Below are 1,052,643 nucleotides of genomic sequence, written 5' to 3' on the forward strand. Positions count from 1 at the left end.
AGAGAGGTATCTTATATTTATTTTTTCTTAATTTCTCTATTATTAATAAAAGTTTAAAATCTCTAATCTAAGTTATTATTTAATATAGAGGATATCTTAGTATTATAAGAGAGTATCTAATTAGTTCTCTAGTCGAAATATAGGTTAAAGTATTATAATTATAGGTACCTAAGTATAAGATTATAGCTCTAATTTAATATAATATTAAATAAGATTCCTTAGTTCTTTCTTTTAATAAAAACCTTAAGGTAATTAATCTTATAGTTAATAACTTTATTATTATAATTAAAAGGTATTCCTTCGAGGTTATATATTATATAGGGCTTATATTTATGCCTTTATAGTATCTTAAGATTATTTATTATCGCTAAGTTAAAGTAATTCTACTTAGCTCTATTATTTACTAAAGTATTTAATTATTATCCCTTAACTTATATTTTTAATTCTAGGTATTATTACTTATATCCTTTATCTATAAAATAAAGGGCCTTTTAGGGTAATTTATTCCCTTATTTATCTATTTATTACCTTATATTAAATAAGATCTTTAGTTTTTTAATTTATTAAGGGTATAGCTAAGATAATTATATTTATACTTATTATTAATATATACCTTATAGTTATAATTATCTTATTTATATAGCTATTTCTAATAGGCTTATTTTATAATCTATTTATTATTAGGGTAATTATTATAGTTTCTTCTCTCTATAGGGTAGACCTTATTAAGGTCGCTATTCTTAATATAGTTAGCATAGTCTTATAGGATCTTATTAATAGGTCCTTAGTTATTTCTAAGGTATAATTAGATATTTTAATATTATTCCTTATCTCTTTATTTTCCTATATATATAAGGAAATTAAATCTTTTTTTCGCTATTTATTTAAATCTATTATATATAGCTAAGATATATCTCTTATATCTCGGGTATATATCTTTATTATAGAGTATTACTTTTATATTAGGGTAGCTTTTTTTAGGAGCTTATTTTCTTTTTATTATAGTCTTTTATATAATAATAATAAATTATTATTTAAGGGTAATAAATCTATTTACCTTTAGGGTAAAGCGGATATTAGCTATATTAATCCCTTTATTTTACTTATTAGTCTTATATTAATAGGTTTTATAAGTAAGGTAGGGTTTATTATTAGGTCCCTATAATTATATAGGGAAATAATTATTTTCTTATTTACTTTAGATATATATACTATAATAATAGTCTTTATAGGAGATCTATGAGATTTCCTTATATTAGGGGTATATTAATTAGGTATACTTATTATCCTATATATTATATTATAGTTTTTATTATGAGTTTATAGTAGTTTCTTCGTGGTATACTGGGATAGGGATATCCTCTATGTCCGAGGCGTCTTTTTTTATTTATATTACCGTGGAGGGTCCTAAGTCCTCCTAGGTTATTCTAAGGATTTATTTTTACTATTTTTCGACCTTATATTTAGTCTCCTTGCGTCTTTATATAGCGTAGTATAATTCCTCGCTATACTATGCGGTAGCAATATAGATCGATTTATGCTAATAGCGGACTAGGTATCTTTCCGTTTTATACTATAGGTATAGTTTATTGTTTAGCTAGTATAATAAAGGAATAGGGAAATAATTATTCTTCTATTTTTCTTCTTTATGCTCCTCGCACTAGTAATATTAGTATAATATCTATAAAATGCTAGGGTATTTCTTATATATGGGGTATATATATATATCGTCTTATATGCTAAAGGGGGGTTTAATATATCTAGGGTCTTAAGCTATTACCCTATAGTATATATAGATATAGATATCTTATGTTTTTTTAGTATTTATATATTCTTATGCTATTTAAATATATTATTTCTTCGGCGAGTTTTAATATTAGTTACCTTCTTTATCGTAGAGTCATAGGTAATCTTCTTTCTATAGCTTATTATCCCTTTCTTTTTAGCATTTATTATAGATCTAAGCTATAGTGAGCTACTATTAGGCTTTAGCTCTAGCGCTATAGTTAGGGTTATTATAGTATCAGTTAGGGTATTATATTACTGTAATTATTTTAGTATTTAGGTCCTTATTAGGCTTATTAGTTAGTTCTAGTAGTAGTTTCTATCTTAACCCGTCTATAAGATAGAGCTATCTTATTTTTAGGGGTTTTATTATAATATATTATAGTTTTAGCTAAGGATAATTATTATACTTAAATTATTCTTTAGTAAGGTATACTTAGTTATAAGGTATAATAATTTCTCTTAGTTTTAAACTAATATTATTATACTTAGTCTAGGCTATACCTAGTATCTTAGTTATCTAAAGAGCTATCTATAGTTTATTATTAGCTTATATAAATCTTACTTATTTCTTACCTTTAGGGAGTTATTATTACTATAGCTAATAATAGCCTTCCTTAATATTATATTACCTTTTATAATAGATTTTTTTAATATAGTTTATCTTATAATAGTATTAATATTTAAGTCTATAATAGTTATATTTCTTTTATTAGGTTATTTTAAGTTTTATAGGTCTTATATAGGTTTTATAGGATATATCGGTTTATTAGGGTCGCCCTTAATTAGTATTAAATTAAGGTCTCTAATAATTTTCCTTATTATTGCGGGGGTTTTAGAGTTTTTTTTAGGAGAATTATTAATTATTAATCTTAATTACTTAGCTAATATAATCGATAAGGTTATTAGGTTAGTCTTCCTTATAGAGTTTAGCTTATATATCTTTCTTAAGTCTATTAAAAAAGAGTAATATAAGTAATTATTAATCCTATCTTAGCTTTAAGGCGAGTTAGAGATACTTTATATTATATTCCGAGGTAGATTAAGTTTAATTAAGTGCTTTAATTTCTCGTTTTATTTATGCCTTTTTATTAATAGTTCTAAAGGCTTACTATAGGGTGGCTTTAAACTTAATATAGTCGGCATAGAGTTCACGGGTATAAAAAGAGAGTTAGGCGAAAGGAGTATTAAAGTATTCCTTTATATTAGGTTTAAACTATATAGTAGTATACTTAGTAAGTCGTCTTATAGTATATTAGATACAGCTAAACTCTTATTTAAATTAAGTTAAGTAATATATTATAAAAGCGCATAATTATATAAGAAAGGTAAGTAATTTATATATAGTATTATTAAACTTCTCTAGCGGTTTTAGCTTTAGGATTTCTTTAATATCCTTATCCTTTATAGCTATAATAGCTATATTATTAATAAGCTAAATATTATCTTAGTATTATTAATTCTAGATTTCTTAACTAATAGCTATATAATTAATAAGTCCCCTAAGCTTATCTATTTTAGTAGTTATTGCCGTGACCTAAGCTTAGAGCTATTTAATTTTTTTATTATTATTATTTATTTCTTTATTATTATTAAGATTAGCCTAAATTAATATAATAAGAGTAAGTAAATAATTAATAGGTAAAACCTATTAGTAGTTATTACTAAGAGTAGCCTAAGTAGCTATTATATTTAATATTATCTAAGGTAATATAAGTAATCCTCTAAATAAGAGCTATTAATATATAATAATTATAAGATTCCTAAGAAATAACTTAGTCATATTAGGTCTATATTAATAGAGGAGAATATTATATAACCTTAAAAAGTAATATAAGTTATATCTAGTAATATACTTAAGGTATTAAGTATAACTAAGTTATATTAATAGCTAAGATAATTACTATATAAGAAAATATAATAAGCATATTTTATATACTTATGGTTAATCTTTTGATTAATATTCTCTAGGTTTAGTCTAGGGTAGGATTAATATTTCTAATATTTGGTCCCTAGACCGATGTGGGTAATGCTTAGTCCCTTCGGTCCCTTGCTTAATTAGAGTATTTCTGCTATATTTCCCCGCCTGGCTTATATCATAGCCGTGATAACTCGGGGCGGAAATGACTCATAATATCAAACCAGTGCGGACCTTAAATCACCGGTATCGCGACAGAAGAATTAAATATTATCGAAAACCCCTATTATGTTCAAAGATAATATATGCGCCAACTAGACAAGTTTAGCAATTCGCCGAGATATTACATTTAAGCTCTAATTAATATTTTCCTTCTCGTACTCCTCATAGGTTAACTCACCTTAGCAGCCACTACCTAAACCTTTCTATCTTTATAACTAAAACCTTCTTCCTTCCCGATAATTAAGTCACTCCTATAACTCAACGACTTAAAAACCTTAATCCCCCCTAAGCCCCGGCAACATATCCTCCATAGCCTATCCTCTATAGCTAACTTCCCCGCTTTACCTATGGTCTTCCTCTCGCCGGGCCTCTCTTAGCTATTAGATCACGTCTAGTAAGCTATCGATCTAGGCTATATTTCTCTTTATGACCTCGATAAATAGGTATTTATTAGGCTCTTTATCCCTAAGACTTTTAAGTAATAATAGCTCTTAGTATTATATAAAGCGCCTAAGGTTTTATAATACCCCTAGGTATTCTAAGGTTATAAGGAATATCTCTTTGCCTAGGATTATAAGCTTAAGATAAATATCTAGCTTAATAATTTAATCTATAATAGCTCTTATTATATTAATATCCTAAAATAATAATAATTATATATTATAAAAGAGATTATATATCTTATAGAGAGGGCTAGAAGGTAAAAGATATTAATTCTTATACTAAGTAGTAGTAATATAATTATATAACCTAATAACTTTAATTACTTAATTAATTATAGTTCTTAATATTAGGTTTAAAGCTATAGTATTAAGAGATTATAGCTTAAAAAGATAAAAAAATAAATAATTCTTTTATTTCTTATATAGAGGTTAAAATAATTAAAATACCTATAAGAGGTTAGACTTTTATAATAATATAGCTAGGTATAACTCTTTTATTACTATAAAAATTTAATTAAGTTATTATATTAATATTAGGTTATAATATTATATTATATTTAAGATTTATTCTTTATTATAATTATAGCCTAGCCCTTAATAGGTTAACTAAGCCTAAAGATCGTCGAAAACCCCGCTAGGTATTTTTTTATTCTTAACACAATAGAAAGGTCCCGTTTCGAGCTATTTTTTCGGCTCATGATAAAGTCAGGATACAGCCAAGAGCAACTTGATCAATTTTTTGACCATGTTGACTTACCCCAGCATTTACGAGGTCAACCACCTTCCTTGACTCTGCTAGAGGCTCTTCACATTCATACTCTATCTACACTCCCGTATGAGAACTTGTCCATCCACTATAGCCCCTCCCACCGGGTAGATCTGAACCCTCAACACTTGTTTCAGAAGATAATTATCCAGGGCCGAGGAAGGGGAGGTTTCTGCATGGAAATTGCCATCTTGTATAACCACATTCTGCGTGCAATCGGATTCGATGCTTATACTGCGGGAGTTCGAACTCGCGGGCGACTCCAAGGAGTTCCACAAGGGGATTACCCTGGATGGTAAGATGCATGCGCACGATGCATTGCCCCCATAGACTGACAAGACCTTAGGAATCACATCGTCAACATCGTCACATTCCCCGACGGCAAGAAGTACCACACAGACGTCGCATTTGGTGGCGATGGTGCCACGGCTCCAATGCCTCTTGTCAGTGGGCTTGTTCATCGAAATATGGGAACGCAACAGATCCGTCTGGTACGAGACTGGATACCCCTTTAGGTGCACAGGTCTGAGGAATCGAAGGTGTGGATCTACCAGTATCGCAATCAGGAAGATGCGGAATGGAACTCCTTTTATTCATTCCCAGGGATCGAGTTCATGGATCTTGACTGGGGCGTGGTCAACTGGTGGATCAACACTCACCCTACGAGTCACCAACGTGTTAACGTATTGGTGATCAAGTTCTTGAGAAGACCCAAGGAAGCCAAGGAGGATGAAAGCGACGGACTTCAAGAAATCTACGGGAAGCGAATGTTGGTAAACGGTGTTGTTAAGGAAAATCTGGGAGGAAAGACACGGGTGGTTGAGGAGCTCAAGAGCGAGGACGAACGGCTTGAAGCTTTGGAAAGATACTTTGGGATTACCTTGTCCGGAGAGGAGAAGGAAGGTATCCGGGGCTACGTCTCGGACTTGCAGTAGACACACAGAGTTTGCCTTGTCTTTGGTATAGAACGAAATTAGAATCTGGAGCCTGTCTGAGATCAAGCCTCTTTCCAACCAGAGACATGTTGTCAGGCATCTGGCAAGGCCCTCGTTCTGCATTGCAATGGTAACTAAAGAAGCTGATGCAGATAATCGTTGGGCTAGATCCGGGCCGGCAACGGAGCCCCTGGAAGACAATCGTTGGGTACTGATTAGCATTTTCAGCCGGGAGGAGGTCAAAATTTCCGTGTTGTAAGTCGGGCGTCCGACGGGGTGGGGATGAGGATTTCGGCCGAGCTCCACTTATCAGAAGTCCCACAATGGCAAGCGATATTATTGGTGAGACAGCATTCTGGAAAGAAGTGGGGGGAAGTCACTTTTGTCCCCTGTTTTCTGTCGGAGAAGCGCCGTCGGAGGCATCTCCGTCGGTGGGGCCCCGTCGGGTGGGGCCGAGTGGAGTATTCCGGCACGGTTCACGGCCGAGTTGGCACACCGGAATAGGAAGGACATTGGAGACGGTAGGACTCCCAAAACATGCTATCATAAGCCATTTTATCGCATGGACTCATTAGAGATGGTTTCCAATGGAAGCTTGATTGGCGTTGCAACACAAGCGACCCCTAAACAGGCTGAGTTTACGCCATCAACGGGTGGCTTTTCCCACACATCCAGCTCCCTTGAAGCCCTGCATTGGGCATCTTAGAGGTCGTCGATATAGATGGGCACCCAAAAGCAGAATGAAGCGCTTCAAGTAGCCATGATATGTAATTTCCTTTATGGCTGGTGGTATTCCCATCCGGCGAAGCCACTACTCAATGTGTCCAATACCTCCTGCGGTAGATCAAATCCCCCAACCAAATTTAGGGTCAAGACATCTTGTAGCCCTGCATCAGAATGTACATGGTCATTCCCAGAACGTACAACCGAGCTCAGCACCGAGCTAGACAGGCCTTCAAAGACATCTCGATATACTTTCCCCGGAGGATACCTTTCTACCATCCCCCATAGAATCGAGATGCATGTGTTAACACTTGCAGCCATGTCTGTGTGGTCCATGTTGAGAGAGACATGAACGATTTGGTGGTGGATGCAAAAGACCATTGCGACACCAGCCTTGAACAAATTATGAGCAGCCCGCCAGTAAAAGCGTAGTCGACCATCGCGGAAGGCTTGCTTGATGCCCTCGATGCTCTCTGCTGCACTTATTGCAAGTATTAGAGCATCGTGGTGCGATAGGTCGGTTGGGGATGTTGAAGGATAGTAAAGGTCTATCAGACTTTTGTGTAGGAGAGCGTCGTACAGGTCCAGAGGAGCCAGTTGAGATGAGCCCACGAGCGAGGACGGCGCCGAGGCTCGCCAAGCCATCAATCGCTGCCGCATGTTTTCACGCCATGTAGGTAAATCTAGGACCGCTCCATTTACTGGCGGGCTCTGACGAAGGGTCACGTAGATTTCCGACTCGAGTCTACGGCTTTCAATCAGCCGCAAGGCAAGAAATCGAGGGTCATCGACACTTTGAAGTATCGGTAAACACGCTGTGATGGCCTCGTCGGGGATGGAGAATGGTCGGTCGATGATGACACAAACAGTTCTCTCGAATATGTAGGTTGTCCAGAACAACCACCTACGTTTGTTCTCCTCTGTGTCAACCTCTGTTGTGACTGGCCGTTCATGATGTAAGCCTAGGTCGATGGCTAGCCGAGTCGCGAGACCCAGAAAGTGCCAGACTGCCGTGAGATCTGATGCGAAACAGCTGTACTGAATTATCAGCAGCAAGTTACACAGATGACTAGAGTCACCAGCGCAAAGCAAATCCGGATACTGGGCGAAGACATGAACGGCCGTTGCAAAATAACCCTCAGCTCTGGAAATTGGGAATGACGAGTCAGTCCTGTTTAGGAGCAAGACGGCCGTGGCAAAAACTGCAAAGACGCGGAACTTGTGTAACGCTATCAAAGAGTCTGACTCGGCCTCCGAAGCAGGTCTGTCGGTGTACAATTGTTCCAAGGAAGCCAGCAAATCCTCTCTCGACGAAATGACAGGGGAGAAGAACTCGGTGTGTTCAAAGTACGTGGCCACCAGTCGCTGGGCAGCCTCTCTACTGGGCAAGCTAGCTCGGGTCTCAAACGGCAGCTCTCGGAGAAAGGGCCGATGGTCTGTTGGCTGACCTAGGTCGCTCACGGGCGCACGCAATAAAGAGTGGAGAAGAGACTGGCTAATCATGCCCCTAGGCAACTGTGCCGGGTGCCCGTTGAGGAGGGACTGAGCATTAGAAACGTGGCTGGGACCACTCTCATGCAATTCGGGGTGCGTCGGAGGTTCACCGGACTCGTTCGGGGGTCCCGGTGCGAGGCTTTCGGGAGAAAGCTCCGAGACAGAAATCCCATGGGAGGCGAGTTGAGATTCAAGATAAGCAACCCGATCTTCAAGGTTTCTGATATAGCTGTGGAACAGCGTCAAAGAGAGCACATGGCTAAAGGGGCTAAGGGGTCGAACCTTCGGGGGGCGGATCGGCCGTCGGCGTCGGTATTGACACAGGGAACGCTGGCCCGATCACAGTTCAAGCATCCAGCGGGAGTTGGATCACAGCGTTGTTTTCTAGAACGACACCGAGAGCAGGCTGTCATGTCGTGGAATTGAGTAGTGCGTGACCTTTGGTGGTGGGATGGCGGAGGAATGAGAAAAAGTTAGACTGATTGCAGTTTATGTGCCTGATAGGCTAAGCCCAAGCTTGAGGTTTACTAATAATATAAGCCCACGCTACTCTCTCAAAGGGTAAAGGATTTTAAGTAAAATAAAAGAATTTAAAAGAAGTATTAAATTAATTTTAATAATACTATTATTAAATATTTCTTTTAATAAAGATTAATTAGTTATTCTCTTTTAGATATTTTATAGGCTCTTCCTAAGTATAATACTTCCAAGCCTCTTTAGGACTTAGATTACTCACACCTTTATTAGTCTTAGAGATATCACGTCACCCATCACAATCTTCTCTCAAACACCACACCGTCTCGAGCAGATCACGAGGCTTATCCACCCTAAGCAAGATGGCCACACCGACGAAGCTGATCCAGTCGTTGAGCGGCAGGTTAGTAGAATGCCACCTCCTGTTACTGGCGATCATCGGAATATCTAACCTGTGTAAAGAGCTCTGGGATCTGCTGCGGCAAATGTCCCAGCCGCCTTGGGTCCCATTGTCCCTGATTTACAAGCCCAACGGCCCAGCAGGAACATAACGCTCGCTGGGAGATATGGTTCCATCGTCCCTATTAGCCCTGCCCACGCCAACGATCTATGGGAATCCCTACAGGTCCCTGAGTCGGCGAGCCTCTTCGACTACCTCTTCGACGAGCCGTACCCCTCTTTAGATGCGCTCAACAGCGCCCTCACCCAGAAGGCGGCGGCATCTGATACATGGACCTACGCCATTCTTCGGAAATCGCCCTCTGGTCCACCAAAAGCCGTCGGGATGGCCTCGCTCATGAGAATGGATCTCCCAAATCGAGTTATTGAGGTTGGGAGCATCCTGTATACCCCCACCCTTCAACGCACCCCATGCGCCACCGAGGCGATGTATCTGCTGGCCTCATATGTGTTTGAGACACTGGGATTCCGGAGGTACGAGTGGAAGTGCAATGACTTGAATGCTCCATCGCGCCGGGCGGCCGTCCGACTGGGATTCACGTACGAGGGGACATTCAGGCAGCATATGATTGCCAAGGGCCGCAATCGCGATACGGCGTGGTACTCTATGCTAGATGGGGAGTGGCCAACGATAAGAAGGGGATTCCAGGAGTGGCTAGACCCTTCCAATTTTGATACGGAGGACAAGCAAAAGAGAAAGCTTGAGGACTTTATGGCCGAAGTGTCAACGAAATCCGATGCCTAGAGGTTCTAAGTAGCGACCGAGAGAGTAGTCGAACCAAGTCTCGTCATAGAGTTGAACTGTTACTGACCTATCTCTGCTGAATGACTGTTCAACTCTGGCTCTCCGTACTATGTTAAGGCTTCGTTTTGAACTTCAGTCATGCATCATGTGCTGAATGGCTTCGGTTGAAGGCTTTTCGCTTGAGGCGAGCCGCTTAAGAGTTTACCCACTGATCCATCGCTTATAATTTTTCCAAGGGCTAAGAACTTACCTACCTTTTTCGATCCCTGCCTCTGACCTGAATCGACTATAGGCAATTGTGATACACTTGTCGTAAATGGATGCTTAGTCCATCTCTTCGGACAGCTCTCAACTCTTGATGACAAAATCTGGGGAGTAATGAAGCCTGGTAAGGCTTGTTGCTTGGCCGACAAGAGCTTTTCAGTTGCGGCCAAGGTCGCATGAGCGTGAATCCCCATGTGATATCCCGCTGCCATGCCATTCCCCCACCTGACCCCAGTTACTTGGTTGCGCACTACCAAGAGAGGGTTGGTTCTAACGGAAGTTCCCTGCCGGTCCACCGGGCCGGGGTATTGTTCCTTCAAACGCCTTCGGACCCAACTGATCATCTCCTGGAGTGCTACATGGACGGCTTGGCGAATTAGAACATACGGATGTAGATTAGTGGTTCAATGAACGGTGACCTGAAGGAGAGATGTCCGCTTAGTCACGCCGCAAACAAGCCTGGAGCCGGAGCCGAGTCCGGTTTTTGACTGCCTTTTCAATGCCTGGGAGCGCTTTGCCGAGACAAGCCGTCTTCGGGTGTCACGGGAAGTTGATGATATAGTGTGCGGGGGAAATGTCCTCTGAAAGGACCAAGGAAAAGGGGTCGCCCTGAGTGTTTCACGGGGGTTAACAAATGAACGAGACATTAGAACATGACAAAGGGGAAACCAACACAGTTAAAGCATGATAGAATCATAAATATTCATAAAGTATGATGAAGATCGGGAAAAATAACCATGATCCAGGTGATAGTTTAGAGCTCTCCTATCTGCTCTTACTAACTAGACTTTATTAGCTATCGTTAGGGAGCGGCAAGACAACAATGGTTGCTTGTACTCGTAAGTACCCACCAGAACACATCTAACCAGAGCCGGCTCCTACACCTTCTCCCACCTGAAGCAGCTCATCATTGCTGCCCTTCCGTCAAATTTCTCCTGATTGACGGCCACGCCAACGCGGATTGACTGATCATCAAGACACTCTTCCTGGACTGGTTCCTCAAATTCTCGACGAGTGTCAGTAGGCGTGTTGACTTTCCAACCACGGACGACGAGAAAACAAGCCACTGCGGCTAGGAACATAAAACCGGTGAATAATTGTGTACCCAGATAAGACTCTGTCCCAGATACAATCGGTAAGGCTATTGGTTCACTGAACAAGGAAGGTAGGGCAATAGACAGCCAGACCAAATTCAGCGCTGTCGGGACCTGTTGAATCCCCGCGACTTCTGCTGTAACAGCGCCAATGGTTGCCCAAAAGGTCCCGGCAACAGGTCCGCAAGCAATAGAGAATAGAACAAGAACAGGGTACGTTTTGGCAGGAATCCAGACGGCAAGCGAGAGTAAAGACGCAAAGAGGGTCATCAGAATTGACATGTTGAGGCGCCCGGTCTGATCACTGAAATAGCCAATGACGGGGCGCCCGAGCCCCTGTCCAAGGTTAAAGAGGGCACTGATAAGAGCAGCCTTCGAGGGGTCGAGCCCGATCCAGGTTGCGTAGTTGGACAGGCTGAAAATCAGGATCACGTACGCAAGCATGCTGAACCAGCTGAAGCCAAGCAATAAGAGAAACTCAGGTCGGCGGAGTAGTCGAGTATCGAAGGCCAACTGAGTCGATCCAATCGCGCTACTGCGGTCTTTCACAAGACAGGCGCAGAGAGTGTTGACAACAAAGGCCACGATGCCCAAGACACGAAGTGTCCACGGGACCCCGAATTTTTGGATCATGGCACCCGAAGCAATCGAATAGATCAAGCCACCAAGTCCAGAGCCGCTGGCGGATATGCTTGTGGCAAGGGAGCGGTGCGTGCTGAACCATTGGGGAACAATTGCGGCAGCCGGACTAAATAGCAGTCCCATTCCAAGGCCGAATAGAATGCCTTGGGTAAAGAATAGGTGGAGGGCCTTTGTAGCAAGGCTGGCCAGTATCAAGCCTGCCGTGTGTATTACCACGCCACACAGCATGGTTGGTCTCGCCCCGATCTCTCTCGTTAGAGCTGTTGCGATAGGTGAAACCATCAGAGCACAGCTGATACTGAGAGACCCAATGAAGGCATATTCTAGAGGTGTGGCGCCGGCGAAGTACTCGACCGACAGGTAATGGGCGAGGAACACCCCATAGCTCGAGTTGAGGCCCCACGTGTGGGCATTGATCATGGCAGAGGCGGCTGTGCAGACCCATCCGTAGCCACCGTTCGGAAATGTTGGGACTGTACCGGCCCGGAACTCATCGGCAGGGGAAGCCCTGCTGCCTCGGCGTCTAAGTTGCATTCCGTGTTGGCTGTTGCAGTCTGTGTCTAACATTGAACTCCGCTGTAGAGCTGGGGAGATTTGAAGCTATGTTGAGGTGGCCTGTGAATGGATGTGGTTGGTTGTTCACCTGAACGAGTCGATGATAAAGGGCGATGGGCATCGTGGAGCCCCTGATATTTTGTGCTGAACATGGAATTGCAAGCTGAAGTACCCCAGACTCCTTATCAACCTGATCAATGAGTATGTGAACGTCGCAACCGGCCCGGCCTCATGACCGAGAGTGTAACCCGAGCTTCTCTTTTTGGACTTCCCAGCTTGGGGAGCACGAAAGCCTCGGAATGTCACTTATTCAGTAAGGTGTCTCCATAACCCCCGGAAGGCCGACGGATGCCAATGACGGATGATTTGGAATCAGCTTGGCGCAGTGGGGTTTGAGACCGATTTTCCCACCCCCTGACTCTGCCACCAACGCCGAGCCAGATCCATCGGCAAGCCTACTACGCTAGCTTTCCGAGGGCTCATACCGCCTCGATATCGCCTTGGAAAGGCTTATTTAAGTGGGGTGCTATTGTGACGGTTGAGAGCGAGCGTGATCGTCACGGGATGGATGATCTTTTGTGATTCTCCGCATCGTACCCCCTATCGTGGCATGTGCAATTGGCCACTGAGCTCAACCCTGCTCTGGATCCCAGACTGGAACCCGCTCGGTTACCTTCTCCCACTCGCGACCACCAGTGAATTGTATCACACTTTGGCTAAACTCAATGACTTCCTTTTGCGACCGGAGTTCTTCAATCAGTCACAACTCTTCACATAATTTGACAGCTGTATTCCGGCGTGTACCTCAAACCGACCATGATTTTACATAGAAGGAACGAAAAGAGGCTAATTTACAGTTATACGCTATGAAGGGAGACTCGGCTTCTGCTGTGTGCTGAAGTTTGTCACTTTGTTCGCTCTTATGGTAATCAATCACAGGAAATGCAACTAGCTCAATAGCCATAGAAACATCAATCTATAGACAGAGATAAGAAACTGAACTAGACTCTTGCATTCGTCACTGATCTAACCCTCCACAACAATATGTCATGAGCCGAAATGGCTCCCACTTACTGACTTCTGCTACCGATCAAAGCTTGGAGGAGGTACTAGAGCCCAAGCAGCACGATTGAAGTGGCTCCTTCTCTGCCTTGTAGTCATGTCTCGAAACAGTGTCCACGCAGATGGCTGAAGGAGGAACCCAAAGAGCAGGGTTCTTCTCAAAGAAGTTGGAAGCCCGCATCATAACAGAAACCGGTTCAACTGGCATGACTGGGAAATCCTCGGCGCGAGGGAAATGTGTCAGACCGAATTGGATGTAGCAGACAATATCGGTATTTTCAATTGTCTCGTTGCGGTTAACCCAGTCATCAATCGTTTGATTGAACGGATGACCCGTTTCCCCAGTTGATCGACAGACATAGTCTCCGGCAGGAAAGACCTCGTAATCTCTGTACGGCACGACCCATAGACTCTTGTGGGCGAATGCAGCTCGCTTGTGCACAATGCTTCCTTGCTGCGCTAGAAGAGGCGGGCAGCTGGTGTTGATAATCTTATATGCTGGAGGCTTGCCTCTGCGCCTACTACCGGGGTTGATGATATCCCAGGTCCGGCCAGTTTGGTGCGAGTAGTTGGCACCACCCTCTGTCGAAGTCTGTAGAGTTTTCTTCTTGCAGAAAAAGCCATTACCATAGAGATTTCCTGCGGAACCAAGAGGTTTGTCACTCAAGACAGCATCGTTCTGCACCACTGAATTGTTTGGTCCATCGATTTCTGGGTTAACGCGAAGGGAGAAGATGTGTTGGTGGTTGTGAGCGTTGATGAATGGAGCAACCTCTGTACCATACGGCGCTGCGGTTTCCGATGGGTGAAGGCAATAGGTGTTGAGAATACCCGTCAGCTTGACATCGAGTTTGTAGGTACCATCAAGGGAAAATGTATGATAGAAGCCGTAATCATAGTTTCCCGCCGTGATGAAGTGGGAGATGATGAGCTTTCGGTCTCGTGCCGAAATAACACTTCCATCACGATAATCAGTATGCTTGTAGAGAAGCCCGTTGTCTTCTTCGTGGATGCAAATCGCGTTTCTCACTATGGCCGAGTCGCCAGAGGAAACAGCCATGATAGCATCGAGATAATGGATCACCCTTGCAGTCGCAGCCGAGTTGAAGAGAGTTGGTCATAAGACCCATTCCGTATTCGCCGACATCGAAAGGATGTTTCTGGTGATGTGGAGGATCGGGGTTGCCATACGGGACAACCATTTCGACCACACTAATACGGTTGAACAGGCTTCGTTGGCGGTTCTCGTAGGGGTCGTGGACAGAAACGTCGGAGAGCACAATTCCCTCACGATAGTTGAAGCCGATATGCATCTTGAGGCCAGCCCAGGCGATTTCGTTTCCACGCATGTGGAATGAGACTCCTTGAGGCTGGGTGATATCGACGGGCTTGAGTCTAGCATGCTGATAGCCATCTGCGATAAACTCGGGAAGGAAGTTGTGTTCCTTCAACTCAGGCTTTGTGCGTTCACCGTTGTTCACTCGACGAATATCAACCGCGAGAACCTTCTCAGACTCAAGATCGATCACGACTGAAAAGTCGAGGGGATGGGCGAACTGGTTGTCCATGGCCGACTTGCGGTAGAAGACCAGGCCGCGCTGGATGCGCCGATCCTTTCCCCAGCGCTCATCAACGTCGATGGCCCAGGCTTCGATAAAAATATTGTCCATGTCGGTAATGCCGATCTCGCGACAGGCTTCAACCACGAGAGGATTCTGACGGGCAATTCGCTCACAGACATCCATATCCTCAACATTCATGATAGGGCCTGCTCCGGGACGAAGCTGATGAGATTCGACATGGCCGTTGGTAAGGTCGACAATGAGCTCGGCAACTTTGCTAGTCACCTTCTCAATGATGATGGCAAAGGCCTTGCGACAAGGTCGGGGACCATTTCCTGAACGGAACGCGGCGTACTCGGTCTTCTTTGGTTCCCGGAGAGTAATGCAGTTGAACTTGAAATCGGTGAAGCTGCAGTTTTCACGGATGAGGCGTGCTGCGAGACGAATCTCTTCAACAGATAGCTGATCTAAGCATTTAATATGTCAGCCGCCCTGATTCAATGGTCCACTGGCATCGAAGGGCACCTACCAAGGGGATGGGGTTGGCCGAAATCTTGAGAAGGACAGGGTGCAGGATCCCTGGCTTCTTCCCGCAAGATGATATAGCCAGGAACGGAAGAGATATCCTCAATCATGGTAAGAACTGGTGAAGTGTAGAGGATATGCTCGACAGCTTGAGTGGCAAAAGAGATGAAATGACAGGCAGGTGGCAGCTCTCAGAGGGTAAACTGAAGGTGGTGGCAGGCTCTGGTGTCTGTTTCAATGGTAGGGGATATGAACCTCTCTTTATAGCCGTCACAAGTATTAACAAAACCATCTCCTCGTACTCAATACCATTTTCAGCCCGGTTACAGTTATTCATGATTCTTGGTGCAAGTCAACTTACTCTTTCAGATGTTCTTGGCGAGCTAACCGTTCTGGGGTAAAGAATTACACATTTCTGATCTCCTGCACGCAACACGCCGTCCGGAGGCCCAGAATCTGTCCACTGGGCGAAGATTACGAGAAGGCTGCAGTGAGAGAGGAAAATGATTCCTCATCGCCATGCATGGGGCTTGTGGGCTGGGTGGAAGTTGATCGGAGTTGATCTTATTCCCACCCCAGGTGATGAGACTCAGGCAGGGGATGGCGGTACGGGATGCAGTAAGGGCCATAACCAGAAAACAAGAACATAGAATTCATGCGAAAGCGTGTTTCCATAGACTTCTCATCTTCTATAACAGCCCATGCGTCTTGGGCTGCTGTGCTAAGGTCCTTGATGTGATATTTGGGCTAGAAGACCCGCAAGGACTTCAAATGTTGGACTTGGTTTTTAGCACTTTAAGAAGGGATTCAAATCTTGTAGCTCATCACGCTTAAATCGTTTGCCTCATTTCAAGGCGTGGCTTAACCACGTTGTTCACATAATGGTGTAGTAGTTTGTCGCCCAGCCACTCTCAGACTGGGAGTGAACAACTACCCTGAATTCCATGTCACCTTCCCCCTGGTCCTCATCTTCACTGCTCACCTCGAGTTCGGCCTCTAAGATATCGTTCTGGCCTGTTTGAAATGGCTCCTCCTGCTCCTTGACTCGCGCCGCGATAACGTTCCAGTGCTCAGCACGAGTCCTCCGCTGAAGAATTTCACCATCCAGAAACATCATGAGCTTTCTGGCATGTCGAACATTCCAGATACCCTCGCGTTGGCCGTTCTTATTATAACCCTGTAGCCAGTTGACGATCCACCGGCGAAGTTGGGGATCAGTAGTCCACCAATATGCACCCACAACAGCTGGCATCATTCCATGACCAAAAGCCTCCGTGATGGCACAACTATTGGGAGAGAGACCGGCAGCGATTCGACAGATGTACAGTGCCATAGAGTCTGCATTGGAAGGGGGTATCTTGGTGCCATTCTCTAGGTATCGGGTACGAGCTCGCATACGTGTGCAGATAAAGTGGGCGTAATTCACGGCGGCGGCGGTAGAATCGATAGCAGTAGGAAATGTCAACGGATGAACCTGAAGCGGATCGGGATCTCCGGCTTGTGCAGGGAACGAGACTGGGTTGTCAATGCCTGTGTCGACAGGCATTTCCAGCGGTGAGAGGCACCGTTGCCACTCAGTCAGCCTGGCATCTAGTGTCTCCAGCTTGCCCGTCCACTTGGCAAACATTGATGGTGTGCAACGAAACTTCAGTTCAAGTTGACCAACTTCTCTAATGAAGCCCAGAAGTCGATCACGAGCTGACATTGAACCCTGGATCATCGTTGAAAGCTCATGTGCGACACCAGGATTCATATCTTTTATCCCCGTCACAGCTAACTCCTCATTCTGCAACTCGACGAGCAGGGCCATTCTGGCAAAGACTTGGGCGAGGATCCGGCCTCGAGGGACTTCTCTGATCCGTTTGTGCCAAGCGCTAAAAACCCGGCTTGTGGCGCGCAAATGTGCCCTCCATAGTGTCAGGTTGCCTCGACCAAGTTCAAAGTTGGCTAGTAATAATCGACATAGGAACCAGTCGAGCAGCTCTTGCAGGGGAAGACTGCTAAACGCTTCTGGTGTGTTCTGTGGATGCTTGATCCTCAAGGACCTGAGCGAGTTGGCGTAATGACGGAGAGCGTGTTTCTTCTGTGTTGCCATTGCTGGGGTGATCAGTCCCGGGGATGTCTCAATCGACAAAGTCAGGGCTGAGACGGCAAGTACAGCGCTCCAAACGTGGGGAGCAGCCGAGTAGTCTCCGTTGAAGATATCTTTAAGTGGCAATATTGCCGATAGTCCGCGGATTTGGTTGTCGAACAAGCGCTGACAATACTCGGAATCTTGAGAGAAAAGAAAGCAGTCATACGGAAGGGTTGGGCCGAGGGATAATGAATCGGGGATTGAAGTCTGTAGTAGCGAAGATTGTACCAGTGCACATGCATTGTTGGGCCCGAGAGCCCCAATGTCTCCAAAATCGACTTGAAATGCTTGTGGCGGTGATGATGGTAGCTGTGGCATGATGCACAGTTGATTCTCTGTGTCTTGTGGCCATGGAGTCCCCAGCAAGTCCCAGTTCTCGAACAGAAACTCTTCGCCCACAGGCGTGTCGATGGTCAAGGTTGGTACAGGCACCAGATCAGGTTGAGGTAAGTTTTCGACAATGCCCAGACCCGCCAGTGGTTCAATTGATTGACAGGGACTTGTTGGTGACTCTTGCGGTATTGGTGATCTCGTAAAAGATCCTGACGCTGAGCCTTTGCGTACTCGTCTTGACTCAGGTTTCTGGACTCTTTCAATGACCATCATGGTCTGGTCACGGAAGGAGATGCCTCTTGCATAGCCCCCACAGGTCCGGTTTGCCTTGGTACACTGAATTGGTACTATTAGCTGAGTCCAGAAGAGGTTGGGTATGACCAACATTATTACACTCCGGCTGTGCCTTGTCGCACCTCAAGTGCCTCTCACGACAAGTGACGCATCCGAGGCGATCACGGGATGTAACATTCCTCCTGCGGACTTTGCGGGCTGTTGAAGAAGGGGGTGATGCTTGCGGCTCAAGATTCGACATGATGATGATGTTGGAGGTGAATGAGATGAAGAGAGGAGTTCATGGCAGATAACAGATGGGGAGAGAAAACGCGGAGACGATTAGTTAGCTGGTCGAGATAAGGGACACAGGGAGCCGAAAGAGGAGATTTCAGTGACCTTATCCCTGTCGAGTCAGGGTCCCTTGTCAAGGGTTCTTATCGCTGCGATTGTGGGTCATTTATCTCCCCAACTGACCTCGAGACACGATTAGATAAGATAGTCATACGATGAAGCCATCCATTGATGAGAGAAACAGAGCCCTTCAGATAACTAACAACCTTTGAGCGTCCCGCCGTTGCTCCTGATCCATGCTCTGCCAAAGCTTCCAAAACTGACCCTGTCTCGACTCAAGCAGAAGCCTGGGGACCCCGCGTTCGATGATTCTACCCTGATCCAACACGTATACCTCGTCAAAGTCCACAATTGCCGCTAATCTGTGCGCTATCGCCATCACTACCTTGTCCGAGAACCTCTCTGCCAGGAGCTTCTGCATCCGACTCTCGCTTTCTGCGTCCAGACTTGCCGTTGCTTCGTCAATGATGACGATCCGGGCTGATGTTGCTAGTGCCCTTGCGATCGCTATGAGCTGTCGCTCTCCTTGAGAGAGGTTGGCCCCATCGCGTTCAATCTGCCGGTCAAGAGACCACTTGACCGCGCCGTCACTGTCTCCCATGACATCGGATAAGATCTGTCGCAACCTCTTGTCGGGTACGGTGCCGGTAAAGTCCAGGTTGAACCTGAGCGGGCCAGTAAACAACATTGGGTTCTGAGGGATGAAGCATATGCCGCGCCGCAAGTCTTCCACTCCTACCGAGTCAATACTCACGCCGTCTATCAGAACTCGGCCATCAATTCTACTGGTCAATCCCAAAATGGTCGCCGCCAGGGAGCTCTTTCCACTACCAGAGCGTCCAACGATGGCCACTCGCTGTCCTGGGTGTACCCGGACGTCAATGTCGGCCAAGATAGCCTTTTCTGGCGAGTAACCAGCAGTCAGGTTGACTATCTCGAGCTCGCCCCTGGTGGGCCACTCTTGATCTTTCATACCTTCATCTCCCTCGGGCTCGTTTTTGGGCTCTTGAGGAATTGCGTGAGTGTACTCCTCAATCCTCTGGAAGCAGTTCATCTCGATCTCCAATACACTCGATAGGTACACGAGATCTTGGGTTGTTAGCCTTGGTTCATACTGAAAGGGGGTTATACACTCACATAGTAGTGCTGTACATAACGCTGAAGCGCTTGTCATACTAAATCCGACTACCGCTGGATTCGCGTTTGGCGAAATGATTGCGAGTATGGCAGTAGACACTTGGATCAACCCAGCGAACACATCCATACGAACAGCGAGCCATCTTTGCGTGCCGCTTACCGTTTCCCAACCGCGTAGGTACTTTTCCAAAGATTCAAGGAACAAGTGTCGAAACATGGTCTCTCGGTTGTACGCTCGGATGATCTCGCCACCAGACACAGCGTCGGTGAGCTCGGACAAAACAGGAGACAGAGAAGCGGCGTACAGCCTCTTTGCGGCAGTCGAGCCATACAGGTAGACTCGCCCGGTAAACCAAGCCATACAAAGGAAAATGAGGGCAGGAAGCAAGAATAGTGGCAGCATAGAGGATACTGCTGCTAACCGGAAACCGATGGAAAGGGAGTTTTCGACGACCTGCTTGAGCAGCTCATTGACAGTGTTGTCTTGTGAGAACACATCCGAAGAGAAGCGGTTGAGTATCTGACCGGCTGGTGTCGACGTGATCCATGGAAACGTGGCCCCAAACACCGAGACAAGCATCCGATAATGTAGCTTGCGACTGGCTCTAATGGCGCCTCTGTAGAAGATCAGAGTTGATGCGCAAGCCAGTACGAGTTGTGAAATCCCCATCATCGAGTATACGGATGCGAAGAACAGCGAGGTCATGTCTGTCTTGCGCTCCTGGTCGAAGCTGTAACTGGCAGACCACTTCGTCAACCAGAGTGAAGACAAGGTGTCAGCAGCCTGACCTGATAAGATCAAGACACACAACAAGGCCAAGAACGTCGGAGACCCAAACATGCCTAGGTACTTGAAGATGGTAGACTTTCCGATGAGACCATCCAGGACTTTCTCGGACTGAGCACGCGATGAGTCTTCCCCTGTTGGTGGCCTGGAAAGTCGTGTCTCTCGTATGACTTGGGTCTCCGAGTCTGGCTCGTGGAAGAGTTCAACTTCCCTAATGTTTGATGTCTCGACGGCTCCAGGCTTGAGGGCGGTCGTGTCCTTTTGCCTCGCAGAGACCCGAGCCTCTCCGTCAACCAGTTCCACAACCTGATCGGCCTGACGACATATCTCTGCCTTGTCCGAGACTAGAATTGTTGTCCGACCTCTCATCAACGGCCCAAAAATGCACTCGTCGATGACGTGGCTGGAAGTTGTTGCATCCAAAGCCGAGAGCACGTCATCGAGAACGACAATGTCTGTATTGGCGTATATAGCTCTGGCGAGAGCAACACGAGCCTTCTGGCCACCTGACAGTGAGGATCCAGCCTCTCCAGTAGTAGTAAGATCACCATCTGGGAGAAGGCGGAAATCGACGTGCAGTGCCATAGCTCGCGTGACCTCGTGGTATCTTTTTGAGATGAATGGCGCACCAAAGAGGATATTGTCTCGGATGGTGCTGTTACGGATCCATGGAGCCTGGCTTGCGTACGATATAGTCTCGGACCCGTTGGAACGAAGGGACGCTTCGCCAGAGATCACTGGGGCTTCTCCAAGAAGGGCTTTGATAAGTGTGGACTTGCCGGATCTTGCCAAGAGTCAGCATTCACTGTGAAATTGAAGGAGTATAAACCTACCCAGTTTTCCCTTTAATAACGGTCAAACCACCTCGAGGAGCCTGGAAAGAGATGCCCCGCAGAATTGTCCGGCTTGAGTTATCAGGCAGTCTGACAGCAATGGATGCGTGCCTTGCTCCAAGGTAGTTGGCTCCTTCGCCCCTGCTTTCGTCGCTGTAGGGGGTCGTGAAGGTTGTGTCATCTTGTTCCAGGAGGCTGTCGACATCTTGATCCAAGAATTGAACCACCCGGTCAACGGAAACCATAGCCTGCGCGTGTGTGCTGACACCAATAACAGCCAGAGACATCATGCCTTTCAACGTATTGAAGACTGACACAACTGTAAACACGACAGCAGGACTGAGGCGATGCCCAGCAATGAGAGTGTGGATACACAGCGACAGGATCAGTGGGATGAGGACGAAGGCGGAAGAGAGAGTCTCTGAGGCCGTGGCTATCACAAGCTTCTTCCAGATAGCACGAAGCTCTGCCTTTCTCTTCTCACCGATCCACAAGGTGAAAGCTAACGATTGACCAAGCATTTTGATGGTCTGAAGCCCATCGATGACTTCGCTGACACGACGGACTCTTGCCTCGATTGCTCCCATGACCCGTGACTGGGCGCGGCCTTGGTATCGGTTCACATACCAGGAAATGGGAATTCGAGTAAATACAATCAAGGCCAATCCAGGGACACTCGACCAACCCAGCGTCTGGTACAAAATAACACTGGCAACAGCCACCTCAATAGGAACCATGAAACCAGCCATGATGGTGTATCTCAGGACAGAGATCTTGTCGATGTCTGCGGCGACGTGGTTTGTCACCTGGCCTACATCGATGCGACCACCGTCCCTTTGCTTCAGAATCTTCTTGTGGATAACGCAGATGACCATTCCCTTGAGTCGGCAGATTGTGTCGGTTGAGAAGAACTCGAAAGTCTGCATGAACAAGCCACGAATGACAGGAGAGGCACCAAACAGAAGGGCAGAGAACCATGGCCGAAACGATCCATCAGGTGCACTACCCTCGAGACTTGTCAAGAGACTTCGCAACCCAATGGCTCCCAGAAATTCGGAGAAGCCGCAAAACACCATGAGAATGGCCATAATCAGAAGTCGATCCTTGAAAGTATACCATAAGGCCTGCCTGGTAGAGTCTGATTTGCGCCGCGCCTCGACAAACTTGGTCGACAGCAAGAGGGGGTCGGCGGCCACGGTCAACTCTGGAAGATGGTCCGTATCAAGCTGTCCCACCTTCTTGTAGGCCGAGGCTACGAAAGGTGTGACCCATCCGTAGGACCACCATCGGACAATGGGTGAGCATGTCAGTGAAGGGTGAAGAGACGAGCCTCCGTCGGGCAGAATGCTATGTGCTGGCGTAAAAACGGGGAGGATAATTGATGCGAGTAAAGTTGAGGTCAGGTTGCAGAGAGTGAGTGTGTCCAATACAGGGCGTCTTCCAGCTGAGGGGATAATGACGAGCGGATAGACGATAGTAGGGACGGTATTGACCAGGAAGAGGATAAAAGAAAGACTGTTGGCCAGCATATGTAGAAGTCGCCTATATATGGGAGAAGAAAAGTATGCCAGTCGAGCCAAGAGCACGACACTCTGCCCATCATGCGTTAGCTAGGGCCACTAGATAGTCTAACAAAGTCGGGACTCACCCATGCGGCGGTGCAGGAGGCACCTTCAAGGCGTTGATATAGTGTAGATGTACTCAAAGCCTCCAAAAAATGAGAACCAATAGCAAATACTATAGCAACGAGGCTGAGTGTGTTGAAAAAGACATGGCTCGACGTGTAAGTAACCAGCTTGTGTGACTGTTGACGGCTACGGGCGAGTTGAGCCCAGAACAACCCCAGGAGTGTAAGGGTGCTTCCCAGGGTTAGCGAGACCCTCAGGACTGCCCCTAAAGGCATTGTGGTATTTGAGTCGGCCATTAAAACATGAGCATGATGATACCAGAGCTGCCAACTAAAGGTATCAGTGAAGGTAAAGAATGGGGAGTGGTGTTGATGTAATCTACTGTAGCCAGTTGATCGATTCGCTAATGACAGTTGAACCGACAGGATCCGAGCCTCCGGGCTTATCATTATCTAGTATCTAATCGAGTAACAAAGTGCGATCAATGCAAACAGAGCCCCATGGCCACAAGTGGAAGGCCTGATCGCTCTGCGGCCGCTCGTACAGAATTACCCCTTTTGGAAGTGTTTACGAGTGGGTCAGTCGAGCCGGGATGGATTCGAAGCCGGCCGTCTGATCCGGGCTCACCCTGAGGCGTTTATTCCCGGTAGCCCCGGCCCGAGAGCAGACTGATAAGCGTCTGCAGGACCCTGTGATCACTCGCAGTGGTAGTTGAGGCAAGCACAACATACGTTCCAAGATACTGCAACTTGTGCTCATCATGGCTCTTCGTGCAATCACAACCTTGACGCTCGCTCTGGCCGCTGTGGTCTCACCAGCCTCTGCAACGCCGATTGAGCAAAAGCTCTTGGGGGGTGACTCGAATGAGTGGCAGTCTTTTGGCCTGAAGCATTATCCCGGATACTCAATGCGTATTCGGGAGCAGTCTTCCAGCCTTTGTGACACTGAGTCGAAGCAATACACTGGATGGCTAGAGGCCAAAGGGAAACACCTCTTCTTTTGTAAGTTTCGAATAGTCTATATCCATGCTAGCTTACTAACAATATGGCGAAGGGTATGTTGAGAGTCTTTCCGACCCTCAGAATGATCCCCTCAATCTATGGATGACGGGTGGTCCGGGATGCAGTGGGCTTATTGGTATGTTACCCTCAATTGGCCTCACCAACGTCGACGAAACTGACAGATGTAGGAATGATGATGGAACTTGGCCCTTGCCTGATCAATGAAGACGGTTCTGGGACACGACGAAACCCCTTCTCTTGGACCGCCAATGCATCCATGATCTTCATTGACCAGCCAGCTGGAACCGGCTTCTCTTATGTTGACGAGGGTGTTGAAAAGCCTTCAGACTCCTTCACCGCCGCCGAGGATGTCCACATCTTCCTTCAAATCTTCTACAGTGCTTTCCCGCATCTGAGCTCGTTGCCTTTCCACATTTCGGGGGAGAGCTATGGCGGACATTACGTGCCAACTGTCGCTGCAGAGATTGTGCGCTACAACAAGATTGATCCTGGCTTGAGAGCTGGCCTCGAGATCCCTCTGAAGAGCGTCATGATTGGAGATGGATTTGTTTCGCCGCTGGATACCACGTACGGATACTACGACACCCTCTGCACGACTAAGCCAGGCGTTGACATACCGGTTTTCAACGAAACACGATGCACACAAATCCGCGAGGCTCTTCCTCGATGTGTATCACTTCACGAATCCTGTTACCAAAACCCTGATCCAATTCTCTGCCACGCCGCAGATTCGTTCTGCAGTGGTCAGATCCGAGCCTTGTTTGACAGCGAGACCGGAGAGGGCGGCCGTGATCCATTTGATATCACGCGAACTTGCGAAGTGGACCAGCTCTGTTACACCGGAGTCCTCAGAATCCAAGATTACGTCAACGAGCCTTCAGTTCGCGATGTTCTTGGTGTTCCTAAGCAGGTTGGCAACTTTACTGTTTTGAACGAGGAAATTCAGGAACTCTTTGGCATGGGAAATGATCTCTACGTCAACACCGCTCGAGAAGTCCTCTTCCTCCTTGAAAACGAGGTCGACGTGCTCATCTACAACGGCAACTTGGATCTGGCATGCAACACGGCCGGAAACCTGCGATGGACTGAGCGAGTGGCCTGGGCCGGCCAAGCCGAGTTCGTGTCACAGAGCATGCGGGTTTGGCACGCGCCAAAGGATGGGAAGACGATTGAGGCGGGAACAATGAAGGAGGTTGTCGTAAAGGCTAACTCGAAGAGTAAGAAGCCTTCTCGCTTTAGTTTTGTTACTGTAGATAGGGCTGGACATATGGTACCGTTGGATCAGCCTGAGATCTCGCTGCACCTGATCAACACTTGGCTGGTTGGCGGAGAGCTGTAAATGTGAAAGGTTTCTCTTAGATGGGATTAGAAATATCTAGAAGTAAGTACAGTAAGACTGAATGAAAGCTGTTGCGATGACTCCACCCATAAGGCATCAACATGACGTTCCATATAGCAGGCCATAGGTATGTGATCTTGAGTGGGAATAAGTCGACAGTTGGGAATGATCGCTTTCATTTTGTACTTACAAGGAAGTCGACCCACTGAGATCATTGTGATAACGCAACCAGATTTCGATTAGCTTACTCAAAATGGAAAATTTAAACGGTGTTCAGCCTTTAAGCCATGGCTCCCATAGGAACTTCGGATAGGCTATTATGTGTGAAGTTTGCTCGACACTACACCCTTCCGACTAAACTCTCTGGTTAACCTGCTCTGTAAACACAATATGGGTTCTCTCCCAACGCTCTTGCCTGGGGCTTAAGCTACCGACAAGCCCACGATTGTCTATCTCGGAACTCTTTTACCAGCTGCAGCCAAAATCGCTGTCTCCTTGGCATCTCGGTTCAACATAATTCCCTACAAGCCTTTCTCTCAGGAAGATTTCTACAAGGATCTCGAAAATCCAACATCCCCTCTAGCACGTGCCTCTGCTATTCTTCGTCTTGGGGGTGAAAGCACAACTGGTCTTCCCAATGGTTGGACAATCGGAGTAGGGCGTTGGACGCCAACCTTGCCCAAAAGTTTGACTCTTCTCATCAACTTGGGTCATGGGTTGGAAGGCTCAGTTTCCCTTGGTAAAGTAGGGCTTCCAGGCGGGTCGCTCCGTGGAGGGAATCTGGGAAGTATGGCGGCGTCTATGGTGTCTCTCCGCCGCAGCTCTGGCCCCAGATCTAGCCACTTCACGGGCAGGGACGGCCTGCTCAACGGTGTCGTTGGCCTTGTTGGCCCCAGAATCGGTCTGCTTGCAGTTGCAAGGCTTCAGGGTCTCAAACTGAGTCCGGAGAAGCGTGATCTCCGTCTGCATGGCCTCGAGGAGCTTGTCGGTGGCGGCCTTGGACTCATTTCCTGACTTGTCGACTTCAAGGATGAGGGCGAGGAGACCATCGGCGCGGCTCAAGGTAGCCTCAGCGCGGGTGAGGTCAGCCTCCTTGTGATGAAGGGCATTGTCGCCGCGGTCCAGGGCATCATTGGCGCGGCCCAAGGCAGTGTTGGCGCAGGTGAGGGCGGCCTGGGCGCGGCTCAGGGCATCATCGGCGGAGCATGCGGTGCTGAGAGTGATCTCCATCCTATCGCACCTGTAAGTTGATATCAATAAAGGTGAGGGACATGGCTTTACTTACACTCCGCAGCGATTCTGGAGATCAGCCTCGACCACCTCCAGGGCTCCGACTTTCTCCTCCAGCCCCCCGACTTTGACCTGCAGCTCTTCGATGTCAGTCTGGGCGCTAGACTGCTTGTCTTTGGCTTCCTTGGCCAACTGCATGTCCTTGAGCTTGGCCCAGATGTTGAAGATGTGTACGAGGGTGACGACCGCCAGGGTGATGGTCGCCATGATATTGGTCCAGAGCCCGAAGGAAACAGACTGGGACGCCATGTTGGTGAGAGGATCGTCTAGAGGAGATTAGCGATGTTGACGGAGGTGGAATGGAGCACAAACAGAAGTTCCGCAACGTGAAGTAGATTGAATTGGAATGTTAGTTTTGAAACTCGGCGATGCATGTTTGTTGTTATGCGGTCGAAGCGAACAGTGGCGGCTGCCAGTGTCAGGACTAAGCTAATTGGCAGATATTCTAAAACCTCCACGAGAAAGACCACTTCCAGAGCCAATTACAAGACCAGTTTCTAAGAGCTAACAATATGAACTTAGACCTCGCATCAGCCAAAAGCTGCTGGACCTGGACTGTGTCGCGCTGCTCGCTCATGTTGCCGGTTTGTCAGTTGAATCAGCAGAGGTATTGCTTCACCCCGATCGGAACGGTACTAGGACTAACCGTTACTTGACAGAACCATATGAAGCACGCACTTGAACAAGCAGCGGAGTTATTAACAGAAAGGGCAAAGCGTTATTGACTCGGATGTTTTAGGTTTTCGAGGTGTATTTAAAGTACAAGAACTTCATTGTCGTGAAAGATGGGAAGTTATCCAACGGGTTAATCATTTTTCAAGCTCGGGATTCATGTGGGAAGTCAAATACGGAATATGTATAAGCCAGCACTCAAATAGTCAAATGCAAGGCATCCTTTTGGAACAGATAAAGTTATAACACTTTACAAGCATCGTCTCTAAACATGAATATTTAAATTATCGCTAACCTGTCATTTAAACGCTATGATAGATCTCACCAAGCGACCTTACACAACCTTGCCTTGAACTGGGCCCCAGGCATGTGGCTCGTTCCCATACATAATATCTTTAAGCCAGTTCCTCAACATCAACGTATAAGGCGCCACAAGATCACCCTCCGCGGTCTTGTGGCCGATATTGATGTCGGTGTCTTTGTATCTAATCATACCAACTGGAGCCACGAAAAACTGGTTCAGAATGTCAGCGCGGAGCAGACATACTGAGAGATGCAAGACTTACAGCAGTACCAGTCACGAATGATTCTAAAAGCCTGCCTTCATTGGAAGCCTCTACCATCTCTGCCATTGTAAATGGCCGTTCCACTGCCACCAGAGGGTGCATATCCTCCGAAGGCTTTTCAAGTCTCTCCTGCGTGAGCTCCAGAACGCTTCGACGGGTCACGCCATCAAGGATGATGTCACCCAGCGGTGCAGTGATGAGCTCCGGCAGCCCTGTTTCCTTGTTGCGAATAATGACAAAGAAGTTGCTTGCACCCGCCTCGGTGACATTGTCGTCGGGTCCAAATAGCCACAACACCTGGATAAATCCTTGTGCGTTGGCCTCTTCCTGAGCGACTAGAGAAGGGGCGTAGTTGGCACCAAGCTAGAAAAGAGAGTTAGACATAATCACAATCCGGACACCCAGAGACAAGGATCCTCACCTTGGCATTTCCGAATCCACCAGGCCAAGCTCTGACCTGTCCCGAAGAGCAAAGCAGCTTCAAACCAGGCCCTGCCTGCCCAAATTGGGGAAACAGGACTGCGACGAGAAACAAAGTGGCCTCAGCGGGACGGCTAACTCCCAGAGCAGCACTAGTCCCAATGATTGCAGGACGGAGGTATAGGAATGTTCCCGGTTCAGGTAACCATCTTTCTCCGTCAACATGGACAAAGGCCTCGATGAGCTTGAGAAGTTCATCAGGATCAAAGTCAGGAAGACCACCACGAAGGGAGGATAGTCTAAGGCGGGCACAGTTGAGCTCAGGCCTGAATAATCTGAGCTTCATATCGAATCCACGATACAGCTTCAGCCCTTCCTATATCATATTAGATACAAGCTCAGGTACAATGCATGGTTTGAATTCTATGTAAAGTAGTGACAAAGACTCACAAAGCACTCGGTCCCGTAATGCAAAACACTACTCGTCGGGGCCATGGAGAAGTTCCCATACGGCTTGATACTTGGCGCCGCCCATCCAGCATCTTTTGTCCAGTTCACAACCAGCATGTGGCTAGTGGTGCACTTCTGTGATCTTCGAATGGGGTCATCGCCAGTTGGGACTAGAGCTTCATCAGCCGGAGCGACGAGGGTTGTCTGGAGCAGCTTTGCATTCAAGGGCGCTGGGCTGACACCGTTGGCGCCATTTGACTTTGGTCCTGCTGTCATGTTGAAGGGCTGAAAGTGAATTGCTGCTTGGCGAGATTGAATGGTATTCAAGAAGTCAATCAAACTGTAATCACAATCGTATCATTCAACTTCCTGCTAAAATACGAGCGTTGGAAGACTGCTATACAATCAGAACTGTATGCTCAAGAGGGAAACGTCCTGTGTTTCCAAATGCGGTAGTTGTGAACGGGGGGTTTCCGGGAATGTGGATATCAAGAAGTACAGTCCGGATAAACGGCCTTGACGATTATCAGATACCAACGATAAACATTGACTCTCTGATAGGGTTAGTAGTGACGCTGCCACTGTCAGGTGTTCAGCCAATATCATGAGATGAAGAAATCATAGTCAAAGTAGGTAATTTAGTAATCAACATGGACGGTGTGTGCTACACAATAATCAGATGACATCAATCAATGATAGGAGCAGTATCATAGACTAATACGTTCTTATCGAGTCTAACAGAAATCACAGCATCAATGAGACCACGCATTTTGCCACTTTCTGGATGCAGGCAGTAGCTAGACGATTTGTTGAACATAGTCAAAGGACAAACGTTGAAGCTGTAAACGTGTAAACAAATTTCTGTTTTGAAATAGGTAATAATAAGGGCATGACGATGTTACAGAAGAGAAAATTGAGCTCTTCTATGTAACTGGTAATTCTCGCCATAAATCCCAGATTTTATTTCCATTGACTGCTCACCATAACAGTCGCGTCGTTTCGTCGCGTGGTCACTTACCCTACAACACCACAGAGACCAGGGTTGACACCGCGCGATAACAGTAAACCATTAGCAGAACTTGTCACTTCTGTGAATATCGCCACCTCGTTGCATATGCGTACTTTCATGCATGAATAAGCCGCGAGGTCCCGTATGTTGTGCATCTGAGTTGATGCCCTCCCAACATGTCGGACAAGCAACCCGATCCTCGGCTGATAAGAGACGAACTAATCCTAAACAAGAACCAGATAAAGAAACACCAAAAGGGAAATTCTGTACGTGATATCGCTAGCGTCTCATCACCCCGGCCCTGTCAAACAGATAACGATAAGCACTTAGTTACGTATTGGAGATGGCGATGGAAATAATACCCACATCTTCCCCGGCTGGAGAAGCTTCAGTCTGGGCCAGTCGCAAGAGCTTTGACCTCGAGACAATAGCAATTGAGCCAGGCAATCCTTGTTTGTTTGTTTCATCAAGACTTGAGCTATGGCGCAGAGTCAGGTTCAACAAGACCCAGCCTCTGATGGCGACAGTCATCTGAAGAAATCCACGGCTGAAGCTCATGATGCCGAGATTGAGAATGGCAGCATCGAGGACTCGTAAGTTGGCTGTCTTCTATTATAAGTGTGCTTCAACTAACACTGTTGATCAATACAAGGCCCTTTGACCAGGTTCAGGCTGTGGTGCCTCCCTTTGACGACCCAGAGCTCCCCGTCAACACATTTCGAGGTTGGTTCTTGGGCATTGTATCGACCTTGATCTTTTCTGGGATCCTGCAGTTCTTTCAACTGCACTCTCCCCCGAGTACGTATATCGCAACCTGAAGTTTCTACTTGCTCTAGTTGTTGACACCCGGTGCTATAGTCTTCCTGTCGTCCAACCTCGTCATTATTATCACATTGCCTGTCGGCCATTTCATGGCCCGCGTCCTTCCGAGCACCGTCGTCCGTCTCCCGTTCGGATGGGAGTTCAGTCTTAACCCAGGACCATTCAATCACAAGGAGCACACTATCACAGCCATCATGACATCTTTGGTGTCTGCTTTCGACAATGGCTCCCTTGCGAGCGATGTCTATGTCGCCTTCGACAAGTTTCTCGGCATCCCTATATCTCCGAGTTACAGGCTGCTGTTCCTGCTTTCGACGCAAGCTCTCAGTTTCGGTTTCGTTGGCCTATTCTATCGTTTCTTGGTGCAACCAGCGTTTTGCGTCTGGCCCGGTGCTTTGCCCACATGTTCCATGATCTACGGCTTTCACGATTCCAAGTTCCAAAACGTCGTCGCCAACGGCTGGAAGATGCATCGCATGAAGTTTTTCTGGGTATTTACCGTGGCTGCAGCAGCTTGGCAGGTTGTTCCATCATTCCTGTTTACGGCCTTGACAACCTTTGCCTGGATCACTTGGATTCGCCCCAACGATGTCACTCTCAACCAAGTCTTTGGCGCAACTACAGGCATGGACCTTCTGCCTTTGACTTTGGACTGGAATCAAATCTCTGGTTATTTGGGAACACCTCTTGTCGTCCCTTCATGGGCCATCCTCAACGTCCTTGGAGGTAGTGTCTTTTTCCTCTGGATTGTATCACCCGCTTTGCATTGGCAAAATGTGTGGTATGGAAGATTCTTTCCCTTCTCATCGTCGTCTACCTTCGACAACACGGGAGCTCCTTACAACACCTCTCGTGTTATGAACCCTGACTACAGCATCAATGACGAGGCGTACGCCGAATACTCACCAGTTTTTCTATCTACAACATCCGTACTCTCGTATGGGTTGGGATTCGCTTCAGTCACATCAATTCTTGTTCATACGGCCCTGTACCATAGGGAATTGGTATGGGGTGCTTTGAAGGCCACCATTTCGAAGAACGACAGCCATGAAGGAGAAGACATCCACGGCCGTCTGATGCGCGCTTACAAGCCAGTTCCTATTTGGTGGTATGGAGGTGTCTTTGCAGCCCTGATTGGTATCAGCATGGCCTTCCTCTACGTTGAGAACACACAGCTTCCTTGGTGGGGACTCATCATCAGCATCTTGCTGAACATTGTGCTGCTGATCCCAATTGGTCTTATGAAGGCCACCTGCAACATTACTGTTAACACAGGTGTCTTGGCTGCACTGATTGGTGGCTTCATCTGGCCAGGAAACATGATGAACAACGTTGTCTTCAAGGTGTTTACCCTTGTGTGCACATTTCAAGGTCTTGGATATATCCAGTCTATGAAGATGGGCTACTATATGAAGATTGTACGTCATCTCATTGCTTTAAATTTCGCGTCTTCTCTCTCTCGTCTCTGCTGACACACTGCTATAGCCTCCTAGAATTACCTTTACCGCTCAAATACTCTCGATCCTCATCTCGTGGCTAGTCCAAACAGGCGTCAACCTGTGGGCCATGGCCAACGTGGAAGGCATTTGCACTCCTGAAGCTGTTAATGACGTGAGTGAAGCTTGCACCTTTCTAGTCCCTAGCTAACAATGAAAAAGTTCCGCTGCCCCTTGGCAAACGGATACGCAGCTAATGCCGTGTTCTGGGGATTGATCGGCCCTACTAAGCTTTTCAAGTCGGGCTCTATGTACAACAGCATGCTCTGGTTCTTCTTGATCGGTGCAGTGCTGCCAGTTATTGTGTATCTGGCTGCTCGACGGTTCCCAAAGAACAAACTTCTCCAGCATGTAAGTAGCATCATCACACATGCCATACGCTAAGGAAACTCACAAATTCTAGACTCATACTCCCGTCATCTTTGCATCGACATCATCAATCCCACCCGCAACTGCCGCCAACTGCATCTCTTGGGGTCTTGTTGGACTCGCCTTCAACATGTTGATCAAGCGACGCTACCACGCCTGGTGGACAAAGTACAACTACCTTCTTTCGTCGTCCCTAGACAGCGCTCTGGCCATCACCACATTCCTCGTCTTCTTCTGTCTCACTTATCCGGGTGTGTCCCTCCGCTGGTGGGGAAACTCTGTTCAAGATACGACTGCCGATGGAATGGGTGTGCCTCTCGATACCGTTCCCATGGGAGAGACATTTGGACCATCTGAGTGGCTGTAGTGACGCAGTTATTGGAAAGCTACATTGAAGGATTAATTACATCGCATTCAGCATCAATACATCCACAGTGATCATGAAATCGACCACAACCGCCTGACTCGGCGAGGTTCCCAAGCTTACAAATCTTGACTGACATTGACCACAATCTTTCCAGCAGAACGACCCTCTCGCAGCAGTCGGAAAGCTTCTGGAACATCCTTCCAATCAAACTGGGCCGCGATCACTGGCTTCACCCTGCCTTCTGCCAGCCACCGCCCAATGACCTGGAAAAACTCGGCCGAGTTCTTCATATTGACAAAGTAAAAGCGAGGGGTTCCAAACGGCCAGATCTGCTTCTTCATGGTAGATGCGACGCCCTTCAGTGACATAGACTCCCCAACACCAACTTGAACAAATGTTCCACCGGCCTTGAGCATCAGGTGGCTGTTGTCGTAAAGTTCTGGTCGATTTCCCACGTTGTCAATCACAAGGTCGTAGACAGCACCTTGATCCTTCAGGAATTCGATAACATCATTCTTGGTGTAGTCAATGATGTGGTCGGCGCCAAGACGTTGACATAGATCCAGGTTTTTTGTTGAGCAGGTTGTTGAGATTTTGGCGCCCATGGCCTTGGCAAGCTGAATAGCCCATGTTCCAACACCGCCACTGCCTCCATTAATGAAGACATTCGCAGCTGGTGGTAGCTTATCCGGCATCAAGGATTGATACGCAGTGGTTGCCGCTGTTCCTACAGCAGCGCCATCGTCTGGATCGATACCCTCTGGAAGCAGCGCGCAGCAGGCTGCAGAGACAACAGTATACTGTGCAAGCGTTCCCAACTGGTTATGACCTGCGTGGCTTCCAAATACGAGTTGGCCTTCTTCAAATCCGGTTATCGAGGAATGTTTGTGGACAACACGACCACAAAAGTCGAGTCCTGGCGTTGCAGGGTTGGGAATCATGATCCTTCCAATGATGCCCGACTCGGGAAGCTTGTAGTCGACTGGGCTGATGGAAGCCGTGATGACTTTGATGAGCATTTCATCTTTGCCCAATGAGGAGTGTGGAGGAATAGGAACTTGATCCTTGATGGCCAAGGAGTCCTCGATTTTCTCAACGGGGCTGGAGTATTGCCATATTTGCATAGTGGTCGCCATTTCGTAGTTTATTTTGTCGATTTTGGATGCTGGATAACAAGACGAGTCACTGCCAACTTATGGATGCTTGATGTCCCGAGCCCAGAAGCTTTAAAGGCCGGCTCTGAAGGGTGGATGGAGCGGAGCGGAGTTTAGGTCGGCGTAAATTACCCTCCGAGACGCATGCGGCTCATAAAAGGCGAGGAGTACCGTTGACCGGCGTTGGTGCTAGAACCATTCAGGCAATCTTCCCGATGATCTCCGCTATGGTTTGATAGCCCCTGACATGGCCTGTCAATTAAAGCGCATTGCCGTGGCTAAGCTTTCACGGTGTGCCAAGGGAATGAGCGCATCGCGTCCACACTTCTTTGGAAATACGCGTTTAGTCCGCCCAAGAAATCATTCCAGTTTTATAGATTGTAACCTGGTAGGTCACAGATTTAGATCAAGGATTTGACTAGAGACAAAACATCTTCAGATGGCAAACCGAGAGCTTTGGCATCATTGATCTCTTCGCTCAACTCTCTGTTTTGGCCATCCTGGAACTGAAAAGCCTTCATGAGATCCAAAACTCCGAGAGGATTCTTCTGGCCAAGCTTCTCCAATCCTATCTTCTCCAAAGCGCTGGTAGAGACGTGTCCCTGGGCCCATTCCTCTCCCGTCTGCTCTTCAAGTATCTTCAACAGCTGGTTTTGAGAGGATGTGAAAGATGAAATGGCGAGGTACTGGTTCTTCGTTTGCTCTTCTTCAGAGAGAATAGCCGCAACAGCTCGTCCGACAAGGTTGAAGGTGGTAGGGGAGAAGAGCGCATCCCCTGAGTCGAAGATCGTGACATGTTTTCTGGCGACATCAAACCCAAAGGCACCATGGAGCAAACCCTAAACATTCAAGAAAGATTTAGCTTGATCTCCAACATTGGGAGGAGCGGAGCGCCGTACAAACTCGAAAAGCGATCCAGTGGCCAGTGCAGTCCAAGAAAAATTGTCATGCCGCTGAGCCTTCTCCTTCAAATACTCAACGACCTTGATTTTTCCCGCAAGAAGCGGTTCAAGCGTTGTCCCTGCCACCAGCCGAGTGTCAACTCCGAATTCAGACGGGATGAAGCGCTTGACATTAGCACTGGCAGCGGCATCGATCAACGCTAGCTGCGCGGAAACAGCAAGTGTGCTAATGGTTTGATATGACTGCGTCTTGTCCACTTAGAGCCTCGATGATCGACTCTTGGGAATCAAAATTGACCTCTTTGTTCTCAACATCTGAGGGTAGAACAGACGACGAAGAGGCACGGGTCAAAGCAGTAACCTTGAATCCATGATCAACAAGGGCCCTTGTGATGTGGCAAAGATCTGGGTCATACCAGCCTGGGCGATTGCCTTGCCAGAGGGCGCGAGAGGATTGTGCTGAATGTAGGGGTCGACAACATAAGAGAGGAGAGTGTCCAGGTTCTTAACAGCGTATGCTTTAGCCCAGATGGCAGTTGTTTCGCGTTGAAGGCGGAGCAAAGCTTCAGGACACTCAGAGATTGACTCTGGGAGATCGGGAAGAACTTTGCAGGCGAGAGAACAAGTGACCGTTTGGCCTAGAAAAGCCACGACCGTCGCAACAGGGAGTGATGAGAAGCGCATGATGAGTGGGTGTGTCGGTCTTGGAGACGTAGAGGATGAAATGGAAGTGATGAGTTGGATGAGGCTTGGAAACGGCTGCTAGGAATGAAACTATATACTCGGCGTCTTATCATGTTGTAATCGTCTTGGTCTTGACGACGCTCCGGCTTGGCAGAAGAAGGGCCGAAAATGAGATGTGAGCGGTGGCGATCATGGCCTTTCTGACCCACGGATCAATGGCCGAGACAAGCAGGTTGATAAACCAAGGGGGGAGCATACCATCTTTGTCCAGTGGCCGCGGGTTGAGTTAAATCCCGACCCGCGGAGACGGAGTTAACGGCTTGACCGGTCCACTTGCTGAACTCTGTGTTCTCTGTGATAATCATCCAGGGTAATCGATCCATACAAATTAAGGATCTGACAAGTTCAAGCCCATCGATCTTCGGGCTCAGTTAATCCATCGAGGGCCGGGCTGCAGCTATAATGAAGAACAGATTGTTCAACTCTATCAATGCCCCAACAAAGCCCACCAATGAACCTGATTAGTTGTTTGGTGGTAACGTTACATGCCCTCGTTAGAGCCGTAGTGATATTGGACATAGCAAAAGTGGCTGATATTGTTACGCCTCCGACAGTCCGTTGAGTACCTAATCGCCAGTTGATCATGTCTACAAGCGAGGTCTTCGATGGCAAGAGGTCGTCGGACCCGCCATTTATACCTACTGCCATTGACAATCACTAATAACATATACACAGCGTTCTATGACGACACAAGCGATGAAGTAAAGACGTAGGTTGAGATTGATGGGAAATAAAAAGTTTGCGAGACGTGTTGACTGATGGGCGTACGGCCTAAACAAATATATGCAAATATGATAGTACAAAAGTAGAAAGAAACGTAGCAGCTGCCCCTAATAGGGTGCATGCAAACCACCCTTTACACCACAAGTCACGGCTCGACGCACTGAAAGTCGTCGCTCTCGAGGGCCTTCTTCCCCTTTGCCTTTCGCTTGAGCTGAGCCTTCTTCGGATACGGGCAGAGCAAGCGGCTTTGCTTCTCTCCATCAACGTCAACATAGTGGTGCTCGAGAGTGTTCGGGACTGTCCCATTCTCGACCCAAGCTCTGAGAGTGTCGAATGTGTTGCTGGGCTGACCCCCCGGACCACCAGAACAGTGAAGGAGGCCTGGAACCTCAAAGATTCGGTAGAAATCGTGAACTTTGGAGTTCTTTTGGGAAACCTGATTGTAGTAGTGTTCCGTGTTTTTGGCGGGAATGATCTGATCGCTCTGCGTCGAGTTAGGATAATGCGATCCATCATGGCGGACTTCACTCACCATGCCATGATAGCCAAGCAGCTTTCCCCCGGCCTTATAAAAGGCACTCAGATCGGGATCACTTGTTCCAACCATGGAGTCGTAACGCTGAATGCCGGAGCGGAAGTAGGACTGGAAATCCTCATGAGTCATGTTCTCGTAGGACCAGTTCGGGTCAGATTTGATCCAGTATTTCCACCAAACCTCACCGAGTCCCACAGGTACACCAGTGCATGTGCCATTGGAGCATTCAGTCATGGCAAGGCCAATATCGTTGGTCAACGCCGCAGTAGATCCACTCAGCTGGCTACCGATGTTGGGACCATACCAGAGGAATTCGCCGTCCTTGGTCTCTGGACCAGCCCATGTCGCCTTGGCCAAGATTGCGGCCTCTTTGGAGATCTTCATCTCCTTACCGGTATCAGAACAGTTGAAAGATGTCTCAGCAACTAAGAGAGGGTCAAATCGGCATGCCTCTTCGTCAGAGATGATGCCGTCAATGACGCCGTCTAGGCCATCACACGACTCGACTGCTGCATCGGTGATGGCTTTGAGCTCGCAAGGGTACGGATAGTATTCCATGTCATTCATGAGAAACTGCGCCCAAAAAGTAGACCCAACCAGCTGGTTCCAGTAAATGGCTGGGGCACTGGCATGGATGCCGTCGTAGGCGTTGGGGAACCTCTGCGCAAGCATCATACCCTGCCTTCCGCCCTGGGAGCAACCATTCCAGTACGAGTACTCTGGGTCCTCACCATAGAAGTTCTTGATCAACTGCTTTGCAATGATAGCCTAGTCATGTCAGTACGACCCAAAGAGAACTGGCAGCTCGCTTACCTGGTCATTGAGAGACACTGATCCGAGATTGTTGAGAGCGTAGAGGTTAGGGTTTCCCTCACTTTCGAGGGCCCAACTGTCTGGTCCCATGTCCAACTGCATCTTCAGGCCAGCGTCCGTGGTACTGGTAGCATAGCCTTCCCCGATAGCACCGCCCATGGCAGTGTAACTGGGCGGATATCGACCAGCTACCCAACCTCCACCGCCAACGGACTGGAGCCTACCGTTGTAATTATCCAAAGGCAGCCATGTCTCTACGTGAATGGTGTCGTTCTGGCCGGGGTGCGTGTAGGTTACCGTGATGTTGCAGAAGTTCACGTTTTCAACCTTGACTGTCGGATGGCCATAGTAAAGCATAGAGATGGCTGTCGAGTTGTAGTTCTCAACCAAGTTGACGTCGAAGTTGAGGACATGGCCGCCGAGGAATTTTGGCGCCGCAAGCGCATCGGGCGAGCAGAGGGAAGCCATAGTCGTGCCTTGATGAATGAGACGAAATGCGATGGGGGGGGATGAAAGCAGTTTGCTCATGAAGGCATGACATACTTATATGATACCTCCCGAAATAATATGACGCGGTCCTTTCTGATCTACACGCTTTGTAGATTACATGTTACGGATTGAACATTTTCTTTCAGGGGGCATGAGTGTCCAGGCACATACGTCACCTCAAACTGTTGTTAATACTCGTGACCTTTAACTAGGTACGGATACGCGTGTTCCCTAGAACCTGGAGAAATACAAGCTACGCAAGCAACATCCACTTTATTAAGAGGCCATTAGCTTGGGCCAAGACTTGTCCTTCTTCCAATATGTGGACCATGCGTTACGCATGCCTTGTCGCTATAATTAGGGTCCGGTATTCGAAGTGCGGATACTCGTATTCCCACCTCCTGGGTTTGTGGGCCTGAACCGCGAAACATGGCTGAGTTCAGCGGTTAACAATGCTCATTTCAATCTTTCGTAGTCTTCCTGGTCTATAAGAATTGCCTGCAACACTGCTTGGTGTCGATTGTTCCATGTCATTCATTCACTCCTTTATAGCCTCCAGTCTTTCATTTTACTATTTTCCGATCAACTCTTTTAGTCCCAAGACACTCACCAGATCTGCATTCTCCAACGTCTCTTTTGACAACCCCGAAAATGGCAACCCTGGAGCCCTACAAGGGCAACTATTACCTATGGAAATATCTACCTTCTCTCGAGGGTGCAGCTATTTCTGCTGCCTTGTTTGGCATCGCCACCATAGCCCATACCTTGCGGCTCTCCAAAAACCGAAGCTGGTTTGCCATACCCTTTCCCATCGGCGGAATAAGTACGTATATGATACACACCCTTACTGATGGATGACTTACAACAGAGTGTTATAGTGGAAGTTATCGGATTTGCTACCCGAGGTGTCGCAAGAAAGAAAACCGGCCAACTGATGCCGTATGTCATTCAGAATACCCTAATTCTTCTGGCTCCCGTCCTTTTCGCGGCCTCGATTTATATGACGCTCGGTCGACTCATTCGCATGACCAATGGCGAGCGCCATTCTATCATTAGCTTAAAGTGGCTCACCAAAATCTTTGTAACTGGCGATGTCCTCTCGTTGATGGTCCAGGGAGGTGGCGCCGGTATGATGGTTATGGATGACTTTGCCAAGATGGCGGAGAAGATCGTGATAGGGGGGTTACTGATCCAGATCATCATCTTTGGGCTTTTCATCATCACCGTCACCATGTTCCACATTCGAATGCGTGGGGATCCGGTCAGCAAGCACACCTTGGCTGGCGGCTTCGACTGGGAGCCGACAATTTGGATGCTCTACATCGTTAGTGTGCTCGTCATGGGTCGTTCAATCTTTCGGGTGGCAGAATTTGTCATGGGTAACGATGGATATCTTCTTTCTCACGAATGGCCTCTCTACCTCTTTGACGCACTGCCGATGTTTGCGGTGATGGCTGTGTTTTGGCATTGGTGGCCGCTGACGTCTTCGCGTCGATCCAGTTGGACATCGCTCAGGAGTCTCAACAACCAAAGTCATACGAGACTTTAATATTAGACCAAAAGAGGGATAGATATCATCAGATGTATCGCGCAATTTGCTAGGAGCATTTATTCTCTCATTCTATTCAAGTCTTCGTCTATTCAAACAGAGTGGCATTCATCCGTTCCCAGGTGTGTCCTATGTAGTATCGAAGCACCAGATCCATAACCCTAAATCTCTTCAGTTCCGGAATTTTTATTTAGTGTTCATCAGATCCCTATATACCCTCCATATGCCCTTGCATGTGGGAAATGCCAAGGAACTTTGTCAGCATGCCCAGCATTTTACCAGACTAATTACCAGCTGGACTCCTACCTTCAGCTTCAGCTAACTTCTGAATCGGCCATGCGAGCCACGCATGCCACTCCTCGTCCAGGCTCTGGACCACTGATCTTATTATATACTGTCCCATATCGCGGACTACGCAGTACTCCCTTATGCTATCAAGCGTGACCCCGTAGTGTGCGAGAACAACAAGAGCTTCTGGCTGCTGCGTTTCCAACAGCTTGGAAAAAATCCTGAGTTACAAGTACCATCCAAGATAGAATAGCACGGACACGCCGTGACGTATCTGAACGTGAGATATTGATCACTCTTTGAAGTGAGCTAATTGCTTGCCGTAGCACATCAGATAGGCCGCTCTGGTTAGAAACGATGGTATCAAGAAGCGTGAATAGGTCATGAAAATCATTGCCCTTATCAAGGCCATCCATTCGACCGCATTCCTCAACACTTTGCGGTTGAAAAGCTCCGATAGCCTTCACAGAGGTTGCATCAAGGTGTGGCAACAGTTGAGGCTCGACGGACGGCCAATATCCGGACGTGATGGCATGGATCCTTCTATGGAGGCCTAGGTACCCTCCAAAAGGCGCCAAAAATGCTGCAAGGTCACCTCTGACCGACGAGAGCTCCGAGAGGGCCTGATGGCTCAGGAAGACGGAGAAGAAAAAGATTGAAACCCAATCTCGACCACCTTTGGTGCTTGGGTCGATGGTGTTGAAATGGTTCAAGGCACGGATCTACCAAACCGTGGCATCTCTGCGGTAGAACTGATTGTCGCTTCTAGCTGAGCCGAGATGTGCTGCCGAGATAGCAAGGAGTTGGTTGAGCAAGTAGGGAGCTTCTAGGGCATGCTTGGAAGCCGATCTCAGGAGTTTCTCTGCCGAGGGATGCTAGTTCAGCATACACTCGGCAAAGCCATCTCCAACATGGTGGAAGAGGGCAATATCTTGGACGGTGAAGATCGGGTTTTGACTCGAAAGAGACGCTACCGCAGTGGAGATTGGAGAGATACGTGTTTGAGCCAGGGGAGGGTGTAGTTGAGGAAGTGCACTTATCCGAGCAACCAGGCCAAGATACGAGCAATGGCGACGAGTAGTAGTGCAGTTGATGCAGGAAGGAGTCGTCTCGTCACACTTGATATGTTGCGACAACCAGTCCGTGATTTGCGGGCATTCACTGGTGGTATCGCGTTCGAGGGGCTCAGGTTCTGATGATGTAAAAGAAGAGGTTGGTTGAGACAAGAGGTGGCGGGGATCACAAAGGAAATTCTAATTATAAAGATGGACATGCAGACACGCCAAAGCCACAGAGAGAACCTATCTAATAATCCCCTTCTACCTAATATCTCCCACCTAATGTAGATCAACACAGTGAAGCAACGCCAAAACCCCTCTACTTCTGAAGAGAGTAGTTCAGCCCCACGTCATCTGAACTGCTCGAAAGCCCAACATCAAGCTGGCTGGGAAATCTCCAAGCAAAGATGACGGTAACAATCCACATCAGCAAAGCGTCAAAGACGTACAACGTCCACTCGTGGGAGAGAGCATAGCCTGTGTAGCCCTGGGCATACTCTATGACTCGAAAGATGGATCGGATCATGATGAGAATGCTGACGCCGTAGAGCATGTACAGAGTCGACTCCCATGGAACAAGGCTTCCAATTGACGCTGCCGTGGGAGTGCGCTTCATTCTCCTGTGAAAGACAACAGCCACGACGCAAAACAGTCCGAAAGCGATGATCTGGATCAAAAGGCCAATAATGACGATTCTCTCAGCCCACTTGGCGAGGCTTTGGCTCTGCACGACGGACATTCCTGCGCCGCCGCCTTGAACCATGAAAGAGAAGACGTCGCCAAAGACAAAGATCTTTGTTAGCTTAGACGGCTTGATCATGGAGTGTCTTTCGGCTCGTATGCTCCTGATGATTCTACCGAGTGTCATGTAGATGCTCGCGGCGAAGAGGGCTGGGGCGACCAAGATGAACATGTTTTGGATGCAGAAGGGCATAAGCCGCCCGGTCTTGTTGCGAGCACCGGCGCGAACACCATATCCGACCATTTCCACTATCATCAGTTAGTATCGACACTTGGTGGATAGAGTATCTCGGCCAAACTCACTGAAGCATCCCACAGCAAAGACGATGCAAAAATTGGCACGTGTCCTCCAAATCTTCCAAGATGTGTAAAGGAATGAGCCCATAAAGAGCACGAGGAATATGGCGGCAGCTGCCACGCTGGGGACATATCGCCAAAGGTAGATGCCACCTTTCGTAGGCTCGACCCCGGGAACGGGTTCCATAAGACCTTCTGTAGACATTGTAGGATCGGATCGGTTCGGGGCTCGATTCTCGTGGCTATATATTGTCGAGGGTTGGGAACGACTTGAGGCTGAAAAATGAGAGGCAGATGTTTGTCGTAGCCTTTCGGCGAGGGAGGAAGGTATGGCGCTTGTGGAGGAAATCGAGCCAGAGAGAAGGCTGTTATTCGATCTGCGAAGCACGAATTGGTGAGTCTGAGTGAATACCAAATTGAAGGCATCTGGTGCACACAAGTAGGATATATAGATACTGGAGATGAAAGATCTATGTCCCAACTCAATCTGAGGACGCGTAAACACATTCTGCACGAGTCTCAAAGCCCCTGATAATCCTCCTCATGCTTCGCAATTCTCCCGCTTTTGCATGTCGAGGGAATACGAATACCAGTATCCGTATTCACACAAAACACAGCCACCAATCATATCCCGGTCTAGTCAATGCCAAGGCTGACAGCTAGACTAAATATGGAATGGCTCAGGGTGATGGAGGCTAGTGCACGTGCCAGGGGCCTAGGCTGGGTCGAGAAATACGAGTATTCCCCTTCATCTTTGATCTTGCTTGATCTTGATGTCCTCCTCGTATTTTTCTCCCTCCATTGCCGTGCCTCTTTCTTTCCTCGTTCACTGAACTACTACTGCATCGATTGCCTGCCATGGCTCGCCAGAAAAAGAAAGCCGCTGATAGGTCAGAGTCAGTCAAGCCCCGTCGGGCGCATCGCAAGTCGCGCAATGGCTGCACAGTCTGCAAGCAAAGACACATGAAGTGTGATGAGTCCAGGCCGATCTGTCTGAACTGCAAAATATCGAATCGCCAATGCGCATATGCCGCTTCTGACTTGTCGCCATCCCCGCAAGAAACAAGTCCTGATACCCAGACGTCTCCGGCCAGCTGTGATCCTGCATATGGGACCCCTAACAGCGACACCCCTGGTCTCGTTCCCCCGACTCTTCTCTCGGCCATCACCCCAACGTCGAATCCCACCAGTGATAGATCCTTTGAGGGCATTACAAGCACTTACAACGCTACATTGGAAAGGGGTGACTTGTTTACTCTCGACCACCTAGCTCTCCTACACCACATCGAAACAAGCATTCCCGACATGATGTTGGGCGACTCTTTCGGCCACACCCTTGTCAACGACATCATGGAATACGCCTTGACATGCCCATATCTCATGAACCAAGTCCTCGCCATCGGGGCTCTCCACCTCAGCAAAAGCGATACAACCCAAGTAAGGCATCTTCAACAAGCCACCGCCCTCCAGACTAGAGCGGTAGCATTGTTCAACGAGGCGAGAGACGAAATCTCGGAAGAAACATGTGTGCCCATGTTTCTCTTTTCATCCTTGCTTGGAGTCCATGTCCTCTGCGATACCCTTCAGGGCCCACGAGAGCACCTGGGCGCCGTCCTCGATAGATTTGTCAGATACTTGTCTATACAACGAGGTGTCCGAGCAGTGACAGGACAGTCATGGAGTATGATTAAGAGATCAGGAATCGGAGACTTTCTGCAACGCATCGAGGATGCCATCCCGCCTGGGGGCCACTCAACAAGAGAGACGGAGCCATTGTCTAGGATGATTGACGAGTCTGGTCTTGGTTCAGCATCTGTTCATGCGTATCGGGAAACCATATCCATGTTACAACAAGCGTTTTCTATTCATCACAGCTTACGGTTGCGAGGCCGACGGTTTGATGCTGCGCTCATGTTTTGCGCCACGTTGAACGAAGAGTATATCGATCTTCTGAGCCAGCGCCAGCCAGAAGCACTCGTTATTTTGGCATTTTACGCAGTTCTGTTGCACTGGAATAGAGACGTGTGGGTCCTTGGTGATGGTGGAGAGTACTTGATCAAAGCCATCGCAGCTCATCTGGGGGCACATTGGGCATCTTGGCTGCATTGGCCAGTTTCAGTTTTGGAAAACTCTTCAGGTTTAGATACTTAGCTAAGATTCGCTTGTTTCGCGTCAAACAATACAAGGCTTGCTTGCATCATAGGGAACTGAAAATGTGACTACTGACATTGCAGTCCTCTGATAGTCATACTGGTTGATGAGGGCGTCGTGGCCTTGATCGTTGGCCATCACATCTTCGGCCAGCTCGGCTTCCTCTGTACCTACATCATCGACTAACGGGCTCACTACGTCGACTGCGAGCACCTCCTCTACCGAGACAACCACGAGCGCAACGTCAACTGACGAGTCTTCCACCTCAACTGAGACAACCTCTGTTCTCTCTACTACCAGCGCCACTGCCGACACCTCCACGACCGCGAGCATCTCGACAACAAGTGCGATTTCTTCTACAACCATATCAGTGTCAACTATTACCTCTGCCGCAACCTCGTCAACTTCAGCAGCACCTGAACCCATCGCTGCTTTCAACATCGTCGCAAGTGGTGCCAACCTCGATGGCGAACTTCTAAGCGCTTCTCGGGAGACTTCGGGCTACGCCATATTCAAACCCAACCCTCAACTCTCCTACCCCCGAACTGTCCAATTCTCAATCGAGCCTGACACGGGCTATCTCCGTACTGACAAGGGCCAGTACGTATGCATCGAGTACTATAGCGATAACTCCCCTGGCCCAATGGCCTACTGTGATACCCAAGGAGGCACCCTGGCCTACCTCGAGTGTGAGAAACCAGTTCAGGGCCAGCTTGTCTGCTCAGTATCGGCTCCCGTCTGTGTGCTGGAGTACGATGGTGAAGATTTTGTACCAGTTTGCACTCGTGGGACAAGTGGTGAGAGATGGAATCGGTTTTATACCACTATGGGTGGTTCGGGGTATTATGTTTACATCGGTGTGGAAGACGGCAATGGATACGCGCCCATGGAGTGGAGAGTAGACGAGGTCTAGATACGATATGGGATTGCCCTTGACTGCTGACTACATAGAGTTTTTCTTTATTGACTTTAATCTAGATACCAGTGCATAGTTGGCTTCTTTTTCTATAGGGATGTCAACATTATATTTCCAGTGTAGTTAATAGAACACTAGAGCCTTGTTTACGCTTCCCTATGGTCGCATATCGTATCTCGGGTTCTCAGTCAGGTTACATCGTTTGCCTACGGGCGGCACATGTGTCTGACCCCGTAGCAAAGAGCCGTCAATCTTTGATTGAACCACAAGCAGAGCCCTTAAACACGTTTAAGCCACAGCCTTGCAAACACATTTGATTGGAAAGTCGCAGAGGAAAAACGGGGGATGAAACCGGGTGATTGTGGGTGCGCGCGGACTCCGTGAAGTTGGGCAAGACACCAAACCCGAGCGGTTATAATTGCAGAGACTCGGGCTCCATGGCATTCCGAGAATCCGATTGGGGCCAGGGGAGTGAGGCAAGACTTTGGGGTAAATCCCTTGTCAAGACCTACATATATGTACAGGATGTTGCTCCGTCGCCATCCTTTGCGTTTCCATCATCATGCCGACTGCCATGTTGCGCCAGACATGCGTTAGAGGGCATCGAGTTGCTCCTGCTGCCTCTTCCATGCTGCCACGGACTGTTAGCACAAGTTCCAAGAAACCTCCAAGAGTTGAGATGGCCCTTCAATCCGAAAATCAGAAGCCGTCGTCCATCGCCGAGTACGCAGTGTAAGTGTTCTTCCAATCCACCTTGACGCAGCCAAAAAAAAACAAAAAACTCGTACCAACACAAACACGTCAACAGAGCCAGCCTCGATATTATCGCAAACTGGGCCAGACAGGGTTCCCTCTGGCCTATGACATTCGGCCTAGCCTGCTGCGCAGTCGAGATGATGCACATCGCCGGCCCACGATACGACCAAGACCGCTTCGGCTTCATGTTCCGGGCATCTCCGCGTCACGCCGACATTATGATAGTAGCTGGGACAGTGACCAACAAGATGGCCCCGGCTTTGCGGCAGGTGTACGACCAGATGGCTGACCCTCGGTGGGTGATCAGCATGGGCAGCTGCGCCAACGGGGGTGGGTATTATCATTACAGCTATTCTGTGGTTCGGGGGGTTGATAGGATTGTCCCTGTTGATATTTACGTGCCTGGATGCCCTCCTACTTGCGAGGCCTTGATATATGGAATGTTTCAACTGCAGAGGAAGATTCGCCGGACCAAGACGTCTAGGATGTGGTATCGGAAGTAGCACATAGCTAGCAATTATTCACTCATTGCACCCATACCCTCAAGGACCCAAATGTGAAATTCACTCTAAACATTCAGAATACAGTACACTTGTTAGTCATAAGACAGTGAGCGTTGATGTCCCCTTCGTCATCCTAGTCAGCCACCACTCCACGAACTGCCAGCCCCCTAGTCGAGTAGTCCCTCTCGCATAGAATACGCGCTTTCGTATACGAAGCCGCGCATTCACCACGAAAATGTGACCCGGATCCGCGCTCCGAACCTGCAAAACGAACCCGCCATACTCTCAGCTAACGCGACGCTTGTCAACTATATCCCTAGAGTCGGAATGGGTTGCCTATGTTGACAATGAAAATTATCTCTAAATTTGAGGTGAAAACTCATGCAAATAAATTCAAGAAATTCTCCCTTCTTTCAACGTTCATCACTCTCATTAATTCCTCTGTCATCATGTTCAAGATCCTTACAGCTCTTTTACATCCCCCGAAACCGTCTGCCCTTGGCCTCGATGGACTTACGGTTCTGCTCGTTGGAACATCGACGGGTATCGGACTCGGGGCAGCCAAGAAACTGGCCACAAAGGGTCCAGCCAAGTTGATCATCACCGCTCGAGATGCCAGCAAAGCATCCAAGACCAAGGCTCTCATCGAGGAGCATCTCGCGGCTACCTCTACCGCCCAATCATCGACAGCGACAATCATCTCTCTCACCGTAAAATTGACATCTCCAAAGTCCATGTATGTCTTTGCTGGCGACCTTGCCCAAGCGACCGACCATCTCGACCACGCGATCCTGAGCGCCGGCATTCTGTTGGGCTCCTACAGCGAAATTTCCGAGACGGGCTACGAGACAAGTTTCCAAGTCAACGCCATCTCGCCGATGCTCATGTCGCTGCTCATCATGCCCTCACTTCTTGCTTCCTCTCGGATCCACAACGAATCGGCTGCCGATAGACCTCGCCTGACGATCGTCAGCTCAGGGGGGGCGTGGTTAGTGAGGAAGTCCAGCCTCTCGCCATATGTGGACTTTGACCATCCTCTCCGTGAGCTTTCAAAGCAGAAGAATTTTCCCCCTGGAATGATGGGAGGGCAATGGCATTACTCGCGCACCAAGCTCATGTGCGAATACGGCAAACGACGCAAAAGGCTAGCCAAAGGTCCTAATAGCATCTGTCTGCCCAGGCGCCGTGAACTCGGAGCTATCGCGACACTCTGCTAACAGCGGTGTACTAGGTGCCATGGCCCGAGTTGTCAATGGCACCGTAGCGCGGACGCCTGGGCAGGGCGCAAACATTTACATTTCGAGTTTGACCTTGGGGGTCGAGGGACGGGGAGAGATGTGGACTGACGACGCCATCTCCAAGGATGCGCGCCCATTTGTTGCGCCTGATGAGCTAAAGCGGTTGGGCCATCATGTATGGGGGGAGATTAAGGATTTTGCCAGCAAGGCAGATGAGGTGCATGGATCTAGTGTTGTAAAGCGGCTGTTGGCATAGCGCGCTCTTTCGTACCTTTACTTTGGCTGGAGTATTTTGAAGATGTATATATAGAGTCCTTAATTCAACAACAACAATGGAGTTTGGTTCAATTTTAAATCACTACCGTTTTATGAGCAGGGTAGGGGGACTTCCAACGCCGCGGAATAGGCAACTTTTTCCACACATTGGCTTTCTAGTGCAAGGTGCTTCCTTGCAAGCGATTTCGGGACTCCCTCTGTGCTTAATAGTTTTAGGGGATTTCAGCCTTGTCTTTGTTTACTGTGCCACAAGGCAGAATATTGCTGTTCTTAGCTCGCGCTTTGATCCTTATCATATCAGCCTCCGTCAGCTCCAGCAAATAAGAAGGCGTTTTATGGAATAGCTTCATGCACGGTATTCCACGTGACTAGTCACTCTAGCTCACGACCTCTGCTGCCTAAAATCACTCGTTTGTTTCGATAACACGTCTCGGCCAAGTTCAAGGAGCGCCGTCGCAGCCCTATCGCCTCTCACCATGGGCCTCTTTAGTCGTTTATTAGGCAAGAAAGACGCCGCTGCCAGTGGCTCATCAGACTCTACCGCCCCCAAATCCTACGAATATGACGGCCCCAAGATCCCGCAAAAGCCTCTTACGCCGCGTGAGATTGAGGAGATGCACGCTAAACTCTTCCCTGCGAAACACGAACCTGTAGAGCCGGAGCCTTGGTGGCCTCTATACGACCCTGAAAGTGGAAAGCCCCTCTACGATGTATCTCTGGAAGACAAGTTCTCTGCGACTCCAACGGATCAACCCCAGTCACCGCTATTCCGTCTGCCGCCAGAAGTTCGCACCCAGATATGGAGCTACGCCATGGGTAGCCAGAAGCTATACCTCACCACCAAGAAGGAGCGTCTAGTGCAGGCAGAGAAAATGAATGAGTTCAACTGGTGGCCGAAGCGCGTACTGCTGGACGTTCCGATGATTTGCAGAGCAGCGTAAGAAATAACAGTCCTATCCAGTCGGTGAACACTATTCTAATAACCACAAGCTACCTCGAGTCCATCTCATGCCTCTACTCAAACAACACATTCTGCGTTGGCTTTGGCTCCAATGACAACAAGGCACCCCTCACCTCGATAGACACATTCCTGCCCCCACAACACGTCGCGGCCATACAGCATCTCGAGGTCGGTTGGCACTTTATCCGCGGCTATACCCAGTACTATGACAGTCACCCGCAAGCCTGGGACCCCTCTATTGTCATCTGCTCGCCTGACAGCGATCAAGTGTGGATCGAGTTTTGCGCAAAGATGGCACAGCTATCGAACTTGAAGACGTTGAAGATTGTTGTATGGACTTCTGGAGACCGGAGAGCAGAGTTCAAGGGATTGGAGAAGGATACTTTGGCGCCACTGCAGCAAATGAAGCATCTTAAGGATTTCAGCATCTTTCTGCCATGGCCGCAGGATGACAAGACCTTGTGGCAGGACGCGCAGTTTAGTATTTCGAGAAGATTTGAGGATAGAAGGACGTATGGTGTAAGCATTCCCAAGTATTAAAAACACAAATAGACATATGATGCAGTTTTCGTGCCAACTACCTATACCAACTTGAACACCCTGACGTCAATACCAGCTTCGTGGAGCATTTCTGGTGTGACGCTTCTGAGCCAGGAGTCATCGCCATCACTCCTGTCACAATCGCTACCTCTATCGCTAATGGCCATGTGCTCCTTACTTTCCTCGGCCTGATTTCTGTAGTTGTTGTCCCTTGCTTCATATGAAACACCATGGAGCCACTCCATCCTACTTCGAAGGGCAGCGACGCTGGAATCCTTCATCGAGCGCTGTGGAAGTCCACCCAGGATGGCCTCACCATCCATAAAGCCAGAAACATAGCACTGTCCTACAACTTCATATGCCCCAGATTCATCTAGGCGCAGAGCCAAGGGCGCATCGCAGCCTAGCAAAACGGCGATGACGTCTCCAGGTTGACTCCCAGCAGGACAGAGGCCTAGGTGCCCATGGTCGGTCCAAAAAAGTGATCGACCGTGGCAGTGTCGGGGAATATGATACTCCAAGGCCGTAGGGGGGTTGTTGAACTGGTTCTCGGCATTCTCAACAAGGGCCTCAACGTATAGCATTGTTGTCTCAAGGACTGGAAAGTCGCTGTCGAGCTCGGGCGTGTTGAAGTCACCACAGCAAATGGTGTCGCAAAACGCCTCCAGGAGACTTTTGCCGTTGACATAGGAGCCCGTTGTCTTTGTCTTGGCGAGCCGCTGTAGCTCGACATTGAAGTTTGAGCGGTCACGGTGGAACCTAGTCTTGTTTAGAGACTCGATGCGTGAGATTATTAGGCCTGTCGCCTTTAAAGTGCTGTCTCCGACACATTCGGCGTCTGACAGCACAAGAGAACTACTCTTTGCCTTAGCTAGGACCCTTGTGCAGAATGGATTTGACCAGTCTGGAACCCAAGATGGCCAGCCTGAAGGACGAGTTGAAATGTCACAATGAGCAAGTATCGATAGGTCTCCCATCTCGAGGTCGACAAGGACAACCTGCCGATAGAGTTCCAGAGTGGACATGCTGTAGTCGACCTTGATCTTGTCGCGATATATCGATTCGGTCAAGTTGAGGTTTGCGTAGATCCTATCCTTGGGGTCGAGGCATCGTGATGGTCTGGCCTGGTAGAGTCGGGAGAACAACCGAGAACTTGGTTTCCCTGACATTGGAAGAATAGCACGGCGTGTTTCTTCTAGCACCACCGCCGTCTCCCCTAGGTGCTCGACATAAGGCTGTGTACGTAGCTGACGCAACACTTCACGGAAATGTTGCCACGGCATCGCTATATGGCCACACATGACGACAGAGTCGCCGTTTGCCAGTCCTATTTCTTGTCGAATCCAAACCCTCTTGAACCAGGGTCGTAGAAGGAGGAAGTGTAAGGCATGCATCGCCCGAGATTTGTATGCCTCGGACTCCAAGTATTGAATCCAGCCATCGGGCTCCCGTTGCATTCGAGCGCCAACGTCTTGCACCAAACTCATGATGAAGTCACTGTCGTTTTCGGCCTCGCCGAGCCAAACCACCACGCGGCTCGCCAATCTATACACATTGCCCATGTTTCGAACTTGGTTGCTTCTTTCGGCAATGTCTTCTTGATTGATGCAGAGGGCGTCAATCCACATTGTCCGAGGCTTGTCAGCTCGTCGGAGATGCTGTAGTGCGACAAAGAGTTTTTGTCCAACCATCAAGGTCGACTGGTAAGGATCGTCGCTGTAGGCAACCGAAACTGCAACTCCATCATCTGATGAGCCCCATACATAGGATAAGGCTTCGTAGATGGGCGGTGTCTCTTGTGCCATTATCGTGTGACGAATCTGAAGTGAGACGGGCTGCCTATCAGAGCCTGGAAGTATAGTAACCAGCCGGATAGGCTGGTCCCCTTCGCCCAAGCCCCGATACTGGAACTGAGGCATTGTGGTGAGGGAAGAGCGGTCGACGTGGTTTGAAGGTATTCAGGCGGCATAAGCTGAATGCGGGAGGAGTCATCCAAGGGCAATAGTTGATCCGAAGTGCTGCGCCTCAGTCGAGTAGTGTGCGGAACATGGCGCGGTCTAGCCCACATCAAAGAGCCAGACTGTTAAGCTGCGTGGTGAGGCAGAAATTATTATCTGTCTACTGCCTTGCCCTAATGCGTTTCATCCCTCAGCACTGCGAATACCATATTAGCAGTACTGGAGCATCCTTTACTTGATAGGCATGCGAGGAAATAGACGGTGTAAGTTGCCAAGCCTCGTCACACGCTATAGTAGAATGAAGATCAATCCCGCCTTGGCAAGAGGACTCTTCGATTCAGCTATACTGTAGGAATAATATCCTTATCGCACCCATAAATGCCTTATCCATAGAATAAGGTTCGTGCCAAACAGTATGTGAAACACACTCTCCTTGCCAACACTCAACTCGAGATCGGCGACATAGTTCCGATAATAATAGAGGCACATTCCCAAACATCTGCAGGGCCCATAATCAACTCCATCACTCGTTCACGATAGGTCCATCAACTGCTGCCGAATACGATATCCGACCCCTTGGCACTAATTTAGTGAATGCGGGGAGCGGAGAAAAGCCCTGGACTAAAAAGACGGATATGAAAATATCCACGAGATATCCGTCGAAGGAAATACAACCTCACCCCACTAATGGCCTTTTCCCCTAGTCATGACCCGTGCCGACACCATCTGCCGACCTCTTTACCCCAGAAACCGTGGATTCCGCGGGGATAAGTTTGTAGATCTTTGCGGGGTTTGATCAAAAGATGGAGACTTGACGACGGGGAGGCCGAGGTCACTCCTACCGAGTTTATTAAGTCGGTGTACTTTTATCCGTCTATAAGTTTCAGCCTTGGGAACCCTTCCCCCTTATGATCTCTCACCTATCTGCATCTCTCTCTCAAACTCTAACGGCTGCAAGTCATCACCTTGGCCATGGCTTGGACACCGGCCCTCGTTTCGTTCCTCCTACTCGCCCTACCAAAGGTTGGGGCCTCCCCGAGTCAAAGCTCCTCCTACACTAATGGCTGCGCTGGCTTGAAAGAGAAAGTACAACTTCCCAATGCCACGGTTCATCTCTCTGAGCTTGTCAAAGCCGGCACAAATTTGACTTTTCCCAACTACGACCCGACTTGCACTCTCACGTCTCAAGTCGTCAAGTCAGACATATGCCGCCTTTCATTCGATGTTGCCACCAGCTCAGATAGCAGTGTTCGCTTTGAAGCTTGGCTTCCTTTGGACTGGAGTGGTCGCTTCCTGGGCGTTGGTAACGGAGGATTGGGAGGCTGCTTCAAGTATGACGATCTCAACTACGGCTCTTCCCATGGATTTGCGACCATTGGCACAAACAACGGCCATGATGGAAACCAGGGGAAACCTTTCTACAAGCATCCAGGAGTCGTCGAAGATTACGCGTATCGTGCCATTCACCTAGAGGCAGTCCTCGGCAAGAAGATCGTTCAAACCTTTTACGGCACTCGACACAAGAAGTCCTACTACTTAGGCTGCTCGACAGGCGGAAGGCAAGGTTTCAAGGAGGCCCAAGAGTTCCCGGAAGACTTCGACGGCATCGTTGCAGGTGCGCCTGCTTTTGACATGACGGCCCTATTTTTCTGGACTGGTTACCTTCCCAAGGTCCTTGGAAAGCCAGGATCTCCAAGCTACCTTGGCGCCGCTGAGTGGAATGCTGTCTATGATGATATTCTTGAGCAGTGTGATGAGCTGGACGGTGTCAAGGATGGTGTCATCGAAGACCCTGATCTTTGCCAATACCGACCCGAGGCTCTCATCTGTGGAAAACGTAAGGGCAAGACCTGTCTGACGGGCGCGCAAGCTGCTGCTGTCAGAGATGTTCTCTCACCTGCGTACGGCCCAGAGGGAGAGCTCGTCTACCCAAGGCTACAGCCCGGTAGTAACGTCACCGACCGATTGGTGTCGAACCAGCCTTTTGGCTACCTTCTCGACTGGATGCGCTATGTTGTTCTCGAGAATCCTTCTTGGGATCCTTGGACTTTCAACGTCAACGACTGGGTTCAACTGTCTGAAAGGGACGACTACGGTGTCAAGACTTGGAACGGTGACCTGAGTCGAGTTCGCGACCGAGGAACCAAGATCATTCACTTCCACGGCCTTCAAGATCCTCTCATCAGCAGCGACAACTCGGCTCGGTACTACGATCACGTTAGTCGAACAATGGAACTGTCATCCAAGGAACTAGACGAGTTTTACCGGTATTTCCGCATCTCTGGCATGGCTCACTGCCGAGGAGGAACTGGCGCCAACAAGATTGGAAACAACCTGGATACACTCGACAAGTACGAGCCAGAGAGCAACGTGCTGGCAGCTATTGTGAACTGGGTCGAGAAGGGCAAGGCACCAGAGTCTGTTTTGGGTACGCAGTATGCGTTGACGGGGAGCAAGGAGAAGATTGCTTCAAGAAGGCACTGTCGATGGCCACGACGCAATGTGTATATTGGAGGTGATTCGACGTCTCCCAGGAGCTGGCGGTGTGAGTAAGTGTTGGTCTACGAGTGTGCAGAGTTGAGCTGGTTGGGCCTACGAGGTTCGGCCAAATTGTTTATATGGAGATGCTCTTACGATTCATGTATATCATTTCAATGACACCACGTACATCATCAAACGTCAGCTCAAGAAACATATGCCTGCAGCAATGTGACCTTTACCGGTATCTGCCTTCTATCGCTCTCCAGAAGGCAACCACCGAGACATAGTACACTCTAACCCCTATATCCCACTTATCGTCATACGTCGAGTCATTCCTCAAGACTACCCTCTTCGAATCTCCCAAAATCCTCTCGAGGATCATAACCGCCCCAACACTCCTCCCACTGATTTCTCAGCAACTCAGCACCTCCAGTCCTCTCCAATGTCGCCTCATCCCAGAATACATAGCCCCAGCATCGCATTTCATCAGGGATATGCAAGCCGTAGAGATTACTATATGTATCTCCCCAAATCATCGTCCAAGCTCGCGGTGGCCGATTCAGCTCGTCTCGAACAAACACCAACGGGACTCTATCGGCTTCCATTTTATCCCTGATGGATGGTTGTTCCTGCCGCCGTATAATCTGCTGTGTTTCGCCAAACATTCCAACCATTCCATTAATCGGGATATATGAGCTTTGGATTTGCTTTTGCATAGTCGATACGAGATGTTTGTGCTCCTTGATTTGAAAGAGAACCGTGTGCAGAAAGGTGAGGCCGCGTATGGCTGTCCCTTCTAGAAGATTATCACGCACAACTATTGTACTGTCAATATCGATGCCACATTATTGTGGTTCATGAGAAACTTACAACCACTGTCCAGGTCGAAAGCGCCGTCTGGTGTCGGAGGTCGCCCTTGGTCGTCGAACTTGGGGTTGTCAGGATGTAGGTCCCAGTAAATTTCGGTAAAGACTTTGTCGTAAACGTCGAGGGCGAACTGGTAGAAAGTGAATAGCTCCTCAACCTCCCATGGCTCCATGATGTTGAAGAGAGCCTGCAGGTTTTCTTCTGTGGACGACCTTAAAGTCCTGTCGGGGCTGGTGAGTTGACAGAGTAATTGGAAACGGTATGCAGCTCGCGTCAATCGCATCATCTCTGTTTGAGAAGGTCGAATCCTTTGCTGGTCGCCATGATTCTTCTCTGCATTCTTGGCCAGATTATCCAACATCCGGCGAGCGCACTCTTCCACAACGGGCTTGACTGAACGTATATAAAAGCCAGCTATGGTCGACGCTACACCTTCGGTGAGGTCGTTGATAATTGGGACCGTACGATGCGAGTATTTCTCTGAATACCACTCGAAGAAGTCCGCGGTATTTCGTGGAGCGGATAAGCGATGAACAGCATAAGCCTCCACGGTCAAACAACCAATGGTCGTCTCAAGGCTTTTGCAGAGAATGTACCTCCGGTCGACAAGGTATTGCTGGTGAAAGGTCGGAGAGGCGTGGACCAGTGCGCTGAGGTGTGAAAGATCCAGTGTCGAAAGGATATAACGTCGGACCTCTGGGGGAAGACATTCAAGCCTACAGTTATCAGCCTGCTCGACTTCCTTTGGCCTGGAGGCTATTCCTGATTCCGCTGCTGTTGGGGCTGCCCGTTCCCCTACGTTTCTTGACTCATGAGATATTTCGACACGGCGTGTGAGCTTTTCAGTTAGCCGTTTCATCTTGCAGCGGTGTGTCACGAGGTAGAATAAGTACAAGTGACGGGCTGTCTCTGTAGTTGTGAGGAGTCAGACGAAGACTCAACAGGGGATGGTGTGGGGGCAGCCAAGGCAAGGTCACGTGTGCGCCCTCATTGTGTTCAAGTTTGCCCAGGTAGCCGGTGACAACTGGCGTATAGCAGGTGCCTGTATGATATGGCATGGTTTATTCTTGGCCTCTCCTTTCCTCCGAAGTGTTTTAAATGAGTCCAAATTTTCAGATTAGCATTTAAAGCAAAGACCGCCTTACCCAAGTTCGAGGGTTGGGAAAGACAAGCTGGTAATACTCCAGTATCTTTGGCAAACTTGGAAGATATTTGCAAGGATATTGTTTTTACTACTATAGAGAAATTTCAATCTATTAAGAGGTTGGCAATGCCAATTCGCCATGGTTAGCCTACTGGGGTATAGAATTGACGTTGGTTCACTAATTCTAACTTTGACCAAAATAGCTTCCACTTCCAATTTGCTCCGCGTGTGGTCTAACATAGTATCTTTGTGCATAAAAATTGTCCATGAAACAATAATTCGTCAGACAGCCACTTCAGAACCAAATTCTTCCTTAGTGCGCAACTATTAAACCGGGCTTATAATGCAGTCGTCCGTCATGACTCAATAACTACTGCTTACGCGTGACGTCAGTGTCTAACATGTCTCAAGTCTTTGAACGCTCTGACAATACCCAATTTCTCTTTTTCTTGGCGGGGATCCCCGTTCGAGACTTGATCGACTTTTCCTCGGCATATTTCCTTCATCATGGCGACAGAGTATATCGATGGACCAAAACCGGAGCAATTCCCGTTCGAATTCCTCCTCCGCCATGTCGACGATGAACCCACCATTGCCGACTATCGGTTCTTCCAGCAGGCTGCCACTGGCATCATTGAGACCGCTTTGGGCTTTGCAGTTCTTGGCGAGGTCGAAGGTGCTACCAAGCTCCTTGAAACTCTGAAGAATCGAGGTATCGATCCCTTTGACGTCTTGGGTCCCGAATATCCGTTCCTCAAACCATGCATGTACTTTGCATGGGAAGCAACCTCTTCATGGCCTTCATGGATACCCGACGAAGAACGTACCGAAAAAAGACTTGAGGAACTGGAGGCTGAGGGACGAACCCCATGGCTTGAGAGGTTCAGCGAAGAATGGCAAGTCTCAGAAGAGACAGCCAAGAAAGCACTGGACATGGCGTATCTAGGGATTGCCACAGTTCTGCCTGACTACAACGGCACGTTGGCTGGACAAGTTGCCCAGGTAGAAATCATGTGGAAGAATGGAGAGTTTTCTTCGGCTGCGAACCCCAACAGACCCATGACAGTCCGTTACTCCAAACTGGCCATGTGGTGGCGCCAAGGCATCTATCCTTATCCGTACGTCCAGGTGTACCGTACGGCCGGGTTCATGATTGCTCTAGACATCTACCTGCGGGTGGGGAAGGAGGAAGAGGTTCAGACTACGTTCTGGAGGATCTGTGAGAGGTTTCAGTATGAGGAACAAGTTGAGCAACTGGCGTGCTCACGCATGGCTTGGAAGAAACTCTTGACAGCGCCCAGCCGACCTATTCTCGATCTCCTGCAAATCCATCCGGCGAAACTCAGGCCAGCAGTTATTCGAGCCCTGCATATGGCTGAGCATCGTTTGGAGCATGGGCCAAAGCGTCGATACAAAGGCGAGACCATTGAGAAACTGGCTCACGCCGTCAGTGCAAACACATTTCACAACTGTCCATACGACGTACTCGCAGCGTACCGCCCGCCAGAGAAGCCTCGTGCTCGACCTGAAGATGCCAATGGTCTTTTACGGCCACCTTGTTCTCCATCAGAAATTACAGACCTGGAGAAACGACTTGAAGTGACGCTTCCCCAGGACTACAAGGAGTTCCTCAGCGTCACCAATGGGTTGGGGTCTATGTGGAACGGCCAGAATCTAGTCGATTACTTGGTCAAAGCCGATGATGTATGCTGGCAGGACATTGACTTCCTCGAAGGGAACCTGATTCCTTTGCTGCGCGACAACGACCCATCGCCTTGGACTGACAACAGATTAGACTGGCCTGAAGTTGGGGATTTTCGGGCCATATGTCTTTCAGGCGACCAAAACAGCGAGGAGTCAAACGGCCACCTCTTTCTCTTGCCCCCAGAGATGGTCCAAGAGCGCAAGGACTACTTCTTCAAGGAGTATGAGAAGAGGAACGATTCCCAGCGACGTGAATTGGACCGTGTGGTGGAGGAGACTTATGGAAGCATGGAAAGGTTTCGGAACTTGGAGTACGCGCTCATCAGTTGGACACCGTGGGATATTGAGTTTTATCCATACGATGGTATCAGAGATCTCCTTGAGCGCATGGCTGAAGCTGCGTTGCACAACGATAGGCCTTGGTTGAACATTTTCGAGCCAAGATTTCGCCGGCTTGGGTGAGGAACCGGATGAGGAGAAAAAGTTTCAGATGATTGGATGTTTAAGTATTTCATTAGGCAAATGGGAGGAATCTGACCAAATGGTGGTGTCGCTATGTCGCATGATGTTGTTCTTGCCGCCTATCTTCTCTATCTTTGCTCTCGCGCCCGGCTCTCTATTTCCCAGTCTATTAACCAACAACTTGTCTCCCAACTGACAACCGTCCCATTCACCAATCGAATTGGTCATGTGGCTGGCCTACGTTACTGTGTTAGTTCAGAGGCGTCCTAAATCCACATGCTTGAGTTTCCACGGAGGTAGGCCAAGAAATGAGTAAGACGCGAGAACAGTAAAGAAAATATGACTGTTTGTAAAGCTTAGAACTGACTCAATTTAAAATAGGTAGTATTACAAGCTACCTAAACATTTAATCTCGTTTTTCTTATCCGCTTGTGATTCTTCTCATACCTAAGGAAGAGTGAGTTAATATGCATCTTCGTCCCGGTGTGTCGTTTTTCCTTGGTTCGCCTAGCTTCCCCAGAAGATGATCGACAGAGCGAAGTGGTCGAGACTGAGCAGAACACCGCGCGGCAATCGATAATCCCAGATGGCTTGGCAAAACTTGGTCGTTGGGCTGCTTTTTAGTCAGGGGTTCCTGTCTCATGGCGCTCAATAGTTTGGGCCTTAGCGTCGAACGAAGCAGGCTCAGTCCTCATTCTCGGAAACCTCAGCCCGATCCAGCCAGTGAAATTTCGACAAGATGTCTTTCAATTACCTCATTTAACTCCGAAATAGATAGGATCTTCAACTATTAAATCGTTTGGCGGGCATATATGGTCAGCAGTCAACCCATCCCCGCGTCCCCATGGTGGGGTTCTCTCAGACGTCAAGTGAGCAATCATGAAGGCATTTGGAGTTGTGACACTCCTTGTGACGCTCTCCCCAATGGGGGCGTATGCGGGCTTGTGTTGGCCAGGCTCAGTGCTGAGCTCTTCGACTACTGCTCACAGTGAATCCAGCACGTTGGTTACTGATTTGACGACCGTGTCTGCTTCTACCTTATCAGCGACGGCATCCACTGACTCCACGACATCTGGGGAATCGAGTGCCTCTACTACCGAGGCCGTCTCAACTTCTACCCTTTCTACCGCTACATCCAGCGAATCCGGTGCCTCAAGTACCGATTCCACGGCCCCAGCAACTTCTGTTATGTCAGCCACGACATCGAGCGAGTCCAGTGCCTCAGCTACCGATTCTACGACATCCGGCGAGTCTAGTTCCACGGCAACAGATTCTACCACTGCCTCAATTTCGATCCTGTCGACCACAACATCTGACGCTGCTACAACCACAACAAGCGCAGCACCCCAAGGAATCGAGGGGCCAGACGGTTGCTGCGGCTATCCGGGCTACTTTGATGGTCACGTCCTCGCGCTCAGTGGTCTCTCTGATGATCCTGATGATCTAACCGCTGAGGAATGCGCCGCAACGTGCACATCAGACCTCGACTGCACGTGGTACATCTATCACCAACTGAAAAATGGCAATTTCCAATGCAACACGTACGGCACGACGCCGGCGTTCGTTGTCGACGAGACAAAGTCAACCATCTACTATCCACGAGAATGCAAGACCTGCGCCGAGTCTCAACCACCCCCTCCTCATCAGCCTTCATGCATCGCCGATATTCCGTGCCGCGATGAGGGTACACTAGATGGGACGCAGGTGCAATTCTTGGGACTACGCTCAGTCTCGGCCACAGACAACTGCGGTGACGTGTGCGCTACAGTCCAGGACTGCACTCATGCGTCTCGCTTCTACGACATTACGTATGGTTGGCGGTGTTCTTTGACCCAAATGGGGTCTGACACCGTCTTTATCCCGGGCACTGAATTCTACCAGGTATGGTATTCGCGTGGCTGCAACCTAGACACGTGCAGAGATGGATAGCCGAAGGGTGTATTGTGTCATTTGAAAGGTGTCTATAATCATGTTGGTCATAGTAAAGCTGTTTAGTGACAAGGCACAATCTCGATTAGTCTAGTATTGAGTCAAGCTTGTTTCTTTGCCACCAGCCCATTCTTCTCTCTCAGTCCTGTTACATTGTAGATCATTCCCTTCTGCAGTAGCCGATAAGGTTGCAGTTTGCATAACCAGAGCTGAATTAGATGCCCCCAGTATGGCACCCTGGCGACTGCCCCAGTTCCAGCTGCTGAGTCGAGAATCATGCTTGCCATGTTGTCGGAGCTTGGTGTGAAAAGACTCGTTCCAACCTTGTGCCCATCACTATCTGTGTCACCGATGAGAGCAGAGATAACTTCCACGTGCTTTCCCTCTCCTTTCAACTCCGTATCGAGTGCTTTGCTGAAGGCGGTGATGTATCCTTTTGTGCCGCTGTATACAGACACCCATGGAAGGCCCAGCTCTGCCAAAGACCCAGAATTCATAACGAAACTCGGGCTGTTTGTGGTGGCATTTCTTTGAAGAGTGGGCAAGAGTGCGTATGTGAGGAACGTCATGAAGGAGATGTTGACTTGAATGAGCTGCGTGATTTGCGCTGGGGTCTGCTCGGTAAAGGTGATGAAGTCTTTGGTCGGATTGTGACCGATTCCAACATTGTTGACCAGGATTTTGAGGTTTAGATCGGTGATTGAGAATAAAGCATTCCATGCCTCTTGTCCAGTCTCGCCAGATGCTGTGAATGCTGTGGCAGCATCAAGCACAAGACCTCTGATGTCACGAGAGGGGTATTGCTCTCGAAGGTCCTTGATAAGAGCGTCTAATCGTACGGGATCACGTCCGTGAACAATGACATTAAGTCCACGCCGACATAACTCAACCGCCAAACTCCGGCCGATGCCTGACGTCGCTCCTGTCACGAGGGCGTAAGCCTTGTCGTGTCCTGCTGTTGGTGGGTGAGATAGCACGTTTCGTGGTTTTGACCCAGCGAGACCCATCTTCTGGAGACCTTCAAAAATGGGCAATCCCTTGGTTACAGCAAGAACCTCTTTTTAAGGGGGCATTGACGCTGGAACCTTGACTGGGCAGCGATATTTTGTGTCGTAGGTGGCTGGCAGCCAATGATCGATAAGATAAGAGACCACAACATGCACGAGATAACGTGATAACGACTGGAATGGTTGTCACGGAATAACGTATATCCGAAATCTCGACGCGTGGGAGCAACGCGTTTGCTTCGACCTCGATCACGTTCAAGGGGCCATATCCTACTCCTACGGAATGTTCCTCTGGGTGTCAACTTACGGCCTCTTGAGAATTTCCTAACTGCGAATCCTTCCCAAAGATGAAGTCTTGCCAATGCTAACATTTTCCCTCTAGCTAGTTGTATCGCCGCGTCCTTGCCTGTACTGCCCTCAGTCAAGACAAACCACGTCTCCCTGCCGAGAAGCCATCCAACAACCGTGATTTTAACATCCTCCCATGCCGCAACCCAACCCAACCTCCTCGACCCTTACAAATCCCATCCAAGGTTCTGGCTTCGGTTCTGGACCGCCGACGCGATCAAACAACACAGGGGACGACGCGACAGACTTCGTAATGCCGCCTGGGCTCGATGTTCCTCTCAACAATGGCAACCTTTCGTGTCTCATGCCTCGGTGTAAACACACAAGATGCATCGTGATGGGCAAGGGCCGCACGTGGTATATGGACACAAATGTCGCCCAAGTCTTGCTAGCTTGTCACAAGCCGCAGCAAAACAACAACGTCGGTCCAATTCCGAACTCGCTTGGGAGAGTAGATTTCGCCCCCTTCGCGAGCCTTTCGTCCGTAATTTCCATGCCATGTGATGCCCTCTTGCGCTATCAAGGCCTGTTACCCACTTGGCTTCATCACATGCTGGACCCATTGCTAACAAACTCATCCCCTGTCAATCTGCCATTGTGACCATTGACGTCATTGCCCCTTATCAATCTGGAGCCCCTTTTCCAACCCCCACTTCCCCATGTGCCCCAGAGCATTTGCTCCAACATTTCTCCTGCAGGACCAAAGTCTCGAATCAATTCAGAAGACCTTGACGCTATTTCTGTCCAGGGTTGAAGGGAGAATGTCAGTATCATTGGTCGGACAAATTTGACAGGATCCACCTTACTTTCTTGTCTGCCTAATCTGATCTGACGCTCACCACATCTCGCCATCGTCAGAATGTCAGACGTGACAGCTTCGTCCATATTCACACATCAATGATCCTTTAATAATTCCATCATGCCTGCAGAGTCAGCCATGGCCGCTGAAGACCCTGCCACGCTCATCGGCGACCCGGCCAACTCTTCTCCTTTGATCATCTGCTTCCACGGCTCGGGCGACTCATGCGCGTCCTGGATACCCCTGGCAGAGCTTCTTGGCACCAAATACCCAGTGCTCCTCTGGGATCGTCAGGATCCTTATATGAAACCCGAGTCACTTATAAACGGGATTATGCGGTACTTGGATCAAGCGAAGCTACCACCACCTTACGTGTTGGTGGCACATTCGTATGGTGGCATGTTTGTGCGGCTCTTCCTTCAACGAAAACACCGCGACGTGGCGGGAATTATACTCGTCGAGACAGGCCAAGAGGCCGAAACAGGCAAAGGAATCGAGGAGAAGCAATACAAGAACCAAATTCTGAGAAACAAGCCCCTTGTGGTGATTCGAGGGAACACGTTGATAGGGAAGTGGAAGCAATACGAAGAAGCCCTTGCTGCCGCTGAGGAAAAGACCAGTCCCGGCCTCATAGCACAGAAACAAATGCTGGACGCGGCAGATAAAGAGGATGAACGCCTGAAAAAGGCACAACTAGCACTGTCGCGATGTCATCGCTACATTCATATTCCAGACTGTGGACATGACGTTATCCAGCAAAGACCAGAGGAAGTGGTTAAGGAAGTCACCTGGGTGATGGAGCATCTTCAGCCAACGAATGAGCATTCAACTGTGGGGCTGAAAGCGTTGGTGTGGTTGAGAAGTCTGAAAGAGCGGCTCTTGAGTTGATGGAGAATGATGTACACTGAGAGGGAACAAGCAGTTTCGTTATCAAGGTTTCAGGTGGTTCTATATGCGTCAAAGATGGAAATTAATGACTAGATATATCTGGATAATTCTGAAATGTCTGCTTGAGGAGTACAGAATATTGCAGCTTCATGAGATGGTGATCTAAGCTTGAATGAGGTCGTCGTTTGATTCAAAGTATTTTTCTTTTGCACCACCCACCTACCTATTTGATGACCAACTAATGCCGGCAAAAAGAACAGAAATGCACACTGATACAATTGCTTCTATACACAACCTCAAAATATCGGTTACGGGTCGGCATCGCTTCAATGAGGCTCCTCGCGGCTGTCATGAGGCATCTTTAGGGTAGCTCCAACAACCGACCCGAGCTAAAAATGAGACCTCGGCAGTTGACGCGAATGCAACGAATGCATGATGATCCATACCAAAAGCGGAGAGACCAATCATATCTCGTCCCCGGATTTTAAAGTCCCCCACTTACCGCGGTCAGGTCATGAACCGAGGCTCAGTTCGTCCTTGGCTTCGGAGATAAGATCCGATATCGGTTCCGAGAGAGACGCTCAAATATTATGTCCCTTTAATCTTCCCCACGAAGTGATCAACAACTCAATCTCCAGAATCAACAACCTTTCACATCCTCGACATAATGCCTCCTCCTAATCCAGACTGGGTCAAGGCCCTTAAGCCTTCGGGTCCTCAGGGATCAGAGCTTCTCGAGCAGGAGCGCGCCAAGTCGGCCGTCAACGTGGACCAGCTAGCCGACTTTCTCTTCACAAAGGAGGTTCTGGAGCGTAACGCCAAGATTCTCAGCATTTTGGAGTCGGACCCCATCTTTGACAAGTCGCAAAACTATTTCCAGGGCCGAAAGGACAGAATTGAGGCTGCTCTCGCCAGAGGAAAGGCTTTGCAACGGCTTTCTGTCAAGCACAACTGGAGCCAGGATGAGTACCAAGCCGCCAATGACCTCATCAGCGAGCCCACTCCATATGGTCTCCACGCGTCCATGTTTTTGAAGACGCTCGAGGAACAGGGAACGCCGGCACAACACAAGCTCTTCCTTGAGCCTGCTCAACGATACGAGTACATTGGCTGCTATGCGCAGACTGAGCTTGGTCATGGATCCAATGTTCGTGGTCTGGAGACAACGGCCACGTGGAACCCCGAGGACAAGACCTTCACCATCCACTCACCTCATCTCACCGCTTCCAAGTGGTGGATTGGCTCCCTGGGCAAGGCTGCAAACCACGCCGTCGTCGTGGCCCAGCTGATCCTCAACGGCAAGGTGTGCGGCCCTCACCCATTCGTCGTTCCCATTCGAGATCTCAAGACCCACGAACCCCTGGAGAACATCCATGTCGGAGATATCGGCCCCAAGTTCGGTTACAACACCATGGACAACGGCTTCCTTCTCTTCAACCACGTCAAGGTCCCCCACATCAACATGCTCAGTCGCTTCTCGGGCGTCGACCCTGAGACGAGTAAGTACATCCGACCCGCCAACCCAGCGCTCGTCTACGGTACCTTGACCTTTGTCCGATCCTCCATCGTCCTTCAGTCTGGATCCGTCCTTGCCCGTGGTGTCACCATCGCTACGCGTTACTGCGCAGTTCGACGCCAATTCCAGGACCGCGATGCTGCTTCGGATGAGGTTGGCGAGAACCAGGTTCTCAACTACACCATGGTTCAGCAGCGTCTTCTGCCTCTGCTGGCCGCTTCTTATGCTCTGCATTTCACTGGCCGTGCTATGATCAAGCTCTACGAGGCAAACCAGAAGCGCATGGCCCAGAAGCTAAGTGCCAAGGACAACGCTGGCCGCGCTCCTGGCCCCGAGGAGCTCAACCCCGGTAGCGACCTCTTGGCTGATCTCCACGCCATTTCGTGCTCCCTGAAGGCTTTCGCGTCCACCACAGCTGCTGAAGGTCTCGAGGTCTGCCGTCGAGCCTGCGGTGGCCATGGCTACTCGGCCTTCTCCGGCATTGGCAGCTGGTATGCTGACTACCTCCCCACCGTCACATGGGAGGGCGACAACTACATGCTCACCCAGCAGGTTGCTCGCTACCTGCTCAAGTCTGCCCGCGCTGTCCTGTCGGGCAAGGCTGTTGATAACAGCATCACCCGTGTCTTTAAGGAGTACATCCGAAGACAAGATGTCGGCGCTGCCTTTGATGTCCTGGATAGCGACCAGGACCTCGTCAACGCCTTTGCCTGGCGAGTTGCCTTCTTGACCTTTGAGGCTCTCAAGCACCGGGACGAGGAGAAGCAGTCTTGGAACAGCCTCCTGATTGACTTCTGGCGTCTGTCTACTGCTTACGCCCAGTACCAGGTTGTCAAGTACTTCCACGAGGCCCTGCAAGATGAGGAGACCAAGTCTTCTCTTGATGCCAACACCCAAGAAGTTCTTCACAAGCTGTTCCAGCTCTTTGCTCTCCATCATCTCCAGAGCCACGCTTCCGAGTTCTTCACCAGCGCAGCCACCACCGTGCGTCAGATCCAGCTCTCCCGTACAAAGCGGACGCTGGCCCTCCTTGAAGAGGTTCGACCCCACGCCGTAAGGTTGGTCGACTCGTGGAAGTTCCCCGACTGGCAGCTCGACAGCTCGCTGGGTCGATACGACGGCAAGGTGTACGAGGACATGTTCCACAGAGCATCGGAGGTGAACCCTCTGAACGATGTGGTTTTCGATCCTTACCCTAATTCGCCGGTTCTATTCAGGAAGGATGGGACTGTGAAGTCCAAGCTGTAGGATTTGAAGTCTAGCCCGTTTGTTTTCGTTCTGTATCGCATAATCAGTACTGTTGATTAGATGTTAGCATTAGAAGTGACTAGAATGATTAGAGTCATAAGAATATAGTATTTTCATACCTACATCTTCCCAAATAGCTGCCCGTGCATATGCATCTGGCTTTATGGAATGAGATGACGCTTTGATGATGATGGTAAGTATCCTCATGACTCTCAAGGAAGACTTGCAGTTGTTTCCTCATCTTATTACTTTTAAGAATTAGATTTAGTGACTTGACATGTTCGAAGCTCAAGAGAATCGTATTGCTTCCTCTTTTACAAAAAGAAGGCTGACTGTTCGCAATCTACTTCACACAGAGAACCCCTTTTCCTAGTTGGGTATGGGATCATACACTGGACGGCACTGTCAGACGCCAATGTTACCTTGGTTCCCAGCAGATGCGAGTTGTTCCACGATTGGCTCTTTTGTAGGGAAACTCTGAAGTGGCTCTTCATGGTGAAATGAGCGGTGGTTGGAAAAGGCTAAATCACCCGCTGAGCAGCAACCCACCGCGCAAAAATATGGCCATTTGTCCAAAGTGGGTAATTATTAAACTACTCGGGTCATAGCCAACAGACAAGGCTGTTTCCACCTCTTGAGCTTTTATGGTCTAGATCAGGGCCGATGATGTGAGGCTCGGGTAATGAGAGTGCTCCAAACCCTTGACCACGTTCCATAGGCACCGGATACCATGCCGGAGACAGGTTTATCTGATTTTTTAATGGAGCAAAAGACAACGGCCCTGCATGACCAGCAAAGTCCTCTTTTAGCGCACCGTTGAAACTTGACGGCGTCGATCCAAGGACAGGGGCTGATCTTCACGTATCCACTCAACTTACTTTGCGTCTGAGAGAGCGCAAGATGAGTCCCAATGAGGAAATGACAGAGAATTTCGATTGAGCTTTGCTGGCAGATCAAAGTCGGACCTGGAAGACTAGCTGAAGGATTCAAGCTGAATGGATCCTGGCTTCAGTGCTAGGGCTGAGGGTCTGTATAAAGACTCGCGAGGTGGGCTGCCCACTAGCTCTGATCTCTAGCCTCTTCAAGCCAACTTCTCTACATTCGTTTGTCACCTTATTATTCCTCTCTAACCATGGCTCTCAAGTCTCTTTCCTTGCTAGGCCTCGCCCTAGGCTTGGTCTCTGCTGCACCAAACACCCGATCAGTCAAGCTCACCATCGAACACGAGGGCCCCCTCGACCCTTTCTTCGTCGTTGACTTTCCCGACCCCGGTGTCCTCCAGGCCGAAGATGGCACATGGGTCTCTGTCGCAACACAAGGCGAAGACAAGAAGATGCCATATGCTACCGCCGACGAAATCCTTGGCGACTGGAAGGTAGCGGGGGATCTCTGGCCCGGCAAAGGATGGACCAATAACGAGAACATCTGGGCTCCTGATCTGCGACGCCTAGACGATGGCTCGTACATCATCTACTTTGCCGGTCAACATGGCTCTTTGCCTGGCAACCCCCACTGCATCGGTGTCCTTCGCTCCGACAGCATCACTGGCCCCTACAAGCACGATGATGAGCCTTGGTTCTGTCCTCCTGAGGGCTGGAACAAGGTTATTGATGCGGCTGGCTTCAAGGATACAGATGGCAAGCGATACGTGGTCTACAAGCAGGAGGGCGACACGAGCGGTCCAACCGGCGGCAACCCCCTCTTCCTCCAAGAGGTTGAGAGTGACGGCAGGACTATGATCGGAGACGCTGTTCTCCTCCTTGACCGTATCGAGTCTGAGGATGGCATGTCGACAGAGGCCCCTAACATCGTGTTGCTAAAGAACGGAATGTACGTCCTATTCTACAGCACCGGTCACTTCGAGAACATCAACACCTACGACGTCAAGTACGCCTATGCAACCAAGGTGACGGGTCCCTACACCCGCGCCGAGGGATCTCTGATCAACGCTTCCATGTTTAGTCTCAAGGGCCCTGGCGGTGCGACGAGCAACGAGGCGGGAGACACGTTGTTGTTCCACGGCTGGTGTGTTGAGAAGTATAAGCGATGCTTGTATGGTGTTCCTTACAAGGTGTTTAACCCTTGCAGACCATAGCGGAGAGGCTACCGAGTCGTAGATGGCATATGATCCTATCGCTTGGGCGCTATTGTTCCATGCGTAACCTATTTCATGACTTGAGAAACCTTCGATTAGACATAGCTATTAATCAGACTTTTTTTGCCTAGCGCATACCTAGTGAGTCGTCAATATCAGACAGTTATTATTGTTTATTCATAGACTCTTCTTCACTAGCTCTGAGCTCCGAGACTAGGCCATTTTGAGTACAAAGGACTGCTACATTTCTGTAGGACCTTGCAGTAGCCGGATGAGTGGTCAAAGCCACTGCACATCATCGTGAATCACTGTTCATTGTAGGTGAGAAGGTGATGCTTCATCCGCTAGTTTGGCAGCTGCCACCAACCGCCAAAGTGGATGGAAGATGCTCCATGGGAGACAATAGAAACTGACAGTATCAGAAGACTCTATTAATGGTGCGTATGCTATTCTCAGACATGCAATATTGGTTTCAGCCACGGAAAGGGTCAATCAGAGCAAGACTTATCACAGCCCATCCCTATCTGGCCAGTAGAGTTTTGGACATGAGAAAGCGACCTACAGAGCCCCTATGCCAAAGAAATCTGTGAATAAGTCAAGGTTGCAGGTATAAATATGTTGCTGAGATCAGTCTTCTGGGCTCTCTCGATTCTACATCAAACATACCAATCCTATCAACCATATCAAAAACATCAAACGTCTCTGCAAAAGCTCATCAACTATTACAATACTCAACAACAATGTGCGTGCGATCTTTCACCAGGTGGACCTGCGCAGAATGCCGCCAATTCTTTAAACAGGAGCCGAAAGATACCATGTGCGCCGAGGCAGGCAAGAAGACGCCTCCAGCCATGGGTGCCTGTGGGAGGATCAGTGGGACAACCGTGTCCATCTATGATGTTTTCTGTCCTCCTTGTCAGAAGAAGGCTGACAAGTTGCTTGAAGAAGAGAGGAAGAAGCGTGCGGCTAAGTAGGTGGGAGTGGTCAGGATATGCCTAGCAATGGGTAATTCTATGATTGAACTTTAATATAGTTAACAACAACTGTAATTGCACACTCTGCGAAGCGCTTTGTTACTTTAATCAACGTGACTCAATTTGCTATGTCAAGGGCGGTGGACATGGCCTAGCTTTAGGTACCTATGTCACGAGTGTCAACTTGGTCGTAGGCAGCGAGAGTTGTCTTGACTCACTCTCGCTTAATGATTGAAACGCAGACTCATAAATCACCTTTATTTGACCAGTCCCCTTGAGCAGTAAAATATACATCATTACACGGGTGTAGTGGGATCCTTTTCTATGCAATAGCATCAACCCCTTTAACTAATAGCTACTGGGAAGCTATCTCTAGACTCCATGCAGCCCCGAATCATGGGCCTCAAACGCCTTTCCTCACACGCCGTCACTAAAAAGATAGGTTCAATATGACCCAACGCACCCAAGGAACCCTCATCTTCCAGCCTAACGATCCTTCGAGTGCTCCCACATCTTTGAAACGCCCTCCAGGTTGACCTCCCAATCCTCCGCTTCCGCACTCGCAAACGATTCTTGGAATTTAGTGACGCTGGCGTTATGTTTAACCGACGCGTCGTCCAGTTTGCTCCTCGCCACCTTAAGCATCTCTTCTGCCTTGCGTACTTCTTCCTGAATCCGATTCTTCTCGGCCTCGGCCTTGACCTTTCGTTCATAGTCTTCCCTCACCTTGTAGATGCGGTTTAGAGTGTCGAACCTGGCCCTTTCTTCTTGCACCTTTCTTTCATTTTCGGCCTTTTGCTGTCGCACGTGGGCTAAAAAGGCTTCAAGAGACTTGTCTAAGGCTTGATCCCCGATCACCCTTTCCATCTCAGCCTTCTGTAGACGACTGATCGACTCATCACGGAGTCTGAGAATTTCGTCGGCGCTAAGACGTCGCAAATCAGCTTCTCGTTGGACACTTCGGAAAGTCTCGATAGTATTGCCAACATCGGTAGGGAGCAGGCGTGTGTCGATGGTGCGGAGTAGTGACAGATGATGTGCTTGCTCGACGGGAATATCGAGTGTGGGGTTCTCACTACATGGGATGCCCTGAAGAACACGGCGAAAGCAGGCTACGGCATGCAGACCGCAACTCCAAGCATCGTTTTGACGAGGACAGCTCTGGTCAAAGTTAGCTATAGCCAGTCATGCAAGCTGGTGACTAGGCACATACCTCTTTGATGAATTCGACATCTCCTGAGTAGCTAGAGACATCCATCCAAGCCTCGAACCGTTTCTTGATTCGTTCGTATCTCTCAGGCGTTGGCGCTGAATCGTGAATACGTAGTTGTAAGTTTTCCCCTTTTGGCGTCATCACACCGAATGCCCAGTGTTCCAGTGATTCCCAAGGTTTAGGGCAGTGTATAGGAAACCCAGCAGTACAGCCGTCGTCAAGTCTTGGAAAGCTTCGTGGCTGGAAGGCCTCCTGGCTCTGGAACCAAAAAGGATGGAAGAGTCTCGAGGGGCGGTGTTTCTGTCTGTGGTGGGCCATGGCCACTTCGCAGAGGACTTGGAGGGCATCATCGCCCATCTGATTGCCTGGGGTAAGACAGTCGAGCAATCGGTCGGCGGTATACGACGACAGGGTACGGAATCTCTTCAAGGCTCCTGTGAAGACAGGCTCGTTAGCGGGCGTGGGTGGCCGTTTCTTAGCTGCTGGGCTGGTAAGGTCTTGAATCTCAGATGCCCCCGCCGTCTCAACAAGCAAAACTACGTTATCGTCTGGCTCAGACACATAATCTTCGGCATCGGCAAATGAATCTGTTGTAACTTCCTCTTCTTCTGGTTCTTGGGGATCTGGCATGTCCTGGGTCGCAGCGGGAGAAGACGTATCTTGCTGCTGAAGGGATTCCAGCACATTTTTGGCGATTGCAGCACTCAAATGGGGAGGAGCTGGTCCATCTTGTCGGCGTTTATGCTGCTTTCTAGCAACATCAGCATTGACCCCTTCTCTCAATGGCCCTCCGTCGGCCCAGAGGGAATCAAGAGCCATCCCTTGGGTTTGCATCAACTCAGTAATGCTTCGCATGTGTTTGACAACATCGACGGCGGGCTGAGGGAAACCGAATTCGATCAAAGCCTTTCGGACATCTGGTGGCAGCCAATCTGCTCCTCCCCAAACGTGATCGAGCCAGGCTATGTTGTCTTCCCGGCTGTTGTAGGACTTTTCTTGTCTTTTGGCATTAATTCGTGTCTTTCTCTCGTCTGAAGACGGAGTGGGAGTCGGATACACAGGGGCGGATGTCCGGTCGGGGCTCTGCGACGACGAAGACGGTCAGTCTGGACGCTTGGCAAGAGCTTTGAACAGCTTACCAGCTGAATCGATGTCGGCGAGTAAGAAGACCTGGCATTGACGGAGGAAGTACCGGGAGAGAATCCCAGCCTTGTATTGCTGCGCTGAGATGGTGGCCTTGGAGGCGGCATGTTTGGAAGATCGTCAGCCTTTGTTTACGATTCTGTCGGACCTTGATTTGGGGGCAGTTGAAAGGGTATCGAATTCTGGCTTGCCGATGACGATTATTTGAATCGAGGAACGGAAGGATGATGCTTTTGGAGCCTGCGCTGCTTGTATGTAGTCAGGTTCACACAGAGAAGTTGTAAGGCGAGTGCGAGGGGCACGTGATTGGCGATGAGAAGACCAGGTGCGCCGTGTTGAGATGTGGCTGAACAGAGGCTGACATCACTGTGGCTGGGCTCCGAGTTGAGGGTCATGACAGAAACAGTTGAATGTGAGAGCAATGGTCCTTGATTCCGTTATTTATTTTCAAGCTGTGAGTAATAGTCTATAGAGAGCTAGGTATAAGTCTTCTACTGTTCATAGTAGAAAGACTAAAGAAAATGGTGACGATGATATCCTGCGAAGCTCCGGAGTATGCATAGCAGTATTGTGGTCTTCATCATGATGCCTGAATGGCATGGGCTTCTAAGAAAATCAGTATTATGAGTCGTCGCTTTTAAGTATCTATCTTGAGAGTGTGATATTTTTGGTAAAACTGCGGTTTCAATCTGTAGACTTGGGTAGCAAGGGTAATAAAGGCAAGCTGGTTCAAATCAAATGACTCCTCTCAAATAGCTTCCGCAAAATCGAACGCAATATACCGTGGTCTGGCTCGCAGTCCTGCTAGTCTACTCTGCCCTCTGGTCACGGACTTTCGGCCTTCGCCTTCGCGTATCTCGGACTTTTCTTATTATCCGCTAACCAGCCTCCCAAGCCTTCCCCACCATGGTCACACATCTCCCCTATATGGAGCATTGTACATGCATTATGCGGGTAGATGCAGGCCCCTCGAACAGATCAAGGGCCTTCTTGGCTATGATCGTCGATCCAAGAACGGAGGTCGGCGATTGGAAAAGCCGACATGGCGGTTGGTCACATTGTACGTGGAGACATTCGCATATTAGAGGATGGTATAAATACACAGGAAATGCGTAGACATCGCTTTGATATTCAACATGCAAGAAGTTGACCTGTCTGGGATATACCACAAACTGTTGAGTCATGATTCACACACTGGAGGGTCTGCTTTGCCGCAGTCACCTCGCCATTTTCCTTGCCCTCGTTGGGCTTATCTACTTGGTGTCAATCGTATGTCGTCCAAAGCCAACCGAGATGTTTGTTAACATGGTTGTAGTTAGTTTACGGAAGATATTTCCAACTACTTGCGCGGCTGCCAGGTAAGTAAGCCCAATTTGCTTTGAGACATTGCTGATCTTACAAAGGACCTGAGCTTTCAAGATACACTGATATCATTCTCAAGTATCATTGGCTGCGTGGCACACGAGCACAATATGTTCACTATCTCCATAAGCACTACGGTTGGATTTTCATGCCCCGATGTCTCGGTCGCACGCTGACTCGTCTTGGCCAGGTCCCATTGTCCGTGTTGGACCCAACGAAGTTGATATCTCCGACATCAGCGCCGTCAAGGAGATACACAGTGTCAAAGGCGGTTACAAAAAGTCCCGATTTTATGAGTTGCTCGTACCTGGAACAACCAACGTCTTTAACTCGACAGACACAGAATTCCATCGTCGACATCGTCGCATTCTATCCTCCCCTCTTTCGGAGTCGTCGATCAAAACTGTCGAATTAGCTGTTGATCAGAAAGTGAAATTGGTAATCAGCAAGATGGCAGAGGAAATGGCAGCGCGACAAGTCACAGATGTCGCAAAGATGTGGTTGTTCATGGCAACTGACATTATTTCTGAGTTGAGCTTTGGCGAGTCATTTGGCATGTTGGAAGCTGGCAAGGTATGTCGGTTCAAGGCTTATAGTGGATGACAATAAATCACTGACGGCCAATACTAGAAAAACCAGTATATCGAAGACCTGGAAGGACTCGCAGCCAGAGGTCCTATCCTCACAACTTTCCCAACCCTCATTGCCATCGCTAGAAAGATTCCCCTTCCGGTCCTTCAAAAAACAGCTGCGGCGGCAGCAAGGTTGAGGAATTACGCGCAGCACGCTGTCCTCAGGTATAAGAGAGACTTCGCGAGCAATCCGGCTGCAGCTAAGCCGATGCTCTTCAAGAAACTGTTTGAAGCAGGAGAAGATGGCCTCTCTGATGAGGAGATTCGAGCTGAAGCACAAGCCTACATCGTGGCTGGGTCCGACACAACTGCGACCACCTTGACTTATCTGATCTGGTCTGTCTGCCGAGACATGAGAGTCAAGCAAACCCTCGTCTCAGAGCTTAACAAACTCCCGGCTGACTTTGACGACAACGATCTTCGCTCCCTTCCGTATCTCAATGCCGTCATTGATGAAACCTTGAGACTCTACGCAGCAGCGCCATCTGCCCTTCCTCGGGTAGTGCCACATGGTGGTTCTACCTTGGCTGGATATTACCTTGCGCAAGACACTGTTGTGTCGACACAAGCATGGACACTGCATCGCGATCTGACGCTATTCCCGAACCCTGAGCGATTTGACCCCTCAAGATGGTTGGAGGCGACCAAAGAGATGAGGGATGGGGTTATGCCATTCGGTGGGGGAGCCAGAGGTGAGCATCGCTGCTATTGTTTCTCCTATTCTTATTTGTATAAGTGTCACTAACTATCTAACTAGTTTGCATCGGCAAGCACCTCGCTAGAATGGAACTCCGGTTGGGCACTGCAAGATTCTTTCGGGCCTTTCCCTCTGCTGTAGTTTCGATAAGTGAGGGTATGTCTGATCAAGATATGATTCCCAAAGTGTTTTTTCTCCTGGCACCAAATGGAGGGCGCTGTCTCATTGAAGCCAGATAAGGCACATTTCCAATCCAACACCAAGGAGACATAACTAGAAATGCTTTGAGAGCCTGGATATTACCTAGAAAATTCCTTGGGTGTAGACGAGAGAAAGATTAGCGCCGAGATAACGTTGAGCTATGACCGCAAGACTCAAGGTTTTGATTTGGACACGAGTCGAATAAATTACCTAGGTGCCTAACTAAAGATACCACTGGCAATTGCGTTCGACGAGTCCCTGGTTTGGTAGGGAAAAGCCTCGATACCGACTAAGCTAATACCCTAGCTCTCGGAATCGACTTTGCACCCAAGCATCGTACTCTTCGTCGGTGAGGCATCCCTCCTCGCCCTCGTTGCGTTCGTCTGTCAGACACAGATCCTCGGCCGTGTATTCGAGGCCTATACATAGCGGACATAGTAAGCTATAAGAGCAGTTACCGGAGACTTGATAAAAGCCAAAACTCTCGGCAATCTGATAACCAAATCCGCAGCCGGGGCAAATGATTCGACCTTGACCACAAGTGTAACACTTGCCATCTTCAAAAAATGCAATGACGTCTGGCACCCTGAGCTCGCCACAGAGTATCATGTCATCTTGACTAAGAGCTGTGACTGGGATTTTCCACGTTGAGTCTTCGGTGATGTCTTGCGGTAAACAAAAAGGTCGGTTCTCGTCTGGACCATCACCTGGCTGATCAAGGTAGGACTCATAGGCTCTAACCGCGCTAGCATTTTTGAGACAGGCACATGGTTTCCATGAGGGAATTTCGGCGCAGACAATAATATCGATCGACCCCTCTTCCAAGCGCTGAGGCTGCACAAGGAGATTGCAACTCCACCTTCTTGTCCACTCGAGGATCTCGAGCCATAACTCCAGGGGCAATGTCTTTTTTCCTTTCTTGGTCGTGATGAAATCCGGAGATCGTCGAATGGTGGTTTCGATAAAATTGGCTGAGAGTTCATTGACATCCAACATGAGGACTGGCTTGTCTTGGAGCAGCTTGTCGAGCTTGGTTGGGTCAACCGGCTTCATGGTGTGAGATTTGGGTTGTTATTATTATTGTTGTTGTTGTTGTTGTTGTCGTTGTTGTGCGGATGAAAAGATGTGTTATTGATAGAATCGGTGACTGGAAGTGGGCGCGATATTTATAAGAGAACAGATTGAACACGCTTTATAAAAGCTTTTCCCTGAAGGTTTGATGCTACTCGTGTTGCGTTTTCAGAGCGTTGGGTGGCTGCAGTAACCTTTGATTAAACCGAGAGCCCTTTCTTGTGTGAACGGAAGCTTTATGCCGTCTCCCCAGGATTTATGGAAGGAAAACACAAACAGCCAATCTCGCTGGACATGAGAGATGCTGAGATTCGTGATGAAGGGTCGTGGAGGAATTTTTTAAAAAATACATTCTGGCAAGAAAGAAATTTCAACTTTGCATCGAAATGAACATGTAAACAATACAGTCAAAATTCTCAGCGATTGTGAGCATCGCGGCGGCCTCAAACTTTGTCCTAGATTTACTCTACAACCTCTCGGCATTGAGGAAGGATGGGTATCGCATGGTAGAATGTCGAGATATGGACCCATCATCAGTTTCTTAAGGATGACTTTCAAGCGGTTTATTGTGTGCAATGGGGTCATATAGCTCGGAATGTTGAAACTGTTGACTACAGAGAATGTACCAGTCACGGTTTTAAACCAAGATATATCCACTCATATCCATCGTCCTGCCCTTGCTCGTCGCTCACCACACAGCAACCCCCCTCAAGCCGTCTTGCCATCCCACTCCCGTGATTCTCCAATGATAGGCTTGAGAAGTTCAGGCAAAACAACCGCCGCATCACTCACAAAGATCCAATCTCTGCCTGGGACGACACTCTTGGCATCTTCAGCGCGGGTGTTGATATATGCCACCCTTGCACCCTTGTCGCGGGCCATGGCGGCGTATCCAGCTGCCGGCCAGACCCTATTGGAGGTTCCGATATTGAGACAGAGATCGATAGGCTCGGGGTCTTCGAACAGGGCCTCTGTCTCATTCACAACCTGGAGAGGTAGTGGCTCGCCAAACCAGACTACATCAGGCCGGAGGATATTGGCCTTGCACTTCGGACACTGTGGTAGATCCTCCTTTGTCAGACCGGATGACAAACGGACTTGGGCGACTGGATCAGCTGCAGCATCTTCCGGGTGCTTGAGAGCGGCCAGATCTCGTGTTGTTGGGGCATTGCCCTCATATTTGTCTCCGAGGATCTGAGCGTGCTTCCGAGCGATGCCTGCCAGTAGAAGTGGGCTTGCTCTTGGCTTATTATCGGGATCAATGCTCCCCATTGTCTCTTTCTCATCCTTGGAAGGGTCGAGAGCGGGTGTAAGACACTCTTCAAAGTTGTCACGCTCTACATACCCACATCCAATCTTGTCGATGCATGACAAGGTAAACAGGTTGCCATGGAGTTCCTTCATCTGACCGGGGGGATGCCCAGCACGGGGACTGAGGTTGTCGACATTCTGCGTCAGGGCAACAAAGCCCGGGACTTGACGAGCGAGCTCAGCTAGGGCGTAATGAGCTGGGTTTGGCTTTGCACCAAGAGCTTCCTGTCGACGATATGAATAGAATTGCCAAACGAGGCCGGGGTCATGACGGAAGCCAGCTGGCGAGGCGACCTGTGTCACGTCCTGGCTTTTCCATAATCCGCTGGTTCCTCGAAAGACGGCCAATCCTGAGGATGCTGACAGGCCAGCCCCAATGACGGCGATAATGCGCTTTGACTTTTTGAGGGTGTCGTGGAAGTCAGCGACGGCTGCGGGGTCCAGATTGGTTGAGTCGGCCATTGAAACGAAGTACTAATTCACGCTTGTTTGAGTTTTCAGAGTAGTCTTGAGAAGCTCAATAAGAGGAAATAACTTTCTTTAAACTCATATCTCGAGTTGGATGCCTGCACAGGTAGAGTCAAGGCAGCAAGGCAGCAAACCAGGCACCCAGTGTTGCCTGCTTACTCGATGATCTCTCTGGTTAGCCAGCCAACCAGTCAATAAGTAAATATTTTTCCACTTTTAGTACGCGTCAGATCTCACCACTGGGAATGCTACCATCAGCCCATAACAGCTCAGGCTAGGGTCAGGAAGCTCTCGGCATAAGAGTGGTCCCCTTAAGGGCTACCTCACTAAAACAGAAGTATCGGCTTGCCTGGAACACCAATGGTCCGGAGGTGTATTTACAATGCATCACAGCCGTTTCATTCGTGACTCACTATTAATGCATGCCCGCATGCCAAGGGCGGTCAGTGAGATACTGCAGCACAATGGTTAAGAAAAAAAAAGAGGCTAACTATCTCAATGTTCCAAGGTTTATATAGAGCAATAACAAAACTATTCTACGAAGAGCAAATATTATTAAAGGCGCTTACTATTTTATTTCTGCCCTTAGAGCGGGATAGACTTACTTATGCGTCCTCACTCGGATCGCATTCTCCTCTAAGCCCCGTGGCTGTGCAGCTTCTCACCCCTTTCCATTCTGGGGTCATTATGCCTTCATATTTATCATGAGTCACCAGATGCATACAAGAAGAAACATATTGAGTCAACAATTGACCGCAATGAAAAGAGGAAACCAGAAAAGGGACACTGTTTCTCGCTAGCTGTCGCTGTCAGCCTGGCCTAAATCTCGCCCTGCGTCCTTGAGGCTTCATTATTGGTCGGCTTCAATCTGACAGCATCACTTAAATTGTGACTCAGACCACCACATCGTGGCAATATCATGCACTAAAGTACTATTTCCTATCGTCAATACGTACCGCAAGATATCATTTATGTTAAAGTATTATAGACCTTTCTCTGTCTGACGACTTCTCCCTCCATGTTCATCAAATGGACACCAACGGGATGGACTTCTTTGTCCAACTTCCACCCGAGATCCGTATCAGGATCATGGGTCAAATGTCCTCCAAATCAGCGATATTACGCATCATCCAAGCATCGCCGGCAATGCTTGCACAGTGGATTCAATCGAGGGAAACCATAGTGCGAGCAGTATTGATCAATCTTGTCGGCGGCGATATTTATGGCGACCTCCTACACGACGCATTAGCCATCATTCACCTACCACCTCTCGACTCTTCCTCCACCGACTCGATTATTCACCATGTCGGCCAGTGGCTGACCAAAGGATTCTCGGACCCATTCGAGCAAAATGCTGGCGAGACTCTCGATATGCTGTACCGACTCTTGTCTCGCCTTTCTGTTTTTATTGAGGACTACATGACCAAGGCAACGGCTCCTTTCCCACCTCGAGCCTACCTCTGTCTGCCAAGGATGAGGTCGATGGACGGCGAGCTGCGTTTCAGGGATCAAGCCATAGACGCACGACATATCGAGCTCGACGACTTGACTTGTTCAGAGAGGAACCGCTTTCTGCGTGCCTTTGTACGATACGAACTGCTCTGCAAACTGTTCACCCCGCGGCTCTGGAAGATCGTCGAACCTAGCGAATACGGCGACCAAGTCAAGCAGTCGTATTCAAACCTCCATATCTGGGACTATGAGATGTTACATTGCGTCCAGGAATATACTCGAAGCGTCTATGCGGCCATATTTGCAAACTTCACTCCTTCGTGGCTACCGAACGGTCAGACGGCATCGGACTCCGAGCCTTCAAGAGAGAAGGAATTCCTGTATCCTGATAACTTTTGGACCAATCCGAATGAATACTTTTGCAACTTGGATCTGCCGCGCAGCAGCTACCATACGGCATCGTTTCTGCACCTGCGAGGCTTTGATATTCTCACTCACGTCCTGGTGTATTCAGAAAGCAAGCAGGGAAGCCGCAGAGACCTCCGAAAATGGTTCCTCACTATGGCTGCTGAACGGGCGAGGACCAACGAATTCGAGGCGCTCTCTCAGGACCACTCGCTTGCACAAGACCAAGGCCCCACGTCCGCTTCCTGTGCAGATATTGGATTTCGAGGCCAATTATTCCAGATGATTTCAGCCGCTCTTATGAGGGAAGGTGTCGTGTCATATCCACAAGTTATGGGGCTAAACCCGTATTTTCAGCTTCGAATATTCCGACAACGAGCATGGCCCTTTTTCGAAGACGCAAGGTTCTACCCAGGGGCGGACAGCCTGTGTCACTTTCCAAGCCTGGATGACCTTGCTGAGCAAGACCGCCTGGTGAAGCTCAAATTTCCCTACCCGGAGGGTGAACGGGAACGGAGGAGGTCACAAAAGTGGCAGGACTTTTTCGCTGGAAGGGAGACGGGAAGTGATTTCGATTGGCAGGACGATGACGACAAACTGGAGCGTATGGCTGGTGAGCGGATTGTTGTACCGCGTCTTTCTGAGCGTCCGGTTACGGAGAGACTGATTCCCTTTTGGCGGTCTGGGATGCCGATGAGCACATAGTAAGAACTTTCAAATGGACTTTTGGTTTAGGCGTTAGGAGGTCGGTACAAAGGCATTAGGAACAAAGTCAATTATTTCGAGGAAACCGTGCACAGTTAACGAGACTGGCCGGGTGAAAACCTCACTTCAATCTATGTATATATATCCACATTGCACTGTTTATCCTGTGCTCCAACGCTCATTTCTTGGGGTTAAGGGCACCGTTGCACACGCCATCATCACAAGTGCTCGTAACATAGTTCGCAGTAGGCTCTCCCTTATCAACATCATTATCAATGAATGGAGCTGAGCCACAGCCCTTGCACCCGTGGTTCTTCAACCTCAGGATAGCCTCCCTGACCTCTTGGCCCGAAGCACCATTAGACGTTTTTTGCAGGAAGGCACAAATGTGGCCGGCACAGGCAATGCGCTCGCCATTAGAGAAGTGGTAGTTGGGGTCAACGCCGTTGATGTTGTCGGTGACGAAGTCGGAAACCTTGTCGAGGAAGCCCTTTTGGTCGCCGCAGAGGGCGCTGCCATCGCAGTTGATTCCCTTGGCGGTGGCTGACTGGAGCATACCCAGACAGGCGAGACTGGATACCGCAGAGAACTTCATATTGTCTATTGACTCGCCATTAGTACCTAGGAGAACTGATATATGCCCAAGGAGTCCTACCTGGTTTATAGAGAGGGAGGCACAGGTTATAGAGCTTGGTAGTGGATGGATGAGTATTGGAGAGATAGGTTAGGAGGAATCGTTGTTGCTCGAGTCGACTCTTTCGCTTCTATTGCCAGAAATCGCCTCCTCTTATACCTGCTTGGCCTCATGGCTCTTAGCAAGCAATCACTATGATCTACCATTTCATCGCCGACGGCCCGAAAGACTCCAGGGATCATTGAATCACATGTTGATTCATCAGCACTAATGCTAACTCCTGTCCCGTTGACCATGGATCTTGTGGATTTTGGCCGATGATCGTGATATAGGCTACGTTACATGAACTGTGGTATTATACGGGGACCATTTCCGTCCACCTACATAGTACTTTTGCTGGAGACGTTTCTGTACAATAATGCCAAGCCGGATAGGACGGACGCGTCCTCCAGAAAGAAGGTGACGTGAGCGACGACCAGCGCAACCTGGAGTGTGGCCAGGTCTAATACCTTCGTATCACGCATCGTACGGGCCTAAAAGCCCGCTTCTACAAGCGAAGTTCATATCTGCTAGATGTAATGTTTACGAGCTGTACATTATACATGCTTTGGGAAAAACCTAGCTGAACGCTATCTTAGAATACCTAGAGTCAAGACAGTAAAGCCCGCAAGTAACTTTCTCAGTTCAAGAGGGTTGATATGAAAGAATCCAAGCCTCTTTGCATTGGCTTAGAGGGCTGGGATGACTTCAAGCCGAAAGGTGTCTTGCCTATTACGAGAGGGCATTGCTAGGCCTAGGATCACCACAGGTGTCAATTTTCTTAGACTAGAAGGCTCTACCTAACAAGGGTACGTGTGAGAGCCCCACAGTAGCGCGGCAATACCTGTCTACATTCACCGCGATGGCGGACAGCGGCATCTACAATCTCCCGCTGCCGCGCTACGCTAATCCGATTCATGCCAAGTTTGCTCATGTAACCGATCCCGTGGGAAGTAAGGATCTGTAGACGCTGCAATCTCTGTAAATAGGAAATGATATAGGCGTTAGCGCATGAATGTCTTATTGGAGCTGAATAAGTTTCTGGGTTGAGGAAGGGGCATGTATGCCATGGGATTGGGCGGAGGTCTACTGTCCGCTAGAATACATGATTGCAGAGAGGAACTAAATGATTCACTAAGAGTCTTTTGAAAGTATAATAGTAAAGGCATAGAGGGAATGATCTATTGCATGCTGATATTGGCCTTCGAAGAAAGCCTGAACTAAAAACCAGCAACCACCTCAATCAACAACCTCATTAATGAGGGACCAAGAAACTTTTATTGGTTTGATACCTCTAGATTTCAGATGTACTTCAAGGGAGAGTTCTTTAAAAAGACAATCATATCGCACCGTAGTTTTGTTTCTAATCTGCACTATGGGCTTGAATGAAAGAAGCGAAATGAGTAGGTGGATGCAAATCGCTTGGGGTTTCTCGAAGCGCTTACATCATATTGACTTAATGTTGACTGGAACTTAGAGGATAATAAAGAGTCAATCAGTAAGCGAACAGTTCCATAGAATCGGCCTTAGTGTGGGCTCTAGATATCAATGGCTCGTTGTAAGTTAAGGCAGCCCAAGCGTTTCGGTTTTTGATGTAGGGTATCTCACTCGAACTGAGGAGTCCAGAGCGGTCAAAATAAAGTCCGTCTCCGTGCTGACCTGCTACCCAACGTGATGGGACGTCTTCTCCCTCTAACAACCTAACCACCGAACGACCAGATCAGAGCACAATGTTTAACAGACTGAAATCTCTGCTCACCAGCAAGCGAAGATGTGGAGTCTGCCTCTTTACGCTGGAACCTGGTGTTGAATCCCTTAAGCTCGACGTTGATAGCTCACCAGACTTTCTCTTTGCGGAATCCGACTGTCATGAGTTTACTCGCGATGACCTTGTCAAATCAGCTGCCCGTGGATGTCGGAGATGCCAAAGCATCATTGAAACATTCACTTCCTGTGGAGCTGACTTCTTAACAGCCAGATGGTGGCCGGCACAGCCAGGGATGAGGGAGCCCTATCTGGAACTAGTGGAGGCTAGTTTGAAGTTTGAACTCAATGCACTCCCCAACACCGAAACAGCTCTGCTAGAACGAGATCCTAGCGTCAACTCGCTTCATCCGTGTATTCGGCACGGGTTCAAAGTTGCCGGCAGCACTGGGGACGACAAGTGCCTTGACCAAGCAGCTGCTTGGCTAGCATCATGTCGTGAACACCACACCGATTGTCGCCCGAATGAGGTAGAATTCTGCCCAACCAGGCTCCTCTTTCTCGGTGACGAAGACACAGGAATGATCAAGTTGATTGAGAACCCGCCCAGGGAAACACCTTACGCTGCACTCAGCCACCGCTGGACAGAAGAGACCCTCAAAGTTCGATTGGTACATATCAATCACTCTGAGAGGCTTTCTAGTGGGTTCCCACTCGACAAGTTTCCTCCTATGATGCAGGATATGATCTACCTGCTTCGAAGACTTGGTATCATGCATGTCTGGATAGATTGCATGTGCATCATCCAAGACGACCGGGAAGATTGGCGACGTGAAGCAGCAACCATGGCATCTGTTTATTCCGATGCCGAACTTACCGTTGCGGCTACCATGGCAGGCGAAGATTTGTTTAGCCGCCGTGACGGCAAAGATCATATCCAAGCCGATCTTGATGACACTGAGGAGACACCCATCTTCTTACGCCGCAGTCTTCCGCATTTCACATGGCAAGATATGGAGTATAACTGGTTTGAAGGCGACGAGTTTGTGGACGCCGAACGAGAATGGCCACTGCTTTCTCGCGGCTGGACATACCAGGAACAACTTCTCTCCAAAAGGACCCTCCATTTCACAAGGCACGAGATCATATGGGAGTGCAACAACTCTATGGAGTGTGAATGTGGCTGGTATACCCACTCTGGCATCCTAGAGATGCCTGGAACGACACAAAAGAAGCAGTCTGCCGAGTCCAAATCGTGGAATCAGATTGTCAAGGAGTACTCGAAGAGAGAGCTCACATTCGGCACCGACAAGCTACCCGCCCTAGCGGGAATCGCCAAGGCTTTTAGTGAAGGGAACGATGACCTGGGACAGTATGCTTGTGGCATGTGGGAACAGCAACTGGAGAACTCGTTCTTCTGGTCAATTGTAGAGAACCCGAAGCCGAAGCCAGATAACAGTTCCTTGCCTTCATGGTCATGGGCATCTGTGTCTGGGAACGTTTTTTGCTGGGAGGTGTCCGTTGAGAATATCGAATTTCTGGGAGTCAGTGTGTCATACAACGGCGAGTCGCTTATGGGCGACGCAACGGAAGCGGTTGTGACCTTGTCTGGACCTTTGGTCCAAGCTACGCTTGAGTATAGTCAGGAATCATTGGACAGTGTTGAGGGAACTTCGACAACAGGAGATGACAGCCCAGATCTCGTCACCAGTCAAGGAAGCCGTCACTATAGGCTTCGAATCGGAGACAAGTTCTCGGCATTTCGTCCCGATTACACTCTCGACAATCCCGGTCCGGCATCCATCCCACGTGGCTCTCCAGTATTCTGCCTCATCTTTGGCAGAAGCACCTCGAGTTCTTTTGACCCCGAAAAAGGCATCACAGACGAACATACTGCCGCTTGTTTCCTCGTTCTCACTCCTGTTGACGAGACTAACACCGTGTTTCGACGTATTGGTCTTTTTGATGGTAGTTCCGAGGATGAGGAAGACGCTTGGGAACTGGAACCACTGTTGGAATTGTCGCAAAAGAAGCAAGTGACTCTGATATAGCCTCCAGACCCAAGAATATCCTTTTGGAGCTGGGCCTGCAAATTCTTTTGTGTTCATAATGACTATTGAGCTCGTGATATTCTCACAGCTTGTGTCCAAGATCCCTATAACCTGGCATGTGTAGTCTAATCAAGTAGATACTCCTCCAAAACGACCTTTCCACTCTCTATATCCTGTTCTAGGTCACCCTGGTATTTCATCAAACTGTGCACGTAAGCCTGTCCAACGACCCCCCACGTCGACTTGTAAAGGTCCCATTTGTTTTCTATGTCTGCCCACCATCTCATTCCGCCGTGATCTCTTTTATGCAACACGAAAGGAACCTGGCTGCCAAGCAGAATTACAACCAGATCACCCACTTGCGTTTTCTCGTGGCCGAGACCAAAGTCACCGTTCTCGAGGAGGAACATTCTGCGTTCCTCACAAGAATCGTCCCGGATGCGGCAATATTGCGCGTGAAGCTCCGTAGGTTCAGGTTCCGTGTGACGACTCATGTTGTAGCCGGTGAAATTTTCATCTTGCTCGGTGTCATGAGTCCACCAAGACCACGCATACACCTTTTCCGAGTAATTCTTGGTATTCCAAACCCTCCAATCAGCTGGCTCGGTGTCCCAGGCACCTCCCGTGATCGTGTGCGCAAATCTCTTGGACATCTCTGGATCTTCCCACGGACCTCCGACGAGTGACTCCCACTCCTGGAATAGCTCGACATAATTCGGTCGGCCGAAACCAATTAACCATGAGTTCACACATGTACCGACCTTGGCAACCTTGCTGACGGTAAAGCCTTGGGCTGAAATGACGGATGGTGCCTCGAGATCGACTCGTATCCGCGCTTCAAGCCCATCAGATGCCGAGTGACTGGCTCGTTGCAACGGATAGAAATCTGGACTGTCTAGGCCTCCTGTCCAAAAAGGAACTATGCCGTGCACGGGGTAATTTGGTTCGAAGAATTCCGTGTCCCAATCGTAGCACCAACGGGCTTCTGTGTACTTGCTCTCAGCAAGAGCCATGGGGAGAAGTGTCTTGTACTTGGCCATGGTTGCTTTAGCAAAGGCCATCCATAGCTTGTCGCGATTCATTTTATAATCGACTGGCAACTCCTCCAGTGTCTCAAACTTCATCAACCCTAGAAAAGCGTAGATCCTGTCATAGGGAACAGTGCACTGGCGAAGGCGAAGTTTGTATGCAAGTCCGAAGAGACCTAGTGGGGGGTCTTTATATGACGGGTTTCGCATCTCAAATACTTGCTGGAGGTAGCTTGCCAAGGCATAATTGACTTTAAGGTAGTGTCGGGTTGTTTGCCGGACCAGGAGATGTGCAAAGTCGAAGAAGGGAATGGTATAGGAGCCGTAGCACAGGATCGCATTCCTAGCAAGGACGACTTCTTGGACTGTCCACGCACGAGACCAGTACTGCCCAAAGTCATTAGCATAGGCTGATATAATAATCTTACTCCCCTTACTGGTCTTTTGATCATCTCGTTTAGGCATGCAATCCACTCTCCTGGTTCGCTCCAAATTTCTTTCTCGGCGTCTGGATCGTGACAAGCTAGAAGTCGTTGGATCTGTTCAATCGCCAAGCCAGTGTGATCCTTTTCTTTGCCGATCCAGACGAGGACTTGCTGGGCATTGCGGTAAATATCCTGCATTCTTTGCACTTGAACACTCTTCTCGTCAGCGTCAAGCTGGTTGATGCATATTGCGTCAATCTTGACGCTCAAACATTAGCCATCGGTCAGCGCGGCTAGAAGGGAGCTTACCCAGAGAGACCTCGGCTCATCCTCGAGACAAAATTGCTCTAACGCGTCATGCAAGTCTGCTGTCACTTTGACCTGCTGCCCATTCAGGAGGATCTTCTTGGTCCTGTAGTGCCTTCCCCAGCAATAGCTGAGGGCTTCATAACTGCATTTATCCCAGCTTGTTTCAATGAGCTGGGCAGTGACAGAGATATTATCGGAGGTCTTTGATGGTGCAAGTTGAACGACTCGAATGCTTGTTGCGTCATCGCTCAAGGGTGCGTAGATGTTAGAGGCCATGACTGTTCTTGCGCTTGAAGATATGGGTGAGAATGACTAGCACAAAGAAGCAGGTGTCACGTTGTTCATTGTGGCTACGTGTTAGAACAACAAAAATCACAGAAATGATTGAGAAAGAGGAGGATGTGAAGATAACAGGAATCGCAAGGATAAAAGCAAAAATCGTCAGCACTAATCCCTTATGGGAATAGTCACCGGTCTTCATCCAAGGAAGGTTTAATAATCATGGCAGATGGCACGGATGCATTTGTCAAGCGTCACGAAGTCGGGTGATAGGCAGCTGATTTCAACTTCTTGGCTGGTGTCATGGTCGGCGTGATACCTAGACAACCACTTTAAACCAGAGAAGAAGAGAAGAACGATGAAGATGGAAAATAGCTTGTTATAACACATATGAAATTATTAGTTGAAACTAGGAATGGGACTAACTATTAGCTTCAAATCAACCCCTGCATTCTCGTATTGCCCAGCTCAGATCTCAGTCTTGTTAGTGGCACGGCGCCTATCATGGCCGTCCATGGTGAGTTAGTGAGTCTTTTTCCCCACGACAACGTGCTTGAGCTTGGGGCCGTTGAAGTGCTTGGTTGGTGCGAGGGTAGCGACACTGACGTGCGGCCAGCCAAGACCATTAAAGTCAAGAGCCACAAACTGCGAGTACTGAATCTGCGTGTACTCGACTGTGATAGTCTTGGGCGCCGTGACGACATGATGTCGGTCTATGACGAACTGGGGAACAGCATCCCTGGGACCGTGGGAAACGGGAGAGACCACATCGCCCTTTTCCATGCACGGAAGAAGACGGATCTCTGCTCGCACCTTGGAGATCCAGTACTGAGCAGTCATCTTGGTCGCGTTCGCATTTCCACTTCTCTCCTTGGGAGTTGCAGGAAACACAGCTCCATCGTCGGCGCCGATGTTGAAGCCAATGTTGCTGGTCCCTCCGCCGAGGTTAGGAGGTTGAGAAGCGGTGGTGACAGTGAAGGTCGTATGTTCCACAATATGCTTTCCCTTGTTTGCATTTCTCAAAACAGTGTTTGGGTCGTTAAGGATCTCCTGAGTGATGGTTCCATCTTTCTCGAAGGGAGTGAGGTCCTGGGGGAGGCGACGAGACGCTTTATCTGAAGCGGTCTGACTGGCAAAGGGTGTCTCTTTTCCAGTAGGAAGAAAAACTGGGGTTATACCCACAGAAGGAATCACAGGTGGCCCCTTGTGAGTCACGGCTGGTCCGAAACACTGGGCGTTGATGGTAGTTCCATGAGGGATGGATGCCATTCTGTTGAAGGAGGCGGCTAGATCAGGCATGGTAGCGACCTCAGGAACACGCATCCACAAGCCAGGTTCGAAATGAATGACGGGCGGCTTGCAAGGTGAGAGGACATCCGAGGGCATAGCGTCAAGAATGGTCTGCGTGTATGGAACACCATTGAGCATGATGTCCGCCTGCTCTCCCAAACCACGGTTCGGAACGTTGCCAAGTTCATTTCCAAACGTCATGGTCTCACTTGTGAGATTGAGTTGCAACACATTGTCATCGTTGGTATCAGTCGGTTTCACAGGGAAATGGGTTGGTGTGATCTTGTTGTCGGGCCGAAAGATGGTGTTGAAGCCAAATCCTCGAAAGGTTCCTTTAAAGTTGGCCAAAACATCCAACGATGTCACTGGCACGGCTGCAGCGCCAGTGACGAGGTGAGAAGGATGCTCCTTGCTGTCACCATGGGTACCGTTGGTGCCGTCTTCGACGGGTTGCTCGATGGGGTCAAGGACAGTCGGCCCAAAGGCAAAGTTCTGTGGGATCTCAATAGAGACGCTGGGGGCGACAGGAAGAGGGGGACTCATTTTGGGTGAGATGTGTAGGTTACAGAAGGTTAACTGTGTATTGTGATGTGGATTAAGAGATATCTAGCGATGATAGAGTGCCATGACTACCGATTAAATAGAACAGTTGCACCTACTGTTATAGAATCCTACCTCAGGTCAGCCCTTGGTGGCTTGCTAGCAACGGGCTGAAGGCTTACGAATAGGATACCGCAGCTAGACACCGATCAGTGACATTCCATCTCAAATTCGTCAGCTGGAAGGATATTGCCGCCATATATGTTGGATGGAATGTGCGGAACTCTGTGGCGTCGAGTGAGATCTCTTGGTTTACTAACCCCGCGGGCATTGGGAGATATTATGACAACTGCTCAGGAATGTCATGCCAGTTCAGCCGCTCGTGGCGTTCCTACTTTTAGACTCGATAGTGAGGAGAATATGTAGAGGCGTGAAAGTCTCAACAGCTATGGACGTATCATGTGATGAACCCAGATACTTTTCTGCTGTCACAAGCCAGATGGTCTTGTCTGAGTTTCAGGTCGCGAGCATCTAGGGTCCAGACCATATGGTATCCCGAACGACTAGATTCCAGCCGTCTGATGGGCGTTTTGCCAAGCCTGGGGCTGTTGTACCCCTCAACGCCTAACAATCTAAGAGGCAAGGAGATCAAGGGTTGCTGAAAAAATCCATGAGCATAGCTACAATATCTAAGTCTTGTAACTTGTAGCCTATGGCAAGATCTTAGATTGCTGGCTGATTCACTGTCATAAGTATAGCATCGTACGATGCCGTGTAGACATTTTCTATCCTTTTCATATGCCCTTAACACTCTATTTAATAACACATGAGAGAGGAGAGTCATTGCTGTGCACGAAAAGCCATCAACGACCTACGTACAACACCTTATCCAGCAACGCCGGCCACACTTCTAGCAAGTCACTCATTTTTGCCCCGCGCCATGCTACGATACCATCAGGCCGAACCAGAACAGCTCCGTGCTTGTCAAGACCACACTGTCTCTGCCAATCACCAAAAACGTCCTTCCAGCCATTTGATCCTATCATCTCCACCTGTACGAGGCTATTCTCAAACAAATCCCATCCGGAGGTCTGTGCAAGAAGCAGCATCTTACTCAAGGGGACGAGATCACGGATCGCCACTCTCTTGCCTTGCTTTTCCACCCAACAATGTGGCAGGTGATGTCCCGGAATGGTGGACGGATGATAGACTGTCTGATCATATGTTCCATCCTTCAAGAGTTGTCCACCGTGATGTTTCCCACCCTCGTTGTTAATATCAGCTGAAGGGTAGAACCAGCCGACCTCTGAACCGGATGCTTTGAATTCTGTGTCTAGGACCTTGGCGGCGTTCTTGACTGCTTGCCGCTTGTTTGCATTCTCTGGATGCGTTGAGTCAAACAAAACTTCCAGAGCAGCTTCGTTTTCTGCTAGTGACTTGGTGTCACTAATTCCTAGCGCCGTGTCCATGACTTCGCGGTGCATGCGAAGGTTCTTGAGACTGGTGAGACCGACTCGCTCGCCGATGGGTCGACGCTCTGTGTCGTAGCTGTCTAGCAGGCTGTCATACTTGTTCTCATCGCCGAGTGCCAGCTCAAGTTTCCACACTAGATTCTGGACATCTTGGATACCAGTGTTCATCCCGAGAGCGCCCCATGGAGGAATCCTGTGGGCGGCGTCGCCTACCAAGAAGACACGGCCGACCCGGTACTTGGAGGCGTTGATAGCGTTTACATTCCAGTGGCTGAGCGTAAGGATGTCGATGGGGATGTCAGCGATGTTGAGGGCATTCCGTATTCTCTCTTCCATGGTCTTTTCGGTAAAGGAGGTTGGGTCGTTGCTTGACAAATTGCAGAGGAACACCCATTCCTCTGACCCGTCGTCAGGGGTTGGCCATGGCCCAAGCTGGTAGATTGCGCCCGACTTGACGCTTCCTTCACTCTTTGGATCTGTGAACCATGTGATGAAGTTTCTCGGATCTGGGTGACGTGATCGTATGGGCGCCCGGAAGTGTGCCGTCACCATGTTGAAGATGTCCTTCTGGCCAGCCCACTCGACACCGAGTTTCTCTGTGAAACTGCGGCCTCCATCGGCGCAGATGACAAAACGGGCCACTATCTCATCTTGTTCGTCCTTTTCGATATCATGGACCTTAAGAACCACGGTGCCATCGTCTTTCTCCGTCAAGGATGTTACCTCAGTCCTGTGCCTGATACCGTCTGGATTGAGCTCGATGGCGCGGCGCTTGAGAATTGGCTCAAGGCGGATCTGAGGGAGCATACGGAATTGACTGGGACTGTGCGATGCATACTCTTCTGCATATTGCCCCTGACCCCAAGCCTCGCGAGAGAAGATCTCCCTCCCGTCTGGTCCAAGGTTGGTATACCAGGCCAGGCGTCCGCTGATTTCTGTGGGGGCACAAGCGGCGTAGACATCTTGCTCGATACCCAGAATGCGAAAGACTTCATTGGTACGCTGGTTGATGCCGCAGGCTTTGGGATGAATTGATGTCCCTGGATGTCTCTCAAAGAGTACATGCGGAATGCCTCTGAGAGATAGAAGCATGGAGGCAGTGAGCCCAACAGGGCCGCCACCGATGATTGCAACAGGGATGGGTGACGGATTGGCCATTTGATAAACGATGAATAATAAGCTGTCGGGTAGTGTGAAGTTGTTTGCCAATTTCAATACTGTCAGATTCGCCAAGTTCGGTGCCACTAATATACTATGATGAAGTTCTTTGCAAGCACTTCGGAGCGCGGACAAGGCCGAGCGGGGGGAGATAGGACAACTGTCTGGCCCAACGCATCCACCAACCTGAAACAGATACTACGTTCTATGCAGAGCCAGGGCTTGACTCAGTCCGTATTCTTCCGATGTTTAATATCGCAGTCGAGTTCATGGGCACTTCCCCAAGTGGAAGAGTTCTCCGGATCTTGTGGGGCCTATACCATGGACAAGTATCCCACCCCTTCTCTGCCGTTAAGTCCCCGGCAGCTAATGAAGGTCCCGACCCGAGAGTCTGGAGAAAATCCGGGGCCCCGTGGGGTTACCTGGGTGCCACAATCTCGGCTCCAGATCCGGCGTGAACCTGGACACTCTTCGCCCCATGCCAAGACGCGCTGTACGCTGCTTGTATATCTTTGGGTGGCGAACAGTTAATTCTCTGTCTTAACCGCTACTCACTCCCAATCGTCTCGGTCATTCTCTGATCTTGTCACTTGACCTGCAACTTCCTGCATAATGTCTCAAAACCAATCCGCTATTGCTTGGCCGAGCCACATTACGGCCTCGGAGCGAGAGTTCTTTGATAACTTTTATCAACTTCTTGATGGGACTACACTAGAGGAAGGCAAAGCTTGGAGCGAGACGTTTGCCCCCGATGGGGAGTTTCGGGCATTTGGCCATGTATTCAAAGGTCATGCTGGTATGGTTTGCTTCGGTCCTCCAGTTGATTATCATAAGTTGACAGAACAAAAGCCACCGAGAAACACATCACCAACTTTTGGAAGTCCTTTCCAGGATTGAAGCATCAGCCCTTAAAGGCTTACACATATGATCCAGCCGGACGAGAGTTAATCATTCTGACCAACTACGAAATGACTTGCCCCGACGGATCTATCATTCAGGACAAGAGTGCTGCCCATTTTAATCTGAAAAAAGTGAGCGGTAAGCATATTATTGAGCGATTGACGCTGTACTTGGTAATACCCAAGCATCTCAATCCAGAGAACCTTCTGTTAATGAGACCAAGGACCCCCAGGTGTTGACCAACACGTTGGCTAAGAGTGCGCTCTAGGGTGCTACCATGCCTGTAGAGATAGAAATAGTGGAAATGAGATTGAGATTTTTGTTCCCTTGTAGAAGATTCATTTGCCAAAAAAGAGATCCCTGAGGATCAGGTTTTGTGATAAAGAATGTGACTATTCCGGATTGACCTGTTATTTTCTCGGAAGGGTTGTCCATTACCTCGGCGTCACTTCCTAAATTTCCGTACATATTCGATGGGTCAACTACTAAGCTTGTGCTGTTGGGTAATTCTGTCAATGTCGTTCTGCAAAATGAAAGAAACAGCAAGAAAATCGCCTAATAGGGCTGATTGCAATCACATTCAACAAAGTTGGTTCAAAGAAGTACCAAGTTGCCTATGCTAGATCACCTAACGACGGAATATTAGGCAACACTGCTCTATGCTCTGTCCCTAAACTTAGCCCATTGCTGCTCAAACCCAGCGCCCTTGACCCATCTGTCCGGATACAATGCCTCTTCTGTTGAATCTAGAGCAATGTGTGCTGTCTTCAGAAACATGCTCTGTTTCATTGGAAAGTCCACTCTCTCTTCATATTCCAGGGACGCCCTTTCGCCGTTGGCCAGGGCCCGGACAAGCTTGGTTACATGAGAGTCATCGAGGAAAGCATTGACACGTTTAAATAGTTGCTCCCAGCCCATCTCTGGCTTCTTGGGTCGATAGTTGACAACCTCGTTGATGCGTAGCTGGGGACTGCCTCTGGCGGCGTAGGCGACAATGTCAAATCGGCCCTTCCATTCCAACAGTCGAGCTTTGTCTTCAAGAGAGATCCAGTCCTTCTCAACAAGGGAGGAAAAGAAGATCGAGCAGTTGACGTTGTGGATGAGGAAGAAGTCAAGCTTGTGCTGCTTCTCTGGCCGTTGAGCAGCGGCCGTGTAAAAGGTACAGACGTTGATCATCTCAGCCGTCTTCAGTTTCAGTTCTTGTGGAGAGACTCGCCATTGCGCGGCAATCTTCCACAACTCCTCTGGAGCATTGGCAAGTGGGTTGTCGTCGATCCAGCTCCCATCTCCCCAACAGGCAGCCGAGCGGATTGCATCGTTCTGTTCTATCTCTCGGATGAGATCGATCATGGGTCGGCTTGGGTTGTTCTTCAAAGACTCCTCTGCGGTCTGGATGCCTTTGAAAAACTTTCCAACTTCAGGTTGGCGGACAGCACTCTGGGCAAGGCCTTCTGCAATGATGGCTGGCTGATTAAACTCGAGCCCGAAGCCGAAGTGAATTACGGGATGTAAGAAACCTACAGGGTTAAAGATTAATTGAAGCCATTTAACCCCTTGCATAATGGGAAGTACTCACTTGCAAACAGTCGAGAGAGCAGCTCTTCAGCGATCCGCGAGCGTGAGAAGAGATATTCATGAACAACAGCACCAATCCCACGCTGAGCAATTTGGCACTCAAAGAATCGCAAGAAGTTGTGATAATTGTCAGGGCGAGACAAGCAGGCGAGGAAGTAGTTTTCATTCTCAAGTCTGCTGACTATTTCCTCATCAAGAGGATGCTGTGGACGCTGAAGCGACCTCTCTTGTGTGTAAGCTCGACGCATCTGTGTAGGAGTAGCTCCCAATGCAGCTTGTGTCAGGATGTAATGAGTGATGTGGTTGTGGAATCCTCGGTCGTTAAAAAACACATGGTGTTGTTCATGGTTTGCTTGAAGCAGCTCGTTGGCAGTCTTGATTGTTTCATCAGGGACAAGGAGGACGTGGAATACTCCCACATTATCCTGAGATATTTCGACTGTTGATGCACCAGCCATGATTGTAGGTTTGTCAACGAGATGGGGATGTTGGATGAGTTGATAGACTTGTACTGGATATTGGGCTGTTGGTTGGCTGAGTTGTCTCGAGCATCTTTTATCTGTAGTAGTGATCATTTTCATAACATGATTTATTAACATCATATAACCATAATAGCGTCACACCTTGTTTTCCCCATGGGGTCGGGTGTCAGATCCGGCTGGGGTCCGGCATTCATGGTGGGGCGGGGAGATAGGGGGTAGGTATCATGCCGATGATCTTAGACCTTTTTCAGGTATATTGGAGTTGTCATTACGTTTATTGATGATCCGATAGGCTCATAGTACCCGGTCCGTAGCATGGTCATTTATCCGAAGATTTGCTTCCGATCCAAGTGTCATGGGGTTCCAATGTTCATCGAGTTCCAAGTTTTGCAGCCATGTTTCGGCCGAAGAAGGCCGACCCAAGGAAAAACTACAGGCCTTGATAGAGTATAATAGACTTTGTAAGAATTCCAATACTATTTCCATTCAACAGTTTCTTTCAGAGTTCCTTCACCGTCGAAAAAAAAAAAAACATCTTTCCACCTTCATCATGTCCGAGGCTATCAAAGACATCAACAATCTCAACTCCTTGGGCGTTCAGCCCTTCTATTGGAGAAAAGGCCTCGATCCCAAGGAAGGCAAACATCCTGGCCTCAGAAAGAATCAGACCGAGATTGCGGATGGCATGGAAATCACCTGGGACGTCCCTGTCCCCATGCGCGATGGCGTCAAGATATATGCCGACATCTTCCGGCCGGAGGGCGTAAAGGGCAAGCTTCCCGTCATCCTCACCATGAGTCCCTACGGCAAGCATGGACCCAAGACTTTTGCCATCTTTCCCGGGGCTGGAGTCCCCGACGGCTGGGTCTCCAAGTATGCAGTCTGGGAGGGAGTGGACCCCATCACTTGGACCAAAAAGGGCTACATCGTCGTCAATGGCGACAGCCGTGGATCTTGGGGTTCCGAGGGCAATCTCGAGGTCTTTAGCAAGCAGGAAAGCCAGGACGGCCACGATCTGATTGAATGGCTGGGCACGCAGTCTTGGTCCAATGGCAAAGTTGGCATGGTGGGAGTTTCGTACCTCGCCATCATTCAATGGGGCATCGCTGCAACCAAGCCCCCACATCTGGCCTGTTTCATGCCCTGGGAAGGCTTTACAGACCTCTATCGGGACTATAGTCACCACGGAGGTATCCCCGAGACCAAGTTTATGCATTTTACCATGTGGTCCTGTCGCTGTGGTCCCAACTTGGTTGAGGACTGGATCAAGAATCACGAAGAACATCCGCTCTACGACGACTACCACCGTTCCAAGGACAAGTTTGAGACTCTTGCCAATATCACAGCCCCTGTTTATGCCGTCATTGACTGGGGTGACCACGGCATGCACACCCGTGGATGCCTCAACGGCTGGACAGGCGTCAGCTCCAAGGACAAGTGGCTTGAGATTCATGGCCGTAAGAAGTGGCGTTACTTTTTCGAGGAGGAGAGTGTTGTTCGCCAAGAAGCCTTCTTCAAAAAGTATCTGAAGGGAGAGCAGAGCGAGATCGACAGCTTTCCCAGGGTGAGGATGGAAGTACGCGATCGGGCATGGCAAGGAACGTTCCGAGCCGAGAACGAGTGGCCTCTGGCTCGCACCAACTACACCAAGTACTACCTTGACACGGAGTCTATGCAGTTTGGGCCAGATTCACCTCATAAGACATCTGTCGTGTCTTACGAGTCTGCGGAACAGGATAACTGCGCACACTTTACGTACAAATTCACCAAGGACACGGAACTTACCGGGGGCATGCGATTGAGGCTCTGGGTTTCGGCCGAGAAGGGAGACGACATGGATTTGTTTGTACAGCTGGACAAGATTGGTGCTGACGGCAAGGTTGCACCATTTGTGGCTTTTTCCATGGTTGACGATGGTCCTCTCGGGCTTGGCTGGCTTCGTGTGAGTCACCGAGAACTTGTCATCAACCGAAGCACCACGGATAGGCCCTGGCACCCCCATACGCGCCGTCTGCTTCTGCGTCCAGATGAAGTTGTCCCAGTCGACATTGAGATCCTTCCAACCTCTACCCTATTCCGGCCCGGCGAGACGTTGAGGGTCAAGATTCAGGGTAATGACTGTTTCCGACACTCCACGCCTGATGTCGTGCAGTTCCATGAGCGAACTGTTAACCAGGGAAAGCATTACATCTACACGGGTCCTTTCTACGAGTCGTATCTAGTTCTTCCTATTGTCGAGTAGGATAAGACGCTTTCTCATCGGGCTTGTGGTTGAGACGCGTTACACTACAAATCAGAATTTATATGACTCAATTTAGGATCACTTGATGCTTAATCTCATTGCTTGAAAGCAGATGGGAAGTGAATGACTGTTTTTACCCTCAAAAGCTAAGATGAGATGTGTATACTTGATAATAAAAAGGAGACGGTTGACTCACGCCGATGAGGCTTCCATGAAGGGCCATTGGGCACAGTAGCATTAGACATGTTTAGCAATAGGTGTTGATTTTTGACTACTACAGCGGTGACCACACCACTCACTCATGATGCTGCTATGTATATTGGCCGAAGGCGATGGAGTCCTGGATGATGCGAGTATAGCTGAGTCCGCTTTGTTTGGCCATTTTTGTAAACTGTTTGGGGTAGTAGTAACCATCTTAATTCAGTAGATGATGTCAGGATTATTAACTAGGTAATGAAATTGCCGGGCCGACAACTATGGCTCTCTTGTGGAGGGGAAAAGACCAATTTTAGCTCCCTAACTCCCCCCGATGAGCCACGACGCCGTGGAATTGATTATGCATGCAGGTAAGAATGGAACTTCCCTATTATGAATGGACCCCGGCGTTCCCGGATGCATACAAGTGTAGAAGCCGGAACACCCCCGGTGGCACACGATAAAATACCTGCCTTTCAGGGCGAAGGGTGCTCACTTCTTAGTAACAACTCCGACTATCTTTCCGAGACTGCAACTACCCCGTATACATTTCCCTCCTTGTTTGTTGTTAGCCAATATGACCCTCTTAGTCGGAATTGCAGGCATCACTGGCCAATTTGGTCAGCTGTTAACTTCCAAACTTCTTGATGCTGGCCAACAAGTCTCGGTCCGTGGCTTTTGTCGAAACAAATCCAAGCTAGCCCGAAACCTCTCTGCTTCTTCTCAAGTCGAGATTGTGGAAGGCGGCGCGTATGGTCAAGACCAAGTCGCCAAATTTGTCAGGGGCTGCGATATTGTCGTCTGCTGCTACCTGGGAGACGACGATCTGATGATCCAAGGTCAGAAGGTCCTCATTGACGCATGCGAGGATGGAAAAGTCCCTCGCTACATGGCAAGCGACTGGTGTTTGGATTATACCAAGCTCGAGTTCGGGCAGCTCTTCATCAAAGATCCGATGAAGCATGTCAAGGCTTACTTGGGCACCAAGGTGTTCGTGAAAGGAGTCCATATTCTCATCGGCGCTTTTCTTGAGACTCTCATCAGCCCTTACTTTGGCATATACGACTCTGGAACACACACGTTCTCGCATTGGGGCGAGCCAGGTGTTTTGTTCGAAACCACGTCTTATGGAAACGCGGCCGAGTTCACGACACAGGTCATTCTTGACAAGGAGGCGGTTGGCATTCAGCGCTGTGAGTATATGTTCGCGTGGTTAAATAGTCTAGGTGTTCAGTATTGACCAGTCTTAGTTGTGGGAGACACCAAGTCCATGGACGACATTGCGAAAGCGTATGAGAGGGTCTATGGCGTCAAGGCTAATGTCGTGATAAAGGGCTCTGCAAAGCAACTCTATGACGAAAGGTGGAGTGTACGAAATCGACCTTCGAGCCAACCCAACGAATACATGGCCGTGTAGGTTGGAACCGACCGTCATGCTTGAATACAGAGCTAACCTCGCAAATAGGCTCTACCAGTACTACATGATAAATGAGCAGACCTACGTGGGACCGTACCTTCAGAACTTGAAGTACCCAGACGTGAAGGCTTTGAAGATTGAGGAGTTTATGCGGCGCGTCCCATTGGATCAGCTCCCTGTTGTTTATAGCAATCCTGTGACACAGAGGGTGTAAGTTTGCGAGTTCGATCCGTGTTTGAGAGAGTTTTGGCTTCAAATGAAACACAAAATCATTTTATATCCTCATAGAGTTGTTTTTTCGTAAAAGATGTGTCGTAGGTGCCAAAACATGTGTTGTCTGTACTGATGATGTTATGACCTTGTCTTGGAACTCTACTGTTTCGTTCTCTCTCTGAACACCTTGTAAATGACAGACCTATCAGTCGACCTATTTTCTACACATAGCTTCTTTTCGACTCATGTACCTGATGCAGTGTTCTGTCCCCCCCTCGAGTGCATAATCTTGAGATCAACTTTGCCAGGTAAGGATGATTCAACGGCTTCAAAATGCAGAATTCTCTTCTAAATCAAAGCGATCTAGTTCTTCTAGCACCAGTCTAAATCTTGCTCTGCGTGTTAGGACTCATCTGATCCAGTACAGAATTGGTCGCTGAAAAAACATCATACCCAAACAGCCATTGCTGAAACATCTTACCACTCAAACTATTTGGGTTCGCATTTTCGAGTTCCTCCTCAAACTCTTCATCCCTGGTATCCAAGTCCATGTAGGAGAATGCCTTGTCCCGAGCCTCCTGTTCCGGGCCATCGTGCATATGCCAGATCAAGCTGCTATCCCTGGTTCCCTTCTGGACGCGTTCTGCACGAGGCTTGCGAATCTTTTCGTAAGCTTCAAGGTATTCTGGAAGATACGAGAGACTCTTGACACGGTCGAGGCATTCTGCTAGGCAAGCACCATCTTCAATGGCTTGGGCGGCCCCCTACGCCAAGAAAGGCACCATTGCGTGGGCTGCGTCTCCCAAGAGGACAACTCTCTCATTCGTCCAGGTTGGCAGCTCAGGAAGGTCTGCAATCTTCCAATTGAGACAGCTTGTAACTTTTCCAACCACCTTTCGAATAACTGGATCAAAGTCCTTGTAATGCTGCTGCATCTCTTGCAGGTTCCCAGGTTCGTTCCATTTCCCGGCGGCAGCGACACCGCCTGGATGGGAGAGCACCATGTTGTACATGGCCCCTTGGCGGATCGGGTAGGCCATGATGTGATGGTTAGGTCCAATCCAACAGTTCGCGTTGACATCTGTCATGAGGTGCGAGACTTGGGGATCCGCATTCATGGCTCCAGCGGGCACAGTGGCACGGTAAGAACAGTTTGCAGCGTCATTAGGCTGCACGTTGCTATCGCCTAGAAGTGCAGCCCGTGTCTTGGACCGGATTCCATCCGCCCCTACGATGAGGTCCGCCGTCAGAGTCTCGCCGGTGAGAAGCGTTATGCTTGGTAGGTCAACGTCAACGGAATGTACAGGAGACGCGAGTTTGACGTCGACGCCAGCTTCCTTGGCGGCATGAAACAGGATGGACTGGAAGTCGGCCCGGTGAATCAACCAATACGGGAACCCGTAGGCCTCTGAGAGTTGAGGATGCAACGGCGTGGTCCCCAAGATGTCTCCAGTGGCGTATCTGCGAAACGCAAACCCCCGAGGCCATACGATCTTTTCAAGGAACTTGGAAGTAAGGCCATATGCCTCGAGAACTCGGGAGCTGTTTGGTGGAATCTGGATGCCTGCGCCTACCTAACAATGCAGTCTTGTTTAAACGACAGTCAACATTAGGGATCAAGCATCAGTCATACCTCTGATAAAGCGGATACAGCCTCAAGGACTATGACATGGTGCCCCTTACGTGCAAGTCCGATGGCGGCTCCGAGTCCTCCCAGCCCAGCGCCGTTGATTATGATACGTAGCTTTAAGTTTTAACTGTGGCCCATTTTGTCGGTGATGTGGATGTCGAATCTGATTTGGTAGATATTCTCTTGATCACAGGGGGTACTATATGTATATCCTCGCACCCAGAGGAGAGGATTGTATCTGTACTGATACATGGCAAAGCGGACGCTCTCACGATGACCAGAAGAGAGCCAATGCCACTACGGCCCAGGGCGGTGGGTGAGAGACCGGAGCCGAAGCATCGGAAGTATTTGCTTCCGAGCAAGAACAGAATCTCCAACAAACTAACCGGCTGCAGTCAAGGATATCACGTAGTCGCAACGCAGGCCACCGCACCGGTCAGTCACTACCTGCCATGAGATAAAAGGATTAAATCTATGCGCTGGCATCGCAAGTAGTCCAGATTTTGCATCACACATTCATACTGGCAAACCTGACCGGAGATTCAGTTCGCCAAGTGCTAGATGTTAGTACTATTATTCATGTAATCCCCTCATGTCTATTGATTAATCCGCTGATATCAGAATCACATTACGCTCGTATCAACCACCTGCACCAGAGAGAGGTAAGTGCTGATAGCTAGTAGTGTCCATTCTATCTAGTTCTCGTATAGTTGCGCGGGTATGCTATTAAGCCAAGACAAATCGTCAAAATCCAGTTCATAGTTGAAACCCTCAAAGTCAATCGCCATCAGCCCGTCGATCGCTGCTAAACCTTCCATCACATCAGTATGAATGGTCAACCCAAAATCCAAAGACTTGATCTCGTTAGGAGTAGAATTCATGAAAGTAGTATGGCTTGCACCTTCTCTACTGGCGTCAAAGCTGTGCATAGACTGCTTTGTCAGGCTTGCTTGGTATGCTCTCTGGTTCCCCAGATGCTCGCATGCATCGTCTGGTCCCCTCTCCTCTGCGAGAGACTCGGATTGATCCAGCTCAGCTAGTTCCCCTCGCCGCTTCTGCAGTGTTAGACCCTTCTGCCTCCTTTGGACGTGACCCAGAAGGATGCCAATGGCAGTCGCGCATCTCACGGCATGGTCCCCGAACCTCTGGAACGATGTGAGAAGTTTGATGCTGGCTCGGCACCCATCCAGAATCCTCTTTGGTCCAACTTCGGCCGTCAGCGCAGGGTGTAACTGTGCGGCTACGAGAATTGTAGCAGCGCTGTAGATGTAAAAGGTGCTATACCACCAGGCAGGCAGCAAGTCCTCGCAGTCTTGGATACTTCGGTTTCCAATGCTGGACTCGTAGAACTCGACAGTTTCCAAGGCTGCCCTCACACAACTGACAGATGAGTGAAGAGCAATCTTCCAGGGCACCGTCTCTGAGAAGCCTGCCCGGCCGTGGTCCTGTCTAGCACAGAACCGTGACAGAATGGGACGCAACAGTAGAATGCGAGTGTGGTGGAAACGAAGAAATAGAATATGGCTCTGACGCTTGTGGATAATCGACTTGGGAGCATCTGGGTCATTGCGAAGATGAATAGGAAGACACCTTTGCCAACGCTGGAGCTTGTCGTCAACTTCGAAAACCTGACCTACGATCCTGGCCGCTTGGCTGCCAAAGTACACGGCATATTCGTCGACTTTGACTGCCTCCTCAACAGCTGAAGCGTCGTATACCGTGAGTAGCGCCTCACCCATGAGTTCATATAGCTTGAGGGCTTCAGTGAAAAAGTGCAGATCGCGCTCATGTGCGACATCAAAGCTGAATGGAATGGAGTGGCAGCTGCAAAGGCCCTCATGATTATGTACCAGCGGCATGGGGACTGCTGTCGCCGCCTGCGGGGTGATCATCAGTGGTCGGCCGAATGTCATAGAAAGAGCCCTATCCATAAGGATGCAGCCGTGCCAGACCTTTCGCATCGTCTCCCTGATAGTTGTCGTGGGTGCCTCGGCGCTCGTCGCTACCAAATCCAGGCCGATGCTCTGAGCTACTCGGATGGCCATACCAATCGACATCCAGCATTGCTGTGACTTGTTTGTGCTTTGTAGATACTGCCCAGATAAAAGAAAGCACTGTACGGCCAGGACTGAGCGATTCTGGAGGTCTGAGAAGTCGAGGAGTGCTTGACTGCGTCGGTAGAACACGGCCGCATTCGAGCCCCTTTCCTCGGGCTCCATCCGGGGGTTCAGGTTGCAGCTCAGACTGAATACCACGTTGAGGAGGCTAATGAACATCTTGGTGTCTTCGCCAAGATTTTCCCCGGCCCACAAGCGTCGATACATTGACTCCATCTGATCTCGATCCAGGAATGGATACAACGGATCAATGCATCTCCAGTAGACGTCAAGAAGATGGTCAGCCCTTCGGCGGGGAGGCAGAACCACATCTACGTGAGAAATCTGGTCACCCATGGTCGTGACTAGTTGAGGTTGAACCATGTCGGCCGTCTGATTGGGTTCAACACTGGCAGCGCGAGACGCCAGGTGGTGATCGAGCACGTTTCTGATGTGGCTCATGAAGCTGCTGACACTCGAGTCGCCATGTATCGGCAGTCTCCGGCCAGTCTTCTCTTGTATCAATCCCAACATGGCGTTATTCTGCTCGTCGTCGTCGTCGTCATCGTCAATCCGTTCCTCAGAGACATTTGGAGACATATAATCCCGGGCTGGTGTCTGCAATGTCCGTCGTTCATTTTCAAGCTCTTGTAGCCTTTGCTCCAGTCTGAACAGATATTCCCGTGATGTGCTGCTTCCTCGAACCTTTCGAGAACCCCAGGTACAGGTGGTCGACGTCTGCTGTCGCCTTCGACAAGGGCTACACACTAAAGCGCTCCGCGATGCATCGGTCAGTTAACCATTCAACACTTTCGGGGCGATGATTATACCTGGTCGAACTCCGTCACACTTTGTCTTCTTGCTTCTGCACCGGTCGCAAGCTGCGCTGACCTTTTGACGTTTCTTGGGCCGTTCGATACTGGTCTCCTTCTCGGTCGACGTGCCGCGGGGGATCCCATTCATGATGGGGTCTTCCATCACTGTTGGTATTTGCGGGTCCATCTTGGTGAGTATCCGGAGTGCAGAATCCGGGGTATCAGTGTTTGCTGATCAAAGAGCTGGAGCATTTTCCTCGTCGGGGCTTAGTACGTCAAGTCCGCGGCACCCGTTATCTCCCCCCGAGCCCCCGTGAGGTCCGGCCAAGGACATTGCCCCCAAGCTGCAAGGCGACAACGACGATCTCGGCCCCCCATGAACGAGAGATTTCACAGACGTGGCTACCAGGTTCATGAATAGCACCGGTATGTAGGAATGTAGGATCGCGGTACCATCCGCGGCTTGGTCCAGACTCGCGAAGTGTGGAGTTACCCCAGAGTATATTTACGACGCAGAATGCTTAGACGTACGGGAAGCAGTTTTCGGCACAGGGAACTTAGACTCACAAGCCGGTCGTTCATTCCACCAGTAACCTAGGTGAGCTGAACTTGAGGAATTAGAGAAGGGGGGTAAATTCAAGGCATTTGAAGAGATATCTTAGGGCTCGTGTCATCCTGTCTTTTCTGTCCGCTCTGGGCCTGTAGGACAGATGCCCCCGTCATCCCAGCCAGTCGAGCAGAGCAAGTCATGTTGGACTTCCGTCCCGGTACCCCCGGAAAGCTATATTTGACAGGCGAATAATTCCGGCTGAGTTGTCGTCGTTCCGCGGATACGATAAAAGCCCAAATGCATGCAACTATAAATATCATTCCAACTTGCTAATTAAAGGTTACTCACACTCTTCATCTCAAACTCAAACAGAATAACTAGCCTTGCTAAAAAAAAGGATAAATACTCCCACACAATACTCTAATTCCATATATGGCTAATCATTAATGATAAGTCGCAATAACTAGTGCAGCGAGCAACATCGGCTTGGCCACAGCAAAGCTGCTTGCACGTCGCGGGGCTTTGCTCTCTCTTGCTGACTTGAGCTTACCACGGTTAGAAGCGGCTCGATCTTCACTCGGGGGAGACAATGAACGACACATCATTACCGCCGTCGACGTCAAGTCTAGCAGCGCCGTCAGTGCCTGGATTCAGGACACAGTCAAGTGGTTTGGTGGGCTCGACGGATGCGTGAATGTTGCGGGCTTCTGTGGCCCGCATAGATACATCGTCGATGAGATAGATGACATTTGGGATTAGGTTATGGGAGTCAACGCTACAGGTGCTTTCAATTGCACTCGGGCTGCTTTGTCCGTGATGGGCGCCGGAGGGTCACTGGTACGCCTGCGCCTGTCCATTCTTGTCTGATGTGCATCTGACCAAAAATTGCATAGGTCAACGTCACGAGCGCCGGTGGTCTTCAGGGGTTAGTTGGCATGGGAGCTTATTGCGCAAGCAAGCACGCCGTCATCGGCTTGAGCAAGACGGCAGCCAAGGAGATGGGTTCCAAGAACGTGAGAGTGAACTGTGTTGCTCCTAGTGAGTCTAGCAGATGAACAGAGATGGGTTGGGCGTTATATGGTAGTACTAATAGGTGGAAACAGGTACAATTGATACGCCCATGGTGAAGGATATGGAAGCGTCCATAGGTACAAGTCTAACTGCATCTCATCAAGCCCTGGATCGAAAGGCTGATCCATCAGAGGTTGCCAACGTAATTGAGTTCCTCCTGAGTATGCCTCACTTGGTCTGTTTCCTTTTCAAGTGGTTCTGACGTAATTGATAGGCGACGAAGCGAGTTTCGTTACTGGTGCTGTGTATAGTGTCGCCGGTGGCTGGATGGCGTAAAGGGGTGTTGTAGAGCGTTGAAGCAAGCATCAGTCCTTTTGATGAAAGAGAACCACAACGTTACAGGGGGAACATGTCTGGTATCAAGGACCCCAAACCATCTACAAAACTGCTCAGATCCAGCATCATGTCTGAGTCGAGGCCCCCCATGAACCCCCCGTCGAGTTGTTCTAAATTTGCATCCGGGGGGATTAACTGGACCTGATCACTTTCACATACTCCACCCCGTCGCTGTTCGGTGTTGGAGGCTGGGGTGTATAAAGCGAGAGAAACTTGAAGCAAACGATGCACAATCTTCTTACACCGCAATGCCTGGTGCGTCTCGCCACCAAGCTGCTCCAGGACTTGGAGTGCTGTCTGCAAGGCTTGTACAAGGTCTGCGGGCGCGAACCGATGAGTTTGCGTATCGCCTCTGTTCATGACGAGGATGCTGCCGTAGATGGCCAGAGCAGCAGTGAAAGCTATGAGATGTCAGGATGGAAATTAACACCAAGCGTTTCTAGAGCAGGGAAGCCTACTGAAATAGACCGAGTACCACCATATCGGTAACAAATACTGCTGGTGAGTCGCCTGTGAGATGATACTAATTGACTCCAAGGCTGCATCGACACAAGTCTCCATGCTACTGACACTCATGTTGAATATAAGGTCTTGATGGGCCTGACGTGACGGCGACTCCAAAAGCCGCGACAAGATGGCTCTGTGTAGAAGAGTCCGCACATTCAAATACCTTACGGTGAGGATGGTCCGGAACCGGTATGTCTGTGTTTCTCCCACGGCCTGTAACTGACTGAGCTCTGACGCAGTGACCTGGGAGAGCCCAGGGGGGAGTTGCTGACGCCAGTTGATTAGGTCCTGATCTACCTCCAGAACCTTGGTCAGCAACTGATGCAGGCTTGTTGTTTGTGCTGGGCAATATATGTTGTTGTCATAGACCGACTCTATGACCTTGCCGAGAATAAGATATAGCCGACTATTAACACACACGTCAGTCCATCATTTTACAAATGTCCCTTTATCATGGCTCTTACGATGTGTAGACCAAGAGACTCGGTGTTGACGCGGCAGAAGCAATCAAGCTATCCGGAAGGTTGCCAGCAAGCGTCTCAAGCTCAACATCGGTCGGCAAGTCCATCACCATATACGCATTCGGCATGAGTTGTGGACGACCGTAGGTCATGCTGCACATTCTACCATTTGGTTAGTATCATCGACCTCCCCAATCACTGGCAAATCCAAGGCGTTACGTTACCTATCCATGATGAAGCACATCCACCAGGCTCGTTTTCGGAGTTCGGCCTCGAGAGGAGTATAGTGAGCTTGGCTAGCTGGTTGGTACAGGCCTACTTGAAAAGCCGCATGGATGAGCCTGCCAAGTATATCCCACGTCTGGGACGATCTCTGAGTGCCCTGAACATATTGGGTTGCCATCAACAGCGCCTGTACTGTGTATATGATCAGCACAATCCACCGGTGGTGAAATGTACTTACTTGGCTCAAGATTGCCTGCTGCCGGCTTGATATCCGGGATCAGTAGCAGTGCTCGCTGCAGGAAAACATCGCCTCTCTCTGCCCTGGCTGACGCCGGCAAGTCTGAAGGGCAGTGGGTGGTGGCGAAGGCCATGAGCAGATTCAAGATGCAAAGCTGGGATCGCTCAACGTTCTGGAAGCCATTTCTGCGCATGTTGGCAAAGCTGCGGAGGACGTAAGGCTTGTAAAGGTATGGAAAGAATTTCCCTGTATTGTCAAAAAAGGTATCCACCATTTGCAAGACATCGTGATGAGAAGGGAGAACGTGATGGTTTGCTACAGGAGGACTTTGTGCGCCCGTCAATGTGAGCGACGGAGAAGCTGGCCGTGAAATATCAAGCGTAGGGGCAGCTTGAAAGGTATTCAAACTTGGTGTACGGCTCTGTCCTTGTCCGAAGATGATGCGCTGTGCGATAATGATCTTTTGGAGAAAGGCAGGGTTGGATGTAGGACCTTGACATATGTTATCAGCATTGGCCACAGATGAACACAACCTTTATCTTTCGTACCAAAGACCCCGGAGCAAGTCTCGCCCTGGAAAGTGATTGATGCCATGCCATCAACACTATCGTTGGGATCAGCAGGCCACGCCAAATTGTCAGTGCCTGAGGCTAGATCCACGCAGGTCTCATCCTGGGGCATGGCATCATGGCCCTGCGTCTCAACGGAACTGGGGTGAGTTACTTCTTCCCGGGTATCATTCTGAGCCAAGGATGAGGGAGAAGGAATGGGTTCTCGAGAGCAAGCTGGGACCAGCCTATGCAGCAGACGTTCCATATCTCTCAGACGAGTGTCAAGCTGTGCTACGGCATGATGATCCACCTTGGGCGCTGACACTGCCACGGAGTCTCGATAGTAACATTCAACGCCATGCTCGTTACAGAGGTCACAGACTGGGCGTGACCCATCGCAGCGAGACTTGCGCTGCCTGCAAGGCTCGCAAGCATGAGCGGTCCGCTTTCTCTTTCTGGTGATTCTGGGCTCCTGGCTTGCACTGGTTGGCCCAGGATCGTCCATGTTTGGTGGTGATGGAAGGGGTCGTGATGCTGGATGGAGGAGGATTAGTCATGGCAGATGGGGAGAGTCCCTGATAAAACTGAGCTGACAATGACTGTTTGAGACGCGTAGGTACTGTACGGGGCCAGCTGGGCCACATTAAGGTGTCTAGTAGTGCTGAATGCTCGCGTTTGTCTCCTGGCGCGACCTCGGTCCCGTGACAAGTGGCTTTTGCTACCCTAGAGGTTTGCCAGTAAACTTGATTACATCATCACAATTGGTGGGTACGGAGATATCTTACGTCCCCGGCACCGTCAAACGATCGGTGGTCTTGGCATTCCCCGAGTGTCCGAGGAACCAGGCACGGCAAGATTCCTCTTATTAAGTCGCCGAGTCCGAGAACCAACCAAATAGCATTGACTCAGAGAAGCCCACATGGTAACGTAAAGAGATTCGCCATATGACTTGGGGAATTTTGTAAGCGACTCCACCGCCACGAATGCTCTGAGGTGCTGCTTTATCTAAGCAACGGGGTTCATGATGGAGGCGTGGCCATGGCGTTGTACCTCGGTTCTCGCGCCAAGTCCCAGGAAAGACCGACATGACAAATGCAGTTATTGGTTCTGTTGTGACTTGCTGTGGCCCTCTTGCATCGGGGACTTAGGGACCCTACCACGCCACTATCCTGAAAACTACGAGTAAACAAGCTCACCGACCAAGGCTGTATATGAATGGACCTTGATCTTGGTTTGGCGGTTACTTCATCGTTGATAAACATTTCCAGCCTCCAAAGCTACTACTGCAAGGCTTAAATCAACACTCCCTTGCAACATGGCGAAACTCTTCACCCCCCTCAAGGTCGGGGCCATGTCCCTCTCCCAACGCATTGCCATGGCTCCAATGACCCGGCTCCGGGCTAGCGATTCTCACGTTCCGTTACCCTCTGTAAAGGAGTACTACAAGCAGCGTGCCTCGGCCCCCGGATCTCTCGTCGTTACAGAAGCCACCGTCATCAGCCCCCGACACGGTGGTTATGCCAACGTCCCAGGCATCTACAACCAGTCTCAGATCGACGCCTGGAGGGAAGTCACCAGCGCCGTGCACGCCAACGGATCGTATATCTTTCTTCAGCTGTGGGCTCTTGGTCGCGCTGCAAACCCGCAGTCCCTGCAGCAAGCAGGACACCAGATGGTTTCCAGTAGCGATGTCCCTATGAAGAGTGCCTTCAGTGATGAGATGCACTACCCGACTCCATTAACTGAGGATGGTATTCACGGTGCAATTTCCGATTTTGCAGTCGCAGCTAAGAACGCCATCAGCGCTGGGTTCGATGGAGTGGAGATTCATGGCGCCAACGGATACCTCGTCGACCAGTTCATCCAAGACGTCTCAAATAAACGAACCGATAACTGGGGTGGAAGCATCGAAAACAGATCACGCTTTGCTGTCGAGGTCACTCGGGCTGTTGTCGAAGCAGTCGGAAGAGAGCGCACTGCGATCCGTCTAAGCCCCTGGAGCAAGTACCAAGGCATGCGCATGGACGATCCTGTCCCTCAATTCTCAGATCTTGTACACAGGCTGGCCGACTTCAAGCTGGCCTACCTTCACGCATGCGAGTCTGACGCTAAACAAAGTGGCGAAGATATCAAGTTCATCCTGGACACCTATGCCGATGCGAGCCCTGTTCTCGTTGCCGGTAATTACGATGCAGCTTCCGCTAAGAATGCGGTAGATGTCGAGTATGCGAACCACGACGTTGTGGTGGCATTTGGTCGCCCGTACATCTCTAATCCCGACTTGGTATTTAAAGCGAAGAAGGGCATCGAGTTTGCGCCGTTCGATCCAAAGACTATGTACGCACAAAGCGATGAGGGCTACATAGATTACCCCTTCGCCCAGGAGGCCAAGGATGAATAAAGCGGCGCTGGGAAACTAGGGTATGGACTATATAGGTTGTATATTAAGTCGTGAGGGTAGAGGTTACCCCTCTTTAGATATTTATATTTATAGACTAGAGAGATATTATTACTGTACTTCATCGTTTCACTTCTGTGGCTTTTGCCTCATTTCCTTAAGGCATCTATAGCTATTGTGTACGGCTCGTCTTGAAATGGCGCGCTACCCTCCCTATAGGTGGGCTTATTGTTCGTCTGCAAGGTCCCCTACGGAGAGTCCCCATTAATTGATATTGTGTTATATGCTACTTGACCACCTTGAAGCCATTACAAGAGCGACAGTTAACTATACATTGTTCAACAACTACTGTTCACTATCTATGGGAATATGGTCTGCCGCTCACACAAACTTCTTAGACCATGTAAAACTGCTAATGTCGGCTGGCTTCGCAAGGCGAACCCTGTTGGCGGATATCTCTGGTCGAGAAAGAATCTGCTCGTAATAGGGAGCCAAGGCAAATGATCCGATACTTCCGTTCTTTGCCGCCATCTTATCATGCTTAACTCGAAACGCGAGCCAGACCTCGTTGGAACGAATGTTGGTCTCGGCTAATTCTCGACAAGCGATATTGGCAAGGGAGAAGAGCGCTCCCTGACTGATGGCAGTCACGCCAGCCCACTAGAGATAATATGGTTAGTTAAGCTACATCCCACAGGGAGTCCAAGCACGCCAACAACTTACACCACTGTCACCTGCGGCACCGGTCATAAGGGTCCAGGTGCTCTTTCTATACTTCTGCTTAAGAAGATACGGAGTTGTGGCTCTGTATGCGACTTAGACAAGTTAGGAAAATTCGGTTATGAGGGATAGATGCTAATGCAATGGGTTGCGGGCAGGCTTACAAAAGTTGGCCTCAAGATTAACATTCATAATCTTCCGGAACGCCTCGGTGCTGATATCGGTAATGCGAGGCGTAAGGTCGAAAGCTCCGACTATCCCACTGTCAGTATTGTCCTGTGGCGCTGTCTTCAAATGCGTATTTACCTGATGAGTAAACATGCTGAAAGGACGGAAGTTGGCCTTCTCATACACGCTGCACAACGCTTTGGACACCATCTGGAGACGTGACATCGGCTTCCGCGATCGTAATCCCCTTGGATGTGCCAATATGACGAATAAGTTTGCTGGTGCTGGCTTGATTTCATACCACGGCGATGACGTTTCGCCCAGTGTTAAGAGCAGCTTTGACAGCAGACACGCCAATGTTGCCAGTGGCTCCGACAACCAGAACGGTCTCCATGATTGGGTTGAGTGTCTAAATGCGCGTGCGGTGGAAAGCAGCGATAAAGGCCGTGTTGGCAAAATATGGATTTGAGTCTTGCTGGCGTTATTCGTAGCCTTTATTTAGCGACCTCCAAGCCAGTGATTGTTTAGATGAGCGTGTGAAATATTTTTAGGGATCTCTGACGGCAACAGAAGGTTCAGCTTATCTCCCCGGCTATCCTCCACCTCCAATGTTGGCTCCTTGGTATAACTTTGACCATTGTATAGAGGTAACGAAGCCTATCCATTACGAAGCCACTCCTCAACTTGACTTGGGGAAATGACTCAAGTAATGATGTTTTTGGACTCAACCTCTAGCTAGAAGGCTTCACCACTGCCGGGAAGCCAGGGGAAGATTACCAGCCTTCAATGTTATCAAGACGGGAGCGGCTCGACATCATTCCGTGGCATGTCCCAACTGCCCTCCTATTGGCCTTCGGCGATCGGGAAATGCCAAGACTGCGGCTAGTATAATCACAGAACGGCCCGTCCACTGAATGGGGCTTAAAGCTGGCGGTTTTACGTCGGGTAGTTACCATATCTCCCCGAGTAGGCCTGGGCATGGCTGCATTTCGAATGCTTAGCCAATTTTTCATGGCTATCCTTGCCCTGATCCATGCTCGGCTCGCGAGTCCGGGACGCCTCGGGTGAATTTTAGTCAAACGGATCGACCTCGCTGTCCGATGCGCGATGCGAGACAAGGAGTGGGGGAGGATTGTGGATAGGCTCTTCAAGATGACTTTCAGGGATAACGTTGATATCACAGCATGAGTAATCTTAAGCCTCAAAACTATCCATCATTAATCTAATAAACCTACGAGCCCGGTTTGATCGACCAGGAAAACTGATTATTGTCATTTTCTCCAAATACCTCTTTATTCGCGCCGTTCGTTTACTCCGTTCGTCATGACTGCCTTGAAACCCCTCACGGTTTATGTGCATAGTAACACTCCAAGCCCCTTTATCCTGTAGTAGTCAGCTAATAATGTGAACAAGGCGCGGGGCCAAACCCTTTCAAAGTCACCATTGTTCTTGAAGAACTCGGGATCCCCTATGACAAGGTATGTCCTCGGTTGTATCGATGCTTTGCAACCACTGACATGGCCCAGATTGTAGTGGACAATCCAAAGCAGGATTGGTTCCTCGCCTTGAATCCTAATGGCCGGGTTCCAGCCCTCACTGATCCCAATAATGAGGATTTCACCATCTGGGAGTCTGGAGTTATTGTTGAGTATCTTGTCGAGCTGTATGACAAGCAGGGCAAGTTGACAGTGGAGGATGCAAGGGGAAAGTGGGCGTTGAAACAATATCTGCATTTTCAGATGTCAGGCCAGGTAAGTCGTTCAGGGTTTTGGTCAATCCTCGAGGTATTAATGAGATTTCTCACGCAGGGCCCGTATTTTGGCCAAGCTGTGTGGTTTCATCGTTGTCCTGATGACATTCCGATCGCAAAACAGCGATACATTGAGCAGACAGTTCGAGTTTTCGAGGTGCTGGAGACTATCCTCAAAGACCGGGAATACCTAGTAGGGGACAAATGGTGAGACTGGACTGGACTCCTGATGAAGTTTCTCTCTAATAGTACCACAGCACGTATGCAGATCTGTCCTTCATTCCGTGGAACAGGGTCGCCCTATACGCACCATTTTTCAAGGAGGTTTTGTGGGAACAGTACAAAGTTAAGGAGAAATTTCCCAACTTTCTAGCATGGCATCGGCGTTTGAGCTCTAGGCCGTCTGTCAGAAAGGCGTATGGTGAGTCTCAAGAATGACGAGAAGGGAGTTTTGTACAATCTAGGTAGAGATGACGGAGATGAAGTGATGTGATATTATCTACGTTCACTTGCCATCCATACTATGCTACATGCTGAAAGATCGAACTATCATAAATCTGCCAAGAAATCCTCTTCAATTAGAGTCTATGCAAAAAATGGCATGTAAGGTGCCGTCCGTATAACAGAGTGAAGCATGACTCTGTAATCCGACCAGCGCCCAAGGTTTAGGTCATGATAGTTCCAGGCTGCTTCAATGAGATGTCTCAGCAGAGCCAAGCGGCGGCTCCCAGTATGTTCCTCTATCTTAGCCACAACATCGAGAATTAACAGCCGCGTCGAGTCTCTGTGTGCCTCGCAGGCTATGATGAAGATAGGCCACGGAGTATAAGAAACACTGAGAGTCTCTAGGATATCCAGACCGCGTTTGACCAGGACCTCGTGGGCTGCTTCTTCTCCAGTGTAATCCAATGCTGCACGGTTAAGGAAGATGAGGGCGGCGATGGCGTGGAGGAGAGTACTGGTACTGGATAATGGACGAGACTCGGCGGTGGACTTGGTGGATGGATAGTCTGACAGGTATTTTCGTAAGGAATTCTCCGTCTTGAGTAGACGCTGCCTCCGTTTTGGTGAGGTAGTATGCTCCGTGTCAGGGCTGATGTTATGGAACAAGAATGAGATGATGTCCAAGACTGGCAAAGAGCAGATAGGTCCCTCGCCATGCTGCAAAATTTGGGTTGTATCGGGAGCAGCATCAAGTTGGTCATCTTGAATGCGAAGGATATCTGTCTCTTCAATCCTAGGCAGACCCAAGAGTGAGGCTGCATCGACGAAACATATTGGCGGCGGATCGGGAGGTGCCCACCAGACCAAACTGAAGTGGCCCATGATTTCATGATAATGCAGCCAATTGAAGAATGGCCCGACATCCATACAACGACTGGGGCTTTGTTCGGTGTATGATGATTTGGCAATCTTCTTGACGCCACAAAGGTATACAGCCCATGAAGGGCCTGTCAAGCTTGGGTGGGTAGTCTACAAGTTATCTGCATTAGCTACCGTTAGTTGCTAGAGGGAAGATTGGGAGTGAATAACCTCATATAGATATAGAAGCATGCTCGCAACGACAGTCTTGCTTGTCATCTCGCGCGTCTTGTCTAAGCTCAACGACCGAGCAAGGGCAGATATGGCCTTTGTCTTGTGTGCGAACGCAGCAAAGTTCCCTGATAAGCGTAGAGATGACAAGGCCAATATGCCCTGTAGGACGGCTTTCGAAGAAGGTGTAGAGTCTGCAAGCGCCATCTGAAGAATCACCTGCATCAATGGCCGAGGAGGGTCTGCGCCAGGAATCTTTGTATCCGCCCGCATGTCTGAAATGAATCAGCATCCATCACACAAGCGGAAGGTTAAGTCATCGAGATATCTTACAATAGTCCAGAAGCATAGACTCATCTCGGTTGATCAACGATAGAGAGTACAGCAAAGGGCCAGGGGGTCTGACGACCAGCTCTGCCACCCATCCTCGTTAGACTTGGGCCAATTAGTCGAGGCGAGAAACGTACTTGAATAGCTCCCGTCAGAAGACGATCCGTACATGGCCACATGCCAAGTGTATGTATTAATGAAGTGGAGAGCCTTCTCGCTTTCGAGATTGGCACGTGGGGGTTGGCCGGGGTCATGGATCATGGAGCGTCTCCGGTCGTTTAGCCGTGGCCATGATAGTCTTATCCCGTATCCGGCGCATTTTCTCTTCGATCGGGCGCAGTTTGCGCACGAGGGCTGTCGCAAGTCACAGCGGACCTTGCGATCTGTCATGCGTCAGTAGGTAATGCCAGGTCTTGACAGAGGAATAGGAATCGTACCTTTACAAGTCCAGCAGCCCGCAGCCATTGGTTGGTAGATATCTGTTGGCATTAAACTGCGAGGTGAGTCGATGCCAATTAATATCGACTCTCTATGGACGAAGGCTGAACTTGGGCAGAGTGTTTACCGCCGTCCTCCGTCCTCTTTGAAGTTGAAGGTCACCGTGACTAATCATGACACTAGATAAAATGATCTGCGTTAGCGTCGTGAATTCTTGCCCTGCGGAATGAGTAGCCAATCATAGAACACGAGTCTATCCTCACTTGGACAAGGGCGTCAACATTTGCGCCATCATGAGACATCGGCTCTTGATTCCAAGGCTGCATGGAGATCTCGGCATTGATTTATCAGCCTTCTCATTTACCTGGCCGGGAACCTCGAGGCACGGCATTGGGACTGACACCATCTCAATCCAGCCGCACGTCTGCCATGCCCAGGGGCATTTTCGCATTTTCTTGCCATTCAAAACGCTCTGTCCAGCCAGAGCGATGGGTGATGACTTGGGATGTGATTTTATAGCCCTCGCTGTTCCATGAGATAGCTCATTTCAAAGCAGACATGTCATCTTAAACTGAATAAATGGTTAAGAATTGCGAGCCAATTTGTCATCCGCGATGTGATTCAGCGAAGAGAATAGCGCATATAAATGCTTGGATGTTGGCTTTCAATATGGATGAGTCCAACCCTTACTCCAAGTTCTTTTACTACCCATATATAATACAGCGCTTTCAAAGATCGAGGTACTATTTGCGACTATGGGACAAAGCTGGAACCCTCGTGATGGAACCCCCAGCCTCAGTGGGAAGGTAGCACTAGTCACAGGCGCAAAGTGAGTCTCTGCCACACAGGTCATGAACACAAACTCACACTTTCAGCTCTGGCATCGGCTTGCACACAGTGAAACATCTCGCATCTAAAGGCGCCAAAGTCTACTACACCGCCAGATCCGAAGCCAAAGCCAAAGCGGCCAGACAGGAAATACGCTCCTTAGCACCCGAGATTCCTGAAAACTTGCTGGTTTGGCTTCAGCTCGATCTTGGCGATACCGGCAGTGTGCTGAAGGCAACTGCATGGATGAAAGAGCACGAGTCTAAGCTTGATATTTTGAGTATGTTCCCACGCTATTAGGACTGGTTGTTTACTCACATCTGCCAAGTCAACAACGCAGGGTTGGCAACAAAGGATCTCGAGACCAACGAAGCTGGTTGGGAAACAGCCATGGCAGTCTGGTATTGGTTCCTAACTCCCTCCCCTTATCGCAGCATCTCACAGCTTTTAGTCACGTCGGCCATTTCGTTCTCACAAACGGCCTTCTCCCACTCCTCAAGAATGCAGCGGCCGTCAAAGACGCCGATGTTCGCGTCATTACCGTCTCATCGAGCGCGAACCACATAATTCTCCCCGCGGACTATACATTCGACTTCTCCAGCCCAGCGTTTCTCCGAGGCGAACTTCCGTATGAGCCGTGGAAGTACCGCTACGTGCAGAAGCGCATGTTCACCATTAATGTCCTGCTGTATAGCATGGCTAAGCTTGCCAATGTCCTGTTCGCGCAGGAACTTCAACGACGCTTCGATCAAGCCAATATTCCTATTACTTCCCTATCGATCAACCCAGGAGCCGTCAAGAGCGATAACGCTGTGGGCATCTTCTCCTTTTTCTTGCAGCCGATCATGAGACGGGCTATGCTGGAGTTGGACGAGGGCTCTTTCACAACCCTATTCGCCGCTACTGCTCCAGAGGTCTGGCGAAAGCCGGAGGTGTACAAGGGCAAATATTTGGAGCCTTTTGGTGAGGTCAAGGAGCCTCATCGCGTTTCAAAGGATCTGAACCAGGTGCGAGCTTTTTGGGAGACGACAACCAAAGAAGTTGAGAAATATCTATCTCAGCGTCATCAAACTTCACTTCTTGAGTGGTGAGGTTTTTGCGCTCACCACTTGTGGGTTTTGCACTGCTCTGAACTTTTGAGCTTTGAGGGGATGCGCGGTATAGGTGGGAGACCTAATAGATTGTCCGTAACGGTAGATTGTCTTTCAATTGCACATATATTTCATGCCATTCAGTCCTCTCCCCTTCCTACATGGAGCTCCGCAACCAAGCTGAGCGAAGTGAGTGTCCACCTTATTTTGTCTAAAATCTCTCTCAATGTCCTCCGAGTACCAAGCGTCTAATTTATGCTCACTCTTGCAACGTGGAGCATCCAAAATCATATACCATCTCATGTCGGTGAGCCTGACTTCACCAGATATCTTCTGTCTCGTATCCTTGTAGAATAAAGCAAAGAGGGCAACTCAACGGGAAGTCAACGAATGAGTCCCAGCTAAGGCATGGTATGCTTATAAGATCCTTGATTGTCAATAGTCACGAAAGCTGTAAATGATTTGATAAATTGACTACAAGTGTTGCCCCTCAAAGCTACTCTTAAATGGATCGGAGGATCTTTCACTGACACTCATCCAACCCTCAGATCCTCTATGCATATTCCTGACAACCAAAACTATAAACCCTTGGTCATACTGCGTGTCACTCTAGCGCTACGAAATTTCGTATTTCTCACCGCTCTGCCGCTTCTTGCTCTCGATGATTGAGCCTGCTGCCTCTTCTTCAAAGGTTTCTGCTTGTGAGTTGCTGCCTTCGGAGGACGGCCCCTCGGTCGCTTTTTCTCTGGTGTCTTTTTAAGTTCCGGTACCCGAGCAGAGAGACCTCGAAAACCTCGTAGCTCCTGATTGTAAGCTCTTGTTTGCCGTGCCCTATCACTCCTGGTCATCTTCGACTCCGCTTTGAGTCGTGACCATTCGGGCTGAGGCATGTTTGAACTCAGATCAAACAGGCTTGCCATGTCATCAACACCCAGAGAGCTACTAGAAGGTATGTCTTCATCGCTGCTCGAGTAAGGATCCTTTGACGGGCTTGGAACGCTCAGTGGTGAGGCTATGAAAGAATTATTATTTGCTGCGGCAGGGTTTGTTGTTCTCTTGTGTCGATCGTGCCACGCCTCAAGATGCTTCATGACAAAAGGGCGATGCTGCTGGGTGGCATAATCATGTACCTGGTCGATGATACATATGAGCTCTATGGCGTAATTGGGGTACTTGACGTCCCCTTCCCATACTGTCTCCACCATCTAGATCAAGGGTGTTAACAACCAGTTGTTAAAGGAAATCCAGTTTGGCATTGGGACAGATTTATGTGAAGCTTGAGGGGGGTTTGTAAGACTTACACAATCATTCATGAAATTCCATGCGACAAACACTTGCCAATAAGAGCCGCAGGATGTAAAGGCAAAAAGCTGGTACTTATCGCTCTCTTCTGACTGGTACTCGGAAACGTTATCGGGATTGCGTGCCAAATCATCTAGCATGGCCAAATACGTCCTACACGCGTGGTATATCTGCTCCTCAGCATCATCATAGCTTGTAGCTCGCTTCTTCGCTTCGTAGACTGCGAATGGGAAGATGAGATCGGCCTTTCCCCACACGCCATCAACGATTAGACCACATTCGGGATTCTGCATCATAGCAGAGAGAAGATCTTCCGAAAGTCTTTCGTCGGGCTGCTTTGCGATGTGATCGTCGTTGCAATCGGGATCTGTGCACACATACCCCCGTTTAAGGTAGTAGTTGTCGTATGACTTTAGTCCCATTGTTGCGTCTGGAATTTTGGTTTTAACCTCAAACTGTCCTTTTTCGTCCTTCTCGGCGAAGTCATATGGTCGTTTATCCCTACGACCATGTTAGAATGTTTGACCCTATTAATCAACTCAAAAAGCACGGGTCAGAATCCTACTTACATCCTCAGCCCTTCATCATCCAAAATCAGATCGAAAACGTCTCTCCAAGCGCAGATTTCCCAGCTGAACTCGGAAACTTTGTAAACATGATTTATACTTGCTCGTTTCAACAGCTTGGCGGCCCTCTGGCTCTGTTCGACGCGTTTCTCCTCACTCAGAGCCAGCAGATATCGTCGAAAGTCCATATTGGGGCAAAATCGGCCCCATGCTTCGGCCATAGGACATTCTCGGTACGCCCCTAAGAGCGCCGACTGTCTTGAGATGAGGGTTCTATCAAAGGGCAGGGGCACTAGCGGCATTGCGCGTTCCCTTGGCTTCCTGCGACGCATGATACTTAGCATTCAAACATACTATTTCTCTAGCACGTAGACTTACTCTCGCATGCTGAACATTGTGGAAATGAACGAAAATCAAGATTTTTTATCAATCGTGTTTCTGTGTTTGAGGAGGCCTGGCTCTAGGATGTGTACAACTGACGAGGCCTCCAGGCACAATCTGCCATATGGTACGTTGGCGTTCTGTATTTATGCACAAAATGGAGTGAGGAAAGGCCGCGTCAGGACCTAGGCAGCCGTGGGGGCAGGGAACTTGTGTGCAACCTCTGATTGGCCTGTTGGTTCTACATCTTCTCCTTTCTATCATCTGGTGCAACTTGATACAACCAACAAAGCATGGGTTTGCTCTGGGGCTGTGCAAAGTCGCTATTTTTACAACCCGCGGCACTGAAGGATTTCAATTTCATTTTAGTTAGGCACTTTGAGTTTAAATATCGAGCGGGGGTCTGGACGTGAATGTGAGGGGAGCGTTTCAGACGTGGGCTGTGCTGATCTCCGCAAGCCAGCGGTGGCATTTGGAAGTTGGTCCAGACCAGGGGACGACTGGAGGACTTGCAGGTGTATTCATGTAAACACTAAGTTATAACGAGGAAACTATTCCATGCATGCCTGAATGAATGAATTGCAGGTGTATCGTATCCGTTGATCAAAAGCTCTTCTCGGGCCCTATGACCTGCCGAAGGACCCGGCTTCAGGCATAAAAGAATCTAACCACGGGCTACGAGGCTTTTTTATCTGTGACCCCAGTCCCAAAAGAGGACCTCCCGTCGACAAGACTCATCAAAGTCGCCATGCCTTTCGTTATGCCACAGTAAGAGTTGGATAGAGCAATAGGATCAATTCAGAGGTCGAGGGTCCTAAAATGGCAATATCTTCCCTGCTCACCCCTTTAGGTAAGTAGAACTAATAGGACTGGGGGGCGCGGATGAAAAAACGAGGCGATCGAAAAGACGTAAAAGCGGCCACTCGTGCTGTATCAGATGTCACTCAAGTTTCGTCTCATACTACCATGAGATTACCAGCCAGAACCCTTCAGCAATGCTTTTTCAAGGCTCATCACTCATTGTTTTGGCGTAATGGACTCAACACCATGACCTTTCTGAAGCCTCTTCCAGCACGATTCCTGTACCCAAGACAAGGAAAACTCTGTAAGTAATAATAATGAGACCAGAATCCCATATCATTACGATCAAATAAGGCACCAAATGTAATAAAGCTACCCTCTGGTGGAGACTACAATACCTGATAAGTGACAATATAGCCCTATGAGGTTAACCAACAGCAGGGATGAACCGGCAACTTTGGCAAACTTCCGAAAAATTACTACAACTGGCATACGTCGGCACCGGCCGGCTCGGGAGGGTGGCTCAAGCCTGGTCGAGCGCTCTGAAGAGGGCCTGTTAGAAGCTCACCGCCGTTTCAAAGACCTATAATAGGAATACTATGAATTTAGTCACATTAACAAAATGTACATGTCGTAAAGAACCCCCAAGCCTAAGTTCTTAACCCCAAGGTACCTAACCACAAACGCTTTTCTCCCCCAAGCGCCACCACAAAACACCATGACATCCAAACAAAGGAAAAGGCACGCCTCATGAGTAAGCCATCCATCCATGCCAAGGGTTTTTAGACCTCTCGATCCTTGAAGCGCTCATGTAAGCCGTACCCTGCAGACGATCCTGAAACTCCTTGAACTTTTTCGTAGGCGCCCTCTTCTCGAATAAGATGTCCAGCTCGAGATATGACAGTGACTTGCACTCGGGTAGTCTCAGGTAAGCCCATATTAGGCACAGGATGGTGGTGCCAATGTACACGAAACACACCCTGCCCTTGAGGTTCCATGCCGTTGGGCTCAGCATTTGTGGGACCACGACGTTGTTGAGCATCATGAAGATGTTGTATGTGACTCTTGCAAGTGCAACTGTTTTGACGCGGAGTCTTGTTGAGGGGATTTCGGCAACAAGTACATAGCAGACAGGACCGATTGTGATGTTGTAAGTGAAAGTCATGGCAATGATGATGCCACCCAAGATCCAGTTGGTTACACCAGTCGATGCCAGGGCAACTGACGAAATTCCACCGACGGTCAAAAAGCCAAGGGCACATGACAATCCAGTCAGATAAAGCTTGCGTCTGCCGACGAATGAGAGAAAGATCCAAGAGATCATGCCTCCCAAGATGCCCATGCCGTACATGCCAGTCGACAGTGTAAATGAGTGTGCGGCATTAAACCCAGCCTGGGTAAGAAAGTAGGCCCCGTACGAGGTTAAGGTAGAACCGCAGAGGGCCTGACACGCCCAGACAGCACAGGCAATCTCAGTCCTGCGACGGTTCGCACCCTTGAAGCAATCTCTGTAGCTCGCGCCTCCGTAATTGTACTTGTTTTCGAGCTGGTTCGTGTGCTCCATGACGACGATGGTGTCTTCGATGTTAAGATTGTGGCCGTTGGTAAGTCGTTTCAAAGCCTTGCGAGCTTCGTCCGGTCGTTCGTGACGAATAAGCCACCCTATTACAGTCAGTAAAAACATCACCCAGAGGCATTGAGGACAGGGCGCTTACATGGACTGTTGGGGCAAAAGCACACGCCAATGATCAGAGGCACGGCGATGGCCCATTGAATCGCGAATGGCAATCGATAAGACCACTCAGTTTCATCGTCGACAAAGATGCGAAGAACGCCCATTGCTGCAAACTGCCCAATCAACCAGCACATGTTGACATTGCTGAGCAAAATGGCCCTCAATGTTGATGGGACGACCTCGGCGGCGTAGGTGGCGGCGAGGGTCTGAATAACGCCCCAAGGGAAGCCTGGACTGATCAGTTTCTCAATCCATTAGAATGATGCCATATCCGATGATACATACCACAAAGTGCCTGTCCAACTGCAAGCATGGCGATGCTATTGGCAAAGAAGGAGGCAAAGATAGCAATCATGAGCCAAATCATGCAAAGGACCAACATCTTCCGATACCCAATAAGATAAGTGATGTAACCATGGGCAAGGAGACCAACGATTTCGCAAGCAATGGCGGCATTCTGCAGCCCCATCTGCCATGTTGGCGAAATCTCGTAGTCCTGCGTGACGGTTGGATCGTCAATGTTTGTTATTGGGGTCCCATACCTCCTGCGAAAGGGTGGAAACGCAATGAAGCCTTGTATCAGCGACTTGTCAAAGGCCTCCATGATGATGGTGCAGAACAACATCAGAGACCACGCTACAGCCTTGGGATACTGACGACAGCATCCCCAGAATGTAACCTGGCGTTCTCTCTGCAGCGTCCTGCGGACGTGGTCTGGGATGTCGTTGGAGCTAACAGAGACTCGACCCGGGCCTCCCATATCGACGGCCGTGGCCCAAGCTCGTGACCGCGGGGATACAGATACAGGTTCTGAAACAACCTCCTGGTCCTTTGCCGAAGCTTGCTCGCTGTGGATTTCTACAAGGGCGATCTCGTCGCGGCTGTCATCGCCCTTGTGGCCTCGTCCAATGAATGTGAGCATTATTCATGGAAAGATAATAAGGCAAGATAATGATGGAATAAGTGTGAAGTGAAATGCAGAAGCGTGGAACAGTGTAACATTCATCAAGTAGTCTTGAGCACGGAGCACGGGTGATCACTGCCTTAAGATATCTAGGGTCTCTGACTGGGGGTACAGAAACATTGCCTCGGGACGAGGCATCGTGCGATGCTTGTCACCCGGAACGACTGCATGGGCTGTCACTCCAGGTTTGAGGGGAAGCCTGGAGAAGTGACATGCTTGGCGTCAGGGGCCGACATTCCCCTTACAGCAACATTTTGCTGGGTTAATCTCCACAAACGACAGTAATTATGCAAGCTCTCAATCTGACATATCACAGGCAATCATCAGGAACAAGAAGAAAAGCGTGTGACCCCGACTTCGCTTGGAGGTCGGCCCGTGACAAGCGGGTAAGCGATCGGTTTGGGGTAAGGCTTGACATGTCAGATGCAGGTCCAGGGGTCGTTGAAACACCCTTTTTACCCCGATCTGTTGATTCTGGGTGTGACTCGGGCCGACATTGCGACCCGGATGTCGGAATACTACTCCACATCCTTTGTGATATTTAACAGCCACCCGCATTATTGCAGCTTTTTCGCTCTCGACTTCCCCAAGCTGGTGTCACATGGTTGCGGCCCGATCAAGGAATACATATTGGCAATGCTTTTCCGAGCAGCCACCTCCAGACACGATTGGATTGTCGGATATGAGATCCATGCTCAAGTTGGTTCAGGTGTTGGTAGGATTCGAGGTGCTACGCCAGTGGTATCACTTTTGACTGCACAACCCCCACAACCCGTGGCAAATTGGCCAACATTAATGTTGATGCCTCCCTATTCCTCGGCTTACTACCTCTTTATGGGCTATGCTCCATACCTACATGACAATAGTCCAGCTTCCCATTGACCTCCTGCATTGTCAGCACCTAAAGGGGAGGTTGTGCACTCCTTCTCACTGTTGGTTGTTGTGACACATTTCTAAACGAGCCTCAGCCACAATCACGGTGATCACAGCCATTGACACAATCGACTGACCCAGTAAGGGACTCACAAGTTCCGCTTACTTTGAATGGCTGACAGGGAGGCGTGCATCCCGGAACAAACAAAACAACAGCTCCTTAACCTATCCATGCCTAAGCGTAAGCATAAGGAAGAATAAAAAAAAAACTTCTAAATATCTTAGCTAAATTATAATATTATCTCAATGTATTTATCTAAATATAATACTAAGTTTTACTCAGATTTAATTCTTCCTTTGTTGTCCTGGTGTCCTTATTCTTGACCTCCGAAAGGGGAAAAAGTGGGTGTGCAGGGTAGGCTCGTGGTTTTCCAGCACGTGACTACACGATGCCAAGTTTTACCGCGGGGTCGCTCACCCCCAGGCTTCACTCTCAACATGAGCCCTTAACACAACCAAGCCCTATATCGTTCGACAGTGTCGCCTCACCATGTTCAAGAAGAAACCCGAGATCAAGAATCTGGCGCCCTTGCGTTCCTCAGACCGTCGCAAACTCGCCGATCAGATCATTCGCGACTATCAGATTCCTGTCCCTCAGTCATCGGCTGATGATGATACGTCATCAGGCGCGCAACCAACGCTCTCTTCTCTACGCAACTCTCTTCTCCCAGAGTCTACCTCCTCGGCACGGTTTACGACATCCTCCGGACCTAACCTGGCTCAAGTAAGCGGCACCATCTATGTCGGTATATGCCCCGAACAGGATGAGAGGATACTTTGGTTCCAGCTCGGGAAGAACCCAAGGCTAATCCCGACCGTTTACACACTTTGGCATAATCCCGGTATTTTGCCACTGTTACACACGCCCGACTTTGTCGTTGAAGAGAAACTCACCCATGGCTCCGACTTGATGATACCTGGCCTGATCAAGGCACCTAGCGCTGAGTGGGACTCAAGGGCAAAAACAGGTTCTGTCGTCGCTGTTGCTGGTATGCAAAAGGATACGGTGCCTCTATGGATTGGAACATGCCAGGTCGACATATGCAACCTACCACCGAGCGTGAGGGGACAAAAGGGTGTTGCGGTCAAGGCTCTGCACTGGGCAGGGGACGAAGTTTGGAGCTGGAGGCCTCTGGGGAGTGGAGGGCAGGCTCCACCGGAAAGCATAGAGGGTTGGCCAGGGTTGACAGCACAGCTTGTTGAAGGGGTTGAACAGCTATCCGTGGAGGATATCGAGAACGATGGCCAGGAAGCGGACGCCGGAGCACCAGTTAACAGCTCAGTTCACGTGGAGGAAACCCCCAAGGACAACAGGGAGACGGCGGAGGAGGTAGAGTATGAACCTACGACAAAGGAGATTGATGAGGCATTCCAAAAAGCATTTCTCTACGCCATCCACAAAGCCAAAGCGGAAAACTCAGGCCCCAAATTCGGCTTTGTGTTTCCTATTCAACCCTCCTTTCTCATCTCCAACATGATCCAGCCATATCTCCGGTCCCAGAATCCACAATACTATATCATCAAGAAGACGTCGTGGAAGAATGCCAAGAAGTTCATCAAGCATCTGGACAAGTTGGGATTGGTCAAGTCCAAGGATAGGAACGGCGGAGAGACGGTTATTCTCGACATCGACTTTGAAGACGACCTTGTCACTGGGTTCAGGCCATACAATCTGCCAAAGCCTAAGCCAGCGGGCTCTGAACAAGCAAAGACAGGAGAGCAGAGCGGTGGACAGGCCTCATCATCTGCCGATACGTCTTTGGGACAAGCCATCGCGATTCAACACGTCTACCGCTTGTCTCCTAAGCTTGTGCCGACATTGCTCCCTTCCAAGACGGAATTTTACACAGCGCAACAAGTCTCGGCCGCTCTCAAGTCATACATCGAGTCACGGCCAGAGCTTGGAGGACAAGGGTCGTCGACCGTGAAGCTCGATCCATTCATTGCAAACAGCATTCTGGGGTCCAACCCGAGTCATGATGACAGTCAAGCTCTCGCATCAGGACGTATCTCCAGAAGCGCTCTCCAGAAACGCGTGCTGGACGACTCCCACCTCTGCCAGCCTTTCTACGTCATCAAGAGAAAGGATTCCGCATCCGAGCAAAAGCCCAAGGCTGGACATCCACCTCATGTCCTCGTCACGATCGAAAAACGAACAGGCACCAAGGTCGTGACCAAGATTTCCAACCTCGAGCCCTTCTTCATCGATCCGCAGGTCCTGGCCCCAGAGTTGCAGAAGAAATGCGCCGGGTCAGCAAGCGTCGGACAAGCCAGCGGTTCCAAGCCTGGTTTGCTGGAAATCGTCGTGCAGGGAGATCAACGAAAAATTCTCGTAGGAGAAATTCTGCCCAAGAGGGGAATTGATGCCAAGTGGGTGGACGTGGTGGACAAGACAAAGGCGAAGAAGAAAAAGTGAAACCTGGATTGTTAGGAGGGACATACACGAGACGCAAACGTCTTGGCAAAAAAACGAACGATTGATAACTAATGCACACATAAGCAAAGAAATAGTCGCAGATATTTTCGCCAAGCAGCTCCACCGTCTTGGCGTGTTGGTTCACACTCAGAAAACCTGCTTTTGAGGTCTTGTCACAGCGGGGACCATTGTCATGATTCAAGTCGGGCCTTCAGTCGAGGAGGCTGATGATTCCAGTGGTCCAAGCTGTGTCTTTATGATTTTGTGATGGAATCATGTCAGACGAGTCGTCAACTGTCAGGGCTGAGCGAGCAGGGTTCGGAGTAGAGAGGCCTATTGACACTCTAACTCCGACGATGTAACCCTGAGCAACTCTAAATCTTTGCTCCGATTTCAATCTGACCCTCAAACTCTTATCGTGTGACGGGCCGCGCGTCATTGATGAGATGAGCCCCATTTTGTCTGGTGCCAAGAAACACCAACCTCTTGGCCCATCGAGAGAGCGTCATGCAACGAATGGGCATGGTACTGGTGGCATGGAGTGTACATCCAGACAAGCCCCTTAAGACGCATGGATAAATGTACCCATTAACAAATGCTTAGCAGGCGAATTACCGATGCCAAGACGTTACTGACGCGTGGCAATCCTTGTAAGACAAATTACCGTCGTCGCCAAGCTCACCTCGCCTTGCGGAATTAGCGGACATATGCGCTATGCTGACAAAACTGGGGTCTTGGCCTTGCTATCCCACATCGTCGGCCGAGACGGCCAAGGGCTTGGTACAGTTGCTGTCCCACGATGAGCTCGAGTATTTATACTTTTTTTGCACCCATTTCATCATGGTCTCTCTCCTTTGTGTTGTATTCTTGGCATTGCTACATCCCGCTCCTCCCGAATTCTCAGTCGCCCTCTTGATCAGGAACAGCTGATAAGGAGAATTCACCGGCTGGCTATTAATCAAGCTTCTTGGATATGTTGCGAATTGGTGCTCTGATAGCTTCTTTTGCAGCATTACCCTGCCAAGCTCTTGTTACCCGTCAATCAAATAACGACGACTTACCGCCACTAAAGTTTAACGATGATGGAGCCTTCCAGATCTGTGTGTTCTCGGACCTCCACTATGCAACAGGTTGGTCTCTTACATGCCATTGACTCAATTTATGTGGTGCTAATAAGAATAGATGCATCTGGGTCAGGTCCAGACGTCGATCGCAGATCAACAAAGGTCATAGGTGATGTGCTTGACTTTGACACGCCGGATCTAGTCGTCTTCAACGGAGACCTCATAAACGGCGAAGACACATACCGCGACAATAGCACCCATTATATAGATCAGATCGTCGCACCTCTAGTGGAACGCAACCTAACCTGGGCTTCCACATACGGAAATCATGATCACAACTTCAACATCAACGGCGATGACATCTTGGAACGCGAGGAAAGGTTCACCGGTTCTCGAACCCAGAAGATGGTTGATGGGAGGGATGCCGGCACCACCAACTACTACCTTCCCGTTTACGCTTCCAATTGCACAACGACCCGGGATTGCACTCCTGAGCTACTCCTCTGGTTCTTTGACAGTCGCGGAGGCTTCTATTATCAGGGTGGGCGTCAACACAATTGGGTACACTCGAGCGTGGTGGAATGGTTCAACGAAACCAATGCCGAACTAGTCGAGGAACACGGCAAGGAAATCCCATCCCTTGCCTTTGTCCACATTCCGATCCACGCCTCTTATGTATTCCAGCAAGAGGCCGATGGTCCCGACGAGTCCACCCAGCCAGGCATCAACGAGGAAGATGTCGTGCAGCAGGGCGATGGATGGTGCGCCGAAGGCGAGAGCGGAAGCTGTGATTATGGAGATCAGGACCTGCCCTTTATGCGCGCGCTGGTCTCGACCCCGGGAGTTATTGGACTCTTTTACGGACACGATCACGGAAATTCCTGGTGCTACAAGTGGGACGATCAACTTCCGGGTATGAATCTCACTGGAAGCGGCATCAACCTCTGCTACGGCCAGCACACAGGATATGGTGGTTATGGAGACTGGATCAGAGGTGGACGCCAGATCTTTGTGACACAAGAAGGCCTGAAAGATCTCGAGATCGACACGCATATTCTTCTCGAGTCAGGTGACGTCGTGGGCAGTGTGTCACTAAACTCGACCTTTAACACGGATCGCTATGAGGCGACTCCGAACCAAAAGACGTATTGGGATAGTGCCAGCAGTTCTTTGGGTGCGCCCACATTGGCCATGGGTGCTGGGAGCATTTACGCAACGACCCTGCTAACCCTACTCTGGTTGGCGGTATAAAATTTGAATACCTTGATATTTAGTCGCAAAAACAATTTAAAATGAATTGAATCTAAGCTCGGTCCAAAACGTGAGGTGATTACAGATGCCAGCGAGTGTGTTGAGACAATAACGTTATGCCCCTGTTTTCTGGGACGTAGCCGAAATCGGTGCTAAGCCAAACCAGGCCAACAACATTCATCAAAGTATAATCCTTAACGAGCTATACGAGAAAGCTATTGAAATTACACGGGAAGTTTATTTCTATTATTAAGCTTATAAATTTCTCTCTCTTTCTATGCTAGGGTATTGTCAGACGACGCTAACCCACAAACAGGGCGTCGATTGTCCTTCATTGACAGGCAATTCGACTCCTAGAGGGAGGAGTCCAGGGGTCGTGAAAAATTTAGGTGAGGGCAGCAACAATAATGAACTTGGCCCAGGAATAAGTAAATTATAAGATTAATTTAGATAATAATGAAGAATTTGTATTCTAATTTTATTCTCCTATCCTTTCGGTACGAATTTATGGGCACATTGTGGGGGCCACCTGTGTCGTGTATCATATTTTCTTTTCCGGCCGAGTGGAAGGGCACGAAGCATGACGGTGAAACGTATAGGTACTCTCCGGAGTACAGTGAGGTCAAATTAGTAAAGCTCAATTGCAGAGCCTGCTCAATCAATTGATCACACACTTTCTTGGTTCAAACCTTCAGCAAGACGTCACAGTACCGGGCAGACGAGGGCATGTGAACAATGAAGATGACAGTTGGTTCTATTGACACTGCATCTATGTATCTTTCTAGAGATCAAACAAGTGCAACTCTTAGCAACACTCTATTCGTTGTCTCTAACATCAATGACAGTCGACTTGAACTTCCTGGCAGGAATCCTGCGGTTGAACAGGATATCTGTCTCACGATACGTGCGATCCTTGAGCTCAGGAAGGAAGAAGAAGGCAGAGACGAAGCACACAACGGCTGTACCTCCCCAGACGTATCCACACTTGCCAGCGAGATCCCATCCAGTAGGGTTGAGGAGTTGTGAAGCCAGATAGATCATGGGGATCTCGGCAACATAGTAAGCCGCACGACCGACACCAGTGCTCAGAGCACGAAGACGGACTGAAGATGTCTCGGCAATGACGGTGTATGTGGTGGGACCCAGGGCTCCGGCATAGACGAAGGAGATGAGAATACCGAGAACGGCCTGGGCGTAATTGGTCGCGTTGTTCTGCGGGATGGAGGCGCAGATGCCGAGGAGGAACAGCAAGGTAATGTTGACGGCTGTGCCCCAGAGATAGATGGTGCGACGTCCCCACCAACCGCTGACGGGCAAGGAGATGATGTTGGCGATGAACTGAAGGCACGCGTTGATCAGGTTGAGCTGGAAGGCACGGTCAGAGTCGACTCCGGCTTCTATATAATGCATTAGTTGTCTGTTTTACCTGGGGGTGTTTGAAGAAAGTAACTTACGCTCAAAGAAGAAGGTAGCCTGGTTGGCAATCAAGTTACCAGCAAAGTTCTGCGACGCGTACATCAAACAGGTAATGATGGTTCGTCGCAAATCAGTGCCCTTGAGAAGATCGAGAAGAGTGGGAGATCCACCGGTCTGCGCCTCAATCTCCACAGTACGCTCCATCATGGCAAGGGACTTTTGAGCCTGTTCCTTGGAGTCGGTGCCGAGGCGTTCGATGGATCGGAGGGCTTCTTGCTTGCGGCCGCGACGGATGAGCCACCAGGGGGATTCGGGGGCGAGGAAGACGAGGATTAGGAGGGGGGTCTAGATGAGTTAGCATCATGGGTATGTTGTGGTGTGTGGGGGAAACTCACGGGAAAGACCCATTGCAGGGCCAGAGGGACTCGCCAAGCCCACTGATCGTTGCGCTTGTTGTAGGCGTAGGTGGCACCAGCGACGATGATTGAGCCGATGGACCAACTCATCTGCAGAGTTGCTGTGCAGGCACCTCGGAGGGCAAGAGGGACAATCTCGGAGGCGTAGGCGGGTGCGTTGGCGATGAAGAAACCCCATGGCACACCTTCCAGTGCTTGTCCGACCACGAGCAGGGTGAGGGAGTTGGCCTTGACAAATCAGATTAGATGGAGCCTTTGGCTAGGGAGCAGAAATATACTCACAAAGAAAGAAACAAAAATCGTGGCGTTCATAAGCATCAAGCCCAAGATGGTCGTCCAGCGATAACCCAGGACGTTGGTGATGGGACCAGCCATAAAGACACCGATAAATGCACCGCATTGACCGGCTTGGAACAAGGCACTCTGCCACTTTGTCGGGATGGTATAGCCGGATCCTTCAACGTAGACGCCGTAATGTTTCTGGAAAGCCGGAAGGGCGACAAAGTTGCCGTTCAAGAACATGTCGAATGACTCCATGACCTGTTACAGGGTTAGCTACCACTCATCTTGGACCATGAACCGATCTTGAATCGAGAAAGGATCAGCACGATTGCAATTGGGAAGACTGACAATCGTAAAACACATAATAAATGCCCAGAAACAAGCCCAAGGATGCTTCTTGGTAGCCTCCCAAACACCAAGCTCATGCTCACGATTCTCGCCATCAAAGGCATCGTTCATGAGATCCGAGTTCTTGAGAACTTCCGAGTGGTCGACATCAGCCTTGCCCTCAAGGGCCAGGTCATCTTGTTTCTCAAGAACAGTATGCGACATTGTAAAGACTTGCCAATGTTGCCAAGAGGCTTGGATCGCCAAGACCAAGAAACAAATCGGCCAGCCAAGATAATTATACCTCTAGATACCTTCTCCACATGTTTGGGGGAGTGGACTCTTGCATAAACGGCCGTCGACTCATTCAAGTGGTCAACGCTTTCTTTCCCCAACATAATCAGAGCAATGATAGGTGCGCGTCTGCCAACTCGGCAACACGGCAACTCGTGAGTTTGCCTAACTCTTCATTTGGATTGGGCTCCCTCGAAAGTCTAAGCTTCTCCGCGATTCAATCCACGGACAGCTCTCCGAGACGGGGCTGTTTACACTTGGGGAATGGACTAGTCTGGGGATGGCTTACACTCGAGACAGCGTGACAGGCATGACGGGCCGAATGCGGAGAGACGCTATCCTCGTCTTGTGAATGGTGCTCAACTCTTGAACCCGTTCTCCTTGGAAGAAGCCTGGAGAAACCCCAGACACACAACCGAGGTCCTGACGTGTTTACCCACTGGAAACGTAACGTTACATGCGATTGCGGAGGCATTAAGGGGGAAATGGGGCAATGCCCCATGGGGTCCGTGAGGGATGAGGGGATAAGCAAGACAAATGAGGGGATTAGCTCGTGCGGGGTTTGTTGGTCATGATTATTCTCTCCCGGATTGGTTCGTCCCATGCCAAGGAAACCTCTGTCCTTGAAACGCGTGATTCGGACAAAGCCCGACCGTCTCCAACCGTTCTTGGCGTCACTCTTTCTTTCGTCATCTAACGGTTGTGAACAGGCAGGCTGGGATGTTGGAGTTGGGGTCATTCAGGCAATCAAAGCTCATGTCGGTTGGGGTAACTCGTACTGGGGGGAAGTGATTATCCTGGATCAACAAATACCCGGAGCCTTTAACCAGTGGCCAGACTGACGTACGATATGTGTTAGAGGGTGTCATGAAAAGAAGCTTGGACTCGTTATTGAGGAAACTTCTCTTCCGGCACAATTGGACGTTCTAGATGTGAGCGTTAAAATTCCCGCCAATAACGTTTTGGCGATTGTGAAAACACACTACTGTATCTCCAGAAGTCTAAGTATGAGCAACTGATGCTAGGAAAGAGTGACTTGCAAGGATTATATTCGTTCTCCAAGTCTTCCATGTCTTCCTGGGGTCGCTTGTCTTGAGCCCCTTCTCAATGTCAGTGATGCTACCCTAGAGTATCAGAACACCACCCGAGAGCTAATGTACTATTCGTCCAGCACTTCGATTCCTCGACGTTTCTCATCGAAGTCGTTACCAGAGCTGACTGTTTAAATCACTACATCTCATTCAATGTCTACTATAATCTAGGAGACCTCCTTTCTGATCCAGGATCATGCTGTCAGAGGTGCCAGCTAGCTTTCCTGCCACAACTTGACACCCGCAAGAAAAGAATATGAGATTGGGCCAGACAGCCTCAACACCATATGTTATGAGTTATTAACGTGAGCTGATTGTACACTTATTGAATGGATGATGTACGTTGACACTGATCAGAGACCACGCGACTGGACAGCGGAAGAGTTCTTCTGATGCGGGGAACGGGTAACGGGAAGTTCCCGAGCGCGAACAAACACAACGGACAGCTCTCCGAGGTGGGGAACCATGAGGAGCGGGCGCAATGGAGAATGGGGCCCCGCATGACTCGCCATGACATACTCACGCAGGCTTGCTCTCCACTTGTTCTTGGTCTGGACCATGGCCTCATGGTCAATCAAGGAAGAAGACGTCTTATGGACGACCGAGGTTCCGAGAAAGCGCACCTGATGATGTGTATTTAAGCGACAAGGACTTCTGGCTGCCTGCATTTGCCCCAGGTTCAGAGCCATGATCCTGGGCCATGCCTGTACTTGGGAGTTGGTGGTGTCTAAGCTGCAGTGACAGACTTGCCACGGCACAAAGCCATGATAAGAAGATAAGATGGACGTGGAATTAAGAAAGAAATGTGTTTAAAGGGTGGATCTGGGGGCTAATTTTCCGAGCCGCTCCGGCTTCCTCGGCCGGTCTCGAGATAGCGGCACTCAACGATAACCGTGCTGACGTTTCACCTTTGTGCCGTGCCATGTCTCTACTTTTTTGACAAAGAAGAGGGACTTGTAGATTGAAAAATGATTTATTAATTAGGCTAGAGAATCATACAAGTTGTAACGCCATACCCATCCCTCCTTTAGCCACCCTTCCCGCCAACCAAGTCTATTTAAGTACCCTTGTTTCAGAGCTTGCTTCGCTAAGATCATGATCCTCGGGATTGGTGTAGACAATCTCAGTCTCCACCTGCTTGCGAATGCCACCCCATTGAGCATCACTCTTGTATGTGTCTCCCCCAACTGAATCATCATTGAGGCGGACATGACCCGTTCGGTTGGCCGTGATCAGCGTGGCCATTCTCACATTGGTCACTTCGTCATGAGGCCTGTGTGGATATCGGCCATCCGCTGCCCTTGTGCCGTCGCGATCTCTTGCGCCCTTGACAATGTGACCCAGAAGGGAGGCAACGTTCATCTCAATGTAGAGTTTGAGAAGATAAGTGAGTTGATGGAACTGCACATAACTGCGTAAATGTGAGCCTCGTGATTTCAGGACGTGAGCAAGGTTTCTTACACAACAGGACTCGGGAGGAACGTGGCTCCCATCAAGACACAGTCCAGTGTCACCGACACAAAAACCATGGCGACGTTGAAGTGAAAGAGTTGCCAATACTTTGTCAAACCACCAGCGATCAGTCTCGAGCGAACAAGATAGATAAAGTAAAGGTTGAGTCCAAGATCGACAATCAAGAAAATGGCCTTTTCGGTTCGATCCCAGATGATGTTGATTTCTTCGTACAGGTGAGAGATTTGTAGACGTGCCGGGACCCAAATGCAGAAGCCACTCAAGTTGATCAGGCTGACGATGATGGCGACTCCCCATTTGATCTTGTTGACGCCTGTCTTGTTGGGAAGCAGGAGGGCTATTCGGTTGATGATAATCTGTAAAATGAACTGGATCTGCATGCTCCAGAAGACGACTGCGAGTAGACATGTTAGGGACCGGCTTATCGGAAGTGAGGTCACGGTCGAATTGCTTACTGATGAAGAAAAAGACCCAGAAACTGAGTAAAGCAAAGGGTCAGCGTAATGTCTAAGGAACGAGTGGAGTGGAAGACAAACCTTGGTGGCACAATACCCTTAAGCCAGATATAAGTGACGAGACCCATACAATTACATCCAATCCATTCTAGCCAACACATAATGATATAAGCACTGAACAGTCTCCGCCTCCTGTACGCTCCAAGAGACTGTTTGAAGGCGAGTGAGGCTGTGAAGATGGCCGAACCCAAGCTGAATCCAAAGATGACACTGGCGATGTTCATCTCAGTCTCCCCCGGCACCTCATTCTTGTACCACGGGGGAATAAGAAAACCGGTCATATTTTCGATTCAAGCCCGGATGAGGATTGTCAAAGTGTAAAGTCCGAATGTGATCTTTGATGCTGTGCCCGAACGATTCCCAACGGAATGTACAAGATGAAATAAAAAGAACGAAAGAAATACAATGGCTAATCGCTTGCTGAGTCCATCAAGAAAAATGTGAAGCAAACCTTGAAGGATCAGGCTCGAATATAGGTCACAGCCGTGTTAGGGATGCCCCCTGATCAGCAAACTCTCTGGCCTTGTTTAGTGAACCTGATGCAAATGAATAGCGTAGTACTACTCTACTAGCAAATTGCGGGGAGCGAGCCGTTCCTACACCTTGGCCGCTATCTTACTGGTGTGCAGACCATTCCCAGCTGCCTGGCTGCAACGGTGATTTGCCTCTAGACCTTGAACATGTCTAGCACTGGGAGTCGTTCATGTAGAAAGTGGGCTGACATTCTGGGATCCCCCCGCCTTCCGCGGCGCATTCTAGACCTTGGTGGGGAAGATGACGATCGTCCGGCCTTTGCTAGTCAGGACATGGGGGGAATATTTGGAACTTGTGCCAGATGCTGGCACTGGGGATAGCTTCCGTTTCGACTCGTACACGGGGTCTAAACGCTAGTGGTCTGGGGGAATCTTTGTGTTGGCCTTGGAGGCATCACGCATTTCTTGCGATTGGACATTCGGCAGATGAAAACCCTGGGATCGACGCGTTTGGGTTCGGCGGAGTGTTGAGCCTGAGTCGGAGAGTCATGACTCAGTATGTGTAGATGGGTAGTGTCAATCTGTGTGGCTTCAGTCTTTGAGCCATCTGAGACGGTGATTAGGTAACGTCTTGGCTATGAGAGAAATGAACTTGGCTTACCGTAGCCTAACATGAGAATGATATTATGCTAAGGGCCAACGGTCTTGAAGACGGAACGGGCGGAGCACTTGTGGACTTGGCAGCTCCAGAGGGTCCAGAAGAAAGCGTTCACGATCAGTAGACCGTACGTAATGGCCTTGTTCTGTCTTGAGGCGTATGTTGGCTTAACAAGTGCCGGTATTAGTGCATGAATGGCGATCTTTAGAACCAACACATCACCCATCCTTCAGTCATCAGCCAGGGGAAAAAGAGACCAAACTGATGGTCTCTGCAGTAGTCCGCCTTGTTCTTTGGTGCCGATCGCAAGGGTAATACCGGGGCAAATGGCCTCTTTGATCTGGTCGGTTCAATAGCCCCCGAGACCGTGCGGAGGCGTTAAACTTTAGCGCGCCCTCATCATGTTGCACTTAAGAAGGGAACCGGAGTGCTTGGCAAAAGGGGTTGGTGCGAGGCATGCAGGGACAAATGTTAGGGGAGCATCGCGAGGTGATAGATACTGACAAAGGGTCGCATAGATGGTATGTGTCTTTTGAAGAGGCTTGAATAATCAACTCTAGCCTATACTTCAAGAAAGTACAAGCGTCGAGATCTTCAAACGGAATGCATCGAGTCCGTCAACTAAACAAGGGGAACTTGACGATACGGCAGCCGGCATGTGGGGCACGACTCTTTAGCTCCGGGGCCGGAAGCGTCCCCCGAGTGATCGATCGTCGCTCGTCAGGGGCACTCGCTTGCGGGGGAGACGCCCTAGTGTTGCAAATTGGGACATCCGCGCAAACCTACGCCTTGCGGTCCCTGCCGTACCCGAAATTAGCTACTCTGTGTTATTTTCACGAAAAAAGTTGGTTAACGGCCAATTTTGCGATGAGGCTGTTAAGGATGCCGAGATTCGGGTTGTTGCGGCAGATTCTTGGTGTCGGGAAGGGCAGCAGGTGTTCCTACAGGCCAAGCTCCCGATCGCGTCGAGATAACTGAGCCGCCGCGGCTTCATCCGCACACTCGAGATGATTCTGGCCCATTGCCGACGTGGCTGGCAGACGGTTCTGTGCCTTGCATCAATGGAAGGATGGCTTGTGTCATGTGTCATTGGTTCTCATGTCAGTATCCCATTGCTACAGTGCCCATTGCGACCGTGATTACAACTGTCTTGAAACGGGGTGTGGGTTAGCCAATACCACAACGAGAACGATGTATCATCGCTTAAAATAAAGTTTTACGAGCATAAAAGCCTACCATATGTCCAAGTCAGGGGAAATAGCAATCATGGAAGCAGGAGAACAGACAATGTGTCGTTTGACTATAGCCAAAAGTAGGGGTCCCCCAAGCCATGCAGATGCCAAATTGAGCTTTATTGCTACCACATGATATCCATTCGCTTCAACAGGTTCACACGGAGTGGACATGTATGACGCAGTGACATGCTCGCCGCGGAACAATCACATTCATCACATCCCTTACTCGCCTTGTTCTCGCGAACGGCGTCCAACCCAAAGATGACACGTCGGTAAATGTCCCATGATATTGCTGACTGAGAGACGACAAATTATCCGCCATTACAGCTCATATTCAGACACGGAACCTTGCAAGGCTCAGCAATGTCAGAGCCTTTCATTGATAGACACCAGATATAGCTTTCGCAGCACTGGTATCAACGGGTTTAGGGCCTCCATACCCGCCTAAAACAGCTAGCTTTTCCACCACGGGAGGAGATCCGAGCAACGGCACTTAACCAAGCGGGCGGCGAAGTGAGTGGAGGGCGGCAGGTGGAGATTTCTAGAAGCCGGCGTGATATTGCCGGTTAGAGACGGATTTGACTGCTCATATCCAAGCTCCATAAATAAGGCTGAATTGAAGGGATAATTCTGAAAGGACGGAGAATTATGTGGATCCAGAAGGTGGCTAATCTGTAAGGCCACTGCACCTTTCCAACTTCTCTTTATGCTAGTGATTCCAAAGAGAGGCTTTGGGTGCCCTCCTGGCGTTCAGCTGGCCGAACAACCAACGCGGAACCCCTGATCAAGGCTGAATATTGGCGTGGAACACTGTCGACTTGTTCTCATTTGTAAGTTGGTTACAGTGAACCGCGTATCAGGCCTGTCAAGGTGACAGGGGGCTTTCTGCAGCCTTGGCAAGTCCAATTTCCACCGAGTGACGGCGTTGCACGCGTACTTGATGCAGGTGAACTACAGCGGTATTTACCGTATATGTTTGACACCAAGCTCAAAATCTTTGTGCTGCTATTAACTACCTAAGCTAATACAATAGCACTCTTCTTACGTGGATACATTAACTAGGGATTCAAGAAGACTTTAGACTATTGACACTAAAAACCTAGACGGTGCTTACAATGGTAAAGGCTAAAACGCGTCGATTTCTGCCTCATTTGCAATATGTGACTCGTAGCTACATAGTGTTACACAATAACAATTTTGCATCCTCATTCAAAGGCGCCACTACATTCGAGTAAAAGTCTTGACAAAAGGAGTCATGCCCGAAACTGTCGAGCCGTCCAATGACATTGTCGAGACACCACTTCGCAGCAGCAGTAGAGTTGTTTGATCCGTAGACTGGTAGTCTACATATCAAATTACTAGCATGCTCGTATATCGACAAAACATTGTTGATATCGGGACTTCGGATCATCTCCGGCGTGCTTTTAGTATCATGTAACGCCAGGTTGATTAACAGAACACCTAGCGAGAGAAGAACCGTATTCACTCTTGCAAGACATTGCGAAGATGGGTTCTTATCTGGCTTTCGGAGACTTTTGACGATGAACGGACGATAGATGCTGGTCTGAGCTTCGTGGAAGAACATTATATCGTCAATGGTGATGATGTCTGTGACTCTAATTGCAGAGCGCTTATGACGAGTGCAAGTGATAACTCGAGCCTCTGTGCGAAGTCGAGCGGCGGAAGATTGGCCTGCTCACCCACGAGGGCGGCTCGGAGTGCGGTGCAGTGAACGCTAGCCGGAAGCGCAGGATACGTCGCTGGGTATATGCCAAACTTTGTCTCGTGGTCCCAGAGGGTATCGGCGACATATCCACAACAATCTAGCGACAGACTCGATTCTGATATATGAATGACCGAACATAGATCTGATAGTAGACTTTTCTGCTTCTCATGACATTGGTTGGTCGATTTGGTAGAGGTATTTGTCTGGATCGGTTGGAGAAGGAGATGTTGTTGTCAATGGACTAGACTCCTTGATACCAACCCAACTAAAAACGCCAGAGAACCGTACAGACTTCTTTTTCTTGCTTGATTGTGTATCCTTGGGTAATGAACACGGAGAAGCACGATTGAGAGGTGTTGGTAGATGTGTTGATGGAGGAGCTGTTGACGATGAGGCAGATGAAGATATCAAATTCCAATACTAGTACCTCTGGGGAGACGGTAAATCTCAACAGGTCGAACTTGATCAAGTCCTCCGAGATATTGTGGATGGCGTGGATTGTCTCCTGCGATTCTCCATTGCCATCAGAAACCCGGCTTCACACGACCGGAATAAAGCAGAGACTCTGGAAACAAGCCTATCATTCTACGAGGGAGTCGATATACGCCATGTCCAAGAAAAGTTCCTCAAGACTAGTGAGGCTCTAGCTAAACGCCTAGGGCGTGCACTCACGCGGCGACGCCAGTACTTCCACTATCGGGAGAAGCATCATCAGCAGCTCTCCGAAGGGCTTGACCAAGGGCTAGGCCTACGGCATATCCAAGAGACAGAAAAGACGACGATAGCCTCATCTATTCCTGACCATCTCAAGGCAGAGAATGTTCCTAGTGACTTCAAAGGTATATCTGAAATTGATGATATGTGGTTAGAGGTGTCTTGCACTTCGTATGCATCATCGACCACTGACGTGGGAAAGCTTCGGGTATCGCCTCTACCAATTGAGCATGAATATGGTCCATTTCTATGCCCGTTTTGCCACATCATCATCTCGGCCAAGATAAGACCAGAGTGGAAGTATGCGGATCTAGGCACTTGATCTAATATGTTTGTTATTAACAAGGAGTAGAAAACATGTGTTTGGCGATTTGCGACCATACCTCTGTCTTTCCGATCTGTGCCCGGCACCAGACCAGCAGTATGAATCTCATGTTGGTCGCCACCTGGAAGATTTGGCTTTGTTTGCATTGCCAAAAACAGTCGAAGCGGACGATGATGACTCGAATGATTTGAAATCACAAGGAAGCCATGAATGGAGTACCGAGTTGGCGATGAGTGACGCTATCAATCGAATGCAAAAAGAGGATGATGATGATCTCTCCTCACAAATCATTGAAGCAGGCGGTGATCTTGAAGCTAAACAGCTGGGAACCGCAACACCTGAGCTGAAGGTCATGGACAAGCTCACTGAGCGAAAAAGACGCTCAGAAATAAAGGAATTATTCGATCAGCTCCTGGACCTCGTCATCATGAAGCCGAACGAGAAAGCATCTAAATGGGAGATTTTGACAAAAGGTATGTTCGCCAAGAGTGTACATGTCCTTAGCCAACCTTAGATAGCAATTTCAGAGCATCATCAAAAGATAGACGACAATAAGCGTCTACAAGGACAATGTAATAATGTGATGGCAGAAAATGAGATGCTCCGTCGAGAGATTTACGGAATGAGAGCAGCGAAAGGCTAGACTAAGGAACCGCTTATAGCTTGCCTCCTTAATCTAGGTATCCTAAGCATGCCGGGATAACTTTATCGGTCATGAATGCTTCACCTTCTTAGTTGGCTTGCTAGATAAATCCGGCAAGGGGGAATCTCAATGAAGGTGTTGAGGAAAGCACTGGCATATCGGTATAGTCGCTGAGCTAGAAGTATAATAGACCCAGGAATGTGCCTAATGCGCGTGAAACATAGATAGGAGATGTAGAAGGGATAAGAAGAAGTTTAAACAGATATGATATGCAGGTCATAGCCACTCCGCTAATTAATCCTTAATTTCGTATTTTGGCTTGGCTACTTGGGCCGGTGTGAACGCTCCCGTCGGCCTTTATCTCAACACTCCGCACTCCGCAGATCTCGCCCCACGATCTGCAAATTAAAAGCCACACAATTCTTACGTGTTTCGGCCTAACACTGCCACTATTTGCTGACAGACTCGTATCCCGGGACAATTCATAAATGAGGAGATGTTCCGAGACAGTGAGGACCCCCAGCTTCTCCCTGTACTCTAGACCACCAGGGTCTCATCTTCTTAGTTTTTCGTCCCCACTCTCAACTGGGTTGAATCGAGCTTTGAGTCTCGATATGGATGTTCCTTTGTCCAATCCTGGTGCTAATGCGACAAGGGCGTCAATCCAGTCAGCCAATGCAGTCCGTTGGGCCCCGAACAAAAGAAGCAGGGTTTGTGATCGATGCATTAGGTGAGCCCGGGTTGTTGAGTCGTGAGTGTCTCACGCATCAACTAACGCACCAGAGGCAAAAGATCAAATGTACGCATTGGTCCATCTGGGCACCTAGCAAGGTAGCAATCTGACCGTTAATGTGACCTTTTAGGTGATCTGAATCAACCTCGCTGCTCAGCTTGCGAGGCATGTGGCCATGCTTGCTCCTATTCGCGAACGCGCAAGAAACCAGGACCCATTAGGGGCTCAAGCCGACGACCTGGCCGCCCAGCACCGACGGCATCTCCCACTGATTCTTCTTCAGACCTTCAGGACACAACTGCCATAGACGAAAGTTTCGACGTAACATGGGATATAGCATCTACGCCAGAGACCACGGGAGAGCCAAATCCTTCGGTCCAATCACTGAACACATTGTCCGAAGCGACCAAGATCCTGAATGCATTCTCTTCGCAGCTTTCTGAAGAAGCACGTCATGGACTGTAAGCAACTAGGCCGCTTGCACTATTGGATCAACTCTGACATTAAAACCAGGGCCCACACCTTTGCGTCTACAGTGAACGCATCGTTTCCCTTGTTCCCCTTAAACACTTTCCCCGCCCAGCTAAGAGGAGGAGAAATATCAGAGCTATTGACATCAATTGTGTACGCCATCTCTGCTAAGCTCACCGGAACATCCCTACACATGGACCTCGACGCTGCGTTAAGCTCGCTAGTTGAGTCCTCGACTGCACAGACCCCGAGAATCTCCGAGCCCAATGCCCTCGACGAGTGGCGAACCGCCTGTCTACTGGCTTGGTATGGGTTCTATCAGTACCAAGGCCAAAAGATCGATGACTGTATCTCAAACCTGATTCGCAAAGCATACCACATTGGTCTCCACCAGATCGACAATCTGTCTAACTTGTCCACCTTTGGCTGGGATCTTCTGAGCGAAAGGGCTGCCGAAGAATGGCGTCACGTATGGTGGAGTATTTACCTGCTGGACACTCATCTGAGTTATTCAACAGCAACTCCTACCCAGATACAGCCTGACAGTATCGGCACAGCGCTGTTGCGAGGAGACTTGACCAAAACAACAGCCAGCGTGCGAAATGGCGCCAAGACACTCATCCCCACCGACCAGGCCGATCTGTGGAAGGTGATCCAAGAAATTGTCGCTGTCAGTGGTAGAGACATTTTCGGCCTTCATATCGCGGTCAACGCATTGTTGAAAGAAGCCATAGCAGTCCATGGCCGTGGCAGACAACATCCTCGCTATCCAACCCAGGAGAGAATCTCAGAGCTGGAGGATTGTCTCTGCGGCATTCGATTATCACTGCCTTTCAACTACCTGCGGATGGCGCGTGATGTGGCCGGCGGCGAATCAGTGGCCGGCTACCATTGCCGTCTGTTGACTATCCTCAAGCTCCAATCAACTCAGCTGGTTCTCAGCCTTCCTGGCCGTCAACTGGATGAAGCCCGGTTTCAAGCTCTCTGGAAGAAAAATCTCGAGACCTGCAACCGCCTATTCGAGATAATATGTCACCAGGATATAGACTGTGCCTTCACCAGTGACCCGGAGCTTTGCATCGTTGTGATGGGCATGCTTGCGCTTATGCACTTGCACAACATATCTAGCGGCATCTCAAACTCGCCACCGTCGACCCGCCGGCAGGAGGTTCTTCGCGTGATTTTACAGAAACATGCAAAGCAATGGAAGCTGGCTCAAATACTGCTAGGTAAGCCATTCGCCTACAGGGTTCATGGGCGCGTTCCTTGCTGACAGTCACGGGGAAAGATAGCTACGATGGTCTGGTCAAGAGAATATCGGCGCCCTTGGGTCTTGATGATCTATTTCATGTCCTCGACCAATTTCAGGGTCCTCTACATCTAAAATGGGCGAACTTTGTCAGATCAGACCATGATGAGGAATCGGGGAGATGATGGAGAAGGGATAACTGAATAGATTTGGCTCAAGTTTCAGAACACTCTAGGACGTGCATTCATTAAGTAAAAGATGAGTAAGCGAAAAGAAATACCAGTTAGACCATGTTCGGATCCAGACTTGATAGGATAGTGTCCATAGAGATATCAATGGACGGAATGAGTTGACGTTATGTGAGACATTTGTGCCTTGCGCGAGGACTGCCAGAGCATGCCTACCCTACTATTAGAGAACTATCTGAACCTCTATAAAACTCATATAAAAATAAGTTAATCCCTTATCTTAATTTGGTGAGCTTGACCAGAGACTAATCATAATTGGTCTATCTCCCAGCTCAGTATACAATTGCAGTCCCCGCGCAAGCAAGGAGGTGGCCTGCCCGTGTGACCAGGCTCTAGTATTTGGCTTCATGTCAGCCAGTTCCCACGGCGTGCTCATCTTAGGGGGCTTGAATCATACCGGATCATGGCGTAACCATGGTCGACTGAGGCTGAAGGAGGGGCTTCGCAGCGAAGGTACGGCATGTCTGCCTTATGAAAATAAGGTTAGGTACCCCTGTAAATATTTCTTACACGCACGGTATTGATAAGACCTTTTCACCGAATACAATGAGTCTACGGAACATTTCCAGAATAGGAAATCATCCAGTCGGCATCGGTCTTCGGTCGTCGGCCCATACCCCGAGACCGGACCCACTGCCGCCACCTCATTGGACCTCGGCCGTTTAAGCATCCAAACAAGCTTGATTGCCATGTCCGGTCGTTTATGTCCGAACTCCAAATGCCCGAGTTTCTGGATGCCAAGGGCGGCTTGCGAGGCCCCTGTCAGACATGATTTGAGGCTCCAATGCCGAGTGAGTCTCTTGAGTAGGGCAATTGATGTCTGCGCCTCGTGGTCCGCGCGGAAACGCGTCACTTTTGACTTTTTCAAGTCTTGTTGTGTTGGAGATTACATGATCCAAGTATAGAAAAAGTGATTTACTGTCCTTGATGCTCCTCACAGTTGGAGGTCCTCATTGAATAGATAAGGAAGCGTTGTCTGCACTTCTTTCTGGGGTCCAACACAAACAATCCCATTTCCTTCACCAGCAATCTCCATCTTCAACTACCCTCCTTTCCCGCCATGTCGCGTCTTGTCCCGACCCTCGCCGTCTTCCTCGTCCCTGTGGTACTTGGGGCAGCCACAATTGGTCTGACCTACGCACCGTGTTACGCTACTGTATGCCCCGAAGACTACCTCGACAAAGAAACAAGGTATCACTTGGCCATATTTTACGGCATGCTTCTGATCCTGAGTTTTGCACTTTACTTGCGGTCATCGTTTCGCTCTCTCCTTGCTATGAGTAGCCATCGTTCAGCTGAGCTTCCGCTGCTCCGCAAATATGTTACTGTCGGGGGCGCTGCTACCACAGCATTCATCGCTGCTGCCGCACTGGCTACGGCTGCGCTTTGGTGGCCCGCTCTGTGGAAATATTGGGGCGACAGAACAGATCCTCTGGACTGGGACTCTGCCAAGATTCGTCTCACTGTCACTGGTGTAACAGGTCACTACGCAGACATCCTTTTGGGCCTGTTGATCATACCAGTCTCGAGGGATAACTTGGTGGGACGAGCCTTCAAATTACATCAGAGCACGTTGCTGTTTGCTCACAAAGTGGTTGGCTATCTTTTTTTGCTAGCAGTGCTAGCTCATGGAGTTGCCTACGCCGTACGTTCCCTCGGACTAGAACTAATGAATTCGTTGACGTGCTGACTTTGAGATTAGATGTATGCGCTCGATACCTCCGGCGATGGCGACGAGAGAAAGACCGAGGCCTTCGGTACAGGCAACCCAACCATGACCCTTAAGGAAAGCGAAGAACGGGGCGAGTGGTACTCCTCTACCACGTACAATGGAGCTGCTGTCCTTGTCGTCATCATCTTTATTACGCTTACCGCCTCTGCCTGGATCCGACGACGCAACTACAACTTCTTCTACTACACTCACGTTTTCTGCGCGATTCTGATCTTTATCGGCGCCAGCATCCACGCCAGCACAGACTTCTATCTGTTGCTACCTGGTCTGTCTCTGTGGCTTTTCGACTGGGTTTCTCGACTATTCCGTGGAGAAGGTGGCGGGTTGCATGAAAAGGTCAACGCGACGTTGGAGAATGCGGGCAGTGGCTGGTACAGGCTATCGCTTCCTGTTGTCACACGCAGCATGAAAAGCTACGATGAAATCCCAGAGTCTCACGCTGAAACTGGCCTTTCGTCTCTTGCTCCCCTCAAAACCTACTACATCAACATTCCTTCAGTCAGCAACCTTCAGAACCACGCCTTCACGGCGGCTGTCCCAACTTCTAGCAGTGCAGGACCTGTATTTCTCTTTCAAAGAGCAGGCAAGGAATCGAAGAAGAGTCAGAAGGAGTGGACATGGAAGGTTGGAGCGTTGGTTCCTCATCCAAACGACTTTGCCACGTTGGAAGTGCGCCTGGAGGGTCCATATGAGCCACGAGACACCAAGTTCCAGGAAGCTTCTCACATCATCTGTGTTGTGGGTGGAACTGGAGTCACCGGCGCTTACAGTCTCGTCACTTGGTGGTTGAGATTTCGAGCGCAGGATACCAATAGCAGATTCAGTCTTATCTGGGCTCTTCGGCACGGGGAACAAGCGAATATCAACGAATGGCGCCAACTCGAAGAAACAGCGGCATCGGTTCCGAATTTGACACTGATCACTCATATCAGTTCCGTGGATGGCAGGATGGATCCGGGCAAGCTGATCCGGCAGTCTCTTACCCTCGATCACATCTCGAGTGCATTTGCTGCAGATGGGGAACAAACCAAAGACGCCAGTGCCTGGATTTATAGCTCAGGTCCGGATGGTTTGATCCGAGCAACGGAAGCGGCTTGTGTGAAGATAAGACATGAGATCAGGGAAATGAGAGGCAAATCTCACGTCAAAGAGATTGGCTGGTACATGGCGAAGTGGGAGGTTTAGACAGTATTGTAATGCTGTTGGGATGAGTTTCCACTTGGCAATTTCACTTTGTATCGACAGGTTTTTAGATAAGGTTTAATCTACAATATTTATTCTGCAAACTCCTTTAATTACCTAGTTACGCCCAGGCTTTCCAGACTAAAGATCATTCTACCCCTATTGACGGAGCTTAATCAACCAACGCGGATAACCCCGCAGTAGGGGTTGTTGGTGTTATCCCCCCCTTTTTTCGCTAGCACGTTTGACTATCTATTGGCCTGGTAATGCTATATGGTGGGCTTTTGTATCAAGGAGTAAGCATGCTTGTGTACTTGATTTGTTTCCTAATGATCAACTCTTTCTACTTGTTCAATGACGTACTTGTCAGACACATAATCAAGAAACACACAGTGAGACAGATAGCAACATCAAAACCCAATGCTGCAAAACACCATGATCAGCTCTTATGTCAAACGTGTTCATGCTACGGGGACCTGACGAGACTAGGCAAAGCATACGGATTAGAATTACGGCAAGTTGGTATTGATGCATCATAATAGGTACCTAAGCACTAGATGAGTCTCTCCTCGAGGTAGTTGAAGCCTCTTTGCTCTCCACTATGATACTGGTTTGCTTCCTGATACCGGGCGACATGATGAGAATGTTCTCGGTACTGTCATCCAGATGGGCTTCAGTCGAGACGTGGGCTTCGTGATCAACCCCACTACCAAGCGGCCTCATGCCAGACTTTTTGCTCTTCCAACTCTGCAAAGCATACTGCGAGTTCAAATTGTATGAAGCCGAAGAAGTGGCCGCTCTCGACTTTTCGGCAAAGTACTTGACAAGGGGAGAGAGTGTCGGTATAGAGGCGATGATGATGCCCGTATTCGTTTCGATGATTGACCATAGGATGGCTTTCGAGGAGTCGAGGTAGTTCTTCAAGTTCTGGATGGTTTGTATTCGGATGACTTGGACGATGGTGACAAATATGCCGAGACCGAAGAGGCCAAGAAGGACAATCTTTTTTCGAAGCTGGATTTGAGACTTCAGGAGGGCAGGGAACGGTAGGACTAAGCTGTAAAGGAGTTAGCTGGGGTTAAAGAGGGAGGAGGAGTATTGCATAGAGATAATTACACCATGACATCGAATAGAATCGTCAACGCGGAAAAGCTGAGATAGAATGGCACGGCGTCTGCACAGTGGCCACCTGTGATGCTCGGATCCCATTGCTTGGCAATCTGTCGACAGCAGTCAGCGAATGATGTACTATAGAGAATGTCATCTTCATACCGGAGTGCAGAGAAAGAGAAAGACACAGATAAAGGCAATGTGCGCCATGCTGATGATGACAGCGACGATAATGGTCGCAATGCGGTAGTTGCCAGGGAAGACACGCATGTACGATAGAAGCAGACTCATTTTAAAGCCATAGATACCGATAACATAACTGATTAGGACAGTTAGGATATATATCTCCAGGACGCTCCGGAAATACCTACAATGGTGCTCCTATGTATTGCACCTAGTTCCCGTTAGTCGTCCAGAAACACCAGCGAGAGGGATCGTCGCTTACCAGGCCAAAGGTGTAGACATTCTCATCAGGCATGTCATCCAGGCTCTTGAGACCCAGCCCCCATGTTGTTTCTTTGCTTCTATCAGTATCGAGAAACGTTCGATGGATGAGGACGACGTACGGATAACGGTAGCCGTTGTGTATCCACAGATGCCAAGCTAAACACCAAAAGTCAGCCAAGATAACAAACAGTGGAGAGAGAAACCAACCCAGGCAATGACAATCACCCAGTCATCTAACAGCGAACCAACGTCAGCAATCCAATACACCAGTTTGTTGGTCGAGCCCTGCTTACCGTGTCCAAACGACTTGATCAAGAACCCTCTCACATAGAGCCTCAGACAAACGATGCACAGCGAGAGAGCCGTAAACCCTGTCGTTATACCCGTGATCTTCGGTCCATCAGTTGTCGTCCCCTCTGCTGTGTTGCGGACCCAAGCCATTGTACCACCACGTTGGGATCTGCAAGGAAGAGATTGTGGAGATGGGAATGAAAGAGTCCAAACCAACAGAGGCAGAGGGGGAGAAGCTTCTATTTGGTTGCCAAGTTCAGTTCGTCACCCAGAAAAATGTGGCAAAATCCTAGGTTTCATCCCTGATGGCACTTTTGGGTACTCCGTACCACATCGTGTTTCCATGACATCCACTGCAGAAGAAATTGGCATCCCACGCCCAAGTCCGTGGCTTGAAGATTAACAAGGAGCCCTGCGGAGTCAAAGTGCCGGGGATATCAACCCATTGCCGGCAACCCAGGGCGCGTCTCGATTCCGCTGTGGCACGTAGTATCACCGCACTTAGCATCACTCCCAGTGCCATGGATACAAGGGATGCAGATCAAATCCACAAATGAAATAATGCCTCAAAAATGACAGATTTTTTTTAAGGACTTTGCTTTGTTTGCAGAGTTGTGGCTGCATTTGGTGCTGTAAGCCGCGTCTGGGGGCCCTGAGTGTTCCCCTGTTATTTATGCAGCTAGTGGTCTGTAGAGCCAACAGACGGTTGCAGCACTTCGAGTTGAGAGATTTAATCGAGATGCTTGATCTCCCAGGTCCATGGACCGGGCGATGGCCTCTTTCGGGCAGGTGCATGAGTGATTCCAGGGGAGCAGTTCGTACGCGAAAACCTAATGCTCTATGGAGCTTTGTTCAAGTGATCTTCATCCTCACTATCAGGCCAAAGGGATGATCTGATTAGCGACCTGTCAAACCCAAGTCCATCCTCCAAATACGCGGCTACTAGAGCAATTGAGGGCTAGACTTGGTCTCTGCTCTAAAGATCACCGTCCCGCCCGGCAAGGACGGATGGCTTCCTCAGCTCCTCTATCCTGCAGGTTACATTGCTCAGGGGGGTTGGACCGCTGATCCCAGCACCAGCCTCTGGCGAGCTCCCCGGAATACAGGGCATGGGTCAGGGTCCCACGAACCAACAGATTGAATGGTCCGATTCTCCGTAATTATACTGCCGAGGTGATCCAAGCACCGGACGTCAGCAGTAGATTGCCATGGCTTGAACCAATTGTTATAGACACCTTCCGCCCACTCGAAACTCAAACCGCCATCCTCCTCCATTGGGAGTCCAACCTCACACATCCTCTTACACAATGCTGCCCCGTATTGTCTCTTCCCTGCTCCTCTTGGCCAGCGGCTGCAGCGCTACGGCGTCTTCCTACAAGCCCAGCTGCAAGTGCTTCCCCGGAGACTCGTGCTGGCCGTCTCAGAGGGAATGGGCCCGCCTCAACAGCACCGTTGGAGGGCGGCTCATTGCAACGGTTCCACTGGGAACTCCTTGCCACGACCCGCGCTACAACGCTGAAGAGTGTGCACACCTGCAGGATGAATGGCTCTATTCGTCGATCCAGTAAGTTCTCTTTCCCCCTGCATATGTCCCGTATCCATGTCCCCGGGTTAGGCTCAGCCACTGATACTACGCAGTATCGAGTCTTCATCCTCGGTGATGGCTCCCATCTTTGCCAATCAGAGCTGTGATCCATTCCAGCCCAGATCTAGGCCTTGCACCCTGGGCAACTATGTCAGATATGCAGTCGACGCCAGGTCTCCCAAGGATGTCGCTGCCGCTTTGAAGTTTGCTCAGGACAAGAATGTGCGCTTTGTGATTCGCAACACTGGCCACGACTATCTCGGCCGTTCCACCGGCGCTGGTGCTTTGGCTGTCTGGACTCACAACCTCAAGGGCACCAAGGTCTTGAACTGGAAGGACAAGCATTACACTGGCAAGGCCCTCAAAGTCGGGGCTGGCATTCAGGGCTATGAGGCGCTTGCTGCTGCCAACGCTGCCGGCCTGGTCGTTGTCACTGGAGAGTGCCCTTCTGTTGGACTCGCTGGAGGTTATGTTCAAGGAGGCGGCCATTCGGCATTGAGCACCATTTTTGGTCTTGCAGCTGACAACACCCTCGAGTTCGAAGTTGTGACCGCTCAGGGTAAGCTGATCAAGGCCTCGAGGAAAGAAAACAGCGACTTGTACTGGGCTTTGAGCGGCGGTGGTGGCGGCAACTATGGCGTTGTCGTGTCCCTGACCGTTCAAGCTCACCCCGAGGCAAAGGTCAGCGGCGCCAAGTTCCTCGTCACTGCTCCTGAGGACAAGCCGGATCAGATCTACGACATCATTGACGCTTTCCATGCGGCTTTGCCTGATATCGTCGACTCTGGTGTCATGATCATCTACTTCTTTTCCGACTCTTTCCTGCAGGTGCCTGCCATGACCGCCTACAAGAAGTCGGAGGCTGAGGCCAGGAAGATTCTTAAGCCGCTCGCCAAGTCTTTGGCTGCTCTGGGCGTTACGTTTGAGCCTACCTTCACCGAGTTCTCCAGCTACTACGAGCATTACGACCACTACTGGGGTCCCCTCCCTGCTGGCAACATTCAGGTCGGCACACAGCTGTTTGGGGGACGTCTGTTGCCCCGTTCCAAGCTCCCTGATTTCTCGCCTACTGCACGCCAGCTCGCTGAGATGGGTGTCATCTTCATCGGCGTCGGACTCAACGTCTCGAAGTTTGGAGCCAAGAACGCCAATGCAGTGCTACCTCAGTGGCGAGACTCGATTGTCCAGGTCTCCTTGACGCTCCCCTGGGACTTCAACGCTCCGTGGGAAGACATGCTTGAGACACAGCACAAGATCACTTATGAGGTCCAGCCCGTGATTGAGGCTGCTACACCGGGCGCGGGAGCGTACATGAACGAAGCCGATTTCCAGCAGCTGAATTGGCAGGAGAACTTCTTCGGTGCTAACTATAACAAGCTGCTGAAGATCAAGAACAAGTACGATCCCAAGGGTCTGCTGTATGCCACAGCAGCCGTTGGTAGTGAGACGTGGGAGGTGGCTGATAACGGTCGGATGTGTAAGGCGAGACGCTGACTCGCCGGCTGGGTAGACGAACTTTGAAGATGGACACTATGGATGATCAATACGTAATTAGCAACTGAATGCCATGCCTATCTTCGAGAGACCCATCACATCATCCCTTACCCACTTCGATTGCATGCCTTGATCTTGGTCCACCCTCAATGACACCAACGCACGGAATACGGGAAGCCCGGGGTGCGATGGAGTCTCCCTGACGCTCCATAGACGCAGGGGCTCGCATCCATGTCTAACCATGGACAGAAGGACTCAAGCGACCGGAACAGGGGCAGAAGTGCATGCCCCAGCAAAGGGGAAACAAGAGAGGAAACAATGGCAATCAACATTCACCATCGTACCTATTTCCCCGCCTTGCCGCCTGACGCGCGGTCTTATCAAGCTAGTTTAGACTCTACGGGCGGAACTTGTCAAAAGCCTTCCGCTCATCCCGCAACGGCGCGCGCCGGTTACATCGTCAACGCCTCGCCGCGCGAGACAGGACCGCAAGCGGATCGACGGATAGTTACCGCGTGTGGAGAGGACATGGCAGGGATACAGTTAAACTTTCCAGTCCCTGCCTTGTAATCCCCACTGACAAGGTGCTTCCCTCAGGGGACCCTGCAATGGCATCGTATCAGCACAGAATGGGGGAGTTCGTCCGCTTTAATTCATCTTGTCTCTCGGTACAATCCGTCTGCAAGAACGGCGATACGGGGTCTATATCTCGGCCCGATGCCCTTGGTCTCCAACTCCGCGGCGTTAAAAGACCGGACGATATCCTCGATTAGTTGCCGCGTTGATGAAACAGTCGGCTCGAGGGGGAGGCGGGTCAAGGCAGCCTTACCCCAAGATTAGCGGCCGACGAGATTCTTTGAAGACGCAATTCTCGTTCGAGTATTTTGCTTTTTCTTACAGCGAGCTTACAAAGCCAAGACGCCAACGTCATAAGCGTGAAGACTACTGCATAGATAGAGGCACTATTGCATGGGGTCATTTCAAGGCGACAAAGAGGTTGTTATAGTGTGGTTGAAGACAAACCAGACCTTGCAGGGCAAGGTAGGTGCCTTGAGTACATGAGCCATAACGTTAAGGTGTGGTGCCGTTGTGGCGGGGAGTAGCGTGGTGTAAGCAAAACCCTAGAGAACCAAGCCACCGTCCAGGTCCCAATATCACGTAAGACTTGTACCGAGAGACAACTACTTGGTTCTAGGATAATCCTTGAGGCAGAAGAAATAAAGTGCGGGGTGCGAAGCATTGAGGAATCGTGTTGGATTCGAGGCCCCTTCTGGGTGGCATTTGAGTACAGGGTAGGTAGATTGAGAGTTGCCCGTCAAGCAATGTGCTGTCGTCTCGGCTCACGAAGCACATAATACTCACGGCAGCATCCTTCAGATATTACAAGTTCACCCTGGGACAAAGGAGGAATACCTATTGTCTTGCTTCTAATTACTTGTAGCACAAGGATGAGGTAATAAAAAAAGAGTCAAGGGGAAGGTGGTTTCGCTATGGTAGACGGGTTCTGCAGGTATCTTGACAGAGTTTGGCGGATAATAGCCTCACTACAGAGGAACAAATTTCCACTATCGTATCATGTCGTAGTGCGAAGCTTTGGGCAGCCCCTTTAAGCTTTGCATGTCGATAGCGGATGCGTAAAGTTTATGTCCGCACTTTTTAGCTTTCCGACCTTAAATTAACCGCCTTCTCCTGCACGCAGATAGTAGAGCGAGTTGGATTCTGCATACTCTTTGGTCGGATCCCAATTTCTAAACCAACGGCCCCCGGAGTTTGACGAGACCGTAACATAAACATTAACTTGTTCCCAGGCGTAAAACTTGGCCTGAGTCACCACCAGAAGCATGGCTCCTTCACCAAGCAGCACAGGTCTGTGCGGCGATTGGACAGCTCAACCGAGCATTTGCACGCTTTCACCAGCTAGTATAGTTGTGGCTTGAAGCCTCTCACCTTGGACGGATACTGTGCAGACCTGAAGTGGCTGGTCGTTTCGTCAGATTCGCATTGTCCAGAAATGATGGGTGAATGGCAGGGATGCTGTTCCAGCCTCAGTCAGGTGTAACGTTGTGCTACATTGGGTACCCTGACAAAACTTGGTACGCCCGACTCAATAATTAGAAGGAGTAACTGCCACGTGGGGTTGGGTGACGACGCACTCGTAAGTATCTTAGTTCACGGGTGAGTCGATTGGCCATCGTTGACAGTCGACACGTCGAGGCATGGCACAGCGGCTTGTAACACTAGCTAGGACATTCTCCTTTACCATTCATGCCGCTGATGGGCTGGACTCATATCCTGTACGAGACGGTGAAGTCAAATTACTGTGCCCATACGACTTGAAATGGATTTAGCCTGTTAGCTCAGCTCTATTTGTACATCAGGCCTTGTGCGACCTTATCTGCTAGCTTCCGGCTCAATCCCGCCTGTCTTTCTCGCCGTTGCACGAGACAGGCGCAGGATTGGATACCTTCTGAGTTAAAGTAACACAAAGCTATCTAGATTAGAGACGGGTAATCACTTCTGTTGCCGACTGAGTCATTGCATACGTAACATCGGCAGCGAGCATGGGTAACCGACTGGAGGATATAACCTCTTTGAACATTGTGCTCTCGGATACTGTGCTTGCCTAATGCCTCTTGTGTTCAATAGCCTTGGGTAATCGCCCTGCTAGTATTACATCGGGCCCAAGTCCGCAAGTATATATGCCTCCATAACCTCCCCTCCACCATCCGCCATTCTCAGCCCGTAACCGAAATCCGGCATCATCGTAAAAGCTCACCCATCCTTGTTTTAATAACTTGACACGGAAAACCATAGCCAACATGCCCAAGGCCAAGGCCGGAGATCCTCAGGACCTAAACACCGTCAGGGTTGATACGAGTGTCGAGAGTCCCAACGGTAAGCACATTTCTCTATAAAGATGGTGATCTCCCACTCACATAAAATAGAGCTACGCAAAGCTATGGATTGGAACATTCTTTGCCATCGACTATTCAACGAAACAGACAACAATGAGGAGCCTGTCAAGCTGATTGTCCCGGATGGACACGACATTGCGGGCTACCATATCCGCCTTGGTATCCAGTGGACCATGGACGTCTCAAGCAAAGAACCCGCCGAAAAAGAGTGGAAGGAGGGTCTCTTCATCGAGCGAGACGTGCAGCTTGTGGATGAGGGGAAAGTCCTGGAGTACTGGAAGCAGCTCGGAGGAAGAGACGCCGCGTCCGGAATTCCGGAGGACTTTTGCCATGTACTTCGCATCCTTGAGAAGGGGAAGAAACCAAAGAAGGGCAAGGTCAAGTACAAGATTCAATTTGTGGGATACTCTGCCGAGAAGCGCCAAGTCCGCTCGTGGACTCGGGCACAGCTCAAGTATAACTACCCCGAGCTTCTGCAGGAGTGGGAAGAAGGAGAGAAAGCCAAATAAGGGAGAGCATAAGCTTACTCAAGATTTGTGCTTTGTGGGAGGGGTATGATCAAGATACATTGCATAATAGTCAAAACCGAACGCGCGCTCAGGAGCACACAGAAAGCCCGACTTTTTATGTTGTGCGTTTATTAAGACTGCTCATATACTCAACGTGATAAAATAAGCTGAGTGAGCTATCGCGAAAACATTAATTGCCACGATTCTAGCTGCATATGACATGATTTCTGGGTGATCGCCGTCTGGGCTTATTCGTGATCAATTCTATGCCACTGCTCAGGATTCAGGACTCTTGAATCGCCACTCAACTGCTGAGTCAGATATCTTGAATGGACTCGATTGAGTCGGAATGAGCACTCAACCGTCTCAAGATGGTTGAAGCTGCCCAAATTCAGGCTCCTGGAACTCCCGGGCTCTTCAGGAAATCCAGGAATGCCAGCTAGAACAGCTCTTTCCCATTTCAAACACACTCTAGAGTCATTAGCCTCTTTAAACAAGAGCATCTCATGCGTCCTAACAACGTCGTTACTATCCCAAAAGCCTTCGCGACGATTCAGTCTTCGCAGCAAGCCGAGGGCTTCTGTCTATATCTTCTTGGTTGACGGGTCATTCGCACGTCTGGCGATGTACGAAAGGCAGCGAATAAGTTCACCGTTGAGCGAAAAGGTTAGAAAGGTTACCGTAAGGAACGGTTGCGCTACGCTCTTCGCATCCAGCAGTGGAGCGAAGAGCGCTAGATCAGAAATGGCCTCTCCGGATAAATCAAAAGACTCGAGATTAATGTTCAACTTTCGAAATTGCCACTCCATGTGTAAATGGCGTGATTGTGTATCGTATCGGTTGGAGACCCCGGGTTGCTGAGATTGTTTCGTTGTTTCGAAACGTGAGCTGCAATTGCGGAAGCCCTCCTCAATCGCGAGACGAGGTGATGGGTGGAGACCCTCTTGTATCTGATCCGATTGAGTTTCTCTGAGTACCTGATCAACCCAAGTGGCATCTGTTTCATGGACTGATAGCTTTTGTAGCTCGTACGATGCTTCATCCACCTTGGAAGGGTTGAGATGTTTCATTTTGGAAAGAACCAGCTTCGTACCAAGGCAAAACATCAGAAGAAAATCCTTCTCCGTAAAGGAGATGACGGTGCTCCTAAACGGAAACAACATTTCGTCAAGCTACCCCGTTACCACTGACTGTTCCGGGGTTGACGGCAGAAGAGGCGGGCCTAACAGCTGGTTGCCCGCACGCAGATGTCCTTCATAACAGGTGGACAGAATTCAGCATGTCGGGATGCAGTGCATGTCGTAGATCGAGCTTGCTGATATCAAGGGCAAGCAGGCCAATGTGGTGGTGGCGCCGAGGACCTCACTCTTGCTCATCATGCTGTTAGAGCTCTACCCGGAGCCCTGCAGAACTTTGCGCATGGGCGTTAGTGTCCCACCACACGTTTCCTCCGTGGGATGCCGACCGATCCAACCTTTTTCAATAGCGGGAGATTAATTGCGACGTGCAACGGCCACTAATTAGTTACCTACCTACGTTGCGATCATCTACAAACACCCAGAATCACACAATCAGGGCCAGAACCCCTTGCTCTTGGTCTCAATTCTCGTCCAGCAACTGAACGAGGCGAGCGAGGAAGCGGTCTCGGGTCCGGAATGGGCATTTTTGCGAAGACAATGACGCTAGTGGCTGGTGTGGAAGTAACTGAGGCCGGCTGATAGCCGGTACATCAGCGGCTGAGTAGTTTATCCGCAGACAGAAGTACTGTCTATCTGTCTCACTAATCTCCTCTCATGCTGGTCTTTGCCCTACCTACGGAGGCATAAGACATATAAAAGGAGTTCGACGCCAGTTGTGGTTGTCGGTTGAGACTAAGACTTGTCACAAACGTTGCATTTTTGGCTCCGAATTTCCTTAACCTAATACCTAATCACTGACGTTTTCTACTCTCTGCATTTTGCCCTATAAACCAACATCCGATATTACCATTCAAACACACTCCTCCTAATCAAAGATGCCCTCTAACCGCCCCAGCCGTTCACCGACACTCCCCGCATGGTATCATCGCGTCCTCGACAAAGACACGGTTAAGCCTGAAGACTTTGACCAAGATCTCAGAGCAACACACAGATGTTTCAAGTGACGAGGAGAATCGTACTGGTACTCGCGAAGGGCCCGAATATGATTACTACTACGAGCTCAAAGCGAAACGAAGCAAGCGCAAGGAGGATCACGCAGTTGAGAAGATGAAAGAGAAGGCTAGTCGACTTGAAGTTCGAAAGTCAAACCAAGTCAAGCAGATCTTTGACAGGATTCAGAAGGAGGAAGCCGAACATCCCAAGAAGCCCTACGAGAAAGAGGACATGTTTGTCCGAGGCAAGCGGTTCGGCCTCTACTCGGCCGAATTCGTCAAATATGGCTACACTGGAGACTCCACGGACAGGATGCCAAGAACTGTCGAATTCTACCATTACCCCGACGTGATATACGGCCCCATGCCCAAATCGTTCCGTAAACCGTGGTACGACGACGGGGAACTCGAAGGCCATGTCGACATTGACAGCGAGGAGCATCATTTCCAAGGCTTGATATCCACCCGACGCGGAGGTCTCAAAAAGTTGACCGTTAAGACTACAAAGGGAGAAAAGCTGGTTTTCCAGTTTCTTGACAGTGACCATCTCATTTTGAGGACGAGTCGCGACCTGGCCTTTGCGGACCCTCGGCCGGGGGAAGATGCTGCCCCCGAAACTTTTGTCTTTTATGGGATTGCAGAAGGCGAGTCGACGGGAACGCCAGATATGTGGAATGATGAAGAAGAAGATTCAGATGATGGGTATGGATGGTATTAACTAGCGAGCACATATGGGCAGAATGCATGTGCTTCATGCTACCGTGGCTATCCATGAGAGTTGACAATCTCGGTCAGTCTGGTTTCCATGGCGTCGCATACCAACAAGAAACCTGAATTCCTCGCCTCACTTCCTGCGGAATTCCCAAAACAAGACGAACAGTGGAGTCTGTCGAGAGGAGACATCTCTTCATTTGGCGATTGTGAAACCGGTTCCTTCTATTTATCGCTTTTTCTGATACGGCAACTCTCACACCGAGAGAATCACAATCAATTTACTCGTTGAGGCGCTTTTATGGACCCTTAATCTTGAGAGACTGAGCGAACGATCATTTGAGAGGAATAAAAAGATTTGATTTGTTCATTAAATGATATTTCATTTCTTGCTTAGAGACCCCCATTCTAACTTGCTCAGTACCCACGAAAAATTCGGAGGGCGACCAAAAGAGCCGCAACTCCGTCTTAGTTGTCCACAATGTGGATAGCACTGTGCTTCCCGGGACTATTGGAATTAGAGTCTTATGAGAAGTGCACCAAGCCAACGGGTGTTCCAGATGCTACTCTAGCACGGCCACTAGCGTGAAAATCCACACCGGCCAGCCATGAGGGTACAGCCGTTGGAATGGCCAGGCCTAGAACACGATGCCATTCATGTCATTAGCAAATTTATCGATTTTTATCGTTGCCCTAGCAATTCCCCTTTTCTAAAATCTCAGAATCATAGAATTTAAACTTATTTACTTACTTCTGCATATTTCTGTCCCAAAGGATAATCTTCAATTACCATCAGAGCGGGCAACCTCAACGAGCTACAATGGCCTCCCCCTGGCCCTACACCCGCCGCAAGTCACCACCTCCACGCAGCCGCTCCCCGTCACTCCCATCATGGTACCATCGCATTCTCGAGTACCCAGACTACACTGTTTCCTACGAAGACTTTGACGAGGACATGTCGGAGCTTGGGGAATCCGAATCCGAACCCGTTCACAGCGACACTTGTGAATGTGGCTGCATACCATATGAGTCAGGATCCTCGTGTGGAGAATCTGATCTAGAGGGATCCGAGCTTGATGACGAAGATGAATCTGACTTTGATCATGAGTCTATTGGATCTCGTGTTGGTTGCTCTGATTGGGAGTCATCTGACGACGAGCGAGACTCGAGACTCGACTCGACTCGGTCCCGCTCCCGCTCTGGGCGCGAATATGACTACTACTATGAGCTCAAAAAACTACGAGAAGAACGCAGGAAGCAAATGAAACAAGAGGCCAAAGATGGAGAACCAACAATGAAGGAGGAAACCCGGCGGACGGAACTACGGATACAGAAGCAAGTCAACAAGGCCTATTACCGGGTCAGGCATCGACGTGGCCGTCGTGAGAATCTCGTCCTCCGACGAAAAGTCTTTTCGCTCGGCTCCCCCGACCACTGTCAATATGCATACCTTGGACATACTGTCCAATTCATGTCCAAGTATGTCGAATTTGACGATTACCCCGCTGAAGGATCGTCGAGCCGGCCCCCACCAGGTCAAAGGCCAGAGCTCAGAGGTCACGTCTTCATGCACTCGACAGACGCTTGTTTCTTTAGCGGGCCGGCTCCTCCTGCACGACCGGGTCTCAAGGAGTTTGTCGTCCGGTGTCATGGTGGGGAGCATAAGTTGACTTTCCAGTTCATCGACAAACATCACCTGATCATGAAGGTGCCCCGAGAGGTGGTGTTTGGGTGTCATCCTCGGAAGATGCCGCCTAATACTCCCAAGATTTTAACCTTTTACGGCGTTGAAGAGAAATGAGAAGGGGGAGAACCTGGTTGGCGTGGTTGAAAGACTTGAACACTCTGGATAAAGGGCTAGTAATTAATAGGGAAAAGTTTTTGGAATTCATGTAAAAGATGCACCACTTTGGCTCCAGTTACTTGTTGGAACCTTGGCATTCATCTAACGACGTGAATCACTGCAGGAGAGTCTGGGTTGGGAAACGAGTCGGTATTTGTAGTTATCCGTCGATCTTCGGGCTCGGTTAACCCATCGAGGGCCGGGCTGCAACAATAATAAAGAACAGATCTTGAAGTAGTTATCCGTCGTGTATTGATAACTGTATCTTTTGCTAATGGTCTATTGAGAACTCCTCATTGCTAATAATGATATTGATGATTATCCCCGTGACCCTCAAGGGCACATGAGCAGCCTCAAGCAGGCTGTCAATCAGCCGACCCAGAGTCTAGAATTACCCTAACATGACTGTCTTTGTGGTCATAGGAAGGTAATCAGTAAACCTCTTGGCTGATGTGTAATACTCCAAAGATGGCTCAGACTCCGACGGGCCATCATTTTTCATGATGAAAGGCTTTATGTTGAGATATCCTAATCTCTCCGAGACATCGCGCACCTTCCTTACGACTAGCCCATGCTGTGCCCTCGGTGAAAACAGAAGGCAGTCGAATGTTTCCTCACACAGCTCTTGGTGCAGCTCATCATTGCCGTCCACGGCAATTGTCGGGATCAATGGCCAATACCCTGTGGGGTGACTTCCAGGTGACGAGTCTGGGTCAGTCATTGGAAGGACTACATAGTAAACAACCTTACCAAAGGTTGTGCCCAGTAGATCTTGGAGGCTCTGAAAGTCGTTATTAGGCAGGTACTTGAAGGTGACCTGGACCACCCAAGTTTCGATGCGGAGTATTGGCGAATAGGGAACAGTGCCTGAAACGTTTCCTGCGTCGATTTCGGCAACGACTGACTCTGAGATCCGCTTCCATGTCCCATCATTCTTCTGAAGAAAGACCTTGACACCCATTGTCAACCCTCTTACTTCAATCATCCAGGCATCGAACTCGCGTAGCGGTCCAAGCCATCCAGTCCAGGACCAGCTAGGGAAGCCAGGCCTACGATGCGAAGGGCCCCGTAAGCGCCACAGAAGGGTATCTGTAAAGACAGCATCAAAGTAGCCTGGGAATTCCGCCTCGTCTGGCCTCCATGGGATGGCGCCACGCCACAAGGGACTCCAGCACGAACTTATTAACCATTTGTTCCGATCTATAGGGATCCCCCAGAAGTGGCGAATAGGCGAAGGCATGGAAGAAAAAGCTCTAAAGATCCCGCGCATAGCGTTGAGTGCGTCGCTCTGGTGTGTCAACTGCCGTTCTGCGACCTTGGTGATATGTTCATCCAGATTCCTTGGCTGAAGCCGAATGCGCCGTGAAATAAAGATCTTTTGCGATTGCCAACAATTTCGCTTAGATGGTGAAGATCGTAGGTTAGGCCCTCTTGAGTACAGATGGTGTTGCATTCGAAAAAGATCTCGGTCTCAGTAAAGAAGAGGCGGCGCCTGGAGAAGAACCCTTCTTGATATGTCCAGGCCCTAGACCACCACTTAGAGCCGATGATTCGATTCTCTAAGGTGATCTGGGCAGCTACCCACGTGCGACCGTTGATCTTTGAGGCTGGTTGCTTGTCTCGCAGTATCGAGCTAACTCCTGGGAGACCGAACGAGGCATCCTCCCCACAGGCTGCAATGAGTGTGACAGTAGCAAGTTGGTAGACGATATCCATTATTCCAATCTGCTCGCCCAACTCAGTTTGATCCTTCTGATTGATACAGTATTGATCGACCCATAGATACTGAATGTTGAGACGGATCGTGACCTGGATGGCGTCGCTGATGGTCTTGGGCACATGAGGCGGTAGAAAGCCAGCCCTCGAGGCTGTGCTCTGCTCATCGCACTGCTGGCCCCAAACGTAACTCAGGGCGGCAAACTCACAGTCCTCGGGGAGTTTAATGATTGCGCCAGTCTCGCACTCGATCACTTTCAAGCATGAGAGCTGACGTGGATATCCTCGCAAGATTCCGCAAAAATCCTTATGGTGCGCTTTGCAATAGCTCAACCAACCTCTGATTGACGAAAAGTCGATCCTACCCGGTTCTAGGCGGCGTAGACTGAAGGTTGGGTCCTGGCCATCGAGAAGGCAGCCCAGAGTTGCACATCTTTGGAACCACATCCCGCCGGAATTAGTGGGCACAGCCATGTCTAGACTGAGCACCCGGCTTTCGGACATGGGGCAAGGCACAGAGCTACCGTACCACGACTTGAGACCACGACTTGAGAGCATCGTAGAAGTAATCAGAAAAGGCCCATTGCGACTCCAAAGGTTTGAGCTCGAACTCGAGTTCGTGGTCTGGGTTGGCGGGAAATAGCTTGTTGCTTGCCACAGTGGCAATGAAGAACTGACAGAGTGGACACGGGGATGAAATCTCGATTCTCAGTGAGACACTGCTATTCCGACTGCCTGGTTTCCCCTCATGCATGAGAGCGTAAAGGTCGATGGAAGCGCATTGTGGGCAGAGGTCGGCGGCCACGTCGGGCAGTTCCTCGTCTCCTTTGACGAGAGGAGCAGGCACTGTGAAAGAGTAACAAGATTGACTCGATACCGTGGTGGGAGAAGTGTAGGTTTGGAGATGAGGACCAAGGTCGAAAATTGAAGAGTTGAAAGAGGCTGCCTACTGCTACAATCATTCAGTCACGAAAATGCCGCACAGATTCCGATGAGGAGGCTGACCTTACAGGTGGCAAGGGTTGCATGTGTTCAAAGTGGTTTCCTTCCCCATCGGCTTGCGGAATTTTTACTTGATCTTTCCAGAAGCATGGTAAGGAGATCTTCTCAAGGCAGTGATTTACACACAAGCCCATAAGATGTATGCAGTTATTGAGTGTCTCTATGATGTTTATCGTCCTTACACCCTGTACACTCACAGCAACCAATAAGTGGTACTCCGAGTTTATGGTGGATATGTGGAAGTCTGATACCTCATAAAATTGAATTCTCAAAATTATGACATTGCTTCCCTCGTTCAAGCTATACTACCTTGTCTATTCAAACTTCACCCTTCACGTTAAGCCTTCTGATATTGCCTCGATCTTGTCATGACATGCTGGCCTTGCGTCATTATAATCAGGTTAAATCATAGCAACCTGGATATCAACTGACTCGACTCATCACACTGTGATTAAGCGACGACAGATTAACCTCTGATTCACTGTATTAAACCATCAAGTGACGGCATTACACTCCTAAGTTTTAGCCTCACCATATGGGCTCTAGTAATTTTTTTATCAAGTTATATACTACAAAGAAAAATTTTAATTTCTTTTCTCTAAAAGTAAACCACTTTCTTTAGGAATTAATAACCAAGATGGATGAACTATAGACTTTGATTCACCGTTGAATTTGGCGACCATTCATCGACTAAGGAGCCATCGTGGTTATAAAACGCAGCGTCTGCCACCTAAATGTACACTCATGTGTCCATCTATTTCAATTGCGCTTCTCCAACTCCGACGTGCGGCTCAAACCTTGTCAACTATTGATTATATTTCCCTGAACTCTCGACGGTGTTGTACTATATCCTCCAGCTTTGGTATAACCCACTTCAAAGCCATGACACCTGCACAAGGTAGGAACCCTTTACTTTACCTCATCATCTCCCATCAATGAGCGTGCGCTTTCTATTTCCTTGTCTTCCTGTCATTTAGCACTGCAAGACTCATCTTTCAATGTTTGCTGTTTATAGCTGTTGTTGCAAAATAATTGTTTTGTCAAAGTTATGATGCCTTACGGTAATAGCTTTGCGATAGTTATATGTTGGCCATTATGTCCTTTGGTATTATCCTATGTTACGTCTAAGAGACAATACTCATGCCAACGCTCACATCAATCTCTTTCTTTTATATTCTGGCTCAACTCCAATGGGAACCTAGCTTACCAAATGTAGATTCCAAGACCAACGAAAAACTGCCTGAGAATGTGATAGATGTTTCCATCACTTCCTTCGCCGTTGATGGCGAACAAGTCACGCTTATAGTTAGATATACTGATATCAAAGACGGGGTTTCTGTATCTTACTATGTGTCTAAGAGAGCCATGGAAAGGTATTACCCTGGAGAGCTCCAGAGACTCTGGGATACGCATGGGGGCGAGAGAATGCAATAAAACACGCCAAGTACTCGCAGTAATATCCGACTTGGAAAAGAAAGCCAGTTTAGGTACCATGACTTCTACTACATAATTAATTCATACTCCTTTGTCTTCATTTTCTCCTACAATAAAACATACAGTTACTGATTCACGGTGCTACCAAAACCCAGTACGTAATCTTAATATTAGTTCAGTATCATAAGCGTCTGTGTCCGTGAAACTTCCTAGTTTCATGACGGTTGGTCACCGTTTATCCCCTGCCCAAGCATGCCAGCACATGTAAAGTGCAGTCAAAATCCCTTGCCCAAGAGATAAATCAGACATTATTGACTTTTGTGACATACATTCAGGAGTGGACGCGAGTCAAGGTAATAACAAGCACAACCGTAATGATAAGCCGGTATTAGACAATACCACAATAAACTAGAGTAAATTGATCAGGTGCTACAATAAGAGAATTGTTTCCTTAGAGTACTGAGTCGGTAGCTCATAGTCAGATACGCCGCGAGGAAGACCTGTCCAGGTCCAATTCCCCACCCGGTAGTGGTGACACGGTTGATCCGAAGGCTGGTACAAGACAATGCCCCAAAAACGAAAGTGGAATTCATGCCCCCGATCAAGAATGAGCAAGTAGCGAAAACGGCCAAGGGCGTTTTCCACGGCCATTGTCTGTCTTGCAGCTTGATCACATCCTCTTTGAGTTAAATGCGGATTCACGGGCCCATGAAGATAGGAAATCACCGCCTTACCGTTGAGATGTTCATCCCAGTACAGGGAACCCCCCAAGTCCGGATCAAGGACAATCGATAAATCAAACTGACCTGCTTCGTCAGGCCCACACTGCATTTTAAGCTCAAACAAATAGCCGTGTATCTCGATACTGTGACTCGCTGCCGACTCTGTAGGTGATCTATCAACATTGGTATTCGACCAGACTCGTCTCATGGAGGCGAAGCATTGCTTTTGGAGCAGATCGTCGTCCACTTCTAGGATGAAGTCTCCCTTCAGTGAGGCCCAGCTCCAAGAAGGTGCCATGTAGGTGGCCAACCGTTTTGTCGGCGACTTAGTTGTCCAGCATAGCGCCGCTGGCAGATGGGCACGCCATAGCCCGGCGAGATAGTCATCGGCGACGGAAAACCCGTAAGATTGACCAAAAGACTGCGCAACTCCATAGAATGCTATCAGCCGATCCGACTCCTTGGTGAGTTTGCTTCTCGCATACTCCCTGACGCGTCGGTACCATGCAGTACAGAGGCTGTTGGAGTAGACTGGCATAGTGTTATCCTCCTTCATTTCCTTGGCCTGTTTCCACCATGACCCGCGGGAACACATCGGGGCACCGTTCGGGCGGATTTCGCATGCCAGCTGTTTCCGACAGTGCCACCATAGCTGACGGCTACCGAGAATCAGGGATCGTTTAGAAAGATACCATTCCTGGTATACCCAGGCCCGAGAACGTAAAGTGCAGAATGTGATGTCTTCGTGAAACTGATGGTCATAGATGAGCTGAAATGTTGTGCCCCTGAAAGCAACCCTTTCAGGAACAAGCAGGCTGGGCTTTCTCCTGATGAAGCTCCTCCCAGAGCTGTCAGACGCGGTGGCTGAACATAGGTTGAAGATTGCGTGCTCATAAACGAGTTTCATGTCTTTTGCTTCTCGCGCCCAGTCCTCAGCGGAATCCTGAATGATGCATAATGAGTCTATCCATATATAGTGAAATCCTATCTCACAACATAGGCGGATAGCTTCTTGGTAGGTGTTTGGAAGCTGCACTAGCGGCAGGCCGGCCTGAAGCTTGTTGATATTACTATCGAGGAGCTTGATTGTCTGGACCTTTCCCCAGCAGTGAGAAAATGCCACGTAGGGCGCTGAAGCTTCTTTGTTGGATATTATAAGCCTCACGTGGCCGACATCAACTATATGGATTAACCGGCTTGGACGGTAGGTCGGATGAAGAATGAGGCATTCTTTGTGCTCTCTGTTGCATGTTGCGACCCATGTGGTTGCTAGCTTAGTGAAGGCTGGGTCATTGACTGATATAGCTGGCGCATAATACGGAATTGTATCGATTTGGCCTAAAGTGAGGAGTAAGGCGATGATGATCGTCGTAAGAATCCTGAGCTCACAATACCTGTGTCTCTCCACAGCTGAAATCCCCAACAGTATGCCGGACCATCAAGCTCCTCCGTCTGAACCAGTAGCCCGTCTAGAATGCTTCCATCATCTTGGATCCGAAGATTGAGGTGGTATTGAAGTCTCCTCGCGAGGCAATGAGACCGATACAAGTGCCATGAATTGCTGTTCTGGATAGTCCCGCAGACGTAACATCCAAGCTGGGCCGCGCTTTCGACATGGTGGCCGCTTTGGTGATGAGGTCGCCAGCCGTGTTTCAGCTCCCCTGTAAGAGCCGAATCACACACAGAGCATAGGGTTGACGGTTTTAAGACCACGAGCTGACCGTCTGAAGACATGGATTCAAGGGCGAGTGTATCTGTCGTTCATGGATATTCAGAATTGAAAGGTTGAAAGAGAAGGGAACAATATCTGACCCATACCGAGATTTTTCGAAGCAACAGGAAGAAAAGGTGACCCTAGGACGAGGCGGGGTATGGAATCGACACGTATCATCAGTCGATGCTAGACATGTTTGCTATTCTAACTAGAATTTCTATGGTTGGAGCTATTCAGTGCGACTTTATCGTCACACGCTGCACCACCAGTTACACAACTGACTATCTAGACTTGAATCACTCAGGTGGAGCTCTCTAATAATTGTAACATGAAGGGACATTGTGAGGACAGGATCCTCATGCCATTGATAGGCGAGACTGGATCTATGTGTGTTTTGCAGTCTCGTAGCTAATGGTTTCTTTTGCGGACGTCACAGAGCTCACACCGATATTGTAGATGGAGTGTAAACAGTCAAATAACATTATTACTAGCTTAGAAAAGCATCTGTTATGAACCTGGTGGTGAATTAAGAAAATGGATAAAAGAACTCGACCATCGTCTCTACTTGAAGCCCAAAACGCCTGTGCAATACCCTAAAGTCAGTTGAATTCCATCAGTTTGCGCAAATCATGATGACGATCCTTTTCGAGATCCTGGCGGGCTGAAGAATTCGGGGGTAGGCAGAGGCGGATTCACTTCTTGACCCAAGTACTCGGGATTGGCGGCTGCGGCGTCAACGATTGTCTTGACTCTGTCGTATAGCTCTGGCGCTTCGGCGCGATCTCCAGGTTTAATCTGAAGAAGACGATCGTTAATAAGAGTCACCAAATCTCCGAGGGCAGTCCCGTGTTTACACAGAGGATGCTCTCGCAGATGTCGAACGGCCTCGGTAACTGCTGGATGAATTCCTGTAGATTGGTCCAGTTCTCGTGCAAAGAAGTTGCCTGGCGAAACTGGATCGTTATGATCTTTCCTCTTCTTGTGGAATCCGTTGACAGCTGCAAAGTTGTACACAAGCCAGACGGTGAATTCGAGAAACATGCAGCCCGCAGACCACATGTCATACCGGCGAGGCCTGGGTCTGTTATTCCGTTCGTCGTCGTCTGCCTCGGGAGCTTCGTAAGAGACTGTCGATTCCGTCGTCATTGTTGCTGAGTTTCTCAAGTCAGTCGCCTCTTTGTGGGCCTTGGAAACACCCATATCTGCGAGAACCAGTGTTGTTGGATTGGCTGCTTGGTGTTCTTCAAAAACCAGGATATTCTGTGGCTTGATGTCACCGTGGCGTATGTTGCGGTTGTGAAGTGCACGAATACCGTCGACAAGACCTAGAATCTGCTCGAGGGCCCATCGAATGAGGCCTGCTGTTCTGGGCTTGGAGTCATGTTCTCCCCAGAAGTCTCTTAGTGTGCCACCGTTCGCCCAAGGAAATAGAAGGTAATATGTAGAGCCTCTTTCGCAGGAAGCCAACAGAGGGATCAAGTGTTTGTTCTGCAGTTTTTGGATGATGTCTAGGTTTTCCTTCTCTCTGGTAAAGTCCTCTTCCTTGTGGAACTCCTTGATAGCGATGTAGGCGTCCGCATTTGACTGGGGATAGGTCAGTGGATTTCCTCTTCACCGTCGCTCTAGACATACCGGAAAGAGGCGTTGATGCGCCGGGTGTAGCTTAGCCTTGTGGACTACACCCATGCCACCCTTGGCAAGTTCCGTTTCACACTCTGTCAATGGCAAAGCGCACTCCGGTTCGAGCACAAAATGTAAGCCGGGTTTGTCGAGAATTGGCGCCTGGACTACCCATTGCTTCTTGAGAAAGTTGTCGACCTTGTCCCCTTCTCCCCATGACATGGACGAGGGAAATCTCTTGTTACCACTCACAGAAGCGAGTACATTGTACTCACTGTCGTCGCTGTCCTCACCGTTCCGACAAAGTGGTAGGTCCTCGTCAGTGATCCCTTCGTAGATGAGCTGCTCCATGGCAGCAGACTCCTCCATGAGAACGAGAACACAAAAGACTCTCTTTGCTTCTGCGGCAACCTTGTGAGAAATACAAGAAGAGAAAAAACGGTTTCTCTTTGGCAATCCTGCTTGAATGTGCGCAAGCGTAATCTTGTCTAATTCGTCAACCGGGATGAATTTTGCGAGCCGACCCTCGACCGGACACGTGCGCAGCCGCTGCTTGAGTTGCTTATATAGAGTCTCCATCGTAAATGAATGATCTTGGTTCAGTCGATTTAATTGACCGAAAGGGTCTAAGAGTACATCTGACTGTGCAGCTAGGCGAAGACAAGAGGGGATCATGTAAGGGCAAAGTTCGTGCTGACGTGTCGGGCCTGGAATGGCTCCCACCATATCAGGACTTGAAAGTGAAAGGCTCCGCGAACGTGCGGCTCTGTGTTATGGTAGCCTTACAAGGCAACCAGAGGTGGCTGTCCGGTGTCATCTTGGGGGTGTCATCTGAAAGACCGGGCAGTCTGAACCGGGTTGAAAATCCCAATAGCCTATGTGACATGCATGCCGCGTTGCAACAGTGCTGTTACCGATGGTGTGAGTAAAAGCCAATGAGACTTTTCGGATAACAACCCCTCATCTGTGGTTGTCATGTCCGGCGAACCCGGATGTGGCTGTGGAAGGCCTCAAAATGCCTTGTTCGCGAAAATCCGGATTGAAGATAGGTTAGCGCTGCTAGGTAGAGGCCAATTGATGTGAGATGGAAAAGTATCGAATTCGGTGAGGTCTCTAACCAGGTTAACACTTAGCCAGGCAGCCATTGCGGGTTATCTTTGACAATATGAGTGTGTCATATGCTGGTCAAGCTCTCAGCCTGATCGATAGCCGAGGCAATCATCTCAGCCCGGTGTGGGGGGATAGACGCAGTCATCATGAAGTTTCTGGCTTGGCATAGACTGTGCCTCCACCACACTTCTTGGTGGTGTGTAAGACACCTCGCGGGAGGGAGTAACCGCACCCCTCTCACGTAAGACGTATGTATCGACATCGGGCAGCCATTGGCTGGTTTTGTAAGCATCAGAGCAAAGACAACGAGGCAACCAGGCGATGAGAGATAATGGGCCTTGCCAATGCTTCAAGACTTTGAATCCACGTATCTTGCGACTGGGTACCGCTCCATGAGATGCCTCGTATCAGACTGTCGCAATGCAAGTCCCCACCCCCAAGTTTCCAGCCTTACAGATATGACCCAGTTTGCTACTGGGACAAGCAGATGTCATCAGATCACCACTTTACCTGCATATGCATCAACAGCAGCCAATGTCTGAGAGCGCCCACAAGCGGCTGAGAACTTCCCCGCTTGTTCAGACCAGCAGAACAGAACATGACACCACTTAAAGGTTGGATGCCTAATCGACTAGGCACCCTTCGCGCAAGTCTCCCGCCAGCATGGCCTTCTTGAAGCCTTTCTTCCGATTCAGCCCCGAAGTCCTCTGGGATTTGCTCAAGCGCGTGTATCTCTTCATCCAACCGCTTTCCATGATGGCCATGTCTTGGTTCCTTCGCAATGATCTCCTGGAGGCTGACAGAACCACACGAATGAAATTCATTACAGAGCTCGAGCAAGCGTGCAGTCAGAGCGCACTCGCCCCCGGAAACCCTTTCCTGCCTGAGGGCAAGATTCCCAGCCTGGTCACGACCGAGAAAGTGAAAAAGTTGATGCCTCGTGCCAGTGCTGACTTGGTTGAGTTTGTCCGTATGCATGCAAAAAAGGTGTTCTTAACCACTTTGCTTAGCAGACACGACACGGTGCATGCCGCCATGAGCAGCTTTTACGAGCATGGGGTCATGGATAACGCGTTGCCCATGAAAGCCCTCGCGAGTGCACGCCATATTTGCGTGTTCCCACCAGATGGGGAGTGTCACCACAAGACGCAATGGCCCTGTTTCCAGTCATGGGAATGCTGCGAGGTCTCGGGTTTCAACAAAAGCCAATGGGTGTTTTGTGCTCCAGTATTCACGGAGAATGACTCGCTGCTGAGATTCGAGGAAAGCTACGTGCTGCCCTTCACGTCGGTGGACGACATTGGCACAGGAGGTCATTTCAGTATAGTCTCGAGAGCCAAAATCCATCCTGACCATTACCGAGCTCATGGATCCTCAAACAAGGCAAGTCATGAGAAAAACAATCCAGACAGATCTAACGGCTAATTAACCGCAAATTAGGATGCAAGTGGACAAGTCTACGTTGCTTTGAAGCACATGAAAGACCTCAGAGAACCAGGGTACAATGTCGAAACTTCATGGGTTAGCGAAGCCAGAGCCCTCGATCAAATCAACCGACTCAACCACAAACACTTGATCCGCCGCACGGGATCTTTCAGAACGGACAAGAATTACTATATTATGTCGGAGTGGGCTGATGGCGGTAATCTTCGAGATGTTTGGGCGAGGCAAAACATTGACCATACCATGTTGAACGGCACTCGCATCATGCAGGTCTTGGAACAACTGCATGGTCTAGCCGATGCACTTTCGAAACTCCACAACACAGTCAACACCAAGCAGCTCAATGGAGGCACCCCGGGCCCTCTCCCCAGAGCCGAGACCATTCTAGCACCTTCCTCTCGTGGCGCGCCCAAGGTAAAACTTCAAGTTGATACCGACAACAGCGACAACACTGGCGAAGAGCACTGGAGGCACGGAGACTTGAAGCCTGACAACATCCTCCACTTCAAGGACCCAACCTCTCCATGGCTGGGAACTCTCAAGATTGCAGACCTGGGTTTGGCAAAGCAGCATGCGTTTGCCACGTCCCGGCGAGAGGACCCAACTGCGCAGAGGTACTCAACATCCCATTATGAAGCCCCAGAGGTTGTCACCAGGCGATACGAGCCACGATCTCGACTCTATGACATTTGGTCCATGGGTTGTATCATTTTTGAGTTCGCCATCTGGTTGCTCTACGGCTATCCTGGGTTACAAACATTCTACCGAGAGAAGCCGCCGACAAGCAGGGATACACTCTACTTCACGGCAAACTCAAGAGAGGATCACGCCCAAGTGAGCGACATTGTTACTAAGTGGATGCAATACATGCTTCAGTTTGACCCGGAGTGCAACAGCCAGTCTCCCAGTGCCATTGGCGACCTCATCAAACTGGTAAAGAACCACCTCCTTGTGGTTACCCTCCCGGGACAGATAGGCCAGGGAAGAACTCGCCAGAGCGCAGACTTCTTGGAGAGAAGCCTGAGGGACATCATGAACAAAGCAGTGACTAATCGTGGAGGAACCTATCTCTTTACTCGGTCGAGCCGAACAGCAGCACAAGCACTTAAAGAGATGAGTTCTCTTTCGACGGGCTCTGGGGGACAAGCTGTGGCCTTTAAGAGCCCAAATCTGGTAAGATTCTCTTAACCTGTGTCGCAACTACGGGGACTGAGCAGCGCCTAGGATGTACGTGCAGCAAAAAGGTGAAGAGATTTGAGTCACTATGATGGCTGACTATGGGCTTGACTCGGCTTTGAAGACTGTGAGTAAGACCGGGATGACTAACAGGATTAATGAACTAACACAAGTTTAGTATGTGAGTCCCTGGAGATAAGTCCATGATAGCAAACTTGACTAATCAATGGCCTATCTATCTGTCCAGAGTGTAAGCCCTTCCAAGGCCCTTGTTTTTAGACTGACCAACGTATCTAACTGTTCTGTGTAGGTGGTGAGTTTCTTCGCCAGATTGCCATGCTGGCTTTCGGAGCTTACTAACTTGAATAGAAAGTGTGTCATTCCTTTTGCCTATTCACCCTGAATTGGGACTGACAATTGCTAGTTTGATAACATTTGGGAATTTCAAGATGGCAACTCGTTTGCAACTAGTTTCCTTCGCAAACAAGACGATCACCTGTCGAGACCTTTCCCTCCTCAACCGGTGTCAATTTGCAAGCCCTGTGCGCGCCTTAGTCTCTTGACTGACGTTGTTCTGATGAATGACACATATGCCAACATCGAGAAGCTATCTGAAAAGTGTCAGCTCCACCGACTGATTTTTGATGCCTCGAATGGATACCATGGAGCCGACCTGATCGAGGTTCGCCGTGTTGGTGGTGCTCTGAAACTTAACGGAGAGCTAATATCAGGTCTCTCAATCTACAGAGGCCTAGGTACGCCGTTGCTTGTTCTTAGTTGACCAAAAATTTCGATCCTGATTATTTGACAGCCAAAAACACAATGTTGCATCCAGCAACTCGCTCCCCGGGCAATATCCACATCGGTTTGCCCCAACTCCCCGAAGTAAACAGCTCACCATTCTACGATTTGTTTTTGCATTGGATCCAGGACTGTGATGAAAACCACCTGGAGTGCCGCCCGTTGAACCGCGACCCAGAGTGTCTGCCCACTCGACTGCTGGATGTCGGCTCCAGCGGAAGCCTGGGTAACGAGTCGTCGGTTCATCTACTTGTGACCAGAAGAGATCTGGATACGAGTCACGACCTACGCTACATTGCACTCTCTCATCCATGGGGAGATACCAGGCAAAATGACCACTTCTGCACAACCCCTGAAAATGTTAAACAACGGCTAATGAGCGGCATTCCGTTTGATAAACTTCCCCTTACTTTCAAGAACGCAGTGCAGGCTACTCGCTCGCTCAATGTTCAGTACCTGTGGATCGACTCACTTTGCATCGTTCAAGGCGATGGTGGCGATTTTGACACCGAGGCCAAGAACATGGAGACCATCTTCAGCTCGGCCTACTGCGTGATAGCCGCCAGCCGGGCTTCAGGGACATCGAGCGGGTTTCTGGGAGACAGGAAACCTCGAGAATTCATCAGATTTGACGAGGCGACAGGTAGTCCACACTACATCTGTAAAGCCATCGATGACTTTCAGCATGATGTGATCGAGGGGAATCTCAATAAACGGGGATGGGTCCTTCAAGAGCGTGCCCTCGCTCGACGAACAATCTACTTTACTGAGAACCAGACGTACTGGGAGTGCGGGAAAGGGATTCGGTGCGAGACTCTGGCTCGCATGACAAAGTAGGTGTCCTTCCTGAGTTATATATATAACCTCAACTAACATTGAGGCTCTAGCACGAAAGTCGCATTTCTAGGTGACCCAAACTTCCCAAATTTGGCCATCGAGTCTACCAAAGGAACGAAGATTCGCTTTTACGAGGAACTCTACGAGGCATACTCAAGACTTGACTTCACCAAGGCATACGACAGGCCCATCGCTATTGCCGGCCTGGAACAGCGTCTCGTCAATGCTTTTCAAACCCATGGAGGCTATGGCGTCTTTCAGGGGGAATTCTTCGGGAGAAGTCTGTTGTGGATTCGCGACGCCAGTTCCACGGACAAGCTCAAGAAGATTGACTTCCCTTCGAGCCAGAAATATGCCGTCCCGACATGGTCGTGGATGGCGTATCAAGGGGCTATAACCTTCCTGGAGGTTCCTTTCGATGGGGTTGACTGGGAACAAGGGAAGGACGCGATCCGGTCACCGTGGACATGGAGTGATTCATCATCAACCTCAGCCACATGGCACACGGGAAATTCGAACGAAAGGATCGACTTGATGGCCAACGCAAGAGATTTGGTAGATTTCGCCACTGCTGAGAAAGAAATCGTCTACGACCAAGGACGGATGGCTTTCACTAACGGGAGAGTCAAATGTGTGGTCGTTGGAAAGGAAAAGGTGCGGTATGGAAAGGCGGGTGTGGAACTTCCGCGGCAATGCTATGTCCTTATAGTAGCTCCAAGGGAAATATCTGGGTCTAAGTACAAGAGAGTAGGAGCTGCTTGTTTGCCTGAAACATGTGTCGCTGGGGACAGCACACCAGGAGAGAGTGTGCAAATATTCTAGCTTAGTTTTCTTCATTGCTAGAAGGCAACAACCTTGCTAATTACCCTTTGAATGCGTCACCAATTTCGCAACAATTGTCAAATACCTGCTGGGCACGATTTTAAGCTCGAACGATTACACCCCCTTAATCATTCACAGATCAAATCCAAGAATCAGAAATGTTAACGGCTGGTCAAGGTCACAAGGGGGGGATAATTTATCATCACCTTCATCACTTAAATCTTGTCTTTTACGTCATGGGCCCCTTTACATCGTGTGGGATAAGGATCGGCATCGTTTAAGTGTTACTTATTGCCTGTGGGCGCCCGCTCGGTTTCGTGCCGCGACGTGTGACTATACTCGGAAAGTTCGTATAAGGGAACCCGAATCCGTGGAAATGCATCCGGATCCGAAAATGTTCCGCTCCATCTCTACCATGTATGCCTATATAAACCGCCTGACTCAACCAAAAGTCTAGTCTTAATATCTAACTATCTACTTCATTATAACATATTTGCTGCTTCATGGCCATGTTTGTCAAGTTTGCTGCCTTTGCGGCCATGAGTGGCCTAGCCCTCGCTGCCCCGGAAAAGACGACCATCAGACACCTCCAGCTAAAGCCAGAATATTACAATGGCACCATCAGTGTCGAGCACCTGTCGGTTCCAGAAAATCTCGATGGCTTCAAGATGTCGACGCCAGCTGCCCGCAAGTCGGCCGACTTTTGGTACTTTGACGTCTTTTCCAAGGCGACCAACCAGACACTCAACATCGTCTTCTTCAACTCTGGTGAATTCAAACAGTACCCTCATCCCTTGTCGGTGCAAGTCTCTGGAGTATTTCCCAACGGCACCGACTTTTACTATGAGGCGCTGGCCGACGAGGGGGTCTCCATCACCAACAGCCCGCAAGGCATCCAAGGCGAGTGGGGTGGCATTGGCAGCTTCAAGGGCTCATCTCTAGAGAAACCCAACGTCGAGTACTCCATCAAACTTGACTCTCCAGATATGGGCATCTCTGGGAAGATCAAGTTCAAATCCGTAAGTCACACCACTGCTCCTCGAGCTCGACTTATTGGAAACCGCCTCTAATACGAGTGAAACTGTAGATGACGCCCGCTCACTACCCTTGCGATCTCTATGGTGCCATTGGCGTGACGCAGAATCTATTGCCCGGGCTATACTGGGCCAATGCTGTCCCCGACGCTGAAACAGTTGTTGACCTGAAAGTCAAGGACACAGCGATACAATTTAAGGATGGCGTTGGCTACCATGATAAGAACTGGGGCAACCAGTCCATCATCGATGGACCTAAGTACTGGGACTGGGGCCACGGCCGATTCGGCCCTTACTCGGTGGTCTGGTACAATCTCCTCGACTACGAAGGAAAGGAGACGCGCCGGTCTTTCGTCGTCAAGGATCGCAAAGTTCTCATGGTCAGCTGCGACCCTAAGAGCATGGAAGTTCGCCAAAAGGGTGGTAAGGCAGCCTGGCCCCCCACGACAGGCCTGCTAGAGACCGACGGGTTGAGCATTCATTACACACTGCCTGATGGCCAAGAGCTAAACGTAGACGTGACGACCGAGATCATTGTTCGCGACGAGTCGGGTGCGTACCAACGAGCCAATGGTATCATCAAGGGCGGCATCAAGGGGAAAGAGACTTTCAAGGGTAAGGCTCACTACGAAGAGTTTATCTTTGGCATTGTCAACGACTACACTCCAAACCCTTAGGTTTGTTCAAGGAGTAGCATCTGTTGAAATTATTTCTTCCCTATAGCCATAGTGGTGTTACGTTCTTATCGCAGTCTTTCTTGAAGGCATGCCCTTTGTAGTGTTGAGTTGTTCTGTTTTGGCAAAGATATCTATCATCCGTAAATCCTTCCTATGCTTTGGCAGTGTATTTGGATCTTCGCTTTGTAGTCATCGAAACAAACTGGATAAGTCTGGCCGGTATTTCCCTGCTGAGTTATTGTAATCTTACACCAAGTCCATACCAGTCAATGACCATAGTATCTTCCCCTCGCCTGTAAATTTGAGCCATGGATAGTTCCCTTCAACTGAAACACGGTCTTCTGGCTGAGTTCCGGTCTTTAGCTATAACAGAGAACACATTATCAACACATCATAGCATCATATTCCAATCCCTCATGGAATTATGGAGGCTACCGAAGAGTGCCAATGTGAGAAGTGATATTCAGCCAAACACGCCAGTCTATTATTCTATGTGCAAAAAAGTAACTACCAACCAAGTCCAAAATTCCTCTTCCAATCTTCAGCCACCATGGATTCTATGTAATTCATGTTACCCTTGGGTTTCAATTAGTTCCTCCTCCCCAAACGACAGCTAACTCATCACTTCGAAGGACGGCCATCCATCGAGTTGCCACCATACGCGAGACTAACAGCTTCCGTCTGGCCAAGTGGCTGAAACTGCTGAATCTGAGAGGGATACCACACATAGAAGATAGCCATCGTCATAGCCATGAGCACCGCATCAAACACATATAGCGTCCACTCATTCTTGAGAGGATAAGCATCATGCCCCATGACGTATTCTATGATACGAAAGACGCAACGAATTAGAATGAGGGCCGAGGTGGCATACAGCATCATCATCATCTTTTGCCAGTCAAAACTCCCTTCTGTTCTGGTGCCGGGCCAGTTCATGCTGTTGCGTCTGTATCGGAGATGGAAGATGACCGATGCACCAACAAAGAGCCCAAAGAAGATGATTTGGATGAACAATCCACCAACAACGATATTTTCGCCCAGCTTCGGATCATCGCCGGCGGCCATCATCCCAGCCCCAGTGCTCTGGATCAAGAATGAAAAGACGTCTCCAACTACGAAAGTAGTCGTAAGCCATTTCACTTTAATGATGGAGCACATCTCGCCCTTAGATCCGAGGCCGCGGATAATTCGACCGAGCGTCATGTAGATGGAGGCGGCAAAGAGAGACGGTGGGATGAGCAGAAAGACGGATTGGATGATGTAGGGCATGAGTTGATCGGTTCCGTTGTGGGCGGCGATTCGGCCGATGAAGCCAACGACTTCCACTGGTCGTTTCGAATTAGTCTCATCATGATGTCGGATGTCTAAGGGGTTGGGAACGTACTATAACCGCCAATGGTAAAGGCAATGCAGAACCAGAGGCGGCAGCGAATCATCTTCCACGTATGTGCTGCCGATAATACGAGAAATAGGATAGTGAAGATAACGGCAGCCGGCATTGATGGAACATAGCTCCATAGGTAGAAGTCGCCTTTGTAAGGGAGAAGATCTCCTCTCGGCGCGAGGGCGTGTAGGCTCGACATTATCGTAGAGAACTGGTAATCGAGGCCGGGTTTCAGGATTGATGTCGACTTTTCGCAACAAGCAGATAATTCGATGCAGAGAGAAAGAGAGAGAGAGAACGAGAGCAAGAAGTGACCAATCAAGGACAGGGTTTACCAGGAAATGGATTGCAAGTATCAAGAAGTCGATAGAAGGAAAAGAGACGAGAGAAAGGAAAGATGCTGATTGACGAGACGACACATAGTGGCCTTCAAGAGCGTCCCGAAATTTAAATGCCGTCGATGTACAATTTTTGACAACATGAACCGCAGGCCCAATAATAGCATCTGAGTATTCAGCAGATGGACACGGCCAGACTTGCCGCAATCGTCACTAACACGCGGATCCCCTGAGAGCGGTGGGAGCGTGCTAGTCTGTGGAGAGCGGTGACCAGAACATCACTGCATTTGAAACAGACCAGTCACAGTACCTGTGACGGTAATTCCGAGACACCGCCGCTCTTCGTCATGCCTGCTGTTGACATCTTACGCGGATGATCCGAGTTTCAGGAGACTGTCCCTCGTCGTGCTCAATTAATGTGCCCACTGTGTCCTGTGAGGGTCTAGCACGGCTGAGGACATGGAAGGATCCGAATCTTTGGTGACTACATGGGATTTACCAGGCAGTCACGGGGCCCCAATCGTGTAAAGACCTGTCCATTCCTCGAGGCCTAAAGCGAGGATTTGTTAGGCTTCTAATTCCAGAAACAGATATGTATCATGCTCCATGTAATAGACAAGCGTCGTAATTACCACGAGCAAATAACGGAGAACAAGACAAAAGCAAAATTAAAGTAGACAAACCGGAGATAACAAAAATACTCAATGTGATCTTGGCATCAATTGTATGCTTTACGTGGTTATGGATTTGAACAGTTACTTGATCGACACGAAATTTAGGAACATCGACAAGCTCTAGGGTACTCAAGCGCGTTTGGCAAACACAATGGAATGATGTCGTGCTTCGAGTTGACGAGCACGGTCTTATGTCGACCACACGTTAATATTATGGGAGTAACTATGCTGGCTTAAATGTCCGAGCCCTCTGTAGTTCTTTTGTTCGTCTCCTGACGTGAGCTCGAGTGTGGTCTTGTTGGACGACTGAACGGAACCTCTTCAGTGTTTGACTTGGCCAAGCTCTTGGACTGCACCCCAAGATATTTGCTTCCTTATTCATCGTATCTACTCTAAGCATTTCCGTAAAGATCATGCAGCCTGCCCGTGACTAGAAAAAAGTGAATTGAAGTCGGTGATCTAATTTAAACACCGTCGAGGCTGGGTCCGCGTATATTTTCCGCAAAGCGAAAGCTCCTCGCAAATTTTCTGAATTAGGTCTAGTGCTCGTATTCAGCGCCAGACTCGGAATAGTGGTCATGACTCGGGGACAGGGGGCGTGTTAAGTTCGCTGCTCCACTGCCTGGACGTCGCCTCGTTATCCCTCCTCGGATTCCCTCCAAAGTCTGCTCCTCTTCTTTCCTCGCATTGCCTCTCTTAACACCATTGGCTTTTTTGTTTACTCGTATTCGAGCTTGTTATCTCATTGCATCATGGAAACTAACCGCGTTCGAAAGCCACGCCAAGGCCATCGCAAGTCTCGAAATGGCTGTGCAGTATGCAAGAAACGCCACATCAAATGCGATGAGCGCCGCCCTGTATGCGGAAACTGCGAAATATCCGAGAGAGAGTGCTACTATGTTGCCCCAAGGCGGGCAAAGGTCGGCTCTAACCCGTACGAAATGGAGCTCACCACTTCGGCATGGCTTCAGACTGCGGCGACGTCGAGGGACTCGGAGTCTCCAGCGTCGCCGGATCTACACGACATCGAATCTGACGAGCTCTTTACCTTTGAACATTTGAAGCTTCTCTACAATATTCAGGAGCACATGATGGATTGGATGATGGTGACTGATTCTTTGAAGCCCCTAGCCAATGGCTACGTCACAGCTGCTTTAGAAACACCATACCTCATGAACCAACTCCTTGCCCTGTCTGCAATGCATCTCAGCACCGCCAATCCCGAGTCGTCAGCCCATTACACGCAAACAGCCAGCAATCTACGGCATCGAGCGCTACGAGGCTTCAACAAGGCGCTCAACGATACCTCGCAAGGAAACGCGACGTCGCAATTCTTCTTTGCTTCGCTCCTGGCACTGCACTACTTTGCCGAAACAATAACGGCTGCTCCCAATCAAGACTTCTCCACGACCCTCCAGCATGTGTTGGAATACTTTCGTCTCCATCGTGGAGCTCGAGTTCTTAGCGATAGGGCACGTTCAACGTTCGTGAGCTCATCAGTCATGGGATGGCTTGTGGCCGCAGTGAAGGAAAGCAAAGAAGGATCACACAGGCCATCCGAATCCTGCTCTCTTTTGGAAACAATGCTCCAGGCGTCAGACCTGAATGAAGAATCGCTTCAAGCTTGCCAAGGAGCGAGGGAAGCTCTTGACTTAGTGTATGGATGGCTCCAAGGCCCCAACGGTTGGGGGGTGCACGCTCTCCTAGGCTGGTCGAATCTGATCCCGCTGCGGTTTCTCAGTCTGTTGGAGAAGCAGACCCCCGAGGCTCTTGTTATTCTTGCGCATTATGCCGTTTTGATGCATCGTTTTCGAGCGTTCTGGTGCTTGGGAGATGTGGGAAAACGGCTGGTAAATGGGATCTCTGGTCTTCTCGCCACGTACTGGGTGGACTGGCTTCCCACGATTGATGACGAATGAAACCTCTGTAGGTTTCTAAAATTCGCGTAATTATTATATATAGAGGATGTAATGTGTATGCCTTGATGGCAAGAGAAAATGCCTTTGTATCTCAAACCTCGTCGAAGCCAACAAATGCATTCTTGCCACCACTGAGCGGAAGACTAATCAACCCAGCTTTCCTCCTAAACATGTCCAGCCATTGAGGATTGTCAGCCCAAGTTTGATCCCATGCATTGTCAGGTCCGTACATCATCTCGCTCATCTTTCTTTGTAGCTGGCGATCCGAAGGCACGCGTCCGTGTGAGATCTCGTCGGAAACATGTTTCAACAGGAGGCGTTCTATCTGTCGGTACGAATGCGCCGATGTCTCGTCTCTGTTTGGCGGTGTAGAGTCAGCCATCCCGGGACTGACCTCATCGCTACTCAGAGGTCCAACGACGTTGGGCTCTGACAAATCCATGCGATGGTCTGCTCTCGAGGCCGAGAAAGGCTCCATCGTGTGTCGCTGTGTGCCAATAAGAAATACGGGCATGTCATTCTCAACGAGATCGTCGATCTTTTGCTCGAAGCCCCTGTTACCCTTCCACTCGCGCATATCCGAGCCACCACGGAAATGCACTGCTAGGTGTTTCTGCCTCTCAGTCCAAGTATCCATACGAGCGTCGCAAAATCCGCAACGCGACTTAACATCGTCGATGGACGAGAGCCAGTTTTTCATCGAGTCATTGAAATTGCATCCCCGGTGGAAGAGACGGAGGTGTTGTCGTAGATGATCTTTGCGATGAAACTGGCGGGCTTCTTCTGGTTGCGCCACGCAGGCGGAATAGTTGTGGATTTGGTGATGCTCGGGTAAAGGGTCGGGTTGGCGGCAAAAGATGCAGTATATACGTCCATCTGGATCCTGGAGGACTGGGCCAAATTTGGAACATCTCAACGACGTTAGATTGCTGAGGATGATGAGCAAGCATTCTAGAAGACTCACTGCCACTGCTCAAGGCTCAAATGCATAGTCGTTTCGTGTCTTTGCCAGTCATGCTTCGTCTTGAAGGTATCTGTACAGAACGTACATTGGTACCTTCTGGGCTCCGGTTCTCCTTCTCTAGCCTTTCTTGACCTTGCAGGTTGCCTTCTTCTACGCCTTCTCCGTGAGGCAGAGGGCGATGAAGTAAAGGAATCCCAAGACCCTACTGAAGAGTCGGAGCGGGTTCCGGCTTCTGCACTGAAGGGTGGCAACTCAGGTCGATATGGTAAATTGTGGGAGATTATGGGGTCGGAGGACAATGATAGAGCTGTTGAATCCGGAGCATCAGACTGGAATACCCTAGATAGGTGGCTATGAGCGGTTGATGAGAAACGAGATGAGGGCTCCTACCTTTGCCATGGGTCGGTTGCTAGTTGTAGAGGGTCAGGGTGTAAGTTGAATATGTCTTCAACGGCGCCAATGGATGCGCTGCTATGAGACCGAGTGTTGACAACGCCGGGAAGAGCTGTGTCCCCAACGTTGTCTGCATCATCCTGTGCCTCATCGAGACCACCCACAGCCCCGAGGTACCCCACATCATGCTCAGGAAGCCATGACATCCAGTCTTCGCCGGTAGGTATCTGATCGGCCTGAGCCCGGATTGTTTCGGACGGAGATTTCTGGGAGTCCATTTCTTGCTGTGACAAGGTCAAGGAGATCATGCAGGTCCATTGAGCGGCATCATTGATCCAGCGTTATCGGAGTCATCGGCTCTTAGCACAGGGCGTAAAACTTTACGCCCTTGACAAGCCCCGCTTTTGTATGCAGCTCTCAAGAACGTTATCAAAGCGGCTTGGTTGGAGCCAAGACATAATTGAGAAAGGCGGAGAAAGGGTGGACTTGACAAGATTCTGTGACATATCAAGCTCAAGTCTTTTGTCAATCCTTTTGTCTGTGTTTGCGTTGTCGAGAAATCTACACTGCCGTCATGTCTCTTGGTTCCTCCCAACTCAACGGTGCATCGGCGCCAAAACAACGGCTCGATGCATCCAAACTCAAGTTCACACAGTCCACAGTCCTTCATCCAGTTCCTGAGCCTGGATCTCCAGAACTGTGGGCACAGAATGTGCACACCGACCACATGATGACATGCCGCTGGACTGCCGAGAAAGGCTGGGACGTGCCAGAGCTCAAACCATTTGCCGACTTTAGCATCTCTCCCCTCGCTTCTTGCATTCATTATGCGACTCAATGTTTCGAGGGCATGAAGGTATATCGAGGGTTCGACAACCGTGTCAGACTCTTCCGACCGGATCGAAACGCGAAGCGCTTGGTCATGAGCGCAAAAAGAGTGTCCCTTCCCGAGTTTGATGATGCGGAGCTTGTGGAATTGATCAAGGCACTGGTTCGCACGGATGCAAAGAGTACGCATTGTCTTTGCTAAAGGATACGTCAAGAAAACGAGTACTGACATTTTGGCAGGGTGGCTTGCGGAACCCGGAAGCTTTCGCTACGTCCGGCCTGCATTGATAGGAACCGGGCGTCAGTTGGGCGTTCAGATCCCTAGAGAAGCAGTTCTATTCGTTGTCATGGTTTGCTGGCCCGACTTTTCCACCGATAGTCCACCTGGTGTCACGCCTAGATCTGATCTGCGTCTACTCACATCAAGGAATGATACCATCCGAGCCTGGCCTGGTGGCTTCGGCTACGCCAAAGTCGGTGCCAACTACGGCCCCAGTTTCGCCTCTCATTGCGAGGCACAAGAATCAGGCTATGACCAAATTTTGTGGCTCTTTGGAGATGATGGCCAAGTTACGGAAGCAGGCGCCAGTAACTTTTTTGCTGTGGTCAAGGATGAACGCACCTCGAAACTGCAGCTTCTCACTGCGCCTTTGGATGACAAACTCATCCTTGACGGTGTTACTAGACGATCTGTTCTGGAACTGGTTGAAAGCAGACTGACGGACGAATTGATGGTGAAGGAGGCAAAGTTCACCATGTCAGATCTCGAAAAGGCCTGGAAAGAGGGTCGTCTTCTTGAGGCGTTCGTATCGGGCACAGCTGTGAGTAGGGAAGTGTTAACCCTGAGAAGCGTTTTCTGACACGTTCTTTCAGTTCTTTATCAAGGATGTGTCGACCATCCGCGTGGGTAATCGTAATCTCGACTTGACACAGAATAATGATGGTACTGGCAAATTTGGGCCACGAATCAAAGGTTGGTTGAAGGATATCATGTTTGGGGTTGAAGAGAACAAATGGGGCGTGGTTGTTTAACGAGGGGCATGTGGGTGTATTATGACACAGATATAGTCATTTACCAACCTACCTCAAGAATAAAGTAGGTGGGACGTCTATTCAGTATTGACTGCCATTGGCTCCAAAGGAACGTAAGAAACTAAATAACTAGAGCGAGTAAACTGCATAGGATGGGTCAAGATATTCTTTGATTTAGAAGAAAAGATAGGTATGGAACAGAGGGACTGAGCTGAAATGTTATCACCGTGAAGCCGTTACGTGAAGGGTGTGTGAAAACCCTGCAGCAATGTAGTAGTAAACTGGGCGGAAAGGGTCGAATAAACTTCCGGTGATGGAACCCGAGTCGGGACTAATGGGCATATAATAAGCGTCCACGTCGCCTCTGCTGACAATACTTGGCCATCACCGCGCCTACCACGGCAGAACCCAGGTGAGTATAGAATCATGGCATCCGGCAACGAACCGATCTCCCTAGGTTAGTGCTACTGACAAAAAACCTCTGCAAACATTACTAACTTATGTCTAGGCGTTTTGGGGCGGTATTACTCTGCACGACACACTTTAGGCCAGTACCGCTCGGCTTCCGTGGTAGCATCCTACACGATCTTGGGAGAACATGACCTGGGTTCATCTTCTCCCGCGAAAACTCGTCTCCACTTTGCCCTAGAACGTTGCATTCAAGCAGCTATTCGACAACACCCTAGCTTATCTTATGGCGTTTCTAATGAGATAAATGCTGGCATCCCTCTGTTCAGGCGGTTAGATTTCATCGACAGAAGGGACGTCCTTGAGGTTGTTGATAGTCGACATATCTCAATGAAGTTCGGAACGAATCAAACCACGCCGGATGTCGTGCTCTCTCAGATCCTCGGCGAGAGACATGCCGACCTTTGGTTGAACAACAAACCGGCCTGGAAGGTCATCGCCATTGAGCACATTCACAGCCCCCACGGCCAGGACCCAGAGAACGAAAGACTTGCAAGGCTCGATATTGCCTTTTTGGCACACCACGCCATCGCTGATGGCTTAAGTGGGATAGCCTTTCACAAATCCCTGATGGAAGCCTTTCAGAATATGCCGGAACTATCCTGTCCACCTACTTGGCCTATGGTCATTGCACCAAAGGATGCTCCAACTGGGGTTGAAGAGCGGGTAGACTGCCTCTCATGTACCTGTACCATCTGCAGCAGCCCCAGCACTTGCAAAGGGCCGGTCTGGGCAGGGAAGCCGATATCTCCTGAGCCATTGGGCGACTTCAAATCGATGATCCGGGTTCTTTCCATACCAGCAGAGAAGCTTTCCAGTGCGCTCAAGAGGTGCAAGACTTCCAACATCACTCTCACTGGCCTTTTGCACGCGATGATCTGCACTTCTTTTTGTCGTGGTGTGAAAGGTGTCCCGGGTATTCGAGCCGTGACACCATTTTCAGTGCGAAAGCTGACGGGTGCGTCGGAGAGAGAGATTTTGAATCACATCTCTTTCTTATCAACTTATGTATCTGGAGCGGACCTCGGCAAGGTCGAGAACAGCAAGCGTGGATCGACAATAGAGGAGCAACACAGTATCCAACTAGCACAATTTTTCAGCAGCGACATTGCAACCAAGGTCAAGCAATTTCCTCACGGAAGCATGTTCACTCATCTGAGCGGCATCAAAGATTTTCTCTCGCTCTGCCAAAGTCAAGCAGGTATAAAATGACTCTACACATACGAACTATCGAACCTTGGCTCAGCAAGCAGCGTCCCAACTCAACCTAGCGACCACCTCAAGTTGGACAAGCTGATTTTCACGCAGTGTGGAATGGTTTGCGGCCCGGCTATCGGCTTCAACTGTGTAAGCATTCGCGGTGGTTCCTTTACTATCAGCATTACCTGGGAGCGTGGTGTGGTTGAGGAATCACTGATTGAGCAGGTGGCACGGGATCTTGAACTCCAGCTTAACTATGAGGGTCATATAGATTCATAACGGTAGATAACATCAGCCATCCTAGATCATTATGGTTCCAATGGCAAAGCATCGGCGAGGCCTTGTGAAAGTGTTGTCTGGCTTGCGCGTCGTCAACGGCATCGACGCCCAGATCCCATTGTTGGCTCCCTTTAGGGTCCCCGAAGCCGAAATATGGCCGTATGAAACCGAGGGCCAAGACAACTCGAGCCGAACCGATTACGGGGTCCGATTGTGCTGGGCCTCCCTAGACACCGAGGAAACATACAGGTGGAGTGGGAAAAAGGTTGGGCGTATTTCGAGGCGCATGAATTGGCGTAAATATTAAGCTTGATAAGGCGCGGTGAAAGGCGCAAATTTGGGCGTGTTTTAAGGCGCGTTCGGAGAGTGAGGGGCACGATAAAGCAGGGAAACGCAGGGCGCAATAAGCATGGCAATCCGAAGAAGTTCGATTTGTCAGATCGTCAAGCCAACATGGGAACCAAGATTGAACCAGAGCCCCTCAAAGAATGGATCGTGCTTATTCCCGATATCGAAGGCTCATTGGAGACAAGGATGAAGGTACGAGAGTAAGTCCCGTTTCCTCGTTTATCTACGCCGGAGAGGTAATAGATTTGCAGAACACACATCAAAGAGATGATTAAACATATCGACTCTGGGCTATATCAGATGGGAGGAGGTACACTGAAAGGGGATCAAGTTGGTGGAAGCGCAATTATTGCTCGTGCGAAGACTGAAGCCGACGTCATGGAAGTCCTCAAGGCCGATATTTACACAAGGAGCGGTGTTTGGGACCTCGATAAAACGCAAATGATTCCCGTGAGTACTAAATTCTCTCCTAAATGCCAGTGATATTTCTGACAAAGACCATAGTTCAAGTGTGTTTATAGGCGTACATGCGTGGATGAGAAGATTATGGGGGATCTCTGGAAGTATTGATATCACGTGGGGCTCGTAATGCTATTATAAATCATTGCTATTATAAATTCAACTCCATGCCCAGTTTCTCCTCTTTCAACTCTCACATCTGGGAATTACATCAACCACCATGAAGTCCACTGCCATAATTCAGCAGGGCAAGTCCCTTGTTTTAGGAGAAGCAGAACTGCCGCCTTTGAAAGAACATCAGGTCTACGTCAAGGTCGAATATGCCGCATTCAACCCCACCGATCGTATGCCCTCACACAGCCGTGATCCTTGTCTAGAACTGACTGTCAAGGACTTGCACTCGATGTCGACGCGTTTGGGGATGGGGCTGTTCTGGGCTGCGACTTTGCCGGCACCGTAGTCGAAGCTCACCCGAGCGTGACCAAGATCCAGAATGGTGATCAGATTGCCGGCTACATTTGGGGTGGTACGTTTCCATCCTTGAGCTCCTTAATCGCAAAAGCTAATGGTTTTCACCCGTATCAGGCGAGATCAAGGGACTGGGCGCCTATTCGTGAGTCTCCGTCAGCCATATCTTCTGACACCGCTAATTGTCGAGCCATAGAGCTTACACCATCGCAGACGAGCGTCTGTCCTTCAAAATCCCAGACAATATCAGCGCTCCTCAAGCTTCTTCAGTCCCCTTGGCAGCCAACACGTCATGGCTTTCTCTGTTCTCGGAGGACTGCCTTGCAATCAATCGGGACAGCTCGGCCAAGAAGACGCCTCTGCTGGTTTGGGGAGGAAGTTGTAAGTCCGAACACTGATGCCATGAAGAGATTCGCTAATAGCCATGAAAGCTGCTGTGGGTATCTTTGCTATCCAGATCGCCAAACTTCATGGAATTGAAGTCGTCACAACATGCAGCCCCCAGAAGTTTGAACTGGCCAAGAGTGCTGGAGCAACCCACGTTTTCGATTACAACGACCCCGAAGTTGCCTCAAAGATCAAGGCCGCAGTGCCGGATCTCCAGCACGTCTTCGACACCATCGGAAACACTACCTCGTCTGCAACTGCCGCTCAAGCCATTGGCAAGCCCGGAGGTGTGCTTTGCACGGTCCGGCCGGGCAAGGTGAACACAGAAAATGTTCCCTCCACCGTCAAAGTCACGGATGTTTTTGTCTTCACGGCATTCCCAACAGAACACAACTATCGTGGAAAAGCCCATTGGCCCGTAAGAACTCCCTGAGCTACGTATTGATCAGATCTAACACATTGGTAGGTCAAAATGGGAGACCATAAACTTAGTTCCGAATTCCATGGCCAGTTGGAAAGCTTACTTGGCAATGGCTCCTTGAAGCCAATTCCGATCCGTATCCTTGGAAAACTCAGTCCTTCTACTGTTGAGGAAGCGATGAACGCAAATCGCGAAGGTCGCATTTCACGTGAGAAGCTAGTATTTGAAGGCCTGTCGGAGCAAGAGTAGAAACAGCCAAAGAGTCGAAGGTTGGCGAGACTACCCTGCATAGACCTGACTAGTGCAAGGCCGTCAAACTTTTCATTGAATTGTGATCTCACGGCTTCCCATTCTCGACATTTCCACACGTTGTCGTCAATATTTATGGGATGTGTAGGGTATCTAGGAGTGATTAGAATGTAGTTCTATCTCATCGTATACCTCCGCCCCTAGAAAAGAAAAACAGACTTGAATTACATTCTCTCAGATTTGCTTAGCTTTGGAGATAACAACTGTTACTCTCTGCACGTGGATGGCACCCTAGACAACGCATGCTTGTGCCGTTCAACCCTGGCCACGCGGCATTCAAGGCGTGCAGTAGCTGCTGTGGAACCTACCTAGACTGTTGAGGTGTGACAGTTGGCTTGGAATGAATCGATATATTAACAGCTATCTTCCAGGTCTTATGCAACTATTTTACTGATCATTTTACTGTCGTGCCGACTATTTATCAAGAACAACATGCGGCCAATGGGGTCTCGGCTTGTACCAAGTCCACGATACCGGGACCTAGCTACGGTACATTCCAAGGGCCGTTTGCGCTCTAGATGCTGCCCCATCATTCCAGGAACCTAAGGGGCAGGCGATTCACGTTTCTGACACGATAATATCGATGTCTCATGGTGGGAAACCATTTGATTAGTGCGGGCGATATTGAATTGTGGCTTCGCGGAGGAAACCGACCGGACCATTTAGGTTTGGGAAGTCCTTGGAGACTGGGCTGGCGTAGAGATTGGCTACGGAATGTTGACGGATCAAGGGATTACTGCCACTAACTGAAGCACTATCTTCGTGGAGCCTGGCATGATAAAAGTCGCTTGTCTAGATCTCGATGATATCTGTGTGATGCTTCTACTCAGACTCAGCTGCTATAACAAGGGTCTGTTCCGTTAATCAGCTCAGTCGCCCTTGATCCAGGTGTCATCTCCAAATCCTGACCCCCCTAGGACTATCTATGGCCAATAATTGGCGCCACACAGCCGCCAATCTGGAGATGGCCGACAATAGAGTTTCGACGTGAAAGGGGTGGCTTGCGCCTCTTCCGGACCAGACAGAGATGGACTGGAATTTCATTGACGCTCTCTGCTGTCACGTTGCCCCCCGGAAATGTCTCCCCATCTTTCTTCCCAGCAACGAGTTTTGAGATGAATATTCTCCGATAATCACCATTGAGTGATCTATAAGCTAAGTGACAGCTGGAGGGACGAGATGGTGTCAAGTCAGACCGTAATAGTGAGTACCTCAGGCTATGAACCCCTCCAGTCACCTCGCGGATGATCGTGAGCATAGATCAGGCTGACCATGTCCCCACAGAGCATTGAGTGGACCTTTATGGTCCTTGCCTACGTGTTTGTCGCTTGTCGCCTCTATGTCCGGCTCTTTATGCGAGGACTCAGGCTCTATTCGGCTGATTACTGGCTGATCGTGGGTCTGATGTGTTGTCAAGGATTGCTAATATGCGACACCTTGACATACAGCATGAATGCTACGAATGACTTTACGATAACAAGTGTGTCCCTCGACAAGGTACGTTCAGTCGGGAGGAGCTCAGCGAAAAGCTGAGCTGACTGGTTTTACAGATCAGATTTGCAACCAACTACTTCTTCGACACTGGCATATACTTCCCCAAGTTCAGCATCATCGCCTTCTACTACAGCCTGACCCCCCCGAAGCACCCTGAGATGAGAATAGCGCTCCAGATCTTGACCTTCATCACTGGGGCATTCGCTCTTATCACGTTCTTCGGAAACACCTTCTGGTGTGGGCCAGACCCATCCGTCAACTGGTGAATAACAACACAGTCCCCATTCCTCGTACGGGAAATATCTAGACTAACCAGCGACGCATAGGAGGAGGACTAGTGACGAAAGTTGCACCGTGTTCTCATCTATGGACCTCATGCGGCTGAACTGGTCTCTCAATTTCATCACCGAAGTGCTAAGTTAGTTTCACCCTTGGGAGGCTAGGGCCCTTGTACAAACTAGGTTAACTAATACTATCTTAGATGTCGCATTCCCATTTCCGTTGATCTTTGATCTTAGTCTCCGATCTCGTCGTGAAAAAGTCGCCCTCGGCGTCATCTTTGCCCTGGGAACAATTACCATCGGCGTTAGCGTCGGACGGTTTGTCACCATGCTCCATGTGAGCAATGACATCTCTATCTGTAAGTCTTCGAAGTAGAACACCACGCTCATCATCTCACTAACGACATTAGACATCTGGGCCACTGCCGAAATCTGCATCTCGGTCATTGTCGTCGCCCTTTCCGCTCTTCGGCCTCTATTGCAAAAGCTATCCGGCATGGTCTCCACGGACCCGGGCAGCAATCTCCCTTCAGGATACAACATCTCCTCGATGAGCCAGCCAAGCAAACCATCTACCCGGACAAGGGACCTAGAGGCGTTTTGGGAAACTGGGCCCGGGGCTCATTATAGTAGTGTTACGGCCATGGCATCTGGGGAGCATTTGACAGGGAGCGAGGTGGAACTGAATGGTATTGGGGGTATTTTGAGGACGCAGCAGGTATCGATGTCGAGCGAGACGATTTCAAGTTTTATGACAAGGTAGATAGTTTTTAGACTTCAACAGATAATCACATTTCATCTCCACTATCTTCCTTGTTCCCAAGATTGTCGTCCCACGGCGACGAGGTATTCTTTCAGCAAGACGACCTAATGCTCTGACTCATGCCGAGACTTTGAGCTTCTCGAATAAACTGCGGACCGAGCAGCAAGAATTGGATCCTCTGACGCCTCAATGCCATCCACACCCGGGATAGGGCTAAAAGCAATCGTCTTTTCACAGGTATCAGCTTCATTCGCCTCCATCACCCTGGCAATCTTCAGAGTTCCCAGGTCGATCAATGGACGATCTTCGGGCCAGATCTTGGTGCAATCATCGGTAACATCACCCTGCTCGGCAACCTGGGCAACCAGTGTGAAAACCATTGGGCCTTCAGACAAGATCTGTGGCAATTCCTCAAAGAGAAAGTTCGGTGATTTGGTCTTGAGCTCATCCTGTGTGAGGCTCTGCTGACCTGCCAAAGGCACCCAGCGATACCGAATGAAGGCCGTCTTTCCTTCAGAATTGATCATCTTGAAGGCATTGATCGAGTAGAATGTGTTGTGGGCAAAGCTCTTTGGTATCGGCCGGTGCTCTTGGGCAAAAGCTGCAGCAGCTGGGTGCGAGCTCGCATACTCAGTCACAGTACCATCCCTAAGACTCCGAAAAAAGGCCAGCACCTCCTCCCCATCTGAACCTGGGAAGAGCTTGGAAGCATGGCATATGATGTCGGTACCGAGTCGCGAGGCTGGGTCGAGAACAAAGCGGACGGCGAGGCCGTGTGGGGTTGCTCTTTCATCGGTACTTAGCAGGTCGGGGATGCCGGTGAACAGAGAGAGGCGGGCAATGACGAAAGTTGGATGACTAAAATGAGGTGCCGTTGATAGTTCTTTGGCCGCTTCGGTTGGGGTGAAGGATCCGGTTACGAACACGCCTTTGGCATGCGCTGGGGGCAGTGTCACTAGATAGGAAAAGCAGATGGGAGATACAAGACTTACAGGAGCGCACCGTGGCGAATTTGCCGAAAATATCCTGGAGGGTACCGATCAAATTCTGAGCAAGATTGCTAAGAGCCATTGTCAAAGATGTGGAGTTGTGGCAGAACAGCTTGAGGAAGAATCAAGGTGATCACGATTTCCATGGACTTGGAGTCTCACTCTTTGGGCTACTTATACATCCCTTCAATCTCACCTCATCCTGAATCTTGGGCACAACTTTGGACATAAGCATGCTTCTGGCACTCGCTGTTTGGCCGTGATTAATCAACATGCCGACGCCACGCTTATCCCGTGGCAGCACCTGCTGATTACATGAGATGAGGAGAAAAGAGACATCTCCTCGGGTTGACAAATACCACCGATCTGATAGGAGTAAGCTGACCCCGGTCTCCGGAAGACAGAGATGCCGGTGCACCCGTTTTAGCCGCGGTGACGGCCCCACTTCAGAGACGATCCTCCGGCCCCACTCCGCCGTCATGGTAGATGGCATTCTTGCCGAACACGATATCAAGGAGTTCAGCGCTGAGGTTTAAGATAGCACTCGTTAGCAATATTCGGGAAATCATTTTTTGTTCTTCTGGCTACCATGACGGCCCGTTCTGTGATGCTTAATGCATCTCGATTTGCCTGTACTCAAATGACATCAATTGTCAGTCGCTCCAACTTTCACATCTCGACACGCTCCATGATGGCGCAAACCGAGCCAAAGGCCCAAGACTGGTCCGCATCTCAGTACTTAAAGTTCGCCAAACAGCGTACTCGACCCTCCCGCGATCTCCTTGCCCAAGTGCCCCTCGAGTCTCCTAGTTTTATCCTCGACGTGGGCTGCGGACCAGGCAACTCGACCCAAGTCCTGGTAGACCGTTACCCCGGCGCCGTGATCGAAGGAATCGACTCTTCTCCCGGCATGATTACCGAAGCGCGAAAAGCCCTACCTCAGATCAAGTTTTCGGTCGCCGATCTGAAAACGCATACACCGCAGAAGCCGCTGGATTTGGTATTTTCCAATGCCGTCTTCCAGTGGCTCAAGGCCGACGAACGAGTTCCTACGATGAAGAGAATGATGCAATGGCTTCGCCCAGGAGGAGTGTTGGCGATCCAGGTTCCAGACAACTACCTCGAACCATCGCACATTGCAATGCGTGCTGTTGCGAATGAAGGCCGCTGGGCCAGCATCTTGGGACCGCTCCGTCCAGCCCTTGACCAGTTTGCCACACCTCAACAGTTTTATGATGAACTTAGTCCACTCTCTTCATCCGTTGATATCTGGCATACTCTTTATCAGCACCCCTTGGACGATCATCAGAGTCTTGTGGAGTGGGTGAAAGGCACGGGTCTGCGGCCATTTCTCAATCCCCTTAGCCCAGAAGACAAAGAGGCCTTTGCAGAGAGTTATCTTGCCAGGTTGAAAGACATTTATCCGGTTTCTGTTGATGGAAAGGTTCTTCTGAGATATCCACGACTTTTTATGATTGCTGTGAGAGAGTAAGGAACCTCAAGAAGTGACGAAAGTAAAGATTTGTCGCTGTAAACATTGCTAGGTGGAAATTCTAATGATGCTTTTTGCCTCCATGCCCTCACTCCCAATCCTCAGTGCGCGCGTGGTCATTCTCGTTGAACGCGTCAAAGTCATTACCAAAGACGGCCTGCATATCAATGTCACCATCAAGCATGACATCCCACGACGAGACATCTAGAGGAACGTTCCAAAACGTAAGTTGGCCATCTAATGGCACAATATTCGGGTGCAAATAGGGATTTGCCACCGGGATCTCGTCCCGGGCAGCAGATGGAACTGGTAGCTTGGGCACGCCGCTAAGCCGTTTTACCTCGTCTGACAGACGGCCAAAAGCCAGGAGGTGAGGAGTTACTGCCAACCATTTTCTTGACAAATTCTGCAACATCGTCTTGCAATCATCCATGCCTTGAATGATAGTAGCCGGTTCGGGGTTCGGCTTAGTTGATTCGTCCTGACCAGATTGTGATAGAAAAAGAGGGATGTAGATCCCGCAATACAGTAGAGTGAATCCCGAGCGGAGTATGTCCTGCACATGTGTCCTAGGATACCATTGTTAATTCGGACTTTCGCGTATGGTTGCTGTAAATGCAAAAGGACTTACCAGATTGGGAGATCTACTTTTCTCTCAAGCAAAGTCTGGTATTCATAAACAATATGCACTGCCGCATCGAGACAGTATCCGAGATGCTTGATATCAGGAATGGATTGCGTCCTTGTTTGCCTGGAAGGAAAAGCAAGAGGAGTGTAAATGAATAGTCGCTCCCGGTATAAGTTGATGTTCAAGTATTCAACAGTGTCAAAGAGGCAGCTTGACGTTGCATCAGTGCTTTTAACTTCATGCAAACTTCGCCATTCCTCCAGTTCTTGAGCAAGCCCGGTCGCCAAAGCTTCCTTAGTGGCTATATCTTGGTTCACGGCACTTCTATTCGGGGTGTATAGTGTCGATCGGACTTTGGCGGATATCTTTCTCAACGCTGCTTGTCGAATTAATACGGAGACCTCGCTGCGGACGCCGGATCTGGATGTGGGTAAATGTCTGATCTCGTCGAGGCAGATTTCTTCCGGCATCTGCATGTACTACAGTTCAGTAAGGGAGTACCATTGGATAAGGGAGCCACAAGGATACGTCTACGCACCTGAACCGTAATCTCGGAATCGGATATCATAATAGGCCGCCCCAGATTACATGCCGAGAACCTCTCTTGCACGTAACAACACCAGAACAATCGCCTCTGAATCTGCTCTGTGACAGGGTCTAATGGTTTCACTGGCTTCTTGTGGTAGCCAAGTTGAATGCAGATGCGCATTGCCTGGCGTGCCAACTTCCACTTACTTCCAACTGCATCGATATCAGCCGACACTACATGACCAGAGGAGGCACACGGAACGGGGATTTTCCATACTGCTAATGTCATTCAAATGACTAAACACCAATAAAAGCATCGTGTTTTGAATCTGAGCGTCACATGGGGGTTCTGACAGAATATCGGCGTATTGGATCGCGGACGAATAATAGGCGAATGGGGAGGCTGACGACTGAGTCTGTCGGACAAGAGATGTTGCCACAGCAAGTATCATGAAGAGCTGGAACATGTCGTTGCGCCGCTGAATCCGCGATGTACCGACTGCCCGATTATCGTAGAGCCGTTCAATCTGATGGTAAACCTCTTTTCGTCTCATAAACGGAGAAACCTTGTGGAATCCCAGATCGAAGCTGACACTTCATGGTTGGTATCAAGATATGGAGGGCGAAAGGAGAAGGCGCACTATAGGTCTGCAAGTCTACAAGTAACAGACAGAGGCGGCAGGTCCATCTTCTCTGCTGGAGCCGACTCTGGGGGTGGTTCTTGGCGGGTGTCGACATAAAATCTGGAATTGCTTGGGAAATGGGTTGCCAGTGCTAGAGCAACTAGATTCCCAAGGCTGTGTTTGACCCATTAGAATCGTGCCTGTTTGAGAAGCGAGAAGCTGACCTGAAGAGACTCCCATCACTAGTATCCGGATTGTACTTGACGGAACTGTCAGAAAGGTCGTCAGGAAACCTGCTATTTCTGTCGAGAACCACCAAGCTTGGATGCTCGATAGGAGCTTCTTGATGGCTCTGTTCCCGAAGGCGCCGGCGAAGAGAGGCGATTTTCTCTTGAAGGTCCCCCAGGTATCTATATCTAGGATCAATTCGCATTCGCAGCTCTTCAAAATCGCTCGCACCTTCGTTCATAATGCCGCCCGGACTTCGGATCCACCGCGACACAGACCGTTGCAGCCTTTTCGCAATTCGCACAAGTTAAGAGATTCGCATCACACTGGTACTCAAATATAAACATGTTGGCTATCTGTTTTCCAGACTATGGATTGACGTACTTTGAGCTTCTTAGACCTGCAATGCAGACAGGCGCTGGTGGTCTTGGTCGGCTGTGCCAAGGACATCGTGTGGATTTTGCAGATGGGAGCGATAAGATGTTACTAACGCAATGGCCGGCGTAGACTAAGTTCTTCAGAAAAGAGCTTAGCACGTGATGGGAGTTGGTGTTGCCACGGCCGCGGAGAAAGCAGTGTCAGAGACAAGACAATATGGGGACCACACGTAGCGAAACTGGGTTTTAACTAACGTTAGTCTAGAGAGTCACGGCCTTCTTTTTCTGTAGCGGGGCCATCTTGACGACTCTACGATGCCAGGGTTGCCAATACTTACGGGTTACGAGCATGGTGATGATCCAATCCATCCAAGAGATCCATGCAAGTTCATCTCGTAGATTAATAAGCCCGAGTATCCCATTCGATCTTAGTTATCTGCTGAGGCAATTGAAGCAAGTGCCTGACGGCCCAGCGCCCTCATATGCCTGCCGAGAAGTGCCATAATTTATGCCGCTTTATCTCCGAATGGCGGATCTCACTCCGAGCGCCCTCACGGAGCCATGTCCGCCCGCCCTCAACAAGCGGCAGAACCATCACAGACGATCGAAAAAAAGCCGGAATAGCGGCTACGTCCAACACTCAAGAAGTTTTTCATAAATGACGATTTTGATTCAATAAATGATTACATACACCCACAAGGAAAGAACCAACACTCTCCTCAATCTTCTTTATCCCGCTTGCAGCATGGCCACCACCGCTATTCGCTCCCGCTTCTGGCGCGGAGGTGTCTGCAATGCCCTCATTTTTTGCCCCGCAGACCTCCCCGCAGATCGGACAACTTGGCAGAAGCTATTCGCCAATGCAATGGGATCTCCGGATCCTTACGGCAGACAACTCAACGGCATGGGTGGTGGAGTCTCATCCTTGTCCAAGATCTGCATCGTGTCTCCGTCTACTCGAGAAGACGCCGATGTGGACTTTGAGTTTGTGCAGGTTGTCATTGAAGACGGGGCCCTGGATCTGGCTAGCAACTGTGGCAACATGACCGCTGCCATTGGTCCTTTTGCATTGGATGAAAAGCTATTCTCGCCTTCAGCCACGCAGCTCTCCAAGCAACCCGGCCATACTACGGTCAGAATCTTCAACACAAACACCAAAAAGGTCATTGCGTCTACCTTTCCAATCCATGGCCAGCCGCCCCGATTTCAACCCCACGGGGCTTACAAGATGGATGGTGTGCCGGGCACCGGCTCCAAAATCTCCCTGTCCTTTCTATCTCCTGGGGGCACGCAGACTGGAGCAGTGTTCCCCACTGGAAACGGCATAACTTCAATGGCCACCACTGGCAAGGATGGAGGCCATGTGCAGGCTTCATTAGTTGACGTCGCGAACCCCGTCGTCTACGTCGACGGCGCGTCCTTTGGAATCTCCGCCGATGTCACCCCTGCCGAACTGGATCAGAAGACGGGCACCATGATATCTCTAGAAAGCATCCGTCGGGAGGCTGCATCCCTGATGGGCATGAACCCCGATGTTGCCAGTGTCCCCAAACTTGTTATCCTGTTTCCTCCCCAGGGCACAGACGCCAACATCACATGTATGGCGTTGTCCATGGGCCAAGCTCACAAGGCCATTCCTTTGACGTTGGCTCTAAATCTCGCTGTGGCGTGTCGGTTCGAGGGTAACTTGGCGTCTAAGCTTGTCAAGGAGGTGGGAGGAGATGGGAAGATTACGATCCAGCATCCCAGTGGTACCATCACAGTAGGGACGGAAATTAAGGGAGACAAGGTGGAGAGTGCTACCATCTATAGCACAGCGAGACTTTTGATGAGTGGAGAGGTCAATGTTGATTAATGGCAGGCAGAATCTCCAAATAAATACCTAGTTAAATATGGGGAGTCTCAAATCTGCGTAGTGGACTTGATTGATGTGGCACCGAGGAGGCGCGCACGCTCTACGACGACGATCCAGAGGCCTGTCTCAACTTTCTGTGACAAGAAAAAAACGATGAGAGCCCAGTATGCGCCGATTCAGACGAAACTCTGGAGCTTGAGCCCACCCAGGAGCCTGTCCCTCTAATCGAGCCTCAATCTGCTCCCGAGGCCACCGACTCCCCGTCCCATTCCCTATTAAATCTAAGGCTGAGAGCCCCATAGCCCGATTCCAAGGCCTGTAGTGACAATCTGGGAGCAAGCTAGTGTTAGGTGAGTGGCCAGCATTGCCTTTTCGACTAGTGTAGGAGCGATAAGGCGTCCCGGCTAGGGAGGCGGCAGCTGTATCTGTCGATGTTGACTTGGATGTCATGATGTGGTCTCGTGTTTATCCAGTTCACGATGATATCAAACGCCAATCATTCATTCACTTGATGTGACTATAAACTACTTATTCTAGGCAACAGTCTCTTGCATAAGATCATCCGGCCATTTTGGTGCATCTGCCCCATTACCCCTAGTGCCCACGTTGTACCCAAGCTTCACCATACCATGCCAGTCCGCCACGCCCTTGACACATTGAAACTTCTTATCGCCAAATATACTAGGAGAAACTCGTTCCTCAAAGAACTCTGGCTTGAACAGTCTTTCGCTGGCTACACCTGACCGCAGTCGACCAAGAACTTGAGGGACGGAAACACCATTGTTGTGCCAGTGTTGGTAGACCGTGTTGTCGTGCTCAGCCCAGACTTTGGCAAAGACATCAGTTGGGTATGTGCCCACGGAGCGGATGAGCCATGCGCTGTAGTAGTTGAGGGCGAGATCGATACAGTACGATCCTCCGCTCTCGGCACGTCGCAGAATTGCGAGGAGAACAGCACAGGATCCGGCTATGCCTGTGCAGTAGTCGCTATGAGGAAATAGCGGCGTGACGGGATCGCCATGGCCCATGGCCTCTCCGAAGGAGTGACTTAGTCCAGTGTTCTGCTTTAACATTAGAACTTGAAGGCGGACTTCAATGGGATGCCAACTCACCGCGTCTGCAATCTGCTGCCATCCACTCCTATCCTTCCACGGGCCGTACCACCCGTAGCAATTCTCCCGGACATAGATGACACCCTCGTCCCTGCCCTTGCACATGTCGATGATATCGTCTTGACCGAATCCATACTTATCAAGCACGCCAGGCCGATAGCCCTGAACAACAACATCAGCTTCCAAGATGAGTCTTCGGAGCTGCTCACAGTCTTTCTGAACCCGAAGATCCAAGCTGCAATTCCATTTACCCCAGTTGAGGTCAGCTTGGAGGGAGACGACATCTGGCAAGTGAGGAGCGGTGCAACGCATTACACTCGCGCCTAGTTCTGCCAAACTGCGTGTGATGCTTGGACCAGCGATGATTCGCGTGAGATCAACTACCTTCAGGCCAGCCAAAGGTCTCGAGGGGTCGGCTTGAACATTTGGAGATGCGAACCAGCATGGAACTTGGTTGGTATTCGGTCGATCGTGTATCTCCCACAGGCCCACGTGCTCGTTTGCACGGCCATGCTTGGACTGCAGATACTCGCCTGTCGTATAACAAATGGTCCCAGCTTGGCGTGTTTCATCCGTGATAGCTTGTAGTTTCTCGCTATCAAGCTTGCTAAAGGCGTTTTGGAAGATCTGTACGCCATCTTCGTAGGTGCCGACATCTAACTCGGCTGGAAGCCCAACATTTTGAAGCGTGGGAGTGGGGTTGAGTGAGCCATGCGCCTGGAAGAACCGACCATCGGCACACTTGTATATATTCGTTGCGAGGTTTCGATGCGTAGAGGAGTTCATGCGGTGCTTATCGCAGCTCGGAAAATACTGAAACAGCTTCGGGTTTGCTTGGCGCAAGTTGCTGGCCTGGATGTTCTCTCCCTTAGGATCGATTGTCCATAGGAGTGTCGAGAACAGAAACAAGCTGGCATGATCGGTGTTGATGGTGATCTGATGTGACTCAAGGCCATGTCGTCGTTGAAGGATGACATCTACCAGACCTGCTTCCAATGCTTTGAGAGAAGAAACAGCTTCAGTGAAGCGCCAGTTGACAGGTAGTGAAGGGTCGTCGGAGCCTGTGAAGTTGATGGCCGCAGCTCCATTTCGAACCTCAAGCGGGAGGTCCTTGGAAATGAGGGGGTTTTCGAGAATGGCATGTTTGTAAACACCGGCCGTAGATCTTGGGACAGAATACGCCGTAGAGGCGGTAACGTGAGGCTCTTGATCAATAGATCCCATTCTGAAGAGGCCTCTGAAAAAGAGTTGCGAGAGTCAATGAAGGGGAAATGGTTGAAGAGAGTGCAAATGCAAAGACTGCCTTATCAATAATGCCTAATCCTAACTACCGTGTAAATATCCATGCTATATGGACCTCTGTCGGTTGTCGAGGTCGCCGAGATCGTCGATCTCCGAGCGCCCCTTCGGTTCGGGTTGAGGTCCGCTTTGTGGAGAAGGCGGACGCTCTACTCGGCCCCATCTCTCAGGCGGCAGAAGCGGCACGGAGATGAAACCATTGGGCGCTCTTGGCTCCGATTGGTCCGATCCATAGTTACTCGACTGCAATCTCAAGCGCGCCCAGAGCCTGCACACACAGCTCGTAAAGATTTGTCCGTTCCAGAAATTGTATGTTGGGGCTGGGAGTCCGCTCCGGCGACCCCATGTATTCATGGATGGTCCGCAACAAGGATGCATGCTCCGAAAGCCCCTGGAATGTGAGGGATACCTCTTCAACAACTTGGCACGCATCAAGGAACCACTCTTTCAGCTGCGGGATGGCGGCCGCCTTCTGCAGGGTGGGGAGAGTTGCCCACTGGAGGATGTTGACAAGACTTGCCTCAAATACGCTGCATCCGACGATCCAGGGCTTTCTAGTCTTTGCCCAGGAGCGTGGGAACCCCCGTATCTGAAAAGGCGGGAGCGAGATCTCGGAAGGCACGCTTCGCAGCTCCATCAGAGACGACTGGACAGCCAATTGATACGCAAAGAACATGGGCAAGGCTAGCACGGGGTCATCGGCTGTCGTCTCACTCTGTACAAGAGAGTCATAGTCTGTGACGTGCTGTCGAAGATGGCTAGGTGCCGAGTTTTCTGAGAGGCAAAGTGCCCAACAGTAGAGCGCAGAAATGGATGGGAGGCTCGAGCTCTCGTTGCTTGGCTGTTCTGCTGTCAGATGTTGACTATATTCACATCGAGAACGTAGATAAGCAGTTACCTTGTAAGAGATATCCGAAGCTCGTATGCTTGGTGGTAGACCCAACGAGCGGCTGATGGAGCTGCCAGAAATTAACAACTACACACCCTTGTTGGGATATCACCTACAAGTCCAGGAGGTATGCTGATTCGAACAGATGATCACCGCTACACATACTGCTCCTGTATTCTTGTAGATAAGGTTGTCCTTGGTGAAGCCCAAGCACAATACAAGACTGAATGGCCAAGTCGATAAGCTGCCAAGAACTTCCAGTACTTGGATCCAGAAGAGAGTACAGGGTGAGAAGAAGGAGTATCAAGATAGTGTCCCTAGAGTCATTGTATGAGTACTCTTGTGAAGTGGCTATCAAGAAATACTCCGTTGACACATGGACATGCGAAAAGATAGATCCCGGCATCATTGCTGCGCCAATGGCGAGAATGAGATATAGCTGAGACAGATGCTCTGGGTATATCCAGGAATTCGTAGACATTAGTCGCAGGGTTTTCCATACTTGGTCTTCATTGACAATGGAAAAGGTTGCATTCACGCGAGAGAAGAAGCTGTTGATGTAGGTAGCAATTATCTCTCTCTCGGCCTCATCCACAGTCGTCCCACTTGAACGAATACGGAGTTTGGCGGCTGAGACAACCAATCCCCGGTTGCTACTGTTCCTGGGGAGTCCACGAGGGCTGCTATTATCGAGCTCCAAAGCACGCCGGGTCATCTCCCGAAGACCGTATAACTCACCTCGATACAACGTTGCAGTCTCAGGTTCCTTGAGGATTGTCAAATCGATCATATCAGGACTTTGTGTCTGGTGTTCTTTTGATACGAACGACTGCTGATGGGTGGGCGCTTCGGAACTTCGGTTTTGATCATCACCCTCGGAGAGCTTAGATTCGAGGAGGGCGACTTCTTCTTCAAGCTCTTCGAGCAGACTACATGGGCGCTCTTAGTGGTCGATGTTTGCGATGTGTCGAGATATATACGGACCTTCGTTCAATGCGAGTAGGCCGCGCGACTGGCATGATACATTCTAATCCACGACGAGTGCACAGCCCGCAACGAGGGGCTCTGCGATCACACTGAGATTCCCAAGAATCAGCACTGCTTACAGCTACAGGTTCTGATACGCTTACTCGTCTCTTCCTTTGACGACAGTTCTGGCAGGCGAGGTTCGTTCGATTGGCATCAGCCGTGTCACCTCTCTCACTCATTTTTTGGGTAATTCTGGGATCGTATTGCAGGAGGTCAAGTGGTGACACAAATTTTTGATGAGGGAAGAAGCGGGTAAACCGGAAAGATAGGAAAGATACTCTGAACTAAAGGTATTCTGCTAAGTTACACCGCCCAACTTGACGTCCCTACACAGCAACAAGTCTTTTGTCTTATCGAGATTGCCACCAGTTCAGACGAGTGAGACAAGATCTGAGCATGGTAGCTATCACACCAGAGATACTGTATCTTCATCGTTAATCCTCAACAAACCTACATCCCTGCAAACCACCACTCTTAGGCCACCTTCACAACGGAACTCCGACACCGGGTTGGAACTAAGATAAGGTTCAAGTAGCGAGTCACGGGTATGATGTGGTTGCAAGGCCTAGGCCATGCGGACTCCCGTCCGAAGCTAACACGAGGCTCATCTGGGAATCCACCTGGAGCAGCCTCCGCCTCTATTCCCCAGACTTCCCCGCGATAAGGGGCAAATCTGGGGCAACCAGAGGGCTAAGTCAGTCTACACGGGCACGGCTATCTCTTGGCTCGAGCGGCGTGGCTCCGAATATTGAGTTGCGAGATACCACTATCATTAGATTCCTATGTTGGCCATAGTGCAGTAGTTGGCGATAGATAAGAAAGCATCGTCAGGCGGCTTGGGAAGTTCTCCATCAGCCTCCAGGTCTTTCCAAACAACTTAGAGCCGATATCTTCTTAAATTGTTAACTCGACATCATGTCCCCCATCAAGGAACCCCAGAATGAGATCTCAGACAATTGGTCTGAGAAACCAGGCGACATCATGCTCGAAGATCAGAAGACACCGCGCCACAGCCACCTAAGTGCCGAAGACCAGGCCTGGTTGGACAGCTTTCCTGATGATCGAAAGAAAGCGGTTGTACGAAAGGTTGGTGACTTGCACGAGCTTTGCATCTTATCACGCTGACCCACGTAGATCGATTTCAGACTTGTGCCTCTCTTGGCGATTCTCTACTTGTTCTCTTTCATTGATCGTGCCAACATCGGTAAGTCCAGCGTCACCAAACCTAGATGAGGTGGTATTTCTTACTCTCTACTGCAGGAAACGCCAAGATCGAAGGTCTGGAGGAAGACCTCAAAATCACTCCATCGCAATACAACATCGCCTTGAGTGTCTTTTTCGTTCCCTACGTCGTCCTTGGTAAGTCATCACCCAGCGACTGAAGGTGGGCAAGCATTCTAATGCAGTATCAAGAGGTTCCTAGCAACTATCTCTTGACAAAGTTCAAACGACCCTCTGTCTACATCGGAGGCATCATTGTTGCTTGGGGTATTGTCATGACACTTATGGGCATTGTTCAAAACTTTAGTGGACTGATTGCCTCTCGATACATGTACGCACTCTTCATCAGACATACTTGGCTATTACTAACAGTTACAGGCTTGGTGTCGCCGAAGCAGGGTTCTTTCCAGGAGCTGTCTACATCATCTCTCAGTGGTATATGCCAAATGAGATCCAGACGCGTATTGCCATCTTTTACTCAGCAAGTGCGCTCGCAGGTGCCCTATCCGGTCTGCTCGCTTTCGGTATCGCCCGAATGGATGGCGTCGGAAACCTCGAGGGCTGGCGGTGGATCTTCCTTCTTGAGGGCATCGCCACCGTTATGGCAGGAATCGCCTGCTTCTTCTGTCTTATTGACAACGCCGAGAGCTCCGCATGGCTTGATGACGACGAGAAGCGATTCCTATCCCTGCGAAGAATTGCCGTCATGGGCGACCAGAGTGCCAAGCATGCCGAAACCATCAGCAAGAGGGCCAAGTGGTCAGTCCTGAAATCGGTTCTGTGTGACTGGCAGGTCTATTTCCAGTCCATCATCTACATCTCTGCCACAATGCCCAACTACGGCCTCAAGTTCACCATGCCCCAGATCATCAAGAACATGGGATACACTTCCGCCAACGCACAGCTACTCACCATTCCGCCTTATTGTGTCGGTGCGATCAGTGCCTTTTTGTCAGCTATTTTCGCAGATAGGCTGAAGTGGAGGATGCCCTTTATCGTCGGAGCCCAAACAATCGTGCTCATCGCATTTTCTATTCTCTTTGCAAAGGCCGCAGACATCAAGGACAACATAGGCTTATGCTACTTTGGCGTCGTCCTCGCTTGCGTCGGTCTATATCCCATCACCCCCGGCGCCAATGCCTGGACTGTCAATAACCTGGCTGGACGGACCAAAGCTGCGATGGGCATCGCATACATGATTGCCATCGGTAACTCGGGCGGCATTCCTGGCTCCTATATCTACATACAAAGCGAGGCGCCGAAGTACCCAACTGGATTTGGTGTTTCTCTTGCCGCGGCGGGAGCAGGCATTCTTTCTGCGGTTACGCTGGAAGTTACCTATCGTAGTATCAACAAGAGGAGATCGAAGATGTCGGTTGAAGAGGTTTACGGCAAGTACTCGGCGGAGGAGCTCGAGGCCATGGGTGATCGGTCTCCGCTGTTCAGGTACACTCTCTGATTGGTTGGGGATCTCGACTGGTTCATTATGCAAGGGGGCTGCTCCGAGAGCTTTATGGGCATATCACGCAAGTTTTTGCATGACTACTCAGGCACATTAAATAATCGTCAATACATGGCGCAGAACCAGCATGAGTACCTGTGCGTCACTGGCTCTTTAACTGCGTGCTTAAATACCTATAAATTAGACCAAGTTCTTCCTTGCCTTCCGGCGAGCGCGTACTTTATGCGGACTCAACAGCTACTCTTATACAGCAAGACCCTTTTCTCAAATGCCTATGGAATTGTATCATGTTTTCATCTCAAGTGCTTCGGTTAATGCTGTATCGCCTATAGGTTGTGTCCCAGCCTTGCCCTGGGTTCACAAACGCCCACAAGGCTCTGTGTAACATCCCTCCCATCAGCCAATTGACACTCCCAATTCTCACCTTTTCTTATTGGCCTTACGCTTCCCATTACCCCGCACCGCCAAGACACAAAACACGTAGACATTTAGACAGCTGCCTGGCCCTGAACTCTCCCTTGACATCCAAGTTTCCCAACCCATCGGCACTATTGCCTAACAAGGAAGACGTTCATCAACACACCACAACGTTATACACTGTATCACCGTCTCCTACATATCTTCAACTTGTATTGTAGAGTCTCACCATGGAACTCTGCACTTCCATTGCCAGTCATCTGACTCTTACCAGCAAGGCTACCATGTCTGGCATCATCCCCGCTCTTCCGCCAGAAGTACTCGTTCAGATAATTCGCGATGCTTATAGCTCCGAAGATGCAAAGTCCACTATTTTTTCTTGCTTACTGGTGAGCCGGGCGTGGTGGGACATGGCGCTTCCAGTTCTCTACAATGACTTGATCCTGGCGGGGAGTGATCAGATGGAACGCTTTCTAACATCCCACAACGACTCGGCCGTTCGCTCCATCACTCGCTCTCTAACCCTCTACCTCCGGGAAGATGGTGGACCTAGCCAGGAATTGCAAGAGCGGGTTGACACCACAGTCTATCGACTGGCCCAGGAAGCCATCCCGAACATGGCAGCACTTCAGTCCTTTTCTCTGACAACAGATCGTCGAGACTTCAAATTGGGCATCCACAGGGCGACCATTTCAGATGTTCTCATTGCTCTCCCCGAAAGCTGCGTCAATTTGGAGTTGGATACAGAAGGAAAAGACGAAGATTCATTTTGGCTTGCCTCTACAAGCAGAAGCCGCCTAGACGGCGTTACTCATGTGTGTGATGACATACGCGATATGCTCCCTCGAATGCACAATGTCCGCATCGACCTCAAGTCTATGTGCAGCGACATGGTTGGATGGAGAACCAGAGGCCGGCCCTTCCACCCTATCAGTCTTCCAAACATCCGACATCTCCTCATCGAAACGACGGGTATAGGTGCTAGGCCATCGTGTCCATCATCCGCTCCAAGAGATCACTCTTCTTGGCGCCAGATCAGCCTAGCGTTGAAGCATGTGGCAGGATTACCAGAAACAGCTCCGGGCGAGCTCGCCGTCTTGGGAGCGGCTTGGCACATTCCTTATGGTAAAACATTTTACCAAACATTGCTGCGTTGCCAGGTGAAAGGCGGCGATGACAAGCTTACAACTTTTGCGTTCCCTGCAACGGAGGTTTCAACGCCAAACAGCAGGTACAGCCCCCCCCTCCTTGTGCGCACCGATGAGGGAGGTTTCGTGTTGGATAGAATCAATTCGTATTACGACCTGGCCGGAGGACGTCCATGGAGGTTGGCAGCCAACGGCGCGAGGCTACCTGTCTCTCTTTTTTCTGATACCATTTGGGCCTCGGATGAAAAGCTTGGCATTCTTACCGAGCAGGGGTGGAGGGAAAGATACCCAGGTAAGGAATGCGCTCTATGGATAGATGAGAGGCGAAAAGGAATGCGATTGATGGAGTTCGAAAAGCGCGAGGAGGATATCAAACAGAGAATGGTGGTGGAGAGGACGCCAGAAGGCTTACCCTGGAGGCCTGATGTTGATTCGGAAGAGGAAGAGGAAGATGCTCGTGATGACACTCTATATGGTTATCTTATGTAGTTTTTTGATCTAACTATGTTCATGAGGTGCTCGTTGCTAACTTGGCCGTGTGTGCAACGCCATGTGCCAAAAGACAGAGGTTCTCCATCGACCTTGGCCATCCTCAGAACATAACATTATAATTCTTTAACACAACTCCCAGCTCTGGTCTCCTTCCGTAAATACAACATCTTTATCTTCCTCAGTACTCTTTTCCCACTCTTTGAAACAGTTCATGTTAAGATATTGTCGTTCGCCAAGCTCAGCGGCTCCGGAGTTTTCACCCACCCTAAACAACCGTCCGCCCAGCCGCGGGAAGACGCGTTACCCTAGCTCCCGTCGGGACGGATCTTCCCCGAATTAGGCCAACAACTCCATCACGGATCGAGATCCAATTGGCTCACCTGCAGTTAGTCAGATGAGCGGTGGAACACCACATCGAATGATGGACTCTCTAGCGAGGTGGGGGCGACACAATTGATAAAACCGAGGCATCCCGACAATCTCCCTCTTCCCTGTCAACTCCACGCCGCGTCATTTTCTTGCGATCCAACATGGCGGAGACAAAGGACGAGCGTTCGCCGACTCCCCCTGGGGCCGCCCTGCAGGCCGAGACCCAACCCGAAGAGGTTGGTTGCTCCTGTCCACACAGGTTCTCGTAATGTGCTGACATGCATCTCAGGGCGACTCTCTGTATGACAGCGCGTTAGTCTTGTCTACCCGTCAGTCTATTCTTCTCTAATATGATCCTTAAGAGAGGAAGCTTCTAGCTACCTGTCGTCTCTCAAGTCTAGCATCTACAATTACAGGTGAGGCTGAGCCCGATTTTATCCTGATGGCCCTGATCTGACCAAGAGTAGATTTGACGTCAGTGTAATAATGCAGAGATCTGACCCCTTTTCTCACATTTTGTAGAATGGACGCCGCTACCACGCGTTTCGCGAAGGCACCTACCTGGTGGTAAGACCAACTGTACAATGATCTTGCCCTTTTTGCTAATAGCATGGCCGGCAGCCAAATGATGACGAAGAGCAAAATCGGATGGATTTAGTCCACCATATTTACAGCCTCGTTCTCGACGGAAAGCTTCATCTCGCTCCAATTGGCAAAAGCCCTCAGCGAGTCCTCGATCTGGGTACTGGCACTGGTATCTGGGCCATAGATTTCGCAGAGTAAGTATCATCTGTGTATCTTTGTTATGGCAATGTTGACAACATGCTTTAAGTGAGTATTCATCCGCAGAAGTCATCGGAACAGATCTTAGTCCTATTCAGCCCGACTGGTAAGAGAGTCTGTCACCCGCAAGATTACTTGGAATAACCGAAATAGGACCCCGCCCAACTGTTTCTTCGAAGTTGATGACTTTGAGGATGACTGGGTCTATAAGAAGCCCTTTGATTACATTCACGGCCGTGAACTGGAAGGATGCATCGGTGACGACGAAAAGCTTTTCAAAAAGGCTTTTGATAACCTGTCGTCTGGCGGATACTTTGAGCTCCAGGCCCAGCGTGGATGCTTCTTGTCTGATGATGGAACCCACGAGAAGGCCGCCAACGCCCAGCGCTGGGCCGCCGGCATCCTCGAGGGCAGCGGCAAGTTTGGAAAGCCCATTGATTGCGCTCATCAGTGGAAGGACGAGTTGATCAAAGTCGGTTTCGTGGACGTCCAAGAGGAGATCCGCAAGGTATATCCCCTACCTCACTCTCTGACTCAATACGCTAATCGTAGGTGTAGATTCCGATCGGTCCCTGGCCCAAAGACCCAAAGCTCAAGGAAATCGGCAAGTATCAGTCTGTGCAGACGCGGCAGGCTATTGATTCGTACACGCCCAAGCTATTCGGCGCTGTACTGGGTTGGAGCAACGAGGAGATCGAGGTGATTATGGCGCAAGCCAAGAAGGAACTTCAGGATCGTTCTGTTCATTTGTATCTTCCTGTTCACATCATGTGGGGTAGGAAACCCTGAGACAAACACTCGAGGAGCAGTTTTCTGTGCACCTAGTTGAGGTAGTTCAAAGTAATCACCTTGACTCTCCGTTCTGAGGATTTGGTCGTTATACAGTAACTATATGCACTACTACAGCATGAGCCCATATCCCAACTGCTCCAAAACATCTCTCCAGTAGATCAAGCTACGATCAGCCTGGTACTGCCGCCACACAGACTTGACAAACTGCAGCGTACCACCACTTGCATGGTTCGGCAGCAACTCGAGCCTCGTCGAGACGAGCCGTCTCGCCCGCGAAATCTCCACCTGCAAGATACAAACCTCAGTTGAGATCCAGCGCTCCAGGTGTCGTAGACCAGCGGCTGCAGAGAGGTAGAGCATAGCATGAATAGTCCGCGATCCTGAGTCTAGGGGAATCTGCTCGAGGGTCTGGAGAAGGCCTAGGACAAGGCCCAGCAGAAACTCGGCTCGAGAAGTGGTGTCGGCTGAGAGATGATTAAACGCCAGATGCAGCTGAAGCAGGGCAGCTTGACGATATGCCTCTGCAGTCTGCACGAGGTGCGAGATGGGCGTCTTGTCGTCTCGCGTCTCGACAAAATATCCATTCACCTCATCCATAAGCACCAACGTCTCAAAATCCATGGCCAGCAACTCTGCCTGGAACTCATGTGCTAGAGACATGTCGCAGAGCGCGTCAGCCGTCGAATTACGATTGCCTCGGACCTTGGTGCTGCATAGAGCCAACACCTGACCAAAGAGATCAATCACCTCGTTTGATATGCCACACCAAGAGTTAGGTCGAGTCCCCAAAAGATTGAGGCCCGGGTTGTACGGCAAAGGCTGAGGGTATGGCGAACCTAAGCCATTATCGAACAACTGCATCTCTCGTCGAGCACTGTCCTCGTATTTCCGCCTCTTCCTATCAACCCTGCGGGGAATAGATCCACCGCCAATGGCCCCAAGTACCATCTCCCAGTAGGTTAGGGCCTGACAGAAGTATGCATGGAGGAGCACATCTGCTCCTGAAATCTGCATTCCCCAAACCGTAAGCAACTCATGAGCCAGGTCCGACCAGGAGTGCTCTCCAGTATCTGGTGTCCCAGATAACGAGGTGCCAAGTTTAAAGACAGCAAACACAAGGTCAACAGTGACAATGGTAGTTTGCACGCTCCGTATCCGGGCCATTTCCTGATCGACGGCGGCTACTGCCTGTGCTCTCAAGTCCTTGCTGAGATGAGGCATGCTGTACGCTGCGGACATGGCTTGCAGGGTATAGAATACTGCTTTCGAGGTAGACCACGTATTGCAAGCTAGTCGCCGGTTGTAGTTTGTCTCGGAGTCGAACGTGGAGCGTGTGGGACAGATGTAGCGGAACCAGTGCTCGACCAGGGCGGTTGGCATATGGGTTAGTGTTTTGGTGAGTGCTGAGCTCGAGATGTGATGCAGAGACTCTGATCCTTCAAAGGACATGATAGGGTTCCATTCGGGGGCATCTCTTGACTGCCTGGTTGCTCTGTAGCAATGGTCTGTAGTAGAGCATAGGGGTGGGATCGCACTAGCAGTGGGCTGACTGTCAATAGCAAAGCGATCGAATAGGTTCCCCGGTACGTCGAGACTTTCCAAAGCCTCTATCTCCTGTGTCCCTATGCTGCGTTCACAACTGTCGCTCACTGCCGTGCTTTGAGGAGGCTGATCAGAGCAAGCCACTTTCGGCCGACTTCGCTCATGTTTGTCCGACCAGCGCAACTGCTGCTGAAAACCAGGACATACATGGCCGAGTCTGATGCAGTTCTTGCAAGCCGGACGGTTCTCATCGCATCTTATCTACTCAAGTCAAACGCACCGTCCAGGGGAAAACACCAAAACAACTGACCCTTCTGGACTTGCACTTTGCGCAGCCCTGTCGTGATTTCGGTGCACTTTTTCGGGTGCGCTTTACTGGCCTGCTGTCATCTTCTGCAAGCGTATCCATTGTTTCCGTTGGAATAGCGAATTTCGGCGAGTTGAGATGAGATTGGTGATGGTAAAAGGGGAAAATGATAAAAACCCCGCAGCTTCAATGACGAAATTGATAACTACCAGCGGCGGTGCCAGCCTAACTGGATACCGGAAGAGGTCGGCCCGAAAGCCCCGAGCAAGCCAACAACACGCATGCTCAAGACTCGGGACCTCATTATGTGGATGAAACCAATAACTATATATGTATACAAAGACTGTTCTACTGCTATGATCTTCTGGCTCAGTTAACCTATCAAGGCCCAGGCTTCAACTGTAACAAAGAACACACTGGTTCTACTGCTACGAATCTTAAACTACTGCCCCTGCCGCCCAAATTTGTTCTGCAAGACGCGCAGCTTGCTCAAATAAGGATCCTTATCAACATACGTTCCCCTTAGCCACCTTGGCTTCCCAACATCAGCCATGTCAAATGCCCGTCGCGAGTGCAGCGTCCGTGTGTTGTCGAACAAGACACAGTCGCCAGGGTTCATCTTGCGCTCAAACAGGTACTCTGGTCGCTGCAGCAGCGCATTGAACTTTACCGCCGCGTCGTGCCAGCGTTCGACTTTGTCGTTCAGCGCCGAGACACCTTGGGCTTCGTGGTTGGAGAATGGGGCTAGGAATGGAGGTCCCCAGTTGATCTTGTCCATGCAGTCGACGAGTGCGGCTTCTGACTCGTCACCTATGTCTTTAAGGTAATCCTGAACGCGGGTGTAGATCTGGTCACCGATCCGCATGGGCCGTAGGTCAATGACAGGCTTAGTCGTGCGATACACATTCGCGTTGGGATGATTATAGTGATAGTTGACAGGGACCGTAGCCAGAGTGTCAAAGGCTTCCATGTCTGTCTCGAAGAGGTCCACGGCCGCTTTATAGGCATCCGCAAAAACGCTGGCTCCCCCGGAAGAGGCAGACTGGACGCAGTGGAGGAGTTGGATGTGCGGCGGCTGCTGGAAGTAGAGCAGGTCTGTGTGGAAGCCGAGACCATGCGACGTGTATGCGGCGTTGATGGCCTTGGGAACTGTACGCACTGCCATGTGTTAGCTAGTGAACTTCAATATCCTGGGTTGCAGACTCACCGTCCCATGTATACCCATAGAAGGTATCCTTGATCGGACCGATGCGCGTGGCAATCGTGGCCAAGGACTCTTCCACGCCAGGGACATTGGTGACAAAGGCGAGCCCGTCAATACGCAACTGATTGATCAGCTTATAAAGTGTTGCATCATCCTTCATGTACGTTTCGTAGTCGTAATCAGGCAGGTCAAGACTCTTACGAGGCTCTCGACCCCACAGAACTTGCGACGGGAGACACGACGTGGGTGAGGACGCAGGCTGGCTGAAACTCCTCAAAGTCGCCATGTCCAGATTTGTAGTATGTTCAGGTGTACAGCCATGTGCATCGTTCTCCCAGCTGATGCTCACAGAGTCGGAAGCAGTATCAACTTCGACCGCTCGCGCTTTCACGTTGGCAGGGATGTCTGCGACGGAGAAGAGTCTCTGGTTGGTTGATTCGTGCACGCATGATGGGCAGGGACATGAGTCTCGCAGAAGTACGGCAGAGAAGTTGACAGTTTTTCCATCGATCGGAATGGGCACGGTTGACAGTTGATCGCCTCTATTGATGGCCGAGGAGGAGAATGGTCGAGAGAGGGCGATGTCTCCTCCCAATCGCCAGTCGAGCGCAGACTCATAAATGTTAGCATCAACCGGGAACAGTATCAATGAGTCAGACGTTACATACCCTCCACATCAGGGTCTGGCCACTCCTGGTTTTCGATGTCAGAGTCCCGGGAGGTAGGCATCGTGTAGTTGAAAGGAGCCGCTTGGGGAGTAAGCTGACCACCCCAGGCTGTATCGATTTCACAAAAACAAACTTCCTCACAGCCTGCATCCTGAGGGTCTTTTGGTTAAGATAGTATAGATCTTGATGACATTATGAGCAGCGACAGAGGCTTTTTGTACATGAAATTCATGGCACTAGCCCCAATTCTTTTTGCGGCACTTGTCGTCACAGCAAAGGTGACCACAGCTGGATCCAACAATTTCGGTACAATGAATACGAGGGTCCGCGGTATTGAACATTGTTCATCTTCAGAATCCCCTCCATGTGTTACTCTGACTGGGCGAGCTATACCGCTTTGAGTCAAAGAACACGACGGCTGCAGCGTGGATTGCCGACGACACTCTCATTGGTTTCTCGAGAAGGGTTCTCGGGCGGGTCGATCGGCAATTTCGTACTTTCTTGCTCGAAATGGGAAGGCTTCTCTTGGCATCCGGCATGTGCAACTTACACCAGGTTGAACTCTCATAAATGTCACCATATAAATGGCATCGCCATCCGATCTAGCTCTCCTCGCATAAACCATAAGGCCCAACTAGCCGCGTCTTCCAAATCATCATGGTACCATCCGCACAGTCCAGCAAGGCCCAAGAGGTCAAGAAAACACCTCTACAGCTCATCTCCCAAGGCGTCTGTCTCCCCGGCATCCCCAAACCACCCAGCTTTGCTGCAGAGCGGCAATGGATGTTGGAGAAGATGGCGCTGGCCTTTCGAGTTTTTGCACGCTTGGGGTATACAGATGGTATGGCCGGTCACATCTCCATCAGGGACCCGGAGAATCCACATACATTCTGGACGGTATGTTGTTGTCTGGTCAGCGTGGGCTCGCCTCAAGATTGACTTGCTTTAGAATCCACTGGCGGTACATTTTGCGTTACTCAAGGCAAGCGACATGATTCTCGTCAACTATGAGGGTGTTCCTATTGGCGGTACATTACCCCCTACCCGTTGCTAGTCCAGTACAGCTAGCTTATGTTTCGATACTAACTTGCTGTCCCCAGGAAACATGAGCCGACCCGCCAACTCAGCAGGCTTCTTCATTCACAGTGCCGTTCACAAAGCTCGATCAGACGTCGTGGCCGCATGCCACACACATAGTCCGCACGGCATGGCGTGGAGTGCCTTTGGACGGCCCCTGGAAATGCTAACCCAAGATGCCGCCTATCTGTATGGGGATGCTCAGGCAGTATATAAGGTTTGAATTTGACCGCTACTCCATTGATTACGATCACGCTGACAGGAGAGCATAGGACTTTGGAGGCGTTGTCCTCACACAGGAGGAAGGCGACCGCATAGGTGCCGCCCTTGGCACGTCCTTCATGATTTAATCCATACCCCAATCCATGCTGACAAACTATCAGGTCCGAAAGGGAAGGGGATGATTTTGCAAAACCACGGCCTCCTTACAGTTGGATCCACTGTCGACGAGGCATGCTTCCTGATGACTCTGATGGAGCGTGCATGTCAGACCCAACTACTCGCAGAAGCCGCAGCGGCGAATGGGCTACCCAAGGTCTACATCCCCGAAGAGAGTGCCAAGTACACGTTTGAGAACTCTAGTGATCCCGAGACGCTGTATTGGGAGGGACAGCCGGACTTGCAGTATGAGGAATACATGGCGAAAGGAGAGCATCGGGGCTAGATACACTGATAGTATACTCCGTAATTTTACTTGATCAGTAGTACTTGATAAATCCAAGTTGGCCGAAGTAACCGCCTCTGTCTCTCGGGTACGCTTTTATCTTTTCTTTAACTCCAGCTGCACCCGGGGTGGGGAATTCGCGTCATGGCTTCACAAGGAAGCCGCCCCAGGCGCGAAAAGAGCCTCGCCTGATTTTAAGTCCGAATCCGTGCCAACTTTTTCACACCCGGAGCGGATACGAATAGCCGGACTTCGGAGCTTCTCGCTGATACTCAGGTGTTGGTTACTCGGGTGTTGGTTGTTCAGTCGCTGAGCCATTTGATCGGACATAAGACACTCCAGTTCTTATCTCCATCACAATACGGTGTATATGTATTCCAATGTCCTTTCACCGTTTCTTACAGCTCCTGGCATCCTCTTGCACAAATCTCACCAATACGGGCATCATGGCGTCTAACCAGGACAGCGATAATCGTGAAGATACCCTGCAAGGCTCCGTAGACGAAAGGGAGGGAAAGTTGACTCCCCTCACCCTTTCTGCCTCTCAATCTCCGCCTCCAGATGGCGGGTTCGCAGCATGGTGTGTGGTGTTGGGGGCTTGGTGCACCTCATTCTGCAGTTTCGGGTGGATGAACAGTAAGTTTGAGCCCTGGCGTCTTGCTACCATTCTCGTCCTTAACTACCTCCTTGGACCCATTTTACTAACTCTTGTCACAGGTATTGGCATCTTTCAGGATTATTACGAGAGAGAACTCCTCAAGGGATACTTTTCAAGCACAGTAGCCTGGATCCCATCTCTCGAAGTCTTCTTCATGTCAGCTGCAGTGAGTTGACCACATGGCCATCTTGAACTATGCTGACGAGCAATCAGGGCCCAGTAGTTGGTCACATCTATGACAGGCATGGTCCAAGAACCCTGATTGTTGTTGGCGCCTTTATGCACGTCTTTGGTTTGATGATGGCTTCCATCTCCAAGGAGTACTACCAGCTGTTGCTTGCTCAGGGAGTGTGCAGCGCGATTGGCGCAGCCGCCATCTTTCAGCCAGGTGAGTGACTTCCATGCTCAACAATTCTAGTATCATACTGACTGCAAATCAGCCTTGAGCTCTGTCTCAGGCTGGTTTGACAAACGGAGAGGTACTGCCTTTGGCGTGTTAATGACCGGCTCAAGCACAGGCGGCGTCATTTTCCCCATTGTCATCACTCACCTAATCCCAAAAGTTGGCTACGGATGGGCCATGCGCATCGCAGCATTCATCATCCTATTCTTGCTCGTCATTGCATCCCTCACCGTCAAGCGCAGGGTGAAGCCTACTCTTACCAAGCTCACTGCTGAGGATCTTCACCGGCCTTTTCATGAATTAGTCTTCTTGGTTGTCCTTGCCGGGTTTGCTCTTCTGAGTTTCGGACTCTACGTGCCCATCAACTTTTTGGTTCCGTCCGCCATCGCTGATAACATGTCAGTTTCTCTGTCACAATATCTTGTCTCCATATTCAATGCTGCGAGGTAGGTGATTCTCGTTTTTCTTTCATGGATATTCACTAAATATCCTTCAGTCTCTTTGGGCGACTCACGGCCGGGTTTCTGAGTGACAAGGTTGGACGATACAATATGTTCTTCATAGTCTGTAACATCAGCGGTATCCTGGTCTTGGCGCTCTGGATCCCAGGAACCAGAAATGTGGCAAATATCTTGTTTGCTGCATTCTTCGGTTTCTTCTCCGGGGCGTACGTCTCGTTGTCGCCGGCACTCGTTGCCCAGATTTCCCCGCCCAAGGAGTTCGGATACCGCAGCGGCCTCTTGTTCTGTTCCTCGGCGATTCCAGGCTTGGTTACAAGTCCTATTGCTGGAGCGATTCTGTCTCATAGCCATGGGAGCTACACCAACATGAAGATCTACGCAGGAGTCTTTTGCTTGGCTGGGACTTGGCTGGTGGGAGTTGCCCGTCTTATGAAGACAGGGCCCAAGCTGTTGGCCAAGTTCTAACGGAGCAATACAAACGTCACGAAAAGTGATTACTGATTATAGTATTGCCCCAGCTTTCGAGGGCTAGGAAGGACGTGGCGACGCATTTAAGGAGGAGTGAGGAAATTGTATAAATAATTGGTGGGGGACCTCCTGTACAGAGTAATTATATTTTGTTCGTTTGGACCTTTTATGCTCTCACTACATCGACTTGAGACATCTCTCAACTTCAGATAGCTTCCTTGATGAGAGTGGAGGTGCCGTCCGCCTCTGAGTTTGGAAATTATCACCGAAATCGTATATCCACACGCAGTGTCAGGCAACCCGAGGATCACATCTTACTCTGCCAAAAGACCGATATCACAGGGTTTTGGCGCGGCTCGAGCGGCTGACCTTGGCCCTTTGGGCAAGCATGTGCCCGTATAGGATGTAAAAAGCTGCTGAGAGTTAGTATTGAAACGGCTTGGCTTCACACTTTGTTCTCATACCAGGGACATAAATCGCTAATCCAAACCAGAGCAGATACTGGTACGAAGAGTTTCGAGCTTTGGATGGCTCAATGACTTTGTAGACAAGACGTGCCTCGGATAGAATGCCGATCGGGTAAAGAAAAATGAACAAATTGTACCTTCGCAACGGTCAGTATTTCTTAGCTACGGCAACGTTGCGTTTCATACCTTGCCCAGAGTAGGATCGATGGGACGGATGAAGTCCCCGTCTGAAACGCAAAATACAAATATCTCACTGAATCGGCCAAATTCCAAGCCATGAGCATATAACTATACGCCGACTCTCCCGCCGCAACATCTGGGTAATTTCTAGTAATAGCCCAAACAATCGTGTTGCGACCAGCCACCTGCAGAGCCGTTGTAGCCGGTGGAGCCCGGACGAGGCCAGTCAGAGCGTGAAGAACCTCCAACGCAGTCAGAGTCTCACTCCATCGCGCTGTGTCGCTCAGCTTGCCCCAAACGGCGACGTTGCCGCTCGTGCTCCACAGGTAGGCGGTGCTAAGCAGGATGCAGATTCGAAGGAGCGCTGATAGGAGATTATAGATGCAAAGGTACGCACTCGATACCCTGCGGGGCTGCGTTTGCGATGTTGGTCGGGCCATGGTTTGCGAATGCGAAGATGATGGGTTCAAAAAAAAAAACTCAAGCCACATTCAACCACGTTGCTAATTTCTCACCTCGGTTCAAATTTGTTCGTTGGCTGAGCGTGGAGAAAACCCCGGCCTCGCAACAGAATTTCCTAATTAGGATGTTTCCCCGGTTGAAATGCCGGGGCTTGTCACTCAGATCAAACATGGGGGCTTGCCGTTGATCGACATTTAGACTCTCCTCGCAAATAGATGTCGATATCTAGTCCTATGGATCTCACGCTATTTCAGCCCTGTGGTGTTTTTGTTTGGATGTAGTAATGGGGAAGGGCTGCTTTCCTGTCGGTATTTATTCTTCAAGATGGGGAATTCCCTCGTCACATTTCTTTCCTCCCAGTGTATCTTTCCTCTCTTCAGTCTGCCGCCATACTATCAAACACACATCTAGGCGGAAGAAACAGCGGTAGTAATTGCGCTCCTCTTCGCAATGACAAAATTTGGCTCTTCCTCCTACAAGTCGCCGCTCGGCAAGATTGGCCCAGACTATGTCGAGCTGGAATCGATCGCCTCACGGTCAAACTCCATCGATGAAGCAGCTCACCCGAATCCGAAGTACACTGGCAAAATAAACCCACTAGACGAACAACTGCGAATATGGAGAGCCATCAGGAGGTTCCCAAAGGTGGCAGCCTACTGTCTCGTCATGAACATCGCCGTCGTCGGTCTCGGCTATACACTCGTCATCAACGCCGCCATTCTCGGCAACAACGCATTCATGCAGGACTTTGGCACAAAATACAAGGGAAAGTGGATTATTCCTCAGCCATACACATCTCTCTGGACTGCCTTTGTTCCCATCGGTGGAGTCATTGGTGCTCTTCTTGGAGGATGGCTGCAGGGCCGTCTTGGACGAAAGTTCACCTTCATGACTGGCAGCCTCTTTTACGCAGTCGGGGCGTCAGTTGTGTTCAGCTCTTCATTACCCGAGGCTCGAGATATGAAGAGAATCATCTTGACTGTCGGAGTCGGCGTTCAGAGCCTTGCTGTCGCTCTGCTTCAGACAGTAACAAACACATACCTCTCAGAAGTCACGCCTATTTCGCTACGAGGACCTGCAATGGCCATGATTCCAACCTTTACGTTGCTTGGCCAACTTCTCGGATCAATGGTGGTGTTTCTAGTGGGAGACATCAAGGGAAGCAGGGCGTATCAAATTCCCTTTGGTTCCCAGTGGATCTTCGCCGCCATCGCCTTTCTCCTCTCCCTCATCATTCCCGAAAGTCCAATTCATCATCTACGAAAGGGAAAGCACGACAAGGCTATACGAGCCGCGAGACGACTGTACGCTCCCAAGGTCCCCGAACATACCGCACTTAAGGTGTTCCACGTCATCCTCGCAGAAGAAGCCGCCCTTGGCAAGGCTACTTACATCGCGTGTTTCCGAGGAGTCAACCGTCGTCGAACTCTAATTGTGCTCCTTGCCAGTGCCATACCGGCCATGTTTGGTCTGGATCTCCTATCAAACACACCATATTTTCTGAATACTATTGGCATTGAAGAGCCTACCAACATGCTTTTCCTGATCGGAGGAATCGTTGCCGGAATGCTGGCTAATGCTGCTGGTATCTTTGTTCTGTCACGCCGAGGCATGCGTATCATGACACTCGTGACCATGAGTCTGGCCGCTATCTTCTGGGCTGTGATGGGTGTGTCTGGCTTTTGGGGCGGAGACATCCCGGCGTATGTTGCTGCCGGTGTCTTGATGTCCGTCATCATCGTGTGCGGCCTCGGTGCCTGGCCAGCCAGTTACGCTTACATTGGACAAACCAGTTCAATGCAAGTTCGAGCTTTGACTCAGGGTCTGGTTGGAGTAGCGTCTCAGGGCTTATCTGCCATCATGAACGCGATACTTCCGATTTTATACAACCCAGACTCGGGCAACATGGGCGGCAAGCTTGGGTTTGTGTACACGGGACTTTGCCTGATTGCTGTGGCCCTAGCATGGCTATTCTTGCCCGAGCTGAAGGGGCGAAGTGTGGTTGAGGTTGATAGGATGTTTGAGATGAGGCTGTCGACGAGGAACTTTGCGAAATTCAAGCTTGACACCTACGAGCCACGAAGGAGAGAAGCTGTTTGAGTATATATAGCCTTGGACTGTTAGTTCATATCGGGGTTTGCGCTATTTCTTTAAGCATCGGATGGAATAGTTATATTGGCAGGAACGACACTTTTATGTCGAATTTTCTTGAAAAAGGTTTAACTAGCATATAGAGGTTATATGGGGAGTTATGCGATATAAGATTTTAAAATGACATCATGTTATCAGCTACAGTCTTGTCTATTGCTCCCTGTGTACTGTACTGATAAATAAAGACCATCGGCAGGATGTTTCTAACCGCACAAATCCACCCAACTTCAACTTTCCCATCTAAGTCTGAAGGAACTGGCGCTTCGAAAAAGAATGATTGATTCCTTCTTCCACATCTTCATCTCTTTTGCGCTTCCTCAAAGGGGTAAAGAGGCTCTCATCAAACGGCACAGTCTCGTCCGAGGCATCAGAGTCACTCGACTCGTCATCGTCCTCATCCTCATCTTGGTCTTCATGTGTGAGAGGTTCATCCTGTGAGGGCCTCAGGGCAGCCAAAGTCTCATCTAGTAACCGATCATATCGCCAACACACTTCGTACTTGTTCCCGACCAAAATGTGCATAAACCATAGAGCAAGGTTTATAGTCCATGTTTCGTGGCTTTCCAAGTCCCCCTGGCGATGATTCGCCCAAGGAATGGAGATGTACTCCATGAGTCCGTCTCGAATCAGTTGTCTCTTCAGTACCGACGTCTCTTGGGGCCCATCAACTACAAAACTTAGCGTTTATCCTCGGGTTAAGGGAGAGCTACAGGACACCTACCGGACTTTATGCTCCGGGGTCTGACACGGAAGATGAAAGCCTCATGGCAAGTAAGAATGCAACCGTAGCGACACATGTTCTGTATGCAATAGGTGTACGCTTGCTTGATAGGCCAAGCCAAGTCGTGACTCAACCGTCCTCGCTCCCACTCTCCAGACTCATTGATAAGGGGTACTTGAGCCATCCACTTGCTCTTCCACTTCTCGGCTGGCTTATACTCTTTCGGAAACCTTTCAAGCCGGTAGGTAGCAGGGTCGGGGTCGCCGTCAGTAGGGCTAGTATTCCGCAATGCCGTGCCCGAGTCTGGCCGTAGCCCCTGAAGTGATTGCATTTGTGGCGTTCTTGCCCCGATCGAACATTTTCTGGGAGGCTGTTGGCGCTGTTTTTCAGGCCTTGGGGGAGGCTCTGAAAGCTCATCTTCTGATGGGGGATCCCCTTTGGACCATATAGCCGAGTGGAATTCTTGGCGGATTGGACGGAGAGCCGCGGTGACGATCTTCTTATTCCACACGGCGTACAATTCTCTGGTGTCGTCTTCATTTCGCTCAATACAATTCGTTTCATAGTCGATGTCGGGATAAGCAGCGAAGTGTCTACCCTCCCGGCGAGCTTCTTCCAGCAGGCGGCCTCCGAACGACGCCCTGAAGACGTTGAAGTCGTGAAACTCGTCCCATTTCTTAATCTGTTTCGGGGCGTGCCACTTTTGATTGCGCGAATTCGTCTTTCGTTTCGGTGGGCGATGCGAGACGGTCGGGTTCGGGTAGGTGAGAAGCTCGAGTATCGAGGTGGCTGGGTTCGTGCCAGTCATGGCTAAATGTGAAACACAAAGAGGTAAAACGAAACACTACGCTCTAGTACGCAGAAGAGGTTGGAATGCAACCCGAGGTGATACGAGACAGAGCCTGGGCCAGGGGCTGGTCAAGGGATGAATCTGGCCAATTTAAAGACGCCGGACGCGCCGTAAGACGGACATCACACCCTCTTCCCATTATCTATGAACTCAAAAAGCGAGTCGCATGTACGTTGGTGATATCCTTGCAGCAAAGCACCTCTCGTTGGCTGCATGTCAACCTCGTGACCCCCACAGACGACATCCCGCCAGGCCGATTGGAGCTAACGGGCCGTCCCTTGCTCCCGTCATGCACGACAGCGCCATGTCATCAGCTCGAGGGTTGTAACATGCGTTATAAAGTTCCCAAGGGGGGACATGTCTCGCTGCCAACATGTTGCCACTGCCAAATACCCCTCAGCTTTTGCACATGTCCTGACGTTGCCATGCCCAAGCGTCGACAGCCCCCAAAGCCACTCCCGAAGGAGCTGCCGTTGTGTGATGGTCCGAAACTTGGATTGTTCCAACACCATGGGTCCCGCATTCAATGGCTCGAGAGGCTCAACAAAGATGACGAGGATGAGGATGAGGATTCGCCAACAGAGGGCTACGTATTCCGCGCAAAGATCCGCAACCGAGAATACGCAATCAAAGTTGTAAGAAGCAAGCGGTCGCCGGGTATCGCGCGCTGATGAGTGTTTTGCTGAAGTTCAAATTTCACGATCCTATGAACGATGACTACTTCTGGGAGCCCTTAGTGGGTGAAGACATCAGTTTACAGACGGTTTCCTACTACACAGACCCGTTCTACGCTGAATGCAGAGCATATGGTCGAATTCAAGAAGCCATCAAGAAGGGCTACTTGAAATCCGACATTGTTGTCCCTTGCCATGGATTCTTCTTCCTACAAGAAAGGGACGAAAAAGTCCTTCGAGGCCGCAACATCGATCTTGAGGCAGACCAAGTAGACCCAGAATATCAGCGTTCAAGTCCCGGAGGATACAGACCGAGGGCCATCGTCAAAGATCTCGCATCCGCAGATCCAGGTGTCAACCAAGACAATCTATACCAGATTCTTAGAGACATCGTAAGACTAAATAGCCAGCGGGTTTTCAACATGGATATCCGGCTCGACAACTACAGGGACGGCAAGCTTGTGGATTTCGGGTCGTCGTGGACCGAGCCGCATATTCTCCTGGATGCGTTAGACGAGGAGGCGGCCGATGAGTCTAGATTGGCGGATCGGACCAAGTTCAGCCAGATGGTGGAGGATGAAAAGATACCCAATCCCAAGAAGATTATTATAGACGTTCATCGAATGAGGCTAAGGCCTCGACGGGTACGAGTTTAGCTTGGCGTTAATACATAATTTTTTTCATTCTTGCATTGCAGGCAGCATCACCACTGCCCAGGGATATTTCTGTTTATATGACCAACGCCTCGATCCGAGGATGTTTCATCTCCACCATTGGATTCAGCAGAGCATGAAGAACACTGATGCATTTCGTTGACCCAGGTCAGACGTTTGGCAATACTAGTCAGGGCCGGTCACGCTTGATGAAAGTCCCGATATATTCGCCCTAGAAGCTGCTACAGAAAGGCCTCATTAAATATATCCATGGTCCTCATAGTTTCAATACCACGGTGATGGCGTTGATCTTTCTCTCCTTCTTTCATGATAACTCTGAATACACTTGTTGATGGTGCCCCTCCTAAAATGCCATCTGTATCAATCATAGTTGCAAAAAACACAACCTCACTAGCTGCATCCCCCCCAGACCAGCCGCTCTATTACTACGGCAAGAACAACAAACTCAAGGTATTTTTTCCTTATTGTGAATCTCACTGTGGCCCAGGTTCTCACATCAACTTTCTTCAGTTGTGGTATCACTCGAGGTATAAAGTGACTGCTTACCCTGTACTCAAACACCACTGCCTGGGTGCCTACCATCTGCCATTCCAGCCCGTTGGCCAATACAACAGCGGGTTTCCCATTGTGATTTCATTTGACTCTTTGGAACCATCTGCGATTCACCTCCTTTTTAGGCTGTTGTTGTGTTTTTGGGATCTCGATCTAGACGTACACTGACGTCATCAATAAACGCGTCGTTAGCGCCCGCGAAGCCAAAGGTCCCGTCATGTGAGGTCGAAAACGTGCGCGTCCTGTTTTCGTAAGATCTATGACGTCAACGTGGCTGCGAGACAACAACAGTCGCTGCCTGGACTGCACGACATAAAACCATCCGCATTCTCTCCTCTACATCATCGTCAAGGCTCTTTCTCATACCCGAAAACGAAAAAGAACCAGCATCACCATGATTTCCGCTACCATCATCTCCTTCCTCCAGCTCTGGCTCGCATCGCTTGCCTTTGCTGCCCCTCTCGCCGAAGGAGGGGTCGAGGCGACCAAGGCCAACCCGTGGCAGTACGGCACCGGCGGTGGAATCATCGGCTTCATCGTCCTCGTTCTTGACATTCTTGTCTGGAGTACGCAGTCCTGCTTTTTCTACTGCTCGTGTACCATACTAACAGATGTCGCTCTACAGTCGAAGTCCTCCAGTCGAACCGTCCCCCCATGCACAAGCTTCTTTGGTGCCTCGTCGTCTTCATCTTCCCCATCGTCGGCATGATCATCTACTGGTTGTTCTCGAACCGCAAGGAGCACCAGCGAGGTGCTGGATACCAGCCTGTTGGCTAAATGCTGTACCTTTGGTCACCTTCGTTTGCCTGGCAAGGATACGAGTTATGAGCTTAGCATGGCACGAGGGAAAGCGATCAGGGTCAGATCGATAACGAGAGATGAGATGATTTTCGAGGACTGGTTGATTATTCGGCGTTGGGATCGAGTAGCAGGCGGAATACGGAACACCAAGACTGGCACCCTTCTTTCAGGACAGTGAAATTAACCTATTAAAACATCGTGTTTACCACTACTATGGAAAAGCAAGGTGCTTCATGAGTTGCGTGATTATTGTCCCTTTTGCGTCTTCTTGTTCTTCGACGGCTTCCCGATACCTGGGCTTTCTACCTCTGTTTGGACTTGGCACTGCTTAGGACTCTCAACACTTCACCCAGCCGGACAGGAGCCGCTGCTCAAAGCCATCGTACAACCTACCTTCGACGTCACTGGATACATTCACTGACGCTTGACTGGGGTGCCAGCCAGTACCTTGAGTGCTACAAAGGAGAAATACTCCAGCTCAACTTGGAAGACCTCGACAGGATCGGTACAGTGGGAGCTCCAATTGGCGAATTAATTAGCATTTCTCCTACGGACAACCGAGTTGATCCTCTTGAGGACTGCAAAAATTGTCTTTAGCTCCGCTAGGGTATAATAAACATCCAGATGCCCGGTTGACGTGAGATCCAAGTTGAGTAGTTTACCAAAAGTCAATGTCTGGCGTCTCCTGAACACAATCGTAAGAGAGCAGGCTTACTCACGCAGAGTAACGATTCGAGAGGTAGAGAGAAACTAAACCTCCATTGAATGGAATTTGTTTCCACGTCTCTTCGCCAAGTCCCATTACAATATTGACAGCCATTACAATATTGACAGCTTCTTAATTGTTCTTCCCCGCAACAATGGCACATGAATGGCTATGGAGCCACGAGAAACCTGAACTTCAACAATCAACTCTTCAGCTTGCTCCTCGGCTAAGCGAAACATCCTTGACTAGCTATTTCTTCTGTTTCGAATGTTTGCCCACCTGTAAGAGCTTATTAGTGCCTTGCTGTTGAATAATATTGACAGAAATAGGCTACCAATTGTCGCCGTTATGAGTGGGCAGGGGCACTTGGATCGGATATATAAGCCGACCTAACGCTATGTAGTTTCTCCCACAACACAACCTGGATCCCTAGCGTAGGAGAATTCCCACAAGTTCAGCTAGGACCTTGTCAGTTTTCGAACAAGGTTGATGCTGATTGCACAGCTCAGTTTGGCGAAACTTCATTTTAAATGCCCCCTTAATGACGTAATCTCACTATAGCGTTCATGCGATCCATGCCCCTTCGGCCTCTTTTTTCGGACTTATTTCCATGGCCAATCCACAACGACAGCAACAAGCGAATATTAAGAACGACTTGCAATTGAAGTTCAACGAGGCACAGCATCGAAAGCACAGCACAATCATCAATCAACTATGTCATCAATTGAGGAGCAGGCTCGACAGCGGCTGATACAGCAAGCTCAGCAGCGACAATTGCAGGCCATGGCCGCCAGACAACAGCAACAAGGCCAGCAGATGGGACAGCAAATGGCCATGGGCTCATCCAACACTCCAACAGGTTTATCCATGGCCACACCTCACGACGATATCCCCATCACAAGTCCCAGTGACTTGGACCTCTTCAATGGTCGGACCACTTCACATCCCGACTTCGTCTCGTTTCAGGGTGCCTGCCGGGATGGACCCTTATCTGCCGTCGAGTCGATCGTCACCTCCGAGCCTCGCTCACCCGCTTTTCTTCACCAAGGATTGGTTATCGCCCTTGGCGCCGGAAATATCGACGCTGCTCGTTGCCTTCTCGGATATGGCGCTCCCATCACTCGCCAAACACCACCGCACGTTTTGTCGGCCCCCAAAGACCGGCAGATTGCTCTATTTGAAGTTCTCGCAGGGCATGGCTGGACCCCCAACACCCCGGGTTTCTACGGCGCGACACTGCTTCCGAGAGTTGTCACTGATGACAGCCTCGTTGAGTGGTTCCTCACACATGGCGCAGACCCAAATCTAGGCGCTCAACGTGATTACCGCGATCGCTTTGGTGAGCCCGAGACGGATTCCTCCGCCGCACTCGAAATAGCCGCATCGCGAGGCAGTGTTGAATCCACCCGCAAGCTCCTCGACGCTGGTGCACGCATGGAGAATGGTTCGCCACTATATTTCGCAGCAGGTGTCTGCCCACCAAACACAAACCCACACGCATCCCCAGTCAGACCCAGCAAGGATTTTGACGAAGCCAGGATCCCCATCATGGCACTCCTCATCGAGAAAGGCGCAGACGTGAACGGCAAGCTCCAGTCCCGCCACATGACAGCTCAATACCCCATCGTCAACGCCGTCCTAGCCGGAGCTGTGGAGAGGGTAAGGTGGCTGTTGAACCAGGGGGCGGATCCTAACCTGCGAGGCGCTTATGGCAGCGCGGTCGAGTATGCACGAAAGGCGGGGAGCGACGAGATGAAGTTGGTTCTTGGGATTGACTCGGTGGAGACGTAGGGCCAGCCTTGTTAGGTATACCCATGTAGTCTTTGGCGAGGTAGCCATTCATGTGGCTGTTATGGAGAGTCGTAAGAGTTGAGGATTGAGCTTACGGCTGTGGCCATGTATACATACAACTCAATCTCCAAATTTAGTACAGATCTACGAAGAATTATAATAGATGTGCCTAGCTATGGTCACAAACTAGAATTAAGGCTATCAGGACAACGCAAAAGATTCTACGGAGTCTTGCTCAACACTCTCTTTGAGTTATAGGGCTGACGATTACAATTTCACCTCATCGTGGGGCCGCTGTTTAACTGCCAGCCCCCCTGTCAATCAACATGACACGGCCCCCAAGGACCAAGCTAATTAAACCTTACGCGTTCTTTCCACTTGCAATGAAACAAAGAAATCCATCCTTTGGCATTGATGGGAGATTCCGTCCGTCGGCCCCGAACAGCAGCATGCATGGTTTCATTCCCTTGAAACACAGAAGGATTCTAGCCCCGTTGGACTAAAATCTGACCCCGTTCGACGGCTAACCCGGCGCCTATTTTGATGGACGTCTTGATGGGTATAGAAGCTTGGCTGTCCGTTGGTTGTTCAGCGCGCTTCTTTTCTTGGGTGACGTGACGACCAACAGGCTACACTCTCTTTCACTATAGACTGCCTTTCAGTCTAGCCAGTCGCTTCACTTGTCATTCATTATAGCCGTTCGCTTCGAGGTCGGTCAAAATGCCGTCTCAAGGCTGGTCATTGTCGGCCGGTCGCGCGTTGCTCTTGTTGGCATCGCTGCCTCTTTACACGGCTCAGGATGTTCCCGATCCTGCCCTGCCCGTAGCCGACCCTGCTGCTGCGTGAGTAACCTCGCCATATGCCCAGCTACGTCTCGAGTCTAGGTCACTAACAAACTTAGCACCACCACCAGCATTGCATTCCCCGAGGTCTTTCCCGACGTCGAGGTTCCTGCTGGGCCATCCACTACGGAGACTCTACCAGCAGAACCTTCTACCACAGATATTGCCATCGTAGTGGAGCAAACTACCTCAACCGAAGTTCCTGTCGCTGAGACCACCACCTCGAGCTTCATCCCTGAGGGCCCCGAGACTGTCGAGACACTCAGCACTACTGCTAGCCAGACGACAACGGAAGTACCTGTCCAAGACACTACCACATCCACAGAGGTGCCCATCCAGGATACAACTACTTCAACTGAGGTTCCGGTTCAGGACGCAACCACAAGCACTGAGCTCCCCGTTGTTCCTACAACAACCTCAAGCTGGATTCCTGACGCTTCTGAGACTGTTGAGCCAATCAACACCCCTGGAGCTTCGACAACCTCGACTGAGCTCCCTGTCCAGGACACTACTACTAGCACTGTGCTTCCTGTTGATACCACCACCAGTACTGAGCTACCTGCTGGCACTACAACTTCGACCGAACTGCCTGTCGATACCACGACTTCAACCGAAGTTCCTGCCGGTACTACCACTAGCACTGAAGTTCCCGTCGACACAACCTCCACTGAGGTGCCTGTCGATGCGACAACCTCAACTGAGTTACCTGTGGATACCACCACGACTACTAACATCCCAGTTGACACTACCACAACGGAGCAACTCCCTGAGACCACCACTACCACCAACCCTGTCGTGGACCCCACCACGACGACCGAGCAAGTTATCGATGCTACCACCACCACTGAGCAGCCAGCTGAGGAGACTTCCACTGCTGCTGGCCAGCCTGCTGACACTACCACCGAGCAACCTCCTCAGCCTACTACCGAGGATAACGAGCCCACCATCACCCAACCTCCGGTCCTCACAACAGCTACAGGTGCTGCTGCCACCTCGGCTGTCTCTTCCGTCTCAACTGAGATCCTGGGTCTCCTCCCTATCATCGACTCTTGGAAGGATGACCCAGAGAACCTCAAGGACGAGACCAAGGACAAGGTTGACGACGTTCACGACGACATTATCGCCGTGATTGTAAGCCTGGGTGGTGACCCTAACCAGGATTGTGCCGGAAAGAGGAAGCGAGGTCTGCTTGGACCTATCGGCGATATCATCAACAGCCTTGTTTGTATCGCCAAAGATCTCACTGATATCTCCGGTAACATTGTGGTTGGCAATGTGCCCGCTGTCACTGGAGCCACTAGTGGTGTTCAGTCCCAGACTGAGGATCTTACCGATGAGGAAAAGGACGAAGACAAGACCGACGAAAAGAGTGAGCAAGAGTCCACCGAACAAGAAGAGTCCACCACCGAAGAGCCAACCTCGACTACTACCTCTCCCTGCACAGACGACACTGCCGAGCACGTCACCATCATCTGCAAGCCAACCACCATCACCGAAGATGGTAATGTTCAGACTACAGAGACTTGCTTCGAGTCCATTACCGTTGAAGTTACCGGTTGCTCCGTGACTGAGGCTACTACTGTCATCTCGACTACTGGCACAGCCGCTGCCATCACCCCCTGTGCTTCTGGCTCTTGCGGTGGTGGCGATGCTTGCCCGATGGATCCTGCTCCCCTGAGCGGCGCTGACATGGCCCTTGTCTCGACCAAGGTTGACTGTGCCGCTGTGTCCACCATCACCACCTCCGAGATCCCGACTGGTGCTGGAGCTTTCGGCAGCAACCCCATCACTTCGCCCACGCCCCGTGCCGAGAGTGGATCCGCTAAGAGGGACTTGGACCGTCGTGTGTTCATGCACAACACCACTCCTAACCCCTTCTACATTGCTTCCCTGAACCCGCTCTGGGTAAGCCAGATCGGAGACGCTTCTGGTCATTGGTTCGACTATCCCGCAATTGGTCAAGGTTTTGCCGGTGTCAACGGTATCTACGGTTGTACTGCCGTCATCATCGTTTCCGACAAGGGTGTCTATCTGTCCCACATCTGGGAAAACCCCGTCTTCATTGACGCGGACTGGAACTGGACAGACGATGAGTCTTTCAACAGGAACGCTTTTGAAGCTCTTCGCGACGGAACTGACAACGCTCGAAGTGTAACTTCTCTTGTCGGTGATGACGCCAGCCCCGGTGTGCTGCACGCCAGCAACAACCCCATGGTCTTTGTCCTAACCCCCTTCACCGACGTCTTGAACGATCCCACGGGCATTACCACTTTGTTCCGCTACCAGGCACGCGCCCAGCGACTCGCTGACAGTCTCGTTGGTGTCATCCCCGGCTCTAGCGGTCACCTCCTAGGTTACACCCGCACCAACGGAATTGACTCCACCGAGCCTATCGGCACCTGGGGTCGCGCAATCCTCGAGGTCGACATGTTCCAGGATATGATCATCACCCCTGAGGATACTCCAGGCGGTAGCTGGGCCTTTTCCATGGGTCGATGGAGACTCTGGGTTGAGGACGGACTCGTGACTTGGCGTGACTTTATCGTTGGCGGCAGTGGTATTCAGCTGAGTGGATTTGCTACCACTAGCGATGCTCCTGCCCCCGAGGCAACTCAGGCCCCTGAGGGAACCCAAGCTCCTGAGCCTGAAACCCCTGAGCAAACTCAAGCTGCCGAGGCTGTGGCTCAGCGTCTGCGCAAGAGAGAGGATTCACCTGTTGAGGAGTGCTTGGTTGTGACTCGTGCCAGCACTACCAGCGAGGCTACTTCCAGCGCCACTGAGACTTCCCAGACTGAGTCTACCGAATCTACTGAGACGACCCAGTCTACCGAGTCCACTCAATCCACAGAAACCACTCAGAGCTCCACTGAGACTGTCGAGACCACTCAAAGCTCAACTGAAACCTTTGAAACGGAGTCTACCCAGTCCACTGAGACTACCGAGTCTACCGCCGTCTCTACTTCTGAGACCTCCGAGACTACTACCGAGTCTACTCGACCCCCCACAACTCTCAGGACCTCTGTCATCACCACCACTTCCGCTCCTGACACCACTTCTGCCAAGCCAACCACCACCAAACCCCCTTTCACCGGCCCTGTTATCTGCGTCAACCATGGCGGTCCTCGTGTTGCTACTCCTTACTGCCAGTGCTCCACCACCACCGAGGGTCAGGTTTTCTACGCCACTGCTCCTCTAATCTCGTACCACTGCACCGACTACACCACTTTCCCCTCCTCCGTTTCTCCTACGCCAACCAAGGAAGAGACCCCATCAGCAACCGCGACTAACCCCAACGCCGACGTCCCAGAGGTTGAATGCTCCACCCCCGACGACTGCGACGACTGGGAAGGAAACTGCCACTTTGCCAACGACAACAACCACGTCGTCTGCCTCGCCACAGACTGGCATGACGTAAACGGCATCCCAACCTCCGGAAAAGCCATCTGCGAATGCCTCATCCGCGAGAAGCCCGCCGACCCACCAAAGGGCACCAACCCCAATGCCGATGTGCCGGAGGTGGAGTGTTCTACGCCTGATGACTGCGGTGACTGGAAGGGAGACTGTGCGTTTGGACCTTCGAGCAACCATGTTGTTTGTCTTGCTACGGATTGGCACAAGGTGAATGGTGTGCCTACTTCTGGCAAGGCTATTTGCGAGTGTATGGTTACTGAGGCGTAGATGAGGTTGAAGTAATGTGTCTGCTTGGCAGATGTTCAGTTCATGTTAATAATCTTCAAGTAATACAATGGCAACAAGTCCACTTGAGCATGTGTAATCACACCATTTTGTACCCTTTGAGATAAGAACGTGAGCCCTGACAAGCCTGTGTATTATGACCGTTGTCCACCAGATGTCACTATCACTAATCCAGTCCTCCACTCTGTATTATTGTATTATTGTTCCATCCCAGAGGCCGTGCCCTACATTAAAACATCAACTCAACCATGGAACTCATCCACTCCCAGTAACCTCTCATCCGCTCTGAACCATTACCCAGGCCCTCAATCTTCCCTTGTACTGTAGCATCATCTTCAGCCTCTCGCATCTATAATCCCCAGTCATCCCGTACATTCCCACCACTTCTCAATTCAATCCAATGGCATCCGCATCAGCCTTGGACATACCGATGCTCCCGGCACCACTGTCCTTTCAGACCTGCTTCTCGGGGTACTCGGAAGGCCCCAGCCCTCGCTTCTCCAAGCACGTCATCACTCTCTCCAGGTCCCGAGCCGTCAGGGCAGCAAGATGTCCCATGCAACGCCAACGATCATGTTCGGTGTGAGCCAAGTCGAGGCCAGTCTCCATATCACCCAGCCTGACCTCATCCTCCTCAATACGCTGCTTGACTTCCTCACTCTCGGCCTCGACTTTACGTCGAGCATCCTGAACATGCGTCTCAGCTTTCGCAAGTTCCTTCTCCATGTCACCAAGTCTTCGCTCGTGGCCCTTGGTAACCAGTGCCCGTGTTTCAAGATCCAAAGTCTCCAGCAGATCCTTGTTTGTGAGGTAATACTCGACCGTCCGACGTAGCTTTTGGAGATTGGTTAGAACGTCATCACGGGTGTTTTTGTGAATCAAGAGTTCGCCCCGGGATGGTGTCCAAACAAACTTTCCTGTCTCCAGCGACATCTTTCGTGTTTGGAGCTCATCTCGCAATGTGTCGACTTTTTTCTTCAGAGTCATGTATTCAAGGCTGGACTCGGTCTGTCTTCTCTTGACCACAACGTGAAGCGTCTCCCAGTCTTTCTCTTTCGTCATGGTCGAAGCAGAATCATCGGCAGTTGGGGGGGAAAGGTCGGGGTCAGCGATCGGCTGTGTCCATTAGTATTGAGGTTTGGGGGCGTGTATGGGGGGAATACTGACCTTGTTGGCATACAAGCGCCGTCTTTTCGCCGGCTCGCCCGACGTCGCGATGGCTGGGCTCGGGGATGTATCTTCAGAGCGAGCGTGCTTCTTTGGCGAGACGGATGATGACGGAGCAGGGTGATCGTGAGTGGTGGTTTTCTGGAGCGGGCTGGAGTAAGCTTGTCTAGCAAGCTTTTGGTGAATAGACACGCGGTCCGGGCTGTTGAGAACAGGGAAAGGCGACGCAGTGGCTTTGGAACTCGTGCGGGTTTGGTTGTTGTTGACCTCGTCGGATTCATGCTTCGTATCACCATCGCGCTCGTCTTGTCTTTCCTCGGTGGTAGAGTTAATCACGTCTTTTTTGTCCTCTCCTTCGCCTTTCTGGTCGTCTTCGTCCTCCAGAGCAACTCGGCCACTCCCGCGAGAGGCGAGCTGGTTCTCTACGGCGGCCGACTCATTCTTGCTTCTCGCGACTCCGAAATAGTCCATTGCATCAGTAATGTCACCCGGCTTCAATTGTGCGTGGTGGCTTCTTCCTCCCTTAGCTCGGCGACGGATGTAGTTCTGCAAGTCCTCCAAGGTTGGCTTGTTCTCAAGGCTGGCCGACCCAGACGCGCCGCGCGCGACATGCCGAATCACTCGAGCCAGATTGTGTACCATGTGAGCTGTCCATCTGCTCGGCGGAAAATCGCCAACCCATTCCCTTGGCCATTGTTTGGTCTCCCTGTATATGCTGCGGGACTGGGCGTCAGCAAGGGCTCGACGAGCAGCGTCATCGGAGTCGAGGGCCTGGCAAATCTCCTCACTGGTCAGGCTTTGCTGCATCTTCGTCGGAGTAGGCGTTTCGTCCGCCATTATTGGTGTCGATGATGTTGATTGCAAAGAGGTTCGTGGGTCATGCGAGTTCCCCCCCCCCCCCCCCATGCATGCGAGCAATCGACAAGTCTTCGTGCAGCGATACCGGAAGAGGAATGAAATTCTTTCTCAACCAAATGTTTACGAGAATATTCTCGGTCGGCAATTGAAAATTCCAACGAGAAGAGCTCAACATGTGTGCGTTGTTTCCTTGTGCTTGCTGGTGTTCGAGCACTGGCAGGTCATGTGCTCGTGTTGTCTGTCAGTGACTCAATAAAGCCCAACCAAGCACGGCACTCTCTCCCATCCAGTTGGGTGCTCAGAGCCGGTACGGAATAGTGATAAAGGCGAGGATAGTAAAAATTGCATATGGGGATCCCGTCAATGAGAGCAAGTCCATCATGCGAAGAGTGGATTTCGCGTGAACCACCACGCGATCAACTCTGGTAGGGGATTTTAAACATCACCTAGAATTCATTTCCATTATTATCATCAGAACTACTTAAACATCTTCCCGTTGCAATAAAGAAGCAATAGGGAGGAATTGCAATTTTAACACTGGTAGTAGAGATTCCGATGGTTGGAGGTGCCCAGTCGCTCTCAGCTTATCAATCAGTTATCAACTTTGCCGTTAATCAGTGGTTCCGGCTAAGCCAAGGTTAAAGCTGCAATACGACGTCTTATTGGTCAGCTAGACTACCCCCTGTCTAAGTGGGTAACGCACGTTCACCCGGGTCAGGGCTGAAGACGGGAGGAACTGAGTGTAATCTTTACGCTGACACAACATGAAACATGGACACCAAGATCAGCTATCACTCTCTTGATGACCCAGATCGCTCTTTCAGGCTGATCAAACTCCAGCCGTCAAAGGACAGTGAAACTGCTGCCTCAGACAACCTTATTTGCGACATTGAGGAGCATGTTCGTGGCGACTGTCCACCCTATACCGCTCTGTCATACGTTTGGGCTACACCAGAGAGCAAACATAAATGTGTAATAGCGAATGGAAACAAGGTCCAAATCAGCCAAACCGTCGAAAACGCGCTCCGTCGACTGCGTTTCCGCCAAAAACCCCGATGGCTATGGGTGGATCAGCTGTGCATCAATCAGGTTGATGAGAATGAGAAGAGCCACCAAGTTCACCAGATGCACAGCATTTACAGTGATGCAGACCAAGTCATTTCCTGGCTTGGAACTGGAGACGAAAAAAGTGATCTCATCTGTCGTCTGATGCGAGACACGGGTCGGGCTCTCCGCCAAAGAGACATGGATGCTTTGAAGAAGCTGTACGGAGAAGAAGGCTCCGTGGACCTAGTTGCTGCCAAAGAAGCATTTCATGCCTTCTGTGAGCGGAGATATTGGACACGGCTCTGGGTCATACAAGAGTTCGCCGTCGGTCGACGCGTCGCTGTAGCATGCGGTGATTGGATTGTCAAATCGGAGCTCATCACCGCCACCCTGTGGGCTGTCGACACTTTTCGGCGTCACTCCCGCAAGAAACCCATCGAGGGACTCAACATTATCCGGCGAAACTACCATTTTGTGTTTGAAAGCCCGCTTAGCAGCTATGTCTATAATCTCTTTACGAGGAGAGTGTTATACCGGCCACCATCAAGAGATACGGAGTCTTCGTACGCGGATCCCTTGCTCAAAGTCATCGCCACATCTCTCACACTAGAGGTGGATTATAACTCGGTTTACTCATCGGATCCGAGGGACCGAGTTTTCGCATTACTGAACTTGGCTGCTGACAAGGATCATTTCGACACATTTCCTGATTACTCCATGTCAGTTCAAGAAATGTACAAGGAGACTGCACGCAAGATGCTGCTACAGGGTGACATCGACGTACTGCTGTACTGCCAAACCCCAAAGAAGATCGAGTCTCTCCCGAGTTGGGTGCCAGATTGGGCGATGGAAGTACGACATCCTTGTGCCCAGCCACCGTGGTCAACCTGTTTTGAAGCATCGGGTGGCCAAACTTCGACGCCGACATTTCCTTCTGAGGATCTTGTGGCGTTGGAGGGGATATACATTGACACGATCAAAGAGATAGGAGAGCCTTGGGATCCAAATTGGCTGAAAAAAGTTGATAAGGCCGCGGTGACTTCATATGTCGAAAGCATTAGAGGTTTCTGTGACCGCTCACCAAAAATCCAGGTGGGCCGCGAAGGCGCTGAAGCATCCAGAATCGCCATCCTCGATGGAACTTTGTGGTTTGACTCAGTGCCGTATCCGGAATGGGGAACCGAATGCGAAGCAGTTCTCGATGAGCTCCTACAATCACTCGCAAACGGCGATGAGTCGACAATCGCCGACCCGTGGTATTCGACAACCCTACTTCGTCTACACACGCGACGAACTTTTTTGACATCGACTGGTTATGTTGGTGTTGGTCCACTTGATACCAGGGTTGGGGATGAAGTCTGTGTGTTTATTGGAGGAAATGCTGCGTATCTCGTGCGGCCTGAAAAAAATGAGCTTTATTCACTGGTTGGGGAGGCTTATGTGCATGGAGTTATGTATGGAGAGTTGTTGAAGGGTGGTTTTGAGCAGAGAAAGCTATACACGTTGAGATAAGTTGGTTTAATTGTCATTCTTTGCTTCATACCTCCTGGTCATACGTCATCATAACAAAACAAACGTTTGCGGAGAAATTCAAGTTAACATGACTCAATTAATTCCGATGTTCATGAAAGGAATTATTTTATGTTTTACATTAATTGCAATCGACATTAATTAGCAAACTGCCGTGCGACGCTATCCCCACTTGATAGCCTATTCCGGTCAGTCTTACCCCATGCGGACAACCGAGCCCATTCCGGTCAAGTCTCGCCGCGGTCGTGAGTTTCAGACGCGCGAATCAACACTCCACACTGGCCCTTTTAATTTCCTCCATGATGTCTCCACAACTCCTTTTAGAGCTCCTGATGAAGCTCTGCCATCCAATCCATTCATTTCACTCTCTCTTTTTTCTCTTTCTTTGTTAACCAACGGTTTCAATACCGGATGGCACACGGCCCCATCCTCATCCACATCCACATCCACATCCATCATCATGGCTCAGTTTGAACGTCCGACTTCGAGCTCGTCGCTCTTTGAGCTGGTCGAAGGTCTCGACGAGGCTCAGATTAACTCGTTATTGTTCGAATTTAACAACACGGTCCCTAGCAACATTCCTGTTTCTCATGGCGTCGAGCTCTTTGAACATCCCGACTCAAAGAAGCCCATCTCTGCCGCTCGCGCGTCTTCCATTCGTCGTTCCTTCAAGCTCTCTCGAATGCTTTCGAGGTCAAAGAGCAAGCGAATTTCTTCAGCACCAGCTCCATCACCGTCTCGTCCGAGAACTGCCATGCCCACCGGTCCGAAGCATTACAGGAGGATAAGTCGACCTGTATTGCCCACACTTGCCAGCGGCCCCGACCTGAACGCTCTCTTGTCTGCATACCTCGCGCCTACTGCTCCTCCATCTAAGCCGAAAACCTCGTCTCCTTCGTCCATGTCGTCTTTGCGATCGATCTCTACCAGTTCCACGATGAGCTTTGAAGCCGAGGATGCCGATATGGATATACTAGCACCGCTCGTGTTTGGCCGACCCCAACAACAACGAGGTCAAATAGGGGACATTTTTGAAGTGTTGGAGTTTTAATCATGGATATCAATGGGAACGTAATGGGCGTATTGACCTAATGTTCCGACCACGCCATGTACGCGGTCTGCCTCCACACTGCCGGCAGTGTTTTTTGAGGAGTCGCTCCGAGATTGACAAAGACGATTTACCGACTTGACTTGAGCATATTCCGGTGTTCTAGGCGGACCTCTTGTTACTTTGTATTCTTCTACCTTATCGCCAGAAATACTGGCCATACTGAATCATGAAAACGTATTCTTTTGTTACATGGGAGTTTTGGCAAGAAACGCGGTCAGGGGCTGTGTTAAGCGAACGGCACAGTATGTGGCCTGACGTTCTTTTCCAACTGCTTGGCGTGATGTATACGAACTGTTTGAAGAAGACTAAGCATCGTACAAATGACTAGAGAAATGGTGTTTGCATAGCCTTCATACAAAATACCGTGGATTTTTGTTGCGTCATTGCGTCAGAAAAGTATCCATTGTTGTGACATGTAGGGTCACTTGAGTGCAAATATAGGGTAGTTACGTGTAAAATCGGTTCTGTTTTCTGGAGTCTAACTATCTCTTTTGAGAACCAACTAGATAAAGTGTTGGACCAAGACCGCAGGAAGTCAACCCAAGTAGAGGGCTGAGGTAGGGCGAGATCCTCCACTATTTCTTATTCTTCGTTTTGTCCTTCCTTTTGTCCTTGCTCTTCTTCTTGCTCTTCTCCTCAGTCTTCTTCTCTTCCTTACTCTTCCTCTTCTCTTCAACCTTCTTCTCCTTCGCCTTTTTTCTTCTGTCAGCCTCTTGTTCCTTCTTCTTTTGCCTGCATGGCGTGCAAGACGAATGTCCCGGATCGGCTTGTCTCTCGCGGCAATAGCAGCAAAGCCCTGCATCCTTGGCTCTCTTGTATGCTTCGTTGGTGAGGAGTCGTTTGTTTTGGACTTTCCAGGACCCCTGGCTTTCATTACCTACGCAGTTCAAGCAAAGCGGCCCAATGCGACCATCCAAGTAATCGCCACATTTGTTGCAATAATAGATGCGTGATGGGCCAACTTGTTGCTCATCGTTTAGTTGCAGCGCAGCCCTCAATAGGTTAACTGAGCCCGAATATCGTTGCTCATTGTCTACTGCGTAGTCATCTGTGTCAATCAGATCAGGGTCGGATTGAGTCAAGTCAGGGTCAGTCTCGGTGAGATCAGGGTCGGTTTCAGTCAGATCATGATCGATTTCCCTTTCCTTTCCCTTGGCAGATTTTTGAGGCATGGCGACTCGTTGGGCGACTCGATAAGCGCTTTCGTTCTGTTATTGTTGGTCTTGAGACAGGTGCTGAGTAGATGAGTGGGAGAGTATGCTGTTGGGAACTCATATATAGCACATACATGCACGTTTCGATACATCTGATCACTGGCGTTGTTATTTGGGGTGTCACTGCTATCAATTGAAGTGATTGACAAAGTTCACGCAAGTGCGTGCCCTTCGTATAAGGGACATCTATGTAGGTAGTGAATAGGATATGAGGTGGGATGTTCTCTGCATCACACTCGTAACTGATCCCACATACCTATGCTGAATAATGAAGGCGCTTTCATTTTGTACATGGTAGCCCCGTTGAAAATCGGCCACTAGATATCACGCTTGGCGTCGGATGCAGAGTCCAGCGACAAACGGTCTGATCGTGCTTTTCGGAGTGCTTGGCGTAATTTGATAAATCATCGGATCGTTTCGGAGGGAAAGGGGGAGTCAGAAAACCTGTAAGGACCTCTACTGTAAAAACGAAGTGATCAAGTATTTCCTTCCCTATCGAAGAGTTCATTAGGTCTTTGCTTTTCTAAGTGGTGGTCAGGCAAGTCGTCTATCAGACATGGCTAGCGGAGTATGACAATCCAGCTAGTTAAAATAAACCCATACCCCTAATCCTCTTCATCCCTCTTCTTGGCCTTGAATTTAGCATGATTTCTGTAGTTCCTTTCTCTGCATTCGGTACAAGACGCCATTCCGTCATCTGGCTTCCTCTTGCGACAATAACAGCACAGTCCTTCTTCCTTGGCTTGGCGGTATTTATCTTTGTCTTTGGAATGAGCTTTGACGTCCTTCTCTCTACACGCACGGCAGCGTGCCTTTCCATCCTCGGTTGGTTCCTTGCAGTTAATGCATCTTCCTTCTGCTCTTAACTGCCTTCTTTCCTCCTTTAGCCAACAAGACTGGCAAACTGACTTCTTGCCTATGTTCGCTCTGTTATTCCATCAAGGGCCGGGCTTCAACTATAACAAAGAACGATATAGTGACTTACTGCGCGCGGGCCTGGGTTTGCCACAGCTGCTGCATATTGCTGATGTGCTTGATTGGCCAGCTTGTTGCTCGCCTGAGTCATCTCCTACTGCGTCGCCGGCGGGTTCGCTTAGATCATCGGGAGGGTCGGACAGTTCAGAGTCAGAATCGGACAAATCAGGATCAGCTACTCCCTTTCCCTTGTCAGAGCTGGAGGCCTTCGCTGGCCCCTGGCTCATCAGAATCAACGCATTAGCTACGTCTTTCTCTTCTTTGGATACACCATGGAATGGATCGGTTGGTAAAGGGGTTGGATTGTTTGAGTTGCTCATGTTGCTGTATTCAGCAGCTCAACATGGGTTTTCGGATGCGTTTGTTGGTCTGGAGATAGTTGTTGAGTACCCAGGTTGGTAGTGATTGCCTAGGCCGCGCTATCATCGACCCCTATATAGCATTGTAAGCAACTCCGATACTGTACGCTGTGTCACTGTGTGTTGGGTGAGCTTCTGGTCACTGTTCCTGCCAGGGGCCGGGCCACTGATGTGCATGCCCTCTTGGCGCCATCTAGAGAGTGAATAGCACAGCACATAGGGCGGGAAGAGAAGTACTCTGCATAGCACTTGTAACTAAGCCGGCATATGCTGAATGACGAAGACATGTTCCTTCTTTTCATGGAGCACCTTTGAGAATCAGTCACTGGAGAACACTCTAGGCATTTAATGCTTGAATCACCAGCGAAACACTCAGAATGTTTCTATGTGCGCTTGTGATGATATTTCATCTAGTCTATGGGGTAGAGACTGAAAACCATAGAATCCGGTTTTATGATTTGGTTAACAGTGTTTGAGTTATCTACCCGTTGGCTCCCAGCAAGCTACAAGTTTGGAGACTACCTCACTGCTCAAAGTATTTAGACAAAATGCTTTTATAGCCCAAGGAGAGACTTGGTGATACCAGAGGCCTAGCTAATACGTTGGCGGCGCCTTAACGTTTCTTCTTCCCGCGGTCTTCTTGTTCTTTCCTGCGTGCCTCTCTTTGCTTCTCCCTTGATTCATCCACCTTTGGCTTGCATGGCAGGCAAACCGTAAGGCCTTCCGCGGGTGGTCTTCTCTTGCAATACGTACATTTGCCCGTCCGTTGCTTGCCTAAGCAGCCACGACAACGTGCGTAACCCTTCAATGCGCGTTTCGGGCAGTCTCTGCATTTGCCTGCTTTTTTAGCTTTCTTGCCTCGTCGTTTGCTAGCACAGGATGGGCAGTACCTTCCTCGGTTTGTCTTGGACTTGCCACACTTGCAGCATGTTGTGTTGTCCCCATTGTAATTGTCTTCGGACGAGGAGGAATCTTCGTCACCGCCACCGCCGCCATCGCCTGGGTCTTGGTAGTCTTCGTCGCCATCTTTGCCGCCATTTCCATTATCAGATGGATCAGGGGCATCATTACCCATAGCGGAGCTGGAAGCACCGGCAGACCCCCCATACAACATCAGCAAGCCATGAACTGCGGTGGATTCACGCTCTTGCAGATCTGCCATAGTACGGATCGCTCGATGAGGGGTTTTTGGTAAACTTAGCTGCTTGGTAAGAGTTTATAGTTGTGCTGTTTGTGGTCCGGAGTCGAATGTTGGGTAATGTGGTGGTGATTGAACAGGTGAGGTATTGCAGGCCTACATATAGCAAGGCGAGCGTTCTGATACGCCTACGTTAAACGAACATCTGGTCACTGATGGTGGTGCCAGGGGGCGGGTTACTAATGTTAATTAAAGTGATCAACCAAGTCAAAGCAACGGTATGCCCTTGGAGGCCATCCATACTATGAATAGCACTTAGAGTGACAAAGTCCTCTCTACTACCGTTGCCACTTATCTTACGACGACAGTTGAATGCTGAATAATGAGCATTGTAGTAGATCTTTATTCGTTAACAGATGCTCATTCTGAATCAAAGAGGTTCAAGTCGCTCAGTGATATATCATCGTCAGAACCCACTGTGGTCGACGGCTTCACCGGACGGGCCCGGCGAGCCTCCTCCTTTGGGTAGCATGTCAGACACGAAGGGTCTGGGGTGATTTCATATGGCCCTCGACGACTCGGAGCTTCATTCGAGGTCCCTTGATATGCCAACACCCGCATTCGAGTTGAATCTTGGATTTCCAGTCTCCCATTTGCTGTTTGAAACAAAACATCGAAAAGGTCAAAGACAGTACAGGAATCATTGCCGGGTTCATTGTTGATATCGATGGCCCACAGTCCCATGTCTTCTCTCCGAACCTCGACCAAGATGTAACCGTCGGCGTGGAAGATTTGCCGGTTGGCATCTAGAGTTAATGCTGACCCTGGAGCATCTGTTTCTGGCTCTCCAGAGTGCATATCTGAAGTCAAGCCTGCACTCTCTGGTGATCGTCGTCGAAGCCGGTGGTCGATAAACCAAAGTGTCCTTGCAGTAGACTCGTGAAGAACGTCAACCATGTCGATTATATCCATAGAATGCATGCCCAAGTCTCCCCGGCAGTAGTGAACTGGCCGATTGGCGAGTGTATCCATCATCCTGGGATCAAAGTCGATGGCAATGTTGAATCCAAGGAAGCTGGTGCCATCTTCCCCACGATACTCGATAAGAGGAACAGGGTCCCCGGCGTAATGATGAAACCAGTCTATTGAGCCCAGATGCCGTGGGTCCAGGTATATTAGATCTTCGGTGCTGATTGTGATGTGTCTGCTTTCCCCTTCACGGGTCTTGTACGTCGCTGAGTGAAAGACATCATCTTGGCCAGCATATGCTCCCTTTTCTGCGAATCTCGCTGTGGGTTTCTGGTGTGGAATATCGGACCACCACTCGTTCTTCTTGAATCGCCGTACCATCGCAGCTCTGGACACAGCACAGGCCGTCCAAAGGCCACTATCCATCGCATAGATAGACTCATTGGGGTTGCCCTGTGGATCATCCCATGGGAGAGCAAGTGAAAAGCCAAACCATGGCCCGTCCTGACGCCCAAATCTGATGAAATCCCCAGAAATGGGGTATGGGGGGTTCGCCAGGTTGAAGTAGTGATCCACGATGATGAATCTTTGCACGTGTTGACGACCCGGAACAGGGCGGACTGCAGCGTCCCAGATGAGCTCTTGGATCTCATTGGGGAAGCTCAAAAAGAGAGGGAAACTTGTCGACATATCTTGCGAGTGAGGGAAGATACCCAGTTAACGTATACAGGAAGCTTGTTGTTAGAAGAAGAGTCATAAAGTGAGGTGAGATTGCGATCCCAGATTGCTGCTTGTGGGAACATCACGTGATGACGTACGCTTGAGAACGCAGACTGCTCAGTAGAATGGTAGATAGACGCAGCTGGACTTCGTAGGTGTTCTGGCTGACTGACATATAAACTATAAAGTACGTAGAGTACAACGAGAATGGGATCATCAAGAGGCAGGTGAGGGTCCGGATTTAGATCTTGGACTTGACTTGCTCCTCCAGAAGCAACCGCTCAACATCCCTGCTTGCAACCACACCTCTCTCAATAGCACCATCAACAAACCCTCTCCACCCATCAGCCCAATCAGCGCTAGCAAAGTGAACTCTTCCATCTGATGCTTGCAGCTCCTTGAGCCACTTGGACATGGCATTCGGGCCCCAACAGCTCCAAGTTCCTTTGGCAAGGCTATCATTCATCCAGTCGTGCGTCAGGTACGCCTTGACATCAGCATCGGGCTTCAGGTACTGCTTGAAAGTAGAGATGATGTGGTTCGAGGCGCGAGGATCTGTGAGATGTCCGTTATAGCCGAATCCAATGCAGTAGGTGCCATCTTTCTTGGCTGTTCCATTGTGGTCGGAGAAGGAGAAGCACCAGGGCGAGTTTCCATAGCCACTTGCCATTGCAAAGAAGCCTGGCTCGGTTTGGCTAAGCTTGAAGTGGATTTTCGCTCCTTGATTAATGTGACCAGCTCTGATGGCCTCTTGACGGAGTGGGGAGAGCGACGGCGTAAACGAAATGTCCGACAGGCAATTCCTTTGTGATGATCAGCCTTGATAACTTTTCGTATTTGTAGGAGATACTTACAATGGGATTGTCGAAATGACCTGGCTTGCCTGGATCTGCCTGCGATTCTTTGTAGTCAGGGTGACAGATGAGTTACTCTGCTCAACCTTTTCAAGGACAGTACTAAACAGCAAGTGTCCATGATACTCGGCGAGAATTGAACGAGCTAGAGAGCTCATTCCTCCTTTGCCGATTTTATATACACCGGCAAGCTCGAAAACGCCAGCCATGGTGTGTCCTCCAAGTGCATACCAGCGCAACGCTTCGGTAAAACCACATTCAGAGCAAGGAGCTGAGCCAAAGGAGCTGACCATGGCATCGAATAGGTCCTTCTCAATCTGAGGTAGATCAAGCTGGTCAAGACGGTCCTTGGCAGAGAGGTGGTCGTATTTGAGCCATGGAACGGGTTGTCGGAATGGTTCGTGAGGGTAGGGCATGAGGTCGCGACTAGAGAGGCCATCGATGGCGAAGAAGGCATCTGCGACTCGTTGAACAGCCGAGTTGACGTCCTCGCCGTCGAGGTTGTTGGGAGTTGAGAAAGCAGCTGTATATAACGTCGTTTTGGCATCGAGCGTTCCGGCGGAGGTCTTCAGGTTGGAGTGTAACCCGTAGCGGTGCAATTCGGCGTACACGTGAGGTTGGTTCCTGAAGAAGTCTCGTCAGCCTGTTGCCAGAAAACATATGGAAGGGAACCTACCAGTGGACCCAAGTTCCTCCCATTTCGAACTCTTCCTCTAAGGCTTTCGCAGTCCATGTTCTTCCACCAATACGGTCCCGACCTTCGAGAAGTAGCACCGTAAGGTTCGGGTTGCGAGAGAGGTTCCGAGCCGCAATGAGACCAGCAAAACCGGTTCCGATGACAACGACATCGTACTTGTCACGGATCAAGGAGTCTGGCGTGCCACTAACAACGGCGTCGGTGGTGAGGCCGGTTGTTTCGCTGGTAGGCGTCCAGAGATAGCCTTCGCGACTGGTAGGCATGGTATAGGCTGCAATGAAAGAAGGACTAGGAATTGATAGGGAAAATAGAAAATCAAGGGGATCTGATAGAGTGCAATTGGTTGCTATCCTGTCTTTAAGTTGTGAGGGTCGGCCTACGTGCTTGGCAAGTCCCCTGCAATGCGTGTGGGCTGCCCCCTTTCCTATTTGGGACAAAAAGTGCGAGGTCCAACACACGCAAGATAGACACACGACGACTTGTCAAGCCCGTACTATTAAACTCTTTTAGTAATAGCTTCCAATTGTGAGCAGGGATCCTGCTCTAACCTTAGTATACGAATCGACTCAAATAGATGATGGCGTACCCCTTGCTACGTTGACCAGCCTGCAAGTCATTCTACCAACACACTCCCCTCTCGCCACCATGCCTTTTGTTTACAAGCCACAAGCTGCGGCCATCAAGCCACCTCAAATGGATGAGTCTGGAAATGCCTTTGGAGGAGGCAAGTCGACTTTCCCTTATACTCTTGGGAGTTTCACTGATCTAATACGCCCTAGACGTTGTTTCCACAAGCGACTCTGGCTCAACAACCCCCATATCCGCTGGCTTTTTCCGCATTGAGAAGGGCAAGCCATGCGTCTTCACGTACGAGTTTGATGAGGCGAAGCATTTTATCGAAGGACAATGTGAAGTCCAGGATGAGACGGGCGCAACGGTAACGGCGAGGCCTGGTGACGTGATGCTCTTCACCAAGGGGTCCATCATTTCGTTTTCCACCGAGACGTACGCCCTGGCATTTTTCTGCGATCAGAGGGCAAAGTTGTGAGCTCTCGATGAGCACGGCAAGTGGTCGAATCTGGGATTAATAGTGATGGAGGGAATAGGAGGGCCGAAGCTTTGCCTTGTTAGAATCCCATTGCCTCACCCAAATATAGTCTCCAACTTCTTCTCAGACATAACATCCAGCCAATGTACTTTGCCATCAAGAATTCCCCCATTACTACTTGAGTGACTCATCTCCATATCCATCCGTGACCAGACTTCCTCTAGGATGAGAGCAGAGTGGTTCACCGGGCGCAAACCGATAGCAACACACATAAAGAGGATGCGTTGTCGGACAAAATCTCGCCACCGCATCACGGTTTGTTGAAATGGTGTCCCCTCGACGGTAGTGCTTTGGCATTGTCCGGGGGGCACACCTAGAGCACTGCCGGCAATCAACAAGGCCAGTAACTGAATCGAGATTGTGCCCGAGTCAGTGGGTATTGACTCTAGAATCCCCAGTATTCCAAACGCGAGGCCGAGTATCAGGTGCGTCTTGTCGTCGTATTCACCCGTGGAAATCTCAACAGCTTGCTCCACAACTGTCTGTGATTTGATCAACTCGGGAAACCCTCGGTATAGCTCAAGCAGAGTGGCTAAGCGGTAACAGCGAGCAATGGCTAGAAAGTGATCGGGTGGTGTACATGGGTCGCCCACATCCTCAATCAGGCCAACGAACGGGGTTCGTAACTTGATGATCTCTTGCTCTAGAGCTGAGGCATCTTCGAGAAGCTCTGCGTATAGGGCTCTTTGATGTGCCTCGCCCGATCTGAAAACGCGGAGATTCCGCAAGACTCTCTTATTCCTGAGTAGGATACCCGTCTTGGCCAGAAACACGAAGACTGGGGTCCCCACACCTGTCCAAGGACATGGATATATGAGTGACGGTAGGTTCGGCTGGCAGAAGACGTCCATGTATGACAAAGCGGCTGTGTCCTGGTCGAGGATGAACGAACTCATGGCTTCCCAGTATATCATTGAGGAGACGAGGAAGCACTGCTTCTGATCCATTGATGCGCGTTTCGCGGCGTCTTCTAAGGAGTTAGACGCCATCCATGCTTTGAATAGCTGACGGCAACCAAACAAGTGAGATAGACCAGTCGCGGAAGAGTTATGCCAGGCCTAGGGAGGACAATCAGCTTTGAATCGAGCAAAGTTAACTGGGGGTGGAGACAAACCGATGTCATTCCCAAGAGAATAACGCCAAGCAGGACGTCGTCTTGAACATGATCCGTCTTCTGGAATGCTAGTGCCCCTGATCTACCATCATCCCCTTTCAAAACCCGGGGCATGGCTGTGTCCAGTTGCGAAAGTTCAATAGAGAGATGGGATATCGCTTCCGTCTGAAACTCTAACGCAATGCTGCTTTTGGGTTCATCGCCTTGGTAGAGGTGCGCCGCAGACATGCTCAAGACACAATGGAAGAGGAGTGGCGAGTTAATGATCATCTTTGATACTTCTGATCGGAACGGGTTGTGTAGCGAGTCGAAGGCGGAGTTCATCTGGCAAACATTGGAGAAGTAATGATCGAGTAGTAGTGACGATTGCTCCATCGGTTTGTAGACTGTCAGAGACGTGTTGTCGTCCGTCAAATCAGAGGTGGAGACCTGCTCAGGTTCTGTCTCATTCGAATCTTCCACAAAACCATGCCAAGAACCCGAGACCGACAAAGAAGGGGAGGAGGCAGATTGTTCAGCAGAAAGGGGGGTATCACTAATACTGGGGACTTCATGATGCATGTCTGGTAATCTTGAAGAGGCAGGAGATGCTGCAGTCTTGGGAGACAAGGGAGACTCGACCGTGGGCACGGTCGTCAAGTCGGAATGTTCGGTTTGGCGAGACTGGGGACTTTGATGACTGGGGGTCGGCTCAATTGCATTTGAGAGCTTCCTGGCTTCCGAGTCGAACCATGATGAGGCATCGCCGTCAAGGTCTAGGGCCGTAGACGAGGGTGTGCCCTTCTCGTACTTGGTCGACCACTTGACAGGTCGCGCGTATCCAGGACATTCGACTCCAATATTTATGCATCGCCGGCAACTTGGCTGTTGCTCATCGCACTTTAACCTCTACGAATGTGTTGGTGAGTAAGGACAGGGGTTCAGTCGAGCGGCTCACTCACTCGCTTCTTGCAGACGGAACATCCACCTGGGGAGAGTGTTAGCGGCAACAGGCCAATACATCGGGACAGGAGAATGGTTACTTCTAGATTTCCGCTTTCTAGCAGAGCTTCGGCGTACTTTGTCGTCCATGGCATCTGAGGGAAAGGGGCAATCTCACAGAATTGCGCTGAGCCTGGGCGTCATATGGCATTCAGTATCACAGGCTTTATCTGTGGAGAGGCCGGAACCCCTGTTACCCCGCGTTTCTGGGTTAAGATAACTTGATACGGTCTAGCGTAGCTCATAATCTTGACGATATCATTGGTGGTGTTAAGCCGCTACGGAGCATCGGAGATCAACTTGACAAGGATACGAAGCAACCCCCAGCCTCAACTGATAACTCGGCATCTGCTTATCTTTCCGCCGGCTCCGAGACATTCGCCACTGCTACACCCTCGGTTTCATTCAACGGACCTGAGTACTTCTTGCTCGCCCTGAGCGGCCAGTACACGAGTCCAAACAGAAGCGTCGCGCCCAGCACCAAAGACGCGTAGTTCATGTTTTGTGCTGTGACGGGCTGGTAGGGAGGGAACAGCGAGAAGACGCTGGTAAAGATAAGATAAGCCACGGCAACAATGTTGATAAACATTCCCGCCCTTCCGAGACGGAATGGTCCCCACTTCAGTTGCTCTGGCGATGTGATGCGACGCCAGATGAGCAGCGCAATAGGCATGATGTATGAGATTTCGAGGCCAACGACTGCGAGGGATAGGATCGCGTTGAAGGCTGTTGTTGAGCCGATATTGATAAGTCCAAGCAGCATCAGGAGGACCGTGGTCACAATGATCGCCACCGTCGGGATGCCGCGCTTCTTTTCCACACTCGAAAGCGTCTCGGAAAATGGGAGTCCTGGTCAGTCTGTTAATTATCATCCTTGAAGCCGCATTCGCGAACATACCTTGATCTCTTGCAAATGCCCACATGACGCGGCCAGCTGATGCTAGCAACGGAATGGTGGCCAAGCTCGCCATGAGCACGACAGCACTCGACATGGCGGAAGCCGCCCCGGTGCTCCCTGTGATGTTGTAGAAAATCTCAATAATAGGGAATCCCGTCGTCGTGGCTAACGCAGACTGGATATCTCCCATACAAAAGAGAACGGCTATCAAGAACGCGAAACCAAGCACACTGTTGAGAGCAACACTGCCAATCATAGCATAGGGCACGCCTACTTCAGGGTTGCGCATTTCCTCACTGAGGTGCGTTGCTCCATCGTAGCCGACCAGAACGTAGCATGAACTGAGCATGCCGATACACCAAGCAGCACCATCGCTAGACCATCCCGAATTATTCTCAAACGACGTAAAGACCCAGGCGGCTGAGTTCTTTGTCGGTGAGACGACGCACATGGCGATGAGGATGACAAAGAATAGAACCACATGGAGAGTCAGAGACACCTTTTCGATCAGAGGGAGGATATTGCTGCAGAAGATGCAGATGCTTGTGGCGCCAATGAGAATTGCCCAGTACATCAAAGTGCCGTGCCATCGTTCGTACGTGTATGTTTCGGGGTAGTTTAGGACGAGGAGACCTTGGGCCATTGTGCCGGCGAGGAAAGGGGCGCTTCCGGTGACTGTGATCCAGCCAAAGGTCATGATATAGCCCGCGAACCAGCTGGTTATAGTCGATCCGGACTTCGAGGAAAGGTGTGAAACAAAATGATACTGTCCTCCGGCTGAGGGAATGCTAAACACGAGGAAACGTTAGCTGTGTCTAGCTTCGAGTCTGGTTAACTCACCTGGATGCCAACTCAGCTAGAGACATGGCAGAACAGAGTGACCCAATGGCAGCAACGATGGCACCATATATCAGGGACACTGGGCCTCCGCTGACGAGTCCAGCTGCCAAAGTGCTAAAGTTGTGTTAGTATCTGAGAAACGCTCGTCTCGTTGAGGTTCCCACCTGCACAGCGCTTCCCATGTAGCCATGAGAGACACGCAAAGAGCCAGCATGGACGTGGTCGAAAAGTTGCGCTATTGTTTGCCTTGTTAATTATACACTTGGTCGATGGAAACGGCAACGGACCTTGAGCTCGGGGGCATAGCCGACATCTGCCAGCCTTCCACTCTCAGTGTCGGCCACAGAGGGTCTTTTTTCGATGTCTGACTTTGTTGCCATGATGTTGAGTATGCTGATCAACGCTGAAGGTGATTGTTGAGACTCAGGCTCGATACCATCCCATGAAAGAGAGAAGGAAGCCCTCTTTCTTGAAGGCCATCGCACGACGAGGTATCACATCACAAGATCATGAATCAGGAGTGGCACTAGGGCGTCGAGATGATGGTTTGACTACGCTAGACCAGGAAAGGACGAAAGGTGCGAGATGTCTCCCATCCCATATCTCAGCTAGATACGAAACCACCGCGGTATCTCCTCCGGGGATAAGATATCTTGATGAGGCTCAAGCCTGGTAATCTGGAGTTTATCGGAAACAGACAACAGTTCATTCCGAAAGGGACAGAATTTCCACATGTAGACCTGATTCCCCGCATGATAACCATGAGCCAACATCCCGGCTGACCATCCCCGCGAACTGGACTGGATTATCGCCGATCTCTAGATCCGCTAAACCCAAAGAGGGCCAAAAGTGCGACTTTGACACAAAACTCAATTGGGGGTGGCTAATCAGTGAATGCGTATTGGAGATAACATCGATGCCCATTGTCTTCATCCAAGCTATTTAAAGTCACAGGCTCGATATCATATCAAGTCTATTGGCGCCTAGTCAGCCAACAACCTTGTCCTTTATCTCAAACCTTGTCGCAATGTTCCAGTTCCTATCGTCCAAGAGCGCACCGGCCGATGTGCCCCGTGCCCTGCCGGCATCATGGTACCGAGAACCTGCCATGTACGAGCTGGAAAGACGTGCCATCTACTCTAAGCGATGGCTTTTGGTTACGCATCGCAGTCGATTTTCTAAGTCGGGCGATTTTGTTCAGTACAATGAGGCAGGTTTCTCTTTCTTTCTCTGCCTCGACAGGGAGGGAAACTTGAACGGGTTTCACAACATCTGTCGCCATAGGGCGTACCCTGTCGTGACAAAGGACGAGGGCAACGTCAGTATTCTGTCTTGCAAGTATCACGGTATGTAAATGCCCCCAATGTTAGTATAATTGCCTAACGTATGAAGGATGGTCATATGGCTTGAGTGGAAAATTGGCCAAGGCTCCTCGCTTCGAAAAGATGGAGACATTTGACAAGGACGCAAACAGCCTGTTCAAGGTGCATGTGCACATTGACAAGAGAGGCTTTGTCTGGGTCAATCTCGATGGAGGAGACAAGCCGTCTGTTCCTTGGAAAAGCGACTTTGATGGAGCAGACACACAACCTCGACTTGGCATCTTCAACATGGATGATTACACCTTTGATCATGCGTGGGACATGGATGGAGACTATAACTGGAAGACACTAGTGGACAACTACAACGAGGTAAGCAGTTCAACGTTTTCTTTTATCAAGATGTTTCTAACTAGCACAGTGCTACCACTGTAGTGTTGCTCACCCTGGTATCGCTGCAACTTCCAATCTGACAACCTACAAAGTCGAGACCAAGGGTGGCCAGATCCAGCACTTTGTTGAGGACAAGAAGGGGAAAGAATCTGGCCTTGAACCGGCACCGACATTTTTCTTTCCAAACGCGTCTGTCACCATGACGTGAGTGTCTGAGCCAAAGAGAAGCTCTTCCAGCACAACTGACACATGTCTTAGCACGAAATACTTTTACCTCATGCGAGTAGTACCAACTTCAGCAACCACAACATCAATGCAGTATGAAGTTTACCGACACAAGGATGCCACCGACGAGGAATTCAAGGCGGTTGACGACTTCTTCAAGCAAGTCGAGTCAGAAGACAAGGGTCTCTGCAACGCGGCCCAGAAGAACCTAAACGCAGGCGTGTACGTCTCAGGAGACTTGAACTCTTTCAACGAAAAGGGTGTGTTGTACTTTCAGAAAATCCTCAAGGAGGCCGTTGTACAGCATCGAAATGAGGAGCAAAAGGCAGGTGGTGAGATGTGGCCTGCGAGGAGGACGGCGGTTAGGAATGGTATTCAGGAGGAGATTGAGTTTTGCCAAGGGCTTTGTGATTCTAAAGGCAAGGAGGTTGAGTGGTAGAGCATGGATCAACATATCTCCAATCGATCTTGTATACTATCATACGTCTAGAACTCAACTCAGCAAGTCAACAAGTGTACTTATCAGGATATATAGATTGTACAGCTGCTGCCAAAGCATGGTGTCCGTTGAATCTCAGGTCGCTGTAGCTACCAGTAAACCTTGATGTACCTGCGGCTTCTGATGCTACTTGATCTTAATGCTGAGCTGTGCTGTTTACCATTATGATCAAGGCACTCGTGAAGGTCTGTATAGCCCGTTAAGTCATATAAGGGGTACCAGTAGATATTAGGATACGAATTAGACAAATCAATTAATATCTAGACAAGTAGAAGCATCTAAATGCCTCTGAAGACCACAGCCAAAACAACCCATGTATTTACCAGAGAGTCTGAATGAGCGTGTTCTTACCCTTTGACCTCGGCAGCGGAGGAAGCATAGTGCTAACCCATCCAATAATAGCAGGCGCCTCAAGAGAGATCCTTGTACCAGTGGCAGTCGTCTCCATCTTGGTCTTTGCGCTCGACGAGTCCTGCTTGTGGCTGGCACCAAGACTGAAAGGGCCATAGCCGACCTTGAGGTTGGCGTCGAAAGAAGAAGACTCAATAGCCTCTTCAAGGTTGGTAGTATCTCCACGGAACTCTAGTTCGACGTTGGACGCGACGATAAAGGCTGTGGGGTACGAGGGGAAGTATGAGTACTTTTCCAGACCCTTGGTGTCTTTGTTGTTGATGTAGGTGTGAAGATCGTGAGGGCCAGGAGAAAGGGCTACGTCAGGTCCAACGTTGAGCTCGGAATCCGCAAACAGCTCGCCGTGTAGCCAGTTGCGGTTGATGGAAACCAGCAGGGCTTCGAAGGAGATGTCTACATCGCAGCTAGCAGCCGCCTGAGATGCTTTGCTGTTGATACGTCAGTAGCTGTTATGAAAGATGGTGAGTTCAACTTACGAGCTAGCTTGGGAATAGCTGAAGCCCCCTGATACAGAAAGCAGACCATATCCCCCACTTGCACTGACGGTACTCGAGGAGGACTGCGACTCCTTGCTCGTCTCTTGAGAAGATGCTGAGATGCTGACGTTGATCTGTGTAGACAAGGGTTAGCAATGACAAAGTAGGAGAGAAAAATCTGCCCTTACCTTTGTCCACTTTGATGGCTCTTTGGGCTGTCCAGGTGCTGTGCCGTTGCGATTGATAGCAAAGCCTTAAACTCATTAGCGTCGATCCTCGGCCAAAAAGTAACGATGACCTACGTGGATCGGCCCATCTCTCATCAGCCTCCATGTAGTTAGTCCTCACAAGTTCCTTTCCGTCCTCCTCAGACTTTGTGAGGTCCTGAATTGCCGGGATGGCAATGTTTGACTTGAAAAAGTCCTTGAGACCTTGCTCAAGAAGCTCCAGCTGTCCCTCGGCATCCTCGATCATTCTCTTGATCCAGTTGACCTTGTCGACCTTGCTCATCTTCTGCATCTCCATGACGTTCTTCTTGTTGTTTTTGAGGTTCGCCTGTCCTTGAGCTTGGAGAGCTGCTTGAAGGTTTCGCTGAGCTGTCTGAAGGTCCACCTTGCCAGGTGTCGTACCATTGGTGGTAGTGTCTGCGGGCGTGTCCGGGGTTGTGCCATCAGCAGGCTTGGGAGGCTCAACCTTTTTCTCAGCAGCTTGAGCCTCGTACAGCGCTTGGTATGCCGCCTTCAGTTTCTTTTCCTCCTCCGGTTCCTCACCCTTTGTCCCATTTTCGGCTTCGCCTGCGGAAGTAACCGCCTTCTTCTCTTCTTCGGTCAATTCCCCGAGAGACTGTCTTGCGTTAGGAAATAATAGTTTAGAAGTTTGGAGGCAACACTTACATCCTGGAGACCCCTGTATGAGGAAAGAAGTCGCTTGATTCTCTTGATCTCAGACTCATAGTCCTTGCGGCTCAGCTCCTTGTTCTTCTTGTCCCAGGCCTCGGCTTGCTTGGCACAAAGATCAGCCCTGTTATGTAATTAGCACAAGTCGATATAGCACAGTGATGGACAAACCAATTGGGAGGGCTGAGGTCGACCTCTTGCCACTCAGTGGTACCATCCGGGTCGATGACGACCAAGTTGCGCGAGGCTTCCTTGCTCGACTCGACACGCTTCATGGCCGATGAGACGTCAACGATGCCGAAGTAGTAGTCGACCTTGTACTTGCAGCCATTGACGATCCCTAAGACATCGTTAGCACTTGTATTATGTCCGAGGCAAGTGTTACTCACAGTCCATGTACTTGGCCTGGGCGTGGTTCTTGTACTGTACAGTCGTGTTAGTCTTGAACACGCTCAGAGATCAGGATACATTCATTACGGAAGTTGGCCTGGTTCCACTCGTCGTAATGCCCCTGCTGTCGCCCAACTGAGTTTGGGTACATCCTCTTGGCCTCGTCTTTGGCTCGTTAGTCATCTGGGACAATGTGTGGAAGGTCGGTCACGTACCCCGAGCCGCTTGCTTGGCATGGTCCCACTCCTTCATGGCATCAGACCAAGCCTGCTGCTTCTCAACATAGACGTCGACAACACTTTTGGATGAGTTTGGCACCGTGGATGTGAGATACTTCATGGCTGCCACATATCTCTCGGCGGCTTTGTTCTTGGTCTCAGTACCCTTGTCCAGGTCGTCGATTGGGGCATCCTCCGGAATAAGCATGTCCAGTGCCGCAGCGTAGCTTCTGGACACACTCTTGCCGGTGGGACCCATCTAAAGAGCAGAATCAGTCTCTGTATCATATTCATTGAATGACGGAAACTCACCATGATCTTGCTCAAGGGAATCATGCCGTCGACCAGGCGAGCTTCATTGACCTTAACAGTGTGAGGGGTCTCTGCGTGTTCATTTTCGTTCCACCAGTAGCCACCATTCTTGCTGGTACAAGTGAGCAATTGTCCCTCCCTCAGTTGGGATCAATACTCACCCACTATTAATGGTGGTTCCGGGAACCTGGACAGTCATCAACTGCTCAGGTGCAACGGGGAAAGACGCCTGAAGCGCTTCACGGATGGACTAGACAACGGGTAAGCCACAGGTTTGTGGGCCGAGGAAAAATACTGACCTTGGAGACGGCAGCAGCTTGCGCAGCCATCGATTCGGCCATCTTTTCCTTGTCGACTGCCATGTTGACGTGAGGAGCTGAGGAGTCTTGAGCCGTGGTGGGTGAACGAGATGATGAGTTTGAACGAGAGAGTCCACCAGATTCTGGAGGAGGTGTGCTGGGAGGTGTATCCATTTCAGATCTACTTATACTGGCATCCAAGGACGAGTGCCGGTGCTTTAATGCGGAATAGACACCAAGACGGAACAAAATGGCACTGACAAGCGCTTATTGTTTTCAGCTGCGCCCAGCCCTTGCATGGTCGTGGTCCAGAACTGGTCCTATTCCGTTCATCACATTCAATATCACGCAGAGTTAGTCACTCTGTAGCGACTAGTGACTGGGCAAGTGCCATGCGGGCCTCGGCCGGCCATTCCACGTATCTCGGTCGATGGGGGTGATAGTTTCCATAGGTGCAACGGAAAGGGCCAACTCGCATTCCAGATCCAGTCTCCAAATGACGCTCCAAGCCCTGGCCAGTGCCAAGGGCGAGAATCCAGCGGACCAAGGCCTCCATCGTCGCATGGTGATTGCACGACTTGGTGTTGAACCAGGAATGGCGGTCATCGTTAGCACAACGGCTGAGGGGAATAACGACAGGGCCGAGCCGTCCCGTCCCGTCTATAGCTTGGATACATCCTGCGCTAGCTGTGCATGGTGGCTGGCTGTGATGCGTCCATAGGTGAAGATCGTCGCTTTCCACATTCTAACCGAGCCTTTCAGGAGACCCCCTGCCAGTTACCGCACATAATCTCGTAAATAGAAAGCTTCAGGCCTATCTCGTGATAAACTAGTATCAAGCCCATCCATCAGGTCAGGCGGTTAAGAGGAACTTCCCCGCAGAATGTGGCTTGCTGAGGTCCAAGACATTGAAGCGTGCATCAATAGTTTGTGAATATCACCACTAGCGCCGGGCGTGGAGCAAGGGGTCACCAAGAGAAGAAAAATGGTGTCCAAACAAGATAGATCTACCTTAAATTGGCAAGATGACCGGTATGTCTCAGTTCAACGATAGATCCTAGGTTTCGATACGCGCAGAGTGGTTACCCGTGATACTGTACCGCGTTAAATGGGAAACCGGAAGTATCTCCACTCGGAGCGACGTGTCATCGAGTTTCTTGCCATGACGCCTGGCCTCTATCGAGTTGGCACCAAAGAGGCAATTTGTAGCCCAGGAATAGCCCATTGTCGTCGTATTGAAACCTGAAACTTAGAGAAAAACTATATGTGCGTAACCTAGTCAACAGTTTTGTTCGACAATCTTCACCTTGCTCGAATTGGTAGAATCAAGTTCTCCTCTTCCTCTTCCTCTTCGAAATCAGAGTAGTAACGATCACTACTCGATTCGTAGTCGGGATTCATAATCACACCCATCTCAGAAAGTTCCTGCTTCTGTTCTTCGCTCAACGGCTTACGTTTCTTCCATTCTTCGCGCATTTTCTCAAGCCAGTGGTTCTGCAAGAAGTCTTTAAGAGAGCCCTTCTGGCTGAGGAATTCGCACTCAAACTGCCCTGTTAGCTTCCCAAGTTCGTCGATAGAGGATTGATCCTCGTCAAGCATTTCATCCCACCCCTGTTCCTCCTTGAGCTGCTGAATACGTTGCTCAGGCACGCCGGAACAATGATGGCACCACCTCAAGTGCCTTAAACCAAGACTATTCATGGGAGGAGATGAATAATTGACTTTGCAACGTATGCCATGTCTAGCCCACTAGCGATGTGATGGAGAAGATCAGCGAGATATAGTGCTAAGTAGATTGCCTTGGGATATGAACTGAAGGGCCATCAATGGTATACAGGGTGGGCGAGGCTATCCAGTGCCGTAGCAAAAAATTGGTGCACGGGTCGTGATAGGTCACCATGAGAACAAGGACAAGGGAGACGAGACCGCACCTTGCTGTAACACTCGGCAAACCCCCAGTGGAATTCTGTTCCCTTCTGATCCTTGAAGTCTGTCAGCAAGAGCCCACCATGCAGAGATCTGAGCAAGGTTGTGAGCAGTAGATAGCTCCAAGGAGTTGATGGAGTGTTCAAGTTTGGCACCCTTCTCGATCAGCCAGTCTGCATATATCAGGTGTTCTTCATATTCTCTGAGAGAGTTCCCGTGATGCAATGCTGAATACAGAACTGGTGTGACCCCTATCGCATCGGGCACGTCGATGCTCCGAAATCTGAAGTCGAAGGCCATCCCGGCGTCTCTTGTGGAGGTGGGGTAGTGAAATATGTTTTGGCGCCTACTGTCTCGAGTTTCTTCTTCGAAGCTTAGGGGGTTCAGACGATCGCTGAGTTCCTCAATATTCCCCTTTTTGTACAGGGTTTGCAGTCTGTTCCAGAGTTCTGCAGCTGTCGTGTCAGGGAGTTCATTCTCTACCACCCTGAGCTCTTGAAGGTCCGACTTGGACAGATGTTTTATGGCTAGATTTCGCAGATCTTCTCGCCTCTCCCTCAGGTGCTTTAGCAAGAGAATCGCAGTTTCAGAAGAAGAGTATTCAAGAGCGATGTTGAAATAAAAGCCGACTACGACGCGGCAACCCGTGTCGAGAAGCATCTTGGCAGTGTCCCCCCGACTACAGCGGTCTGTGCCGTCGGCTGAGCAGCACACATCCCCGCTATGTACCAGAGCGTAATGCAAAGGCGTGGACCCGGACAAGTCAGCTTCGTTTGCCAGAGAATGTGTGATAGTTTCCCTTACCAGGAGATTCAAGCCGTCTTCCCAGTTGACGCAGAGATGCAAGATGTTGTGTCGAAAGAAGTCCTTTTCATCTAGGAACTTGGAGAAATGGGGGCTCTTGATAAGCTCCTGGAGCTTTGACATATCTCTTTTCGAAACAGCCAGAAAGGGTTCTCCGTATCCAGGATCTGTCATCCGATTTCAACTGTCAATTATCATCCTTTCGGTAAAAGGTCGGCTATGAATATAAACTACCTTCGATAATGTGAGGACAGACATAGAAGGCATCGCAGAACATCCGCAGGTGTCGCCATTTATCCAAGGCACGCTCATCCCAATAATTACGCGTTGGCTTTTGGTCGAATCCAGGGTCAAACTCTGGCTTGAGAGTCTTGAGAACATCGTAAACACAAGGCAGTAGACTTGGAAAGCCACTTTCGAAGAGATATTCGAGCATTGAACTAATTCGATTTATTGGGGGGATCAGGCACGCTGTGCCATCATAGAACATACCCGTTGTGGTTCTCGCCGACAAAAATGTCGACCTCCATCACCGTGTACAGAAAGGTGAGGACCGTCTCCAAGTTTTTCAGACGTTGGCTAGTTTCTTTCGAGCTTGTTGAGCAGCCAAGAAGGAAACCAAAATACTGTCGAGATTGTTAAGCTTGAGTCTGCGCTCCATTCACGAGGTGAACATACCATGATGCAAAGGTGGGCGGTGGTCCGGCCAAATTGGTCAACGTCAGAAGGCGAAACATCGGGCAAGGAGTATGCCTCTTGCAGCTTCGTCATGAACCCCTGAATGTGGCTTATAACGTAAACATAGTTTTGTCAAATAAAGATCTCGAATGCCTTGCTCGTTTCCCTCATATTGTATGTTTTCGGCGAGATTGTGATTGAGTAGCTCCTGTTCTCACATTGGCGTTCCACAGTCAGATTCAAGGCCAATGAGAGGATGTAGCGGAGGCCGGTGTAGGTGAAGGTGGTTCTCGTAGATCTCTGTAACGAATTTTCTCTGTAATAACAACATCCGCGTTTGTGCTTCCTCTTCCAATAAAGCTGGCGGAAGATGGTCAGCCCTCCCCAGAGTTTATAGCTTGGAAGTGACTGCTTGGAGCTTTTCCCCCTCGCTCCATTGCAGGAACAGGCCCCAGCAGCGTGTGCTTGCATGGTCCCAAGGTTGGCATTCGTCAAGCATTGGCGAGCATTTGTTTGTCTGGTTGCCTCAAAGGCCTGGTGTGGGTGAACAAGAGCCTCGAACAGCTGTAACTGGGCTTGTGCCTGGGTTTGTGCCTGTTCCTCTCGTTAGATCGGGGAACTTCCAATCCATCAAGTTATAGGTGGAGGATCAAGGTTCTTACAACACTATTCATCTTCTCCAACAATTTGACGCTAGTCCTTTGGATCAACTCGTGAGTGCTAACTGTCATCGCTCTGTTTTGCTTGACTTCAGTGGAGATTTCTACCAGCAGTGCTGCTGTGGCTTTAGCGGACGAGCCAGCAGCCTCGACGTCATTCTGGATTCTGCGAAGAAAATCCTTTGTGAGCGAGCCGTCGTCTTGGACAGCGTTTATGAGAGCTTCGATATCATTTCTGCTGCATGTATTTTCACGGCTACTAGGATTAGTTGACGCAGCTCAGTAGGCACGGGTCATCTTACAGGATTAATATTTGAACGACGGTCCCCAGGACTCCCGTAGCCCTGAAAAGTCGGTCTTGGACTTGGACCAGCTTGGTCTGGTTAAGGGGGTAAGTGACGGCCGATTTTGACTTCTCCCATGCGCCTTTGCCCCTACTCAGCTTGCTGATAGTTCTTTCGAGAGCTTGAAGCTCGCCTTCACATAAGCGAAGCGCCATAGTGACGAGGTCACTTGCTTGAGCATATTGATTGCTCAGTGTCGGCGCGCTTGGTCGAACGAGTTCGATGTATTTTCTGAGTAGACTTAGGAGTTCGCAAGCACGTTCAACGTCTTCGCCTCGGTCCTTCAGAGCGCTGAAATATGTATGGAGATCACCACATACGGTCACGCCAAGAGAGACGACACCGACGATGCCACTGGCGATGGAAAATGGGTCGCCCATGTCAAATGATCGGCCCCCAAAGAGAAAGATGAAGAGAGAAGGATGATGATACAGGATAACTACGAAGCCACACGCCTTTAAGAATCTAACAACTGTTTGACCGCTAAGCATACTCGCACATGTGTCCCAACCACCGAAACCCAACGAGAGCATCGGCAATCAGCCTCACGAGGAGTCGTGAGTCGCACAACTCACTGGCAACGGTTTCTCATGAGACTTACCCGTGCTACAAGGAAAACTCCATTCTCGGTGGGCAGGGCCTAACACGTTAATCATTGTCTTAAGTATCATAAACATATATAGTGCTCTGAACCTTCATACTATTGTATGACAAAGTCCCATACCTCCCGGGCAATGCTGCCATGATGCAAACCGTCCGCAGTGTATCAACCACCGTTTCACAATCTCTGCAACGTTCCCTCTCGCTTAACACTACTTCGTTAGGAAGCTACCGAAGTCAGACAAGGCTAAATTCCTCGATACTATGTAGTACGGCGGTCCAAGCGCATGAAGAAAGCCAGGGGTTACACGAAGCCCAGTGATAACACAGCCACATGGCCAGCTGCCTTGGTAGCATCTCCAAAGTTTCATTCTTCACCGGGCTATGCAATCTCAATAGTGTCACTGGCGCAGTGCGAGTTCTAGGTTCCCCATTGCCAGCCCGTAACCGGCTCATCTTAGAACGAGGGGGGCTCAGCTCTCGAAACGATTTACATGGGCATAGGCAGTGAGCTCCCCATCCACTTCCACAGCCAACTCAAACAACTCAGCCCACTCGGCATCAGTAAACGGCTCAGTCCCTTCTCCTTGGAACATATTCAACGTGGAGTCAAGAGCGTCAAAGTCCCAGTCCATGGTTTCCTCCAGCCTCTGGCCCCCGCTATCCGCGTGGCTCTGCTCCCTCGTAGCGTTCCGGGTGGTACTCGCAATGAGCTCAAGCACAGCCTCAGACATCTGCATGAATGCGTTTGCGTGACGCTGTACCGTTTTCCACTCAGCCGTAATCTTGCCCAACGTCTCGCCGCATAGTTTGAGCGCGTTGATAACCGTGTCCAACTCTGAGGGCGTTAGGCTGACTCCGTTGTTGCTTTGACGTCGATGCTCTGGGATGCGGACTGCACAGTAGAGAATTCCAAACCCAGATTTCAACACGTCTTGCACGTACGTCCAGTTGGGTTTTAAGAAACCGTCGTCGGACTGCTTTTGATATGCCAGCAGAATTTGGTAAGCCGAGAGGGTATATTGCCACAAGTGCTCGGTATGCGCAGTCGTGCTCTGTGCGTTGTCCGAGGGAAGAACTAGGTACGAGAGAAACTTCATCCGTTCGCGGTGAAAGTTGATGTCAAGATATTGTCTGGTTTCGTATGCGTTGGCGGGAGTATGCTTGACGACACTAGAGTTATACCAAGCCTCAAGCGCATCGGTCCAGGTCTTCGCAGTTTCTATCTGCTCTGCCAGAGAAGCTCGTTGTCTTGATAAACGGTTCAAAGCTATGCGGGCATTCGCACCAAGGCGCCGCAGGAGGGTGTGTCTCACCAAGTTTGTCACTTCGGTGTATCTACCAGGAATCTCTGGTTCGCCTGTATTGATCTTGTCATCGTCCTGGTTGATTGGAAGGTGGATGGTAATATCCTCTTCAGCCAGAGCTACCGGTCGACCTAAGTTCTGGCTACAATGTCGATCCGAGATGTATGCAGACCAGAATATTCTTCGGCGCAGCTGCTCTTGTAACTGGTCGTCCTCCACTGTCTCTCGACTATGGAATCCAAATTTCACACAGACTCTCATGGCCTGCCTGATAATCTCCCAAGTGCTCGCTATACCAACGTCGTGTAGAGTGGCAAAGACAAACACAAGGAGCAGGTTCTGTATCTGTGCAGTAGGTGGCACTTGGCCAAGATGAGCCTCCTTGCTCATAGCGGTCAGATAATGGTCCCTTGCGCGGTCTTCTTTCCATCTCCCAGGAGAGCGCATGGCTCCGATAGCGAATATCATATGGATCTGGAAGAGATCTTGAGTCTTTTCCTGTCCAGTATAGACCGGAGTGCCAGTATACAGTCGCTCAAGCTGCTGGAAGACATCTGATTGTCTCATGAACGGCATAGTGACGTGCAATGCATCGAAGTACAACTTAACAAGCTCGACGGCGTCACCAAGACTGGGTAGAGGTATCTCTGTGGCGCGCACCCTTTCTACGTTTTGTTGTTCGTGCTCCTGGGCTGCAGAGACACCCAGGCGGAGTACTGAGTTATCTGAGCCACGAGAGACGGCAGCGGCCACGAGCTGCCCAAGACTGTGTAAACGCTGTCAGTACTTAAGTGTTGGTAGATCTGCTGGTGGTACCTGAAAATGCTCCCAGAGCCGCTATAATTAGGAGAAACCTTGGGCAAAGAGTGGGAAGGGGTCGGAACAGAAGCGAGCTCGGCTCCAACTACACCCTCGGGTTCAGAAGGTCGACTTTCATGAATGGCTTGTCGTAGGCTTTCAGCTCTATCGCGAAGGCCATCCACGTAGCTGACAACAGAACATATAAGCGGCGCCTAGGATCAACCCCCAACCCTGCATACCTCCTTGCGTGCAGCTGCCCTGATCCAGGGTCCACGGCAATGCATTGTTCTCCAAGTCTTGTGCAGTTGTTGCATGATTGCGACAGTCTATCGCACTGCGTATGAAGAGTCAGATAGACGGTACAGCGATGGAGGGCGTTCCTTAAGGGTCTGGTACTTTCAATTTCTTGCTTTTACATGATACACATGCTCCCTGAGTAGCAGTCACTGTATTAGGTGCCGCAAGAGAGCCGGCTTCTGGTATTGACTCCATGGTTTCTTGAAGTTTGGGATTTGGTCGACGGTCCAATCACTGAGTGCGGGGGATCGTTCACGTCACCAATCATCACTGTTGGTCATGTAGCCGATTTCACCAGCATTTATTCGGCGTTTCCCGGGCCACTGGTCCAGTCGGACTTGCCCGGCGGCTTTTGATCCGACAATAGGAACTAGCCATTTACAGCAGCCATTGATCAGGTGTTCATCTACCTCAAGTGTCCAACATATCTCCATAGGTACCTACTAGTCGTTAAGATTCCCAATCGTGACACCCTTGACATTCTGATATTCGGCCAAACCATACTTGGAACCCTCAATACCAACACCGCTCTCCTTGATGCCACCGAACGGTGACTCGCACGCTGTCATGATGCCCGTATTAACGCCGACCATGCCACACTCAAGTTGACGAGCCACCCTCATGACGCGCCCAATATCCTTGGAGAAAAAGTACCCCGCCAAACCAAAGTCCGTGTCGTTGGCCAAAGCTATAACTTCCTCTTCAGTCTCAAACGAGAATATCGCCGCAAGGGGTCCGAAAGTCTCATCGGTTGCAACCTCCATCTCCCTAGTAACACCCGTGATGACAGTTGGCTCGAAGAAGAAGCCGTCTGTACCTGGTGGTTTGCCTCCCGCTCTGACAACCGCCCCCTTCGAAACTGCATCCTCAACCTGGTGTGCGACTTTGTTCACGGCTGCGGCGTTGACGAGAGGCCCCAGGGTCGTGCCTTGCTCAATGCCCTTGCCAAGAGCAAGGTTACTCACTCGCTCCACGAGTTTGGCTGTAAATGTTTCCATAACCGAGCTTTGCACGTATATCCGATTGGCACACTATGTTACGGTTAGCCATGTCAAGGACTTTGAGCTCGATTGACATACCACGCATGTTTGGCCGGCGCATCTGAACTTGGCAGTCAAAGTCCCTTGTACTGCACAATCCAAATTTGCGTCCTCAAACACGATCAAAGGCGCGTTTCCACCTAGCTCCATGCTCACTTTCTTCATAGTTCCCGCCGCCAGCTTTGTAAGCATCTTGCCTACTCCTGTAGACCCGGTAAAGCTCAGCTTCTTAACCTTGGGGTTCGTTGCCAACTCAAGAGATGCCTGTCGATCCTTCGTGGGGACCACGTGAATAATAGACTCTGGGATGCCAGCTTTGATGGCCAGTTTTGCCAGCGAGATGGCGCTAAACGGTGTCTCGCTTGGGGGCTTTATCACAACAGAGCATCCAGCGGCGAACGCAGGCGCGATCTTCCTGGTGATCATAGCAGCTGGAAAGTTCCACGGCGTTATAATACCGCAGACCCCTACAGGCTCCTTGAATGTGAGCACTGTTGTGTCGTGGAAAGACGAAGGAATCGTCTCGCCATAGGACCGCGTTGCTTCTTCAGCAAACCAGGAGACGTATGAAGCCGCCATCTTGACTTCCCCTTGCGCTTCAGCCAGGGTCTTGCCATTTTCCAGCGATAGAATGACAGCCACTGTGCGTAAATGGGCGGTGAGCAACAAGAGCTGATACAGTTGAAACAGTTCGTGGCACTCACAATCGTCGGCATTCTCAAGAATCTGCTCGTACCATGCCCTCAGGAGACTTCCCCTCTCCTTGGCTGTTGTCGACGACCAAAATTGTCGGTATCCTTTATCTGCCACGTCGATAGCATTGATGAAGTCTTGATGTCCGAAGTCAGAGCATTGTCTAAGTACTTTGCCAGATGACGGTTCGTAAACGGGGAAAGATTTGCCACCCGGCGGGGTTTTCCATGAACCTGCAACGAGGCCGCGGGTATCAAAGAGGTCTTGGTTTGTGATGGGGATAGGGATATGATGCCCGTCACCGTTCGCAGAAGTATTGTGACTCATGGTGATGTTTCGTTTGTTCGAAATGCCTCTAGGCGAAGGATGTTGTGTTGACCTGTGTGTTTTCGTTCTTCTTACTTGTCTTATTTCTATCACGCACAGGACTACCTTTCGGGGTTGACTAGATGCTCAGTTCAGCATCCTAGACCAAGTTCAATGAACGGGCACGTCCGGCTCCGGTACAAACGCACAGTGGATAGCCCCGACTCGGCTAGAGATAACCAAGCAAACGGCAAGCCGGAGCGGACAAGGCCGACCCATCAGCCACGGGCAAACCCGACATCTACAAGAGAAGCTATCTGCACCCCGCATGCCTCGGAAACCGTCTCTTCGGAGCGATGGTCGTGACTCGTGCGAGAGGATGATCAAGTCCCTACCTTTCATGCATTTCCGGGCTTTTCGATCATCTGTGCGTGGCGGATCATCCCAACCATGGGTTTTAATCCCAGTTTTCTCTTCAGATCAAGAGGACACCACGAACAAGAACAACGATCGCATCCTTCGACAACGACAGAATTTCCCAGTACCCCTATGGAGTAACTCTAGTAATATTCCTCTTTGCTTCGAGCAGTCCCTACAGATGTTCGGCAGTAGCCCAGAAATCATAGAATTTACAGGGTTTCCCAGCACTACAGTTATTGACTGGCCCTGGAGAGCAGAAATTTCTTCCAGTCAACGTAGGCGTTCCAGACCCTCGCCAATTGAAGTGAATTTGGCTGAGTATTTGGGGCTTAACGCATGCATACGTGACTGCTCCGGGCAACACAAGCCGCTCTACATACATCTTGATCATAGTTACTATAAATCTCGCAATAGATTATAACTTCGAGTGTTAATATCTAAGCTAAACAAGGTCCCGGGCTATCACCAATCAAGAGGCATGGCATAATACGAGTTTGACGCCCGTCATGCTCCTCCCTCATAGGGTGTACCTGTACAATGGCGATCGGTCACCCATGGCATCCAACTCCTCGGGCGTATACTTGGCAAAGACTTCCTCCTCTGTCATCTTAGCCCTCTGGGTATTGATGTACTTGTACAGAGCCTCAACCAAGAGGCAAGCCAAGACACCCGCTGCCACAAAGCCCAAGCTCGATCCGAAACCTGTTGGATACTTGGGCTTCTCGCTGTCGATGTAGATGAAACCACCGATGATGCCTCCAACGTTGCCAATGCATAGCATAAAAGCAATGCCCATTGCCCGCTTAGAAGGACCAGCCAGGTTGTTCAGGTTCCATGCGTTACCGCAGGGGTTGATAGGGTACAGGCCTAAACACGCTAGACAGATACTGAAGTAGCAGGCGGGGACGTTATTCGTGATATCACCAGCCATAGCAAAGAGGACCGAGTAAGCCACAATAACGATGAGCTGCGGGCCAACGATGAATGGCATACGCCAGCTGAAGCGGTCGGCGAACCAAGAAGAAACGAATGCGGATATAGCGCCGATGATGTAAGGGGGAATAGTCAGGAGTTGCGCGCGAGTCGCTTCAAAGCCCATGTTGCGGACAATTTGCGGCATGGTGAACTTGAGGGCGTTATTCGGCACGGTGTTGGACCAGTAGATGATTCCATGCATCCAAATTTGCCAATCGCAAAGAACACTGATCAACGCTTTGCGAGTATCAGAACCGGTGCCCTCGTTCTTGGCACGCGCCATGGCTCGACGAGATGGGTCTGCGCGCTGGCGGAGTTCTAGATAGCGAACCTCATCAGGCTCAAGCCATCCGCTCGACAGGGCTGGGGAGTCGATAAGCCAGAAGTAGGTGACTACGCCCAGTAAGACCGTGACGATTCCTTCGAGGAGGAAGATCCAGCGCCACCCCTCCAGACCACCGATACCATCCATCTGGGCGATACCGGCCGCGAGCATTCCGCTGAAAGCGCCGGCCAGAGCAGAAGCCGTATAGAAAACCGCGATACGGGTTTGCGTCTCGTTGGGGAGATACCATTTGGAGATGATGAGAATTGAACCGGGGAAGAAACCAGACTCTGTATGGGACTCCGTTGTTAGCCCCCCACTCCAGGCAAGACAAGGTCAAGAAGTAAAGACAGATATACCTGTTGCTCCGAGCAATAGACGGATAGCCAGAAGACCGCCAAAGTTCTGGGTAAGGCCAGAGAAGGTCATGACGAGACCCCAGGCAATGACGATGGCGGCAATGTAGATAGACGGGCGCTTCATTTTGTTGAGGTAGTGGTTACTCGGGATTTCTGGTTGCACTTCAGTTTAGAAAGGGTCATTCAAGAGCTTGACAGAGGATAGTAGACTTACCGAAGAGGATGTATGGGACATAGAAGATGCTTAGACAAATTCTGTACTGATCGTCTGTCATGCCGAGATCTTCAACTAGTCCTTCAATTTTTGCATTGCCTATTTCAATGCCCATTAGCATGCATCTCAAGAGATAATGAATAGAAGACACGTACCAATATTGGCACGATCGATATATGCAAAAAGGTACAAGAGGGTCAAGAACGGCACCAGCCGAACGTCGACCTTCCAAAGAACTTTTTTCTTCTTGCCATCGGGGAAATCTCGAACAAATGCCAGTTCCTCATGAGTCAGGCCGGAAGCTTCATCCAGATCGCCCTCTTCATGGGCATAGGATAGCTTGTTGCTGACCTGTCCAGGCAAGTCTTCGAGTTTCACGGCTTGATCGGGAGGCGACATGATGCTTGTACAAGAGAGAAAAAGGCTTGGGAAGAAGGACAAACGATGTCGAGGTCCGTCTGCCGTTGTTGACTGAAAGTTGATCTCAGGGACAGGACCACCCTATCAATCTATATGATCCACACGAAACGCCGGGGCCATAGAGATGTGTGGGGAATCTGGGGAATCCCCATGGGGTCGGAGGACATAATCCATCGTAGTCGGGGTTGTCCGAGTCTACGGAGGCTTGTGCTATCCCTCGGTTGGAGAAAGTCGGGGGAGGCCGGCGCCAAGGAATAGCAAGGCCCCCTCTTTAACTCAACTTGCTGTCAGTTCCACTCAGGGTCGCCTCCTTGTGTATTAAAACAGGTGGCCAATCGGGGTCTTGTTGTCCCATAAGTTTACCAAGCGCACAAACTCTCACTCAGCCTTTCTGTTGACTACAGGCCCGCGTCGCCCCCGGTTCATTCCTCAGTATGGCGGTCACATCTACCAATATACTCCTCTTTGGTGCCGGCAGCATCGGCGGTGTCTACCTGTATCAGCTGCTTCAAGCTGGCTGCTCGGTAACAACCGTCTGTCGATCCAATTACAGCACGGTCAAGGAACGAGGCTTCAAACTATCGTCTGTACGATATGGCAATGTCGCCTTCAGACCAACTACCGTCGTGCGGGACATCTCTGAATGCGAGAACATCTCGTTTAACTTTGTTCTGGTCTGCACAAAGTCCTTTCCAGGCAGCAAACCATCGTTGCCTGAACAACTCAGACCTGTTCTGGAAGGCAGGCCACAGACGACCATTGTTTTGGCACAGAACGGAATCATGATTGAAGAGGAGATCGCGGCAGCATTCCCTAAGAATCCCATCTTGAGCGGCGTCGTCTACTGTCCCGCGGTGCAGACAGGTCCTGGCACAATTGAGTATCCCGAGATGCTCAACCTCTTCGAACTAGGCACTTATCCCTCCAAGGCGCCCCAGTCACACAAGGATGCTGCAAGACGCTTTGCAGACCTCATGATCAAGGGCGGCGGTGGTGCCGAGGTCCACGAAAATATTCAGATCGCGCGCTGGTCCAAGCTACTCATGAACGCGGCATGGAATCCCATTGGGGCTCTCACCCTCACTACGGATGGGGACTTTTTGCGCACCTCGGAGCCGTACGCTCATGACTTGGCGTGGGGCATCATGATGGAGCTCGTCGAGCTGGCAAAAGCAACCGGCATCGAGGGCGTGACGGTTGAGGTGGCCGAGAAGAAGTTCTCCATCGCAAAGAAGAGGGCGGAGACGGGGACGGGGAGAGAGATGAGCATGCTCCAGGATGTCAGGCAGAACAGAGAGTTCGAAGTGGAAGCAATTCTGGGCAATGCCTTGAGACTTGGGAAGCAAAATGGTGTCCCCTTGCCTCGATTAGAGACACTGTATGCCCTAGCCAAGGCTAGATGCTGGGCGCTGGTCAAGGAGAGGGCAACCTGATAATTCTGATAGTTGAATCCACGTTTAAAAAGTCACCACCCTATCCTAATAGTGTAATAGTACCGAGGGCTCAGTTCTTAGTTTCTCATGTTCCATATGGAGAAGAACAAACCCCCGGGTCTATCATGTAGGTGCCAACGTCATTTCCTTCGAGGTAACCGGCCGTTGATTAGTAGAGTCACTTACGAAGCTGGCAGGCAAAGATCCGAGAACAAATAAGACAATTATTATCATGTGTGTATTCAACATGTTGCAGACTCTTGATATACTCTAGTACTGTTTTACAAGAGCCTAATGCCCATTCGTGCCACTGCCATTCCTTTCCACACTCCGGGCATCCCGACTTTCCTCCTGTTGTTCCCAGTCCTCTTGCCCTCCAATGTATCTAAACATTGCCCTCACATCTAAATCCTTGTACTCTTCCTCTCCACTCAGCAAGCTATACATTTCCAAGCCCTTGGTTCCCAAGACTCTCTCAGCTCCCGCCCGCTCTGCCATCTGCGTAGCGAGCGTAAAGTCCTTGAGCATCAGCGCCATGCGGAAACCACCAGTGTATCCGTGACTACTCGGGCTATTAGGATCGACGTTGGGCACGGGACAAAACTTGTCGGCGATAGTATTTTGCGCTGAACCCGCGTGCAGCACGTCGTATAGCTTCTTGGGGTTGAGGCCTGCGCGCATGCCGATATTGAATGTCTCGGAGCACGCAATCGTGAGGATGCCCGAGAGGTAGTTGTTGCAGAGCTTGGCCGTCAGTCCCAGTGACGGCCCACCACAGGGGATGACCTTTCCACCCATGTAGCGCAGGACGGGCTGAATCTTGGTGGCAAAGTTGGGATCGGTGGCATCATCGCATCCGACAAAGAAGGAGATGCTTCCCTTGACGGCCCCTATGACGCCTCCGCTGACTGGAGCGTCGTAGAAGGAGGCAGTGGGAAATTCCGTGCTCAGGTAGTCCTTAATACCGAGCGAGGTTGCAGTGTCGATTGTTGAGCAGTCGATCAAGAGCTTCCCGTTCAAAGAAACGGTGCTGAGCGCTTCGGGACCCGAAATGTAGACTGACTGGACGTGACGACCCTCTGGGAGCATAGTCACAATGACCTCAGCGCCCTCGGCAACTTGAGCTGGCGAAGAACATTTTGTGATTTGCTTAGGAAACTCGTTGTAGAGTTGATCCATAGCTGCCTCGTTGAGGTCCAAGACTCTGATGCGTTCGCCATGAGAAAGCTTGCTGGCGAGATTTTTGCACATGGGCAGGCCCATTAGCCCAAGGCCAATAAAACCGTACGTGGTAGGATTCTCTGCAGAAGGCATCGTAGCTAGCGGAAAGGGTCTGGAGTAGTGATGATGACTCGGGTCCAAACGTCTGGGTTGAACGAGGGTTGATTTGTATGCGAGGAAATCGTTTCCCATCTTTCTCCCTTTACCGAAACCACTCGAAAATATGCCGATGTGCGTCTCCAAGCTCGAAAAATCCCGCGCTCTTCTCCGGGCGATAATACCACGGTTTGATCTGCTTCCCCGGCATTGTCGGGCCTGTCCGAGCGGACCGCCCGAGGCGGCCCCACTTGACGCCGAGTATGGCCCTTTTTGCGGGCTTGTCCGAAAGAAACCGACGGCCGCATCAGTTTATAACCAGGGTTGATTACGACCCTTGTTAGCTGACAGTTCAAAAACATCAATCGATTCGATACCTCATCCCTCCTCGGTCAATACCAACAATCACTTACCACACCTTCCTCCACACACCACAATCCTCTCCATCATCCAAGATGCCTATGACAATCATTCGCTCCTCTCGGCCCGAAAACGGCCAAACTCTCAAAAAGGGCCCGACCTTTACCGGCGAGGTCTGGTACGACAGTGTCCTCAACAAACAAGAAGAAGGCATCACCATGGTTACAGCCACATTCACCCCCTGCGCCCGCACACACTGGCACCACCACGAGGACGGCCAGGTCCTAGAAGTCAAGGCCGGCTCAGGTTGGGTCTGTGACAAGGGTGGTGTCCCTCAGAAGTTGTCCGTGGGGGATGTTGTCTGGTGTCCCGCTGGGACTGTTCACTGGCACGGGGCTGATGAAGGGAGTATTCTGGTTCATTTGGCTATTAGCCGGGGCAAAACGACGTGGTATGAGGCTGTGACGGATGAAGAGTACAACGCCAGGTTGAGCAATAAGGGACAATAATGCAACTCACGGGTTTCGGACGAATAAATCCGACTTGGTGTATGACTCACAAGTTGTGAATTGTAGATCGTAGATGAATACAAAGACGGTGATTCGCGTCAACCAGACCAATTCGTTAACGCAATCCTCCGAAACTTGGGGTTTTTATGTAACTATCCCAGTGATTCAGCTATTCCCAGTGTTTTCGTGTTCTGAAATGCCTTAAGACGTCTTCAGAAGTCTCGCACTGGGGTGTTGTTAAGAGACCTATGCAAGAATGTTTGCATTTCCCATGCCGAAAGTGATGAATTCCTGCACAGACGATGACTAACACATGAATATATCAATAAACATGGAGTATAGGTCACTCTTGATAACATAACATGATAGGGTAGTCAGGTCCAAGTGTTGGACCGCCTTGAGATCCTTGCTGAGGCACCATGTCATGGCGTTTAACTACAACTGACACCGATCGATTGCAAAGCGCGAGATGTGATGGTAAATATTCCAGAATGTCTGGGTACACCGATTGACGCTTCATTGGAGCCCTAGAAATTAATTAACACTGAACTAGAAAGGTACAGTGGAGCGCTAGATACCGAAATACTTGCTGTGCCGACCTGACTAAGGTGACCGAGCAAGTCGCCCAGACACTCAAGAGATCTGAACGTGCGGGCAAGGAAACGGAGAACATCAACCGCCCTCGAAATGTACACCGAATCAGGGGTGTTTTGAGTGAACAATAGACCGCATCTGGAGATTTTGCCGAAAGATACGAGCCGTATCATGACGGACAGGAAGGTCGTGTACCCAGTCGTCCAGGGCAATGTGGATCCACGCTTGATCGCAGTCTCGATGACCGAGAGGTGATGTAAAGCAGTGTCATCAAATCTTTGTGCAGTTGCTTCTCCTTCACGGAGAATACAGCGAGATGCGTGCGCGATTCTCAGGTCTGCGGCAATCATGTTCTGTAGCAGATTCGGAGGGTGCAACGACGCCGGTGGCGGGGATCCTGCTCGGCTGAACCATGTTGCTTCCTGCAAGTTATTTGGAAGCCCACTCTCATCTCCTAAGAGGCCATAAGCCATACGCCAGAGTGGGATCGGTGATAATTCTTGACCGCTTTCTGATGGGGCTTCGGGTATCTGTTGATCAAACTCTTCGTTATGGATCAGCACCGGTAGTCCCAGCGTGCAGCTGATCCAGCGATCGAGAAGATATGCACTCCAAAACAGTTCAGTACCTGAGGTCTGTTCGGATGTTTTGTTGTGTAGACCGAGTTTTATGCATGATCGCACAACCAGCTCGACCAGATGCCAGGAACTTCCAAACCCTTCCTCGAGCAGTGAGAATAGCGTTAGAAGGATGAGAATTCGAACCGTGTTTGGTGTTTCATCGTGAAAGCTTTGCTCGTTGGAAGCTGCCTGCCACAGCTGGCATGCAGCGCTGGCATCCATCAAAGAATCTGTACTAGGGAATACTGCCCCAATGGCCAAGGCCAAGTATGCGAGACTTGTCTCGCAGGGACCGATGGACTGCCCGTTTTCAAGACTCTCCAAGCTTGATCTGATGTCTTCTGCATCGAGAATGGGGAATATCGGGTTCACATGCTCCAGGTATCGCTGGAGATACCAAGCGCGCAAGTCTTTAGGGAGGTCCTGTAGTGGACTCCGCCCATCCGTGGCTGATCTGAATAGCGCCAATGGCCTGCCGAGTTGCTTTTTCGAATGTGCATCAAGGGTGTCATTTCCGAGTATGAGCGCGCTGTTGAGCATGCGCGCCAGGTTGTAATTCTCGTAGTCGTACACTGTGGCGTTGTTGAGGTCGGCCAGGACACCCAGATTCGGCGTCTGTCCCTTCCTGCTCGTGTCTATGTCGAGTACAGGAATCGGCTCGGCAGCGTCCTGACGACTCTCACCTTGGGTCATCCCGGGACTCATGTGTACACGGTCTGGGTGTACATGTCCACCCGCGGCGACCTGTGCCTCCAGACGCGCAACTTCAGCTTCGAGCTCCGCAACAGTCCTGTAACCATCACGCATCAGCTTCGTTCTACTTTTCTGCCAAAGATTGATGGTAGAACAAGGCATACCTGACAGCAACGTGTGATCCGCTGATGAAAATCTCCCTGCTACATGCGGCATTGGCCCTCAAACAATGTGAGCATTTCGGAATACCGCGATTACACTTTCCAGCTGTTAGCGTTTGCATTGTCTATTAAAAGACAAATGGAATATCCCGATACCCTTTTCTTTTGCCGGCGACATCGTAAACAAGCATGGCTGGGACGCGCAATATCCATGTTGTTCATGTCAAGACAAGGTCATCTGAAACCCCGCAAAACCCTCGTCCGCGGTCAGTAAGTGGCTGAAATGAATTACATAAGCAGCTTGGCCTACTCAACGACGACATGGCTCAACTTCGTGTCGCATTTCTTAAGGGTGAGCTTCGGTGATATTGAGACCTTTCATCAATTATATTCAATGCATTACACTCTCAAGGCCTTCGAGTTAGTCATAGGAGAGTAGTTGGAATTTGGTGATCCTGTTCATGACATCTCCAAGTATAGGGTGGGTTTAAAGCAAATGACTTTACAACCATGAACGGAAGCGAGATAGCACAGGTGGCGAATGAGTGTATGAAAGTATATCAGAAGTTTCACACAGGCAATTATCAGTGATAGTGACTTTGTAAATAATGAAACTGTCAATGCATCCAACTGAACTACTCTTGTTTTGTGAATGTTTTCTCGTACCTTTTGAGCTCAACGTTGCTGTGGAGCTTGGAGATCCTAAAATAGTTAAGCGTGTAGTATCACGTGTTTAGGTGGGTTCTAATTGGATGGAAGCACTTTTGGCCCACATAGACCTCCACCTCGGCTCTCTTGTAGTCAAACCCGATTGGCTGACCAAATGATGTGTCAGCAGCACAACTTCAGCTTCTGCACAAAGGTTGTTGTCTTGCACATCCAAACATCGCACGGAACTTCGACTTGTTGTTCATGGTCCCAGCGCAACATGACGGGTTAATCGCCGCATTGTGGCGCCACGACTCGCGTCAGAGAAACTCACGACGGCGACTAACGCATGAGAGATTGAGCAACTCAGCCACTGCATCTTCGCACCGGTCAACCGCTCTAAGCACGCACACCTGGCAAAAAAATCACCGTCTTGGGCAAAAACATACAACAGCGGGGATTCGCTGGTCGTCACCGACCCAACTACTAATCCGCCCCTCACCGGCTTATCTATGGGAGAGCGGACGGGATCCCGAGTTCTCCGGTGGGTATGGTCGTATGTGCTAGTCTGCTGGCGTTCCAGGGGCTATGACGATGGGCCGCGGTGCTGGGTCCACAGCGTCCCATGTCCACCGGAGGATGTATCAGAGCCAGTCACCATGAATGTAATCATGGCGAGGACGAGGATTTGCGTCGATGGTTTAATAACCTTTCAGATTTTACCACAATTAAGCATCCCAAGACTAGGGAAACCAATCCCTCGGAATATGGCATATATCAACTGTCATCCCAGAAGCCCTGAACTTTGACGGCCGTAGCGAACTGAGATTCATGTAAGGAGCATGTTTTTGTATGTATCTGAAGAAATGACTAGGGGAAGTATATACATCGGAACTGAGCTACGACCTTTCATTGCGAGTGGACGTCGCTTGAACGGGCTGTTAAGACTGATCCTATTTCGCAATAATGTCTATTCCGCCAGCGAAACCTAACACTTATCCCCATTGTTGCAATTGCCAGAACAGCCATAGATGCCACCAACCTTTCCGGCATCACTTCCATAAACGTCCAGTCCCTGGAACCAACCATTGAGTGTCTCATGCAGATAATCCAAGTTCTGTGGAGCACCGTTCCTGCGGCCCTCAGCGGAGCAGGGGTAGTCAACGGTGATTCCTTTGCCTCCATTAAGACCAAACCCCTTGATGAACCATCCATTGTAGGAGCCAATAGCTCGGACGGCATTTCCTCCCGCATTGTCTAGCGCGGCTCGGAGAACGTGGGCTCCACAGTCGACGTTGTCCTGAATGGGATATTGGTAGCTTGACTTGCCGTTCTGGCAGTTGCGTGGTTCGCATTGCATCAAGCCAGGGGTAGGTCCTCCAGCATCCGCATTACACGAAGACTCCTGCATGGCGAGGAAGGCGAGAATGGCTGGGTCGATGTTGTATTTCTCTCCGGATGACTTGAAGTACTGGTCGTACTGGCGGCATGACCTTCCGACGCCGTTGTAGTAGTCCTCGAGAGAGATGTGCTTGAGGCCGTTGATGTCAAGGAAAGGAGGGTTCCATCCTTCGCCGTTAAGACCGGTGTTCAACCAAGCCTCACTACCGTTGGGGCCGCAGGCGTCCTGGCCGCCGTGGGTATCGTCGCAAGCCCCCTGGGCGTTGGGGTTGACATCGGCAACGACGGAGCCGACGATCACAGCCGAAAGAATGATGAGGTAGTGAGTGAGAGAAGGCATGATAAATCGATGAGACAGAAGAGAGTGATGTTCTGGTCCCAAGTGCATGAAGCTATGTGGCAACAGGTTCATTATATATAAATTGTAGTCGTCTTACCAATCCATCGAACGAGACAAGTTGACCCCTGCGGCTTGAGAAATCACATCGTCGGCCGAACCTGGTCCGCATTGGGGACTGAAACACGAAGGGCTCTGCGCAGCTGCCCATAGCGGAAGTTGTAGGGCTGCATGAAGAACAATAAATGATAGTGGGGGTGATCTGCTGCAGGGTTACATGAGGATCATGAAGGGCCGATCTGCTTACTGCCTTTTCGTAAATAGTTGCTGACCGTCGATCAGCGCATGTCGTACCGGGGACTCCGAGTGTGACTGTGGAACTGAATTTGAATCCGTTCCATCTTGTATATGCGACGTCTTTGGACTTTTGTAGTAGTTATATGACACTCACCTCCACGCGTATCCCTATCCAATGAATTGCATCTAAACTCCGTGACCTCGGCTGAACAGACGTACTTGAGGAAATATCAGTCCTTCCGCTAGTCCCTCAAGAGTGCCAGCATTATTGTAGTGGAGTGATAGCCTTTTGCGAGATTCGTCGTGGCAGCCATGGGATTAGCCTTTTTCACCCTGATTGCTCGCTACGACGAATATTGGCTGCAATTTCTGGGATAACCGATACTGTGTTTTTTCTGTGGGGGACTGTAATGGGCTTGTCCGTTGGTGAGCATCGAGTGCACAGGTGTTGTGAGTTGGGCATGTTTCGTTGGACCCTCGGCGTTTAGTGGACCACGCATGAAACAGTCCCCTTGCTGCAAAAGTCCAAATGATTGAAGATGACCACGTAGGAAAGTTGCCTTAGCACCATAATGTTAGGGTCATAGCCGATTTGCTTGGTATGCCCGATTCACTTCTAACTAGGCGGCTCTGTTTTTGCCAAGACATGGTAGTCCTAATAAAAGGGAATACAAGAAATCACCAGTCATCAAAAGCAAGGCGCAATATTAGAGATGTATTTCCCATGTGCATTTAAAAAAAACGCTCGCCTCACAGCTTGTGCTACTCTTTGATTCGCCTTTTTTGCGCCGCGGAGGCGGCGTACTACAAACTTCCGCTCAAAGATGGAACAATGTAGATCGCAATCATGCACGTCGTAGCCATCTATCAGCCACAACTCGCCCAAAGGAGCTGCGACTTGTGCTGGCTTGATTTTACTGTCTCCTCGAGCCCCCAGCGCCTGAAGCAGATCAGATTGTTGAAACGTTGAAGGGGAATACTTGTAAACTATACATACCTTACCACCAAGGTGGCGATAGTTGAGTGACTTTATCACTAAAAACTCGTTCACGGCGGCATCGACTCTCTCGAGCCTCTTGGGCGCCCCCTCCTCATTCCACGTCCTGTCCACCTTGACGTTTAGTGGTGTGGCTTCAGAAATGATCTGCTGCAAGATTTCCCCAAATCCCCTCTCATCAGTCGCTTCCATCTTCCCCGTCTCTTGTAGATCTGATCCATGCTTACAATGTAGAAGCGTGGTGATATACTCTGTGATCTTTCTCGAGTCTTCCTCGGATTCAATTTCGTAATGGTCCCGAACGCCCCAACTTTCGCTGCCGGCGCCGATGAGAATGGCTTGAGCTGAAGGTTCCTCTTTTTTGGAGAGAATACCAGGTTCGCAGAGACTCGGATGCACCAAGTTGTCGATGGCCATGACCAAGTAGGGTACATTGACCCTCATTACTACAAGCGCCTCGTCGTCGTCGTCCGAGCTACTGCTGCTTTGAATGCGCCACGTGATCGGTGTATATCCATCTGGAAGATCTGAAAAGCTCACCACGAGCTGGACATAGACGTTTTGAATTGAAGGTGCTTGTTTCCAAAGAAATGTGAGTGTTGCAACGGCTTCCTCCACCATAGGAATAGAAGGGTAGGTTTCAAGAATAGAGACCAAGTACCTGAGCAGGAGGCTTCTGCTGAGATTGAAATCAGTGGAGAACCGTATCTTTGCACAATCCGATAAACACGAACTCAGCAGTGACTGGATCAACCTTTCTCTCGGAACGAAAGGGACCTCCGTTGAAGTGTGGCCGATTCTTGTGCTACAGAATGTATACAGCATAGAAGCATAGTCCTGCGCTTCGAGCTGGCCGGTTTGCCGCATTTCCTGAACTCGCCTGAAAACGTAGTCGCAGAATCCATGATGGGCTGCCAATTCTAGAAATGAGATCTGGGGCTCCCTGTGCGTATCGAGCTTTGTCTTGAACCGTGTACTCTCCAAGGATCCTTTGCAGAATGCTCTTTCGATGTCTGGCAAGGTGTTTTGTGCCACATAAGTAGCCCCCCTAGAGCCTTCAGAATGATCGATTGAGTTGAAAAGATATTCAACCTCTCGGGATATCGAAAATTTGAAGTTCCAAAGTTGGCACTTCATGAGTGTTGCTTTCACAAGTTTTACTTCAAGATCCTCCCGAGAAACGTCGATCCGTTTCCACAACTTCTGGCCCTCCGCTTCGTCTAGGAGGAAATCGCGGGCTGTTCGATGGACATACTCTACCACCATGTCAGCGTAAAACGCCAGATCACAGTATGGTCCAGAGTATCCGTAATTCTTCAAGAATGTATGCTCCGAGTCCGAGTCCGAGTTCGAGCTCGAGTCGGCAGAAATGGTCACCATCAGCAGGCCAGCTGACCAGGCTTCGATGGAATTTCTTGTATCCCGACACAGCATTTCGAGTTCCTCCTTGGAAACTTGGTCATCCTGGTTCAAATATTTGTCCAGAAAGGCGGCGTTTGTTCCAGCCATAAGCTCAAAGACGGTCACCTTTCCGATGTGGTCGAGGTATGCCACGCCTTCTGCAAGAATCATGAAATTCATAAACAGAGAGAACCCCTTCTGGTATGGCTGTGGATCATCTTCGCACCGTTGCCACATACTGGAGTATAACTCGCTGAGAGACTTTGGCATTTGGTGCAGTCGTTCCTCTAGAAGCTGGAGTGAATCGCCCTTCTCAATTCCACGCTCGAGGGATCTCGCAACTAGTACAGCCCACAGGAAGACTCCGTCAGCTTCAGATGAAACTTCGTTCACAAGGCGATTGACCTCGAAAACGTCATTCCTATGGGACATTGCTCGATTAAGGATACCCTCAGCATACCTCCTGATGTCATCTCGTATGAAGGCATGCATGGGTAGTGTTGGATAATGCCCCAAGTACATTCTCATCGCTGGTTCTGGGCGACTTGACAGGCACAATTTTACCTGAGGGCTCTGGAGCTTTGTGATGATGTCAATCAAATCTCGGGGGCTCTCCTCTGGTGATAGTTCGTCGAGGCCGTCAATAAAGATGCAGAATGCTTTTCCAGGTTGGTAAGCCAGGCTGAGGAGAATGCGTCCAAGCTCGGTCGGGTCCCAGTCTGCGGCGCCTGACTTTCGTTTGATATCAGGGTTGGATTCCAGCAAAGCAAGAGACGAAGACATATCTCGAGATAGAACTTGGTAGACCAGAGAGCACAAAAAGCCCTTGATGTTGTTCTGCATCGGCGAGCCAGCCAGCCAAAAGTAATGCGATAAGACCTGGACATCTGGCTGCCACTGCTTCAGAGAATCCCTGGTTGGAGACTCATCAGAGGCGATGAACTTCATGAGAGTGCTCTTGCCCGAGCCTGGCTTCCCGGCTATCCAGTAGATTGGTTGGCCTTTGGACTCCAGCCAAGTGGTGAAGCAGGGCCAGGCCTGTGGATGTCTTTCAGGATAAGCTTGCTTGGGCTCGTGGTAACCGGCAAGATCATATTGTGGGGATGACCCAAATATCCAGCGACAGGTGTTGAAATATTCTTGCCTAATCATGTTCACTCTCTCAGTCCTTGCATCAAAGTGCAAGCTCTTCAGAAGATGATGCCAATCCTGTCGCTGTTCGTTCTCTCTCTTTTCTCGTTGGACTCTGGCACGTTCGTCTTGCAAGTCGCGAGTCGTGGCAGCTATCTGCTGCTCTATCACCCGTTGATTTCTCAAATACTCCGCATTGAATCGATCCTGAGCGTCTTCCAGGGCTTTGACCATCTGTTGGGAAAGGTCTTTTTGCCCTGAAGCGACCTGCTGAAGTGTTGTCGCCAAGAGTCCCTTGGACTCTGCAAGGATTTCGGTCTTCAACTTTGTGGGATCTACCAGGTCGAAGATCCTCGCAAGGAGCTGCGTATCCAGGCTGGATTTGAGGCTGTCGAGATCCTTTTCTAGCTCACTCAGCTGGTGCTTGTGGCGAATGGCCTTGATAGGGGCAGTGAAACCCCTCCTCCACCTGCTGGCTCCGCTGGCTGGAGTGAGGAGTTGTAGCTCGTGATTCAGCTTGTCTGCGGCAGCTTTGCACATGGTGGCCCTCTGTTGTAGTGCTAAAGCATCGGGCCCGAGATTGGATTGTCGTTGACTTAGGTTGTCGTTCAGGCTCTCGCAGATCTTGGCGGTCTGGCTGCTGTAGTCTTTTAGGCTGGGGTCAATCTCTCCAGTCTTGTAGACTTTCCGACACAGTGATATCACTTCTCCCCCAAAGGAGAGTAGCTGCATGATGTTGCACGCCAGGCCAAGAGCGGCCAAAGGCTCCATACCAGACATGATGACGGCTTGGAGCGTTGGGTTTCATTCGAAAGTTTGAAGCGCGGGTTCAAGAGAAGATGAAAAATCCGAATCGGGTAGCTGAAAGGGAACCCAACAGCAGCAGGCTGTAGGATGGTTGATCATGCGGGCATCGTGCATGGCAGCTAGCCAATGATAAGATGGTTGCGTGCAAGTAGCTGCTGAATGCTTGCTGTGCCACCAAACCCATCATGATTTGTTTTCCCATTTAGTCCTGCTGGATGCAAGGCTATATCTCTCCGTCCATCTACCTCTGCGAAACCACAACAGTCGGATCCTCTCAAGTCATCAATAAGTAATCCATCGCAAGAGTCAACTTCGAGTTGCGAGTCGCGCCCGGAGGGGCAAGAAACAAGTCGCCAGCCTGATTGCCAAGACTGACTGCCTGAACAGACTGCTGCAGCAATTGTCAAGCCACAGCATAAGCGCCAACCATACAGATGATATCCTCAAATGAGAATAAAGCTAACGTGGAGCCGAAATGCCAGTCAGATATGTTTATTGTCGTTGAAATCAGATACACCCCAAAAGCTACGAAACTATACCAGTTTCGCCTTGAAAATAGTCTTGAAAATCTGGCTTCGCAGACCGAGCAGGGCCAAAACGCGTCGTGAGGCTATCCAAGGACTTGTCAATAGGTAGAGTAACGAAATAAACAGCGTCTAGTTCTGGATCGGACTGGAAGAAGATATGTTGAAAAAAGGTCATAAAAGAGTGTGAGGTCGTTGGGTTAAAGCACAGTGAGCGGGAAAAGTGTCGTCTCTTGACAGCGGAGAGAACAAGTGCTTATAGGTATCACGAGTATTGGTTGCGCTAGGCAATAACGTGAGTACTTGCTTTAGGCAGTTAAGCAGAAGTAGTTTTATGTACACAAGTTATTAACTTATGTCTAGAGGGTCCCGGTACTTGGTCGCTCGGTCCTTCTCCTCGAGATATCCAGCCGTCACCCCCACGTGAAGCAAATTGATACCTTGGGCTGCTAGCGCTTGAAGTATACTTCGGTAACTTTTTTACACATTTTCCCTGTAGAAAATGACCCAACTCAAGCAGCAGTAGTAATCTGAGATGAGTACATATACACCCCGTTATATAAATACCGAGGTTTCTTTCTTTTGGGGTAATCACGTGCAAAACAGCAGTGATTCCCCAACGTCATGCGATAAGCGCCAAGCGTTGGTTCAGGGAAGATAACCATTCCATCAGCCCTAGCAACAACAACATCAACTATCAACAACCCTTAGACCTCTGCCGCCGCTTCATTTCCTCACCAGATGCCTCATTCTCATCATCATCATCATCCTTATCACCATGTCGAACACCTTGATAGGCTCCCCGACAAGACGCTGGTGCAGATCTTCAACTGCCTACCCGGACACGACCTCTGCAGCGTCTCGCGACTAAATAAGCGCTACCACACCCTCGCAGACGCTGTCTTGTACAAGACAGTTCAATTTTTAACCCCCGAGTTACATCTCATCTTCAGCGAGTCCCTTAACTACCGGCCTAGACGCGGCTCGGCGATCCAGGATATCAAGCTCGCTTATCCCGCATCCACTCTCCCTCAGCTCATTTCCGACAAATCCTTGCCATCCAACAGCATATCTCAGACCATTTCTCGCATGTCAAACTTGGAGACTTTGGATATCGCTGTGCCTGTCTCACTACTACACAGCGTGGGACACCTTTTTAACAGCCCTTTCGACTTGGCTTGTCTCAAGACGTGTACCCTCTTTTACCAGGATGAGGATGATCAATATTGGGATCTGCAAGAGAATATCCACGTCTTTGCTCATCCGACGCTCGAAACCTTGGTTATTAAGAGGGCGAAGCTGGACGATCGGGGCTTTGACGTCGTAGAGCGCCCACATGAGACTGCTCTAAGCAAGTTGCATCTCATCGAATGCGACATTAACGACGATGCACTATCCGATCTTCTCGCGTTTCCGAAGGCTCTCAAAGAGTTCGTCATGACACACCCAGAAGACCCCTCACCCGAACTTGAGGAAAGCTCTGATAGTATCAGAGATTATTTCATGGCCCTAAAGTCCGCGTGCCATTCGTTGGAAACAATCACGATCGATTCACCATTCCTGCGCAGCTCTAGGGCCCTTGCCCTACGCGATTTCACTGTCCTCAAAACTCTGCGGTTGAACTGGGACCATCAGCTATACGGCAAATCCTCAAAAAGACCGCGTCTGCATTCGGTGGGACTACCGCCGGAACTCGAGACTCTGGAGTTCTTCAACGACCTAGGCACTGACGACGAGGTCACGGATCTACTCGTGAATACGATAGAGAACGTGAACCTAATGGCCCGAAACCTGAAGGAACTAATTGTGAGGGTGGACGATCGCGACATTCCCAAGGAGGTTTTGGAAGCTTGCAAGTCGCAATCGCGGTTTCATCTCCATGTAATTGGAGGTGACGAGGATTCAGATTAGACCATTATACCTATATTGGATAGACTAGAATACCGTCATAGAATCAAGAATGCCAGTAGGATAAGTGTAGAAAACGCAGCATATTTAGCGTATGGAGGGGTCCATCTGTTTTCTTGATATAGCTTTTTAGATAGTGAAAGAATAATACGATTCTCTTTATTATTGAATGCTGGGATTAAAGAGCCCGGGTCTGAGACGCTTGGTCTACCCCGACAGCTGAATTACAGATTGTGCAATTGACGAGTCCACCGCAGTTCGCCGGATTCCTGGCACAGGCCCTAGACATGTTGCACTCGAGGCTAGCAGCTGCACGAGCTTGTCGATGTCGATGATGATCTGGGAGGCCACTTGAGAGTTCTGCTGAGGAGTATCAGTCCACGGTGCCCTTAATTCCTCGATGGACTGTAGGCCAGTCCCAAGAGGGGGGAGAAGCTCGGCCGAGCCAATCCATTCTTGGGTTGTTGGGACACCAAACACAGAATAATCTCCATCTTCATGATGATGCCCTTCTCCAGACGGGTCCTCGACCTCGGGTAGTTGCTGCTGTTGATAGTTTATCTCGGCAGAGTGCTGGACCGAAGGAGCTGAGCTCTGATTGTTGATCTCATGACTCAAGTCGGCACCACGCAGGAAAATACCCCTGTCCTCCAAGTACTCCTCAACATCCATAGCCTCGAGCCACTCTCCTTGAAGCGGCTCAAATGCAGTCGCGAGCCTCGTCCTCGTCCTTCCCCTTACAATCCTCTGCACTGACGGTGCCGGTAATCGAGGTATAATGTCCTGGCTTCCCTCAACAACACGGTACAAGAGTGGCAAATGGGGCATGGAATGGGGGAGGTAGCGGTAGTCATCCATGACGACAGGTAGTGCTAGGATATTGAGGGACTCGGACCTGAGAAGTTCCTCACCGAGGATGTCTAGAGGCAGCCTCAAGTCTAGGACTCGGCCCTTGGGTCCAGAGTTCCCTGCTAGGATGGTGAAGACACGCTCGAGACAAGCTCGAAACAGCTTTTCAGATAGTGTGCCCAATATGAGGTCAGCTGAACGAATGGTGAGGGCGACGGTCTTGGACAACATTTGGGTTTGTAAATCTCCAGCGCCCTCGTCTGTAAGCGAAATGTTCCCCGGTTGCTGCCGTTGAGTTTCGGAATCAAAGGCTTCCGAACTAAATAACAACCTGACTGACTTGTTTGTGTCACTGGCAATGGTTGCCATTTCAGAGGCCGCTTGATTCAAACTGGCAATAAGATCCGACGAGCCGCGTACCTCAGGTAGGCCTAGGGCATGCTGATGGAACACGGTAAAGGTTGCCAGCGCCCGATCCAGGGCTTGGCTGAGTTGTTGGTTGCGGGTTCTCTCCTGGTTGAATGCGCTTTCTTTCCGGGCTCGGTACGTTCTTTGCGCCAATCTCATGCGTGTTCGCCTAATCTAGAGTCTCTTGTTAGCTGCAGTTTAGTGGAGTGGGTGTTGGTGCGCGCACCTCGACTTGGTCGTTCACTCGGTCACGGCCTTCTACCCGAGGCCGACCCCGACGCGGCACTTGATCATTCGTCATTTTCGTTTTTTCTTTAGTCGTTTGTCCAACTGGTCGATGATGGAAAAGGGCAAGTGTCGACAAGCAGAAACGGCTTTGATACATCCTGGCTTGCTGATAAATCCATCCTCAACCCCTGGACAAGACAAATTGCGGGGCCGGCAGATCATGACTAGACCCTTTGCGGATGTCATTTGTCTCAATGAGATGTCGATTGGACAAATCGCGGATCATGGAACTCGAACATTTGAAGTAAAAACGCTCCATTGTGAATGATTTGAAGAGGGTCAACTTTATCAGCCTATTTGTCAAAAGCGTCATATGAGAAGGCTTGCGGAAGAGACGGAGCAACATGGTGGCTCCCTAGGGTCACTGGAGTATGATAAATAGGGACCCGGTGCCCTCTTCAAACGCCATTCCGTTCATCACTTCATCACACAAGCCTTCTCCATAAGTTACAGGTTTCTAGTCCTTTATACAGGCTATTCTGTGCAACATGGTCCCGAAGACTCAGAAGCAGTGGGTTATCCGCGGTACTGGCAGCTTTGAATCTCTGGAATTCCAGAAGGAAGCCCCAGTCCCTCTGATCGGGGACCAAGATGTCCTTGTTCAAAGTATTCCTATCCCCTTACCTGGATAAAGTTGCCTCGTTGGTGGCTGACATTTAGTCAAACAGTCCATGCCGTTTCGCTCAACTTTCGCGACCTAGTGCTGTGCATGGTAAGCTATACACTTATTATCCTCAATGATGACTGCTAACCCTCAACGCCAGGGACGCTATCCTTTTCCGCTAAAGGACGGCGTAGTGCCCGTGTCTGACGGTGCTGGTATCGTCGTGGCTGTCGGTTCTCGCGTGAGCCGCTTCGTCGTCGGGGACCGAGTTGCCACAATGCTCCACCAGCGTCACCTGGCTGGACCTCTGGATCTCAGAGGTCGAAGGAGCGCTATCGGAAGTGAAAATGATGGCTCGCTCAGAGAGTACGCATCATTCTCAGAGGATGGCCTCGTTGCGGTTCCAAACAACTTGACCTTGAACGAGGCTGCTACTCTACCGTGCGCCGCGTTAACTGCCTGGAGCGCTCTTTACGGACTTGAGGGTCGCGCTTTGAAGTCTGGTGAGATTGTGCTCACCGAAGGCACTGGCGGTGTAAGCACCTTTGCAGTCCAGGTATGCTGCTATTTACCATTAACGTCCCCCGGAGAGTCCAGAATTAATCGTATGAAAGTTTGCCAAAGCGGCTGGCGCTCAAGTCATCGCGACCACTTCGTCAGCTGAAAAGGCAGAGCAACTCAAGAAGTTGGGAGCGGACCATGTGATCAACTACAAGGAGAACCCAAACTGGGGCCAGCTTGCCAAGAGCTTGACCCCCAACAGCGAAGGAGTCTCTCTTGTCGTCGAGGTGGGAGGGCCATCCGCTGCTAGACAGGTACGCTTTCCACCTAAACCGCCCTTGAATACCCGGTCAACTTGGACTGACTCAATTCGGCAGGCTCTAGCTGCTTTGAAGTTGAACGGGCTGATCTCAATGGTGGGCTCTACCAGTTCCTTCACATCGCCCGGGAGCGACGATGCCAAAGAGCCGACATTCATCGAGACAGTGATCCATACGTGCACGGTACAAGGGATTAGTGTTGGATCGAGGGTTCAGTTTGAGGAGATGAATCGTGCCATCGAGGTGAATGATATTCATCCCGTCTTAGATGCGCGCATCTTTAAGCTGGAGGAAGCCCGCGAGGCCTATAAGTATGTTTGGGATCAAAAGCACTTTGGAAAGGTGGTTATCCAGGTGGCATCCTAGGACAGCATCCATGTAGAGGTGACCTATAGATGGAAGGGTTCCTAGATATACGATAGTTACATAAATGATTGTCGATTAGATGCACATCCTTTTATTGCTCGATCCTTCGTGGATACCACGGATCTTCATGTAATTCCATGGGAAGGGAAAACGAGGGCAATGCTATGCTCGTGATTCCAATGTTGTAAATGTCGGACTAACACCTTCTGATTTGTTCGTATTAACAATAAAGGCTGATCGGCACCTCACCAATCTCAATAGGCTCGAAGGTAGCGGTTAGGGGATTATGGAAAGAGTTACCAGCAGATGGCTTCTTAGGGATTACGCCGTGAGTTTCTACAGCGCCATATCTATATCAGTTGCCTAGTCTGATGGGAATATTCTCATAGCGGACAAGCATGCTTCGATTACGAAAGTTCAGGGGCTCCGGGGAAGGAGAGAAGGCATTCGGAAACGAAATGCAAAAGCTCAAAAAGCTTTCACATCGCCACCTTGTCAAGTATGTCAAATCAGTAGATCTTCTACTCTCGTATCATCTTAGGCACTAATTAGGACTCAGTTCATATACCGATCCCAAAGCTTTTGCTATCCTCCTGCTTATATGGAGCCTGGATGTATGCATGTAGCTGAAAATTGCATGATCAGATTGTGGTTCGCCAACAGATGGGTGCTCACCACCCAATGATTACCCCTGTCTTTCTCGGATGCTTTTACGAGATATTCCTTTCCCCGCACGACTGTAGATAAAACCTCGTCTGTCATTACCTCTCACCTTCAGTGTCTCGCTGCCATCAACTTGTGTCATTGTCCCGACGAGTTTAACAGCACCAAGCATCATGACCACAAAGAATGCGGGAATATCGAAGGGCGTTGTCACATAGGTGACGCAGCTGGATTCATTAGCAGCCAGATACAACATAACATTCATCCAGCAAAGCCAAACCAAACTTTTCTGCCACAGCGTTTCTGCCGGTGCGGGTATGTCGTTTTGCATCGCTTTGGATTCTCCATTCTCACAGATTTCTTCCAATAGACAACTCTAGTCAATTTCATCCTAATTTCAGTCAGTGGTGCAACCGACACGACACGCTGGGTTTCCTCGAGGTAGGCATACCGAGACCCGGCTGCGTAAGTCAGACTTTTAATCAGTAATATCCACAGAGACTATCGGGGAGTCCAAGAGAGGTGAGAGAGGGAACCTGTACGACACCTCCAAGTCCATCTTTTACTTTAATGTCGGTGCATTTTCTTTCCTGGCCAATTCCCAAGTCAGTACTGACGAATGAAGTGGAGGATACGGCAATGGGACTTTGCACCCCTTAAGCCTGGACCGCGATCTCTTTGAGGATATCATGAAAGCGTTCAAGTTGCCAAACAGGGTTAAGGAGGTCATTTGTTCTGTACATGGAGTGTTTTCTCGGTTCGTCGAGTACGACCGTGGAGCCCCCAGGTCTCTGTGTAAGCAACCCCCCCCCCCCCCCCCCCCCCCCTTGAACGAGCGAGCTTCAATGTTTACAATTAGACACGGGTTAGCTATTTTATTCTCTACGCCCAAGTCTCCCGTGAGAGAGATAGTCTGTGCCATCCGTATCGACCGTGAGCTGGCCTCGGTAACGTGCCTGCTTCTTGACGATCGACTTGATGACCTCCACCGCACCATCGGCGCCGTCAACAGCTCTATGGCCGGGCTCGCATGGAGGGACCCCGTGGCCTTTCTAGCTATTCTACTCAAAGAGAGTGGGAGCAGCTCGGAACTGCAGCGGAAGTGTCTGGACGATGACATTCTCGATGCTGAGATCAAGACAAGCTCCACCCAGTGGCGCACTAACACGAACAATACTCCGAACGACTTCTACGAGGCTACGAACAAGCTGAACTTGTGTCATAACAACTTGGTCAGTTTCGCATTGTTTCAAGTAACCAACCCTGGAGCTATCAACAATGGTATGGATCGGCAACTTGATTGCCTACCAAGAAACATCACAGACCAATCTTATTGCCATCCTGGCTCTAATCTTTGCTCCAGCTAGCCTGATAGCTGCAAGTAACTGCTGAAGGGAGAAGAAGAATGCATCAGTTGACGATATGTCGCCCAGGGCATCTTCAGCGCCGGTATCCTTACCACCAATGACCGCTCGTGGATCGCGTATGTCGCATCGACTGTGCCAATTACTGTTCTGACCGTTGTTGCTGGCGTCGGGTTTCTCAAGAAAAAAGAATTAGCGAAGCAATGGTTGAAGATGATAAAGGCAGTAGTTGCCCATAGTGCACCGGGTATTCGAGGCAGCTTTTGGCACTATATAAACCTCTCTTCTCATCATCATTACCACCAATCAACACCACTCATTCAGAGCTAGTGGTCCCTAGAAGGCACAACTCGAGGAAGGTGGTGGTTCCTGAAGCACCCACGAGCTGGAGCCAGGCTTGAGGCAATTCGAAACGTGGATGGCCCAAGCCGTTACAATGTGGAATGTAACAAACGGGTATGCGGACGGCAAAAGTAGAAATACTTCCTAAAAGGTTTTAGGTCAAGCTTCGTCCAATACGAACGGGTGTTGCGCCTGGCCTGTCCTCCTACCATTCTCCATAACACAGCGTCTACCGCCCCCAAACAGGACCAACACCTCCCCCCTGTCAGCTGCACGCAGGCGTGATTGTCTTGGCAAAGTCGAGCCAACCATCTTTCTGCTTCAAGTGCGGAGTAAGTCACGAGGCCTTCACAACGCCACTTTTCTGGCTTCTGTCCATCTCACCATTAACCTTGGTTGAGAGAACTACTTGCCCAGCTATGGCTCGCCCATCTTACGTTGAGTTACGAAGCCTCACATCCGATGCGGAGACACCAGGACAGGAAAATGATGCCAACAGCGAGTCTTACACAAAGCCGCACAGAACATTGAAGGAGCAATCACCTTCACGATTATGGACAATCGGGGTTCCTGGACTATTACTCACGATTCCTATTCTATATACAGGTACCTTGAATTCATTCCACACTTGCATTGTAAGCTAATATAGGTCCAGTGCTACTAGGCATCGTGGCATCCCTCCACAACCAGGAAGAGAGCTCGTTCGGTAACAACGTCCGAGAAGCCCTCCAAGTTGCTTCAACACTCTGGCCTATTTCGTTTGCGGCAGTTCTTGGGCCATTTCTCAAGACCCTGGCGCTCTACCGCGCCGAGAAAGGCTCAACTCTCGGGTCCCTGGAGTTTCTCTCAACCAGCCAGACCACTATCTCGGCATTCATAAACTTGGCCTTATTTGGAGGCACCCACCTCTGGACATTCGCTATTGCCGCCATCTGGTGTCTTAGTCCCCTTGGAGGACAAGCCGCTGTCCGGTCTATCGGCCTGTTCCCAAATTCAACCACAGTACAGATTCCTGCTATGCACTATCTCGGCAGCAACATTTCTGATATGAACCCTTTTTATCTGGGTGGTAACACTGAAGGGGATATGGGCATATTCCAGATGGCAGGCACACGAGAAGAGTTCATCTTCAACCTAAGAAACACGGTCGCTTCCGTCTTTTCAACGCCAGATGTCTTGATCTCCAACGCCAATGGTTCTAGTGACGGTTTCGATAACGCTGTCCAGAATCTTGGGGGCAAATGGCAAGCTGCCCGTATCGGGCAACAAGATCTATGGCGTAATGTGCGGGTTCCATTTCTTGAGCTACTGCCACACTACGATTCCGAGCGACCAGAGGCCTGGGTTGAAGTGCCAACCGACAGAGTGGTATCGTATGCGTCATTTATCGGTATCCCTATCCGTGGGGGTTCGACTTCTCGAGCCGGCAACTCCACCATGGTAGTAGGATCCCATTATATGACTCTCTCGTGCGGAGAAGCCTTCAACGGATCAACTTGGCTCACTCCTACGGCACAAAAGCTTTACTTTCACAACATGAGCGGCCATCTCCCTTCTCAGTATGAAGGTTTCTTCCCAATAAAAACCTGGCCCAACATCTTTTTGGATATAGTCAACGATACCAAGACCCGCAAGGAACATACTCAACTTCTACATTACCCCATCAATGATACGGAGCCCACTACAAAGCTAAAGCTTGTTATTGGGGGAGACTGCCCGGGTTATTTTCTCAACAGGGTCTTCTTGCGTACATGCGATATCAGCACGCCCTATGTAGACGTCGAGGTCCGCTGCACGAGATTGACAGCATTCGATGACCAGAACTGCAGAGCGGTTCGAATCCGGCACACACCAGGGTTTCCCATGCATGGCAATCTAACAGTTCTCTCCAACTTCGCCCTCCTCCAAGGTACCACCTGGGAGTTTCCGTTCACGACCTCGGATTACGATATAGGCCGACCTGGCTTGATAGAAATATATCTCAAAGACCCCCCCAATACCCTTGGACGCTTGAACTTGCTAACTGACGCCCCGGGCTGTTTTAACAATGTCTCGTTGGATGTATTTGAAACCCGATTTGCCACCTCGTTGAATACGTTCGTCACAGCTACATTCAACACCACAGTCCTCACCGGAGCAGATGGCACGAGCCTCAAGAACCGCAATATAATGTGGAAGAATACGACGGCATCGTGATCTGAGTTCACAGAGAGCGTTTACGCAATCCACAAGCCCTGGTTCTCCGTCTGGCTATTCTCGACGATAGTGCTTTTTGTTACCGCCATCGCCAACGTTGGCATTCGCGCAATTATCAGTGCTCCCGACTTCTTGAGTGGTGTGGCGGGGTTGACAAGAGACTCGCCGTTCATTCATGTGCCTGAGGATCGCACCGGTGAGAGTGGTTCGGATCGACTGGGGAGGTTGAAGAAAACGGAGGTTCGGATCTGTGATATCCAGTCTCAAGAGGAAGTCGGGAAGATCGCCTTGACGACAGATATAGACGGCGGGAGACTGATTTGGAGGAGGGCGTATGAGTAGGGGGGTCTTAAAAGAGGTATACGACATGTCTGCATTACGTCAAAGGTAGTTCCACATCTCCCAAAAATGCCATTCTATAGCTAAGTAGAATATAAATCACCATGAACTTTACAAAATGCGCAACACTCTATCTCTAAAAACCAACAATCCCGATATCCATGAGAGGGCTTAAGGCATGTGCATGCCGTCTTTGACGGGCTGGTAGCCTTGAGTATTAGGGCCATGGGCCTGTCTCGCTCGAACTTCTTTGTCCTGTTGAACCAGGGCACAGCAGAGGCACCAGAATGAGGTGCAACAGTCGCCCATGCCACTTCCTTCAATGCCATACTTCTCACGAATCTCTCCACGCCTCATCATATTGTAACTGTCATACGTTAATATGTATATGGCTGAGTTGAAAATAAGCAGACTCACATCCAAGCACAGCCGGTAAAAGACTGAATGCCGCAGAAAATCATGCACTCAGAGTTGGTGCTCTCGACGGGAACATTGGGGGCATTCCGCATGCGGTGGGCAGTTCGCCCAAAGACTAGATAATGTTGCGCTTAGATACTGCCGTGTCGACATTGGACGGTTAACCTACGAATGCATGGTAGAAAGGTGCTAAGAAGACAAGAATCGCAAGGCGAACAATCGCAAAGGCTGCTCTGCCACTCTTGGTTGTGGGACATGATGAGGATGGTGATGTTTAGAGAAAGGAGTGATAAGAAAGACAGTCAAAGGAACGTATGGTATCGATGGGAAAAGAAAGAGAGCGACGAGAATGAAATAGACAAGAGTACAGCCAGGACCAAGAGTCGAGAAAAGAAATAGTTTTATAATCAAACGTCACTTGTCGTGCCGACAAGAAAAAGGGTCAAATAATCGTATCCGATACGATTTACGTCCAAAGCCGGACAAGGATCCACAATGACCAGTTACGGAGAGGCCTCCTTAGCTGAACACACAGATTCGTCATTTTCTTTCTTGGTAGAGTTTAATTCCTGTTTATTTCCTTTTCGCCAAATGCCGTTCTCATTCTTGTCAGGATCAAAAGTCGGGGACGCCGATCTCGTTGGACGATCAACCTCGGCATCAAGTTAGATGGCGCACAGGGCATTTACACGAGGGAGCCCACGAACTATTAGATTAGCCAAGCCGTCGAAGTTACGATGTAACCAATCCTAGCCATGTATCTCTCTTCTAGACTATGGGGATAGCGTTGCGGGTGGTCATTGACCCATTTTGGGCTGGAAGTTTTGTCACAGCCACTTCCCATAGCTCTTGATTATGCCACTCTGCCGAGAAGCCCAGGTAACTGAGACATTCTTGGGGCAGGGGCCGATAAGCCAAGCCGGTTCATTGGGTTCAGAGCTCAATGTGTCGATGGATTGAAATTAAGGGGTCATGGCACATCGTGAGTGGGAACTAGAAAAAATATGTCAGTCGGTATTTGTCGATGTGAAAATCAAAGGGAGGGCAAAGTACTATAGTCTTTAAGATATACATAAATAGTTAGGCTGGACATCACAGTCAATGCTATTACCCTATTCCATAGCCAAGCAAAGTACAGGATTTTGTTAAATGAGCCAGAAGACAGACAGTTGAATTAAGGTATCAATGAGTGAGGTCTTTAATGAAAAGCTCCATTTAACCCTTAGAAATGTGTTGGAAGGAGGCGAGCAGCCTCCTAGCTTTGGAGGAGATTTGTTGACTACCTAGGTTACGCTATTCTACGGGGAGGGTTTTAACTATGCCATATGTTTATCACTATATTTTTAGACTGGTATTACCAAATACTCTATCTCTGAGTGTTTGCTCCTTAAGGGCCACTACGGAGAGTGTATTCTTGAATCGATGAGCAAGAAGGCAGAACATGTTCAAGGTAGTAAGAGTGGGTCATAAGTAGGGTTAGACGGCGAAGGTTACATCAAATCAGAGTAGAATTTACAAAACTATGAGAATGAGAATGTAAAACACGAAGAAAGCGATGGATGCAATGAAAGGCTGCCATATAGGAAATAAACCCAACAGTAAAAGAGAATTGAAGTACCCGAGTCACAGAACTATACACTGTCTGCAATGCCAATAACAGACGGAGAGGCCATTTGGCTCAGTGCTTTGAAAGCACCTTTATGATTGGCACATAACTGGTAAGTCCACCCACTACTTCTTACAAGACCAGCATGTCGTCGAGTTGGCCTTTGTGCAAGAATCATCAAACAGAGGTTTCTGAGGGTAGGGGCACAAAATCTGCTGCTGAGTCGAGTTGTCCGGCTTCGTCACAACAATGGGCGTATACTCCGGCTCTGTGCCATTCTCAACCCAGGCTTGAAGCTGGGAGAAGAGAGCCTCGGGTTGGCCACCGTTACCACCCCAGCAGTGTCCGAGACCAGGGACGCGGTAGTACTTGTAGAAGGAAGTGACGTTGCCGACAAACTCGGACACTTGCTTGTAGTAGCTCAGGGTTCCTCCGGGAGAAATACTCTGATCGGCCTGAGAGTAGTTAGCTTTTTTGTTCGTACACAGTTGCAGAGTAATATTCTTACCAGTCCGTGATAGGTAATGAGTTTGCCTCCCGTATCTCTGAAATCACGCAAATCAATCTCGTTTGTCTCGAGATTCGAAGCAAAGACCTGCTTGACAGCTTTGTAGATGGTGTCAAACTCCTTGTGCGTAATGTTGGTGAGCGTAGCCGTAGCGTCCTTCTTGACAAAAGCCTGGTAGGCAAAGACGACATTCGCTCGGCCGGCGCTGGTACACACTTTACCCGTACAGTTCGTCGGGGCGATAGTAGGGAGGTCAGCACCAATGTCGTAGCCATGATACAAAAACTTTCCGTTCGAGAAACGGGGACCACTCCAAGAAGCGTTGGCAACCGCCGCGGCCGCGTGACTGATCTTGAGCTTCGACCCGGTGGTTGAGCAGTTGAACGACTTTCCAACCTGCTTGAAGGGGTCAAATTTCTTGCGGCAGCCATCGACGTCGCTGATGAGACCATCCTCAACGCCATCCAGCTTATCACAAGTAGAGATGGCAAGGGATGTGATTTCATTCAGCTCACAGTCACGAGGGAACTGCTGGGTAAACTCCATGTAGAAGCTCGGCCAAATGGAGTTGATGTAGAACTCGGCCCAGTTGATTGCCGGTGCACCTGCGATGATGCCATCAAAGGCAGAAGGGTATTGCTGAGCGAGTTTCATTCCCTGGCGGCCACCCTGTGAATAGGCGTTCCAGTAGGAATATGACGGAGCTTTCCCGTAGAGACTCTTGATCAGTGACTTGGCAATAACCGCCTAAAAGCATGTGGTCAATATGCATCTGTGGAACGGCATCTCACTGGGCAGCAGAGAACACTTACTTCGTCATTGAGAGAAATCTGGCCAAAGTTTTGCAGAGCATTGGTGTTGAGATTTCCAGGGCTGGTCAAAAGCCAATCCAAGGGATTTGGGGATTCAGGAATTCCGGCATCGGTTGTGACAGAGGCAAAGCCGTTGGCAACGGCATTGATCATTCCCGCATATGTCAAGATATACCTTCCAGGCGTCCATCCCGAGCCTCCAAGAGCCTGCAGCCGTCCATTGTAGTTCTCCTCAGTGGGCAACCACGCTTCAACATGCAGGGTATCGTTTTGGCCTGGATGCGTGTACGTGACAGTGACGTTGCAAAAAGTGACGTTCTCAACGTTCAAGGCCGGCTGTGAGTATGTCCATCCCTTTGGAACGTCGAAACTGTAGTTGGGAACGACATTAGCCTCGATGGACAAAAACTCTGCTCCGAGGAGTGTCGGGGTTGCAAAGGTCGAGGCAACACAGCGGGTCATGTTTGCGGAGAGGGAGGCCATTATGGGCTGCTGATCCAAGACAGAGACCATTTTCTCGAAGACGTTCTTTTACCTCGACTTTTATAGAACGATCATGCCTTGGAGGCCGTCAACGAAAATCTGTCAATGACGACAACCACCGGTAGTTTGCCTGAAAAAATACCAAGTGGAACTAGTATATGGGCCCATTTGTACGAAACGTCATTTCGGGATTATTACAACGGCAAGATCAAGAGAGAGAAAGTCTAATGTTTGCTGCCAAGACCAGTCTTGGTCTGGGGGAGTCCCGGAAGTGGCTGTCGTATTTAATATCGTATTAAACACGATAAATAGGACCACCCACACCACCCAAACAACCAATCCCACCACTCAGCTAGTCTCCCCTGCATACGTAATCCACAAGCCATCCAAGCAGCGAGTCAGTGCAACCGTCAAGTGGAGGCAAGTTGTTCCATCCGCTCAATGTGGAGTGTCTCACTTCATGTTGGATTTATCGTACTTCTTCTCTCGCGTCTGTTGATGCAAATAAGCATCACCCCTTGTCCAACCAACGCCCGCCCGCCACCATGAGCGAAGATCAACCTATCGACCATGTGCATACTTCCTCGCGGTGTCCATGCCGTCCCACACAGCGCAGGTCGCACAAGAAGTCCCGCAACGGCTGCCGCAACTGTAAGCAGCGTAGGGTCAAGGTGAGTTCCTCCTGCAGGCCAAGCTTTATGCATTCTGACACGTGCAGTGTGACGAGAATAAACCCGTTTGCGGTAACTGCTCTCGCTGCTCGATCCCTTGCGACTTTGATCCCGCCAACGCATCTGCCTCCTTGTCGGCTACAAATGCCCCGAGGAGACGTGGTCGGCCCCTGAAGTGGACTTCAAGTCCTGATGATCAGGCTGTTAAATCGACACCTGGCCTGTCTGAATTACGCGAACCCGACTTATCCGCACCTGGGTCTGAGGTGCCCTTGAATGTTCAAGAAATGCAGCTCTTCTACCACTTCATCACCACCACTTCACTCACACTTGGAGATGACGTCCTCTGGCACGATAAAGTGCCGCGTCTCGCTTTCGAGCACCATTACATCCTGCGACTTATGCTTGCTATGTCAGCACTTCATCTGTCACGACTACGAGCCATGGAGGCAAGTAAGTACGAGGAGCTTGCCGAGGCTCACGCTTCTATAGCTTTGCGCCAAGTCACAGAGCTTCTTCCTCATGTCAGTCGAAAGAACTGTTCGGCGCTATACATAGCGACCGTTCTGGTTTGTAATTATACCTTTGCAAAGCCGCCAGGAAAGGACCACTTCCTCCTTGTCGCCGAGGGCACCAAGGTTGCATGGTGGAATCTTTTCCGAGGCGTGCGCATTGTTATTGAGACCATGGGTCTACCAGCAATATTTTCTGGAGTACTTGGCCCCTTTCCTCCGGAAAACACAACAAGGCTACCGCCGATAGAGGACAGACAAGGATACATACCCTGGGAAGGGCCAATGTCTAGTCTCAACGAACTCATTGCCAGCTGTAAAGAACCAGGGCTTGAGAATCTGAAAGGAATCTGCGAAGGACTCATTGATTGTTTCCGTGGCGTATACGGAACTGCCGAGGAGCCAGAGAGCGAAACCCATGGGAAGATGCACATTGTCATGCGTTGGCTATGGCTTCTGGAGGATGACTTCCTTCACCAGGTCAACAACATGATACCTCAGGCTCTTCTACTTCTAGGCCATTTTGCAGTTTTGATCCAGACTGTGGAATGCTTCTGGTTCATGAAAGGGTGGTCACATTATATTATAGAGGGTATCCAGCCGCACCTTCACTCGAACTATATCGGTTGGATATCCTGGCCTCGGAGGCAGATAGAACAATGACACACCGACTGATTCTCCAGATTGAAAATTAAAGACAGAGACTGTCAGTCACATGGATGTAACAAACACCAATCCCCATTCGTGCTCTGGCTGGCGTTTTACATTCCCATCAACCTTGGCCACCCCGGGCAAGGACTTGATTATGAAATACAATGTGATAGAGAACAAGAGGAACGCGCCGAGGTATAGACGTTCCACAAGTGTGTGTAGCATTGGTCTCATGCCAATATTTACCCACGAATGGTATCCATAGTTTACTCCTACAGGAGCGTCCATTTGAAGAAGCCATATCTTAGGATTTCCAGAATTGCAACCACAATTAATACGAAAAAAAAAAAAGCCCGTTTCTTGTCCTGATCACTTCTATGTGAAATATTGCCAATGCCTTGTCCAATCAAAGCCAGCCTCCTGTTTATTCAACCCTCCTGCGAACGCGCTGACAGGTTTTTGATTCTCTACTTCGGTGATGTATGCTGCCGGGCATTCCAAGAACCACATCTGCGGCTGAGACTCATAAAAACCATCAAACCTCTTCTGAAGCGCCAACTTTAGACTGTTTACACTTCCATCAGGATGCAAACTTGTCCAAGGCTGTGTGCAGGTATGGCCCTTGCACGTCTTCAGGACCATGATGAGAGCATTGAGCCGTAGAAGTACTTGGTCCAGAGGGCGACCAGACAGCTGATACGCCGAGCGTGACTTGCTTAAAGCTGCAATGTTTAGCGTTTGATGAGGATCGGACTGGTCATCATTAGCTAGGTGCTTTCTTTTCTTGGCTTGGGTGGCACAAACGTGGAGGTCAAAGAACTCCGTCTCATTCGTACACCAGACCGAGTAGTAAAGGCTGTACTCGCCTGACACAATTCTCAAACCCTTGAATGTGTTGTTAAGATAGACGTTTTGCCAAACCCCAGCCTCGCGGTGGCGGTCACTGCGACCGCCGTAAATTCCCTCTGGGACAGCCTAGAATAATGAGGATCCGGTATTCACAAAAGATGGAACTACTTACGGCACCCCAGTACTCAATAGCTGCATGCTCATGTCTGCCTACATGAATCTTTGGATCTCTCAGCGGCATAATAGCCCCATCGGTGTCCTTGTCCACGCCGGCAATTTGGAGAAGGGTCGAGGAAACGTCAGTGTGGGTAGTAACGACGTCGACAGACCCTCCTGCAGGTATACCTGGGCCACGGACAAAGAAGGGAATGTGAATATCAGTGTCTAGATGATATCAGCATCACAATCTATCGCGGGAAAATGACATCCATACCATAGCCACACTCTTTTCCAGGGTTCATTCGGTGCTGCGAGATGTGATATCCGTTATCAGTCGTGTAGAAGATGAATGTGTTGTCTAGTTGTCCAGCTTTCTCAAGACGGCCAACAAGTTCAGATACCATTTCGTCGACTGATTGAAGAGCACGAAGTCGCTGTCGTTGATAGTGATCGTTGTAAGTCACAGTTGTCTCGTTCAGTGGAGGCAGATCCCCAACCCAACCGGCTGCTCCATCGATTGCCGCGTTGAAGCTCTTCTCTCTGGGAATGACATAGTCGGAAAACAGATGTTGATGTCTGGGTGCTGACTTGGGTTCTTCCAAGTAGGAGAGATCTCGCTCCGTATCAATGACCCAATTGGAATGAGGCGCGATCGGCGAGACGGTCAGGAAGAAGGGGTCTGGCTCTGCCAAAGCTTCATCCAGCCAAGCAAGAGCTTTCTTGGCAATAACATCCGTCGAATACTGGCCTGCATAGCTCACAGGCTCCTCGCCGTTGTGCGTAATCTTGGCGTTCCAGTATTGGTAGGTGAACGGATCAAGAAGAAAGTCAGAGCAGTTGAAGCCTTTGGCATAGGGCTGGTTGAAGTTGCTGACTGTGTGAAAGTTCCATAGCTTGCCGGTATAGTAGGTGTTGTATCCGGCTTCTTGCATCCAGACAAAGAGATTATCGTCATTGATTCCTTGCTGGACCACCTTGGGGTATCCTCCATGAGGTGGGGAGACGTTGGTCACATTGTGATTGTGAGCAGCTTGGCCGGTCCAGAGAGTTGCCCGAGAAGGGCAGCATAGTGCTACAGTGCAAAAGTGCTGGTTGTAACTCGTACCCTCGTTGACGATCAAGTTCTAGGACAACTCGTTAGACCTGGTGCGGCGCAGCCGAGTATGTGATACAAACCGTAAGGTGAGGCATGTGCTGAACGCTCTCCATATGCAAGTCCTGATCATCGGTCAAGATGAAGACAATGTTAGGCCGGCTGCATAGCGCGGCCTGCACAAAGAACAACAACCCTGCCGTGAGTGCAAACATGTTGGTGACAACGTGGTAGAGGAATCAGTGGTGAAACCGACATCACCAACTGAAGTGCCGATTTTACATAAATCACCTAAACAAGGCTAGGCAATGTCCTCAGCATTAGGCCCACTAATAATATCACAGGGCCGATGGTGCAATTCAATTAGAGCCTGTCCGATGGGCGACTCCGATCGCCGATGGGAAAGCTCCGATGGGGCCGACGGGTCCGATGCCCGACGGTCAGCCACCCCGGCCCCGATTGCATCGGAGCGGCGGGTTTTGACGTCCTTGTTCCATAGCAGCCGATTCTGCGTCGGCTTTGCATGGGCCATTGCGTGCCACAGCCGTCGGCAGTTATACACACAGCAAGGCCATTCCCAAGTCGCAAAGCATTGCACAATCGTAGACTTTGGCTCCGAATTGTGCACCCAAATCTCGAACACGCTATTCGTTTCGGTGAATAGCAAAAATGGTTGCGCAAAAGAACAACACCATCGTCGAGGTAGACGAGCAAACTCCCCTATTATCGCCTCATCAGGATGATGATAGTAAGTGAACGAATCCCAGAGACCAAACCAGCATTAACAGACTTCACAGAAAATGAAACACCAGCATCTGGCATCACGTTGGTGGTCTTTCCGATCCTCCTGGCGGGTAGGTCCTCCATACGTCACCAAAGATACTTGTTTACTGAACTAAACTAGGTATCTTCTTGTCAAACGTCGTTTCATCAGTGGTGATCGCGACTAACCAGCGCATCGCGTCCGAGTTCAACGCCTTGTCTTCTGCGGCGTGGCTGTTGACCATCTACACACTGGCCCAGTCAGCAAGCCAACCCTTGGTGAGAAAAGAAGGCTCTATGGAGAAATACATGCTTATCGTGTGTATAGTATGGAAAGCTTAGTGATATTTATGGAAGAAAAGCTTGCCTGGTGTTTTGCTGGATTGTCTTTGGCATAGGCTGCCTGCTCGTGTAAGTCGAACACTCTCAAAGAGGGTAACGGCACTCACTCTTTGTGACAGCGCGGTTGGTCAGAGCTACTGGCACCTACTTCTAGGTCGCGCCGTCAGCGGAATAGGGAGCGCTGGAAAGATTGCACTGACTTCAATCATTGTTGCTGGTGAGTTGCACCCCTGGTTGCTCAAGTGCCCAAGGCGGCTTACCGGAGCGCGTAGACGTGATTCCGCTGCCAAAGGTGGCACAGTATAGAGGTTATGTGAACTTGACTGCCACAATAGCTCGGTCTCTTGGAGGACCAATTGGAGGATGGCTTGCTGGCGGCGTTGGCTGGCGTTGGTGAGCTGCCAAAGGCGCGTGTCCAAGCTGTCGATGGGACTAACTCCAACGCAGGCCGTTTCTTATCCAACTTCCCGTGGCATTAGCTGGACTCGCGCTTGTGCTTTGGAAACTACCCGAGCCCAAGGAAACAGTCTTTGAAGAAGATGTGGACTCACAGCCCACTGGGTCCAAGATATCACGAGTCGACTTTGCAGGAGCAGCAATGCTCGTCGCCACTGTTCTCACCGGTCTTTTGTCGCTGGACTTTTGCACCAAGCATAGCCTAGGACTCGTCGTCTACAGCCTGGTTGGTGCATTTGTGCTGTCGCTATCCCTTTTCTGTGTCATCGAAAAGTACTACGCTAAGGAGCCAATCTTGCCGCTGGAGCTCATCTTCAAACGAGAAGTTCTGACGTCGTACTCGATTGTGTGCTTCCAGGCGGCTGGCCAATTTGGAGTATGCAGCCCCCGTTTGCAATTTGAACGAGGCGATAGACGCTAATATTATGTCAGTTACTCTACACTATCCCCATTTACTTCCAGGTCATCGGGCGTGAGTCCATTGCGTCTAGCAGCAGTCGGATTGTCCCGGTCGTGGTGGGCAATGCTTTGGGGACAATCACGAGCCAGCGAATAATCACCAAGACACAACAGTATAAAGGCCTAACAGCTTTTGGAAATCTTGTCGGCCTAGTCGGGTTTTCTCTGATCTTTCTCCGTTGGAGAGGCAGTACGCGATGGTTTGACGCGTTGCTTGTCGCCCTACCCGGTACCGGTATGGGCGTCATACAATCCACGACTTTCGTGCACCTTGCGGCGTCTTTGGACCGGTCTGAGATCGCTATTGCCGGAGCATCATGGTTTCTTGCGCAGAACATCGGAGTTTTGATGGGTGCGAGTATATCCACGGCCACGATCAATTACGCCCTCAGACATGGACTTGCAACCTTGCTGCGGGGCGTGGAAGGCCGAGACGAGGTAAGTTGAACGCAAGGTTTTTTTTGCATATTTGAAGGTGCTAAGTATGTAAAGATCATTCGGAACGTAACATCAAACGTCGAGTACACCCAGAATCTGCCAGATCATCTGTGGGTTTTGGTGTCAAAGGCGTACGTCCGGGCGATTGCCTGTTCAAACGGTATGTCAATCCGCGCCGAAAAGGTGTTTCTCAGACTAATCAGCCACTTGATAGTGTTATCTGTGGGATGTATCACTTTAGCATTGGCTGTCACTCTCACCATGCGGGAGAAGCCACTGGGAGGTTGAGCTACGAAGCACAGGTGACCTCGTGCATGTAGAAGAAAGATGAAGCCAGGATGGATGATTACAATTGCGGTTAGAAGCACCACAAAATGCGGGGAGAATTTCTCGCTTCCAATTGGTCTAGCGCGGTAGATAGAAACAAACCCATTGCTCTAATAGGTTTAACTCGATGTTGTGATTCGTGGTCAAATGACGCTATTTCGGCTCCTCGTTGCGACATTGCAAATATCGATCAAAACAGGCGGTGGCCCCAATTGATGGAGAAGCATCGCCAGTACGAATAAACATGGAGGCCAGCGGCGTGCAAAAGAAGCGAGGCGCCACGGTAAAGGCCTGCCTCCGTTGCCATCGACGCAAACAACGATGCGTGGGCTTCCCCGCCTGCTCAAACTGCGAAGCCGCCAACATCCCCTGCAGCCGAATCTCCACACCTTCCATGAGACGTTTGGGCACACTATCGAAGGAGGAGCTGCTCAACAGGATCGAAATACTGGAAAACCAAGCATCTAGTCGAATAACTTATGACGAGGCGAGCCCGGTCTTGTCACAGCAGGATGATGATTGGGATCCAAGCTACGACTCAACCCAAGAGCCGCCCCCACAGGAGACGAGGCAAACTCCACGATTCTCTCCCGAAATTTCTACGACATCACCCACAACAAGAGACCCTCAACAGAGCAGCATCACCATTACCAATGAGCAACAAAAGACACGCCATCAGGAGACGATATGGAAGACAGATCCAGAGATTCGACGGCAGATATTGAAGACATATCTAGAGAGCATGCACCGACGCGTGCCCTTTTGCGATTACACCGAGATTCTTCAGACAAATGAACTAGGCCCTGATACTGCGGCATCAACAGACGAGGATTGGATGAAACTGCTCCGACTCTACATGTCCTGTGCCATCGGAGCGGCAGTCATGCAGCTCACTGGGGTTTCACCAGGACCACGCCCGGAAACCTATTTCACCAGGGCACTGGAGATTCGAGATTCAATTGGAGAGATGGATTTAGTCACGCAGACGGAAGTTCTTCTCTGGATTGTTCTCTATAAGCTCCGGGCTTGCTTCTCGTCCGAGGTGTGGTATTTAATCGGATCTGCTGTACGGACAGCAATCGACGCCGACCTCCATCGCGAACATCACTACACCAACCTAGCTCCTGCAGCTTCCGAGACACACCGGTGTTTGTTCTGGGCTGTTTATGTCATCGAGAGGAATATTTGTTGGTCTCTTAAGCGCCCGTTCAGCCTTTCAGATCACGACATAGACACCAGACTGCCTGCGCCGAGAACACATCCAATATCCCTGAATAGTGGCAATGTTTTGCGGTCGGAACCACAACCTGAATCGCAAAGACCACTTGATACGAGGGTCTTTATCTCCACAATCCAGCTCGGCAGAGTCAACTCGAACGCCTTCACACAGCTATACCGAGTTGATCGGGAATCGATAGACCGCGAACAAATTCCTCCCCTCCTCGACCGTTTATACCAGTTTGAGGCCTCTTTACCGGATTACAGTGCGCCCGATTACGACTTTCTACAGCTACATGTGAAGAAATCAGTCTGCATACTCATCGAACCGCTACTCTCCACGTTACATCACTCAGACTATCTCATCAAGACTTGCCTGGAGGCTGCGGGCAGCGTGTGCCAGTTGTTCAAAAAGCTTCGCCTCAAGCGATGTCTTGGATATTCCTTCACAATGATTAACTCTGTCTTTGTAGCTGGTACGACTATATGGTGAGTCGATGCAATATGAGAACTCCAAAAAGGCTACAGGCTGACATGCCCAGCTACGTGGTGTCCAAAGTCCCTAGCCTCTGGACTCCAGCAAGAGCCAATGATCTCCGCGTGTGCTCATCATCGCTATATGCGGCAGCCGAGAGAAACCCAGCCATTCGAAAATACTGTGACACCCTGGATACTATTATAGAAGTGGTCTCGGAATACGTCGAGCAAGTTTTGAGCACTCCTGGACCTTTCACTGGAACCGGGAGCACAATCAGCTCTCCAGCTGAGGACAAGAGTCCCCGCAACGCCTTTGAGAGACTCGGCCATTCTCTGAAGGAACTCAAATTTGAGTTTCCTTCTCATGCTTACCCGGAATATCGCTTAGAGGATGGGCACTCGGAAGCGACATGTGTACATGCGGACCTCAACTTGGATGCGATTGGCATCTTTGGAGACGTTGACTTGTCTTCGATCCAGCATTTATTTATGGTCAATTGACTCCCACAATAATAGAAGTGGAATAAATGATACACAATCGTCTTCAAATCTTCTCATAGGTACTTCGTATGGTACTTAAGATGAAGCATCTGCTTGAGTCTTGGAGTGAGCGTTAGCGCCATTCTCGGTCTTGCGTCATCTGCCACAGTTCTGATGCCATCGCACGTCTCCAATTCTCTACGTCGGCCATCGGAAACCACATTCCTATGGCCGACGACTGCCGATACCAACTTCGAGTCGAGCCTGGGACACCCCATGCAATGCCACAACAACACCAAAGAATTGCGCCATCAAACTAGGATTGAGCTATCGCGTCTTGGCTAATGCTGTCAAGACTTATAGAAGGCCGGATGTCGGCAATCTATACCAGACAGAACACCAGACCAGTCAGTCCCGAGAAGCGTTCAGGCCCGGCGACAATACAATGGCCACTCAAGTTTCTACTCGGCTAGAGTCCGCAACTCCAGTTGAGGCTTCGCCCAACATGTCAACTGAGAAGATTCCTCAGGACCAACCATCTTCGGAGGCTCTCATAGTTGCCGATTGGACTCCAAAGGCCGAATCTCATCTACGAAGAAAGTGAGCTTAACTCCTGTCCTTTCAAGACTACCCGAAGACTAACCAATTTTAGACTGGACTTTACGATCCTACCAATGCTCATGCTGGGTCTCTTTGCACTCCAACTCGACAAAGGAAACCTCTCCTACGCCCTGACTACGAGCTTCACAAAGGACCTTGGCATTGATAATAACAACGTCAACTATGGAAACCAACTCATGCTCGCCGCTATTGTCGTCTTTGAGATCCCCTTCAACATGGTTCTCTCTAGGATTGGTCCCGCTCTTTGGCTCACCATCCAGATCTTTGCCTGGGGAACAGTTGCGACAGCTCAAACGGCGATTCATAATCTGGCGGGCTTTTATTCGACAAGGTTCATTCTGGGTATGTGGGAGGCTGGATATCTCGCTGCGTCCTTGACGATTCTGGCATCGTTTTATACCAGAAGAGAGATGGCTATGCGAGTAACTCTTGTGTACATTGGCAACTACTTTTCCAGTGGCATCGGTGGCCTCCTTGCAGGTGCCATTTTCAAGATCCCAGAATCATCAGGATTGCAGAAGTGGCAGGTATGTTTTTTTTCGTAGGAATCGGGTTCAAACATTAAACTGACAATATCTGCACAGTGGCTATTCATTATTGATGGTCTATTTACCTTTGTCGTCGGAATCATGTTCATCTTCTTGATGCCCCGATCAACAGACAACACAACCCCCCTTTGTGGCCTTCAAAGCCTCAACTTCTTTAACGACGAAGAGCGCCGAATCCTCAACGACCGAGTAATTCTCGACGATCCTCGAAAGACGGTCCGCCTTGAGGGCATCGGCCCCAAGAGAGTCCTCCAGATTGTATTCACCAGCTTCCGCATCTGGGGCCATTTCGGCGTTAATGTCATTTCTCTCACGCCAAAGGGAGGACTCGGAGTATACTCGCCCACCATTATCAAGAACCTGGGGTTTGACGCCACCACCGCCTCGTTCCTTTCTTCTGTTCACAATTTTGGGGTCTGCATCTTCGCCATCACCGTCGCTTGGATCAGTGACAAGACATCACGTCGAGGTCTTCTATGTCTGATCTGCGCAGTCTACTCCATCATTTTCTCTGGAGTTCAATATGCAGTTGTCAGGAGTAGCGATGTGTGGCTTAAGTACGCAATTCTCACTGTACTCACATCCGGAATGGCAGTCTCCCAGAGCATCAACGATGCTTGGTTCAGTGTTAACACTGCTCATCCCCAAGAACGATGCATTGGCCTTGCGCTAGCTGTCGCTGGTTCCAACCTCGGTGGCTTATGCGGACAGAACATCTTTGTCAAGAGCGACGCACCGTATTACTACCACGGGTTCCTCAAGGTCCTCTGTATTTATGCTGGAAGCGTGGTACTTATTGCAGTGCTCATGTTTTACTACTGGAACGAGAACCGGAAGCTTGCCAAGGAGACAATGGCTGGAGAACTGGTCACTGAACATGGAGTATCGGAAATCAGCCGAGATGGTGGCAAGTCAAGAGTCAAGAATCAGCTGTAAAACGTGTGATATAGCGTACTTGAGACAAGAGACAGAAACATATTAGCCACAGGGAGAAGTGCTTGCCCAATCACCGACATTCCTATTTGTCATAGATGCAACATACAGTATTGTTCCAGGCCTCACGCCATGACTAGATTCTTTGTGTGATAGCTTTTCAACGAGCTTATTTTTTATGACAATTTCAGTTGTAGTTATTAGTGCTTATACTTAGAGGATCAAGTTACCAAGACAAGACCTCGTCTTCACCATTATACCTACAGGCTGCAGAGGGCATACCCATTTTACATGGCTAAAGAAGAGTTATTCTTATATCGACCGCTATACGAAATGTCAGATCATGCTAAGCGTGTCCGATAAGTATTTATCCCGAAAGCATAAGCCATGAGTAATTTTTATCCCGGCTTGTGATCAGCGCGTAAGCACATAGACTATTCTGGAAACGAAATTTGATCAAGAGTCAAGATCGCACCAGGAATTTACCACCGCCCACTCATACACACACCTCATCGTCAAACTCCTATAAACAGCCTCTTATGGCCGTTGAATTTTTGTATTCGATCTGATATTAAGTTCCTTCCCTCGCGCTATCTGAAGCAAAATCTTGAGCTCTCAAATTCACCGACCCAGTCCATCACAGAACATGAACAACGTCGTCGAACCTCTGAGCCCTTTCTCTGACCCTATACGAACCCTCCCGGGATGTCGTCCCTGCGGCTTAGCTTGGGACAAGTGCAAGCTAGGCCTGCAAAGAAGCGACGATGAGCTCGTCATCTCCTTCCAGTTCCCCGAGTTAGCTTGGGTGCGAAGGTTGAGCATAAAGAATGGAGAGCTGCAATGCAACCTTCAGGAGCTCGAGGTCCTGCGTTGGATAGCCGAAGATGGTGATACAACAGATGCTGGTACTTCTCTTCGGGACTTCGACATCGTGTACGTTCCACAAAAACAGTATCCTTGCCTGTTCCCACATCAGGCTGGTACAACTCATGACGTCTTGGAGATCTTGCCTGATATGGCCGAGGAGGAGCTACGAGAGGTTGGAGAGGTGGCAATCCGAAATTCCACCGTGCTACTATGCCCAGCACCATGTTCCTGTTGTACGTCCCCGCTGCATAGAGGTGTTAGCGAGGAGGTGTTTAAGCTGGCTGCACACCGGCCTGTAAGGCAGATCTCCTGCGCCATGCCCGCGCAAGGTATCATCGACATATTGCCAGTGGCCATTTGTCAAAATAGTTCCCTCCATGGTCAATGTGTCATGCTCCATAAGGGAGAGACAGCGATCGCCAGGGCACCCACAGAGATTCGAAAGACCATGGCGCTAGACACCTTGGCAGGTACCGTCAGATGGATACTTGAGAGAGGAAGGAACAATCCTGGAACATCCATTCACCCCTCCTGGATAAATGACCTGGCCTGCGTGACCCAGCCGGCGGTGCTCCAGTGTCAGCACAGAAAGGCCACTGCTACTCCTACAAGACTATATGACGCCGACGACAGACTCACCATGACGAGTATCCCTTCAAATGACGAACAGCCCTTAAACTATATTGCGCTCTCATATGTCTGGTCAGAGTGGACAGACAACGAGGCGCTGAAAGATAAACTCCAGGAGATCTCTCAGAGACTGGGGATTCGATACTTCTGGGTCGACAGATGGTGCGTACACCAGAACGATGAGGAAGACAAGGCAAGAGAAATCCCGCGCATGCAGGACTACTATTCAGGAGCCAGTGGTTGCGTAGTCCTAGCAGGACCTGCCGTCGCGCCCTTTAGATGTGTCCCCCAACACGACGGTGCGGTCATCAGTGCTTTCCAAGAGGTTAACCTGAACTCGGAGGGATTGATATCACTGATTCTCTCCAAATGGGCGTCGAGGATATGGACCCTGCAAGAGGCATTGCTATCCCGACAGATGGTCTATGCAATCAAGGATCAACTGATTGATGGCGATTACATCTCCGAGCTGATTGCATTCGTCGAGACATTTGCCGAGGTGATTGGTGGCCATGAAGAGTGGATAGGTGGCTATGGGTGCTATCGCTGGAACGCCAGAGCTCCGTCAGTTGTATTTCCTCGACAATTCCGGATGATGGAAGATTCACCGCTGTTTACCATCATTCGAACGGTCTTTGGTGGTGAGCAGCAACACAGGGAGCTGAAACAGATACCGCATGGAATTCCTATGCCTTTTGAAGAAGCCCTGACTATTTCCGCTGGCAGAGACGCCAGTACACAGGAAGACTATGTGTACGGCTTGCTTGGAATATCCGAGGGTGGATCAGCCTTAGAGGTTCAATATGATATTGAGTGGCCGACGATGATCACCAAATTGCAAGGAGCGGGCATGATCACAGAGTGGCAGCTCGCCTCGGACACTGTCAGCAAGCTCCCCGGGATGAGCTGGCTGCCCAGTGTCGAGCATGGCTACGGTCCCTTCCAAACTCCAGGAAGGGCCAACGCCTATGTCCGTAGGCCAGCACTCTCATGGTCTGAGCAAGGAGCCATTGTCCACGGGGAACGCTTTGAATGGATCGATGTTGACATGCGGGGCCTATGCAACAGCAGCGTCCACGGAGGGGGATGTCACGCTGCCTGCGGTACAATTCGGTTTCTGGACGTGCCAGGACTTACTGCAAGCGTAACTGGGACCATGCACGCTAATTATTACGATATGACAGAGGAGAAGATGCGGACTGGTACTCATATCATGCTTTGCAGGGACGTTGAGGACCGGACGAGGTCAACTGTCGTGATGCGAGTTTCAGGGGATGTTGAGGGCGGAAATGTCTATAGGGAGGATGGATACGTGCTAGAGATCTATCATTGGCAGGGAGGTCATCCGGGGATGTTGAAAGGCCGGGAATGGAGGGTTGGCAGTGTGCCGTTGTAAATTGGTAGTATTTTGCAGGGGCCTGTATGTAGCATAGATAAAATTTGGCACAATGCTGCTGTATCTTTATTTTCCCTGGTATAGATTTACACAAGTATCGCTCTAGAGTACATGTCAATGAGATGTTAGCTTTCTATTCAAGATTATAAGCCATGTCCCTAGTTCAATAATACAATTTAGTGCCACATCTCACCATGACTACTCATAACCCCTTCCGCAAAATCTCGACCGGCGACTGCACTTTATAGCAGCTTCTCCTCCATTCTTCAAGCATAAGCTAGTACCTAGGCTACGTTTTCAGTCATTCCAAGAATTCCATTTATACTCACGAGAACATGGGTTAAGTAGATGTCTCAACGCCAAGGGGCGATCACATGCTGCACTAGAGGATGCTCGCATACTCTTTCCTCTCTTGAAAAGGTATTTCTATAGAAAAATGTATCACAGTCGCTATAATCTGCAACTACTTGTCACGTCGACATCAACCAACAAACCACACTCTTCACTTGCGATACGCTACGCACCCACCTCAAAGTCCTTATCCAGCTGCTCCTGAAACTTCTCCCACTGCCCCTTGAGCTTACAAGCCGAAGTCCAGTAATTACCCTTCTCATCCTTACCCAGGATAAAAAATCCATCTACAGGCTTGATAGGCCCATGATTCTCCTGCACATACACGGGTCGACATGGTCCATCACCACTCTTGAGCGCAGGTGAAAAGTCTAGGTCAAACAGGCCTGCTTTTGACCAGTTGGACAATCCCACCTGCGCCATGTTTCCATCTCCAAAGATGACAATCGGAAGACCCATGCCGTGTTGTCGCACCAGCGCAAAGTAGGCTTCGTGTTGTGCGCGGGTTCCTTGCTCGTTGATTGCCTTTCGGACTTGACGTGCCACGTAGCTTAGGGGTTTTGTGGTGATGTCTTTGGCTTGGAGGAGGATGTTTGCCCAGCCGAATGCGTTGCCTACGTATGGGCGCTCGGAGGATGGGGGGATGAGGTCGTTTTCGAATGCCTTGCGCAGGGACATGGCGATGGAGATGTTGACCTGGCCACGAGTTAGTAAAAGAATATTATACTGACAGACAAGAGGCACCTACTGGTCTATCCGGACTCATATCCAGAGGTGTGATAACACATCGCATAATCCATGCCGTCAAAACGTCATTCTCGGTAAGAAATACCTTTGACACATCTTCTCCGTTCGCAGCCGCCTCTTCACGCAACTCGCCCAATGCCTTGTCAAGCTGCGCCTGCCAACAGGTTTGCGGTACACAAACCATGCGATTCTCCTTGGCCCGTAGAAGCATATCAACACCATAGCCAAGTCCCCACTTGAGCATGCCTCCAAGTCCAACTCGCGTATTTGACAAGACGTGTTCTTCCGTCGTAGGACGGGTACCCTTGGCCAGAGCATCGAAGGGGTCGGTTTCCATTTCGCAGGGGTCCGGAATATCGTCGTCGTCTCCCCACAGCATTTCATTCCAGCCCTCGACGACATATTGCATGCCAAGAGCATCGAAAGCCACATGCTGCCATTGTAGTGTTGCGATCGTTCTGTCGGTAAACGAATTGACTCGTAGGCCAAGCACAGGGCGATCAGCCGTCAAATAGTCTGAGATTCCTCCTGGTGTGTATCCCGGCCCCCATGCCAGTTCTTCCAAGTCGTCTGGGTCCGATACTACGGATGGTCGATCGCTCGGTCGAGGTATCTTCGAAGCTGCGGGATGCGACGATGCAGGCATGTTATGATCGACGTGAGAAAAGGTTATTGCGGGTCGCTCCGCTGTGAATTCGGTGGGTATGTGCCATTCAATGTTACCAGAGGCCTGCGAGATATTGTTAGCGGGGCCGTGCAGGAGGATCAAGTCTTCTCACGTTCTTCCTCAATCTTCCTCCCAATCGCTCCCATCCTTTCCTCTTCACAAGCCCTTCAAGAGATCTGTGGAGCTTCTCAGGGTCCAGAACCCCATCAAACACAACGGACACGGCCATGTTGTTTCCCTGGACCAGAGGGCTGTTCTCGAAGAAGTGGATCGGTCGTACCCGATCGGTCGGGACGAGCTCCACGGCTGGGGAGGATCCGAACCACATGTTGACGTTGTCGTTGGAAATCGGCTCTTCCTTCGCTTCCTGCAGCGTTTCGTTTCCCAAGACTTGGGATCAGGGACACAGTCATGTCAAGTATTCTCTCACAGACCTCATTCGGGTTCCTGAAAGGCCCCGAGTCCGTGGCCAGGGGACAGTTAGGTTCGCATACGACCAGGATAAGGCCATTCATGACAAGGTCTAGGGCTGTTGGCGCGTCTCAGCTATCCGTTTTAGCCGCATGCTAGCTAGCTAGTGACGGTTAAAGCTCGCCAACGGCTCTTATCCGCTCGGTGTCTAAGCTAGCATCGCGACATTGGATCTTCAGCGATTCGTCGCGGAACGGGGTACGATATGGGGCCGTTGATGCATTAGCTGTTTGGTTTGGACGATCACTTCAGTCCCTGGCGCGGTTATCATCCTTTGGAAATCTGGGCAAAATTCTTTGCATGGCTCAATATTTTCCAGGAACTAGTAAAAGGAGTGCATGTCCTCACGCCAGTTTTTTTGCGGATAAACATGTCCCCTCCTTCCAGAAGTTTGTTCGCATCTTTTTCGTTTAGCAAACGACCTCGAAAGCAAAGATGACGAGCCAGATGCCGAGTCAGGCTGACCTGGCGAAAACGCCGGGGATGACGCCCCCAGGCGACCAGATACCGGATTTTGATGCGCCCTACAACTCACTACAGATTGGAACGGTCATTTCCTTTGCGGTGACCTACTTCTTTGTGACTGTCTTTCTTGGCCTCCGATATTTTCAGTCTTTCAAGCTGATACAAAAAATCGAGATTGATCTAGGTAAGACCTCCGCTAGCAACGCGCAACTCTAGCTAACAGTGAATAGTCATCATTACAATATCATATGGCGTCGCGATGGCCTATTTTATCACCATGGTCCACTGTCAGTGCCGTGCATATGCGATCCGAGCGTATTCTAACCTGGAACAGTGATGGACTACGGCTGGGGGAAACACCTCTGGGATGTATCTCTGGCACAACTTATCGAATTCAACAAGGCAAGTCAATGGCATAGCACCATTCCAATTGAGTACTAACAGCAACAGGGCCTCCTCGCCAACACGCTCTCCTATCTAATCACGCCATCCGTCACGAAAATCGCAATCCTCGCCATCCTCTTCCGCATCAACCCCTCGATTCCCTATCGCTGCGCCGTCGTCGCCATTGCCGTCGCCATCTTTACATACACACTTGTTCTTTGCATTATTGCTGGCGGCCCATGCAACCCGCTAAAGGAGGGGACTTTGCAATGCCTTCAGAATGTTGCCTTGTCGCACGCTGTGCTCAACATCGCGAGTGATTTTGCGGTCGTGGCTATACCGATTCCGACCATTCATGGTCTGAATCTGTCGTTCAAGCAGAAGCTTTCGGTTGGATCTATTCTCGCCGCCGGATCTTTGTAGGTCTCATCAGGCGCATAGCGTCGATAAGTCGAGGTGCTTACGATTTGTAGCGTCGTCATTTGCTCCATTGCCCGACTACCTTACGTCCTTGTCCTCAGTAAAACCCAGGACGCCACCTACACCCAAGCAATCCTTGGTATATGGTCAATTGTCGAGATCAACCTCGGTATCATCTGTGCTTGTGCGATGCGCCTCAAGCGACTCATCACAACATATCTGCCCCAATTTGCCGTCTTCTTCTCACGGTCCAAGGGTGGCAGTCAGTCATGGAGGAGTGGTGCGCTCAGGATAGACAACAGTGATGGGACTCACTCGCATCAGCTTCATAGTATGAAGAGAGCAAATACTGGTGATCTTGGGAGTGGTGGTGTGCAGGTCTTCAAGACTTACGAGGTTGATATGGAACGAAGTAGAGGGAGTAACAAGAGCACAGAGCAGATAATACCTTAGTTAGGCTAGATTTAGCGTGGCATTTGAAAAGCCGGTTATGTAGATAGACATTAATAAAACAGTAAAATGAGACACTTCATTGAGTCGGGGAGGTTGGCCGGCCACGCCCAAGAACGCGTTCAGCAGGCTCTAGGGTAGGATGAGTCTTTGATGAACCCAAATCTTGGCGGTATGAAATACCTCAATTGGCGCTCAGTGAATGCCCTTTTTAATATGGATTAAATGTGTCTCTTAAGGATAGTTGGAGGCAGCGAGTTTGGATCGTGTTCCTCGATTGTGAGGTGCGTATTCTTTAATTTGTTTATTGACCTCTGGAAGTTAAACAATCCACTTGACATATCCTGCAGTGTTGCCCTGCACTCGTCAAGGGTATTCACTCAGCGCTTATAACAATATACTATTTTTAGAATTCTTATCTCTTTTTATAGGCAGCTAGTACTATTCACGTGATGGAAAAAGGCAACGAGCATTTATATTATACTTTGCTCTCTCCTAGACCTAGACCTAGTTAGTACTTAGCAATGGGATAATAGAAACAGCAACTGGGCATAGTAGCGTGACATTGGTGACGCCCTTGAGAGATTTTCAGGTCGTTAGCAAGGTGAAAGATTACATAAAAACGTGCAAATATAACAATCGATTTCTAGAAACTTGACTGTTGTGTCTTGGGAGGCAGGTTGGGTTGTAGATAGCCTCCACTAACAATCATGATTAGTCATCAAGTATGAGGATGCAGAAATTTGCATGAACATTTTTTCACTCAAAAGCAACAGCCAACAATCACATCAACCAAGCCCACGAGTCAACATGTCAGCCCAAAATACCAGCAGCAGTGCTGACGCAAGCAAACCAACTCTACCGGCCAACGTCTGCATCTTTTCACCGAAAAAACCCTCAGCAGTCCAGGCGCTGCTTGGCGCGCGTGTCTTTACACGACTCGTCGCAAGCGCAAGCACCAAACCAGCACAGCTCGCAGCGGCCATCAAGTCATACCAGGGAGCAGACGAGAGCTTCTGCCTCGTTCACGGCAATTCGATCCTGATCTTTGACGGAGGCGAAGGGGATACGCAGGGTGACGAACTGGATGACGTTCACCATGAACATTTCCGGATCGTCTGCCTAGCTCTCAAAGAACATGATATCGGCTTGGACGTGGCTGGATGCATACACGATGCCGAAAATGCTCTCGGGGCTGGATTTCAACTTGACAAGTTGAATGATGGAGCGGCGTTGGTTATCGACCTAGTGGAGGTTGAGGAGGATAGCGATGATGAGGATTGAGTTGCTTAAGGAAAAAGCAGCCGTAAAAGAATTAAAAAAGCCCCATCTTCACTTCGTTGGATGATGTTGAGTTCATCAAGTTGCAACCCACCCTGGTGAAATTTCGTAGACCACACCCTCGTCTCTTCTCCTTGCCTCTGCAACACATATGTCATTTGGCTGGAGCAAAACAATCATACAAAAGAATATGATAGTGATATTTATGATTACTGTAACCGGCAGGCTATCTACACTCTAAGTCGTTAATAAAGCAGTCTATGCAATGCGTCTAACCTAGCCAGAACTAGAAAATAGGGACATTTCTATTCCAAAACCCCTCTGCCACCAAAACAGAATGCCAGTAATAAAGCAAAGGAAGATTCCAATACTAAGGCCAACCACAAGTCTGTATGAGGTAGTGCGCTCCTTAAGCAGAGTGTAACCACCTGCAGCTCTGGATTGCAAAGATGTCCAGGCTGCCATCAACTTGTCGACGCCGAGGGCGTAGTAGGTCAGACCCATCAGACTGACGCTGTAGCCGAATATTTGTATGGGTGTGATTTCGGTGCGCCAGATGGCGGTTGAGCAGGCGATGAGTAGGATGTTCTTAAAGATGCCGGTGAGTGTCGTAACCAGACCAGACGTCTTGCCAATCTGAAGCATGTTAGCAGGGAAGGCATTTTGACAGTGAGAAAGGGAACTAACCAAGACCATACTAGTAAAGTTAACAGTAAAGCCGACGGCAGCATTGGCAAGCAGGATTGGCGGGCTAACGCTCATCGCCGTGTCAAATTGGAAACGCGGCAGCTCAATAGCAAGGGCCATGGTAAGGTTGACCAAAGCACAAACCGGGGCAGTATAGTAAAGACAGACCAGAGGGTCCATGGCCATACCTTCACCACCCAGCATGACCTGCAGCATCACAACTCTGACAGCCTCAAACACCAAACCGGCAGCCTGATAAGCGAATCCGGTCCATGAGATGGCAATCTCACCCGCACTAGCCATCGCGACTCCAGAAACAATGACGGCGATGTTGACAACCATACCCACGGTGGGTGTAGTCACGGCCCAGATCCATGACACGAAGAGCACGACAGCAGGTGATCCGGCCTTGAGCATCTGGATGAATGCCACAGACAAGTACTCGTAGACAACATTGGCGCAGACGAGGGAACCCGAGGAGACAATTCCGATCGGGATGATAGTACGGAAGTAGAAGCGACGGTTGATGGATAAGTCATGTCGACTGTCGAGAAGTTTGGTGGTGTGTGCAAGGATTTGTGTTATGATGGATGCGAAAAGAAGGTGCCAGCCTGTTAGAAGAATAGCTGAAGGTCATGTTAGTAAACAGTCATTGAAGTCCAGCGTGAGGACATACGATAATCTGTGAGATGTTAGCCAGGCACAGCATCAGTCATTGTGAGGTTCTCACCAAATCCTGCAGTGTCAATAATCCACTTATTAAATATGACTGTCCCGTTTGAACTGACAATCCAAGCACTACAATCACGTTAGCAAAAGACCAACAGGAAGCGAAAAGCGCCATACACCATGTACAGCGCCGTGTGCATCGTCGGGCTCAGCCAAGGAGCCCGCGGCACAGGCACCTCTTGTAGGGGAAGCTCATTCTGCGGAGCCATGGCTGAAGATGTGTATGAAACTGTAGCGAAAGAAACTCCAATTGTGACAAATAAGAAAAAATGGCAGAAGCAGGTCTAGGACAAAGAATCAAGGCTTGGGGAAAACTGAATGGACAATTTCGAGTGTAAAGGGGAATGAGGAGACACTGTTGAAGGAGGTGGAAAAGATGGATTTGGGGCTGTAATTGACTTTCTTGTCAAAGGCTCAGGGAGATGAGAGACAAGAGTAGAAAGTGGGCATAGCAGATCAGGGTCTGGACTAGATCCTCTTACCCGCCCTTTTTTCTTCTCCTTTCGTCGCCATGCAATCGTCTTTCCAGGGAGAGGGCTTGTGGAATGTCCCGCAAAAGTCTAGGTTTTTTTTCGTCAGCTACCGCAGTTTGGGAATGCAAGGGAGGATCACAGGTGGTGGTGACATTTCAATGTCTCACCCAGCCGTGGATAGTCCCAAAGGACACGGTAGCCACCCTGTGCATTCTCCCTCCATTCTCGAACAGATGCACTATGCAGTACACTGTGATGAAACGAATACCTTGGGGAAAAAGCTTGTTATGCAGGTCTCGGTGATGGAAAGGGGCGATACCCTGTATTCAAGGGAGAATCATGGGCTCCACATGAATTTGAGCTTTTCCCCTGGAATAGCTCCCGTCAAAGACTAAAACGACGGCTTTCCTACTTTCTATTCTCATCTTCAACCATCGACAAATTTCACAAGTCGGCCGAGGCTGCAGACAGTCATCATGAAGGCCGCAACTTTTTCCAGCTCGCTCATGTGGTTCTCACGCAAGACGACTGCATTTGCCGCCGCCGCCGTCTTTTGCGTCATCTTTTCGCTTGTGATGCTGCATCAGTATAGCGAGAGTCTTCCGCAAATCACTTGGAGACCGTATACTGCGCCGCAGAATGGTTGGGGTATCGAGTTGGATACGCCTGTCTGTGCCGAGGCGCAGAGTATTGTGTCGGAGGATATCTGGCTCGAGTCCAGAAGAAAGTATCAGCATCTCCGGGACGACAAATTCACGTATGTTTCAGTCTTGACTCTTTGAATCTCGATTAACCGTCACAGTTTGGTTATTTCGACGTACAAGCGACCTGACAGTCTCAATGCGACATTGACTCTTGTCCTGAGTGAAGAGATCCCAACGCTGCACGAAATCGTCGTCGTCTGGAACGAAGTCAACACGACAGCACCAACCGACTTCATCTCAGACTACGGTGTCAGGGTGCGATTCCGAGTTTCGCCGCGCAACAGTCTCAACATGAAGCTCTGGAATGATCCCAAGATCCGCACCCAGGGCATCCTCTTGTCCGACGACGACTGCCACTACGAGCCTGATGATATGGGCTTCATCTTCAACTACTGGAAGGAGCATGCCCAGGATCGCATCGTGGGTGCATTCCCACGTGCTTACACCATCGGCGAGGATGGTCAGTACAAGTACAGCTTTGCCAGAGGCTGGGACAGGTACTCAATGGTCCTCACGGGTCTTGCCTTTGCACACATCTCATTCCTCGACTATTACTCATCTGACGACCCTCTCATGACCGATATTCGAAACCTGATTGACGAAAAGTTCAACTGCGAAGACATTGCCCTCAACTTCATCGTGTCTATGTTGACATGCAACAGCCCGTTGCAGGTCGTGGGCCTCAAGCACCCCATCAACGCTGGAGGAAAGCACGGCATCAGCACTAAGAAGGGACACATTGGGAAGAGACATTCGTGTGTCAACGACTTTGCCAACATGATGGGGTACATGCCTCTGCGGAATGCGACGCATTACATCCACCGCGGCCGCCAAAGGTGATTTATTACAAGGGTGTTCCGGTGGTAGGGGAGTTGCATCGTTATTCGGCGCTATTATACGATTAGATTGCCTGTTTTCTTTTTCCGCGTTTGTGTTTCAATATAGAAAAGATGCATCAAGACTGCTTCCAACAATACAAGTCCAGCTGTGGGATATTGAAATCGCTTTCTGATGAGCTGTGATGTGCTTGCAAGACGCTAAGCAGCCCCAGCCCACAGGGCCTTACTCACTGGAAGCCCTGACTGAAAGCCACTGAGCAGGGAGAGTGACAGACAGTGAGACACGGATACAACGAGTGCAGCCAAGTTGCGCATCAAACATGCGCATTATCGATGCATTCGACGTTAACCGAGCCAGAAGACTGATCGCCACCGCATCGTGATTGTTTACTTCTTGCATGGTAAATTGCTTGATGTAGGGCTGACTTTCTTCGAGGAACTGACCTTGGCTGCCTTGCCAGGCTTGCGCACATATGGTGACGGCAATGCAGCCCTCCTCCAAAATCATCTGTCTCAGCCCCCGCAGCCAAGAACCAACCGGATGCGTAAACTGTGTTGGGACATATTCAAGGGATAAAAACTGGCGTTTTCGTATTGAAACTAGATTTACGAGCTGAAATTGCGCAAGAGTGCGAAAACATGCAACGCGTTACTAATGCCAACGTTGACAGGTTAGATCACCGTGCAACCTTTCCCTTCCGTGCCTGGCAAAACGCCACGCGGGGTTGTAACTGAATCAGGGAGATTTCTTTCAGGTGACATTTCTCCCTGCTTTAAGCCAGTTCCTCAGTCGAAATCCAGACTTTTCAGTAGGCTTCATATCGTGGCTAGGGCTGGCTGAACATACGCCATTCAAGACATGGCTTGAGTAATTCGGAAAAAGGCAAAGAAACTCGTCTCTCTGTTTTCGCCGTCCCTTGATGGCGCTCACTCGACATCGTCTGACGTGCGAAGCCTGGAACGCTACCTCGATGGCAACCTCGTGATTTCTGTCTTTGCGCCCCAATTCCTGCAATGTCTCGGACCTCCTGTCTTCATCTTGACCCGTCTTGAGAGTATGCTGCAAGGAACATCAAATATCCAATGACCTCCAAAGGGGCCTATACACGCGAAGCGTAGATGTTTGGTTTGGGAACAGGGCGCGTGGCAATATACAAAAAGGATCCGCTGGAATAGTTGGAGCATACGATAGCCAACTCTATCTCTTTGAATCTCTGATCTACCACAATGAAGCCCAATTATTTCCTACCAATCCTCGCGGCCGCGGGCATTGATGCCCTCCCTCTATCATCCAGCCTGTCCGATGAAAGCACATTTGGCATGTGCTTTTCCAACTCCGATTGTTCTGGCGAAACTCCCATCTGTTACGATTACACTTCCACCTGCGTTGGCTGCACTGTCAGCAGCAATTGTGGAGGGTTCACTCCTATTTGCGACACCGACACGTTGACTTGCGTCGCGTGTATTTCAAGCGACGACTGCCCCGGGCCGAACGACCTTTGCGATCCCATCTCCATGAGATGTGTGGGTTGTATATCGAATGCCGAGTGTTCGGGCTCAACTCCTGTGTGCGACCCAGATAGTCGCATGTGCGTTGCAGGAGTCATCAGCTCTATAGAAGAGGACCTGGAAGAGCCCATCGAAGAACCCGTGGACGAAATCCCAGAGCAGCCCACAGACGAGCCTTTGGAGGAACCTGAAGATGATGAGCTGGAGCAACCTTTGGGAGAGCCTCACCCTATACTCGACGACCCCAGCGAATTGGATCTCCCTCCCCCCACTACGGATGCTGATCTCCCATCCCCGGATCATCCTCTCAGCCCTGATCTCTAGCGGATGGATCCCGCTCGCTTATGCGCACGTTGGATGCAGGGGTACTGGGATTGCCCTACGAAAGGAATGGAGGACGACTCGCTTGTTCTTGCGGGGTTTAAGGCGTATTTTGGTGCATGGATTGGCAGAATGACAAGTCTTTTTTGTTAGCATTAATGAGCATTTAATTGATGGCAAAGATTAACATACACTTGCATCTAAAATTTGTTGAACCGACCGTTGAGCAACACTTGTTCTTCGTGCATGTTGACACAAAGGCTAACTCTGTAGCTTATGCACGTTAAAATTCGAAATGACTAAAGAAATCGAGATCCTGTCTCACTAGCTTCGCCTGCCGACTCATGCAGAAAGACACATCATATCATGTCTTGGTGAATGCAGGGAGACTCAAGGGCGACGTTCCTGCAGCCCTAGTGGGCGAGCTAAATTCTAGCCACCCGTTGCGTGCCACAAGGTTCATTTTGCGGAGTAAGACTACGACATTAGACTAATGAATCGCATCCTTCGATGAGAAAAGGGCAGATCTCTAGCCTATTTTTGCTCTAATTTGCGACTGCAGGTACAAGACACAATTCCAATGCCCTTGCAGTTTGAGACATCTCATATGCCAAAGCTGCCCTGCCGCGAAACCGTGAGACAGTTGGAATTTGAGCCCTCCCTACAGCTGACAGCATTTCCCTCTGCCCTACTGACAGTAGATCTCGGCTAATGCTTCCCCTGGCGTGGCAATTCTATCGGTAACGGTCCTGATAGGATGTGGCAAGGTCCATGGTTATCCGACATTCCCATGCGATAGTTCTCGATCGGACATCAAAGAAGCAAAGCTAGTCGTGAACTATCATGAAGCCAACCACCCCAACACCGGGTATTGGTCTCCTGTCTCTAGCAACAATGCAGGAACAAAGGGGTGCAACGCCACATTATCCCTCCCATCAAGAAGAATGAGACTGATTGCACCAACGAGGCCGAGACGCAAAAGTTGCCACGACTCTTCCCTAGCTTAGGTGACGGGCACATATATAGACACTAAGTAGAAGGCTTGTAATGGGCAACTCATCTGGTCAATCCTACAGCCACTGCAGCCATGAATGCTCTCAAGGCAAGCCTATCTCGTAGCCCTACGGGTCGGGGCTACAGCGCCATCTCCAACGACTCCAAGGCCGAGCTCATCACCGCTGGCAGCCATGCACAGGGTAACCTTAGCAGGTTCGTGCCACGGAGGTTGCTCCGGTTGTCGACCAAGGGGCTCTTTATCCTGGTCTGCACGGTGCTTACGCTGCCTGGAGTCCTCTTCACGATGCTCTTGAAGGTACGTTCTCATCACTTACACATAGACGGGAGATAGCTAACGAGAGGATTCAAGGGCCATGGTCACTACTATGGAAGAACTCCAGTACCCTTCGATACGCATCGCCGTCTCCAGATCATCCTCCCATGCAATGAGCCGAGCACAAACCTGTGCAAGTCAGTATCAAGCGCCCTTGCTCTGGGCTTCCCCGCACCCGTCATTGTCAACTGGGGCAAGGACTACCTGGGCGGAGGATGGCACGCTGGCTCCCATCTTGACAAGATTATCGGCACCATCGACTACCTCGACTGGGCTGTGGTTAATGCCACCGGTGAAAACGCTCTTAGGGACAGTGACCTCGTTGTCGTCGCTGACTCGACCGACACTTGGTTCCAGCTCCCGCCTGACGTGCTCATCAAGCGATACTACGAGGCCAATGAGGAGGCCAAAGAACGTTATCAGGAGCAGTGGAAGGGCACGGGAGAAGTACCAATGGAACAAACCATTATTGTGTCGACTCAGAAGAAGTGCTTCCCTCCCCGTCAGTCTGGTTCAATCCTTCACTGCGACTCTCTGCCCCAGAGCCCCCTGCGAGAGGACCTGTACGGCAACGTTACGGACAAGGATCCTCTTCGGTACACCAAGAACCGACCGCGCTATCTCAACAGCGGCAGCATGATTGGTCCTGTCGGGGATATGAGACGGTACTTTCACCGTGTCAGGGCCAGAATGGATGAGCTTCAAGAAAAGGGCACCCATCTCTACAGTGATCAGGGTATCTTTGCCGAGATCCTCGCTGAGCAGGAGATTTTCCGACAACAGCTTCGCCGCAGAGAAGAATGGGACGATGCCTCCATCGGCATGTTCCAGGAGGAGCTTGAGTACCATGTTGGACTCGACTATACCCAGAAGCTCTTCATCCCTACTGTCTTTGAGGAAGAGGACGGCGAGATTATCACCCTCAACAACGAGACGCATATCCAAAGGGCTTCCAAGCAGCGGGGTATTTACCCAGCCCGCCTCCACGGCGTCCCTGATGATATCAAGAATGCCACAAACCCGCTGCAGAGTCTGGGAGGCGAGGATGCGTTCAACTGGGGCGAGCTTCCCCTCTACGCCGACTACTACACGCGATCTATCCCCGTCATCGTGCACCACAACGCGCACAAGGACAACGCCAAGGCGCGTCGCTACAAGTGGTGGGACAGAACTTGGTTCTTCCCTCATCTCCGAGCTCTCCTCAACGCGCGTATCGCAGCCGAGAAGCCCTGGCGTCTGTCCACAGTAAACCTCCCCCAGGGTGAGGTGGTGTACACTGCGCTGGAGACGTATGACGTGAACCCGAAGCCGAGATTGTATAAGCAGGGACAGGGCATTGAGGAAGCGAGCTTTGAGGCCGTGTGTAGGACTTGGGCGCCTGAAGAGGGTGAGAAGATGTGGTATGATGAGATGTTCCGAGATCGAAGGGGTCCTTTGTAATGGCGCATTAATGAATTGAGAGGCAATACTATTTTAGATTTGTTTGGGAATATTGGCGGCTATGATGGTTAGATTGAATGAATATAACTATGATATGTAATGAGACTGTTGAATGTCAAGAATCTGCTCTGCATACGTGAGATACCTTGTTGTAATCCCAACTCCTAAGATGCCTGGCTCGAATTTCCATCACCTACCCACGTTCCATCGCCCACTTCCAAAAGATCTTTAATCAGTGCTGGACTGCTGGTGTCTCGATTGTTGTTATCCTTACCGCGTTACGGCATGTTGAAGTCAACCACCGTTTGAGTACTGTAGTAGTGGGCATTGGACTTCCTCAAGTCGGCCGGCCGTGCTCCTCTATCACCAGACTCGGTGCAATCTCATCGCGATGTTTAGTAAACAACGGGAGCTTGAACCGTCCCACATAGACATAGTTGCTCTCTCCTGTCCCACCAACACACTCAGTCATGCTTGAACATCCCCCGCAAAGTGGCCCACATGTCCCGCCCAACGACACCCTGCCCGAGCAAGGGACGACGCGGTGCAGGTACAGGGGGGGATCAATCTGCCAGTGGATCCTCCAGGAATTGGATTAGCTCTCCGCAATATGTATGACCTAATTGGCGCAGCTACTTTGCGGCGTCACTCAATGAATTGATATCGGCCTGTAGTTGGTCCGACAAGCTGTTCGGATAGGGAAGATCTCGGATGGACTGACATTCCCGATCAATGTAAGTTAACCAACAATGCGCGGAGAGGAATAGGCCTCACATCCAGGCGGTTCCGAGGCTCCCCGCTCACATCACACCAATCCGCTCAATAACACCCGGCGTCAAGATGTCGATAGTGTCACCGTACCGAGAATGACGTTTGATACCCTGATCCGGCCGAGTTGGCACCAGCAATCCGTCACAACTTGGGCTGTGGCAGTTAAGAGGACGGTAGGCACTAGGTAGTCGCATTGAACACGATGTCACTCACTGTCCCTGTAAGTGACCGACTAGATCTCTCTGGGAATTAACATCTTCATACGTATGGCCCACCCTGCAATCAATCTACATAGGTCTTGGACTCCAGATCCAACAGGGACTACTGCCAAATCGCCCATGCAAAACGGTCCCCTGATCTGCAATCGACGAGAGTAGCTCCCGTGCACCCTCAGCTCGCCTAACCGATAGTATTGGGCTCCCGGGCTCTCTCCACGTTCTCCACCTCGACTCCATCCTGACTTAGGCCATCCTTGATGCCTACTTTTTCATTGACTCCGTTATTCATTGCTGACTGAACGTGGTTCGTCATGTAAGGCTCAGGATCCTCCACCCAGAGGGAGCAGATCAAAGCAACGACGCTGAAGGGAATGGTGATGTAAAAGACGAACTGGAAAGCGCGGCCATAAGCAAGGCGCACCGCCGATCGAAGAGTTGCCTCGATGGCCGGTGTCATGCCTTCAATGCCGTCGAGAGAATGGGGAACGCCAAGGTTGTGAGCAATAGTTCCCGGGATAATAGCACCAAGATCAGAAGCGTTCAGACCGCTTGCCAGTGCTGCTTTCGTGATCTCTTCCCCTGAAAAGTCGCGGAACTTGTCCTGGAATACGGTATTGAAGATGGCGTTTCCTACAGCACCACCCGCCGAGCGAAAGGTTCCTAGGAGTCCCATTGCTACTCCGAGATGAGAGTGCGGAACATGCAGACTAGCAATGGCGTAGCCTAGAATGGTGACCATGAGGAACATGGGAACACCAAAGGCTGGCACGAAAGCCCATGCCCATTTCTTGTTAGGGTTGACAGTAGCGGCGCTGGCACCCATGAAAATGGCCTGGAAGGCCATGCCGGCCACGAACAGCCACTTGATATGGCCTATCCGGTGCGCGCAGATAGGGACGAGGGCACCAACAATCGTGGAGATGAGGTTGGTCGGGAGCGAGATGAGTCCGATCTGGATGCTATCCGTTGTGAACATGAAGAGAGATCCCTGAGGGAAGAGAGCAGACATGGCGTGGAAGTTCATGCCTGATATGAAAAGTCCAACCAGCAGCACGACGAAGCCGCGCCACATGCGAAAGAGCTTCACAGGGAACAGAGGGGCCTTGGCAAAGTTGAAATCGTAGACGAAGGCAAGTGCGACGACTACCACCCCGATAACAATGGGTACAATGGCACCCGCACTCTTCCAAGGATATGCTGGGCTACCGCCCCAGGTTAGGCCAACAAGGGCTGTTGCAAGGCCCAGAGTGAAGAGTGAGAGTCCGATCCAGTCGACTTCCTTGAACTGCTGCCATCGGGATTTGTCAAAGTCGCCACGAGGTCGGGATGTTGGCCAGTAACACAGGGCTGTCCCAACGAAAGAGAGACCTTCGACGATGATGCCGAGATAGAAGATCCAGCGCCATGACGCATACTCAAGCAGGGAAGCTGCAAGGAGGACACCGACCATTCCCCTGAAAGTTCATGGTCAGCTTTCAAAGTCGGCACATAGGGCTAGGTTCCAACTTACCAGGGGACCATAATACCACCCTCTAGGATTCCAACGCCCAGAGCGCGCCACTTGTTGGGCAGCATCTCAGGAACGCCAGCGTATGCCACAAAGACGAAGCCAGTCCCGAGGCCAATGACTGTCTCGCTCGCAATCAAGCTGGCAACATTCTGTGCGACGCCTCCCACGATACAGCCTACCATGACAACAGCCTGACCGCCGAGAATGAGGACTCTACGGCCAAACACATCACTGAGAGGCCCACCGAGGGAGAAGGAACATGCCGTTGCCAGTGACCAGGCGCCGACAACCCAAGCCAAATCAGCGTCATTTCCGAGATCGTTGGTTATCTGGACGACAACGGCAGCGACACAGGTGAATCCTAGACCGACCGCAGGGCCGAAAGAGGCAGCCATGGACTGTTTAGACGCGACGAATTAGTCAACTCTAAGTGCTAAAGCTCCTGAGGGAGGCTTACAAAAATGGCGAGCCAGGTTTTGAAGCTGACTTCGGTGTGGTCAGGGTCATCCTCTAATGCGGCGCGGTGGGGATCATCTTCAAACTCGATGGCTGCGCGAACATCTTCTGCGCGACGCAAGTTGCGTTCAACGTCGTTCACCATGATGAGGCTATGAAGAAGTGAAAGGATGGTATGCTATGTTATGACTGGTTACCAGGTACAGTCTGATGTTGGAAAGATAGATCGAATCTCAAGCTTCGAGAGCCACTGGGGGTTTAATATCCATTCTATCTTGGCTTCCATGTTACGCTGCTATCAAGTCAATCTCCCCGCGTTTTCACAAACGGCTGTCCCACCTGCCAAAGTCAAAAGAATGTGGGGAAATGGAGGAACCGAGATGAGTTGAGCTCGGCATTCGGTTACAACCCCAGGTTTCTCGCCAAATCAGGCATAGCAAATCGGTTGAGTTTAGCCTATCTCTTCCCCACACTACGCTAAAGAGTGGCACCGGTGACATTCTAACTATTTGTAGTTAAATAGCTGAACATCGACAGGCCCAGACCAACCGCCCTTGCACGTTCTTTTCCCTTTGGAGCTCGTAATCTCTCATCCGTCCTTATTCCACCTCCGACACACCCGGTTCTCAGATGCCTCTAAGTAGATGTCAAGATGGCTACCGAGACAAGCTCATTGTTACACCACCCTATCATTGGGCACATTCGCGTCAAAGATGGCGATGGGGTCGTCCAATGCCTCGGTCTCAAGTATGCTTCTCTCGAGAATCGGTTCGCTGATGCGCAAATCATGGATTACCCCACCAAGGGCCAACTTACGGCCACAAAGCACGGGTAGGAGTTCGTCCATGAAAGATGTAGGTATCAGCACTGACTATACCATAGGCCACCCGTCATCATGCCACATGGAGCGGTTGACTTTGAAATGCAGTTGATTCAACAGGCTATCCCTAAGCTTGACGTTCCTCCTATGTCTGATTTGGATGGTTTAAACCTCAACATCACCTTGCCAAAGGACTGCAACGAGAGCTCCGTCCCCCGACTGCCAGTATTGGTCTTTGTTCACGGCGGCAGCTTCACTTTTGGGTCAAGCTCTTACTCTCACTACGACCAAAGCCGAATTGTCAAGTTGTCGATAGAGATGGGGAAGCCCATCATAGCTATCAATTTCAAGTAAGTCAACAGCTCTAGTCAAGACCACGGCTAACCTGCAAAAGTTATCGATTGGGTATACCAGGGTTTTTGGCTTCGCAAGAGCTGTCAGATGCGGGCTTCAAGCCTAACCGTGGCCTTCGAGACCAGAAGGTTGCACTGCGGTGGATAAAGAAATACATTTCTGGGTTTGGAGGCGACCCGGATCAGATCACGCTCGTCGGGCAAAGTGCTGGCGCAGGTAACAACACTCCTGCATGTCCAACCCTGCTGGTGTCTGACTTCAAGTTTACAGCGTCGGTCGATTTCCATATGCAATCCGAGGAAGCCTTGTTTAGTCAAGCAATCCTGTTTGGAGGCTCCTCCGTCTTATTGAAACCCTTTCAGCCAGAGGCAGCTGAATCCGTCTACACCTCTGCCATTAAGGCACTAGCTCTGGACAAGCAGTCTCCCCAAGGTCGGATCGAGTCCCTCTTGAGCATTCCAGTAGAGTCTATGATGGCCAATGCTGCAAAGGAAATGATTGAAGCTGGTCCTACAATTGATCATGACCTGATCCAGACCGCAGCAACTCTTGGAGACACGAATGACATGGTTGAATCTCCAATGACCCGCAATGGATGGTGTAAAAAATTGTTTTCCATCGATAGCAAGTTTGACGTATGATCATCCCCGATTGATTTATTGATGACTTTTACTGATACGAGCCTCCTCTTAGGGATCCATTTTTGACCTTCTCAACCTCCGCTCCCGCCAACAAGGCATCACAGCAAGCTTCCGAACCCATTTGATCAAGACATTGGGGCAAATAGCAGCTTCTAGAGTTTTGTATCATTACAAAATTCGTAAAGACACGCCAGATGAAGAATCCTTGCTCAGCATCGCTCAAGCCATCACCGATGTCGGTTATTACGCCCTGTCTGTGAAATATGCCGAGTCATTTCCTGGAGATTCCATCTTGGGTCACTTCAACGAGCCAAACCCGTGGGATGGTGTTCACGCTGGTCGAGCGAATCATATCCTGGATATTGCCTATCTCTTTGGCAACTATGATGAGAGACTTGGTCCCCAGAACAGACGTGTGGCTAGGTCACTAGCTGAGGATATTCTGTCGTTTGTATGCAGAGGCGATGACTTTCCCGTTTTTGGTTTGGAGAAGAAAGTGGTAGTTTATGGGCCAGGGGTTGACGGAGTTTCCAGACAGATCTTGAGATGGGATGATGGGGCAGCCCGGAGGGACGGTACTATCTTCGATCTAGCGAAAGAAGCGGGGGGTCTTGGTAAACTACTGCAGGCCCTTCTTAGCTTCTGTTAATTGATATGGAAGTCTGGTGTGGGGTACGTTGACAGATTTCATGGCGCATGGATCAACCTGTTGGCAGTGACGGGAGTGACAGTCCGATTTTAGCATGATAGCCCACGCGATCCTCCGCTTCTCCAACGCTAAGAAAGTAATGAGTAGGGCCCTCGAGATGGGACAGCCGATTTGAGACTCGTTCCCCTTGTTCCACGTGCTCCATTCTCAAGGATGAAACTCGAGGTTGACGATTGCCGAGGACTCTACCCCAAGATAGAGTCCCACACGGGCAGCCCGCCCTAAGCCGTGTCTGGAGCCAACAGCACCCCAAATCCCCATGTGGGACAGACCTGGTGATCAGACCCTGAAGCCACCCACCCCTTCCCTCATGTGGGCCGGACTATTGTAACTATCACATCCATAGGAGGGGGTTGTCACACAACACAGTAACCTCTGTGGGGCTGATGTGCATGGGGCCCTGGCTTCTTGTCGGATACCCTCAACCGAGGCCCAATGACTTTGCGAATATCATAGCCATTTCTCCCGTTCACATCGGCATTTAAATGGTGAGAAATAACTGAAACTTTAATCCGCCTTGAAGGTTGCAATCACGCAGACACGATTACTAACCCTGTCTCCTTTCTGACCCTCAACTCGTACCAAGCCAACCATGGGCGAACACATTAGTGATGTTCCTTTTACCCTTAAGGATGTGCCGGTTGAGAACCAAAGACCCATGAAAGTCATCATCATTGGGGCAGGCTTCTCAGGTATCTACACTAGCATCAGGTAAGTGCGCTCGTTTTACCAATCTTGGCTGGCTCTGACATGTGAGGTCATAGGATATCTCAGCGTCTCAGAAATGTTGAGCTGCAGGTGTACGAACAGAACGAGGGACTTGCGGGTGTGTGGTAAGCTAACGATGAAATGTCCTGTTCGGATATATGGCATTAATACTAACTGTGTCTCAGGTGGTTGAACCGCTACCCAGGGCTGGCATGTGATATCCCATGTAAGTTCGCATCCATTAGCTTGGGGAAACAACGAGTATCATAGATCGAAAACTAACAATGCGGTCTCCAAGCCTACTCGTATCAGTTCAGTTTTGCTCCCAATCCATACTGGTCCTTCCTCTATGCCCCAGGGCCCGAAATTCGAGCTTACATGCAGGACGTTGCTGAGAGGTATGGTGCAACGCGCTATATCAAGACTTCTCACGCCGTCAAGGAGTGTGTTTGGGATGCTGGAATGAAGATTTGGTAAGCATTCATCCAACTTTCGCCCAACTGCGTGAATAGAGGCCGGGGCTGATACTGTCGATGGGTAGGAGAGTCAAGGTGCACAACATCAAGACCAACGAAATCTTCGAAGACACTGCAAACGTCGTCATATCAGCCAAGGGCGGGTTGAATCAAATCATGTGGCCGAAAATTAAAGGCCTTGAGGATTACAAAGGAAAACTCGTTCATTCTGGCCAGTGGGATGAGAGGTAAACTCCTGAGACCTAACACGATACCAAACCACTAACAGGGGAATAGTGTCGATCTTCGACACAAGCGAGTTGGCGTTATTGGCAATGGTTCCAGCGCAATTCAAATTGTACCAGCCATCCAACCACTTGAAGGGATCAAGGTTTGGAACTTTGCCCGAAGCCCTACTTGGGTATCCAACTCCTTTGGAGACATTGCAATGATGAAGCTTGGGAGAGATCCTGGGAATTCAAAATGTCCGTAATAGCCAGTGCTCAAGTGGAAGTTCAGCAACAGAGCTAACCAGGAACCAACAGTCTCTCGCCGGGATCAGGAGTACATGGCACGGCATCCAGACCACTACCACAAAATGCGCAAGACATTAGAGAAGGAAGCCAGCAAAAAGTACTTTTTCACTCTCAAAGATTCACCCGAACAGGCCAACGCGGTGGGCAAGTTCCAGGATTACATGAAGAAACGCCTAGAGGGCCGACCTGATCTTTACGAAGCGATCATCCCAACATTTGCTCCTGGATGCCGTCGACTCACCCCGGGACCGGGATATCTGGAGTCCCTCAAGGAAGACAACGTTACATTCTGTAATACCCCTATCCAGGAGATGTCTGAGAAGGGTCTGAAACTCAGTACTGGAGAAGAGATCGACCTAGACGTCGTGGTTTGCGCAACAGGATACAACGTCGGAGCACCACCAACATTCACAGTGACTGGCCGCAACGGCGTGACGCTGGAGCAGAAGTGGGCACCCCATGCAGAGACATACCTCTCCGTAGCTGTCGACGAATTTCCCAACTTTGTACTTATCGGCGGACCAAACTCAGGCCTCGGCTCTGGCAGTCTCCTCAGTGTCTTTGAAGGACAGGGCGACTACGCAGTCAAGATGATTCGCAAGTTACAAAAGGAGGACTACTCCACCTTTGAAGTCAGGCCAGAGCGTGTAGCTGACTTTAGTCACTACATTGATGAGTACTTCAAGCGAACCGTCTACACGGATGACTGTTCGTCGTGGTATCGATCAAACACCACTGGATCACGGATCGTAGGTTTGTGGCCTGGATCGTCGGCACAATGCCTTGAGGTCTTGCGGGCTCCGCGATGGGAGGACTACATCTTTGATAGCGCTGATCCTACTGGAAACCTCCTGCGATGGCTTGGTGATGGATCTAGCTTGACCCTCACAGAAGGCGATCCGTCTTGGTTCCTGGAGTATGAGGCTACTGACGCTCCCCAAGAGGGAAAGCCTGAAGAAGGCGAGGTTTATAGTAGTCGTCCATTTTCTCACTAGATAACTTAATGTCTCATTTCAAGTATTATTATTTCTGTAATGATGATAGGAAACCATCAGCCACAACAGCGAAAAGCACAGTCATTCTCACCCTTGTGCTGACTTAAAAGCTATCCTATCATCAGCCTCCTGTCAGGTCAGAACCTATCTCCGTCCTATCTCCATACACTTCCCTTTCAGCCCAACAAAGAATCAACAAGACGGAAGAATAGTAACACCGGGATATTGATTACTGCCTAACTACCCCGCAACCTGAACATCTCGGCATCGTGAGACTTCCTGACACCAAGATACCCCGCTATCATGGCTCCGTCTGAGAAGTCCGTTTCAAAACTTATCGGGTTGTTGAGCGACAAGTCTCAAAACCCAAGCTTGACCATTGTAGACACGATTCTCTTTCATCTCAGGATTGCAGATATTTACGCGTTACATGCAACATGTCGATCCCTGCGTTGGCTGGTTGATTACATGACGGATTCGCCACATCTGCTCAACATCAACAAACAACTGGGACCCTTTGTTAAAGATCCTATGCGCTTCCGAAGTGAGCTGGGAAAGTACGATGGACTCATTGCGGGAGGTTTTGTTCGAAACTTCTTTGAATTTGGCCGTTGGGATGTCACCACACTGGCCTTGTACGTCGAACAAGGGCTCAAATCACAAGGCTTCATCGACTATTTGCGAGATCATGAAGATTACAGGGCGGAATCACGACAAGACAAGATCCTGGAGAGAAAAAACGCTCCAGGGCTATACATCGTCATAAAGGCTACAATCGGTCCTCCGATCATCAACCTCATTAATGAGGCCAGCACGACGGCTAGCCTAAACATGATATCCTGGAATAAAGCCTACTCACTACTCCCGATTCCGACTATTGTGCGTCACAAGTTCTACCCTTTGACGCCTTTCAACAGTGCACTCGGTCAAACACTTCGACGACATGCCAAATTAGGATGGACAACTCGCGATATGCTTTGGCCGGATCAAACAAAAAAATTCATGACCGGAAATGAGTGCCGTCGAATTGGGGGAACCAGGTCGCTGGTTATAAACCTTAGGGATGTACCTCCTGGAGATTACACTCCTGATCATGTCCTTGATAGAAGTGTATTTTCTGTCGTGTGGGAATCGAGTGGTGATAGCCGGCGCGTATCGGCCAGTATACAACCTGGGGTAGAGTTCACTGCACTACGAGATGTATACGCAAACGGTAGGCGTGGTCAGGGTTGCAAAGCTTGGGAGAAGTTCTTGCGCGGGAAACTAGAGCGTTGGATCTTTGTTGAGATTGCCAAGATGAGCCAGCAGCAGCGGCCACCAGGGTTCTATTTCATGGCGCCTAGCAACTACCGTGTCTCTATTCCGTCTGGTTATCAAGTCCCTGACACGTGGGACTATGCAGACGATCAAATAATCCCATGGTTTCAGGAGTGGGACAGCACCGAGGGAAATAGTTATAGATGCGGGTGAGCATGATCCAAGGAGCGAGACAGAGGATCAAGCAATTTGTGTGTTAATAAAAGTGTCTTATGATGGGTTTGGCCATATCGCAAGTTTTAGTATAGTTACTAGTCTTTTGTTTTTATAATATATAAAAGAATTATATTTAAAAGGAGTATATTAATAAAACATGTCGCCGCTTTTATATATAGTAGCTAAGGCATATATTAAATAGTACTAAGTATATTCTAATATTTAATTAAATATCTTACTTAGCTATTTTAAATATATCTAAGATATAATTAAAAAACAAACTCTTGATTATAATTGTAATAAGATTAAAAAATATTTTTAAGTAATTTACTTTCTTAAATTACTTATAATATAAATACTTTATTGTTTTAATTAACGCTTAGTAATAACTTACTTTATACTACATCCCTTAAATATTTAATATGTCTTACTTCTTAAGAAGCGTAGGTTATTTAACCTTTTATTAACTAGCATTTAAGGCTTTCTATATTTAACAAAGTAACAAACTCACCTGTAATTACATAGAGTCCCCTCTTTACTAAATTCTCTCTCACATAGGCCTTTATTACTGCAACTGGCAAACCTCCTCGTCTTCTTAGCAGGTACCTAATCTTTTACCCTGTGGCGTGATGGCGTAGATGCACCGTTATAGATACCCTAGTTCAGACTTCAGAGCTATCAGAATAGGCATCCCCACTCTCAGAACAGCTATCCTCACTCTCAGAACAGCTATCCTCACTCTCAGAACAGCTATCCTCACTCTCAGAACAGCTATCCTCACTCTCAAAATAGCTATCCTCACTCTCAGAACACTTATCCTCACTCTCAGAACAGCTATCCTTACTCTCTCGAGAGTCGCGAATACACTCGGTTCCTGATCCGTGAATCTCATCACAACAGCCTAGTTCACGGTAGTTTCCTTCTCGATCGATGAGGTCCTCGCTCACAAATAGATGCTCATCTTCCTCGGTCCACTCCCGGCTACGTCTCAAAAGGTCCGCTGCAGCGTAATATCCCCCTTCCGTTGCAAACTTTACCGCCCGGATGAATTGGCGGCGCCCATTTCCGGTGGTGAGAGCATCACGAATCAAGAGCTCCAGCATATCAAGCCTCCCCCGTTCTGCTGCCCCCTCTAGTGCCGTTCTTCCATGCCAGTCTGCCCCTCGGGCATTCACTCGAGCCCCGCAATCAAGCAGATGGCGTGCCAATCCAAGATACCCCTTCATGGCAGCGACTTGAAGAGCTGTGGCTCCCCTATCAAAACTTGGCGGTGCATTGACTTTTGCTCCCCTCTCTAGAAGGCAACTCACCAATTCCAAGTTCCCTGCCATTACTGACATCTGAAGTGGGGACCAACTGCGTGTTCCGTAGTCGTTAACGTTCGCCCCAGCTTTGAGCAGAGCCTGGACTAGCTGTTTGTTCTTCCTCCTGATAGCGGGGAACAATGGTTTTCCCGATCCGGGGAGGTTGTCAAGCCGTTGCTGATATTCGCTTAGCATCTCCAGGCACAGGAAGTTCTCAGTCTGAGCGATGAAGATCCAGGTAAGGAGGTCGGCACGACACCCTGCCCCGAGGAGCTCGCGGAATCCTGTAGTATCCGTACCCAAGGCAGCAAGGGCCAAGGGGCTGTGCTTGGTGCATGTGTAAGGACGCCTACGGAAGGATTGGCGCCAAAAGAGACGTTTCCCAACTTGTCTCTCGCAGTCCCGCTGCACCCGGGGAAGCAACGCCAAAATTGGTTCCCCATCAAGCTGGAGATGATGAAGGAGTTTTCGCAAAAGATCAGAATCTCCGGACCTGGCAGCCACGCCGACAGCTGTGCCTTCCAGAAGGTGGCAATTTGCTTTTCTGGGACGATTGGAGAGAAGGGAGTCCACGAGCGGCAGATCTCGGGCCTGAACCGCTGCACATAAGGATCCCGGATCGTACTGGCCAGAGCAAGCTTCACGCATTTGTCGAACCATCTCTTGACTTCCAAAAGCAATTGCAATCTCAAGGCGAGACACTCCCTCGTTGCTCGTGTCCTTCAAACCTGCACCAGAGCTCAGCAGAAGCTCGATTAAGCTCTCGTCTTGAAGCCGAATCGCCGAAGCAACTTCTCCCCCAAGAAGCTTCGCCCCATTTTTCAAGAGTGCTTGCACAGTCTTAAACCGCCTTTGAGCAGAACTGGCTTTACTCCAATCGGGGGTTTCATGCAACGCAGACTGAAGCGCACTTTTTCCTGAAGGGTTCTTTTCATCTGGGCTGCCGCCAGCACCCAGCGCGGCGAGAAGTGGACGTACAGCACATCCTTCTGCGGACCAAGATACCGCTCCACTGGTCATTTTAGCACCTTTTTCGATCAAAACTGAAAAGCAATTCAATGATGACACCCCTAGGTCTTCGGCGGGTACCCGCTGCATCATGTAGACAATTGTAGGAGAAGAACCAGTCTTGAAGACGTCTTTCTTCAAGGGTGGTCCGTTGCCCTCGCGAAACTCTCCACAGACGGCCGGGTCGACAATTCCATTCACATCCGCTCCTTCCCGGATTAGAAGTTGCAATACATCCTCATGCCCTCCGAGGGCTGCAAGAAAGAGGAGGGTGGGTGACAGTCCGTTGTAGAGGGCGAGAAGCACCTTGCAAGTACTCAGCCGGCCAGCATACACTGCTGCTTCGAGTGGAGTGATGCCGCACTGATTCCGACCAGATCCAACCGGCCGGATGTTATGAAGGCGACTGATAGCATCATCATCGCCTTCAACAGCAACAGCGATAAAAACATCCACTGTAACAAGCTTGAACAGATCGTGAGGTAGGACATGTTGTAGAATCACATCCGTAAAGTCCTTGCCTGTCGCAAGAGCTACACTCAGCGCATTCTCCTCGTAAAACGGAAGGCTTTTTCGTTCGAATGTTTTGGTGACGTCAATGTCCAGACGCAAGATCTCGTGGACAAAGTCCATGTCGCGTAGCTCAATTGCTGCGTGAAGAATCCCTTCCCGGTTGATGGAATCGTCATGTTGGAATAGACGCTTGATGATACGTAATTTGAGGGCATCTGGACGTATAGCCCTCATCAAAAGCGTAACGACTGACACGGGATATTGCCTGCTGGGGCTCATATCCGCGTGGAATGTAAGAAGCAGGTCAACCAGTTTCTCAAAACCCCCAGATGCCGCCGCTTGGAGAGGGGTGGCTTGCTCGACGTCGTCCTCCACCCCTAGCATGACTGCAGTGTTGGGATCTTGACCTGACTTGAGGAGCCATGTGACGAAATTTAGGTCATGACCTTCATCACCAAATCTCCCCCAAATCATCTCATTCCGGAAAAGACCTTCCACGAATGCCTTGATGGTTGCGTCTTGCTGGTAAGGTCCCCCGAGATCAATTCGCAAAATACCGATTCCTATAAGGAGATCTCGAAACTTTGACCATGACTTTTTATCAGTAAATTGTGGAAGGTTGTTGGAGATCTGGTAGATGATGAACTTGAGATAATGATGTATAGACTCTCTTGCTGGGCGTTGTACGATGGCTTGAGTTGTTTGCAAGTGCTCTCCTGGGTACCATTCTGGCATGGCCCTGCCGATATTTGCCGCCAATCTAGAGATGCAAGGCTGCACGTTGACTGAGTGAACTCTTTTGAATTGATATTCTGTAATTAGATCGAAAGTCGCCATATGGACTCCCTGAAGATGATCCGTGGAGCTAAGGTGGGAGTTGTCGGATCGCTGAAAGTTGAGGGTCACTGTATGAAATGTATATTAGTTACCCATGGCATACTGGCTTAGATTCCGGCTTACATGTCTCGTATGTCTCCCGGAATTTGAACCAGGGCAAAGAATTTGGCCAATTGAACTCCATCGCAAGTGGCTGTGGCGTACACACATTCAGGTACGGGTTGGTTGGAGATGGAAGAGAGGAGTGGCCTAGATAATGTTATCAGGTTAGAAAACAGGGACAACTGGTTAAGATAGATGGACTTGTCTTACGCTGAGAGATCTGGGTAAAGATGTTGGTCTCGCGATGACGGTTGATCGCCTTGTTGGTGGTTGATGGCTTCATTCGCTTGCCGCAATGGATCACCTCGCTCTCCTTGCCCTCGCGCTTGCGCTTCTCGATCTTGCGACCGATATGCTGCCACGTCTTTTGGCCGATGTTCTTCGAGATGCCCCATTTCTTGAGCTGATAGCAAAGTTGTCCCTGTCTAAAAAGGTCAAGACTGAGTTAGTTACGTGAAGATGAAGGTAATGCTGATATGGGCACAAACGTGATTGTATGCCCCAGCGTCGCTAGTAAGGTGACAACACTTTTTAATGGCCTGTCGCACGTGAGGTATTCATGCCGAATGAGGGGCAGGTGCTGCAGCAATCGGTCTTCGGTGGACTGAGGCTTCGCAAGCTTCATTCTTTGTTCATGAGCCTCCTCAAGAGGAGGTTCAGACACAATGTTGAAGACTGCGGGATTGTCAAAGAACACAGGATTCATAGGCTCCATGGTAAGACTCATCCGTGATTGATCCTGCGCTGGCATGACCTGTTCAGCATTCCCCACGAGGGGAGCGATATCCAAGTAGCCCACACCAAAGTCGACAGCTTGTTCTGAAGGGCTGAAGGACGTGTGGAAGGGAGTGGCAGGAGGAGAATAGAATGGTTGAGAGAAATCGTTATCCTGGGGTTTCGGGCTAGACACCGACTCTATCGCGTCGGACTCCAGGACGTGGGATACCCTCGGTGACGGGTGTTTAAAATTAGTTCTTCCGTGTGATGCCATGGTGGAAGAGCATGGCGATGGCAAAGGATTGGGGATCAAGGGAGTTGAGGTTTCTGATAGAGAGAAAGCCCGTGTAGATTTCAGCAGGTTTAGTTGAGAAGATGGATTGCAAGGTGTGTTTTTCTTGGGAAATTCCTCGGCTATTTGTATCTTGCGTCTATCCAAGTACCTTGTACATCGTAGTAAATCAGGCTCTAGGTTCTCCTGATCTGATTGGTAGAAGACGGAATCAAAAGCTTGCCAAGGTGGCCTGCCTGAGGCGCCCCTTTTCTGTGTCACGTATCACAGAATCCACTGGGCTCACCGACGGCGAGAGGTAAGCCCCGCATAACGGTTAGGGAGCTTCCTATTCGTCGCGTCCCAAATCAAAAGGGCAGTGCTGTCGAATGGCCCCTTATTGTCGGCTCATTCATTGGCCAATGCCACAATCATAACAACACAAACACGCCCCTTTTCTGGCCTTGACCCCGCACAGCCGAATCATGAATGCTATCTATCCTCCCAGAGGAACAGCCACCATATAGCACTGCTATCCCCGTCTATCTTTCCTTAAAATGCACGACAGCAAGATAAAGGCTCGAGCTGCTGCTTTGAGATCAACGACACTGCACCCTCACAACTAGACGAACCAACCCCGTTTCTTGAACATCGTTTTCTACCCCTACAGCCACATTGCCATCTTTTCTCCCAAGGGCAAAGAGACCCAAGCATTTGCAATGAACACTGAAGCCATGATCGCGATGGTAGCCCTTGTTGTTGCGTTACCCCCGACGGTTTACATCATGATTAAGTGGTGTAAACGAGGTCGTCGGCGGAGATCTTTATGTAAGCCCGTCTCTCATTGGGTCATCGTGATAACCTAATCAACCAATATCCAAGGAGTAAGCTGATTTGTTTACCAGTGCTAGCAACACTCTGCCCAACTGAGGGCACCCGATCACTCAGACGTCAATCGCAGCTCTTCACCTTCTCAGATCGCACGGTTACATTTGGTGTTCAGATTGATGATAGTACTATGTATAGCCAAACTCGTTCCGAGGATAGGCTTTTAGACGCTGTATAGGGGTTGAAGGGAGATAGGCTGATAAAGGCCCGGGGACGCTTAACCAAGACGGAGATCCGTGGAGTGGGGCCCGGCGGGAACGGCTTCCACCGGCGCTCACGGTCGGTTGCCTTCTCGAGTCATTTCCTCTTCCCATAGGTAGTCCACAATAAGTGCTCGGCTTCGTAGACGGTTATTCCAAGTGTAGAGCTACTGCTTAGAAATTAACATCTGTTGGAGCGATGATGCTATTTTTCCCAGCTGGCTACTGTCGGTTATCGGTCCAGTACAGCCAGGTTAGTTTTACCATTGAAGACGGCCTCAATCCTGGCCACGAAGAAGAATAGGGACAGTGGTAACCGAAGAGGCACATACACTCGATGTACTTGGGAGTAATCATCCTGCTGCCTGCCTTCGAGGTCTGGGGTCGAGTCTGATGTGTCAGTATATTGAGTTGACCGACCTGTTGCTTGACTTGAGGGGACTCCCAAGTCACTCAACCTCTTCCAGCCCGATGAAATCCTACCTTGTCATCAAACCGAGTTGTTTCATTGCCAACACCAGAAATAAACAACATTCTACAGTGTATCGTTAACTCTGACTCGATGGCCTCTGCGAGTCCATCCCCGCCGCCCACCAATTTCACCTCCCTCGCCCTCGAGGTCCGCCTACAGATCATAGCGGAGGTGATTGAAATTTCTCTCCGCCTGCCTCTCTTCGCAACTGTATCCAGGGAATGGCGTTTGGAAGTGAAAAAGAACACGTTTAGGTCACTCTTTATCGGCAGAGACCGTCTATTAAATCCTCATAGGATAGCGAGAAAATCGAGAGAGCGCTATATTAAGCACGGTTGTCTTATATTCCCCGCGTTTCCAGTACATTATCAAAAAAGCTAAGAGGAGAGCAGAAGCTCGAAGAAAAGTCTGTGAAATCTTTCTGTTAGTTGCAGTCGACATGACCGGATGTTCTTCTCACATTGATTGTTCAACGTTGCACCAAATTCGCTCGCATCGAAATCCGCCAGAAAGTCGTAAGAAGCAGGCCCGGTGCCATCCTCGGGAGACGCTTCTGTGGTTCCGAGAACGATGCTCAGAGCTTTGGCTACTTTCCCAGCTTCTGCAGATGCCGTACTCATCTGACGCCAAATGTTGTGCGAGATGGTTAACTGTTGCCGAATCTCTTCAGCCCTAGTTGTCTGTCCTGCGGTCTCAAATTTATCGACGTCTTGGAGGTAGAGACAGAGCACGCTGGTTGCAAGGAGGACATCCTGGTTGAAAATACGCGTGACCTTCCATCTGAGCTGACACAGACGACCAAATGGCTGAGATTCTTCGTGAAGCATCTGTTGAAATGATAGGATCTTGAGTGCGGAATCTAAACAAATCGTCACCGACTCCCTGTCCCGCTGTTGCCCAAGCAAAGCTCTTCGGTAGAGGAGGATGCGTGATTTGCGGTAGGTCGTCTCGATACTCACCCGCTGTACGACAAGGGTTGGACTATCCGTGATGGGGTGTGGCATAGCCTCCCAGCGTAGCACGGGCGGAATAGCACGATTGTGCACGTCTTTAAGAAGTGCATCAACCTTAGTAAGCTCGTCGTAGGAAGGGGGATTAATATCGGTGTTGATGTCACAAATCAAACCAAGAGCTGTTATTAGTCGCCCTCTTGCAATTAGAGGTAGCACCGGCGTCCATTCCGTTTCTGGCCTCGGCGGAGGCATTTCGGTTGTATCCTCGTCGAAATCACAGTCGCGCAGATTACGCGCCGGTTTTGTGTCGATGTGCGTATCTGTGGCACTTCGAGGAAGGCCCATCTCCAAGGATATGACGAGATCCAATTGCAGGATTGTGGTCCAGATGCGTCTGCGCATCTCACCCTCGAATGGAGATATTCCGGGAAAGTGGTCTGGGTCCCGGTGATAGCCCATGCGCATTGCAAGATGAAGTATCATCCCGATCGAGAGCCAGCCGTCGGTAACGCCGTCTTTCAAGAGAATAAACTCTCCGGTAAGGACCGTTATGAGGGTTTCCAGGATATATGGTCCTCCCGTTGTATACCTAGCCAGAATCAGACATTGCACTGCCTTCTCCCGGAAGGCATCCTTCACGGTGAGATACTCCGCCTTGAGTGATTCGGCTCGTCCGTCGGGAAAGTCAATGGCAAAGGTCTGCAACTGGGCAGCGATATATAACATTGAGAACATGAGACCAATCCAAGCGATGGATGTTGTAGATGGATCTTCCCAGAAGGCTTCGTACTGGTCAAATGTCAGACTCCTCGTCATCGGTCATCAAAAGAACCCACCTCTCGGAGAAACTTCTTGCCATGGATTAGATCTGCAGCACAATCAGTGCCTGTGAGGGCGGAGACAAAGCTTAGGTGTACTGACATGGAGTGATAATGTAGGAATCGAAGTGAAGGGCCATGAAGCGGTCAACAACCGGGCGAGGAGGAACAGCAGCCAGTATCTCATCTCGAGTTGCATGACGATTCGGACCATAGAACAAGTGCGAACCAAGCGGAGGCTTGCTATCAGTGACAAGGTCCTCCTTGAGTCCTCTGATTTTGGTAAGAATGGCCTCCCAGTGGACGCTTTGGACATAGCTGGTTCCAGACTCGCGCACCTCTAGGGTGCCAGGGTCTGCCGGGGAGGCAACTCCATCTTGAGCTTCTGTTGGTCTTGTGATGTCAGGGAGCACATCTGCGAGTGATGGCGATTTTGGTGCGGGCGCAGTTGGGAGCGGTTGGCCTTTCATGAGGGTCACGACAAGGTTCTCGAGTTCAGAGATCCTGCCATGAAGGCTGGTGGACTTTTGTGGAGCAACGGAGCGCGGAGCATCGGGCGTCGAAGAAGGTGACGTCGCATAATTGCACGAGTTGACAAGGCCACGCCTTGAGCAAGCTCCGCATGGGTGGTGTCGGTCGCACCTCAGCCTGGCAGAGTCAAGTCAGGGGCGCACGGCATTGTGACAGATGACGAATGAGCACTTACTTTCGATGTCTACAGGGATCGCAAGAAAGCTGGGCTTTGTCTCTGCGTCGATTTGGCGGGGGACGCGGACGCGGAGCATCGTCGGCCATGGTGTGCTTAGATTGAGGTACTGGCGGAGGTTAACCTCGGAGGGTGGGTAATCTGGGATGCCCAAAGCAGAATTGACTCCTACACTTTCAGAGGCACTTCAATAACAGCAGGAAGATGTTATCGGAGCAAATTCAGAGGCCATGAAGAAAACAACGACCATCCGATCCTCCGTGCGACCCTCCGCGTCAAACCTCCGTATCGACCATCCGGACGGATATAAGAAGGTTTAACTCCGCACTAACATACCATGTAACCAAATCAGTAGCTGATGCAATTAGCTAGCCACTGCCCAAGGGGCCATGACCCTGGCTTCAAATAAATAGCAAGCAATGATGAAATATAAGATCCAACCGCCTTCTGAAGTGCTAGCCTGTTTTGTTTTAAAAAGCAAAGCCTGGCACCAGTGAACAAACACGCGCCAATATCCCAGAGCCACACCACCCTCGACAGCACATCATGGCAGCCGACTTGGAATCCGCCCATGAGAAGCCTTCCTTAATGGAAGACGGCCACCATGACCAACAATCCAACGAGTCTGACCAGACAGCCATTGAACAAGAACAAGAGACAAAGGACAATGTCGTCGACTGGGATGGGCCAGACGATCCCCAAAACCCCCGAAACTGGTCAGAATGGAAACGGATGACCCAAGTAGTCCTAGCCAGCGCTTTCTTGCTGACTGCGTAAGGCATTCCTTTGGCGAAGAAAGTCCAGTACTAACTGATGCACATACAGAAACCTCGCTGCGACAATGTTTGCACCCGGAGCCGCCGCCCTTGCCAGGGAGTTCCATATCACCAGTTCTACGATCGTTAGTCTCACTGTGTCCATTTACCTCTGCGGCTTCGCCGTTGGGCCGATGTTCATTGCACCACTATCCGAGCTATATGGACGCCTTGTCATCTACCACACTTGCAATATCATTTACATTGGCTTCATCATCGGATGTGCTCTGAGCAAAAACACTGGCATGTTTCTAGCTTTTCGATTCATTGCCGGGTGTGCTGCTTCAGGTCCATTGACAGTTGGCGGAGGAACCGTCGCAGACGTCGTCCCGCCAGCTCAGCGTGGGAGGGTAATGTCTTTATGGATGATAGGACCACTTCTGGGACCCGTAAGTATCATTATCCAACGCAAACCGTGATGAGGCTGACATTCCTCAAGGTGTTGGGTCCGATTATTGGTGGCTTTGTGTCCGAGTCAATTGGCTGGCGATGGACTTTTTGGATCATCACAATCCTAGTGAGTAGAGCACAACCCCTACTACTCTCAAGCCGCTAACTCTTCGACCTAGGCAGGAGTATCATTTATCATTTCAGTCTTCTTCCTCCGCGAGACCAATGCCGTCGTGCTCCTAAAATGGAAAGCTGCTCGCCTCCGGAAAGAAACTGGCAATGCTGCTCTGGTTTCCATAATGGATAAAGGCCTGACCCCCCGCCAGCTATTCCTCCGCGCCATTGTTCGACCAACAAAGCTTCTCTTCCTATCGCCGATCGTACTCCTCCTTTCCCTCATGTGCGCCTTTGTTTTCGGCCTCCTCTTTATCCTGTTTACCACGTTTCCCACCGTCTTCGAGGAACAATATCACTTCTCCGCAGGCATTTCTGGCTTGTCATATCTTGGTGTCGGAATTGGAATGATAGTCTCTCTCGGGGCCTACGCCACCGTGAGCGACAAGTTACAAAAAGCACTTGGAGATTCGCCCAAACCTGAAGGACGCCTGAAGCCAATGATATGGGCCATGCCTGCTGTGCCCATCGGCATCTTCTGGTACGGCTGGGCAGCTGAGAAGCAGACTCACTGGATTGTGCCCATCCTCGGCACCGCCTTGTTTGGATTCGGCTTTCTCTGGATTATAACGCCAACTCAGCTCTATTTGGTGGAGGCTTTTGGCCCTGAGGCTGCTGCGTCTGCGTTGGCTGCCAACGTGATTCTTCGACTTCTTTTTGCTGCTTTCATTCCTTTGGCGGGTCCGTCTTTATACGCAGACCTAGGACTTGGGTGGGGGAACAGCGTCCTGGGTTTTATAGGCGTGGCCTTTCTTCCCGTACCACTCTTCTTCTATCGTTATGGAGGATGGCTTCGGGAGCGTTTTGCTGTGAAACTATGACATCCCATGTTGGGGAATTCTTTTTGATATACAATTGGGACTTACGTCTTCCAGATGTCATTTCCTTCCCCTCATCATGATGGGTGCAGGGGAGTATAGCAGTAGTCTCAGTTCAGACGTTACTGAGGACTTTAATTGTCCAAAACAAAAGACAGGTAACATGGTCCAAGAAGGAGCCATAGAGCTTGTGTCATCTACATTTATATTTCAAGATAGTCTTTTACTTATACTTCACACTTTATAATACCTACCTTCTTGAACAACACAAAGGCACTCTATTAATCCCTGCGTATTACTCAAGTTATGCAGATTATACAGAATGGGAGACTAGGGCAAACTTTAGTCCGGCCGATATCGCTTCGAAATCCGGATAGAAGCGGCAAACAAGGAAAAGAGGCGAGGGGCGAGGGGCAAAAATTTAATTGACCCAGGAGTAAAAACATTTCGGCCTGCAAAATACTCCAGAATAACTCGATTGACTACCGCCATGTCTTACGGCACAATCAAAACCCCAGCTCCGGCGTCAAATCCTCCGGAAGCCTCCCCCCTTCTTATCGCCAATGGGGGCCCTGCGGCGTCCAATGACGCCTTAGATTGCCCTGAGACAAGCCAACAGGAGTCTCTGAATGGAAACAGTCTGTGGGTAACTCTCAAGTCGATCTACAACAACAATATTGGGTTGTTTCTTGTCTTTTTGGCACAAATGTTTGGGTCTATTGTACACTCCCTCAATTGCGGAGAAACTTCATGATGCACTGACAAAGACAGATGACCATGACAACTCGATTGTTGGAAACGGGTTTCGAAACAAAATATCATGCCTTGCAAGTCATCTTTGTGCGGATGCTGGCCACTGCCATCGCTGGATCTCTAGGCATGTGGTATAAGAAAGTTCCTGGCTTCCCCTTTGGCCCACGAGAGGTCAGGGGATTGTTACTCCTACGAGGGTTTGCCGGAACTGCCGGGTTGATTGGCCTATACTGTAAGAACAGACTTGCTCACCTGTGGATGAAATCACCAAAAATTCCAGCTTCTAACAATCTTAGACTCGTTGTCGTACCTAGCCATCTCTGACGCAACCGTTATCACGTTCCTCGTCCCTACCATGACGGCGTCCATCTCTTGGGTCGCTTTACATGTATGTCAAGCACACCTTGCATCACGAACTTCTTACCAACTGTTGTCGATAGGAACCTTTCACTGTCAAAGAAGCTGCTGCCGGCTTCATCGCCTTCACAGGCGTGCTCTTTGTCGCCCGACCAGCATTCTTGTTTCCCGAAGGCGCCAATGCATCGGCATTATCTACTGGCGTGGAATCCATCGTTCCCGGCGTAGTTGTTCAAGGAGGCATTCTTCCACCGCCAGAAGTGACGCCTGCTGAGCGTGCTATCGCCATCATGTGCTCCATCTTCGGTTCCTTTGCGGCGGCCACGGCATACAGCACAATCCGCGCGATTGGGAAGCGAGCGCACTCTCTCGTGAGCGTCAACTACTTTGCTACGTTGGCGACTGTCAGCTCGTTCCTCATCATCATGATTCATCCTGATCTCCAGTTCGAGATCCCCAAAAGCACCATCGAGTGGTATGTGGCCCAAAATTGACAACTTGCTTTTTCCCAGGGTTGGTGACTAACTTCAATAGGATTCTCCTCCTTTCAATCGGAGTCTCGGGTTTTTTGCTTCAGGTCCTTTTGACGGAAGGTCTGCAGAGGGAAAAGGCAGGAAGAGCCACCAATCTCATCGTAAGTTTGTTCCACACTACAGAGCCTATCAGGGGCCGTCTAACCCAGCCAATAGTACGTTCAAATGGTTTTTGCACTCATCATTGAGCGCGTCGTCTGGGGAACCACACCGCCGGTTACAAGCTTCGTCGGCAGCGCCCTGATCATTGGGGCAGCCATTTGGGTAACGTTACAGAAGAAAGCACCCGTGGAGCAGACAAGGCTACTGGATGAGGAAAGGAGACCTTGAAACTTAGCTGCCTGCAAGCAGTTTTGTCAGCATTCCTGACATCCTGCTGATATTGAAGGGTGCCAGGACTGTCCTTCGCACAGTGGGTTTCGCACATGTTGCCAAAAGATACACAGAAAGACATGTTCTTGAATATATCGCCAAGAATACCAAGTACATTAGATACCTAGACATTACTTTCGCCCGAAATATTGCACTGACCGCAGTTAGTTTCTCCTCTTGTGTCACCTTTCAAGCCCATCCGTGTCACGTAAGAACTCTATTATAACCCCTTTCCCACCAGGCAGGCTGGCCTCACGAGCAGTCCACACCAATTGCCAAGGTCTCCTTTGTCACCGAAAAACACTGTGCAACAACCCAGGTTATCAGACCCGGAAACTGTCGGCTGCATGTTGCCAAGATTATCCGTTGTGGCGGGACGACAGTACATACAGTATGCCAAAGGTGGGAACCCATTGCCAAAAGGGGCGAAACTGAGCGCGGAGCGAATCATATCCGTCCAATTTCCATCCTCAACCGCAAGGCAACGCTGGCCCCCTGCTGTGTATCCCCACATGTTCACCCAGATATGCTTATCCGCGTAACCCGAGCCTCACTGCAGGGCCAAGATGCCTCAGCTGAACCCTCCTCCAAGCTGAGTTTTGCCAACAGGAACGGACCCGGCAGTTGTCCGTCTCACCCCGGCCCCGCACCTCTTTGACTGGCCTCACCTGCAAGTCTGCTGACAGCCAAGACTCCAGCCTCATGAGAGTCTCTCCGAGCCGCGCGGTTATTGTATAAGTCGGGCTTCATTCCCGCTCGTGCATCAAGTGCCAACCTTCCTCGGGCTTGTGTTCGCCACTTGGGTTTCTGCGATCCTCACGACAAGGGCCAAGAAGAGGGGAATTGAGTACGCGATGGCTTCTAGTGTGACCCCAATCCGGGCTTGGGGGTTGCTTTGAGTCGGGAGAAAACCCGCCCATGCATTGATTGAGGACGGGGGATTGGCTCTTTTATTTCTCCCGTCAACTCTAAGGCGTCGCGCTCGGTTTCACCGGATGAGGAAAGATGATGAAGATCAAGATACCATCGACGATGTTAATATCGACGAGGCTACGAGAATAAAGAAATCGGTATAAAACGTGAAGGCCTCAACAAGCTTAGAGGTATTCGTTAAGCAGCATCAAACACATCCTCCCATCTCCCATCCTCAAACATCCCTCACGACATCAAACCACCAACTTGAACTAGCCAAAATGAAGTTTCCATCTCTTCTCGCCGCAGCAATGCTCCCCGCGGCCATTATCGGCAAAAAGGACTCGGGCTTCAAGTACGAGCGATTGGATAAGGACGACGCCGTAAGTCACACCACCAGAAGCCACACTAGCCTCCTTTACTGACTTTGTCAAGGTCCTCCTTATCGTTGATATCCAGGAGGGTCTGATTAACGTCGTGAGGGACTTTGATCCCCTTCTCTACCACCACATGGCTATTGCGCATGCAGCCATTGCAGAAGCCTTTGACATCCCAGTCGTTATCACGACTTCAGCCGACTCAGGTATGCAATCTTCTCCACTGTGAATGGGGGTCAAACCTTGTCCTAAGACAGTGACTAATGTGTGCTTCAGGCCCCAACGGCCCGCTCGTCCGCGAGATTAAAGAGATGCATCCCAACGCCCCCCTCATCCAGAGACAAGGCGAGATCAACTCCTGGGACAGCGAAGAGTTCCGCAATGCAGTGATAGCAACCAACAGGACCCAAGTCATTATTGCCGGCATCGTAACCGACGTGTGCACCACATTCCTCGCTCTTTCTCTCCGTGAGGAGGGCTTTTCAGTCTGGGCCAATGTTGAGGCATCAGGCACTAGCTCAGTTCTGGTCCGCGAGGTTTCCAACGATCGCATGGCAAGGGCCGGCGTGCAGACGGTCAGCCTGTATACCATTATTGGAGAGTTGATGCGCGATTGGCGAAACGTTCCTGGTGCCGAGAAGATCTTCCCCTGGTCTGATAAGTACATGCCCCTTTGGGGTCACCTTATCCGAGCCCACGGTTATGCAGTCACCAACGGAACTCTTTCTCCTGGACAGGAGGGGCTTCTCTGAGCAATACTATTGGGGAGGCAAGGTTGTGAGCAAGCATGCATGACCGTTACGCGTCGTCATTGTTGCACGGATGAGCCGGCTCACATGCCCATTTCAGTGTCCCTTTGGCCAATGTGAAGGCACTTCGCCCCGAGGGGAGCAAGATGCAGGTTGGATGGCACAAAACTTCACTTCTTCAATCGCTTTATGTCGAATTCTGACAAGGCAATTCTTTTTACACGTATTTATTTAGCTTCAACTCCCAGCAGCCAAAAGGCTTCAAGTCGCATGAGTCGATTACGAAGGGTCGAGTATTTAGCCATCAATAAATCACTGCATCAAAGTCTTTCCCTATCCAGTGAAGCATGCAATTTCATAAAGAACTCTGTAGCTATGCACATCAGTTTAGCCTAGTGCCGGCATGACAAGCTTGTTGCCTCCATTCGCACTGATAGCAGCACCATTGACCCAACGGCCCTCCTCACTAGAAAGGAATCCAACAATGTATGCAATGTCCTCAGGAACACCAATCCTATCCGCAGCCGAAGTGTCTCTAATCTGTGCGTCAAAATAACCCGGTGGCATCAAGTCTTTGCTAGCCTTAATAGAATCAGTAAGTGTCAGCCCCACAATGACACTGTTAAAGGTCGCGCTAGACTCCTTGGAAAAGGCCTCGGCAAACGAGCGGGTGTAGCTTTGAAGAGCGGTCTTGCTGGCTCCATATGTCATGGTGGGATCAGCGTTGGCCTGGTAGGCGAGGACACTTGAAATGTTGATGACACGACCTCCATAGGCTGGGAGATGAGGCAGGAGGGCAGTGGTGAGTGTAACTGGGGCGTAAACGTTTCCTTGCATCACGTCAAGGAAGCTCTGAAGGGTAGTCTCCTTGACGGGAAGAACCTTCGAGTGGTCGGTCAAAACGGCGTTGTTGACAAGGATATCAATAGTGGTGGTGTTGAGTCGTTCAAGAACTTGGGCGATAAGCTTAGGGCCGAACTCGGGGTCAAGTGCATCCGCCTGAATTGCAACTGCTTCCTTCACTCCTAGGCCTCGGCATGTTTCGAGAGTAGCTTCAGCAGCCTGGACGTTGGTGGCATAAGTGATGGCCAGCTTGGTAAGACCTTTGCGGGAGAGGTGAATAGCGATGGCTTGTCCTATGCCGCGAGAGCCTCCGGTAACAATGGCTGTCTTTTCGGCCAAGGACCAAGGGGCTTCGAAAGATGGAGGCGAAGACATTATGATTAAGTGTCGAGTGCGATAGATCTTAGTCTTGAATAGAAGGTTGGTTGATTGATGAGTATCTGGGTCTCGCATTGGGGGTGGAATCTGGTGTTATTTATACAAGAATCACATGTCCAACACATCATAACGAATAGTCTTTCGACTTAGCACGCAACAGCTCCAAGCGTCTGTCAACCGGGGCTTGTATCATCCGTGTCAAGCGGAGCGGACAACGGAGTTTGGGTGGAGAAGCGGGATGGCATTCCATGGGAACAAAGAGCTGGGGTCGGCCTGTCTGGGATGAGGCTCGCAAGACGATAGTTCCATGTCCCGCTAGACGACCGACCAGTCAGAAGGCCACTGGGTGCCGGCGCATTTAGAAATTCCGAGAGAGGGGCAAGGCTAACTCGAGATTTCTTGCTAGCAATGGCTGAACAAGCAGGATCCATGGGGTGGCTGCAAGGGGTTATGGGGATCGCGGGCCCGAGAACTATCCCGGCAGCCCGAAGGCTTGACATGAATATTGAGTCAGTTCGGCACCAGACTACGGTGTTAGATCAGAATTTTTGGACGCGATTGAGCTTTCTTCTCGTTACAATACTCTTCTGGTGCGCTTGTTAGATCCTCTTTGAAGCCAAATCTTTTCATCACCATCTCTATGCCACAATGATGAATTTATAGCCAGATTATGCCTCTCCAAAAATCTCAAACATCTAATTGAGTGTACACTTGTCTCGATACTGTATGAACATGAGACCAAATACCTACCTCTATGCTACTGCTCAGACGCGTCAGTCCAGCGGACTATTGCATAATCTAATCTTAACTCCATTATCGCCGAATGCAGGACGCCGCCAGACGCTCTAGACAGAATCGACTCCCGTCCAGACGGGACATATTTGACAAGATTCGGCAATCGGTGTGATTTCGGAGACTTTATAGGTATTTTTCGTTTTCCAATACGAGCAAGACCCCTGGCTGTCCTGACTTGTGCACAATTAAAGTTCGACCGTTGCCAAGAGGGGTATAGTATTTATTAATGCCTGTGGCCGTAGAGTAGCGGGTTGGGCACGTTTTGGCTTGAGCAACGAATCATGCTGCCCCCGGAGCAGTTACATACGTACAATGTCTCAAGAGGGCGCAAAGAGAAGCAACGGGAACGGATTTAAGCATTAAGCCCGCATTGATCAAGACAACCTCGCATCACCACAAGGCGACGTGGTCCTCGGATGTCAAGGGAGTTTAAAACTATACAAGTCTCCAAAAGCGGCATAATTCTGTCCCGATGTCCAAGCACTTTAGCTCTCCTGCCAGGGGAAAGTACTTTATACTTGCCTACTGGCCAGGTCAATTGCTTCGGTTAATGACAAATCAAGAGGTCCTCTACACACTGTTTGTCAGGCCTATCACTAATGTTGTTATTGATGGTCTAGCAAAGGGCATCGTTTAATCCCATGGACTTGAATAATAGCTCTATAGCAACAGACAACAGTCACAACCTTATCGAGCCTTCTTTATTGATGAACCCTCATTTATATGTATCAACTCGTTTGCGTATCAGATCCATCAATATGCAGTGTGCGTTGCAGATAAAACGTTTCAGTGCGACTCAATGAGATATTCGCTGCAGTTTCTCCCACTTTCATGAAATTGCACAAGGTTATGCAGATCACAAATCACAAAGGCTTCCTGGGCTTGCGCCCAGCCAGTGGGTGCGAGGGTCATGTGATCTTCTTTGCACAATCCGCCGTGCATACATAACGGGCACAGAAATCAAGCCACAGACATGAGCCACCAAGGTCTCTTCAACTCCTCCGGACTACAAACAATACCTACCTGGCATGGAACCAAGTATGTCAGGGTTAGAATAATATGAGTATATGACTAGGGGGAAATGTCCCTCTTCTATTTGTGCTTTCTTTTCCTTCTCCTCCCCAGCATATGCTGGTTATCTGGAGCGACTTTGAAGCGATAAAGTTGAATGTGACTTTCCAAACAACACAGAGCAAAAGAGGGGAGTGGGTGCAAGGTGTATTTGAATTCATGGATCTCTTGAATCCAGAAAGTCATGTACGACTAGACATGAACTGAGATCCACTCTCTTGATCCTTGGCTACTATTGAAAGTGTGAATAACCTCATTGTGTCAGGGCGGAGTGTAGGGTAGCACACATGTACCAATGGCGACCCAATCTTGACAGCTGGATCCACTATACTTTGACGTTGATTGGTCAAGAAACGCGAGCCAATGAGCGCGTAAGACGACCTCAAGCCATATAAAATGGACTTAGACGACTTCCACCGCGAAGGAACTCTGACTTCTTTCATTTTTGGCCTTGATAATATATTATCAACTCCCAAAAATATTTTCCTTTGAAAAGTCTCTCAAGGATTAACCTACCATCAACCCATCAGCCCACAATGCCTCGTGTGACTGGCCTCGCTCTACACGACCACCCTGCCTATCAGCGCTACCTAGAAGGCGAGCCAGGCAACCCAGGAACTGTCAAGCGATGGTCTGGACTCACACCTTTCGAGCGGGATGTGAGTGCTAGAAGAATAGTGATAGACTAATAGGCCTCGAACTGAGCTTTTTGCATAGGAGCAGGGGAGGATTGTTCTTCCTATGGGTGAGCGCTTCTGCCGCATGCCTCATCGTGGAGGCGATGGTATCCAGTTGTGTAGCAAGGTGAGTAATTCATACGGTAATCAAATGGAAATAAACTGACCTTTACTACCTAGGATGGCCTGTTTTCAGGCTACCAGAATTTAAAGGGGCACATCCGCATGACGCACAAGGAGGTGATTGCGCCCGCCCATAGGGGTGCCAGTACCCAAGCTGAGATTGACGACACCACCAGTATGCTTGCCTGCTCCAGCTTGCCGTCAATTATCGGCTGACTAAAATCTAGACTACTACACTCTCCTTGTTGCTCGACTCACTGGCGCCGATGATGGCGAGGGAGAGATCGCTACGCCTCGCAAGGCCAGTGGTGAAAGTGTGGTTGTCTGAGGTGCTGTCGATGCAAGAGAGGCGATAATGTATTGTCAATGCATAATCGATCGAATGAGAGTTCCAACTACTCTATTTCGCTCCATGGGTAGCAGCGGCTGATCCCAGAGGGACTTTGGTTGACAACAATTAATATCAATGGATTCAATCTCATTCAAGGGCCCTTTGTCCTTTTTTTTTTGTGAGTGAGAGGCCCTTGACAAGGATACAACCCGCTTAAGTTCGTGAACGACGTGGTAGGCACCACACCCTCTAGTTTCTCGCTCAAGCGCACATCCTTTTCTACGTCAATGGAGCGTACCTAGACGATATTGGGGAGCGCTGAAATGGTACTTTGCATGCTTTAAAGCATTGAAGTATTTTTCTTGTATGTAGCTCAGAGCAAACAATTACATCCGACGGATGCAAGAAGCTAGCCCAGCACAAACGTGGGGTACTGCTTCATCATCTCTCTGATGTCAACTCTCCGGCCATTGCCCTGCTGAATAGCTAAGGCATCCTTGAGGAAATTGAACGCTCGCTTTAGATGCTGCCCCATCTCGCTCATCTTTTGAAACCTCTCAAGTATCCACTCACGATGGAGTAAGTCATCCGTCTCCAGTCCAGCCAAAAAGAGTGGCCACGCAATCTTCCTCAACCCATCGTCGCCCCAGTGACTACGCAATTGGAATGCCAGTCTTATGATTTCTGCAAGAAGGAATCGCTGCCTTTTTCCTTGCCCGAGAGGTGAGTTTGGTTGTGTGATGCGGAGGAATTCGAGTTGGATAGCGTAGAAGATGGGAACGATGTATCGGATATTGGCGACGAGTCTCTGGCTATGATCCGTCTCGGTACACAATTCGCGAGAAACTTCCAACAGCTCTGCGTAGGTATAATTGGCGTTCCTAATAGCGGAAGCAACGCTTGCTGCCCGCTGTTGAAACTCGTCTGATGAAATATCGGGGGCAGTAGCCAGTTCGGCCACCATGAAGCGCAGGAGGTTACAGACAGTCAAGAGATTGTAAATGTTTCGATTCTGAAGATCGTCCAAAAGTTCGGCTTGGGGATATGCGTGGCCCCAGGCAACACGGTATAATGGGTTCGAGTAGCGGTGCATGCGCATGTAGGTTTGCAAAGGAGACAGTGGAGGAGGTCCAAAAGGGTCATTCAGATTGGTGCCACTATCATCGGGTTGCGCTTCAGATAGCAGAGACATCAAGGTCCGGTTGAAGTGACCACCTGCCCCTGTGGAAGCTGCGGCAGCGTCCGACCCAGAGATCCATACCAGCATACGGGCTGAGTACAACGAAAGCATCGGCCTTGTATCTGAACTCGACCTTCGTGTCAGAGCACAAGCTGGCGCATCCACGTCGTGGTCGGATGTTGGGAACCGGAGAAGCTTGTTCATACGATGTTGAAGAAGAGAGGCTGCTCCCTTGATATGATTGGTGCAACCCTGACTCTGCGAGTGCCCAAACTGTTGTTCATATAGGATCATGAGCCATAGAGTCGTGAGAAGGGAATCGAAGTCTTCGCATGGCTCTTCGCGGCCAACCGCATCTGATAAGAGACGCAAGGCAGAGGAGTAATGATAAGTTGGTCGCTGGGTGCAATTCGGGGATGGATTGGGACGTTTTAGATCCATGTCCCCGAAGCTGAGCGCTAGAGCCATGTGCATGACCATCGGGTCCTCCTGGGCAAGGTTAAACATGATGGAGATACATGAGTATTCCTGGTTTTTGGTGTGATGAAGGCTGGCGAATGCCGTCCGGAAATAGCGAATAGCTTCATGGTCGGTGTGGGCCAGTGAGAGTGAGCAGGAGGCTTCGGTAGGAGGGGTCAAACTGGCGGCAGGGGAAATAGGGTTCGGCCGCCTCGGTGTCAAAGACGGGCTTGGTGACGATCTTGATGCCTTTGACTTCCGTGGTCTTGGGCGATAATCGCAGAAAAGGCCAAGCCGGGAGCATCTGCCGCAAATGGGGCGTGTCTCGTCGCATCGCTTCTTTGCCGCCTTGCCACGGCAGGTCCAGCATCCATTCCTAGACCGGGGTTTGCTGCGGGGAGCTGGCACATGCTGCGAGAGAGCACGCGACTCATATGTCCCAATGCCAGGGATGTGAGCCTCCATCTTGTTGACTGGTGCTGAGTATTGAGCCAGAGTGAAGGAAGATGTTCAAGAAGACGGAATACAAGCTGATGGGCAAGCATAGCCGACAGCGGCTCTGTCGGCAAACAGGGCCGCTCCTATCAATGGCGTTTGTCTACTTCTGGTTAGAATTCATCGATAAGAAGGACGAAATGATTGGAGAATCGTGCCACTAAGTTGATCCTGGTTCTCCGAACCTCGCGGCAACTAATGTCGGGAATAGACATGGAGCGCGGGGTTGACCAATATTCGGGGGCACTTCTCGAATCCGAGGAATGGTGTCGGTGCCTCCATCGGGTAACAGTCGTCTATTACAGCCGGCAATAATATTACGAGGGCCCATGCCCCTCTGACCGTAAATTTGGGGCGTAAACTCTCAGCTTGACACTTCTGACTGCATGTTCGTTCGAGGGGCAGCACCACCCTGTCCTGTAACTGGGTCGGGATAACAAAGAATACTGATGCTAACTCTACAGAGTTTGAAAGGTACCATAGGAATGAGTTGCGACGGGATTTTCGCCGTTGGCCACTTTTCTCGATGAAGATATATTAACTTCTTGGCAGTGAGATATGTAATTGGTCTCGGGTTGTTTGCAAGACATGGAGCATTAACACAGGGTGTCCCCAGGGTCTCTTTTGGGATGTTTAGAGAAAACAAGTCAGAGACACGGCGTTTGAAAACTTGTCGATGTCATGTTGTATGGACTCCTTCATGGTGATTGATCGTACCGACGACCCTATTATTACTATCTACTCCAAGATCTTATCGACAAAAACCCCAATCTAACCAACAGAAGGCTGTTGGAATTCTTCAGCTTTGGCACTCCCCTCGTCCTAGGATTAACTTAGATGGAATACCGGAACTCGGGCAATTCGGCATCAGTCTTATCCGCCAAGTTTTGAGCCAGATCCACCTCTTCGGGATTGGTCTCTGGGATTCCGTACTGCCGATCCCTCTTTTTGTTCTCCCAGATGAGATAGAAACGGAGAACACCACTCAGAACGGCGGAAGCACTCAAACAGATGACACAAGCTGTAAAACCGCTTTCGTAGTTGGGCGCCTCGCTAGCCTTGAACAGTTGGGGAGATGCAATGTTGGCAGCGCAATAAGCAACGAAGATCTGCCAAGCAACTGATGTTAGCAGGCTGGAGTAGAAATATGTGGATAGGATGTTTGCATGGCAACTTACAGCAGCGTTGACTGTCGCCTTCTTTGTAAACCCGGCAAAGTTGGCAGTCGACATGGCAAAGATCATGGGGAAATTGCCCACGAAGCTGACGCAAAGACAGAAGCCAAAGAACCTGGCCCAGATATGCTCAGAGTTTATCTTCTGGACTATCACAGACCCTGCAATACCCACTGCATAAATGGCCACCATGAAATAAGTCCGCGAGTTTTTGATATACGTGCTACCGACCGTGGCAATGATGACAGCCAGGGCTTGGAAGGCCGTCGAGATCATTTGGATGAGGTAAGTGTGAACTTTGGAGAAGCCGAACCCTTTCAGGATGATGGATTGGAACTGTCATCCTGGTCAGCCTCAAGAAACGGACTGAACACTCAGCTGGCAAATGGGGCTTACGCTTTGCAGGCCATTAGCCAAGTTGGACGACAACATGATGAGGACTAGTAGCCACATCTTAATGTCAGCGAGTCCCTCTAGCAGCTGGTACATCTTGAAGGTGTCGTTTTTAACGCTCGACATGTTTGTGGCGACTCGAATGACGGCCTTTTCGCGTTGCTCGGGAGAAAGGAAGCGCGCGGTGGTCGGGTGATCGGGGATGAGCCACAGGAGACAGAGGCCCCAAAGCATGGTGACTGATCCGAAAATGATGAACAAGATCTAAGCGCGGGACTTGTTAGAAGGCAGGATACAGATGTGTGAGGGAAGAGCAGTGCACACCTGCCAGGGGGAGATGTCGGCTTTGATAAAGCTGATGGCGTAGGAGAGCAACGAAGAAAAGAAGCCAGCCATGACGTTTCCCATGAACCAGACTCCGTGTCGGAGGGGCTGTTCGGACTTCTTGTACCACATCGAGACCATGGTGGCCAAACCCGGGGCAATTGAGGCTTCTGCTACTCCGAGGAAGAATCGGGCGGCGAGGAGTCCACTGGCGTTGAATGAGCCGGCGGATGCAATGAGGACGGCACCCCACATGGTGCTTGAGAGTAGCGATGTCAGCTACGTCTGTGTCTTCTAGTTTCAAATCTTGTAGAGCACGTACCAGGCACTGGCAACAAGCTTGCCCAAAGGTAGCTTTACAATAAGATACGAGGCAGGGTACGAAAATGCCAGGTACCCGAAGTAGTAGATGCTGCTTGCCCAAGAATATTGACTTCCTGAGAGATTCAGATCCTCTTCCAATCCCATGATGGCAGAGAAACCAAGTGCCTGCTTATCAAGGGTCTGAAAGAGATACGAGAAGAGAAAGATGGGGATGAGACTGAAACTGTTAGCGAAACTGGGGGCAAGTGGAGAGACAGTTAATACGAACTAGAGATCGATCTTTCGAAGGATTCGAGCATCTTCCTCTGTGGAGAGAGTTGGGACATAGGTGTCATCCATAATGTCCTTCTCCATTGCGCCGATATTGACGGAAACAGCAGCATCGCCGTCTTCAGGCTGTGTCTTTTTGGTGTGTGATTCAGACATTATGGGCCGGATCAAAGCAAATAACTAGGCAAAAGTATCGGTTGAGAGTTGAAGATGATGCTCCTGAGACTGGAGTCAGTCTTCTATATATACAAGCCTCCATGCGAGATCAACAGGTCGATAACGAGCAACTTTATTACCCCAGCTTATCATCTCTTGATGGGTCTCAACTCGTTCTGGTATGATTGCGGGGGAAACCCCTGATTCGTGAGACCAGGCCAGAAGATTAGCGGCTAGCGATTGTCGGCTATCGGCTATTTTTCTTGAGAGGTAGTGGAGCATCCATGACGCTAGGGAGCGGCTAGATCATCAACTCTCAATTGGCTTGGCTCGTTTGTTTACGTTTCAAAGGGCGATCTCGGAGGAAGAGTGTAATTGCCGCTGGGATGAATAGAGAGGGTGAGCTGTCTCACATAATCATGTAGTTGCACTACAAAAGATGCTGACGGCGCTCAAGGAAGTTGGCCAGACTAACTCCCTTTGTTATTGTTTATCACTATCTCCTATCAATCCAACATGACCGCCATCCTTGTCCAGCAACCGCACAATGTCGAGGCATCGCCTAAGCACAAGGCAGATGAGTCTCTACTGATGGCAAGGCGAGCCATTGCTTCCACCATAGACTCCATCGACAAGCATCTACTGGCGGTCAACAATGGCATCCACTCCCACCCCGAGCTCTGCTACCAAGAGGTCTTTGCCCATGCCACTATAACCGACTTCCTCGAGTCTCAAGGGTTCAAGGTCGAACGCCAAGCATACGGCTTGGACACGTCATTTGTGGCAGAAGCAGGCTCGGGTGGCCGACTCGTCATCTTCTGCGCAGAATACGATGCTCTTCCAGACATAGGTCACGGGTGCGGTCATAATCTCATCGCAACCGCCTCCATAGCTGCATTTGTTGGAGCTGCCAGCGCACTACTTGCACTGGGCATCGCTGGCCGCGTTCGGATCCTCGGTACTCCTGCTGAGGAGGGAGGAGGCGGCAAGGTCAAGCTCATCGACGCCGGCGCCTTTTCTGATGACGTCTCTGCAGCGATGATGTGCCACGCAATGCCAGCCCATCAGATGAAAGGTGGGAAGGCAGGCATAGCGGCGTTCCGTACCCTGGCATCTCGACGCCTTGGCATGGAGTTCTTTGGCAAGAATGCACACGCTGGACAGGAGCCGTGGAACGGCATAAACGCTCTTGATGCCGCTGTCAGTACGTACACGACAGTGTCCATGCTTCGCCAGCAGATCCAACCACACCAGAGGGTACAGGGCGTTATAGAAGAGGGAGGAAAGGTTCCCAACATCATTCCGGATTACACTAAAATGACTTGGGGCGTGAGAAGCTTCTCTAGCGGAGAGGTGGACGCGTTATCCGAAAGAGTGGAAGCTTGTGCAAACGGCGCTGCCAAAGCGACAGGCTGCACTGTCAAAATTACACGGTATGTGTTGGCAAGGATCTCGCTCTTAACACAACTGACTTGAACAAGGGCGGTACCTTATAAAGAGTTGCGAGTCAACGAAGCCCTGTCTAAAACTTACGTCAATGAGATGGCATCGCTGGCCAAGGATGTTCTTTACGAGGATGATGAGCCCTCATCAGCAGGAACGGACATGGGTAAGTGTCCTTGGCTTCCTTCGGCATTAAGACCCATTCCTGACAGCAGGACCAAAGGCAACGTCTCACATGTTGTTCCAAGCTTTCACGGCATATTCGCCATCCCCACGGCCCCCGGGGTCCCTTGCCACAACCGGGCTTTCACCGATGCAGCCGGCACTACTGAGGCCTATAGAGAAGCTGTGAAGGCTGGAAAGGGCATGGCAATGGTGGCTATTAGGATACTCGAGGATGCGGATCTGGCGGCTAGGGTGAAACATGACTTTGGGAGACAAAGCGGCTAGTATCGACATAGACATAGTAATAGTCTGCTAGTTCTAAGACGTGGAGTATAAGGCGATTTAAAATAGCACAGAGGGTAAAATAATAACATGTTCTCGACCATCACGGCTGTCGATAACTTCACTCCTCCTTTGGATGATACAGCTCCTTCGCTCGCAGCCTGGCAGCCGTATTTACGTCATGGCTAACAAGCATGACCACATTTTCCTGTCTTGAAAACTCCTTGATGAGTTCCAAGCTCTTAAACGCGACCATTGGATCCTGATTGATGCCATCCGGCTCCCCTCTCTCCAACAACTCCAGGCTGTACGTAGCATCGCCTGTAATGAAGTACTTCTCAGCGACGCCTGTACCTGAGTTGCTGCCCTTCACAATCACAGAGAGATGCCCCGGAACGTGTCCCGGTGTCTCTACTGCAACGACTGCTCCGTCGGCTGTGATAGACTCTGACTGACTCCATGGCCCAATTGGCTCTCCTTCAAATTTCAGCAACTTCAAGTTGAACTCCTTTGGCCAATGATTGGAAGCACACCCTTGCATAGCAGCATAAGTAGGGTGCTTCCCAAAGGCTTCCCAGTGTGCAGTGCTGATGTAGACGGGAACATTTGGGGCAGCCTCGACAATTTCCTTCAGGCCACCGGCGTGGTCGTGATGCAAATGGGTGAGAACAACAGCCTGCAAGTCTGTTGGACGCACACCGAGCTTTTCCATTTGGCTCACGACGCCGTCTTCTGGTTCCACCTCAAGCTGGTTGAGCACTGTGGCAATGTAGCCCAAGGCTGGAAAATAACCTGGTTCCATGCATTGAGGCGAGGCTCCAGTATCGATCAAGATGGGTCCGTTGGGATGCCTGACAAGGAAGACGCCGATGGGCATCCATGGTGTCCACTCTCCTGTGAAACAGCGGAGGAGACGGAGTGTGGTGTTCTTGTTGGTGATGGGTTGTCCACTCATTGGTTCTCTCATCTTGACCCTACCAGTCGAGATAAACTCGATGGAAACGTCAGACATCTTCAGTGACAGGAGTGATCCTGCGTGCTGATTCTGGGATAGGTGGGAAATGATGAGGAGGGTTGGCTGAGCGGGTTTGGTTGGGGTTGAGCGGATCAGATTGGCGCCGCAGTGTTCACTGATGAAATCCTCTTGGCAGCTGCAGAGTGGCCGAAGGGGATCAAGGGATCAAAACTATTGATGTTGATGGGATCAGCTTATGTTGGGCCATCCGGAAGAGAAAGCTCAGAGATCTCGTAGCTAAGCGAATGCCGAGTACCGAGTGCCGAGCGCCGATCACCGAAGTGCTAGTCATTTGATCCGGCACAAGCAATGTTATACTTTAATCAAGCAAAAATGGACGGAGCCATTTTAGCGTGTAGAAGAGACCGTTAATGGCGGCGGCCATCTATCTGCTTGATGGGTTATGGGAAGCAGATCGGAACCAAGAGAATTCCCTGAGTGTTGATGGTCACAGAGTGCAGTTGAAGTAATCAGATAGTAGAAACCAAAGAGAGAGGATTCAGCATCAAAGGATATCATAACAGAGATCTAGTTCTGCAGCGCGAGTTAAGAATACAGCTCGGAGAGTCTGTTAGCAGATTACAAGTTATCTGCCCTCCGAAACTCTCCGCGGCTAAAAGAAGGAAGTTGAATCAAGAAGAAAATGACAAAAAAGTGTCGCAGAGCAGCGAAGAAGAAATCAAAGCCCCCAGGTCTACATCGTCAAGCCTCAATGCCGTCTAAATAGGGCAAGCGGCGTTGTACTTCTCATCAGACATCTCAGTGTCGCTAACCTTGGTACCATCGGGACAGTACACTCCAGATTCGGTGATAGCGCCAGGGACAAGGAGACCTGGGCTGTCCTCAGTCTGCTCACCACCATCACCGTCAACGACTTGGTGGTTGTCGGTGGCGGGAATCTCGACTGCTCCAACGTCCTCGGGCTTAACGTCTTCGCACTCGGTCCAGGCTTCGGAGTGGTCGGCATCCTCGAGGAGACCGGTGACCTTGTATTCGTAAGAGGTGCCGTCCTTGAACTTGTTCTCGAGCTGGAGGAAGCGATTAGTGGGTGTTTTGTGATGAGGAAGTATCGAGCGCTGAACTTACGGTGGCTCGGAAGCGAAGGTTGGCTCGACTTTGGAGAACAGTGGTCATGCAACGGACCATGCCTCCTCCGGGAACCAGATGGTTGACGCGGAAGCGGACAGTCTCCTATTAGCAGTATTAGAATTATATAGCATGACGCCCTCTGTGCAAGAATTTACCTTGATGATGCTGGTGTTCTCTTCGCCAACAATCTTCTTCTCAACCTTCTTGCCGACATACTTGCCCGAAGCCTCCAGACCAGCCTTGCTACCACCAGAAGCCCACCCAGGAACACCAGCCTTCCAAGAAACCTCGCCCTTGGCAGTAAGACCGATCTCACCACCGTGCTCAGAGCCTTCTTCCTTGACCTCGCTGATCTTATGCTGCCTCTCAGTGCCGATGGAGGAGTCGATCCACATGTTGGCCTCGCTCTCTGACTTTCTGTTGTCGAGGACGTGGGTCACCTGAACGGCGTCGATCATTCTCTCACTATACAAGTATGTCAGTATATGTCTATCTAGCCAAGGAAGTACTACTTACGAGAAAGGCTTTTCATTGAGCTGCTCAAAGGTAGGATCGAACTCGGGGTCCTTGAGAATGACCCTGTCCACAGCCGTCTTGGAGAAAATGGGAGTCATCGAGTCAATTCCATCACCATGCTTGACGGAAAAGCCGAGAAGCATTCCACTTCCTTCGATTCCATGAGGAACATCAAACTGAGCCGCATCAGGAACCCAACCACCAGCATCTCCCTCGCAGTTGTCACGAGGGCAAGAGTTGAGGCGGAACACTAGACGGCCCAGACCACCGCCCCAACCGTGGTCGTACATGCTGAACTGAGAGAAGGTATCTACCCAGGGATCCCAGATAATCTTTCCCTCTCGCTTGTGCCAGTCAAGGTCGGGCTTGGTACCGACCTCACGCTCAGAACCGTCAGTGAAACGAACACGGATCCAACGAAGCATGTTCTCATCAGCGCGAGCTTCGATCTCGGTGGGGAAAGCGCCGTGGCTCCAGCCACCAACACAAGTGTAAACGCCGCCATTGTCGTTGCCGACAGTCACCTGGCTGTCGATGAAGTCGCCGAGTCCAGTGCAGTCAGCGTTGGCAGGATCAGAGAGGTCCTGGCGGCGAACTCTTCCATTGCCACTTGGGGCACCGCGCACCAGGCCGTTGGTGGTGGCGAGAAGGGGCGCGTAACGAGTGAAAGATGAAGAAACCTTCATTGTAACGAATGTTGGTAAGGAATGTATAAGAGTTAATGGATTGAAGTGAAGCGAATGGTGATTGTGTTAGTTCAACAGTAGATGGTCACGGTCTCTCTTTATACTTTTAAAGACATCATCGAGCTCTCAGCAGCGGTAGCTACTGCGTATGCCGTCCAATAAGCAACTTTCCTAGGATCTCCAGATAAGAAGACCATTAAACTGGCTCTACCATACGCTCAAACGAATAGAACTGTTGGAGCATATCCCCGTGCCTACAATCCCTAAGCGCCTATGTGCAGAGGATTTGATTAAGGTCTGAAGGATTCGGGCGCTTGGCTCCAAGGATCCCAAAAAAGATCCTTCTACTACGGCCCGGGCGACAAGGCTGATCCTTCGGCCACCAGGGTCTAGTAAATTGCCTCTTTTGAACCATCTTGTGGCTTATCATTGGTCAAAGTACGATTCAAAGTCATACTATACTATCGGTCACTCGATTAACTTAAGTGCTGACTCGAGTTCGTCTCGCAGGAAGGCATTGTTTCAAGGATCAACGTGAATTGTTGAGGGATGGCTGAATGAGCTATGGCAGACACAAGGAATGCAATTAGCCTTCTAGTTTAATCTCACATTTGCGGATGACGCTGGTAAAATCTCGTGATCTGCGTTACACGTGCCCAAGCTTATTAGTCTTACTGGGTATACTCTGAAACGCCCACTTCAGAGCTGATCTGCAATAGAACCCCATTCATATAACCTGTCTCCTAGGATGCCTTGCCATATGCCGTTCCTTAGAGTGACAACCTAAATGGGGCCGGAATTAGGCGAACTCTCTCGAGCTGGTTATCGATCGACTGTCAAATCATCATTTGTCGACTGATGCCAGTTGGAATTCTGGATGAAACGGAAGAAGCACGTGGTCTCTGCAGAATCCCAGTGACCCTGCCTACACCGAGTGCTAAGTTCAGAGTCATTTATAGAATTGGTCACCAAGTGTTTACATTTTCCACCTGCTTGCCCTAAGGCCAGACACAGCACGTTTGGGCAGTCAAAGGGATGTCCACCCGGCTCTGTACCAAGGGGTACGGATCAGATAGAACACCAAAAAAGGATGCGTTTTACCATGTCTGGTAGGTAGTATAGGTTATGGTACTAGGGAAGATAGAAGGATCGGGTAGGGACATTATCGGAATCCTCTATCGACGGGATCACCGAAGGAACGGCTCTAGAACGCCCTGGGTCCATTATTTGAATTCTACATCAATATTGTCCAAGGTGGGCCATCTGTAAATCCAACAGGCATAAGTCCCAAACCTAGATCCTGTAACTCAAGGTAACGTAGTCAAGAGATTTGCTGGTTCTCCGCCTCTAAAGCACAGCTCGTTTGCGTTATAGATTTGGTACATGTAAGGAAAGACCGGCGCAAATTCAGTATCCTTTGAGCCCAATCCAGCTGGAATTATAGTGAGGAACACAAGCAGATAGTTCGAAATCGAGTTAAGAATCGGCATGACCGAAAGCCATAATACTGATGTCTAGGCAACGTATGAGGGGCCGAATGGCGTCGGATACCGCTTCGTCGGGGATGAAAAGCCGCGATTGACTCCTGACAAGGCTATTCTACCCACCAAGTCTACACTGAAGGTGCATTTTGCCAGATTGTGGTAGCCCCGAGGTCTCGCGGGCATCTAGGTTGGGAAAGAGGTGTGCCGGGTCACCTGACCTGCTGCTGTCTTGGAGCACCTGCCTTCACCATCTGCACTTCAACTTTTCTTTTTTCCCTCCCACACCAACAACAACCGTCCACTCTGAATCATGCTTCTCTCCCCCGCCGAATCTGTTGTTTAATTGATATCTGGTTGTTTTTTCCCTGATTGATTGATGGAAGAAACGTACGTGTCGGATGACCTCCCTGTCCTCTTGGCCCTGTTCGCTAACAGGCAGTTACGCGAAGGCTTCCAGAATCTGTTCTTTGTTATAGTTGCAGCCTGGCCCTTGATGGGGACTGAGCCAGAAGATGGAAGGCAGTCTTCCAATTCCCGTACGCTTAGACTATCCTCGCCACATGCAATAGAGTAACTAACAATTCTCTTGCTGATAGAACACCATCAAACCTTTTTCTGTAGGTCATGCCCCCCTCCTGATATCAAATCGGACTATCATGCTGACTTGACAGTCAGCAACCGCATCACAATCGTAATTTCTGGCCCCCATTCATGAGAGACGATTCTCGAGTTATTGCTAATACTTAGTATAGATGCCGAAGAAGTCTGCCGTAAGTATTCAACAGCCAATCTGTCACCAGCATCATTCACGCATACGCGACCGTCGTGGGCCAAAGAACTCAGTTTGTTAACATGCTTATAGAACGTCGATTCCAATGACGGCGTGAGCTATTACTTTTGCCCGTTTGATAGCTGCCATACAGTCGCAAAAACACGTTACATGAAGCTGCCGCAATGCAGCGTGTCGGCATGGGACCACAGTGCGACGACCCGGTTGGCCGCCAGGTTCAGCCACCCAACATAAACGTTACCCACGACGTCGACGACGCTTGCGTACATCCGTCCGACACTCAAGCACCATCGGAGACCGACGTTGAAGATGTCGAAATATAACAAGGGCCTGAGCTTCTGAGTTTTGGTGGATGATGTGCCGATTGAGGGCGGACAGCGCACGGCTTGTCTGGATTATACGATATTCTAGCTCAGTTTCCATCAAGGGCCGAGCTGCAACTATGATAAAGAACACATTGTCAACACATCATAGCATCATGATCCGATGTTAACACAGTAGCTTGTCTAGTACAACTTAACCCTAAAAAGGCTCATAGGTAGCTCCATCACATACACATCTTGTTCTGAGTCGCGGTTAGGACTGTATCTTTGTAACAACAGATGTATTATCCTAACCATAAACTCTCTGAATTTAAATTCTTCGGACTTCCTCAAGTATAGTCCCGACATCCAATGTTCCCTCTTCAGAGAGGCTCGCACGCCAGAACGCCAAAATACGCCCTGCCGTAGAAGAGAGTCTCATCAGCAACGCGAGGATTTCTCTGCAACTCTCTAGAAGCATGCTCTATTACCTTGTAGAATTCGAGGCAGCCAGAATCGGTCTCAAAATCGTCGTGGATGTCTGTTAAATCATGGCGCCAACCAGCGGCCACTTCGACAAATCGACGGTCTGCGCCTTCAAAGACCTTCCGTCTCGGCTCCCTTGATTGCAATTCAGACTTTTTTGCCCGCCTTTTCAAGCTATAGTCCACGATCCATATGGTGTTGATATGGTGGGACAAGATGGATGCTCTAGTGAACTCATCTAGCAGCTTAGATATGCCTTCTTCGTCCCGCTCATCTGTCTCGATCCTGGCACACCATGTCGGATCGAATTCGATGGCAACATTTTTTGGTCCAGCGAGTCCAACATCCGGTGACCAAAGTCCATGACCATAATCAAGACCGTACAAGTTGATCAAATCGGGCTCTCGGCTGTTAGCCTGGAGGAAGAATAGATCCATCTCCGGAAGAACTGTGAAATAATGCGGAGAGACATTATTGAGAAAATAACCCATTGCTGACATCCTTTTCTCCTCGGGCAACGAGTCGCCGGGGAAGTCGTACAACCGCATGTTGAACTCATGATCGTTTTTGCGACCATTCGTAAAGGCACGCCAACGTTTGGACTCGTACTCCTGCTCCATGACGACCCTAGACTCTTTACACGCTGTCCAGAGGCCCCCGTCAATAAGGTAGCTAGATGGGTTGTTTGTCGTCCAGGACGGCTCGTGTAGAGCACCGGTAGGTGGCAAGGGGTGTGGAGTTGGAGCGGCCAACCGAAGCCCTCTTTGGGAGACAAGAAACGGCCTGGCATAATCGCTACGTAGTGTAAGGTCGTCGTCGTCTGTGGTGCGAGGATCTGTTCCGAAAACGTGGACCCCTGGTTTTCTGGGTCGGAGGGCGAAAGTCCAAATCAACTCTCTCAATTCCCATGGGAGCCGAGAGAAGAGATGGAAAGTGTCTGACATTGTGATATAGATTGGATGATTGAGTCAGGTCTTGATGGGTGAGAAAAAAAAAGGAAGTGTGGTTGTGAGGGACTTGACTTGTGTTAATGAAGGGTTGAAGTTCACACGGGCAACAAGAGCAGAACGGGTGATTTTATAACGGTCTTGGGAGCAGACCTTCCGGCCTATGACTCTTCGGCCTGGTATAAAGCTTGATTGCATGGCCACAGTGATAATAGGCATGAGAACTCTAACAAAAGTAAGTGTGTCATTTGTCCATAGTCAAGCCGGGGGACGTAAGCATGATAAACTCTAGGAGAAAACTTATAACGAAGAACTTATAACGAAGAAATGAGGGCACGATCCCAATTTTAACGTCGACAATGATTGCTTGAAAAGGTATCTAGCGATCGTAGGAGTCGGCAAAGACGCGCCCATTTCGTCCACACTTAGAATGACTCGATTCACAAGGCTCAGAGAAACATCATGCTGGATATGTATACATCTGCAGGAGGTTGAATGCAAAAGAAGGCAAACCCACACAACCAAAGGTACTCTGGGTATCAAAAAAAAAAAAAGAGGCGATGAAAGCACCGCCAAAAAGAAATAGACGAGCACTGCTTCCGCCTGGGCTTGAACCAGAGGCCTTCGCATTACAGAACACTCTGATGGAGTATTAGTACGACGCTCTAACCAACTGAGCTACGGAAGCTGACTAATCGTTGGATGATGGTGTCACTAATTCGCTAAAATGACGGCCGCTGCGGTGAGAATTGTGGCGGCACGGGGTAAATAGCACCGATGTGAGGAGCCAAAGACAAAGCACAGGAGCGCGATATAGCGCCTCGTATGGAAGGTGCTCTCGGACTCAGTCTCGGACTAGGTGTTATGGTTGCATTGGGCTGACATGTCTCTATGCCAATCAAGGAAGAAATCGTCGCTTTGCTAGCATTACTTGCAGCTCGGCGTCAGCCTTAAGCCCAACTGACAAGATTCTATTCGATCCTCAGAAGATGACGTGAGCCCATTTTGTTAGTTTTGACGACAGTCCGAGGCGGGGTTATCTCTATAACTTGATCACATTTCCCGTTGTCAAGTCTCTAGAAATCAAGCATTGCTTCTTATAGCTGGCAATATGGCATCCACCGAGACCTCTACGGCCCGGGTTTCCGGGCAAACTGACTTTATCTTGATCAAAGGAGCGACCATAATCACCGTCAATGATGAGGAGGACATCCTCGAAGATTGCGATATTCTCATCCAAGGAGACCGCATCGCCGCCCTGGGCAAGAATCTCTCTCAGCCAGAGGGGTTAACTGGGGAAGTAATTGATGGCACAGACTCCATTGTCATCCCAGGCTTTGTCGATGGTCACCATCACATGTGGCAGCAGATGCTCCGTGGCGTCGCTACCGATTGGTCTTTGCTCGACTACATGATCAGCATGCGGAGTGTGTACGGCAGTCTCTTCACGCCTGAGGATGTCTACCTGTCTACCTATGTCGGTGCGCTGAGCCTGCTGAACAATGGCATCACTTCTGTGCTGGATCACTGTCATATCATCAATTCTCCGGATCACGCAGACGCGGCTGTAAAGGCGCTCAAAGACGCCGGTATCCGTGGGACATTTTGTTACGGATTTTACGCGAACCCGCCCGTTGATGATTCTGGAGCTTCATCTACGACACCCGAATTCTCACACTCAGAGCGACTCGCCGACGCTGCGAGGATTCGAGAGAAGTACTTTGGCGATAACCATCCGGGGCGTCAGCTTCTGACATTTGGAGTCGCTCCTAATGAAGTTGAAGTGCAGGATTTTGACGACACAGCCCGCGAGATTGCCGAAGCCCGTGGCCTTGGAGCCCGCATCGTCACCATGCATGTCGCCCACGGCCCCATGGATCTTCTTCACAAAGAGACAGTGCAGAAGCTCGCTGATGCCGGTGCACTGAAGTCTGATCTCGTCTTTGCACACGGTGCTTCATTCACCGACAGCGAGCTACGCGAGATCTGCACCTCAGGAGCTGGTGTTGTGAGCACCCCCGACACCGAGCTGCAGATGGGCATGGGGTTCCCTGTGGCCTTTAGAGCTCGGGACGGAGGTTGCCGAGCCGGGTTGGGTATTGACATCACTTCAAACCAGGGAAACGACTTCATTGCGCAGATGAGACTCGCTTTGCAGACACAGCGTGCTGTGGAGAATGAGAAGCGCGTACCTGTCACTGTGTCGCGCAAAACATCAGAGGTTCTGCGAATGGCTACTATTGGTGGAGCTGAAGTGATGAGGATTGACGACTTGGTCGGGAGCCTTGTGGTCGGGATGAAAGCAGATGTGGTCATGATTAAATGTAATGACATTGAGAGTAGCCCTGTCTCGAGTGCTACAGGGGCCGTGGTCTTCAATGCTTCAGTGGGGCATATCGATACTGTTATCGTGGATGGCCAAGTGAAGAAGCGGAATGGAAAGCTTGTGGCAGATTGGGAGCCATTGAGGGATGAAATGCGACGTCGTGCAACGGCCATCAAGACCAAGGCGGCGGGACATGACTTGGAGGCCGCACGAGAGCGTTGGATGGGCCCTGTCAAGCTGTGACGATGATGCCGCTGATTAATCTGGTCTCGGTGATGCATTGAACGTTACTCAAGTAGTTTTAAGCTAACGATTTCTCCCGACGCTTGTCTTGGCCCTGGAACGCCGGATGCTTGAACCCGACTTAGTCGCAGCTGAATATGCCTGTCGGCATTGGGCCGCGGGAACCATGGATGCAGGGTCTCTTAGGCTCAGAATACAGCCCGCGATTAGTGTCATTCTTAGTGTTGTTTAATGCAGGCAGCCTATAGATCAAGGTAGGGCTCTTTAGGAAGACCCTTTTGATGCTGTGGCCTGAAAAGTGGTAGGGAAATGGTCAAAGATATGCTCAGCTCAAAGGCTCGCAGAGTAAAGCGGCTTGGACCATGATGGAATAGGACAGCATTTTGAAGGATGTGAAGACAAAGTGTTCGGATATTATAACGAAATACTACAACAAGACGAAAGAACCGCAGCCATAGTGTAGTTGCCTGCTACCAGCTCTAATATCTCGCAAACTGGACTTCGGAAGATGTAGACGATGCATCCCCATTTGCCTTGTCTGGTGCCCCCCGAATACTGTCGCTATCCTGATCGCTATTACTCCTCCTTCGATGAGTGTGGACAGTGATTTCGGTCGTCTTCATGTAGGAATTAGGGCCATGTGTCTGGGCACCTCCATGATTATGATCTCCCTTCCCAACCCGAACTTCATACTCAGGAGCGGACTGCCCATCTGTTCCCGTAACATGTCTGGATCTCTCGCCGTTGAAAGTTTCCAAAGCAACATCGTGAGCTCCCTGACTGCGAGTGTAGGAGCTGCCACCTCTTCCGCCACGAGTAAGCTCGACCAAGCGGTTGAGGATACTGAATTCGAGCTTGAGCTTGATGCTGTACACTAGCGGCTTCCATGCGGTTTGTATACTGTATAAGTTCGCAAATTCGAGGGCGAGAATGGTGATATCAAGAAGGATGACGATAACGTTGACGTAGACTAGATGGTTCATAACGGTTCGCGTTCGAGTGTTGCCGATACTCTTCTCTAGGTTGAGGCGCTTTGTAGTCTCCCACACGTAAAGACCAGAGATGATGAGCTCTTGGACGAAAAAGACACTCAACTGGATCTTTTCGAAAACCTCGTACGGCCTCACGAAAGGACCCGAGTTATTCGAGTTAGATCCATAGACCAAGACGATGATGGGCAGATGCAACCAGATAGCATTGGCGATGATCATGTACAGCACCAACCGCAGCCACTTCTGATTATGCATAACAATATGCAACCTCGAGTACAGCACAACCGACTGTCCCGTAATCATTGCACACCAGCCGATGAGGATAAGAGTCGAATAGACATGCGGCTGCTCCACGACGCCAAGGTGTTTGAACAGATACCCAGTAGCATTGAACGCAATACCCCATGTAGCAATGACAAAGCTCCAGAAGTAAAGACCGCGACGTTTCTTGAAGGACGTGAGAATGTGGACGTTTAGCTCGAGGACGTTGTAGTAGGCGATGCTGAGGAAGACGCAGATGACGACAGCGACGACGCCATTCTTGGTGTTGAGGTCAATCTCGGCCATGTTGGGCTGTTGGTTGTGCCCCTGGTTACGCACAGAGCATAGGAAGTGAGGACTGTTGGCGGGAAGACGGAGTGTTCGGGGATGAGAGGGAGATCAGAGCCAGAAGTAGCAGACATGACATTTTAGGGCCAACAAGGGGGCGTCCATTTGACAGCAAGTGTGTCAGTCGCTTGATACGCAGGACATGTTCATCACGACGATCCGGCACAATGGCCGAAAGACCTTCCATCCTGTTAAGGCTGTTACTCGACACGAGGAGATCCCTGACCTAAATTCATGCATGCTCTTGGTACCCCCCAGTCGTGGGTTGAATTAGAGTTTCCACCTTGCCCCATTTTGCTTATTCCAAGGGGTTCCGTCGGCGAGAAGAAGCACGTATAAACTTTAAAGTGGCGAGGCTAGACCATTGGGAGAAAGTGTTGCATGTTGACACGAGGATAATCCTTCCAGATGGTTCCCTGGGGCTTCGGAGTTTTCATTTCTTTTTCCTCTCGAGTCTTTGTCGCATCTAGACTCGCATGAACCTGGCTACCAGCATGTTGCAAAGTTCAGCTCAGGGGCCACCTGTTCAAGAAGCGAAAGCACAGACACGAGGAGGATCGACCACTCCTAGCCCGTCCTCCCCACAGCCCGCTCGCTCATCATCCCGGGGAGAGCTACTCCAAAGGTGTTGCCCCGAGCGTCATGCTCTTTATACTTTTTTCTTCTCCCCTCTCCGTGCCCCTTTCGGAGAAGCCGTCGGTATCCATTTACCCCAGGCGACACTAACGGGTATTTGACTATGGTCTTCCGAATGGAGGACGTACGAGCTAGTATGGAACTGGTAGTGATTAAGGGATGTCGTGATAATTTCTGTCCAAACTTTTGACAGGTTCATCCGCGTATTCAGAAGTTGCACGGATCCTCTCCATCATCTGGCCAAGGTACCTATTTTCCACAAGGCTCCGCATTGTCCCCTGGCGTCACCTCTTGCCATATCCTCAAACCCTTTTAACGCAACTCTAGATCGACTCGGCAGCCCAGACGCCCGCGCCGAGCCGCTCGTCAAAGCCGATTGTGGAGCCGAAGCGTTTACGCCATGCCAGCGACGTAGCACTCCAACACCTGCCCGAAATCGTCACCTCGTACGAGGGCAGGGACTGAACATTTGGAAAATGACGACCTAACCACTAGCGTCGCTACTGACAGCAGGGGGCCTGAACTTTAACGATAGGCAAACTGTAAGCTTGGGTTCAAGCTTGACCAGCTGATCTCCACAGGTCAACTCCGGATGCTCCGTACCTGCATACACCCAACCTTGTCTTCTTCCGTGATGAAAGGTCCTTGCATGCACACTAGAATGAATCCATATCGAACTCCGATCTGGCAATTTTAAAACAGGTAAGGATCAACACTGCGACAGCAACCTTCAGCTCTGTATTTAAGCCACCTGCCTCGAACTTGCATGAGGCAAGCTTTCTCCTCACGCCACAAGCTCCAATCAATCCCACACACTCACCATGTCGTCCTCTCTTGCTGTGGTTGCCCTCGGAGCCCTCGTCCAGTCGGGACTGGGTCTTGCCGCAAAAGTTCCTTCTACGGCTCAGGTCGTTGACTGGAAGAGCTTCAATGTTCTTGAGAATGTTCTTCCTCCCGCCGAGGCCAATGATTCGACCGTACGTTACCTATTTGACGACCTGTCAACCTTGCTTACATATGAACAGACCTTTATTTGGCCTGGTGTGACTGAAAAGTCTCTCCTGGAGAAGCCCTTCCACATCTACGACGATGAGTTCCTCGATGTGATTGGCTCTGATCCGTCGTTGACCCTCATTGCTACCTCTGACACGGATCCCATCTTCCACGAGGCTGTCGTCTGGCATGCCCCCAAGGATGAGGTCTTCTTTGTTCAGAACGCCGGTGCTCCTGCTGCGGGCACTGGTCTGAACAAGTCTTCCATCATCCAGAAGATCTCTCTCAAGGAGGCTGAGGCGGTGCGCAAGGGCAAGTTGGATGAGGTGGCCGTTACTGTTGTCCCGTCTAACCCCCAGGTCATTAACCCCAATGGTATGTTGTCTGTGCGATGTAAGTCATGGCCTATGCTTACATAGATAGGTGGCACCAACTACAAGGGCAACATTGTCTTTGCCGGAGAGGGTCAGGGCGACGACATCACCTCGGCTCTGTACCTGATGAACCCCAACGCTCCCTACAACACCACTGGTGAGTACCATTTATCTCGATTCTCCAACCACCGTCTGTTAACGATGATCAAGTTCTTCTGAACAACTACTTCGGCCGTCAGTTCAGCTCGCTCAATGATGTTGTCATCCATCCCCGCAACAAGGAGCTGTACTTCACCGACACTCTCTACGGCTACCTGCAGGACTTCCGCCCTCCTCCTGGCCTCCGCAACCAGGTCTATCGCTACAACTTTGAGACTGGTGCCGTCGCTGTCGCTGCCGACGACTTTGCTCTGCCCAACGGTAAGTCTCTGGGGGAGCTATTATGATATGACTTGCTAACTTGGATAGGCCTCACCTTCTCTCCCGATGGCAAGAAGGCCTATGTCACCGACACCGGCATTGCCCTCGGCTTCTACGGCCGCAACCTCTCTGCCCCCGCCTCCGTCTATTCCTTCGATGTGAGCAGCGACGGCACCTGGGGCAACCGCAAGACCTTTGCCTACACTGCCAGCTTCATCCCCGACGGTGTCCACACCGACTCTGCCGGCCGTGTCTACTCTGGCTGCGGTGATGGTGTCCATGTCTGGAACCCCTCTGGCAAGCTGATCGGCAAGATCTACACGGGCGCTGTTGCTGCCAACTTCCAGTTTGCTGGCAAGGGACGCATGATCATCACTGGTCAGACTAAGCTATTCTACGTCACCCTTGCTGCCTCTGGTGTGAAGATTGAGTAATTTTGAAATGCGGCATGTATAGAATAGACAAGCTAGGCTCGGTGGTATTACTGATGCCGCCCTAATAAACGACTACCCAAGTTTTGTCAATCGCTCCAGATGCAGACCTCTGATCGGCCATGCAACGAATAATGTGTGAAAATCGCAATTACAGCAACTCTTCATAAAATAATGATCGTCTTAATACTCATGCTAACCTCTGTGGGACGAAAAGCTCGTGCCTCGGAGTTGCCCGTGGAACCCGCGGGGACGCCTCTCAAAGCCGATCGGTATCCCGGATAAAGTACGGAGTACTACTAGGGAGTTAGCGGGGACTTGGATATCGATCTTCAGATCGACACATGCACACTGGCGTTAATTTGAGGTGCAGGATCAATGGGTCACGGGATGGACATTGAAACATCAAGTGGCCAAGGAGAGAGGTCATTGGACATGCAACCGCTTTCGTTTGTCTATATATATATCACTTTTCTTTCAATCATGTACAAGAAACCCCACAACGGATCGTTCTATCTCGACCACATCCTCTATGGCAGGGGAATAGACTGCAGATGGTTCGTGAACAGTCCCTCAGGGTCAACAGCAGCCTTGATCTGCTTAAGACGCTCATAGTTGGCGCCATACAGACGTGAGCTCCACTCCTCCTCGTTCAGCTCGGTATCAGCATAGTTGACGAATCCACGGAGAGCAGCTCCTCCCTTGACCAGAGAGTCCTCGAAAGGCTTGATGAGAGCCTTCATGTAAGCGGGGCCATCGTCAGGGTAGTTGTTGACGTCGACCGAGTTGGCTTCCCAGCGGATCAGCCACAGGTTCTTTCCATGGGCGTAGGAGGTGTCGCTGTCCTTGATGTTGCGGGAGACGCCGCCCCAGAGATCGAGGAAGCCAGACTTTCGGAGGTCGGTTCGGTTGAAGGACAGGGTGGTGCTCTCAAAGAGAAGCTGGGCCTGTTCAAGAGTCAGGGGGTGGTCGGTGGTGGTGGTCAGAGCCTGAGTGTAGAAAGCTCGGCCACCAAGGGCTCCTCCAGTAGGCGAGTTCATGCCAGCGCCAGCAACAGCGACTTCGAGATCCCACCAGGGAAGAACGGTCTTGTTGAGGGAAAAGTCAGGGCTGATAGCCTGGAGCTCCTTCACGAGGGGTCGGACAATGTTGTCGAACTTGTTGGGGTTGCCATAGAAGTATCCACTGCCGGTATAAGGAGGAGCACTCAGACTCCAGCGGAGAGCGAGCTCATCGGGGCAATGCTTGCTGGTGGCAAAGTTCTGAATGGCGACGAGAGCCTTGGCACCGGCTTCGGGGGTGACGCTTCCAATACCAACGGTGAAGTTGATGGCCTTTTCGAACTGGGGCTTGTAGGTCTTAGTCGTCATAGACAAGATGATACCGTAGGAAGCTCCGGCACCCTGGGCAGCCCAAAGGAGGTCGGATCCCTTGCCAGCCTTGACAATGGTGCCGTTGTACAGCATGTACTCAACCTCGACGATGCTATCCATGGGAGTGCCGAGATGGCGAGAAGTACTACCGTAACCTCCTCCAATGCTCGAGCCGGTGACACCAACGTGGGCACCACGAACGTGGGGAATGTGTCGACCAGCAGTATCCCAGAGATACTTCAGGGTAGGTCCAACATGGGTACCACCACCAAATGTCAACAGCTTAGTCTTGGTGTTGTAGCTGACGTCGTCGAAAGCGCCCATGTTAATGACCAAGTTTCCAGGGTTGCCGAAGCCATTGCCCTGGAACGAGTGGGCAGGGCCAAGAGCATTAGCCTTCACGGAGGACTTGCGAGCGCACTCGAGGGCGAGGGCGACTTCATCGCGGTTCTCGGGGAAGGCAATGCAAGCAGGGTCTGGCTTGAGGCGCTTCTGGAACTGGGTAGTCTCGGTAGCCCAGGTGCTGTCAGTGTCAACGATGCTGCGAACGCCAACAGTGGTCAGACAGCTGTTGAGCTCAGCGCCCTTGTTGGTATCTTGACCAACAGCAAGAGAAAGGAGTGACGCGACGACGAGGCGTCGGAGGGAGCGTGGGGCATCCATTTCGGAGAGTCGAGGAGGGATTGAGGACTAAGAAGCAAGAGGGTGGGTTGATCGCGATGATCATCTTCTTATAGCGCTTTCGCATTGACGTTGTGTCCCAGGACACTTCTCTAGTGAAACCTCGTGTCCCATCCACGGTAACTACGGAAGAACCTTTCCGTCGGTAATTGACCGTTCTAGACTACCGTGAGAACTTTATGACGGAAAAATAAAGTTATCAGATTAATGGCATGTTCCCTGTTTAGTAGGTCCCCTGTCTAAGCCACACCTTAACTGGCAAGTCGGAACCACCAAGGGGCACTCTATTGGTGCGCAAATGCATCAATGCAACCTCTCTTTTCCTCATGGGGAAGAGCTCTCGAATAAGCTTCTCGGGATGACGTTTTGAATTGGGACGGAAGGACCCTTTAATCTCCGTGATACCCGGCGTTGGGTCGGAGGAATCGACTCCGAACAAACATTCCCCTTTTCTACCTGCTCGTTTGGTCTTGTGTAACTTGATAGAGCCGAGAACCGGTTCGCTTACCCCCACGTTGCTGTATCATCAGGTCTTTGTGGGAGCCGAGTACAAGTCCCGTATTCTTTCTCATGCATTTCGGTGAGCAATTGGAAGTTGAGCAGTCGTGATCGATGGGTAAAGTTATCTAGAGTGTTAGGATTGTCGATTAGAGAGCAAATTGGTGGTACGTAAGTTTGAGGCCCAGTTGTGGCTGTGTCTCTTGGTGTTGAGTAAAAGTGGGGGTCCGGGAAGTTCCTCCAAGAGTCCATGCATGTTAGGATCGCTTTGTCTTGAGGTGAGCAATACATAGTCAGGTAGATGAGCTGAGAAGTAATGGATAAAAGAGAATATTCCTTCAGTAAGAGAAACCGGGGCAAGAGAGTATTATAAGAAGGCAGTAGGAGTGCTTACGATGGCTTCGCCGAGACCAGATCAAGGTCTAGGGTAAGACAACCACAAGCTCCAATGTTGGTGCACTCACAATAACCTGGTCTCGATAGCAATAACACACATACCAAGGCGTGGTTTGCTGAGGCGAAGAATGGAGAGACAAACTCCGTTTGTTAGTGGCATTATTTTTCCCTTTTAGCAAGGAAATTGATGCTGACATGTGTCAATGGTTGTGTCCTGAAGTTACGGCCAAGAATTTCTCTCAGGGCATCATAACTATTAACACCGGAATATGTTAGCACTAGAAAATGACGCAATAATGTGTTGGCACTATATTCTTTACCATTGTTAAAGCCCGGTTATGAGTTGGATAGCTAAGCCCATATATAGAGTATTCGTACCAGTAGGAACACTAAAGCAGCCACGGTAGTTGAACCCCCAGGATTGCACAGAACTCGTGAGTTGGGTTACAGTAAATGCCGTCAGTGGCCTCAGACACAGTCTGGTCTGAGATGTAACAGAAAATTGCGAGATTTCAGGAGAAACTTCGCACTCATAGAGATGAATAGGTTCGATCACGTTGTAAAGAAGGCCAGGATGGTTAAGGAGAGTAGGTGAATTAATTAAGAAAATATTACAACAATTCGGATATCAAAGAATGACTCCTATCCAGTTTTCCACCATTCAATTTCCCAGATCAGCCCTTATGATTGCGCAATCATGAACATTAAAGGAACGACAACCCTGACACCAGTGTGTCCCGAATCCTCCTCAAGTCAACTTCTGTCACAGCTGATCCGTCTAGCGAATACAGCGGCGGCTGCGGAGATCCCAGCGGAATCCGGGCTGGCGACAGAAGCAGCTGTTACCTCGCCAGAAAGCAGTAGGGCCGCAGTCGAGATGGCATCCGCGGAAGACGGGGTCGTAGATCCAGCCAACTGTTCGGCAAAGGCATCGTCCGTTTCCAAAGTAGGCACCGATACTACAGTTCTGGGGGACGATGCGAGGCTTCAACTTCATCTTCTTGTCGTCCTTATAGTCGTCGTAGTCATCATCATCATCATCATCGTCGTCATAATCATCGTAGTCATCGTCGTCGTCGTAGTCACCTCCACGGACTCTTAGCTTCTTATCATCATCGTCATCATCATCATCGTCGTCGTTGTCGTCTCCATCATCATCGTCGTAGTCATCGTAGTCACCACCACGGACTCTTAGCTTCTTATCATCGTCGTCGTCGCCATCGCCATCGCCATCGCCATCGTCATCATCTCGGACTTTGAGCTTGATGCGATATCCGTCATCGTAGCCGTCGTCGTAGTCATCACCACGAACAGCCAGCTTTGAATGCTTGATGTTGGGGCTAGGAAGAGCCGAGACGGAAGTCATCGCCAGTAAGGCGTTGATAAGAACGGTGTTGAGGAGCATAGTGAAGGTGTTCAATGATTGAGGGGTACTGATGCGATGATTGATGTGTTTGTGATGAGGATGCTTTGCAATTGTCTGATGAAAGCGATGGAGTGTTGGTGAGTTGAGAAATGTTCTTTCGGTGGTTCAATGACCTCCCTTTATAGATGTTTCTGGCTCTCATCTTCCCCATGAGCTTTCCCTGAGAAGATCTGCCAGACAAGCTGTCAACAAGCTTGATTGACGATCAAGGTAACGGAGCTTTCCTCCGCAGCTCCCCGGAGCTGTCGGATGCTGACTGGCTTGAACAAATATCTCAGCAATGATTAAGAATGATGGTGATGGCGGGAGGTGCTTGCCGTGCCGCGGACCCGCTGGGTCTGGATTCCATCTCGGCTGCTTACGGTGACTTGACATGACGAAAGTTGAGATATACAATAATCATAGACACAAAATGGCATTGAAGAGAAGTCAAGAAGTGGTGTTAAGCTGTCAGCCATTGTGCCAGCCTCTTGCGGCTGAACGGCGCGGAAGACTCCGAACATCTTCCACTCGGAGTTTTCCCTGCCGGCAACTCAAATTGAACAACGGCACGGAAAGATTCGAAGAGATCGGACGCTAAATTCTTAGGTCCCGGACCTTGTCCAAGTGATGGGCAATCGAATTGCCGTCTTAATCAGTAATCAACTTGCGTCATGTCAATATGAGCCCCATTCCCACCACCATCTATGATTCACTACAGTATCTATAGTGTTTACACGAGAAAATGTCTTGAATCAATTTCAAGTGAAAGGTCAGTCAAATTTCATTTTCTCACACTGCTCCCAAGGGTCGTTCCGTAACTGCCGAGTTGCAGTTGCAACAGAAACACCCAATAATACAAGCTCTCGCAGAGCCACGCCGGTGTTCCGAGATGCAATACAGTGCAAACGCCAGTCAAACCTGCAACAGCTTGGAAACACTCACAAATCACTGTATCCGATTTGACTACCTCTCTTTCGTTCCAGCCCGTCCAGCCGTGGCGGTCTGCATCCTTAATTCCTTATCTCCGTTCTTGACATGCCGTTCACTAAAGTACGATGAACAACTTCTGAGATCAACATTTGCATATCCTTACTTGATTCAACACTACTGCTAATGATGGCGCCGCAGGCATCCTCAATCAACCCCAACCCTCCGACCCTGGCGGGAATCTCGGCCGTGTCCCATCCATCCACAACCTCGGAACCCCCCTGCGCGTTGTAGGCATAGTCCTCCCACTCAGCACTCTTCATCCCCCTCCAATGGTATCCTCTGCCCAAGAGCCTTCACTCTAGCCAACACACAGACTTCGTCCTTCCGTCTCGATTCGGGATCAATCTTAAACACATGCGGGTTACCGAGGTCAACAAATGCCATTGCCGGCCGACGGAGCCCACGGCTGGCTGAAGGGCATTTGAGGTTAGTGCAACTTCAAGACAGGAGAGACAAAGCGGCACGCCTACCTTGCCGTTCCCGTAGCCAGCAGTACCGAAATGGCGTTGGCTACCTGTGATCCTCGCACCCCTGCTTCATCAATATACTCCCATTGTTGTTAAGCCGTGTCAAAATGACTTTGAGGTGACCGTGAATGAGAACCTTCACGGTTGACTTGAATGAAAAGTTGGGATAGGATAGACAGAGACAAATGAGACGTCATTGATTATGCTTGCGCAAATGAAATGTTCTACTGTGCCAGCAACAATCCCGTCCTTTCATACCTCTATTGGCCACCCCCAAGAGGATGTGACATGACTACCTAGTTAGTCACCAAGCCCTTTCCTCCTCCTGATGCCAACTCCAACAAAACATTTTACAGCTCATAACCCAACTTGAGGGAGCGAATATGAATGCCCTCTTTGGGTGCAAGCTTGACTCCGATGCGCACCGCGATGGCATCCCCAGTGCAGGTGCGTACATGATCCTGCTCCTCCTCCAGCGGAAATCTCCACTCCCAGGTTCGCCGATCATTCGGGACAGTATCCGGGCCCTTGGCGTTGACGGCTGGAAGCGTATCACAGCCGATAGCAACGCGGGCTTCAATGTCCTTGATGGCGTTTCCAATCTTGGCACAACGCAGCCAGGCCTTGGTCCATTCCACTGTCAGGTCCGAGTCGAGGACAATCTCCTGACAGTAGAATAGAGCATGGAGCTGAATTTCTTCCTCTCCATCGTTGAAAATTGCGATTTCACCGACGTTGTCGTCGGGAAAGGTTACTCGGTATTGTGCGCCTTTGTCTGGAGAGCTGACGCGGCAGCTCGCTCCTAGCAAAGCGACGAACCTCATGCCTTGGTCGTGCTTGAGGATGGTTAGCCCTGGTAGATTTTGGATCAATTGAAGGACAAATGACATTTTGGCAAGGAAACAAAGGGGAGCTCACTGAATCAAGATTTGTCGATTATGGGAAAGTTCGAGGGGTGTAGGTTTTGAACAAGTTGGTAATTGATAATGAAAGGCTTGGTCTCAATGTATGCGAGCTCGTAGAAAGTATTGTGAGTTCTGAAATGACATTGAGATCGAAGTGCTCGAGACCAGTATTTGTATAAGTCAATACCCAGGCAAGGCGAGCCTGAAACCATCATCAGCGTACAAAATCGTCATCAATCTGCCCAGTCTTGGCCTGAGGCCCTGTCGCTGGTCCTTCCTCGTTGAGGCCTCACTGACTGCATATCCGTTAACCGTACAAGGCGTTTACCCATTGGCGGTCATTCATAGGGGTCTGCGACGAATCCGGCTGTAAGACCATACATATGACGTGGCGCAGGCTTGGATAGAACTTGGGCGCCAAAATCGCCACAAAAGATGACAGTATTGCGATGTGTACCTGTCGAGAGCATGGATTGCCTGTGTAACAGAGAAGCGCCTTTCGCCAGTGGTTATTATCGCTTCATTGTATTCGGGCAGCCAGTAATTGTTTTGTCAACCCAACAACATTGACCAGTGAGAATGCGAATTGTCAGGTAAACAAGAGACTTGGCATATTCTGGGGTCATCCCAAAGGACGGCACGCCCAAGACTCCATTTTAAAATCGCCGATTGGTCTGAATGCTAACTTACCTACCTAGGTAGAGACAAGGAGCAACGTAGGTCATCTATAGATGATCGAGTACGTATATTTTCTCAAATAAGTCTCCATCCGTCCCTAAACATTTAGAAGTATTCTATAAGCCGATCAGCGTATGCTCAAATCTATCACCACTCTGGTCAAGGTAAGCAACTCGAGGCGGGTGTCAAGGGTGAATATTGACTCTGGATAAGGATCAGCGTGTTTGTCCCGCCAAAACTTTGAGCTGTCTGAATATTAAGAAGTACATAGCATAGAGCTTGTCCGTCACATTTCGACAAGTAGATCTTATCAGTAGCGTTTCTTTTCTGATTTGCTCTTGGCTCTGCCAATCCCCACGCACGTTTTCTAACACTCGTGCCGTATTGGGTAATCGCCGGCCTGGGCTGAGAAAGCCTTGTCTGATGCAGGCCTTTCCTTGTCTTGTTGGTGATCCTGTCTGACAGCACAAGAGGAGACTCCACTCCGGACATCCTTATCTACGCGATTGTTATTGTGCCATGCCGGACCTAGCAGGGAGCTATACGGCTTATGGTAGTGCTCTTAACAAATATCGAAGTCACACTAAGTTCGGGACAAGATGGGAAGACTCAGAGCCAGAGAAGAATGAACCAGTGCTGACTTCTCTCTGATTGCAAGTCGCTGAAAAGACCGACATGCACTCTCGGAAAACACTCGTTGTGTGGTGATACCCGTGCAGCTACCTGGGCGAGAAAGCGGGCTGTGGTGAGATTGAGCTTGTAGGAGGCTCGAATCATGTCTTAAGAGGATCGTAGACAGGGGTCAAGCTGAAAGGCCTGGCTCTTGGCATCACCCCATTAAAATCCCAGGCTGCAGGGGCTGAAAGAGCTAAGCATTGACCAATCGAAAGATATCGGTACTTTCTTGTCCATAATACGCTTGCGCTTTGAGAAGGTACTTGGTGTTTCTTACTATCAATCGTCAAGTCCCCTCTTAACAGTTTCACAAATGACATTGAAGCATTTTCCCTTTGACCCTATGAAAAGCACAGCTGCAGGCTGACATGGTATGGAGAAAAATATCACCTTTAATAGGTTTTGAAACCGCTGTGCCCTGGAGGGACATGAAGGACGACAGATTGGCTGAGCGCGACGAAAAATATAATACCCCATTTCCCTCTTTTTGTCTCTCAAGTCCTAGCCGACCTCTGCACACTCTTGTTATAATTTTCACTCGAAACAGTTGTAATTCTTTTACGTACTCGGAGGTCGATCAAGATGGCTGTACTTTTGCAACCTCAGAAGCGGGAGGGACCTAGTGCGGATGATTCAACCTTCTGGTCCGAATTCTTGGAGACACGAACCGAAATGGCCTCACTTATCCCGACAGCCCGCCCGAAAGCGGAAGAGACTTTGGTTGGCTCTTACATGAATAGTGGTGGAACCGGTATCTCTTCCTGAGATGCTCCTTTCGACGACGAACTGACGGTTGCGTTATAGTGCAATCTTTCATGTGCCGGGAGGATTCAAGTTTCTGGACGGGTCTCAGGGTTGCTGGTGACACTCGGACATTCGCGCGCTGCGATAAAAGCTGGGAGTGGATTGCTACTGAATGCAACGACAACGGCTATGTGCAATTCACCAACGTGATAGAGAATACATCGGGCACAAACTCTTGGTAGGTGCCGTCTTTGGAATTTGGCTTCGCTTAACTAACATGCGATTTCAGCGGCGGGGATTATTGCACAACGCTCACGATATACGACTCTAATGCGGAAGACGAGAAGGGAGCCCAGTACATGATCGATTGCAAGACGTTTCTACAAGCCCCAGGCAGCAACAATCCCTATACCAGGTTCTATAGAGAGTACAGAACAGACCGTAAGAGGAGTTTTGCGGACTTTGAGAGCATCCAATCTCCTGACTCATGATCTATAGTCACGACTACCGATTCCTCCACGGCCACAGAAGCGCCAGCTACCACCCACGACTCGACAATGGCCGGCTTGGCGACATCGTCGGCTTCAAGCGAGACGGGGGGTCCTGGAAATAATGATGGGGCAAATGGTCTCAGTAGCGGTGCAATCGCCGGCATCGTAGTCGGGACTATCGCAGGCCTTTGCCTGGTCGCCTGTGGTTTCTACATTGCCTACCGCATAGGCAGAAAGCGTCGCAACGACGCAGAGAAGTCCGACCGAGGCTTCATGGGCCTTCAACAAAAGTTTGTAGGGGATGATATCCAGGGGCCCCGCGAAATGCTGGGTGACACCAAACAAAGCGCCCCAGTGGTAGAACTCCCAGCTGAACACTTGGCCGAGATGGAAGCACCGGTAGATAATAGGCCCATTAGCAGGAGGACTGGCGCGCAACATTAGCTCTATATTGTGAACACAGCCAACTGTCAACCACCTGACATTTGAAGGACGGAGTTGGGGATAATTTGATACCATGTGGATTGATGTTGCTTTGTAATATTATATGACGACATAAAGCAAGGACAGTAATAGCACATTAAGGAAACTGCTACTAGACGTTGTTGATAAACATGGTCGATACATAAAATTTTAGAATTGAAATCAAAATTCGAAGGTTAATGGACTGGAACGATTGCCTTGCCAAGGACCACCATTCCAAGCGCTCGCCCCACGATACCTCGAGCCACGACAGAAGAGTCTTGGGCGATATTTTGACCTCTACTACGGAAGGGCATTGATGACGGACTTTGAAACTGAGGTAGAGTCTCTGGAAAAGTCTGGTATAAAAGCCGGGCCAAGGTAGTTAACGAACCTGTCCGACACATGCTTTTGTTCCATCTGAGTACGTAAACAGGCGACCACCAATCTGACATTATTGTTAATAACCGGCTACTTAACTGAAGCCTCACGAAAGAATTGCTCGCCTACCGATAAAGAAGTCATCTCCTTCATCTCTCGAGCTGACACTTGCGTAGTAATCAAGGCGTCGGTGGCATTTATGCTTATCATTCTATCAATTTTCTCTTGTGGGTAGTTTCGAGTAGGTGTTTCGTAGTTGATGTTAGTGGCAGTGGTGATCTTGTACGAACCGCAAGTGACGGTTAATAGGTTCTCTAACGAATTTTGAACCTAGCACCTCCACAGGCTAGCTAGGCAGGCCTAACTAGACGATTCACCCAGTGTTCAATGGATGTCGGATAGTAGTAAGGGCTCTGGCTCGGGGGGGGGGTGGGGTGGGGTAAAAGGGCATAATTACGGTAGCTCGAAAGTAGGCCGATCATGGATAAGACCGGCGTATCGCTTTGCCTGTAAGTGGAGGCTCTGATATTTCCGACAGATTGAGAATGGCAAGATCTGATTGGCTCATCCTGATAAGCCGATCAATTTATCCCAAGATGTCATCTGCGCCCTACACTACAAGTGCTTGTCACTACAAACGTCGTCAAGCTAGTTTACGGCTAGTACGTAAGGACTCAGGGAGAGATCCAAGAATATGGTCAGTTGTCACTTTGAACCCTGCCCGGGACGTCTTATGTGGGCATTCACACTGTAGTGCCGTCTTCTAGAGTTGATAATGCATGTGGTCTAGCTGCCTTTGCAATCTCCCAAACGGTCACTGTAGTCCCATTGGTCGTTTCAGATAATCCGAGACTTCTCGAACTCGTCATTACAGCACCAAAGCCCCAAGAAAATGAAGATTTCACTGCTTGATTGGCCGCGCATAGAGCGGGGGACGATCCTTCAGGGAACATTCGAGCTTCCCCTCTCTGCACCCCACTTCTTATCATCTGCCAACTTCCATGACCATTCTGCTGGTAGTGGAGTAAAGCCATCCAGCTGAGGGGATAAAAGACGCCCTGAACAGAGGACGTAAAGCCACCAAACGTCCCCTAGAGCCAGCTCGATAGCGACAAAATACTCGCCAACATGTCCAAACTTGACGTTTCCGCCATCCGAGCGGCCTTTCCCGCTCTTCAACAAGATCAGGTCTTTCTTGACAACGCAGGCGGCAGCCAGACACTGGGCACCGTCATTGACTCGTCAGTTACTGTGAAGGACCTGGCCAGCAGCCAGTTCAGCTAACAGATCCAGGATCCGGGACTATCTCTCCAACAACAACGTCCAGCTGGGAGCTACCTATCCTGTGGGGCAGAAGTGCAATGCTCTGTTTGACGAAGGCGAGGCTGCTGGTGCGAGGTACATCAACGCTTCCACCAATGAGATTGGTTCGTATTCTTGGGCTGGAACTGTGCTAGACGAGCACATGCTGACATCTGATGCAGTCTTTGGCTCTTCAACCACCCAGCTGTTTCGCAATCTCTCGTTCACCCTGCAGTTCAACGAGGGAGATGAGCTAGTTGTCTCTCAGGTTGACCATGAGGCCAACATCGCCTCTTGGGTGGACCTTGCCGCTCGGCAAAAGCTGGTCCTTAAATGGTGGAAGCCAAAGGACCTCAACAACCCGAAGCTCTTTGCCAGCGACCTCCCTGAGCTCTTGTCACCACGCACCAGACTGGTCACTTGCACGCACTCGAGCAATATCCTCGGCACCATTCACGACATCCCAGCCATCGCACGCGAGGTGCACAAGATTCCCGGGGCAATGCTTTGCGTGGATGGCGTAGCGTACGCGCCCCATAGACCCATTGACGTCAAGGCCTTTGGCGTCGACTTTTACTGCTTCTCATGGTACAAAGTATATGGGCCACATGTTTCTATGCTATACGCTAGCCATGGCGCGCAGAAGCACATGAAATCGTTGGGTCACTTCTTCAACCCCTCCGCAACCCTCAAAGATAAGCTGGCCCTGGCCGGAGGCAATTACGAGCTTGTGCAGTCCATTTCAAAGGTTGTCGAGTATCTTACTAGCGGAGCTCACGAGTGGGAAAGCATGATCGCGCACGAGGCCGAGCTCTCGTCGGTCCTCCTTGAGTACCTCAACTCGCGACCAGAAATCACCGTGAGGGGAGAGACGAGTGCCGATTCAAGCAAGCGGCTTGCCACCGTGAGTTTCAGCATTGACGGATGGAGCCCTCGAAAGTTTGTCGAGACGGTTGAAGCCCAGTCCAACTATGGGTTCCGCTGGGGAGCTTTCTACTCCAACAGGCTAGTGTGCGAGCTCCTTGGTCAGACAGACGAGGGTATTGTCAGGATCAGTATGGCACATTACACGACAGGTGAGCCCTTCATTCATGAGGCAGGGTACTTATACTGACCAACCGCTCTAGTTGATGAGATAAAAGGAATTATCGCAGTAATGGATAAAGTTCTCTCGTCTCCTTAACGTGGCAAGCTCGGTTTCGCAAAGGCCCTCTATTGTATTTAGTACATACATCAATTAATTTGCGGAGGCTGGTGCTACATTGTGAGATGTCAAGCACAACGATTCAGATGGTGATTCCCCAGCAACTGCATGGTTGAGAGTCTCCAGGGGAGAAGCCTGTCAAGCAAGTCGCTGTCGCTATCGGATGAGGTGCCAATGCTAGGTTTGGTTCTAACGTTCCGATTGTAGAAGAAGACTTGGCTCGTTATTAGTATGCACAATTTGTCCGGTCAAGGTTACTGTCAAGGTCACTATTAGCATTGTCATAAACTACCTATCGGTGGATATCTCGACAAGAGGGGACATCGATCAAGAAGCACGTAGCAGCCTATTGCGCAAGTTCGAAGCGTACCGTGCCCTGTATCGAAGTGCGCGTTGCTCCGATTCTGGGACCCTGCTCACATGTTTGACAACTACAAGCCCTATAGACCAAGCATAAGCCTAAATTGGGTTAGGTACCGCATTGAACAGAACGTTATAAGAAGAAATAAAAATACCCCGGTTCTTTGAGTATGTTTTAATGCTTTCTATAGATTCACGTAAAATAATTGAGAATAATTTATGGATCCTTTTAATCTTCTGGCGTCTCGTTTAGTTCTTACCCTCGTGCCTAGTGTACTTACTATAACATTACCTCGTTAGGTGATTCGTGATATTATCTCAACACTCCTTGCTCGAGCGGTCGAAATCCTCATCCTTTTGTTCCCTTGTCGATCGCTGATCTCACTGTGGCTCGTGAAGCATCAGTACGAGCATGGGTTTGAAGGTACGGACGAAGGTCAGCTTCGAGAGCACTTGTGGGGGATCTGAAGGGTATGCATGTAAGGAGAGTAGTGACAAGATCAACACAGATTAGACATGTCAAGAAGACCAAGGTTATACGTGTGAAGGATCCTCATGTGGGAATTGGTAGTTTGAACATGACTGCTGTTGCTGCAGCAGATTTACCTGCTGCGACTAAGACTGCCAGTTCAAGTTCAGTAGCTGTATATAGAATCCCAACTGCTCCTTGGGCTTGAACTGGGCCTGGCGATATTTTGGAGACTTCTCTTACCCTCATTGCAAGCGATAGCCATTTGGCACTTTGACAAAGGATCTACTCCTAACGCAAGATAATACTTCTGTGCAGAGACCTCGCATTCATAAAAAAATACTCACGGCATTTGAGAAGACTGGGTAACTTTTTAGGTCTGTGGCGAATCGTATTTATAAGGTTAAGGACGATACATATATGGTGGCTGCCCACCCTACACACGCTCTAATCTCACAAAGATGAACGAACAAACAACATCCTCATCTCGATGATCCTTAAAAAAGAACTCCTTAGTTCTCTTGACCCAATCCACTAAGAATTTCTCGGCGTCCTCGTGGGTAAACGTGTTGTCGGATCCCACCTTGACAGCCTTGAGGAAGTATCCGGCACACACAGCCATGAGCCAATCAACAACAATATCAGCGTAACGATGACTAGCGTCGTTACTGTTTTGGCCATCAGAGCTCTTCTGTAGTTCCAGGTCCTTCTTTGCAGGATGGAGACATTCCTGCTCAAAGACCTCGTGAGCGATCCATGTTGGGATCATCTCTTCAATAACCTTTTGGACATCTTGCAACGTCCTGTTGTATGTAGGGACGTAGAAGGATCCGGCTACTGCACCAAGTAGAGTCCCATCTTTGACCATGTCGATCATAGCACTGCGGCAAGCATCAACGAGTCCGGCGTAGTTCTCCCTGCCAGAAGACGACTGAGATACGAAGGAAAGGACAAGAGAGCCGCCAGGTACGATCTCATCGGCGCGCAACTTAAGAAACCGCAGGAGATCCAAATGAGCTTGTCTCTTCAGCAGGGCTTGATGATCCACCCCGTCTTCACCCTTGGGCACGTGGTCGAGATGGTGTAGGGCCGCTAGAGAGAAGCCTAGATTGGCGGACCGAGAGGGGACGACTTGGTGGTAGAAGCTGCGGGGGATCATGGCAGGGAAGATGGAGTGCGAGAACTTGGCCTTGTCTAAGCCTTCAGCCCACGTCGTGACAGTTGTTGAGAGCGTGTTGAAGTCGTTCTCTGGGCGATCACTGAAGATCAGCTGGATGTCTCCAGGCGGAGTGGACCCCAAAATGGTGACCATAGGTTGGATACTGACGAGGTGAAAAGATTAGCAACAAGACGATGACAATGATGCAAAGGTCGACTTACGAGTTATTTCCGTGTGCAGAGCCATATTCGACAACCGTTATAGGCCGACTATTACGGTTGACGTTGGTCACCACCGTGTTGGTCGCCTGCGTCAAGAGTGGCAGAGCTTTCAGCATAGCCTCGTGCTGCAAAGCAGCATGAGAGCTGTACAGGCCCTTACCCTGCATGGGAACGTCGTTGATATGCGCAGTGTCGGTCATTCTTGCAGGTGGATTGGTGAGTTGCAGAGAACGTTTAGGAATGTTCAAAGGGAGGCACCGGGCTACTTATATGCCTAGACGTAAGACGCAGCGGAACAAATCTCGGAACAGCATTGGGGGCTACACGTGGTTGGCTTGGGTGTAGTGAGAAAGGAGCCAATAATTTCGTTTCATCATCTACTTGACAACTTCTAACCAAGAAGGCCTAGAGCAGTTTTATATCACGTCACAATCTCTAAGCAATGCCATCTCAAAAGATGCCTCGCTCACTGCTAACGGGTTCTAGATCTAGCTCCCGTTGGTCATCGACAGCCACCTTCTATCTCTTTGATACCTTCATCCGGTAAGACTCAGCCTTTAGCTGCTGCGCAACACGAAAGACAGTGCTCTCATCCTGGCCGTCTACATACTCAAACTTGAACTTCCGCAGCAGCGTCACCAGAGTGAGATGCATCTCCTGGAATGCAAAGTGCTTGCCAATGCACACGCGGCTTCCTGCTGAAAAGGGCCAGTACGGCATGTTTGCGGCCTGGGCTTCAAGCCAACGCTCTGGAACAAACTTTTGGGGTTCTTCCCAGTGGGCATCTTGCATGTGACTTTCTTGTGTGTTGGGGAATACGGTTGTGCCCGCAGGGATGCGATAGCCGAGAACCACGTCGTCCTTGGATGTTTCACGCGGGCTTCCGGTTGCTTGACCAGGTACGAGACGCATTGTCTCGTCGATACAAGCTTGGAGATACGCCATTCCAGCTTGAGAGTAGCCACAATCTGTCTGACGATCCGGTTCCGAAGGTGGATACCACTGATCGACCTCATCTACTAGCTTATTCATGACTTCGGGGTTCTTGAGTAGCATCATGAGGGTAAAGAGCTCTGCATTGGCTGTCGTCTCGCTTCCTGCAGTGAGCATGACAACACTCTCATCTTGGACGTCTGAAGTACGGAAGTCTGAGCCGGGAGAGTCATCGCTGGCCTCGACAAGCTTCTGCAGAAGGTCACTGTGTTGACTTGACTCTAGCTCCTGTCGACGCCCATCGACAATGTCGTAGGTAAACTTGTCGACGTACGGGTCGCGCGTAGGGAGGAAGGGAATGAAACGGATCCAGGGGATCAACTGCATCAAGCCGGCGATTCTAAGGCCGGCCTTGAGACGAGATGGCAGAGGATGGCTTCCATTGTCAACGACGTGAAGACTGCCTCCAAAAGTGGTGATACCAATAACGTCAATGGCCAGACTGTGGATGAGATGCTGCATATCCACGACAGCAGCACCCTGGGAGCCTTCATCACAGAATTTGTTCAGCTGCCTGACTGCGGCTTCAACACAAGTCATCATGATGGGCTCCATGCTTCGGATGTACTTGATGCCAAACATGGAAGACAGCATACGCTTGCGCTTGGAATATGCCTTCTTGTCCGTGTACGCCAGAAGCGTGGGACGTTGAGGGTCTTGACGAAAGTTGCCATAGATGGCTTCAGACTTGGTCCAATCCTCTGTCTGGATGATGCGCTTAATCTCCTTTGTGTCGGCGACGGCGATCATGCCTGGTGCGAGGACGACGATAGGGCCATATTTCTCATGGAGAGAGCGCGCAAAGTGGTGACTACAGACGTGTTAGAGGAGCTATAGTAAAACGGTGCAAGGTCAAACTTACCTCGTGCCCTTGATGGTTGCAATGGTCAATGGCCATGGACTCAGCTTGTTCAGGAGAGGGCCAGGAATGGAGCTAATAGGAGAGAAGGCATTCTTGATCACCTGTGAGATCAATCAGACCATTGTAAAACCGGATTGGCATCAGGTGCGCTTACAGTGAAGACTCTCGGGACAATGATGACAATAGTGAGAAAAGTGACCAAGACCTTGGTCGCTGTGAGCTCCTCAAGAGACACCAACGACGGCATCGACTCGGGCAGCTTCAGGCGGCCCACAATGGGAGATGGCTGGGAAGCCATGGTGTCAAGAACTAATAGACAAAGTTTCAAGGGGAATACAGAGGCGGGATGCCTAGCATTGGCGTTGAGGCTACTAAACTAGACCAACAGAGTGGATGTGATTTTCAATTATACGGCCCCGAACGGTCTCACCAACACTCGTCTCATCTCAATTCAGTTCGCCTCTCTCCTCCCCTGCAACGACGAATACGCCGAATCGTTCGGTAGCTAAAATCCTCCGGCGGGTACCGGAAGACAAGGGCACGACACAAAAGGTCCACAGGGCTGAGCTGCCTCGTCACGCCATTCTCACGGGCGTGTAGATCAGATAATCTCCCGCACACCCCTGCCATGCCCTCGCAGATCCCCATGTGCCGCATCCTTTGTACCTCACTTGTACAGGTACACAGCCTTGGTCTGGCAGAAGGAGAGCAACCCCTGCAGCCCGTACTCCACACCCAGGCCGCTCTGCTTATGGCCCCCGAACGGCACCCGTGGGTCCGGCTGCGGAGGTCCGTTGATGTACACGCTGCCCACGTCGAGCCGTGACGCGAGTGCCTTGGCGGCGGTTGAGTCGGTCGTCCAGATACTCGCGGCGAGGCCCGATTCGCCGGCATTGGCGAGGCGGACCGCTTCGTCGGCATCAGAGAATCTGACGCAGGTCACGATGGGTCCTGTTTGTTGTTAGTTCATGAAGGAATAGGCTATGCAACGGAGTGGGTGCTACCATACCAAAGTGCTCCCCGCTGACGATGCTTGACTCTGGTGAGGCGTCCTTGATTATCGTCGGACGGAGAAAGAAACCTCCTGTTTCGGATTCGGCTAGTGGTCCACCTGTAGCCATGTCGTGTCCGGCAGATTTGGCGTCGTCCAGTGTCTTTACGAGTTTCCTAAACTGTAATTCATTCTGCACCGGCCCGATCTTGGTCATCTCCTTAGTTGCCTCCTTGGTAGTCTCCACCAACGCGTCAACAAAGGCATCAAAGATGTCGGCGTGGATGTACAGCCTACGCGGTGCGATGCACACCTGTCCAGCATTGAACCATAGGCCACCGGAGATATGCGGCACCGTGGCTGTGACGTTGATATCCGGGAGAATAATGGCAGGGTTGTTTCCAGCGCTTGCACTCAGGATCAGCCATTGCAACAAGGAACGCCAAGCTATACGTACGTTTCGAGGGTGATCCTTTTCATCGTATCAGCGCCATCCTTGAGGATCTGCTTCCCTGTAGCCGTAGACCCGGTGAAGGAGATTTTCTGGATTCCGGGATGTCTGACGAGTGCCGGGCCAAGGTCGTTTTCGCCGCTGAGGACTTGGATCACCGATGGGGGGAAGACTTCCTGGGCGAGCTCGACGAGCTTGAGGGACGTATACGGCGTGAATGGACTACACGTATCGTTAGTGGGGCATTCATGACTGGGGATGCGTTCCTTACGAGGGCTTGAGGATTACGCAGTTTCCAGTAGCAAGAGCGGGCGCAATCTTGCCAATCGCTATGGCCATGATCAATACGCTGAGCAGTTTTTAGAGGGCATCCAAAGTACCTAGCATGAGAGGGACTAGGACTTGTCAGCATGGTGTTTCCTTGATTCATGGGCGGGAGAAGTACAGTTCCAAGGGCAGATGGCGGCGACAACACCAAGTGGCTCGTAGGTGACAATTGCCGTCTTTGTGTCATCTTCGACCTGCTCTTCGGATAGTTTGTAGCTTGCTTTTGACCGATTAGCACGGGAATTGGCAAGTATCCAAGAAGGGATGGCTAATAGAGTCAACTTACACGGATATCGAAGCCATTGAGCCGCCCAGTATACTTCAATCGCAGCGTTTTCGACCTACAGTGACCAATTTAGTGCATCTCTAGCCGATTCTGTAATTACACTCACTGTTCGCCCACATTCCGAGGCGAGCAACTTACAAAACTCGCCAGCACGTGAAAGATACAAGTCGGCAAACCTCTCTAGGAGCCCGATTCGCTCATCGTACGACGTCTTCGACCAAGTAGGCAACGCTCGCTGAGCTGCCTCAACCGCATCGTCAACATCTTGGGGTGATGCAGTGGGAACGGGCCACAGCGGAGTACGAGTGAGAGGATCGACACCAGAGTGAGAATTGTCACTCCCGCGAGGCTTACCACCGATGATGTTGTGAAAGGTACTAAAATCCATGGTAAGATGAGGTGAGTATTGTCAGATTGAGATTTGTTTGACCGGTTTGGCCAAGTGAGGTGGTGATTTTATACACGACGTGGGCAACTGTAAGCAAGTAGCTGAAGACGGGACCGCCCACTGTAACCCAAGTTTTAGAAGGAAGATCAGCCCCGGAATTAGCGGCCTTTGTGACTCCCTCAGCGGATCAGCGCTGCCATGATGCAGGGCGAGGACTGCTTCGAGTGGGGTTGAGAGAAGAAGACATGGCCTAGATGAAATGGATGGCTTATTATGACTGTCCTCTAAGGTACCAAGATCTACAAAAACAGAGGCAATGGTATATGGTGCACTATTCAGTTGAAAGCAATGTCGGGTTTCCCAGAAATATCATCATCCAAGTGACGGTTGACGGCACTTGATCAAGTGTTGACTACCCATTTACGAGGTATTCCCCTCCTCGCTGGACTTCTCCTTGGTCGTCTCCTTCTCCTCCAGGCCAAACTCCGTGTTGAGTTCATCGCGTAGCGTCAGCGACTTGACTAAAAAGGCCAGGACGAAGCCAAGCACAGAAAAGGCGATCGAGACCTGCCAGACCAATTTCAGTCCATCCATGTAGACCTGGACAATCTCAGCTTTGAGCCTGGGGGTACTGTTAACGGCCTGGATAAATGTCTTGGTCGCATGTTCGTAGGCTCCGCCATTGATGAGCATTTCTCGAACAGAACCATCCGACACCTTGTCAAGAGACGAATTGACGCGTGTGTTGAAGGCTGCGGCTGGGATGGCAATTCCCCAGATGGAGCCAAAGTTGCGCAAAAAGGTCCACGCGCCCGTGGCAGTGGCGACGTCAGAGTCGGGAAGACTGGCCAAGATGGGCGGAAGACAACTGGTAAAGACGAAGCCTGTGCCGAAACCGAAGAGTAACTGAAAACCGACCCAGCGACCAATTGACGATTTATCGTCGAGGAGCGTAAAAAGGCCACACGAGATTGACATAAGAGCGAAGCCGACAAAGTGCCAAACTCGGTACTTGCCTGTCTTTGTGATGGCGATGCCGGCAATGACACCGCCTGGGGCGCTCGTGGTGGCTATGGGGAAGAGCATGACGGCTGAGCGAGCAGGGCTGGCCTCTTTGACAGCTTGGAAGTAGACGGGGAGAAAGTAGCAGACCCAGAAAAGCAGCATACTGTGGACAAAGCTGATGACGAAGAGGGTCGACGAGGTCCTATTGCCAAACAAGCGCAAAGGCATTGTCGGCTCCTTGAGCCAAGGTGCACCTTGGTAGGCAAAGAAGGCCAATTGACCGACGAGACCAAGGATCAAAGGAACGAGGGTTCGCCACGAAGACCAAGGATGCTGAGAGCCTCCCCAGCTCAAAGCAAGAACAACGGCCGTGACTGAGGCGATCAAGAGGACGCTGCCGCCCCAGTCAATTCGTGACATTTGTTCCTTGAACGTGCCCGCTGGGGGGCGGGCGAGCTTGAGGAAGACGATCAAAGCGACGAGTACGACGCCAGAGATGGGGAGGTTGATGTAAAAGATCCATCGCCATGAGACGTTCTGAGCAAAGGCGCCGCCCATGATGGGAGCGATGACTGATGCGATAGCCCAGACACCACCGATGATTCCAGCGTACATGCCCCGTTCGCGGACAGAGACCATATCGCAGACGACAATCTCCGACATTGTGAGGATGCCGCCGCCGCCAACACCTTGGACAGAGCGACCTCCGATCATCATGGCGGTATTATGGGCGCCGCCGCAGAGGCCGCTGCCAAGGGTGAACAGGCACACGGCGATGAGTGTAAGACTGCGACGTCCATAGATGTTGGCAGCTTGCGCAAAGATGGGAATAGTGGCCGTTGAAGCGAGGAGGTAGGAGTCAACAATCCAGACGTAGAGAGAATTGGAGCCTAGATCTGAAGTAATTGTTGGAAGGGCCGTGGAAATAATGGACGTGTCGAGGGCGGCGAGGAAAGTCGTTAGAGCGATGGCGATAAAGACGAGCCAGAAGCGGGCGCCTTTCTTGGGAGCTGCGGGCTCAGACTCGGGGGGATTGTCGTTGGATGACATGTCTTTTTCTGCAAGGGGAGACGCAGTTGTAAGCTGTGTATCTTCTGGAGATTGACCCATTGCAAAACCAAACACAATGTGCCGTGTCTTTGATCATTTACAGGTGGTGATGCTGTTGACGCTGTCGTGAGAAGAGCCAAGAGAACAGCCTCAGAACATGTCAAGCGCCAAACCCCCTTCTTTTCTGCACCTCTCCATCTTCCCTGCACATGATCGTCCTGTAATCCTTGGCAAGCGCAATTGAATTGCCTTCCCGTTAATCGGCGACTGAGCCGGAGGCTTCTGACAATTAATGTTACCCAGTGTTTGAGGAGCCGTAGGCTGAGCCCCGCCCGCAGCGATTAAAAACCCTCCGGTGCTGCATCGCATTGAATCAACTCTCCACCACAGACACTCCTTTATCTTGATCCACTGGCTTTCACAAGACATTTTGGTTGCACGATTCTCACGTCACAGCCGAGAAAAGAGAAGCAAAAGTGCTATTCCTTCACAATGGCGTCTGGTCTCTTCTTCGACCCCCTCGTGGCCCTTCGCGCCGCTCCCCTCGTCTCTACTACGTGCTCCCTCCTCTACGCTTGGGATCAGCACTTCTTCCTTGGTCTCCTCAATCGACCAGAGAACCGCGCCACGAGCAAGCCCCTCCTTCAATCCTACTTTACCACCTTCTTCCACCGTGGACTGCCCTTCGTCGTCAGCCTCGTCGCCGTCTCAACCTGGACCGGCGTCGCAAACCTGTACATCCAGCGGCCGGCGCTGCAGGCCCGCGGCTCGGTCTGGTGGTACGTGTCGGGCACGGCGCTCGCCGTGGGTCATCTGCTGTTTGTGCCCTGGATCGCCCCGAGTTGTCAGGCCATCATGGAGGGCACGGATGTCAACCGGAGTCTCGATGAGTGGCTGGCGCTCAACTCGCGTCGGATGCTTTCGGTGGATTTGGCTGCCTGGGCTGCCTTTGTTGTTGCCGCTGTAAAGACGCTGCGTGTCTGAGACTGAAGGTGTTGGTCGATGGGGATCGAAATTAAATGTCTCACTTTATGGAGTCTGCGTGATTGACTCGAGGTTGTAAATTGTGGTTCGCCAGTTCATAGAGCATAGCATGCATTTATCTAAAGGCGGCTGGATGATGCCATTCAGGCACTCGAAAAACTCATTTTTTGTCATGCCTGTCTTCAATTGTCACAACGCATCTCAGCCGGCATCTGTGACCTTGATGAACAATATCGATTAAAATACCCAAAGTACATTTCCATCTAGACCAACAATCATTCACTTCTATGTTGATTTCAGCATGCAAGCGAACGACTTAACTTATTGATGACGAGTAGGGGCATGGATTCTAAGGATCACCACCGATTTACTACAGTATTGGCGCTATTATCATAAACTCTGACAAAATGCTTTCATCGTTTATAGAACCATCTTTTTACAGCAGGTAATTACGATGCGGTATGCTCTAAACCCATTCCACACTCATTCTAGTATTGAACATCCTCCTTTCTTGGTCCCCGATGTTGAAGCACATATGGAGAAGGACAGAAAATGCCCATAAAAAAGACAACCAGACGCCCGTACAGTAGAAATTAACCAAATCAACCACCATTATAACGCCACCTTCCTACTCTCCCTTTCGAAGCCAAGGGACAGTACCCCCATTCTCACCACTCAACATCTTCTCTATTAGAAGAGCCGTCCTTTCGTCGAGGCCAGTGTTTCTAGCTCGCACCAACCACTCATCAACCCCAACCATCTCCATCTTGGCACCAACCTCAGCCTCAAGGTGCGCAGGGAGCTCGCTGACAGAAATCTTCTGATCGCCGCAGTGATGTCTGTAAACTGGCACTGAGCTTCTGCTTTCGTGAATCGAAGCAGCGATTTCGTCAGCCACTTGCTCGACAGGAACAAAGTCAAATGCGCCGTTCCAGTTTGAGATCTCCGGTAGAGATTGCATCTTGGTTGAATACTGAATGATGCTTCCCATCAGGTCGGTAGCTGGTGCTGCGGACCCGGTAATGTTTGCTGGACGGTGAATCCAGACTGGCAGATGAGCTCTCTCCGCATGACCTTCGAGGATAACCTCAGAGGCCCACTTCGAAGCCGCGTAGCCCTCCGTTCCATCGATTGGCGGCTTGAAGCTAGACACAGACGTCTCAGGAAGGCCATCGTGGTCGGTGAGGTTGACAACACCACCAGTTGAGACAAAGTGGAAGGGAATCTGCCGGCCACTTGCCAATCGGGCAAACTCCCTTGTCGATGAGACATTGGCCCTCTTCAGAGACTGATAGGACTTCAAGAACGACACCTCGGCTCCATTGTGAATGATGATGTCAAGCTTCTTGGACAGCGTGTCGAACTCGTCCTCTGATAAGCCTAGTCGGGGAGATGATAGATCGCCAGGGTGCACAACGACCCGCGGAGATTTAAAGACTTCGTCGGTTGCCTTGCTAGGAGACCTGACTGCGAGACAGTGGACGCGAGAAATCCGCTCGTCCCTCAACAGAGACTTGAGGATAGCGAGTCCGAGGAAACCCGTAGCACCAGTTAGAGCCACCTCCAGTTCATCGCTGTCAAGAATAGCAGGGTCATCCGGCGTTTCGAGACCAGAAGGGATATCGACTCGGGTCTCTTCATCCCAGCTGATCGGTTGGTCATCTGCTGCAGTAGAGCCGTCAATCTTTGCGGCCATTCCACCCAGTGTGCTCGCCTGGAAAAGGTCAAACACCGACACCATGACTCCAAACTCACGAGCGATGTGCTCCCTCAGCATGACGATGCGGAGGGAGTTGCCACCAGCCTCAAAAAAGTCTGTCTCAGAGCCGATGAAAGCGCCAGGTGCAACAGCAGGGAGGGCCTCGAACCACAAGGCTCTAAGTCTCTCTTGGGTTGTGGTAAGAATCTCTTCATGGATTTCCTCATCTTGGGGAATGGGCATCAGATCAAGGGTGTTCTGATCCAGCTTGCCAGTTGGGCCCATGGGCAGCCGCTCGACCTGGACAATCTTGGCAGGAATCATGTATCGAGGAAGGGAGAGATCCTTCAGAAGCTGCTTCAAGAAAGCGGATGGGTCCTCGGGTCGATGGGTCTGGGAGACGACAGCGAAAGCGACGAGAAAGGCGCTATCATCTGGTCCATTGACGCCCTGTCGGAAAGAGACCGCGGCTTCGGAAACGACACCACCTGAGCTCTTGACAATGGTGTTGGCAATATCCTCGAGCTCAATGCGGAATCCTCGAAGCTTGATCTGTGAATCGCCTGCAATGCGTCCCAAGAAAACGATTCTTCCATCAGGGATGAACTTTGCCTTGTCACCCGTGCGGTACATACGGTTCCAGCCCCGGGCGGCATCCTCTGAGGATGCAAAGGGATCAGGAAGGAATCTTTCTTTGTTGAGTTCATCTCTTCGGAGGTAACCGACTGCAATACCTGCACCGCCCACAAACAGCTCACCCGCATGGCCAGGACGAACTGGCTTGAGGTCCTCGTCCAGGATGTAGCAGGAGTAGTTGGGCAGCGTGAGGCCGATTGTAGGATTGCGAGTATCTCGTGGGGCAGCAGGATCAAGTTCATTCAGACCACTGCTGCTGTTGATGGTGATCTCGGTCGGCCCGTAGCCGTTGAAAAGCTTGAGTTGTGGAAGACCAAGTCGCTGGAACTCGCTGATGACATGCACGCGGAAAGCTTCACCAGAAAGAAGAGAGAACTCCCAGTCGACACATTTTACCAGATACTCGTAGCCATGGTGGATCAGGGCCACGGCCAGAGTGGGCGTCATAAACGTGTGAGTGACTCTCTCAGACAGCATCAGTTTGGCGAGCTGCAGAGGGTCCTTCCGGGCTTCACTGGATGCTACCACAAGCGTCCCGCCCAGCATGGTCGACAGAGACATTTGGGTGAGCGACATGTCAAAGCCCAGAGGTGCCTGCTGAAGCATAGTACCTCGCTTGATGTCATAAAAGTGAATGATGGAGTCGATGTGGTGAACAAGGTTTGCGTGCGTCAAGGCAACACCCTTGGGAACTCCTGTGGTACCACTGGTGTAGAACATGTAGGCCATACCCGATCCTTGAGCATGGTTCGTGACGGCCGCGCTCGATGGCAGCCGTCGAACGTTGTAGATGTTGATGAGGCTTGCATTGGTCCGAAGCGCGGGCGCCAGCTCCTTTGTAGACTCATCGAAGAGAAGAATGTCTGGCTCGCAGTCATCGACAGTGAGCTGTAGTCTCTTGATGGGGTTCTGAGGATCCAGCGGCACGTAGACTCCGCCAACCTCGGCAATCGCCAGTAGGGACGCAATGATGAAGATGCTCGGCTCGCAGTAGACTCCAACACGTGATCCGTGAGTAAGGCCAGACTTTTCCAGGGTGGCAGCAATGTTGTTGACGAACGACTTGAGTTGAGAATAGGACAGAGTCGTTCCCTGGTCATCGCGAATCGCGATGGCATCGGGTTGCCTCTTGACCCAGTCCTCAAAGTAGTGTGACAGGGTGTCAAAAGATGGCGAGGGAATCCTCTCTCCGCGTCCCAGTGTCAGAGCCTTCTGGGCCTCGTCTGGAGCGCATTGTGAGACTTGTCCAATGGTCTTGGATGAGTCCTTTTCAAAGAGACCCAGGAGGTTGACGTAAGACTCGAGGATAAGGTTAAGCTCATTTTTGGTGTACAAGTACTCTTGGCTCTTGACACTGATCGAGGTTGAGCCATCGGGGTAGGTTTCAATGTCAAACGCTAAATCGTATGGGTTATTGACATCCTTGAAGTCGATAACCTCAGCTTGACAATCAGCGAGGGGCACCTTTTGCGTCGATCCCATCTTGAAGTTCAAGACGACCTGAAAGAGCGGGCTGTGTGAGGTCGACCGGGGAATCTTAAGCTCATCGAGAAGAACGTCGAAAGGCAGACAAGAGTGGGTGAGGGCGCCATTAGCCTTGGCTTTGGTGTTGGAGACGAGCTCAGCCAGTGTCTGGGAAGGCGAAAGTTGGAAACGCAATGGAAGGAGGTTGACAAAGAAGCCGATCGTGTCCATGTGAGCAGCATCGGTCTTGTTAGCATCAGTGATGCCAATGCACACATCTTGAGTTGAGGCGAAGTCACTCAACAGGACCTGCAGGGCTGCGAGGTAAACGTGGAAGGGAGTCGCAGCAAGAGCCCTGGCAGCAGACTTGGCCTTGCCAGCAACATCCGGCTGCAGTATCCGTTCAGATACTCGCGTCTTGTAGTCGGTCAAAGGCAGCCGGGTCTTGGTCTCAGCAAAGTCAAAGACAGGCAGAGCCGGGGGAAGAGTCTCAAACTCTGTCTTCCAGTACTGCAGCGTTTCGACCGGGTAGATCGCAGCTCGTTGGTCCACCGCAAAGTCCAAGTATCCCTTTTCCAGAGGGGCAAGATTGGCTCCGGAGTAAGCGATTGCCAAGTCACGGACTAGAATCTGGGCACTGAAGCCATCCAAGGCGATGTGATGGAAGCCAACAAGCAGGACATGCTCGTCCTTGCCCGACTCGATCAACATAATGGCCTTGAGCACACAACCATTCTCCAAGTCGTAGTGAGTGTTTTGCAGTTCCTCAAATTCCTTGGTGACATCGGAGTTATTGTGCTGTTCCAGCCTGAATGGCGACTGCCCATAGACAATCTGAGTTGGGACGGTCGTCTCAGGGTCCATGTGGAAGCCGGTCCGGAGAGATTCATGACGCTGAATAACCTTCTGGAAAGCACTCTCCAGGTCATTCACACGCAGGGGTCCGGTGATGCGATATGCCATCGTGACGTTGAACGTGGTGGCATCTTGCAGATACTGTTGGAGGAACCAGATTCGCTCCTGGGCAAATGACAGTGGTCCACTCCGTTCAACCTTGGCGCTTCCATCAACAGAGCTCGTATCCTTGTCACCAGAAACACTTGTTCCTTGGGTAGACTGGGCACCACTCTTGAGAGTGGACGAGTTGAACTCGGTGGGCGCTCGAGAGGATGCGGACCCGTTTCCAGAGACGGCATTGAGAGACTGGACAGCCTGTGTAATGTTAGTACTAAAACTGGAGAAAATGTTGACACAATCAGCTTACCTCGCTCGTAACCAGGGTCTTTGTGTCGGTTTGCTCTTGAGGAGCAAGGGTAGCAAGACTTGCGACGGCAGTCGAGCAGATCTCGGCAACCGATGCAGTGTTGAGAATCTCCAAAACCGGCATGTCAACATCAAGCTCCTTGAAGAACCAAGACCGGATCTCTGCAGCGATCAACGAGTCGACTCCCAGACTCATCAAGGGTTGAGAGACCTTGATGGTGCCACTCTCGGCCTGAAGCATTCGTTCCAACTTGGTACAAAACTCTTCTTCCACGACTTCGAGCATCTCGGCAGGTGTTTGAACTTGGGCTAGACGCTGAGAGATGGAGGCCTTGGTGGTGCTAGTCGATTCTTGGTGTTGCTCTTCCAGAGTGTGGTGAGAGAAGCGCATGTTCTCATGCCAGAAGAACTTGGGGGCATCTTCCTGTAGGCTGTATCGGTTGAGGCCAGTGATGACCTCTGGGACGTGGTTGGATCCTGGCTGGCCGACCAGAATGGCTTCCGAGAACATGTTGAAGAAGTCAGGCTCAGAGATGGGCATGTAGTTGTACTGTCTCAACGTCGCCTCGTATGCGCCAGTGGACGACACATAGCCTACACCGAGAATCATGCCGATGTGGATAACCGACGCAGCGAGGTTCTTTGCTCGTCGCTGCTCGGCAACTGCTGTCATGAACAGGTTGGCCGCGGCATAGTTTGCCTGTCCTCGGTTACCGACCACACTGGCCAGTGAGGAGAACATGATGAAAAAGTCCAGTGGTTTATCCTGGAACAGCTCATGCAAGTTCTGTGTACCCCGGACCTTGGGCCCAAAGACCTTGTCAAAGTCGCCAACCTTGAGTTCGCCAAAGGAGCGATCAGACAGAACCATAGCAGCGTTAGCAACACCACAAATTGGGGGCATTTCGGCCGTGACTTGAGCATGGGCAAGCTCCAGGGCAGCCTTGTCGCCCACGTCTACTTGAAAGAGTCTGACATTGGCACCCTGAAGACGAAGGCCTTCAAGCCAGACCTTGTCGATGGCTTCGACATTGCGGGTAGTGAGGGCGAGATGCCGAACACCGGCGGTGACCATCCATCGGCAGAGAGCCTTGCCAAGACCACCCGTGCAACCGGCCAAAAGGTAAGTCCTATCACTTCGCAGAAGACGGTTTGCCTGCAGCGGCTGGACTTGGACTGGGATTGGCTTCTCGGTCGACCAGTCTACCACAGTAGCGTAAGCCGTTTCCGAGGCCTGGAGCCCGGAGATCTCCGAGATATTGACGACAGGTCCATCGGAAGGAGACTTGAGTGAAGGCTCAAACGCGGTCAAGACGCGTTGGATGTTGACGTCGCGAAGACTACACGTGACGTCACCAATCAGGTCTGAGAGCTCAAAGAATTTGGTAGAGGCTGGCACGTGACGTCTCAGTGGGGAGTCGACAGCGCTGTAGTCCCTACCCGAGAGGTCAACGACGACGGCAACCTCAACATGAGGCAAGACCTTCTTGACGATTCGCTCGGGAGCAAGAGGATGGATGAAGATGGCATCGTCCTTTTGACCTGATTTAGAAGTGGTTCGGACAAGTTTGAGACCAATCTCGCCACACTTTGCCTCAAAAGCTGCTCCCAGGTAATTGTCTGCTTCATGGAGAACGATTGCATCGCTAGCTTCATATTCAGCCAAGACACCCTCTACGACGGTCGTGAGGGCGAGATGACGTAGTGAAGCTAATTGGTCGATGTTGAAACCTTGCGGCGCATCAAAGACTTGCGAGTCAGGAACCGAGATGATAGACCCGACTATCTCAGAGAGAGCAATGACGGGAGCAGTCGGTTCGGCCACTTTGTGACCATAGCTCAAGTACACTCGACTACCTCCAACACGGACAGCGTATAGTGTCGAATAGCTGACCTTGATACGCACATTGTCTGCGTTGTCCGAGATCGGTAGCGAGGGAACGGACTGAGAGATGACCCACTGGCTGCCGGCCTGCTGAATCTCGACTCGCATATCTACTAGCGAAGCGGTGGTCTTGATCTTCATCTTGCCGGCATTCAGATGGTCATTGAGCCTATCATCGGGGAGGATTCGGGGAATCAGCCATCGTCCCTCGCCCTCTAAAATGAGTTCAGCCTCATGCGACCACAGGAGATCGTCCTCTTGCTTGAGTGTTGCCTTGTACATGATTCTGATCAGAGCCTCGACGATGCGAGACACAACCAACGAGTCAAGGTCGGTCTCAATGTCAATGTGCTGGAGCTGGATGTGGGGATACTCCGAGACGAGACTGCGGCATAGACCCGTCGACATGTTGGCGTATGGTTCGTCCTTCTGGCAGCCCTTGGACACCCAAAGGATTTGACGGGAGTCGTTGATAGTTCTTTGCAGACCTGAGAGCTTCTCCGACGTCATGTTCTTCAAAACCGGCTCGTCGAGATCTTCGAGGATAAGAACAGCTCGCAGGGACAACTCGGGAGTGGAAGCAAGCTGCTCGAACGAATCGACATGGTTGATCAGATCAGGCGAAGCGCCATTCATTGCAAGCAAAGTCTGTGAGACTTGCTGGGCAATGTCGTTCTTCCTGCCGATGATCGTGATACATCGTTGAGGAAGCCAGTCAAGAGCACTGGCGAGAGGCTGGCGAAGGACCGGAACGTGGTTGTCATCGACAGCCTGCGACAACATCACCGAGGTCATATACTTCGAGGCGTCATGGAAGTCGTTGACCGTGTGATCAACACCAGAGAATCCAGTCGATCGCAGCAAAGAGTCCCATTCAGGCACAGTGATAGTGGGTGCATATCGACGACCATCATCACCACCGAGCCACCAACCAGAAAGACCGGACATCATCAGTCTCACACGAACAATGTCGCTCGTGACTTCGAGGAGCAAGAGCTGACCGCCAGGCTTCAGCAGTCGTCGCACGTTGCGCATCGTAGTCGAGAGTGACTTTGTCGCGTGGAGTACGTTGGAAGCGACGATGAAGTCGTACTGCGCCTCTGGGAAACCCTGCTCGACTGGGTCATTCTCCACGTTGAGAGGCTTGAAGATCATCTTGGACACCCACGGTTCGAAAGCCTCGACAGCAGCTTCGAAGAAGCCAGTGGATATGTCAGTGAATGTGTAGCTCTCAAAGGTCGTACCGAGAGACTCGAGGATGCCCTTGGTTGCACCACCAGTTCCGGCACCGATCTCAAGGATCTTCATGCGTGGGTAACGATGAGCGATCTGCTTCGAGATCCGGCTCAGATAACCGTTGGCACGCTGGAAGCCCAGACCGAACTTGTAGAAACGGTTGAGCACATCGTTACGGACCATGTGTTCCAACATGGTGGTCTCCTTGCGCACAACTTCAGTCAGATTCTCACCAACAGCTTGAATAAGCAGGAGATCGACTTGGTCGGGGAACCTGGAAGCCTGCTGGAGGAGCCATGACCCTTCATCTGCTGACCACTCCTTTCGGATCGTGGTGTGCTTGCCGGCTTCAATGATTGGGAAGAGGTAGTCGATCCACTCAAAGATGCGCTGGAAGTGCCAATCCATGGCTGGAACCTCGCTGCGGTCGACATTTCGGTTGAGCTCTCTCAAGTAATAGTATGACAGACGCTCGCACAGATCGACGAGATCTAGATCCCCTTCAGCATCGTGTTGTTGCACATCGAGCGACGCGACAGCACAGCTGATGTCGACCTCCCACTCGGTTTGCGTATACAGCTCCTTGGCGTTGCTGGGTCCGGGCCTGAGCAATGATGTGCAGGTCAGGCCTTGAAGCTGCAGAAGGGGCTGCTCATTGTCGCTGGTAAAGATATCGAGATCGGCAGTGATCTCTCTATCGTTGGTATCCGTCAGATACGAGTCAATTGTCAGCTCCTGACTGTTCTGGACATGGTCAAGGCTGACAATGCGTAAACTCTTGAAGAATGTTGGCACAAAAGGTGCAGCAAGGCTACCATCATCAGGCCAGCAGTACGCCGCGAACAGGGATTGGAAGGCCGAATCGAGCAGAGCAGGGTGAATCATGGCGGAGAAATCAGTGCTCATCTGACTGGCCTTGGCAGTAGCAAAGCCCGATTGTCTCTGGACGTTGGACAGATGCTTGAAGGCACCTGTGTACTCTAGGCCAATCTCGGCCAGAGAGGTGTAGAAACGCTCCATGTCGACGGAGGTTAGGGACGCCACAGGAGGGTTACGCGACGGCAGAAGCGAGTCTTGCACCCTGGAGTCAAACTCGACACGCAGGTGTCCCTTAGCATTGCACTTCCAGTTACTACCTCGTCCGACAATGGAGGTGAATAGTGACCACCTCGCAGTGGCAACAAGAGAGTTGACATTGTCGATCTCAAGAGTGAACAGGGTCTCGACGCCTTGCGAATCTTGATTAAGCTGGATAGCACTGAGGATCTGAACATCGAAAAGTTCGACAAGCTGGATGGTCTTGGTATCGTCAATTGACTTGGCAGACTCCATCGCCATGACAAGGTACGCTGCGGCAGGGTAAACCACAAGACCTTCCACCTTGTGGCCCTCTAGCCAGGGGGCGTCATCCAAGTGCAAGATGTTGAGCCATCTTAAGTCTTGGGTCGCATCTTCTGCTGAGCGAGTTCCTAGTAGGGGGTGGGGCGGGCTTGTGCGTTGACGGAAGTTGGCCGACTTGCGAGATTCCTTCCAGAAAGACTGAGAGTGATCCCACGGGTAGGAAGGCAGATTTGTTGACAAGCTCGTCTTTGCCGATGAGAACAACTCAGCGTGGCTAGCAAAGTTGACAGCAGACTTGCCAAGGCGAGCCCAGATGAAACCAAGAGCATCACTGAGAGCCTCGACGTCGTGCAAATTACGAGTTAGCGCTCCCTGATACGGTAGCTGGGAACCTGTAGCTCGCTTGTATGTCTGGCTAAAGGGGCCCTTGAGAGCTGAATGAGGACCGACCTCGAGAGCGACATGGCATGGTAGCTTGCTATCGGCTGCGAGCTCTGAGGCAAGCGTGAAGAGTACAGGCTTGACCATGTTCTCTACCCAGTACTCGCCTGTCAAAAATTGACCGTGGCTGAAGGCACTCATGCGCTCTCCAATGACACTCGAGAACCACTCGCAAGAGTCATCGCCAGGCAAGAGCTGGATGTTTGACTCACGAAGGAGTGCCATGTAAGGCTCAGCACAAGGCTGCATGTGGTGAGAGTGATACGCTGTGTCGACCTTCAAGACACGAGCAAACGTTCCTTGCTCGTCCAGAAGTGCCTTGGCCTCCAAGATGGCGTCCTTGTCTCCTGATAGTGTGGCGCTGCCAGGAGCGTTGCTAGCAGCAACGTCGATACGACCAGGGAAGTGGTCCTCGCAGAAGCAAGCAGACTCTTCATAAGACAAGCCCACGGCCATCATGGAGCCCTTCTGTCCCTCTTCGCCGCCAGCAAGCTTGGCACAAACACCACGGCAGTAGGCGATACGGATGGCATCTTCAGGGGTCAGGAACCCGGCTGCGTAAGCAGCGGCAATCTCTCCGGATGAGTGGCCAATGACAGTACTGAAGGTGATGCCAGCTTGGCGAAGTAACTCGACCAGCATAAGCTGGACTGCAGTACAAACGGGCTGGGAGACGGCGGCCTCGCCAAGCCGAGACGTTTCGGGGTCTGCGAGAATCTGTTCTGACAGTGTCCATCTTGGTGGTTCCTGAAGACTCGCAAGTGAAGTCTCTAGCCTTGCGATGATATCTCGCGCAAAGGCAGACGTCTTCAGGATTTCACGGCCCATGGTCGGCCACTGAGCACCTTGACCAGTAAAGACGCCAAGGATGCGTGGAGTCTGGTTTGTAGTCTCTTGGCTGGCAACTGAAATAGTAGCATCGTCAGCTGACGCAGCACTGAGCTTCTTCAGAAGCTCTTGCTGAGTATGCCCTGAGAAGTAGGTTCTGACTGGGAGCTGAGAGCGTCTTTGTGCAAGCGTATAGAGAATGGCCTCTGCTCCCTCCTCTCCACTCTCTTGTATCGTGTCATGCAGCTGGGATATCTGTTTTCGGAGAGACTTTTCCGAGTTGGCAGAAAGAACAAGGGGGAATGATAGGATGCCTTTGACAGGGCCTGGTTGAAGTGGGTTGTCAAAGCTCTCCAAGATGGCGTGGGCATTGGTTCCGCCAAAACCAAAAGAGTTGACACTTGCGCGACGGGGTGTACCAGGGGCAATCTCCGGCCAAGGTAGTGTCTCTGTAGGAATGGAGAGGTTGCCTGCAAAAGCCTTGAGCGCAGGGTTGAGGGTCTTGAAGAGTTGGTTGGGAGGGATAACACCTCTCCGAACCGCCTCAAGAGCCTTGATGAGGCCGGCGAGACCAGCACAACCTTCGAGATGTCCAATAGCGGTCTTCACAGAACCGACAAACATCTGGTCTGAACCGCCTGCAGAGTCTTCAAAGAAGGCTTCATGGATAGCACGGGCTTCAATGGGATCACCTGCAGGTGTGCCAGTCCCGTGAGCCTCGAAGAACTGACATCGTTCTTTGATGAGGTCTAGCCCGGCATTGGTATAGGTTTGCCTAATCAGAGCCTTCTGTGACTCTGAACCTGGCAGGGTAATACCATTGGTATCTGAAAATAGTTAGTATTACTCTCAGATAATGCGTAGAGAAGGGGATACTAACGTCCATCGGAGTTCACACCAGTCTCACGAATAATTCCGTAGACATGGTCTCCATCACTCAGTGCTCGAGAGAGAGTCTTCATCATGATGGCTGCTGTACCTTCACCTCGGGCATAGCCGTTGGCCGAGGCATCCCACATCTTGCTTCGTCCTGTTGGTGAGAGCATGTGAAGCTTGGACTCTGAAATCATCATCTCTGGGCCAAGGATCAGGTTGGCGCCAGCAGCACAGGCAATGTTTGATACTCCTAGACGGAGTGCTGTGACGGCCTCATGTACGGCAACAAGACTGGAGGAACATGCTGTGTCGATGGTCATGGAAGGACCTTTCCAGTCGAAGAAGTAGGATATGCGGTTTGAGAGGATACTTCGAGCTGTTCCTGTTGCCATGTACTTGGGCATGTCCTGAGGATCACGAAGGAGCATCTCATGGTAGTCTCCAGTCATGGAGCCAACATAGACGGCTGTGTTGGAGCCCTTGAGGTCCTCATAGGGAAGACCAGCAGCTTCAGTCGCTTCATAGACGGTTTCAAGAAGCAGCCGCTGCTGAGGGTCCATAGCCTCAGCCTCCCTTGGGTTGATCTTGAAGAAAGACGCATCAAAAGCACGGATATCCTCAGTCAAGAGGTAGGCCTTCTTGACGTCTGTGCAACCGCTCTTCTCCCCATTTCTGTGGTAGAAGGCATCTGGGTTGAAACGCTCTGATGGGATGGGTGTCTGCACGTCTCTCTTCTCGCAGAGGAGGTCCCATAGCTTTGATGGGGTGTTTGCTCCACCGGGGAAGCGGCATGCTGTGCCAACAATGGCGATGGGTTCTCTTGTCGAGCTTGGAGCCCCCATTGTGATCAGTTGATGAGTATGGATGATCAATGTCTTGGTATGAGTAAGGAATGAGTAAGTAGAGGATGGAGAAAATGGTCAACAATGGTCTGGCTAAGGTTTACAGGTCAGGGGTTGATATCAAGTGATCGAGTCCGTCCAAGTTGTAGACTTATACGGCTTGCCTCCTCAGGATTGTATAGGTACATCACGATACGCAAGAAAATACGCCAGAGCTGTGCCGTATCATAGCCTCCTCCCTGATTCAGACACGGATTACTGGATTCGTTTCATCTGGGCCGATTCATGCTGATGGGCTGAGCACGACAGTCCCCGACCGCAGATGACATAGGAGAGCTCCGGGTTACAACGGCCGGGTATCATGAGAAACAAGGCTTTGGGGGCTGAGGTAAGATGGAGATAGCGGAGCCCAGGACTTTGTGTGCCCCATCGAGAAGTATCTTTCTGTCCAACCGATGCATATTTACCCCCCTTGGGCGTGTTCTTTCACTTCTGCTTCACGTCTTCCCACACGCACTTCCCAGTTGCCTCTACACTTCCCCCGGACATCTCTGTTATCCAATCGTCGGCAAAATGCACCAAATTTTCCCCTCTACCTTTTTCAACTTCGAGTTTCTTCGCCTTCTCGGGACCGCCCCATATCTCGGTGCCGAGACCGGAGAGTGCCTTGCCACGGCGGCACGCATCAAGGATGGAGATCCTGAGAGCTGGTACCACGCCTGGTACGAACAGGCCCAGAAGGCACTGGCCCTTGCTGATGAGGCCAAAGCCGTTGGAGACGGTCCCGGTGCCGCGTGGGGCTACATCCGAGCGTCCAACTACTTCCGGGCCAGCGAGTTCCTCCTCCACTGCACGCCAGAGGACCCGAGGATCCTCTCGTCTGCCGTGGTGAGTGCCGATGCCTTTGACAAGGGCTGGATCCTGCTGGATGGCTCGGTGAGGAAGGTTGACATCCCTTACGAGGGTGGCAAGACCCTGCCGGGACGGCTCTACCTCCCGGCCCTTCATCATCAACTCTCCGGCAAGATCCCTGTTGTTATTCAGACCGGCGGTTTTGACTCGACTCAGGAGGAGCTCTACTACTACGGTGCCGCTGGTGCCTTACCACGTGGCTATGCTGTCTTTAGCTTTGACGGACCCGGCCAAGGCCTATCACTTCGAAAGGATAAGCTGTACCTACGCCCTGACTGGGAGCACGTCACCAGCAAAGTGCTGGATCATGTCATCGGGGAGCTGGCTCCGGCGCATAATCTCGACGTGGACCGCCTAGCCATGTTTGGCGCTTCTCTCGGAGGCTACCTCTCCCTCCGCGCTGCTGCGGATCCCCGCGTCAAGGCAGTCGTGTCATGCGACGGGCCGCTGGACCTCTTCGACATTACCCGCAGCCGCATGCCGCCGTGGTTCATCAATGGCTGGCTGAGCGGCTGGCTGAGCGATGGCTTCTTCAACTGGGTCATTGACCGTCTGGCGTCAGTCAACTTTCAGCTGGCTTGGGAGTTCGGCCACAGCAAGTGGGTTTACGGTGTCAAGACACCTGCAGACGTCATGCGGACCATGCAAAAGTTCTCTCTCAAGGACGGGTACCTGTCCAAGATCAAGTGTCCCACACTGATCACCGGTGCAGCTGATTCATTCTACTTTACGCCACAGCAGAATGCTCATCCCATCTTTGATAGCCTTTCTGCCCTCGGACCGGCGGAGAAGCACCTGTGGATCGGCAAGGGCGGCGTCGAGGGCGGTGGTCTGCAGGCCAAGATTGGAGCTTTGGCGCTCATGCACTACAAGATGTTTGCCTGGCTGGATGAGACATTCGGAATTCGACGGGACGAACTGTGAGGTTGGGGAAAGAGACGATACCAAGCTTTTCCGGAAATAGAATCATCTTTTGGGCCTGAGATTACCTCTACGTAGCATGTACCTGAGTGAACACGAAGCTTGATCTCCGCTATTACATCCACCCCCTTTGCCCGGCAGATCCTCCAACTGGGGAGCCTTGCTTGAGTCGGAAGTAATTTGCCTAGCTCCGAAACTCGCATGATTAGGGACGGGAGCGGCCGTAGCTCTCTGGCGTACGGACGAATAAGCTTAAGGTTACGAGTCGTCAGCACGAGTGGATCTGCGGTAATATGCCAGGGGGGGGAGCCAAGGCAAGGAAATGCCGCAGTGGCACGCGCTCTTACATACAAGGGGAAACAGGGCTGAGCAGGGGGAACAAGGCGTGTTGGTTCGCGCATGTGAAGACAGATCTAGATATGCCAAGGTCCGTTTATTGTGAATGTGGAACTGGCTTATCCCTCGACATTTGGTAGTCGTTGTTTGTTGCAAGAACAGTCTTGACATACTCACAAACATCACCATGGCACCTTTTGGGAAATTGTATTCTTTCATGCCAAATGGCCGGGCCTTCAAGGTAAAGACACACTTCTCAGCTACTGTTGCAATTCTAACATGGGCAGATTCTTGCGGCCGCCAAGCTCAATGGTCTGGAAATTGAGATAGCCCCGTACCAGCACATGGTAGACAACAAGACACCAGAGTTCCTGGCCAAATTTCCGGCAGGAAAAGTCCCAGCTTTCGAAGGCGCTGACGGGCTTCTCCTCCCCGAGTCCGACGCCATTGCACAGTATCTGGCTCAGTCTGGACCTTACTCTGGACAACTACTTGGCCATGATGGTGCAACTTCAGCCAAGATTCGACAGTGGATCTCTTTCTTTGATGGCGAAGTCTACCCACACATGCTAGATCTTGTCGTTTGGCGAGTGGGAATTGCACCGTTTGACCAATCTACCGAGACCAAGGCACTGGCTCGTCTCGAGTTTGCCTTGGATGTGCTTGAGAAGCATCTTGACGGCCGAAAGTGGTTGGTTGGGGACGAGCTCACACTGGCCGACTTGACGGGGGCATCTTCCCTTCTCTGGGCATTCATACACATTATCGATGCATCCGAGAGGAAGCGTTTCCCCAACGTGGTGGCCTGGTACTTGCGCACTATCGAGACAGAGGAGATCAAGGAAGTATTTGGCCCCCCAAACTTGATTGATGTCAAGCGTGTCCATGAGTAGAATGTCAAGAAACTTGGGTACTCCGCCACAATAAATGCAGAGTGTTGTTTTGCGCATTGATTCGTTGGTTCTTTATGCGTCTCTTGCTTATGGCTGCATGTCTGGGATAGCGCCACATTACTAGGTCGTACGCAGGAATAATATGCACTATTGATTGCTTGTGAAAAGACCAAAGTACTAATCTGTCAAGAAAATGATGGAAGAAACTGTGTTGATGAGCTACTCCAGTACTTCAAAAATCTCTAATCAAAAGTCCATATCTATCACAAAGACGTTGGTGTGGGATACCAAATGGCTGAGTTGGTGTGTTGAGTATGGACTGTCAAAAGCAAACACGTCTCTGTAGGATTCTGGCTTCAATGAACAAGTATTACTGAATGGATAATCATATAACCAATAGTTTACATAGAAAGAGGCGCAAGTCCAAAGGATTGAGTCTCAAAATCCAACACCACATACAGCCGCTTCAAGAATGCAAGACCCAGCAGAGCCACCTTGGCGTTTCCATCTTCAGTGCGACCATACTTCCAAACATTGATGTTAAGATAACATGTTGACGAGTCACCAATCTTGGTGACATAATCCTGCGGGGGAACGGTGTAGTTGGTGTGCCCATTGAGCTCGTAGACAAGCTCGGGGTAGCTGTCCATGTCGTCGCAGGATACGGTGTACCAATCCTGTTCGGCGGTATTGAATCCTGAGGATCCTTGGGCAAGGATCTCCTCCACGGTATCGTTCGATGCAACAGTGCCTCTTACTTGATCCACTAGCCAATTGTAGGCGTTGAGCGACAGAGGTGCACCGAGACCTTCAGAGCCCTCGTCAAGAACTGCAAGCGGAGTAACATTGCTACCGTTGGAGCCGCTAAAAGGATCCGCAAAGTTCCGGGACTCTTCCTTTGAGTTTCCAAGGATCCAACTGCCTGTCAGTGGAGTCGTCCAATAGTTTTCCCGTGGGGGCGTAAGCGGGTAGAAGGCATCGGATAACCAATCTGGATTCTGGATCTCGTATATCCGCAGCGTATCATTATCGTACAAGGACGAATCAGTACCGCCAAAAACAAGCTTCGCCTCACCACCGAGACACGGATCGGACGATGCGAGTGCGGCACAGGAGTTCCAGCCCACGAGAGAACCGAGTCTCCCGGCCTTCCATGCCTGGTAATTGGCAGGGTGGAACGTTTCGTTGAGACCGGCCGTAACCGGGGCCATGCCGAAGATGCCGCCGAATGGGACCTTGGGGATACCCTCACCGGGGTACGGGAAATCTGACACCTGTAGGACCGTTCCGGCGGAGCAGACGTTGCCGATGCACACATCATCCGTTCCGTAGTCGACGGTGAAGTTCGGGGCGAAGGCCGTCAGCGGCCACGACAGTTGAGGCAATGTTGTGTTGGCGAATGAGGTGGATACTTTCTCGTCGAACCATGTCTGACCAGAGGTGCCGAGACATAGAGAAGGGTCGTATTGGTTGAGACACCTTCCTGATCTGACAAAGAGAGACATCCACGTCCAGTCACTGAGCATCGTCAGCTCCTGCGGAGGAGTACCCACGGTGATGTTGAACAGGTACCCGAACCCGTTCCACACCGCGGGTACTGCAACACTCTTGCTGCAGCTGGCATTGACATGACGGTAACCGTCGGGATGTGGGAGGGTAGAAGCGGATGCAGGCAGGCTGCCGATCAGCAGCACGGCGAGATGGTGAAACGTATGCATCATGTTGCAGTGAGAGTGATTAAAGAGAAGTGATCAACAAGACGCGACAGCTCGGGAGAGGGGGAGCAAGTTATTATCCTCTGCAAGGACAAGGATCCAACATTGTGACGACTCTAGACCGTGACGCTATCTGTCTCCCTTTCTCGATTCAGCCCTATTGCTCGTCCATCAGCCCATTGATCCACGACTAGGCTATGCAACCTTCAGACACGAACCCACGCCTTGTTTCCGTAAATGGACATTCGTGTATCGTGCATGACGCAGGTGCCTCATCTCCATCCGCCAGGGATCCTGATTGATACGAAGGCGCCTGTCAGCACTGTCGCATCAGCCGTGACGCGTGCCGGTGCAACAGTATTCGAGACTCGATGTGACCTTGATCTGCAACACCATCATCTCGTCGCCTCATTTCTTCCCATTGAACTGAACCCACCCCGCCAAGAGTTCCACAACTACCCAGGAGAACGTTGTCATGATCCCTGCCTAACGGATGAGGCTGGGGAAGAAGAGTAAGCAGTGGTTTAGTCCACTTTGGGAATCCAATTAAGTCGACTATCGGCATTTTACTTGGTACGCTGGATTACGATCCTTTGTTGGGTCCAAGTTCCACGTTGTATCTGTTATTTACGACATAGACCAGGCATCCAAGACAGTAGATCCCTGCTCCGGCGTATTGTCAGTGAACCGCCACGACAGGGCTGAGGCTCTTGTACCCACTGACTGAAGTGGAGAATTCTTTTGACTGAGCTTCGTCGCTTACCCTAGAGTTGTACTGAGCGGATTCGAGAGCTTCTTCAGATAGGGACAGCGCTACAAGAGTGACGTGTACAACATTTATCACAAGATTGGCATGAAAATCATTAAGAATGATGGTAATGGTGATTCCTGCTAGAATTTCTTGATAATACGAATAGATTTATTTCACAATTGAAGGTCATCCTCACCGCAAATGGGGGGCAACGGCTTTTAACCACGCCATCAGCTAGCTCACAAGACAAAGAAAGGGGTTATTAACACGTAACATTTATACCCAAGCTGAAAAAGACTATAACTTACAAAGCTGTTGTGATATCGATAATTTAGCGACCTGTTCTTGAGACCGCTCTTAGATATTACATCAAGTTCCACACATGTAGTCAATATACTCTATGTCTGAAAAAATGGCCTGAACTACCTACTTTCATACAATGCCCCCTTCATTCAGACAGCCTCATCGCAAAGAAATGACTTGCTCTGGGGCTGCACATAGTGTTTCTGCTTCATTATTCATCAAGCCGTGGATGTAACACTCTCCCACAAGGGAAAAGGAGCCCCTGAATGCTTCCTCTTTTCTAAGCAGGAATGGCACCACGCCACCGTGGATGACAAACACAACATCCCCCTTCTTAGCCGTAGGTGGAACAATGCCGACACCATGTTGCTTGGTGACCACAAACTTCCAACCAGTCAAGTTGCCTTGAAGGGTGAGGTAGTAGTCTTGACCCCGCGCCCAAAGAGAGTCCCTGGATTCAGCAATGTGGTTCGGGTCCTTGCCAGACGCACTTTTTGCCTTGGTCCCGGCCTTGCGTTTTACCTTGTTCCATGGCTTGCTCTCCTCAGAATTGTCTCTGTCCATGGCCAGGCACTCTCGCAATGCCAAGTATGAAGACTTCATAGAGTGGCCATCAGACCTGCGGCGCCATGCTCCGGCGATCGGGGCTTTCCATCTGAGGTCTCCATCGCGATGGTAAGATGAAGAGGCAATCATCCTGTCGACCTCATCCATGTACAAGCACAGTTTTTCCGCAACGTTTGAAGTCTCGCTGATGGACTCTATTTCGCCGACTCTGAATCCTTCTAGCCGTAGTTCCAAATTATTCATTAGGCTTGTATCGAGCCGAGGGCTACGACGTTTCGAAGCCGCACATGGCATGCCCTGTGCCTCCAGTGTGCGTAGACTGCTTGGTTTTGGGACCGTCCAATCCGGAATCCAGGATGGGAAAGAGTCTTTCTTGCGTGAATTGATTCCTGCTCGGTGGAGAAGCTCCAAGACTTTCCCTTGCTTGATAAACGCCCAAGCGTACTTGCGGACAAGGACGTCAAAGCTGAGACGGTAATCAACAACAAAGTCCTTGTTGTTGCCATCTTTTGCCAAACCAAGAAGACAAAAGAAGCGATCGTGGTCAATGGACGACTTGGAGTCTCTGAAGTCCTCGAGAAGATCAAGTAGGGGACGACGCTCGTGCTTGGCTTCGCCCTCGCGACGCTTTGCCAGTTTTGAGAACCGACCAAATTTGCCTTGAGCCTTGCCAAGTGCCTGCTCAAGCGGAGGCTGAGAAGCGCGTGTGATGACTCTGATGACGGCGAGGAGGTCATTCCAGTCTATCATCCACTTCCCGCAGATAACGCTGACACTAGTAGCCACAAGGAGTTCTTGGATGATCCATGCTCGCTCGAACCAAGGCCTTTCGAAAAGAGCACCTATGTCGGTCCAGATCGGATCATCCGGCGGTGGTATACCTCTCCTCTTCCATCCCTCTGGTATATGTGCAAGATCCTTGGGCCATTCCTCTGGTAGAGCGTCATGAACGCGGATCTGCATCAAAGCTTCCATAGCGCTATCGCCCTTGCTATCGCTTCCCAGACATGCCAAGACACATTTCGCACGTTGAAAGACTCGCGGTAGGAGACGAATTTGTTCAGACTTCTCATTTTGATCGCTCTGGTTGATACAGATGCCATCAGCCCAGAGAAGTACTGGCTGCTTCTCGTGTCTTATGCAGCACAGCGTAGCGTGAAGGGAGGCACTGAGTTTGATTGTGCCCTCCGGGGTCCATAGTGAGTGCGATAATTCACTGATACCCCATGTGTACGAAACTGCTTGAAAGTTTGTTGCCGTAAGAAGCGGGCAGCGGTAAACAACTGCTCGTAGTTGACAATCTTCTTGGCCTGGATGGAGCAGGAGGAGTCTGATGTCGTCCTTGCTTAGCGGTTTGTACAAAAACTCGGTGGCAGAACCGGTGTCATTGTTGAGGAAGCCAATAGAGACAGGGGTAGTGGATGGATTGCAATTTGGATTTGATGATTGCTGAGGTATTGTGAGTGGAAAGAGGGATGTTGACCGCGGGTGACAGTCACTGACCGGTCCTCCAAGGCTTCCTCTGTGAACATGTTGTCCTGGAATTCCTAGAAGCTGGTGGTTATGGGGTTGATACATCGGATGTGCAAGATGGACCGCGGGAATCTGGGGACAAGGCATGCCGGCCTGCGATGGGCTTAGCCAGTGACCGGCTCCCTGGTTCCCCCCCTGCCACGTCTGTTGAGACGACCAGCCGTCCACCGGCATCTGTTCATGTGGTAAATGTAGGCCGAGCCTTGAATGCGGAGGCAAATAGGAGCCGTCGCTGCCCATCGAACTGATAGACGTGTTGCAGGACTCGGTCCAGAGTGATTCTCTTGATGAGTCTCCGTATTTTCCCAAGCCGTGAGAGGCCACAAGTGACCCTGGAGGTGTTAGTGACAGCTGGATCGGAGGTTGACCAGCGCCTGCTGGATCTAAATCGCCCCTCCTTCTTGGGTCGAGAATAGTGGCCGCAAAAGTCCAGTTGCCGCGTAAAGCAAACCTCTCCAAGCAGAACAGGCGCCACGGGTCGACGAATAGATGAATGGCAGGGCTGGTGAATATGTGTGAGATGCGAATCAGGACGTGAACATCCTTCACACTGAAACTGGCCCTTTTTTGCTTCTCTGTTCGAAATGCGCGCATCTGGAGGTGGTTTCCGACTCGTCAATAGATTTATCTCTGGAGGCATCAGCAACACTCACCCTCTCGAATTGCTGGCTCGTCCAGGCGAAGTCAGATGCCGGCCCCCCTGGCGAAACCGCCATGTCAAGGTGATATGTCGGGTCACTGTTTGTCCAGACCCAGGTGCTTGCTTCCTGAAAACCGCGCTTGGCCAGAGCAGCTGAGAATTTGCGGCTCGCCTCGGGGCCGGTGATAGTGAACGTGGCACAAGACACAACTGGTCGAGAGAATCTGGTATGGCCAGCTTTGTAGCGCTGGGGGCTGGTCCAGTGCTCATCTGGCTTGTACAAATTGCCCAGTTCCCGCTGTAGAAACGCTGAGGTCTGGTTGTTCGCCCATTTTGTTAGATAAAGCTGTAATCGTTGCATGGTGCCATGTTTGGTTAGGACTCACCAGGACTTCTGCTGCATATTGGCCATGAGCTGGCTCCTGCCGGAGCACCGTTTGGTAACCCGTGCCTGAATCAGAAGACGTGCTTCGGAACAGAATTCTCTCCGACCATTTGAAATACTTCAGTGGAAGTCGCCGGTCCTCTCCGTCAGTGTCGCCTAGAAAGCCGGCTGGAAGATGCTTGAATTTCGACTGGAATTTGTCTTCTGAGGCGTCTCGTGTCTCGTCCCCTTCGTCAGTCAAGATATCATCTAAAACCTCGTCCCGCCAAAGTGCAGCAGTTTCGTTGTCTGAGTAGGGGACATGGATCCCTTCCCTTGTGAAAGCACTTGATAATCGCCGTGGACTGTTTTCGCCCAGGGAGAAGTGAACCAGGTTACGGTAAGCTGGATTGACGATTCCGTACCGATCACAGATCTCATTTCCAAGCTCGGGAGGGGGTACAGTGGCCAGAATGTTCTCCCTTGTCATAAACACCTGTAGTCTGCCATTCCGCTTCGAGAGGGCAACCTCACCTGGACCATCAGCACCTGAAAAGTGGCGACCTCCGTATTCGAATGTGTATTTTTGCACAATTCCAGCCGCAAGATTGACTTCAACTCCAAGAACCTCCCCAACAAGATCATCTCGGCCTTCCAGCTGTTTCGGTATCAACCTGTTTACCAGTAAATAGATTAGCGTAAGCGTAAGCAGATTGGAATAGGCTGCGGTCATTGATTAAGTGGGAGTTGTAAAATCTTACGCAGTAATGAACCCAGCTTTTCGCCGCAGAGACTGTGTGTACGCCTTGTGTAATTTCGGCTTGCCTAGCGCATGAGATTCGACCTTGACAATTGTGGAGAGAACTCGAGGCTGAACATCCAAGGCCTCGAGAAATGCCTGGATGGACTGGATGTCGCGTGGGGAGATGGCAAGAATATCGACGCATCCAGAAAAGCTATCGCGCAGGTGCTCGCGATCAGCGATGAACCAGGGTGGAAAGCGTGGGTTGAGAGGTGCGAGAGCGTCATACTCGTTGTCGCTCTTGTTTTTCAAAATGGGAAAGACTGGAAGTGACTTTTTCAGCTCCTCGGCAGCGGCTTTAAACCATTGAGAGCCCTGAGCCTGAATAAGTCGGTCTATCTTGACGAAAAATGTCAGAATGTCGCCCAGGCCCGTTTCCTTGGTGATGGCGCGGAGACTGTGAAGCTGACGTTCCATGGCGTTTCTTCCAGTTCCGAGTACATGACGAAACAAGGTAGCACTGCTCTCATACTCTATGGCAATGTCCAAGTTCTTTTCGAGGCATTCTTTGCCGCTTATCCAGCACATCTCGGGATCACTCCCAGACGAGTAGAGAGAAGTGTAGATCAGGGGCTTCTGCATAAAGCTTTTTCTGCGTCCAGTATCAGCCAAGTCATTATCGGCTCCAGCTGTGCCTTTCGTACCTGATCTCCTTTTTGTTTTCCATGTAGTCGGCTTGAATTCGCTCGTAGATATGCACGACAGTTTTCCTCAGGGGCTTTTTGGCAGAGCTCTTCATAGCCAGTAGACACCTAACGTAGTACTCGATGTCTCGATACACCGAGACTTGGAAGACTTTGAGAAACTCCCACTGTTTCGGGGGGCCAGGGACATCCAGAAGTGGAATACAAGACTCTCCATCAACGATCCTGTCTAATGATGGAAGAACGGTTTCTCCAAATTGCCGGAAGCAGTGGTCATATGATTTTCCCTTTGTGCAGCATCTGACTTTCATTGCCATGATAGAATCCTTCACGGGGTTTCCCAAGCCCTTGCCGTCAATTGTAAAGACCTCCTCAACAACTTGCGAGTAATCTCGCCATCGCAGTCTGAGCAGTTCAAGAACATCAGACGAACGACAGCCTTTGAAGAGAGATTCGAATTCGTTAGAAAGGCGGAGGGTGCCGGCCCTTTTACCCTGGGGAGCGCCCGCGGAGATCCTAGGGAAGGTTGATGGCTGAATATGGAAGCACTGCTGAGCCCACCGTGACCACGTCTCTTTTTCTGACGCGTTTGATGAAAAGTCTCGAGTATATACGCTGTGGAGTACCGGATAGCCTTTTTCGACATGCTTTCGAATCCGGTCTTTCAAGGACCCAGGCTCGCATTGGCCACGGCTGTATAACGATGATCCCTTCACACGTTGATTGTCTGTGGTGGCGAACCACAAGTCGATTGCCTCCAATGGATGGAAAGAGGCCCTGAACATGAAGGCGATATGCTCTTCAAGCTGGGCATGTGTTAAGCTGCCTGGCTTGAATGACACATCGCCATGAAGTTTGATGATGCGAAGACATACATCTGCACTGTCCATTCGTGGCTTCACGCCGAGTTGACGGAAGAGATTCATTTGTGAGGAACTTTCTTTGATGGATCTACTCACTGTGCGCATCGGAACGGTTTCTGGAATTTTCAGTTGCTGGGTTTCTTCGCTGAAATGGATTGGTCCCGTGTCCGCCGATACCCATTCGCCGTTGGACAAGGGAATAATTTCCAAGCCTTTGATGCAATCGCGATGCCGCTCCGCTTTGTAGAGAGCGATCAATACATTGGCCAGCTTCTCATGCCATTCCCTGGGTTTCTGGCGGAAATGTTGGGGCCTGGTCGAAATCATCGAACTCAGATGCTGAAGGAAGCTGTTGCTATCCAGTGTTTGAGTCCCTAAGCGGGACAGCAAGGTATAGTCAAGTGCAGGATACGAACAAGAGAGGTACAAATCCTTGGTGCTAGGAGATAGTGTTAGGGGCAACCCATCATCGTCGGTAAAACGGGATAGAGGGACGTAGGAGAGCGTCGCTGGCGCAACCATCTTCCGAGAGCACGCCTCCAATATCGGCTCTTGGGAAAGTTTTTCCAGGATCATGTCTCTAAGAGGTTCAAAGAAGCCAAGTATATGTCGGCCTGGGATGTAACTGATCCAAGCGTATCGTCGAGGTCCGGAGTTCAAATGGTGGATAGCTCGAACAAAAGCATCGGCACAGGCTTCACGTAGAGCGCGATTCCATGGGTTGTCTGGGACATCTTCCCGGTTGGCAGTGAGGATAAAGTCTCCTTGAAGTAGAAACTGTTCCCCAATTAGTATTATTCCACAGAGGCTGGGGGCATGAGATGATGTACCTTGAACCCGTAGTCACGGATTGGGAGGAAGGCATAAACTGCGTGAGTATGTCCTTCTGATGTCTCATGTAGAGGAGGAAAGGCGAGCGATATCTCAGATTCTGTAACTCCGACCCGACCCTTCTCTTCAGGGAGATTAGAAACGAGATGCTTCACTACAATGTAGTCGGAAACGGTGGGTCCTCGATGAAGTTGGGTGATATGACTGTCCTGAGTCAAAGCATCTTGTCGCCGAAGGGTCTGACTCCACGTGCTGCCGTCCATAAGCGTGGCTTTGAGATTGATCTCTCTCAAGCGCCTAAGAAATAAGAGCATGGTAGGGTCGAGACGTTTGATGTCACGAGCGATGTGTTCTTCGTCGGTGTTCTCAGAAAGTTTGAGATAAAACGACGTATATCCAGGCCGGATGGGTTCGGGAAATTCAGACCAGATGGGGGCAATGAGACCGACAGCTTGCGCTTGATCAAACTTGAAAGAAAAGCTGCGCGAGGATATATAAACCTCGCTGGCAACCTTGAAGACGGATTTGAAGCCGATGCCTTTCTCGCCAACGTATCGAGCAGACTGACCCAGGCCAGCCTTGGTACTCTCACCAATCTTGCAGATTGCCCTGACATTTCTCTCGGTGAAGCCAGTCTCGTTACAGTCGACGCGGAGACTACCTCGCTTGTAGGTAAAGCTGAGACTGGGAGTCACGTCATCGTAGGTGTTGTCCTCCGCGTTCTGAATGAGCTCAAGCAGGAAGTGCGTCTGCTTTTCATAAAGCTCACGAGATAAGCTACACCTATTAGCAAAGCACACAGAGCATGGAGCTCAGTAAGGTGGGGGGGCTAACGCTTCGAGTGCATTTTCTAGCAGGCGTCCCACAGGGGAATTGTGTTTAGTGATGGTGCCATTCACTGTGTTCTCCCTCCAAATTTCCTCAATAAGCCGTCTCGCTGAGATGACGTCCGGTACGGAGGTATAATCCATAGTGCAGCTGAGGTGAAACGAGACCACGAGAATGAGCTGCGTGCACACAGAACAAATAGTTCAGAGCTTCAAAAGCGCGCAACCGTGATATACCACTCTGCCAAGACACGGCGGTGGCGGAGCAAGGCAATCAATATTTCAACCTAAAAGGAGGCAACAAAACATAGGCCGCAGCAAGAAACCTGCCAGTCTGATTGGTCAAGGCAGACTTGAGCAACCAGGCTCCGGCCAATTAAAGCGCAAGCGAACCGCCAGACGCACCTCTTTCAACCTCGTGCATTGAGGAGGTAGCTTTGAATGGCTTGGGCTGATACGGGGTCTCTTTTGAAAAGGTGGTGAAAGGAGGTGGCGGTTGATATGTGCGTGTTGAGAAGTCACTCATTTGTGCAGGTATTAACGACAACATAGGACTAAGAAATACTTCAAATTATCTTAATTCAAGGCTCAGTAGTTACGTTGGCAATGCTGTTGTTTTAAGCATCTGTCTAGATTCTATATTCAACAAGCATAGGTTGAGAGTAATGAACTTGCAATCACGTTATGCGTCTTTTTCAATAGAAAATACCCATACGGGATAGTAATAGAGCGATTGGAATACTAAAATCTCTCCTATAGTAACAAAACCAATCTATCGAGCTACCGGTGCAATATCAAGCCCCATCTCAAGACCATCACATGTCCAGATCCATCACAGATTTTGCTTCACGCGAGAAGCTCGGGCCAGAGCTTCCAATGGCTTAGTGTCTGCTAACACAGTAGCATAGGAGCCAAATCGCACGTGAACAGCGCGTTGCGGCTTTGGATCCCAGCAGTAGAACCTCCCGGTGGAGCGCATGTGCTCCAGGTCAATGACCACGATGGACTCGACAGGCATGATTGTCTCGGTCCAGAACAAGAGGTAGAGGTTATCCCGAAGTTTGAGCATCTTGCATTCTTCTGCATCTGCTAGTCCCTTCTCAGTTCCGTCGAGGCAGTGCCAGGTAAAGGTGCCTTTGTTCAAGTAAACGTGCTCATATGCATCTCGGGGCGTGTATCGATACAGTATGTGCTTTCCGATCAACTCATCGGTCTCCGGGAAAGGGACCACTTTTTTGCTTCTTTGCGCGTTGGCGTTCATGAACTTGGTCCATGTTCTGCGCTCCCCCTTGAGGTCGTGGAAACCAGAGACTCCAGCCAGGCATTGGCCCGTGGTTGTGTCCAATACAAGAGTGACCTGCTCTTCGTACGAAGGCTTGTAGAAGTCTATCAAGAAGATGTCTGGTCGAACTTCATAGGCTTCGTACTCGGCTTCTCCCGTGAGGCCCTTGTCCTCGCCTTCCAAGATCTTCCATGTGAGGTTGCCAGCATCACCAAAGAGGTGAGAGATCTTGTAGCCGTTGTCAAAGGTGTGCTCAATGTTTCGGCCGCTTAGTTTGGAGGTGGAAGGCATGAGGTGTTCCCGGAACCCATCTGCCATCTCCTCAAGGGTTGGCCACTCGGAGACGGGCACAAACTTGGGGACGTCGGATGTTGCCATTTTGATATCGAAAAGATTTGGTGGTTAGATGAGTTTTAGAATGGGATATGCTTAGGAGTAGGATGCAGAGTTGCTTTGCGCTGTTCTCAGATACTTATACTCGACTTTCTCATGTTGTGGTATGCCGTATAAGAGTAGGCGAAAATCGTGGGCAATTAGATGTAATGCGGGGAGATCGGACTCTATTTCCCGAATAGGTTTGGAACAAAGGTGATTCAGACGATGGAAAACTGAAGCTCCGGCGTAGGAAGCATACAGTAAGCCCCATACAACAAAGACTTGATTAAATCATGGCTGTTTGGTCGCTAGTGCTTTCATACTCCATCAACACCCCACGATGACTTGATGGATCTCTAACCATGAGCCATGTCAGCAGATTCACGATGAGATACCGCACTGACCCTTGTCTCTATCGCTGTTACCAGTCTTTGCGTCTGTATCTATCGGGGATAGTGGCAACTCCTAGATAGCGCCATACTTCTTTGGGAGAAAAAGTCCGAGGCTCCACCCATGACAATTGACTTCAGGAGATTGCCACGACATCATGACTTCGGACTTTGATTCGGTTCCAAGAGAGCGAAATAAAGACCGAAGTCCCGAGGTGAAACCAAATGTTTCTCTTTCGGACTTTCGGAACTGTTCCGAGGTAGTGAATCTCCGAGGGACACCGATATCAACCTAGGAAGGATGCAGCATGGTACCATGATTGAATGGTCAATTAGATTCATCCGAGGATAGTCTCTAACTTCTTTCCAGTCATGGCATCGATCCAATGCACATCCATGACATGCCCCTGTCCAGCGCTTGATACCACTGAATCCATGCGTGACCAGACTTCCTCCAGTATTGTGCCAACACGGTTGATGGTGTGTAGGCCGATGGAGAGAAACGACTTGTAAAACCTGTTGCGAACAAACTGCCTCCAGTTGTTAATCAACTGATTTTGCCTGCTTTGCGCGGCCGTCAGTTGGTGTCCTTCCACTGCGGCTAAATGTCCAAGTGTACTCCCAGCTATCAAGTATACCAGACTCTGGATAGCGATGGTGCGAGAGTTGTCTGGTATAGTTTCGAGTATCTCTAGTATGTCAAATGCAAGACCAAGAACGAGCTGTGACTGTTTGTCTGTAGTTTCGGCCTCGTCGAATCTGCTGGTCGAACTGGTTGCGATTTCTGGAAACGCTCGGTACAACTCAAGGAGAGAAGCGAGTCGGTAACTGCGTGCCATCTTGACGAGATGTGATGGGGGAGAGCGAGGATCGCCAGTGTCTTTGACCAACCCGATAAGGGGAGCTCGGCTTTTGAGAATGGCTTGTTCCAGAGTCGAGGCTTCTGCAATCAACTGAATGAGAGCTGATGTCTCACCCGAAGCAAGCTTGCGGCTGCGAAGGGTTCTCCGTTTCCTAACCATTGTACCAACTTTTGCAAGTCGGATGAAGATGTCTGTCGCCACCCCGGTCCAGGGACAGGGCTGTGATAATGACTCCGGGGCTGGGTCAAGAAAGACGTCGAGATACGAAATTGCCTCCAAGTCTTGGTCCAGTAGATATGATACCATGACCTCCCAGTATACCATTGAAGACACAATGAAATTCTGGGTCATAGAGAGTGGTCTTGGGGGCTGCTCAAGACCGTTCGTTGCCATCCATAGCTTGAAGAGATGCCGAGACCCAGTAAGGTGATATAGGCCGAGAGATGAAGGATCATGCCAGCTCTATGTAGAAGAATAAGCAAAGTTCAGGTGCTTTACTAGATAAGATCAACCTACCGACGTCATGCCGAGCAGAATGATGCCCAGAAGAATGTCATCCTTTACAAGCGATGCAGCTGATGGCCTAGCAAGGGCCAAAACACCGGGAGGGTGGGGTGGCACATGAGTGCTTATTTTTGCAAGTTCTCTCGATATTCTTGATATGGCTTCAGTCTGGAAGCTCAGTGGTATAGAGGAACTGTCCCCTTGGTTCTGGTAGAGATGGGCTGCGGATATACTCATAACGCAGGTGAAGAGGAGAGGAGAGGCATCCATCATCTTGGTCACACGTGATCGAAAAGGATTTGCCGAAGAGTCGAAAGAGGAAGCGACTTCGCAGACGAAGGAAAAATAGTGGCCTAATAGAATTGAATCCTCCCCCGCTGGGACATAAAGGGACAGGTCGGAGTTGTTCGAAGAGACTCGACTCGACAGCTGTTTCTCATTGCCGTTCAAATCCATAAACATAGACTCTTGGTGACATATTTGGCTTTCGGGTTGATCGGAATCATGATCAATTGAGTTGAATGTGGTTGCGTCGAATGTTGCTTGAGTATCGTCAAGTCCGCGAGGCGGGGAGAATGATGGCCACTCAGATTCAAAGTTCAAATCTGATTCATCCGGAGAGAACCCAGGTAGATTGCCTTCATGATGCCCTGGCCGGGCTTGAGGCAAAGAACCTTGACCGATGGACCTCGAGAGCCCTTCGGCTTCCCTTTCGAACCAAGTAGATCCAGGAGTTGAGGGTAGCTGAAGATTTCTTTCATGCTTGGTAGACCACTTCACGGAGCGAGAATATCCTGGACATTCAATGCCAAACTTGAAGCAGCGACGACAACCTGGTAGAGCTTCATCACACTTCAGCTTCTTTGAGATGGTGAGCAAAGACTTGATATTGAGAGTCAATCGGGGAACCTACTCGGCGCTTGCAAACATCACATCCCGCTTAATTTTCATGATAGTTAGCTATTTTCAGATATTGAGACCAGAAGGATGGCATACTCCTTGTTTTCTTTGACCTGCGGGACCGAGCTGATGGGCCGCTGCCATCAGAGTTAAGTCCACTTGGAGATGAAGACTGAGTTTCTCGTTCTACTTGTTGTAGATGGGTTGAAAACTTCGACTGCATAATGATAAAAGGAACAAATGTTGTCGAGGAGGGCCAAGGATCTGGTTGGATGGATAGATGATGGAGAGTGGTTGATGATGAGATCGATGGCAGAAATGCGGGGAGAAGGTCACGGGATCTAACTTCCTAGTTAGTCGATAAGGTAAGTCGCCATGATTGGCTCACGGGTTTTCTCCCTTTGCCGTTAGAACAGCATCGGCTTTGACAAGTCAACACTCCTTGGTCATTTACGACACAGGTAGCTTTAGATACTTGGTCCTCAGGAGTATCAAGTGAAGAGTCACGTAGTTGTTAAGGGAAGCAAAATGACATCACAAGAGGTCGGGCTAGCCAGATAGTCGCCGATCTCAACACTCAAGAATTGGGTGATGGCATGTTGAATGTGCTATCAAATCTTCTTCGCCCAGTTACATCTCTTACTCTCCCACCGATGCACTCTCCGTACCATTGGTCTCGATCAGTGGTCCAAAGTATCTCTTCCGTGCTCTGAAAGGCCAGTAAATACATCCAAATATGACAGCACCGCCAAGAACAACTGGCGCGTAATTCATGTTTTCAGCGGTAATAGGCTGATAAGGGGGAAAGAGTAAGAAGATACTCGTGAAAACAAGATAGACTGTCGCAACGACATTTACAAAGATTCCGGACTTGCCCAACTGCCAAGGGCCCCAAGTCAATGTGTTTGGTCGAGAAATACGGCGCCAGATCAAGAGAATGATCGGCATAAGGTATGAGATTTGCAGGCTCACCACAGCCAAGGATAAAACAGCGTTGAAGGCTGTGGTGGAACCGATGTTGATGAGCCCAAGCAGCATGAGTAGAACGGTCGTGGTGAGGATCGCGATGGTTGGGATTTGGCGTTTTCGGTCGATCTTGGAGAGATGCATGGAGAAGGGGAGGCCTGTGATCCTACCAGTTAGCTGAACGCCCCGATTTCATTGGTCTCGGATACTTGCCTTGGTCTCTAGCAAACGCCCACATGAGTCGAGCCGAAGAGGTGATGAGTGGGACCGTGGAGAGGGCGGCCATAACTGTCACTGCGCTCGTCAAAGCAGTAGCCGCCGCTATACTTCCAGTGATGTTGTAGAAGATCTGGATGATTGGGAATCCAGTCGGCGTGTTCAAGGCTGATGTGATGTCTCCCATACAGAACAGTAGAGCGATCAGAAAGCCAAAGCCGAGCGTTCCGTTAATCAGGATAGATCCGACCATGGCTCTCGGAACGCCGGTTTCGGCCTTCTCCATCTCTTCACTTAGATGGGTAGCTCCGTCATAGCCAATAAGCACGTAGCAAGAGCTTAAAAGCCCGATGCACCAAGCTATTCCGTCGCTAGCCCACCCAGAGTTGTTCTGAAAGTCGGTAAAGACAAAGGCGGCCGAATGTTTGGTGGGAGACACGGCAACCATAACCACCAGAATTATTATGAAGAATATGATGTGAAGCGCCATGGTAACTTTTTCCACGAGCGGTAAGATGTTGCTGCACAGGATGCAAATGCCAGCGGATCCTATCAGGATAGCCCAATAGAGAAGAGTACCGTGCCACCTCTCAAAGGTATACGAGGTCGGATAATTCAGGACTAGCATGCCCTGGATTTGTGTTCCGGCGAGAAATGGTGCGCTTCCGGCGACGGCGATCCAGCCCAGGGTACTGTTGTGACGACAAGGGTCAGTCCATGTTCTAACTACGGCAGAAACACTTACGAGATGTATCCGGCGAGCCAGCTGCTCACTGGTCGTATCCTCTTGGGACACAGCTTTGCCACAAAATGGTACTGCCCACCAGCCGTTGCGTGGCTGCGCGTTGCCTGTTAGTTACAGTCAACGGAGAGATGGGCAGGGATGCGCGTACCTTGAAGCCAGTTCAGCAAGAGACAAAGCAGAACAAAGCGATCCTATAAAAGCCGCAATAGCCCCATAAACGAGTGAGACTGGTCCTCCACTTACCAATCCCGTGACCATGGTACTGTTGGAGGGTTAGGAAAACGGCAACCGAGTCCAGTCATGAGCGCATCTCACCTGCAAAGAGCTTCCCACGTCGCCATCAGGCTGACGCAGGTTGCCACCATGGCCGTGAGGGAGAAGTTGCGCTGAGTTCTGTCAGGGATTCGACATTTCACAAAAATCTCAAGACAATTTCTCATACCCTGACTTCTTGGGCATAGCCAAGACGCTCGAGATGATGATCATCTCGATTGCCACCAGGGGCGTGTTTTTCGTGATCTGTCTCCATGGCGATGAGAAGCCCAAGTTTTGGATTCTATGTAAAGATGTGAAGATTTCTGATGTTTTTCCCAGCAAGAATGAGTTTTCTGGCTTTCTGTTGTCATTCTTCTTCCCTTTCTCATCGTGGTTTTATGTTTGTTTGTCTCTCGGAATTTTCCTTATCTCCCGACAAGGTTCACCGAGATTACAGACAAGGAGGTCATCTTGCCCGCGCTACGCCCTTACGGGAAGAAAAGTGCGAGCCTGCGACCAAGGAAAGGGACGCTAACTATGCACCCCGCCTTTGAAATCAAGATAGCGCGGCGTGCATCCGAGACCATTTCCTGAATGATAACTTGAGGAGCTGGGATGGAGGAACGGACGTATCAAGGTGGGTCGCACGATCGCCTTTGTTATCTCGCAGTAGTAAGATAATTTGATTCATATCGTAGTCGGTGTTCTCGTCGTCTCGCAGCATCCCGAAGTCCGAGCCAGGCACCGCAGGTATGATGCAGTCGTTAGTTGTGGCATGCCACGCCCTCAAACCCACGTCTTCAAGCTTGCAATTACACAGCTCAAGACAAATTTCAATATAAGGAATGAGACTAAAACGAATGAACCAGCTACAACTATCTTATTAGTTGCCATTGTACCTATTGTCATGGGCCCTGTTACCCTATTCTCCATCGCGCCGTCTTACGGGTAACCTTTCCTCTCATGCCAAATTATCTCCAGTCATACAGGCCCCTGATCTTAGCCTCCACGTTAACGAGTTTCCCTACTCTAGGGTTTTTGGCGGTCATTTCTCGAAAAGCAGGATACTCAACCGATGAAACATGAGGGAACTTGGCCAAGCGAGAGAGCAAGAACGCTGAGCTCGCTAGTTCCAAGAGGAAGCCGAAATGAATTAGCTGGAGTCTTCCATTATCCCACCACCTTTGCGCCTTTTCCCTCCTCGATGAGTCTGGTGTCTCATTCCTTACCAGCCCTAAGGACCAGAAGATCCGGCTTATCAATCGAACCAGTTAAAGCCAAAGGTGGCTAATGTGGCTGATGGCATACTTTGGCCTGATCATTGAAGATGGTAACACCAAAGACCAAGGGGATGGATGATTGGAGACATCAAAATATTCAAGCAAACCATTATTAGTAGGTGAGTTTTATGCTGAGTATCTGTCCCAAAAAGCTATCTGGTACTGATGCTTAGCTATTGTCCTCCCGAGAAGCTCCCTCCTAATCTCTAGCATCGTCGTATCGCTCCTAGGTTATCGGCGCTATATTTCGTGTCAAGTCTGTTGAAGCTCTAGTTTCTACTAAACTCATACAAATTTTTCTCTTGGGCTTCTAAATCTGTAATTGATCTGCAAATCCCTCCAGCAATTCATCTCAGAAGCCATTGGCACGTGTATGGTGGTTTGGGTCCTCCATCGTGGATTTCCCCATCCTCAAATCTCCATTTGGACGCATCCCATGCAGACCCAATGGATAAGACTTGCCCTTCAGACCCTGCTCTTTTCAACGACAAAGCTTATGGTGATTGAAAAGCCACCCCGGCTGTTTTCTGGCCCTACTTGGTGACTCTCGGTGCCACGATGTCATATGGCAGTTGTAGTAGCTAAGCGGTGATTTTCACTCATTCCATACCGTCTATCCCAAAAGACCTTACAAGAAATCTTCACACGTGAGTTTGCGTTTTGCTGAGTTACCCATGAGCCGAAAGAGGGAAATTTTATGCTTCTTATTCAATGACGTGTTTATCGTACACAAGAAAAAAAATTTGACAGACACACAGAGGGAGCTTTTATGACGCGGTTACAGTTTAGAATACCCCCTTAGTAGTCGCTTTGACCTTTTTAAAATCACAAAAAGTAAGTAACACATCGCCAAGCCTATTTATGGACAGTTGACGTGATGCCATGGAGGTTATCACAGAGGATAGAAGAAAATGTTAGGTAGCGAGGCACCCGAGTTGATGGCCATTTCGTAATGTAAGTAATCAGCTTTACCAGGTCATTCCCTTCGTTGGTAAGACTTTGCAGTATAGTGGTGCTCTATTGGTATTCGTTTCCTCATCCAGCTAGGAGGGTGATGCCCACGAGGCCATGGGTATTCACGATCGGCTATAAACTCGTTAGCTTCTTATGACGTGCCGTTCCAAAAAACTGTGAGTTGGCGATAAGTCTGTAGGTCTAGACCCAGGTTTGCAGCGACAGCTGGTTTAGATTCTTGCAGTGGCTGGGCTGAGATAACTAAACTGTCTTTACAAGCGCACTTCAAAGCCATACCTTTGGGAATGCAGCTTGGTCGGGTTTAGTGCATAGGGTGCATATGTTTTGAAAACGATGCTATCAACACCAACGCAACAGCTTGCAAACGAAGCATCTCCACTGCTGTACTACTGAGACAGACGAGTGCCTGAGTGAGCTAATGCAATTGCCAAAATGAGGAGCATAGTTTGACCCAGAGAACAAGCTGAGTGAAGGTAGTTCAAACGTACGGAGTAGTTGAGCCTCAACTTCGGACACCGCCAAAACGGGACACGGCACACTTCTTGGCAAAACTCCCCGTCAATATTTACTGTTTCAGCCTCAAATCCGAAGCTATTGGCGGTGGCTTTGCTGAAACTGTTCAAGCAGGTAAGGAAGTCGTGCTGCGATGTCCCAGACTTGGGCACTAATAAGGTGGATATAATGTTCTAGCTACGATACTATCTATGAGACTACTGCTTTCAGCTCAAGCCACAACCAGCCAAGAACGGTCTCGCCCTCAAATGTCTCTCTTTACACGCTGCCTCAGGCGGCCTCGTCGACTGGATCATTGCATTTAAAGCCTCACTGTGAGCGTTCTTAATTACCTATATGCCCCCTTCTCCCGACGCCAAGACCTTATATTGCCAACGTTGTAGCGTTACCAACCAGCTGCTACCAGTCAATCCTGAAATAGCCAACAAGCGTCAATTCATCTGCATTAATGCGTCTCTCTCTTGTCCTGCCCTTCCTGGGCTCTGTCTGGGCAGCACCCACTGAACCATCCTCAGAATCCTTCCCCTCTATATTCGACAATCCCACCATACCTACTGTCAATCCCGCCGAGCTCGGCATCCCAGACGATTCACCACTCTTCCGACGAGCTGCGGCTACTACACAGGGCAAGATCTTCTTGAACCTTAGCCGGTGCGAACTCAAGGTTGCAAGAGATGGTGGCTGGTCGTTCAAGGCTGAGTCCCGCAACGCGGTGCTCTGGATCGCCCAGGGCCTTCCGTCACCTGGGACCAAGAACGGTCAGAACCCATACGACTTGTACGTTGATGCTGGCATCCCAACTGCGTCTGTGGGGTCCAGCGGATCTGTTCAATTCCTCACCAATGCGTACATGAAATCGTTGCCCTCGCCTGGGACGAGCGTCGACGACTACGCGAAAGTTACTATCCCTTCGGGCAATACCATCAAGGCTGACATCAATTTCTCAAACGTACCTATTGAAAAGCAGCCGAACAGGTTCAATGCACTGCTGGTGGATTCAAAAGGCGCCGTGGGCCCCGTGACCCTTTTCTACCCAGACTCAGGATTTGTTAGCGCCCTTGTCGCTGATAAGGGGGATGTTACCGGCTGGGTCTGGCTGAATGGTTATTCAGATCCAACTGCTACTTCCATGACTCATCGAGGCTTTTATTATGCCAAAATCACCGGGTTTTGCATTAAGAGTGGTGGCCCATGGACTTTCGTACCTCCTGCCTGAGGTGATGGTTTGAATGGGGCACTTGGTTATGTCAGGGAAAACACAAGCCTTTTTGCGGGTGGAGCAGCGGTTTGAACTAATAGGTTAGGGCCTCGGGAAGGGTGAGGTAGTCAAAAGTGGCACGTTCATTAAAGCTATGATGTACGTAATCCAAGGGTAGGTGTGAAACTACCATGTTGCACGATGTTTATGTAGAGCTGCATATGCTATCGAGCTGTTCCACAGCCCCTCAAGTATGGGACGCCTCTCCAACATTTCAATAGCAGCCCTCTTAACTCCGGCATCATGGCATCTTGTGGCCACGAAGTAAAGCGCCTCGATCAAACCTCCAGCGGGGGTGAATACCACGCTTGCCTCTGAGAATCTCGAACCTTGCATGATCTCATTGACTAGTTCCAGAATCTCGCTGGCCCAGGTTGGGTTATGCTCCATTTCTTTGCTTGTATTGCTGCACCAAAGCTCAAAGCTTGCCCCGGTCAGGTGCCTTCGGATTTGCAGATACTTAATGGGAGTGCCTCCTTGGGATAAAAGCCCACCAAAATCAAGATCCCAGCTTTGCAGGTTGCGATGTAATGTTGCATGCTGATGGGGGCGGATATTTTCACGGTCTGATGGCTCTGATGGTGTTGTCAACTGAATGGATTCATTGTGCAGTCTCTCAAGCTGGCTGGCAGCCTTGGTAATAGTGGCAAGATGTCCACTACCCCAGCCATCAAGTGTGACAGCATGCGGGGGCCAGAGTCTCGTCTTGTGTGGAAAACTGCATTCCATAACGACCCGAGCTTGTGTGTCCAGCTGAGTGTACAGAGTCGCTAGGAACTTCACAGAGGTTGGTGTCGATTCTAGCCCATGGCCCTCCTCGGCCCCCAGCTGCCATTCGTTGAGTAGAGACAGGCCGTTACGAAGATGAAGACAGGCTTCATTTTGGAGCCCTTGAACGGCGCATATGCAGATAAATACAATATTCACCATCAAGATGATGACCTGATGGTTTCTGGTGAGTTTAGGACTGCTTAGGCAGTGTTGCAAAGCGCTGATCGACTTGTTATACTGAGTCAGAATAAACTGCCTCTCCTTCGTTCGACACCCATTCTCATAAAGGATTGATGAGCAGTAAGCTGTAGCCAGCGCAGCAACGGCGTGCTGAACAGTTGTGTACGCCTCGGCCATTCGTAAAAGATCGTCAGTCCAAAATCCAAGATCAAGGGAAGAAGCGATCGACGTGGCAATCTTGGTCCGGAACATGTACAGGGCCTGCCTCTCTTCGGGAAGCTTCCCTGGTATTGGCTGAGCGAGGGACGGTTGTGGCTTGTGAATAGCAGCCCCCAGGAATGATGTATCCATCACACTTGCGCCCTGTCGAGGTGCAGCGATGACAGGAAGGCTTGGTCTCGTCACACTTTATTTTTCTAATCCTAAAGTAGAAGTTTAGAGGCAGATATATAAACAAGAGGCCAAGTTCCTCACCTGCATGTGATGCATCCAGTCCGAACCTTGAGTGCGAATCTCCTCTGTCGATGGGGCGTAACGTTATGGCCTGTTCCGGGAGCTTCCGGCAACGATATGGATTTCTGGCCCATGTCTGAGGTCCAATGCTGGTTTTATGGATGAGCTCGTTAAACACGTTGCACTTTGAGGTAAATGTGCAAGGCAGAACAAGTTGAAGAATCCCCATGATGATGGAAACTGCTTATTAAACATCAACTCGGCTGATCACCAGCAGATATGATTTGTCGGTTCGTTTAATCCTTCGCTCCACTCTTGGATCTAACTCAATCAGTCAGTGTGTGATCCTTGTCTTCCCATGCTTAGCCAACCCAACGCCATTCTGAGTCGAATCACAACATCAAGTGGTGGAAAGAAAGCCAATCAGCAAGACTATTCTGTACATTAATCCAACTCAGCTGGCCATATCTTCCGATGATTTCATTTGACATTTATCATCCCACGATCATACATATAAATAGGTGAACAAGCGCACTTCTGTTGTTGAATCTGCACCCCTTGCATCCTGTGCTCCCTTGATCACATTTTTGGCGAGTACAAGCAATCATTATGACACTCTCTCATTCAAAGCCGGCCTTTCCCAAGGTGGATGTCCCAACTGGGACTGCTATAAACCCAGATGCGAAAACTCCCACTATCTTCACCCCAATCAAGATTCGAGGCCTGGAACTCCAAAACCGCTTCGTCGTCTCACCCATGGGAACTTGGAGTGCTCAAGACGGCCACTTGACCGACTTTCACCTCATTCATCTGGGCGCATTCGCATTCCGAGGCGTCCCCCTGACCATTGTTGAGTCCACAGGAGTGGCTGCCAACGGGCGGACCTCCCCTCAGGACTCTGGTCTCTGGCAGGATAGTCAGATCGAGCCGCTGAAGCGAGTGGCTGACTTTGTCCATGGGCAGGGCCAGAAGATTGGTATTCAGCTCAATCATGCTGGTGTCAAAGCGGGCATGATTGCGCCGAGGTTTTTACCGAAAGGGGAGCTGAAGGTGGCTACTGAGCAAGATGGGGGATGGCCAGATGATGTGTGGGGGCCCAGTGCGATCCCGCACACTGACGCACATGTCACTCCAAAGAGCTTGACTCTTGATAGAATCGAGGCTTTGATACAGAGTTTCGCAGATGCTGCTCGAAGAGCCATCAAGGCTGGTCTTGGTAGGCAGGACCACTCACCTAATGGTACATCAACTGACCTACCTATAAACAGACTTTATTGAGATCCATGGCGCTCACGGCTACCTCATCAACCAATTCTTATCTCCTTTAACAAACAAACGCACGGATGAATATGGCGGCAGCTTCGAGAATCGTGTTCGCTTTCTCGTTCGAGTCATCAAAGGGATCCGGGCAGTCATCCCCGACAGTGTCCCACTATCTCTCCGGATATCCGCAATCGAGTGGATGGAATGGAGCGGAGAGCCGTCATGGGATGTTGACCAATCCATAAGGCTAGCCAAACTTCTGCCCGGGCTTGGTGTCGACATCTTGGACGTATCATCAGGGGGTAATCACAAAGATCAGAAGATCGACGTCCATCCCAATTACCAGCTTGACCTAGCCAGGACCATCCGGGCTGCGTTGAGGGAAGAGAGCCTGAATTTGCTCGTTGCCGCGGTGGGGTTTATCCACACACCACAGACTGCTCACGATGTTGTGCAGCTTGATAAGGAAGACGGCGTGCAGGCGGATCTTGCATTTGTAGGGAGACAGTTTCTCAAGGAACCCGAGTTTCTTCTCAAGACTGCCCAGGAGTTGGGGGTTGAGATCCAGTGGCCGTACCAGTACGACATGATTGGTTTAAACACTACCTGGGGGCGATCGTACTTCTAGTAACAACCCTTAGATAGATATACATTGCTTATTGTCAGAGTGCTAGAATAAGGGGTCACATCTACATTATAGATTTCAGACTCTCAATAACCTTTGCGTATGCTCTTTTCTTTTCCTCCGGCTTGAAAACACGCGCAAGGGCATCCTTATCGAATCCATGTCCAGCCCCTTCCACTTTGACGACCTCAATGTCACAACCTGCCCGGGCCAGCTTCTGCCCAAACACCTCGGCTTCGGGGCACAGGATATCCCCAGAACAGACAAAGAGCAGAATATGTGAGGGGAAAGATGACTCTTCAGCGTAAATGGGGGAGGCTTTGGGCGACTTTCGATCCTCAAGTCGGGGAATGTAACTGTCAAAGAAGACGCGCAGTGCCCAGGAGGGAATCGGCGCAATCGGCTCCGAGACTGACTTGTCTTCTGAGGGGGTGCTAAGGTCGGTTCCCGGGTAGAACGAATAAACCGCCCTGATGTTGATGTCTTGGAACTCGCGTCTCAATTCAGAGGATGCGACCAGTGCGAGGTTCCCCCCGGAACTGAATCCAGATAGAGCAACATGGTCAAGGTCAAAGACGTGGGGCTGGCTCTGGACCCATCGCAATACATCTTCAACGTCCTCGGTAGCCCCAGGGAATGGATGTTCCGGCCCTTTGCGGTAATCTGCGTCTAGCACGAGGACTTTGGCTTCACGGGCTACCTGTTCGCAGAATGAATGGTCCTGGCCCAGATTCGGCATAACATAACCGCCTCCATGCCAGTTGATGACGAGTCCTCGGGGCTCATCTTTGTTGTAGTTTGGCGGGTGGTAGATCCAAGCGTCGATAAATCGACCAAGTTGCCTGGACGGAATGCGGATTTGTTTACGGTCGCAAGATGGAGACGGTTGAAGATGACGACGGGTACCAAGGTAGTTGAAGAAGCGAATCAAAGAAACAATAGCCTTAAGCCTCAGATACTGCCAAAAGCCATGAGCAGCCATTTTGGAGATTGCCAAGAATTTTGGTCAAGTCTACTCGATGCCAACCTTGACTTCCTTGCTGAGATTATATCCCAGTGGATGTGGATCGATCAGCGTAAGCGGCAGCGTATTGCGTATCCCCGACCGAGTGAGTCATTCGCCGTGGATCAACGTTACGTGATCTCTTCAACGACGTCAGGCCATCAGTTAAGTGGTGATACAAACTAATATTCCTGTTATCAATTATTGTCAGCATACGTGGTCTGGTTAGGTTTTGCAGAGTGGACGACAACTAGCGTCCTAACTCAGGCCGTTTTGTGAGTGCTGCTAAATGACGAAAATGAGACGTAGCATATGGAGATATGAATGAACGTTAAAGGTCTAGTCATTCAGTGACATATATTTATGCATGGAGTTACCAGGTAGACTTAATCCCCCCTTTCATCCAAAGACCTCGTACCAAGTATTCCAGCTACTCCTTGAGCCAAGCCTTGATCGCCTCGACTGGATCCTCCTCCGAGAACCCCAGCACTTCCTGAGCAAAGTTCTTCTCGGGCTTGAGCGCTAGATCAGTACCATCTCGAAAAAGCCGACCATGCAGCAAAGGATAGAATGCCGCATCGAAATTGCCATTAGCCAGATCCTTTTCGGCAGCTCTCTGGACATCGTCAACCTTGCAAGACTTGACAGTCCACTTCCTCCCAGAGATCTGTTTTGCAAGTGCAAGTATTTCCCTTTGAGAAATGTTGAATGAGGCGATCGTGATGTACTTGTTTGAGGCTTGGGCGGGATTCTGCAAGATAGCAGCCACAACCTTAGCCACAAAACTAAGGTTAGTCGTCTGAAATCTTTCATTACCCGAATCAGAGATTTCTGCCGTCATGGTGTTTTTATCAAATCCCAGGGATAGGTGTTCCAGCCCCTGCATTGCGTTTATCAGTCCAACCCTCAAGTGTAATCACCCAGGTGTGACGACTTCACTTACCCAGTCGAACCACAGTCCAGTGGAAATGCCTGTCCAAGAGAAAAATTCGTTTTCCTTTGCAAGCTTCTCCAAATGAGCTCGCGTGGATGTCTTGTCGGCAAGCAGTTTGCCAAAGATTGTGTCTCCAAGAATCGTCGTGTTCATTCCCCATTCAGACGGAATGAAGCGCTTCACCCTGGCAGCAACGGCAGCATCGGCAGCCAAGTCTTGATAATATGTTACCGGTGGGACCAGAAAAGAGATGAACGCATCCTGGCCTTCGAGAGCCGCCTTCCAAGACTCAAACGAGTCATTGATGACCCTCCGGACTTGGACCCCATCGGGGAAAGTAGACGTGGAAGTTGGTCTTTGCAAGGCGGTGACGTTGAAGTTGGAGGCCAAGAGCTCCTTCACCACAACTTTTCCAATATTTCCGGATGCCTTGGTCTTCAATCAGCACTACTTATTCTTCCTCTGATGCAGCACCTACTCCGGCGATGGCAATGTTTTGATAGCAGGACATGTTGGGCTTGATGCGACGTGGGTAATAAAATGAATACCTAAGAAGTAAATGTTTTGTGTCTGTGTGATAGATAAGAGAGTTTTGAATCCGTTAGAATGCAAAAAGACACTTCTTAGCTTGGATGTGAAGCAAAGCGATACATGATTAAATAGTTTTCAAGTTGATGATGCACCCTTGAGCCCACTATCGTCTCTCAAATCAATTTGCCCCCAATCTCACCGTCCCGCTCGGTGAATTTGATCACAATTCTTCACGTTGGTCACCAAAACTTTCATGTTTTGGCATCCAAATCCGAAGATTCAAGTTCTTCGAGATCTCGCCCCAAGTCTAACCCTGGGGTTGAAGATGGAGATGGGTGCTAATTCTCCCGAGCGGGGATCATAACGGAGCTTGGCCCGCGATTAATAATGCCCAGACCGTCATCGTCCCACTCACAGCAAGTCTTCCATCGCAACCCACGTTATCTCTTTGATCCCATCGGTGCCAAAGCCAACATGAAGCGCCATTCCGCTCACAGCCAGTCACCAAATTCCAGGGCAATACGCAACAAACGACCTCGTCGATCCCAGGCCTTACACTCTACAAGAATGGAACAAGACAGCTTCTGCGATGGCAGGTCTGCTCAGCATGAAGCGGAGGACTACCGCCTCGCTACAGCCAAGATGCCCTTGGATGCTCTGTCATGTGTCTGGAGAAAGGGCACCAACCGGCACCTGAATCGCCGACATGTAGAGAAACTGCGCAATGCCTTCCAGCAAGGTAACTTGGAGCGACAAGAGGCTGAGAAGTTTTTGCTGGTGCAATGCAGCGCCGAAGCTGTAGGCCGTATGATGAACCATCTTGGGCAATCGGGAAGTGGCTCGCAGTGCAATCAGGTACTGTCATTTGAGGACTGGCCGATAATCAACCCCAATGAGAAGGCAGAAGTCATGGCAGGCCAGCACAGGATAGAGGCAATGCGCGAGTATGTGAAGCAAACGGGAGCAGATAGTAAGGAGCTGTGGTGGACGTGCATCGTATATGATCGAGGTAAGTAAATGCAGCATATATGACTTCGTAAGCTGACCGCCCATTTAGACCACATCCCGGCATGTCTCAATGTCAAACTACGTGTCAACCGTCGCGGCCTATCTCTACCCGATAGCCATGGCCAAATCTGGATGCAGCTCGTGCTGGTAAATGACCAATGCGATTCTCTCTTTCAGGGAAAAAAGTACGATGTTGAAAAGCAAATGATAGATGTCCTACGACTGAGCACAACTGACAAGTTTCCTACGGCTCGACTCGTCACTCTCTGGAAAAACGACCGTTGGAGGCCGATGATCACTCGTTGGTGCAAGACACGGCTTGGTAGGATGACTTTCAACATTTCAACCTGGGACTGGATGGCGAGCTATCGAATTGATAGCGTAAGTTTACGGCTTCTTCCCATACACCGGGCGAGTTGCTGATATAGCACGTCTTAGTACTGGTTCACCACCTTCGAGCAGGTTCTCGGGTCACTTGCCAAGCTGCCTGAGGAGTGTGCAGACAGCCTGCAGGATTCGGATTGGACCAAGCTAGCAGAGGCACTATCTATTGATCACACAGAAATGGACGTCCAACGGCTCTTTTTCCCTGGCCAAACAAGTGACGATTCCAGCCTCACGCGTCGCCAGGGTCTCCTGTCTGAGCTGAATGGGGATGCTTACGCTCGTGTCTATCGCCGCCTCGTGGATGGTCCCAGGCTGTTATTCCCAGATTTTCAAAAGCTTCTCAAGACAACCAAAGAGGCGGGCCGGATCATGATGCAGGTCTTGGCTCACGTGGTCGCGTGGTTGAATCCCAGTCCCACTGTCATTATAGACAAGCGACAAAACAACAAGCCCCTGATTCGGGAGGATCTCAAACCAGCGATTCGAGAAAGGCAGCTCACTTTGCTGTTCAGAGATAGAAACAGCAACAGTGATATGAGTGCTGGGACAATGGGGGAAGAAGATCAATCCGCTCAGTTGGAGAAACTCTCGATTCAGCTCGAAAAGGCAGTTCTCGATACAGTCCGGGACCAAATGGACTCGTTCAAGTCAGTGGCTATCAAGGACTCTTTGTCCATCTTTCCAGACGACGATAAGGATGGTTATCATAAGCGGTTCGCCAACAAGCCATGGAACAAGGTGTTGGAGACGGTCGAAGAGATGATCGGCCCAGTGTTTGCGTCATCACTTCTGCCAACCACTTCCCAAACTATACCCGATACTACGAACCATGACCAGCCAATATCCAAGATTACTCGAGATATTTGTGCACAAGTTCTCAAAATCCCGGAAGTCGCACAAAATCCAGCCGTTCAATGCCCCGAGGCGTATCAAGAGCTGAGTGCCTCGATCGACGAGGCTGTTCGTCAGTGGACACTACGATGGCCTCACCACCAACAGACAGGTGGTCATGACAGGCTAGAGTCTCATGAAATGTCGAAGGTGATCGAAAATTCGCACTCCTCATCCGAATTACAACAGCCTTTGGACGCATGTGTCTCGCCAAACTTGGATCGAAATAGCCAGGATCAGGTCGACTCTGCCATCACCCAGGGTTCAAGGCTTCCACATAACTCAAAAAGCAACACGGCACTAGAGAACGGGCAGATGAGATCAAATATGAAGACAAAGGCGTATTCTCAGGTTTCGTGGCCATCGTTTCAGTCTTTGTTTAGTAGGAATGAGGGTTACTTTTCTTGAGGATTGATATTCTCGAAGCGGTAATGGGAACATGGAGCGTTTATAGGTACGGTGCTATGATAGAACCTTCGGCTGCAATAAACAATGCCGGTTAGGAGAGTGAAACCATTACTTACTTGATCTTGCTATTAACTAAAGCGCCCTCTCCTAGCAGGAAGAAAGAGCTCTGGGCGCAGGTACTAACCTAACTGCTCCGTATGTTAGCAAAGTTTTACTGTCGGCTGTCAGGTCTGTTTGATTATATATGTATATTTGATTAACCAGTCATTAGATTCATTTCCTAGCCCTATCGCCTGAAGTTCCCTCCACACCACCAACCCGTTCCCTCAGTGGGATCTCACTATTTGAGGGCCCAAGTGTCGGCAAGCTACTGTTGCCGTTTGTCGTTATAGTAGGTACACTAATATCAAAATGGTCGAAAGCACGCGATGCTCTCGGGGTATAAGCACTGCTTTGGTTCGAGGTGCTGATGTGCATAACTTGACGGACAAGGGGCCAAGTCAAGGGGAGGTTGGCAGCAATGAGTGCCGTTGAAGATTCGCGTATATACCAGGCTGTCCAGTCAGCCCCAAAAGGGTCGGTGAAGGAGTAGTATTTATTCAAAACGGCGGAGACAATCTGCGGCACGAAAGGGTTAGCAACATGGGTCACCTAGTTAGTAGATGAGGCATCTCGCTGGATTGGCCGTTAGCAGTTATCGATATGTACATACCGTAAAGACGCCGACGGTGTAAATGCAGCACAAGAGCACTTTGATCTTGGCTGAGGCATTGGATTTCAGAAATAGGGGCATAGGAAGGATAATGATCATGATGTCGGACGAGATGTTGAGGGTTGCATTCGTGATGAGGTGATGTGTTGCGGTTGAGCATTGAACTGCGCGGCATTAACAACAGGAGACTTGGTGCAAGTCGTGGGAAGCAAGAGATACCATTGTCGGTAGGGACAGCCCAGTACTGATTGAAAGGGCGACACCATACTCCAAAGTATAGAATCTCCATGACAACAAACCCGACAATCACATACACGCCAACTACTTTGACAGCGCGATTGTACGTCAAGTTTGTCCTGTTCACGATCAGAAAATGACCAGCAGATCACATAGGAGGCAACCCACGTTAGTCGGTTATACATGAGGAGCAAACAGCACTTGACGAGCCAGGTCACGGTACATTGGAGCTGCTCTACAACAAGGATGAGTTTGGATCCGAGTTGGCGTTTATCGATCTCATCTGGTGTGAGGTCGACTGCTTGAGTAGGGTCTATGAGGTTGCTGCTCGTGTGGGAAACGATGTTGATGCAAGCAATGAGAACCGCGTCACAGGCCTGAATTGCCAGACAGATCATCAGTCAGAGAGGAGAAGAGCACGAGACATGACTGCGAGCACCTACCATAGCAAGAACCATCAGGTAATCATCAGTCTGATACTTCTTGACTGATCCCACGACCAGCCGACGAGACAGGCTGAACACGCAAAAGTCAGCAAGCCACAAGTGAAACCACAGTCCGGGAAGCCTACAGCCGGGCAATGACGACGAGCCATGTGACTCCGTACCAGATCCACGTCTCGATGGCGAGACGCGTCATGTCTTGGAGAGAGGAAGCATGATTGAGGTCCAAAGAGGGAATGGGGTTGCGGCTCACGCGAGCGGAGCACGGAGAAGGAGGATTTTAAATGAGGTGCAGGGGATGCCGAGTCAGGGGAGACGCGATAAGCTTGTGATCCAATGACGAGGCGAGGATGACGTAGTGATGCTTGGCAAGAACTCCGTGGAGCCGAAGTTTGTGAGCCGAGTATTTTCCGAGGACATCAGTTGGAATATGTGAATTGATGGTTAATGGGCTGAGTTGAGCTTCAAAGTGTAGAGTTAGCGTTGAATGTTTGGCCGTTGCACCGAATCACCGTTGCAACAGTCAAATCTTTGACGCGCGGGAGAGAATGGTAGGTGGCGCCTAGCAACCTTAACAGCTGCTTAACAAATAATCCAGGTTAGTCAGCGACGCTTATTGTCTCATTCAGCCACCGAATGATTGCGGCTCCGACTTGTCTCACAGGTTTTCTGCAGTGGCTGATTCGCTGAGAAACAACAGAACCTAGCAAAGAATGCCCACGAAGGCGAACTGCGATTCTATTTGGAAATTTTCTCGTAAACCTCTTGCCCAGGGCCATCATAGATCCCATCAATCCATAAAACTTCCTTCAGGCTCGTCTTGACCTCAACCCACGATGAACCAAGACAAGGCATCATCATCTCAGCCAGCATCATCGTCAACTCGTCATCTTGCAAGTCCAGCGCTGACATGAAGCCAACAAACATGGCCCATGCAAAAACCCTCCTCTCCTGTTCATCCGCCGGCTCAAATGTTTGGCAGCTTGTACGCAGTTGAGAGCCTAAAAAGGGGTACTGGAGCTTGACTTGGGGAAGTCGGAAGAAAACAACAGTCAAGTAAGCCAACATTGAGAGGCGCAAAAGCTCTGCAAACCGATTATCGATTCCAAAGTCGAGCAGCAGGATGCGATACTGCAGAGATGTGAGAAGGTCCTGAAATATTCCGGGCTGTATCCTCTGGTGCGACTGGAACAGGAAGTTCACAAGCTGCGAGAAATCTTGAACATCTTGGAAGATGTAGTATAACCGTCTATCGACTGGTTTGATCAGACGACGAGTGCGCAACATGGCGGTTGAGGGAACAGGTCTCAGACGCTTCAAGACTGGACAAGACTCAAAAAACGAGTCCCAGGAGACGCCATCTTGGAAGAAGTATGGCCGGGAGCCTTGTGAAATTGCCACACTCAAGTCAACCCTGTTTAACGAAACTATCATCAGTATATGTAGCTACTTTACAAGTGTCAAGTACAGCTGCACACTCACCGACATATCTTGACTTGGAGCTGTTGGGCATGGCTGAAGGAACCGATTCCCCCACGCAACTCAACAATCTGCTTCAATCCGTCGGTATGTGCTCTTGCAGCTTGGGCGTCTCCCACAATTTCGCAAAGCATGGCCATGCTCATGACCACGGCAACCGTCGAGTCGGCAAGGGCCATCTTGCTATCAGCTAAGCGCTCATTGAGGAGTCTGATGGCCTTGAAAACATGGTAGTTGGTGCGAGGCTGTGCAGTACGTCCAGCTGCAAGGTCGTGAAAAGAGCTGACAGTGAAGAGGAGAGCGTGGAGGTATGCGGCATCGTTGGTCATCCAGCCGAACCAGTTGGTCTCGGAGGCGTTGAATTCGCAACAGAGATCGAGGGGGTACATGAGCTCCCGAATTGTCCCAAAGACTGCTAGCGAGTGAGTTCATGATTCAGGTCCAAGGATCTGTTTCACTTACAGCTAGCGATCATCTGACGGGCAGGTCCATCAACCTCATCTGCAAACTTGACAGTGTCCAGCACGTTTATCGAGAAGGGGAACCATGGGCATGTGTCCCATATGCTTCCATCCCCGCATCTCTTTACGAGGCCACCGGGGTGACTAAGAGGATCAGCTGGGAAGGTCAACTGTGATCCACCTGCGGCAGTGGTGTGAATCCAAGAATCGGGAAGCCGAGGGGGTTGGTGTTCACGCGTGTTCTTCCCTCTCATCACATGACGTCGGATGAGTTTGCGATCTGACGGTTTCGGATTTCCCTTGGAATCACTCAAGACGAACTCGAATCCCTTCGATGCTGATGAAATGGGTTAGCCTGGCTGGATGAGGTGAGCAGGGGAGAGGATGGTGGGACATACCGGGACGTGGGGCCGGGCGTCTTCCTGGCGCCATGTGATTGATCTCCAGGGGCTGACAAACTGTTCTTGGCTTCTATGAGATATCGACTGAGCGGCCAAGTAGTCTTGGGGTGAAAGAAGAGCTGCAAGAAGGAGGCAAACGCGGATGATGTGGAAGAAAGAACGTGTCTATCTCCGAGGACTTGACTTCGTCGTCAGCAACATTGCATAAACGTGATGAGGATGGATGCCAAGACCTGAATTGTTTCCCTATTTCGGCCTAGTTCCCAGCTTTGGGGGTCACATCCCTGCTCTGATCGTTCCGATGATCCGACCAACTTGATTCGTCTTTTTGAGTTGGACAGCGCCAAGACAATATTGTTTTACAGAAGAGGATGTAGTCTCTATTCTATAAGGAAACAATCGAGGCTTGGCAGTTTCGATATCTAGAGTCCTCATCCTCAGTCCTTTCGGACTGGTTGGAACCAAGATAGTACCACCATGTCGCAAGCCTTCAGGCCTTGAATGGTCTGCCTCTTGCCGGCTATAAATGCTCGCAAAAAGCTCTTCAATCTTTTCTCATTTGGTATTCTGATTCATCTTCACCTTAGATCTCTTTTCTACCATCATCCATCATGACTGCCTCATCTGACCTTCCTATGCTCTCGCAGAGTCTGATGGGACTCTTCTTTGCCTCCCAGCGTGAAAAGGCCCACTTTCCTCCCAAAGACACCGACCTCAGTGGTCAGAGAGCCATCATCTCTGGAGCAAACGGTGGCCTTGGCTTACAATGTGCCCGCATGCTCCTCGACTTGAAGTTATCCCATGTCATCATCACCAGTCGGTCTCTTCAGAGGGGAGAAACAGCTGCTGAGTCACTTCGAAAGGAACATCCTTCCGCCTCTGTCGATGTCTGGCAGCTAGATATGGCCTCATATCAGTCGATCCAAGACTTTGCATCTCGCTGTGCTACCCTTTCCCGCATCGACCTTGTCATTCTCAACGCAGGGATCACCAAGCAGAACTTCGACCTGGCTGGGACCGGCCACGAGGAGGTCTTTCAGGTCAACTACCTCTCCACAGTCCTCTTGGCTACTCTCTTGCTTCCTATTCTCAAGGAGAAGGCCCCGGCTGGTCGTCCTGGCCGGCTCGCCATCGTCAGCTCTGGTCTTTCAATGCACGCCAAGTTCCCGGAATCCAAGGCATCGCCCATCATCCCTGCTTTTGACGAAAAAAACACTTTTGATGGGGCTGAACGCTACAATACTACCAAGTTTCTCCTTCACCTCTGGATTTACAAACTTGTCCAGTATGTGAGCCCCGACGATGTGGTGGTCAACCTTGTAGACCCGGGGTTTTGCAAGGGCACGAATCTCCAGCGGGACATCCATGGCGTTGCCAAGGCTTTCCTCCTGGGAATGAAGTCCATGGTAGGACGACCGATTGATGCTGGGGCCTCGACTTATATCGATGCTGCTGTCATCAAGGGCAAGGAGACACACGGCAGCTTTGTCATGGACTGGAGGATATACCCGTAAGTTCTTTCGGTAAAACATGGGTGCGATGCACCCCTGCTGACTCTGACTCCTAGATATGGCCAGTTCTTCTATAGCCCCGAGAGCAAGACGGTTTCGCAGAAACTATGGGAGGAGACTATGACGGAGCTTGGTTTCGCAGGTGTACAGCAGATTCTAGACAAAATGAAGGCAAAGGTTTGAAAGGATCTCATGTTTTTAGAAGCTCCCAATCATCACTCGTTTTGTTTTTCCTTCTTTGTCTTCTTTTTCTCATTAGAGAGGTATTGAGAAATGAATGATTAGCCTCTGGCGTCTCTCCAAGGCCATATAAAACCTCCTACAACATTGAGTCTACCATCGTTATGAGCAATATTTTTGAAGTAGATCTAGGTCACATTCAATTGACAACAGAATCTCTAGAGATTCAAGCGCAAAACACAGTATGAGTGTCAAATACGAATCTTCGCTCTTAAAACCGATCCCTTCCGCATGACTTGCGCCCTACTCCCAGGTCAAAGTTCGCACCGCTTACGCATCTCTTCGACTGTTTCTGCATTGTTCCGTAGGGCTGTAAAGCCAGTTGCACTTCCAAAGAAAGAAATGCGCCCATTTCCATCCTCATACAATTCCGACTGCTCTTCTCGATTGATGCCCTTATCTATTGGCTGGATTCTTTGCTCAATAGCAGCCAATAAAACTCGATCAACCTCCTCAAGCAACTCCAGAGCATCCTCGTCACGGGTGTTGTGGCCACATGCCATTCTCACTCGTGGTGCAAGCGCATCGCTGTCAGTAGTCCCTACAGCCTCTATCAGCGTGAAAGTCTTCAAGCGAGCAAGACTCCTCACCGGCTTCTTGATTCCATCCTTGAACCAACTTCTTCAATTTCCCGATAGTCTTACTGTAGGTTGTGACGTTTCCTTCCCGCGGAAACAAGATGGCCGCCCACTCATAGATAGAGTCACCGACAAAAAGGAATCGCTCTTGGTGGTCCCATATGGCCAGTTGGTCCGGAGTGTGGCCAGGCGTGTGGTAAAGCTTCAACCCCAAATCCTCACCTTGACTATTTACCAGGCTTTGACCATTATTGGCCCATTCTGTGACTTGGTAGTTTGGTGTCTCCATACCGACGAAGCGACAAAGAGAGGATTCTGGAAGGCGGTCTACCCCTTGAATGAAGTCCTTGTCAAATGAGCTCGCCCATATCGCACTCTCGCTATCTGTGAATTCTTCGATGCCGCCTGAAAAGGTCAGTGTTTGAAGAACTTTTGGAGATGGATAGTGAAGGACCAACCGATGTGATCGTAATGGCAGTGGGTGCAAATCACGACATAGTTCCTCGAGCCATCCTTATTCAGCGGCTCGTCTTCGTTATCAGCCACCGGGTAAGTCTCAATGAAAGTCCGCAGAGATTTGAGTTCAACGGTTGGATCCTTGGCTGCGCCGCCACAGCCAGTGTCGATCAGTACCAAGCTATTCGGAAAGAGTTTCGCGTAAATGAGTGGATTCTCGCTCCATTTGTCATCTTCACAGATGACAAAGGTAGTGCTGTTGAGTCTGTTTGCAGAGAAGCAGGTCGTTTGCGCGGTCCGAGACATGATGCTTGTTTGGAGGAGGTTGCACGTCTTGGTTCACGAGCCAAGTCACAGACAAAGCCAGGAGTCACTCCTACCGGGGTTTTATATGACTGCCGGCTTTAACCGGCAGACCAACCCCAGGCTGATAAACTGACTAGCGATAAGCTTACCTAAAGAGGCTAGTTTTTCCCTTTCTCTCTCTTATCAAGCGACGGTAGTGCCCGAGCACCGGGTCAGCTGGCAGCCACCAACAGCCCATCCGCCGAGAGGCCGTTACTCATGAGAGACCTCTCCGGGGATCATTGTGGGAACAACTGTTTCTCAAAGATCCTCCAAGAGATTGCCTAGTCTAAGTTGGACTAAATTGGGGGTAATTGAAGAGTGCCGCATTTGAACTAGTTTATCGGGCCATGGGATCCGGGACAAAAGAGTACTGTCAACCTGATTTCACTCGCTCCCTGACCAACGTTCCAGGGCTTCTCTCCTATAAACACGAGCATAGCATTATTTCCACATGCTTAAAAACGCATGATCATCAAGACAACGCGATTCGGCCTATCTTAGCTTAGGTACCAGGTAATAAAAATGAAACTTGAGACAACTGCGCTGGGCCAATATGATGCGCAGCACCAGGATAGGATACCAAGGGAGATCGATTTAAAAGAACCAATATAAGTACAACATGCAGAGCTATTCTCTATTACAAATACCCAAACTATAATAATGTGCGTAGATTGTATACAAAAGGTGAACACGATGATGTCGACAATTGGTGATGCTTCAAGGACGGTGTCATGAAGGTACGTACCTCCAAACAGCTGGGCCTGTGTTTGAGGTGTGTGTCAGATTCCACCTGTTGATTGGTCTGTCCAATACGAGTGGAGCAGCCGACAGCCACAACGTTACAGCGCACATGATCACTCGACCATGTGTGCTCCTTAAAATTATCACCATCAACATCACTTGGTCATGATCAGCTGGACCTTCAGATCAGGTTTAACGTCCTTTCCTGACACGCAGACTTCACTCTACATGTGATTTAAAATTATGTCGACCATGTTCGAGGTGACTTGACACAACCGTGTCAGGCCAGGCCAATGTGTGATCCACATTCTTCAGGGTAGGGCAGAGCCAGGCTCTTGGGATCCTCTTTCAAAGCCGCTAATAGAGTCCAATGAGTCTGCAACACCTAAAAAGGTGTTATTGCCTCTAATTAAAAAACAGAGTACAGTGATTGGTGTAAGAGATGACAACAATGAGGTTTCAGAGACTGTCCCGAGGTCGCAGGGCTCATAAAAGTCCTTCGTACCAAGAACCTGAGGAAGTAAAGACGGATTTAACACGCAAAAGTGAAAAGATCTAACCACACAGTATCTCAACCGTCTGCTGATTCCCTCAACTGCATACGACTGCAAAAATAACGAGTTTCTTGAAGGGAACGAGGTCACATGGGCTATCCCCTACTAGGAGCAAAAGACAGCTCAACAAGCCAAAACATACAACAGCGGGGATTCGCTGGTCGTCACCGACCCAACTACTAATCCGCCCCTCACCGGCTTATCTATGGGAGAGCGGACGGGATCCCGAGTTTTCCGGTGGGTATGGTCGTATGTGGAAGAGTATGTCTCTGTATCGAATTATCACCACCCCTTTGGGCTCCAGTGAACAGGTCCATGTTTATTAGATATGGTGATGTGAGCCAAAATCGGTTAACTAGGCTGCTATCTATGTCCTAGTTCATTTGTCGGCGAGGTCTGGTTGTGTTACTACACCAGAGGCAGCCCCTTGTGAGCTTGTGGAACTTCAACACCAACATTCGCGATTGCCAAGGTCTAGACCACCATAGCCCGGACTTGACCTGCATCAACGTCACATCGCCTGCTTTGGTTCAAGAGTGGGGTAATCTGTAATCAGTCTTGCTGCCCTCGCTGACCGCTTTCGCCGACACAAGACATGTTCCAATTGTCAGCTTACAGGTTTTGGTCAGACATAGCATTAAACACTTGATAAGTGCCAAGATGAACGAGGAACTATACCAGACCTATGCTGGAGAGATCCTCGAGGAGGAGGATTCATTTCGCCTCATTTCTCTACAACCCGGCGGCCACGACGAACCACTGATCCTACGTCTTATCAACACTAGACTTCAGGACCCTCAACCATACGAAGCCGTTTCTTATGTTTGGGGAGATGCGTCACGGCCGGTAATAGTACGAGTTATCGATAAGAATGGTGAAGAAATCACGATGGGCGTCACACCCAACTGCTACGCTGCACTCCAGCGATTGCGAAAGAAGGACGCCGCTCGAACCTTGTGGATTGATTCCATCTGCATCAACCAGTCGTTGAATGCGGAAAAGAATCATCAGTTGATCCTCATGTCACGCATCTACCAGGAAGCAACTCGAGTTGTTGTCTGTCTTGGCGAGGGCACTAGCGACACAGACGTCGCCATGAAGTACATTGGTGAAGTTGACGATCCTTCCGACTATGCCAGTGGTGACTGGCACCTACCGTCTGCCATTTGCGATAAATCTTCATTGGATGTTTTCTTCGAACGACCTTGGTTTCACCGTGTCTGGGTGTTACAAGAGATCACATTTGCAAAACAAGCCATCGTCGTCTGCGGCAGTCAGGAACTGGACTGGCAGAATTTCCTGACGTTCTATCAATGGAATATAATAAACCGGACTGTTGATAAGCTTCCATACTCGGTCCAGTACTCAAAGTCGCCCGTTTCGAAGCACGGTGGATGGATCTGGTATGTGGAACGACTCTTCAGGATGCTCAGAGACACAAGACACTGCGGCGCGACTGATCCGAGGGATAAGTTGTATGCCATTATTCCTCTTCTGAACCGAGATCACGACCAATTGTCTGTGGAGATAGGCGAGTCGATGAAGAACTGGGAATATGACAATGAGGATGAAGTCCAAGACATGCAGGCACGCCGACAGAGAACTCAGATTCCAGTCGATTACGGTCTTTCTGAAAAGGCCGTCTTCACAGACCTTGCTGTGTTACTCTTACAAACCGTCGGTTTGGATACGCTTAAAAGCGTCATCAAACAACCGCAAATATCTAGCCTTCCCTCTTGGGTCCCCGACTGGAGCACCACCGATTCGAACTGGTCTTCACAAAACCCGCCAAGGGAGATGGGCTATGCTGCTGGGTTTGACGGAAAGCCAGACTACCTTTTTGGTCGATCAAGATACAGGCCCGAACGACTCCGGACTTGGACTGTCTCGGAATATTCATCTGCGTCGGGGGATATGTCGGCGCAACTTCACCTCGACGTGGTCCAGGTCGGCAAGATAGAGACGCTTGGCGATGTCTGTGACATAGAAAACAATGTCTTTCCGCTTGCTCAGTGGGAGAGCCTTGTACCAAGCGAGCAATACCTCAAGAGCAGGCAACCTCCAGCAAACCTCTCACACCAGGAGATGGTGGAGTGGGACAATGGGCCCAAAGGACTCTCACCGTTCGTTAGAACAGTTTCTGGAGAAGACGTAGTCTACCCCAGGGTGGTCACCGAGGCCGTCGAATTCATCAAGCTATACGGCGCCGAAAACATGACCAAAGAGGAAGAGGAAGCGAAAAAGGATAATATCTTTTGGGAAGAAAGTCATGAGAAGGATCAACTCCCACTCAAAGATATTTTCAAAAAAGGGAACAGCTATCAAACGCAGGCTAATTTCATCCTCCGAATGTGCGATGGCAAGCGATTCTTTGTTACCGATACTGGGTTCATTGGACTCGCCCCCGAGCGAGCCCAAGTCGGCGACGTGGTTTATGTCGTCAAAGGAGCTTCTGTCCCTTTTGTTTTTCGATCTATTTCACCAAAAGGGATAGATGCGGGCTGTGAAGGTAAAGCGGAGGGGGGGGACAAGTCCCCATACTTTGAGCTGGTGGGCGAATCTTTTGCGTTTGGAGTCATGACGGGTAATGTTTGGCCTGATGTGGCAAAGGGTACTGAGAAAGTTGAGAAGATTATTGTTCAATAGTAAATTCGCTTGAAAGACTAGCAATACATAACCCAACTGTCCAGATTCATCTTCTTGATAACCTTGCTGAACCCTTTCGACCCGTTAGCAGCACCAGTGACTGAGCAGATCCTTTTTTTGTCGGCAGCCTTCACTTTTGGTGCACCCGCCGGGTACTCAATATTGAAGACGGGTTTTCCTGCTTTGATGTAGGGTGCATATAAGTCGCACTCTGAGTATTGTATGCAAGACTCGTTGATGCAGAAACCGACATATGGGAGAACCTGCTTTGTAATGCTCCCTCCGTTCTTCATGCCCGTCGTCATACGGTACTTGGCTGCTTCTTTGGAGAGGAACTTGACATATGAGATTGTGTCAGCCTCGGTTAGACCCAGGCCATTATCCGCTTGCTAAAAAAGACGTTAGCGATAGCCTCGTTGTCCACGAGTCATGACTTACGTAGCCATCCAAGTTGTCAGGATCAATGGCATCACAGCCCTTCTCGGCAGCCAACTTGATACGCTTTGCCATAATGGCCCGTACTGAAGGGCTGTTGATGTTGACATACTTTTCGTCCGGCCATCCACTCAACGTCTTGCCAAGATCCTTCTTCTGGAAGCTCTTCCTATCATCGCGCCAATTTTCCCAAGATCCGGCGCTGAAGTAACAGATGACATGCTTGCCCGCTTTATGCAGAGCGTCAAAAGTCTCCTTTGAGTTCTCAAACAAGTCCACGTCGTAGATGGGGACGTTTGGCTTCAGATTCTTGGCGCCGCCTTTCGGGATCTTGATGACCTCGGAAAGAACGATTTGCCAAGGAGTGCCAACTTTAGGCTTCCATAGCTCTTTGCGAGTGGTAACGCCTCGAGGAGAAAGTGCTTCAGCCACCTGGGCGTTCGCGTTGGAATGGACCGCGAGTGCAGGCACAGAAGATGCCACAAGGAGAATGATGCTATTGATGAGGCGGTTCAGCTTCATTGTCGATGTCGCAGTTTGTTTGTGAAAGGAATTGAAGGCTTCAAGCAGTCTTGCGCTGATACATGGAGAAACATTGAGTGTAGCACGGTATGTGTGACATCCTTATTTATTGCTAGTTCCCGTCACAATACGCCAACTTGAATGTGCCACCCGATGCCATTGCGTGCCAGTTCCCGTTGCACAATAAGCCCTCAAGCCTAAAGCGGTGCCAATTCCATTCCACGGTTCGCAGAATGCGGGCCTCAATAAAGAAATCAAGCTAGACTTGGACGTGGGTCAAGAAATAAACGTGACAGTAGAGGATCAAGAGGCTTCGTTGTCTCGCTCTTCTCACGTATGAAAATTGGGTAAAGATGTGTCATAATAAAGGTAAATCTTCAGAGCTGCTTTCCCTATTTTTTTTTTTTAAATTGTATTTTATCGATAGCAATTAGGAGAGAATAAGTGTTCATTTGATGGTCTCACTTTTTCTACGACCTGGGCAACTTGCACTTCTTTCTCCTGTTGATACAATTAGAGCTTTCGAGACTGGCCTCGAGGCTGTAAAAAATACCTGTTAGATTTGGTTGTGTACCCGCCATATCATTCCGGCCATTGTTGCTACCCGAGAGCGCTGGTTAAAGGACACCTCACAACTCGATCTTTTGACACAGGAATGTGATGAGGGCGGAAGCGGGCTTGGAATGTGATGGAATGTTCTATTCTGTTGTTTAACTTTGGCTGTGAAACACTAAAACAGGCCCTGATGGTGCTTGGGAAGCATTATGGAAGATTTATTGACGATGACGCTTTTTGATGGCCTTCAGATGGTAGTAATCACGCCATGCTCATTGTTTAGCATAATGCTGGCAGTCAAACATAATGTTATAACGACACAATTATGCAAGCAAGCAAGGCATGTTCAAAACCAGTACTGACACTGTGTTTGCAAAGAAAGTTGCTGATTGCAAGGGTTGCCAACCGTCACCTGAACTAAGTGGGCTTTGGAGGAGCAAGTCATCTCGCTTCAGATCATCTTCTCATTTCCGGCTCGGTACCGTGTTCTTCCCCCGGTCATCGATCCGCTATTCTCACCTCAACAAATGAAGCATACGTAAGAAGTAACAATAACCTCCCGCCTCGCCGAAACACTGAACGTTATTGGTCGATGCCGCCGAGAACGAATCACCAGCCACCCGCTCGACTCCAGGCAGTCAGGCATCAACTTGCCCCGTCAGCTTCTATAAATTGACCCTCTCCCGTCGTCCTTTGCTCGTTTTCTTCTTTCTTCTTCATACTTACCTTGTTCCGGTTTCCCCAGCTCAAGATTTGGGGACACCAGTTTGGAGGGCCTGCATTGCACAGCGCGGCGTCATTCCATGCTCCATTGTCCTTCGGGACCATGGGGGGCGTAATTTTTGATTTACCACTTTTCATTGTGCTGGTCGCTTCATGTGACCCCACGAAGAAGAGCATATTTATTGTGACGTAAATTCTCGAATGCACCTCTTGCCTGCGTATCACTCTGTCCATCCGCCTGCAAGATAACTAAGCTTTTCACTGTACGAGTCGACACGTTGCGTCTTGCATGGTTGTTCAGGTGACAAGTTACTTGGCTGCCCTCGCAGGGGCGGGTGATATCATGGCCTTTCCTGCCCACGGCCTCGTTTCCATTTCATCTCGCTCGTTCATACTCGACTGTCTGAGTATGATTCCGAACCCTAGTCCAGCTTAGCCGACGCATTCCGCAACCCTTTCAATCGATCTTCAGGCATTTCCCTTCCTTTCTGGGTTGACGCAACATTTTGTCTTGGCCCATCCTGGATGCCATCCAATATTTGCGTATGCAACTGTATTGACTCCTCAAGCCTGTCCATCTTCTCAAGCAAGACCCCAACAGAAAGACAGTCACCAACGTCTCCCTATGGTCATGCCCGTAAATCTCTTGCTTCTTTTGGATGTCGCTTTTGAAGATATCGTAGGCCTCGTTGTAGGTTTCTTGGTCGTTGCTCAACATGGAGGCTGGGTTACCCTCCGCCACCAGCACATTGATGTGCCTGGGCCCAAGCGTTTCAAGCGTTGTGGTGAATATTTCGCGTTAAAGAGCTGTCGCCTTAGCTTGTTTCCCTTGCTGATGGAGGACCTGGGCTAAAAACGCCATGCAGTCGATGGTATTCCCATGCCGCCGGCCTAAGACACGCTCACTACAAGCTACCGCTTCGCGTTGCATGGCCTCTGACTTTTGCAGGTCGCCCGTGGCCAGAATCGCGTGAGCAAGGTCACTCAAAGCATCGATCGTTTGTGGGTCAGCATGGAAACCGCCTTTGGGTTTTGGCCGACAATGGCAAGTGACCATCCATATAAACCCGTGCTGGCCATTGTATCGATATGTCTCTCACCGAAAAGTCTCGTGTTGATCTGCATCGATTCTTGGAAACGAGACCGCGCTTCATCATAACTACCTTTCCAGTGAAGGTATCGTCCTGATGAGTTGAGAAGGCTGGCCTTGGCATGCTCTATTTTCTTTGAAGGACTCTTGAATTTGTGTTGCAACATGAGCTCCGCATGAGGAAGAAGAGACTCGCCGAGTGTGAAGTACTCTGCATCAGGGTGCGAGGTCGGTCTAGGGAAGCGCGTTGCCACAGCGTAGAGAGCTGCAGATGCCCATCTCTCTGTCTCGGAGGGTATCTCCTGGTCTAACCAACACCTCGTCACCAGTTGTACCAGTCGATGGGTGCTGAACATGGTTTCTTCTTCATTAGCGTCGACAAACGAAAAAGCCTTCAGCACTGCGGCAGCGTCTTGGAAGTCAAACTCGTCCTCATCCTCATCCTGAAGGAGAGTAACGGGGACTCCCTGATGTTGAAAGAATGTCATCAAACACAATAGCTCAGCCGCTCTAGGGTTCGACTCTCGGATCGCTTCAAATGATAGCATCCATGTTTGGCGACCGACTCCATTGAGCTCCCTGGACGGCCATGATCTGAGAACTCGTAGCTGAGCAGCTTCATCTTTGTTACATCGCTCTTTCGATAAAGGTCCAAGTACGATTGCACCGTCTTTCTTCTCTTTGCCATAAATGCGCTTGCTTGAGTGATTGCCAACGGGATGAATTCCAGTTCCTCTAGCAAGTCAATCAGCAATTCTTGAGGAGTATCGCTGGGCAATCGCTTCATGGCTAGCTCCAGACCCTCAGCCACCTGCATCTCTTGAATCATGATAGGCTTTTCCGAGTTGGCCAAATAGAAAGCAATGTCACTGCTCCTGGTGGTGAATATCAAGGAACCTCGTGCACAATGAGGAATGCACTCTGATGGTATCCTTCCGGTTCGCATGTGTGTGCTGAAAAAGGTATCTTGGTCATCAACATTGTCCACAACCATTAACCAAGGCCCTTGGTGTCGGAACTCGAGCTAATCCTTCAATATTGCGAAAGAATCAGTTGCTTGTTCTTTTGAGATGAGGCCGCACTGAGTGGCTATTCGGTTCAATGACTCATCGAAACGTGCCGCAGTAGCAGCGTTGCACCAGCAGATGCTGCATCGTTGATCCTTCTTTCGTTTTCGATAACGATATTCTAGAGCAATTTGAGACTTGCTGTCATGTGTCAGAAGTAAACCACGTGAGAATCAGAGTTGACTCACCCAATCCCTCCCAAACCGGACAATGCTGTCTTTGGCTGCACTCCCTCTTCTGCTGCCAAAGAACTTTCAATCTCCTTAAAGAGAGTTTCTCTTCCCACAAAGGATGGATTTTTGTCATAAGGAACTAGCCAAAAAGCCTGTTCGTACGAGGGCGGCTTCTCGAACTTGAAGTTATGGGAGAGATCAACGACCTGATGCAACGTCAAGATACCGACATAACTATTCATGGCTGCTGCAATTTTGTCGATTTTCTTATCATATTTCAGACTGCCCAATGCCTTGTTGCGTCTCTCCCAGCTTGAGTCTCCTATAGATGGTGGTGCCTTCTCAAGAATCGCGTCTAGTTCTTGGGTGTCTGAGAGGCAACCTTGGACAACACTGCGAAGAGCGGCGTGATCTCGTGTAGCTGCATAGACGCTGTCAGCTTGTATGAGTTGCAAGTCGGCTATTATGAGAGGGAGAACAGTCTTTAATTGTTTGAAGGCTTGGGGCGTATCATCTTGCAGGGCAGCACTGCTGAAGTCGACAAGACGTTTAGTGACCTTGGCGCTGAGTTCGACTAGTTGGACGATGCCTGCCACCACTGTTATCTCCTTGTCAGCCCAAGTCTACCATGGATGAATGGGTATTGGTGAACAGACGGCCGATTGCGCTGACCGGATCCATGGGCGCGATCGTATACGACGAGGGCGGGTGATAAGTTGGCGGTAACTATTCCGCAGGATTAAAACCTCAACGGTTGAGCACTGCCGCCTAGTTTACCCCGGATCTGACTCTCCACTGTCTGTTCTCGACCAAAAGAAAGCGTAACTTAGGATACCTGCACAAAGGTAGCTGGGCCGTATCCAAGGAATTGAGGGATTTTCTTGATTAAATCACACAACAAGCCTCAGGTCATCGGCGACGGCTCCACAACCCCTGTAACACTTGCCATTTGTGCGTCTCAGTACGCGAACCCCGCGCTGTCACTGAAGTGATTGGGCGGCACGCGGATGTACAAGAACTCCTCAAGACACTGGGACGGCTACGCTTAGTTAAGTTGATAATGAGTGTTCACTTTATAGCCTAATTATGACCTAAGTAAGAGATAAGAATGAGGAATAATATAAAAGATCTTTGAAAAGGCTTATTCTATTATTGGAAGCCTGTGCAACTGCATCTTGACTTGACTCAGGTTGCCCTTGGAGCTCTTTTGAATCAGAGGTATCTCCTGTTCTTGTATGCCCAGAGCATTGCCGTTAGTCTCTACAAACAAGTTTATCTGTATCACTAGCCGACATGTATCATGACTTGTACCATGTCATAAGTTTTTGCTCTATTGATCCGTGTGTCTATGGGATTCAAATATCATAAGTATCGCCAATAATGCAGTTAAAATGAAATACAATCCAGGTCATCAACTGTGACCTCTGTTTCAAAACTTGCCAGATGCTAATATTCCCGTTCTGTATCTTAATTTCGTCAATCTCATGAATGCCCAGGCCGAAACAAAGGAAAAGTATAATCTGTCCACCAACTCAGCATGCTCTATGTGTCTATGCACGCCGCCGTGATGTTTGACGGCTTTTGGCGCGCTTATGTAGTGGTGTAGAACGCTTCTTCGTTGCCTGAACCAACTCAAGAGAAGACTCGTTGGAGTGTCTCCTCACCAGCTCTGTAATACCGTCTTCCTTGTGAACCTCTTGAATCATGGCTTTTTCCTTCTCAACAGCAATGACTCTCTCCTCGGTTTCGACTTCGGCCTCGATTAGGGCTGGTTGAGGCCCGATGCCTAAGATTCTGGGCGATCCGTACTCTGGTGGCTTCTCGGTAATACCGCACCAAGTCATGGCCTGATTCCACCATCCAAGGGGTGGTGGTGTCCAGAAGCCCACATCCGATGTATAGTACTTCTGATCCTCGGGGAGGTTGAGCCATACGAATGGCCTGTTGCTGTTGATCCGGCCCTCGATGATGAAATCACCAATCTCGTCTGGGATCCGGATACTCTCGGGAATTAGGATGGATTGATATGCTGGTATGATGAGATGTAGCTGAATGGGGCGGCAGTGTTGCTTTTTGCGCCCTTTTCGGAGTTCCCTGTCGTTAATGCGTTCCCGGGCTGCCAGCATGAACATGAAGACCGTGTCGAGCTGGTTGGTGTAGCCGCAAAAGCGAGGGTCTAGTGGTTTCTCCTCAACGAGATGAAAGAACTTGGGGTACCAGTCGGTGTCTGGATGATAGAGAAAGAACCAGTGCTCGCGATCTGGATCAACAGCAGTCTGACTCAAGCGCTCCCGGATCATGTCGTAGACATATTGAGGAAAATCTCGCTGAGCAGTGAGGGCCGTCTGAGCTTCAAGACTCTTTCCCATATCTCCTAGCTTGGCGGCTATTAAGTTGAGGGCTTGAATGCCCTGATATGTCTGGATGATGTTGGCACCCATGCCAAGTGTTGTAGCAACCATGCTGAACTTGCTCAGGAGCCTTGCCGTGTCGACCAAGGACTGACCCATGATGTGCATCTGGGGCAGGATGGTTTGGGCACTCCTGACCGTATCTGAAGCATTTAGGAGGAGATTATTGGTGTTTTTGACAACATCTCCAACCTTCGTGATCTGATAAGCGGCTTGGACAGTCTTGACAACTGGTGACTCCGCGGCGAGAGTGGTGGCGGCCTCAAACGCCACTTTTTGTAGCCTCTTGTCGCGAAGCGCTCTCGGTATTAGGTCTTCCAGCCCCATATTTGAAGAGCCAGAAGTCCGAAAAGTAAACAGGGTCAAGATCGGTCTCGAACGAAAAGACTCACGGGCGTGGTGTAAGGATGAAGATGGAGCAGGGAGCTGACTACAGGCGAAAAGGCGGTAAAAATAAGGCATGCATGATTGGACTGTCAAGGCTGGGCTGGAGTGCTTGAACCAATGGGAGGACGCCATGTAGCTGGGGTGGCGGCCCAAGGAGCTGACGAAGCCCAGCCAGGGGTCAAGAAATAAACAGACCAAGCAAGCACTTTGTTAACTCTTCTCAAGGGCTGTGACTCTTCTGATGAGTAGATTTACTCAAGATATGCTGAAGTTATATTTAGAAAAGATGATGCTTCAAATCTTGTTTGTGTCATTTACTTTCCTGCCTCTTCCTTCATTGGTTACCTGGATAGCTGATTTTCTCTTCACCCGCGCAGCCTAGGTTCTGCGATAGCGCATAAAGTCACCTAAACGGCGGCGGCGTGTATTGCATTCATGCGTTCGGAGTTGGATGTGAGCCGGTGAGCGTTCATACTAAGTTGGTAAGGTTCACATATTTGTCACCCAAATCTTGCGGCTTTCCAAGTCATTCACGATGAAAAGCGCCCATTTGCGAGTTTTTCCATGCTAGTTGCCTCTTCTAGAACTAACAGTTGACTTAGTTGGCCAATACTTGGACACCCATGTCTCCATCCTCCCACTCGCTATCATCATCGCTAACATTTCCACCCCCAAGATGTCCATTGCCGAGCTGCAGGCGACCAAGAGCAGATGACATATCTTCCTCGTCTCGAAGTTTTGTTGTCGAGTTGAAAAAGGCATGTGTATCATGGAGAGCCCGGCCTTGACACACATACCCCATCGGAGTGTGCAGGATATCAGCCGTCTGGCGGCGATGGGTCAACCACTCCAAGAGAAACTTGAGAGGCTGGCGGATCCAGAAACCGCGCGAGACCGGAACCCGAGAATCAAGCACCTCGGCGATTCCCAGCCACGAGAGTAGTGACTCGTATTCGTGATAGTCAAAGTAAAGCCGTCCAGCAAAGATGCCTACCTCGATGGGGAGCCAAGTTGGTACTGAGAATTCTTTTGCTGGTATAGTCAAATACTTGAGCGTGTTGAACATCTGCATTGACTTTGAAACCGGAGCAGCATAAGAAATAAGCCGCGCCCTAGGTTTTTCCAGCTCCTGAAGCGTTGGCAACAGCAGCTCAGCCTCCTCAGGAATAATAATGAGGGCGGTATCAGACCTTGTACTCCAAAGTATCCACTCGACAGGTCGCTATCGATGTCAGAGTCTTCGCTCGGACGATATACAGGATGCCCACTCACCACAATGTTGGAGCGTTTCTTCCCTTCAACGGTTCTCGCAAATTCTGGGGAGACAAAGAGCTTTGAAGTAGTCTTGGTGACACCAAATTTGCGTCCGATGCCTGTTCGGCCAATCAAGTCAAAAGCCTGGATGAAACGCTTTCCAGCGAGGCATCCAGAGTTCACAAAATGAATGATGGCGGGATCAAGCGAGAGAAAGAAGAGAGGGACAAGGCGTGTGGGCCTCTGGTTCTCGCGGACCTGCTCAACCTCAAATTCGATCTCTCTTTCCTGCTCGACCTCTTCAAAGGGTGAAGAATGGGTCTTCTGGTCGTTTCTCGACGATGTGAGTCGTTGCTCGTGCAGCTTGGTTGCGAATGCTTCCAAGGATGGGAAGTCAAATTGTGAGGGCTCTGCAAAGTCCAACTGTCTCACGCCGTAGAGCTGCTCAAGCGTCTGATCTTCTCGCAGCTGGATGGTCTCGAGAAGCTGACGTCTATTATCCTCGTTTTGGAGAAGGTTTATGTGTTTCCAAAGGGCATTGGTACGTCGGCAAAAATCATAGCCTTGCGCAAGGTGAAGTGACATGATGTTTTCACTCGCCACACAGCTCTGCTCAAGAAGCCAGTGGACCACGTCTTCAGACGTCACAGGCGAATGCTTTGTGAAGATTCCTGAATATGTGGTTCTTAAGCGAAGAATACTTTGGTAAACCTCTGGAGGTGCCACAAATGAAACCGACTGAGTTGTGCCAAGTTGCCTCAGTCTCATGGCGGCTATTGCGGTCAGCATCATGCTCCAGGAGTTCGTGGCGTAACTTACCTTGAACTGTTTGGTCCTTCGTTTGCCCAAGACCCAGAGTAACAGCTGCTTTGGCGTAGACTGGAAGCTTCAAGTCTGTGCCACGAGTGTGAGCCTCATCGATGTAAACGACGCAACGCTCGAGATTGTCTACAAACGGGCTTGCCAGCAAAGGAACGGGCTCCTTCTGGAAACGCGCCCGAACCATGATCCTGCTTTGATTGTCAAAGTATACCGCACCATCGGCATCATGGAAGATGTCGAGCCAGGCGGACGCAAGATCGTGATTCTCCATCTCGAGGATATGGGCACCGGCGTCGATTAGAATGCGGATTTTCTCGTTGCGGAGAAGCTCCAGCAACCCGGTCTCGGTTAGGTGTTTGCCATTCTTGTCCACAGCTGGATAGAGTTTCTGGTTTCGTGACTCTAGGAGATAACTGAGAACCTCTGCGTTCGTCTGCATCAGGCTTGGCAAGTCATCCTGCTTGATCGTATGGGGTAAGGTCCGCTTGTTGTCGTTGGTGCCGCTGAAACCGGTCGTGAGGTTCTTGCTCGATGGTACACTAGATAGGAGAGGAATGTCCCATCCTGAAGCCTGGAGCTTCACTCCAAACTGCTTGGCATGTTGCGGGAATGCAAAGTTGTTGAGGAAGTGGTTGAGCACATTTCGGTCAAACCTCACGAATTCCCACAGCTCGGCCATCTGTACCTTGTCCTCGGTGTCCAGCAAGTTCCATTGTTGCAGACCAGCTGGTAAACTGCAGGTGGAGATCAGGCGTTCGTAATGGGCCGCTGGATCATCAGACTTCATAATGTGCTGTAGACTCTTGTCCACTTGAGCCTTTGACAAACCAGTCTGGTAGAAGGCAAGACAAGTAAGCACGAGAGCCGTGTCTGGATGACCATACTCTGCCGTCTCAGAAGGGACACCCTTGGCTTCGTAAGGCACGGCAATGGGGGCCCTTTGAGGATGAAGACCGTACTGCACGTTCCAGCGCTTCTTCAGGCAGAGGAGCAGCACGCGCTGGGAGATGAGACCGCGGAGTAGATGAAGCATCTTCCACCCAAAGACATCATCTGCCAAGGCTTCAGCTGCGTCCTTCCAAGTTGACCGAGGGACATCGACGCCTGATACAATCATGCCTATATCCTTCTGAGCATCTTGGTTGGACGAATCCTTCAACTGAAGTTGCGGGAGGCGTCCTTCACAAATATCCGCCACAAGCAAAGCGTTGAGCCTGTCTTCCACTTCGGAGCGCAGGAAGTGAATAATTGGGTATCCTTGGTGACGCCTCCTCACGTCAATGCCGTCCTTGAAGTCCGACTGAAGATCTGAGACGTGGCTCTCAACGAGTGCCAACAGGTCCTCCACCACCCGCCATCGTTGAGGATGGCCGTCCACAGCTGTTGGTACACCACTGGGGTAGATCAGCTGAGTCTTCGCCGAGAGTGTAAAGTCAGACTCGTCGAGAATGTCACGGCATGAGGCATCCAGCCACCGCTGAATCACAATCATCTTCTTGGCCCGCTCGAGTTGCTGGTCGGCCATTTTTTGGAAGCCGCTCAACCTGAAGGAGAGAATATGCTCTGGCAGGCAGAGCATCACACCTCCTGTTGCACGAACGTCTCGGTGAAGGCCGTGATATAAATTCAGATCGGACTCCTCAGTAGGTGATCGTCGTGAAAAGGGGATATGGCAAACCTGACGGCCGACAAGACCACCGATACGGCTTTGCAGAACCTGTGCTGTTTGAAGGAGAAGGGCACGAGGCACTACCAGTCTGCACAGTTGTGTCTTGTCTGCTAGTACCGTCACTGCCATGGGCATGACACACGAGGTTTTGCCTGGAATGTTGAGTCAGTTCAAGGTTCTTTCATGTGGATGATGACGTAGAAACATACCTTGACCCATGTTCATCTGAAGCACCGAATTTGATCCTGATGCTGGCGAGATGATGGCTCTAGCCACATCTACCTGAGATGGGCGAATGAGTATGTTGTCAATCTCAAGGAGGAGCCACTCTGGGTGCTCACGAGGAGACCAGTTCGAGTGCCCTTCGTGCTCCAGTTCATCACGCAACCGCTTTTCGTCTTTGCTGAGCTCGGCGTCATGCATTCGGACGAACCTCTGGAGTTTTGTAAAGATAATACCATATAACAGCAACTCTTCTTTCATCTTAGGGCTTACATGCGACTTGTTCCTGTCTCTGAGCTGCTCAAGAAGCGTTACAGGCGAAAGACAAGGCCAGAGATTGCCTTGGTCGAGCCATTGGAAGCTGGATTCGCCCTGGGAAACGGACTCTCGGATGGTGGAAATATGATCATGTAGTAGTTGACGAGATTGAGCGATTGCCTGAGTAAGGCCTTCAGAAGAGAGCTTGAGCGTCAACTTTGTGTCGGTACTGCGGTGGCGAATCAGGGCCGCAAGGGACGCCTCGAGATCGTTGCCATACTGCTGTCTTGTGAGGTCTGGCGATGCCGAGAATCTCTTCACAACCCTGGAGAGTGTTGCTATTTCTGGAGAGACGAGGGAGAAGGTCTCTGGAGCCTTGCCGTCTTGCATAATGCTTGTGTCGGCAAACGTGCGAGAGAGCTTGTCCATGGATATTTCGTCCCTTGTAGCACTATCGAAGTCGAAGTCCTTTTTCATCAAGCCGCTTGTGAGGTGAGGTACAGTATACACGTCCCTGACATGGCCGGCCTCCGGAACCATCATTGATGCCGGCTTGGAATCCCAGATCTCGTTGTGCTTGTCGCTCACGGCTTGGGACTGTTGTTGGCGGATTTCCTTGGCAGCTTCATCTACCTGACCAAGATAGACGGAGAGCTTGAGATTGCGGGACAACCGTTCAAGTTCAGGTTGTATATTCTCCCAAGCTGTCTCCAAGTCGAGCCATTCGATGGGGAGCTCTCGGACCAACTCCTCAAAATCGATCAGAGAAAGAGCTGAGCCAGGCCCTCCTTTGTCGATGATGTGAGAGGCAATACTGGCGGCTTCTGCCACCTGAATATCGTAATACTGTTCCTCAGTGACCGCCGGCGGCTCCGATGACGTTGCTTGAAACCAATCCGCGTAGGTTGGTTGTTCGATGAGCATCAGGTCCCTCAAAGTCGTTTCTGAGGGAGCTTCAAATGCGTGAAAATTAGCAAATGCTGCGTAGATCGGAGGCTCGAATTTCCTCAACGCCGAGTTCTTGGAAAATGCCACAAGCCACGACACAACTCTCATGTCGATGTTGCTGTCAAAGGCCAATAATGCGAGTCGAAAATACTCATCGTAAGCTCCGACAAACTCAAAGTTTTTACCTAAACAGGCCTGGACAAAAGAGCCCCATAGCTCCGAGATGTCCAGGTCCAAGATGATTCTGATGTCTAACTTGGCGGCCACACGGTCGAACCCCGCAAGCGTCTCCCATTGCTCCACGATGGGTGTTAGCCTTGGCAAGTGGGATATGCCAGCCGAGAGGTCTCGTAGAGCACGGGTGGTCTGGTAAGTTTGACAACTCTGCTTGGAAGCTGGATGCTGGGCAGAAGAGTAGGGGAAAGCCTTTGCACCTGCGTGAAGGACCGCTGAGTCGCCAGGAAAACAGACACGCTCATAGACCTGTCTCCGAATGCGGCCTCGAAGACGTAAGCTTTCGATGGAATCATCGTCCCACTTGAGCTTAAACTCATCCCTCATCTTGGCTGTCTGATCAAACGTCTCGAGCTCCTCTGATCGCATAACGATGCTATCGACGAGGGGAGCTAGGCCTTCGTGTTGAATTGTCATGGTGAGGTGATCATCCCATTTGACTTTCTGGTAGATGTCGAGACCGGGTGGGTAAAGCGACCTTTTTGGAGAGAGAGACCTGATGGCTGCCAAGAGTGGTCGAGAGAAGCCCTGCAAAGGAGTCCACGGCTGGCTGCTAGTCGCGAGAAGACAGTGACGTGCCTCTTCGGTCCCAGTGCGGCCAGTGAGTTTATCGGGCAGGGGAAACGAAGTTAGAGCGTGCAGGGCTGCTTTCAGGTACAGGAGCAGTGGCTCTGGTGGGCAGTCAAGTCGGCCTAGCAGCTGGTTGACAGTGAACTTGGCGTACATGCCAGTATTTTGAAGAGTGACAGCCACATGTATCCCACTTCGCTGCCATCGCATGCTGCCGATGGGGACGATGACGCTCTTGTTGTCAGGATTTGCAACACCGCGCAGTAGAATGTGGCTGCACAGCCCGTACAGAGCGCCCACATCTTGTCGAGGATCAACCTCTGCGCTGAGCTGTGGGCATTGAAGTAGGCCTTTGGCGTTGACGAAGAAGCGAATTTCTAGACGCTTCATTTCAACTGACAAAGATCCGGAACCGCGCGGCTGGTATATAGTCAACTTGTCGGCATCTTCAAAGCCTTGGAAGATGCGGTAGATCTTTTGTGCAATCGCTGATCGAGGGTCAACCAGATAGGTGCCTAGGCTCGGTGGACCATTTCTATTCCGACGACCGTAATTCCTGGAAGCATAGCGCGAGCGAATATCAAAGACCCAGTTGGATAGCCTTGGGGCCCATATCCGTGGTTTACGTCGCATCTCCAGTTGTCCAGTCTCCAAGTTGAGCCAATGGACACAGTCGTCTACAAGTGGCGAGGGAAGATCGTAGCCCGTTTCGCCCTTGAATAGACTCCGTGGAACATGTTCCAGCAAAGCTCCCCCAAAGACGGCCTGAATGATGACTTTTCCTTTCCGAGAGCCAAAGTGAATCTGGTGCCCCTCGACTTGATTGACCAGCTGATGCTCCAGGATGCTGGACGGACGCGTCAGCAAGTGCTGCCCGCCAAAGAGTTCCCTAATGGCTGGATCTTCTCTCATCTCGAGAGGAAGCCGACCCAGTGGCATTCCATCCACAGTGAGGTGACCTTGCACCAGATGGTAGTGCACCACCTGGTTCTCCTGGGAGCCTGTCAAATTGGTCCCCGCAACTCGCGCCGTAGCCCACCAAGCGTGGTATCCTTCGAGGAATGTCCAACCAGAGTACCTTCTTCTTCCGAGACCCCCAGCATCACTCCATGTTTCATTGATGGCGTCTTCTAAGCAACGAGGATTCTTCTCGATCCAGTCCCTGACCATGAATCGCATGTGATAGCAGTTGGATAGATCCAGGATGAGAAGACTCTTCAGAGCAAGGCTAAGATCATCCACGCTGACCAAGAGGTGCTCTTGAAGAGCGATAGATGCCCGAAAAAAGCACGTCATGTCGTCGTTGGTGAGAATGGCAGGTTGATCTTGAGCGTCATCAGCGTGAATCGAAAATGTCTGACGGCAGAGCAAGGCAGCTCGAAACGCGTAGTCTGAAGCTTTACGGGCGGTTTCTCCCTCCGGAGTTGCCCGGACTTCGTTGCGCAGCTGCACGATCCAGTTGGAGGTGATGTGTCGAATTCTCACCAGCAGCTCATGTGCTTTCCCCTTGAAACCTTGGGGGCATAGATGGTAGAGCCGCAAACTGAGTGTGGAAATCGTGCTCATGCAGTGGACTTCCCGGCACGTAGATTCCAGAGACGTCAACCAGCAGGAAAGTCGGTCATGTAGTGTCTCGCAGAAGGGCTGATCACCAAAGACGACGTGTGCCTCCCGTAAGACTCCATGCTCCAGGACGGAAGGACCAGCTTGAAGGGCGAGGCGTGTGAAGATGGTCGTTGAAGCCTCGGTGCTGAAGTTGATGTTGGTAGATGACAACTCGGTGAGCATGGTTAGCCATCGTCGACCTCGTCCAGAAACAACCCGTTGATAAGCAGAAAACTCATGCGTGGACATATCTGGGGGGCAGTTGAGCTCGTTGGCGACGATCTCGTACGATGTTGGATGATACAATGTCTCTTCAGACTGATCAAAATCCTCGCATGGATCAGGAATACCCCCTGGGAGCCAGGGGCCAAGAAGGTGCTGAAACCAAGGAGTTTTAGGGAGGTCTTCCGCCCAGAGGTTGGTGTCATAGTAGGAAAACTCTGCTCCGAATGGCCGCATCACCTCACGCGGCGTCTTTGGCATCCTCATTTTGCGGTAATGTGTCTGGGTGAATAGTTTTTTCCGCGACGCCAATGTGATGGTGCCCATGCCAGCACGGCGCCTAGGTAAATAGTCTTTCAGCGAGTCGACCTGGTTGAGGAAGAGCTGAGGAGAAGGATTTGAACTGCGGTTAGGTCTAGGTGGACTCCCCAGCAAACACAAATTCCATGTCGCTTGTCGATAAGCCGCGAGGTGTTTGGGGATGAGAAACTCAAACGCAATGGCGGCTCTATGGGCGCGGTCCTCTGGGAGGAAATCCTCGTGGATGGCGATCTTGATGTTTTTCCGCTTTTGCTTTTTCTTGCATTTTTGGCAATCGCTCGTGTCCTTTGTCCCATCGGGTCGTCGCTGGCAATAGCATGACAAACCCTCGGTCTCTTGGATGAGTCTGTGGTACAGCTCGAGCTGGGTTGTCAACCGTGCTTCCTTGAGTGCCCTAGACTTTTCTGACTTTTTGTCGATCTCATCAGCCAGGTCCAACATTAGTTTCCCAGTACTAGTCGAGGTAGCAAACTGTAGTGGAAATGCCGTCTTGCGTCTTGGGTTGCTGAAGATGTTTTCGTCCTTCCAGTGATGTTCGCTCACACGTCGAGCAATATACTGCTAGACACGGGCAAGCCGTTCCATTTCTTCCATGGTCAATAGGCAAAGGACGTCCAATGCCTGAGGGACAAAGATTGGGTGATACTGCTTGAGAAGGGGGCATGCGGTTGTGGCTGCTCGGTCCATGTCCACCCAAAGTTCAAACAGTCTCAGGAGGTAGCGGCTCATCAAGAGAGGGTTGTCTCTGTACGCGGTCCCAGCCTTCTTGAGAAATTGGATGATGGCCGTCGACGACTCGATGCACATCTGCTCTGGATCTTCTGAAGATGGTAATTTGGTAGTGGCCTCGTGCTCGATAAGTCCCGTGTAGCGAGCTGTTAGTCGGTTGACTTGCGAGACTGTGCCTTCTTTTAGAGATGGAGCATCGCGTCGCGCTCCACGGATGAAATCAGCAGCCCTATCCCCATAGCGAAGATCGCGTAGAAATTTTAAGCTGTTGGGTAATTTGAGAGTAATGTCGTCGGTTGTTGCAATTCTTGTTGGAAGGCGAGGAATGCGGCGAACAATGTCAGCCTTGTGCATCTCCCACCTGGTGCCAACTTCCCGCTTCACAGCCCCAACGATGAAATCAAAAAAGCTTTCTGTCGCTGAGAACAGATTGTCGTACACGATGCGTAGAGGACCCGATGCGGCCTTCTGCTCAGACTCGAGCTTGGCAAGTCGACGGCATAGCTTTGCTTGGAGCATCAGTGTCATCTCGGGGTGCAGACTGTCGACACAGTCTCTGAGGAGATTGGCCAAGACAACACAGATGAGAAATTTGTACCACGCCCGGCCAGATCCCTCGTCCTGATACAGGTTGGAGAGTTGTCGACCAACTGCCACGCGAAGGACTAGCCAGTATGGAGAACGTCTCCAAGGCACCTCTGATGAATCCAGCACAACATCGTCACGAATTCTTTTGCGAATCTGGCGGACGGTTGTGGGCTTCCCCAGGCCCTCCAACAGCGACATGAGCATGTCGTTGACAAGGGCAGGGCTCGGACAATCTCGAGTTTCGATAATCGACTCGCCCCCCTTGGATGCTCGTGCAGCAAATTGATCAAAAGCCTCGGTACTTGATTGCTCGAGAAACTCGGTCAGGTTTTCTTGAAACGACTCATCTTTGAAGATGTGAATCGGTACTGCTACAGCCCGATCGGGAAAGTCGCAGGTGAGGGCATGGTTTGCGTTGAGAACATCTCGCACAGGAGCAGAAACCTGGAAAGACTCGAAAATGACGTTTTCGTGACTATCAAGGTCAACACTCGTTGAGTGTGAAGCACGAGTGGCAAAGAGGACTTACGTAGCATCAACGTGAATCAAAAGCGCAGCGTTCTGTTGCGCAACATGGAGAGCAAGCCAAATTGGGGACACTGGCTCAACGACGCCTCTCAATGCGTGCCGCAGGTCATCGCCAGCCAAAAAGCCCCGGTTCACGTCCTTGGTAGCTTGCAAAGACACGTCCAACGCCCCCGAAACCGACGGTCCCGCAGGTCGCAAGGTGGCCAGGGCCTCGTGTAATCTCTTGCCGAGATTCTGAGCAATGGCGGCCTTATCGCCGTCAAATTTGCGTGGAAGTTTCGGGGGAAGGACTAGGTGGTGAAACACAGCCTCTATGAGAGGAGATTGCTTAGAATTCATGATTGCATTTTACTGTTTCAAATTCCAGCAGAAGAAGACACGTGCTAGACGTTGAGCTTGTTGAAAGGATAGGCTGGAAGTAGTTTGAACCTCCAGGGAAGAATTGAGACGCGACGACGCGCGCTGGAGCACGGCACGAAGCTCCGTGACCTCCGGTACAGTGTGAGACAAAAGAGGAGGAAACAGCACTCATTCCGTTTGGGTAGAGTTTCTCGATGCCTAACTGAATTGTGGAGTATCGAGGTTGCCTGGTCAAATAAGTGCTCATTCCAGCCCTCCTTGGAGACGCTGGGCTTGCCATCAGCGAGGGGAAATCGTTGTCCGTCGACCAATGAGTGCTGAGTCTCATGGTGAAAGTGCCCCATCTTCCAGGTTTCACTGTGAGCCGCGTCTTGATTCACGATGAGCGCCAAGTCATAAGAAGGCCATGCAGGACAATTTGTCCTCTATCGGCATTTGGAAGACTTGATTGCTTCGCTAGGGTCATGTATCTCCCCCTGTAGCCCTGGCGATCCCATTCTCCACAGTGCCGAGTTCACATACCTACCGATGGTCGGCCTCCCGCATCTCGTATCCGACTTCGGCCGACGTGTGTCACACAGCTAATGCAGCCACACGCCCTTGAGTCGCAAGATAAGATGAGGATGCAAAACCAATAAGAGAGACTTTTGTTCTTGATTTATGCAGAAAGCGAGGTGGTTGGTGAGCTTCATACTTTGCGCACATTTGGTCGTGTACTGGTGTGCAAATGTTGGCATGTGTATTCTCCTCCACTAAGGGTATCTATCAAAGGGACAATAGTAGTAATAACGTATTAAATAAAATAATATAAAATATCAATTCTTAACAAAGCATTTCTTCTAAAAATTATTTTTCTACAAATTATTTCTGGATATCAGAGGCCTGTGACAACTGTCAGGGTCACCTGCTACGCCTCCAATGTTTCCCTGCCAATAGGAAGGGGACATGATCAATGAAGTTGAACAAAGATGCAAGCTTGACCCTTGAAAAGTCCCAGGGCTTTAATATTTGACTATTGTCGTCCCCTAAGGGTCCTAGCGATCGTCGACAGAGCCACATTTAAAGCTACCGTAAGTTGCACACACCAGGCTATCCCGCGGAGGAATTGTGCCACCTTTCTATCAGAGATCAATTGGAAGCCAAAATTGCATTAATATGAGTAAAGGGATATCCGGAAGCGCTTGGTGTGTCTGCATTTCCCCAAATTGTGGCGCGTTTGTCTAGCTTATAAGAGCTAGTCTTGACGATTTCTTGTTTGAAAGATCAAGATCGGTCCTCTCAGGGTGCATTTGTGCTTCATACGTCATAGACCTGCAGGTGATAAAAACACGTTCGAGCCGGTAAAATTGGCCACCACAGGCTCCATCCTCAAGTCTGACTCCCACAAACACCATGTATAGCCTTCTGGTTGTGGTTGCTACCGCCCTTTCACTTGCATCTGCATTTCAGCGGCCGATTCAGGCCCTGGACCATTCCCAAGGCTACCAATTCGATCCTCTCCTCCACCTGCCAGGAATCTCGCCATATTTCGATGCCGTTGGATTCGGGCTCGCACACGCTGTCCCAGAGGGATGCACTGTCGACATTGCTTCATACCTTATCCGGCACGCGTCAATCTATGCCAACGACGCCGAGTATGAAGACTACATCAAACCATTTCTCTTCAAGTTGGAGAAGCATCGTGGGGGCTTCTCAGGCCCCCTTAAATTTCTCAACAAATGGTACTCTCCAATTGACGAAAAGCGCCTGGAAGATGTCACCCCTTCTGGAAAGCTTGATGCCAAGCATGTTGGGAGACATCTGATGAAGCGATACCGGCACCTAGCATCATCAGTGAAGCGTGTTATGGCCGATACCAAAGCAAGGACCTATGATACTGCCAAGGCTTTTGTCGACGTATTTCCCAATTCTGGAGACATCGAGTTTGTCCGCGCCGACAAGAAGGACCTCAACAACGCTACTCGTGCTCTTCTTCCGCACAAGGCTTGCTCAGAATTCTCAAAAGACCCCGGTACCAAGGAACTACACGAATTCTTGAATGTGTACGGCAAACAAGTCTCACGTCGTCTTAGCCCTTACACGCCTGATGACTATGATCTCGACCCCAAGGACGTCTTTGCTCTCCAGTCAATCTGTGGTTACGAATCCGCCATTCGTGGAAAGCGCTCACCAATGTGCGACCTGTTCTCTGATGCAGAATGGCTGTCGTATGAGTATGCCTGGGATATGAAGTATGCATACATGGTCGGGCCACTCAACCCTCTCTCCAACTATCTTGGTTTCCCTTGGCTTCACTCACAGTCTCAGCTCTTCGACGCCATTGACAAAGACCCGGATGCGAACCATAACGAAACAACAGGTTGGCCTTCAGAGCAGCGCTTGTTTTTCTTCTTCACACACCGCGAAGTGCCACCATTCGTCGCCACTGCACTTGGCATATTTAATTCATCTTCACACGAAGGCTATGATGAATTCCCGACATCACACGTCAACCATGTGAGGGCATGGAAGATGTCTGATCTGATTCCCTTCCTAGGCCATGTTGGCATGGAAAAGATGACTTGCGATGGACCAGGTGACGATTCAGGAAAGGATGAGTTTGTGAGGTTCATTGCCAATACTGCGCCACGACCACTACCGCTCTGTCAAAGCGGGCCTGGGGCTAGCTGTCCGTTTGAGGTTTTTAAAGAGATTGTCAGTGCTGGAATGAAAAAGTACGGAGATTTTGACGAGGTGTGTAAGAATGAGGAGCCAAGCGATCCGTAGGGGCCGAGATAGTTATCCCAAGGCGTGAGGAGACGCTCAACCTCAGAATTTAGTAGATGTCCATTCCACCAGAGGTTTAAATCCTAGCTCAATAGCTATTTAAGATCATTTGTTTAACAAAATTAATGCAGTTTTTTTTGCTCCCTCAAGCCCATTTCGGCTCTAAGCTAGAGCAGCTCTCCTGCTACTGTTAAAGCTTAGGACACAAAGAAATGCCGACTACAAAGTACCTCAGGCTTAGGACAGAAAATCGGCATAGGGCTTCAGGCCAACCAGAGGATCGTGTGCCCAGCCCATCTAAAGACTAGAGAGACAATGAATTAAGAGCGGTTCTTTTTTTGCCTCTCCATTCAGATTTCTGCGTAGCATCTTGATGAAGAATGGGATTTTTCTTTTAGTATATTTAGCATGCTTATATAAGTAAGCTCACAAAAATCTATATTCCTTTTATCATTTGGGGCTATTTTGTCCTAAATCTTGGCAGGAAGATCGTCCATCCCTGAATACCGCGGCAAGGATGAGAACCAGGAGATGTTGACATTCATTAATGTCCTTGGGTTGCTTTTTGGCTCGCTTCTAGCCGCCTCAGTGCCGGACTCAGCCGCTGCCTTTCTCTGCAAGCCTCCTGCGGCTGTGTTTTGTCAATGTGCAGCAGGCCGCTTGCTTATTGGGCGCTGTAACCACTCTGCCTTGGCTTTGCTCAGCGGCTGGTTCCAATGCCAAACTTCCCAGCCTGTTTCCTCGGACCTTAATTTCCCCGGGGAGAGCGGGAGGGGCACCGAGAATTCAAAGGAGCCAGGCCCTACAAGGTGTGCCTTCTTCCTACACCTGCCCTCCGTTGTACCAAGCTTCGGCGCCCAGCACTCATGGCCGACCCCCCAGTGTCAGAAGAACCGGCGCCTAGTGACGGCTTAGAACATATATTCAATAGTTACGTGGCGTGTCCACCGACCCGAAACCAGGCCGATTTCGAGATCAAGGTTGAAGGGGATGAATGGCCAAAGCCCAGTGAAGCCTTGTAAGCAACACGTTGATCAGACATCTATCTGCAGTCCCTGAGAAAATCAGCATTATTAGACAAGCCGAGCGGCTTAGGATCCCCCTCCGCTGCCGCCTCTGTGGTGTCCGAGATGTGCCCGCCCGGTTTGTCTTGTGTAGTGGCTGCGGCGTGGCTCACATGCCCGCACACCGGCAATGCCTCTTAGGCACACGGGAACATAAGCCTGAAGACGAAGAACCGCCGGTGTTCGGAGATCCATGCAAAGAGACAGACTTCCAACAATGGATCTTTATCTCGTGGCTCCTAGACTCCAAGTTTCTCGAAAAAGACAAGGCCACCCTGCACGTCAACGATCTGTGGTCGACCTGGCTCGGCGTCCCGGATGACCAGGACAAACCGCTCCCACAGTTGTGCATCTATCCGCGGCTGGAGAGGCTGGTCGAAAAAGCCCCAGAGAGGCCGCCATTTCAATACCCAAGTCTAATATCCTTTGTCGGCGACACAGGATCTGGCAAGAGTACACTGATCCGTGCCATTATCGAATCGCTGGCTCCTGGTCAGAACCACGACGTTCCTGTTCGAGGAGCAGCAGGAGATGATTTTCAATCGACAAACAGTGACCTGCACCTCTTCGCAGAACCCCGGACCCAGTCAAGTGAAGTTGCTCGCTTCTTTGTGGGTAAGATACCCAGTATTTCCATAATGTTACATACCTTGGCTCATTTCTTCAGACTGCGAAGGCTTCCATGGCACGGACAAGTCGGGCTCTCGAAATGCAATATCCGAGGCTCGTGAGGCTAGACAAAATTCCCAGGCGGCGCTTGATGGAGGCCTCCGCGAATATCCAGTGGACCCGTTCACTCAGCACGAAAATTCAGCAATGGATCACATAGACCTACAATGGGGCCAATTCGCTTCAGCAATGAATATGCCGGGGGAGTTGGTCGGAAGCAGCGGCGTCAAGTATCGTCTGATACAAGAAGTACCGTCGTCAATGCGGTGTACCCCAGGCTGCTCTATGCCTTTTCAGATGTCGTCTGTTTCGTCACCAATAACTCAAGGTAGGACACTGCCGTATCTACTGGTGTGAAACTGAGAATGCTAATTAGGAAATAGACAATCCTACAAGATCCTGGATCAGATGTTCCGCTGGGCCAAGGGCGGTCATGAGAGGACACTAAATCAGCGGGTCCGACCTGGGCTGATCATTGTACTCAACAAAATGTCCATGGATACTCATGACTCCATCCTGTCTACCGAAAGGGCAACTCGCCAGCTGCTGCAGAGTTGTGAAAACTCGACCCGCTTCCAAGAACTCCAGCAAAAATGGAGAGTTGGAGGAAAGCCCATTGGGACAGCGATGGAGTTGATTCGGTGCTACTATGACGACTTTAGGGTTATCTCGATCCCTCAATTGACTCGCAGCTCACCATCTACAGTGCAGAGCATTGCAGATAAGATCAAAACCTTGCATGGCGAGATTCTAGCCATGTCAGAGAAGATCCGCGAAAAACGCAAGTCATTGAACCTGAACCCTGAAACATCGTCCCTGAACGCCTACCTTCACCGATCTGCGGCGGCACTAGGTAGAGACTATGAGAACTCACTTGACTTTCACGAACTGTCCGCTGGAGATATATCGCCGCCCAGACGGTTCAGCGAGCACCTGGCTCAACTCATGGCCCGAGTGGTCAAGCTACGACACCTTGAAACCAGTCAGGCAGCTAAAGGAGAGAGCGAGCTGGTGTTTCAGATGATACCATACATTGCTGCCTGCATCGTGGCGCAAATCGACCACAAGGGCGGCAGAGGTGTGTGATCTTCATCCTTCATGCTCAGCATCACCCGAACCGGTCGCCAAGACCAACTAGTCTAACCGCTTCACTAGATCATGAACAGAGGCGCAAAGAAGCCCTCGTTGAAGAAGCCTGCCGGGGGCTAGAAAGCTTTTATAACCGCTCATGGCGATGTGAGGCTCTAGACTACCGCGGAGAGCGAAGATGCAAGAATTACTGGGAGAGTCACGCAAAAGGCCACCAGTTCGGCATCGCTGGCGACCAATTTCATCCGCCAGATCCACTTGATGAAGACCTGGTGGTTGGGGTGTACCGAAGTTCGTATAATCCAGTTGCCTTCATTGAAAACCTATGGGAAGAGCTTTCTAAGATCCAGGATCGAGCTCATTCCATTAAGAGGCTTGCATCTGTAGCTACGAGCTGTAAAGTTAGGGGTGCCACGATACAAAGAACTTGCCTGACTTGCCTATCAAACGCCCCTACAAATATGCTCCCATGTATGCCTCAGGAGCATGGGATCTGCGAGGACCGCATCAGGAGATACAGACCAAGAACTGGAGAGGCATCAGTGGTACGGATGAGTTATTGTCCCTTGGGGTGTCCCTTTTCCATAACCCCGTGTAGCATCCGTGTGAGGCCTCGAACTGCAGGAGCACGAATTCTGGCTCTCGATGGGTTTGTTTTCCAATATATTGAATTTTCCTGCTGGAGGTCGCTCACAGGTCTCTCACAGGGGCGGTGTACGAGGCATCGTCGAGTTGGTCATGTTGGCCGAGATCGAGAAGGCGGTCGGGTTTGGCATTCGTATTCAAGACCTATTCGATCTCGTTATTGGGACTAGTACTGGTGAGTTTCTCTTGATGATAATATTGAGGCCCTTAGGGAACTACAATAACCATCTAATAGGCGGGCTTGTGGCTTTGGGAGTCTTTGAGAAAGAGTGGTCTCTGAGTGAGGCCATAGATCGCTTCTGTAGCCTGGCAAAAGGGGCATTTTCCCTCCAGAAAGTCCTCGCTGTTCCAGGTCTATCTCTTCTTGTCGAGCCATTCCGCGTTTTTAAGCACAAGAGATCTGGGATCAACGAAGCTTTGAAGACCGCTGTTGGGGACGATTATCTTTTCGGCCAGGTCAAAGGGAGCAAAAGGTGGGGAGATCAAGCAAAGGTCGGTGTGGTGACTTGCCATGACGGGCGGAATCATCCGTGTCTGCTGGCAAATTACTCTCGAAACCCCATCGACAAGCTGAAGGACGGAAGAGAAGCGTGTAAGAACGCCCGGCGATGCGCTCGATCGGAGCACAAGCTAAGATACGTACAGATGAGTGGCTGCAACGGGCTGATGAGCAGGGTGACGACTTTCAGACCTGGGCGGCGTGAGTGCCGCCCCCCCTCCAGCCTTTGACCTTGACTAGAGGTTGGTAGCTGACCTGGAGTATAGAGCCCGCGCCACCTCCGCAACTCAGATGCTGTTCAAACCGTATATCCACGAAGCAACGCAAAGAACCTATGTTGATGGAGCTACTGTGAGCAACAATCCCGTGAGATTGGCCGCAGAGGAGGCAACTCGTATTTGGAAGTCGGACAGTCCACCAGACATCATCCTCTCTCTTGGGTCGGGCATATGGATCGATGAAAGACGTGAGTATGTCGATAAACCCCCCCTTCGGATTGAGAGGCTTCTCCCTATGGCCCGCAGTAAGAAGATCTAAACTAGTGTCGACATGGTATACGCAACTCTGGATTGTAATCGAGAGTGGACCGACTTCAGCGAACCTCTTGACGGCCGCTACAAACGGAACTGCCACCGTCTCAACGTCGGTCTTTACGAGAAGCCACCAGCCCTCGACGACATTGACGAACTTCAGAATCTCCGCCTGGTGAGTGAGATAGCATTCGCGGGAGGCGAGATGGGTCTACAGTCAGACTATGTCCAAGGCCGCCAACTTACGACCAAGGACCACCTCACCATGGTTGTTCAACGCCTCGTCGCGTCTCTTCTCTATTTGTCGATCAACCTCCCTCCAAAGATGCACGGAGGCATTCATTTTCTGCTATCTTGGGGTCTTCAAGATAACCCCTGTCATCATGGACCCATCGGGCTCTTGCGCCCAATTCGAGACACAAAACCAGTCGACGTAGTGGGCTCTTTGACAGAGCTAGAAAACGGCCTATTCCGCTCTCGACGCTGATGATAATGTGCCGAAACAGCAAGGGCGTCACGGCCTCGCAAAGGGCACGGTTTGTCAAGCGTAGGGAACACAGATTCTTGCGGAGTTTGGGCGCTTTAAGTTCATAACGACGCAGGGGAGCTTCATATGACTCATAATCATCAAAAGGCCGGTGTCGTATCCATGGGTCGTGGGCATACAGGAAAATCTGCGTCGAGTTTTAGTAATGAGCCCAAAGGAATTCTGGTTAGATTACTACTTTACCTGCCGGAGTACCTCGGGTGGTAGTCTAGTGAGCGCGGCCATTGTCAAGGTATCTTAGTGATTTCTTGAAAACGCGACAAGGGTGTCTGAAGAGGCGTGGAATTTGGACCAAAAAAGGTTAAATAGACGGGAATTGTCTTGAATACTTGGTGGATATGAGTTCGAATGGTGCATAACTCCCAAAGAAAAATACCGTCGTTAGCTATTAGAGCAATAAGATAAGGGCCGGCAACTCTCAGCATCACTTCTTACAACCACAATGACTCTGTCGAATCTAGGGAATCATGTATTAAGCCCGATGCCAAAAGTGGTAGAATGTAGCATTTGACCAAGGAAGGCTTATAATACTTGTCTAGAAATGCTATGTTACATGAACATATTACTCTCACGGCTTGAGTCCCAACTCGCTGATGATAATGTCTGCCGCCTTCTCACCAATCACCAAAGCAGCATTCTCCGTGTTGGCGCCCATGTTCTTTGGCGAGACGCTCATATCCGCAATTTTGAGTCCCTGAATGCCATGGACACTCAACTGTTCGCTGACAACGCCGAAACTCTCGCGAGGACCCATCTTTGCCGTGCCCAAAGAATGCCAGGGGCTGGCGACTTTGAAGCGGAGCCAGTCCTCGATAACCTTGTCGTCTTTTGTAGAGTACTTGATGTCTTGAACATCTTTGAGAGGAGCATCCGTCTCGATGCACGCCGCTGCAGACCCTTCAGGGAAGGGGGGGTGTCCCACAGCCAGCTCGCCACGGTACATGGCTGTGCGGCGCATAATTTCGCGCTGCTTCTTGTACGCCCAGAGCTGCTTCTTCAGGTCGATATCATCGGCATCAGTAAAAAAGCCAACGTTGAAGTCCAACGGGTCGTCGAGGTTGGGCCCAGTGATGTGCATATGTCCACGTGAATACGGGTAGGCCGTGATGTTGAGTACTGTTGCATACTGTCCTTCAGGGATGGTTGAATGGTCTCCGAGAAAGCTGTACTTGTTAGCTTAACCAAAGCAAAGAAGAGTCTGACAAGCCCTACTATGACATAAGACCCGTGATCATCAGAGGTCTGTCGAGGTTGTTCTTAAAGTCTCTGTCCCAAGTAGCGCGAAATTTCGGGCCAAGAGCATCAACATCCGCCTCACTTGGCCGAAGCTTGGATGCAACATCGATGCCGTTCCAACCCAGGAGCTTATCCTTCTTCGAAATGAGGCTAGGAACATCAGCTCGGCCACTGAGAATTCCGTCCAGTGTCTCATGCGGCTCAAGGCTCGTCCTGTACGGGTGGATGGTTGCATTGTGGTCCTGGTACTCACGGCCAACTCCTGGCAAGTCCAGCACAACTGGCACGCCTGCGCGCTTGAGTACCTCGGGATCACCAAGGCCAGATCTTTCGAGAACCAAGGGCGTTCCGAGGGCGCCGCATGACACGACTACCAAGCGACGCGCCTTGACGGTGAGTTTAGCGTTTGGAGTCTGAGTGGAGATATACTCAACCCCAACGGCTCGCTTCTGATCGTCGATCAAGACACGGACAACTTTGGACTCGACGAGAACGTGGAGGTTCGGATATTTGCCGCCCTCAAGCTTGGGATGGATATACGTGTGGGCCGTGTCTTGACGCTTGCCATCAGGAGACATGTACCGTAGCCAGGGGCTTATGCCATTGTTGGCATCCAGAGTTTGCAGGTCGGTGACTTTCGGCCAGCCAAGCTTCGCGGCAGCGCCAATGAAGTCTGCTGCTGACTTGGGGGGAGGGAAAGGGCCATCCGACACGTGGATTGGTCCGTCATGGCCGTGGTGACGACTCTCGCCGCTGCCATGATACGTTTCGAACTATCAAGATGAGGTTAGCCTCTAGTAATGTTTGTTATGAGTATTTGTCGATCACCTTGTTGAGATAAGGCCAGAGCTCTTCTGCCGACCAACCTTTGGCCCCCCAAGAGTCAAAGTCGGATCTCTGAGCACGGGTGTACATGAGAAAGTTGATTGACGAGCCTCCGCCCAAAGTACCACCAGAAGCCACGACAACCTCGCGACCGGCAAGTTGGTCAGCCTTTGTGCTCTTGTAAAAGAGGGTTGCCTTGCTGGTTGGCTTGAGGTGCGACAGGTAGAGAGCTGGGTAGACGACCTGGGGCACGTTGTGGTTGTTTTGGCCTCCCTCAATGACCAAAATGGACAAGCCGGGGTCAGCCTCGGCCAGTCTGGCCGCAACGATGCATCCTGCCGTTCCACCTGTTCCAAGTTGAGCAGCTATCTCAGTTGAGCCATGTTGTCACTTACCTCCGGCAACAATGATGTCAACCTCTTGGATCTCCTTTGGGATCTCAGTGTACAACCCCATGGTGTGTTTTTACTTTGGAGGCTCAACAAACAATATGGGGGGAAGGGGAGGAAGAAAAGAGAGGAGTGTTGACCCTGACATGTACGCTGGCCTTGATGTCTTGTACTTCAGTCCTAGACGAGCTAGCAAGCGGCTGCTCCCAACATACACTGCAAGAGGCCAATCCCAATCTCGCTGAGCTTACCGGCATCTCAACGAACCTGAGCGTGGCGCGACAAGTCAGCTTTGGCGCCCCTTTCGTGTCCAGTTGTGACGCGAGCTGATTCAGCCACCAGACGCCATCGCGTTCGAGGTTGCTACATGGCCAGCAAGGATTCCGACCTAAGAGAGATTACCGAATCATTCAGCCCTGTCAGTGCAGATCATTGCTTCTGTCACCCCTGAGTGCGGAGGGAATTCAGGCATGAGCCAACCAGGCTTCAAGATGATCCCGCTAGCTTCCGCAGGGAAGTGGAGAGTCAGACGTTGGTTCTACGACAAACCCCAGCCAATCAATTCCCATCAGGCTCTCGGAATTCCGAGCTTGGTCAATCTCTTGACTGTCACCCAGCGTTTCAGGGGTGAATTCATATCACGAAGCATCTCTTGTCAAGAGTATTCCTTTGTTGTAGAGGGCCCAAGGCAGCAAGGAATCTCTTATAAAAAGAAGAAGAAAACTCATGCTCTCCTTGAATTAGTCGTCACGTTGAATGCGCCTGCAATCCACTAGCCGGCTCTCGCTCACCCTAGAGCCACGACAGCACGAGGCAGCGAGGTTCACAAAGTGCCTCAGGTAAGCAAATCGTAAGAATTTGAATGCACTGAGAATGCTCCGGCGATGAGAAAGTACATTTATGGTGTGCCTAGGTTTTTAATTTAGTGAGAGAAAAGTTTTATGTAGTATGGGTATGACCGTGAGTCTTGCACATAGGTAGTCCCAAATCAACAAGACTTGTCGTGGTCTTGATGCGTTTAATAATTCACTCTGAGACGGGAGAAATAAAATGGCGAAACCCCAAATATATGAGTGTTTCTTTGCCTAAATACATATCTCGTTAAACCTCATCGAGGTGATAGTCGACTCATTGGTGATTGTCTCCACTAATTGATTCACAAAATACCCGTAAGCTCTCGAGCTTCGAGCAGACCAACGTAAGCATCTAACAACAATCAGCAATTAACGTAAATACTAGTCGATTTTATAACTTACCTGCCGCCTTCCATCGACCAGCCATAGCTCTTAGTCCTTCTTTGATCGTTTCGAACGCTTGCTGGTCCTCTTGTTGCCCCATCTCGCTGTACCTCCGGGCATACACAATACCGGAGCGATACATGGGCTCCAAACAGAAAGGAGATATTTCTTCAATACCACAGCGTCTTATTCCACTGACACTGTCGGCCAAGCGCAGCATGTGCGCTGCTATGTCGGCTTCGATGTTGATGCGGGTCAAGGGGTCGGATATTGCTCGATGTCTGGTGCTCGGGTACCGTGATTCATCGTGGAGGAGAAGTCTCGCGCTATAAGCCCTTAGTGGAAGGCCGCGAAAGGTTCCGGAGTTCTTACCTGAAGCAGATTGTGGTTGGGCTGCAAACCCCTATGCCCCGGAATCGACCCTCTTGAAACGATACGTTTGTTAGTGCAAGCAAGGTACTATCTAATATTCTTGCTTCGTTTTCCTGGAATCCTTCCATCGCCGAGTTATCATGAATGTTTTGGAAAACTCTTCCCAGTAGAACTGCTGCTTGCGCAGTAAGGCCGTAGCGGCCCATCGTTTCAGTGGGGGGCGAAGAAAGACGATGCATCGGACGTTCAACGTGACCCTATTACATGTCAGTCACCAGGTATTGATGCCGGGCAGATTTATTGAGACAATGAGCTTACGCCTTGTTCCCAAAGAGCGTCATCCATGGGAAGGATGCTGCCGCTACTTGGGTCTGGAAACAAACAAGCACGTTCCGCGCACCCAAGACTAATAAAACTATACCATCATTCAGAGCTTGGTCAACCTTGTTCCTTTTATAATGGAATAAACACTCACCGGTCAAGAATCACAGCAGCCCACCAGCTCCTTCGTTTTTCTTCAGCTTCAATAAAGCTCTGGTTCTCCTCGATAGCATCGAAACTCTCCACAGTCTTACTGAGTCCCAGGGCACTGCCATATCGGCTACAATTCCCCGTCGTCATGTATGCTGCAGGAAAAATGGCATGACCGAGCTCGTATATGGCGACCAGAACCATGACTTGGAAGATTTTGAAGTTGAGAACTCCGGACCTGTCGGCACGAAGCAAGGCAGCCTTGATAGACATGTAAGCAGCTGTTTGTGCTTCTTGGCCGTTAGGTGGGTTGGCTAGCAGTTTAACAGCTGCTACAAGAAGCGTATTTTCGGGCTTTGCTGGACTGAGAGGGTTTAAAACTCTCTCCATGAATAGCTTTTTTGACAAGAATGGTATCCACGGATGGATGTAGGTGAAGTATGAAGAGACGAATGCTTTGTCCTCGGCAACATTGCCGACGAAAGAAAGCAGATCAGGATTCAGAGAAAAACCCCGATCTGGTAGTTTGTTCGCAGACCGTTTGAAGAGAGCAGAGTCGAGAAAGAAAACAGCTGGAAATGGTTGTTCTAGCGCTTGATGGCTGTCGATTGACTGGTCAGGGAAGCCCAAGATACCAGACTCTGCATCCCCAACAGAACTGTTTCTTGAGTCATACGAACATGTTCGACCGTGTCTGCACTTTTGGTTAGAAACACTACTAAATGGCTCAAGTGTGCATACGCGCAGGGCCACTTCGTACCGCAAACACAGAGAGCACTGCGGCCTTTGCCGATCACACTTCTTCTTTAAACGCTGGCATTGAAGGCAAGAAGGTCGAAATCGCGTCTGGGGAGGCTCAGTTCGTTCACTCCCGCTTTCAGTACTCATGGCGACTCATGAATGTGCCTCAACTGCCATGCGCGTTTGAAGCGAGGGCGGGGTTTGTTTACGCGATATTTCGGCGCTTATCAGTGGTTCGATGACTCATCTGGGAAAAAGACAAATCACAATCGTAATACTCTCACCTCGATAGCGGGTTACATCCAACACAAGACTGCACCTATAAGTAGGTATCGTAGCTTTCGATCCCTGATCGTGTATGTAATATCTAATGGGAATTATATAAGCTGCTATTGTATCTTCAAACACAGGCTGTGAAGTAATCATAGAAGTGGCAAAAAAGCCTTTTTATTCCCTAAATAGATCTCAGGTAGAACACTTGAGGAGAAGAAAGGTAATGTTGGCCGAGTTAGATAGCTCGAGGACCAAGGAGAAACACCGCAAGACAGATCGAATGTAGCCCATTCCATGTTTCTACCATCGCCTACTGGTTGTAGGAACCATACTTCTGGAAAGCTGGAGCTTTGCCGGCGGAGAAAGGCGCAGTGGGCAGTTTGCCATCTAAGAACTCTCCGACAAGCTTGGTGAAGTAGCTAGCATACTGGAAAAGATGACCATGACCACTGCTAGGGAACATGACAAAGTTGGCGCGGGGCAACTGTCGAGCGAGGATGTACGAGTTTTGCGTTGGGACGATTAAGTCGTTGTCGCCGTTGGTGACGAGGGCATCCTTCTGGATGGTCTGGAGAAGGGCGTAAGGGATGGGATCAGCATCCCAGGTCAGGTATGCCTGAGTGAGCTTGACAAGGTCATCTCCGGTAGTGAATTGGGCAATTTCGGGCTCGCCATTCTTCCCAGCGACACCAGCTCGCGACTGGGTGCTCCGGTTGAACCATGCAATACCCTGTTCGCCGGTCGTGAACGAAGGAAAGAAGGCTTCGATGGTGGGTGGACCAGGGGTTGGGTTGAAGACAGTGGACTGAACCTCATTCATGGGCCGTTCCAGGTTAGGACCAAGACTAGGACCAGTGCCTGCGAGAACAAGTTTGCGCACGATGTCAGGAGCGTCGAGAGTAAGCTGCTGAGCAATGTAGCCACCCATGGAGAAGCCAAGAACATCGACCTCTTTAGCTTGAAGAGTCGGCAGGAGGACATTGAGGAAAGCGAGCAAGTTGATAGCAAAAGCCCGGATGCTAGGGGCAATGTTGCCGCCACTATGACCAAGCCCGGCATAGTCGTACGTGATGAGTTGACGACCGCTTGCAGTGAGGTTGTTGATGACTTGAGGATCCCAAGTGTCAATCGTTGATCGGACGTGATTGAGCATCAGGAGAGGTGGAGAGTCCTCGCTCGCATTGCCGATGATTCGGTATGCGTACTTGGTGCCCTCGGCCACTAAATAAAGTGTCTTGGCGGTCTCTTGAGTGGTCATTATGAAGATGGTGGCTCTTCTTGTTGTTTCTGAGTTGGGATAGGTGCTGATGAGGAGACTTGAATGTAGTTGCGAAAGCCTTCTTTATACTCCGACTTCATCTCTTCGCCCAATGTGAGATGTTCTTGCTCGGTCATGTTTGAGGCCTTTTCCTCTCATAATGAGACTTCTAGATGATACCCTGAGATGACAAAGATGGTGTTTTCAGGGATTTCCCACATTAGTGTGTGGCCATCTGCCTCTGGTGCTGACGGTGGCTTCGTCTCCAAGCCGGAAGAAGCTCCGATCTGACGGCGGGACGAGCGGCCTTGCCCCGCTTATCCCGTATATCCCGCCTATTCCGACTGCCCCGACAAGTCCGCCCTGGTCCGCTTGACTCCCCTGTCTTGTCCCGCTGCTAGCGGAGGCAAGATGTCCATCGTGACATCCAATCAAGAATGAAAATGTCGACTCTAGTGGGGACGCTGGCACGGTCGAGGATGGCATTAGACACGAACCGAGTGAGAGTTGCATGCCCAACGGACCTTGCTTATCGGAATGTCGGGAAGAATGGTTTCTTGGCTTGAAAAGATGCACCATGTCCCCATGAAACCTGAAATTAGCACCAGATCGTCAGGTCAACTTGAATGACACAGTGGTATTTCGCAGGGGTGCAACTGGCTGGCTGTACAGACCCGAGGCCGCTGAGTGTTGAAGTTTTGCCTCTTTTGTCATCATCTCCATCAAGTCCAGCCTGTTTTGGATGGTAGGCTTCACATGCCCTACGTGTCTACGAGGAATGTAAAGTATAAAGACCTGGAGTTTTGGGCTTAACTTGCCTGTCTTTAAACACAACGAACTTGACTCTCTACAATCATTCTTTGACATTTCACACCAAACAAGAGGCCAAAACACAACAATGGCTTACACCGTATTGATCACTGGAGCGAACCGAGGTACATAAAGACCTACAGAAGTTTGTCATCTTCTAACCTGTTCCGAACAACCAGGCATTGGTAGAGACTTATTGAAGCTCTATCTCAACCTTCCGCAAACCACTGCCATTGCGGCTGTGCGCAATCTTGCCCATCCTTCCGTCGATGAACTTCGCACTCTACCAGTTGCACCTGGGTCTCGTCTCATTGTAGTCAAGATCGACAGTGCTTCCCTGGAAGACCCCAAGAACGCAATCACAGTTCTGCGGGATCAGCATGATATCACTCATTTAGACACGGTCATCGCCAATGCAGGGATTGGCAAAGATTGGAGCCTTGTTGCTCAGACGAACATTAACGAGGTCGAAGAGCATTTCAAGGTCAACTCTGTTGGCCCCTTTGCTTTGTATCTTGCGACACGATCTTTGATCTTGGCTTCGGAGAACCCAAAGTTCGTCGTCTTGTCCACAGAGCTTGGAAGCATTGGACTTCAGGGTGAGAGGAAAATTCAGGATGTGGCTTACGGAATGTCCAAGGCGGCTGTCAACTTTTTCGTCGGAAAGCTTCACCATGAGGAGCCGAAGTTGACTGCATTTCCCATTCACCCAGGGTCAGTGAGCATAGCGGTGAAGCTTGGTATCGTACTAATGAGTCTCGCAGATGGGTCAAAACCAGCCTTGGAAACGCCATTGCAGAGACCCTCGGTATGAAGGAGGCTCCCATCACACAGGAGCAGAGTGCTGCTGGGATCTTTGAGCAGGTGAGAGCCGAGTCAATTTCCAAGATCGACGTCATCCAAGCTAATAGATATCATCCAAGGTTGAGAAGTCCACCAAGGCAGAGACGTCGGGCCGCTTCATCACTTTCGAAGGCAAGGATATCCCATGGTAGATAATATTCTTAGATTAGTCCCCTCGTTGGTGAATCTGAATTGAGATCCCGTGATACTTGAACCTGGCCTTTGTCTTCCTCTTAAAGCCGGCATTGTTCAGCTGTTGCGCGGCCGCGTTCTCGTGGCCCCATCCCATAAGTGTGACTACCTGCCAAGAGACGGCCGAGTTAGAGCTGACATTACTCTGCTGTATCATGTCATGAGGCTAATTTCGTGTTGACAGCTGTGCTCCTTGTTGCCGTGGCGGCTCTACGAGGGGCTATCTCACTGACTAACAACCGTAAAACGGCGACTTAACTCGCGGCTATTTTTACTGAGCCTGGCATTCAAACCATGCAAGAAACCATTGTGGTTTACCTGAGCTCTAGACCAGTCTACAATGGTATACGAGGTAAGCCGGAGTGCATGACAAAGTGTGGAGTTTTACAAATGGCACCATTGTCGCGAGATTAATAATCGCCAGCGATGCAAGTATATAAGTTGCCGTCTTGACCCGTAGGCCCCAGACGCTAACAACTTTACGGTTCTTTCATTCTTTGTCTTCAGTGAACTCCTTTCAAGCTTCTTTCCGCGCCCATTAGACCTTGAACCCATATCGGCCAAGCGTTGCCTGCACCATGGCGGCAGTCGACTACACCTTCTTTCATGTCTCAAAGACAACTTCAATTGAGGAGTCCGCGAGGCTGTACCGCGGTCTGCGTCTCAAAGCTCTCCAGACGTCCCCTGAGTCATTCTCGTCCACCTATGAGATTGAGTCTGCTTTTACTGAGGATGATTGGATCAAGAGGCTCCTTGAGGGGGACCGAGAAAACTTTGTCTGTGCTGCCACAAGTCGCGAAGCAGATTCTACTTCCTCTGTAGAGTGGGTTGGCCAGCTCACTATCCGGGGGCCGGTTAGTCGGGTGGATTATTCTCTCCCAGAAGCCTCTGGGCAACCCGCCCCGGGCTTGGATGAAGACGAAGAGCGCTGGCAGATGTTGAGTCTCTTCACTTTGGCTGAACACCGTGGCAAGGGTTTGGGCCAGAAGCTTTGTCAGGAGGCATTGAAACATCTCCAACACACACGACAATCACCAAACATCCTTGTCAGGCTGATGGTTAAGCCCCAAAACACTGTGACGGTGCACCTCTATGAGAAGCTTGGGTTTGCGACGGTTGGAAAGTGTACGCTTGCGGAGGCACTCGTGGCTAATGGGGACGGACACTTGCTTCCTGAAGACACCACGGACCCCAAGTACTCTACTCGCGCTGGCTTGATCATGACACTTCGGATTTCTCGTGTTTAAGGAAATCTGGAACAATAAATCCACCTAAAACTGATGCTAGGTATCTTTCAGGTCTCAATGACAGAGAAAAGGGGTTTCATCGATATTGATCTATTCCATGCAATATCTTCTAGGTCTAGATTTCTTGCCTGTGTTATCGTAGAACATGAAGACTTGATACACGTTCATAGCTCCGAAGGGCTGAAAAAAGACATGTATGGTTCGTTCAAGATCTGGTCCCAGTCTAGAGTCATGTCTAATAACCCAGGTGGCGTCTCCGTGTCTGTGAACCTGGCCTCCACGGCCTCTAGCGTCGAGGTTTGCTGTTTCTTCTTCTGAATGCTGGCTTTCAACAGGTGTCGTGCCGTATTTAGAGCTTCCCGTGTCAATCTCGTGTCCACAATACTGGCTATGGTCTCAAGGCCATCGAATGTGCCATCCAGATTAGAAGATGCGAGGGGGTTATCGAGGGCGAGGAGAACACAGGCATACTGAAACACGCTCCCCAGTGCGTTGAAGAAGAGATGCCCTTTTTGGACCTGCTGGCATGCTGCCTCGACAGCATTGTTCCCTGCCGTAATGATAAGCTGAATGACTTCATCGGTGACGGGGCTTTTTAGTTGACGCATGCGTCGATATAGGTAGAATGTGATGTCCGCCTTGGTTAAAATCAAGAACGGGTGACCCAATGGAGCTTCCTGAAGAGCTTTCATGCGCTCTAGCATTTCTTTTCCCAAGTCTTGAGGCTTGACTGCCAGACAAAATGTCGAGTTTGGTGATGGCAAGATCTCGGCCATCCGTACGTGCTGGTAGGCAAATGATCCGGGAACTGGAAAGATACTACCACATGAAACTCTAGGAAAAATAACAGCAGAGCGGCCATATTCGTAGGAAGTAATGATGTGAAACGACCAAGAACACCAGAAGATGCGTCTAAGTCTATCCGGTGTGAAACCTGACACCGAAGCACCTGCCATATTCGCAATCTTGGCAATATTCTCTTCTTCATGTAGACCTAGAGCTTCTGCCAGATGCATTGCCGTGCATGAAGCTATCCAAGAGTTGTTGGGTCTGGTAGTGAATCGTAGATATGCCGCGCGCAGAGACCAACCGACAACCAGTTGCACAGAGGCTCTGCGCGTTGCTGCTGGGTCCTCAAGAACTGTCTTGGCATAATGAACGATGTCGACCTCGCAGTCATGGCCATTGTTGAAAGAGAGAAAGGACCCAATTGCTGCAACACCGGCAGCCACGGCTGCGAAGACACCATCGCGGAGTTGGCCTTGGTAATAAAGACGGCACTGTTGGAGGAATATGCTCTGATCTAGGAGATCAAAGATGACACCAAAGACGGTGAAGAAGGTGTTAGAAAACGTCACCAACTCTGCTTGAGATATGAGCTCTGCCAGGTCCCCGCGTGGGATCGACTTTTCCTCGGGTCGAATGCCAAAGTTGTAGCCGAATGAATGCAAATTGGGAGGTTTCTCTGATTCCAAATGTAGCCCAAGAATATGAGGGAATGCAATCGCCGAGGATGCATTTACATAACGTGGCTGTCGCTCATCCAGCATGCCACCTTCGAACACTGGAGGAGATGTTTCTTGGCGAGAGGTGCTCGAGTTCATAGCTTCCGGGCTCTGGTTGCTTGAGGGGTTCAAGATGGGACTCTTTGATGCATTCGTAAGGGACTGCGAGACGAATGGAGCTAGAGGGCTGTCGTCGTGAGCATACTCGCAAGTGTAGCCATAGGTGGTGCACATTCCACAAGGTGAGTTGCCATCACATTTGCGTTTTCTTTGACGACAAGGAATGCACGCCTTTCTTATGCGTCGCCGTTTCAACGATGGCTCTGGAGCACCTTGCGGGCCATGGCTTAGGCTCATGGTGGAAGCCAAGATGCCTAGGTAGTCGATGTATCAAGTTGGGTAGGCGACAAAAGCATGCCTATCTTGGAAGAGTTTCGGCGTGACCTGAGACGCCGCGTTTTGTTTGCGTCCGGATCAATCTTGTCCCACCCCGCTTTGGCTTTAAATGCGGCGGCTAAGAGCTGTTAGTGCTTACACTTTTAAAAGGTGTGTGTCCTAACAGGGCGTAACATTTCATACATGCCATGAAGCCATTCAGGTTACAGGAAGAGCATCGTGGACCCGACCACAGCCAGCCTATCACCTCTGTGGGAGGAGATCTCGAACCTTTCTCGAACTCAAATTCAGTTGATTGTAGAACAACCTATCCCAGTCGTACATGAGCGTTGGAACAGTGGGATACCAGGTGTGTTGCTCAGCACGAGCAGAGCTATTTCGGCCCGCCCAGAGTTGTGTAGCTGCTTATTGTTGAAACCCAATTATCAATTTAATTACTCCCTTCTTCCTTCGCGTCTTTGAATAGCCTCTCCAACACTACAAATCATCTTGCGCCCCGTCTTCGACACCATTCTGCTAGGCAGTATCCGAGAGCAATCACAATACCAAGACCTGCCAGTCCAACGCCCACATACCACGCCCCCCGATAACCAAGGAGAATATCCTGACCTCCGCCATTAACATTGTACTCAACAGTACCCGCAAATCCCAGACCGATAGAGATGGAGTAATTAACGACGGTATTGACCAAAGAGGCAGCCAACCCCTGGTGCTGCTTGGGCATCGCCCTGCTTAAGATGATGGTTCCGGCTGGAAAAGACATGTCCATTCCCCAGGGAAGAATAATGAGGCCGACAAAGGTCTGGGCCCAGTAGGTCTGCTTAATAGGAAGAGTCGCGAAAAGAATACCGCCGACGGTGAAGCAGGTCATTGCGATAAGCATGACGGCTGAAGCAGGTATGCGACTGAGGAGAACACCCGTAGTTAGGGCAGCGCAAAGACCACTGATGGCGACGACAGTGAACTGAGCTGAAGTGAGAAGCGGAGTCTGTTGACGGAGAATCTCGAGGAAATTCCAGATGTAAAGGACAAAGATTCCGAAACTTGACCATCCTGCGGCAATACAGCCAAGAGCATATATCGAGTCCACTTTCAGGACACCGAAAGGGATGAGTGGGTGGCTTGCTTTGGTCTCAATGAAGTAGAAAAGACCAAAGAGTAATACACCGAGGATCAGAGTGATGTAAGTATAAGGAACAGTCCATCCAACGGTAGGGCCCTGGTTCCAGGCAAAATTGAATAGAACGAGCGCCACCACGCCAGTAATGGAACCTAGGACATCCACACGCATCCAGATACTTGATGATGAAGGCGCCCGGTTAAGAGAATGCTGGGAGGAGGGAATAATGAGGAAGCCGGCCAGGGCAAGTGAAAGACAAGCAGCGCACATGACCCAATAAGCCCAGGGCCACCAGACCCTCTGGCTTAGAAGGCTGCTGAATACTGCTCCCAAAACGAATCCGCCAGGTGCAGTGGCGCCAAACATGCTAAACACCATGTCCTGACGCCGACCCGGCTCGTAGGCATGGCTCAAGATGGCGATGGCGTTGGGGAGCATGAACGCGGGACCAATGCCTTGCATGGCTCTACAGAAGTCAAAAAGTATTGGACCGCTGTAGACGGAAAAGCCGGCAATAAGTGACCAGAGGCCATACCAAACGAAGCCGCCAACAAAGAAGCGCTTGTAGCCAAACACATCGCCCAAGCGGCCGGCAATAAGAATGAAGGTGCCGACGGTTAGGGAGTATGCGGCAGTAAACCAGCTGATCTGTCCGGGATTGTCTATGCCGAAAGAGTCTCCGATAATGTGCATCGGTACAACACTGAGAGCAAGGCCAGCTTGGGTCATGAGCTGGGCGGAACAGACGATGGCAATAAATGTTATCTCGCCGAGAAGTGAATGTGGTGGCTCAAAGTGTTCATCCGAGGTCTCAAAACGTTCATCCGTGGTCGAGTTTCTTGCCGATCCTTCAGTTCTGTTGTCGTTTTCGGAATGGGCCTTTTCGGGGTCCTCAGAGGGACGACCTTGATGTGGTTCAGACATTGTTAGAGGCTGTGAGACGGCTGCTGTGTGGGTAGAGGAACAGAAGTGGGAGGGCGGGAAAGATAGGACAACGGGAATTGTTGAAGTTATGTTGCCATCTCGTGTAGATTAAAGTGCGCCATGTCTTGTATTTATCAGATTCAAACCTTGTAAAACTCTGTGATAAATAATCCAATCGTGACGTCGTCTCATCGACTATCTCATTGCAATTGCCCCCGGCTGCTGCGGATCGGCGCGGAAATCGCGGGTGCGCGGATATTGCGGATCAATCAATATCTGGAACCCGCAATGACCCGATAACTTTGAGATATATGTTTCGGGGTTTTCTTCCATGGCAAGTTGAACTTATAGTCATCGTCAGTGCATAAATATTTAATCCTCCATCTCTTGACTCCCAACCGCCATGTCTTCATCACGTCCAACTCTCATGCGCTCCCTCCTCCTCACCAAACCCGAAGGTTCTCTCAAGCCGAGTCTTTCCTTCACCACCAAGCAGCCAGTTCCAGTGCCTCCTCCGGGACACTTGCTTGTCAAGGTCCACGCCTCTGCTATTCAACCCTCCGACAGCTTCAACGCCCTAGGCGGCTTTGGCTCAACCACGTTTCCACGAATTCCTGGGCGAGACTTTTCTGGCATCGTTGTCGCCTCTGGTGATGCTGAACCCTCTCCGCTTCTAAACTCTGCCGTTATCGGCACTTCGGGCTTCACTCACGCTTTTACGGAGGATGGATTTCACGCCGAATATGCTGTTGTGCCTACCGATGGTGTTGCGCCAAAGCCATCAGCCCTCACCCATACACAGGCAGCCACCATCGGAGTTCCCTTCACAACAGCAGCTCTCATGGTTAAGCGCTCAGATGCTGTGAAGGGGGATAAAGCACTTGTCTTGGGTGCTCGAGGTGCTGTTGGCAGTGCGGCTGCAATTATGCTGGAGGAGCTTGGCTGTCAGGTTATTCGAGCCGTTCGTGGACCTGGAGCCGATGTCGATACCAGCGCCGATCCCGAGTTGCTCGCGGTGCAAGATCTGACCAACAAGAAGGGTGTCAATGTCGTAATTGACACAGTTGGCGCCCCAGCTCTGACAGCGGCCGCCATCGACAGCGCCCTTGCTCACGGTGGCACACTGGTCTTTATCGCGGCGCCAAAAGGTGGAAGTCCGACGTTGACACTCAAGATGCGAGACTTTTACCGCGCTGAGAAGAGCCTCATTGGCATCAACTCGGTGGCACACAAGAGCAGTGTGATGGCTGGGCTGCTTCAAAGTCTTGAGCCCATCTTTCAGAATGGCAAGTGGGAGCAAGCTGACGATGGTAGATGGAAAGAGGTCACGTTGGAAGATGCAGAGAAGGTATATCTAGACCATGCACCAGGCGAAAAGTTTGTCATCAAGATACAGGACTAGGATGAGTTGGAGGGAAACTCGTTCGCTAGTGCCGATACGTATTTAGGGTTCAGAGAAGCTATCTACTATTAACTAGCAAGCGGGGCGAGATAGAAGTCGGTGTTTAAGTTATGAAATGTTTTCTGAGGTGAAGGAGAGACAGCTAGGGACAGACATGGGAGGTTATGCATCAATCTAAAAAGTTGGACAATGATGAGAGCCATGGAATCGTCGTTGATGTGGAAGAAAGTATCTTAACTCTGGGTGCAAACAACTGACACTACTAAAGACGTCAAAACGACGGTAGACACTTTACTTTAACATCCCTTGTCTTGATACTTGTAGTCTATTTTTTTTATCGTCTAGTCATAGATTTATGCTTCATCCCTGTATCTTCTTGGTCCCGTCTATGATGGACTGCGCAAACGTGCCTCTCACCGCGGCCTTCTCAACCGTCAACAGCGCTGTGATAGTGCCCCCCTTCGGTGACGAGACATTCTCCCTATACTCTGCCGGTGTGCACTCGCCTTGTCGTAGCATCTCGGCCAGCCCTAGCATGCTCTGTGCTGCCATCTCCAAAGCTTCAGGCCTTCGCAAACCCTCCATGACGCACCCATCTAGAAGTCCATCCAAGCCGACAGTTAGAATAGCCATTGATGACCCGACCAGCAGTGAGCCAATGTCGAACAGCTCAGAAGCCAACACTTTGACGCTGCCAATCTGCTCAAAGATCCAGCGCAAGGTGTCGCTCAGCTCATCGGGGAGGGAGGGGTTATGCTCGACAATGGTCATTGACTTGCGAATTCGCGCTGCGACGTTGGGCATTGCGCGGACAACATAGGGACTTGAGCCTGCGCCATTGTTTTTGCCGATATAGCGTTCCAGAACTTGAGGTGTCTTCCCTGCTAGAAAACTGATCAAGAACTTTCCAGAAAGCGCCTCTTGCACGCCTTCGGCACTCAGGATGTCTTGTGCCATGTGTGGCTTACAGCCGAGAAGGATGATATCGGCCTCTTTCATGGCCCAAACAGTGTTTCCATGGCTTAGCTCAATCCGTGATTCTTCGTCCTTAAATTGAGACCGGAGACGATCTATAGACTCGGCCGTCTTGGTGACGACGATGAATCGCGAAATCCGGGGATGCGGGTCTGACCGAGTGGCGTCTAACAAACCGCTCAAGATGGCAGAGCCCATGTTGCCTGCATTATGGTTTCAGTTTCCTCGTTATATCTCGTCTACAAGTACCATGACTTACCGCAGCCAACAATGGCTAGGGTTTGGTTGGAGGCCATGGCTCTTGACAAGATAGAGCGAGCTGACAGTGGGGGAAGAACTCTGACTTGGTGCTACCGTATCTTTCGGCAACTTGATTCAATGACCACACCTTTCAGTCGGCTATTCTTGACTCACCAGCCTCTCGGTTCGTGCTCCGATCTCGCCGATAAAGATGGTCAAGTGTGGTCGTGCTTCCATGCGGGGTGTGGCAGCTAGCAGTCCTCTTTATCAACCCCGATCCCGGAAATTCGGCCGATTAAGCCAATAGAAAGCCACCAATTCATGTTTCCAGAATGCGGGGACTTTGACCAGAGAAACGCCCCTATGTGGAGTGACGACGCTTATCATCGGACCCTTGCATTCAGGTTGCAAGGAGTTCCATCCCATTATACCAAGTTCAGCTGTTTATCATTGGAACCGCGTTGATTCGTTAATCAATCCCGTGTTGAGAGATTGTTGACTCAATCTCATAAACTTGAGCTTCGCTGCTGCATCACAGGTTCAACCGGCAGCCTCTGGCTTTACCTGGGTCTAGTCACTCAACCTCCAAATCAGGATGCCTCCTCGCAAGACATTCACAGGATGTTGGACATGTCGGTCCCGTCGGTTGAAATGCGATGAGACGAAGCCAGAGTGCATTCAGTGTCAGTTGAAGGGCATTTCTTGCGGAGGCTACCATACCAGGCTTCAGTGGATGCACCCCGCCTCCATCTACGGCCATCTGGACAATGACACACCAACTGAGCCTCAAGACATGCATAGGAGGAGGCTTCTTCCTGGCAAGTCACAGTGGCCGTTTCACACCACAATGTCTAGTGGCTAACCTGGTCTCAGCCTCTCGCATGAAATCTCTGGGCATCGAGGCGGCGCTGTCTGACATTGACAAAGCTGCAGCACGCTCGGCGTCCAAATCATGTGGCCCATTCTCAGTGTTTGCCATTGAGAGCAGCAGTAGTGCACCCGAATCACTGCCACTTACTTGCGAAGAGCCCGAGGCTTTGGTTGAGCATACAGAGGATGAAGTGCAAGTACCTAGCCTGGTCGACCGAGCCTTGGATGATGGCCCAGATATTGGCGGACTGGATTTTTCCCTTCATGAGGAACCTGCTACTCCAGCATCCCAGCACCAGCTGATGGGCCATGCAAACATAGGTATTGAGCTTGAAAGAACTATCCCCATCAATGAAACCCCGCCGCAGCCCAACCTCCCGCCTACTAAAACGGCCATGGTCGGAGTTCTTCAAGACCAGGATTATGCCGAGGACATGGAGGCAGATGATGCTTTTACGTCGCCTGACACTTACCACTCTCCCAAAGTGTACTCTCCCGCAGGCGGCCCATCAGTAGAGGTCTTCCTCAAGGCCGAAGTTCGACACCTGCTTCGAAACTACGTTGAGAACGTTCTTCCTATATTCAGTCCCCTTGATCTCCCGAGCTCTCCTTGGAAAGACTTCCACCTGCGTCGCGCACTTCAGTGCAGTATCGAACTAGAGATCATGGACCACGCACCGCGGTCACGGAGAGCCCTTCTCCAGACAATCCTAACAGTCAGTGCCTACAACCTACGCAATGTCAACTCATCTGACCACGAGGTGAGTCGAAGGTGAGGTCATGTGGCCTCCAACTACAAGTGCGAGGCCTTGAAGTTGCTCGAGACGTGCGTAGGAGAGTCGTACGCCGACCTCACCGACTCCGTCTACAACGAGCTTCTGGTAGCTATGCTGTGCATGGTTACAATCGATGTAGGGATCCTCTCACGAAATCTACAAGCCCCATGTGCTGACTATTCCCAGGTAATCTCGGGTGATACAAGCACCTCCAAAATCCACCTGCAGGCTTCTGAAACGCTGATCAGAGCCCGTATTGCCAGGTGTGGCACCCCCAGTTGCGATACGACCAAAGGACATTATGTCATCTTTCTCTACCTCAGGACGATGCAGGAAGCCACCAACCTGCTGTTTGACCGGCCCCAGCAGAGTCCAAGGTCAGCCGGTAGCGCTTCAAGCCATGCTGAGAAGCTGGAAGATATAGCGGACCTTATGGTCCCCCGGGACACGGGCCGAGGGTTCGAATCAGGGTCTTTGGGGATGATATCTGGTCTCCCAAGAAGCCTGCTACTTCTTCTCCGGAAGGCAACCTGAATCCTGCGCACTATCTACCAACAGGAACAAGGTAACGAAGCCAAGTCAGCCAGTCCTCTTACCCAGAAATTAGACACCTGGAAGATGAGATTCTTGAATGGCCAGTTGATGAAGCCGTTGCTCGAATGGAGGCAGCACCAGTCTCAGAAGGGAACCGTTTAGTGATGCAGCACTATACGCGAGCGATACACCAAGCGATCATTATCTTTTATAGCCGCAAAGCCCAAGGCATGCACCGCAGGCACCTACAGCCTTATGTCCATGAGGCTATCCGTCAATTCGAGGAGATTGAGCGAGCAAAGGAGAACCACTCACTTCAGACCGGGCATATGCCTTGGCCGGCCATTGTCGCGGGTTCGCAGGCCATGAGCAAGCCTACGCAGGATCGGTTCATCGCATGGTTTAACAAAATTACTGTTGAGGGGATTTGGACTTCTACGCTCTCTAAAGACGCCCTGTTAGGTATCTGGACCCAGACTAATACCCCTGTTGGCTTCCCAGCTTTGGGTGAGTTGCATCTTGTTCTCACTTGACGACGCACATGGGAGACTAGAATTATAGGGCTTACTGTTTAGGCGAAAGATGGGTGATTTGTGGGAATGCATTACGAATAAGCAATATTTTAATCCCTGGCCGTAATTTGTTTAACAACAGTCAATGCCCTTGAGCTGTGGTAAATCATAGGAAATTCTTTCTTCTCATTTCATTTCATTGCATCTAGATGGCCCTTATTCATCCATGGGTTGTTATCGACACAGCGTTAAGGCCAGATGCCACCTCCGTAATAACAGCCCGATGCAACCTTTTGAGGCATCTACGTCGACACCATCTATCTTGTTCAGTCCACTGGAGGTGGGATTGTATTGCTTGATGCGTATCTCCTAAATTCTATCCACCTAGCCGAGACAATGTCACGCCTCGCTGAGAGCAACCTTCCCTCAATCTACCCTCTTCGGAGGAATCGTTACAATCCCCTTTCCCTCCTTCATCCTCCACTGTATCGCTTTGAAAATCTCGTAGATGACCGTCAGATTTGGTGTGGACACTCCGACCTTCTTAGCCTCCCGCAGGGGCTCGCCTACCAAGTACTCAACCTCCATCAGGTTTCCCTAGAGAAGAAGGAACAGTTAGCCCTCCAATAGCCATCATATAGGCCCAAGTGACCCTTTTAGAAGTTGGATCCTACATTTCGAAAATCACAAAGCATGCTGGGCTCGAGATACAGATCCATAGGATCCAGATTGATCATGGTGTCGATGATATCCTCGGGCAACTGGTAACCGCACTTGCTCGCAACTTCAAACACCTCCTTCATGGCTGGCCTTACAAGACCCTCCACAAGGGTGTCAGTCAGCCTAACTCTCGACGAGTCTAGGTTCGTGATGGCGCAGAGTGGGTTCATGACCCCGTTGAAGATGATCTTGCGCCACCTCGCCTATTGGACGTCGCTGGAGAACTGGGCGTTTGTTTTGCCCCCTGCTCCATAGATCTTGATGAACTCATGCGCAGCTGCAACCTCGTCCTTGTCATTTTCGAAGTTGGGGTTATGAAAGGCGCCTAGATAGAGGATGTCGGGGTCGACGTGGGAGATGATGCCCACTTGTCTCTCATGTGAACCAATCATGGAGACACCCGAGAGGACCATGTTGCGTGGAAACCTCTCAAATACGGACTTCTCTATGTTGAGCCCGTTTTGTATCATGACGATGACAGTGTGGCCAGGAGTGATGGCTGGCGCGATGATCTCTGGGAGCGTGGGGGGGCACATCGGGGCAATTCTTTGTCGTCGTGATGACATAGTCGAAAGGCGGCAACGAGTCTTTCGCGACATTAGGCACCGAGTTGACGACTGAGAATGACTTAGTGAGTCTGTGTCTATAAAGGAAACATTCAAGAGTTGTTCACCTCGTGTAGGCTTCCAGCTGGGAATGTCGCCATGATCAATGCTGTTGATGGTGTATCCTTGTTGGTTGACTATGTTAAAGTTGGATCTCAACACCGAGGTCACAGCGCCTCGTCCGCCGGTCTCGATGTTGAGTGCCACAATCGCTCTAACACCTCTGCCCTCGATGAGGAGCACATTGGCTTTATCCTTTCTAGCGGAAACCATGATGTTGTTGGGGTATACGTACTAAGGAGACCTGCAGTGATGTCTTAGTTGAGCGGACAGGGCATAGTCTATATAACAGTAAAACATTGTCTTGTCCCATATCGTCCTCTGTTTCCAAGTCAAACTGGGGGCTTGCAGCTTCTTCCCGTGACTTCGGAGACAGCCGAGCTACGCGTCTCTACAGGCTAAGACCCCCAGCCCCTCTGTCATTACTGCGTGTCATCAAGAGCATTGTTTCTAGTAAAATGTTCAAGATAACGAGGCATGGCGAAAGAGGGAAGCTGAAAGCGTCGATCGCTGATTGGCTGTGTATTCCGTGACGCCGGCTCCGCCACGGCGTCGGACTTGTTAGCCAATAGGAGGCGATACTTGCACCGGAGACCTCGATGATCTTCCAAGATGAGGAAGTTAGCTCCCGTAGACCACCTTGGGTAGGTGATACCATGTGCTGCGCTTTTCGTTGGCACCAATATGCCGTATGTCGTGTCCCGTTTTGGCCAAGAGACGATGCACTATCCAAGTCTCAAATGGCCAAAGCCGTTTGTTATCATGCGGTTGCTTGCTTCATTAGAAGAGACCCTAGCATAGCCAAGCCGCAGAAGCTCGCCGTTTCTACGTGGATCAATGTCAATCACATCCATTATTAACCATCTATAGGTAATCACTCTTCATGTACAGATCAAATTCCATCAATTTGGCAATCCATTGATCTAATCCTGATTTTAATTTTGGCATGTGACCCCTTAAAGCAATCGACTCCCGTATACCGCTGTGCACGGTATGTTGATCCCCTTTGTTGAGTCATTACCTTGGCTCTTCTCCAAGTGGATGTATAACAATCCCCTGTCTAGGCCGCGTGAAGCCATCCAGCCATTCGAGGAATCGTACAACATTCAACAGCACAAACTATCATCCAGCCTCTAAGATGTCTTCAACTTCTACCGTCGTCATCACCAAGACCGCCAAGAATGAACGGCAGCAAGACCAGCTGAGGGACCAGTCAACAGGTTTCCATGAAGGCAACGCCCTCCAGAGTCTCTCCCAGGGAACTATTCTTCAGGGGCCACCACACTTCAACTCGTTTGAGAAACAACGACGATGGATGCTTGAACATCTGGCTGGTGCCTTCAGAGTCTTTGCCCGTAAGGGCTATACTGAAGGACTGGCAGGCCACATCTCTCTGAGAGACCCTGAACATTCAGATTGCTTCTGGACGAATTCGTATGTTGTTTCATCCATGCATCCCTAAATCGACGACACCAGCTTACCTCTCCCTACTGTCTAGTATTGCACATCACTTTGGTCTCATGAAGGTTTCCGACCTAATTTTGCTTAACCACAACGGAGAGGCAATTGGCGGCAATACTCGCAAGCCAGCCAACGCAGCAGGCTTCCAAATTCACAGTCACAGCCATCACGCTCACCCCCACTTCAACGCTGCCTGTCACGCCCACTCGATCAACGGTCGTGCATGGGCAAGCTTTGGAAAGCGGCTGGATATGCTTCATCAAGACGTCTGCAACTTCTATGGGGATGCGCATCAGGTATATCAAGATTTCGGTGGAGTCGTCTTAGATCCGAAAGAAGGAGATAGGCTGGCAACCACACTTGGCCCAAGAGGCAAAGGACTCATCCTGCAAAACCACGCCTTGTTGACTGTTTGGAAGACGGTTGTCGAGGCAGCCTACCTCTTCTCTCTTCTAGAAGCCTGCTGTGAGATTCAACTCAAGGTTGAAGCCGCAGGCCTCGAGAAGATTCTGGTCAAAGAGGAGGCAGCAAGGTACACCTACGAGATTACAAGCAACCCGGTAAGAGTCTCCTTGTACGGTCCCTTGCACCAGCTGACATTATTTGAAGGATGGACTTTACACAGACTTCCAGCCGGACTACGAGTTTGAGCTAGCCGCCTGTAATGGGGCATTTTTGGAGTGATGTTGGTTGTAGATAGGTGTCTGGGTAGACCTCCCAACATTTTCTATATGCCCTGGTACTATGTGGATGAATATGGCTCGGTTATACTATCACTCAGCACCACAACACAATAGTTTCTTACCATGTCTGGTGTCCATTTCTTCTCACCTCCCTTCCCTCACGTAGTGTAGTGACGGCGGCGGAACAACGCACTGCGGCACAAGACATCAAAGAAAAGAAGAAGCCTAGATTTTCATCAACACAAGTGAAATAAAGAGCAGGCGTGTGGTTGAAAAGCGACAGTTTAAAAGTCAAAGCTTTTGAAGAAAAGAAAAACATCATCCCAGCGCATGTCTGAAATCTTGTCAGATTTCAATGATGGGACGAGCAATGTGAAAGAGATATGATACTCTCGGACTATTGAAGCTGAACTCCCAGTGGCACAGAAGTGAGATGTTCCTTGGCTATCTTGGTTGTAAAACAGACAATCATTGGCATTGCTCTTGTGTGACCGTCAAGAACTGTGGAACAAGAGTTGGATTTTCCCAAGCATTATGGAATTTCCAAACATCTCACAGTAGAAGAGAAATTGGTTTCACTATCAAATGGCACTATCAAAAGGGTCATGTTCTCAAGCCCTCAAATAAATCCTGTAGCTTCAATCTCCACCTCGGCATCCAGCGGTAGCTCGGCTACCACAACACAGGTCCGGCACTGGCATCACTAGGTCAGCCAAAAAAAAAAAAGTCTTGCAGGAGTACTGGAGGAGACTGACAGGCTTGACTTCTTGCGTGAAGAACTTTGCATAGGCATCATTGACACTGCTGTAGTGGTTGATGCTGGACAAGAAGATGTTGACTTTGACTGTCTTATGAAGGCCACTTCCAACAGCTTTCAAGACAGCATCCGGATTCTTGAGGGCTTGTGCCTGGTAGAATTTGTAAATCTAATTCCTTTGGAACGTTGAAGGACAAGTACATACCGTACGGTCAGCGACGCTACCCGTGGCAAACTTCCCAGTGGCAGGGTCAATCCCGAGAGAACCAGAGCAGTATACCATGCCGTTGTAGACTACAGCCTGTGACATGAGAGGGCTTGGAGCTGGCGCATCTTTGCTAAGGACGGAGGTGGCCATTGTGTACGGGTTTGATGATGCCGAGAAGTGACTTGATGGGCAAAGTTGTGTGCATGTGGTCTTTTATCATCTCTCACATGAGAAGGATCAGTCTGAGCGAATTGAAGGCCAGAATAAGTCCAATGCAACAGGTCTGCGGCGACTGGAAACTTACACGCCCTAAAGTCTCTTGTGTTCCCAAGAAGGATATGGATCGAAAGGGGTTAGTTAACTAACTCGTGGTCTTCTTAGTGCCACTATCCTAGATAGGAAGGTGACTCTATTTGGTTTGAGTTCGCTTCTGGCAACCAGTAGAAGGAGTAATCGTCGAATTAGGATTTAAGGCGAAGAAGGCCAGATGGATATGTTTAAAGCAGGTGACCCCTTTGGTTGCTCTTTGTCGTTGAGCCATGATGACTTGAAGAAGAGAGATCATGTTGGCCTTGGCGCTCGGCTCATGGGGGATGGCCAATGGAGGTAGGGCAAAAGCGCTAATCGCAAACCAGAGGATATCGTCTCCCCTTGAGATAAAGAAAAGAAGTACCGCATGCTATAAGACTCGCCTTTTTTCAGGTTCTATAGTTACTACTGCAGAAGCTTGAAATATCTAGGCTATGGTGTTTATGGTTTTAGGGTGCGACCCTATTTGAATCACCCATTCCAGGAGGTCCAAGATGCGTCACTTGGTACCTAGTTTCTATCCCACTGTCTCATATATACAACCAAAAGAATTGCCATGACGGATCACGTTCAATTTGGATAGACTCTTCTCGCGAATAATGAAATATTTTTGCTGTTCTTACTATGAAATTAACCCATTGACTCCTTGGTTGACACATTGATGAGCATCGACTTGACTGTCAGATACTCATCTATGCCATGTCGGCCGCCTTCTCTACCATAGCCACTTTCCTTGACCCCACCGAATGGGCTCTCACACGCACTAAGAACTCCGAGGTTGACGCCCACCATTCCAACCTCGAGCGCCTCTGCCACTTGCCACATTCGAGGGGTGCTCTCGGTACAGATAAAACTGCCGAGTCCCACGTTGCAGTCATTGGCCAGTGCGATAACCTCGTTAGTTGTTTCGAACCTATACAACCCAACTACCGGCGCAAAGGTCTCTTCTTGGGTCATGAGCATGTCATGGTTCATGCCTTTGATGATAGTCGGCTGGATAAAGTATCCCTTGTAGTGGGTTAGAGGTGCTCCTCCTAACACCACCTGGGCGCCACGCGTCTTTGCATCTAAAGAGAATTAGAATGGGTGGTCCTTGAGAGCTGCTAGACTACCTGCCTTGAATGTGACTCATGGCCTTATCAACCGCGCGCTCATGTGTGAGTGGCCCTATGAAGACGTCTGGCTCGGTACCGGGGCCGACCTTGAGCGTCTTGACCTTGGCGACAAGAGCTTCGGCGAATGCATCATAAATGCGGCTCTGCACAAAGACACGGTTGGCAGTTACGCATGTCTGGCCAGAGTTTCTGAACTTGGCCATGGTAAAAGCCTCGATGGCTGTCTCCAGGTTGGCATCGTCAAAAACGATAAAGGGGCTATTTCCGCCGAGCTCTAGGGACAGCTTGGTCAGATTGCCGCTGCACTGGCTCGCGAGGAGCTTTCCAACTCGCGTGCTACCCGTGAAGCTCAGTTTGCGCACGGTCTTGCTGGTACAAAGAGTCTTGCCGACTTCGGCCACCAAGTCGAGAGTGGTGATGACGTTTATGCACCCCCTGGGGAAACCTGCCTCTTGAGCGAGCACAGCCTGCGCCAGGCAACTCAGAGGTGTCTCTCCCGCTGGTTTCCACACCGTCGTACAACCCGCAGCTAAAGCCGCACCGCATTTCCGAGTAATCATGGCGATGGGAAAGTTCCAAGGAGCCATACACGCGGCAACACCAAGAGGTTGCTTGAAGGTTAGGATCCTCTGCTTTGGGTTGGATGACGGGACAACCTCGCCATAGGTGCGTTCAGCCTCACCGGCGAACCATTCCAGAAAAGAGGCTGCGTAGGTGACTTCTCCTTTGGCTTCGGCCAGGGTCTTTCCGTTCTCAAGACAGAGAATCAGGGCAAGGTCGTTGGCATTTTCCAGACAGAGGTCGCTCCACCTGCGCAACCATCGCGCACGTTGTCTTGCCGTCGTCTGTTTATATGACTGAAAGGCCGTCTGTGCTGATTGGATGGCCTTGAGGGTATCCTCTAATCCCATCTCTGGGACGGATGCGATCTTGTCAAGGGTAGCAGGATCAAGGACGTCAAAGGTCCTGCCTGAAGCTGCATTGACCCAAGAACCATCGATGTAACCCTGGGTCCGGAACAGGTCCTTTCGGGCAAGGTTGGCAAGAATCTTGGGTGCCATGGTGGCGAGCTCTATGCCGACGTGTTGTGCTGAGGGCGAAAGAAACGATAGATTATGAAGGACTCTCACAAGAAATATTCGGAACGGGGCCAATACTTGGTTCAACTCTGAATGGGGACTTCCTAGCTGTTAATTGATTTAAACGGTCCCCACGATCCATCGCGAAGTCGGCTATATGAGCCACCAAGTCGGCATTTTCAGGAGATCCTTCGACTAGGTAGTGAGACATGCAGCCACAGTTCAATACGCCGACTAGATGACTAACTTGGTTGCTGACGGACCGTGACGGTACAGTATTAGAAGTGGTGGGGGGCTAAATTAGGAAGGCCATCCCGTCTGACACTGGATTGGCTGGTCGTCTATTAGTGACACTACCTCTTGTGAAGCAGAAAGTCAAAGGGAAAGGCGATAGACAATGACGACACTAGTTACGTTTGAACCCCTCATCTGATCAAACCTCGATCAACCGTTGCGGGGTGCTTGGACTCTTTGCATCTCATCTGTTCTTGACTGAAAGCCTGAGAGCCGCTTGGGCGATGTTGATATAACCTGCCACTTCACTTCCTTCAACCCAGAGCTATTTCCTAGTCTCTCAACCATCACCATCATCGCACCCCTCCGTAGATCATGCCGACCTTTATCGAGAAGCCTGAAAAGGCTACCAAGGACGAGGCTCCCTTCCTCCCCGATGAGCCTGCAGGGCCCACTGTCGTCACTGCGTTTCCGGGTCCTAAGAGCAAGGAGGCAGTACGAAGACTTGACAAAGTCTTTGATGCTAGCGCGGCGGTCCTCATGGTAGACTACCACAAGAGCTATGGCAACTATATTGCCGATGTTGACGGCAATGTCATGCTGGATGTGTACGCCCAAATCGCCTCTATCCCGGTGGGATACAACAATCCTACTTTGCTAAAGGCTGCAACCTCTCCGGCTATGGCGTCCGCGCTTATCAACCGTCCCGCTCTGGGTAACTTCCCTCAGAACGATTGGGCTAGCATCCTAGAGACGGGGTTGCTCAAGGTGGCACCCAAGGGCATGAACCAAGTCTACATGGCCCTCTCAGGAGCCGACGCAAACGAGTTGGCCTACAAGGCTGCCTTCATTTGGAAACGGCAGCAAGAACGAGGTCAGCGCGATGCAGGATTCACGCAGGAAGAGCTTGACAGCACCATGCTCAACCATCAGCCAGGATCGCCCAATCTTTCCATCATGTCATTCAAAGCCGCTTTCCACGGCCGTCTCTTTGGCAGTTTGTCCACCACTCGCAGCAAGCCGATCCACAAGCTTGACATACCTGCCTTTGACTGGCCTCAGTGCCCGTTCCCAGCCATCAGGTATCCCCTTGAGGATCATATTGAGGAAAACGAGTGGGAGGAGAAGAGGTGCTTGGAGGAAGCCGAGCACATCATCAAGAGCTACCCCAGCAAAGTCGCCGCTGTCATCGTGGAGCCAATCCAGTCGGAAGGTGGTGACAATCACGCAAGTCCTGCCTTCTTTCAGGGACTTAGAGAGATTACGAGACGTCACAAGGTTCTCTTGATCGCTGACGAGGTCCAAACCGGTGTTGGGGCGACTGGCCGTTTCTGGGCGCATGAACATTGGGGCTTATCTGATGATCCTGATATGGTTACCTTCTCGAAGAAGGCTCAAACAGGCGGTTTCTACTTTGGCAACCCTGATCTGAGGCCCAATAAGCCGTACCGATTATTCAACACTTGGATGGGAGACCCAGCCCGTGCCATCCTCTTCGGTGCCATTATCGACGAGATTGAGCGACTGGACTTGGTGAAGAACACAGGTACAGTTGGGGATTATCTTTACAGCGAAATAGAGAAGCTGGCCAAGAAGTATCCCGGAAAGTTTGGCAACCTACGAGGCAAGGGAGAGGGAACATTTATCGCGTTCGATAACCCTCGGCGGGACGAGTTTTTGGCTCTAGCTAAAACCCATGGCATCAACCTTGGCGGCTGTGGGGCATCGTCAGTTCGGCTGCGACCAATGCTGATATTCCAGAAGCATCATGCGGACATCCTTCTAGGAGTGTTTGACAAGATTGCAAAGGAGCTTTGACTGGACGGGGAAGGATCGCGGGCGGATCGAGGTGTATGTACACGATGATTCAAACCAGATACTGAATGCAGTCTCTACTTTCTTTCGCCACTGTAGCTGATGCTCATTCGCTCTGCTTTATGTCCGCGTTCTTGGGGTCGAGATTGGTTGTGGTATGTCTTTCGATGAACTGCAATGACTTGCTGGTGACAAGCAGGATAGTCCAGCATTACACCGGCGACCTGATAAGCATTGCAAAGAAGCAGAACAATAGGATACATAACAGTCGATGTTTCTGCAGAGTCAAGCTCCGGTCAGGTTAATAGGAGACCCTGGGAGCAATACACTGACATGTTGTTTGCCTCATACATCCTGGACGTGCCACATTTGATCTTGGTCAATCAATAGGCCTTGCTGATAACTTGGCAAAAGAAAAATTCAGTCAAATTCACTGTTCATCTATTGCATCAGTCTAACTATACTACAAATTTCTAATATGCTCAGGGAATATCACCACTGATCCAAGAAGGATAAGACTACCGCCTCCACGACATGCATAAACACACCGAGTACCTCATCAGCATCGGCAGCAGGGTCAACCTTGAGATAATCGGCGTCATGATGCATGATGCCGTTCTCGTCAGCAAGCATGGGCATGGTTATACCCTCGGGCACTCCCCAGTTGTTGCGGTGTTCGTTGGGCCTGATGCCCAACACAGGAATGTCAACAGAAACCAAGACAGCCTTGAAGCCAGCGGCTGTGCCCTTGTTAGTTTATCTGGAGCCAGATCACGTTTCGGTACTTACTTTCAGCACGCTTAGTGATCTCAAGGGTCTTTCTACGATCCTTGTAGAAGCAAACGTGAATCATGTACGGATTACCTTGACTTTCTGCGGCGACATCTTCAAGATTCATACTCGAGTAGGATGACAAGGCCATGGCCACGCCCTTCTTGGCTGTAGCGCGCGAGGTTGCGACCTCTCCGCCGGGGTCTATCTCTTTCAAAGCCCTCAGCTCTCACTCTCCAAATGGTTTATCAAACCTGCCAGTGCCGTAAACTCCTTGAAACATGACCGGCTGAGGTAGTGATGTAGGTTCCATTGATGTCGCGGTGATTCAAGGTTAGTTAAGGCTTGATGAGTGCCGGAAATAAGATATGGTAGAGGTAGCACTCGTATTGCCTATACTGTGGGTTCCAGGCGAGTGAGATCGCTTCATACGTGGCCGTGCCATGTCATTCGAGGAATTTGTTTGAAATCTAGCCACTCGAGTCCGTCCATTTGATCACCCGGAATAGGATTCATGATGTGAAGGCTAGGCTGTGGGCAGACGAGATGCCGCAGGCTCAGCATAGCGACAGGCAGGTAAGCAAGGCGTTCGGTCATTTCGTCTGATCTTAGTAGCTGTTTGGGTCCCTTCGTCTGATCTCCCCGTATAGTCGGTTTCGGCCGAAGGGGGCTCTCGAGTAACCACTGCACGCAAGGTCATCAACCACATCTGTAAAACTTTGATCAACAACTCTGCCCAAGCTATACATGGTGACTGGGGACGACTGTGTCGCGTTATTGGGGTGTGGGGGACAGAGATGGAAGCTGATAATTAATGCTTGATGGACGGGGCAATGGAGGAAAATGATGAAAATGTTGTTTTCGTCCCGAGGTGGTGCTTTCCGTACCATCCTCAACGGGACTTCGTCACGGGCTGGGATGCCTAGGTGTGCTCTTCGCGAGTGGGGAGCCACTCCGGCTTCTGGTACTGTGAATACGACCACGGTCACGGTCCCGGTCACGGCGACGGTCATGGCGCCGGCGACGGGTGCGATTACGACTCCTGTAATGGCCGTTGCGGCATAGGGGTAGGCGATCAAATAGGAAAGCGGGAGTCATAGCTGTAATAGCTTTAGGGAGAACACAAATACTTAGATCGCAGTATTAGTGATTAAGTAGGAACGCGGGAGTCATAGTTATAACGGCTTTAGGGAGAACGCGAGTACTCAGATCGCGAGCGAGACCGGTAACGGCCACACGATGGTGAACGTGATGCCAGTTAGGTTGAATATGCGAGGCCTCACGGGATGCGCCCTGGTGTCCAGAGCTGGAGGCCTCAACCCGATCAGCCGCCCCCTCCCCCTCCCTTTGATGGTCATCCAGTTGCTGTAGGCCATCTGCTGACTCGTTCTGACCGTTCTGCTGCTGCCGGCCTTGCCCCTGAGCGTTGGATCCGTACTGGGAGAACTGTCCTTGGTCCTGGTAGTTGATATTGGCGTTGCCTCCAAAATGGTAACCTCCATGGCCGTAACCTGCGTGAGGTGGTTAAGGTATCGACTGGCAGCAGCCGCGAGATGGCGAACGCGATGCCATTTGGGTCAAATGTGCGAGGTGCGAAGCGGTTCAGGGAGAACGGGGGGCCAGAAAATATAGAAATCATACGCAGGTTGCAAGGGCAAGGGTCAAGAAAAGGGCTCAACGAAGATCAAAAGAGAGAGTTGAGACTCGCAGCAACCTACCTAGGTAGGTATCCAGCCAACAGATTTGGTAATCACGTGGTAGGTTCCTTCCACACTCATCTACCGATACCTCCTTCCATGCAAGTCCTACCTAGGTAACCTCCCCTCCATTGTCATAATAACCTTGAACCAAAGAAGACAAGAAAAGTGACAGCACGGCCAGTATACAATTAAATGAGCATAACAATTCAGAGCACATAAGCATGGATGTCCTTTTCTTCTATTTGTTGTTGGGATAAGCCAATCCAGAACCTTGTTCAAAGTTTGCTTCGTGAGCAGCGCGGCGTCACGCCTGCAATCAGCTTGGATAGCAGTAATGAGCAAGTTAACAGTCTATGACAGGTAAACCACGAGGTAAACAAAAGAAATTACAGGGCATTTGCTTTCTAAATTTGTTAAGTTACTTATGATAATTTTCTTCAAATTTTTAGGCCTTATCACTAGTCTTTTTGCCGTAGTATAGTATCTTGTGTTTTTTTTAGGGTCACGTAGGCGACCTGCATGGCTAGATGGCATTTAGGTACATCAGGACACCACCGAGGTAATTCCCAATGATGGAGGGGGCAAGGCGCAGGTCAGAAAGATTTCGTCAAGATTTCGGTCTGGATCATACACATCACAATACAAAGCCAGCATGAGAATCTTTGGGCTCGCCAATTAGGTATATAAAATGTGTGGCGAGGTCAGAATAGACATAAGTAGTCTGGTGGTCGAAAGTAAATCACCTCATCTGACTCGAATCTACTGCTCCTCCTCAGCATACTCCTCCTGGGGGTACTCCTCGTCGTAGGCCTCGTCATCGACGCCGGCCTCCTGGTACTGCTGGTACTCCGAGATGAGATCGTTCATGTTGGACTCAGCCTCCGTGAATTCCATCTCATCCATACCCTCGCCAGTGTACCAATGCAAGAAAGCCTTGCGACGGAACATGGCGGTGAACTGCTCACCAACACGCTTGAAGATCTCCTGGATAGCAGTCGAGTTTCCGACGAAAGTGGAAGAGATCTTGAGACCCTTGGGAGGAACAGAGCACAGAGTGGTCTGAACGTTGTTGGGAATCCACTCAACGAAGTAGGCAGAGTTCTTCTGCTGAACGTTGCGCATCTGATCCTCAACCTCCTTGGCGGAAACGCGACCGCGGAAGATGGCGGAGCAGGTGAGGTAACGGCCGTTGCGGAAATCGGAACCGGCCATCATGTTCTTGGGGTCGAAGAGCTGCTGAGTGAGCTCGGGGACGGAGACGGCGCTGAAGGCGTGCGAGCCACGGCCGGTGAGAGGAGCGAAGCCAACCATGAAGAAATGGAGACGAGGGAAGGGGACCTGGAGAAGGATGTCAGTAACGTATGTCTGGTCAATCGAGTTGCATGGCTTACCATGTTGACGGCCATCTTGCGCAGGTCGGAGTTGAGCTGTCCGGGGAAGCGCAGAGAAGTGGAAACGCCAGACATGACGGTGGAAACGAGGTGGTTCAGGTCACCGTAGGCAGGGTTGGCCAGCTTGAGAGTACGCTTGCAGATCTCGTACAGAGCCTCGTTATCGATACAGAAGGTCTCATCCGAGTTTTCGACCAGCTGATGGACGGAAAGAGTAGCGTTGTAGGGCTCAACGACGGTATCGGACACCTTGGGCGAAGGGGCGACACTGAAGGTAGCCATCATACGATCGGGGAACTCTGGGGAGGAGATTAGTAGACGAAACTACGCGTCATGTCAATGATTGAGCTCTTACCCTCACGGATCTTGGAGATCAGAAGCGTGCCCATGCCGGAACCGGTACCACCACCGAGAGAGTGGGAGATCTGGAAGCCCTGGAGAGCATCACAGCCCTCGGCCTCACGACGAACGACATCAAGGACCTGGTCAACCAGCTCAGCACCCTCGGTGTAATGGCCCTTGGCCCAGTTGTTGCCGGCGCTCGATTGTCCAAACACAAAGTTGTCGGGTCGGAAGAACTGTCCGTAGGGACCGGAGCGGACGGTGTCCATGGTGCCGGGTTCCAAGTCGACGAGAACGGCTCGGGGAACATACTTGTTGCTGGATGCCTATGGGAAGCTCGATCAGAGACCGAGACACGGAATGGGTTGGATCATGTCACGCGATGTCGTGTGTACCTCGTTGAAATAGACATTGATACGGTCCAGCTGGACGTGGTCGTTACCGTTGTACCTGGTCGAAGCGTGAGAAAAGGACGACGAGACGAGACGAGACGGTCGGTTGGAGGGGGATGCCTACACGCCGTTGGTGTCGAGACCGTGCTCGCCGGCAATCGTCTGCCAGAAGGCAGAACCGACTTGGTTACCCTGTGAAGGTTAGCAACAGCGCGACAAACAAAGGTGGCACCATGGAAAGGGGCAGATAAGTACGTACACATTGGCCGACCTGGAGGTGAACCTGCGAGGCGGAGAGAGCTTGATTAGCACACAGATGATCTAGAAAGAACAGACGGAAGGCAAGCTCACAATCTCGCGCATGGTGGGCAGAGCTTAATCGGTTGTCGTGAAGGTGTTTGGGTAAGGGAGGAAGAGGTTCGTTGATGGCGGCGTGTGAAAATTAAAAGAACGCGGGAGCGGTGAACAACGAGGAGGTGTAGTGGGTACCTGGCCAGCTGTCTAATGAGGCGGCTGACTAAGGTGGTTAGGCGAGTATTTCTGTACCGGGGATATCCATGCGAGCTAGCGGATAACGGGGCTGGAAAGAGAGCAGCAGGGCAGACGCGAATGAACGAGATTACATGTGTAAAAGGGGATTAAAATGATATTAAAAGAATTGAATATGGAGTATTAAGTATGTCAATCATTCTCTCAAGATTGTTGCTTCATATCGGCAAAGTTGTATGCTAAAATCAAGACCAAAACTCCCCTCCCACCAGCCACATGTTACTGCCCTCCGCCACATGTTATTGTTCAAGCCTCTAAAGCTAAGCTTCTCACTGACTGCTGTCAAAAACGCACTGTCTACATTCTGCCTCTGCTCACCAGCCAAGGTAACATTAGCATCAGCATCAGCAAAATCATCAACGCTCGTGCGTTACTTGACTCTTCTTCCCCGCAACTTGGAATCCAGACCTGCTACTGTGTAACTTTGCGGCTGACGCCTCTCCCATCATGACTCGCGTTCACTCTTCAAAACGAGTCTGGGGAATGCGTCGAGCTATCCGCCTTCTAGACTAGACAACCGCTACCCCGCAATCCCAAGGTTGAGAGGGTGTGGGAGGCGACTCGTGGCGACTCGTCCCTCTTAACTGAGAGGTCACCCGCCTCGAGGAGGCAAACAAGTCTTTTTTCTGTTTTTGTATTGTACCGCCAATTCGTGATTGTATGGTACTGCCAAATCTGGCCAATATGTCGAGCAATGGCTTCCTCGTCCCAGACTCATACGTCTTTCACGCCCCCAACGATGTCGATATGAACTGCTCCAGCATCTTTTGGGGCTTTTCTTTTGCTTTTGTCTTTTTCGCCGCCCTCCGAGCCTCCATCCAGACCTTGGAGATATGGAGACGAAAGCGCCATGTTACGGCGTACCTCGTCATGATCTGGGTTGGATGGGCAGTGAGTATCGTGCTTGGGGCTTTCGCTTGGTGCTTCCAACGTGGATTTATTAAACCAAGGTTCGTATACCATCCGTCTGGTGGCACAGAGACTTACCAATGACCCTCTTGCAGCTTTCAATTGTTCTTCCTTATAGGTAAACGAGCACCGAACCGCCATGTTCCTTGAGAATCCATCCGCTTACCACTTTGTTGTATAAGCCTGCTTCTGGTCACTCCAGATCCAACTTCTCACGCAGATCATCGTCAACCGTCTCGCACTTCTGATGCCCAATCCCGCCGCCGTCGCCCGACTAAGATGGGCAGTCTTCTTCCTCATATTGCTGGTCAATATCAGTGTCATGGTCACCTGGGTCCCCGCCCAGCTTCAGATCTCGCACAAGTGGATGCGAATAAGCGAGATCTGGGAGAGATGCGAAATGGCCATCTTTTCCATCATTGACCTATTGCTTAACCTGCGCTTCGTCCAACTGGTCCGGAACCGGATGGTCAGTCACGGGCTCAACGACAAATACCTCTCCTTGTTCCAGTTCAACTGTGGCATGATCTTGGCCTCCATTTCTCTCGACGTAAGATTATTTCATGGTCTCCTTCTCTATTGCTGCTAGAACATTCACTAAACGTGTACCCAGATCGCTCTCATCGGGCTCATGTCCTTGCCTAGCAAGCTTGTGTAAGAACCAAGTCGATGACCTACACGTGAGCCATGGCTGACCTGTTGCATGTAGTTACCTCCAGTTCCATTCCTTGGCCTTTTTGGTCAAGCTGTTCATCGAAATGAACATGTCAGATCTCATCACCAAGGTTGCTCAAGACCGCAGCCGCAACGGCTCAGACAGAAACAGCCGAACACCACCGGCAGACCACACCCTATCTCTGACAACAAAAAGTGCGCCCGGAAGACTCAGGGCAACTCAGATACCAACTGGCAATGGAAGTGTGGTTGAGGTCGGCCCGAAACGACGCTCTTATCCCGCAGATGGACGCATCCATATCACGGTCGAGACGGCGATAACTCGCAAGTCGATTGATAGTGAGGATGAAACTGCAAGTCAAAGGAGTTTAACAAGGGGGATGTGAATGCTCTTTTATTTTTCACCCATTTGTCTTTTCAGCCTATCGCGGATCTTGTAATAATGATCGAGGTCCAACTGCGCAACAAAAGAGTTGGTCCTAATACCTGCCTAGTTTTGATATCGCTCGCTTGCACAGATAATTGGATGGCTCTCTCTTTTGACAGTTAACCACCAGTTCCACCTCAATAAGTGACCCGAAATTCGACATCCTTGCCTTCTCCGTAAAGTAGGGAGAAGTCGTCGACCCAATTGAAGAGACAAGATCCACACCCACTCCTCGCCCCAAACACATTCAGCTCAACGAGTTCCGTTGTTCCCTTGTCCTCGTCGTACAAGACGTCAAACGTGAACCCCTGCCTGAGCAGGAGATTGTCGAGTTCGGCATCCGGCTTGAGATCATGCATGATTTGCTGATGAAGGACAACGATGCCGGCCCAAATCTTGTCCGCCACTGGCTTCAACGCCGTACCAGGTCTGCCGTGGAAAAGCCAAGGTTTATGCCAGCAGTATTGGCTCACTGCCGTGATGTTTCCACTCTTTGGACAGCAGAAGACTCGGTATTCGTGCCTACTGTCCATCCGAGCATCAAAAGGCAATAGTGTGACTTCAACGGTTTCCGACCCGGTCTCGAGACTGTTCACAATGTCGTTACGTGCACGATTTGAGGTTGTCAGACGAAGAATGATGTCGTCCGTGGAGTGAAGTGATGGTCGAGTGGGATCTCTCCATCTTCCATCTTTAGGCGAACAGCCCGTCAAGCGCATGAAGAGCCCCTCGGGTGGGAAGTGAAGAGACGAAAAGGCAGGGGTCACTTCATCCTCGAGATCTTCCCCGAGCGCGCGGCTCAACTCACCCGTGATAATGGAAGTTGCTGAGGCATCCACGAGGAGGCGGGCTTGGGCGCGCGATAGACAGACCGTCTGAACGGCCGACGGATCGACGTTTCGGGTCTGAAGAATCAGTGGAAGCCAGCGGCTGAAAGCATAAGGCGCCTCTGAGGGTTTCGATAGATCGGCGACAGGGAGTTGATCTGCCGGATGGAAGCAAGTGTTGAAACGTGTAGCACGACCATCCTTGCAGTCGTCTGTGACGTCGACCAAGTTGATCTTGACCAGGTTCATAGCTGTGTTTGCTTTTGGGTTGTGTTGATTGAGAGAAGAGAGCAAGTACTCCGATCCTGGCTCTTAATATCTACTCAGGCTGTGCAGATCAGCTGAGCCCGAATGCCCGACGTTTTTGGCTTTCTGGCAGTCGATGAAGAGTGCGACACTGAGTCACTGAGAAGCTTTCACTCGACATGAAGTTAATGAGAGCAATGCATTAACTAGGTACTGCGTAGAGGATGGCCCAAATAACACCTCCTTCAGGATATTCCCCCGATTAATGATATGTTTTGTATAGATACGTCATACTACTAATGAGCAAGCAATTTAACTTCTTTACTGTCTGCTCTATTGTCTCGTTCATTTCCAAATGAAATTGCTGTGATGTCTCCTGATCAAGCAACCTTATCTAGATACGCAATGTTCAAGTCTAGATTGCCCCAGCGACGCAAAGTTTAGAAGCTTTCGGTGAATTTAAGCTTGGTACGTGCCAAATTTGAACAATCATTGTGACTCATACGGACAAGAGTGGCTTTCAAAGTGTTGGGCGGATGAATAAAAAGATGTCGTCTTCCGCAAGTTAGTAAACAAAGGCTCCCCTCTCACATCATCAGTTTCCAAAACTCCTGCGCAAAATCCATTCGCCTTTCCCGAGTTTCAAAATGAACGATACATTCCACCGCTTCCTCGACCTCCCCTGGGAGCTTCGAGATATGATTTGGAATTTCGCTATCCGACCTGCCCTTCCGGGGGTACACATATTCAACGTCTATCACCCCAAGAAAGACGACGGTGTCAACAGAAATATGGAAATCTTCCATCCCCATGAATGTTATGATAGCAACCGCCTTGCTGCCCCAAGGTCCAGCGAGTTCTCTGCCGGCGTCACGGAGGACTATAGCAATCCTTCAACATACCTCATCGACGGAGGATTATGGAGTGCCTGCAAAGAATCTAGGCTCGTTATGAAGCGCAAGTTCAGTGGCGTCAAGGGACGAACCTTTTACGACGACTATAAGTCTTCCACGCCGATGCTATTCAAGTGGGAACTCGGCGTACCAGCAACAGGCTACTTCACTGCCCAACATGGGGATGTGCATTACTTGACTGTTTTCCCACATCGAGATCTCTTTATACTCCGACCGCAAAATATGGACACAATTGATTGGGATGACTTAACCTCTCGTCTTCCCCTCGCATCCGCCACAGATGGTCTTGGGCCGGCCAGAAACATCGCGTTGGAATACAATGCAGAATGGGGGTTTGAGATGATTGACAAGTTGTTTGAGATCTTGTTTGAGGACGGTCTCGTCAATTTTTGGATTTTCGACCGCCGCCTCAGACGAAGGCATTCTGAGGATATTGGGTGAGTCACAGACGTGTGCGGAGAGAATGTGGCCTTTTACCTGAAAGGTCGGCGATTGGTCGAGGTGGATTGGTGGGGGGGTGAGGATAAATGGACAGGCAGCAGCTCGATCAACTTCATGCGCGATGTCTCGAGGCACTTCCTGGACTATGAAGAGCTGTCTGAGGAGTACCAGGGGACGACAGCACTGATCCGTATCGGGCTTCTAGGGTGTGACTGGCTCTGAGGAGGTTAGAACGCTTTAACTTTTGAGGATGTGGTTGATGTCCCGTACCGATGCTAGACTACGATACGAGAAAAGAATCATTATTCACCCCTCTCATGTTCAACCAGTATTATGATGTCGTCTCTCTTTTATATGCGGTGACCGCATCATAACATCGTGTATAGCATACCTCGCTCCAAAACAATAATAGCTTCTCCAATTCCCTGTCCTTTTCAATTCGTAACATTTCTCATCTGTTGCTATCATGTTCGGTACGCTGTAGCTTTGACAAAGATCCTTGATAACATCCCACGACGCGTCACAGATCTGGTCTCGAACTAGGCTTCTCTACAAAGGACTTCTCGAAAAAGACAAAATTGGAGGCTATGACTATTATCAAAGCCGTAAGTGCCCGTCTGCTTCTTCATAATGTCTTCACCTTGCCATACCTGGCGTGACAGGATAACTCGGGATAGCAGCACCCAGACGCTGGTGAAACCAGAGAATAACGAATCCGACAAGGCTACGTCAATTCAGTGTCAGTCCACGGCGGATATCAGGGTGAGAAACGTACACGTTTACCAGATTGATCACAGTCGACGCAATCCGAAATGTAATCTTGGGCCCCCATTCCTCATTCTTGATGAACCGCTTTGCAAAAGCCACACCAAAGCCGAAGCTGTCACCTGTCAGCTATGACTGTATTGCTTTGATCAAGGACTACCCACGATAGGAGGCAGTAGAAGGCGACAACAACCGCCACAAAGATGAGTTTAGCCACAGCCCTTCTATCATTTCGTTTGATACTAATGATGAGCCACACAGAAGCAAAGATAGGGGGAACAAAGATGCCCGTCTCATCATTCTGTTAGCTCGTACATAAAAAATCTCGAACACACGATTCATACCAATACGCAGAGTGCAAGCTCAGCAGGCTTTTTCGACTTGTTCTGGCTGTATGCGAGGGAGGCTAGAATGAGCGCCACTACATTGAGCACGGCGAGGAACGAGTTGCCCAAGGCACAGATATCCTTCTCATGGCTGACCCTCTCAGGAAATTCCTTTCCTTCGGCCTCTTCAACCAAGTTTTGCGGCATTTCGGCGTTTGATGACAGTTTCGGTGCCCTCTGGCGTTCCCGCTTGCCGACTATAGTTGTTGGGTAAGTTGGCATGGACAGTTGCTCTGGTCTGATAAATACTACTGCTAGCGATGGCTCATGGCGTTGATTTCGAGCAGCGTGTTTTGGTTGTTCCTTGATTTCGCCTGCTGATCCTTGTCGCATCCGGCGAGAGGGGATAATCAAGACGGCGACGGACAAGGCTGATTGGGTAGTTCCCTGCATGTCAGACTTGGCTTTGTTCATCAGAGCCGGGGTAAACCCCATGAAAGTCCTAGCTATTGAGGTCATCCTCGACTTGGTGAGATCACTCCAGCGTGTCAAGGCCTTGTGGGCCGGAATTGAGGCTCTGCCTGGCGCTAGAAACCAAGTCTTGATCGATGAGGTGCGTTTGCTCCCTGCACAGGCTCGTCACCAAGAGTCCGTGAGAGAGGTACAACTGGGCGAGGAAAGAAATGAAGAAACAGCAAAAACTTAGGCCTTCTTTATTGGCCATCTCGCTGCGATGCCCGGTTTTGGAGGCGTGGAAGCTCTATTGAACAATGTTCACCATGGGCCTCAGACGCGATATGATGGCCAGGAGAACTCTGTTCAGTGACTTCAAGATCTATCAGACACAGAGTCGAGAGTGTGAAAATTTCATGGACCACGGACAGATCGGAGGACACGTCGCGCTTGGCTGTCTATCTTTGATAGTTAGCACGGAGCCTGCGCTTGACCCAACAGGATGCACTCACGAGGTTGGTGGACTCGGTCGACTATGCAAGAGTCGGTAGAAGTCGACGTCGTTCAGATTGTGCCAGGTCTAGCAAGTACATTGTACGGGCTTTGATAATGCTTTCTCCGCCTCATTCTTCCACCAGTCTCAGAGGACAGGCACCCGAGACATGGACGACACATGGCCCGGACTCTAGGACGGCATGGAACACGATCCTAGACGATGGGTGGTGCCTAGATTTATCACTGATACATCTTTTACTTAGGAGTAATCCAGTCGCCTTGGAGTTTTCTCGCCATGTTCTTCGCAGAAACGCCGTATTCGAAGCCACCCTAATCCGAGGGTATAGTGTCTAACAAGCTTTTACCAACATCATGAGACCCTCTTCAACGGTGCCGGTGCAGGCAAGGGCCCATTTAGTGAGGATGCATATGACCAACAGCTACGTATCGAAAAAATAATGCTCAAGAAAAGATGCCTCGCCTCTTCGTCCAGTTCAAACTCCGGGACCCCATACGGCGGAGAGAAATGTTTGAGGAAACAATGGCTCAGCTAAAGACGTCGAGACCAACACCAAGACGATGCTGAGCTCTCTCGGGGTGGGGAATCGGATCTCTGCTTCACCTTCTTTCATGATAGCGGTCAAGAATTACCCCGTTGTGGCCGAAAAGAGCTGTGTGTAGGCAAACCTGTAGCTGCAGGGTTTTGTTCGTGACGCTAAAAGATAGTGGATATGACGAGCCTTGAGTTCGACTGACATGGGTAGCACCAAGATTGGATTGATTCGTCATATTTTGCAGAGCGAGTATCTCACATGTTGCAGATATGACACGAGCTTTCGATTGACGCTGCATGACTGTGGAGAAGCCGGGGCGGCAGGGGCGTACCCTTACCTCTCCATTCCCATCTGCAGGCTAGGCCTGTCTGTGTGTTTAGCACGGCGGTTATAATCCCGCTTGTCATCGCCGAGCTGTTGACGAGCTCTTGTGCCTGATGGTGGAACGTAGTACATCTAGCTCACCTAGACAATGTTCAACAGACCATGGTGCTGAGACACCTTTCGAGGACATGGCCTTCAAGAAGTAATCCGGTCATCTTGCCAAACCCAGCATCTTGTCAGCGTTGACTGAGTGGAGGTGCCAAGACGGGACGGAACGATGAACATGCGAGCATGCAGCCATCCCGCTTCACGATTCGTCCCGGACCGAAGGATGTGTATCTCGTCCCCCGCGCCTCCATAATGTCCAATCACAAGGGCATGGATCCATCGTTGACGTCGCTTCCAATGCCAAGACAGGAGCCGAATCGATCGACTTGCCTGTCTGATCAGTTCCGCTGCAGTTGGCCGTCGGCAGAAATGGCTCGACATGAGCTCTCCCATCTTGAATTGCATGCATACAAGGTGGAGAATATCATCTTCGAGGCTGGAGGCTCGAATAAGATGGCTGTGCACCCATTGGTTGATGTGCATCGGTGGGGAATGAGAGAATATTCACTCCGCGTTCTATCGTCGGAAGCACATCCATCACCACTCAGTGGAACAGCATCATTTTGGCATGGCAATTCGCCCCCGGAGAGAGGGGCTATGAGACACAGTCGACGCATTATGCAGATTCTTTGCGGGCCGTCCGCCACGTCATGGACCGTCTTGCAGAACGTGGCAGACAGATCACCTTGAGATAGGTCATCTACGCGTATCTTGGGTCTCGTAGCATCTTTCCGTCTGCCGAGTTTCTGTGGTGGAACATCGGACAGGGTGCAGATCACAACAACGCGCAGTTGAGCGGCCCGGTCTGAATGTGAGACACCGCAACTCCACAGTGTACGAGCCACTAGGTAAGACCTGTTGACTCGGGGCCGATGGACCGTATGCAGGATTTTCTTTTACATCTGGTGAGTATAAGAGTAGCTCACTTGGTGCCCTTGACGCTGTAGACATCATCCTTCCTGACATGTTCATTGTGCTGCTTCTTTCAACAGCATCAACTCGTCATCCTGTTCAGCATGAGATCCTCGATCTGGAACCTTGCCACCCTTCTTGCTGCTGGCAAGGTATCTTCTCTTGCACTCGTCAACGAGAACCAGCATCGTCTTGGCCATGACGAGAAGGTCACGGGCGGTATAGGGTCTGAAGAAAAGCCCGACGTTTCATGGTCTGGATGTCAACTCTCGCGGCCCATGGATCCTTCACACGACGGACTACCAAGCTCGTGGGATCTGTTTTCGGGCAAAGACATTATTGACACGTTAGTCAAGCGCCACCAATCACTTGTCCGCATCCCTTCGGTTTGCTACGATGACATGGGAGATGTCGATGATGATGAGAGATGGGGAGCTTTCAACGAAATCCCTGAACACATCAAGAATACATACCCCAACGTGTAAGTCTGCTGGTACCATTGAGAGTGTGGAGCTGACAGCACGGCACTAAGAGATGAACATGCAACCTTGGACACAATCAACAAGGACGGGCTTGTCTATACGGTTCAGGGATCAGACAAAAGCCTCGCGCCCATCCTCTTGACTGCCCACCAAGACGTTGTACCGGTTGGGAACGAGACCCTTGACGAGTGGGAGTTTGCTCCATTCGATGCCCACTACAACCCAAGAGACGGATACCTCACTGGCCGTGGTGCCGCTTCCAAGGCTGTCACTCCAGCCTTGATGTCTGCTCTGGAGGCCCTCTTGTCTTAGGATGACTTTGAGCCAGACTGCACCATCATTCTGGCATTTGGCTTTGACGAGCAATGTTCCGGATCTCGTGGAGCCAGCGCCATAGCAGAATTCCTCGAGCTGAAGTTCGGCAAGGGCGGAATCTCCGTGATCCTCAATGAGGGTGGTGCAGGCCTGGAGAGCGTCGGTGACACTTTATACGTGCTCCCAGCCGTGTATGAAAAGGGGTATCTGGATGTGTGGTTCGATCTTGGCATGATCGGCGGTTCAAGTGGCACTCCCCCTCCTCGCACCGCTATTGGTATCATGTCAGAAATCACAACGGCCCTAGAGTCGAATCCCTTCCAACCCGAGGTCATCAGGAACAGCCCAGTGCATGAGGGGCTGGTTTGCTTCACCCAGTATTCGCCCCGTGCTCTACCTTCCCTCACCCAGATGATCCGTTGGGGCGATCTCAGAGGAGCGGCTCAGCTCTGGGCCAAGGTATCTCCTGAGAAGAGGTTCTCCATTCAAACCTCTCAGGCCGCGAACAAGATCTGCGGAGGTCAGAGCTCCAACACCCTGCCCGAGTCTGTCGGCATGGGAGTCAACTATCGCGTTGCGCCGCAAGACAGCATGGGCGGAATCCAGCACCGCATGGTGCAACTTACTCAGGGAATTGCTAGGAAATATAACATTCAGCTCGAGGCCTTCAAGGGCGATAGAGAGTACGAGAGCTACCTTGCTGCTAATGGAATCACCCCTCAGAGCGACAAGCCAAGGAGCTCCTGGGAGCCTATCTACAGCGGCAAACTCAAATTGGAGGCGCGAAAGCGTTCATACGCCACAACAAGCTCCCCCACAAGCGGCTCGGTCTGGGACACCTTCTCAGGCACTGTTCGCTATACGTTTGGCCGTCAAGGTTCGACCGTCGTTCCGGCCCCCGGTGCCATGGCTGATAATACTGACACCCGCCACTACCTCGGTGAGTCTTTGAGAGCTAGGACTAGTTTAGTCCTCGGTCGCACACTCTCTTCAAGCTAACAATCAACCGTTACAGACCTGTCGAGAAATATTTACAGGTGGACTCCGGGAAGCCTCAAGTCGTTCGGTAGCATCCACACTATTAATGAGAAGCTTCTCATGAGTGAGCACGTCAACATGGTCAAGTTTTATTATGACTTTATCCGCAACTATGACCAGGCCAACGCTTGGGACAAGGAAATGCAAAAAGAGCGAAAGGATCTCTAGATGTTCGAATTGCTCTCTGGGAGGAGGTGCTAACAATGTCTGGACTTGTTGTACAAGTTGTTCCCTGAAGTTTGTCTGAGCAAAAGTTAAGCAACAAATGGTAACTTGGATAAACCTGATGACCGAGGAGCTCTCCAACATTGATCGTATTTCTTTCCTTGTCCAACCTTCACTTTTCGGGTGGGTACATTAAGTCTAGATCCCGTTATTACAAGTAGAGGGGAGTCAATAGCACGGAAGGGGAGGCGATGAGAGTTCTAAGTCGTGTCGCCATTCATCCCAGTGGAGCAAGAACAATTATAAGCTGGGTCACATTGCAATATCGAGTGAAACAATCTTAGACACACGCAGGACCAAGCCTGCTCAACTCTTTTTATGTACTTCGCTAAGGTAATATGTACAGGTAGCGATCCACCATTCTATAGTGTATAAACAGATACATAGATGCCGGCAACGGTATCAAAGAAGAATTAAAACGAACAACTCAAAGCGCACTGCCCGTCAACGAGTCATTTAGCACTTGGCGGCCTTGGAGGGCTCGCACTCGCCCTTGGACTTGTCGCAGCCCTTGTAACCCTGGCACTGGGTCTTAGGGTAGCAGTTGTTGGAGTAGGTGGCCTTGTCACCGTAGTTGGTGTTGATGCCAATGAGCTCACCACCCTTGACGGCGGTGGTGCCCTCCATGTGCACGGAGCGCTTGCAGTTGGTGTTGCCCTTGCAGTTACCGCAAGATCGGTAGACCTTGCCGTAGTCGTTGGCGTAGAAGTTGACAATGTTGACGTGACCGCAACCGTTGTGCTGGATGACCTTGTCGGAGGCGTGGTAAGCACCACCACCGATGATGTTGGCAGTGCCGCTGCCAAGGATGGAGATGGCATCCTCGCAGACATCCTCGAACCAGGCGAACTCGATGTTGCAGGAGCCCTTGCAGTGGATACCCTCACGCTGGTTGGCACCGATGATGACGTTGCGGAGAGTGGCACCCTCCTCGAGGATGAAGACGGCGTCCTTGGAACCTAGAAGTGGAATTAGAACCTGCTGCTTGAAGTTTTCAGAGAAGTGACAACTTACCACCCTCAGCCTGACCAGAGCACTTCACACCACGGTCGTACCGGACCCAGCCGGCATCGAAAACCTCACCCTTCTTGAGGGTCTTGGGGGCGCTCAGAGACTTGCTGCCAGTAGCCTTGGGAACACCACCGGTGTAGCCGAGGCAAGCCATGGCCGCGGGGAGGGCGGCGAGGACAGTGACGATGCTGGGAGCGTGCATGTTGGCGGTTGTAGAAGAGATGAGGTTGTTGGTTGAGTGGTTGAAGAAGCAGGCAAGTGAATGGATTGATGAGAGTGCGTTGAGTTGAGTGCTGAATCAAAAGCTATCGAGGCGACATTCACACATCTTTATATCGAGCCTCCGGACTGTCGGCGTCGCACGATGGCTCCTCGTTCAGCCATCGTGCCCGGTGCCTATCGGTCCTCCCGGCGGGCCTTTGCTCCGCAGCAATCTCCAGTCTCGGCGAAGGGACACGGCGGAAGAACTCGTGGCACGGCCGTGTTTCTGGTTTACTCTGTGAGGACCCCCGGGACAGTATTTCCACCACTAGAGTGAGAAATAAGCTTCGCGATCGGGCGGGAACCCCTGTCGGTTCCATGCTACGCATGGATAAGCTATTGGTGCTAAGGGTTAAGCTTGTTAAGGTTAACCATGTTTGAGCCCCATGCCACGCTCGTCCCCCCTTGAATTAGCCAACGACGTGACGCCGGTCTGATGCAGAAAACGGTAGGTCGAGAGTGGCAGCCCAGGGGGCTTGGATAGCCCGACCACACGGTTCCCGGAGCTGAGAGAACCGATTGGGTCGCCTGGTATTGCCCTGGAGAAGCTTGTTGTTGTAAACGGCAGCTTCGGAGGTCAGCCATCCATCCGTCAATACGGTTGACTCCTTAATACAACGTCTGTGGTTGCATGCCGTCGAGCCGTTGACAGTTCCACCAGTGAACTGGGTTCTCACGGCCGACCGCCCAGTCTGGATGATCCTGGACCTCTTGGGAGGCTGACATGCATCTCGGGCAGACCGCTAGACACTTGAACTCTATTCAAGTAAAGGTTCACCGAGATGTGCCCGCTAAGAGATGACCGATGCACCGACTTCCGATGCAGCGACCACGGGTAGTCCCTAGTGTAGATGCAAAGTTTAAGCTTGATGATCTTTGTCGACAGTGTCAAGCAGATGGACAATTGCGTGTAGAAGGTATCTTCTCTTCACACCGCAATATTGATCAAATAAACACAGTGGAGTTTACAGTCCCGTCTCCACGGTCGACCCATGAACACGGCACTTTGAGCTGACGGCCTGCCTGCGCCTGCGCCTGCGCCTGCATTGACAGAAACAATCTTACCCCTGAATGATTTCCCGCCTCACAATCGTCCGGTCTTGACTGTCACATCTGTTTGCTGATTGGAGGAAGTAAAGTGCAGGCAGAGGCCCGATTTTTGTCGGTGGGGGTGAAAAAACTCCGACCGACTCCATTTTAAGGCGGTGGCTCCGAGGCCGATGGCTACCCTACACCTTGGCAACTTCTTGTTGTTTTGAGAGGAACAGAGGAATAACATCATGGTCGATGTCCAAGACAAATAATATCAGTGATAATCGTATTTTGAGTATGATTTATACAGTAAAGTCGACTATTCCATCTTCTCGCCTTGTTCTTATTTAGGCTCATTGTCTTCCATCCTTTGTGTGTGAATAGAGTCAGGGTCGAGAACCTATATCTTGACGGAGATCATAAACATTATTCTCCGCTTACTCTAGAGCATCCGCTCCGGAGCCTTTGCTTACCCATGTTGTCATAAACAGCACATGATGTGGAATGCAATTCTTCCTCACCGAGTATTTACTCGTGTCAAATCTTCCGTGAATAGTAATCTGGTCAGTGAGGAGCGGTAAAGCATGGATGTGTTTTTATAGACAAGACCCATTTATCTGGGCTATTCTCCTTCAAAACGATAATATCTCCTTCATTGTTGCGGCTTGAGGATATTATCCATGGCAAACCCCATCGCATAGTCCTTCTTTCCCAAAGGCACCCCCTCCTTTCTCAAGATGGCATAAGTCATGTTTAGGTGAAAGTAGATGTTGGGCATCGCCGCTCCCTTGGCAAAAGCCTTCCCAGTTATGTTCATTGTCCCTGCAGATGGCAAAGCTGTCGGCAGAACCTCCTCTCCATATCGGTTGACAGTATCCTTGTCCGCCTTTTCAAGGGCCGCCAGAACCTCGGCGATGCGTGCGTGCATGTCGGCGTATGAGACGAGGTTGTCCTCGTACTGCACGGCTTCCCTTCCGGTGAGCCTGGCAAGGACGAGCTCTGCGAACCTTGTAGCTGCGTGGATCTGGAAGGTGAGGGGATTCATGTCCTCGTAGAGCCGCGCTTTTAGGAAGCTTTCCGCGTTGGGCTGTTCCTCTGCTTTTTTGAGGAGACCGTCCAAAGTCTCAAGGATGGTCTTTGCATCCACAATGGTTGCATCGTATAATGAGAACGCCATGGCTATGGCTCGGTGAAGTTGGTTTTGGTGTTGTGTAATGATAACGATGGAGGAGGCGTAGGCGGATAATGAGGGGTTAAAGCAAGCGGCGTTGCGAAGATCAACATGAAGGATTCTGGACAGCGGTAAAATATTACCCCGAAGGAGCTAGAGCTTGTGGGACTTGATCCTCTAGGGGAACCTATCAAGGTAATACGAGATTCCTTTCAGTTTGTGGACTCTAACCTGCTAACTGTGGTATTTTAACTTATGGTAAATCAACGCCACGAACAAATGATTCCTAGTTTCGGCGTTTGAGCCGCTTCAACCCGTGTCTGGTTGATGTTGTGCTCAGGCTTCAACGCCATTGGATGGGAGCGTCCGCAACGATAAAGCTGCCGCCCTTTCTCAACTGTAGACCGTCATATTGCTTTGATTGATCCATTGTTGGAAATCGAATAAAGGGACAGTCATTTTTAAGTCAATCAAAAGAGATAGAAACAGCGCTGGGCGGACAACCGCTATGAGGTCCCGCATTTTCTGCATGACTATCGTGAAGCCCCCCTGCCCCTTATAGATGCAATCTTAGCCTCTTCCCAGCACATACGACCATACCCACCGGAGAACTCGGGATCCCGTCCGCTCTCCCATAGATAAGCCAGTGAGGGGCGGATTAGTAGTTGGGTCGGTGACGACCAGCGAATCCCCGCTGTTGTATGTTTTTTGCAACTGGTGACAACGCTCATAGCCCCTTGGCAGTCTCCTTTTTGGAGGCTGCCTTGTATTTTGGCCTTTTTTGCAGTGCCTGGATGCGCTTCGTGGTCTCAGCGACATTGTCCGAGTGACTAGGTCGCTGTACACTAACAGGATTCCACGTTACTCTCGCTTGCTGCCCACTCCTGGTGTCCACAGCATGATGCACTAAGCTGCTCGTTCGCCCGTCTGTTGACCCAGAAACAGTGGGTGGCACAATATATCATATGAGACGGCTTTCTTCATATCCACCATGCAGGAACCTCTCCCATATTGCAAAAATTTCAAGCTGAGACGTGGCTGTTACGAAATCTCATCAAGTTTGTACATACTCCAAGTCTGCCCAGTTTTCCGGCTTCTGGTGTATACCTGATCCATTGTGTCGTTACAAATCCTCATCTGAGTAATAAGAGAGAGGCCCTGGCACGTGGTGCTCAAACTCCTCCAGATAAGCTTCAAGCGCAAGCCGGGGAGACTGGGCGGGTAGGGGATATCTGGAATAGCTCCAGTCTAGTGTGGGAAACTCTTGATGCTTGAAGTTTACCCCTACTTGGTAAAAGGAATTCTTGATTGCTCCATCGTCGTAGACCTGCCTTGAGTCGCATCGCAGCTCTTTGAGATTTGGAAACAAGCCATCGTTTCTCCTGGCATCGGCCAGGCCAAGCAAGCCCTTACGAAGGCGTTCGGGTGGAGGAGGAAATTCGGGATCAACGAATGTAACAGATTTGATGCTTTGGGGAAGAAGATGCACAAGAAATTCTTGGTCGGATACCGTCGAGCTTGACCCGTTATACACCGAGTTGGTGGTAAGGAAGAGCTCCTCCAACCTGATAAACTGTTTCAAACTCGGCATTGGCTCAACCTGTGAGTCTCTGTCAAAAGCAACCCTGAAACGCATGTCAAGATGCAAGGATTGCAGACTTGAGCAGACGTTAGTGAGAAGTTCCACTGCTGTTCGCGGTTGCAACACCTTGGCCACGCTCTGGTCGACAGATGACCAGATAAAGGCTGTTTGGTAGGAAAAGGTAGAAAGAGCGCTAGAGCACGAAGATATGACTTTCTTGACATCAACATTGTCGTCACTTCCATAGCCTCGGAAGTAGACCCTTTTGACGCCTGGCATTTTGGGGTAAGAGTCTTGAGGGCTTATATGAACAGTCTCGACATCTGGTGCGACAGAGATGATCGAAGAAGGCATCACCATTGCGTCAAGGGTCTTGAGAGGGATTCTGGTGATGTCAAGTGCGCTGGCTGCCGCAGGGAAGACTAGCTGCGGGAAAAGGCTATCGTGAAGAATGAGATGTTGGAGATTTGGGAGCAAGGCGAGCAGAAGGACAAGAATCTCAGCCATGACAAGCCGTCGTACGCATTCACTGCTTGACTCTCCGGGCTGAAACTGTCCAAGTATGAACTTCTGAGAGATCCTAAAGTATGACGGGTGGGGTACTGGCTCTTGGCACTGTTTTCTTCGATCCCAAAAAAGAGCAAGATTGGTGTCCAAAGAGTGCAAGGCCTCTTCAGCCACTTCTCGAGCGTACTCAACGTCCAAGCGTAGTGATAGGTAGTCGTCCAAGGCTACGGTACGCACTCTCGGGCAAGATCTGGCCGTGATGCTAGAGTCCGAAGAAACGGCTCTACGCGTCGATGCAGCGATGCGGGCCGGCAGCCGACTGGAATGATGAACTCATGGAAGAGGACACCCTGGGCGACATGCCGGAAGCGCCTTGAGACAAGGCAGAAGCTACATAGAGCTTGTCGACCCTGCCAGTATGACGACGAGTCTGATGATGGCGTTGGTTCCAAGCTCGTGGGCTCATGCAGGCTCCAAAATGGGAGGTCAGGTCGACCATGACAGTGGAGACAGAAGCACTCAAAGATGCGGCGTAGTAGTTCCGGTGCTAGGTTCTCAAGCCTAGCAGAGAGGGTCCGTCTTTGACGACGAGTGAGAACCATTTCTCTGGGCTTTGTTTGGTGGTAAAGCTGATAACTGAGGGAAACAATATCCACACACACACAAGCGAGGATGGTGGAAATTACCTCGGTTCCGTCCCCGTGGCTAATTTTGCTTGCTCGTTTCATGTGCTCTGACTAAGTGCATATTGTGAAACATCAATATCAACCCCTGTCATCTTCTCTCTAGCGCCTAACAACCCGCCCAGCTTGCCCAAGCACCTGTTCCATGCTTGTCACAGACTTTCACTGATATATCGTGAGTATGATGCGAGTTCCACAGGAAATACAGGCCCAGGAAAGTTGGTTTATAGGAGCAAGTATACCAATGTCCCTGGCCAGTACCTTCGGCCTCAAGGCTTTTGTCATTACGATTGATATCATTGTAATTTGGCTCACACCGCTCGTATATCCGAAGTTAGCTAGCACATGTGGAGGCCGGGCCAAGTAACGAGATGGGTGGCAAAAGGGTAGACCTTCTTAGCCATCTGCTTGCAAATTACCCGGTTTGATCATACCCAGCGGCCGATCAACTCACCGAGCCTGACCATGATCATCAGCCCGCAACGACCTGGATATCAAGGCTGTGCCATGTTCAATCTGCCAACTACTCCAGTCATCATCTTCTCTGCAAGGTTGATAGAAGGCTTGAAGAAATCTCTCGAGATGAGTATTGCTCCGATGCGCTCACACTCACACTCACCTACGTTCAAGTAATTGTTCAATCACGGAGCCCCAAAGCATCCTCCTCTGGCCTTAACTTTGCCACACGATGAACGAGACTCAAAGGTGTTTGTCTCGTCAAGCAAGTCAACTCTTTTCTGGGAGTCATGCAAGTTGAAGCTTCAATACGACGACTTTAGGGTGGCCGAGATGCCTTTGACTGCGCAAGGCTCTCAGTGGCCTTAGACAACACTGAGTTGAGCTATGGGGACATTTAACTTGACCTGATCAGGCCCAAAGCCTCTGAGAAGCCATCCAAGGGCGATCCTCTCTACAGCCCTAATAGAACTAAGCAGTTTGGTAGCTGGTGCAGGTTAATTTATGCTTGAGTAGGATAAGAATGTTAAACAGTGCCACATACATGCTAGCTGCCGCAATAGAGCCATTGTTAGACATTATGGTATCATTAGTTTTGACACATAGTAAAGCGAGGCAGCCTAGATAGTGCCATTGCCGGTCTAATACGACCTAGGGGCACTGGCCGAGCAATCCCGTTCTTATCCAACGAGTCAGAACCGGGCGCTTTGCCCATCGACATCCCAGAGATTGATATATTAGGAAAGCCTCTCAGTGTCCTGTGAGATCAAGTAGGCGTGATAGTCTATCTCTGTTCTAAAATTGAGAAATAGCTCGGCTGGTTCATCCAAGCACCATTATCGTTAGAGATATGCTCTTGATCGTCAAGACCCTTGACCAAGGTCATAAGTTCAACTACTTGAGTGCTTCTTACGGCTCTGTCCTGGGTTACGCTTTTATTGCCATATTCTCTGATCGTGTTGGACACTTTGTATTTGAAGATGCCACACGTCAACGACGATTTCGCCAAAGCCTGGATCGATAGCACCTGGGAAAGCGAACCGATGCTTCAGAACTTGTTCATCGAGTGTGTTATATGAGGGCCTAAGTCCTGCTCCCGAGGGTAAACCACTACTGGGGATGGATTGATGAGTGCCGTCGTCAACCGTGTGGAGGGGTTGATCAGCAATTCTTTCCACGATGGCGATAGCATGTTGTCTCAAAGCTCAAGCAGGCCTTTCTCAAAACATATATATCTCCTGCGGAGTTTCTAATCGTTATAAAATAGCTGAGTCTGCTCTGAAAGTTGACTGGGCTACAGTTTTGAGGTTCACTAGCGGCTCGACCATCAACCTGGCCGTCCAAACGGACGCCCCTTGGAACTCCGCCAGAGACACAACGTTACTCGGAATCTCCTCTAGCGGCTCTTTCTTTTGTGTTGATCGCCCGGTCGATCCATGGTTTATTTTGTTTAGCCCGTCTAGTGCAGAACTTCTTGCTTGACTCGAGACTTGTCTGCCCTTGATGAAAAACTTTGCCGTGGAGCAGTTCAACATAAACAGGTTTCGGAATGTGAATTTCGCCCCTCGTGCCCTCCAGACGGCTCGGTCTATGACTCTATCATGCCTTTGATATCCCATTTTACGCCTAGAAGAGAATTAATTTGAGATAACTCTTTCATTTAGAAGGCAGAAAGCAAACGGGATAAGCAAGGGAACCCTCGTCTCTTCGAATCGGCCCACCGAGATCCAGATGTTAGAGGGGACAGATGCATTGAGCGCAATGCCGCACCAAGGGGCCGTGAAATTAACCTTCTTGATCTGGCAAGAACCAATGAGTAAACTCAAAGGGTCGTTGATATGTAGGTATGGCACGTGGACACGGGTAAGTAGCTGGTGTGCTCGTTGTTGGGTTAGGCAGGCGAGCTGGCTACGGGTCAATGACTCAAAGGATGGTAAACTGTAAAAAGAGATGACTAGTTGAGAAAGTATTTTTTATCTCCCCTTAGAAATGACGGCATCGAAGGGGCACGCCGAACGTTTGATGAGGCGCCGTTAGAAAGCGGAATGCTGGCGTACATACTGGCCCGGGTGCAGGGCTGCGAAAACGCTCGTCCTGGATGTGAGGCGCCTCTTTGGGTGTCGAATAACAGCCATAAAATTTATGATATTGTATTCTTAAATATTTAATTTAATTTCATTTCATACTGAATGCGCGGGAGGTTGGGGGGTTCTGGGTTTCATGGATGATGGAGTGAAGACGTCACTGACATGCTGGTAATGAATGACACGCTTATTGACAGTGAGTTTGCCCCAAAATAATTTCCAGCTTGTCTCGCGAGTCACAACCGATTAGTTATTGTTGCTCAATGGTACTTCTGCCAGGCCAGGGCATCTGTTGGGTCGCCAGAAAGAATCACATGAGTGCTACTAATGGGAGCATCAAATATCAGCAGAGATGGCGGCTCCAGGTCAATAAAAGGCGCCTGAAATATTATTCACCTGAAAATAGAACCACACAGTTGAGCCTCGACGCCTAACGAAACGGATGCCTCAGCTGGGCGAACCACGTTCAGGAGGCAACCCAACTGGGCTCTCCCCTCACAGTTGTACAAAGGCAGCCTGATGCGTGATATCTGCCTATGACAAGTCACCACAGAGCCAATAGGCAGGGCCCAAAGAGGGGTCACGCAATCATGGCTGAAATGCATATTGCAGACTGGGTGATTTCTTCCTCTTTGACCCACCCCTTCTCACGCGTACCACCATCCACGGCCATTTATCTAGGCCTGCACGCCTTGCTCGTAGGCAAACATTGGCTTGGCAGTTTCGCCGAGGCAAACATTTGCATTTGCATTTGGGCTTCGTGGCAGAAGCTTCTGGACTCTGCCCGACAGTGTTGGGAGGCGGTGCATATGCAAGGCAGACATGCGTTTTCCACAGCCGTGCTGGCTTTGTTCGATCGTTCAAATAGGCCACACAGCCATCTTGTGATTTTCCCCTTGTTCAACTTACTTTTCAGAAAGGGCCAAATGCCGGAACACAAGCTTATTTTAACTTTGCTGCAGATTCCACGTCATTCGTCCATATTCTAGATTGCCATAACCGTGGCCTCTATTAAATACGGCTTCTCGCTCTAATCTACGGCACATTGCTGCCTGTAGCACACACGAACAATATGCCGAGTGCTCAAGATAGTTCCAATTCCAAGGATGAGCTGGCTGCTCAGATCCAGAAATGGAATGAGCAGGATAATGAAAGGCATTCATGGCTACGAGTAGGCTATCCTATATCTGATGATTTGTACGCACCGACGCCGTTAACCGCACTGTTTTCACAGACGCTGCAACAGACTCTGGAAGCCTTCGAGAAGGAGAAATTCCACCTAAAGAAGGAAAATGATCAGCTCACGGCTCAGAACAAGGACTTGAAGAATCATTTGGTGCGTACAGATACCACCACCGGGTCAGGCGCTTTGCTAATAGCAACGTGGCATAGAAAACACAGCAAAAAGAAAAAGATCCCTACGTCGCGGTCCTCGTCGATGGCGACGGCGCAAAGTTCCAGGACAGTTTCCTCCAAGACCCCGAAGAAGGTGCCACGAATGCCGCTCTCGCGATCAGGCAACACGTTGCCGAATACGTCAAGGATACAGACTTGAGTAGTGATATTACCATCTTTGCCCGGGTCTTTGCCAATGTCAAGGACCTCGCCCATTCCCTTCGCCTCTCGGGAATTGTCAGCTACGAAGATAAATTTTTGAAATTTGTTACAAACTTCACCAATGCTCGGGCCGAGTTTGATTTCGTCGATGTCGGATCTGGAAAGGAGAATGCCGACTCCAAGATGCGACGTGAGCTTCTGTCTCTGCTTACTTGTCAGATCACTGCTCCACATCTGTACTAACTTTGGAATGTAGGAATGCTGAAATACTATCACGATGATGTTCGTTGCAAGAAGATATTCTTTGTCGCCTGCCATGATGCCGGATATGCACATGATCTACGGCCGTATATCGACGATCAGGGGAGCCGTCTCGTACTTGTCGAGACCACCCCCGCAGCAGCAAGAATCAAGAAGCTCGGCCTTCCTATTATTAGTTTTGACAATGTGTTCCACAGCGGTCTCCTTCAGAACGAGACCAGGGTCATTCCCCAATCTCCACCCAAGCAGATTTCTTCTCCATCACCTCCTCCGCCTCGTGCTCAGCCGCCGGTTGCGACGACGACAGTCACGGCGACGACGACGACAATCAGATCAGGTAATGGTGGTATTTCAACCAAGTATAAAGGGAGCTATGCTGCGGCTGGTGGCACCGGAAGCCACCAGAATATTGATGTCGGTCCGACCAAGTCGAGAGCACCCAAGATCATGGAGTTCAATCAGGACAATGTCCGCCTTGATCCACCTGCCAAGATGCCGGGTAACACTCCAGCTCAAGATAGCTACAAACGAAAGCTGCTAGAGGCAAGAAACCAAGCGTTTTGCAATGGTCACTATCTCAGCGGCACCTGCTCGTGGGGACCCCAATGCACCAGGGAGCATGACACGAAGCTCACCCCAGACGAGATGGTCATCCATCGCTACAAGGCACGCAGTTGCCCGTGCTTTGTCGGACCTGGGTGCCCTGACTTTGCATGCCCCATGAGCCACCACTGTCCGCAGGACCCATTCTGCACACGGGGCAACGAGTGCAAGTTCAAGAACACCGTCAAGTTTGGCGATATGCATCTGACCAAGGCGGGCATGAGACCAGTGTAAGTGAACCTGGAATGTACTGAGGGCTTTACTGACATTGATCAAGGAAACGTTGGACTGAGGGTTGCGAGTTCCCAGAGCCGATAGTGATTTAGCCGTAGTTGCGGGCAAAGTTCAACCCCCAATACAACCCCCAACATCACCTCAAAGATTGATACTCGCGTTCGGATTGGCATGTTGGGTGCATGGTTCCAATGAATATTAGTCACTAGATATCCTTGAAATACATTGTCACCCACCATTGTCACCCACTGTCACCCATTGTTGTCACCCACCGTTGGTTCTGCTGTTGGTTCTACTGTTGGTTCTACAGTGCCGCACCCAGGCATCGCCCAGGCCATCAATCCTTTAAGGACAAGCTCAGGGTAGGCACACACACACACACACACACAAACAATCTCAGCCAATACCAGAGCTGCTATCTCGGACTCCATTCCAAGCGCTCTAACCGGAGCAAATTCCGCTTACTGCAAACGGCCGGATGACGAAATGGATCCCTTGAAGGGAACGGCCCCGCAGTGGAGGGAACAACACGTGTCGACTATCGGCCAATGGCCTCGGGTCGCCGAACTGGGTTTCTCCACGGACATGGTACAATACTCCGCTTCGGGGACGCAATTTCCCATCCTGGGGCTAGACAAGATTATCTAGCTCGTATGACATTGGAGATAGAGTTCCGGTTGCATGGCACCACGCTGACTAGGAGTAGTCTGATGGGCCACAGGACAGAGATAGCACTAGTATATATAACGCCCGCTCGCCAGTCACTGCGGAGCCGCAGCCGGCACGGCACGGCACGGGCAGAAAGAAATCACATTGCGTCTGATAATTACAATAGCAGGAAAAACATGATGAGACCAACGAGCAGCTTGATGAGGAGTGCTGTCCTCAGGGCCTCTGTGAGACCTGCTGTGCGCAGCTCTGCTATCGTGACGCTGTCAGCAGCAACTCGAGTCAACGTTCGGAACTTTACCTCTACCCGGAAATGTCTTTGCGGAAGCTGTGCCAGCTCCAGCTCGAGCGGCCAGGCTTGCGCCCGTCACAGTCGCGTTGTTCCCAACACCAGCACCATCAACGCGAGCAAGGCGGCGGCATACGCGACAACAGCAGGACCTGATATTCCCAAGGAGCAATGGGCACAAGTTCTTGAGCAAGTGGGCGGTCGTATGTTCTATCTCCGAGGCATTGCTCAATGTGATGAACGAACCAAGAAAGGCTGACTACCTAACCCAACAGCTGTCCAGTACAAGCAGATTCCCGTCCCCAAGCCAGCTTCAGATGAAGTCCTCATCAACATCAAGTATAGCGGTGTTTGCCATACTGACCTGCACGCCGTCAATGGCGACTGGCCTCTCCAGTCCAAGATGCCCCTCGTTGGCGGACATGAAGGTGCGGGCGTCGTGGTCGCGCGGGGTGAGCTCGTCAAGGACATCGAGATTGGCGACCACGTCGGTATCAAGTGGCTTCATGGTTCATGCATGAGCTGCGAACAGTGCCGGCAGTCCAACGAGTCACTTTGCTCGACAGCTTCCCTGTCTGGCTACACTGTTGACGGCTCATTCCAACAATACGCCGTCGGCAAGGCGGCCCATGTTGCCCGCATCCCCAAGGATTGTGATCTCGCTGGAGTTGCGCCTATCCTGTGTGCCGGTCTGACCGTGTACAAGGCCCTCAAGTCTTCCGGTGTCCGGCCCGGTCAACATGTTGCCATTGCCGGTGCTGGTGGTGGTCTTGGTGTCTTTGCTATCCAGTATGCCAAGGCCATGGGTCTGCACGTCACGGCTCTTGATGGCGGCGATGAGAAGCGCAAGGTCTGCCTTGAGCTTGGTGCCGACACCTTTGTCGACTTCAGGACTTCCAAGGACACTGTCGCCGACATCCGCGCGGCTTCTGGTGGCTCTGGCCCTGATGCCGTGTTGCTTCTGGCTGCCAGTGAGAAACCCTTCCAGGAGGCGAGCCAGTATGTCAAGAGCAAGGGAACTATCGTCTGCGTTGGTCTACCAGCCAACGCCTTTATCAAGGCTCCCGTCTTTGATACCGTCGTTCGGTAAGAAACACCATTACCAGCCTCCTAGAGGTCTGCTAACCATGTACACAGCGAGATCAACATCAAGGGAAGCTATGTCGGTAACCGACAGGATACCGCCGAGGCCATCGAGTTCTTCCGACAGGGCTTTATCAAGGCACCATTCAAGTAGGTTTGTCAGATAAGAAGCACGAATTCTCTGCTAATTGTTGTACTCTAGGGTTGTCGGCTTGTCGGAGCTCCAGGATGTGTATGACTTGATGCAAAAGGGCGGCATTGCTGGCCGCTATGTGGTGGATACCAGTAGGTAGGCGTAGCTTCTTTCGCTAGGTAGATAAAGACCACAAGGTCGGCTTCTTAATGGAGGCCTATTGAAGAATGAAAAAGGTTGAACCTGAACCGCTGGCTTCTTGAGTAGATGAATGACGAAACTCTAGCTTGGTCCCGAGAGAATGAGCTGGACCCCTCAGTGAGTAGGTGGCAATAATTAGACGGCCAAGCAGCAAAATAATCGAAGCGGCAGCTTGTTAATCTAAGAATCTATTTAGTGTCGCCGCTAAAGTAATTGAGCCTTGTTGACGCGCGCAAGACGCTGTGGCTTACCCTTGAGCTTCTTGGCGTGAAAGATATTGTACCTAGTTAACCACTTAACTAATGGTTGGTGCGAACCGGAGTGGAGAGAACTATTCAGTCAACTTGGTGGCCAGTAATGATGCCGTCTTGGTTGACGCAAGAGATGCGCTGGCGTACCCGAGCCGGTCGTAAGGAGTAACTCTTAGACATCTGCGGGTGGTATCAAGACAACCTGGTGCTTTCAACTTAGCTAAGGGAGGGCCATATACATGACGGACAACACGCACTATTAAAGAGAATATTCAACAATATCAGGAGGCGAATGACATTGCCACATATGCTTCATCATGCAGCGCCTCCACTCTCAAACATTGCCAGCATCTTCCTCATGGAAGTTCCATCTGAACCACCGGGTGCTCGGCCGTAGATAGCTTCGCCAAGCATGCGCAACTGCATCGGGAATTGGTGATCTTGATAGTGTTCGATGATGTCCTTCTTTTCAACTCCAGACATCAAGTTCTGCCATTGATCCTCGTCCATGCCAAAGTCTTCGCACTCTTGTTGTTTCTCAGGCGTCCACCACGAAGGGAGTAGTGCCTTCTTGGACTTGGTTATCTTTCGCATGAATCGCCTGAAGCCCTGTAGACTATCTGCACGGCCAGCGTAGATGTTGTCATTGTCGACATCTCCATCGAGAGTGTACATGTCGTCGACACGGAGACGGTATGTGTCAAGAAGCAGTCGATACACATCCTTCTCTGGACGGTTGTGGAGGTAGGTGCCATTGTCGAGGCGAGTGAATGGGTCGCGGATGGGTTCATCCAGTCCGTTGGGCGGAGACAGGCCCTGGTGTCCAGGCCCAGAAGCAGAAGCAGACCCAGCTTGCTGACTGCAGATCTTTTTGTGTGCCTTCCAGTCGGCCTTCTGGCAGTCTCGGCTGCAGTATTGCGCTGCTTGCACTTGGCACAGTGCTTCAAGGACACTTATCTCCACTCTTGTTGCACTTGTTGCAGGAAGCCATTGTGAGATATTAATAAGTATGCAGTGAGGACCTTGATAGAGAGGCAGAAACGGGGTCGGTTGGACAGACGCGGATCCGCGGATGATGATGTTTTGGTGGAACCTGGGATGGGGATGAATGCCGAAGGTGGTGTGGACACAAACTGGTGATTTGTGGGTAAAAGCGAACCAATCGGACGATACTGCGGGGACTGTGAATTAGGTTTTACTCGTGGGGGTCACGTGGGACATCATGTGAAGTTCTTTTTCGTCACAGGGGCAAATGAACCCCCTGATTCTCGGATCTACGTATGGAGCCTTGTTCTCGGTCACATCCCGTGATGGAACAGTCTAGGTTACTCGTAATGTGGAGCGAGCTTAGGCGAGTGCAGATGCTGCACTTGAGCGGAGTTGCTAGGGTTTGGATTCACGGTTATTGACCGAGGGTTTATTAATACGAACATGATGCCAGATTGGATTAAGCATGATATATGGAGTGTCCAATCCACGGGGCAGTGCTTGAGAAAGATTGAGGTTGACGAGCTAGAGTGCGGCAAATGAGCCAGGGTAGCCTTGATGTTTTGATCCTTCGTCTATCTGAGGCGGTCAGCTCGCGAGATCTGCAGTGCATAATTTGGGTCACTATCTACCCTGGGACATATGCCGCAGTGGATTCTGCTATTATCCTAGAGGTACTTTGAGGGTGCAACGACTTGATGTTGCATCGCGCCAGAACGTGGGTCGTGAATGGACAAGGCAGAGAAATCGCCAATGTGAACTTACCAGTAAGCGCTCTAACATGTTGGTGAAGGAAATACGATCTGGTCTACTTAATTTCATAAGCCACATATCTACAAACTTAAGGGAAAACCGACCGCTATCGCGCTGAAAGCGACCTGAGCTGTGACTCTACCTATCGAATGGCATACTAGGATTTGTGGGGAGAGAACCTTATTTTTCTCTCCGACCGGACTGAAGACTTGCCCTAAAGGAGGCTTCTAGAAATAATCGCAATAGATTGAACTTTGGGGACAGACGAGAGGTCTCGGGAATCGGGCCTCCCCTCTTGCAGTGTGCTTTTCCATGTCTACCTACTTGAGTAAGACCTACCAAAGGCGCAAACCATTGGGTCCTCGGCACACCGAATCCCACCTGGTAAACCATAGCAGTAATTGGCCTAGTAAGAAGTTCAAGATCCCCGTAATTCATATCTGCAGGCGCTCAAATAGCTCCTTGTGGTCCATTAGCCATCAACATCAAGTGATGATGCATGTGCTCGTGAAAATGTGAGGAATTAACTCAAAAGAAATCCCTTTGCCTTCTTTGGGCATGATTATTATCTGCAAGGATGGCAAGAAGCTATCAGCCACAACAGAAACAGACATAATGATCGATGCCCACCGGCATCAAAGCCCAATACTGTAGAAAAATTCTTTGATCATCTGCCAAGGTCACCTCAACATGACAAGAGACTTTGTCGTCCCGAAAGCAGGTGCCTACACCTAACTCAAAGTTTCTGTCTAGGGCCTACGTTCTTGTGCAAGTTGCTCCGGTAACCTAACGGCTCCACGATATGAGCGGCCTCAAACAGTAGACGACTATCCAATTGTAATAGAATTTTCCAAGTTAGGTTCTCGGATTGTGTGACTGCTGCTCTGCAGGACTTATGCTGCATTGACTCAACAGTTGAACAATGAATTTCTCCGAGCGCCGAGTAAGCTCGGGGTCACGAACCATTTTTACCTGTCAGACTGGGTCATGACTTGAAATTAACGACCTGTCCCTTGGTTATCTTAGATCTTGATACACAATCCGAATTGGCACTTAAGGGTGAATCAGATGTTCGAAATAATGGAGAGTCCCTCCGTGTCATCCGAAATTCAAGGCCTCCAGTTCCTTCTATCGAAAGTAGGCAGTTGAGACTATTCTATTCCGGGCAATGTAACCCATTCCCCTTCGGCATGCCTAGAACATTAAGTTTTAAAGATAAAGTTATTGGAAGATGTCTCAAGTCCCCTCTAGAGTATTGACTTTAGGCTGTCATGATTGAAGCTCCAACAACAAGTCAAGGGGCCACCCAACCGGTACCTCTTGTCGATTGTTGAGACGATTTTAGAATCTTCTGGTTCATTGTTGCTCAGATTTTTAAAAAGTCTAAGTATCGCGGTGTCTACTTAATGTCATCGTTTTCTCCGATCTCCCCTCAGATGTCTGGTTTGTTTTTCTCCCTTTCATCTTCAGTTCTGAGTCTTCATTCAAGCTGCCTTGTCACTTTATGCTACCTTCTTCTTAGCGCATGCAAGCTTCAGTCTCTTGTCAAGGATTCTATTCACATTGACATTGTCATCGACATTGGATTCCGCATTCTTCATCTTCATTCACATCCTTTCCTCCAAACTGTCTCGATTCAGAATTCTCGTCTTGAAGAGTACCCGTCAACGACTGCTCTTGAGCATCCTACAGCCCATCTTTTCACACTGTCTCGCTTTCTGCAGAGTACACACCGACAACCTTTCTTGAACATCTCACCGTCCAGTCTTCCAGACTGTCTCAATTCACTATTCTCGCTTTCTGCACAGCACTCTTCAGCAACCTCTTTTGAGCGTTTTACAGCCTATTCTTTCAACTCTCTCTATTCCTTCCTTTCTTCTGGACAGCACACATCAACGTCTCTCGAGCGCTTTACAGCTTATTTCTTCAGACTGTCATGATTCAATGGTCCAGTCTTCTGAATAGTACACACTAGCAACTTCTCTTGAGAGTTTTGCAGTCCGCTTTTCTACATTGTCTCAATTACTCTTCTCACCTTCTCGCGTTCACGCTTCAGCATCCCTTCTTGAGCTTTCTGCTGTCTCTTCTTTCTACACCTTTAACAGCACACACACAATCACGTCACAATGTGTTCTCTCGCTAGGCTGATGTCGTCCAAGTCAGTCACTGACGACGATATGGACGACTGCCGATCTGAGTGCTCCTACTACTCACTCCCCGAACTCGACGAGACAGATCCTGTCCGTCGCATCCCTGCTTCAGTAGTCAAGCAACAGGCTGAGGCAGTGCCCACCAACTGGAGGAGGGTGGCCAGCTATCCTCACACCTACCATAACTCCGAACACCTCCCACTGCGCGTTTCTGGGCCATGTCTGGAGTATCCGCTCCTGAAGCATGGCCCGTATATCTCAGGGTTACCCGGTCCCGCCAGGGTTGTTGTCAGTGCAATTGGTGGCACAGGCTTCGACGTTATCTACCATCCGGAACGTCCAATATTCTGGGGTCCTCAGAAGAATACCTTTGCTCAGGCAAGGTATCACCCCAAAGGGTCTCGCCGTAGCAATACGCCGGCGCAGAATCAATATTTCGGTCAGTCACCATGGGGTCTGGCCTCTCCCTCTACTCCACAACTACTCGCCCTCAATGAAGAGTCTCTTGCTCTTCTTAACACCCAACCATCGGTTGGCGCCAACCAATTTTTGGACATGCAGAAGTGGCTCAATACACAAGCATGTCCCGATACACCACAGAATCTTGCTGCTCGGCTACTCATCACTGCTGAGCAACTGATTTCTGCTCAACAAGTCATTGCTTCACAGCGACTCATCCTCGCTAAACAAATTAGTGCTGCGCAGCAGTACCTTGACACCCTGCAGTCTGGCCAGATGATGGCCTCCGCACCTTTGATTCCGGTTGGAGTGGTTCACTGAATTATGCTTATTGTTCATTATATACATGGGATAGACCATTCGATGACAGTTGAGGCATCTCGACTATTCTCGTTCCTTCTCCCTCTTGTTCTCTGTTTTTGAAAGTGATGGTTTCGAAGGTTACATGGTAGACGATTGTATAGATAGGAGTGAGATGAAGAGAATTGAAGTGAATATTCATTCGAGAGTCAATGAAATCGTCTCTTGTGTCAAAGTCTCATTCCTCTGCATGCACTCGACCACTTGCCAAATGATACACGACATTCTTTTCCCACTCAACCCATAGAACAATGTATGCATCTTACTTCGTGGCTGTGTTACCTTATTCATCCTTTTTCTTTTTTTCGTCTTGGGATATGTCCTCGACTTATAGACAACTACCACGTCTACTGACAATTCCTTTCACTAAGGTTGGGAAAGAGAGCCGAGGATTCCACGTTGTGCAGGTACAGTTTTTCTATCTACTTTTCGGCGGGTTTTCCAAGAATTGTAAAGTTTGTTTACGTCTCAAACTGTTTTGGTTGTTTAGCAGAATAGATATTGAGGCAACTCAAGGTCACAGAAGGCTCCCCCCCCCCCCCCCCCCCCCCCGAATGGCTCGACAATCTGCAAACTCAAACGTCCATTTCGGAGGCTCCGACAGTTTGAGCTGTGCTTCAGACGAATGGTGAGGTTGATGATTTAAACTGAACTAAACGAGCTCTTATAAAGAAATACTGGAGGCATTATTCGATCCCGATTTTTGCCTGGTGTCCCAGTTCGTTCCTCTGAAATGTACTGTAAGACTGACCCCTGCCTCAGCGCTTGCACTCGCAGTTGATTGGTTATCACCACAGCCTGATTGAGGAGTTGAAATGTCCCTAAAAATGGATATGGAGAGGATTGAAGTGGGAAATCTGAATCAAAAAGATCGAGTTGAATGCTTTACTTACTCTCCCTAGATATGTCATTACTATGCTCTTTCGTATTCATCTGCCCCGACTTCTCAATTTCTATGCCAGGAAGGCTTTGAAAAACTGCGCTATTTCTGTTCGGTACCCACTAATCTTAGCGAGGCTATGAATTTAGCCAGCGCCTCAGCCGGGCTTGAATCAGGTCACACTCAGGCAGCAAAGCCAACTCTCGTACTCGTGCCGAGTTGACAACCAACCACGCTTGTAGCGGCCTGGCCTCTTACGAGCACGTGCAGAGCTCAACTGCTCCAGTCATCATGGCCGAGGCATTCGAGATCATAGGCCTTGCCTCCAGCATTGTGGCATTCGTTGACTTCAGCATCAAGCTCGTTTCGGCGGTCAAGTCAGCACGAGACTCGGTTCACGACACACTTCCCGAGGTCCACGAGATCGAACTGTGCTTGGAAGATGTCCGGTATTCCAATCTCAAGGCTATTCAGGGGGCACCTGGACGTCAGCTATCTCAGGGTGAGAAACACATCATGGCCATGGCGACCGAGTGTGAGAGATTGGCCGGTGAGCTTGGCGAGATTGTCCAGAAGCTCAAGATAAAAGATGGTGCCAGATTCAGGACTATAGAAAGCAGCCGCATCGCACTGCGTGTGTTGAGGAAAGGGAAGGATATAGAGGATCTACGTCGTCGTATCGATAACTTGGACGTCAGGATAAGGGCCAACGTACAATTGATTCTGGACAGGTTAGTCACTGAAGCTGTTAAAGAACGCCCATCACTGACTTGATTGTGCCAGGGAACGGGGCTCTGAGATTCTTTCTGACCTCAACGCTCTTCGAGAGTCTCAGCGGCAGTTGGGGATCAACTATGACTCCAAGCTGGATGGCATTCAAAAAGACATTCTACGCTTGGCTGCAGATAATCGCAAGGCACAAGGAGAGCAACTGGTCGCCTTGAAGAAGCACCTTGACCTGCTAGAACAAGAACGCATCACCTGTCAAAGGCAATCCAGGGTCATCCGAAGCTTATACTTTCCGGAGCTACGACGCCGATGGTCACAGATAACAGATGCGGATCAATTCACCAACGCCTGGCTATTCGATCCAACCAGAACAAACTTTGTAGAGTGGTTGAAGGACGGAAATGGAATCTACTGGATCAGCGGTAAAGTGCGTGACACCGCTTGCCACAACACGATGAAAACTATTAACCTCGTGTATCAGGCGGGCAGCGGAAAGTCGACACTGATGAAGTTCGCGGCCGAACACAAAAACACGGCCAAGGCCTTGGGAGAGTGGGCTGGCTCTTCTCAACTCTTCACGGCGAGTTACTACTTCTGGAACCAAGGTTTCGAGATGCAAAAGTCCCAGGTCGGACTGCTTCAGTCTCTGCTGTACCAGATCCTAAGACGAGCCCCTACTTTGATCCCACACGTATGCTCAGACGACCGTTTGGATCACGAAAGATGGGAGATAAACGAGCTGAAGACGGCATTCGAAGCCCTCGCGAAACATAGTGGCCTGTCTACCAAGTTCTGCTTCTTCATCGACGGTCTTGACGAGTACGACGGCGAAGAAGAAGACGTTGTCAACTTTCTGACCTTCTTCTCCGAGTCCGAGTTGGCTGATATTAAGATATGTGCATCAAGCCGACCTAGACAGGTCTTTCAGCCCTTTCAAGAGAGTGTTTATTCTCTGGCGGTCCAGGACTTTACAAGCGAGGATATGAAAACCCATGTCCGTCAGAGACTGCAGATGAACGAAAAGTTCAGGGCTCTAGGCGCCTCGCAGCCTGGATGCGAGGAACTTATGGCACAAATCGCCCATCAATCACAGGGAGTTTGGCTGTGGGTATTCCTCGTTACCCGTGACCTGGTCCACGCCGTGAATAGGAACGAGGGCTTTTCTACTCTTCAGAGAATTCTCCGCCTATTTCCACCGGATTTGGAGGCGTACTTTGAGCACATCATCGAGGGCATCAAGCCTGTGTTTCGAGTAGAGATGGCACAAATCTTCTTGATCACAACTGAGGAGGTTCAGCCACTACCACTGTTCGCCTTTTCTCTGCTTGAGCGGGAGAGCCGCGACTCTGATTATGCTGTGAAAGCTCCAATCTCCCCGTCTACGGAGCAGGAGTTATCAGAGGCCGAGGATCAGTGGAAGAGTCGGATCCAAAACCGATGCGGTGACCTCCTTGTTGTCAACAACATGCCTCACCCTATCTTCCTTGGGAGCCCTGTCGACTTCCTCCACCGTACGGTCCGCGATTTCCTGCAGGACTGCTACCACCAGCGACTGGTGGAAATCGTAACCCCCCAGTCAAGCTTCGACCCCCTGATATCACTCTGCAGGATGACACTGTTCTTGCTCAAAAGCATACCAAACGAGGATTTCCGTCGGAAGTCTTCTATCAACAGGGTCATTGGGCTCACAGACGAACTTCTCTACTATGCTCACGAGGTCGAAAAGCGAAGCCAGGCTCCAGATACGGCTGATTCCCCCGTGGCTGACGTGTTAGACGAACTGGACCGGGTCAACTGCGAACACGCACGCTCCCTTCGCAACAGGCACTGGACTCATGCAAGAGATCTGCCGAGGTCTCGTGGCTATGAAGAGTACCGTGAGGGTGGCAACTGCAATTTCTTAGCACTGACAGTGCAGGCCCGTCTGGTCAAGTACGTGCAGGGGAAGATCACGGCCGACCCGAAACGACTGCAAAAGGCGGGTCGACCCCTGCTTGACTATGCGCTACGCCCGAGGCGAGTAACAGCCATTAGCATGCCGTATCACTCACAAAGGGACGATCCCAGTATCGATGTCAACATGGTTCGCCTGTTGCTGGATAATGACGCCAGCGTGAACCAAAAAGTGCATCTTAACGACGGCCGAACGGTCTGGGCACTATTCCTCCTTTCATGCTATGAAAGCACAACGAGAGGCGAAGCTACCCCACCAATGAGGGAAGCTTGGTACCAGGCAAGTGAATTACTCTGTCAGCATGGCGCAGACCCTCAGTGTTGGCTCGACGACAATGATGCATCGATGAACGTGGCTGGAGTCATGGACAAGGTGTTTGGGAAGGATAGAGCTCTGCATCTGCAAAGCTTGATGGCCGAGGCTCAGACACGGAAGCAACCGAATAGGAGCTCTTGGCTTTCTGCCCCAGGACGATTCTGGAGGATGGTTTCTAAATAGGTAGTGTAGTTGAGAACTGGCTCTGAGGTAGACTCTAGACGCGAGAGATACGTACAGACAACATCAATGCTGACATACATGATTCAACATTATTATAGAGCATACAGTCTACAGGTCACGCCCTTTCTCTAGGGCCTTGGGCTAAAAACCTAATAACGGGTGGATTTCTGGGCCGTACTTCATCAGGGTCTGCCGCGAAAATCCCATCCTCCCTATCTGTGCGGCGTCTCCGGGGAATGTCCTCTTCTTCCTCTGCTTCTTCCCCTTCTTCTTCCCGGCTGAACCGCCCTTCACTCGGCAACAAAATAGCCCGATCAATTGCCTCGGGAAGGCCGCGGTGTCTCCCTCGCAGCATGACAGCGCAGAGGATTACCTTGCTGGCGACATGCCACCCACCGCTGAATGAACAATCCGCGTCCGGCAGCCCTACACTGACGCCAACACAGCCATATGCCGACACGACCTCAAACATGATGTTGAAGACGGAGTAGTGGACGGGATCCCGGCGGAACTGGCCCGACTCGATGGTTGTGATGATAACAACGGCAAGCATTAGGGCCCAGGCGTCATGCCGCACAGATCCCCGATTCAGCTGTCGTCGGAAACGTCTGAGCTCATCGATGAGGGTGTTTTGACCCCCATCCTGGGTGGAATCATGATCATTTCGGGGATTGAAGATGCCGAGTGACCGCTCCTCGTATACGTTTGTTCGCCTCACACCAAGTCTGATCGGGTAGGCGAGGACGAGCATTGCGATTACATACAATACTTGTAAGCCAATGTGGAGGTTGGCGATATTGGTGATGTGGAAGCCCCCAAAGCGAATGGCTATTATGCAGAAGACAGTGGTTAGTGTTTGAACGGTAAATTTTGACGGGTTTTGCAGACTTACAAAGGGCTTGGAATAGACCGGCGAGAACACGCGGCCCCGTCGGGATGCTCTCGATTTCGGGGTTGTTGAGGTTGAATAGGAGGAAGCCGACCCAATTAACCGAGTTGAGAAAGATGAGTACGGACAAGAGATACCAGGTCACACCTCTAGGCCAGAGATAAACATAGACACGCCGGGGGTGGTCCAAGATGAAGTGCAAAGCTTCCCCTAAGCTATTATAGTCTCTTCCCACCAAGCGCATAATCTTGACAAGAGACCAGAGGATGAGTCTCAAGAAGATGGGAAATGCCGTACGCCCGGCAAGGATCATCAGGCCCATAGTGATGAGGACAAAGTATGAGCGCTGGAAGGGAACCATGCTAGCGTCCAGTAGAGACATGCCCGAGTTATTGAAGGCTGATACGCCGTTGAAGATGCCCAACCACCAGAGATTGGGGCTGTTCTCCAGGGCTGGTTTGTTGTTGTTAATCCATGAGCCAAGGGAAATGCAACCTAGAAACTGCCAAAGGAAGAGGTATAACAACAAGATCCTTAGAAGCAACTTCAGGGCGCGAAACTCGATGCCGCCTAGCTCGTCGCGTTGCTCGCTAGTGAGTTTATAGAATTGGCTATTTCGGCCAATGGTGGGAGTCCAAGAGAGGTAGGGAACCTCGTCGTCGTCTTTTTCCCGGGTTCGAGCGTCTCCCGTAATCTCTCCTTCGGGAGGAGGTGACGGAGAAGGCGCTAATCGGGGCGGTGAACGATCCCTTCTCCTCATGCGCGCCTCGCGAACTATTTCATCGAAGCGTTTGTTGAATCTCCGCTTGCGAGAGTACACGATGCAGATCGAGATCCAAATCCGGCTGCCAAAGATGATGAGTAAAAAGAGGAGAACCTGCTGCCCCGTCGTCGCCTTGCTCAGGTTAACCGTGGTCAGACCAGTAGCAGTCATGGCGGAGACGACCAGGAACAGGCTGTCGACGTAGCTGGTACCGGATGACGAGCCCCAGAAGATGAGTGACGCTATCAAGCAGACGATGATGAAGTAGGCGTAGTGGCTCGTGATGAAGCTGAGCTTCGACAGAAACTGGGACTGCCATGCTGCGCGTACGAGCTGGACTGGACGGCGGATCCAGGCCTTGTCATGCTGCCACAGCGGTGTTGAAGCGTCAATATCGTGGCCTTGCAACCTGGCCACTTGGTCGTTGTCTTCGATGTTCCTGAGTCTAGGGCCGCTCCGTTCAAGGTCCATTCTAGATGCAACTGGCGTGCGACTTGGTTGCCTGGAGCATTGAGTGATTTGCTTCGTTCAGCTGTGTGGGCTGGGGAAGAAAGGCGGGGCTGGCTGCATCTGCATACGCGAATCAGGATGGCCTCCATGTATTGCTTACCGGCCGACCTAGCCCTTGAAGCAGCATGACTAGAAAATAGGATAAAATCCTGGCTTATAGGCGTATATCCCGTTTTACGAGGACTCTCTATTTTAAGAAGTTCGTCCAAATGTTAATATTTAAGCTTAAAATCAGCCACACTCCCGAGCCACACCAAGGCAACGGTGAGAGTAAAAAAGGCCGCACAATCGCATCAGCTTATCTACCTCTTAAAGCAATAAGTCATACATACCGCTGTGCTGTACTATGAATTTCATGGTCATTTGAGGCGTCAAAGCGATAATCTTCGCATAACCAGTGAGTGCCATTGCTGTCCACCAACACTGACATTATGCCCTTTTGGGGAATCTTTTTACATTCTTCCACCATAGATAGACACAAGTATTAGACTCACGTAATGCCTTTCCTCATGGCCTATGAAGCAGCCAGCCCCAGTCTGCCTTGTTCACCGCCGCTCTCTAAACACCCTCTCTCACTCTCATAGCATGTCACATAGCAGTCAAAACCGTCTACAGTCGAAGGCAATGATACCGACAGCAGGCGCATCGGAATGACAACCGGACTGGGCCTGGGCTTGCTATTCATACTCACACTCGCAGGCCTGATTATTTCCTTCCGCAAGTGGCCACAAAATGTGCGAGACTTGGATCAAGAGGCCCAGATTGATGTAGGGCCAAAGGATCAACCCCATAATTCCAAAATCCTATGCTACGTGGCAATAGGTATGGCATTGATCTTGTTCAAGTTTTACTGCGTTGTCACCCATTTGGAAGTCTTTGCTTGGCCTATTCATCGTGGACAAGGCAACGGCAATGGCGGTCCAAGACAATAGAAAGCCGACCAGACAGTTTGTTAGAGGGTGTTGAACTCAACTTCTATTGTTGCAATTATTGCTCATTGTTTTAGGGACAACCCGTATTACTTGCACCAGTGCCTACTCCTGCTGCTTTTGTTTTTGTAGTTAATTGCCAAGCGAATTCGGCTGTCATTTTGACTGCGCCCCTCATGACAAATCCATCAAGTCTACCGACCACGCCTTACGATGGCACCAACATGGTGTAACTAAGTGACTTGAGTTTTATCTTGGTACTAATGCCATATAAGCTGTTTCAGAATCTCTAGAAAACTAAAATTCTTTTCCATTTCTCCAAATAAGAGAGTCAATATCGGGCTGAGGAACCCGGAATTCAGGCTGTTCTCATACCCCTGTTGGGGGATATCTTGGCTCATCTGCCCTTTTTTGGAGCACAAATTGGTCTGCTTACCTTTTCAACCGTTTCATTCTCCTAAACCAAAGCCAAAAATGCCTCAATTTCAACCTTTTACTACAGCGTTTGCTGTCAGTCTTTTCGCCCTAATTCCTCTTTGTGCTAGTGCTGCATGGAAGTCGGACAATGCCACTGCGCCCTTCGAAATAGACGTCATTTTCCCTCGCAACGAGACCTACACGCCAGCCGGGGTCTTTCCCATCTCGCTAGCCGTACAAAACTACACGGCTTTGCGGGCGGCTGGCAATTTTTCCCTTTCCTGGCACATTATGCCCTACAGCTACGGGCGGGTCCCTGGTGGCATCGCTTGGGACATGGGCGATTTTGAGACCGACAATTCACCTGATGATAACGACACTGTCGTCTTCGTTGCCAACACCAACATCACGGAATGGATTGACCAAAAGGATCGAGACGATCGGTTCAGGTTGCAATGGCACCTCGAATGGGATTTCGGGGATGACTGTAACTTCAACGAATCATATGTCTTTGGTGGCATCATGTTCTCTATCGAGACAGAGTGGGAAACCATGAAAGCGCCTGGAGGGAAAGGAATCGGGGAGAAACCTAATGTGCTTGACGTTCCCGAGTGTCCCGTATTGGGATCTGTTGTACTCTTACAGAACACTACAGACATTTGCTCACGGGTGCTGGACATGGGTAACAACACGGTCCAGGGCACTCCTTGCGCAGTCACGGTCGATAAGGCTCTTGCCAGCAGTATCTCAAGCCAGGCTGCGAGCTCAGCTACGTCGGCCTTTCTAGCCACAGCCTCTCCTACTCAAGAGCCAGAGCCCACTGAGACAAACGCTGCCCCATTCAACAGCCCGGAGTTTTCAACATTTATTGTTCTTGGAGCTATCGTGACGCTATATAGTTTAGTATGACCGGGGCTCAAGTTGGAGGGTAAGGACAGTGACCCTATGTTGTTCAAGAATCCTCATAATATAGGTGTTTCTTATCTGCACTGAACTCTTCAAAGGAATGACGGTTGTAATGCTCAGCTCAGAGCCGCGCTCAACGTGCAGAGTGAGGGTCCAGCACCGCACCGTGCATAGCTGCTTCAATCTTTCATCGCGTCTAACAATCCATGACGCGCGTGCTCTATAATGGCGTTCCATCCCGGCATCATTATTCCTCCACTAGCATTTCCTCAGACAGCTGCCAACATGCGGCATAGCATCTCAACAAACTCAATACCGCATAACGCCGGATTCACGGCTTCCTCGGGTCAACGTAAGGTCCAACCAACATGGCTACGCGAATTAAGCTTATTGGTTTGGCAATATACCCCTGCTTCGGAGAACGCCTTGATTCAGCATTGATCTCCATGGCCACCAGCACGACATTATGCACTAGACAGTAATGAATAATGAATTGATAAGCATGCCGTTGCAATGAGGTGGGGATTCTACCAATTGCCTAAGTCCGGTCATTGCGGGGATAAGAGGCTTGGGCAGGATAAATAGATATGGCCACCACTCAACTCAAGTCTTGAGAGGTAAAGTCGTCATGCATTTCAACCGAGTACTCGTCGGCCTATACGGCTTCGCTGCTATTGCAGCCGCTCAATGGTCTGGGGATATCTTTAAAAATACCGGAAAACCAACTGGAACCGAGATCGATTATGACGGAGGTGAGCTTCAATCACGTCACCAGCCCTGCCATTTGTACTAACGCGTAACAGTCACTCTGTACATCAGCAAGCCCAAGGCGCGGTCCAAGAGCGACACGGCTGTACTCTATCTGAGCGATGTCTATGGGCTCCCGCTGTTGGAGAACAAACTGCATGTTTCTCTCTGTCTATAAGAAGCTTAATCTAACATGTTCAGGCTTGTTGACAGCTTTGCTCGTGCGGGATATGTCACCATCGCACCCGATATTCTCAACGGTGACCCAGCAGACCCAAACGGCGAGTTTAACGCAACAGAGTACTTGAGCAGGCATAACCCCCAGAATACCGACCCTATCATCGAAAAGACTATTGAGTTCATCCATAAAAAGCTCAAGATTGACACCATCGCTGTTACTGGGTACTGCTATGGGGGGAGATATGCATTCCGCTTCCTAGCCGAGGGCAGAGGTGCCGACGTGGGATTCGCAGCTCACCCTACTCTCCTCCAGAACGACGAAGTTCTAGCCATTCACGGCCCCGCCAGCCTCGCAGCAGCCGGTAAGTAATTCATCTATTGAAAGAAGAGAGGCACGACGCTGAATATAAATGCAGAGGTCGATAGCCTGCTCAACGCAACCCATCGATCCGAGATTGAAGCCCTGCTTGGTCAGACTCCACAGCCATTCCAGGTCAGCTTGTACTCGGGAACGCAGCATGGGTTTGGAGTCCGTGCCAACCTTTCTGATCCAGAGCAAAAGTTTGCCAAGGAGGTAGCCTTTTGGCAGGCCGTGCGGTGGTTCAATGCTTGGAGTCCCAGCAATTAGGGGCAAAGCACTTCCGATCTTGGCCAATTTTTGCCCTAGGTAGGTAGGGTAAATATTTCATCGGCAATGAAAAGATATTCAAAACCTTTGATCTGCCTTAGATGATTGCCTGACATGTTATGTAATGATTTCATAGGATATATAGAGACTTCCATTAGCATGTAATGAGAGTATCTAGATGGCCCGTCATCTGCAGTTTTTCCACAGCACAATAATCAATAGCTATCAACAAGGGTCTCGATCTTCTGGTTCAGTTATCCCATCAAGGGCCAGGCTTCAACTATAACAAAAAAATACATTACAATAGCTATCAACAACTCTCAAGACATCAAGAACCACGTAGGGTCTGTCAACACACCATGACGAACGACTGACTGAAGGCGGCACTTTCCAACAACAGTGTATCGATCCGAAGAATCAGAACGCTTCCGGATTATGATTCCAAAGGCTTGAAAAGGTTTGGGCCGATTTGCAACCTGAATCACCTTATCCCCGACTTGTACTTCGGCATCTGTGATCGCATATGTGAGAAATCCGTGGCTCTCTCCGCTTACCGTGACAAACTTTTGGCCATGGCACGTTTCTTTCAGGCGAAGGTGAAACTTGAGAGCTTCTGCTGCTTGGTGGTAATCGGGGCGAGTGTAGGGGTCCTCGCATGCTGCCTCAAAATCGGAGAATAGGCCAGCCCACGCGTATTTGATCCATGAAGGGGGCGCACGTAAAGATCCGAAGAAGACCTCAGGAAGTTCATGGCCTAGGAACAAGTAGAACTCCTCTTGCCTTGTGAAGGTGTATACCGATTTCGTGTTCTGGACATGAGACAATGCCAAGTTACGCCATTCTTCAAACACCGTCTTGGACCATCGTGGATCTTCTGTGTTGCATGTGCTTGCTATTTGGTCGACTATGCCCCAATTGGTGGCCGCCAAAGATAGCACATTATCAGGCAGAAACTTTGTCAGGGTGTGAGTGTTGTAAACTGTCCTCATGGCCGCTGTCAGATGCTCAGGGCCATAGATGTATTGTGTTCGAGGAATCGAGCTCCAGTCCGGAACCCAAGATGGTAATCCCTCCAAACTCGAGTGTGATTCGGTGGCATAGAGTAGGCTGAAACCAATCTCACTAGACCGAAGAATATATTTGGCGAGGTTGACAAATGTGTCCTTTGTTGACCGTGAATAGTCAGGGAGAAAGCCCTTGATGCCTTCTCCGTCTACTTTTGAGAACAAGGGCAGGAGAGCGAATACCTTGTCTCTTGGATCAGTGGCAAGGCATACCCGTGCTTTACAAAGACGCCGAAACAGGCCTTCGGCGTCGAACTTCTCCTCGGCTCTTGAGACGGTTCTAATGTCAAGAGGGACTGGAACAAGACCAAAGCTACGAGGAAAGCCAAACCTGGTGAGATTGTCGAAAACTCTCCATGGAAGTGTCTTTGGCCCACAGATAATGACTGGGAATTTTCCATTCCTGACCTCTTGAAGAACCCAGACCCGTCTAAACCATGGCCTCGCAAACAAGTTTCTCAAGGCCACCACATCGGGGTCTTGAGATCTCGCAGGATCGGTGCTTTTGGCTCTTATGGTACAGGTCGGCGAGAAGGTCGCTTTTTCCAGTGTCTCCATGGCCAGGCTACCTTCTTGATCTTCCTCTCCAAGGTAGATGGTAATTCCCTGCGCCTTCCGGTAGATTGTGGCCATGATTTGTACTTGACTGTTTCGTTCAGGCGTGTCCCTCTGATTAATGCAGATGGCATCAATCCAGAAAGTAACGCTCTTATCAGAAAGGCGAAGTCTCTTTAGGGCTGCATAGCAGTTCTCAGTGACCCAAACCTTTTGGCCATTGGTGCACTCCACAGGCATTTGTCGTGTTGCGTCACCCCAAACATAAGATAGGGCACGATATTTCGGGGGGTTCCGGAGAGATGCGTGGCTTATGGAGACAGTTATGGGGCCAGCCGGACCCGGTTGAATCTCCAGTAGCCTTATCTCGTCCTTTGCAAGGGGTTTGTAACGGTAGCGCTTCCCAGTCTCCTCCCCTTGTAAAGAAGATGCAGGCTGCAGCTCGAACGGCAACGTCCCAAAAGCTGGTACGATTGAAATTGATATCGTTTCTCGTTTCTTGTTGATGAATCTCTGATAATCAAATTCGTGGAAAGTCTTGGGCGCCGTAGCCGGGGATTCTCTGAGTGGGAGTCTCCTCGACGAGATGCCTTTTAACGACCCGTCTTGTGTCCAGGATACAGGAGCATAGCTCCGTACTTGTTTCTCAAGTTCCTCGTGCATTGAATCTTTCGATTTGAGCATTCCTCGTAAGGACTCGTCGGAATATTGCTGTCATAGTTCAACATCTTGAAAGGCTGTCAGTAATCCCCTCTTCCGACCACGTCTTCTCTGGCAAGGTGATGAATCTTAACGCACCCATGGCTTGTTTAATTAAGATCGATCCAACAAAATACTCATAAGATATTGATGTTTGGTTTAATGGTCGCTGAAGCTGATGGGGGTCAAACGCGGATGTCAGGGTAGTCACAAGAGTGTTAACGTCACAAGCGAAACTATCCACTCTCCCCATCTACTATATTCCATGAGGAAATATTCGTGTACCGAAGCAATTGTCCAGTTTAAAGCCCTAGTGTGCATGGGCTCTATTAGGAATAACGCTAAACCGCCACAATGCATATGGACATGGCTGGGAGATGGGGGCCAAAATGGAGGCTTGAGAGGTGAAAGAGTAGGCATGTTGTTTCTTAGCTCGTCCGAGAGGGTTATCTACATTACCAGCTATGTTACTAAGAACGTTACGGAGAGCGTCATGGCATACGAGACTTCCATTTGGAAAACAGCCCTCGTCCGCGACTTCAAGGCATACCGGGAGACGCAACTAATTTGGGAGACAAAGAACAAGATGGAGGATCTCTTGAACATCAAAAACAACGTCACAGTGGTTGGCTCGGCTTTGGAGGCTCTCTATGAGGAACAAAGAACCATTCTGTAGCAACAAAACCAGAACCCGGTCTGAGTTCAAGAAGGGCGAGCAACAAGGGTGATTTCGGTCAATGCGGTGTCCCGGATGTCGGCACACAGGAGGAGTAGGTAGTTAACTATTGAGCACGCATTCAAATATCTACTTATCTTATTAAAGAAGAGTAATCTGAGAAAGGGGGGTGATGCAAGGCAAGCCACCATTTGCATCTTTTATGTCTTTGCCCCTGCGTCTACACGAAAGAAAGTCACCCAGTGCCAACATGGCACATAGGGTCTACAACAACATTCAACCCCCATCGGACGTCCGAGTGCTACCCCGCCTCTTTGACCCCAGAGTTTTCGACGCACCAAGCCTTCCTTCCAACCCAGCCACCATCAGCTTGAACATGAAGGTCGGAGGACGAGTGCGCACTTTACGCCATAACCATCTCCACCTTCTTGTCCTTGACTGACTTCCACGGAACAAACAAAGCAGGGATAAGTGAGATGACAGCCATGGCAACAGAAACGTACCAGGTGTTGGTTAGAGCCTTGCTATACGCAACCAGAACCTCTGGCAAGTGAACCGCAGGTACACTGTCTCGCAGCTCTGTTGCCCCAACTCCAAGCACAATCCCGGCGTCAAGTCCTGCACCCTGAATTTCTTTGCTGAGCTGGTTCGTGAAGACGTTCTGGGCGACCTGCACGAATATGCTACCTCCAAGAGTCTGGGAGAACATCAGAGTCGCGGTACCAATAGGTATGTCTTGTTCTGGCAGAGCGGTTTGCACTGCGACAAGAGGGAGTTGCATGCCGAGGCCGGCTCCAATTCCGTAGAGAGCTTGGTAGCCTATCCACGCAGGGGACTGGGTGTTTACACGGAATGTGGTCAACAGCCCAGCACCGATGCTCATCAGGATAGACGATGCATGGATCAAGGGAGTATAGTACCCAATGACACTGACTGCACCTCCAGTCACGACTGACATGACGACTAACCCAAGGATCATGGGCAAGTTCATGATCCCTGACCGAACAGCACTGGCATCTTTGACGGCTTGGAACCAAATCGGGATCTAGAAGATCATTAGGGTGCTTGCCAGCGATGGAAAGGATTTGAGACTCACATAGTAGATAAGGAGGAAGAAAGAAGCGCCAAAGCAAACGGCGAATGAGGCGCAGCTCCAGACTGTTCTATCCGCAAAGATCCTCGGAGGAACAGTCGCCTTGTCCTGTTTCCAGAATTGGATAACGACAAAGAGTATGATGAGGACGCCAAAAACAATGAATAGTCCAATGATGCGGCCATTAGACCAAGGGTATCTGGAACCTCCCCATTGCAATGCTAGGAGCAGCGAGATGATGGCTGGCAAGAAACAGGCTGTGCCTGGGAGGTCAAAATGGCCAATCTGCTGCTTCCAGGGAACCTTCTCCTTAACTGATCCTGAAATGGCTTGAGGGGGCTTCAAGAACAGTACCACAAACAGCACAGTGACGACCCCGATAGGGAGGTTGATATAGAAGCACCATCTCCAAGAGAGCCTGTCGGTAAAAGCACCACCCATCAACGGACCAGCAACGCTAGCAAGGCCGTACATGCCCGCGAGTAGGCCAACGTAGATAGGCCTCTTCCTCATTGGAACACTGAGGACTATGATGAGGATAGCTCCAGAGAATATTCCAGCGGAGCCGATGCCCGCGATCGCTCGACCGATAATGAGAGCCGCCGAGGTTGGCGCGGCGCCACAGACCAAGGAGCCGAGTTCGAAGAAAGCGATGGCGGTGAGGAAGACCCATTTGACCGAGTAGAACGAGTAGAGCTTCCCAAAGAACAACTGGAAGCTGCAGGTTGTGAGGAGATAAGCCGAGCCGTACCTGTTGGACGCGGGAATGGGTCAGCAAGCTAGCGATCGTGACGGGGAAGGGGTCATGTCAGCCTACCAGCCTAGATCATCCAAAGCACGAAAGTCGTCGGTGATGCGAGGGATTGCGGTTGCAATGATGGTGTTGTCCTAGATGAATCTTAGTCATCTCTCCTTACAAAGAGTGATTGCTTGAGGCGTACAAGTGCCATGCAAAAGACAGCAAGACAAAGCCCGGTGATGACCAAGGCCAGTTTCCATCCATCCAAGTTTCCGGCCTCCTGTACGGTCTGGTCCGTGAATGAGGAACTCGATTCGTCTTTGGAGTCGGAAAGCTGGCCTGATTGCTCAGCTTTGGGTTCGTTTCCCATGGTCGGTTGCGCCATGCTATCGTCGTTCATCGCGGTCGAGTCGGCGGAGAGCTAGAGGAAAGCAAAGATAGTTAAGGAGAAGTGATATCAGAATATCACAAACGAGTGAATGAGAATGGAATGCCTAATGCCAAACTCTGGAGGAAGAATCTTTGGACATTTATAATCCATCAACTTTGTTGATCTCGCTGATCCTGTTGGAATGACCTTTTGAGTGGAACCAACTTATACGATCTCGATTTTTGCGAACTGGCCAATCGCAGTAAGTCTCAGCACTCCACTTTGTGGGCCTTGCCTCTGTCCCTCACGAAAGGGACATGGACAAAGGGGGAGGAACAAGGCCTTTTCCAGCAATTCTTCTTGATGGAAGGATTGTTAATATGTACCTGATGTGAAAGTGATTTGGAGATGGTGTGAGGACCAGATTGAGATTGAAGAGGGGCAGTGATTCAGGTGTGTACCCTCCCTCGGCATCTGGCACTGTCTCCCGCCTCCACTCCAGCCGTCATGCCGCTACCAAGTCCGAAGATGCCACATGCATCGCTTGAGACTGTTAGAACTAAACTGCTACCTGTAGTTGTCTCTTTTGTAGGACTTCTTTGGAGATAGGTCCTGTCCTAAACAAGTTCACAACGGGAAGCCTGGACAGAGGCGAAGTGGGTGACAGAGAGCTGGGTCGGGCTCCGCCAGGTGCATCAATATACTCGGTTCTGGAACACCACATCGTATCAGGCCAGTTCGGTTTTGAGAATACCGTCAATGAGTAGACGTTTTGTGTGGCCGATACCGCAGGCTCGCAGAAGAAATGATGAATCCGGGCTTGTTCGGGCGGTAGGTCGGCCAGCGTCAACATCTCCCTGTGTGGGTTTTCCCAGTGAGCCTCTTCTATTGCCATGATACGCGAAAAGACTGCATGATAGAGAAATGCATCATATAGGCATTCCCGCCTGGAACTAGCAAGAAGCAAAGCCAAGCCCTTTCGGCGGAGATGGGGCCACCTGCATTTCCACGCCACCAGATGAAGCGGCGAGATGATGCCCATCTCAAAATGAAAGGTGGCCGATGCTTGATCGTCTTTATGCCGCGCTATTAGCGCCTCGACAAGGCGGATGATTTCCTCGTATGCTATTTTATGGGAATCCCATGCCGTCTCTTCGGATGCAAGGCCGACGGAGAGACCAACGGCTGTGCTCTGCCACATGACGCGTACAAGATCAGCGGCGCCTTGGTCCTGGTCACTCCACGAGGGCCCCCTTCGTTGGACAAGATCATCGAATCTCATTTTCCAGCTCTCAAGCGCGGTGCTGAGGCTTGCTGCCTTGACGCTAACCTCAAGTGCTGAGGCGTCCTCCTGTCCGAGTCTTACGACCGCTGTAATGATGTCGATGAGACCAACTCGCGATTCTGACAGTTCTTGAAACGGCTCTCCAAAGATTGGACAGTTATTGAAGTCGACCGGATTGAGATACAAGTCGACGGGGGTGCCAAACTCTGCGACACAAAGACTGAGTGTGCACAAGACGGGGGCCAGGTGGGTTTCCACAAAGGAGAGCTCAAAGCTCCGGTAATTCTGGCCCCAGGAGCTGACTGGCTGTCCAGACTTTTCTCGCCACATCTTGAGCAGGCCGATACCACTGGCGACGTGTGCGGCCGCTGCCTTGGGGTCACCCAAAAGGCATTCGAGGCAGGTGAAGACAATACTGGCCAGTGCCACCAAAGGCATCGACGTCGGATCAGAAGCTCGTTTCAGAACAGTGCTGATCGATCGATTGTATGATTGAATCGCGAACTTGAGGTTGTCCCTTGGCCGTACGGTGGCCGCCATGGGGGAACTGTGCTCCTCGTGAAGGGTTGCCAAGGCGATGGTAGCATGTCTAATTGCAGGCTCCGTCAGGCTGAACTGTAGAACAGTGTTCCAGAACGATCGGCCAAAGAATCCAGAAAGCTCTGGAACAGTCTTTTGGTAAAAGAACTCTTGTGCCCTGCCCTCTTGGGATGCGAGCTTCCCAGGCTTGGCTGGTACTACTGGGCCCGCAACAGGAGCTGGAGGTGATGCATATCCGTCGCATTTTCTGCCAGTACGCGTACACCTGAGTGCAATTAGCTTCAGGTGTCGTGTTTGCTAGTTGGGAATCTTACCGGAGACATGCAGGCTTGGACTCGTCGCACTTGATTCTCCTGATTCTAGCCATCCAGTTAGCGGTCAGGGGATCACCACACAAGATCTGGAACTACCTACTTGCACGTGATGCATCCTGTGCGTACTTTTTTCTTGCTCGTGCGCGTGGGCTTTACAATACTCTCTGTCATGGCAAAGGATCTATCAATCTTGACTGTGTGGAAGAGGACGTTAACCGCGTTTGTCAGGCCGTCAGCCAAGCACTTGACGCGCCTGGAAGGCTTGTATCGCCTAGGGCATGTAGCAAGCGGTCGCGGTGCTTAGACAAGAGGGAAACAATCAGAAATTTGTCTTCAACGGGATTCATTCAACTTTTATTCGATGAAGAAGCTTGTTTTGACGAGTCAGATTGGCCATAACATGAAAGAGAGAGTTTCTCACGCGCGACAAGCAAGTCGCGAAACTGGTATGATGCTTAGTCATGCCGCTGAGTCATGTGCACCCTCCATCACGAAACGGCTTCAGCTACCCTAGACAGCGTCAAAATGCGCCATCTACCCAGAGACGTAACCAGAAAAGTTAGGAAGCAGTTTCATTATTGCTCTGTCGTGAACTTTGAAGACTTATACTTAATGCTCAAAGCGCCTCAAGGAGGTATTCTTACATTAGGCAGAATTGGTGACGGTTCCAGGAGATATCGTTAGCAACACCAACCAACACCAATACTGAAATGCTAATTCGGCCAACCACGTTAGGGTTCAGTGTTTGTGGTAGAATAAATAGATTGGGCCCATGGCAAAATGTGATCCTCGCCAGCTCAATGTGCTATACAACAGCATAAATAGTTGATGATGAGAATGTCTTGAACCCATCTCAAACCAAGAGATAAGCTATAAAACAAGGCTCAGCAGCCAATATGAGGAAGCAGTTCAATCGTTAGACGTATGGTATAATATGACATTGATGACTTCGCCCATCCATGTGGAAAGACGCGCATCGCTCTAGTGACATCTCAAGATGCTGGTAGCGAAGCAACGTTATTATAGCCTAGAGTCTACTACTGCCAAGCTTCACTTTAGCATCACAAAGCCGATCCTGGCCCTTGGTAACTGGCACTGTTTCCGCTCCGGATAGTTGCAGTCCGGCCTTTGATGGGTTAACTGAGCCCGAAGATCGTTTCTGCTCCGGGCTCGGCACCCCAGAGCGATGAAGTTTCGTGGACTTGGTGGCATTTTATGGAAGGAGGCTCAAATATGATAAGCATTTTGAATGCCCCGTAGCTTGGTAAAATTTCATCCCGTCAACGGCCCGACTTGTTAGACTCCGTCTTCTAGCGACCAGGTCATATTAGGTGGGTATGACGACCACATGGGCATGGCACTGGAGCAAGGACTAGGGTTCAAGATCAGAGGTTAGCATCAATTGACCTGGTATTCAAACGGAGGCTATTATTGAATGCCGTACGACTTATTGGGGGTTAGCGAACTGCTAGCCTTGCACCAGAGGGCAACAGTACACTAGTCAGTCGAGAGTTGTTGATTTCCCAATCACAGGTCTCTATTTCCAAGCATCCCGGGAGAGTCATGTTCAAGTCGGAGGTTCGCCTATGTCGAGAATCAGCGGGGAAAAGACTGGGAGGCCGCCGGGAGGATTTAAAGGTTGGGGAATTTTTTCCATATCGGCAAACTTCCCGGCATTCTAGAAATCCCAAGTATTGGGCCTGAGACATGATCTGATCAGACCCTTGCCTTGGTATTGTAATACCGGGCCCCGCTGAGTCAGGGCAGGGCTATAACCCATGAGCCTGTCACTTCTGGGCAGGTGGTCACTGGTCAAGTTGAAGAGGGAAAGCAGACAGTCACGAGACATTTAACGCAAGCATCAGGGGTAAGCCTCTTGGCACCGCGGGCTTGGTTCCGCCATATGCCGACATACGCGAGGCTTGGCCGGAGATAGTAACGGGTGAACATGGGTCGGGGAGACGGTACTTATCGACTAGCGCAGCGCAAAAAAGTGCGCGGTTTTAAAGAATTTTAGACATTAAGGATAAAATTAAGTTACTCTAGTTGTGTCTAAGCCTCCGTCTGGTATGTCATTAGGTGGACCGGACCCAGCGCTCCAAGACGGCCTGAATCAAGTCGCTGTTCTTCTCCATGAACATCATGTGTCCGTTGCCGCGGATGCCGACCTCTCCAAGCTCTAGGTGCTGAGTCTTGGAGCAACCGGCCTGGCGAAGGAAGTCGGCAGTGCAATAGTCGTAGGGCATGTGGTAGGACGACTCGGCAGTGAGAATGAGGATGGGCTTGCTCTGCAGGTTGACCAGACGACGAGGCGCAGGCTTGCTGGCCTGAAGAACGCACTCAACAAAGTCGTCACCTCGGCTGGTCTGGACCTCTTGAACCAGGTCGGTGGCAGGGTCAGAGACAGAGGGGCTGTAGTTGAGGGGGATGTCAGTCAGACCGTAGGGGCGGGCAGCCCTGGTGCTGAAGACGGCGTCCCTGAAGGGAGGACCAGTAGGCTCGAGAAGAACGAGACCCTTGGTGAGTCTGGGGCGGGCATCCGCGATAAGAATGGGCATGATACCACCCTGGCTGTGGCCGACAAGGATGACGGGCCTGCCAATCTTGTCGAGGAGAGCAGCGCCAGCATCCTGGACAGTCGACTGCTGGTAGGTGGCATTATTGATGAACTGAACGTTGGACACGTAGAAAGTGTCAAAGACGGGGTCACCCCTCATACCAGTGCCAGGCCACTGGGTATGCTTGGAGGCCTGGGGCCAGAGGTTGAAGTTCTTGCCTGCAGTGAAGCGCTGCTCAATGATCTCGGCCGAGTAGGTCGAGGGCTTTGCAGCGCCGGCGGCGGGCATCCACGCTGATCGGCCACGGAAGGTCTGGTCAATGATGTAGACCTCGTATCCTTGGTTGATGAACTGGGATGCCCAACCGCGGCCACCATCAGGCTTGTTGAGGAAGTTCTAGCTGCATGTTAGCGTGTGACCTATCGCAGAGGATGCATATGATCAACTTACGCTGCCTGTCTGGCCCTGACCGTGGATAAAGACGATGGGCGTTCGTTGCCGGACGCCACCGGTCGGGATCAGCTTCTCGACATACATCTGATCGCGGTAGATCTGCCCGCCCGCTCCATCATCGGCGTAGCCTCCACCTACGTAAAAGTAGGATCGGACGGCGGCGACCTCGCCCTGGGCGCTGCCTTGCTGGCCGGAAGGTGTAGCGGCACAGTGGTTGAATGCGGCAGCCGCAAGGGCAAACAGAGTGGTGAAACGCATGGCTGGGGAGGCGATCGCGATCTAGAACCCGAGAACGTGGCAGTGGGACAGAAGAGGATTGAAAGAAGGATGATCCCAATGGGCACGCAGAAGAACCTAGAGAGGAGAGGGGTCGTGACTGGCTGGGCTACACGGGCGAGCCTTGTATTTGTCTCTGTCCGAAGGGCCGGTGGTCGCACCAGAATATTCAGGGGCGACGGACTGTTCGGTGACATTATTTCCGCCTTGGGTCCTCTGGTAGTCACCCATCCCCTTGCTAGTCAAAGGAAGTATCTCTCAATTAACTCTAGTGTGCCGAGCTCCAGGCCCGAGTGGAATAACGGCCCCATCCTTCTCGAAAGGTAAATACGGGGCCAAGAACGGGTTCCTCCATGTTTGGTAACCCCTATCCGACCTGAGCCCGATCCCCGCCCAATGGCTCGGATTCTGACATAACCGAAACTCTATAAACCCTGTCAAGGGTTCAGAAACCAACGGCTTAATTATCGGGGACCCACGGGAGCTGGGGTCGTTCTTTGGCGCCGGCGAACTGGTAGCACGCCACCTGCAGGTCTGCGACGGCTAACAAGAGAAAAAAGCACCGTGATGTTTGCAGTAGTCTGCGCGGAAAGCAGTCCTTTGAGCCGAGTTTACGGTGGGATGATGCTGGGATCTTCTTTAAGACGCAAACGCGTCCCTGCGGGTAATGGCCAAGTGATCGTCGTCCCTCTCTCAATCTTTTTTTTTTTTTTTCTGTGGTGCCACAATGGATGACCCTACGCTACTCATCCATTGGCTCTTTAGCATTCTCGCCCTCATGGTGATGGGGGTGAGACTGGTATGGAGAAAAATTGCTAGACAGCCCTTCAATATGGGCGATTACCTGACCATGGCGGCATGTCTGTGCTGCATGGTCAGACTGGCTCTGATCCACGTCGTGCTGACCTGGGGAACCAATAACGTTCCAGCAGCGATCCGAAAGACGAAGATCTTCACAGAGGATGAGATCTACAGGAGGGAGATCGGAAGCAAGTTTGCCATCGCTAATCGCGTCTTTTACAATTCATTGTCAGTCCCATGTCTTCTTTTGCTACCATGGCGTATCATCTAACAGCTTTTCAAGCCTTTGGCTGCAGAAACTCGTCCTTCTTGATGTCTATCGACGTCTTCTCTTGAACCTACGTTACGAAAAGATCATCATGATCTCTTTCCTTGTTGTCTTCTTTGTCACTTACGTCGCCGTCCAAGTCACTACCTTCAGCGAATGCAAACCCTTCCACTTGTACTGGCAAGTGGTTCCTGACCCTGGTAAACTCAGATGATCCTTCCTAGATATATGATCGGCGAGATTGACGTTTGATACCAGGTTCTTGCGCCAAGGCTCAGCTACAACTCATCGTTGTCGGCGTCCTCAATATCGTCACCGATGTATTGCTCCTCGCCGTTCCGATCCCTCTCTTCTTCTCCCTCAAGACATCCTGGAAGCGAAAACTCAAGCTATATGTCTTATTCACTCTTGGCATCTTTATTGTTGCTATCACCGTTATTCGCCTACCGATCAACGCGACCAATAAGGATAGCCAAGTCAACCGAACGACGTGGGCCAGCACCGAGCTCCTCACAGCCACGATAGTCGTTAACGCGCCCACCATCTACGGCCTCTGGAATAAGAAGAAGCAGGACTCCGCCTACTCTAACTCGCATGGGACTGGTCTGCCAACCCATTCGAGCCGGAAGAACGGAACAGGGGTGCACACATTCAACGACGGTACAAGATCGCAGGCCTTTGCGATGAAGTCAATGAACCACGACCGAGATTCTTCTATGGGCGGGATTATGCAAACACAAGAAGTCATCGTATCCGAGTATGTGGATCCTAGTAAAAAGGGAGTTACGGTACGGACGGATGAGGCCGAGATTGCGTCCAACTCGAGTCAACGGGGGATACTGCGAGACTAGAAAATATTTGATACTTATAAGTTTAATACAAAATGATCACTAAAGATACTCTTCTTTGACGAACGGAGCTTTCACTACCGAGATGCTCGTGGATTTAGCCTTATTGACTCGTAATTCGATCTAGTAAGTAGCATAGCTGACGCGACACACCAAAGAAACAACAAGATGGCATACCATATGAAATTTTCAACTTCTTATCTCCCCCGGCCATGGTATTTCATGGTATCGGAATTTGAGGTCTTGAACAGGTGATCATGATATTCTGCACCACGACCAACAGTCTCGTTAAACCGAAGAGGAGAGTGAGATCTCCAGGAACTCCTGGAAGCGGAATTGTGCATCTATTACTAGCTCGAATTTCTAGAATGTCTCTATGGCCACACTATTGATAAACCCCCATCAGTATCAACATTACGTGCCATCGGTGCAGAAACAGTGCCACAAGGTCCTCCTAAAGCTCGCTCCTTGATATCTAGGTCAATCTTCACGAGTCTTTTTCGATCAAGTACTGATTGGGACTTTCACACGCTGGGGTATAAGTTATCAAAATTGGCATGTGGATCATCACCTCACTGATTCTTATCTCTCAAGGGCGTGGCCAACATTGCCCCTTTCCGCCTCATCCACGTATCTTAGATTCGGTATGTGTACGATGTAGTCTCTCAAATTCGACACCACCTTGGTATTTCTTCATGGGTGACAGCTGACGCCAAGAAGAAGCTCTCGCCATTCTTGACCACGCTTGCTACCCTAACGGTTCCGCGTCGGCCGCCGTCTCAGCCGCTACCGTCGTCCAGCATGGCCCCATCCGCGACCCCGCCCCGATGCCGTTCGCCTAGCCTCCCTACGAGATACATGGGCCCTTGCTGTTTGCAAGGTTACCTACCCAGGCTATGCCGTCTACGTGGATCAGACTAAGAAGGGGCTATTCAGCACCAGCAGTCCCTTACGCTGGTTTAGCGATGCTGACACGGCAGTCGCCAAGATTGCACGCGAAATGACCACCATATCAGCTCTTTTAGATGCATGATGTTAGTCCCGAATAGGTTTCAACACGCGGGTTTATTGAGAGCCGTTCCCTAGTATCCAGGGCACAACCGAATCTTCAGCCCAGAACCTAGAACCTGGAACAAGTACACCAACAAGGGCCATGGCAAGATGAGTGTGGCCATGAAAAGTACAAAGTTCCGAGTGTACTGATTTCCCCCCCACGCTGTAGCTTATGTGGGCTAAGATTCAAGGTATTTAAATGCTTGCAACTTTAGAGAAACGTGCTGCTACATGTTTATTAGTGGGTTCTTTGATTCTGTGTACGACGGAGGTCTCATTAGAAAAAAACAAACAAGAAACGTACACATTAACTTTCAGCTCCTTCTACTGCCTCTCATAGTAGGACGCATTCGCCAATCTTCCCATAAACCATCTGGGCCTACATAGCCCGGCCTCGTCAAATCTCCTTGTGAGGCCTACTGACTGTTTGACTGTGATGGTTCCAGATACCTGCTGCTACACGATAATGATTCTGACATGTTGGATCTGTGCAAGTTTCTCGTGCTCCAATAACTTCGCTGTACTCATAGGATCCAGGGTCCAGAGCATGAAGCCATTTGTCAGTTGGGGCGCCCTTTACACGGAGATTGATGGTAAACCCATAGTAAAAGATAAGGCAGGGCATTTTATTTGGCGATGCCTGCAACAGGCAAGACGACACGCTCATCGAGGTGTAACGGGTTCTTCCATGCCCCGGTGCGTAGCCCTTCGCCGACAGTCTTCTATGGAAAATATTTGGCTCGTCGGGCTTATTGAGTCCATCGTAGAACAAACAGTCACATCCCCTTTGTGAAACATTCCATCTCTGGAAGGTGACCCGATCTTTGCTCTGGAACGATGAACCGGGCTGCATCGGCGCGAAAGCGCTGTGCAACTGCTCGTACCTCGGTGGCACTGTGTCTCTGGGGACCAAGACGGCCGGGGTTAAGGTCTGGGCCTGAATGAGGATTCCAAGACAGGGAAAGAGTTGTTATTCCGTTTTCATGCGCCGTGACCGTCGCTTTTGGCCATGAAGCTTGTTCGCAGCAAGCCACAGAATGGCTAGCATGCTTGCAGACTTTGATCACTTCATGATGGTACCGGATCCCCGGACCAGCCCACGGTTGGATGTCGTCCCACCGGATAACTTCGTGTTGGCACAGACGGATGTAGCCTTCTTTTGCAACGCATACTCGATCGTTGATCTTCTGCCTCTGTAGCGATGAAAACACTGCTGATGGGTGTTCTAGTCCACAGCTGGAACAATCTAGCCAGTCCAGGTCGTCCCGCGGAGCAAACTTGCAGCGAATCGGGAGGCCAGCGTCTTTTCTCTCTTGGACGCCGTCTTGGCACATCATGCATAGAAGATCTCTCCTCAGTCGGCTAGCTATGTCATTCTTGGGCCCAGGTGGGTATCCTATGAATCGAGGGATCCAGTGCATCTGGCAATCAACCTCGCCGCTGTTCATCCTGTAAAAGCTGCACCGTTCATTCAACTCGGTATAACAGGAGTTGCACTTGGAATACATGCAGAATGGCACCTCTTTAAACTGGCGATCATTTGTCAGGAGTCGAAAACGGCGAGAAACTTTTCGAATGCAGAAAAAAGAGGCTGAGTCTTTATCATCGATAAGGGTGTGGATGATCGCTAAGAGTATCTCGTCCGGGAGGATGTAGATGGGACTATTCACAGCGTTGTATAGAGCTGACGATACCAAGGCGTCAGGAGTGACCGGCGGCTCGGTGCCGTGTCTATTTTCCGAGGTACTTTCGTCCAGATACCTGTCTATCTCGTCGCTGTTGCCGTGATGCCCTGGGTTAGGTGAAGTGGCTTCATCAATATGCTCCTCGATCCCGTTGTCGTTGCCTTGGGCGCCCGGCCGAACTGGAGCACAGCACGAGGTGGCAGCTCCCATTTCGAGAGATGATTCACGGTGGTCTGATTGGCAGTGAGGAGCGTTTGGTGCCGAGAGTCTTCTGTCTATCTTTACTAGTCAGTGAGTGAAATCCGGGGGTTGAGCTATTCACACACCTTGATGATGACGTTGTTGATGGTTTGTTAAGGCAGACGTGGTGATTTTTTGTTTACCAACAACCTTTACTTTATACCGGAGAATCTTGGCAGTTAGCTTTCGACAAAGTTTGTTGAAGCCAGCGTGCAGGATATCGCGAGACCAACAGCAAACTTTCACGTCGTGGCTACGTGCTTCCTACTGCTGGCCCTGAAGCTTAGTCAGGCTCCGTCCAAGTCGGCATGATTAGAGATGGCGATCAAAATAGGTAATGGTATGTAGGAAGCTATCACTTGATTCAAGCCACTCCAAAATCCCCCGGACTCATGGCAATTGGGGCTAACATGCCGATTTGTAGATAACACTCTCTCTCGTGAGCCCTCGACAGAATGTATCAAGGATCTCCCTCCCCGTATTCCCAAGGGAGCCGCTCAGGAAGCTCATCCATCGGCCAATCTGAGTGAGTACACTCGCCGGCTTGGCAGACACCTTTGCCACAAAAGTCAGGCCCTGACCCGCATTTGTTTTGGAGATTACAGCAATCTCCCCACTCTCCACAGACTCGGAGAGTATGTCGGCCTTTTACGAGGCCGCATATTCCATCAGTTGAGGTGATGACACGGAGGAAGCAGTCACCAGCACCTCTATAGCAGAGACTTGGGGTGCAGTCTCGTCTTGGAGTGCGGTCAGCTATGTACCTTAAGATATGTAGAGGAAAACATACTCTCGATTCCCACATGTCCAGGTTTCAGTGTTGCAACATGGCTTGTCAGTGCCAAGACAAGTGGCATTGTTGTAAAAAGGACCGCAATTTCCATCATGAGCCCTCAGTGGTTCAATAACTGAATTTATTCAGCATCACTCGTTAACTCGGAGGGGGGAAGCTCTTGACTTACATCCTGTGTAACAATATTCTGTGTAGGGCCTGATCGTCTTGCAGTCTGCCTCCAGGATCGGATTTAGGTCGTAAAAGGTACCAAGATCTATGCGATAATTATCGGCCAGTTTTTGGCAGGTCGATTCGTCAACGTGCTCATATGTTTGGGCCCAGCCGCGACAGTTGATATCTCCAGCCTCAAGCTTCTTCTTGCGCGGCACGCTGGGTGTAGCCATAGGCCGTTTGTGGCGAAAAGTACCTATAGGCGTACTGGGCTCCCAAGTAGACGGTTTGCATCCTCCGGTGCCGCCAGTCGTGGTTTCAGCGGCTAGGGGTGAGGTGAGGAGAACAATGGCGAGTGTAAGTGAAAGGATAGACGGGTATTCCCTCAACCTCATTTTTGCGGTTCATGAATCCCTGAGTTTTTCTCAGCCGGACTTTCAGCAAATCAAACCCAAAACAAGGAGAAGAAAGCAATGAGGGTTCGCTGCCGCTAAGAACCGCGGGGGACAAGCCCTCAAGTAGGGCTCGTGTAGCCACAGAGTCCATAATATTGCAGGCTAGGCAACCACCAACAAACAGGCCATTGTGGGAAGAAGGGTGCCAATCTGTTGTTTCGGATCGACGCCAAAGGAACCGAATCCTTGTAAAGGATCTATGCGTGGATCAACAGAACGAGGGAGGTAATTAAACAAGGATCACAAGCCTGCTGAATCCTCAGCAAGGATCACAAGTAAATGGCCAAAGCTCAAAATATGGTTGACTGAATAATCCACGAGATTTAGCTTAGTTGGGGAGAGGCTTAAACAGAGAGGCATGGCAACTGGAACGGTAGAATGGCCCCGCGGATGATCTGCTGGCAGTATAGTAGTTCACGATTCAGTATCTCTATACTCCAAAGACACAACTACAACTCTGGTATAGTACATACTTCACTATTCATATCAAGTTCATTAAAAAGTAAAAGGGTTGTCCTGGCCATCTAGGCTTGTTACTGTTCGAGGACTAGACGCTATCAGACTGCGCACACTTCGCCCTCGTCGACGGCTATTCTATGTCATGAGTATAGCAAAGCTATGTCTGCCATGCCAAGTGACAATTCCTGCTCCGCGATGGATAATATCTGGTTAAGTGCTGTCATGGTAAGAACTGGCAGCGGAACACTGAGCGGATATAGCAGGCACCCCTACTTGATGACGCGGCAGCTTGAAGAAAGTCATAGATTGCACATTCAGAAAGCAAGATATTTAAGTTAGCCTGGAGGCTATTCTTGTTGAAACTAGATCAAGTATTGTTTTCATGTAGGCAATCCATCACCGTGGATATGAGCTCAAAATAGCTCCACAAAGACAGAAAGAAAGAAAGAAAAGAGAGTTTTTTTCACACTTGTCTTTGTGTGACTTCATCATCCGTAGGAATGAGCAGCTCAAAAGCCTCCTATCTCATCACACCCTGGGGATGAGAGGAGCAGGGGAGAGGGTCGCAATATAGTTGTAGCGTGCTGGAGAGGCCCAGGGGATTGAACGGTAGGTGATCGATGATCGTATCTCATGGCAGTCGAGCTTCCTGGGACCAATTTATGTTTCACATCTACGCGATGCTTAAGCTCAGCGGTTGTGAGCCGAATCTCAACCTACAGGAGGGATGAAGCGGGCAGATCACCCGAGCAGTGGCAAGATAGAGCCCGCTCGAGGCCTCCGAACAGTAAGTAGAGATTGCTCAGAGAAGCTAGCAAGATGATGCGAAAGGACGCCAAGATTTCGACAGCCACGCAGTCCATTTCATGGAGATGAGCTGAGCCCGCTGGCAAGAGGAGCTCTTCTGAAGTTGCTTCAACGCTCTCGGCTCCTGGCGAAAAGCCGATGGGGTTGTGTGTGCGATTTATGCGCCTCTCACTGGCTCTAGGCTTTCCATCGAGATGCCTGAGTCGCAGTTTGAAATTTTTCTTGCCTAGCGTTGGTGCCAGGCCCCCGGGGATCCAATCTTCTGGAAGGGGTGGACGAAGGAAGTCATCCAGAATTTGGCCAGAATTAAGCGTGACCAAGCCATTGGTAAGAACGAAGAAAGTGTATCGCTTCCACAACCGTAGGAAGTAATAGAGAGGTCCATTAGGGTGCAGATCCAAGGGATCCGAGCCTAATGAGGGGAGAAGTGTTGGGACACTAGCAAAGCCTTGGACATGGTTCAGGTCGCCATACGCCAGGAGTATTGGTGCCGTGGAGACCCCAATGTAGTAGCTAGACTATGGATCAGCTGAGATTCACATGCAACACGAAGCCAACTCACCCGGGCTCTAGCCATCGCTTTAAGCCTTTTGAGATATGAGGATCCAACTGTTCCAGAAACTCGTCCATCGATTCCTGCAAGCGGTCTTGCGATTTACCAGAGAAGAGAATCCCATGATCTTTCACAAAGGCGGTGTTCATGGTGGCCAGGCGAGAAGACGTACTGCTGGCACTTATGACTGGATCAAACAGAGTCATAATACTCTCCCTCGCACTTGGGAAAGGAATCAGCGCACAGAGTGACTTGGTGTAATAAGAAAGCTGCTGTAGGGCATGCGGACGAGCCAGAATGGCCAAATGGTGATAAAGGCGGCCGGTTGTCGGGGAGCGATCCGAGGCCTTGGCATACCAATTCCGCGATACACCGGTCCATATTTCGCGATCCCGCATATCATCATCCTCGATCGCCATACGGTACCTCCCGAGGCCGCCTAAACACTCAATCCAGGTATCCTCAAAGGCAGGCACCGTTGCATAAAGCAATGAAACTATGCTGTAGGCTAGATATAGGAAGGTGAGCATATGTTCTAGGGATGCTGGCGATCGGTGACTCAGCAGCTCAAGAAATGAGTGGATTCCATGTCGCCACATGCGAGCAGGCATGGCGTACTTGGAAGCCAGTCTGCGCAGAGCGGGGCTAGCAGAGGGATGTTGGCTGGCGAGGAAGAAGTCATGGTGTTCATGTAGTAGAGTGCGATGCAAGGCAATTAATGCTTGCCATTGGTCATTGTTGAGCTTTGGGTTCGTGTTTGTGTCTGTGTTGAGTGCTTTGGCATTGTCAACTTCGATGCACTTGGTCTCGACCATGACCAAGCCAGCATATATGCCTTTGACTTCGGCAACTAGTTGATCTTGAGAAATGGGCCTTGTTTCGGGCTGAGGTATCATGGCAGACGTAGAATCATCATCACAGAATGGTGGCGTGATGCTCGAACTGGTTTGGTAGGCCTTGTCAGAAGGCGATTGGGGCGATCGAATGGGTGCGGCCCGTCTGAGCTGGCTTGGGGGCGCCTTGGGACCTGGCTCATCATCCGATGTCCAGAGCTGCCTACCCGATGTGATCTTGCGGGGTCGTCCTTGGTCGTTCCGTGCCCTGCTCCGATTGTTTGCTGGACTTGAGAGTCGTTGGAAGTGTGGGCTATCAACCGGGGGAGGGGATCGGCGTCTCGGTTGTTGTTTGTCTTCATCCCCCGGGAGAGGCTGCTCTTCGGCATATGGTTTAGAGAATCGGTCTCTGGAACCGGGCTTTATTTCGGAGCAGTGCTCTGATTGGCGGTCGCGATTGCGGAGGTAATTTACCCATCTATCTGTAAGGGAAGAAGTGGACGTGCTGGTGGGACCTGACCCTGGTTTGATATGACCGACAAGGTGGTGGCGACCGGGAAGAGAAGAGCAATCTCCGTCACTGCTGGTTGAAGCAAGAACACGACAAGTCCCCATATCATCAGAGTTCTGAGCATCAGCTGCATCCAGAAGCTATGCCGGCCAAATTAGTCACTAGCGACAACAAGAAACCCTCAACGTAGCTTACATCCGAATGAACGTGCGATTGAGCACTAGAAGGGCAATCCCCGTCGCATTCCACGCAAGCATGGTCCTATGCCCTTTAGCGAAGGCCTCTGAGACCCAGCGGGGAGCCATCTTACGAGCATGTGGCGGCCGGAGCCCATGGCATGCGCTCCTCTTGACTTCGGAAGAAGAGGACCAGAATCGAGAGGTAAGCGTGAAGCAGGAACAGGCATTGGTTCATGCCCATTGCAAACCTTTAGTCAGCCTCGGGCAGGGACAAAAAGAGCCACGGCGATTTAGCAAATGCGAAAACGCTTGAAGCAAGTGCTGCAGGACTGTGACAATGGTTGGAAGAGCCGGGAACGAATGCAGGGAGCTCGATGTGACAGAAGCAAAATGAGAAAATATTGACAAAGGGGGTCTAAAGGAAACGAGGATGAAGTCGAAAGGTACGTTATAGAAGGAGGAGTGAGGGATCAGGAAGAGGGAGAGGTGGTAGTGAGTTGATGGTGGGGAAGAGAATGAAGAGGCAAGATAGACTCGGGCAAAAGAAGATCGGGTGTCTTGTACCGCCTCCGGGGATCTGGGGGAAAATGGCGACCTAGTGAGGGTCTCAAGTCACGTCACAGCAAGGTGGGGGATCTTTCAAACATCAAGAGGCCTCATAAAGCAGGCGAACCACTGAAACAAAGAGATAATCACCTGGGCGAACCGCTCACTCAGCGGTGGCTTGATTGCCTTGCCGCGTGTACACAAACTATTGGCGCAGCGCTGTCCACCCCTCTCATAATCTGGTGCGCCTCCTCAATAATCAGGCTCCGGCGAATGCGGCTCTGCTCTTCGTTGCCATCACCTCTGCCGTCCGTCCCCTCTCTCGTCTTCCCCCTCCTGTATTCTTTTCCACCGGTCTGACTCTCTATTAAAACATTCCACTGCTTACTTCTAGCCATCTCCAGAGAAAGCCATAAAACCCTTGATGCTCAAGATCACCGCCTCCTTGCCGCGATCCCAATTTCCTTCTTTCGACGGGTCGACCTCCATGTCATTAGTGGAGCAGACCAAAGTCCAACATGTCTCGTCTTGTCAATGCTCAACCAGGAATCCGAAAAGAACGGCTCAGTGGGCGATAGATGTCGGTCACCATTCTCGACCTCCTCTGCCCCAAACCAGCATCCTTACGATTTTGGCCTTGGGCTCTACCATTACTACTAACCTGCTGCCAATGCTCTTCCGCAGCAAAACTTCTAGAGAACGTTGCTGGGCAAGGTTTCCGGTACGCATCTTGTTCCACGATGACTGGCATTATAACTGGCATTATGACTGGCATTATGCTGATATCATCTTCGTTGACAGGCATGCGATTCCATGTCCCTCCAGACGCCGACAATAATACCCTCGTTTCTACGTCCTGTTTTCACTTGCGAGCTCCTACTGTTAGTATTGGGGTTGGTCATCCTCATACATTGGATCTGTATCTACACACTGTTCCAGGCCGCACGATGGAGGGAACGATACCTACCAATGACTCTATATGCCGTCGCAGCGAGCATGATACCGACTGCTTATTTGGTCGGCGACTCAGCGACTCTCTTTCTCCAAGCTCTTCCTGCCATCTGGGACATTTGTGCCGTTGCTTGCTTGGGCTTGGACTGTGTTCTTCATTGAGGGGAACGCCGGCTAGGAGATGTCTTCAACAATAAGACCACGATAACACGAGATGCCGCGAGATGCGGCAGCACTGGATAATGAAGTGCTACTGGCTCTGGGGAAATATTCATGCATTTTGGCTTTTCTTTTGGCTGCTCTCTTCTTTTATGGCTTCACACATCCCCACAGATTCATGGATCCCAGCTCAATGGAACATCAGTTTCCACACACTACCTCCACTATCAACTCCCATTAAACAGTAGCATGTGAAGTTGTCATCCGAATCCATCTCCAAGTCATCTTATTTTCTATTTACGTGGTTGGGAAGCCAAACAGGGTGTAATGATGGATCTCGCAAGAAACGTCAGATGATGGTAAAGGCGTCCTGGCTGGGCATGACCACGGATAACTCAACACAGCTCTAGGACGCTTCTTGACCTTTCTTGGACGAATACCATGTAAGCTAGTAACAATATTCAAGAGGAATCGGTCCTTTTCTATTTGAGTGTCTGGTTCATACCATGGCCAGCGTGCCTAGGTAGCTATCGTCTATCAAGTTGCGTAGGTAGGCGCCTATATAGAGTTTGAATAGTCTGTAAGTGACCTGAGAGGGGCATAGTGGTTCCCAATGGTTAAAGAACAGGTTATGGGTGGGTTAGTGAGAAACAAGTCAAGTTTAGAACCGTCAGTAGCCAAGCTGGTTTGGGGCACAATGTAGACTCGGGTCTGGCCTGGACGCTACCTCGATGGAAGTAGAAGAAAGTAACAGCCGAGAGGCCTAACTATTGCTATTGTCATTCCTATGAGCACCCAGTCGAAACCACAGATGGGGATCATACAAGGTAAGTTCTAGAAGTTGTTACTGCGTTGCTGGGTATAGGCACTAGCGATGTTAAGATCTTAGTCACCCATAATCGTTTTGTTGCTAAGACATATCAATAACTTCTTCATAGCTGCATAACGCGACCATGCAGCATTTCAGAGCTCATCCTCCTCACCCAATTTACAAATATTGATATCTCGCTCAGTACATATCTACGTCACCGCTTTCTGCTCGCTGAGTGGCCCGAGCCATCTCCGCTTTGGAACGGAGTGGGATGCCGAGATTAGTGGGACAGCCGGATGGCACCTCGGGAAGAGAGTGGCATGCGATACGGTACGTACAGTAATTTAAGTTTAGGGACCTCGACCTCACAGCTTAGAGATGCGCCTATTTGTTCCGGATCCGTCGATAGGCAGCCAATGACAGACGCTCATCACACAACTTGGAGACCTGAATCCGGCTGGGGCATGCTGAGCGGCCGCTACAGCTCAAAGTTGGGTGGGATACTCCGATCATGATGATCCAACCGAACCCACTTTACCTTTACTTAGTTCTGGATGAGTAAACATCGTATGCAAACTGCCTGGATAATGAGAGGGGGTGGGATAGGCCGATCACGAAATGTCATCAAAGCATTGTGTACACGTGTAATTGGCGAGGGCATGGTGTCAGTATAAGAGGTTGTCCTTGCCTCCAGATCTAGAGGCTTCTAACACCCATCTTCAATCATCCCATTCAAGCTCAACTCACACCTATCCCAATACCTCCAGCACTCATCTATAACAACAAACATGTCTGCCATCAAGACCGTCGCTCACGCCGGCGTAAGTAAAGACAGGGCACTATCCAAACCAAGATCGTAGGCTAATATCTCATGAAACTATTCAGGCTGCCGGAAGTCTCGGTGTTGAAGTCCTCAAGGCCCTCATCGAGGGTGGCTTTGATGTTCGAGTTCTCTCTCGCAAGGCCGGCAAGGTTCCTTCTACCTTCGCCAACCAGGTCAAGGAGGTAGTGGTTGATTACAGTGACCCTGCCTCCCTCAAGTCGGCCCTCGAAGGCGTTGATGCTGTTGTCTCGACCCTTGGAGCTCCCGCGGTGGGCGATGCTCAGCGAGCCCTTGTTGATGCCTCTGTCGCCGCTGGAGTGCAGCGATTCATCCCTTCCAACTTTGGTTGCGATCAGCAGAACCCTCTTACCCGCCAGCTCCCTGTTTTCGCTGAGAAGGTCAAGACGGAAGACTACCTCGTTGAGAAGTCCACTACGTCACTCAGTTACACTTTCATCTATAACAACCTCTTCCTTGACTGGGGCTTCACCCATGGCTCCCTTGCAAACATCAAGGAAAAGAAGGTTACACTTTACAATGGAGGCGACCTACCAGTCAGCGTGACTCGGTTGGCTACAGTTGGGAAGGGCGTTGTCGGCGTTCTCAAGAACCCCGAGGCTACAAAGAACCGCTCTGTCAAGATTGAGGATGGCAAGATCTCATTCAAGACCATCGCAGCCATTGCCAAGGAGGCTGTCCCTGGCGAGTGGATTATTGATGAGAAGGACACAGATGTTCTCAAGGAGACAGCTGACAAGGCTTTGGCGGCTGGTACCTTTGACGATTGGGTGTGGTTCTTCTATATTCTCCAGGGCGGCACCAACGCCAAGTATGGACCCAGCTTTGAGAACATTGATAACGAGGTTCTGGGTCTTGCGAGACTCTCAGATGAGGAACTGCAGGCTTTGTCTAAGGAGCTGATTGTCAAGGCTGCAAGTGCATGATTGGATGTATCTCCTGTATATAGAAAATAGCTGAGGTATTGCCAACTCAATCAAAATGAAGAAATGTTAATTCACTACTCGAGCCGAACTGGGTGCTCATCGGCCGACATCCGTCGAAATCACAGTGAAATACCTGCTGGAACCTGTCCTGCTACGCCCGAAAGAGGATTTCTCTCTTAAAGACAGTGGGGTAGAAGCCTTTGACAACCGAAGTCTCTCGGGTTTGACTTACCAGTAGATACATACAAGGTGTCTGATGGTCGGGGTGCTGTGATCTTCAATCCGACCCACCGAGCTTGCCTGGCTTTTTCGAGGTCCATGAATAGCGATCGTCATTGTCACAACAAAACATGTCAAGGCAAAACAAGTCAGCAATGGAAACTGCGCTGTCTATTTCTGATAACCGTGTCCTTGATACTGGTGGCGTGCGATGTGACGAAGAGCCAAACCCGATCAAGTCACTCCACTGTTGATCATAACACTTCTATTCTCCTGGATACAGATGAAACGACTGAAAAGAACACAGTTGCAGGTTACCCCTTTTAGATGCTATCATCATAGATCGTCAAGCCCAACAAGGAGGAGTGCGCCACTTTCAAGTTGATCGGAGAGATACTCGGAAGTTTCGCCGCACATTTGACGGCTTCTCCTTCAAGCTTCGGGCCGATGATACTTGGATTTTTTCCGGCTTCATGATTGCTCAAACTCCCACGGAAAACGCGCGGACACAGCGGTTTCCTGTCATGACCAATCGCACCAAAGACAGGAATGGTCATATCCTCCCCGCCCTTTGCCCACAGTTGTCCCTTTCCTTCAGCCAGTACCACTTCAACTTACCTTGAACGTCATTCACTTGCTTTCAAGTAGGTCGCAACCAGGCCATTTCCTCGCTTTTGACGTAGCTTAGAGGCTCAATCGGTCCTGCTACGAAATGGCCCCGGGGATTTTCAAGTTCGATTCGAAAACGGTGTCCCCATCCCTTTTCACGGCCCGAGCCGCCTAAAGGCACAATTTAGCTCTCCGTTTATTTCAATTTTCATCGTCACGTTCATCATGGTTCTTTGAGTGAAACCTAGAGGTCCTTGCCCCCCCAACACACCCGAGTTGCATGGAGATTGGAGAATCAACAAAGAACATGCCCTTTCAGCGGACCATGATGCGTGTATTGTTACAAGTGCGGCATGGAGCCTAGTAAGGACCAGGCTCCGTGAACAAAACTTGATAAGTGGCCTCTTCAAATGCGCGCAAAAACCTGTCACAGCATGCGATCCGGTCTCTCATGCCAGCTTTCTAGGGTAGGGCTTGTCTCTTCCGTTAAGGAGACAGTCTGGGAAGAAACACACCCCCAATAGCTCAAAATCCGCAAAGTTGTTCCTCTAAGGAGAAATGAGGAGGGGATGCGGCCTGAACTATGCCAAGCCATTCGAACATCTCGCACAGCCACTTCGTCTTCTTCTCGAAGGATAATGAAGGCAGTGATGAAATGGGCACTTCTCATCCCATTTCCATGAGGCTATGAAACAAGATGATGGAGTATATCTTCATCTCGTTTTCTCATCCCCTCTCATCGTCCCTCAACGAGTTGATACAATCATCCATGCTGCCTTCTCTTCAACGTCACCCATTATGGGTGGCCAATCAGCCACTCACAACACACACGTGTGAGCCGTCTCAACCTTTACCCATCTTGACTCCATGATGGCATTCGTTTGTTGGAAGACATGTCGTAGAAGCAGAACTTGAGCTTGGTGACGAAGTGGCTGGCACGAAGGCTGCATCTAATGACTGACTATTCTTGTCTTGTGGGACTCTTTGGCTAGGGTAGTGCCTATAAAATGCCCTGTCTTGTCTCTATTCTACCAATGGCGCCTTGTTCTTCTCTCAGAACGCTACTCTCTGCCACTCTGGCCTCTTCCACCAATCCTACCTGTCATCCCTGAGAAGTTCCTCCAACATGAAGGTCTTTCCGCTCCTTCTGACGGTCATCACATTCCTCCTTTGCACGGGTGCCGTTCCTTGTACCCCCAAGAAACCGCCTGCAAAGTGCCCCAATCTCGTTCGAAATGCATCCTTTGGTGGGAAGGGCAACAAGCCCTGGCGCTACCTCGGTAAGGGCGCGAGCGCCATAAAGAGCCACATAAACAAAGAATGGGGCAAAAACGGCTACACTTCGCTGTAAGTGTAGATTGGAATTCTTTCCCCGACTTGGTAGCGACTTGGTAGCTAATGAGGATCGCCAGCGTCTTCGACATCACCAGAACCGACCAACGCCCCTATGCCTTCCAAGGTGTCGTAGGCGTTCTCCCGGATAAGAACTATGGGGTCCGATACTCCTACAAGGTGCTGAACGGCGCACCTAAGCCAGGCGATGAGTGCAAACTCAGAGTGCAGATCGGCCAGGCCTTTAGGGAGGACGCTATTGAGGGGGCGTTCATCAAGGGGAACTGGACAGACCTGGATTTCAAGTTCACGGCAACGAACGTCGAGCCCACCGTCCAGTTGTCGGCTCGCTGCGAGAAAAGCACCGAGAATGGTGTGCAAATCGCTGTTGACGACATCATCGTGCGCGAGGTGACAGAGGATTGTCCGGCTTAAGGATTCGGAAAAGGGGGAGACGCAACCGGGAGCTTGATGACAAGCTGATTACTTGTATTTTTCAGTTTTCTTTTACTGAATCTTGGCCATACATCATTAATAGCATTATCATTAAACACTTACTCTTGTGTCGTCATGGAATGTGACTGCGAGCAGGTCAAATGTGTGTGTTGCTGACGTGCATATTGCGTGCGGAACGAGTCATCGAGAACATGCCTGTGATGGTGAGCGAGATTGGAGTCAAAGAGATAAGACATTCATGGACACTCAGTCTATGGACTGGCTTATGCCAAAAAAAAAAAAAAGTACAGAGGACCTCAGCGACGCTACCAGCGTCAAAATGGGCTCCTGGATTTTGCTCACATCGTATATGGACTCGACGTGAGTTGGGCGGGAGGTAATGGGGTCTTTTCGGCATCAGGGCTTAGTGCTTTTATACACTGACAAGTGTTCTGATTATCATTGTGTCTGGTGTCCTCCTCGGAGCCGTCATCGATATACTCCTTGACGAAGAAGTGGGCGGTAGACCAGACCGACGACCTGTAGAGTTGAAGTGTTCTACTTGAGGCTAATAACGATGAAAACAGCCAGAAGAGGTCATCTAATGACAAAAAGAGCGTGGTACCATGGGAATTCCCTTGACAGGCGTAGGACAATAACTAGTAGAGAGAGTGCATCGATTCTTTAACGATATTTTTGATACGACGATCTCAGCCACCGTGCTCAGCCCCGCTAGCCAGTGGGTCAGCCACAGCCACAGCCAAAGCCACACAATAGAGCAGTTCAAGACCAGTCGGTACAACAGTAGGATGCGCTCAAGCAAGGTAAGTGCTAGCAGGAGAATGACAAATGTCTGCCTGATTCATGGCTTAGGTTTAAGATTTCCTTCTAAGTTACCTCATGCTTTTTTATAAGCCGATGTTAACGGTTTATTAGCGTCCAAGCTGCCTACCGTAAAGCGAAAAAGATACTTAACGAGGATGGGGCAAAAAGAGACGAATGTTAGAAGATTAAGAGAACCGCGGCAAAGATAAGAAATAAATATACATAAAGTATAAATAAAATATTTATATTATGCTTTAGAGTATCTTTCCTTTTCCCTAGCTAAGGTAATACTTCCTGTCCTTGTTCTAGCATACCTACTTATTATTTTCCCTTCGACCAAGCGCTGTAGCCACCCATGTGTCAAAGTCAAGCAAACGGTCGAGCCATAGAGCCAAGATCTCCCCTCATCAACCTTCCTAGCAAGTAAAATACTGTGATCGAGACATCTCTCAATGTTGTCAAATGATCAGTCAGTTGACCTTCATCAAGCTCCCTCAGCTGGCTTCTCTGGCTCCTCTTCAGTTGGCTTGTCAGACCCCCCTTTAGTTGGATCATCAGCCTTGGGATCATCGGTCTTGGGTTTGGCTACCTCCTTCACTCTATATACGACCTTGACTGGGTGACCTCCTGCCAGCCATGATAGTGCCCTCACCGACCAGGGAGGGGTGGGCACTGGGGTCTTTGGCTTTCTTTCCTTCTGATCCTTCGATGATGGACTCATCTTGTTAAAGTTGGTTTTGGTATCTTTGAGGGGTCGCAAGTTTGTGTGAGTCGTTTTAAGAAATGTCTGAGCAGTGGGACTCGGTTATGACTCCTCCGCCCTTTAAAGAGGTTGTCAGTGCTCTTTAGGAACTAGCCCGTTGGCTTCTTAGAATAAATGAAGATCACTCACCCTTCAGACAGATAAACTCGGTCGTCTGCCTCTTGCTCTGCAGTCCTCTTCTTGGAAGAATTCTTTTTGGAGGACTTCTTTTTAGAAGACTTCTTTTTAGAGGACTTCCTCTTTGAAGGCTTCTTCTTTGAAGACTTCTTCGAGAGGCCCTTCTTGAAGTGTTTCTTGAATTTTCTATCAGTCGGTACCTTATATCCCCACTTTTCGTAATGTTTTATGTGCTTGTCGGAATACACAAAGACGTACTTGTCACGTCTAGGCTTGGTGATGGCGATATCCAGTTTCGGTCGAACTCCTAGATGTGATAATAATCTAGCATGCCATGTCATTCGCAAAACGACAATGCGTTTTCTCTTGACGCCTTTCCGTGCGCGTGTCTCTTCAGTTTGAGGATTTTCGCTCATCGAACCGTGAACTTTGAGACTCACCAACAAAGCCTTCCGCTGGTCGAACCGGCCTGGTTTCGAGAGTCAGCATTGTATTCAAATGCTGGCGGATGTTAGTACGCACTGGATAAACTATACCGTCTTTCAGGGTCAATTCCCTTGACCTGTTGTTTTTGGAGGTTGGTTCCAGTGGGTGGATGTTTGGTTGGTGGGATAGTATACTGAAGAAAAGAGGAAACATGAGAGCTGCCAGAGAGAAGGCCGTATATATAGAGACGCGGTGCTCGTGATTGAGAATTCACAAATGCCTCTGCCCATGATTCATTCCATGCCTCTTGTCATACTCATCTGGATTGTGTTGATTGCTCGGGCAGTGGCACACCAAAGACATCACGTGGCTAGTTTGCTCCTGTTACACTCCTCAGAGGAGAACATGTTGCTGTAGATGTAAATCATTGTAGACAAGTCTAAAGCGTGAATGAGTATGATGGTGAGCCAGTTTCATTCCCTTAGACCCTTCATCTGGCCATCAAACTGTGTATATCAATCATTGTACCAGTCTTAGGCCACTCGTCTTGAATAATTCTTGACAGCTAGCAAGGTCATACTGGCCTATCAAACTTCCATTTAATCATACAAGGGTGACGTTTCACATTGACTGGTGAACCTACTTGACCTCCTGTTCGTCCCTCGATCGAATTTCGCCGTGACTCACCGCCAACATCTGCTCCTTCGCGCTGCTGCCTGGCCTAACAGTTCCCGGCTTGGTTTCATCCTTCAACTATTTAATCATCCGATTGAAACCTCCGTGAGTATTGAAAGACGAGATCAGAAAAAGCAATCTTGTTGAAATGGCGCGCTCTAAACACTCACGAAATTGCCCCCACGCCGTCTTATTTACCGACAAGTCCCCACATGCTTCGGCCATCTCGTGCTACCAACGCCCATCCAGGGAAGACCGTTTAGCAGCAGCCACTCTTGCGAATAAACAAAGCTCAGCATCAACTTCGAATGATGGGGAGCCTCCAATCTCGGCCTTCCCTGGTGTGAATCTCACGCCACAAGACGCCCTTGATTTGGATCCAAAAGAACCACCACAAAGCCTCAAGTCTTTTGCACGAGAAAGTCACCGCAACTCGGTCACTACAAGAAGAAAAACTCTCTACGTTATCAATAGCCCTTCACTAGCTCCCGATGCTGCTTGTATGAGCGACTGGGTGAAACCGCAGACGGTCGTGGGCACCGACTCAGAGCTTGAGCACGAAAAGCCAAGAGCAGACGATATCGCCGAGTACATTGAGGCCTTCTATCACGGACTTGACGTCAAAGTTCTCAACGATAAGTGCGTTCTAACGCGCTGCCGATTCTCTAGCTCCAAGAGTCGCCAAGCTGACAATCGAGGAAATGTTGATCTTGTGATCGACAATGGGACGCCTACCCGAGTCGACTTTCGGGCGTCGGGCGATGGTGTTGCAAAAGGTCAGCTCAATCTCTCGCACATGCTTGACGGGTTGTTGGCGAATGTGCCGAAGGATGCCTTTGCTGTCATACTCTTAACGCACTTTGACCTTTATGAAGACGAAGAGGATGACTTCTGTGCTGGGCGAGCATTCGGGGGCTCTCGGATCTGCATCGTTTCAACATTTCGATACAATCCAATGTTGGATGAGCACAACAAGGTTGATCACGCACATAGCTGGCCGGCGTCTCATTGTCAGGCCTATGTGAATGGTCTTTGGGAAAAGGATGAGCCCGAACTCAAAGGGAGGCACAAAGAGTTTGACTCTGCGGTGATGATTCACTGCAACAACACATCCGATTCACCTCTTGCGGCCGCTGTAGTAGCATCAAGAGGCATACTGGTGCCTAAGACACCGGCTGACTGGAATGGGCTTTGGCTAACGAGAGTGTGTCGCACGGCGGCCCATGAGCTGGGACACTGCGTGGGCATGGGGCACTGCGTGTACTACGCGTGTATGATGCAGTCGACGGCAAACATAGCTGACGATGTGCGCCAGCCGCCATATCTTTGTCCTGTTTGTGAAGCCAAGGTGGCATACACGACCCGTGGAGAAGTTGTAAAATCTAGTCGAAACGTGGAGATGAGGCGAAACGTGGAGGCGCAGTGGGTTGTAGAGGCGCATCGGCGGATGAGAGATTACTGTGAGGAGCACTCACACATAGGCATGCTGAAGGCCTACGGCGCGTGGTTGACGGCGAGGTTGAAGCAGATTGAGAGTGAACGGGAGAAGAATGACGTCGAGGTCATTGTCATTGATTCGGATTAACGCTGCAGTTTACGGTCATTAAATAGCGGATGCTTGCCTTAGAATGGTTCTGTATTGTTGAGAAATGTAGCTTCAGCGAATTCGCTGTCTCTGCCTTTGGCTGCCCGGGTCATCTCATCTAGCGGCAGATTTTGGGAGTCGTAAGAATTATGTAATTCATGTTTGGCAGTTAATGAAAGTGTGTCATTGGGAGAGCTCGTTTCTTCTTTGAGCTGCGAATCTTGAAAGAACTATGTGCCTTGAAGCAATCAATGTGCGGCTAGTCGCATTGTTCATTGTGCATGGTGCCTGTTTGCTGTTTAAGAGTGGACTTAGTCTTCTGTTCATGGGATAAATCCAAGGAAACAGTCTGAACAAAGGAAAAATAATTGAGGGGCACAAGGAATAAAGAGCAAGTAGTATTGGCTATAAGAAGCTGGTCCGACACATTCTGCTACTAGCAAACGCCGCCGTTCACTCGACACGCGACAGGCAGTCAACATCTCAACTTCACAAGATGTGTCAGTTTGTAGAGCTCGAGTTTTCCTGCGGCGAAAGCGGAGGTCGCCATCGAAAGAGGACAGAAGCAGTCTGGAGATGTGACACTCCCGTCGGTTGCATCATCAACGAGATGAATAAGTCCATTGCCGAGACCGTGGTTGACGTTCAGGATATGGATGCATCAAGCTTCAAGATCCTATATGTTGGCGGGCATTGCGACGAATGTGCCTGGAGAATGGGAAAGGAACAAGTGGAGAAGATGATCTTGCGTGAGGATATTGAGACGAAGCTCACCAAGTTTAAGGAACACTTTGAGGCTCTGTGTAGCAAGTCATCCCCGACGGAATCACTCACCCAAGAGCTAGTCCTAGAGAAAACTCTTCTGCAGCGAGCCGTGTATGACCCAAAGAACATCTGTTCTTCTGGGCCATGCACAAAACCCGTCATCTCCATCAACAGCTGCAGAGGCCTTTTCTGTGAGGAGCACACTTGCGCTGCCCGAAAATGGGGATGCCTCATGGATGCTGTGACCAAGAAGAACAGCCCTCAGAGCGCCATGTACTGCTCTGCTCACACCTGTGAAGAATTTGGCTGTGGGATGAGGGTCACCCAAAGGGACGCCATACATTGCGAGAAGCACAGGCTATCCACTGTGAAGGGTCAGGTAGATTGATCTCCTCCTCTGTTGGTCTGATGGAAGTGACTTCTGTCCCGTCGTAAATGACACTGAAAATGAGGTATCTGCTATCTTGTCGCTGTCACCATCCCCTCACTCCTGGCAAACGCCCTCGAAAATTCATGTGGCACGGATGGCTTAAAATGATATCTTCAAATGGTACTCGACAATTTCGTTAGACAATTGTAGTCACATTTTATCTGCGCTCCCACCTACTCAGAGTCCTGTGTTGTCTGTCCCCTTGCCCTGTTGATTTCACATGGCGCAACCCTTTGGCACAACTGAGAAATTCGCTATGAGATAATGGTTCTGGGCATTGGTGTGTTGATGGCCATTCAGACTGGGGGGACTGGCCAGAAGCGGGACCTTCTCATGTGGTTGCACACCATCAAGCACACCTGCGCTTGTGATGTCGTGTCAGTAGTATTGGTAGATGATCCAAAGAGTCAGCTTGAAGTTCTCGGGTGATAAGCGGATCGTGGCGCTGGCCAAGAGAAGACGTGCGTGCTTGAAATGACATGGGTCTTACTAAATGGATTACAAATACAAGAATCCACCCATCGGTTCTTGAGGCCATGTCGATTATTAATGGAATTGGGAAGTCGTCATATAAGAGTCATTCGTATCTTAGCAGGGAGTGAAGTTCTCCATCGCCTATTGATCAGTAATAGAATCTGAAACAAAAGAACGCCGCGGAAATGACAGAGGCTACGGACATCGGGAGAGAGGAAATCGAGGCTTGGCTTCTCGAGGTGAGTCAAGCCAAGCATGAACAAGCATCTACGTCGGGACCTTCACAGGATACCCCAACGCAGCTAACCCTCTTCGACGTCTGCAGTATCACCGTGCCAGTGGAAGCCTTGACGCAGATTCATGGCTTGATAATTTCTACACAGAAGATATCAGTTTGCAGTATGCAAACCTCCCTATTCTTTCCGGGGCCAGTGTTCGACAAGTACGTGCCGTGTACCCTACTACGTTATACGATACTAATTGACACTCTAGATGTTCAAAGAAACATTTGCCAAGCTCGACATGATGACACATGATATTCTGTATTTTGGAATGTTCCTATCTTACCCCTAACTTCTAACGCTCTTATACTAACGGTCCTAGACTACGTTGGTCCTCGCATTTACCAGGCTGCGACGATCAGGTATTTGATCAAGGGCGATGACCCCGAGAAGGATGTGATTGAAATACCGGGGTTTGCTACGTTTTTCGTTAAAAAGGGGGACGATGGGAAGATCAGGTGCTACAAGGCTGAGATCTTTTTAGATCCGTTGCCTGTCTTTCAACGCATTGCCGAGAAGGGTTTGTAAAGTATAATTCACTCTACAGTAACTACTCCACAGTTCATTATCGGAACAGCTGGACCTAGTACAAGTTGTGCAACGTCTGACAATGCTGACATGTTGGCAAGCACGATAATGGTTGTTTCAAGGGGGTGAACGATAAGAAAACCAAACGAGGCCTTTATGATTCCATGAAACGCAGGAAACGGCAATAGCAGGTGGAACCTAAGGAGGTGAATAGGCTGAAATAAATTATATAGTAGGATACTGCCACATTTAGGAACACGACATTGCGTTTGATTCAACTATGAGGGAGTTTAAGCAGAGAAAGATACGCGGGACTTGGGGTAAGACAATGTTACACACTGGTTGAAACACAGAGACTCAGTTCCGATGACCCAGTCCCGGGAGCCTCGTGGCTACACCCAGACATCAAAGTGCTGCCGTCATCAATGCCCACCGATATGAGCATACGAGCGAGGAACACGTATATCACCTAAGACGAACCAACTTATTTGGAGCATGCGTACTTGGACACTTCATCCTCGTCAGTCATCATGATTGATTCAACACTTATTGTCGTCTTACTTCTCACTATTATTACCGCTGTGTATCTTTACCTCAAAAGCGATGATGAAGGCCCGGGGCCACGAAAATTTCCTCTTTTTGGAGACTTGCACTACTCACCCGTCGAAAAACCGCTCATCAACTGGGATGCTTGGGCGAAGCAAAACGGCGCCATCGTGGCGGCCAGGTTGTTTGGGATCGTTCCCATTATTATCCTCAACACATCCGAAGTGGCAACCGAACTTTTCAGCAAGCGCAGCCAGTGGTATAGTAACAGGCCGAGGTCAGTCACAATGGAGATGATCACGGGCGCCGGCCCAGGTAAATGCAAGTTCACTCTCTTGCATGATTACGATGCCGACCTCCAACAATATCATCGCATCCTGTCACCAACTATCGGGGCACCTTCTGCTCCTCGATATCAACCCTTGATGGAACTCGAGTCTATGCAGTTGCTTGTGGATCTCGTTGCTTTAGCGGAAAGGGACAAAGATCATATCACCTCGACCAGGATCGTCTACCCGCACTTTGAGCGCACCCAAGGCAGCATCATAATGTCACTGCATTATGGTATGCGTATTCCCACCTGCGAAGATCCCATTCTTCACCAAGTCGTGAAAATTCAAGCGAAATTGTCACATCTTGTTGCTCACCCTGGTCTCCCTGACTCTCTTCCCGCACTTCGCCATCTCCCAGCTTTGGTCTCGCCTTGGAAGCGCCATGCCAACAAGATATATGATGAGCAAACAAAACTCTACATGAAGCTCATGAATCATGGTAGAAGATTTGAGGGATGGAATGCAACAAAGAAAATCATTGCAGCGACCGAAAAACAGACCCAAAGCCCCCAACTTCCGCATCTGGACTTGGCCTTTATGCTTGCCACTTCTATCCAAGGTGGCATGGAGACATCCCCTCGTCAGATCCTTTGGTTGTTCCCAGGCTTGATAAAGAATCCAGGATTTCTGAAGAAGGCTCATGCCGTGCTTGATGAGGTTGTCGGACATGATCGTCTCCCGAGTTTCCAAGACAGGCCGAAACTACCTCTGATTGACGCTGCCGTTCACGAGCTCTTGCGCTGGAGGCCTGTCGCTCCCGGTAGCGTTCCACGGAGGGCTGATAGAGATGACCATTACAAAGGGATAAAGATTGCAAAGGGAAACATGGTCATGGCCAACGCGTGGGGTATTGGGCGTGATGACGCTGTGTTTGATCCGTCCTTGGGAAATCTGGACGACTATGTCCCCGAGAGGTGGCTGATGCATGATGAGAACAACGGCCAGCCCAAGTTAAGAAGTAACTTACCCCTTGCTGCATTTGGGCAAGGGAGGCGAAGCTGTCTGGGGAAGAAGGTCGCTATTGATGGGATGTTCATTCAAGTCGCGAGGCTTCTATGGGCCTTTGACATTGAGCCTGTGGAAGAAGTTGATCCATGGAAGATGGACGTTGTTGGACTGATGATCATACCAAACAATTTTAGGTTTAAACTGAAGCCACGAAGCATTTTGGCGGGGGCTACGATCAAAAAGGAATGGAATAAGGCTGATCAGCTGTAAAATGGTCGTGAGCGATTTAAGGATGCATGGCTGTCTCAGTTCTGACCGAGATTGGAGAAGACTGAGCAATTTTGGAGGATAACAGCCTTTATGCAGCACCTCAAGCAACAATATGTTCCCTTTGAGAGGTAAAAACACACCATTTGACAGTCACTCAAGCCATTCATTACTCCAACATTGAGCCTGCTTCCAGTCCCTAGAGGCTGGCGTCGTCTTATGCGACAAATGTTGTGGCTTTACAACTGTTGCAGAAGCCCATGAGATGAGAGTCTAGAGGTGAAATATGTGCCCCATGCATAACCTTATTTCTGTCACCGTTGGTCTATAGGGACCGTGAACTAGATAGAACGAGATGCCAGCGGCGCTGAGCCATAACAAACGCCACGTCGGACAGGACTGAAGTATTCGTTGGGCATTCTCTCACCGGTCCAGATATTTCCGTGGACATTAAAGCCACTTTCTAGCTACAAGGGCTGATTATTTAACCTTGATTCGGGTTCCGTTTTCGTGCAAGCCCCGAGGCGCAGGAATGTAGACCTAGGCATCCGCTCAGGCCAGGGGGCATACGATTCCACTATGCTTAAATGCTTGGAATGTAACTTTCGGTATGAGAGCATGGTAACCAGTCTGAGCGGATCTAGACTGCCAAGCTTTCTAGTAGCGGGTCTCAACAATGATCTGTATGTTTCGGGCTGAGTCTAGCTCAAGGCTGATTTAGACGAGCTGATTCGAGAGAATGGCCTCGAACATAGAAACCGAGTGCCAAGAACGCCAGTCTCGCCCGGGTTAGATCCTGAGAAAGAGATTTCGGCAGTTGCCAGTGAGAAGGGTTCAGTATGAATAATTGCGGTTAAAAATGGCGTGGGCTAGCCCAGGCGCATTCGATTAAACAACAGCCTCGTTCAGCCCTACAGGACCAACCGTGCCTGTATTAGGTCAAAACCAGCTAGCTGCCTACGGGAACCCTAAGCGAACATGTGGAAAGAGAGGAATGACCCAATAGAAATAGACCTGCGTGGCTTTATATTCTGCCAGCCAAGTCGGCGACCACTCAGCCATTTCTGGTTCACGATGGCGTCTGACATTGCCGAGTCTGGATCACAGCACTTCGCGAAATCAGCTATTCTGTAAGCAGTCGAGAACAGCTGATTGAGTATATATGGAAGCCCTCACTCGTATTCTTCAGATTGAAACTGCACATACCAACTCGAAATACCAACTTCATTCATTGCACTTGATCCCTTACACTTCTCTTCTCACCATGGGCCTTTCTCGCTCCTTTGCTCTCCTTGCCTTGGTGCTGGTGCACCCTTCAGCTGCTGGGACAAACCAGAATATTGTAACCATCTGCAGCGCAGTTGACGGCACAGATGGCTGCACCAAGAACTTCAACATTCCTTATGATTCTCGACCCCTGACCAACTGTAAGAGTGACATGATCATACGGATTCGCAATGCTGACAGAATCCAAGGCGGCAATAAGGCCAGCCCGTGCGGAGTTGAGATCTTGACCAACTCGGAGAACATTTGTGACATGATCAACGATGTTTTACCAAACCATGACTTTGTCAACGGGTATGCCACATGGTGTTTGGCATTGCCTGATGCCCTTCGCGAGAAGAAGGCCGAATCCGCCATCTGGACCGGCGGTAAGGTCAATGGAGCGGCCACCAGGGCCATGAATGCCATTGCCTCTATTGAAAGGGTGAACAAGCCTCTATGCCTCTTGTGTTTGGATCTTCATCCAACTCCCAGAGCAGCGATTCGCTGATGAAGGTTACGCTCCCAAGGACAACAAAGCGAGTGTCGTTTCTAAGGAGCTCGCAAACAAGGATGGATGGACAGTGCTGCAAGCACCAGAGGTTTGTCTGTCTCATGACTTATACAATTAACACAATGCTAACACATTTCAGGTCAACGTAACCTCCTACATATCCCTGGTCACACCAATCGATTTCTGCCAGACAAATTCGTGCAACCAAAAGAGGCTGGATGTGATTCGTCAGTGGTTCATCGACTGGATCACCGCCGATACGCAGATCCGAAAGGGCTCGCTTTCTGTTTTGCTGAAGGGGTGGCAAGATTCCTTCAAGGGGGCTTGGAAGACAAAAATTGCAGCCATATTGACTTCTTGGAACACCCTGAAGGCTCGCCATGACTCGGCCTACGCGAAAATCAACGAAATACAGGACACTGTTTGCCAAGGCAATGCATGCAATGGCAAGACGGCGGCAGGATTCATCAAACAAGGTTGGTGACCTCTACTATCCTTCTGTGGGCAGGACTAATTGCCCGCAGTATCTCTCTTGCTACAGAACATAGACAACCTCTACAATATTGGCAACGAAGCTGGCGATGCAGAGAACTTGAGACAGTACTTTCTCAGCAGCTACCTAAACAACATCCAAAGCGCATACAATCTCGAGCCAAAGAATCTTGCGCCCGTCAGCCCATATTACGACCTCGTCGTTAGCAACAAGTTGGAGACGTTGCGTATGCTCATGAACGGATTTGGTACTGTCACAACCAACTTGGATTACTATGCCAAGGAGATGCAGGCCAACTTTTACTCGTTCACACCTTTCAAGAAACACGCAACCACGGTTGATGCAGTCCTCAAGCGCTTCGATGCCATACTCGCCCTAGACTGGAAGAACAACCAGGAGCTCTCACGAACCCCTGAGCTCCGCAAGGTTCGCGACGGCTTCATCGAGACCCAGAACATCGTCAAGAGCACTCTACAAGGCCCGGTCGGTGACTTCTTGAAGGCCATCAAAGCCTTCAACGAAGAATTTGCCAAGTTTCCGCTTGCGACGAAGAAGCTTCAGCTTGCCTTTGGAGCCGTCCCATATCAACGTTGGATTGACGTCGAGTTTGACTATCCCTGCCGAACCAACAAGGAGGAGACTTTTACGGCGGCCGGCTTCTCAAAGGTGTACAAATGGCCCGAGTTCAGCGCCTGCTCCTTTACTACCCAAAAGGTAGATCTTGTCTCTAACTGGATTCCCTATCTCAAATATCGTTTAGCCTAGATATAGGTGGGCTGAAGAGTAGCCGATGGGCCAGGAGGACGTATAGTCCACAAGTCATAGCATGATATCATCTCTTTGAATTCATTCCTCTTCGTACCCTTAGCACGATTCTTCAGACACAAAATGGTGCTTCTCTCTTTGAATGTTGGTCGTTCATCAGACCGAGGCCCTAGCCTCTGCTACCTTCGGCCGACAAATGCGAAGGTTCACCCTGAATCTCGTCCGTCAACAAGCCCAGCGGTTGAATGTCATGATGACTAGTTCGTGCAACAGCGGATGGTTTGGTAGCCCAGTCTTCCAGGACAACTTCTCGAGGGGATTGTTCTGACTGGTGGTAATTTTTTGAAGAAAATGAGAAACCAGGAACCATCCTACGACAGATGGGACGTAGTAATGGAAGTGAGGCTGCGTGATCAATCAGCAAGCGATGATCAACAGATATCTGAACAGATGGGGAAACATACTCGATATCACAGCAAGGTTAACTTCAGCAACTGCTGCTGAAGAATGGACCCCCATTTCGAGCGTGATTTCCTTTGAGCGAGAGTCGAACTTGAGCGATTCGACGAGCACAAAGACAGACGCAAGGCAGACTCTGGCAAAAAAGACGTTAGAGAGCGTGACAAGGTTCTAGGAAAGACCTTACAAGGCACCAAACAAGAAGAGAGTAATCACTGCAATCTTCTGGCCCTTGGGGAGATGCATCTTGCCAACCTCGATTATCGGAAGAGCAAGAATGGCGCAGTCGATCAAGACATGTGTAAGAACCGTCGTAAAGAAAAACACCGTCTCGTTAACGCCGCATGAGTGCTTGACCGAGTGATCCCATAAACCTTGGATAGGTATACACTGAAGTGTTACCAGGAAGAGTCGCAAGATGAACCAGGCCAACGTCAGACCAGACAGGACCTGGACCGGTATCCTAACGCTGGAATATTTGAAAAGGCGCCAGTAGAAACAAAGGATCGAAAACTTGCAGAAGGCAATGGTGAATGAGTAAAGAATACTTGAACACCATAGGATCAGCCAAGATACTTTCGTCTTCTCGTCCAGGGTTAGTTGGGAGGACAGGCCTTGCTCAATCGGTCGACCAAGGCCGTAGTCGGCAAGCCCTATGTAACAACGAAGTAAGACGGTGAATTTCTAAGGGGAATCAAGGCATACAGATCAGAACATCTATGCAGTATCCGAGACAGAAGACCTAGACCGCGAGGCTCTGTTAACACCTATCCACGGGGCAAAGCGAACAGAACCTACCCAACTACACACGGCCAGGATGTCCTCCAGTCCATATCCAGTAGTTGTCATACGCTTGGAAATGAGCCGAAGAATGACCACGAGCGTAGCAATAGGAAAAGTAATACAGAACGAGGCAATGATGTTGGGTGAGTAGTCAACCATGACGCATGATGATGCAGAAGCTACCGATCGCCCATGGCTGATAGAATGAAGATTCATGCGGGAGCAACCATGCAACCGGAAGCAGCGGGGAAAGCTGGAGAGATTTGAAGAAAGCGTGGAAATGACTCGAAAGGCGGTGTCACTGGCATAGCATCATTGGCTCAACAGCTAGGCTGGACTGTCGCCCGATAAACGCTAGGCTAAGAGGCTTTTGCTTGTAACGAAGGAATATCTGGATACTTTTGCAGGGAGGCAAGCCTCCTTTAACACGCATAAGGACCTGGTATAGTGGATGACCCTCTGAGAGCTACATAGATGTTCCTGATATTTTTGGGCCTCTTAAATTGCCCGGCCTTCAGAGTAAGCCAGCGAGGCAATATCACCCATGTAGATACATGCCCATCAAAGTCTTCAGCCAATTTTGATGCCTCCTCCACTAGCACTTACCACACATCCTGTAATCCACCTCGCATCATTGCCGCAGAGAAGACCAACCACATCAGCCACATCCTCAGGCTGTCCAAACCGTGGGATACTCTGTGTCGGGAAAAACTCATCCTGGAACCGTTTGACTGCTTCCGGGCCACAGTTGACGACAGCGTCCGTCTCGGTCAGACCAGCCGTGACAGCATTGGCAGTCGTACCCTCCATGAAGCTATACCTCTCATCCTTGCCACCGAATGTCTGGGCCCACGTTCGACACAGAGATTCGCCCGCTGACTTGCCGGCTGCGTACATGAGTTGGTCGCTCCACGGCTGTCGAGAGCGGATGGATGAGATGTAGATGATGCGGCTGTTGGGCTGGAAGTATCGTCGGCGGACAAACTCTTCGACGATGATAACGGGAGTTTGGATGTTGCCGAGCAAACTTCGCTGGACCTCTGCGGTTCCCATCTCACCGATAACACCAGGCATGGGGTCACCAGCGCAGTTGATGAAGATATCGACACGGTTGTTGAATGTTTTGTTGATCTCGTTGGCGATGACACAAGCGCAGTCTTCGGAGAAGATGTCGGCGACGAGTCCTTTGATCGTAAGACTCGTAGGTCGTTGTCGTGCCGTGGCTTCAAACACACGAGCTGTTATTTCTTGATCGAGGCCCGATGAGAGAGCCGTGACACCCTCGTCACCAGTACAGGTTCCGAGGATGGAACAGCCTCGACTTGCGAGGTTAAAGGCAATGGCACGACCTATGCCGCGAGATGCGCCGCTTATCACGGCGACCTTGTCGATGAGGTCTAGGTCGCGTACAGGAGGCATGATTGTGGTTTCTCTTGAGCTGCTGGTGTCTTGAAGAGAAGTTCGTTCGTGGTGAGACACGAGATGATCTGCTCATTTGAGTCACCGCCGCTCAAGTATTACGTAACTAACTTATTCAGCAGCGCCAATAGAAAGAATAACGAGGGATCGACTCGCTTCATGCTCATCACTATATCGAAGTAATCCAAGGAGTATAGTACTTGCTCTCCCAGCCTTTAATCTGTTAGAAGTACGAGATTCTATTGCATTTATGGATAGCCTGCCGCCAAACCACTCCTCTCTAGGCTCCTGACCCCAAGAGTCGAGCTGCAGCATTATCCTATTATCCAACCTGCATCCTCATCTTGCTCTTTGCCATTCTCTTTTTTGACACGAATTTGCTTGAACCGGAGAAGAAACCCAGTGGCTTTCACACCCTCATCGCCACGAAGAAGCTCCTCGCAAATGGCGCGTGCGACACTCAGAACTCTTGAGTCAGGCTCTATCCTACGCCCATTCTTGTCGAGTCCATACACGGCGTTGAAAATGCACCAAACCACTCCAGGCATGTCGACCTCCCTAGTCAAACTCATATATGCATATGGCTGGTCTCTCAGAATAGGCTCACAGGCGTCCCTGAGTGCTCGCATCACCTTCCAGCACTGACGGTGCAGGAGAAAGTAAGGGAATGTCATCTCGAGGGATTCGTTAGCCAGCCTTGGAAGAAGCGCCAAGATGAGCTTTTCGGGGGCGACAAGCTCAACGTTTGTGTTCCTTCCAGAAGCTTTGTCCTTGGCCTTTTGCTGCCGAAGTCGCTCTTTGGCTCTCAGCTGTTGCTGGTCTCTGATCTTGACCATGGATATGGCCTTTCCATCCAGCGTAGCCTCCTCTGTAAAGGTACTAAGCCCAATAATATCCTCGACCAGCTCAGGCGTCCAGGCTATTTCGGTCCCGATGCCAGCCTGGGCCTTGACAAAGACGGCCGAGACTGGCATGGCATGTTCGATGATCCGTACACGTGCTCGAGAAACATTAGTACGGGTTCTTCGGCGATTCGATGCGAAGGTGGCAGCCGTGTTGCCATTCTGAAGATAAAACTTTTCGAAGCAATCATCAATCGTCTTGGGCCGACCCTCTCCAACCCAGAAGTTAGATTCGCCAAGCAGAAAGGTGGCAATGTTCATGTCGGTCCAAGTGCTCTCTAGACCAAGGAGATTATAGAGATGGGCGCAATGCATGATAGACTGCCAGGAATTCGCCAACTTGAGGCCCAGGTAGTAGACGTGTATACGGACGGTCGAGAGGTACAGGCCAGACAAGACGGGAGAGAGGATCCAGATACGGTCTTTTTCCTTGTTTAGGAGAATGATGTTCTGACCGCCCTCTTTGAACAGCTTGACCTTTGCCTGGTGAGCCGGATCCTTTGCATTCAACTCAATCCTGCTTCTCAGATCTTGCAGGCCCTTGTCCCACTCGGGAGTCCAATTCCTTTGCTTGATGTTTTGGTGGAGCTCCAAATGGCCAGCTAGTAATTCATCCATACTGCGAACCTCATCCGTCATGGCCGCAAAGACTTTTCGTGCCGCAGGAGCACCCAATTCGTGATGAATGTCGAGAAACACCTGGGCCGCAAACATGAGTGTAAAGGGCGCCTTGTGTTCCTTTCTGAGGATCCTCATTCCACGAAGAAACTCATCCTCAACTTCAAAGTCGGGGACCCGTAGAGCCACGGCCAAAAGATCTGTGACATGCTGCGCGAAAATGATGCGATTCTGCTCGAACTCGCGTTAGTTCGACATGGACGCCCAACTGGAGGTAGCATCGTCGTATTCACCCATCCGGCCGCCACCCAACACGATAAAACTGTTGGGAATGAGCTCTAGGAGTAGCGTTTCGAAGGTTATCAGTGGGATGAAGTAGCATCTATTGGCGGAGTCGTAGCAGTCGTAATTTGCGTCTTGCTTGCAAGTAACCACTCCGTCGGACCAAATCTGGTTTAATGTCATACCCCTCTTCAAGCAGGCAGAAGCGAAACCCATCCGAAGAAGTCCATGAAAACCTCCCTCATATTTGGTAAGAATAGGTTCCACTTCTTCTATCAGCCCCGGGCGAGGGAGACGGCCGTATTGGTGGTAACAGCAGCGGCTGCGAGGTCGAAATCACGCTTACAATGCCTGGACCAGAGCCATTGGATGCGTGCCCTGATTTGGTGCAGATCCTTTATCAGGGTCTCAAAGGCAAAAAGGATGTCGTCCAAGGTAGTCGGCGTCTCTGCTTCATACGAGGCGGCATCATCTTGGGCCGGTTTGGGTCTCTCGTGAGACGCATTGCGAGACTTATCCAGGAAGCTCTGAGATGGTTCATCTACCGTCAAAGTAGCAAACCTTCCCCCTAGATCCTGGGCTGGGCCCCTGGCGGTGTCCTTGCCGGTCTCGATGGCACCATCTAGGGCCACAGCTGCCGTGGTGGGGGTCATTCTAGGTCGCAGAGCCTCTCGAACTGCCCCGAGAATGCCAACAAAATACCCATGCTTCTCATCAGATTCGGGGTCCAGGTTAGCTCCAGCTTCGCCCAGCTTGTCTCCAAAATCAGATCGAAGAGCGATAAGCCGGTCAAGGGTGGTGGAGAAGACGTCGGGGACTGACACTCGACGGGCAGCAATGAAGTTGGCCAGTGGCACAAAGTCCTTGATGGCAATGATGTGCCTCTTCTCGTTGGCTGACTTGGGATTAGATGCACCGTCGCTGCGAGCCTTAATTCTCGCCTCGCCCTTCAATCGCCCGCTCGTCTTCGGGGCAGGTGTTGAATGCGAATTGGCTAGCAGATCAACAGGGTAGCCGCGAGCAGTGGCAGTCGAGGCCAGCCATGACGCGACAGAGTCGGTATCCTGCTTGTACTGCCTGTAGGTACCCAAGAGCTGGGGGGGAAGCATGGTGACGGTCGAAGGGCGTCCAAGAAGAGATGAAGAGTGATGGATGCGAAAACTGGATGGCGGAGGAAAATTCTTGTTCTCGGGAGAATAGTTATTTTATGTATTAGTCCCATTCTTGCTCCATTCTTCGTGTGGCCACATAAGAGTCCAGAACTCAACAGCGGCCCGCTTCACCCCCTGGTTGCACAAAATATCAGAAATGACTCTCAGCCAAACTGCAGCAAATAGGTGGGGTTGATTCTCGTGTTTTTGTCGATTCGGCCCTGAAAATCTTTGATCCTCCCACTTTTTGTCTTTCTGTTCTATCCTTGTTGTCCCGTGCCCCCTAATTTGTTCCACAGTCAGGTATGTTGGTGATGCCTATAGAGCAAAGAACGTATAAATCCAGATGCACAGAGCCGCGTTTTAATCACATTCACCATCTGGCTAGCCATAAGCAGAATTCACTATTAAAAGGCCAAAAACATTCTAACTCTCCGGAAATACAACTTTGAGCATCTTCTCAGTTGGGGTGTGGTCTCGACTGACCCTCATGCGATGACACCATGTCACCATCCTTGCCTCCTCGCCGCCCTCGAACAGGAATTCGCCGCCCTGTTGGTTTGGTTGTCCGACCTTGGTCGCAGGATAACCGGCTAGAAGTCCCCGGACGAGCTTGGACGCCGCATGGAAGAAGGCCGAAGTTGACGACTCTGAAGCGTAGTTCGTGGCCGGTCCCTCAACCCATGTTTTGATCATACCCAATCCTTCAAACAGTTTGCCTGTTGGTTCGACATAGACAGGGTGCTTGCAGCCTGTATTTTCGATGTACATCTTTATCACTTCGGGAACCCCATTTCCAATTATGACGATGGACGTGTTGGAGGGGGCAATCTTCTCAGGACTGGCTTCCTCGGATAGAAACTTGACATAGCTTGAGCTGGTCTAGAAATCGAGATTAGAGATGGTGCTCTAATAACCACCACTTGGGGCCAGAGGCGCGTACACTACAGAGAAAGTGGCGCACAAAGACGACCAAGACACGGCGAGCCGATCCCGGTCCGCTGTAAAGGCTTTTGAACGGGCGCTCGACGCCCTCGCTGTCGAATACCGGTATATTCTCAACGGCCTTGAGCTCTTTTAGGGAGGGCGGAGTGTCGTTTGATGGTCCAATCGGATCATCTTCTTGGATGAGCTCACATGCGGTAGCCATGGTTGGTTGTTGGTTTAAGTTGAGGTTGTTTGAGATTGTGCGAGGTGACGCAACCTCTTTATATCCGTGACAGTAACCGTCAATGACAGTTCAAGGATGGTAAGACAGGATGATGTGATGTGAGATGATTTGCCTTGTTAGGCTAGGTCAGATATGCAGCGGGCAATGTGACCGTGCTTGGCTGGGCGTGTCAGCACCATTCCAACAATGATGGGAGGTTGGTCAATAACCCTTGCCCATGCCATAATAAACTACTCTCCGATTCGTCTGGTTTATTCATCGCGACCAGGATTGTGAGGCGGCCGCCTTATCATACATGACAAGATGAGCCAAACAAATGCTGTGAATTCCGAGGCAACTTGCCTGATAGGTCGATATATTAAGGTTATTTATCGATTGATAAACCTTGCCTAACTGCTCCCAATAATAGTTGACTTTGCTGCTTAGCTGCTGCTTCACACCGAGCCATAACATTGTTAGAGGTGGAGGTTGCCAAGCAGCCTCTGAAGCTGTCGGCTCAACGACTCAGATTAGGTACTGTAAGCGACTTTCATCCTCTAAACGGCCGAGGTTTAACCTGTGAAGAATCCGATCGGATTCAGTTTCCTCAATGAACACGTACATTGCGTTGCAGCCCATGCTCTGTACCTGTTTAGTGGCCTGCAGCCGAGGAGGTGCATTGCTATCAGATCGATTTTTGTAAGCTTACAAAGCCATTACCTTGGACTGCTCATACATATTGAAAATACGGGAAGATCGGGGCGCTACGATTGTGCGGCTTTGCGATGGTTCCATTATGACCACCAGTGGCGGTTCTCAGCACCCTCATTACCTCACTGCCCTGGGGGCGCCAATCCTTGGAAACAGCTGAGAAGTTCCAAAGTCAACGAGGATTAGTTAAGAAATGTCTTGAGCAGTCCGAACACACCTACAGCGCCTTGTACCAGTGCTGACGGCGCCGCGATGACTAGATCAGCGACCAACTCGTCTACTTGGTGTCGATGACGATGTGCGCATAACTGAACTCGTCTCGTTCAGCCACCTCTTGATCAATTTGACGCGATAGATCCTTGGTAGCGTCTGTAGACACCCTTAAGTATGGACGAACTCATCTCGATGGCTGCTTCAAGACCTTTGAACCTCAGCCTCTCACGGTGAAATGATGATGTGAGGCAATTACCAAACAGCCACAACCACAATCTAGATACCCTACATCTTCCCTTGTGTTGCATCTCTCAGCTTCTCTTGATCAGCATGAATTTACCAATCCCAGAGCCAACAGCTCATGAGGTGCAAACCATATCTGGCGCCACAAACCTTGTACAGTACAGTACCACGTAGTATGGGCAGGGGAAATGGCTGGGTGAAGAAGCCACAGCAAGCCAGCAATGGACAATTGACGGTGACACCATCTCCCACCCCCAAACCATCGAGATCTCAGACTATCCAGGTGCAATACGACTGTATTCATTCTCACGAGGGAACAACATTGAGCACGGAACATCGCTCTCGGCAGTGCAACAGCATGTGCGTCCACACCGAGCTGCTGTACCCCAAACGCCATGATACGTGGCCCCTTCCAAGCGACTCCGCCTGTCCGCCAACAGGGACGATCTTCTGCAATAGCACATGCACGTCACTGTTCCGGGCGGTTTGGGCAACAGACGGAGTACAGTACTAGAGGCAATAGAGGCAATACAAGTCAATGAAGGCAATGGAGGCAAGAGAGGCCAAAGGGAGCGGTGAGGCCACCCAAGATTAATCAGATCTTATCAGATTGGGTGTGCGGGGGAATTGTTAAGCAAAGGGCGGGCGGCAAAACGTGAGCGGAAAAATTGGAAAAAAATTTCAAGGAAAAAAAAAAGGACCAGGCCAGGCAGGAAAAAAGGTGTCGTCACGCCCTCGGCAATGCCTTGAGGCCCAATTATTGTGGCAAGCTGCAGGGCTTGGCTGCGTCATTTTACCTGTTGATTTGCCCGGCAGCTGAAAAGCGGCCTCCGCCCTGCATTAGCGACGTCGGTAGCGCGTTCCAGGCGGTGCAGGCGGCCCGCCAGCTTTTCAGTGCACCTCAGTCCAGGGTTCCAGTGCCTTCAGTGGAAGTGCGGGGAACTCACTGATAGGTCCGAACTTCGGCCATTGAGTCACTAGCAAATATCAAGCTCTTCCGTCCTCTCCTTTCTCCTCCGTCTTTTCCTCCTCAGCAATACATCACCACTTGTCGACGACATACACACACAAAAAACACACACATAAACAGACACTGCATAGTCTGGATGCTAAGGCAGATACAATGCAGACAGCCAACAACCCCATCTCCCACCACACTAGCCACACCATGGGCCAAGGCGCCGCCAGCAGCAACGGCGGCGACAATAGCAGCGGAACGCATTGCGTGGGTCACCATACGAGCCACACCATGGGCAATGGTGCCAGCAGCAGCAGCTCTGGTGCCAATGGGGGAGGTGGGGTTGGTCAGGCCTCGGACGGGGAGGGCAATGGTACGTGATGGTATTCCCATCTCTCTATCACTCTGCTAACTCACTGTAGGACGCAACGGCAGCGTCCTGGAAGCCTCCCTAACGAGCCCTGACATTAACGATTTGAACACAACTACAACTATCGACGACGATACCGACTCTCTCGCCGACAGCATCAGCGATCTCACCGATGGAGGTGCCAGCTCTGGAGCTACCTCGATGCGCTCCTCTGTCAACTTGGCTAACTTTAGCATCATCGACACCACCCTGCGCGAGGGCGAGCAGTTTGCTACGGCCCATTTTGATACCGAGACCAAGATCAAGATCGCTCAGGCTCTCGACGAGTTTGGAGTCGAATATGTGAGTCGACGCGGCACTATACAGTATTGATGTCTTGACTGACACACCACCCAGCTCGAACTGACTTCGCCTGCTGCGTCTGAGCAGTCCAAGCTGGATTGCCAGGCCATCTGCAAGCTGGGTCTCAAGGCCAAGATCCTTTGCCACATTCGATGCAACATGGATGATGCCAGGATTGCCGTCCAGACTGGCGTCGACGGAATGTATGTCTACCAAAACAATACAACACAGTCAACATGATACTGACAACACCTCACAGCAACATGTGCATCGGCACGTCTGCTCAGCTCATGAAGCACTCCCACGGCAAGGACCTGGACTGGATCGCCAAGAAGGCCACCGAGGTCATCCAGTTCGCCCAGTCCCACGGCGTCGAGGTCCGCTTCTCCGGCGAGGACTCTTTCCGCTCCGACTTTAGCGAGATCATTAAGCTGTACTCGCTCGTCGACCGTCTTGGCGCCCAGAGAGTGGGCATTGCTGACACGGTGGGAGGAGCCACCTGGCGTGAGGTCGATGAAAAGATCTCGACCCTTCGACAGGTCATCAGCTGCGACATCGAGACTCACTTCCATAATGATACTGGATGCGCCGTCTCCAACGCCTTTACTGCCCTTGAGGCTGGCGCTACACACATTGACACGACCGTCCTGGGTATTGGAGAGAGGAACGGAATTACCTCTCTCGGAGGCCTCATGGCCTCTCTGATGTACTCGGAGCACAAGTCTGTCCTGAACAAGTACAAGCTCGAGAAGCTAGCCGCTCTCGAAGAGTTGGTGGCCAAGGCCGTCGACGTGGAGATCCCTTGGAACAACTTTGTCGTCCCCGCCAATTTTTGAAAATCTCCGGATAGGAGGATGACTCTGGAAAGCCTGTGAAAGGGCCTATTAGGGAGGCTTCTCACTCGATCTTTACTTTCGTTCACCTTACTTTTGGGGCACTCACTACCTCGGAAACTTTGTGTCTCTACAGTCATTACCTCTATAAGTCGCGCTCCTTACTTTGGGCACTTTGCATCTCCCTGATATGTGCCATGAATCTTTTGCATTGACTACCTAGCTTTGATAGCATAGTGACGTCTAGTAAATTCGAGATCGTAGCTTGACGTAAACCTCTTTGGGGTTTCGGGTGAGGGAGAAAACCTCTTTGGGTACTGCCAGAGCGTCTGGCAACGACAAGAGTTCAAATTTCCACGTTATGAGCGTGAAAAAGATCTTCATCTCGCGGTATGCCAGCCTCCTACCGAAACACGCTCTCGGACCGAGTCCAAACGCTTGAATAGGGAATAGGTTTGCGTCAAACACCGTCTCCTCGGTGCCATCCTCATGCTTCTCTACTCGAAGCCACCTCTCAGGGGAGAAAGCCCCTATGTCGATCTCATCGTTGACAGGATGCTTCTCCCTTCGTGATGTAGCCCACTCGCTCTGGCGAGACTCGTCAAACTGGATCCTCGGTGTAAAGACACTTGGTCCGTTAGCTAGGAACACGACTGTCGTGCCCTTGGGGATGTGGGCGCCCAAAATCTGCGTGTCTGTCTGCGCCTCACGCATGCACATGGCCAGGGGTCGTGAGTGGCGGAGCACCTCCTCGACGACGGCATCTAGGTACGGCACCCGGGCCTGGATGATCTCTTCGAGTGAAGGGAGCCGCTTCTCAGCTCTAGCCTGGGGGTGAGCTAGATCAAGTGCCTCTCGGAGGCGAGCCTGAACACGCTGATCACTGCTGAGATAACTTATTCCCCACCGCAGGGCGGAAGATGTTGTCTCGTGGCCACCGATGAGGTATGTCATCAGCTGTAAGGATCACGTCAGCTACATACTAAGCATATCTGGCCGCCGTTTACAAACCTCGCTGGTGATCGTTTGTGAGTAGTAATCAGGTTTTCTCCCCTCCTTCTCTGCCATGGCTTCTTCTCGAGCAAGAATCTGATCCACAGCGCACCGTTGGGCCTGACCAGTACGTCGGCGCTCAAGGCCATTAGCGATTTCACGTTGTTGTAAACGTGTAGCCAAACGGCGAGCGTTTCTCATGACAGAGGAAAAGTTACCGTAGAGGAAATGAAACAGCCGGGGCGAAGGTGACCTGATACTCATGGATACACTGTCAGACATTCTGGTGAAAGCCTCAAGTTCTTCCGCAAGAGGTTCCTCCTTGAAGACGAATTCATCATCAGGGCCTCCGGTTGCATTGATTTCACTCTCGTGGTCGACGTCAAGAGCCTCGAGAGCCCTAACCAACTGTGTCTGATCAGGATCGAGACCGAATGCAACACAGACGATGATGTCAAGAGCGGCATGGTGAATCTCGCGGGATGCTCCAAAAGGGCGTCCCTTAGATAGGATAGCCTTGCACTCCCAGAGCTTGAGAAGCCTAGTAAACTTGTCATAAATCTCAGGGGCAGAGATCTGGACGTGGCTTAGTATCCATTGGGGGGAAATACTATGATTCGAGACTCACCTCGGCCAGGAAAGACGGTGTCATCAAATCTTTGACAAGTTCCTTGTTCCTTCGGAATTGGGGATCAGAACTCTTGAGAGTAAGCTGACCGCCGGGGATAATGCCCCCGAAGACGGAGATGGTGACTCTGGCTCGGTCAAACTCCTTGAGGCGGTGCATGCAAATGTCGGCCGCCTCGTGATGGTCCGCGACCACAACCCATGGCTTGCCAAATGGGGCGACAAAGGCTTGAAATAGAGGCGACTGGTGCTTTGTCGGTTGAGTAGCTAGCCAATTGGTTACACTACCAACGGCCTTGATGGCAGGGAGATCCCCCAAGATGCGCTCCTTGGCTTCTGCGTTGTAAGGGATAAAATCCAGGGGTCGAGGGTAGAACGCGTCGCGGAACGTGTAAATGACTGCAACGAGGACGCTGCTACCTACCAGCAGCTGCAGCGGCAGCGAACTGGTCACCTCTGGCCATGACATGTCGTTGCAGTCTGTGAACAAGGAAAAGCACAACCGGCCCTTGAGAAATGGAAGGACAAGCAGGTTGATACAAGCCGAGCGAAGGGCCTCAAAAAAGGAAATCCAGACCTCAACAAGTTGCCGAGCAGGGGTCCTGGCCACGGCATCTCAACAATGGGGCCGCCAGCCAATAGATGTCGCCCCAGTCATCCGAAGGGCTGGCAAGCCCGTAAGCTGACGGTAGCTAGCGTCGTCTTGGCGAGCAACGGGCCCGCAGGGTTTTGTAATACCGGTTCATCATTGGTCTCTTTGTGGACTCTTGAGGATCTTAGTTGCATCGTTAGTTCACGCAATGGAACCTCTCCTGGGTAATAACTATAGAGCCTCTGTAATACAGAAAAATAGGCCGTTAGGCCACCCAAAAGGTAGGGGCCCCCATAACGATAAGGGGGCCTAATTGGCTCTATTTACTGTACGACAGCCTCTAAATTGACTATGTTTTGAAGCGTGATGTAAGCTTAGAGCTTGCCTCTCGGTTGTCAGAAGGATTCTCATATTATAACAAAGGAGCTAAGCGACAAGTGCCACAACTTGACGCGTAATTAATCCCATGTTTTATGTTCAAAATTCGTCGACAATAACCATCACACCACAGGTCCACCTTCAACAAGATACCAAGAATAGTGGGTATGAAAAGAGTCTGAAAATGAAATGATTCGTTAATATGGCTAGTGGCCATGGTGACCTCTTTTAGAAACGCTATCGACCATAGGAAGAATAATCGCAAGCTCATTCATTTCTTCTCAAGAATTGATGTTTCCTCAGCAGTAGAGCGTCGACCCAAAGCTTGAGTACGGTGTGGATAGCGGCCAAACTGCCAGATCGAGCCTTTGTGCTGTTTCCCAATATTTTAAGGAGTCTGGACGTAGGCCTCACACTCTCCCTTTCTGCTCAGAGCTTGGCCTCGAAAATAGGAAACTTGCGCATCTTCGGGCTACAAGGCACCCTCTATGAGGATTTGAGTGTCGCTGAACATCTTGTCATGTTCTAGCTCTACCCCGTCTTGCTACGCCGAGTGCCCCGCTAGAAAAGGAACAGTAGCAAGAAGCTAGGGAGATGCTCGCTCCTTGAGAGCCGTCAGCGAAGTACCTCTTAACATACGATCTTCAAGCCCCTTGATAAAAGATCCACGAATAAGCAATCTCTACTTGTTAATCGCAGTCAGAGATTTCAACAGTATCATACAATATTGTATGCCCTACCAAGACTCAAGGCAAAGGTCGGTCGGTACTACTTGAGGTAGTCCCTTCACGGAAGAAAACTGGGCTCGGGGGGGGGGGGGTTGATTCTCTGCTATGTCAACCCCTCCGGCAAGCTTCCAGACCATGACTCAAGACCACTGCCCGCATGCGACCCTTCGACTTGACCAAACACAATATGATCATCTGAGGGTCTCAAGACTCTTGTGGAACCTTGTAATCTTTGAATGTGCATCAGGCAGGTTCCGTCGAGATCATTAGGAGGAAGGGAATGCCCCAAAGTGACGATCAACCTCAACACCATTGAATGGCATATGGCTCGAATTCTTATGTAGATTGACCGAAGCTCTCAAGGTACTTCACAGTTCACAAGCACTGACTCGTGTTGGCCCGTTAGCCCGTGCCTTGTTCATCGACTCGCGGAATGAAAAGTGCCTGAACACGCCTGAACTCAGATTGAGATCGAGAGGAGCAAAGCCGAAAAGGGTAAGAGTTGCTACATTCGATTGTCCCATCAACGCACGAATCTTAGTTTCGAGGTCCATGTCTCCGGGAAGGCATCCATAAAGCGGAGGTTGCACTCCACTTCATGCTAAGGGCAATTTAGATGTAGGAGAAGGAATCAGTCACTGAAAAATAAAATCGGTAATACATCCCGAGTACGATTTGACCTGGGAGAGAGTTCCTCCGGGGCCGGGGGAAATCCACTACTTCATTGCTCATCAAGAGAAGGAGCAAGGACATAAGAACAACTATTTGCCTCGTTATTTCTTGCCTTGAACCAAACTCACGACTCGCAAGTTCTACGGTTCATAAATATTGATCTGAATCTTCGCACATGGACACATTTTGCCTCTACGACGGCGCCGCTCCCAATACCCTTGCCTCCCTCGACGCTCCCAGTCATATTTTTTACAAGATGGAAGCCTATTCTACTGGGCGCAAACCCCCATTCTATACACTCATTGGTGCCAGTCTCTCCCCGGACATGGCTCTTTCAACTGCTTCACACCCGGGGAGGACCCTGGCGACCTCAAGACGCTTGACGACCTTCGCAAACATGTTGATGCTGCGCGGCACATGGTTCAAAGACTCGATCAGCAGAAGCTTGTTAGCCTGAGCTCTGAGGTTACTTGGAACATGGGGCCTGTGGAAAAGGAAACCTCATCGGCATATGGTTTTCTTGACAGCTTCGTGATCCCTAACATGTACTTCCATGTGGTCACTGCCTAATATCCTCAGGAACTCTGGGTAGATATTAGGAAAACGGATTACTTGAATCATTTTCTTGATCGCCATCTGGCGTAGTGGGCAGTACATGCCACACACAGTCACACGAAGAGCGGCCAAGGCCATTCGAAAATCCGGAAATACGTACCGTTCATTCTCGATTCTCTACGATCTCAGTATGCTAAATATCTGTCATCGATTAGGTAACCACACGTGGAGAATCAAGATCAAGCCACAATTAACCCAGTTATCAGCAGTGAAACCCCCTTTTGACCAAGTAAAGCCACACAATATGAATGTGTGAGGCCATCCTTTGTCCTTCAATTTGGCAGGTTGATTTCCCAGTAATGTGCTATTGTCTTGCTGATCCAATGCGAGAAACCTCTCACGATGCATGCTGCTGCCTGACATTTCCCACATTTGGCCAAGTGCCGATGTTGCTGACCTCGGTCAAGCCTCTTTGAGCCTTCCACAGGACGCCGATCCAATCATATCTGCTATCGGAATGCAAGCCTCGTTCAAATCCGACATGTCCAGGCAACCATGGATAAGTCAAGTACGGCAGGGTCTGCACACAAAAGAAGTGAGCCTCTTCTCTCAACATCAAGCACAACAACACTCCATTACCACCATGCCTGTTGTCGTAGTGGCCGGCGGCTCTGGTGACCTAGGCGGTCTCATCGTCAAGGCATTGTTTGATACAGGGAAGCATGAGGTATATGTGCTATCGAGAGGTGTACGTCATGCACGAACTTCCGCCACTTGATGCCTCATTCTGACTATCCTAGCCACCAGCTGATTCTCCGGAGCGAGCGTCTCCCTTGACTGGCAAATCCTATGTCCCTTTCATTCATACTGATTACTCGAGCACTGATGTCCTCGCTGAAGGCCTGGATATGCGCAGAGTTGAGGTGGTGATCTGCGCCTTCAGCCTTCGTAACGAGAGCGCATGCAATGCACAGTTACAGTTGATACAGGCCGCCAATAAAGCCTCTTCTGTCAGACGCTTCATACCGTCCGAGTTCAATATCGACTATGATCTCGGCGATGCAGTGCCGTATTCGAACAAGAGGTTTCACTTGGCCGGTAGACGAGCGCTCGAAAAGACAAGTCTTGAGTTTAGTTACATCTATCCCGGCATGTTCATGGACTACTACGGCATGCCGAAGTTCCCAACACCACTGAGACCGCTGTGCTTCCTTATCGACCCCGTCAACCAAGTTGCAGTCCTTCCAGATGATGGCGAGGCAAAAATGTCCATGTCCCTCACTACGGATGTTGCTCACTATACTGCCCTGGCGCTTGACTTGGAGAAATGGCCGAGAGTCATGACAACAACTGCAAGCACCGTCACCTTGAAAAGCCTTGTGCATCTTTTTGAGAAATACACGGGTCAGCCATTTCTTGTCGAGTATCAACCAGTCTCCAAGTTTCTAGAGCACGAAAGCCTCTTACTTCCTAAAAATTGCGCCATTGCTGAACGGTTTCCTCAGCGATTCCCGGGTGGTCTCAAGCAAATTCGGGCCTTGATAGCTGATCTTGAGGCCAGTGTAGCCCTCGGAGCGTACGACCTGGATAGGATCGAGGGCCAGCTGAACCTCACTGAGGTCTTTGAGGGGAGGTCACCTTCACCTACTCGTATTGAAGACCTGATGAAAACAGCGTGGGGACAGTCGGGGCCTGAGCAGTGAGTGGCCTGAGCAGTGAGTGGCCTGTGACGCGCTGGTGGCGATGAGGAGAAGAGACTTGGCAGAAAACAGGTTCAAGGTTGAAATTCAGGATTAAACATGAAGAAGATAGCAATTCAGGAGGAAGAGTCGAACATTGGAAGCCACGGATTTATAAGTGAATGGACAGAAGCCGTATAACGCTGTTCATCTGATCCTCTCAACCAAAATTCATTATAAGTCATCATTTGCTGTGATGTGAGCCTTACATAGCCATATCCGTGGTTTTGCAGCTCGTCAATCAAAACGATCAGGATCCTCGTTATCTATTAATACATACCGTGTTTTTGTTTTCTGTGTCGTTGTGCACTGTTGTCGACCCTTCACCACACGGGGGATGGAGCGTTTCCCCGACGTCCATTCGGCCTAGAGATATATCTCTAGTAAAATGCTTCTCTTTCTTAATGTCATCCCTTGAAATAAAAGAGACTATTTGCGTTAGGGTCCTCAGATGACGTTGTCTAGAAGAGAGGTGCTCCTACTCCAAGGTGGAGATGCCAGGGGAAACAATGCAGGTGAGGTCTTATCAAATTTACTCGAGAGCGATTTTGCCCTAACTCTGAAATTAACGGTCTATTGATTGCGACGTTTGAGCAATTTCAGAACATTCCAGCACCAAAAAACTGCTATTGCTAAGGCTGTTACGGATACTGCCAAGGCTACTCCTGCACAGACTGGTTGGGTCTTGGGACAGTTCTTTGACAGGGTGGTACTCCAAAACGCGGCCAATACTAGCAGAAATTAAAGGGCCAACAAGGCAGTGAATTCGAGACATGAGATCCATTAACTTAAAGCTCTAGACGCACATTTACATGTCTTGCATCGACGTTGATAACTTGAGTTTGGCCCATTGCACCATCGTCTTCACAAACTACCAGAGAGCCAATAAGAGTCACTCTGCCCCTGTCAGCTCTTCGGTCCAACCACAGACGGATGACAGGCGGGGCGTGAAGGAAAATCGTCTGTTCAAACCCCGCTTTGTTCAAGAACCACATCATTCTTTCTTTCAATCTCTCCACAGCAACTCCAGAAACTCTCAGGTTACGTACGCTTCTTTGACGAGACGTATTACAGTAAGCCGTGAAAGGGCACCACACCAATATGCAGGAAATCATTGAGCCGGACGACCATGACTCTACCTATGGCGACAACGAGGTCCGGATCATCCGCCACCTCCGCGATCGTCGCTAGTTCTATTAGGCTAACCCGGGTTTGGGATAGGACACGGCATCCTCGACGGCGAGCTTGAGTAGCTCCATTCTAGACTATAGAAAGGAAAACGGTAGAACTTATCACAAGTTCCACGATGGAAGTCAGTTGATTGCCCCCTTGCTTAGGCCTTGAAGGCTGCTCTAGGGGCAAAATGAGCTGATTGCGTCCAGAGTATCACTTTCCCAACGATGATGCCGAGAACGAAAGACTAGGTAAGTTATATGCCCTTATGATAGCCTGCCACTGGCTGACATCAACTTCCTAGACCTCCAGCATCACATCTTCTACCTCACTCTTGATGGAAAGTTGGGATTTGCTCCACCCAACAAGCCTGATGCCAAGGTTGGACGAGTTCTCGATCTTGGTACTGGTACTGGCATCTGGGCCATGGATTTTGGAGACGAGCATCCCGAAGCAGAGGTCAGAACCCAAAGTGTTGATCAACTTCTTCATTCATCTGACATGTTTGTCTTGCAGGTTATCGGTATTGATCTCTCACCAAGTCAACCTCAATTGTGAGCAAAAGCCTTGGATGATCCCTCTACATGCAGAAACTGACCAAGATCAAAGTGTCCCCCCTAATGTTAGATTTGAGATTGATGACTGGGATGAGGAATGGACATACTCGCAACCGTTCGACTACATACATAGCCGGATGAATAACTCCAGTATATCTGACTGGGAAGATTATATTCGAAAGTCGTTTGAGTAAGCCCCTCATCTTAGTGTCCCATTTGCCCCGAAGGTTGGTGTTCACCTTTTCTAGAAATCTCAAGCCAGGAGGCTACATCGAGCTCCAAGAATTCACGCTCCCTCTCTCTGACGATGGCACCCTCGCACCGGAACATGCCCTTTTCCAGTCTATGAAGCATCTCGGTGAAGCTGCAGCCAAGTCTGGGCGCGCGTTCATTGACCTCAACAAACTGGGGGGGCTGCTCGAGAAAGCTGGCTTCGAGGATGTTCAAGAGTACAAGTTCAAGTGGCCCTCCAACACATGGCCACGGGACCCCAAGTACAAGGAACTAGGCATCTGGAACCATGAAAACATAGTAGCAGGCCTCCAGGGCTTTTTGATGGCGGCTTTGACGAGAGGACTCGGGTGGCAGGCTGAGGAGGTCAACGTTCTTGCTGCAAAGGCCAAGCAAGACATGCGTAATAAGAGCATCCATGCTTACTGGCCCATGATTGTGGTCACCGCAAGAAAGCCTGTACCCAAGGAGACTACTGCAGAGAAGTAGGAGATGGCAATAAGGGCTATGTAATAAACGCAGCTTGGTGGTTGCTCTGCGAACGACCCTGCTATCAAGCACATACTTTTTTTTACTTCACCTCATGTACTCTTTCAGACCGACTATTTTGCTAGAAATACTATTTCAAAGGCCTTATATATCCCTGTGTGCACTCGTTAATGATCAATAGTTACACGTCAGCGTTGAAACGATATCCGAGGAGTGGGCATATTACGCAGCTGACTGGTGAGGACTGAACTCCTTCACTCAGATGTGCCAGGAATATGTACGTTTGATTCCGACCGTGAATTTGTAGGTATAAGGCATGTAAGTAATCTTGTGACGCATTCGTCTGGCCGAGCATATTGGAGAAGAGATCATGCGACGGGGTGACGATTAACCCCCCATGATTCCGTGCACTACGTATAGTTCTCTCCACAGTAAAAAAAAAAAAAGCTCTTGGTTTTGGGTTAAAGATTAGTAAGAATTAATGCCATAACTCGCCTTATTGCTCAAGTGTCCTTGGCTGAGATTTCACACCCTGTTTGTTATGCAACTTATGTTTTCAGCCCACCGATAACACACTTGCACTCGTTGAGACATTTCACATGCCTCGCCGTCTAACAAACCAGCCATACAGGAGTCAGGTTCAGAATTGTCTACAAATTACTTAATGGAGGGTTAATGGGAGTTGACTACATGACGGTCGTGAATGATGCTGCTACCCTATGGCGACCACCAAGTGAATGTGGGTTGTTGAGTAAAGATGGTATGGAGTAGAAGTTGGATAAAATGCATAAGTAGAATAGAAATCAAGTGTTGGACAATTGAGCGACATGTCATACTTTTATTTTATGTCCACATAGCCGAGTTATGCAATGCCCAATGCACACCATCCACGCGTGTTGAACGCGAACACAACACGACTGTTGTCCTAATGATGTGATGCGGTCAGGTTTTGTGAGTATGTTATGCAAGAGCTCATTTACAAGAATTGGGTGGCTGGGACTTCGCTTCGCCTTGCCTCTTTGAGCCAGCCGCCAAGATCAGAACGCGGTTGAGGTGTCCCTTGCAAGACGCGTCTCGCGAGGAACGCGTCGTTGCACCTTTGCGTGGCGGCGCGCCACTGCGTGGCCGCTGTTTGAAGGTACCTCTGTACCAGACAGGGGAGTTGGCCAAATACCTTTGTGGTGCGTCCACGGACACTTGCCAGACCTCAAGGGGCACCTCTGGTCGAGTGAGACACAGTCGATGGAACGCAAATTTGTGCTACCTAACTGTGCTCGAGTCTCTGGAGAGGGTGTGTTTCACCATAGCGCTTGATGTTGCAGGGTGATGATGTATGCGACAACTCTAAGCATGTAATGCTGCACCGAGAGTTTTACGAGCGCTGAATGACACCTTCCGTGTGTCAGGGCTCATTACCAGCAATGCTCACGTCCATATCCTAGTGAGCGTCCTGAGGAAAGCATGCAAGACACCTGCACTACGGGTGCAAAGCCCAGTACTGTTCCTCCATGCCTGAAACCAAGCCTTTGACTATCCAGATGGCCTTGCTTTTTTCCCACAGGAGACGTTTAAGAGTTGCGACAAAAAACAAGGCGCACACATTTCTCTCGTATCGACAAAAACAACTCTTGAATTACACTCAAGTTCACTTCCCGCCAACAACAATGCCTCTAGAGTTATGTTCCTCAAACCCCGCATGTGAAACTTCGCCTCCTCCCTTCGAACATCAAGGAATTTAAGGCCATCATCAGGACCCTCCAATAGCTTAATCTTTAGAAAGCGAAAACTACCACTAATGGAACATTTGAAAGGTTCATGGGTCTAAGCAGTGTGGCTAACAAACCGACCGACCTAGACCGGCCCCTTCGGTCTGTCGGTTTGGGTTGGTTAAGGCTCCCGGTCGGTCGGTCTTGGTCTATCTGGGTGCGCTGCCAATTAGTCTAGGTCGGTCTAATAGTCCCATACCGAGGTTCAACCGGTGCAATTAAAATAATTCCCTAAATAGTTATTAGATATAATAAAACCCTTTTTACTATTCTACGGAGGCACTACTAATGAACTTAGATTACTAGCCCTCTTATTAGCTACTATTTTTAAAGCTAATCGGCCTTGACTACCTTAGGTACTAGCTAGTTACGCTTATCTATAATTATTTTCTTAGTCTAGCTAAATACCCTTTTGTATTTAGAACTTATGCTAGGAATCGAGAATAGATCTAATGCTATTCGATATAAAACTAGATATTTTAATTAATATCGATTCCACTATTTAAGAGGGTTTATAATATTGAGATCATAGGCGTAAATTAGCCGTATCTAAAATATATTAAGCTCGCTAACTACCTTAACCTTCTTTCGCTGCGTATTCAAGGAGTAGATTAATCTTTTCCTAAATAAACTATAGTTATTAATATTAGCTTTAATCTCATCGACTTCGCCTTCTAAAAGCCCTACTTAAGCTTAAGCTTTAACTTTAGCCTATCGGGCGTATTCGCTAAATAGGCTACCCACGGCGGACTATATATCGTTATACTATTGCGGTCTATCTATCGCGGTTTTCTAATGCCGCTTAAAGTAGTTATACCTATATAATAGGTAAAGGGCTAATACTACTCAGTAGATAGGTATATGGTCCAATTTAATATAATAATCTTTAAGCTTCGCCTATCCGCAATTAATTCCTGACTTAAAATAAGAGGGCTCCTCGAACTAAGTTTCCTCCGCGGCCTACTTAAATTTAATAAATAAGTAATCCATTATCTTAAGGGTCTCCTATATTATACTATACCCGCCCTCTACGCCCGGTTTACTAGTATTACCCTCCATAGTCTTTATAAAGATATAAAATAGCTTTAGGAAGTCATAGAAGCACTCTAATTTAGCCTAGTCCGCAGCATTAAGGAAATCCTTCGTTAAGTCATAATAGACTAGATTATTTTTCGGTTTTTGCCAATGAGATTAATAGAGCTCGATAGCGCTACGCAGCTTAAGTACTAGGATAAGTTAATCTAGAGTTAGCAAATATCTAACATAGGTAATAAAGGCAGAATATTATATAACGTTTAATTATACTATAAATTAAATTCTAGCGTATCTTACTATTAATAATAATCTCTAATATAAATATAGTATCGTCCCCTGCGAGCTTAGTCTAGAAACGCCGAAGCGCCTATTATCTCTGGTCTATCCGGCGGATATAGGTAGCGAGGTTATAGAGTCTACTGATAGCCCCTTTCTTAGCCTAAATATTAAAACTAAATTCATCCATAGCCCTATGAAGCTCTATCTCGAATTTGCTAATATTTAAGCTAAAGATAACGGCCTAGATAACCAGGTTAATAATATAGCCGATATAATATAAGCGGCGTCGGTTAATATCTATTAGGAATTATCTCGCGAGCGCCTCTAGGCAGGTATTATTACTCTTAGCGTTATTAAGCATAAAGTAGCTAAGCTTAGAGCCCATTTTATATTAGTCGATTACCCCCTTTATATAAGGGGCAATATTCTTACCGGAGTATAGACCGACTAGGCGTAGTAGCCTAAGAAGGTGTAAGAGTATTCGGGTCATGCCGGCTATCGCCGGCAGGTCGGGAAATCCTCGGATAACAAGTAGGCCATAGGCCACGTAAAACTCTTTTTCGTCGAAGGCTCGCAGAGGCTTCGGCAAGTTGAAGTCACATCAATATATGGAACCTACCTTTTCATCTCTGATATCATCCTGATCGTGCCTATCGGGCCCACACCTTTACAATTCTTCAACTTCTACCTATACGGAAGATCAGCACGTTATCAAGATGGACGGGTCCAACAGGAATACCCCTACCATACAGCAGCCGATGGCTCAGCGCCAGGCTGGCGAAGACAATCCAAGGGGGTTGCAGCAAGAGAGGCAAACAGCTACGCCACCCGTCGGCATAGCTGCAGGACCAGGAGTCCTAGGTCACACGAACGTGGAAGACCTCGAACAGCTAATCCGAGAGAGTAGGGAGCAGCTTACAACCCCTATCACGGATACCCTCCCGACGACTCCGCGAGAATACAGAGGCCACTCTTCGAGACACTCAGAAGAGATCACTCACCTACTAGGTAACGAGTAGCAACAGCCAAGGGCCTACACCCCGGCTACAATGCCCTTCGAGGAGCATACGCCACCTATGCTACGTGCAGTGCCTATTAGAGAGCACACGCCGCCGACACGACGCCGAAGAAGGGCGAGTTTATCGTCGGGATCCTTAGGAGGCTCCTCGTCCTTAGGGAGGTCGCGAAGGTCACGAAGAAGGGAGCGACGACGCCGCCGACGAATCGAACGAGAACAATAACAGATAATCTTAGATAGACTACTACAGCAGAACCAGATACTAATACAACTCATTGATCGTCCGGCGCCAGCTCACCGAAAAGACTACGAGAAGCCCCCGACGTATAACTACAAGCACCTAGCTAAACATACTAGTGCGGTTAAGGTCGATGACTAGATCAAGGCTATTAAATCGGCCAACCAGATAAGACCTAATACCACGGCCCAACAATAGATCGAATGGTCTATGACCAAGCTTAGCTATGCCCTCCAGACGGAATGGAGAACGCACGCCGCAGGCTTGCCGATAGATCCTCCTTCCTGGGAAGAGTATCTTACATTTATGCGGAGGCAGCACATTGATCCAGAACTGCAAGAACGGCAGGCGAGAGACCAACTCATAGTCATTATGCAGGGGAAGGAAGAAACCCCTTTGCAATACTTCGCGCGATGGCGTGCCCTCCGCGATACATTGCCGACGAAATGGGAAGAGGATAAGGGCGCAGCCCACCACTTCTTCTACTACTTGGCACCAAGAGTCAAGAGAGAGCTTAAGCGGATCAAGTGGCCCTTAGATAGGGCCAGAGACATTACCAATAAGGCAGAACGTATCTAGAATTGGTCCCAAGCTAGCAATAAGGCTAAGAGGAAGCATAAGCCAGACGTCTCCGAGCCTTCGGCGAAGAGACACCATTCCCCTCATCGAGGAGGCTACAAGGGAACCCCTAGGGGAAGCTCATCCTCGGGACCTCCATCAAGAGCAGGGTCAGAACACCCACGAGGGAACCAGAGCCGTTCCAATACACCTACATCGGCGACGCGTCGCCCATATGGCGGTGAGAGACCTGCGGCGATTAGATACTATAATTACAACCAACTAGGACACAAGGCACCAGATTGCCCACTAAAGAAACTAACTAGTGTAAACCAAGCCCCTCTTAGAAGAGGCGGCCCTTCGGCGAAGGTTAACCATACCCGCGCCGGAGAAAAGTTAGATAACTCGGAAAATTAGGATAGATAGAGGAAGAACCCATCCCTCCATCCATAACCCCTATCAAATGGGTACCTACGGGGAAGACCGCCCGAGCCAAAGGACTAGCTCTCCGAGGGCTCGCCGAGGAAGAACTAAATATACTCCTCGATACAGGGTCTAAGATCGATCTAATCAATATAGACCTTGTCAGAAGGCTAAGGCTCAAACCTGCAACGGACTACGCTGCCCCAGGGCTAGAATCCTTTAGGGGGGATAAAACAAACCCAGGAAACGCCTACTAGTTTACCTTCTTCCTTATTAATAACGGCGGGAACCCGCGGAAGGTACAGCGAGTATTCGCAGGGTCTAATACTAGGTCAGGGAGGCATAACATGATCCTATCCTACCGTTCAATGGGCCAGGAAGGCATCGTGATTAACTATGCCGTTAACTCGTGGTACTATCAAGAGATCGCGCTCGCAGACCCCGAGTCCCTTCTCCGAGACATCATCGAGAACCATGAAACAGCCTATGTGCTACACATTGCGGCTACCCTCTCACTAGAGGAAAGGAGCATAGCTACGCTCGGCGAGCTATCGGACACCGGAAGGGAAGACGAAAACGAATTCCCTCCAGAACTCGAAGGCTTAGAAGGGTTTTTCGACGAGGATGCGGCCAAGGGGATGCCGCTCTTGCCAGAGGCATCCCATAGGATCGATCTCATCGAAGGAAGCAAACCACCATATGGGCCGCTATACCCCATGAATGAGGCCCAGTACGGCACCCTTCGGGAATACCTCGCCGAGAACTTAGCGAATGGTCGGATCGAACATTCAGTAAGCGAAGCGGGTGCCCCAATCCTCTTCGTTCCCAAGAAGGACAGAGGAATAAGGTTATGCGTAGACTATCGAGGGTTAAATAAGGTCACGATTAAGAACCATTACCCACTCCCCCTCATTGGAGACCTCCTAGACCGGCTCGCAGGAGCAAAATAGATCTCGAAGATCGATATCCGTAATGCATACTATCGCATAAGGGTCGCGGAAGAAGACCGATAGAAGACAGCATTCCGCACGAGATACGGACACTTCCAATACACGGTTATGCCATTTAGGCTCACCAACGCACCGGCTACATTCCAGGCGTATATTCACCGATCACTCGCCGACATATTAGATATATATTGCATATCCTACATAGATGACATCCTCGTCTACTCACAGACAAGAGAGGAACATACCAAGCACCTACGAGAGGTCTTACGATGGCTCGCCGAAGCACAGCTATACGGCAAGCTATCTAAGTATGAATTCTACTAATAAAGTGTTAAATTCCTTGGGTATATTATTACCTAGGAAGGAGTCAAGATAGACCCCATCAGGGTCAAGTCAATCTCTGAGTAGGAGGCTCCAATTAGCTTCAGGGACATATAGGTATTCCTAGGGTTTTATAACTTTTATCGCAAATTCATCGCGCACTACTCGGCGATCGTTAGCCCGATTACGTCCCTGTTAAAGGGGAGTAAGAATAGAAAGAAGAGCGGCGAGTTCATATGGACATCAGAGGCAGAACAAGCCTTCCAACAGCTCAAGCACGCTTTCTGCTCCGCGACGATTCTCCGACATTAGGATCCGTCACTACCAACGAGGGTAGAAACAGACGCCTCAGCGAGAGCCATTTCTGGCATCCTAACGCAGTTAGTCGATACCCAATGGCGACCGATCGCTTACTAGTCGCGGAAGCTACAAGACCAAGAGCAACGGTGGGCCACGGGCCAATAAGAGCTACTAGCAATTATCGAGAGCCTTGAACATTGGGCACACTACTTGCAAGGGCTTTCAGAGAAGTTCCTTATCCTGACGGATCACTAGGCGCTCACCGGTGTCGTCGAAGTATCGGCAAAGGATCTGCGAGGCAGACTCGCCCGTTGGGTATACCGATTATCCGCATTCGATTTCGATATTAAATATCGACCGGGCACGAAGAACCCTGCGGATGGCCTCTCAAGGAGACTAGACTACATAAAAGGAGAGATCTCCTACGAAGACGTCCTACCCACACTGGCCAAAAAGCTAGAGCTCATATACGAGCTGCCGGAGCCCACTTAGCGACGCATCGCCGCGCTTGAAGGCAAGACGAGTATTTCATCTATATACGTCTGCGCAGTAAGGGCTATGATGAGGGGTCCCCCCCCCTCCTGTGAGCACGAGCCGAAGAGCACCACTCACTATATGATATCTGCTGTTATGACTCGATGTCAACGGGCGAAGACAGAGAGAGCAGACGCTCCACGGACTGCTGAGCAGGTAGAGGACTCTCGGCGAGCCTCCGGGGACCTGACTCCAGCTGGGGTTACTGTTCCGGAGTAGTATATCCCACGCCCGGTCATAAGAGAGCTCATAGAGGGCGAAACGGCACTTCTCTCCCAGCCTTCTAAGAAGTTCGAGACGTTAGTTAAGGAACTGCAGAGCCAAGACCAACAATATCAATACTTCACGGCAAAGGCTCGGGGAACCGCCGGCGAACGCAGGGGATACACAATAGACTCCTAAGACTTATTGCGTTATAAGGGACGACTAGTCATCCCGGACTAAGGAGCCATGAGGATAGAGATCCTTCGCTAACACCATGACGACCCGAGAGCAGGTCATATAGGGTCCTAAAAGACACTTGACCTCATTTCGAGGAAGTTTTACTAGCAGGGCATCGCGGAAGATATCCGAGAGTACATCGAAAGCTACCCGATATGCCAAGGCATCAGAGTTCCGAGGCATAGACCCTACGGGAAACTCTAGTCCCTACCACTACTATCACACCCATTCTAAGAGATTAGCCTCGATTTTATAACTAGGCTTCCGCCGAGCACTCAGAGTAACGGCGGCAACTATAACGCGATTCTCGTTATTATGTATAGGATAACCAAGTTCGTGCTATTTATACTAACGACGAAGAAGCTAAGAGCCATAGAGCTCGCAGCTCTCCTATATAAGCACGTAGAAAGCCGGTTCGGCACACCAGAAGGGATAGTTAGCGACCGAGACAAGCTAATCACCAGCAAATTCTGGGCAGACCTTATAAAAGAACGGGCGATCCATCGCCGACTATTAACCGCGTACTATCCGCAGACGGACGGTCAGACGGAACGCACCCATCAGACACTCGAGAAGTATCTAAGAGTATATACAGGAGACTCGCCCGAAAGGTAGGCGATACAACTCCTAGACGCTGCCTTCGCCTATAATAACAGCAAATACTTAACCATCGGGGTCTCCCCAATAGAAGCGCTATTTAGCTACCACCCGAGATATGTGGAATACGTCCTAATAAAGATAGAGACGAACGTGCAAGGCATCGCCGAACGCTTAATGATGCTAGGCCGCGTACGGACCCAAGCACGGGTACACTAGGAGAAGGCTTCGGAATCCCAGGCAAAATACTACGACTCAAGGCACAAGCCACAGACCTATCATCGGGGATAGATCATTAGAGTATCGACGAAGAACTAGAGATTCAAATACCCCAAGCTGGCCCCGAGATTCATAAGAGCCAAGGTCCTCGATAAATACGGCGAGCAGGCCTACGCCTTAGAGCTGCTAGAGAAGTACCAGCGTATATATAACGTGTTCTATATATTACTCATAGAGCCGTGGAATGATCGCAGGGCTATCGGCGATACCACGCAAGAGCAGCCAGAGCTCGAGGACGAGCCTAATGAGTGGGAGGTAGAAGAAGTAGTCTCATATAAAGACGTGGGAGACGAGACTTTCTACCTCATTAAGTGGAAGGGTTAGCTAGTAGAATATAATACCTAGGAACCAAAAGAACATTTGGAAAACGCATAAGCGATGGTGAGGAAATACCTCAAAGTCGCGAGGAAAGATCATAAGAAATGGGACGAGGCATAGCCAGATGCACGCCGAAAGCACTGCGATAAGAAAAGTCCCATTGATCTAGATACAAAACAGAAAACTCAAACACGAAAACAAGGTAAAATAAGACCACGCCGGGTTATTAATGAAGACAAGAGATCACTCGCCGAGGCATCGCAATGCAGGCGCAGAACAATATGAATGAGGGCCAAGTCAGAAGATAAGGCCACAACGGCGGAAGACCCAGGGAACACAAAGAGCCGACACGTCGGCGATAGAACGCAGCAAGCTCTCAAGGGTTGTTGTTGGCACCACCACGACCACCACCACGACCACCACGACCTCCGCCACGAGCAGTTTGGCTGCGAGTCTTGCGGGCCCTCTTGGGGGGTCTGCTCGGCGAAGGATCGGGAGCCTCATCGTCATTATCGCCACCATCAGCAGGACGAGCACGCTTGCGGCCACCAGGAGTCGACGAAGGGTCGGCGGGGCCTCGGAGACGAGGACCCTGGCCAACGAAGGAAACAGGACAAGTAGGACCGGGGTTGCCATCATCGACAGCCTAATCAGCGACGTCGTACAGCTCGCCGAGACCACCCACAATATCACGGTCACTACCCTCAACCTCGACATCGGTTCTCGGGTTATTTTCGGCGCCATCTAGGCGATCGATCGCCTCAAGCAGCAGCTAGGCAGGAGTATCGTCACGAATGTAGACGGGGGCGGCAGCAGCGATACGACTAGTCATCTCGGAGAGGTTCATCTGGGCTCCAGCCTATACGCAGAACATTAGCCAATACTTAGGCGAAAGGAGGACGAAACTTACACCTTAGAGGCAGAGCAGGGACAGCAGCTCTCGGTTAGAGGCAAGCTCCTGCGTCTAGACGCGGGACAACTAGAGCGCATCCTTAGACTTCTGCGACATAGGGTCACGGAGGCGATCGGCGACCTTCCGCCAAGCATACGCCATATCCTTAATGGCACGGTTAGCGCGCCAGATCTGGCAGCGGGTATACGAAGAAGGGTCGGCGATGATATCGTCGCAAAGATTGTGAACGTCGTTCCACGAGGCCTAGGCAGCACCCCAAAGCTCGCGGGGAATCTGCGAAGCATTAGCGACAACTCGGAGAATACGATAGAAAGAGAGGAGGGAAAACTTACAGAGCCACACTTCTTCTTATCATAGGCGCATAATAGGCAACAGTTCGGCGACTAGTCGGTAATGCAAGGGATTCAGGGGTCCTTATCCATGTGTTCCAGGCAATACATGCAAGGAACCTCACCTAGATCCATCTTCCAGAAGTTGGCAGCGGCATCGTACGTGAACTTCGAGAGCACGGCGGAGTAGGTGGCCAGGAGAGACATCGCCGAAAGCTTCGCGACGGGCAGACGAGTGAGTGATGTGGGAATAAGAGGGAAAACTAAAGAATCGCATACGATTCAGGAAGACGAGACCAACAGGGATCGCGGAGGCTACGGCGATGTTATTGCGATAGGCAGCAGAATTGTTATTGTGAGGAAAAGGAAAACAGAAGAGGGAAGATTATTGTGGAACAGAAAAACTTTGGTCACAGCAGCAATAGCTATATTTGAGCCGCCAGTGCCAGACAGCTGGCAGCGCGAAGCGATCGCCAACGCGACGGCGACCAACCAACCGCAAAGGAGAATAACGACCCTACGACAAAGACCACAATCATCACAAAGGGAAAACGCAAAGGGAACGGCGAACAATCGGCGAAACATCACAAAGAGGCATTGAAGCCTAAAATCGTTGAAAGACAGCTATATTTAGATGTCTTTGGTGTTGAACAAAGGAATAAGATGATTGGCCGGATGAGCTTGTGGGACTAAGCTCCCTGGAGAGGGGGCAATTGTAAGAGTATTCGGGTCATGCCGGCTATCGCCGGCAGGTCGGGAAATCCTCGGATAATAAGTAGGCCATAGGCCACGTAAAACTCTTTTTCGTCGAAGGCTCGCAGAGGCTTCGGCAAGTTGAAGTCACATCAATATATGGAACCTACCTTTTCATCTCTGATATCATCCTGATCGTGCCTATCGGGCCCACACCTTTACAGAAGGATATTATGCTTTTCGCTATTATTATTAATAAAGTAGCTAATAATTCTAATATAGTTATACCTATTAGAAGTAGTCTATAGGTCGAAGCTTAGGTAAACTAAGCTTATTGTATTCTTAATAAGATTAGTAATAATTTACTATTAGGATTTAAAGGTTTAATAGATCTATAAATAAACTATAGTATAATATTCCGGAAGTAGCTAACTTATAAGCTCCCCACTATTTATTATTAGCTACTAAAGGCGCTCGCTAAATGCCTATCAGAAGGTAATATCTTTGACTATAATCTAGTCTATAAAGCGAGCTTTCTATATTCCTTCGTTAAAATGTAAAGTAAGCTATAAGCTAAGGCTAGCCTGCCGCGATAAAAGACGGGATAATAAAGAGCTAGATATCGCCGCTAATATAAATAGAGTCGCTAAGCTAGGATTACTCTCCCCTGCCTCCATGATTTAGTATTAACGGAGTAGGTGCCTCGCGGCATAAGACATCCCCAATGAGACGTATAGAGCTATTAAATAGCTCTTCTTTATATAATAGATCCTATAAAGCTAGTAATATACCCCGTGATGCTCTAAATTAGCGCTATATTGGTATATCTATAACTCTTTAATCTTAGTGCTGATAATATGCCTATAATAAGGCCTCTTTTTAGCGCCTATAAGTTATTTACTACTATACTAGATATTCTCCCAATTAATTTTAAATTCGCATAGTAATATATCTATCTTATTAGTTATAGCCTCGCGTGAGGCGGGTATGCCTTTAAAACTATTATTAGCTAGGATAAGAGGTAAGCGAGATAGAAGAGACTATGGTATTAATAATATATAGCTCATAGTTCTACTAAAAGATATAATAATATAGCACGAATTAATAATAACTTAGATAGATCAGCACGATATAAAAATTCACTAAGGTAAACGTATTATATTACATAGACGCGTCGTATTATACAACTTAAAGTAAAAGTAAGCTAGAGCTAACCAATAGTAGCCCTAGAAACTACCCTAACCTAGACCAACCTAGACCACCTAATCCGACCGGCAGCTCTGGTCTATCGGTTTGATGAGATTTGCCGGTTAATTGGTCTGCGGTTTGAAGATGGTCTGTCAGACGGTCTGTCAGACGGTCGGTCTGTTAGCCACACTGGGTCTAAGGGAGCAAGACAACCGGTGATGACAGGGATTGGTGTCGGGAGAGCACAGATGGCAACCCAGAGCAGCAACTAAGGAGTGATATCGGACATTAGGTTTTCCGACGACGTGCGAGATAACGGAACATGCTATTCTGTCTCACACTCATAGATTGTTTCGTCGCTAGGATATTCTCAGAAGGGCGTAGTTGACGATGGCGGGTGAGTTATGTAATAGTTGGCTTATTAATGACCAAAATGATTCCAAATCCCTTGGACCGAGTGGAGCGTCAGCATGACCTCATGCCATTGACGCCCTTCAAAGTTCGAGATATATAGCAGCATCATTGCACTTGGACAATAGTGATTATTCAACATTCATCTTATCAAAACTCCATAGCAACTATCTATTCTACACAATGGCTTCCCAATCCGCCCTCCCAGTCTATCACTATCTCGACATTGGCCGTCTTGGTCGCGGTGAAGTCGTCAAGTAAGTTCACCTTGACCCCATTGCAACAGCAAAGCACTAATGCTAGGACAGTCTGTTTTTGAAAGATGCGGGCATCGAGTTCAAAGAAGTCCGCTATCCCTACGACGACACCTGGCCTGCCGCAAGTGAGAAGCTCCGGCAGAAGGGCATCACGAGGACAGGCAAGGTGCCTGCATTGGAGTACAATGGCCTCATTCTGACCCAGGTTTGCTTATGCCACACCCTTCGATGTACAAGTCATGTGTTAATTGCGTATTTTACAGCACATCCCGATTCTCCGGTATCTAGCTCGAGAGCTCGGTCAATATGATGGTGAGACGAGCGGGGACAAGTATTTTGTCGATGCTGCCGCGGATGTTTACATCGACTGGAGGGTGAGCATTGTTCTTGAGAAATGCTGTTCTTGTGCGTAGGCTGACCTTTATCAAGTACAACTGGGTGAACCAACTCAAGGGTGTCACAAAGGATTTCACCAACGAGTTTTTGCCATGGTACTACGACGTCATCGCACAGTACTACGCGGAGCGTGAAGGACCATACCTGCTCGGCGACAAGATTACATACGTCGACTTTGCGGTTTATCAGTCTCTTGACAACGATCAAAGGATCGGTGCCAATCCAGTAAGCGATGTCCCCCGTTCCGATACAGTCTTGCCATGCTTACTTACTGTTCAACTTGTAGCCGAAACTTTCGGGTCCTCTTCTGAAGCTTAAGGAGGCAATTGAGGCCAGACCTAAGATCGCTGCATACCTGAAGGAGAATCGCGTTGGCGGAGTCTAAGCCGTGATTGAAGAAACATATCTTCCGGAGAGAAAGCTCCTGTCTTGAGATTTTAACTCCATGGGTTTGGATTCAGGTTCGCTCAGGATTCCTGCTGTCATGATTGGCGATCACTCTTGACTGGGTAGGATCATGATGGATGCGGGATAGAACGATGAGAGTTAAACAAATACTACGATTGGTTATAATCTGGCACCCCCTTGAGCATGGGCTCAAACAATAGTCTATGGCTAGTCTATGGACTAAAGCGATCCACATTCGATCCATGTTCGTATGGGCTTTGACGCTTGTGAATGTCTTCAGTGGAGCTAACAGCACGATGGAACTATTGACGCCACCAAAAACTATCGACGGGACGTAAATCGGAGCTTTGTTTCGCGAACCCCATGGGGAACAATAGATATGTCTTGCAGAGTAAACGGACTATATCCTATACTAGCCGCTAAAACCGTCGCTAGGGCCCATTTCTCTTTCGACTACATATGCCTTTGTAATAACATAGCAGCGTCCAGCAAGTACTCAGAGCTACGGAGTAGCTTAGCCGCCGGCATGAATAACCCTTGCATTCACTACCAGTCGTAGCAAAGTCTTTAATCACCCCCATATCAATGCATTAAAGCCTTTATGCCGACTTGTGCACTGAGTGCAGGCAGGCGAGGGTAGCTCCCAGGCCAGGTCATCGATGCGATAGATGTTTATTCCACAGGCAGCTTGATTGCAAGACACGGAATGATGACGAAGAAAATAATATTTAATAAACATTTACTCTAGATACAGGTATCTTCTCAATATTAACACATTAATGATGTACTCATACTTCCGTCCTTTTTATACTTGATTACCTCCCTCAGACTTGTCCTCTGGGTGATGCCGTTTCCTCAGAACCAGAGGGCTTGCCTTCTCCTTTTCCGAATCGTTATCCCCGGTTACTTTCTCGTCGGTAACCTCTTCTATAAATCGCAGTGGACGTGGGGTTCCGAACTTGAAAGGAGAACCGTTCAAATCACCGTTGGCCCGCATCTGGGACATGTGCCACTGGATCCAGTACATCTGCTCATGCTCTCGCAGATAGCGGCTACCGTGGAAGCTGTGAAGGACAACTTCACGAGAGAGAAGACCCAGCTTGCGGCGGTCATCGGCCTTCTCATAGAACCGCTTGGTCAGCCAGTCGACGTGCTCCGGCTGGATCTCGTCCGGCAGCGTCGGAGGCTCAGCCTCTTTGTCCTCGGTGAACTTGGCCCAAGGTCCGACCATGCTCAATATGCTAATTTGAGCACGAGCGAGAGCCATGGGGTCGTTGGGTGGCACAACTTCGCCGTACTGCTGATGCTGATCTTGCGGGTCTGTGAGCACCAGAGCAGTGGCTCCCACCTCGGTGGCAACGATGGGAACACCAGCCAAGGCCGCCTCGCCAATGGCAAGTGGGAGACCCTCAGAGATGGACGAGTTCATGAAGAGCCAAGCGTCCTGGAGCACAACCTTGGGATTGCCAAAGCCTGCAAGCACCACCTTACCCGCGAGGCCGCTCTCGACGATGAGCTTCTCCATCTCGAGGCAGTAGGCTGGTTGTCTGTCCTTGGCGCCGTAGACAACGAGCTGATAGTCCTCAAAGCCCATCTCGTTGATGATGATGTCGGCAGCCTGGATGGCGATCTTGACTCCCTTGATAAACTGCACGTTGGACAGCATGACAACCGTGGGCTTGTCTGTGCGAACCTTCTCGGCAGGCTTGAAAGCATCCATGTTGCTGATTCCGTTGACAATGGGGTCAACCTTGCGCTCAAACATGTTTCTGCTGGCGATGTTGCCACCGTCTGTGCCAAGCTCAACCTCCCACATGCTATGGTGATCATGTTAGCGAATAGTTACGGTCAATATTGAATGGGGAAACTCACGGATTGAAAACGGAAGCGCAAGGCATGATGACGTCGGCGTGGAAGTAGGCGAGACGGGCAGCCATGCCAATGCCAGCAAGAAGCATAGACTGCACCGCAAGCGGAAGCTCACTCTGTGCTGGGCTGATGTTGAGACATGTCTCTCGCCAGAGAATGGCATGGTCCCAGATGCCAAAGGTCACGCCACGACGGCACTGAAGGATCATACCAAAGAGACTGCTGATGCCGTGGTGGGTGCTCTGGAAGACACGAGGACAGTCCTCAGGAATCTGAACAGCGTAGATGAAGAGGTAGGCCATGTAGATACCGAGGGCGTCTCTAAAATCGGACATGCTAGGACGTTCCATCTCGAAACATTCCGACACGTCGGCGATGTTGCTGTCGTCGTAACGGATCAACCAAGCCCTCATCCAGGCTCGCTGGACCACAGGAGACTTCCACGTGAGACCGTAGTCCTTGGTCTCGTAGTACTTGGCCATGGATAGGTATACGTTGCTGTACTTGATGAGGTCTGCTCGAGAGTACTGCTTCGTTCGAGCACCCTTGACGAACTCTGTGAGGAGAGGCACAAAGATGCCCGTAACATCGGCATCCATGTCGGTGGCTTCAATCTTCTCATCGACCTGAGATTGAAGGAGGTTGTCAACAAGACCGTGGTTAGCTGTGTTGCCATCAAGACCCCAGAGAGGGAGCAACTTCATGGACTGGACACTCTTCTCAATCTGGAAGCGCGGGATACCATAGTCATTGGCACACTCGGCGAGGACATGGTTTCGGATCGTGGTGTGTCCGTTGACTAGGTCACGTCGACAGTTGGACACACCTCCAGGAGACACGGGCCAGCAGCCAATATCGTTGAAGATGACCGAGATGCGATCCTCTGTGTCCTTGTAGCAGTTCTGAGGCTGTGCCGTGACAGGGTTGGCATCGTTTCCAAGGCCCATGGCGTAAAGATCAGATGTCTTGATTGCGAGTAGGCTGACCTCAGAGACGTCCGCGTCGATGTTGATGGCTGAGACAATTTGATCAATCTTGTCATCGAGAGCCCTTCGTGCCTCTTCCAGTCGTCCACTATCCCGAGCACGCCAGTAGTCTTGAAGCAAGGGCTCCTCTCGAAGGATGAGCTCGTCGACCCAGCATGCTGTGAAGGCGTCAAGACTGGTGCTCTTGACCCAGAGGCTCCAGAGCTCAGTTCGAACACGCCAGGTTGGCATACGCTTGTAAAGGCGTCGATTCCACTGTGCAAGCCAGAAGAGCGGGTTGAGGTATGTGACGAGAGTGGGTGTATTGTTTGCCTTACGTCGCATCTCCCTCACCTGTAGCCGGTTGTGGTAGATGAGAAGGTCCTCCGAGTCGAACGACAGGTTCTCAGGGCGAACAAGGAGCTTGCTGTCATCGGAGAAAAGCTGCGGTCTCTTAGAGAGGGCGGTCTTGCTTCCATCTGCCTCTTGGAGATGCGAGACGATGGTGGGATCACGGCGATGCTGGTAGTCGTACTCGGTAACATACGTTCGACCATCGATCTTCTGGATGATCAAGTGAACGAGTTGTGATGGCACCCAGTCGTAGCTCTCTAGATCAGCTGGCTTGCCCCAGAAGACGGACAAACAATCTTCGGTAGCAGAGTTAGCCGGCTTGAAGTCGGCGCGGAGGAGATCGGCGTTGCCCTTGGGCGTGGCCCGGTAGTGGTACTGGAAGGCAATATCCTTGCCATCGAGCGACATGGTTCCTTTGGTGATTCTGCCGTACTTGTCATAGTATCCAGTACTGGACACGCCACTCTTGTAGGTAGTCTCGATGCTAGTAGGCTGACGTGAGGAGCTCTTCTCGGCGTACTGATAGATTGCAGTCCTCGACGATCCCTTCTCAACACGGGTCTCGAGACGAAGATCCCGATCGTACGTGGCGATAAACAGGGCATCCTCTTCCTTGAGGGCCTCCTTGAGGATACCGTTATGCACAGTCAGGAGCATAGAACCGTCATGACCTTTCGACACGAAGCCAGTAACAGTCTTTCTCGGCTGCTCGACAACGATGGCGCCTCTGTTCAGCTTGATCTTGCGCCTCTCGCCCTTCTTCGCAAGGCGAGCAATATTGAGAAGGGCAGGCTTGTCATGAAGAATGATCCAATAGACCCAGGTGTTCTTGATGATCCAACAGATCTTCCACAAGAGCAGGAGAAACCAGATGATAACTCCTCTCATAGGGACACGGGCAAGGCTGTACGTAAGCTCTCGCTCGATGTTTGATCCAGCGCCAGACAGAATGGCAAACCACTTGACCAGGGAAGAGCAAGCCGTGACAATGAAGCGGAAAGCAGAGAAAAGCCAATGTTGGCCGTGAGATGACGGGATGCTGGTGGCCTGCAGATCAGCAGGGAAAACGGTCAAGTCGTGTGACTTGGGGGGTTGAAAGTGAACCACACGACCGAGATTCTCCCTGCACTGACGGTAGATCTGAAGGGTGAGGTTGAGATGGAAGTCAACGCTCTGCATGTCGAACTGTGTCTCGGCGAGCCAAGAAGCAAACTCAGCAGAGATGGAAACCTCCTCGCCATAGATACGATCGAGGACCACCTGACGCACAATCTGGGGCGTGCTCTCCCACTTGGAGTTGACATCAATGCCCAAGCAGAGATGCTTCATCACATTCATCTCGGTCTTGAGAGCAACGCGGAACAAGCCCTGGGAGTTCTGGGGAGCCAGCTCGAGCTGAATACGCTTGGACAAGGCATCAGTGCCATGAACAAAGTGTTCAGCCTGGACACCTTGAGCATGAGGAAGCTTGAGCCCAGAGCGGGCGAGGTGATACATCAACGACTCGCACACCATAACAGCGAGCATGGGGTGCCAAGTTGCGATCTTTTGCTCGCTCTCTCCCATGGCGCCAAAGCCGATCTGAAGGACATCACCGTCGTTATAGCTGAACGATGAGAGGTCACCAAGGCCAGCGCGAGAGAAGGCTTCGCTGTTAGACATCAGGACGGTGATCTTTCGGGAATGCCACATCTGTTGAGCCTTGCGTACGAGACCGCTTGACCACTTGACAGCTTCGGAATGAATGCTCGGGTCTCGCACACTAAGACGCAACAGCTCCGTGATCCTCTCAGCAGCCGCCGATCCATCATCATACCAGACCTTGACGCTGGTCAGCTCCTCTGGAACATCAGCCGAAGTCATTTCAGAGTCAACCGGCCATTCTGCGGTGATCTTTGACTGAGTCCACAAGGTCTGGCCCTTTGATGGGGCGTGGACTGGGTTCATGGAGGCTCGAGGATCCTTCCAGGAGTAGTAAGATGTTCCAGCTGCTGCAAGGAGAGCAGCGATGTTCTGACAGAGGATGTCGGTATACAGGAACCCTGCAGTCGCGGGCAAGGCGTGCAAGATACAGCCAACGATGAAGCCGATAGCAGCAGAACACATGATGACAGTAATGTGGGCGCTGACGTTGGTTGTGAAGCATCTGTTGAACTGGAAGGCGATGGCTCCGGTGTAGCCAAACACGTACATGTAGTAGATGATGAAGGTTTCCTTGGTCTCGACGAAGAGCCAGAGCATGACGGTAGTGAAGCCAAAGACGACCAAGAGCTTGCTAGCCACATCGGCGGTAGCCTTGATGATGCTCTGTCGACGCTTTGCCTCGGCCTGGGCTTCAACTCGTTCGGCGTCTTCAAGGCCAGCCAGCCTCTCTTGAGAAACCTCATAGCGATGGCTCCAGTACTTCTGGAGGGTGGAGTCAAGCAGAATAGCAGCCGCGCAGAAGTAGACGATGGTCAACCAGATGCCATACCGGGCTCGGCTGTCCGTGTAGATGCTTGGGTATGGCTGTCGGGCACTCATGACCAACATCAGCCATCGATCCATCAGGGCAATCAGAAACAGGCCCAGGTTCTGTCCAACATCATGACGAGCCAAGCGGAAGAGATTGAAGGCACTCTGCTCCTTTAGGCCACGTCTCAAAACGCGTTGCTGGTTGATAGCCTCTCCGAGCTGAGTGAACCAGGCCGTGGTGAACTCTGGCGGCGAAGATCCCTCAACCGACAGTTTCTTGAGGAGCCAGTTGATATAGGGCATACCGTTGGCAACTCGCACGACCAGGGTATCCGACATGATGCCAGATGCCTTGGCATCTTGGGTACGGCGAGTATAAGCGGTCACAGCCGAAGCAAATGCTTCCCGCGCAACTGCTCCGGTGCCACTCTTGCTGGAAGTTGTATCACTGTCTGTGCTGTCGGAGCTGAGCTTCATGGAGTACCATTCGACGATGTCGGCCTCGGTGAACTTAGGGATCTTCTCCATCCAGTTGGACCACTCTTGGCAGAGACGGCGGTAACGGAAGAGGACGATGAACAGAAAGGCGTACATGACTGGGATGTAGATCTGAAGGTCGTTGCCGTTGACGAAGGTCGAGAGAATGGGCGAGATCAAGAGAAGGGGGAGGGTTTGCAAGACGACCAGTCGCCCAGAAGACAGAGGGGCCTCGTGAAGATGCATTGTGCTCATGATACCGAGAACGTTGAAGTAGGTGGTGATGCTGACCAAATATGCAAGAAAGACAAAGCCAGCACCGACTGATTTCTGGAGGGAGAAAGCGATGAGACCACAGATGCCCACGGCAAGAGTCAGGACGAAGCCTCCTGAAAGTCGCTGTACGTGGAAGTAGATCATGTTGTCGTAGGCGTAATGGGCGATATAGAAGTTGCCTGTGCTTCCAACCCATCCTGTGACACCAGCAGTCAGAAGCATGGCCGCCAAGAGGGCAAAGCCTGCTACCTCGAGATGGTCGGGCTCCATGAAAGCCGTCATGAAGCATCCACGGCCGACAAAGGTGAGCAGCGTGACATCGACAATGGCGGGGAGACAGAAGATGGAGAGAGCACCAGCAGCTGCGAATTGCTTCTTCCACTTCTGAATCCTTTCGTAGGCCGTGAGATCAAGCGAAGGAGAGCTTGGGTTGGTCCTGTCCTCCTTCTCTTCGGCTGGCCGAACATCAGAGCTTGGATACATGGTCATGATCTCCTTGCCCCTCCTGTAATCTGCAGGAGGAGGGTCATCCTGAAGAAGGAGACGATACCTCTTGGAGATGACTTGTCCGATGTCTCGAGGCAGGAGATCAAAGTAGATCTGACATTGGGAGCCAAGGATCCAAAGCTCAGAGAAGACAGCCGCTTGGTCAGGCTCAGAGAGGAAAAGAGGGCATCGATCTGTGGTCTCAAGGTAGACGTCCTCAAAGGCAGCCCGGCGAAGGATCTTGAAGAAGACGAGGGCAAAGAGATCAGCGTTGACGTCAATGTAGTCACAGTTGTTCCATGACTGCCATGGGTCAAGGGTTGATAGCAGGGTCTGGGTCAGGGCCTTGAGAACCTTTCTGTCTCCAAAGAACAGGGCTTCATCAACAGTCTTCTGGGTGGTCTCATAGAGACGAACAAGATTGTCCAGGGCAGGCAGCTTGTCGGCACCCTGGCGCATGAAGTGCTCGAGGCGCATCTTCAAGACATCTCGCATGCTCAACGAGTCGTCGAGAGCGGCACGAGCACAGAGTTGCCTCCAGGCGACCTTGGATGTCTCCTCAATGAGAAGCGAGCGACAGTATTGGCTTGCTGCATCGGTGATAGGATGGTTGACCCTCGACACACGAAGTCTCTGCGTGAGACTGAGGGCCTCGCCATAGGTGGCACGCTTGATCGACTCTCGGATGCTGATAGGAAGGCCAGATCCGTCAAGGGTGTTGTTGGCCTCCTCAAGTCTGAGCTCTTCCTCGAATCTCTGCTCCCGGAGGACATCATTGTGAGCCAGCCAGGTGTGAAGAACAGCAGCAGCATCCTCAGGGGCCTTCAGGCTGATAAAGATGTCGACACAACGGTCGGTGGCAGAGTCACGATCCTTTGAAACACCCCAGAAAGAAACATCAGCCCGAGGGATCTGAAACCCGGTCTTGAGACCCTTGAAGACGCGAATCTGCCGAGACGCGAGCCCAGAGACGAGATCTTGCACCAAGCCTTGGCAGTGGGTGGTTTGTTGCAGGGATCTGAGAGACGCGAGTAAGCGCTGCTCATCGTTCCCTTCAATCGCCTGCAGCATGCCAAGCTCGCCGAGATGAACCTGTGTCTCCACTATGGCATCGAAATGCTCCGTAGTGGGCTCTGAGGTGAGGGGGAAACATCCGAGGGGGGACAAAGAGGTGCCTCCATTTCCGGATTCCCAAAAGCTGGCTCTTTTCGGGGCCAGTTCGAGGTATTCCGGAGAAGGAGTGTAGATAGACGTCTCGCGGCTAAGGCGTTTGGCTGATTGAGACACATCGACATGTCTCAACAGCTCGGAAGCCCTTGGAATGATGGCGTCAAGGGCGTCTGTGGGGAGAGTTGCCACATCGGCTGTATCCGAGACACCCGGAACCCACGTTTTCCGGGATTCAGTTGTCCAGGATTTTTGCAACTTAGGAATGTTAGTGAGGGTCATGGTATTTAATATAGAGTTGCCTTACCTCAATCAATTCGGACCGTCGCAAGTACTCAAAGGCGCTCATAGTTCTCATTGGGTTGCTAAGAGCCGATGCCTTGACATCCATTGAAGGCTCAATAGGGCCATGGTCAATCACGGCGCCAAAGTGCTCGGCAACCTTGACAGCTCGACGGATGACAGATGCCTTGGGACGAGTCTCCCAGCGATCAAGGAAGCCAGCAAAGAACTCTGGCCGCTCCTCACGCTCTTGGCTGCATCGTGCCATGATGTCTCGGAGTCTTCTGGCCTTGAAGTAATGCCGACGCTCACCGTTGGGTAGGATGCATGCATTCTCGATCATGACTCCAGAAGCGAGTGAGAAATCGACCTTATCAATGGCCTCACAGTCATGGTGGCAGAGAAGAATCACTGACACGTCGAGAGCTTGCAGACTGGTCAGGAGACGTTCAATCTGCTCCGGCTTCCTGGCAGTCGTGCATTGAAGCGCAAAACCGGCCAGGTTGTGCTGAAGTTGGGTCTGTGCCAGGAAGCCAGCTGTGATGGATAGATGAGGTTCCTCCAGGGCATCATTGCCAAAGTCTTCCATGTGGACATGGGCGAGGCTCATCTTGGCTGACACAGATCTGAAGGACTGCATGGATGATCTTGAGTCTCCGGACCCCCCAGTGACACCACCAGCCATGGCAAGGGGCATGACGACGAGGTCATAACTTCTTGCGTTGTCTTGAGGTCCGACGAGGCCGCCGTCAAGACCAAGACCAGAGACAACTCGGAATGTCTTTGTGAGACGGAATGAGGGTGTTACAGACCCTCGACTCGACTGAGGCCTGGACCCAAGCCGGCTGCTGCCAGTCCTCTGATGGGAGAATACAGCATCGCCATCACGAGTTGGTGCCCGACTTGAAGATTGTTGTTTTGATGTCGTTGGCCTGTAGTTACTGGGTAAGTGTCTTGGCCTATGGGAGAGACAAGGGAGGCCACGTACCTTGGCAACGGTGGTTTTACGGGTCCTTTAACGGCCGGAAGGGTACGACGTTGAAGCACTTTGTAGATTAGATACAAAGTGATGGGGACCACAATACACACTCCGCCCAAGACCAACCCCACTAGTTGGTAGAGGTTGTTGAACAGCAAGTGTGATGGAAGTATGCTGTTGCAGTAGACTTCAAAGGTAGAGTTGGGGCAGTCTTGGCGGGCTGGGTCATCCAGCCCAGGCTGAAAAAAGGACGCCATAGCCAAGGACGAATAGGGAAAGCCGAGAAGGGCTTTGGAGGAAAGGGGAAATAAGAAAATGTAGAGAACGAGAGACTGAGCGAGCGGACGGGGACCTCCCACGACGACTTGGAGTCGAGCACTAGAGGCTCACCTATACAAGAGTTGACATTGATGTAAGACAAGAACAAAAAAGGGAAGGTGAATAATGAATGAGGGGAAAGGAAAAGCACGTAAGACGACAAACTGACTGACAGACAGACAAGGAAAACAGAGACCTGCAGGAAAGCTGAAAAACAGAAGTAGAGACAGAAGAGAAAGGGGAGTGTGCAGCGGGTAATGGGCATGTCCATGTCATGGCCAGCACAAGAAACTGCATCTTGACAAGTCAAGACAGCAACGACGGGCCCTGCCAAGAAAAGACAGCGGTTGGGCCGTGGCGCCAGAGTCTAGGAACGGGTTGGAAAGTGGCATCCATCCAGGGGAGGCGTGATGAGAGGAGACTGACACACGCCAGGGGGGTCAGGGGTGGAAAGGGTGCCAAGACAATAGCGCACTGCAGGTTGAGCGCAACGTCGGTGGTCGTGCAATACCCGTTTCTCAAGAATAAACCGCCATCGAAACGAGGTTCAACTCGGATCATCCAGTGGCCATGCCATGGACGCGGTGGACGTGGCTAGAAGCATTGGATCTCCAGCTACTGCACTCTCAGCTGGCCTGGTAGGGCCCATCAAGTCTCCACCAACATTGCCACCCCCGTCTTCAACTCACCAGCCTGGTAGTAGCGTAGCACACGGAGTACCATACTCCGTACCGCTCACCAGGTTCCAGTCTCAGGTCCAAACTTAGAGCGGACTTGAGACTCGATCTAGAAAAAGGAGAGGCCGGGAGGGGGCGGCAAGAGCGAGGCGCCTCAACTGCAGCCCGTTTCTCTTGGCATGGAGAATGTCGATGCCACGGTCGTGTTGTTGTTTGATTCTGTTTTTCCGCCGGGTCCATGATGCGCTCTTCCAAGGACACGACTTGTCCGATCTGGTAGCCTCAAGGAAGAGAGACGGTATACACGCCCCCCTGAAGGGCCACCCACACCCAACGGACCGAGACCTGTTTCTGCGTCTCGGCTCATGCGTCCGTGAAGTGACGTTTTTTATGAAGTAGTCAGTTAGTCGGCTGCTGAGCTTACAGCCTCGCCAGTTTCTGAGCCCGCCCACCCCGGTTTGAAATTTCAAAGACGGTCTCTTGTCACTGTATAAACTGTCATGTCGATCCCGTTTGCTCTGTAATTTACCTTTGCTACCACTGCAAAATCGAAGCCGGCAGCCCAGTCAAAATGTCTGGATATCTGAGCAGCCGTTCGTCGTCGACCTCGTCTCTTTCGTCGTCAAACTCTTCACCTCTCACAACTCCAGGCTCAGAATCAGATCTGGGCTTGGCAGTGAGCAGTGTTCCCCTTTCCACCTCCAATGGCAGTTTCATCCTCGTCACTGGCGGCCTTGGCTTCATCGGATCACACACCACTCTCGAGCTGCTCAAGGTCGGATACAATGTGATCATTGTCGACGACCTCAGCAACAGCTACCATGGTGTCTTTAGCCGCATCAGAATTCTGGCAGAGAAGTACTGCGAAGAGCAAGGCCGCAAGATGCCTGCTCTACACTTCCACAAGCTCGACTACCGCAGCAAGGCGATGCAGTTTCTCCTAGAATCATACTCAACACTCGTCCCAGTCTCAGACGACACAACTGGGGAGAGCATCAGGAGAGAATCTAGAGTTGCAGGCGTCATCCACTTTGCCGCCTTCAAGTCTGTCAGCGAGTCAATCGAGAGGCCCTTCCAGTACTACCGCAACAATGTCTGTGGACTGGTCGACTTTGTTGAGCTTCTTGGAAAACACAACATCCGCAAGTTTGTCTTTTCGTCCTCAGCAACCGTCTACGGCACCAAGGCCGAAGAGGGACGTCCTCTGCAGGAAGAGGACCTTGTCCACCACAGCACAACATACCAGGACGAGATGGGCAACCAGAGGGTGGCAGAACCAGTGGTGTCGGGGCTGCAGAGCCCGTACGCGCGTTCCAAGTATTTCTGCGAGGCCATCCTTGCCGATATTGCGCACGCAGATCCTTCTTGGCGAATCGTTGCTCTCCGGTACTTTAACCCCATTGGGTGTCACCCATCCGGCCTGCTCGGGGAGGACCCCAAGGGAATCCCGACCAATCTCTTCCCGGTAATCACACAGGTGCTTACTGGGGAGAGGGCCCAACTCGACATTTTTGGCACTGACTGGGAGACTCGAGACGGAACCGCCATCAGGGACTTTATCCACGTGGCTGACCTGGCCCGAGGACACGCTGCAGCCCTCGGAGCCGAGATCAGTGCGCCGTTCCGCACATTCAACCTGGGCACAGGCACCGGCACAACAGTGGCCGAGGCACTGCAGAGCCTCGAGGCTGCATCGTCTCGGCGGATCCCCGTCAAGCTGGCGCCTCGCAGGGGAGGCGATGTGGGCTTTTGCGTGGCGGCCAACGACCGAGCGGCCAGTGAGCTAAACTGGACGGCGCAGGAGTCGATCCAGCAGTGCGCAAGCGACCTGTGGAACTTTGTGACGCGGTCACAGTCACAACCACAGGTTCAGGCGCAGGCGCAGGTGCAGCAGAAGCAACAGCATAAGCAGACGCAGCAGCAGCCACAACAGCAGCACGCACAGGCACAGCGGTGACAGTCCAGGACAGGGGCAGTTCGGATTTAGCAGTGGGATAGGGAGGGGATATCAAGTGGGATGGGTTTGTTTTTGCTTTGTCAGGGTTGGTTCTGGTGTGTTGGTCATCCATGCCATGTCGGCTAATGTGGGTTCTGGACATGCATTCTCATACAATCATACATAGTAGAAATATCTAATAATGGGCACTCGCAGCAGAGGATGTAACCTGACATCCATGAGGGCGGAGAAAGGCAAAAAAAAAAAAGAGGGTATGTAGGGAACTAGTCATGAAAGGCGGAAAATGCAATTCGTATTCGACATTCTCTGACTCGGTCCTTGATCCATGACGTATATTTAACTTGAGCTTTGTTGTCCCGAGAGGCCAAGTGGACCGTTTCGCCGTCCTGATGGCCCGTCTGCTAAAGCACCCCTAGAGCAGCTGAAAGGAACGAGAAACGAGATTTAGCACCTTTGGATGGCGTCAACGCGGCTAATGGGCACGCCAAACGCCCCCAAAACACGGCTGGTTGCAGTGGCTCTGCAGTGGCTTGTTAGTGCTCAGGTGTCAGGGACAGGGGGTGGCATCCTCTGCGAGGAGTTCACTCCTTCGAGATAAGCTTAATTAAGCGCCTCAAGACACCAAGAATTAATCTCCTCCCCCCGGGTGGCTGATCGACGGTCGTCCCGCTGTCTCACTAGCCAGGAGACCACAGGAAAAAACGAGAGGATGGATCTGTTCTCAGGTGGTGCTCCATACATACGAACGTGCGTGGCAGAAGTAGGCAACTAAGCTTAACATGGATACTCAAACCTTATAAAATACCTCTTTTCGACGGTCTCTCAATGGGTCTCGCATTGTTCCTCCTCCAAAAATAGAGGCAAAAAGATCCCCAACCCACCATTGACCTCCTTCATCTCTCCCCCCCTTTCACTCAGCACTCTCTCACACTTCACCCATCTCTCACCACCACGAACGGAATGGCGCCCGCATCACCCCCTAGCACGCCTTGCATCGTCGTTCCACTTTACATTTATCCGCTAAGTGGCGCCTGGGACTCCATCTTTGAGTCCGCCCGCGCCAACCCCCATGTGTCCTTCATCGTCATTGTCAACCCCTGCAACGGCCCTGGCCCTGACCCTTTCCCCGACTCGAGCTACGCGGCAAATCTGAGCCGCCTGGGCAAACTTGGCAACGTCGTCCCTCTGGGCTACGTGCATTGCAGCTACGGCGACCGCCCTGTGGCCGACGTCGAAAGAGACATCGGCATTTATCTCGGCTGGAACGAAAAGTTCAGGGTAGATGGCATCTTTTTCGACGAGGCTCCCTCATCGGCCGAGGGCATTCCTCTGATGGCGGGTCTGGCCCAGTTTACAAGGTCTCGCTGGGAGCACGACACTGGCCGGACCGGGCTGGTGGTGCTCAACCCTGGTGTGGTTGTCGATCCGGGCTACTACGAGTATGCCGACCACATCGTCGTCTTTGAGCAGTCTGAGCAGCACTGGAACGAATACTTCACGACTCAGGCCGTCGCTCAGATCCCCTCCCACCTGAGTGCCAAGGCCGTAGCCATGGTCCACTCATGCCTGGGCGATGCGGCGTCCTTGGCACGCCAAATCGGCGAATTGGGATTCGGCGGCCTGTACCTGACGGACCAGCTGGGTGGAGGTTACAACAGATGGCCCGACAGCTGGAGTCTCATCGTCGACGAGGTGGGCCGCTCGGGACAGCCCCAAGTCGGGTCCGGAGCTTCCGGAGAGGCCGCTCCAGCGTGAATGGATGGCGTGTAGGTTCCCCAGGGACTCGCAGGGAGGGCTAGAAAAACAGGGCAGGGCTGGCCAAGGTGCTAGAATCGTCGGTGACCAGGTTTTCGGGGAATATGGCTAGGTTGAGATGGGGAAAGCCGCAGAATCAGGTGGAGAGAATGGAAGACTCAAAGATGGATGGATGGCTCAAGATCGGTGGATTTAATTATTTTAGGTTATTCAATGCGCTGGCTCCATAGAGAGATCCATCAAAAATACGAATGAAACAAAGCCCGTCCGTCCGCCTGCCCGTCCATCCAAAACAGTCCGTCCGTTCCATCCAACCGCTTCCACCGGAGGGTTCGTGCACGCACGCTCTTAAGTGTCGCACGTTAAGCGTCCCCATCCCATCGCATCACATCAATCTAATCTCAAGAGTCCACGTCAGTCGTGTACTTCTTACCGTCGCAGTACTGGACCCAGCCGTTCAGATCCATGGTCTTGATCACGGTGCTGAAGCGCTCTGTCCCCGCCGCTTTGCCCTTCTGGGAGCATATTTCGCTTGAATCCTTGCTTGAAACCTTGTTCGGCGTCCCCTTGGGGTACTCGATGTGAAAGACGGGCTTGTCGTTCTCGACAAATTCGGCGAACGTTTCGCATTCGGCGTACTCGACGCATTGCTCGTTAACGGAGAAATGCACATCCGAGATGACGTCGGGGATGATGTCTCCAGCGTTCTTGAGGCCTGTCGACATGTTGAACGAGGCTGCCGTGTCTGCCAGGAACTTGACAAAGGAGACTGCATCGTCGGAGGTCAGGTCAAGGCCGTTCTCGTTTTGCTATACGCGGTCAGCCCTCGTTCTTCGTATTGCTTTGCTCTAAGCGACGACTCACGAATCCATCGACATTGTCTGGGTCAATAGCGTCGCATCCCTTCTCGGCCGCATACTCGATGCGCTTCTTGATGATGGTACGCACGGCTGGGCTGGACACGTTGAGCCAGCGCTCATCAGGCCATCCGTCGAGCTCGTCACCAAGATCGGTCTCGTTGAAGTCGTCCTTGTCGTCGCGCCAGTCCTCCCAAGAACCAGCGCTGAAGTAGCAGATGACCTTCTTGCCGGCCTTGTGGAGGGCGGAAAAGGTAGACTCGTCGTTGTCGTAGAGGTCAATATCGTAGATGTCGACGTCGGGAGTGACCTTGCCGTCGTCGCTGATCTCTATGGGCTTGATGAGGATGATCTGCCAGGCAGCGCCTACCTCTGGCTGCCAGATCGAGGTACGGTTGGTGTCGCCACCAGGAGTGTCGTTGTCAGAGCCAGAGTCGTCCTGGTCGTCGTCGCCAGAGCTGTCATCATCTCCGCCCTTGTTCTTGGACAGGCCGACACCCAAGCCGACGGCGAGAGGGATAACAATGATGAGGATGATGCCGACGATAGCGAGCTTCTTCCACAGAGGCCAAGACTTTTTGGTGTTGACCTTGTCGCCAGCTTCTTGGGCCGCGGAGGCCGCGGAAGACTTCATCGTGGGGCACTCGGAGGTGCTAAAATTGTGACAGGAACAGGAAAAAATGGTGAATGAATGACGAGAAGGGGACAAATTATTACACTATTAGGGAACAAACGAGTGTCGTAGAAGGCGATGATAACAATGAACAGTGAACAAGTAAGTAAGCGCTTGAAAAATGCAACCAAAAACGTCGAGCAATATGTCGTGACTTGGCCGCAGTTTTCGCCCTGGTTTGAACAAGGCTGAATGAGGCCTTTGCTAGAGGCAACCGCTGGCCCATCTCCCACGGCATGGACGGAGAAAAGGGCCCTCCAAGAATAACCTGGAATTGAAACATGTTTCTGATTGGCTACGGATCGAGCCAACGTATTTCCGGCCCGCAAAGGGTCATTTCCGTGCTCCATCCGAGGCGCCAATGCTAAAACGCATCTCACCCCTCCCCCTTGTCTAGAGAGAGTCAACCCCTGACCAACCCTGGACGCCTCCCTAGATCGATTGTCGAGGCTAGCCAAGGCACGGCAGTTGTCACATCCTACGCTACGCCCTCGACAACGTTCCACAGCATACGTACTACGACTCAAGCGTTACTGTGGCTGGGTGGACGGAATGGATGCCAGCAACGGTCGCCCGCCTGCAGTCCACACCACACGCAGCGCACGCACCTGAAACCCAAAAGAAAAAAATTTGCAAGAGCGCCTATTTCTTGGCGATGCCTGTCTTGTTCTCTCGAAGCGGTAATTCGCCTCGCTCTTACCTGCTATCATACATTGAATGCTTATGCGGTTCCCCCTGAACCGCCGACAACCACCCCGTCCTTCTCCACCCCAAGCCAGGCCGCGTCGTCTCTCGTCACAGAGGAATCAATAGTTCGACACGGGCTGGCTTAAGGACCATGCTCAAATCTCTCGCTCGCGAGGCTGCAGTGGTCAAGCGTGTGCGTGCGTCGATAGCCAGACCATGGCTGAAAGTCGCCATCCATGGAGGGAGGTCCAGTCCTGCAAATGCGTTGGCCACGGTACGGTTGGTGGTGTTTTGTCAGTCTACTTTGTACTTTTAAGATCCGCATTAAGACTTGAGATTCTGCTCTCTTGTTCTCATGCCCGTCCCTGTTCATCATTCACTCGTTCCCTTCTTGCCCCTTGGCATCACCCTCGTCACTCACTAGTCCTTTCTCTACTCTCTTTTTGTTTGATTTTTGTTCTTGTCTGGCATAATGCGTTTGTCCTACAGCCTTCTCGGCGCTATTGCGCTGGCTGGGACTCATGCCTCTCCCTGCATCCCCGGTGACTCTGTCACTGTGAGCATCTCTACCACGACCGTCACAGAGACTGTTGGTACCACCACCTCTGAGGCTGCCTCTTCCTCCGACAAATCCGATACTGCGTCTTCCTCAGTGTCAGGCTCTGTCTCGGATGTTTCAGTGTCTTTCACCAGGTCATCTACAGAGTCTGCTTCCACTGCAGATGATGACACCAAGTCCAAGACTGAGACTGCCACCTCTGCCACTAGCGGGTCTGACGCCAGTGTTACAACTGAGTCTGTCTCAACGGTGACATCCACTAAGGACTCTACTAAGTCTTCTACTGGATCAACTGGCTCTCAAGACACTGCTTCCACTGCCACCACGGCTACCTCTGATGACTCGAAGGAGTCGTCCACTGCCTCTACCAACTCTCATGACACCACCTTGACTTCCAAGTCTGGCGATGCCTCCACCACCACCTCCGATGCCTCCTCCCAGACCACCGATGTCTCCAAGACTTCGTCGGATATCTCTTCTCAGACTACGTCCGATGCTTCCAAGACCTCGTCTGATGCTTCCAAGACCACATCGGATGCCTCTTCGCAGACTACTAGTACTTCCGAGACTACCACTGGTACATCGTCCCAGACCACATCTGAGGCTTCCAAGACTACTTCTGCGACCGAGTCTACCTCCACGAGTGCCGCTGACTCTACTACCGAGTCGGCCACCACATCCAACTCGCTCTCTGCCCGCAGTGTCAGCGTTTCATCTTCCACAGAGACTACCTCCGCATCGTTGACAACTTCGTCTGCCTCTGCCACTTCGGCAGCCTCCTCCACCACGTCTGATTCCACCTCTTCCTCCACATCCAGCAGCCAGCTTCCCGTCGGCACTGTCGGCAGCACCATCCTCATCTTTGCCAAGGATGAGTATGCTGCTTCATCCGCTGGTTGGGGTTTCGATGGCTATGGCATCCCCTTTGAGAAGGTCCTTGTCCCTCAGAATGGATTTGAGCTGCCCACTCTCAACTCTTCCTCTAGCAAGGGTAACTATGGTGGCATCGTGGTTGTAGACTCTGTCTCCTACGAGTACTCTGATGGTTGGAGGAGTGCCATCTCGACCGAGCAGTGGGAGAAGATCTACGAGTACCAGATCAACTTCAAGGTTCGCCTGGTCCGCATCAACGAGTACCCTGGTCCCAACTTTGGAACTTCTGCCTCTGGTGCTGGATGCTGCGCTGAGGGTGTCGACCAGCTCATCAGCCTTACTGATACCAGTGATTTCCCTACGGCCAATCTCAAGACGTAAGTTCTTTTCCACCTGATTCAATGCCATGAACTCAACTGACGATTCTTCAGCGACGCTGGCCTCTCTACCAAGGGCATCTGGCATTACCCTGCCACCATCACCGATTCCAACACCAAGCAGATCGCCAAGTTTGGCCCTGGTGGTGATTATACTGAGGACACTGTCGCCGGTGTCATCAACACGTTTGAGGGTCGCGAGCAGTTTGTCTGGTTCATCGGTTGGGCTGCAGACTGGTCCCAGACCACCAACTTCCTCCAGCACGCTCACATCCACTGGATCACCCGCGGTGTCTTCCTCGGCAAGCGCAAGGTTCACTTGAGCACCCAGGTTGACGATGTTCAGCTCGCCACTGGCCTGTACTTGCCCGCTGGTGAGGAGTTCAAGATCCGCACTGATGATCTGGAGGGCCATGTCGCCTGGCAAATCAGCCTCAACTCCCGTCTCCCTGCTGGATCTGACTATTGGCTCGAGATGGCTCACAACGGCAACGGTGATATCATTGCTGCTGTTGAGCAGCCTACAGGTGATGACAACTGCGTCCCTGACTATGCCGTCGACTATGACTATCCTCCTGACACTCCTCTGGAGTGGACTAAGCCCCCAGGCACTGGCGAGGACAAGTGGTCCGACGAGTTTGTCTACGGAGAGTATCCCTGGTCCCAGACTTGCGCACAACTTGACGAATTTGCCTCGTGGTTCCTCAACACGGACAACCTGAACGCTTTTGCCCATCTCTCGCACACCTTTACTCATCTGGAGCTCAACAACGCCACCTACAAGGATGCTGCACGCGAGATTGACTTCAACCGCGCTTGGATGAGCCAGATGGGTATTGACAAGGCCCAGCGTTACTCTACCAACGGTCTTGTTCCCCCTGCCATCACTGGCCTGCACAACGCCGATGTCATCCAGGCGTGGCTGGATAACGAGATTCTCTACGTAGTCGGTGACAACACCCGAACCCCCCTGAAGAACCCGAACAGCAAGTTCTGGCCTCTCATCAGCTCCGTCGAGGGTAACGGCTATGATGGCCTGGTCATTGTTCCTCGCTTCGCTACCACCATCTACTACAACTGTGACACTGCCGAGTGCACGACTCAGGAGTGGATTGACACCTCTGGTGGCTCCGGTGACTTTACCAACCTGCTGGATAACGCCAGAACCGAGAACACTCGCTACCTGCTTGGTCTGCAGGCTGACCCCTACATGTTCCACCAGGCCAACATGCGCCAGGTCGACATGGAGACCATCACCATTGGTGACCAGACGGGCAAGATGTCTCTTATCATGTCTTGGGTCGAGACCATTACCCAGGAGCTGTACCGTCTCACCGACTGGCCCATTGTGTCTCTGAAGCACGACGACATTGCCCAGTACTTCCTTGACCGGAAGACTCTGGACGACTGCAAGCCCCAGCTGTCGTATGGCTTCTCTGATGACGGAAAGACCATTGAGAGTGTCACCGTCACCGCCGACGGCAACTCTTGCTCTGTCCCCGTCCCCGTCACTGTGCCTGGTGGCGCCTCTGCTTCTGGCGGCTCGTCTAGCTCTGACACTCTGGGCTCTGAGCCTACCATTGAGTGGGTGACTCTGAGCGGCTCGCCCGTCACACTTACTCTCAGCCAGCCTCTTACTGTCTAAGGGGAAAGCCACGATGGTTGGTGATGTGATGCATGTATGGACGAACAGGGATTCGGGAACAAGGACAAATTTTTATTCCAGGTTTAATAATCTCTCTTGTTAAATTCAATTCAGAGGCACCTAGTCCTAGAAAAGTCGTCAATTTACGCATTCGGTACATACATGTTAAACTTTTGGCTTTGTGAATGTTTGATTGAATGAGTCCCCCTTTTACAGACGAATTATTGCGCACTACGCCAAAAGACAGAATTTTCAGTACAGTTGCATCATAGAAACTTAACGCCGCCTAAATCCGTAGCCATGCAAAGTTATCACCAAAGGCTCTGCTAACCGTAATTCCGCGAATGTCTGTTGGTCCGTTGGCCCTGACGATGCCAAGACTGAGGGCTGAAAGCCACTAAAGGCTTCTCCATCAGGACCCAGGCTCCAGGATGGTCCACGCCTGTGCCAAGAGGCGCCGGTGCCCTGGACTCGCCTGTCTTTCAGCTCACATTGTCTCGCTTCCATGTTTCGTCTGCACACGCCTCTGTACCTTGGCATTCGTGGCACAAGCCTCCAGATGGCTTTTCTGAAGGATCAGGTCATGCAGTAGATCAGGCTGTGGCATCTGCACATTCTCAAGCCTCAAACCACTCGCTTGGCCTGAGCGTAAACTATTGATTCCTGCAGCATGTCGCAACTAAACAACCGACGTCAGGCGTCGCTTACAAGTCTCTTCATTTACTAGGAATCAGTCACGTCAGATGCAACACCCCAGGCTCACAGTCAGGCTTGCATTTTTTTCTTCTGCCTGAGCTAAAACCCCTTTGTAATTCAGCTCACCACGGTTGCCGATCAATTACTGTAAGTGGATTTAGTCACCGCTCGAGTAAGCGAGTCGCGGAACCCGGCCGGACGGACTTTACCACGGACTTTGCTCAATTTCCTTACCCTAGAGAGCCTCGAAGAGGTCCTTGTTTTCTCAACATGTGGTCAAGAAGCGTAGTTTGAGGAGTAAATGCTATAGACCGCCCTATGATAGGGCTGTAGGACTGTATGTTCCTACCTAGTGTGCAAGGTTAATCATATAACACTGCGTTGCATTAATCCTCTATGTCTTCGGATTCTAGTCATCTTTCAAGTTGTTGACCGTAGAAGCAAGAGATGAGGGATATATTTCAGTTTGCCTAAACTTAAGCGCCCCTAAGCATTCACATTCTAGCAAGAGGAACAGGGACTCAATCACGGTTGTTTTTTTATCCAAAGAGGCTCCCATGGCCGTTCGAGTGAGTATCCCTTCGCATTCCGTAGAATCTATTATGTCTCTCTATTTCACACTGCTTCACCTCGGATTTTGCTTGGTTCGAGGTGCGATCTGAAGGCGTGATAGACAGGATTTGGAACTTTGCTCGTTTTTCGACACAACTGGCTGAGTAGCCATCGCAAAAATGGCATAGTCTCGTCTCGATTGTGGCCGTGGTAGCAGTAGAAATAGACGCACTCTACCTTGCTACTAGAACTTTGCTCACATCGCTTCAAAATGTGCCGGAAAAGATGCGCTGTTAGGACGGTGTTGCCGGCGTCGGGGATTCCATGCATCCAAATAACACGACTTTTTCGGTCAATCCAATCGTTCCAGGGCTGAGAACGAAAGACCCAGTCTCCCGTTCCATCGACGTACAAGTCAACGGCCGCGTTGTGGTTCGGAGAAGGGTTCACGATTTCCAACCAATCGCAAACTTCCCGTTTCTGTGCATCTTTGAAATGTCAGCTCTGTACATCAGGATTTTGAAACGGTTCGAGTACATGTTAATGTCTGGTTCGCAATGTCCACAGCGTTCTGTACCGTTCCCAACTCGTACCTGATTAGAAGGTTAGCGAATACGGTGGTGATCTTGAGGCTCAGCTTACAGTATCTGACCAGTGAGCGTCATGTTGATGGTGGCTTTGTGGCTGTTGAGCTCATCGAGCAGCTTGCGAGCCTTCTCACATTTCAACGGCCAGGCCAACGTGGTCCAGGTCGATTCTAGTTTTTTCTTCTTTGACTTTCTCGCCCCAGAGTGCGCGTTTGCCAGTGGCAACAACTTACTCAACTCACCGATCGCTTCATTGCAACCGGCGATCGGTCCGTCCGGGCGTTTCAGTATCTGTAATGCTTCGGAATCTTCTGGGTCATGGGGATCAAGGAAGCTTAGGGTTTCAAAAACGGCTCTGATTGAAGACGTCTCAAGGTAGATCAATCGAAGATCCTTGGGGTAGTCTTGATACGCATCAATGTACCACTTGCACGCGCCAATCACGCGCTCACTGAGTTGAAGAACGGCAATGATGCTGGCGGTGACTTCCATCGTTCTTGCTGGATCCTCGAGAACGAACCTCTCGAAGTTGTAGAAAATGTGAGACGAAATTCGAGAAAACAAAAGGGAAAAAGGATGGACTTTCTGAAAGCCTGGTGCCTAACGAAATTCTGCCTTGTGGCTTGGGCACCTGGTTATCTGAAAAGTGCAAATCATGCAGCCAACGAGAACCAGCCAAGCTTTGTAATTTCCATTCTGATGCTGGGAGGTGCATGCTTCATGACTTTTACATTAATTACTTAAAGCCGTCTCTTCTATATTCCACCAGTTTGCACCGCCAGTGAATCAGTCGACACACTGAGTGCCTTGCTACCGGAAGACTTCTTTACTATTGACTAGCCCAACCTGAAAGAGCAAGGGCAACACGTCACTAGAGATTTAACAGATTTGTGGTGGCCGGTTCAAGAGAACATGACACTAATGGACCACGTGTAGAATCGAAGTGATGTCAAGTATTTTAATTGGGCTGTTTTCCGTTGTGAGTGGCGCGGATGAGGGCAATCCCAACGGCAAAGAACAGCCAATATGTGAATACAAAGGTAGTAAAAATATGAAGAAGAAAGTGCCATAGGATCATCTTAAAGTGAAACCCCAAGAGTTCCCGCATCACTCATCCAAGATACCAACTGCTCATCCCCTCTAAGAGTACCAGGCGTTGATCTGGTACAGCTGGCCGTTGTACTCCCAAGTGCCGGACATCTTCTGCTCGGAATAGACACACTGGTTGATTATGTTCCTGCGACTATTAGTAACGGCTTGACAATCGATTGCTCCAAGACATACTCAGTGGCGTCCTAAAAGTGATATGTTAGCTTTGATCACTAGAGTTAAGGAAGAAGACGTACCCAGCAGTCCTTGAATCCCTTCTGGCTGCCAGTGTGCTTGCGGCTGAGGGAAACGTTGACAGTCACGGAAGCAAGACCCTTGATGGTCTTGGAAGAGCGAGTGGTGCAGTCCTTTTGGTACTCGCAATCCGTGTTGCCGCACATCTTGGCGCGAGCATCCCAATAGGCATCAGCCCACTTGGAGATGCCGCTCTGGGTGTTGCCGAAGCAGTCGGCGGCAAAGGCCGAAGCGACGACGAGGCTCAGGGCGGAAAGGTTGACGATCTGCATCTTGTATGTTGAGGCGTGCGAGGTGAGAGAGAACGAAGTGATGGCTGAAGAGTAAAGTGCAAGAGTATCTGGGATGCAATTCTGGGAGACAGGTCTCGCGGCCTTTTATATCCCGCCGACTCCATATAAATCTAAAGGCATATTGCCCTTCAAAGCCTAGCCAGAGGCAACGGAGTAGGCAAGGACCAAGCACAGTACCTCTAATTGGTCATGTAAGCCGTCAGCCAAATGCACTTCCCCAGGGGTCGTCGGCTGACGGACAGCGGAATATGACAAGAACCCGCCGTAGCTCTCAGCTATTGGGCAATTTTATTGGACGTTATATACGGACGTTTCATCACAACATTACACGTGCACGTCAGCATTTAGTTCCATTTCAACTGCCGTGTCAAGACCCTTTGTTCTCAGCTGTGAAAAATGAGACCGCTTTCGTCTATTGCAGCCGATATTCCTAAGCATTGACTACTCAATGGAGATGACAGGAATGCATGTCTGAGGGAATATGACCAGCCACTCAGCAGCCTCTCTGAAGGATCCAACTCCTTCATTGGTAGCGCATAGTTCCACGAGAACAAGATAACATAGGTTCTAGACCACCCCCTGGCCTACACCGCATATACATCAAACAGCAGACCCCAAATGCTGACGGGTCCTCGCAATCTGGGGCCAAGCTAGCCAATCTGGGCTGGATGATGGGAGTCACGATGGAAATCATTTTGGGCCGACCAACGTTGTGAGTCGATGCTGTTCCAGTGGCGCTGGACTCGGGTCGCCTTCTCACGTCTTTAGGCACTGCTTGGGAGAGGTGTCATGCCTATGGTTGTACGGGGAAGCCTGCAATGTAACCATCTTGCTAGCTTAGGTAGTACGGATTTTCAGCTTCTTTGAGCCAGTGACCACCAGCTATCCTCGTCCCTCCCATGCGAGCCGTTATGTCAAAGCAACATGGCCATGGCATGTTTCCTCCATAGCAAATACGAACATGTTAGCACCCCTCGAGACGAGAAACCCAGCCCTGTGAACGCAGGGGCACCTCGCAGATTGTTGAACTATATGTATGTAGCATGGGGTCGTGCAGGTGAATAAGTGAAGATAAGCGACAAATCGAATAACTAAGAAAACTTACCGCTAATTTTAAAAAAGTTCTTCTGCCCTTGCTCGAGCGTCATCTTCTTCGAACATATCATCCGAGATGCCTATGATGGCCAAGTTTGTTTTGACCAGAGACGCGTTGGGTGAGACGCGACTTCACGTGACCTCACTCACTTTCATGCATCATCTCGCTCGCAACCACGCTGCAAGTAGATTTTGTGAAGAGTTTGAGCTAAATAAAAACATTTATATATGTATAGCTTGGGAATAGTATCAGTTTGATCGTAAAGATGGCGAGGGCACGTTAAAAATTTTGCTTAAACTGAGAATCGGTGCAGGGTAAGTTGACACTTCCCACCCCCCAGAGACGCTTCCCACACGAGCTTCCCACCTGTGTGTCGGCATATTCTAGAAGTTAATTCCTAGTAAAGAGTTAGTCTTCCCTGTTTTTGTAAGGCAAATTGCGGTCAAAATATTATGTCGGCGATGTATCCCAAATTGTGATGGTTCAGATGAAGTCCGTTGGGTGGCTGAGATAAGATCCGGCTAATGGCTTATGCGGGTGGCTTATTGATCATGACAACTGTCACACAACCCAATAATATCCTCCAAGGCTAAGCATAACTTGTAATTTATTACTTCTGACCAAGCGGAGAATTCCCTCATTTACGAGATAACCCATACCGGAAAGGAAGCTGGTAAACACTGCCGAACCGTCATCCCGTCGGCATCGTGGTTAGCTTGCCGATGCCGTCACCCGCGTTCCGGCGTGCTCCACAAAGATGCCTCAGACTAACGGATAGTTCGGAGGTCAGTATCCGCTGTACCCGTGGATGTCAAACACCGAGATGCCTCAGGCAGACACGTTAGTGGCAGCGCGTCAAAGAGATCCAATGTCTCAGACCGCGCCAACAAACTTAGCACGAGACACGTCACAAAAGATCACCAATGCAACAATTGACAATGATGACCAGGAGCAGAAGTTTAGCCGCTTCACTGAGGCGAGCCACTGCAAATTCGCTGTCAGGCGCTGGATCGGCTCGTTACCAAAGAGGTTTCCATACTACACCATGGGCACAGACGGATGGAGTTTTTCCTGGTCTCACGGACACGAGGCTCCGCATCCCTTGGATTGAGGCCTTGCGAATTCAGCAGGGGCACAAAGATGCTCAGGCGCCAGAGAAGCCAAAGGAACGTGACCTTACTCCAAAGAAGATGAGTGATAGTTATCACCGCGTCGTGCTCCCATTGGGACAAGATCCTTGGCTATCCGACACTTACATCAATTCTTCTGGCCACATAAGGTAGACAACTTGAAATGCTGATGAATTTAACTAAACGTTATTCAGACTCGGCACATTGTTCATGGACTTGGATGCCCTCTCCGGCATCATTGTCTACAAGCATACCGGCCCTGGAGTCACGACAGTGACAGCCGCTTTGGATCGAATCACCATTGCACACCCTCTCACAGAAATCTGTGATCTCGAATACAGTGGTCAGGTTACATATGCTTCTGGGCGGAGCAGTGTGGAGATTACATGCAAGGTCGCCAAGGCTAGGGCTGAGGGTGAGCCAAGCAAGCCCGAGGACGTCCTGCTTACCTGCACATTCACCATGGTGGCGCTAGATCCCGAGACTAGGAAGCCTGTCAACCTGCCTAAACTTGAATACACTACGCCAGAAGAAGAGAAAATATTCAAGGCGGGAGAGGCAAAGTCGTTGTTGAAGAAGGAGGCTTTCAAGGCTTCACTCCTCCAGTCGGAGCCCAATGACCCTGAGTCAGCCCTGATTCATAACATCTGGCTCCGGCAACTCGCATATCACGACCCCAACAACCGCCTTCGTCAGCCGAAAAACGTCGTTGCCATGGCCAAGACCCAACTATCAACAGCGGCCATCATGCAACCTCAATACCGCAACCGACATCAGACCATGATCTTTGGTGGATTCCATCTGAAGCAGACCTTCGAGCTGGCTTTCTGCTGCGCCGCCAGTTTCGCTCATGCGCGACCAACCTTTATCAGTGCTGATCCTTGCACATTTCGCAACCCTGTCCCTGTTGGGAGCGTCTTGTACCTGACTGCTACGGTTGCATATACTGATCCTCCGCTGCTGGAAGAGGACGGTACGGAGCCTGAGCAACAAGACCCTGACAGGCCCATGACGCGAGTCCATGTCCGAGTCGACAGCAAGGTTAGGGATGTTGAGCACGGAGTTGCAAAGTCGACGGGTCAGTTCAACTATACCTTTTCTGTGCCCAAGGACCTCAAGGTTCTGCCACACACGTATGAAGAGTACATGATCTATATTGATGCTCGGAGACGAGTTATGGAGAGTGACCGTCATCGCAAGACAGAGTCGATTCCCCGGCTTGGCCAGGCGAGCAACGACACTCAAGACGTCAACCTGATGGGTTAGAAGTAGAGTGTCGGTTGGTAGAGTATTTGCATTTGCCGTTTTCTAGTTCATAGTCCTTCCAAGTACCCAGCAGAGAAGGATTAATAGACAAGGATCTCCCACCAATCTCTTCCTGAGTTGTCGCCACAGAAAATATTAGGCTTCAGTCGTCTCTTCTGGCTTCCTGGCCCAGACATAGCGCAAGTTCATGTACGAGTGAATCCGCTTGTCCCTCAGCGCCTTGCGCAAACCCATGAGGAAAACCTGGTATTCGTCCTTGGGCCAACCCATGACCTGATGCCATAAGATCATCGTATACCCTAGGAGACGTTAGAACTTATTTCACCTAGAAATTGCTACTCATATGTTTAATGATTCCTGACCTTCCATGTCATTCTCCATGGTCGACCGGAGAAACTGGCCCACTTGCTGAAGCTTGGGGTCTTTGGCCCAGCTACCGACAGGAACCTGAAGTTCACATTAGACATCTGCTGCAAACAAACAAAGTTGCTTGGATTGACCCCTCACCTTGAAGTTTTGCTGTTGGATCTCGACGAAACCCGCTGCTTCCAGTCCCGGTACCTGTAGGCCCTCATCCACGACACAAAAGGTACGCCCGAACTTGATGCCTCCCTCTCTCACTACCGTGTTCCATGTCTGCATGGCAGTATTATCATCAGCCGTCCCATCGTCGCTGTAAAATGGGGGATCGATCTCGCAGGACTGCACCCAGCCACCTGGCTTACAAGTGCGGTAGGCTTCAGCAAAGAGCGCGTTCCAGTCGGCAATGGCGCCAAAGAGGTAGCGCAGATGAACAAAGTCAAAGGTGTTTTCTGGCCAACTCCAGTTTCCGGTCGCGTCTTCGAGCTCAAACTTGATATTTGGGGGAACCCAGGTTGGTTGGATAGGTGACAAGTCAGTGCCGATGATCTCGGCGCCAGGAAACTCGTCAGCAAAATCACTGTCATGCGTTAGTGATTCATAGGCTAGGGTACATGTCCTTAGTTCTGGCTCTGACGCTTACATTGCCCAAATGCCTGTATCTCTAGATTAGCATATGCCACATGTATGTGATGGGCGAATCTCACCAGTTCCTGTGCCCACATCCAGAACTTTCTGCCTCATGTTAGGAGGCCCCCATCGTTTATACATGTCTGAGTCAACTTGCCTGCACATCTTTCTTCAGTGGCGCTAGGAACAGCTTATTGTCAAGGAGAAGGGTGAGATAGTGGTGTCTATGAGGCTCAGCTTGTGGCGATGTGTGGTTCAAACAAGTTGATTTACGTGATGTCCATAGATTCACTCTGCTGATCATCGTTTGGTGCAAAGTACTCCGTGTTGTACTTTTCGCTGTGAAAACTGCGACCCTGAATGGTCCGATAGTGAAGAATGCTCGATGTGATAGACGCAGTTGAACTCGAGCTTTGATGTGTCAATATTGAGAAGAAGAATATCGGACAGAGTCTACTTGCGCGTCATCACTTCCAAGAGCCGAGTCATTGTCATCATCTTGCTCTTCATCATCCTGCAGAAGAGAGGTCTGTTAAGCGACCGATTATGGATGCGGGACTTGTGCCAGTATTTACCCTGATAGCGACCGCTTCCCCGGGAGCAAGGTTCGTCCGGGGACTTTGGCTTCGAGACTTCTGACCTGTGGGTGAAGTGGACATTTTGAGAGATAGTTTCAGTTGGATGGGCAATGTAGCAAGTGGCTTCACGTCGAGAGCAAATGCGAGAGGAGGAAAAGACAGGCACAGTTCGACAAGGACGGATTATTATTAAATCAAATGGTCCGATTGACGCGCGGAGGCAACGGAAGCGGGCAGGTATGATATTGGCTGAAGATAAATTACCGCCGCATGAAGAGTGACTGTTGATCCTTGCTTGTGCAGTTACCCGACCCTGTCTTTGATGCGTGTTGGTTGACAACCTGCCGTTCCTGGGGTTCGTTGGTTGCAGCGATTGTTGAGGGTATCATTCTCCACCCAAAAAGGTTTACAGGGCCTTGACAAGGTTGTTTGGTTGCTTGTGAGTTGTGACAACTAATGCCTGCTCTTACGAAGAGACAAGGAGAGTCGCAAGTCCAGCCACAGCCATGGCGGCAAAACCACGAACAATGTTCAAAGAGGCACCGGAGGTCGCCTCAGGGGTGGGCGTGCCCTGGGTCTCGGTACCAGTGGCCTCAGCGCCGGACTCCTTGGCACTGGTTGCGTCGGAAGCAGACTTGGCGGTGTTGGAGGCGTCGTCGCCGGTGGTGGCTGCGGAGTGCGTAGCAGCAAGGAATTCCTGACCAGCAGTGATGGTGACGGTAGCGTAGGACAACATGGCGAAGTCGCTTGCACTCTTGTCTAGATCAGAGAAGGTCGCAGTGGGGGTTCCATCATCGTTGCCACCAAGGTTGGTGGTAGTGCACTCTTGAGCGATAGTCCGGCTCATCTTGCAGTGAATGGAAAACTCAAAGGGCTCATATGGGTCCGGCATGGTGAGGTAGTAGTCAAGGTAACCAGTAGAAGCGGCACCAGCCGGAAGAGTCTTGCTGCCCCAAGGGCCCACGGCGACAGTGTTGTTGAAGGTACCACACTCGCCATCTTCAATAATCTTTTCGTCACAGTTGAGAACGTAAGTGGTTGCCGTGGCTTCAGCACCGATGACCTCGGCGACGAAGGGTCCCTCGTAGAGAAGGGGGAGAGTGGTGGTGATGGCTGAAGACATGGTGGGCAGGTTGTATTATTAGATGGACACGGCCAAAGAGTGGATGGGGTGAAAACGCCGTGTGGCTTGATTAAAGAACGTGGAGAAAGAGAAAGAAGATGTTGGTTCTCACTCAATATGGAGAAGAGAAGCAAAGAGGCTAAAAGACCGAAAATGTCGGGATTAAAGAGGTAATAAAGGCGGGTTTCAGAAGGGGAAAAAAAAGGGGGCGGCGAGAACTCGGCCGCGATGGATGGCAAATTAGCGCTCGGTTATGGATCATGGAACCCTGCCCACACGTGATGCTGATTGGCGATGCTACGATATAATCTGGGGTCAAGAAAAGTTTGGTCGGAGTTAACACGGTCGTATTCATATTCAAGATGCCAAAGTCTAACGCTGTAAACTGCGTGAGGGTTTCTTAGTATGCAAGCCAAATAGAAGAGCCTAAGAGACAGCCACAGAAGACGTTAGATGACAATTATCACAACCGACGCTGTCACTTGACTGGCTCACCGTCTTTGCTTTAATTTTACCGTTAGCTGAAACTCTTCGGCGTTTACTACTTCGAGGCTAGACTGCTCTTGAGCATGACAGGAGGATTGCGGCTAACCAGACATGGCCTCTGCAATGACCAGGTATCCGCAACTTTCTTTGTTATTAATGGTTCCTAATGGTGACTAAGGTGCTAACCGTAATATATGTAATCACAGCTCTCCAGCCGAGGGGCAATGTCCGCAAGTTGCATCACGGGCGGAAGGCAAAAAGCAAGACAACCCACCAACCACGCTTCGTGATAGAGGCAAAAAGAACATACAACAGCAGGTATTCGCTGGTCGTCACCGACCCAACTACTAATCCACCCCTTACAGGCTTGACTATGGGAGAGCGGACGGGATCCCGTATTTTCCGGTAGGTATGGTCGTATGTAGGAGAGAGGTTCGTAGGAGCAGCTCAGAAAGGCCAGCTGGTGCCTGACAAAAGCGCTACCTGTCTCTCTCTTATTTAAAGAGGATGAGCTCATTTGTATTTAAGAAGCCGTATAGTAGTTCTATCATCGCCGCAAAGCAGGGGCTGGTCAAGCGCTGCTGACCAGTGTGGCTAACAGACCGACCGTCTGATAGACCGTCTGATAGACTATCTTTAAACCGCAGACCGACCGACCGGCAAATCTCATCAGACCGATAGACCAGAGCTGCCGGTCGGATTAAGTGGTCTAGGTTGGTCTAGGTTAGGGTAGTTTCTAGGGCTACTATTAGTCAGCTCTAGCTTACTTTTACTTTAAGTTATATAATACGACGCGTCTACGTAATACGACGCGTTTACCTCAGTGAATTTTCGTATTATACTAATCTATCTAAGCTATTATTAATTCATACTATATTATTATATCTTCTAGCAGAACTATAAGCCATATATTATTAATACCGTAGTCTCTTCTATCTCGCCTACCTCCTATCCTAGCTAATAATGGTTTTAAAGGCATGCCTGCCTTACGCGAGGCTATAACTAATAAGATAAATATATTACTATGCGAATTTAAAATTAATTAGGAGAATATCTAGCACGGTAGCAAACGACTTATAGGCGCTAAAAAGAGGCCCTATCATAGGCATATTATTAGCACTAAGATTAAAGAGTTATAGATATACCGACATAGCGCTAATTTAGAGCATCATAGGGTATATTACTAGCTTTATAGGATCTATTATATAAAGAAGAGCTATTTGATAGCTCTATATATCTCATTGGGGATATCTTATGCCGCGAGGTACCTACTCTATTAGCACTAAATCATAGAGGCAAGGGAGAGTAATCCCAGCTTAGTAACTCCGTTTATATTAGCGGCGATATCTAGCTCTTTATTATCCTATCTTTTATCGCGGTAAGCTAGCCTTGGCTTATAGCTTACTTTATATTTTAATGAAGGAATATAGAAAGCTCGCTTTATAAACTAGATTATAGTCAAAGATATTACCTTCTGATAGGTATCTAGTAAGCGCCTTTGATAGCTAATAGCAAATAGTAGGGAGCTTATAAGTTAGCTACTTCTAGAATATTATACTATAGTTTATTTATAGATCCGCTAAACCTTTAAATCCCGATGGCAAATTATTACTAATCTTATTAAGAACGTAATGAGCTTAATTTACCTAAGCTTTGACCTATAGACTACTTCTAATAGGTATAACTACGTTAGAATTATCGGCTACTTCGTTAATAGCAATAGCGAAAAGCATAATATCCTTCTTAGGCTACCGCGCCTAATTAATCTATACTCCGGTAAGAATATTGCCCCTTATGTAAAGGGGGTAATTAATTAATACGAAATAGGCTCCAAGCTTGGCTACTTTATGCTTAATAACGCTAAGAGTAACGATACCTACCTAGAGGCACTCGCGAGATAGTTCCTAATAGATATTAGCCGATGCCACTTATATTATATCGGCTATATTATTAACCTGGTTATCTGGGCCGTTATCTTCGGCTCAAATATTAATAAATTCGAGATAGAGCTTTATAGGGCTATGGATAAATTCAGTTTTAATATTTAGGCTAAGAAAGGGGCTATCGGCAGACTCCATAACCTCGCCACCTATATCCACCAGACAGACCAGAGACGATAGGCACTTCGGCATTTCTAGACCGAGCTCGCAAGGGATAATACTATATTTATATTAGAGATCATTATTAATAGCAAGACACGCTAGAATTTAATTTATAATATAATTAAATATTATATAATATTCTACCCTTATTACCTATATTAGATATTTACTAACTCTAGATTAATTTATCCTAGCACTCGAGCTACGCAGCGCTATCGAGCTTTATTAATCCTATTAGTAAAAACCAAAAAATAATCCAATCTACTATAACTTAACGAAGGATTTCCTTAACGCTATAGACTAGGCTAAACTAAAGCGCTTCTATAACTTCCTAAAGCTATTTTATATCCTTACGAAGACTATAAAGGGCAACGCTAATAAACTAGGCGTAGAGGGCAGGCATAATATAATATAAGAGACCCTTAAGATAATAGACTACCTATTTATTAAATTTAAATAGGCCGCAGAGGAAACTTAGTTTAAGGAGCCCTCCTATTTTAAATTAAGAATCGACTATAGATAGGCAAAGCTTAAAGATTATTATATTAAATCAGACTATATACCTATCTACTAAGTAGCGCTAGCCCTTTACCTATCATATAGGTATAATTACTTTAAGTAGCACTAGAAAACTATGATAGATAGACCGCAATAGTACAATGATATATAGTCCGCTATAGGTAGCCTATTCGGCGAATACGCCTAATAGGCTAAAGTTAAAGCTTAAGCTTAAGTAGGGCTTTTAGAAGGCAAAGTTAATAAGATTAAAGCTAACATTAATAACTATAGTTTATTTAGGAAAAGATTAATCTACTCCTTAAATATGTAGCGAAAGAAAGTTAAGATAATTAGCGAGCTTAATATATTTCAGATATAGCTAATTTACGCCTATAATCTCGATATTATAGACCCTCTTAAATAGTAGAATTAATATTAATTAGAATATCTAGTTTTATATTAAATAGCGCTAGATCTATTCTCGATTCCTAGTATAAGTTCTAAATACGAAAGGGTATTTAGCTAGACTAAGAAAATAATCACGGATAAGCATAACCGGCTAGTACCTAAGGTAATCGAGGCCGATTAGCTTTAAAAATAATAGCTAATAAGAGGGCTAATAGTCTAAGTTTATTAGTAGTACCTCTATAGAATAGCAGAAAGGGTTTTATTATATCTAGTAACTATTCAGGGAATTATTTTAATTGCACCGGTTAAACCTCGGTATAGGACTATTAGACCGACCTAGACCGACTAGTAGCGCACCTAGACAGACCAAGACCGACCGACCGGGAGCCTTGACTAACCCAAACCGATAGACCGAAGGGGCCGGTCTAGGTCGGTCGGTTTGTTAGCCACACTGCTGCTGACAACCTGAGGGAAAGTCTCCCTTCGACCCCACACCACCAGGATAAGCAATTCACGTATTGCTCAGTAAAAACTCAGCCCATTTGAGATATTATTCAAACTACTATGAGATATACTGAGTACCACTATCGAAGTCGCCAAGCCACCTTGGCCACAGGTCTCGCTATACACTGTCTTGTTCTGGCATACTCCAAGTCCCATTTGCAAACCAGGTACCTGCTTTTGTGTAATCCAACGCTACCCTGTCTCGCATATAAGCAAAACGAAAATATTCTGGAAGTTCAAAGTCTGTCGCTCGTGCCCACGAGAAGTTGTAGGCGGAGGTGGTCTCGGGGAAGAAGCGGCGGTATCTCTCGACGTCGTTTACGAGTACACTAATGCCATTAAACAGGGGCGTTGGTGGTCCCTCCCAGGAGAATGAAATGTTGAATCCTGTCGCGGTTGATGCAATGACTGGCGTGTCTATTGTAGGGACGAAAGAATTAAAGGCACCGTCCTGACGCAGATCGGCAGGTGTCTGCAGAACAGAGTCAAACCCCCATCGGGCGATCCCGTTGACGAAAAGGCCTAACAGTATGCCTTGATACAACAGTGAAGATCGAGTCTGGACGCTCGTACCTGGGAGTAGCAGGAGGGCCAAGATGTAGTGGTGGATACGAAGGTCGACTTCGGGTACGACGACAAAGAAGACGATTCCAAGAATGAAGAGCCCATACAGAGCGAGATACGGCAACATGCGTCTCTCCAACCAAAAGACGTATACTTGTTGGCAGACGATTGCTACAAGGATGCAAATGATGACGGCGAGTGCTACCTTGGCTCCAGGTTGTTGCTCCAAATCATGTGCCGTGAGTCGATTAATGGGAATCCAATCCAGTGTGTAGTTGGAAAGGGCTCCAAGCCAGAAACCGCCCAGCCAGAACAGGACCTTCTCAAATTGTGCTTCCAAGCCAGATAACGCTCTTGAAACACAAGCCTTGTAAATGATGGCGGCGCAGAATAGTGCTGGAAGCAATCTTCCAGCGAGGGAGGAGATGTGATCTGGAAGGACAGAAATATTGAAATGGGAGGCTGTTGGGGGATCGGATGCTAGACCGACATGAGTAAAAATGGCGATGAAGACGATAAAAAAATGCAAGGCCGGCGATGTTGTGAATAATGAAAAGATGGTAGTGAAGAAGAGTGAGATGTAGAGCAAGAGTTGGCGCGGGTCCTCGCTGCAAGCAATGTCTGACTCGGTTGAAAAGGTGAACGAGGATGGAAAGTTGGAGTCGAAAGGGATCGATTCGATACCGTTTCTTTCCACACCCGGGAAATTCTTTTGCTCGCCAGCTCTACTGAGTCTCCCGCAGCCTCCCTTGCCGTCAGTAACGACCCCAGCATGAATAGCGGAACCACAGATGAAGGAGTCGGCGCGGTAGGCTTTGTCACCTATAACTAATGGTCGGTAGTTGACGTCCAGTCCACCAACAGCACGCGGATTCAGCACCTGGACTCCGGCGCAGTTTGCTGGGCAGCGAAAGGAAAAGGATGTGTTGACGAATGGACGGCAGTCTAGCCCATCAAGTCCACACTGGTTCTTGCGCCTCCAAAGGGAATCGACGCAGTCCAAGTTGACTACATAGTCATTCTGGGCATCCTTAATCGCGCGATTTCCAGCATATAAGGGAATGGAATATGCAATTATCCAGAGGAGTAAGAACGCGATCAACAGAACGATCTTGAGTGTAAGAGTCGCGAAACAGCGATCAACAATGCTGATAGGGTATCGTTGAACAGATGGAAAAAATGGCTTGATGCTTTGAATCCGAGGAGGATCCGGTCCTGCGATTCTTTGAAGGAGCTTAACACGGCGCCGTGGTGTAGGATGCTGAGTCTCGGCGTTTTCCTCCAAGTCGAATTGCTCAGTAGGTAGCAGGCGCTGGGCCTCCTCGTCTCCCACAGCCTCATGCAGGTGGTCTTCTCGAGAACCTCTCGGCTCTCGATGAGCGTTATCGCTCATTGCCAAGAAACTGAGACAGGCCGTGTTCCGATAAATGGGCTCTTCGGGACGCGCGGGATGAGAGAGAAAGAAGCCAGCAGCGCACAAAACATGTACCGGATGGAAAAGTTGCAAAAGAATGAATGAATTCTCTCACAGCCTGATTATCAACTTGGTCAAGTCGACGTGTTTGCTGGCTTAGGGGGCTGAAACTTGAGATGGCGATGCTCCATCTTTGGACTTGAGTCGAGGCCTCTAATTGGCCATCGGATTGACCGGATCAGCCATTGACAGAAGACTATCCAATGATAGAGCCCGCCGAGACCAGGGGTTATTCCCGCCGTCAGCGCTGCCCAGGTCAGCTGTCTTTGGTGGTGGCTGCCACGAAGAAGGAAGACAATAGACATTAACCGGTGATATAATCCCTGGTAAGTTCTATAATTATTAGAACAAGACCTTGAAACAGGCCAAAGCTATTCTTTTTGGATTTTCTTTTTAAAAAAGGTTCTCAATTAGTAGACCTTGATAAGCAGAGGTTTTGAAGCTAGTATCTTTGGTGCTTCTTGACCCGTCCGTGTGGCTGGCTGTGTGTTACTCGAGGTGCCACAGAGAGAAGGGTCTACACTCTACATGCGAGTGGCGTTTTCGCAGGAAAGCAGCTAGGCTTTATCAATTCTTTCTCTTTGACTTCTATGACTTTTGCCTTGAGATCTCTGTCCACTTTGAGATGAGACGAGGCGAGACATGATCAGGAGAGTGGCCTTGCTCGACTGCTAGCAAGCCCTATCGAGGACATTGCTGAGGAGACGCAACGGCCAAACAAATCTAACTACTACATAACCGATCTACCAAAGACTTGTTGCATCTTTACATATAGAAACTTTCATCCCGTTGACGGTCACGCGGCTAGACTGAGCGACTGTGGCTTGTACTGAGCCGCCCCATGGCCAGATCAGCCGAGGCAAGTAGAAGTGAACCCAAACCAGAATCGCCAATAGTTTAGCATTAATGTCTTTGAATAATAGGCTTTAGAATCTTTAATCTCCTATTCTCTAAGCTCTTTGGCTAAGTCACATGGCCGGATCGTGAGTTCCTAAAGCCAATCTTGGGGCTCCGTATTCGCCAGGCTTGGGGTGCATATCCTTTTCATCCTGGCTTCAGTAAACATCATATCCCTCAATATCTGCAGCCTCTACCTCGGTAGGGGAACACTACCCCGACCTGTCATCGATATCTTAGTCATCTCTGTTATGCTCTAGGTACTTCTCGTAATTGCTAGCCTGACAGGCGTTGTGTTCAGAGTTATCCGCGACCAGCTTGCATCTACCATGAAAGCACCTCTCGGCTTGTTTCCTGTTGGCTTTACTCTCGTTAGGATATAAATAGAGCGTTGAATATGACTGGAGACATGCGAAGCTGGACGTTGCTGGCAGATTCAAAGCGAGGTGACTTCAGCGAGAGGTTAGTGGCTGGCAGAATGGCATTACAGTAACCGAATGGAACAGGGTTTGCATCTTCTTTACCTCCGTATCCATTGATAGCCTCGTGTACAAGGCGAGTTCCATCAATGGTTACCTCGCCATCACCGTTATCCTGGCGCACATGGTTCTGGTGCTTGGCCATTCCATTTATCTTGTCTACACACGCTGATCCTCGGACACATGGGACTCTGCCACATAGATGTTGATCCTCGCACACAACTCACGGCCTAGATCGCACGCCCTGAAGAGTATGTCAGCAGGTGTTCGGAGCCTGCGGACGTTCGAGAAGCTAGCGGTTAGGCGAGTAACCAAGCCTAGGGATAAAGCTGCGGAAGTCTCTTTCCAATCTGACGGCCGTGTGGAGCTTCTATTTCATAAAGATGAAGAACTACCAACATCAAGAGATCGGCAGGTATGTAATCCCGGTGTTGCAACACAAAGGACAGAGAGTGTCTCAGGATGCTGACAGTCGATCCAGGCAATTGAGAGATCCGGCAGCATTCTGGAGGACAAGATCAAATCTTACCTACTCATAATTGCAAAATTGATATTTTTGAAGAATAAATTTGTCATTACCTCGGCAAATGTCTGGTGATGGTGACGCCTTGGCATGTTTGTCGACCCCTCGCTTAGGCTCTCCCATACGAAGCCGAATCTCTTTCGCCAAGGGACGAAAATTGATCAGATGACTCCAAGTGACGCACGGAGAAACCATTGGGCCGCCGCAGTTCTGATTCGCGAAAAAGGGGTGGCACATTACGTACATCCCTACGTGCCTCGTTGGGCTGACTTGGTGGAGATGCTCAGGAGGCGACCGGGGGCCTGTTATGCCTACCGATCAGCCTCGATCAACATCCCAGACACGTACCGCATATAGTTAAACAAGTTAACGCCATTGCTCTCCTTTTCTTCATCTATCAACTTCCATCTCTTAGCACTTGACCAATCCCGCATCATGATGGCTGCCGACCCTCAAGCGCAATCCAACTTCATTACTCGGCTGCCGTACGATATTCGAGCAGCCATTTACAAAGAGCTCTGGCCATCCTGGACTCCCCGCCAGCATGTCGTCTGGCACCTCGACCCAGCCGCCGATGAGACGAAATCACATCTTCACCGGGAGCCCTGTATTTCCCGGTTCCAGCCACATGATGAGCTGCAAGACGAGATTGAGGCCCTGAGGCAAGAGAAGCAGGTCCCCTTGGGGGAACCCCTCAATGACCCCGCTTATCGCCAACGACTTGAGAGCTGCTGGATGAACCACTGGAAGTGCGGCGAGCGGCTTGACAAGGAGCTTGGGAAAGAAATGAACTTTTTCCACAACACATCGATAGGGGGATGCTGGTGCGACGACAAGCCCAAACGGGATCGAGACACCTACTTGCCAATGCTTCTATCCTGCAAGTTCATGTGAGTATTACCTATAAACTACCATTGTGTCTATTGCTAAGATTCGTAGCTCCGAGGATTGCCTTAGGTTTCTGTATTCGACAACCACATTCGTCTTTACAGACATGCTAGCGCTGCAATCCTTTGTCGGCCATTGTCAGCCGCCACACGCATCAACGCCCTACAAGCACCTCAACCCCGTAATCCCCGAGGCCTTTCGCAAGTACGCTCTCAACTTTGAGGTGTCTCTGTTTCTTGATTTCCAGCTGCATCTCATGTGCTCGGTCCTGGACGAGGATTGGACTGATTACAATGAGATGTTCAAATTCTTGCAAGGGGAGGATGCGCTTGAACCTGTGCACAGCGCAGATCCTCATAATCCCTATGATTTTCACTGGCTTCACCTGGATAGCTTCGAGAATCTTCGGAGCGTCAAGATCTGGGTCGCAGGTCGCAGGGAGGGCGGCATGTTCTCGGCAGTGCGACTTGGTCTCCCCATCAACAAGGTTGGAGTGGACTCTCTAACCAAGTCCCTTTCAACTGTCCAAAAGTCGAATTTGATCATCCTGAGTACCCATCTAGACGACGAAATAGAGCCAGAAGATGGATATGTTCAAGGGACTGGGGATAATGCAGGTGCTCAAATCTGGAGGAGAGGTGCTGGCGACCGGTTCCATCCTGGGCCTCGTTTGACCGTGGCTCTCTCTGATGGCCCGATAGAGACATCGGAAACAAGGTATGTCGATTTTCTCCCAAGTTCAATATTCAAGTTGTGCTAATGGTGTTCTAAAAGAGTCCTTCACCTTGACTAGTGACAAGGTTATTTCACTTTAATAGTGGCATGCAAGTTCGTGTCTTGACGCAACTGGAGTTGCAATCGGTTTTTGTTGGTTACTTAATAGGTCATCAATGAATCAGCACTGCGCTGTTTGCACATTCTGAGGGATGGGGACGAAGAGGGTTGAGGCCTAGCATACCGTGAATGGTGTTACGTGAATGTCTTGATACACCTGGAGGTATCAAGAGTTGAAAACAAAGTACTAAGTCTACCAAAATTAAAACCTGTTTTCCTTGCAAAACATGCAGATATTTCTGAACAGACTTGTTGGGTTGAATACTTTGTCCCCTTGCTCTAGCTCGATCTACCACTTGAAACACGGCTCTCGAGTATCTATGCCCTCTTTACCAACCTCGGCTGCAAGCGTGTGCTCGTTTATGGGGCTGAACTGAGACGCATGAATGCACGAGATCCGCTGTGCTATACCTTATCATCCAACTGAGCCAGATGCAAGGAACCTAAGTCCGAGCGGGCATGAAGCGATTCTTCATCACAAATGCCTTGCATTCCGCCTTGAGCGGGTCAGATGTTTCAGAACAGCGCCACTAAATGCACTCGAAAGGGATGGAAAACGTGGCCGCCGTCTAGCTACGTTGACGTCAAGACTAGAGAGTTAACCCCGCACAAAAGATCGCCAGAGAGGGCTGAAAATAGCAGCGATGTGCCTTGATTTACCTGTAAATAAATCCTTGCTTCAAGGAGGATCCATACTTTGGGGGGCGGGGGGTCAGGCATGTGCCCAGTTGACCAAGTTTCATGCTCCTTGAGGTGTCCATACGCACGGTTGAAGAAACAAAAAGTTCGCGTGCAAAGGCAGTAGTTGATCCCGCTTGAAAAGACAGAAAGGGAATAAAGATGATTATGAAGTAGTAAGGTATTACATAAAAGAATCCCTAAATATCAATGTTGAAAATGTGTTTATTTGCTGTAGTATTTTCATATTCAATGTTACTGTCACGTTTTTCTACATCGGTATGTATACTGACGTCGATGCTATACGAGCTGGTCTATCTAGACGAATTGTGCTTGAGAGCTGCAGGGTGTTTCCATGTATCCCTCTCAAGAGATCGAGTATTTAATCAGGCCGATCTCCCACCAACAGACCTAGACAACTCAAACCCTTCTCCAACTGCTTCAACATTATAGCCCGCTCACAGAAGCAAGCAACCTCCGAATTTCCTCAGAATGGTCCGCTTTGCCACTTCAGCCCTGGTAGTCCTGGCATCGGCCACGCTCATCGCAGGTTTCCCGTTTTGGGCGAGAGACGACGACGACTCGCCGCCGCAGGTGAAAGCGACCGCAAATCCCGCAGACGTCATCAAGCAAATTATCGAAGGCATGAAGGACTTTGGTGGAGATGGCGACTAGGAGAGAGCCACGAATAATCTTGGTGGTCAGGGTACAGGATTACAACATCACGATGAGGAAGCGCCGAGGCAACAAACATTTCGCAAGTCTCCCCGAGGAGAAGGAGGCTCTGGCTACCTATGAGACTAGGGTCCGATAGAAGTTGGACCTGAGGTTTCAGGTTTTGGTTGTCAAGCCGAGGGCATCGAGTTGGGGCTCTCTCACGCCGAGCCGTTGCGACTTACACTATCATGTACGCCGTCTGACAATACTTCCGATATTCGGTACATTTTTCTTTCAGCCTAGACTTCCTTTTGACATCTTTTGTTCCTTCTATAGACAAGTGGACAACCATGAGAACATCACCATCCGGGATAAACCATCAGTGAAGCAAGAGACCTTGTTCTATTTGGTTTCGTTTTCTTCTCCACTTCGCAGGTTTCATGGCAGGTCCGGCAACTCATCCAAGTCTAAGGCCTATAGTCGCGCATCATGCTTCCATCCTGGCATGTCCGCAAGATCCTTGGCAGGGGCTGCACGTCGAGACTTGAGCGCGTCGCCTCCGGGCCTCCACTTCCAAGCCTCGGCAAGCTGTTGAGATAGAGTGCCCTCCAATAGCTCGACGACATGCTTGCCAATGTTAGGTAGCAGTTTGAAGGAGTGACTACGCCTAAAGTTAGAACAGTAATTGCCTATGCTGCGTAAACGTACCCGCTGTCTCCTGTCGCCAGGATCAGGTTCTTCCACCTAGGATGCTCGCAGATGAGAAGGTTGGCGTCGGCCGTGTCGGTGCACCAGCACATGGCTCGGTCTATTATCTTCCTGTCTCGGAAATCTGGCAAAAATCGAGCCATGGCCTTTCGAATGGTGGCCTCGGAGGCATCTGGATACGTGTCGGTGGGATGGCTGGCGTGCGACCGGGGAACTGAGATGAACTTGGGATGGGCGGCGCCAAAGGGCTGATGCTTCTTGAAGTGTGTGAATCCTGGGAACTCGTCACAGACCTTGATGATGCCGTCTCTGCGGGAAGATGTTAGCATGTGCACTTGGCTTTGATGGTGCATCTTACTCGTTGGGTTCGAAGAAGAATCCATAGTCACCATCGTACACTACGGGAATGTTCTTGTATCGAGCTGCCTCCTCGGGGGTCAACCGGATATGGGCCAAGACCCAGGCCTATGTCATACCCAGTTAGCTCTCCTTTTGGTGAAAGGGCAAGGCAATGGCTGTTTCTATACTGACCTTGGACACGCATTGGCCCTCCAGATCTACCAGCGCCGGTGTCCATGCACCGGCAGCGAGAATGACCTTGTCAGCGAGATACTGGGTGCCATCAACTGTCTCAACACCAATACATGTTGATCCGTCGGCGGCCAAGAGAGGTTGTTTAAAGGTACCAGCCCTGCGACTTTTTAAATACGAGAAACACACTCGCGAGGTCAGAGAAACCTACCCTCCGAACCCAAATTGCACACCCTGGCTTCTGAGAAAGCTGCCGATGGAGTTGATGGCCTTGGCGGCTGCCAGCCACCCACCGTTAGTGGTAAACAAGCCTTTCCATCCCTATACCAATGTCTTAGCAACTGTTACTTGGAATTGTTTGAGTATCTTACCTTGACGTGGTCCTTTGTGAACCATGGCATTTTGGCCAAGACTTCGTCCTCACTTTCAAGCCAGCTGCTTGCCTTGTCTAGACCAACACCTGCGTCGATTATAGTCTTGAGTTCTTCTTTAAGTTCCGCGATACCTTCTTTGGATGACGAGCAGTCAACCTGGACTCATTAATACGCATTCAGCTTGAGATTTGCTTCATTGAAAACGAACCAGGCCGACATTGTGAAAGTAGGGCTTGAACAATGGATCGTTCCTCCACATGTCCAACGCCTCAAGCGACAGCTGCAAATCAGCCTTGTTCCGTAGTCGAACGCTCATGATCTTGTTCAAGTCGCATCCAGCCGACTGTGCCGAAGGAATTGGGTAAACATCGAGAACGGTGATGTTGGACGGCGTGTATCCGGAGCGTATCAGGTGCAGAGCCGTGGAGGAGCCCATTGTGCCGCCTCCACCAACAATGACCACCTTGGTCGAGTCTCGTGATAGCGTCATGGCGTGGAATCTTGAGGAAACGTCTGGGCACGAAGCTAAAGACAACTCGGGATCGAGGATGGTAGGGGCTTGTCGAGTAATTAAGGCGATAACAGTGCCCCACAGGGGAAGCTCCAAGCGATGTTATCAAGGCGAATTCAATGATTCTGCTCCATCTGGATGACTAGGTCGGCTGACAAACTCGGGACTTGTGGAGAGAAAGTCGCCAAACCCCATGGGGATAAGGATCGAAAGCTTGTTATTCTTCAAGCCTATTGGCTCGGAAAGACGTGATGGTTTATCTTACAGGTGATTCCCCGCTGGCTCTCGCTTGGACCTTCATGCTCTGACTCGCTCGCTCCACTAGAGATAACACTCCTAGCCACTCGCCTGGACCTTCCACTAGCGAGAGGGGTTATCTCGACAGGGTTGCCGTGACTGTGATGCCATGTGTATAAAGAGACATCTCATGCAACCTCACTTCGATGACTTTAACCTACAGCTGGACATATTCGACATTCTTGCAATAGCCGTTTATCCATAATGGCCGACTCAAAGACTGCAGTCTCTGGTCTTCCTGACCATGGAATGGCCACCACTGAAGAGATTTCCATGCCCCGATGGAAACGAGTATGGCGACACAGTCTGACGCAGATGATCCTGCTGAGCATCCAGGCCTTCTGCGGTCCAGCCATGGCAGATGCGATTGCAGGTAAATATCATTGCTTACTTTTCGAATGCCACCCGCTAATGCGAATATTATAGGCCTTGGTGGTGGTGGTCTTGCGACTCCTCGAGTGTCCAATATCGCCACAGCCCTTACATATGCCATGCTTGCTACAAGTACGTATTTACGCATATGAAACGTTCGATTGGCTAACAACTTAGCTTGCTTCTTCGGAGGTCCCATTGTTAACAAGCTGGGCGTCAAGTGGGCTCTGGTCATCGGTTCCATGTCCTTCCCCATTCTAGGATCCTCCTACTACTGCAACAGCAAGTTTGGTAACCAATGGGTGAGTCGGCTTCGATGCATCCTGGAGATTGCATGCGCTGACAAGGATTAATCATTCAGTATCTCATTCTTGGCGGCGCCATCGACGGTATTGGCACCGGCTGTTGGTACGTTGCTGAAGCCGGTGCAATCATGACCCTTGCACCCTCTAGTGCGCGTGGCAAGTATCTCGCTCTGTGGATTGTGTCTCGAAATCTCGGACAGCTTGTTGGTGGTGCGATCAAGTGAGTATCTTCAGAGCTGATGCATATGTGATTGGCTAACAATCTTCTTCAAGCTTGTCAAAGAACTACCAGAAGGGTGTCAGCGGTGGAGTTACTCCTGACACGTACATTGCTTTCCTCATTATTGAGTGCCTCGCGTAAGTAGAACTCCATCATTTGTGTTCTGATCTGCTAATCAGGCTCCAGTCTGCCATTCGCCTTCATGATTACGCCTTTCGAACGCGTCATTCGATCCGATGGCACACACATCGTCACCGAGGAGGCTCTTTCTACCAAGCAGGAGATCAAGCGAATTTCAAAGACCATGACCTCAAGACTTATCATGCTGTCCGCACTCTGGGCACTCTGGTCTTTCTTCTACAGGTACTATAACTCGCGGTACCTCCCCCATGACAGAATTGGAAACTGACCAAGGGATAGCGGCTCTTGGTCCACGTACCTGGGAATCCACTTCACCGTCCGCGCTCGCGCACTCTCATCACTCATCTCGCCGTTTCTGTGCATGTAAGTCTATGGCCATACTTGCTCTTGGCTGGCTCCTACTAATACCTCTCTAGTGTCGGCTGCTTCGGCCTTGGTTTCATCCTCGACTCCAAGCATCTTTCACAGCGCCGCCGCGCCCAAGTCGGTCTCTATATCGTCGTGACCCTCAACGTCGGTGTCTACATTTGGTCCATCATTATGCAGACCAAGTTCAAGCGCAATGACCCGGGTGCTATCGACTGGGACGATGGCCTATACCCTTCTTCCTTCCTGCCGTACTTTTTCGTGCAAACCACCGGCCCGTTGTCGCAGTCATATATGTATTGGCTCATCTCTTCGTTCGCGATGAATGCTCAAGGTAGGTTCATCGTTCCTGATACTGATTGGGAATGCTAACGGTCATTCTAGAAAACGTCCGCAACGGAGCTGCGTTTAGGTGTCTTGAGGCCATTGGTCAGGCTATTGCCTACGGTATGAACACTCAGACGACGAGTGACCCTCTCGTTGGCTTGTAAGTTCTGTGTATGCACCTCATACAAGGCATATCTGCTAACAATTTCCTTAGTTGTGTTACATTTGCTCTGCTTGGTGCTGCTCTTCTCCCAATGATCATGTTGGTCAACACAACACCAGACAGAATCCCCGCCGATGAAATTGCCGAGCAACAGTTGAACGCAATGGCAGACAAGACTGGAGATATTGAGACAGTTCACCCGGTTATCGAGAGGAAGAGTTGAAGGGCCTAGACATCCAAAGTACTAGCTTAGCTTTTTAGCCCATATTCCTAGGTAGCTTGTAATCTAGCATTCTTCATTAAACATGACTTGAAGACTTGAAAGTGACTGAATAAGTTCAAGATCCCAAATGACCGCTGTCCACACTGTTCCAGGATGTGTTGCATTGATACCATTGACTATGGAGTATGGGGCTTTTCGAATCCCGCTAGGGCATTTGTCAACACCAACGTTCCAGTCCTCTATCTCCATAGACCGCTTAGCAGTTGGCTTGGCAGACACGCTGGGCGGTGTTGAAGCACGAGGACTGGCCGGTTCCAGGCTGGCAAGAGCGTCGCCTGCCAGCAACGCACGCGGCGTAGTTGGCGTAGCCAAGGCAGCCACCGCGAGCCTCAAGGTTCTGGCTGTCGGCGTTTTCGGGAGCGGGCATGGAGGCGGTGACAGTGGTGAAGGCCATGATGGCAACAAAGAGCTTCTAGACGATGTGTAAGCAGCTGGGGGGTTTTGGAAGTCGGTGTTGATACATACGGCGGGGGAGTACATGGTGAAGGTTGGAGGATTAGAATTGACTCTTAAGTAACTGAAGATGTCTGTTTGGATGATGATTGACCTGGGAAGGCCTTGACGAGCTACTTATACTTGGAGAAATACCAACATAACTCGATGTCAAGCTACATACTACGCTCAATGGCCCAACAAACCGCTCCGTGGGGGGAAGGCCTCAGCCGCGAGAACCACGGCTGGTCGGCACCTGGAGAATTCGCCCTAATGCGAGGATCCCGCTCTCGTGCCGCTGGACAAGGGTGAAGTAGTGGGCTGAGGGTTGAAGCTAGGCTCTAAATGGGGGTGTAGTTTGCTGATTAGCTGATTGATTAGATAAAATGGTGTCACTTGGTTGCCCACCCGCCACGCAGGGGAACAACCAAGCTTCTTACTAGGGCTGACCTGAGCCTCGGCGTGTCCGGGGGGTTTTCGCTTCATCCCGCTCAGATGCCCCCACAAGCGGTTCCTTGCAATGCGGGCTCGTAGTGTTTACCTTGTTGGTGCGCCGTACGGGGAGGATCTTTTGTCTCCTGGTCTTGTTCGAGTTGGGATGCAGTAACACGTTGGTCCCGATGGATGAGCGAAATCGGGAGACTCGCATGATGTGCCCATTCCGAGTTCCGAGCCACATGAACAAGATCAGATTCTCTCAGAAATGCCCATAGACACGTGGGGGTTTATGTTCTTGCTTCTCTGAGAGCAATATTTCAGACGGGAATATTAGCAAATTAGACCAGATGACTTGGAGCTTGGATTATGTTGGTTTTATGTGAAGATCGTTTAGCGTGTAGTCGTTATGGTGCTATACCAATGTGTATCAAACCTGCCCCTAGAGGAAAGGGCTTCCAAAGAACAACTAACTTTCTGACTAAAGAACTTCAAAAGATCGTTTCGTTACCTGGTTGGGTTCTTGTAGATGTCATATGAGTAACAATAGCCACTGGAAAGGAACCTTTCAATGGATCGTCTCCGGCCCTGAGTCCAGACCACACCATCTTTCATCTTCATTGGTGGAAACCGGGCCTGCAAGGCGCAGGGTGATCGGGCTTAACTGCGGAGAAGGATACAATAGTGGCCCGACAGGAGACGCAATGTGACACTGGAGCAAGCAAAATAGGTAAGCAAAACGACTTTCGGGGCCCGAAGGGACCGTTCCGCGAGAAGATTTGCAGGCAAACATGCAGGCTGGGACGGAGCCTGTACTACATAAGAACTGGGAATAGAAAGCATAGGTCTCCATTTAGTTAGCATATCGAATTGTCTGAAAGTTTGAATGATCAAATCTATAACGCTGCCTGTTCTAAGAGGTAAAAGTAACGATGATGATGAATCAGCATCCGGTCAAGGAGAGCAATCAATTTTTGGTTGCCCTCAGGGGTCACAATCACCCAATAAAGCACCTTCCACCTGCAAAACCAAAACCCGTGAGTTATGGAGGGTGAAAAACTCAGGTTCAAATAGAATTTGCGGAGAGGTGATTTCATGATTTACGGTGGGTGACTCAGCTACTCAGGTCTGAAAGATGAGCCCATGATAACGGCTCGTGGTCCCTTGACATGACTTTTGAGTTTGAACACGTTTCCCAGCAAAACAATCACATGGCCAGGGGGACTGAGAAGCTTATCCGAGAGATCGAGATACTCAAGTCTACAACATAATCAACTTCAGAGTCACGAGACGGGTTCCCATTGGGGAAGATGTACGGGCGGCTTTGATGGATCCAGGAAGCGAGGACAAAAACGTATTCTTTATGACTCGGTACCGGTACCAGTACCAGCACTTCATTTCTTGATGAATTATACAGATTCGCCCTCCCTGGGCTGTGCCGAAAGCATTTATATTGATGGCCTTAAATGAAGACTGCGCAGGTCCCCCCATCTGTTAAAGATCACCCTGTCCTCTTCTGCTTAAGGTACCTTGGAGTGCTATGAGATTCACCGCAACCTCCAAGTCTATTTATCGTGCTGGGTCTGTGGCTAGACGCTCTTTTGAAGAATGGGGGTAGGTTCCTTGTCTAGGTTGTTGTTTGTCGGCCGTTTGCACTGGACCCAAAAGACCCAAGCATTGCCGCTAACAATAAACTCTCTTGCTGATGAGGAAATCCACCATGCCTGAACCGCCTGGCGGCTCAGAAGTGGGCACTCTCCCTGGGACCCACGAGAATGATAACATTTCGGCTGCCTTAGGGGCCCCGTGCAACCCTGTTAAACCAGCAAAACCTCAACAACCTATCCTGCCACTGCCTCCCCAGCCCACTGTGGCTCATCGCACTGCCTCAAGCGGCGCATGCAGACTTGGGGCTGGTGAAACGACTGGCAGGCTGAAAACACGTGACATCAAACATCAGGCTGGCCAAACGGCCAATCGTTGATTCATTGTGAATTGTGATACAACTTTCAACCTCGTTCCCTTCATTGTTACCCAGCCGCATCGCTAGCATTTAGTGAGCCTCGTCTCCTCTCAACATGGCGATCCTCCCCGATATCCCCGGCCTCTTCGCCTCCGTGATAGTGGCGGGGCAGCCAGCGACCGAATACGAGCCACCCGACGACAGCGAAATACCCACCGACACAGACCAAAGCCTCGCCCGACTACCGGCATGTCATCGCTACATTGAATCCAAGACGGGCGCAGCTTTCAAGATCAGGGTCGACGTCACCTCTGCCTTTGCCTTCCCCGGAAGCAACGACATCCTGCTCAATCGTGTCTTCATTGACGGATCCAAGGAAACCGGTGCGAGAGTTCGAAAAGACAATGTGCCTACAACATGCCATGTCTCGCAAACGACCAGGTTCGACACGGCCCTCAACCGAGAAGTCTACAAAAAGTTCATCTTTGCTCCAGTCACGACAAGTCCGTCACCTAGGTACAGAGCACAATGGTGAATGGCTTGACTAACACGATTCTCAGCCGAGGACATGGAAAGCGACAAGGTTGCAAGAGATGCCAAACGGGTGCAAGAACTGGGCACCATCAAAGTCGTCATTGCAGTCGGCAGGTTGGGGGGTTATCGGGAGTTGAAACCAAGCTCTCGCCGAGCATCCAGTGATGTTCGGAATCCGGGATCGAGCTCCCAGCAGGCCATCGATCACACTCAGTCACTTGAAGTTGCAGAGAAGGCCATGAAGGGCAAAGAACTAAGCCATGGTGCGAGGTAGGAATCCTATGCCCGTTTTGACATCTCTATTCTAATGGAATATAGCTTTGTTACCGTGCCTGGACGTGCCTATGAGCCTAAACTCAGGAAGGCCATCATCAAGAACCGATCCGAGATTGCCGTCTTTTATTTCCATTACCGGTCTCGCGGTGCGTTGCTCTCCCGCCTTGGCCATGTCTCAAGCTCACTAACTCTGCCGTAGATGCTCTTGACCATGAAATGGTAGTACCGCGATCACCACCATCGGCTGCACCTATCAAGATAATCCAAGACCTCACCAATTCCGACGAAGAGGGTGGCAAGGCAAGCATCGGCCCTACTGAGACTGTCATTTTGGCATGTATATAACGCTTGGTTTCTTGTTGCTGACTGTTGATTAGATCAAGCCAGAAGCCCCAGCCCGAGTCAAACGCGAGCGTGAGAACGAGACAATGTCAAAGATACCACTGAAGATGGTGAAGCTCTCCAACGGGAGGGAGGCGATCGACTTGACAGACGATTAGTTGGGTGTTTTATTGTGAATTCAACGGCCGAGAAGGTCACGGATTGTATTATAAACAGGAGACAACGGCGTTTGTCGCTGTGGGAACCATTTTATTTTCTGACGATGGACGGACATGCTTTGAGTTCAAGGAAGTGAGCCGAGTTGTGATACCCCAACCAGAGGGCGAGCTCTCGCGCGTTTGACTACCGGTTCATTGATTTCCCCCCCCCCAGAAAAATGCTACTGGTGCTTTTAGGCGAGATAATGAGACAGAATCATTGAGCGCTGAACTGCCCTTGTGGTGATGGTGAGACACAGGCACAAACACAGATCACCCAATTCCATCCATCGTTGTGTTACATGGATCCTTTCAGCCAGCACCCCCGGGATTCTATGGACTTCGTGAAGTACTTTCTCACAACATGTACTGCTGGAGCATCTTCTGAGTAGCTGAACATCTTCTGTGTTCTTCTTCAACGGCCTAAAAGTCACTCTTCCTAAGCGAGAGAGTGAACTGAATATGCCTCTTGTGGTCATGCTCTTTTTTCATTCCAACTTCTTACAGTCTCGTCGACCTTCTAGCTCGTACCGATCCCAAACTTGTGTTTCAAACAACTCTACTCATGGCTTCGTCATAACTATCCATTGTGCCTCGGTTATGGGATCGAAGATCAGCCTCCGCAGAGCCAAGTGACTGAGAATAGTCTTGTGCTTGAACCCCTTCGATCCGACCTCATCTTCCGTAAATGGACTTTTCTCCACGATGAGCGTCAGGGACCCGGCCACTTTTGACCACACTCGAATCACTTGGGGTGCCAACTCAAAATCCTGTCCAGCGCTCCGCCAAGTTATCGTGGCTCGACGATCCTTCTGTGCGTAGCGGAACAAATATCCATAGCCCTGACCGGAGTTCCACAGCTCGATGACTCGCCGCCGAGGAAGTTTGTTGGCTGCCCTGCCGGCAGCAGTGAGCAATGCCGTTACCGATTGCTGGCTTGTGGATGGTCGCAATGAATCTGCCCGAAGAGTAAGACACTCTAACTTGGATCTCGTGTGCTTTGCTTCCAGGATCAATTGCTTGAAAAATGCCTTGGCGTTGAGCTCAAGGGGAGGGCAGAAATTGGTGAAGCGATGACATGATTTTGCCATCAGCTGTAATAGTGGCCCGACAATTTCATGAGTAGCCTGATAGCGATGGGCCAAGATTTGCATCTGTATCAGTGAAAAGCTCCGAACACCAACAGGGAGGTTGGGCATCAAGTGCGACTGGAGACCTAGAATCTCATATTAGCTAAACCTCACTCATTTTCTTCTATTAGGTAGGTTTCTCTTACCAGTCAGAAAGGCGTCATCGTCTTCCTTTGTCCGCCCTTCCCATCTTTCAAGGGCCACGAAACTTTCGCGAAAGAGTTTCGCCAATGCTTTGCCCGTAATTCCTCTGAAGAGGCTTCGACGGAGGATAAGTCCCTTCACTATCGGAACTCTTGCCAGACTCCGCGTTTGGTTGCTGAACCTCTTTTCCCTTTCAACTAGCCACGGCTGAAGCTCAAGCGGCGTTCCATGAAGCCGCTGTGCCATTCCGCGTCGGACCACAGCCGAGCGTCGTATGACCTCGGAACTCATTATGTCTGCCCTTTTCTTCTTATAATATTCCAAATAGCTTGGGCATTTTTCCAAGTCCTCCTCGAATCGGAACGGATATTCGTTCCGGATATCGAGACAAAGAGGGTGGAATATCTCATCGCTGGGTGAGTAAGCGGTAATCTCCAACGTGAGCCCTCCACGAAGGCCATTCCAAGAGGATAACGCATTAAGATAAATTACCATGGCCCGCGTAAAAGCCTGGTTGTTCCTATTACTCAGATTATTATATCTCGCGCAGGCCTTAGGAATAGACTAGCACCTACCACTTGATATTATCCGCACTCTCCGGCTTATCGAATAAGCATTCAGTGTATTGAGCAAGTCTGATATAAAACCGTAAACGATCAATGTAGCTCAATCGGATAGAATTCTCCCCTGAAACTGCTTTTGAGAATTCGGGGAGATCTGAAGATGTGAGAGCTATGCGACGAAATGTTGTCTTTCGAAGAACCTTCTCCACTCGCGAGACACGACAGCCAAGCTCGAAGCTTTGGGGAACCCACGGTCGACGGTGGTTTCTCCATGTTCATTTTTGGGCAAAATACATTGCAAGACCAATAGACGGATCTCCGGAAACAACGAGTACCAGGGAAATCCGGCAGCGGAGGCATTGCTAGTTGTGGAGGTATCCATGGCGGTTGATGTTGAGGTTTGTTGAGATTTGTAGCCACATATTTCATATTTCGCTCTCTATGAAGAGGAAGGACAGTAGTTATTTATCAGACAGAATTTTCTTTTAGCTTTTCATCTTCATTGAAGGTGCATGAGGGAGAGTGTAAAGCAAAACTTTCCTCTCTTGCAAGAACTTTCAAGTCACGAGGCAACAAAAAGAAAAGACGCAGACCAACAGTACATGAATCAGATGTGATCAAAAGTAAGAATCAAGCTTCAGTACTGGTATTTTATTGACCAACCTTTTCCGCAAGACGTGTTCCCACACTTACTCGTTAACTTCCTCCGTTTCCTATGCTTCACACGATGGATGATGTATGAGAGAATGAATGGACTCGAGAAGTACAAATGTGCATTAGGTTACAAAAAAATCATTGCACTCATCCTTAATTAACCGAGCATTATTAAAAGGCCGGAAAAGTGTCATCTGCCCTGGCCACCATCACCAACGTCTCCAGGGCTCTGGCATCAACAATATGCCACTCTCACAAGAGAGGAATGACCCAAAACCTACGTACGACCTTTTCCCTGGTGTATAAAAGCATTAGAAAGCATGCTGGTGTATTAAGAACTGTGCTCTTTGACTTGATGCCCTCTTTCAACTCTGCTATGATTGACAGTCCCAGCTTGCTAAAACCCTGCAAGCGATTCTAGAAGAATTGTGGTTTACCTTATATCCTGTTAGTTTTATCATCAGAATGTTACTAAATGAAATTCCTCCAAGATCTAAAAAAAATTGCTCAAGATAGGGCATGAATAAGAATCTACGAGGGATTGATATCCCCCATGGTCGTTCGCTTGTTTTTGTCTTGATAGTGGTCAATGACTTGCTCAGAGTGCGAGTTAGCAAACCAGATTTTAAATAAATATGAAAGAAATCCTTGATCATAAGTAACGCTGAGCAAATATTGACCCTGCCTTTTCATACATATTGAAGCTTCGCTACCTGTTTTACCGACACACCCACAAGGCTTTGCCTTGCAAAGCCAACACAGCTAACAATGTGATTCCATTAAATCGTAATACCGTTCATTCTCCAAAGTACACTTTATAACATCCGAGTAATTTAATACTGCGCCTCTGATCCTGCACCTGAGGTCGACTGAGACGGAGGCGGCCGAAGTGGCGTATGCTGCGTGCCAGGCATGCGACAGGGGGAAGACATCTGACCCAACCGGTATGCTAGGGCTCCACCAGCCCAGTTGAGAGAGCTTTGCTGTCCTTTCATGTGAGGAATGTAGCTTTGCTGATTGCCTGCGTTGGGGTTCGCACGGCGCAGTGGCCGTGGACGCATGAGCTTGGTGCGCGGTGAGATGGGGACCACGCTGCAAGGGTATCCAGACTTGTTGGTTCGGGTGACGCTATCACGTCTGTTGGGGAATGGGTCTTGGGGAAGACCACGGGCGAACTCTGGCAACGGAGAGTGGGAGCCTTGCCTGGATGCTTGGCTGGGGGTGGAACCAGCTCGCCTCCTGGAGCTCTGTCGAGTAGCTGGTCGTGGGCTCGAGTTAGATCTCATTCTGTTTGATCTTGTTGACTGGCCGCTCTTGACAGAAGCCTTGTCTTCGTGAAGTGGAGTAGGCGGAGTACCGCGTGCATCTGTTGACGGGGCTGGTGAGGGTGTTTTGGGGGTGGGAGGCTTGCACTGCTCAACGGGAGATAGGCTAGTGTCGCCTGTAGTCTTGATCATTCGCTGGCGATAGTTGGCAATGTGCTCTGCCTGGTGTCTTCTCTGGTCTGCAAGCTGCTTGGACATATCCTCATCGTCGGCCGTGTCGTAATCGATCTCTTCCTGATCGTCATCCTCATGAATTTGCTGCTCGGCCTCATTCCAAGCTTCTCGTACATGAGATTCGCGGACCCGAATCTCAAGATAGTTCTCAAACTGTGCGGGTGTAATGATCTTGTCGCGGCGAGGCAGGGAGATTTGTTGCTTGTCGAGTTCTAGATCAAGGTCGATGTCTTCGGGCTCAGGGGTGTCAATGTTCTCCTTGTCATGGATACGGGAGAGCTCTGACAGGGAAGCGAATCCATCAGATCTTGGGAGAGGCCGGCCCGGTTTTGAGGAATCAGGAAGCACGATGACGGGGCTGTTCAAGAGAGGCCACTCGGGGTCTTGATCAAGGGGCGGCACAGCACCAATCTCAAATGGTGCCTCGGGACTGTGGAAGAGTTGTGTAGGCTGCTCTTGCGTACTCCACCGAGCTGAAGAGTATGGTGTTAGTAACATGTCTGCTACCACGAGAAGAGGGTAGTGCATTTACCCATCAAGGGTTGAGGGGACACATGGTTGTCGCTCTGTGGAGGGACGAGATGAGTCCTCTTGTCAGCTGGCGCTCGCGGGAAACCATCGGGACCTCTCTGCCCGTTTTCCAGCTTGGATGGAGGTGCTGTAGTGAAATCAAAAGTATTCGTACTAATGCTTCGTCCCCAGAAACCTCCATGGCGCTTGTAACGAGGGGGACTCATCATGCTGGGGCTGTCAGGGACGACAACGTTGCTTTGATTCTCACTTAAGAAACGACTCACAGACGATGACGATGGGGAACAAACCTGGCTAAATGTGAGAATGAATATGTTGACTGACTAAATACCATTGATAAGTGACGTAGTGAGTAGCATGGGAATAATCTCGTCCCTCCTAAAAGGGGCTCTCCCTTGCATATGTCGTGGCCGGTCTCTGAATGGCCACCGAAGTCACTCATCAGCCACAGTTTAGCAAGGTTGATGTCCACGTCATTTGACTCAATATGAAATGAATTTCTATAATGAAAGAACACGAAAGTCGCGGCGGTAGCACATCATGACTGGGAAAACACATTGCAACAGTCCAGTGACCCTCGTAATAAGACATACGACACAGGCCGTTTCTGGATCTTTCATTGGGACAGGAACACCTTGTAAGAAAGTGGCACCTGCCCACCTCGCAAACCTGAAAAGTACCTTAATGAAAGGCTTCTGATTGTGCCGACTGCTCCTGGTTTGCGTGCAATACTTCTCTGGCCATTACGAGGTCACGCCCTTCAGGCATCTTGCTGTGCATCGCTAGACGAGCCCCATTCAGGTAAGAGTTTAGACAGAAGTGGAAGTTGAAGATGGGCAAATTCACCATACCAGAAGGATCCCTGCACGCACAACACCGTTTTTATGGCCATGAAAGAGGGAACCCGACAAGGCGCAGATATGCACCTGAGATGGAAGGCAGAGAATATTAATGCCCAAAATGAGAAAGTGGGGTGGACTGGAGCCGGGGAACTCAGTCATACGGAACCCAAAATTAAGGCCACGGCTAGAGGGGCCCCGAGAGATGCTCGTCAGGTAACTAGTTACCTTACCTGCTGGGAAGCCTGGAAGGCTCATCCGTTGCAGGAGTTGGGAGCCTGGAATTTCACATTGAGACTTTGAAGGAGTTCGTGCCTCACAAAAGCTATTTGCGGACTGTGGAAGACTGCCAGCTGAGCCTTTCTAGGTTTCTAGGTTCCTGCACTGTTCCCTGTAAAGACTGGTCGCTCGGCCCGGGGGAACCACCCCGCCGCCAGCTTGCAGCGCACGCCACCCACCAACATCACTCAATCCAACAAAAGCGTCACCTCAACCGACACGAAGACGCATCCTCCTGCATGTCTACCCTCGTCGCCATCTTGAAAGCAATAACACCCCTGGGCTACGGTGCCAGACGGACGATCCTTACACGAACGATCCCCACGCGACCGATCCCCCCACGAACGATCCTCACAATGAACGACCCGAAACGACAACGCGTCGATGGTCATAAGCGAATAATAATTCCCCTTCTCCATGGAGCCTCACGAACTCGACAGACGAACTTCGAAAAGCTCTTGCCGTCTTCCGCATCCCACGATTCTTTCCGCCTCGAGAGCGTACTTCACCTGCGAGTCCAGTTGTCCAGATCTGAGTGATCTGAGAGGATACTCAACGCCATGGGCTCCTCCAGAAACAACGACCAACTCGGTCATCGCCGAACTATGATGCCATCTGACCTAGCGATCACACCCTCGGAAGATACCGCGGCCAGCGTGGCAGTTTTGAAGCGAGCGCCCTGCCCTTCTTGGTTCTGATGATGCATTCGAGACCGACCCTGAAGAATTCGACCGAAAGATACGCGATGTGCTTGCTGGCTACATCATGCCGTCAACTCTCTGGTAGCATGGCAGACTCTTTACTGTTCTGCACATGGATCTCGCGTCTGTGAAAAATACTGGCAGCGAGGAGCTGTGCGGCGGTTGCGGTTACAGGACATCGTTCCGCCTATCACAACAGCACCCTCAAAGTCCTCGCCCACCACACGACATCAAGCGCCGAAGAAGGGAGGGCCATGCACCAGAATGACTCTCGCCGTGACCCATCATCACAAAACGTCTACGCAAAAAGCTACGACCTCTGGAAAACCGACACATCGGCGGCGCCCTCGAGTTTGCAAACACCAAAGCGACGGAGCATTGTGATTGACTCTAGAAGAGCTGTGCGAGGTCTTGAGCGCCTAACTGACGCATGCATCTCCTGATGCCTGGGATCGGCAACTTGACGCACGGCAGTAGCGATGCCGACGTGGGCAACTACTTGACCAACAGCAGTTCAATAACCCTCCTCGCCCTCTACTGCTCCATGGATTTGCGCAGCCTGGCACCAGGCTTTGGCCCTACTTCAACAGCGCGCAATGTGAGGCCGTAGAATCCGAGTCCAAAGCGCGGACGACATCATTACGTATGGTTTGCTGCTCTCTTGGCAACACATCGAGGTAGAAGAGGCCTTTTGAGTAACGAGCTGCCCAAAGGGCCAATGTAGGACCATCAAAAGTGAGGCAGTTATGCTTCAAATCATGACGGTCTTTCTCGTTGGTTGGGGTTCTGCTGCCTGGTGAGGTCTTGTTTAGGGCTGTCTCCCGTCTTTCGAGAATGCTGATAAGCGAGCCAAAGTAGGCGAATCATGCTTGATTCTTCTCTAACACGACCCCACACTGCCTTGCCCCAGCCCCGTTATGGTGCAAACATGTCCTGATGATCCTGGTTCAAGATCAACTGTGCCTCTCAGCGGCAGATTTGAGGATGGATAAGGCTGACTGAGGGAAATACAACTGGCCAAGCTGCATGCCAAGGGCGCACGTGCGAGGGCCTGTTTGCTTCTTAAAAGGAGATCTCTCCATACTGGCTGGTGTCGTGAAATTAGCGTTGAATCCATCGATCCATCCACCATGGCCGAGTCAAATGAGTCATCTCAATTTCTCCTCCAGCCTCTTTCCTCAACGATAGCAAGACGATCTCACAATGAAGGCCATGATAATGACGACAATGGTCGAAATAGCACCTACGATACAGACGAGACACATGGAGATGTTTCTTTCGTGACAACTGGAATTGGCAGAAACGACAGCCATAGTGCTGGCCACAGACGCAGCCACAGCACTGAACCATCCCCTAAAACCACTGGCCTGCTCATCCGAGACACGGCCACCAAGGACGTCAATAAGTCACCTTCACAGCGCCGTCAACAGAAAGGCAACATCTTTTTAATATGGAGCCTAGAACTGGCCCTCCTACTACTGGCCGTTGGGCTATTGGCCTCCATCTACGGCATCTTGATCGCGTACAGCGACGATGAAGTGCCCAATTGGGACGGTAACAACAACGGTACTGGTGGCGCAGGTATCACGCTCAACGCCCTCGTCGCTATCATTGCCACCATATTCCGTGCTATCCTGGCATTTGTTGCACTACAAGTGCTGGCACAGTTGAAATGGGATTGGGTATCAGGACGCTTCAGGCCGATGAGCGACGTACAGCGCTTTGATGATGCTTCGCGCGGCGCTTGGGGATCCCTGGAACTGCTACCGCTCGTGGCTCTACACCAGCCTCTGGCCCTGATCGCTATCATGGTAGTCGTCGTGTCTCTAGCTGTCGGACCCATGACGCAGCAGACAATGCAAACCTACTATTGCGCTCGCGTTGTCGAAGGACGTCCTGCTGCTATTTCTGTGGCTAACCGTATCGACCAGTCTCTCTACTTCCAGGAGCGTCCATCTGCATTCGCTCTCCACGTTGGCTTACGGTCGGCCATGCAAGACTCCATCGTGAACCCATCCAACGACTCCAACATTGCTGCGCTCTTTACTTGCCCCTCCGGAAACTGCACCTTTACTGCCTACGCCGACCATCCAGGGCAGCCTGAAAATGAGAAGGTCTCTCACGCTAGCCTAGGCATGTGCAGCCGCTGCGAAGATGTCTCGGAGCTGGTCGAGAGAGTTGTCTACGTGCCTCGGCCGAAAACTGAGCAAATCACCGTCAGCCTACTTGTTTCGGGCGCCGCCAGCTCAGGCAACGACACAGAACGACTTGAAATCAAGACGGGAAACCCTGCCACCTCAGGCACTCAATATCTGAGTGCTGGCCTCACAGGAAATCTCACCTGGGCGCGCAAGGTGGTGCCGCGTGAGTTTGTTAACACTGCTCGCTGGTCAGCTGCCAATTTCACCATACTCGCCTTTTCACAAGAGCACTGCAAAACTTTGGACAATGGCACTATATCGTGTCCTCTGAGTACAAGCAACAGCTCAGATGCCAAAGCCTGGAGCGAGCCGACGGATTACATTGCGGCCACTTGCATCATGTACCCCTGTGTCAAGCACTACGCTGGACAAGTCAAAAATGGCGTCCTTAAAGAGAGAGCAGTCAAGAACACGCCGCTTCGTCTACAAAAGTCTGAGCCGCTCTGGGATGGCGGTGAGTCGCTCCCCCAGACATTTATGCGAGGCGTCCAAACACCCTGCTTGGTCAACGGAACACTCTACACCTCGTCGAATATGACATCTGCTTCCGAGAAGCTGCCATCATCTGCTAGACAAACCGTGTCAGTTCTTTCGAAGGACTGGGCTACCGAGGACCTCGACACTCCATCTGAGTACACAAATGTCACGGCACCTCAGGAGTGCGTGGCATCGCTCTGGCCGGCCTTTATCGAGGCCTTTCAGCGAGAGCTGACGGAGACCTTTGATGCTTACTGCAGACCACAAGGGTTCCAAACAGAATACGTCGCTTGCTTTGGTAGATACGGCGGAAACTCGTTGGCCATGGCCGCTATTCTACGCTCTCGCACTACCAATCTCGATTCGATCAGAGAAAATATCGACTCTATGGCCATGCGAATCACGACTGAAATGCGCCGCGCTGGTTGGGGCCCATACGCAATGGCCAGCACAGCCTCCAAAGGTGATGCTTGGGAGAATCGGACATGTCTCCACGTGGCGTGGGCCTGGTTTTCCCTGCCTTTAGTTCTGTTGGTGCTGTGCATCGTGATGATCTCTTGGATAATTGTGAAGGAGTTGCTGAACAAGGATACCGGCGTGATGTGGAAGAGCTCAGTGCTGCCATTCTTACTCAAGGACCAAGTTCCCGCGATAGAGACGATGAGCATGAGGGAGGTGGAGGCAGCGGCCAAGGGCTTAGAGGTGAAGCTACAAAAGCAAGAGTAGGGTTTCTGTCTTATTCGTAGAGTAATAAATAGGCGTGTACAACAGCATTCGAGATTTGCGACCAAGACCTCGTTGATATGAGCTGACATGTGAGAAAGCGTTATGGCGTGGTTCTTCAACATTTGGTCAGCCAAGTCTGCAAAATCAGCGCTTTCTGGGATATGATCAAGAAACTGGGGGATCTTCACGCGGTCGAATTCGGCCGAACCCATCACGGGTGCTTGGTAATGAGGCTCCCCTTGCCACTCATAACTCACTGTGTCTTGGCATACCTCCTACGTTTCCGGTTCAAGTTAGCTTTGCGCAAAGTATCCGCAACTGCGTGAGTGACTGCATAAGTTGTTGAAGCATTGACTATTGCGTCACGAGATTTACCTATGTGTGTTGGAGAATTTACACATCACCGGAGGACTGCTGCCTTGAGTTTATGCTTGGGATTTCATGAGATTATACGGAATATCTCACGCGTACTTACTCAAAGCTCATCATACAACATGCTCTCAACAATCACGGAACCAAGTGCAGGAGTATATCAAGACGGCGCTGCAGGGACTATAACTCGTTTGGAAGACCAGCAGGCATGGCGTTACACGTTATCAAACCACTTTGAAACTGAGACCCACTTCATACGTTGACGGAGGGCAGCTGACAAGGGTATGTTGAGATCCATTAGGAAATCATTGCGCAGTCCCATGCCGAACCGTCTCTCAAGACTATCTTTGCGCTCCACGGAGGCACCGAGCTTCACGGATGTCTATTAATGACAAATACACAGCCAAGAAATGAACCCAAAGGCTTTGAAATCAAGATACCGAAAATACCAACTCTGTGTGGAGGGACGCGAGGTGTGTGCGAGTTTATGAGTCTTGTCATGTCGCGACCACGACCACGACCGCGACCACGACCACGAGCAGCATCAGCAGCTGATACGCATCACCTCTGTTATCAACTCCACGATTTCTCATTTCTTTCTCAATATGCCTACCTTCTTAGTGACCGGAGCGTCGCGTGGTCTGGGGGTAAGCTGGCCAAAGTGCTGTCAACTTTGCCTATATGTCTGACATGTGCCCAATTGTAGTTCGCCTTTCTCAAGGAGCTCTCGGCAGATCGTGAGAATCTTGTTGTAGGGCTTGTGAGAAACAAGTCATCTACCGAGAAAAAGATCGCGGAAGAGCTCGGCTCTCCGGAAAATATTCGCATTGTCGAAGCCGACGTCACCAACTATAATGCCCTCAAGGCAAGACATTTGCGGTGTATATACTCTGTAGCTAACAATCACCTCAGGACTCTGTTCAAGAGGTCTCGAAACTTACTTCTGGTGTGCTCGATTACATCATCGCAAATGCAGCCCTGATCCCATCCTGGTCCGCATGGGACGCTGTCGACGTCTTGTGAGTAGTGTGGCACGTGGTCAAGTAAAAGACAAGACTAACACACATGATAAAGAGCCCAGAATCCAGAACTCCTTGAAAAGGATATACTTGACTCAATCAAGGTAAACGTGGTTGGGAATGTTCATCTTTTCAACCTTTACACGCCTCTCGTTCTCAATGGTCGGGCCAAGAAGGTGATTGCTATCTCCTCAGGCATGTCGGACGTCGAATTCATCCGCGGGTTCGAGATTGAGCCAGCAGCTCCTTATGCTGTGAGCAAAGCGGGAGTCAATGTCGTAGTAGCAAAGTTCGCGGCTCGTTACGCAAAGGACGGCGTTCTGTTCATGAGCATCTGCCCCGGCAGCGTGAACACTGACTTCGAAGGGGAGAGTACGTATGATCCAACCAAGCGGGTGCGTATACCAATGCTAATAGTGCTTAGTGACTGAGGAGAAGACGCAGAAGGCGCTTCGACTGGCAAGCAAGTTTGTGAACTATGCCCCCGACTTCAGGGGCCCAAGCTCGCCGGAGCATTCTGCTAAGGCGGTCCTGGGGGTCATGTTTGAGGCTTCGCTGAAGAAGGGGGACAGTGGATCATTTGTTTCTCGTTATGGAAATAAGCAGTGGATGTAGACTTGCTGATTGAGCTCTTGGAATCGAATCTGTCTTTGTATAAACCAGTCATGCTATAGATATCGTGACGGCCTAGACCAAAATGGAGAAGCAAATCGAGCTTCGGTCCGTACACCATCAACGCTATGGAGGAGGAAATATCTTGCTCGAGGATCCTCAAGATTTCGCCCCAACGCAAATAATTACATGAACGTGCGTGACTTTGAGCAAAAGGAAAGGGCCACTCTTAGGCGAGCTAGATGCAATATTAATCCTCCACACTTATCATCCTGAGCGCGCAAAAATTCCCCGTTATGAACTAGCCCCCTGGTCTCCCAATCGGCCGAGACTGGATTGCCAACATCCTAATCAGGGTAGCGTTGCGCAGTTGATGTGGCTATCATGAAAAGCGTCGTGAACCTGAAAATAAACTCACGGCAATTAGTCATACGGGAAAGCTTGAGATTATTAATTGCGTGAATATTCGACCGTCGTGTTCGGTCGAAAGGTCACAGTTGATATAAAGCTTCAAGGGCTGACAACTCCGTCCAACTTGGTTACTCACTCACACTACACCCTGACGTGAGATCATGGCCTCTGCTGGGCCTTTCGAAATCACCATACTCGGTGCCACCGGGTGGACGGCTACTATTTGTGCCGAACACATCACCAAGACCTTCCCAACAAGTACGAGATGGTGCATTGCTGGTCGGTCAGCCGACAAGCTCGAACGTCTCCGGCAGAGTTTAAGAGCTATCAACCCAGACCGACTTGAACCGGAAATCCATATTGTTCCCCGACTTGATTCCGAGTGTCTCGACCCGCTCATTGGCAACACCAAGGTTCTCATCAACGGCATCGGACCTTATCACCGATATGGAACCCTTGTGGTCGAGTCCTGCGCTCGGAATGGCACCCATTACGTCGATTTCAGCACCGAGACAGCTTGGATTGCCGACATGATTCGTGACTACCATAGCCTGGCGGAACAGTCGGGGGCCATTATTATTCCAGCCATCTCCGGCTCCAGCTCTCCATCCGACCTGGTGGCATGGCTGCTTGTGACCCATCTTCATGACCATGGGCTCCCAGCACCATCCGAAGTCGTTTGCTCAGGAAAACTCAACATGTTGGGAATGCAAGGCGGCTCCCTTCACACTGTTCTTGATGTAGCCGAGCACTGCGGTATTGGCGGATGGCTGAATGGAAACTCGTGGATCTTGTCTCAGACACCGAAGCCTCTCAACACACCTGCAGTTAGTCTCCTTGGTCATCGTTATGACCCAGTCTTGGGCCACCTCGGGACGTCTTTTGTTGCGTGGGGGAACCAATCAGTTGTCCAACGCTCTGCCAGCTTCAACGCCCCAACCTACGGTCGAGATTTCGTTTTTCGCGAGTACATTCCAACTTCCGGTTTCTTCTCTGCCGCCGTCGTCCACGTTATCACCAAGCTCGGGATTATCCTCCTCTGTATTCCTTGGTTCAGATCCTTTGTTCGTGGAAAGGCGCTTAATCCTGGATCTGGACCAGACAGAGAAGAAAGCAGAAGAGTCGAAAGTGCTGAGTGGAAAGCTACAGCGTACATCAAAGGGAGCAAGGAGCCTACAGCCGTGGCGGAATTTGGGTACAAAGGTGCACTGGTCGACATGGCTGCGATTCTAGCCGTTGAAGCTGCAGCCACGATTATGGAGATGCCCAAGGCTAACGGTGACGGATCACCTATAGCTGGTTTGCTAACACCCTCCATACTGGGTTTGCGGTTCGTTGATCGGCTGAAGAAAAAGAAATTCACTTTGGGTGTATACGAAGTATGAAGGAGCCATGTAAAGATAGAAAGAAAGATTTATCAATCTCTGCTTCAACTTGAGAAAACTCCGACCTTCAGTTCTAATACAGTTGTACGTCTCTGTGTGATACCCTGCACCACTCACACTACCTCTGTACCTGAGTATCACAATGAGGGTTTAATTATGCAGTTGTTGGTCCAGAGTCGCAATGTCTGTCAAAATGAAAGTCGATATCTGTTTCTGTTTAGAAGCCTATCTAGACGCGCTGTTCTCAATCTAGCACTGCTCCCAGCGCTGGGTAAGAGCCTAGCTCGTCGTTATTTACATCTCCTGTCAAAATGACGTTGACACGATGTATCACGCCACGCCGGCTTCGGTCTCGCCCATTGGGGATATGATCAACATAATCTCATGGTCAAAACAGAAAGCTTCGCGAAGGAGCTTTCAAATTGACATCCAGACATCTCTGTAACGAGGTTTTGGTACAAGACGCCGGCAAGGCTTATTTTATGCGCCAGCATGTCCCTCATCTGAAAGAGATGCATTTTGACAGACATTGCGACTCTGGCCCGTTATGAGCATAGCTAGTATGACCTAATGCCTTGTGCACTTCTTCTTTAGGCAAAGCTAAGCGTTACTATAAGTTAGCATTCTAAGCAAAAATAGACGCGATTGACTGGTCTCCTTGTGTACTTTACCTACTCATTGCAGAATTGACTTTGCAATGTCAAGATAAGATGGGCTCGATAAGATAAATCAATGATGTTGGAAGTTTCCGCCTACCCTAGAGACATAATGATTTGTCACGCCGCTAAATTACAAGCACGTGCTTACTGGTTGCACGATTCACCTTCACGGTGCTCATCAAAGGCTACATTCTTGCTTTTATTTGGACACCAAGGAATGGCCAGGAAAGCTCATTTTCTTTTTTCCCAAGGCTAAATACACTGAAAACAGCACATGATTGTACAGATATGGTTAACTACGGCGTTTCCCGAGGCTGCGATACGTGCAAGAAACGCCGCAAAAAGGTTCGTTCATTTGGCGTGAATTTGTGTCATGCATGATACACTGACAAGAGACATGTCTAGTGTGACGAGTCCCGACCTGTAAGTCATCGTTTGGAAGCTAGGAGAGTATGAGCCACTTACCGTTCCGTTACCAGTCTTGCCAACGCTGTCTTAAATCTCGTCGAGTATGCCCCGGCTACAAGGATGATGGGTTGCTGGTGTTCCGACATTATCAGCCTGTTGATAACCTGAGCACATTGCAATTTGACAGATGGTCTCCTAAAACAGACGTACTGCTCGAAGAGGTTGCACTTGACATCTTTCTAGACAGTTTCGTTGTCCCATCTCACGATAGAGGACAATCACGAGGGTTTCTGGACGGGATGCATTCTCTACTCGCCAATGCCAATCCCGCTTGTACCCTCATCTCTGCAGCCAGAGTCATTACCCTTGCGTCAATAGCCAACCGTACTAGATGGCATAGTCTGTTGGAGACTGCGCAAAAACGGTACGGCCAGCTTTTGATGGACTTTACCGTCTCTTTGTCACAGGAAAAGGCAGGCGTCTCATTCAAGTATTTTCTCACTGCTGTATTGCTGGGGCTATATGAGGTGAGTTTTGGATAGGCCATCCAAGATTCCTACGATTTTTAACCCTTTGGCAGATTATCATGAGTAACCATGCTTCGCCTGCCAAGTATCTGGTCCATATACAAGGCATTCACTCGATTCTTCGACAAGGAGTCCATATTTTACACCAAAATTCCGCCGCCCAACTTTACCTTCCTGGGACAGGCCTGATATTGAAACAAACTGGGGTGAGACTGCAATGACTCTATAGCATGGGCAACATTACTAATCCTTACAAGGCCTCCGATGAGACTGGGCGTGGTGTCTTCTCCCCGCCACTCAGTGACAAGCCGCGTCGTTCCCTAGATCGGATTATTATCAATATGTCACCCCTTACGGCTCGTGCAGAACAGCTTCTCGCGAACCCCTACTCATCGACAGAGGATCTTGTTCAGTTACAACAAGACTTGCTGGCACTGGAAGGCGACATCATGCATTGGGATACTGATCGCCCATCTTCATGGGCTCCCAAACTTGTCGGCCACGTTCTAAGTGAGGCCATAGATGATTCTGCATATCGCTGCTCAGGGCCAGTGTACAAGTATTTGGACCGTACGATTCCCAACGACAAGCCCTCTGAGATTCCAGCTAACATTGTGAGTAGAATACGTCGCTGCTGCCTGGGCCTCCTGGAGGTCGATATGTATCCTCTATCTCGATCATCTCAGTTGTCTTGCTCAGGCTCTTGGCCAGGAGGTTGTGAATGATCATCGTGCCAAGATCAATCATTTAACCGCTGAACTAAAAGCGTCCATTCCGTACCATCTCTCAAGAGACCCTGAAGAGTACGTTGAGCGCCCTGATGCCGATACTACATCAAACACGCCACAACGGATAGTTGGTGGGCTTTTGCTACTGCATCCCCTATATGTCATGGCGAGGTGTACAACAGTTGCGGTACCTGATAGAGAGTACTTTTTGAGGACTCTCAGATGGATTGGTTCAGAGATGGGGATAAGCCAGGCCACTATCTTGGCTGACTACCTACAGCCTAACATGCAAGGGCCTTCAGCGATGCAGACTTCTGCAGTATCTTTTATGGATGTGCTTGAGGGCCATTTCCTAATATCAGCAAGTATGATGCTGGAACCAAGTTAGACACCGATAGTAGTCTCGAAACTTTGAAACCCCATGCCCAACTCTTGCTACCCCCCATGTGGGTAGACCTATTGTCAGGCCCTTTATTATCGTCTCGGTATGATGTGCCTTAACTGATGTCTGCTGTCCGTTGTTGAAATTATAAAGTAGTTATCTGCAGCTCCTCTGATTACAAAATTGATGTCAACCGGAGCATTCCCGGACTCGCTACGTGGTCATGCCCGTCACGGTCAGTACTGAGACTGATATCCTCCCAAGTGTTTGTAAGTTCCAGCTGTTCCTTGCACTTCTGCTGTATCAGACGAAGTGCATCACTCCCAAGAATGACTCTCAATGGCTTCGGCCTTCCAGCGCACACACCTTCGCCTTTGACGCAGTCAACAATGCGTTCCGATAGTTTGTTGATGTCACCTGGAACATTAGGTATGATCTCGGACGCGAAAACCCCCATGGTCTCGTCGAAGAGAGGCTTGTATGCATCGATCGACGGCTGGTACTTTCCGAAACCCTCTACTGAGCCCTCTCGTGCTGCTCCAAGTTGAGATGGGAAACCGCCAGGCTCAAAGATCATGCAGTTGATGTTGAAAGATTTGACTTCCTTGGCAAGACCCTCAACAAAGATGTCAAGAGCTGCTTTGGATGCAGCATAATGCGAGAGAAATGGAAGCGGGCCCCAGCCTACACCAGCGCCGGTAAATGCGAGAGTGCTGCTTTGCTGGGATCGGAAATATGGGAGAATGGCTTGGGACACATGCAGTGTTCCAAACAGGTTCACATCAAAGATGCTGTGGACAAAGTCGTCGCTGTAGGTACAGTCGTTAGATTTATCAAAGGTACAATGCAGGTTGGAGTACTCACGTAGCCTCTTCGATGCTCTTAGGTGCTGAAACTCCAGCGTTGTTCAGAAGAACATCGATATGTCCCCAGATGTGCCAGGCCTTCTCGATTTGTGCATTGATTTGCTGTTGCGGAGCGGTGACATCGAGCTCAAGGATAGCAACATTGTCTGACTTGAGATGGCCGAGGCGTTCACCTGCGTTTCGGCCTGTTGCGATGACACGATCACCTCGGGCTGTGAGGTGCTGGACGATTGCTGCACCGAGCCCCGACGTCGTAGCCGTCACTAACCAGATAAGCTGTGGCATGTTGTAGATGAGTTGGGGAGGGTAAGGTGGACTGAAGGAAGAGGATGGTCAAGATAAGGTTATTATATAGACTGACAGGTAGATAGATACCTTAGTGTCAGCCACGGCGATGAAAAGCCCAATGTCCGGGACATTGACCATCTGCATGCCTCTCCTGTTAACTCAGAACTCGATAATCTTCAGAGCTTGGTGATTGGGTCGGTGGTGGGCCTCAGTGGTGTTTGCGCAAAGCTAACTGGTTTGGGATTCCAGGGCCGCAGCACTAATTTGGTGCTGACTTGATTTGGAGGGAGACGTTATGACTGCTTATGTTCTGGAACTATCAAGTGTGGATCGTATTATCTCCCGCATAAGAGTGTGGCACAGCTGTGCCGTTTGCTGCTGTGACTGGTGGACTCTTTTAGAGCCGTCGTTGACTCTAGTTGATATTATGCTGTTTCTGTGAGCCCGAGGCATGCTCCGCTTTTGGCCTTTGGTCGCCCTACGACCTTCTTATTCAAGTTGATACTTCATGCCCTAGACTGTTCAGATGACTATGTGCGTCTTGGATAGCCGAACCCAATTTTCCTGTTTGTTGCCTTAACATGAAGGAGTTATTACCACAAATCAACAATAGTGCCGAGGCAAATCAAGAAAGGAGAATTACATAGAGAATATTACGTAGCATCTGCTTACAGGACCCTGAACTCCAGAAGGTCCATCCCATCCGCGAATAAAGAACAAATCTAGGCTATCTAGCAGAGTTGAATGGTCCCGGGCGGGTTCAGCTGCCATGTCTGGTGTCTAACATGCCATGGCTCCTCCTCCTTCACCTCCTCTTCCCTCTTCGCTCTAGCTGCCTCCGTGACCGCACCTTTGTAATCGACGACAAAGTTGAGTGGCACCTCGTCCATCATGGCGATATCTCCCTTGTGGCTGGGTCTCAAGCACGGTGCCTTGGCTCCATGATTGTTCTTGGGGTAATAGCTCTTGACATCTTCCAGTCGACGCTTCAGGGAGTCGTGAAGAATTGCTCTTCGTGGGATGTCGCGGTAGGCGCCCTTGTTTGGCCAGCCGCGATAAGGCTCCCATCCCTTGTCTTCTTCCTTCTCGGCGAGGTCATTCAGTTCCCATCGTGGAATGAATGGCAGGATTTCTAGAAAGCTATTAGCAGTTGCGGTGGATAGTATCAGGATTTCGAGCTTGCTTACCCATGAACTTCCACATCATGACTTTGAACAGGGCAGTTCCACGACCAAAAGACAGGCAATCGTGCATGAATCCCTTGATCACCAACTCCCTCACCCTCTCTTCGTCGTTCATTAACTGTTTGAACGTGGCCAGGCCAGTGGGACACCAGTGAACCTTGGACTTGGGATCCTTCTGGCCCACAATGTCGACCTCACGGATCATCCACTCCAATGCCATGTCGCTCATCTGCAAGCGTGAGTCGTCAAGTGGTACATCCTGGTTCTTGGCTTTCAAGGTCGTCCAGTAGTGCTTGATCCGTTGCCAAAAGCCCATGTCTTCGATCTTGGGCAAGTCAAGGGCTGGCCATCCGCCGCCAATGTCACCATGGTTACCGGGGAACCAAACCTCGTGAATATCGTCCAGCTTAACATCCTCAAACTTATCATGTTCATGATAGTTATGTCGAATGTCTTGAGCGAGAAGGGCAGGCTTGAACTTGACGCGTCGTTCATCGACAGCAACAGCGTGACGGACATGTTCAGCTGTGCCAGCAACTCCAACTGGGGCTGGAGCACTCTTCTCAACAACTGCGACTGAGTTGACGCAGTCCCACATGCCGAGGAAGAAGACCTTGATGTTCTTGTGCTTGGAAACGTCGCCTGCATTTCGGCAAAAGGTTTGGCTGAAGGCCTCGATCTCCTTGGTCGCTGCCACTGTTTCCTTGCTCTCCTTGACGACGGCGTCGCCGCCCAGCAGATGCTCAACTTGGTCCTTGCACTGACTGCCGTTGGTGTAGACCTTGGTATTCTTACCAGTAGCAGTTTGCTTCTCTTTTTGTGCGGCGACACGATCGTCACTCTCGCACTTGAGAGCGCGCTGATACAGGCGATAGGCAAAGGGGACCATCTCCTCGTTACCTTTACAAAGGAGGCCAACCTTGTTGACCATGCGAGCGAGAAACTTGGCTGTGAAGGCGCCACGGCTGAAGCCAAAGATGTAAATTCTTGCGTCCTTGATTCGAAGCCATGTTAGTACTGAAGATGGAATGGCGATGGGTATCACTTACGGTCTCGTAGTATCGCATCAGGAAACGATAACCGGCAATGACGTGGGCATCAAAGGTTGTTCCAAAGCCCTGGTCAATAGTCTTGGAGAATGAACTCCGTATCTCACCAAGGTAAGTCTTATTCACGGAAGACTCATTGACATCGTAGGTGCCAATACCGGCTGCAGCACTGTCAGCTGAGTTCATATCAGATAGACGACAAACATACTCTGATAATAGTGGAACTGGTTGGGATGGTTGCGGTCGAGCTTGCGGAGGATCTTGACCACGTTGGTATCGGCATTGGTGCCGCTGAAAGTGTTGCCAGTGCCATCGAAGCAGAGAATAAGCTTCTTGTGCTCTTCACCATTGTCAGCAGCTGCTGCTGGAGACTCGGCGTGTGTCATGTTGGCGAACGTGATGGTTGAGAAGTGAGAGCCCTGTCTAGGTATTTGTTGCAGTTGAGGGGAGAGATGGGCTGTTGTTACCTGGGCATTTCGGGTTCTTTATAGGCACAGTTGCTGCGTTGCATAAGCTACAAACGTTGACATCGCTGCCGAGCTCCCTACAAGACCTTCAACTAAGTTTAACCCATTGGCGAGAAGACGGTTAGCCAGTTTGGATCTAGAACTTGCGTGGCTTCCTATCAGCTCGCCACCTCGGAGCTCACAGAAACCCTACCAATTCGCGGGGAAGCTTTGGAGCTCACACCAAAGGGTCGGATCAACTAATGCGTGCCGAGCCGCGCGTGAGTTCCAAGCAAATAGACCGCTGCGCTAATGGTTGATTATTGGCCTGTCTCAGACGTCAGCAAGCCACTTTGGCCGGGGAACTTACTCCTTGCCGCCTGCTGAAATACCAAGACGCCACTATCTCCGATACAAGAGGTGCCCTACTGAGGTCTCGAACTGACGGGCTTGGATGACAGGGCAGCCACAATTCTGATCTGGGTGAATTTGCACCTTGAGGCTGAGGAATTGTGTGACCCGTGTCTACAGCTTTGGGCACGCGTCCCGGGCCGGAACAGTATTTACGAGTCTAGATCTGACCGTCAGCAGCCATGTACCGGACACTTTTCCCCTTTTGAAGGCATGTGTGATAGTGGCTGACGAGCTACGAGACAAGCTGAAGGTCTGTGTTCTTCGGAACGCCACTGTTGTCTCTAGGTGATTGATCTCGTTGAGGGCTTCCCCGCATCCGTGAATGATAGGCGTCGTGCTCTGCCACTGGTTTCCTCTCCCTTGTACTGTGAAGTACTGACCCTACTCCACTGAGGGGGTTTCAACGTACTACAGCAGCTTTGAATGCACGCCAGCAGACGCGAATTGAAAGGATAATGCTCCAAGCACTTCTTGATTATAGGGGAACATAATCCCCAATACTGGATTCTTGATACCAATACTCATTTCCAATTCCATATCATTGCATGTATGGAATGGCATCGCCTTTTTGTCGTGATACACAATGTATATGCCGACTCAGAACGATGATGCTTCTCACTTCTAACGTTCGCTCAATGGTTATCCTGAGAGTTTGGCATACTTGATGCAACTCTCATTTAGTATTGCAATATGTCAAAAAAGCAATATCAGGATATATAGTGCATAAAATTCTAAGTTTAACCTGGGTAAGATGTAATGTCTTTCTTTTCTCCGTGGCTGCAGCGGACAACTTTCATGTTGGCGGTGGCATCACCACTATGTCAAACTCGAAGTCGAAGAAAATCGAAGAAAATCGAAGAAAACATCACATACCTCGACTGATACACCAATTGCCAAGTTTAAAAAGGTGCTTCAGTGGACTCCCGCAAGCTCATGCAAAATTGGACCACGGTGCGCTGAGCAAGTCAATAGTCGGCCACTATCAACGTGATCTTGACGACTCACCTGGAGTGTTACTGCCTGTACCGTACTCTGTATTAAATGTAAGAAATGATATATTTCTTCAGAACAAAGCACATCAGCGGTGCCGAGTTCTCTATCAGTCCAAACTATTCTGAGACGTCTTAATGCCTTGGGGCTATCTACCTAGAGCCCTTCTGTAGGCTGAATGTATTTGCTTCTATCATCTTAACATAAACAACTATAGTCAAAAGGTTTCTACAACGTTTCGCATCTAGAGAACTGTTGCCAATGTACTGATTTGGCCTGGTGACAAGAGTCAACTTGATCATAGGATAGAGCAGACTGAGACTGTAGGCGGGCTACGGCAAGCATACCAGAAATCTACTACCATGAGAGTGAACCAACTGTTTAAGGATTCTCGGGAGATTCTAGGGAATCTTCTTGGGCCATCGGTGTGGACCATAGAGGAAGAGCCCTTGACTCAGCCCTACGAGCACCGTTGCTAATTGTTGAGGAACTTGTCTTAGCCCATTAAAATAATTGTGTAAGAGCACCATCGACCTGATATAATGGCAACAATTAAATGATACAGACCCATGCCCTGTTTCGAGCGCCTGGGGGAATATTTCGCGTCCTCCCGTTACTTATTAGGGGGCACCTACTGAAAGCGCGCATGAAATAAGAGAACCATGCCATCTATACCTCAAGGAGTTTGTATTCGATCACACACAATAATAATAAGTCAATACATGGTGGTCAGAACTGACTATCTAGAGATATAAGTGCATCATGATTTTTTTTTTCTGGGCGCAGCGGGAAGAAACTTGTGCAATGCCCTCGATAGACGACGGTCCATGCAGTCAGTTCTGAATGAATCAAGCTGAGCCCCTAAGTTCGGCGTTCATTTCCACAGTTTACAGCCGAGGTAGAATTTCCAGCGCTGAAAGCCATGGATTTCAGGGGTCGGGCAGCGGGAGATTGCCTGTCTAGGATGCGCATCCTAGTGGCACAGCTCGACCAGGAACCCCTACGCCCTGCATCACTGCAGCCTGATTTCTCTTCAGTTGCCACTTCTCTTTTCCATCGGTTGCATTTACGATGATTGAACCTCATTTCAACTTCAGTATGGCCAGGTGAGGCGAACATGGCCAGGAGGTGCCTTGTTCGCTGGAGTGCCCAGCAGTCAATCACAGCAACATCATATCAACGTTCTTCAAAACTATCTGATCGCACAGTGATTAGATAAGTTCTGAGGCACTCAAAAAGCCATCCGTGAGACAAAGAACTTCGACAATAGAACAACATAAGCTCATGCCTTTCTCAACAAAGGAAACACGAGGGCTAATGGATTGGGTTGAAGAACAAACCAGTCCGCGTCTTTTGCGCAATATGTTCAAAAACAAGCTTAAACTGTCCTTTCTCCAGGGCCGCATCGTAGTTGCCTATATATCTTGCCTAACCGGCCCTTCTTCCCTTCCTCGTGACATCTCCATCGCGGTGCTATTAACACTTGACCTTCTTTCAGCTACCCGCCTCGTCCTTCTTTGAGCATCTACCAACAGCAACAAGCGTAACGACAATCTCGAGCACGGAAACATGTCAACCATGGTTTCCTTTTCGACTACAAACATTATTGTAGACAACAATTATGCTTGGCCCGCTGAAAAGACTTGCCTCAGAGTTCGATTCCTCGGCGGAAGCTCATTGGAGAGGAGGACGGTGGAGCACTATGTAACCAAGTACTACCACGAGGTGCCGATGCGCATGAGATTCGAGTTTCTCGATGACGGCGCTTCCGTTCCTTCCGATATCCGCATCCGATTCGGTCAAAAGAATCGGTCTCGGGTTGGCCGTAACGCCCAAAAATACCCAGATCTCCATACCATGGAGTTGAACCTCCACCCTTCCAGCCATCTCAGCAAGGATGAGCAGCAAGACAGGCGACGACGCTCCATCTTGCACCTTTTTGGTCATGCTCTTGGTATTCAGCTCGAGTATGACCATTCGGGTAAGTCCGACACCATGGCTTCACAGTCAGACGACTTTTGGAGCACCCTGAGCGACATGACCAGCGACGTTGACCAACGCTCGATCATGCATTGCCAGGTCGGCGAGTGCAACACCTCTGAGGGGGAAGATACTAGGCCGTTCAACACGAGGCTTTCAGATGGCGACAAGAAGCTTCTTGCTACCATGTACCCCAGGCCCGAGCCGAAGAAGCCCGCCAAGGCACCAGCAATGGCATTGAAGCCCTCTCCAAAGCCAGCAACAAAGTCGTCAAAGTCGCACCAGAGGCCAAGAGATGAATCTACTTCCGCCCCAGCAGCCAAAGCAAATCATAAAAGCGTTGAAGGGTGCGATCCTTCCAAGGTAACTGTTATCAGTGGTTGCGGTACATTCAACATTGATGGTGGAGGGTACGTTACCCTCTCCGGTTGTGGAAACGTCTACGTCCATGGCAACGGCCATGTGACGCTTTCTGGGTGTGGAAATGTCTGGGTGGACGGGAATGGTTATGCAGAGATCTCGGGTGTTGGCAAGGTGTGCTTCAGTGGCAGGGGCACGGGCATGGTGACGGGCATTGGCGAGATCTGCTCGAATGTCAGCATGAACAAGTAGGTTCAGCGGGTATCTTGAACCGTCTTGTCGGTCAAGCTATGACTTGGTAGTACTGGTTATGATTTTACGAAGAGATGATAATGAGAAATGGATTCCCTAACAAATGTTATCATGAGTATTCTACGCGACGCAGCTGAATAAAGCATGCTTTAATCCTGCATCTCCTGCAAGCTATGTTCCACTTTTCGAGGTGCATCAATAACTAGGAAGTTCATATTTGGTAAAAAATGAGTGATATAACTTGGGAAGTAGGTATGTTCTGGAAGTCTGATAGGTAAGTGAATAAACTGTCAAACTCAAACCTGGAAGTTGGCTTGAAACTACGTCGTGTCCCGGCGCCTAACCTCAAGATACATCACGAGCCCAGCAACAAGCTCAATGATTTCTCACAGCAGGCAATGAATGATGCTCATGATTAAGATTATTAGTCAACCCCTTAACTACGATCTCGGCTACAAACAATCTCGTCGTGTCATCTCAATCTCCATACTAAAAGGCCATATCTCGCTCATAGAACAACTGCCGCCCTACTCACAGTCATGTGAGGCAGAGTCATTTCTAGAAATAAATGTTATCTTGGGCCCAGCCAACGTACACATGTGTTGATACGTACTCCACCGCAATTCTTGCAGACACAAGTGTTGTCGCAGGAACAGGCACTCGGCCCGCCACAGTTGCAAGTAGATCCGCAGTCGCACGCCATGGTTCGTTTCTTTGGTGGTAGATGGATGAATTTGTAAAGAATAGTCCTTGTTCCAAGTGTGGTGAGATTTAGAGGTTTCCCGGATCCTCGTCGTCGGCAAGTGATCTCTATATAATTCCGAGAGGCCGAAGCTCAAGGTTTGTGCTGACTAGCTAACATGACGTAGCTATGACTATTATCCTCCCTTTGCTTGGAATGGCGACTGACGTTGTCAGATTCCTCATCATCGATATCAGCTTCCTCTGAGTTTATTCGATCAAACGAATCAATGCCAAAAAGGATGACGTCTCATTACCCAGTCCCCATGTTCAACAGCAACTCAGAAATTCTTGGCATTTGGGTCGGAAAAGTGCTGCAGTCCACAGTGCTGCACTGTGCCACATGGGACAACACAGCCAATACTTGGCCAGGCCTGGAGACCGGTCCGGCTCCCTGTGGTTGTTTCCTGGTGCACTTGGAAGACCAATATTTCTACAGTAGCACAACTCGGTTAGGAACACCAAGCACGGTATTTATGGGCCGATCTCCAAGCGCCCTCAAGTACTCTATACACCACACAGCATTCTCACCTTGGATCGTCTAAGCCCCTCACAGAATGGCGCCAACTACCCTGGAACCAGCTGAAGGTTGAAGAAACTTGAGACTACAACGACCTAGAGCTAGCCTGTAGAGCCTGGATAAGGGACTGTTACGGAAAGGCAATTTAATATCGAATTTCTGGCATATTTTCGTGCCATTCGAATTTCCTCTTTGTTCTTCGACTGCATGTTCTGCATGATTTCTTTCGGTGTCAACTCTCCGCATTTCCTTTTTTCTGAGAGATGGGATCAGAGAGTGTGATTACATAATCTCTCAGCCCCAGCCACTGATTGGACTGACGGTTCGGTGCAACATTGACACGAGATGGTTTCCCCGCCGATGGATGTTGCCCCCAACATAACAATATCAACATCAGTGTTTGTTATGTTCACCACGACAAAATCAAGGCAAGGACTAGGTTTCATATGTTACTAAAACATCGAGTTGTGGTACTTGAGACTCATTGTATTGTGACGTCCATGAGGTTGCCCCTGACGAACCCAACATTTCCAATACTCTGACAACCCTATGTGTGCTTGATGAAGGAAGGGATGAATTAGGGCCGTTGTTTGGTGGGGAAAACACATTTGGAAATATGCCAAAGGGAACAGAGATCTTGAGATTGCACTGTAGGGAATATGGGAAACTGTGAGTGAAGCGTTGGCCCTTGATGATGAGTCCTGAGTGAGTGAAGCCAACCAACACATCCACAAACGAGAAAATTGGCCGACCGAGAAGCCTTGGCACGCATGATAGCTACTAGCAATGAAGTAAATAGTAGAAGAAACAACCCATCAAACTGCGCTCGACAAATAAAAGTTGATCCTAAACTTGCTTGAGTCGATTAACCTGCTTCACAGAAAGCTTGTGATGAGAAGTGCCTTGTGCCTGCTCGGCCCTGTAATTGAGGCACTGTTCAACATGCAAGCACAAGAGAACTGACATGTTGTATTCATTTTACAATTCCTTTGTGAACCTGGCATGCTTACAGCCTAGCACAGCCAGTACATCCAAGAAGCACATGAATTTCCACTCATCGGACATGACGCGTCCTTTGAATTGACTTTAGGCAAGCAACGTCCTGAGAAGCTATAAATGGACATTTTCATAGGAAACTCGTATTTTGAAAGCAGAATGAAAAAGAATGCGTAAGCCTTCCCGAGTTCCTGAGCCTTGGTTGCCGAGGAGCCGCCGGGCAGAAGAAACCAACCAACGCAGGGACGCTCGCTTGACACGTCGTACTTCGGCCGAGGGGGTTTCAGAAGGCAAGTTTCCCTGCGCCTCAACCATTACGAAGGTGATGAGGCCATTGGACAGACTCTATCATCTCATATGGCCTGTAGCCTAAGCTGAAAGGCCTGTGGGCTGAGGCGAAAGCCGCTTTGATCCCGATGCACAGCTGCTATGCCATGGTAGTACGTAGGACATGAAATTGGTGAGATGTGTCTGATTTTGCTGTTGAAGGATGGGGCACACACTTCGCTCAGCTATCCATTCTGGGAAGCGCTCTGTGCCTCTCACGAAGCCTGATATTACCATGTCTGTGCTTGCCTGGGAACTATAATGCGCTCCCCACTGCGCCCAGTTGCCGTGTTGCACAAACAGATGTGAGAAACCTTGGTTGGGTTTCGCGTTGGACAATCTGCCTCGGTAGAACGGCATCACGGCTAACTAGGGTGGACCGATGCCTGCACAGAATTAAGGCTATGCGATGCGGGCTGTGCATTTTTGTAATGATGGGTGGCTCGTATATCTGGTCTAGATCGGTCGTGGTAAGTCTCGATACGGAATGGCCAGTCGCGTCGCTTCAAATGTCACTTTAGACATCTATCACCAGCAGTGCCCTCCCCCAAGTCGATGCATGGTCTAGACACCGAGTGTCTAATCAAGGAAGGTGTCAAACCAATATCGGCCGCTCGCGTGCAGGCGCTCGAGGTGGTTGCCCAATGGCCTCTTGCGAGGATTGCATCATCCGCCCGGCTTGTGCATACAACATTTCCTCGGCGGCCTCACGCGTGCATCTTGGGCCCTAAGAGGGAACGCCACGGGCACGTGCTCCTGTCTGTTGGGAGAAAGTTGGGGGTAGAACCAACAGAAGAAGCCCGCTAGGCCTTGCCCGAAGGATGGGCCCTTGTTCTTGACTCAGGGCCTCGGCCATTAACTTTTTCGTTTGTTCGGCTGTTTTTCCGGCACGTTGCCATCCCAGGATAGGGCTGTCTCAATGTTTCAGACACAGATTTCTTCAACGGTGGGTAAGCAGCCATCGCTCCACAAGCACCTCACAGAGAGCGACGTGCAGCAGAGCTGAACTACCTACCGTCTCACAGAAAGAAGCTCAGACTGGACGCTCATCTTGGCCGAAATATCCCCTCATTCGAGCTCGTGCCGCCCCTTGCAGATCAGGGCCTTGAATGTCACTGAGCCGGGGAGAGACCTTGTTCAGAGGCTTGGCAGAGTCTAGACCCCACGCTGCCCCTGCTAGGAAGATGAGCCTTGACCATTCACGGCTAGATTCCGCTCAAGATGCAACCGCCGGTCCAATCAAGCAACGTGTAGTGTCTCGTGTCTTGGGTCCTTAACCGGTTAGCGATTGGGATTTGCAAGGACGTCGAGACCCACGGGCCCCTTTTCCATCTCATGAGTCGATACGGTAAACGAAAATGGGTCTTTTTGTGCTTCCTCAGTGGCGCAGCCGTACCACCTGGAGCTGCTTGGGCAACACAGGCTGATGAGCTGTTACGCGAGATCCAATAGGGGAAACTGGGTGAGAGGCCCGCTGATGATTCCAATCTGCCACCGTTGTTGATGCTTGTAGGGCTCTTTCGGCACGACCAGCCGCGACTGGTTAGGACCCTTAAGTGGCGCTGGATCGGGTCCTCTCGTTTCATGCTGGCGCACGGCATATTGGCTAGCGGAGTGTTGAGCGGAGAAGCTCCCAAATGAACTGGACTGGACCTGGGCCCCTTAACGCCTGCAGTCGACCAACAGACCCCAGACAGGCGATCAGAGCCTAGAATGACCCCTAATCGCTTCTCTAGAAGGGCCTAACGCGGCACCGCCAACACCTGGCGCGAAACCAGGCTCTGGGGTTGAGAGATATTTATCATCGTCGAGCGCCCAGTCTTCTCTTCTTTCCCCCGTTTCCCGTCCTGGAAATCCCCTCACGCGACCAATCGACTTGTCTCGAAGGGTTCCGTCCAGCCAAGATGAATCGAAAACCAGGATGGATCGGGCTTCTTGTCTCACGCCTCGCCAACCGGAGGTTTGTCTTCGCCCTCGCCGTCTTGGCTGTCTGCGGTGCCAAGGGCGCACATCTCCACAACCATCGCTTTTCAGTGGCCCCAAAGCGCATGGTGCTCTTCTTCTTTTCCTTCTTCACTCAAGACATATTACTTCTACTTCTCATCAGGCTTCTTCTTAGCCACTGGACACCCAGCTCACCAGGCAGACTACGAATACTCATTTCAGCTCTTACCACCTTTTTAATATGCTACAATGTTTCACTCGGCATCGTGTCCGTCTCCTTTTACCTTGTCGCAGGATCCGAGATTCACTGGCGCAACATCGGTTTCGTTGCTGACCCGGCAGCGAGGACTGTTCTTCTCTCAGGGCTCATGACCTTTATCGTGGTTGTGTCCCTTGCCATTTTTGCGAGCGCGGTACTTCAAGGTGCCTGCTATGGACTCTTTGGATGGGGAGCAGACATTGTCAACTGGCCATTCTCCTGTGTTGGACGGAAACTGAGTCGCGTTCAAGGTGGCTACCATCAACTCCCTCAACACAACAGTCACCGCTATACCAAGGACGACGAGGAAAAGAGCGCCGGAGTAACCGTCAAATACAGCGAGAAGCCCAAGTCATCATCACTTTCACGACCCCCGCTGAGGACCAAGTGCTTCTGGCGCGCCTTGCCGTACATCGTTGTTTCTATTCTCCTCACGGCTCTTTTCATTCTCTCCTTCTTGAGACCCAAGGACTCTTCCCTGATTTTCCTGTCATGGACCAGCGGCCTTTTGCCCTTTGTGGACTTTGCATCGACATCACCATTCCTAGACGATCTACCCTCTTACTATGGAAACGGCATCCAGCGCAGTTGGGACACACGAACGGCCCTTGTCAAGTCGTCACCTTGCCCCTGGATGCCAAAGGACTCGCCACTTGCTGGCTTTGAAGATTGGTATACCGACGAGACACACTATAGCGCAGCTGCCGACCCGCTCAAGATATCGAATCTTGATGAGCCCTTGCTGAAAGAGCTACGGGGAAAGCTGAAGGATATTTCGATTCGACACGTTGTGATCATCCTGTTGGAGAGTACGAGAAGCGATGTGTTCCCCATCAAGAAGGATGGACTGATTTGGAACCGTTTCGCCGACACATGGCCTGATGGCAAACTGCCTCTGGAGGTCCAAGACAAGATGGCCAGTCTCACGCCGACTGCCAACTTCATCACGGGTGACTATGACGACGGATTTGAACACGAAGAGAAGAAGAAACGTGGTGGAATCCGCTTCACCAACGCTCACACTGCTGGAACATACACACTCAAGAGCATGGTTGGCACAGTTTGCGGCGTGGCGCCTTTGGTTGGTGACTTCAACCTTGAGTACAGTCATCACATTTATCAACCCTGTCTTCCTCATGTTTTCGAGGCCCTGAACAAGGCAGGAGACTCAAAGACGGAGTTGAATGATAAGGAATCGAGCTGGAAGTCTTATTATTTCCAGGCCGCAACCCTCGACTATGACAACCAAAACAGCCTGATGGCCGCCATGGGCTTCCCCAAAGAACACACCATCGGTCGAGAATACCTTCGAAGCTCGGCTGCAAAGCATGGGCCTGTCACGCTTCCCAACATCAACGAATTCGCTTTCGAGGAGGACCCCTTGGAGGACTACATCCGCGATATTTTTGTCGACGCTGGCAAGACAAACGATCGAGTCTTTCTTACCCACCTCACAAGCACCAGCCACCACCGATTCCACTTGCCAGCAACTGAAAAGTACACGCAAATGGCCAAGGGCCTTGACATGATGTCCCGTTACATCAACACAGAGGGCTACGACGACAGATGGATCCGCAAGATCCTCAACCTACTTGACGAACAAGGAGTTGCCAACGAAACATTAGTCATGTTCCTCGGAGATCACGGTGTCTCCCTACCAGAAAACAACTTTGCCTCCCCATACTACAACCCTAATATCGGTGTTGATCACGTTCCTTTGGTTCTCTCACACCCTCAACTACCAGCTTTCGACTCACACGGCGCTGTCCAATCCTCTCAAATTCTACCTACGATCCTCGATATCCTTCTCGAAACTGGATCCTTGAGTGAAGCGAGCCAAAAGGCTGCCGCGGATCTCATCCGCAATTACGAAGGGCAGTCTCTTTTGCGAGAACTGAATGTGGTCAATGATCGTACTGGCCAAGGGCAATGGCAATTCACTGTCACCAACCCAGGCCGAGCCATGCTCACCGTTCGTGACGCCCGCTATCCCGAACGACATCTCGTGGTGCCTGTCATCGAGAACGTCGAGTGGCGGTTAAGCAACCTCACATCCGATCCTCACGAGCTCAACTCAGTACAAAACTTTGATTTTGTGTCATTTTTGCAGGGCGTTGAAGAGATGCATGGTCGTGAGTGGGCGGAATGGGTCGAGGAGGGCGCCTTTATAACCCGGTGGTTCGTAAAGGAGAATAGCAAACGCTGGCGTTTTGATCACAAGGGCTAAGAAAAGCGGGTAACCCAGATTTTGTTGACCACATATGTAATGCTCTAATGCCTGTTGTGTTTTTTGTATCTTTAGCATATGGTAGAGGGCAGTTTTGTACATAACTTAGAGCGACTGCTCCGGGGAGAGCTCGAATGCATATTATGAGATTAAAGTCACCAACCATACCACCAATGATGTCTTGGACTGCTTCCGAGTGAGGGAATTTGTGACATGATGGTGTTCCAGTGGTTTCTCTGTCCAAGGCCCGGGTTTACCAGCGACGTAACGTTCAGTGACAGGCGTTTTCCCGGGGACCAGTGTTTCACCCCTTGTATCTTAGTCTTCAAGATTGCGGTAGCTATGCTATGACTATTGTTTAGTCTCTACGGTTAAGCTACGGTCGCTGTCGTTGCTCTAGGAAATAGTGTCAGGTTTAGACACTCGTCCTACCCCTGAGCCTACCGTTAAGATATGGTCAACCACCCTATTTTCATAAGTGAAAGACAACTTTATTTGACACCCGCGTGCGTTCTTAATCCGAAGCATATATGTACATGGGCTTGCTGAAACTACCCTTTACTCCTCCGTGTTCTCTAATATTCGATGCAGGCTTGTTGATTGAGCACTCGCTTTGCTTCGCTAGGTAAGTCGAAACCACTTCTTTGTCCGGAGAACTGCATGGCAACTGCTTGAGTCAGAGCAAGTTGTCATTTTACGCCTTTCGAATTTCACTTCGAATAGAAAATGTAGAAGGTAACTGTGATGAGGGCGTTTATTACTGAAGCCTCCAATGTTGAGTCAAGCAAGACAAACACTCGTCAATGGCGAGTCCAAGTATGAGAAATCTCTTCATAGACTTTGATCCCCTCTAGAGACTTTAAAGATTGTGGCTTGTCTTTCAAAAAGCGAGAAAACGAGAGGGGTCGATGCCAGAGCGCTGGGGGTCTTTGCCTTAGCAACAACAATACAGCGTCGATAAGTTCAAAGAATTAGAGAAAGGAAATAAGACAAGTGAAGCACCCTTGAATATAAAAACTATACCTTAATATGAATAAATAGGGTCCCGAAAAGCCTGCATACTATCTACTACATTGGACGTTACGACGGTTGTCCAGTAACTACAGTCGAATCTAGTAGACCCACACAGTAGCTTTAGGGAATGTAAATAGCTCAGGGTAACCTGAGCAATGCTAATTAGTACTAGAGCATGCTTTGATTTTCCATAGGTGTCGAAAAGTTGAGTGGTGTGTATGTCTATGTGTGAGTAAGAAAGAGAGAGAGACAGAGAGAGGAGGGCATATGTGAACTTAGCGTCGACGGCTCGAGCTGGTATACTCCCACCCTACTTCTAGTCAACACTTGAGATATCCCTGACATGTTGTTGGTACTTTGCTTGCACCACAGGAGGCAAAAAAGGACCTGAGGTTTGTACAAAATGAAAACAGTGTGGGTATTGACTTGATGTATGCTACAACTAACTTCTCCAAAGCACCTATTGCCTGCTAAACAGTAATGACGCTAGATATTCTCCAAGCTCCTACCTTTGCGCTCCTCGCAAAGCGGATATTGATTCTGAACTCCTCACCGAACTCGTGGCGGTGATCATCATTGGAACAATCCCTTCCTCCCTTTGCCGCATATCAAACTCCTTTAAGAAGGTGTATACACTTCCAAGCGGCATATACTCTAGCAAATGCCGCAAATGGTCAGGGAACATGTCGGCTCCATGATCCTTAATATCCTCGTTGACGCGATTGAGTCGTAATATCTGCATCCAGGACACAATGTCGTCGCCTAATAGGAAAGCCGGGAATCGCGCCATGGTCATATCATCAAGCATCCATGTGTTCCGGAAGTATGGCCGGTTGAGAAACTCTGAAATGGCCTTGTAGCTTGGCACCTCGCGCGGGTCGGTGATACCCTCTGGGATATCACTCAGGTGCGCAACAGGACCCATCCATTGTAGTGTAGGGGCGTAGTTATCTGGGTGAAGCTCACGGTCACCCGGCTCGCCAAAGGTGAGGGGCATGCACTTATCCCATGCTCGGATGATCTCGATGGCGAGATCGGAAGTAGAGTCTTTGGGTCCAAGCCATCCAACTACCATCTTGGCATGTCGGTAAGCTCGCGCCATATGGGATCGTCGCTCTGACTCCTCACGTGCATCTCTTCTATTGATGCACAAGGTATCAAGCCATATGCGTAGAGGTGGCCTCGCACCCTTTGATGGGTCGGCAAACGCGTTGCGCACGCCCCTGAATAGAGACCGAAGCCAACCTGGAGGCTTCTTGGGCGGAGGTGGGGGTGAAAGAGGTGCTTCGTATCTTTTCTCTTCCCGAAGATCTGATGAAGAGGAACATGGAGTCGGTGGTGAAGGGGATAGAAAAACGGCTCGGACGTAACGTAGTGCCTGGGCGACGTTGGCGGGCAAGACGACCCTAGTCCCATTCACGTGGATGGCCTCGGTGACATTGATGTCACCGAAGAGCGAGGAAAGGCCAATAAAGTCGGAGGAGTCGCTAAGTCGTTCATGTACCAGCCGACATACAAGGCGCTCATTGATGTTGCCAGTTGAAGCCGGATGCAGCTCAAGTAGCCGGACCTCGGTTCCGGATGGATCGAGCGAGCGATAGGGAACTAAAGATAGACCTTCAAGTGACGGCATCTTGGCTTATGCTGCATAGTGTTAATGCAGGTCTAGCTTTGCTTGTGCATGAACTTCAAAAGTTCAAAGTGTTGGATGGCGAAGGGCGGCAGTTGGATGTTTTTGTCTGCTGCTGTGAAGATTGGAGCGGCACTTGTATTCCGCTCCTTCTTCTGATCTGGGATGCGACGGGGCATGCAGAGAGGATCATGCCCCATGTCCCGACTCCCAAGCTATGCCAGGGTCAGACTTGACAAGGGAGGATCTGCGACAGAGATTGCATGATTGGGAACGCCCCGTACGGTGCTGAGTTCTTTAGCTTCGCTTATGACTGCCTGACTGAGTGCGAGACCCGGCGCTGAGGACCCATATCGGCGAACATGCCTGTCGGTAGTTGGGGATGGCACCTGCGTGTCTCGGGAGAGGCGCCAAGCTCGCCCAACATTTGCCCGAGCTCAAGTGTCAGCACTTTGTCATTTAACAGTGATTTGATTTGACCAGGGAGTGCTTGGCTAAGCGTTTGGGATCATTATATAAGATATGGCCTGTGTAAGGGTGCAGACAAGCCCAATCTCGATGGCCTCTCACCGCTCAGACGAGGTATAAACGCATCCGGACCAGCAGGCTCAAGTAGGCCAAGTGGCGATACCAGGCCACTTTAAGTGCCTGCCTGAGTGCATTCCTGGCTCGTCTCGCTTGGGCTGTGGACCTCGTGACGTGTTCGTTTCTGCTCTACCGAAAGTGAGTTAGGCCATTTCTCGCTTATCGCCAGGTTAGTCTATGGTGATCGTTTCCATTCCAAGTCTGTATTCCGTGACCTGGTTTTGATCCTAAGTCGCGGTGTGCTGAACCCTGATATGACCTTATCCTGACTCTTGTTTCGCCGATAGAGTTGATCCGTCTTTGTCCAGCTCCGAGAGGCTGCGAGTCTATTAGTGGCCTGGATCTAGGTCTAGATCTGGACGACAGCAGCCACTTTCTTTCTACTGTACCGCACTGAGCCAATCCCCCGGGTACTAGTTTTCGCTTACAGCTCAAGGATTTCTCGTTTACCCTTCCAGTGGCAAGGCTGGTTCATGATATCGCGCAAACTGACGACGTCGCAACACTATCAAGGGGGCCTGGCCTAGGAGCCACATCCCAGACTAGCCTCGGACGTCGTGGGTCTGTCACTGGGACAAGACGGCATGTTCTTGGCCGAGATAGAACCATCAGGAGGACGCGATTCAGGTTACCCGGCCGAGGAAGCGTTGACAGGTAGAGTGTGATTGGCCACGCCCCCGGACCAGCGTGGAGTGCGACGAGGCTCGGCAAGCAAACTCAGGCCCAAGACAGAAGTGATAGGCAATACCAAAGAACTGGTCTGTCGACACAGCATCAAAAGTGGTATCAAGTTCGGCGTTGTTGGTGCATGGAGACCATGATCTTGCAGAGTGACCGCGTACTGACCTGCGTCGGCAACTGCGGAGCTGCCAACAAATGCTCTGTTTAACAGCGCATTTGAAAGAGCATAATGTTATGATCCTGATGATATAAAAAGCAAGGAGGATCCAACGCTCGGACTCCCGTCGTAGCAATTCACTACCTATAAACTTTCACGCCGTCGATCGAAATGACCGTCCCCTGCTGTCCATCCCGGCCTCGGCAAGGTTACTGGGGCCAGTTTTCCCTCAAAGGGCTAAACATCAAAGTCAAATCCCCCAAGAAACAGTCTTTTCCAGAAGAACCGGCAGGCATTCCCCTGTATTTCTGGGGCAAGGGCATCCGAAGCCGTCTCGGGAGGCTGCTAGGCCGTAAGCCAGGACACCCCGTTCACGCCGGTTACTCGGAAACGAGATGTCTTGTCGGTGACGGCAAGGTGGCTGACCTGGAAGCCCTGTCGCGTCAGGCTGTCGACTTGGTTGCCCGAGTCTTTGCCGACGTCGAACAAACTTCAGAAGACTCAACCCTGGACAAAGAAGGATCATTGTCCACTTCAGGACCAGGGCCCTCGGCGGTCCACCTTCAGTTGTCTCCCGATCTTCAGCGCTGGAAAGAAGATCAACATGGGGCCGGAAACATCCTGCCACCAAAGGGGACTGGCCTTAGCAAGGCGTCGGAAGAAACCTTGAAGCTGTTTGGGGCAGAGAACTGGCCTGAAGCCATGAAGACGAACAATGCCCTGTTTGGCTGTGGCATCGCTAGCCTGCTCATGGGTGCTGCTGATCCGTCAACCATGTTCTCCAACTACGTGACTGACATGGCTTTTTACTACGAACACGGCTACAACTACGTCTTTCCCTCTCTTGAACAGATGTATCAGAAGGGTCTTACAGACCCACATGCCTTGGGCACTATGGGCGGCCGTGAGAGACGAGACGCCGTCCGCGTGGGCATGAGATACATCCAAGGAAAAATTGCACTCGAGACGAAGCACAAGGCGCATTTGACAACCCAGTCAGCCCGTCTCGACCGTCGCTCGGCACAGATCATCTCCCTTTCCGAGAGTAGCCTCCTCGGAATGGCCGCCGAGGCCATAGCGCGGGGTTTCGATGCCGGTGCCGTTATGGCGGACCTGGTCTTTAGCTCGCCAGGTACCGATGTCGTCGACGTGGGATGCGACCTTGTCAACTCGGAGGTCATGAACTCCTTCCTGAATGTCGCAGACGTGACAGACACAGGCATCGTGAGTGAAGACGTTCTGCGAAGAGTCTATGATGCCTACGCTGCTACTGGAGCTAGGATGTTGACTCAGAGGTGGCATGAACCTGTGGCTAGGATGTGCGCTGCGCTGTACACATGGCACATCCAAAACGATCGGCATTTCTTTTTCCGGCGAGCGATTCTTGGTTGGCCCAAAGCCCGCAAGGCACCTGCTCGACCCCAGTTTGAGGCGGATTTCGACGAGGTCTTTGACAAGGAATACCACACAACAGGCTTCAGCAGACCTCTAGACCCTAAGTTTGCATGCAACGGCGAAGAGACATGTAATCATGTGAACCAATTCTTTGACACCAACCAACAAGAGCCTCTACTTCGAGACCTCTGGTGGTTCCTTGTCACAGGCCCACTCGATTATGTTAGGGGAGGCAAGGTTGACGAAGAGCAAGAGAAGAAGTTTGCCGAGGGCTCAAGGCTTTGCATGGCCAAGCTGTTCTCCCAAGGGTCCGTGTTGGAGATGGTCTGGGTGATTGCTCATGCAAACCATCACGGTTGGCAGGTAAACTACCTGTTTGAGGCAGCCATGTTTGGTAGCATTCTCGATGGTGGTGCATTGATTGGCAAGCTTGATAGGAAAGAGATATAGAAACTTTATGAAGCATTATCACAGGAAGTCGCAGTCTGCATAGGAAACAAGGAGCACGCTTTTCTTTTTTATCACCCCATTTGACAGCGCCCTGGCATAACATTCATGCTCATCAACGTGCCCAAGAGACATTCAGAAGACGAGATGGCCCCTCAGTCTCAATTTTAGCATTGATAGATTACCTATTTACCCTATTTCTTCTACTTCCGGCACCGGATAGATTAAAGCGACCTAACCGAGGAGGTATAGCTGTCGCTATCATCAACCAAAGACCGTTTGACAGAGGTAGGCAATCGATGGGATCGGACGAGCTTGGCAAATACATGGAGAAAGAGCATGTTTCTAGTCACCTACAAATGATGTGAGAGTTTCTCCCACATTGAGGCTGGCAGCTCATCAGGGTGGTGTTCGGCCAACTCTTTGTAGGGTTTCTTGAGGTGTGCACCCCACGAGTTTGTCGATGATCCTGGAGTGCAGTATTTTTGACGTCCACTACACGTTACTGTATTCTCGGACTGGACATGTTATTAGGCATCTTCTGGGCCTGATTCCGGAAGTGGTGTTAGACTGCATCACGATAAGTATCTGAACTGGCTTGAAATGTAACCTGGCAGGCCCCGGGTTCACGAATTATTTTGGTACGCTTATCCATACCCACGGCTACTACCTGACTCTATCAAATTGAAGACAGTGACAAGTAGTAGTGCAAAGACGACACAAATGCAGGTGACTAGCACAACCGAGTATTTAGTCTGGTCTTCGTTGGATAGAAAGTTGAGGTCTTTGGTCCATGGAGGTAACACAATTGATCCTTCTCGCGCAAGCCAAGCAATTGCAAAGGTCGTGATGATGATTGCCGTGAATGCGAATAACCAAATGTCGTGAAGGGCCCGTATAACATGACGGGAGACGTGCCAATCCATCTTGGCCATCGATAGTCGTGGCTCGTGATTCTAAACAATCTGGATTGGAACGATAGATTGGACTTTAAATAGGATGGTAATGGAATCTAAGACCAAGGGGATGTAGCAGCAAGTTACACTCGAGCATTTACCGTCGTAGGCCTCGTACAACGTGCGGCTCCTGAAGCTGAAGCAATCCAATACCGGCGGTGGGGCATTTTCGAAGCTGACCATCCGTAGTAGCGAATCAATAATGGGCTCAGGAGCCTCGGATCTTACTTGTTACTGTCTATTCAAGATCCGAGCTGACGGTTGGTCGGTGCTGGGCCCGTCGGCTGACGCTGGGCAACGGAGAATGATTGATAACAGAAAGAGGAAATATGGAGCGCCGGCTGGCCATTGGGAGAAACTACTTAGAGAGGCTTAATTTAGTATGTCATGTTTTTCTGCGAGTGACTATGATATGGACAATCTCGATTTCGTTCTATCAACCAAAGCTCAGGCTACTGGCGCCGAAAAGTGCTGGTCACTAGGATTCGAGAATGCCCTTGAGCGAGAAGGCAACCTGGACTCACTGACCAGCAACACTCCATTTAGCCCTTTGAGACTTGGCTACTTGATTGCCCAGCTGCTCGCAACTGGGTCCTCCGCAACTTGGCGTAGCATGCCCTGCACAGAGCGTCTTCTTGTGTTATGCTCCCTGGAGGCCTTGGCCTAAAACACTTGATACACGAGCTATTGGGATCTCTGGGGGTGTCGGAATTAGTCGGGATGGCATTCTGGCCATTGGCGGGACTTGAGGCAGGACTCAGCGAGTTGCTGAGGAGGTCAAAGTCACTGGGGTTAAACTCCATATCTGGTAATGGTGAGGTCGCAGCTAGCAGGTCCAAATCGAGAGACTCGAAGTAAGAAACGGGTTCTTGGGCGACTGCTGAGCCGTGTATTGGAGGCACATTTGGGACCGCGGCCATAGTCAACGCATCCGGGGGCGTGGAAGCTGGCTGAACACCGGATGTGTTGGAAGCTGTCTGGGTATCCATGGTGTTGCAGGGCAGCTGTGGAGGGGATGGTTGAGAAACTTAAGGGGAAGTTGATCTTGGGGCCGTGACTTGCAGGCGGATCTTCAAACGCGCTCGGGCTCGACGATGCTGTACCTGGTTAGCCATGACAATCGGATAGGCCAGCATGTTAGGGCGTACCATAGGGCTGTCTTGATTCCGACAACGCAGACATGATGTAACAATCCTCTTGTCCGGGGGGAAAGAAACGAACTGACCGCGTGGCTTCTAGTGACCACATTTGCGACACTCGAGGTCACCGGTGATGTTTGATGGGGGTTGGCGGCTGCCGTTCGGACGTGACAGGACAGGAGGGTCTGACGGGGCCAAGTTCGGAATAGCCATGAATGTGATGATGGAGACTTTGATGATGTATTTTGCGGTAGCAAAATGCCAAGCCAAAAATTCTTCCAATGCAGTGATGTGAGCGTGAGGAAAAGCGATAAGATGGAAGAAATGGTGTTTGATGGGATGAGGTCTGAGATCATGTGCCTCCCTTCCTTCTACGTCTCGGTACACGTGCGTTAGGAAGCCGCTGCAAGTATACCTTGGCATATCGTTCCCTAACGTTAATTATGAGTTAGAATGGAAGTATTGAATAAATGAAGAGTTAATAATTTAATAGAAGTATAGCATTGTTCAGATACATCTATACGAATCCAGTCCCAAGTTTTGCAAAGGGTTAGGTCTTCTTTGCCATTCCAACTAAGGGCGGCCACATGCATCATCCACTCTCTTGTCGACAGCACAGATGGAAATTTGCTTCCCAATTCGCCCGTGAACCCCCTTCAGGATATTAAGTGTCTGGCTCACTGATATTGACAAGGAGCATCTCACGAGAATGACTGCAAGTTGGACAGCAAGCGGGCCGATCTTGTCTGTTAAAACGAGAATTTAGCCTAAATGTTCGTGATAACTAATTAGAAGCCTTGAATAACGGCGACAGACAAGGCACCCGTGAGATGTGGATCATGGCTCGGCTGCTTCTTTACCGAGGCCGAAGAACCCCCTCGTTAATGAGCAGTCAAGTTGGCATGACATTAGGTTTGAGAAACAGAGCAACAACTGAGCTCTCGACAACAACAAACCCCCTTCAACACCCCCGTCTCGACTCTCCAATCATGCCGATGCTTGACCCGTCCGCGATTGATGTCGACTTTGGGTCACCACGATTTCGTGGTGTGACTGACGAAATCGGCACCCCGGTCTCGACTCCCGACTTTTCGGCGTATTGGCTTCGTCGGGGCCAAGGGGATGCACCTGGCGAGACAGGGCGGAAGAACAAGACGCTTCTGTGGATACATGGAGGCGCCTATATCCACGGCACTCCGTTTTGGATGTTTTCCACCTTGTTCCGACTGACTGAGTTGATGGCCGACAAGCATGTTCGTCTTGACATTTTGTCTCTTCACTACACACTTGCACCCGACGCTGTGTTCCCCCAGCAGCAAAACGAAGCTGTAGCAGCATACCGGTATCTTGTCGAGACACAAAACATCAGTCCTGAAGATATCATCGTGGGCGGTGAATCGGCTGGTGCCCATCTCGCTGTCGCTTGTCTCCTTGGCATCACCCGCCAAGGTCTACCTCGACCAGCTGCATCCATTCTTTTATGTCCCTGGATCAACCTCACCAACACAGGCGCTTCCTTTGAACGCAACAAGGACCTGGATGTTACCGATAAGCCCCGACTGGATGGTGCGGCGGCGTTGGCCATGGGAAGCAAAGGCGGTGAGCTGGCGAACTTTAGCGCACCTCAACCAAGAAGTTGGAGCTGGGGCGATGTACTACCAACTCGCACTTGGGTAAATGTGGGATCGTATGATCTATTTGTTGACGACGTTGTTATCTTTTGCGAGAACGCAGCGACAGAGGGAGCTGATATAAAGTGGGAGATTACTGAAGCAAAGACTCATGGCTGGCAGGCTAGGGCTGACTACGAGGGCTCCGGACCATACTATATGTTGGAAACAGATGAGGGCGTGCCAGAAGGACTGCTCCCTGGGAGTGTCAACGTCATGAAAGGCCTACTTCAAGTGATTTAGAATACATAGCCCGGATTCAGCAACGTCCTCTAATTCACGTGGCGACTGATAAGGCGAAAGAGAGTCACAGTCACTGAACATTATGAACGTATAAGTGGAGGCTAAGAGATAGATGCAGCAGAGGGCACGTTTGTCTAATGCGGTTTAGGGTGCCTAAGCATATTTCGTCGTTATCGTCAGTCTTGCATCGGCGACACCATACTCTCCTTACTCTCCTGAAGGTGCCTTAATCTCAACACCAACAGGAAGGGGCTCCCCCAGGTCAATCTGGTCATCCTTCCAGTTGACAGGCTGGATAAAGGTCTTGCGGGTACTGCCGCAGCCATCATTGGCATTCAGATTGGCGTGGAAGACCTGCCAGTCCTCCGTGCCGTCGGGACTCTTGAAGAATGCATTATGAGCTGGTCCATAGAGACCATTCATGGTCTGAAAGATTGGTTCAGGAGACTTGGTCCATGATTCAGGATCCAGCGGGTCAGCTCCGGCGGTGAACTTCATGACGCCGAGCTTATAGGCAGGTGTGTTGCAAGAGTCGGCCGAGTAGGCCACATAGATGGTGCCGGCGGGAGATATAATGCCATACGGTCCCTCAAGAACGGCAGAATCCTCTTGCTCCCAGTCGAACTCGGGCGCTGCTATCATAGTCGCATTTCCACAAGTAGTTGGTGAAAGGAGTTCAGCAATCCAGAGGGATGCTCCGTCAGGGCTTTCGGGGCCATCAACTGCCGAGAACTGGTATGATGCATGAGTATAAAACACCACACGTATTTGGGTTTAAGAACTTGCCAGAAAATACGTAGTGCCTTCAATATCGAAAAGGGTCTGGCGGTCCTTGATTAGAGAGTGTCTATGGGTATGAAGGAGTTCGTTACATACCGCATCAAGCATACCAGCGTTATAATTAGGAGGTAAAACAGGGTCCGAGATTTTATAATCGGCAGAGAGAGGGTTCTCGCTGCCTCCTTCTAGCGCGTATACCCTCAAGGACGGCAACACGATGCCCCAGTCGGAATTGCACAAGCTTGCCGAAAAGTAGACGTACCAACGATCGCCAACCTTGTGCATCTCCGGAGCCCAAAAGTTGCATGCTCTAGCCGGGTTTGACCTATCGGACCATATGATGTGGGATTCTGCCGTCTTTAGGCCCTCGATAGTGGAGGCTGTCGTAATGCGAACATCAGTCCAAGTTGTAGACGTCAAATAGTACCTTAAGGGCTTAGCAAACAGTCGAAACGTCATGGATTCAATGATATAGAGTCTTACATTCCATCATGGTAGGCAATATGGGGATCACTGCCGGTCTTGATGGGATTTGTAAAACCAGAGGCAAGGCATGACCACAGGCCAACAAGAGCCGAGATTGTTGAAAAGGCGTGCATGGTGTGTTCTGAAATATGGAAGCTAATCTTAAGAAACAGTCGTCAATGCTATTTCCTCACTCATACTCTTTATATACCACTACTTGGGCCCAAAGCTTGGTCGATTTAGCTCACCCCGCTGATCGACGAGGTCGAGGATTGGTGCGGTTCATGGAATGTTGCTTGGCAATAGCAAACCTCCGTCTATCACTAACTGATTGGCGCGGTTCAAGGAACATGGCATTGGGGAGAGAAAAACGCGGGGATGGATGTAACGTGAAATTCCCACCAAAGGGAAACATTTTGCGGGGAGTGGTTCCGGGGTGGATAACATGATCAGGCACTGAGCGGTCTAAGTTGTCAAATAGGTCAAATCACTTTTAATGATAGGGATATGGTAGAGGTGCTATAAAAGTGCGTCATTTCTACTACCTACCTAGTTGAGAGTAGACGAGGCCTATCGACTATCTAGCTCTTCTTAGTTCTGCAACAGCACTTGTACAGGTCCCATGACTATGACACTTTGCCTCTGTTGTTATGTCAGAAGTTACTGGCTCTCCTATAAAGGGTTTGGGGCTACTAGGTGAGAGGCATGGGTCGAGGCCGTGGTGAATCTGCTTAATTAGGTATGTGCCATAGCTAGTATGCTGGCCGGAGTTCGTGCAAGATGTAAAGGGTCCCCGAGTGCTTTGTATCTTTAGAAATGCAATGGGGGATGACCATACCATTTAGGTACCCAATGAGCATTCTCAACGAGAGTTGGAGGTGTTAACAAGTCTATGACCGTCAGCCATGACAGTCGGGACGTGAAACTATTTGTAGTTGAGTTTCTACAAGAGACATGAACATACCTATAGAGTAAGACACTTCATCCTTCAGCCAATTACAATCATCTCCACCGTTGGCAATCAAGTCTGCACAGCCAGTAACCCCAGGCTCTACTAACCGATATGTGAAGGGGATTTGGGACTTAGCATTGGTCCACGCTCAGAAGCATCCCAGCATGAGAGCTACTAAGACATCTGTTGTTGATGAGAGCTATGCCAACAGACCTTCATCGTTATAATCGACTGAGACATGCAGACTGCTTCGTCTTGGGCTCCGCCTGGTAGCTTCTAGCTCTCTTACTTATGGCTCTCCTGACGGAAATCACCTATGATTTTGGTATAAAGGTGGTTTCTTTTTGTTAAGGGAATCTTTTTGTAAGAATCGGGTCTCTAGCTTATGGTTCTAAGGCTTCATCGGGCATTAATTCATATCTCCGACAGTGGTGTGAGCACCAGCTTAGACCAAACCCACCTTGAAGCGGGGCGAATGATTCATCTGGGCTGAAAGCTCTCGTATAACGACGATCCCTTGTCTGCTTTGAGTGTAACCCTGCAACAAGGCGTCAGCCCAGCCTCGTTCATGGTCGAGGTTATTATCCAAGTATTTATTGTCTTTCCTATGGAAATCATGTTTGGTGACTGACCGTCAAGGTGAAAGAAGGGTCAAGTTGAACTGTAACAGAATTATGAGATGCTCAAATCCAGGTCCAAAACCCTGTTTGAGCCTCATGAGCGACTTGGGTTTCTGTTGTGTGCCTAAAGGCGAAGGATGCGAATGCTTGACTGAAAAAGAAACGCGCGCGCTCCGGGTAGGGAATACGATGTTATGCGAGATTACGCGAGCCCCGTATAAAGATCCAACGTAAGCACAAGCACTGGTACGTGTTTCCACTCCTAAAAAAGACAGGTGACTACTTGGTAAAAAGTATCGCCAAGGCCGTAGGTACCGAGTCAGTGAATCGCAGGAATGTATATAGATGAGGTCCCTCTGCCCTGAGTGCTCTAGTGAGCTACAAGGACAGTCTTGGAGCAGCTGACACTCTCGCTTGACCATGTTGGCCTTTTTGTTTCTTTTCTTTAACATAGCGCAAGCTATCGTGGTCTCAGGGCCCTCTGGCCCCTGGTCTGTCTCACACAAGGTCGTGGAACTCACCGACGAGTCTCGATGGGATCCGTATGCTCCTGAAGACAGTCAACACAAACGACGAATTTTGACCTCACTATTTATACCTACTCAAAAGAACCAGAAGAAATGCCAAACCGAAAAGGTCGACTACATGCCACCAAAAACTCGTGTGGGGGCAGCCAAAACACTGGGACTTCCCAACACGACCTTTGAGGGGCTAGAGCTGGAATTCTGCAAGGCATCCACGAAGGAGCGGGCACCTCTTCCTATTGTCATATTCTCTCCTGGTTTCAGCAGTATCAGGCTGCTTTCTAGCGCCCAAGCAAAGTCACTGGCCAGCCAAGGGAACGTGGTCATCACAGTCGATCATCCTTATGACGGTACTGTTGTCGAGTTTCCCGATGGCACAGTCGTGTATGGAGCAAGTCCAAACGACATAAACGACGAAGTGGCGGAGAAGGGTGTGAAGGCAGGCAGTCCACTTCCTTTTGTGATCGCCTCTGACTAACAATTTTGCGATGGACAGGTTCGGAGTGAAGATATATCTTTCCTCATTGACGAGATTTTGGAGCCATCAAGCCTGGGGGGCATTCTTGATGGGTTTGACACGAGCAAAATATTCGTCTACGGCCACTCTCTCGGAGGTGCAACCTCGGCTCAAGTGGCTTTGAATGACGACCGTGTTCTTGGTGGTCTTGACCTGGATGGAAAACTGTACGGGTCTGTCAGCGAAGCCGGCCTCGATACACCACTCTTTGTGGTTGGTGCCGATAGCACAGAGGAAGCAGCATCATACTTTAAAGGAATCATGGGCAAAGTTGATGCTGCAAAGATGTTCCTCACCGTCAATGGGACCGGGCACATGTCGTTTGTAGACCTGCCGCTAGTCTTATCGCTGCTGGACTTTACTGCACCTGGTCTGGAGAGGTCAATCGGAGCCATTGATGGCAAGAGGATCACCAGCATTACAGATGATATTCTTGGGGCGGTGACGAGCTTTCTCTTCAAGGGAAAGACTCGATCTCTTTGCCAGCTTGAGGACAAAGTTGAGGAGGCTGTCGTGGTAGAGAGGGATCTCAAGAAGGCCTGTAGCTAGACGAGCATTTGCTACTCGTGCTCATGTCACCAATCTTGACTACAAATACATGCATAATGAGATCTAGCAGTAAATTGGGGGGGAAGAGTTACTACCTAGAGAAGCATACAGTGCATCTGCTCGGCCGGAGTGAGGCTGGTTTCCGGCTAGTGCTCCGGCACGGCAGGAAGCTGTCCAGAATTTTGTCACGCACCTTCCCCTACAACAAAGACTTTGCGGTACAGTGCGAGCCATTCACTCCTTAACGCGGAGCCAAACCACAACAATAGGAAGGAGCCTTGGTCATCTAATACCTAGGTACCTGCTTCCAAAACAACTTGAACCTGGCCAGGTACCTAGCACCTAGGATCCCAACCACAACACACGCAACGCATAAGCACCCAGGTAAGCAGAGCGACCAAGGTCTAATATCTGGCCTGACTCTCCCCTAGAGTTCTAATTCTTGTTAAGTATAGATTAGTCCAATACCACTGCAATGGCTTGACAATAATATCTAGTAATGCTCATCGAGGTAGCAAATGATGTTTAAATTCTTCTTCTTCTCGTCATGTTCTACCTCACAATGTCTCAAAATATGTTTTTCGCCTTTCATTGCCCAATGCAAACCAGACCATACATCATCTTGCCTAGCAAGTCTCGGAACAATTTGTACCTCTTGAGGACCGTCTCTTCAGCCCTGACCGGACAGGTCGATGCGCATCCGTTTGTATCAACCAGCCACTGGGAGAGAGCGAGATTTTGCTCGTCTCTTCTGAACCTGAGATAGTTTCTCTCACCGACTACACCTCGTAGGCAGTCTATTTCGGTGCTGTCAGACTTCTTGAAAGGTGTTGTCCATTCGGAACTTGTGACCCATTCAGACGTGGACATCCGGGCTGCGTTCCTGCCTTGAGATCTCTCACGCCAATCTTGATCATACTGGCGAATCGTCTGCCATTGTGCATCAAGTTGGCCGGTAAGCATGTCCTGTACGTCCTTTCTAGTGAGCTGCCCGTTGGAATATGCAGTTGTGATAGCAGAGACAATGGTCGCCATCTCGGGCGACTGCGGGTTAGCTTCAGGAGCCTGACATTGCGTCTCCGTATCTGCGTTACCTGCGAGGTCAGCTGTCATGCCGGCCATACCATCATTGTCTTGGATAGCATTTTCCTCGAGATAAAGTTGCTGATCAAGCGTGACAGGCTTGCCACTGCCATCGGGGATTGGCTGGCTAACCATGATGTCCAATATGTTCGGGGATTGGCGTTCCTGAATCTAGCAGTCAAGTCTCACACGTCGATGCGAGATGAACAGTGATTGGGATGGAATGACAACTGTTTAATGAAGGTAAAGAGGCAGTTGACCACAGAGACAGAAGTATGATCTTATACTTGGAAGCAAGAGGGAAAGTGTGAGAATAGCGTGGTTCACTTTTCAACAGTCAAAGGGGTTCTAGGACAAAGTCGGAACAATACCCTGAGCGGCACTTGTTGCATAGTTTGAACACACAATTTTGGGCGAACAACCCTGAATTGCAATGATGAACAATAAACATCATGGAACGACCAACAAAATAGTTACACGAGACTACAGCAGATCCAAACTCGTCAATCAAATGATCCAGGCCTCCTGGACTTGATGTCCAGTCCCAGCTTCTTAATCCATTGCCTAGGTCCCTCTGCCCTAAAAAGAAGGAATAAAGTCCTAAGACTGCAACTCGGCCGGGCATCGCGTAAAGTCAATGAGAACACCCCCACAACAAAGAGGCAGTCTTTGAAACTCGGAGCATACCGGGCTTAGGTCCTTGCTCGCTTACTCCTCTTACCAGGAACAGATCTTGATCTTGTCGCCAGAGCAATGCAAAGGTTCGTGATCATTTAGCTCCCACATAACTGCGGGAAACTCTGGGGCTAGATGACTGTGGAGGACCATGCCGCCAATGAAGGCACCGAGAAGACAGGCGAAAAGGAAGAACCAAAGGCTCAAGATCCGAGCTGTGGCTGTTTTGGGATTCTGAACCAAATTTTCTTTGTTGGAAGATGTCTTGCTTGGTTCCGAGAGGGGTTGGTGTCTGAGAACCCCATCAAAGAGACCGTGTTTCATATTTATGATCCTGCGTGGAATTGTTTCGCATTCTTGCCATTTTTGCCCATCCAATCTCTCGCGCGGTGCAATTTCATTACCAGAACTCTTAAAGAGAGACTTGGTGTGGCCCCTAGACCCAACGGGCATGTCAGGCTCGTGTTTCTCAAGGAGGTTTTTAGCAAGAGACCGGGACATAATGGGTAGGGATGAGTGGCATAAACGTTCCTGAGCGCTGTCTATAGCATCTCCTGGGAGTTCAGGACCGATGGGAATGCGAAGGGGAGACCCGCCAGAGGGTAAAGGGATGGACAGGACCTTGGGTGAGGCCGACTTGAAGAGCCCAAGAGTGTCATCGCCACGACCACAATGACGCTTCTGTGGGGGCCTAGACTCATGGTGATCATCGCTGTGTGAGCTGATGGGATGTGGTCTCTTAGATGGGGCTTCCGGCTGAGGCGTAGTTGCATCTTGTGGATGAGAGAGTCGAGGGAGGGGAATTACGTAGGCGTCGTGTGGAACATGGTGGCCTTGTCCGGCAGCGATGGTGGCATTGGCTCTCTGAGAATGGGAACCAATTGACTGGTTGATTTTGTCTGTGCGTTGAGAACATGAGCTCAATGAGGAGAGCTTCACATAGCGAGGGGCAAAGTGTTTAGCTTTAGCTTTGTTTCGCAGAGGACGACGCCGAGGGGGCCTGGTTGAAGGTCTAGGTATAGGTGCCAATGGTATGCGCATTGCATCTAGGTAGTAGTCGCGAGATGTCTTGACCTTAGAACGACTGGAGCTTGGTCTTTCGGGAGAATACCTGGCCATGGTTGCAAGTTGAAGGCGAGATGGAAGCAAGTCTGAGGATCCCCAAGATTCCCAACACCAGGAGCGAGAGTTGTGAAGAATGTCAAAGAGTGAGATAATATGGATAAAGACGGAAGTAAGGATCCAATTAGGCACCTCGGGTGAGTAGACAGGCTGCAGGTATGCAAAACTGGCTCTAATGCTTGCGGGTTTAAGGAAACTACAGAGTTGATGAGTTTCGCCCGATAAGAGAAGGACAAGATCGGAGAGGAGAAGAAGAAAAGAAAAGAGGGGAAATGAGACCACGCAAAATTGTTCAAGTTATGAAATGAGAACAAAGAAGCTCACACAGTTTCATCACGTGGGAATCTGGCGCGAGGCCTGGGTTGTGGTCTGTGTTGAGTGGCGTCTTTGGTCTTCGTGATCTCGAGGCGTCCGAGGGGGCCAACAACACCCACACTCCAGCAATAGCTAGTCTAACTCAGTCCGGTTCCGGGTCTTAATACCTGCCATCTTTATGGTAAAATGAAAAGGAAAACAATAAGCGAGGCCTGGTATTCGATCACGGCGGCTTGTTGTTAACAAGGACGCGGTCCCAACATGTTGCCTCAGGCACGCAACGCGTCTCTTCAGCTGTTGGTAAATGAATGCATCCTTCAATCCAACATCCACCGATCACCGTCTAACTGCATGATCTCTACCACTCCCACAAGCCTTTCTCTAGCTCCTACGAACTCACGGTAATTTACCATACAGGCGCAATGCAGGCCTACCAGTATCTATATAGACCAACTCAACAATGGACGCGACACGCGCAATCTGCATCCCTCGCGTCGAGGAGCCTGCCCTGGCCCTTACAGCCAAAAGACAGGCCTGTGAAGACATCACGGCAGTTTTCAACTGGAAAACATGACACTGGCGACATTTTCCCACCTGGACCCCTTGACCCGCTCCCGATTCCTCTCGATCATCCTGCTTGGTGGGAAGGGCCTATTGACGTGGTGCGCGACCGATTGAGGAGAGCCTCTGTTGAGTGGCCCAACATGAGAAGCAGCCACCTCTGCTATCCTTCACCAGAGGAAGGAATCCCTGAAGTCAGAGAGGAGCTTGGATACCGCCCATGGGGCCTTGTCACTTATAGAACTGCGTACGGGGGCCACTCAGATCGCGAGTTCTTCAAATTGCGCGAACTCATCCATAACATGGTGCTCAAGTTCCAAGAATCCGACGACAAACGGTTTCCTATGGGTCAGACCCATTGGCCAGTTGTCGAGGACAAGAAATTGCTCAGCAATGTTACAACACAAGTTGTCCGAGAGCAATTCTCAAAGTGGGCATCTGATCGAGGCGTGCCCCCTTCCGAAGATGGCTGGAAGTATCAGGTTGCGCGCTTTCACTATTGCTTGGTTGCCGACAGAAGGTCTCTCAAGTCGGCCGAGACGACATTTCCAATCATCGGGGTCTTGTACAAGGATTGGCTTCCAGCCTGGCACCCAGACAGGATCGGGCATGAGGGCAAATATGTGCCAGACGATTGGACCCCGATTGAGGGAAACACGGAAGGCGATGTTGGGTGGTTCTATTGCCGGATCGTATCTCTAGGCTGGTACTACGATGAGATGTGTGTTAGAGGACTATGGGGGAAAACACCTCGGCTACCATGCGGTCGGCCGCCCTACGTTGTTCATGCGCCAAGCAGCCTGAGAAGATGGAGAGGCGATAAGGCTGAGGGCCATTATAGAACACCGTCTTGAGGAAGGGAGCTTCTTAGCAACCTCATTTCGACACGATAACCGCCTGGTTACTGAATCTCTCTCCCATCTTCCCTACTTTCACGTCCACCATCCATCTGGCGACACTCTCTCTTGTGATGTACCAACTCGCTCCAGCCTCCGTGGGACGAAAAGTCTTCACTTGCTTGAATCCGGCAGTCCCGAGTCCAACCGCATAGGCCAATGTCCAGGTAATATCATCCCACAGTTTCCCTCTATCTCGGCCCTGACGGCTTCATGGTCTCGGTAGATCTTGTTTGTATTGGTGTGGTGGTCCACCATGAAAGTCGCAAGCCAAGGTGCGGCTTGTCGACTCTCAGCAACGCCAACAGCACTCATAACTACTATCCGAGCCTTTCCTGTACTATGCTGAAGACTCGATTGGAGGAGTGCACGCGATACGTTGGCTACAGCATCTGCCATGAGCCATGGTGGGCCAACGAACCTGGGTCATAGACCAGACGTGACATGGGGGTTGAGAAAGGAAACCACAGCGTCGATCGGTGATGGACCGGACTGAACAGCATTTTCTACGTCCCGTGAGGACACGACGGAGCCTTCAATCACTCGGAGGTTCTCATGCGGCACAAGGAACTGAGAATTTCTCACAGTAGCCGTGACGAGGTGACCTGCTCTAGGATTAGAAGATGTTGAAATGCCCATGTATTTTGGCCCAGTCTCCAATACACATGACCGGATCATGTTACGTACCTTGCTCTAGAGCGTACTTGTAACCAAAAACTCCCGTTCTTCCAGTTGCCCCAAGACTGAGGAGACGCATCAGCAGATGTTGAGAGGGGATCAAGTCCACCAGTAAATAGGCAGAGCAGCATGCTTTAAGATAGAACGACAACGGGGACAAGATCGACCTAATAAAGCGGACTTGGCGGAGTTTCAACTGCAAGGGACGGGTCGGAGTCAAGTGAATCATCCGTTGAGCTGGCGGACAGAGAAGATCATCAACATTAGCTAACATTTGCCTATCTGCTAGCATGGGTCACCTCCAGTGTCGAAGTGAGCTCCGTGCTCTTTAGGTCATACCCGAACATTAACCGTCAACTTCCTGATTATGAAGTAGCATTGAGAGGAGACGTGGAGATTGAGCTCGATGGCTGTAGTGGTCCAACACAAAAGAGAGATATTTGATAAGGCACCTTTAGCTTCATTATATTAATAACTCGGTTGTTCTTGAGATCCAACCATCCACGTCCAGAAGGGAAGAGGCTGAAATGATTAAGATGTTCGCCTCAAGAGCTTCAACCTTGAGGCCAGTTTGATGTAATGACCTGCCATCGCTCCCCATAGACGCAATTCATCTCAATCATGTAGAAAGACTCCTTTAAAACCTGACTCAATAAAGTCCAAAGACCTGCGACTGAGTTCAAGGCAACAAAGGACGAGGTTCGTCAACGAAACAAACCGGGGTTCTAGTGCGGGTCTTGGACTGTGGAACCCTTGCATAGACCCGAACAGGCGTGCTCCTAATACCTATGCTCTCGTAGCACGTATTGTTTGCCCTCTGTTAGCTTTTGATCCTAAAGGGCCCGTGTTCTTTCACGTCGATCTGTGGTTCGACTACATCAAGGTCTGGTGACCACCCTGTGTTTCAATCTTACAGTCCAACACAAAGGGGCGGGGCCACTTAAAAGAACTATAGCAGTGAGCAGAGAAATTTTTAAGAAGCAGATCTCGCTAGTTAAGCCCAGGGCAGCATGCTTGTCAAATCTCTTCCCTGATGCTCATGAAGCAGCCATAGACCACCTCCTCGTCGATGTCTCTCACATACGACCATACCCACTGGAGAACTCGGGATCCCGTCCGCTCTCCCATAGATAAGCCGGTGAGGGGCGGATTAGTAGTTGGGTCGGTGACGACCAGCGAATCCCCGCTGTTGTATGTTTTTGCTTTCCTTGCCTACGGCCAGGGGCTGTCTTTTTGCCTGGGATCCCGAAAGATATCGCCTCGTCACTAGTCCTGTAGAACTCAACACATCTATACATCGCTGCAATACTGCAAATTGATAAGTACAAGTCTTTCGTTCTTCACAATTAGCATTAGAAGGTAGTAAGTACCTTGACTTGCGCTTGTTGTGTACAAACTCGTCGTTGTAGTGAAATGGCTTTTCTGAACTTGCCTCGCTACTAATCACTAAGATTCGTGCACGCTCACTGATGTTGGTTTTACAAACCGCCAATAGTCTTGCTAGAAGGGACAAGGAGAGTATCACGACAATACGAGAATCATGACTTCAACTTGGTTTGGATATTATGCACTAGTTGTAAATAACAGGGCATGCTGGCTCCTTAAAAGAAAGATAGACGAAACATCGTCTAGAAGACGTTACCCTTTGTCTGCTTCATCTCCGAGACCTTGAGGTTTCTAATGAGAGCGACCCAGACGAAAGATGCCGCCATAAGAGCGGTTCCAGCTGCCAACATTCGGGTTTGGGCATAACCGTAGGCCTTCTGGATTCCAATACGCTCAACGCTTCCCCTGGGGAAGCTTAGCTGCGTCTCCAGGTTTTCGTAGATATCGTCTAGGCTCTCCAGCGCACTCGAAGGCAAATGCATGATCAAAGCCTTCCGGAAGGTGTTGGTCCAGATGGCACCAGAAATGGTGGATCCAATGGAGCCACCGACGGTTCCAGTGACACTCAGCATAGCCAAGGCTGCGGCCACATGTTGGTGATCGACAGCCGCGAGAACGGCGAGCTGCATGCAGATGGTGAAGACACTACCACCCATGGAGATGAAGATCTGCGTCATGACAATATATCCGACGTATCCAGTAGGGCTTCGGAAGTAAATCATCAGACCTTGGGCCAAGATATAGAGGGGAACACCAATCCAGAGAAGCCACTTGAAGTATCCTGTCTTGCGAATGCCCCAACCAACAAGGAAGAGGAGGAAACCGGAAACGACGTTGAAAGTGTTGGCGATATATCCGGCTTCTGCGACGGAAAGATAGTTGACAACTTGCAGAAAGGACGTGAAATAGTTGTTCCAGCAGTAGTAAGAGAGCTGATACGTAAGGTCCAGAAGACAGGCACCAATCAGGGTTCGGTCAGTCAAGAAATCGAACTTCAGGAAGGGAATTGGCGCGAGGTAGAGCTCATTCAAGCCGAACATGACGAGGAGAATGAATCCAACAATGATCATGGCGATGATGTATCCCGAAGCCCATCCGTTGGGGGCCATAGCGGCGATGTTGAACGGCAGGAGGAAGATGACCAAACCAGCGGCAAACAGAAAGATGCCAAGAGCTGAGCAAAGTAATCGGTGAGCCTTGAACAGTCACACAAGAGAGCGGGATGAGACAAACCATCGAATTCAATAACATAGTGCCAGACGCTCTGCATAAAAGTACGCCCACTGGGCTTCTTGGGAAGAATATCCTTCCTGGCCTTGTGCAAGTTGTACTTCAAGATGCAGAACAGAGGAGCACATACAACAGGTGTAAGGAATGCAAAGATGCCGAAACCCCAGGTCCAGTTGATGGTTTCGAGCATCTTCTCAGAGGCATATGATCCAGCAAAGGCTGAGATCATGTAAGGGGATGACGTGAAGGCATATGCCAAGGCTCGATTCTGGAGGTTGGTGGAGTCGGCTGTGATAACGTCGATACTGTAGATGAGACCAGTGAAGCCGACCTGGTAAAAGACCTGTTCCCGTGTGAGCATGCTGTGCAGGTTGTCTTGCCTGTCAAGACTCGCTACTTACGTTGGCAGCACAGTAGGTGGAAAGATTCTTGCTGGTGGCCATGATGATCAAGCCCAGGTCTGCAAAGGCCACCATAAGAAGATAGCCCTCAGCTCGACCAGCAATATCGAGGAATTTGGCCAGAGGAATGAAGACTGCAGCCGTCATCGAGCTCGCGACGACATCAATGACAGTGAGTAGTGAATGCGCCCCGAAATCGCTAGTGACATAGGGCAGGAGGCTGCCAGCAGTTGAACTCTGAAAGGCATTCAACAAGTAGACAAACCAGACAGAGACAAGCGCGCAAATCAGTGACTTCTTTGTCCACACCAGTGTGATGGCTTGCATATCCCTGACACCTTCTGTCACATCCTCCATCGGCACAGCATCCTCGGTGGTGGTTGGGTTTCCATCTTCGGGGGACAGACCAGCGGGACCCTTTCCATGGCTGGTGACAGGCGTAAGGTTGGTGGGCGATTCTCCAGTTGACGGGCTGGTAACCTCTGCGCTGTTAGGCCGAAGCCTGTTCCACAATCCCATGATTAAGTGCTGATCACTAGGGTTGGTGCAAAGGAGCGAGGAATGTAGAGGAATTAGCCTTCAAGAATAAGGAAAGAAATGGGCGCGAACTGTTCAAGGGGTCACTGCTTGTCTTTAAAAGACTTGACGCACGATCAGACCAGGGAAACCCAGCTAGAAAACCACGCATCTGATAAGATTTTTATCATGTTGCCTCCTTTTAACCATGCTCAAGTCTCCATACTTGACCGGCAGAATCGGCATCGGGGTGCGGGATGTCTGGGTTCCGTCTCCCGGCCGGGTGACAGGGATCCCAAGGTCAGAACCACCAGAGTTGGAACCAACAGTAGATCCACAGAGTGCGAGAAGTTCGGAAATGCCGCGGGCCTGAAGGTCAGCGTGACTTGGCCCCATCTAATCTAATCTGATACGATTGATATGACCAAGACTTTAGGATCGGCCATGGGTAAGCAGAGCGGAAACGGCCTGAGCAGACGTGTTGGTTGGTTCGTTACGCAATGGCTCGCGTGTTGGTGAGAACTTTCTGTGGCTCAAGCGTGGGATACAGCGGAACCGAGAAGGGATTAACCGTGCTAGGGCGTGATGGTTGTCGTCGCTCGATCTGATTAGTCCCAGCGTACAGTATGAGGTATCGCAGGTTTGGCGGCGATTTTGTCCGATTGGTTTAGCCCAACTCCACCTTGAGCAGCCAGATCCACCATCACGGGTCGGACGGCACTCAATAGTGACCTGATTCCACATGTTGGTTGGCTGCCAGGGCTCGAACAGGTTCGCTTGCTACTACGTACCAGTTCGTCAGGGTCAGGGTCAGGGCCACGCAAACAACGCAGGACTGGCATGTGGCGACGTGGGGTGGAACTTCTAGTCCCAACAGCGTGGGTGAATGGATCTAGAATGGAGGGTTGGAGGGCCCGTTGGGTGAGAGAATGCGCTATACGCGATATTCGATCATATGATGCAGGCAATTCTTTAACAGGTTGTTTTATGGGCTTGTTAGCATCACCATGAACTGAGGATGGGTATGACCCCAAATCGATGTTTTAAAGACAACGGATTTATAATTGTCGACTAATAGTGCCAGGCCACGGAATTACACGCCAGTTAGAGACGTCTTATTCCTCTCTCAGAAAAGACAAGCCCACATCGCGCGGGATGTGCGACCGTAAATACCGGAGAGGTGGACCTTAAGTCAGCCCACTTGGTTGAGCATTGTAATCGGAAATACGAGACAGTGGGACAAATTGCATCTCATCGAGTCTCCATCTGGCAGTCATCGAGCTTTTTCTTATCCTGCGAAGTGATGAATACTTGATGTGCTAGTGAACTTGTTCATCTGCTGTCTAAGACCGTTGTATAGTTGAGCGCTCGCCTTGAATGGAACATTGACTAGGTACTTTCGGTTGCCGGTTGCCCCGATCAGAAGATCCCTACATATTACAAGACGGGCTCTAACAAGATTTCATCTCCTTTGTTTGGTGGTTATGATGAACAAGAATGCTGGATGTGGGCATAAATGTAGTCCTATAGTTCCGAAATTGCGCGACTGTCTTGTGCTCAGTGTGGTCCTGCCGTTGTCGAGGAGCATCTAGTTCAACAATTTCACTCGCTTGCACGAAAAGCTACATTCATGTCATACCTTCACTCTAGTGTGGGCTCGAAAGATTGTCCATCTACTATAGATGCAAGGGTAGGTGAGATCGCCAAGAAAATCAGACGTTGCCCCAAAACATGCCAAGAGTTCTTCCACTTTAGGCTAGGATACTACCATAGGTTTGGGGGATTGGGGATAGTTGCCACTAGTTCATTTATTTTCTACTAATCTGAACATCAGAGGCTGTGCCCGACAGCTCCTTGCAGAGACATCATGGATATCAACAAGGATGATCATTAGAGTAGTGAGGATTCGTCAAACTATCACACCCATTTATTACATCATCAATCTATGGTATATGGCCATTTAGCATAAATTAATGCTACAGCAGAAGTTAATCATGTGCTTGAGTCCGGTGCCGAAGCTCCGGGGGGTTGGGGAGGAAGACGGATTCCAGCCGGGGGATATCAACATCTAGCTCTTAGGCAAGGTGGCAGAGAACTTATGAGCCTGTAGGATAGCGATAGGCTGCTACATAATATTCTTTTAGCCTCATTCCCTTCTTTCTAATACGAACAAATTAGGTACGTGATGAGGTTGCCGAGATGGGGCTCACGGGTACGTACGTTCCATTTGACCAGCCGTTTTACAGAAGAATACAATGCCACACACCTCTTTCCATATGAGGCCAGCTATTCCGCTGGATCAATATTATTCAAGGCTATTCCACTTTCCATACGATCTATTTTTGCCTCTCGTGCCTTACTACGGCGAGGCCAAGCACGCCCCTTCAGCTCAGGATTATTCCCTTAGCGGAGCTGTCCTCTCAATTTGACCAAGCATGGTCTTATTCATCCCAGGGAACCTTGAACGAAAGTTTTGATCGACAAGGTAGGAAACTGATACCAAGTTTCTAATGCAAATAACCATCTTTGGGAAACGCTGAGGGTGGTTTCTTGTCAGAGATCAGATCTTAGAAGAGGTGATCTCACACGACACATCAATCCACCTCTCTCCCACGTGCGCTCCCAAAACACCCATAGAAGCCTTCTATACTTGGGCTGACTGACTATAGGTTTCCAGCAAGTCAGCACCCCTAGTAGAATATCTCGCCAACGAATTGTTGGTCTCGAGCAACGCATCCATGGACGTCCATCTTGATGAATAGACAGAAACATCGCGCCCGAGACCCCGGAGATTCACGTGGTCTGTAACCAAAGTCTGATATGAGTTCAAAGGCTCATTTTTAGACAGAATCTGGGACGTCAATACAAACCCCAACCAAGTTCAGCGACACATTGTCTGATGGGCGCCTCGGCAAAGGACATCAAGTGCCTGGATTCGTCGTCCCACCTTATTAAGCTCACACCCACACAGCCTGGGTCCGCATGGGCTGCCTTGACCACACCTTGAGTGCCATGCATCTTACCTATCATCTCTGCCGTTTTGAGATAGGTGTCGTAATCTGCTGGGCCTGGGTCTTGGGGTTGTCCATCTTATTGATCCACACTTGAGCCAATGGACACTTGTTAAAGACTGGCGAGCCCGGGACAATCATCGCATCCTAAGCATCAAGATCAGATTAAAAGCATCCTTAAAAATCGGGAATTGGCGGTCACAGCCTCCTTGTTCAAAACGCTTCATTCAGCTTTGGTCTTACGAGATGTGTCTCAAATGAATTACAATATGTCTTGTCGTCTGCTTCGCCACACCTTCAGTTCTCCAAGCCCACTACCGTGAGTCACGGCAGTTGAAATGGGCATGGTTCTCCGAGCCACTATGCATACCAGGCTCCTCCGCACTCACGTACATCAGAGGCGTCATCGCACTCTATGTTTCCAGATCTGGGCAGTGGCAACGTGTCAAGTTGTTGGTTCTGGGTGGTGTGATCTTTTGTTTGCTGCGGCTGCCTCAGGGCTGAAACGGGTCATCATCCTGCCGAAGCCACGATGCAAGGAATCCAACTGGCTGACCAAAGTCAGGCTTGCAGAGGGTGACGTCGCCCTCCTTTGTCTCTTCCGCAGATGCAAGCTATTCAGCAACTCAAACATGGTTTAGAGAAGGATAAGGCTGAAAAATAATGACTAAAAAGGTGCACCGCTTTTCCCCAGGCACCGAAACTCCCATGCCTCTTTGCCTGGCATGACCCCATATTCTCGTCTACCTTAACTCGTATAGAGTTGCCCCAGTTTATGGCTAAAACTGCCTTGGCGTCAGCTGTAACTCTGGGCGTCCAGTTGCGTCAGTGAGCAGACCACCTGACGCTCTGTCATTGGTGACTTGGGAAATCCTTCGTGGGCCTTCCGTTATAGGCAACAGCCGAGAGGAATCGTTCCCCTGCAAAGAATCTTTCACGTCCCTCTGATAGGCTTGCTTTGGGGACGCGTCATGGTGCAGGCCGACCAACCTGCCTTTGAGATAGACGAGTTCAACATTCATTCCCAGACCCCTCGGGTCGGGGCCCGATATATCTCGGGTGTCTGCCATATAATTAGATACCCTACGCCGTCCAAGCAAACACCTTGTGCAGCCTTAGATCAACAATTCAATATCTTCCCCTTGACTCAATCTACCCAACCACTGCGCACGACTGTTTCCAAACGAACTGCCAAGATGCGTTACCTTGCCCTCCCTTTCATCGCGGCCATGCTCACGTCGCCCATTGCCGCATTCGACATCTGCAGAGCCCTCCGTAAGCATCACAATTCTTTCTTGTTTGCCTTTGAGCATTTTCTAACATTGGACAAAGATTGCTACGAGGATTCTGAGGCCCCAGCGGTCTGGGTGACTCTGAAGGCCGTTGATCTTAAGGACCGGAATTACCAGCCCGTAAGTAATCTCCGCCCTGCGGACACACAATTTCTGATAGATGGTCAAACCAGAGAATCCGCGTCGATCTCACCGAGTCCGATCAAGTCTGCGATCCTTCCAAGGTCGAGATCTTCATGCAGCCTCTTGCCATTGACAAAGACGGACGCGGAGAAGGCTCCATTATGCTCGACCCCGAAACGTGGGCCAAATCCTCGTGGGAGTTCTCTTGCTCAACTCCCAAGGACTCTTCCAAGGAGCACAAGCTTAGCTTCACCATCCATGCCATCAACGGCGAGGAGATTGAGAAGATGACACTCGTGACACGGTTCCGACAGATGTGGCCCATCGTCTTTACCAGTGTGGAAAGTGATTCGATGGCGGAGAGGCCCGAGTTCTCGCGTGGTACACTACACTATGTGCCTGAGGGAGGCTACCGATATGAGGATTATGAGGAGCTGTAAAGCTTGCCAGGTACCATGGAGAAAGCGACCCAGCCGATTCCGGACAACAGAAACTTGCTGGTAGGGAAAAGCAGATGCGGTGCTTTGATAACATATATTTCATGAAGGACGGGAATTGAAGACAGTGATTATTTGTTCGTCGTGGGCATTCGGTCTATGGAGATATTGATAGGAATAGCACGTTTAGTGCATCCATCAGACAAGAGTTGACGCTCTTCATGAGAATCCAATGGAGAAGCTGTCACATTGGGCCGTGGCCCTCGATGACGCTCGCCCCGCGCCCGCTCACTTCTTGCCTCAAGATGTGCAGGTTCGTCATGCAATCTATTCTCATTCAAAAGGAGATATACACCAATCTTATGTTTTTGCAGTCTCGCTCATCTAAAACCATGATACAGTCTGAATGCTTTGTCCAGCGCTCCATCCCAAATTCCATCCGGCATCAGTAACAGTCACGACTCATCCGGCTTTTCCGGCTTTTCCGTCTTTTCCGATTTGATGATATTGTCGGCTTCCTTCTGAGCGTCTTGGACAATCGATTCGGCCTCTTCCTTGCTGAAAGCCTCGGTAAACTTGACCCAGGGGCCATGCACCAAGCCAGTTCCGGCCCCTATCAACATGCCCAAGCCCGACGTTGGGATCGCAACAACTCCTGTAAGCAAAGTTCCAACGGTGACTCCGATGCCGCTCGCAATCCCAGCACCGATTCCAGTGCCAAAGGCGCCTCCCTGAATCCATCCTGCCTCGAGTCGCTCGGCCGTCTTCATCAGCTTGGCTGCCTTTTTGTCCGTTTCGCGAGCTTGGAACCTCAAGTCTTCGGCAACTTTCGGATCTTCGGCTTCATCCGCCTGCTCGTGAAGCTGGATTGACTTTCCCTGCAAGTTTGAGGCTTCATCGACGCGGTTTTGGATCTCTTTCGTCAACTTGTCCTTGGTGGACGGCTGTTCGCCATCTTGATCTTTCGTCTCCTCGCCAGACTTGTTCAACACCTGCGAAATTAAGGCTTCCATGATGCAGGGGGTTCGGAGAACAGGCGGTGCTCGGAATGGATTGATAATCCTTGAATGTGGCTTGAAAAGATAGTGCTCGGAACGGTAGTTATAGCTCATGGGGCTTATGACGTAGCATTCGCCTCGCTGCATTCTATTGGTTGATCGGGATGATGAATCCTGCTTTTGGATAATCATGACGATAACTCCCACACCTAGGCATGGCCTACCCTATACAAGATAGGCGAACTATCGAGAGTATGAGACGAGATGCCAACGTTTCTGTCTAATTAGCTTCCAAATCCCTTTGAAAAATTGGGCTGGATCAAACTAGTATTGAGTGAATATTTTCAACAGGGTTTGGAAGGTTCCAATCCCCGCGCCGCGAACATTAATAGCAATTTTGATCTCGCGCTGATAGGGAACTAAACATTTTCATCAAATAACCATCTAGCACAGCGTGCCTAGTCCAACGAATGCAACGCTTCAAAGAGCCTCATTTTGCAATCTTTGACAGATTTAAATCCTTAGTATAGTTATTTGTATAGTCTCTGCTGTGAAGGGTATGATAGCAACCCAAGTTGAACTCGTTGGGCTGCTGCCGGCATTTTCCATCTTCTTCCACCATCCCGGCTGCTCTATAGACTATTGACCAAATGGCGAATGGGCATAGTAAGACACTCTAAAGTGAGCTGATGACAGTGAACCCTCTTCAACAGTGATCCAATAGAATGTTAGAGTGTACGGTTTCAACTCAAAGCTGAGGCTTGGAGTTGAGGTGTTGGTCAGTCTCCTGGCGAGTCCACGACGGATTAGCGTTTGTCCGAGTTACACGGCAAACGCGGCAACGGTTTCATGTTACCAACCGCGTCTCTTTAATAACCCAATAAATCTCATCGATCATCTTTCTCTTACAGTTTCAACAAGAATCAACATGGTTTCCCCGGTCCAAATCACCATCACCGCGTTCGGGGTGTCAGCCTTCGTCTCAGGCGTCTCTACTCTCATCAACCCTAGCTACACGCTCGAATTTCTCAATCTACCTCTTGCAGCCCTCCCTTCAGTTAGGGGCAATGCCTTGGCGGCCATTGGAATGGGCATATACTATTCACTGGCCGCCTATCAGAACAACACCGCGTTCTTTGCTGCGTCAGTGCCCATGAGACTGCTCAGCGCCTCAATATTTTGGGTCCAGGGCTGGCAGGTTGCGTCTATCTGGGAGGGAACGGGATCTATTGCTACGGGCTTGGCGCTCTTGTGGCAGCTGCGCCTTGAGAAGAATAAGAATGAGTGATAATGTCCAAAGTCTGGAACCACAACGAAACGGACGGTGATCCCCAAGGCGGGGACTGTGACGAGATGTCGTAGAGGTTGAACAGATGTTCGAGGGAATACACGCTTTAAATGAGAGCATAAATAAAATTTCGATGTCTAGGCTACGGTTCTCCATGGTTGCAGGTCGGACAACCCTCATTGCGCGCTCTCTCACGTGCCCGACACCGTCTTTGACGCTTGGAGAAAAGAAGAAGAATTCACAACAACGAGGGTCATCAAAGTCCTGAAGGAAAATGTTCAATCATCGCCAGTCGATAGCCCGCGGTTTAGGAGGCTAATTCGCCCTTTGGGAACTCGATGGTCTTGAAGCGAAGTGGAGACGTTTGCGATCAGTTAGATAGTAATGCCAAGCAGCTTGGCCTGAGTCGTGATTGGTTTCATGTAAGATGCAACACCGAAGCCCTTAGGCCATAATGACTGAAAAGGTATTTAGACTGGAACTGAGATAGTAAGAAAATCACATACGTTGTGCAAATGAAGTGTCTTCCAGTCAACTTCTGCCACCACAAGAGCAGCACGCTCCTTGACCACCCTTGTATGAGGCATTACGTTACTAATGGCCTCACTATCATCCACAACACGTACTCTATCTTTATTAAAGTTTGAAGGCTCAAGACCTTTTTCGAAACATCATAGGCTTGAAAAGGTCGCGTGGCAAGCGGTGACTCGGATTTGCACTGCCTCCCTGAACAATGACGTGGTTACTCCAAGCTCGTTGGTTGGGTTTGGGGGCTGGGAATCCTACGGCCAGGGATGAGCTTGTTGATCCAGCTCCTAGCCATGGAACCACGTTGTATCCGGGAAGGATGATCCTGTTGGTTGCAAAATGCATGAGAGACCTGACTTTAATTTTAAGCCTACCGCGTTTAGAGACTGTCGGGGAGCCGGGGATGTCGTGGTTCAGGCGGAGGCTGTTGGTTGCTTCGCACTGAACGTCTCCAGATTATGACGCACGTTACAGCACTGAGACCGGCGCCGATTGAGTCGATCAGTGGCCCATCAACCCCTATAAAACATTTGCTGCCATTGCACTGTTGGTTGTCCGTGTGCTATCCAAATAAAAAGCACCGCTCTTCTCTCGTAGCATACTGCTAACTTGACTCCTGAAGCTTGCTGAGAGAGGTCCGCCATCCCGCCACGATGATTTCGACACTATCCTTGATTTTTTCCTTGCTGTTATTTGCCTCGGCAAAGAATGTGGGAGGGTAAGAAACAAATTCACTGGGTGTTACATACTTGCGTTCCAACTAACTCTTAGAATGAAGTGCTGGCAATTTGACCGTTGCATTTTTCACAGACGACCAGGAAGAGTCCTGTCAGGCCAAAGATACCTCAAAAGGCATCTTCTTCACGACATCCAGCATCCCAACAGAGCTTACCTGCTTCAACCTAACGGATATGTTTTCGCAATCCAACGATACCGGATTCCAAGAAGCCCTGGAACCTCTCGAGGACCGGTCATCAGGTATCAATTGGCTCCTTCAAAATCGCGACGACTTTGACTCCAAGGCGAATTACTCTCAAATCCGGTATGAGCTGCTAAACAAGACTACCGAAGACGAAAGTGGCAAGGTCTCCGCATGGTCATTATACGTCTACGCCTTCGCCAATTGTCAGCAGATTGTCGATGGTGACAACGTTGACGCCGATGACTTTCCTTGGTTTGAGAGCACCTGTCAGACCGAGAAGGGTGGCGAATGTCAGGGTGTCCCGTATCCCATCAAGAGCTTTGCCATTGTTTCCACAAACAAGGAAGGGAAATGCGAGGCGTGGGCGAAGCAGGGTTCTGCTGCCAGGGTCGGTGGTAAGGTTTTGCTGCTTGTTTCTACTTTTGTCACTGTGGCAGCTCTTTTCCTTGTCTTGTAGAATAGGTAGTGATACATCAATAGTGTTCCTTCTTGCTACTTTTTTGTCCGTAGTTCCTTCCATAAAAATCGCTTTACCTCCGTTCTGAATTCGCCGTATCTCATTGAACCACTTGACTTGGTAAAGGCGGCATACACCTTCTCTGTCGAACTATCATTAGAAATGATCGTGTCATCAATAACCCTACCAACTTTGCCCGCAGCAGGCATCTCAGTCTCGCTTGTCATTTTCTACTCCTAGCTTCACGTCACGGGCTTTCGCTCATGACTCTTCCTAGATTATTTTTGTCGGGGCAGGCTGTGACGATCGAATCTCGCCCAAATATTCCGTGCTTCCTTTTCCTCCTTTCTTCGCTGTTGTTCCTCCAAATCAGTGTCCTCCAGCTCAACCTGATCCTGATGCGCTACCTCCAACTTTGCCATATCATTATACAGCCACAGGGCTTCACTTAGGATTCCTCTCGTATCGGTATCCGGGCTATTAGGAAGTGAAGATTGTGAACGAGGGGCTGATGGCCCTGCCGTCAACATCTGCTGGCGACTGTATTGCATTTCCCACATCTGATTCTCGATCTCGTGGAGAGCATGACGCGCAGCACGATGTTGCCCGACTAATGCATTCCACTTCTCTTCGAAGGATGGGGTAGTCTGAGTTGCGTTGTTCTCATCATCAGGTAGAGGAGGATGCAGCCCTGTACCAACATTAGTGGCCTCATCGGCAAAAGTTACATGCCGCTTAACCTCTTTTACCCATTGTTTGATTTCGCCCACTCTGTTTGTTGGCTCGTAATCTTTTTCCTTCGTCTGGGCCATGTCGACTGCTTTGACACAAAATAGCGAAGAAAACAGTATGAGGTTCAGAAAGCGGCCACCCAGCAAGAATACCAGGCTGGAGCGGCAGACAGTAAGCGTTTATACTTCTAGCTTCAGTTTCAGCAATAGGGAAACCTGTTGTTCACTCATCCACAATCCTAGACTCTTTGAGGTTTGCTTTTCGGTGTTCACCACGAACACGTACACGGGGTCTTTGACGAGGCAACAAAGACAATCAACGAGCATGGGTATTCACCATCATGGTCTCTTCACCTATAGGAACAACGATGACTAGGGACTTTAAGAGTCAGAGGTAGAATAGCCCTGGAAGTAGCAAGTTGTAAGCCAAAAAAACTGAGAATCGTGAAGAACATTCGGAGGTCCAGACAAGCTCATCATGCTGCTCAAATCGGGCAACATTCACGATTTTGATTTGTGATTCATGGGAAATTTAATATTAGTAAATGGAATACTCATTGCGAAATGATTTTGACTGGCAACCTTGTAGGCTGGTGCCCCTCCCTAACCTTTTTGCTTCATCGCTTCCCTGATTCCAAACTCCAAACTCCACGCCTGACCTTCTCAAGTCGAAAGACAACTTTTCCGCAACAAACACAACATTATGTCGCGAGATTCAGTTTATTAATGAGTTCCATGAGAACTTGTATTCTCTGGCACGATATCATCGCTCTCAGCGTCGCATTGTTCTTGGCCGGGTGCACGTTCGACCCTGTCGCGCTCAAGGCGAGAGATCCAGAAGATGCGGGTCGCCGACGAAGTACTTGGTGCACCTTCGACAATAGTCCTTGTTGAGGTACTTAGGCTCACCCACGACCTCTTGAACCCGGCAGCCTTTGTTGGGCTTGCCAGGGTGGCGGCAGTGGCTCCATTTGAGCCGACTGGTGAGGCAGTGACCGCATTTGGAGCAGTAGTAGTAGTACTTGGTGACTACACACATCGCGATGTATCTTGGAGGATGCGTTGTTGTTTCAGTTTAGTGGGAATTGTAGAGAGGATGGATTTTAGGGCTCGGTGCTGAGATTTTATAGTCCAGCTTGCCTACGCTCGGTGAGTGAGAAGGGCGATAGAGAATCAGTAACATCGCCAGCCCTTACACAACAGATCACGAGGAGTCTGGGTTGTCTGTGTTTATATGTCATTTAGTACTACGAGACTAGAGCTGACAAACAAAGAACAGCACGAACACGTCAGTTGTTGCCGCCCCTGGCCTACCTGGACATGTTTGTGATATCTACTTCGACAGACGTTAACTACGAGACAAAGCGCATCTGAACCAACTGATTCTTTGCATAGGAAATAATTCAGCCTCATAGGATGGTAGTCTGAGCCTATGCCTGGCGGTCGCGATGAGTAATTTAGGGACCGGCGGATGTTACCCAAGCTATCACGGCCTTAAGAGTCAAGAGGGATGGGCCTTTGTACACAGCATCACCGTTTGGGATGAACAACGAGAGTTAATTGATAGCTTAATAAATGAGCTGGTCCAATTCATTACATGCACGTTCAGCTCAGAAGACGCTCTGCAGCTCCCATCTCGACATTCCGCGCCGCCCTGACAACCCAGTACCCAGTCTCAGGATGCTTCACCACTCTCCACTTTCTGTCCTTCACGTCGGACTGGCCCTTGGCTCTTTCCCGTATCTCGCCCTCAAGTCCAACCTCTTGGCGTATCTCAGAAGCTACGCGAAGAAGGTCGCTCTTTTGAAGAATGGCAGCCATGGATAATAACCCCTGGGGTTCCTCTGATAGGATTGATGGAGCGTCACGCAGAAGAAAATGTACCACGGCGACGGTGCAGAGGGTGATGGCGAGGAATGCGACGATAATTCCTGCGACCCAGGTTACGACGAAAAGGCGAGTTGTGGGAACAAAGCCTGACCCCGTAGCCTTCTCGGGCTCTGAGAGTGTCTTGAAGCCATGAACCGAAACCGCATTCACGTAGATGGCCGTAAAGACGCTCTGAATTGCATCCATGAGTACATCTGTTGCTAGGGGATCCGATGGCTGCGCCCGTTGGGCAGTGTACAGCATCAAAGTCCCCAGGTCCGTGGTTGACCACTTCATCTTTGGGTTGAAGGTCACAGCTCCGAAAATGTCTTGCTCAAAGACTCTCCACAGCTTTGGTCGGCTGGTATTGGGCTCACCCGTCTCGACGAACGATTGAATGATTGGGGCATCTGTTGACGGCAGAACTCGAAGGGTCCCGGCGACTTGGCGGTATCCAGTTGCACAGGAGATGACCTTGATGTCTTTAAGGTTGGTCTTTGCTGAAGAGGAGTACTTGGCCGCAGTAAACACCAAGCGGCTGTAGTATGCTTTAGCGGAGCAGCCAAATTCGACCGTGGTTTTGAAGTATGTCTCCTGGGAGCTTGAAGTGGGAAAGCTTTGCTTGAAGCTGCAGCCTCTGTCATTGCCAGAGATTTGAACCGAACTCCCACTTGACGTGATGGAATAGTCCTTTACAAGCTCACAGTTGAGGTAGGCCGAGTACGCAGTGGTATTTGCTGCCATGCTCGTTCCTGTGGCAAGGTCCGAGTCGGCATCAAACGGGCGAAAGGCACGCTCGTCATCCGTCCAGGCAATCTTGTTGCCTCCGTAGAGTCGCGTGGCGGAGACAGTATCGAAAACAGGGCGCCAATCGACAGTAGAATCGATGCCGTCGACATTGTACGTCTGATTGTACACGATAGGGAGCGACGTCGAGACTGTTACGACTTGCGACACGAACAAACGTGCAGCGAATGGCGCAACAAGATATGTCAAAAACACGGACAGCAGAGTAGTAGCTCCGACCATGTAGTGAGACTTTCGAAAGGCTCCCCACCAGCGCCAGATGCTGGCGACAACTCGGTAATCCAGGAGAATCGACACTCTTGCGTCGGCGCCACCCTCTTTGCGAAGTTCGACGTAGGGTTGACGCTCTGCAAGGGAGCCAGCTATCCAGGCCCAGTAGGCACCAAAAAGAGAAAAGACAAAGCTGGGGAGTGATGTCCAGAGTATACCCAAGCTCCAGGGAGTGTCAGGAATGTCGCCGACCTCACCATCCTTAGCGGTATTGCTAGATGGAACCGTGACAAAGCCATCATTTTGTGAAGAGAAGATGGTCAGAGCGATGACGGTCGCTATGAGGGCGATATTAAAGATGGAAAAGGCGAGGAGGGATGGCCATCGCAGGCAGACGGACAGCCACCCGTAGGGCTGGGGGGAAGATTCTCGGCCTTGGCCAGACATGACAGCGATCAAAGAAGCCGGTAGAAGAACGATTCAAAGCCATACCGAGAACATTCCCAGACCGACGGCATATTTGTACAAGGATTCGGCTCGACTGCCGAGCCAAGCCTCACCTAGCGCAGGCTTGCCCTACGCTAACAAAGAGGGAAAGGAGTCCTACCTGAAGGCTTCTTCCGCCCTCACAAGGCAGATTGGGAGGCTTTTCATGAGCCCCGCGTGACGGAAGTGGTCAGCTAAGTACGATTAGCTCTGAGGCTGTCCAGTCGTGATTGGCTCGCCACTCCACCTAAGTTCCTGGGAGCCTCGACTATCGACCATGGCTGAACGATGGCTTCAAGCCCCGAACGGCCTCGACCTTGCCTCTTTGTCCTTGAGCTGGAAGATAAAGGTGGGTAAGCTCTGCAAGACTGGAATCGAGCAAACGTATCCCTACTGTACAAAGATGCTTCTTTTTACTCGACCAGCCGTTGCCCTCACTCTTGTCCTGAGCTCCTTGACTGTATGCCATGGAGCTGTTTTCAAGGCGCCGAAATGTGTTGGCGATATTACCGAATTTCCAAATTGCATGAAGGCGGACGAGATTGCCAGAAAATGCAGTAACAAGTCAAAGCAAGAAACCATTGACTGCTTCTGCACCCAGGAGCTTCTCGATGCTTATGTTGGGTGAGTATAGCGGGTGGCATAGTCGACGATTTGGCTAATCATTCCAGGTGCAAGGGCGAATTCAGGCAATGCGTCTTGGGAAACTCATACGACAGTTTTGTTGAGGATGAGATCGCCAACTGGCAAGATGCCTGTGGTCCATATCTCCCAGACGACATCACAACTCCAACGGCAATCGCCGCGACAAGAACGTTGGATGAAGACACTTGCCAGACGATTGCCGAGAGCTGTGCCCAAATGACCAAGTCAATCACCTCGTGCTCTTCCGAGTACACCAAAGGAGCAGAACTCACGAGCTGTCGCTGCCAAGAGTCGATTGTTGCTCTAGCCTCGGTGTGTATCATTGATGGGCCCGAGTCTTGCATCGGAACGAGTGTGGCTAGCAAAGACATATGGGAGTACCAGAACTGTGCAGCTGCCACTGGAGTTTTCGAGACGTCAACGGTAAGCATGAGAAGCTGGTCTTGGGTATGTGGCACTAACGGTGAAGCAGGACAAGGGCCCGGTCACCGTAACGGCGGGAGCTACTACTGCTGGGGATGCGCCACCCACCACTCTAACCTTCGGTCCGGGTGCTACTGCTGCGACTACAACCTCTGGTAGCAGCTGCTTGAAGTGTTCAAAGACAGGAAGGGGTGCTTTGGGTGCTGTTCTTCTCATGGTGGCATATGCCTCGTTTGCCTAGGACGGAGAGCAGCTGGTGGACTTATTGTAATTCGTGAAGTATTGTACATGACTGAATTATGTAGCATTTTTATCCCAATGTTCTATATCTAGTTCGAACCACTCGGTTGCAGTGCTGTGAAAACATGCCTCCTCTTCTCAGGGGCGACAAGTGTTGGTGCATTCACAGGGCTGCGTCAGGTTTGTTCCTTGCAGGCGGCTAGCTATCCGAGAACCAGGCCTCCAACCCAATCATATAGAAGCGCATAATCTCTTCAACTATCACTCACGTAATTCGTTCTCGGGTGAAAGATCGCTCTCATAGACTAATGAGATCTGTAGTCGACATGTCAGACCTGAGTTACGGGGACTGTCATATTTGATCACCAGCAACATCGTATCATGAATAGCACTCGGTCCGCTGGCACTAACTCGAGCCAGTCATCACGTTTTTATGCGAAATAACTCACCCTATGCCAACAAGATGATAATTGTCTGGCTGGTTAAGCGGCCTCTTCCTAATATCAGTATACGATGGCAAACACACCACGATATCAGTTTCCAACTAGCCACTAAATCTACGTGAGCTTGCCCATAGCCACCCTGCGCTTAATACAAGGGCTCTACAACAAACATTCCTATTCGGGGCGCACAAAAACTCCCCTCCACTCTCCGGGCTGAAGGTCAATGACACCAAGATCCTGCATGGCAAAAGCTAAAGCCACCCATGCCAAATGGCAAAAAGAAATGATTTGCCGTCAGCAAGACTCGAACTTGCGTTTTCAGTGCTTCAAGAGACCACAAACTGATGTACTAACCCCTATACGATGACGGCTTGCTTGTTGTCTTGGCACGGTTGTAATTCACTTTCTATACCCCGGGAACGAAGTGCGACATGGCACCCTGAAAAGGACCAAGATCTGTATTAATACCTACCCTTCGAATCAATTGAGCTCATCATGTTGAAAGCAGGTTATCACCTCATTCCAGATCATGATCATAGAGGTTTAGCGTAGGGTTTTGCCCAGTCTGATTCCTCTTCCCCAACTGCGGCCATCCTCGGGATGAGGCGATTCAGAGACTCAGCCCAGCACATACGACCATACCCACCGGAAAATACGGGATCCCGTCCGCTCTCCCATAGTCAAGCCGGTGAGGGGCGGATCAGTAGTTGGGTCGGTGACGACCAGCGAATCCCCGCTGTTGTATGTCTTTTTGCGGTTTGACCTGTTTTGTCTTCTTTTTGTCGTTCATCTTAGACAGGCCCAGCTGCAGGGGTAAGTTGAGGTGTCAGTCCCACAAGGAGCAAAGTTGATTTTTACTCGGCAAGATTTGTGGCAATAGCCCTTCCCGAATACCGAAAAAGGGCCTCTCGAGTCGGGATCTGTGGACTGGAGCCTCTTTGTGAATACCCACTTGGGTGCTCTGTTGAGAGGCGGACGGGGCATGATCAACCGAGTCTTGCCATCACGAGACAACAACACAACAAGGTACCTTTTTGAAGGTTCTGCCAGATAGATTGCATTCTATACCTTGAGTGTCCCTAGAGAAGCTTTAGCTTTACTAGGGCCTTTGTGGTTGGACATGAGGCTCCGCCCCGGCCCCGTCATCTCGTGCCCTTGATCTAGGGTAGGTTATGGATGACATTGCAGGTATTGGCTGCTCACCCACCAAGGACTAGACGACATATGCGGCCTGAAGAAAAAGAAATGCCAAAAGAGAGAGGTAAAGCTCCTACACCGGCATTGTATGTGACTTGTTTGTATCTACATAGGCAAAAACAAGTGTTAGGAATCCCTCAAGACGTCTCCGCTAAATTCGAGGTTTTCTCTGATCCACCAAGTTGTGGCACAGCCAGTGGAGCCAATTTGCCCTGTCTGTTCGATCGCAGATGAGGCATTTTCTTCACGAAAGGCAAAAAGAATAACTTGATGAGACTGGGACTCGAACCCAGGAGGATTGCTCCATCAGGAATCTTAGGTTGTTAAGGTGACCTTAACCTGACGCCATAACCAACTCGGCCATCTCACCCGTTGTTGATGCAGGGGATAGTGGTATTGCAGGTTGAAGGTGAGAGGCAGTGTCACTTTGTTGACGATTGGACAGGTCTTTTCCTTCCCCATTCATGAATAGATAGAAGGAGTCTTGTTGTTTCAGCCCTGACGTAATAATCTCCTGTTATTCTCGACTCTCGTCTCATCTCTCCCGCACAATCCCGTTGCCGAATGCCTTGCTCCCTCCGCGCCGTTCACGGAGACGTCACGTGGTAATGGGCTGATTTGAGCCGCCTCTTCCGGGTCGGTCGGCTAAAGCGACTTCGGAAACCCCGGAGTCGGACGGAGATGGGGAAGCATGGGTACAGGCATGGCAATGGCATGACATGGTTGGGGTGCGGGGAATAATGCGGGGGACGTTTCCAAGAAGGGTTGCTCTCCATTGATCCGAAAGCGCCATTAGCCGATAACAAGGCCGAGAGGTTCAATTATTGGCACAGGTATATTAACCATGTCCATGCCCATGGTTGTTATCGATCAGTTGAGTTGTTCTTATCTCAGACCATATCGACACTTGATCACACTACACTACCTACACACACAGACCACAGTCACCACATCATTCATCATGAACTCCACCGTCAAGACTCTTTGCCGCACTGCCGTCGCTGCCCCTCGGGCTCTCCGTCTCAGCGTCAACCAGACCAGACGCCTTAGCAACACTACTCCCGATGCCGCCCATGGCCGTGAGGGTGCGGTCCACGACCCCATCATGGACAAGTTCTGGCGTGCGGAGACTGTCTCCCCCGCGGCCCCCACCGTGAAGACCTCCGCCCCGGCTGCCAGTCCTTCCACATCGACCTTCACTTCTCGCGACCCTCCTCTGGGTACATCTGTTTTCGAGCCATCCATTGCCCCTCGCTGGTCTGAGTAAATGGTGTCAGTCTCCTTTGGGCAGCTATTCCACAGAGGATGATGCTTCGCCCACTGGGCATGGCTGAGCCAAGCACCCAACCACCCAACATTAGGCGATTCCTATCCCACCCAGAACGCCTTGAACGAAGAAGAGAATGGGGATAGTACCCCGCGACTTCATCCGACTGATACCCCATCTACCCCATTATATCAACCCACGTTCGACAATGGTGGTTGGGAGACTCCCGCCAACACCACCAACACAACACAGGTTGACCAGGACACAAAGACACCTTGGCCCTTGAATGCGGCCGAGTGAGTCCAAGTCAACATGATCTATTCTGTCTTTCAGAAATACCCATGTATATTGCATTATTAGGATTGCTGGGATTGGGAAACCACTGGTCCATCTACTGGCATTGGAACCAGGAACAAGGCCCTCTTTTAACCGAGACCTAGTGAGGCTCTCAGTTGGCCAAGCTGCTTTTTAGCGTAGCGTGATGAATTCAAATGAGTTAAACTGTTAAACCAACTGCTCTGTGTCTTGATCCAACATGTGCCGTCTGTGTTAAACCCACTTATCTTTATGCATTCAGTTGGAAGCAACGGTGGCTGACAAGCGTAGATGCAACAGATACCATGGTATTCAGGCCATGTTTGGCACTGAGCAAGAGAGCCAGCTAATCACCCCATTGGTGCTTTGGTGTGGAGGGGTCAGTGACCTTGAATTTCGCAACCACGCTAACTCCATGTCTGAATAGGCTAATCCCGAAGACGTGGTCAAGTTGGGAAAAGAAATCTCCCAAAAGGAAGAAACAGAGAACCACTACATTATCTGCTTCTCCTGACTTGCATTCACTTCGACTGGCATCATCGTGGAGTGCAAAGACCTGGCAAATACAGACGATAGCATGTGCATTGCTGCATGGTTCCACTGAAAGGGTGAAACATTACCCAGCCGTTCAGGCGCGCACCTAATTCAGGTCAATACTCAAAAAAGGCCCATTTCATGAACGAATCGAGGGATGCGGATCAATCGCATTCATCCCGGCTCATTCTACTCGCTCATGAGAATGCGTTTCCTCTGCGATGATGAAAATACTGATCATAAAAGGCTGATGCTGCATTCTTAGACTTCTCGTGTTCCCCAAAGCCCAAACTCTTTTATCCAACAACTAGAGAATTAAGCTCAAATAATCTGAACCTTGGCACCATGAGCAGGACCAATGTCAGATTCTAACCCCTTGCCCTAATGCACATTTATCTCATGGTCAAACTTACCATCGCCGTGGGATCGGTAATCTCAGCTTCATTCGGTCCGAGGCGGTGGCGCCGACATGAAGATGCAGGTCCTGTCCCCTAGTAACTACTCAGCGCAGGCGCATGGAATTGAAGTTAATTACTCGGGCATTGCCTATATTTCATGTGATTCTTACTATTGAAACAGGGTCGATCAATACCGGATGGTTCATGAGCCGATCAGCAGGCTCTATGGCTAGGGAAAACGCTGTATTGTATGCATCACCATGCATCAGTAGTTCGTTGCGCCAGCTGAGCTTGTGAAATAGAGGGAGATCAATATAGAGACCGTCTGAGCAACGACTTTTTCATAAATACTCGACCTCGACGCTCTCTCATCTCAGGAAATCTGCAAGTTTTTGTCACTCGTTGTCTACAACACCGTACATTCGCTTCATCTCTCATCGCAGAAGTTTGTCTGTATCTGTCGTTCGTTTCTCTTACTTCGATATGAAGTTCTTCAGCGCCGTCTCTGTCCTGCTTGTCGCAATGGCTAGGCCGTCACTAGCAATGCCCAGCGCAAACCCAGGTAGCCCATCTCCATGATCATGATTACTGTTCTTACAACACCCAGGGCTCTCTCCCATTGTCGACTCCCCGAATCTGGTCGCTAGAGCTCCCGGTGATGAACCCACCACCACTGTCAAGATCCCAGGATCTGATGTAAGTCCTCCACCAGTTGATTGATACGTAGCTGAATGGTGATTAAGAAAACCACGACAAAGGAGCCGCCTGCAAGAGGTGACGGCTACTTGAAACGTTTTGTTCAAAACACGCTCGACGAGATGAACTCTGTAAGCCAGGACACCACCCAGTACATGACTTGGCTAACAGATCAGGGTGAACTTAACTGGAACCTTTTGGCTCAAGACGCTGTCAAGGTCTCTGGCCAGATAATGAGCTCCATCGATTTGAATACCATGGTGGAGGACATGCTTCGACAGATAGCCAACTATGTCCGCTATTTCGCGGTGAGTCTTCCCGGGTGAGAACAAACCAAGTCAGTGGCTAACATGACAATCTCAGAAGGGGATGTCGCCTGTCGATGCAATTCTCGAGATGATGTTTAGCGTTGTCAAAGCGCTCCTCGCCAAGGTCAGCCTGAACACCCTGGTGCAAATGTCCATGTCCGTGACAGGATACCTTGTATCAGCAATGGACTTTGACTCGGCGATGAGGATCATCTTTGAGTTTTTGAATGGAATGATCTAGTCGGTTTGAATACCTGGGAAGGGCAAGGCAACAAGGTGCTTTAAGTGATTTTGTGAGGTACGGCCATAGTTCAGGGCGCAGCTGGTCTTTCGTTTTCACCTTTTGAAGTCATTTCACGCTTTTTCATTGCGTACCTGTTTTCTACAAACGGATAATAACAATTCTATCTATTCGATGATCCATCTCGCTTTCTAGAGATTGAAATCTTTCATTCGTCCACCCTCAAGTAATCCTTCAGAGCTTCAGTCAAAGCGCTCCCTTCCCGAAGCGGCACCGCCTTGCCCTTTGTAGTCAGGCCAACTTTGTTGTGCCAGACGACTTTCATTCCCGCGTTTGTCGCGCCCTCAACGTCTCCAGCGCTGCCTGCGACAAACAACACCTCACTCGCCTCAAGGCCCATGGCTGTTAGAATGGCCTGATATGCCTTATCGACCGGTTTATAAAACCCACTCTCCTCAGCCGTAATGGTGATATCGAATTTGAACGGGTTGTCGACTTCCAAGCTGGCATGCTTCTCAACTTGCTGGGTAGCCAAATGCCCCAGATCTTTCGAGCAGTTGGTCACCACACCGAGCTGGAAGCCTTGAGATCTGAGCGCCTGGAGTACGGAGGCAGCTTCGGGCCAGGGCTTCAGGTTCTCCCAGTTCTGCAGCAGAGCATCTGGAGCTGAGGTCGGCAGCCCGACGTCAGAAGCAGCTTGCCTGACGAGTGTTTCATAGGGGACGTAAGCGCCTGCGCCGAAAGTAATTTCGAGATAACGACCACGCCAGCGTCTGCCTTCATCTTCACTCTTGGAGGGCGTCGACGCGTCCCACAGTGTCCAAGAGTCGAGAAGACCGGTAAGGAGATCGAAAATGATGGCGCGAGGCTGCCACTTGGGGTCGGATAGTGTCATGATAGGATGAATAGGGTGAGGTTTGGATGTCTTCTTGCAGAGCCAAAGTTGGTGGGCTTGAATAAGAAAACTAGTATTTATATGCCACAGGCCTCGCTCCCGCCAAATCAAAATCCCAGCAAGAACTTTGACGTCATGCGGTATTCAGCGAGTCTGGCGGATTCGTTGACTAACCTGAGACGCAGAATGATGAAGGTTGTCACCTGACCTTGTCGTCGCTACTGCACACCAAAAAAGGTAAAGTCCGTAACTATGGACAGAGTGGGGAACAGAAGTCTTGGGTAGGTTAAGAACCAGCAGGACAGGTTAATAGGAGATTAATTTATTAGACCCATGGAGTTCTTAAGAACAAATATTAAACAAGCATAGGCTGTGAAGCATTAACCAAGGCATAATGACAATTTGAAAACCCCACTCCCAAGAAATATCTTGTTCTATCTAAACCGCCTCAACAAACAACACTATTCCATAGTCTCAAACGCATGAACTCAGTTACTCAGTCCATGTTCCCTGTGACACTGTTGAAGCCATACCGAGACCAGCTCAAGTACTCTGCACCTCGTTTTCAAAGCTTTTGGACGTGGTGTCCTCTTGTAGAGTGTCACTTCTTGCGAAGTCTTGCTGTCGTGTTGTTCGTAGCCTCGCCAGCTTGTTGAGTGTCTGGATTGGCGAACAGCAATTTGAGCATGTTGTCAACTGCGACGTCGGGGTCCATGAAGCTCCAAAATTGCTCCAAGCAAAGCAGTTTGAATGCCCTCAAAGCGGTAGCAACTTTGATTGAATCTTCATACATGGTGCCCTCCCGTGCGAGCGCTTCCTCAGCTTGTATGATCTTCTGAATGATGCGAAATACCAACTCTTTCTTCAGTATGGGTGGTTAGCTGGAGCCTGGGTACAAAGAGAGGCGATACTACCTTGCCATCCGTGTCAGAATATGGGAGTGGTTTCCTGCATACTTCACAATCTTGTCGCCAGGCTGCCTTGTGGAATTTGCAGCCCTCATCTGGGCAGGTACGCCGGTGTTGAAGGATGTCGTAGATCGACACCATGAAACACTCCTCAGGTGTGAGTTCGACCATTGTGTTGTCCAACCCGTTGGTCTTTTGTTGGTACTTTGGAAAGCGTAAAGAGTTCGTGGACAAAGGAGGAGTCAGGAAGGAAACGTAAGAGGTGGTTCATTTGGGGAAAGAGTGCGGACTGAGGAGCAGAAGAGAAGAAATGAACGGCAAGCCTAGAAAAGGAAGTGCTACGGATTCCTCCAGGGAACAAGACGAACTCGGGAGTAGAGGAGAAGGGTGGTGGTTGCGGAAGGGGTCCCAGAGGAACAGGAGTAGAGGCTTTCATTTATCTTGATGGAGGGCGGCTCGCCCTGAGAGGTGTGATTGAATTCGTCCTCGTAGTTTATCTGGATATGAGACGCTGATGTTCCGGGTCATGGCCAGTTTCTTTGTGCTTGAAGCCTCTGCTGTTGAAGATGCGACAGATGGTATGAGACACGGCTGTTCGTTGAGCCCCGCCGCTGCCGCCACAACCGACTTATCATCCACCGAAAGGGCAACATCTGGAAATGGTATGAGCGCTGGGCGGCCTCTCATGGCGGTATGCCTCTATCAGTAACCCACCACCTGTCTTGACATAAGTTAATGGCAGCAATCAATTATAGGTTCACGTCAACTATCGCACACGTTATTGGACCTTGGCATGGCGACCAGGGCCTTGGGCCTCGTGGCATCTCTGAACCGACGTTACGGTCAGGGACCTTGTTTGTTTGTGGCTAGCCTTAACCCTGCTCATTCCCTTTTAAATTAGCCATGTAGTTAAGAAATAGTACTTCTCCAATAATTTGCATGCATAATTTTATTATTCCAAACACTAACAGATCGACAAGCATACCTCGCTCTCCTGTAGGATTGTGAGCCCGATGGCGGAGTGGTTAACCGCCTAGGCAGGCCTCATCAAGTGGAAAGGATATTCTCGAGAACCACCTCGCTCCAAGGCGTCGATTATCTCGCTCTTCCAAGCCACCCTGTCTTCTTCATCATACTCCCAGACCTCCTTGAATAACCTGAGCCACGGAGGTCTTCCCCCGAACCTCTTTTCAAATTCATATTCTTTCTGCCGCTCTTCTGGAGTGAAGATTTTCTCAGGCAGTTCACGAGCTATTCGAAGAGGGGAATACACCCTCAAGATCTCGTGATCTATCTGGATGATTTCAGTATCGCTAGGGTCAGCACCATGAGCAAGCAGCCATTCAACTGCATCAGGCTTAAAGTCACGAATGGCAAAGAATGAGCGGCCGGAAGCTGAATGGAAAATGTTCGCATTTGTTGAAGATCACATCGCTGTCCAGCGGTGCGCTAAATTCATAGCACCTTTCGAGAGCCGCGACGTTGCCCGTTCGAGCCGCGGCGTACAAGGGATACCATCCATGGATTCTGTCAGTTTGTTTGTACAGCTCAGGCAATAAGGAATTATAAAACCTCTTGGACCTCTTGATGAGGTTCAGGCAGTGGGCAAACTCGACGAAGTGCGAAAAGATTTGGAGGAGAAGCTCGTCGGGCAAGATAGAGAGCCTGTCTCGGGGCGGGGGTTCCTGGTCCGGAATATCAATTACCTTAGTCGAAACCATGATTTGGATCAAGGATGATTTATTTGGCTGTGATGCCTTTTAGTTGGTGATCTTGATGTTGACGTGATTGGCTTGGATTTGTGTCTTCTGCTGATCCGCAGTCACGGAATCGTGGAGCGGAAATTGTCTCTTCATATCTTTATTCGCCTGTCAGGCTGTCTTTCACAAGTGCCTTGATTACTTGATCCTCAAAGACGTGGGCTACCCTGTTCTTCCCCCGGGGTGCTTTGTCAATAGCTACCCGCACCGCGGGTATGCCCCCTGAACAATTTCTGTGAACCCACCTCAAAGAAAAGGACAAAGATCAATGACGCGAACGCTGCCACCGTTCTTCTTGACGTCGCAAATTGAGGCTGGGCCTTTGTTTGTGAGTATGCCCTCGTGGCACTAAGGAGAGTGATCAGCGACTGGGCTCATTGTTTCAACTATCCATCTAGTTTTACGCCACTGGAAACGCTTTCGCCCAGAGATTTCTAACATGAAGCTATTTAGCTACTGCATAGCAAGTCAGCATGGTGCCTACTGCGCAGATGGCGAAGGAGGGAGGACAATATACGTGTAGATATTTAGATCAACTAACAATTTGCCTATCATTCCAGAGTCATTAGGAATCATGCTCTTCTACCTGCAACTATCTATCCGTACCAACTGGTCTATCTCCTCAGGTTCTCCAAGGTGAGAATAGGGTGGTGCTCCACTGATCCAGATGAGGCAAAAGCTGAAATGAGCGGATGTGCTGCAATCAGATGTCAATCAGACGGAGACGAAGGACAGCGATAATCCAGACCAACAATGCCCCTCTAATTTGACAAGCCTGTGATGTTTCATGTCACGACGTACTTCTGGAGTATGATCGCCGAGCTTGGGCGCAAGCAATTAAGCTTAAACCAATGAGGCCCTGTTGACCAGGGGGCTGAATCAATAAGAACATGCCAGTCCCACTCACTCTAGACATGGGGTCCCTGTTTCAGCTCAAGAGTCGAAATGTGACAAGTAATTGGGATGGGTTGGCGTTAATAAACAGCCCGCTTCCCCTTAAGGTGCAGTCGCTTCCGCCTCTTCGAAAGAATCACACATTCAATATCCATTGCTATTGCCGCCTAATCGTGTCTTGTGCCGTCTCCATCACCAGAAACTGTCCACAATGACCCGCTCGCTTCCTCTCCTCGTTGGGGCGTTTGCTGCCGCCGCGACCGCCGAGACAACGGCCTATGTCAGCTTCATGATGCCCGATTGGGATGGAGAGTATCTCTCTGCATCTGTCGTCGGCGTTGAAGGTGCTGCGACAACTCTTGCTGTTGGCTGCAAGGGCATCACCCTGGACTGGAAGATGTGCGATTCCAATCCCAAGACAATTGTCGGAGGACCCTCCACCTTGTCCATCAACTGGGTCGACCGGAGTGCTCATCTGTATGATGACGTCTTGTACACCCGGTAAGTTATGCCAGACACAGGCGTTGGCAAGTCAATTAATAGCCTCCCCCCAGGTCTCAGGATATCCGGTGCGACATCTACCCCGAGCAAAACACAGCGACCTGCACTTCGACCGACATTTCCGTGATCGATGGCAAGAGAACTACCGATGTGACGATTGAACAAACTTCCGGGCCCGGCGATTACTTTCACCCTGTCGCTATCACTGCGGGCCTCGAGAAGCTGAATGGCAAATATGACGATGAGACAACCACGGTCCCTACCACGACCGCCCAACCTCAAAGCACCAGTGTCGAAACAACCGCATCTGAGATGTCGTCCGAGGTTGCAGTCGAGACTTCCTCTGAGCTTCACATTCCATCTGAGCCTGTTGTGCCGACTCAAGCCACCACGCCCTCCAAGGCCCAGGGTAATGACACCGCCAAGGCTACGTCCACCTCAGCGCCTGGCACTAGTCCAAGAACTCCCGTCGAGGTCAGTGATGCTATTGGCCTGGGATTGGCCCAAAGCGCTCTTGTGGCTGGCCTTGTTGCTCTTATTGGGGGCGCTGCCATACTTCTGTAAAAGATTGTAATATGGATTAAAGGGCATGCCAAAACGCTCTGTTTTGAGCCCCGGCTATGGTTGCCTTGATTCAACTCTGTTACAGAGGCTATGATTTCTATCGCTTTAGTAGTCAAAGCTATAAATATAATTAACAAGCATTTGGAAAGCCTCATCGAGGTTTTCACTTGGGAGAATCAAGTCATATACTCCCGGAACGCGAGAATATGCTAGCTCAGCTTCCTCCACTTCAGGAAAGTGAGAATTACCACACTCCACCATGAGTCGCCTCAGGGGCTCGTAGATTCCTGTAGATTCCGTGTTTAGACGGGCCTCAAAGACGTCGAGACTTGGCGGTGTGATGAAGACGTATCGAGCATCGAACCCGGGGATGGCCTTAAGCTGCTCAACGCTTCGCATATCAACGTCCATGACCACTATGCGCCCCGTTGCTGACGCCGTCGCAATGGTTTGCCTCGATACCCCCCGGGAGTGGTCACCGTACGTACCATATGTGGCGAATTCGCCGCTGGAGGTCATGTTGAGGAACTTATCCGAGGATATGTAATAGTGACTATCCAAGGTGAGTTGTCCATCGATCGGTCTATTGGTGGTATGATGTGTGAGGATTATAAAAGAGGCAGGCAAGAGGTCCCAGAGCTTGCGCATGAGGGCATCCTTTTCTAGTACTGAAGGGCCGCATAGAATCAGAGGCCGTAAGTCTCGAGGCGGCACTAATGAAGGTATGTGGTCAACAGATCTATCTATGACAGCATTTGCTCAAGATAGACGTACTAGTTGCAGTCGATGCGGCATTCAAGCTGCGTTCCATACTGCCTAATACGGCGAGGCACTTTAGAGTCGGCTTGGCTTGAATATGGAGAGAATGTTGATGAGTTAATGTCGGGTGATGGAGGATTAAAGCCAGGTCGGGTACTCGGCCTAACCTATATACCTGCTACAACCGCAACGGGGAGTTTCAGATGCTTGACGATAGAGTCATACTTGTTTGTTGAGGAGACACCTGACAGAGTTTGAATTGAGCCCTGCCACTTGCGCTGTCGCCGCCTCAGCAAAGTTTCGTGCGAGACTTAAGCACTATGAAGCATTGAATAGCATTGTGAAGGCACTGTGAATTAGAAGCCTGGTCATGGCCACTTTTGGTGCTTTGAACAATGAACAGAACCACGCCAGGTCTGAGCACCATAATATTCGAACATGTCATGCCTGCCTATTGTCACCATCTACACACGAAGGTGGACAGAGACTTTAAACTTGGCCCACGTCAACAACCTACCTAACTAGAAGCCCCTTAACAGCAGCGGGGACAGACGCTGGGGTGGTGGGCACAGGCTGCTGTGGGTCTGGGTGCCTCAGGCACTCATAACAAGTCGGGTTCCACCCCACAATGATGGAGGTCCATCGCTTGCACAGGCTATCGCAACTCCATAGTTGACTCGACTCGCCCTTGTTCTGATCCTTTGTGATATCTTCAACATGTCCAATGCAATCGCTTCCGCGTTCTCCCGCTCCTCTGTTCACCTGGGGACGGGATAGTCCCTCATATGACCGTGATACTATCATTGGTCCACGCTTTGAAGCAGCTTCCCGTGAGCAAACAACGAGACGCCCCTGATGGGCAAATGCGTGCGAGAGATGGGCTGTAGCCTGTACAGGTGATGAGCGATGGAAAACTCTGCTCATCACCCTCTCTTGCGTTGAACAGCCCGCATCAACATGCTTGGGGCCAAGTCGCCACCAGAGCCCATGTCCCGGATCGTCTCGGCCAGTCACTGTGAGTTCTCCTATTCTTCTGACGTGGCCTATCTTGGGAACCAAGAGCTTCCTCTGTTGACTTCCAGACAACCTGCTAACTCCTGCTGTCTTTAGCTCAATCTGAGCCTGAAATCGACGGCCCCCAGCCAGTATCCGACCAAGAGCGTTCCCCAGAAGCATTCGACGATGATTTCAAGTTCGACTTCCGCGACATTGCATCCGAGCCCGACACAGATAGGAGCCCCGGCGCCATTGACACGGCCGAGGGCACTGCCTTCGAAGAGGAATACCGAAGGACCGACGGAGCCATAGCGTCTTCTGAACGCGAAATCGCTATTGCAGCCCTCTCCACGCTTGCCAACGAGTCAACTCCAAGCCATACCAGTCCCCTCCCGCATTCGACCGATGACCCTTCCCCGACAAAGGCCCCCGAAGACTATTACACCATCCAAGACTTGGTTGACCATCGAATCGATCCCTCTGACCCAACAAGGGTCGAGATCCGAGTCAGATGGGTGGGCGTCGAGGTACAGACCTGGCAGGACGAGTGGCGTCTCCAGGAGGATGCGGCTCGCACGCTTTACGCCTACTGGAGGGCCGAGGGTGGACGCTGTTGTGCTCTAAACCTCGGCCCCGACGCCTTATACCATGTCTTCCGGGTTCTTGCTAGCCGTGGAGAGGGCGCCAAGCGGCAGTTCAAGTGTCAGTGGGTAGGATATCCTGCCACCGAGCGGCAGTGCTCGTGGGAGTTGGAGGCACTTATCAAGGTGATAGCTAGAGATGTTCTCGAGGCCTACCTAGATAGGGTGTATGGGTTTCGGTAGCTTTCGCAGTTGCACTCAATCATATATATGAAGATGATCAGGAACATGTGATCCCCTTCTCGTCTTAGGTGCGTGGGACGCCCTAGACGACCCTTTCGAGGCATGCTGGGTTGTGTTCTTGAGGATGCTGGAGAAAATGAAGAAAAATCTGCCATTAGATGTGCGTGATCTAGAAAGCCCACCTACCCTGTGAATGACAAGTTGTAGTTAGCATATTGCCCTTCTGTTCGTTCGGCGGGAGCTTAACATAAAGGCGGATAAGCCTGCCTGCTCCCTGTTCTCAGTACTCCCGCTCCCGTCCTGTCGGTCAGGCGCTATGATTCATGGGATCAAGATTGAGTCAATAGAGGCAGCCACATGCTCTCTGACTTGAGACCTGTCTTTCCTAAACTACGTGAGTGTCACTGCTGGCGTTTGCCGAGCCGCTCGGGATGATGTTTCTTAGTTCATCCCAGTTGCCAAATTTCGAGCCTCAACATTCTTCCCCATCTGTATACGATTTGCAGCCCATCCAGATACCCCTTCTACAATGTTCCCAGCACCAACTAGCGCCACAAACGGAATCATGGACAAGCACTTCTTGAAGCGTACAAAGTATGCTCGAGAACTTTTATAGCGAGACAGATCATGGACGACGTGGCGTGGCGTTGAACAATACATCAAAAGTGCTACTAGTGCTACACTAACAAACTCCACAACTCGCTAGCATACAAAGCTGAACCAACCTCCTCAAGCCTACAGGCAGTAATCGTGCTTGCCAGCCGAGTTCACCACGCATCCCTTCTTACAGAACTTCTTGTACTTGATGCTTCCGTTGGTGCCGCAGGCGAAGAGAGCGTTGGTGAAGTGCTCTTTCTTGAAGCAGGTAGTCTTGGTGGCTCGGGTGAGTTCGTCCGCAATGGTGGAGTAGTATCGGCCTGGGAGGGTCACCGTTAACAGTTGTCATGGTTGATTGTGTCAAGAAGTCGACGTACCAATGTCCATCAGGTAGTGACCGCAGTGATCAAGGTTAGGAGTGCAGTTTCTGGCCTCGCCAAAGGTAGCGAGGCTGGCCACGAGGGCAAGAGGGAGAAAGCTGATCTTCATCTTTTTGGAGTGTGTGATGTCGTTGACTTGAAGTTTAGAGTTTGCTTGGTGGTGAAGAGGTATGCTGGTGTTGATGCCCCAGAGGTATATAAGCTTAAAGCAAGCTCAGCTGGTAGTCAGGGGCTTCAGCCACAAGTCTGCCTTGTAAGATCTAGACTCTACGGTTAAGGGGTTTGGAACTGATCGGTTGGATGCCATCGCGAGTCGAGCATTATTGTTTCTCAGCCGCAAACGCCACTCCGTCGGACTGCGGACATGACGTGGGTCAGCTCACCGCATCAAATTGTCCCAGTAGCAGATGGTGAAACAGCCTCGAGGCCATTAAAGAGATTTTTTGATCAGTGATTAGGCTAAGACCGATCTTCACTGGCCAAGAGATCCTATGCAAGGGAGTCAAAAGATCAGACTTGATGCAGCCCTTTCACTGATAGGGCTGGTTCAAGATGACCCGAGGGCCCGAGACCCCCTGACAGCTAAACGCCTCTTTAGCCTATCTGCAGCTAAGCACTGGACTAGATGCATACCTTAATCAATAGCGCCAGCCAGCTCGCTAATTCATACTCTGAAGAGGAAAGTGCTGGGTGTTTACCGCCTCGGGGGCGTTGGACGACTGGAGGAATCTGATCCAAGTGATCGCCGAGCATATTTTTGGCTTCACATTTCAGGGACCTAAGATCATGTCCATTATTAGCTGTAGGGCTTATCCTGTAATTTAATTCGCATTAAGGTTTAGCAGATCTTATATCTCCCTGTATGTATTGTTGGATACCCATGCATCGGGGACCGTCTATCTATCTTCTGGCTCAGTTATCGAGGCAGTCGATGAGCATTGCATGGCCTGTTCACCCACCGTCCTTTCAATGCATGTGACTAAGGAAGTGTTATCTTTAGTCAAACCTCAAGGAGGGAAGCTCCGGTGGGAATGTCCAAAACTTCAAGGCTTAAGGACCCGTGCTGCTTGACAATGGCGGGTTTCTTCCCCCACAGGCGAGAGTGCCAAGACTGATTGTCGCAAGTCACTCAAGAGCGTCATATTGAGTTGTCTGCTCAAGTTCTGCAATTCCATTCTAACTCCTCAAGGCCAATCCAAACCCAGTGGAAGAAGCTCGACGTCGTACCCATGAGCCCTGATATCATCTAGCACCCATTCCATTGGGGCGAAATAACCCCCATCACTCTCGGGCACCTCTCGTCCCCCACCGCTCGAGATTCCGACAACGCGGCCGAACGAATCAAATACGCAAGACCCAGAGTCACCAGCGGCTGAGAACATCTCCCGTCTGCCTTCGCCCATGCGCCCCTTTTCTCTTAGAACGCACCACTCTTCATACTCCAATGTGACATTTCCGTGGGTTCGGCGGACAACGGACGCTGCCTCGGCGACTGATCCGATTGTCAAGCCAGTGGCTGCGCCGTGCTTAATTACCATGATAGCTGAGTTCCACGGGGGTGTGGCGGACCTGGGGTCTCTCAGCTCCTCTTCTGGCATTGTATCCTGGACTTCGGCGGCGTGGTTTAGCCGGTCGAAGGAAACCAGTGACCTCTTAACTCCGATACCAGATCGTGGCATTGCATGGAAACAGGCATGAAAACCCTTTTCTCCGGTAAAGATCTTGTTTCTTAGAGATGTCAATTCAGTCTCGTGCTTGCCCTGCTGCAGTTCGATCAATGCCCAGTCCCGAAGATGCCGGGTGCCAATTTTCGTTGCCCCGACGCCGTACGGAGGTGAAAAAACGACATGTCCGATGATGCGCGACACAGGATCATCCAGTTCTTGAAGCTTACGCAGCTCCTGCTCCCAGAGCGCCATCCTTGGCTTGAGACGCTGCCGTTTGGCATCGAGATTCACCAATTGCTCGGGGGTATTAGACTCTTTCTCCAGCCTCGCCATCAAGTGAATCTCATAATCAATGTTGGACTGCAAGTTGCTCTTGAGTTTGCAGAGCGTGTCGTCGCCAGGCTGAATGATGGACCAGCTTCCCTTATTACCGTCGTGTCAGTACTCTTTGTTGGGCACCTCGTCACTAAACACAACGCGCCGGCATGTCAACAGTAGTATGGCTCCATTATCTCTTCTGCGCAGGTAAACTCCCTTGGTGCCTTCGTGGGTTGGTTGATCGAATGGGGCAATCGATAGCCCAAGGTAATCGCTGAAAATCGCCTTGTTCTCAATGTCTTCGGCAGTTGTTCCAGGTATCTTGGATATTAACTTGAGTGCTGTTTTGGGTGCGTTGGAGGGGCTGGAAGCCGACTCCTGAGCACTCGGTTGATCTGGATTGGTCGATTTCGTCATCTTCTGCATGGCGACGGAGGATGTTCTGTCCATGGCCAAGATGTGACTGGCTGTGCAGAAGATCTGCCGCATTCAGAGGGCTTCGCGGGGGTTTAATGAATAATCACCACCATTTTGTTACTGTCTAGGAAGCCTAAACTCTGGTTTTGCAGCTTAAATGATGGTCAAGGTGTTTTCACTCCGCGACTACCATATCAGATTGACTTTTCAAGCCATCCAGCGCTCAACCTGACTTGCATTCTCATGAAGTTTATTAGCTTACTGCCTCTTCTCCATATTATCACTAGTTCTAGGGCTGGTAGTATAATAAGTGACAGTCTCGCACGAATGCTGGAGTCACTGGTCTTTCACTTTTTTAGGCCCTGATAGCCTACCGCGAGGGGCCTGTGGGCGCGTGAACAATGCCCTGGAAAAACCACAAGCGAGAAGAGGCGACTCTTCGCCTTTGGTCACGGGCAGTTTGCGCGTGTGACACCGTGACAAAGTAGGTACGTCAAGAGGCAACAGAGAAGTGGTTTGGGCTAAATCTGTCCACAGCAGGCTTCAACAGTGCGCAATGAGTCCGAGTCGAATTCTTGCACAGCCTCAATTGAGCCGGATTGGGGATGACATCACCGGTTGCCTCGGCCACAGTGAGCAGCTTCAGCCCTACGAGCAGGGGTTTGAAGCTATTAATAAAATACGAGCTGACCGCATGCCACGACATCACTAGATTGAACAAGATGATTGGTCACCATGAATAGGCAGCTCTTGATGAGCGATTGAGAGGTTCCTTTCATTTGTACCGTCAATTTCCATATATAGGACAATCTGGCTACCTTAAATATGCATTTGTCTTGAGCATTGTGCTGCGTTGAACCGATTTATCTCCTTGCTTTGCTGTGTTTGCTTCACATTCTCAATGGTAAGGAACTGATGCTTTTAGAGAATCGTCAATACGACCTGGGACTTTGTTGGAGGAACAGAACACACCAAACCACACAGCCAAAAGAGTCGAATTTCCACGTATTCTTTTCAAGGTCTTTTCAAAAGAGAGATCTCACGCACTTTCCCGTGAGGCAAATACAATATAAAATAGTAAGAGCAATCGATCAATTCATAGCAACAAAGATATGACCCGCGAAGAAGCCCAAAAGTCCTCTTGTCGAGGCCCGCGAAAGTGATGATGAAGGTAAGGCTCTGTGACCTCTGCCTCCTTTTTCTACGTACAAGAAATTGCTTGGCAGCCTAAAATGGCTTAGCACGCTTTTCCCCCAACTCAGGACACTAACAGCATTCTCAAGGCGTCGGAACTGGAATCGAACTTAGAAAGGGCAGCAGAAAACGAGAAAGAAACAGAGTGAGTTTGTGAGATTTTGCCTTGATGGATGATGGACTGATCTCCTACAGCATCAATACTGTGTATGGCTCAAATCCACGAAGCAGAGACGGCAGCACACACCAAGAGCTGCTCCAGAAGCTCTACAGCTCCTCCCACTACCACTTCAAGAACAGTCATCCTCAGCGTATCGACGGCACATGTGAATGGTTCACTAGCCACCCTCGGTTCCATCTTTGGAGAGACAGCGAACATTCCAGCCTTCTCTGGGTCACCGGAGAACCAGGCTGCGGAAAGTCGGTCCTTTCAAGATACCTAGCCGATGAGGTGCTGCGAAATCTCTCTTTGTGCTACTTTTTCTTCAAGGCGGACACTGAGGGACAAAATACGGCAGAGGATGCTCTTTGTTGTATCTTGCGACAGCTATTGGAACAAAGACCACAGCTTCTGTCAGACCGTATCTTTCAGCTTCTTGAAGACGATGGAGATAGGGTACGGGGCTCTATCCGAACATTGTGGCGCATCTTGATCTTGGCCGCGTCGAAAAACACGGCCAGTCAAATTGTGTGCATTTTAGATGGCCTCGACGAATGCCAAGAGGGAAGTAGAAGACTACTTGTGGAAACCGTCAACGGCTTCTTCGTCGAAGCCCGTACGACACCGAGGTTAAAATTTTTGATAACGAGCCGAACACTTTCACATTCCGAGCGACGATTGTACAAACCGACATCAACTATCCATCTAGGACGGGATCCTCAGTCAGACTTTGGGAGACTTGGGGCCGAGATCGACTTGGCAATTTCCCACCAACTGGCAGGTTCAAGGGCAAAACTGAACTTGACAGAGTCGGGGCAGAGGAAGTTGGCTACAGAGATTAAACAGGTCCCCGAACGCACTCATCTCTGGGTCTTTCTCCTCTCCGAATACCTCGCCAACTCCCCCAGTCAGGTCAAGGAATCTTGCGTAAACCTCCCCACAACCGTTGATGAAGTCTACGAGAACATTCTCTCCGCAAGCTCAAGGCCGACGAAAACGAGAAAATTACTACAAATCATCATGGCGGGAGTGCGACCTCTGACTCTAACTGAGATGGCGGTGGCCCTGGCAGTCGAAGAGGGCCACACATCACAGAGTGAGCTGGATATTGAACCCGATCATCACTTCCGTCAAACACTGAAACGGCTTTGCGGTCCTCTGGTTTCTGTCATCGACGGCAGGATATACCTGTTTCACCCGACTTTGAAAACATTTCTGATCCAAGAAGATGCCACAGGCTCCTCTTCTGAGACTTCGCTTTGCAGTCAAGCGACTGATGGTCACAGGTGGTCGTCCTCAATCTCCCTGAAAAGCTCGAACAACATGTTGGGCCGCATTTGTGCTCGGTATCTCCTCTTCACCGACGTTGAGGATTACTTTCAGAACCCCCTTGGAAACATCGAAAAGCTGCGCACCAAGCCACTGGAAGGCCTCTCTGAGAACTACCCTTTCCTTGGCTATGCGTGGGAGAACTGGGCGGTCCACTCGAGAATACCATTGGGCGACGATGGAGATGCTGATTCTCAGATACAAGAAATGCTGCAGCTTTGCTCACCGCGCAGATTGTCAACTCTGATTTGGTTGAGGCGGAAGTGGTGTCATCCAAAGCTGGATTCGGAGGACGTGACGAGACTCATCGTAGCATCTTACCTGGGACTTTCCTCGGTAACTCAACATCTACTGCGATTGGATACGACGGAGCCCAACGTGAGAGATGGCATCTTTGGCCGGTCTGCCTTGTCTTGGGCGGCAGGAGGTGGCTTTGAAGCTGTCATTGAAGCCTTTATCGACACACAAAGAGCCGCCAAGAGGAGAAGTTGGCTGAAGCGTCTCTTGGGTACCGGCGTCATCCAAGTGGATTCGAAGAGCAAGCCGCCTCGCACTCTGAGTGTCAGTCACCGACCATGCACTCCACTAGGATGGGCTGTGCGGTTCGGACATGAGACCGTCGTTAATCAGCTCATTGCGACCAACCAAGTCACAATCAATGAGAAGATGCTCTTTGATGCGGCAAGGGGAGGATACTTGGGTATCATGGAAGCTTTGCTTGGGACAGGTCAGGTAAGAGTCGACGCAAGAGACCTTTTCAAGCGAACACTCTTATCCCACGCATCAGAGTACGGCCACACGGGAGTAACCAAGTATCTGCTCTCACTCGGAGGCTTTGACATCGACGCGAGAGATGTGGCGGGGCGGACAGCAGTAACATACGCTGCGCGAGCTGGTGAAGATGAAGTCTTGGAGCAGTTACTGGCCACGGGCAAGGTTGACGTGGACTGCGAAGATCAAGTCAATCGTACACCATTGTGTTACGCGGCAGAGCAAGGCCAGGATATTTGTGTGGGATTACTACTGTCGACAGGTAAAACTGACGTCAATGGGCGAGACGAGAGAGGTGAGACTCCATTATCTCTCGCGGTCGGTCAAGGAAAGGAGGAATGTGTCAAGTTGCTGCTTGCTACAGGAAATGCAAACCTTGATACAGAGGATTACATGGGAAGAACACCACTTGATATTGCCCTCATACGTGGCTTTGAGGGATGTGCTGCATTGTTGGAACAGCAGAGAGGGGCCGCAAGGTGACGAGTTTGACAACGAGTTGTGGGGAAAGCGTGTAGTGATCTATACATCTGTAATGATAATATTTAATCTGTGAAGTATTCATCTCGTTCATGGTATTTGATTACAGGGCTTTTACGGCATCGTCGTGGAGATAATTGTTTGTTGCTCTTATGTTTGGCACTCCTTGATTGTCTCCCAACATGGAAGTATCGTGTCATCATCAACAACAATGTCTTTTCAGATGTTTCCCTAAAAAATAGCGATGTTAAAAACATCAAGCTTTCTAAAACTTGCCCGGTTGACTCAGGCCGATGGTCAATAAAGTTTAAGGGGCCGAACCCGGGCGACAGTGAAGTCAATATGAACCAGCAGCAATGGATTAAACCTAGGTAGCGAATGCAGAGCCCAACAAGAAGAATATTCTAGCATATTTGAAACTACTCAAAAAGGCGTCCTACTTGGCTCGGCGTGTCTCTTTCGGTCAGTCAACGCATGCATGCATCCAACCAGGTGGGGACGTCATGTTTGCACCAACATTGTCCAGATTTCTTGTGACTCAGGCCGAACATTGTGCTCTCAGGCATGAGATAACGGGTAGGCAGAGACAGGTTAGAGTTGCTTGAGAATGATAAATACCACCTCCCCCCCCAGATATATCCATCTATTCTCTCACTTGATTCAGCAGGAGCCGGACTCCTCCAGACATCACAATTTCTCCAACCCTTCACTTCACCTTGATTCACAGCAAGCACACACATCGAAGCTATCTCATTTGAGAGCAGGCCGGCCTATTCATCATGTCTATCACTACTAAGCTGTATAAGCACGTGTGCAATGGCAGCTATGGCCCCCCCTGTCCGGACAGATGGTCCAAGTTCCCCAGTCACAATGAAGATCAAGCTGACCTAGACGCCGCAACTTCAACTGATCCCATCATCCATAGACACAAATTCAGGGACCACAAATGGCAAACTGTTTCGTTTACCGTCCAGAGCCCAGCCATGAGGGCCTTGCTCAAGACCGCCCTGGCAGGCTACCAGGACCTCGACCTGGAACTTGAGAACTGGACCTTTAGTCCCCCCTTCATGCCTATTGTGCATCGATGGGACACCCTGCGCTCTCTATGTGAGGGAAGCGGTGAGGAACCTGCTACTGAACCGGCCACTCAACTGATGGATTTCCTCCGTCCGATCCTTGCGCCCCAGGTTGACTCCCTCGCCAACACCAGGAAGACGGGCAACGTCAGGTTTGAGGATCTCTGGCAGATATTTGCCCCTCATGAGTTTGTCGTGACTAGCTTCTACGATGTTGAAGCTGTCTGCCGTGTGGCCAAGTATGAGCTCACTGAACCACCTTTGGATCCTCCGTACTGGACAGTCACTCTGGAGTATCTCGACTGGAATGGCCACCGATGTGGTTATGCCACAACAAAGGTGGTCATCTCCCACTTCGCTGGTAGCCAACGGGTCGTGTCTCTTCCTGTATACCCCCTGTCATTCCACAGTGATGCCACTGGCATGCGCAAGCGAATCCTAGAGAGGGGGCGGGTGTTTGAGTCGTTGCGTGGCTATCACTTCCGAGCATGCTCAGGGACGAAGGTCCTTCTTGAGAGGCCTGAAGCCCGACCGGTAATATTGCCGTCATTCTCTATCCTGCGACTTCTTGTGCTAACAGATATTACCAATAGGTTGGTGGGGGGGTCATAATTGATGCTTTCGCCTACTATCTGACCAACGACATCGTTAAGCCTGGTCTCACACCGCTGGGTCCTGTCGAGACCGAGACCAAGACCAAAATTGACTCCAAGGTAACAGAAAAGGAGGGTGAGAAAGATGAAGAGGAAGGCTATGATGATTATTGTAAGCAAGATTATTGCGAGCAAGATGATTATCATGAAGAAGATGACTGGAGCCCGCCACCAAAGGCCAACAAAACCAAGGATACATCCAAGAAGGACGCCCCAGCGGAAGGCAATGCAGAGATGACTGCAAAAACATCAGACTTCTCCCTCAAACGTCCCGATAATCTTGAAGCGCTCAGCGATTATCAGTGCCTTCTTGCAAACCCTTGGGTGAAAGGACTTGACCTGAAGACCAAGGAGTGGGGTGAGTTGAATATGTTATCCTTGTGCTATTGACTTACTGACAAATATCAACAGCTCAGTTCTTTGTGGATGATCTGTCTCCTATCGCATGGAACGACGAGGCGTTTACCAACCTTGTTCTTCCAGGAAGTGTGAAGCAGCTTGCGTGGGAGTTTGTGGAGAACAAGGCACTCGCCAACAACTTTGATGACTTCATCCAGGACAAGGGTAAGGAAGCTGTGGTCTTGCATATAGTTCAGGCATTAATTAACTCTTCTAGGCCGTGGTCTCATCATCCTCATGTTCGGCCCCCCTGGTGTGGGCAAGACCTACACAGCGGAAGCAGGTTAGTAATGCCATGGTCAACGGAGGCATTAGAGTATGCTAACATGAGGTGAAGTTGCCGAGCAAGCACATGTACCACTCTACGCGATGAGTGCTGGAGAGCTCGGAACGGTGCCGTCGGACGTCGAGACCGCTCTAAGTCGAGCCCTCACACTGTGTGGTCTGTGGAACGCGATGCTTCTTCTGGATGAAGCCGATGTCTTTCTCAGTGCTCGCACTGATAGTGATCTGACAAGAAACGAGTTGGTTGCAGGTGCGTAAATTGTTTGAAACAAAATCTGTCATAAGAGCTAACTCTTCCCAGTCTTTCTGACCAAGCTTGAGTACTACACGGGTATTTGCTTCCTGACGACTAATCGGATCACAAGCATAGACCCGGCCTTCGAGTCTCGAGTCCATCTCTTCCTACCATACAAGGATCTGACCGTGGCGGCCCGTAGGAAGGTGTGGGAAAACTTTATCAACCGCACCGGTTGTGATCGGAGCGACATCTCTAGTGAGAATTTGGATGAGCTTTCCAAGATCTCTCTCAACGGACGTGAGATCAAGAATCTCATCAAGAGCGCGCACCTGCTGAGTTTGAAGAACGGGGGTGTTTGAAGGCGGAGCGGCTGTTCCAGCTGGCCCAGAACCGCATGATAGCGCTTGAGCAGTTGCAATGAGTCGGTAAGGGTTCTCTTGTCTTACTTGGCGGTCGATTTATATGTATGTTGGCCTTCGTTCATATGTTTCGTGAAGTAGATGCGACTGCAAGCAATAAAAAGTCCTTGGATTAACGTGATCTTGTCTGTTATGCCAATATTCTTGTCAACCATGCGGCTTTTAGTCCTACCTATCCCCCCCATGACCTTGTTTGACCCCCTTCATTTTGTTGTCATCCCGTATGGTATCATGCCAAGGCCCCCTCTAATCCTTCAAGTACTTGACTTCCCCTACCTATTCAACCTCCTCTGGGCTCTGCTCTCCTCTAATGCTCTCAGTTTTTGGCGTATTTCTATCAACTCTTGATCCATCTGCTCAGAAGCGCCCAAGTTGCTGCCTCTCCCACCCTCGAATGTTTGCGGGAACTGGATGGAAGGCAAGCCTGAGCCAAACTCATCACTGGTATGTTCTGTGGTACCGAGTTTAGACACCCAAGGTTCCATGTGGACTGGGCCCGCCGTATGGTGCGGCAACCAAAAGGTGCCGTAGATAGTGGTAGAGATTAAAAGTTCGTCGTGGTTGGGTTCGAAGGGATTGTGACTCAACAACGGGTTCCTAAAGTGGCCTCCCAGTGGAAAGATGTTGTCGGCTTGGCCGGGCTGATTTCCAAAGAAGCTTTCCTCTTGTGCCGACACTGAGGGAAACGGCCTGTTCTCCGATAATGATGGGGCACTAACGGAGAAAGTGTCCCGGTGAAAGTGAGCGCACCCCAAATCGGTAGGACCCGATTTTCCATCGTGGGGAGTCATTCCTGGGGATGGTGTGCTGGACTCTTGTTCACTCATCGGTGGGCTATCACAACAGATTGACTGCAGTGGAGTTTTTAATAGAGCACTTTGGGCTACGAGTCGACCACAGGGGGTGATGAATTGATCGATATGACCCATGTTTTCTATCGGATAGCCTTGGGTGGCAGTCTCGTGGATGGTAGGAAGAGAAGACTTCTGTGCAAAACCGGAGTGGGGATCCGAATCATGAGGGCAAGGAAATCGCTCGGTTTCTCCGTACCAAGGATGCATCGGCATCTTGGATAGCGATATAGCCAAGCTAGCGAGAAAGTGCCTTGCTCGAGGTGTTGTATGCTAGACTGTCTTTTCGATGGCGTGATTTCTTCCTGGAGTAGTCTGCGAAATATTTGTGTGGCCAAGTAGATGTGCCGGTAGAAAGTGAGATGAACCGTTCGAACGAACATTATATATATCAAGCAAACATTCCATATGATTTGACGTCAAAAGCAGCTTTTTCGATCTGACGTTATTCTGGGCGCCAATCTTTCTTCGCTCTTTTATTTTTTCCATTACCTCCCTCATTCTCTACCAGTTTCATATAATGAAAGACAGGGTAGATAAAGATGAGTTCTTCGGTTGTTCTAGAAGCTATCTAAAACTTGGGGCTCAAGATGGATGCGTTGCTTAACATGAAGATCCAGCTAGGAATGCGCGCAAAATTCCTGCGGGTACGTGATCAGCTATCGTACAATGAACAACACATTTTCCATGAAAGAAGTCTCGCCCGTTTTAAGACTGTCGTAGATGAATACAGAAAAAGGCTTTGTTGCTAATCATGATATGGCCTTTCTCTCCAGTCAAAGGGGCATCAACCACAGACCTCAAGCTTGGACAACGAGGCCGTTATCTGGCAGAAGACTGTCTAAGAAATTCTTGCTCTACGATTGTAAATACTTGAAATACTAGCCCTAGTTACTGGCCATTGACAGAAATAGTGCCATCAGTTCCAGGACGTGGTGCACCAGTTGCCTTCTTACCCATGAAGCCACCAGCAACCAACTTCAGTGCACTCGAAAATGGATCCTCCTTGGTCTTGGATGCCGCCGTCAACCCAGCTGCCTCAAATGCCTGCTCAAAGTCCTTTCTGATGTCTTCAAAGTCCTCAATCCCTACAGACACACGGATGAGGTCCGGAGTGACTCCTCCCTTGATCTTCTCCTCGTCAGGGAGCTGTTGATGCGTCGTGACCCAAGGGTGGATGATGAGCGTCTTGGCATCTCCGACGTTGGCTAGATGCGAACAGAGCTTCAAGTTGTCGACAACAGCTCGTACTTCATCGATGGTTCCAGCCTGTTTAGTAGTCAGTGCCTGTCATCTAGCTCGTTGCTAGTCTAGGACTTACAACACCAAAGGTCAAGACACCACCTGCGCCACGAGTAAAGATATTGGAGGTATACTCGTAGTCAGGGTGGGATTTGAGACCTGGGTAGAGCACCCAGTTCACATTCGGGTGTGCTTCAAGCCACTCGGCCAACTTTTGCGTGTTTTCAGCGTGCCTCTGGGCGCGGAGTGGCAGTGTCTCAAGACCCTGCAGGAATAGCCAGGCGTTGAAGGGGCTCATGCAAGGGCCAAGATCTCGCATGCTGTCCATACGGAGTTTTGCAGACAGCGCCTTGTGGCCATAGGTTTCCCAGAACCGCATCCCATGGTAACCGTCAGCTGGCTCAGTGAAGCCTGGAAATTTACCAGATGCGCTCCAGTCAAAGTGGCCTCCGTCAATCACAATACCGCCCATTGACGTGCCATGGCCACCAATCCACTTGGTGCAAGAGTGTGTGACGATGTCTGCCCCCTGCCTGATGGGTTGGCAGAGATAGCCACCCATGCCGAAGGTGTTGTCGACGATGAGCGGAATGCCGTGTTTGTGGGCAACCTCGGCAATGGCCTTGATATCTGGGACGCTGTGCTTCGGGTTGCTGATGGTCTCGATATAGATGCATCGTGTGTCCTTGTCGATGGCTGCGTCAATGTCTGCGGGTTCGTTCCCCACGACCCATTTGACATCGATCCTGAACTTCTTCATGTAAACTCGGAACTGGTTATAGGTGCCACCGTAGAGCCAGCTGGTGCTGACAAAGTTCTGTCCTGGCTCGCAACATTGGGTGATGGCCATGAACTGGGCCGCATGACCAGATGCTGTGGCAACAGCACCGACACCTCCCTCAAGCATGGCCATACGTGTCTCAAAAACGCTGTTGGTCGGGTTGCCCATTCGGGTGTAGACATAGCCATCCTTGCTCCAGGCAAACTTGCTTGCGCCGTCTGTATCCATGGTGAGTCTTGATACAGCCGGGTCAATGTCGAACGAGAAACTCACCAGCGGCGTCCGAAAAGTTGTAAGCTGCAGTCTGGTATAGTGGCACAGCTCGGGATCCATTGACGGGATCAGGCTCCTGGCCGCCGTGAATGGCGAGTGTGGTGAACTTGGGCTCCCTGTGTGGACCATTTAGCAGCAGTGGGAAGTCGATCTGACAAATACTCACCAGTCCACGTTACTGAGCGATCCGGAGATGGGCATTGTCAATCACTTTGTGGGAGGCTGTGGGGATTTTGCAGGTTGCTGGTATCTTAGTATGGAGACAATTCTCGAGTGTTGCAAGAGGTCCTTTGGTTGCAAGCTCGTTGTATTTATGGACTAACGTACATTGTTGATTGTTGATCTTGTCAACATTATATCAGTATCATTGTGATCCTATCATATCTTAATCAAATGTACACCTGCTCCCCCAGAAAGAGTACGTCGGGGTTTGACTAGCGGCCTTTGCTGATAAGCCGCCCACCATATCCCACTCCTCAATCCCCGGGCTTAGACATCTCCGGTTGGCCGAAGTACCTGGTGAACTTGATCTGCCGCACGTCGATAAGCAATCATGCCATCTAATCGTAGAGCCGGTGAACAGAGGCCCTTTTCACTTACCACTCATGCCCCCAAGAGCCTCAAACGCCGTAGCGTAGTTTTCCAACACCGTTGATATCGATAGCAGGCTCACTTGTAGACGCCCGAGCAATCGACCTGCTATCGAGGCCGTCTGTGCATCACCGGAATATTTGGACCGTGTCAGATTCCCTATCGTTGTAAGTACAAAGGCACACTGCACTGCGCAGCATGCCAGAGACGGCATCATCCGCGGCCAGGCAGTGGGTGACGCTTGTTGACCGGGCAGATTCGGATAAGGCAAGTCTTCAAAGGCTTGCGCCATGTTGAGGGCAGCTCTCAAGCAGATCTTGGCAGACTGATGACTGCTGAAACCGTCGCTGCCTGATGGGTCGCTCTCTGATGAATAGGTTGCCACCTTGGTCAATGAAGTCAAAGATGTCAACGAGGATGTGTCCCCAGGACTCGGTGACTCTGCAGCCGTCGCTGATGAGGATTCCGAAGCTGAAAGCGCGTCTTCTGCCTCATCAAAAAGCTTGCTCTCAAACGCTGAGTATCGATGAAGCTTTATCCTGGCGCTTTTAATAGACATTAGAGGCGGCATATACCAATTCACTATCACACGTACCTGTTCAGCTTGATTCTAGTCATGCACCGTAGGGATCTAGAGACAACTCCTTCCGTGAGATCAACAGTCGCCGTCATGGTCGGCTGTAGGACCCAAGAGCCGGCAACCTTGATTAAAGACTCCAAATGGCAGTCAAGCTCCCTCATCCGTTCGTGTATTCGGTCCATGTCACCGTTGAACTTTACTGCCTTGCTCAGCTCGGTCGAGAATTGAGTGGTTGCAAGCATTGCCTGCTGTGCTTGAATGAGGAAACTGAAAGCCTGCCTTGGTCAGCTTGGAGTTCATCAGTCGCGCACAAATGAAAATACCTCGGCGTCGGATTTGAGAACTGGATATTCGGTCGCAAATGTTGGGATGAAAACGGCGAGTATAGATGGTTCCTTTCATGTTGATGAGCGATTTGTCAGTTGACTGAGTGTGGAGTGGCTTACAATGTTCCCAACAATCGCAGCTTGGGAGACACAAATGTACTATCACATTATTAGCCTTTTGTTCTGCACGTTGAGATTCATCCCTAAGACATACCGTCATCCACCAGACCCTTCGTTTGGCTTCATTGGGTTCTCTATCATCGTCGCGGAGATGGAGAGATAGACTCATGGCGGCCATCAAGGCCTGACCGGCTCGACTCTCCATCTTCTTCAAATTACCACGTTGCGCATACTCATAAGCGCTCAAAATGTCGAGAGCTATTATACTCTCTAATTCCAAGGGCACCTCGGGGTGGAAAGGCTCCCTGGAATCACAGCGTGGTGTTTGTAGAAGAGCCTTGGCTGGATCGACCGACGACTCGGGTATCTCCGATTCGATCTCAATGCACTCCAGCGCGCACTGTGCAAGATATTGTGCATAGTCCCTCCTGAACAACACCGATTCTTGGGACGAGGGATGGGGGTCTTCGATGCAGGGAATCAAGGCCAGCATGGCTGATATGGCCAGACTGACGGACGTCGACGGCTCTGAATCGCCTCCTGAGCCATCCATGTTGTTCTGATATCGTGGAATAGGCTGATCTCGAGGGGTCATCTTGGGTGGAGGTAGAATAGGAAAGTATGGGTGTATAAAAATGTAATAAGCGTCGAGACTAGATGCGGTGAGTAATGGTGGAATGGGTATTTCAAGAACATGACATACATAGCTCCGCCGTCTGGATATGTCCTAACTAATGGATCGATCTGTGGAGGTAAGTCTGGTGGACTCTCAAAAGGGATTTCTCCGCCACCAAGAATAGACTGCGAGAACAGGGCGTCGAAGATGACGTCGGCATCTTCGGAAAAACCACAAACATCAGTTACTAATTTTGTCAGATCACTATCTTGTCAACTACCTCCGACTTGAGTTCGACAACTCACCATGTTGTGGGCTATCGCGGGTAGTCTGTTTATGCTCCAGGGTTTGTTCCCAGGCACGATTCTTCTTTCTCACGCGAGCACCACCTCTTCTGCTGGGCTGGTAGACACAGTCGCGCCCTCGATTACTACACTGCTCGAAAATAAGTCAGATAGAGATGCCAACAATTGTCAATGGGACCCTGACTCACGCTGACACAAGGTTGCAAGCCATCGCACCGAGTGCGTGAAGCTCGACTGCATCAATGTCAGCCTCTACTCTGATGGAAATATGACAACTCGGGAAGTCAACGGCAGCTTTCTAATGTGCTGTAAGATAGGGAGTAATGACGTACCATGACAGGCAGGCTAGCTTAATGGGTCCAGGCATCACAGCAGTTCAGCCCATGAATGGGGTATGTATTTCGTTGTATGGGAGGCTCTTTGATGATAATAAAACAATTTTTTGGGCTTGAATGTAATTCGAATATGATTCACATCATTTGAGAGCTTGTTAGCTGCTATAAAGGGTAATGTAAACTTGGGATCCAGCATCTATTCCCAAGGTCTGCGGCGCGGTGCTTGCGGCATTTGCGGCATCCGCGGGCCGTCACGGACCGCAGGCGGCGTTTTGCCCCCTTATCATGCGGCATCCCGACCAGTCTCGGATCGAAGAGAGGCAGCAAATGCTCATGTGGTGAATCCCCCTGTTTTTATACAAGGGCTCGGGGCGCTGCTAACCCAAATATCGCTGCTGGGCCGTCTTTTACTACCACGGCCACACCTTATAAGTTCACACTAACATGGGTCAACATGATGACAAGGCAAGATTTATTTAATGGGTGACCCGTCCACTCTAAGCAGCTATCTTGGACGTTGCTGCGTACTGTGAGCATATCAAGATTTGCCTATCGGCATACCTTCTCACTCATGCCACATCCGACGACGCTCATGGCTGCACCCTCGCTTGATCATCACCTTTACGACTCATGTCACTACTCAAACCTCACGTTCCTCCCTGGCTTGGTGTTGACAGTCAGAGTACTTCCCAAATTAGTCAGTTCTGCTATCATCATTGTCTCGAATCCACACCGGGACAACTCACAAGACATCGGGTCGGGAATAGCTTCCGACGGGGTCGAAATCAAGCTTGAACATAATTTGAGCTGGGTGGTTTTGTAACAGCGTCATGACCTGAACTTACTCTGGACTCTGAGATCTCTGATGCATCCAAACTCGCGTAGACAATATCTTCTTTGTCCCAAACGGGTTCGGCCAAAAACGTGCCCAGTGGCCCAACGACGCATGACCCCCCTCTGTTTACTATGTCTTCGGCTTCCCACCGTGACCCATCAGGTTTGCGATCGCTTTGCTCCGATGTGAACGGCGGGTAGTCGGATGGGAAATCTGACACTTTGCAGACCGAGTTGACGGATATAACGAAACAGCGACCTTCTTTCGCAATGTGCTGCATGCTTGCGGTCCATTCCGGCAAGTCATCAGCGTTGGGTGCGACGTATATCCTACGGTAGGTGGCTTGTGATCAGTAAAGTCCAGTACGGGAGTTGTATGGACCACCTACTCGATGCCTTGTTGATACAGTGCCATGCGTGCTGCAGGCATGTAGTTCTCCCAGCTGTTTGACCAAGAGTCAGTACATATACCACAGGCTTCATGACACTGAAGACTACCATATCAGAGTCCCGACCTTGCCGAGCGGTGTTTGTACTACTTTTAAACCGTCACCGGCACCACGACCCCAGACCAACCGCTCGGCGGCGGTCGGTATCAACTAAAATTAAATTCAGTGTCGCATCGAGTGAGAGGGCAGCGAGGTATCTCACCTTACGATGCTTGTAAAGCAATTCTCCATTGCGGTCAAACAATACAGCCGTACAGTAAAGAGTTCCGCCATCCTTCTCGATGATTCCAACATGGAGGAACACGTTGTTTGTCCTGGCTGCCTCCTTCAGTGCGTCGAAAGCCGGCGACGGAATCGCAACAGCCGACCCCGCGTATCGAGCGTACCATTTCCGGCCTTTCATTTGATTAGCAGACGCAACTACTTTCTCTTGCGTGTTTTGGGGTTCCTTACCTCGAGGCTCGCGGGCGCCGATAGTCGCGTCGAAAGAATAGCGCCAAGGGTATGCGGAAAGAAAGGCTTCGCTAGATCCCCGTTGTTTCAGTGCTGCTTCACGCAGCAGATTGCTGGAGAAAGACTCACGGAAAGGCGACAAGATCAGCGCCTTCCTCAGCAGCTTGCGCCGTCAATCTCTGGAGTTTCTCCAAGCTTGCATCCAAGTCGAAGGATACGGGAGCCGCTTGGACTGCGGCGACTTTGATGGGGGTGGTCAATGACATGATGATTGTCCAGCGAGAGCCCAAAAAGAGAGCAAGCGTTGTGACTAGAAAGAACAGCACAGAAGATGGTGGGGGGTAGCGAGGAGAAGAAAGAAAACGAGCACGTCAGCTTCGGCCTCTGATAACATGCCCTAGTTGCTATGGCCCCCACAAGTTCAAACACCGAATGGAAGCACCAATTCGCAGCAAACGCCGAGATAGCACGAGATCGAGAGTAGGCCAAGATATACGGGCAGATGTACAGTTGTTAATAGCCCAAAACTGAACATTAGTGTCTCCATTTCTCTCAACCGTGTTGATGGGATCTCGAGGTCTCGTTGCCAGCTTGCATGTTGTTGCTCCAACAATTCCACCTCTCGATCTTCATCCCTTTGAGTATTTTCCATGGCTTCGAAAGCTATCTGTAAGCAACGGTCGGCAGAATAACACATCTTCCAGTACAGTTCTGACCATCACAAGTGCTCGGCAGCAACCCAGACACGAAGAACTACTATGCCAACCTCGTCAACGATCAAAGATATGCCCTCATTCCGCGCCTCGAACTCGAAACTGGTCAAAGTCTGAACAATTGCCCGATCGCATACCAAACCTGGGGGTCGCTCAACAAGGAGGGCGACAACGCCTTGGTGGTCTGTCACGCCTTGACTGGCAGCAGTGATGTCGCAGACTGGTGGAATCCACTGATTGGGCCTAGAAAGGCTCTTGATCCACGTTACTACTTCATATTCTGCGGCAATGTCCTCGGATCGCCCTATGGAAGCGCGTCACCCGTCACCGCCAACCCTGCCACAGGTCGATGCTATGGTACCGATTTTCCATCGACAACGATACGGGATGACGTACATGCCCACAAGCTTGTCCTGGATGCTCTGGGTGTCCGTCAGATCGCAGCCGTCATTGGAGGCTCGATGGGAGGCATGGCAACTCTAGAGTGGCCACTATGTACACCACAGGGATACGTCCGGAACATCATACCTATCGCAACGGCAGCTGATCACTCTGCTTGGGGGATATCTTGGGCAGAGACCCAGCGGCAATGCATCTACGCGGACCCCAAGTTCAAAGATGGACACTATGAGCCTGTCCCAGAGGGTCAACCATCCGCAGGATTGGCCGCCGCTCGGATGATTGCTATGCTGACGTATCGGTCCTGTACCAGCTTCGACAGTCGTTTTGGACGCAAGCCTCAGAGACATACCAAGTTAGCAACCTCGAGCCAACTGGACATTGACAATTCCAAAAAGCCCTTTGGCGATTATCAGAACAAAGAACATGTTGCGGTCAAGGGAAGAAAGGAAAAGATAGCCTTCTCAGCACAGGGTTACCTCCACTATCAAGGTGAAAAGTTCATCAAAAGATTCGACGCCAACTGTTTCTTGCATCTGTCGAATAAGATGGATTCTCACGATGTCACCCGGAACCGAACAACGCAACCAGGCACCGGTGCTTTGCAGGGGGTGCTCGGGAACATACCAACTGGGGCACTGGTTGTCAGCGTAGAGTCAGACGCACTCTTCGTACCAGAACAGCAAGAGAAGCTCGCTGCCTGCCTTCCAGAGGCGTCACTTGAGATTCTAGAATCATCAGATGGCCACGATGGATTTCTGTTAGAGTTTGAGCAGCTTGACCGCCTCATCCAGGCGAAGTTGAAAACCGCCTTGCCTCATCTTTACTCCTACGTCGTGCCGTCAAACTTGGTCTCAGCGCCAAAAGCTACTCAGAACACTACTGCAACGGAGAAAAGTCTGGTGGGGGAAACGGATGGATGGTGGTAGCGGAGAGGATAGTTTGTGTCTTGGTTCTTAGCGTAGTCATATGAATCCAATCATCTTGTCTGACTCCTCATGAGCAAGACTACACATTGGAGAGGTCTTTCTCCGTTCAAATACCTCTTTTAGAAAACTCTTACCTAAGTTTACAGCCGTACGAGTGATCGAATTACATGTTTTTCTGCCCCCCACCGCCGTGGAGTGTGCATGAGACCAGCACGTCATACCGAGGGCCAGGCATGTATCTACGGTCATATGTTGTGGGAGCGTGAATATGCCGCCATTGCTTGTTTTTTTGCTGCCGTGGCCGGCTGTCTCTTGTGAATACGACATTGATGATAAGAGTGAGTGTACCACCGCAAGCGGTCTACCGATATGCGATGGTCGGAATTGGGACTCATTTCACGGATGCGGACCTCCGAAGAAGTAAACCAATCCCGAACCCGGATCTTGTATCAAACACCGATAGCCATCTCCATTCGGCCTCTGCAATACACGCGGATCCCGATCTCGGCTCCAAACCTCATTGTCGTCGCTGCACCTTACAGCCATGGCGTCAAGGAAAAGGCAGCTCGGTTGTGACAATATTCACTATACTCTTGCCCTTTCATATCTTTATCCTTGTTTCGTTTCTTCAACCTTTTCTCAAACTTGCTTGGCCCTCGTACACACCATGGAGACTCCAGACACTGGAAAGCACTGGCTGGTGCAAAAGTATGGAGGAACAAGCTTGGGCAAGCTCCTTGATTCTATCACCAACCATATTATCCCCTCTTACTGCCATGACTACAACCTTGCTGTCGTTTGCTCTGCTATCTCCGGTTCTTCCAAAGCAAGCGGTACCACGAGTCTGTTGATCCAGTGCATCTCACATGCCGAGGCTGGGCCTGCTGCTTGCGGACAATTGCACGAATGCGTCGATGTTATTCTCAAAAATCACAACGATATTCTTCAAACCCTTTCCGAAAGCCCGGATTGCGTCGATTCAGCTCCTGGTACCTACCAAGCCGCTCTGGCCACTGTCCAGGGGCTTTGTGAGAATCTACGCACGTTTCTCCTCGCTGCACAGACAGTCAGGGACCTGTCGCCCCAGACGCGAGACCGCATCATTGCCCTGGGAGAGAAGCTTTCATGCATTGTCCTGGCTGCTGCACTTACCGGAAGAGGTATACCTGCTGAGGCGGTGATATTGGACAATGTCGTGGAGGCTGTGTTCGGGAGAAGCCTGCTGGATCAAAAGTCAGCCCTCAACGACCTTGGCGGTGACTTTTACCGCGCCCTTTCCGGCGAGATGGCAAAGAGAATCCACGCATGCGGCACCAAGGTACCCGTTCTAAGTGGTTTCTTCGGCATCATGCCCGAGTCTCTTCTCAAAGCTGTGGGCAGAGGTTACTCAGACCTTTGTGCCGCCATGTGCGCTGTTGGCGTAAACGCGATTGAGCTACAGATTTGGAAAGAGGTGGATGGAATCTTCACAGCAGATCCACGAAAGGTGTCTTCTGCGAGGTTGCTCTCGACTGTCACTCCAGACGAGGCCACTGAACTGACGTACTACGGAAGTGAGGTCATCCACCCGCTCACGATGGACCAGATACGGCATGCCAGTATCCCCTTGAGACTCAAGAACGTGTTCAATCCTTCAGGGTCGGGAACAGTCATCTATCCCTCGCAAGGAGTCTCACCAATTCTTGCACCAGTGACTCCCCCTCCATCAGACAATGAAGCCGGCAGCAGTGTCTCTTGCCCCACCGCAAGCTTCATGCTCCAGAATGGATATCATGGAGCACAACAAGTACGCCGCCGACCCACTGCCGTCACTGTCAAGGATTCTATAATCCTAGTCAACATTGCCTGCAATAGAAACACCAAGTCCTATGGGCTGTTGTCTGGGGTATTTGGGCGACTTGAGGAGCTGGGCGTCAATGTCGACCTTGTCTCGACGAGCGAGAGGAATGTGAGCGTGGCATTTCAGGCGACTAATGAGAGTGAGAACATCTCTTATCGCTTGAGGACAGAGTTGGAGAAATGCGGCAAGGCAAGTCAAACGGAACTTTTATGGTGTCTACGAAGCTAACCTCTACCAGGTTATCGTCACAAAAGACACGGCCATTGTTTCTGTCATTGGGCACAAGATGCGAAATAAAGTCGGTGTTGCCAGCGAGATCTTGTCGACCCTGGCTGCCGCAAAGATCAACATCTACCTCGTCAGCCAGGGTGCGAGCGAGATCAATGTGTCGTATGTGCATAGCCATGTCAGTTATGACGTTCATTACTCAACTGATATTCTTCTGCAGATTGGTGGTGCGATCTGATGATGCAAATCTTGCGTTGAACACCATCCACGATCAAGTGTTGAAGATCCCTTCGCATCACGAGCAAGAGCATGACTTTATCAAAGGTATGAACGTCTCCATGACCTCTTGAAGTTTTTATTCTAATACACATAGGTCCTTGGCTTTACTGATGTATCCTTATAGCACGGGGCGGGACTAAGGCTGTGGAATTAGATCGTTAAATACTCTTTCTGCTACTGAACTAGGAGCCTAGAAGCTCGTTATTTTTCATCAAGAAATAAACATTTCTATCACTGGCGTACCATAAAATGTCTAGGGAAGCTATCAGTGGACAATCACTACGTATAATATCCCTGTTTCTCCGGGCATATTACTGCATTAATAATTAAAAGTGAAGTTTGATCGAGGATTACTGCGTCTCTCCAGCCCGGTTTGCTTTATTTTCTCTAAACATCTTGTTCATTCGCCCAGAAACAAGGTCTCATTTAGGTCCTGCAGAAGAAAGAAAACAAAGATTGCCATTTTGGAGACCCCTGAGTCGCGTCAGATTCTTAGGTTCGGTGACTGCCAAGCAAAAGTAGAAAGTGTTTCATCACCCCCTGCGAATTCAAACACCGAGATAACGCCAGCAATTTTGATAAGGCACCGATAAGAGATTGATAAGGGACATCACCCCGAACAGACCCCGGCTTATCGCTTATCATAGATTACAGGTCTGTATCCAAGTCCCTGATTTTCATGGTGTCTATAGGGTAAGTCCGAGTTTCCACGGTGTTTGATCCAGGCATGGGATGCATGGGCTCAGTTCAGGAATATTGCCTCGGAAAGATACTATAAATGGATCCTAAAGTAATTAGAAGTCTATTGTACCATATTTTGAGTGTCATGAGCTATTACTAGTCCTCCATCTAGGTATCTTAACACTATAACATGGTGGATGAAATATCCAGAAGGAAATGTGGTATGAAACGCCCTTTTGGCTGACAGGGTATGCGACAGGAAGTCGGTACTGATATAGTGTTCTTAGGGGTTCTTGGCGGAACAGGCTCCGTTGGCCAACGATTTATCCTCCTTCTTGAAAAACATCCTTACTTGAAGCTTCAAGCCATAGGTGCCTCGTCCCGTTCAGCTGGCAAGAAGTATCGGGATGCGGTTCGGTGGAAGCAGGCCTCTCCGCTGTCTCCCGAAGCAGCGGAAATACTGGTAACCGAGTGTGAGTCTCATCAGTTCAACGATTGCGACATCATTTTTAGTGGCCTGGACTCTGATGTGGCTGGTGGTATTGGTGAGCTAGCAAGTCCTTACCCCTGGTCTCATGGCTGCTGAATATTGCCAGAAATGAATTTCCTCAAGGCTGGATTCCCCGTCTTCTCAAATGCCAAGAACCACCGCAGCAACCCTCTTGTGCCTCTGGTTGTTCCGACAGTCAACCTTTCACATCTGGACCTGATCCCCCACCAACAATCTGCATTCAACTTGTCCAAGGGCTTCATCGTCTGCAACTCGAATTGTGCCGTCATAGGACTTGTTTGTCCACTATCAGTTCTTCAAGAAGCATTTGGCCCAATTTCTACAGTTTCGGTTGTCACGATGCAGGCCATTTCCGGGGCGGGTTATCCTGGCGTACCGTCCATCGATGCCATTGACAACATCATCCCATATATCGAAGGGGAAGAGGACAAGCTGCAATCCGAGGCCAGAAAAATTCTAGGGTCCATGAATGCCGATAAGACGGGCTTTATTGAACAAAACTTGGCAGTCTCGGCAAGCTGCAATCGAGTTCCAGTGATCGACGGCCACATGGTGTGCGTGAGCCTCAGCTTCAGCAAACGCCCACCGCCCAGCGTTGCCGAGGTCAAAGAAGTACTGAGATCTTCAGTCTCGGATGCACAGAAGTTGGGATGTTGGTCTGCCCCAAAGCCGCCTTTCCAGATCTTTGAGGAGCAGGACCGGCCACAACCACGACTTGATCGCAATCTACAGGGAGGGTACACTATCAGCATTGGGCGGATTCGAGCCGATGATGCTGGCATATTTGATCTCAAATTTGTGGCCCTGAGCCATAATAGTACGTTGACCGCAAAACGAAGACTGAGAGTTGAGAATTCTGACATGTAATAGCTGTTCTGGGTGCTGCCGGGTCGTCCATTCTGAATGCGGAGGCAGCTATTCTGAAAGGCTTTGTTTAGCTGTGGAGGACATCGACGTTTGCACAAAAGAAGTGCATTGTTGTGCATACCTAGAGCCCCCTAGATCTGCAGCTAGCCCATTTCACTGTATGGTTTCCCGGGATAATCGATAGTTCAATGAACATTCCAGACTTATGCCCTACATATCTTTCATATTCCACTCCCAAATGAGAAAGCGGGGAACGCTGCTGCATGTCTCAGGTCGCGTCCCCAGCCAGCCTCACAGCCCCCGTCAGCTGCCCGCAGGCACCGGAGCGTTAACTGTTCAGGTAAGCGGGCGCTTCGGGCCGTAGCGAGCTGCATAGTTTAGACGAATCGGTTGCCAATATTTGGCTTGAATAGCTCAACTGGGCGGGCATCCTTCTGCTGATGGTCGCTTGTGAGATTCAGCTCCCGCTAAAACCGCCAAAGCTCCATCTCAGCTACGTGAAATGCCTCTCAATTGCCGAAATGGACCTTCTTGGCCTTCGCCTCAGAGTCGAGTCTAGTAATCGTACGACGCTATCGTCTCTCCATCCCTCTTTTGACTATCATCACTCAGTTAGGCTCATGCATAGGAAAGACACGCAGAAAACCAGCAGAGAGCTGCCATTTCGACTAGTTTCGCTGATTGCCGATGTACATCTTATCTTCAAACCAGTCTTCAGGCGACGCATCCTACGAGAAGCAACAGCCGAGCTCTGTCCTATATAAGAGGTCTCAACATGCCGTGCTCAAGACCCTCAACCCGAACAACACCAGCAACAACTTCCTCTTCTCTTCAAGCACTTCTTCTACTCTTACAATAACACTCAATTCTTAATCACCATGTTCGTCTACCAGGGAAAGCTTCAGTGGTACAACTACGGCAAGGATGAGACCTTGGCCGTCGTTCTGCCCAACGGTTTTGCCCGTGATGGTGACACTGCCTACATCTTTTCTCAATGGACCGTGGACGCCCAGGGAAGGAAGAAGTACAACTGGTTCCAAACCCTTGTTGTCTCCAACCTGACCAAGACTTCTTCCGGCGATGACTCTTTTGTCCTCAAGGGCGCCTACTACACATGGAAGATCACCACCCAGCAGACCTACAGCAAGATCAGTATCACCATGTCCAACCCCCAGAAAGACAAGAGCACAATGACTGCCGACCGCGTCTGGGAGTCCAAGGGCGAGCAGGACACTGGTGATGCCCGCATCTGGACAGGCAAGTTCAACTACATCCAGTATGCGAGCAATGAGCCCGCCATCTTTATCGCCCCCGACGGCTTCGGTGACGGCAAGCCCATTCTGTCCCTCTGGCAGTGAACACAGAATGCCAATGGAGAACCCAAGGCCCCGTCCTTCCGCAGCTGTGTTCAGAAGGCCCTGAGCAAGCCTGGCGGTGGAAACTACCAGTTCAGCTTCACCGACTACTACACCCTCACATGCACCTGGAACGATAAGAACGAGTCACTTGCTGCTCGCCTGAGATATGGAAGTGGCCAAGAATACGATGTGGCTACTCTCAACCTTTCCGCAAAGATTGAGCGAGAGACCCGCGACAGCCAGTAAGTTACACCTAAGACGCTTCGTCTACAATGCTATGACCTTTTTTTAAAGCTCCCTCGATCCCCCTTCAACCCCTGGAAAGAAGGTGGAGGTTGAGACTCACCTTCCCCAGGTCCAGCCTTCGCTTCGCCGCCTCCTGACGCCCCTTCCCTTCCCCGGCAAGCTGCTCGACACTTTGGAGCATACAGCCGCCTTCCTCGACCAAGCTGGCTACCTTGCCAGATATGCACAGGATGTAGGTAGTTGGACTACACTCTATTTCCAGAGCATTCGCTAACAGTCTTTAGCACTTCGCTGCTCTTGATGCCGACTACCATGTTCAAGTCCACCTGGTCGAGGCTCTCCAGAAGGAGAACATCAACCTCAAGGAGCAAATCAAGAAGCTTACCGATGCCCTCCGACTTGCCAACGCCAAGGCAGACGAGCTCCAGAGACAGATCGATGCGGCCAAGACTGACGCCAAGAAGAAGGAAGAGGAGCTCAGGAAGAGAATCCATGAGCTTGAGAATGAGAACATCAAGGACGACAAGCTTCTCGATGATCTCCGCAAGGAGCTCGCTGCTTTGTTGGCCAAGATTGCCCAGCTGGAGAACGACTTGGCTGCTCTTTTGGTTGAGAAGAAGACTCTGCTCTCTCAGATCACCACCCTGCAAGAGAGTGTTGTGGTCCTGGAGGCCCAGAAGGTGGGGCTTGAGAACTCCCTGAAGGTTCAAAAGGACCTCAACGACGCCTTGGAAAAGACAAATGCCGATCTCACCAAGGAGAACAAGACTCTGACGGACGAGAAGACCGCCCTTCAGGCCCAGCTCGCCAAAACCCAACCTGAGCTCGCCGATACTCAGGAAATCGTCAAGAAGACTCAACTTGACCTCGAAAGCGCCAACAAGAAGCTCAAGAGAAGCGACACCAAGCTCCAGGACAGGGAAGGGGACCTCGAGAGGCTCAGGGATTTATTGGTCAAGGCTGACAGGAAGATCAACAAGCTTGAGGACCGGTTGGCTGACAACGACATTAACTTTAGCGATCTCAAGTAGCTTACTTGAAAGCAGGAACCGACATGGCCAGGATCTCCAATCAGGAGGAACGAGCTTGGCGATGACACCTGGGTGGTTTATAGGAGGACTTTGCGTGCTACTGTTGGGTGTTGTCACCCTGGGTCGGGTTCATCAGGAGTAGTTAGAGACATTACTGAACTTGTTGAGAAAAAACAAAATGAGTAACCCAATCAAACAGTTCGTTTCCAATCCATGTTTCTGTGGGTGCTCTTATCCGCTGCTGGTAGTGCTGTTGGATTGAGGACAGCAAATCTAATCGGCATCGACGATGGTCTTAAATCCCAACTAGCTCTACTGATTTCTCCCAGCACTTGATAGCTTTCTCAACATCATAAGCATGAGCCGCATAACCAGGGTGCGACTGTGGAGTAGAAGGATCCCAAGCCTCTGCAATGCTGCAATCCTCAAGATATTTGCCACCCTTCCACGGTCCAATGGAGAAATTTTTGGCAACGAGGCTAGACTCGCCAGAGCTTTGGCTCATCAATCCTTCCACCCGGCATGGCCGTTCAGTTGTCACAGTCCCTGGCGTTCTCAGTATAATCGGCATCACGGAACACAGACCTGGAGTCTTCGTGTTTGGCGCTGGCAACTTGGCCGTCAATCCTTTGGGCATCAAGTCTGGCTCAATGAAGCCCTTTCAGCGTGACTTTCACCAGAAACGTCCATCCACTAGCTCATCACGGCCATTACGGAAGCGTCACTCGTCAATGGCATTACTCCATTCAGCCAGACAGAGGTTCTGGTGTCCGATATCAACCTAGGGGTGGTTTACAAAGTCAATGCTGCCACGGGTGCGTCTAAAATCGTTCTCTCAGGCCCGGACTTTGCGGGTATCAACGGCATTCATGTGCAAAACAGCTTCTTATTCTACGCGAGCACATCGAACGAGACATTCTTCCGCGTTCTAATTGACGACAATGCCACCGCTACAGGTGCAGCTGAAGCCATCGCTGCAGGAGTTCCCATGGATGACTGTGCTCTTATGCCCCATAGCACCGCTTATATTGTGACTATATGTCTCAATCAAGTCGTTCGAGTTGATCCCGATGGCCGTATTTCTACACTTACTGGTGCTGTTGGTAGTTTGGATGTTGCAGGTGGTACCTCTGCGCGATTTGGTTCATCGAGGAACGATAGACTGGTACTGTACGTTACCACAAATGGTGGAACACCCACGCCAGTTAACGGCACGGTTACGGAACCGGCCAAGATCGTAGCAGTGAAGATAAAGAGCTAGACTATAGGTCTGGGGTCTCACTAGGATATTTTTCTGCCTGTAGGAAGAAATTGGAGTCTCCTCCGGCTATGTGTGAGTGTATTTTATTCGCATACGTATATATATAGTCTATTCCAAACCCACGTTTTTCTACGAAGAAACTCCCTAGTCAAGAACTATGGCCATTCAAATTGTTGCTCCGGTCTTCGCCTTGGCCTCACGAAGCTAGGCGAGGCTCGCCGTTTTGACTCTCTTGCGTCCGCCATCCTCATTAGTTCCGTCGGCGTTACCCGAGGGTTTCCGTTTGAGAGATTGAGGCTGAAGCGGAGGGCAAAATTTAGGAATCCCGTTTTTGTCCAGTTCCTGCTTTGCGGGTTGGTAGTCCAGGAGGGGGACAGGTAAATGAACTTGTGGAGGGTTGGCGGTTGCGTCTGTTGGCTTTGCGTCTTTATCCTCAACAGGACGAAGTCGGTCCTCATATGCCCTCACGGCTCGCTCTAGTTCCACTTGATCCCGAGTCGGCTGGGACTTTGGAGACAGCGGGCGAATCAGGTGTTTGCAATCTCCACGGGCGCTTGGTGCTGGTCGGTGAAAGACATTGTCCATCGCAAACCAATCCCACACAGGCTCTTTTGGTGATGCCCGCTGGTAATTCCATTCGATGGGGTCAATTACTGACTCGCCCGAAATCATGAAGGCCGTACGGCGCCTGAGACGCTCTAAATGACCCTGAATGGAGTTTCTCCTCGAGCTGGATGCCGAGTCGATGCTTGCACGCTCCTCACGTTGCTCCGTTGCCTCTGCGATGTGCTGTGAAGAGGTGGCCAGCGGAGGCTGTGGCTGAGATGCACCCGCTGCATCATGAGGCAGGTACTGTTTTGTAGAAAACCCAGTACGTGTGGTCATGGTGATGTTGGTCTTGGTTGTCTGATGGTACTTGAACAAGCAAGACAAGAATGGATGGGTGACAAGGTATAAGTAAGAAGTGCGAGGGTAGAAGGGTTAGAACAATGGGATCGGGGACAAAGAAGACAAAGAGAAAGGGGACAACATCTATCATTTCATTCTGCCACCGAAACTTGGTTTCTCATCAAGACAGATTTTCTAATCCAAGAAAGTTTTATTGAGGCAAAAACCCTGTGATGCCTCCGTAAGTTTCTAGCTGATAGACTTCCCGTTGTGATGCCTGAAGTGTGATTTCTCTCGAAGCCTTTGGCATGGATTCTCTTATTGACTTGGTTTTTTCTTACATTTTCTTTCTGCGAACAAAGCCAGACCTGCATGATGAACATCGACTGGAGCCGCAACAAAGGATTTTCCTGTGAACAACGTCAACCAGTCCTTTCATGTGCGACTATACAGGAGTCGCTGTGAGACAGTCCACACAATGCTACAAAGCATAATAAAGACTGCTCCGTCACGCGAATCGCCAAGAGTTTCATAACTAGTGTAGGTGGGAGGGAATGTCGGCGTCTTTATCGCCTTTACATCCTCTCATTTCTGGATTCAGCCCTCATTATCTGCATCACGACTCAAAGGCACTTTAGTTAGTGTCACCAAAGGCGGTGCCATTGACTGTTCATATGGATCAATGCAAGGCGTCTCTGTGGGTGACCTTTGGACATGGTCCTGAGCTTGATGTCTTTGCCTAAGAGTAGTCCTCCCACGTATGTCAAATCATTATTGAGCCCTTGACAAGGTGTCAGAACGGTTTGGCCCGATTTCTGCTCTGGTTACCGTTCAGGATGTTGCTGGCGGCTTTCACTCTACCCTATTCTTGACGGCTACAATAGTGAATACTCTGCATATTGATGTCTGTTCCGTGCCTAATAAGACCTATAAAGCTGGTCAACAGCTGACAGTGGATGCGAAATTAGTCGAGCATAATGACTTGCCTTGATACCGTTTCTGGGCGATCTGTGGAGTAGTCAGCTGTGTAACACTTACATACCTCGTTGACGAACCACGCGACGATTAATTGTGAGAAATTATCTGGTCAAGTTAAATACCTGTCCTATTTCGTCAAAAGTGACCAAGATAACCTTTCCCTCCATCTGATGCCGACTCCCACCTGTTGCCGACAGTAGTGTCCTGTCGTTCTCATTTTCCCTTGGAGCTGTTATGCCACGATCAACACTACCTGTGTTTGTGTGGAGTTTCCACCAAAGTAAAAGTAGCTGTTAACATTCGCTAGTCGCCATAAAATTTTGTCTAGTGCCCAGTGCATGGTTTCAAGCAGCCCAAAAAGTACGCTATTAGAGCGCCCGGGGGGGTTGCGAGGAATAAATTAATTAGGCTAAAAACTTCAATTCCCATTATTAGTTAATTGCTATTGTTCATGCTAGTTCCAAGCAGTAGAGTAATTCTAGGACAACTCGGCTCTGATGCCTTGGTGCTCTGCGAATGCATTAACATGGGCCTACGTCTTTCCAAGAGGAATGTTGTTATTCAGCAAACTGCCTGCTTTGCTGGCATCTCGGGCATCAAAATGGTCTCACCCCGCACGCAACACGCCCTTTACGTCATTCTCTCATGTGTTCTTTTGCGTGAAGCCGTGAAGTTGAGATTCCTACCCAACTATCTTCTGCTCTTCCACCAACGTCAATCTCAGCACAATGTACAGCGGCTTCTCGTTTTTCACGTCGGGCCCGAGCGGCCGCGGCAGCGGCAGCGGCAGCAGCCAACGAACAGTGGATCAATACGGCAAGGACCGAGACAAGAAACGGCCCCTTCTGCTCGATGCGGTCATGGGGAGTCAGGAACGCGCCTCTCGTAGCAGCAGCAGGCTACTTCAGATGCCCGCCGAGATTCTGGCCGAAATCGTCAACTTGTTAGGCGACAGCAAGTCGGCTCTGGCAAATCTTGCCCTCGTCAATAGTGACTGCCGGCAGCTTGCCCGCACCTCTCAATTCGCCGAGGTCACCTTTGACTACAGTGCCCGGTCCAAGGGGCTCTTTGCCCACTTGGCGAAGGAAGCTGGGAGTCAAACCACCAAGCCCTCGATTGCTGCTTGCGTACGAAGGGCCACCTTTGCGGCCCATCCATCCAGGGATGTCGACGACGTGCTCTGGGCTGTCAAGAGTTCATCATTGTCTGAGGAGGACATTCAAACGTACATCAAGCTTCGAAACGCATTGGCCCATGGCCTCTCGGCAATGCCCAACCTTGAGGCCCTCATCTGGGTTTATCCCCTTGCTCTGGACACGGCCTTCTTCCAACTGATAACCCAATCGAAGGCCCAGCACGTCAAGCTGAGCAGAATCATGGTGAATGGACCACCCGGTTCATTGGAGCCGCCGCTACTGCCTTCGACGTGGCCGGTTCGATCTCTGGACCTCGAGCTCGTTATGAGTGAGGAATATTCGAGTTTGGCTCGGACCTATCCGCCGCAAGCCGATGTGGTGGGCCAAATGTCCAGGTTTTTTCATCGCTTTTCCGACTTTGCTCGCCAACCCTCGAGTCCCTGAGGTGGAGTTACAAGGGCTCAATCTACTCCGGCGAAAGTCACTGCATCTCATTCGGCAAAGATCCCATATCGTTTCCCCGTCTGCTAGAGTTACAGCTCGAGTTTGTCCAACTCAGTGACGTCGAGTTTTCATCACTATTCCCTCCCCATCTTCGGGCTATCCAGTTATCTGGCGAAATTACGATAGAGGATGCGGCTGAGGACCTTTGCAACCGGAATTTCCCACATCTTGAAGCCTTTGCCATTCCTAGATTGCCACTTCACCCTCAGTTTTGCAAACTGATTACGGATTTCATCCTACGGCACCAGCATGTTAAGAAACTCTATATTCATGAGGCAGACTGGGTAAAAGGCAGAGATGCGCATCTGGATCGCGTCATCATTCCGGCCCTTACTGGTCATAACTTCAGTCAACTTCGCTCTCTTTCGTTGGCTTGGGGTGGAGGCAGTGACGAAGATGACGACCACATTCCGCACAATCTTCGCATTCCCAAAAAGTCGCTCTTAGCACTCGAAGCCCTGACTTCTCTTGAGCAACTGAGTCTCGCCGTCGGCAACCAGACGGGAGAGGAAGCTCAATGGGCTGTAAAGCACGACAAACTACTTGCTTCCTTGGGCAAGCTACAGAAGCTCAAAAAGCTAGCCCTGTCCCGTGACACCTATCCAATCCCCCTGGACGAAGATGACCGTTATTCTGATGACTATTACGAGGCATGCGCTGTCACCGACGCAGAGATTCGGGATGCTAAGCTCCGACCAGAGCTTGACATTGAAGAGGACCTTGAGGGGACTGGACTTGACGACGAAGGTTCTGATGATGATGACATGCGAGACTGGACTAGGGCTCATCGAAACCGCATGCTGAGCCATGCCGAAAGATATGCAGCAGTTCTACCAGAATTGGAATGGATGTTTTGTGGACGATGGCCCATGGGGATCGTGCGAGACCCCAAGAATCCCGCTGCGCCGGTCAAGGCAGTGCCTTTGTCACGAAGTATGGATGAATGTGTCACGTTCCTAAAGAAGACATTTGGATGTGAGGTCAGTCAAACTTGAGATAGTGAGCTGAATGGACGTCTTGAGAGGTGTGTAGAGGCCATGAACGAAGCATGCATGTGGATCTGGCATGGTGAGACTGGTTGAGTAAGACTTGAGCTCGATCGTATCATCTGTCTAGCTCATGCTATAGTATTGATTCCAAAAAAAAAGGACCCTTCCAATCATCATTGATTTGACTTGCTCTTACATTTTGACACTCTGCGAAACCAAAGATGATGCCCGGCCAATCTTCTCCACAAGGTCCGTCATGGTGCTGTTGCTGACGATGTCGAACACAGAAACTGACGCCCCAAGTTCCTTGGAGATCCATGTCCGGGTTTCGACCGCAGAAAGACTGTCGATTCTGTACGAGTTGACGGCTCTTGACGAGTCAATGTCCTCTCTGGAGATGTTGACGATCTGACACACCTTGCCCACAAGGTCGAAGAGGATGGCTTCCGTAACCTCGGAAAGAGCCTTCATACTCAATAGGCGACTCTTCAAGTCCGATTCTCCCACAGCGTTGTCTGCTGCTATGCTCATTCCATGTGCGCGGACCGGCGAGAATCTCGAGTCAGTGAACCAGTAAGGCTCGGACTATTCTTGACGATATAGTCGACCCCCACTGGCGAGGCCCATAACCACCTGTGGAGGACATCTCCCCGCCACAGCTGCGCGGACGACCTTGAGAACATCTTGCTCGTCCATACCAATGAGACCGCCTCCCTTCAAGAGCTGGAAGACTTCGTTGCGTGTAGTGGAAACCCCGACGTCGGTGACGAGACTCAGGTTGAGACTCGTGGCTTGGAAGTTGGACTCGGACAGTGAGTGAGCGAAAGCATCCTGGAATGTGTTTCCTATTCCGCGACATTAGCATCACAAACTCTGCAAGGTCAGGTAATGTGAGATAACCTACCAGCGTTGTAGTTGCTCTGTCCTCTGGATCCAACAATGCCAGCAACCGAGGAAAGGCAGATGAAAAAGTCCAGCTGCATGTTCAAGAGTCGGTCAAGGTTGAGGGTTGCTTGAACCTTGGGCCTCAATGCGTCATTCCATCGATCCACGGCCATGTTCTCGATGATTCCGTCCTAGAGCGCACGGGTTAGCATGTGTTCGAACAAGGATAAGGAAAGCCAGAGAAAATTACCTTCAAGTTCATGGCACAGTTGATGACACCCTTGATAGGAGGTAAACGCTGCTTAGCGTCCTCCAATAAGGGCTTCAAGGCGACTATATCTGACACGTCACACTTCAAGACCTCAACAGCAACACCAAGTTGCCGGAGTTTGTCGACATATTCTTGACGTCCAGAGTCCACAGATCGTGAGATGAAGACAAGGTTCGAGGCCCCGATGTCGACCATCGTCTTACCAATGGAGCGACCAATGCCTCCCAAGCCACCAACAAGAACGTATGTGGCCTGCTTGGGAAATCTGAAAGAGTCGAGACTTGCCGGCACCACCTAAAATCTGTCAGTAAGCTTGTTCTAGAGTATCATTCCATACACTTACCGGAAGAGCATTGGCTTCTTCGCAGTTGATCACCAATTTGCCCATGTGCTTGCCCGACTGCATCGTACGGAAAGCTGCCGTGATATTCTCAAGGCTAAACCGCGTCAACGGCAGCGGCTGAGCAACGCCCTTGTTCATCAACGAAACCACATTGCGCATGATCTGCTGGAAACGCAAGGGATAGTCATTGTTGATCATCAAAAGGTCGACTCCGGAGAATGTGATGTTTGTTGCGAACGGGAGCATATCAAGATCAGTATTGTCATACATGTCTCGCTTGCCAAGCTCGATGAAGCGACCAAATGGCGCTACGCAAAGCCAGCTCTGTCGAAGAGCTTCGCCGGCCAGTGAGTTGAGAACCACATCCACGCCCCGATTCTCAGTTAGACGGAGGACGCCGCGTTTGAACGAAAGGTCTCTGCTGTTCAAGATGTTGGAAGGGAGTAGCCCGTAGGTGTTGATAAGAATGTCTCGTTTCTCAGAGGTCGACACGGTTGCGTAGATGGTAGCCCCGATGTGCTGTGCCACACGGATAGCAGCTTGACCAACGCCTCCAGCTGCCGAGTGAATCAGGACAGACTCTCCAGGCTGGAGATGGGCGACATCATGGAGTGCGTAGTACGCTGTTCCAAACGTGCAGGGTATGGTCGCAGCTTCGTCGTAACTGGTTCCGCTAGGGATATTTTCGAAAGTACGAGCGTCAACCCTGATGGAACTCTTGAAACATCCTCGATGCATTCCAAACACGCGGTCTCCCAGAGCAAAGTTCTTGACCTGCCGCCCCAGACGAATAACCCTTCCGCCGCATTCAATGCCGAGCACATCATCTTGAAGTTGTCCCATAGCAACCATGACATCACGGAAGTTGAGGCCGACAGTCTTGATCTCCATCTCCATCTCGTAGTCTTCGAGGAGTTCCTCTTGAGGAGCAGTTTCGACAAAGTCAAGGGAGTCGAGCGCTCCAGGATGACGAATTCGAAGTTGCACGTCAGCCTGACCTTGAGCTTGGAATGGGCGCGTAACTGACGGCCCGTTGGCATCTTCATTCTCACTCAACAAACCAGTGAGAGAAGAATCAGGTTGGGGACGCTCGACCTGAACTTGTCCATCGCGCAATCGGAACTCCCGGTCAGAGAAATTGTCGGCTCGCGTAGTCCAAACATGCTCAATGTCGAGTCGAAGCCTTCGGAAACAAACAGTGACTCCACAAAGACGGGGACTCTTGCACTGAACAAGCCGTTTGTACCCGCCGCGCTCGAGATGAGCAAGTGCACGAAGCCGTCAAGGGTGGCTGGGTGCAGCAAGTGTGGATGCTCAAACTCTAGAGGGGCCCATTTCTTGGTGTTTTGGACCGTCAACACAAAGGTGGCATCGGTACCATGGGCCTTGAGCTGCGAGACGCAACGGAAGCTTGGTCCGAGATCAAGGCCAGAGGCACAAACCTGTGAGTTTATATTAGTTATCAGGACTTCGAGCAAAGCATTCTGCACTTACATCTGAATAGAACTCATCTGTATCTTGGGTCTCGAGTGGCATGGCATCGACCCGGCTTAGCCGATCCTTCAACTCCTTGGCAGCTTCCTTTTCCTCGTCAACAAAGATGGAAGAGTCTGGCTTGGACGCCTTCATCTCCACACAGACCAGCCCAGTAGCGTTGGTAGTCCAAGCTCCGTCTTGACTCCGACTTGACACTGAAAAGTCCCTCCACACCACGGTCCGTGCTCTGGAACCATGGCGCCAGGGTCTGATATCAAGCTTCGTCTGTACAGACTGGTCCGACGGAACAACCAAAGCCTGATGCACAGTGACATCACGGAACTGGTAGCCCTTGACCTCTGAAAGGCTGAGTATCTGGCGTAAACCCTCGATTGCCATGACGATCATGCCCGCCATTGGGTAGAGGTTGGTGCCCTGAAACTTGTGGTGCTCAATCCAAGGCTGTTCAGAGATCCTCAGGTAATTCTTCCAGCTGGGCTCACTCAGTGTCGAATTTTCATCGAGTACTCCCAGGAGATCGAGACGCGGGATCTTCCGGTTTCTGTACGCAGCAACAGCTGCTGATTCCTGCCAGAAGACCCTATCTCTGTTCCAGGAATAAGAAGGCAGATCTACCAAGGGCGTATGCTCCTTGAGGGAAAGCTCATGGTACTGGTTGATGGCGGAGAAGTCGACGGGATACCCAACACAGGCGAGTGTACCTGATGCCTGAACAGCCGTTTTGACAGCATCTCCCTTCCTCTTCAAGACGCTGACATATCGGATGTTCTGATGACGTCCCGGAGTTTGCTCAAGAATCTGTCTCAATGGACCCTGCAGGGCAGAATGGGGGCCAAGTTCCACAAGACTGCTAATCTCAAGGCGAGGGCTGATGCGAACCCTCTTTGCGGAGTGACCAAGAGCAGTTTGAACCTAAAAAGGCGCCGGAGGAGTTGACAGGGTTGACCAGATTCTTGACCCAATATTCCGGACCCAAGTCAGTGACCGAGCCCATATTTGTGTCTTTTCCCAAGCTCAACGTGTGGCACACCCAGGACTTGTACTCAGCTCACCCCGAGACACCCGGGCTCTGGAAGTTTGAGGGCCGGAAAGATGACCTACTGATCCTGTCCAACGGCATGAAGATCAATCCGCTTGGGGCCGAAGCACAGTAGTCGAAGCAGCCAGCAATACAAGCGGCATGTCTCGTTGGTTCAGGAAAGTTCCAGGTCGCTGTACTCGTGCAGCTGGCCAATGGTTTCTCCAAAGCTGACGGGACCACCTTGGATCTGGTTTGGAGGGCCATTGGTGACTGCAACACCTCAATGTCGTCATATGCCCAAATTCACCGCCAGTTTGTACAGATCGTCGACGAACCTTTCGTCTGGACACCAAAAGGAACCCTCTCTAGGAAGGCCACATATGTCAAGTTCAGCAAGGAAATCGATTCGTTGTACCAGGAACAAAGCTTAGGCTCGCAAGTCAACCTTTCTGACTTTGATCAACTTCACGCTAGCCTTCTTAAATCCGCCCGTCAGGCTATAGGAAACATGTCCTTGGCGGCCGATGATGATCTTTTCCAATCCGGATTCGACTCTTTGTCAATACAGCTTTTTCACCGTTCCATCGAGGCGTCCGGTCAACTTCTGCAACTCAAAACTATCTACGATCATCCTTCGGTGGACAGACGAGTCAGGCGCTTTGGAAATCTCTTCAGCCTCAAGACATCAATCCTCCGAGTGCAGTTGATGACATTCGCACTCTCCTTGCCAAGTACACACCCAGTCTCGAACCAAAACCAAAGGGTGCACGTGTCATCCTTACAGGCTCCACGGGATTCTTGGGCAGCTACCTGCTTGATACCCCCGTCGCAGATCCGCAGGTTTCTGAAGTATGGTGCCTTAACAGGAACCAGGATGCTGTCCAGAAGCAGCTCCAATCTGCCAAAGACAAAGGCCTGCGAAATGACTGGGGATCCAAAGTCAGATTCCTTACAGCGCAGCTGGGACTTCCGGACTAGGGACTAGGAGCGACAGATTATAGGGCGCTTCTGAAGAGTACTACGCATGTCATCCGTACGAGGCCTCCTCTTTCATCCAAACTAGGAACAACAAGCTAACAGGATTACAGACAACGCTTGGCAGGTCAACTTGAATCTTTCAATTTGGTCATTCGAGAGTCAGATCGCAGGTGTCAGCAACCTCATTCAATTCTGCTCTGAGGCTAGGAACGCTGTGCATGTGTGTTACTGTTACATCTCTTCCATCGGCGTCGCTACCAACTGGTCCACCACACATGTTGGTCCTGTCCCCGAAGCTCCGGTTCAAGACACTGCTGCGCCTGGGACTGGATATGGAGCTTCGAAGATGGTGGCAGAGACTCTTCTCCACGAGGCCGCCAACTCTGATATTCTGTGTTTGAGAGTCTGCCGTGTGGGACAGATGTCTGGTCCAGCACTAAAGGGCTCTGATCATGGTGTATGGAATCCGAAAGAGTGGTTACCCACGGTTAGTAGAGTCTGCTTCCGTTGATTCATTTTGCTAATACACAGCTAGTTGATTCGCACTTCATCCGAAATGCGAGCATTGCCGGAGGCTCTCGGAAGCCTGGATAATATTGACTGGGTCCCCATCGACGTTGCCTCTCAAATCATCTCGGAAATGGTCTTCACCTCAGACTCATCAATCGAAACTGACTCCCAATTCTTCCACGTGGTGAACCCAAAGACTATTCGCTGGCAGTCCATTCTTCCAGTAATTCGAGAGCGGCTGCAAAAACGCCAGAACACCCCAGTGGATATCATCTCATTCAACAGCTGGGTTCGGAAGTTACGTAACACTTCTAGTAGCATGAGCCCTGTGAGCAGGGACAGCGTGTCTCAAGGCATAAGCAAGTTGAAGCTGTTGGAATTCTACGAAAGCATCCAGGTTCCCGATGGGGTTGGTGAACACCAAGGGCCAGTTAGGAGTGAGGCCAGTTAGGAGTGAAGCCAGGTGAGAGCTTCGACGGTCATTAAAGGCGAGCTCAAAGCTGCAGTCTTTTGATAGGGTTAACAACAAGTGGATTGGTATTTGGCTTGATCAATAGGGATACTAGAGTTTTGTTGCCTTGAGGTGGGTTGTTCACAAGAACATAGATAGGTCAATGTGGCAAAACAGAACGAGAATGCAGAGAGAATTTCCCCCTTACATCATTTCTCTTCAGGCCTATACATTCCTCAACGTATCCAATGGCCCCCTTATTGATTATAAGAGCCTGACTCGCGGTGGCTTCATTTCGCAGACAGCCATTCGGCAAGGTGTAGGGTAACCCATGAATGCAGCCCAGGCGGCACGGGTAGCCGTTCCAAAGGTAAAGAACGTGAGAATAGTTTCAAGTCGAGGGTTGGAAGGTAAAAATAGCCTAGTTGCCATTTTCTCACCTAGGTAAGCGAGTTGAGCGTGCTCATTCCCCTGTAGCTACTGCAATGCGTTGATGACCTTTGGCTAACGTTAGGGGAGTCACGTGTGTCGTCAATCAGCGCCTTCACGAGCAACACAACGGAATTGTGGCTGAAGCAACAATCTCCAACGCCATGGTCAACGTCCCCGGCAGAAGCAGAGGCTGCGCGACGTGCCGAAAGCGTAGAGTCAAGGTTCGGCGACTCTAATTACTGTGCCTAGGTAACTACTGACATCCCACAGTGCGACGAGTCCCTGCCAGAATGCCTCGCTTGCGTCCGCATGGGGTTGCCGTGTCCGGGCGCGCGCACCGGGACATTCTTTGTGCACGCTGTGCCAAGCTCTTCTTCGAGCCACGGAGCATGCAGTGCGATACCACGGCTACCGGGCCCTCAACCATCGCGAGCCAGTGCATTTGACCAGCTGTTTGTCTCACATTTTGTGGAGTCCTTCTTCGGGACCATGAAGCCACCTCCAGCACCAGGAACACCGCCAAAGATATGGCTGCACGAGCTTCCCGTCTTTCTAGCCTCTTCAGAGCCATCTTCAGCCAAGCCTGCCATTCGTGCAGCATCGATGATTAGCTATGGTACTCTCGCAGGTGATGTGTCCATCAAGACGGCCGCTCGAAAGTGGTATGCAGAAGCACTGCATCATCTTCAGTTCCAAATGACAAAGGGGAACGTCGCCGTTGATGAGAGTATCATTTGCGCCGTCGTGATGCTCATTCACTTTGAAACCTGGGCTGGCACGAGCCAAAAAGCCTGGCTTCGTCATCTCAAGGGCGCGGCAATGTTACTTCAGGTGGCAGGGCCCGAGAGTTGTCGTGATGGTTTCATGCATCAAATATTCAGTCACCTAAGGTTCCAGATGGTGAGTATTCCCTAAAATAACGACATCAGAGAGGCTAATCGCTACCAGTTTGTCGCCGCCATGACCGAAAACGAAGTGCCTGTCTTTGCAACGCAAGACTGGATGACAATCCCTTTTCAAGTATGCACGAAACTCGTTTTTGACCAGCTCATTGATGTTCTATTCAATCTTCTCGGGTGCCTTTCGGTTGCAGACCAACTCATCAAATCTGACTCGAGCGGTGACCTGAGGTCGACCCTCGATGCTCTCATCCGAGATACCATGCTCCAGGCCTCTCAGTGGTGGTCAGGGTGCATAGAGAACAACCCCTTTGGACAAATATCACCGAAACAAGGATGTGACCCAGACGAAGGTCAGCCACTGCTGACGCACACATCGATCCCAGCCGCAGCCTTGTGCTCTCTCTATGATGCGGCAAACCTCATCACTTTCCGTCTGTTACACCTCGTGTCCCCTTCAGCACCCTTAAATGATCTATGTGCAAGGCAGCATGCACAGTCCATCTTATCGGCGAGTCATTTCATCGATGAGATGTCTGGACCTGCGCCAGATCGTGGGTCTATAATGATAACGCTACAGCTGAAGGTTGTTAGCCTATGGAGCCCATCACCCGAGCAGAGAAATATGGCTCTTGCGTTGCTCCAAAGGGACAGGCATCAGGGAGGAGGACTTTCGGATATCTCAGCGGTCTCCCACGAGTACTTTGCTGACGTGGCCGCTTACATTCTTCAACACTACCCTAATGGGTGAAATTACTCCGATGCGATTCAATTTCAAGCCATTTTCTCCCCTCCTGACCGATTGCCGCGCATGGCTATTACGAAGCTCGTTGTTATCACAGTCGATGGTGACAGTCGAGACTCGCTCGAGGCAAACAATGGTTGTTGATCGTGGCGGACTAGGGCGGGCACTAGCCAGTCAAGGGGAAGAGGCTTGACTCGATACCGTTAGCTTTGCGAGTTAGCGACTTCTCACGCATGGGGCGGGCTACAGGGGGAGTCTCATTTCGCACCCAGCTGGAGTCCAAGTCGAGAGCGAACAGACAATACAAAGAGGTCCTCTTTCAGCATTGCTCAAATGCGAAATATTTCATCTTCAATGTTCCTTTTCATATTTACCTTAAGACAAAAGATTGGCTCAAGGATTCAGTTTCTTCACCTGGTTCGTCCACTTCCACAACTCCTTCATCCTCTGCTTCCTGTCAAGCCCTAGTTTTCGCAATCTTTGGCCCGAAATTTGACTTCTAATAGCTCTCGTACAGTCGCCATGAGAATCGTTATTATCGGGGCTGGCATCAGCGGATGCGCAGTGTATCTTGAGCTGAAGAAGCACCTCAAGGGAGCCCCAGACATCACCATCTACGAAGCGTACGATACTGCCAGGGATACCACTGCTGAAAAGCGAGGGCAAGACCCAACCCATTCTTCAACTCTCATTGTTGGTGGTGGACTCGCCATCGCGCCAAACGGGCTCGGTGTCCTGCGACGTCTGGACGACGACCTCCTCTGCGACATCACGCGAAATGGCTACGTTACGTCTCACTCCAATTTGAAGGACAAAAACGGCAACGTTCTGATGCGCATGGGGCCCGGCCTCGTGTCGGATATGTTTTCCGTTGCATGCAGCCGCCATTCGCTTTGGAGGTGTCTTCGTGATCGCATTCCGGATGATCACATCGTCAACAAGCGCGTGTTGAATGTGACTGCCAATCTGCAGGGGAAGAACATTGTTCGCTTTGTCGATGGCAGCGACTCTGTTGAAGCCGACCTTGTCATTGGAGCCGACGGCGTCCGGTCCATTGCCAAAGAAGCTCTCTTCCCAGATGCTAAAGACAATCCGTACCCCCCAAAATATGAGTATGTGAATCATGCCTGACCAGTGACGCATAAAAATCGCTGACTCTTTTCCAGGGGCCTTGTTGGCATCGGGGGTTTTGTGTCAGCCGACGATGTCAGGGAAAGCGTCGACAAGGGGTCCATCAACTTTGTGTTCAGCGGTAGTGGCTTCTTTGGCTACTTCTTCTCGGAAAGTTCTCCATCGGATTCTAAACGTGATTCCCCTTCTCATGTATGCGAGCCGGGCGATTCCCTCGCCTGGTGGTCAACCTATGAGATCAAGGAATGCCCCGACCCCAAGTCTCTGGATATGGATGACGTTATGCGCCAACTGCGCGAAAGGCATGGCCAGTGGAAGGATCCAGTGGTACAAAGCGTCCTCAAGTCCGCTCATATCCAGAACATGTATCCAACCTGGACGTCACCGGAGCTTCCGACATGGGAGCGCGACGGAGTTGTTCTGCTGGGAGATGCTGCACATACACTTCCACCCACTTCAGGCCAGGGCGCATCCCAAGCCCTCGAAGATTGCGAGGCGTTTACGCTTTTCTTGGCTCATAGCCTTGATGACATAAGTGAGCAGGATGACTCCTCGAACCTTGCATCGATCAAGCAAGCCATCAACAAAGCGGCCAGGCAGTACATGGACCTCCGTCAACCTCGAGTTAGGCAGATTCTCAAAGCCGCACAGAAGATGCAAAGCTCCAAGCGGACAATGGGAGCTATTCAAGAGTATGCAATGTACACGTTCATGAAGGTCATCGGTGAGTTATGCCATGGGATGTGCTTCTGGCATGGTACTTATATGATTGCAGGCTTCTTTCCTAGTATTGCAACAAAACCGACTCGGGCGGTGATTGAGTACAACGTTGCCGAGGAAGTCGCTCGAGTTCTTGGTGCTGAGAGCTAAAATCCAAGTCGGATGTTGCTGGTGGTAAAATGGAGTTGCGAGGAGCCTAGGTGGGTAGTTTACTTACCTAGTGTCATGTTGACGCAGGCTTAATGGAAAGCTTGGCGATTGGATCGTTGGCGGCCAAATTGGCGTCAATATTCAGGAAATTGATGTAGTGTATGAAGAAGTAAAGTTGTATCACAATATGCAGATTCCCGGTTGGTTGGTCTTTGAACGCTTCATCGAACCATCTCAAATTGCGGTGAGAATTTTCCAAGACTCTTCCCTGCTCGGCGTTTCCTGCAATGAGCAATGCAATTAAATCCCCATATCAGCCCATAAAGATGAAACACATTTGGTTGGTTACTGTTTCATCACGCTGTGTTGGTTGTCAACCAACAGCATCGGACCCAGTGACCTCGCTTTGACCACTGCAATGCACATTATTTTACTCGAACTTGTCCCCTACATGTTTCCTTCACTTCCTTTTCCGTACTCAAAACACCATCGTCGCTCCTAGTTTGTTCACCGAGCCCCTTTCCCCGAACATGGTCTCGAGTTTCTCTACCTCCCTCATTCTACCCCCTCGAGACGGCAGACTTGCAGTCGCAGTCCTTGGGGCCGAACCTACAGCAACTACGTACCTCGTTCATGGGTGCCGCACAGAAATCACCGATATAAGTGAATGCGATGGGTCCACTGTAACCATGACCCTGGGGCCCTGGGCTCGCTCATACTCGCCTTCTGAAGCTGCCATCATGGGCGTGTTTAACCAGTTCAACGTCTACGAGGACGAAGGAAAGAACTACACATACTCTGAGCACTGCGAAATGAGCGGAACTGTTGCCCGGGTTTGCACAGTTACCAACGAAGGAGTGACAGAGGGTGGAGTCACACAGACCTTAAGCCACGAACCCGGCCAAGACAACGAGGAGTTTACATTTGCTCCATACCCTGTCGCCATAACCCAGGGCCTAGATCTACTTGTCGCCGCAGAGTCGTCATCGAACAAGGCCACCGCTACGGTCCGCACTGAGGATGATGCGACTAGGGCCGTCACGAGCGAAGAAACGCTTACGAAGGGCTCTGCAAGTGAGACTAAGGCGTCTGGAAGTGCTACAGCTACAGAAGAGTCTTCGGCCGGAGTCTCATGCATTCCTAGCATGCTTGCTGCGATGGCTGTTGTTGTTATAGCGAGCACCGTTCTGTTGTAACGGAAGGATAAAAAGAGCAAGAAGTCCATGGATGGTGGTGTAGGAGAACATTTCGGTTTGTATATCGCGCCTGTATTTAACATCTCATGTCGCTTCTCGGAGGCTTTGAAGTGGATTTTTCTGTTTATTTAAACGTAAATAATCCGGGTCTGGGCTTGATTCTGTTCCCGAACGATTCCGTACTATGCATGATCGAAGAACTGAAGCAACGAAACTGTCTCAAAGTGACCTCCTCCAACGAATCTTGGGGATCATCTCCCGTCCCCGACAAAACCTCCAGATGCCAGGAAGCATCATAAGAGCGTTCATCCAATTCTGCCCCGTATACCTCGCTATTTCGATTTTTTAGCTCTAAGACGTCAAGAGAGACATGGTTAGCAGACTCACCAATGAGATGTATCAAAATGCCTACCAAAATGCCCATCGCCACACCCACAACCATACCTATCGGGTTCCAAGGCATTGCTTGCAAGATTCTATCCTTATTTGGCGGGTTGAGTTTGATGATCCAAGCTCTGAATGTCATCTCTTGTTTCCTTCCTTGCGTGGTGATGGTTGTGATTTTGAACCACGGCTTGTTGACCAGACCGGAACGCAAGAGTAGCTCGATCATCAGCCCGATGTTAGCTATTTGGTTTGCTTTCGAAAGTGGGGGAGGTATAGATCTTGGATTGAGGGTTTGTCGCACCAGAACCTTGCTGAGGTAGAGTTGAATGATACTTTGCTTCTGTTTGTAGTGCGCGGCGCAGCACCGAATCCCAGCTTCAAAGAATTGTCGTCTGGATTGCAGGAAGAGTCGGATGAATCTCAGGTCTGGCTCCTCTAACTTTCGATAGAAGGCGCGTGCGATCAAGAGATCAGTCATATAAAAGATCTCTTCTTCGGTGTTGAGACATGTCGGGTCGTTTTGAAGCTTCCAGGATGGGTACTCGTACATGCCTCTGAGAGTCAAGATGCAAGAGGGCGAGCAGTACAGCGCTTCCATCAACTTGAGTCCTAGACTGGCTACCTTCGAATCATCCTTCGAGTGGCTCCCGTCACTGTTTTCTTCGGTGATCTCGCTTCGAGGGGGTTTCAGGAGATCTATTGGGAGTGGGAGGCTCTCAAAGATGTTCAAGAAGATGTAAGGCTCCTTATCCAAGCTTTTGTCGATGCGGATCTGCAGCAGCTGCTGTACCATAGTATGGGGAATTGTATGACCGTCGGTGAGAGTGAGAATTTTGCTGGCAAGGATGAGATTGGATGCCATATCGCCAATGTTGCAACCCTCGGAAAAGTCCACGAGGCGTTGATGAACATCGGCGCGCTGCAGAAAGTCTCTGGTCAAGCGATGTGTGTACTTCAGCTGCCGAGAGTCACGACTTGCTTCAACAAAGCCTCCGCAAAGACTCATGAGTCGACGACGAGCTGAGGCGGCACGAGCACTCTGGACAGCCTCGTTGAAATTCTCTAGACGCGACTTGTAAAGTCTGTCTGTGAAATGAGGGTCCCTGAAGTAGGCGTCGAGAAATGAGTACCCTATCAAGTCAAGGTCAAGGTGATACTTTTCCAGAAAATGCAGTATCAAAAGAGTGGAAGATTTTTTCCTCTTTCCGTATTTGCCATCTCCGATGTTGTCAAGTGCTTTTGAGAGAACGCCATCCAATGTTGGTGAGATATCGCCCAACATGAGTTGAGCGAGCTCCACTTCGGTCTGGTCGGATAACCATCTACAAACATCCTTCATGGCGAGCGTAAGCCAGAGAAAGTTGCCACCTGACTTGACAGGCATCTCCTTCTCAAGAAGTTCAGCCGTCTCTTGGTTGATGCTATCCAACTGATGAATCCACTGAGTGATCGAACGCTTCATATCGGAATACGTGAGTTGATGCAGGGTCATAGCCTTCTGGGCTGGGAGATGTTCAAAGGGAGGATCTTCTCGACTAGCCAAGCACAACTTGACGCCCAAGTCTTGCCATGCTTTGAGTTGAATGATCAAGTCATCCTGTCCTGGCTTGTTGGGATTTTGGTTCTCATCAAGGCCGTCAATGAAAAGGCAAACACAAGTCCCAGACTTGACGGCTTTTTCAATGATGCCATCGAGTGCGGCGCTCAATGCGTTTCTGGCGTTTGCACCTCCCCAGTGAGTAATCGACTTGTCGTCCAACTCGACTTCAGAGAGTCCTAAGTCGGAAAGGAACTCAGGGTGCTGGTCGAGCAAGTCGTGGAGCAGTGTTCTTCGGAGACCAGTGAGAGTCTGCTGGTCGCCTCCGACCAGGGTGGAGAAGAAGTGTGCAAGGCGGATGACTTTCTTCGATTCTGGTGAGTTCAGGTTAGCGACCATTTCTAATCACAGCTCAAGAGACTCTGGGGACTTACCGGATCTCGCTTCGAGCTCCCTCATCGTTGTAGGATGACTGAACAAGTACTCCATCAGGATGGTCTTCCCTGATCCCGGCTTCCCCCAAATGTAAAATGTACCACCCTCTGATGAAAGCCAGTCCGCAAAAGCATCTCTAGTTCTGTACTTCAACATTTGTTCCTCTTCACCAACCTCATCTTCATCGACGCCAAAAGCCCAGGGAAATATCCCTCCATAGGGCGTCAGCTCCTCTTGAATCCTGGCAATCTGCTCCTGGACCTCATTCCGACGATGTCGCATCTTGTCGTATTCGAGAATGTTCAAAACGCGAAATTTCCGGATCCGGGAAAGTTCTTCTTGTTGCGCTCGTACAAGCTGTTGGGTCCGCACGTTCCCATACACCCTAGCACAAGCCGAGAGGCCTTCGTTCAACGATTTGACGACATTTTGGATATCACTATACCCAGTTTTGACGTTTGCGTCAGACATCAAGTTAAACAGTCTGTCGATTTTGGGTCTGTTATTAAGTCAGTCGTGTTTCTTGATACTGGGCCACTTCTGATGGCTAGATACCTGACGAAAGAAGTCAGCATCGCGATAATGCGATCTTGGTAACCATGGAGATCGTTCTCAAACTGTAACACTTGTTCGTCACGATGAATGGCTTTCCTAGCCTCAAGGAAGCCTGGCCATATTGCTTCCTGGCTGTTTAGCTCTGCTTCTTTGAACTCGGCGATGATGTTTGACAGCCGACTTGACAGTTCTGTGATTTCCCTAACAAGTCTGTGCAGATCTTCGTTATCAGAATTCGAGCGGCTAAGGCCATTCAACTTGATGTGAGCATCTGACAGCTCGTCTATGATATCCCCGACAGTTTTATGGCCCACCAAGCCGCCGATTTGATATGTGTCTCGGGGGCCATGGAAGAGGCCAGTGGCGAAAGCAAGGAAGCAAATGATACGAGAAGTCAAGGCAGTTGCTTGGACAGCGTCTGTCGCGACGCGGAAAGCGTTCATAGGGACAGACATTTCCTCGTGGTAATGGCCTGGACAAAGACGATTGAAGTGATTGAAAGCTTGCCTTGGGAAGGACGCGACGTTTGAGAGTGAGAGTCCGGGGAAGGCATCACATGATCCGCCAAGCGTTTCAAGTTGATCCTTCGTCTTGTCTAAGCCCCCAGTGTTGCTAGGGTTGTTCAATGCCACAACCAACAGAGGGGTGAATTGCTGCTAGCAACCCTGGTTACTTTAGCGCTGCACTGTTCCATATTGATCACCCAGCGCCTCGTAGACCTGGACAGTTGGGTTCTTATCTCAATTCGCCATTCGTACTGATAGCGGGTTGTGGCCAACAGGTCGTTGAAACCTGTAAGTGCCAAAGACCACAGTCACAACCCTATCTATGTTCAAAAAGTGGATTAAATACAATGCTCCTGCGTTCAGATTGACATAGGGAGAGCCAACTACAAACCTAGCCAGCGAGAGGCGGCGAGTCTTTTAAGAGCTCCGACCGGCTCAAACAGGAGCGACTGGCTGACCTCACACACCACACCCAAAGCCCAAGAGTACTTCGACATAGCTGCCAAATCAAGAATACTACACTTTCCAGCAAAATGGTAGGCGGATAGTTGGAATTTAGAACAGAGAGTACGCCTTGCATTGTGAGGTCGCAAGTGAGCTCCTAGTCTAGCCGACGCGACTTACTCAACCCCCAATAAATGCCAAACTCCTCTAGTCACCAGTCTCATAGAGTCCTTGCACCTGAAAATATCGTTACTGATGGTGATACTAATTATCACCTGTTTTACCTCCCATCTCGCGCTTCAAATCAGGTCTGAGCTTTAATCAGGCGCTTTGAGTCTAGACCGATAAGACTGGCGTTAAATCCGATACAGACATCAGCGCCGAGAGTCTTACAAGCTTAGATGGCTTAAGAGCATTTGCTGAAGCCCACTAAAAAAAGAAAACGTTTTCCCCCCACAAGGAGAATTTTTTCTTCCCTTCTTTCAAATACCTAGCGTCGTGACATTACTTCTACCAAGACCTTTCAACTTCAATCAGACTTGTTTCTCCACCTTTCCACCACACATTCTCAAAATGCCTATCTCTAAGAAGGACCGAGTATGTTTAGTAATCTTTATTTGCTCGTGATAGCCCGCTTACTCTAGCCGTAGAGAAACAAGGAGCACAAGAAGGCCGATGCTGCCGGAACTCGAGCTCCCGTCAAGCGAAACGGACTTCCTGTCAAGGCCCCTAAGCCCACATCAATCGTGAGTCGACCCTCTGCTCTATCATGTCATGACACTGACGTGTTCGACCCTTAGTGCCAAAACTGCCGGAAAGAGATCGTCAACACCAACAAGCTTCAGCTCGAGGTGCATGCCGAGACTCATGACCAGAAGCTGTGGCCCAAGGAGAAGTGCTGGCCCAACGATTTCTCCTAGATGTGACCAGGGAGTATGGTAGACTACTAGCTGAGCCGGCGACGGTCAACCCCCAGCAGATGACGTTTTTTTTGCGTGGGTGGTCATATTGTGTCTACTTGAGGATTTTCCTTTGAGTCTAGCCTGTGATTTTTACAATAAAGCGCGCGTTCTTTGATGCATGTCAGAAACGCAAGAATGTCATTGTTGATGGTTGAAGAAGCGGTGAAGCCAGAGTCGAGTAAAATGAATCACTGTCAACAGTCGGGAGCGTGATCTATCTGTGCCCCAATCACGCATTCATTTCTTCAAGGGGCAACAGTATCCAAGTTGCATCAGGTTGCATGACTGGTTGACAAAGGGTCAACTACAAATAGCGGATACAATCTAACACATCCACCTCGACCTCTCACAGGCCGGAATAGGCAGCTGATAGATTGCCCAGCATTCAGCTCTCCCCCAGATGGGTCTGAGTGGAGGAGTCGGCCGCCGGTTAAAGAGCCGTGTATGGACAGCTGACGAACGGGCCGAGCATATCATAAGCGGGGGTCTCGATTTCGAGGCCACCTGCCTCAGGTATCTTTCCTTGTGGAAATTTGAGGTCTAGCTCTGACGAATAATAGCTCAGATACTTGCATTTCAACGCATTCTCTCCTGCATACAACTTCTAGAATCTGACGTGAGAGGTGGCTTATGTCAGACAAGCTTGCCGAGACGGGAGCCAAGATTCCGCCCGACTCGATGTGTAAGTGACCCTCGGTACTTGATTGTAGTAGATAGGGCTGAAGTAAATAAATACTAGATGTCGTGGACCTCCTCAAGACTCACAACTCCAAGCACTCAGCCAACACTCAAAGACCTCTCTCATCTACTCCAACCATCCACCTCAGCCAAAATGAAGTTCACTTCCATCGCCGCCCTCCTCTTCGGTGCCCAGTCCGCCACCGCTCTTGAGTATGTCTACCTGGTGAACTCTCAGCGAGGCAACGAGTACTCCAGCGGCATGGCCTACTACGGTGAAGGCCACACCGCTGCCAACCAGGCTCGACCTGACGACTACACCGACGTCACCCACGGTGGAAACATTCACTGGGAGGGACAGCCCGTGAAGGGTAAGTCACTTCATAATACGCGCTTCGAACTAAAGGCTGACTGATTGCGAAAAGGAACTTTCGGCACTGGCGTCACCTTCACGTCCAACATCTTTGCCGACGCCGCTGGCAAGAGAGGCAACGCTTGGACCGGAACGGGAACCAACGGCTTTCACAACTTCAACTGCTACAAGTCCACCAACCCCGGATCTCCCGCTCGTGTCCTGTACACAGTTGATGGATGGAGCGTGTACAGCATCTACTGGTGCATCAACAACGCTTGAAGGACGTAATATGATTATTAGGGGGTGGAGCGGTTGAAATAATATTCCGGGGTTGGGCAGCTTTCATATAGAGGTTTGATAGACTTTGCAAACAATTCTGTCTCGTCTTTTGGACTTTTTTGTTCCTAATTGTTGAAAGCTGATAGCGCCTCGACTGGATGCCAGTCCTCGAAGTGAACACCTAACATCGAAACATGCCCCATTTCCCTTTCAGTGATCATCATCTGAACAAAGCGCTATTCAAATTGGAATATGTAAGAAAAATCTGTCTGATATAAGAATATTCTCGGGCTTTGACTGTCACGAGTTTTGTTGACAGACCCCCACCATCGAGCACGCCATCCCCACGTCTGACCGCTACCATAATATCCTGACCTTAATGAACAATGGTATTTGTCGCAATTCTATAAGGTCATAATTAAACGCTCCAGAACGCTCCAATGGAGACGCGGGCGGGGGTGGCTATGTGGTGCAAAGCGATCCAAACCGGGCGTTTTGTGGATCTGTTCATAAATAGGTAGTGAACCTGTACCTCAACCAATTGTACGTATCTTCAAACTTTGACCTAGGGATCTTCTATCGCATAGGGCTAGGAGTTGGGCAGAATATTTGAATGCCCTCTAATTCAGACTCGAGCGTATTACATCCAGTGTCAAGGAAGAGCGACGTTGTCGCGGAGGGCAACCCAAATTCCATTCTAGGCCTAGGAGTGAGTAATAAAGGTATAAATGTGTCTAAGGGCCAGCCGTCTCTAGCATCAAGTTCAATACCTGTGTTGTCACCGCAGTATTGCCGTTGTATGATGTCGTGGCGTTTACGAACAGCCGCGCTGCGGAATACTATACGGCTCCGCCTCATGATCGCCATTCAGGGAGGCCTACACATATCATCAAGGAGCAACACGAGATGGGATGGTTCCGCAACTTCCATAACATCCGTGGCATGTGGACAACGTTACATGTAGATCACAGCTCAATAATAACTCCCAGACCGAGAACCAACCACGTAAATTAGCCTCTCGGACGATATTTTCGGAACATCGGCGCCTCAGCGGTAAGCGAACCACTTGCAGAGTAGCACTGCCAGCTGAAACGGCATTGATGGACGTCATGCGCATGCCAACTGATCGCCCCAATGCAAGGGCGTGATGTCATTGCCGGCGGAAGCTCGAGGTTTCAGGCCAGACCCATCGCGGCATATGGAATACGAGAAACTGGGGATGGTGACGTTGCATCATCCCCATATTGGGTCCACTTTGGTGGTGATCGACAAACGAGGCGACTTATACAGGCGAGATGAGGCATGAAGACAGAAATACGAGCTCCCTTTTTCAATTCTTATAAAGTCCGAGTTCCGTCTGCTCCAATTCTCCAACCCATCAAGCCTCAAGCACACATCATTAAACAAACCACCGAAACATATTCCTTACTATTAAATCATCAACAAAATGAAGTTCTTCACTGCCGCCGTTCTCTCCGCCGCTGCTGTTTCAGCAAGCCCCGTCTTCACCGTCTCTGACTTTTATGCCGGCTGCATCCCACACAGCACTCAGTGCAGGTAAGTCGGCTCCGACTCCAAGGCAACATACATACTAATATGACCGTCAGCTACTCCTTCGGGGTGATTCAGCCCGGCACCATGGAAAAGACACCCGTTCAGTGCGACATCATGCTCAGTGCCACCGGCGGCAGCAACCTGCCTGACGTCAAGGAGGGCCCGTGCAAGGAATCTTCACGGACGTTCAACATTGTCCGCAGCCGAAGGGGTCTCACCCTCACAGTGTCACAGCCCGTCACTCCTTCCAGCAACCAGACTGGCGAGCACTTTATTCCCAACAAGCAGATCGTCACATCCAAGGAGCCCAATGCTATGGTTCAGACCTACAAGGGCCCTAAGAGCTTTGACCTGAACTAAAAGCAGGGAGCGAGAGAGAGCATGTACGATATCAGATGGATCTAGGGATAAATGAAGGATGAATTTATTAGAGTCTGCATGAGCAGTACACAACATTTGACACAAAGACACATTCAGAGAATAAAAAGTTGTGAGACATCAGTTTGTACTTCAACAGCAGGCTACTGGCTCTTGCCACCCTGGCAGACTGGCGGTTCGAATGGCAAATGACCACTACCTCTAGCACAGGAAACAGAAGAAAATGTTTCATTTAATAAAAGAAAGGAGAAAAAAAAGGTTAAATCAGTAGGATCCCAAATAACAGCCAAGAATTGCCAGGCTCTTTGTGGGACATCTGCGTCCTGCACTGTCAACTAATTCCCCCCAGAAGTTGAACGAAGAGACGCTATTGACGACTGGTGCCATCCTAGCGTCTCATCAAAACATCCGTCGATCCAACTCTGCGCCTGCTCATTCAGAGCTTGCGAGTAAAAATCCTCTGCAACTTCTTAGCCGACCTCTTGATCTTTGACTTGAGAGAATAATACTTGGTATTCTCGTAGAGGTCAAACCGAACCTCGAACTCGCCGACTTGCCAAGTGCGCCAGACGCCCTTCCACTTGTCAAGAAACTGCTCCTTGGTTTCCTTGACGATTTCTCTCATATCGATCGGAATCTCAAGCTGCCTAGTGCATACAGTTCCCTTAGGGAGGAATGAGTAACTATGGCCGTTGAGAGTGGCTGAAAAGGCATAGAACTGGTTGTTGGGCAGTGGCCTCGGGCCTACGTCCATGCAGTTGTAGATGTCAGCGAGGCCATCGATAAAGGCCTTGACCGCACAGTTAGTACACTCCACTGCAATAATGCCGCCACATTCGGGAATTGTCGGTGGGATCTGGTTGAACTCGTCAGGGTTGAAGGGCATGGGCATACCATAGCAGGGATCGCCGCATCGGGGATGCGAAAGAGGGTCTTGGCATGATGGGCAGCTGTATTGGCCATAGCGGAAGCGTTCCTTGAGGCAACAGTAACCTACCATGTGCCCGCAAGGTAGAATATGTATGCCATGAGATTCGTGCATGGGTCGATCGTCGGTTCCGACAGTCATGTGTTGTTTGCACGCGGCACATCTAACGGCGAGACGATAGAGTGCGGAGGGATCCTTCCAAATGATGTCTCTGAGCTGATGCCAGAATCTCGCCGAAACCATAGTTGGTAGCATTCTGTCTGTTGGGTCCGTAGTGTGGTTGTTGGTTGACAAAGTAGTCAAGCGAGGAGTGCAAATAGGCGTAGATTAAGGCAAGAGAGTTCTTTTGGTGGGAACTTTAGAATCTGGCACAATCCGCACGGTGCTGGGTCTTTATACTCATCCTCGAGAAGTAGCTAATCGGGCTTCTGGTATTGTTCACGAAAACAAGGCCATGGATTGGTCGAACTCACTTTGGCGTTGGCTGTGTTCAGTGAGGTGCACAACAAGCCTGAGTGGTGAATTAACCACTATATTCTTTGTTTGTATTAAACAGCTGATTTTCAGACCAATGGCGTCAATGATCGCCGTGGAATTTTGCATTCACCATTACTCCTAAGTCACCTCACTGAAGGCATCTCAAGCAAAATGAATTTCGACAGTTGCCACGCAATGCGTCCGCTTGCGAGAAATCGAGACGAACGTCATATCACAGAAACATGCTGAGAAAGTTTCAATCTCTGTACACATCTTGTTCGTCGGGATGTTTGTTGGCAACGCGGCCTCACACTAGTGTCAGCCGTTGTCCGCGCACTTCCAAAGTCCGACGCGCGCGCGATATTCGTTTGTAATCCACGATCGGCATTAGGCGACAAGAGACGGATGAATAACTTGGGCCCTTGACAAAGCAATGCGCAGACGCTGCTCGGACTTGAACACGATTGGCCCATTATGCGCAAGCTGACGCACTTGTCAGCCACTCCCACCGGCCGAGCTGCGTGGCTTATCCCGCGCAGTGGTGCAACGTCCGAGATGTCGCCCTAAGTCCGTCCACATACTGAACATCACAATGGAGTGTCGTGGGCTTGGCAATATCAAGATGCATATATATAGAGTCCCTTGAATTGCTCTTCAAGATTTAATCACTACATTCAGCATCAAGCAACAGACAAGAACATCCCAACACAAACCACCAACTCAGCCCCTCAAACTTCATCATGGCGACCTATCTCATCACTCAAGCCACCGGCAAGCAGAGCCAGTACATCACCGAGCACCTTCTTACAACTGGTGCCAAGATCCACGCCGTCGTGCGAAACCCCGACAAACTTCCCCCAGTTCTTCAGCGCCCTGGGGTCAAGATCTTCAAGGGAGAGAGCAATGACTTTGATGCCGTCTTTCAGGCTGCACAGGGTTGCAAGGGAGCTTTCCTAAACACCTTCCCAATCCCTGGCCTGGAGGCCCAACAAGCCAAGACCATCGCCGAAGCATGCAAAAAGGCAGGCATCGAGACTGTCGTCGCATCAACCTCTTTCTTGACCGGTGATAAGGATATTTGGGACGACAAGGAATCCGAAGAACTTGGCATCCGCTCTTACTATCAGTCCAAGCACGAAGTTGAGGAAGTCGTCCGCAACGCTGGCTTCAAGTACTACACGATTATTCGCCCGGGCTTCATCCACTTTGACTTCCTTCTACCCAATGTCTATGGCAACTTTCCCGCGCTGCCAGCCAAGGGAGAACTTGATCACGCTTACAACGACAACGCGACCATGATCTACACCGATGCCAACGACATTGGCAAATACGCCACGGCTGTCTTTCAGAACCCAGAAAAGTTCAACGGCCAATCGATTCAGCTCGGAAAGAGCAACCTGACTCTAGAAGAGACGCGCAAGATCCTCACCAAGATCACCAGAAGGGAGGTTACTTCAAGGAGGCGCACTCCGGAAGAGGTCGAGGCGGCAAAGGCTGCAGTCCCTGCTCAAAAGTTCAATCTTTGGGCCAACATCAAGGACTTTAGCCCTGCTGCAGCGGAAGCGAAGGAAGTGGAGGCCAAGTTTGGTATTACATTCACTACCTTGGAGGAGGCTTTGCAGAGGGACAAGGCCCAGCTCCTCGAGTGTATTGCCGCATAGGATGATTTCTGAAAGGATACGAACAACCCTGGCCTTGATCTTAAGTCTTGTTTAGGTCCATGTCGCGGCATTGGCTCCGGTGTGTTTTTCTGAGAATTATTTAATAATTATTTATCCACCACTGTTTTCACCCATCCTTTCTGACACGATGAGCTCCCCCAGAAATCATGCGAGGCCCAACCTCAGGATGAATTGTTAATGAGTTAAAAAAAAAATCTTAAAAGACTTCTTTCTGTCTCCATTACTGTCCATAGACTCTCTTTGTCTTCCTCATCCCGGCTTTGAGGGTGGCGCAGTAGCAACTCCTCTTGCCTGTGGCGCAGCACATGTCGAGGGATATTCCCCTCCTCAGGCACTCTAGAGTTGTGATTCCTCACCCAACGATATCACAGCCATGGATTTCGACCACTTTATGCAAGAAGCCAAGGAATATCGCCTGCATACATGTAAATACTGCCAAGTCTTTGTCATAGACATCACAGACGTTCGCGGCCCCGACATTTGCACACATCGAAGCCCTGGAAAGCAAGCGTTCAATGCTGCCGCTGACAACTGCGCATTCTTCAAGTTCTGTATCTCTACAATCAAAGCTCCTATTCCAAACAAAGACAATCTAGCCACCCAATTAATTACCGAAGATATCGCTGATGCAGCGACGCTAACCGTCAAGGTACGACATCGGCGTTCTGACAAAGTCGATACACTATATTTCATGGCCGGTTGGGAGATAGACGGCTTTGATGACGACTTTGGCATGCATGATGAGTTCTTCAGCCTGAGTCCTAGTAGAAGTAAGTTTCCAAGTCTAATCTCTCTTCCGGTCTGACCATGACAGATATATCCAGTATGAGCTTCGCAGAGCATCCCTTTCACCCTATCGTCAAGTCTAAAGAGGCTTTCCATAAAAGCAGCGTTTTACTACAAGAATGTCTGACTTCCCATACCGAATGCCCAAAGCCAACCCATATGAATCCCCCCTCGCGACTGGTTGAGGTCGGGAAAGACTCACAAACAATACGGCTTGTCTCGACTACAAACATGGCTACTCCGACATGGGCAGCTCTCTCCTATTGCTGGGGAGGCCCTCAAAAGATGGAAACCACAATCCAGAACGTGGTTGCTCGGCAAAATGGTTTCCCCCTCTCTGACCTTCCTCTTACGACCCGCGACGCCATATTCGTTTGTCGCAAGTTGGCCATTTCCCATATCTGGATAGACTCGCTTTGCATCATCCAAGACGACCAGAACGACAAAGTCCAGGAACTTTCCAAGATGCCAGAGATCTATCAAGGAGCACTCGTGACAATATCCGCATCTTCCTCTTCAGCCTGTACTGAAGGCTTCCTCCATGACCGGTCGCCATACCTCCCGGGTGTCGCATTCCCACTCAAATACCACGCCAATTATGGTATGGCGCAGGTTATCAGCATTGATGGGTTCAAAGCAGAGCCCATTGATACGAGAGCATGGACCTTTCAAGAACAAGTTCTATCCGAAAGAGTACTGGAATACGGAACGCAAGAGCACGAGTTTCTTTGCAGAAGATCAAGAAAAGAAGAGCGATTTCGGTTGTGCCCAGACTCAAGCTCGCCTCGGGAGTATCTTCTGACAGATCAGTGGGTGGACCAAATGAGTCAGTACTCTTCGAGAAGCTTGACCTTCCAGCGCGACAAGCTCAACGCCATAGCAGGCGTCGCAAGCCGCTTTGCTCAAGCCAGTGGGCTACTATCGATGGAGTACATCATTGGGCTATGGAGGCCAGTACTGATATCAGGTCTGCTATGGTACACCGCCGGCCATAAATCTCAGAAAGAGGACGACATTTGGGTCGCACCGTCATGGTCATGGGCCTCCGTTCAGGGCCAGGTCCGGTGGGACCGTTCAGCTCGCGAGTCTGATGCTACAGTCCGAGTCCTCTCAACCGACGTTCAACTTACAACTGAGTCACTCCCCTTTGGCTCCGTCGAGAGTGGCAGGATTGTTTTAAAAGGGTACCTGACGCAGATCACTCGGCATTTTCCAGGCTACCCAAGGCTCACATTCCCACATGGATCGTCAGCAGAACATAAATTGGTTCTTAGGACCGATGATAGCAAGAAAGAAAGCATGGCATCGGAGTTGAAGCTATGGCTCCTGGAACTCACTTTACAAGTTGAAGTCCAGGAGGGCCAGCACCCAGGACGACGGGAGCGGAAACGAATGGGGCTGATCCTCAGGCCGACTGGAAATAGGAATGTGTTTGAAAGAGTCGGTATGTATGAAGAGGGCTTTCCTCTTAGCGAGGGTGAGAAAGAGGTCTTTTCCACCGGTTGCAAGCGCTGCAATGCCATAGCAGAAGGAGGAGATGTCGTTGTTGAGCTCGTTTAAACAAGTTAGGGAAAACATGGGGGCAACTATTTTGCCAGGTTTACAGCAAGGGGAGGCTATTATATAAGATATAGGAAATGCATTTAATCAAAAAACTATTCAAAGAAACCATGCACAATAGGAACGAATATGAGTTTCAACCTTTTCAGAGTCTTCATTCATCGACTACCTCTGTCTCCATCGCCTCATTCTTCCCACCACCTCCCCGCAGGATACCCTCATGAAACCACGCACTCCCTATTCGGCTGCCCAGGAACTAACCTCGAGTAATCTTCCAGGTTGCACTTTCGGCGAAACACTTCACGAAAAATATCCTGGCGGAGATATTTGCAAGCGTCGTGCTCTCTGCTTTGGCAAGGCTATATCAAACTATTAGCAAATCTCAATCCCAATTTTCTCATATACGGTATATCTTACCTCATTGCAGTACTGGAAGAAGAAACACTTTTTGCACATCTTTCGGCACTCTGATTCCTTTCTGCAGCCATGACAACGTCTCTTCTTATCGACAAGGGATGTATAGTACCGCACTTTGTCACTCAACTCGAGCAATTCGTCCAGTTGTAATGGGAGTATCTGTTTCACATAAACGTTAGCATTATCATCAGAAAGTTCCACTAGGGGTTGTAATCCACAAATACCTTTACGTCACTGAGCCTATCAACGACAATCCCAAGTTCCTTCCCTACGGTTTCATCCTTCACGGGGAAGAGGATCACAATCGAACTTCCTTGCTTTACCGTCGAGCGGTCAAATGTTTCGCCAAATTCCGAGGTGCGGAGCAAAATTGTTATACTTTTCCAGTTCTTGTCCTGGGCAGTAAGTTGCAGCCTGGTTGGGTCGGAGTCGTTCACGCTGAGAATGTCGCCAAGGAAAGCCCAGAACTTCTTTGGCTTGCAGCTGAATGTATCTATAGCCTCAAAGAAGTCAGTGCTGGTGTCGAATTCTCCCGGAAGATCGTTGAAGCAAGGAAAGTTGGTTGTGCACCGCAGGTCAGCGAATTGCAACTCGCGAGGTTGGTCTTGTCGCCACAGCCAAAGCTCAAGGTCAGCATCCGGAAACCCGATTGGGGCATCTTCAATGCTGGTCTTCCACTTTGATGTGATTTTGTGAGATGGGTGTGTATACGGATGGAGTGACAGTCGCCTCAACTTTTCAACCATCTCGCTATCATCTCCTTCCACAATTATTCGGCTATCCAGTGCCCTATCCGCAAAGATCTTGGCCCTGGCTTGATCTCCATGGGAAATGGCGACTTGAAAGGCGTCAGAGTAGGCCCTGGAAATGCTTACATCGGCAATGCCCTCCTTGATCATGAGCCTCAAGTTGCGCTCAACATTGTGGAGGGTGGTGAGGGGCTCTAGAAGATGAACCATCGGACTTTTGATTTGATTGTTGAGCCTCTGAATCTCTTCCAGTCTCTCATCGCTCAACTTACTCTTGGTAGGGGGCAAGGAGCAGAGACAGCATAAGCAGGTAAAGCCACAGTTGAGTTTGAGGACGCGCTGCCGAGCCTTGCGACATCCTCGTGTGCTCAATAAGGTGATGGTAATCTCTTCGCCTTCTTCAATGTCGCAACATGCGTGGAGGGTTAGCTCTAGGCGCGCCTCGTTCCACGTATCCTGGGCGTTCGGGTGACAGCTATGATTGAGACGGGCTGCATGCAGGAAGATGCCGGTTGTAGATGCATTCGGTCCCAGAGGATAAGCGTTCGTAAGAGCAATACCAACTTCAGGGCTATCTCCGCGATATGAGTTCCACAAATCGCGATAAGCGTCTCGATAAATCCGGGGGTACGAGTTGAGCTTGGCCTTAATCTTAACCTTGAGTCCCTCCTTGGAGCCGACGTTTCGGGGCAGCTTGAGAAGAGGCGCTTCAGAGAAAATTCTCTCCCCTGTCTTGATCTTGCGGGCTGCGACGATACCATAACCCTTGCCGGGAATGGGGCGAATGATGTAATCCGGACCTGTAAAAATAGCGTCGGCCATTGTTTTGCTCTTCACCGAAGAATTGTTGACTGGACAGTTTCTTTCGACAGGCCGTGAATTTGAGAAGAGTTGACCCTCCGTAGGGAGAGCTTGACGGTGGCTGTCTTGATTCTTATGGTAGTAAATACAGGAGAAACAAGAAATCATTCCCTTTGTTGGTTTAGCACAATCTTTTGTTCATTACTGGGCATCATGTCGACTCCAAAGAGAACATCCGCCACAATGACGAAGAACATGTTGTTATAGCGCGGGATCAAAACTCGTCTATAGAACAATACCTTTTGTTCTTCTGAGCAGCCATGGGCACGGGATATTTCTACTCGCAATGATTTAATAGTCAAATATGAACATTCGTAACTATATCCAATAGCATACTATTCAATGAGCCAGCACTGCCTCTACCAGGCGTGCAACTCAGCCCAATGAGCGTCAAGAAGAACGGATTCAACCGTCATGCAAGTAATATGTACAGATAAAATATCAGAGTCCCGTTTCCAGAAATTTACATCCCGCCCTTTCAACTAGACTTGTACGCATAAAACTCCCACTCGATGCAGCCATACTCGCTATTGTCAATGTACTTGCCACCCAAAGTCTCGCCGTCACCAACCACGTCGCAGCTGGCGAGGGTGCCGAGGGCCTTTGTGCAGTACTCGTGCCACTGGGAAGGGTCCATGGTTGTCTCATCCTTGCAACCATCTTGGTTGATGTTGACACGACTGACCCTGTATGTCACCTCGACGTCGTAGTCGAGGAGACTGTAGAAGCGCGCCTCGGAGTTGTTGGGGTCGACGGGCCAGTACTGACACATGCCCTCAATGACCTTGTCTTGTTCTTCTCTGGGGAACTTGACGATTTCAGTTTCGGCATCTTCGGGGTCGTAGTAACAGCGGCAATCCTTGTCATCTCCCTCCCCGTCCTCGAGCTTGGGAGGGTCGTTGGGGCAAGTGGGCGACGAAGAGCCACCGTCGTCGTCGTCGTCGTCGGGGTTACCAGCGGTTCCCTTTTCAGCCCAGAGCTTCCAGTCAACGCAACCGTACTCGCCGTTGTCGATGAAGTGACCGCCTCTGCTCCTGTCCTTGTTGCTGAGCACGTCGCAACTCGTAAGGACCTTCAGAGCGTCGCGGCAGTAGTCGTCCAGGTAGAAAGGATTAGGGCCATTGTCGCAGCCCTCTTGGTCGACATTTGCGCGTGTCACCTCCATGTAGACCGTGATACCTTCATCCTCGATGGGGAACTCGGCTCTCTCAGCTCCTTCAATGCGGTCTCCGTTACAGAAGTGGTCAATTGCATCGTCTTGAACATTGGTAGGGAATGAGACCTCATCGGAATCGTCACCTTCATCCTCGTAGGAGCAGCGGCAGTCTTCATCATCCCCTTCTCCGGCCTTCAGAGTGGGCACAACTGTGGCACACGTCTCTGCAGGGTCGGTGTTTGTCGGCTTGGTGACTTCGAGGCACGAGCAGACTCCAGCAACGGTCATAGGATTCAGCTTCAGGCAAACAGGGTCGTTGCCATTCTCACACTTGATGTCGCAATCGCTGTCCTCCAAGCAGGAGGCTCCCTCTGTGGTAGCCGCGGGCAACTCCTCAGTTGTCGTGGTGGCCGTCTCCGTGGCCTGTCCGAAGCTGATGCAGGAAGTCGACGTCACACACAAGCCTCCCAGACACTGGGGGATCTCGGTGCTGGATACGCAGTTGAAGATGCCAGTGAGGGTAGGGAGAGGAGGCAGGGTAAGGTCTCCAGAGGCTGTCTCAGAGGCCGACGACGTCTCAGAGGCCGACGACGTCTCAGTAGAGGTCTCAGAAGCTGATGTCTCGGATGAAGTCGTGTCCTCACGGTCAGGGTTGTCCAGAGGACATTCCTCTCTCTTCTGGTTCCCCGCTTGGACGAAAAGCTGCGAAGTCGCGGGCCCCCATTTGTCCTTTCGGCCATCAATGGGGCCACCTTCGAACCAAGCTCGCCATTCGGCCCATCCTCTACACGTCTTTGCCGGATGGTATTGGATCAGGGCCTTTCCGCGAGCAGTTGTCTGGCCCATGTCACCAAGTATGTCGATCTGATCCTCCAAGGGCAACAATCCCCTTTGACGTTGTTCCTCTAGCGCATTATTAAGCACCAGCGGCGCGTAGGGGACCGTCTCGATCGGAACATCCTGGCCCAAGATCGTTCTGATGTCATTCTTGAGTAGATTGATAAGATCAGCGTAATGAAGATCCTTGTCTGGCCTGGGGTTAAACCTGTTGTTTTCCAACTGTAGATCCGTAAAGTAGGGGTGGAAAGTGACGTCGAATCGAGGCCATGGCCGGGAATAAGGGGCCATGATATAGACATGAGTGCCCACCTCCACTGCACCTCCGTCCCTGTCTCCAAACATGACACCCTCAGCACCGTTATGGGGAGCTGCTATCATTCCAGCGAGAGCGAATGGGTGGAACTGGTCACCTCTCCCGTTGCCAAAATGGAGGCTGGGCAACACTCCGTTGAGATAGGCCGCGTGGTTGTCGAATTTGTTCTCCCAGATATGACTAGCCCATGCACCACGTTCTGATACCACGACGATGGCTGTGCATCCCCACAGACCTTGGACAGCAAGACTGGCTGTTCTGCTCCCGAACAGGATGTAGTTGGACGTGGTTGCGTCGGTTGGATCGACGGGGAACCAGACGAGTTCAGGCGTGAATTCGCCAGGGTTGAAGCGATTCCAGTACGCATCACGGACCATGGTGGTAACAAGCTGCTTCTGCCTTTGGGGCAAGCTACCCTCGAAGTCGCTGGGCTCGATCCATTCTCCCTTGCTTGGGTCTCCACGCTTGGTCAGGTTAGAGACGAACTCTTCATCCAAGGACCTCTTCTGAGGGAGTGCGGCGCACGCTGCTGCGCCGCAAATCTCGGGCCCACAAGTTGGTTGCGTGTCCTCATCCTCAGTAGCCGTCGTGGTGGTTGTGGTTGCTGAGTTGGTGACACTGCAGCCTGTGATGGTTGTCCAAGCAGTGGTGGAGCATCCTGTTGCAGGGTCGGTGCCGGTTCCTAGTGAGAGTCAATATCACTGCCTCTCGGATATAAGATCATTCTTATCAACTACACTGACCTGTGACAGAGCAAAAGACACTCTCATATGTAGCGACGACCGAGGTAGTGCAAGATGAAACCTCGTCAGTTGAGCTGGGGTCATCGTCGTCATCATCATCGTCGTCGTCGTCGTCGTCGTCGTCGTCGTTATCATCAGAGCAGTCTCCAATCTTGGCTCCAAAGATCTCCACACAGAACTCAGGGGTATCGATCTTGACGTTGGGAGGGCAGCCCCAGCAGACCTCAGGAGGACCCCCAGTGGGGATGATGACTGTTTATCTCAGTTAGTCATGAATCAGTAAACGAGAGGTGACACCTACTTGGAACAACAGTCTCGTGGTCACTTCCAGGAGAAGTAGTTGTGATCATAATAGGAGTGGTGTATGTGGTATCGACCGGAGAGAGGGTGGCTCCGGGAGGAAGCGTAGTAAACGTTGGGATATCCGTCGATGTACCCTCTGGAGGCTGGGTGGTAGGACCTTCATTTGGGTTGGTAGAAGGTGCACCAGGAGCCTCAGTGGTCTGGTCTCCTGGGACGGCGGTGGTGGGCGCTCCAGTAGGTTCGGTGGTAGCCTCTCCTTGGGTGTTGGTTGTGGGCTCACCAGTAGGCTCAGAAGCGCCGCTGGACTCGGACGATTCCCCAGACGCGGTATTCTCTGTAGCAGCAGAGCCACTAGTTGTGAGGGGAATGGTGTTGCCGTTCTCATCAGTAGTGACGGGCACCGTGTTTCCAGCCTCGTCCGTAGTGACAGGAACAGTGTTTCCAGCTTCATCAGTTGTCACAGGAATAGTGTTTCCAGCTTCGTCTGTTGTCACGGGAATAGTGTTTCCAGCTTCGTCTGTAGTGACAGGGATAGTGTTACCTGCCTCGTCCGTAGTGGCGGTAACCGTATTGCCCGCTTCATCAGTTGTGATAGGCACCGTGTTCCCAGCCTCATCAGTGGTAACTGGAACAGTATTGCCCGCCCCATCCGTGGTAACTGGGATTGTGTTTCCGGTCTCGTCCGTGGTGACGGGAAGAGTGTTACCATTGGTCGGGACCGGAATCGTATTGCCTGCCTCATCGGTCGTCACTGGGACCGTGTTTCCGGCCTCATCAGTTGTGACAGGAACAGTGTTACCCCCTTCGTCTGTTGTAACTGGGATAGTGTTTCCAGCTTCATCAGTGGTCACAGGACGGGTGTTGGCATCGGTCGGGATCGGGACGGTGTTCCCGGCCTCGTCGGTAGTCACTGGAACGGTATTTCCAGCCTCATCCGTGGTCACCGGGATGGTGTTGCCCGCTTCATCCGTAGTAACCGGCACTCCAGTACCGTCGGTAACAGGGATAGTGTTTCCAGCCTCATCCGTCGTGACAGCGGGAACAGTGTTACCAGCTTCATCAGTAGTTACCGGGATGGTGTTGCCAGCCTCATCAGTAGTAACAGGGTGTCCAGTGGCATCAGTGACGGGGATAGTATTGCCAGCTTCATCGGTGGTCACAGCAGGAACCGTGTTGCCGGCGTCGTCAGTAGTAACAGGAATCGTGTTACCAGCCTCATCTGTAGTAACGGGTCGACCAGTAGCATCGGTGACTGGTACAGTGTTGTCAGCCTCGTCTGTGGTGACAGGAACTCCGGTGGCATCGGTATTGACGGGAATAGTGTTTCCGGCTTCATCCGTGGTGACGGGACGTCCAGTAGCATCTGTGTGGACGGGGATCGTGTTCCCGGCCCCGTCAGTCGTCACTGGGATAGTGTTGCCAGCCTCGTCGGTTGTGTGTTCTCCGGGAGTGCCAGCACTGGTACCTTGTCCAGGCACACCAGTCGAGGCAGTAGTCTAGTATTGATAAGTCAGCCTATGATTCGATCGGCGCAATAGACGCGACGCATAGTGCGACACATGGGCTTGAAACACTCCATTGCGTCGTATCTGCTAACAGAGAATAGTGAAAGAATAACTCACAGTTAAATCTTCAGATGCAGCTGTTGTGATGCAAACACCATGTTGGTTCACGTAACCGTACTTGCAGCCATCGGGTGGGCCATACGGGCCAGTGGTCTGGGCTTCAGGGAGCGTGGTGGAAGGCTTACCGGGCCTGCAAACAGCTGCGTTTGCGAGGCCGAGCGCCAGGGCCAGCGGCAGAAAACGAAGTGCCACCATGATGGTAGGCGAAGAAAAGAATGACGTCTCACACGGGAGGGAATTGTGGTGATGATTTGCTGAAAGTCTACAAGACCATAGCTACTATATAACCTCCTGTTCACGACTTGAGGAAACATGTGGCGAGTGGCTCCGCCCCATGCTTCACTCTCCAGCTTCAACCCTGTCGCCGACATACTGAGGGATTAACGGCTTGAGCCAACTGGCATCCTATCACTACCTAGGTCTAAGATTAGCAAGTGCCGCCTGTGCAGTAGCTGAGGATTAGTTACACAGAGCATCCTGCACCCGCTACATTACAGGACGAACGCTGCTACAGATCATCAGCAGCTGATTGGCGTGTTGGTTGTGTGCAAACTCAAGGTTAAGCACTGGCTCTAAACTCGGAGGGAACAGGGTTTGGCCAGGGCCTCTTACGAGCTGGACCTGCAGCTCAATCCTCCCGGCACAGCTTTTTTTTACCCTTAATCTTTTGCCAACATGCTATGTTGTTGGCGCTAGCAATTCAGTTGCAGCGTTGGGTTGTTTGTGAGTGGTCGGCCCGAGCCATACCTTGTTCTATGGACTGTCGTCGGCTGTAAGCGAGCGGATGCCCGTCAACGGTTTTTGTTAATGCCGATGGAAGGAATTTAGAAACTTCAAGGGTTGTTTCTAGTTGTCGCCCCATTTAGCCAAGTTTCGGTCTAGTCCCTTTGACGGTCCGGGGGCTGATCATTTGACAACGTGCCATTGACAGCGGGCGCATCCTCCACACTTCATTAAACGCGCCGATCATTCCGGAGAAGATCATGTTTCCAGTTGAAAGTAACTATGGCATGTCGGGAAACGTTAAACAGGCTGTGCAAGTAGGCAGTTCGTGAGGGTTGTGCAAGCTGATTCGTTGCGTTTCACAAGAACAGGCAGATTCTCCCCTCTCATCAAAGACTGATGATCTCGAAATAAGAACATGTTTCAAGTTGATATCGCAAAGCATACCCAGAACAGATTAAACAGTGTTTGTAGGGCAGTGCTGACCCCATCCTTGTGGACCGCAGCAAACTCTGAGCAGGGAACAGGTGATTCTTGCATGAATGTGAATATGCAGGTACTGGGTGAATTTGGGCTTAGGGCGTTTCAGAGACGACATGGCCAGTGCCAAATCTCCAGGGTTCATCCCATCTCATCACTCCAGTCGCTGCATGCGCATATTTAACAAGGCCGACAACGCAGACACTGCCTTTACCTCTTCAGCTCCTCTTCCGTAATTGCAACCCAGATTAACCCTACATTACCTCCGAAGGCCCTGTCACTGTCTCCGCCCCCAACTGGTCTATCCGAAACACCACCATGGAGGACCTCGGCAACATCCGTGAGCACATCGCCAGGATGGAGCTGGCAAATGCCAATCGGCGCCGTGCGGAGAGGGAGATAGCCGCATACCCGCCCCGGCCAGGCTTGGCATCTCAAGACGATGATGACCTTCCGGCACTGCCGCCTCGCCTGCCCAGGCCCGAGTACTCCACCAACGCCAATGTCATCACCCAGAGAGACCCGCGGGAATTGGGATTTTACGTTGCATGCGCACAAGGTTGGCTGCCCCAGGTCGAATCCTATCTTGAGGAGTGCGACCCGACCCAGGCAGTGCGCCAATACGGACTTGAGAGAGCTTCCTTTGCAAATCAGCCCGACGTCGCACTCTGCCTGTTGAAGCATGGGACAATCTTGCACGACAATGTCTTTTTACGATCTTGGACCGACCCGCCGAAGTATACGGGTGGTCGGGGAAACGTGGTGACCCTCTTTGACAAAGGCAGAGAAGTCTCAATACCGCTACTCGAGGTGTTTATCGAATTTGGCTGGCATCCAAATCAGCTGTGGACTGGATTCTCTTGGATGGACAACAATCGCTTGGTCAGTCCAATCATTGAAAGCCTCGGAAACAGACCTCTCCTTACGTTCCTGCTATCCCACGGCGCAGATCCCACGATCAGCCACCACAACATCGGCATAGGAGACCCGAAGCCCTTGAACCGTCGCGCTTCCAGCAAAGTGCTCGGCCATGCCATTCTCACGGGGGACCCCACACTGGTAGCCCTGCTTGTGGCTCACGGGGCGGATCCCGCGTATGCAATGCCGTTACATGAGCTGGTCAAATGGAAGGGAGGGGCTGGTACCACAGCCTTTTCGGTGCGCCACCCCATGGCTGAGTTCATTCTGTCCTCCGGGATGGCAGGCGTCAATGACATCAAGAAGGTTCCTTTCCTTGACATGACTCGACCAGCGAGGATGGAAAATCTGACACCATTTGCGTTTGCGTGCGCAGGGCAGGATTGGGAGTATGCAGAGTGGCTGTTGGAGCACGGAGCTGATCCCGACTTGTTAAACGGCAGGGCCTTTGAACCCACGTACTTCTCGAAGCCGCACGATGGGCCGAATGATCCCCAGGTTGTGAGGGACTTGGTCGACAGGGTCAGGGCCAGAAGAGAGGGCTCGTAGATGACCAGATTGGAAGTGAATCCTGGGGGCTGCACAACGATCCTTGAGGATGATAATAAACCACAATATATGAGAATCTCAACACGAAGCGCATGATAGAGGCTGTAGATCTACTCAGCCTTCAAGCTCGCTCCTCCAAGGCAGACATGAGGCCAGCTCGGAAGGATGCGGTTTGTGGGGGAGAGAACAGAGGATGGAGGACGGCATGTGGGGGACGGAGAAAAAGGTCGGTTGCTGACGATGCAGAGTTTCACGTGATTACTCCTGGGTCACACTGCCAGAAGATGTGAGACAGACACCTGGCACGCGTAAAGACACGTGCTGAAACACGTGCATCAGCACGTTGCTCCCCGGCCCGGCCCCGAATAGTGCATGATGTCATCGCCTTTCTTTCGGACACCGGAGATCAACGATCATCAGAATCGCGAAGGAGAGTCACCAGGAGAATGTCTTATCGAGTTACTTTTAGTGAAGAATTTCTTTCTTTCAGATCTATAGATATTGTCGATGTTCAATCGCCTTATCCCGTGTTCATGAGTCAAGGATTGATTTCGGACTTTGATCCAGGTGGACGGGACGAGTGCTCTTCGCTACCGATTGAAAGCCAAAGTTGAATTTTGGATCACAGTTTAGGACCACCATGCTTTTGACCTCTACAAACACTTATCTAAGCTACCAAGTCTATTGGTCTGTTTATGGGATATCTTCAACCGATTCGCAACTGTCGCTGTTGACGATAAGTTGTGTTTCTCATTTGACTCCCGGGTAGGCGAGATTTCTCTCCTTCTTCCATCTCGTGTTTTATCTTGTGCAATACAAATGCATAATACTTTGCATAACCGACTTATGCAGAATAATGAATAATGCAGATATAGTGCCAGCCTCTTGTGTGTTAAGACCCGTGAGTCCTTCATCAGGTGCTCCTCAACAGACGTGGCTGGCTGACCACGCACGAGTCGAATAATAGTCGAGTTAGACGTCACCGAGAAGGAGACCGTGATGGGTACGATCGGCGATGATCTACCTGTGCCCTAACATCTCTGCATTGCTTGGTAGCCGCGGCCAGAGACACCCGACTCAAGCCTGTCATAGTATTACCCCTGGCTTCATCCCAAAAATTGAGCTATTGGGCAACCTCCCAACGAGTGAAACAGCCCAGAAAACGGGCTCGGCACCGATCCTGCACTTTCGTCATCGATTCTGCGGCCGGGGTTGGTGGCTTACTGAGACATCCAATGGCCACCGATATCAGCGCTGTCCATCCTCGTGTATGATGCAGTATCAATCACAGAAAGCTGGGACGTTGAGGCGAGCTGTGCTTGCAGTCTCAAGGAGACCATATGATGTCTCAGACATGAGAGTATGAGTGGTGGAGAGTTCTCCAAGGGGCTTGATTTGCTCTCGTGCTACACGATTTGGGCAGCGAGTCCCCTGATGAGGCATTGATTGACGTATTCAAGCTTCTACAGCCCTAAAGGGAACATGAGACGATAGTTTATTCGTGTATAATGGCGATCATATAGCATCTATCTGTCGGCTGGCGGAGCCGACGGTAGAAGGCAGATTCATGATAGGTGACTAGGCCGCTGGCTTTGGCCCGGCATGTCGGTAGTTATTGACGATCCCCAAAGTTGGCAAAGCTGGCCCCGACGGCCCGCAGGAAAACAAACTTTTTAGCCCCCTCTCCCAGGTACGCGCGCGTATCCCCAATATTTAACCAAGTTTAATCCCCTTGCAAGTGGAGCCGGGGTGAGGATGAGAGGCCACGAGTCGTCCTGCAAAGCAACCGTGGCTTGCAGGACGCGGGCCGACCCTCGCGCTGGTCTCGTTTTTTTTCTCATCTGCCGCGCGCGAGGTGAGGCGACTTGATGAAGAAAACTGGCCTTTGCTGACGGTGTGGCTGAAGAGGCCCTGTTGAGGAATGTCACTGAGAATCCACATGCTGCTGGATTTCCTTGAATTCTACGTTGGCTTTTGTGACCTGTATATGCAGCCTCGTGTAGCTATGTGGCAATCCCAATAACTGCCGGTGGAAGTGGCTGGCTTGTGGGCCCCCTATTCTCTCTTAGTTGTGAATCTGAATGCTATGTCCATCTAGTAGTGGACGATGTCCCTGATCAGCGACTAGTTTTTACCTGTCAATTTAGTCCTGATCATCTGATATTTGTAGATAATAATGAAAGGCCGAGGATCCGAGGAACGACGTTGATACCCAAGGAGGCTCAAATATTCGTATAACTCACTATGCATCTCCCTTGGCAGGGCTACATGCCATCTGACGCTCGAGTCAACACCCTGGTTATGTTCCCTACTACTTGTTTATTGTTTCTTGGCTAGAGAAGTGGGCTCTCTCCGTCGCAGAGCGGATGTCGGGGGGATCAATGCATCGTGGGCGGGTCTAATAGAGGGTCTGCATCCGCAGCGCCTTGCTGGGAGTAAGCAACCAATGGGAGCATTTACTCCTGGATATCTCCAGCTTCCCGGGTGGATTCTGTTCACCTGTGTAATGACGATCACTCTCATCAAGGAAAAGGGAGAGGATCGTGGAATCAGGAACGTCGCTTAAGGCGGCATCGTATGGATTTGGAGGCCATCGCCGACTATAAAGATGAGCTGTTCTCCCCTGATCTCTCCCTCATTCCAACCATCACAATCACCAACAAACAACAACAACCACACACTCAACAAAAACAGCTCTTCTTTCAAACCTTCTTCCAACCCCCTACCACACCACCAAAATGAAGTTCACCATCGTCGCCTCTGCCCTCGCCATGGCTGTTTCTGCTTGTGCCACTGGCACCGGCGGCGGCAGCACCGGCGGTTCTTGCAACGCCAACACCAAGCAGGTCTGCTGCAACGGCCTCCTCAACTGTGCCGTTCAGGTCCTCGGCAAGAACTGCGATGGCAGTGCCTACTGCTGCAAGACTGACGCCCCTGCCGTGAGTGACCCTTTCCGACTATGCCTCAAAGAATCGAGACTAACCAGGCTGCTTAGGGCGCTCTTGTCAACGTTGCCCTTCTCAACTGTGTCGACCTTCTGTAGAGGGTTTCTTCCGGGAACCAATAGTGCAGCACGCCATGTGGAGGACACTGGGATGAAAATTGATTGAGGGTTGGCCTGGAACTGAGAAATATCAGTTTAGACAAATACCACTCTCATACCACTAAAGTCGTGTTCTCATGATGATTCAAGAAACAAACTTCCCAAGCCTCGTCTGCCTACAGACCTTGCACATTTGTACTGTCTCCCGCGACTCCAATGAAGCTTCCAGGTGAGTAAATCTAAGAAATAGATGTGTGGCTTGAAAAGCCTGGTAGTATAGGCCAGAGTCAGAGCGGCAGTTGTCTGGCGACGGGATCCGATATGTGGGAGTAGTGGAGGCTGGCCGTAAGAATAGAATGTGAGTGGCTATGCCTCCTGGCCAATAGAATTGGGTTGCCGGAGGGATTTGTGAGGCTTTGCATAGTAGCAGTCATGGATTTGGCTGGTTCGACTTGATCCTATACTCGTGTGATTGTACGGGGAGCGATGCTGGAGTGGGAAATAAATATAGGAGAACTCGGCGAGCCTAATCATCTTACATGTAGTCTGGAGGGAACACGCCATGAAGGTCTCTTTATTCTTCGTGCTTTTTCGATCACATAAGCTCCCCTGTTATGATGTGTTACATAGGTATTGTGCGATGTATCTTGTAGTTTCCAAAGAGCTTGTAAGTCATCCGTATTTTGTTGGTCGTGTAAAATGCATAGCTGGGGTAGGTCGCTTTGCCGACACTCCACCATCCTCTTGAACTCCCACATCGTAGTGGCGGGGAATATGATCTGGTTCAAGGGTGAGTAGACGGCTTCCACTGGCCTATCACCGATACCCCAGTCACCCCTGGTTCTGAAACAGAACTTCTGGAACAGGGTTCGATGATTTGCCGTGTGTCAAGATTGGGGTCTGCTGCCGTTCTGTGTTGATGGCAATATTTTTTGTCATTGAAGCTGATACCCTGTGCTAGAAACGTCATCAAAAATGATGGTCGCCCGGGACACGTAGAGGATGCAGGTTCTTGACGTTGTGTAAGGCATTTCCGTGTCAGGGGCCTTTGTTCAAAAGGTTTAGTGAAATTAACAAATCCCACATGAGACGCCCTGCCTGGGTACTGTTGGGTGAAGACATGAAAGGCATGGCGAGCGAGACCAATCAAAGAACAGGGAAGCGAACCGGGCGTCTCTTCTCAGATTACGGTGTCAAGATAAATCAGCCTTCCAATGAGAACCGAACGGAACCTAAGCTTCTGAAACTCGCACGCATGAACTAGTAGACAAACAACAGTCAAATTATGTCAAGCCTTGTGGGGCACCAGCGCTGCTTACGCCCGATAAAGAATACCTTCCCGACCACATAGTTATCACCACTTTAGAGGTACTCATTATCATTCACGATCACCCATCTTGCGATTTTCCCATGCCGTGCCTCACAAGTTGTTGCGTAGCTCCAGAGATGGCATTGGTGCCTGTTCTTTGTCTGAAAAGTTCTCATATGCGCTTCTCAGCGCTCTTTCCCCTCCATCTCTCCCTTCAACCTGTGAGGACTCATCATCACATCTTTTGCTTCCAAGTCTGTTTCTGCGTGTTCATTGTTGTCATGGAGCAGACTGCAATGGCTGGTGGGCCAAATCCACTCGACGAGAGCGGTCTCTGCATGCTCTCATTTGATGGAGGAGGTGTTCGGGGCTTGTCTTCGTTGTACATCTTGGATCACATCATGAGAGATCTCAACCATCAACGGGTGTTGGCTGGTCTGCCCACAAAGAAACCGTGCGAAATCTTTGACCTGATCGGAGGGACGAGCACTGGAGGGTAAGAATGACAATTTGTTCAAAGACATCTCAGGCTGACACAGGACAGATTGATCGCCATCATGCTGGGCCGGCTGGAGATGGATGTGGGCGAATGCATTGCAGCCTATTGCAAGCTTTCCGAGTCTGTCTTCAAGGTCAAGAAGCATTGGTCTCGTGTGACAGCGCGAGGCAAGATACAACCCAGATTTGACTCGCAAAAGCTCAAAGTGGCAATTGAAACAGTCTTGAAGGATAGAAAGATGCCCCCAACGGCCCCGTTCAATGACAGGGTAGATAGAGGCTGCAAAGTGTAAGATCCCTCTCATCAAGTCTTCATAGAACGTTGCTGATCTTAGCCAAGGTTCGTCTGCGCGACCTCTGCCCATTCTACGACCACTCGCCGCCTGAGAAGCTACGACACGGTCAAGGAGCCCTCTAGCAATGCCACCATCGTCGAAGTTGCTATGGCGACGTCCGCCGCAACCACCTTCTTCGAGCCCGTCACGATCGATGATATGAAATACCTCGATGGGGGTCTTGGTGCCAACAACCCGGTTGACGAAGTCGTTGGTGAGGCGAGATACATCATGGGCCGCGAAACAGAAGACCTCAAGCCTTTGGTCAAGTGTTTCATCTCTATCGGCACAGGAAATCCAGGCATGAAATCTATTAGCGATAATTTCTTGCAATTTGTTTCGGAAACCCTCGTCAGGATCAGCACGAACACTGAGTCGACGGCCCACAGATTCGCCCTGGCATGGCGGGATCTGAGCGATGCCCATCGATACTTTCGCTTCAACGTCGAGCAGGGCCTCCAGGATGTTGAGCTCTCCGAATACAAGGAGAGCGGAAAGATCAAAATGGCTACCCAAGTGTACCTCGAGAAGGTGGACAGTGCTGCTATGGTGGGAAAGTGTGTTGCCAATCTCAAGACAAAGCAAAGTGTGTACATAGCTGATTTCTCGTGACCACCCAAGTACTGTCTCCCATTCGCGAAGAACAAACGGTTTGTTGGCCGCGAAACCATCCTCAAGAAGCTCTCGGATGCCTTCTTTGGCGAGGAGCCCTGCGAAAGGGTCGCACTGGCTGGGCTTGGAGGGGCGGGCAAAACCCAGACTGCTCTTGAGTTTGCCTTTTGGGTCAAACATGAGAAGCCAGAGTACTCTATCTTCTGGCTCTCTGCACTGAGTGCTAGCAGCTTTGAGCAAAGCTGCAACACGGTCGCCACCGAACTGGGCATTTTCCAGCAAGGTTTAGATTCCAAAGCCATTCTGAGAGACTTTCTGAGTTCCAAGAAGTCTGGGCCATGGCTCATCATTGTGGACAACGCTGATGAGCGGGGCTTGATTCTGGGTGGTCCTGGTCATTCCTTCAGTATCGATGAACAGTTGCCCCAAAGTCCTGCTGGCCGAATCCTCTTCACCACCCGCTCAAATGAGGTAGCCCTTGAAGTTGCTGACGAAGAGCCACTGCAACTTGGGGAAATGAAACCAGCAGAAGCCTTGGAATTCCTGGGAAAGTCCATCAACAGCAAGCTTCTACTTGCAGATCCTTCTGTTGTCTCGGAGCTGTTGGAAGAGCTTACATACCTTCCACTGGCAATTGGTCAAGCCGCAGCTTATTTGAATCGAAACAAGGTTACCGTCACTCGATACCTCGAGTTGTTGCGAGGCACCGAGAAGGAAATGACTTCCCTGCTAAGTCACGAATTCCACGACCGAACTCGATACCGTGGATCGCAAAACGCTGTGGCAACCACGTGGCGTGTTTCTTTCGACCAGATCCTCGCGCAAGACCCAATGGCTGCCAACCTGCTCAAATTTATCTCGAGAATCGAACCCAAGGACATCCCGCTCCCAATTCTACCCCGTGGGGACTTGGAAGAGGAACTCACGTACTCAGTTGGCACTCTTTGCTCTTATGCTTTTTTGGTTCCACGGGAAGACCAAGAAGTCTATGACATGCATAGTCTTGTGCATTTAGCCACGAGAATTTGGGTACAGAGGAGTGGGTTGTCCTCCCAGACCACCATTGACGCGTACAAGCACCTTGCAGCAGTGCTTCAAAAGGGAAGAGGGCAGCAGCCATACTGGAGACAATGCATCTCGCATGCGCTAAGGGTTCTTCAATCAGAAGACCGGATTGAAAGCAAAGAGAAGCTTCTCCTGAGCAGCGAACTGGGTAACTACGTGATCGGCGATCGTCGAATCCGGGAGGCCGACGAATGCTGTCAAGAATCCTTCAATTGGGCTAAGGGGCATCTCTCCGAGGACGACCTAGATCGACTGGACTGTGAGGGCATACTTGCTTTAACTCATCTTCACAGGGGTCAGTTGGATAAGTCCTTTGAGCTATTGCAACACGTCGTGGCAGAGCTAGAAAGATTGCATTCATTTGACAAAGATCTCACTCCACTTCTTAGAACTCTTCAGAACCTGAAGAGCGTAGCCCATTTCGGGACAGATGAGAAGGAGATCACTGGGATATTGCGTAGGATAACGGATTTACTAAACAAGCTGCCAAGTGGCCACCCAGCCCTAGAATGTTCTTGGCCTTGGCTTATGGATGCCCTTCTGGCCGAAACACAAGCGTCTGACGCTTATGAACTCCTACAGAATCTCTACGAAGGAGAAGTTGGAACAAAGCAGAGTCGAACGTGCCGGCTTATCCGACAGTACTATCTCGGAATTACTTCCCATAACCGGAACACAACAGCGATAGTCAAGAGACTGGAGTATGAGATTGAAATACTCCAAAACGCATCACCATCGAGTGCCCAGGACCTACTGTACAAGCAGGACGTGCTCAGACTAACAAGCAAGTATCACAATTATGTTCAGAGGGGGGCTGAGCTAGCACAGTACCTGCTCGCGATGGTTGAAGGTGGATGGGTTGACAATGCTACACTGAGATCGGTAGTGACTGAGCTGTGGATCGCACAATCGCTCGTTGGGGGTTCAGCCGCTAGAGTAAATGGATTGGAGAGGATGGGCTCTGCCTGGGGCGAGCATGGCCCCAAAGGCGACATGTACCGACTCGCATTCCAGAACCAAGTGGGAGAAGCCTTTCTGGAAGACGGACAGACTCTCAGGGCTGTGAGCATACTGAGAGGCACAGCCAAGATCTGGAAGGCAACTGCAGCCTGGGACGGAAACCCGCAGCTGCTTGAAGTGCAGCACAACCTTGGAATGGCCTACTACACGTTGGGGCACAGAGGCAGAGCGGTCAAGCTACTCGAGCATGTGGCAGCGATCCGGAGGAAGATTCTTCCTGAAGACAACATGCGGCGTGTAAAGACTGAGAAGCTGTTGGAGGTTGTTCGAAAGGAGATGGAGCAGGGAGGGAGACCTGGTGGGCGTTGAGTGCTTGAAGATGGCTGTTTGGGAGGGTAATGGTTGAGACAAAGAGCGTGGCTAAGAGTTTAGAGTTCGGGTTAAAAATTAGGTTAGACGTTCATTAGATTTCCAGTGGTAATACACGTGCATGCTAAGTTCTTTCGGTTGCGAATTCGGCTGGTGATATATCACTTCAGTGGTTTCCCTTTGCAAACTGATGACTGGGTAAGTTACGGTGGGCTTATTCCTTGGGTCGGGTACTTCGATGTGGTGGGAGAAAAGAGGGTTCTTCTTTTTCTAGGCATTCAGTTGAATGCTTACAACGGTGACCACAGCGCCTTCATCGAACCTCGAGGCGAGATTAAATTGCAGGCTTGATTAGTTACTCTAGTAAGATATCCGCCCCAACTTCGACCATTCGGTTTTGATCCGAGTCCAAAAATACCCATCGGGGGCTGCGACCGACGCTTCTTCTCTACCAAAGGGTGATGTCGAGAATGATTGGTCTGTCTTTCCCCGAGCGGACCCGTCTTACTCGGATAGTATCCGCTCTCATCGGACCAACTCCCGGAGAAGACCTCCGACTTGGGAATATGCTGACTTCAACCTGGAGAAAGAATTCGTTTCCCCGCATAGACACACTCAAGAAGTACAAACCTTGAGCCTTATCGAGCCACTTACTACACATCATGTCGCCTCCAGAAACACCCCCCACAATAGCCGATCAGATCGGCAGCTTCCAGCTCTCCTCTCTCGATCCTGCTGGTGCAGCTTTCACCCCTCTTCTCTACAGATTGCGTGAAGAGACATTTCCTGGACGGACAACTCAAATCAGACATGGCTCTTATCTGAGACGCTTCACCAAGGGGCCACCTCTCGACCTTGACTTGGCAACTAGTGACAAGTCTAACGCCAATCTCGAGAGTGTTATGGGCGAGTTTGGATGGACTGGCTGCGTTGTTGTTCGGAATGGCGTGATTAGGCTTGAGGAGTACCGACATGGAAACTCGCCCGGGTCTCGCAATGACATACAGTCTGTCACCAAGTCTTTCATGACGACTATTCTCGGTATCGCTCAGCAGCAAGGCAAGCTGTCTGTCAATGATACCGTCGGACACCATATAAACGAGCTGAAGGACACTGCTTGGAAGGATGTGCCCTTGCTAGCTCTCGCCAACATGTCCGCTGGCGTTGTGGAAATCTCTGAGGAAGCACGGCCGCCAGATGTTCCTAACCCAATGTATGCGACCGATCTCTATCCTCAGCGCGACACCCACGCCGTGCTCAACTGGCTGCGGACGTTCAGAAAGGTGGCTGAGCCGTGGGAAGAGTTTCATTACTACAATCCCAACTTCTACGTCCTTTCAATTGCAATTTCCCGAGCAACCCAAGTTCCGTTGGAGGAATACATTTCTAGCCAGATCTGGGAACCCGCAGGAATGCAATACGATGCGTACATGCGAACAACTGGGGCTGGACAGATTGATGGACACGGAGGCCTGTCAGTGACCCTGACCGACATGGCTCGCTTTGGGTTCTTCATCCTTGACGCCCTCAAGGGAAAAGGCAAGGGCCCTGCCCTACCAGCAGGTTGGTTTCAGGGCATTTCCGAAGCCAAGACTAGTGAAGGACCAAGAGCTCCTGGCGGAAACGACATTATTCCGACATTTGGGTACGAAACGGGCTGGTGGACGCCTGCCAAGGGTGTCAAAGGGGGTCCGCTGAGGGAGAATGGAGCGTTTGCTGGGTTTGGAATGTATGGCCAATCCCTCTATGTCATCCCCAAGTTGGACACTGTCATTGCGGTTCAGTCAGGATATCCCGAGCATTCATGGGAGATATTTGCTGGGAACATTGACTTTGCTACTGCTGTCGTCAAGGCGTTGCAGAAAGAGGATAAACAAACATGAGAGAGATGCAAGATTTCAAGTCATAGACTGCAAATATTTGTTGTTCTCGGGACTCTACTAGAAGTGAGGCACCATCTGAACCCATGCAGGGGATATGTAGACTCCCACAGGGACCTGTCTCAATGCCACAAAGGCCTCAGCAACGATAAAGATCCTACAGCAGACATATACGATTGCAACACAGGCCGAGTAAGCTCGAAGCGGGTCTTTGAATGCTCGCGATGCCCATTTCTTCCGGAGACCAAAGCATGGCTCCACGAGACAGTGCAAGATGGCACTAATACAAACGAGCACCCAACTAGCGCAGAAGAAGGCAGGCAATGCGACAGCTACGCATAAACAGCTGACTTTCCAGAGAAGGTCCTCGGTATAGGTTGGAAATATCCAATTCCATGCTGTGAGATGAACGCCCCCGTACATGCCCGAGAGAGCGGCAGCGAGAGCCATAAGCTCGGGGATCTGCCAGCAGATCCTGAAGAAGTCAGCCGGCTGTAGAGTCACTCTTCCCCCAAGCATGTCGAGAAACTTGATGTCAAAGTTGTCTTTGCCTTCAGCAAACGGAATATTTTTGAACGTGGTCCTTCTGAAGGGAGTGAACTCGTCCAAGAGTGCTAGATACGGCGTCGGAGGGTCTTCGTCCATGCATGGGAGGGGCCGAGGATCTACTCTAAGAAAGTCGTTTGCGTATAGTGTGATTTTCCGCTCTCTTGACAGCCGCTCGCAGTCTTCAAATGCGTATCTCTTGAGAATGCAGTCCCAGCGATGAAGAAACTGTTCGGTCACGGGAACCTCACCGTAATCAGGCTCAGCGTTCTCTTGGTCCTCTCTATGATGTTCTTGTGGAACTGTACAACACAAGGCGAGCCCTGAAGGAAGGACATCTCCCGGGCGCATGATGGAGTCTTTCGGGGTATCTACCCAGCGCATCTTCATGCGGTGCGGTCCTTTGGAGGGAGCCTGGTCTGGGTGTGTGCGGGGTGGAAAGAGTGCGAACAGGTACTTCATGTCTGCGTAGAATTGATGCTCGATTTTGAGGGCGATTTCTCCTGTGAGTGATCCACCCTCGTAGATGACGGGCTCCTGGACGTTGAGTGGTTTCTAAGCTTGATTAGTACACGACCCAACGTGTTTTACATGGGTGCGAAGGCATACCCGAAACCAGCAGATGTAGAGAAAGACGGCACACGCCACATGAACCATGGTATGGATCTCCAGCAAGGTCAACGGCAGGTCATACACGCTTCTAGCGATGCACTGCGTCACCATCCATAGCACCTGAATAACCACAAGAATCTTTTGCAAGATGTCGGCCTTGCTTTTGTCGTCAATGGTCTTCTGTGAGACCTCGATCCAGATGTTTTGTTTGGCAAGCCAGGAAACAGTTTCAGGGCTTGGTCGCACAGATCTCCGGCCTCCGTCGTCCTTGAAGTACTGGATGGCCTCAAGGTCAAGATCTGGCATGGAGATTATATCGTGGACGTCGAGACGAATGCCTCCCATGATCATGAAGAAACAATATCGAAGATCAATTTCAAACTGCAAAGTCAGCAAGAAAGGCCTCGGATGAGATGCAAAGGATTCTCACCTCCACGTTGCTGGATTCGTCCCTCTTCTTCAACTCACGAAGCTCCTGTCGAAGCTTCCACGCCTGATGCAGCTGATCAGCTGCCATGAAAACAGGAAGCTCAGGGACAAAGAGGGTAATAGCGACCCATTTCAGTTTCGTGAGAAATAGGCGCCAGCTTGATGTTCTTTTCGGCACGTCGAGGTGGAGAGCCGTGTAGATGCACGCAACCAGGGTCAGGATGCAACTCTGTAGGATATCCATGGTGCCGCGGACGTTGGGACTATTGACCCACGGAAGGGCAATAATTTCTTCGGCTGTGGCATTTTGCTGAAGAAGGGTGATGTTCCATAGCGCGCGAGGCGTGGAGATGCTGGCCATGGCTGTTGAGTACCTTGCTAGGCAATCAAGGATCCAGCCAGAACTCAAGGAAAGGAAGAAAGAGAATCGAGTTTTCACCTCAACTTGATCAGAGGGAGATTTTCAAAAATGCAGGAGGCGCCAGAAGTGCTTGGCAAATCAGACTGCCAATAGTGGCGCCCAAAATACGCCTCTCTATTCAGCTGGCCTGCAACTCCATGGGGTCGCCCTGCTAAGCCCAGGGGCGCGTACAACCCGCAGGGAAATGATTGGCCCATCTATCCTTGTGATTGGTGCTAACGGAAGATCTGTTTCAACTCGGAACAGTGGCTGAACGGCTTGTGCCTTGAATTAGATGCCGCAAAGTGGCTGGCAGCTGTCACGCGGGGGATAGTGAGCGTAAGAAAGCTCCTTGCATTCAAAATTAGTAACTATCTTACCTCATTGGTGTGTTTTTGGCGGTAAAAAGGATGGAACAACGGGGAGCGAAATGGAAGGTACACAGAAACATAACTTTATTGACACCAAAGCATGTTCTCATTCCCACAACATGTTTCGAGTCTCGCTTTGCGACCCTTTACGCCCTGGAAGTATCATAGCTAGCTGAACGTCCTGTTCTATTCTATTTTGGGTGTTTTTAGCAAGATCCAGAACATAACGTTGATGGGTTGTTAATAGCTGTTCAGGTCGAACAAAGGCACTTGTTGAACATTCACCTACACGTCCTCAGTAAAGGCTTTGATCAGATAATATGCAAAACATCAGAAGACTAATAAAGAGCCTTGGCTAAAATCTACATAAATACCCATCGCCCTGGTTTCAGAATCTACAACCATAGCACCTACGGCATCTTCGGGTACACACAGATCTCCTTGACAGCAGCATATCATGGCCTCTATCAAGTCTATCAAGCGACCTGCCCACAATGTTGACGAGTGGATTCAGCTGGCCGACTCTAACAAGTTGCGCAATGAGCGCATTGTAGAGACGTCAAATATTCTCCTCAAAAACCTCGATGACTTGGAGATGAAAGGCGAATGTCGCTATCTCACAGAGAGAATGGAACAGGTCAAGGTCCTAAAGGCAGAGCAGGATATGAGTCAAAACAACCCTGCAACAACACCTGAAGAAGGGACAGCCTTGCAGGACAAGATCAACAAGCTGAGGTTTGAGGGCAACGCCGTGTCGCTGTGGCTCGAGATGTCCGATGGTGAACGCATGACGGTCTGCCGGGTATTTGATAGACAGAATTGCTTCAATGGTCACCAAATGAGCAAACAATTGCTCCAGCGGCTTTGGAAGCTGGAGAAGGTGGAGATGAGGCCTAATGAAGAGATCTTGCGAAAGCTCCGGGAGTTCTTCATGGACTAGCTTGGGTTTTCTTCTCACCGTTTATAGTTGTCATGCGAGTAGATGATATGAGTAGTTGACAAGTTAAAATTCTCACACATCTTATAAATATGTGCGCCCATTAGGGGTTTTGTGATATACTGCCGTAGCTATGGTTTTTGAACATTAATCAAAAGCACCGATTATCTTAACATGATTCTTTCTTGACTCTTAACTGCCCCAAAACTTTTCCTCGTTCACTTAGATTTACGGTCTTTGAGCTTTTTGGTCGCCTCATGTTCATTTCCCCCTCCTCGGACGAGTGAAGACTTTGCTTGCAACATGTGAAAGTCGACCGTGGGCCGTCGAACGATTCAGAGTCAAGAACCTTTTTAGGCATGAAAGAGGAGTCTCACCGACTTTAGAGACGTAGATATGACTCGTCATTCACTACACTAAGCTCATCGGCCGTACAACGGCAGTTGTGTGGATACTCATCGGCCGATCTTCAATTTAGCCAAGAAGCGATCAACTTGTACCTTGACCTTGATCCGAACTCGTAATCGTTTGGAACGGGATCGTATGTTGCCCTGTGTACTATTGATCTCAGATACGATCGAAAATAAGGTTATCTTTTCATCTTGATCATGCATGACATTTCGTGCTGTTCCCTGGTCAAGCAGCCCCCTTCGCTGTCTTTTACCTTGCCAGTAATGTACATATTTAGTTACTAAGAACGGACCTAACAGACTTGAAGGAAGCAAACTTGGGATATCCATCCAAACTTTATTACATCGTTGGCAGATAAAGCAGAGGTCAAGAGTTTGCACAGGTAGGCAGGTCCTTTAAATGGCTCACACAAAGCAAATTACTATTATCTGTGTATAAAAGCTTTAATTTGATTTGCAAGTAATACTTGAAGTGTATTTCCAGACTGCACAAGTGATTTGGACCGGAGCGTCCTTTTGATACCACAGTCGGCCACATTCATAGTTGAGCACCTTGGACTCGTCGCTGTTGTGAATGGCCCTGAGCTTCGCCATCCCCTCCTTGGTTCTATGGGAATGTGTGTCATAACTACTCTTAGACTTCACTGTTATCTCTTAATTGTATTATGAAACTGTTGAGTTGGTGTCTTGAAAGACGTTTATTGATCTACCTCTTCTGCTTCCTCATACTCTTGCATACTCTCCATCAGTCAACTCACCTCTACTCACCTGTGTCAGGTGACACTGCCATGAAGTTCCCACTGGGCAACTTTTTGAGCAGCTGTCACACTGCAGACTCACCCTCGCTTAATCGGGGCACTCGTGGTGGCACTCCTTGCACCGAAGGGAGCCCCAGTGATGAATCGGGCGTCGGCATCCGCCACACCACTCGCAGGTGCACGTGGTGCTGTGAGGGAGGCTGTTAGGCTCCATGCCAGCCTTGTCGGTGGGAGGTGCGGGCATCTGCTCGACTGTCTGTGCGACAGTAAGGCTGGGGTTGGTGTTTTGGGTGAAAGTAGGAGAATCCATCGTGATGAATTGTAGTGAATTGTGTGAGTGATGAGCGAGCTGTGGCTGTGTGAGTGAAGATGTGAACGTGATGGTGAGATTTTAGCCCAAGACAGGAGATCGATAGTCTTTTTATGTGAGAGTGAATGGACTTCGCCAAGGTTTTATTTCTATATTAATTGCTAAACATAGGGAATAATTTCCTCCCGTACAAAGATATGACTATGTGTTCTAGTGTTGAGATGGGTCCGCTGTCACTTTGACACAGACGTCCCTGTGAATTTTACTATCTACGCTGATACGAACAGAAAGAAAACATATACTAGTCAGCTGATACTCATTCAGTACATCGCCAATACCTCTTTGAACGCTACTAGAACTATATATGTGAGCAAGAGGACGGACCTTCCCCCTTTGTTCCCTCTTGGCGCCAACCAAAACTCAACACCTGATACCCTTTGTGTGCTTTCTCATCATGGGTAGATGTGCCTACTTAGGTTACGGTTCATGTTACTGTCCATGTTTCAGAGATGCAAATCATTGGACAAATATGTAACAGCACCTATCCACTCTTGCGAGGTACAATGACTCCTTGCGTGAACTGGCCAGGTTCAAGTGATTGCCCCTATTTTGGCTGATAATAACCGCACCCCGGTCACGTGTTGACTGGTTCCCAGTCTTTTTTCTGTGTGTGAACGTGTTAACGGGTCTAGCCCGGCCTTTGTGTTGACAAAACTCACCTTTGAGCCATTCAGGTCTTTCCTATGCAGTGAGCCAAGAGAAATTTTTTCCCTTCTCTTAATATTAAGCTTACCAGTAATAACCAGAAATTTTAATTATGGGTAAAATGACCATAAACATATACCTTCTCTCGACTGAGAGAGACAATGACCTTGAGTGTAGGGTAACAGAACTTCGCTCTTCAAGAGGCGTCTCCATATACCTAGTTAAACGAACGCTTTTTTTGCAGAGCGAACATTCATCTGTCAACTAGACGTTACTTATTAAGTCATAAAGAGTCAAATAGGTTCAATAAGCTCTAGGAAAACGTGTAAAAAGTCTATGATCGCTATCCCTTGATGCCATTTTCTTGCCACCAGCAAATCTTCCAATTCCTACATCTCAGTGCTAACCTATACAAGCTCCTTCGACATGTGTTTCATTGACCGGCGCCATTTTCGATGCTCAGGCTGCCAATCTCTTATCGAGATCCTGGATTACCCAGTCAGATGCGAAAAAGCTGAGCAGAACAGGCCTTGTAGTGGAGAAATCATCAAGTCTATCCACGAGGCACGAACAACTATTTGCCCGACATGTCGGGAGGATGAGAGTAAGCAGAAAAAAGAGACAGAGAAGAAGTAATGGGCGACATGCCAATCAGAAATTCGGGCAGTCAAGATGTGAGTTGGGCTAGGTAGGGTAGGGGAAGCATCCCGTCTCTCAATCTACGCCACGTTATGCATCGCATGCATCTGCAGCACATCTTTCCAACTCCCAATTAAAGTGAAAACGTTATCTTTCCTTCCTCATCCGGTGCTTGGTCACGCCTGACCAAGCACTCCCACTCCAAGAGCCAAGCCACGACTACCGATAGCCTGGCTCTATCCCACTTGTACCGGCCACTAACCTTGAATACGGAGGAAGAAAAGGGACTGGTGGAATGCTCCAAGACCGTCTTAGGTTACAGGCGCCCACTCCCTGAACCAACCGAGGGTGACACGCCAGCTGTGCCAAGTCCAATGGCTGTGCCAAGCCGATAGTGCCAACCAAGGGTTCCATCAACGTATCCGATGACGGGCCAGTGATTGACTGATTGATAAGATTGATTAGATGGTGTCCAATGCTATCCCTGCAGATGTCACCTCCGTCTCCACAGATTTCAGGTGAAGTCCCGGAATCCTCCCACGCTAAGCATTGTGAGGACTCTGCTCCGTGCTCCCCCCTGTCCCTCCGTTGCCACCATCATGGGTGTTTTTTTCGATCCGTCAACAACAAGGTTTGCGCGGGCTTATTCTTATTCGGTCTGTTAGCAGATCCGGCTTTTATCCTTTAGATCCTTGGCCTTGCTCTGTCCCATATTTCCCAAATTTGCTCATGACCCATTCAAACACGATGGGATGCAACTATCGATCCTCGTCGGCTCCACAGCAATGGTACCCAAGCGCTCCAACGGGCCAACTTTTATTGCGTGATTCTTCAACTGGGGCGCCAATCACCACGTGGGAACTAGTCTAGCGTACGTAAATCAAGGCTTTATCGACCGTTGGTGTGATTTTGATCCTGGGGTGATTGGAAAACGGTGGAAGGAAGAAAACCTCCGGGGGTCGTCAAGGGGTCTTGGAGATGGCATCACCGACGGCCGATATCGGGAAACGGTGGCCGCGGGGGAAAATTACAGGTACTGGGAGGTTCCCTGGCCCTGTCTCGCCCAGAGGAATCTCAAAATCCGGGAATCTGTTTGATCGAGCTGAAAGATCACGGCGTAGCCGCGTAGCCTCAGGGCGTGCGTCGGTAGCGCAGACAGCGGAAATGAGATCGTCCAGAGAATGCCGGATAAGCGATGGCCGCAGTTCAGCTCTGATGGTAGTGTTCGCATGAATGGAGATGTGATAGATGCCGAATTGTGGCTGAAGGTGTCTTGCAGACTTGTCATAGCAGATATGCTGGATGCTATTCGCTTGCAAGATGTATCGAAGATCAGGAGAACACAGCATGGAGTTGAAATGTACCGTTGTTAAGACCAAATATCGTTCCATTAGACATAAACTATCTACACGTTTCCATCACCACCAGGTATCACATTCCTTCATACAGGTATCATAAAGACATCACCGTAGAATAATCATCCATACACTTTTCGAAGCACAATTAAGCCTGAGAAGAGCGGATGCTGTCCGTAGCCAACTGGTGCTTGCGAGCGTTGTCCTCCATACGAGCGATACGCTCGTTTCTCTCCTGCTGCTGCTTTCGGCGCCAGAGGAACAGACCCGCGCCGAGGATGGCCAGGGCACCGACAACTGAACCGACGACAATACCAGCGATAGCACCGCCACTGAGTCCCTTGGAACCACCGGACGACTTCTCCTCGTTGTCATCATTAGAAGCCTCAGAAGTAGAAGTCTCCTTGGTCGACAGGTGAGTGGCAGTAGGGCTGCCAGAGGCAGTAACGCCAGCCTCCTTATCATCGTCACCGGGCTCGGTAGCGTTGAAGCAGGGGATCTCAAAGTTGAAGTTGGCCTCCGAGACATAGGTGATATCAGCGCAGGCGTAGAAGGTCTGGTTGTGAGGAGCATCCCAGTCGGCGCGGTAGATGATTTGTAGCGTGGCGTTGTCGCCGGCTGAGACACTAGATGGCGCATCGGGGAGCTGGACGCAGGTATGACCTGGGTTCAGATCGGCAATGGACTTTGCCTGAATCAAGGTCTCAAAGTCATCGTTGGAGGAGGGGTCTGTCACTGTTAGGAATGCTATCGAGAGGAAAGTATGGAAATGGAAACTAACCGCTGGAGTACGAGATGCTAATCTTTGCATCGTAGTAGTCATCCTGAGCAACCAGCGAGACAGCGCCGCCCGCTAGACTTGTGTGTTAGCAACTGTCACAACTACTTGACTCAAGGTGAAACAAACTCAGAGGAAACTCGGTTCTGTTTCCAGCCGAAGCGCGGGAACCACAAGGAGCCCTATTGTCGACATCTCCAGCCCAGACTCTGTCAGCCGGCCACATGAAGGCCGCCGGGCCCATCTCATCGTCGGTGACGCTGGAACCGGTAGGGATGTCATCGTCATCAGACTGACCAACGACAAAGGTCGCCAGACCAAGAAGGAGAAGGTTCTTGAGCATTGTGGGCGGCGATGGGATGACGCGGCAGAACATGCACGGGAAATGAGGGTTGAGTAACTGGCGGTAAACAAGGGGCACTCATCCTCCTGATATACTACTACACGTTCCAATAGAAAGACCAACCTCCCACCGTCCCACGGACATGTCGGTCGCCGAGAAACTACTAACTTGCATGTGGTGGGGGTCCAGCATTTAGCCAAGAAACACAAGTTCTATACGTACTCGTGAACGGTTTCTTTTAGCCCGAGTTATTTGCCGGTCACTGGGTCTGACCCGAGCTGGACCCTTGCTTATCAGATGATCAGATAAGATTTTGGATGCATCGCTACACCAGTTTTGGCCTTTTCGCCCACAATTTTCCAAGGCTTGGCGAGGCCTAGGCGCCTGTCAAAGACCCCTGCTCCTTTGGGGGGGTTCTTTTGAGGGAAATCCTTCCCACGAACGATATCGGCACCTCTTTTCGGATCAGAATTCTTCTTTGGGACATTGGTGCTACTCCATCAGCGCGTGATTAGACTTGGCATCAGGCCACGAGTTGCATCCGCGGGGAGTAGGAGCTCCGGCCACACTCTCGGCTTTACCGGAGGGGCGAGAAAGCTGGATACCGTTGCAATTAGCTCTGCAGGCGTGGATCAGGCCTGCAGGAACCACCCCGGACCTGGAGCCTTTCCCTTCTCGATCAAGGGGTTTGGACATTAACTCCAGAGACGAGTCATTCCGGTTATATAAGAGAGCTTCGCAAGCTCTGAGCTGTACTCTTTTTCTTCATCCTCAGCACTCGATCAAGACAATCAATCCAGTCACCTAGCAATTTGGCGGTTAGACTATCTCATCTCTCACCTTCAAGATGCATTCGTTCGTTACCTACACTCTTTTGGCTTCGGCCTCTATGGTGGCTGCCCTCGACCCCCGATTCGAGTTCCCCGACACTGTTCCTGCTCTGCTCAAGCGTCAGGCCCCTGGCACCCCTCAGTATGCCTGCCACGAGGACTGTGGTATGTTGCATCGACACACATGCTTGCATGTGATTGTATCTAATAACCTTCCACAGGTCTCTTGATCACTCTTGGCCGCGAGGAGGGCTACTGTGACAACGACGAGTGGAACGAGCGCTACGGACGTTGCATGATCTGCGCCAACACCTACAACATCTGGCAGTACTACCGCAACGGTGTCACCAGCGCCGCTGAGGAGTGTGGTCTCTCGCCTACCCCCAGCGCCTCTGGCTCTTCGGCTGCCGCTACCACTGCCGAGGAGGAGGAGCCCGCTTCCACCGCTGCCGCTCAGCCCTCTACCACCCAGGCCCAGGAGCCCGCGACCACCGCCGATGAGGAGGAGGAGCAGACCACTGCGGCTGGCCAGCCTTCTACCACTGCCGCCGCTGAGGAGACTGACGACTCTACCCCCGAGGCTACCACCACTGGTGCCGCCCCCGAGCAGACTGATGACTCCGAGACCACTGCTGGCTCCTCCACCGCCACTACCCTCACCACTGCCGCCACCCCTGCTACCGAGTCCACCGACGCCGGCTCCGCTGGCACCAAGACCTCGGTTGACGAGATCGGCACCATCGGTGTCACTGTATGTCTCGCATGGTTCCTCCTACTCCTCCAGTAGATTAACGATTATCTCTTTTTGTAGGGCACCCCCGCACCCACCACGGTCATTGTTAACGCTGGTGCCAAGCACTTCGGTCTCGCTACCGCCGTTACTGTTGCCGCCCTGGCCATGCTTGGTCTTTACTAAGCGGCTAGCGGTACATACGATGTACTAGTATTGTGGGAGGAGGCATGATGGATATGGTAATGGCTGATGAGGAGGATTGGCTTTGTACTTCTTGATCGTGTATACTACACTCTTAATTTAAATGCCTAAACTCTTCTTATAATAACTGATACGTTGCCTTTGCGTATTGTTCTATCAACCAAGACATGCATTGTAAAACTTGTCTTCTGCCCTGGCAGCAAGACTAAAAATGGCCACTATGTTAGTTGGATGTAATGCTGTGATGCCTTGACAAGCCCGGCCCTTGATGAGACAACCGCGCCGGAAAGTACATGTATAGTGTTATAAAAAGTAATGAGTACCATCCGCAAATTGACAATCTTCATGCAGGGATATCTCGTCTAAATAAATCTATATTACTAGCCAAAGTTCTTGCTAAACCCCATGCTCCATGCTTATAGGTACTTGTTCACTTCCGTCTCACTCCACTGCCAAAACTTGAGCCCGGTTCCGTTTCCTCCCTCGCTCTTCGTCCTCGTGGCCTCGGTGAGATCCTTTCTGATCGGATGAATACGGCCAAAGGGAATTACTATCCATCATGTTAGACTTTTTTCAGATTTCGAGCATCGTAAACTCACCCCAGCTACCGGTCTTGTCAATAGTGATATCAGGAGACAGTCCGGCGTAGAGCTCGGTGTAAGCCCCGAGTACCGGAGGGTACATCAAATACTTGACCATGAACTTGAACAAGAGTGAAGTCCGGTCCCTATAAAGATCTGACTGAAGGTTTCCTGGGTTCAGAGGAACACTGACGACCCCGTCGGATCGATGCCTCTTTGCATACTCGACACCATGCAAGTAGTTGCCAACTTTGCTCATGCCATACTTGTACATCTCAGACTTGTTGATATGATAGTCAAGGTTGTCCAGATGAAGGCCAACAGACTTTTCACCCACAATCTCTGTCGCTGCAGACGAAACCCAAATGACTCGTACCGTCCCAGCCGGCTCGCTCTTGGCTGTCTCGACGAGCTTTGGCGTCAGAAGCTTGGTGAACAGGAAAGTCCCGAGTGAGTTGACGCCAAGATGAGCCTCATAGCCCTGGGCAGTTACCCCGGGGTCTGGGCTCTGGATACCCGCATTATTGAACAGCACGTGAAGCTTCTTCTCCTTGGATAGGAAGCTATCAGCAGATGATTTGATAGTAGTAAGATCCGCCAAGTCTAGGCGAAGAAAGTCCATTGAACCCGAGGAGTCGGGTGACGCCTTCTTGATGTCGGCCATAGCAGTCTTGGCCTTGTCTTCGGATCTGGCGGCGATGTAGACCTTGGCATTTTTGGAATAGAGCATCCGGGCTAGCTCCTTGCCCACGCCAGTGTTGGAACCAGTGACGATGTAGACCTGCAGTGTGAATACGTGGAAATGCTACAAGGAGGAAATATCACTCACCTTTTCTTTGAGATCGGGCACATCTTTTTCGGTAAAGGTTGGCTTGGGAGGGAACGATTGCGTCCATGTACTTGAAAAAGATCCACCCATCTTTGCAAGCTATCACTCAGGTGAACGGCTCGGAATGTGATATTGAGGTCAGGCTCAACAAACAGCCGAACGACACTACGTTTATATAGCTTCAATACCACGAGACTTGATTCATTCTCGGGTTCCTCTTAATTACCGGTAACCCGGCTGATCTGAGACAAGCTGAATCCTTCTTGATGATGACATTGAAGTTCAGGCGTTTTGTCGAGGATCTCATGCACACCTCGGATTCTTGGTGTTGTTATTGGCTGACGGATCGGAGTTAGCATCTGGTCCGTTCTTGGCAGGGATGACAGCCACCAAAAGAGCAAGATAAGCAATGAGAATGATGCTCGGCGAACTGCTAGTTGCCAGTAATAATTAGGCGAGCGTAATGGGCTCGCTTTTGGAGGTTTGCGATTGGTCTATTGACACACGTCCCGAAGTGCCGAGGCAAGCGGAGATGTCATCTCACTGTCTCTCAGCTCGCTAGAGCCCCGAGTCTATGTCCCTTTGCTCAAGATGCTAAGTGACGCGTGGCTATTTTTGTCGGTAGCTTTACTCAGTCGACCTTGTATACCTTTGCCAGTCCCTATTCTACTCTTAGCATAGATGCTCCATCGAGATGCGTAACAAGCGAAGAAGTCATCATCCTACCACTTAACGTTTCTATCACTTCAGCTGTCTGGATGTTTGTGAAAACACTGTCGGATATCCCTATAGTCACAGACCAACCCGGGGGTCCCGATCAGAAAATTCTCGTGGCGATCACGTTTGGGTCGTGGGATCCCCTGGTCAACCTCAAATTGGGGCTCATCATTACTGAACCTCAGAAAGGTGTCCCTTGATCCATAGTCGATACTGATACTCGACTGTGAACTTCACTTTCCAACCCTTAAAGTCCCTGTGAGGATTTCTATGAGGATCATGCATTCAACTTTGAGACTATCACATTCATTCCGCGAGCCGAATTCTCGCCAAAGACGGTTGAAGTCGGGACGGATATCCCGCGGAGGTTATTTATCTTCCGCCCACCGCACATCAACGACGGACATAGTATCAATCGTGCCGACACCCGGGCCATGTTACAAATTAACTTTCCGTTGACTCTGAAGTGCCGGCCTTGATCATCAGCTGGGTACACATCGGTCACGCATGAGTTGAGACGAGCCGGAGTTACCGCAGACAGCCTCAGCCTTGAAACCCGGGGCCTATTGCAGCCCGCTACAGCACTTCCCTGGCCAGATCTTCCGACTATAGTGAACCGGAGTTGCAGTATTATCGGTGCACGCCAGTTTCGCCTGCCGCTGCTTGCCATGTTTTCTAAGCAAGACGACGATCATCCTCCACCCCCGAATATCCACCCGGACCAGCTGCTGCAGGCTTCGAGCTGGTGATCAACAACGAATTGATGGAATTGGTCATAGGACATGAATCTCACGAAAGGTCGCGGGCCTTGAGAACGCCGACATAATGGCAGTTCAGCCGGGATCCGGGGGCCACTCAAGTATAAATATCCACGAAGGAGCGTAGAAATATGCGGCATCAGATTCACATTTTACTGTTAAGCAGGTTCCATACGAGAAAACCTTCGCCATGGCAGATTTCAGCTACCTTGCCCGCCCTTCTGCTGAATGGACTTCCTTTCTTCAACAGCAATCACTGCCTCCTGCTTCTGACCCAACCAGCAACCCAGATATAAAAGCCATTCGTCGTCGAATCAACTCACAGCGTTTTACCGTTAGCAGCGACGAGTTAAAAGCTATGGGTGGCCAAGGCGTCAAGACTAAAACTTTGATGATTGTTGGTGAGGACTGCGTGGAAATACCCATCCGCCTCTATGTCCCTCGCAACCATGGCTCCTCGGTCCTCCTGTACTTTCACGGAGGTGGTTTCTTCTCCGGCTCTTTGTCTACCGAGGATGCAACTTGCACCAGTTTAGCCCTGAATTGTGGTCTTACCGTTGTCAGCGTGGGTTATCGGTTAGCTCCAGAGTGGAAAACTCCAGCACCTTTCCAAGATGCATGGGATGCGCGATGCTGGGTCATACAGAACGCAGCCAGGATTGGGATGCCACCGGAATTTGGTCTTCATGTCATGGGTATCAGCTCTGGTGCTTGTCTGGCAGCAAGTATCGTTATTCGAGAGAGAATGGTGAGTCATTACCAACAACTACTCTCGTCTTGTTTTATCCACTAATGATAGCCTCTTCAACCTAGCTGGGAGAGTCTATCATCAAAGGCCAATGTTTAGCCGCTCCATGGCTCTGCTTGCCCGACAAGTTCCCCTACGAACAGATCCAAGACAACAAGGCTTCTCCGATGCAGTGTCAGAATGCACCCCTCCTCTCTTATTCATGGGTCGAGCAATACGCCCGCATGATGGATCCTCCTCAGTCCTGTCGTGACAGTCCAATCATTAACCCACTTCTCTTGGACGAGAAAAACATTGACAAACTACCGCCCACACATATCATGGTCTGTGGCGATGACCCGTTGCGTGACCATGGTATGCTGTTCAGGGAGAAGTTGCAACATTTGGGGTAATGAAACGCCCTTGCTCCCTAAATAATGGAGTCCCAGCTAATTTTCACATGTCTCTAGTGTCCCAGTTAAGCTCAATGTTTATCCAGGTTATGCCCATTACTTCCGCAGATTCCCTAATGCGCCAGCCAACGACGCCTGGGATAACGATCTCTGTGAGGGCATTTGTTGGATGATCAACCAGTCAGCTCCGGTTTCTAAATTCGACCGCCCACAAAAAAGGTTATCAAAGTTGTAAAAAATAATCAATATGCATCGGCTCTCCCCGAAAGATAGGAAGGAACTTTTACACTGGTAGCTAGAGTATTGCACTATGATCTATACTTGATATATGAAACATCATTCTATAAGATCAATCCCGAAGTCTAGCTAAAATACCTAGCACGTCTCAGATTTCTCTATTCAGTAATGCAGGTTCCTCTTCAGTTCCATTCATTGGGGTCAAGTGCAAACTTAAAAGTCTATCTTAGAGTCAGCGTTAGAGGCTCGGGTATGTCAAGTATTTTTCACTTACATCCAGGGCGAAATCAGCATCGGATTCGTCTTTGTCTTGCATCGATAGCTTGACTATGCGAGTCTTTCTTTGTTGCAGTTTTACCACGCCCTGTACCAACAGGTCAGTCATTGTGTGACTCCAATAGCTCAAGAACTAGTTACCTGTTCCACAGACTCATTCATGATGTACTTGAAAACGGTCACTGGCCGTGTCTGTCCCATTCTGACTACTCTTGTGATAGCCTGCTCCTCTATCGCTGGGTTCCACTGTGGCTCAACGATATGCACCACGTTTGCCTTCGTCAAGGTGAGCCTGCGTCATGTTAGAAAGATCTTCCTCATCATCGTTTGTGTACAACATACCCAACCGCGCCAGTGTTGATGGATATCAAAAGGACTCGGATATCTGGAGCCTCACAGAACCGTGAAAGCAAGGCGGTCCGGTCCATGACCGGGTTTCGTCCATCGACTTGCACAAACCCTATCCCATTACTAGAGAGTATGCCAGCGAGCATATCAAGCGTCGTCCTCCAGCTAGTGAAAACGACGCTGTTCATTAGTTAGCTTAATAGTTTATGTCTTAGGCTCTGTGTAGGTAGATGTTACCTCTTTGAATCCTCTTCCAAACCGGATGACTTTATGTTATCGACCACTGCTGAAAGTTTAGAGGACTGGCCTGCCAATTCACTATCCAAGAGTAAGTGATTTGGCATTCCTGAGGCAAAGCTTGCTGCATTCATTTGGTTAAGGGACACTCCCCCAGAAGCAAACGGCGAACAGGGGCGGAGAGATGGTGTGGAAGGCGAGCTTGTATCGTTCCCTTCAGATTGGACCCGGCCACATAACGGACAGCAATCGAGGGCACCCAGTAAAATGTCGTCTTCCTCATCCTGGGCGCAGCAAAAATCGCAAACTGGGTCTGCACTAGGGGGCCGGGAATTCTTTTTAAGCGTCCTTGGTACAGTGAGCCGATCCGATCCCCTGGCGCCGGTCCCGTTGATTTGAGCAATGCCGTGATTACAAACCTGCCGAAGCTTGACGACGGCTGAAAACAGTACATTGGGCGTCTTCCGGCAGGTGTCTTGGCTGGCCATCAAGTCGAACTCTGCACGGCACTGCTCCAAGATCTGCGCGAAGCGAGCCTTCTCTGCCATCGTAGGTTTCACCAAGACTTCTCTTGTCGTCACGCTCGGAAGGTCAAGCAGAGTTTGGGTTCTTCGAAGACAACAGGTCTTGAGAAGAATCCGCAGGTTCCGTGCTGTGCTGGATCCAGGTTCGGGATCTTTCCTCATTGGCCTTACGATGTGCTCTTCCAGCACCTTAGGCTGGCAGAAAGGCTCGAACCGCAGGAACTTGAGCAGTGATCTGAGGTCATCGAGGCTGTTCTGGATCGGTGTGCCGGTGAGGCACCACCGTGCCTCGCTTTCGAGAGCTACCGCAGCCTTGAAAAGCTTGGTGGACGGGTTTCTTATCTGATGGGCTGTATCAAGTAGTTAGCTTTACTGAGTAAGGATTGCCATGGGATCCAGATACCTTCGTCCAGAACCACACGGGTCCACTTGATGGACTGTAATATCTTGGTCTTTTTGCTGTCATTTTCCAGTGTATGGTACGTAGTCAACACGACATCACTCTCGAGAAGTAGCTGTCCTTCCTTGGCCCGCCTGTTTCCGTGGAAAATTGCTGTTCTTAGAGTTTGCGGCCGGAATCGCCTATAAATTGTCAGTAAAGAATGATCAATGAGAATCCACTGGGTGGCTGGCTAGCTTTCGATTTCATTATCCCAAACGTCAAGGACCTCTTTAACTCAGTTAGCAACCTTTCATAGATCAATTTGCAGTCCAAGTATCAGCTACAACCTACGTCGTGACGGTAGAACAACCAGGGTCTTTTCTCGCAACTGCGTCATGGAGTTGGAACTTGCGGCAAGTCTATTGTTCAAGTGCTTTGAGTACACAATCGCCCCAAGCATCGTCAATGTCTTCCCAAGACCCATGACATCTGCCAGTATCCCGCCACACCCAGGGACGGTTCGACGGGACAGCAAGCTGTTCGGTTCCAGTCAGCTTGGCCAAGAGTTCAATATATATGAAGCGAGGCTTACCTGTAATGAATCGAGGAGAGTAACCTTACGTGCGTCTCTGAGACGAAGGAAGAGTTCTCTCGTGTCAGGATGAACTCAATGCCTGAGACCTGATGGCTATTGCACATTTGCGTCAGCAAGTGATGCTAAAGTTTTATCAACAACGGCTTTGTAACACGGCATACTCTTTAAGCTGTGTATCGATCAAGAGAGATCCAAGCACATTTTCCAAGTCGCTCCTGTCGCAGACTGTTGACGTGACCCCATGACCCCAGTCATTTGCAGAATCCAAAGCATCGTCAATGGCCTGAGATACAGCTGACTTGGATCCTTTGTATAACGGCCCAATCAGATGTCTCAAGTCAGTCTTCTTACGTTCTGGATAGAAGTAATGGGGGTTCATATAGCAGGTTTCTGAATCCACGAAGACTGGATGCTGAAGAACAACATCGACGTTCGTCATGGCCTGGCCAACCTTGTTTATCAAGCGCCTTGGGCCGTAGACGTTGACTGTAACTCCGATAGGTGAAGGTTTGCGATTTGGTTTTCCTCGTTTGGCGCCAAGCGACTCGATCGCAATAACAGCCATGAAGGACACACGCTTGAACTTATTGGCGACAAAACATAGTATCGAGCAGGTGCGACAGTCAAGAACATGCTGCTGTTCCGTGTCAAGTCCATCTTCAGTTGACAGGAAGCACTCATTCTCATAGACCTGGATGGGGAACAAGCAAAATCGAGTCCAAGGCGAGGTCTGGTCGGGTGTCCAGGGAGCCATCAGTGCTTGAGCTTCGCACAACTATTTCAGGTCAACTCAACTCGTGTCAATGAGAGGAAGGGAACTTACCGCTCCGTAACAAATTGTTTCTCGCTCTGTTAAATCTATTATTTCCCGGGTCGGCTCTGGCCCCGTCAAATCTATTATTTCTGGTGTCGCGTCTGGCATATGCAAATCCATGCCGGAGCCAGCAGGCTGAGTGCCTGTGGCGCAAACACCAGAGGCGAGTCGTGAAATTCTTTTGGGGGGAGCACCATTATTGAAGCCATTGTCACCACTTCGATACCGCTTACCGGGCCGTGACATGATGAGTTGCTGTGATCAGGCTAACGGTCTGCCTACCGATGGATTATGAGGAAAGCAATGAAGCTGGCGCGATGAGGAAAACAACCAACTGATGAGTTGACAGCTCGAGAAAGCCCTGTAGGCTAACTTCTTGGCCGTCAGGGGTTGGCACAGCCCCGCCATGGTTGAGATGAAATGTGCACCAACCCGCTACAGTTTCTTGCCGCCCAGGCGGACTCAACGGGGCTCAGCTGTCGCAAACACCAATGAGCAGCATGACTGTCGTCTCAACTGCAGAAGTGGCGCCGTAACAGACGGTCCTTGATTGGCGGCCATGCATCCCATCCAGTTTCAAGATTGTCATGGAGGCCACGGCGTACCCTTTTAATTCTTGGTCGCCCTACCCATCGCTCAGAGTAATCATTCGGCTGGCTTCGTCAACGCCACGGCATCATGTCATCTACCAACAGTACGAGTTTCGAACGGTCATTAGACCAGTTCCGAAGTCATCTTTCCAAGGACCAGAAACGGGAATTCAACAACGCAAACCTCCAAGACCTGGATGCAGCGATTCAACAGATGCAGGCCAAACTCGGCCGCGACAAGAGGCTGTGCAACTTTGGAAGAATCGAAAAATTCCTCGACGCGATGAAACACATTGAGCAACTCGTCTCCATTTTCCTCAACGTTCATGAGGTCGTGGCATTCGTTTGGGTATGGCCACGATGCGGGTGCACCTTTTCCGCTCTCGCTCACAAAATGTTTGATCTAGGGGCCCATTAAGCTCGCTCTCATAGCTGCCACAGTTTGGGCCGACTCCATCAAGCAACTCCTAGATGCTTACGAGGAGATTGGAGAGGCGCTGAGCAACCTCGCCTTCTTCCACACACTTATCAAAAGCAACGGCGCAGAACACCTCAGGCGAGCCTTGGAGGACTACTTTTCCGACATTCTTCGTTTCCATCAATGCGTTCTGGGCGTGTTTTCTCGACCTAGTATGCTTTACCCATATCTGCTAATATACAAACTTCTGACCATGTCAAGATTGGAAAACGTTCTTCAAGGCGGCATGGGGAAGCTTCCGGCGTCAGGTCGAGCCGATCATCCGGGCGCTAAAGCTTCGACAGGAGAGGTTATCTCACGAGAGGCTGCAGGCACATGCCATCCATCAAGGAGTTCAGAACTTTCGGGGGCATGCTGATAACCGGTTTGATAAACTTGAAGCGGATCTCGACAATATCCGCAATACGTTAGCCTCTGAATGCCTGAAGCACCAAACATCAGTTGAAGATCAAGATATGAAGGAGTTTTTGGAGGACAAGCTCAATATCTCGAGATTCGGGTCTCGCAGTCGACTCGATTCCCCGGAACTAAGCTCTCCATCTGCCGGTGATTGGATCTTTCAGCATCCTCACTTTCAGGCGTGGGAAAGTGCAACATCCTCTCAAGGGAATGTTTTGTTCTTGAACGGCTCACCTGGCGCTGGTATATCTTCCGATCCTTCTTACGGCTTATGTCTCCCGCTAACTAGGATATTCAAGGTAAAACAGCTTTGGCGATGAAAGTCATTCGCTACCTCACGGGCAAGGACCCGAGTATCCATGGCAATACAGTACACTTTCTCTTCAGACACGATGATGACGACAGAAAATCCGCCAAGCCGATGCTTCGAGCGATCCTGGCTCAGTTGATCCAACAAGACGAAACCATTATGCGATACTTGTATGAGAAGTCCGCTCCCATGAGCAGCAATCTCGAGCTGTCTAGTCTCGCAACTCTTCAAGACTTGACCCGCGAGTGCTTGACCAGCCAACGCAGCGTCTCTGTGGTACTTGATGGTCTTGATGAGTGTTCCGAGAACGAACCCAGTGCAATCGTTACCTGGTTTCTGGACAAGGTTCTTCCCTCCGCAGCTTCACGGGGTTGTCATCTCAAATTACTGTTCTGCGGGCAGAGAGACGGGCGACTTGACCAACTGTTGTCAGCACAGCCCCAAATCAGGCTTGACACGGTTGATTCTCACCAAAGGGACATTGAGGAGTACTCGAAATCTCGAGCCGCCGAGATATGCGCGAGGTTCTCTCAGACACCAGAACAAGAAGAAGAGCTTGCCACCAAAGTAGCAAAGACATCACAAGGTACTCAGCTCATCTAGCCCCTTATATTACCACTTCTAACTATCTTAGGCATGTTCTTGTATACCAAGGTCGTCATGTCCAATTTCTTATCCATGGACTCAATCGATGAATTTGAAGATGAGATGCAAAGCGATAGTTTTCCCGAAGACCTATACAAAGCGTGAGCAAGACCCCCAGATACACATGGGAGAGTTTCTGACGAGATCAGTTACGAGCGAATCATCCAAAGAGTGTTAGAAAAGTCCAAGCCATCACGACAAAAGACGGTCAAGAAGATCTTGGGTTGGATCATTTGCTCCCAGAGGCCTCTTCGATGGCGCGAGATACAGTCAAGATTTTGCATCAATGCAGAAAAGGGCACCTGCAACCCCAAGCGCCGCCGCCTCGACAACTGCAAAGATATCTGCAGCTCGCTTGTTGACGTGACGATCTGCGATATGTTTGGGGGTCTTCAGTCCGAGCAGATCATACAGATGGTCCACGAGACAGCTGGCAGGTGTGTTCGCGTTTAAATCCAGGACTTTCTCATCTGGTCATAGAGACTAATATCATTGAGCAGATACCTTGTTCAGAGAGGCACCATTGATCTTCTCCAGGAGCATGCCGACTTGGCTATCTTCTGTTGTCGTTACCTTTCTTCTCGGCCCTTTCTCCAAGACCCAGAAACAGACAGTTCCCAAAACGCTCTTCAATCTGGTTATTTCGGGTTCCTTGACTACGTCACCGTTAACTATTGCTATCATGTTGAGGAAGCACAGAAGCATGTATCTGGTCTCCCAGCGGACGTTGTCTCGTCTGCGGTGGGGTTGCTCACAGCCTATTCCGACAACCCTTCAAATCAATCGATTCTCGAGATGGAGGCTTGCGCTCAAACAGTAACAAATACGCTCCGCACACAGAATATCGACGCGCGAATACAATCTCGCGTGATCACCATTCGGGCGGCAGGGGAGTCACAACACCGCGACCTTTCCAAAGAGAGTGCATACATGGCTCTCTCCGGTCCCCTCAGATTCAAATGCCCCAGAGTCTTCTGTTCCAAGTTCTCTACCGGATTCCGAAGCCAAGATGCTTGCGACGAGCACCTTGACAGGCATGAACGACCGTATAGGTGCACCCACACTGACTGTTTTCTCCATGACGTTGGGTGTGAGTCCCACGAGCGTCTTGAAGCACATCGCAAGGCTTTTCATCAGAATTCTTCCAACTTAGCGGTCTCATTCCCCTCCACCAAAAGCACGAAGTCGAAAACCATTTGCGAAGCTTGCCGAAAAGGCAACCTTGAGGAAGTCAGGCAATTCCATCTTTCGGGATATCCCCTCCACATAAGGTGGAGCTCTGGCACGCTGCTACATCTCGCCACAAAAGCTGGGCATGTCCATATCTGCAAGTATATCATTGACCAAGGGATCAATCCTTTTAAGGAGGACTACTATTACCTGAGAAGAAGCTGGCCATCGATGTTCGAGGCTCTCCGCAGAGCGAATGCACCAATTCTAGAACTCTTTTTACATTCAGAACATGATGCCCCCATCGCCCTTTTTCCATGCTTTATTGCCGTAGCCATCCTGGCTGGTCATTTGGGGGCCTTGGAGCTCCTTCTGGGGTCACGAACCGTTCTCGACCACGCGACGATTGTTGAGCCAGTTATCAACGAATTAATAGCGACGGCCTCGGACGTCAAACGATGGCCAGACCTCCCTGCAGATCCTTCCTTAGTACACGTGTGGTTTCGGCGAGCATTTCCAAATCTATATCGCGACAAGATCTCGGCCCCTGGTGCAATTTCTCTCATCAAGAATCCTGGTTCTGCAGAATACCGCGCTTGCAAGAAAATTTTGCACCATCATGATCTACTGCACAAAGCACTTCAATCAAAGTGTCATCCTCTTTCCATGTTTCTACTAGACCTTGCGGATGAAGACGACTTGCAGCGTACAGCTTACGAAGGGGACCGGCCAATACATATTCTTGCGAGAAGGGGGTGTGCGGACAGGGATTGCAAGAATTGTGCAATCATCGCCCGACGACTTATTGAACTTGATGGCGCTGTGTCTGTAAACACTCCAGACAGGGATGACTACCTGCCAATTCACCTAGCTCTAACATCAACCGTGGTCCCAAGAAGTGTGATCCCGGTTCTTTTTCTACATACCGACAACCTCAACCACCGAGACCCTGGAAGTAGGAGACCGACGGAACGTGTGTCTAGAGCCGGTGGTACAATCAGCGTTATAGTCGAGGCCTGCCGCTTGGATCCATCCATCAGAAACCACCAAGGCCGGACAATTTTCTCATTAGCAGCCGAAACATACTGGATAGAGGCGAAGACGCTGGAGAGCTTACTCGAAGTAGAGCCGACACTAGCATGGATGGCAGACAATACAGAAGACCGCCAAACGCCGCTCCATCACGCGATGAAGGCGGCAAGGAACAACGAAAGCCAAGCCGAGAAGGTAAAATTGTTGCTCTCACTTCACGAGGTTGAACTTGAAAACATCTTCCGTGCTTTCTTGGCTAGCCGGATGGTTGGCAACGATGAAGCATGCCGGGAGGTGCGGAAGTTTGCATATCGCTGGGATCTTGAATGGCCTGTATCAATCATGGATAGACTTGGATTTGGGCTCTAGCTTCAGGAATACTCTACTACAGGATTTTTTCAAAGGACTTGATGAAATCAGTTTGTTTATTTGATGTTAGGGGGCTGTTAAAAGCGAATCACTCGAACAAGTCGCAAACACGTACGTTGAAAGATGGGCCCAGGTGGCCACAACCAGATCAAGAGAAACTCAAATAAGGAGCCCAAATACATTACATACCAATAGAGTGTTATAGCTAGTTTCACGTTACTCTGCAGTTCAAGTATCGCCTGTGATGTTGGAATTTGCTTTGGTCTCTGTCCATGACGACGGAACGAATACGGGACCGCACTGGTGAATACCTAAGACGAACGGCGAGCTGACTGAGTCCAGCGACGGAAAAATCAAGAAAAACACAAAAAAGAAAAGGACAATAGGGAAATTTGGGGAGTTAATAAACACTGCCCCGGCTGCAGCTGACGAGCTGCAGCCCGAAGGAATGAATAGGAATGAACCACAGCTCATGAGCTGCGAAAAGTAGATAGGTAGAGACAATAATAGACTCAGTTTTGTCCGAAAACTAATTGTGCCACAATCGAAAAGTGAAATTGAGATTAAATGAAGCTAAATAAACCTGCAGGGCCAATATGATGAAACCAAATGCAAATTCCTGGAGGAGTAGACTCTCCATCTGTCGTAAATGAAAATCGTAGCCAGACAATTCTGACCTGGGCGAACAAGGTATATATAAAACATGCCCAGCCATGTTGATGCCCATCTTTGTACGCATCGTCCCATGATCCCTCTAATTCCTGGGAGAATGTCAGCTGTGGTGCACGACAATTCCTGCACAGAAGCTTACAGCAATGTGAGCGTAAGGTCACCATGGATCCTCGCCTTGAGCTGAATCTCAATTTCGAGGTTCAACTCGAGATGCAGACTGAGCGCATCACTCTTTCCACCACCGCCTTGCTGCGGCTGTTGTTGTTGCATTTGTTGTTGTTGTGGTTGCTGTTGCTGCCCCATACCCCAGTTTCCCTGCGTCATGCCCATATCCATTTCGTCGTCGGTAAACATGGACCGCCTCTTGCGTCGTTCGACCTTGTTCTTCTTGGTCTTCTTGCGGGTCTTCTCCTTCTTCACAGGCGCCTCCTCCTCCTCGTATTTGGCGCCGGTGTCTTGGCTGTCATCAGACAGACCGTCGCGCTGTTCAACGTCCTGCCTTGTGTCAGTCACTTATCCAAGTTATCCCCTAGAACAGAGTTTCTCTAGCTACCTGTGTCGGGGCTGGAGGCATGATTGTGGCTGTGGGGATATGGAAGAGGTTGAAAGGATATGGCTAGTTTGGACAGAGTTGCGGAGACTGAAGTGTTCTTTTGTTCTATGGCTACATGCTACAAACAGGATCTCAACTGCGGAGATGACGAGGAGCGCGTCATACCGACAGCCATACGCGGGCAGACAGGGTGTGAAAGAACCGGTTTCTGCAGTCAAGATGAGGTATCCCTGCAAAATCTTGTCATGACGTAGGAGGCCAGGCATCTCAGATTTCGTCCACTCATTGACGGATATGAATGACTAAGCTTTTCTCACATGTTTCAGGTGTCAGAGCACGTGCAGGGGAGCCTTTTCGGTCTCGTTTTCTCGTTCCTGGGCCAATCGGATCTGACGGAGCAAAGCTTCCGGAGATCACAACCAATCAAATCGCGACTTTGGCCTTCGATCGATCGACTCGCGTCTCTCCTCTCCCTCATGTCTTTTCCAAGACTCCATGAAAACAAACATGAAGTGACCTCAATAAGATGAGAGTCTATAAAAGACAAATTTTCAGCCTCAAATCCATGGTATACTCCTTACGAGGGAATATTTTTATCGCCTCCAAATTTGTAGCTAATTAAGTGTTGGGGAAATGCCGTCACTGGTTGATTATCTCGTGTCCGCCAGTTTACCCTACAGCAAGATGCATCTAGGACGAAAGTTGTCTTGCGTTTACAGCCAGGTAGCCTTTAGCATTAATGACCTGAGCTCGCGTCTGCTTAACCCAGAAAGGAGTTTCTTACTTTTATGTACTGGAAAACTCCCGCCAAAGTCGCTGTATTTCACCGCTTCTACAGAACGAGCTAAGATCTCTATCACACACAATACTAGCAATGAGGAGTGTCTAAGGAACGTTGATCGTGTACTTGAAGGTGACAAAGATGCACAAGTGAACTAGATAGGAGTAACAATCTGTTCCCCATCTTATACAAACTCGCCATGACCATTGAAAGAACTCTGTGCAATGGTGCATCAGCGGCTCTTCATTTCGCTCTTCATCTCCGCTTTACGGCCCTTGATGTCTGCCTTGACACCCTTGGCCAACCCCTTGATCTCCATCTTCAGTGCCTTCTTGTCTTCCTTGGACCACTTGCCATTCTTTTTGGCCCAGCGAACATCCTGAACATATCCCATCACGATGCTGGTTATGGTCTGCACGGCACATTTGGCGCACCTGTTCTCATCGGCCAAGTCATTGAGAGCAGCCGTGAGCTGTTGCAGTTCGGCCTTTGGGCGGGCTTGCAACATTGTTTCGAGATGAGGTGTCTGCGAAGCTCCGTGAACAGGGCACGTGCCTTTGAGCCTGCGATATGTGGTGAGGACTTGTACTGGCGCATCAAATGAACAAAAGTGACCTACTCCTCCTTCTCGGAGACACCGTGCAAGGTTGAAGTCTCTGACATAGAAGATGGAGACTCGGGGATCGAGTAAGGTGACCTTGCGACGGGCTGGACAGGTGATGGTACATATGCCATTTTTGCGTTGTAGTATGAGGATTTTTCAGTTTAGTGTCTTGGAGGATTATACAAGTACAAAAGACTACGGCGTAAAAACCATCACTATAGAACAATTTCATTGATACTTATATCTCAAGTTGTTTGATTCATCAGCACGGAGTATTCAGGGCGTATCGGAGTAAGTCTGCCTTTGATTGGCCGAAATCACCGATGCCCGTCCGCGTCCGAGTTGAATTTACCGAGTCGGTCTTTTCTAAACAGGACAGTCGTCATAATCAGCCGACCACTATCGTATGCTTTGATAGAGCTTTGGAATTTGTTACTTTTGACTGATATATTCTCATGATGTGGTAGAATGCGGACTTCAGGATGTTTTTCAGTGGTGGGTGGTGTTGTTGGCTGGCTAGAACCATGTCACATGAGTGCAAATCGGAGCCACGGAATGAAACAACCTCGGAGGGGAAAATTGAAAGGTGTTACCTAATATTATAATTAGAAATTTCAAGGTGCAAGGCGTTGGACTGAGCCATCCATGCTGCACACGGCAGTCTGTCTTTGGCTTCAAGATCAATTGTCGGAATGACCCGCCTCAACCAACCGACTTGGATCTTTTGTTTTGATCCAACTTTGAGAATGTCTTCACTATTAGCGTGCCCTTGGACCCCCTCTACATATCAGTTTTGTTCTAGCGTCAAAGACGAGCGATGATCTTGTCAAAATCAGCTTGGATGCTATCCAGATCCATCCATAGATTGGAGTGATGCCCCTAAACATGCCGCGCCAAGATCTTAGCAGAAATTACTGAACTCTCTCTTGCCCTTTTGCTAGTAGCTAGAAATGGTCTGATATGATGGTGTTGATTCAGACCAGTCACAAAAATGCCCGCCAGATACCAACAAAGATACCAGAATGTGATTGCATGCAGATCACATCGAACAAAACTCAAATGAAGCCTCTTCTCGTATTAACCTCATTGGTGGCCCTGCAGGGACAGCTCCTAACCGCACAGGGAAATGCCTTTGTCGAGCAGAATGTCCCAAGCTGAAGGCCAGGTCTAGAACAAGTGTTGGGTCAAGGGTCTTGCCTGTTTGCGAGTAGAGGGACGTGCATTTCATATGCCGTTGCGTTCATATGCCGTTGGTCTCATTTACTGGGTGAGACAGAACTTTGGATCAAATTCCTGACTAGATCGACTGGTCTGTTTACCTTGGCTTTTAGCCGTTGTCAACGCTTGAGCGCCAAAGACTGGCACCAAGAACGTCAATCGGGGATTTCAGTCTACCCGTTTGCGTGTGGCAACACAACCCAACAGCTTTTGTCAGGGAGCAAGATGAAAATCATCCGGCCTTCCGCTCATTCTGAGCGCCTCATCATTGTGCATATTGTGAGGGTTCCGGGGGATGATCTCTCACTTGCAGTTATAGAGTACTTAAATCAATGGGGAAACGTGGCAGAAAAATATGTACCTTATATCAGTCCCACAGTCCGGCCGAACGGTCAATTCCTCCTCTTACTAAGCGGCAATTGAGAATTCTGAATGCGGAATCGCGCTAACATCTGCCGTCATCTCTTTCGGATTCCTCCCACCCCCCGACTCCCCGACCCTGGCAGAACTTTAACGAAGACCCGTCAGCCCTAGGGTATGGCATTGATAGCACGGCTCGGGTTGCGGACGCATGAGGTGGCCGTAGATTAGCGTCTACGTGGCTATGCTCTCCCTCGTACCCGGTTTGTTGACGTTTGTCTCAGTGCGTTTCTCCCCCAAGCCGTTTTCGATGGCTTTCCGCTGAGTCACCCTCCTTCTGGGGAAGCGAACGGGCCCCGGCTTTAACGCTATGCTGTTGGCGGATTCGGGGAGTGCCCAACACCCCGACAGTGCAGACTCTAGTCTCGGTGTCCGCGGCCTGAAGCTCACACAAGCTTTGCTCGACGGTCTTGACAATTTCCCGCTTCCATAGAATTCGTCGGGTTCGTCGATACCCCGACCCTTGATTGACAAGATGACGTACGTGTAGTTTATTAGCTAGAGATTAATATTATTTATATGTTCACTGGCCCCTGGATTATGGGATAACTCAACCACAGACACTCTCCTCAATTACAAGCTTTACGGGGATAGTGTCATTCCAATCACCATGACCGAACGAAGATCATCAGACAGTCCGACTGTCGACGTCGAATTTGCACCTATCCGATCAGGTGTCAGAACCAGAACTATGAGCGATGCCTCCCTGAGTATGGCCACGCGGCTTCACAGCGCGCAGAGGGATACCATGATGATTGAGGAGGGAGATCGTCAGGAGCTTCAGAGAATCGCTACTTCAATCTCACAGCGACGACAAAGCTTGGCTGCTGTTTCATCTGGTATCCCCGATCTCACTCCTGATGCGCAAGATCCTGCCTTGGACCCTACCAGCAAAGATTTCGACCTTGCCCAATGGCTACCTCATTTCATGCAACAACTCCAAGAAGGGGGCGTGAGTCTCAAGGCCGCGGGTGTCGCTTACAAGGATCTCAGTGTCTCAGGCACTGGCGCTGCTCTTCAGCTTCAACAGACCCTCGCCGACGTTATCCAAGCCCCGATGCGCATTGGAGAGCATCTCAGCTTTGGAAAGAAGGAGCCGAAGAGGATTCTTAATCAATTTGATGGTCTTCTTCGCGGTGGTGAGCTGCTGATTGTTCTGGGCCGACCTGGTTCGGGATGCAGCACGCTGCTGAAGACCATCACTGGTGAACTCGAGGGATTAGGCATTGGAGAGTCATCGAATATCCATTACAACGGCATCTCTCAGAAGGATATGATGAAGGAGTTCAAGGGCGAGACCACATACAACCAAGAGGCAAGTATCTCGACATCAACGGTTCTAGACTCCAACTAACCTTTTCGTCAAACAGGTCGACAAGCATTTCCCCCATCTTACCGTCGGCCAAACCCTCGAATTCGCAGCTGCTTGCCGCATGCCTTCCAACCGCGCCCTTCTCATCGGCCAGTCCCGCGAAGAGTCTTGCACGATTGCGACCAAGATTGTCATGGCGGTCTGTGGTCTCAGCCACACCTACAACACCAAGGTCGGCAACGACTTTATCCGTGGTGTCTCGGGAGGAGAGAGGAAGCGTGTGAGTATCGCGGAGATGATCCTCGCGCAGTCGCCCCTGGCTGCATGGGACAACAGGTTAGTAAAACCCTCAGAGTGGTTTTCCTTTTACTGACATTTTGCAGTACACGCGGTTTGGATTCGGCGACAGCTTTGAAGTTTGCCCAGACCATTCGTCTAGCTGCCGACTATACCCGCGGCGCCCACGCCATGGCCATCTACCAAGCCAGCCAAGCCATCTACGACCTATTCGACAAGGCGGTCGTCTTGTACGAAGGCCGACAGATCTACTTTGGTCCCGCAGCTGAGGCCAAGGACTACTTTGAGCGAATGGGCTGGCTTTGCCCTCAGCGCCAGACCACAGGCGACTTCCTGACCTCTGTCACCAACCCCCAGGAGCGTCAGATCCGACCGGGTATGGAGAACCGGGTGCCTCGTACTCCTGAAGAGTTTGAGACTTATTGGCTCAACTCTCCTGAGTACAAGGCTCTGAAGGAGCAGATTGAGCTGTACCAGCAGGAGTTTCCCATCGATCCCAGGTCTGGTGCCATTCAAGAGTTGAGAGAACAAAAGAACTTACGGTATGTACATGAAATTTCAACATTGCTTCAACTCCTGGCTAACAACTTCACAGACAAGCAAAGCACGTCCGCCCCAAGTCTCCCTACATCATCAGCCTGGCAACTCAGATCAAGCTCACCACCAAGCGAGCTTACCAACGCATCTGGAACGATCTCTCTGCCACAGCAACCAGTGTCTCCACCAACATCATCATGGCTCTCATTATCGGTTCTGTCTTTTACGACACCCCCGATGCAACTGTCGGCTTCTACTCGAAGGGCGCTGTTCTCTTCATGGCTATTCTCATGAACGCTCTCACTGCTATTTCCGAAATCAACAACCTCTACGAACAACGACCCATTGTTGAGAAACACGCCTCTTACGCATTTTATCACCCAGCTGCCGAAGCCATATCAGGTATTGTCTCGGATATACCGATCAAGTTCATCACGGGAACCGTTTTCAACATCATTCTCTACTTCATGGCTGGACTGCGCCGGGAGCCTGGCCAGTTCTTCCTCTACTTCCTCATCACGTATCTCTGCACCTTTGTCATGTCGGCCATCTTTCGAACTCTCGCTGCCATCACAAAGACGGTTTCTCAAGCTATGTTGCTTGCTGGTGTCATGGTCTTGGCCCTTGTTATTTACACTGGTTTCATGATTCGTGTGCCTCAGATGCATGACTGGTTTAGTTGGATCAGGTGAGTGGTAACAACACCTTTGCGTCAAAACAATAGCTAATCTTCTACAGGTGGATCAACCCGATTTTCTATGGCTTCGAGATCCTCATCGCCAATGAATTCCACGGCCGAAACTTCACCTGCTCGTCCATCATCCCAGCATACACACCCCTCTCCGGTGACTCATGGATCTGTTCTGCCGTGGGCGCTGTGGCTGGCGAGTACACTGTCAACGGTGACTCCTTCATCGAGACCAACTACAAGTACTACTACTCGCATGTTTGGCGCAACCTCGGCATCCTCTTCGCTTTCCTCATCGGTTTCATGATCATATACTTTGTCGCGACTGAGCTCAACTCCAAGACCGCGAGCAAGGCTGAGGTTCTCGTCTTCCAGCGTGGTCATGTTCCCGCCCACCTTCAGGGCGGTGTCGACAGGAGCGCTGTCAACGAGGAACTCGCCGTGTCCCGAGACTCGGATGCTGGAACTCTTCCCGCCATGGAGCCACAGACTGATATCTTTACCTGGAAGGATCTTGTCTATGACATTGAGATCAAGGGTGAACCCAGAAGGCTTTTGGATAACGTTACTGGATGGGTCAAGCCCGGTACTCTTACTGCTCTGATGGGTGTGAGTGGTGCTGGAAAGACTACTCTCTTAGATGTGCTCGCTCAGCGAACTACTATGGGTGTTATCACTGGTGATCTGTTCGTCAATGGACAACCCCTGGACGCCAGTTTCCAGCGAAAGACTGGCTATGTTCAGCAGCAGGGTAAGAACTGACTCTTCCTCCGCTTTCTCACCTAGTACTAATCATTTTCTAGATCTTCACCTTGACACCTCTACCGTCCGCGAGAGTCTCCGCTTCAGCGCCATGCTCCGCCAGCCCAAGTCCGTCAGCACCGAAGAAAAGCACAAGTGGGTCGAAGAAGTCATCGACATGCTCAACATGAGAGACTTTGCCAACGCAGTCGTCGGCGTCCCCGGTGAAGGCCTCAACGTGGAGCAACGCAAGCTTCTGACAATCGGCGTCGAACTCGCCGCCAAGCCAAAGCTCCTCCTGTTCCTCGATGAGCCAACCAGTGGTCTTGACTCTCAGAGCTCTTGGGCTATTGTTGCGTTCTTGAGGAAGCTTGCGGATGCGGGTCAGGCTATTCTTTGCACTGTGCATCAGCCCAGTGCTGTCCTCTTTCAGCAATTCGATCGTCTGCTCTTCTTGGCTCGTGGTGGCAAGACTGTCTATTTCGGCGACATTGGTGCCAACTCTCGCAAGCTCCTCACCTACTTCCAGAACAACGGCGCCCGGGCTTGTGGAGACGAGGAGAACCCCGCTGAATGGATGCTTGAGATTGTCAATAACGGTACCAACGCTTCTGGTGAAGATTGGCACAGCGTGTGGAAGGCGAGTCAAGAGCGAGCCGACGTTTACGCTGAAGTTGATCGAATCCACATGGAAAAGCCGAACCCTTCAGGCAACCAAGATACCGCTGATAGCCACTCTGAGTTTGCCATGCCTTTTGCTGATCAGCTTCGGGAGGTGACGGTTCGAGTTTTCCAGCAATACTGGAGAATGCCATCGTACATCCTGTCCAAGCTCATGCTCGGAACTATCGCTGGTCTCTTTGTTGGCTTTTCTTTCTGGAAGGCTGATGGTACTCTTGCTGGCATGCAGAACATTTTGTTTGCGGTTTTCATGATCATCACCATTTTCTCTACCATCGTTCAACAGGTAAGCTTCCTTATAGCCCTTACTCCAGATTCGTGCTAACAATTTCTAGATCCAACCTCACTTCGTCACCCAACGCTCCCTTTACGAAGTCCGCGAGCGCCCTAGCAAGGCCTATTCCTGGAAAGCCTTCATGATCGCCAACGTCATCGTCGAAATTCCCTATCAAATCCTTACTGGTATCCTCATCTTTGCGACATTCTACTACCCCATCGTCGGTATCCAAAGCTCAGCCCGCCAAGGCCTCGTCCTTCTATTCATGATCCAGCTCCTTCTCTATGCCTCCTCCTTTGCCCAGATGACTATCGCCGCTCTTCCCGACGCACTCACTGCCTCTGGAATCGTCACTCTCTTGGTTCTCCTCTCCTTGACCTTCTGTGGTGTCATGCAGTCCCCAACAGCCCTCCCCGGTTTCTGGATCTTCATGTACCGAGTCAGTCCTTTCACCTATTGGGTTGCAGGCATTGTTTCCACCCAACTGGCTGGCCGAGCCGTCACCTGTTCCGCGGCCGAAACATCCATCTTCAACCCACCCGACAACCAGACCTGTGGCGAATACATGACCGACTACCTCAAGATGGCACCTGGACAGCTTCAGAATCCAGATGCCCGAGAGAACTGCAGTTACTGCTCGCTCACCAACGCCGACCAATTTATGGCCGGTAGCAACATCTACAACAGCGAACGCTGGCGCAACTTCGGCATCGTTTGGGTGTACATTGTGTTTAATATCTTTGTTGCTGTTGTTTCTTATTACTTGTTCCGCGTCAAGAAGTGGAACATGGGAAAGAAGAAGAAGGCTTGAGTGTTTTGAAGTAGTGAGGTGTTGGCGTTGGTTTGATATCGGGTGGTTTTCTTTGCAGCGGTTTTCAGTCCAGCAGATCTTTCGCATATAGACATTTTCTTTGTTGCCAGTCACTGCAGCTATATTTCACTTAGCAGATAATTCCTAGAGTAATTCATAGACCAACATCTTCCAAGTCCTTTGTATTCGACCTTCTGGTTCAGTTAACCCATGAAGGGCCGGGCTCCAACTTTAATAATAAAACACATTTCCTTTGTATTCACTCCTCGCTTTAATTGGTGTCGATAATCATTCATCATTAGGTTGTAGACATACATCGTTCGGCTAAAAACCCATCCAAATTAATGCAAGAAACAAGCCCGGTTGACCAGAAGAACTCCTCAATCAATGTCGGATTTCGATAAATGGAGGTGACCAACAGTACAGCAATTGCCCTCCTATGAAGAACTCATGAACTTGTCCAGAATCCCTGACATTGAACAGCCACCCCTGATCCCCACAGATGCAAGGGTAATGGTGCTAATCCCATTAGGCCATCATCAATCCAGCCGCAGCAAGCCCACCAGCAACCAATCCCCAGGTAGGCATCATCTCCGATCCGGCATTGGCCTCAACCTCCTCCACTCCGGTGAGAGTGTAGTTGTCGCTGAAAACATCATCCTGACTCTTTTCATCTCCATCACGGAGCTCAGCCTGGAAGCGGAAGAGGCTCTTCTTAGTGAGAGCATCCTTGTACTTTCCCAACTCCTTGCGTGTGTTGTCGGTCGGTGACCAAACGTACTCCCCGGCGGAGATGTTGATGTTGTAGCCGATCTCGAAGCTGAGCGTCAAAAGGTCATCGGGCTTGGTGTACCAGAAGAGGCCGAGCTCCTTCTCGGTGGTTTTGTTCTCCTGCTTCCAGGTGATGGTGATGTTTTTGGTGACGTCGAGGGTGTCGCCTTCGGGGCCCGTGAACTTGAAGCCCTGGGCGGCCGAGGCCAGGACGAGGAGAGAGCAGACGGTCTTGGTGAACATTTTGGGTAAATGGTTGTTTGGGGACTGTTGAGCTGATGTATGTAGAATAGAGCGGTGTGAATGCAGTGAGAAGACTGTAGAAGTGTGGTTTACATCTAAGGCATCATGCAGGATTAAATAGGCATTAACATGCGAGATGCTAACATGGCCTGAATAACCTCATTCTAGGCACCCGCAAAAACAAGGGCCCCGCCTCCTCACAGCCTCAGCGGATTCATGTTTCCGTGGCGACGCGTAACCCGACATACGAGCTAAAGATCTAGAACCCGCAAGCCAATGCAATCGAAACAAGATCCTCCTGATCGCTGTCTGCCCCTGTCGTCGGGTGTGTCAACTCGGTTGCAGCCGTAGGGCGCACCAATAATGCGGCAGCCTAGCCCTCAGCTTGACACTTTAAAACAGTTAGCCTGGCCGCGAAGGATTGACAGGGTCTGATTTCTCGTATCCCGGTCAATCAAAGTGGTCTTATAATTATCTCATCTGCCAAGAACCCCAAAAATCCTGCCATCCTTGGAAGGCAGCCGTAAAAGCTCTTTGTTTTCATTTTGTTGTCGTCTGTCAAAGCTTCTGTTGTCATGCAGCCCTCGTCATCAGCGCAGAGCAGCCAATAATGGTCTTTAATTGATATGGTTAAGAGGGTTTGCACGTTCCATCAACAGAGATGTCTCCTTAAAAAGTCATTTCTAACCCTAAGCTATTTTGCCTAGACTCTAATGGCAAGCTGTGCGAGTACGACCTCTGCCCAGACATGTGCCATGACAGCGATCAGCTTCAGACTTGAGATGCATGCGAGAGACCCTCTTCAAGAGATCTGGTGAGCACTTTATTTCAGAGGACAGGGTGTCCAACTCCCCGTTAAGCTTGGCGTGCAGAAATATTGCTCGGCGATTACCAGTTTAGGATGACCTCTCACGACCAACACAACACCACAACACCAAACAGAGCAGTTTCATCCTATATATTTAACCTTAAATTAAAAGAAAGAATCGTGGTCTTTAAGATTTGGCCATTTTTTAAGAGGGCAGGCAAGGTCTTGTCAACTCTGGCTGGTTTTGCAATGCGAATTCTCGAACCATTTCTCGTCAATTAGCGGTGCCCAGCCTTAGTCATGGATTCAAGTCAGATCATAGCGGTGAGGCGCAATTCATTTGGGAAAAGTATCTCATGATAGACCCTACATTCTCTAGAAGCGGTTAGGCATTGATTCACAACATGCCCAAAGAATGCCGATTGGTGGACGGGATCGACGCCCACCTGTCAATAGCCACATGGCCCAAATAGGGATGCAATGCGAGTCCAATCCGGGGATCGCATTTTTCGATGGGGTAATGGCCAGCACCTGGCGCCCTGTTTTAAGCGAAGAATTGCTGGTTCATTAGTGCGAGCCTGGCACAGCCGCAAAGGGCCTTTTGTTTTGTTTACGTTGACGTTGGCTCAAATGCAACCATGGGCGCGTTAGGCAGCCGAATAATGAACTTCGGTATCTTTTGATCCGCACATATGTAGTGAAAGAAGCAGGAAGCGGTCAGTATGTGGATTGTGTGCTGGCACCTCTGTAAGATTTACTAAACACGGGAAGGCCCTCCCTTGGACGAGATCAGAGCGAGATTGTTGATTGAGTTTCTTGTAGGCACGGCGTCATGGAAACTAGAGCCTAAGGAGTCTTTAATAATACAGACGGGCAGGTGGTCGATTGTATCATGGAAACTATCTCGATTCTTGGGCATTAAGTCTGCTTTTTTGCAGTGCCTCTTCAACGATGCTGACTTCTTTTCTCATTGTCATGGTTTCTATCGACATGATGAAATACCTTTTCACTACTTAACAATTAAAGATTATTGCATTACTCAAGTGTTTAGACATGAAAGAATAGACGGCTACTCTCACTCTTTTATTTCTTTCCTCCTTATAAATACATGTACACCCACACACTTGTGATTAATCGACTAGCTTACCATTTTATTTTGAATAAAATCACCGATTGTTTAGCTTCAAGTTAGATTTTTTCTCCATTGCCTTGGTCTTGTATCAAGTTGCTTAAAATTGTTCAGCTATCTTGAACCTCTGTGGCATTGAGACTCAATGCCGACGTGTATCCATAACGTTGTTCTTTGTTGTGGTTGATGTCGACATGAGGGTCACAAAAAGCTTCCATCTAACCCGCCGTTGCAATAGGCATTAGTGGCTCAACAAGAGAACAGTCTTTGGACAGACTTTAGTAATTGGGGACGAATCCGTGTCTTTGTAGAGCACTATTCGTACTGTGACGTTGAGCCGGTATCCTCAAACAATGCAGCAATAATCTCGGACATGCCAACACTCGCTGCTCATACAAGGCCAAGTTCTGGCTGATCAGTCAGGACTGGCGGTCTATTGTAGTCGAGTTTGGAGTATTCATCCAGACTCACAATGTGTGATATCCTCAACGCCTTGACGCAAATTAACATGTTGGCCGAGAACATTGAATGGAGGGCCACGGCATAAGCTAAATGTAGTTGAAGTTTTTACTTGAATATAGGAGTATGGAGATCCTTTTCATCACACTTCTCGTCTGAATAATCCTTCTCGATGTCAGGCATGAAAAAGGTTAACCTGAGGGCAATATGAATATCTCACGAGCCATGAGCGACTCGCTTCCCAGGAATGGCATATTTACTTGCCAAATAACCACTCTCCCTTCACTCAGAAAAGGCCGCTCCCATGAGAAGTACGCTGGGCTTTCCGGGGGATGATCTGGTAAATGACTATCCCAGAACGAAGAAAATATTCGCCATGGTGACTCAGTTAAGTGAATGGATTTAGCCAACTACGACACCCCTAAACAGATCCTTAAACAGGCTTATCCATAGTAGTATAATCAACTAAAAGTTCGGTATCGATGTAACTCTATACTTATGTTGTTTAGAACAAACAAGCCTGCAAGAAGCGGCCTCAATATCAGAGCCAGATAGAGCGCGAACACGGAGTGTTGAGGTATTCGGCCGAGTATGATGAATACGGTGATTAGGGACGAAATTTAACACACAACGACCTTATAAGGTAGCCTTTATCAAATGCCAAGTTTGTAGAAACGATAGCCAAGTGACGTTCCACGCAGTGACGGCCCGCTGTACAGGCGTGCGAGAAGAATGTCAAAAATCATCAGGCAGAAATGCCACCATGACCACAAGTTTGACATCTTGAATGACTGCCACAAATGTCCTAAACAAGCGCTTCCTTTAGTAGCCCAATTCAAGAGCGCAGTGACACTGCCGAGGCCTCATGACCCTCGGGCTGATAATCACTACTTGAGAATAATGAATTCGTGAATTTGAGACAAACAAATTGCCATTTGCTCATCTTGGCTTTCAGTATAGAGCGAGTCTCATAGTTCCGTTTTTTAACTCAACGACTCGTGGTGTCTGGCTTGCTCGATTAGCCAGCAATGCTCTTCCTATGTGGCTTTTATGGAAGTGGAATCTCAGCATATCCTATTCTCCCAACTGATATAAAGAGGCAAGAGTTAAATCTCGTTTAAATAACTAGATTTTGTTCATCTACTAGTAATACTAACCTGAATGCATAGATGAGTTGTGTATTCAGCTCATGACTGATAGTCGCTGGTTTGTGACAACCAATTTCCAGCTAGTTTGGTGGTCCTTTTACGTACCTGTGCCTTTGTACCACGAAGTTAACAGCACTAAAACAAACAAACAATTTGTCTTAAACAGGAGCCCGTGTGCTGTAATAGATGATCCGTTTCTTTAGAAACCGCATTCCGGTTGTGTTCTTCAGTGCATGTAGGGTAGGTGAAGATTCGGCAGTGTCATGTGGTGGTTCGAGACCTCGGCTCTGTCGATCATAAGAAGCTAGCCTGGCATTGTCCTTGCACAAGTCCAATTGAGTCAATGAAAGTACCTCTGACCCCTGACAGCTCGCTCTGAGGCGGCTCGCTCCCGCCCGATCCTTGTCCGGGTGTTACCCAACCCCTCCCTTTTCCCCAGGTAGAATGTTACTTGACAACTGACACTGTGTGTGCATAATGACACTTTGTGCATCTTGTGCAGATGTTGTGAGACCTGTGGGGCGGTTCAGCAGCCCCTCCCTGCAGCATCGACGCTTTTACCTAACAACTACTACGCCATGGGGCCATCACATGGCAAAGACGAAATTGTCGCGGAGAGGCAGATGGATAATAGATAGCCAAATCGGAGATGAGATGATCTTTCAGGTACGTTGTCAGGCTTTGGCGAAAGTATCTTTGCGACAGAGGAAGCCCCAGACCTCATTTGCGACCCCAGTTCGGAGGCGGGCGATAAGGTGGCAGAAATATCCGACATGTTAACTTCCTAGGTCATGGGCGTGATCAAGGTGGCCGACCAGAGGGCCGCTGTGGACAAGGACGACCAGTTCCATCAAGATGATTGTGTGCACAGCGTGGAGGCCAACTGTGCAGTGAGAGACGGAAGCACGTGGGCTTCGTGAACTGGCAAACTCAAGCTCACAAACCTGGTAGTCCTGGCCACCGAGGACTAATCTGACAAGGTTATGGTGGTTGGTGAGGAGCATCCTCCACGAGCCCGCGACTGAGGCCGGAACCCAAGGTACTGGGGTTTCGGGATCAAGATCGGCCCAGTTGACGCACTTTGCCCTTGCGACCGAGAGGCGTCATCATGAAGGTGAGTCCGTATGTAATGAACCCGGAGAGAGTCCATTTCACACTCTGCAGGCATCTTGGACTGTGACCAACAAAAAGACCCGCGGGGGGAGGAAAGACAAAGCGAAGGAGGGGGGAGAAGGGAGAAGACATGTTCCCTGCAGAATCGCACTGCTCAGAAACAGCCTGCCATGAGACTCGCTGTAGCGGTAGAACACGACCTAGACTGCATGCGAGCCAACTCCCAGGAACCATCACAGGCTTGATGCCTGCCATTACTACTACTTCGAAATCACGCGAGACGCTGGGGAACGTGCTCTGGGGGAGATCCGCGACATGAACCGTGCTACTGTCTTCTAACGAGTGAGGACTTGCCCATCGTTGGAGTCAACCTCGAAGTTTACGGGCGGCCGCACCATCTCAACAACGCATTTAATCGGCATGTGATATGCCACTCAGGGGGCGGTATTTCTCGATGTTCAGGAGTGTCTCAGACTAGCATGACGAGTCTTGGGTACCCAAGCACCAACAGCCGATACGAGAATGTAATGGAAATTCAGAAAACGTGTTGGTTGCTATCTCTTTGACTGCGCGAAGACTCCCACACGGTACCAGTCCCCACTACTAGGTCACTATCTAAGACACTTGCTAGCTTAGTGGCAACGTGTTAGTTCTATATCTCAATTTGAGTGAGGGTACGGAGATATTGATCGTAATTGGCCAAGATCCCTGCAAGATACCCAATGGGAGTCTTCGCGCAGTCAAAGAGATACCCAAGTCCCGGGCGGTACGTAAGGGTCCCTGTCGCCAAGAGGTGCCATCTTGTGCCTCTCGCGGGAATTGACTGATCGACTTCCGAGGCAACCCACGGAGCATGATCGTCCTTATGCTTACAGGGATCTTGAAACCCGTGGTTGAAGATCATGATCCTCCCGGTGTGCATGGGGGCTTTGTTGTACAGTGCACAGATGTGTGTGATGCATAAATCTGGATCAGAAGTGGCAAGGACAGGGCTGTGTGGTGAGTTGCCTGAAAAGCTCCTACGAGATTCAAGAAACAGAAACCATTGCGTAACCAACTCGCATTCGCTCACCCCAGCTTCTGCAAGCCTAGAATCAACCCTCAGGGAATCTAACGAACTCGTTCACTCGTAAGAGAACCGATATGGCGTGGGAAAACAAAAGAAGGAATGAATGCATCCGACAGGGCTATCCACAAGGACAAGGACCCCCTGGAATCTTTCCGCCGCCAAAGGATCTGGATGGGACGTATCATGCGGCATATGTGGAGATGGGACGGTAAAGGGTGGAGTTCAGCCCTGGACGGGATGACATTAGCATTGCAACGTTTGCGGCTGTCCCGTACGACACGTTGTGCCACTGCCGCAGAGAAGGAGGATGAGGATCAAGTTGGTGACTTGATAGGAAGAGGGAAGATCCAACGTTGGAGTCTAAAGGATGTATTGCACTGGCGTGGCGATCGATGATGGGCATTTGGCCGAGTGTTGAATTATGCATGTAAGATGATCCTCTGAGGACCCATATGTGGATAAGAATGTGAGTCGCTGAAATCTTGAGAAGTTGGAGTTGGTACGTATCCTTTCATTCATTCTATCAACTTGATGGTACCATAGCTGTTTGCGTGTCTAGATGAGATATCAAGCCGTCAACCGGTGATGGGCTTGGTCCGACACAGGTGTTGCTGCAAAAAGACATCAACGCTTGCTAATAACACGACTGGGCAGTCAACCACAAGATCAACATCTAAACCCGGGACCCAGCATCGCTGCTGCGACTTGACTGAATATCCTCTGCAGTGTCCGTAGCATCGAGCGCCTTGTTGTCCTTGGCCTCGACAATCTCATGCCGCGTCAGCTTCTGATCCACAGCAGCCCTCTCCTCGGCAGTCGCATCGGTGATATGCACTGCAACCTCATCACCAAACTGCTTTCCAATCTCCTCAAGCGATAGCCGGGCAGTTTCGGGCCAGAAGAAGTAGATCGCGGGCACGAAGAGAACACTCCAGACGATGACGACGAGAAAGTACTTCCATCCGACTTCCGCAAAGCCAATGGGCGCTGTTTGAAGGAGGATGATGGTGGCTTGTGATGGATGTTAGCAGGGTTTCACTGCATTGTTAGATGTTTTGCTTACCGGCGAATTGCCCAAACAAGGAGAAACCGATGCCGATCGAGCGAATTTCAGTCGGGAAAATCTCCGACACGTATAGGTACATGGTTGTGTTGCAGAATGTGCCCTGGAAAGCGAGGTACAGAAACATGAACAAGACACCAATCGCATTACCTGCCTTGTTGCCAGTGCCGGCGTACTGGGAGATCATGGCACAGTAGATGGATGTGGTGATGATGATGCCGACGAAGCCAGTCATGTACATCTTTCGGCGAGAGTTGACCTTGTCGTGGAGCCAGGCACCACCGGGGTTGTAGATGAGTCCAGCAGTGGTCAACCACAGAGCTGAGAGGAGTAGAGGCATGTAGCCAGTCTGACCTAGGCTGGTGTAGAGAATGACTGCATAGTTGTTCTGTCACCAGTCAGTTTTATGTCTTCAACTCAAAGATCTTCACTCACGATGATGAGCGGGCCGCCAAATTCAGCACCCCACTGTGTAAGAAACCCAATGATCATGCGCTTGCGGTAACTCTTCTTCTGCAGCACCGCCTTCCACGGGCTACCTCCATAAGCAGCAAGCTTCTCAGCATCAAGCTGAAGTTGCTTCTCAATCTGGTAATACTCTTCCCTGGCGACGAGATCCTCAGGATCATTGGGAGACTTTCGAAGACGAGCAAGCACGGTCCAGGCCTCATCCTTGTTCCCTTTGGACATGAGCCAACGTGGAGAGCGTGGAACCCATGGGGAACCCAGGAGGAGCACCACTGGTGGCGCCACCTGCACGGCGAGGGGGAACCTCCATCCAAAGTCTTGGTTGTCCGAAAAGTAGACAGCGAAACCAATCCACGAGGAGAGCATGTAGCCAAAGACGAGAAAGATGGCGTGGTGGCCGACGAGCCAGCCGCGAGCATACGGGCTTGACATTTCGGAGAGGTACATGGGTGTTACTGTTGCCATAAGGCCTACACACATTCCCATGATCCATCGTCCTGCTTGAAACATGCTGTGTAACAGTCAGTGTTGCTCTCTCATCACAAGATGGACTCTTACGCTAGACTTTGAGCACCGGCCTGTAGCACTCCGCCGAGAATACCAAGGGCGCAGCCAAATTGGATGCTTCGTAAACGACCAAAGTAATCACATGCCCACATGAGAATGAGGCAAGCAACGGCACCTCCAGCTGCGAAGAGGCCATTGGCAGTAGCGATGGCTGGTGTCGTTATCGTGTCGTAGCCAGGCTCACCCACTTCAGGGAGGTCAAAGAACTTGTACCATCCCTTCTGTCCAATGGTACTGCCGATAATGGAAGCGGCATATCCGTAAGTCTAAAAGCTGGTCTTAGTATCGCCAGTCTACACGACGAATGGTTCAACCAAGAAGATTGACAATGGCATCAAACTTACAGTGCCTCCGAGAGCAACAAAAGCAATGACAAGCCTGTTGTACAGACTCGTCTGGTTCCCGGTTTCGGGCATGATTGACGCAATATGACGGGCAGTAGGGGGGAAAAGCACAGACAAGGAAGAGAAGAATGAGATTTGATGGAGAAATTGAAAAAGGAACAGCAGCAGTAATTAAAATGCAATCCTGGGGCGTGAAGAAGTAATCTTTGATGCACACTGACTCTGCTTGTCTTGCTCTCGCCTGTGTTGGTGCGCCTGAAAGCTGGGTTCACCCCTGGCCTTGTTCAGGTCCACCTGTTTCTGCTGGGGTGCCATCAGTCGATCGAGCGGAAAAGAGATACTTATGCAGATCCTACCTGTTTAAGAGGCATCTCCCCTGAGCTTTGCCGCAGTACGCACAACATGCCTGTCTATATGGATCCTTCTCTCAGGCGAATCCTCCTCGACAACCAACACAGCTACCTACTTCGCGTCAACTGATGAGGGGTTTTGAAGACTCGGCTTGTCTCACTAGGAGGCGGGTCAGACGATGACATGCGGGTATGTTATGACAGGTGGCTTGACCTGAAGCCGTGTCCACTGAGGAGGCTGCATTGGGAAATACTACATAGTGCTCTCGTAAATCGCCACGAGGGAGAGCCCCCCTCAACTCATCAGCCTCACACTTGTCTTTCATCTATCTGCGCAGAATGGACCCTTCATACATGGAAAAGTCTTGGGACGAGCTCCCGAACCCCAAGCGTGTGTGGGTGGGAGAACCCGGCAGCCGCGAGGAGGGTCTTGGAAGACTTGTGCTTCTTACGCCTGAGAGAGTGGCTGCAGCTGCAAAGCAGATCCGAACTGGCATCCGGGTAAACCTTGGTTGGGACTTGCAAAAGCTCGAGTACGCTTGCTTTAACCGTCAGCCATGCGAGTTCAAGGTTGTGCCGATCTTGGGTGGTGTTGCGTTTGATGACATCTACGTTATGAATCCTCGTTTGTTGACCTGCATGAACTTGGCTTGCGCGGTGCTGATGATATGATAGAGCAGAGTAGCCAGTGGGATGGTCTACGACACTTTTCCACGCCCATTGAAGGGGGAAGCTCGGAGCGTGTGTTTTATGGCGGAACGACCAAGGAAGAGATTCTTGACCGCTCCAATGGCCGTATTGGTATTCAACACTGGGCTCGTGAGGGTATCACAGGTTTGTACCTCATTGACCAACTTCTGTGAGACATACTGACTACTCTAGGCCGTGGTGTCCTCATCGACTATGCCTCATGGGCAGAAAAGAAGGGGGTCAAATACACAACCTTTTCCCTCCACGCCATAAAGCTAACCGATATCCTCGAGATTGCCCAAGAGTGCAACATCACCTTCCAGCGCGGCGACATCCTCTTTGTCCGCACCGGAGTCATCAAAGAGTGGGAGAAAGACATGGATGTTGAAGCCAAGAAGGCATATGCATCCTCCACGAACCCTCAGCATGCAGGTGTAGAGGGAACCTTGGACGTGCTGAAGTGGGTGTGGAACACGGGGTTTGCGGCTGTGGCCGGCGATGCCATCAGTTGGGAGGTTTGTCATGCAGTGCAAGATGGCAGATCTGACGCTGACCAACGTACAGGTTTATCCCCCACCTCCGGGGACCATCTTGATGCACGAGTATATGCTCGCAGGATGGGGAATGCCTATTGGTAAGCTCCCAACCTATCAAGCTGCTTTCTAGAAGCTGACGAAATGCAGGTGAACTGTTTGATCTGGAGAGGCTCGCCGAGACATGCAAAGAACTCAACCGGTGGACCTTTTTTGTGTCTTCGTCGCCTTTTAACATGAAGGGTGGAATCTCTTCGCCGCCCAACGCCCAGGCCATCTTTTAGATGAACCCGAGACTTTGCAGTGTAAATGGATGGATGGACATGTCTTTTGAGTAGGGGCTGGGTCATCGCACGTTGAATAGAGTGAATACATACCCTAGGTACGCTTATTGACGTGGTATTTGAGTATAAATAGAGGGTATTGCCATCTGAAATCTGCCATATACCCCAGAGCGCAGTTGATAGCGGTGATATACTGACGGGAGTCTACAATGCTAAGCATCTAGGCATATTGCAAATTCCACGAGAATCACCTTCAGAAATTTGAGTAAATCTCATGCCAAACGCATCACAAACACACGAATTCCGCGACTGGGGCACAACCTACAACGCCATAAGTAAACCTACACCCCCGCAAAGATCCCACAGACCATATGTAAAACCGCACCATTAAAGGGAGCTGCTGGCGGCAATCGTGTCTCGGGCCGAAGATCAGAGTGTCCTCATTAATGACCTCGCGCTAACAAGACACCCCCCTGCTGAGCTAGGTCCAGGGATGTTGTTGAAGAAACGTAAAAGGAACCCAATGAGATGTTGTCTGCGGCAAACTCTCTTTTATGATCAGTGCCTGGGGAGGCAATGTACGTTGATCCCCCGTATCACGCATTAGTGTGTAAATCCTTTCACTCCCCCTTGTTCTATGGGGTTCCCGCGGCAAGATGATAAATCTGCCGCGGATGAGTGCAACCTTGCAGGCAGCGGAGTAACTCGTAGATAATTTTCGTAACGGCAATTGTGGAGAGGTCGCCGCCCCTTGCTGCACATCGCTAGAAGCGTCCAACAGAGACATGAGCCGAAGCCAAGCCGGGACTTGATTCCTCTCAAGAGTGACAGCCATGTTTCCATTGCATAAGGGGCGGCGAGATGGTGCCATGAGTCAGTTTGTCAGCCATATCCTTGTAACCAACACCAGCATCCATCAGGGACCTGGCCAGTTCTCTCTTTCCCCCAGATCCACACTGTCTCGTTTGATGTACAGTGATGGGATATTCACAAGTTCCTAGAACCATGTAATCGGTTGCCTGAAGATCCTGATGTGAAAGGGGCGACCCACGTGAAAAAATATGTCACCAAAGAATCAACGTGGTACGCCAAGTTTGGCCGTGCAGAATGGCATGGACCAACAAACCACTTCTTACATGTCCCATCCAGCTGGTTAATTCTGCATCTGCAATTCTTCTTCTGTTGGGTCTTTATCTGTGTGTCAGCTTCAGTTCACGATTTATTCCCTGGAAGCTTTTTGAGAGCGATCGACAATAGCCATGTCTGAGAAGGCGGCCATGGATCCGCCTCCGGGCTTCGAATCGAACTTTGAGAATCCCGACCGAGAGATGTACTACATCTGTATCATCTCCAATGCGATTGCTATACCCGTATGCACGATATTCGTCTTTCTGCGGCTATTCGCCCGATACAGACTGTCGATGAGGCTTCAGGCAGATGACAGTACGCTTTGACGTTGCTGATATTGGTTTAGATGAATGCTGACCTGGTTTATAGTTGCTTGTATCATCGGATACGTGAGTCTTGGCTTACTTGTACCTTGAATGATGTGAGTTTCTAACATTGACAAGATCGGGTTCATGGGATACTGCATCATCTGTCTACTGAGTAAGCATTTCTTGGCCTTTACGCTTGGATCATTAGACCTGACCATCTGCAGTGCTGAAGTATGGCGGCGGCTTACATCAATGGGATGTACCTGAGGAGCTGTTGGTCAAGTACAATCAGGTAGGTGGCTGCTTACTCGATGATATTCACAGCCTCCCATTGACCTCAACGCAGACCGTCTATGCCACTATGGTCAATTATGGCCCGACAGTATTTGCCATCAAGGCCGCCATTCTCCTTTTCCTCGCCAGAATCTTTTCTCCCTACAAGACCTACGTGAAGTGGATATACGGCTTCCTCGGTGTCATGGCCGTCTACTACATCGTGATGATGGCTCTCAAGACACTCATCTGCCGACCGGTGCACAAGTTCTGGCATCCCGATGCTGATGGCCAATGTTTCAACCAGAGAGTTCTCATCCTCACTGACAACGTCATCAGTCTTTTAAGTGACGTTGTTGTTCTGCTCCTCCCTTGTCCTTTGACAAAGAAGCTTCAAGTGGGAATCTGGGCAAAACTCAAGATCGCTGCCGTCTTTGGAGTGGGAGGCATTGCTTGCATCTTTGGCCTTGTCCGACTAGTTTTTATTATCAAGGATGGAGAGAGTGCTGATCAGACTTATGTCTTTGTGCAAATCAACCTGACAGGGTGAGTCGCCTCTGCTGCTGACTGCGTGTTCGGTACTGACACCTCCTAGCATCGCTGAGTGTGGCATCGGAGTCGTATGCGCCTGCTTCCCCTTTATGCCCATGCTGTGGAAATCCATCCTCCACAAAGACAAACCAGGCTACTCGACCAATTCCAAGTCACAATTCGAGATGATGAGCTCACAGAAAAAGTCACGCAACACGACTCATAACCGCACAACAAGTGGTCACTTCAAGGACGAGACGGACAGCGATGAGAACGGCCTCATCCCACCTGGGAAGTCTTACGTCACTACCAAGGTCCGTGGAGGCGAAGATAACTCCGAGTGCATTAGTGCGGCTGGAGAAAGCTCGGGAGGGTTCCGGCCGAGTATTGATGATACCCGCATTTACCGGACGGTAGAAGTTCGCCAATACGACGAGAATTAATCATGTTCGTTTCTGTGTACAGAGTTGCTGTATTATTAGATTTGCGGCAGTTATTGGTACAAGGCAAATGACCCGACTTTTCTCTTCTGTTATATCTGTGTCAAGAACGAGCCATTATCGACCGATAACCCTGTGATGCATCCAAGGATGGCAGATGATTAACTAAAGTAACTTATGCTTAGCCTTAGAGAATTCCAAAGTCATTCCAACGGCGCTTTAATAAGAAACGGAGTGAACTTGGAAGACCGCTCACACAGGACATGAGTCCCCTACTCTCGGCGGGTTCCCATCCAACAAGATAGCCTCGGTTCCGTGGTCTAGCTGGTCATGGCATCTCGTTAACACCGAGAAGGTCCCCGGTTCGAGCCCGGGCGGAATCACGATTCAGAGAGAGTCAAATCCTTTCTTTTTGCTTGAATTATCTCGATCTAGTAGAATACTAACTCCGAGGCACATAGTCGGCAAGGCGGACCATCGATCGCACGCATGTCGATATCCACACACCAAAGCCGTCATATCTTTTGCAGATGCCGTATGTCAATAATTATGGCACAAGCCTCGCTGCCTCTTCAATGAATCATCATTCTCATACGCCGAGGCCGTATCGGAACTTGTCTTCATTTCACTTGACTTCGCAATCTTCCAAGTTGGAGAATACTGGGCGTTGATTGGCTTGTCAGTCTTAACTAACAATTCACCGCGTGGCGACACGGAGATCCGAGCTAAAATCCCGTCACCAACCGAGCGCAGATCTACAGACTACCTACGGGATATGCCCCGGCTTTAACGCTCGGCGAGAGGACGTTTGAAGAGTACGCTAGTTAGCAAAAGACCGTCTAGAGCCGAGAAAGACATGGTAAAGCACCGATGCTCTGGTGTATATAGGAACAGGAAAGACGCCAAAGAAATGGGGTAGATGAGTATACGATCGGTCAGACGAAAGTCATCACAAGAAGCTCCTGAAAATCCAAATCGAACGACAATCAAGATGATGAGCAATCCGACGACAAACCAATTCCCTGGGCCTGAAGAAAAAATGCCCCGAGATAAGGCCCCACAAGACTCCGATGGTGTCTCTCTCAAACTTGCTGAAGCGACCAGCTCTCCTCCGAGCGGTGGCCCCCGAGCCTGGTTGAACGTCCTCGGAAGTTTCATGCTCTACTTCAACACTTGGGGCATCCTCAACACCTTTGGTGCCTATCAAACGTACTACGAGTCTGGAGAGCTCTTCGATGCGAGTTCCTCGGACATATCCTGGGTCGGATCGATCGCTGCCTTCTTACTGCTGTTTGTTGGAATATTCGTCGGCCCCGTCTTCGACCGCGGTTATCTACGCACTCTACTCCTCGTTGGAAGCTTCATGGTTGTCTTTGGTCATATGATGCTCAGTCTCTGTGATTCCCTCTGGCAAGTCCTGCTTGCCCAAGGCTTTGTCATAGGCATTGGGGCTGGCTGCCTGTTTGTCCCTTGCGTCGCCATCATCCCTCAATACTTCAGTACGAGAATGGGCACTGCTTTGGGAATTGCTGCGTCTGGATCCGCCCTGGGCGGTGTTATCTATCCCATCGTTCTCTATCGACTCATCGGCGAGATTGGATTCCCCTGGACCACTCGCGTTATTGGCTTCATCGTGCTGGGTACCCTATTGATACCCATTGTCACCATGAGACTTCGAGTTCAACCCCCCAAGATTAGAGCCATGGTCGACATGACCACCTTCACCGATGTCAGCTACATGGCCTTTGTCCTTAATTCGATGCTCGCTTACATGGGCCTTTTCGTCATCTTCTTTTACCTATCCTACTACGCCGCAGCAGAACACATCACAGACGATTCTCTCGCATTTTATCTGGTTCCCATCTTCAACGCCGCGTCAGTGTTTGGCCGGACGATACCCAATAAGCTTGCCGACAAGACAGGTCCTTTCAATCTCCTGGCGCCGTTTTCTTGCGTCTCTGGAGCCCTGATGCTCTGCATGATGGCAGTACACTCCAAAGGCGCCATTACTGTTCTAGCTATACTCTCTGGTTTCATGAGTGGCGCACTTATTGGCCTTCCTCCAATATGTCTTGCGGTCCTGACCAAGGATAAATCTAGACTCGGAACTCGAATCGGTATGGGCTATGCCATCATTGCTCTGGGTGTTCTCATCAGCGGCCCAAGTGGTGGAGCTATTCTAAGCGGCAATGGAAACACTTTGCACTGGCACAACCTGTGGACGTTTGGTGGTGTGCCTACTTGTCTTTCTGGGTTGGGTTATGCCGCTATTCGTGTGTCGATTTACGGTGCAAAGCTTAGGGTGAAGGCATAAGAACTAAAACTTCTAGGTCATATACCAGAGAGTCTTGATTAGGAGTGAAATGGAGGGAAAGATTCTTGAAAGCTCAAGGCTAATACGGTCAGAGAGGAAGGATAGTGAGGCAGTGATGGCTACAAATCGGTGAACAGGCGTTCCTTTTGTGTATGTACCAAAATAGAGAATGATGGATCTGCAGATTCATGTGCATTGCGCCTATGAGTGTGTTGCTCAAAAGCCGCACGAATTTCTACCGTTCAAGCTACAACGTTGACATAAGAAGGCTTAGGGTATTTCAGCATGTCCTGTAGGTACTCAGTGTCTTGTTACCCTGAAGGATGCTGTTCATTAACGTAGTCTTTATGTAGAGACTACGATAAATAGATAGTCATCATTGAATTTACATAGAGGGGACTTCATCATATTTACTTAATTCGCAAAACTTTACCCAAGCTATTATCCCGATGATGATGTTTTCATCTCATTGTCTCTGAACTCTTGCCATCATCCGTGCTTGGGTACGTCTTCGAGGGGGCAAGTCTAGTAATCAACATTTAAAACGGTACCAAAGTGTGGCCCATGCGCTTTGTCTTTGTGAATCGCCCATACCGAGGTGTTGGTGATTGCCACGCTTCACTGTTGCAGTCGGCTGTATCACACTTGCAGCACTGTTCTCCATGGCAGGGGATTTAACGAACCACGTTTCCCACTTCGCAGTCTCCTTTCAAGCGCAATAATCAGTCATGCCAACCAATATCCCGCATTTTGAAGCATTAGCTGATCATCCTTGTCCATCATTCCCCCGTTTGGATGACCGCGGTTGTGCTTCTTGATCAAGGTTGTTGGTAGAGACCTCCACTCAGGCCCCGCCCCCAAGTGTCCAATATGAGCGTGAACATATTGACCAACAGGTCCGTTGATCCGACTTCGGATTCTGGGATGGTCCAAGAACGTTTTAATTGTTGGGCCAAGATGGCAGATCATGCAATGGGCTGCAGCTTTTGTACTCCGTGAAGATCGGCAATCTATGGCCTTGCGATCAACACATCTTCACAAGAAGCGTTGTATAGCTGCGAATTATTGATCCATGAGAGCACTGAAAGAATTCATATACATTGGTCCTTTTATTTCTGCCGTCATGTCAGTATTACTCTTTCAACATCTTGACAGTCCCAATTATTTACCTTTTGTACGGAACCCGCGGGACCCTCGGCTTCCGGATTGATTAGATGTGTGGATGCTGCTGATCGATAAGATAGTGAGGGACGATCAGATTGGCGGAACACCATCACCACCAACATGACGATCAACGACCTGGGTGGGACTGGACCCTATTGCCTTAATCCTACTAAGGTTTAACGGTGTTACATCGTGAAGAAAGCTTTTCTGTCCTTTTCTCCGTTTCATTCTTGTCGGCGTTTCCACACTCACAAAGGCTCGAGACCTTTGCCTGTTTCTCATACCCACCGGCAGGTCCGTGATTGTCTTCATTCGCGATCATTTGACTGACAACATGCCCATGCAACTAGCTGGCCACCACCGCGCTCCTGTCTCTCTCTGATGATTTGCTCTGAATCTCCATCCATGCCCGTCCCTGCTCGGCATACAACTCCCGGCGATCTCTTGGCGCCTCCTCGTCTTGGCCCAATCTCAGGACCATGAAATAAAGAAAAGGCGGATTACAAATAACAGTGGATAAACCTACAACACATGTTGTCATTCCCAACGTTGCGATTGGATGCCCTAGTTCCTGCACTATATCCTCTCCCGCCCCCTGCCCGAGCCGCAACGAACCAGGCCTATTTTCGTGACTCGGTTTTCCGCACCTCCGTTTAACCAAGCACAACGGAGTTGCGGAAAACCGAGTCACGGGAATAGGCCGGGCTATAGGCCCCCTCAAGTAATGCCAAGCTACACAGCAGCTGCTAATGCTACGGCATCCCACGAGATGACCATCACCAGCTTCCAGTCTCGGCATGGGGACGAGATGGCCATGTGGGTGTCGTCCGTACCTGGGCTAGTGCTACGGGGCTGCTGTTGGACCAAGGTTAAGCTTGATGAAAAAGTTTTCAACTATGCAGGGTTCAAGGCATGGCAGACGTAGGAGGCCGAGGCTAAATATGGCCCGAAGAGATGAGATTGATAACCAAAGCCAAGGAGCTGCACCGTAGATGCCCATCACCGCCACAGCCGACAGCAGTAAATAGGAGATGCTAACGAATCGGCGTTCTTTCGCTTTTCATAACTGAACGACCCGTCTTAGCCGGTAGTCGTTCGATTTCTTGTCCTGGATCGCTGCAGTTACAAGATGGGGGTTCATGCGGGCCAGCTTTTACGGATCAGCGGGTCACTGACTTCATTGTCAATGCATCGTGGGGTTCAAGGCTGGCTAGTCAGAGCTGGTGGAGTTAGAGTCGGCCGCTGTGATGAACTTTCGTTTGAAGCTGGGTAATAGATTGTCCTTGAGTGGGTGATGGTTTCCATTTGGGCGGGTTAATTAGGCCTGGCCTTATATAAGGTTCACGTAGTCCCCCTCGTCTGATCGTCTGGATACCTGGGAGTTGACCAGCTTTTGGATATACCTTGATTCACTTCCTTGTCTTTCATCTGGCCCTGAAGCAACACAGCTTGTGCAGGAGCCATGATGATCTACTCTTCACTCCCCGCGGCGGCGGTGGTTGCGTTGTCTATCTTATCACTCCCTGGCGCAACCGCCACTGAGCTCCTCGAAGGCTACGGCAGAGACCCATACCCCGTCCCATGCGCTCAAGCATGCCAATTTGCTGGCCCAACTGCCCTACAATGCCCCGAATTCGAAGGCTTGAGTGCCGAAGAGATGGCTCTGGCTTTCCCCTCAGGAGCCTGCATGGCCAACGACACGGCATACCTGACGACGGTCGCTTGGTGTATCCACAGCTACTGCGACAAAAGCATCGGGACCTACAAAATTGCCAACTTTTGGGAAACAAAGCTCATTGCTGAGGATGGCGTTGTCCTTCGGTATACATACGAAGAAGCCTTGGCGCAGATCGATCCCAAGAAGCCTCCCCAGCCTCTTGATCTCACCGAGACCGTCGTCAACCGGACTATTGCAACTACAGAGGATGTATACATCGCCTTTCTGAATGCTGTCAAGGCGTACCAGGCCAGCGGGAAGAATGAATCCAAGTATTCGTAGGTTTGAACTTGCTATCAAGGGATGATCGTCAGCTAACTGAGGGTAGGCTTGTGGTATTCCTCTCCTGTGTCCTCATCCCCATCGCCTTCTCCTTTCTTCGATTCGTCCCGATCCCTGAAAGTCTTCGAAGCAAGCTGTATGCCTACCTCATCGACCCTCCGGCTTTTGGCAAGAAACACAGTGCTCCTGTTCTGGGTCTCGGAATCGTCCCAACTCGAGGTCAGGCTTTGTTCATCATGTACATCATCGCCATCAACACCCTAGCCGTTTTCGAAGGATACCCCAACTTTCAACCCAACGGCTACTTTCCGGATCGTCGATATGAGTTGATGCGCCAGATCGGCAACCGTGCTGGTGTCATCGCTTTTGCCAATATGCCACTTCTCATTCTCTTCGCTGGGAGAAATAGTTTGTTGCTTTGGTTGACTAATTGGTCCCACTCGACATTTCTTCTGCTTCACAGATGGATTGCCATGATCTGCATTATCCAAGTTGTGGTCCACTCGCTTCTGTGGCTTCAGATGATGGTTGAGTCTGATTCTCACGCCGAAGCTGTCACATACCCTTACTGGTACTGGGGTATTGTCGGTACGCTCGCCTTTTGTCTCCTTTGGCCATTCTCTCTTCTCTGCGTGCGAAAGGTTCTTTACGAAGTCTTCCTTATCGCTCACATTTGCCTTGCTGTTTTGGCTATCGTCGCCTCTTGGTATCACATTTGGTACTTGTACGAAGACTCGGGCGGTTTCGAGATCTGGCTGCTGATCGCGATTGCTGTTTGGGGATACGACAGACTCTTGCGTATTCTCCGAGTCTCCCGACATGGAATCAAGAGAGCTCACATTACACGCATCGAAGGCGATCAGTACATCCGCCTTGATATCCCAGAAGTCGACTGCCATGGTCACTGCTACATCTATTTCCCTACCATTACCTGGCGCGTCTGGGAGAACCACCCGTTCTCTGTTGTCAACTGCAGTATTGGCCAACTCAGCGACAACATCATTGATTCGAACTCAAGCGCTCAGTCACATTCCGAGACTGAGGGTACAACTGTGATGGACCCGGACTCTAAAGAGACTGGAAATGTCACTGCGAATAGGGACGTCATTGCCACCCGTATCGCCCATCCTCGACCTGGCATCACCCTTTTCATCCGAGCTCAGTCTGGCCTGACCAAGAAGATTGCAGCCAAGGCCAACACTGAAGGTGGAATTCCGGTGCTTATCGAGGGCGCATATGGCCATGGAAGCACCAACGCATTCACCCCGACCACTGAGTATCCCAACGTTCTCTGCATTGCTGGCGGCGTTGGGATCACTGGCATCCTTCCCGCGCTAAACTGTTCCTTGACCATGTTTGCCCGCCCCCTTGGAACTACCAAACTGTACTGGGGCATCAAGGACCGTGGCCTTGTGGATGCCGTGAAGAGCATGATTGTTGGCGATTCCAAGGACGGAGAGAAGGGCGATGAAACCAACTGGGGCCATGTTGAATCCCATGTGACGATCGGGTCACGGATGAACATCAGGCAAGTCTTGTCTGAAGAATTGGAAAATACACCTGGTGGAACGATAGTGGTTGTGTGCGGCCCTCATACTATGTGCGACGAGGCTCGATACGCGTGCGCTGGCTTGGCACGGCATGGAGCAAAGGTTCGCTATGTCGAGGAGTCTTTCTCTTGGTAGAACTGGAGAATATGTATGAAATAGAGACTCCTCTGGAAGTAATCACACATTCGACTATTGTTACGGGCGAACGTGATCATGGCAGTCCTTCTTCTTATCATCAATGACGTCTCCAACCAAGTCCGTTAGCCACAACAGCGAAAGACACATCTATCGGTACATGGCCGCTTCAAAAGCCACCACCGGAACACACGGTGGGAACTTTGGTCATGATGTCAGAACCGGCTGGCATACCAATTGGGGAATGCCGTGCGATAGCTAATCAGGGCCAAACTTTCAACTACTGTCGATCGGCAGTTGGAGAAACCAATCTCTCCCGTGATTGAGCTCAAGGCCGAAGGCTATTCTATTCAGCTGGAAACGCCTGACTGCTCATTGGCTTCCACAAACGTAATTCCGCATAGTTATCAGAAGGTTGGTTCCGACCGCCCCCGCTCGCACAAGTATAACTTCAGCGTCACGGACAGCCCGGATGCCAGATGCTTCCTCATCAACTCTCACACAAAATAAGCTTATCTAACACCAGAATCACAACATGGCTCCTCCTAAGAAGGCTCTCATCGCCATCACATCCGCTCACGCCCCTCTGTACGAGGGAGGCAAAGAGACTGGTAATATGGCTTTGCTCCGAGCATTCACCGTCACTCGCTGACCACAGATAGGACTCTTTATCACCGAAGCCCTCCATCCATTCAATGTCTTCAAGGAGGCAGGCTTCGAGACTGATCTGGTCTCTGAAACAGGCACCTGCCAACCCGACTGGCTCTCAACCACCAAGGACTGGCTGCCAGAGAAGGACCGCGAGGTTTGGGAGGATCACGATAGCGAGTTTCGATCCAAGGTTGACAAATTAATGAGGCCCAGCGACATTCATGCTGAAGATGTGAGTATTTCTGCAGAGTATCTTTATCCGTTTGTGATGACTTGATGGACTTAGTACGGCTTATTCTTCGCCTCGGCTGGTCATGCGTCTCTGATTGACTACCCGGAAGCCTCGGGTCTTCAATCGATTGCATCCAAGATCTACGTCGATGGAGGCATTGTATGCGCGGTGTACGGTTATCCCTGACGTTGTGTGATCAAGTATCTAATCACCATTCCAGGTGCCACGGCGGCGCCATCTTCCCCAACACCATTGACCCTCGAACTGGAAAGTCCATCATCGCCGGTAAGAAAGTGACGGGCTTCACCACGAAGGGCGAGGAGGAAGAAGGCGTCCTGGACACCATCAAGAGCTGGCATAGACCCACCATTGAGGCTGCCGCAGCAGATGCTGGTGCCACTTGTGAGTCTTGGCGATAATGCCTTGTAATAATCTTCTAACAAGCTTCTAGACATATCTCCTCCAGGTCCCTGGGATGCCTTCACCCACACAGATGGTCACATCGTGACGGGTGCGAACCCTGCGAGCGCCCATGTCACAGCTGAGGCTGCCGTCAAGGCTTTTGATATGTTGTAGCCATGATTTCCAGGAGGAAAAAGTTGAAAAGGGGACTTGCAACTGCAGAAACTGAGGCTGAGCAACCCGTAGGGCGAATGTGACATGTCTCCCAGGCTAAACAGAATAAGGCTCAATTTGAAATGTTTTGTCTCATTAAATGAAACTCTTCATTTAAAATGATTAGTGGCGGCGCCTCCTGGACCCTTCGGACTGCCGGTTCAAGACATGGACCGAGATCGCCTGTCATATTTGTTGTCAGCCACGTGCCCAGGACTTTAACGTGTGTCCCCTCCATCTCGACTCGGACCTTTAGCTTGTCTCTTATTGTTCAATCCCGTCGAATCAACGCTTCCTATTCCAGCGCATGGTCTTCCGGAACAACAACCTCTCGCCTCAGCCTGCCCTCTCTTCAACTCTGCCACTGGCAGACGCCATACCACATCCCCAGCCAGCAACTGAAGCAGCCAATTTCGATTTTCATCCACAAGGCTGCCGAGAGTTTAACAACAGAATCAAGGGCACTGAAAAAGCCTCGTGCAATGCCTTGACTCAAGAACCTGATCGTGAAGCCACCAAGGAAACTCATCTTATCGGCGACTTGGCATTGAAGGCGAGCCAATAACCGACCACAACATGATTTATGCTTATGTAGGGCGTCGATGGCTTTATTACTAGATCTGCCACAATCGGGGTCCAGAACTGTCCCCTTGCTCTTTGCGGCCCGTGGCGGCCCTCACATGCCTCCTATAATCCGCCTACCAGGACGCCTGACGGCAGAGGAATGCAAGGATTTCAGGAAAAATCTCTCCTCGATAAACAGAGCCTCCTTCTTGTCTCTCAAAAATCACATCATTGTTACCTACATTCTACATCTTCACTTTCATTATGGGGACACTATCGCTTCTTCTGGTTTTACTGAGTGGGATCTTAGCCCTTGAGAATGGTAATGTTAATGGAGGTGTTGCGTTGGCTCAAATGCCAGCTTGCGCAGTAAGTAACCTAATATCGGGATCACAAACCTCTGCTCACGTCTTCTTCCAGGTGAATTGCATCAAATAACATGTACCCAACTCTGGCTGCGACCTGCCTCATGCCACATCTCTTTGCGATCCCGACTTCCGAACAAAGCACGGCCCTGCCATCGCACCTTGTCTCATCGTTTTGTGTGATACCAACGAGATTAACGAAGTTCAAGATGCTTGGAGACGTCAGTTCGAAGGAGTCTCTAGCACGCCAGAGGGTAAAGGGGGTGTCAAGTCTTTATTGGAGGAGGATACCTCAACTGCCGTCGTTGTTTCTGCCTCATCTGCAACCGCGTCGAGCGACGTTACCACGCAGAGTTCAAGAACGGAATTACCCAACGTTTTGGCTCGAGTCCTGGTCGAAAAGGCTTTGATACAAACGACGATGATATCGATGTAAAAGTTGGCGCTAAGATTAACATCGCTGCCGACACCAAGACGAACGCCTACACCAACGCCGAAATCATCGACGAGTTCAACCAGCTCATCGGAAAGTGAGACGGAATCCACAAGCTTGACAACTACCAGCACGTCCACAGGAACGCAAAAGTCGACCCCAAGCCCGACCCAAGCTAGAACCCCAGTTCCAAACAGCAATCAGTCAGGCGAGGGGCTCATCACAGGCGCCAAGGCGGGCATTGGTGTTGGTGTATCCTTTGGCGTTGTCGGAATGGCCTGTCTTGTGGCAACTCTGTGGCTCAGGGCACGAGAGAAGACCCCTCCTGTCACACCTAGGCAAGAGATTCAGGATGTTGGCAAGAATGGGTTGTCGCCTCCAACGGTTCAGCCATTGCAAGTATCGGAGATTGATGGACGTGAGGCTCCACGGGAACTACCTGCTTGACAGTGCCCAGCAGGAGTGTGTGCTCAGGGAGGAGTTTAGTATCAGGGTTTTATTGTGCGTGTAGATCAGATATTTCTCTTATAATTACCAATGCTAAATGATTCAATGGAACTAAAAGATCCTTGAATGCTCACTAGCCACGAAAAAGAGCCTCAACCAGTGCGGCCAGCACCTTCAAAGCTAGACTAAACGTAAAGCCACAATTTATTCCGCGGCGGAGAAACTCAACACTTCTTAGCTCCGGGAGCCACCCGGCCCCGCGGGGGATTATTTTGAACTTGACCATGGAAAGAGTAGTTTCAGATACTCTTCATGGATCATAAAGTCTAAACACATCTAGATCACTTGCCGCAATTGTAAGAGGTGGCGCCGTGTAAATTTGCCCTAATCGGAAGTTGGGTAGGGTTTCACATGATTTGCAGGTCAAAATGCCTCAACTCTAACATTCGGCGATCGAATCGTGTTCTTTACTAATATGCATGACACTGCTTCCTCATGAGACGAGAAGCAGCTTGATTAATAATTCCTCAAGTCGAAGTAAGATTCGTACCGGCCCTGGTCCGTTCCCCTTGCTAGTCAGGCGGTACATCGCGGTTCATCGGCTGCGTTACCGCGTGCTCGGGTCGGCGAACGCGTCTCCGAGACAAACAGCGAATCGGTGATACTAGTGGATTTTCCTTACTCATGGTCCGGGAGCCTCCGGGTTACATTGTTTCGAGTCTTGTCTTGTGACGTCTTCAAAGTTCTGTGCTACTGCACGGGCAAATATGTAAGACCTAACCACGTTGCAAGTCAGAGCGCGATCCAACCCAAGGTCAGCCTCAACTTCTGAAACTGAACCCTCCTCGTGGGGATGAAATGAAGGAGTTTCTCTTTTTTGGTCTTTGTAAACAGCGGTGAAGCGACTGAGACACATTAAACAAAGCAAAGCGGAAGCCCACAATCTTTTCTAATCTTGGCGCAAACAGAGCAAGCGGGATCGACAACCTCACCGTCATCATCCCCGCGCCACGAGTCATGGTCCCAAAGGAATGGGTGTTCCCGATAAAACCCAGCCAAACACGTTGTGCCATGGGCTGAGCTAGGAACCACTAGCGTCGAGACTGGGTGTTGAGGGGGCGAGTCGTTGAGGCACGCGGGGAACAGTACTTACGATACTGTAGATCGCGGTCACAAGCAAATAATAAAGTTGTTTTTAAATGGCAGAGGGGGCGACGTTCTAGAAACAGGAGATTGCTGTCGTCCTCTCCCCTCTTCTTCTCCAAGTGAAGCCATCTCCACATCCTCCATGGCAGTCGATCCGAACGCGACGACGGTAGAACCTACCGGCCTCGGACGCACCCTTCTCGGCCTCACGCTATTCTTTCCATTTCCCGTTGCAATAGTTGTTGGTTTGAGATGTTGGGTTAGGTTAAAACACAAGGTGTTTGGCGTGGATGATGGGCTCATGGTGATCGGATGGGTAGGCCGCACACTTCCCTAAGATACTCCATGCTAATGGCAAGGATTAAGGGGCTATATATGGGCGTTACGGGCGTCGTTGCCCGGGGAGTATATGCGGGGATTGGTACGAAAGATGCCCAATTGAACGCCATAATGCAGAGTGATGGCCGGAGGGTGAGTAACTTCTGATATCGCAAAGGACCGGCTGACAGACCTTTGGCAGTTTCTCTACTACTTTCAGGTCATCTATTGCTGCTCGTTGTTATTTATCAAGGGATCGATCTGCGTCATGCTCCTCCGAATCGCCGTCGGCAAAGTCTACCGAATAATTATCTGGGCCACACTAATATTCTCGACCCTCTCCACCACCGTCGTCATCATTGGCCTCTTTCTCATCTGTCGACCGATATCCGCCGCTTGGGGCCACCCTGGGAAATGTTCACCAACTGTTGTCATCGCCAGCCTCGGATATCTCGTTTCAACCGGCGCCGTCGTCACGGATTGGACGTGTGCCATTTTACCTGGATTCATGCTCTACAGAACGAACATGAAGACGTCAATGAAGATATTAATTACCATAATCCTGGGGCTGGGTGTTCTGTAGGTCCCAATTCTACTTTTGCTTCACGGCTTCGAGGCATATACTGACCCCATAGTGCCTCCATTGCGACCATCATCAGATTCCCTGATGTAAAGTATTATACGCAAACTGGGAATTACCTATGTGAGTTGATGGATACCGTTTCCAGGCCTGGGCTAACCGTGACTTAGACAACGTCGCAAATATTGTTATCTGGTCAATAGTGGAATCCGGAGTAGGAATCATCGCCAGTTCACTACCATCTCTGGGGAGGCTTCTCAAGAGACGATTCCACACCGAGCCATCGGGCGGTCAACCTCCCGCCGCCCAAGTCGTGCCATACGCGGGATCGAACAGAGCAACCATCACCACCAACACTTCGGCAGGCTCGCGGCCTTTCCACAAGAGTGTGGGCTCCAGCACAGTAGGGGATGAAGACAGGGACCGATTTGACGACGGAGCGTCTAGTCGAAAGATTTATGTCCAGGTTGATCTGGAGATGCAGTCGCTGGAACGGCCTATGACGCCTCGGAGGTCGCACGGGTCTCAGGATGAGCTTGTGAGACAGTAATTAATACAGCTACGAGGAGATGACGAAATGAGATATCAAGACTTTAATGCCCAAGACTGGAAAAAAACGTAGAGACAAGTTTAATACTTCATCATTTTGGTTAGTTTGTTACCTAAACCGAACTACCTAGCAGCGCATCCTCGTCCTGCCCCTACTCATTGACCTCTCTTCCGCTTCCTCTTATATCTCTCCTCCAGGCACTTGAGACACTGCGACTCAGCCACCCTGGTTTGACCCTTGATCGTGCGCTTGGGACAGTCCGATCTGCCCGATTTGCATTTCACCTCATTCATCTGAAAGTTGACAACGAAGCCGCACTTTTCGCAAACGACTTCGTTCTCGTAAGTGATGCACATGGTGATGCTTCTTGGTGGCTATGGCGACCTATTCGTTATGGTTTTATTTGGTTAAGGTTATCTTGTTCCAGGGGTAGAGACGAGAGAAAGTAATCGACTTAAGTATTTGGGCTATATGTCTTATTCAGTGTTCCCTTGTGCGCATGGTCTGATAATCAATGATGCAAAGCGTAATCAGGGGAGCTTTTTCGGCCTCTTACTCATAGTTTTTGCTATCCCTTACTCATAGTTTTTACTACCCCTTATTCATAGCCTTTGCTATGAAGCGAAAAGATCAGCGTCACCGAGTCGTCTACGGAGCTTTGGATGGCTATACGACATCCATACTGAAAATCCGCCGACGAAGATACCCCTTACTGTTTAATGGAAGTGAGACTTGCCTACGTGGAGCTATCTTCTCTCATCCTACCGAATACTCAACATCCGAGAATCAGTGTTAACAATGACGGCCTTCTCTCCACTTGGGGCCGAGCCGTGCATTGGCAATAATCAGAGCTGATTCTCCCTCGCTTGAGACTAGCTCAGCTTTCCCCCTCTTTCTCCTTCTCTTTCTTCTTCCTTTCCTCCTCGCACTTGGGACACTGGGACTCATCCACCTTGAGGGTACTCACAAGCAAGCGCTTGCTGCATCCCAATATGTTTGATCCGCATGACGTTTCTGCCTCCCGGGAGTAGATCTGGTGGCCGCACTTTTTGCAGAGGTCTAGTTCTTGGTAGACGATACACATAGTGACACCTTGGTGGCGATTTTATCGTGGTGAGCTTTCGTGGTGAGCTTTTCGCGGTGGCTTCTTCTCGGTAGTTTCTTCGTGGACTTCTTCGTAGTTTTCTTTTTTTGTTGCTTCATCTGCGAGGAGTTGAGATGAGAAGTTTGGGGCTCCTTAAGTATTTACTCTTGGTACCTTAATCAGGGCTTCTTTACCCGGCCTTTTTTATGTTCTAGATCCTAAGACCCTCCCTGGCAAGCTCTTTCGCTCATCTGACCGGTCCTTCTTTGTCTATGATTCATCTATGCCCCAGAAGCGGAAAGGACGTGGTGTGGTGACTACAGCTCCTTACCAACACTGAGCCATCTTGCTTTTTCACATTATTGTTTCATCTTAGCCAATGGCCGCACCTCATTGAAGGATATTATGTCACCAGTCACCATTATCCTTGCTGCTTCCCTCAACTATCTGTATAAAAGCTTTTGTACTCTCGATATCACTGTTTTCACCCAGGCACGCGAATTTCGCTCTTCCTTCTTGTTGTCATAAATGACGTCTCTGAAAAGGTTCCAAAGAGGCCAATGACAAAAGCCACAGTTTGAAGTTCACCGTTGTCTGTAACCCAGCTGGACGGTGAAAGCCACTCTGCTTCGGCTTGGCCTGCAACCGCGTATTGGGGAGGACCAGGGCTTGTTCTCACGGGGCTGTATCAATTTGAGTAGAGGAGAGACTACAAGCCAACGCAAGTATATAGGTCACGCCATGGTGTCATTAAGATGTGACAATGTCACCGAACAAATGCATGAACTCAGCCCTATTCACTCAACATAGCGGTTTACTTGCTCTGCCATCTCTCAACAATCACATCCACAACTCTTAGAGTTACCAACAAAACGAATCACTCATCCAGTAAACATAGGCCTTGCACATGGCCAAGTATCCTAAACACCAGCACTGTTAGCTATGTCCGATGCCTAGTGACCACCACTCCAGCAGCGTTCCCTGTCATACTGAAGACGCCATGATCAGGCATGGTAACCCAAAACCAAGCAAACAGCGAAATAACAAAGTCGGCTATTCTCCAAAGGGGTAATCAAAAAGCTGCTGCATCTTTTCCGAGGGATCATCCACTCTGATTCGAAACTCGTCATCAGGTTCCGGTCTCTCAGATACGTCAGGTAGAGGAATAGTCTGCTCATCAATCTTGACCATCCAATCATTGCGGAAAAAGTCGAGACTAAACTGATATCCTTCGGCGAATTCGTGAAACGTCAGAGGCGGGACAATGATTCCAGGTGCTTCGATTTCTTCTCCAACCAAGACGAACTCTGAGGGAACTGTGTCATCAGCCCAGCAGGCGGCAAAGTTGATTCGTGGGAGAGATTTGCCGTCTTTGGAACGAAGAAAAAAGACTTTGTCGCCGAAAATCTTGATCTTCTCTTCATTAATGATGATCTCTTGGTCGAGTATGAGCAGTGGTGCTCCGAATAGCTTCTGCCGAGAATAGTCGCAGCATGCATCATATGCATCCATAATCTCGTTGTTCTTCCAAGGGTTGAACATGGGAAACGAATGCATAGGGCAGCAGCCGTCTCCGTCTTCGTCAAATTCTTCAAGTTCCTCGGGCTCGCCATCCCAATCTTCGAGCTGCCACTCCAAGGGCTTGCTGGGTCCTGTTTTGATGAGTGATTCGATGTCGGTTTTGTTCAGATGTCTGATGCCTGTCTTTCCCTTGACTTCATCATCAGCCAATAAGTTCCATATCTCATCAGTGCTTCCAAATCTTCTTTCAAGCGTTGTCGATGTCACCAATGACTGAAACGGTTTCTGTCCAATCTTGCAGTTGAAGTAATCGAGCACAGCCACCAGAGCGCATTCCCTTGGAGTGGCGCCATCACTCTTCAAAAACCAGTAGTTGTACCCGTTTGTGAGGAACCTTATCCCCTGAAACTGCTTTGACAAGTAGACCGGTGGCCGAGTGGCAGCCCTTTCGAGTGCCCAATGCAGCGAGTTTGCCCGCTCAAAACACTCGTTGGCGTAGGAAGACAGACCCTGGTCAAACATGCTTTGCCATGACATGTAGCAGGCCTCAGCAAACAGCCCAGCAATCTCACTGTTGTGTTCCAGTTGATCGTCCCTGAAAACAAGCTCGGTGCGGATAAAGACTTTCTGCCCATCCAAAAACGGCCACCCTTCATGCTCGTACTTTTGGTCAAAGATTGTACAAGTGAATTCTCGAACGTCATTGAATGAGACGTCTTCGATACGCAGGGCGGGATCGCTGTGGCCCGTGGTCAAGTTGATAAGCATCGTGTACTTGGAGATCTGAGACCGAGAACTGTCGTAGTACGGTGTATCAAGATGGCTCTGGAAGTGGGAGTCGTCTGTGTTGAACCTATTGCATCGGAAGACGTAATTGACGAACTCAAACGATGACTTTAGTTGACCTCCAGAAAGCTTGTCAAGAACACCGCTGGATTGCAAAGCTTCGGTGAGCACTTGACTCAGTATTGATGAATGAAAGATGAACCGGTCTCCGCCGCGTGTGGTCTTGTTCAACGGCGGAACATACAAGTCGAGCTCAGACAAAGCTTTCAAGGGGGTGAGAATGTCGCCCTGCAAGTCACAGGTAAAGATTTCGCGATCGGGAGTTGTTTGAGTTGCGTTCTCCAAGGACAGGGCTTGCTCAGGTCTCACTGATGACATGTTTGACTCCAACCAAGAGTCCAAGTGAATAATGTTCTCAAAGTTGTGGTAAGAGAGATCACCTGGGTTGACAAAGACAGCGAATAACTTGGGCGTGGGCATGATTAGAGCGTACAGCTCCGAAGCCTCTTCTCCGATCTTTTCGTCTAGATTCTCGATGAACTTGGTGATGCTGAACTCTTTGGATGGGTAGAATGAGATGCTAAGTCCACCGAGTTGCGTCGCTCCAAGGTCTTGATCAACCAAGTCAACCAAGTCAACCATGCCTTGGAGTATGACTTTCTCTGGCTGTTGCAAGAGACCTGCTGCTTCCGCAATGTACAAGTCGCGGATACCAATAGCAATAATCTTGTGCTGATTGGGAGTTAACGCCTTGGACCGGGAAGCGCCGTTTGAGTTCTCCACCAGCTCTGACAAGAATGACAAGGTGCGAAATCGGACCGTCTCTGGCGCGTCGGGAAGAGAGTAATCAAAGATCAAAGGGCACACTCGGCCACTGAGAACTCTTCCTTGAATCACATCTCGCATCCAATCGGCGTTCTCGAGCTCCTCTTGTGAATGTGAGGACTTGATCTTGGTCTCATCCCATGAGAATGATCCATCTGGCTCAATCTCGCACCATCTAGCACAAGAGCCCACAGGCTGAGTTCTTGGCTTTTCTTTGTGCTGTCAGCAGAGTGTATGCTCAATCCGTATCCGCCAACTTACTGGGTCCTGGTCCCTCTCCTGGGTCGGACAGCTTTCGTCCTGTCATATTGGAACCAAGAAGACTCTTCACAGCGACCAATATGTTCAATAATATAAGATTGATGATATGTCAAGGAGTTAACTGGTCAAAAAACAAATGTCCGTTCACGATGCACCGCAGGCAGCCAAGGCAGATTCACGCGCCAGCATCGCCCAGTTGCCTGTTTTAGGCAGGCGGTGAGATAAATGGCCCGGCAGAATTCTATCTTGGGAAGCTCTAGAGTAGGAGCCCGCGGCGTTGAATTCAACTTCACAACTTCGCTTCACGGCACGAAAAAGACAGCCAACGGGCCAAAAACATCAGCTTCAATCACCGAATTCGTTCAAATGCGTAATCTGGGAATCGAACCCAGGGCTCCCCGACGTTACTCGAATGGCAACGGAGAATTTTACCACTAAACCAATTACGCTGTGGTGTTGTTGACGTCTGGCGGTCTCACTACCACGCCTCAGGAGTTGGATGCAGACGGCGTCTTTCACGAGGAAGGAATAGACACTTAGAATGCGAGAGGGAACGACGATTGGGCTCTTGGTGCTATTGTGTGAATACTAGCGGCAAATTGACTGTGTTGGCCTGAGTAAATGCTTTCAGATCGAGATCCTCTAAACAAACCTCCCCAGCATGCAACTGCATAACTACAAGGGCACTTTTCTGTGCCAAAACCTGTAGGTTGTCATAGTCACAGGAGGGACCTAAATTGGCTGTTCTAGAGAAAGTCACGTTTGGCTATTAACACCCAGCCCCTAAAAGACCTAATTGCTTCCTCCACACGGCGCTTGTCTTTTTCTCCTAGCGCTTACAGCTCGCCGCTCGTAGTTCACTTGCATTCTCATTTGAGGAAAATTCGGATAGTCTCAGGACAAGTGGAATGGTGATGCTGTTGGCGTTTGAGGCTGCCCTGAAAACTAGGTCAGCCTCCCCGACTTGTCAGCTCGTATAGAGAGAACAAAGAAATGCGCTCCGAAAGCGAATAAAACATTGTAAAGCAAATTTTGCCTCAGATGTCCGATCCAGTGTGCCAGACGACCAATACGGGCTAAGACAGGAGGTCGCCAAGTTGCCCAGAACCAGCCCCCCGAGTTTAACCCCATCGGTCAAATGTCCAGGACTGGAAAAGTCTCTTGGTCTAATCCATAAATAGGTGTCTGAGATTGGCGCCCAGTTTCAGATGATCGCTTGGCTTGGAGATGCGACGACAGATGTTAGTGTGACGTTACAGGGGTTGTTGCGACGAATCCGAAACAGGGTCAGAGTTGTCAACTTGGAAGCGAAGGGGGCATCTTGAAAACTCGAATTCAGACATTATAAAAGTCATTGAACTGAGTATTCTTGATTTGTTTTGATCATCACACTCTTTCTCATCTCTCCTGTTTATACTACCTCTTCACTTCTCCGTGGCCGGCCCACCCTTCATTTATACTCTCTCACTTCATTCGCTTGTCTCATTCACCCGGCTTGTACATTCTTTGATCGTCACCATGAAGGCTGTTTCGGTTCTTTACTTCCTCACTGTGGCCTCTGCCATGTCCATTCAGCCGAGGCAATTCGGCGGACGATTCCGTGGACGGTTTGGCGGAGGCGGCAACTTTGGCAACGGTATTGCTCCAGTCAACAACGTGCCGCAAAACGACAACGGCAACGTTAATGTGCCGCAAAATGGAAACGGCGGCAACGGCAACGGCAACGGTGGCAACGGCGATACCACTGATGATACCACCGGTGATGCCAATGGAGATGTTCCACAAAACAACGACGGCAACAACAACAATGCTGGCAATGATAACAACACCGGAGCCGATGGCGGTGCAGCCGACGACACTACCAACGGAGGCGGTGCGACTGACGATACCACAAACAACGATGGTGCCGCTGATGGCACCACTGGCAATGACGGTGCAACTGGCGACAATGGCAATGGAGGCGGTGCAGCTGATGATGCTACCAACGGAGGTGCTGATCAGGCAGCCGACGGCCAGACAGTTGTCTTTACTGAGATCGGCGGCGTACCTGGCAACGAATGCCTCACCTTCCGCAACAACGGCGAGATCGTCGATGCTGCATGTGTCAATGAAGCCGCCGACCGTCAACTCACTCCATCCGCGAATGCACTTCAAGTTCAGCGAACATTCACAGCAGGATTCAGGCCCGACCTTGTCGACGTTCAGGCTTGCGTCGGATTCAACGGAACGCATTTCCGCGCTGAGGACTGCAATGCACAGGGTATCGAGCTCGTCACTTTCAGCAATGGCGAGTTGAGGGCTTCTGGGGGTGCTTGTGCTAGCGGTCACGATGATCTGGCGCAGATGACGGTTGATCCTGCTGGAAACACCTGTGCGACTTACACCACAACCAATGTTCAGCCTGCGGCCGTATAAAAGGTTCTGAATATTCGGTGCATCCCAGTGTAACTATCCTAGAAGCTGGTAACTGCCCCTCAAAATCCCAGACACCTGGTGCCTCAGGTGCAATGTAGCTAGAGAGTATAAACTTCAAGTAGTAATATCCTTGCGAACCAGCTGTCTTCCCAAGTCCTCATGTATGTAAACCTCATTGAACTGCCTCAAAAATGGATCACGCATCATGCCATCAAAAGCCTTGACAAGATCTTCATCGCGACTTTCGGTGAGATGCACGATACGCCAAGTATTGATAGGGTTCTGCTCACTCCCAACCGCGCAGTGTTCAACGTGAAACAATGGCTGCTTTTCCCCACTCGTGATTTTGGTGCCGTCAGGAAGAGTTGCCTCTGCCATTCCAAGGAAGAATGCCTTTTTGTTGACATGATCGAGGCAAACGCGCTCAATAATTGTGGTGTACTGATCGGGATGCTTCCACATCCTTTGGTCCGTAATGCGGGTGAACTCAATGAGGCCCTCCTCAGTACGGTCGACCACCTTCAAACTCCCGGGGCGGACGACATGACTGATGTATTTGTCTGGGGCCTGCGCCTTCTTCACTTCCATATGCCATAGAAGGGACTTGGTATAAGTAAATGGCTCATCGACAGTGTAGTTGTTGCTGATGATGGCGTTTACATCCGCATCGGGAGTAGTGATGGCCGTGTTCTTTGGGTCCGCAAATGCGGCTTCAAAAGTACTAGCGTAACTCATGTCCATTTCGAGGCAGTCGAATGGCGTTTCTGGATCTTTGGGCAATTGAAGTTGTTAAAGGGTCAACAACCTGTGGGCAACTGCATGACTTTCTGTTAAGCGAGCCCATCCGAAGCTGACAAATGCAGCGACTTGCATGAACCAAGGATGTGCATCCCACCATCACGTAACCTGACTGCAACTACAAATAGAATTAGAGGCCAAGAGCCTATGGAATAACCTCGGTTCTATCCCCATGTAAGCCGGACTCTACCAACGCGGTCTGTCTTGACAGATGGATGTGTTCAACTCTTGCATAGCGTCTATTTGTATTATAGCTTAGGCTCATATACAACATGGCTATTTACAAAATTCCTCAAATGACTATATACATACCCTCTCCAGTCTATAACCGCACACATTCCAAATGCCTCCACTATGGCAAGGGTACCATCGTCACGGCACACAATGCGTTGACGCAGGCACAGATATTAACACCCTGATCCAAACAGAATGAAGCACCTATACATTGAGTATCGCTACCGCATGCGAACTGGGGCAAGGCGGTGGTGGTCATTGTCGCCATCGTCGTCGTCTTGAGGTAGCACATTAGGTTGATACAGCCGCAGCGCTGGGGATCGCACACTCCGCCTTGCAGATCGCAATCCGCATCATCTTCGCATGGGAATAGACCAGCAGGGAAGAAGGTCGAAGTGGATGTGCTTGCGGTCTCGGTCTCGGTCGAGCTTGCTGTGGTGGAAGTGATGGTGATATAGGTTGAAGATGTCTCAGCTGAAGAGGTTGTCGCATCAGTGCTGACGGTCGACGTAGCCGTTGTGGATTCGGTAGCGGAGGTTGTGGTTGTTTCGGCAGATGAAGACTCAGTAGTCGAAGTGGTGGTAGTTTCGACACTTGAGGACTCGGTCGAAGAGGTGCTGGTTTCAATCGACGAAGAAGTGGTGGTCTCGACCGTTGATGACTCGGTAGCCGTTGAAGACTCGGCAGTCGAGGTGGTAGTCTCAGTTGACAATGTAGTAGAACGAGTAGGATAGCACACTTTGCCGTTGGCGACGCCAACCGACAGCAAGGCGAGAACGCCAGTCAACAGCTTGGAGGAGACCATAGTAACGAGTGACAGGTGCAATTTGCAGTGGAGAACGAGAGGAATGAGCTGCTGAGAAAAGGACGGCAGCAGATAGTCTCCTATAAATCTCCCCTGAAGACGTCCTAAGCTGGCGTCAGCAAGCCTTAACAACACGGCTAGTAAAAGCTATTGCCCAACATGCATCTTTAGCCCAGGAACACAGGGATTCTTGCCTTGCTGATCGTTATTAACGCGGCGACAAACTTGGAGGAAGGTGTGCCAACTCATATTAAACGGCTTGATTGTCCAATCTGCGACTCTGTCTGACGCGAATATGTGGATACTTTTCAATAGTTTCTTGTTAGTCCAAGCCAGGTCCTCTCAATCGACGATCTCTCCTCGCTTGGGATAGTTGACGTCAGAGGCCGCTTGCCCTGGACAGGGGAAGCTTGAGTGTCCAATTGTGAGACGAGCTAGCCAACGTCTTATCAGGGGCTCACGTTGGGGCTGACAGAGCTCGTGAGGGCTGAAATCGTGGCTGACAAGTTGACATCAAAAAGCTGAAACCTGCAGGTCTTCATCGTCTCGTTCGTCTCCGTACTCTGGGGAACGAAACTACTGGATCTCATTCCGAAGCCTCTACCACGATGCAGTGGAAGGGAGTGACAGATGAAGCTGTTAGAGGGGGCAGATGAAGAGAGAAGGCCATGACGCGAAAGCTGAATTGAGAAGGTGGAATTTTTCCAAGTTATCTAGCACGAGTAGGTAATTCGAACAGAAGGATTTTTATAGCTGTATCTCGAAACTGAACTGTCTCATTGTATCATTCCATGCAATAGTTATTTCATAGGCTTTTATGATCATCTCGTCTGTTAAGCGCCGTCCTCTTAACCCACAGCCCCCAAACTAAATGGGAATCTAAAAAGAATATCACCGTTAGTACGTACTCGTAAAATAACTAAGGAGTTCCCATAATTATCTATGAGACGGCATTCGCTCGTGACGGGAACTCGAGTGCCAATTTTGAGCACAAATCAAGTGGCTATAGGGTAAGAAAGCAGTCTCCAGGGCGATAATAGAAAATGCCTTATCGAGATAAGGTGGATTCTTATCTGTTATCTCGCTAACAAGAAAAAGCATCGCTGGAACCTCGGATGCCGCAGCTTTGAACCCATTGGTTGCTGGGAGGGCAGCACCATGGAGCTTTACCTAACCAGGTAGTGCTCCCAACCCCGGACATTTACGGGGTTAGAGAGCTATCGTGGTCTGGATCACAACCTGAACAACAAGATATCTCGTATTAACTCTGTCCAGATGGGGGTTTCTCTCCACCGTGCAGTCTAGTTGGACGGATTGTTGAAGGCTGATGAGTATACTGGAGCTGTCGAATACGGACGATTGGGGTTTACCGCTCTCGCTGACCATGCCAAGATCTGTACTCCGTAGGCATCATTGTGTTAGTTCGCGATAATAGAGCGAAACTAATCCTGGTCCCACTGTTCAACGCAGGATAATTATCGACTGATTCCGCGCCTTGGCAAATCTAGATCCCCATGGGGATGCTTGACAGCAAGCGGGGACACAATTGATGCATTTCAAGCGGTCAACTCCGCCGTGATAAGTCGACGCGATATCATGATGCGGTCTCGAGCCTCAAAGTTGGCGGTATTCGAGTTAATACCCTTTTCAGCGGTTTCCAACGCTAGCAGAGTTCACCGTATCAACGTCAAGGATTCTCCATTAAGTAATCATCCGCACTGCAGATCGATGCTGTCTTTGGTAAAGCGCATAGCTGAAGCTAGCTCTTGATTGGGAAATATCTCGAACTTCGCGCCCCCGCATGTTCCAAAGTTTGGAGCTCGGGAGCTTCAAGGGTCAGCATTCGCTTTCATTCTTAAGCTTGACTTTGCTCCTCTCTTCTTCTTGATATCTTCTCTTAGCTGCATCGGTGTCGAAGTGGATTGATTGAATCGTCTCAATTGCAGCAGCTTCAATTGACTCTTTTACTTTGCATTTCTCCACGTCAAACCCCCTTCATAATGTCTCCCTACCACGCCAATCTCTCCAATGAGGGGCACACCTACACCAAGCAAGACGGCTTGGTCGCTGGTCTCCGCACTTACGGTGTCGTGCAGCCAGAACGCAAGATCCGACAAGTCGACGACGGCAATGTCTGGGAGGCCATTGTCATTGGCTCCGGTTATGCCGGTTTGATCGCCGCCCGTGACCTCGTCAAGGCTGGTGAGTAGCGAGAGCGGACAAACGTGAGGAAGTATGCTGTTGACATTTTGCAGGCAAGAAGACTCTCCTTATTGAGGCCCGTGGCCGTGTCGGTGGCCGAACATGGAGCGCTGAGCTTGACGGCACAACGTATGAGATGGGAGGAACCTGGGTCTCACACGTCCACGGTCGCGTGTTCGGTGAGATGGTGCGGTACGGTCTCAAGGACGACGTGACCATAACCCGCACTGAAAACGGAGGCTGCGATTATTTCACTCTCGACACAGGTTCCGGTTCCCGAAAGTTCACTCACAAGGAGGCTGGTGAGATGACCGCCAGAGCCTGGGGCATCTTTATCAACATTGACGGCAACAACGGTCGCGACATTTGCCCTCTCCCTTACTCGACACTTGGCAACTCGCGTGTTAGTGCCAATCAGGTCAAGGCTGTCGATCAGCTCTCATGCCGTGACCGCATCGACCAGATTAAGGACCAGCTGAGCGCTGACGAGCTTGCTCTTCTGGAGTCGCTTGTTCCGCACATTGGAGGTGGCTCCGTTGAGAATTTTGGGTTCCTTGAGATGCTCCGTGCTCAGGCTCTTCAGGGCTATGACATCGCCACTTTTGAGGAGGTTTGGACCCTGTACAAGATCCGCGAGGGTCAGTCTACGCTCGCCCGACGCATTTTCGACGACGCCGTCCGACTTGGACTTCAGTACTCGTTCAAGACGCCCATCAAGTCCATCGTCGAAAAAGAAGGAATTGTGTCCCTCCACACTCCGGATAGCAAGATCTTCCGTGCCAAGCGCGTAGTTAACACCATCCCCATCGCCGTCCTCCCCGACATCCACTTCGACCCTCCTCTGTCGCCTCTCCGCCAAGAAGCCATTACGATTGGCCAGGTTGACTATTTGACAAAGATTCATGCCGAAGTTGAGGGAGATCTCCGAGGTCTCCGAGGATGCACTTGGCCTGGTGATATGCTGTATGTTTATGGCGATGGCTTCTGCGCTGGTGGCAAGACTACCCGCATCACCTCGTTCGCTGGCGACAACCGTGGCAAGCTCGATCCACTCAAGGAGCCCGAGCGTCTCGAAACCGCCCTGAAGCGATTCCACCCCATGGACATCAAGAAGGTTGTCTTCCACGACTGGGTCTCCGACCCTTATGCCAAGGCTGGCGCTGCCTGGTATCCCGCTGGTTTCCTGACCAAGTACCTTGCCGAGCTCCAGAGCCGTCATGGCAACGTCTTCATGGCCAACGCCGACTGGGCCAATGGATGGAGATCCTTTATTGAGGGTGCGATGGAACAGGGCGCTCTCGCTGCGGATCAGGTCTTGAATGAACTTGGCATCCTTGGCGCCAACCCTTCTCCTGGCGAGTACCAGCGTCCCTCGAGACTGTAAGAAGAAGGTTGGGGGTATAATTTATTTAGCCAAGATTGTATTGTAAAATGACAGCAGAATGAAAACCTTCACCGAGTGTGACTGCCCGAGGCATGACTTATATACCATTTTTAGTTCGTTTCTGATGTTCTCGGACGAACACCAGCTCAGCTTCTATACATATTAAGTATAAGTATTTCTTATCTGCGCCTTGAACTAGAATAGTGCAATAGGCGGTAAATAACAATTGTGTATCTGACTTCAATACCAATTCTATGCCGGTATGGATGGCGTCTTTTCTCGAGGGAGAAAGGACAGAGAGTATGTGATCCTCATGACATAAATCACAATTGAAAGACTCTGCGGATGAACCTAGGGTCAGGCGCGAAAACCAATTATGTCAAGACCCTTTGCCAGAACTACCATTGCTAGCCCCAAAGTGCCACTCGCTCTCGGCATTCGCCCTGTAGAAAACACTATGATAATGGTGTTTTGTGAAAACTCAACTTGAGAACACTCGCTATTGTCTCGCTACAGACAGACCGCCAACTGACATGGTCTGAGTTGAATGTGCTGCGGCTGCGAATCTTGCTGCACAAAGACTGGCTGCTCCAACCGCTGTTTCGTATTTCGCTCTTCGCGAGGTTGCCTCTCGAGAGCCAATACTCACCCACCCCTGTAAAATTTTTTGGCCTCTAAGTTCGTAACGGCGAAAAGGAACCTGAATCATGGGAAACTTGCATCATCAATGCTCATCATGTATCTTTCAGTCTTGCAAAAAGCTGAGGGAGGTATAACTACGCTCCGAGTCCACCAGAGGAACCCCCTCCCTGTCAAGTTTGTTCCATATGTATTTGCCGATCGTCGCATGTCACCATAGATATTGTGCCATTGTGGCTATGAATTCAAAAGGTCTCTGCATCGAGGATGCTCAAGCCCCTGTCAGCGACCATGCGTGAACACGCCGCCTAGAGTGGTTGACATTGTCAAACAGGATAGTTGCCTCTACACTACAAGGATCCCCTGCCATGCCACTCGAATACTCTCGGGAAATTCCATATTTCTTCAAGGCGATATGCCCTGTACAGCAAGTGCTAAGACAAGGCGGATTGCTGTTGGCATCGACATCTACCGAATATTGTAGAAATGGACTTCAAGAGTAGATCTAGTCAGCTTCAAAGTGAGACTGGGGCTCAATTAACCCAAACAATGAATTGAAAGAAGCCAGCCTTCTATAGAGGAATCAATCTTTAACTGAACTACACCATCTTTCTTTAACTTGTAGTTTAAAGGGCCGATAGCTTCCGGTGTTGGTTGTCAGTGGACCTCACGCAACTAAACAAGGCAATGCAGTGTCAGCTTCGGCACGCATATGCAGCAATGCATCAATGAGCTGAATCCCCCGGAGATGGCCACAAGTATGGTGAATATACCGACCCGCAGCTCGATCCTCCAGGTTTGTGAATAGTTATGATGAATTGATAACGAGATTGTGGCTTCATGGACTGCAAAACAAAACAAGATGACAAGCTTGACATTGCCAAGGATACTGGGGATCATGCCACGGTTTCGCCATGTGTGGCATGGCTCAGCTAAAATCAAGGATCTTGACGCACATTCTGCTACTTCACTGCCACCCTCCCCAGGATGGCTAGCAGCACACCTTGTCTCAGGAACTTTTTGGCGGCTTTTGTAGCGAACGCGGGGGTTGTTTACGCCGATTGCCTTGTCCAAGTTGAAAAGTCAAAATATGCCTAGAAAGTAGACTGCATGATACTTCCGTCAAGATGCGGCCCGACCGAAGCTTGGCAATCTGCACCCAAGAATCACCATCATCCCAAGTTTCGGGGCTCGGTACCGGATACAGAACATTATGACGCGGCAATTTGGGGTTCTTTGCATAATCTATAGCCTTGAGACTTTTTTAATTTGCCTAGAACGCAACGTTAATGTGTCAAACAGAACAAAACCAACAACTAAGCCCCCTTGTCGTGACACTGACAGCCCTGGATGTGCAACGACGAATTCGGCAACGAGTGCGAAAAGACTGTGAGCGTTCCTTTTATCAAATTAACACGCAAGTCACCGTTTCAAACAAGACGATCGGGTGACGTAGGCATAGACACGATACGCTGGGGCCTGGGGTCATCTGTGGAGGATCGGATCCTCCAAGCCTCAAGCGCCTACCCCTGCCTCGTGCTGGGGCCAGCTGAGAGTCCCCCCTTGCAGTGCCACCGCCAATGGTCAAAATCCCTCGAATTTTCGTATGAGGTACCTTGTATTGATCTGCGGCAGGTGCATACAGCCTGCCTTAGCACGGAAAGGTGCCTTGCGAGGCGTTGAACGTCGAATTGAGACGGGTATGAGGACTGACTGCCTCAGCTAACCGCTCTCAGCTGCACATTTGCCCGACCCCTCGAATATTACGGAGTGGTCTTTGTTTCTTAAGTCCAGTAAGCTCTTAAGGTTAATGTTAATAAACGTAATACACTGTTTGGTGGCTGAGCCTCACGCGGGTCGGACATGCAAGCCGCCTCCGACAGAGGAATACGATCCTCGCCGTCGGCAGTTACATCTAGACAGTGACCTGCCTATCAGGCCTAGGAACTTGACGATATTACCTGCCGTGAAGTTGTGTGAAGCGGCAGAGTGAAGGATGAGGCCCCACGAGGCGCAATCTCGGTGTGGACTGAGCGTCTGGAAGACGTCACTCATGCTCAGCTCGTTCGAGGCAAGGCGCGTCTCACAAGGCTCTGGGTCGTGAGATGAGAGCCTGATGATGGGAATCATCAGAGCTGAGCGGGAGAAACTTGAGTATAAAGACGAAGGGACGACCTGCCTTTGAACAGATTCATCAGCCAACAACGCACTCTCATCTCCTCAAGAGACTCACATCCACAACCGTTTCATTTCTAACCCTCTATTCAATATGACAAAGAACTCTGGCCTGGCTGCCAAGGGCCTGGTGCTCCTCTTTGCCACCACCGCTTTTGCAAACCCCATTGAGAACCTCTACCGAGAACTTCTCAAGCGCACCGATCCCCCTCGTGCCCTCGACGAGCATTGCTCTGAAGAGGAAAAGAAGTGGCAGCCTACCTTGGACTTGTAAGCTGACCGGTAACACAACTGCGGCTGATGCTGACTTTGAAACAGTGACAAGGATAGCTGCTACAACGTCCCAGCCATCGACAAGGACGGCAACATCGCTACCGGCGACACGGTCGATTACCAATATTCTTGGTCTGACAAGTGTCGCGACATTGAAGACCTTGATAACAACAACGTCTACGTGCGCACTCGCTGCAACAACCACTGGTGCGGTTACCTGTACGACTACTACTTTGAGCGTGACCAGTCCGTCCAGGGTGTCGTAAGCGGCGGCCACCGACACGACTGGGAGCACATTGCCGTCTTCACCAAAGACAACGAGGGCGTCCAAGTCGTTGCCGCTTCCGCTCACGGTGACTACGACACCAAGAAGGCTGGCGATGTCCGCTTCCACGAGGGAACGCATGCCAAGATTGTCTACCACAAGGACGGCGGCTCCACCCATGCCTTCCGTTTCGCCAATGAGAAGGATGATGATATTGAGAACCATAAGGGATATTGGTTCGTTGGACCATTGGTCAACTGGGAGGGCTTCCCCAGCGGTGAGATCCGCGACAAGCTCATGAACCACGACTTTGGCCAGGCCAACATTGGCATCAAGGACGGAAGCTTCAAGGGTAACCTAGACCGCGCTCGCAACGACCTTGTTGACGGCTTCAACAGCGGCTAAATGCATCGGTTGAGTTTGGAATCGAGAGCTCCATTTGTGAGAAGAAAATGTGTGGAGGATATGGCATTGGGATATCTCTTGTCTATAGCTGGACTGTGGCTTCAAGATTGACCTGTATCTTTATTTCAATACATTATGCGCGCGCAACACTCTTAGCACATTTGTTAGTGAACTTAACATCCTGGCCACATCTCACTCATTCGGATCTACCACTGGGCACATGAAGGAGTGAAACATACGTTGCGGTTATAAGGCATTGTTGGAGATCCAAGGGAGGTGTCAACAGCCAGACCCAAATATGATATAGGTCTAGAATGGAATCAAATAAGATTAAAGACCCTTTCTCGCTTCATTTATGCTTAAAATAGTTTCCAAGGCCACGAATGTCGTCGGGAATACGAAATCCAATGTCGTAATTGACTTTGTTCCGAGCGGGCCGGCCCGGGGCTGCATACCCCACCAGATTGACCTCGACCTCGGCTAAGACGGTCTTGGAGAGGATCATCTCGCTTGCCAAGGCCATTGAGACTTACAGTGAGATATAAATATGCCGCGGCTGATAATGCACTTCGCCATGGATCGAGATAGTACCGAACCCGTGGCCTTGTGATGCCCAGGTCAAGTCCTCGAGATGATGGCATATGGTACGCCCTCACGCAAGGCAATGCTGTCAGCAAGCTACTCTATTATTCCACTGGACTGAGCTCTTTGTGTCACTATGGCTCACTGTCAGGGCAGGGTTAGACACATATGACAGATGGATCTGTCAGCCTACAGCTCGGGTATCGCATCTCCCATGCAACAGCTACGTCATCCTCAAGGAGGAACTTTTGGTCTCCCCGAGGGCCCGAAGAATATGTACTATTTGAGTTTACCTGATAGGTTGATCTGATGCATTAGCCGCGATATAGAAAACTATCCATATGTCTTACAATAAGCCATGTGGTCTGGCTTGCCATCTCTATGCTCTTGGGTCTACTACCACCTTGGAGATGACGCTAGCAAGCGATTTCCTTACAGCGCCAAGATGAGGCAGCTTGATTAAGCTGGACATCAGCTTCGTTTAGTACTGACAGATGCCGCTTAGCTTTGACGACCTATTAATGGGGAATGTCATGTAAGTCGCGGTTAAGAAATGGACTTTATTACCATTTTGGGGAGGTGTCGAGTCACAAGGTGAAAATGATTCGAGTAGTGATGTTCTATTATTGTGCTACAAGAAGTAAAAATACTGCAATGCTTGCGTAATGCTCTATCATGTCTATAGGTTTGCCATGTTGGCGCATCAATGGGGTATATGTCTATCAGGCTCCTTTTTCTTATTCCTCCTTGCCCTCAGCAGCAGCAGCAACCTGAGGTGCCGCCGCCTGCGCCATACATCTCTTCCTGATGCTGAACACGGCCGTCACGTGACCAACAACCCACCAAGCGAACAGAACGGGAAGACCGATGTGCAGGTAGTTGCCGCATCCGGACCAGACTTCGATCAGAACGATCCAGAGGGCGTGAGCGGGGAATACGTATCCGATGCGATAGAAACCAGCCATAAGCTCAAAGGGAAAGATGCAGGCTGAAACGTTGACCATGAACCAGGTGAGCAGGAAAAATGGTGTAAGTGGCATCGGTACAAAACTGTTTATAGTCGATTCCAGCACTTGGAAGTTGGTATCCATAAACAGCCAGAATGTCAACCACGTGAGAGCCCAGTGTCCACCGTTGACACCCCAGTCCTCGCGGAAAGCCCAGATATATCCGGTAACAACGATGGCGAACAGCATCGAAAAGATCTTGCCGATGATGAATCGCCACACATAGACGTGACGAATGCTCAAGCCCTTGTGGATGCCAAAGGTGTCAAAGATGCCGTTCATGGCGAGCACGAAGAAGAACTGGCCCAGGATGGCCATGACGATGTTGATAGTGTTATAAAGGTTTCTCGCGGCTTGGTTCGTAGGACGGATCACGTCGGGGGCTCCCTGGATGGGGTTGAGGTAGGCTTGGATGGCGGCGGGATCGCTGCTGTTGACGTTTCCAAAGGCGGCTTGGCCTTCCTTTGTTCGGTAGTAACCGCCTCGCATGGCGCCGACGAGGGATTGAAAGTTGGAGACGAGGTATCCAGATGCTGTGGTTGGGTATCTGGCGCTGTTGTAGATGAATGTCACGCTGTCCGTGGGGTCGTAGTTCTGAGCTGCAGAGCCGCCTTCGATAGCAGAAGCGAGACGGTCAGAGGCGCCCTTGTGAATGAAGACGGCTCCCCAATAATCGGCCTTGCACACGCTGCGCCTCACATCTTCAGGGTCGGGGTAGTTGGAGGACGATTGAAAGTCGAGGGATGGGAATTTGCGGCTCTGCAGACCCTGATAGGCGGTTGAGACTGACTCTCCAATAGGACCACCATCGTAATCAACAACGAGGATGTTAAGCGCCGATACTCGATCGTTGGCTTTAAAAGATGCACCAAAAAGGTATGAAAGGTCGGCAAGGAAGACGACGAGGATGGCCACCATGACGCCCATTAGGACCTTGACGGCCACGACCCTCTTCTGACGCCATTCTGGCGCGTTAATGCCCTGCCTTTCAGGGCTCGACATATCCAATTCGTCGTGGAGTGTCGGCTCAGGGGAGGACTGCCGGATAGTGTTGTCGGACATGGCTGCTGCAGATGTAGTTGCTTGCTGGACCTTGACAGTAAAAGGAGTCAGGGAGCGGCCGACCGGGAATAACCTGACGTTTTTCTAGCATGAACCAAATAATGGGAAGAGGCAGCTTAAGAATAAAACAACCGTCAGGCCATTTTGCAGGGGGCGGAACCTTTACTGGGCTCATGGGCCCGTAAAAGGGACCAAAGCAGGCTCTTTGCGAAATTCATTAATTGGCTAGTTAGCGGGATTACACTGGACCTCAGCTTGCCCCCTTCGGTGTTCCTGGTAAGGCCGAGTCGCGAGGGAGCGAGAACGATCTTTTTGCAACGTCGCCATTGGTCAGATTCAGGGCTAGATCTTGAAATTGATAAGATAAGTGTCCGTTTTTCTCTCCGGGGATAGACCGTGCTCCGACATTGAGGGTCTCTCGTCCCCGGGACGCGTGTCCGAAGGCCGAGGCCGGTCTGTTGGACTAAACTCCGGGCACCGACCAGCAAAAACAACAACTCGCTTTCGGTGAGTGTTATGCGAAAGCGATGGATTGATACATGCTCTCCGCAATGAGATGGAGTTACGAAGCATCGGTTGTCCGAGGTCTTCGCATACCTCTGGCCGTCCATATTCTCGGCCTGGTGATAGCGGAGATTGCTTCATGAATCACTATCGTGATGAATCCAGATAGGCATTAAAAGACACGCACTAACAAAATCCAAGCTGTTTCGAACTCGTTTCCATATCTCCAACGTTGAGCCTGGGTTGTTGCTTTCTAATCGCTTGTGCGTGGCACGGACTCTTCGGATTACCGAGGAGCGAACCCCGTAGGGATGGATTATTGATCAATAGTCGTCATTTTTTATGTGCCCTTCGACATTCGACCTGGGTTCTATTATTTTGGCGTATTGCAAGCTCTATCGGCCGACGATTAGTCCATCTCGGAAACTTTTGGACTTGGCCAGTCGTCTTACAGATGCGCACGCGGTCACTGCAAACTGCCGCGCGGATCAAACAAGTGACCACGACATCAATCATGCTGCCTGGGTCTTTTGACTGCATTTTGCCTGAAGGCCGCGGGCTTAGTACCCGGATCGGCGACTAAAAAGACCACATGGCGCGCTAGAATTCATCATGCTTGAGCTTCGCGTCAAGTGACGAGGTTATCTCCGAGATCCCTGCCCCGGGCAATTGAGCATCTAAATCCGGTCGCACTATTGGTCGAGCTCATAAATCCCCGTCAAGAAACCTAAGTGCTAACCTATACACCATAATTGAATCCAATTCTACTCTCAATCAAGCTGACTAGTCACTTTCTGTTACAAGAGAGTGTATTTAGTTGATGATATGCAAACATTGAGCTCAGTTCTCTCTATTTAGCCACGGTACGGATCCGGAAATTCAGCACCGCCCAGTCATCAGATTCATAATGTTGAGACCCTCCTCGGCTACTCTTAGCCTTGCGCCTGCCACAGATATCCCCAATCGGAGGGAGTTCGAGACACATGAATGAGGTAGGCTGGCGCGTTACAAAGACCTTGATAATATCTTCGCACTGAGTTTCCCCCCTGTCCTTCAGTTCTTGCGGAATTGTCATTTCCATCGTCTTTCTCCACTCGCCGTCAGTCCCAGAGGGGAAGTCTTTAACACTGGTGTTGGTCAGGGGTGGCGGAAGAACATGGTGGTCTCCTCTGAGCATGTTTTCGACTTCCCAGAAGGCGTCTAGGTTGAAAACATGGAGAGACAGGTTTTGGCCCTTTCCCCCTTCATTTCTCACCATTAAGCATAGCTCCGCGTCCTCCTCTATCTTTACTACACACTCTGGGTGGGAGCAAGGCGGGTGTAAGAGTCCATTGTGCAAACATCCTGGAAGAAAGGTTTTTCCTGACGTCTCGTCGCAAAGCTGGACGTGGAATGACTCGATGAAATTCTGTGAGGGAGATTTGTTCGAGAGATTCTTCACCATTTCATACCTGACCAGATGCTCGATAATGTCCATGAGAAATGACGGATCCTCTTCAAGATCCGAAATAGGAGGCGGCAAGTTTGCTAGTAGGTTGTTCGACGCATCCCGGATTTCATAAGCCTCCTTGGAAATGACCCTGACGTGGAGTGTGAACAGGTCGCTAGGCGTTGTATCTCCCATGGTCACATATAAGGATGGTCGTTCCTGAATAGCTGTTCTCCAAGCGTGGTTGCTCTGTGATGGGACCTGAAGTCTGACGGGGTACTTTCGGAGTGGTGAGTGGCTGAGTGCTGTCCCCATCATACCAGAAGAATACATACTTCTTGGAGACACGGCGCTCAACTCGGATACGAGTGGTCGAACGTTTGTCACCTCAAAGATCTCCTTCTTTTGTGTGGCGTCTTCTGACTGGTCATCATCAACAGAACATAGACCAAACTTGTCTCCTTCACAAACTCCATGTGCCTCACCAGCGTCTAAAAGCAGGAGTGGGCCATCTTTGATGATTGGGATAGGCACCGCATACAACTCGGCGGTCAAGTCTTCAAAGAACCCAAGACGTTTGCTGCCATAGAGCATAGGTTTCTGGTCAGGCGGCTTTCTCTCTCGAAACCTGGCGCATAGGTGGGCGTAGATGTGGTGCGGTCTTCCTCCCACACGGCCCATCTTGCCAAATGCCCTAATAAGGAACCAGGACAAGATCCCGTGATGCTTGCCCTTGATCTTGATCTCCCCTGACGGCTCTGACGGACCGCATGCAGCAAATACAGTGTATTCGGTGGGATTGATGAGCCAGTTTATACCCATTGAAGCGCCACGTTTGGTCGGATAAGAAACTGCAGAATCAGCTGTGAGAGCAGCTGGCCACTGGAACGGGGGATATTTCTTGTCCACCTCCGAGTCGTATGGGAGGCAGCGAGAAACCTCATCGTTGCGGACCACGCTTCCAGAATAGCAACAGTCCAGCACAAGAGTGAGTTTGAGGCCCTTATCGACAGCGGCTTTCAACAAGACGCCCAATCCTTGGCCGTGAAGATAATGGATACCAGGCTTGCCTTTCTCAAGAAGAACAAGTGCAAGGCACCGGTAGATGCATCAGGCTTGCGGTCGTCGTGGGTATCTGGTGTCAATACAGTGCCATGTCCAGAAAAGTGTATGTAGACAAAATCACCAGATGATGCTCGCGATATTATGCTGTTGAGATTTAACCAGACGTTGTCGTAAGTAGGTAAAAAGGCTTCATCTTCAGTGGGATAGCATGACTCTTGGGTGACGGGGCGTGCTGGGGCGACGGGGCTTGTTGGGGCGGCAGGGGTTGCGGTAAGTGTTTTGATATCGAGATTTTTTCGATCCTTTCGTAAACACTTTTCCAATTCCTGGACATCATTTACATAACCTTTGAGAGATTGATCCCCCGGGTAACAGGCGATCCCAACCAAGAGTGCGTAGTGCGTGATTGGTGCAGTGTCTGCGGACATGGTCTTGGTAGGGTGGTTGGTAGCATGGGCAGAAGGGACAAGAAAAATGAGCGGGAGGAATTGTAGGCAAGCACTCAGGAGATCAAGTGGGCTTTTGCAGAATGACGAGGTTGGCATTTCCAGCCTGAAATATTATGCATGTCTCATGCGCAGAGAGATTTTAGTTGGGCACCCTTTCACCTCTGCCAATTGGGTTTGTTATTTCTAGCATAGCCCCCATGATGCCATCTCTCTCAAAGCTAAACTCGGCTATTTGATCCATGACGAGACAAGCTGTTGTGAACTGGTCCGCTTTGGCAAAGACAGATAATCACGAAAGAATTACAATAACATCGCCCCCTTCTCAGACAGCCACAATCACACTAACGTCGATCTCGCCGTTACCCACAGGCTGCCCATTCTCGAAGCTCAGAGTGCACTTTCCAGGGGCTGGAAGCGTGGCAATCAGATAAGGGCCCGATAAAGTTCCGTTGGAGTTGCGAAGGTGCACCTTGTCTCCGACGTGAAAGCCACTCGTCTGCTCAAAAGACTTTGTCAGCGACATCCATGTGACTGGCTAATGGGAATACGAACATCATAGCTGGCCACCCAGGGGAGCTTGACGGCGTCAGTGAATTCGGGGCTTGGCGAACGACTTGAAGATCAATTAGCACTCTTCCAGATAGGGGAGACTGGGTGATTTGTGTGGTGCTTACTGTTCAGGGTTAGTCATTGTGGATGGAGGGCAGTTGAAAGTCTCTTCCTGCTCTGTCAACGCGTGAATGGTTGTTGGCAAGCCGGAGAGTCCCTCAAGTATTTCTAGGCGCCCCGCGAACGTCAATTCATAAGGTCAACAAGGCCACCGTAGGCTTCACTTGGCACCCGAGCCGTCCAGCCACCAACATACATCTGCAGCTGGAAAACAGCGCATGCAGTTCGTGGCAGCATCTCATTGGGCTTTGGTTGTCAATGAAGAATGCCTCACTTTCAACCTCGACACGAGACGTCAAAATGCACCGATTCAAAACAGTTGCCGCAACTGCTACTGTGAGACAGTCATCTGCCGTCTCCGTTGCGTTACCTAGGTCTATACTTCAAAAATAGCATTAGAGGAACTATGATACCTTCTCGATCATGCTTACCTATTTTGCCCATTTGGGACGCATCGTCATCCAGCAAGGGCCAGGTGGCTGGGACTCAAAGTACTGAATCTATGCCACTATCAGTGCAAAGGGCTAACAACATGTAGTCGAGGATTACAAACCTGGGTACCCTCGACTTACTGCCTTGGTCTCGTCCTACGATCGCTTCTTTATATGCCGCCGCTTTGATATGCTCCGATCACGACTGCTGCTGCTGAAACAAGACCAAATACCAATCCTCGAGGAAAAGCTGAAGAAAATCGACGACTCAGAACCCTGTCCTCTCTTCCTAGGGAAATCTCGAATCGACAACAATCAGAGTAGAAAATGCAGACATTGGCGCTTGTCTTGTTGAATATGGTTCGTACGGCCTCTACTCGCCTGCTTCTAATGCTCACGTTGGATAGACCAATTAGTAGAAAGAACTCAAAAAGTTCTGAGCTTAAACACGGCTGGGCAAAGAGATGTGGATAGTCTAAAGAACTGGTTGAGGGGCACCGGGTGCGTTGATAGACAAGAAATCCGGTTTCTAGAGCATCGCAATGAGCTATTTATTGTCTCTAGCTCTCACAAATGACAGCGCCATGATCAAGTTCGAGGTTTGGGTAGAAGACAAGCTCATTCGCTTCTCAGAGCGCTTTCGGCAGGTGTGTAAATATGCTTTACACGTTGTACTCTACACGCTAACAAGAAGACAGAGCAGGTATCGAAGCGTCTCATCGGATCCCAATGTCCACATCTACTCTGGGCCGGTCATCAGGAGGATCGCCAGGGCGCTGATGCTGCTTCTCATCACGCTGCTCCTTATGATGCCAATAGTCATATGCAATCTTGTGGGCACCAACGCAGGAAGAATTCTCGTTGTTATATTCTCTACGATTTCGTATCTGGCTATTCTTGCTGAACTGACAAACACGAGAACTGTCGAGTTGATTGTCGCAGGCACGACGTGAGTTATTCCTTTCATAAAGCGTCAATGGTGATATTTTGATGTTGTTAACTCATGGCAACATAGCTATGCTACTGTTCTAATCGTTTTCGTGTCTGGTAGCGTTATGGATGGTTGAGGACTCCTGAGATGTGCAAAGAAACCTGAAGTGGTCAGGATAATGGCCAGGATTTTCTGGATGGACTTATGTACATAATAGACATAGTACTACTAGCTGAAAGAATTTCGGCGGACAAATTCTCTGGTCCTTCACAAACTGATAACCTCTCGTTTAGGCGAACCAATTTGCGAAGCAAGCAGGGCTGTGAGATATGAATAAGGTAATTATAAGCTTTTTTAGAATGTCTTACCTTTTGAGGTATTAGTTATGTTCTTTGCAGCATGGGTGCTTAAATACTACGGTTAACTTTTCAAGTCCACCACCCACTCTGCCTAACTCGGGCCGGATGCAGAGGACCATCACGCCCTTCACCTTTATTGCGCAGCTTTTCTATCTTTTAGGAAAAGCTTGAGTTGCGATCCAAAGGGTTTCGCAGAGACAGAAAGTCATGTCCAGTTTGGACGAAGATATCCAATCCGCCAGGCTGGCATTTACCGACTGCGTAGCGGATCGACACAAGCTTTCTCGTCAACTTCGGCGACTTCTCTACAGAAGACACCTTGATTACGAAGAGCCCTCTGATATCAATGAATGTATTCATCTCGCAAGACAAACATCGTCTGATGAAGCTGCAAATGAGTCCGACCGAGCAAAATGTGTGGAATCCCTTGCAGTTTATCTCTACAGTCGTTATGAAAACGCTGGGGATGAATCTGATCTGGCCGATTCCATTAGATTCATCAAGCAGGAACTCGACGCAACTCTGGATGGTCCAGATAAAGCTGGGATTTTCCGTCGGCTCGGGGATCGTCTTCATGACAGCTATACCAACTTTGGGCATTCAGAACACCTGGACGAAGCGGTTCAAGTGTTAAGGCATGCGGTGGCTCTGAGTCCAGAGGGTCCGGATCGGACGGACCGCTTACACTCTCTGGGGACCTGTCTTGGTGACAGACATTCAAGAACTCAAGAGATGGATGACATTGAGGAAGCTATCGACTTGGCCAGACAGACTGTCGAGGCGACCTCTGATAGCATTTCCCGAGCTATCTATCTACAAAACCTCGGGGCAAATTTCCTTGACAGGTACTACGCGGCCGGAGACATGGAAGATCTTGAGCAAGCAATTGAAATTGCAAAGCAAACAATCGAGGCAGATCGAGCCAACGAGGTTGGACCTCACTCTCACTTCGTCATTGACCTGGCGAGTCGGCTTCAGGAGAGATTCCAGGCGACTGGCAATTTCCAGGATTTGGAAAATGCTGTTTTGATAGCACGAGAAGCAATCGGCTCAAAATCACCTAGGAGGAGGAGGCCCCTTGAAGACGAACTGGACATTCTCTCTAGCATTTTGATGGACAGATACCGTCTAACGGGCGACGCGGCAGACTTTGACGAAGCACTAGATGCGAGAAGACGTGCAGTCAACCAGACATCAGACAGCAACCCACAGAAATCCCTGCTACTCAATAACCTCGGGACCATACTCGCGACTCGATATTCCAGGTCCGGAGCTTTGGTCTATCTCGAAGAAGCAATCCGGATACAAAGGAGAGCTATCAGCATAGCACTACCCGACGATGGGCGACGACCAGCGCTTCAGAACACTCTGGCCCGTCTGCTAAGCATGAGATACGCGAGAGTCGGCACAGCGAGTGACAGCGAAGAGGCGTTCAAAATCTCCAAGGAAATAGCGGAAAACACCCCAAGTGGCCACCCGGACCGTTCGAGGTGGTTGGGGAATCACGCTGCACGACTTGTCGAAAGATATTACACTTTTAAAGACGTTGCCGATCTGGATGAAACCATCAAACTGCTGAGGAAGGCTATCGAGATAACGCCAAAGGCTCATAAGTTCCGAACAAAGTGGCTCCATGATCTTGCCTGTCATCTTTGGGACAAGGAGCTGATCCGTGGACCTGCCGCCGATTTTGACGAGGCGACAAAGATCTTTGAGCATGTCCTCGAGACAGCGCCAGATAACCATCCGGAACGAGTTACATATCTGTGCAACCTGGGAAATATGATAGTAAATCGCTATGAAAGAAATGAACAACTTTCTGACTTTGAGAGGGCGCTTGGCTGTTTTCGTTCTGCCATGTGCCAACCAAATGCGTCTCTCCTTGATCACTTGACTGCCGGGGCCACCATGCTGCAGGTTTGCCTCACTCATGCACACTGGCAGCATGCATTCGAGGCTGCAGAGTTTGTCTTCCAACGGATGCCCAACCTTGCTCTAAGGTCCCTTAACAGTGAGGATAAACAACATCTTCTCGGTCTTATGGCCGAAGTGGCTTCTGACGGTGTGGCGGCGGCATTGTTCGCTGAGAAGGGATGCCTTGCTGCATTGAATCTGCTTGAGCAAGGCCGAGGCGTGTTGGCCGAGTCGATTGAAGCTATGAGAGTTGACATCATGCAATTGCAGGATCGTTATCCGGACATGGCGAATGAATTTGTTCGTCTGCGGGATGAGTTGGTGGGAGATGAATTTGATAGTGATGATGAGGATAGTCTTTCTCGGGGCGACTAACGTTACAAGATGGGGAGAGAATTTGATGAGCTAGTTGAGAATATCCGAGCACTGCCAGACTTTTTAAGCTTTCTGGGGCTGCCTAGCGAATCTGAGATTCAAGGTGCGGCGGTGGATGGTCTACTTGTTATTATCAATGTTAGCAAGTATCGCTGTGATGCACTCCTTGTTGAGGATTAAACACGGGTTTTACCCTTATTAAGTTTGACTAGGGAGGAGATTACAAAGAAAGCCAAGAAAACAGACCTCGGCAATCACCAGATTCTTGAGTGGCTATGGGATACAGTGGCGGAACCGACTCTTGAAGCCCTTGGGCTCAATCGTACGCCTGCTGGGGAGAAGTGGCCGCGTATCTGGTGGATTCCTACCGGTCCCCTGAGCAAATTTCCTCTTCACGCAGCAGGTCGTCACAGACAAGGGCTTGGAGAGACTGCCCTCGATAAGGTCGTTTCATCGTATAGCAGCTCCATCAAGATCATCATCCATGGCCGTGCTCGTCGCAGTGGAGAACACTCCAGGACAGGATCGACTACGCTTTGCGACGCAAGAAGTAGCAGAGCTCCGAAAGATCTGCGGGAAAATGGAACTGACACCTGTAGAACCCACTCGGGAGAAGGAGAAACTCAAGGAATGTCTGCAGAAGTGCAAGATCTTTCATTTCGCAGGCAATTGCTCAACAAACTACTATAACCCTCTCCACAGTCACCTGTTTCTCGACGACGGGGGTGCCAACCCTCTACGTGTTGCGGATCTTCTGGACATCAACCTCCATATATCCTCGCCGTTTCTGGCGTACTTGTCTGCCTGTGGAACTGGTCAGATCCTGGACGAGTCTTTCATCGATGAGAGCATCCACTTGATCAGCGCTTGCCAACTGGCGGGGCTTAGGAATGTCATAGGGACACTGTGGGACGTTGACGACAAGTTTTGTGTCGAGATGGCGAGTATCACATATGGAGTCAAGGAAAATAGCAAGATGAACGACGAGTCGGTGTCTCGCGGGCTGCACAAGGCGAGTCGAGAACTCCGGGATAGTTCTCTCGGAAATTTGATAGAATTTCGAAAGGCTAGGAGACGGTCGAGAAGTGACAGGACTTCCGACGAGGGAGTAGATACGAGTTCGGATGTGAGAGATGACGGCGGGACTGTGTTGACCAGAAAACCCAAATTCCTGTATTCGGATGACGAAGAGGACTTGGAGGCAGGGCTCCTGAATTGGGTTCCTTACGTTCATTTCGGCGTGTAGATATGTATTCGTCTACTGCAGGGAGCAGAAAGACCAAAAGAATGTCAGCATGTTAGCATTGAGATATGATGCTATGATGATATTGTGGTTCTTGATATTGCTGAAGCTCGGCCCTTGATGGGATAACTAGGCCAGAAGACAGAGTTGAAAGTCGATGATGCTTGCAAGCGTGGATAAAGCAGGGAGCAGTGCACAAAGTACTTGACTCTTGTGACTGTGACAGGAGTAAGAACCTTGGCGGTAGAGTATCTAACAATTGTCTAGACTGGATGGTTGATGCTGGTGTTTAAGAGTTACAAACTGTTTCGACAGTTGTGATATCCTCGGCGATGAAACAAGAAGCTCATTTTGCCCGGTCAGGATTCTCATAGACTACCCAACGAAAAGGACCAAACCAGGTCAATCCACTCAACTCTGGCTACGAGTCCAGACTACCCCAGTCTCTAACCGAGTGCCGAGATTAGCGCAGAGTCCCCAGTGAGTATCCTGGCGCATCTTTGCCCCCCAGACATGGCAGGGATGTCGTGGAGACTTGGAGGACTGGGGCAGCGGAAACGATTCAAATGTCCGTCATCAGACGGACATTAAGGTTTAGAAGGACCTGTGTTCCATCCGAGAATGGGCTCAAGTCTGCCTTGTCATTGAGCGTGTTCAGCTGTCGACTTGCCTTTCAGGGAGAAAGTGTTTTCACTCCACCGTCTGGGTACGGTTTTGTGCAAGCTGCATTCCAGCCAATGCAACATTGGCTTGATCCTTGAGTCATATCACTCAGAAAGTGAGACACCGTGGCTTGCCTTTCCTTCTTCACTCTGCTCGGTGCCCTTCACAGGGCGATTTACGAGGGTAGGCCTGCAAGATGAATGAGGTTAGTCAACACAACATCTTCTAAGAGCTGTTTTATTCCTGCAGCTTACCGGCACCTGGCAGCACACCACCATCAGCAGAATACCCAATCCGGCGACTCGTACACAGCACGGAGTCTGCCCATTGACAACAACGCCAGGCACACGCCGCAGCCAATCGACAGGGGCACATATGTCAGATATGCACTTTCCACAAACCCGGGAACGGCGCAAACCGACACTGAAGTTTATTTATTCGTCGGCCGAGAGGCACATCGTAAAACAGGAGAACAGAAAAATTCGGAAATTATCTTTATCCTCGGTTAGGCGCTTGAGAAAGCCTGGTTCAGCCACGAAGCATGTGGCTTGCCCTAGCAAAGGGGGAGAAAAGGGCAGAGGGTGAGTTGATTCCGCCATGTGTCATGGGTTTGTTTTTAAGCTTATTATGCTTATTATGGCTTCAAAAGTGTTTAACCAGGCGCATCATGCGGTGATTTCTGTGTTTAAAGGGAACATGGCCAGCTGAACCTGGGTCTTGACGGTACGGTAGTTGTGGTCTCGGCCCTCGATAGACCCTCAGCCGTCTTGGCATTTGACACTGCCAAGCTTTTGTTCACCGAAGCATGACCAACGTTTTTGCTCCCTTTTCTGACTTCTTGGGGACTAAAAACCAACTGTGGCGTTGAGGTCTGGGTCTAGGGGTAGGAACCTGTGCCTAGACTGGCGGTTAAAACGCCATTAATCTCTAGCAGCCCTCGTTTCGCTTGATGTTCCCTCTTGTGGGCGTATTCCGCCTTACAGGGCTGGCCGGCCATTGGGAGACTATTGATTCTGTGCTTATCGTGGCGGCGTGCTATATGCGCCACGATGTTCAGCTCGCTGGATCTGGTGGCTACCTCGCTTGGGGATAAGACTTGAGTTGTCCCTGAGATTTTTGTGGGATGGTACGGCAATTTCTCAACGTCTTCAGACAGGTGCCAGCAAGATGAAGTTCTCACTTGTTTTGATGCCCTTGATGCTGCTCGGGGATGTCGTCTCCGCACAGAGCAGTTTGAACGACATCTGCACCGGTAGCGCCAACTCGGGTTGCAAGGCGACTATCACGGTTCCCAACGGTGTCAAGGTCATCAGGACGAAAAAAACGTTCACAAAGGTATGTTTCTAACGTAGCGGGGATAAATGATACGATGAGCATCTACTAACACCTATGGGACAGGACAACCCGTGCAAGACCAAGAAGACGGTCACCGTCAAGTGTCCCACAAAGGCAAATCCCAAGAGGACATGCAAAAAAAAAAGCCAATGCGTAAAGGGTAAGACCTCTTCAACCACATTGGCAACCGCATGCTCACGTTTGTAGGCAAGGATGTCTTCACCAAGAACGTCGCTACGGGCCTCCAGATCACCTACGTCAAGATCAACGTCTGCAACAAGATCCGTCAAGTCCTAGGCAAGACCCTCGGAGACAAGTTCCTCAAGGCCAGGGGTCCCATCTGTAACTGCTTCCAGAAGCTGCGCACCTTGAACAACCAGGGAAAGTTTACGTCTTCTTCATTGGGTAACTTTGACTTGGCCAACGAAAACTACCTCGAACAGGCCCAGGATTTGCAAAAGGTATGGCTCTCTCTCTCTCCCTCTCCAATACTTTCTTGCTAATTCGGTCTAGTGCAACACCAATGGAGGCCTCAAGTATGGACACAACAGGGTGTCTACCGTGAACAAACTCAAGGCAAACGGCTGGGCTGTCGCCCTTGGCGCTGATGTATGTATCGCTATCCATCGTCTAGGTCAATTGGTCACTAACAGTAGTCCAGCTTGAGATTTCGACTTTCCGGGCCATGATTATGGTCATCCATCCCTGCCGTGTTACGGGCGTCTGCGACTACAACCTGATTCACACCGTCTTCAAAAACTACCTCTTCGCCACATACCGAACCCTCCTCGTCCCCATCATCCCCGTCACAATCCGCTGGAGAGATGCTCTCGTTGGACTTGAAAAGTCCACTGGTTACGTTCTGAACCAAACAAGCAATGTCACTGAAGCCTTCTATGACATCGAGTCGACCCTCAACAACTACAGACACTACATTTGCGGCGAGCTCAACTACTGCGAGGGCAATCGTTTTCATATTCAAAAGTTCATGGGAAATGTCGACAATGTGATGAGTATGACTTATAGTCTCATCCAGGCTAGGCAGCCCCTTGCTAGCCACAAGGACACGGTCACTAGTCTATCGGGCGACGTGAACACACTCATGTCAAACTGGGCCAAGGTCCCAACACCCAACGAGTTGGTCAGCAAGATCAGGAACAACGAGATCAAAGTTGCCAAGGACATCTTCAAGTTCATGCCTGTCGTGCAGGGAATGCCAACCACTGCCAAGAAGGTCACTACTGAGCTCGGCCCTCTAAAGTCGTTTGTCAGCCAATATCTTGCGGAATCAGAGAACCTTTATGATCTTATTACCAGCATGGTTGAGATTAATTGGGAGAGGGACCACCAGGAAGAGTTTGGCAACGACCAATACGGCGTGTATGTGCGCAACGGGCTCATTTCCATCCAGGGCCACCTCAACGAAGCCCTAGCCGATGCCGTCAAGGTCTACTTCTGGCTCATTCGTGCCGTCGACTTCCAGCTCAAGGACTTTTCTCTCACAAACGGACGCTGGAGAATGGAGACTGGCACTACACCTTACCAGCGATGGACTACTCTGCACATGGACATGCCCTGCACAAAGATCACCAAGACTCCGTACAAGGCTGAAGGCCTGAGCAAGTTGTCCAACTCGCACCGGGTCTACTGGAAGTGTCCCTTCGGGCCCCATGACACTCATTATCCCATGGTTCACGTTCCATACGTGAGGATGTACGAATGAGTGGAGTGAAAGCTTGGAGACAGTGTAATTGCAAGCCTTCATATTTCACCCTCTGTGTACTCTTTCTGTCACTTTTCTATAGTCTTAGAACATAGCTATTTACATTTTTAATTGCATTATTTAAACTGACTATGGTTGTTCACTCTCGTAAAGACCCAGATGACTTATGACGGCTGTGGGAAGGCTCCCTGAGGTGGTTGACTTGATGTTCTTTCTGTAGGCACTCAGCATGAGGATATGCACTGGCGCTTGAGGAGTACAACTTGGGTAATTTCAGTGGTAGAGGCGCGGCGTTGCTCTCTGACCTGGGTGTACTGAACCCTCTAATATTAGCCCGACGTTGGACGGCCCCGGGGGTCACCACGCTCGACAATCACGATTTGGTAGGTACCAATGTAGCAAAATAAAAGCAGTTCATTCACGTCACCCCCAAAAGTTTAATGAGCGTGTGGTTTAATAGCTAACAAGTGATAGTCCCTTGCAGAGAAGAGGACCTATGCCTACTACAAGCTGAGGAGGGACCTTGATGCACGAGCAGTGTCCAACTCCTATGATCCCATGTCCATGACCAGAAAGCAAATGAGAGACATGGCCATGCTAAAAACGCTCTATCTCTATGTTCCCATTGAGAAGAGCTACGGAGCGCGTTCGCTCAAGTGTAACGAGCATCATCTCACAGGCCAAGGTCCTCGTAGCCTCGGCAGCAAGTCCAGCAGTCACCTTGCTGGCTGGAGTGCTACATGCCTGTTAGCAGTATGCCCCAATCTAAATCATCATGGAGTGTCATACCCATCCTTCGGGGCATTGGATCTCCTCCGAGGCGCAAAGAAGCCAGCAAATATCCTGCTTGGTCAGCCGGGCCTTCGCAGGCGACTCGCCAACCTTGACTCGAAGTCTAAACAAGTCTATTAGCTTCGGGATGGAGAACAAGCCATGCCAACAAGCCCTAGCAAAGGGTTGGAACGGTGACATGGCCACGGGGGAGAGAAGGTAAGGGACTAACGTGATCTCGCCATGAGAGCTTCGAGGCTGAGTAGACCACGGCATGGCAATGGCGCCAGTGGCAAGGCTGAGGATTGCAGCAGTGGAGAACTTCATGATGATTGAGTTTGGTGGGCAAGTTGTTTGCTTGATGAGATGATGGAGTAGTGAGTAGTGAGTAGTGAAGAGTGAAGACATGGAGGACTGACGGAGATGGCTATATATACTAATAAAGTTCGTTACAACAACCATGGCAGTTCCATGCCTCGGGATCATCGTTCCGTCGGACTGAAGACTGACGACTGTGTCTGTGATCAAACTCCTCAAGCAGACCAAGATGGTTGCGAAAAGGCAAGAGCCCGAGGACAGTCGGACCGAAGTGTGTACCCGTCCCCGCAGTGCAGCTTCACCATTTTCCTAGATCACAATTTCGAGGCAGGCGCACAAAGAAGGAAGTAGTAGAAAGACATTCCTGCGACGAAGAGTGTTGGTGGATGGAGGGAGGTGGTCCACATATGACGGGCACAGCAGATGTTACGCAGAGACAACTGCACGTCGCCGTTTTTCGTAACTTTGAATATTAATCATTAATGTCTACAGTTCGTTCATATTGAGGCATCTCTTACGAGAATATGGCTAAGAGCTGGTTATCATTGGCTGTCTTGAATCGAAACGATATCTCTGAGACTGAATCAGTGTCAGTTTCCTAGGCTAGGGGTTTCAAATAGTCATTCCTGTGCTGTTCAATATCTCTGGGTCAAAGGGATAGTGAACCGCTTGTCCCACGCAAAGGTATGGCAAGCCACCAGGTAACCCCCGCACTCTCGAGCATCGCACTCGAACTGCGGAATTGCAAAAGCCACCAGATGCAGTACAACTCGGCAGGCGTCCCGCCTCCCCTCATCGGAGTACGAGCATCTGGGACGACATGATGACTTTTCAATCTCCTGAACCACAGTAGTTTGAAGGTGTGGCAGTCCCTGCCTAAGCGTAGCACAATGACAACACCACTCGCAGATGGGTATCTGCACAACAGCTCCGACACAACTATGAGCTAGACTTTGACGAAGATCCGAAACTGCCGCGCCGAGGTTCCGATGCTTCGCATCTCGGTGTGCCCCTTGTGGCCGTTCACTCGCCAACCACGACACCTTGTGGTAGTAGTACAGCACAATGTGGTAACACTAGGGGACCTCCGTTTCCGTGTCGACGTGCAACATCCCCATCCCGAGACAGAAGTGATTTGGTGGGGGATGAATGTCGCTAGGAACCCGAAAAAGAGACTGAGGGAGCCCGGTAGATCTCGGAGATAGGGTGCACCTGTCCCGAGGCCTTAGCACTCAGTACTTGGATGAGTTTGCAAGGACGAAATAATGGAGACTCTACGATCCCTGGCCTTTGAGAAGATTGTATGGATACATTCCATCTATCGAGTGGAAACGGCACGGCCCGTTTCAGTTCCATGACATGTTCGAGATCAGCCACCAATAATGTAGCGACATGCGCATGTATTTGTCTCATCATGTCTCTCGCGTCACTGAGTAGTCAAGGAGTGTACTACTGGCTGTGAGAGTTTCTGTGCTTCTTAAAGCGACACAGAGCATGTCTGTCACGGTTGCGCTTCGCAACGAGGCTTAGGGGTCAACTCCTCTTGGGATGCAGGGTAACCAGCAGCCACGGAGTAGAATAATATCACGTAATGCCGTCTACGAAAGCATGTATAAGGAAGGTCGTTAGGGACCCGAAGCAAGGCATTCTTGGCCCTGATAATTTCTTGACTACCCCTTCTAACTCTAGGGCCCACAAACTAGGTCATGACCTCTGGAAGACCCTACAAGAGCTCAGAGCTGTCAAAGCTCTCCTCCCCACAAGTGTCATTCTAGTAAATCCATCAGACCGACTAATGCTCCCACTTAACTGCTGTGTTTTAGCTTTTGATCAGATAGTGTAGGGACATGCCAGTTGACTCACCTATCAAAGAAAAAGTCCAAGCGCTTATTTCCCTGGTCATTCGTGTTGTTCAGATAGTTTGCCTTCTCCTGGGTCGACAGACTATTCCACTTGCTCCTCTTGGACTTGTTGCGGTAAGTGTAGTATCCCTTAGCAAAGGCATACGCGAAGATTGTTCCGACAGTGATTGCTACCAAGTTTTTGTTTCCACGGTGATAGAGGGGCTTATCGTCCTCACGGTAAATGTTGGAAGATGCGATTCCGGACAATTGGATCGTGATATTGTACAAAGCAGCGCTGATGGCTCGAGTTCGGACCGAGTTGGAAAGGCGAGAGCACCAGCCGACTTGAGCTGCATGGACGGATGGCTGACCGATGATGAGGAATGCCAGGGCGTATTGGGCCCAGTGCGATAAACTTTGGACTGAGGTGTATTCCACGATGAGCAGAGGCAGGACCCAGAGTTGAGCAAGCAGACCGAACAAAGCGATCTGGTGGAACTTTTCAGTCAGGAATGTGATCCAGAGCATGTTGATTGCCGCAAAGACCGTCGCAGGAATGGTAAGAAGAGTCGTATTGAAAGTGCTGAAGCCAAGAGCCTTTAGAGAAAGGGTGAGGTAGGTCTTTGGAGGCGAAGTAGGGATCTCGAAAAGAATGCCAATGGCGTAGACGGGCCAGAGATCGTAGTCCTTGAGACTCTTCCAAAGCATACCAGCTGTGATTGGCTCTCGGTTGTGCATGCCAGACTTGGATGGATCGTCACGAAGGACGCGGTTGACGATGATTTTCTCTTCGCGTTCGGTATAGTACCCGGCAGGATTCCACCACGTCTTGGTTTGTGTAGGTCCGGGAACGAGGAAGAGGAAGCTCAGAACACCGATGACCAAACTGACTAGCGCTTCCAAGAGGAACAACCATCGCCAGCCTGCTCTACCAGCAACACCACGCATGTGCAGGATGCCATAGGCCATGAATGAGGCAACGACGCCAGACATAGAGTCGACAAACCAGAACAAAGCAAGGCGGATGGGCATCTCGGTCTTCTTGTAAAAGTAAGAGAGATACAGAATGGAATCAGGAATGAAACCACCCATGAAGAGTCCAATGAAGAATCGACAGGCGAAAAAGCCAGCGCGGTTGTGCATAAAGAATTGTCCGCCAGAAGCAAGACTCCAGAGGATGATCTGCACAGGAATCCAGCGATCTGGGCCAAGCCACTTGCCGACCATCTGAGATGGAATTTCAGCAATAAGGAAGCCAACGCGGTACATATTCTGCGCGTTATTGTAGTCGTTGGTGTTGATATTGAGATCATCAAGCAGATTATCAGCAGCAGCATTGCCGAGATTGCCTCGATCGATGTTGAGACCAAAGAACATGACAAGAATCCAGACAAAAATCTTGAGATCCGTCTTTCGCCTAACAGCTCGTTCCTCGCGGTATGTCCATCTTTCGCTTGGGTCGAAGCGATGAAAGTTTTCATACTCGGGAGGCGGCTGATAAAACGGTGCGAGGACGGGATCGTCGAAAACGCTTCGCTCGGTGGCGATGGCGTCGAGGTCGGCGGGTTTGTTGTGACGAGTCAGCGCTTCCCAGAAGCCGATGTTTCTGCTCGTGTCTTGAGGTTCTGCTAGATCGGTCCATGCATCTTTGGAGGCATCGACTGTAAAAGATGGGGTCTTGAAGACCTCATCAACGTGATTTGGGCCACTCATTGTGGACCACAAGCCTCTGATGGCTGTAATGTTGATCCGAAAGTTGATTAAAGTGAGAAATAAGCTTGTTGTGTTTCGTCTTGAAAAGCAGCCATCTCTTTTGTTATATACACCTCTGCGTCCACTTGAGGGAATCGAGTTACACCTGTTTCCCAACCTGCTCTGCAAAGATAAAGAGCCTCACTTCAACGTGCTGCGGCGTACAGATGATGTGACCATTCAAAGCGGCGCCACTACCGCTGTCAATCTGCAATCGGTCTCCAGGCTAAAAGAAAGCCACCAATTCAAGCTTGTTGTTTCTTAGTGCTCGGCACCGATGATCCGAAAAGCCATCACGACATTACGGGGGTGGATGAGGTTCCACTGGCCACCCCCAACACTCGCTTCCGCATCTAGAAAGACGCTCCGAAGATGCACAGCTTTGTGGAGTAAACCTTCGGATTTAGGAGTGTTGTAGAGATACAGGTTTCTGGGAACCTCTGGGGTTCTTTCTAGGATGGCTTGTTTGGGTATGCGTATCTAGAAGCGTAAATTTCGCCATTCTGATGATCGAGCACCTCTCGGCGTTGAGAACTGAAGAAATATTCCACCAATAAGACATCACGCCAGAGCGTTCTTGATGCTAGGGGCGTATCGGAGATAGGTAGCATTCGCCATGAACCAAGTCTGAGCTGGGCATGATCTATAATCATCGCTAGGGTAGAACCTAAGCCCCGACTCCCCGGTGGCCGAGTCCCGTATGCAACGTCCCTGACATTTTGAGCAAGACTGATCATCTTCCTGTACGCTTATGGCTGCCTGTGGTGGACTGGCTCAATGTGGACGGGGGGGGGGGGGGGGGGCGGGGTTTGAAGAAAATGCCAGTGAGTCTTGATTTTGTACAACAAAGGCCTTCTCTTCCAGACTCAATGGGACTTCAAAAAGGGGAAACACGGGTGCATTGTACCATATGATATGAGGTCTTCGATACTCAAGACAGTTATACCAAAAATTATGCCAATGAATCGATAGACTATCTGGTCCATTCGTTCTCCACGATGGATTTCCAGGATGAAGCGCCCCTTAACGATGTTCGTTATAGTGATGTTCAGCAGTTCAATAAACGCAGGTACAACTAATCTCTAGCTCCAGCTATGCCAAAAGGCAAGTTCTTGTACTTTGGCACATCACCTCTGTTTGTTTCAGGGTGCTCAATATCCAGATCCCACTTGTCCGGGACTTCCAGGCCGGCATCAAGATGATGCTTGTTCAGCAGAATAGAGATTCCATCCCGGTAAAGCCAAGGGTCGTTTGTCCTTCGTTGCCAATCTTCCAGCCTGCTCCTCAGCTCTTCCAATACCTCTCGATGGTCAGGACTCTTGGCTAGGTTGCTGACCTCCTGGGGGTCATTTTCCAAGTCATAGAGTTCTTCAGCTGGGCGGAAAAAGTAATCTTTGAGGTTCCTCTGCCCAATCTTCTTTGGGCTCTCCTCTGCGTTCCGGATATCTTCCCAAGTCAACGACCCATAAATGTCGTTTGCGAAGGGGAAATCCAATCTCCATGCAATGTTGCGGTGGTACTTGTATCGGCGGGTTCGAATGAAGCGGGTGGGCCAGTAGTTGGTTGATTCATGAAAGGTGTGAGACCCAAAGACGTGATCCCAATCAGCAAGATCCTTGACTTCATGGAGAACTTGAAGAAACGAGCGGCCAGATAGCTGTTTCTTGGCTTCTTGTGAAGCTTGACCCAGCGTCCAGTCCAGGATGGTAGGAAGGATATCGACGTACGACACCAGGTTTGTGTTAACAGAAGGTTTTGAGCCTGGCTGCTGTATGATGAGTGGCAATCGAACTCCTGCATCGTACAAGGTCGTCTTTGAGTTCATGAACGGAGGTCCGTTGTCACTCATAAAGATGACGAGTGTGTCCTTCGCAAACCCAGCAACTTCCAGTTCCTTGAGTATAAAGCCAACTCCCTGATCCAAGCGGCTAATAGCCTCAGCGTATTCCGCCAACTCCTTTCTGGCTCCAGGGGTATCCGATAGAAATCCAGGAACAACCATATCCTCAGGACGGTACTTGACGCTTTGGATCCGATCATCGACAGGCTCATCGTTGCCAAAGCCCCCACGAGTGCGATCTCGATGAGGATCGTGATATCCAACGGTCAACACAAATGGTCTGCCGTCTTTCCGAGAAGCCTCAAGGAATTCCTTGGCTCGCTGAGCAGACCACCAAACATCCCTTGTCAGACTCTCCGCTCGCCACTCCCATGGATAAACAGCATCGGGCCCCACGTGGACTTTGCCAATGATGCCAGTTCTGACGCCGTTTTTGGCCAGAAGAGCAGGACCAGACTCGATGTGATCAAAAGTCATGAAATGGTGTTTTCCACTGTTGAGGCCATATTGTCCGTTTTGGTGAGTGTGCAGCCCAGTGTAGATGGTGGAACGACTTCCGCTGCATGAAGCAGTGCTGGCGAAGGCGTTGTCAAATTTGACACCTTCGGAGGCAAGCTTGTCGATGTTTGGAGTTTTGGTGTAAGAATTTCCGTAGCAGCCCAGCTGTTTACCGAGGTCATCTGCAATCAGCAGCAGGACATTCTTCGCCGCCATATTGAACGATAGAGACCGAATTCTGACAATCGACTTTGAGAGTTAGGCCGGCGAAAAGCAGGCGAAGTTCTCTGCTACAAATTAATGACCTTTGGCTCAGAAGTCCAATCTTGATGCACAGATCGGCGTTTCGTTAGTGATTGCGTGACGAACAAGAATATGTCGCCACAGAACAGCGGCCCAGTTCGCCTTTTAGACAAGTATTGATGCGATGTGCAACCCACGTTTAAATGTGCCGGATATCCGTGATTATGAATCTCGCTTCAACCTAGAAGTGACAGTAACTATTCGTTTCTGTCATTCCAACTTCTACTGAGCGGAACCGGCCCGTCGGCAGCGATCGATGAAGCGCACCAGTAGGAGGGAAGTTGAGGATTGCGACATCCTTAGTAGCATTGGAGATAACACGGGTGTAACAGAGGCCGGCTTTTCTTGGTCAAAACAGCTTCCCGAGGCCAGGGATATGGGATTCAGAACAACTCAATAGGAATAACACAACACATTTCGGCCCAAGTGTTGAACCCTGTCATTGCTAGGACGGAAGTGCGCATTAGCGGCAGGCCTAAGAGTGATTTTGTAACTTCAGTTCAAGTACTGATACATCATGTCTCCTTACTAGACAACCGTGCCACCCTCATGGAGGGCACCGAGATGCTGACAGTGGGATCTAGCGCCGGCCGAGTGCGAGGGTCCGAGATGGCATCATTACCGTTTGCTGTGGCGTTTAGACGCTACCAAACGATCCTTGTCGGCGCCCAGTGACAAGTCGAAGACATCCCAAAAAGGAAATTCTCACCGGCAATATCGGCAAGTCCTTATCATCTTGAAGGGGAGTCGGCAAACAAGCGCATGTCGTGATCATCGTGAACCTGTCAAGCGTGATTCTTCGAGGAAAGGATGTGAATAGAGAGTTTAAGATGAAGGAATTCAGGTGGAAATGTCGAGATGACTATATAATTGAAACCGTGGCTCAGGATGATAATTGAAATGCAACATCAATTATCATGTTGAATATGAAAGCGTTCCTCATTACCTCTTTGCTCTCAGCCCTTTGGGCAAACGCCCAGCTAATTGGTCCCGTCGGTCCAACAACAGCCTTGTCACAGAAGACACACGAGTGCAGCATTCTAGACTATGGAGCTGTCAACGACAACTCGACCGATGTGGCAGATTCTATTGAGAAAGCCTTCAAGACTTGTGTTCTTCCTCATCCCGGAAGCCGTCTCATTGTGCCTGACGGAAAGTACTTGATCAAGCGTTCTGTCGTGCTTTCGAATGGCACAAATTGGGCATTCCAGCTTGATGGCCTTATTACGCTTGCCTATGGCGGTAATTGGACTGTCGATCGTGAGTTGATATTGCAAGGTTTTGCGGGAGTCGGGCCGCTGAACGCAACTATCAATGGTGAAGGTGACGGTCAGTTCTTGCAGAATGGGCTCACCATTATCAACCGTATGTACCTCATCTCTGGGATTTATGTTACGCCTTCTAAGCTGCTTTTCTAGCCGTCGACTTTGAGTTCTACTCCAGTAATGGAAAGGGCGCCATTCAGGGCCAGGGATACATCTATAGAAACCTAGCAGAGTATGTCTCTTCTTATGAACCCCAAAAGCCTAAAACTCATATCTACTCAAGCACCTTCCGCCCAAGGCTTGTCAGACTCATTTCACCCATCGACACTGCTGTCCACGACATCATCCTCGTTGACAGCCCCAAGTTCCACATCGTCTTTGACTTTGCCGAAAACCTCGAGGTGTACCATCTGACCATCCGCGGGGCAAATCTGGGTTCCTACGATGGAGTTGATGTCGTTGGAACAAACTACTGGGTCCACGACATTGAAGTGAGTATTTATTCATTCAGACAAGAAATCCGGGGCGCTCATCACGTCAGGTTACCAACCGAGACGAGTGTGTATCCGTCAAGAGTCCTTCCAACCATGCACTCATTGAGAACCTGGTTTGTAACCAAGCTGGTTCTGGTATCTCAATTGGCAGTCTCAACGTGTCAGCATCCATCTCCAACGTCGTAAGTCATTTCAAACTAGGTACATAATTAAACATTTTCTTACAGTCGTAGCACGCGCGGAACATCAACATCATCCAGGGCAATAATATTGCTTTCATCAAGACCTATCCAGGAGGCTCTGGTCATGTCACGAACATAACATTTGAGAATTTCCGATCCAAGGCATCTCTTTATGGTCTAGATATCAATCAGTACTGGCAGAATACCTTTGAGCCCGACACAGGAGCTGTGGCTTTGAGCAACCTTGTCTTCAAAAACTTTTCCGGTATGTAATCCCATTAAAGTGTCAACATGGCTGTAAACTTATCATTACGTATTAGGATCTGTCGCTGATGGGGCAAAACGACCTCCCCTGTTTTTGGCTGCCAATGACTTGTCATTTGCCATCAACGTAACAGTTGAGGACTTCAGCATTTGGACCGAATCTGGAACTTCCGTCGTCAATAAGATCAGCAACGTCTATGGTAATGGAGACGACTCATACGGAGAGGCAGATAGGGTTAAGTCACTTGCTTCTGGACAGTCCCCTACGCCATATACTAGTGTCTACACGGTTACAGCAACGCCTTCAGGTTGGACTGCACCATCGTTTCCCACTTGGGCTGCTGCAAGCACAGGATATGGAAGTGAGTCAGTCATGAGTACTATTAGGGATGGTCGCTAACAAAAACGTAGCTGATGTGCCTATTCCCGTCTATACGCCGGCTGCTCTCTGGAAGCCTAATGGCGATTACGATAAGCACTATTGGGGTTCCTTCTAGGTTTTTTGAAATCTGATAGCAAATTTTGTTGAGTTTACTGGGAATTGTAAAGCAATTACTGTGATGACCGTTGCAATCAATGACGATGCTCTGAGGACAGGTATACTGGGAAACTGCAAGGAGATAACAGCATGACTTAGTAGATGAAGCGTAGCTTAAGGAAATTTTATCACGGGGTTCCCATGCTGTAGGGAGCGAGATATGATGCTGCAAGGTAAACCCCTTGACTGTTGATTCCATTCTAATTGATCCTCGAGTGGCACTTCCTATGACTTCTCCTGTACTCTCGGGGAACCAGTTAGATATGCGGGAAGGAGGCACGCCGATATAATAGCAAGCAGCCACCTAGGAATAGTGGAAATGAACTTGGTATGCCCATTGATGTGTAAGGCGTTATTTTTTCATGTGAGAGAGCTTTGTGATACCGAATTGAGATGCACTCGAGGGTTTTTTGGTTACAATTCAGGTCTGATTTATGAGAAGTAAGCAGCTGTGGAACACAATAGACCACTATGCCGTACGGCAAAAATAGAAGATACCTTCTGCTATTTACAGAGGCAATTAGGTCATATAATGCTGCTCAACAGCAGCGAATCAAGGTGGGTGTCATCTTGACTTATCTCCTTAATTTTTCAGTTTACCCTCTTTGACGGACTCGTGTTGATGGAGCAGGCAGTAGTATTGCACCTCCTACAGCGCATATGATTTTAAGCGTACAGAATGTCTCACTCTCTCACCATCGCATATCGTTATGTACGCAGTCGTAGTCAAATTCAAGACGCATAATCTCATATACGCAGCAGTGTATGGTCAGCATCACGTTGCACTAGACCAAATCCTCCATACTAAACAGATCCGGCGCAGCCGGTGCTGACGCTGACGACGGTGAGAGTTTCGGTTTCTGCAGCCATGTCGCGTCGTAATTTCCAGCTAATTGCTGTAATACGTCATTGTGCTGACATTTGTAATCGTCACCATTAATGGGAGACGATCTCTGCTTCCCGCCCCGCGCTTTTTAGAAAAACTTTTATTTCAAGGGGTTTCCCAGATCTCAATGTTAGTATTCCTTCATTTACATAGCTGCTGTGGACCGGCATTCACCCAATCATGCGTTTCTCACTGTCACTTCTTGGATTGCCTCTTTGCTTAGCCTTTGCTGTCCCTGAGAACATCCAGCCACGGACAGAGGGTGGCGTCAATCTCGCAGAATGTCATTCGGCCAAGGAAGTCATCAAGCTGCTTGATATGCAGCCCTCTGCCGAGAAGGGCTATTTTGTCGAAACGTTCCGCGACAAAGCAGTCACAGCCAACAATCGTTCCGCCAGCACAGCCATCTACTACCTGCTTGAAGGAAAATCAGGCTTCTCTCTTTGGCACAAGCTGGATGCTGCAGAGGTTTGGCACTACTACGCAGGAGCACCACTCGAACTCTATGGATCTAAGAACGATGGAAGCTGCGTGAAGAAGAACCTGATGGGACCGGACATCTTCAAGGGACAGAGGCCACAAGTGGTGATTGAAGAGGGAGAGTGGCAGAGAGCTCGCAGTTTGGGCAAGTGGACACTTGTTGGCACTACAGGTAAGAGAAAGCAAACCTGATGCATGCTCGGACAGCTGACCTTGACATTTTTAGTTGCTCCAGGATTTGACCCCAACGGAGAGGTGCTTCAGGCAGAGAGCTGGGAGCCACAAGGCTGTTAGAAAGGTTATTGGAGTATTTTGGTTCAACATTAACGGGATGCATGTTCTTGCTCTGTCTTTCCTCTTGACGTGCCATACATGAAGGGAATCGGAGTAGACATTGAGGGTACTACTTTGGCCCTTTTGAAGGCGCCGTAAAGTAAGAAGAGTACGCACAAGAGAGGTGAAATAGAATAGGGATATTTCTTCCGCCTAAAAACTATCTTGACTGAGTCTCCTGACCTCATGTATCACAGAGGTCCCATTGCCTTGTCATCTAAACCGGCTTGGTCTCCAACTCCCGCAGACCCTTGTTCTCATCATCGATGGTTGAGATGATGGACTCAAGATCAGTATGACCAATTATCTCGAACATTGCTTTGTGGGGTAGAACTTGCCACCCAAAATCTGAAACACAGACATACGGGGTCTCCTATAGCCAGGCTCGGAGAAGAGAGGCCTGACAAAGCCTCGAATGCCGTGCTCAAAGACCAATTCCGATACTTCGCCATCCGGGCCCCATACCCTGTCATACCCTGTCATAGCCCATGTCACGGTAGTCGTTTGTCCAATTATGCGGGGGTTTGAGCTGTGTTCAGCTGGTTTGCCGTGGACGGGGTGGTAAGGGAGAGAGAAGTACTCCTCCAAGTGCAGTGACGCATTTGCCGTTGGAAATTTCTAGCACGTCGCTCATCATGATGAAGATAGAGACCGTGAGTGGAATCAAAAGGGAAGAATCTGCTCAGAGGTGTCGAGAGGAGCAGGCAAGCAGAGAGTGAAGATGGAGATCTGGGAAATTCCAGAATGGTATAGGTTAGTGGGCATATATAGATGGCGTCTCGATCGCCAAACTCCACCGACGTCAGTGGTGGCTTTGGATTGAAGTCTGAGCGCGATTAGATACATGTGATGATCCTTGAAATCCATCCATTGGCAGATATCCTTAATTGTGAACTTCATGGCGCCTCCAAGAGATACAACGTAGACATGGTCGAAAACTTGTCATTGGCCATCCTATCCATTCGCTGCCTAACTTCATCCCATCCAAGCAGTGAGATCTCGGCCAAAAAGAATAGAACTCTGAGGTAAGGTGAAATATCAAAAAGTTAGTTTTTAACTTTTTTTATTATTTTTTTATTATTTTTTTTATGGCGCCCGGTCAGAGTGGTCGGTTCATCCGCCCGTTGGCTCATGTGGGCCCCTCTGGAGTTTTGCTCCTCGGGGGCCCGTGGCCCCGCACGAGCCAAACGGGCAGGAAAGAGAGTTTGGTTTTGTGGTTTGTTTGTGGTGTTTGACCACTCGACCAGGCGCCGAGCACTTTGTGCTTTTTTTGGGGGTGGAAGAGTAAGGATTGAACCTGGTTATAAAGCTTCCAACAGTAACAGTGACGGTGATTCAGTGTCAGCCACTGCCGGACTGAGCCACAAAACAGCTTAGCCACACCACAGAACCCGTGTGGGGCCGGCTCCATGTGGGGAGCAGCAATGCCGTCTGAACCCCACATGAATCAGGCATTGACGGATCTTACCATCACAACCAAGACCATCTTCGAGCTCCTATGTCTCTGTCTTTCTGTACTCGGCTGATGCTAGACCGAATTCTCTTACCGCTGGCTCAAAATTCGCCGACCTGGACATTCCTTCGTCGTCCTCGCCGATATTAAAGCCGACCATGGCGGTCTACGGTGTTGCCGCGGTGACAGATCTTAATGTTTATCTGGATCCGGAACAGAACACAATAGCTCGCATCTGAGGCACGATTAGAGCCCACTGGTAGCCAAGCTAACATCGCACTACGGTCTACTGGATTCTTTCTTCTAAGCATGAAATTTCTCTTCCCTTTTTTTTTTATTTTTTTTTATTTTTTTTAGCATAGGTACTTGATAGCAATCTGTTCTTTGTCATAGTTGCAGCCCGGCCCTCGATGGATTAACTGGCTGCAGCCCTTCTTTGTCTATCATTGTTTCCTCGTCTAGGTAGTCTATTCATTTTCTAACCTGCGTATGCGAGCACATCAGGTAGCTACTTCATCCATATCCGGCGTATATCTCAAGTTTGGCGGCAAAAGTGGCTTCGGCGGCCACTCCCCTGGCTCGAAACCACATGTAAACAAATGCACCCCAGACCCGACGATCTGGTTCGGCTCCTCCGTGTCAGACTCTACATCAACCTTCATGTGGCAAGGCAACGTGACGACAGCGTGGGAGTTTGGCGGCACCACTAGGTCCATCCTGAATCTTTCCTTCTCTGGCGCGTCTTGGTCCAACCTCCATGAGCACTTGATCAGCCCGTATGGCCCATCGAATTCCACCTTCGCGTGCGTGAGGTTGCCGCCTGGAACAGGCCGTACGCGTATCTTCTTCCATCCAGGATCCACCGGGCTAATTCCACCGACCGAGGAGTGAAGCCAGTCGGCGACAGCACCAAGAGCATAGTGGTTGAAGCTCGTCATCCGTCCAGGATTGATGTGCCCATCAGGCAACATGCTATCCCATCGCTCCCACATGGTAGTCGCGCCCATCGTCACTGGATAAAGCCAACTTGGGCACGACTGTTCTAGCAAGAGTCGATAGGCTAGTTGTGGCTGACATGTCGCTGTCAAGGCGGGTGTGATGGCTGGTGTGCCTGCAAAACCGGTCGCGATCCGAAAGCGCCCATTACGCACGAGCTTCGACAAGTTCTGCGCCGCGTTTCGGAGTTGCTTCTTATTCTTGTAAAGATTGAATTGTACTGCCAGAGCGATGCCGGTCTGTGTGTTAGACATGAGATTGCCCACAGGTGAGATGTACTTGTCCTGGAAGAGGCGCTTCAAAGTCGTAGCATCAGCTGCATACTTTTCTGCGAGATCCGACTTGCCAAGGACCTTGCATACTGCAGCAAAGACTTCCGTTACATGCACAAGATATGCATCTGCGACAAGTACCTTGTCCGTGAGAGCAAGAGCCGGACTTTGAGGTGGCGCATTTGGATCAAGCCAGTCGCCAAACTGCCACCGGTAAAAGTCCCAGAGCCCATCTTCGCCTCTATCCACGCCCTGATCAAGCCAAGCCTGCATGCTGCTAAACTGTCGTTCTAACAGAGCCTCATCTCCGCTGAAATTGTAGAGGTCGTGGGGCGTCAAGACTGTAACGTCATGCCAGATGGCTTGGGGAATCCGTGGCCAGTCTGGGAGGGGCACATCGGGGCAGACAAATCCTGGTATTCCACCACGGCCCTCCTCTAATTGCTCCGCAGAGAGATCTTGAAGCCAGTTCTCAAGAAATCCCACAGTATCGTACAAGAAACTCGCAGTAGGACAAAAGATCTGGATATCTCCCGTCCAGCCGAGTCTCTCATCGCGCTGTGGACAGTCGGTCGGGATTGACAAGAAGTTACCCTTCATCGACCATCCGATATTAGAATGAAGCTTATTTAGCGACTCGTTTGATGACTCAAAGAAGCCCCTCCTCTTCATGTCGCTGTGCATCACCAGCGCTGAAAGGTTTCGGACAAGGTCGTCGTTAGAGCCAGGCCAGCCATCAACCTGCACGTACCGAAACCCGTGAAAGGTGAACTTGGGGGACCAGTCTTTCAATGCGGTGCCAGAGCCGATGATTTTGTCTTCGCATTTTGCGTCGCATAGCGGCCTTGTCCCAAGTTCTCCAAACTCGAGGACTTCAGCGTGTCGAAAGACAAGTCGAGCGTCCGCGGGTAACAAGACAAAATCTACTCTGACCTTTCCCACCAAGTTTTGCCCAAAGTCCACGATGAGCTTGCCGCCTGGAGATATGATGATTTCCTTTGGTTGTCTTGTTTCTATGATTCGAACGGGAGGGCTGTTCGTCGTAATGAGGCTCATCTGTTGCGGTCGAGGTATCGTTTTTGCAGGCACCCAGCTCTTGGCTGAATCATGCATGCTCTTGATGGGGGTCTTCCACTCTGGATTTTCCAGTCGCATGTCATAAACCTCTCCATTGTATAGCTCGCTTGAAGTGATGGCACTTGGTCCGCAAATCCATGTTTCGTCGGTGCCCAACGTCCACTTCTCTGACGGGGAGACAACTTCAAGTTGTGCCATGGCAGCGATCTCCTTGCCTCCATAGACGAATCTCGACCCTCCACGAAACCCCAGCTTGGTCGCGTACCAGCCCTCCGCTGCCTCGATGGAAAGTACGTTGCTGCCTGTGGTGTTGAGATACGGGCCGACATCGATGACGCGATATGTGAGGCGATGGTTGTAGCTGGTCCATCCTGGGGCCATGCATTCGTCGCTTATGGCATGGCCGTTGAGATAGGCTTTATAAACCCCCAGAGCCGTGATGTATAGTCGACAAGTCGTGAATGTCGCTGCAGACGGAGGCAAGTCGAATTGGCGACGGAAGCGTAGCGGGTGAAGGGGCCACTCAGAGCCGAATTTGGCTGAAGAGGTGATGAAAGAGGCAGTCCATTCATTTTGATCAAGCAACGCAGTTTCGACCGTCGCTACTGGGGACCAGGCAGTTGGAACACCATCCTGAATATCGTTCTCGCTCGCGGGAGAGACAGACTTGCCCCAGCAACGGACTCTGACCGACACGCGCTGACGCGAGCCCAAATCCTGGCCTGGCCAAGGAACCAAGACAGATTCTTCACTGGCCACCCTGAACAGTTCTGAGGCGCCAGTTTCAGCCCATGTCAGCTCAATCTCGTATGCCGTCTGGACCCAGTCTCGCACGTCTCGTGGGTCGGCCACCTTCCATGAAAGACGCGGTCGGCGACAGCTAACACCGAAGCCATCGGGATGGTGCTCAAAGATGGGCTTGGTAAGCTCCAAATGCTCTGTGGTCGACATCTCGGTCTGTGGCTTGAAGCTGCGTTGTCCAGATCGGTCGAAGGGGTGATCAAAGTAAGCTTAAAACATCGGCAGACTATCGACACCTGTCGCGATTACTCCTTAGTCTCTTCGATCTGCTGAATGATCATCCGGGGTCCCCAGACTCGGTGCAAGTTTCCACGAAGTCCCACGACGTCCCACGTAGTCCCACGAGCTCCTGGCACCAAGACCTTTGTGAGGGGCGAGATGACAGACGATCAAGGCATTAGGGCGAGTTGGCTCGGGTTTATACAAGACGAGAAGTGAGCGAAGGATTAAAAGGCGTGATCCTAAACATACGAAGTAGCCAATCATTGGTCTAAGGATAAGCTCATCCGGGGTCGCTTCCACTTGTCGTTCTCGGTGGGTGTTTGGCCGAGCCCCACATACCCCAGATTCGCTTGGGTTTAGTTGCTGATTGTGGACATGGGGAAATAGACTCGGCAAATGACAACGGCAATGGGGTTTCTTTCATTTCTACATCACGATATAATAAAGCGTCATGAGAGACTCGTTAATAAGAGACTGTCAAGTAGTGCACTGAATCATCAGCAGACTGCCTCAAGACACCATCGACATAGCATCGCGGCAACATCCTTGACTCCTCAACCATGCGATTGATCATCCACATCATCGCCCTCGTCACCGCATTAGGCGGTCTGGTGTTTGGCTTCGACTCTGGTGAGTAGAAATTGCTGTAATACTATGCCGTTTGTGCTAACCATCACATCACAGGCATCATTGCAACAACCTTTGGCCATGAGAGTTTTCGCATCACCATGTACGGACCTTCACAGGCCAACCCATCTCTAACCGGTGCCATCGTGTCCCTCTACAATGTCGGTCAGTCCCTCGGCGGTCTATCAGTTGGTTACCTAGCCGATAGGTTCAGTCGAAAATATACAATCTCACTGGCAGCTCTCATCTCCATCATCGGGGCAGCACTCCAAACTGGTGCCACACATGTGGGCATGATGATTGCAGGCCGACTTGTTGCAGGTGTTGCTTGTGGTCAAATGCTCGCTGTTGTTCCCATTTACATCGCCGAAGTTGCTCCTGCTGAGAATCGAGGTTTCTTGGTCGGCTTGCAGGGCATGATGGTGGCTATTGGCTTTGGTCTCGCGAATTGGGTTGGTTATGCTGGGTCTTTTGCTGCAGGGTCTGCAACTTGGCGTGTGCCCCTTGCCATGCAGATTCCGATCCCGCTTATTCTCATGGTCGCGGTTCTCTTTGTGCCCTTCTCGCCTCGATGGTGTAGGTTCCCGCTGTCCCTATTGATCTGGCGGCGGAAGTTAACCCATTTTCCAGTGATCAAGCAGGATCGTATTGAAGAGGCCAAGCAAGGTTAGTCATTCAGTCCACCGTCCTGTTGCTGAGACTCATATGTTACAGTCCTTTTCCGACTTCACGGTGGCAGCATGACTGGCAACGAGCTTGTCGCTCAGGAACTCGTCCAGATTCAGGAACAACTCAAACGTGAACAACAAGACTCCGGAACCGGCTGGGGAGCCGCCCTTGGAGCCATGTTCTCACGACAATACATCCGACGTACCGCAACAGCGGCCTTCATTGTGGTTCAAGCCCAGCTCTCAGGCGCGCCGGTCATCCAGAATTACCAGAACATCTTCTACGCCCAAGTCGGTTTCACTGGCAAGACTTCTCTGCTCATCAGCGGTGTGTATGGCATGATGGGTGTCATCGGTACTGCCGTCTACCTCGCCATTGTTGCCGACAAGTGGCCTCGCGCACGCACTCTGTGGTCCGGATCCCTACTTCTCGCCGTAAACATATCTCTCTGCATGGCTCTGAGCGCAAAATTTGGCGGTACTTCCTCCGACACCAACATGGACGGTGCACGGGCATCAATTGCCTTCATCTTCATTTACTCGGCTCTATTCGCCATGTTCTTCAACGCGATGATCTGGGTTGTCCCGTCGGAACTGTTCCCCATGTTCCTCCGATCCAAGGGTCTGGCGTTCGCCGTCTTTATGAAGAGTGTTGTGGCCATTGTTCTGTCACAGATTACTCCAGTTGCTTTGGCAAATATTTCCTGGAGGTCAGTAATACCCAACTATTATGTTTCCCTTACCTAGTTTAACCAAAGACAACAGATACTACGCGCTGTTCATCGCGACCAACACCACTGCCGGTATTCTCTACTACTTCTTTCTTCCAGAAACCGTGAGCATCTCCTATCCTCCTCTGGAAACGTTGCTAATCCCGCATTCAAGGGGGGTAAAACTCTCGAAGAAATTGCAGAACTGTTTGGCGATACTCTGGCCACTGAACACCTTGGCGAAATCGACCTTGACGCAAAGAATGCTGCGCTAGTGGATGAGGTCGAGGACAGAAGGTGAAGGTGCTATGTCACTCAGTAAAGCGAGCAGCCATGTATCAGAGGGCCCTCGGAGCACGCCCGTTGTCGTCAAAGAGGGACTTCTCGATGCACAATAATTTCATTCTTTTTAAGTGAGACTATTCAGTCTTCAACGACGCCGTTGCAAATACTCATTCATAACTCGCACCAATGTCGTCTTGTGCCTATCCTTTTCTTCCTCCACGTTTACTTCTTGGCCACAGCCTTTGCGAGGTCGGTAAGAGCCTCACGGCGCTTGAACTTGGCATCCTCGATGGCATCTGTAATTTTTTGTCAGTGTTATGTATTGGCCTGTGAATTTATGTCCTACCAGCATCGGCATCGCTCGAAAAGTTACCGGTCCAAGTGACGAATGTCTGGCCTGCGTGCTCGCCTGACGTGACGGGATAGAGTCTGACGGTGCTCACAGCAGATGTATAGGTGAGGGCAGGCTGAGATGAGATGATGCTGTACGTGATGTAGTGCTCGATGGTCTACAACATGCCAATCAGTACTGCATCTCAAGTAGGCGATCATCTAACTTACAGAGTGCTCCTCCTGCTTGACCTCAAGCACGGTGCCATCCTTGAAAGTCCATCGGACGATATCCGTGTCAGGAGATGTGCCCTTGACCCATTCGCTCTTCTCAAGGGCAGAGTAGAACTTGGCAAAGTCCTGGAGCTTGATGAGGTGCCAGACGTCACTGAAGGGAGCCTCGATGACGGCAGACTCGATGACAAAGTTGGACATGGGAATTCGGGAAGCCATGATGGTTTCAGGTAAAGTAATTTGCTTGTTCGATTGAGTTGAGTATTGTATGTGCTTTTGTAGAATTCAGGTGTGAAAGGTGAATGATGTTATAGCGGGGTGATGTGGTCGTGTCGTCATAGCCGTGTGAAGGGAGAGGGAGATGCCTCAGGCACGGATGTCTTGTGCCGTCGATCTTGCCCTGCCGCTAGCTGAATCCGGTCAGACTATAGTTCAATGGCTGGCTTGTGGTATGGATGTATTCGCGCCTGGTATCTGTGCAACGTGTTGCCATAGTAATTGTGGCACCGGGAACTGCTGGCCCAGAGACTATGTTATTGTGGAGTCTGCAGACTAGAGTGTCTCCCTCCCTAGTACATCCTATATCCGTCGAGGAACTGAGAAAACACCTGGTTGAAGATACTTCTTGCAAGGCTATAACATCTCGAGATAATTCTATTCGCCGGCTTGTCAAACTCTATTCGTAGCGTTTCCACTCAAATTCGACCTTGATTGCTCATTCATCAGTGTATTGATCCTTTTCTAGTAGAGCTTCCTTATTAATGTGGCCCTGCTTCTTGATGATGTCAAGGTCTGCCAGTCCAATCCACACGAGAATGCGTAACAATACTCTGTAGCCTCCCAAAAGTGAGGTTTTGCCTGTCGCTAGTCTAGTAATGTGAAGTATTAGCGTGATTTCGGGCACGGGATGCCGCAGTTTGTGCACTCACTCCATGCAAGAGTCCGCAACGTATCGGTTGAGAACCATCACCGCGCCGACCATTCCGATATACACCGGGACTCCGGCTGGAAGACCCGAATCATGGATGGCGATAACAGCTCCAAGAAATACTCCATGTGCGTAAATCGTGGCGAACGAGTGTAACTTATTCATCTTGAACCTCTTGCCAAGGAAAATGATAAGCCGAGTGTAAAGAAAGGCATGTAAGAGCTTGACGGACGCTCGATGGACAAATGCACTCTGATTGAGCAGTGCAACCAATGCGACGAAGGGTCGCATCAATGCAGGAGCTTGGTATGAAGCTCGCGTCGTCTGATCGCCTCGGAGTAATTGTTTAGCCAGGCCAAGAGTCGTAGCAGAGTGAACAAAGCAACCAACTATGTCAAAGACATCAGGGAAGACGTCTCCGCTGACAGCTTGTGCATAATATCTTAGTAGTTCGAAGGAGGCGGACAGGATATGCAGCATCAGCATCAGTGATGTCTTCTTTCCTGATGTAATTCGATAAACTCGTAAACTGCGCCTTGTGTGATACCCAAAGATGCATGGGTTTACTGAGCCGAGTAGTAAATATTGTGCTGGTCGGCCAACTGCCGAAGAAGCCAACAGTGGCCCAAAAGCGCTGCCAGGACTGGTAAAGGCAAGATAAGGCTGCATCTTCGTGCGTTATTCCAGTTTTGTGAGTCAATGAAGTAGATGTCAAGTAAGTAGGTAGTATGAAGAGTTTCTGAAAGAGGAGGAAAGACGGAAATCACAAGAGAGGTTTCTTGCTGGTCTCATGACACGAAATATGCTTCTGGGACGTTATTTATCTTGGCCGATTCACCAACTACTTGTTCTCAACTTTCTCTAGGATGCTTTTCCCGGGCCGAATCGATGTTGAAGCTGGGCAGAACCGTGTGCAAATGACGGCATGTTGAGACACGGCTAGTAGGAGCGCACGATCGCACGGAACATCACACCCACATCCTTGCGACAGAAGTTTCGAGTGGAGCTAAGAACTATGTGCAGGGAAATAGATTCAGGATGAAGAGACAAATCCAGTTATAAATCCCGCGTTGAATACACAGCCGGTCTGTTCCCGAAGAGGGATCGTCGAGATAAAGATGCACATCATGGTGAGACACACGGCCCAAGGGACGGAACGGGAACTAGTGGAACATTGTGTCAAAGATAATTCGTAAGCTATCGTGCTATTTCAGTATCCATTCGCTCCCGGATGCGAAAAATTCGCCTAGATCTACCTTGTCCCGAAGCCATTACCCACCGTCTCGCTGATAAATCGAGTCGTCTAGTGATACAGTATTCCCTCGCATGATTTCGGTAGGCTTTTTCGGGATTGATCAGGAAAATGTATGCCGTTGCTTGCAGAGTAGGAAATTTGACAGGTTTCACGAAGCGACTGCTTCGGCTCCTCCTCTTGAGCTCTTTGGCATTTTGGCTGCCGAACAGCTACTTCTGTCTCCTATTTCGCTTATAGACAGCACTGGCACTGGATCTTCTCTCCACTCACAACCAACAGATCCGAGTAATCGCGCCGATGGCGGGCCGTGTTAGCGAAAAAGCGAAGCGTTGTTTCGGGAGGCGAGTTTCCGAGTGTTGCCCCAGTATCCTCGGGTGTTTCAAGAGAGCAAAAATTCATACAATATTGTGGATATGTTTCATCAAGCTAGAAGGTCAGAAAAAGCTAGTAAGGTGTCGATTTCTGGCCTTAATTCTCTGTTGCTGTCGGGACCATCAATGCTCTAGTACTAGGACCGAGCTCTCCCGATAGCTAGGATTGTAACATTGACAAACCATAACATAGAATGACAACCATTCTAATACTAGTTAAATCTAATATGGCCACTTGGCTATGGAAAACGTCGTGGATCAAGCTCGATCTACACGAGTCAAGAGGCCTTCACAGTGAAACACTCACGAGTCAACCAAACATGCTGACTGGCATGTGCATTCCAAAATCTGAGATAGCCGAGGCAATGTTGGTCGCGAAACATGATAAGCTGAAAGTCGGCGCGGCTGTCTCAGATCCTCCGCTCCGAGACTAATGTGTATCATGGACGGAACCGGAGACTAAGGTTACTATCCTGATCCCTGGACGGGATTCGTCATTTACCCCGAGCCCGTATGCGTGGTGGGGCCGTGGATTCCGGAATACCTTGTTCAGGCCAAACTCTGAACTATCTATGTAACCAAGGTGCGTGGCTCGGCCACTTAGGCATGCATAACTCCGCCCCAGGTGCCTAACTTGACAATTGCTGTGCTCTATGCCGTCCGTTACTTCTGGTCTTTCTTTCTATATCGTGCTGATAAGTGCGTTTTGGCTTCCATGTTTGACACTCGATCTGGATGAGAACAGTTTGGTCAACAGATATCATACATCTCCATCCACCACATATACTGCTCGACCACATGAGCTTCATATCGTAAAACTTCGGTCTACATATAGTGAATCATGGAGCTATTGCCACCTGTTATATCGGGTATAAACGTCCAGTTTGAATCTACTTCCGCGGCGCTGCCTTTCCCCTCCCTTCATGACACATTAGATATAAAATCCGAGACTCCCCTTTCCTTAACTTCCCTGGGTATACCGTACTAAAAGACCAAATAAATAAGAAAACAAGAAACAACGCCTTCCTCTGTCGTTTTCATCAATGGCGTCTCTGAAAGAGGCCTTCTGCCACAATAACGAAAGATGCAGTTAATACATGACGGCATCAAAACTTAACACCAGTAAAACACCGCCACCTACAGTCGAAGAGGGGGAGGCAATACAAGATGCCACCTTTCCTTTTACCAGGAGGGGAAATCGGCAAATTGATCCCATGTTGCCGTGCCATGTGTCGTGATTCCTTGGTTTCGCCGTGTTGGAAACTGGCGTATAATTGAGTACCACTCCAACTTTGGGCGTGTGCCCTTGCCGGCCAAACAGTATCCGCGGCGTGGACCATAGTGTGTGTCGTCGTAGCATAATCTGGAGCTTATCAGTGCTTGTCCAACGAGTTTCATTCATCAATAGTAGCCCAGTATAATAACAGACTTCCTGTAGAATGTTGAGAAAATTTGAATCCTTACCATTCCTTCATTAAAATTACCAAAAGCGAGCTCTTAACATTAAGAACCCACAGCCTGAGCTCGGTCAGTAAGCAATCAGGAACTGGCCAGTGGGGTCGCCAACTCACGATGGCCTGACTTTCAACCTCGATATCCTCTACTCTCGGACCTCAACAGGACGATCCCCACAGCGATGCACAATGCGAGACACAGGCAAGGACACACTATCAGGATGGCAGCGTACACTTTCCAGTCCTCGTCGTTTAGGTCTCGCATGTCCTTTGTCCACTCGGGCATATCGATGGACCCCGCCTGCACGAGCCAGGCCACAATCCAGATGGAGATGAGGATGACGGTGAAGATGAACTGCCAGGCATGGTAAAAGCCCTGCAGGATCAAAGAGAATGAGAAACGTGACATTTCAAACAGTTGCTCGCTTAACTCAGGCACGTAGAAATATGATGGCGCCGTGCTAGGAAAACGTTGATGCAAGGTCCCAAGTTATATCCTCCCCTCCGAAACAAAGGCATGTCACGCGGGCGGTGCGAGCTGACGGCGCTCAAACAGGCTTCTTGATTCGTTTCTCGGGGTCCGGAAAATGCGCTGTTCGGAACCCTCGGATGTCACCAAACCCCGGTCTTGCATGGTAGCAGCTTATCGTGGGAGCAGGGGTCTGCCCACTGCAGAGTGTTAGTGGGTTATGAGTCCGTAGGCGATGGGGTGGTTGGTTCATGGCGCTGATCTGATGCACAGCCCTCACCGTAACTTGGAATATACACGCAGGACGAATTACCAGTTGCGTAAGAGCGGATTAAGGTTAAAAGAGTTGCAGCTATGGTGGGTTCAGTATCCACGCAACGTTTGTTGCGTCTTTCGACCTGAGAAGGGCTCTGAACCTTTAGCAGAGAGAAGAAAACCTTGACTTGTTTGCTAACGGGCTTATGGCGTCATTCACGTAACAACAGGGCGCAGCTGGCCCGACAAAGCCTGTGCAGGGGTGTCTAGCGGCGATCATCGCGGGTCGATGCACGTCGGAGACTTGACAATTGCCGAGATTCTAGGGTAGGAGGACGCGTTTACGTTGATCACAAAACAAATACATTTTCTATATTAAATAAAGAACGAAAATGTTTGTTTCCTAACATGAGAAGCAATCAAGTACAAGATTTAGGTCCATCCCCGGTTTCGCACTACCACTACCGTCCTACATCCCTTTACCAAGAGGGACATTGCGCAATATGGGACGAATCGAGAGGCTTTGAAGTCTTCAAGCCTGGAATTGGTAGCTTTCTTCAGAAACTTTTGGAAACAAAATACCACACAACTCGAGGTCAATGCTGGCCTGCCAATACAGGTTATCGAAAAGAGGAGGTTGGAGTCCGAATTCCTTCTTATGACTTTGAAAAAGGAGAAAGATAGAAAACGATGTAGCTGCTTCCATGCTTGCGCGCGTGAAGAGAAAGGTTGAATAATTTGAAAAGCGAAGGCCATAGTAGTCATAACAGTTACGAACTATTCGATCCATGTAAAGCCCCCTGACCAGCAACCTAACTGTCCATAGATCTCCCTAACCGCGCCACGAAGCGTTTCTCAATTTGCCCAAATGGATTGGAAAGGCTGGTAACTAGAAGTCAGTTCTACCTCAGACACAAGAACTATTTGCAAAGTGAACCTTAAGCCTCCGCAAGTTGCAGAGCGTCTCAAATAATGTATGCTTCCAGTGCCATAAAGAAAGGCCAGGAACAGCTCCAGGAAACCTGCTTTTCTTCCAAGGGTGTAGACTGTAGACTGAATAGCTTTGGCATATAACTAGAAATATCGCGTTCCGTTAACAACTGGAAAATTCTCCAAGATGACTCAAATTCAAATTTGCTATTTTGATAGGAGAGATCGTTCAGTGAAAGGTTAATATCCACCTTGACAATCGTGCCATACCCAAGGTTATTTCTTCTAGAAGAGCTAGTCCTTGTTCCCTGCCACGGTTCCCTTAACTTGTGGTACAAGATAGTCCTTGATGTACTGATCGTTCCTCCATCCAGACCAGTCGGGCTTCTTGATTCCCCAAGAATCGTCAAACTCCTGAATACCCTGTCTAGTGTAGTATCGACCAACAATAACCCAGATGAACCAGCTTGCTTGAGCCTCAGGAAGATACTCTGAAAGGCAGCTCATGTATGTCTTGGCCTTGTTGTAGTTGTCGCCCTCCATTGAGTGTCCAAACTCGGTGAGCATGACAGGGAAGACATTCTTAGTGTTGGGATCCGATGCGTTCATAGCCTGGAAGCCCTTGGTGTAGAGGTTGTATCGGAGCGAGCTGCAGCTTCCAATGCTGTTCTCGTAGTTGTGAATCTCCAGGACAAGTTTCTCGCCGTACCCGGCAAAGTCATCTCGGCTGAACGTCTGGGTGCTTGGGTCCAACGCGGCTCCCGTAAAGAGGGGCGTGACAAAAGTGTCATAGTTCAGGCCAGAGATGATGATGAGACTATCAGGATCGGCCTCATGAACGGCATCAGCTCCTTGGCGCATAAACTTGTACAAGTCTCTCCAGTTGTACGACTTGCTGCGGAGATCTTCGTTGTTGGTGGGAGGTCGGGGCTCATTGCGGAGAGACTGGGAGATCTTGGCAGGCCAGCTTCGGCTCTGTGAAAGATTAGCATTTTCTGTAGAAGGTTTCGGTTCTTTAGCTGATGAAACTTACGTGAGCTGCCATGTAGGCATTGCCACGGGCCCATCTGTCAGCGTCAAACTCGGTGTCTCCCCACCAAGTGTTGCCGTCTGTGCCGCCGCAGCACCACTTTCCACTGGAGATGTGGTTGTCAAGGTTGATGTAGACATGCTGCTTGAGGCATTCAGCAGCAATGGCATCGTACACCTAGACATTATGTGAGTGGATATTTAGGGCATGGGGCTTGTTGGATGATACATACCTCGAGTCGCTTCGTCTGAGGTGTGAAGGACGGGTTGTTCTCCAAGACCTTGTTCAAGACAATAGTTCCATTCTCCTTGCCCAGACCCTCTTCAAAGGCTGTTTTAATATCAACATCCTCGCCGTTGTTGTCGTAGATCTGGTCAACCAGTTCCGTGGCAAAGGTCAGTCGAATGGCATTCATACCGATCGACTTGAGATCAGCAACAACTTCCTGGATCGACTGGTACTGGAGGCCTTCGGGGACCATCACTTCACCATGACCAGGCCAGTTGGCACCGGCCAGAGTGACGGTGTTGCCAGCAGCGTTCTTGATCCATCGGCCTGAGGTAGTGAAGGGTCCGTTGGGCCAGGCAGCTAGCACAGGGGCTGAGCAAAGGCCGAAAAAGGCCAGAGGCCTTGAAAGTTGCATGATGTAGTCAAAGGGACTTGACAATTGGGATGGAGTTGGGAGGAACAAGAACGGCAGTTACATCGTGGAGATATTTCGCGCATTTATAGAACTTGTCTTCTTGACTTAATTCATGGACTTATACCGAATCCACCCCGAGATCGACGTCAACACGAGTGCCTGACCAGACTTGGCCTCAAAAGAGCAAGGGACCCAGTGGCCCGGTTAACCTGGAAGCCGCGTTTCCACACATCACAAGGTCAAGCAGAATGGTAGTTTTCGGCAAGTCTCTCGCTATACTATACAACGCTGACTATGCGTACCAATGAACAAGCTCGGAGGAGATACCCCGATGCACCCCGTAATGGAAATGTAGCGTGTTTATCAGATGGCACTCTGTCCACCCCCGCATTAACTTCCCCGCCTTTTGGGATGGAAACGGGAATGGAAGAAGCTTAAAGTTGACGCTATCGGCTCCGTCATCCCCGATGGCCCGGGGTGTTTGTGTTAGGGTCGTATTCAGTGAGGGGATTCACGAGGCCGGCTCCGATATCCCCGTTGGCAGTTAATCCAAGCATGATCAGTTTATGTGAATGGTTAAATCGAGGCACTCTTGTGCTGGTATTTTTTTTTGAGTGCTGGATGAGTGACGTAGCAGTCTGTGAGTCTGTGCCTTAGTGGAGGTCATTCTCTTTTCAAAGGTGGCTTTCTTCATCTCACTCACCTAAGCAAGCCCTCACTTCACACAGACCATGAACTGAAGAGCACAGAATAACCTCTCAAACTCACTCCATCATTTCAACTGTGGAATACAATCTTATCCTCTCAATCGAAAATACCGAAAGCTTACGTGAGTTGCAGGGATCAAGAATGCCTGCCGAGGTTCGGTTCTCAGAAGCGGGGGAGGCGGTGTGCACGTGGCCCCTCAACGATGACCGCGCGTTCAACTTGACAATGCTGTGAGAGTCCGTCAACATCAAATCACGCCACAAGTCGAATAACAACGATATATCATACTATAAATCATAATGGCCAATAATACTGACTCGAAATCGTCAACTGCGGCATTTACAGAACCCGATTCAGCCAGCTACTCGTCCTTCCAACGCGACATCTACCAAGCCTTTCGACCTCCTCCATTCTCAACCAAGCCCTCAGAATGGGAGGCATTGGCCCGGGCCAAGGTCCCTCCGGCTAATTTCGACTATGTTAATGGCTCTGCAGGCACATCCGCCACTGCCGATGCCAATGTTCAAGCTTTTTCTCGTTACCGCCTCCGACCGAGCTGCTTGGCCAATGCCACCAGACGAGATGTTGGCGTGGAACTTTTCGGAACAAGGTACAAGAGCCCGTTGCTAGTTGCTCCCATTGGCGTTCAGAACATCATGCATTCCCACGCCGAAGAGGCCACCGCCAGGGCTTGTCATAATATCGGAATCCCCATGATCCTATCTAGCGCTGCAACTCGAACGATAGAGCAGATCGCCGAGGCAAACGCAGACGGCGACCGCTGGTATCAACTCTACTGGCCTAAGCCGCAATGTGAAGAAATCACCGCTAGTCTTCTGAACCGGGCAAAGAGTGCAGGGTACAAGGTCCTCGTCGTCACTCTGGACACGTTCCTCCTGGGATGGAGACCCTCGGATCTCGATACGGCCTACCTGCCCTTTATCTGGGGTGATGGGTGCCAAATTGGACTCTCAGACCCGGCTTTCAACAAACTATTTGAGGAGATAAAGAAGAATGACCCACGGAGCGTTACCGAGAAACTGGTCGAGTTATTGACCATCATGACACGACCCAGGACATTCAAAGGTGCTGCAAAGGTACTTGGCAATGCCAACGTCTTGCAAAAGTCCAAAGCTTGGATCGACGTCATGAACTCTGGTACCTACCGCGAATGGGAAGATCTGAAAGTGCTGAAAAAACTCTGGGACGGACCGATTGTCCTCAAAGGGATCCAAACAGTCCAAGACGCACACAAGGCCATCGAGTATGGCATGGATGGCATCATCGTCTCCAATCATGGAGGTCGACAACTAGACGGAGCGATAGCGTCCCTGGATGCCCTCGCCGAGATTGCGGCAGACGAAAAAGTCACAGCCTCCAACTTGACACTTCTCTTCGACAGCGGCGTTCGCACTGGATCGGATGTGCTCAAGGCCCTGGCTCTTGGCGCAAAGGCTGTCTGCATCGGTCGTCCGTATGTTTATGGGCTAGCTGCTGGTGGACAAAAGGGCGTGGAGCATGTTCTCAAGTGTCTGTTGGCGGATATGGACAATAGCTTGGGAAATTGCGGCAAGAAAAGTATTCGTGATCTGAGTAGGGATGATCTTCAGATTCTGCCGTTGTCGAAGCTCTAGACTCATCGATGCCGTACGCACGCGCTGTAAGCTTTAATCGAGGAGGCTTAGGTGCCTTGACAGATAAGCCCATTTGTCTGGTCAGGCTTGCGGAAAAGACAATTATCTTCTATCGATGTAATATAGAAGAGGGCGCTTAGTACTTCAGCAGGAGGGAACAGCGGCAAAAACTCAGTATGTAAACTCAACCTAAATCCAAGATATCAACAAAGACAGGTTCCAGTCTCATGGATTGTCACTGACGATCAGACGCGATTGGCTGGTTGCCTCGGCTGTAAGGAATTGCCTCGAGAAGCCCACCCATTCACCCACCTGGCTTTTAGTGCTGCTAACAGTACCGAGTCTTTTCTTCACATGATAGAAATCATCGCGATAACCAGTGCAAATCGCCCATTGGGTGGTAAAGTTTCAACCAGGTAGAAGTTCCGCGATGAGATGATGTCATTTATCCAACTTCACTTCCCCATTGAAGGTTCAACCGCCGATGGGCTTCATTCAAACTCAACGCGATAAGCCTAATCATGCAAGATTCAATCAATGTTCATAGTGCCCAGGCTATTCTCAATTGTTGACACAGTCCGTGAAACTACATGTGGTGGACGGATAACTCGGCATGAATCTACAGGGATGCTTCACTAGGTGGACCTAGTTGATAACCACCACCACGTTTCAATACAACGCGTCGACAGCTTCTTAAAGCAGATTGGGTTCCTTTTCAATGTTTCAAACCTCATACAGCTATTAATTTGACACGGCTGTTCCATCAACCCTGATTGGCAGCTCAAATCCTTTGCCATGAATCAAAAGTCCCGCCCCTGTGTCGATCATGACCTGTCGTCGCGTTACCTCGTCCCCTCATTGGCTGCGGGTCCTTGAACCAAAAGTCCTGCTAATACGTTGCCATGATTGCACGTGGGGTTTGTGTAGAGTCCTTATCGGACGGCATTGGCTAGGATTCTTTGAAACACCTGCTGTTTTGGTGACTTTGCTCCGTCGGACTGGGAATACTAGATTTGGATCTTTTCCGCTTGCTAGACCGAGCGATTTACATTTGGTCCTGTATTGTTAAGGATGAGCTGGAGTATTTAGTTCGTGGGTGCCCAGGCTTGGCTTTTCCTCCCTCCTCAGCGAAAGCCTGCCCCTTTCAACTCAACCCGTCATTATGGCTTATACGCGACTTTTGATCCCTCTGGCTCTTATTTCGGGCGCTTCTGCTGCGTCGAGCAAATCTTGTCCTCTCGACCTTCCTCTTTCATGTCACAACACCACTGCCGTCGTTGATACATGCTGCTTTATCCCCGCTGGTCAGCTTCTTCAGACGCAATTTTGGGACGCCAGCCCGGCGGCAGGTCCATCTGGTAAGTCGCCTCGGTATTGAAAGGGTCCTATTTCTGACCGTGTACAGATTCCTGGACAATTCATGGTCTCTGGCCCGACTACTGTGATGGCACCTACCCGCAGTTCTGCAACACTGGCCGTGAATATCATGACATCAGAGGCATCGTGTCCCAGTTCCTCGGCAATTCTACCCTGTCCTACATGAAAAAGTACTGGGTCAGTGACAACGGTGACGATGAGTCTCTGTGGAAGCACGAGTGGGACAAGCACGGCACTTGCATCAGCACCCTGGAGCCAAGCTGCTACACTGGCTACAGCACTGGTGCCGAAGCAGCAGATTACGTCAAGAGGACTGTCTCACTGTTCAAGACGCTTCCCACGTACAAGTGGCTCTCCGAGGCTGGTATCGAGCCATCCGAATCCAAGACGTACACTATCAGCGAGATTCAAGACGCTCTTGAGGAACAACATGGTGCACAAGTGACTCTCGGCTGCAGCGGCAAGAACCTCAATGAGGTTTGGTATCACTTTAATGTGCAGGGATCGCTCCAGGAGGGTACTTTTGTTCCTTCGGCGCCTGATGGAAGCAAGAGCAGCTGCCCTGACTCTGGCATCAAGTACCTGCCCAAGAGCTCATAGGCTAGGCGAGGTATTGGGATTATCTTATTTCAGTGCGATATGCACTGCTGATGGATGTGTATCGTCGATCAAGGGGGAATGTACATAAATGCATTGACGAATAAACACAGTACATGAACCCATGATTTGGCAAGTTAGGATTTGTAATGCCAGCCAATAAGTACATCTACATTGCATTAGCCTTTCAGGTCTCGATAAACCTAGTATTCTAGTATATCGCACAATCCTGCATGCACATAGCAGCAAGGACTGGCTGCTTAGAAGAATCGAGACGAGATACATTCCCAATTTTTCTAGCACCAATGACGTCTACAAGAGAAACCACCAAGCGCAATATGCACATAATTCTAAGTAGTATATAGCTGATCTAGCTGCTCGCAGCAAATCTACACAACAGGGCTGGTCTCCTCGTCAATCTTGATACCAAACGCACCCGAAGCACCGGTATAACTCTCATTAACGGCCTCGCTCGCGTAAACCCTCATCTCCTTCTCATAAGCAGCCGTAACACCAGGTTTGTACCCTCCAGCCTCACGCAACAATCTTCCCAACAGCGCCGAGTCGCGCACAGCGGTGTTGGCACCGATACCTCCTGCAGGAGTCATGGAGTGGGCAGCATCTCCAATGACAGTCACACGAGGCTCGTTGGGCCACTCTGGAACGCCTGAGGGAGTGGAACAGGTGATCTTCCAGAACGCAGCTTCAGACTCGTTCATCTCGTCAAATAGTGGCTTGAAACGCGGGTGCCAGTCTTTGGACATGGACTTGGCAATTTCTGCAGCCTGCTTGCCCACAATGCTGTAGTCGTCGTTGGGAGCGCGGATCACACCTGGTTCTCCTCCCATGGTCCAGCCGAACTCGACATTTGGGTCGTCCATCTCACTTGGGCGAACGTTGGTGATGATGAAGACAGCACCGTCTGGACGCGTGGCGTCTCGCAGTCTGAATACGCCTTCGCCGAGTCCCTTGAATGCGGTGGTTGGTGCCTGACCGTGGATACCTCTGGCGCCGGTGTCGTAGACCTTGAGCTTGCCGCCCGAGACCTGCTTTGCAACTTTGGAGTAGATGCCTTCACCACCGATGAGCATTGAGCCCTCAATCGACTTGGTACCATCGGAGAAAATGGCCCGGACACCATCATCAGTCAACTCGTAGCCTGTGACATTCCTAGACCACTCGATGTGATCTTCACAACCTTCAGCAAAAATCTTGCGCATATCTCCTCGCGCAATGCCGACAACCTTTCCACCCCGCGACACAAGCTTCTCAGGCACAACATGCTCCGTCTGCTCTCCGGTCACGGCATCAAAAGCGGCGAAGCCACTACCTCCAGTCTTGCCGCACTTGTCCCAAAAGTGCTCCCACGTCTTGGCATCAAGGACTGACTCGATTGCGTCGAGACCCTCCGTAGAGAGACGGAGCCGATAACCTTGGGCGCGAAAGATGAACGACTCATCGCGCTCAAAGATTCGGAATGGAATTTTGGATAGGCGAAGAGATTGGGCGAGAAGAAGAGATGCGAGGCCGGAGCCTGAGATGAGGATTGGCTTTGCTACCGACATGATTGTTGTGGTAAAGTGTAACGATGGAGAAGCACAAACCGTGGTGAAGAGTGGTGAGGTTAAATAATAAGGATTTCGACCTGGAATGCTTGCATCAGCCAGTGACGCCTTACCGCGCGGCTTATATCAGCACAAAGATCTTGGAGTCTTGTTTTCCCCGCTCGAAAAGTTCCTATTATTAATACGCTCTAGCTACTTCAAGTTTGGGCTACAGCGCCATCGACTTAGCTTTGGCCTAGGGTAGCTTTTCGGCACGATAAAGCTTGAGATCTCGGGGCAACTATCGAGCCCTAGTATTATTTATCCCCTTATTCCTTTCCTAGTATTTCTTCTTAAATAAGTAGTTTTTTAATTAATTAATAACTTAATAATTATTTTATATTTTTATAAAAATATATTATCCTAAAATTATTAATAAAAAAAACTTTGTATTATTTAAAACTTAAAAGAGCTTAAGAATTCAAGTTTAATATTACCTAGCTACCTCTTAAGAAAGAGATTAGGCGCACCTAAAGCAGGCGGCATTAGTGCTATCTCCACAAGCCTTGTCAAATACAGCCTTTTCAGGGTAGGGACAGAGAATGCGGTTCTGCGTTGCGCCAGTCTGATCGGTGATTATATACGGCGTGCTCTCCGGGACCGTGCCGTTCTCAACCCAGGCACGCAGTTGTTCAAAGAGACTGGTGGGCTGTCCACCGCTACCACCGAAGCAGTGACCCAAGCCTGGCACCTCGTAATAGTGATAGAAATCCCAAACGTTCCCCGTGGTGGCATTCACGGCATTATAGTAGTGCTCGGTACCTTGAACTGGGATGATGTTGTCGGCCTGTACGCAATACCTATTAGTAACTTTGGAATGCCATGAATGCTAAAGGTAGAGGGAAAACTTACTATACCATGGAAGGAAACAAGCTTGCCTCCAGCATCGCGGAAACTCGACAGATCGGGATCGCTCGTCCCAATTATGGAATTGTAGGTGGATATGCTAAGATGAGCCAATCTGTCAAATTGTTGCCTGGTCAGGCTCGTGAAGTTCACTGCAGGATCCTTTGCCACGAATAGCTGGAGCCATTGGAGACCGAGCATGCTAGGCGCACCGACGCAAGACTCCGAGGTGCAGTTGGTTGCAGCAATTCCAGGCCGTCCGTTGGAGCTTGGGGACATTCCCGTCAGGTCAGCACCCGGAAGGACACCGAACCATGTGGATTTGCCATTCTTCGTGACCATTCCGTGCCAGGTGGCGTTGGCTACCAGAGCAGCAGCTTTCGTGATCTCGATACTACTGCCAGTCTGGTCACATTCTATAGTCGTGCCCACTAATGAAAATGGATCGAACTGGTTTATACACTCGACCGCCTCGCCAATGATACCGTCCTCAACCCCATCTAGACCATCGCAGGCAGAAATTGCAGCTGATGTGAGGGCGTCAAGCTCGCATGGGAATGGATATTGGTTCATCTCGTTCATGACCTGCTGTGGCCACTGGACGTACGAGGAGACCTCGCCCCAATTGATAGCCGGAGCACCGACTGCAATTCCGTCGTAAGCATCAGGGTAACGCTGTGCAAGCATAAGACCTTGCCTTCCGCCCTGGGAGCAACCATTCCAATACGAATAGTCTGGGAGTTTGCCGTAGAAGTTCTTGATGACAGATTTGGAGATAATAGCCTAGTTAGAGTAGGTATGATTAGCTGGAGGTTCACCTCCAAACCAACACAGCTCGGTGAGCTCGGATGTTTGACTTTACCTGGTCGTTCAAGGACACAGATGCCATGTTATTCAGGTTGTACAGATTTACGTTGCCAGGGCTAACCAAGGCCCATGGGGAAGCTTCCTGAGAGCCAAGGGGGTAGAGACCGGCGTCTGTGGTCGAGGTCGCATATCCGTCAGCCAGTGCGCCATACATATTTCCGTACGAGAGGAAAAAGCGGCCGGCAACAAATCCGCCACCACCGACTGCCTGGAAGCGGTTGTTCCAGTGGTCGACAGGAAGCCAAGTCTCAACCCCGATCTGATCATGCTGTCCAGGATGCGTGTACGAGAGGGTGACGTTACAAAACGTAGCGTTGACTAGCTGACGGGTAGGTTGGGTGTATCGATAGGCGGAAGGCGCTGTTGTGCTGAAGTTGGTTATAAGTTGGGCATTGACGTTGAGGATTTCTGCACCGGCCAGAGAGATGTTGGCGAAAGTTGATGGAACGCAGGCATTAGCCAGCGCGCCAGCAGGCATGATGATAGCTTGAAGCATGAAGAGACGATGGGCGTAGATAAGGGTTATATGTCTGGGTATTTGGGCTGTAAATCGGGTTCCCATGGGCGAGCAACTGGACCGGTGGGTAGCCTATCTAACCTCCCAGCGTGGTGAAGTTATCTTATATAGGGTTGTTTTGAGAATAGGAGACAGGCGGCCCCAGTATATAAACGATGTGGTAACATGACTCCACCCATGGTCAAAGTAACAGCCGATAACTAGAATAACTCAAGTTATGCGGAACTGTGGGGGTTTGATTGGCTACTCGTGTGTTATAAAGAGGACGACGCAGAGAGTAAAGCATAATCTCGACCAGGGTCCAGACTGCCTACCCATCGGCGCTCTAAGTCTAGTCGATACGTTACGCGTAAAGTGACGCTTCTGACTGGATATGTTATCTTTGGCGGGCAACATCACACCCCACGTCCAGGACATTTTTCTTCCTGTCGAAGCCTCAGACAAACCTATCCACTCTTCTTGACTGTATGGGACCTCGTAAATGGTCTTATCCACTTAATTCCACGTCACCCTGCAAATGAGAAAAACATCCACCGAGAGGAATCTGTTAAATATGCCGGAATATCAGTAATTTATGAGGTGGACGCATCCCTTTGATGATTTTCTTATCAAGGGCCGGGCTGCAATTATAATAAAGAATACATTGCCAACACATCATATCATCATGACTTTGATGATTCTCATAATGCCGTTTCGGCCATTTTGTGCATGATTGCTTTAACAAGGCATCCCAGCGGCCTCGAGTAATTCGACCTCTGTTTTCCCCGCTGCCTCTTCCTTCAGCTTCGAATACTGGGGACAAATCAACGAACGTTCAAATTCAACATCAAGTCTAGTTGTCATTGTTGATCATCTGTGTGGGCCACTGCAACCATGTTCCCCATCCTTGGCCCAACTCGGACGCGATGCTATTCAGCAGATAGCAACCTACTTGCGAGAAGATCCAATGCCTCCTACACCAATGAAGCACAACCGCGAAATGCGCCAGCACAAGCAAGGCTTCGGGATTCCGCTTATATAGCAGTCCTTCAAACTCCGCGTCCATAATCTGGGGCCAAGAGAAAGCCGTCAGGAAACATTCAGGTAGGGTCGCTTCAAGACTGGTGTCCTCGTAAACACTAAATACCCATTGAAGCCTAGCGAGCGCATCTAGGCTGCTTTCCCTTTCGCTGTCATTCAAGCCTAGACTGTCCTGGATCAACAATCTGAGCGACGAAGTGCAACCACCGCCGCGGCGCCTGTTTGCCAAGGCTGCTCCGCCGTGAAACATGCCACGGTATTCACTCTCGAGCAAACTCTCCCAGGCATCCATTGTGGCAGCTCGTACTCCCCGGTGTAGTTGGAGGTAGTAAAAGAACCGTTCCAGCGTGCCTTGTTGCTGGCCGAGTGGCGCTACGTCGCATAAAAGATGTATCCCGAGCATCCAACTGAAGAAGATGATGCGTAGATGCTCCTCTTGCATCGTGTGGACTTGCTTTCGGTTGAAGCAAGCCAACGCGTGTGTTTGAAACTGTCTTGCTTGGTTTAGGTAGAAAACGCTCCGATCTGGCCTCAATGTCGCAAGATATCTCGCAGAAAAGGCCAGAATCTCGTTCATGAGGTACTCACAGTCGAGCGCTTCCTCAATAATTTTCAGTGGAGTCACATCATGCGTTCCCATCGGGGCCACAGGAAACTGCAGTGACCCGTGGGTAAAGTGATGCAACAGTTCCAGCTGAGCAAGGTTGGCCGGGGGGGTTTCGATACCGTCTGCCTCAGATATTTCGCCGCATTGGGGTTGGGGTGAAGATTGCGACGCCTCTAGATTCGATGCCGCAGAAAGAGAGTTACAAGACTGTGCCGGCGATGATGATGATGACTCGATGCGTGCGGTTGTGGTGCTTATGCCCAGACTAGCGTCGATGCCAGCAGTCGAAAGGAACGAGCAATCTCTTCCAGTGATGGAGCAGTTGCCGCAAATGGGCTTTGTCTCGTCGCACTAGACATGTTAGAAGTGCTCAAGTTTGGTGAAATAATCCTTGGCAAGAAGCGTACTTTGATGTGCCGTCTCTTGCATGTGGCACATCCATATCGAGATTTCCGATGGCCACGCCGCGTGGACATGGAGTGATCCCTTGTCCTGCAACAAAGGGAAGCAGAAGGCAGAGAGACACGCCTATGGGGAATACGAAGCGCCGTGTTGATTTTAAGGCAAAAAGTCGAACCCGAGGACAGAAGAGGCTGCTAGTGGATAAGGGGGAATACGGGGTGCTAGGGCCAACGTCACCGTCGGGTCAAGTTTAAAGCTAAGATAGGTAACCTGGAGCGAGCCAATCAAAGGCTACTAAGTCCGCGTATTGCAAAAGTGAGGATCGTTCCAATGCATGGCGGCCAATCACAGAGCAACAAGTCCACGGATGCCTCTCGAGGGCCCATGAACAGTGGCGAGTACTTGGTGGGGACTCAAAATCACCCAACCGTTGATTCGGAAAGGAAAGATACCTCTGATTACATATAAATTAGTTATGTAGGTGATGTATACGATCTGGTGCTCACCCTAACCCGATCTGGAATTAGTAAATAATGAGGATACTTGTGACGGCTCTCTAAAAAATTGGGATGCTTTCTAAATCAACGACCCTTTTTCGGACACAGATGCGGCTCTGTAAAGGAATGAGTTTGACTGAGAGTAGGATACAACTGGTAAAAAAAAAAAAAAAAAGTGTTGACCTTTATTTCTTGTGCCTTATTCACCACCTCTTGTTTCCGTCAGTCTTCTTGCACTTCCAGCTTCTCACCAAGACAGACATATCTACGATGCCTAAGCTCGAGCCATACAGGGGGGGTACTTTCTCTGGCACTACGTTCCCAAGCGACAGCTGTTATTATTTTCATAGTTATTTTTCTTATTCCGAAAATAGCAGTAGTATGGCGCATATTGACGACAAAAATATTTGGCCGAGCTACATTTGTTTCACTGGTGCTTTTATATTATTCCCATCTTCTCTCGGTTGGACAATCTCGCTGGCTGCCGTCAACTGAAGATGTCCATGATTTTCGCTCAACCTTGCCTATCCCCTTCCAGTTTCCTAGACTTGTCTTGTCAACCTAACCCGTGGTGTAGCCGTCCCAATGTCTATGGTCTAAGTATCGTCATTCTTGTCTATCAAGATGTTCTCTGCCTTCGCGTCACCCCACATGATGCCGTGGTCGTGCAACCTGTCCAGTGACCAACTAATCTGCGACGCCCAGCATTATTTCAGCTCAGCAGAGCTCGTCGCCGCCTTAGGTTTTAACAGCACGCACCTTTTGTCAATCCAAATGAACAGATTTCCCGATAGACCATTGTCACCCCAAACAACGCCTTGCAGGCGACAGATGTATATCTCCGGCGGAGGGGTTATCTCGGCCAGAACGATTTGCTTTAACAGCAAGTTCTTGCTTTACGGGCGCCTGGCCGAATGCGGGCTGGAACACGAGGTAGGACATCTTGTAGAAGCAGTCGACAGGCTGTCCATCGTGGCCGTTGACAATGGCGCACCAGGGCGATCTGACAAAGGTATGCTTGGGGCTATCGTAGCGTAGTTGTACGATGGAGCATAGCTCCAGGTCCACCGGTCAGGTTCGGTTGGAGGGTTGTTGTCTACTTTGATGAAAGGACTGCCCCAGCGAATAATTTTCGGTTTCAGGCTGTCTGGGTTGCAGTTTATTATCCATAGGAACGAGGACTCAGGTATAAGTCTGTTAGGGAATAGGTAGTGAGCCAAAGTTGGTCGATCAGCAATGGGGAGTTGAAAAGCAACTGGGTTTTGGTGGGCATAATGAGGTTTGTTTTTCTCCTAAGTCTGACTGTCGCCCAGGGCACCAGATAAGCTGGTCGTGGCGGTGCCAATATGTGTCGTCACCACCATCGATTTCTGGTTCGCCGGAACTTAACAATTCAAGCCGCTATAAATACTGCTGCGTGACGGTATGGGATCGAAGCAATCGAGTAGGGCAGATGTGGCAATAAAAGACATAGCCACAGGCTGATCAAATAATTAAGGCAATCTTGGTTGGTCATATGCATGCTCAAACGATCAATGTCGTTGCGCACCCTCTTTCATGGTTCTAATAGTTCTGCGTAGCAAAATTGAGGCCGAAGAACTGAAAGGCGAAAGTCACTGAGATATGACTTGGGACGAACAACGCTCGAAAGTGAAGGTATTGTATTATTACTAAACGCTGGATCCCTGTTAGTCAAGCCCGATGAATTACAGTCTACATAGGAAAGGGCCTGAAATGAAGAGAAAAATGGCCAAGCCTAAACAAACCTCACACTCCCAACACACAATCTGCTCTATGTATAGAACACATACACACACACACACACCAAAAAGAAAAAATCGCAACCTGGCCACCCGACTTAAACTCTGTTAGAAATATCCCACCTGTCTACTTTCGCTCCACATCATCTAAGGTGATAGTCGACTCGCCAGTCGTCCTCTGCCAGTCGTGGTCGGCGTTGGGCTGCTGGACGACCGACGGGAACCAGTACCAGAAGATAACCATGACGACAAACATAAGCGCCGAGTCAAACACATATAGCGGCCACTCAGTGCTCAGCAGGTATCCGTCGTGACCCATGATGAACTCGATCATACGAAAGATAGACCGCACCATGATCAAGGCGCTCGAGGCGTAGAGCATGTACAGGAGTTGCTCCCACTTCAGCTCAGCAGGGATCCGCTCAACGACCGGGTCCCGGCGCATCCTGTTGTGGAAGAGGACGGCCGTGGTGAAGAAGGCACCAAAGACGACGATGTGGAAGCCTAGCCCGCCGATGACAATACCCTGACCGACCTTTGCTAGATCACTTATAACCATTATGCCCGCGGCGCCACTCTGGATGGACATGGCGAGTATGTCGCCGGTGACGAATATCCTCGTCATCCAAAGCGGCCTGAAGAGGGAATGCTTCTCCCCGCCGACACTACGAATCACCCGGGACAGCGTCATGTATATCGAAGCCGCAAAGAGGACGGGGGAGAGGAGGATGAAGGAGTTCTGGATGGCGTAGGGCATGAGCTTGGCCGTGTTGTTGTGCGATACGATTCGAGCAGTGTAGCCAATAACCTGGACTGTTGTTCTCGTTAGGAAGCGGAAGCCGGCAGCTGGATGCAGTACAGTGGGTTCTTACAAAGGCCTCCGACGGCGAAGACGGTGCAGAACCATGTTCGGTTTCTCCAGATACGCCACGAGATGGCAACGGTCGCGACGAGGAAGAGAACTAAGAAGACGACGGCTGCTGGAACAGAGGGGAGGTACTTCCAGAGGTAGTAGTCTCCGATGTAGGGCTCGAGCTTGGCCATTTCGGTGGGAGTTGTCGTCTGCCGAGATTCGGAGTTTTGGTTGGAAGGAACGTGAAAATGTTATCTGAGATACGGCGTGATGATTCGATTCGCCGATTTACTCTCTTCAAACAGGACGAAGAGGATTCTTTTATAGAAAAGACGAGAAAGAATGACTGAATCTCCTAGTCCTGGTAACACATTTCGTCTGGATTGTGCCGTCTCGTACTGGCAAGAAGGCGATTGGCTGGCGCATCTAATGGAGCAGCTTGGCATTATCAGCCAACCGTAAGCGTCTCTGTACGAGGAATCAGAGATTTGCGAACAAGGTTAATAATTTGCCAAGTCCACCTGAGGTTCCCTACAGACGCGAGTCGTGTACCCTGAACGAGATCATAGCGGAGAAAGGACTTCAGCAAAGAGACGAGTACATCGTGAATGTTTTTGAAAATTCATATAAATACATGAAATAAATCGCTAATATTCCAAGCTTTGCAAATTGGGTATCTAAACCAATAATGCCAATGCGTATACCCCATACTGGGCAGTCTCACACAAGACCTCCTATGTCATATCTCATCTCATCTCGCCAACTCAGACATTAGCTCCTCCGTCTCTGTTCTCCCGTGTTCTATCACTATGCCCCGTTTCGTCTTGTCCCCCTTCACTTTGTCTACTCCCCGTCCTGCTCCCCGTCCTACTCCCCAGTCGTCGTTGCTCAGTATCGCCTAGCAGCTCATATTCAGGTTCATTCGTCGGCAGCTCGTGAGGCCCCTGGTCGATGGGTAGTTCTGCTGGCTTATCGCTGTTGACTGCACGATATCCTTCTTGGTGCATCTGGTCTGGACTCATGGGGTCTTGTTGTGTGACGGTGTTTGATCTTCTTCTCCGGCGGATGACCATGAAGATGGCACCTGCTGCAGCCAAGGCGCCAAGACTTACGCCAACACCAATACCCGCCTTGGCTCCGGTAGATAGACCACTTGATGATTCGGATGTTTCGCCGTCGTTGTTGTGGTTCGAGTTTGATGATCCAGTTGAACCCTCCTCTTCCTCCTCATTATCGTCCTCGTCGTCGTCGTCGGACGTTGGCGCATTCTCATTCACGGATGAGACCTTCTTCGCATCCGCCCATGTTCCATACTCGTCCAAGTGTAGTTCCATAACATCTTTTCCATTTCGATAAAAGATCCAGAGCTCTTCAGATTCCGGCGCGGCAACTAGTGCTAGTCGAGCCGACTTGTCGCCAGCCTTGGGCCACTTCTTCTCCCCAGGATCCTTGGCAAGTTCCCATCCATCTTTCCCGTTAGTGACCTGATGAAGCTTTGAGTCTGTACCGACGTAGAATATATTTGTCAAAGATTCTTCGTTGGATGCTAGGGTGACGCTGACTGTCGTCATGTCGATTTCAGGGAGAATGAATGGTACGTCCTTGGACCAGTCAAAGGCATATTTTGATGTTGCGGTTTTGTTGGTCGGCGTTGGGCTCTTGAAGCCTAGTGGGAGGGAACCTGTGTTTCTCGAGTCAGTGTCCGTAATCGTATGCCTCCTCCTTGATGCTTCTTTGCGCCGAGGCCGAGGGAGGTCAACATACTCAGACTCCACTTGTCCTTGTTCTCCTCCTTGTATCCAGCAATGGCAAAGTTGTCCGTATCGTACGGAAAGATCACCGACATGTTGGTCCCACTCATCCTCGCTGCCCCCAATGTCTTGCCCTCTGGTTCGAGTTGGGAAACAGGTCCAATGTAAACCCAGTCGGTATCGTCGTCGTATGCTAGGACATTGACCCTTCCATCCTCGTCGTGGTAAAAGACCCGGTTCCCGCCGGAATCGCCAAGCTCCACCACAGCTAGCCCTGTATCCTCGTGTATAGACGGTGCGCTGGCGTCTTCGCTGACCTTGTACTCTCCACCCTCTTGCAGTTCGTAGTCGCCCGTCTTCCAGTTGCATGTTACGTCGGCGTTGACTAAAGAACCGTCACGGGCTTGGAAGAAAACTGAAGCCTAGCGCATTGCTTCGCATTAATATTTGGTCCAGAGAGTCGGGGCATAGGAAGCAAGTTACTCACGACTGTCGTCCTCAACTCATCATCGTACCATCCTACCACTGCGAGTGCTGTTGCTGGCTTCGGTTTGGCCTTGATAGGAAACTTGTGCATCTCATCTGTCGGAAATACGGCCGAGCCATTGCTATTGCAAGCGGTGTGTACTAGATCGCCAGACCCGGGATCTTGGAATGCAAAGTGAGGCGTGAGAGAATACTCCGACCAAGTCCACCAACCAGTCATTCCCATGGTCGGATTTGCGAGTAATAGTAACGACCCCAAGGTCGAGGCGACGATTGACCGAGGCATGTTTGGCGGATGATCTGATTCGAAGGAGGGTCACGTCGAGGAGCAAAACCCGAGGCCACGGCTTGCTCAGCTTGATGGGATTTCCATCCGGGCAGCGGGCAGCGCGTGGGGAAGATCGAAAAACGTTGGCAAACGGCGCGTAAAAAGAGGATCTAGTCCAAAGTACGGATATGTTGTTAAGGTTAAAGGTTGAAAGGACCCAAGAATCAGGGAAAGCAAACGGACTCCGAAGGACAGGGTCCAATTTCGCCCTTCTGGGCAGAGCGATGCACAAAAAGCGTAGCATCCTGCGCCTACAGACAGGGCTTTTGATTTGCAGGGGTTGAAAGGCACGGCAGGCTGACTAGAGGCAAGGATTAATCCGCTAGTGCTGACTTTTTGGCTGCTTATGGCATGAGTTTGAAACGTAGACGAGCTTTGCCGCTGCAGGCTGTGGAAGTGCAAGACTTGATGTGTCGGGCTATTGTGACAGGCACGGGTTTTGGTCTTTGCCAAGGTTCCAAGACTCTTGGAACCAAGAGATCGGGGATCGCCAAGTCTCTATCAAGCTTGTGTTCTTGGTATTTCGACGTCCTGGCCTTTCATCCTGTCTCTCTGAGCTTCAAGACGTGGCTCCATCTCGGGTGACGGCAGCAGGGTTCAGGGGGTTTCACTGGCACAAGACATTCAGCCCCATGCAATTCAGCCCCCAAGCCCCTTTACCCATCTCCATCATCCATTGGTGGACAACGACGAATAATATGCCCTATTGAGGAGGCGCTCACAATAACATGAGACCCTGGCCCCATCAATCAAGCCGATCCTCCGGCTCTGCTCTTGCCAAAGGTCCTCGCTTCCGACATCCGTAATTGTTAGGACGGATACGGTACCCGTGATTTTTGCGAGCCTTACGCCTTATGACTGCATGTCAGATCCTGACCGTGCGTAGTACTTCCCCAAGGTGTCAGTCAGCAATTCAAGGTGTCGTGTTTCAAATGACGTTAAAGGGACATATTTTACGAGTTGGATCTATTGGCTGATATAAATAAGATTTAGTTGCACTTTGCTTTTATGCTTGTTTAGACTTATGGAGTTTTATCAGGCAAGTTTGCAACAATCATATCACAGGCAAGCTGCCTGCGAGGACAATGAGAGGCGCAGTGGTTGTTCATGATTTACAAAATGACCTGGCTTATCTTTATCAATACGGAGATAGTAGTGAGGGTCTTTCATGGTTCTTGATTTAGGCTATGTAATATCCAGGTAGGTAATGACAGGCCGGGTCCATCCATCCTGCGGGCAGCGGGTACCAACTCCAACCGAGAGCATTGCAATATTACGGGAACGAATAGGCAAGAAACAATAGAAGGCTCCAAGGCACGTAGCCTAAATCAATACTCCTCATCATCAAACAACTCGCCGAATGGAAGCTCCATCAGGGCCACTTCCAGCTCCTGCTTTGCTACACTTCCCCTTCGTTCCTTCGCGCGTGCCAACTCGAGCTCAGCGTTCAAACTCTCCTCTTCAAGCAGCTCATGGTGCATTTCTTCTTCCCCACAAAGAGTTAGTTGATTACCTTTTGGTTCATGCTGTGAGTCAACGAAGACCCCTCCTTGAGAAACCGACGAAATTCAAGCAACGTGGACGTGGCGAGTTGGATCGACGAACTTAGCACTCAGAAATGCAGTCGAAACAAAATTGATGGCTGGCTGCGGCCATAGAAGTGTCTCTCCCATGGTGCAAGAGCCTGGCGGTGATAGAAATTCGATTGTGCGGCTATTTGGGTGGTCCCTTGTTATGGGACTGAAGTTCCATCGGTAGGATTTCTGAGGGAAGATGAGAATTTCTAGTTTCCCGTGATCCCTTTGCGCGTCATTGGAGCAATTTCTGTGAAGCAGATAGGGGCCTCAAGTCATATTTCCATCAGCCGGGTAGAACGATCTTCGGGCTCAGTTAACCCATCAAGGGCCGGGCTGCAAGTATAATAAAGAACAGATCTTAAACACATTATAACATCATAACCCGATGTTACCCGGGTAGAACTAAGTAGTAACATGTCTCTACCACCTTCAGGGCTGGCCACAGCACGAGAGACAGAGTTATATTGGGTTCGACAACCGAGTTTTTATACCCCTCTCTCAATACCTTATCTCTTTGTGTTGGTTTCTTTTGATCTACCAAGCCTCTGTTATCCACTCTAGTGACTGGATGAATCACGAATACCACGAGCAGCTGAGCTCGGCCTGCATGTAGTAGTAGCCTGATCAAGTGGAACGCCATCACTTGGCACGGGTGTTGGTCCTTTCATGCGGAGTTCTACTAGCCAGGAACGAACGAGGGGCAAGTCACGGCCTTGGCTACTTAGAGCTGAACCCGCTTCTTGGCATTGATGGAGCAGGAGAAGTTGAAAGAGGTAGAGTGCAATGGTTTAAAAGGGGAACGGTTTAAAAGGGGAACATTTCTCTGCTCGTATCAGAGGCATGCTTCCCCTCCAACCTGTTTCTACACCCCGCCTACCCGGGTGGGTATAGGTATGGTCAACGCTCATTATCACAGGTCTTCGAAGGATAGTTTAAGCCAGTGATGTGTGAAAATTGAATTAATTTTGTGAGTTCGAAAGGCCGTCAAATGCATGTAAATCGTTACGGCTACATGCTCCCTACCGACATTCTACCCTCCAATGTCCGCTATCTGACCTCTGATCAATGATGTGCGGGCAGTTCAGCTGGGTTTTGGTTATTTGGCAGCTCATAGACTGGCGTCGGTGATGATGTTTCTGGCTTATAACCATCAGGTGACTGAGGGTACGGCGGAGCTTGGGCGGACGCGGGAGCTGCCTCAGCCTGCCGTTTTCTCCGTCTCCAGAGGAAGAACGCTACAAGCGCAATCGCAAGAACACCAAGCACTGCTCCAACGACGATACCCGCGATGGCACCGCCTGAAAGGCTACTGTTATCAGAGCCGCCAGAATCCGTGCCGGGTTGACCTGTTTGGTTGCCGGACTCGCCTGTTGTCGTCGCTGAATCGGCAGTTGACTCGGGAGCCTGGTAATGGTTAGAGATCGATAGCTACAGGGGAAGTTTGACTTACGTTCGAAAAGACGGTACTGTACGCTGCGTCGTCCACGTTGCTCACGCTCGTCATGAGCCACCGTTGCCGCCTTTGGTATCCATCAAGGTTTGGGCTCATGTACACCGGACCACTTGGGATGACGTCGAGGTGATATTTGCTGCCGTTGTGTACGTTGATGAAGCGGTACGTGTCATTCTTTCCCCATAGTGCTACATCCCATTGTTGTCCATCGCTTCCATCGCTGTTTCGTAGGCAAGCGCGTGTTCGCCTATTCTCGACCGACTCGCTTGGGCGGTAGCAGACGGCAAACTGCTTTTGTGTCGTGGTTTCGGAACATCGAAGGGCGTATCGGCCAGGTATCTTGCCTATCGGTTGCTGGGCGCACTGGGTAAGCAAAGGTAGTCGAGCATCGCGATGGGCGATGAACTCACAAATTGCCAGTATGTCTTCCTCTTGGCCACAGGAAACACCCTGAAATCCCCGTCCTGCCACGTCTGTAGCATCGAATTGAAGTCCCCATCGTAATCGTCCACATTCTCCTCTGTCATATGATACCAGACATTGGGATCGATGTCGGTCGCAGGTTCGAGCTTCGCCATGTTTGCGAGAATGAAGTGGGCAAAAAGGAAAGATGGAACAAAACAAGGTGGAGCAAGAAGACAACAAGGCAACGGGTGGTAAATGGGATAACTTAACTAAGACGTCAGAGGTAATCATCCTGTCAGACGCTAGGAGCATCGGTTGCTTAGTGGCGGCGAAGATCGACGGCGGTCGCACCATTCACGGCGCGGAGGATTGGCCTTTGGTAACTAGGCAGGGGGCAAGATGGGCTCAGCGTTGCAGGTCATTGATCTGGCCTCTCTCATTTGTTGGAGCGTTGGATTAATGTGAGGGCCCTTTTCACATGTGGCACTCATTGGCTCATCGGCACGGCTCGAATGTGGTGATGGTGGAGGATGCCGCTAGTGAGAAGACGATCCTCACTCGAAGTTGACCTGACTGGCTGAGCTATTATTAGGCAAGGCTTTTTTGCATCGCTGCAGCGAAAGATGATAAACTCCAAGGCTGTTTAAATGGAAGAGATCATCAAAATATCTTCTCTTAGGTCGGAACTCACGATGAATGTCGTTGGGGTCTAGTGTGGAACAGGTATGTGGGAGAAGTCGGGTTATGGCGGAACCATGGGCATTGCCATTGGCAAACTTGATAGTTGGATATGGAAGACTGGTGTTTTCTAAATAGGTAGAGTTGAGGACCTTAAGAATATAGAAGACTTATAATGTGCACACACACTTTGAGACTGGTCTGCCTCTTCAATTCTCAGAGGCTTTCTCGACAGCCTGTCTCAACTCTTCGTCCAACAGACCCGAATCGACGTAATTCATATCAAACCACTCGACACCGTCCCTCATGTTCTGCATGACTCCTGGCACTTCATCCGTATATCCGTAACGGTAAAACTTGATTTTGTCCTCCGGTCTTTCCAGCAGTGAAGACTCAGCAATGTCGCCGGTGTTGTCCTTGCTGACCTCTGGATCCCACCGAACTTCCAGGAACCCACCTTCATCAGGCTCATCCCACTCAGCTTCTGGCCTATCAATGACCAATAGGGAGCGCCGGCCTGACCCAGGAAACCCGCAATCCATCTGGGGGATGTAAAAGTCGCCGTTTCCTGACGCATTTCTCGCAGCAATTTCCTTGGCGTTGTGTGCTCTGCACCGTTCTGCGCGCTCAGCTGGCGAAGTGCCGTCCGGCATGGCTAGGCCATAGAGGTCGATTCTATCAAGCGTCTCACGGCCCATGGCGCTCCGTTCGTCCCATGTGTCCTCGTATATCTTGAGTGCCAGCTTCTTGATTTGCTTCATACTCTTTCCGCTATTAGATCGTGTGTCGTATATTTGGATTCCCCATTTGGGTCGTTTGACGGGCTCTGGGTTAACCCAGTCTTCACGGGCTTCCCAGGCTGAGCAACAGAGTGTGCCGTCGTGGGAAGGGGCCTCTTCAGTGACCATCCAACATCTGATCTTGACAGGAGGCTTACCTCCGGTCGATGCAGGCCGTGATGGAGGTGATGGTGGAGGGTCACCCATAGCTACTAATAAATAATTATTGCCGAATCGAGTTCTGCGTGAATGCCACTTTCAGGATTGGAAATCGAAGATACTTGCAGGGTTGAAGGATGAATAAAACCTGACAGGGCGTCTCTGCTTGAGACAAATATATAGGGCAGCTAAAATACACTGTAACGGCCTCCTTTGTACACCGCTGAAGGGTCTCGGTGGCAGTGCTTGCATGATTCGTATTTGGTTCGAATGGCTGGGCTATGCTGCCTAGAGTAGAATTCTCCTCAAGGCGCCGAGAACCAATCAACATTGAGAATTGAACCATCCTTCCGTTTCAATTTTCCATTGTGAGGATGCAAGCCGCGAGGGGCCTGTCTTGTTCGGTGTCTCTAGGTGTCGCTTTGTAGCCTAAATGGAGATCCCGCTGCAACATTGCAACATTTTAAGCGACTCGCATCTTGCTCCAGGAAGCATGGGAATCATGTAATCAAACTCCAGCTCAATCCTAGCCAACCAACTCCAAGTCATGAATAAAACTTATACTGTCTTCTTCCCTGCTTGCGCTATCCATCGAGGTCGCTAACTGTGTAAAGAACTCAGATTCCAACTCGAGAAAGTTAGACATTTGGTGAAATAGAGGCTCCTTTTGGAAATCCAAGAGCATGGCGTCCTCGCCGTGATCTGATATGTCATTGGTAAATAAAGGCATGTGTACCGCATAACCTCCGCTGTCCTCAGCTGGGGCTTGGTCGCTAGGGGAAGGCCAGGCATAGTTGCTTGTGGTTTGATCTTGGGCGGGTCTTTGCCTGAGTAAAGGCTCCTGGTCTTCCACGTTGGGTGATTCAGAATCACTCCTTGGCGTCAAATTCTCCCGTCTCAAAGATATTTTTGACTTGTCGACGGCGGCTTTGAGATTGCCCAGGACTGCCTCGCTGGCAGAATATCTTTCACCCAGGCGCTCAAGGAAGCGCATACAGGTGCGCAGTCCGACCGCGCTCTGACCGTGTAAACGCCGCGTGGGTGACTTGAGGTTCAACAAGAGAATGGAGGCGGCTGGAAGGACACATGTGATTCTGGCCAAAAAGTGAGTATAAGATCACATGTATTCCAAAGAGCCACCATTACTTACCCCTGAGTTGACATGTAACTTATCAACCCTTTCTTTAAAACAACATCGGCCAACACCGAGACTTTGTATACGGCTGTTTGGACCTTTTTGTAGCTCCTCTGAGTCTTGGGCCCTCTGACACTACCTGGCCCAGGAGACACCAGGCTCTGGGAAATCTCGGGAAGATGGAGGGTTGAAATCACCGTGTAGTAAGTCATGATCATCAAAAGCCGACCAGCAGTGATACCCCTGGAGACGTCATATTCCAGCTCCCGTGAACATGGGGTTGCAGAATCGCTGCAGTAAGCCCTATGCCAAGCGTCTAACCGAAGATCAAGCATCTCCGTACGGTTCCTGGGGGGCGGTTGGTGAGGGTATTCGTCTTCTGTCATGGTCTGGTTGATGCAGATGCATAGCTCGGCCATTCGTATGGAAAGTGTTGCACGGTCCAGAGCGCTGCGAGTTAAATAGTCGCCCTTGGCCTTGCGCAGTGGAAAGTCGTCCGGAGTCAACATTGGGATCGGGGATCGCATTCGTGGCTGGAGCCTCAAGCCCATTGAGACGAGGGCGTCTCGGATGTATGCGCTCCACCAAAGCCTCTTGTAAAATCCTTGACTCGGGTGCGTGGCAAGAGCCTTTTCTTGGACGCCGAATTGCTGGGCGTGATGCACATGAGCCCCTATCCAATACGCGGCCGCCTTGCAGTCATCTGGGTCCTCGTACCAGAATGACATGAGTAATAAAGCATGGAGAACCTCGATAGAGGAGGTGTCGACATCGAAATCATAGAGCAGTCGGGCCCTCCGATAGAATGACCTGCGAGCTTCGCGTTGTGATGGAAGGTCTAGGCACTGAAGTACATCGCTGTCCACGAACTAGCCTTTATTGTTAGCTTTATTCGTGATGAAGGACTGGTTGAGAATTACCGCGCTACCGGCGAATAAAATGGCTTGGAATAACAAGATACCTATCGTCTTCTGGCACGGCTTGTCTGGGGCGTGATCAACAGACACGTCGATATATCCCAGAAGTTCGGATCTATCAAGTGAGGGCATGTATGGGGTCACAAACTCGAAGCAAGCGTCTACCAGAGCCTGGCGCAACTTTCCTTCTGGAAGCCAGAAGGCTCCCTCAGCAGCGAGATAGTTGAGAGCAGGCTGCGAAGTATCTGGGCTGATTGGTTTGATGAATGGAGGAAGCTTCCAGGGCATGGGTTCAAGATCTGGGACCATGGCCAATGACCCGAGGTTTGGTGTGTCGTTAGTCAGATCTTCCATCATGTCTGGACTCATGCCTGGTATCCTGGTCAGTTCATTTTCTTGACAGGAGGGAGAAACAAGGCAACTCAGACGAACCGCTATCTTCTTGGCTACTGACGACTTGTGGTTGAGGAGGGGCTGGAGGTTCCGAATCTCCGTTTGTGGATGTCATGAGAGGGGCTATATCAGAGACAAGGTTGTCATCCGCTGGGGAGTGCACAATATGGCCTGGCGAGGCACTGGGCTCTTGGATGCTCAACATGTCGACCGTGTTTGTGCCGACGCTGCTAGACATGGCGGGGGGCACCACGGTGCTTCTGTGTTATGGTTTAGACACGACATACAAGGAGGCTGGGCTCGATTCACCTGCGTCTGCGGGTGTTTGCAACCTTGCAGTGGACATCGTCAAGCTCGCAGTTGGTGCACCGGGAGCCTCGCTTGTTGAGATCACAGCGGACCTTGCGACCGCGACAGTACTGGCATGCTATCGGCGCTCTCAGTCGGGCGCGCCGGGGGGCTGCTGGGCTGAGAGGAAATGTCGCCGGGGCCATGATTCGGAACGTGGTTTGAGCCATTATGGGGTCGTGATTCATGCAGCTCCCTGGACGAAACACTATAGGTAATTGAATTGCTGTTTAAGGGAGCCCTTCTTGTGATACTGACAATAAGGGAGGATATCATGTGCCGTGACTGACATCGGTTATACACAGCCGTCCGATACCCGGGTGGGGCTCCGGATTCCTGGGGTATTTGCGGGGTATTCGCGGGGTAATCACCCTTCACGCCGCCTCCCTACCGATCTCTTACCGAACAGCCGGGCCATCAAGTGTGCAATACCTACAGTGTGATCTGCTAATTGGTCTTGAGCTAAGTACCTGTGGTAGGTATTTATGCGCTGACTATGTACCTCTGTCACGTGTATCCTGCTGCCGCCTTCTCCTCCTAAATCTTCATCACAGATGTGCTGCGTGGGCGACATCCGCCGGAATGTCGATGTATACCAGCGAGAGAAGCAGCTGGGCATAGCTTTTCGCCTGTCTAGATTCACAAAAGTGGTCAGCCGCAGAAATGATGAATACCTCAACACGTACCTGTCCAGTCTCAGACTCGAAAGCCCTCCGCCTCCAAGAGCCTTTGTGATGACAAAGTTGACTGCATGCACGCCGGGCACTGTGAACCTTGTGACTGTGCCGCCTGGAGCTATCAGGTGCTGCAGTGCCGAGAAGACTGCCTGCGGAGTGACCTGTTGCAGTATGTGCTCGTAGAATGCTGCATCTCTGGCGATGATTGCAACATTGGCACTGTCTCCCTTGTCACCAGAGCGTCCAGTAGCCACCTCGTGCAGTTTGGCACGCCATGTGAGACCCTGAGGAGGCTGCGTCTGTGATGAGGCAACACCGCTCGCAGTAGTCTCAGAGTCCAGACTGGCTGATGGCTTTCCGTCCGAGCAGCCGTCGAGAGTAAGCGGCACATCAATGGGTGACTCTTGACTGCCGACAAAGACGACGGGGTGAAGCGAGTCCCGACGAACAAGTGCACTGCTGACTACAAAGTTTGGACTCGTCTTCGGCCGTCCGCTGGTCAGCATGCAGATGCCCGGAGCGCTGTTTGTTAGAAATGATGCTGCCTCTTTGCCCATTATATCGAGCACGAAACGCTTCTCATGTCGGGCCGCAACCCTCAACACCACCTCCCTGCGCTCACCAGAGTTGCCCCTAGAACCAAGATGGTGCTCAGCACCGATGATAATGATCTCGTAATCGTCACCAGAGATTCTCTCCTGTGGGTTTGCATGGCTTGCGGCAGCGAGGGCGTTGGTTCGCTCAACAATAGCCCTTCCCAGAGTCTTGGCCTTCCTCTCAGCTTGCTCCCCAGACACAAGCATGTCGACAGATATCCTATAGCCTTGTTGTCGCACAGCTGTGCACTTGAGCCATGGCGTGGGCGGTTTACCTCTGGCGCCCATGACAAGCACACTGTCCGGTGAGCCCTGGCTGATGGTCACCCGACTGAGATCAAGGATCACGTCAGGGAGGATGTAGTTTTCGGTATCGAGAACCTCGTACAGCATCTGCTCGCAGACACTTCGTGTGTTGACAACACCGCCAGTGCGCGGGGGTTTCGAGATCGCGAAGCTGTTGTCAGGAAAGAAGGTCAAGATGGGATAGCCCATATTCGACCAGCCTCCGTGGGGGCTGAAAGCTGATTGTTCCCAGTCTGTGTAGTTCCCACCTGTCGCTTGAGCGCCACATTCGATGATGTGCCCAGCTAGTGAAGCGCTGGCCAACCGATCGAGATCTTCGGGGCTGGTGCCGAAGTTCCATCCAAGCTCGTAGGCAAGAGGTCCTAGGACCAGAGCGCTATCCACGCACCTACCCGTTATGACGATATTGGCGCCTTGTTCCAAGGCTACGGCAATTGGCTGCGCTCCTAGGTAGGCATTCAAACTCAAGTATCCTGTCGACGCGTTGATGCCCTCCTCTACGCTGCCTGCTACCGGGTCAAACTGGTGGAATCGGCCCTCCTTCAGGAGTGTCTCTTTCTGGTCGATAATATCGTCACCGTGGATCGCAGCGACTTTGAGCTTGTGCGACAAGCCACGCTCCGCAAGCTTTGACTCGATGTATTCCTTGAGTCCAACAGGATTGAGACCTCCAGCGTTTGTGACGATCTTAATACCTTTTTCGAGTATAGCATCCAAGTTCGGTAAAAGGGCCAAGTCTGCGAACTCGGTGACAGCCCCGGCGGCTGGGCGCTTCTTCTGGGAGCCTTGAGTGGAACGTGCCGAGCGGGCAAGCAGGCCCATGGTGACCTCTGTGTTGTTCCTGTAAGCGAATGAAAGGGCCCCTTGTGCAGTTCCAACGTACCAGCGAGGTAGTCAGCGACAAGATAGTCGACCTTCTTGTCAGGCCCCTTGATAAACTGGTTGATCGCCCATGGCGAATCTCCCCAAAAAGCACTATCGCATGATGTCAACTTCACGGGCCGGATAACCAAGTCTGGAGTGACATACCCATAGCAGCCAATGCGAACCGGTGGCATCTTCAGAACGAGATTGATGAGATAGAATGTGATGACAAAATGAGAGGCAATCTTGGAATACAAGCAGGTTATTCGACAAGACAACCGAGTCTAACAAGGGCAAGATAAACAATTACATGTATGTATGGTGTATACCTATTGGCACCATGGTGACACCCTATTGGCTGTGGTGGTGCTTACCGCGGCTCGGCACCGGGTCTCTGCCGCGGCTTGGTGTATCTTGAGAAGTCACTGGCGGCGAATACCTCTAATAAAAATAGGCATCTAATTGGTGCTGCATTCTGGCTTAGATGAACTTTCCTCCAAAGACAACGAATGGTACACCGTGTGCCCAGCATGACGACGCCCAAGATCCCCTTACCGTCCGTATTCCCAGAATACAGATCCACAGTCAACGAGAACGACAAAGACTATCGTCAAAATGTTGAAGACTGGAATGGAATTCTGCAGCAGTTCGAGGAAAAGGCGGCATGGGCTGGCGGGGAGGGCGAATCGCGTCACATTGAGTAAGTAGAGGATGTGACCTATACCTATGTAGTGCTAATGTTGGTTGTCAGGAGACACCACGCTCGTGGGATGCTGTCCGGTACGACTCTTTTAGTTTCTCAACTATTCGTTGACGTGGGAAAACTGACAGGTTTACACAGCCCGAGATAGAATCGCCATGCTTCTCGATGAGGGATCACCTTTTCTGGAGCTGATGCCGTTTGCTGGCATCGGGGTCAAAGAATCCAGCCCCGCTGCAAGCCTGATTGTAGGAATAGGTCTTGTATGGTTAGTTACCCGACAAGGTGGCTCGTCTGTGCATGACATATCTGACCGTCTACAGTGGAATCAAGGTAATGCTGATTGCGAACATACCCACCATCGTTGGTGGCGCTCTGAACGAACTCACGGTCCGCAAGCAACATCGAGCTTCCGAGATCAGTCTTGAGAATCGCCTGCCAATCATCTTCCTAAACCAGTGTGCGGGAGCAAATCTGCCCCAACAGTTCCGCGTCTTCCATCAGAGCGGGAAGCTGTTCCGGGACATCATTAGACGTTCTGACGCTGGATCTCCGACATGCACCATCGTCTTTGGCAGCAGCACTGCCGGAGGAGCATACGAACCTGGTGTGTCCGAGTTCAGCATCCTTGTTAAGAGCCAGGCGCAGATGTTCTTAGGAGGCCCGCCGTTGGTACAGATGGCAACGAGCGAGATCAGCAGTGCCGAGGAGCTCGGAGGAGCAGAGATGCACACCACTGTTAGCGGCGTAGGAGATGCGCTTGCGGCAGATGAGTTTGACGCCTGCCGTCTGGCTCGGAGCTGGGTTCAAAGCATCAACAGGGAGAACCTCCACATCGACCGTGCACTGGATCACGTCGAGGCTCCCCTCTATAGCCCCGACAGCATCCTCGGCCTCATTCCCGAGAATGTCAGGATGCCACTCAATATGCCCGAGGTCATTGCTCGCATTGTGGATGGCAGTCGCTTTGAGCCTTTCAAACCTCTGTACGGTACTGGCATGTTATGTTGCTGGGCACGCATTCACGGCCGTCTTGTTGGCATCATCGGAAACATGTCGTCCGTCATCTTTGTCAACGAAGCCCGCAAGGCCACACAGTTCATCCACCTCAGCAACGCTTACGGGACGCCTATTATCTATCTACACAACGTCACTGGGTTCATGGTCGGGAAGAAGAGCGAGTCCGAGGGTATGATCAAGGCCGGTTCGCTGCTCATTGACGCCGTGTCTCGATCCTCTGTGCCTCAGATCTCCATCGTTTGCGGATCATCCTACGGAGCTGGCAACTATGCCATGTGTGGCCGATCGTACTCGCCCAGGTTTCTCTTCTCGTGGCCTCACAGCAGATGCGCCGTCATGGGTCCAGAGCAGCTCTCAGGTGTCATGGAGATCATTGCTCGACAGGCAGCTGAGCGGTCTGGGAGGGGCATGGATGAAGCCAAGTTGGCGGCGAGCACTGCCAAGACGACGGAGCAGATCGAAACTGAGAGCAAGGCGTACTACACCTCGGCGTGGTGCCTGGATGACGGAATAATTGACCCGAGGGATACGCGTGACGTTCTCGGCATGTGTTTGGAGGTGTGCGAGAACTCACCTTACAAGGGTCTTGAGGGCTACAGGGGAGTCTCCAGGCTGTAGTGTAGTCACAGCCGACTAGATTTGTTTTATTTAATGTCCATGGTAGAAGCAATTCATTCGTTCACTGGAAGTAGGCATGAACAAAATCTCTTTGTGAAGCTCAGGCTTAACTTTCGTCAAGATAAACAAACAGCGAGGTTGAAGCATACCGAAAAACTCGAGAAATTCAGGGGCTTGGCAAAGTGGACCCGCTGTTAACGAGGAGTAGCCAATGACTGCTCTGGATAAGAGGGAGATAGCATTGGCTCTATGACCTTTGATTTGTGGAAGATGGGGCATGGCTTACTTTCACGCATAACGGGGTAAAACCCCAGTTTGCCAAGCCCCTGAATTTCTCGAGTTTTTACGGTAGGTTCAACTCTTTCAACACTGCGATTATAGTACAATGTCGTGTGAAAGTGAAATATTGTCTCACATGTAGATAGCTGTTATATGAAGCCCGTAGAACATACCGAGTTAATAATATCCAGCTGTTTCGTTTTGTTGGCCTACTACCTACGCAGCCTGCTCTGGTCAAGATCGTGCATGATCAAGTTAGGTACGCGACATTACAAAACTATGGGTGCAGAGTCCACACAGATAAACAATGTTAGATAGTATTTTAATCAGGTCTCGGAGAGAACTATCTCCCTCTGGGCCGAGCAATAGAATATTCTTTTTATCATCACACCTTGTGAAACGCAACTTGGGCTTCGCGCATTGCAAACAACATTACTTCCTCTGTTACCCTGTAGAAGAAAGTACTGAACTATTTTTGTGCCCTATTTGTGCCCATCTTTGTGCAAGCACAGTACTAGTCTCCAATAGGCGCACCAAGTCACCTCGGTCAGACCTGTCATTGGTTGCACAAAAACAAACCCCCTGCTGCCTTGGATCCTCGGTAGTCCCTGTGATAGGCGGGTTCAATCCCGACCCTCTCTCCACGGCAAACAAGCAGGGGGAACAGGTCCTCCATGGAGATCTTGGCTGGACACTTCCAAGGCAAATGCTCACTGAGTATGTAACATGAACCTAGGCTCGGGATTATTGAACCGGCCGCGGGACTAATACGGTATGCATATTTCCTAAAAGTCGATCGCCGGCCAGTAGACACTCAGCATCTTCATCAGCTTTCGACCATTCACCAGCCATGATTCGCCAACAAGACCTGTTCATTGCGGCCCCAATTTATGCAAATGGCAAGCTCAAGATATCAAGTGTCCTGATTGCAAACCGTGGCGAGATTGCTTGCAGGGTCATTGCTACCTGTAAGAAGCTGGGTATCGCGACATTTGTAGTCTTTACCGATGCGTAAGTGATCCATCTTTTTGTTGCCTCATCGTGTCTGCATGGCTAACTGAAAACCACCTCAGAGATTCCAATGCACCATTCGTTAAGCTTGCCGACAAGGCTCACTATCTTGGTGACCCTGAGAGCCAACCTTATCAGAATGGCGAGCTCATAATCGAGATAGCCAAGAGATTTGGAGCTGATGCCATTCATCCTGGTACAGTTAAATCTTGATGTCCAATGCCAACTTTGGTGCTAACGCTCCAAGGGTACGGTTACTTATCAGAGAATGCGGACTTCGCAGCGGCCGTTGGCTCCGCTGGGCTCGTCTTTCTTGGGCCCTCACCCCAGACAATCGCTGCTCTTGGAGACAAGGTACGTATTGCAGGCTGTGCTTCTGATCGGTAATGCTTAACGGGCGTAGCGCGAGGCCAAGGAGTTTCTGGCGGCAAGATCATCGGTCCCCTTGGTGCCAGGATATGGCGGGTTAGATCAGGATCCGGACCTTCTGGAGAAAGAAGCTGACCGGATCGGATATCCCGTCATGATCAAGGCGTCTGCTGGTGGAGGCGGAAAGGGTATGAGAATCGTGCACTCGAAGGAAGAGTAAGTTGACTCCATGTGGCTGCTCAATGACGGCTTGTTGACAGCTGACGGCATATCAGTTTTCGAGAATCGCTACAGCGCTGCACTTCCGAGGCTGGACGTCTGTTCGGCTCAGCTCACTGTCTCATCGAAAAGTACATCGAAGCCGGGAAGCATGTGGAGATGCAGATATTCGGCGATGGTGAAACTGCCGTCAGTTTCCTCGACCGTGAGTGCTCGGTGCAGCGCCGCAACCAGAAGATCATCGAGGAAAGCCCCTGTCCCTGGCTGAGTGCGGAGATGAGGCAGGATATGTCAAACTCGGCCCTGGAGATTGCGAGACTCTTGAAATACGAGTCCGCTGGAACAGTCGAGTTCATAGTGGTAAGCTAGCTCCGTTCTTGTAACAGAAAGCAGGTTCTAAAGAGACTTTACAGGATATCAAGAACGAGCGGTACTACTTCTTGGAAGTCAACACCAGAATTCAAGTCGAGCACCCAATCACAGAAGAGGTTGTCGGCATCGATCTCATCGCCCTTCAAATCTACGTCGCTGGTGGTGGCAAGCTTCAGGCTCCGCCACAGCTTCAGGACATCAAACAGATTGGACATTCCATCGAGGTCCGGCTGTGTGCTGAGGACCCCTTCCACGACTTTCGCCCATGCACGGGCACGATATGTCAGTTGAAAACACCTCTCGATAGCAAGAGCGAGGATTGTGCTGGTCTTCGATACGAACTCGGAGTTGAGCGTGGCTCAGCAATCACGGTGCATTTCGATTCCATGATATCCAAAATCATTGTATGGGCACCTACCCGCGCCATGGCTATCGCCAAGATGATCCGCGCTCTGAAGAATACTGTCTGCTTTGGGCTCACCACGAACCAAGTATTTCTTCAGAGAATCCTGGCTTCGCCGCATTTCCACGACGTCAGCTATACTACGGCTTTGATCCCACAAAACATGGGCGAGTTGACTGCTCCTTTGGACACGGCGTCCGTTGACAGCAGCACCGCCATCGCTGCTCTTGAAATCTCTCGTCTGAAACCCGCTTCCACCGACAGAAGATCCGCGTTCAAGAGCATCCCCATGTCTTTTCGCAACCAAAGGGCCGGCAAGAATATGTCTGCTGCTGGTCTCGTGTCTAGCGAGATTACAAAATCTGGGCAAGATGAGAAGGTCGATATGCTGGTGAGCAAGGATGATATGGGAGCTTATCGGGTTGTCCGACTGGACCCAGAGATCCCTTCAACTTCAGCAGAGGAGGATGTCTACTTCAACAAGGAGGGTGGCCCGCTCGTGAAACGATACTACTCAGCCATCAGGTCGAAGAGAGAGACCAGATTCGAAAACGTTTCCATTCTTGACTCTTTTGTAGAGGCGTGCCCTCCCTGGTCCACTGGTAAGTTGAAGGTGTCTTTCGCCGGCCAAATTGCGACATACGACTTCGCAACGGCCTCTCAGGGTGAATTCAAGAAGAGCATTTATATCCAAGAGTCTGGGTCTGGAGTTCCCATCCTCTACACCGTGTCCGGGCTGCTGGCATGGGCCGGCATGCTTGATGAGAAGGCAAGCGAGGCGCAGAAAGCAAGTAAGTTGACCCTTTCTCTTCATCCTCCTGGCGGCTGGGAGCTCACATCTTTTGCTTCTTAGACTCGCGGGTATCTACCTGCCCAATGCCGAGCAAGATCTTGGAAGTCACCGCAAAGGACGGTACTTGGGTCAAGGTGGGAGATAAGCTGTTAGTGCTCGAAAGCATGAAGATGGAAATTCAGGTTACATCTTCTGCAGAGGGCATTGTCAGCATGCAGGTTAAAGAAGGAGACATCCTTCCAGAGGGCTCGGTTCTTTGTGAGATTCTAGAGGGCGAAGAAGACTCCATGTCAGCATAGTAGAGTCTCTCCATAGTACTCTTTTAGAAGTAGATGAAGAAATGCTCGTTGATACCTTACTTCATGTCACGGAGAAGAGAGAGCCAGCCCCAGCAGCAAATCATGCAGTTCTGACTATAATGATGGAGTTGAACCCAAGGCCTAATGAGACTGTAACATAAATGGCGTTGTTTAGTTGTTCTTCAACTCATTCAGCAAGACTGATTCGCCTTCGTTGTGACTCTGACGTGACCATCGCCAAAGGCCAATCCCGATCACATTGATCAAACAACTATGCAGTAAATATCGGAGTTGGAAGTTAGGATTGAGCTACATACAAAATCTGTACTTCTACTTCCAAGAGCAAGAGTACTTGCCAATCTCAGTCTTCCATCGGCAGCTCAAAGTTTGGAAGATGCCTTCTTGGTATACCACGCTGCCCAGTCCACATTTCGGTTCCCCGTCTGGAACTCCTTCATCCCATACGCCACCTCTTCATTAGGCTTGATCATAGTAAGGAACAGTTCCCTAATTTTGGCATCCCGTTCCTCAACCGTAGGCGAATCCAGGGCGTTTCTGATCATCCGCTTGGATTCACCCACTGCATGCGGTGCGCAGCCTCGTTGCTGCTTTAGCACCTGCTGTACGCGTTCTTGGCCCTCGGCTAGCGTATCAACCAAGTAGTGTACGCTCCCTTTGGCGTGAAGCTCGCTAGCTGGCACGTTGCGCGCCTGAATCATGGCTTCCCGAGCCAGTGGCGCGCCCCATTCCCGGACGATGAAGGGTGATATGATGGCTGGGGTGAGGCCTCGTCTGACTTCTGATAGAACGAAAAAGGCCGACGAGACTGAAATGCGGATGTCGCAGGCAAATGCAAGGCCAGTTCCTCCACCGTAGCACGGCCCGTTGATCAAGGCGATGATGGGCTTGGGACAGAACTCGACAGCCTTGAAGAGGTCCAGCAACTGTTCAAAACGGCCGGCTTGTGTATTGGATCGATCCGCACCCTTGGGAACGTTCTCGAGGAGAGACGAGCTGCTGGATAGATCCATGCCGGTACAAAAGTATTTTCCCGCGCCCGTTAGGACAATGGCAATCAGGGTGTTGTCTTTTCCTGCATCTTCAATGACTTGCCGAAGTTTGACGATGAGATCCACGTTGAGGGAGTTGCCCTTTTTCGGATTGTTGATGGTAATGAAGAGAGTGGAACCGTCCCGCTGCTCAAGAATTTGGGAAGCCATGTTATCGGTTTATCTGGTTTACAGAATGGTTCTGGATATGTGTAGAGTTACTGGGTTGTATTTAGACCTCCCTTTAGGTCCAGTCTGGGATGAGTCGATAGATACCTATGGGGACAGATGCGATATCTCAGCGCTCGGTACGATGCACACGTCGTGCTTCTGCGGGATAGCTCCCCCTGAACTAAAATCCTCGGATAACCAAAGCGGATTTGCCGTTTGTTGTCATAAGTTGACAGCCGAGCCAAGGGTGGCTAGTTCATCCCGCGGCAAAGCCTTTGACTGGTCCCAGCTGCAAGGGGCCATTGCACTACTGTCTTTACAGCAGTCTACCTCTCTAGGTACTGGTGGGCATTAAATTGGACACTACTGCTTTTTTCTAGAAAAGACAAAGAGAGCCGTGCACTATCAGTGTTGTTACAACGTTTACCTCGTAGAAAATGGATCCTCCGAAGTTTAAGAACCTTACCCTTGAAGTGGTGGATGGTGCCATTGCCATCGTCACGCTTCGGCGGGAATTCTCTGCCAATTCCTTGCATCCCGATCTATTGATCGTAAGTCCATCGACACCCTGTTATGACCCCGAAAGCATTTTAATAATTGTTGTTACCAAAGGAATGGATTGCTGCTATGAGATGGGTGATTGCGGTGCCCGAGATTAGCGTCGTCGTCCAGACGTCCGCAGGCAAATTCTTTTGCACAGGTTTGTCTCCCATTGATTATCTAAGCGCTCGGTGAACTGACGACTTGAATAGGAATGGACTTTGACAATTGGCCGCCACCGAAGGATGAGCTGGCCGAGAATATGGACTCTTTCATCGCCAACTTCAAGTAAGGGAGTCGCTACGACATGCACGATATCTTGTACCACGAGCTGACACGGCATGCAGGGTCCTGAACGAGCTGCTCATCACCTGTGACAAGGTCCTCATCGCCGCTGTCAACGGGCCATGCGCCGGCTATGGAGTCACATGCTTGGCCCTCTACGACCTTGTGTACGCGGTGCCGAGCTCCTACTACTTCTGCCCATTCCTGAAATGGGGATTCTCCGCCGAAGGTTGCTCCACGTTGACCTTTCCCCAAATCATGGGCCACCAGAAGGCCTCGGCTCTGCTGCTCGCCGGAGAGAGAATGTCGGCAGAGGAGCTCAGTGCGGCAGGGTTAATTACAAAGGTTGTGGGTGAGAACTCTCTGATGAAGGATGTCATGGAGGTGGCGACGCGCATTTCGCGATGCCCGCCTGGTGCGCCGGCCGCGACCAAGAACTTGATGTTGACGAACAACCGTGAAAGGCTGTTGTCAATCAACGCTTTGGAGTGTGTCGTCTTGAGGACTAGACTTCATGATCCAGCATGCCAAGCGGCTGCAGCAGCCTTCACTGAGAGGAAGAAGAAGCGTGCTTCTAATGCCAGTAGACTCTGAGCCGTGCGAGATGCAGTGCGGACAAGAGGAGTAGAAGTAGGCAACAAAGTCTAGAATACAAGCACTCATTTTGTTTAACATTTTCGGCTAGATGACTGTTTCCTTGATGATGCCTCCAAAGTAAACATCGGCTAGTATAACTGAGAATACATCAAAATCTAATGTTCCAAAACACCGTCACCGAGATATGTCACTTGCTATAGACATGGCAGAAAGGTTATAATTTTTCACTGCATAAACTCCTGGTACTTGGAAGAGATGATTGTAATCCAGCAGCATCAACCTTCTGCCACTGAACACAGACCCCAGTCGAATAAAGGCGAAAAATCATGCGCTTGACCTCATCGTCTATTGTGTCGTTTTAATTATCTTGTGATGTTATAATCGACTAACTACAGATTTTCGATGGTCTTCTACGGCGCCTTTGCCTCTCAATGAATTTGATGAAATGCATACAAAAGGAAACAGTAACAAGGACTACGCGGTGGCCACAGACCCGTACTCGTGTGACATGGTGTTGTGCTCAATGGCTCGCTATCCTGATTAGGAAATCCCGCGGCAGCTAGAACGACGGCGTTTCACCGCGGATACTCCATAGGGCCAAACGCACTATGCGACACGAGAGAATAGCCAGGCTGGTAGTTGATACAAAACAATTATTCCGTCGCTTTTGCGTCTGAGTAGTTGTCCTATAGAGATCATCACCTGTGTCATAGACAACTACCAGTATGCCACCATCCCGTCCTAACGCCCCTTTCAGTGAGCCTTACTGGCACTACGGCGCCCCGCCTCCGTACTATACCGAGTCCCATTTCAAGCTGCAGGCCGAGACTCGAGCTTACGTGAATGAGTACATCACTCCTTTCTGCGAAGAGTGGGAACGTCAGGGATCCATACCTCGCGAGGCAAGTAGCACACTCCACAAGAGAAGAGGTCTTGTTTCCTAACAAGGCTACTAGGCATACGAGAGGCATGCAAAGTTGGGCTACGTTGCTGCAGGCCTGTTCCCGCCGGAGCCTGATTACCTGGGCGAAGTAATTCTGCCTTGTGGGATCCCTCCTGACAAGTGGGATGGCTTCCATGACCACATTGTCGTTGACGAGCTGACCCGCTGCGGGTACATGGGTGTTGTCTGGGCCCTCGCCTGCGGAAACATCATCGGCTGTCCACCACTCATCAACCATGGAACGCCCGAGCAGAAACGGCGCCTTCTGCCATCCATTTACAACGGTACTACACGGTTCTGTTTGGCAGTCACTGAGCCTTCAGGTAAGTGTGATTAGTTGGATGTTCCCGGACGGGACTAATGGGATCTCATCGTAGCCGGCTCTGATGTAGCGGGCATCAAGACTGTCGCCAAGCGCCAAGGAGACAAGTACATCGTGAACGGCACCAAGAAATGGATCACAAACGGCGTGTACGCCGACTACTGTACGGCTGCTGTCAGGACTGGCGGTCCAGGCCAATCAGGCATCTCGGCTCTCGTCATCCCATTGGACGCCAAAGGTGTGACCAGGAGGCGAATGGACAATTCGGGCATCAATGCTAGCGGTACGTACACAGTAGAAGCGTTTACTAGTGGCACATGCTAACTGATTGGTGTCAGGGTCGACCTTTATCGAATTTGACGATGTCGAGGTCCCCATTGGGAACTTACTAGGAAAGGAAAACGAGGGATTTGGAATCATCATGAGCAGCAAGTCTTTCTAACCAATCACATCCTCCATCATAGCTGACACCAAGGGTTACAGATTTTAATCATGAACGATTATGGCTTGCAACTATCTGTCTGCGTCTGGCTCGAGTCTGCGTGGGACACGCCCACGACTACGCGACCAAGCGCGAGACGTTCGGTAAGAAGCTGATAGAGAACCAAATTATTCGTGCCAAGCTCGTCGATTCTGGAAAGAAGATCCAGGCTGCCTATGCCTGGCTGGAACAGCTCATCTGGACCCGTCAGCGTCTTACAAACCACGATGGCCCAGACACCCTGGGTGCTAGCGTTGCCATGCTCAAGACCCTGTCTGCTCGCACCCTGGAGGAGACGGTACGCGAGGCGCAGCAGATATTTGGAGGGCTGGGATATTCTAAGAATGGCCGCGGGAGAGTGGTGGAGCAGATCAGCCGCGACTTTAGAGTTCTCGTGGTGGGAGGTGGGAGCGAGGAGATTTTGACAGACTTTGCATACAGGCAAGAGTCCCGAACTCTTAAAAGGCTTGCCAATGAAGCATCAAAGCTGTAATTGGTAAGGTAGATGGGAGGAATCTGGAGTCGTAGAAGAAATCAAGAAGCCATATAACCAAATCTTGCTGGTCAGTCTTGTATGAAGCCCGGAATGGTCGTTCGGGGGTACAAATGATACATCTTTCCTCCATAGCTTCCGGCTTCTCCGTCCTTACCAGACTTCAGACAGTGAATTCTCTATAGAATTACCCAGCACGCTTCTTATACATAATAATGCGAATAATGTCTCAAGTGGAAAATGTTCCATGTCATTTCAACCTACAGACACAGGTAGATCACTACAATTCATGAAGCCCCCTTTGTGGGCCTTACCCTTACTATGTACTCAATAGCTTAGTTAAAACTTTCTTGGTGAATGGAGTCATGGATTAACACCTGGACAAAGGTAAGGAAATGTCGACAAGAGACAGATGGCGGATATCCTAACATCGAGATCTAGAGAGCAAAATCTAGTTACGCTACACCAAAGCACATCATGCACCAATAAGCCTTGACCCGATTTCACGCAGAGCTACCTTGCGAACTTTTCCGCTAGCAGTCTGCGGCAGAGTCTCGCACACGTCCTTGTCCCCGATCCACCAGATGTAGGCCGGAATCTTGTGTCTCGCTAAGGTTTTCCCAACCCAAGTTTGAAGTTCCGAGGTCGAGGGGCGAACCGGACCTGATCCCTCCTCCTTTTGGACAAAGGCGGCCACAACTTCGCCGTACTTGGCATCCTTGATACCGACGACGCTGGCTTGTATAATTGACGGGTGCTGAACAAGACAGTCCTCAATCTCGGCAGGGTAGATATTCTCACCGCCTATACACAGTGTCAATAACAATTTCGATAGTACTGACATGTGCATGTCTCCATATCTTAGGGGTCTGCTTACCGCGAATGATAATATCCTTGATGCGACCTGTCACACGGCAGAATCCATCCTTATCAAGCGTCACCTCGTCACCAGTACGCAGCCAAACAGTTCCATCATCTTCTTTGTGCAGCATCTCCTCGGTGCCTTGTGGATTCTTCCAGTAACCGCGGAAACTGTTGTAGCCTGCAATAAGAATTTCACCTCGTTGCCCGAGAGGAACGGTCTTGCCGTCCGTGTCAACTACCTTGGCCGTGACATGCGGCATGACCTTGCCCACTGTTGTCGAGTAAGTTTCGAAGGAGTCTTCAACCGTGTTCAAGAAGGTGACTGGAGAGCACTCCGTCATCCCTTGTGCAAGTTCTGTCAGTAACATTCTTCATCTAGCCAGCGGGACCTAGTGATGCTTACCAAATGCCTGTACGATATGAGGAACCTGCAAGATTTCTCGGATCTCTTTGAATAGCTTCATTGGAGTGGCAGCTCCACCAGTGATAGCAACCCTTACCGATGACAGATCGTACGTTCCAGGAGGCTGAGAGAGGACTTCCTGGATATACGCCGTATGCATTGTTGGGACCCCATAGATGAGTGTGCATCTATCCTCCGTCATCGACTGGAGAGCCCGGACTGGACTAAAGCTCTCGCTCGGAAACACGAGCAAACTGCCGTGTGCTACAGACATGAGAACGCCTAGCACGAGGCCGAAACAATGAAACAGAGGTACCACGCAGCAGAGGACATCGTTCTCGGTGAGCTGTAGTCGATCACCAGATCCGATGCAGTTATTGATCAACCCACTGCGTAGGAGAAGGAAAGCGAAAGATTTAGCGTCCGTATCGCAAGAACGACGGAGAAGTAGGTACTCACCTATGGGTTAACATGGCAACCTTGGGTTTGCCAGTGGTTCCGCTCGTAAACTGCAGGCTGCAGACATCATCCGCTTGCACTGCCTTTTCGGCACCCTCCAGATCCTTTGCAGGAACCTCAAGGCCTCGCAAAATAAGTGATTCATAGGAAATGGTCCCATCCGACCCCTTGGAGTTCCCTCGCTCCAAAAGAACACAGGTGAGCGGGTCCGTAGAGGATGAGAGATGCTTGGCGCGCATGCTCTGAATGGTAGGGGCCATGTTTCGTGACCCGATAAAAGGAGTTGTGAAGAATAACCGGCATTCTGTTGGTTCATGGTGTGTAAGTATACGTTGCCGTCCTCGGACTGGAAGACATACCAGCACGATGAACCGCATTCTCAACCTCGTCATTTGTATAGTTTGTGTTCAGGACCACCAGCGGCAGTCCTACCAACCCAGCAGCAAAAATAACCTCGACATACTGCTCGCAGTTACCCGCCATGATGGCGATGTGGTTGCCGCGAGAAAGTCCTAGGGATAGCAGACCTGCTGCTAGTGCCCTGCTGCGACTGTGAAGCTCTTTGTAAGTCAGTTGTTGCCCTGTCCAAGAACATCTGACGGCACATCGGTCCCCAAAGACTTCGACCTGCCGCTCGAGCAACATGCCTAGCGTTTCGGACGAGAGCGGCGGCTCATTCGGCCCACGCACAATCGAAAGTTGGGTTTCTTGGGGAGCATCTGAGGTGAGTGCGACACCGTATAGGTGGCCGAGGGTTTGCTGGAGTCTTCTCAGGGCCATTGTTACAGTGTAAGGAGACGGTCGACAAAGGGGTTGTGTGTATTCTGAAGCTCATCAAGAAGCGCTACATTGTCTAGGACGGTACACTCAGCCTCGTCGTTTGCATGCGTACATGTATCTAGGTACGCTTTCGTAACACTTTTCCCGAACCGGAATACATGATACTGAGAGGCCGAGGAACACTCTTTCATAGGCCTGACGCCAATAATATTGATACCTCGCTCCATGTAGTTCCCTAACCCGGGGGACCTTGCCTGAAGGCTGGCTAGTGGCTACCCCGCAAACTCACTAAGCCCAACCCAGATCCGGGGTCAGAGCCGCGGTAGCAGAGCTCATTGGACGAAACAACCCTAGGAAAGGGTCAATCACTCTCCGGGTCTTTGTCCTCCCCCCGTTGTCTGGCTCCTGCGGCTCGCATCACATCTCTCCACACACGAGGCGCACAGCATGGACTTCACATTAGACCCCCAGGACTCCGGAAGCCCTTCTTGGGCAAGTTCAACCCCGAGGCCTGGCCGGTTGCAGTTTTGGGTTGACATGGCCAATGGTCCCGGCTTCGATGTGGGGAGTCCGGAGCCGGACAGTCATTGCCCTGATGAGGAGGCCGTCGACGCAATGGCTCGTCACCCGAGTTCCCCATCAGCCCACAGCGCGATATTCGGCACTTCAGACCTCTCCTCTTCTGACAAGCCGCCCGGTGACCAAGATCCTCGGTCTCCCGGAAATATCCTGCCGCCCACATCTCTGTCTGCGGCGGCTGAAACCCCTCCATTGAGTGGCCAGCATGCCCAGATCGTCACACGCAGTGGGACATTGCAGGTGGCTGAAGATGGCCACAGCAGGTATTTCGGAGCAACAAGTAATCTAAACCTGATCCATAATGGCCCATACTCATCCTTCTGCCCCTCTCTCAAGAACCTTCGTGTCGATGGCGAGCTCGCCATTAAGAGTGCGAGTCTGCAATGGGCTGGCGACCTGGCCTATGAGTCCCATCTATGGGAATGCTATCTCACATGGCTGAACCCTCTGACAAGCCTCGTTGAACAAAGTCTCTTTGATCAAGACAAGGAGAATTTCTTATCCGCGCAGGACAACGATTTTTACTCGCCTGCCTTGGAAAATGCAATGTAGGTCCATCCTATGTCTCGACTGCTCATGCAAGGAGCCCCCTTAGCTTCGAGCCTCTTGGTGTTGAGTATCGTTACTCATCAACTATCTTTAGCTTCTCCACAGGCGCCATACATACAACGCGCCAACACCCTTCTATCATAGGCGACGCATGCAAATTCTTCGCCAGTAGAGCGAAGGTTTACCTTGACCTTGAACTTCAAACGCCAACAACAGCAACGCTCCAAGCTCTTGTTCTGCTCTGCGAACATGAAGCTGCCCAGGGTAGAGATAGCCAAGGTCAGTCTTGATGACTTCTTCTCTCAGCAGCCTCTGAGACTGACCATGTGTGATCAGGCTGGATATACTCAGGTATGCATGTGTAGGACTAGCACACATTCCTGAATACTAAACCCAAGATAGGAATGGCAACCCGAATTCTATCTGATCTGGGGCTCCAGTTTCATCGCACCTCTTCAGATGGAACCGAGAGCTGCGGCGCTGATATCTCAGACGCAAAAGCCCGGGTCTTCTGGTCGGTTGTTCACCTTGACACGTGAGTTCCGCCGTCGTCATATTCGCATGGGTTTGACCGAGAACACAGGATTTGGTCGAGTTGGTGCGGAAGGCCTCAGTCTCTTAGTACGAGGGACTGTTTCTTTCACCAAGCTCCCACTCTGAGATGCTCCGGTGCCACAGACGCCAATCCTAGAGGCTATGTGCACGTTTATCTGGCCCCGTTGGTGACTCAATTTAGCAAAACCATCGACTACATGCAAGTGCAAGTTCATGGTCATAGCTCCAAACTCCTGCTAACCCCTTGACGACAGGTATCATAGCAAAGAAGCCTCTCGAGAGTCTCTGTCTAAGTTTGCAGCGCAGATGGACGCGTCACTCCGAGATTGGGTGGTTTCACTTCCACAATCTCTACAATTTACATCAACTCAAGGTGACCAATCCCCAGATCCCGTTGTGTTGCAGTTACAGTAGGTCTATCGTCCAACCCCGACAGGAGGTCTTGTGACTCGACGGTTGCTAATGCATCAAAAAAAGTCTTTTATATCATGAGATTCGAATGCTTCTTCACCGGCCCCTCATTAGCTCTAGCTCCAGTGTTATTGGCCTCCAGTCCATGATTGGCAGGGTACCTGAATCTCATCATGATATTTGTATCAACTCGGCCTCCGATATCATCCGCTTGATGGGTCAGTTTCGCGACCGATTCGGCCTCTGCCACTTGTCATCGTACTGTGTGCATATCCTGATGACGGCCGGAATATTACTCGCATACAACACATCTCTGGCAGACCAGACGAGGGAGTTCAGGAGCAAGTCGGCAAGCCTCACACAGGCAAGCATCCGCATGATGACCGAGTTGACATCAACATTTCCAGTTGCACGCCGGTCTCTGGAAGTTCTTACGAGCTTGAGGCGAGAATGGCAGAACTGTAACTAAGTAGGGACATGGTCTGGGAAGATGATGCTGAAAGTCGGGTGACCAGGCACAAGGGCCTTCTCACATGAACTAGAGTACACCATACTAACGCTACACGTAAATTTGACTGTATTCTTTAGAAGATATGCTATTAAATGCGTAAATAACTTCCTCCTTAGCTCTGCTGGGTATAGAGGCAGCTGACGGGATCTTTGATGTTTCCGGTGCGGGCAGTAAAGCCTAAGCACTCGTCATATCCGTTGGGATTCGTGGAGCCGACTGAAACCCAAACAACCCAAGCATCGTTGGCGCCGAGGCAAGCCTTCAGGCTGGCGCCCTCAAGCGTGAGATTCCCGTCGCTATCGATCTCCCAACCCGTGAGTTCGGCATTCCGAGGGGGCGACTGAGCGCCAGTGGTGTAGCCAACACGGCCTTGACCTAGACAAACGTTAACATGAGCAAGGGTTAATAAGAAGGTCAATATCTCATTGCTTACCCATTCCAGAACGGTCAGCATAGACCTGTTGGGGCGGGTTGTCCGTCTTGTAGAGGTAAAGTTCGCCGTTCTTCAGGTAAAAAGTGGCTGCATCTGGCTTCTCTCCCCTATCGCACGAGGCGCCTTGGTCGGGGAGGCCGAGGAAGAGGCTGCTGTTGGCGGCAGTGACCTTGGAAAAGTGTATGTCGCCGCCAGAACGTAGAGAAATGACCTGGAAAGACGGGTTGCTGACGATCTTGGTGTCGGTGGGTACAGCTGCGGCAAGGCCGCTGAGAGAGGCAAGGAGGAGGTTCTTATACAACATTTTGGCAAGAAAATGAGATTTTGTTTAATTTAAAAGCGTGCAGGAAGAGCAAATTCAAGTAATGGAATTGTAGATATACACCTTTATATATCTGGATAGACACTTGGCAAAAGGGGGCGGTGGAGGATCAGCGTGTTGATCATCTCGTGTTCGGAGGCTCTGGAAACCATAACATTATGCAACTGACATCACTTCTTATCCACAGTGGAAAATAGAAATATCATTTGATGAATGTATAAATAGATTCAATTATTACGTAAAACCGTCTTTAAATTGACAAGACGCAATACCTTCTTCATGAGACATATCTAAACAGGGGTGACTTGTCTCCCATCTCCATGAGTTCGTCTAAAAGTAATAGTTAGCTTCATTCCATCATTATCCACCCTTCATATTATAACTTACCTTCGGTATACCGCGATAGAATGTCAGCCTCTTGAACGAGATCCCTCTTCTTGTTGATCGATTTGATCGCGAAACGCAGGACCATAGTGCAAACAATACCCAGAAGAAGAATTCCAAGGGAGAATCCGTAACCCAGCCAGTAGTGAGGCGCCTGCTTGGCAAGGAAGATGTTTGATCCCACCGCACCGCCGAGGTTGCCGATGGTCATCAACAATGCCATGCCGATAGCTCGCTTGAACGAAGGGGCAAGGTTATTTCCGACCCATGAGACGCAGCCAATTACTGCGGGGTAGAGGCCGCTAGGAATGCAGAAGAGAAAGGCGTAGGTCAAACCCGGTAGGCGTGGGTGTGGAATAGAGAGCAGGCCGACGAAGCCAACTAGGGCAATGCTGAAAGGGATGATGATAAACACCCATCGGTTGCGGCGCCTGTCCGCCAGATAGGCAAAGAAGAGAGTCAAGCAGGCGCCGAGGAAGTAGATTGGGATGGTGAGGAGTTGAGCTTGAGCAGCCGTGTATCCGAGCTCTAGGATGATCGTGGGCGAAGCGAAGCTGAAGCCATAAATGCAGATACTTGGAGCCAAATAGTTAGACAAGGTCACAGAATAGAAGGCTTCACTTTACCTGTTACCCCAGTAGATAACGCATCCAAGATAGATCTTCCAGTCAAGCAATGCTTCCTTGAGATACTTCCACTGGAATGAACCCCCTGTTCCGACTTTACCAGCGGATGTTCCGGCATCCTGTTCTAGACGCCTGTGGATAATTTCCTTTTCTTCCAAAGTCAGGAAGCTGGCACTGTTCGGCGAGTCGGGAAGCGTCCAAGGAATGCTGAATCCAATAAGGACGGTCAAGATGCCCTCCAGGATGAAGATCCATCGCCACCCACCGAGGCCTCCGACGCCATCCATATGCTGGATGCCAAAGGCTAGAAGACCAGAAAAGGCACCCGCCAAAGATGCCGCGGAGAAGAAGATGGCCAGACGTGTCTGTAGTTCCCAGCGGACATACCAAGTTGTCAAAAGATATGTCGCTGCGGGAAAGAATCCGGCTTCCGCCATGCCGAGAAAGAATCGCGTCACGAGGAGATGTTGATATGTCTTGACGATACCTTGCAGAACCAGAACCTGTAAAACCAGGGGTTAGTATTCCATATAGCAGCCAGTGTGTTGTGCTTACCGTTCCCCAGGTTACGACAAGAATGGCCATCCACCAAGAAGGCCTCATGAGTTTGAGAACAATGTTGCTCGGTACCTCGAACAGGGCGTACGGGAAGAAGAATATGGTCAATGCCATGTTGTACTGAGCCGGGGTAAGCTCGAGGTCCACGTTCATGCCCGCGACTCTGGCGTTTCCAATGTTGGATCGATCCATGAAGGAGAGAACGTAGAGGACCGTGAGGAGAGGCAGCAGTCTCCTGTCAACTTTGGCCCTGAGTTTCTTGACTTGGCCATCATCGTATTGTGGGATCTATCGAGGAAGTGGTTAGCTTTTCCACTCTGGTCAAGGGTTACGGTGAAGCACAAACATTCGACGCTTCGAGCTCCCCATGTTTCTCAGATGACGCATCGTGCTCAGGAATGGAGCCGTTTCTGCTATGCTCGAGGTGAACTACCCCCTGGCTATCGGTGGCATGTTGCTTCTCTGCCATGTTGATTATTGTTGACAAGATTCCAAGTCGAGGCGAAATCAGGGAGATGACAAGCAAGATGAGGAGGTATGCAAGAGTAAGAAATGATCGTCCTGGAGTTGACAAGGAGTAGACTTTTTATCTTCGTCTCGCCTCCTGAAGAGCCTGTGGGTATCTGGGGAAGCCAAGAGTTGGCGCCTGGGGATGCCCCCTTACCCCGCAACTTGTTTTGCGGGGGAAGGGATCTAGATTCCCAGGTCGGTAATATTTTACCGTGTCCAGCCGTGTTGGCGTCCCGTAGTCTCGGACTCTCGGGCTCTTACCCATCTTATCTGACATAGTTTAGAATACCCGGTTGTTAGTAGGTTCGATCTGAGTGCGCGATGCTAGGCTAGAACACAACCGAGTATACCTGTACCGCATATTGGCTATCTCCATGGTCTGGGGTATGGTAGTTCATTCTTGCCACGAAAAGCCGTAGTACACGGTTAGCCCAGTGCCGAGGGACCCAACGTGCAAAGCACGGCTTCGCCATGGCATACACATAGTCAAGATTGCTGCCAACTACACGAGGCCCGTCGTTATCATATTGAATGTGTCCGGCGGAATGATCCGGGACTTATCTCCAGGGGCTTACTACGTGTCGGCATCTAAGCATTACACCGATGGACGATACGTGACCTTTAGAGCTTGCTGTCCGTCCATCTCGGCGCTCTCTTCTCTCTAAATGCGTCTAATCCTTCCTGCATGTTGGGTCCTTCGTAGATCCGGTTACTCCAACCGTCCAGAAAAATGCGGCTCGAATCCTTAACCCCAAGACCATCCCAGCCAAGTTTCAAGCCTTCTCGGGTCACTATGACGGCATCTGGGCTATTGTCAGAGATCATCTTGGCATACTCCAGTGCCTTATCCACAACACTCTCTCCTTCCTCTACGACAAGATTGCAGATGCCCCAGTCCATAAACTCCTGTGCGCTCGCGACTCGCCCCGTCAGAGCGAGTTCTGTTGCCCGCTGACGACCTGCCGTCTGCATGATTCGGGGCAGGGCGCCTCCAAATGGGGTCACACCGCGCTTCACCTCGGGCAGAGCAAAGGTTGCAGAGGATGAGGCGATGATCATGTCGCAGTTGGCAATCATTTCGCAGCCTCCCCCGTACGCTGCCCCATTCACCGCAGCAATGACGGGCTTTTTACCGCTCCTAAAGGACAAGCCTCCGAATCCATTCTCAGGAAGCCTCATGCGTATTCCTTTCTTGTTGTTTTCTGTCCATTCTGGTATGGGAAATAGTTAGTTTACCTCCGGGAGTCACTTCAGAACTTGCTTCACGGACCTTTGAGATCTGCTCCAGTGCAGAACGCTTTGCCTACCCCACTGATAATGGCCACGCGGCAACTCAGGTCCTCATCGAACCATTTGAACACGGAATCCAGCTCATAGCTCGCCTCTAGAGATAGACTGTTGAGGGTACGTGGTCTGTTGATAAGCACCAGCAATATGCCAGGAGCAGGAAAGGAGAGGATACAGTGTTTGGTGGCTGGTAGAGTCATTGTTGGTATGAATGGAACCAACTTGGTTCAGAAAAGAAAAAGGTATCTTTCCTATTCATAAAAATAGCAGGAGGCCCTTTCAAAATACCGATGTGAATGTGAACGCTGGGTGCAAAACACGGGCCGGGATTTCCGGGTGCCGACAACCCTCGGCGATCTGCCGGAACCTGGACCGGTGTTTGATAGCCGCATTCTCCGATAGAGACGGATCACGGGTATCGCAACTCGGGACTGAAAAATACTTAGAGAGGCTGATGATTTTGATGATGATGTCTGATTTCGTCACTCAGACTTCGTATCAACACAGTTTTACCAGCACCATGGATGTCCCACCTACCCAGCGACCTCACGGCGGTTTGTCTCTTGTCCGGGGCCCTCACACACCAGAGCTGTTTCAGTTGACATTCGGCCAACTTGTTGATCAGCAAGCTGCTCGATACGGCTCTAAAGATGCGGTGCTGGTCGGCTGGACCAACGCTCGACTGAGCTTCCAGGACGTGAGTCTTCGAACCAAGGAACTGGCGCGTGGTCTGTTGGCCATGGGCGTCGGCAAAGGTGACCGGATCGCCATTCTCTCTGGGGATGATGAAAGGGTCATTGAGCTCTTCTTCGCCGCTGGCAGGATTGGCGCAGTTCTGGTGGTTCTCAACAAGACGTACACCGTGAAAGAGTGCATGCGAGCACTTGAGCACACAGGTGGGTCGCTCTAACAAAATAATGAGGCTATTACTGACCGGGGCTCCAAAAATCCAGATCCATCGATATTATTCCTTGCCGATGTCGTTAATCGACGATCAACTCTTCCTATCCTCGACCAACTACAAACCTTTCAACGCAGCCTTCGACAGGTAGTCCTGGTTCGATGGGATGAGGTTCCGATCCGATCAGAAATAACCTGGGACCACGTACTACAAGGTGCAATCAACGTGTCCACGGAAAGGCTCGAAGAAGTCCAGGCGTCGGTTGATATCAACTCTGTTGTCAATTTCCAGTTCACAAGCGGGACGACCGGGTCACCTAAAGCTACCATGCTTAGCCACTTGTAGGGTTGGACAAAGAGGCATCGAGAGCAAGCGGCTAATCCTCTTTAGCAACGTCATCAATAACGGGTTCATGATCGGAGAATATCTTCAGTTAACCCACGACGATGTTCTCTGCTGCGCCCCACCTCTCTTCCATTGCTTCGGACTCGTCGCTGGTTTGATGGCGACTTTCACTCACGGAGCTGCCATCGGGTTTGCTGGGCGAGACTTTGACCCTGCTCAAGTCGTGGATCTACTGGTGAGGGAGCGGTGCACTGCCCTGCACGGAGTTCCAACCATGTACATCGCCATCTTGAAGCACTTGGACAAGATTGGAGTCACGATCGATACGATTAGAACAGGTATTGCTGCTGGAACCAAGGTTCCTCCTGCCCTGATCAGTGAGATCCAGGAGCGACTGGGATATCAGTTCGTTGGTAACACCTATGGTACGTTGCGACGCTCCACTCAGTTACTAGAGATCTAACCATCCGGTATAGGCATGACCGAAACATCGCCAGCGAGTTTCATGACTTCTGTAACCGACACCCTAGACCAACAACTCTACACTGTAGGCAGAGTCATGCCTCATGTAACAGCCAAGGTTGTCGACCAGGAGAACCGGATCCTGCCCGTTGGTGCGCGTGGCGAATTATGCGTCTCGGGCTATCTTCTGCAACAGGGGTATTACAACAATCCAGGCAAGACGGCAGAGGTCATGATCAGAGATGAGAATGGAGTGTTGTGGATGCACACGGGCGACGAGGCAACGATTGACGAGCATGGCTACTGCCGCATTACTGGCCGCATCAAGGACATTATCATCCGAGGTGAGTTTGACTCGGGCGGCTTCGGTTCCAATACTCTCGGGCTCTAACGTGAACATTCTTAGGTGGTGAGAACATCTACCCGCTAGAAATCGAGGAACACATTCTGAGCCACCCAACGATAAGCAACGTCAGTGTAGTGGGTCTGAAAGACGAACGGTACGGCGAGGCTGTGGCCGCCTTCATGCAGATACGTCCCGGCCACGACAAACCATCACACGAAGCCATCAGGGGCTGGGTCCACGACGAACTCGGAAGACACAAGGCTCCGCAGCATACGTTCTGGCTTGGGCCGGGAGAGATGATCACGGAATATCCAGTGACAGGGAGCGGCAAGATCAGGAAAGAAGTTCTTCGGGAGCTTGGCAATCGGATTCTAGAGCAGAGCGAAGCCAGGCCTATAGCCAAGCTGTGAGTCAATAGAGATGGCAAGGTACGCGCAGCATTTTCTTCTTTTCCCTTGCATAAGATAGAAATAGATATAATGTCCTGTCCAGCCGGGTTAGTCCTGCCGAAGCCTAGCTTTCCGACATCCGCGTTAAATCCAGTTCGGCCTCATTCATAACCACCAACCAAGCGACCTCGATCTACTCTGCTGGCACCGGTTCAAGGGTGTCGTCCTGAGCAGAGATTTCCAGGTCAGGGAAGAGATTCTTGTTTTCCAGGACCGGCAGATTGCTAAAGATCCCAAGTCCCTCAGCAAACGTGTCAAAGTCAGCAAAGTCGAAGAGCTTGCTCCGCGGTGTGAACAGGTCCATCCCGGTCGGCGCTTGGCCGTTGGTGGGACTTCCAGGCCGTGTCGGAGCCGAAAGCAGGGCATAGTCGACGCTCTGCCACAATGCTTTGACATCGCCAGGCGAGTGCCCGGACTTGTCGGCACATGGATTCATGTCTGTTCGGCGGTTCTCACATTGTTGTCGAAAGCGCTCCAATCGATTTGCCTATGTCATCCAAGTTAGTAAGATCCCTTCACTAATGTAAAAGACCCAAAACTCACCATTAAAGCTGCGTGCTTCCAATAGCAAGAAAGATCGTTTAGGAAATCCAGCGCAGAGTTGTAGTACTCTTGTCCTTGCTCGCGGATTGACTGGTTGTCGTCATTCATTGAGAGGACATGAATCGTTCCCGCCACCATAGTGCAGTAGCCATAGAGAGATGTCAAGACAAGGACGTTATGGTGTTTCGTGTCTTTCAGCTCTATCAACCTCTGGGCATGTGCTCTGCAGTTTTTCCATGCTGTGTTTATGAATATCGGGGGAGCTCTCTGTCTTAGCTTTTCCAACCGCTGCTGTATCAAGAACGGATGGTGTAGAAGGCAATGTGAGAGGTGGAAGAGTGCCTTGGAATAGATAAAAGGGCCAGCAAGGTGTTGATCAATGGACCCATCTACATAGCACCTATCCCTCAGGGTTTTCTTCGGGTCCTCATTCATCCCGAAGCAGATCTCTAACTGAAGTAGAGTGGATGATATAGAGGCATAGGGGGAGGTCGAGGACCAAGGGAGCCCCAGTTGGGAATCACGGTTCTCTTGGAGGACGTAGTATGACACCCGACTCAAGATCGATGCCATGACTGCAATCAGAGCAAGAGGGCAACAAGTGTCGGCAGACTCTTGGTCTAGGCAGTCGCCTGTGAATTGCTGTAGAGTCGGTGCTTCTTCGTGGAGACCTTCCCGGAAGGCTGCTTCTGAGCAGGGCAACTGTATCCTACACTCTTCATCTCTCAAGATGGAGAACCGTTCTCTTGATAGAGATATCAACTTGTCTTGGAGATATATCGACCAGAACGTTCTCTTGCGCTCTTCTCGAAAGATGGGATCAAGGGTACTCTCGGGCTCCAAGTGAAGCTTTGAATGCAAGACCAGGCGTATTGCGAAGCCAAGCTTCATGTAAGCTGAGGCGCACAAGCCAGCTTCATACCATGTTAGCTGAGTAAGTACATCAAGGCAGGCCAAGCAACTCACAGGGATGCTCGACATTGACGATTAGGATGATGGCTTGCAAGATAGGAACAACCTCTTCATCCGACACACCGCCATTCCATGGCAGTTTCATACATTCCCAAGCCTTTTTGGCATAGAATTGAGCGTCATCAGGGTCGTTGAGCGGAAGATTAGGAAGCGATGAGTATCGACGGGCTGCCGCTAGCAAAGCCCACACGAGATGTGAGGGCAGCTCCCCACAAACCAGCCTCTGTCGAAATGTTGCTTCGTGAAATAATGAGTATGGTTGGTTATGGCAAAATCGGAAAAAGACGTCAGCGGCGAATAGAAGCGTCTCGATTGGTGGGAATGTGTCATCCAGTTGAGGATTTGGCATCGATGTGGTCATGCTGTCCGCGCTTTCCGCGGGGTTCGGTCGGTGGTGGTAAGGATGCTCTATTCGGGTGGGGGACTGGTTCATGAGATTCATGATATGTGTCTGGGGGGCTGATAACGACGACAAGAGAGGTTCCAGTCTGAAATCGGGCGATGGCCTTGATTAGTAACTACATAACTTGTCTTTTGAGATCAAGAGGCGAGCTCACCTTTGGAGAGTGTTCTCTATCCTAGAGAGCCGATCTTCAAGACCCATGAACTTGGACGAGATTGTGGACTGCAGCCTTGATGAGCTCGACTATTCTGGATGACTTCCGGAGAAATTCGGTATTACCACAATTAGATCCGACGCTTCGTCGCTCATTCCATTTAATGAGAAAGATGTCCGCCTTTGGCTTCGCCCATCTTCCACATAGCGGCAGACCTGCGATAGTCGGCTGCAGCACATGCATACAGGCTTTTCGCCTCCACAGCGAACTTTTTTCTTCCTAGGGGGCCAATCAGTAGCCATCACTCAAGTCAAGAAATGTTCTCCTGTTCCCTCATCCTGCCAAATAATTAAGCAGGCAGTGTCCCAACACGGAGAAATGGCCCATACCTGCAATTAAGACAAGCTTGTCTGATGCGTTTGCGGCGGTGTTCGCCATCAGAGTCATCGGCAATATCAGACATGGTTTCAGAATGAGATGGTTATGAGGACGGCCAAATGATGTCGAGAGCAGATGCAAGGAGAAACCGGCCTCGGAGTCTGGCCATGACACGGTGGTTCGGCCCCTCTTCGCTCCGTGGTTTGCGGGGAAGACAGGCCAAGTTCGCTAGCTTGGAGGCGCTAAACATGCCAGGGGCTTGGCGTGCGGGGAGAGTCAGATTCCTGGGGAAGCATGGACGATTAGCTCACATCGGTCAATGGGGTGATCGGGTCGACTTCCCACACTTACCCCCCTTTTGCTCCTGTCAGGCCGGAAACCAATATTATCCAGCAAGGGTAACTCGGGCAAATAACCCTTTTAGTAACTACCTCGGGTAACCCTTTCCACCCAGAGTCACCCAGCAAGGTGTAGGGTAGGCATTCGCGTGTTGACACCGACACCACATCTTGCAGAGGCTAGAGGATTAATAAAACGGAATCAAGTTTATATGAGTCTTAAATAAGCTCTATAAACATGGCGAACCGGCGGTGGACAGAGGCTTGCCTTGTGGGGTATTGGTCTCCGCATAACCGTCCCCCCGCCAAAAGAAAGGAAGGGAGAGAAAGATATCATCTCTTCAAAAGGGGCCCGGGCACAATTACTTGTCTATAGAGGAATAGCCCGAGTCAGGCTGCCATATTCCCCTCAAGGAATTAGAGTTGGGCAATGACTTAGAGTTGGGTTTGCCAAGAAACCCAGGAGTCTGGGGCACCTCGTCTATCCACATATAGCCTTCTCGGCCCCCTTCAGAAGGGAGAACCTGCCCGCCAGCCGCGCATCGGTCATCGTCCAGCTTGGCAGCTGCCATGTCAACTGTGGTCGCGATACGAATAGAATACGAGGGTCCTAGTGAGGCCCCAATGCTCTGAAAGGCTTCGAGAATAGGGATGACATAACCCCCACCAAAGGAATCTGCGGCGACGACGTAGCCATATACCTCGAGGGTAGTCTCATTGACCACCCACGACCCCGAATCGCCATCCTGGATTTCTGTTCGAATATCAGTTCAATTCCCTAGTCATGTGGGTAGGAGGGTCATGTCATACGCTGATCGTCGTCGAGATTGAGGATAAGAGTGTCCACAAATGCGTTTCCGGGACCGAGAAGCAGTCTAGAAGGCAAAGGCGATAGAGACCCGCGTTTCAACCCTCCTGATCCACTTAGTAGAGTGACCGACTGTCTCTTTCCAGTGCTGCAAGGTGGCGTGACCGGCATTAAGAGATCCCCGGACCTGATATCCTCACCCTGAATCTCACCGTTGGACAGTCTTCTTGGCCGGATCCGGTTTGGTTTGTGTTTCGTCATATCGATCAATGCCCAGTCGTAGTAGCCCCCGGCATCATCTCTTATCATGTTAGACGTGGCTATTTGAGCCAGAGAGTCCTTGGCAATGCACCCGATCCTGCGCAACATGGAAGGTGCCCAAGACGCAAAGGGGCGATGACTGTCGTCTGAAGCCAGGTGGAAATTGTCCATGGCGTGCAAGAACTCAGTCTTCTCGGGATCTGATTCGACGACCTCATCTGGCTCGCCCTCGCTTTCAGAGTCTGAAACTTGAAGGCCCCAGTCGTCTGACGTAAGGTCATCATCCGAGTCGTCCAACAGAACGTGGCCGACGGTTAGGCCGTATAGCCTTCCTATTCCATCCATCGAAACAGCACTGATGATGCCACCAAACGTACACGCGCGAACCTCCGATGAGTCACCCTGGATAAGGATCGGTGCGCCGCAGTACGTGTCGTCTGTATACCCCTCGTGGCCCCCAACAATGGGGATCAAGATGTCAACATCCTCGTCTCTGTGCTTGGTCTCCAAGGACCGACCGCGGACAAACACGTCGAATGAAGGCACGGCATCATCTTCGGGTCGGCACAAAGCCGCAACGGAACTCTTGTCGAAAAACTTTCTGACCCTTTTGCACTGTTCTTCGGGGCAGAAGGCCACGATGCACGGCTTTGCATCATACTCGTTCCGTCCTAAGATCATTAATCGCAGGGCAATCGGTCCGTACTTTTTCCGAGGAAGTTTACGGTGAATATAAGCTAGCAGTGGTTTCTCAATCTGAGTGTGGATGTGGGCAAAGCGAGAAACGGTATGGTCGTCAACAGACTTGTCGAATTCGGCGAGGTCGGCTCGATCGGCGAGATTGGTCAGCCCAAACAGCCTAGACAGCCCAAACGGCTCTGGACGAGGCTTGTTCTCAACGGCGGGAGATTTGGGTAGAAACGGCTCGGGGCGAGGCTTGCTCTCAACGGCGGGAGATTTGGGTGGAAACGGCTCGGGTGACTTGCTATTGAGCGATGTAGATTGGGTAACGTATCCCGAATCTGGCTCTTGGGCTCTCTCGACGTCAACATACGACGGCCCCGGCGACTGACACCTAATTGCAGGAGCAGCATCCATCATGATACCCATGAGAGTGGCATCAACTGGACAATGGCAGAAAGATGAAAGGGAAGAGACCTCGCAAAGAGAGGAGAAAATTTTCAACCTCCCTACAAGCCACAGTCCACGCATCGCAACCTCATAGGTTGTTCGAAACATGAGGGAGGGTTGGCTGTGGCTGCCAAGCTGCCGCAGCAACAATGCACTGCCATTCATCACAAATGCACTGCCACACCACCAGGCTCTCGTTCTGCACTTTCCCAGGTGCGATAAATGCGTTATCAAGCCGGGACGCAACGCAGGTGTGGGTGAGATCAAGACATTGACTTCCCTTTGGCCTCGTTATGACTGACTCTTTGGTATCCCCCTATCCACTCTAGCGTGTGACCGATGTCGAGCTGTAGAAGCTCACTGAGTCCCTCTGGAGCTGGGATATATGCGAGGCCTGCAAGAAAGCCGAGAATTGTATAACCACCGGATGTTCATGGAGGCGCGCACCCCGGCTGAAGTGGTTCTTTGACTTTTATAAAGATGCCACATCGTTTTATATCCCGGAGCTACTTCTAGGAAGCGCCCTAGCACTTCGTAACCACTAAGACGTTTTCGATATTATCCGATTGTTCCGAGCATATCCAAACACGGAGCGTTCATAATTGACTGAGCAGTGCTTCTCTAAGCGCGATAAACCACCCCCGCCCACCGACCAGCATCGAGCCTTTAACCTCGCAGTGAGGATTATGTCGATGGTTAAGTGCTTAGCCGACAACTAGCCATCCGGTCTGCTAGAGCTTAGAACATAGCTAATTCAGTGGCATTCATATAATTCTCTGGCGGAATTTATATCCAAGGCCTTCCCCCAAGCGGACAAGGGAAATCTCCAAGTGTAAGACGATTCGGGCAAGATAAAAGACCTTAAATCGATTGTGACGGCTAGGAGACTTAAGAAGGTTGTATGTTTGAGGTTTTAAGGAACTAATGACCTACGGAATCACTTGAAGATAGATATTAAAGAGGGAGTTGTGGAGGTCTTCTACTGCACGAGCGTCCTGAAGGAGCATTTGACTGTGCACCTGGATGTTCAAGGCTCTAGTCCCGCGTAAGATACCTCCCCTTCGACAATAGACCAAATACTCGTATTGACCGCTTTAATACTAGATGGAATATTCTAAGGTAGGTCGCACTTGAAGTTTTAGATTCCTTGTAGAACGTTCTCTTTCCCCTTGACTCTGGCTCTGAATAGATTCTGCGTGGACTGGTATCGAAGCAAACCTTTGACCTAGACTGCCTAGACTACGACGCTGCCGCTTATAGGGGAGAGGCTAAGGGTGACCTTTCTTATAGCTACTTCGGGAATCGCCTGGTTTACTTGTTTGAGGAGCTGGAAGATCCCAGTCCACGTGGTATCCTCGAGATATGGTTCTAGCGTAAGAGCGGTGCCCGGTATGTGATGAAGGCTACCCTAATTGGTATTATTATTACAATTGTTTTGGGAATTCTTGGTCTTATTGTTGGGACTTTTTAGGCCTGGGTGGCATATGAAGCTTGGAAACATCCTATAAATAACGAGGGGTGAACTGGTAGCCCTGGCTTTGTTCACACTCTATTATATAGCTATGAAAGAGATCTTTTAACGAGTGCATATAGTAGCTCCTAAAAGAATCTGAATAGATCTAAATTTGGCAACGCCTTTATTGGGCTGGTCTGGGCGATATTTCCTGTGCGTGGGAATTAAGCCATGGCTACATTCGCCCGTTGTCCAGACTCAGCCACATACTGACTTTGCAGCCCAGGGCTGCGAATAATATAGCGGCAGGACCAATAGAAACGTCAAACGCACACTTTCTGCCTTCCTTGTGTAACTATACAACCGGAAGTATTGGCTAAGCTAAGGTTTGATCGCCAGTCAGCTCAGACACTGCAGTCGATGGCGGCTTAGCTCATGCAGAGTGGGAGGGAGATCCAGGACCAACCGCCATCATCCACCTGGTCAGACTGTTGCGCAAGCCACTGCCAGGAAACCCCCCCCCCCCCCCCCCCCCCCTGCTCCGAGCCTGATTTCTTCATCTCAAATTTTGTCCTCTGCCGTTGCCTTCCTTGTCACTTCTTCTTTATTTTATCCCTCGCCAACAATGGCTAGTTTAAGTGGCTTCGAGCTAGCCAGTCTCGAGTCCCTAGACCTCGGTCACGAGCCATGTCAGGTTTGTTTAGTACTGCCTCGTCATGCCTAGCTGACCAGGACTTTGAAGGCCTGCATGACACGAGAAGACGCCAGCCTGGTGCGGCCAGCAACCAAGACCTCTGGAACACGAACAAGTCCAAAACAGGATCAGCGAGCTTTCACGCACTCTATGCAGTATATCCCCCTCAGGGATGTCACTTCAACATGCCCCTCTGATGTACTGGCATCCTTTGATGGTGCAAGTCCTTCAAATGAAGCCAGCCAAAGTCGAAGATGGGACCTTGCGGGCCACTTTGCTCTCTTCCATCTTCCGGCGGTGGCAGTTACGGTTACGCTTCTCTGCCTATACGCTTCGGAATTCCACTGGCCTTATGGTCATCCTACTGCCGAGGAGCTCGCGGCCCTTCAATTTGCTGCAAAGGGGCACGAGGCTTTAATTCTCATCTCCTTGACGGATGTTTTACTATCCAAGATCTCCTACGGCCTTTTGAACAGCAATGTCGGTGTCCCGCTCGGTTTCATCTCTTCGCCCTTCTATCTGGGTTCTCCAATAAGATATCTTTTCAGCTCAGAACTGTGGTCCGCTATACGACACTCTGTCACGAGGCGAGTTTTTCCGAAAACGACGGGGCTTGTCATCCTCATCACCGCTTTGCTTTGTATTGCGGCGAATCCGTTGTCCGCCATCGCAATGATCCCACGTGAGATATGGCGAAGCTTCCCAAAAGCCGATCCTGGTCACTCATTGGAGATTGTGTGTTATGTCGATGAGAGACTTTACGAGTTGGATCTTGATTCTCAACATGTTCCCGAGCCTCACCATTCCACAAAGACCTCGACCTGCACAAATGCCAGATGCCCAGGTAGCAGGCGACAACTGCACTATCTATCCAACATCATGGACCCTTCTCAGTCCGATAGTCCGGGAAACCTCGCAAGGTATAAGCTACAGAACGTCACATACACGTATTACGACATATCGTCCACCTCTCGGCCTCTCTCACTCTCAATCATTGACCGTTCGGAAACCAAGTCCAATCTGATCGGTTATGACCCGCCCAATGGCGATTTTGCCGTTGCGACATGCCCCATGGCTTTCCTAGCGAACTATTTCGACTCAGGGGGTGGGATCAAGGATGTGAACTCAGATTGGCCTCAGTGGCTCGTAGAGACGAAACAAATGGATGTGAACGGCACGATACGCAAATGGAAACAGCCTCTTGTTCTTGTCAACTGCCATGCAGAACACCTCGAGGGAAATATTGTGTCGATGGATTTCGACTCCGAACTTTTGAACGAGACGGTCACCCTCGATACTGAACACAATGGCGATCTGAGGGAGCTAGTCAACGAGATTAGAAGGCCATCAGGTACTAGCGGATATCGCGTTTCAGCCTTCGGGACCAACACAAGTGCACCTATTAGCGGGAGCATCATCTTTGCCACACGTGGCACTGCCGTCGGAACCGAGGGCGAGGCTGCGGATGGCATTGATGTCAGTCTCTGCCTCATTTCCGCGCACTGGGTAGAGGCAGATGTCTGGATAGAGTCAATCACATCTGGTATCGTCCAGAGTCACTTGGAAACGTCCATTGAGGGGCTCCTTGATCATATTGGAGACTCTTCTACGAGTACACCCCTAATCAAAATGAGGAAGGGGTGGCTGGCCGGTATCGATACTCGCATAGACATGGCATCAGACTCGGCGTATCGACTCATGTTGAGTTACTGCCTCGAAGAGGGGTCCTCCTTTCCCTTCCTTCACGACTGTCTCTCCCTTGCCCTCGCTACTCACATCACTGACGCTTTGTCACAGCCCTCAAGTTTTGATGGTATGCCGATTGTTAATCTTGTCGAGATGCCATCAACTGGCGAGATCACAGTTATTGATCACTCATCTTGGGGGAAAGCATTCACTTATACCTTTAAGAACAGCCGCACTATTCCTCTAGCTTTTTCTGCCCTTTTGCTTCATGTTTCGATCGTTCTTGTACACCTCGCATTTGCTCTTCATTCTCAGTATCCATATTACAAGACGAGCTGGGGAACCTTTGGGGAGATGTTTATTCTTGCTCTGCGCTCGAGTCCAGAAGGGACAACAAGTGGCTCTAAGGCAGAAGTCGCGGTCTCTCAAATGTGGAGGGAAACAGCTACGGTACGCTCGATGGCTGGTGATGGACGGGTGCAGATTTTCCTGGGGGAGAGTAAAAAGGATGCCACACAACCTGAGGGGTCTGAGGGAGATGGCACAGGAGATAATTCTTCGAGACTCTAGATGGGTAAAGGATAGATACTTATAGTGAACCTCAACTAAGGAACGGGGACAGTGCTGAATAGGTACAAGGTTATGAGTGAACCGCACTCTAACTGTTGGGAATTTTGAGTGAACCTCGATTGAGGCGGAGTGAGTGCCACTAGTTCCCTTATGCGACTTTTTTGTCAATACAGACATCCTCCTTCCCATCGGTGGACAATTCTCTGGCCCCTTACAAAGGTATGGTACTTTTGGGCTGCAAATAGGGTAGGCATTGTCGGATTTCTTGTGAATGCGAATACGACATTACCCCTGAAGGCCATTGTTTGCACTAATAAAGGGGTCCTTTTGATTCGCCGACGAGAAACCCCGAGGATCTCGTACTGGGTTCAATTGGCAATCCCGATTGGTTTTCGGCTCTTAGGCAGTCTCGCTTCTGCAGGCAGGGTTGCAGGCAGGGGGCAACGTCTCTTCCGCCTCCGGGGCTTCTCCGCGATTGTCTTGAGTTTGTCGTCATTCTGGCTGGTTTGCCCATGAATTCGATTGAGAATCGATTCTGTGCTACTTTTCTAAAAACCATTCACTCAACGCAACCGCAGTAAAAAAAATTGTGATCACTCATTTGCTCGTTGATAATCTCAAATATCAACAGTGTGAGATAGCTGAACCTCATGAAGCAGCATGGAGCCTCACCTTGACACCATTCGCAACATAGTTGATTAATTTTAAGTTGTGTCTTACAACCGCGTCCTTCTCCAAGCTCTCCATCTTATCGAACCGCTGCAACAACCGTACTGTGACGTAACTTGCTCCGATGAGCGCAAATTACTAGCCGATGCAGATTCTCGGGCCTCCGTTAAACTGTTTGTGGTCCTTATGGCATTGAGGGCGATAGGGGGGGCGTTACCCACAGGCACGTATTCCCACCCAACTCTTCTCCCCTCCCACCGCTCCGGCTTGAATTCGTTCGCGTCGGGACCCCGGATGTCCTTCCTGCGATGAATGATATGCACGGAAAAAGCGGTCGAAGAGCCCTTGGGAATAAGGATGGGTGAGTTTCCATCCTTGCCTCCACCGCGGGGAAGTGTCGTATCCTTATTCGCGTAGCGAGCGTTGATGGGTTCGACAGGGTAGAGGCGCAGCGATTCGTCGTTGACGTACGTATGCGCCCCTAGATCCTCGAACCGCTTGATGATGTCCACAGGAAACTGCTGCCCCTCATCGGTAGCTAGTGCACGCAATAAACTGTCAATGCCGAGCGGCCATTAGTTCTTTTCAAGCGGAGGCTCTTCGCATTTCAGCTCTCGTGCCTTGGCCGCATGACGTCGGGAGATGATGAAGTTAGAGATGATGGCGTATAGGATGTACGACGTGACTACCTAGATCAGGGCTCCAAGGGCAAGGGAGATTTGCATCCTTGTGTTGTCAAGTTCTAAAGGTGTCCTTTGTGAACTCACAGGTGGTGCATCGCCTGTATCAAGACGCCGCACCGAGAGAGCAAGGGGGGTTCAAAAGCAGTAATAGCGTCAAGGCACAGCCAACACTAAAGGCAGCGACCAACAGTAGCACGCCCAAGGCACAAAAGACCCGAGTCACAGCCAACAAGCAAACCCCCCGAGTGGCACCTGTAACCCTCCGAACGGCACCTCTAGTTAGTCCAATGCATATTAAAGTCGGGTCCCCTCCCAACCCTCAAGTTTCACAACGTGCAATCCTTCGCACCATCTTTCGCCCTCTATCTACATTCCGACCTCAGATTCAGTCCCGCAGAAATTATCGAGCTTGCAAGATGACGTACCCCCAGAATGTCGGCATCAAGGCCATCGAGATTTACGTCCCGCCACAGGTAAAGCCACTCCTTTGTTCTCCCCCGCAAGGTATGAGCTTGGGGCTGACGAGAACAGTGCCTGGATCAAACACTCTTTGAGAAACACCAAGGTGTATCGGCGGGCAAGTACACCATTGGACTGGGCCTTCAGTACATGAACTTTTGTACGGACCGAGAGGGTAAGTTCCATACCGTATGCCTAATCAGTAATTCTCTACTGACCTTGGTGTAGATGTCTGCTCTCTGGCCCTGACCGCCGTCTCCTCCCTTCTCCGCAAGTTCGACATCGACCCCAAGTCCATTGGACGTCTTGAAGTGGGCACCGAGTCACCCATTGACAAAGCCAAGTCTGTTAAATCGGTCCTCACGACACTCTTTGAGCCACACGGCAACACAAGCCTCGAGGGTATCGACACCATTCACGCCTGCTACGGTGGTACAAGCGCCCTCTTCAACGCCGTCAATTGGGTCGAGTCTCGCTCGTGGGATGGTCGAGATGCCATCGTGGTGGCGTCAGACATTGCACTCTACAAAGAAGATGCGTCTCGTCCAACTGGTGGCGCTGGCTGTGTCGCCATGCTGATCGGTCCGAATGCGCTGCTCTCCCTTGAACCGAGCTTGCGGGGCGTATACATGACCAACACGTTTGACTTCTATAAGCCTGATATGAAGGTTGAGTTCCCAATCGTCAACGGCCACGAATCCATCGCTTGTTATCTTGGTGCTCTGGATGAATGCCACAAGGACCTGCTCCGTCGCACTGGGGCTGTCAGTAAACAGCTTAATGGCGATGCACCAAAGACTGGAAAGAAGGTTCTTGACCTTTTCGATTATATGGCCTTCCATACTCCCAACTGCAAGCTGGTTAGCAAGTCGTACGGTCGACTCATGTACAATGACTGTTTGAACTCGACTAATCCGGCTGACTGGGAGGGAGTCCCTGAGGACCTTCGGAACCTGAGCTACAAGAGTTCCCTCAAGGATAAGACGCTAGAGAGAGCACTTGTTGCTGCCACAAAGATTGCGTTCAAGAAGCGAGTTGAGCCATGCATTGCCGCGCCCTCTTTGTGCGGAAACATGTACACCGCCAGCCTGTACTGTTCTCTCATCAGCTTGATTAGCAATATTGATCTGGCATCCGCAGAAGGAAAGATTCTCGGACTGTTTAGTGTAAGTGGACGAGCTCCCCTTGTTTTCCGGAGTGAGACTGACTCCATTGGACGGACAGTATGGAAGTGGCGCTGCTAGCACCCTCTTTGGCATGAGAGTCACTGGTGATCTCTCAAACATGGTTCAGAAGATTGATCTCATGAACCGTCTGAAGCAAAGAGCTATCCAGACCCCCGAGGATTACGAGAAGGTGAGCCCTAAATGATGTAGTTGTTCTACTGAGACTGACTTAAACCCACTAGGCCTGCGCTCTCCGACTCAAAGCATACGGAAACAAAAGCTACAAGCCTCTTGGGGATGTTGGCTCTCTGGCGCCTGGAACATACTATCTTGAGAGCATTGATGAGGTATACCGTAGAACCTATGCTATCAAGGGCCAGTGAACAATGGGGCAGGTGGCTTACCAGCGGCAGAGCCAGCGTCTGAAGCACCCCTCATGGCAGGATAAGTAAGCCAAGGCCAGGTTTAATCTATAGATAAATAGAGAAAAGTGCCTTTGCCAGCCCTCAGTTTTACTTCAACATTCGAATTTTTCACTATACTGGTGGATGGGGCTCTAGTGTGTGGCGTCTCAATGTTTGGTCTTGGCTCCTCCCACTGCCAAAGCTTGCTCGCGGGTCGATATGAACGGTAGTAGACACTAATCAAACGTGATTTCTTTCCCAAAACTGTTTCATATATCCTTTCAGCCCCGAGATGGCTTTCGGTCCAGCCCAGCGTTGGCTTGTGGGTGACAACCTACCCATTCTTGTCCAGAAGTCATCTACCAATGTTGTTGTAGATAGACGCGATCTAGACCAAGCTACTGGCGTTACTATTAAATATTCAATTCACCATTGCCACCTAGCTGCATAAATCAATAAGTTGTAATAAAATCTATCTCGATTGCTGTGTCCTTGTAATATGTACTCCGTCGATAATGAGCTGATTCATAATATCGCAACGCTAAACCAGTCTAATAGGCCAATTCGAAATTTCCAAAGTCTATAATACATCTTCGTTTATTAAACAAACGCGTCTTAGAATTTATGTCTTCCCCTACTGCCGGTTACCCTCAGGCAACATGGCATACGCCTCCTCAACCTGCCCGTCCTTGCGGTCTCTTGTCTTGACACCCAGGAATGGGAAACAAGTGCATGGGTGCAGGATCGTGACGGCAGCAATGGCGATGAGAATCATGCCGCCGTCGAGGACAAGGAATAGGGCCTCGTTTCGCATGACATCGTGGGAAATCTCGGGGATCGTCTCGGCGATACTAGATTCTCAAGTTAGCTTTGAAGATGCGGAGAGGGTATATAGTGCTTACCGGTAGCCACATCGGATGATGATTGCAGTGTAAGCAACGCCGAGAGCGTAGATGAAGAATCGAGTTCGGGTTGCTTCCTTCTCAGTCGCTTCGATGCGCGACAGAGGAACCTTGCCTCGACCAGTGGTATCAAAGGCTGTACCAGGTAGGTTTGTGGTAGAGTGAATAGCCTGAACACCGCTCCTGAGGGCTTTCTTGCGTCGGCTCGAGTACATCAACATGAGTCCTGCGCAGCACAGCATGTTGGCGACCTGGAAAGCCACACCGCCAATGACGAGCGCTTCTCCAAGTTTCTGCGTCGTTTCAGATCCATTGCCGGTACTATTCAGTGCAACAAGGCCGCCTCCGATGATTTGAATGAAGATGGAGAGAAAGTCGGTTCCGACAAAGACCCAGGGGTAGAGCTTTGGTCGGAGCAGTGACCATTGAGCTCCGTACCAGATGACCAGGTGCTTGAAAGTGACTGAGATAGCAGCAGCGACAAGTGTGGGGGCGAGAAGGAGTGTGATGTACTGGACGATGAAGGAGTTGAGTCGCCATGGGTTTCTCGAGAGAGCGTATCGTCCTGCGTAACCAAGAATTTCGAGGAGAGTGCCGAGTGCCAGCCAGATCATGTACGACCATGTCTTTGCGCGGATTCCAAGAAAGATCTGGACGATGAAGAGGAGTGAGAAAACTGCCCAGAAGAAGATGGCGGCTGCTGATGATAGGTCAGCGCCGTAGATTGTGAATTCGACTTTGCATCGGTCGGAGAGTTCGTCGCAGTTGTCGTACGTCGGGGGATAAAGCGTATCGTTTGCCATGGTTGTAAGAGATTAGATAACAGGTGCTGTTGTTTAGTGCGACTCTTGTCGAGTTGTGTTGATGAGGAGTCTCTTGATGGGATTTATTCACAGCAAGTGGTTATTATAGGGAGAACCAAATGGCTATGCTCTGGGCACCGAAAGCAACTATTCACAGCACATATTACCAGCCCTCGCAGGACGCGTCAGAAGAATGCTGCGCCCCATGTCCCTTAAATTGAGAGGGCATAATCTCTGCACTCGTTTGTCCTTCTCGGGTGACACTCGCCTGTCGGGGTGTTTCACCGACCCGACAACCACCAACCAGCCCTCGGCTCGTCATGTAGATAAGCTTGAATCAGCCTCCACTTCATGCTTGGCATCCCCAAGGCTCGGGTCAACCGGAGATTTCACGAGCTCGAATATTTTACCCAATCCGTCGAGAGGCGGGGCGGGCCTTGATACGCATTACGAATTGTGCCTTACAGGGCGCGTAGGGTCGCTCAGCTGGGCATGGGCCGTGTGTGTGCCCCCCGGATCGACGCGTGGCGGAATATCTTCCGACGTTCCAAGTGGTTCTCGTCAAAGGGGATTTTCAAGGGAGATGGGCAGTGCACCACTTGGCAGGCCTCCGACAAGGGTGTGGTCGTCAGCATAGCCACTCAGAGCCAAGACTGTGACTTCATTCATGCAGTGAGAAATCCCTTATTTACTCATAAATGTTTCTGGTTGGAGAATGTACGGTTCGTCTGCATTCCTCATCTACACAGCCGCGCCAAAACATTGTGACGATCTCGTCTCTGTACAGATACGGGATAATACGAAATGTTTCAAGCGAAATGTGTCTTTGGCCTTGGCTGAGGCTCCCCATCCAAGATTGTGTCAACTTTTTCGTTGTAAAAACAGACCAAACCTGCAATTGCTGCGCTTTCATGAGTGGGAAGTCTGTAGTACCAAGCAAGATTCTTCATCTCTTGACCATCGACCACCACGTGATAGTACTCGGCTTCGCCCTTATATGGACACTTGGTTTTGAGGTCGCTCTTTCGAAGGACTGTTTGGTCAACTGCGCCGAGAGGGAGGTAGTACCGAGTAGGTAGTCCCGTCTCAAAGAGGTGCATGGATGATGACGCCTTGGCAACGGTTTTGCCATTGACTTGAACTTCGATAGGGCGCTGCGATGGGAGGATATCAACTCGTTTAAATGGATCTTTCGGATGAACGTAAATGGGGGCGTCTTCCTCCAGCCATTGGTCTGTACAGATATCAGTCTGCTTGCAGCATTCAATCCGTTGCCCAAGGATCGTACCAATACTTCCAAATTCGATCCTTAGCAGACCGGTCAAGGCGCCAAGCTTCTTGTCATTGTCGAACCGAAGAACGTTCTCAACCTTGACCTCCCCAAGGCCGTCGTGGGCGCTAACAATCAGCTCGGCCAATGAAGCAAGGCCTTTTCCCTCCACGCGGATCTCTTCTTTATCGGTGAGCTTGGAATTGATAAGATCTTTCTGCGGAACGTAAATCGCGGGATAAAAGTCATGTTCCCAGACATAAACGCCCTTGGTGGTATCGGTGATAACGGTGTGGTTGTGGATGGCACGCACTCTTCGGGCCGCCTCGAGGGTTCTTTTCGGGCCGTGCTCGACCAAACGTCGGCCAAGCTCGATTATTCCTTGCTTGCGCTGCATTTTGAGACTGTGTACTTATTTGTATGAAGGCGAGCCGTCTCCGAGTTGGCAGTTCTTGAAGGGTGAGCGATGGTGATGCTCGTTGATATGCTTTTGTACCCCGCTTCAAGTGACGTGGGTGATTGACCGAGCCAGCCTTACGTTTGTAATCATTGCTTTATAATCATTCCCGGCATCTTAGGTCTCACTCCGAGTTCCTCACGTTGAGCACAGCCGTCGCTTTGGAATCATAGTAGAGTCGTGAGTACCGCCCGGTACGGCCACGTCCAAGTTCCGGCTAGTGGAGCAGATATTTCGGCCTCATTCATCGTTTTGTTAGTTTTCTTCCAGACTTTACCCTTGAGGGGCCGGCTTTATGATTGTAAGTAGCTTCTCAACTTTGTAGAGATTCCTCAGCGTCGTAGCCTCGCTGCCAGCACATCGTCTTCAAGATTGATCATGCCTTCTAAAAACACCAAAAGACCATTCTTGTTGACAGGTCCTCGAAAATCCTTTCGCTCCTGTCCACAAATTCATTCCAGTCCTGGATGCCCAGCCACTGAGATTCATTTCAGTTCATCCCAGCTCCGCCGTAGCAAACCCTTGTTGTGTTTCCCCCAATGTCGCCGATTTTCCCTGCTCTCCTCTTTCGTGCTGTTTCGGCAATGATAGCCTGACAAGCTACCTCTGTCTCATGAGGCGGAGTCGACTGAAGACTCGTTCTTCATTCCGGAATCTTTTGTCGCAGTGAACAACGCAATGCCATTTTCCGCAAGCCTTTTTGTCAGAGATGCCACGCCGTAAGCCCCAAGCTTCGTCATATCTCCAATCGTGCGGTAGTACTCGAGCTGCAGGGTGAAGTGTTCGTGGGAGACTTCCAGATGTCTGACTCTTTCTTGGTCTTTGCGAAGCAGGCTCTTGAGTCTCTCCCACTCCTGACACTTGGCAGTATAGGCCTCTTCCATGCCCCGAAGATCGGCCTCAGCATGAGCAATGCCCTCATCGCATTCACGCAGTCTCGTTTCATACTGTTCTGCCACCTGAGAAGCGAGGAGGGCGTCCAAGGCCAACTCGGCCTGGTGTCGTTCGAAGAACGTCTTTGCTCTCTGTATGTCCCTTTTGGCTTCAATCGTATTCCCAAACGCCCAGCGAAGTTCCTCAAGCCTTTGTGTGGTTACCCCGTCCTGGGCCAACTCGTTCAGCGATGTGTCTCGTGCTCTCATCGAAAATCGTGCGGCATTCAGCTGGTCTTTGATCCCATTTAGAGTCATTCGCGTTGCGGCTCTCTGGTCCTCGATCGTACTGACGATGTTTGACAGGAACGGTGCAAGTGGCTTCTCACTATGGACACGTTGAACATGTCAATGTCAGCCACTTACTCGGTCACTGGGAACTGGACCTGGCCTACCAAATCAATCAGGCCTTCAGTCTGTGGCATTGTTTGAGCAGGGCCATCAAGAGCTGGCCCCCCATGGTGTTCGGGCTCATCTCTTCGAGCACTCTTTCTGGTCTGAGAATTGTCGAATGCTTCACCAGGGCGTTTCCGATTCCCAGCAGTTACCGGCGAAGTGGAACCAGCAGCATCAACTTCATTCTGCGTTTCACCTTGTTGATTGTCGTTCCCTCCAGTGAACCCATTGTTTGCGTTCTTGTGGTCTTCAGATCTGCCTTCCTCTCCGTTAACCTCACTGTCATTTGGGGCCTCCGTAGTTCGTTTCGCATTTCTCTTCACACCAAAATGTTCCATAGCTTTGCGCACGTCACCGGGGATCAGGTGCGGATCACTCTGGTCCCGCTCACGAGCCCTATTTCGGAGGAACTCTCTGAGGGTTTCCGCGTTGCTGTCGCTGTTGGCTTCGGTCGACCTTCTGTCCAGCTCATCAAGAGTTCGGGCGATCTCTTCGAGCATACAATAACCCCATGGTTTATTGGGCAAAAAGTCGGCTGCCCACTCCCATGGCCATTCGTCTGTGGAGTCGAAAATTCGCCGAGAGGCTCGAACATATCGTCTGCGATACCCAGTTCCTTGAGGGTAGTGACCGAGAGCTGTCAAAATCTCGCGCTCATACGGCGTAGGTGCTTGACCGACCCGAGATGCAACGGATGCGGCAGCGGCAGAGGTCGTGGGAATGTCCATGGCGACGGTCAGAAGGGCAAGCTGACGTGGAAGAAACAAAGATCCTCGGCCTCTAGAAGCTCTTGGGGAGCTGAAAAGATGGTTGATTAAGATTAATGGAGCTCAAGATGAAAATCTGCGTTGGTGTTCGTGATTAGGTCGTTTAAGCTTGGGGTGTTGAGCTAATAACAGTGAATGACCCGCCATAGCAACAAGCAGTCGCATACAGGAGAACCAATTTGCAGAGAGCGGGGTTTTATTGAGGAGGTTAGGAGTTCTGGGTGCCGTAGCTAAAAATATTCCCGTAAAACAATCCAGCAGCTCATAGGTTGATATGCCTTTGCGGAATCCTGCTCCAGACAAACCATGTCTCATGGCGATATATCATGCACGATACATGAATACTATACATCACTAACGTCACTCAATTCTGTCCTCAAAGTAATTTGCACACCTTCAAGTAGGTACACACTGAGTTGCATTGCCATCCCGGTTGCGACACGACAATCCAAGATGGTGTGTTGACACGATGGGCTGTGTAACATGGGAGATAACGCGAATTCTAACAGGTAACAAGCTGAACCAAATTGAATTTCCATTTAGTCTTCTCTCTCGGAATTCCTGTTGTTTCCCTTTATCCCTGGCACCCGGTAAAGCGAAGCTATGAACCGCGAAGGTTGGAGTGCGGGGGGTCTTAGTCGTGATTGGCTGATCAACCATCTCCTCGCCTGGACAACAACACACAGAAGGAATGGATAAGGTTATTGTCCCAGTTTTCAAGACTCAAAGAGAGACTATCGGTGGGCAAGAGAATACTTGAATGGAATTTTAATAACGCCAATGGGGCTTGAGGTTCCGTTCAGCCCTGTTTCTCTGAAGTCCACGACGCTTGGACAACAGGACTCATAATCAAGAATAAAAAGAGAGCATCGACTAGATGGTCTGGATAGCAAAAAACATACAACAGCGGGGATTCGCTGGTCGTCACCGACCCAACTACTAATCCGCCCCTTGCAGGCTTGACTATGGGAGAGCGGACGGGATCCCGTATTTTCCGGCAGGTATGGTCGTATGTGATAGACGGCGACGATGGCGAGGCTCATGGACCGCTCAGGGGGGGCAACACTGCAACATGGGATAGATTTTGAAGTTGGAGCGTGCTTGAGGAGGTCTAACGACGCGTCGTCTCTCCCCAGATCCAGAGTTACGGAGCTTGCCATGTGGATTGGCTACGATCCACATCATCCCAACATCGTGGGTTCCTCACCCCGAATCTACATGCCCTGAAAATTACCTGACCATTTTTGATTCTCCCAGCAGTTCTATAACTACTTTTTTTGTGCTGAATTGGGCGTCCAGTCGGCAATCATATCTCCTGCAGCGAGTACCTGATTGCCGTCGTTGTGGCCGAAGCACCTACCCGGAACCTCCAGATCACGAATGTGGAGTAGAGGTGAAAACCTCCGCGGCATCTCCTCACAAATACCGAGACAGCTCTCCGCATGTTCCCCCGCATGCGTGATCACCACTTGCAGCAATGACCCCGATATTCCCCCAGTGGCTTCAACGACCACGGTCTGGAGGTGTTCCAAGATCCCTCATGTGCCACCAATTGCGGAGCCGCACAAGCACGTTTTCTCGTCGCAGGCCAAGCACACGCGTCAGAGGCAAGGCTGGGTCCATGTTTGGGCACTAGCTTCCAATCGCCCGCACTAGGGGCAAAGGGAGAAGCGCCAAGGTGTTGATAACAGCTAGCATTACCGCCGATAGGCAATATTTTCCGCCTCCTCCCGTGCGCCGAGTTTGAGTAGCGCACGTTGGCTTGTGCAAAACTTGGCAGTTAGGTGCGGTGTTTTCTCGACATTGCTCGGCATGTTGGGATGGAGCTCGGAGTCTTGGCAAAATGTCCAGGCTTTCAAGTTTTCGAATACGACATCACCACACTAACCATCGAATACCATGGCTACCTCAACTGTCGACGCCCCGAACTTTGCGGCGTACACGCCCGCCGAAACGGCTGAACTTATCTGTCGTGCTGGAGTCAAGAAGGGAAACACACGCCCCGATAAGGTGTTTCTATCTGCCATTTTTGGCGGATGCATTCTGAGCTTTGGTTGCGCTGTCTCATTGACTGCCGTGACTGCACCATGGTACCAGGAGAATGCACCTGGTCTGGTGAAGCTCGCTGGTGCCATTGTGTTCCCAATTGGCCTAGTGACAATCTTCCTGACGGGAGCTGAGCTATTCACTTCGACGAATATGGTGAGTGGCTTGTTCCAGATATCGAAACAGCTGCTAACTATCCTACTAGTTTACTATGGTAGCGGTTCTCAATGGGAGATTGTCCATCTGGAAGATGCTACTGCACTGGTTTCTGTGTTTCTTCGGAAACCTGCTGGGTTCCCTCTTCGTCATGGCCCTCATTGTTGGGTGTATGTTTCCCCAATTGAGGCTATGACTATCAGTTGGCACTGACAACCGGACCTACAGATGGAGGCATCTTCGACGCTGATCCTTATAAGAAAGAGATCCAGACATATACTACCAAGAAGCAGCTTGCTCCTGCCGCGTACCAGATTTTCATACGTGGCATTGGATGCAACTGGCTTGTCTGCATTGCCTGCTTCTTCGGCACCCAGGCCAAGAGCGTCGGCTCCAAGGTGGTTGGCATGTGGCCACCGATTTTTGCCTTTGTCGCCCTTGGGTTCGATCACGTTATCGCCAATATGTTTATCATCCCTATGGGCATCTGGCTTGGCACGCCTGACTTGACTGTCGGGCTCTACATCTGGAAGGGTGAGTCAATTCGTGTACTTGATTGTGGCCAAGACTAATGTTTCGCAGGGATGATTCCAGCCCTCTTCGGTAACATTCTCGGCGGAAGCCTTTGTTGCGGTGTGTACTTCTGGTGGATCTTCTTGGCCTCGGAGGGTCCTGTGGATAATGACGGATCTGGGATGGGTGTTTTGGATGGCCGAGGGAAAGCGACTGCTTCGGATGAGGAGAGCAGGATAGAATAGAGGGGACATCAGGGACGGGTATAGAAAAAAGCATTATAGAATAGAGTATAGAGTAGACGTCTAATGTGGTAATATCATTTTCCTCCACTTCATTCCAGCAGTTGGGGCTCAGGTTCAATCTTGCAGGTCAGCTGGAGAGGACTCAATGGGGGAAACTTCGCCCAGGAAGATCAGGCAAATGTCACCCAATGCCTTGAGAAAACAAGGAAGGCAGACCCTCAGAGTCAGTGAGTCACCACATGCTCCATTTGATAACCCCCAATGTGATCAGGAAAAGACAATCGGTTCAACGGCAATTTTTTCATTCTCCAATTTTCCGCCCCGCTCAGGTGGGGAAGGTTAAAGCTTATCCGGTAAGCTTAAGCGCGGCCTGCGGGGAGTCCGATTCAGAGGGGATGTCGAGATGCGTCGATTCAAGCTCTTCATTTTGTTTTTGGGGTTCTTAAAAGCCTCAGAGATATTTCGAAGCCTGTAGCAGCCTACACATGTAGGTGTTAAAGAGCAATCGCTCAACGTACGAGTCCTTTTTGGCGATTCCGACACTCTTCAGAAGTCAGAACGGAGGTCTGGACCATTTCGGCGTCTATTCCTTGTCTGTTTAATTTTTCAATCCCCGATGATCACCAGGCAAGAGGAAAAGCCTCAAGAAAGATAAGAATAAGCTGGTTCCCGCCAAAGCAGAAGCTACCGAGCACGCAACCCACCCCGAAGTCCGAATGCCGAGAGAGAACTCCAAACTTGGCATGCGGGGGGGTTTCCCTACCCCCTTTTTTTCTCTTTCGGCTTTCCATCCGGGGTTGGCTCCGCAAAGGGGTCGAGAAACAGGGCGGGGATGGGGACCCCAAAAGCAGTCAAGAACTCCGGGGAGGTTCTTATCATGGTCTTGAGCGTTGCTGGCGTTTCCGAACAATGGGGAGCGTCTCGGTAGAGGTTACCGATATGCCGTCTCCAACTTTTCCCTAGTGGAGGAGAGCGGGGACGGACAGAACTCCGTTGTGCCGATGATAACAGCAACGTTCATAATCACCAGTCATATCATCACCATTGATCAGCCCGTGTACGACTTAACGAGAGTCTGCATCTCTTTAAAAACATGATTCTATTCTTGGGTGGCAGAGGTGGAGCACCTTGTGCACTTGTCACTTGATAGTCAAGTCCGATTTCTCCTCCTGTCTTGATCTTTGCTGCTCCTGCAACTGATCCCTTAAAGCAAACGACTGCTCCCGCGCATAATCCTGCGCGTTTCTAATCTCCTTGCGACCTTTCTTGAAAGACTCGTATGATTCTATTAGATTTGTTTGTGTCAAACGGTGCTGATGGTACTCCACCGCCCCATCCTCTCCGGTTGGCAATGCATGATGGGCGAAAAGGTTGACATTCTCCCCGTTTGAAGTGAAGGTTGTGATGGCAGAGTGACCTAGCGGGTCGGGCTCGCCGAGGCACTCCAGCGCCTGATTCCTTCCGTACACCATAGCTGCGCCGTCGTAACCGCTTTGAAGTGTTGCCTCAACCATATCCCCAGATCGGGATTCCCATTCTCCAGCAAAATGTGCCAAGGTTGTAGATGTCAAGTCATCCTTGAACAAAACAGCGCCCTGTATTTTGGAAGGGTCAGCAGGAAGGAACTCTTCTCTCGTGAGGCCCTGGATGAAGTCAGGCTGAGGCGCAGATAATCTATTGTTGAAGCCAAGGCCTTTTGGCAGGGCAGAAAACGCCCGATTTATGTCGATGTTGTATTTTCCGTCGTAATCTTGAAAGAGGGGTAGCATTCATTGCATAACGGCCGCTTTATTGCCGGCTGCGTCGATCTTCTCGCAGTATAGCTCGTACTCCGACTGGGTTGGTGATGCAGTCTCGCGGCTTCCATTGAGGCACTCGAGAGTCTCTTTGGCGTTTTGACATGGCATCGACCTCGGGGGATCAAGTATCCCATTGGCCATAGCCTGCCTCTGGAAGCCACTAGTAGCCGTGGATTTTATCATGTCCGATTTTGTTGACTTTGTAGTGCTACTTGATGCCGTTTTGGGCTTTCCTGGCCCAGTAGCCCTAGTCATGTTGTTGAGTAAGCGCAAGTTATGCTTCGTGAGGCGCAACGGCTTTGGCGCTCGTGGAACCTGTGTTGGCCTCTGGGATGGAACCTCGATGGCAACATCATTGATTTCAGGTGTCTCGAGACAAGTTCGTTTCAACAGCAAATCATCACTGGCTTCGGGCGGTGAGCGCTTCTTATGTAGTAGTTGCAGGTGGTCGGCCATAACGGAGAGAGCAAGGTCAAAAGGGTGAAGTTGGCTACAGGCAACTCGCTGACTGCGTCGTATCAAGAGCTAAGTGGCGGTTAGCAGATATTCAGATGTAGGAAACTAATTACGGTTTGAAAAAGGTGAGTTCAGTATTGAGTAGCTTGCGTTAATATAGGTCATGAGTTTTCGCGTCTTTGTTAAGAACTGGGTTCTTTGTTCTACACGGTTAGAGGCATTACAGTGACCACCTGCTGCCGCCGTCGCCACCATTACTTACCATCCTAGCTCAATGCCACAGACCTCTATGGTTGTTTCTTATCGCGCAATAGAAACCACTATTACTGAGGAGCATCTACATCAAGTGATAATAGACAGGAACGAGACGAGTAAGGCCAAAAAAAGGAAAAGAGAAAGAAAAAAAACTCATTGACTTGTGTTATTCAACTACCTTGATAAAGACTAAGTACCATTCGCAGGCTGGCGGTAAGTCTTGCCATCCACCGTTGTCGTCAGTGTTCCATTAGCATTGAAGATATTAGTCATGACATCAATCGACAACTGAAATCCATCAGGGCTAGTCTTCTTTGTGTTCACAACTTTGCCCACTTTCTGGACGAGATCAGATCGCCAGTCGACCAAGGTCAATGTCGCTGACCCTGCTGTAGCCTTGACGCTCTCTGTGCCGTTAAGAACAAACTTGCCATCGTCCGAAAACTTGAAGTATTCCACGCTGACAGTGCTGAGAGATCCAGCAGAATTGTCACGGAGCCGGATCTTGGCGTATCCGCTGTGCTTTCCGGGCAGTGTGTAGTTTCCAGCTGGAACCCGTGGGCGAGCCACGTCTTTGCTGCCGGGAACATACCGAATACCCCAAGGTACGGTATCCGATGCTGCCTTGACCTTGACAGGCGCGTATGGCTTGCGGCTTGTGAGAGTTGCCACAACCACACGCTGAGCTCTGCCCCAAGGTTCCTTGGAGGGATAGCATGGGAGAGGGTTCTGACCTCCGCACGCCGGGGAGAGTGTAATCTCATCCCACCACACAACCTGGGTGCCATCAGGAGACCACCGAGGATCAGCTCTGGCGTTCCACTCGGGGTCGTTGTAGTCACCACTGCCAGCCACACCAGATCCTTGGCCGTTGAGTCTCTGTCCGTAGTAGTCTCCTCGATCGCCATACTTGTCAAGTAAATATGGTCGAAAGAATCGTCTTCGGCCGTTATTGCGGGTGGCAGATGTCACTGACGTGCTGACCAAGTCTGTGATTGGGGGGATGTGGCGCATACCAGAGAGCCACATCTGACGATCAGTGCCGCGGGTATCAATTGCGACAAGCCATTGACTGTCCGGCGAAAAGTCCAGAGGGTCGATGTATTCAGGGTGACTGGTTAGTCGCCGGACTGCTCCGGTGGTCAGATCGACAGCATAGGCGTCAATGTTTGACGATTCACTAGGATAGCCGACGTAGGTCACCTCTTTTCCATCACCGGTGAAGCCTCTAAGCTCTCCCACTGTGATAGCCCCGGGGTTTATGACCAACTCGTCTCCCTTGACCTCGATTGGCTGTGTATCGCTTGGGTCGGCGAGTAGGGTAACATTGAGGAGGTCATATCTAGGACCAAGGGGGAGGCCAGTTTTGGGAGACGGGTTGAAGATGAGCCTGGAGAAGTAGGCATTCTGACCAAGCTTGCCGTCGACCTGGGTGAAAGAATTGAAACCCAAGTGCACGTTATCCGGGTGAAGACGGAGCTCTCTGATGTCACCACCAGGACCTGAACCGTCGGCATTGGTGTTCCAGCGAATGGAATACCACTTTGCGACTTGAGGTGTGCAACGGGGGTCAACTAGATCGTATTTTCCACAGTCGAGAATGGAGGAGCCGCCCAGTGCGCGTTTCCCATCACGAAATGCCTGAGGATATTCGAGCTCCTCTGTCTTCTCTCGGTAGACGCCACAGCTCAGACATTTCCAAGGATCTCCGTTGGGGAATTTGCTTCCATCGGTCTTGACAGTGATGAGTTGGGTTCCGGTATAGATGCTGGCCTTGTCAGGTGCCGCAGGCGCGCCGACAAAAGTGACTTGAACGAGGACGTGTTTCCCGTCGGGTAAGAAGCTACCGGACCCGAGATGCAGTGTCTTCCCGGTGCAGCCTGTTCCCTTCGGATTGATGGTCGAGTTGCAGTCTCCCGGGCCAGCGTCATCCGCAATGGCCGGCGGAAGAGGCAGAGTCTGAAGCTTAATGGGTTCAGGGCTTGGAGGAGCAGGGACTGTCTTCTCGGTAGCCTTCTGAGGGAGAGAATAAGCTCCTTGCGTGAGCAGGAGGAGAAGAGTTGGCAGGTAAGACCGCATTCTGGCTGTGTAGAGAGAGCGCTGCCTTGATAGAGAGGAGGCATCAGAAGGATGGAAGGAATCGGCCTTTTATGTTAAACGCGACGGGAGAAGTCTGAACGTGTGGAAAAATAACTGCACTTTCACGACAGTCAAGAACACGAGGACTACAGCTTGCCATCTGGGGTTGAGTGCACTGCTGCCCCCGCATGTGCCATACTGTTTGCGGTGCAAACAGACGAGTTCTGTATACGCGTATGCCATTTTCTCCGCACTCGGAGCCATTTTGAACCTTTTCGATCCATCATCACGGGCTAGATCACGATGTATGGAAAACCTCACAAGGTTGTTTTCTTGTCTTTCGCTCGTGACCCATGTAGTTCCCCGCGTTTCTAGATTCCCGCCCTGTTTTCCGCCTCCCCTCCATCACTTACCCCGGATCCCCGGATCGACAGGTCCAGTGTCCGTATTCTAGCTAAACGGTTTGGAACCTGGTCAAGTTCAGCTGCGGGGAAGTATTAAGCTAATGCATGCCGGACATGGTGATCCCCGATGAGTTTCCCGACGGTGACAGCCACAGCACACTCCACATCGTCTGATCAGGTGCACCTACATAGATGTATTTACGTGTCCCTCAAAGGGCTCTGATGCTTTCTCCCTGATCATCCTCAAGTGGTATAGTCTTGATTTAGAGCATATCCAGCATGACTTCTACTCGTGGCATTTCCATTGAACAACAGCCCGGCAGAAACGACTGGGAGAATGAGGCTGTTTTCCGTCGTAATTGCCTCCCACCTCGATCCTACTTTATCCCCGCTACCGCACTCGTTCTAAATGGCAAATGGGACTTTCACTATGCGCCAACGCCATGGGACACCCCAGACAACCCGCAAGGCGAGCCCCCAGGCGTGCAAGAGACTTCGTGGAACGCAATTGAAGTCCCCGGGCATTGGCAGCTCCAGGGCTTTGGGCACCCACACTATACAAATGTGCAGCTGCCTATTCCCGTGTGCCCTCCGTACGTACCGACCGAGAACCCGACCGGCACTTACCGAAGACGGTTCCATGTCCCGGCGGATTGGGATAAGAGTTCGCTGCTTTGCCTGCGCTTTGACGGGGTAGATTCGGCCTATCATCTGCGCGTCAATGGTGTTTTGGTCGGGTATGCCCAAGGCTCTCGCAACGCCTCCGAGTTTGACATCACCGAGTATATCGATTGGGAACGTGAGAATGAGCTTTCTGTCACGGTTTATCAGTGGTCTGATGCCACCTACATTGAGGATCAGGACCAATGGTGGCTTTCAGGTATGGAGATCCCTTATTGAAATGTCCTTTAATGATGGTTCGCGACTCATGGCTAATGTAATGGACACTCAGGCATCTTCCGAGACGTGCACTTGATCGCATTCCCCTCCGATCCCTACATCCGAGACTGGTTCATCCGCACCGAGTTTGACAATGCATTCGAGAACGGCACGCTGAAGGCTGAGATTGAACTTTCCAAGCCCGCTAGTGGTTCTGTGAGACTCTCTGTCAAAGGACTCAGCCGCAACAAGGGAACCATCATTGCCGAGACTGAGTCAATCCTTGATCCTGAATCCATGAAGCTAAGCATTGACCTCAATGTTTCGAGCCCTGAGAAATGGACTGCCGAAACCCCAAACCTTTATCGGGTCGAGATTACACTAGCAAGTGGCGAGACCTTTTACACCGTCCATCAGAATATCGGCTTCCGCACGATTGGGCTTGTCAATGGACTCATCTGCGCCAATGGCAAACCGATACGATTCAGAGGAGTCAACAGGCACGATCATCATCCTCATCGCGGCCGTGCGGTGCCTTTGGAGTTTATCCGCCGAGATCTCATTCTCATGAAACAACACAACATCAACGCTATCCGTTGCAGCCACTACCCTCCCGACCCTAGATTCTTTCAGTTGGCTGATGAGATTGGCTTTTGGGTTATCGATGAGGCAGATCTTGAGTGCCACGGCTTCCTGCGGAGTGTCTCCCGTGCACTCAATCTGTCAAAAAGCATGACGTATGGCGAGAAGAGGGATCTTGTGTTTGGACGATCTGCAGAGTACATCTCCAACAACCCGTCGTGGGAGGCTGCCTACCTCGACCGTGCTGAGTCCATGTTTCATCGGGACAAGAACCACACCTCTGTCGTTATCTGGTCACTGGGCAATGAGTCATTTTACGGACAGAACCACGACAGCATGTACGCTCTTCTCAGAGAAAGAGACCCAAGCAGGCTCCTTCACTACGAGGGCGACATAGATGCGAAGCATGCCGACATGTATTCTCGCATGTACTTGACCATGGATGAGCTCGAATCTCATGCCGAGACTCTGGGTGTTGGCGAGGATGGCACCTTTGAGAAGCCCATTATCCTTTGCGAATACGGCCACGCGATGGGTAACGGACCGGGTGGACTCGAAGACTATGAAGAACGCTTCCGAAAGTACCCCAGACTCCAGGGTGGCTTTATCTGGGAGTGGGCAAACCATGGTCTGTGGAAGCAGGAAGGGGACAAAGGCTTCTACGCTTTTGGAGGTGACTTTGGCGAGTTTCCCCATGATGGAACATTTACCATGGGTGGTCTATGCAACAGTGCTCATAATTCGACGCCGGGGCTTGTTGAGTATAAGTCGGTCATTCAGCCAGTGCGCACAGAGTTCGTCAATGGCGAGCTTCTTGTTCACAACATGTACGATTTTGTTGGTCTGGATCACCTTACGGCAGCCTTCAAGATTGAGGAGCTCGGTGCTGGGTAAGTATTCTTCTACGCGCTGGAGTTACTACTCGTGATACTGATACGAACGATGCAGGTCCTCGATTATTGTAGCTGGGAAGCTCGATGTACCTTTCGTCGCCGCTGGCTCGACGACCAAGATTCCACTACCCGAGGGAATCACCAACGTCGAGAGCGGGTACGAGGTACTGCTTACAGTTCGGTTCTGCTTGTCGGTTGATACTTCTTGGGCCCAATCTGGCCATGAAGTTGCCTGGGCTCAGTTCATCCTGTCCGAAGCAACACCTACTCCGTCGCCCTTGCAAGATGCTGTCCTCTCAAACACGAGCTCCGGTCTCTCGACCACTTCAGTTGGAGCCACGGTCAAGATCAACGGGCCAAGCTGGCAGTTTGAGTTTGACAAGATCAGAGGATACCTCAAGGCTTGGAAATGCTCAGGATTGTCTGTCCTAGAGCAGGACCCCCTTACAAAGGTGGCCGTCATCCCGTCCATCTGGCGCCCACCTACCAACAACGACGTTCCCTCTGCTGTGCCGGAGTGGGAGAGATACGGGGTCGAAGTCATGACCAGTCAGAAGAGGTCTTTCGTCTTCAAAAGCGACGAATCCGGGGTGGTTATTGAAGCCGAAACCTATCTTTCTCCCGCCATCCTGGACTGGGGTCTGATCTGCCGAGCTGTGTACAAGATCTCGCCTTCAGGATCTCTCGAAATTCGCGTCAACCTTGTTCCTCGCGGATACAGCCCGTCGGATGTTCCCCGCATTGGACTGGACCTCCGCATGAACCGCGCTCTGGACGGCGTACGGTGGCTTGGTCTCGGGCCTGGCGAGTCATACCCCGACAAGCGTAGCTCTCAGAAGCGGGGCATTTGGAGCGCAGAATCCGTATCAGATCTTCAGGTTCCCTACGATTTGCCTCAAGAGAACGGCAATCGTATGGAAACCCGCTGGCTAACCCTGTCGAACGCGTATGGCCTTGGCATTCGGGCGACCAGCATCCCGGGCGAAGATCATCATCATTTCAACTGGACTGCAACGCGGCATTCGGCAAAGACTATTCAAGCAGCGAAGCATCCTTGTGACTTGGTAGAAGAGGATGCAACCATTTTGCGTCTTGATGCTGAGGTTGCTGGTGTGGGTACAGGGGCGTGCGGGCCTGGAGTTGCAGAACGTCACCTTGTTGATCTGCGGGAGATGGAGTTTGGGTTCAAGCTGGAGGCACTGCTTAATGGTTCCCTCTGAGTAAATTATACCGTAGTTGGAATTGAGTAGTATATGCGTTGTGCTGTAGATACTTTCACTCTCTCCGATTGTTCGCCACTTGTGAAGCTGAAGTTGTCTCTTTTTGTTTCATTGTTTCTCACTCAGGGCTTCCTTACCTTGCTTGTCCTGCTATTTGGGGACCTATCAACCAAAACCACTGTGTTAAGAGTCGACTCTTCTTGTGTCCGTGAGGGCATCTCCAAATGTCCGACGGCCTTTCAATATCGTACTACCCCTACTAGGATTCGATCTCGCTTACCAAAGATCCGTCTGGTTCACGCTGCGTGAGAGAGCCTGTTGACCTTAGGATCGCTAAATCCGCATCCAGCGAAGGAACGTCAGCGTCTCCTAATTAGTACTAGAGCTACCCACACCAGGAGCCTAAGCGGTCCAATCATCAGGATGAATGACTATCGATGCAGGGATTTATCATGATACGCGTAAAGGTATAGCTGTTGAAGTATCGAATACACGTATTCGCCCTCCAAGGTCAAGACATGCCCACGACCGGGATGGATTCTTCTGTAACTCTCCCACTGTGTTACTCAAATTTATTCTCTCCGCTGAAAATGAAGTAAAACAGGTAGCCTTCCAAGCCAAGAAGCTGCTTCTAGTGTTGCATTACGTCCCCTGCCCAGACGTGCATCATCTACGCAATAATAACCCTACGTTTTGTTCCGACATCATGAGACCTCTATCAGCCTGCAAGGCCTGTCGGTGGGTAACCTTCAAAGTGCCCGTCGGAAAACAAGGCGCCTTATGCTAACAAACGTCGCCAGGGGCCGCCAGAAGAAGTGCATTAGGCCGCGCCGTGGGACAACGTGCGTCTTCTGCACCAAACGAGGTCTCGAGTGTGATGTTGCGCCAGACCAGAAGCCCATTTTGCCACAAGGCTATGCTCCTCTGGCTGATCCGAAAGGAATGGCGCTTCATGCTTCGTCTGCGGCAATCCCTGATCGCGCCTTGTCGAGAGAGCTGATCGACCTCTTTTTTATCCATGTCCACTTTGCCTTTCCGAACATGTTCCACATGCCCTCATTCAAGGCGGCATTTCAGAACGGCACTATCCCCAGAGTCTTGTTCTTTGCCGTCATAGGTCTCTCGGCTCGGTTCTCTGGTCACCAGAGCCTCAGCCATCTCAACCCTTGGCACAGAGGCCGCCCGTACGCCCAAGAAGCAGAGAAGTTACTTGACTTGCACGACACCTCGATAGTTACGATTCAAGCTTGCATGCTCCTGGCTGCAAACTTCATTGCGGATGGTGAGGCAATGACTGAATGTGTCTATCTCACCATTGCTTGCCGTATTGCTATGTTGATAGATCTTCCCAACCTGAAGGTCAACAGTCGTATCGAGCAAGAAGTCAATCGTCGAGGTACGAAACTCCCATCTTAAATATGACACTTAATCTCATAGAGTAACTAATCCATGATAGTATGGTGGTCACTGGTTACGACTGATACTTGGAACAGCTCGTCTGTCTCGCTTCCGCGCGCCATCCAGATTCGCCATGATGTCCCTTTGCCAATAAGCGAACATGACTTCCTAAACCTTGACGTTAGCGAACCAGCTGAGCATATTGCATCGCCAATAACCCCCTTCTCTCCAGCCTCATGGCCTTCCCCCTCGTTGCTGGCCCGATTCATCAGCCTCAACACCCTTCTTTATGAAGTGAATCGGCTGAATGCCAAAATCGCTGCCGAAAAAGTAGCTGAAGGTCAAGCTCATGAAGCTATTGAGGAACTCGCTGCGACTTTAGATGCATGGCTGACCGACTTGCCTCCTCAGTTGAGATACACAGAAGAAAATATGGCTTTCTGGGGCAGCCAAGGCTCTGGGCCTACTTTTGTCAATATGCATATGAACTACCATCATATTGGGCAGCTTCTCTTCTACTCCTCCCTTGGGGCGAGTCTAGAGATTGATAGCGGTAGTCCTGTTTACGAGCAGACCATCGGTTTGGCTACAAGGTGTAAACAACACGCGGCCGACCTCTGCGACCTCATCTGGACAGCAAAGCAGCGGCCAGAGACGGACATTATGCATTCACTTGTCGGCCATGACCTCGTCACATCGTCAACAGTACAGATACACGCACTACTATTCAGCCCTAACGACGAAGAAATTGCGACGGCTAGGTCTAGGCTGGAGCGGAACTTTGAGATGATTACTGATTTGCACAAGTACTGGCCCATCGTCTCGGTGACGATCAGTAAGCTGCAGAAGTTTCACAATGCTTGCCTCAGATACAAGGACGCGACCTTTCATCTCGATCGATGGATGTTGCAGTTCATACTTGAGTTTTCACAACCAATCCAGGAGAGGAGCGAGGAGATGTTGCATCGTGGAGACAATGAAGAGGTCTTTGATCAACTCAGAAACCTCATTGATGCATAACTACAAGATAGTCTAGGGTTTAATGCCGTTGTGTATTGATAACTGTGTCTTTTGCTATTGTGACTGAAGGCCTCTTATCATCATTACAGAGAATAATCAAGACAGGTTGTCTCCCACTGCAATAATGGCATTACCCTAAACAAAGGAATATGTCAACGGCTAGTTCTCCAAGGTGAAATTACTTGACATTGAAGAGCCGTTGATACGCTCGCTTGTGGAGCACGCCGGCTCGTGAGAAACAACATTGATGGGAGCTCGGCCAGCTGCCCGAGTGTCTTTGAAGGCAAACTGGATAATACGGACTTTCTCCCGATCAAAACCTTGTAAATGCATCTCGCCAAAGAGAGATTTGTTAAAATCAGGTGAACCTACCCTCACGGTTCCTTCGTTCCGGCTGCGGGGTTGCGGCTGAGAGGCTCAACAATGCATCGTCGGGGAACGAGGCGGGATTGCAAGGGACATGCAGACCGTTCACTAGTGAGCGATCAATAACACTAGCGAACCCCGCCCTTGGTTGGTGAATTGCTCGCTTGTTCCACTGAGTCATGCCACAAACCATCGACCTTTCCAACTTTGTTGCCCCAGGTTCAACCAACGTGACCCCATGGGGAACGGTGGGATCGACCTCGATGGTGGCACCACACCCGCTCAACCAAGTCTAACGTTTTGGTCTGGAGACTTCCGAACCTCGGGTAGCCAGTGTCTTGGTATCAGCTACTTAAATGATGCTGTCCCCGTTGTAACCGCAACACATACTCCAACACCAATCCAGCTCATACACAGAGTCTCTTCCTCAGTCAACTCTCTAAGACCAGCAGTTCCATCGAAATGTCTGCACCGGGCAGAAACTCGGTCGCCAAGCCTCCATCTCTCGCAGGAGAGCATGATGAGATGGCCAAGCCGATCGAACATGTCACCCAGGTTGAGACATCCTCTGCAGCTCTTGCAGAGGCCCTCGCTCAGAAGGGGAAGCTCACTGGCAAGTCTCTGGCTCGCCTTTACGTCGTCATGACTGTCGGTTATCTCGTCTCGACTATTCAGGGTTTCGGTGAGCTGTGGTCTCTGCGCAACAAGTTAACTCGTTGACTAACGTGACTCAGATGGTTCTCTCATGGGAGCTATCAACGCGATGAAGCCTTACCAGGAGTCCTTTGGTCTTGACGGCAGTGGCTCCTCCACTGGTATCGTCTTTATCATCTACAACTTGGCTCAGCTTGCCGCGTTCCCCTTTGTGGCCTACATCTCTGACGTACACGGTCGACGTCCATGCATCTTTATAGGATGTCTCGTCATCTTGATTGGTACTGCTATTCAGGGCTCTGCCCACAGTCTTGGGCAATTCATCGGAGGCAGATTCGTCCTGGGCTTTGGGGCCATTGTCGCGCACGGTGCCGGTCCGGCGTACACTGTCGAGCTCGCCCATCCTGCTTATCGAGGCTTGACTGCTGGCATGTATGTGGCGTTTCCAACTCGATCATTTTGATGGTGCTAATATTTGAGTAGGTACAACAACTTTTGGTGGGTTGGTAATATCTTGGCAGGCTGGGTTACTTATGGTACCAATCTGTGAGTGTCTTCCACTTTAGTCCGCTGTGCTCACTAACCTCGGCCTGACAGACATGTCAAAACCTCATGGGCGTGGCGAATTCCCACTATCCTACAGGCCGCTTTCCCCTCAATCGCCATGGCTCTTGTCATCTTTCTCCCCGAGTCTCCTCGCTGGTTGATCTCCAAGGACAGAACCGAAGAGGCACTGGCCATCTTTGCCAAGTATCACGGCGAAGGAGACCCCAACTCGCCCATCGTTCAGCTACAGTATCAGCAAATCTTGGAAGAGCACACTCACGAGGAACCTGGTCGCTGGTGGGACTACCGTGAACTTGTCAATACTCGATCCGCGCGGTACCGGATTATGCTTGTGGTTGCCACAGCTTTCTTTGGCCAGTGGTCGGGTAACAATGTCATCTCGTACTTCCTTGTGAGTCTTCTCGAGCCAACCAGAAAGGACTTTGCTGACAAGTTATGGTAGCCCGAGATGTTAAAGAAGGCCGGCATGACCAACTCGAATACTCAACTGCTCATCAACGCCATCAACGCTGTCATCTGCTGGTGCGCTGCCATGTGCGGCTCCATGGTCCTTGACAAATTCGGCCGTCGAAGAATGATGATGAGCGGTCTTACGGGATGTCTCGCCGCATACATCATGCTAACCGCCTTCGCGGCCAATTCGGATAGGCACAAGGATCTCGTCTATGGACTCATCGTCGCCGTGTATCTCTTTGGTATTTGCTTCGCCACGGGCATGACGCCCAGTGCTACACTCTACCCTATGGAGTGTCTTACAAACCGGACTCGTGCCAAGGGATCTTCCATCAAGTTTGTGTTTATGAACATTGCAACGATGACCAACACGTACGGTATCAGCGTCGGCATCAAGGAGATTGGGTGGAAGCTGTACCTGATTTACATCGTCTGGATCGCCATCGAGATTATTTTTATGTACTTTTTCTTTGTCGAGACAAAGGGCAAGAATCTGGAGGAGATATCCGAGATCTTTGAGGCCAAGAACCCTCGAAAGGCCAGCACCAAGAAGGTTGTGGTTGCCCTCGATGAGACTGGCCATGTCGTGGACATTCAGGAGGTAAAGAAGGATTGATTGCAGCTACAGTGAGAGGCTGAGAGCTTTGAGTTGGGGTTGAGCAGAATCACTGGTCCTGATATGTGTCCCAGTTATGCTGGGATATGTAGTTATGTACTGGCACAAAACCTAGTGGCCTCGTGCTATGTATTTGTGCAATACATTAGTTATGAAGTGTTTGCCAAGAATGGAATAGCCTCCCGATTTGTTTCCGTGACGTCATTGAAGTTGATGCTTGATAGAAGAATACATGCGAATACTTGATCGCTATTGTCTTGAAGTCCAGCAAATGAACAGAAATGCCCAACAGCGTTAAGTAAATATATCATTATCTCACTCGCCAGGTTTTTTTCCTCTCCATGTATCTTTCTTTTAACACAAGAACGCATCTCAGATCTCCAGCCCCTTTTCCCATCTGGCTACCCTGCAACGGGAGAACTCAAACAAAAGCCCGCCTAAAAGTGGAGGATTGAGTTGAGCAGGTATTCTTCAGCTCCCTTCTGCATTAGAAAAGCTCGGATATTAATCACGTGCAACTTTCCGGGTGCTTTTGTTGAGTTTCGATACCGTCAGATAATTATTGTTTGTTGTCGTGGTTTGTGCCCCTATTCACAAACATCGAGAGACACGATCACCACGAATTTGCAAGGAAATATCAGGCATAAAGTATTGACATCTAAAAACCCGAGTTTCTAGTTAGCGATGTTTGGAAATTCGCCGTGTTAGACACCCAATAGTTGCACGATGGTGATCACTAAGATTCTATGTCCAACGAGGCGAATTCAAAGCAAGATGCAAAACTAGGTCTCTACTACAATCCCCACCAATGCTTTAGATACAAATGCAATAGTATGTACAAGTCGAATGAACCAGCCCTAATTCTACTTCCATTTACCTGAATCCAGCACAGACATCGCGGTAAACGTTCTTCTCAAGTCCAGCAGCATCCTTAGGGATGTAGTCCAGAGCAGTAGCATGAGAGTAAGTCCAGCGAGGGTCGTTGAGCTCAGTCTTCCAGGTCCAGTAGACCCATCCGTCCATACCGGGACTCTCGTATAGCTGCTGCTGAGCGGTAAAGAACTTGTTGAAAAAGTCCTTGTTGTGCCAGTCCGCATTGGAGGTCATGCTCCACTCGCCAGTGATGGCAAAGTCTTGGCCGCTAATGACGCGTGAGTCGGTGCAGGCGCTGTGCATCAGCTTGTACTGGTCACCGCGGTCGTTGTCGTTCAAGGCGAAGCCGATGTAGTTGTGATCGTCGAAGCCGGTGAAGGGGTCGTTGGCGATGCTGGTCTGGGTGCGGGCGTCACCAGAGTCCCACTTCTTGGACATGAACTGCACGTGGAGCTTCTTGTTGTTGGGGACGCCGAGAGAAGATTCGGCATCGCGAACGGCCTTGAGAGCACCGGGATAGTACTTCTGGACCAGGCCGGGGTCTTGGCCGGGGGCTGGGTAACGGTTGCCTCCGTCGTGGCGGGAGACAGGCTCGTTGAGGACCTCGATCATACCGACGGTTCGGTAGGCGGTGTTGCTGTGAATGCGCTTGGTCATCCAGGTGAGCCACTTCTGGGCACGACCAAAGTTGTAGTCGTTGTAGAAGCCAGCAGGCTTGTTGTTCTGGCCGGTGAAGACGTCCTCCTGTTGACCACCGGGAGCACCGTGGAGATCAATGATGACATAGAGACCGAGGTCGGCAGCCTTGCCGACAACAGCATCAAGGTAAGGCAGCATACGGTTGCCATCAGCAAAAGGCTCGCTGGCCTTGTCGACAATGTCGACGTAAGACCAGTAACCGATGGGGATACGTATGGTGTTCAGACCGACATCGTGGACGGACTGGACAGTGGCCGTGTTGATCCAGTTCTTCCAGTGAGTCTCAAAGGCCTGGTTACCAGCCTCACGGTTGCTTCCAGAGTAATGCTCTCGCATGCAGTCAAACTCGGAGACGGACTGGCCGCACTTCATGTTGTTCTCCCACTCATTTCGCTGCAACCAAGGTTCGCAGACGAGCCAGCCTAGAGATAATCAGATTTGCATCAAGAAACCATACTCAGGATGGGTACTTACCACCAAAGTTGACGCCACGGATCTTGTTGATGCCGGGAGCAAGAGTAGGCTCGAAGCGCTTGCCAAGCTGCTCAAAGCGAGCAGTCAGGTTGAAAGCCGCCAAGTCCTGCTCATGAGGGAGCCATGCGTGGACGGCGTTGAAAAGAAGAAACGAAACCAGACTCGAGTACTGCATCTTGAAGGTTGAGAGATGGCTGATGTCTGTAGATCCTGTTTCCTGGGGATGAGCTCAGCCTCTATTTATTCCACCAGTGATGGCCTCTGTCTCGTGTTCACAGCCTCAAAGCAGCTGATCCCATTGGCACCATACAAGGATAGACAGCTGCAACGTTGTTCCTGTCAATGTAGCAGAAATAGTAACTTGGCTGCCTTGGAAGGTAAATTAAGGGTCTATGGTCGCAAAAAGTTGCTGCAAGTTGGAGTTCCCCTTTGGGATCATAGGCATTGTCGCATGAACTTTTCTCCCCCTTCGGCCCTTTTCACCCAAGTGCTGATGACTTTTGGTCATGGGCCGCAGCAATGGAAGCCCAAGGTCGTATCGTTTCCCTGTCAGTAATCAGTGAATAAGCCACTAGAAAGCAAGGCATTCAGGCGCAGATCTCATTCATTTCACAGCTGCGCAGTCAGGCAGGTGCTTGAACAAGAGCAGCCTTGAAAGTGGACGCGGGCGGCCGACCGCATAGACGGCCTTCTACACTTGGTCAAGCGTCCTCCCGGGATCAACGGACGAGGCTTGTAGGGGATACCGGTGCAAATCATCCGCTCAACCCCTGTAGCTAACCAATCGCATTCGAGGCGTAGCAACAGACCAATCATCATCCGAGACACCTCGTTTCAGGTCTGTTATTAGTGCAGAAGCTCCGGATTTGCTTGTTTCCATTCATTTTGTGCTGAAAAGTACTTTAGAAGGGGCGCCTCCTGCACAGATCTGAGATTAACTGTTCCAGCCCTGTGGCACTGCTGGTCCTTTCTCGAGGGATGATACCGAATGAAGTAACTGCGGTCCGTGATTCGGACTCGAGTCCGAGTGAGCAAACCTTGAAGATTTTCAGAGGTCGAGCTGGTGTGGTGTTGTCTTGGTGGGCTCAGGCCGTGTTTTGGCTTACTGAGGTACACATATGGCTGACATGAGCCAGACTGGCCTTGTCCATATGCCCAGTTTTGCTGTGACCTTCAGTCAACAGGCAAGACATGCATGATCAGACCTCTTCTTTACTAATCCATCGCTATTAGTTGCCCCGAATGCCGTTCAGACTAGCCAGTGCATAGGCTCCCACTGACTCTAGACCGCTCTCCCGCTGCTCCAAGCCGCTGCAGTCCGCTCGAGCCCGCTCAATCCCGGTCCACCAAGGTCCAGAGTCTCCCAAAGTCCCACGTGATCGTCCATTGATCGAAGGAAACATTTTCAACCCGTCAGCGCTAGATGAGCATTGAGCATCTGCTCCCTGCCTTGTGCGTCCGTTACTTCCGCTGGAGGCGGCGACTAGGCTCATTCGAGTCTGGCCACAGCGGTTTGATTGAGACGAGTAGCCAATCTCGTCATAGATCGTAGCTAGAAATTATCCTCAAGTGCCGTGAGCCGAGGCTGATGGGCTTTTTTGGAGAAGGCTTCGGTTTGGCTGTGTTGACCCAAAAGTCTGGCCTCCCAAGAATAGGAAGTGATTGTCGCCAACGTGTCTCTTGTCTCCCCGCCAAGACGGCAGGCTGCAGACAGATCGTCAGACAAGCTGAATCCTGCCTCGGCCGTTAAAAAAACAAGCCTTTGCCAAACTCCGCCACTAGTCAATAACGGGACGAAGCCGCCCGCAGCCCTACAAGGATGAGTGGGCTGACGACGTTGAACAATTGCTCAGGGGTCGTCGGACCTGCAGCCAGTAGAAGCATGATTCAAGTGCCGGCTTACCCTGGCAAATTGAGGGTAAGATTTAAGCCTTTTCCAGCCCAATCGACGGGTATGTACGACTTCCTTGTGGAGGGAGCCCTGGTCGTGATTGGCAACGGCTCGGTTAAGAAGATGAGGAGGATAACAGGCTGATGATATCCCTCATTTATCGTGTGCGGTGCTCCTCTTTTTTCTTTGACTTTGTTGAAGCACTGTCGGTTTCGCTCTAAACCTCAAACATGGCTACCCAAGTGAGCCCTTTGCCTCTTGCTTTCGTAGAGAACAACGCACTGACTGACCTTTCTAGTTCGACACTTCACCTGAGGTGGTGCACAACCCTTCCGATCATCTCCCACAGGTGTACGATGCTGGAAACTCGACTCACTCCGGCTACCCATACGCCAGCTACACTTCCCCGAGCAGCGATGTACCGCCTCCCTTCGAGCGTAACGATTCCCAAACCCGAACACCGCCTCTGAACGACAAGGAGGCCGCACAAGACCCAACACCAGCCTCAGCAGTAGTCAGCGAGCGCGAAAAGAAATCACGGATATGTGGATGCCCGGTCATAGTGTTCGTCCTCATCACGGCCCTGGCTGTCGCTGTCGCCGCCGTGATTGGATTGGCCGCCGCAACTGGTGTAGCTGTGAAGAAGTCAAATGATTCGGATGCCAAGCTCAACGCTCTGCGTGAATCTTATGCCGCCGTCTCCGATGCTGCTGCAGCAACCGCTGCTACTGTCACTGTCACGAGTACTGCGCCTGCTTCGACCGATGTGGATCAGGAGGAGCTCACCAGCGGCTGCTCCAACAAGAAGGACACGACTACGGGAACTGTGTACACATCCAAGTGTAAGCTCCATCAAGCCACCGATCATAACAAGAATCGTCTAACCGTTCACAGTCATGAAAAAGGCCCAATTCACCTTCTACTGCAACACCAACGCCCCCAACGATCCCATCTTCTCAGTCTTCGCCACCAACCTGAACGGATGCATCGAAGCCTGCAACGCCTGGAACAGCTACAACACGACCGAAAAGACCTGCGAAGGCGTCTCATTTGTGCCGTTCTGGGCGAGAATAGGAAACGCTGCCACCAACAACGCTCCTGGTGATTGCTACCTCAAGCCCGGTCCACAGGATCGGGATGGCCTGGAGGATGCCAAGGGCACGCACGCTGCCTTGTTGAAGAACTAAGGAGTAAGCTGGTTCACTGATATTCTTGGAATTGTAAAGCGATGGGAATTTACTTGGGTTGGCACAACTGCCTTTAGGCGGGGCAAGGAGTCGAGCTTTTAGTTACTGATGGGGTTTATCGGAGTGCTTGATGATGGACCTTTAATTGAACTTCTAATCCGCCACCCAATGCTGCCATTATTCAAACGCCATCTATTGAGCTAGTGTTTCTTCTGTGTTTCTATGATCCAGGCTTTAGACTTTGTTGATATCTGAGTGCTGGGCTTCATCACTCACGCTAATAACAATGTTCTTTCTGTCTCGGGGTGCAGGCTGAGTTTCACTGCGTGTTGGAGGAGACGCCGCGTGTATTCATCCCACTCACTACTACTTTTTCGTTTGAAACCTATCGGGGACAACTGAACTTCTGCAGACATGATCCGTGGTCTCCTAACACGGTCTGAAAAATACCCTCAACGGTCTCAATGTCACCCATTGTCTGAGGGAGCTTGGCTTTCTTTGGCTGACGTTTGGCGGAGAATCTTTTTCCGAACGCCATATCATCCAGGGTGGGCTGTTCCGAGACTTGACAGTCTTGGCACACCAACCATGCTCACTCATCCCTTCCAAGCTTCCTTGGCTGACGGCAGCCACGTTGTTTCATGCTGCTGACCACGTCTGGAAGGGAATGACAGGTGCAAGGGCCTCGTACCTTACAGGCTGCAAGAGACATCTGCAAAACTATTCGTCTGCTCGGATTATTGTCCCTGGACATGCCAGGGCCCAGGATCATTAAGCTGAGCTGGCACATGAACGTTAATTTGACTCGGGTTAGACTTGCATCGTAGTTGATCCATTCAACAAAGGCTATATCATTGGCTTTAAAGGTCTTACTCCTGACGCCACCGTAATCTTATGATATTTCAAAGAAGCGACAATGACAATCATATGGTACATGCATTTCAGCTCGTATGAGGCGCCCACCAATCACTCGATGGGAAAGCCGACGAGATGAGCTGAAGATTCAGATCTGGGAAAGGCCAGTTCTCACTCGGAGGGTGTTGTAGGGAAGCCAAATCCAAGTCCACCTTGTCAGCGGTGTCACCCCCATTCCCTGTACAGGTTGAGATGTGTGCCTCTGCTATGCTGTAGAGGTACTTGCAAAACTCATATGGTCTTTCGCAAGACCTGGCTAGACTGCTTGTCTGCTCCATGACGTCTAGTGATCCCTTGAGTAGATCAAGGTCGCCAGTGTCGGAATTTGTGATGCAGTGTAGGAATATTACGACGAACGGAGTAAGAGGACAGTACACATGAACCCTGAAGCTTATTAGTCTTGATGCACGAGAATAGGGGGACGTTTCGTTGTTTGCTGATATACCACACCGCAAAGAATGCCAACGATTGCGCATCCAATAGAGAATATTTGGCATGCACCGACACGTGTGACTGCAGCCCCTGTTTTGCTGCTTCAAGGCAAGGATCAGAAATAATTCTAATTGAGGTCGAGAGGTCGAGAGCATGGTGAACAAGCGTCAGGGTAGAGTAGTAGGAAACGTCGACTGGCCCAAACGTATTGTCAAATAGCCTTTTGTTGTATGCTTTCGAAGTGTACAGTTGATTCCATGACTCATGCCAATTAGACAGGCACTTGGTTACTTCATCCACGATGATCTGTCGGTCTGCGGCGCTGCGTCTGCGTGATGCCGGGGAGTAGAGCTTTTCGTATATGCTTGCCTGGATCCTCGCGTAATCGATAAACATCCACATGGCAGTGTCCCATGGCTCTCGTCCAGGGTCGGAGGTGATGGCATATGGCTCAATATCGACATCCAGGTCTTGAATAGTTGAAGTTCTCCCAAGAGTGAGAACAGTACTCTTATCTGAGAAGTAGATGCTCCAGAATAGTCGACGAACTCTGTCTGCTTCATCTGGAGGCATTGCTGCTACTACATGCTCCCTGTGGTAGCCAAGGACGAGGCAATGCCGTGCGGCAGTCGAGGATAAGCGCCACTGAAGTACAATGTCGCCTTCAGTTTGGGCCTTTTGGGCCTGTATTAAATGTTAACAGACGTGGCCTTCTGCGCTCGGTTGGAGCGAGAGGGATACTTGCCGCCATACACAGCACTAGACAATGCTCAAAGGCCGGGACCATATTAACCTCATATGTTTCTATTCCAGTGAGTTGGTTCTCTTTGCAAAGAGCTTGGTATTTTGCAACTTCTTCCTCGGAAAATTCTGGCTGCGGGAAACTTTCGAGGCTGCACAAGATGACGGCGAGCAGAGCACTCAACAGGGTTAGTTCTCCAACTGTGACAGCCTGTACTGGAAAGTACACGCGACGACACAAATCCTCGACCTTCTTCATGTCTATTGGGAAGTATAACGTCAACAGGCAGTCCGAACCTGGGCTGCGGGTTAGGACCGGTGAAGATAAGGGGGTGGCAACATATTGTGACCCACCTTGCACTGCGCGCAACAGGCGAATGACAAAATCAGCCGGAGGCAAGTTTCTCTGCAAGGTTATGCTTGTAGATGGCTTCCATTCTCGGCACTGTGGCGTATCTCCGTCGGACGTCTTGCGTTCGAGGAGCTTGCGTAGACCGGAGATCTTGTCAACAACCTGGGGTGACCCAATACCAGCCAATGACCCAAACTCGGTGATGTCAGTTGCAAGAAGAGTTTGCTTCCTGAATGAAGAATCACCCTCAAGCGATGCTAGGTCTATATGGCACGGGCTGTGTTGTGGAGTTAACTGTGCCACTGTCTGTGAGAGTACAGTTGATGTGGCAGCTTCAGGGACTTGGGAGTCAAGCCCCGATGACAAGCTGCTGAGCTGCTGCTCAAGGGCAGTTACTCTTTTGCGCAGAGATTCAATGCTGTCTGGGTCTCTGCAAAAACAAGACATCGTCAGCACAAGTTTCACCTGTCTGAGACTACCTGTGCTTACTTTTCCAGCACCGATCTCGCGTGTGTCGAGCGGCGAGTAACATCTTTGGTGCTTTCTTGGCAGGTAATCTTTGATGTGATGCAATTGGTACAAGGGATCTCTCGACTGCAGCGTATCTAAGGTGGGTTAGTGACCGATGCCCCTCGCCGGCAGTCAGCTTTCTGGGGTTCGGCTTACCTTGCGGATCCGGCAGTTCCGGCACTGAGGATATCATTAGCCGAGACGAGAAGGATCAAGATAAGCGAGTCTCACTCACAGCTCTTGGGACAATGTTGGTAGTGGAGCCCATCGATGATTCTGTGTACCCAGATAAGCCAAAGGGAGTTGTGATGGAGAGAACGTACGACCTTGCGTGTCGGGATTTTTAAGACGCGGGACGGAGGGCACGCGTTCCACGGGAAGCGCGGGGTCCGGATCCGGGAGCGACGGAATGAAGATCGCTAATAGCGGAGTTGGTCTAGCTCTGATTGAGCCTAGAGGCAGGGGATTGCGGAGAGCGGTCTGGGGAAGGCCTTCCAAGGAATCTGGGGGAAGCGAGAATTGGCGAGATCTGTCTGGCTAGAATAGACGGCACTGTCAATAGAATGAGGGTCGGAAGTACAAGTCTTAAAAATTGAATCAAAATCAAGCAAGCAAGATTGGTCATGAGAGGCGCAAACTACTTCCTCGGTTAAAATAGCTAACTACATGCTAACGTTAGCTTCTACAGACGCTTCAAGATCCGCTTCCTATTCTCCTCCAATTGCCGTGTCACGCTATGCGTTGGCACAAGCCCATCAAAACCATGAGGAAGACCGGGATAGAGATGACATTCCGCCTCGACACCAGCTTCAATGAATTTCTGCACATAGGCTAGGTTCTCCGCAACAAACAGGTCGAACTGGCTGGTGTCTAGATAAAGTGTTGGCAAACCAGCAGCATCCTTGAGACGACCGGGTGCCGCAAAGACCGGGGTGTCTTCACCTCCAGGGGTCCTTCCGAGGTAAGCTGTCCAGGCTGTCAAGTTGTCTTCTGCGTCCCATAGCTTGAAAGCGCCAGGAACCTCGGAATTGGTTCTGTCATCCAACATTGGGGACGAAAGAATCTGTCGGGCAATTGGAGGAGACAGGTTGACGTCTCGAGCCCGGAGTGTCAATGCTGCGGCGAGACCACCCCCTGCACTCTCACCCATGACAGCAATCCTCGCCGGGTCGATGCGTAGAGTGCGTGAGTTGGAGTGAAGCCAAGTGAGACAGGTCCAGCAGTCGTTCAATGCGGTAGGATAACGATGCTCTGGTGCCAGTCTGTAGTCGACAGAGAATGCCTGGACTCCAGTGTCGGAAACCGTGTGCACAAGTCGTTCGATACTGATCTCGGGAGTCATTGTAATCAGTCCACCGCCATGAGCATGAAGTACTGCTGCCGAGAGACTATCGGATGTATTCGTGTCCCGTTTTTTAAAATGGTAAACTGGCAGCTGATAGCCATCCTCTGTTGGAATCTTGACAATCTCAAAGATAACGTCCTCTGGGATGATGGGTGGTGGTGCCTTCATTGCAGCGTATCGGGCTCTTCGCCCTTCTATATCGTGCAGCTCAGGCTTGACGACATCTTTCTGACTCTCCAGAAGAGGACCGATTGCGGCAATGAATTCTTGATCAACTTCAAGGACCATGGTGTCAGATTGGTGATCGTGTTGATGAGGTAGAGCGTCGAATTAACAAACAAGATAGATTTGATATACACCCAATTACGGGGGCTTGAGATCTCTTATTAGTCTATCTTTTCTCCCCCGCAATCAATTATATCGGGGCCCCGAATCCCCGACCGGGGAAGTTCTCGGCATTCCGTGGCATATGCTCCGGCTTCATCGGGGCCCGCGCGTCGCACGGCAAGCGTGCCCCATTGCTTTTGTTTCTGGGCGCTCGTGGTTGTAGCTTCGTGAGTCGGGATCACTTGAAACCACCTTTATGGATCGGCAAGCAAGCGGGAAAAGAGTAGACAGAGTTGTCATGATATAAGGACACATGAATACCCTGACGTAGACCCAAAGATCACTTATCACCAAGTAAACTGATCTCCTGGCTTTGCATCACACTCCTCCATTCATCTAAGTATTTCTGTATTTTCATCATGAACGGCCACGTCAATTCTACCACAGAGTCCGAGCTCGTCGCCGACATCATCATAGTCGGAGGTGGCTTCGGAGGCTGCTACGCCTTGCATGAGCTACGCAACATGGGCTACACTGTCAAACTTCTTGAAGCCGGCAGTGACTTTGGCGGCGTCTGGCACTTCAACAAGTACCCAGGAGCCCGCGTCGACTCAGAAGTACCCTTGTATCAACTGAGCTTGCCACAAGCTTGGCGCGGGTTCACGTTCCGAGAACGGTTCCCAGACCACAACGAACTTCGGGGTTACTTTATGCACATTGCTGAAGCCCTGGACCTTCGCAAGGATGCAATCTTCAACACTAGAGTCATTGATTCCAAGTTCAACACCGAGTCCAACGGTTGGATTCTTCGGGCCGAGAATGGACTTGTCGCCAAATCTCGATATGTCATCTTCGCCACCGGCACCACCAACAAGCCTTACATCCCAAGCTTTCCTGGCATCGACAAATTCTCTGGCAAGATTGTCCATCCTGCAGCTTGGCCTGAAAGCCTGGATTTGAAAGGCAAAAAAGTTGGCCTCGTGGGCCAAGGCGCGTCAGGACTGCAAATTCTGCAGGATATCGCCAAGGAGGACTGCGACGTCACCGTTTTTGTTAGAAACCCGCCCACGGCCCTGCCCATGAATCAGCGATCTATGTCTCAAGAAGAGTCTGAAGAGCTCAAGAGCTCGTATGAGGCTTTGTTTTACCACGGAAAGTATCGTGATGCAGCGGGATACGCATACAACGCGCCAGTTGGCTCATTCTATAAGACTACGCCCGAGGAGCGTAGGGAGCGATATGAGGAACTGTGGGCGAGAGGATCATACGCCTTTCTGTGCTCCCTGTACCCTGAGCACCATTACGACAAGCAGTCAAATGCCGAAGTGTACCAGTTCTGGGTTGAAAAGGTCAGGGCCCGCATCAGCGATCCTTATAAGCGCGATATTATGGCACCTCTCGAGCAGTTCCAATGGATCGGTGCCAAGAGGCCAAACCTGGAGATGGACTATTACGAAACTCTCGATCAGCCCAATGTCAAACTGGTTAGCCTCAAGAAATCCGCAATCAAGGAGTTTGTGTCCGACGGTATTGTCACTTCGACCGAAGGTGTCGACGAACATCACGAGCTGGACTTGGTCATTGTGGCTACCGGGTACGATTCTGTGACTGGAAGTCTCTACGAGATGAATGTCACCGACAAGACCGGTACCAAGTTGAAGGAGAATTGGAAGGATGGAATCTATACGTACCTTGGGATGATGACTCCTGGGGTTCCAAACGCTTTCATGCTCTATGGACCGCAGGCACCCTCAGGCCTAGCCAACGGACCGCCTTTCCTGGAGCTTCAGGTGGAATGGCTATTCAAATTCTTGAAGAAGTTGGAGGAAGAAAAGGCTACGACTGTCGAGGTTTCAAGCGAGGCCGCAACCGAGTACCGTCAAAAGAATATCGACGCGTACAGTCACTCGCTCATGAGCGAAGTGCCCTCTTGGTGGAACGGCTCAAACATTCCTGGCAAGAACAAAGAACCTCTTTTCTGGGTTGGAGGTCTTCAAGCTTGGAGACAGGAGAGTCTCAAGGGATTAGAGGACTGGTCACGGTTTGTCTTGGCAAAGAAGTGACGAGCTTCACTATATTGTAGTTGAATCATGACTAATTTGCATTACTGCTTTGAAATGACCTTAAATTAATATTTCGCATCTATTAGCCTTAATTGCTAAGGTTCAATACTGTCACATGATTCGCCGTACTTTGAGAACCGTGCAAAGTGTGGAACCTGGGCACTGGTCGAGGCTCTCGTCTTTAACGTTAAACTCGGAGGCCGCGCCTCGCGCGGGTACGGCTTAGAAATATGATTCGATGACACGAGGATTAATAATGTCTAGAACCTCAATAGCTAGGTCAGAATGGTGCTTTTAAAAAACCTCCAATAGAGGCTTAAATACGCCCAGTCCCCATCAGACTTGGGTTTGTGAGCTCAACCGTTCCTCTCTACTTCGTTCACAGCTACACAAATACCGGAAACTTGTCCTTTGCCCAAAATGAAGATTCTTATTGTCGGCGGAACTGGAATGATTGGTGGGCATGCGGCTCTTCATCTTCGCTCATTAGGCCATGAGGTGGCCATCGCTGGACGCAATCCTCCACCATCCAGTATACCCGACCTAGCCCAGCTAGAATTCGTCAAAGGGGATTTTACTGCAGGCGACTTTGGTGCTGATCAACTGAGCAAATTCGATGCGGTTGTGTTTACTGCTGGTAGCGATGTACGCCACGTTCCGGAAAACACAGACGCAGACCAGCATTACCTTCACGTCAATGGAACTCTCATCCCGGACTTTGCACGATTGGCCAAGTCAGTTGGTGTCCGCCATTTCATCCACGTTGGCAGCTTTTACTACCACGTGGCCCCTGAACTGGCCGACACTGTGCCATACGTGCGATCCAGAAAACTGGCTGCTGACGGGATCGTTGCGCAGGCATCGCCCTCATTTTATGCCTCCAGCCTCGACGCTCCTTTCGTTGTTGGAACGGTCCCGGGGATGAAGGTTCCCATGTTTGATGCCTATGTTAGGTACGCGAAAGGAGAGCTTCCGATCCCCCCTTCCGCTCCTCCCGGAGGAACGAACTTCATCTCGGCACAATCCCTATCAGAAGCCATCGCGGGCGCATTGGCCAGTGGGCCTTCTGTCAGTGGCAAGGCCATGCTGGTTGGGGATGAGAACTTGACCTTTGCGGATTACTTTGGACTGTTTTTCAAAGCAGTGGGAAAGGAGACGCCGCTCCCTGTTCTGGATCAGGATCATCCCTTGCTCCCAAGAGCCACGCTCTTTACAGGAACAAAGACGGTGTCTTATGAACCGGTTAAGGAAGAGTGGGAGGCTCTAGGCAGCTATCGACGCAACGACATCCAAAATGCCATCACTGGGATAGTTGAAGACCTGAGCCGGCAGCAGGTGTAACAAGGTCAAAGAGGGATGTGTTGGTTTGATCGAGAAAATTGGATGTATTATAGCCAAGCATAATCTGAAAAAAGAGTCTCCCCTGAAAACCATCCAACTCTTGTTTGCGCCGATAATGGTCACCAGGCGAGCTGCAAAACGAAATCCATTGGCGACTACAATCAGGTGCTCATCTGGCATACAAGGTACGCTGTAGTTAATATCGTCTTTGCAATCAGTTATACTAATATTTTTATATCCACAGGATGGAACCGGAATGATTTAGCATTTAGAAAACTCATGTAGAAATGAGACGAACAAACCACCCTCAAGTATTGTGGCCTAAAGTGTGTCTAATGATGACTGTCTGCCCCAGATCAATGACAATCAATCCATGCAAGTGAACATATCGCATAGCTTTAAGCAGGCAAGCCATTTTTGAGTAGTCCAAGCTATATGCGAAACTCATTGTAGAGGGGTCGGTGTAAGTCTGGGAAGGGGAAGCTTGGAGAAGGTCGCCGATCAGCGGATCTGGCAAGTAGGATTGACGTTATTCTAGAATCATGCTCGGGTTTTCTTACGTACAATACCTATTTCGGGCAATATGTCTTAAATCACAAAGCCAATCCTCCAATAGGCACAACAGGTGTAGAGCCTGCTTCTATGCCAAGATGCCGCCACACAACTGCCTCACTGTGAGCAGCCTTGTACTTGCGCGTCTGTAGGGCTCAGTGCTGACTGCGGCTGCTGGGTTGCCTCCAAGAATCGATTCCAAGTGACACAAGCAGGAGGTACATCTTCATCGCCCAGATTCGCCACTCAGGTCCTTTGGAGAAGGGCTAGTAGGCCAAGGGCACAGCTCCGAGTGATGCTTCGAACTGAACGTCTAGGTCTCAACCCAGAGACGCGGGTTTAGTTTAAATAAGGATCTTGCTTTATTATAAGACTTTCTCTGGTTGTTTTGGGAGACAGACTTGGCACGCAACCGTGCCTCCGCTCCTCTATTTTGTAGAGGTATAGGTGGCAGTGTTTGCCAAGAAACGTCATTTGCTGATCCTCTGACTCCTGATCTACGTCCTAGGCTGACTTCTCACCTCGGACTTGCCCCGCTCTCCAGCCCAAGCTTGTTCTTAAATTCAGAAATCTAATTCATCCTTCCCCATCTCTCCATTACCCTCCATTATTCATGTTCCTTGATATCACGGCAATATGCATTCCTCGTGGTTCTCATACCCTATTTCGAGGCCGTATCCATTTCGGTGGTTTACACCAGTCACCTTGGTCGGAGGTGTGGTTCTGGCTGTCCTCTTCACTTTGATCAACCTGGGCTCTAGTGGTTTCTACCTAAAATCCGAGTTCACATCAGATCCTAACAGCACAATTTCTGGCCAATTGCAGTATGTGGATATCATTGTACGCTAGGACTGACTGACGTGAGTGTGTAGGTGGTTTATGAAACCACCTTTTAGCGGGGAAAACAGCCTGGAGCCAAAATGCGAACCCAAGATGTTATCGGTTGGAGATAGCTTCTTCACCAGTCGGCTAGGATTCCAATACACAATCAAGTCACTCAGGCGCTTCAACGAGAGCGACGAATCTATGGAAACTCTCCCGTCGATCCCTTACTTGAACAATACCCTCGAAGATTGTTTCCTTGATCGAGCATCTCTCAAACTCATAAAGTCCGACGCCATCGGGTCCCGTACGTGGTGGATTTCCTGGTCTGCCGCCTCGACTGTCGAGGCAACGGCGGCGTGTAGGATTATGACGCAGCATGGTCGTATCAACATCTCGCTTGCTTTGCAGTATCAGGGAAGAGCTGATCATCTTTATGGGTACATTCTCGAGGATAACCCCAAAGAACATGCCAGCATCTGGTAGGGGACTAGGCTACTCAATGCCTATCTTGCTGGGGTCTGGCAAATTATGGCACTCACACAACAAGTTTCTGGGGCAAAGGACGATCATTATTGGGCTTTTGGGGACATCGCATACATTCGAAATTTATCCGAACAAAAGTATGTCATCGTCATTAGTCAACTTGCCCTCTTCTATTGACATCATTGGAGTATTCGGACTATAGACTTTTTCAAATCCGATGCATGGATCGCGTCTTCGCATGGAAGGATCGTAACTACCAGTATGGTCGTTGTAGACTCTCCTCTTGGCTTTGCTAACGACTTCTCAGCTACCAAGAACTTGACTTATCTGTTTGAGAATCCCAAGGTAAGTCACAACATCTCTAAAACTTAACTTCACTCCTAACTAGCTCCCCATGTTTGCAGGATCCTTTGTCGCCTGTTACGACAGAAGGGCTACACTACGCCAAGCTCCTGCACTCCCTCATCTCAATCGACCTCGGCAACTGCCAGGCGCCGAACCTACTTTTAAGCGACGACGGCCTCAAATATGCTATCGACGCCCCTGATTCACCGAACAGGAAGCCAAAGAAGGACCTTGACTGTGGCACAAGGAATTACAAGGGCAGCATGGACCGATACTGCAAAATACCTCGCCCATATACATTCTACGATAAGAACCTCACGTTTCTCAATGATACGTACGATGAGTTTAGGCCTCTTACGGGGAAGCGCGGTTGCAAGAACTCGACCATTGTTGCGCAGTATCTCTGCTCTGTTCCCGAGAGCAAGAGCGCTGGGACCATGATTTTAGCGATTGTCATCGCAAATCTGGTTTTCCTGCAGGCAGCTTGGAGGCTCCTGGGATTGGCAGCACAGGCTATGTTGCCAAATGCGGACCCTGATGCTATGATTTGTGAAGGCTGTTTGAAAGGCAATAAGGCGATGGAACAAGTCTCGAGCAGGCCGGTCAGTCGGAATAGCGGTACTGACTCTGGAGATGAGAGCACGGCGCAACTGGTACAACGATAGAGACTGGGCGCGAGGATAGATATCTACTGTTGAAATTGAATCGTTGCTGAGAATCCTACGACAATTAAATGGGTGGTTTGATATGCGGCCAACACCTTCAAAGGTCCCATTACGCCTATTACTAACATAAACAAAGGGTAAAATATCAAAATAAGGATCCTTAATATCCCAACACGCGGAGCTCTCCAATCTCCCTCAACATACGCCTAGTCTAGCTGGTGGTAAATCCACACATTTGGCTCGACGTAGACTGCTCTCTTCTCCTCCTTGTACACTTTCAAGGGAACAAGCCCTCCTTGCAATGCCACTTGGGTGTACTCCACGACCTTCGATGTCCTGTTTATCTCCCTCACTTTCGGAGCATTTGGGAATGAGTCAAAGTCAATCCCCGTCCATGCAGTCCAATCATCCAAACTGGCTTCGACTTCCATGCTCTTGTGAGCAATCTTGGCTATCTTGGCCCCTATCCGAACATGCTTGCGCAACCACGGGTCGAATGGCAGCGAAGACTTGAGTGCATGATCCTTGCTGGCAATGGTGATTGGCTGCACTGTAGCTTGTGGTGTAAGCCTAAACGGGCTGGGAGTCCGGCAAATGGTTGGCTTCAGGGGTGCTTGTGCTTGGGTCCAAGTGATGTACTCCTCCATAGGGACGAAAGGATGGGAAGACTTCTTGGTTGGTCTCAGGGGTACAACGAGAATCTTCAACCCCTCTTGTCGAGCTGTGTCTTTCATCTTCTGAAGGATACGCTCGGCAAGGCCCGTTCGTCGACGGTCTGCGCGAACAGTGACTGCAAGGGCAGAAAGAGCATTAGGCAGTTCCGGGCTAGATGCTCGAGCTGTGTCTCTTTCTTGGTCATCGGTTGTGATAGGGGCTGATGACCACGGCCAGGAGGGCGCCTCCTCAGGATGAGAAGCCATGTATTGCCGTATCCCACGGGCGACCATAGTATCCCATCCACCATCGGGTAGGCTCTGGAAGAGGTGCGGATTCAAATCAAGACGCCCGCCCTTCTCGGCATCACGCAACTCTTGCCAGAAAAAGGGGATAGAACGCCCACAAGCTACAAGTTCCTCGTTTCCTTCATCGTTGCGCTCCGAGATGAGATATTGGAACTTCCGTAGTCCAGGAAAGTCACAAATCTTTTGAGAAAGACTCAGCAGCGTTGTGTCCTGTTCAAGAAAGTAGGGCCATGCTGTGTTCAGTGGATGGTTGGGGTCTAGGAGATGATCCCAGAGATCCGGTCTGGTCTGTGCAGTGTGAAGATGGTGTGTGATGGTGGAAGACATGACTATGTGCAGATAGAAGATAGGCAAGATAGGGAGATCTGTTAGCTGATTGCTCTACAGTTTTCGTCGTTCGAACGCTATCTGCCCAGAAAACCCCCAGATTAAAAGGAGAAAGACATATGAGATGAATGGCAATGGGCTCAGTATCTCATTGGCTACAATAGTCTTAAACACTGCGGCGGGAGGAATGGCAAATAGGTCAAATGAGACGCTGTGCAACCGAGCACTTTAGCACGACCAAGACATGGTCCTACACTGCCCGCGTCCCCGGCATCGCACAGGTTGAGGTACGAGGAGAGTACCATGGAGTAGTGCCGAGCACGGTATTCTGAATGACGCGTTTCCTGTCATTTCCTCCACCGGAAGGTGTCTCCCGCACTGAGACCCTGGGCGTTAGCTGCCGGTCTCGCTTCCCTCCGCCCTGAGACATAGTAGTCCCTACATAGCCACAAGTGGAAAGGTCAATTGGCGAATCATAGGCTGATCTAAGACATACAACCTTCTCGGAGACAGACACTAATTATACCGCAATTCTTCAATGATATTGGAGGAATGTTGCATGTGTCCTTAAGAGTGAGACAGACAGAGTGTCGGGATACAGGGTGGAGAGAGATCTGCAATGACACGTCATGTCAAATCAGGGGCTGGATGTTTAATGGCACCATTTACGTACGAATGCCATGGTTTGAAGAGCGCGGCTGTTGTGACATCTGTGTTCTCTGTTTCTAGCATAGTGCAGAAGCAGGTATCCACCAGTTTGATCTACTCTGCAGTATGAGGCGAGTACGACTGCGACATGCAGGTTGAGGTTTCACAACAGTCCTCTTCCGCCATCATCTTTAGTCCGGATGATGACTACAGGCCAAGTATCGTAGTTCAAATTTGTCATTGTATTTACATCAAGTCCTTCATTTACCCGCAAGCTACATATCCCGTGTCCGCCCTAATTGAATCCTGCTTAGGCCTGCATTCGTCAACTTCCCCGCCCTTACAACCCACATTGTGTCTCACTGAGTGGGCGGCACATGAGGGGTCAACAGCATATGCTCAGAGGACGGGTAGCTCCATCGATCAATGGTTGTCGTCTCTTCGAGTTGCAGATCAAAAGACCGGACGAGCTGAATGACATGGGTGTTAGCTGACATGTAGCGCCGAGGGGACAAGGGGCGCGTCGATCTCACCGTGACAAGGGTCTTGTAGAGAGCCATCAACCCTACATGCTTGCCAAGGCACTTGCGGACTCCAACTCCCCAGTGGACATCAAGACGGGCCCATTCCTGCAACTGCTCCGGCGATGCAGCCAGCCACCGATCGGGCAGGAATTGATCCGCCTGGTCACCGTAAAGGTCCGGATGACGGCCAATCATGGCGGCGCTCGACGACACTGACGTTCCGGGGGGGACGTGCATGCCGTTGAGGGAAAAGGGCCGTCCCGGTGGCGAGGCCCGGCGACGCGGGAAGGTAGACGCCACGAAGCGGAGGCCCTCGTTAACGCAGGCCGTGATGAATGGGAGCTGCCGGCACTCTTCGTACGTCGGGACTTGTCCGCTGAGGCGTCCGTCTGCATAAGCGGCATCCACCTCAGCTTGGGCTCTTTGCAGGATCGGGCGCTGATCGGCGACAAGGAAGATGAGGTTAGTGGCCATGAGAGCGATGGAATCTGGGCCAGCCATCCTGGACACGGGGTCGGTAAGTCTCGTATGACTGCGAGGGGGACATCCACTGTCTCTGGCGTTGTGTGTACTCACATGTCCATTAGAAGTTCATCTTCAATCTCCTGCTGAGGAATTCCTTGACCATCTGACGAAGATGAGGCCAGCCATTGGTCCAGCATTGAATGCTCGTACGTGGGCTTGGCGGTGCATGCGCGACGCTGTTGTACCTCCTGACGGATCTCCTACATGGTGATATTCAGCCGAGTATGCACTCCAGAAACAAATCAATGTGTTCTTACCGCCATGAAAACTCCTAACCCCCGACGATCACTCGGGCTGGACACGAAGAGGCGCCGCCCTAGCGGATTATTGCGCGCAAAGGCTGAAATGGGTGGGAAAAGGGAGAGTCGCTGCTCACGGACAGCTGTCTCTTCCATGTTACGAATGAGACCACGGACATCATCCTTGGCGTCCATGAATCCAACTGGGGTGCCCAGAGACATGGCGGTAATGACATCAAACGAAAAGTACCTTTCAATAGTTTGCAATTAGCGTGCGTCAATGTCTTGGATCATCGCGGGGCCGTAGACTTGCCTGATCCATGTTCCAAAGTCGACAAGCGGATCCTTTTTGCTCTCTGCTGTCAGATTTGACATAAACCGAACGACTTGGTCGTCTAGCGCAGGCTCAAGGAGCTGAACCCGGGGTAGAGAGTACTATTGGATCGAGATCGAGGTCAGCATGGCCAATAAGGAGACAGGACAAGGGAGAAGAATACAGCATGGGCGAAGCGACGCTTAGCCACGGCATGGTCCATGTGAGACTTTTTGTTAAAAACAGCAGCGGGGCAAGAAAACTCCTGGTGAAAACCCGTCTTGTCAACTTTGCTGTGGTAGACTGTGCTGACCATGGACGGGTCGTTGAAGGAGAGGTGGTTAGGGCCGCAGCGGACCACAGGACCTGAATGTAGGGCTCAGCCATGTGTACGGGTGACTAGGATGGGGTGCTCGGCAATACCGTATTTCTTGTGGAGTTCACTATACCAGTTTCCTTCCTCATGGGTCCAGAAGATGTAGAACTGATAGAAGCTGGTCAAGGCCGGCAAGGCAGGGCCCGGGAACTTGCTGAGAGGATGCCAATAAAGACGCCGAATGATGATCACAACGCCAATGAGCACTAGACTCAGAAAGATGCGAAGAAAGGAGAGGTGTTCCAGCATGGTGAAGTTGGTCGAAAGGTGAGGAACTGATGATCCAGAGGTCAAAGGCTCCTCAAAGACCCTGTTATTTATGATGCACGAGGCTGCCTATTCTACCGAGCTACTGGCGGTCAGCCCTGGTAGGACGGCACGCTGCAGGGGGGTGGACTGGGTACCTGAGCCGTGCCTGAGCTAGTCCAAGGGGTATCGGAGCTGGAATGTAGACTCCGAGACCATGTTACTGGTACCATTTTGATTGACGCCTCGAAAGGTGGCAAAGACAGGTGCTCAATGATTTATTGCTCTTCTCCCCACTGGGTATCCTCGGCTTGTTATCTTGGTTGCTAAGTATACTACCCTCTTTTCACCTTCCCAGACGGATAGCAACCATTACAACATGGACATCAGCCATGACGCAAGAGGCCAGGAAACCCAGGAGATGGGAAATCCTGGCCAACTACTGCATCACATCTTTGAACACCAAGCGTCTAAGAGCCCTGAGAGTTGTGCCTTGGAATTCTTTCCCCAGGGCCGTCTCACCTACCACGAGCTCAACAGCCGGTCCAACTCTCTGGCACGCTTCTTGCGTGAGAAGCAACTCCCTGGTAGAGATGTCGTTGCTCTCTCCTCGGAGAAGTCGCCGCTGCTCGTCGTTGCGGTGCTGGCTGTCCTCAAGGCTGGCATGGTTTGGATACCACTGCCCGCCGATGCAACAGAGGATCGGATCCAGTACATCTTGGAGACTTCTGAGGCCGGCCTCATCTTGAACTACACTTCCAATACACCCTCTATCAGAACTGGCTTAGATGTCATCCACCTGAATGAGATGTTTCAAGATGACAGCCCCTTACCCTACACTACGACAAACCTAGATCTTGACTCTCGCTCCGAGAGAGATCTCTGTCACATTCTCTTTACCTCTGGCTCGACGGGAATCCCCAAGGGTGTCATGATTGAGCATCGAGCTGTGAAGCACAACGCCCTAGAGCTCACCAAGATGTTCAACCTCGAATCAAACACGCGAACTTTACAATTTGCAGCACCTACGTTCGATATCTTTGGACTTGATCTCTTCATGACGTTTGCCTGTGGGGGATGCCTGGTCATGGCTCCTCGTGAGCTCATCATGGAAGACATGACTGAGTCCTTGCTCAAGATGAACATCACCTACACACAACTTACCCCAACCGTCATTCAGACCATTGCCCCCGAGAGAGTGCCAAACCTCCGCGTTTTGGCGAGTTCTGGAGAAGCTCTGCCTCAATCATTGGCCGATCGGTGGAGGCATAACGTCAAGTTGTTCAACGCCTACGGACCAACTGAGACCATTGTCTGCACCGTCGAGGACCTCAGCAAAAACAAGGACATCGATGCGTCATGTGTGGGCCGCCAAGTCCATGGGCTCGATGTACGGCTTTTGGCTGGTGATGAAGCGACACCAGTTCCTTTCGGTGAAGTTGGAGAGATTTGCGTGGCAGGTCCTCAACTTCTGCGGGGATACTTGTCAAGCAAGGGCCAGTTTGAGGCTCCCGAGTACTACGTCGACGGTGTGAGATTTTACCGGACGGGTGATCTCGGACGATCAGAGCTCTCCAAAGCTGGAGTTCGCACCATCAGACTCATCGGTCGCCGAGATGCTGAGGTCAAGCTTCGCGGTATCCGAATCGACCTAGCTGAAGTCGAGCGGTCCATTGTGACCTGCCCGCAAGTGGATAAGTGCGTCGTGGTCATGCCTCGAAGTGGGAGTTCTTCGGGGAGTCTCTCGACCTTTGTCGTGTTGAGCAATGTCCCTGATGCACATGGCACAGAATCCTCTTTCGCCACAGACCTGATCCCACTGCTTGGGCCTTCTGAATGGACTTGCTCCATTCTCGGGGAGGTCAAGAAGGTGGCGTCAAAACAGCTGCCTTCTCTTACCAAGCCAAAAATGTGGTGGCCTATCAGAAGGATACCGTTAACCTCCAGTGGCAAGGTCGATCGTTTCCAGCTACGGTCTTGGCTGGAACAATTGCAAGAAGACGTCCTTCTCGAACTCATCCAAGGCTATGGCTCCCAGGCGGTGGATCACACTCTTGAAGCTAGTGCTGAGGAGAAGCAGTTTCAGGCCATATGGGCAGAGGTCCTCCTTCGCCCTGCCTCAGCCATCCCCGTTACGGACTCTCTCGCAGACCTTGGCGCGGACTCACTCGATGTGATTCGAATGGCTAGCAAGTCAAGAGACGTCGGAATTGAATTCAACGCTGCAGACATCTTCTCGGCAAAGACAATCCGAGAACTTGCCAAGATATGCAGGCCTACAGATGAGAAGCCAACATCGACTCAAGTCACAGCACCGCCCCCTTACCGACAATTCAGCCTCCTTTCTCCAAACACACCTCTGGCACCCTTGATACAAGATGTGGCTGAGATGTGCTCAATCCCAGTCGCCGACATCGACGACATTTATCCTTGCACACCCTACCAGACAGCGCTCATGGCCTTGGACATCAAGTGTCCTGGCTCATACATCTGTGCCTTCAGTTGGTCTCTTCGTCATGATGTCGATCCTGCTGGTCTTCAACGTGCTTGGGATACTCTGATGAGCTCTCAACCAGCACTGCGAAATCGTCTCATCTGGGATGTCGATGAACAGCAGTTCTTGCAAGTCCAAGTTCGGCATCGTCCATCCAAGTGGAGCGAGTCTCTTTACGAGGCAGACATGTCCCTAGGCTCTGATCTTTGCCGCGGATTGACCCTATGGGATGATAGCCGACAGCAGTGGACGTTCCACCTCAAGATCCACCATAGCATCATTGATGGGTGGTCCTTGCAGTTGATGCTCAACCAGCTGAAGAGGATATACTTTGGTGAAGAGGACAAGACGTTGGGTGGTGCTGCCTACTCGCACTTCGTGCAACATCAGCTTTGGGAGCGAGAAGTCATGCGAACTGCTTCGGCCCAGTTCTGGGCAGAATATCTTGACGGTTACGAGGGCGTTGAGTTTCCACCCGAACCACAAGATCCACATCACGACGTCCACGCGACAGATCACCAGTCGCTCACAGTGATACTCAAGCTCCAAGATCTGGCCTCTAGATTCGGCGTGACGCCAGCTGTCATTCTGTATGGCCTCACTGCACTGATACTGGGCACGCACGGTGATACCGAGGATGTGTCCATGGGCTTGATCTTAGCAGGAAGAGATGCGCCTGTTGGCGGAGTGTTTCACATGATTGGTCCTGCCTTTGCATGTGTTCCTTTCAGAACTCGTCTCGATCATCAGATGTCTTTACAAGACTTCTTCCAGCGAGTTCACGCCCAGATCCTCGCCATCAACCCCCACCAGCAGTATGGTCTTGAGCATATTAAGAAGTGCGGCCCGGGAGCAGCCACTGCTTGTCAACTCAAGACTCTCGTCGTCGTGCAGCCTGAAGATGAGCGACTGGCTGGCGAAGGACTCTGGGCCGAGGTCCACGGTCAAACCTCAGGCCTGGCCGATAGCATCCCCTTCTCTCTTGAGTTGGTGCTGGCAGACGACAAGGTCTTGATCAACTGCAATTCGGACCCAGCTGTTCTATCTCTACAACATGCTCAAATGGTGACTGGTCATCTGAAGCGAGCTCTTGAGAGTCTTTCGGATCTTTCTACGGAACAAACTCTCAGAGATATTCAGATGTCGCCCGAGAACCAGGATCAGCGCATGCTGGAGTGGATCGAGTCTTATGGGCCTGCAGTCGATGTTTGCTTGCATGATCTGCTGAAGAAGTCTGCCGATATCTACCCGGACTACGATGCTAGCTACGAGAGCGCAACCGGAAACAAGCTGAACTTTCGAGAGCTTGATTTAGTATCCAGCAGCCTGGCAACCTATCTCGCTACTTCATGCCAAGTATCACCAAAGTCGATCGTTCCCATCGCTATGGAAAAGTCTACTCTCGCCATCGTCACCATCTTTGCAATCCTCAAGACCGGCTCCGCTTACATCCCACTCGAACCTAGTTGGCCGCTCGAACGTGTTCGAAAAATCGTGGATGATGCGGGCGCTACTAGTATCGTCTGCTCGCCTGCCATCGCGGATCGATACGGGAGTTTGCAACAACACCTTGTCACGATTGACGAGCAATGGACAGACCCAAGACACATTGATCCATCTGAGAGTGTGCTTCCTCAAGCATCCCCCTACGACTTGGCTGTGTTGATGTACACATCCGGGAGCACAGGTATGCCAAAGGGGGTGATGCTCGAACATCGAGCGTTGAGTACAAGCTTGACCCACCTTGCTCGCTGTTTTGCCCTCCAACCCGGCGACCGACACCTTCAGTTCTCGTCGTTCGTCTACGATGTCAGCATCTCTGACATCTTCATCCCTCTGTTGTCTGGAGTCTGCATCTGTGTCCCAACCGATGACGAGCGACTAAATAGAATATCGGAAACGATACGGAGGATGAAGATCAACTCGGCCACTCTTACGCCATCAATTACCGGGCTCATTGCTCTTGAGGATGCAGGCACACTCAAGACAATCATGACTGGTGGTGAAATGACCAGCCGCGCCCTCATGGAGACATGGGCACCGCGGATACGATTTCTCAACGCATACGGACCCACGGAGGCTTCCATCACTACAACTGTCACGGATCCTTTGACCGTGGACTCGGATCCCGGCGTCATCGGTCGGAATGTCACTGGGTGGCATCTCATTCTTCGGCGTGATCAACGTGGCCAGCTCTACGAGGCTCCACTGGGCTGCACTGGAGAGATTGCCATTGCTGGACACAGTCTTGCCAGGGGATATCTCCGCAACAAAGAGCTGACGGAGAAGAGTTTCGTAAACCTTCCATCTCTGGAGGGATCGCAACTCCCGTCGCGCGTGTACCTCACCGGAGACATTGGACAGTACGAGCAGGACGGCTCTGTTCGCATTCTTGGCCGTCGAGACAGGATGATCAAGATCAACGGAATCCGTGTCGACCCCGGAGAGGCTGAGGATCAGCTCCGGAAACTCGGAGAACAGTTCTCTTCAGCAGTGGTTCAGTGTACCGTTGACGACAACAAGGTCTCCAGGCTGACTGCCTTTGTCACCGTCAGCCCCAGCAAGGTCATAACAAACGAAGGCTTCATCCTTCCTGATGAATGCAACTACAACTTCCGTGAGATGTGCCACGAAGGACGGTCCCGGTTGCTTGAGCTTCTACCAGTGGCCTACGTCCCCACCATCTTCGTTCCTGTTCGGTGCATCCCCTCGACCGCTTCCGACAAGGTAGACCTGAAGCGACTCAGAGACGAGCTACAGAAGCTACCATTGGCACCCTTCATCATTACTTCGGACAACGAGACAGATGAAGACACGGAATTCGATGCGGGCCTAGAGACACCGATCGAGCTGGTCTTGGAGAACGTTTTCCGCAAAGTCTTCAACATCACCGGGCGTTTGAGTGCGGCTGCCGACTTCTTCCGGCTGGGCGGTGATTCATTCACAGCCATCAGGCTAGTGAGCGTCGCCAAGGAGAACAACCTGGAGATTACAGTCCAGCAAATCTACCGCCACCCACGACTCAGAGACCTGGCAGCTGTCGCGCGGTACAAGAAGGCGACTGTTGTCGACGTCGAGGCTGAGATTGAGGTGCAGAAATCGTCTCTTTCGGTCACTGTTTCTCAAGAGGCATGGAAGGAGATTGAAGACACAATTGGGGTCGTCGCCGACGAGATTGAGGATGTGTATCCAGCATCCCCCTTCCAAGAAGGACTCATGGCAACCTCTTTAAACGGTGTCAAGGGAGACGAGAAGGCAACCTACCGCGCCAAAATGGTCTTCCAATTGGCCAAGGGCACGGATGCTGCTCTCCTGACACGGGCGATGGACAAGGTCGCTTCACGGAATCCGATCTTACGAACAAGGCTTGTGTCCACATCCGAGGGACCAGTTCAAGTTGTCGTCAAACACTCATCAGATCAAAGCCAACAGATGAGGAACAATTCTCTTTTCCAATACCAGATCGACACAGACTCCTCTCGGCATCATACAAGACTAGTCATCACCATGCATCATGCCTTGTACGACGCCCCTACACTGCATCTTCTACTACAGGATGTCAACCTTTGGTACAGCAATCCCATGGGCGCCAAGCCTTTGCCTGTTCCGTACCGAAAGTTCGTCGACTACCTTGATGCGACAGACTCGGAATCTGCAAGCCGGTACTGGACAGAGACTCTCCGTGACGCCCCATTGACTTCCTTCCCGCCAGTGGGGGAGAGCGAAGGCCAGATAAGAGCAACTGAGCACCTAGATCTAAGCACAAGAGTATCTTTAGATCTCTTTCAGAAGTCCGGAATCTCCCCTGCCACCTCTGTAGCAGGTGCCTTGGCCCTGCTTCTGTCGTCTTACAGCTTTGCCGACCAAGTCTGCTTTGGCATGACTCTTTCCGGTCGCGACAACCCTGAACTTGAGGCTGTGATGGGCCCGACACTGTCAACTGTTCCTATGCGTGTTCATGTATCCCCTGAGCAATCAACGAGTTCTCTGCTTCAAACTATACAGAGCTCGATTTTGGATATGCGTCATCATCAGCACTTTGGCCTCAAGAACATTATGCGGTTGCCAGAGCAAGGTCCCAAAAACGCCAGCCGGTTTAGGACACTACTTGTTGTGCAGCAGGGCCGAAGCAGCGAGGATGACACCCCTAGAGTCATTGAGAAGCTGCTGACCAATGAGTCCTCGATGTATGTCGAGTATCCTCTGGTCATCATTGCGCAGATAAGCTCGACCACAGGATCAGTCAACTTCAGAGTTGAGTTTGACCCCAACTGTATCTCAAACATTCAGGCACGACGGTTCATTCAGCAGCTGGAAAAGACGATGGCCGAGCTTTCACTGCCAGATCGCTCAGTATCTGAGTTGGATCTGATCAGTTCCGCCGATCTGGTCGATGTTGCAGCATGGAACCCTTCTCCTCCCGAGCCCCCCTCTAGGAGCATCTGCCAAATATTTCAAGACGTCGCTTCACGGCAGCCTGACCTGCCTGCCATGGAAGCTATCGCAGGCGAGAGACCTGACACTGTCCAACGGACGACGTACAAGGAACTGGATGACATTTCTACTGTGCTCTCTAAGTCAATCAGTCAACATGCCCCCAATAGCCCGCGGATCGTTCTCTGTCATCACACCCCTTCACTTATTCTCACGGGTATGCTGGCGGTCTGGAAAGCCAACAAATCGTTTACAACTATGGATCATTCCTTACCACTCGAACGCCGTCACGCAATCCTCTCTGAGTTAGGAGAAGATACTGTCGTGCTAACAGATTCTTCCGAAGCCGAGACCTTTACACCTTTCCGCACTTGCATCCTTGACGAGATGCTGCATGAAGCTGATAGGAGCCACGTTGCGTCGAGCCCTCACAGTCTTTCAGATCCTGCCTATGTTTTCTTCACCTCTGGGAGTTCCGGTACACCCAAGGGAGTTGTGGTAAGGCACTCGGCCATTGCTTTGTCTCTATCAGATGTCAGTGCAACAATGGGGCTGGGCAAGACAACCAGGATGCTTCAGTTTGCAACTTGCACATTTGACACAAGCCTACTGGAAATTTTCGCGACTTTGATTGCCGGGGGTTGTGTTTGTCTTCCTGCACCGAGTCAACGTCTTGATGGAAACCTTGGCCACGCCATCAACCAACTGCGAGCGAGCCATCTCGTTCTCACGCCGACCGTCGCCGGGCTTCTCTCGCCACAAGAGCTCACCGGCGTTCAATCACTGATGCTCGTTGGAGAGCCCCCTTCAAAGCAACTCATCGAGACTTGGTCTGAGAGTTCCATCAACGTGATGAACGGCTACGGTCCAACGGAAGCCAGTGTTCACACGTCGACGAACCTCTCATTGCAACTTGGAGACCCACACAACATTGGTCAAGCAACGGCTTGTAACCTTCTTCTTGTGGTGCCTGATGAGCCCAGCAAGCTCGCCCCCATCGGAGCCGTTGGAGAATTGGTCATCTGCGGAAAGACGGTGGCGGATGGTTACCTCAACAACCCTGAGCATACGAGAGAAGTCTTTGGAACCAAGCCTC

General features: G+C 50.2%; 410 protein-coding genes across 410 annotated transcripts in view; 206 read left to right on the forward strand and 204 right to left on the reverse strand.

The window, feature by feature from the left end:
- Positions 1–5,064: 5,064 nt before the first annotated feature.
- On the forward strand, positions 5,065–6,069 carry NECHADRAFT_44961 (uncharacterized protein; the record flags this gene model as incomplete). The annotated part of the gene is made up of 3 exons (XM_003048982.1): positions 5,065–5,429; positions 5,481–5,625; positions 5,650–6,069. 3 exons carry the CDS (start codon positions 5,065–5,067, stop codon positions 6,067–6,069), a joined length of 930 nt encoding a protein of 309 aa, XP_003049028.1.
- Positions 6,070–7,005: 936 nt separating this feature from the next.
- Positions 7,006–8,514, reverse strand: NECHADRAFT_23647 (uncharacterized protein; the record flags this gene model as incomplete). Its single annotated transcript, XM_003049230.1, has 2 exons — positions 7,006–8,193; positions 8,254–8,514. Coding segments are annotated over 2 exons (1,449 nt in total), but the record flags the coding sequence as incomplete, so codon positions are not given.
- A 608-nt stretch (positions 8,515–9,122) lies between these two features.
- Positions 9,123–9,964, forward strand: NECHADRAFT_82479 (uncharacterized protein; the record flags this gene model as incomplete). The annotated part of the gene is made up of 2 exons (XM_003048983.1): positions 9,123–9,163; positions 9,223–9,964. The coding sequence occupies 2 exons, from the start codon at positions 9,123–9,125 to the stop codon at positions 9,962–9,964; spliced, it is 783 nt and encodes a 260-aa protein (XP_003049029.1).
- Positions 9,965–11,106: 1,142 nt separating this feature from the next.
- NECHADRAFT_45511 (uncharacterized protein) lies at positions 11,107–12,498 on the reverse strand (the record flags this gene model as incomplete). The annotated part of the gene is made up of 1 exon (XM_003049231.1): positions 11,107–12,498. One exon carries the CDS (start codon positions 12,496–12,498, stop codon positions 11,107–11,109), a length of 1,392 nt encoding a protein of 463 aa, XP_003049277.1.
- Positions 12,499–13,609: 1,111 nt separating this feature from the next.
- On the reverse strand, positions 13,610–15,778 carry NECHADRAFT_94904 (uncharacterized protein; the record flags this gene model as incomplete). The annotated part of the gene is made up of 3 exons (XM_003049232.1): positions 13,610–14,580; positions 14,612–15,610; positions 15,673–15,778. The coding sequence occupies 3 exons, from the start codon at positions 15,776–15,778 to the stop codon at positions 13,610–13,612; spliced, it is 2,076 nt and encodes a 691-aa protein (XP_003049278.1).
- Positions 15,779–16,542: 764 nt separating this feature from the next.
- NECHADRAFT_82482 (uncharacterized protein) lies at positions 16,543–18,670 on the reverse strand (the record flags this gene model as incomplete). The annotated part of the gene is made up of 2 exons (XM_003049233.1): positions 16,543–18,482; positions 18,568–18,670. The coding sequence occupies 2 exons, from the start codon at positions 18,668–18,670 to the stop codon at positions 16,543–16,545; spliced, it is 2,043 nt and encodes a 680-aa protein (XP_003049279.1).
- Positions 18,671–18,952: 282 nt separating this feature from the next.
- Positions 18,953–23,048, reverse strand: NECHADRAFT_45338 (uncharacterized protein; the record flags this gene model as incomplete). The annotated part of the gene is made up of 3 exons (XM_003049234.1): positions 18,953–19,851; positions 19,900–21,470; positions 21,520–23,048. 3 exons carry the CDS (start codon positions 23,046–23,048, stop codon positions 18,953–18,955), a joined length of 3,999 nt encoding a protein of 1,332 aa, XP_003049280.1.
- An 859-nt stretch (positions 23,049–23,907) lies between these two features.
- NECHADRAFT_44892 (uncharacterized protein) lies at positions 23,908–25,508 on the forward strand (the record flags this gene model as incomplete). Its single annotated transcript, XM_003048984.1, has 3 exons — positions 23,908–24,148; positions 24,201–24,284; positions 24,337–25,508. 3 exons carry the CDS (start codon positions 23,908–23,910, stop codon positions 25,506–25,508), a joined length of 1,497 nt encoding a protein of 498 aa, XP_003049030.1.
- A 726-nt stretch (positions 25,509–26,234) lies between these two features.
- NECHADRAFT_82485 (uncharacterized protein) lies at positions 26,235–27,047 on the reverse strand (the record flags this gene model as incomplete). The annotated part of the gene is made up of 2 exons (XM_003049235.1): positions 26,235–26,739; positions 26,794–27,047. 2 exons carry the CDS (start codon positions 27,045–27,047, stop codon positions 26,235–26,237), a joined length of 759 nt encoding a protein of 252 aa, XP_003049281.1.
- Positions 27,048–27,804: 757 nt separating this feature from the next.
- On the reverse strand, positions 27,805–29,182 carry NECHADRAFT_45552 (uncharacterized protein; the record flags this gene model as incomplete). The annotated part of the gene is made up of 4 exons (XM_003049236.1): positions 27,805–27,984; positions 28,037–28,399; positions 28,458–28,832; positions 28,907–29,182. The coding sequence occupies 4 exons, from the start codon at positions 29,180–29,182 to the stop codon at positions 27,805–27,807; spliced, it is 1,194 nt and encodes a 397-aa protein (XP_003049282.1).
- A 1,213-nt stretch (positions 29,183–30,395) lies between these two features.
- On the forward strand, positions 30,396–32,969 carry NECHADRAFT_94906 (uncharacterized protein; the record flags this gene model as incomplete). Its single annotated transcript, XM_003048985.1, has 6 exons — positions 30,396–30,508; positions 30,568–30,713; positions 30,774–32,155; positions 32,223–32,348; positions 32,396–32,584; positions 32,637–32,969. The coding sequence occupies 6 exons, from the start codon at positions 30,396–30,398 to the stop codon at positions 32,967–32,969; spliced, it is 2,289 nt and encodes a 762-aa protein (XP_003049031.1).
- Positions 32,970–33,085: 116 nt separating this feature from the next.
- NECHADRAFT_44890 (uncharacterized protein) lies at positions 33,086–34,105 on the reverse strand (the record flags this gene model as incomplete). The annotated part of the gene is made up of 1 exon (XM_003049237.1): positions 33,086–34,105. The coding sequence occupies one exon, from the start codon at positions 34,103–34,105 to the stop codon at positions 33,086–33,088; it is 1,020 nt and encodes a 339-aa protein (XP_003049283.1).
- Positions 34,106–34,524: 419 nt separating this feature from the next.
- On the reverse strand, positions 34,525–35,709 carry NECHADRAFT_82489 (uncharacterized protein; the record flags this gene model as incomplete). Its single annotated transcript, XM_003049238.1, has 3 exons — positions 34,525–34,962; positions 35,023–35,251; positions 35,387–35,709. The coding sequence occupies 3 exons, from the start codon at positions 35,707–35,709 to the stop codon at positions 34,525–34,527; spliced, it is 990 nt and encodes a 329-aa protein (XP_003049284.1).
- A 928-nt stretch (positions 35,710–36,637) lies between these two features.
- NECHADRAFT_45075 (uncharacterized protein) lies at positions 36,638–38,308 on the reverse strand (the record flags this gene model as incomplete). The annotated part of the gene is made up of 3 exons (XM_003049239.1): positions 36,638–36,976; positions 37,025–37,795; positions 37,841–38,308. 3 exons carry the CDS (start codon positions 38,306–38,308, stop codon positions 36,638–36,640), a joined length of 1,578 nt encoding a protein of 525 aa, XP_003049285.1.
- A 672-nt stretch (positions 38,309–38,980) lies between these two features.
- On the forward strand, positions 38,981–39,806 carry NECHADRAFT_7774 (uncharacterized protein; the record flags this gene model as incomplete). Its single annotated transcript, XM_003048986.1, has 2 exons — positions 38,981–39,152; positions 39,208–39,806. Coding segments are annotated over 2 exons (771 nt in total), but the record flags the coding sequence as incomplete, so codon positions are not given.
- A 1,737-nt stretch (positions 39,807–41,543) lies between these two features.
- Positions 41,544–42,449, reverse strand: NECHADRAFT_45362 (uncharacterized protein; the record flags this gene model as incomplete). Its single annotated transcript, XM_003049240.1, has 2 exons — positions 41,544–42,214; positions 42,269–42,449. 2 exons carry the CDS (start codon positions 42,447–42,449, stop codon positions 41,544–41,546), a joined length of 852 nt encoding a protein of 283 aa, XP_003049286.1.
- Positions 42,450–43,120: 671 nt separating this feature from the next.
- On the forward strand, positions 43,121–44,413 carry NECHADRAFT_45340 (uncharacterized protein; the record flags this gene model as incomplete). Its single annotated transcript, XM_003048987.1, has 2 exons — positions 43,121–43,437; positions 43,480–44,413. 2 exons carry the CDS (start codon positions 43,121–43,123, stop codon positions 44,411–44,413), a joined length of 1,251 nt encoding a protein of 416 aa, XP_003049033.1.
- A 1,478-nt stretch (positions 44,414–45,891) lies between these two features.
- NECHADRAFT_82494 (uncharacterized protein) lies at positions 45,892–46,588 on the forward strand (the record flags this gene model as incomplete). The annotated part of the gene is made up of 2 exons (XM_003048988.1): positions 45,892–46,061; positions 46,138–46,588. The coding sequence occupies 2 exons, from the start codon at positions 45,892–45,894 to the stop codon at positions 46,586–46,588; spliced, it is 621 nt and encodes a 206-aa protein (XP_003049034.1).
- Positions 46,589–47,037: 449 nt separating this feature from the next.
- Positions 47,038–48,082, forward strand: NECHADRAFT_82495 (uncharacterized protein; the record flags this gene model as incomplete). The annotated part of the gene is made up of 2 exons (XM_003048989.1): positions 47,038–47,629; positions 47,754–48,082. 2 exons carry the CDS (start codon positions 47,038–47,040, stop codon positions 48,080–48,082), a joined length of 921 nt encoding a protein of 306 aa, XP_003049035.1.
- A 496-nt stretch (positions 48,083–48,578) lies between these two features.
- Positions 48,579–49,603, forward strand: NECHADRAFT_82496 (uncharacterized protein; the record flags this gene model as incomplete). Its single annotated transcript, XM_003048990.1, has 2 exons — positions 48,579–49,039; positions 49,093–49,603. 2 exons carry the CDS (start codon positions 48,579–48,581, stop codon positions 49,601–49,603), a joined length of 972 nt encoding a protein of 323 aa, XP_003049036.1.
- A 41-nt stretch (positions 49,604–49,644) lies between these two features.
- Positions 49,645–51,522, reverse strand: NECHADRAFT_82497 (uncharacterized protein; the record flags this gene model as incomplete). Its single annotated transcript, XM_003049241.1, has 1 exon — positions 49,645–51,522. The coding sequence occupies one exon, from the start codon at positions 51,520–51,522 to the stop codon at positions 49,645–49,647; it is 1,878 nt and encodes a 625-aa protein (XP_003049287.1).
- Positions 51,523–52,533: 1,011 nt separating this feature from the next.
- NECHADRAFT_45501 (uncharacterized protein) lies at positions 52,534–54,114 on the forward strand (the record flags this gene model as incomplete). Its single annotated transcript, XM_003048991.1, has 1 exon — positions 52,534–54,114. The coding sequence occupies one exon, from the start codon at positions 52,534–52,536 to the stop codon at positions 54,112–54,114; it is 1,581 nt and encodes a 526-aa protein (XP_003049037.1).
- Positions 54,115–54,859: 745 nt separating this feature from the next.
- On the reverse strand, positions 54,860–55,768 carry NECHADRAFT_82499 (uncharacterized protein; the record flags this gene model as incomplete). The annotated part of the gene is made up of 2 exons (XM_003049242.1): positions 54,860–54,867; positions 54,913–55,768. The coding sequence occupies 2 exons, from the start codon at positions 55,766–55,768 to the stop codon at positions 54,860–54,862; spliced, it is 864 nt and encodes a 287-aa protein (XP_003049288.1).
- A 792-nt stretch (positions 55,769–56,560) lies between these two features.
- NECHADRAFT_45457 (uncharacterized protein) lies at positions 56,561–58,219 on the forward strand (the record flags this gene model as incomplete). Its single annotated transcript, XM_003048992.1, has 1 exon — positions 56,561–58,219. One exon carries the CDS (start codon positions 56,561–56,563, stop codon positions 58,217–58,219), a length of 1,659 nt encoding a protein of 552 aa, XP_003049038.1.
- Positions 58,220–59,098: 879 nt separating this feature from the next.
- On the forward strand, positions 59,099–60,186 carry NECHADRAFT_82501 (uncharacterized protein; the record flags this gene model as incomplete). Its single annotated transcript, XM_003048993.1, has 2 exons — positions 59,099–60,100; positions 60,139–60,186. 2 exons carry the CDS (start codon positions 59,099–59,101, stop codon positions 60,184–60,186), a joined length of 1,050 nt encoding a protein of 349 aa, XP_003049039.1.
- Positions 60,187–60,249: 63 nt separating this feature from the next.
- On the reverse strand, positions 60,250–61,155 carry NECHADRAFT_82502 (uncharacterized protein; the record flags this gene model as incomplete). The annotated part of the gene is made up of 1 exon (XM_003049243.1): positions 60,250–61,155. One exon carries the CDS (start codon positions 61,153–61,155, stop codon positions 60,250–60,252), a length of 906 nt encoding a protein of 301 aa, XP_003049289.1.
- A 1,336-nt stretch (positions 61,156–62,491) lies between these two features.
- On the forward strand, positions 62,492–63,112 carry NECHADRAFT_27628 (uncharacterized protein; the record flags this gene model as incomplete). The annotated part of the gene is made up of 1 exon (XM_003048994.1): positions 62,492–63,112. A coding segment is annotated over one exon (621 nt), but the record flags the coding sequence as incomplete, so codon positions are not given.
- Positions 63,113–63,813: 701 nt separating this feature from the next.
- NECHADRAFT_62379 (uncharacterized protein) lies at positions 63,814–66,075 on the forward strand. The gene has a single exon (XM_003048995.1). The coding sequence runs from the start codon at positions 63,858–63,860 to the stop codon at positions 65,952–65,954; it is 2,097 nt and encodes a 698-aa protein (XP_003049041.1). The 5' UTR covers positions 63,814–63,857; the 3' UTR covers positions 65,955–66,075.
- A 1,011-nt stretch (positions 66,076–67,086) lies between these two features.
- NECHADRAFT_82505 (uncharacterized protein) lies at positions 67,087–68,324 on the forward strand (the record flags this gene model as incomplete). The annotated part of the gene is made up of 4 exons (XM_003048996.1): positions 67,087–67,766; positions 67,803–67,979; positions 68,181–68,190; positions 68,304–68,324. 4 exons carry the CDS (start codon positions 67,087–67,089, stop codon positions 68,322–68,324), a joined length of 888 nt encoding a protein of 295 aa, XP_003049042.1.
- Positions 68,325–69,509: 1,185 nt separating this feature from the next.
- NECHADRAFT_82506 (uncharacterized protein) lies at positions 69,510–71,486 on the reverse strand (the record flags this gene model as incomplete). The annotated part of the gene is made up of 3 exons (XM_003049244.1): positions 69,510–70,184; positions 70,237–71,319; positions 71,376–71,486. The coding sequence occupies 3 exons, from the start codon at positions 71,484–71,486 to the stop codon at positions 69,510–69,512; spliced, it is 1,869 nt and encodes a 622-aa protein (XP_003049290.1).
- A 1,295-nt stretch (positions 71,487–72,781) lies between these two features.
- NECHADRAFT_45084 (uncharacterized protein) lies at positions 72,782–74,309 on the forward strand (the record flags this gene model as incomplete). Its single annotated transcript, XM_003048997.1, has 4 exons — positions 72,782–72,878; positions 72,932–73,314; positions 73,372–74,065; positions 74,131–74,309. Coding segments are annotated over 4 exons (1,353 nt in total), but the record flags the coding sequence as incomplete, so codon positions are not given.
- A 256-nt stretch (positions 74,310–74,565) lies between these two features.
- On the reverse strand, positions 74,566–75,324 carry NECHADRAFT_82508 (uncharacterized protein; the record flags this gene model as incomplete). The annotated part of the gene is made up of 2 exons (XM_003049245.1): positions 74,566–74,690; positions 74,730–75,324. The coding sequence occupies 2 exons, from the start codon at positions 75,322–75,324 to the stop codon at positions 74,566–74,568; spliced, it is 720 nt and encodes a 239-aa protein (XP_003049291.1).
- A 726-nt stretch (positions 75,325–76,050) lies between these two features.
- On the reverse strand, positions 76,051–77,115 carry SRT2101 (uncharacterized protein; the record flags this gene model as incomplete). The annotated part of the gene is made up of 1 exon (XM_003049246.1): positions 76,051–77,115. The coding sequence occupies one exon, from the start codon at positions 77,113–77,115 to the stop codon at positions 76,051–76,053; it is 1,065 nt and encodes a 354-aa protein (XP_003049292.1).
- Positions 77,116–78,150: 1,035 nt separating this feature from the next.
- Positions 78,151–79,683, forward strand: NECHADRAFT_82510 (uncharacterized protein; the record flags this gene model as incomplete). Its single annotated transcript, XM_003048998.1, has 1 exon — positions 78,151–79,683. The coding sequence occupies one exon, from the start codon at positions 78,151–78,153 to the stop codon at positions 79,681–79,683; it is 1,533 nt and encodes a 510-aa protein (XP_003049044.1).
- Positions 79,684–79,861: 178 nt separating this feature from the next.
- On the reverse strand, positions 79,862–80,239 carry NECHADRAFT_45224 (uncharacterized protein; the record flags this gene model as incomplete). Its single annotated transcript, XM_003049247.1, has 1 exon — positions 79,862–80,239. The coding sequence occupies one exon, from the start codon at positions 80,237–80,239 to the stop codon at positions 79,862–79,864; it is 378 nt and encodes a 125-aa protein (XP_003049293.1).
- A 2,303-nt stretch (positions 80,240–82,542) lies between these two features.
- On the forward strand, positions 82,543–82,983 carry NECHADRAFT_19218 (uncharacterized protein; the record flags this gene model as incomplete). Its single annotated transcript, XM_003048999.1, has 1 exon — positions 82,543–82,983. A coding segment is annotated over one exon (441 nt), but the record flags the coding sequence as incomplete, so codon positions are not given.
- Positions 82,984–84,236: 1,253 nt separating this feature from the next.
- Positions 84,237–86,149, reverse strand: NECHADRAFT_82513 (uncharacterized protein; the record flags this gene model as incomplete). Its single annotated transcript, XM_003049248.1, has 3 exons — positions 84,237–85,526; positions 85,568–85,798; positions 85,874–86,149. 3 exons carry the CDS (start codon positions 86,147–86,149, stop codon positions 84,237–84,239), a joined length of 1,797 nt encoding a protein of 598 aa, XP_003049294.1.
- A 525-nt stretch (positions 86,150–86,674) lies between these two features.
- Positions 86,675–87,985, reverse strand: NECHADRAFT_82514 (uncharacterized protein; the record flags this gene model as incomplete). Its single annotated transcript, XM_003049249.1, has 1 exon — positions 86,675–87,985. One exon carries the CDS (start codon positions 87,983–87,985, stop codon positions 86,675–86,677), a length of 1,311 nt encoding a protein of 436 aa, XP_003049295.1.
- An 860-nt stretch (positions 87,986–88,845) lies between these two features.
- Positions 88,846–90,612, reverse strand: NECHADRAFT_82515 (uncharacterized protein; the record flags this gene model as incomplete). The annotated part of the gene is made up of 1 exon (XM_003049250.1): positions 88,846–90,612. One exon carries the CDS (start codon positions 90,610–90,612, stop codon positions 88,846–88,848), a length of 1,767 nt encoding a protein of 588 aa, XP_003049296.1.
- A 612-nt stretch (positions 90,613–91,224) lies between these two features.
- On the forward strand, positions 91,225–91,780 carry NECHADRAFT_82516 (uncharacterized protein; the record flags this gene model as incomplete). Its single annotated transcript, XM_003049000.1, has 3 exons — positions 91,225–91,408; positions 91,546–91,650; positions 91,698–91,780. 3 exons carry the CDS (start codon positions 91,225–91,227, stop codon positions 91,778–91,780), a joined length of 372 nt encoding a protein of 123 aa, XP_003049046.1.
- A 389-nt stretch (positions 91,781–92,169) lies between these two features.
- On the reverse strand, positions 92,170–93,545 carry NECHADRAFT_45357 (uncharacterized protein; the record flags this gene model as incomplete). Its single annotated transcript, XM_003049251.1, has 2 exons — positions 92,170–93,029; positions 93,089–93,545. The coding sequence occupies 2 exons, from the start codon at positions 93,543–93,545 to the stop codon at positions 92,170–92,172; spliced, it is 1,317 nt and encodes a 438-aa protein (XP_003049297.1).
- A 709-nt stretch (positions 93,546–94,254) lies between these two features.
- On the forward strand, positions 94,255–95,811 carry NECHADRAFT_45393 (uncharacterized protein; the record flags this gene model as incomplete). Its single annotated transcript, XM_003049001.1, has 1 exon — positions 94,255–95,811. One exon carries the CDS (start codon positions 94,255–94,257, stop codon positions 95,809–95,811), a length of 1,557 nt encoding a protein of 518 aa, XP_003049047.1.
- Positions 95,812–96,583: 772 nt separating this feature from the next.
- On the forward strand, positions 96,584–97,637 carry NECHADRAFT_82519 (uncharacterized protein; the record flags this gene model as incomplete). Its single annotated transcript, XM_003049002.1, has 3 exons — positions 96,584–97,199; positions 97,257–97,419; positions 97,472–97,637. 3 exons carry the CDS (start codon positions 96,584–96,586, stop codon positions 97,635–97,637), a joined length of 945 nt encoding a protein of 314 aa, XP_003049048.1.
- Positions 97,638–98,019: 382 nt separating this feature from the next.
- On the reverse strand, positions 98,020–99,404 carry NECHADRAFT_82520 (uncharacterized protein; the record flags this gene model as incomplete). The annotated part of the gene is made up of 4 exons (XM_003049252.1): positions 98,020–98,340; positions 98,419–99,210; positions 99,270–99,298; positions 99,395–99,404. The coding sequence occupies 4 exons, from the start codon at positions 99,402–99,404 to the stop codon at positions 98,020–98,022; spliced, it is 1,152 nt and encodes a 383-aa protein (XP_003049298.1).
- A 557-nt stretch (positions 99,405–99,961) lies between these two features.
- Positions 99,962–102,364, reverse strand: NECHADRAFT_82521 (uncharacterized protein; the record flags this gene model as incomplete). The annotated part of the gene is made up of 2 exons (XM_003049253.1): positions 99,962–102,129; positions 102,193–102,364. The coding sequence occupies 2 exons, from the start codon at positions 102,362–102,364 to the stop codon at positions 99,962–99,964; spliced, it is 2,340 nt and encodes a 779-aa protein (XP_003049299.1).
- A 523-nt stretch (positions 102,365–102,887) lies between these two features.
- On the forward strand, positions 102,888–104,074 carry NECHADRAFT_94917 (uncharacterized protein; the record flags this gene model as incomplete). The annotated part of the gene is made up of 6 exons (XM_003049003.1): positions 102,888–102,927; positions 103,182–103,456; positions 103,487–103,564; positions 103,621–103,765; positions 103,831–103,959; positions 104,013–104,074. The coding sequence occupies 6 exons, from the start codon at positions 102,888–102,890 to the stop codon at positions 104,072–104,074; spliced, it is 729 nt and encodes a 242-aa protein (XP_003049049.1).
- Positions 104,075–104,285: 211 nt separating this feature from the next.
- NECHADRAFT_82523 (uncharacterized protein) lies at positions 104,286–106,621 on the reverse strand (the record flags this gene model as incomplete). The annotated part of the gene is made up of 7 exons (XM_003049254.1): positions 104,286–104,305; positions 104,377–104,535; positions 104,593–105,047; positions 105,106–105,264; positions 105,327–105,519; positions 105,566–106,057; positions 106,114–106,621. The coding sequence occupies 7 exons, from the start codon at positions 106,619–106,621 to the stop codon at positions 104,286–104,288; spliced, it is 1,986 nt and encodes a 661-aa protein (XP_003049300.1).
- An 810-nt stretch (positions 106,622–107,431) lies between these two features.
- On the forward strand, positions 107,432–108,517 carry NECHADRAFT_45190 (uncharacterized protein; the record flags this gene model as incomplete). The annotated part of the gene is made up of 1 exon (XM_003049004.1): positions 107,432–108,517. The coding sequence occupies one exon, from the start codon at positions 107,432–107,434 to the stop codon at positions 108,515–108,517; it is 1,086 nt and encodes a 361-aa protein (XP_003049050.1).
- Positions 108,518–108,837: 320 nt separating this feature from the next.
- On the reverse strand, positions 108,838–109,796 carry NECHADRAFT_82525 (uncharacterized protein; the record flags this gene model as incomplete). The annotated part of the gene is made up of 5 exons (XM_003049255.1): positions 108,838–108,841; positions 108,900–109,174; positions 109,238–109,329; positions 109,399–109,522; positions 109,704–109,796. 5 exons carry the CDS (start codon positions 109,794–109,796, stop codon positions 108,838–108,840), a joined length of 588 nt encoding a protein of 195 aa, XP_003049301.1.
- A 929-nt stretch (positions 109,797–110,725) lies between these two features.
- NECHADRAFT_82526 (uncharacterized protein) lies at positions 110,726–111,645 on the forward strand (the record flags this gene model as incomplete). The annotated part of the gene is made up of 6 exons (XM_003049005.1): positions 110,726–110,762; positions 110,816–110,880; positions 110,929–111,153; positions 111,211–111,359; positions 111,410–111,573; positions 111,617–111,645. The coding sequence occupies 6 exons, from the start codon at positions 110,726–110,728 to the stop codon at positions 111,643–111,645; spliced, it is 669 nt and encodes a 222-aa protein (XP_003049051.1).
- Positions 111,646–111,737: 92 nt separating this feature from the next.
- NECHADRAFT_82527 (uncharacterized protein) lies at positions 111,738–113,480 on the reverse strand (the record flags this gene model as incomplete). The annotated part of the gene is made up of 4 exons (XM_003049256.1): positions 111,738–112,625; positions 112,686–112,960; positions 113,153–113,398; positions 113,453–113,480. The coding sequence occupies 4 exons, from the start codon at positions 113,478–113,480 to the stop codon at positions 111,738–111,740; spliced, it is 1,437 nt and encodes a 478-aa protein (XP_003049302.1).
- A 761-nt stretch (positions 113,481–114,241) lies between these two features.
- Positions 114,242–115,312, forward strand: NECHADRAFT_26779 (uncharacterized protein; the record flags this gene model as incomplete). Its single annotated transcript, XM_003049006.1, has 4 exons — positions 114,242–114,282; positions 114,329–114,561; positions 114,610–114,677; positions 114,782–115,312. Coding segments are annotated over 4 exons (873 nt in total), but the record flags the coding sequence as incomplete, so codon positions are not given.
- Positions 115,313–115,905: 593 nt separating this feature from the next.
- NECHADRAFT_82529 (uncharacterized protein) lies at positions 115,906–117,635 on the reverse strand (the record flags this gene model as incomplete). Its single annotated transcript, XM_003049257.1, has 5 exons — positions 115,906–115,950; positions 116,011–116,577; positions 116,674–117,175; positions 117,244–117,561; positions 117,619–117,635. The coding sequence occupies 5 exons, from the start codon at positions 117,633–117,635 to the stop codon at positions 115,906–115,908; spliced, it is 1,449 nt and encodes a 482-aa protein (XP_003049303.1).
- A 1,535-nt stretch (positions 117,636–119,170) lies between these two features.
- On the reverse strand, positions 119,171–120,917 carry NECHADRAFT_45343 (uncharacterized protein; the record flags this gene model as incomplete). The annotated part of the gene is made up of 3 exons (XM_003049258.1): positions 119,171–120,084; positions 120,138–120,386; positions 120,443–120,917. 3 exons carry the CDS (start codon positions 120,915–120,917, stop codon positions 119,171–119,173), a joined length of 1,638 nt encoding a protein of 545 aa, XP_003049304.1.
- A 1,627-nt stretch (positions 120,918–122,544) lies between these two features.
- On the forward strand, positions 122,545–124,470 carry NECHADRAFT_45519 (uncharacterized protein; the record flags this gene model as incomplete). Its single annotated transcript, XM_003049007.1, has 1 exon — positions 122,545–124,470. One exon carries the CDS (start codon positions 122,545–122,547, stop codon positions 124,468–124,470), a length of 1,926 nt encoding a protein of 641 aa, XP_003049053.1.
- Positions 124,471–125,354: 884 nt separating this feature from the next.
- NECHADRAFT_70641 (uncharacterized protein) lies at positions 125,355–126,834 on the forward strand. Its single transcript, XM_003049008.1, has 2 exons — positions 125,355–125,600; positions 125,668–126,834. The coding sequence occupies exons 1-2, from the start codon at positions 125,444–125,446 to the stop codon at positions 126,783–126,785; spliced, it is 1,275 nt and encodes a 424-aa protein (XP_003049054.1). The 5' UTR covers positions 125,355–125,443; the 3' UTR covers positions 126,786–126,834.
- Positions 126,835–127,601: 767 nt separating this feature from the next.
- Positions 127,602–129,451, reverse strand: NECHADRAFT_45379 (uncharacterized protein; the record flags this gene model as incomplete). The annotated part of the gene is made up of 5 exons (XM_003049259.1): positions 127,602–128,182; positions 128,240–128,546; positions 128,597–128,845; positions 128,900–129,157; positions 129,248–129,451. The coding sequence occupies 5 exons, from the start codon at positions 129,449–129,451 to the stop codon at positions 127,602–127,604; spliced, it is 1,599 nt and encodes a 532-aa protein (XP_003049305.1).
- A 2,468-nt stretch (positions 129,452–131,919) lies between these two features.
- On the reverse strand, positions 131,920–132,880 carry NECHADRAFT_26695 (uncharacterized protein; the record flags this gene model as incomplete). Its single annotated transcript, XM_003049260.1, has 3 exons — positions 131,920–132,022; positions 132,073–132,478; positions 132,601–132,880. Coding segments are annotated over 3 exons (789 nt in total), but the record flags the coding sequence as incomplete, so codon positions are not given.
- A 3,978-nt stretch (positions 132,881–136,858) lies between these two features.
- NECHADRAFT_82535 (uncharacterized protein) lies at positions 136,859–138,373 on the forward strand (the record flags this gene model as incomplete). The annotated part of the gene is made up of 4 exons (XM_003049009.1): positions 136,859–136,867; positions 137,146–137,705; positions 137,758–138,203; positions 138,321–138,373. The coding sequence occupies 4 exons, from the start codon at positions 136,859–136,861 to the stop codon at positions 138,371–138,373; spliced, it is 1,068 nt and encodes a 355-aa protein (XP_003049055.1).
- Positions 138,374–138,987: 614 nt separating this feature from the next.
- Positions 138,988–141,011, forward strand: NECHADRAFT_82536 (uncharacterized protein; the record flags this gene model as incomplete). The annotated part of the gene is made up of 5 exons (XM_003049010.1): positions 138,988–139,103; positions 139,159–139,172; positions 139,237–139,567; positions 139,620–140,806; positions 140,854–141,011. The coding sequence occupies 5 exons, from the start codon at positions 138,988–138,990 to the stop codon at positions 141,009–141,011; spliced, it is 1,806 nt and encodes a 601-aa protein (XP_003049056.1).
- A 1,123-nt stretch (positions 141,012–142,134) lies between these two features.
- On the forward strand, positions 142,135–143,991 carry NECHADRAFT_82537 (uncharacterized protein; the record flags this gene model as incomplete). Its single annotated transcript, XM_003049011.1, has 2 exons — positions 142,135–142,719; positions 142,777–143,991. 2 exons carry the CDS (start codon positions 142,135–142,137, stop codon positions 143,989–143,991), a joined length of 1,800 nt encoding a protein of 599 aa, XP_003049057.1.
- Positions 143,992–144,534: 543 nt separating this feature from the next.
- On the reverse strand, positions 144,535–145,986 carry NECHADRAFT_45518 (uncharacterized protein; the record flags this gene model as incomplete). The annotated part of the gene is made up of 7 exons (XM_003049261.1): positions 144,535–145,045; positions 145,105–145,208; positions 145,261–145,417; positions 145,470–145,492; positions 145,544–145,619; positions 145,730–145,778; positions 145,839–145,986. 7 exons carry the CDS (start codon positions 145,984–145,986, stop codon positions 144,535–144,537), a joined length of 1,068 nt encoding a protein of 355 aa, XP_003049307.1.
- Positions 145,987–147,143: 1,157 nt separating this feature from the next.
- NECHADRAFT_45381 (uncharacterized protein) lies at positions 147,144–148,915 on the forward strand (the record flags this gene model as incomplete). The annotated part of the gene is made up of 2 exons (XM_003049012.1): positions 147,144–147,400; positions 147,475–148,915. The coding sequence occupies 2 exons, from the start codon at positions 147,144–147,146 to the stop codon at positions 148,913–148,915; spliced, it is 1,698 nt and encodes a 565-aa protein (XP_003049058.1).
- A 2,819-nt stretch (positions 148,916–151,734) lies between these two features.
- NECHADRAFT_82540 (uncharacterized protein) lies at positions 151,735–152,339 on the forward strand (the record flags this gene model as incomplete). The annotated part of the gene is made up of 2 exons (XM_003049013.1): positions 151,735–151,810; positions 151,861–152,339. The coding sequence occupies 2 exons, from the start codon at positions 151,735–151,737 to the stop codon at positions 152,337–152,339; spliced, it is 555 nt and encodes a 184-aa protein (XP_003049059.1).
- Positions 152,340–154,394: 2,055 nt separating this feature from the next.
- NECHADRAFT_82541 (uncharacterized protein) lies at positions 154,395–155,188 on the forward strand (the record flags this gene model as incomplete). The annotated part of the gene is made up of 2 exons (XM_003049014.1): positions 154,395–154,397; positions 154,451–155,188. The coding sequence occupies 2 exons, from the start codon at positions 154,395–154,397 to the stop codon at positions 155,186–155,188; spliced, it is 741 nt and encodes a 246-aa protein (XP_003049060.1).
- An 813-nt stretch (positions 155,189–156,001) lies between these two features.
- Positions 156,002–156,982, forward strand: NECHADRAFT_82542 (uncharacterized protein; the record flags this gene model as incomplete). Its single annotated transcript, XM_003049015.1, has 1 exon — positions 156,002–156,982. One exon carries the CDS (start codon positions 156,002–156,004, stop codon positions 156,980–156,982), a length of 981 nt encoding a protein of 326 aa, XP_003049061.1.
- Positions 156,983–157,122: 140 nt separating this feature from the next.
- On the reverse strand, positions 157,123–159,768 carry NECHADRAFT_82543 (uncharacterized protein; the record flags this gene model as incomplete). Its single annotated transcript, XM_003049262.1, has 5 exons — positions 157,123–157,228; positions 157,420–158,190; positions 158,340–159,139; positions 159,270–159,686; positions 159,751–159,768. The coding sequence occupies 5 exons, from the start codon at positions 159,766–159,768 to the stop codon at positions 157,123–157,125; spliced, it is 2,112 nt and encodes a 703-aa protein (XP_003049308.1).
- A 2,953-nt stretch (positions 159,769–162,721) lies between these two features.
- Positions 162,722–163,207, reverse strand: NECHADRAFT_19229 (uncharacterized protein; the record flags this gene model as incomplete). Its single annotated transcript, XM_003049263.1, has 1 exon — positions 162,722–163,207. A coding segment is annotated over one exon (486 nt), but the record flags the coding sequence as incomplete, so codon positions are not given.
- Positions 163,208–164,239: 1,032 nt separating this feature from the next.
- NECHADRAFT_82545 (uncharacterized protein) lies at positions 164,240–165,601 on the reverse strand (the record flags this gene model as incomplete). Its single annotated transcript, XM_003049264.1, has 2 exons — positions 164,240–165,196; positions 165,245–165,601. 2 exons carry the CDS (start codon positions 165,599–165,601, stop codon positions 164,240–164,242), a joined length of 1,314 nt encoding a protein of 437 aa, XP_003049310.1.
- A 1,404-nt stretch (positions 165,602–167,005) lies between these two features.
- Positions 167,006–171,421, forward strand: NECHADRAFT_82546 (uncharacterized protein; the record flags this gene model as incomplete). The annotated part of the gene is made up of 9 exons (XM_003049016.1): positions 167,006–167,668; positions 167,783–168,958; positions 169,140–169,142; positions 169,209–169,211; positions 169,272–169,274; positions 169,331–169,333; positions 169,386–169,716; positions 169,773–170,595; positions 170,650–171,421. The coding sequence occupies 9 exons, from the start codon at positions 167,006–167,008 to the stop codon at positions 171,419–171,421; spliced, it is 3,777 nt and encodes a 1,258-aa protein (XP_003049062.1).
- Positions 171,422–171,924: 503 nt separating this feature from the next.
- Positions 171,925–173,132, forward strand: NECHADRAFT_82547 (uncharacterized protein; the record flags this gene model as incomplete). The annotated part of the gene is made up of 2 exons (XM_003049017.1): positions 171,925–172,440; positions 172,509–173,132. The coding sequence occupies 2 exons, from the start codon at positions 171,925–171,927 to the stop codon at positions 173,130–173,132; spliced, it is 1,140 nt and encodes a 379-aa protein (XP_003049063.1).
- Positions 173,133–173,753: 621 nt separating this feature from the next.
- Positions 173,754–174,715, reverse strand: NECHADRAFT_45160 (uncharacterized protein; the record flags this gene model as incomplete). The annotated part of the gene is made up of 2 exons (XM_003049265.1): positions 173,754–174,457; positions 174,517–174,715. 2 exons carry the CDS (start codon positions 174,713–174,715, stop codon positions 173,754–173,756), a joined length of 903 nt encoding a protein of 300 aa, XP_003049311.1.
- A 1,565-nt stretch (positions 174,716–176,280) lies between these two features.
- Positions 176,281–177,447, forward strand: NECHADRAFT_45071 (uncharacterized protein; the record flags this gene model as incomplete). Its single annotated transcript, XM_003049018.1, has 1 exon — positions 176,281–177,447. One exon carries the CDS (start codon positions 176,281–176,283, stop codon positions 177,445–177,447), a length of 1,167 nt encoding a protein of 388 aa, XP_003049064.1.
- Positions 177,448–177,538: 91 nt separating this feature from the next.
- NECHADRAFT_82550 (uncharacterized protein) lies at positions 177,539–179,082 on the reverse strand (the record flags this gene model as incomplete). Its single annotated transcript, XM_003049266.1, has 3 exons — positions 177,539–178,338; positions 178,497–178,750; positions 178,802–179,082. The coding sequence occupies 3 exons, from the start codon at positions 179,080–179,082 to the stop codon at positions 177,539–177,541; spliced, it is 1,335 nt and encodes a 444-aa protein (XP_003049312.1).
- A 296-nt stretch (positions 179,083–179,378) lies between these two features.
- Positions 179,379–180,664, forward strand: NECHADRAFT_44993 (uncharacterized protein; the record flags this gene model as incomplete). Its single annotated transcript, XM_003049019.1, has 3 exons — positions 179,379–179,814; positions 179,873–180,453; positions 180,506–180,664. The coding sequence occupies 3 exons, from the start codon at positions 179,379–179,381 to the stop codon at positions 180,662–180,664; spliced, it is 1,176 nt and encodes a 391-aa protein (XP_003049065.1).
- A 2,433-nt stretch (positions 180,665–183,097) lies between these two features.
- NECHADRAFT_19889 (uncharacterized protein) lies at positions 183,098–183,424 on the forward strand (the record flags this gene model as incomplete). The annotated part of the gene is made up of 2 exons (XM_003049020.1): positions 183,098–183,159; positions 183,211–183,424. Coding segments are annotated over 2 exons (276 nt in total), but the record flags the coding sequence as incomplete, so codon positions are not given.
- Positions 183,425–183,619: 195 nt separating this feature from the next.
- Positions 183,620–185,174, forward strand: NECHADRAFT_62384 (uncharacterized protein). Its single transcript, XM_003049021.1, has 6 exons — positions 183,620–183,762; positions 183,810–183,944; positions 184,004–184,031; positions 184,083–184,267; positions 184,318–184,691; positions 184,740–185,174. The coding sequence occupies exons 1-6, from the start codon at positions 183,639–183,641 to the stop codon at positions 184,941–184,943; spliced, it is 1,050 nt and encodes a 349-aa protein (XP_003049067.1). The 5' UTR covers positions 183,620–183,638; the 3' UTR covers positions 184,944–185,174.
- A 1,101-nt stretch (positions 185,175–186,275) lies between these two features.
- Positions 186,276–187,541, forward strand: NECHADRAFT_45239 (uncharacterized protein; the record flags this gene model as incomplete). Its single annotated transcript, XM_003049022.1, has 5 exons — positions 186,276–186,500; positions 186,554–186,759; positions 186,827–186,915; positions 186,979–187,137; positions 187,189–187,541. 5 exons carry the CDS (start codon positions 186,276–186,278, stop codon positions 187,539–187,541), a joined length of 1,032 nt encoding a protein of 343 aa, XP_003049068.1.
- Positions 187,542–187,645: 104 nt separating this feature from the next.
- Positions 187,646–188,612, reverse strand: NECHADRAFT_82555 (uncharacterized protein; the record flags this gene model as incomplete). The annotated part of the gene is made up of 2 exons (XM_003049267.1): positions 187,646–188,496; positions 188,534–188,612. The coding sequence occupies 2 exons, from the start codon at positions 188,610–188,612 to the stop codon at positions 187,646–187,648; spliced, it is 930 nt and encodes a 309-aa protein (XP_003049313.1).
- A 558-nt stretch (positions 188,613–189,170) lies between these two features.
- On the forward strand, positions 189,171–190,022 carry NECHADRAFT_45389 (uncharacterized protein; the record flags this gene model as incomplete). The annotated part of the gene is made up of 1 exon (XM_003049023.1): positions 189,171–190,022. The coding sequence occupies one exon, from the start codon at positions 189,171–189,173 to the stop codon at positions 190,020–190,022; it is 852 nt and encodes a 283-aa protein (XP_003049069.1).
- Positions 190,023–190,110: 88 nt separating this feature from the next.
- NECHADRAFT_82557 (uncharacterized protein) lies at positions 190,111–192,479 on the reverse strand (the record flags this gene model as incomplete). Its single annotated transcript, XM_003049268.1, has 8 exons — positions 190,111–190,591; positions 190,654–191,129; positions 191,189–191,412; positions 191,456–191,772; positions 191,820–191,930; positions 192,026–192,217; positions 192,261–192,355; positions 192,414–192,479. The coding sequence occupies 8 exons, from the start codon at positions 192,477–192,479 to the stop codon at positions 190,111–190,113; spliced, it is 1,962 nt and encodes a 653-aa protein (XP_003049314.1).
- Positions 192,480–193,151: 672 nt separating this feature from the next.
- NECHADRAFT_94928 (uncharacterized protein) lies at positions 193,152–194,261 on the forward strand (the record flags this gene model as incomplete). Its single annotated transcript, XM_003049024.1, has 1 exon — positions 193,152–194,261. The coding sequence occupies one exon, from the start codon at positions 193,152–193,154 to the stop codon at positions 194,259–194,261; it is 1,110 nt and encodes a 369-aa protein (XP_003049070.1).
- A 533-nt stretch (positions 194,262–194,794) lies between these two features.
- Positions 194,795–196,597, reverse strand: NECHADRAFT_45502 (uncharacterized protein; the record flags this gene model as incomplete). Its single annotated transcript, XM_003049269.1, has 3 exons — positions 194,795–195,322; positions 195,374–196,220; positions 196,281–196,597. The coding sequence occupies 3 exons, from the start codon at positions 196,595–196,597 to the stop codon at positions 194,795–194,797; spliced, it is 1,692 nt and encodes a 563-aa protein (XP_003049315.1).
- A 2,974-nt stretch (positions 196,598–199,571) lies between these two features.
- NECHADRAFT_45013 (uncharacterized protein) lies at positions 199,572–201,270 on the forward strand (the record flags this gene model as incomplete). The annotated part of the gene is made up of 5 exons (XM_003049025.1): positions 199,572–199,676; positions 199,725–199,794; positions 199,851–199,949; positions 200,004–200,142; positions 200,190–201,270. The coding sequence occupies 5 exons, from the start codon at positions 199,572–199,574 to the stop codon at positions 201,268–201,270; spliced, it is 1,494 nt and encodes a 497-aa protein (XP_003049071.1).
- A 528-nt stretch (positions 201,271–201,798) lies between these two features.
- On the forward strand, positions 201,799–203,327 carry NECHADRAFT_101077 (uncharacterized protein; the record flags this gene model as incomplete). Its single annotated transcript, XM_003049026.1, has 2 exons — positions 201,799–202,815; positions 203,155–203,327. Exons 1-2 carry the CDS (start codon positions 201,921–201,923, stop codon positions 203,325–203,327), a joined length of 1,068 nt encoding a protein of 355 aa, XP_003049072.1. The 5' UTR covers positions 201,799–201,920.
- Positions 203,328–203,860: 533 nt separating this feature from the next.
- Positions 203,861–205,271, forward strand: NECHADRAFT_94931 (uncharacterized protein; the record flags this gene model as incomplete). The annotated part of the gene is made up of 6 exons (XM_003049027.1): positions 203,861–203,935; positions 204,222–204,266; positions 204,321–204,478; positions 204,532–204,588; positions 204,636–204,990; positions 205,041–205,271. 6 exons carry the CDS (start codon positions 203,861–203,863, stop codon positions 205,269–205,271), a joined length of 921 nt encoding a protein of 306 aa, XP_003049073.1.
- Positions 205,272–207,565: 2,294 nt separating this feature from the next.
- Positions 207,566–208,844, reverse strand: NECHADRAFT_45388 (uncharacterized protein; the record flags this gene model as incomplete). Its single annotated transcript, XM_003049270.1, has 3 exons — positions 207,566–207,892; positions 207,959–208,281; positions 208,331–208,844. Coding segments are annotated over 3 exons (1,164 nt in total), but the record flags the coding sequence as incomplete, so codon positions are not given.
- An 808-nt stretch (positions 208,845–209,652) lies between these two features.
- On the forward strand, positions 209,653–210,736 carry NECHADRAFT_45307 (uncharacterized protein; the record flags this gene model as incomplete). Its single annotated transcript, XM_003049028.1, has 5 exons — positions 209,653–209,892; positions 209,945–210,023; positions 210,096–210,289; positions 210,345–210,390; positions 210,456–210,736. 5 exons carry the CDS (start codon positions 209,653–209,655, stop codon positions 210,734–210,736), a joined length of 840 nt encoding a protein of 279 aa, XP_003049074.1.
- Positions 210,737–211,182: 446 nt separating this feature from the next.
- NECHADRAFT_94933 (uncharacterized protein) lies at positions 211,183–212,723 on the forward strand (the record flags this gene model as incomplete). Its single annotated transcript, XM_003049029.1, has 6 exons — positions 211,183–211,210; positions 211,298–211,372; positions 211,454–211,560; positions 211,608–211,782; positions 211,835–212,243; positions 212,294–212,723. 6 exons carry the CDS (start codon positions 211,183–211,185, stop codon positions 212,721–212,723), a joined length of 1,224 nt encoding a protein of 407 aa, XP_003049075.1.
- Positions 212,724–213,062: 339 nt separating this feature from the next.
- Positions 213,063–213,813, reverse strand: NECHADRAFT_82566 (uncharacterized protein; the record flags this gene model as incomplete). Its single annotated transcript, XM_003049271.1, has 3 exons — positions 213,063–213,139; positions 213,191–213,330; positions 213,380–213,813. 3 exons carry the CDS (start codon positions 213,811–213,813, stop codon positions 213,063–213,065), a joined length of 651 nt encoding a protein of 216 aa, XP_003049317.1.
- Positions 213,814–214,118: 305 nt separating this feature from the next.
- On the forward strand, positions 214,119–215,935 carry NECHADRAFT_94934 (uncharacterized protein; the record flags this gene model as incomplete). The annotated part of the gene is made up of 2 exons (XM_003049030.1): positions 214,119–214,194; positions 214,395–215,935. The coding sequence occupies 2 exons, from the start codon at positions 214,119–214,121 to the stop codon at positions 215,933–215,935; spliced, it is 1,617 nt and encodes a 538-aa protein (XP_003049076.1).
- A 291-nt stretch (positions 215,936–216,226) lies between these two features.
- NECHADRAFT_82568 (uncharacterized protein) lies at positions 216,227–217,515 on the reverse strand (the record flags this gene model as incomplete). Its single annotated transcript, XM_003049272.1, has 2 exons — positions 216,227–216,654; positions 216,708–217,515. The coding sequence occupies 2 exons, from the start codon at positions 217,513–217,515 to the stop codon at positions 216,227–216,229; spliced, it is 1,236 nt and encodes a 411-aa protein (XP_003049318.1).
- A 467-nt stretch (positions 217,516–217,982) lies between these two features.
- Positions 217,983–219,024, forward strand: NECHADRAFT_82569 (uncharacterized protein; the record flags this gene model as incomplete). Its single annotated transcript, XM_003049031.1, has 3 exons — positions 217,983–218,192; positions 218,246–218,875; positions 218,929–219,024. The coding sequence occupies 3 exons, from the start codon at positions 217,983–217,985 to the stop codon at positions 219,022–219,024; spliced, it is 936 nt and encodes a 311-aa protein (XP_003049077.1).
- A 744-nt stretch (positions 219,025–219,768) lies between these two features.
- Positions 219,769–220,469, forward strand: NECHADRAFT_104897 (uncharacterized protein). Its single transcript, XM_003049032.1, has 2 exons — positions 219,769–220,023; positions 220,083–220,469. Exons 1-2 carry the CDS (start codon positions 219,852–219,854, stop codon positions 220,232–220,234), a joined length of 324 nt encoding a protein of 107 aa, XP_003049078.1. The 5' UTR covers positions 219,769–219,851; the 3' UTR covers positions 220,235–220,469.
- Positions 220,470–227,522: 7,053 nt separating this feature from the next.
- On the reverse strand, positions 227,523–229,297 carry NECHADRAFT_82573 (uncharacterized protein; the record flags this gene model as incomplete). The annotated part of the gene is made up of 3 exons (XM_003049273.1): positions 227,523–227,642; positions 227,753–228,409; positions 228,461–229,297. 3 exons carry the CDS (start codon positions 229,295–229,297, stop codon positions 227,523–227,525), a joined length of 1,614 nt encoding a protein of 537 aa, XP_003049319.1.
- A 792-nt stretch (positions 229,298–230,089) lies between these two features.
- On the forward strand, positions 230,090–230,710 carry NECHADRAFT_45214 (uncharacterized protein; the record flags this gene model as incomplete). Its single annotated transcript, XM_003049033.1, has 1 exon — positions 230,090–230,710. A coding segment is annotated over one exon (621 nt), but the record flags the coding sequence as incomplete, so codon positions are not given.
- A 1,645-nt stretch (positions 230,711–232,355) lies between these two features.
- NECHADRAFT_45194 (uncharacterized protein) lies at positions 232,356–232,946 on the forward strand (the record flags this gene model as incomplete). The annotated part of the gene is made up of 1 exon (XM_003049034.1): positions 232,356–232,946. One exon carries the CDS (start codon positions 232,356–232,358, stop codon positions 232,944–232,946), a length of 591 nt encoding a protein of 196 aa, XP_003049080.1.
- A 635-nt stretch (positions 232,947–233,581) lies between these two features.
- Positions 233,582–234,178, reverse strand: NECHADRAFT_82575 (uncharacterized protein; the record flags this gene model as incomplete). Its single annotated transcript, XM_003049274.1, has 2 exons — positions 233,582–233,818; positions 233,888–234,178. The coding sequence occupies 2 exons, from the start codon at positions 234,176–234,178 to the stop codon at positions 233,582–233,584; spliced, it is 528 nt and encodes a 175-aa protein (XP_003049320.1).
- Positions 234,179–235,150: 972 nt separating this feature from the next.
- On the reverse strand, positions 235,151–235,515 carry NECHADRAFT_82576 (uncharacterized protein; the record flags this gene model as incomplete). Its single annotated transcript, XM_003049275.1, has 2 exons — positions 235,151–235,176; positions 235,206–235,515. 2 exons carry the CDS (start codon positions 235,513–235,515, stop codon positions 235,151–235,153), a joined length of 336 nt encoding a protein of 111 aa, XP_003049321.1.
- Positions 235,516–236,234: 719 nt separating this feature from the next.
- On the reverse strand, positions 236,235–236,716 carry NECHADRAFT_82577 (uncharacterized protein; the record flags this gene model as incomplete). Its single annotated transcript, XM_003049276.1, has 2 exons — positions 236,235–236,391; positions 236,445–236,716. The coding sequence occupies 2 exons, from the start codon at positions 236,714–236,716 to the stop codon at positions 236,235–236,237; spliced, it is 429 nt and encodes a 142-aa protein (XP_003049322.1).
- A 396-nt stretch (positions 236,717–237,112) lies between these two features.
- Positions 237,113–238,366, reverse strand: NECHADRAFT_45283 (uncharacterized protein; the record flags this gene model as incomplete). Its single annotated transcript, XM_003049277.1, has 2 exons — positions 237,113–237,525; positions 237,571–238,366. Coding segments are annotated over 2 exons (1,209 nt in total), but the record flags the coding sequence as incomplete, so codon positions are not given.
- Positions 238,367–238,622: 256 nt separating this feature from the next.
- On the reverse strand, positions 238,623–240,195 carry NECHADRAFT_45344 (uncharacterized protein; the record flags this gene model as incomplete). Its single annotated transcript, XM_003049278.1, has 3 exons — positions 238,623–239,184; positions 239,236–239,859; positions 239,912–240,195. The coding sequence occupies 3 exons, from the start codon at positions 240,193–240,195 to the stop codon at positions 238,623–238,625; spliced, it is 1,470 nt and encodes a 489-aa protein (XP_003049324.1).
- Positions 240,196–240,427: 232 nt separating this feature from the next.
- On the reverse strand, positions 240,428–243,230 carry NECHADRAFT_70650 (uncharacterized protein; the record flags this gene model as incomplete). Its single annotated transcript, XM_003049279.1, has 3 exons — positions 240,428–242,098; positions 242,155–242,478; positions 243,096–243,230. The coding sequence occupies 3 exons, from the start codon at positions 243,228–243,230 to the stop codon at positions 241,076–241,078; spliced, it is 1,482 nt and encodes a 493-aa protein (XP_003049325.1). The 3' UTR covers positions 240,428–241,075.
- A 257-nt stretch (positions 243,231–243,487) lies between these two features.
- On the reverse strand, positions 243,488–245,253 carry NECHADRAFT_45449 (uncharacterized protein; the record flags this gene model as incomplete). Its single annotated transcript, XM_003049280.1, has 5 exons — positions 243,488–243,984; positions 244,034–244,821; positions 244,874–244,987; positions 245,038–245,108; positions 245,161–245,253. 5 exons carry the CDS (start codon positions 245,251–245,253, stop codon positions 243,488–243,490), a joined length of 1,563 nt encoding a protein of 520 aa, XP_003049326.1.
- A 647-nt stretch (positions 245,254–245,900) lies between these two features.
- Positions 245,901–251,944, forward strand: NECHADRAFT_94939 (uncharacterized protein; the record flags this gene model as incomplete). The annotated part of the gene is made up of 6 exons (XM_003049035.1): positions 245,901–246,219; positions 246,266–246,564; positions 246,614–246,789; positions 246,844–247,171; positions 249,420–249,442; positions 251,908–251,944. 6 exons carry the CDS (start codon positions 245,901–245,903, stop codon positions 251,942–251,944), a joined length of 1,182 nt encoding a protein of 393 aa, XP_003049081.1.
- A 6,226-nt stretch (positions 251,945–258,170) lies between these two features.
- NECHADRAFT_45299 (uncharacterized protein) lies at positions 258,171–259,787 on the reverse strand (the record flags this gene model as incomplete). The annotated part of the gene is made up of 3 exons (XM_003049281.1): positions 258,171–258,758; positions 258,807–259,408; positions 259,472–259,787. The coding sequence occupies 3 exons, from the start codon at positions 259,785–259,787 to the stop codon at positions 258,171–258,173; spliced, it is 1,506 nt and encodes a 501-aa protein (XP_003049327.1).
- A 916-nt stretch (positions 259,788–260,703) lies between these two features.
- NECHADRAFT_94941 (uncharacterized protein) lies at positions 260,704–262,458 on the reverse strand (the record flags this gene model as incomplete). The annotated part of the gene is made up of 4 exons (XM_003049282.1): positions 260,704–261,776; positions 261,846–261,998; positions 262,060–262,158; positions 262,215–262,458. 4 exons carry the CDS (start codon positions 262,456–262,458, stop codon positions 260,704–260,706), a joined length of 1,569 nt encoding a protein of 522 aa, XP_003049328.1.
- A 455-nt stretch (positions 262,459–262,913) lies between these two features.
- Positions 262,914–263,912, forward strand: NECHADRAFT_45039 (uncharacterized protein; the record flags this gene model as incomplete). The annotated part of the gene is made up of 1 exon (XM_003049036.1): positions 262,914–263,912. The coding sequence occupies one exon, from the start codon at positions 262,914–262,916 to the stop codon at positions 263,910–263,912; it is 999 nt and encodes a 332-aa protein (XP_003049082.1).
- A 291-nt stretch (positions 263,913–264,203) lies between these two features.
- On the reverse strand, positions 264,204–265,226 carry NECHADRAFT_45028 (uncharacterized protein; the record flags this gene model as incomplete). The annotated part of the gene is made up of 1 exon (XM_003049283.1): positions 264,204–265,226. One exon carries the CDS (start codon positions 265,224–265,226, stop codon positions 264,204–264,206), a length of 1,023 nt encoding a protein of 340 aa, XP_003049329.1.
- A 458-nt stretch (positions 265,227–265,684) lies between these two features.
- Positions 265,685–266,098, forward strand: NECHADRAFT_82587 (uncharacterized protein; the record flags this gene model as incomplete). The annotated part of the gene is made up of 1 exon (XM_003049037.1): positions 265,685–266,098. The coding sequence occupies one exon, from the start codon at positions 265,685–265,687 to the stop codon at positions 266,096–266,098; it is 414 nt and encodes a 137-aa protein (XP_003049083.1).
- A 308-nt stretch (positions 266,099–266,406) lies between these two features.
- NECHADRAFT_101083 (uncharacterized protein) lies at positions 266,407–268,379 on the reverse strand (the record flags this gene model as incomplete). The annotated part of the gene is made up of 4 exons (XM_003049284.1): positions 266,407–266,625; positions 266,677–268,102; positions 268,170–268,264; positions 268,323–268,379. 4 exons carry the CDS (start codon positions 268,377–268,379, stop codon positions 266,530–266,532), a joined length of 1,674 nt encoding a protein of 557 aa, XP_003049330.1. The 3' UTR covers positions 266,407–266,529.
- Positions 268,380–269,591: 1,212 nt separating this feature from the next.
- On the reverse strand, positions 269,592–270,555 carry NECHADRAFT_106250 (uncharacterized protein; the record flags this gene model as incomplete). The annotated part of the gene is made up of 2 exons (XM_003049285.1): positions 269,592–269,636; positions 269,857–270,555. 2 exons carry the CDS (start codon positions 270,553–270,555, stop codon positions 269,592–269,594), a joined length of 744 nt encoding a protein of 247 aa, XP_003049331.1.
- A 2,671-nt stretch (positions 270,556–273,226) lies between these two features.
- On the reverse strand, positions 273,227–275,158 carry NECHADRAFT_11637 (uncharacterized protein; the record flags this gene model as incomplete). Its single annotated transcript, XM_003049286.1, has 2 exons — positions 273,227–274,672; positions 274,718–275,158. Coding segments are annotated over 2 exons (1,887 nt in total), but the record flags the coding sequence as incomplete, so codon positions are not given.
- Positions 275,159–276,450: 1,292 nt separating this feature from the next.
- On the forward strand, positions 276,451–277,620 carry NECHADRAFT_82591 (uncharacterized protein; the record flags this gene model as incomplete). Its single annotated transcript, XM_003049038.1, has 1 exon — positions 276,451–277,620. The coding sequence occupies one exon, from the start codon at positions 276,451–276,453 to the stop codon at positions 277,618–277,620; it is 1,170 nt and encodes a 389-aa protein (XP_003049084.1).
- Positions 277,621–277,824: 204 nt separating this feature from the next.
- On the reverse strand, positions 277,825–279,175 carry NECHADRAFT_82592 (uncharacterized protein; the record flags this gene model as incomplete). Its single annotated transcript, XM_003049287.1, has 2 exons — positions 277,825–279,048; positions 279,101–279,175. The coding sequence occupies 2 exons, from the start codon at positions 279,173–279,175 to the stop codon at positions 277,825–277,827; spliced, it is 1,299 nt and encodes a 432-aa protein (XP_003049333.1).
- A 475-nt stretch (positions 279,176–279,650) lies between these two features.
- Positions 279,651–280,953, forward strand: NECHADRAFT_45382 (uncharacterized protein; the record flags this gene model as incomplete). Its single annotated transcript, XM_003049039.1, has 5 exons — positions 279,651–279,768; positions 279,831–279,874; positions 279,927–280,322; positions 280,381–280,581; positions 280,645–280,953. 5 exons carry the CDS (start codon positions 279,651–279,653, stop codon positions 280,951–280,953), a joined length of 1,068 nt encoding a protein of 355 aa, XP_003049085.1.
- Positions 280,954–281,351: 398 nt separating this feature from the next.
- NECHADRAFT_82594 (uncharacterized protein) lies at positions 281,352–283,008 on the forward strand (the record flags this gene model as incomplete). Its single annotated transcript, XM_003049040.1, has 7 exons — positions 281,352–281,452; positions 281,886–281,931; positions 282,018–282,057; positions 282,103–282,138; positions 282,247–282,411; positions 282,487–282,897; positions 282,980–283,008. 7 exons carry the CDS (start codon positions 281,352–281,354, stop codon positions 283,006–283,008), a joined length of 828 nt encoding a protein of 275 aa, XP_003049086.1.
- Positions 283,009–283,973: 965 nt separating this feature from the next.
- NECHADRAFT_45002 (uncharacterized protein) lies at positions 283,974–285,860 on the forward strand (the record flags this gene model as incomplete). The annotated part of the gene is made up of 2 exons (XM_003049041.1): positions 283,974–285,514; positions 285,536–285,860. Coding segments are annotated over 2 exons (1,866 nt in total), but the record flags the coding sequence as incomplete, so codon positions are not given.
- A 168-nt stretch (positions 285,861–286,028) lies between these two features.
- NECHADRAFT_82596 (uncharacterized protein) lies at positions 286,029–286,531 on the reverse strand (the record flags this gene model as incomplete). Its single annotated transcript, XM_003049288.1, has 3 exons — positions 286,029–286,224; positions 286,275–286,389; positions 286,444–286,531. 3 exons carry the CDS (start codon positions 286,529–286,531, stop codon positions 286,029–286,031), a joined length of 399 nt encoding a protein of 132 aa, XP_003049334.1.
- A 1,543-nt stretch (positions 286,532–288,074) lies between these two features.
- On the reverse strand, positions 288,075–289,665 carry NECHADRAFT_14787 (uncharacterized protein; the record flags this gene model as incomplete). Its single annotated transcript, XM_003049289.1, has 3 exons — positions 288,075–288,335; positions 288,389–289,135; positions 289,201–289,665. Coding segments are annotated over 3 exons (1,473 nt in total), but the record flags the coding sequence as incomplete, so codon positions are not given.
- Positions 289,666–290,228: 563 nt separating this feature from the next.
- NECHADRAFT_45313 (uncharacterized protein) lies at positions 290,229–291,529 on the forward strand (the record flags this gene model as incomplete). The annotated part of the gene is made up of 2 exons (XM_003049042.1): positions 290,229–290,354; positions 290,402–291,529. 2 exons carry the CDS (start codon positions 290,229–290,231, stop codon positions 291,527–291,529), a joined length of 1,254 nt encoding a protein of 417 aa, XP_003049088.1.
- Positions 291,530–291,892: 363 nt separating this feature from the next.
- Positions 291,893–293,833, reverse strand: NECHADRAFT_45116 (uncharacterized protein; the record flags this gene model as incomplete). Its single annotated transcript, XM_003049290.1, has 5 exons — positions 291,893–292,270; positions 292,322–292,492; positions 292,539–292,750; positions 292,800–293,649; positions 293,702–293,833. The coding sequence occupies 5 exons, from the start codon at positions 293,831–293,833 to the stop codon at positions 291,893–291,895; spliced, it is 1,743 nt and encodes a 580-aa protein (XP_003049336.1).
- A 685-nt stretch (positions 293,834–294,518) lies between these two features.
- Positions 294,519–296,084, forward strand: NECHADRAFT_44983 (uncharacterized protein; the record flags this gene model as incomplete). The annotated part of the gene is made up of 6 exons (XM_003049043.1): positions 294,519–294,659; positions 294,709–294,791; positions 294,842–294,939; positions 294,995–295,115; positions 295,170–295,554; positions 295,611–296,084. Coding segments are annotated over 6 exons (1,302 nt in total), but the record flags the coding sequence as incomplete, so codon positions are not given.
- Positions 296,085–296,646: 562 nt separating this feature from the next.
- On the forward strand, positions 296,647–298,598 carry NECHADRAFT_82601 (uncharacterized protein; the record flags this gene model as incomplete). Its single annotated transcript, XM_003049044.1, has 2 exons — positions 296,647–298,109; positions 298,142–298,598. The coding sequence occupies 2 exons, from the start codon at positions 296,647–296,649 to the stop codon at positions 298,596–298,598; spliced, it is 1,920 nt and encodes a 639-aa protein (XP_003049090.1).
- A 484-nt stretch (positions 298,599–299,082) lies between these two features.
- NECHADRAFT_45045 (uncharacterized protein) lies at positions 299,083–300,682 on the forward strand (the record flags this gene model as incomplete). Its single annotated transcript, XM_003049045.1, has 3 exons — positions 299,083–299,177; positions 299,230–299,725; positions 299,783–300,682. The coding sequence occupies 3 exons, from the start codon at positions 299,083–299,085 to the stop codon at positions 300,680–300,682; spliced, it is 1,491 nt and encodes a 496-aa protein (XP_003049091.1).
- A 643-nt stretch (positions 300,683–301,325) lies between these two features.
- Positions 301,326–303,572, forward strand: NECHADRAFT_82603 (uncharacterized protein; the record flags this gene model as incomplete). The annotated part of the gene is made up of 1 exon (XM_003049046.1): positions 301,326–303,572. One exon carries the CDS (start codon positions 301,326–301,328, stop codon positions 303,570–303,572), a length of 2,247 nt encoding a protein of 748 aa, XP_003049092.1.
- A 516-nt stretch (positions 303,573–304,088) lies between these two features.
- NECHADRAFT_94949 (uncharacterized protein) lies at positions 304,089–305,665 on the reverse strand (the record flags this gene model as incomplete). Its single annotated transcript, XM_003049291.1, has 3 exons — positions 304,089–304,619; positions 304,672–305,400; positions 305,450–305,665. 3 exons carry the CDS (start codon positions 305,663–305,665, stop codon positions 304,089–304,091), a joined length of 1,476 nt encoding a protein of 491 aa, XP_003049337.1.
- A 578-nt stretch (positions 305,666–306,243) lies between these two features.
- On the forward strand, positions 306,244–307,530 carry NECHADRAFT_82605 (uncharacterized protein; the record flags this gene model as incomplete). Its single annotated transcript, XM_003049047.1, has 5 exons — positions 306,244–306,457; positions 306,504–306,560; positions 306,608–306,642; positions 306,724–307,076; positions 307,131–307,530. The coding sequence occupies 5 exons, from the start codon at positions 306,244–306,246 to the stop codon at positions 307,528–307,530; spliced, it is 1,059 nt and encodes a 352-aa protein (XP_003049093.1).
- A 788-nt stretch (positions 307,531–308,318) lies between these two features.
- Positions 308,319–308,870, forward strand: NECHADRAFT_101084 (uncharacterized protein). The gene has a single exon (XM_003049048.1). The coding sequence runs from the start codon at positions 308,338–308,340 to the stop codon at positions 308,809–308,811; it is 474 nt and encodes a 157-aa protein (XP_003049094.1). The 5' UTR covers positions 308,319–308,337; the 3' UTR covers positions 308,812–308,870.
- Positions 308,871–309,084: 214 nt separating this feature from the next.
- On the reverse strand, positions 309,085–310,292 carry NECHADRAFT_45237 (uncharacterized protein; the record flags this gene model as incomplete). The annotated part of the gene is made up of 3 exons (XM_003049292.1): positions 309,085–309,444; positions 309,496–310,121; positions 310,226–310,292. Coding segments are annotated over 3 exons (1,053 nt in total), but the record flags the coding sequence as incomplete, so codon positions are not given.
- Positions 310,293–311,272: 980 nt separating this feature from the next.
- On the forward strand, positions 311,273–312,241 carry NECHADRAFT_45533 (uncharacterized protein; the record flags this gene model as incomplete). The annotated part of the gene is made up of 2 exons (XM_003049049.1): positions 311,273–311,454; positions 311,500–312,241. 2 exons carry the CDS (start codon positions 311,273–311,275, stop codon positions 312,239–312,241), a joined length of 924 nt encoding a protein of 307 aa, XP_003049095.1.
- A 1,226-nt stretch (positions 312,242–313,467) lies between these two features.
- On the forward strand, positions 313,468–314,073 carry NECHADRAFT_82609 (uncharacterized protein; the record flags this gene model as incomplete). Its single annotated transcript, XM_003049050.1, has 1 exon — positions 313,468–314,073. One exon carries the CDS (start codon positions 313,468–313,470, stop codon positions 314,071–314,073), a length of 606 nt encoding a protein of 201 aa, XP_003049096.1.
- Positions 314,074–315,157: 1,084 nt separating this feature from the next.
- Positions 315,158–316,840, forward strand: NECHADRAFT_82610 (uncharacterized protein; the record flags this gene model as incomplete). Its single annotated transcript, XM_003049051.1, has 2 exons — positions 315,158–315,382; positions 315,419–316,840. 2 exons carry the CDS (start codon positions 315,158–315,160, stop codon positions 316,838–316,840), a joined length of 1,647 nt encoding a protein of 548 aa, XP_003049097.1.
- Positions 316,841–318,010: 1,170 nt separating this feature from the next.
- NECHADRAFT_45051 (uncharacterized protein) lies at positions 318,011–319,734 on the reverse strand (the record flags this gene model as incomplete). Its single annotated transcript, XM_003049293.1, has 2 exons — positions 318,011–319,283; positions 319,340–319,734. 2 exons carry the CDS (start codon positions 319,732–319,734, stop codon positions 318,011–318,013), a joined length of 1,668 nt encoding a protein of 555 aa, XP_003049339.1.
- Positions 319,735–320,447: 713 nt separating this feature from the next.
- Positions 320,448–322,259, forward strand: NECHADRAFT_82612 (uncharacterized protein; the record flags this gene model as incomplete). The annotated part of the gene is made up of 4 exons (XM_003049052.1): positions 320,448–320,626; positions 320,678–320,965; positions 321,010–321,604; positions 321,663–322,259. The coding sequence occupies 4 exons, from the start codon at positions 320,448–320,450 to the stop codon at positions 322,257–322,259; spliced, it is 1,659 nt and encodes a 552-aa protein (XP_003049098.1).
- A 652-nt stretch (positions 322,260–322,911) lies between these two features.
- Positions 322,912–325,013, forward strand: NECHADRAFT_45368 (uncharacterized protein; the record flags this gene model as incomplete). Its single annotated transcript, XM_003049053.1, has 7 exons — positions 322,912–323,030; positions 323,084–323,152; positions 323,213–323,253; positions 323,326–323,500; positions 323,569–323,730; positions 323,780–323,967; positions 324,136–325,013. 7 exons carry the CDS (start codon positions 322,912–322,914, stop codon positions 325,011–325,013), a joined length of 1,632 nt encoding a protein of 543 aa, XP_003049099.1.
- A 723-nt stretch (positions 325,014–325,736) lies between these two features.
- On the forward strand, positions 325,737–326,474 carry NECHADRAFT_27878 (uncharacterized protein; the record flags this gene model as incomplete). The annotated part of the gene is made up of 1 exon (XM_003049054.1): positions 325,737–326,474. A coding segment is annotated over one exon (738 nt), but the record flags the coding sequence as incomplete, so codon positions are not given.
- Positions 326,475–327,148: 674 nt separating this feature from the next.
- NECHADRAFT_82615 (uncharacterized protein) lies at positions 327,149–331,241 on the reverse strand (the record flags this gene model as incomplete). Its single annotated transcript, XM_003049294.1, has 4 exons — positions 327,149–330,216; positions 330,272–330,397; positions 330,461–330,675; positions 330,799–331,241. The coding sequence occupies 4 exons, from the start codon at positions 331,239–331,241 to the stop codon at positions 327,149–327,151; spliced, it is 3,852 nt and encodes a 1,283-aa protein (XP_003049340.1).
- A 1,934-nt stretch (positions 331,242–333,175) lies between these two features.
- Positions 333,176–335,364, reverse strand: NECHADRAFT_94954 (uncharacterized protein; the record flags this gene model as incomplete). The annotated part of the gene is made up of 5 exons (XM_003049295.1): positions 333,176–333,625; positions 333,674–334,450; positions 334,588–334,619; positions 334,673–335,217; positions 335,276–335,364. The coding sequence occupies 5 exons, from the start codon at positions 335,362–335,364 to the stop codon at positions 333,176–333,178; spliced, it is 1,893 nt and encodes a 630-aa protein (XP_003049341.1).
- A 457-nt stretch (positions 335,365–335,821) lies between these two features.
- NECHADRAFT_94955 (uncharacterized protein) lies at positions 335,822–337,475 on the forward strand (the record flags this gene model as incomplete). Its single annotated transcript, XM_003049055.1, has 5 exons — positions 335,822–336,048; positions 336,101–336,479; positions 336,530–336,607; positions 336,660–337,335; positions 337,396–337,475. The coding sequence occupies 5 exons, from the start codon at positions 335,822–335,824 to the stop codon at positions 337,473–337,475; spliced, it is 1,440 nt and encodes a 479-aa protein (XP_003049101.1).
- Positions 337,476–337,962: 487 nt separating this feature from the next.
- Positions 337,963–339,445, forward strand: NECHADRAFT_45556 (uncharacterized protein; the record flags this gene model as incomplete). Its single annotated transcript, XM_003049056.1, has 6 exons — positions 337,963–338,193; positions 338,244–338,457; positions 338,522–338,613; positions 338,666–339,057; positions 339,117–339,216; positions 339,272–339,445. 6 exons carry the CDS (start codon positions 337,963–337,965, stop codon positions 339,443–339,445), a joined length of 1,203 nt encoding a protein of 400 aa, XP_003049102.1.
- Positions 339,446–340,680: 1,235 nt separating this feature from the next.
- Positions 340,681–341,528, forward strand: NECHADRAFT_94956 (uncharacterized protein; the record flags this gene model as incomplete). Its single annotated transcript, XM_003049057.1, has 3 exons — positions 340,681–340,782; positions 340,835–340,982; positions 341,053–341,528. The coding sequence occupies 3 exons, from the start codon at positions 340,681–340,683 to the stop codon at positions 341,526–341,528; spliced, it is 726 nt and encodes a 241-aa protein (XP_003049103.1).
- Positions 341,529–341,912: 384 nt separating this feature from the next.
- On the reverse strand, positions 341,913–342,743 carry NECHADRAFT_44891 (uncharacterized protein; the record flags this gene model as incomplete). The annotated part of the gene is made up of 1 exon (XM_003049296.1): positions 341,913–342,743. The coding sequence occupies one exon, from the start codon at positions 342,741–342,743 to the stop codon at positions 341,913–341,915; it is 831 nt and encodes a 276-aa protein (XP_003049342.1).
- A 2,405-nt stretch (positions 342,744–345,148) lies between these two features.
- On the forward strand, positions 345,149–345,740 carry NECHADRAFT_82621 (uncharacterized protein; the record flags this gene model as incomplete). Its single annotated transcript, XM_003049058.1, has 4 exons — positions 345,149–345,271; positions 345,330–345,416; positions 345,470–345,587; positions 345,640–345,740. The coding sequence occupies 4 exons, from the start codon at positions 345,149–345,151 to the stop codon at positions 345,738–345,740; spliced, it is 429 nt and encodes a 142-aa protein (XP_003049104.1).
- Positions 345,741–346,152: 412 nt separating this feature from the next.
- On the reverse strand, positions 346,153–347,847 carry NECHADRAFT_82622 (uncharacterized protein; the record flags this gene model as incomplete). The annotated part of the gene is made up of 1 exon (XM_003049297.1): positions 346,153–347,847. The coding sequence occupies one exon, from the start codon at positions 347,845–347,847 to the stop codon at positions 346,153–346,155; it is 1,695 nt and encodes a 564-aa protein (XP_003049343.1).
- Positions 347,848–348,710: 863 nt separating this feature from the next.
- Positions 348,711–350,432, reverse strand: NECHADRAFT_44965 (uncharacterized protein; the record flags this gene model as incomplete). The annotated part of the gene is made up of 6 exons (XM_003049298.1): positions 348,711–348,986; positions 349,056–349,388; positions 349,449–349,709; positions 349,770–350,028; positions 350,092–350,310; positions 350,362–350,432. The coding sequence occupies 6 exons, from the start codon at positions 350,430–350,432 to the stop codon at positions 348,711–348,713; spliced, it is 1,419 nt and encodes a 472-aa protein (XP_003049344.1).
- Positions 350,433–351,110: 678 nt separating this feature from the next.
- On the forward strand, positions 351,111–352,412 carry NECHADRAFT_45321 (uncharacterized protein; the record flags this gene model as incomplete). The annotated part of the gene is made up of 3 exons (XM_003049059.1): positions 351,111–351,952; positions 352,001–352,128; positions 352,186–352,412. The coding sequence occupies 3 exons, from the start codon at positions 351,111–351,113 to the stop codon at positions 352,410–352,412; spliced, it is 1,197 nt and encodes a 398-aa protein (XP_003049105.1).
- A 118-nt stretch (positions 352,413–352,530) lies between these two features.
- NECHADRAFT_82625 (uncharacterized protein) lies at positions 352,531–353,421 on the reverse strand (the record flags this gene model as incomplete). Its single annotated transcript, XM_003049299.1, has 1 exon — positions 352,531–353,421. One exon carries the CDS (start codon positions 353,419–353,421, stop codon positions 352,531–352,533), a length of 891 nt encoding a protein of 296 aa, XP_003049345.1.
- A 722-nt stretch (positions 353,422–354,143) lies between these two features.
- On the reverse strand, positions 354,144–355,715 carry NECHADRAFT_82626 (uncharacterized protein; the record flags this gene model as incomplete). The annotated part of the gene is made up of 4 exons (XM_003049300.1): positions 354,144–354,452; positions 354,511–354,615; positions 354,669–354,978; positions 355,030–355,715. 4 exons carry the CDS (start codon positions 355,713–355,715, stop codon positions 354,144–354,146), a joined length of 1,410 nt encoding a protein of 469 aa, XP_003049346.1.
- A 1,860-nt stretch (positions 355,716–357,575) lies between these two features.
- NECHADRAFT_82627 (uncharacterized protein) lies at positions 357,576–358,312 on the forward strand (the record flags this gene model as incomplete). Its single annotated transcript, XM_003049060.1, has 5 exons — positions 357,576–357,586; positions 357,821–357,890; positions 357,952–357,969; positions 358,062–358,082; positions 358,112–358,312. 5 exons carry the CDS (start codon positions 357,576–357,578, stop codon positions 358,310–358,312), a joined length of 321 nt encoding a protein of 106 aa, XP_003049106.1.
- A 362-nt stretch (positions 358,313–358,674) lies between these two features.
- Positions 358,675–359,721, reverse strand: NECHADRAFT_82628 (uncharacterized protein; the record flags this gene model as incomplete). Its single annotated transcript, XM_003049301.1, has 1 exon — positions 358,675–359,721. The coding sequence occupies one exon, from the start codon at positions 359,719–359,721 to the stop codon at positions 358,675–358,677; it is 1,047 nt and encodes a 348-aa protein (XP_003049347.1).
- Positions 359,722–360,835: 1,114 nt separating this feature from the next.
- NECHADRAFT_45342 (uncharacterized protein) lies at positions 360,836–362,293 on the forward strand (the record flags this gene model as incomplete). Its single annotated transcript, XM_003049061.1, has 1 exon — positions 360,836–362,293. One exon carries the CDS (start codon positions 360,836–360,838, stop codon positions 362,291–362,293), a length of 1,458 nt encoding a protein of 485 aa, XP_003049107.1.
- Positions 362,294–362,772: 479 nt separating this feature from the next.
- NECHADRAFT_45041 (uncharacterized protein) lies at positions 362,773–363,852 on the reverse strand (the record flags this gene model as incomplete). The annotated part of the gene is made up of 1 exon (XM_003049302.1): positions 362,773–363,852. The coding sequence occupies one exon, from the start codon at positions 363,850–363,852 to the stop codon at positions 362,773–362,775; it is 1,080 nt and encodes a 359-aa protein (XP_003049348.1).
- Positions 363,853–365,351: 1,499 nt separating this feature from the next.
- On the forward strand, positions 365,352–366,751 carry NECHADRAFT_45251 (uncharacterized protein; the record flags this gene model as incomplete). Its single annotated transcript, XM_003049062.1, has 5 exons — positions 365,352–365,507; positions 365,556–365,898; positions 365,947–366,054; positions 366,108–366,317; positions 366,366–366,751. The coding sequence occupies 5 exons, from the start codon at positions 365,352–365,354 to the stop codon at positions 366,749–366,751; spliced, it is 1,203 nt and encodes a 400-aa protein (XP_003049108.1).
- A 527-nt stretch (positions 366,752–367,278) lies between these two features.
- Positions 367,279–368,784, reverse strand: NECHADRAFT_82632 (uncharacterized protein; the record flags this gene model as incomplete). Its single annotated transcript, XM_003049303.1, has 1 exon — positions 367,279–368,784. One exon carries the CDS (start codon positions 368,782–368,784, stop codon positions 367,279–367,281), a length of 1,506 nt encoding a protein of 501 aa, XP_003049349.1.
- Positions 368,785–370,474: 1,690 nt separating this feature from the next.
- NECHADRAFT_82633 (uncharacterized protein) lies at positions 370,475–371,101 on the reverse strand (the record flags this gene model as incomplete). Its single annotated transcript, XM_003049304.1, has 1 exon — positions 370,475–371,101. One exon carries the CDS (start codon positions 371,099–371,101, stop codon positions 370,475–370,477), a length of 627 nt encoding a protein of 208 aa, XP_003049350.1.
- Positions 371,102–372,911: 1,810 nt separating this feature from the next.
- NECHADRAFT_82634 (uncharacterized protein) lies at positions 372,912–373,451 on the reverse strand (the record flags this gene model as incomplete). The annotated part of the gene is made up of 1 exon (XM_003049305.1): positions 372,912–373,451. The coding sequence occupies one exon, from the start codon at positions 373,449–373,451 to the stop codon at positions 372,912–372,914; it is 540 nt and encodes a 179-aa protein (XP_003049351.1).
- A 1,950-nt stretch (positions 373,452–375,401) lies between these two features.
- NECHADRAFT_82635 (uncharacterized protein) lies at positions 375,402–376,498 on the forward strand (the record flags this gene model as incomplete). The annotated part of the gene is made up of 4 exons (XM_003049063.1): positions 375,402–375,570; positions 375,624–375,801; positions 375,853–376,004; positions 376,062–376,498. The coding sequence occupies 4 exons, from the start codon at positions 375,402–375,404 to the stop codon at positions 376,496–376,498; spliced, it is 936 nt and encodes a 311-aa protein (XP_003049109.1).
- Positions 376,499–378,025: 1,527 nt separating this feature from the next.
- NECHADRAFT_94964 (uncharacterized protein) lies at positions 378,026–379,382 on the forward strand (the record flags this gene model as incomplete). Its single annotated transcript, XM_003049064.1, has 4 exons — positions 378,026–378,138; positions 378,191–378,324; positions 378,382–379,275; positions 379,327–379,382. 4 exons carry the CDS (start codon positions 378,026–378,028, stop codon positions 379,380–379,382), a joined length of 1,197 nt encoding a protein of 398 aa, XP_003049110.1.
- Positions 379,383–380,599: 1,217 nt separating this feature from the next.
- On the reverse strand, positions 380,600–381,836 carry NECHADRAFT_101086 (uncharacterized protein). The gene is made up of 2 exons (XM_003049306.1): positions 381,613–381,836; positions 380,600–381,554 (listed from the first exon to the last, which is right to left on the reverse strand). Exons 1-2 carry the CDS (start codon positions 381,810–381,812, stop codon positions 380,669–380,671), a joined length of 1,086 nt encoding a protein of 361 aa, XP_003049352.1. The 5' UTR covers positions 381,813–381,836; the 3' UTR covers positions 380,600–380,668.
- A 295-nt stretch (positions 381,837–382,131) lies between these two features.
- On the reverse strand, positions 382,132–383,714 carry NECHADRAFT_45012 (uncharacterized protein; the record flags this gene model as incomplete). The annotated part of the gene is made up of 3 exons (XM_003049307.1): positions 382,132–383,416; positions 383,468–383,568; positions 383,622–383,714. The coding sequence occupies 3 exons, from the start codon at positions 383,712–383,714 to the stop codon at positions 382,132–382,134; spliced, it is 1,479 nt and encodes a 492-aa protein (XP_003049353.1).
- Positions 383,715–384,134: 420 nt separating this feature from the next.
- NECHADRAFT_45085 (uncharacterized protein) lies at positions 384,135–385,910 on the reverse strand (the record flags this gene model as incomplete). Its single annotated transcript, XM_003049308.1, has 7 exons — positions 384,135–384,418; positions 384,477–384,865; positions 384,916–385,131; positions 385,181–385,238; positions 385,290–385,304; positions 385,355–385,452; positions 385,582–385,910. The coding sequence occupies 7 exons, from the start codon at positions 385,908–385,910 to the stop codon at positions 384,135–384,137; spliced, it is 1,389 nt and encodes a 462-aa protein (XP_003049354.1).
- Positions 385,911–386,330: 420 nt separating this feature from the next.
- On the reverse strand, positions 386,331–387,965 carry NECHADRAFT_45233 (uncharacterized protein; the record flags this gene model as incomplete). Its single annotated transcript, XM_003049309.1, has 1 exon — positions 386,331–387,965. The coding sequence occupies one exon, from the start codon at positions 387,963–387,965 to the stop codon at positions 386,331–386,333; it is 1,635 nt and encodes a 544-aa protein (XP_003049355.1).
- A 400-nt stretch (positions 387,966–388,365) lies between these two features.
- Positions 388,366–389,112, forward strand: NECHADRAFT_102747 (uncharacterized protein). The gene has a single exon (XM_003049065.1). It carries the CDS (start codon positions 388,458–388,460, stop codon positions 388,947–388,949), a length of 492 nt encoding a protein of 163 aa, XP_003049111.1. The 5' UTR covers positions 388,366–388,457; the 3' UTR covers positions 388,950–389,112.
- Positions 389,113–389,350: 238 nt separating this feature from the next.
- NhPKS10/NhNPS9 (uncharacterized protein) lies at positions 389,351–401,460 on the reverse strand (the record flags this gene model as incomplete). The annotated part of the gene is made up of 4 exons (XM_003049310.1): positions 389,351–393,960; positions 394,013–395,835; positions 396,385–400,569; positions 400,623–401,460. The coding sequence occupies 4 exons, from the start codon at positions 401,458–401,460 to the stop codon at positions 389,578–389,580; spliced, it is 11,229 nt and encodes a 3,742-aa protein (XP_003049356.1). The 3' UTR covers positions 389,351–389,577.
- A 512-nt stretch (positions 401,461–401,972) lies between these two features.
- Positions 401,973–404,671, forward strand: NECHADRAFT_104901 (uncharacterized protein). The gene is made up of 3 exons (XM_003049066.1): positions 401,973–403,201; positions 403,770–403,870; positions 403,917–404,671. Exons 1-3 carry the CDS (start codon positions 402,034–402,036, stop codon positions 404,520–404,522), a joined length of 1,875 nt encoding a protein of 624 aa, XP_003049112.1. The 5' UTR covers positions 401,973–402,033; the 3' UTR covers positions 404,523–404,671.
- A 206-nt stretch (positions 404,672–404,877) lies between these two features.
- Positions 404,878–406,258, reverse strand: NECHADRAFT_62410 (uncharacterized protein). Its single transcript, XM_003049311.1, has one exon. The coding sequence runs from the start codon at positions 406,241–406,243 to the stop codon at positions 404,924–404,926; it is 1,320 nt and encodes a 439-aa protein (XP_003049357.1). The 5' UTR covers positions 406,244–406,258; the 3' UTR covers positions 404,878–404,923.
- Positions 406,259–407,450: 1,192 nt separating this feature from the next.
- Positions 407,451–414,506, reverse strand: NECHADRAFT_82646 (uncharacterized protein; the record flags this gene model as incomplete). The annotated part of the gene is made up of 7 exons (XM_003049312.1): positions 407,451–409,985; positions 410,045–410,377; positions 410,418–411,069; positions 411,157–411,789; positions 411,842–413,481; positions 413,535–414,318; positions 414,370–414,506. The coding sequence occupies 7 exons, from the start codon at positions 414,504–414,506 to the stop codon at positions 407,451–407,453; spliced, it is 6,714 nt and encodes a 2,237-aa protein (XP_003049358.1).
- A 688-nt stretch (positions 414,507–415,194) lies between these two features.
- NECHADRAFT_94970 (uncharacterized protein) lies at positions 415,195–416,022 on the reverse strand (the record flags this gene model as incomplete). Its single annotated transcript, XM_003049313.1, has 1 exon — positions 415,195–416,022. The coding sequence occupies one exon, from the start codon at positions 416,020–416,022 to the stop codon at positions 415,195–415,197; it is 828 nt and encodes a 275-aa protein (XP_003049359.1).
- Positions 416,023–416,746: 724 nt separating this feature from the next.
- Positions 416,747–418,231, reverse strand: NECHADRAFT_45149 (uncharacterized protein; the record flags this gene model as incomplete). The annotated part of the gene is made up of 2 exons (XM_003049314.1): positions 416,747–417,733; positions 417,788–418,231. The coding sequence occupies 2 exons, from the start codon at positions 418,229–418,231 to the stop codon at positions 416,747–416,749; spliced, it is 1,431 nt and encodes a 476-aa protein (XP_003049360.1).
- Positions 418,232–419,314: 1,083 nt separating this feature from the next.
- On the reverse strand, positions 419,315–421,131 carry NECHADRAFT_45109 (uncharacterized protein; the record flags this gene model as incomplete). The annotated part of the gene is made up of 6 exons (XM_003049315.1): positions 419,315–419,807; positions 419,851–420,549; positions 420,603–420,695; positions 420,751–420,864; positions 420,918–420,988; positions 421,045–421,131. The coding sequence occupies 6 exons, from the start codon at positions 421,129–421,131 to the stop codon at positions 419,315–419,317; spliced, it is 1,557 nt and encodes a 518-aa protein (XP_003049361.1).
- A 2,942-nt stretch (positions 421,132–424,073) lies between these two features.
- On the forward strand, positions 424,074–424,841 carry NECHADRAFT_82649 (uncharacterized protein; the record flags this gene model as incomplete). Its single annotated transcript, XM_003049067.1, has 1 exon — positions 424,074–424,841. One exon carries the CDS (start codon positions 424,074–424,076, stop codon positions 424,839–424,841), a length of 768 nt encoding a protein of 255 aa, XP_003049113.1.
- Positions 424,842–425,009: 168 nt separating this feature from the next.
- NECHADRAFT_82650 (uncharacterized protein) lies at positions 425,010–426,421 on the reverse strand (the record flags this gene model as incomplete). The annotated part of the gene is made up of 2 exons (XM_003049316.1): positions 425,010–426,225; positions 426,309–426,421. The coding sequence occupies 2 exons, from the start codon at positions 426,419–426,421 to the stop codon at positions 425,010–425,012; spliced, it is 1,329 nt and encodes a 442-aa protein (XP_003049362.1).
- A 475-nt stretch (positions 426,422–426,896) lies between these two features.
- Positions 426,897–428,178, forward strand: NECHADRAFT_45044 (uncharacterized protein; the record flags this gene model as incomplete). Its single annotated transcript, XM_003049068.1, has 2 exons — positions 426,897–427,503; positions 427,556–428,178. The coding sequence occupies 2 exons, from the start codon at positions 426,897–426,899 to the stop codon at positions 428,176–428,178; spliced, it is 1,230 nt and encodes a 409-aa protein (XP_003049114.1).
- A 61-nt stretch (positions 428,179–428,239) lies between these two features.
- Positions 428,240–429,157, reverse strand: NECHADRAFT_82652 (uncharacterized protein; the record flags this gene model as incomplete). The annotated part of the gene is made up of 1 exon (XM_003049317.1): positions 428,240–429,157. The coding sequence occupies one exon, from the start codon at positions 429,155–429,157 to the stop codon at positions 428,240–428,242; it is 918 nt and encodes a 305-aa protein (XP_003049363.1).
- A 451-nt stretch (positions 429,158–429,608) lies between these two features.
- NECHADRAFT_82653 (uncharacterized protein) lies at positions 429,609–430,623 on the reverse strand (the record flags this gene model as incomplete). Its single annotated transcript, XM_003049318.1, has 3 exons — positions 429,609–430,058; positions 430,122–430,541; positions 430,591–430,623. 3 exons carry the CDS (start codon positions 430,621–430,623, stop codon positions 429,609–429,611), a joined length of 903 nt encoding a protein of 300 aa, XP_003049364.1.
- Positions 430,624–431,210: 587 nt separating this feature from the next.
- On the forward strand, positions 431,211–432,470 carry NECHADRAFT_45421 (uncharacterized protein; the record flags this gene model as incomplete). Its single annotated transcript, XM_003049069.1, has 3 exons — positions 431,211–431,652; positions 431,701–432,032; positions 432,090–432,470. Coding segments are annotated over 3 exons (1,155 nt in total), but the record flags the coding sequence as incomplete, so codon positions are not given.
- A 1,335-nt stretch (positions 432,471–433,805) lies between these two features.
- NECHADRAFT_25930 (uncharacterized protein) lies at positions 433,806–434,925 on the reverse strand (the record flags this gene model as incomplete). Its single annotated transcript, XM_003049319.1, has 6 exons — positions 433,806–433,955; positions 434,050–434,213; positions 434,269–434,405; positions 434,455–434,663; positions 434,730–434,802; positions 434,858–434,925. Coding segments are annotated over 6 exons (801 nt in total), but the record flags the coding sequence as incomplete, so codon positions are not given.
- A 542-nt stretch (positions 434,926–435,467) lies between these two features.
- On the reverse strand, positions 435,468–437,019 carry NECHADRAFT_45111 (uncharacterized protein; the record flags this gene model as incomplete). Its single annotated transcript, XM_003049320.1, has 3 exons — positions 435,468–436,143; positions 436,212–436,620; positions 436,671–437,019. Coding segments are annotated over 3 exons (1,434 nt in total), but the record flags the coding sequence as incomplete, so codon positions are not given.
- A 662-nt stretch (positions 437,020–437,681) lies between these two features.
- On the forward strand, positions 437,682–438,764 carry NECHADRAFT_82657 (uncharacterized protein; the record flags this gene model as incomplete). The annotated part of the gene is made up of 2 exons (XM_003049070.1): positions 437,682–438,580; positions 438,638–438,764. 2 exons carry the CDS (start codon positions 437,682–437,684, stop codon positions 438,762–438,764), a joined length of 1,026 nt encoding a protein of 341 aa, XP_003049116.1.
- Positions 438,765–439,075: 311 nt separating this feature from the next.
- NECHADRAFT_82658 (uncharacterized protein) lies at positions 439,076–440,161 on the reverse strand (the record flags this gene model as incomplete). The annotated part of the gene is made up of 3 exons (XM_003049321.1): positions 439,076–439,221; positions 439,367–439,804; positions 439,858–440,161. The coding sequence occupies 3 exons, from the start codon at positions 440,159–440,161 to the stop codon at positions 439,076–439,078; spliced, it is 888 nt and encodes a 295-aa protein (XP_003049367.1).
- Positions 440,162–442,158: 1,997 nt separating this feature from the next.
- Positions 442,159–444,144, forward strand: NECHADRAFT_82659 (uncharacterized protein; the record flags this gene model as incomplete). Its single annotated transcript, XM_003049071.1, has 2 exons — positions 442,159–442,859; positions 442,923–444,144. The coding sequence occupies 2 exons, from the start codon at positions 442,159–442,161 to the stop codon at positions 444,142–444,144; spliced, it is 1,923 nt and encodes a 640-aa protein (XP_003049117.1).
- A 17-nt stretch (positions 444,145–444,161) lies between these two features.
- NECHADRAFT_94973 (uncharacterized protein) lies at positions 444,162–445,201 on the reverse strand (the record flags this gene model as incomplete). The annotated part of the gene is made up of 3 exons (XM_003049322.1): positions 444,162–444,533; positions 444,583–444,986; positions 445,174–445,201. 3 exons carry the CDS (start codon positions 445,199–445,201, stop codon positions 444,162–444,164), a joined length of 804 nt encoding a protein of 267 aa, XP_003049368.1.
- Positions 445,202–447,363: 2,162 nt separating this feature from the next.
- NECHADRAFT_82661 (uncharacterized protein) lies at positions 447,364–449,390 on the reverse strand (the record flags this gene model as incomplete). The annotated part of the gene is made up of 5 exons (XM_003049323.1): positions 447,364–448,063; positions 448,129–448,344; positions 448,552–448,677; positions 448,725–449,191; positions 449,337–449,390. The coding sequence occupies 5 exons, from the start codon at positions 449,388–449,390 to the stop codon at positions 447,364–447,366; spliced, it is 1,563 nt and encodes a 520-aa protein (XP_003049369.1).
- An 869-nt stretch (positions 449,391–450,259) lies between these two features.
- Positions 450,260–451,447, reverse strand: NECHADRAFT_94974 (uncharacterized protein; the record flags this gene model as incomplete). The annotated part of the gene is made up of 2 exons (XM_003049324.1): positions 450,260–450,427; positions 450,461–451,447. 2 exons carry the CDS (start codon positions 451,445–451,447, stop codon positions 450,260–450,262), a joined length of 1,155 nt encoding a protein of 384 aa, XP_003049370.1.
- Positions 451,448–452,105: 658 nt separating this feature from the next.
- Positions 452,106–461,816, reverse strand: NECHADRAFT_94975 (uncharacterized protein; the record flags this gene model as incomplete). Its single annotated transcript, XM_003049325.1, has 6 exons — positions 452,106–452,729; positions 452,765–453,534; positions 453,581–455,404; positions 455,462–460,154; positions 460,200–461,424; positions 461,479–461,816. 6 exons carry the CDS (start codon positions 461,814–461,816, stop codon positions 452,106–452,108), a joined length of 9,474 nt encoding a protein of 3,157 aa, XP_003049371.1.
- Positions 461,817–463,229: 1,413 nt separating this feature from the next.
- On the forward strand, positions 463,230–464,603 carry NECHADRAFT_45294 (uncharacterized protein; the record flags this gene model as incomplete). The annotated part of the gene is made up of 1 exon (XM_003049072.1): positions 463,230–464,603. One exon carries the CDS (start codon positions 463,230–463,232, stop codon positions 464,601–464,603), a length of 1,374 nt encoding a protein of 457 aa, XP_003049118.1.
- Positions 464,604–470,214: 5,611 nt separating this feature from the next.
- On the reverse strand, positions 470,215–472,163 carry NECHADRAFT_94976 (uncharacterized protein; the record flags this gene model as incomplete). The annotated part of the gene is made up of 4 exons (XM_003049326.1): positions 470,215–470,809; positions 470,859–471,655; positions 471,711–472,054; positions 472,103–472,163. The coding sequence occupies 4 exons, from the start codon at positions 472,161–472,163 to the stop codon at positions 470,215–470,217; spliced, it is 1,797 nt and encodes a 598-aa protein (XP_003049372.1).
- Positions 472,164–473,148: 985 nt separating this feature from the next.
- Positions 473,149–475,065, reverse strand: NECHADRAFT_101094 (uncharacterized protein; the record flags this gene model as incomplete). Its single annotated transcript, XM_003049327.1, has 5 exons — positions 473,149–473,302; positions 473,353–473,660; positions 473,707–473,963; positions 474,025–474,121; positions 474,182–475,065. The coding sequence occupies 5 exons, from the start codon at positions 475,063–475,065 to the stop codon at positions 473,253–473,255; spliced, it is 1,596 nt and encodes a 531-aa protein (XP_003049373.1). The 3' UTR covers positions 473,149–473,252.
- Positions 475,066–475,501: 436 nt separating this feature from the next.
- Positions 475,502–476,449, reverse strand: NECHADRAFT_82667 (uncharacterized protein; the record flags this gene model as incomplete). Its single annotated transcript, XM_003049328.1, has 1 exon — positions 475,502–476,449. One exon carries the CDS (start codon positions 476,447–476,449, stop codon positions 475,502–475,504), a length of 948 nt encoding a protein of 315 aa, XP_003049374.1.
- Positions 476,450–477,347: 898 nt separating this feature from the next.
- On the forward strand, positions 477,348–478,254 carry NECHADRAFT_94977 (uncharacterized protein; the record flags this gene model as incomplete). The annotated part of the gene is made up of 4 exons (XM_003049073.1): positions 477,348–477,384; positions 477,439–477,973; positions 478,024–478,123; positions 478,183–478,254. 4 exons carry the CDS (start codon positions 477,348–477,350, stop codon positions 478,252–478,254), a joined length of 744 nt encoding a protein of 247 aa, XP_003049119.1.
- Positions 478,255–478,872: 618 nt separating this feature from the next.
- Positions 478,873–479,541, forward strand: NECHADRAFT_82669 (uncharacterized protein; the record flags this gene model as incomplete). Its single annotated transcript, XM_003049074.1, has 1 exon — positions 478,873–479,541. One exon carries the CDS (start codon positions 478,873–478,875, stop codon positions 479,539–479,541), a length of 669 nt encoding a protein of 222 aa, XP_003049120.1.
- A 164-nt stretch (positions 479,542–479,705) lies between these two features.
- Positions 479,706–481,403, reverse strand: NECHADRAFT_45101 (uncharacterized protein; the record flags this gene model as incomplete). Its single annotated transcript, XM_003049329.1, has 1 exon — positions 479,706–481,403. The coding sequence occupies one exon, from the start codon at positions 481,401–481,403 to the stop codon at positions 479,706–479,708; it is 1,698 nt and encodes a 565-aa protein (XP_003049375.1).
- Positions 481,404–481,926: 523 nt separating this feature from the next.
- On the reverse strand, positions 481,927–483,486 carry NECHADRAFT_45222 (uncharacterized protein; the record flags this gene model as incomplete). The annotated part of the gene is made up of 1 exon (XM_003049330.1): positions 481,927–483,486. The coding sequence occupies one exon, from the start codon at positions 483,484–483,486 to the stop codon at positions 481,927–481,929; it is 1,560 nt and encodes a 519-aa protein (XP_003049376.1).
- A 427-nt stretch (positions 483,487–483,913) lies between these two features.
- Positions 483,914–484,888, forward strand: NECHADRAFT_45454 (uncharacterized protein; the record flags this gene model as incomplete). Its single annotated transcript, XM_003049075.1, has 1 exon — positions 483,914–484,888. One exon carries the CDS (start codon positions 483,914–483,916, stop codon positions 484,886–484,888), a length of 975 nt encoding a protein of 324 aa, XP_003049121.1.
- Positions 484,889–485,248: 360 nt separating this feature from the next.
- NECHADRAFT_94981 (uncharacterized protein) lies at positions 485,249–486,061 on the reverse strand (the record flags this gene model as incomplete). Its single annotated transcript, XM_003049331.1, has 1 exon — positions 485,249–486,061. The coding sequence occupies one exon, from the start codon at positions 486,059–486,061 to the stop codon at positions 485,249–485,251; it is 813 nt and encodes a 270-aa protein (XP_003049377.1).
- Positions 486,062–486,870: 809 nt separating this feature from the next.
- On the forward strand, positions 486,871–488,960 carry NECHADRAFT_82674 (uncharacterized protein; the record flags this gene model as incomplete). The annotated part of the gene is made up of 5 exons (XM_003049076.1): positions 486,871–487,734; positions 487,936–488,126; positions 488,174–488,314; positions 488,357–488,790; positions 488,938–488,960. 5 exons carry the CDS (start codon positions 486,871–486,873, stop codon positions 488,958–488,960), a joined length of 1,653 nt encoding a protein of 550 aa, XP_003049122.1.
- Positions 488,961–489,221: 261 nt separating this feature from the next.
- On the reverse strand, positions 489,222–490,393 carry NECHADRAFT_94982 (uncharacterized protein; the record flags this gene model as incomplete). Its single annotated transcript, XM_003049332.1, has 4 exons — positions 489,222–489,392; positions 489,470–489,616; positions 489,728–490,132; positions 490,172–490,393. 4 exons carry the CDS (start codon positions 490,391–490,393, stop codon positions 489,222–489,224), a joined length of 945 nt encoding a protein of 314 aa, XP_003049378.1.
- Positions 490,394–491,318: 925 nt separating this feature from the next.
- NECHADRAFT_94983 (uncharacterized protein) lies at positions 491,319–492,325 on the forward strand (the record flags this gene model as incomplete). The annotated part of the gene is made up of 4 exons (XM_003049077.1): positions 491,319–491,339; positions 491,454–491,614; positions 491,679–492,201; positions 492,251–492,325. The coding sequence occupies 4 exons, from the start codon at positions 491,319–491,321 to the stop codon at positions 492,323–492,325; spliced, it is 780 nt and encodes a 259-aa protein (XP_003049123.1).
- Positions 492,326–492,943: 618 nt separating this feature from the next.
- Positions 492,944–493,439, reverse strand: NECHADRAFT_44927 (uncharacterized protein; the record flags this gene model as incomplete). Its single annotated transcript, XM_003049333.1, has 3 exons — positions 492,944–493,018; positions 493,080–493,232; positions 493,287–493,439. The coding sequence occupies 3 exons, from the start codon at positions 493,437–493,439 to the stop codon at positions 492,944–492,946; spliced, it is 381 nt and encodes a 126-aa protein (XP_003049379.1).
- Positions 493,440–494,228: 789 nt separating this feature from the next.
- NECHADRAFT_82678 (uncharacterized protein) lies at positions 494,229–495,774 on the reverse strand (the record flags this gene model as incomplete). The annotated part of the gene is made up of 2 exons (XM_003049334.1): positions 494,229–494,665; positions 494,727–495,774. 2 exons carry the CDS (start codon positions 495,772–495,774, stop codon positions 494,229–494,231), a joined length of 1,485 nt encoding a protein of 494 aa, XP_003049380.1.
- Positions 495,775–496,401: 627 nt separating this feature from the next.
- Positions 496,402–497,844, forward strand: NECHADRAFT_45277 (uncharacterized protein; the record flags this gene model as incomplete). Its single annotated transcript, XM_003049078.1, has 1 exon — positions 496,402–497,844. The coding sequence occupies one exon, from the start codon at positions 496,402–496,404 to the stop codon at positions 497,842–497,844; it is 1,443 nt and encodes a 480-aa protein (XP_003049124.1).
- Positions 497,845–498,271: 427 nt separating this feature from the next.
- On the reverse strand, positions 498,272–499,209 carry NECHADRAFT_82680 (uncharacterized protein; the record flags this gene model as incomplete). The annotated part of the gene is made up of 4 exons (XM_003049335.1): positions 498,272–498,282; positions 498,390–498,581; positions 498,631–498,820; positions 499,045–499,209. 4 exons carry the CDS (start codon positions 499,207–499,209, stop codon positions 498,272–498,274), a joined length of 558 nt encoding a protein of 185 aa, XP_003049381.1.
- Positions 499,210–500,972: 1,763 nt separating this feature from the next.
- NECHADRAFT_70670 (uncharacterized protein) lies at positions 500,973–502,826 on the reverse strand. The gene is made up of 7 exons (XM_003049336.1): positions 502,789–502,826; positions 502,697–502,720; positions 502,562–502,629; positions 502,441–502,495; positions 502,059–502,371; positions 501,704–502,002; positions 500,973–501,650 (listed from the first exon to the last, which is right to left on the reverse strand). The coding sequence occupies exons 1-7, from the start codon at positions 502,798–502,800 to the stop codon at positions 501,072–501,074; spliced, it is 1,350 nt and encodes a 449-aa protein (XP_003049382.1). The 5' UTR covers positions 502,801–502,826; the 3' UTR covers positions 500,973–501,071.
- Positions 502,827–503,670: 844 nt separating this feature from the next.
- NECHADRAFT_45174 (uncharacterized protein) lies at positions 503,671–504,956 on the forward strand (the record flags this gene model as incomplete). Its single annotated transcript, XM_003049079.1, has 5 exons — positions 503,671–503,936; positions 503,991–504,013; positions 504,078–504,445; positions 504,509–504,549; positions 504,605–504,956. The coding sequence occupies 5 exons, from the start codon at positions 503,671–503,673 to the stop codon at positions 504,954–504,956; spliced, it is 1,050 nt and encodes a 349-aa protein (XP_003049125.1).
- A 178-nt stretch (positions 504,957–505,134) lies between these two features.
- On the reverse strand, positions 505,135–506,073 carry NECHADRAFT_82683 (uncharacterized protein; the record flags this gene model as incomplete). Its single annotated transcript, XM_003049337.1, has 1 exon — positions 505,135–506,073. The coding sequence occupies one exon, from the start codon at positions 506,071–506,073 to the stop codon at positions 505,135–505,137; it is 939 nt and encodes a 312-aa protein (XP_003049383.1).
- A 644-nt stretch (positions 506,074–506,717) lies between these two features.
- NECHADRAFT_82684 (uncharacterized protein) lies at positions 506,718–507,647 on the forward strand (the record flags this gene model as incomplete). Its single annotated transcript, XM_003049080.1, has 2 exons — positions 506,718–507,421; positions 507,527–507,647. 2 exons carry the CDS (start codon positions 506,718–506,720, stop codon positions 507,645–507,647), a joined length of 825 nt encoding a protein of 274 aa, XP_003049126.1.
- A 298-nt stretch (positions 507,648–507,945) lies between these two features.
- Positions 507,946–509,035, reverse strand: NECHADRAFT_82685 (uncharacterized protein; the record flags this gene model as incomplete). The annotated part of the gene is made up of 5 exons (XM_003049338.1): positions 507,946–508,016; positions 508,076–508,149; positions 508,201–508,305; positions 508,355–508,491; positions 508,535–509,035. The coding sequence occupies 5 exons, from the start codon at positions 509,033–509,035 to the stop codon at positions 507,946–507,948; spliced, it is 888 nt and encodes a 295-aa protein (XP_003049384.1).
- A 2,605-nt stretch (positions 509,036–511,640) lies between these two features.
- Positions 511,641–513,365, forward strand: NECHADRAFT_94988 (uncharacterized protein; the record flags this gene model as incomplete). The annotated part of the gene is made up of 4 exons (XM_003049081.1): positions 511,641–511,843; positions 511,895–512,111; positions 512,157–513,099; positions 513,175–513,365. 4 exons carry the CDS (start codon positions 511,641–511,643, stop codon positions 513,363–513,365), a joined length of 1,554 nt encoding a protein of 517 aa, XP_003049127.1.
- Positions 513,366–513,564: 199 nt separating this feature from the next.
- NECHADRAFT_62414 (polysaccharide lyase family 3) lies at positions 513,565–514,635 on the reverse strand (the record flags this gene model as incomplete). The annotated part of the gene is made up of 2 exons (XM_003049339.1): positions 513,565–514,381; positions 514,437–514,635. The coding sequence occupies 2 exons, from the start codon at positions 514,633–514,635 to the stop codon at positions 513,879–513,881; spliced, it is 702 nt and encodes a 233-aa protein (XP_003049385.1). The 3' UTR covers positions 513,565–513,878.
- A 1,743-nt stretch (positions 514,636–516,378) lies between these two features.
- NECHADRAFT_45394 (uncharacterized protein) lies at positions 516,379–516,903 on the reverse strand (the record flags this gene model as incomplete). Its single annotated transcript, XM_003049340.1, has 1 exon — positions 516,379–516,903. One exon carries the CDS (start codon positions 516,901–516,903, stop codon positions 516,379–516,381), a length of 525 nt encoding a protein of 174 aa, XP_003049386.1.
- A 1,117-nt stretch (positions 516,904–518,020) lies between these two features.
- On the reverse strand, positions 518,021–518,986 carry NECHADRAFT_82689 (uncharacterized protein; the record flags this gene model as incomplete). The annotated part of the gene is made up of 1 exon (XM_003049341.1): positions 518,021–518,986. One exon carries the CDS (start codon positions 518,984–518,986, stop codon positions 518,021–518,023), a length of 966 nt encoding a protein of 321 aa, XP_003049387.1.
- Positions 518,987–523,281: 4,295 nt separating this feature from the next.
- NECHADRAFT_82690 (uncharacterized protein) lies at positions 523,282–524,956 on the forward strand (the record flags this gene model as incomplete). The annotated part of the gene is made up of 4 exons (XM_003049082.1): positions 523,282–523,545; positions 523,602–523,956; positions 524,023–524,860; positions 524,908–524,956. 4 exons carry the CDS (start codon positions 523,282–523,284, stop codon positions 524,954–524,956), a joined length of 1,506 nt encoding a protein of 501 aa, XP_003049128.1.
- A 1,269-nt stretch (positions 524,957–526,225) lies between these two features.
- On the forward strand, positions 526,226–527,198 carry NECHADRAFT_45493 (uncharacterized protein; the record flags this gene model as incomplete). The annotated part of the gene is made up of 3 exons (XM_003049083.1): positions 526,226–526,903; positions 526,964–527,055; positions 527,108–527,198. 3 exons carry the CDS (start codon positions 526,226–526,228, stop codon positions 527,196–527,198), a joined length of 861 nt encoding a protein of 286 aa, XP_003049129.1.
- A 607-nt stretch (positions 527,199–527,805) lies between these two features.
- Positions 527,806–528,481, reverse strand: NECHADRAFT_82692 (uncharacterized protein; the record flags this gene model as incomplete). The annotated part of the gene is made up of 2 exons (XM_003049342.1): positions 527,806–528,397; positions 528,465–528,481. The coding sequence occupies 2 exons, from the start codon at positions 528,479–528,481 to the stop codon at positions 527,806–527,808; spliced, it is 609 nt and encodes a 202-aa protein (XP_003049388.1).
- A 2,875-nt stretch (positions 528,482–531,356) lies between these two features.
- On the forward strand, positions 531,357–532,160 carry NECHADRAFT_82693 (uncharacterized protein; the record flags this gene model as incomplete). Its single annotated transcript, XM_003049084.1, has 1 exon — positions 531,357–532,160. The coding sequence occupies one exon, from the start codon at positions 531,357–531,359 to the stop codon at positions 532,158–532,160; it is 804 nt and encodes a 267-aa protein (XP_003049130.1).
- A 1,210-nt stretch (positions 532,161–533,370) lies between these two features.
- Positions 533,371–536,260, forward strand: NECHADRAFT_82694 (uncharacterized protein; the record flags this gene model as incomplete). Its single annotated transcript, XM_003049085.1, has 3 exons — positions 533,371–533,810; positions 533,863–534,235; positions 534,290–536,260. The coding sequence occupies 3 exons, from the start codon at positions 533,371–533,373 to the stop codon at positions 536,258–536,260; spliced, it is 2,784 nt and encodes a 927-aa protein (XP_003049131.1).
- A 265-nt stretch (positions 536,261–536,525) lies between these two features.
- NECHADRAFT_12230 (uncharacterized protein) lies at positions 536,526–538,218 on the reverse strand (the record flags this gene model as incomplete). Its single annotated transcript, XM_003049343.1, has 2 exons — positions 536,526–537,088; positions 537,153–538,218. Coding segments are annotated over 2 exons (1,629 nt in total), but the record flags the coding sequence as incomplete, so codon positions are not given.
- Positions 538,219–539,825: 1,607 nt separating this feature from the next.
- NECHADRAFT_82696 (uncharacterized protein) lies at positions 539,826–540,677 on the forward strand (the record flags this gene model as incomplete). Its single annotated transcript, XM_003049086.1, has 1 exon — positions 539,826–540,677. One exon carries the CDS (start codon positions 539,826–539,828, stop codon positions 540,675–540,677), a length of 852 nt encoding a protein of 283 aa, XP_003049132.1.
- A 625-nt stretch (positions 540,678–541,302) lies between these two features.
- Positions 541,303–542,229, forward strand: NECHADRAFT_82697 (uncharacterized protein; the record flags this gene model as incomplete). The annotated part of the gene is made up of 4 exons (XM_003049087.1): positions 541,303–541,426; positions 541,478–541,562; positions 541,623–541,963; positions 542,018–542,229. The coding sequence occupies 4 exons, from the start codon at positions 541,303–541,305 to the stop codon at positions 542,227–542,229; spliced, it is 762 nt and encodes a 253-aa protein (XP_003049133.1).
- A 1,469-nt stretch (positions 542,230–543,698) lies between these two features.
- Positions 543,699–544,511, reverse strand: NECHADRAFT_45282 (uncharacterized protein; the record flags this gene model as incomplete). The annotated part of the gene is made up of 1 exon (XM_003049344.1): positions 543,699–544,511. A coding segment is annotated over one exon (813 nt), but the record flags the coding sequence as incomplete, so codon positions are not given.
- Positions 544,512–545,626: 1,115 nt separating this feature from the next.
- Positions 545,627–547,425, reverse strand: NECHADRAFT_44960 (uncharacterized protein; the record flags this gene model as incomplete). The annotated part of the gene is made up of 4 exons (XM_003049345.1): positions 545,627–546,268; positions 546,320–547,067; positions 547,134–547,204; positions 547,258–547,425. 4 exons carry the CDS (start codon positions 547,423–547,425, stop codon positions 545,627–545,629), a joined length of 1,629 nt encoding a protein of 542 aa, XP_003049391.1.
- A 559-nt stretch (positions 547,426–547,984) lies between these two features.
- On the reverse strand, positions 547,985–549,523 carry NECHADRAFT_44906 (uncharacterized protein; the record flags this gene model as incomplete). The annotated part of the gene is made up of 1 exon (XM_003049346.1): positions 547,985–549,523. A coding segment is annotated over one exon (1,539 nt), but the record flags the coding sequence as incomplete, so codon positions are not given.
- Positions 549,524–551,639: 2,116 nt separating this feature from the next.
- NECHADRAFT_45269 (uncharacterized protein) lies at positions 551,640–552,833 on the reverse strand (the record flags this gene model as incomplete). Its single annotated transcript, XM_003049347.1, has 2 exons — positions 551,640–552,518; positions 552,573–552,833. 2 exons carry the CDS (start codon positions 552,831–552,833, stop codon positions 551,640–551,642), a joined length of 1,140 nt encoding a protein of 379 aa, XP_003049393.1.
- Positions 552,834–553,677: 844 nt separating this feature from the next.
- Positions 553,678–554,525, forward strand: NECHADRAFT_6955 (uncharacterized protein; the record flags this gene model as incomplete). The annotated part of the gene is made up of 3 exons (XM_003049088.1): positions 553,678–553,880; positions 553,936–554,120; positions 554,179–554,525. Coding segments are annotated over 3 exons (735 nt in total), but the record flags the coding sequence as incomplete, so codon positions are not given.
- Positions 554,526–556,597: 2,072 nt separating this feature from the next.
- On the reverse strand, positions 556,598–557,716 carry NECHADRAFT_82703 (uncharacterized protein; the record flags this gene model as incomplete). Its single annotated transcript, XM_003049348.1, has 1 exon — positions 556,598–557,716. The coding sequence occupies one exon, from the start codon at positions 557,714–557,716 to the stop codon at positions 556,598–556,600; it is 1,119 nt and encodes a 372-aa protein (XP_003049394.1).
- Positions 557,717–558,206: 490 nt separating this feature from the next.
- On the reverse strand, positions 558,207–559,087 carry NECHADRAFT_82704 (uncharacterized protein; the record flags this gene model as incomplete). Its single annotated transcript, XM_003049349.1, has 3 exons — positions 558,207–558,486; positions 558,537–558,654; positions 558,709–559,087. The coding sequence occupies 3 exons, from the start codon at positions 559,085–559,087 to the stop codon at positions 558,207–558,209; spliced, it is 777 nt and encodes a 258-aa protein (XP_003049395.1).
- A 1,884-nt stretch (positions 559,088–560,971) lies between these two features.
- On the reverse strand, positions 560,972–562,450 carry NECHADRAFT_45375 (uncharacterized protein; the record flags this gene model as incomplete). Its single annotated transcript, XM_003049350.1, has 2 exons — positions 560,972–561,965; positions 562,302–562,450. Coding segments are annotated over 2 exons (1,143 nt in total), but the record flags the coding sequence as incomplete, so codon positions are not given.
- Positions 562,451–565,744: 3,294 nt separating this feature from the next.
- Positions 565,745–566,723, forward strand: NECHADRAFT_82706 (uncharacterized protein; the record flags this gene model as incomplete). Its single annotated transcript, XM_003049089.1, has 2 exons — positions 565,745–565,777; positions 565,842–566,723. The coding sequence occupies 2 exons, from the start codon at positions 565,745–565,747 to the stop codon at positions 566,721–566,723; spliced, it is 915 nt and encodes a 304-aa protein (XP_003049135.1).
- A 1,954-nt stretch (positions 566,724–568,677) lies between these two features.
- On the forward strand, positions 568,678–569,318 carry NECHADRAFT_106254 (uncharacterized protein; the record flags this gene model as incomplete). Its single annotated transcript, XM_003049090.1, has 2 exons — positions 568,678–568,898; positions 568,964–569,318. 2 exons carry the CDS (start codon positions 568,678–568,680, stop codon positions 569,316–569,318), a joined length of 576 nt encoding a protein of 191 aa, XP_003049136.1.
- Positions 569,319–570,627: 1,309 nt separating this feature from the next.
- On the reverse strand, positions 570,628–571,512 carry NECHADRAFT_82708 (uncharacterized protein; the record flags this gene model as incomplete). The annotated part of the gene is made up of 4 exons (XM_003049351.1): positions 570,628–570,859; positions 571,036–571,209; positions 571,282–571,330; positions 571,464–571,512. 4 exons carry the CDS (start codon positions 571,510–571,512, stop codon positions 570,628–570,630), a joined length of 504 nt encoding a protein of 167 aa, XP_003049397.1.
- Positions 571,513–572,272: 760 nt separating this feature from the next.
- Positions 572,273–573,709, forward strand: NECHADRAFT_82709 (uncharacterized protein; the record flags this gene model as incomplete). The annotated part of the gene is made up of 2 exons (XM_003049091.1): positions 572,273–572,763; positions 572,794–573,709. 2 exons carry the CDS (start codon positions 572,273–572,275, stop codon positions 573,707–573,709), a joined length of 1,407 nt encoding a protein of 468 aa, XP_003049137.1.
- Positions 573,710–574,205: 496 nt separating this feature from the next.
- NECHADRAFT_82710 (uncharacterized protein) lies at positions 574,206–574,862 on the forward strand (the record flags this gene model as incomplete). The annotated part of the gene is made up of 1 exon (XM_003049092.1): positions 574,206–574,862. The coding sequence occupies one exon, from the start codon at positions 574,206–574,208 to the stop codon at positions 574,860–574,862; it is 657 nt and encodes a 218-aa protein (XP_003049138.1).
- Positions 574,863–575,563: 701 nt separating this feature from the next.
- On the forward strand, positions 575,564–576,316 carry NECHADRAFT_82711 (uncharacterized protein; the record flags this gene model as incomplete). The annotated part of the gene is made up of 4 exons (XM_003049093.1): positions 575,564–575,617; positions 575,704–575,820; positions 575,982–576,021; positions 576,207–576,316. 4 exons carry the CDS (start codon positions 575,564–575,566, stop codon positions 576,314–576,316), a joined length of 321 nt encoding a protein of 106 aa, XP_003049139.1.
- A 366-nt stretch (positions 576,317–576,682) lies between these two features.
- On the forward strand, positions 576,683–578,283 carry NECHADRAFT_94996 (uncharacterized protein; the record flags this gene model as incomplete). Its single annotated transcript, XM_003049094.1, has 2 exons — positions 576,683–576,711; positions 576,789–578,283. The coding sequence occupies 2 exons, from the start codon at positions 576,683–576,685 to the stop codon at positions 578,281–578,283; spliced, it is 1,524 nt and encodes a 507-aa protein (XP_003049140.1).
- A 1,261-nt stretch (positions 578,284–579,544) lies between these two features.
- On the forward strand, positions 579,545–581,315 carry NECHADRAFT_94997 (uncharacterized protein; the record flags this gene model as incomplete). The annotated part of the gene is made up of 5 exons (XM_003049095.1): positions 579,545–579,707; positions 579,756–579,988; positions 580,041–580,145; positions 580,197–580,533; positions 580,582–581,315. 5 exons carry the CDS (start codon positions 579,545–579,547, stop codon positions 581,313–581,315), a joined length of 1,572 nt encoding a protein of 523 aa, XP_003049141.1.
- A 169-nt stretch (positions 581,316–581,484) lies between these two features.
- Positions 581,485–582,716, reverse strand: NECHADRAFT_45204 (uncharacterized protein; the record flags this gene model as incomplete). The annotated part of the gene is made up of 4 exons (XM_003049352.1): positions 581,485–581,720; positions 581,780–581,910; positions 581,962–582,458; positions 582,564–582,716. 4 exons carry the CDS (start codon positions 582,714–582,716, stop codon positions 581,485–581,487), a joined length of 1,017 nt encoding a protein of 338 aa, XP_003049398.1.
- A 411-nt stretch (positions 582,717–583,127) lies between these two features.
- Positions 583,128–583,976, reverse strand: NECHADRAFT_94998 (uncharacterized protein; the record flags this gene model as incomplete). Its single annotated transcript, XM_003049353.1, has 1 exon — positions 583,128–583,976. One exon carries the CDS (start codon positions 583,974–583,976, stop codon positions 583,128–583,130), a length of 849 nt encoding a protein of 282 aa, XP_003049399.1.
- Positions 583,977–584,290: 314 nt separating this feature from the next.
- Positions 584,291–586,887, reverse strand: NECHADRAFT_82715 (uncharacterized protein; the record flags this gene model as incomplete). Its single annotated transcript, XM_003049354.1, has 2 exons — positions 584,291–585,696; positions 586,125–586,887. The coding sequence occupies 2 exons, from the start codon at positions 586,885–586,887 to the stop codon at positions 584,291–584,293; spliced, it is 2,169 nt and encodes a 722-aa protein (XP_003049400.1).
- A 468-nt stretch (positions 586,888–587,355) lies between these two features.
- Positions 587,356–588,079, reverse strand: NECHADRAFT_45126 (uncharacterized protein; the record flags this gene model as incomplete). The annotated part of the gene is made up of 2 exons (XM_003049355.1): positions 587,356–587,778; positions 587,873–588,079. The coding sequence occupies 2 exons, from the start codon at positions 588,077–588,079 to the stop codon at positions 587,356–587,358; spliced, it is 630 nt and encodes a 209-aa protein (XP_003049401.1).
- Positions 588,080–590,369: 2,290 nt separating this feature from the next.
- On the forward strand, positions 590,370–591,752 carry NECHADRAFT_104905 (uncharacterized protein; the record flags this gene model as incomplete). Its single annotated transcript, XM_003049096.1, has 4 exons — positions 590,370–590,550; positions 590,627–590,916; positions 590,971–591,119; positions 591,176–591,752. The coding sequence occupies 4 exons, from the start codon at positions 590,370–590,372 to the stop codon at positions 591,750–591,752; spliced, it is 1,197 nt and encodes a 398-aa protein (XP_003049142.1).
- Positions 591,753–591,992: 240 nt separating this feature from the next.
- Positions 591,993–593,838, reverse strand: NECHADRAFT_45102 (uncharacterized protein; the record flags this gene model as incomplete). Its single annotated transcript, XM_003049356.1, has 3 exons — positions 591,993–592,706; positions 592,761–593,318; positions 593,371–593,838. The coding sequence occupies 3 exons, from the start codon at positions 593,836–593,838 to the stop codon at positions 591,993–591,995; spliced, it is 1,740 nt and encodes a 579-aa protein (XP_003049402.1).
- Positions 593,839–596,937: 3,099 nt separating this feature from the next.
- Positions 596,938–597,772, forward strand: NECHADRAFT_7302 (uncharacterized protein; the record flags this gene model as incomplete). Its single annotated transcript, XM_003049097.1, has 2 exons — positions 596,938–597,040; positions 597,102–597,772. Coding segments are annotated over 2 exons (774 nt in total), but the record flags the coding sequence as incomplete, so codon positions are not given.
- A 1,272-nt stretch (positions 597,773–599,044) lies between these two features.
- On the forward strand, positions 599,045–600,629 carry NECHADRAFT_62422 (uncharacterized protein). The gene is made up of 7 exons (XM_003049098.1): positions 599,045–599,188; positions 599,255–599,345; positions 599,416–599,457; positions 599,511–599,665; positions 599,723–599,760; positions 599,816–599,953; positions 600,012–600,629. Exons 1-7 carry the CDS (start codon positions 599,135–599,137, stop codon positions 600,481–600,483), a joined length of 990 nt encoding a protein of 329 aa, XP_003049144.1. The 5' UTR covers positions 599,045–599,134; the 3' UTR covers positions 600,484–600,629.
- A 3,650-nt stretch (positions 600,630–604,279) lies between these two features.
- Positions 604,280–604,960, forward strand: NECHADRAFT_82721 (uncharacterized protein; the record flags this gene model as incomplete). Its single annotated transcript, XM_003049099.1, has 2 exons — positions 604,280–604,571; positions 604,818–604,960. 2 exons carry the CDS (start codon positions 604,280–604,282, stop codon positions 604,958–604,960), a joined length of 435 nt encoding a protein of 144 aa, XP_003049145.1.
- Positions 604,961–609,916: 4,956 nt separating this feature from the next.
- NECHADRAFT_82723 (uncharacterized protein) lies at positions 609,917–610,989 on the reverse strand (the record flags this gene model as incomplete). The annotated part of the gene is made up of 5 exons (XM_003049357.1): positions 609,917–610,186; positions 610,226–610,312; positions 610,451–610,452; positions 610,786–610,800; positions 610,908–610,989. 5 exons carry the CDS (start codon positions 610,987–610,989, stop codon positions 609,917–609,919), a joined length of 456 nt encoding a protein of 151 aa, XP_003049403.1.
- A 2,249-nt stretch (positions 610,990–613,238) lies between these two features.
- Positions 613,239–614,307, forward strand: NECHADRAFT_62426 (uncharacterized protein). The gene is made up of 5 exons (XM_003049100.1): positions 613,239–613,331; positions 613,383–613,536; positions 613,595–613,705; positions 613,761–613,952; positions 614,014–614,307. Exons 1-5 carry the CDS (start codon positions 613,258–613,260, stop codon positions 614,110–614,112), a joined length of 630 nt encoding a protein of 209 aa, XP_003049146.1. The 5' UTR covers positions 613,239–613,257; the 3' UTR covers positions 614,113–614,307.
- Positions 614,308–614,940: 633 nt separating this feature from the next.
- NECHADRAFT_45203 (uncharacterized protein) lies at positions 614,941–623,054 on the reverse strand (the record flags this gene model as incomplete). Its single annotated transcript, XM_003049358.1, has 3 exons — positions 614,941–615,952; positions 616,008–622,441; positions 622,491–623,054. The coding sequence occupies 3 exons, from the start codon at positions 623,052–623,054 to the stop codon at positions 614,941–614,943; spliced, it is 8,010 nt and encodes a 2,669-aa protein (XP_003049404.1).
- Positions 623,055–625,151: 2,097 nt separating this feature from the next.
- NECHADRAFT_16178 (uncharacterized protein) lies at positions 625,152–626,291 on the forward strand (the record flags this gene model as incomplete). The annotated part of the gene is made up of 1 exon (XM_003049101.1): positions 625,152–626,291. A coding segment is annotated over one exon (1,140 nt), but the record flags the coding sequence as incomplete, so codon positions are not given.
- Positions 626,292–627,389: 1,098 nt separating this feature from the next.
- NECHADRAFT_7938 (uncharacterized protein) lies at positions 627,390–627,959 on the forward strand (the record flags this gene model as incomplete). The annotated part of the gene is made up of 1 exon (XM_003049102.1): positions 627,390–627,959. A coding segment is annotated over one exon (570 nt), but the record flags the coding sequence as incomplete, so codon positions are not given.
- A 641-nt stretch (positions 627,960–628,600) lies between these two features.
- Positions 628,601–629,393, reverse strand: NECHADRAFT_28074 (uncharacterized protein; the record flags this gene model as incomplete). Its single annotated transcript, XM_003049359.1, has 2 exons — positions 628,601–628,960; positions 629,016–629,393. Coding segments are annotated over 2 exons (738 nt in total), but the record flags the coding sequence as incomplete, so codon positions are not given.
- A 2,380-nt stretch (positions 629,394–631,773) lies between these two features.
- On the forward strand, positions 631,774–633,822 carry NECHADRAFT_45195 (uncharacterized protein; the record flags this gene model as incomplete). Its single annotated transcript, XM_003049103.1, has 2 exons — positions 631,774–632,177; positions 632,232–633,822. Coding segments are annotated over 2 exons (1,995 nt in total), but the record flags the coding sequence as incomplete, so codon positions are not given.
- A 1,311-nt stretch (positions 633,823–635,133) lies between these two features.
- On the reverse strand, positions 635,134–636,149 carry NECHADRAFT_82730 (uncharacterized protein; the record flags this gene model as incomplete). The annotated part of the gene is made up of 3 exons (XM_003049360.1): positions 635,134–635,558; positions 635,608–635,663; positions 635,713–636,149. 3 exons carry the CDS (start codon positions 636,147–636,149, stop codon positions 635,134–635,136), a joined length of 918 nt encoding a protein of 305 aa, XP_003049406.1.
- Positions 636,150–636,797: 648 nt separating this feature from the next.
- Positions 636,798–637,273, reverse strand: NECHADRAFT_122703 (uncharacterized protein; the record flags this gene model as incomplete). Its single annotated transcript, XM_003049361.1, has 3 exons — positions 636,798–636,894; positions 636,942–636,952; positions 637,004–637,273. The coding sequence occupies 3 exons, from the start codon at positions 637,271–637,273 to the stop codon at positions 636,798–636,800; spliced, it is 378 nt and encodes a 125-aa protein (XP_003049407.1).
- A 2,058-nt stretch (positions 637,274–639,331) lies between these two features.
- Positions 639,332–640,786, forward strand: NECHADRAFT_45186 (uncharacterized protein; the record flags this gene model as incomplete). The annotated part of the gene is made up of 2 exons (XM_003049104.1): positions 639,332–639,669; positions 639,715–640,786. The coding sequence occupies 2 exons, from the start codon at positions 639,332–639,334 to the stop codon at positions 640,784–640,786; spliced, it is 1,410 nt and encodes a 469-aa protein (XP_003049150.1).
- A 135-nt stretch (positions 640,787–640,921) lies between these two features.
- On the reverse strand, positions 640,922–642,171 carry NECHADRAFT_45201 (uncharacterized protein; the record flags this gene model as incomplete). The annotated part of the gene is made up of 5 exons (XM_003049362.1): positions 640,922–641,085; positions 641,149–641,233; positions 641,294–641,751; positions 641,930–642,000; positions 642,050–642,171. Coding segments are annotated over 5 exons (900 nt in total), but the record flags the coding sequence as incomplete, so codon positions are not given.
- A 610-nt stretch (positions 642,172–642,781) lies between these two features.
- Positions 642,782–643,581, reverse strand: NECHADRAFT_102748 (uncharacterized protein). Its single transcript, XM_003049363.1, has one exon. It carries the CDS (start codon positions 643,475–643,477, stop codon positions 642,821–642,823), a length of 657 nt encoding a protein of 218 aa, XP_003049409.1. The 5' UTR covers positions 643,478–643,581; the 3' UTR covers positions 642,782–642,820.
- A 4,012-nt stretch (positions 643,582–647,593) lies between these two features.
- NECHADRAFT_45398 (uncharacterized protein) lies at positions 647,594–649,432 on the reverse strand (the record flags this gene model as incomplete). The annotated part of the gene is made up of 1 exon (XM_003049364.1): positions 647,594–649,432. The coding sequence occupies one exon, from the start codon at positions 649,430–649,432 to the stop codon at positions 647,594–647,596; it is 1,839 nt and encodes a 612-aa protein (XP_003049410.1).
- A 2,418-nt stretch (positions 649,433–651,850) lies between these two features.
- On the forward strand, positions 651,851–653,194 carry NECHADRAFT_82735 (uncharacterized protein; the record flags this gene model as incomplete). The annotated part of the gene is made up of 3 exons (XM_003049105.1): positions 651,851–652,302; positions 652,352–653,017; positions 653,119–653,194. 3 exons carry the CDS (start codon positions 651,851–651,853, stop codon positions 653,192–653,194), a joined length of 1,194 nt encoding a protein of 397 aa, XP_003049151.1.
- A 780-nt stretch (positions 653,195–653,974) lies between these two features.
- Positions 653,975–654,487, forward strand: NECHADRAFT_82736 (uncharacterized protein; the record flags this gene model as incomplete). Its single annotated transcript, XM_003049106.1, has 4 exons — positions 653,975–653,988; positions 654,051–654,091; positions 654,135–654,190; positions 654,266–654,487. 4 exons carry the CDS (start codon positions 653,975–653,977, stop codon positions 654,485–654,487), a joined length of 333 nt encoding a protein of 110 aa, XP_003049152.1.
- Positions 654,488–654,943: 456 nt separating this feature from the next.
- On the reverse strand, positions 654,944–656,589 carry NECHADRAFT_104908 (uncharacterized protein; the record flags this gene model as incomplete). The annotated part of the gene is made up of 7 exons (XM_003049365.1): positions 656,291–656,589; positions 656,080–656,238; positions 655,920–656,029; positions 655,709–655,868; positions 655,536–655,642; positions 655,178–655,486; positions 654,944–655,136 (listed from the first exon to the last, which is right to left on the reverse strand). Exons 1-7 carry the CDS (start codon positions 656,570–656,572, stop codon positions 654,944–654,946), a joined length of 1,320 nt encoding a protein of 439 aa, XP_003049411.1. The 5' UTR covers positions 656,573–656,589.
- Positions 656,590–657,163: 574 nt separating this feature from the next.
- Positions 657,164–659,007, forward strand: NECHADRAFT_45164 (uncharacterized protein; the record flags this gene model as incomplete). Its single annotated transcript, XM_003049107.1, has 10 exons — positions 657,164–657,263; positions 657,317–657,394; positions 657,440–657,564; positions 657,624–657,787; positions 657,841–657,924; positions 657,974–658,150; positions 658,208–658,291; positions 658,345–658,628; positions 658,679–658,781; positions 658,836–659,007. The coding sequence occupies 10 exons, from the start codon at positions 657,164–657,166 to the stop codon at positions 659,005–659,007; spliced, it is 1,371 nt and encodes a 456-aa protein (XP_003049153.1).
- A 3,005-nt stretch (positions 659,008–662,012) lies between these two features.
- NECHADRAFT_82739 (uncharacterized protein) lies at positions 662,013–663,207 on the forward strand (the record flags this gene model as incomplete). Its single annotated transcript, XM_003049108.1, has 5 exons — positions 662,013–662,400; positions 662,458–662,701; positions 662,750–662,853; positions 662,907–663,031; positions 663,085–663,207. The coding sequence occupies 5 exons, from the start codon at positions 662,013–662,015 to the stop codon at positions 663,205–663,207; spliced, it is 984 nt and encodes a 327-aa protein (XP_003049154.1).
- A 602-nt stretch (positions 663,208–663,809) lies between these two features.
- On the reverse strand, positions 663,810–665,465 carry NECHADRAFT_82740 (uncharacterized protein; the record flags this gene model as incomplete). The annotated part of the gene is made up of 4 exons (XM_003049366.1): positions 663,810–664,462; positions 664,523–665,040; positions 665,096–665,237; positions 665,336–665,465. The coding sequence occupies 4 exons, from the start codon at positions 665,463–665,465 to the stop codon at positions 663,810–663,812; spliced, it is 1,443 nt and encodes a 480-aa protein (XP_003049412.1).
- A 1,105-nt stretch (positions 665,466–666,570) lies between these two features.
- On the reverse strand, positions 666,571–667,976 carry NECHADRAFT_82741 (uncharacterized protein; the record flags this gene model as incomplete). The annotated part of the gene is made up of 2 exons (XM_003049367.1): positions 666,571–667,709; positions 667,769–667,976. 2 exons carry the CDS (start codon positions 667,974–667,976, stop codon positions 666,571–666,573), a joined length of 1,347 nt encoding a protein of 448 aa, XP_003049413.1.
- A 2,740-nt stretch (positions 667,977–670,716) lies between these two features.
- Positions 670,717–673,028, forward strand: NECHADRAFT_101106 (uncharacterized protein; the record flags this gene model as incomplete). Its single annotated transcript, XM_003049109.1, has 1 exon — positions 670,717–673,028. The coding sequence occupies one exon, from the start codon at positions 670,717–670,719 to the stop codon at positions 672,988–672,990; it is 2,274 nt and encodes a 757-aa protein (XP_003049155.1). The 3' UTR covers positions 672,991–673,028.
- Positions 673,029–673,967: 939 nt separating this feature from the next.
- Positions 673,968–674,996, forward strand: NECHADRAFT_95010 (uncharacterized protein; the record flags this gene model as incomplete). The annotated part of the gene is made up of 5 exons (XM_003049110.1): positions 673,968–674,009; positions 674,069–674,203; positions 674,275–674,381; positions 674,437–674,753; positions 674,806–674,996. The coding sequence occupies 5 exons, from the start codon at positions 673,968–673,970 to the stop codon at positions 674,994–674,996; spliced, it is 792 nt and encodes a 263-aa protein (XP_003049156.1).
- Positions 674,997–675,565: 569 nt separating this feature from the next.
- On the forward strand, positions 675,566–676,789 carry NECHADRAFT_45062 (uncharacterized protein; the record flags this gene model as incomplete). Its single annotated transcript, XM_003049111.1, has 1 exon — positions 675,566–676,789. One exon carries the CDS (start codon positions 675,566–675,568, stop codon positions 676,787–676,789), a length of 1,224 nt encoding a protein of 407 aa, XP_003049157.1.
- Positions 676,790–677,736: 947 nt separating this feature from the next.
- On the forward strand, positions 677,737–678,398 carry NECHADRAFT_95012 (uncharacterized protein; the record flags this gene model as incomplete). The annotated part of the gene is made up of 3 exons (XM_003049112.1): positions 677,737–677,793; positions 677,854–677,871; positions 677,928–678,398. The coding sequence occupies 3 exons, from the start codon at positions 677,737–677,739 to the stop codon at positions 678,396–678,398; spliced, it is 546 nt and encodes a 181-aa protein (XP_003049158.1).
- A 1,270-nt stretch (positions 678,399–679,668) lies between these two features.
- On the reverse strand, positions 679,669–680,644 carry NECHADRAFT_82746 (uncharacterized protein; the record flags this gene model as incomplete). Its single annotated transcript, XM_003049368.1, has 2 exons — positions 679,669–680,302; positions 680,358–680,644. The coding sequence occupies 2 exons, from the start codon at positions 680,642–680,644 to the stop codon at positions 679,669–679,671; spliced, it is 921 nt and encodes a 306-aa protein (XP_003049414.1).
- Positions 680,645–681,378: 734 nt separating this feature from the next.
- NECHADRAFT_95014 (uncharacterized protein) lies at positions 681,379–683,266 on the reverse strand (the record flags this gene model as incomplete). The annotated part of the gene is made up of 4 exons (XM_003049369.1): positions 681,379–681,779; positions 681,835–682,825; positions 682,881–683,041; positions 683,089–683,266. The coding sequence occupies 4 exons, from the start codon at positions 683,264–683,266 to the stop codon at positions 681,379–681,381; spliced, it is 1,731 nt and encodes a 576-aa protein (XP_003049415.1).
- Positions 683,267–686,299: 3,033 nt separating this feature from the next.
- Positions 686,300–687,741, forward strand: NECHADRAFT_82748 (uncharacterized protein; the record flags this gene model as incomplete). The annotated part of the gene is made up of 3 exons (XM_003049113.1): positions 686,300–687,244; positions 687,575–687,596; positions 687,632–687,741. The coding sequence occupies 3 exons, from the start codon at positions 686,300–686,302 to the stop codon at positions 687,739–687,741; spliced, it is 1,077 nt and encodes a 358-aa protein (XP_003049159.1).
- Positions 687,742–691,810: 4,069 nt separating this feature from the next.
- Positions 691,811–694,493, forward strand: NECHADRAFT_104910 (uncharacterized protein; the record flags this gene model as incomplete). The annotated part of the gene is made up of 1 exon (XM_003049114.1): positions 691,811–694,493. The coding sequence occupies one exon, from the start codon at positions 691,811–691,813 to the stop codon at positions 694,334–694,336; it is 2,526 nt and encodes an 841-aa protein (XP_003049160.1). The 3' UTR covers positions 694,337–694,493.
- Positions 694,494–695,855: 1,362 nt separating this feature from the next.
- Positions 695,856–696,983, reverse strand: NECHADRAFT_95016 (uncharacterized protein; the record flags this gene model as incomplete). Its single annotated transcript, XM_003049370.1, has 1 exon — positions 695,856–696,983. One exon carries the CDS (start codon positions 696,981–696,983, stop codon positions 695,856–695,858), a length of 1,128 nt encoding a protein of 375 aa, XP_003049416.1.
- Positions 696,984–698,574: 1,591 nt separating this feature from the next.
- Positions 698,575–700,248, forward strand: NECHADRAFT_82751 (uncharacterized protein; the record flags this gene model as incomplete). Its single annotated transcript, XM_003049115.1, has 1 exon — positions 698,575–700,248. One exon carries the CDS (start codon positions 698,575–698,577, stop codon positions 700,246–700,248), a length of 1,674 nt encoding a protein of 557 aa, XP_003049161.1.
- Positions 700,249–701,743: 1,495 nt separating this feature from the next.
- On the reverse strand, positions 701,744–702,190 carry NECHADRAFT_82752 (uncharacterized protein; the record flags this gene model as incomplete). The annotated part of the gene is made up of 1 exon (XM_003049371.1): positions 701,744–702,190. One exon carries the CDS (start codon positions 702,188–702,190, stop codon positions 701,744–701,746), a length of 447 nt encoding a protein of 148 aa, XP_003049417.1.
- A 1,139-nt stretch (positions 702,191–703,329) lies between these two features.
- Positions 703,330–704,253, forward strand: NECHADRAFT_82753 (uncharacterized protein; the record flags this gene model as incomplete). The annotated part of the gene is made up of 1 exon (XM_003049116.1): positions 703,330–704,253. One exon carries the CDS (start codon positions 703,330–703,332, stop codon positions 704,251–704,253), a length of 924 nt encoding a protein of 307 aa, XP_003049162.1.
- A 207-nt stretch (positions 704,254–704,460) lies between these two features.
- NECHADRAFT_106256 (uncharacterized protein) lies at positions 704,461–705,632 on the reverse strand (the record flags this gene model as incomplete). Its single annotated transcript, XM_003049372.1, has 4 exons — positions 704,461–704,975; positions 705,036–705,075; positions 705,130–705,460; positions 705,517–705,632. 4 exons carry the CDS (start codon positions 705,630–705,632, stop codon positions 704,461–704,463), a joined length of 1,002 nt encoding a protein of 333 aa, XP_003049418.1.
- Positions 705,633–707,490: 1,858 nt separating this feature from the next.
- NECHADRAFT_101108 (uncharacterized protein) lies at positions 707,491–708,712 on the forward strand (the record flags this gene model as incomplete). Its single annotated transcript, XM_003049117.1, has 2 exons — positions 707,491–708,054; positions 708,091–708,712. The coding sequence occupies 2 exons, from the start codon at positions 707,491–707,493 to the stop codon at positions 708,658–708,660; spliced, it is 1,134 nt and encodes a 377-aa protein (XP_003049163.1). The 3' UTR covers positions 708,661–708,712.
- A 290-nt stretch (positions 708,713–709,002) lies between these two features.
- NECHADRAFT_82756 (uncharacterized protein) lies at positions 709,003–709,878 on the reverse strand (the record flags this gene model as incomplete). Its single annotated transcript, XM_003049373.1, has 2 exons — positions 709,003–709,095; positions 709,267–709,878. The coding sequence occupies 2 exons, from the start codon at positions 709,876–709,878 to the stop codon at positions 709,003–709,005; spliced, it is 705 nt and encodes a 234-aa protein (XP_003049419.1).
- Positions 709,879–710,246: 368 nt separating this feature from the next.
- On the reverse strand, positions 710,247–711,537 carry NECHADRAFT_82757 (uncharacterized protein; the record flags this gene model as incomplete). The annotated part of the gene is made up of 3 exons (XM_003049374.1): positions 710,247–710,322; positions 710,465–711,418; positions 711,530–711,537. The coding sequence occupies 3 exons, from the start codon at positions 711,535–711,537 to the stop codon at positions 710,247–710,249; spliced, it is 1,038 nt and encodes a 345-aa protein (XP_003049420.1).
- A 1,022-nt stretch (positions 711,538–712,559) lies between these two features.
- NECHADRAFT_82758 (uncharacterized protein) lies at positions 712,560–713,744 on the forward strand (the record flags this gene model as incomplete). The annotated part of the gene is made up of 2 exons (XM_003049118.1): positions 712,560–713,181; positions 713,497–713,744. The coding sequence occupies 2 exons, from the start codon at positions 712,560–712,562 to the stop codon at positions 713,742–713,744; spliced, it is 870 nt and encodes a 289-aa protein (XP_003049164.1).
- Positions 713,745–715,532: 1,788 nt separating this feature from the next.
- NECHADRAFT_70699 (uncharacterized protein) lies at positions 715,533–717,669 on the reverse strand. Its single transcript, XM_003049375.1, has 3 exons — positions 717,008–717,669; positions 716,610–716,949; positions 715,533–716,550 (listed from the first exon to the last, which is right to left on the reverse strand). The coding sequence occupies exons 1-3, from the start codon at positions 717,524–717,526 to the stop codon at positions 715,619–715,621; spliced, it is 1,791 nt and encodes a 596-aa protein (XP_003049421.1). The 5' UTR covers positions 717,527–717,669; the 3' UTR covers positions 715,533–715,618.
- Positions 717,670–721,668: 3,999 nt separating this feature from the next.
- On the forward strand, positions 721,669–722,562 carry NECHADRAFT_101110 (uncharacterized protein). Its single transcript, XM_003049119.1, has 3 exons — positions 721,669–721,809; positions 721,867–721,946; positions 722,000–722,562. Exons 1-3 carry the CDS (start codon positions 721,731–721,733, stop codon positions 722,387–722,389), a joined length of 549 nt encoding a protein of 182 aa, XP_003049165.1. The 5' UTR covers positions 721,669–721,730; the 3' UTR covers positions 722,390–722,562.
- A 173-nt stretch (positions 722,563–722,735) lies between these two features.
- Positions 722,736–723,576, reverse strand: NECHADRAFT_101111 (uncharacterized protein; the record flags this gene model as incomplete). Its single annotated transcript, XM_003049376.1, has 1 exon — positions 722,736–723,576. One exon carries the CDS (start codon positions 723,574–723,576, stop codon positions 722,842–722,844), a length of 735 nt encoding a protein of 244 aa, XP_003049422.1. The 3' UTR covers positions 722,736–722,841.
- Positions 723,577–724,312: 736 nt separating this feature from the next.
- NECHADRAFT_82762 (uncharacterized protein) lies at positions 724,313–724,672 on the forward strand (the record flags this gene model as incomplete). Its single annotated transcript, XM_003049120.1, has 1 exon — positions 724,313–724,672. The coding sequence occupies one exon, from the start codon at positions 724,313–724,315 to the stop codon at positions 724,670–724,672; it is 360 nt and encodes a 119-aa protein (XP_003049166.1).
- A 1,181-nt stretch (positions 724,673–725,853) lies between these two features.
- On the forward strand, positions 725,854–726,579 carry NECHADRAFT_82763 (uncharacterized protein; the record flags this gene model as incomplete). Its single annotated transcript, XM_003049121.1, has 2 exons — positions 725,854–725,918; positions 725,979–726,579. 2 exons carry the CDS (start codon positions 725,854–725,856, stop codon positions 726,577–726,579), a joined length of 666 nt encoding a protein of 221 aa, XP_003049167.1.
- Positions 726,580–728,915: 2,336 nt separating this feature from the next.
- NECHADRAFT_45043 (uncharacterized protein) lies at positions 728,916–730,643 on the reverse strand (the record flags this gene model as incomplete). Its single annotated transcript, XM_003049377.1, has 2 exons — positions 728,916–729,679; positions 729,884–730,643. 2 exons carry the CDS (start codon positions 730,641–730,643, stop codon positions 728,916–728,918), a joined length of 1,524 nt encoding a protein of 507 aa, XP_003049423.1.
- Positions 730,644–731,085: 442 nt separating this feature from the next.
- On the forward strand, positions 731,086–731,991 carry NECHADRAFT_82765 (uncharacterized protein; the record flags this gene model as incomplete). Its single annotated transcript, XM_003049122.1, has 3 exons — positions 731,086–731,306; positions 731,354–731,750; positions 731,800–731,991. The coding sequence occupies 3 exons, from the start codon at positions 731,086–731,088 to the stop codon at positions 731,989–731,991; spliced, it is 810 nt and encodes a 269-aa protein (XP_003049168.1).
- Positions 731,992–734,519: 2,528 nt separating this feature from the next.
- Positions 734,520–735,418, forward strand: NECHADRAFT_102749 (uncharacterized protein). Its single transcript, XM_003049123.1, has one exon. It carries the CDS (start codon positions 734,592–734,594, stop codon positions 734,895–734,897), a length of 306 nt encoding a protein of 101 aa, XP_003049169.1. The 5' UTR covers positions 734,520–734,591; the 3' UTR covers positions 734,898–735,418.
- Positions 735,419–736,627: 1,209 nt separating this feature from the next.
- NECHADRAFT_82767 (uncharacterized protein) lies at positions 736,628–737,389 on the forward strand (the record flags this gene model as incomplete). Its single annotated transcript, XM_003049124.1, has 4 exons — positions 736,628–736,706; positions 736,752–736,840; positions 736,981–737,148; positions 737,204–737,389. 4 exons carry the CDS (start codon positions 736,628–736,630, stop codon positions 737,387–737,389), a joined length of 522 nt encoding a protein of 173 aa, XP_003049170.1.
- A 208-nt stretch (positions 737,390–737,597) lies between these two features.
- On the reverse strand, positions 737,598–738,284 carry NECHADRAFT_82768 (uncharacterized protein; the record flags this gene model as incomplete). The annotated part of the gene is made up of 1 exon (XM_003049378.1): positions 737,598–738,284. One exon carries the CDS (start codon positions 738,282–738,284, stop codon positions 737,598–737,600), a length of 687 nt encoding a protein of 228 aa, XP_003049424.1.
- A 601-nt stretch (positions 738,285–738,885) lies between these two features.
- Positions 738,886–739,363, reverse strand: NECHADRAFT_82769 (uncharacterized protein; the record flags this gene model as incomplete). The annotated part of the gene is made up of 2 exons (XM_003049379.1): positions 738,886–739,146; positions 739,241–739,363. 2 exons carry the CDS (start codon positions 739,361–739,363, stop codon positions 738,886–738,888), a joined length of 384 nt encoding a protein of 127 aa, XP_003049425.1.
- A 2,694-nt stretch (positions 739,364–742,057) lies between these two features.
- On the forward strand, positions 742,058–742,911 carry NECHADRAFT_82770 (uncharacterized protein; the record flags this gene model as incomplete). Its single annotated transcript, XM_003049125.1, has 2 exons — positions 742,058–742,347; positions 742,401–742,911. The coding sequence occupies 2 exons, from the start codon at positions 742,058–742,060 to the stop codon at positions 742,909–742,911; spliced, it is 801 nt and encodes a 266-aa protein (XP_003049171.1).
- A 105-nt stretch (positions 742,912–743,016) lies between these two features.
- Positions 743,017–743,722, reverse strand: NECHADRAFT_82771 (uncharacterized protein; the record flags this gene model as incomplete). Its single annotated transcript, XM_003049380.1, has 2 exons — positions 743,017–743,624; positions 743,686–743,722. The coding sequence occupies 2 exons, from the start codon at positions 743,720–743,722 to the stop codon at positions 743,017–743,019; spliced, it is 645 nt and encodes a 214-aa protein (XP_003049426.1).
- A 905-nt stretch (positions 743,723–744,627) lies between these two features.
- On the forward strand, positions 744,628–745,526 carry NECHADRAFT_101114 (uncharacterized protein; the record flags this gene model as incomplete). Its single annotated transcript, XM_003049126.1, has 2 exons — positions 744,628–744,685; positions 744,781–745,526. The coding sequence occupies 2 exons, from the start codon at positions 744,628–744,630 to the stop codon at positions 745,488–745,490; spliced, it is 768 nt and encodes a 255-aa protein (XP_003049172.1). The 3' UTR covers positions 745,491–745,526.
- Positions 745,527–746,997: 1,471 nt separating this feature from the next.
- On the reverse strand, positions 746,998–748,878 carry NECHADRAFT_82773 (uncharacterized protein; the record flags this gene model as incomplete). Its single annotated transcript, XM_003049381.1, has 4 exons — positions 746,998–747,066; positions 747,101–747,281; positions 747,695–748,536; positions 748,594–748,878. The coding sequence occupies 4 exons, from the start codon at positions 748,876–748,878 to the stop codon at positions 746,998–747,000; spliced, it is 1,377 nt and encodes a 458-aa protein (XP_003049427.1).
- A 1,156-nt stretch (positions 748,879–750,034) lies between these two features.
- On the forward strand, positions 750,035–752,806 carry NECHADRAFT_82774 (uncharacterized protein; the record flags this gene model as incomplete). Its single annotated transcript, XM_003049127.1, has 3 exons — positions 750,035–750,040; positions 750,111–750,208; positions 750,259–752,806. 3 exons carry the CDS (start codon positions 750,035–750,037, stop codon positions 752,804–752,806), a joined length of 2,652 nt encoding a protein of 883 aa, XP_003049173.1.
- Positions 752,807–753,870: 1,064 nt separating this feature from the next.
- On the forward strand, positions 753,871–755,813 carry NECHADRAFT_45060 (uncharacterized protein; the record flags this gene model as incomplete). Its single annotated transcript, XM_003049128.1, has 7 exons — positions 753,871–754,413; positions 754,473–754,556; positions 754,725–754,890; positions 754,944–755,096; positions 755,149–755,214; positions 755,269–755,466; positions 755,518–755,813. The coding sequence occupies 7 exons, from the start codon at positions 753,871–753,873 to the stop codon at positions 755,811–755,813; spliced, it is 1,506 nt and encodes a 501-aa protein (XP_003049174.1).
- Positions 755,814–756,145: 332 nt separating this feature from the next.
- Positions 756,146–756,940, reverse strand: NECHADRAFT_82776 (uncharacterized protein; the record flags this gene model as incomplete). The annotated part of the gene is made up of 1 exon (XM_003049382.1): positions 756,146–756,940. The coding sequence occupies one exon, from the start codon at positions 756,938–756,940 to the stop codon at positions 756,146–756,148; it is 795 nt and encodes a 264-aa protein (XP_003049428.1).
- A 675-nt stretch (positions 756,941–757,615) lies between these two features.
- NECHADRAFT_95019 (uncharacterized protein) lies at positions 757,616–759,221 on the reverse strand (the record flags this gene model as incomplete). The annotated part of the gene is made up of 5 exons (XM_003049383.1): positions 757,616–757,712; positions 757,755–757,993; positions 758,046–758,965; positions 759,021–759,136; positions 759,187–759,221. The coding sequence occupies 5 exons, from the start codon at positions 759,219–759,221 to the stop codon at positions 757,616–757,618; spliced, it is 1,407 nt and encodes a 468-aa protein (XP_003049429.1).
- Positions 759,222–759,612: 391 nt separating this feature from the next.
- NECHADRAFT_45265 (uncharacterized protein) lies at positions 759,613–761,925 on the reverse strand (the record flags this gene model as incomplete). Its single annotated transcript, XM_003049384.1, is given in 9 exon segments — positions 759,613–760,156; positions 760,207–760,466; positions 760,515–760,586; positions 760,638–760,676; positions 760,732–761,290; positions 761,341–761,517; positions 761,531–761,688; positions 761,747–761,792; positions 761,891–761,925. 9 exon segments carry the CDS (start codon positions 761,923–761,925, stop codon positions 759,613–759,615), a joined length of 1,890 nt encoding a protein of 629 aa, XP_003049430.1.
- A 604-nt stretch (positions 761,926–762,529) lies between these two features.
- On the reverse strand, positions 762,530–763,895 carry NECHADRAFT_95020 (uncharacterized protein; the record flags this gene model as incomplete). The annotated part of the gene is made up of 8 exons (XM_003049385.1): positions 762,530–762,578; positions 762,640–762,683; positions 762,739–763,057; positions 763,117–763,170; positions 763,226–763,326; positions 763,379–763,572; positions 763,630–763,700; positions 763,759–763,895. The coding sequence occupies 8 exons, from the start codon at positions 763,893–763,895 to the stop codon at positions 762,530–762,532; spliced, it is 969 nt and encodes a 322-aa protein (XP_003049431.1).
- Positions 763,896–764,279: 384 nt separating this feature from the next.
- On the forward strand, positions 764,280–765,670 carry NECHADRAFT_82780 (uncharacterized protein; the record flags this gene model as incomplete). Its single annotated transcript, XM_003049129.1, has 2 exons — positions 764,280–764,298; positions 764,355–765,670. 2 exons carry the CDS (start codon positions 764,280–764,282, stop codon positions 765,668–765,670), a joined length of 1,335 nt encoding a protein of 444 aa, XP_003049175.1.
- A 667-nt stretch (positions 765,671–766,337) lies between these two features.
- On the forward strand, positions 766,338–768,088 carry NECHADRAFT_45463 (uncharacterized protein; the record flags this gene model as incomplete). Its single annotated transcript, XM_003049130.1, has 4 exons — positions 766,338–767,397; positions 767,458–767,703; positions 767,735–767,900; positions 767,959–768,088. The coding sequence occupies 4 exons, from the start codon at positions 766,338–766,340 to the stop codon at positions 768,086–768,088; spliced, it is 1,602 nt and encodes a 533-aa protein (XP_003049176.1).
- An 800-nt stretch (positions 768,089–768,888) lies between these two features.
- On the forward strand, positions 768,889–770,147 carry NECHADRAFT_82782 (uncharacterized protein; the record flags this gene model as incomplete). Its single annotated transcript, XM_003049131.1, has 4 exons — positions 768,889–768,919; positions 768,986–769,243; positions 769,295–770,026; positions 770,080–770,147. The coding sequence occupies 4 exons, from the start codon at positions 768,889–768,891 to the stop codon at positions 770,145–770,147; spliced, it is 1,089 nt and encodes a 362-aa protein (XP_003049177.1).
- An 807-nt stretch (positions 770,148–770,954) lies between these two features.
- NECHADRAFT_82783 (uncharacterized protein) lies at positions 770,955–772,711 on the forward strand (the record flags this gene model as incomplete). The annotated part of the gene is made up of 4 exons (XM_003049132.1): positions 770,955–771,430; positions 771,479–771,676; positions 771,729–771,912; positions 771,965–772,711. 4 exons carry the CDS (start codon positions 770,955–770,957, stop codon positions 772,709–772,711), a joined length of 1,605 nt encoding a protein of 534 aa, XP_003049178.1.
- A 522-nt stretch (positions 772,712–773,233) lies between these two features.
- Positions 773,234–773,972, forward strand: NECHADRAFT_82784 (uncharacterized protein; the record flags this gene model as incomplete). The annotated part of the gene is made up of 2 exons (XM_003049133.1): positions 773,234–773,269; positions 773,409–773,972. 2 exons carry the CDS (start codon positions 773,234–773,236, stop codon positions 773,970–773,972), a joined length of 600 nt encoding a protein of 199 aa, XP_003049179.1.
- A 204-nt stretch (positions 773,973–774,176) lies between these two features.
- NECHADRAFT_82785 (uncharacterized protein) lies at positions 774,177–775,234 on the reverse strand (the record flags this gene model as incomplete). Its single annotated transcript, XM_003049386.1, has 2 exons — positions 774,177–774,887; positions 775,202–775,234. 2 exons carry the CDS (start codon positions 775,232–775,234, stop codon positions 774,177–774,179), a joined length of 744 nt encoding a protein of 247 aa, XP_003049432.1.
- Positions 775,235–776,566: 1,332 nt separating this feature from the next.
- On the forward strand, positions 776,567–778,473 carry NECHADRAFT_82786 (uncharacterized protein; the record flags this gene model as incomplete). The annotated part of the gene is made up of 2 exons (XM_003049134.1): positions 776,567–777,271; positions 777,370–778,473. 2 exons carry the CDS (start codon positions 776,567–776,569, stop codon positions 778,471–778,473), a joined length of 1,809 nt encoding a protein of 602 aa, XP_003049180.1.
- Positions 778,474–778,659: 186 nt separating this feature from the next.
- Positions 778,660–782,457, reverse strand: NECHADRAFT_106259 (uncharacterized protein; the record flags this gene model as incomplete). The annotated part of the gene is made up of 8 exons (XM_003049387.1): positions 778,660–779,052; positions 779,101–779,312; positions 779,372–779,543; positions 779,603–779,917; positions 779,967–781,017; positions 781,164–781,408; positions 781,461–782,375; positions 782,410–782,457. 8 exons carry the CDS (start codon positions 782,455–782,457, stop codon positions 778,660–778,662), a joined length of 3,351 nt encoding a protein of 1,116 aa, XP_003049433.1.
- A 310-nt stretch (positions 782,458–782,767) lies between these two features.
- On the forward strand, positions 782,768–784,423 carry NECHADRAFT_82788 (uncharacterized protein; the record flags this gene model as incomplete). The annotated part of the gene is made up of 4 exons (XM_003049135.1): positions 782,768–783,215; positions 783,269–783,423; positions 783,548–783,949; positions 783,998–784,423. The coding sequence occupies 4 exons, from the start codon at positions 782,768–782,770 to the stop codon at positions 784,421–784,423; spliced, it is 1,431 nt and encodes a 476-aa protein (XP_003049181.1).
- Positions 784,424–785,016: 593 nt separating this feature from the next.
- NECHADRAFT_82789 (uncharacterized protein) lies at positions 785,017–786,505 on the forward strand (the record flags this gene model as incomplete). The annotated part of the gene is made up of 3 exons (XM_003049136.1): positions 785,017–785,076; positions 785,126–785,755; positions 785,804–786,505. The coding sequence occupies 3 exons, from the start codon at positions 785,017–785,019 to the stop codon at positions 786,503–786,505; spliced, it is 1,392 nt and encodes a 463-aa protein (XP_003049182.1).
- Positions 786,506–787,021: 516 nt separating this feature from the next.
- On the forward strand, positions 787,022–788,500 carry NECHADRAFT_95023 (uncharacterized protein; the record flags this gene model as incomplete). Its single annotated transcript, XM_003049137.1, has 3 exons — positions 787,022–787,611; positions 787,666–788,354; positions 788,406–788,500. 3 exons carry the CDS (start codon positions 787,022–787,024, stop codon positions 788,498–788,500), a joined length of 1,374 nt encoding a protein of 457 aa, XP_003049183.1.
- A 530-nt stretch (positions 788,501–789,030) lies between these two features.
- NECHADRAFT_82791 (uncharacterized protein) lies at positions 789,031–789,696 on the forward strand (the record flags this gene model as incomplete). The annotated part of the gene is made up of 1 exon (XM_003049138.1): positions 789,031–789,696. One exon carries the CDS (start codon positions 789,031–789,033, stop codon positions 789,694–789,696), a length of 666 nt encoding a protein of 221 aa, XP_003049184.1.
- Positions 789,697–789,915: 219 nt separating this feature from the next.
- NECHADRAFT_82792 (uncharacterized protein) lies at positions 789,916–793,613 on the reverse strand (the record flags this gene model as incomplete). The annotated part of the gene is made up of 6 exons (XM_003049388.1): positions 789,916–790,028; positions 790,084–791,994; positions 792,055–792,554; positions 792,611–793,194; positions 793,284–793,402; positions 793,508–793,613. 6 exons carry the CDS (start codon positions 793,611–793,613, stop codon positions 789,916–789,918), a joined length of 3,333 nt encoding a protein of 1,110 aa, XP_003049434.1.
- A 520-nt stretch (positions 793,614–794,133) lies between these two features.
- NECHADRAFT_95024 (uncharacterized protein) lies at positions 794,134–794,480 on the forward strand (the record flags this gene model as incomplete). Its single annotated transcript, XM_003049139.1, has 3 exons — positions 794,134–794,157; positions 794,211–794,306; positions 794,361–794,480. 3 exons carry the CDS (start codon positions 794,134–794,136, stop codon positions 794,478–794,480), a joined length of 240 nt encoding a protein of 79 aa, XP_003049185.1.
- Positions 794,481–795,354: 874 nt separating this feature from the next.
- On the forward strand, positions 795,355–795,834 carry NECHADRAFT_95025 (uncharacterized protein; the record flags this gene model as incomplete). The annotated part of the gene is made up of 2 exons (XM_003049140.1): positions 795,355–795,571; positions 795,626–795,834. 2 exons carry the CDS (start codon positions 795,355–795,357, stop codon positions 795,832–795,834), a joined length of 426 nt encoding a protein of 141 aa, XP_003049186.1.
- A 1,360-nt stretch (positions 795,835–797,194) lies between these two features.
- NECHADRAFT_62442 (uncharacterized protein) lies at positions 797,195–798,067 on the forward strand. The gene is made up of 2 exons (XM_003049141.1): positions 797,195–797,391; positions 797,442–798,067. Exons 1-2 carry the CDS (start codon positions 797,282–797,284, stop codon positions 797,746–797,748), a joined length of 417 nt encoding a protein of 138 aa, XP_003049187.1. The 5' UTR covers positions 797,195–797,281; the 3' UTR covers positions 797,749–798,067.
- A 135-nt stretch (positions 798,068–798,202) lies between these two features.
- Positions 798,203–798,937, reverse strand: NECHADRAFT_82795 (uncharacterized protein; the record flags this gene model as incomplete). Its single annotated transcript, XM_003049389.1, has 3 exons — positions 798,203–798,556; positions 798,661–798,699; positions 798,764–798,937. The coding sequence occupies 3 exons, from the start codon at positions 798,935–798,937 to the stop codon at positions 798,203–798,205; spliced, it is 567 nt and encodes a 188-aa protein (XP_003049435.1).
- A 974-nt stretch (positions 798,938–799,911) lies between these two features.
- Positions 799,912–800,832, forward strand: NECHADRAFT_45232 (uncharacterized protein; the record flags this gene model as incomplete). The annotated part of the gene is made up of 1 exon (XM_003049142.1): positions 799,912–800,832. One exon carries the CDS (start codon positions 799,912–799,914, stop codon positions 800,830–800,832), a length of 921 nt encoding a protein of 306 aa, XP_003049188.1.
- An 867-nt stretch (positions 800,833–801,699) lies between these two features.
- On the forward strand, positions 801,700–802,842 carry NECHADRAFT_23338 (uncharacterized protein; the record flags this gene model as incomplete). Its single annotated transcript, XM_003049143.1, has 2 exons — positions 801,700–802,204; positions 802,277–802,842. Coding segments are annotated over 2 exons (1,071 nt in total), but the record flags the coding sequence as incomplete, so codon positions are not given.
- A 729-nt stretch (positions 802,843–803,571) lies between these two features.
- SDG2106 (SET domain protein) lies at positions 803,572–805,187 on the reverse strand (the record flags this gene model as incomplete). Its single annotated transcript, XM_003049390.2, has 2 exons — positions 803,572–803,775; positions 803,841–805,187. 2 exons carry the CDS (start codon positions 805,185–805,187, stop codon positions 803,572–803,574), a joined length of 1,551 nt encoding a protein of 516 aa, XP_003049436.1.
- A 6,540-nt stretch (positions 805,188–811,727) lies between these two features.
- On the forward strand, positions 811,728–812,876 carry NECHADRAFT_82800 (uncharacterized protein; the record flags this gene model as incomplete). Its single annotated transcript, XM_003049144.1, has 1 exon — positions 811,728–812,876. The coding sequence occupies one exon, from the start codon at positions 811,728–811,730 to the stop codon at positions 812,874–812,876; it is 1,149 nt and encodes a 382-aa protein (XP_003049190.1).
- Positions 812,877–815,614: 2,738 nt separating this feature from the next.
- On the forward strand, positions 815,615–816,375 carry NECHADRAFT_82801 (uncharacterized protein; the record flags this gene model as incomplete). Its single annotated transcript, XM_003049145.1, has 3 exons — positions 815,615–815,815; positions 816,102–816,148; positions 816,306–816,375. The coding sequence occupies 3 exons, from the start codon at positions 815,615–815,617 to the stop codon at positions 816,373–816,375; spliced, it is 318 nt and encodes a 105-aa protein (XP_003049191.1).
- A 2,406-nt stretch (positions 816,376–818,781) lies between these two features.
- NECHADRAFT_45218 (uncharacterized protein) lies at positions 818,782–820,182 on the forward strand (the record flags this gene model as incomplete). The annotated part of the gene is made up of 1 exon (XM_003049146.1): positions 818,782–820,182. A coding segment is annotated over one exon (1,401 nt), but the record flags the coding sequence as incomplete, so codon positions are not given.
- Positions 820,183–821,729: 1,547 nt separating this feature from the next.
- On the forward strand, positions 821,730–822,950 carry NECHADRAFT_45473 (uncharacterized protein; the record flags this gene model as incomplete). The annotated part of the gene is made up of 1 exon (XM_003049147.1): positions 821,730–822,950. The coding sequence occupies one exon, from the start codon at positions 821,730–821,732 to the stop codon at positions 822,948–822,950; it is 1,221 nt and encodes a 406-aa protein (XP_003049193.1).
- Positions 822,951–823,007: 57 nt separating this feature from the next.
- NECHADRAFT_45399 (uncharacterized protein) lies at positions 823,008–824,895 on the reverse strand (the record flags this gene model as incomplete). Its single annotated transcript, XM_003049391.1, has 3 exons — positions 823,008–824,048; positions 824,226–824,486; positions 824,536–824,895. 3 exons carry the CDS (start codon positions 824,893–824,895, stop codon positions 823,008–823,010), a joined length of 1,662 nt encoding a protein of 553 aa, XP_003049437.1.
- Positions 824,896–825,762: 867 nt separating this feature from the next.
- On the forward strand, positions 825,763–826,245 carry NECHADRAFT_82805 (uncharacterized protein; the record flags this gene model as incomplete). Its single annotated transcript, XM_003049148.1, has 1 exon — positions 825,763–826,245. The coding sequence occupies one exon, from the start codon at positions 825,763–825,765 to the stop codon at positions 826,243–826,245; it is 483 nt and encodes a 160-aa protein (XP_003049194.1).
- Positions 826,246–827,057: 812 nt separating this feature from the next.
- Positions 827,058–827,720, reverse strand: NECHADRAFT_82806 (uncharacterized protein; the record flags this gene model as incomplete). Its single annotated transcript, XM_003049392.1, has 3 exons — positions 827,058–827,074; positions 827,120–827,259; positions 827,533–827,720. 3 exons carry the CDS (start codon positions 827,718–827,720, stop codon positions 827,058–827,060), a joined length of 345 nt encoding a protein of 114 aa, XP_003049438.1.
- Positions 827,721–830,567: 2,847 nt separating this feature from the next.
- On the reverse strand, positions 830,568–831,540 carry NECHADRAFT_45490 (uncharacterized protein; the record flags this gene model as incomplete). The annotated part of the gene is made up of 3 exons (XM_003049393.1): positions 830,568–831,154; positions 831,201–831,272; positions 831,327–831,540. 3 exons carry the CDS (start codon positions 831,538–831,540, stop codon positions 830,568–830,570), a joined length of 873 nt encoding a protein of 290 aa, XP_003049439.1.
- An 847-nt stretch (positions 831,541–832,387) lies between these two features.
- NECHADRAFT_82808 (uncharacterized protein) lies at positions 832,388–833,286 on the forward strand (the record flags this gene model as incomplete). Its single annotated transcript, XM_003049149.1, has 3 exons — positions 832,388–832,535; positions 832,592–833,121; positions 833,182–833,286. The coding sequence occupies 3 exons, from the start codon at positions 832,388–832,390 to the stop codon at positions 833,284–833,286; spliced, it is 783 nt and encodes a 260-aa protein (XP_003049195.1).
- Positions 833,287–833,720: 434 nt separating this feature from the next.
- Positions 833,721–834,804, reverse strand: NECHADRAFT_95027 (uncharacterized protein; the record flags this gene model as incomplete). Its single annotated transcript, XM_003049394.1, has 3 exons — positions 833,721–833,854; positions 833,904–834,666; positions 834,715–834,804. 3 exons carry the CDS (start codon positions 834,802–834,804, stop codon positions 833,721–833,723), a joined length of 987 nt encoding a protein of 328 aa, XP_003049440.1.
- A 1,575-nt stretch (positions 834,805–836,379) lies between these two features.
- On the forward strand, positions 836,380–837,502 carry NECHADRAFT_82810 (uncharacterized protein; the record flags this gene model as incomplete). Its single annotated transcript, XM_003049150.1, has 3 exons — positions 836,380–836,937; positions 837,003–837,291; positions 837,387–837,502. The coding sequence occupies 3 exons, from the start codon at positions 836,380–836,382 to the stop codon at positions 837,500–837,502; spliced, it is 963 nt and encodes a 320-aa protein (XP_003049196.1).
- A 302-nt stretch (positions 837,503–837,804) lies between these two features.
- Positions 837,805–840,682, reverse strand: CHR2113 (uncharacterized protein; the record flags this gene model as incomplete). Its single annotated transcript, XM_003049395.1, has 8 exons — positions 837,805–837,930; positions 837,984–838,134; positions 838,185–838,227; positions 838,315–838,370; positions 838,428–839,301; positions 839,355–839,579; positions 839,685–839,869; positions 840,090–840,682. The coding sequence occupies 8 exons, from the start codon at positions 840,680–840,682 to the stop codon at positions 837,805–837,807; spliced, it is 2,253 nt and encodes a 750-aa protein (XP_003049441.1).
- A 933-nt stretch (positions 840,683–841,615) lies between these two features.
- Positions 841,616–845,735, forward strand: NECHADRAFT_95028 (uncharacterized protein; the record flags this gene model as incomplete). The annotated part of the gene is made up of 10 exons (XM_003049151.1): positions 841,616–841,681; positions 841,740–841,962; positions 842,012–842,452; positions 842,509–843,105; positions 843,154–843,265; positions 843,314–843,387; positions 843,457–843,601; positions 843,665–844,711; positions 844,753–844,784; positions 844,825–845,735. 10 exons carry the CDS (start codon positions 841,616–841,618, stop codon positions 845,733–845,735), a joined length of 3,648 nt encoding a protein of 1,215 aa, XP_003049197.1.
- Positions 845,736–846,266: 531 nt separating this feature from the next.
- Positions 846,267–846,988, reverse strand: NECHADRAFT_101116 (uncharacterized protein). Its single transcript, XM_003049396.1, has 3 exons — positions 846,961–846,988; positions 846,547–846,902; positions 846,267–846,496 (listed from the first exon to the last, which is right to left on the reverse strand). Exons 1-3 carry the CDS (start codon positions 846,979–846,981, stop codon positions 846,490–846,492), a joined length of 384 nt encoding a protein of 127 aa, XP_003049442.1. The 5' UTR covers positions 846,982–846,988; the 3' UTR covers positions 846,267–846,489.
- Positions 846,989–847,973: 985 nt separating this feature from the next.
- Positions 847,974–848,315, reverse strand: NECHADRAFT_44990 (uncharacterized protein; the record flags this gene model as incomplete). The annotated part of the gene is made up of 1 exon (XM_003049397.1): positions 847,974–848,315. A coding segment is annotated over one exon (342 nt), but the record flags the coding sequence as incomplete, so codon positions are not given.
- Positions 848,316–850,731: 2,416 nt separating this feature from the next.
- NECHADRAFT_95029 (uncharacterized protein) lies at positions 850,732–855,327 on the forward strand (the record flags this gene model as incomplete). The annotated part of the gene is made up of 7 exons (XM_003049152.1): positions 850,732–851,319; positions 851,354–851,631; positions 851,679–852,134; positions 852,188–852,817; positions 852,868–853,568; positions 853,621–854,525; positions 854,575–855,327. The coding sequence occupies 7 exons, from the start codon at positions 850,732–850,734 to the stop codon at positions 855,325–855,327; spliced, it is 4,311 nt and encodes a 1,436-aa protein (XP_003049198.1).
- Positions 855,328–855,602: 275 nt separating this feature from the next.
- On the reverse strand, positions 855,603–856,416 carry NECHADRAFT_101117 (uncharacterized protein). The gene has a single exon (XM_003049398.1). It carries the CDS (start codon positions 856,339–856,341, stop codon positions 855,856–855,858), a length of 486 nt encoding a protein of 161 aa, XP_003049444.1. The 5' UTR covers positions 856,342–856,416; the 3' UTR covers positions 855,603–855,855.
- Positions 856,417–860,362: 3,946 nt separating this feature from the next.
- Positions 860,363–860,805, forward strand: NECHADRAFT_82817 (uncharacterized protein; the record flags this gene model as incomplete). The annotated part of the gene is made up of 2 exons (XM_003049153.1): positions 860,363–860,551; positions 860,674–860,805. 2 exons carry the CDS (start codon positions 860,363–860,365, stop codon positions 860,803–860,805), a joined length of 321 nt encoding a protein of 106 aa, XP_003049199.1.
- Positions 860,806–862,740: 1,935 nt separating this feature from the next.
- NECHADRAFT_45456 (uncharacterized protein) lies at positions 862,741–864,581 on the reverse strand (the record flags this gene model as incomplete). Its single annotated transcript, XM_003049399.1, has 5 exons — positions 862,741–863,078; positions 863,131–863,518; positions 863,566–864,109; positions 864,157–864,431; positions 864,510–864,581. 5 exons carry the CDS (start codon positions 864,579–864,581, stop codon positions 862,741–862,743), a joined length of 1,617 nt encoding a protein of 538 aa, XP_003049445.1.
- Positions 864,582–865,198: 617 nt separating this feature from the next.
- Positions 865,199–866,366, forward strand: NECHADRAFT_95032 (uncharacterized protein; the record flags this gene model as incomplete). The annotated part of the gene is made up of 5 exons (XM_003049154.1): positions 865,199–865,484; positions 865,535–865,693; positions 865,742–866,064; positions 866,114–866,183; positions 866,233–866,366. The coding sequence occupies 5 exons, from the start codon at positions 865,199–865,201 to the stop codon at positions 866,364–866,366; spliced, it is 972 nt and encodes a 323-aa protein (XP_003049200.1).
- Positions 866,367–867,625: 1,259 nt separating this feature from the next.
- NECHADRAFT_82820 (uncharacterized protein) lies at positions 867,626–869,049 on the forward strand (the record flags this gene model as incomplete). Its single annotated transcript, XM_003049155.1, has 6 exons — positions 867,626–867,809; positions 867,864–867,883; positions 867,938–867,974; positions 868,027–868,094; positions 868,149–868,621; positions 868,671–869,049. 6 exons carry the CDS (start codon positions 867,626–867,628, stop codon positions 869,047–869,049), a joined length of 1,161 nt encoding a protein of 386 aa, XP_003049201.1.
- Positions 869,050–870,085: 1,036 nt separating this feature from the next.
- On the forward strand, positions 870,086–871,360 carry NECHADRAFT_45554 (uncharacterized protein; the record flags this gene model as incomplete). The annotated part of the gene is made up of 1 exon (XM_003049156.1): positions 870,086–871,360. One exon carries the CDS (start codon positions 870,086–870,088, stop codon positions 871,358–871,360), a length of 1,275 nt encoding a protein of 424 aa, XP_003049202.1.
- Positions 871,361–873,986: 2,626 nt separating this feature from the next.
- Positions 873,987–876,208, forward strand: NECHADRAFT_95035 (uncharacterized protein; the record flags this gene model as incomplete). Its single annotated transcript, XM_003049157.1, has 3 exons — positions 873,987–874,022; positions 874,068–874,519; positions 874,570–876,208. The coding sequence occupies 3 exons, from the start codon at positions 873,987–873,989 to the stop codon at positions 876,206–876,208; spliced, it is 2,127 nt and encodes a 708-aa protein (XP_003049203.1).
- A 535-nt stretch (positions 876,209–876,743) lies between these two features.
- On the forward strand, positions 876,744–877,667 carry NECHADRAFT_45064 (uncharacterized protein; the record flags this gene model as incomplete). Its single annotated transcript, XM_003049158.1, has 5 exons — positions 876,744–876,819; positions 876,871–877,091; positions 877,146–877,261; positions 877,312–877,493; positions 877,543–877,667. The coding sequence occupies 5 exons, from the start codon at positions 876,744–876,746 to the stop codon at positions 877,665–877,667; spliced, it is 720 nt and encodes a 239-aa protein (XP_003049204.1).
- An 867-nt stretch (positions 877,668–878,534) lies between these two features.
- NECHADRAFT_82824 (uncharacterized protein) lies at positions 878,535–879,515 on the forward strand (the record flags this gene model as incomplete). Its single annotated transcript, XM_003049159.1, has 3 exons — positions 878,535–878,639; positions 878,972–879,165; positions 879,200–879,515. 3 exons carry the CDS (start codon positions 878,535–878,537, stop codon positions 879,513–879,515), a joined length of 615 nt encoding a protein of 204 aa, XP_003049205.1.
- A 1,288-nt stretch (positions 879,516–880,803) lies between these two features.
- NECHADRAFT_44915 (uncharacterized protein) lies at positions 880,804–882,109 on the forward strand (the record flags this gene model as incomplete). The annotated part of the gene is made up of 5 exons (XM_003049160.1): positions 880,804–880,977; positions 881,028–881,132; positions 881,182–881,558; positions 881,615–881,682; positions 881,730–882,109. The coding sequence occupies 5 exons, from the start codon at positions 880,804–880,806 to the stop codon at positions 882,107–882,109; spliced, it is 1,104 nt and encodes a 367-aa protein (XP_003049206.1).
- A 2,137-nt stretch (positions 882,110–884,246) lies between these two features.
- Positions 884,247–886,632, reverse strand: NECHADRAFT_82826 (uncharacterized protein; the record flags this gene model as incomplete). The annotated part of the gene is made up of 2 exons (XM_003049400.1): positions 884,247–886,537; positions 886,587–886,632. The coding sequence occupies 2 exons, from the start codon at positions 886,630–886,632 to the stop codon at positions 884,247–884,249; spliced, it is 2,337 nt and encodes a 778-aa protein (XP_003049446.1).
- A 1,472-nt stretch (positions 886,633–888,104) lies between these two features.
- On the forward strand, positions 888,105–889,001 carry NECHADRAFT_82827 (uncharacterized protein; the record flags this gene model as incomplete). Its single annotated transcript, XM_003049161.1, has 1 exon — positions 888,105–889,001. One exon carries the CDS (start codon positions 888,105–888,107, stop codon positions 888,999–889,001), a length of 897 nt encoding a protein of 298 aa, XP_003049207.1.
- A 172-nt stretch (positions 889,002–889,173) lies between these two features.
- Positions 889,174–890,838, reverse strand: NECHADRAFT_82828 (uncharacterized protein; the record flags this gene model as incomplete). Its single annotated transcript, XM_003049401.1, has 4 exons — positions 889,174–889,181; positions 889,292–889,765; positions 890,112–890,121; positions 890,167–890,838. 4 exons carry the CDS (start codon positions 890,836–890,838, stop codon positions 889,174–889,176), a joined length of 1,164 nt encoding a protein of 387 aa, XP_003049447.1.
- A 2,000-nt stretch (positions 890,839–892,838) lies between these two features.
- On the forward strand, positions 892,839–894,424 carry NECHADRAFT_45074 (uncharacterized protein; the record flags this gene model as incomplete). Its single annotated transcript, XM_003049162.1, has 2 exons — positions 892,839–893,040; positions 893,094–894,424. The coding sequence occupies 2 exons, from the start codon at positions 892,839–892,841 to the stop codon at positions 894,422–894,424; spliced, it is 1,533 nt and encodes a 510-aa protein (XP_003049208.1).
- A 2,908-nt stretch (positions 894,425–897,332) lies between these two features.
- NECHADRAFT_95038 (uncharacterized protein) lies at positions 897,333–898,181 on the forward strand (the record flags this gene model as incomplete). The annotated part of the gene is made up of 2 exons (XM_003049163.1): positions 897,333–897,508; positions 897,557–898,181. The coding sequence occupies 2 exons, from the start codon at positions 897,333–897,335 to the stop codon at positions 898,179–898,181; spliced, it is 801 nt and encodes a 266-aa protein (XP_003049209.1).
- A 1,188-nt stretch (positions 898,182–899,369) lies between these two features.
- On the reverse strand, positions 899,370–900,885 carry NECHADRAFT_62445 (uncharacterized protein). The gene has a single exon (XM_003049402.1). The coding sequence runs from the start codon at positions 900,830–900,832 to the stop codon at positions 899,501–899,503; it is 1,332 nt and encodes a 443-aa protein (XP_003049448.1). The 5' UTR covers positions 900,833–900,885; the 3' UTR covers positions 899,370–899,500.
- Positions 900,886–902,115: 1,230 nt separating this feature from the next.
- On the reverse strand, positions 902,116–904,970 carry NECHADRAFT_101119 (uncharacterized protein; the record flags this gene model as incomplete). The annotated part of the gene is made up of 6 exons (XM_003049403.1): positions 902,116–903,070; positions 903,101–903,839; positions 903,914–904,261; positions 904,626–904,787; positions 904,832–904,892; positions 904,954–904,970. 6 exons carry the CDS (start codon positions 904,968–904,970, stop codon positions 902,187–902,189), a joined length of 2,211 nt encoding a protein of 736 aa, XP_003049449.1. The 3' UTR covers positions 902,116–902,186.
- Positions 904,971–906,876: 1,906 nt separating this feature from the next.
- NECHADRAFT_95040 (uncharacterized protein) lies at positions 906,877–910,204 on the forward strand (the record flags this gene model as incomplete). Its single annotated transcript, XM_003049164.1, has 7 exons — positions 906,877–907,296; positions 907,328–907,599; positions 907,776–908,904; positions 908,968–909,104; positions 909,162–909,328; positions 909,372–909,402; positions 909,433–910,204. 7 exons carry the CDS (start codon positions 906,877–906,879, stop codon positions 910,202–910,204), a joined length of 2,928 nt encoding a protein of 975 aa, XP_003049210.1.
- Positions 910,205–912,031: 1,827 nt separating this feature from the next.
- Positions 912,032–913,922, forward strand: NECHADRAFT_82835 (uncharacterized protein; the record flags this gene model as incomplete). Its single annotated transcript, XM_003049165.1, has 4 exons — positions 912,032–912,199; positions 912,263–912,359; positions 912,407–912,660; positions 912,834–913,922. The coding sequence occupies 4 exons, from the start codon at positions 912,032–912,034 to the stop codon at positions 913,920–913,922; spliced, it is 1,608 nt and encodes a 535-aa protein (XP_003049211.1).
- Positions 913,923–916,870: 2,948 nt separating this feature from the next.
- NECHADRAFT_82836 (uncharacterized protein) lies at positions 916,871–918,568 on the reverse strand (the record flags this gene model as incomplete). Its single annotated transcript, XM_003049404.1, has 1 exon — positions 916,871–918,568. One exon carries the CDS (start codon positions 918,566–918,568, stop codon positions 916,871–916,873), a length of 1,698 nt encoding a protein of 565 aa, XP_003049450.1.
- Positions 918,569–919,682: 1,114 nt separating this feature from the next.
- Positions 919,683–921,161, reverse strand: NECHADRAFT_44955 (uncharacterized protein; the record flags this gene model as incomplete). Its single annotated transcript, XM_003049405.1, has 1 exon — positions 919,683–921,161. The coding sequence occupies one exon, from the start codon at positions 921,159–921,161 to the stop codon at positions 919,683–919,685; it is 1,479 nt and encodes a 492-aa protein (XP_003049451.1).
- Positions 921,162–922,174: 1,013 nt separating this feature from the next.
- NECHADRAFT_44944 (uncharacterized protein) lies at positions 922,175–923,950 on the forward strand (the record flags this gene model as incomplete). The annotated part of the gene is made up of 7 exons (XM_003049166.1): positions 922,175–922,613; positions 922,667–922,745; positions 922,797–923,004; positions 923,055–923,189; positions 923,241–923,454; positions 923,510–923,815; positions 923,865–923,950. The coding sequence occupies 7 exons, from the start codon at positions 922,175–922,177 to the stop codon at positions 923,948–923,950; spliced, it is 1,467 nt and encodes a 488-aa protein (XP_003049212.1).
- A 1,107-nt stretch (positions 923,951–925,057) lies between these two features.
- NECHADRAFT_45328 (uncharacterized protein) lies at positions 925,058–925,651 on the forward strand (the record flags this gene model as incomplete). Its single annotated transcript, XM_003049167.1, has 2 exons — positions 925,058–925,529; positions 925,584–925,651. 2 exons carry the CDS (start codon positions 925,058–925,060, stop codon positions 925,649–925,651), a joined length of 540 nt encoding a protein of 179 aa, XP_003049213.1.
- A 1,992-nt stretch (positions 925,652–927,643) lies between these two features.
- On the reverse strand, positions 927,644–930,439 carry NECHADRAFT_45470 (uncharacterized protein; the record flags this gene model as incomplete). The annotated part of the gene is made up of 1 exon (XM_003049406.1): positions 927,644–930,439. One exon carries the CDS (start codon positions 930,437–930,439, stop codon positions 927,644–927,646), a length of 2,796 nt encoding a protein of 931 aa, XP_003049452.1.
- Positions 930,440–931,071: 632 nt separating this feature from the next.
- On the forward strand, positions 931,072–932,817 carry NECHADRAFT_45500 (uncharacterized protein; the record flags this gene model as incomplete). Its single annotated transcript, XM_003049168.1, has 6 exons — positions 931,072–931,141; positions 931,196–931,714; positions 931,769–931,804; positions 931,853–932,516; positions 932,572–932,641; positions 932,692–932,817. The coding sequence occupies 6 exons, from the start codon at positions 931,072–931,074 to the stop codon at positions 932,815–932,817; spliced, it is 1,485 nt and encodes a 494-aa protein (XP_003049214.1).
- An 80-nt stretch (positions 932,818–932,897) lies between these two features.
- On the reverse strand, positions 932,898–933,644 carry NECHADRAFT_62447 (uncharacterized protein). The gene is made up of 3 exons (XM_003049407.1): positions 933,363–933,644; positions 933,148–933,310; positions 932,898–933,097 (listed from the first exon to the last, which is right to left on the reverse strand). Exons 1-3 carry the CDS (start codon positions 933,582–933,584, stop codon positions 933,024–933,026), a joined length of 459 nt encoding a protein of 152 aa, XP_003049453.1. The 5' UTR covers positions 933,585–933,644; the 3' UTR covers positions 932,898–933,023.
- A 436-nt stretch (positions 933,645–934,080) lies between these two features.
- NECHADRAFT_82843 (uncharacterized protein) lies at positions 934,081–934,962 on the reverse strand (the record flags this gene model as incomplete). Its single annotated transcript, XM_003049408.1, has 2 exons — positions 934,081–934,234; positions 934,295–934,962. The coding sequence occupies 2 exons, from the start codon at positions 934,960–934,962 to the stop codon at positions 934,081–934,083; spliced, it is 822 nt and encodes a 273-aa protein (XP_003049454.1).
- Positions 934,963–939,321: 4,359 nt separating this feature from the next.
- Positions 939,322–940,700, reverse strand: NECHADRAFT_45063 (uncharacterized protein; the record flags this gene model as incomplete). The annotated part of the gene is made up of 3 exons (XM_003049409.1): positions 939,322–940,002; positions 940,061–940,234; positions 940,290–940,700. 3 exons carry the CDS (start codon positions 940,698–940,700, stop codon positions 939,322–939,324), a joined length of 1,266 nt encoding a protein of 421 aa, XP_003049455.1.
- A 1,007-nt stretch (positions 940,701–941,707) lies between these two features.
- Positions 941,708–943,042, forward strand: NECHADRAFT_82845 (uncharacterized protein; the record flags this gene model as incomplete). Its single annotated transcript, XM_003049169.1, has 1 exon — positions 941,708–943,042. One exon carries the CDS (start codon positions 941,708–941,710, stop codon positions 943,040–943,042), a length of 1,335 nt encoding a protein of 444 aa, XP_003049215.1.
- Positions 943,043–944,204: 1,162 nt separating this feature from the next.
- On the forward strand, positions 944,205–945,019 carry NECHADRAFT_45551 (uncharacterized protein; the record flags this gene model as incomplete). Its single annotated transcript, XM_003049170.1, has 2 exons — positions 944,205–944,400; positions 944,448–945,019. 2 exons carry the CDS (start codon positions 944,205–944,207, stop codon positions 945,017–945,019), a joined length of 768 nt encoding a protein of 255 aa, XP_003049216.1.
- Positions 945,020–945,405: 386 nt separating this feature from the next.
- On the reverse strand, positions 945,406–946,581 carry NECHADRAFT_82847 (uncharacterized protein; the record flags this gene model as incomplete). The annotated part of the gene is made up of 1 exon (XM_003049410.1): positions 945,406–946,581. The coding sequence occupies one exon, from the start codon at positions 946,579–946,581 to the stop codon at positions 945,406–945,408; it is 1,176 nt and encodes a 391-aa protein (XP_003049456.1).
- Positions 946,582–947,080: 499 nt separating this feature from the next.
- On the reverse strand, positions 947,081–948,811 carry NECHADRAFT_95049 (uncharacterized protein; the record flags this gene model as incomplete). The annotated part of the gene is made up of 3 exons (XM_003049411.1): positions 947,081–947,407; positions 947,473–948,249; positions 948,329–948,811. The coding sequence occupies 3 exons, from the start codon at positions 948,809–948,811 to the stop codon at positions 947,081–947,083; spliced, it is 1,587 nt and encodes a 528-aa protein (XP_003049457.1).
- An 871-nt stretch (positions 948,812–949,682) lies between these two features.
- NECHADRAFT_82849 (uncharacterized protein) lies at positions 949,683–950,953 on the reverse strand (the record flags this gene model as incomplete). Its single annotated transcript, XM_003049412.1, has 2 exons — positions 949,683–950,828; positions 950,885–950,953. The coding sequence occupies 2 exons, from the start codon at positions 950,951–950,953 to the stop codon at positions 949,683–949,685; spliced, it is 1,215 nt and encodes a 404-aa protein (XP_003049458.1).
- Positions 950,954–953,263: 2,310 nt separating this feature from the next.
- Positions 953,264–954,180, reverse strand: NECHADRAFT_82850 (uncharacterized protein; the record flags this gene model as incomplete). Its single annotated transcript, XM_003049413.1, has 2 exons — positions 953,264–953,949; positions 954,009–954,180. The coding sequence occupies 2 exons, from the start codon at positions 954,178–954,180 to the stop codon at positions 953,264–953,266; spliced, it is 858 nt and encodes a 285-aa protein (XP_003049459.1).
- Positions 954,181–954,753: 573 nt separating this feature from the next.
- On the reverse strand, positions 954,754–956,512 carry NECHADRAFT_82851 (uncharacterized protein; the record flags this gene model as incomplete). Its single annotated transcript, XM_003049414.1, has 3 exons — positions 954,754–955,670; positions 955,754–956,162; positions 956,228–956,512. 3 exons carry the CDS (start codon positions 956,510–956,512, stop codon positions 954,754–954,756), a joined length of 1,611 nt encoding a protein of 536 aa, XP_003049460.1.
- A 2,681-nt stretch (positions 956,513–959,193) lies between these two features.
- Positions 959,194–960,171, reverse strand: NECHADRAFT_45306 (uncharacterized protein; the record flags this gene model as incomplete). Its single annotated transcript, XM_003049415.1, has 3 exons — positions 959,194–959,535; positions 959,564–959,947; positions 959,995–960,171. Coding segments are annotated over 3 exons (903 nt in total), but the record flags the coding sequence as incomplete, so codon positions are not given.
- Positions 960,172–960,876: 705 nt separating this feature from the next.
- On the reverse strand, positions 960,877–961,653 carry NECHADRAFT_82853 (uncharacterized protein; the record flags this gene model as incomplete). The annotated part of the gene is made up of 1 exon (XM_003049416.1): positions 960,877–961,653. The coding sequence occupies one exon, from the start codon at positions 961,651–961,653 to the stop codon at positions 960,877–960,879; it is 777 nt and encodes a 258-aa protein (XP_003049462.1).
- Positions 961,654–962,131: 478 nt separating this feature from the next.
- Positions 962,132–967,035, reverse strand: NECHADRAFT_82854 (uncharacterized protein; the record flags this gene model as incomplete). The annotated part of the gene is made up of 9 exons (XM_003049417.1): positions 962,132–962,699; positions 962,756–963,578; positions 963,702–964,028; positions 964,090–964,310; positions 964,360–964,594; positions 964,835–964,868; positions 964,901–965,027; positions 965,085–966,807; positions 966,861–967,035. 9 exons carry the CDS (start codon positions 967,033–967,035, stop codon positions 962,132–962,134), a joined length of 4,233 nt encoding a protein of 1,410 aa, XP_003049463.1.
- Positions 967,036–967,699: 664 nt separating this feature from the next.
- NECHADRAFT_95053 (uncharacterized protein) lies at positions 967,700–969,179 on the forward strand (the record flags this gene model as incomplete). Its single annotated transcript, XM_003049171.1, has 2 exons — positions 967,700–967,809; positions 967,865–969,179. 2 exons carry the CDS (start codon positions 967,700–967,702, stop codon positions 969,177–969,179), a joined length of 1,425 nt encoding a protein of 474 aa, XP_003049217.1.
- A 1,129-nt stretch (positions 969,180–970,308) lies between these two features.
- Positions 970,309–972,067, forward strand: NECHADRAFT_45465 (uncharacterized protein; the record flags this gene model as incomplete). The annotated part of the gene is made up of 6 exons (XM_003049172.1): positions 970,309–970,469; positions 970,532–970,665; positions 970,717–970,823; positions 970,873–971,054; positions 971,114–971,417; positions 971,471–972,067. Coding segments are annotated over 6 exons (1,485 nt in total), but the record flags the coding sequence as incomplete, so codon positions are not given.
- A 1,237-nt stretch (positions 972,068–973,304) lies between these two features.
- NECHADRAFT_82857 (uncharacterized protein) lies at positions 973,305–974,144 on the reverse strand (the record flags this gene model as incomplete). Its single annotated transcript, XM_003049418.1, has 1 exon — positions 973,305–974,144. One exon carries the CDS (start codon positions 974,142–974,144, stop codon positions 973,305–973,307), a length of 840 nt encoding a protein of 279 aa, XP_003049464.1.
- Positions 974,145–974,581: 437 nt separating this feature from the next.
- NECHADRAFT_82858 (uncharacterized protein) lies at positions 974,582–975,563 on the forward strand (the record flags this gene model as incomplete). The annotated part of the gene is made up of 4 exons (XM_003049173.1): positions 974,582–974,695; positions 974,757–974,844; positions 974,897–974,972; positions 975,032–975,563. 4 exons carry the CDS (start codon positions 974,582–974,584, stop codon positions 975,561–975,563), a joined length of 810 nt encoding a protein of 269 aa, XP_003049219.1.
- Positions 975,564–976,291: 728 nt separating this feature from the next.
- NECHADRAFT_45046 (uncharacterized protein) lies at positions 976,292–977,805 on the forward strand (the record flags this gene model as incomplete). The annotated part of the gene is made up of 5 exons (XM_003049174.1): positions 976,292–976,501; positions 976,544–976,832; positions 976,887–977,114; positions 977,170–977,263; positions 977,307–977,805. 5 exons carry the CDS (start codon positions 976,292–976,294, stop codon positions 977,803–977,805), a joined length of 1,320 nt encoding a protein of 439 aa, XP_003049220.1.
- A 475-nt stretch (positions 977,806–978,280) lies between these two features.
- Positions 978,281–980,311, reverse strand: NECHADRAFT_45450 (uncharacterized protein; the record flags this gene model as incomplete). The annotated part of the gene is made up of 5 exons (XM_003049419.1): positions 978,281–978,609; positions 978,683–979,012; positions 979,073–979,461; positions 979,532–979,835; positions 979,891–980,311. 5 exons carry the CDS (start codon positions 980,309–980,311, stop codon positions 978,281–978,283), a joined length of 1,773 nt encoding a protein of 590 aa, XP_003049465.1.
- Positions 980,312–980,848: 537 nt separating this feature from the next.
- On the forward strand, positions 980,849–982,408 carry NECHADRAFT_82861 (uncharacterized protein; the record flags this gene model as incomplete). The annotated part of the gene is made up of 5 exons (XM_003049175.1): positions 980,849–981,438; positions 981,534–981,718; positions 981,776–981,790; positions 981,842–981,974; positions 982,249–982,408. 5 exons carry the CDS (start codon positions 980,849–980,851, stop codon positions 982,406–982,408), a joined length of 1,083 nt encoding a protein of 360 aa, XP_003049221.1.
- Positions 982,409–982,866: 458 nt separating this feature from the next.
- Positions 982,867–983,683, reverse strand: NECHADRAFT_123381 (uncharacterized protein). The gene is made up of 2 exons (XM_003049420.1): positions 983,350–983,683; positions 982,867–983,291 (listed from the first exon to the last, which is right to left on the reverse strand). The coding sequence occupies exons 1-2, from the start codon at positions 983,651–983,653 to the stop codon at positions 983,029–983,031; spliced, it is 567 nt and encodes a 188-aa protein (XP_003049466.1). The 5' UTR covers positions 983,654–983,683; the 3' UTR covers positions 982,867–983,028.
- A 265-nt stretch (positions 983,684–983,948) lies between these two features.
- On the reverse strand, positions 983,949–985,708 carry NECHADRAFT_82863 (uncharacterized protein; the record flags this gene model as incomplete). The annotated part of the gene is made up of 5 exons (XM_003049421.1): positions 983,949–984,001; positions 984,059–984,630; positions 984,682–985,184; positions 985,237–985,527; positions 985,586–985,708. 5 exons carry the CDS (start codon positions 985,706–985,708, stop codon positions 983,949–983,951), a joined length of 1,542 nt encoding a protein of 513 aa, XP_003049467.1.
- A 662-nt stretch (positions 985,709–986,370) lies between these two features.
- On the reverse strand, positions 986,371–987,236 carry NECHADRAFT_95058 (uncharacterized protein; the record flags this gene model as incomplete). Its single annotated transcript, XM_003049422.1, has 2 exons — positions 986,371–986,960; positions 987,020–987,236. The coding sequence occupies 2 exons, from the start codon at positions 987,234–987,236 to the stop codon at positions 986,371–986,373; spliced, it is 807 nt and encodes a 268-aa protein (XP_003049468.1).
- A 320-nt stretch (positions 987,237–987,556) lies between these two features.
- On the forward strand, positions 987,557–989,500 carry NECHADRAFT_45515 (uncharacterized protein; the record flags this gene model as incomplete). Its single annotated transcript, XM_003049176.1, has 5 exons — positions 987,557–987,932; positions 987,990–988,278; positions 988,328–988,707; positions 988,759–989,088; positions 989,151–989,500. The coding sequence occupies 5 exons, from the start codon at positions 987,557–987,559 to the stop codon at positions 989,498–989,500; spliced, it is 1,725 nt and encodes a 574-aa protein (XP_003049222.1).
- Positions 989,501–989,672: 172 nt separating this feature from the next.
- On the reverse strand, positions 989,673–992,074 carry NECHADRAFT_95059 (uncharacterized protein; the record flags this gene model as incomplete). Its single annotated transcript, XM_003049423.1, has 8 exons — positions 989,673–989,705; positions 989,754–990,026; positions 990,083–990,996; positions 991,049–991,361; positions 991,574–991,580; positions 991,612–991,679; positions 991,815–991,890; positions 992,001–992,074. The coding sequence occupies 8 exons, from the start codon at positions 992,072–992,074 to the stop codon at positions 989,673–989,675; spliced, it is 1,758 nt and encodes a 585-aa protein (XP_003049469.1).
- A 615-nt stretch (positions 992,075–992,689) lies between these two features.
- On the reverse strand, positions 992,690–994,494 carry NECHADRAFT_82867 (uncharacterized protein; the record flags this gene model as incomplete). The annotated part of the gene is made up of 2 exons (XM_003049424.1): positions 992,690–993,081; positions 993,138–994,494. 2 exons carry the CDS (start codon positions 994,492–994,494, stop codon positions 992,690–992,692), a joined length of 1,749 nt encoding a protein of 582 aa, XP_003049470.1.
- A 2,111-nt stretch (positions 994,495–996,605) lies between these two features.
- On the forward strand, positions 996,606–998,930 carry NECHADRAFT_82868 (uncharacterized protein; the record flags this gene model as incomplete). Its single annotated transcript, XM_003049177.1, has 2 exons — positions 996,606–996,674; positions 996,705–998,930. The coding sequence occupies 2 exons, from the start codon at positions 996,606–996,608 to the stop codon at positions 998,928–998,930; spliced, it is 2,295 nt and encodes a 764-aa protein (XP_003049223.1).
- Positions 998,931–999,737: 807 nt separating this feature from the next.
- Positions 999,738–1,000,030, reverse strand: NECHADRAFT_45546 (uncharacterized protein; the record flags this gene model as incomplete). Its single annotated transcript, XM_003049425.1, has 2 exons — positions 999,738–999,770; positions 999,821–1,000,030. Coding segments are annotated over 2 exons (243 nt in total), but the record flags the coding sequence as incomplete, so codon positions are not given.
- Positions 1,000,031–1,000,698: 668 nt separating this feature from the next.
- On the forward strand, positions 1,000,699–1,002,290 carry NECHADRAFT_95060 (uncharacterized protein; the record flags this gene model as incomplete). Its single annotated transcript, XM_003049178.1, has 5 exons — positions 1,000,699–1,000,755; positions 1,000,814–1,000,916; positions 1,000,970–1,001,907; positions 1,001,966–1,002,097; positions 1,002,150–1,002,290. The coding sequence occupies 5 exons, from the start codon at positions 1,000,699–1,000,701 to the stop codon at positions 1,002,288–1,002,290; spliced, it is 1,371 nt and encodes a 456-aa protein (XP_003049224.1).
- Positions 1,002,291–1,002,945: 655 nt separating this feature from the next.
- On the reverse strand, positions 1,002,946–1,004,016 carry NECHADRAFT_95061 (uncharacterized protein; the record flags this gene model as incomplete). Its single annotated transcript, XM_003049426.1, has 2 exons — positions 1,002,946–1,003,162; positions 1,003,214–1,004,016. The coding sequence occupies 2 exons, from the start codon at positions 1,004,014–1,004,016 to the stop codon at positions 1,002,946–1,002,948; spliced, it is 1,020 nt and encodes a 339-aa protein (XP_003049472.1).
- An 809-nt stretch (positions 1,004,017–1,004,825) lies between these two features.
- NECHADRAFT_95062 (uncharacterized protein) lies at positions 1,004,826–1,005,683 on the reverse strand (the record flags this gene model as incomplete). Its single annotated transcript, XM_003049427.1, has 2 exons — positions 1,004,826–1,005,250; positions 1,005,305–1,005,683. 2 exons carry the CDS (start codon positions 1,005,681–1,005,683, stop codon positions 1,004,826–1,004,828), a joined length of 804 nt encoding a protein of 267 aa, XP_003049473.1.
- A 671-nt stretch (positions 1,005,684–1,006,354) lies between these two features.
- Positions 1,006,355–1,007,799, reverse strand: NECHADRAFT_82873 (uncharacterized protein; the record flags this gene model as incomplete). The annotated part of the gene is made up of 2 exons (XM_003049428.1): positions 1,006,355–1,007,003; positions 1,007,042–1,007,799. The coding sequence occupies 2 exons, from the start codon at positions 1,007,797–1,007,799 to the stop codon at positions 1,006,355–1,006,357; spliced, it is 1,407 nt and encodes a 468-aa protein (XP_003049474.1).
- A 1,938-nt stretch (positions 1,007,800–1,009,737) lies between these two features.
- NECHADRAFT_45017 (uncharacterized protein) lies at positions 1,009,738–1,010,798 on the forward strand (the record flags this gene model as incomplete). The annotated part of the gene is made up of 4 exons (XM_003049179.1): positions 1,009,738–1,010,040; positions 1,010,090–1,010,210; positions 1,010,269–1,010,574; positions 1,010,623–1,010,798. The coding sequence occupies 4 exons, from the start codon at positions 1,009,738–1,009,740 to the stop codon at positions 1,010,796–1,010,798; spliced, it is 906 nt and encodes a 301-aa protein (XP_003049225.1).
- A 2,699-nt stretch (positions 1,010,799–1,013,497) lies between these two features.
- Positions 1,013,498–1,015,387, reverse strand: NECHADRAFT_45248 (uncharacterized protein; the record flags this gene model as incomplete). The annotated part of the gene is made up of 1 exon (XM_003049429.1): positions 1,013,498–1,015,387. One exon carries the CDS (start codon positions 1,015,385–1,015,387, stop codon positions 1,013,498–1,013,500), a length of 1,890 nt encoding a protein of 629 aa, XP_003049475.1.
- Positions 1,015,388–1,016,070: 683 nt separating this feature from the next.
- NECHADRAFT_82876 (uncharacterized protein) lies at positions 1,016,071–1,019,365 on the forward strand (the record flags this gene model as incomplete). The annotated part of the gene is made up of 3 exons (XM_003049180.1): positions 1,016,071–1,016,671; positions 1,016,744–1,018,142; positions 1,018,201–1,019,365. 3 exons carry the CDS (start codon positions 1,016,071–1,016,073, stop codon positions 1,019,363–1,019,365), a joined length of 3,165 nt encoding a protein of 1,054 aa, XP_003049226.1.
- A 706-nt stretch (positions 1,019,366–1,020,071) lies between these two features.
- NECHADRAFT_82877 (uncharacterized protein) lies at positions 1,020,072–1,021,783 on the forward strand (the record flags this gene model as incomplete). The annotated part of the gene is made up of 3 exons (XM_003049181.1): positions 1,020,072–1,020,103; positions 1,020,166–1,020,761; positions 1,020,822–1,021,783. The coding sequence occupies 3 exons, from the start codon at positions 1,020,072–1,020,074 to the stop codon at positions 1,021,781–1,021,783; spliced, it is 1,590 nt and encodes a 529-aa protein (XP_003049227.1).
- Positions 1,021,784–1,022,611: 828 nt separating this feature from the next.
- NECHADRAFT_82878 (uncharacterized protein) lies at positions 1,022,612–1,024,439 on the forward strand (the record flags this gene model as incomplete). Its single annotated transcript, XM_003049182.1, has 5 exons — positions 1,022,612–1,022,831; positions 1,022,884–1,023,235; positions 1,023,287–1,023,349; positions 1,023,401–1,023,761; positions 1,023,813–1,024,439. 5 exons carry the CDS (start codon positions 1,022,612–1,022,614, stop codon positions 1,024,437–1,024,439), a joined length of 1,623 nt encoding a protein of 540 aa, XP_003049228.1.
- Positions 1,024,440–1,025,312: 873 nt separating this feature from the next.
- On the reverse strand, positions 1,025,313–1,026,660 carry NECHADRAFT_45404 (glycoside hydrolase family 5; the record flags this gene model as incomplete). The annotated part of the gene is made up of 2 exons (XM_003049430.1): positions 1,025,313–1,026,433; positions 1,026,486–1,026,660. The coding sequence occupies 2 exons, from the start codon at positions 1,026,658–1,026,660 to the stop codon at positions 1,025,313–1,025,315; spliced, it is 1,296 nt and encodes a 431-aa protein (XP_003049476.1).
- Positions 1,026,661–1,028,606: 1,946 nt separating this feature from the next.
- Positions 1,028,607–1,029,563, forward strand: NECHADRAFT_82880 (uncharacterized protein; the record flags this gene model as incomplete). The annotated part of the gene is made up of 3 exons (XM_003049183.1): positions 1,028,607–1,028,618; positions 1,028,675–1,029,218; positions 1,029,271–1,029,563. The coding sequence occupies 3 exons, from the start codon at positions 1,028,607–1,028,609 to the stop codon at positions 1,029,561–1,029,563; spliced, it is 849 nt and encodes a 282-aa protein (XP_003049229.1).
- A 3,632-nt stretch (positions 1,029,564–1,033,195) lies between these two features.
- Positions 1,033,196–1,034,026, reverse strand: NECHADRAFT_44950 (uncharacterized protein; the record flags this gene model as incomplete). Its single annotated transcript, XM_003049431.1, has 1 exon — positions 1,033,196–1,034,026. One exon carries the CDS (start codon positions 1,034,024–1,034,026, stop codon positions 1,033,196–1,033,198), a length of 831 nt encoding a protein of 276 aa, XP_003049477.1.
- Positions 1,034,027–1,034,604: 578 nt separating this feature from the next.
- Positions 1,034,605–1,036,248, forward strand: NECHADRAFT_95069 (uncharacterized protein; the record flags this gene model as incomplete). The annotated part of the gene is made up of 1 exon (XM_003049184.1): positions 1,034,605–1,036,248. One exon carries the CDS (start codon positions 1,034,605–1,034,607, stop codon positions 1,036,246–1,036,248), a length of 1,644 nt encoding a protein of 547 aa, XP_003049230.1.
- A 420-nt stretch (positions 1,036,249–1,036,668) lies between these two features.
- NECHADRAFT_82883 (uncharacterized protein) lies at positions 1,036,669–1,037,589 on the forward strand (the record flags this gene model as incomplete). The annotated part of the gene is made up of 1 exon (XM_003049185.1): positions 1,036,669–1,037,589. One exon carries the CDS (start codon positions 1,036,669–1,036,671, stop codon positions 1,037,587–1,037,589), a length of 921 nt encoding a protein of 306 aa, XP_003049231.1.
- A 1,170-nt stretch (positions 1,037,590–1,038,759) lies between these two features.
- NECHADRAFT_101122 (uncharacterized protein) lies at positions 1,038,760–1,040,459 on the forward strand (the record flags this gene model as incomplete). Its single annotated transcript, XM_003049186.1, has 5 exons — positions 1,038,760–1,038,965; positions 1,039,014–1,039,403; positions 1,039,458–1,039,586; positions 1,039,638–1,039,794; positions 1,039,854–1,040,459. The coding sequence occupies exons 1-5, from the start codon at positions 1,038,778–1,038,780 to the stop codon at positions 1,040,457–1,040,459; spliced, it is 1,470 nt and encodes a 489-aa protein (XP_003049232.1). The 5' UTR covers positions 1,038,760–1,038,777.
- A 206-nt stretch (positions 1,040,460–1,040,665) lies between these two features.
- NECHADRAFT_82885 (uncharacterized protein) lies at positions 1,040,666–1,041,748 on the reverse strand (the record flags this gene model as incomplete). The annotated part of the gene is made up of 1 exon (XM_003049432.1): positions 1,040,666–1,041,748. One exon carries the CDS (start codon positions 1,041,746–1,041,748, stop codon positions 1,040,666–1,040,668), a length of 1,083 nt encoding a protein of 360 aa, XP_003049478.1.
- A 1,007-nt stretch (positions 1,041,749–1,042,755) lies between these two features.
- Positions 1,042,756–1,043,906, reverse strand: NECHADRAFT_82886 (uncharacterized protein; the record flags this gene model as incomplete). The annotated part of the gene is made up of 3 exons (XM_003049433.1): positions 1,042,756–1,043,422; positions 1,043,497–1,043,645; positions 1,043,703–1,043,906. 3 exons carry the CDS (start codon positions 1,043,904–1,043,906, stop codon positions 1,042,756–1,042,758), a joined length of 1,020 nt encoding a protein of 339 aa, XP_003049479.1.
- A 1,092-nt stretch (positions 1,043,907–1,044,998) lies between these two features.
- NhNPS9 (uncharacterized protein) overlaps positions 1,044,999–1,052,643 on the forward strand; it is a gene marked incomplete at both ends in the record, with an annotated part of 16,804 nt that continues 9,159 nt past the window's right edge. Inside the window, one exon of the mRNA XM_003049187.1 lies at positions 1,044,999–1,052,643. This exon is cut by the window's right edge and continues 9,020 nt beyond it. Within this exon, the coding sequence (XP_003049233.1) occupies positions 1,044,999–1,052,643 (7,645 nt within the window).

The sequence above is a fragment of the Fusarium vanettenii genome (genome assembly GCF_000151355.1).
Source record: "Fusarium vanettenii 77-13-4 chromosome 7 genomic scaffold NECHAsca_9_chr7_10_0, whole genome shotgun sequence".
Lineage (NCBI taxonomy): Eukaryota > Fungi > Ascomycota > Sordariomycetes > Hypocreales > Nectriaceae > Fusarium > Fusarium vanettenii.

What these genes read in the sequence shown, in the direction of transcription:
- NECHADRAFT_70641 (XM_003049008.1), top strand. Translation starts at nt 125,444, where the DNA reads ATGTTGCGAATTGGTGCTCTGATAGCTTCTTTTGCAGCATTACCCTGC. An exon ending in GGACCTCCACTATGCAACAG is followed by an intron (nt 125,601 to 125,667) that starts GTTGGTCTCTTA and finishes CATCTGGGTCAG; the next exon opens with GTCCAGACGTCGATCGCAGA.
- NECHADRAFT_62426 (XM_003049100.1), top strand. Translation starts at nt 613,258, where the DNA reads ATGGCTTCCCAATCCGCCCTCCCAGTCTATCACTATCTCGACATTGGC. An exon ending in GGTCGCGGTGAAGTCGTCAA is followed by an intron (nt 613,332 to 613,382) that starts GTAAGTTCACCT and finishes ATGCTAGGACAG; the next exon opens with TCTGTTTTTGAAAGATGCGG. An exon ending in ATGTTTACATCGACTGGAGG is followed by an intron (nt 613,706 to 613,760) that starts GTGAGCATTGTT and finishes ACCTTTATCAAG; the next exon opens with TACAACTGGGTGAACCAACT.
- NECHADRAFT_62384 (XM_003049021.1), top strand. Translation starts at nt 183,639, where the DNA reads ATGAAGTCCACTGCCATAATTCAGCAGGGCAAGTCCCTTGTTTTAGGA. An exon ending in TGCCGGCTACATTTGGGGTG is followed by an intron (nt 183,945 to 184,003) that starts GTACGTTTCCAT and finishes CACCCGTATCAG; the next exon opens with GCGAGATCAAGGGACTGGGC. An exon ending in AAGGGACTGGGCGCCTATTC is followed by an intron (nt 184,032 to 184,082) that starts GTGAGTCTCCGT and finishes GTCGAGCCATAG; the next exon opens with AGCTTACACCATCGCAGACG.
- NECHADRAFT_102748 (XM_003049363.1), bottom strand. Translation starts at nt 643,477, where the DNA reads ATGTCTTCAGCCATCACCACCACTCTCCCCCTTCTCTACGAGGGACCC.
- NECHADRAFT_104901 (XM_003049066.1), top strand. Translation starts at nt 402,034, where the DNA reads ATGCACCAAATTTTCCCCTCTACCTTTTTCAACTTCGAGTTTCTTCGC. An exon ending in GGGCGGCGTCGAGGGCGGTG is followed by an intron (nt 403,202 to 403,769) that starts GTCTGCAGGCCA and finishes GACATTTGGTAG; the next exon opens with TCGTTGTTTGTTGCAAGAAC. An exon ending in CAAATGGCCGGGCCTTCAAG is followed by an intron (nt 403,871 to 403,916) that starts GTAAAGACACAC and finishes TAACATGGGCAG; the next exon opens with ATTCTTGCGGCCGCCAAGCT.
- NECHADRAFT_101116 (XM_003049396.1), bottom strand. Translation starts at nt 846,981, where the DNA reads ATGCCTCCAGCCCCGACACAG. An exon ending in TGCCTCCAGCCCCGACACAG is followed by an intron (nt 846,903 to 846,960) that starts GTAGCTAGAGAA and finishes GACACAAGGCAG; the next exon opens with GACGTTGAACAGCGCGACGG.
- NECHADRAFT_101110 (XM_003049119.1), top strand. Translation starts at nt 721,731, where the DNA reads ATGCGTTACCTTGCCCTCCCTTTCATCGCGGCCATGCTCACGTCGCCC. An exon ending in CGACATCTGCAGAGCCCTCC is followed by an intron (nt 721,810 to 721,866) that starts GTAAGCATCACA and finishes CATTGGACAAAG; the next exon opens with ATTGCTACGAGGATTCTGAG. An exon ending in AGGACCGGAATTACCAGCCC is followed by an intron (nt 721,947 to 721,999) that starts GTAAGTAATCTC and finishes TGGTCAAACCAG; the next exon opens with AGAATCCGCGTCGATCTCAC.
- NECHADRAFT_62379 (XM_003048995.1), top strand. Translation starts at nt 63,858, where the DNA reads ATGCCTCCTCCTAATCCAGACTGGGTCAAGGCCCTTAAGCCTTCGGGT.
- NECHADRAFT_70699 (XM_003049375.1), bottom strand. Translation starts at nt 717,526, where the DNA reads ATGGGATTGTGGAACAGGCTTCGGCCTAACAGCGCAGAGGTTACCAGC. An exon ending in CCACCTACTGTGCTGCCAAC is followed by an intron (nt 716,950 to 717,007) that starts GTAAGTAGCGAG and finishes ACACGGGAACAG; the next exon opens with GTCTTTTACCAGGTCGGCTT. An exon ending in CTATGTTATTGAATTCGATG is followed by an intron (nt 716,551 to 716,609) that starts GTTTGTCTCATC and finishes TACTTTGCTCAG; the next exon opens with CTCTTGGCATCTTTCTGTTT.
- NECHADRAFT_123381 (XM_003049420.1), bottom strand. Translation starts at nt 983,653, where the DNA reads ATGTTGTATAAGAACCTCCTCCTTGCCTCTCTCAGCGGCCTTGCCGCA. An exon ending in TGCTGACCGTTCTGGAATGG is followed by an intron (nt 983,292 to 983,349) that starts GTAAGCAATGAG and finishes ACGTTTGTCTAG; the next exon opens with GTCAAGGCCGTGTTGGCTAC.
- NECHADRAFT_62445 (XM_003049402.1), bottom strand. Translation starts at nt 900,832, where the DNA reads ATGTCCGACAACACTATCCGGCAGTCCTCCCCTGAGCCGACACTCCAC.
- NECHADRAFT_101084 (XM_003049048.1), top strand. Translation starts at nt 308,338, where the DNA reads ATGTCAGCCCAAAATACCAGCAGCAGTGCTGACGCAAGCAAACCAACT.
- NECHADRAFT_62447 (XM_003049407.1), bottom strand. Translation starts at nt 933,584, where the DNA reads ATGGCTTCCCGAATTCCCATGTCCAACTTTGTCATCGAGTCTGCCGTC. An exon ending in TCAAGCAGGAGGAGCACTCT is followed by an intron (nt 933,311 to 933,362) that starts GTAAGTTAGATG and finishes GGCATGTTGTAG; the next exon opens with ACCATCGAGCACTACATCAC. An exon ending in TTCGAGCGATGCCGATGCTG is followed by an intron (nt 933,098 to 933,147) that starts GTAGGACATAAA and finishes AAAAAATTACAG; the next exon opens with ATGCCATCGAGGATGCCAAG.
- NECHADRAFT_62410 (XM_003049311.1), bottom strand. Translation starts at nt 406,243, where the DNA reads ATGATGCATACGTTTCACCATCTCGCCGTGCTGCTGATCGGCAGCCTG.
- NECHADRAFT_102747 (XM_003049065.1), top strand. Translation starts at nt 388,458, where the DNA reads ATGGCGTCTGGTCTCTTCTTCGACCCCCTCGTGGCCCTTCGCGCCGCT.
- NECHADRAFT_101117 (XM_003049398.1), bottom strand. Translation starts at nt 856,341, where the DNA reads ATGTTCACCAAGACCGTCTGCTCTCTCCTCGTCCTGGCCTCGGCCGCC.
- NECHADRAFT_104897 (XM_003049032.1), top strand. Translation starts at nt 219,852, where the DNA reads ATGATTTCCGCTACCATCATCTCCTTCCTCCAGCTCTGGCTCGCATCG. An exon ending in TCTTGACATTCTTGTCTGGA is followed by an intron (nt 220,024 to 220,082) that starts GTACGCAGTCCT and finishes GTCGCTCTACAG; the next exon opens with TCGAAGTCCTCCAGTCGAAC.
- NECHADRAFT_62442 (XM_003049141.1), top strand. Translation starts at nt 797,282, where the DNA reads ATGAAGTTCTTCACTGCCGCCGTTCTCTCCGCCGCTGCTGTTTCAGCA. An exon ending in CCACACAGCACTCAGTGCAG is followed by an intron (nt 797,392 to 797,441) that starts GTAAGTCGGCTC and finishes TATGACCGTCAG; the next exon opens with CTACTCCTTCGGGGTGATTC.
- NECHADRAFT_102749 (XM_003049123.1), top strand. Translation starts at nt 734,592, where the DNA reads ATGAACTCCACCGTCAAGACTCTTTGCCGCACTGCCGTCGCTGCCCCT.
- NECHADRAFT_70670 (XM_003049336.1), bottom strand. An exon ending in GATCTCCAAGATCCGTGAGG is followed by an intron (nt 502,003 to 502,058) that starts GTAAGAGCTCAA and finishes TCTCCTCCCCAG; the next exon opens with AGTTCCCCGATCGTATGATG. An exon ending in GCAAGATGGCCGTCAACATG is followed by an intron (nt 501,651 to 501,703) that starts GTAAGCCATGCA and finishes ATCCTTCTCCAG; the next exon opens with GTCCCCTTCCCTCGTCTCCA.
- NECHADRAFT_101086 (XM_003049306.1), bottom strand. Translation starts at nt 381,812, where the DNA reads ATGACCGACACTGCGCATATCAACGACGTTCCCATGCAGGGTAAGGGC. An exon ending in TCTGCACACGGAAATAACTC is followed by an intron (nt 381,555 to 381,612) that starts GTAAGTCGACCT and finishes TCACCTCGTCAG; the next exon opens with TATCCAACCTATGGTCACCA.
- NECHADRAFT_62422 (XM_003049098.1), top strand. Translation starts at nt 599,135, where the DNA reads ATGCAGGAAATCATTGAGCCGGACGACCATGACTCTACCTATGGCGAC. An exon ending in CTACCTATGGCGACAACGAG is followed by an intron (nt 599,189 to 599,254) that starts GTCCGGATCATC and finishes GGTTTGGGATAG; the next exon opens with GACACGGCATCCTCGACGGC. An exon ending in ACGAGCATCCCGAAGCAGAG is followed by an intron (nt 599,666 to 599,722) that starts GTCAGAACCCAA and finishes TTTGTCTTGCAG; the next exon opens with GTTATCGGTATTGATCTCTC.